The sequence below is a fragment of the Sabethes cyaneus genome, chromosome 1 (genome assembly GCF_943734655.1).
Source record: "Sabethes cyaneus chromosome 1, idSabCyanKW18_F2, whole genome shotgun sequence".
Taxonomy (NCBI): Eukaryota; Metazoa; Arthropoda; class Insecta; order Diptera; family Culicidae; genus Sabethes; species Sabethes cyaneus.
The window spans coordinates 122,004,293-123,157,725 of NC_071353.1; the positions used below are offsets into that span (position 1 = coordinate 122,004,293).

Genomic DNA, 1,153,433 nt, shown 5'->3' on the forward strand with positions numbered 1-1,153,433 from the left:
TGTACCAGCGTTGTACGTGTACAGCGTTGTACATGTACAACGGAAGGGTGACAGACATACTGCTGTACGTTGTACGTGGTTGTGCTCATCACCGATAATCTCTAATTGCATGGTCTAAGCGTTGGTTTTTGTTCCTATTCACGAAATGTTAACACAAATTTCAAGATGCCGAGCGTTTACCGTTAAATCTTTGCCAAAATCTTGCAAAATAATAATTTAAAATTCTGCCTAGTTTTTGTTATCACAACTACCAGTCATTGGCGCTGCGCGCAGTAAAAATCGAGCAGTTGTAGCTTCGTACAACGGTGAAAGAGGTAGGTACAGAAACCACCGTTGTACCACTTTGCTTGCGTGATTCTATCGTTGTACACGGTGACAGACATACAATTGTACAGGTACAACGCTGGTACAATTGTATGTCTGTCTAGGGTATAAAGAGCGAAACTGCGTTGTTTTCAAAACACAGGCGCATTGTAAACAGGCGAAACTAAATAAAAAAAATCAAAACAAGGCGAAACAGGGGTGAGCGAATCTCATTGTCAAAATGCTTTGAGGCTCATTCCAAGGGGTTCAACTATAAAACTTAGATTTTGAGCTTGAATGCACAAATTTTATGCAGTATTGTTGTAAAATTATAAGATTGATTTATTCTACACCAATTTATGTCTTTAAACTTGATTTTTGTAACTTTTATTTAAATTAAGATTTGAAAATGTACTGGCCAATTATCACAGTGATATTTCTCATTGTTCACACTTTGTTAGTTGCGCCCTTATCGCGAATCACTCCGGTTTATTCGGGCCCCATATTTTTGTGACTGCCCTGTTTTTCATTGAATTAAACCAACGGCATTTTCTTTCAAATAAGCGCTCTTGAAATGATGTAATAGTTTAGTTAATTATTCATTGTTTCATACACTAATTAATGGTTTTAATGTTTTGAAAATCTGCCAACCGTAGTCGTTCTTTAATGTTATTTTTATACTGCACTTATCCCACAGTATCTCAAGCAATCGGTTGCAGTTCGATTCGACATTTTCAAGCGACTACTGTTCGAGAATGTGGTGAGAAAATTACTTTATTCAACAGCCCTAGTGTTTCTAAATCTAAGCATTAGTAACAAATCGAATAACTAAATATTATAATCGCGTATTATCATAGGAAAACGAGCAAAAACGATCAACGCTTACTGTAGTCTCACTCGCATATCTACCTCTGTCACCTGGCCAGTAATCACCTGGAGCCAATCGTTTTGATTTTAGATGGATTTTTCGCCAAACGTGGATACCATTTGTTAGATTCTAGAATTTCATTTCGCTTCGCTGTAAATACCAACTACCTACATTATTATACCATATACAAAGTCAGCTCTATGTCATTTTTGAGAAGCGGCATTTTCTTTGCGTTTGCTTTTTTCTTGTTTTCAGTTTGTAATAAAAAAAATTGATTTGAACAAACGATCTCTACGAGCCAAATACGAAAATTATCAAACAAAGTCTAGGTTTTTGTGTTCCGTTAGATCATAAACACTTCGCAGCTAATATACAAGTCAACACTATCGTCTATTCTGATAGTAGTAATTGTAGTCGAACTGTTTAATTAAGAGATTAAATTGGTTATTGCTCTAATGAGTGCATTTCGCGCGATAACAATTACAAATATCACAAAGCATGAAAGATTCGTTACACTCCTAAAGGATCAATTATGTCCAAAGCTTTTCGAGTCTTTTCAGATCTCACGGTTCAAACGTTTCTCATCTTAGTTGTAATAGTTTGATGTTGTAGGAAACGTTTAGTTTCCTTTATCCTGACAGTCTTGTTATTCACATTTACAAATACACAGAGTTAATTAATACATACACTCATGCATGCACAATGCAAATCGGGCAAACATCCGTTATGTCCAAAACTGTTTTCTACAGTGAATCCCGGTGCCACACCCAGGTGTGTTTTGTGTGGGCAAACCGATGGGACAACCACTGTGACTCGAGCAGATTGAAGCGATCTTCACTCAGGTATAGTGGTTTTCCGCGCCTAATCATGAAATAAAAAGACAATGTACCAACAAATCAAATGAAATAAATGACAGCGCTTACTTCAAATCTCGATCTTCCTCATCATAATCGTCTAGATATAGTGACCCCCACAAGCAAGCCCGTCGTCCTCGGATTATGATGATATAGGTTGATGTAACCATTAGGAAAATACCCGTACCGCCACCACAAGTGACCGAATGCTAAAATAAAACGCAAAAAAATATAAGAATGACCTCCAAGCAATTCGTACGGCAGATAGTACTAACCCTCACAGCCTCACAACACTCCTGTTCCTTACAGCAAGCCTGCTTCAGACAAACGATCGTTCCGCACAGCAAGCAAATTGAGCTTTCTTTTGGTACATTTTGACACTTTAGACAAGGTTGCTCGTGGTAGAACTGCAAGTTGTATCAACAGTTGTAATAAATTAGCTGAATTTAATTTCGAAATTTTTTTGCTTTATAAATTATTAAAAGAGATACGCTGACACCGCCAATATTGCAAGTTGCCACTATTGATTATTTTAAATTAAAATTGAATTCGAAAAAACCTTACAGCCGCGTCTAACGCTACCCTTATCTGTATAACATCTACTACATTGTAAAAGTAACTCCAATCGAGACCCAAATAACTACTCACCGTAAACAATCGCTCATACTCCCGTGGTAATCGGAGTAGTTTCGGCTGTTGCCATTCGACGTGGCTCAGCACAATTAGTGATCGTGCCGATTCCTGAGTGAGCCGCACTTGGCGTAGCTGATCACACCAGTACCGGGGTAGAGCCAGTTCCGTCCCGGGCAGGAAGCAAAGCGCCTTACTGGCATTAAACTTGTCCAGATCCATACTGACGGTGACTAGTTCCAAATAGTAGACAAGCCGAGTGAACTCCCACTGCGGCCCGGGGATTTCCGGTATTTCGGAATGGTAAATGTGGTGCTTGAGTAGGGCGGCTACTCGCAGGAACGGTAAACAGAGACGCTGAAGACTTTTCTCCAGTGACTCCACATCTAGCACCGACCGTGCCGTACCACCGTTTGGGGTACTGCCAGCCGGTGGATTTGGTCTTTCGGTTGGAGAGCGGATTTTTCGACATCGGTCCAAATTACTCAGTAGAAAGGCTATGGCCGAGCCGATATTCGAGACACCTTTTTCACGAATGGGATTAGCAATTTGGGAAGTGTAGTGCTCCAGCAACTGGTCGCAATCGTCTTCCGTTAGTTGAGCGCATAGTTGTAGAGCTACTTGGTAGTATAGCAAATTGTATGCAACCTTAACGATGCACGTGAAATACACTGAAAAGAGATTGGTGTTAGTAAACAACAGAAAAAAATCTTATGTTACTTCTAGCAAATGCCTACAGCAAATACTCACTTTGCTCTAAGTCCAGCGGCGCCAGCAGTATGAACTTCAGCATCAGTGCGCACGGATCGCTCAGTAAGGCCGGAACATACTCCCCACTGGCCAGTGAGAGCCCGCCAGTGGCATCGGTTAGAGCGGCATTCATGGTATCAGTTTCAATTGCGTTTTCACCGGGTGCCGACAGCAGACATCCAAGATCGACACCGCTTAACATCATCCACACTCGCCAGGGAGGTAGTATATCGTCCAGTCGAGAACGGCTTGGCGAATCATCGTTCATCCGTCTCCGAAGGTGTAGTGAGAGGACATTTAACAGCGGAACGATGCAGTCTCTCTTCGGTTTGTAGCGTACATCCTTCTGAGTGCACAAAGTTCCTCCATGCTGGATAACTTCCGATTCTAAATTAATGCGAGCGATCGAGATCACGAAGGTAGTTTGAGGAATATCAGGATGCCGCTTGATGTTTCGCTGGGTGCAGCTGATCATGTTTTCCATCGCTTCATAGAAATGAGTTGTCCTCAGCGGAAGTTTGTTATCTTTCATTAGATTCTTCACTTCACAGACTAGACTTATAAACGGTGGGAGCGAAACAACTCGAGGCGTGACAATTGGTCTTTCTAACGACGGACTTAACGGAAGAACGGAGTTAGCTAGTTGACCGCAATATGGACAGAAAAATTCGCCCCGTTCGACGTCCAGATTTTGTGGTCGTGGCGAAGTGTACAGAGATTTGAGGTACAAATCCTGACATGCTAGGTGTACGTGGTGGCCACAAGACTGTACGTGAACTCCTCCTTCCCAGCCAATATTTTCCGCTTGGAACCATGCCCACACTGCAAAATTTCTTTTCAGAAAATCTATTCGCTTGTTGAATTCAGACGACATTTTAACATTCTGCTCTAATCTAATTTTATCATCATCGTTCACTGGCAACGGGCACCTGTCATGCTCCTTCCGTCGATGACCAACAATACTACTGGATTCAACCAAAACCACCAATCCGATTGGTTTCGATTCCGTACTCGGCTCGGTGGTATTGCAGATAATACAGTCGTACGCTTTCTCGAGTGGCATTTCGATCATCTCCTCTTCGTCATCTTCGTCTCCTTCGAAACAATCCATTTGTGATGCCGCGGCTTGCTCCATGAATGCTCTCTGCCTGCTGGCGAATTCCTCCATTAACTTTTTCTGTCGTTCCTTCGCTCTTTTACTACGTTCTTCTCGTTCTTTAGCCTCCCGAGCTTTTTGCTCTGCTTGGCGTTCTCTTTGGTTCGGCCACAGGGCGTGTCGGATCTCGTCGATTCGCCGGGCGCAACTCTCATCTAAGCGAGCAATTCTTCGCAGTAAATTACCAATAAAATATGGCCCATCGCCTATTCTAGACTCCGACACCTTGATGCGTCGAGTTTGCTGTTGTTGCTGGTGACTAGAAGAACCAGATTCGACATCTTGCTGCATATTTACGTCATCCGATTCTGGCGTATCGTCCTCATCTTCTAGTGAGAAACTATCCAAAGCACCGCTTAACTGGGTGTGCAGCTTGAGCAGCAATGAAAGTATACTCTCCTCGATCCTTACAGTATCCGGTTCATGAGCAGTCTCTCCAAGGGCTTCAATGTTACGACGTTTATGTCGTAGACGACCGGGCGTCTGATGTACCAACTGGTAGTTGGCACCTCCTGCGGCGGTTGAATTGGCACTAGCGGCACTAGTTGTCGGCGCTGGCAACTGAGGTCTTCTAGGAACTGCAACCGGTTGAACACGATTAAAAGGAAGCAAGAGACCGGCGTTTACCGGCACCGAAGATGAAAACATTGTCATGTCCGGAGTGGTCGTACGCGTTGTCTCATTCACAGCCGAGTTCTGAGTTGAAACTAAAGGAAAATCGTGACGAATCACCAGTTCCATACTACTTTCGTTGTAGATTTCACTGGTAACGCGAGGGATTACCACAGTACTACCATCACTCCCAGGAGATGATGGTGCCGGCAGTGGAAGTCTGCCACCCATCGGAGCTTCGCTACTATTGTCATTGGTATTATTGTGATACTCCGCAAGCGTTAGCGCTGGTCGTTGTGCTGGTGGTGGAAGCGATTGAATACCATCTTCCACTAGCATTCGTTCCATATCTTCGTCATCGTCGTCATCCATTCTTCTAGCAAGCGAGCTCCCACGCACCACTGATAAATCCTGCGGTATGGCCACTTCATTACCAGTGGCCATATGCTGATCATGCTCGTTGTCGTTATCTACACTTCCAACCAACATCGGAAGAGTTTCACTTTCAGACAGTTCCCATTCTACGTCACTGTCGAACGTCGGAGTTCCCGTGCTCTGGTTCTGATAGTTAGCTGGTAACACCTGTGGTTCCCCCGGTATCAAAGATATTCTTTTGATAGTCATCTTTAGATTTTCAATCAAGCAATTACTCGGATAACAATTCAGTAGCTCTGGAATCGGTTCTCGATTTTCCTCCGAAACTCGCCTTCTGCCGCCTGTGTTTGTTCCACGACATTCTAACTCGTTTCCGCTGTCCCGATTGGTTTCACAATTGCACACAGCCATTTCCAGTAGAAAAACGGCCAACGCCAGCATGTGTTCGGATACAGTGAGCGTATGAACGGCTCGATACAATATTGCTAGTAACATCGCGTGTAACACTCTAGAACTCAGCACAGTCGCGGGATCACTGTAAACCTTCCCGCACGAGCTAGGCAGTCGAAAAGGCGGCCATAAACTCCTACTTTTTGGCATCTTTCCCACGCCTTTTACATAACCTCCAAAACGATCCATTGAATTCTGAAAATCTCGTCGATGCACCGCCCTAAGCAAAACATGCAGCGGATCATAGTACCGTTCCCAGACTTCCTTCACCGGCATGAACAAACCCTGTTCCAAGTTTTCCGATCCCACCGGAGGTGGCCTATATACCGAAAGCTCCTTCAAAAATTTTTCAAAATTCCGCGTGTGAGCATTCAAGCTCCGCTCCGGCATCAGCTCCAGCAGCTGACTGTGCGTCTTATCGCCGGTTGCCAACAGCGCACTGATCTCGATGATGCACTGCGTTTTCTCGTCGTTGCCTAGGTTGACTCGCGACGTGATCAGCGTGGCCAGAAAAGTCAGCAAACCTTCAAGCATAGAGTCCTGGCCCATCTCCTGGGGCGCACTGAGCATTCCCATGCCGATCCACTCGGACACCCCAAAGATCGAGATGCAATCCGTCAGGAAGTGGTTCGCCGGCAGCTGGGTGGCGCAGATTTGCAGAAAAAACAGATCCATGTCGACCATCGAATTGCAAAAGTTGGCCTGCAAGTAGGTCATTGCTTGACCCTTCATCTGAAGCCCGTTGCGTACCCAGATGCCCGATAGGATCTCGTAGAACAGACTCTGCGGAAGAAGAGAAATGGAACATTTATAATTTAAACAAAGTGAGTATTGAAAAATGAACAATACAAATGAACGACTCGACGATTGGTGATTGACTAGATAATGCGTAACTCAGACCTCATAGCTATAGTGGTCCTTAGCCTCGTATCCAGTAACTCCTATCCCTACCTCCTCGTGGTACCAGCTGGAATACAAAGAACCTTAGCGGAGATCGGATAACTAACCCCGGTGGAAACTAAGGTCGTATACCAATAGGGAAGGAGGTCACTGTTTTGTCTAGCGCTGCCCTAGTAAAACAACCGACCTAAATCCACCTTACTACAAACAATCACGCTAATACGGATCGGAATATTCGGCTTCGGAATTTAGCTGGTGACCGGGTGTTGCTCAAACAGCTTGAAACCTGTAAACTCGGCATCGTAGCTATGCGGCAGATCAGTGGCAGAGGACAGAAGAAGCAAAATCCGCGGCGGTAACACTACTAACAAACTGGAAACGGGCTTTGTAGTGTTGGAAAGAATGCAGGATCGCGTGATAGATTGGAAGGTGATCAACAAGTATTGAGGATAGAGGACCGTTTCTTCAATTACAGCATCATCAACGTACACTGCCCGCACGAACGTAGACCCGACGATAAGAAGGAAGCGTTCTACGCGATACAGGAGGCAACGTACGACAGCAGCACGGTACGAGACAGCAAGATTGTTATTGGGGATATGAACGCCCAGATCGGTAGGAAAGACATATATAGACTGGTGATAGGATCCCATAGTCTGCACATCGACACGAACGATAACGGCCAACGATGTATAAACTACGCAGCTTCCCGAGGCCTGGTGATCAGAAGTATCTTACGCAAAGATATCTACAAAGCCACCTGGAGATCACCTGATTAACGTACAATTAACCAGATTGATCACGTTCTCATAGAAGGCCTTTTCTTTTCTATTATTACGAACATACGTACCCTACGGGGTGCAGATATTGACTCTGACCACCATTTAGTAACAGTATTTGAGCGCTCAAAACTGTCAATAGTATATCAGATACGTCAAAGCCATCCTCCTCGGCTGAACATCAGGCAGCTAGATAACCCGCAATCTGCCGAGAACTATGCGCGAGTACTGGATAAGGCAGAATACGCTCGGCCATCGGAGAGGTGCACTAGGAGAAGACCCCGGAGAATACAAAATGATTGGTTTGGTAAGAAAAGCACACAAATGGTGGAGAAAAAGAAAATTGCTTGGAAAAATTATCGAAGCAATGCCACTAGACAGAACTTGGCCAAATACTTACAAGCCACTATCATGAAGATTAAAAAGCGCCAAAAGTAGGACATAGATCGTGAAGAGAGGGAATCTAATCACAAACGACCGTGAGGTGATCGATGGGTGGAAACAGTTCCGCCATGAACACCTCTCTGACGAAGTTGCAGAAAGAGACGAAACGGAAGTTAATCTAGGAGTGACCATGGGAGATAGTAATGTCCCAGCACCTGATTTTCAAGAAGTCAAACTAGAATTCGGGTAGCTGAAAACCAACAAAGCCGCTAGTAAGCACCGGCAGAACTTTATAAACATGGCCGAGAAACGCTGGCAATGGCTCTGTACTGGGTAATTTTCAAGGTTTGGGAGGAGGAGAAGCTACCGGAGCAATGGATGGGAGGAATCATTTGTCCCATCTACAAAAAGTGAGGTCGGCTCGATTGCTGCAACTATCGCGGCATATCGCTGGTAAACACCGCCTGCAAGGTGCTCTCCCAGTTCCTATTACGCCGGCTGCCACCGATAGCAGAAGGTTTCATGGCTTAATGGAGGTTCGCGCCATTGCGAACCAAATTGTCACCTATCTGACAGATCTTGCAGAAATGTCGGGAATACAACGTGTCTAAGCATCACATTTTTATTGATTTCAAAGCAGCATACGATACAGTCGATCGATACCAACTATGGCAGATAATGTATGAACACGGTTTTCCGGATAAACTGGCGTGACTGATCAGAACTACATAGCAATTTTACACAGTGATAATGTCCATACAAACAAATTCTGGGATTTGGCTGGAAAAACTACCGGAGGATAAGACTCGACAATCCTACACAGGTACACCTGGAGGTCACCAAAGCAGACAGAATGACAGATCGACCACGTTTTGGACTGTCGGAACTTCTCAGACATTATCGACGTCGGATCCTATCGAAGCGCTAACGTTGACCTAGTGGACCTGGACGAGGCTCCTTTCGAGGACTGTTGGACACCATCAAAACAGCCATCACCAGTGTAGCGGAGAGTTCCATTTGGCATGTGATGGATGAGAAGAATGCTGCGCGGGCGGCCATCGGCTGAATCGTTCTCAGGAAACACGAAGGTTCTACCAGAAACTGAACGGATCCCGCAAAAGCTTTGTGCCGCAAGTCGAAATGTGCCGGGATAAGAATGGCAGTATTCTGACGAACGATCGTAAGGTGACCGATAGGTGGAAGCAGTACTTCGACGTACACCTGAATGACGTCCAGGCAGAGAAGCATGGCAGCGGGGAAAGCTATTTTGATGGTGCAACAAATGTTTGTACGTACCGGCTAATTGTTCGAATTTGGGATACGTTACAACTACCGGAGGAGTCAAAAGGTGAGGTTATCTGCCCGATCTATAAAAAGAGCGACAAGTTAGACTGTGAGAACTCAACTATCGAGCGATCGCCGTTCTCAATGCCGCCTATAAAGTGCTGTCCCAAATCATTTTCCTATCACCAATTGTGAACAGATTTGGGGGAACATATCAAGCCGGCTTCGTCGAAGGTCGCTCTACAGCGGATCAAATATTTACACTGCGGCAGATCCTCCAAAAGGGCCGTGAATACAGAGTTCCCGCGCGCCATTTGCTCGTTGACTTCAAAGCTGCATATGATACCATCGACCGGAAAGAGCTATGGAAAATTATGGACGAGAACAGTTTTCTCAGGAAACTCATCAAACTGATTCGATCTACGATGGATGGCACACAGTGCTTTGTTCGGATTTCGGGTGGCTTGTCAAGTTCATTCGAATCACACAGAGGGCTTCGTCAAGGTCTCTCATGCCTGCTCTTCAACATAGCGCTACACAGCGTGTTATGAGCCGAGCGGTTATCAACACGCGGGCTACGATCTTCAACAAATCTAGTCAATTTGTCTGCTTTGCCGATGACATAGACGTTATCGCCAGAGCATCTATCAACAGTACACTAGACTTAAGTGCGAAGCAGAAAAGATTGAGTTAAAGGTAAATACGTCTAAAACAAAGTACATGGTGACCAGCGGAACCGAGGCCGACCAACGTTGCTTGGGCAGTAGTATAATGATCGACGGCGATGAGTTTGAGTTAGTCGACGAATTTGTCTACCTTGGCTCACTGGTAACTCACTGGTTGGCGGACAATGATACCAGCCGTGAGATTCGGAGGCGTATTATCAGCGGAAGTCGTGCTTAATATGGGCTTCCCAAGCAATTTCGATCGAGCGAACTAAGTCCCCGTACAAAATGCACCCTGTACAAGGCGCTTATTAGACCGGCTATTCTCTATGGGCATGGAACATGGACAACGCTCGAGGAGAACCTGCGAGTGCTTGGAGTTTTCGAAAGACGAGTGCTAATAACAATTTTCGGTGGTGTACAGGTGAACGGAGTATGGAGGCGGAGGACGACCCACGAAGTCGCACAGCTCTATGGCAATGGGTAGGGCATGTTACAAGCATCCCGGACAACTACCCTGCAAAGATGGTGTTTGCCTCAAATCTGGTAGGAACAAGACGGCCAGGTCCGAAGAATTGGAGAGCGGAAGTCCACATCCGAGGTAATTGGAGAAACCTTGTTCAACAGGCTTTGTCTTAGGACGGCAAACTACCTAAGTAAGTACGCTACCGGAGGAGTTGATGGAAGATAGTTTATCCTATCTACAAATGGCTGATCGGATAAGCTGCAATTACTGCGGTACTCTTGGAGATCTTATTAAGCCGGCTGTCGCCAATAGCATGAGGATATGTAGAAAACCACCAACTGGGCTTCACAAAGAGCCCATGGGAACTCCCCTACATATCACATATTCATCGATTTCAAAGTAGCATACGATACGGTCGAGCGAGACCAGCGAGCAAAGAAACGAGCCACGTTTTTCAGAAAGAGAAGAAGAAAGTACGAAAGTACGAGTACGAAAATTAATAGAAAATCTGACAACAGGCCTTTCCTTTATTCGGAATCAAAAAACGAGCTTTGTACCACACTGGATAACACACTGATTTCGTTGGTCGGATTTTAAGATGATAACAATAATCGAAATTATGTATTGAGCCGTGTTAAACAAATTTGTCAATGAAAACAATTTCGTTCATGGAAGTCAGAACAGTAAAAGCAGGAGGTATGAGCAAACAATAAATAGTACACATCCGCTCGAAGGCACGTTCAGCAGTTTTTTGTCAGTAAAGATTCTAACAAAATCGAATGACTATAATCAAACAAAAAAAAATCGAATGTCGATTTATACCGACATAATCAGGTAAAGCTAAGAAATGTCGAGCTAACCGTGCGAACGATTAATATTGGCGACGCTGTAACATAACCCTCTGTACTATTATATCTCGTATGCGAAAAAGTGTTATAACAAGTTACGTTACGAAATATCTATTGATAAAATAGTAACTTAAAAAAACCGCGTACAGGCTACTTGCAGTTGCAATTTAAACAAATATTCATTCCACAAGGAATTCGGTCACAAATAGTTCCAATTTCAATTTACCTTAAATTAGTCATTTTCCAGATAGCTTATTATGATACGAAACCCTGCCATATTTCCACCAATAATAGAATGAATCAGTAAAATCCAGTATTTCATTCAACCAACCAGCGCAGAGCGGGTGTAATTCCAAACCCCAGCGTGGCACAGTTTAGCTTCAAACCCACGATCACCACATGCAAACATTTGATGAACGATGTTATATACCTATGGGCTATGGCCAGCCAGAGGTAGTTTGTTTGAAATGAATGAAACCAGAGCCGTTGCGTTGGCTGATGAGAAATCAACTCGATATTGGGATTGGGTACCATTACGGGTTTCTCTCTTTCCTTCTCTTTGTTCTCGTTTTAGTACAGCGATCATATGGAGTAACTTGAATGAATCACTACACCAGCAGTTTCCGCCCGGGGTACCAAACAGAGAGGCACACACTTCAGCTAAGTTCAGTTCAGACACAACCATTGAAGCAGCGAAGAGTGACCACACGCCAAGTAAATCACAATGAAGTTCAGTCGATCATAATTGGATAAATAACATTGCAATAGTTATACTGCCAACATAAACTAGTATTAGTAGAAGTGATGTTTTCAGTCCCCTTTTAGAACATCGACTTCTGCAGTCTCAGAACAATACCAACCGCGGCGTGGTCCAGTAAGCATTCGTATTTAGACGGTTACTCCGTGAATTCTCTGACGTTGCCATTGGTGTGTTGACCATTCAGATAATCAGTCGCATAACTTTCGAATAGCCGTCCCGTCATGATGGTGATCGCGAAAAGTGAATGAATCATAGCCATGTCGTAACCAACATTACCCGTTAGTGCAGTGCCATTTCGAGAGACCATATTTTGCAGAAACTGGTGAAACCAAAATCCAACTTCAACTTGACCTTAGACGAGGAAGCCTTCACTACCTGCTGCGTCGAGTTGAACACACGGGCCTGTTCTACTAGAACCCAAAGGTAAGCCCTAGCTTGAGTTGTTTGGGGCGACAAAAGGTGGTTTTGCAAAGAAAGTGATTTACGCGGGACGTGAAAGAAAGTGTGCTCAGCCTTCGCAAATATCGGGCAAAACGGTGTTGGTTTTACCCAGAGGGTGTTGTTGCCCAACCCGTCAGTGCAGTGCAGCTGGTTGAGACCTATCACTTATGTATAGTTGAGTCGTCAATTGAATAATTTTATTGTTGCGGGTGATGCGAATTGCGCTTCGCCTGCAGAAACTTTCGCATTGATGCGTTTCAGAGGCAGTTTTTATCTTCTCAGCGGGTGTCACGATACAAACCGATGCTGATGCTGGGCAGGATCTAAAAATCTAGATAAAGATCCAACTTGCATGAATTGGGTTGCTTGAGATAATTGACTGGAATATAGAAACACTTTGTTTTTGTTGTCAGATTATGCGAAGAAATTCAAGGTTTGGAACAAAAATAACAAATGTTTAATAATAAATCAAATTTAGAATAATCTAAAGTAATTTTTTCTATGAGCTGTTAGCCTTAAGCTAATGAGAATTTAAACTTAAGGGGACAATTTTGGTATAATTTTTTTATTGGTATTTTTATGACTTTTGAGCTTTGTAAACGCAGTCTGAGAAAAAATAAAAAGAAGAAGAAAATGGTTGAAAAAATTGCTGGAATTGACAACCCTCAAAAAGAGCAGAAAAGTATCCAAGGCTGTTGACAACTAATCTTCGCACGCTACAAGTGCTACTATCCACTGCTACCTAAACAGCTAGTCCCACCTTACTAGAACTAGAACACTTCCAGGCAAGAGTATAGCCCAGGGTTTCGTCAACGTAGCGTTAAATGTTCTGATTTCACGAAGAATTCTCCTATTCAATCGATGTGCGCAATCCTCAAAGTGTTCTTCATCGGTGTTCAAACGAACGCAGCTTTAGCTGCTTAACTTATCGAAGTAGTCATATCGTGATACCATTACATGTTTTACTTATTGTTGATTGACTTTTTATTAAATTTGCATTCGTTGGTCTTTATTGTCAATACTGTTGGCTATTCGTAAGTTTAAGCGTGTAGGGCGTTATATCTCTGCATATTAGCGTTGGTAAGAGGAAATGCTTATCAACTTAGGGACTATATTAGGTCGTATGAAAAAGAGTTAGGGCAAATGCTCCCATACGATTTAAACGGGAAAAGCAAAGCAAACTGTTTTATTCATACGGCCTATTGGCTCGTTTCATTATCCCTGATTTCCCTGATCGCGGATAAGTTCAAGTTGTCACGTGGTTTTTGAGCCGTAAATCTCGCATGTGCATAATATTTTTCGATATAAATTAAATTATGGTTCTATATGAGCACCATTGGCATTATATTAAATTTGTTAAAAAGGTATTTTTTATATCTTAATTTTCGTAGTTACTGGCTTTACAAGAAAATTTTCGAATATCCAGGTTTGTCTCATATAACTGGTGCTTACATACTTACATTATTCATCTAGCTCCCCCCTTCAACTAACAACAAATCCTTTCCCGAAATACTTGTGAAGATGCAGAGGATTCTCTGGTCTTTAGTAGCAACAAGTATTGGACTAACATTCCTTCCCATTCCACCAGGACCCGCATTCGGACGTGGCCGGCGCGGTATTGATCAGCGTGCAGGGACCTGATAAGGTTGCACAATGAGAAATAGCGTGCTGTCCCAAGTATGCTTTTTCCAGCCATCATTTTGCAATTTTCATCGGTCCTGGTCAAAAACGGAGTAGCAGCACACGGACGGTATTCCATGCTTTTGCTGATGCTTAATACTGTTGGCTATTCGTAAGTTTTTATATTGTTGGATGTTAATTGAAAACAGAACTCTGTGCGTATTCGAAACTGACTTCATTGCTGATCAACTTGAACGCATTTTCCCATTCATCATCACATTTAATTCAGGGTGGCAACTGGATACGAAAAACCAAATTCCTTGATTTTTCCAGGTTTTTCCCGTTGTTTAATAAAATTCTAGGTTTCATATTGCGATATAATTTTAACTGAAAATGTGTTTCGATCATTGATATTTAAATTGTTTATCAATTTACCAGGTATTGAGAAAAATTTCCCCACCTACTGTATTTCCCTAAACGAATTCTTCAATCACTTTCTCTAATTCTGCCGACCAGAAAATTACACTCCTCCCGTGAGTTCCCCATCTGTTCTTTTTCCCGCGCAAGTTTATTCGCAAACTCAGGCGCAAGCGGGGTTTTAGTGCCCATTGCGGCTAGCTCTCGAACCCGCCGTGGTGTTTTTCCTGCCAGCCACGCGGAAATGTTTAATTTTCGTCCTTCGAGCCATAAGCCATGCACAAAAGCAGTTTAATTGAGCTAATTTTTAATTTCGCTTTACCACTGGTGGCTATTCTACTTTCTGACCAATGCGGCTTATTTCACTTTGCATGGATTGATCGGGATTTACTCTTCCGGGTCCAAGATAGAGCCAAAAACTTGTAACATGGAAGGTAGGGTCGCTACACCCGCATTTCGGTTACAACTTGTTACAACAGTATGACAAGTTTATGTACTGCCGTGAGTCAGTAGAATTTCTCCAACCTTTTTCTCGAAAACCGAATTTCGCTGCGGTGCCACTGGCATTTACTTCGATGTTCTGCGAAATGTGTCACATGCCGCAAAATGTCCGTCTTGAAACTTCTATGTCATTCGATTCGACTTGACTAACGTCAAACGAAACGCGCAAAGTGAGTGCAAACTAAATTTGTTATATCACTTCACTTGCCTCGCAGAATAATGCCCTTTGCAAAACACTGAGCTAATTATCGATAACCCAATCTATCGCTTGTGTGCCATACATCTTAAAAATTCCCTGATTATTTCAGGTTTTTCCAGGTAATTTCAAATTCCCTGACAATTCCAGGTTTTCCAGGTTTTTCCAGGTAATTGCCACCCTGTTTATGTTATATATTAGTCAGATGATTAAAATGTATAAAACCAATAAATAAAAAATAGACACGGGTTTCATCTCTTTCTAACTAAAAATAAAAAATAAGAAAACTTATCCAATTTAATTCTACTATGTGTATTTTATTCACGACAGATACGTATTTCGCCTACGACTTGCAGGCTTCCTCAGTGTCTGTTTTCGAACTTCGGGTTTTCTTATTTTTTATTTTTAGGTTTCGTATTCTACTAAAACGCTCCAAAAACTTCAGTCTCTTTCTAACTATATTCTGAAAGAAAAATTAAAAGGTACCTTGATTTTGCAACATTTGTATGGCCCTCATTTATTAGATTTGAGTAACTCTGTACATAGTCAAATAATTGTTCCATGTTTCTAGTACTATGGACAATGACAGAACCATATGCGTACATTTTTAGCGCTCCTTAAGGGGAAACCAAAAATGGCTCAAACATGGCTGTATAAATGGCTACCGTTCGATGCATGTATTGTTTTTCGCCTTAAAAATGCATCTGTATTGGCAGAACACGCTTTCGCTACGTAATCAGTACTTTCGGTGCTGTTATAATTTCCTAAAACTTGTCATTCCATTTATCGATCCATATTCGATATATCTCGCGAAACTTTTCAAAAGGACCAAAGTAACAATGAGAGATTCTCTTCAGGTCTCTTCTCTTTCGCTTATCACGGCGATGCAAAGGCACTTTAATACATCAGCTTTGCATGCAATCGGTTGCTGGTGTCGTTAAGAATACTTTGGTTAAAATGCATTTATGTCGCCGCAATAATCAGAAGAGAGGGACACCAAAGAGAATCTCTCAATGTTACTTAGGCCCTTTTGAAAAGTTTCGCGAGATATAGTTTTATCGTTAACCACTCAGCGAAACATAATCCCTAATGCATTTGTCGCTGCGCATTTGAGTTATCTATACCACATTGTTGTACTTTCAACAAGACTTTTGCGCAAGCCGAATTTCCTAGTATTTGGAAACGATCCTTCATGTTTCTCGTTCATAGGAGTGGCGATCGTCGGAATGTTAGAAACTACAGAGGAATTTCGAGGTATTCTGCAGCTTCCAAGCTTTTTGATATTATTGTGGGCACTGCCATGCCTGGCCGATCACGTAGTTTACACTGACACAAAAGCTGCATTCGACCGGATCGATCATCGCATCCTTCTATGGAAATTGCATCGTTTGGGAGCCTCAGAGCAACTATTGGCTTGGTTTGAATCGTATTTACGCGATAGAGTCTTGCAAGTCAAGTTAAAATCTACTATTTCATCTGTGTTTACAAAGAAGTCTGGTGTTCCTCAAGGAAGCAATATAAGGCCCTTGCTGTTCATATTGGTCTTCAACGATGTAGTTATGCTACTAGAAACCGAATGCACACTTATCTACGCTGACGATCTTAAATTGTTTCTTATCGTGCGCTCCATTAACGATTGTAGTCTGCTCCAAAGATTGTTAGATGCCTTCGTGAATTGGTGCTTGGTTCAATTACTTGATAGTGAGCACAGCAAAATGTGAGGTAACAACATTCCATCGCACTCAAAACCCTATCATCTTTGACTACAATATAAACGGAAATACTATCCGGAGGGTAAAGCAAGTTACCGACCTTGGCATCTTACTCGACCCTAAACTTATGTTTAACGCTCCCCGTTCTGCTATTATTTCCAAAACAACCCGACAGCTAGGATTTATCTAAAAAAATGGAAAAGATTTTAAGGACCTTCACTGCTTGAAATCTTTATACTGTGCATTAGTCCGTCCTTTGTTTGAAAACGCCTGCGTGATTTGGCATGCACACCAGCTCCAAAGACGTTTTATCCGTATTGCCTTTCGAGACGCGGATCAGCTGTGTTTATGTTCGCAAGCTATGCTATTTGACATATAACGGGCGGCAACTAAAATTTTGGAATTTTTTTCTCAAGCTGTCAAAAAAAGACAAAGATACATGAAGAAGATCTGATTTACCGAAATTAAAGATATATTATCCATTGTTGAAAAAAATTAGTGTACATTTGATAACGGTCCGTAATCGGCTGTTCGGCGAAGCTTCCGTTTGATGTCCAAACAGCAGTGTTGTACGGCCGTCATGTCAACTTTGCAAATGCATCTCTTGATTCTACCAATCAACTGTTTGCAATTCGTGGCTCTCCAGTTATTTTTGTACACCATGGAACTAAAAATCTCTAAGAAACCTTCGATTGGGCGCACTGAGACAGATTTGTCGGGTCATGGTTTTTGGGTACAAATGGGATCGAATGGGTGGTATTCAGGAACGGTTGTGTTTTATTGGCGTAATGCGATGATGCTCTATCTGGCCAAAACACGTATTGTTCATCTGCATGATGTTTTTGTAGAAACGGGATCAAAATTTTCTTCAAACATTCGTCTGGTGCACTTTTTAATTGATAGCCACACCAAAGGGCTTGTTGTTGAATGCACGAGAAAGAGAACGATGTCCTTCAGCGTCCATAATTTTGGCTGGTCTTCCACTACCTTGCTTGCGAATAGTTGTTGGGCATCTTAGGATATGGCAAATAGTCGAAGCCGCAACATATTCACTTTTTAAATGTTGTACCGTATACTTTTTGCCGAGATTTCTGTGGCAGTTCGTAGAAATGTACAACGCGCTTCCGACATGCTTATAAGCAAAACTGGATAAGCATAAACAAAACAAAAAATATTGACAAAAAGAGAAGAGAAGAGAGAGAGAGAGAGAGAGAGAGAGAGAGAGAGAGAGAGAGAGAGAGAGAGAGAGAGAGAGAGAGAGAGAGAGAGAGAGAGAGAGCTAACACATACATACTCTCATTTCTCTCTGAGCTCGTTTGTTATTGAGTACAATGCCCGCGAAAAATTCCACAATTTTAGTTGCCACCCATTATTACTGACGTTGTTGGTAAACAAAAGGCATCCTAATTCCTAATGTAAAGCCTTATGGTACTCCATAGTTAACCCCCTACATTCATGATTACTGTTTTGGTAGTTTGTCTGTTGAACTATTTGTTTCTTATATTTTAAAAATGACTGGAACAGAGATTTTAAAAATGACTGGACAAAGTACAAGCATTTTCTCTTATTTTATAGCTGTGCAGTTTTCGTAGCAGCATATACAACTGTGGCCAACATTCAAACGTTTTTATAGCCATTTACTAGGAATTGTGAAGCATATTTTCTCTTAATTTACGCTTGACTAACTAAATTACTTGTGGGGTTCTACTTTAACTGATTTTACTGAAATTTTACCTACTGCGGGCGGTTGCCAAGGGAGGATTTTGTAGATTAATTTTTTTAAATGTTCTTTACACTCAAGTCTTTTTTACACGGTTTATTTCGATTACTCAAGAAGGGTGCAACTTAGGGACCATTTACAAAATGCGTAACGAATGTCGGACCTCTCCCAAATGTATTGAGAAATAAATTAATGGTCCCTAAGATGCCCTGTTCTTAATATTCGAAAAAGCTAACCGTGTAAAAAAAGTACTTGAGTGTACACAGCATTATCATCTGGGGTATATCTGTCGTCTTGACTCAGGAACTGACGGACAATTGCATAGGTGCTGAGTATCGCTGATTTCTGCAACGCAGGTAGCTCTCAATCCAACCAGCACCATTAGGACTTCCAGCAATACTTTTGGAACCACTCCGGTTGCGGAAAGCACTATCGGAAGTATTCTTGGGACCTCTTCTAATCTCCACAACTCTTTCAACTCCACTGCCAGCGGACGATATTTTAATATTTTGTGATGGTGTGTTGACTCATACTATTAACTGCAAGCCTTTTTTTCTGTTTTTATTTATTCTGTTAATTCACTCGTGAGCGAGCATTGAAATTGCTTTCCCATCGAATGTAACCTGTTGTATTTAAATATGTCTGTTGTTATACAAGTTATGGTCGTTTGAATTTTGTCAAAAGAACACAACAGAGCAAACAATTATAAATCTGCATTCTTCTTTCGACACGGTCCAGCAGTCGATTGCAGCGAAGGAATAAGAAAGCGAACAGGGCTCAACGATCCGTGATTTCTAACCTTCCCAATCACAGACGACATAAGCATATACGAAATGGCTACTTTAAAGTCATGAATAAAGAAGCACACCTGACAGAGCACGTTTCGGCGGACTGGAACAAGACTGGAGAGCATCAAAACGACAAGCTTGGCTTTGGGCGCGTCACCAGCACTGAGAAATGTAGACTTAATGAGGAGTATTTGAATTTTGTAGATTTACTTAACGATCTTTAGAACTTTACTTGAATTTTTTTTTCAAGAGCTATTATTTAATTTAGTTTTCTTTGGAGTTATCTTGCTCCTGAGTTGCTCCTCAGCTTCCCAGACACCGACGACACATGCATTCACGAACTGGATTCTGCGAATTCATTCTCGTACCGTGTTGGAAAACTACTAACTAAAAGACTACTAGTAAAAGTAAACTGAATTTTGCTGGTTTATTTTAACGTTTTGCCTAAGCTTGTTCTACGTGAATAATGCGCTGTGGCAATTACATGCAATAAATTGCTAGCATTGATCCAGGCAATCGACAGCCTGTATCAGCATTGAAATTCTATCATGTTTTCAATCTAAATGGTAAAAATAATCCGATTACATTCTCGAAAACGAAGTGATGTTACACCAAACAACGCATTCATATTATTCATAAACGCATTTGAAGACCTGCATTGTGGAAAACTTTCATGCGGGAAGACTGGCACCGACCAATTCAATTATACTTAGTTAAGCCAAACTCAAGACTGCATTTCCGGTACTGGTCAAAGCATGGCCAGTATAGGCATAATAACATGACTCATCGACTTGTTCTATAAACATATTTGAATTATCTGTGTTCTTTTAATTTTTTGAACTTTAAAATCGAAAAGTTAAATGCTAAATCTCAGTCTAATCATCAAAATCACTAGAACAGATTTAAATTAGACTGCTTTTTTCCATTTATTCACAATTAAGGAAGAGAATTCACACCCATCTAGAGGTCATGAGTACTATACTGTTTGTTATCATTCGTGATTCGTTATCATCTGTCGCTTTGTAGACAGTAGGCATACTTTTATCGGTTGTTACATTATTCCATACAGTTCAACCGGCTACATTCGTGGGAAAATTGATAACTAACAGCTGCTGGCTGCCACAACTGCCTACCAACCACTGACCCAGTAAGCATGCAATTAATTGCTCATAATTGTGGCAGCTGGCTGCCATCGCGAGTGAGAGTTGGAATCATCGACTATTATCACAGCTAATCTGAATAGATTCGACTTCCGAGAGCTTCGTCTACAAATTGCTAAGCAATTGTTTCCGGTTTTATTTTCTCTGATTACAGACTGTAAATTTTAACCGATCACCGTCGAACCGGGTCATGCCTATCCTCACACAATGAAACTATTGGAACAATACTCAACGACAAACATCAGCTTTAGGAAGAGGTTGATAACTTCCTGTTTGGTACTGGTGCTAGCATTAAGCAACCTACCGCGGCCAGTTCAATCGCAAGGGGTCACAGTAGCGAGCGTGATTTCTGTGGTACAGCTTGGCAGGGAAATCATCGGCAGTATAATCGAAACATGGGACTTAATGGAGGAGGTCGGTGACATTCATCTACCGTTCAAGCGCAGTAAGGATGAAAGAATCCTGCGGAAGATGCTTGAACTTAGCACACAAATTGCTAACAGCGAACGTCAGGTAACTAAATTGAGTGACTGATTCTAATTCCACTGATTTTAATTATTTATTACATTTTTTGATACAGATCCTTACCAATGCCGACTTTACGGTTGAAGTGTTACTGAAACAGTTTTCAATCGAGTCGCGGCTGGAGAACAACTTGCAGGAATTGGCCGATCTGATGAATCGAATCAGCCACCGAGAGCGGGTTATGCGATCGTACGTGGAATCCGAAGAAACGATCGAACAGCTAACGCTGGAATCGTTCGCCCGCAGTACCGTCGCTCAGGACGTTAACAGTGTTCCGGAGCTGGTTTCGCGCATCGATTTACTGGTGTCTGGCTCGCGGGATCTGCCCTTCCGGAAACCGGGCATACTGGAGCTGCTGCAGTATGCTACCGACGTAAGTAATTTTGTCTGTTTTTTTTTAAGTGAAACAGCAATGTAAGTTTGGTGCCAGTGAACTTTGTTCGAGCGATAATAGCAGTTGATTGACCCAACATATACAGGCAGGGAAGACGTCTGCCCTGTGTGACCTAATAGGACATATCAGGTACAAATATTAAGTAATGAGATTTTACTAAGAAATTATTCTACCTAAATTGTTTTCATAAATCGGGGAAACATCAAAAAAAGGTTCGAAATTTTTGCTGACGCCTGTTTTTTCATTTTTGTTTATTTTTTGTCGTCATCTGACCGCCAATAGCACGGCTCTGTCCGAAAGGTCTTTCGCCGGCGATGCGATTAGTTGCCCGTCCGTATCTTTTGTTTTCTTAGGAAAATAGAAACCATTTCAAGACTTATCGCATATCGGTCAACTGCCTTAAACAGCAACAGCGCCAAGCATATCTCACATAACCGGCTGACGACAGTGAAACTTGAAATTATGTTGTGATTATGTTCATACACAAATTCCTTCCATGAACCGTACGGAATGGCTTCTTTGGACACCGAAAATGTTCGTGAAAATGTAAAGCAACAGCGATATTTAACGATGTGTTGGTACAAGCTAGAACTGAAGTAATTCATTTCATTGAAGTACAAGAAAGTTCTAAAAATTTCGAGTTCTTAACCACATCCATAGTCAACACATGGATTAAATGTATGTTCACAAATAGCCAAATTAATGATTGTCTACAACTTATTCAGATGCTTCAGAGGACATTAACCGGTAGCTACTTTAGCTAGTTTATCAAATGCAGATGTCACTGTCACGGCGCACGGCGCAGTACTAGAACAAATGGCCTGGAGAACTCATTTGCTCATTCTGCCGAGCCGGATATTGTTTGCTTATATAGTGGTATAGTAAACTCTCTTTCGCTCTCGCTTTACTTCAAAATGAATTCCATCAACTTGCTCTGCCTGCTGGCTGACTGCCTTTCATTCATTCCGTGAGCAAAAATCCAGTCGATCGAACGTGTTTTCGCGCTGATCCGTCGATCGCTGTATCAGAACAAGTTATATATTTTAGCGTAGCTGTTTGTTGGTAATAATCAGTGAATACATAAGTATCCGCGAGTGTTTTTTAACCTAAGTGTACCGATCTGTTTCCGAAAAAAGTAAAGGAATCTGAACGATTTTCTGTGCCCTACCGTGTTCTAGATTGAGTGTGATTTGCGACAACAAGCTGCAGTATAAATTAATGACGACATGAACGAATACATAATAAATGATTCTGATGTATCAACGCTGCTCGCCGATAATGCCAAGGTCATATCGTGTACGCAGTAGAATCAAACCAGTACGACGGATTGACTGTTTGTTCCTTGTAGAAGAAAAAAGCGACCGAGAACAACGGAGACGGTGGTGATGGTTTCCGCCAAGATATGCATACCTCAGGCAGACGATTAGAGTGAAACCATGAGGGAAAAAACAAAAACAAAGAGCTTTTTACCTCGGTGACGCTGCCGACGGACGGAACTCACAATGGGATGGGGAAGTGCATGACCTGTGCAAACCGTACATCTGTTTCGCAGCAATATGCTCTGCGAGGGTAGAAGTTTCATTCACCCCTAGGTTTTTATTTTTCTACAGACCAGACCGAACGGTTGACCACATGCAACGTACAGTCACATCTGTCAGCACGGTTCGATATTATTAAATAACCAGTTCCCGGGGTGGGCATAGGAAATCAGCTGGTGATTGTGAAGCAATTATTCTTGAGCCGTCCATTCGTAGTAAAGGAAAGTTCGTGCTAGTAGTTGTTGGAAAAGTGACTCTGACTAGAAGAACTTGTTATCAAATGTCGAATGGGACAGTAATCTATGTTATGATGAAGTGAAATGTTTGACCTTTACTGCTGAATGCAGCACAAAATCAGTGTGAGTCATACAACGGTTTCTGTCGCACCGAGTATAAAATGGAAAAGTATGCTAATAAAGGCCACAATGTGTACCAATTGGCGTGAAAGTTTTTGCACCGTACCATAGAGTCGACAGCGAAAAAGCAAATACCAGCACATTATCGACGGGCTACGTAGCATTTGCTAAGCCGGTGATAAAGCGGGATGGGGTTATTTTATTTTAAAACAATGAATAATCCTAATCTAATACTACCCGTGGCACTCCTGTGCATTATTAGGTCAAGGATCTTTTCAGCGAAAGGGTATATCGATTAACAGTGGGAAATTCCCACTTTTTCCCATTTTTTGATTCCGGCTAACTTCCGTAATTAAGGACTTACAATTAGTGGAAAGACACAACTAGTTAGCTTCTCAGCTGGCATGACAGCTGACGAGTTTATATCGTGTAGCTTAATCTGATAGTAAATATTTAAACAACAATGAATGGTTCAGCAATTACGTGCGATGTTAATACTCTCTGTACATCATCATCGTTAACAAATACCAACAAGTTTAGTGGAATACTAGTGCGTGTTAATGGTTGTAACCAATTTAGAATGTAACCAAAACGAGTGAACCCTATTTTTCCAGACACCTAGAAGGGCATACATTTTAAATGGATTGATGAGCTCGTTGATTGGTAGCTGTCATCAAAAAATATGAATTTTTTTGGAAAAATGTGTCACGCTGCGGACGCTTGTGGACAATGCTTGAACCTGCGAGTTCTCATAGTGTTTGAGAAACAGAAGAACGAAGTATAAGCGCGGAGGATGAATTCTAATACCACGCAATGTCTAATATCACTCAAATTAAATTCGAACAAATTTATCAATACCCTGCAAGTCTCACTAGAATTTTATGAGATTATGACCTCAAACGTTCACTAATATAAACAATAATATCCAAGCTAAGTCATTTGACGACTCCTTTCTTGGACATTCCGAAAAAAAATTAAAGTCAAAGGCACATCCGTTGTCCTGTCATTTTTTCACTGCCGCTTAGTCACTGAGCTAACGATGTGATGTTGAATAAAAAACTATTTTCTGTTTAATATACTCGTGGATTTCAAAATTGTCAACATGTAATATTATTCACCCAGATGTAAGTCATAAGTCAATCATAGAATTTTATGCAAGCATATTTATTCCTATAATTTTTCTAGTGGTTAAAAATACCACAGAATTAGTGCATAACAAGAAGCACTTCATCCTAATACCGCGCATTTATTTTTCCATTACGATTGCTTTGTTAACCGTTATGTGTTCGACAGGGTACCCTAGGCAGTGCTGTTAATATTCATCAGCATAGCGTTCAAACTTCTGGATTATCAGTCTACCTTGCATTGAAAATCTGCTTGCTTTGATCAAACGTACATAATAACTAAATGCAGCAAGCATGAACTTCATGCACGAGAATATACAATATCAGCGCCCTGTGATATTGTAACAAACTGATATTCACGTTTGAGCAGTGAAAATCAATAAAAAAAAATTATGTTGTTATTTAGCATCTATTGCGTTCAGCTGTTGGACATAAGATTTTTCTTTTCATTTACTGCATTTAAAATTGTTTTTTTCCTGAAGTGAATATCACCTTGTGGATTTGAAAATCACTTTCTCCTGTTCTATTTTCACGATATATTGAACTTGTATACTACGATGAAAATCTTTGTGCAGTTGTACATACGAAACTCAGAGGCATAAAAAACAATGTATGCTAAGAAAAAAGATTTTCTGTTTTGTTTGAAATTCGGTGATAATTAAAGGCCCTGACCCTAGGACCTTTTCAGATTTCAAAGTAAGAAATTCTAAAGTTTTCTTCGACCCAGGATACTGAAACTCAGTGACATCTTAGAACTTGCTTAATTACAACTTTTTATGAAATAAGTTTTCATGTAGCACTTAAGGGGGAGGAAAGGGGGGGGGGGACTTCGAAATTTTTTACCATTTAAGTGCTCGACAAGGGTACCCGGGTACCCTTGGCAAATTGAAATGCTTGTAACTTTGGCAATATTTGACCGATTTGGACCATCTTACCACCTAAAGATTCAGGAACTTATCCGCTTCCAGTTCCAGGAGTTACAACAGTACCGGAATTGGTTCATCTGGTTTCCGGAAGTCCGGTATTGCGAGGATGTGTTCCGGGATTAAAGCACTTTTTATGATTTTGGATGTAATCATAGTAATATGGGTATCCAAAATTCCTCAAATTACTCCGAAAGGTCATTTTTCATAGTTTTAAAACAGTATAATGATTTATCCTCGGAATGACCATTCTGGAGCAAGTTCCCATGGGACCTCCTGTGGCCACAGAACTGTTTGGATTGCAACACTGGCAAAATGGGTATCTAAATTTATGAAATTACTCCGGAAGTTCGTTTTTCATTGTTTTGGCTCTATCTGATGATTTTGCTCCGGCGTGGCCATTCCGAAGGTTAACCGCGTGGTTAACCGGCGTGGCCATACGAAGGTTAACCAAGTGCATCTGGCTTCGACATCCAAATACGAAAAATATCGAAATACGAGAAAAGAATGATTGCAAGACGGTGCATTTATCAGTGAATCAGCCAATCAGTGATTTTGCAGTGTGGTTCTGAGGTCATGGATGTAAATTTTTCAACACATTAGGCTACAAAAGCATAAAATAATTGCTCTAGCCAGAATGTCGATTCAAAAATATAATTTTGCTTTGTCATTTATGATGAAACGCTGCTCAGACAAACAAAAAAGATTCAGTTTCAGTGGGATTTACGAATAAATGAGAAAAAAACCGTTTTTTCGTATAAATTGGCTTCCTCGTGAAACCAGAGTATACGTATGCGAATGCATCAAGCATCATAGGTGATTATTACTCGATAATGACTAATCGTAGGCATACCTATAACTCGGTAAACGAATCGTCTTTACTGAGAATAGGTACTCTTGGGATGCTGAAAGCAGGGCTCTCGAGATGTAAGTAAGATTCTCTTGAAAAAAAAAAACTGCAATGGGTTGCAATATTTTACCATTCTTGAACACAAAGAACCAAAATGGTCCCAGTTTACTGCCCTACGGTACCTCTAAAAACTTTTAAAATTTAGCAAAATAACACTAATTTCACAAGCTGCCATTCGCAATTTTCTATGCAAAATTTGTGCTTTCATCGGTCAACTTCTATTTTCGACCTACTCACGCACTATTTTCCATGTTCTGGCGAGGAAACTAACTATTACCATTTTCTGCCGATATATAGAGGATATGGTGGCAGATTGAGAAAAATTGAGCAACATATATTAATTAAGAGTGCTGTACACCTTTCGATAAATTGTTCTATTCTTTAAGCAAAAAAAAAATTGCAAAATATTTTATTTTAGAAAAATAAAAAAGAATTATAATTATGTCTTTGAAGGCTTTAAAAAAGATGTCCAACAAAAAAAATGTTACTGCTGATGAGAAATTGTTTTGAACAAGTATCGAACTAAAACCAGTTTTCTTCAAGAATAGAGGACAACATGAGAAAGCAGCAGCCGATAATGACACCAATATTTATTTGAGTTTTAAATTTTAGAGCACCTTACTTACTTAATCTGCAGCAGGCTCATCTATATAATATCTTCAGAATTTCTGGCACAAAAAGGACATCCTTTTTGCCTCGCTACAAAGCAACACGACTACACACTTCAGACGTGACGGTGACTGCTAATTACATAATTTGCACAAAAGAATTGGAAAATTAGTGCTTTTGCTAACACCCTCTCCTTCACTTGAATAAACACCGATCATGATGTCATTCGAATTGAAATTGAATTTGATTACTTTTCTACAGTATACATATATAATTAAATAACAGCATCATGTTCACATTGCTTTATTTCTCACGCCAACACTAACTGTTATCAGATAGATCGTTTTCGAACGACATAAATATTTATAAAAAAACGGAAGCATTCCATAAAAGTATAAATTTTGCGTTTCCAAGTACCACCTTATCTTAAATCAATGTTATCAATGTTGATACGAGGTATCGCATAACAACGCAGTCCTCGTTGAAAATCCAACCTCAACCTAATATTTGATCGTGCCATTTCCCGGAAAATCGAAGAACCAGTTAAATTCAACATTCCACTACCAGCTGCGAGTATTTCGATTCAATCCAAAACAAACGACACAGTAAAATAAATAAATACAAAACGATGCAAACTAAACATAACGCGAAAAAAGCAAACGTTGCCAAAGGTTTGCTTATGTGCTTGTTCCCCTGTAGTAGACAGTCTCGAACACTACTGACCGGGTAATATGATGCCCATCAAAATTGAAAAAGGCACAGAAAATATGTTCCTTTTTGCGCTATGATTTGCTTTACATTTACATTAAATAGTAAAGATTTGACGAAATTAATTTGTTTTAAAATGGTATGGTATTCGTTTAAGGAAGTTTTCAAACTGACTAGTAGAGACGACTTCAACAATTTGCTAAGCCTTGTGAGCAGCTCAAATCGCAAATCACACTCATCATCAGTTATCCATCGGTTCACAATGCAAACTTCACAATAATAACACTGTACACCTTATTATTTAACTAGTAGCTCGCGAAGTTTCGTCACAACTACGAGTCGGAAGCATTCCTCCGCCGCGCGTATCGTCAGTCAGTCAGTCGTCGTTGTGTGAATCGAACGTGTGCGGTGCGGTGTGAGGCCGCTACTCCCAGGCATCAAAGAAAGGAAATGAACGTCTAGAATTAACTGCTCAGGACGGATAAAAGCGCCACATGAAGTGGTTGATCGCAATAGCGGTGGCAGTGGTGGTGACCATCGCGAGCTCACCCTGTGAAGCCGCTCGGAAGCTAAAAGGCTCAACCGACGTGGATAATCTTCGACATCGGTATTTCGAGCTGGAAAGCCGTGCGTGGACCATAGTTAATCAAATCGATAAGGTCGATAATCAGAAAGAAGACGATCAAGCTTTGCAGCGTAACATTGTGCTGAAGGAACTGATTAATATCTACTCCAGCTTTGCCAACGACGATTTGGGACCGGATGGAACCTACGACGAGGATGATTATTTTATTTTGAAGCGATTCTATGAATGGCAACTGCTGGAGCAAGACTTGATAAATGTGCACAAATTGTTCGATGCCTTGCGGCAGTTCCTGAAGAACAAGAACAATCTACCGGCGGATGATGCCGACTTCAAGCTGGCCAGCATGGACCTAGCCGATACGGTGCTGGGGGATCCACAGTTTCCGGTGAACGCCACCCTGGAGCAGATCGATATGATTATGATTCGTCAGGGATTGTACTACAAGGCACAGTTGGTAATAATTGCTTTGTATCTTGTTTTCGTTGTTCATGTTTGGCTCAAACTAGCTGTGTCACCTTACGGGTCGTTGTGTGCGATTCTAATTAGATACCTGTCCATGCCGTACTGTATTAATTGTGTTTATTTTTTCTGTTTCTCTACGTAACTGTGTGGTACAGGAAGCGAAATCAACGATATGCAGCTTTGGACTGTCAGCACAGCAGGTGCTGTATCAGCTGTACAACGCGATTTCGATTACCGAGCTGAAGGGATACTCGATGATGCAGTTCTCGTGGATGCTGCTCAAGGCCTATGGAAAAGGTAAGACATTCAGGTTTGCATATTTACGTTGATTTTTCTCGAATTCCGGTCGGTAATGAGTGCCAATAAAAGCGATCTAAAGATTGCAAATATACACATGACACACGTATCATACACGAGCCTACAGCATCAGATTAATCGCTCAACAGAACAGCTTTACTCTATCCACATTCGAATCCAAATGAATCATCGCTTTTGTGTACTTAGCCAGTTTTCACGTACATCGTACGTGGCTGTATATATGGCTGTATAATACCGTTCTACTATTTATTCAATGTCGCTTCACTCACTGTTGGCCGGAGAAGTAGAGGATGGCGAACAAAGAAACAAGAGTACAATATGTCCAACAGCATGCTTGTCAGGTGGGGAGGTCTGGGCAGCGCAAGCAGCAATTTATTGAATTCCTTAAAGTCGCGTGCCTTCGAAGCAACTAAATTTTTCTGATACTCTCCAACCTTATCGCTGTCATAAAGATCGATGAACTCGTTGTTTAGGTACATAATTTCGTACATTAAGGAGCACTCGTCTCCTGATTTACTACCGTGAGGTGAAGCACCTTTCAAGACTTTACCTTTCTGGGTTGACAATATTGCGCGCCGTGAATTGAATAAATCATCTTAACAAGTGTGAAAGACATCGTCTGGTTGAGTTTATCTTGAAGCGTTTCTGCTACACAGAATTTACTTTTAGGTGATGTCAGTATGTGACTAGATTACACTTTAGGTTCCTAGTTTGTCGATGAACAAATACTTTCATGAGTCTGACAAATGCAGAAAATAAGCCTTTCTTTCAGCTTAATGCCCCAATCGTATTTGACTGCTCAAAACCTTCTTTACATCGCAGGTCACGATAGACTATTTGTTTCTGACTATAATTGCAGAATCAATTAATCACCATACAACACAAGCAAACTGAAAGTTGAAATAGCAACAACAGGTAATTCCATTTCCTAGAAGCAGGCTTATCGGCGACTGATAAGGATTACATCACTTCACTTTCATCGCACACAATTATTCGCGGAACATTCCTTTCAACCGGGGGAAAGGCACTCGTTACTCTCTGGACGATAAGGACAACATACTCGTATAGCAGACAACATTGCGCCACAACCGACGCCATCTACCCGTGAACTCTCGCCTAAACAATGGTTCTACAATTTCTTTTTCTTTCTCTCTCTCATTTCGAACAGGAAACTTCACGGCGGAAGCCAAACTAATGCGACGCCGCTTCGAGGACCGTACCAGCCGAACGCAGGCGCTACTGCAGCGGGTTATGCAGCAAGCCAGCCGCGAGTACTGGCGATGCGATCCGGAACGAACGCAGCAGAAAGAGGGTGAAACGTTCCTTCAGTTTACCCGGCTGCTGCAGGGCTACGTGGAGAACGAAGTGGACATGAACACGGACAACACTTGCAAGGAAAATTGTGCCTACTACAACTGGGGCGTAAAGCAAGAGCAGTGCTATAAGGATCTGTACTGTTCGAAGCAACCGAAGTGCGCTGGCAAAATGTACAGCTGCGAGTACATGGACTCGGATATGTGGATCTGTCCGGCAGCTACCAGCAGCAGCCGACGGTATGAATATATTGAGTACGAGAATGGAATGGTATTGGGTCAAAAGAAACACTGCAGCCGGGGAACGACCAAGGTGGATTCCTGGTGGAGATGGTTGTTCTGGCACTGCAGCTACTGCTTCTGTTTGTGCGATGACGCCGGCCCGCGCTCGGATCGGTACATCAACATGAAGCAATCGGTATCGGATGTCATGAACAATAAGTGGGTAGCCCTTATTTACTTTCAAATAATTGATTTTAATATTTAATTTTTAAACAGAATCGTAACGGGACTGCGTTTTGTGAAGAAAAATCGTATCATTCATTTGATTGTACAGCAGGGAACACTTTTACCTCGGGGTCAGATCGACAACAGAACCCTAGAGTGGGTAGATGCCGAGTCATATAACATCCTATCGCCGAATGTTCGCAACGGTCGGGACTATCACTCACTAAGCTACGATAATCGAATTCTGGATTTAGATGACCTTGCGGTTTTGCCTTCCTACGTGCTGACGGGAGTGCGATTCCGTTTGTTGGGATCCCACCTTAATATGGAGATACGGATGACTGAAATGGACTTTGCCACTGGACAGCTGGTTGACCCGGATAAGAGCATCTGGATTGGTAGCGACAAGACCCAGCATAGCGAGGATAAACGGTGAGTTCAGTAAAAGTTTCTTTAACACAACAACAAAAACTTAATGCTAACAATTTTTTAGCACCGAAATCAAACTGGACCGGCCTCACGTTCCCTTGCTGACCCCGTCGAAATCCATTCCGGATTCGGTCAGCAATCAGTTCATTCGTTTCCGCGAAAGCGACCGCGGAATGGATGCGTCTCAAACGACGGTGCCATTCCTGGATGCTCAACCAGTGGTACCGACCAAGCCGGTTCCACTGGCCGGGGCAGGCTTGTTCCACAAGGGAAGACCTAAATTTGGCGGCTTTATTGCGCCGAAAGTGCTTACGTATGATTTTGGACCACACGTTCAAGCACCGATCGATCAAATAGAAGCCGAAGAACGGCAATTGCGGGGCTGAGAGAGTGAAACCTTCACGGTTTGAGCAGAGTGAAAATAACCTCTAGGAAGTATTAGCTTTTAAGTAGGCCCGTAGGTGGCAATCCCAAAAAAGTTCAGTAACATAAAATTATCTCAAATGTTAATTATTACACTCTATGTGCTAATAAAACAATCCTGTCCGAAGTTTTGTCGTGTTGTTCATTTGTTGGGAAAGCTCTATGAATTGAATTTTGCGGAAATTGTTGAATAGAACTCACCTGTACTCGCAGGGGATGCATCATCAGCATTGGCAGCAGCTCCGCGGACGGAAGAATATCACTCAGTGACATTCCCATTCGTTTCACACCTTGACATATGAATGCGGCGAGATAGCGATGGAGTGGAAAATGAAACGATGCTCGGTACAGCTCGTCCTGAAAAATAGAAAATAAATAAAAATTTGTAGCCAAATTCTTTCTCAGGTAAACGACGTTAAATCATACCTTGTCGAACTTCGGATGTAGATAGAAATTGACCGCATCCAACCAATCCTGCAGGTAGTTCACGCAGAAGAGCATAAACTTTTTCGCAAGTGGAGCGTGCGACGGGTCCTTCAGGTGCGAGATGATGGACCACATAGGATATGCGCTGGCTTCCAGTTCGCAGCTGAAGGCGGCCGTGTAAAGGTTTGGCTCGATTTCTACGTGGCTGCCCGTTTCACGGATGTTCACGTTCATACCTGTAATCGAAATTTGAAAAATATTTGTTTTAGTAAACTTCTCCCATTTAGCTTTTTAAATAAAAAAAAAGTTTTAACATTGAGTTTGCTGAGAAATGGGAAAAAATATACGCTTTCTATGATTTCGGGTAAGTAATAACGAAGGACATAACTTGCTACAATCAGATTTTCTCTAGTAGAATCTTTCTAGAAATGAAAGGTACAACTCTACTGCTTGAATTTAATTTAAATATTTATTATCTTCAACCCACATGTTAACATATCGTCCGAGAATCCAGTACGAAGGCGAAGAAAGGTGGTATCTGCTGGAAGCTGCGAGTCAAACCCTCTCACAAGATTTTAGATTTCCCCAAGCGAACAATTCCGGCGATCTTATTCACAGACGAGCATATGTTTGCTTTTACCTTACATGTTTGCTTTTACCTTACCTTAGTACCTCTATCGTTGCCCGTAATCATTGAGAATGCTCCTTCGATATCCAAACCGGGTCTGGAATCACGCTTGCTTCCCCTTACTAACCCTAAACCCCCAACCGACCTCATCAATCCGACATCTTTCGGAGATATTTGTGACAGTTGTGATAAATAAGGATGAGCTTCAGAAACATTCTACTATTAATTCTCAAGTCAAGGTTCAGTTTTATCGTAGGGACCGTTGCTCAGGATAGACAAGGATCTATCAAAAACCATGTGTATCTCACAAGGGCTCTGTACCGCGGGTCGAAATGTGCAGAAATAAGGATGGAGCGTTTTTTAATAGACGATCGTGTTTTGATCGAAACGTAGAAGTAGCATTAAGCGAGAAGTGACTTTATTGGTGCAGCAAACGAACGGAGACGTATCACCCCAGCGGTAACCGAAGTTAAAGAAGGTAGCCAGCGGCAGAAGAACACCGAAGCCGCAGGGAAGGACGGTATCAGAAGGAAATTTGTCAAAATAGGCCCGGACAAGCTGGACGCATCAATTAATTATCCAGCTCTGGGATACGAAACAACTACCGGAGAAGTGGCAGGATAAAGTTTTTACAAGAACTAAGACGATACCCACACTGTAAGAACAACAAAGTAATCACTATCCTGATTGCCGCCTAAAAAGTGTTTTCCCAAATTATCTTTCATCGACTATCGGTATTGGCCAATAAATTTGTTGCAAGTTATTAAGTGTAAAAGAACAATTCTGTACCTTAGGGCAGACCTTTTAGAAGTGCTGCGAATTCCGGGTCCCTATAAGTATCACCTAAAACATCGATTTAAAAGCCCTATTATAATAATATAAACAGACAAAAACTTCGTAATAGTTGGCCAGACTTATCATGGCTGCGATGGACGGGATCCGGCGTTGTGTGAGAATTTCGGATGGACTATTATATCCGTTCGAAATCGCAGGAGACTTGGACACGAACATGCTCTCTTTTACCTTCAATTCAGCATTGGCGCTAGAGCGTGTTGTAAGGCGAACGGCCGTCAACAAGCGGGGCACAATTTTGAATGGCTCCGACCAATTAATTTTCTGGGGTAAACAACGTTGACAGCAAAGCAAAGCCGTGGGCTTAAACCGTCATTAGACATTACCCTTCTTTATCGACAGACTTCGCAGCCGGCTGTTAGAGTACAGGAAAATTACGAGGCCAATGTAACGATTCTACTGACTCTATCTAGTAACCACCGCCTAGCCGAGATTCGAACATACGACGACTGGTTTTGTTAGACAAGCATACCTATCTCGAAGCTAATTGGGCGGTTCCGTTGACAGTCGATAGCCATGTCTACCTTGGGTACCTTGGGGTGAGATTAGAAAACTTATTATCAGCGAACTTATTGTGAACTCCATAAGATTTTGCAGTCGAACAGTTTGAGCCTCCGTACAAAGTGCATCTTATGTACAAAGCAGATATTAGATCTGTTGTCCTTAGTGGGCGTGACACGTGGATACTGTTCGAGATGATCTAAGAGCACTTAGATATAATCAACTTGTAGATAATCTACTTGTTAGGCTGGTAAACGGCTGAATAATGCGTACCGTCGGTGCATTGTGCACCTGTAGGCTTAAAATAGACCCTCCAGTGGTTAATAGCCTCTTATTCAGCAACTCCTATCCCTACCTTCTCGTGGTACCAGCCAGGATACGAGCGACCTTGGTGGAGATCGGGTAACCAACCACGGTGGAAGCCAAGGTCGTATGCCGACAGGAAAGGAGGACTCTTTCGAGCTTCGTTGGCCCTCCGGCAAAACAGGAGGTTGGTGTAGCAGGCATTGCAAGCCGCCATCACGAAAAATACTAAAGCACGGAACGAAAAACAAGGAAATTCTTACTGGAACAATCGGAATAGACCCACGCGACGAAAAAGGACTATGGATTGGAAACTCGGCACATGGAACTGCCGATCTCTCAACTTCCAAGAAAGCACTCGAGTGCTCTCCGACGTATTGAAGAGTCGCAATTTCGACGTCGTAGCGCTGCGGGAGGAGTGCTAGAAGAAGATCTCAACGGTACGTACGTTCAAAGATGGACATACCATCTACCAAAGCTGTGGCAACCCACACGAGTTGAGTACAGTTTTCATAGTGATGGGCGAGATGCGGAAACGGGGGATTGAGTGGTGGACAATCAATACTCAAATGTGCAGGTTTAGAATCAAGGGCCGATTCTTCAACATATGCATCATCAACGTGCACAGCCCTCACCTCAGAAGTACCGATGACGACACAGATGAATTCTCCGCGCAGTTGGAGAGTGAATACGGCCGCTGCCCAAAACATGATATCAAGATTGTCATCGGGGATGGGCTCAATGCTCAATGCTTTCAATGCTCAGGTCGGCCAAGAGGAGGAATACAAACCGGTGATTGGAAGATTCAGCGCACACCAGCGGACCAATGAAATGGACCTAAGACTTATCGACTTTGCCACCTTCAAGAATATGGCCGTACGTAGTACCTTTTTCCAGCACAGAATCCATCACAAGTACACCTGGAGGCCACCAAATCAGACAGAATCACAGATCGACCACGTTTTGATCGACAGTCGGCACTTCTTAGACATTATCGACGTCAGATCCTATCGAAGCGCTAACGTTGACTCGGACCACTACCTAGTGATGGTTAAGATGCGCCCAAGACTCTCCGTTGTGAACAACATTCGGTACCGACGCCACCCTCGGTTAGATCTCGTGCGGCTGAAGCAGCCAGACGTCGCCGCAAACTACGCGCATTCACTCGAAGCTGCACTGCCGGAAGAGGACAACCTGGACGAAGCCCCTCTCGAGGACTGTTGGAACACCATCAAAACAGTCATCAGCAGTGTAGCGAAGAGCTCCATCGGGCATGTGGTCCGGAATCAGCGAAACGATTGGTTTGACGATAAATGTAGGAGGGTGATGGATGAGGAGAACGCTGCGCGGCCGACCAAGATACGCAGTGCCACACGTCAGAACGTGAAAAGACACAATCAGAAGAAGACGCAACGAAGCCAAATCTTTCAGGAGAAAAGGCGCTACCTGGAAGAACAGGAATATGCCGAGCTGGAGCGGCTGCATCGTTCTCAGGAAACGCGAAAGTTCTACCAGAAACTGAACGGATCCCGCAAAGGCTTTGTGCCACAAGCCGAAATGTGTCGGGATAAGACTGGTAGTATTCTGAAGGACGATCGTAAGGTGACCGATAGGTGGAAGCAGCACTTCGATGAACACCTGAATGGCATTCAACCGGAGAACCATGGCGGCGGGGAAAGCGATTTCGACGGTCGGTGCAACAAACGGGGAAGAGGTGCCAGTCCCAACGAGGCCATCATGCAGCTAAAGAACAACAAGTCAGCTGGGAAAGATGGCATCGGAACGGAGCTTATTAAAATGAGACCAGAAAAGCTGGCCGGTAGTATGCACTGGCTAATTGTTAGAATTAGGGATACGGAACAGCTACCAGAGGAGTGGAAAGATGGGGTTAACTGCCCGATCTATAAAAAGAGCGACAAGTCGGACTGTGAGAACTATCGAGCGATCACCGTTCTCAATGCCGCCTATAAAGTGTTGTCCCAAATCATTTTCCACCGACTATCACCAATTGCGAACCGATTTGTGGGATCTTATCAAGCCGGCTTCCCGAAGGTCGGTCTACAACGGATCAAATATTTACACTGCGGCAAATCCTCCAAAAGGATCGTAAATGCAGTTCCCACGCATCATTTGTTCGTTGACTTCAAAGCCGCATATGATACCATCGACCGGAAAGAGCTAGAGAAAATCATGCACGAGAACAGCTTCCCCAAGCTCCTCAAACTGGTTAAATCTACGATGGATGGTACACAGTGCTGTGTTCGGATTTCGGGTGGATTGTCAAGTTCATTCGAATCACACAGAGAGCTTCGACAAGGTGATGATCTTTCATGCCTGCTGTTCAATATAGCGCTACAAGGTGTTATGAACCGACATCAACACGCGGGGCACGATAACATGGATATTATCGGCAGAACATCTGTGGCAGTGGCTAAACAGTACACCAGACTAAAACGCGAAGCAGAAAAGATTGAGTTAAAGGTAAATACATCTAAAACAAAGTACATGCTGGCCAGTGAAACCGAGGCCTGACGACGCCGCATGGGCAGTAGTATATTGATCGACGGCGATGAGTTTGAGGTAGTCGATGAATTTGTCTACCTTGGCTCACTGGTAACGGCGGACAATCATACCAGCCGTGAGATTCGGAGGCGTATTATCAGCGGAAGTCGTGCTTACTATGGGCTTCACAAGCAATTGCGGTCGAGCAGACTAAGTCGCCGCACAAAGTGTATACAAGACGCTTATTAGACCGGTTGTTCTCTACGGGCATGAAACATGGACAATGCTCGAGGAGAACCTGCGAGTGCTCGGAGTTTTCGAACGACGAGTGCTAAGAACGATCTTCGGCGGTGTACAGGAGAACGGAGTATGGAGGCGGAGGATGAACCATGAACTCGCACAGCTCTATGGCGAACCCAGTATCCAAAAGGTGTCTAAAGCCAGACGGATACGACGGGCAGAGCATGTTGCAATAATGCCGGACAACTACCCTGCAAGGATGGCGTTCGCCTCAAATCCGGTAGGAACAAGACGACCAGGAGCGCAAGGAGCAAGATGGTTAGACCAGGTGGAACAAGCTCTGGTGGAAAGTACTCGGTATCTGAGGAACTGGAGAGCGGTAGCCCTCAACTGAGTTACATATAAAATTTTTTGAGGGGTTTTGATAATCTGACCCCAAATGATAATAGATTACTTACCTTGCAGCATCGACAGAAACTGAAACCACATATCAATCAAATTATCGTCTTTGAGAAATACCAGAGCGACTGATTCGTGGGACAGAACGTTATTAAAATCGGATGCCAGTGGCCAGTAGCAGTGGTCCTTCATAACGCGTTTGGCACAATCGACCACAAAGTGAAAATTTTTGTCCGGATCTAAAAGAAAATTGGTACAGTAAGTTAAAATGCAACTTAATTAGCAAAAAAAAAAAGTGAACCTACCGTGCAGTGTATTCGGTGTTAGAATTTTCGACATCATCTGTCGCATACTGATGATCATTACATGCAGAAGACTGAGCTCTTCAACCATCTTCAGGGCAAGGCTTTCATTGGAGAAAAGCTGAACACTCATATGGACCACCCGATTGCTAAGTGTGTCTGGATCGTTGGACATTTCCAATACGCTCGGTATTCGACAGTAATGCATAACGAATGTTCGCGTTAGATGTTCCTGTAACAAATTTTATAGTTATTTCTCTACACATGGCGAATGGTGTTTCAAAACCCTACCTTATAATCTTGGTCGGGAAGCATGTTTAGTAGGAAGCAAACAATGTTTTGTGGAAACTCGTACTTGAATGTCCAGAATATAAACTCCTGCAGCAGAGTTTTATGGACAATGGTTTCCCCAAGCGCCGGCAAGTGGCGATATTCGTCGGGGGGCTCCGGCGAAGGGAACGATTGTACTGCATCTTCATATTTAGCCTTGCTCTGTTTCAAGAGATCCCCGTACTGGTTGAAAGCGAAAGGTGGATCTACCAGCTTTCGATAGGTATCCTCGTCAATCAGCGCTTTGGTCATTACCCTCCGCATCAGTTCACCCATGTTGTTGAACTCCATCAGCATACTGCAGTAGTCGTCGCAGTACTTTGCCGTCCGGCTATATACAGCAGAGTTATGTATTTTAGCGCTATGATTGCGGAAGTGTAACAATAACCGCAATAGCAGGCGAGGCATCATTGCTTCTGCTACCACCATCAGATCGTCCGGCACCGGTGCCTTGTGCTGTCGGTGGTTAATCCCGTGATCGCTGCAGAAACCGTCGGCCTTCATTACCGAAGTGTCCCCACAGTCACAGGCTCCACCGGCTAACGAAAGGAACATGTTGAAATCGTGATCGGTATGGTTGCCTCGTTTGAAGCAATCCCGGCAGATGGACATACAGGGCGAGATTCCACAGGTCCGGCACCGGTAGGCAACCACGTGCGGAATCCACACCAGACCGCACTTAGCATGGTTGTCGTAGCCGCGCACTGCAAAATCGGGAAGAGAGAGAAAAAAAAAGAACAAAGGGAGAGCCAATTAGTCTCAAGGATTAGCGCTAATTTTCAGCTGATGTGATTATCTATTATATAGTTATGGCTCTCAGTGCTGCCGGCGGCCAGCGAAGTCGAACGCAACTGCATGCCACTTATTATGGTGGAAAATTATAATTGTTACACTTTATAGGCACACAGGGCTCGGCAGGCAGGCAGCAGCTGGTTGGCCTTTTCGTTGCTTCCTCCTGTACTGTTTTTTTCTCCAACCAGTCATATGTATAGTGGTTATATTCGCAAGATGAACAGGTTGGAGAATAGGAAATAATATCATAAACAAAACGTCACGTGATGATGAAAATATATAAAATAAATATAGGACATTCAAATATGCTGAATCGAGAGGACATAAAATATAAAATGTAAAGATCATCAGATAAAACTGCTGTGCTGCTGTATGTTGCTGAACTTAAATGGATGGGAATAGATAAACGTCATAAGAGACAACGTAATTTGCAATATTATGGATTATGGATTGAAAGTTCCGTAAAAGAAACCAACCAACGGGGAAAGAAGCGAATGAGTAGTTATTACATATTTAGTATATTTTCAGGGTGAGCTTTTCCGACAGATAACTCATTAACATACGCTCTGTAACAGTTCAATGACACATAAATATTGCATTGTTGTACCATTCATTGGTTAGTTGTCGAAATCATAACGATAACGAGCATTCATCCATCGTGAAATTCCCACTGTTGCTGTTCTCGTCACTGGGAAGTTTTACCCTGCCCTTTCACACTCAACCAACTTTGCGCCGTCCAGCCAGCCAGACTACCAATTATTTCTATCGCTGATATCAGAAATTGTCTTAATTGGTATTTGGCTCTGAAGGACGATTTTTTTTCGATGCCAAAGAAAAACAGTGACCGCTGGCGATGGACAAGTTATATGATTAATTCCATATTAATTCTTCAAAATTAGGCATTATTTGTGTACAAAAAAATGGTTTAAGAGTGTCCCACATTAAATTGCATCATGGAAAAAAACGTTGTAGAAAATTACCCATTTGGTATTTTGTTTTGAAAATTTGGGTAGAAGTATTTTAGAGTGTATTCCTTACACTGTATTTGTATCGCTGTCAGCTTTTCGAAAATTGAAAAAAATGACGTCACCTGAAAAGCAACGTCACGAATTGTTTTTGCGCAATTTGGAAAATCCTCAATTCTATCCCAAGCCCCTACCTAGCGTCTCCACGTGGCCATACCCGGTAATGCTCTATTGAGTAGCCAAGCTAGGAGGTGCGATACTGGGTGGTTTCCGGCTGCCTGATCTCAAAATCGAGGTTTTGGGCAGACGGCGGAGCCACACGACCTTGTTAATAGGTAAGCATAAAATAAGTTATTTTAATTATTTTTTTCGTTTTAGCTTATGAAGTACCTCCTCCTATATAAAGCTTTGGCCAATACGAGTGTTAATACTGCACATGGGTATTGGATACCAGAAGAAAAAATAAATTAATTATTAGAAGCACTTATGGAAACTAGAAGGACGCAACTCTATTCCATTCGAAAGACTGCTGATGAGATTGTTCTATTTTTATCCATATATACCACATTTCATAAATAAACTAGAATGGGGAAGAGGGAGGGACCATCAGAGCACTTGTTTGAAGCGGTGGGCCTAGGGAGAGTGAAACAGTCAACTTTCTAGGGTTAATCTTGGCCCGACTAACAACACATCGTGGATAATGCGCGGGTCCTTCTCCCTACCTGCTGGAGTCATTCTGCATTAAGGCGGTTTATTCAACGATTGACTCAAGCTACTCAGCTCTTGGAAGGAGATTCTCTAAATCCCTGGTACGTGTAAGTGATGTTGCTTATCGACCAATTCCCTTTTGGCCCTTCATACAAGAGTTGAGAAGCATGACCAATCGTTGAATATCTTCAACTCTTTTTGACATGATAGACTCATTGCTATGAAAATCCTCAATTCTCTCATCGGGACATCGGCAAACAACTCGGACTCGGTGAGTCGTGCGATTAAACGTTACTACGAGACTGAGCATCGAACGGAAGGAGAAATGCGGCCAGAATGGATGATCTATTAGTGGTTAGGGTCAAAACGTGTCGTGAAAGCGTTTAAGCGTAATCCCAGGTCGGTCAGGGATGTGCCCAAAAAGTTGAATCCGTCCAAGTCTTTCGTTCAGAGACCCAAGGACCGAGAGGGACAGCATACGTACAAAGTGCAGAAGGCTCCAAATCGTGACGAACGGCAAAATACAGTGGGAAAGTCATGGACCCGGAAACTGTACACCTAAATGCTGACAAAGCCTCTTTGTCTCATCATGGATGATACAGAATCTTATGAGTGGAGTTAAGCGTAAGGTGCTAGCATACGGTTATGGTATTGAAGTTGAATGAAATAAATATGACAAAAGCTTACTTATATTTTATTGTCTGAAAGTTTGAGAAGGATCGGTCAATTAGGTAATTTACTGCAGCGTTTCTTCCGTGGTGCAATTTGAAGTGGGACACCCTTTATTGCGTCAACCTGAAGGATGTGATTCCTATAAGGAAATCAGGTTTGTACAAGCTGACCGCTTCGATACGAAACCGTGTTCATTTTACTATACAACAAGGCTTTGCTTAGGGATTAAAACTTTTGGACTGATCCATGATCTATAGATCCAATCGTTTCAATCATTATTTCGTTTTCAATATTGATATATTGGTATGATGGCATGATGCAAAAATTGTAACATACGTCATATTTTCTTAGCAAACGTACTGCTATAAATGACTTAAATTAGACATAACGTTTGACAATTATTCAGTAGTGTGCACTTGCACAGTACTGCTCTTCTTTATTGGAGAGACAGGATTTCGATTAATTCATGACTTCACCAAAAACCCGTTTGAACTGGTTCTTTATTGGAAAATTTTAGACTGCATTTTTTTATTCAGATGCTACTTTCTAAGTTTTTACTAGTTTTTACAGTACTAGTGACCCTATTATTCATCAGTAAGATGAAAAATCGTCAAAAAGTAATTTCCTCGTTTTTAAGTGGTGACAATTATGAGATAATTGATTCAAATATCAAGGTATTACTAGAAATGATTGAGATTTTTTGGAAAAAATAATAACAAAAATAACTTTTGTCTTCTTCGAGTGATTCAATGGAAACGCGTATGTAATTGCTGTTCCTTCAGCTCCCATAAACATGTGGTTAGTGGAATTGATACTGAAAAATATAATGGTCTGGAAAAAATCCAGAAATTAAAAGAATTTGGTTGTGAATCATCGGAGATCCAACCGCAGACTATCTCAGACTAAACGCAAAATGATTTTTCAAAACGAAACCAATGTCAAATTAATTTGTTGCCTTTCGTAAAACTTTCAGTAAGGCCATTACAACTATTTTATAAAGTTTTTGTCCTTCCGGTGTTCGGCCACTGAAGGGGGGGCAGCGAAAAAACACAAAGTGAATCGAGCAAAAATAAACATGAGTTTTACGCATTTTTATTTAAAGTTTAAACGTGAAAACCGAATCTATTCTTGCTTATAATAAGTTATTATTTTCCATGCAAAAATCTACTAAAAAGACAAAATGGAAGGAAAATTTTTTTGGACGATTTTCGGAAATTCCATTGTTCGAATTTCCATTTCTGTTTCGTGCTAGAAGCATTAACTCAACTCGTACACTCATTTTTCGAGTTTTTCAGACTGTAGAGCCCACAGACAATTGGTTTAAAAAAAAGTTGAAAAGTTATCCTTATCCTACAAATTATTTTTTTGCCCCCCGATTTTTCAAGCCAATTTCCAAAGGAGGGGGGCGGGAGCGACAAAAACTTTAAAAATAATTTGCAATGGCCTAATCTATCCGTACAAAAAATAACCGATTAAAAAAGGAAATTTCATCTGATCAGTTACTTCAATTTGGTTAACTCGAAAATGACGATGGCGCACATAAGTATGGGTGGGTACTTACTTTGACCCACAATAGCACGATCCAAGTTCATTCGATAATTCCACTCATCTGTACGTACATATCTCTTCGCACATACATATGTATCTACTGTTGTTTCAGCTGGTCGTGGTGGTGGCGCGGTCAATCTGCGGCATAATTGCGTTTGCGCTGCCCGCTATACTGAACTCGAATGGAAATTTACTAGCAGGTACTGAGACTCGGACACCAACAAGTAAACGAAACGAATTCAGAACGCATCGTCGTCATTGTTTACGACAGATGACTTAACATAGCCAAAAGGAATGATGCTCGATCGGAAACAGACCCCTACTGCCAGGACGAGGTGCTGGAATGGCGAATCAAGCTGCATATTAATGTTCGTTTAATCAATAACGTTGACACTATCTTATAATAGTTGATGTATGGCGCTTGTTTTTGGCAGTTCACGCCGGCGTATTTTTCGCTATGTACTGTTTACCGGCTTGAGCCGCCGTCACGCGTCCGCGATGTCAATGAACTCTTCTTCCGCGTGTCGAATGAGCAACAAACTGAAACTCTCTTGCTGTGTGGCTCTTTCTCTCTTTTTCGGTTGATTGCATACGTGAGTTGGCTACAGTGCGTGTGGTGCGTGATCTAGACTTTACGCCAGCGAGAATCTAGACTTTTCCGTCGTCTCGACTAAAGCTGGGATTTGGGTCTTTACCACGCCCATATGAAGAAATAGTTACTGAGCCACGTGAACGAAAGACGAGTTCTGGAGATCAAGCTTCTTAGGTTCAATGACTCGGACCCGACGGTTATTGTTGACTGCCTCGCAATCAGCCGCACCAGCTAGCGATGAACTAGGGCACGGTAAAGACGTGCGGGAGGTTCTGGGTGGAAACTGGTTCTGGTACGGATTATGATGAGACTCACGGAGGCTACTGCACTTGGTGGATTTCAGGTGGGCACATTCGGTTGCCCCGTACATGTTCACTTTGATGCGCAAGGTTTTGGCGAACAAGTTGAAAGGCTTCTTTGTAGGTTTAATTTTGTTTTGTTTCGATTACGTGAACAATTTGCTGGAGTTCGTGTTTAAAAGTAATCGCTGTATTACCTGACTATCATTAAGTTAAATCTCGTGTGTTGCTTTAAAACGAAGTGGAAAAAAACGAGTCGAAATACCAACCAACGCAGAGATCGCTCAAGTTCATGGAACCGAACGACCTTGGCAGTGATGGCTTTCGAACGATCCTCGCATCATGTCCACCACAGTGAAAGTATGTCGTCATTCCAGTTACAGAGATTGTGACGAACAAACTCGCGCAAATAATGAAACCAAATCCAATGGACACTTTCACCATCATCCAGCGCGGTTTGCGGAACTTAAAGAAAATGCGTATGGAAATCATATATAACCACTATTTTATGACAATTTAATGTTTCAACATTGTTTCCTCTTGTTCCTCAAAGGAGAAAAAAGGTAATAATAAGTTATGGATGTGATGTCCGAGCTTAGATATTAGTTCAGATAATATTGGCATTAAAAGAGTGAAACGACTTGTTCAGTATCATTTTCAGCAGCTTTTGAGCATTAAAGTTCAATGGATCCTGCATTCAATGCATGTTTATGACCAGTTAATTACAATTCAAGGCAACATACAAAATACTAACATGACTTCAAATAGTCTCAATCCGGAAATACTTTGTATGCATTGCACTGCACTCTGGTTATATAATTGGTTATAATTGGTTATATTATCAAACAAAATAATCTTTTTTCTTTTTCTTTTTTATCATTACCCATTAATTTATTTAATTTTAGAATAGCCGTTTCAACGTTCTCAATCCCTAACTAGCTCGTTGTCGGCCGCCTGGCTAATTTTAGAAGTTAAATTGTATTGAGCCATATCAAAAAATTTCTCGAAAAAAACCTGCCTTGACCTTGGTGTAATTTTCGACAGGGACGTTCCACAACGGACCAACCGTTCACCTGACGACAGCTCCTAGACCAATTTCAAGAGTTCCTTTTGCAGGCTCAGACGCACAATCTATTTATAGACTTCAAAGCAGCGTACGATTCAATAAAGTGAGCGAAAGCAATATTCAGCAGTGAATCCGATAGATGCCGGCGACTCCGAGGTAGACCTCGCGCACCCGTTGGATGTGCGTTCTCGACGCGGATGCTCGAACTGCGCGTCTTAAACGGTTAGAGAATAGCAATCTAAGAACTACGAATGAGGACACACTTTCGGAATTCAGCAAAACAAACATTTTAAGGTGGTTACCATTTTATCATATAGGGGAACATTTTTTGATAGGTCTGCTATTTTATATTGCAAAAAAAACTTTTACTACAAACACAATCAAGGAATTTCAAATTTCATATCCCACTCTATTAGTTTCGTTCCACTATACAAATGAGCTACAGTTGGATTTCGAATTTAGCATGGTTCGATTTTGGCATGCCTCGATTTTGGCAACAAAAGTATTCGTTTTTGGCAACACAAGATATTTCACTTCCAAAAATATGCTTAAATATCAATCAGTTTCCGCATACACGCTTTAAATGACGAAAAAATGATGCCCAGAGTATGTTCATGAAAAAAAGTTATGTGGTTTCGAACAATAATTTTTTTTATTGCCGTTGGACTACGTCTCACCGCAGGGCATCAATAACTTATTTTTACCGTACGGATAGCTCTTGTTGGACTTTTTAAACATAAAATGGTTGCAATCGTTGATTAATGATATTTAGTCAACGTCTAAAGCATTTACATTAAATTTTTTCATATCGAAAAAGGGTTACGATTTTGGCAACATAGGCGACACGTATTTGTTGCCAAATTCGAAATCTTACTGTATATCAAAAAATTCTACAACATTAAAATTTTGAACATAATACATGTTAGTGGTAATAATTAAGTAATCAGACCGAGAACAGTTGTAACGTCTGTGCTGTGGAAGAAAATGACTTCAAAGAATTCAGCCAAATTTTTAAAAAACTATAATAGCCTGCGTCAAAAATATAATGAAACATCATAAATAATGTTTAATTTTTTGGTGTAAATATATGGTATCTCTTTTATAACACCTAAAAGATTTTATTAATTAAATACCATATAGAATCACTATATACCTTTTATACTTCTGTATGATGGGATTTGATTCATTATGATTCCGAAAAAGCTTCTTCGGGAAATGTAGCGTATGAACATTATGACTTCAACGTGTATTTTTTATCTATTGAGGTATCGTCCGGGTGTTTTCAGTAATAAATATGACTCAATATTTTTCAGATTTAAAAGTTAAGAAATGAGACAACTCCAAACATAAACAAAACGAAAATAGGAAACAAATGTAATGACACAATTATGATTTAATAGTCACCAAATTTAATGTAATGTGCCCTTAAATAAAAAAAAATGCAAATAATACTTTAGGAAAAAAGGCATTGAAATGCGATAATTTATCCAACATACCGAAGGGCAATAAATGACTATAATCTTAGAGGCGGATAACTATTGTCAATAAAATTTTAATATCAGTAGTTAGATTACAGACGAGAATTAATTTTGTTTGAAGCAGTGTGCTTAGAGAGAGTAAAGTGGCCAACTTCCCAAATTTAACCCTGGACCAGTTAACATCACAATGAGGATAATTAGCGGGCTTTTCTCCCCACCTATTGAGGACATTCTGTATTGGAACTCAACAATTGATCGCGTAGTCCGTCCGTCTGAAATACAACCTCAAAAATTTCAACCAATTTTCAAAGTATTGAATCAGTAACAGTTGTACAATGAGAATGTCATGCAACTCCCAAGAACCATCCAATTGGTTCTTTGCGTAGTTTGACTGGTTTAACCAATCACGGAGTGCAACTTAAGCAAAGCTAAGCTAATCCAACGAAAACACTTGAAGCACTCTGCGATTGCTTTTAGCCAACAATAAATTATAATCGATTATCAACACGGTCGAGAGATGGGTTAAGGCCAGTGTAAATTGTATCTGTTTGGTGTCCGGCTTCATACAGAGTCGCATCATAACTGGGATTAAATTAAACTCTTGTATCGGACAGTTGCAACAATAGTTCAATACGGGCATATAGTTACTTCAGGGTTTTTGGAAATATACTGGAAAAGCGCAAATTCAGATTGAATTTTAAATGCAAAAGAAGGAACAGCAAGGAACTAAAAATTAGCGCGAACGCTTATTTTTAATCAAAACGTAGACTACGAAAAAACAAAAGTAAACTAGTGTAAGCGACTGTTTTAAACTTAGTGAAAGATATTATTTTATGAAAAACTATGAAACTAAGTATTATTTCATAAAGATATTGCTACATATTTCTTTCCATTACAACTTCCAGGTACATAAAAACATGTATCCTATATCCCGGAATGCATTTTAAGCTTTTGTATTATTCATTTTCAATGACTTTTAGGACTACTCAGAAAAGTTAATAGTTCGGAAAAGTTAATCGACCGATTCACCAATCGATTAACTTTTCCGAGAGTCTACTGTAATCGCTATTGAGTGAGCAATATGCTTATTATATTTTATGCGTGGTTGTGCGTATTGGGGTTCACCCTTCCTTCACAGCTTGATATACTTTACCCACTTATTCCTCGCTACCAGTACTATCCCATATTATAGCCGTCCCTGGCGAGGACTCATTCGTATCTCTGACCAGTACACTTAACTATGGAGGGACATTTGCACTGTCAAGAGGCTTCAGAGGGCATGAAGAAAGGGTAAATAAGGGGAAAATGATTCTACTAAGATTCGACCCCACAACCACTCGATTGTCAAAGCAGACTCGATAACCTTGCGCCTACGGAGCTCCCTGCCTAGGTTTACTGACTAGTAGGAATTATCCCTTAGTTGAGTCCAAACGAGCTGCAGCAAGTAAGGACAGCATGTACCGAATATTTGTGCAAGTTTAACACTAGATATACCAGCATTTTAAACATACCTATTTATACCAAAACCAGTCAAAATGACTGGTGGATAAGAATCGGTTGGTGAACGACTGAATAATGTGTAACACAGACCCCATACTGATCCTTAGCCTCTTATCCAGCAACTTGTAACTCCACCTCCTCGTGGTAGGGTAACCAACCTGTTTTGGACCTCATCTGCAGCCGTACATAATTTGGACACTTTCACTTGAGTTTGCTGTAAGTGTCAAAATTATGTACAGCTACAGATGGTGTCCAAAATAGATTGATTACCTTACTAGCCGGAATACGAGCAACCTTAGCGGAGATGTGGTAACCAACCCTGGTGAAAACTAAGGTTGTATACCGACAGCCAAGAAGGCATTGTCTTGTCTCGGCACTATACGATGGCAGCCCCATCATGAGACTCGGTAGCATAGCCCTAGTAAGGCAAGCTTTTTATATCTAAAATATTACGAAAAATCAAGAAAATTTAACTCGGAACATGTAGCATGGACAAAGGCAATAAAACAAGGATTTGGAATGGATGCTTCCTACCTGGAACTGTAAATCCCTAAATTTCGTGGCTGACGACAGGGCGTTGCTCGTTCAGTTACAACCGCAAAAGTTCGGCATAGTGGCACTACAGGAGATCTGTCGCAAAGGCGGGAAGGTGTGGGGGATCCGTGGAGGCAAGGTTCAATTTTGCCTGAACGGTGGAACAACCAACGAGCTGGGAACGGGCTTCGTAGTGATGGGCAGAATGCAGGATCGCGAGACGATGTGTGTGTTGAGGATAATAGGCCATTTCTTCAACTACACCATCATAAACGTGCACTGGCCACACGAAGGTAGACCCAACGACGAGAAGAAAGCGTACTATGTCCAACTAGAGGCAACTGACGATTGCTGTTGGCCACGAGATATCATCGTCATCAGGGACATGAACACTCAGATCGACAGGGAAGAAATGTATAGTGATAACTGTCAGCGATGCATCAAGTTTGCAGCTTCCCGAAGCCTGGGAATCAGAAACACATTCTTTGCCCGCAAAGATCTACAAAACCGCCTGGAGATCACCTGACCAACTAAAATTGAATCTAATCGACCATATTCTCATCCAAGGCCGGGTTTTCTCGACAATCACCAACGTACACTCCCTACGGGGTACGGATATCGACTCAGATCATTACCATAGCAGCAGTACACGTGCGCTCAAAATTATCGACGGTATATATCTCGCGACAAAGCCACCCTCCTCAGTTAAATATTCGGTAATTAGACAACCCGCAAGGTGCTGAGAACTATGCGCGCATACTACGTGCCTTTCTCTGTGGCCAGGTGCTTCGACCCTCGAAGATAGATGGAGCAGGATACGTTCGGCCATCAGTGAGGCCGCAAAACGCCGGACGGGGAGCGAGAACCACTATTTCAGGCTACTGAGATGTGCAAGTTCTTTGAGAAGGTGAACCAATCTCGTAAAGGATACACAACGAAGCCTGGCATGTGTAGGAACGAGGAGGGAAACCTGGCCACAAACGAGCGCGAGGTGGGTGGTGAGTGGAAGCAGCTCTTTGATAGGGATCTCAATTGCGATATAGCAAAAGGAAATGGAGCAAAAGTCAACGTAGGAGAGCCTATAGGCGCTTCGACTTCCGATCTCAAAGAGATCCCGCGAGAAATCGGTCAGTTGAAGAATAGAACAGCTGAAAAGGACCGACTATCGACGAAACTCTACAAAAATGGCCAAGTACCATTAAGAACGGCACTTCACTGAATAATTTCATGCTTCGGTCTTACCCGTTCTCCCGAAATGCTACATTTCTTTATAGAATCATGCCGCAGTCATTTTGACTGGTGCTGGTATAAGTGGCAAGCACAAAAGTTATATTTGTTACTAATATATATAAAGCAACATTAAGTTCATAAAATGTATTCTCCACTTATAGCTACAAAAGTCATAACATCGTTTTTGAAAGAAAATGTTATATGTTGTAGAAATTTCAAACTGAAATTGCACGACCAGTCAAAATGACTAGTCTGGTATATCTAGGGTTAAGGCCGTGAATATTTTCGGCTGAATATGACATTCGTCCATTGCATTGCATTCTAATTCTTCGCATCACCTTCACGTTAATTTAACGAAATTCACTATTAACACATGGCACAACACGTTCTTACAAACATTAATAGTGTTAATAATGTCATCAGTTCTTACGTTAGTGCAAAAAGTGAAATTAGGGGCCATTCAGATACCACGTGGACACAAAATGCCAATTTTTAACACCCCCCTCCCCCTCCGTGGACAAGCGTGGACATCGACTCAACCCTCACCTCCCTCCATTGTTTGTCCACGAGGACATTTTTTTTTCTTATGTGAAATTCTATACTCAATTCTGTTTTCATTTGCGTTATTCTGTAATTTAAAAAAATTAAGAAAAAAGCTTACGTAAAAGCAAGCTAAACTAGGCATGTTATCTAGATCTAGTTCTTCTATCCATGCTAATCTTGTCCACTGCAAATAAATGATGGACTACAGGAAAGCATGTTCCAGCTTGACCTTCGCTTGAAGATTCGTCTGCTTCAACCCCTGTCCAACCAGAGTACCTTAGCTTGGTCGCTGACTATAACACATCACAAGACCTCTCCGTTGTGGTTCAAGAAATTTTAAGAAGTTATTTTTCAAATACGCTGTCAATGGATTTTCTTTTTCGTGGCGAGGTGCATTTGATTGTAAGGCAAAGTACAATACACGTAGTGACCTAATTTTAATTAATTCAAAAGGCACAAATTGAAATTCTATTTATTGCAAAAAATGTCGCTTGTCCACGTGGACATTTTCTATACCCCCTCCCCCCCTTCCGTGGACAAGTGTGGACATTCACGTACCCCCCACCCCCCTCTAAGTTGTCCACGTGGTATATGGATGGCCCCTAACTCAATGTCTTTACATTCAACTATAAATCATCTGGAATAATAGTGTTAAGCAAAATAAATTCTTCATTTTTCTGATCAAGTGCCGATTCGCACTTTTAGCCCACTAGCGGGGCAAAAGTGCGAATACCGCAGGGCAAAAGTGCGAAGCTCGAATCCACGAAATTAGCACAGCAGTAGCTAGCAAAACCATATTATCTTCAATCTGCGGTATGTTTCGGTAAGAAATATTCTCAATTTGCACCTTTCCTATTTTGCGCGCGCTGGAGTATTGCAGCCTCCGTCAGATCGAAACTTTACCAAACGTTTGTTTTTTGTTTCATCAGCGGAAAGACATTGTTTTCCTTCGGCCAACATCTGTAGAGCACACAGTTTCCTGCAAATCTTCTATTTCTAGTATCTGTAATATAGTGCCTAAAACTGTATATAATTAACTATACATTTTTGCCCCGTCCATGAATCGCACTTTTGCCCCGTCCGTTAATCGCTATTTTACCCCGCTAGGTGCTTGACGGGGTTTAATTAAATTATGGAAAAGCGAAATATATTTTGTAAATTCTTTTCACCGTATTTTCAAAACAGATATGTGAGTAATGTAAAACGTTGCTACAAATTTTCCACAAATAGGAATATCCTCCTGTTGGTGTCGTATTTGCCGTACAAAGAAAAATTACATCAAAACCGCCCACAACCAAAACCTAAACAACCAAAGTTTACGTTAGATCCAAGCTGTCAAAGTAATCACCCATCCATGCCAATGTAGTCAATCTACTCGGAATCCGCACCGATAAATCATTGAATCGCACTTTTACCCCCATCGCACTTTTGCCCCTCCTTACTCTAATATTTTTGTGAGCAGAAGATCACAATACTTCGTGAATTCTTCAGTATGGTTGATTAAACCGAACAAATCTATGATTGCTAATAAAGGGTCCTTCCTGCTACTACTTTTTTGGCAAGGCGAATAGGATGGATTGAACTAAAACTTTGTTAAAACGACTCAGAATGTTGATGAAGTTAACGCACTAAAATTCAGAATTGTTCAATAAAAAAAAAATTGGTAAAATGAGACCAAAATTGACTCATCAAAAGTGAACGAAATTGGTCAAATGTTTAACTCAAAGTCTGCATTTGTACAATTTAAGGGCATTCTAAGTAGTTTTAACCAAGTTTTAACTAATTCAACCCAATTTATAGGTAAACACGTTAAGGAGAATAGTGTAATAGATAATATTATTATATCGTTATGTGTTTATGTTATACAGTAATGACCCGATTTTGTCACCCACATGATGAATTTAGGGGTGACAAAAACGGGACAGTGACAAAATCGGCTATTTTTAAAAGTTTTATTTTTCTGCAGATAACTTAGAACGAACTGATATATTTCATTCCGATCACTTTTAAGACATTTCGCACTTCCTTCTACCTCTCTGGACATTTGTCACCTGTTCACAGTATAGGTCCCACAGGTATGAAAACACGCGTTTTATAATTGCGCCGAAATGGTTGATTATACTGGTTAGCTATGTTCAGAGAAATTTCACAGCGTAAAAAGCTCTTTCTTATGGTATGAACGATTCTTTGATTAACCACCCTAAAAGTAAAATAGAAAATATATTTTTCAAGCAGTAAGAAATAGAGCAAAACAATGTTCTACAAATTTTTTGAGAAGATTATTATAAGGAACTTTGTCAAAGAAAGTGACCTTCTAGCTATTTTAGTTGTGGAGATAAGAAACAACTTTTGTGGAAACTCCACGATAATCAACTTGTTGAACACAGTTCTTTTCACAGTGTTTTAACACATTTGACATGTTTGAAAATGATTTTCAAGCTAAGCTTTTGATAAATCCAAAGCGTGACAAAATCGGGTAAAAAACGTGACAAAATCGGGATAAAAACGTGACAAAATCGGGGGTGACAAAATCAGGGAATGACAAATTCGGGTTACCACTGTATGTTTAACCAAAACTAAAACAAGCCCAATTCAAAGCGTCTATAATTGGTATAGTTATTTCATAACATTTACGACAGTACCTGACCAGCGACTTTTAATTAGAAACGAATACCCCTCCTGTCGAGACATCAAAAACAACATTAAATGCAATATTGCGATAATATCGTCGTGCAAAAAAAGCTCGAGAAAACAAACAGACCCACTCGGCGATTACGCTTTCAGCTGTCGTCGTTGTGGTTACCTCTCCTCTAGTATGTATGTACTTTCAGGCAGCATATCATATCGTTTTCCCTTCTACGTGATGTCTGCGCGCGGTTAGATCGCGTTGGTGTGTTGGTGGTTGTGCCAACACATCGAGACGATGACGAAAACACTGATACGAGCAAAGACCCGGTGAGTTGATCGTGACTGCTGCAGGAGGCGCATATAAGGAAACATCGCTCGAGCGCGCGCGCGCTCACGGAACGCCTCGATTCGTAACTTTCTTTCTGGTGTTCCGGAGTATGTTGTCGTAGAAGTCACTGGTTCATTGACATTGAAAGTATTTTATTATGGCATACCTTATAGCTTCTTTTCGCTGCAGATCAGATGATAGGCACGTTGTTGTTGTTATTGTTGTTTTCGAGTGAACGTCAGTGTGTGCGTGTTTGCGAGTACATATAATCTTACAGGTGATCTTTTTATGACTACCTGATCGCAGGTGATATTGAACTTGAGAAGTGCTGCGCAGTTCGATCTTGTTTGAACCGGTACGATTGAATAAACAGATATATCAATGTTGCGAAATAGTTTGCCTGATATTATAAATTATACAATGTTCACAGTTGAAGATCAGTGACCGACCTGGATCGGCAACCGGAACCTGGTAGCCATGATTGATGACTGGGAAGAAGAAGTAGGCACGAGCCTTCACGTTGCGACCGTCAAGACGACCTTGAAGTCGTTAATGTGACTGTTCCGTTCCAACTGCTCTGTGGTTCTCACTTGCTTCTCGTTTCGCAAAAAGCTTACGAGGGTGGTAAAACGAATTGCGAAACTCCACTGGGTGGAATCACATAAACAAGAGGTAAGTGTACCTACCAGTGCGCTTGTTCGTAGGGTTGGTATGCGACTAGCCATGGAGATGTGCGTGCCTTCAGGGGTCAGGGAACTCTGCAGAAACCGTTGTAACCGGATGCATTGATCGGAAAGGGCTTACGCAATACGAAGAAAATTACCGTAGGGGAAACGAGCACGTGCATTTTATTATGTTCTACATTCTATAAGGTATGACATAAGTGAAACTTAGGAAGAGAGAAGGTCAACTTCAACACATAAATTAAAATCGATAAAATGGTTATAAATTTTATAATTTGATAAAGCCAGTAGAGGCTAATATCAGGTCAATGCTAATATCGGATTAGCCATCACTAAAAGGATTACGACCCACGTGCTACGTGCAAACTCTGAACCTACGCATCCATTATCGCGAGCTCGGACCTACCGAACTGTGAACGGATCAGGAAATAGCCTCCGTTTAAAGAGCTGTCAGATGACACTTAACAGGTGGGTGTCGCTTTGGTACCTTCTTAGCCGTGTTTATACACATTTATTCAAAATAATAGTGATAAACGTTTTACGGGTTGTTGATCAAAGTGAAGAGTCACTACTAAATCATTGTTGTTGTTTTTGTTGTTGCTGTTGTAACCGATCTGTTTCGCTTCTGCACGATTGTCTCCACTCGACGACCCCCGGCCGTGACAACGCCTACAATTTGTACTGCGGGTAATTCAACTAACGTGATTCGAATGTGAGCAAGTTTCCTATTGACTTGACGGTTGACAATGAACCGAAAAAGTAACAGGGCGTTGAGGTGGGATAATTATATCATAAATCATCCGTCCGACCCATTGAGGAAGCGAGTCATCGCGTGACAGTTTCTGGATATTATTTTTTTCTGTTAGATTATAGTCACTTTAACAGCTTATGTCATTCGTGACTACTGCGGGGTTGGGATTTGAACCCGGTTCCTCGACGTGAGAGGCGTGAATGCCAACCACTACGCCGGGACTGACCCCATGATATTACTTATTACTTATTAATTACTTTTCGGACTAAGGGATATGGAATTCTCCGGCTTAGTGTTTAGTTTTCCTAATATGTGCTAAGAGGAAATATTTTCTACTTTTTAAAAATGTCAGATGATCAAAACCTGTATACACTGAAGTCGCTGTTTACGCGATTTTTTTTCCGCGAATTTCTGAATTAACGCGAGTTTCTGCGCAATTTTTGGAATTTACGCGGAACATATCCTTCGCGTAAAAAGTAACTTGAGTGTAATACAGTCCGCTTGACGAATTGTATGATTAATGTCTAAGAAAACTAATTTATTGTCAGACAATGCATGATCACCTAGCTTAACTGCAGTTTATTGATTCTTCAGTTTTGCAAATCCAGATGGTGTCAACATTTCAGGACATTCGGTTATGGAGTTTTCAAGATATTGAAGGTTAACTAACTAACGCTACGCTTGTTTTTATTTGAATATGAACTTCATGTGGTAAATCAGTGCTTTAGAAGTGTTACCGAGGAAGGTACCCTTCGAAAATGTCTCAAGACTGTCCCAGAAAGTATGGACCCAGTCAGAAACCGCAGCCATTTCGCTATCCTTTATATTTAGTCCGTTTTTATGGCTGCGTCCAGTTGTTTAATTTTATCTGTAGACACCTGTGTTTTTGACAATGCATTAGCTCTCAACAGAACAACGTCAAAAAAGGAGCACAAATGGTGTACATTGTCACATAGAATGAACGCAGAAATGGAAAGTGTTAGTGAGAAAAGCAGTGCAAATACTAACAGCGATCAGGTAGTTCAGTGAGGACAACTTGGTTGAAAATAAACCGAAAAGCGTCGAAAAAAGGTTTTGCCGCCAGCCCTCGTTGGAAAAATCGTGTAATGAAGGCGGCTTTCGATCAAAAAAGGGGGTTTCAGTACAGGATACGGCCCAAAAATGTTTACACGTTGAAATAAAGCATTCATCGCCCAATAAAATGTTTTTATCTATGAATCTAGAAAGAAGCAGAAGCAGCCAAAACGAACCCCAAAACAAGTAGCATCGATCACGCCCAGAATGCGAAAGTAGTACCTGGATTATGGTTTTATTTATTTTTGCATTCTCGTACATGAATCATAACCTCATGAATTTTTAATCTGCCTTCTTTCTTGATACATCCTGATTCATTAGATGATCTTTGTATCTAAATTCCTGGAATGCACAAGCATACACCCGGATTAATCCCTTTCTTTGTCTGACGTTTATCTAGACATTCTAACTATGAAAACAGGTACTAATCTTGGATAAACAAAAGATGTCTATTTGCATTCTACAGGCGATGCTTAGCTGGTTGAGAAGCAGACACGATTTGGCTTCAATTCTACCGAGAAGCCACTGAACACGCTTATAAAACATCTGAATTAAGTTCACCACAGACAATCCACAGGCTGTTTATCAGGCCCTCCCCGTCCCTTCAAATTGACGAGGTCAGATCTGACGCCAAACCAGCTCAACTCCGCTTTAACTGACCCATACTGCACACAGAGCTAAATTATGCAATATTACATTCTACACTAAAGCTGGATTTATCTATATAATATCGCATTCTATAGAATGCACATAGCACTAACATATAAGTAATTTGTTGAAGGATTCGACAAACCACCTACCTATGGAAGGGATTTTTATTTAGCTCTGATTTTGACTTGAATGTCAGTTAACGTTTGTACTTCAATTTAGATCTGAATGTCAATTTAAGTTTAAATTTATATTTACACCTGAATGTAAAATTGAATTTCAATCTTTGAGGGCCATGGGAGGGACTTTAATTTGGAATTTGGAGAGTTGACAGAATTTGGACAAGAATTTATAACTTATTTGTACTTGGACTTGAGCCTGGATCAGAACCAGCGTTGCCAACCTTCCAGATTTGTCTGGATTTTCCAGATTTTTTGATGCCCAATCAGACAAAAAAAGACGTTTTCCAAACATTGTCTTTCATTGGAGCAAATGGCAGCCAGACTTTTCCAGACACTTTTATTCTCGTTTTCCAGATTTTCGTAAAAACCGGTTGGTAACGCTGATTCAGAACCTAAAATTGAATTTAAGTTCGAACCTTAATTTGGACGTAAATTCGGCCTTGATTTTGGAATTGGAGTAAAACTTAACCTTGAGTTTGCACATGGATTTGGGTCCATTTGTGACTCGATAGCTTAAATTCGGGCTGGATTTCGAGCCGAAATGGGAATTAATTTTTTACCTGAACTCGGGCCAGAATTGTTATCTGAATGTGGATTTGAAAACGGATAACATCAAAAAGCGTCTGGGCTTATTCACAAGTGACACAATTTACTATTTTTTAAGGCTCCGTTTTAGAATATTAAAACTATACTCCACATATTGCTGCATCTATAAACCTGTATATGGTTGGTGTTAAATCAGAACGGACCAAGTCGCAAAATTAAAACAAAAGTTAATGACAGCAAGAATTTCCTAAGCTACATTTTTCTCTAATCAGGCTACATAAATGTTGCAAGCAGCCAGAGTTATGAAATGATTTCTAACGAATGATATCTGTAAACCATATATAGCAGCAAACTTAGAACGCGTTTTTCTCGAAACTAGAGATTTGTCAGTTGGTTCGGTCTGACTTAACACCGACCATATGTTTGCTACGAAGACAAAAAGTGACAAGACATTTTTCATTAGTGCTACAGCTGCATCAAAATTTAAAAATTAATTCTCCGATTTTTGTCACTATATTGGGAAAAGTTACGTTTTCATTCGACTGGATTCATCTTATAATTATTGACATTCTGCGAAGCAGTTGCCAGAGGAAGTTATCAAGCTGAAAATTTGATGTTTACCCGACGTCTTTTTCAAAAATATATTTCACCGCAGTAACTCTTGAAGAAGACACCAAAAAAATGACGAAATATCGGAAAAACATGAAATTTTCGTCTTAATAATTTCCTTTAAAGACTGCCTGGCCGAATATCAGTCATATATTAGGAAAGTTATAGCTATGGAACAAGTCGTTAAAAGACACTATAATTTATAGTTTAAAAAAACTCCGAAATATACTGTCCTGTGGGAACTGATCCATTCTGCATTTTCTTACATTCATAGCTTAGATTTCCTTTGCTATCCCATTTTACTGAAACTTTGCAATTACATAATTTTGCAGTTCATGGCACCATTACCGACATAATTTCTGCTGTTTTATTACGAGCGGTTTGTAAAATTCGTGAAAGCATTTTTTATCTGCAATAGGAAACAGTGTCTGAAACACAAAGAATTTTCCGTGCATGAAATGTTAGCGAAAGGATTTCCTGCCTGTCCAAATTAGTGGTTATTAATTTACGGAAACATTTTTTCATTAATGTTAAAGGCCGAATACAAAATTATTGCACAACTGGTCATGACTTTTTTTCTGCTGGGTAGAAATTTCCATAATCAAATAACTAAATTTCTCTTTTTCTTTAAATAAAGTGTATTGTTTACATTCTATGAATTTCGCAGTTGTGTATTTTGTTTCGGCCAATATAGAGGCGAATCGTGTAAACGTGTAAAAAAAATTTGTACGCTCGCGGGGGGGGAAGCTGAGGATCTGTAATTCAACTATCGCAAGAGTGTTGAAATGATTCAAGAATCGATTGACATTGGATCGCAAGTCGTCAAGAAAGTTTCACAAAGCTACGTCCAAAAAGTCAAAGCAAATCCTGCCCAGGAGAAAGTAAAAAAATGCAAAGGACATGCTAACGCAGTGGGAAAAAATGACAGAAAGGTACCAGATACGATTGTATCCGACTCTAATGGACGGCGTTAAGCGAAAGTGTGGATTATTTGACCAAACAACCTTCAAACAACAACCGCGTTTGCTAACATAACACCCAAAACAAAACTGTAAAATAATCTCTGTAGGCTGACCCGGAAGGTCGGTAGGGCTGACGCCCAGGTCGGTAGGGAAGAAATGTATAGACCGGTGGTAGGACCCCATAGCCTGCACACCGACACAAACGATAACGGCCAACGATGTATAAACTTCGCAGCTTCCCGAGGCCTGGTGATCCGAAGTACCTTTTTCCCGCGCAAGGATATCCACAAAGCCACCTGGAGATCACCTGACCAACGTACAATGAACCAAATTGACCACGTTCTCATAGAGGGCCGGTTCTTCTCTAACATCACAAACGTACGCTCCCGTCGGGGTGCGGATATTGATTCTGACCATTACCTAGTAGCAGTACATGTGCGCTCAAAGCTGTCCACCGTATACCGGACACGTCAAAGCCGCCCTCCTCGGCTGAACATCAGGCAGCTAGATAACCCATAAGCTGCCAAGAACTACGCGCGAGTACTGAATGAGGCACTGCCTTCTTCCGAGGAGTTAGGTGCTTCAAACCTCGAAGACGGTTGGGGCAGAATACGCTCGGCCATCGGAGAGGCCGCTACCGCGGCACTAGGTATTGAGCCTCGGAGTACACAAAATGATTGGTTTGATGGGGAATGCCAACAAGCGGTGGAGGAGAAAAAAAACGCTTGGAAAAATTATCTAAGTATTGCCACTAGAGAGAACCTGGCCAAGTACCGACGAGCTAGGAACCAGTTGACCACGATCTTGAGGAGAAAAAAGCGCCAAAAGGAGGACAGAGATCGTGAAGAATTAGAACAACTATTCCGAGCTAATGACACGCGCAAGTTTTATGAGAAGGTGAACCAAACTCGGAAGGGCTACACACCGAAACCTGACATGTGTAGGGACGAGGGAGGGAATCTAATTACAAACGAGCGCGAGGTAGTCGACAGGTGGAAGCAGTTCTTCGATGAACACCTCAATGGCGAAGTCGCAGAAGGAGGCGGAACGGAAATTAACCTAGGAGCGCCCATGGAAGATAGTGATGTCCTAGCACCTGATCTCCAAGAAGTCAAACGAGAAATCAGGTTGCTGAAGACCAATAAAGCCGCTGGGAAGGACCGCCTACCGGCAGAGCTTTATAAACATGGCGGGGAAACGCTAGCAAAGGCTCTACACTGGGTTATTTCGAGGATTTGGGAGGAGGAAAAGCTACCGGAGGAATGGATGGAAGGAGTGGTTTGTCCCATCTACAAAAAGGGTGATCGGCTAGACTGCTGCAACTATCGTGGTATTACGCTGGTAAACGCCGCCTACAAGGTACTCTCCCAGATCCTGTTACGCCGGCTGTCACCGATAGCACAAGGTTTCGTAGGGAATTATCAGGCGGGTTTCATGGGGGCTCGCGCAACTACGGACCAAATGTTTACTATCCGACAGATCTTGCAGAAATGTCGGGAGTACAACGTGCCCACGCATCACATCTTTATCGATTTCAAAGCATACGATACAGTCGATCGAGACAAGCTATGGCAGATAATGCACTAATACGGTTTTCCGGACAAACTGACGCGACTGATCAGAGCTACATTGGATCGAGTGATGTGTTTCGTACGCATCTCTGGGACACTCTCGAGTCCCTTCGAGACGCGACGAGGGTTGAGACAAGGTGACGGTCTATCCTGCATGCTGTTCAACATCGCTCTTGAGGGGGTGATCCGACGAGCGGGCATTGAAACGAGAGGCACGATTTTTACCAAGAGTAGCCAACTTCTAGGCTTTGCAGATGACTTCGATATCATAGCCAGGAACTTTGCGACGGCGGAGGCAATCTACGCCAGACTGAAAGCGGAGTCTAGGAGAATTGGGCTAAAAATAAATGCGTCGAAGACCAAATACATGAAAGGAAGAGGCTCAAAGGAAACAAATGCGCGCCTCCCACGGACGGTAACCGTTGACGGCGACGAACTAGAAGTGGTAGAAGAGTTCGTGTATTTGGGATCGCTGGTGACCGCGGACAACAACACTAGTAAGGAGATCCAGCGGCGCATCCAAGCGGGAAATCGGGCCTACTTTGCCCTTCGTAAAACGCTACGATCAGGAAGCATACGCCGCCGCACGAAGCTAACAATGTACAAAACCATTATTAGACCGGTAGTTCTTTATGGACTTGAAGCCGTGACGCTGCTTACGGAGGACATACGCGCCCTTGCCGTGTTTGAGCGGAAAGTGCTGCGGACGATATTTGGCGGAGTACAAACTGAAAGCGGAGAGTGGCGGAGGCGTATGAATCACGAGCTACAGGCACTGCTTGGGGAGACTCCCATCGTACATCTAGCGAAAGTTAGCAGGCTACGGTGGGCCGGACACGTCGTAAGGATTCCGGACGACAGTGCGACGAAAACGGTCCTCTTCAACAACCCCACCGGCACCAGGAACAGGGGGGCCCAACGTGCACGATGGCTCGACCAGGTCGAAAGCGATTTGCGACTTCTGAGACGACTAGGAAATTGGCGACGAGTGGCCCAAGACCGAGTTGAATGGAGACGAGTGCTTGAAACAGCACGAGCCACCCCGGCTCTATGCTGCTGAAGAAGAAGAAGAAGAAGGCTGACCCGGAAAATAGCACATCCTCTATAGAAAACTTCAATCACCCCATAACCAGACACCGTGTTACTTCATATGTCCAGATTGTGGGACGTCGGACTGAAAATAAAAAATATAGTTCGTTGTGGAAAGCGACAATGGCAATAACCCAGGTATAGTAACCGAAACCAATTCGCTACCTGCGTTTCAGATTGATTTGCTATTTCTTTCCCTTTTCCTTTTCTTGTGTCTTCTCGATATTTTGAAAACTACAAGTAGTTTTCAAGTAGTAATAATTGTCAGTGTTTTGTGGACGTGTTTAATTAAAAATCGGCTAATCACAGAGTTATTTGCATATTCTTCGTTTGGAGTGTATTCAAATGTTAACACAGCTTGAGAGTTTGTTTTGAACTGTCATTCGTTTAAGAGTCGTGGTAATCATGGACACTTGTGATAAGTTTTTGAAAAAAAAATCGACTGAAAACCGTTTTTGAAAAAATGTTTCTACTACAGGACCACCACAACCAACAAAATGATTGGATATATGCAGCTCATCTTTCTGATATTCCTCGGGACAAACGGGCTGTTCAAAGGCTCCAGAATGTTTCCAGGGTGATGGTATGGGGACGTTTCTCTTAAAATTTGAAAGTTCCATCGCTGTTCATTTAACTTGAGGTTAAAATCATTACTAAATATTACAGCGATAATGTTTTGAAGAACCATTCGCTTTCCATCGTTAATAAACACTACAAAAATGCGCCATACGACTTTCAACAAGATTCTGCACCGCCTTACCAGGCGAAAGTTACACAAGCTTGATGTGACAATTTTTCAGTATTATTTCTTCGAAAGAGTGGTCTGCCTCGCCGCCTGATTTGAATCATCTCGACTTCTATGCACGGGGTCCAGCCTAGGGAGCATCAAAGGATTGACATGATGGATACTTTCAAGCAACACACAATGACCCATCTTGTGCAGACCTTAGGAAGATGTCCATTTTGCCTTCGTGCCAATCGTGGTAAAAGCTAATTAAACAGTATAAAAACTTGTTTGCCGACCGTAAAATGAACGCAAATAGCTGCCAAATGTTGTCAAAACATCAGAAGATCAAGATCGCATCTATTCCATACTGTGCGAAATGCCCAATTCACCACTAAATACATAGTAAAATTTAATAATAGCGATTAAAACTAACTCAATTTATTTATTGAAAAACAGTCCTCGAAGAAAATATATGTTTTAACATGCTAAATAACTTTCGAAAACAGTTGAAAACAATAAAAAAAATTGGATGCTAAGTTATTGTGCAGAATTGATTTTTGTTGTATTTAGAGGTGAAATGGACCAGATGGACCATTCTTGAGTCCCGTATTTATGAGCAACAGAAGAATCAACTGCATCATTGACACTCATTATACTGCCCATGGATGCATAGGGTAACCAACCTATTCTGGACCCCTTCAGCAGCTGTACATAATTTGGACACTTCCATTTGATTTTGCTGTAGGTGTCCAAATTATGTACAGCTGCTGATGGGGTCCAAAATACGTTGGTTACCCTAGTTGACGTAAAAACCAATTTCACCAAAATCTACTTTTTGTTGCAACACATGCTTTACTATATGATACACAAAATACACACAAAAATAAACATGTTTTGTTTGAAAAGATTGCGGCAATAATGGAAAAACCATTTGACGTAAGTGTCACTTCTAGGCAATAAAGACGTCTCTCCCTACAGTTTACAATCCATACAAAGAAACATCCACAATTGAACAAATTTTCCGTTATACACTGTCCGTGTATCAACTCAGAATTCGTGAAGTCATAACTATCAACAGGTTTATGTCTTGAATTAGAATTCTTATTATTAACCCTTCTAAGGTCTACATCATTTTTATCACCCGAAAATTTGCTAAAATGGCCGTAACTTTTTTATTTTTCAATATTTTTTCACTAAACTTGGGAATCTTCCTGAAAATCTTTTCTAATTTCATAATATCTACAAATCATAGCCGACATATGACACGGTTCCGGAGTTATTCCGGTGTTCCTTGGGTTACTGCGACAAAAGCTTTTCAGATAATGTTGCTAAATATTTGAAATTTGTTGAAAACATGCTGATTTTTTTCAGCAAATCATCGACTGTGGTCATATCAGTTTCTTTGCTGCAGTTACAAGCCGTGTGCACGTCATGCGGATCCGGGAATCCGGAACCGGTTCCGATAGAGGGACATTTCAGCATCAGTAAAATATGTCATGTCGCTTATCAAAAAACATCAGCACTTCACAAGATATCGATTGGTGACCATCTCATGTCTCTCACAGTCCATATGGCCGATTTTATGTCTTGGATGGACAAGTTCCTTCGAGATCCGTACCGTGTTCGGATCAGAGAAGAAAATTTTTCCGAGCTCGGAAGCGGCCATATAGCATCTGAGAGACATGAGATAGTCACCAATCGCTAACTTGTGAAGTGCTGATGTTTCTTGATATGCGACATGACATATTTTACATATTTTTGAAAATGTTCCATTTTCAAATTTTATTGTTATTCAAGGTATTATTTTCTACAAATTAGGATCCAGAGACAAAAACTATTTGTTCAACATATAATATAATACAGTGGCAGAGAAAAACTGACATATTGAGTGCTACTGTTACAGGGAATACAGCTGATATGTGCTACGAACGAAGCAGCCTAGTTTTTACGCCAAACTATGCGAATAAGCGTTCATCAAAACGACTGATTATTCGCAAAAACTGGCGTAGGCGTTTTTCAGATAAAATAAACTTGCATTGAATTACAAAACTTTGTCGACCCATTTCCTATGAATAATCTTTATTGAAATGACAATTATTTAGTTGAAAATGTTAACAGATACGGTTATTTACCTTAAAACAATATAAACGGGTTTTCCCAACAACGATGGTGATGGTTGTTACGTCAACTATGCATCCATGGGCAGTATAAGGTGATAAGTTTTGAATTGATTTTTTTTATTAACGGGACTGAAATAAACGTGGAAATTTTGTGCTATCCGAAGAGGTACCTTATCAGGGTGAGCACATATGTAACGGTCAAGAGCAAACCGATGAGTCAGCAATCGCAAAAACGAACAACCTTGCCTTATATTGAGTTTGCGCACGCTACAAATTACGAACTGAGGTCGAAGTTTTATTTTTGTAATTTTACATTGTTACTCAGTTGCTTCGTTTTGCTACGATATATTGGGATGACAGAATGAAGTGATGACGTAAGATCACACTACTTGAAAGTATTATGCTGGTGGTATTTTTTTTTTCGAGGCGCCGTTTAGGTGAACTTAGAAATTAATGGTTCCTTATTCATTATACGGTAATATAATTTCACTAGAAAAATTCTAATGACTGCATGTACAAATCATTGCAGTCTTCGTGCCAACCAAACGCAATAAAAACATTTCCATAAACAAAAATTAAAAACGAAGTTAAACTGGTGGTAATAAAAAATAGGTTACAATGGGCATCAATTGCAAACGAAGGGACATGGACATTCATTTTATAGTCCTGACACACTTTCGAGACCCCTTACCTGCCACGGCAGCAAGGCTTCTTACTTCCGCAGGGCAGCACAACTTTGAATGACGGAAGCAAACAAACGTGCAGGAATCCTTATTAAAAGTACACCGCAGCATATGTGCCTCTCATCATGGTGTGGCGCACAGGTAGGTACTCGTACTGCGGAACAAAAACGCAACAAACAACAACAAGAGACTGGAAAAGAAACGAATGAAAGAGAATAATCGCGAAACACACTCTATCAAGAGCAGCTGCTAGGAACAATGACGTCATAAATGGTCGTAAGAATGAACCAACAAACGCGAATGAGTAAGCCCGCATAGGGCAGTCGGCGAACGTCGACGTGCGAAATGTTTATACGTAATGGTGGTGGTTTGTTAGCTGTGTCGGTGGTGGATGACTGGAGGAACGGACGGATGACTTCACTCGAAACATTTTCTTATGACACGACGTTCCTCCTTATTTGGCTGTGTTTGTTCGAGAATTTCCGATACAGCCGCCAACCGACGACAGGTTCTGGTGCTATGCCTCACGAATATATTACAATTTTGTTCTACCTTAGAACTAAAATTGCACTGTAAAAAAAAGATGCAGTGTGGCCTATAGGTGTCACGTTGGATGCCGTATGGTAAGCTCAGAACAGTAAAACCACAAAATTTCCGAACGCAGAAATATTTATTTGCACCAATTACGAAGCTTATAGTAATAGTTTGCACATTAATTACGAAGCTTATAGTAGTTTTTGTAACAGCGGCATGCATGCATGCTGACCTTTGATCTTTGAAAAGCTATATGCTGCTGATACGAAATGACATAATTGGAATATTCGCCCGAGTTTGGCTAAAAATAAAGTGTTATCTCTAATTAATGGGTCATCAGGCAAGCTGGCAAAAGGAACTTATATGCAAAAGGAACTCATAGGAGCGATACAAAGTATTGCTTCACATACACTTTTCAGATTGACTAGCTACGATGGTCAGTAAATATGGTGTGAAACAGTACTATAGTGCGATTTAATGAAATAGTTGAAATTTACGTCAAAAGCTAAAATGCAAAAGCATTTGTTTTTAAAGTAAACCATAAAAATTAATTTGATTTTTCCAATTTTAGAAACTGTCCGAGGAATAATACAGCTGAATATCTACAATACTAGGCGAAGAATTCTAGATGGATCGGAGTAAGTCAATGTTTATTGCGATTCTGATTATTTAACGATAGTATACCCTCTAAGCTTTAAATATACTAACTAATGAGTGTGAATGCGATCAACGGAAATAAAGTAAAAAATAACAAACAAACATGCGAAGTGTAGTTACAACTGCTTATTCCCCCAAAGGTAATTGCCAAGGAAAAAGGCATTTCTCGGGCGAGGAACACAAAAACTGCCAGAGTTGCCTCCAAGAATGATAAAGATACTTATCAGGAAGAAGCTTGTTATAAATGAAATTAAAATTGCTGCGTAAAAATTAATTTGTGATCTAAACTGGTCGCTTTTATTTGCGGTGTTCACTGGCTAGGCGCAGTTATATTGCGCTCTGAATGAAGAAGGTTTCCCATTTGTTTTCGTTTTCAGAAGTTGGCACGCAGAGGCTAACTTTTGCATTATAAAAAACGCAAATCGAGTTATTGGATACTTACGGTGCGTGACGCTTAATTAAGATCATTGAAAGTGATAGACAATAGTGAATAAAAAGATGATCGTTTGAATAAATTTTGGTTTAAGGCCTGGTAAGGCCATGTTAATTCATTATACTTCTAACATGCACCGGTGGGTGCTTTCAAAAGCAAATGTATAAGGTTCTATTGAGGAAAAATGAGGACAATAAAATGTGTAATTTATCTAAACCATAAAGACAATTGTAGCATAGAACTAAATATCAAGCTATGGCTTGTTTTCATTCATACGCCAACGTGTTTCCTGGACCTTTTTACACAAAAATCATTTATCACCATAAGATTTTTTATTATATGCTTCCACAATATCACAAAGTGCTTTTACATTGCATTGATGCAGACGCAGTTATTCAAAAGGATGTAATATTGATTTGCATCAGAAATTGGGAATCGTTTCCTTCAAAACGCTGTTTCTCAGGTGTAATCAACGGACGCATTAATTCCCACGTAAAATATGAACAATTCAATTTCATTATAAATTCAGCAATTTCATTGAGAGGTAGGAAATCATGCAGGATCTCCTTTAGAGTGCGATTAGATATTTACCTACAGTAGTACCTGCTTTCATAGTTATAATGTCAGACAAAGAAAGGGATTAGGTTGGGGGTGTATGTTTGTGCATTCCATTATGTATTAAGGAAGAAGGCACGTTACGCCTTCGATTGCTAAGAGCGAATGTACGAAAATGGAAGAATAAATAAAACTGCGATCCAGGTGTAATGCAGGGTTAAATAGTAAGAAATCAGGCAGTCCCCCTCTTTTCTCTCTTTCTCGTTTACTCTGCCTAGTTCGAATGTAATGATCCAAGCTATCTTTATTGAATTTAAAAGAGAATAGGATAATTTGGAATTCCTATTAGAATAGTGCCAAAACAATTCTATATTATTATAAACGTAATGTTATAGACTTATAAAAATCCATATGATCAGACATTTGCTAGACAAATCAAAATATTACTTCATTTTCGAGGATTCTCTCATTGCAACTCTCACCAGGCACTAACTAAGTTTTTTTTTCTGTATGGACTCATCACTGCGACCAGTATCGTTGATCTATTGTGATATCGCCAGGGTGTTTTCTGTATAAAAACATGCACTGCTATTGAATGAGCGTTATGCTTATTAAGTTTTAATGCGAGGTTGCGTGTAGTGGGGTTTACCCTTACTTCAATGCTAGATCTACTTTATTCACCTTGCTCCTCAATGCCAGTACTGCTTCCAATCACAGCCGTCCCTGGCGAGGCTGACCAGTACATTTAACTATAAGAGTTACTTTTTGCATCGTTAAGAGTGCTTTTTACGGTGGTCATATAGAATTCAGCATGAAGGAAGGGTAATGAGGGGCCTGAGAATAAACCCATGCTAAATGTCAATAAGTAAGTTTAGTAGCATATATATTTAAAATATTACAGGGTATGAAATGGGGAAGGCAAATGAGGAGCGTCCAATATAGCTCTAGCTATCCGAAGCCCCTACCTAGCGCCTCCACGTGGCCATACCCGCACGGAGCGAAAAAGCTCCAGTTTGTTTCAAACAAAATGATTGTTACTTTAAGCCTCAATAAAATATTTTTATAACAACCTGAAAATATTGTTGTTTCAAAACGGGATTCTGTTTGAATCAAGAAAATAACAGTTTTGAATTAAATGTAAAGTATTTTTAAATTTGAAGTTAACATTGATATAGCAATAAATATTTTCATTTCAATCATACATTTCAGTTTGAAACAAAACGAAATTTTTGTTTGTGCGTAAAACAACCATAAATATGGTTGAAACTACATTTTTATTCTCCGTGCGGTAATGCTCTATTGAGTAGCCTAATTATTTTTTTCGTTTTAGCTTATGAAGCACTTACTGCTATATAGTGAAAACTTTGACCAATACGAGTGTTAATACCGCACATGGATATTGGATACCAGAAGAAAAATTAAATTAATTATTAGAAGCACTTATGGAAACTAAAAGGACGCAACTCTATTCCATTCGAAGGACTGCTGGTGAGATTGTTCTATTTTTATCCATATATACCATATTTCATAAATAAACTAGGATCGGGAAGAGGGAGGGACCATCAGAGCACTTGTTTGAAGCGGTGGGCTTAGGGAGAGTGAAACAGTCAACTTTCTAGGGTTAATCTTGGCCCGATTAACAACCCATCGTGGATAATGAGCGGGCTCTCCTTCCCACTTGCTGGAGTCATTCAGCATTAAGACGGTTTATTCAACGATTGACTCAGGTGACTTAGCCCTTGGAAGGAGATTCTCTAAATCCCTGGTACGTGTAAGTGATGTTGCTTATCGACCAATTCCCTTTTGGCCCTTCATCCAAGAGTTGGGAAGCATGACCAATGGTTGAATATGTTCAGCTCTTTTTGACATGATAGGCTCATTGCTATGAACGGATGTTCTGCTAAGGCAGGTGGTAGTACCATATATTCATATATATTCATATATATTTAAAATATTACAATATGAATAAAAATACCACTTTGAAATGGGTTATTTTCATAAATCATCAATTCCTAACAAATTTCTCAACACAACCGTGTTTTGAAACTAAAATTAACAATCTACCTAAATCTCATAAAAATCTTGCTTGACCTATCTATGCTTCAGAGGTCCCAATAGTCCAAGTAGTTTGAAGCCCTAATGAACGGCAGATCTCTCCAAATCAACGGGTCCTGTGCGTGCCGCCATCACTGACTGGAGTGAAGCAGAAAGTGAACGATAAGCGATAAGTTTGGTTTGTCCATCGGTGGGTCATTACCTGGTGCTGGATGCAAATCGAAACAGCCCTTTTCAAGACTATCATTTAAGATTGAGCTGAATGTTTTTGGACTGTTGATCTATCAAATGACAACCTACAATTCGTGTGTCTCTATTCAAGTATCCATAAGATCTCTAGTTTTGACATTAAAGGAACAAATTGTGCCTAAGATCGTAGTCCTACGTTAAATCCGGGTCCCTTTTTCTAGACACAAATCCCCTTACTTTTTATTCTTTCTCGCCCTGGCAAGCGACAGGATAAACTCTCTTTTTAAAATTTTTCTGCCTTCAACTTTTTATAACGGTGGTTTTTCTACAATCGACAATCGACAATCGAGATGTTGATAATGTTTCTAAGGCGAGACAAGACGTGAAGTAGAAAGAGCAAAATATTAGTTAAGGGAAAGTCATTGTAGCAACGCTTACTATGTTTGTATAAAGTTTCTCTTTACCCAAGTTAAGGGATCCGCGGGTCAAACCAAGCTATAATGTTCACCTACTGCAAAAGTTAAATTCAATGTACAAAGTAGCTTAAGTTCCCCCTGACAACATTCGTGTCTCAGCGTTCGAGAAGATCGGTCGTGTGCTGCTCCCGACTAAAAAATCGATTGCTATTGTTCCTGAGATATTCTTTTGAGAAGATCAGTCGTGCGCTGCTCCCGAGTAAAAAATCGATTGCTACTGTTCCTGAGATATTGTTGGTGATACAATACGTTCTGGATAATGTCGTATCAAGTAAGTCCAATAAAAATAAAAGTATTCGAATAAGTAACCAAGTGACTGAACTGTGACTGAAGTTAGTGGCTCTGGGAGTTCCCACGGACCATGTGGAATGGTAATCATGGCTAATTCTGGCGATGAGACTATGAGTACAACTCCTCGGCCTAAATCGTATCCGGAATCGTCCCAAGGTCCGTACACTGTTTTTTTTAGATCAAAAGATAAGCCTCTCAACGTTGTACAGATCTCTAAAGATTTGCACAAAAAGTACTCTTCCGTCCAAGAATCTAGAAAGATTTCTCATGATCGTCTACGTGTGGTTGTGAGTGATAGGAAACATGCCAATTCAATAGCATCGGATCAGTTGTTTTTGCTAGAATACCATGTCTATATTCCAAGTAATCAGGTCGAGATAGACGGTGTGATCTCGGACAAAAACTTAGACCCCACAGCTTTGATATCGGGAGGTAGTGGAAGATGGCGAAACCGTCTACTAAAGTCTGTCCGTATACTGCAGAGTCATCGCCTTCATGATGTAACAATAGAGAACAATGAAAAAAAGTATAATGTCTCAGCTTCGATTCGAGTCACATTTGAGGGAAGTGTTCTCCCAGATTATGTAGAATTTGAAAAGGTATTGTTCCCAGTTAGGCTCTATTCACCAAAACCGATGTATTGCGGAAAGTGTAAGCAATTTAACCATACCGATAAATTCTGTAACAATAAGCAAAAGTGTGGAAAGTGCGGTCAAGGTCACGTAGACACCGAATGTGAAATCCAAGACAATAAATGTATCCATTGTGATTTAATTCATAAAGATATCTCGTTGTGTTCGTCTTATCTAGCAGCGAAAAAGCTGGTAAGAAAGACTGTAAAAGAATCTAACAGGAAATCATTTGCTGAAATGTTGAAATCTACATTAAATGAAAAGGATGTTGAGGTTTCTAACGAGTTTCAAGTTTTGTCAGATACTTCTGACAGTGATGAAAGCGACGAGTTTGCTCCAGTTCGAAAGCGGAAGCGTGTCAGTCGTCTAAAGAAACAAAAAGCGTCGAACAAAAAAGTACCCTTTGTTCAAAAACCGGGGTGTTCATATGCCCCCCAGATCCAAAAGAAAGAAACTCCCCCTGGATTTAAAAATGTAAGAAATAGTTCTGGTGAACCAAAGAAGGTTAATTATGATTCTTTTTCTAAGCCACAACCTTCTGGGAAATTTACTATTAGATCAATAATTGATATGATATGCAATATGTTTGGAGTCTCTGGCGTTATCAAAGACTTCATTTTGTCTTTAATGCCAGTAATCAGTCTTGTGTTTGTGAAAGTGTGTGAACAATGGCCCCTCATTGAATCTTTTGTAGAATTTGATGGGTAAGAAATCGAACACTGTTAAATTGAAATTTTTACAATGGAACTCTAGAAGCATATTCCCTAAAAGGGAGGTGCTTATTGTTCTCCTAGATGAACTAGACATTGACGTTTTCTGTATTTCTGAAACCTGGCTAACAGCAGAAATTGAATTTAGCATTCCAAAATTCAATATTCTTCGAAAAGATCGTGATAGACCTTATGGAGGTCTATCTTATTGGTATTAGAAGAGGGATACAATATGAAAAGATTGATTTACCAGAAATTGACAAAATTGATGCTGTAGCTGTAGCGTGTAAAGTTGAAAATAAATCGTTCTCAATAGCATCAGTATACGTTCCACCTGCACCTTTCATTGTTAATAGAGATGTCCTTAGAAGATTAGCAGGCAGCATTCCAGAACCGCAGTTTTTATTAGGAGATTTTAACTCCCATGGAGCACTATGGGGTGAAAGATATGACGATTCGAGGGCCTTACAAATTTATGAACTTTGTGATGATTGCGATTTAACCGTACTAAATGACGGTCGTGCCACAAGAGTTGGCACCCCTCCAGCAAGAAATACAGCTTTAGATTTGTCTCTATGTTCGAATACATTAGCTCTAGAATGTTCCTGGGATGTCCATGAAGACCCAAATGGTAGTGATCATTTGCCGGTGATAGTAGATTTCCGAATTACAAGCGAAAACGCAGAAATGTCCATTACCTACGATTTGACTAAACATATTGACTGGGATAAATATGAGAACATAGTTTATCAAAAGATTAGTAGCGAGGAAGTGGATCTTAACGAAACAGTATCTGATAGCAGTATAATGAACAAATACGAGTCTGTATGTAAAATCATTGTAGAGGCAACAAAATCTGCACAAAATCGACCCATTCCAACAAAAAATATTAAAAGGAAAATAGGTCAACCTTGGTGGGATCAGGAAGCCGCAGATAAATACCATGAAAAATTCACCGCATTCAAAAGATTCCGTAAAACGGGAAAGAAGGACGATTTTGAAGCTTATCAAAAGCTTGAACGTGAATGTCGCGCTTTGTTTCAAAATAAAAAAAAGAATTATTGGGCGAACAAAGTCAGTTCTTTTAACAAAGATACTGCACTATCGACGTTATGGAACACGGCAAAAAGATTACGTAATAAACCACAAGTTAATAATGAAAAATCTTACTCGGAAAACTGGGTTTTCGCATTTGCCCAGAAAATTTGTCCAGATTATGCTTCAAATCGAAATTTCTTCGCAATAGATCTCAGTTCAGTACGGGAACTGGCTGACCCATTTAGTATTGTTGAATTTTCTACAGCACTATTATCGTGCAATAACTCTGCTCCAGGCCTGGATTCCATCAAATTCAAATTGCTGCAGCATCTACCAGGATGCGATAAAAAGTTAATGCTTCATTTATATAATCTGTTTATTGAAAGGAACATTGTCCCAGAGCAATGGCGAGATATTAAAGTTGTGCCTGTGTTAAAGCCAGGAAAAGATTCTTCAGATTATCAATCGTATAGACCAATCAGCCTTTTACCATGTCCTAGAAAAATTTTAGAAAAAATGATTTTGGCGAGACTCGAGCACTGGGCGGAAAATGAAGGTTTAATCTCCCAATCCCAGTATGGTTTCAGAAAGGGATTGTTTGGCCACTTTAACAACTGCTATTCATACTAGCTTTTCGAGAAAGGAGGAACTTTCTGCAGTATTTCTCGATGTTTGTGGGGCATACGATTCAGTAAACATCGAAATTCTATGCAAGAAATTATTAATGGGAGGGGTTCCTGCTCAGATGTGTAACTTTCTGTTTAATTTGCTTAACAAAAAGAATATGCACTTTTATGTCTCCGATAAAGAAAAAGTTTCAAGGACTAACTATGTTGGATTGGCACAGGGTTCTTCACTGAGCCCATTCTTATATAATTTTTACACGCGGGACATAGATGCATGTGTAGATAAGGATGTGGTTTTAGTGCAATTTGCTGATGATGCCGTTGTGTGGCTAAGTGGAAAGAATTCCGAAATGGTACGCTCACGACTACAGACAACTATTGATAATCTTTCAAGTTGGGCAGATCATATTAACTTAGAATTTTCCTCCAAGAAAACCGAAATGGTTGTTTTTTCCAAAAAAAGACCTCCATCTGAAATTCCAGTTAAACTCAAAGGTAAACTGATCAAAATTTCTAAGACCTACAAATACTTAGGTGTTTGGTTTGACTCCAAACTCCTTTGGAGAGGCCAAACGGAATATTTGGTGAGAAAGTGTGTATGCCGAGTGAACTTTTTAAAAACAGTTACAGGGTCATGGTGGGGAGCGCATCCTAGTGTTCTAATAATATTGTACAAAACAACAATTCTGTCGGTTTTACAATATGGGTGTTTCTGCTTCGGTAGTGCAGCTAGATGTCATTTCATAAAATTGGCTCGCATTCAGTTTCGATGTTTAAGAATTTGTTTGGGTCAAATGTCGTCGACCCACACTCTGTCCAGCGAGGTAGTGGCGGGTGTAAAACCGTTGGAATTGCAATTTTTAGAATTAAATCTACGGTTTTTGTTTCGTAGTCAGGAGAAAAATGATAGGATAATTGAAGATCTTGATAATTTATTTGACCTGAACCCAGGATTGAGGTTTCTTGCTGCTTATCGCCAATTTATAACAATTGATAGTTTTAGTCACCCAAATATTAATGTTTTCGGATTTTCGTTAGACGTCGTGCAATATCAACCAATAATTGACTTCTCATGGAGAAAAGAGGTGAAAAATCTTGGCAAAGGCCAAATGAAGTATTGCTTCCGCGAAAAATATTCAGGTTTGGATAAAAATCGATTGATATTCACCGATGGCTCTTTTAAGAGTGGCCGATCTGGATTTGGTGTTTATAGTCAGAATTCTTCGGCAAGATATCATCTACAAAGCCCATGCTCCGTATACGTAGCTGAAATAATAGCAATCTACCATGCTTGCAATATGATTAGGGAATTAGAATCAGGAAAATATTTGATCTTCTCAGATAGCCTTAGCTCACTAATGGCTTTAAATACAAAAAAACATGAAGGTGGTGATTCTGTATATCTTCTTAAAATCAAGGAAATTTTATTAGAATTGGCATCTAAAAATTACAATGTAACGTTAGTGTGGATCCCTTCGCATTGCGGAATAGATGGCAACGAGAAAGCGGATATTCTAGCTAAGGAAGGAGCTCTGAGTACAGTTACTTTTGATAGAGGCATTCAATATACTGAATTGTATAGTATAGCACACCAGATTGCTATGGAAGAATGGCAAGAAAAATGGAATACGGATACCTTGGGACGATATTGCTACTCAATTTTACCCTCAGTCTCGACTAGTTCTTGGTTTTATAAAACAAATTTTGAAAGACCATTTATTAAATTCGTCTCGCGACTGATAGCAAATCATTATGCTCTAGGTAGTCATCTTTATAGGATTAAATTAGTTCAAACAAATGTTTGTGAATGCGGAGACGGATACGAGGATGTAAATCATATTGTATGGGAATGTGTGAGATTTGATTCCGAGAGAGTGGAGTTGCTATCAAAGTTTTCATCGCTGGGAAAGCAAATGGGGGCTCCTATTAGAGATTTATTGGGTGTAAGAGATGTTGAGTCATTGGGAAAAATATTCGAATTCTTTAAGAAAATTGGCTTACAAATTTGATGAAGGAGAGGAGTCCAGACGTCAACATTCAAACGGCATCAAGCAGAGCAACAATAGGAGCAGGCCTTCGAAGGCAGGGAGGCGCAGACAGCGAATAGTCAGAAAAAAAATGGAAATAGCAAGACACATTGAACAAAATATATGATACAATATTATTATAATATTATAATATAGTTAATTTATAATTTTAAAATTATTGTAACAATTATAAATAGGTAATTGGCTCTATTTGATTTTTCGGTGAGCCTTAAATAAACGACAAGGAAAAAAAAAGTTCCCCCTGACAAAAAAAGCTATAATGAGAGCCAATTATAACCAGATTCAAACCTAACTTCTCCTCCAGGGTGTCGATTATCCGGTGAAAATAAAATTCCCTGACTTTTCCAGGTTTTTCCAGGTGTATTTCGAAAAAATCCAGTTGCAAAATATCTCGCTAATTTCTCTTTTCAAAGTGTTTATTAGACTAAATTGGTTGTTAACTCTTTAATTACTATTTCTTAATGAATTCATTTGTCTTTATCAATTCAAATGCATCTTTTTTGCGACGATGAAGTGAGCAACGCAGCTTCGTTCTATTATTTGAATCCAGATCTTATATTTTTATTCGATCTACTTTTAATAACGTCGGGTTTATGATTCTATGGACTCTGTGCTCCCCTGGGTGCTTCCAGTCGAGTATCAAACATATGACTGATTTGTTGGACTAAATCAAGATTTTGATGCTGAAATGGTCTATCCTCCGAAAACGAATTAATCGTAGGTTTTCACTAGTGATCGACATCAGAATAAAAATTCCGGGTTCCGGCACAAATGGGTTAAATGCCGTAGCTTATTTTCAAAGGCTGATTTTGGTTCAGTTTGATTCGTTCTCGTTTCGGTTACAGTCTGATTTCGGTCCGGAAGTCTGGAATTATCTAGATGCAAAATTTCTTTGTATTAAAAGTTGGACTTTTCTAAATGTCAGCTCCCATGACCCAATGAATAGTTGTTCTCGAAGCGTAGAATAGTGTTGTAAGAATCTTGCTACATTGGCCGTAGAGAAAACAGAAAAAGTATTGTCTCAACAATAGTGATGCACAGATTAAAAATATGTCAACATCCACTAGCCTAGCATGGACTTTTATGTCACTTTCCATGCAAAATAAACTAATTAAGCACAAAAGTTGTCCCAAAAACTTTTGTGCTAAATATCCGATCAATATCGAAGAATCCAATAAATATTGAAATATTGATAATGATCAATTAGGTGGTGAGCGGTGAGCCCTTACGAAAATCGATCAAATCGGTCCAACCGTTGATGAGAAGCGTGGTCTGGTAAAGAGCGGGTCAGTCGCACATTCATGAAATTCGAAACTCGATTTCGAAATTCTGTGAAATTTGTACGCAACAGATTGGTTGCACGTGAGTCAAACTCAAAATAACGTGCCATCTTTCATTTCATTTGTGCATTTGTGATGGCAATGAATAACAATGTGCCAGCTACTTGAAATAAATGCTATCCTTGCCAAGCCATAGCTTTTTCGGTATATTTTCTTCACCTGTTAAAAATCCCTGACTTCAAATGAAATTCCCTGACATTCCCTGACTTATCCAGGTTGAAACGAATTTCCCTGACATTTCCAGGTTTTCCCTGATTTTCCAGGTAATCGACACCCTGTCCTCCTAGGCCATGTGGATTGCAGATATAAGTGAACCTTTGAACCATAGCGGGCTGGAAAGAAACTATAATGCGCTTAAGGAGGGGACCCGACACTGGAAGATCGAAAAATAATAGATTTTTATAAAAAAATCGGATGCTAGAATTATAGTTGGGTGTTGAGGTATTTTGGTTATTGGTTAAGGCATATTTGAAGATATATTTTGGATTTTTTTATATCAGAATAGTGATTATTATGCTGGTGGCAGGTGGGTGCGTGGATGCTCTTTAGAAAATAATTCCTACCGCTACGTACCGCTAGCACGTGCCGGGAACCAATGGAGTATCAGAGAACGGATTTTAATGATGTTTTTGAAGCTTTAGGTCAATACCTGATTTGTTACGTAGCGGTTTTTTAAAATTCGAAAGCACACCAAAATGACGACAGTTTTGCCAAAAGAAAGGTGTTTTTCACCAAAAATCGCGAATTAAGAGTTCATAAAAAATCGAAAAATTGAGATATCACAAAACGGCTACGAAACAATTTAGATAGTTCATTTTTACATGCTGAAAAATAATTTCAGCCAAATCGAATCAATAGATTCTGAGAGAAAAGAGGAGAGAAAGCTGAAAAAATATGGTTTCGAGAAAAACGCGATTAACACTAGATATACCAGCTATTTAGTCATTCTGACTGGTACCGGTATAAATGTCAAAAACATAAAAATAATTTTGTTTTTAATCTATATAAAGTAACATTAGGTATATAAAACGTCTCTCTACTTATAGCTACCAAAGTCATAACATTATATATAGAACATAAATAAAGTTAAGATTCTAGGAAAAAGCCACTTGCAAAATGTTTTAATATTTACAAAAATAAAACCCAAACTGAACTGAGATTTTATCTTTTTAGATTGTAACTGTGCCTCACTAGGTAATCCTGGTTCTTAATCAAAACACTTCATTAAAAATATCTTCAAAAGGAATGAGTACCACAACTGTCGAACCGATAATCGAATAAACTCACATTCGTCCCCTAGAAGTTTTTCCATTACAAAACATGCTGAACTCTAACGGGTGTTCTGCTAGAGGACATTGGACAACTTATCTACCTGACCGTAAATTATCTGTATATGATGGTGCACTGCATGACATGCATTTACCACCACCACCACCACCACCACCACCACCAGCAGCAGCAGCAGCGGTACGCAACCAGATGCTCGTCACCGTTGCTTGTTGCCTATCGGAACGTTTGTTGACGAGCAAATTCTCCTGCGCCTATTTAAACAACAACAGACCGAAGAAAACCCGCTGGGCAGCAACACATTGCCCGTAACGATATGCGCAGCCTCAGCAACCAATCGAACCCAAACCGGCAGCAGCAAACTGAACGAACCCGGCGTCCGTCGGCCAGGGTTGATGGAAAACGTAGTAGAGCGCAACGTTCGCGCTCGGATCACTCACCTCGGCAAAGAGTTCAACAGACGGAACTTGGCCGCCCGGTTGCCAGCTTGTTGTTATTGTTGTAATGTTTTGCTTACTTTTTCCTTCCACTCTGTTTCGTTCGGTTTTTTCCCATTAACGCCCGGCCTGCCAGCAAAGCTTATGTTCGCGTACATAGTGTGAGCAGTTTCTCCGTGCTGGCTGCTTATTGAACTCTTTCAATTATAATTATTAGGAGGTATAATGGTTATTTCACCTACACCTTCGCGGTTCAGGTAATTCGAAGGCTCTCTAAACTTTCTGGCAGCCTCATTCCAATGAACTCTCATGCGGTAGACACGGATTTGAAGTTTTTTCTTACATTTCTGCGAATTGCCAGAAATAAAATGCCTCAACCAAACCACCCATATAGTTCTTAAAGGCAGATATAATCAATTTTCGCATTTACACCTGTGTAAATTCCACACAAGGTGTTAAGCAAACTACTGGTCCACTGCTAATTATAAGCACAAATGCGAGCACGAAATAGCAAAATAATCGGTTCAGTTTGGCTGATTTCTGCCTATAAGTAGAAAGAAAAGGTTCGGTCATCGAAGCAGCAAAATCAATCGGCTGCAACCGAGACCAATAAACTCTCGACATTGAGGATCGCAGGCAGCATAGTGGCCCAAAGTCGATGTCAACCAGTAATCCAACAACCGGCTAGGGTTCTCTATTCAAATTAGGATTCACGCGGGGAATTTTGAATATTCATACTCTAAATACCAAACTCACCTATCGAAGCAAATTCTTCCGGCCTTCGGCCGCCAGCTATCAACCATTTGCACCAAGCGATGCTATCTCCATCGCAAATAAGCCGATCCGAGGAAAGCAAATCGTCCAGCAGGAGATTCAAACTTTCCGACTCCCCTGTTTCTGCAAGTTCATGGTGGATGCGAGCACATGCCAACTGGCGGCTGTCGCCACTGGAACTACCGGTACTATCGGAGGGTGGCATCGAATGGCGGAGGGTATTATCGGAGGGTGGCATGTCCCCACCAGTGCTGGTCGATGAAGCTGACGATGACGATGAAGGTGCAACGTAGAATTCAGCCTTCTTTTCCATTTGCCAAGTGACAAAACAGATGTTGCCCCTTAGATATTTAGAATGAACTATTCACTTGCACAAATTTGCTTCTTCATTTAATGTAGAAAACACACTGAAAAACATTTGGTAGTTGATTAGAACGGAGCCTCTTTATAGTTTCTTTTTTAATCGACTTTTTATTTAGACACTTTCACATTCACACACACTAACGTTAAGAGGCGATATTTTTCTATTCTTCATTTTGCACTACTCGAAGGAAAAACGTCAGGCAGTCGAGTGTTGCTGCATAGCTTCTTCGTACTCGTGAATGCCATTTTATTCCATTTCGCAGGATACGTTGTATTGGCCTTTTTGCTGAAATAACTACTGGTTCTTCACAACCTGCGGGGTGCCAATTATTGTTGAATGTAGCGTGGAAATCTGTGGAAGAAAATAAAGCAAACTTTATTATAATGGAAAATGTGATTTATTGTGTTTTGTTTACAAGCTGCTAACAATGGTAATCAGAATCGTAAATTTTAGAAACTTCTAACATTTTTGAGATCACTCTAGATCACTTATTCCTCTTCGAAAGTTTTACACCCATGCTTTTTTATTTAGCGCTTAAACGGGCATAGGAGTTTTGCTACATTAAAAATCGAATTTGCATAATTTATAAAAGATTACTTTACTACTCTAATCTAAGATTAGATTACTACGTTTTTACATCTGTTCGTATATTGCATTGCACATTTTGTATTTTTACTACAGTCGGTTATGCGTTCGAATTTCAAAAAAGGTTGAGTTAAACACGAGACAATTTAATATACAAGGGTTAGACAAAATGATCGGGACAGGCAATATCGCCCAGGGGTGTGAAATTGTTAAAATTTTGCGGACTAAACATCCATGGACGGTGACGATTCTGAAGCAGCCTACATATCGAAAATAACAGCTACTAATAGTTAAATTTATAGCAAAAAGGCTGTATTTAACTGCTTTCTGCTTAGTTTTAGGTGTTCCAAGATGAATCAACCAGGGCGCCCTCCACAGTAATTTACCCTTGCCGGTCACTGATGCAGTGGACGATTTCATACCGTGCATGCTCTCTCTCTCTGCCAAAAAACAAAGAAACGAATGAGGTGGAGAGGAGAGTAGGGGAGGAGCAGGATTTGAACGATGCGCAGACAGAGGTTCAGTCCTGATCCTCGTCTATCCTCAACACGTCGACTCGTTGTGAGTCGACAAACGAAGATGTGGCTCCAACTCTCTACCCACGGGTCGAGATTCACTCTGCCTGATCTCTGACTGTGTGCTGGAGGGTGAGCTGAAACAAAAGGAGAGCCGAACAATTCTGGCCAGTAGAATGGCTGTACAATCGCTCAAACAATCTAAAAATATATAACGTCGAGTATCCACCCCTGGGTTACTCCTTACTCAAAAGTTGCTGAGTGTCAATAAGAGAGATCTCAGCAGGCTTACCGGTCTTGCGACAGGACATTGTCCGAGTAAATATCATCTTCGGAATCTCAGTTTCGTACAAGATGATATTTAACCTCGGAACACTTGCTCTGCAATCGCGGAGCACAAATAGTACGCAGGCTGCAGTATCTCAAAAAGGGGAGATCTGGTTGGCGTCGTGGATCAGGGTACTAGGTTCATAAACCTAGTCATCCCTGATTGGCACATGTCTCCCTCCAGCTACCAGCCTGTCACTTCCTGAATAAGTGATAGGTAACCCGATCAGGAGGCCATAACAAGATTATATCTGTTTTATAACACATTTTGATATTTTTAACATATTGTGTTACAAATCGAAAAAAACTAATTAGGATGTAAATTCAAGTTTGTAACAGATTCAGATACAAGTAGCACATTGAGTTATGGATGAGCTATTCAGATTCCACTACTAAGAATGACGCATTTCGCTTTAATAACAAAATATGTTACTTGCAAATTACTTTTATAACAAAATATGTTACTTGCAAAAATTATTTTAATTACCATCATCATTTCAAAAATATATTAAATACGTCACTTCACAGTTACTAATACTTGCTAATATATCTTTATTAGCTGCGTTATTTTTGGAATATCTTGAAATGTTGACAATTAACCTTTAACACAATGTGTTACAATTAAGATAAAATCATCACAGGATTTGTTATGAATCAAGTATTAATTAGAGACAGTTTAGTTATAATTTTTGATATTTTAACCACTTACGGAGGCTAATTTATAACAACGGTTGTTATAATATATTATAATATATCTAATTAATAACAACTGTTGTTAGAAGATTTGATAACAAAATAACAAGATGTGTTATAATTTCGTTAGGTCCTCCTGATCGGGAAGCTTGAAGCGTATAGTAAAATAATAAAACGGGGCATACCACAATAGTTCAAAATACTGGACACAGTGGTAAGAGTACCCAACAGAGGAGGGATGCCCGCAAGCGAAGGTGTTCCGGAGAGGAAAAAATGACAGATAGGTCGAATTTGTGAATGTGCTTTGCCCTGGACATTTTGTACCATGAAAGCACCAGTCGCCGCGCATGTTTAAGTCGTCGCGCACTAGGTGATATTTTCATCAATTTCATCAAATTAAGATCAAAACTCTTAATTCTATAGATACAGTTCTGTTGTCACAACAAATTTGCAAATATTGATGAAAATATCAACTAGTGCGCGGCGACTGGTGCTTTCACGGTATTACTTGAATTGTAAAATGAAGTATAGTAAAAATTGGTGACAAATCTCGGACCATCAGAGTCATCAACTTATCAAGGCTCGACTCATGGAACAAATATCATCTTCCATCCTCCTGGCATTTATGTACTGTCTCAAGATAGGTCTTCAAAGTAAATTGAGCGCAGCACGACATGGGCGTTTGTGGTAGTCGGCAGAAGCTTTAAAGTAATGAGTCGCACCTACCTCTCAATGCTCAAGGAGATCAAACAGCTAGTAGCTAGTACGCAGTATTCATAACGGGAATCCGTCGTCAAATCCCAAAAACCGGCCACCACCAAGCGCCCCGCTGTCCTCGCATCCTGCATAGATAAATATTTGCAACTGCGTAATACAGTCTAATGGCCAATCATGTCAACGTTGAGACGTCGAAACGTTTTTCTCTTCCTTCTGAATTTATAACAAGTATAAAGTTTATAAAGTTTAGCTAGTCGGGTATGAGATGGGGAAGGCAAATGAGGAACGTCCAATATAGCTCTAGCCATCCAACCCCTACCTAGCGCCTCCACATGGCCATACCCGGTAATGCTCTGCTGAGTAGCCAAACTAGGAGGTGCGATGCTGGGTGGTTCCCGGCTACCTGATATCAAAACCGCGGTTTCAAGCTGACAGTGGAGTCACACGGCCTCGCTAATTGGTAAGTCTAATAGAAGTTATTTTAATTATTGTTTTCGTTTTAGTTTATGAAGCATATATAGTGAAAACTTTGGCCAAAACGAGTTTTAATACTGCACATAGATACCTGAAGAAAAAAAAACTCTATTCCATTCGAAAGACTGCTGGTGAGATAGTTCTATTTTTGACCATTTAGCATCTTAATATCATACTATTAATAGTAAAAAGCAAAGTAAAGCAAAGCTTCGGTGCTACATTCCGTTATCGGAACTTGCCCAAGTAGCACTTGTAACTAATCATAAAAATAAAAAAATACAAAAAGGTTGCACAGCAGTTACATTTAGGATACTTGTAACGAGTTAGGTTACATAAAATTAAAAATAGTTACTTTTTAGTTTTCTAGTGACAAAAATCTCAAAAAGTTACCAGGTAGTTACCAAATGACCAAATTGAAACCTTTTTCCAAACTGTCATCAACTTGCTGGTCGCAAAACAGTTAATTTTCCGTTACGAGCAGTTACGAAGTCAAAAAAAGTCGGCTAGTAACATTTTCGTAACAATTTGTTCACTGTTCCTTGTAAACACAACGGATTAAGGAAAAACTAGACCTGAAGAATATTGCTAATGGTAAAGATAAACAATTGGTACACGGGTTGTGAAATGCTCTTGTAAATGCGTTTATTTACTTAATTGATGGTACTTGGAATCTTCTCCGCCCAGACATTGGTATTAAGTAAACAAATGATGATTATTCTCAAACGTCAAAACGATCAAGTTACTTCGAAACGAAACCGGCAATGAAAATAGGTTACAGTGTAACTTAGAAATGACGACATAAGAAATAAGTGACTACAACGATACCGTAACCAGGTCGAAGGCTAAGGTTACGTACAACTAGAATGTAACTGAAATGTAACCTTCTATGATTAACACTGGTGGTAACTGTTTTATTCAAACTGAAACTATTCTTTGATATTAAATTAACACTTTCTTTTCACAACAATCACTAAAAATACCTTTTCCCGATATCAACAATGTGAACAATGAACAATGGCTGCTTAAAATCATTTCATGCAATATGCCGAAAACGATGCAAAACTTCAAGGACGATGGTGTAGTAGTTAGAACCAAAGGCAAAATGGCTATGAATTTTACTGTGATAGAAGTGATAGCGAAAACAACTTGATTTTTAATGGTTTCTAGGTGAATGCTCCACTAATTCATTATTGCTAAGAATAAATTTAAAAAATCAAAAAATTAAAATTAAAATTTTCATATTTGATTTACAAAACATCAATTTTTCAAAGAAGTAAGTAACGAAAAGCTATATTAAATAAGAGCGCGTGAATTTTTCAAAGCTAGAATCATGCATTTCACCATAAATTTGAAACTGCATTAAAATTTGTGTTGAAATAATAATTTATACACTCTTCTATATTCAACAGTTAAATTTACTGCTTGACGTTGACAGCCATAGATTGAAATAATAAACCTGCTACATTTTCGCTATGCAATAAAAGTTACAAGATAACTAATTTGCCACCAATTGAAAGTCAATTTACAGTTTATATGTAACTTCAATAGTAACCATTTTGTAACTATACATGTTACATATTGGTTATTGAGTAACTGTTAATGCAACCAGATTTAGTTACATAAGTTGCGCTATTTCGGTTACACAACTGTTATATTTTAGGTTACTGTAACCGAAGTTTTACATTTAAATTTGTCGCATATCAGCCGCTGCGACTCAATTGTGACAACGTGTGCTACTTGGGTGACCTTCTGTTTTAATACGACAGATTTCGCAGCCAGCTTTTAGAGTACAGGACAATTACAGGGCCAGCTGCTACGATCCTATTGACTCTAACAGCCTCTTCCAGCCGAGATTCGAACATACGAGAACTGGCTCATTGAGCCAGCATCATTCCTCGAGGCCAACTGGGAGGCATTATTAATAGCATTATTATTAATATTATATATGTAGGTATGAAATGGGGAAGGCAAATGAGGAGCGTCCAATATAGCTCTAGCCATCCCAAGCCCCTACCTAGCGCCTCCACGTGGCCATACCTAGTAATGCTCTTTTGAGTAGCCAAGCTAGGAGGTGCGATGCTGGGTGGTTCCCGGCTGCCTGAGCTCAAAACTGGGGCTTTGGGCAGACGGCGGAGCCACACGGCCTTGCTAATAGGTAAGCCTAATTTAGTTATTTTAATTATTTTTTTTTCGTTTTAGCTTATGAAGCATCTCCTGCTATATAGTAAAAACTTTGGCCAAAACGAGTTTTAATACTGCACATGGATACCAGAATGAAAAAATTAAATTAAGTATTAGAAGCACTTATGGAACTTCAAAGGACGCTATTGTATTTCAAACGAAGGACTGCTGGTGAAATTGTTCTATTATATACCACACTTCATTATATACCCATATATACCACATTTCCTCTTAATATCATATTATTAATAATATTATTATTGATATCATAAGTGTGGAAGGCTGGATGATGGAGTGGATTGCCAACCTGAATCCTTAAGGTCTGAAGCAAATATGGCACTTCTCAACTCAAAACAAACAAATCATCACGTGGATTAAAGTTGGTACAGCGAAATTGATTATTACATGGAAGGATCCTAATGCTGGAAGGCGAGTCTTATAACCACGGAATGCGCACAAGGGCCTCTGCTTGTGGGTCCGCCCAATCCCTTTTGGCCCTTCTGTAACAGCATTAGTGTGAAATTTATTTGATAATCAAATTTGGATCTACTGTAATTCTACCTACATACATTAGCAAGTCCTTGAAATGATGGTAGTTTTCCCCTACTACTACTACTACTACTACTACTTATTATTAATATTATATATGTGGAAGGCTGCATGATGGAGTGTAATATTGTAATTATTGTAATTGGGTGTCGATTATCTAGCGAAAATCAAATTCCCCGACTTTTCCAGGTTTTACCAGGTGCATTTCGAAAAAGCCAGCTGCAAAATATCTCGCTAATTTCTCTTTTCAAAGTGCTTAGTAGACTAAATTGGTTGTTAACTCTTTTATTACTATTTCGTAATGAGTTCATCTCTCTTTTTCAATTCAAATTTATCTTTTTATGCGACGATGAATTGAGTAACGCAGCTTGGTTCTATTATTTGGATACAGATCTTCTGTTTTTATTTGATCTACTTGGAACTAGCTTTTAATATTCAGAACAACTTCGGGTTTGCGAATATATCGATTCTGTGCTCCCAGTCGAGTTTCAAACATATGACTGATTTGTTTGACTAAATCAAGATTTTGAGGCTGCGAATTGATCTTAGGTTTTCACTAGTGATCGACAACAGAATAAAAATTAAAGTCCGGGTTCCGGCACAAATGGTAAAATGTCGTAGCTAATTTTCAAAGGCTGTTTTTGGTTCAGTTTGAATCGTTCTCGTTTCGGTTACAGTCTGATTTCGGTCCGGAAGTCTGGAATTATCTAGATGCAAAATTTCCTTGTTTTCAAAGATGGACTTTTTCTAAATGTCAACTCCCATGACTCAATGAATAGCTGCTCTCGAAGCATACTACTTACTTTGGTGGCTTGCCGTCCTAAGACAAAACCTGTTGAACAAAGCTTCTCCATGTAACTCGGTTGAGGGCTACCGCTCTCCAATTCCTCCGACACCGAATACTCTCCGCCAGATCTCGCTCCACCTGGTCTAACCATCTTGCTCGCTGCGCTCCTGGTCGTCTTATTCCTACCGGATTTGAGGTGAACACCATCTTTGCAGGGTAGTTGTCCGGCATTCTTGCAACATGCCCTGCCCATCGTTTCCATCCAGCTTTAGCCACCTTTTGGATACTGGGTTCACCATAGAGCTGTGCGAGTTCATGGTTCATCCTCCGCCTCCATACTCCGTTTTCCTGAACGCCGCCGAAGATCGTTCTTAGTACTCGTCGTTCGAAAACTCCGAGCACTCGCAGGTCCTCCTCGAGCATTTTCCATGTTTCATGCCCGTAGAGAACAACCGGTCTAATAAGCGTCTTGTACAGGGTGCACTTTGTACGAGGACTTAGTCTGCTCGACCGCAATTGCTTATAAAGCCCATAGTAAGCACGACTTCCGCTGATAATACGCCTCCGAATCTCACGGCTGGTATCATTGTCCGCCGTTACCAGTGAGCCTGGGTAGACAAAACATCGACTACCTCAAACTCATCGCCGTCGACCAATATACTACTACCCAAGCGGTGTCGTTCGGCCTCGATTCCGCTAGCCAGCATGTACTTTGTTTTAGACGTATTTACCTTTAACCCAATCTTTTCTGCTTCGCTCTTTAGTCTGGTGTACTGTTCAGCCACCGCCACAGATGTTCTGCCGATAATATCCATGTCATCGGTAAAGCAAACGAATCGACTAGATTTGTTGAATATCGTGCCCCGCGTGTTGATATCCGCTCGGTTCATAACACCTTGTAGCGCTATGTTGAACAGCAGGCATGAAAGGCCATCACCTTGACGAAGCCCTATGTGTGATTCGAATGAACTTGACAATCCACCCGAAATCCGAACACAGCACTGTGTACCATCCATCGTAGATTTAATCAGTTTGATGAGTTTCCTGGGGAAGCTGTTCTCGTACATGATTTTCCATAGCTATTTCCGGTCGATGGTATCATATGCGACTTTGAAGTCAACGAATAAATGATGCGTGGGAACTCTGTATTCACGGCCCTTTTGGAGGATTTGCCACAGTGTATATATTTGATCCGTTGTAGACCGACCTTCGACGAAGCCGGCTTGATAAGTTCCCACAAATCTATTCGCAATTGGTGATAGACGGCGGAAAATGATTTGGGACAGCACTTTATAGGCGGCATTGAGAACGGTGATCGCTCGATAGTTCTCACAGTCCAGCTTGTCGCCCTTTTTATAGATCGGGCAGATAACCCCATCTTTCCACTCCTCCGGTAGCTGTTCCGTATCACAAATTCTAGCAATTAGTCGGTGCAGACATACGGCCAGATTTTCTGATCCCATTAAAGCTCCACTCCGATACCATCGTTTTCAGCTGACTTGTTGTTCTTTAGCTGCATGATGGCCTCCTTAACTTCGCCTATCGTTGGAGCTGGCATCTCTTCCCCGTTTGTTGCACCGTCGAAATCGCTTTCCTCGCCGCCATGGTTCTCCGCCTGGGCACCATTCAGGTGTTCGTCGAAGTGCTGCTTCCACCTATCGGTCACCTCACGATCGTCCGTCAGAATACTGCCAGTCTTATCCCGACACATTTCGGCTCGCGGCACAAAGCCTTTGCGGGATCCGTTCAGTTTCTGGTAGAACTTTCGCGTTTCCTGAGAACGATGCAGCCTCTGTAATATGCAACTCTGCATATTCCTGCTCTTCCAGATAGCGCTTTTTCTCCTGAAAGTTTTGGTTTCGCTGCATCTTCTTCTGTTTGTGTCTTTCCTCGTTCTGTCGTGTGGCACTGCGCATCTTGGCCGCCCGCGCAGCGTTCTCCTCATCCATCACCCTCCTATATTCATCGTCAAACTCGAAGCATAGAAGAGTGTTTTCAGAATCTTGCTAAATTGGCCGCAGAGAAAACAAAACAAGCATTGTTTCAACAAAAGTAATGCACAACCTAAAAATATAGGAGTTAACCTAGAGTGGACCCTAGCTTCATGCAAAAATCACTAGAATTCCTATAATGGACCCGGTCACTATCCTATTGTAAACCACAAGGTCCATAAAAGGAAAACGGACATTCCGATCTGTTTTAAAAAACGTGTATAGAGATTTGCAACATAAATTGATATTTTTTTAGGCTTAATCGAAAGTTGCTCGTATTGTAAGTGCAATCGGTTGCGTGTTAGCGTTACCAGTTTAAAATAATTCGAGGAAGAAAACTACTCAAGCACTAACTGGTCCACTAATGGTTAACTTACCCTACGCTCTGGTCTGCATGTCAACATCCACTAGCCTAGTACGAATTTTTTATATCAGTTTCCATGTAAAATAAACAAATTTAGCACAAAAGTTGTGCATAAAACATTCGTGCTAAATATCCGATCAATATCGAAGAGTGAAGAATCCAAAAAATATTGATAATGATGAATTAGGTGGAGAGCTCTTCCGAAAATTTATCAAATCGGTCCAACATACATGAAATTCTAAACTTCAAAACCCTTTGAAATTTGCACGCAACAGATTAGTTACGCGTGAGCAAAAATAACGTGCAATCTTTCATTTCATTTGTGCACACGTGATGGCATTCAATAAAAATGTGCCAGCTACTTGAAATAAATGTTATCCTTGTATTAACCCTAGCTCTTTCGGTATATTTTCTTCCCGTGCTAAAAATCCCTGACTTCAAATGAAATTCCCTGACTTTTCCAGGTTGAAACGACTTCCCCTGACATTTCCAGGTGTTACATGATTTTCTAGATAATCGACACCCTGACACGCAATAAAACGCCCCTGCACTCCTGTAAAAAGAAGATTTTAAACCTCATATACCCCTTTTCGAAAACTAATCAACGTGATGAAACAAACTTTTATTCCAAATTTTTATTTGAGCCTTTTAGAAGAATCTTAAATGAGTAGAATAGAATTTTCCCAATTTCATTTTGCAATGTATCATTTAGTATGTGGGTTGACTCGTTAATTCCTAACATTGCTTAATTTTCATACATTTTTACAATATAGCTTATAGCATAGTTTTTGTCCTTAATGATTGTACATCATTATTAAGGTGAAATTAGTCGTCATCGATTCTGCCAATTTCAAAAGTAGTTTTTTTGTTTGAAACAAAAATTCTGTTCATGAAAATATATTCGCTGTGTTCAAATTGGCAAGAAAAATGCAGTATTTATATTTTTATAAACGGAATCCCGCTTTTGGGCCCAAAAACTGCTTTCGAAATTGGGCACTCCGACGAAAAGTTAATGACTGCTAATTTCCCGTTAACGATAAAAACGCAAACTTAAGCATCAAGACCAAATGTTATCAAATTGTTTTGCTGCTATGTGAATCAGAGTTTACTGTTTTAGAAAATTGCAGAAAGTTTTCGGTAGAGAAACCTATCAATGCAAAATTCAAAAATGTCAGTTATAATTTTTCCTTTTTTTCGGGTTATCTAACTGATCGCTTAATAGCGTATAAAACTCTGCGCTGGGCCATTTTGTGATGTTAACAAAGTGTCAGGGAGACCTCAAACATCAGTTCTACCTGACGAGACAGGCAATGTCGCCCACTAAAACACAGGTAGAGCCCCAAGCATAGCCGACACGTCTATGCCCGCAGGCGGAGGCGTTTTGGCCCTGCGCGGACTCCACGAACTGACTTTGAGACTTCTCTGCCAAAGGCCGGAATGTCATATTTTAAATAAAATGATGATGATGATGATGATGATGATAATGATTATGATGATGAGAAGAAAAATGATAGATCGAATTTATAAATGTGCTTTGCCCTGGACATTTTGTACTACTTGAGTTGCAAAATGTAGTATAGTGAAGAAGTAGAAGATTCGCCAGCCCCACCAAACACCGATCACTATCACTATCGCCCACTATCAATTTTCCAACACAAACTACTACAAACGAACCAATAGGAAAACAAATTTTGGACCGTTAGTGGCTACAACTTATCAGGGCAATTTTTCATCTTACATCTCCTAGCATTTGAGCACTGTCCCAAGACAGGTCTACAAAGTAAATGGAGCGCAGCACGACCTGGACGTTCGCGGTAGCCGACAAAAGCTTTAAAATATAAAGTCGCACCCGCCTTCCAACCCTCGAGTCCAAATAGCCAGTGCGGAGCATCTATAACGGATCTCCGTTACCAAACGTCAAAAACCGACCACTAGAAATATTATTACTGTGAATTAAATGTATAAGAATCGGCTTGATTTTCCCATCTACTACCTTAGCACCTCTATTATTACCCGTAATAATTGTAGAATGCTCCTTCGGCATGCAACCCAGGTCTGATATCCCGCTTACATCCCCTTACTGACCCTAAGCCCCCGGTCGACTCAATCAAACCGGCAATTTTTGGAGATGTTTGTGACAGCTGTGATAGATAGGGATGTGCCCCAGAAACATTAATCTATTAATTATCAGGGATCCCCTTACTGGCTTTATTCTTAAAAGGAATAAAAGCACTTTCTGAACAACGCAACAATCACATTTGGTAAATTTTTACCCCGAGTCCCACTTGAAATCATAAAAGTATTTTGTATAACCCACATTCAGAAGTAAACGTGACCGCCGTTCATTTACTGATTAGTTAAAAAGCCCTACACCACGTCAAGGTTCAGTTTTATCGTAGGGACAAAAATGTCAGTTATAATTACAATTAAATTTTTATTACTTTTTTGTAGATATGTACTGAAAACATTTAACGGAACAATCTCGATAATTGATTAAGACTTCTAGCACGGAAAAAGGACCGTCAAAATTGATAATAATTGTGATAGCAAATGCAAACCGCATTCTCAGCAAGCAAATAGAACTCATTAGGCAAGTAATGAATGTTTTGCAACACCGACAACAGTAATTTAAAAACCCTACGTAAACACACGTGGGTGGGGATTGCATGGTACAAATACCTTGAAATTTTTTTAAAGGGACGCAAGTTCACGCATTATCATGATTGCTAGCAAGAATTTACATCCACACATGGCCGGCAAAGTTACGCGGAGCGACCTTAAACAATCAATCCACCAATAATTCCAATAAATTATACAACAGGATGTAGAAGTCCAATTTCTTCACGATGGTTGCCGAACCTTAACTCTCGGTCAATCAGGCGATGCAGGGCGGTGTGCGGTGTCCGAGAATCAGTCAGTCTAGTGCTATGCCTTCTTTTTTTCATTCGCTGGCTCACCCCGAATCAGCACATTTTATCCAGTGCAAGTACCTCTTTTTTCACACGTCAGCCATGCTTCTGCCCACGGCGGCGGTGTATTCGGCTTGCGGGTTACAGGTTTATGGAAGTGTGATCACTTTTCTGCTTTGCTACTGCTTGGTTGGCCAGTCAGCAGACGGAACACAGAAATGAAAACCTTTAGCGTGTACTTTTTCGCGGGTTCTTCTTTTCGGTTGTGCGCGATTGGAGCCATGAAAAGTTCTAACACTTCCGAGAAGGCGTTCAGGGCCACATGGCTTTAGCTGGGATCAACTCGATAGTTGTGCAACCGTTCAGCATTTTTCAGTTGATTCTCATTGGAAGACGAAGCTCGTTGACCGCAACCCTCGAATATCTGCCAATTACAGCTGTTTCTGTGCTCCACTGGAATTGCGCTGCGGTCAGCCTATTGTGTCGAACGGATGATAAACCCGACACCCTGGGCTAACTATATAATTGTGCCTGTGTGTTTGTGATGATGTTAAGCTCGGTTTAATGTTGCCGACTAATGCAATTTATTCATTACTTAAATACTTGGAAGAACCAGTAGTACGTATCGGCGTCAGACTGGTTGTACTTCACAGTGGTTGAAGTTGGTGAGACATAGCCTCATTGTAGCTCGTGTTCTACACGGACTGTCGCCGGTAGGACTGCAAGTCGTGACGAAGCCGCCTTGAAACACGACGTCGTCGGCGGGAATGCGGTCTCATAACACCTTGTAGATTTGCTGATTGCTTCAACCTATCGCTCACTGCCTGACGGTAACGAAACATAGACAAATTACAACCGGAAAAAAGGCTCCAAGGTTAGCTCCTGCTGACCGAAAATGGGAGGGGTTGCCCAGATCCAGCGTTGCAGCTCTTAAAAATCGATTCTCGATAGCTGCAGCAGAGCAACTGAGTACTTCTTTGTCGTCGTTACGAGAGACAGGAAAAAATAAATACACACGGAAAAATCCGGACACGTCACGCGGTCACAAGCAACCAGTTGCCAAGAAATGTTTATTTTTAGTTCCAATAATGAATTGCCGAAGCAGATATACAGAGCAAAACCCAGACAAGAGAAATGAGCAGCACGTAGAAAAAGAAACACTGAAGATGGCAAATTTCAACGCAACGTAACCGTTGCAACAACGAACGCAACAACACCAACAACGGTGAGAAGGGGATGTGAGGAAGTCAGGTGTCCTGATATAATTTAACTAATGGTACTACCTTGATGAAATTATATACTTCTGGCAAAATGGTGGTGCTTTTCTTATTACATGAACATGACTACGATATGATTATGATATTACGTTTTTTTTTGTTTCTGGAACTAGGTTCACTGTTGCACAGCTGCAAACAGTAGGGGAATGTCCCTGGTTGTGAAACAGGCTTTGTTTTTTTAGTCATAGCTTTTGATCGGATCGTCCAATTTGAAATATTATTGAAGCATTTGAAAGTTTGAAGACGTTTGCGTAGCTTTTTGTTGAGAGCAGCACATTTTTTCGCTTGAAACAAAACAGATAAGGTACCCCGGGGCAGGTGGAAATATGGGGTAAAAGGTAACGGAAGTCATAACTCTCTTCAATCTCTTTTTCTCCATAAGGACCTTTCTAGAAATAAAAGATACAACTCCAATGGGTACATTTAAATTGCACGTTATTTATAGTTGGCATTCCAAACACTAAAATTAAACTTTAAATTTGACCAACCTGGTGTTTTTCAAAAAAATTGAGCTTCATTTTCGATTCACGTTGAAAGTCAAACATATTTTTCTATAAATGATGTTTTGGTCGCAGGCTTTCGGAAAAGTGCATGTTTTGCTGATACATAGTAGGTAAGCTTAATTAGTATATTAATACGTTACATACGAAAACTAGTTGTACAATTTGATAATTTGCGTTAAATATATAAGTCGAAGAGATGGCGACAGACCATAGCACCCGGGGCAAGAAGGACCTATTAAAAATAGTGTTCAGCACGAAACTTCCGATCTCTACACATTTTTTAGATATACTACCGAACATTTTCAGTTTAACCATTGAACCACACGACTTTATTTGTTATATTATTTAAACTAACATATTTGGTAGACTAAACTATTTTCAGAGAGCGGAATAGGGCGCTTCATTGGTCAATTGCAGCCTGGCTTCTGGTCTTAATGCTATTAGTTCATCCCCGAGGGTCCGGAGTATCACTTAACCTTAATTAACAAAGATATATCCAACGACTGAAAATAAATCATCTTATATATAAAAATGTGATTTCTGTCTGTCGGGATGTTCCTTATAGAATCAAAAACTACTGAACCAATCGGCGTGAAAATTTGCATGTTGAGGTTTTTGGGGCCAGGAAAGGTTTTAGTAATGGTTAGAGACCCCTCCCCTCACTAACAGGGGGGGGGCTCCCGTACAAATGAAACACAAATTTCCTCATAACTCGAGAACTAATCAAACAAATGAAACCAAATTTGGCATGTGAAGGTTTTCGAGGGCAAGAATATTTTCTATGGTGAATTAGGACCCCTCCCCACTTTAAGAGGGGGGGTTTCTAGACAAATGAAAAATAAATTTCCTCATAACTCGAGAACTAATCAAGCAAATAGAACCAAATTTGACATGTGGAGGTTTTTGGAGGCGAAAATATTTTCTATAGTGAATTAGGACCCCTCCCCACTTTAAGAGGGGGGGCTTCTACACAAATGAAAAACAAATTTCCTCATAATTCGAGAACTAATCAAGCAAGTGGAACCATATTTGGCATGTGGGTGTTGTTGGAGGCAACCATTTTTTCTATGATGAATTAGGACCCCTTACCTTTTTAGGAGGGGGGTCTCCCATACAAACGAAATACAAATTTCCTCATAACTCTAGAACCTATCAAGCAAATGGAACCAAATTTAGCATGTGGGTGTTTTTGTAGGCAAGAATATTTTCTATGGTGAATTAGGACCCCTCCTCACTTGAGGAGGGGGCTCCCATACAAATGAAATACATATTTCCTCATAATTTGAGTACTTTTTTGGGGCCAGGTTTTTGGGGCCGGGAAAGGTTTTAGTAATGGTTAGAGACCCCTACCCCCACTAAGAGGGGGGCTTCCCATACAAATGAAACACAAATTTCTGCATAACTCGAGAACTAATCAGGCAAATAGAACAAAATTTAGCATGTGGGTGTTTTTGGTGACAAGAATTTATTCTATGGTAAATTGGGACCCCTCCCCTCTTTAGAAGGGGAATTATGACTCCTCTCCCCTTTAAGAGGGGGGTTTCCAAACAAATGAAATACAAATTTCCTCATAACTCGAGAACTAATCAATCAAATGGAACCAAATTTGACATGTAAGTGGTTTTGGAGGCAAGATTTTTTTCTATGGTGAATTGAGACCCCTCTCCTCTTTAGAAAGCGAGTTATGACCCATCTCCCCTTTAAGAGGGTGGGCTTCCATACAAATGAAATGCAAATTTCCTCTTAATTCGAGAACTAATCAAGCCAATGGAACCAAATTTGGCATGTGGGAGATTTTGGAGTCTTGAATTTATTTTATGATAATTCGAGACCTCTCACCCCTGCACAGTGGTCCAGCAGCGAAAATTAAGTGGAAAGTTTTTTGTGGCTCAAAATAGCTCCCCACAATGTTCAGCAAAGTTGTACAACTCTAAAATATAATTAATGCGAAATCAACGACTAAGTTCCAGTTTGGCTTGTAAACACATAATCGATAATAACTTTTCATAAGAAAGAGATAGAAGGATAATTTTTTCGACAAAGTTGTAGCTAAAGATTATATAAGTAACTTTGCCAAAGACATAGTAGGCGTATTTTTAAGCGTTTCTAACTTACAGGGTGTTTTATAAAAAGACCTCTCAAAAATCACTTTTTCGCTGATTTATTCAAATGCAATGGTTTTATTGCATCATAATGTCTAACAAAGTTGGTTATCTTATCAAAAGACATATTTTTGTAGAATATTGTATGTTGAAAACGCATGCGTATAACGAGTTCTAACGTTTTTCCTGTGTTTTTTAGTCTTTTTTGGAATAGAATATCTCGAAAAGGGGCAAACGAAAAAAATCAAACTTGGCCGTTTCTGAAAGCTTGGAGTTTTATCTCAAACATATGTGAAAATAAAAAAACTGGTTTTTTCTCTAACTCGAATAATTTCAGTTTAATTATTTCATGTTTGACCATTTTCTACTATGCAGTATTTTCTAATACCTTCTTGAAGACGATTAAAGTCAACATGTCAATAGTAAAAAAGAAATTGGTCGTACCATGACACAATTTCTACTGATTGTCACGTAAAATAGTCTTCGAACTCAGGATTACATAAGAGATCTAGTTTTTCGATCTTGTGCTAGTTTTCGAACCACTGCTGAAATATTCATCAAATAAGTTTTTATAACGGTAGTTTTTACAATTGTTTATTGTCAAGATATATGGACTTCGCCCGTCATCCAATCCATACATATAAATATAAATTATAATATACAAAATAATACAAAATAATACAAAATAATATAAAATGCAGTGGTATTAGTGTACATGTAATTGACCTCTCAGAAATAGTCAGAAAGTTTTTTCTGTCGACATGTTTAAGTTTAGTTTTAGTTTAGTTTTCAGCGGCAGGCTGGTTCATTGCGCGCGTAGTTAGTTCGACGGTGGTTTGGAGTGAAGGGCCTTAGTCTCTACAGAACTACTGTACTCTGGTTAGCAGTTATCCTGGATTTCAAATAATCACTGTCATATCGTCCTCTCTGTAAATGGAGCTCAGCACCAGCTGTTTTTGATGATGATGATGATGATGGACCCACCTCTTACCCCTACGGAGGTTTGAGGTAGACGATTTATCTATATGATAATTATTATAAAAATAAACCAGGAAAACAAAAAAAAACGGACTGGTTTTTTTCACACAGATACAAATTCCTTTAGCAAATTTCTAATGGCTAACACTAGCATGACTACGAACAATTAAACTCTCAAGTCATTCAAGCTAGAATATCCAGTACAATCATTACACAACTTTCAGCGAACAAGGGATATTCAACATTTACATTACTTACTTACTTAGGTGGCTTGCCGTCCTAAGACAAAGCCTGTTGAACAAAATTTCTCCATGTAACTCGGTTGAGGGCTACCGCTCTCCAATTCCTCGGACACCGAGTACTCTCCGCCAGATCTCGCTCCACCTGGTCTAACCATCTTGCTCGCTGCGCTCCTGGTCGTCTTGTTCCTACCGGATTTGAGGCGAACACCATCTTTGCAGGGTAGTTGTCCGGCATTCTTGCAACATGCCCTGCCCATCGCATCCGTCCAGCTTTAGCCACCTTCTGGATACTGGGTTCGCCATAGAGCTGTGCGAGTTCATGGTTCATCCTCCGCCTCCATACTCCGTTCTCCTGTACGCCGCCGAAGATCGTTCTTAGCACTCGTCGTTCGAAAACTCCGAGCACTCGCAGGTCCTCCTCGAGCATTGTCCATGTTTCATGCCCGTAGAGAACAACCGGTCTAATAAGCGTCTTGTACAGGGTGCACTTTGTACGGGGACTTAGTCTGCTCGACCGCAATTGCTTGTGGAGCCCATAGTAAGCACGACTTCCGCTGATAATACGCCTCCGAATCTCACGGCTGGTATCATTGTCCGCCGTTACCAGTGAGCCAAGGTAGACAAATTCATCGACTACCTCAAACTCATCGCCGTCGATCAATATACTACTGCCCAAGCGGTGTCGTTCGGCCTCGGTTCCGCTGGCCAGCATGTACTTTGTTTTAGACGTATTTACCTTTAACCCAATCTTTTCTGCTTCGCGCTTTAGTCTGGTGTACTGTTCAGCCACCGCCACAGATGTTCTGCCGATAATATCCATGTCATCGGCAAAGCAGACGAATTGACTAGATTTGTTGAATATCGTGCCCCGCGTGTTGATATCCGCTCGGTTCATAACACCTTGTAGCGCTATGTTGAACAGCAGGCATGGAAGACCATCACCTTGACGAAGCCCTCTGTGTGATTCGAATGAACTTGACAATCCACCCGAAATCCGAACACAGCACTGCGTACCATCCATCGTAGATTTAATCAGTTTGATGAGCTTCCTGGGGAAGCTGTTCTCGTCCATGATTTTCCATAGCTCTTTCCGGTCGATGGTATCATATGCGGCTTTGAAGTCAACGAATAAATGATGCGTGGGAACTCTGTATTCACGGCCCTTTTGGAGGATTTGCCGCAGTGTAAATATTTGATCCGTTGTAGACCGACCTTCGACGAAGCCGGCTTGATAAGTTCCCACAAATCTATTCGCAATTGGTGATAGACGGCGGAAAATGATTTGGGACAGCACTTTATAAGCGGCATTGAGAACGGTGATCGCTCGATAGTTCTCACAGTCCAACTTGTCGCCCTTTTTGTAGATCGGGCAGATAACCCCATCTTTCCACTCCTCCGGTAGCTGTTCCGTATCCCAAATTCTAACAATTAGTCGGTGTAGACAAACGGCCAGCTTTTCTGGTCCCATTTTAATAAGCTCCGCTCCGATGCCATCTTTTCCAGCTGACTTGTTGTTCTTTAGCTGCATGATGGCCTCCTTAACTTCGCCTATCGTTGGGGCTGGCACCTCTTCCCCGTTTGCTGCACCGTCGAAATCGCTTTCCCCGCCGCCATGGTTTTCCGCCTGGGCGCCATTCAGGTGTTCGTCGAAGTGCTGCTTCCACCTATCCGTCACCTCACGATCGTCCGTCAGAATACTGCCAGTTTTATCCCGACACATTTCGGCTCGCGGCACAAAGCCTTTGCGGGATCCGTTCAGTTTCTGGTAGAACTTCCGCGTTTCCTGAGAACGATGCAGCCGCTCCAACTCCGCATATTCCTGCTCTTCCAGGTTGCGCTTTTTCTCCCGAAAGATTTGGTTTCGCTGCATCTTCTTCTGTTTGTGTCTTTCCACGTTCTGACGTGTGGCACTGCGCATCTTGGCCGCCCGCGCAGCGTTCTCCTCATCCATCACCCTCCTACATTCATCGTCAAACCAATCGTTCCGCTGATTCCGGGCCACATGCCCGATGGAGCACTCCGCTACACTGCTGATGGCTGTTTTGATAGTGTTCCAACAGTCCTCGAGAGGGGCTTCGTCCAGCTCGTCCTCTTCCGGCAGTGCAGCTTCGAGTGAATGCGCGTAGTTTGCGGCGACGTCTGGCTGCTTCAGCCGCGCGAGATCTAACCGAGGCTGGCGTCGGTACCGAATGTTGTTCACAACGGAGAGTCTTGGGCGCATCTTAACCATCACTAGGTAGTGGTCCGAGTCAACGTTAGCGCTTCGATAGGATCTGACGTCGATAATGTCTGAGAAGTGCCGACTGTCGATCAAAACGTGGTCGATCTGTGATTCTGTCTGATTTGGTGACCTCCAGGTGTACTTATGGTGGATTCTGTGCTGGAAAAAGGTACTACGTACGGCCATATTCTTGGAGGCGGCAAAGTCGATAAGTCTTAGGCCCATTTCATTGGTTCGCTTGTGTGCACTGAACCTTCCAATCACCGGTTTGTATTCCTCCTCCTGGCCGACCTGAGCATTGAAATCCCCGATGACGATCTTGATATCATGTTTTGGGCAGCGGTCGTATTCACTCTCCAACTGCGCGTAGAATTCATCCTTGTCGTCATCGGTACTTCTGAGGTGAGGGCTGTGCACGTTGATGATGCTTATGTTGAAGAATCGGCCCTTGATTCTCAACCTGCACATTCGAGGATTGATTGGCCACCACCCAATCACCCGTTTCCGCATCTCGCCCATCACTATGAAAGCTGTACCCAGCTCGTGTGTGTTGCCGCAGCTCTGGTAGATGGTATGTCCATCTCTGAACGTACGTACCGTTGAGCTCTTCCAGCACACCTCCTGCAGCGCTACGACGTCGAACTTGCGGCTCTTCAATACGTCGGAGAGCACTCGAGTGCTCCCTTGGAAGTTGAGAGATCGGCAGTTCCACGTCCCGAGTTTCCAATCCATAGTCCTTTTTCGTCGCGTGGGTCTATTCCGATTGTTCCAGTAAGAATATATTTGTTCTTCGTTCCATGCTTTAATATTTTTCGTGGTGACGGCTTGCAAAGCCTGCTACACCAACCCCCTGTTTCGCCGGAGGGCCAACGAAGCTCGAAAGAGCCCTCCTTTCCTGTCAGCATACGACCTTGGCTTCCACCGGGGTTGGTTACCCGATCTCCACCAAAGTTGCTCGTATCCCGGCTGGTACCACGAGGCGGTAGGAATAGGAGTTGCTGAATAAGAGGCTATGAACCACTGTAGGGTCTATTTTATGCCTACACGTGCACAAGGCACCGACGGTACGCATTATTTAGCCGTTTACCAGCCAACATTTACATTAAGCTAACATCCAGTGTAATCCGTTGCTGAGCTAAGCAGTCCAGACGAAGCCATTCCCGCCGTTAACAGCAAGCAAAGCATAAGTCAAACTGCTTACCAAGCATTAAATTTATAAGGATATTCCCACCCAGGGCAGTCAAAGCAATTTCCCACCCGAAAAGAACCTTGACCAGCTAGGAAATTCTACCCCTAATAGCTTTCAGAAATGTTCTAATCTTCCTGAATAATCTGACGAGTACAAATTGACAGCTGAAAAGTCTTTTAAATAATTGTAAATTGCCAACACAGTTAACAATCAACAATCAACCAAAGCATTCAGTCCTTTATATCTGTGCACCGCGCGCGAAGCTCAAACCTTCGTAGACTACTCTTTTTTTTTAACTACTAACAACAATTACAAAATCCATCATCATCATCTAGACGAACATAATAGTTTTTACTCTCTTCAATAATTACTAAAAAGCTATATTGGTGTCCATGCAAAATTATCCGTTTTATAAACTTCGTCAGGCTAAAACATGAAATACCAAAAAAAAAAATTTAAAACTGTTCAAAAAACAGCTTTGACGTGTGAAATACATTGCCTTTTGAACTCGGTCAGCGTTGTCGCACGTTTAATGTGAGTAGGCATCGAATTGAATAAATTAATACCTTTAAAAAACAATGAATTCTGTGAAGCACATGATATAAAATTTGGTGTTCTAATTTCTAAGGCGCTTCTAGTGTTATATCTATGAATATCACTCCCTCTTACAATTCGATTACACAAATATCGAGGCAGCAATCCATTCACTATTTTAAAAATGAACACCAACGTCAAGAATACAATGCGCTGCTTTACCGATAACCACTGCAAAGCATCCAGCATTAGCGCCGAGGGAGTGAATCTATTGCATCTTAAAATCAACCGCATTACTTTATTTTGCAAGCGCTGTAATCTCGATATTTGTGTTTCAGTTGCCAAGAACAAAATGGAAGCGCAAAAGTCTAAGTGTGGAGAGATGATTGATTTATAGAGATGAATCTTACTAAAAGTGTTCAAATCTTTCTTCAAACGACAGAGAATTCCGTATTTCTTGGCAATTTTCTTGATGACATTGTCAATGTGTACATCGAACTTTAGTTTATCATCAATAATAACGCCAAGATACTTGATTTCTCGTACGCGTTCAATTGTCTCACCATCAATTTCCACAGAGACATCTTCATTTACGCGGTTTCGCGAGACTACCATAAATTTAGTCTTACTGATGTTTAGCTTTAGTTGTTTGAATTTCAACCATCTGCTCAGCGAACGTAAATCCTCATTCAAGTGTGCTGTAACATAATCGAGTTTCTTAGCTGCAATAAATAGTACAGTATCATCGGCAAAAAGGTTAATATCACAAAAACGTAACACTCGTCTCATGTCATTGATATACATAATAAATAAAATAATTTTGATAAATATCTATCTTACAATTTTCATTATTTTACAAATAGACAAATGGAAATCTTCACTTGGATATATGCACATGAAATTGAATTTTATATTGATACTAGCTGACCCGACAAACTTCGTATTGCCACAAATTAACCTGTGTTGTACATAAATCATGAATCTCGGATGATCTTTGTCACTATCTCGAGTTTTGCAAGCCCCCCAGTGGGCGGCGCTTCCGACGGCGGGTCACCGGCAACACTCGCGACCGGCTCGTCCTGAATGATCTAGTGTTACTATAGATAGTTTTTGTGGTTTTGTTATTGATTAATGTTTTATGGAAGAGTCTCGAATTTCTCGAGTTGGATTAGTTTTTGAGTTTCGCAAAAATTTCTGTTTTATTTGTATGAGAGTCCATATCCCCCTACAACAGGGGTGAGAGGTCTCTAACTATCATAAAATAAATTCAAGACTCAAAAATCTCCTACATGCTAAATTTGGTTCCATTTGCTTGATTAGTACTCAAATTATAAGGAAATTTGTATTTCATTTGTATGGGAGTCCACCCTCTTAAAAGGGAAAGGGGTCGTAATACACCACAGAAAAAAAATTCTGCCATCTAAAACTCTCACATGCCAAATTTGGTTCCATTTGCTTGATTAGTTCTAAAGTTATGAGCAAATTTGTATTTCGTTTGAATGGGAGCCCCCCCCTCCTAAAAAGGTAAGAAGTCCTAATTCATAATGGGAAAAATGGTTGCCTCCAAAAACACCCACATGCCAAATATGGTTCCATTTGCTTGATTAGTTCTCGAATTATGAGGAAATTTGTATTTCATTTGTGTAGAAGCCCCCCCTCTTGAAGTGTGGAATGATCCTAATTCACCGTAGAAAATATTTTTGCCTCCAAAAACCTCCACATGCCGAATTTGGTTCTATTTGCTTGATTAGTTCTCGAGTTATGGGGAAATTTGTATTTCATTTGTATTGGAGCCCCCCCTCCTAATGTGGGAAGAGGTCCTAATTCATCACAGAAAAAATTCTTGCCTCCAAAAACACCTACACGCCAAATTTGGTTCCATTTGCTGGATTAGTTCTCGAGTTATGAGGAAATTTGTATTTCGTTTGTATAGGACCCCCCCTCCTAAAGTGGGGAGGGGTCCCAATTCATCATTGAAAAAAAAATTGTCTCCAAAAACACACATATGCCAAATTTGGTTCAATTCGCTTGATTAGTTCTCGAGTTATGAGGAAATTTGTATTTCATTTGTACAGGAGCCCCTCTCTTAAAGTGGGGAGGGGTCCTAATTCACTATAGAAAATTTTCTTGCTCTCGAAAACCTTCACATGCAAAATTTGGTTCCATTTGCTTGATTAGTTCTCGAGTTATGAGGAAATTTGTATGGAAGCCCCCCCTCTTAAAGGGGAGAGGAGTTACAATTCCCCTTATAAAGAGGGAGGGGTCTCAATTTACCATAGAATAAATTCTTATCACCGAAAACACCCACATGCCAAATGTTGTTCTATTTGCTTGATTAGTTCTCGAGTTATGAGGAAATTTGTATTTCATTTGTATAGGAGCCCCCCCTCCTAAAGTGGGGAGAGGTTCTTATTCATCATAGAAAAAATTCTTGCCTCCAAAAACACCTACATGCCAAATTTGGTTCCATTTGCTGGATTAGCTCTCGAGTTATAAGGAAATTTGTATTTCGTTTGTATAGGAGCCCCCCCCCCCCACTTAAAGTGGGGAGGGGTCCCAATTCATCATAGAAAAAAATTTTGTCTCCAAAAACACACACATGCCAAATTTGGTTCCATTTGCTTGATTAGTTCTCGAGTTATGAGGAAATTGGTATTTCATTTGTACAGGAGCCCCCCCCTCTTAAAGTGAGGAGGGGTCCTAATTCAACATAGAAAATTTTCTTGCCCTCGAAAACTTTCACATGCCAAATTTGGTTCCATTTGCTTGATTAGTTCTCGAGTTATGAGGAAATTTGTATGGAAGCCCCCCCTCTTAAAGGGGAGAGGAGTTATAATTCCCCTTATAAAGAGGGGAGGGGTCTCAAATTACCCTAGAATAAATTCTTGTCACCGAAAACACCCACATGCCAAATTTGGTTCTATTTGCTTGATTAGTTCTCGAGTTATGCAGAAATTTGTGTTTCATTTGTATGGGAGCCCCCCCTCTTAGTGGGGGGAGGGGTCTCTAACCATCACTAAAACCTTTCCTGGCCCCAAAAACCTCTACATGCAAATTTTCACGCCGATTGGTTCAGTAGTTTTTGATTCTATAAGGAACACAGGACAGACAGACAGAAATCCTTCTTTATAGGTATAGATTTCTGATTCTAGTCTAAAGTAATCTTTTAAATTACTTTCGTGTCAGAAAGCTGAGAAGTATTCAAAATTGATGTCTTATACGTATTACGTACGGAATTACGTATACGGAACATGACTATGATCGTAGTAAAAAAGGAGGAACGCTTTCAAGTTTATCCTATTAAAGTCCTGGAGTTTCTTGTCAAAAGATTTGAGGGTACCGTTACTGTTTTTTTAAATTAGTATCTAAAATGTTCGTGAAAGTAATTCGGTAGTTTAGGAGAAAAATTATCCTTCTATCTCTTTCTTATAAAAAGTTATTATCGATTATGTGTTTACAAGCCAAACTGGAACTTAGTCGTTGATTTCGCATTATTTGTCTTCCAGAGTTGAACAACTTTGCCGAACATTGTGGGGAGCTATTATAATGGTACTTTCCACAAAAAAGTTTTCCATGAAATGGTACATTCCGCTTAAGGTTTTTCGCAAAATGATATTCGGCGTAATGTTGTACAATCATGGCGAACATTACTATCCGCTTTCTGGCTATGCAATGAGGGGACAGGGGAGTTGTTTTCTACTTTACTGTGAGGAAAAATAGCAAATTTGTATTTGTATTTGTAAACTACCCATTCCAGATAACTAATAAGCCTTAACGTAAGCATCAAATCAGCGTATCTGGCATTTTATACTGCACGTTATTGTATGTTAGCTTTTTGACTGCATAGGTGTTGTAAATTGGCATCCAAAATTGTATTCAATTCTCGCGTCACTTTTGATTTCGTCCAATGTAACAATTCCACCATATTGAGAAAAACGAGATCGAAGTTCTTCGAATTGAATTTTAAATTGTTTCAAAATGAAATAATTTTCAGTCATTCACTCAACGTGGTTGATGAATAATAACATTCAATATTTAACGGAGATTTTAAAAATCTAATTAAAACTAAGCAGTTTTGGTTTATTATGGAAAAAGTTACATTGGACTGTTTACCATCTCATGCTGTACTTTGGACGGTTTGATTTTTCCAGGCTATTGCACATAAATTAAGCGAAATCACCGTAAAATACGTGCGTTGCCGTGCTACGCTATTTTCGAGGTTATTTTTCAATATTAGACCGCTTGTTTCACTTAAAATGCATAAATAATGCGAAAAAAAACTTTCACTTGCTAAACGTCCAATGTACAGATTGGGTTTGTTTTGATTTTTTTTGCACTTTGGACATCAGATGAGAACGACCGAAGTAACAGTCAGTCATTCGTAATTCGAATGTGCACATTGGACATTTTGATAATGCTAATTTTTTCACCTCAAAATAATTCTATTTGGGCAGGTGTTTTTGTATAACATAGAGTTTAAAAAGAGCAATAATTTGTTGTGATAAACCGGATTTGTTTACATTTGTTACATTGGACGAAATGAAAAGTGACGCGAGAATTCTTCGAGTCGGTAATTAGCTGTAAATTAGCTTTGTCAGCACTATAAGAAGGTTATCAGTAAAGTAGCTGTATATTTTGCCAAAATAGTCGCCTTAAATGCTACTTAAATGCTTATTGGCCTATATTTGAATAGCATTGGTGATGCTTATTGGTTACCTGGGATCATAGTTTCATAGTTACGTAACTGCCAAAATGAATCATCTAAGGTTGAACTCCTCAGAAACTTGCAAAACTCGAGATTGTGACAAAGATCATCCGAGATTCATGATTTATGTACAACACAGGTTAATTTGTGGCAATACGAAATTTGTCGGGTCAGCTAGTTATCTATAAGGGAAGCGTTTGGTCCACGCTTTCTTGCTTTCCCTTGATTCCTTGGAATTCTCTCTGCGTTACATGCTGCGCAGTTAACCTGGTCGTTGAGAAAAAAATGATGGAATCAAGTAATCGTCATTTTCCAAGATGCTTTCAAGAATTGGTTGCGTTAGTGTGAGATTAGAATAAATTACATAAGATAATATTTACATCGGTAAAACTTTAAATTAGAACCAAACCGAAGGACGAAATTAGGAGGAGCCCAATAAATTCGAGTACTTAAATACGTGTCCTCATATGTCTGATATGAAAAATGTTTTAAACATGTTTATAATCGTTAAAGTATTAAATAATAGATTTTCTGGGAGTTTCAGAACCGGAGAACTTTACATTACATTCACGCTTCATAGCATCACTGAATATACGAATATCGTGTGCAACGCAAAAGTGCGAAATAAGACCTTCTGCTGCTTGTAGCCACTAACATTACTTTTAAATACTCCCTTTTCCTTTTTTCCCTTTTTTTCGGGTTATCCAACTTGTCGCTTAATAGCGTGTAAAACTCTGCGCTGGACCCTTTTGTGATGTCAACAAGTGTCAGGAAGACCTCAAACATCAGTTCTACCTGACGAGACAGGCAATGTCGCCTACTAAAACACAGGTGGAGCATCACGCATAGCCGACACGTCTATGCCCGCAGGCGGAGGCGTTTCGGCACTGCACGAGCTCCACGAACTGAGATCTCTCTGTCAAAGGGCGGAATGTCATATTTGAAATAAAATGATGATGATGATGATGATGATGATGATGAGAAGAAAAATAATAGATCGAATTACAAATGTGCTTTGCCCTGGACTTTTTGTACTACTTGAGTTGTAAAATGAAGTCTAGTGAAGAAGTGGAGGATTCGTCAGCCCGGCCTAACACCGGTCCTCAACCGCGCACCCGTTATCAATTTTCCAACACAAATAACCACAAATGAACTAATAGGAAAGACAAATTTCGGAGTATTAGTGGTTATCAACTTCTCAGAGCAAATTTAATCTTTCATCCCCCCAGCATTTATGCACTGTTCCAAGGTACAAAGTAAATTGAGCACAGCACAACCTGGACGTTCGCGGTAGTCGACAGAAGCTTCAAAATATAGTCATATACGCCTCCCAACCCTCGAGACCAAAGAGCTAGTGCAGTATTTCTAACGGAAATCAGTCGCCAAACCTCGGAAAATGACCGCTAGAAACACTATTATAGAGCTTGCTGATTTGCGTTTGTGTTAGTGGTTTGTTTTCCCCCACGTTGAAAATCCGTACAACGGCGGCATGAAAAAACTAACAGCAGCAGCAACAAATCGCATGACTGCCTGTAAACGCTGTAAGGGGTTATATAGTTATAATCTTTATAATCTTTATAATCACCATAAGATCAAAGGTTACAGTACATTCCAAAAGCAGAATTTTTCAACGACGTTACCATTTATATGATGGTTCAACCATTATCATTATCTTCATCATATCCTAAACTTCAAAAATGTGTATGGCAAATCACTCGTTTTCGTATGGTGAACATTCTTAACGACCTATTGTTTTTATGGTTACTTGACGAATAACCATAAATAATATACTCGATATTATACCAGGCAACAGTTTGGATATGGTACCCAACCATTTCACTAATGGTTCTAGATTGGAAGACGTTCCCAATTAATGCGGGAAATCTTTGTCCTTTGTTCGGGTTAGCCAACTGGTCGCTTAATACTCGCGCAACATGTGAAAAGCACCTTTGTGCAAATGAGAGATTCTCTTCGTGTCTCCTCTCTTACGTTTATCACGGCGACATAAATGCATTCCAATGCAGTTTTCCTAACCAATAGCTACCTAATAACGCCAGCCACCGTTTCATGCAAAATTAATTCGTTCAAATGCATTCTCATCGGCGTGATGGGCGGAAGAGAGAAAACGCGAAGAGAATTTCTCATTTTCACATAGACCCTTTTCACATGTTGCTCTAGAATTGCGTATAAATCTCTATGCCGGGCACTTTTGTGTTGTCACCCTCAGGGAGATCCAGGCGTATGAAACTAAAGGGTAAAGGAGCTGTTAACATCTTCTTACGCTTCCTACACGACCTACAGAAAACACCAACTTTGTTCGACCGCTTACCAATACACATTACTAAAAACTTGATACGGCGCACGGCGGAGGCAATGTATGCCAGACTAAAAACGGAAGTTAGCAGGATAGGGTTACACATCAATGCGTCAAAAACCAAATATATGGTAGGAGGAGGCTCCAGAGAAAGTAACGTTTGCCTCCCACTGTGACAGTGACTATTGACGGCGATGAGCTGAAAGTGGTTGATGAGTTCATATATTTGGGATCTCTAGTCACTGCTGACAATAATACATGTAAGAAGATACAACGACGCATTCAAGCTGGAAATCGAGCCTACTTTTCCCTCCGCAAGACGCTTCGATCTAGGAGGATACACCGCCGCACAAAGCTGACGATGTACAAAACGCTAATCAGACCGGTAGTCCCCTACGGACTTGAGACAGTAACTTTGCTTACGGAAGACATGCGTGCACTAGCCGTATTTGAACGGAAGGTGTTGTGGACTATTTTTGATGGAGTAGAAGCGGAAAGCGGAGGCGTATGAATCACGAGCTACAGGCACTGCTTGGAGAGATTCCCATCGTACACCGGGCGAAAGTTGGGAGACTACGGTGGGCCGGCCACGTCGCCAGGATGCTGGACGACTGTGCAGTGAAATCCGGTCTCTTCAAGAACCCCACATGCCCGCCCAGTTAGCACCGGCGTACGATGCTTGCTTAACAAGCCAGTCGTCTTATGCTCGAATCTAGACCAGGCGGTGCCGCTACAGAGCTTATAGGATCTTTGCACTAGCCGCGTAATATTCCTGTACTCTAATAACAGGCTGCGAAGTCTGTCGATAAAGAAGGGTCCAGTTCTAAAGGACGTTTATACCTATGGCTTTGCTTTTAAGAACCCCACCGGCACCCATTGGCGTAGCTAGAGGGGGTGCCTGGGGTACCAGGCCCCCTCCAGAATTCTGCAGGCCCCCTCCAGAAATTTTCTCCATTGTAATTTAAAAACCGGAAAAAAATTCAGTGTATATATATTCCCACTGCGTAGATGTATTCCTTTTTTATTAGGTATCGCAGACGCGTAGTTGTCGTCGTCGTCAGTAGCCGTCAGTAGCCTAGTAGCCACCCCGGCTCATGTTGCTTTAAACAGTCGTCTCCATTCAACTCGATCTTGGGTCACTCGTCGCCAATTTCCCAGTCTCAGAAGTCGCAAATTACTTTCGACTTGGTCGAGCCATCTTCGCACGTTAACACTAAACATACCGACTGCACTCTACGAATATTTTTCGCTAGCAGACTGGAATTGCCGCGATTGTCGACAGATTAGCTTTAATATTTTTTTCGAAAAAAGACAAATAGTAGAACAGCAAACTTAGCATTATATTTTAAATATATTTTCTAATAAAAGTAGTAAAGAGGTACAACGTAATAATAACGCTGTGAAAATGAGCCAAAAAAGCAAGGGCAAGGGCAAAAAAGCAAAAAATGACCCCTTCATGGTATGTTTAGTGTTAAGCCTGCCAGTTCCTGGTGCTGGTATAGTTGTTGAAGAGAGCTGTTTTCGTCGCACTGTCTTCCGCTATGTTTACGACATGTTCGGCCTACTGTAGCCTAGTGACTTTCGCCAGATGACAATGGGAATCTCTTCAAACAGCTTCTGTAGCTGGTGATTCATTCGTCTCTGCCACTCTCCGCTCTCAGTTTGTACTCCGCAAAATATTGTCCGCAGTACCTTCTGCTTCTGGCAAAGGCGCGTGCCTTCCATGAGCAGTATCACGGCTTCAAGTTCTTCAAATACACGAACTTATCTGCCATTTCTAGTTCGTCGCCGTGAACAGTTACCGTCCATGTGAGGCACGTGTTTGATTTATTGAGCTCAAGAGCAATGTTGGATAGTATGCAAGAAGGATTCGAAAGTGTCCCCGAGTTAACACGAAATACATCCCTCGATCCAATGTAGCTCTGATCATTTGTCTCAGTTTATCCGGAAAACCGTGTTCGTGCATTATCTGCCATAGCTAGCCTCGATCGAGATCATCGTATGCTGCTTTGAAATTAATAAAGATGTGGTACATGGGCACGTCGTATTCCCGATATTTTTGCAAGATCTGTCGGATGGTAAACATCCGATCCGCAATTGAGATCGCGGGCTCTCATGAAACCCGTCTAGTATTTCCCTACAAAACCCTGTGCTATCGGTGACAACCGGCGTAACTGGATCATAATGAAAAGAAGGAAGGCACCCCCTAGGCCCCCTCCAGGGAAATTACCTAGCTACGCCAATGCCGGCACCAGAAATAGAAGCCCAACGTGCTAGATTGCTCGACCAGCTTGAAGCCGACATGCGTGTGTCGAGACGCGCAACGAATTGCCGACGAGTAGACCAGGACCGAGTACAATGGAGAGGAGTTCTTGATACGGCAAGAGCTACCCCGGTTCTCGGCTGCTAAAAGTAAGTAAGTATATATACCGAGTGATTTCTGCATCCCCGAGATGGTACTATAACCCTTGGTTGTTAACTTATCAAAAGTATAACCTACCAGGAGGTGTACATATGCTACATAAGGTGACCGGACGAGAGCCATAAATACGATAGCCATACCTACGATTGCCATACAGACGAATGCCATAATGGACGGGAGCCATACAGACGTATGCCTTAATGTATGTTTTTGCCATAATGGAAGAAAGTCATAATGTACGTTTGCCATAATCCATATATTCAACGTTTCCTAGATGATTCAGGGCGAGCCGACCGCAGGCAACGGCGAGTGTTGAGTTGAGTGTTGTATTGAATTTTGAACCGGCCTGGCTATTAGAACAGAAGGTAATAATTTTGCCTACCAATTTTTTCTGAAGTGCAAACTGAGCTCCGCACATTGAATAGATGGAATTAGCTCTTAAAATACATTAACATTACCTGGTGCCGTGGCAAAATTCACTATATACTGTAGATTATTGAAAATAAGCATCTGGCTTACTTGCTCATGGTGGGAGTAATTTCTGTTTTGATGAGATGGGTTAAACGCTCGTGTATTCTGAAGCACAACTTGGTTGTGATTGGACTGTAACCGTGAAGCAAGCAAGCGTTTGATAATCGTTTACATCATCTGCATATATACAAAGATTGTGGCATTGTACCACATAAACAGGAGTCTTTTCCTTACCAGTACAAAAAGCAACGGACCTAGATGACTACCTTGCGGTACTCCCAAATCACCAGCGTTCGAAGAGTCTAATGCCAATATTTCGGACTGCTGTAAAAACGCTCTTGATTTTGAAGTTTTCATTCGGTCTCGGTTTTGTAAACTTCTTGGCAGTGGATGGTCTAGAACTGGAGTAATAACTTCTTTATGTCCTTGTACTTGAACTTTGTGCAAATGTGGTTCAAGTATAGTGGAGATCACCGCAATTCCAGCAAAGAGTTTTAAAAATCTTTTTGGTTGCTCTTTTGGTGTCGATTGATGGCGTTGACTTAACGAATTCCCTTATTTTCCAGAATTTGAGAAACTCGGAAATCGTTTACCATAGGAACTGTATGACTTGCTTATTCGGAGGTCGCTGACAGAATCAGGATGAAATATAATTTTCCCTTCAGCCATAGCAGAAGTATCATAACCTGCTTTGCTACACTAGTATCTAGTGGAAATTAGAAGTTTAGTTAAAATTTTAAAATCGATTTTTTTAAATAAAAATTTAAAATCGATGGCTGAATCATTCTCGTTTACTGCGTGTTTGTTCATGACGCTTGCGTAAATCTAATTTTATGAATAGACCAGTTAGTGAGATAAGGCAAATTGCCGTGTTAATGAAAGTAAATATAAATCATGCCAATTTTCAAATATTTATAAAATTGTAATACTAACTGTATTTCTGTTATAACTACATTCTTTATAGCCTTGAGTGTCATACGTAATAGAAAAAAATAAGTACAATCGTACAATCCTCACCTATCGTTTTTAAGTTTATTAGCTTCTTTGAATGATTTTCGGCACCACACCAATAGGCACGCACAGGAGTGTTTCAAAATCTCCGTCAACAAAAGTACACAACACCGCACACTGACGGTACTTTTTACACGACCTTTTTATTCGATCCTTGCAGCAACAGCCGAATGTAATTCACCAACACACCGCACACATGAGTGCTCGTCGTCTTGTGCACGATAAACGCACATACACACGCACATCAAATCACCACGGACGGCGCTCTTCTCGATTTTCTTTAACCCACGAGCAGTAGAACAAAAAGCAACAAACGCTATGTATATTAGATTTCTTCTTTAGTCAGAAATTCTTCCTTTTGCTCCACAACACTACACCTAACGACGGATGCGGTTCTTCAGCTCGGTGAACTTTGGTTACTCAATGGGTACGAAAGAGATAGAGCAAGCTTTCTTCACACTCTGGCATGCACGCATTTTTAGTTTTTAGCTCACAAGAAAAAGATAATTCCTGTCAAAAAAATATGGCTCCCATCAGAATAAATATTTTATTCGAATTGAACCACAGATATTTCATTCGGTGATAGCAAATAACTAGCCATTGATCAGAAAAACTGTCGAAAAACCGACTTCCGCGAGTAGCCGCATTCGATTACTTTTTCACTTGTTCTTTCGGCTAAATGGAAAACATGCGACACCACAGCTCAATTTTATTGTAAATCATTTCTAGTAGAGTGTAAAGTCACTTTTTCTTACACTGTTCCTCATGTAGTTCGATTTTTCTGCTAACACACGCAAAAATTCACGAATAAGCATGACCGACACCATGGACACCATCAACGAACGAACGAAACGTCTCGATTGAAGTCTCAAACTGTTCTGAAATTAAGAAACGAAATGCGCTCCCCGCAGGCTGCAGTACGCGTTGACAGCAGACGGCACTGCCAGAGTTATTGGTATTTTTATTAGTTATTGCATTAGAAAAACAGAGACGTAATATTTTGGATCTTGTCAGAACTGACAGTATAGTACAGGATTTCGTATGAGTGCGAATGGTGCAAGTATAGACTTCGAAATTAAATTCGACTATATTGTATATAGTCACTCTATTCGAAATCACTATTTTCTATTCGCTATGTAAGCACAAATCGATCTCTTGTACTCTCATGGAACTGCCTTGTGGAAAGTTTGTGAAGATTTGGTGCAAAGTTTTGTCTATTCTTTTCACTCTTTAACAAACCTTTGCACAGACTTCACAAATGGAACAAACTTGGGAAGGTGGCAGCACCGTTTCGCGCACATAGCGAATACACTCTACTGGAAAGTATCACACTAAACATGAAAAATCGAAAAAAGCACATTAGCTGTGAACCATTTCGCGAAATTTTTAACTTTTTGGTTAAAATTTGACAGTACGATGGTTTTTTGAAAACAACCCTGCTCGGGAGCATGGTTATATAAATAGCTAATATACTTGATATTATACCAGGAAACAGTTTGTATATGGTACCCAACCATTTCACAAGTGGTTCTAGATTGGAAGATATTTATGGTTAGAGTATGGTTCCAATTAATGCTGGTAAGCTAACTGTCAAACAGAACGAGTGAGAGTTCATTTTCCTATTCGCTTTGTAAGCACAAATTGATCTCTTGTACTCTCGTGGAACTGTCATATGGAAAGTTTGTGAAGATTTAGTGCAAAGTTTTGTCTATCTTTTTCACTCTTTAACAAACCTGTGCACCGGCTTCACAAATAGAACAAACTTGGGAAGATGGCATCACCGTTTCGCGCACATAGCGAATGTAGAGTGACTATATACAGAGTGGCGACAATGTCAAAATTCCCAGGTAAAGCCTAGTATCCAGCTGAAAAGAAAATAGCTCAAGAAAAAATCCTGGTATTTACCGAAGAAATTTTGACAACTGCAAGGCAAGCAATTATCTGTCATTTTTTCTTGTGGTAATAATTGCGCCGGATATTATTCCGTACGGAAAAGTGACGTTTCAATTCACTGGCATGTAAAACTGCGCCATCTGAAAGTAAAACAATATTTCTTGTGAGGTGCATACTGGTAAAGAAATCGCCAACGGAAAATCTTTTCTTCAGCATTTCTTGGCCTATCTTTTTGCCCATTTCTTTTCAGGTCGATACTAGGCTTAACCAATAAGCATTAATATAAGCAATAAATCAATCGTTTATTAGCATCCCTGGCGTTTTATACTGCAGGTTGCTGTTTATCAGCCTTTTGACTGCATAACTGTTGTAAATTGGCATCCACAATTCTATTTGAATTCTTCTTGTCGGTAACTAGCTGCAAATAAGCATTGTCAGCACTATAAGAGGGCTAGCAGTAAAGTAGCCGCATATTTTGCCAAAATAGCATTTAAGTGGCATTTAAGGCAACTTAAATGCTTATTGGCTTGCATTTATATTGCATTGGAAATGCTTATTGGTTACCTGGGTTGGAATGATAATTATCTGTCAGTGTCATTCCAATCGAGCAGACGACCTATCCAACGCGTATGCAGGAAAGAGAAAGAAAAACCTTGGAAAACCCAAGGGTATGTAATCATGCTATCTCTTTCTCATGTAGGAGTGAAGAGAGCATCCTTCAACTAGTTCGCCGGCAATTAGAATTTCCATTGAATAAAGCGTTAGCCGTCACTCGGACCGAAACGTCAGAAAAAACGGTTACACTGCAATCATATGCATTTGACGTTCGTTTCAAACCCCTGGGAAAACCCGCATTGCATACATTTGGGATGACTTGTCGCCACTCTGTATATAGTCACTCTAAGCGAATGCTGCTCTAGCAAAAAACAGCTCTCGCTCGGGCTGTTTGACGTTTGGCTTATTCGCCCTTTTCTAATGTTGGTCGACAAATAAACAAACAACTGTATATTGCCCCTTTTATGACTATTTAGACTACTGTGATAATCATTTATTGCAACGTACCGCATTTTGCACTGTTAATCTGACACTAGAGTGGCTTTTAGATTGATCTACTAATGAGTTTAACTTCTTTTTCTCTCTTGCCCTTCTCTTTCACTTTATTTTCTTTGAGCGAAATCGTGTGCGAGATTCGACTGTGATAATCGTGTAAATCAGGGTAGTCTAAATAGGGGCAAATGTCGCAATATTTATTTATTGCGCTCTTCGCACTCAATTGGACTGCACAGTTATTAAGTGCAACCTCCAAAACTGTGATGAAAAGTGTGCTACTGATAATATCGCTAGTAATCTTATATCGATAATACCATCAAACTTCATCGTCACGGAAGAATATCAAAAATTGGAGGGTTCAAAGTGAAATCTTCTTCTTGACTTGTTATTATTATCAATTTCCCACCCTTTCGTACGCGATGAATTATAACCGTCGCGGGCGAAACCGTCGCCAGAATCGTCGCGGGGGCAAATATCGTTTATTTTGTCAAGTAAATCAATAGCTTACGTGCTAGACAAGCATAATGTATACTTATAACTTACCTACAGCCTAGAGTGACTATATACAGAGTGGCGACAAGTCATCCCAAATGTATGCAATGCGGCTTTTCCAAGGTTTTTCTTTCTCTTTCCTGCATACGCGTTGGATAGGTCGTCTGTTCGATTGGAATGACACTGACAGATAATTATCATTCCAATTTTGACATTGTCGCCACTCTGTATATAGTCACTCTACTACAGCCAAGCAGATTCTTTCTGCGACGATTTCAAGCTATCAAAAAAGTGAGCAGCGCGTTTTGTTACCAAAGAAACGGGCAATATTTTAACATTTTTGTTCTATTTCTTGCGTATTTTTGCTTATACTGTCATATTATCGTTATTAATTATTACCGATAAGAAAACTTTATCAATAATCGTTATAGATTTTGATCGGCATTTCCCATCATTTTTACAACTCTCCCATCTGAGCTGACATTTGATTTAGCAGTGGTGCCAGTACCAGTTATAGGAAAAGCAAATAGTATTTAAGTTTTCATTTATTTCATATATGCTGCATATTTGTTCAAGTTATGAATTATGCGTGAAATTATTCATTTAGAAACTACTTTTATATTATTCTTAGCGTCGATAACAACTCTACGTAAGCATTAGAATTCAAATAGGAATCAACCAAGATTCAGGTTTTTTTCCCACGAAATTTTGGAAACTTTTCTCACTTACAAAATGTGTGTCTGAACAAGTGTATACAAAATCCAACTTTCAATGCAAAGAGCAATAACGGAACTTTATAGAGCTTTCTGACCATCCCATTGACATCTTTATAACGAGCTGCAGTGAACGTCAGCGACAGCATGTCCTGGGCTCAAAATTTGACAGCGGGCCCAAATCAGACTGCTGGCAGTTGAGTGAAACACAGTGCTGACATGCTATCTCATTTTCACACACACGAGATGTTGGCAGCGAAAACATGGTTGCCTGCCTCTGGGGTGTTTCTGACAGCTCAAGCACCCACACTAGCGAACACGAAATACGCGTGACGCGTGTATATACATGATATTTGCCTCATTTTCGGAAACGGTTAATGCTTGTTTGCCTCATTTTCAAGCACCAACCCAGACATAAATGGAAAGGACTATTTCGTTGGACTCGTTTCGAACGAGTTTTGCTCATTTGATTTTGCTGGCAGAATGAAGAATATCACTTTCGTTGGAAAACTCAATCTTCTTTCTCACCTTGATATTTATCTCATTGTTTGTTTATTAATGTCTTGATGTTTATTATGTTTTGTGATCGTGCGTGATCGTCCTTGTTAAATCGGCGAAATCGTGTTTCGTTTCAACAATTTAGTTCGATCACAGTTTATATTATAGTTATATTAAAAATGACGATAACAGTTTCTATATCAGAAGAAAAAGCACGATTTGATAAAAATACAGTTTACTCACCGGAAAATATTAATTACATTAGTAACTGCAGCAATACTTTCGCGCAAACAAAATGCGGCAAATTAAATATTGTACAAATTGTAAGTACTATCGAGATAAACAAAATATGTATTGTGCTTATCTGAATTGTAAATAATCATTTTAGGTTTTGTGTTTACTATCGTTGGCTCTAGTGCGTCCTTACAAACGGGGAGGAGACATCGAATTCTTCTTCATTTTAATAATTTTCCACGCCTCACTTTTGACGGCAGTTATTCTTTGGGATAATCTGAATGGACAAAAGTTACGGAAGATGTTGCGGCTGGAGGGAGCGGACCGATACTATTACGGAGCGCTGGCCCTGTTATGTTATATCGTTTCGTTTCTAATGGCAGTTTGTAATTTGGGTTATTATAGTCCATGGATCAATATTTCTGCAGCAATGCTGGGAATGCTCACAGCACTCACGTACGGATACTGCTGGTGGTTATTCTTCAATGAGCGTAGTATAAATTGAACTATTGTTCAATTGTTTTACACTAGAACCAAGAGTATGACATTCATTTAGACATTAATGTCGGATGATTTAGATGAACAAATTGTGGCTTCTGTTAAGCAACTTCCACAAAAATGCCAAACACGTATCACTTGTTGATTGTACTCAAAACATGACTTCATGGTACGAAATCGTGCTAAAAATACGTAATGCGCTTTACAGTTATTACTAACATTAAGTTGCATGTATTAACATTTTGTTTCAAAACTAGTTTTCTCAAGATTTAGGGTAAGGTGTTTGAGTGTTTGGTAAATGAGCCCTCCACGGTAAAATCAAATGGACGGCCAAAAAAGAGACTGCGTAACGCATGGGCCAAAATATCTCCAATACCCTAGTTGATTAAACAAATGTATTCCTTTCAGTAACATTGTATTTGATTTTAATCGATTATTATGAATGTACTCACTATAACAAATGATTACTAATATTATATTTTGATTTAAAAAATCTCATGCGAAGGCGGAGCTTTTGAAGCTTAAAACGAAAAAGCATTTATTTTAAAATTAAAGATATAACTCAAAATTTATTGAAAATTATTCTAATTGTTTTTTACTACGTTTGTCTCATTCTTTTTGTTTGGTTTCGGACTTCCCGGTTAGCTTCGAGCAGGCTTGCCATTTCCTTACTTATTGTGCAACTTTTTTCATTCAACACAATGAACAGAACTGCTGCCACAAATGAGAAATACATCCACGCAATGAGAATCAGACCAAAAATAAAGAGAAATATAAATAAACTTTAGATTCTCATTGTGCGAAAAATGAGAAACTTTCGAAATCGCTCGTACTGCAGCAAGCAACGGCACAGGAATTACATTGTTGCCATATCTATCATCCATCATCGTCATATGCAACATTTTTTGCACTGTTGTCGCTGCGAGAAGACTAAACAGTTTTTTTTGTGCCATATCATGGGCAGCCAAAAAGTGTATTACCACTTTTTTGCTCAGTTTATTCCTCAATGAGCAGGTTGTTGAGCAATTGCGATCAGTAAAAAAGAGAAAAGTTCAAACAAAACGGAGCAACATAAATCGCGACTGAGTGAAGTGTGAATTTTTCTCTTCTCTTTATTTATTCTGAGGAGGAATCAACCCTAGCTTTGAGGCACGACAGTGGTCATATGTTTGAATCTCGGCTGGTTGCTGCTAGATAGAGTCAAATAGGATAGTTGCACTAGTCCCGTAATTGTCCTGTAACAAGGGACTGTAGGGTTGCCAAGTCTGAAAATTACAAAAACCGGCCGGTCGGTCCTGCCTTCAAAAAATGCGGGAGGGGGGGGGGGGGGTTTGTGGCAGCATATTAGAGGATTTGCCTGGAGTAACCAGCACAGAGAGTAAGTGGAAGTCAGTCAGTTGTGGAGATAGCGAACGGCAGGACATCACAGTCGCAACCACAACAATGAATGGATTATTGAAAATAGCTACTGTTTTACCTGACTTACTGCGAATATGCGTGTTATTGAAATAAAACGTCACTGCTGCTAATATCAATAACAAACGATTTTTTAAGATTGTGCTTTTGTTATTGCATTTAACTTGTAAAAAGTTGCATAAATAACAATTCAGTTTCACAATACAATAATTGTAAAAATCAGGCAGCGAAAAACTTTTTCTCCCAAGCATTCTGCCGGATTTCTGGCCGCCGTCACCCGTGAAAACTGGCAACGCCCAACGGTTTTGTTTGGATTTTTCTGCCCGATTTCTGTTCGATTCCTGCCAGTCATGTCGAACAGAACCGGTGCAAGAACCGGTTCGGCCGATTTTCCCTTTTTGTATTATTTTTCATTATTAATCCTACATTCCTCTTACCAGTCATCCTTCAAATTATGGTAGACTAAATTTGCTCAATTGAGCTTGCTGAAGTTTACCGTACGCACACATCGACGCTCGATTTGTTGTTGCTATTGTTAGATTTTACATTGATTTTACACGTTTGTTTTTGTTCTCCCCCAGTTATACCCCGGTAAAAAATATACGTTTGAGTTAAAAACCATAAGATAACCGAAGATACCGAAACGATTTAATACAAAATAGCACTTTTATGAGCGATATCGCACTTTGGATGATACAATTTTCCTTGCATTTGACAATACCATCTATCTGATTTCCACGTAAATGCACTCATACAAATGCAAACTATGTGGAATTCACGTAAATAGTACTGGAAAAGTTGGATGGAAAATAATTACACAACTTTTTCCGTAGTTTCGACGTGAAAATTTGACTTCGCTCTCATGCTGCTAAATGCACAGTCCTGCTTCGGGTGAAAAAGTGCTGCGTGTTTAAACGAATGTGAGCGAAGTCGCGCCGCTGTCGCGTTTACTCTGGCGGTACTCATAGTTCGTAAAAGCTGGGATATTTTAATGTAAATTTGACATAACGATTTTTTTCGGTGTAGAAATTCCGCTTGCTCGAAAAGCTCGAAAGCTACCTGATTACGCTCTCTTCACTCCTGCCCAAGAAAGAGATAACATGATTACATATCCCGAAATAGAGTGACTATATACAGAATTCGCGTTGACGGCATTAAACGATCTCTTGCACACTCATAGAAATGCCCGTATGTACGTGTGGGTGAAAATCTGCCAAAATGTTTCGATCTCTTGCGCTCTTCAAGAAATTCCTATTCCGCTTCACCCCTACAGTAAACTTTTGGAGGTGGCAGCAGCTTACGTTCGTCAACGCGAATAGTCACTCTACCCCAGGGATGCCAGGTGATTTTTTGAAAAGTCTTCACGAATCAAGGAAAAATCTGGAGTGATTCGCGATTGGGGCTCAACTACAAATTGTAAACAAATCGTTTTATCACACCATCAGCCTTAAAAAGACTGATAATATCCTTGGCAAGAATCCTTTCTTCTGTTTTAATCGTTAGAATGATTTAAAACAAGTTTTTAGTAATGGGCGATAGAAATGTTTAACCAAAACAAAAGACAGTTTGCAGTTTAGCCCTCGCATTGTTATGAAGTGACAGGCTTATTTGCAAATTGTTTTGTAAACAGGCGATAGTAAAGAGCTAAACTGCGTTGTTTTCAAAACACAGGCGCATTGTAAACAGGCGAAATTAAATAAAAAAATCAAAACAAGGCGAAACAGGGCTGGGCGAATCTCATTGTCAAAATGCTTCGAGGCTCATTCCAAGGGGTTCAACTATAAAACTTAGATTTTGAGCTTGAATGCACAAATTTTATGCAGTATTGTTGTGAAATTATAAGATTGATTTATTTTACACCAATTTATGTCTTTAAACTTGATTTTTGTAACTTTTATTTAAATTAAGATTTGAAAATGTACTGGCAAATTATCACAGTGATATTTCTCATTGTTCACACTTTGTTAGTTGCGCCCTTATCGCGAATCACTCCGGAAATGTCTTCATTTGTCTTCCTTCGGCTTTCCGCCCATTTAAACTGCATGGTGAAGACATGTCTTCACTAGAGTGACTGTATACAGAGTGGCGACAATGTCAAAATTGGAATGATAATTATCTGTCAGTGTCATTCCAATCGAGCAGACGACCTATCCAACGCGTATGCAGGAAAGAGAAAGAAAAACCTTGGAAAAACCGCATTGCATACATTTGGGATGACTTGTCGCCACTCTGTATATAGTCACTCTAGTCTTCACATGTCTTCAAGTGAAGACATTTCACTTTTTTGTAACAAAAATGTCTTCAAATGAAGACATGTCTTCACTTCTGGCATCTCTGCTCTACCCTGAAAAAACTCTTGGGTCTTGTTTTGTCAAAAACATAAGCACAACCAACACAACTAGCACTAGCACTAGCACTACGTGAAACGTGAATAATGAATACATAATAAGCATAATATGATCTACACCAAACACCATCTACACATCTACAGTACAGATACAGAGTGAATTGACGGAAGACGGGATTGACAAAATAATAATATTGATAGAAGTGTTAATAAAAAAATCCTCATTTTAGTGCAATTCAAGCAATTTTGTGACGCCGTATCTATACAATGTTTTCATTTTTCAAAAGCAAAAAGCCCAGTCCTGATCATTCCATGGCGGAACCGATCCCTGGGCCCGTGCCACCAGCCCCAAAGGAAGACGATTTCATTATTGTGGAACATAAAGGATCTCCGTCCAGCTCGGCTGATTCACCATCGCGAGGTATTTACCCAAGTATACCGCTTCCGCCTGGCGTGACCGCCAACACTGTGCCAGGGGCTGCTATCTCAGCTACACGTCAGCAAAGTGAGGAGAAAACAAGCCATATCCTGTACGGGGTGCCATTCAAGCTATCCGCCGAGCTCGCCAAGGACAACAACCTTGAAATCACACAGTATCAGGTGAACGAGATACTTGCATTCGTCAATAAGGTGGCCGTTTCGCAGCTGGACTATGATTTCAGTCTGGAAAGAAGCGTACTATCAGAAGCCTAATGTTTACTGTTTGCTGCTAAATGTGATAGTTCAAGTGGTGTTATGTTTCTGAGAAGTATATTTTAATAAAACACTAAGTAAGCTTGCGAATAGTATGTTATTTACGAGATTATCCAAAAAGGCTAGCGTTGGATCAATAAAAAAGATTATCCCTATAGCGCTAAACAGGCTAAACACGTAACGCTGAGATACATCTTTTGTAAACGTAATTTACCTAATAATTATGAAATTGCTCAATTCGCATTATTGGTTCAAAAAGTCGGAAAAACAAACAAAACACGGCAGTGTTCATCACTGGACTTATTCACCTTACATTGTTTTCGCTTTGCGTGTGCTATTTATGTATTGGTTAATTTTTACGGTTTTCGCGTAGAAAAAAACATTTTACAGGATTTGGGTAAAACAAGAAGAAGAGTGTCATTTACTGAGCCTTTCTTTTTCTTATGACATTTTTGCTTTGCTTATACCTATACTAGCAGTGGCAGTGACTTATCACGCTTATCACTTATCATTACTTAACGCGTTTGACGATAGCCAGCATCGCTTTGCGCCGGAACGGGTATTATTTGTAATTAGTAAGTATTTTTGGGATTCCTATGTTGTGCTTTCTTTGTTACAGTGATTAGTGAATTTTATATGCTCTTATCGTTTTAGTGTTTAATCTAGTTCATAGACGTAGTTATGCCTCGGTAGCACCAGTTGCGCAGAAGTGGATTTATGCAAAAGCATTTAAGGGAGAACCGACAAATGAAAATTTTCGACTAGAAAAGGAGGAGCTACCCGCTCTAAAGAAAGGAGGTAAAATGGGGTTTAACATTACATTATTAAAGTAGCTATTTCTAAAGTTTCCTTTCCTTTTTTTTTGTAGAATTTCTTGCGGAAGCTAAATATCTAAGCGTCGATCCTTACATGCGTCCGTACATGATGGCTTACCCAGAGGGAACTCTAATGATCGGTGGCCAAGTAGGAACAGTGATCGATAGTAAAAATCCTGCATTCCCAACGGGGGCATCCATTTTCGGCCAATTTGGTTGGCGTACACACACCGTTTGTAATCCTTCCGAACTACAAGCGGATCAGCCCTATGTTTTACCAGATTTTGGATCGTTACCCAAAAGCTTAGGATTAGGTGCCCTGGGAATGCCGGGTAATACTGCGTATTTTGGGTTGCTAGAAGTGTGCACTCCCAAAGCAGGCGAAACGGTTGTCGTAAGTGGTGCAGCAGGTGCGGTCGGTAGCTTAGTGGGACAAATAGCCAAAATCAAAGGCTGTCGAGTGGTTGGAATAGCCGGATCGGATGCAAAATGCCAGTGGTTGAAAGAACTGGGGTTCGATGAGACGATTAACTATAAAACTGTATCCAATATCTATGCTGCATTGAAAAACGCAGCCCCCAAGGGCATAGATGTTTATTTTGATAATGTGGGAGGCCAAACATCAGAGGCGGTTATAAAGTTGATGAATTTATACGGCAGAATCGCTGTCTGCGGAACGATTTCGAATTACAGCACTTCAATTGAAAAGGTAACAGATCCCCTACGAATGATGGTGTTCAAACAGTTGAAGATGGAAGGATTTGTGGTGTGGCGTTGGAATAATCGCTGGTTGGAGGGTATAAATGCTAACTTCCAATGGATTACGGAGGGCAAGCTGAAATGGCACGAAACTGTCACCGATGGGTTCGAAAACACACCAGCTGCTTTTATGGATATGTTGAAAGGAGGCAATACTGGCAAAGCTATAGTAAAGGTTTAACAACAATCTAGTGTGTCATTATAATGAAAACTACGGGTCAATAAAATAACCAGATAAAATGGTTTTGTAATAAAGTAAATTTAAATTTGTGTTCGAATAGCTTTTTGCCTCAGATTCCTTCTGGACGGTTGGACGGATTCGGTGAGCTGTAAGAGCGCCAGATAGTTTGATGTACCTATTATTCATATAGCGCTGTGATGTCTTTGGAGCAGATGCTGTTTTTTTTGTTAATTTACTGTCATAAGAATATTTATCAAAGGTCCGTCGGGCCTTTCTCCTTCGTTTGCAGTAGGTCCAGGTGAAATTTTTCAGATTTCATAGTTGAAATGGTCAGCTTCTTTAACGAAGGAAAAGTAGGACTCCTACTGAGCACATGTGGCCCTGATGAAGTGGCAACCGATAGACGAAAGAACCCTCGTGACCAGATTTAGAACACGGGCTAGAAACCTTACCGTAATCCAGTCCTATGCATCAACAGATGCTGCCGACCTGCAGGAGAGAGAGTTTCTACAGCCAACTGAACAGTATGGTTGAGAAAATCCCGAAGGGGAACATTCAGGTTGTTTAACAGGTTGAGAGGGCTGTTAAACAAGCTTGTAAGCGGGACAAGATAGCCTGGACTAACTTCCTAGCCGATGAAGGAGAAGCCATCGCCATCAATAGTGATATCCGTTTTTTGTACGGTATTTCTCACCGCCTAATATGAACCGCCTCAAAAGTATGAAATTCAATAGAGTGCCAAGGATAGACTGCATTTCAGCCCAGATGGTCAACTTACTTAAGAGGCTTGTCCTCCTAAGACAAACCTGTTGAACTGTTCTCCAGTTGACTCGCTTGTTGGCTACCGGTCTCTGATTCCTCGAACACCGAGTACTCTCCGCCAGACCTCGCTCCACCTAATCTAACCATCTTGCTCACTGCGCTCCTGGTCGTATTTTTCCTATTGAATTTGAGGTAAACACCATCTCTGCAGGGTAGCTGTCCGGCATTTTGGCAACATAATCTGCATATATCCGTGCAGCTTTTGCCACCTTTTGGTTACTGGGTGCGCCATAGAGCTCTGAGAGTTCATAGTTCATCCTCCGCCTTCATACTCCGTTCTCCTGTAGTACGCGTTGAAGCTTGAAGATCGTTGTTAGTAGTCGTCTTTCGAAAACTCCAAGAACTCGCAGGTCCTCGAGCATTGTCCCTATTTCATGGTCGTAGAGAACAACTGGTCTAATTAGCGTATTGTTCAAGCTACATTTTGTACGGGGGCTTAGTTTGCTCGACCGCAACTCTCACGGATGGTATAATTATTGTCCGCCGTTACAAGTAAACCAAGGTAGACAAATTCGTCGACTACCTCAAACTCATCACCGCCGATCTTTATACTACTGACCAAGCTGCGTTGGTCGGCCTCGGTTCCGCTGGCCAGCAACTACTTTGTTTTAGACGTATTTAACTGTTCTGCTGCGCGGTTTAGTCCTTTAGTTTGGTGTACTGTTCAGCCACCGTCATAGATGTTCTACCGATAATATCCATGTCTTCGGCAAAGCAGGCGAATTGACTAGATTTGTTGAAGATCGTGCCCCGCGTGTTGATATTCGCTCTTGTAGCGCTATGTTGGACACATGAGGCAGGAGAGACCATCACCTTGACGAAGCCCTCTATGTGATTCGAATGAACTTGTCAATCCACACACAGCACTGTGAGTAGTAGATTGAATCAGTGTGATGAGCTTTCGAGGGAAGCCGTTCTCGTCCATGATTTTCCATAGCTCTTTCCGGTCTATAGTACCATATGCGGGTTTGAAGTCAACGAACAAATGGTGTGTGATAGCTCTGTATTCACGGCCCTTTTAGACGATCTGCCGCAGTGTAAATACTTGATCCGTTGTGGACCGACCTTCGAAGAAATCGGCTTCATAAGTTCCCACGAATCTGTTCGCATAGAGAACGGTCATCGCACGATAGTTCTCACAGTCAAACTCGTCGCCTTTTTTGTAGATCAGGCAGATAATCCCATTTTCCCACTCCTCCGGTAGCTGTTCCGTATCCCAAATTCTAACAATCAGCCGGTGCACACAAACGGCCAGCTTTTTTGGTCCCGTTTTAAAAGGCTCCGCTGTCATCTTTCTAAGTTGATTTATTGTTGCTTAGCTGCATGATGGCTGGCACCTTCTCGTCGTTTGCTGTACCGTCGAAATCGTTTCCCCGCCGCCATGATTTTCCGTCTGGACGCTATTCAGGTGTTCACCGAAGTACTGATTCCTATCGGTCACCTCAACATCGTCCGTCAGAATACTGCCATTCTTATCCCGACACAATGCGGCTCGTGGCACAAAGCCTTTGCGGGATCCGTTGTTTCTGACAGAAGTTTCGCGTTTCCTGAGAACGATGCAGATGCTCCAACTCTACATATTCCTGCTCTTCCAGGTAGCGCTTTATCTCCCGGAAGATTTGGTTTCGCTGCATCTTCTTCTGTTTGTGTCTTTCCATGTTCTGACGTGTAGCACTGCGCATCTTGGTCGCCTGCGCAGCGTTCTTCTCATCCATCACCCTCCATCCATCGTCAAACCAATCGTTCCGCTGATTCTATGCCACACGCCCGAAGGAGCTCCCTGCTAGACTGCTGATAGCTGTTTTGATGGTGTTCCAACAGTCCTCGAGAGAGGCTTCGTCCAACTCGTCCACTTCCGACAAGGCAGCTTCGAGTAAGTGCGCGTCTGCCTGCTTAGCCGCGCGAGATCTAACCGAGGCTGGCATACCGAATGTTGTTAGCAACGGAGAGTTTAGGCGCATATTAACCATCACTGGGTAGTGGTACGAGTCAGCGTTAGCGCTTCGATTGGATCTGGCGTCAATTATGTCTGAGAAGTGCCGACTATCGATCAAGACGTGGCCGATCTGTGATTCTATCTGATTTGGTGAGCTACAGTTGTACTTGTGTAGTAGTCGACAAGTCTTAGGCCCATTTCATTGGTCCGCTGGTGTGCGGTGAACCTTCCAATAACCGGTTTGTGTACCTCCTCCTGACCGACCTGAGCATTGGAATCCCCGATGACGATCTTGATATGTTTTGGGCAGCGGCTTGTCGTCGTCATACTTGTCATCATCGATACTCCTGAGGTGAGGACTGTGCACATTGATGATACTTATGTTGAAGAACCGGCCCTTGAGTCTCAACCTGACATTCGAGCCGACACCCAATCATCCGTTTCTGCATCTCGCCCATCACTATGAATGCTTTACTCAGCTCGTGTGTGTTGCCGCAGCTCTGGTAGATGGTATGTCAATCTCTGAACGTACGTACCGTTGAGCTTTTCCAGCACACCTGCTGCGGCCGGTGAAGGCCCTAACCCAGCGAGGTTATGGTGGCGATCAAAGTCGCATTCGACTTTGTACGACCCTATATAACCACTAAGATGGGAGCGGGAACTCTTATCCCTACCTCCACGCGGCGCCGGCTGGGACGCAACTGGGCCTAGGGTCGACCAAATACCAGTATTTGGTTGCACCTTCAGTGTGTGCTAACAGGGAGAGGGAGGCACGTTGTGCTTGCGGGTGGCGTGGTGCAGTGGTGTAAAGAGGCGAGCGTAGCTCAACTCCTATGAGCCGGCTGCAAACGTCGTAGTGTCCTGTTAGAGCTCAGGACTTTAAACAAAAAAAGCCGAGTTGGGAGTGCCGTGGGCACATTAGGATCGGTTCCAGGAAGATCCTAATTATGGTGTAAACGAAAAAACGTTTTGGATTTGACGCTATAGGGCTGACGGCTGTGCTATTCTACTACCTTAGGTAAGGAACGGAACGGCTTCCCGAAACGCCGAGTAGGCTAATGGTACAGCTGCCTTCCGTCCCATTAAAACCGTGGCTGGTCTCTAGGTACGTTCAAGGTCGTCATTCACGTCAAAGTGCGGTGGTGTAGGCTCAGATGATACATTCCTGACTAACGCTGATCGGATGCTGACATATTCCTAGCCATGGCCTCCCTGCTTGCATAGATCACCATGGGATCGTTAGGGCGACTACACAATACGAGCGGAGATAGCGGCTTAGTGTTGGGACCCTTAATGCATGAACAAATTTTTAAAATTGGTCGGGGGATCTGACGCGAGTGCTGTTGGAGGCAGAGACGATGTCTTCGTCAAGAGCAGCCAATTGGCGGAGTCGCCGCCAACGAAAACGGGTAGCCCCCCGTTACGGGGATCGCAACCCAAGAAGGGAAGCCCACAGAAATCGGGGGCACAGCCCAAACAGGGAACGGGGGCGATACCGAAGAAAAACTTGACTCCACCAAAGTCTAGCACCCCAATTAGAACGAAGGTGGCTACCTCTGCTAGCTCAGCCAAGAAGGCGGGCTACAGCGGGAGAAAAATGTTAACTGAGGACGTGGTGCACCCTCTGGAGGCGGGAGTTGGGCTTCCTCCAACCAGTAGCGAGCCTTTTTTTATTGTTTATGCAGGGAGAAAATCTTCATAGACAGCACCTTCATGGTGCCGAATTGGATTTGCAAGGTGCCAACATGCGCCTACCTACTAAAAACTCTCCTGGTCCCTATTTCCTGATCCCCTTCCGGCACTACCGTTAGGGTTTACTTCAGGAGGGAGTAGGTGCATAAGCGCTCCGTCTTATCCGTTGCTTGTGTGGTTTCACACAACACCCTGAGCCATATTCTCACAGTCACCTCACCTAAATTTTTCAGGTGAGGTGACAATTTGCGATTCTCACAGTCACCTAGGTGACTCTGCTCACCTGGGTGACTGTACAAATCAAACTGGAAGCTGTTAGGTGAGGTGAGATGACTGTGAGAACAGAGCGCATGAGAAAAGTAAGGTGAGGTGAAGTGACTGTGAGAATAGGGTCCCCTTTGTCACTTCATTCCGCCACTACCCTTCACCTTGGGCCTGTGTTGCCCACTCAGCCCAATACTGACCCTATAAGCTACGTCAGGCCCTGTCGTTGTAAACGTTCCAGCCGTTGCAACTCCGTTATCACGTCCGTTGCCGCCCTATCGACGGCACCCCATGCGCGCTGCTCAGCGCATATTCTCTGCACGATGTTGTCGGCGTTGGTGTCTTCCCCAACGACCGCAAACATCACCCGCCGAGTGGTCACGAAACGCGGGCAGTGAAACTTCACATGCTCCGCCGTTTCCTCGGTTACCGTGCAAACGGGGCAAAAGGATGAGCCTACCTGCCCACGCGTATGTAGATATTTCTTAAAGCATCCATGTCCGGACAAAGCTGGGTAAGGAAAAAGTTTACCGCACCATGCCTACTACCGATCCAGGACGTGATATTCTGAATCAGCCTATGGGTCCACCTGCCGTGTTCAGCGTGATCCCATTCCTCCTGCCAACGCCTAATAGAGTCCAGCCTAACTCTATCCCTCGCGCCCCTGACGTTCCTCTGCCTATGGCACCCGATGTCCTCACCTAGGAGTATGCATATGGGAATCATTGCGGCAATGACCCCGATCGCATCCAACGATATGGTACGGTAGCCACACGCTACGCGTAATGCCAACAGCCTGAACACCTTGTTCAGACATGCCTGATTGCGCTTTCACTCCAAAGCCGGGCCCATGCCGGTGCACCATACCGTAGCACCGACGTGGCATCGCTGGCCATCAGGCGTCTCTTACTGCTGCTAGGTCCATAGCCGTTCGGCATAATCTTGGACTGCGCAGTAATAGCTGTTGACGCTTTACCACAAGCATAATCCATGTGGCTGGTGAAGTTCAATCTGTTTTCTGCCATAACACCCAGGTATTTCACACTTCGTTTGGAGACAATCACCTGTCCTCCAATGATTATTTTGGCCTCTAAGGCCGACTTACGGTTGCTGATCATCACAGCTTTCATCTCATGGTGGGCCAATCGAAGATTGACGCCCGCCCTCCAACCCTCTATTATGCTTATAGCGTCCGATGCCAGCATTTCCACCTCCTCTAGAAACTCGCCTACCACTGTTAGGACATATGATATCCATCGGCGAAGCCTGTGATCTCGACCCCAGTGGGCAGTTCGAGCTTCAGCACCCCATCGTACATGGCATTCCGGAGCGTGGGGCCGAGCCCTGTAGAACACCCGCTGTCACTTTGTACTTCTTCGCCTCATCCGCCGTATCGTACACTGTCGTAACTTTTAAACAACCTGCATAGATGATCCGGTACCCTCATCCTATGCAGCGCTAGCGCAATTGCACCCCAGCTAGCGCTGTTAAAGACGTTTTTGACATCGATTGTGACTATGGCACAATACCTGTCGCCTCGTCTTTTCTGTCTCATAAGCTTCTCGGCCCTCGCCACGGACTTGATGGCGTCTACAGTGGACTTTCTCTTACGGAAGCCAAACTGTGTACTTGCCAGCCCGACATCACTCTTCAGCACAGGCGTTACCCTGTTTAGGATTACCCGCTCTAGTAATTTGCCTAACGTGTCCAATAGGCAAATTGGCCTGTACGACGATGGATCACCAGATGGTTTCTCCGGCTTCTGTAGCAATACCAATTTTTGGACCTTCCATTTGTCTGGAAAACATCGGGGGCGCACTTAGGCGTAGAGGAGTTCCAGATAAGCTGGGCCATCTCATCGAGGCTCACACCCCTATTCTGTATTTCGAAAGAATCTTTATTTCGTTCGACTTGTTTCGAACGAGATGTTTTGCCCATTTAATTTTGCTGGCGGAAATTTCGTTCAAAAAATCTTTCATTCGAAATACCAATCCGTTCAAAATATAGAATAGCGGTGTCAGTAAGTGGTTTGGACACACCCCGAGGCCTGAGTAGAGAAGCTAACGAGATCTGTAGGGAAGTGCTCGACTGGAACAACGCAGAAAAGGCAGACCCAAAGGCTTATGGCGACACAGCTTAGCCAACGAAACGGCGCTGTTGACGAGAACCAATCCTGGCGATAGGTGAAAGCCATGGCGGGTTACCGTTGGCAGTGAAAATCTCTGTTTTCATCCCTTTGTTTTGCTGGACCGGCGGAACGCAATATTCAAGTTTGGAGCGGATGGGTGTGATGAATCCCAGCTTCCTGCATACCTTGTCAACAATAAATGCGATGTGCTGTTTAAAATCAAGTTTAGAGACGGATTGTCTACTTTCGCGTACAGCTTAAGAGTCGCTGATATTTAAGCAGGTAACTTAAATCGTTGACATAGCTGAGGAAGAGTAAAGGTCCGAGATGGCTGCTTGTGGGATTTTAGAGTAAGTGGTGAAAGATCTTGATGTAAAACAGTTGATGTCGTCTCAAAGATGGTGAACGGACTGGTAAGAATTGAACCATCGTAGCAACGGTTTAGTTTATCGAAAGCAGCGGATAAGTAGAAATTAGAGTATACATACATGCGTTTCGGAACTATGTTTATCATTGTCATTGTCGTACCATATTTAACTCTGTGAGAATCACTACGATTGAATTCATTAGTCTTGTTCAAAAAGTTCCCAGCTTTCAGTTTCAGGTATCAGCATCTTTGGCTCGAGCAGCACGTTCCTCACAATCATTCACAAGCTTTCAGTTTAGTCAGTGACATTCTTTCAAAAATCATCCATTAAATCACGAAACATAAATTTATACTTCACAATACGAAAGATTGTTTTTATTTGTTTTTATAATTGTAATTTAAGGAGAAAATCCTACTAGATAAATTCAGCAATTTACTGCGCTTGTCTGAAGCGACGACAGTCCGATAGGTTTCATTTCATGCAAAATACCGACGTACACATTGTCTTGTTTGAGAGAGATGAATTAATGCTGTTAACATAATGATCGTTTATTCGGTATTCGGTGAATATTGTAATGTAATAAGCTGCGAATGTTTTGTCTGGATGTGTATTTTGTTGATTGGTTGTTTTGGCGATTTTCCGTAGAATATATTTGATTGTATATCCATTGCTTAGTAGTATAAGAGTTGCTTTACGGTCCTGACTATAACGCACAAAGTTGATTCTAATAACTGAATTTATATAGTTAATTGCCATAATGAATACGTTTGTTTTTTAATATATTATGCTCGTAACAATGTATATTAATGCGAATGCATTTTGCACGCAAGTAGATTATCTCGAAAGCTACCGAAAACTATCAAATAACATATTATTTTTCGAACGACGAAATAAAGTTGTCTAATAACTACCAGAACCGTGTGACTTTATTGTTCGTTCTTTAATACTAATCGTAAATCAGTTATATATACACAAAAAGCAAATTTACACAGATAAACTAAAGACAATCCCATACGGAAAAAAATGAAAATGACTAATTTTGGTTGCGATCAAACGAGGTTTATTTTAGAAATAAACAACGTCTTAAGTTTGTTCACCGAAATGGGTGGTAGTTTCTCGTAAAAGAAGATAACTGAAGTTCTTCTACTACTGTCTTGATGCAAAAAGAAAACTGCTTTCAGCACTCGTTAGACAGATGCAAATTTTAGTCACAGTAACAGATCAAATTTACTAAAATAGCGTAGTGCATAGCAAAAGATTGAATTCAAATTCACTAAAAATTTGATCTTTGTTATATGAATAACGGGCGTTTGTTTATAACATTATTTACGGTTTTCCACCGAACGCAGTGTAACGTTTCTTACCTCTCAAGTTTCATGCTTCGTACCTACTACTTGTTACGAATACTGTGGGCGCACTCGCTGGTCGCAGTTCTACGCAGGCTTTAAACCGAACTTATATTCTTGCGGTTGTAGGCTTGATGCGCTACGCTATTTCAGTCGCGCCTGTAGAAAACTATAGAGGATTCCGGCTTGTGTCATAACGTCGGCGGTACTGGATTCCAAGAGATCTTTTTGCTTTATAGCCGACGGACCGGGTCGCAACAGGGTCGGTCCGAAAACCATTGCCAAATTGTGAAGGGACATCTTGTTTTCAATCTCCTGCTGATGCACTCTACAGGTAGGGAAGAAAATATTTCAGAAAAAATATAATCATTTTTCTCCAGACAATCCTACCTCATCAGGTGGTCGAGCAATAAATTAATGGTAGCCTTATTCGACTGTGGTAGTTCGACGAAAGTTTTGTGCAATGCTTCGATGCGGGAAGCCTCGTTCAGATTGGAGTGCCGGTTGAATGTTTCGAAGAACTTTGGATAATACTGATCGGTGAAGAGAGCTTCCGGTAGGTCTCTCAGGTATGATTTCAGAATACCAGTCACGGAGTGAATGTCTACCTCTTTCAGCAGCTGCTCAGCTTCGTAGGCATTTGTTTCGAAAGATTTCTTCAGCTTAGCAACGTCACTGGCAGATCCCGAAACTCGATAGATTCCCACCTCGGACATGCCACGTCTCTCAACCTCACGAACGCACGCACTCACGATGAATGGAATGTCACGTTTTTCTCGCCTAAAATGAATTCGTTTTTTTATTCAGTCTGATTGTGTAAAGATTTTGCTTGGGTGGGATTTACTTGATGACTTGTTGCAACTTTGCACCGAATAGTGCTCCTGGTTTGGAAGTTGGTACTCGTCGTAGCGTAACTTCACCCGGAACGAACCGAATTATTGTATTTAGGGTTAAAGTTTCCGACAGTTTCAGTACTTTGGTGACAGGTGCTTCTTGCAACCACTGGCGACTTAGCTGAAATTTACCAATTTATGTACAACTATTTTGCCAATCGTTTCATTCTACTTGCTTACCTTTAGAATTTGCTTCGCCCTCAGGATAGGTCTCTGCACCTCGTCCTGGTAAAGCAGTATCCGAAGATTTTGACTGCCTTCGAGTTCCAACACAAATGATTCGTTCCAGTTGGGTGATGCACTGCGACAAACCAGTTTGGTTTTCGCCTTGCGGAAGTAGTGCCCATAAGAGTCAATTTCAACACAAATGAATAGATCGCACGGTTGTTCGAAGCCATTGAGTCCTTGAATAGTCAAATGCAGATCGCCCACCAGCAAACTTTCATCTCGTGCGTTTCGCATCAAATAAGATCCCATCTCTGTTTTTATGAGCGCCTGACAGGCAGTTATCCAAGCCTGCAAATCGTAAATTTGAACTGGAACCTGTCCGGGAAGATTACAAGATTGCTGAAACATAGAAAGCATATGAGAACCTTTGCGCCAAAGCTTTGAAGATTTGCATTCAATGACTCTCCTCACCTGTAATGTTAGAATAGACTCTATCCATTGCGTCCGCTCGAAATCGGAGCTCAGGAAAAACGTCATGGTTTTCCCGGTTGCCTTATTGCCAATTTTGAACACCAAATTTGGGGAAGCCAGTACCAGCTGGGCTTCCAAATCCGCAAGCTTTTTCCGATGTTTATCCCCTGCGCGAGAACCGCCGGACCGTTGCTTCTTTTCGTCTTTCTCGTCCAGCATAATTTGGTCACGCACCGTGCAAGCCTGCGACTTGAGGTGAACGATATTGATCGGACTAGTTTCCTTCGGGTCGTTAGCGGATTCCTCGCAAATGACAATGTCTCGCAACGGAATGAACCACTTCAGCTCGAATTCGAACCCATTGCGGTCTCGTCCGGCGGCTTTGTATTTCGCACATGCCATCACGTCGTTAAATAAAAATAGATGCCGTAGCTTCCGATGTCCGTCCGCAAGCTCCACAATGAATGAGTTTTTCACTAGCCTTCGAAGGGCTTTGTCGTCGCTCTGAAAAAATAAGATCAAAATAATTCAACTCGACACTCGATGGAAATGCAACACTTAACTTACCGGAAACATCGATTTCGTTTGTACCACGTTGAACTCGGACAAGAAATTCCGAATTGTCTTTGTCGCCTGTCGTAAGGCATGATAATCTTGATGATGTTCGGGAGTCTGGTTTAGTAAATCCTCTAACACTAGTGCATTCTTCTGTACTCGGGCCACTGGTTTGTGTAGCAGTTCTTCAAGTGACAAAGATTGCTCGTTTTGGTTCTTGAACACTATGTTCGACACGATCTCCTTGAACTGATGACTATGCGTGCTGCATTTTTTCACTGTATCAATGGCACGACCGTAATTGTGCAAAAATGCCCCGTACAGATGTATGTGAGCGGCCAGTCGGCGGAACACCTCACCGACGCACAGCTCTTCTCCCTCAGGCAATGGTTGTTGTTTCGCCCGCAGCTCGTTCAAAAATTCCGAGTGCACTTCGTGCAAGTCCTCGATCTTAAAAAATATCGTCTGAAACTCCTCTTCAGATATCACAGGTTGCGACGTAGTGAGAGTGGCTCGTATCGCTTTCATGTATTGTTTCATTTTGTTCAGACACTCGACGTACAACGTTTCGCTGGTGATAATACTAGCCACAATGTGTCGGATGATTGTGTTACGGTTGGCATTCTGGAAGAAGTAAACGGTAGATTAGAAAGGCTTACGGTTATCGCGAGCTATCGTACGTACAGAAATCTTTCGTAATATCCCATGTCCCGGTTGACCAGAATTAGTTTCGTTAGAGATTGCACGCAATAACACTGGTGGGCCTCCGTCCGCTTCGCCGTCACTGTCAATTGAGCTGCTCCTGTTCTCAAGATTTTGACTACTGCAACAAAAGAGGACGTGTCAGCTTCTGTTTCAGCACGGTAACATGTCTTCAAATACTCACTGTATAAAATAGTCAATATTAACATAATTGGAACTTCGTCCCGGAGATTCTGGTTCTAGCTGCACACTGGTCTGGCTACTGTTGTGACTCCGTGGATGCGAAGCTGGCAACGGTAGGGTGCTACCGGCCGTTGAGATATCGTCCCGACTAGAGGTGGAACCCGTACCACTAGCTTGAATGTAAACGTAGTCCCCTTCGCCATTTTCCAGCGGGACCGTGTCGTAGTAGTGCTCTTGTTCTGCCGGTACCGTACCTCCTAGTCGCATACTGTCTGAGCTAAGTGATGATATAGACTCGTAACTTTTTATCTGAAATTATAAATTAGGCAATAATTTGTTGCGAAGTAGGGAAAACAATTGAAAAACAAAACATACTCTTTCCGAAATGGCCCCCATTCCACCTCCGGTCGACGCCAACGACTCTTTGGATCCTACCGACTGGAGGCTATCGTTCGCACGGTGGTTACCTTTGTCCAAGCTACCCGTCGGGCTATCGCTGCTTGTTTGCGGCAATTTACCCAAGCTGCCCGTTGGTGAAGGGCCAACGTTCTTTCCCAGAGACCCCGTGGGACTGTCAGTGCTAGATTTCGACTTTAGACTATCCGACTTCGGAAGTTTCCTGCCGAAATCATCCAGCAATTCGCTCGCCTTGGAAGACCGGCTGCCCAACTTTACGTCCAGCGAATCCGATGATTTCTGGCGGTAGATTTCCGACGGCTTTAGATTTCGCTCCAGGGAACTACCTGGACTGTCGGGTGTACCATCGGATGACTGGTCTCGGCGCAAGTTGTGCATCGCCGCAGCCGGTATGACGGGTGGTTCCACCGGGGCTGCTCGGCGAGGGTATTTAGGTGGGGGTCTGAAAAGATAAGACGATTTCGAGATGAGTGAACAAGTTGACGATGGATAAATTTAACTAAGGCGGCTCATAAACCTTTGGCGTTTCATACATTCTAAAAGGAAAAGTGCTGTAATTCCAAGCAACGTCCAGATGAATGGAGTAATTGCAAAATCTGCCTTTGATTCATGTCAATTGGAGCCCAGTTAACCGCTCGGTTAGCTTGCTACGATGCTGATCTAACAAGCCAGTCGTCGTATGTTCGAATCTCAGCAAGGCGATGCTGCTAGCTAGAGTCAGTAGGATTGTTGCACTAGCCGCATCATTGTCCTGTATTCTAATAACCGACTGCGAAGTCTGTCGATAAAAAAGCATAATATCTAAAGATGGTTATCCCCGTGGCTTTTGGCCTTTTTCGTTTATGACCCCTGTTTTGAAACGTGGTGACCGCCGTGATGTCGGATACTAAATGGGGAAGGCAACTAGGAAAAAGCACCTAACATAGCTCTAGTCTTCCCAACCCCCTACATAGCGCTTCTACGAGGCCATTGTATAATTGAGTAGCCAAGCTAGGAGGGAGGTGCGCGGCCGTGTGGGTTTAAGCTAATAATCTTACAACTGTAGTTTCAGGCTGCCGTTGAACCGCATGACTTGGTTTTCAAATGTTATATTATTAAAACTAAAATATTTTCGGTAGATTAATCTATTTTCAAAGGGCGAAATATGGCGCCATAACCTTGGTCTAAATGGCAGCCTGGCTTTTGGTCCAAATGCTACAAGTTCTTCCCTGAGTGTCCGGAGTATTACTTAACCTTTATTAGCAAAACGCCCAACGACTGTAAATTAATCATTATCTATATGAGAAGCGTTTAATACGGGAGGTCCACACTTTCTTCCTTCTCCTTGATTCCAAGGAGTTTAATGAAATTAGATATTATTTCTTGTTCCACTTAATTTGTTGTTCTGCATTCGTTGTTATTCACTATAAAGTGAGCCAACTGCTTATTATCCGTGCTTAGTGTCGGTGATTTCACCGCTTTTTTCCTTCTACGCTTCTTACTACTTTTCAACTAATCTAGCTCCAGAGCCAGGAAGTGCGGAGACTAGTTATAATTTGTCCTTGGACAAGAGGCTTCATTTGCACCTCGAGGCAGTGTCATTCTTATAACCAGCCCCGGCTAAAGGCTTCATGGTTAGTAAAGCAGAGTTCAGTACAGAGTGAGGGTGTGTATGTGTGTATGTATATGTTCCTTACTACTTTTGCATTACCAATCTCGTTCTTAGAACCAGGAAGTGGAACAAGTTATAATTTGCCCTTGAACAAGTCAACGTAATGTATATAGACTTGCAGTCGGCTTTGGCCAAAATTGACCAGAAAATACTGCTACAAAACTTGTCCCGTCTTGGCATCTCCGCACAAAATAAAAATATTTTTAATATTTATTTTAAATAAATAATTTCACATATTTCGTGTTATGTAGATGGATACCTTCTATAATAAATCAATGTACTTTGGGACAAAACCTGCACTCTACCAGGAAAGTACCTAATGATGTAAGAAGAGGCACAATATGTGTCGATAACCCAACCAAACGCGTCGATATCTTGATGAGTGGATTTTGCAGTCTCCTTTTGTCCAGCGCTTGTATGGTTCAAAAGTACAAGTACCAGCGAACCACATGCCCTGGCGATTGTTGTGGGATCGAATCCGTTTATAATCTCAGATTTAGCTTGGTCCGACTCATGCGCCTTTCAGCATTGGACAAAAGGTAGGAGTCAAAATGACTACTTGTCGAGCGTAGCTACCAATATCTCCCCCCCTCCTTTCCTTTCCGCTCTTCCCCTCCTTCACCAAAATTTTCATTTCTTTCCCCTGCCGTCCCTTCATCAATTGTAGAACCATCGTTTCAAAAAATTACTAATCGCATCATTACACCTAATTTACCTAATTTTGGGTGAAAAAGTGTTAGTGTATTTGTTCGTTTTCTGCACGCCATTTTGTCTTACGTTGCGGTTGCATCAGGTTGCGTCGATTTCATTTCAACCATTTCAACAGCGTCGTGAAAAGGAAAGCAGGTAAATTATTTTATTTCATCTTGAAAATGAACAATAGAAAGCGATAGGTATACATATTATTGAATCTTATTTTTATTCCGTTTCAGATATCGTGTTCGGTTTGGAATTAGAATAGATATTTTTCTACTGTCGTCGGCTGTTTGCTGCTATTTCTGTCTGCTGTCGGCAGCTATATTGTATTGTACTGGTATTTTTTCAAATAGATTCATTTGCCTTATATCTGCATCTTGATCGGGCCCGTTCCGATCAGAAACCATATTCTGGATTCTGAACGGAACCAGCTCCGACCGGTATGCAGAATAAAGGCAATATTCTTAAAAATTACCGATAAGGGGCACTATATTGCACCTGGCAGTAATTTAACGAGTCCTATGCAAATTCTTTTTTTAATAGTAATTATCCTGTACTTACTAAAAACATTGAAAATATGCTTGTCAAGCAAGGAGGGGTGCAGTGGGGAGACAATAACGAAAAACTGATAGTTCAAATTACTAAATTGCAAACATGCGTGGTAAACGCAGAAAATAACCACGCTAATAATTTTCGCGTGGGACTCTAAATAGGTGGAAACTCCGCAATATTTTAATTATTTATTTGTTGCAGATTCCCGTCTTCGGTTTGGATAAAACATTTTACTGCTGTTTGCTGTTCGCGGCTGCCTTTTTCGGTTATTCGCTGCAGCTTCCGTCTGTTGTCGGCTGGTGCTTCCGTCTGCTGCTGTTCATTGTATTATACGGGTAATTTCTATCATTGTGTTCTGACAGGCGCAAAGAATAAAGTGAATATATTTATTTGGACGCATTAAAACCGCTTTTGAAGCCTCAAAAAACAATGACCCGTGTTTGAACCTTAATTGAGAATTTTGGGGCGAACCAATCACCGCACAGTGGGGATTTTTTTTGCAAAAAAGTCCTTTATCGCAATATCTTCAAATACCGCTGAGCTAGAATCAATCTTTTTTCGACACAAGAAAGCTAACTTTATATAGTTTCCGATGGCAGGGTATTTGATCGCGGCAAATGAGTCATTTTACCCTAATTTTCTCAGTTAACGTCGCCAAATTATTGTAGCATGATGATTATTTGACCAAAACTACAAAATACAACCAGGTGCTGTGAACAAACACCAAACTGTTCGAAAGCATATAAAATAACTTTCTTTTGTTGAAAAAAAGATTTAATTTATCCCATCGGAATCCAGAGATATTCACTTTCATTGGTAATCATTGATAAAACTAGGGTAAAATGCCATTTATTTGGCCAAAACATCAAGACACAACCATGTGTCGTAAACAAATACTATGTCGTTGGATTGCTCTTGATGATAGCTTATTTATGGCGAAAAAAGATCAATTTTATCTCCGCGGAATCCGGAGATATGGACTTTTACATCTCTTCATGTCGAGAAAAGTGGGTTAAAATGCCCTTCTTTTGGCAATAACTGCTGGACACATGCGTGCCGTAAGCAAGCATCACACCATTGGAATCCTTATAAAAATATCTTTCTTTTCACATCAAAAGATTGATTGTAGCCCAGCGGCATTTTGAGATATTGAGATAAAGGACTTTTTTTTCTAAAAAATCCGCAGTGTGCACCGGTTGAAAGCCCCTTAAAAAGTAAATAAATATATAAATAATTGAGAATTTCTCGAAACATTTTATTACAGGTGCAGCAAGCATTCGAATGTATCCATTCGCAGTATAACCAACAAACTGACCTTAAGAAATTTCTCTCTACAGGTTTGTTGTTGGGAACTGAATTTATCGAAATCAAAAATAGTAAGTATCCAGCTTTTCACGAGCCATAATGGCGGACGTGCTCTCACGTAATATAATATTCATTCACATTCCTTTAGTTTTACCGTGAACGCGCGGAAAGAAAACGTGCGATGTATTAGGGAATTGTCAATAATGCTGTCAAATATTACGAACACGTCCGCCATTATGGCTCGTAAAAAGCTGGATTAAGATTGAGTATTCATACCTGGTTTGATGTCACGTAAACACGTAAATTATAATTTTACAGAATACATCAGAGGTGCTCTTCGTGTCATCAAAAATTTGACCAATCGTGGCATCCGGCGAAAATTAAATAACAGCACGATGTCGATGGCAGAGGTCTTGATGGCACCTCTAATTAAATGGATAAATGTAAGTACACTAGAATCTCTTTTTACGTCCATTCATAGTGGACGTTAAACGAGATTCGAGTGTAGTTATGTGTCATTGCTTATCATGAAAGTTAAATTTTTGACTGAGATGTGCTATAATACATTTTATTTTTTAAAGGACATTTCACTGATTTCTTATTTAATTAGAGATAAGCCACTGTTACTCAGATAAATTAATCTAAAAATATTTTTCGTTTCAGCCGGATACTAACATAACGGATTTCGAAATGGCGAAACTTCATTTGAATCGATCAACACAATGTGAACCACATATTGTGTGTGTCTCGTCCATTTTTGCTGAAGGGAACTACTTCGTCGTGTTCAAAAACAACATCCTACCCTGTGGAAGCGATTCACTACAAGCAATCAACACATTGATGAAAAGTTTCGATGTGTTCGCGTTAAATGTACCGCTACTATTGCGAAAATTCTACGACTTTGTTTGCATCACTTTGTATAAAACAACAGTGGTCTGTAAAAGTAACGCGGTCGCTGCACTTTCATCACGATTCAGAGAAATTGAAGAATATCTACTCTCCGATCAATGTAAATGCGTTGTATTTAGAAAGTAGGATAGGGATTTGTTCGGATGCAAAAGACAGATAATCTACACAATTTTCACAAGAGTACAAGAGATCGATTTGTATTCTTATAGCGAATTGATAAATTAACCTGCCTCAGGTCGATTAGCACTCAGTTTTAATCGAAGTGCTGTCAAAGTGTTCATAAATTAACCGAGATTGCATTTCGGTTAGACTGACAACATTCAGTTTGAAGCGCAGGTTGAAACTGTCTAGCATTACGGTTTACGGGTCGATCTGTCAAACTGCCCGTATCGTTCATAAATTTCAGATTCGAGTTAGCACGAACCCAGGTTAATTTATGAATTCGCTATTACATCTGATGAAATTTAATAAATCATTTGCTGTGCATTTTTGTGTTTTTGACGTAGGACTACGTCTTACGACAAGTTTTGAGATAGGGTGTCGTTCCAAAAAATCGAAAAATGCGAGCGTCACGAAAAATGATAGGTTTTGAGCGCTAACAGCTCAGCGATATTCCGATCGATTTTCAATATTCTTACACCAATCGATCGGAAAATCTTCTAAGAATTGACCTAAATGAAGAAAAGTGTGGATTCTTAATGTTGAACTATTGAAAAATTGCAAATAATGAACCTACGTTTTACAAGAATTCTCGCTTCGTGATTGGTTGGAAGATTCATTACGATGATCTAAACCTATACCAATTTCTGTGCTTGGGAAGTAAGCCAAAACAAGTGACAAAGTTTGCTCATTTCAACAAGATTTTTTAACACCGCGGTTCAACCTAAACCATCTTGATATCCTTGCTTGGGAAGTATGATGTCTGTGTTAGGAAAGTGTGCCAGAAAAAATGACACAAGTTCGTTATCCCAACAGATCGCAAATTCTTTACTGCGAGACGATTAAACCTCGGCGAACTTGATATCTGTGTTGGAAAAATGTGCTACAGCTTGTAGTGTACGGTCATAATACGACTCTGTATGAATACGCATGCTTGCCGTTTCATTAGAAGTGTAGTGAAAAGATGTGCTGTTGATAAAATAGGATTGAATTAGTAAAATCCCTTCAACGTGGGAAACCATGCATAATAAAAACAATCTTTAATTTCAGTAAGGTAGCAGAAAAGCAATAGTTTGTGTTCTTGATTTTGTTAAATTGTTTTCAAATGCACAATCTTTTGAGAATTGAACGTATGCAATGTTACTACATACAACTATAGTTACTATATATACTATATATATAGTAACTATACATACAACGCATGAAGCATGTATATATGTTGCATATCTATCTATATATATAAAAATGAAATGCTGTTCGTGTGTCCGGTATAGACTCGCACACCGCTCGACAGATTTGATCGAAACTTGGCATACAGATTGCCTATGATGTGTGGATGGTTCTTAGTCTGGTTTGGATCAATTCTTGCAAGTGGCTGTTTTCGAAAATGTCAAAATGTTGCATAAGGAACAAACTGCAATTCAACTGCATGCAAGTAATTGTCGAACAAGAAAAAACATCCAAGTAAGCCCGTGTCTACTTCGATTCAAATTGATGTCGGCAAAGTGGATTGAACCGACAATGTACTTAAAAATCACATTCTGTTCATAGTAAAGAGGAACAGAAAACATGTAATTCAAAAAATGAATTAAAAATTGGTTTCGATCGTGTAAGATATAACAGGTACATCCAAATTTACATTTGTGAGACAAATGAGTGACATCTAGCTACGCAGCAGTACCACACTCTCGATATTATTGTGAATTCGTTTAACGAGTTATAACTAAAACTAAATGTATACAGTTAGAATTTTCGAAAAGCAAAAGCATTCAAATATACACACTGAAAATTTCCAACCAATCCAATTTCGAACCAATTCGTTAAATATTTGCGAAGCCACATGCATATTTGTAACGATGTGTCAGAGCGGTTGAAGAAGGAACGCGAAACTTTGAGCGCATTTTTACAAAGCTGTTTTTTCAAAGTCGGCGAGAAAGATTTTTCGAAATCGGATGAACTAATTCCCTTCAAATTTTAGTACAAACTCTTTAGGAATATTTTCTAGAAATTTATATAAAATTTTTCATGTCAAAAATCTACTTTTTGTATTTGAGAAGCTATTATTTTATCAAAAATTATTATTATATTAAAATTATTATTTATCAGAATCAGGGATTATCTGATAATATATTTTGAGATTACTATAAGTTTACAGTTTTTTGCTGATATCAAACGAACAGCACTGATATTTTGCGTTTTTGCATATCTTATCGTTTTAAGAGTTGGTAATAAAACTCAAATTGTTATCGGGATTAGAAAGTTGAGGCATAATTGGTTTGTCAAAAAGACAGCCCTTTTTTGAATGATTACGATTAAGCAAATCTTCAGCATCACACATCTACCCCTTTAAATGGCGAAGCAACGCGCGCCGGGTCCTCTAGTAGCATATATTCACGAAGAATCGAATGATTACAAGCATGAATACATGCCACTATCACTTACTGTGAGTATTTCTAGGCACGTCCTGTCCTAGGTAAAATTTACTAATGATTACTTTCACGCTGGTACTAAAAGTAGGTAAACTGAGTTTACCTTCCCGCACAAAGGTACTGATTTAGGTACAAATTGCGTAAATTTAGGTTTTTTCATTTTTCTGTGTGAACATTATTCACACACATGAACATAAGCATCAGTGGAAAAACGAAGAGAGAAGCATAAATTACTCTCGTGTCGAAGCTCGAAGTCGACGATAAAGTTTCTCTGTTAACACACACATGCAAGCACCGAACTGCGGGCGAAAACCGGCGAACAACGGAACAAACACAAGCAGACAGCAGAACTTCTCGCCACTCTATACATACTAGCCAATGTGATATATATATATTTTAAACCTCATTCCCAATAAGCTACTACCATCACCTTTTCACGTTGACGGTTCTTGCGCTTTTGCTTGCCAGTGCGGTGCGGTGTGTCAAGTCAAAAATATTACATTCTGCTCGACGTCAGCGGTCGTGGGGAAAATTTTTTCATTTCCCATCAAAATAATAAGGTAACAGTTACTTCAAAGTGATAATCTACTATTGAAAGTAGAAAGTTTTCAATCCGCATTCGTTTTTTCGTGATGAACGAGAAGCTCACTTAGATATGTTACGCTATACGCATTATCTAAACCCGCTGCTGTGTGTCTGATAAGTGCCATTTTGCTGGTTCTCGTTTTAGGGTCGTGTTGATTTGCGTGAAGGCAAACGGGAGGAGGAATGGCTCAATGGAAGGACCAGCTAAAGTTTGATATCGAGTGGGGCCATGAACGACTGGTCCGGGCCCAACAGACGGTGGAGGTGCGTCCGTTCGATGTGGAATCCTGGTCGGTGCTGGTCCGCGAAGGACAAAGCCGGAACATCAACGAAGTACGCTCGCTGTACGAATCGTTGGTGAGTGTTTTCCCAACGACGGCCCGTTATTGGAAAATCTACATCGAACAGGAAATGAAGTACCGGAACTACGAACGGGTTGAGAAACTTTTTCAGCGCTGCTTGGTAAAAATTTTGAACATCGATTTGTGGAAGCTGTATTTGACTTATGTGAAGGAAACGAAAGCCGGGTTGAGCACCCATAAAGAAAAATTGGCCCAAGCCTATGATTTTGCGCTGGAAAAGATCGGAATGGATTTGCATTCGTATTCAATTTGGCAGGATTATATTTCGTTTCTAAAGAGTGTTGAAGCAGTGGGAAGTTATGCGGAGAACCAGAAAATTACCGCAGTTAGAAAAGTCTATCAGCGAGCGGTAATAACTCCAATCATAGGAATAGAACATCTGTGGAAGGAATACATTATGTTTGAGCAAAATATAAACCCTATTATTTCGGAAAAAATGAGTTTAGAACGATCGAGAGACTACATGAATGCACGCCGTGTAGCGAAGGAGTTGGAAATTGTGACAAAAGGGCTGAATCGCAATCTTCCCGCTGTACCACCGATGGCTACTAAAGAGGAACAAAAGCAAGTCGAATTGTGGAAGAAGTATATCAATTTCGAAAGGTCCAACCCCCTTAGAAGCGAGGATACGGCTTTAGTCACCCGCCGGGTGATGTTTGCTACAGAACAATGCCTTCTGGTTTTGACTCATCATCCCGCTGTTTGGCATCAAGCTGCCCAATATTTGGACCAGAGTTCTAAACAACTAATCGACAAAGGGGACCTAAATGCCGCAAAGGTATTTGCCGATGAAGCTGCCAACATTCTGGAAAGAGCTATCAGCAGTGTCCTTAGCAGGAATGCCTTGCTCTATTTTGCCTATGCCGATTTTGAAGAAGGAAGACTCAAGTATGAGAAAGTGCATCAGATGTACAATAAATTTCTGTCCATTCCAGATATAGACCCGACTTTGGCTTACATTCAGTATATGAAGTTTGCCCGTCGTGCGGAGGGTATCATTTCGGCAAGAGCCATTTTCAAGAAAGCTCGTGAAGATGTTCGTTCAACGTATCATGTTTTTGTAGCAGCCGCTTTGATGGAGTATTACTGCACGAAGGACAAAGATATTGCATTTCGCATATTCGAATTGGGCCTGAAACGCTTCGGTGGAAGTCCGGAATATGTCATGTGTTACATCGATTATCTGTCGCATCTCAACGAAGACAACAATACTCGGGTGCTGTTTGAAAGAGTACTTTCTTCTGGTGGGCTGACACCGCAACTATCAGTAGAGGTTTGGAACCGTTTTCTGGAGTTCGAATCCAACATAGGCGATTTGTCCAGTATTGTTAAAGTCGAACGCAGAAGAAGTGCAGTTTTAGAAAAACTTAAAGAATTCGAAGGCAAAGAAACAGCCCAACTAGTAGATCGCTACAAGTTTCTTAATCTTTATCCTTGTTCAACTGCCGAATTAAAATCGATTGGTTACACTGAAACCAATGGCGTTTTGAATTCATTTACTACTAAACTCCCGACAACGGTGGAAAACGCGGAAGCACCCAACCAAATTCCACGTCCAGATTTTGCTCAAATGATTCCGTACAAACCGAAGCCCAACGCCTATCCAGGGGAGCATCCTTTGGATGGTGGTTGCTTCCCACAACCGCCGGCTGCATCGTATCTGTGTTCGATTCTACCGCCACCGATTTGCTTCCAAGGGCCGTTCGTTTCGATTGAGAAGTTGGCCGATCTGTTTAGCCGAATTGTGCTGCCCGATATTACGATCACTCCCAGCGGAGCTGGAGAGAACGGCAACAGCATCAAACTGTTCGATCTGGCCAAAGCAGTACATTGGATTGTGGACGACAGTACGTACTCCGGCGAGGGAGGCCTTAAGCGAAGGCGAATGGCACCGGGCGGTGATGACAGTGACGAGGAAACCACCATGTCCGCTCCACCGGCCAACGATGTGTACCGTTTGCGGCAGCAGAAAAGATTCAATCGGTAAACTGCTTGCGTATATCATCGGGAGTCAGTGTGACACAGTATATACATAGATATAAGGCAAATTTTTCGATATATCAATATTTAGAGAAACAATTATTAAATGAATAAATTGACAAACTTTAACCGTTGTCGTTTCTTTGAAAGAAATCCCATCAAGACGCAACATTACTGAATGATTAGATTAGTTCCAATAAAATGCTGCCTTATCAAATTGTATCGATAAACTTTTGACTGATCGATACCAGTACAGAAAGTGGCTAGAACTGGATATCGACTCTACATTAGTGACAACATTTGAACAGTAAGGAAGCAGAGAATATTGCAGTTTATCCGTCACTGAAAATCTAATTTATTTACGGACTAATAATGGTTATGGAAAAAAATATTCATAAATATCAGCGGGCTGTTTTTGACCATAACCGTTTCTTCTACGACTGCAGCAGATATAACCAGCTAGAATCGCGCAAAAATATCGCTCGCTTTCCGCGCCAACTGGTTCCAGAAAAAGTGTACCGCGCGTATGAATTAATTATGATACTGCATCAGAGCCTGCCTGGCTGCCTGCATCGCACAAATGCAACGGGTTTGCAACTTTCGGGCCACAGCGTAGCGTAGAAGGTGTGAAGAGGCGCCGGGTACCAACGATTGCACTGCAGCAGAGGTGCAGTTTCAAAAGCGGTTTTCACCTACATACAGAGGGCTCCACCGTAAACTGCCGTAAACAGGAGATCAAACTTGTATCTTCCATCCACTCACTCTGGTTTGCCGCCGCGTGTCGATGCACTTACTGGCGCGGCGGATGGTCGTGATGAACACAACCTATTCCGATCGACTGACTGCACGTGGAATTGTGTTACGGTACTCTGGATCAGATTACCCACGCCACTGCAATTTACCCTTTTTCCATAAATGTTAGCGCGATCGGTGGATCGGTTGTGCCAGAGCATTTCTGCCGGCTACAACAGGGACGATACTTTTTGTGCAATCTATTAGCAGCAGTGAACGTGCAGGAAGATGGTGGTGATGTGGTGCCCCGGGGGTGCCTAACCAAACTCTACTCCTGAAATGTTACGGTAATGTTTACTGCGTGCTTCTCCAACTTGCGCCGCCGCTGTCAGCGATGCGTTTCGAATGCGTTTAGTGCCAATTATCTTTGCTGTTTTGCTTCGCAAATAGTTTTTATCAAAATTGTTTCTGTTGGATCGAAATTGGAAACGGCCTCAAACAAGAAATAAATCCGCTGTTCATTCGTTAGGGGATATTGCTAGCTAGTTTTGTAAGATAATTTAAATCCACGAAAAGATGTGCGAACGCCGATTATATTCCAAGAAAGCCATTTGCAGTCTCAATTTACTTTGAGAGAATTAATTGCAAACTTTTTCCTGAACATGTTTTTAGGTTTCCTGATTAATTGGAATGTTTCCTGGGGCATATACCTATGCCTTGTTAATTTTTCTTTGCATGTACATAAAGGTATTCTGCAACTATAACTGCAAATAAATTTCTAATCGTTTTCTAAATTGATTTGCATGTGTAAATGCAGTAATGTGATGCTTGTAGTGTCACCCTCACGATATATATTTTATATTTTAGTCGTGGTCACCCTGTCGAAACCAGCAGGAAACGCTGCACATCAGAACCAAAGAAGGTCAACCAAATTTCGATTCAAGTTCGATTCGACTTGGCAAGAAACGGCAAAAGTTTAAATATGTGCAATGAAAAATATTGGACGAAGACCAAATTGCCACGATAAACAGAATAGGGTGGCCAAAACTTGCGCAAGGAAACTGTGCAGGAAGTGGATGATGTGACCTACACCAAGACCGACACTAGAAAAATTCTGGGACAGGAATACTTTGTCACCACCCGGTCCGGAAGAAGGTATCTGGGATCGAATCTGCCATCTGCCCTCTGCCCTCTCTGACGAAGACATTATTTGGTCTGCATATTTGGTATTCTGCAACGCTGCAACTATGCCCATAACTATAATTGAATCGCTTGTTTGCGAAACTCCACAAGCCTGACATGATTCGATCTTCATGACTTTTTGACAGTTCAAATCCTCGAGGATTATTAATATTTATTTAATGACTTGCTGTCCTAAGACAGCCTGATGAACAAAATTTCTCCAATTCACTCAGTTGTCGGCTACCGGTCACCAATAACTTGGATACCGAGCACTCTCCGCCAGATCTTGCTGCACCTGGTCTAACCATCTTGCTCGCTACACTCCTGGTCGTCTTATTCCTACCGGAATTGAGGCAAACACCATATTTGCGGGATAGTTGTCCGGCATTCATGCAACATCATGCCTTGCCCATCGTATCCGTCCAGTTTTAGCCACCTTTTGGATACTGCGTTCGCCATAGAACAGTGCACGTTGTGATTTTTTATGTACATGAAAGCTGCATAATCGCACCCGACATAGCGTGACCTGGTCTAACCATCTTGCTCGCTGCGCTCTTGATCGTCTGGTTCCTTCCTATTTGAAGCCGGATTCGCCATAGAGATGTGCGAGTTCATAGTTCATCCTTCGCTTCCAGAATCCATTCTCCTGTACGCCGCTGAAGATCCGAGCACTTGCATTGTTCAAGTTCCATAGAGAATATTCTTAGAGTTTAATGAGCGTCCGTTCGACCGCAATTGCTTGTAAATCCCATAGTAAGTACGACGCCCGCTGATAATACGGCTCCGAATTTCACGGCTGGTATCATTACTTTTAACCCAATCTTTTCTGCCTCGCGCTTTAGTCTGGTGTACTGTTCAGCCACTGCCACAAATGTTCTGCCGATAATATCCAACGCATCCAAGGCAAACCTGACGCATTGACTGGATCCGTTGAAGAGTGAGTCCCGCGGTTCATAACACCTTGCAGCGCTATGTTGAACACCAGGCATGAGAGACCATCACCTTGACGAAGCCCTCTGTGTGATTTGAATGAACTTGACAATCTGCTGCCCGAAATCCGAACATAGCACTGTGTACTATCCGTCGAAGATTGAATCAGTTTGATTAATTTCTTGGGGAAGTCATTCTCGTCCATGATTTTCCATAGCTCTTTCCGGTCAATGGTATCAAATGCGGCTTTGAAGTGAACGAAGAAATGATGCATGGGAATTCTGTATTCACGGCATTTTTGGGGGATCTTAGAATCTTAGAATCTACGAGCTAGTGCCAGGAATCGAGTTTCCAGTACCTTGTGGCTAACGGTCAAGTCGAAGCTAGGTATAAAGCGATTAAAATGGCGTTGCAGACCGGTGATTGTGCTGAAGGTGCTGTAGTTGGCTCGCCGATGCGGTACACGTAAAAATGGACCATTACGTAGGACGTGACTTTGGGCGTATATGTTGAGGTTTACGAGTAGACAAGGGCAATCCATTCTCAAGGTTAGCAAATCGGCAGCAGTTAATGCTCTGATCACATCGCGACGAGTGTTCAAAAGATCGAGATCCAAGAGTCTGCAGCGTTTTTCATAGCAAGGCAGCTGAAAGGGGTCGTTCAGGGCAATCTGCGAAGAGAGAACGTATGAATCTGCGCTGCACAGACTCGATTCGGTCAACTCCATTTTGGTAATAAAGACTCCACACTGGAGCGCAGTACTAGAGATTGGACCGGACAAGAGCGCAGTAGAGACCTTTAAGACAGTAGGTGTCGTTGAAGTTCTTGGCGATCCGTATGATAAATCTCAAATTCCTGCAGGCCTTGTCGACAATAAATGTGATGTGCTGTTTGAAGTCAAGCCTAGGGTCAAGCAGTATTCCCAAGTTCTTGACACAGTTTTCGCGGCGTAGAGGCACGTCTGATAGCATGTAGTTGAAGACGAGAGCGTTTAATTTCCTGGAGAATGTAATTATTGTGACAACAATATAATGTAAAATGTAAAATCAATAACTGCTCTTGCAGGAACGCGGCGTCGGACGGACTATCGGTTTTAGTATACAGCTTCAGATCGTCGGCAAAAGAGAATCGCTGGTATTTAAGCAGGAAGTTGACATCGTTGAAGTAGATGAGGAAGACCAAAGGTCCGAGATGGCTACCTTGTGGAATTCCAGAGTTAGCAATGAAAGGTCTGGAGGTAAAACCACCGATGATAACTTCTAGCTGGCGGTATGAGAGGTATGAATTAAACTATCATAGCAATGAACCTTCGATTACGAGTTTGTCCAGTTTGGCGATGGGCCTTCTTGTAAATCGGGTAGATAATCCCATTTTCCACTTCTCCAGTAGCTATTTTGTATCCCAAATTCTAATCAGCCAGTGCAGAAAAGTGACCAGATTTACTGGTTTCATTCTAAGAAGCTCTGTTCCGATGCCATCTTTCCCAGCCGATTTATTGTTCTTTAGATGCATAACGGCCTCCTTAATTTCGTCTATCGTTGGGGTTGATATCTTTTCTCTGTCTGTCGCGCCGTCGAAATTGCTTTCACTGTAGCCATGGTTCTGCTTCAGTTCGAATCAGCCGTTCCGCTGAGTCCGTGCCACGTAATCGAGGAACTCCCAGTTACACTGCTAATGGCTGTTTTGCTGGAGTTCCAACAGTGCTCGAGAAGGCCTTCATCTAGCTCGTCCTCTTCCGGCAGCGCAGCTTCGAGTGAGCGCGCGTAGTTTACGGCGATGTCTGGCTGCTTCAGACGGGCATGATTTACCCGAGGCTGGTGTCGGTACCGAATGTTGTTCGCAACGGAGAGTTTTAGGCGCATCTTAACCATCAATAGGAAGTGGTCCGAGCCAACGTTAGCGCTTCTACAGGAATTGACGTCAATGATGTCTGAGAAGTGCTGACAATCGATCAAAAGGTGGTCGATCTGTCATTCTCTTTAATGCGGTGACCTCCAGGTGTACTTGTGCAGGAGTCTATGCTGGAAGAAGGTACTACGTACGACCATGATCTTGGAGGCGGTAAAGTCGGCATTGAAAGTCCCGATGACGGTCTTCAGCTGTGTGTAATATTCCTTCTTGCCCCCATTCTCCATGAGGTACTCAAAAATACTTTTCGAGGATTACTTCATCTGACAAAATTCCAGATGCGTATAAAAAACAACTCTTATTGAAACGAATATCACGAGAAAGAAAAATTCTTTATTTAGCAACGCTAATCGTGATCCCACCGTCCACCTTCTTTCTTACTTGAACTTCGGTTGATCAGGTAAACGGCTGCAAGAGCTGCTTCATTCCACATTTGTTTCGGCATTGACGAAGTTATCAACATAGCTTTTATTTTTTTACACTAACGGTCTGTTAAATCACTCAATTATGTCGTTATGTTTAGGCATGATAGGCAACGGTAGATTTTGAACGCAAAAGTACAATATTAGCTAGAGAACGCCAGTCACGTGAAATGTGAAATAAAGTAACATTCATACAATAAAAACTTGGATCGTTGTTGTTTTTCATTGTAGTAGTTCACTTTCGAAAAGCGGTCGTAGTAATATTAATTTAAGAAGATCGCCAAAATTTAATTAAAAATAAGATTTTTTGTTTGTTTTGTTTTGATTATAGTTTGACTTTAACAGCTTGGGTCATTCGTGACTTCTGCGGGGTTGGAATCCGAACCCGGGTCCTCGGCGTGAGGGGCGTGAATGCTAACCACTACACCGGGATTGACCCCTAAAAATAAGGTATTTGTACCGTTAATGGGCCGTTTTTCATGGAATTAATTCTTTTCATGTTTCTATATCGAATTTGAATACGTATTTCTGTGATTTTCAGCGTTGCCCCTACCTGTGCAACATGGCCCGACCTTGACAACACTTTTTGTCTTAACGTAAATGCCTGTAACTTTATTTTTCAAGCAATCAGCTTGAGATTTTTCAATAAATTCGCCTTATACGTAACCCTTTGCAACGATATATTTAGATTTCCGAAATCCCTTATGAAACGGTAATTATGGGTGAATGCCAGAAGGTGGCCCAACCACGACGACATTCGGTCTCTAATCAATAAACTTTGAAACCGAGTATGGAGGGTGATTAAGAGTTTACACACCCTACTGTAAGATCGTTAGGAAATCTATCACTTAAAGAGTTTCAGTAAATCGTCCAAATAATGTTAAATTTAATAAAAGTGGTAAAGTGCTATGCTACGTTCACAAACAACGAGTGCTACCAATAGCAACTTTTAAAGCATGAACGGAACAAGAATAAGTGCAACTAACATGGAAAGGATTTACGACTTTGATTTTATCGCCGTTTTCGTGCGAAGGTTCAATTTGCCATAGATTTTAAATTGCGCCTAATGTATAGGAAGGAAACAGATACGGTATTGCAGCCTAAGTGATAGTGTTGATGTTGATTTTGCCAACTACTAAGATGACCTTTACACTGGTGTTATGTTAAGATAGTAAAATTGATACATAGTTTTTGTTAAAGTATCGGTAAATAAGCTTTCAGAAATCAGACACTTGCTGAACAATAGGCATGCCTTCAATTAAACAACCAATAAACAACCATTTCATTATCATTGGCTTCTTTTTTATTTTGCCTCTAACTAAAAGTGATTTGGATTTTTATTGGATGGTTTTAAAAATACATGTTTTAATTAGGTGAAGATGATCAGCTCATAACCCTTCAGTTGCAGACTGGTTAACCAATGACCAAGTCCACGTTTCGAATGCGTATGTCCAAAAAAATCGTTGTTAACCAACTATTAACGCTGTTAAATTCAACAAGAAAGTTAGGAGGAAACCCATTTAATTAGACTACTCTAATTAGTATGGTATTATCCTCAGACTCAGTTCAATTTATATTTATGTACAAATTTTAATGTAATATTTTCTGTCAATTTGTATCCATTCATCTCTGAAAGTGTTACTAAAAGATGAAAATATTTATTTGTTTTTATTTTAAAAGAATCTTTACCTCATAAATGAACTTTAAGCAAAATGAAACAGCTGAAACATTGTAATTAAAAGTAATGAATTAGCGAAAATTAACAATAATAAAAAAATCGGGTTATTCGAAGAGCAATTCGATGTTTTTTGATTGGTTTGTCAAAGCCAACACACATCTAGAAAAAAAATGTTCATCAAAAATATCCGGAAAAGCGCACATAGATCGGCCATCTCTTGTCGGTAACGGAATCGAAATATAGCAAAATCATCATTGATTCACTTTACACTTTCCGGCCCGAAAGCCAACTGTAGTAGGTTTCGCTAGGCCAGACAAGAGCAGACCAGGGGTTTTTTTTTGTACGCAGGGTAGGTACGGTGCTGCTGTTGCGATCCGCTATCGTCCGCTCGTAACGAGCATAACGAGAGAACGAATGGAAGGACTTCCGCCGCAGTTAAATTTCCGGCCGCCCCAGTCTGCTGTCTGCGTTGCGGTTGTCGTCGACAGCAAGCAAGCAAGTGACTTGCAACAGCAGAGCAAGAGCAGAGGAGCAGCTTCAGCCTCGGCAGTTCAAATTACGATCCACCACGGCAGGTCGGGGATGGGGAGGTTTTTGTGCCAGGTGTTGCGGTAAAGTTCGCCCTAGCGGCATAATTCCAATAGAGTTCAGCAGCAGTATGTGTGTCATTTATAAGGGATGATACAGAATTTTAACTGCAGAAAAGTTTGATGCGGGAGAAAACATAATAAAGCTTTGAACGTAAAAATAAATATGCGTACAGCTTGACAGGATATTGCTAAATTTCAGCAGGAAATTAGATTTAGTTACAATTTTTTTTGGGAAATAGCTGCGATATGAATAAACAAAAGGGTTGGTATAACGACTCCTTTACTATTGCAATTCCGACTCAAATTTACAATCTGTAACCTACTTAAAACCACTAGCAACGGCATTGGGTAATTTCAAGGATTTGGCAGGAACCAGAACTACCATAAGACGTGATTTGTCTCATCTATGAAAAGGGCGATCATCTCAATTGCTGTAATTGGGATCAGTCCCGGCGTAGTGGTTAGCATTCACGCCTCTCACGCCGAGGACTCGGGTTCAAATCCCAACCCCGCAGAAGTCACGAATGACATATGCTGTTAAAATGATTATAACCTAACAAAAAAAATTGCTGTAATTATCGCGGCATTATGCTGATCAAGGCGCCAACAAGGTGCTCTCCCAGATTCTGTTATGTCGTCTATCCCCAATAACAGGAAATTTTGTAGGGTAGTAAGGCGCGAGTTTTGTGGGATCCCGTACTACTACGGATCAAATTTTCACGCTCTGGCAAATCCTTTAGAAATGACGGCAGTACAACGTGCCTACGTATCATGTTTTCGTGGATTTCAGGGCGGCATATGATACAGTCGAGCGCGAACAGCTATGGCAGATAACGCACGAACGGTTTTCTGAACAAATTGTTGCGGCTGATCGAAGCTACCCTGGAGCGAGTAATGGACTACGGCACTTTCGAGTCCTGTCGAATCGAAACAAGAGGAACGATATAGAGCAAAAGTAGCAGTAGCAAAAAGTGGAGACCAGGATTGTTTTTTTTTTTGCAGGAGCCTTCAACCACTGCGACCATTAGTTAGATCTATTGTGGCATTTACTATTTCTGCATAATCAGTCCGTTCCATCACTATGCGTAAGAGTATGGGTCGCCCTATGATTCTGCATTTTCCCCCAAGAAGGTATGACTTCCTTAATGAACTTTATACCCTTTTCGGTTCAGCAGACAATATCTCGTTAGGCGTAAGAACACCTATATTTCTGTTTGGAAGACTGTGGGCTACTGTCCCAGTGTAATGGACATGTCAATTCCTGGTCCAGGAGCTCGGACTCCTGTAGACCATCCGTGTAAAACAAGAGTGACTTCGGACGAGTTTTAAGACTCCCTTCTTCCCATATGCTGCGATCGGTTTCAATTACTTTGAGGAGCATATGGAAGTTTGTCCTGGATTCCATCTAGTCTTCATTCATGACTACTAGAGTGTTCAGTTGAAAATCTTGGAGGATGCGTAGGTCTCCATTGAGATCCCCATATTACAAATGTTTAACACGTCGAAGCCTAAGAGCACCTTGTTTGCTTCAAATTGTACGAATTGGTGCAACGGTAGAAGATATAAAAGAGCATCTAGAGCTTTCGAGGGTGTGCTGGCCATAGCTCCAGTTATCGAAGAGCATGCCATACGTTGAAGTTTTCCAAGCCTTTCGACGTAGGACTACATCTTTGTTTACTATGCTGGATAGAGTAGCACTTTGTAAAAATGAAAATAGAGGTGTAACGTTTGCATGAAAGATTTCAAATGCTTATAACTTCTACACTACTAAACGGAGCATAACTGTTAATATGTCGTTGGAAAGATAAAATGTCCAGCAATTTAATAGTAACATACTTAAATAATCTTTCATACACTTAATAAGGAAATGTATGTAAAAACAAGGTTTAATTTCGTTAACATGAAAGGCCAGCGGTAAGTACGAATGACAAGCGGGAGCAGACTGCAATGATGGCTGCTAGTAAAAACTTTTCGGTGCAGGATATATTGAATCGATGCCGATAAGCTACGTGCCTGTTGCCATCAGGGGTGCGAAATTGTCAAAATTTGGCAGACAAAATATCCATGGATGGCGACAACTCTGAAGTACCCTTCATATCGAAAATAACAGATAGTAATAGCACAGACTAACAGACATAACACTCGTTTTTCATTCTTCGTACCGATTAAACCGTCATTTGAAATTTGTGCTTAGTTGGGAATGTCTCCGTTTTGGTCAAAGTGGTGCTTTTTGACGAAAGAAGGGGAATTCCACATAAAAAATGCTTGCTACTTCGAGGGATACCCAAGTTGCTATTTGGTATTCGGGAATGTCGATCATAGATGGTGCTAGTGTTCAGGCTAAATGACAGGTACGATAAGTTTTGTTGATTTTTCTTTCAAGCGTTATGTCTGTTTGTTTGTGGTAATAGGCTAATAGGCTGTACTTAAATGATTTCTGATTAGTTTCACTTGTTTTAAGATGAATCAATCAGTAAGTACCTACCAAAACCAAAAGTACCAAAACCAATGGGTGGAACATGGACAATAAATGTAGTTTGACACCCACACCACCCCTCTGGTTGCCATTCATGCCGAAAGAGAAAGACATCCGGTATTTGCGCTGAACTTGCTTTGGCGTTGATGTTATTTGTAACCAATTGCCCTTTTAAGGGCCACCAACAAATTAAATAAAGGTTGAATAAAATTTTTTGTAATCTGCAATTCGTATTTATGATTGCAAACTACTTTCTTGCAAAAATGTTTAGTTTATCGTACCTAAAACGCTAGATATATGCTAATTTTGTGGCCTTCCCTTCAAACTACTAAGCTATAGCTATAAGAGATATTTTCAGCTGAAAGAAAATTCAATTTTATCTTCAATTATCACTCGATGCTGAAGGCCACCAAGGCTGATGGATTAATGGATGATATTCACATTTATCTTGGAACATTTACTAAGAGCCCGAATGTCATGATAAGTATGTGCTTTCTGGGACGGAATTTTGGCTAATTCAATCACCAACAAGAAACGTACGTAGATCTGAACCTCACGAGCGGTTTCCGTAGCGCATCTGCTCACTGTTTTAATGAGCCAAGCTGGAGGCGATAGATGCTTATGAACATACACATGCCAGAAATGCTGTCTGTATTAGTCCTAGCTCTAATCATCTGACATAAAAGAATACTTCATCGAGTAAAACATGTTATCTAAATATTACAATATAATGTTAACATAGGCCTACGTCACTCTTTCGTACAACCCTTAGAGCTGTATACCTTGTAGTTTTTCGAACTGTTATGTGTGTAATTTTAGGCGAAGCATATGCTAATCTGGGTCACAATGTCAGTGAATCATTCTCGGCTTCCTTAAGTCCCCACTTTTTACCAAAAGTATTGCTGTAGGCCCGAAAAACATTGTTTGTTTTTGAGATTGCTTACTCTAGGTGATCGTTCCAATTTAGTTATGGTCGAACATAACTCCCAAGTATTTAGTATGTTTGGATAGCTCTAATTGGACTGTAGAGCTGGTGAGCTGTAACATTGTTTTCTTTTTCTTGCAAATGGTATTATGTTTTAAAAGGGTCAATTGTGTATTGACCGTTTAAGTGTGTAGTTTAGGGTAGATTGCATTCCATTGGAAATGGCACACTCATATTTTACCCCCCTGAAATTGTTTTACCGTCAGCGAATCTCATGACTTAATGGCATTTTTCAGACAACTTATTTAGAAGATCATCGACTACAAAAGACCACAGCATGGGCTCCCTCTTGAGGGCAATCTCCAGTTGGTTTTGTCGTTAAAGTAGATCCTCCCAATTCAGCTGTTATTGTGCGCTTTTGGAAGGCGGAAGGCGTTAACAAATGCACCCTCAATATCAAGGAAAGCTGCAAGTGAGATTTCTGTGCTGTCAAACAACTTATCTATTTTTGAAATCAACGTATCAAGTGCTGTTTAAGTTGATTTACCAGCTTGATTCCATCTGATCCTGGATATTAAGAGCGTCTTATAGAATCCCCTGCCCACTTAACCTCCGACTCCATTAAAATAACAATGGCTAATTCTTCAACTCTATCTTCGTCCCCTGTGCGTCAACGGAAGGCGTTTGAATTGAGACTGGAAAGTGTGTGTCTGACATGATACTAAGCAATTCCTGAATCCTGAGAATGGTTTGTAAACTGACCGTGTTTATTTTTCAGACTTTTAAGTCCTTTGTGATTTTTTGCAAGAGTTTTGTGAGGTCTTGCTACAAAAGGTAAGTTGTTAACTTGCTCACATGTAATCCTCAAATCGAATCTCTCGATTGTGCTCTGTTAGGCATTTTTTATAATTAGTCCAATTACAAGTAGCCTTTCAAGCATTTGGTTCCACCACGACCTTTGTTTGAAGTTTTTAATTTTAGTGGGAAGCTTTTCTTAAACGCTGTTGAGATATTAGCGGTTGATATGTTGACGGAAGACGGAACGGAACGGAAATTAACCTAGGAGTGCCTACAAACGACAATAGCGTGCCGGCTCCCGATCTCGAAGAGATTCGGCGAGAAATCCGTCAGCTGAAGAATAATAGAGCCGCCGAAAAGGACCGATTCTTGGCAGAAATCTACAAAAATGGCTAGGAACCGCTAGCCATAGCACTTCACTGGATATTTTCAAGGATTTGGGAGAAGGACAAACTTCTGGAGGAATGGATGGAAGGTGTAGTCTGTCCCATCTACAAAAAGGGCGACCGGCTAGATTGCTGTAACTAACGCAGCATTACGCTGGTCAACGGCGTCTACAAGGCGCTCTCTCAGTCGTCTATCCCCAATAGCAAGAAAATTCTTAGGGCAGTATCAGGCGGGCTTTACGGGGGCCCGTGCTACTACGGATCAAATTTTCCTTCTCCGACAAATACTCCAGAAATGTCGAGAGTACAACGTGGCCACACATTATATTTTCGTGGATTTAAAAGCAGCATAAGATATAGTTGAACGCGAACAGATATGGCAGATAATGCACGAGTACAGCTTTTCGGACAAACTTACGCGGCATATCAAAGCTGCTCTGGACCGAGTGATGTGCTACGTGCGCGTTTCGGGGATACACTCGAGTTCTTTCGAGTCGCGCAAAGAGTTGTGGCAAGGGGATGGGCTGTCACGTATGTTATTCAATATCGCTTTTGGAGGTGTGATCCGGCGAGCGGACATCGAAACGAGAGGAACCATCTTCAGTAAGAGTAACCAACTCCCTCCTAGCCTTCGCCGACGACCTCGACCGCATTACTAGAAACCTTGGGACGGCAGAGGCAATCTACGCCAGACTTAAAGTAGGCTAGGAGGATAGGGTTACAAACCAATGCGTCGAAAACCAAATATATGGTAGGAAGAGGCTCCAGAGATAGAAACGTTTGTCTTCCACGGACAGTGACTATTGACGGCGATGAGCTGAAATTGGTTCATGAGTTCGTATATTTGGGATCTCTGGTCACTGCAATAATACAAGTAAGAAGATCCAACGACGCACCCAAGCTGGAAATCGTGTCTACTTTTTTCTCCGCAAGACGCTTCGATCAAGGACATACGCCGCCGCACAATGCTGACGATGTACAAAAGACTAATCAGACTGGTAGTCCTCTACGAACTTGAGACAGTAACTTTACTTACGGAAGACATACGTACACTTGCGTATTTGAACGAAAAGTGCAGACTATTTTTGGCGGAGTACAAACGGATAGCGGAGAGTGCCGTAGGTGTATGAACCACGAGTTGCAGGCACTACTTGGAGAGATTTCCATCGTACACCTGGCGAATATTGGGAAACTACGGTGGGCCGGCCACCTCGCAAGGATGCTGGACGACTGTTCAGTGAAATCTGTTCTCTTCAAGAACCCCACCGGCACCAACGTACTGGATAGCTCGACCAGGTTGAAACTGACTTGCGGGTGTCGAGACGCTCAACGATTTGGCGACAAGTAGCTCAGGACCGAGTACAAAGGAGACTAGTTCTTGATACAGCACGAGCCATTCGCGTTGACGAACGTAAGCTGCTGCCACCTCCAAAAGTTTACTGTAGGGGTGAAGCGGAATAGGGATTTCTTAAAGAGCGCAAGAGATCGAAACATTTTGGCAGATTTTCACCCACACGTACATACGGGCATTTCTATGAGTGTGCAAGAGATCGTTTAATGCCGTCAACGCGAATTGCGGCTCTATACTGCTCATACTGCTAGAGAAGTAAAAGGAATCATCTACCGATGAGTAACGCACAACTGCTTAGTCTGCAAGTTGTTTTTATGTTTGTAAATAATTTTCGTTCATCAATTCTTGAAATTCTACATCCTTGTGCGTTTTTCATGGTTTTTTTAATACGAAATTTACGATAAGGTTTTCTGAGAACCTAATTGGTGTGATTTACCAGCAGCTTTCTTCAAATGTTTACAAACAAATTTATAAATTTCGACAGCAAAGCACTCGTCCGCGTTTGCCTCTTGAAAATAAGGTAGACACAATAAGATGTCGATTCAAAATAATTTATAACTAGCAGATTATGGATTACCGTTTCTTCAATAAAGCTATTTTTTTAACAATGTTATGATTTTAATTATGAACAATGGAAGAGGTTGTTTCCCAAGCAACAATTATTAGCTGTGCAAATTAGTTCGGTTTGGTTTTAACAAATGGATCTAACATGGATTTATTTTTTAACTTTTGGTACCGCAAGTTAAAAAACAATCGTGCGTTCGCGTTAACGTTGCTTTTGCCCATTCGAGTCTCGTATGAATTTCGAGTTTTCCGACTAATTTTCGTACTTTTGTGACGGCAAAACAAAGGTAAAAACTTGTTTCGTACCATCTGAAAACAGGTAGCAGAGACACGATGTGTCTCGTGTTTACAGCGCAAGGTCCCCCTTGTCTTGGCCGCCTTGGCCGCTTCTGTCTCGTTCATTATTGTTATTGCACCATGCTTCGGAGCAGCAATGGTATCATTTGTGATTTACTTTTCACTGTTCTATTATGTATGAAGTTGAATAATTAAAAACAGAAAGCACAGAAACAAACAAACGAACAAAAGAAAAACGCATGCAAAACGACGAAACAAGAAGCTTTATGTAAACGAGACTCTACAACGGCAGCCGGGCGGCGGCGTGTCGCACATAATAATCTCCTAGTGCTGTGTGAACTGGTTGACTAGTTTAGGTGTTAATGATGGAAAAATGTGAAAATGTATTCCACATTTTGCTGAGCTGCTCGTGCTGAGGAATATTGTTTAGGAAGATTGATTTATTGGACTTGCCCCGCCGACAAAAGGAAAATCTAGGAGATACGAAGATGAATGTTTATTCAGGTCCTCTATGCCGTCCTCAACAGGTTGACACATTTACACATCGGTGCTTTCTACTAAGATTGATTGCCTTATTAGAAGGCGAGGGTAGGTAATATAATAATTTTTCTGATTATGTTGAAAATGTGTGGCATTTTATTATCTGCTGCATAAATCCGTTATTCTACTAGTGCTGGTATCGTAAATAGATACACTTACATATCATAGAATTTTACTTCCAACAAAAACAAATGAGTGAGACATTTTGGATTTTCCCCCTTTTGATGTTGTCAATTCATTACTTCGGATAATAACCTTAGATGTGAAAAGATTTTGCTGCGTAATGATGCTTGAAAACAGTATGTATGTACGTATATGTAGAAGCATCGTATTTACAATACACAACACTCTCGTATGATAATTTCAGCAATTCTCCGAACGAAAATCATAACATAACCATGGCTCTATTGCCCATCCGCCTACATGCACATACAGTCATTGGTGTTGTGTTGCACTTCGACGCCATACCTGCCAGCAGCGGCAGGCCACCCTGGCGAATGGGATGCGATCGGATGGCGGCAGCCACGTAATGTCACTTGAGACTTGTTATGTCAGCGAAATCGATTGCCTTCCATTTCCGCTCCAGTTAAAAAGTTGCAAGTGGCGGATCATAAAGGATCGTCGACTAGCTAGTGGAGGAACAAAATTCTCAGAATGGAAACAACGGAGAGGATTTGTAGGGGAAAACGGTCGCATTTTTTGAATTATATACGATTAATTTATCTATGGACAATTTATCGCAGATAATGTCGTTGGCGTTTAGAAGTTTCTATCCATTAAAACGTGTCAATTCCATTGTTCTTGAATGTGAAGTTTGGCCCGTCTCTCCTCCTGCACCGGGGAACCAACAACAGCAGACGAGGGATCTGATACAGAACATCCCTGTAGGCAGTGAAATATTCTGCGGCTAGCGGGCATTGCAATGTCGCGCGTCGAGAGAATCGCAAAAAAAACCCTGTGTTTTGTATTTACTGCTGGCGGAAGTGGCATACTCCCTGTGTGCTGCTGTTGCCCGATAAGGGGTTCTCGGTGCAGTTCAGTTTCCCTTCCCTTAACGATTCGATATGGCGCAGTCAGAATGTCCCATAGAAATAGGGGAGGATGAACAAATCGAGGGCGGCACCGACGTTTGGCACCAGCCAGACTGGTAGGGTAATTTAACTGTGTAGAGTTACAACAGCGTCACTGGAGAATGTCGCTGAAACAATACTATGTGGAATATTCTAAAATTAGACTTTCGAGTAATTTGATCAAATAACGGATTGCAAAAGTGATATTGCTCCTTTTACAGCATATTTTCGTTGACAAGTTAAGTATTTATCTTTATGTACTTTAACAGCTTTGAGCTGTTTGTTAAGTTTCTTTCAGTAGAGTGTTGGTCCCTTATTATGGTGTTGAAATTAACGCTCTACTACCTCAACATGATTTAACGATTGTTATGACCTGCTGGTCGTCATGGCAAAATACACGAAAGAAACGCAACTGCCAGTTTGTCGATTCGTATTTTGTGAACGAGCAACGTGATGAACGATGAAAAGGAGCCCAAAAGGATTTTTTTCATCAATTCGATTTCCCCTTTAAACTGGCATAGGTAACGTGTTGTGAATGATAGAACATAACGAAATTCAAGCCGAATGCACCTGGTTGAGTAAATAGGTGTTTTTTACGATGTATTATGAATTATAGTCTCGATTTGTTTTGTGATTGAAATCTCAATAATTGAAACGTTTGAGTAGCAAACTGGAATTCACGCCATCACGCGTTATAGTTATGCGGAAGCTCGCTCACAAAGCTGAATGCATTTTATGTTAAACGCATTTAAAGCTGACCTACGTATAAATTATGTACAGTATGACTAGGTAGGTTTTTATTTCACAGAGGTAACCACAAGGAACTATATTTAACCATACTTATATCGATACGTGAATTGATTTTTATACCCAGATTTTTATGATTTCATTAAGTCATTAAGTACGACAGCAATAACTCTGTTGTTAAATCGACCCTAGCATGAACTACGTTACATTAATGTTTCAATTCGCTTCCGGTTCTGTATTAAGTCCGGAGTCCGCCAAACTGTATTAACTGGAAATGAAACCTCACGCAAATGAATAATGATCCACTTCTGCCGAAAATAGTTAACGAATCGTTATTGTGTTTGTCGGCAGAGCTCATTTTACTCGGGTTCAATCTAATGTCATAATTAAATTACTTAATTCTCACAGGCTGATGGAATTTGGGTTTCCCGATGACAAACCCATTGCATCTATAAGTTTATGAACGTTCGACTGCTACAAACGTTTCAATTAATGATTCATTATCGAGCTCAATAGAATAAAGTAACAATACATATTCTACTTTCCACCCACATTGATTACGGAACATCCCCAACTAGTAGTGGCTAAGAATTGCTAGCTACAGGGAGGCAGGGTACTTACCGTGGGGGAACCTTTTTCTTCAGTTCCTGACCGCCGGGCGAGATCAGCTGCGACGTTCGTTCGGCAATCGAAGAACCCATCAGGATGGGCGCCGATGGTTTCGGAAACTGCTTACTGCTGTCCAGGAATGTACTGTGTTCACTCGGAACGACGCCACTATTGTTCTTATACTGTAGCAGCGGGTTGTGGGAATGCATATTAATGTTATTGTTGTTGTTGTTAAGATTTTCACAGCTTCCACGGTTGGTATTGATTAATACGTTTTCATAGTTGTTGGGCTTGCCAGAGGCAGCGACCGTTGTTGATTGAAGGATTGTTGTTGGATTGTTATTGCTATTGTCGCTGGTAGTTTTTGTTGGTACAGCTGGAACGAGTGCAGCAGCTACTGAGGTGGAGTTTCGTTTCGAGTCATCTTGTTTGCTGCTCTCGGAAGGTTCTTTAACTTCGATTACGGTCACAAAATGGCTGGGTGATGAGAGCAAGGCGTCACTGTGACTCGATCGTCTGGGGCGCATATGCTCGCCTTCGAATGCACCTTCCTGCTGCTCGTTCGTGTTGGCACTAGATGGCAGTCCAGTCTTGTTGATTGAGGATATCATCGTCGATGAAGGCGAGGAACAGGATGACATCGACGACGATTTGGTGGGAGATGAGATGTCACTGCTGACGCAGCGGCGCTGGTGCAGGTTCGATGTAAGCTCATTGATGCACTGGTTCAGTGCACTATCTTTGTGGTGATTGTCCCGGCGCAGAGCAACCGGACCGGTCGGGGCGCCCGATTCCTTCTCACTGGGACCATCCTCGTCGACTGCAGCGGCGCCATTGGCGCTTTTGTCGACGGTGGCATTGCTGGCAGCTTTGATGATTTGGTTCTGTAAAAGAAAAGAAATTTGGCAACGAGTTAGAAGGTGCTAAATTAGATTAACGAATATGATAAATGTCTTGGTTTATTCATATTTTATACATTATTATTCATATAGAACTATGACTTACTGTTATATATCTTCACAGAACTTTTGCTCACTCTCGCTCTATTTGTTCCATTCCATTGCATAAATTAGTTTTACTAACATCTTTAGAAAATTCAAATTTTGACAATAGAATTTTAATGGCAATAAAAAAGTAATCAGATCGTGTATCGTTTCTGCTTGAGAAGTTGAGGAATCACGGAGAAAAAAACTTCAAAAATTTCAACTAAATTTTCGAAAGTGACAAAAAACTAATTACTCTTCATCAATTCCCTTTTTTTTTCCTACTTCAAACGTTCAAACTTAGATTATTATTTTTTCAATTCGGTGAAATGTAGAATCCGTCGTGATTTGCGAAGCACGATAATCCAACAGAGACTTTAGTCTGGGGGAATCAATAGGTCGTATGAATAAAACAGTTTACTTTGCTTTTCCCGTTTAAATCGTATGGAAGCATTTGCTCTAACTCTTTTATTCATACGGCCTAATATTACCAATTTGTCGTTAATCTAGTTCAGATCAAGTAGACGGCCCGATTCGATTATGGTGGGAGTCTCCCGGGATAATGTCATGGTATCTGTCGCAGAGCAAGTCGGATGAATTTCTATCGTACTCGTTCGAAGCGCAGGTTCCACGTTAACTGCTAAGGACACCATACAATGCAACAATTTTCAAGCAGCACTGAACTCGGCCCTGGGGTACTCGTCGTCAATTCCGTTTTGACCGTGTTGACACACGCAAGTCGGATGTTCGGCTGGTGACGCGGGCTGGTTGAGCCATTTAGATCGTAGGGCCCCTCTACTCCTGCTGCCGGAGGAGTTCTTGGAGAGAATGGATTTTACTGCAAAGTCATCGGGCATCTTTGTGACGTGGCCGGCCCACCGTTGTCTTCCAATTTTCACCAGGTGTACGATGGGAATCTCTCCAAGTAGTGCCTGCAACTCGTGGTTCATATGTCTACGCCACTCTCTGCTATCCGTTTGTACTCCGCCAAAAACAGTCTGCAATACCTTTCGTTCAAATACGGTAAGTGCACGTATGTGTATGTCTTCTGTAAGCAAAATTATTGTCTCAAGTCCGTAGATTAGGTCTGATTAGCATTTTCTACACCGTCAGCTTTATACGGCGGTGTATGCTTCTTCATCGAAGCGTCTTGCGGAAAGAAAAGTAGGTTCGACTTCATCCTTAAATGCGTCGTTGAATCTCCTTACTAGTATTATTGTCAGCGGTGACCAGAGATCCCAAATCTACGTGGGACGTGAACGTTATTGTCTCCACGGGGCCTCTTCCTACCATATATTTGGTTTTCGACGCATTGATTTGTAACCCAATCCTCCTAGCCTCCGTTTTTAGTCTAGCGTAGATTGCCTCTGCCGTCCCAAGATTTCTAGTAATGATGTCGAGGTCGTCTGCGAAGGCTAAAAGAAGGTTATGCTTGCTGAAGATCATTCCTCTCGTTTCGATACCCGATCGCCGGATCACACTTTCAATAGCGATATTGAATAACATGCGGGACAGTCCATCCCCTTGTCGCAACCCTCTGCGCGATTCGATAGAACTCGAGAGTACCCCCGAAACACGCACGTAATCACGGGGTAAATCACTTGCTGCTTAAATATTCAATATGTGATAAATATATTTACTATTTTAAATATGTCCACCTCGTCATATCAACTCTTGCCACATACTGTTATGATGGGACTTGACAGCTCAAGCTCGTATTGAAAAAGGTGGAAACTCGTAAAATATTCATCAATACCGGTAAATAAATTTAGCACCCGGGTAAAAGTACGTAAATATGCCTAAATATATTTAATATGTTTAATAAATTTGAAGTGATTCGCCCTGTGCACGTCAGCCGCGTCAGTTTGTCCGGAAACCCGTTCTCGTGCGTTATCTGCCATAGCTGTTGGCGCTCGACTGTATCGTAAATTGTTGTGAAATCCATGAAAATACGGTCTGTTGATACATTGCACTCCTGATATTTTTGGAGGATTTGTCGGAGAGTAACAATTTGATCCGTAGTAGCACATGCCCTACGAATTCTCTTGCTATTGGGGATAGACGACGTAACAAAATCTGGGAGACCACCTTGTAGGCGGCATTGATTAGCATAATAAATCATTACACGGGAGCTCCTAACCACACTTTTTTGACAGCACTTGGTGGTTTGTTTACATGGTGTTAAATTTTGAATTGAGTTTTCTATCTTTGTCCGGCAGATAATGATAGAAATTTATAGTTTTTATTTAAGAGAAAGTGCCTTACATGCATTTTACAGAAACTGATGCAGTAATCCTTCACGAAATTTCTAATCGAAACTGCTGGATGTGACAAAAAACATGTAAACAAACCACCAACTGGTGTCATTTGACGGCAAAATGACGCATCGCAAAATGATCTATGGCACGGTAATTACAGCAATCAATTTTTGTAGATAGGACGAACCACACCTTCCATCCACTCCTATGGTAGTTTCTCCTACTCCCAAGTCCTTTAAATCAGTGGTGGCCACGGTATAAGCATAATGCGGGCTAAATCAAATATCCTCAATAGATCTGCGGCCCGAAATGACTTCTGACAGTAATAAATTCAAACTATAGTTCCCGTCCACCATCCATCAACCCAGTCCGCGGGCCGCAAGGACCATAATTGCTTTAAATTGTCCAGTAATGCCGTTGCTAGCGGTTCATGAGCATTTTTGAAAAGTTCTGCCCGGAATAGGGCTTTTCCAGCTGCTCTATTATTCTTCAGCAGCTGACCGATTGCTCACCAAATCTTTGCGAGATCGGGAGCCGGCACGCTGTTATCACTTGTAAGGACTTCTAGGTTAACTTCCATTGAGTCTCCTTCTGTTACCTATTCTTATTCTGTTAGGATTTGGGAAATAGGGATCATTTAAGTTTCATCCAATTTTTAAAATGAATCAAAGCTGACGCATTGCTCTCGAAATTATCGGCTCGCGATGTAGGTCAAATGTTGGTTTGGTAATGTATCGAGTAAAGCTTGCAGACGGCAACAGTCGTCCAGTTTTTTAACAACCAGAAACAGTTTCAGATCATCAGCGTACAAAAGTCTGCAACCAACATCCAACACCTGAGTGACGTGTGTGAAGAACAGTGGAAACATCAATGGTCCCATATTGCTTCCTTGCGGGACACCAGAGGTGTTGGAGAATAGCGAAATGCCGAAACCAAATTTCACACAAAGTATCCTGCCTCGCAAGTACGAGCTTGGCTGGTAAACGGCTAAATATTGCGTACCGTCGGTAACTTGTGCACCTGTAGGCAGAAAATAGACCCTACAGTGGTTCACAGCCTCTTATTCAGCAACTCCCATCCCTACCTCCTCGTGGTAACACCCGAAATACGGGTAATCTTGGTGAGGATCGGGTAACGGTAACGAGCCCCGGTGGAAGCTAAGGTGGTATGCCGACAGGGAAGGAGGGCTCTTTCGAGCCCTCTTTCGCTGACCCTCTGGCGAAACAAAGGATTTGTGTAGTAGGCTTCGTAAGCCGCCACCACGAACAAACTAAAGCACGTAACGAAGAACAATGAAATTCTGACTGGAACAATCGAAATAGACCCACGCGACGAAAAAGGGCTATGGATTGAAAACATGGAACTGCCGATCTCACCGTTCTCAATGCCGCCTATAAAGTGATCTCCCATATCATTTTCCACCGACTATCACCAATTGCGAACAGACGGTCTACAACGGATCAAATATTTACACTGCGGCAGACCCCCCAAAGGGCCGTGAATTCAGAGTTGCCACGCACCATTTGTTCGTTGACTTCAAAGCCGCATATGATACGATCGACCGGAAAGAGCTATGGAAAATCATGGACGATAACAGCTATGTGCTAACAGTGCTATGTTCGGATTTCGGGTGAATTTTCAAGTTCATTCGAATGACCCAGAATGCTCGGTCAAGGTGATGGTCTCTCATGCCTCTTGTTCAACATAGGGCTACAAGCAGAAAAGATTGGATTAAAGGTAAATACGTCTAAAAACAAAGTACATGCTATCCAGCGGAACCGAGACCGACCGACGCTGCTTGGGCAGCAGTATATTGTCGACGGCGATGCATTTGAGGTAGTCGACGAATTTGTTTATCTAGGCTCTCTGGTAACAGCGGACAATGATACCAGCCGCGAGATTCGGAGGCGTATTATCAGCTGAAACCGTTCCTACTATACACTTTATAAGCAATTGCGGTCGAGCAGACTCAGTCCCCGTACAAAGTGCACCTTGTACAAGACGCTTATTAGACCGGTTGTCCTTTACGGGCACGAAACATGGACATATCTCGAGGAGGACTTGCGAGTGCTCGGAGTTTTCGAACGGCAAGCCACCTACCTAAGTAAGTACGTCAGTACGAGCTCAGCCATTGCACGAATTTTTAAGATACACCGAGACGAGAAAGTTAAGGAATAGAATTGCACGGTCAATTCGGTCAAAAGCTGTCTTTAAACGCGTGTAAACTACGTCAACTTATTCTTTATTTCATAAATACAGGTCGTGCTAAATTAATAAATTCGTACAAAAATACATTTTTTGTTAGCTACTATCAATCCCCATCATCATTTTGTTAGCTACTATCAAATTCTCCATATAAAATTAGGAAGCCGTCAATGTTGAAGGTCAATAAATTATGAGACGCTATCGCCAGGGATGCTTTTGTAGACTGAATGAGTGAGTGTGGCTTTCTGCTGAGTCAGTAGGTATTAAAACATTAAATTTTGCTTTTGATGTGTTTATTTTAACGCGTGCACTATTACTATTGACAAACTCTATATGGCGCGTGCGTTAAAAAATGACTCCATATGCATCATAACAATAAATTGTAGAATAGACTAAACAAAATAAAATTAGTCGTCGTTGAGCGAAATTTTGCATGATTGATATAAATATAAGAATTAGACAAAAATGGTTAGTTTTTCGAGTGATAAAGTGTTGCCCGAAGATGTGGAACGCGAGAAGTTTTGTATTATTGCTGGATGTAAATTTGGATTTCCTTTTTTCTAAATTTCGTTACCTAAATCAGCATTGTATGCGACTCGCCAAACATTGACGCATATATGCACGTCTATTTTCGATGAAATGGAAGCGAATGGACGTGTATAGAAATGACATTGACATTTACGCAAATGAGCATATTTAATAGCTTGCAAATGTAGATTTTTCAAATGGCTGACATGAATATGTTCGGAAGTCTGCTTCCCATAGACGTGTGTCCCATACACTTATAATCGCGTTGCATTCAGTGGTTATGATAATGTTTTGAGATAGTTTCTCAAAGTACACTTTCAAAGTTTGCTTCTAATGTCACTAGAATTTAAACATAAGACTTTATAGTTCGAAACCTAATATAGTTTTAAATCTCTGGATTGCAACAAAGGAGGGTATTTGCCTCAAAAATTGATCTGACTTGAAAATCAAATCTTACGATGCATATTTCAATCTGCATGTTTTGCAATCGGACATGGTGGCCTCAATAAGTGAAACTTATTTTCTTGTCGGGAAAAATTTAAAATTTTTGATCATTACAACTGCATTGTGCATGTACTCAAAATGATTGCTGGAATTTAAAATTCAGCAAGAGGTAATCCTCTGTTTAACGTACTGATGCGTATATTTAGTAATTCATGGAGTGTTTATGGTTTAGTGTATGTAGTATACTAGCTTAAAATGCAACTTAAATTATAAAGTTATAATTTTGGTTGTATATTCATCGTTTTAATTTGAAAATTGTTTAATTTAAAAGTGCTGTGCTGGAGGAAATACTTTAAACTATAGGTACATTTCGTAACTCCTAAACTAAGAATTGTGAACGCAAACCGAGCTAGAATCTAGAAGCAAAATGATCTGCCGCGACAAAACAAAACACCAAATGGAAAATACTTCGATCTGATCACTAACCTCGATTTTCTTTGAAAGTGGATCGCTAATTAGACACTGAACTGATTCCATGGAAACGCGAGAACCTCCATCGGGCCCAGCCAAACACACTGCAAGTTCCTATACTGCAAGTGAACGAAGATGGTGTCGCTCATGCGGACCGACATAATGACCGAATGTAAAATATAAATACTCATTTTAAATATAACGCTCGGCGGGGCAGCGTCAACTCGAAGCAGAAAAATAAACAAAAGCATTCAAAGCCGGCGATATGGTTGCGGGAGGCTTGAGCTCAGAAGCAACTCAGATTTTATGATTAACGCGAAATGTGGTCGTTCCATCAGGGTAAGACTACATAGGAAAATGCCCAGCACATTAAATTTTTAATCATGATGTAATCCAAATAAACCCTACCCTCTGCCTACCCCAGAAAGAAAACTAAGTGAAGTAATAATTCTAAAACATTGATAACGCTCATGCACGTAAGTGTACTAAAAACGGATTTGTTAAGTGAATCATCTTACCAGAAGAACCCCAGCTTAGTAGACGTACTTGGAAATAATTTTTTTTTCGTTCGATTCAAATGAAGAAAAACATGTGCTGCTCGGTTTTGGCGTAAACAGCACGAGCGAGTGTGGCCAGAAACAATGAAAAATATAAAATTCATACCCAGTGTCGGTAATCCCCCACGTTAATTTAGTTAGCGAAATTCCTCATCCTCGTGTTTGTTTCGCATATGAGCAGAGCATAAATGAAGGATTGCCACAGTACAAATCTGAACACGACGGATTGATTTGTAACCTCGTTCGGGATAGTAGCTACGGACAGATGTTTACAAGCTATAATTCTGCTGTGTCGCTCCAATTTATCAACCGGATTCTTTTGGGTTCCAAATGTCTGCCGGTTGCAGGCATGCGTCAAAGCACAACCGCTGAATGTGAATGTTATGCTACCATACCTTGTAGCAACTTGGCAATAACTCGGTACCAGGCAGTGTCACTGCCATTAGATGCGGTACATTAAAGTCTATTTATTGTGCATTATAACTGTTTGGTAGTTTGGCTTGTCTCGTATGTCTGTAATCACAACACAAGAACATGGGATTGAAGAAAATTCGTTGGTAATTAAATTCTAAGTTCATATTTTTTTGGTACTTGGTACTGGGTCTGCATACTCGTCCTTTGGTTATCATTGTTACGGTTACTGAATGCACGAAAGTGCAACTAGAAAACTATTATGTGTCAAATTACACGTAATGCAGAGTTAATTGCTTCCATGCATGTTACATATAAAGATTGGTCGGCTTTATGAAATATACCCAATAAGTTCTGGAGCAATCGACGAATTAAAAATCAAGTTTTCAAAAGTGATAAAAAATATAGCAAAGAAATATAACATTGACTCATTTTTAGTTATTTTGAACACAAAATCGTAATTTTCATCAATCCGACATTGTACGGGAAAAAATCCAAGTGAAAACCCTTCAAATCTTGTCCCTGTCTATTCATTCGACTGTATCAAAAGATTTGCACAGATTTAAGTTATTTTTTCGGAATTCAAAGGGGCATTTGTATTTTGGAAACGAATTGGCAGCTTTTCGTGCCATTAAGAAACAGTTCGGTCAAACGATGACGATCGATGGACATACCTGAAAATGCTTCATGTACATACTGGTGCAGCCAAGCTAGGAGGTGCGAACCTGAGGGCCTGTTCCCGATAGATGAGGGGGATTCAAACAGCGTCTGTCTCACAGCGAGCGACTGAATATGAAATACTGTATCCCGCGAGCTATACCTAAGATGGCAGACCCATCAGCGGGATAGTTGAGTATCGCGACCCTGCCCTGGTAAGGTAGTATATACCAAAACTCTCATTTACCACGAACAACACGAATGAAAATACAGAACGGATCAATCGGTATAGACGACGGCAAAGAACAAGGAAATGATTAACGGACAACAATTGGGAACTAAGTACCTTGAACCGGCACAAGAGGGCTTGCCTGCTCGAGAGCTACATCGACTCGGAGTGGAGATTGCTGCTATTCCGGAAGTTCGGTGGCCAACTTCCGGAGAAAGGGAGCTCCGGGCAGTAGACTAAATCTACTACAGTGGCGGTAGGAGGGCAGAACATGGAGTCAATTTCGTAGTGTTGGGTTTTCAGATTCGGGTTCGGACTTAGCGGAAAATAAAAATTCGGGTTCGAGTCGGATCCGGGTTTGATAGAAAAAAATATTTCGGGTTCGGGTCGGGTTCGGATTTGGAATATATGTCTATTATTTCGCGAGGCCCGTGGATGGTCGTATATGTGTGTTGATAATTAGGGCAAATTTTTCAACAACAGCCTGATTAACGTATACGCACCGACAGACGATAAATCCGATCCGTTCGACGACAGGTTCGAGAGGGCTTATGGAGGGTGCCCAAATCATGATGTGGAAATCCTCATCGAAGATGTTAATGCGCAGATCGGAAAGGCGGAATTCTTCCGTCCTTCATTGGAAGGCACAGTTTTTATCTGTTGACCAAGGCTAAGGCTCATAAATTTTGCCGTGGCCAGAGGACTGGGCAACTGTAACACCTACTTTCCACGTCTGAAAATTTTGAAAGACACGGAGACATCTAAATGGAAACTTAAGCTTTTAGATCGATCATGATCACGTCTCTCGAGGTGATCTACAAGGAAGCTCGCGCTGAAGGAGCTACAGACCTCTGCAAACTTTTTTGGTAATGTATACTCGAACGCCCCTCCAGTCCATTCTTCGGACGAACATAGTGATAGTAATAGTGCATTACGATATGCATCTGCCGCAATTGAACGTTTTGGTTGAAAAAGTGAATGTTGACTCCTCGAAAGGTCCAGGTCCAGACAGATTGCCACCTTCGTTCATTAAGCAATTCGCCACGTCCCTCGCCTCGCATGTTTCAATTATTTTCAACCTGTCGCTAGTTAGTGGAGTATTTCCAACAGTGTGGACAGTCGCCTCCATCACTCCAATACATAAAGCTGATAACATCCATAATATTGAAAACTACCGTGGGATTCCCATCTTAAGCTGTCTTCCCAAAGTTCTCGAAAAAGTGGTATATGATGTGGTATATTGTGCGGTTCGGCCAATATATTATTGGCATGAGCATCAACATGGCTTTGTAAAGAAACGCTCCACGACGACTATTTTGATGGTATTTGTGAACTCGTTTATCTCCAGCATCGAAGAAAGACTACAAGTCGATGCGATTTATATTGACTTCAGCAAGGCCTTCGACATGGTCCCACACGCACTCGTAGTTGACAAAACGAGATGCTTAGGATTACTCAACTGGGTAACTCAGTGGATGCTGCCCTATTTAACCGATCGCTCAGCCTTTGGCAGCATTAGCGGTGTTAGTTCGACCAGTTTTGTAATACCATCGGGTGTTCCTCAGGGAAGCCATCTTGGGCCCTTAATTTTTATTCTCTTCGTTACCGATTTAGACTACGTTCGTCTACGCTTATGTTCGGGACGATTTAAAGGTTTTTCGTGAAATCAAAATCTCGGAGCGCGCCCTACAGGAAGACATTCGTTCACTTTTACACTGGTGTACATTGAACGGCATGCAAATCAATGCTTCAAAATGCTGGGTCATATCATTTAGCCGTTTCCGCGAGCCGCTGCATCACGAGGCTGCATAGGACACAGTGTCTTGTTTCGTGGCATTTACATTGACCCGAAAGTCAGATTCACGGTGCATGTATCCACGATTATTGCTAAGGCATACGCAACGCTCGGTTTTTTAAAAAGAAACACTAACGACTTTCAAGACATCTATGCGCTGAAATCGCTATACTGTACACTCGTTCGGAGCTTGCTTGAGTATGGGGTCGTTGTTTGGGCACCCTATTACGCGGTGCATGCGAATAGAACTGAGTCCATCCAAAAGAACTTTATAAGATATGCGTTACGTGTCCTATCGTGGAACGATACAACGAATGTTTCTCCATATGTAGAACGTTGCAGGCTTATTGACATCGATACGTTAGCAGCCAGAAGAAAACTACTTTAGCGAATGTTCATTTTCGGACTAATCAACGGGAATATTGATTGCAGCCCACTTTTTAGTCGGATATGCATACATGTCCCTCATAGGCAACTGCGTAACCATACACTGCTATGGCATCGTTCCCATCGTACTAACTAGGCCACAATTAACCATGGACTATGTACTGCCGTGCTTTTGATGAAACGTTAAGTGTGTTCGACTTCAATATCAGTAAATGTACCTATAAACATAGAATTAGGCCTTAAGTTAGCGAATAATCTGTGCAACTATATGTTGAAGAAATAAATAAACAGTAAATAAATGTCTTGATTGGTGGTCGACACTTGTCGGATGTCATCGATGATCACTATCTCGTCGTATGTAAGATTCGCGAAAGGCTGTCGAACGCAGCGAAGGCTCGCACTGAGAGGACGCTGCGTTTCAACATTCAACGGTTAACGGCATACATCAGAAAGCTTGATCAGCTTGATCAACGAATAGCAGACTAGTAGGAAGAAAGGGAAGAAGATATAAGTGGGTTATGGAGGAACCTCCATGGTGCCATTGAAGCAACTGCAGAAATGTGATGTGATAGGCATGAGGGGTGGAAGACAGCGTAACAGCTGATGCCGAATGCCAAAGAGTGCAAGATGAGAAGAACCAGGCTAGGAGTCGCATGCTCAATGTGGCTACACGTCAGAACGAAGGAGAAAGGTGTAGAGAGACTAGAGCTGCGAAAAAACCCACCGTTTTAAAAAACGCGAGTACGAGGAGCCTGTACTTGACGGCGCAGAGAAGCGATTCGCCAGCAACGACACATGGAATTCCTACAAAACGTTAAGGTGCAGGAATTTTACCATTCCAGTTTACTGACAAAACGGCGATAGTAGCCAGGTGGAAGGCAAAAAAGCACTTTCAGACACTGTTGAACGGAGAGTTAAATATTGGGATCAACAGAAACAGGATAAGAATTGTGAACAAGAATTTCGTAATGGTCGCTCCACGACGGAGCAGATGTTTACCTTGCGTCAGTTACTAGATAAGTTCCGGGAGTACAACTTGCAGACTCATCTGTTTGTGGACTTTAGGGCAGCTTAAGATTCAGTCTAACGAAATGAGCTGTGCCAGATAATGCGAGAACATAGTTTTCCGACGAAACTAGTTACGCTGATTTGTGCGACGCTGCGATGCTTCTTGGTTTTGCCCCAATATCAACGGAATCAATCGTAGAACAGTGGAAAAGACCTTTAGGCCTTTTAAATGAGAAACAGCGATATCGGGAATTATCATTAACACCGCCTTCTAGATTGCCTCGAGGTACGATCCTGGTCTACCAAGTCAGTCGTCGTTTGTTCGGATCTCGGCTGGGAGAGGGTGTTAGAGTCAATAGGATCTCGCATCACTAGCCCCGCAATTGTCCTGTACCTACTCTAACAGCTGGCTGCGAAGTCTGTTGTATAAAAACAAAAGGTCAAGTTTCGATAACGGAATGTAGCACCTGAGTTTGCTTTCTATTAAATGAAGTATGTCATTGTTGGCAGAGAACGTGGGAGCCCAAATAGTACTGACGGCAGGGTGGAGCTGTACTGTAACAGTAGTCCCGTAAATTCGCCCAAGACTGGCGAACTACAGATCACTAATCCGGTGGTCCTTCACGGACACGAATCATGGACGCTAACGGAAGTTAATCGACGAGTGCTTGGAGTGCAATATTCGGCGATCTATGCTTGGTGGCGAACTGGAAAATGAAGTGTGCCGCAGACGCATGAACCACGAGCTGTATCAAGTATACAAATATGCTGATATGGTCAAGGTAGTACAATATGGCAGGTTCGCAATGTTCGAATCTCGGCTAGGCGGTGCTTGCTAGTTAGTGTCAATAGGATCGTTGCACTGGCCCCGTAATTTTCCTGTACTCTAACAGCCGGCTGCGAAGTCTGTCGATAAAGAAGGGTAATGTCTAAAGACGGTATAAACCCATGGCTTTGCTTTACATGGCAGGTTGCGATGGGCTGGGCACGTGGCGGGGACAAGACAGCGGAAAGATGTCGAAAATGTGATGAAAAGATGACGGAATAGTGATAAAAAAATAGTGAAAATATGATGAAAAATTGACGAAAACACAACAAAAATATGATGGAAATATCGTAAAAATGCGATGAAAAAATAACGAAAAGACGCCAAAACTGCGACAACAACGGCTTAAAGACGTTTAAAAAGCATCAAACGGCGACTATAGATAAGTAAAAGACAACATTTTTGTTGTCTTGACAACAAACAGGACGAGATATGATGAAAAGATAATAAAAAATGAAGAAAAAGCGGTAAAATGACACCAACAAGACGCCAAAACAGCAACAGAAAAACAACGAGAAGCGAAAATAAGCGACAAAAATACGGAAAACTGATATCAAAAACCGATAAAAAAGACGATGGAAAGATAGCAAGAAGACCATGAAAAGACAACAAGACTAAAGAGGGATGGATGACAAAGCGACGAAGAATACGAAGAAAAGGCGACAAATAGATGACAACACGATGGCGAAAAGGCAACGATAATGAGAATGTGAATAAACAACTATAAGATGACAAAAGGACGAAAAGACGGCGATATACGGGAAAAAGACGACGAACAGGCGGTGAATAGACAGCGAAAAGACGTCGGTAATATGACGAAGAATTGAAAATTTTCACTTATCATGAAAAGACGACGAGGAAACGATGAAAGACAACTCAAATAAAATGAAAAAAACACCGAGAAACGCCAAAAACCGATAAAAATACATAAAAAATTAAACAAAATGGTGAAAAGACAAAGTGATGCAGAAAAAGCATTGTAGACACTAACAACATTGAAAAACAGCGACAAGAAATGTCTAAAATGACTATTAATGACGACTATTATTAATTTTTATACAGTAGTTAAAAATTCATCTCGATTTTAATAGCAGGCTAAATAAAATGAGGTGCATCATTTCCACTTCTACAAACGCGTAAGGCACATGCGCCTGGAACGCTTCTAGCATGTAGATAGTAAAGTAAACATAGATAAGTGGATGCACCTTTTCAGAGAACTGACATAGAAAAAAACTATAATCACATTTCAGCAACACTGTCGAATCAAACCATTCGACGTCAAGTGACTTTAGCATGGGTTAATTCTTAGGCCTCTCATTTACCCTTCCTTCATGCTAAATTCTATATTTACCCACTGAAGCCTCTTGACAGTTCAAAAGTCCCTTCTATAGTTAAGTGTAATAGTCAGAGGAACGAATGAGTCCTCGACAGGGACTGCTATAATACAGGATAGTACTGGCAGCGAGGAATAAGTGGGTAAAGTAGTTCAAGCGTTGAAGGAAGACTAAACCCCAATACACACAAGTACGCATAAAATTTAATAAGCCTATCGCTCACTAAATAGCGATTATAGCAAATAGAAATGCACTGCAGGTCATACAGCAAACATCCGGTCGATATCACAATAGCTCAACTATACTGGTCGCAGTGATGAGTCGACACATGAAAAAAAAGCAACACTGTAAAGTTCTGAAGAGTCGCATAGGATATAATGACATGTTCTTTTGGATACAAAGGATTCAACTTCGCTCATCTATGTTTACTTTATCCACTATATTCTAGCATATTGAGTAGAAATCCATACTAACTTAGTTATATTGCCGGTATTCACTTCAAAACACATAAATCTCTAACTTCCTTTTGGTCCGTTGTCGAAGTACAGCAATCCGCCGAATAGGCCCTTGGGTGGTGGTGTTTGCTCACCGCAATTTCTCAGGTTTCTTAAAAAAAAGTTGGTTTTTGGTAGGCGATAAGCCTTTGATAAGCTCGAAAAATATGCCAAAAATCAGATTTATTATTGTTGAGCAACTAAGAAATTACGGTAGGCGCACGCACAGCACCACCCATTGAGTTATTCGAGAGATTTCTTTATAAGTGTTATGTTTTGTACCATAAAGGAGCGTTCAGCCTGCTGGAAATAGAATGCACATGAAATGACTTGAATGAACGACTTGAAATAGTCCCGGCAACTATATTATTTATAGCAACAATAACTTGCAAATACATTCAAATATTCAATGTTATTTAACCAATTGGTATGAAAAACTTGTTTCGAATAAATAAAGCTTCAATAAAATTCATGATCATTGTTTGGGCTACCGCTTAATAGGCTAAAAATACCTTCCTGACCCTATAACTCTTTCTTCTGTGATTAAAACACAGACGGTAAAACTACGGATTTTTCTTCGGCATGCACAGACCCCGCACTCGATGGACCTGTGCCCTGTCGTGGACGATTCTTCACATTGGGCTGGTGTTCGAGGGGATTGGAAAACGGCAACCCTGGATCGACGGTACTGGAGGAATATTAGCGTTTTTGTTTTTTAACCTGGGTTTATTCCAACCGACCACCGAATAAACCAACATTTTCGCGAGCATAAACAAACGTTTTCGGGTTGTCAGTGTATTGCTTATTGCGAGGTTCAAACTGTGAAAAAACTCAGTGCGAACCCGTTGCCTAAAAAGTGCAACCCAGAGCGAAACTAAGTTCAACCTGAGTGAAAAAACAAACGTTTTGACGTTTTGAGGTTGGACCTAAGCAAAAACAAAAACGGTAGGGTATTATCGTTATCGTCGGGCCACTGTTATGGTCGGGCCATCACGATTTTACAGTTTTAGTAACTCACGATATCTATGATACAACCATTGTAAAACTTCTTACTGTAATAGCTAACTTTTCACAATATTGTGGGTTTCAATCGTGTATTCAAAACACCCGTACTGAATTCAGTGACTAAATCTTACAAAAAAAGTTTTCCAGGCGCAATGAACTTTTCTTTAAGAAATGATTCATGAAATGCAATTAACGAGATAAATTTTGAAAATGTATGAAGTGTGTTGTGCTGCACACGAAGACTATAGAAAAATCCTCTTCAGTAAGGTGTTTGGGAAGGCTAAGGTGAAATACTAGAAAAGCGTTATTTGTAAAGGTTGGCCACTTGAGTAGTCATGGTTGGGCCACCATAATTTTAAGCGCAGCAGCACAACAATCGCTAGAGAATGTCAGTCACGTAATATGTGATGAAATAAAGCAAAATTAATACGATAAAAACTTAGATTTTTGTTGTTTTTTCATTCTAGTTGTACAGTTCGGAAAAGGCGATTGCAGCAATACTGATTTTACAAGATCGTTTACAAGAAATACATTACAAGAAATTTCGCAAAAAAGCAATTAAAAATAGGGTATTTGTACCTATATGAGCTGTTGTTCATGGAATTCATTCTTTTCATGTCTAGTGATGTCCGATTTTCTCAGTTAATCGATTAACGAGTAATCGAATATTTTTTCATCAATTGTTATTCGACACGATTAATCGTCTGTGATTAATCGGGTAATCGACCAAACTTCGATTACTCGTTGTGTATACTGCCGCTATTCGCATAACAGTCCCATTTATATAGGAAACTCCATAGAAATGCAAGTAGCGGCAGTATAGGTGATGGATAAAGCGTAGTAAAAATCGAACACCGTTGCATTGTAACTCTATTCCTGTTGATAGATCTGGGATTGTCGACGGCAGATGGTTTCCAGTAGTTTTAGATAAAAATTCATTGAAATCCTGGTTTTTATTTGTAAAATTATTTTTAATGAAAATAACTTTTTATCTGTATGTTGGATAACTCATCCAACAAAGCTGGTGCGTCCAACTCGGGGGTGTATTATTTGGAACTCTAAATCAACAAAATCCGTTGTGGGAGAACTTCACTGACCTACTTACGGCTTGTATTACGTGCGCTATTGCTTCATTGGATACCAACAGCTTATAAGTATCGTTGAAGCTTGAAAATGGTATCTTCGCTTTAGTTATTACTAACCTGTCGTGTAAAAACAAGTTGTATCTGTAAACTGAGAAGCAGTTTCTTCTTCTCCTTTGTTGGGAACTCTTACCACTGCGTCCATTATTTTGAACTATTATGGTATGTCCCGTTTTATTATTTTACTATACGCTTCAAGCTTACCTATCACTTATTGAGGAAGTGACAGGCCGGTAGCTGGAGCGAGACATATGCCAATCAAGCATGACTAGGTTTATGAACCTAGTTACCCTGATCGGCGACGCAAACCAGATCTCCCCTTTTTGAGATACTGCAGTCTGCCTACTATTTGTGCTCCACGATTGCAGAGCAAGTGTTCCGAAGTTAAATATCATCTTGTACAAAACCGAGATTCCGAAGATGATATTTGCTCGAATAATGTCCTGTCGCAAGACCTCTTATTAAGACTCGGCAACTTTTGAGTAACCCAGGGGTGGATACTCGACGTTATATATTTTTAGATGGTTTGAGCGATTGTACAGCCATCCTACTGGCCTACTCTCCTTTTGTTTCAGCCCACCCTCCAGCACAACGAGTCGGCGTGTTGAAGATAGACGCGGATCAGGACTGAACCTCTGCTAGCGCATCGTTCAAGTCCTGCTCCTCCCCTGCTCTCCTCCGGCTTGATGCAGCAAGGGCAACTTGCTGTGGAGGCCGCCCTGGTGCCCCACAGGCTCCGTTGCGGCGAGAGAATTTATAGAACCCCCTGCACCATTCATCCCTCGGCACGGGCGCGTCACACCTTGGATTAGGGGTTTATCCATTCAAGTTTTTACATAATAGCCATGGATAACAGCTATTACAACCATCTCCTTTAGGGGCTTCAGACCCTCTGCTTTGGTTCCTGGGAGTCGAGAGAACCCTCCTGCAGGCGGAGAGTTTACATTTCAGCCTTCGCATGAGTGCCCCCTTCTCTGTCCGCTTACGACCCTAGTTTCCACCGGTTGTCCGATTTCCACTAAGTAACGTATCCCGGATGGTACCACGAGGAGGTAGAGATAGGAGTTGCTGAATAAAAGGCTGTGGAATCTCATGGTGGTTCTGGAGCGCATTATTCAACCATTTACCAACCAGTTCAACCATTTACCATAGAGAAGCAGTTTAGTACGCAGTAGTTGTCGAAATTTGACTAATGAATTTTCAAAAAAGGTTTGGCTCAAATCGAAATCAAAATCATTTCTTGCATTGTACTTTGTTTTCTGAAATTTTATTAAAATATTTCCACACTGCGCTCACTTTGGTTTTAAGTTTTCCTACTGAAGATTTATCGCTCATATTTACACAAGCTTTTCGTATTGATTGCGTTTACTTCAGAAGTGTAAAACGGTTGAAATTAATCCCGATCTAAATCCACTTTTGGACGAAAAAATGTGAATAGCGCGTCGAAAACACATCCACATGTACGCGTACCCATGTGACTACGAGAATGAAAAATAAGTTATTTCAAATAACAGCACAGAAACCTAAAAGCGGAAACCAGCGGGACCAACCAACAGAACTAACATTTTAAAAATGATTCACGATGACAAATGTAGAATGAGATATTTGAACCTTTTCGTTCTCATGCGAAATCCCATGCATGCGAATGCGATTAGTCTCTGTTTGCCTTGCCAAAGAAAGTTTTTGTTCGCACTTCACTTACATCGAATCTCTATACCGAATTGTCAAAACCGTCAAAACTTGCATGAAAACGGTGAAAACACAAACAAAAATATTTTTTTGTCGCACATAAAAGATATCATGGATATCATGGCATAGCAATCCGTCAAAAAAAGTAAAAGAGATCGTTTACTGCTAGCAAGGCTGGCTGGCAATGGCAACGAATATTTAATTTGCGAATTGCGACTACGAAGGTATGCTTTGAAGTCGCGACAAGTTTAATTTAGGCTTTTCGTTAAAATTACCATATGGGCTTCACGTCATTTTGAGTTCAGCAAGCATAAACCTCAAAAAGCTGTATTCGTGTCAGTAATCGATGCGAGTGTAATCGATTAGTTCGATTATGTAGTTAGGCGATATTCGATTAGAAATTATTCGACTATTGCATGCTGTAATCGATTACTCGATTAATCGAGCGATTACCAGACATCACTATTCATGTCTCTATATAGAATTTCAATACGTATGTCTTAAATTTTCTGCGGTGATCCAACCTGCACAACATGGCTCGACTATGACAACATTTTTTGTCTTCACGAAAATGCCTATAACTTTTTTATTTTTCAAGCAATCATTTCAAAACTTTCCGGGAATATACCTTATTCTTAGACCTTTACAACGATATATTTAGATTTCCAAAATTTCTTTTTGAAACGAAAGTTATGGGCGAATTCCAAAACGGGGCCCAAACACGACGACACTCCCCTATATAATTCGTTCGGCGCAGGATCGATAACGAAGCTTCGCTACTGAAGTAAGTAAATTAAGTAGTATTACTAACATTAAAACGAAACTAATATAATTCGAGTGTGAACTGCGAGCATGTATGTTTCAAATACAATCAATTTTCAAGCATCTGTAAAAATGATTACTTAATTACAAAGTAGTAATCTAACAGACATAACCAATACAATATCGAAAGCAATAGATGATCAATGAAAATTTTCAGCAGTATGCAAAATGCTTTAGAACATAGTAAAGGCACTTATTGGTGACTTTATATTCAGTAATTTTAATGATGGTAGTTCTATTACTGCTTATAACTTATTGAACTAGCCTTGTTCAAGAAATTTCTCGAATGCTGAAGTAAAACAAAATTCTTCAACATCTTACGAGATGAAATTAATTACAAATAACTGTTTTTTAACGATACTTTAGAGTCCTATTTGCGATTTCATGACATAGAGCGTAATTGGAAATTGTCATCTTCTGATGCTTAATGTCGATTGAAAGTTATACGACGCCGTTATCAGACAAGGTATCTGTAGTGACGAGTTGTGAGTCACGCTTCGGTATTGTTTTGTTTAGTTTAGATGAGGTTATAAAATAACTTCATGTACTCGAGTTTACATGTAAGAATATGCTTTTAATTGAAATTTAGAGTTATTACAACAAACGTTATCAGCTTTAGTTTTTGCTTACCCTTGAGGTCCAAATCTTTATCTTATCGGACACTGAGGTCTTAGACGACTTCATTTGTAACGGATTGGGTTGTAGCGAAAGGCCATCAACAAAGACCACGTCACACAGTTTGCTGTCAAAGTTTAACGTTGCAACACACGTTGCAATCGTTCCGCAATATTTCCAGCTGGTGTGAATGTGGAAGACGATAATTGAGTGTGCAAGGGAACCGCAAAGCAAATATCAAGTTGCACGTTAATCACACCTTGTTTCTTCTATATACACTTGTAAATTACACATACAACGGTGCACAATACAGCACTATGCGCTCAATTGAGTTTGATTACACTTTGCGCTTTTTATTTTGCTACGAAGAATCGTTCACTATTCTTTCTGATTTTTCTTCAATACATAACACTCCGTTGTACATACACAACATGAATTGAATCGACTCATTGAAACAACACTCTGCACAATACGCTCATCTGTTTCGTGATAAATGTATCCGGCAGTAGTTTGACTAACACCAATATTGGAATCCAACGCTGTCTGACGTTTCAAGATAACTAATCCATTTGCTAACACCTGGAGAACAATAACAGTAGCAGTGAGACCAATTTCGTTTGAGAATGCCACCTTAGCCAATGGGTTTCCTACGGAAAAAGATGACTCGTCGTCGTTCACTGCGCGAATCCGGAAGCCACAACATCGAATGGGGGAAAATTCGATCCACTCTACTTGCAACCATTTCTAACAAAATTTCACCACGACCTCGCGCGTATGTATGATCATGAAACGCTCACTCTGTGGCCCGTTTAAGTGAAGCGGGGAATCAACTAAATCAATGCTAACGAAGCTGGACCGAATGGTGGATAACGCGCATCGCCTCTAGATAGTCGGCTGATGTTGATAACGGTTTCCCACCTCGCGGCGCAGCGGACGGATAAAGCCGCTCGGGGCTGATAAAAAAAATTGCATCGGGCCTGCCAGCCGCCAGTCAGTAGCAGAGCAGAGATACAGTTTCCTATATTTATAGTCATCGCTGGGCGGATGACGCAATGGAGCTTGTTTTGCAGCGGGTAGGTAAATGAATTTGACTGTGTGACAGTTAAGTTCAGGGGTGCAGAATTGATGCTTCGAAATTATAATTATCGAATTTATCATAATATAGGTACATAATTTTCATTATCGTAACACAGCACAGGAAGTTCAATGGCTGAATGATTATCATGGAAATGAAAATTCATGGAAAACTTTAACTTATCATTGAGTTTTCACACAAATTTCACTTCTACAAGCATGTACGAGTCAGTAGGTCATTAAAAAACGGTATCCTCATCAGGCGTATCTCGCTTAGATGGAAAATTTGAAAAGCGGCGAAAAAACTCCCATTGGTCCGCAGTGCGAGGGCTAGGGGAGTGATAATTGAATCTATCATACTTCGGCGGTTATCGTTTTCACGAGTTTACATTTCCACAGCCCTTCACGCTTTGTGACCGTAGTAAATTGGAATACTATCAACTGAGTATGACGAAAACTAAGGTCAATACCGAATGTCGGCTGTTTCGATTGTCCTAATCACCAAGATGATAGGCACATCAAACGCCAACTTCAGCCAAGTTGTGGTTGATGATTGTTGTTTTCTCGACCGGGTTCGATGATAAATTTCCAATTGACAGCAACATAGCAGAGTTGGTAGTTGGAAACACGCAGTGAACCGACGAAAGTGGGTCCCCCATAATTCAATGAAAATGGTGTTCCAATTTCGAAATCAACCGTGTTGGTCTGATGGTTAAATCATCAAGCAGAGAGCTTAAAGTTTTTTCACCGCTTTCCTTGTGCACCGCGCTAGGCGCTGTGGTAGCAGCGCCAGGTGGGACGGTCGAATTTTCCTCCTTTATCTCGCAGCTTCGAATTTCAAACTTTCGATTGCAAGGCGCTTTCATAATCTCACTACTGCTTGCTTCGACAGCGACGTAATTTACGTCTAGCGTAACAAAAATTTAATGCCCATCGGCAGCATTAGACACTGAGCACTGGCATGAATATTTTAAGCACTTTTCTTCTTCATTCAGTTATGCTAAGAAGAAATTTTTCCGGAAATTTCCAAATATTTCTTCATTGGCTTAACGGAACACTAACAATCAGCAACAACTAGCTCGAAATGATAACACTCAAACTCCGTTCGTTCACTAACTAATGTGACCTGTTGATATCTTAGTCACATAATCGAAGACGTTCTTTCACAATGACAGGTGCTGTACGACACACCACACTCGGAAGTTGATAACACTCCCGCAGGTGCTTGTATTTGTCCCAATAAGGTCCCGGTCTACGATACCAGCGAATAGCGGCAGCAACTTTTCGGAAGACAGGTCCAAACGTTCAAAGTAGACTGAAATCAAATTCGATTGATCACTGTGTAATGCAGCCGGCTGTTGAATGTGTGATGGCAGGCAGCAGAGATGGGTTCAATGGAAGTATTTTCGCGCAGTAATATAGCGGAATGGTGTTGTGTGTATGATTGTGATGAGGTCGCAACTACATACGGGGGGATAGAGATATCGGACCATTTTTTTTCCTCCTATAAAGGTTCCATATTGTACTCGTAGCCGCCGCTGCTGGTTACGGTTACTCGTGTATTCGTGCGAACCGGGTGAGCTAAGTACAGTTCATGACGTATTATTGTATACACCGACTCACGGATCGCTGATTATTGAAGCGTCGTCAGTGGTGCCTTACCTCGAGATCAAACAAGTGTACTTCATTTGAAGAGTTGCCAGACCGTGTGGCAGTGTGGAATCTGTAGTGTGCTGCTATTCTCATAATTAGGGTAAAAATTAGCAACAGTAGCCACAATAGTAAGGAAAAGATAACGTTAATCCACTTAGCCATCTTCAGTCACATTCCATTTCGATTCTTCTTGGTTTGAAAAAGGTTGACTATCACCTTTATTCTGTATTTCGAACGAATCTTTATTTCGTTCGACTTGTTTCGAACGAGATGTTCTGCCCATTTGATTTTGCTGGCGGAAATTTCGTACTTTTGTTCGAAATACCTATCCGTTCGAAATATAGAATAGCGGTGTATACTTAGGACGAAAGAGTAATACTTATTTTAAAGCAGCAAGACCAAACCCTCTCCTCACTGCTATCCTTCTGAATGTATTTTGGTAGCGTATTTTGTTAGCGTAAAATAGACTTTTTTCGGATGGGGATAAAAAAACTAAGACAGCTTATTGAGTTTGATAAATTGTCCATCCCAAGTAACATTCACAGCCTTATAATGGTTTATGCGATCAAAATTGGTCATAAATACTATTATGGGACTGCAATAAAACGCAAATTGTTACTTGGGATGGATGGTAATTAGATTAGCTTACTTGCAAAAAAGTTCTACAGCTCTATTATTCGAACTCTAACCGTGATAGCGCAATGCAAATACTCAGTTCAGAAGTGGGCGCGTTCAAAGAATGGTACCCGCCGCGTCGAAAACGGACATCGTGCGGCACTTTGTGGACCGCGGATACGCCCGTTCCGGCATCTACAAGATCTTGGCACTACTGGACAACAATCAGAGCAGCAAAAGAAAGCCCGGCTCCGGTCGGCCGGCCCTGAGCGACAAGAAGCTCCCGAAGGATGCTCAAGAGGAAGGTCGAGAGAAAAGTGACTACATCGGTGCGTGCGCTTGGCTGGGAGCTCGGAGCAACCGGCCAAACAGTGAAAAAGTACCTGGCGAACATGGACATATATGCCAGGAAGCGGCAGTCCCGTCCACTGCTCTCGGAGCTGCAGGCAATGACCCAGCGGCAGCGGCTGAATAAGACGGTCAAGACGATTTTCCCGATGAATTGCGACGTGGCGGTGGTGATGGCTGCCCAGCTAGCTTCGAGGTACGATGCTGGTCCAACAAGCCAATCGTCGTATGTTCGAATCTCGGCTAGGCGGTGCTTGCTAGTTAGAGTCAGTAGGATTGTTGCACTGGCCCCGTAATTTTCCTGTTGCAATATTCTTGGGATATGGCGGTTCGGTTTGGAGTAAGAATACTAGATGTGGTCCTCGTAACGTGTCGTTCTCGACTATATTGTACTGAAATATTTCTTCCTATGCTATGTGTCGTACGTTTTACGCTATGCGCTGTGTCAGCGTATAATTGTCACCGTTCGACGCGGTACAGTCCGTTTACGCTTATACAGCATAACCGATCCGCGTCGCGCTGAACCATTTCAATCATGAGCGTCCACCACACGCCCTATTTACATTTTTTTAAAAATTGTTATCTATAGTTAAGAATTTTTAAACTAAACAAGGAAATATGAACTAGGATTTATATAATGCGTATTATTCCCATGTAATTTGAAAGAACTCATTATGAAACAATCGTCCACCACACGTCCTATTGTTTCAAATTATATGTATTATTATATTCATTCCTTATAACTTTTTATTCTATTTTTATGTATTATATCCTCTTTACCATTGATCTCTACCCTTATATTTGAGTCTATGTCCTCTACTACTCTGTATGGACCTATAAATTTATTGTCCAATTTTTTACCTATTTCATTTTTAATTAGGACTAAGTCATCTTTGTTATAACATTTTGGTACAATGTTTAAGTTATTTTTTATTGTTCTTTTCATCTTGCTAGAAAGAAGGTTTTCTCTTATTTCTTGATGGCATACTTGTAACTTTAACGTCAATTGCTTGCTATAGTTGTCTATGTCATAAATAGGCACTGGATTATCATTTGTTAAATTTGAAGGCATGTTACTATTTTTTCCGAATACTAAATAAAAAGGTGTGTATCCAGTGTTAGTGTGAACGGTATTGTTATATGCGAATGTGTAAAATGGTATCCAATGTACCCAAGAAAATAATTTTTCGTTACAATAGATGCGTAAAAAGTTTCCTAAACATTTGTGTGTGTTCTCCAAAGAACCTATAGTTTCATGATGGTAAGCTGTAGAATTTAGTTTTTGAATATTCAATAATTTGGCAATGGATGTAAACAAACTCGACATAAACTCTGTTCCTCTATCCGACGCAATTCGTTGTGGAACACCATATTTTAAAATAACATGCTCCACGAATGCTTTAGCTACTGTCTCTGTTGACTTGTTAGGTATCGGTGTTGCGGTTATAAATTTTGTTAACTCGCATTGCGTTGTTAGTATATATTCGTATCCATTGGTAGGTATCAAAGGACCAACCAAATCTACGTAGATTTTTTCAAATGCTGTGCTTGCTGTTGTCGTAATGATCATTGGAGTTTTTCCGCATCTTCCAACTTTTGATATCTGGCATTGCTTGCATTTTTTAATGAAATTCTCTACATCGCATTTCATGTTTTTCCAAAAATATCTTTTGCTTATAGTTGCAAGTGTGCGTCTAATACCCGCATGTCCCGCTGTCGGTAATATATGGTAGTCGTTTAGTATTAAAAGCTTTGACCTTTCGTCTGTTACTTCTTCTATTTGCTCTCCGATTTTTATTAAAATTGGTAATGTTTTTACTGATGATGGTCGACCATATATCTGTAGTTCTTCATATTTTTTAATGACGTCATATGTCTCCTTATTATTTTTGATGATTATATATTTTATATTATTAATTTTTGAATATTCCGCCACCTTCGACAACATTGCCCGTAGGTCAATTTGTGTCCTTTTGAGGGGAATTTCAATTACATCTGTGGAGATTTGCATGCTTTTTATGTTATCTTTCATTACCATTTTAACGTATTTGTCTTGTTTAGACGAAGGTTGATCAGTCCTATCGTCATTCGCTTTTTCGCCTTTAAGTTTCGAAGCTCTGGTAACGACTAGAACAGTTTTTCCATGAAGTGTTTTCAGGTCTTGAATCGAAATGCGTGACAACGCGTCCGCTATCACATTCTCGCTTCCTTTCCTGAAAGTTACTTCAAAATCATATTCTTCTAAAGCTAACCTGAATTTTGTTAATCTGCTGGAGGGGTCAGCTAAAGTAAAAAGGTAAACTAATGGTCTATGGTCACTGTAGACTTCAAATCTTCTTCCATACAGGTATGGTCGAAAATGCTTGATAGCCCACACCATAGCCAATAACTCCTTTTCTATCGTACTGTAATTTGATTCGGCTTTATTCAGAGTCTTGCTGGCATATGCAACCGGTTTGCCGTTGCTATTAGATAGCACAGCACCAATCGCATATCCAGACGCATCCGTATGTAAGTTGAATTTGTTGGTCTCCGTTAGATCCGGGTAATCCAGTACTGGTGGATTTATAAAACATTGTTTTAAATTCTCGAATGAGTTGTGGCATTCGCTACTCCATTCAAACTTTACACCCTTTCTGGTCAACTTGTTTAACGGTGTGCAAAGCCTAGCAAAGTCTTTTATGTGCTTCCGATAGTAATTTGCGAAAGCAACGAATCGCTTGACTTCGTCCGCAGTGGAAGGGATCGGCCATTTTTTCACTGCTTCGATTTTAGCAGGATCAGGCCTGATGCCTTCAGCAGATATGTAATGTCCCAGGTATACTAAATTTTCTTGCAAAAAATTGCATTTTTCGGGGTTTAGTTTTAAATTTACCTCTCGCAATCTTCGGAAAACGTTCGAGAGATTTTTGTTATGCTCTTCTAGATTTCTACCAAATATGATGAGATCATCCAAATATACTAAACACTTCTCTCCATTAAGACCTGCCATCGCTATGGTCATTAGTCTTGAAAATGATGCTGGGCTTATTTTTAGTCCCATTGGAAGCCTTGTCATCTGATATTGTCCAGACGACGTCGAGAAAGCTGTTAGTGGCCTATCCTCTTGCTTCAAATTGCATTGGTAGTACCCTTGGGACAAGTCTAAATGCGAAAAGTACTTCGCTCCTGCCAATGAGTCTATGACCTCCTCTATATTTGGGAGTGGAAATGTATCGTTCTCAAGAACATTGTTAAGTTTCCGATAATCAACAACCAACCTCCATTTCTTTTTGTCATTCGCCGACTTTTTTGGCACTAGTAAAATTGGGCTATTCCATTCGGAACTAGTCTTTTCAATGACTCCATCTGACATCATCCTATCAATCTGGTCATTTATTTCCCTTTTTTGCGCCAGGGGAAGGCGATATTGTTTAGAAAATATTGGAGTTGTGCCATCCTTTATTTTAATACTGGATGTGTACTTATCCGTTACTGTTAATTTATCGTCTTTCAAGCAAAACACATCAGCGTATTTTAAGCATAGCCTCTGCATCTCTGCCTGATCTTGTTTTGTCAAATGTTTCAAGTTCAACTCATTTAAAAGTTTACTTGCTCTATTAGTATCGTATTTTGGCAGTTTAATTTTTCCTACCACATTGTAATCCCTTAGATCCTTTGTTTCAATATTTTTTGTTTCAATGCAAATTTCCTTATTTGCTATATTAATAATTCTTACGGGTAATTTCCCTTCTTTTGGAACTGATATTGAATTTGCTATGAAAACATGTGGCATTATTTCTTGTTGTAGTACCACACAAGTACCCGTCACACCGGTATCAACTTACCTTACCACCTCAGTACGAGCCGGTATAATGTAGCATGTTTCAGTTTTTGGTTGTTGCAATCTCATCTCCATACCCACAAAATCAACAATGGCTCCAAATTCTCTCAAAAAATCTGTGCCAATCAAGCCGTTAACTGCATCCGGCAAGCTCTCTATAATATTAAATTTAATGGGATATTCCACAGACTTGTACCCCACAAAAGTGTCAACGGATCCCAGAGTACGGGTTATTCCGTTTACACCACTGATTTCTAATGTGTGTGAATTATTGATATTGATAAATTCGGGAAGACATCTTTTGTCCAGAATACAACAAGATGCTCCACTGTCAATTATGAGTTCTATTACTCTGCCAAATAATTTAAATTTTGCTCTGAGAGCCTTCTTCGCACTAAAATTAACGAAAAAGATCGATTAAATGTGCCTCTTCTACAGGTTGTTGTTGTTGCTGTTGTTGTGTTTGTTGTTGCTGTTGTTGTCGTTGCTGAGGTTCGGCCATATGTGCCACATGTCCGTTGTTCCTCCCGCGACTGTTATTTCCTCGGTAGGTTTGGTTGGTTTGGTGGTTATTGTTATAACCATAGTTGTTATTGTGTTGTGTACCCCTACCACGGTACCTAGTGTTTCCTCGGTAACCACCACGACCTCTAGAGCTTCCTCGGCTTCTCCAATTATTTCGATCGTTGCCCCTATAGGGCGTTCTTCCTGATGTGCACCATAGTGCCATCATATTTTCTAAACTATTTTCAGTTTTTGGAGTACTTTGGCACTCCAACGCATCCGATATCGCTTTATTTAGCGATGTCGGATTCCGTGCTTTTACGAAAAATTGTGTTGAGGGATCTTTCAATCCCTCGACAAATGCCTGAACCGCTACAGGTTCGACAATATTTAGGGCTGCCGCCTCACTTGGGAAAGTTCCCATTGAAACGTGTGCGGCTGCCAATTTAGCGGACAGGTTTTCTATGTCCGCGCCGAACTCTGCGATTTGTTTAGAATGTTGTTTTTTCAATGCCATCTCCTTTTCCACCGCTCTCGGTGTAATCTTCACCGAAAATTTTCTTTTCAGTGCATCAAACGCCTCGGCGGTTGTTCGGGCATTATCGATTGCCCCGTGGGCTGCGCCTACTAGTCTTGTTTTTAAAAATTTCAGGACGTCTGCTGGTGGAACTCCGTTGGAGTATTCCTCCAGCAATTCGACGGTTTCAATAAATATGGACAGTTTCGATGGTTCGCCATTATATCTGTCGACTACCTTCATGGCCAAGCTAAGGTCTAGTTTGGTCGCCATTTCGTAGCGTTCTTCTTCTTCGAAGTCTGAAAATTCTTCTTGAAGAACTTCCTCGTCGTCGTTTGATTCCTCTGAGTCTTCTTCGTTATCTTGTATTTTCGAATTTTCACCCTCACCCCCTTTAGTGCCTTCAGGGGCTAAGGTGTCGTCTAGGTTAGCAGGTACTGAGCCAAGCAGCTTATAGCACTGCCTAGCAACAGACTTCAGTTGTAGATATCTTCTTTTAAATTGGGCTTTAGTCTCTATTGCTTTACATTTGTTTACGGCCCTTTTTAGCTCTTCTAATATGGTTTGGATTTCCTTTATTTTCCTTACCTTAGTGCCTGGTTTATAATTGGCATGTTTTTTTAAATTAGCATGTAATTTCCCTAACGCATCTCCTGCTTTGAAAAATTCTTCCATTCCAGTGATAGTGCCTAAAACAAAATTTTTTTTTTTTTTTTTTGTAAAGTAATTTATATTCTTCTTTTTTTACTAATGGATACTTCCCAATTATTTCTCTGGTTATATTTGAGATGTTCTATGGTCATCACATTTGACATTTTTTCCCCGCAGCAGCCGAAATTTCCCATATCTCGCTAGTGTGAAATTTTCCATCCATCCGAAGCTGGAATCATCGAACGAAATTTTCTCTCGCAGTCATCGTCTGGTTGATTGAAATCATTTCCAGTTGTACAACTGAATCAGCACTTTTATCCGTAGAATGTATGTCGATGTACGAATGCAACGTGGAAGCTACTTGGGACAGCACTACACTTTTCTTTTTTTTTTTTTTTTTTTTTTTTTTTTTATACGTTTGTTTTTTAAAGCAATTGTTTATTGTTTTAATTGTTTTTATTTTGAATCACAACATTTGGTAGTTTCTTACACGTTTGGCAAATTTGCCATACTAATAGCTCTTTGGGCGACACTTTCTGTCTGTTGGCGGTGCAGTTTTGCTACTATCCGCACTACAATGTATCCTACAGCCAACGCTGCTATCACGCACAGTGCAATTGTTTGTGCGGTATGGTTCTGTTCAATGACGCTATTTGATGCGGCCGGTGCGATGATTTCATCCGCACTAAACCATCCCATTGTAATTTTTTTTTTTTTCACTCTACGATTCACGTATTACGTGGTCTCTTCCAGAACACTGTTCGAAGCGTGCTTTTTCGCTTTGCAACCAACAAGGACGTTTTTCATTGCACAATTTCTGAAACTATAACTTCCGGAACAAAACTCGACCACTTTTTTTTTTTTTTTTTTTTTTTTAACTTGGGCATCTCCAACGCGTGAATCAGAAAATTTAACCGTATCGAAACTCGCTTTCACTGCATACTGGCGAGGATCGCCATGCAATATTCTTGGGATATGGCGGTTCGATTTGGAGTAAGAATACTAGATGTGGTCCTCGTAACGTGTCGTTCTCGACTATATTGTACTGAAATATTTCTTCCTATGCTATGTGTCGTACGTTTTACGCTATGCGCTGTGTCAGCGTATAATTGTCACCGTTCGACGCGGTACAGTCCGTTTACGCTTATACAGCATAACCGATCCGCGTCGCGCTGAACCATTTCAATCATGAGCGTCCACCACACTGTATTCTAACAGCCGGCTGCGAAGTCTGTCGATAAAGAAGGGTAATGTCTAAAGACGGTATAAACCCATGGCTTTGCTTTGCGGTGGTGATGGACGACGAGACCTATCTCACCCTGGATGGGAACGACTGACAGGGAACTTTGTATTTTACTTCCCCCACAAAAGAAGTGAGCTCCGAGGTGAGGTACATTTCACACACTAAGTTCCCCAAAAAGGTGCTGCTGTGGCTGACAATCAGCGGGAAGGGGATGTCAAAGCCGCTCTTCTTTCGCTCCGGACTGGCCGTGAATGGGAAAATTTATAGTACGAGGTGCTTGCCGCAAGTTGCGTCGTTCATTAAGAAACACCATATGGGCGAAGACGCGCTGTTCTGGCCGGATCTGGCATAGACCCACTATTCGAAGCGATCGCTGGAGGAGATGGAGCGGCTGAATATCGAGGTCGGCGAACCCGCTCAACATCTCCCAACTGTGTCCCATCGAAAATTTCTGGGCAAACCTAAAGCGTAAGATCGACTCCAAAAATGTTGTCGCGAATACTGAGAAGGAATTGAGAAATAAAACGAAGAAAGAACTCAAAAACATGCCTACACGCATGCTTTCGTCCGCCATGGTGTATTATCCGGTTAACTGCCGGAAGGCCGCTCGCAAGGGCGTAGAATTTTTTTGCAAGTAAGCTAATATAATTACCTTCCATGGGAAATTTGTCAAACTCAACTAGAAAAAAGTCCATTTTTTCCTTTTTTCCCTTTTTTTCGGGTTATCCAACTGGTCGCTTAATAGCGTATAAAACTCTGCGCTGGGCCCTTTTGTGTTGTCAACAAAGTGTCAGGGAGACCTCAAACATCAATTCTACCTGACGAGACAGGCACTGGCGCCCACTAAAACACAGGTAGAGCCCCAAGCATAGCCGTCACGCCTATACCCGCAGGCGGAGGCGTTTCGGCCCTGCGCGGACTCCACGAACTGACTCTAAGATCTCTCTGCCAAAGGCCGGAATGTCATATTTTAAATATAATGATGATGATGACGATGATGATGATAATGATGATGATGATGATGACGATGATGATGATAATGATGATGATGAGAAGAAAAATAATAGATCGAATTTGTAAATGTGCTTTGGACTTTTTGTACCACTCGAGTTGCAATATGTGGTATAGTGAAGAAGTGGAGAATTCGTCAGCCCCGCCTGACACTGGTCTTCAACCGCGCGCACGCTTTTAGTTTCCCAACACAAACAACCACAAATGAACCAATAGATAAGACAAATTTCGGAGCAACTCGGATCAACTTATCAGGGCAAATTTAATCTTTCATCCCCTTAGCATTCACAATGCATTCCCACGATACAAAGTAAATTGAGCGCAGCACAAGCTGGACGTTCGCGGTAGTCGACAGAAGCTTCAAAATATAGAGACTCGCCCGCCGAGACCAAAGTGCTGTAAAGCTCTGGGCTTAAACGTCTCTTTAAGACTCGACCCCTTCCCATAGACAGAGCCCGCGGGCAGCCATCAGAGCTCAGGACAGCCACGGGGCCAGTGCAAAAATCCTACTCTATCTAGCAGCACCGCCTAGCCGAAACTTGAACACGCGACACGAATTGACCTAATTTTCCCATCTGCTACCTAAGAAGTGCTATTACCCGTAATCATTACAGAGTGGTCCTTCGGCATCCAATCGGATCTGGTATCCCGCTTACATCCCCTTACTAACCCTAAGCCTCCGACCAACTGAATCAATCCGACATTTTTCAGAGATATTTGTGACAGTTGTTATAAACAGGGATGAATCCCAGAAAACTTCATCTATTGTCAGAGATCCCCATACTAGCCTTATTCTTAAACGGAATAAAAGCACTTTCTGAACAACGCAACAATCACATTTGGTAAATTTTTACCCCGAGTCCCACTTGAAATCACAAAAGTATTTTGATATATACCCACATTCAGAAGTAAACGTGACCGCTGTTCATTTACTGATTAGTTAAAAAGCCCTACACCACGACAAGGTTCAATTTTATCGTAGGGAACTAGAAAAAAAAAAGTCCATTTTTTAAATGCATATGTTATTTACGATGCCACAAAGTCAAGCACCTGCATTTCAGCCTTTCAAATTTGGACACAGCTTTTTGAAAATTTATTAATTATTTTTTAACACTGATAGCGACTAAAATCGATTCCAATAAAATGTTTGTGGGTATTCTACATACCGTCGACCCCCGCTAATTTGAACAATTCCTCATGCAAACTAACGGGGTTAGTTTCTTATTTGAACATCAAGGCATGTTCTTCATGTGCAAACTAACCTGCGAGAAAACCCAACAGATTTTTGGAGTTTTGTAAACTCGAAACTCAAATGCAATTCTATTCCTGCGCACATCTATCTTGATGGCTCAGAATCATGCTTTACTGCAGACTCCTGTCAAATGTTTGCATCCTTCTTCTCCTTGTTATTTGCAAATGAGTTCGCCTCCGACGCAGAAGCTGAATTGACTACAGTGAATATTCCCGAAGCACTTGTGACGACCTCGATACTTTCGATATTACTCCAGCCGCTATTTTTTGGCGCATTCTGTACCACTTTGTTGTATTTTCAACAAGTCTTTTGCACAAAAGCAAATTTTTTAGTATTTGGAAACGATTCTTTATGTTTTCCGATCAAAAGAGTGGCGATCGTCGGAATGTTAGAAACTACAGAGGAATTATCAGCTTGTCTGTAGCTTCATGAAGCTTTATGAACTTATTGTTGGCACTGCCATTCTCAACCATACTGAACGCTATATATCAGCCTACCCGATCGGTTTCCACCAACCCACTCGATTTTACCTCCTTTTGCATCAATCGATCATCGCATCCTTCTACGGAAACTGAATCGTTTGGGAGCCTTACAGCAACTATTAGCTATTAGCTTGAATCATATTGACGTGGTAGAGTCTTGCAAATCAACTTAGAATCTACTGTTTCATCTGTGGTTACTAGGGATGCTTTACCGGTTTTACCGAAACCGGTTTTACCGGTATTACCGTGTTATTTTTCAATACCGAAATACCGGTTTTTACGTGATCAAAAACCGGTATTTTCGGTATTTTTTACATGGTAAATTTAATGAAAAAATAACTCAAGAAGCTTCCATTGCCGTTCAGATTGTTAACGTATAGCGCGAATTCAATTCAAAGATTCGAGGTTCTGAAAATAACAGCTCAATTATATAATTTTAACAAACGGAAAATATTTATCTAAATCTAAAGATAGATCTAAATCTAAAGATAGATTGAGAATTAAGAATACAACTAAGAATATTGCGCAACAGTAAAAATGTGCAATATACATTGTAGCTCTTCATAAAATCTTCAGTGAAAAATTACGGATTGCTTTAAAAAATGCTATAGCATATCACGGAAGAGGAGTTCGGTTATTGACTCGTTGTAGGCAATCCTCAACGGATAGACAGTATGATTGTTTCCTGAAACCACTATCAAAGATTGCATCGCTGTAAGCGTAGACTGACTTGTAAGAACCATTCATACTGCGAGCCGCGTGAAACGAGCTATGTAATGCAGTTTTTTCCGATCATGTTCAGTTCCTGACCAATTATTTATTCTCCGCCTTAAAATGCGTGTCTCATAATTCACTAATGCTCTATGTCACTCAAAATAATTCGAAAAACCTGTAAATATTTCAATTACCCGGCACCCCGTATCACAGATGTTTCCGCAAGAACAGGGCTTTAATAAAATTAGTAGGAAAATAAGCTGTCAATTTGGACCACAAGACCATATATTTTGGTATTACTTAAATTGTATGCAGTTTCCCAGTAAAGCCTGTCTCGTTTTATAGTTGACACGATAACCACTTTTTCCATACTTATTACTTTTTAAGAGAGCTAGTCAATTAGCTGTTCCAAAAAATTGAGTACCATTGATTAATGGAAACATTTTCTACAAATTTTACAATTTTTTAATTTATTTTTCTAGTATTGGCTTTTACCGGTTTTACCGGTATTGAATTTATCAATACCGAAAAACCGGTTTTCGAAATACCCCCTCGGTATTGGCATCTCTAGTGGTTACAAAGAAGTCTGGTGTTCCTCAAGGAAGCAATATGGGCCCCTTGCTGTTCCTATTATTCTTTAACGATATAGTTATGCTATTAGTAGGCGGATGCGGACTTATCTACGCTGATGATCCTTATTTGTTTCTTGCTGTGCATTCCATCGACGATCATCGCCGGCTCCAAGGATTATTAGATGCCTTTTTAAAATTGGCTCAGTTTCACTTTTTTGATAGTGAGTACAGCTAAATGTGATGTAGTCATAACGTTCCACCGCATCCAGAACCCACCCTATTATCTGTGACTACAATATAAATGGAAATACTCTCCGGAGGGTAGAGCGAGTTAGCGACCTCGGCATCTTACTTGGTTCTAAACTTATGTTTAGCGCTCACCGTTCTGCTATCATTTCCACAGCATCCCGACAGCTACACACTTAAAAAACTCAGCAAAATTTGCCGAGATTTGGACAGCCGAGCGTTCGGTAAAAATTTCAGTTTGGCAAATCCACGTTAACGGATCTTCTTTACTAACGTTTGGCGTCATAAAAAATTTTACCGAACGCTCGGCTGTCCAAATCTCGGCAAAATTTTGCTGACTTCGGCATTTTTTTTAAGTGTGTAGGTTTTATCGCTAAAATCGGAAGAAAGTTTAAGGACCCTTACTGCATGAAATCTTCACACTGTGCATTAGTCCGTCCTTTGCTTGAAAACACTTGTGTGATTACCACTGCAGCTCACCTGGATTCTAAGAATTAAGCGCATCAAAAGACGATTTATCCGTATCGCCCTCAGAGATTTTCCTTGGAGAGACCCAGAGAGTCTTCCTCCTTATCGTGAACGTTATCTTCAGCTTGGTTTGGACACACTGGAACGGCGCCGAAAAGTTAAGCGGGCAATCGTCCGCAAAGTACTCAAAGCCTCAAAGTACTGATTTGAGCCGATAATGCCGATGAAATTTTACATGGAAATTGCAACCATTTGAACTGAAGGAAGGTATGTATTCCAACAAGAGATCGACATTTTTTCGACATCAAGAGTCTTTTTGATCTGAATATTAAAAAATGTAACTTCATTTCATATGCAAGAAACCATACACTAAATAACTTCAACTGTATTCTTGTATTCTAACAATCTGTAGAAAGATGTAGTAAAGTAGAGAGAGATTTGGGAGTGATTCTTGGCTCAAAACTGACATTCGAAGACCATTTTAACACGATTGTTAACAAGGAAAGCAACATGCTTAGTTTTATTAAAAGATTTAGCTGCCACTTCAAGGACACTTTTATTATAAAAACTTTATACGTCACATATGTAAGATCCATTTTAGATTTCTGTAGTATAGTTCGGTCCCCCTACCAAGATATGTATTCCAGTCGTATCGAATTTAAACAAAACCAATTTTTATCATATGCACTCAGGAAACTGGGCTGGAATTCATTTCCTCTTCCACCTCTCATCAACATCAAAACGCTTGAAAAAAGGAGAGAGATTGCTATGGTCCTGTTTGCAACGATTTGTAGTAACTATTAAATTAGGATACTAGTTAAGCTTTAGGATAAGAATGTAGTCTACAAAGGTTGACGAAATAAATAAATAAATTAAAACGGTAACAACCTGACCATTGATGGCAACTAAAATTTTGGATTTTTTTCGAGACCCCTATGCACAACATCAAACGCGCTCAAAGAGAAAAAAGAATGTGTATGTGTTAGCTCTCCGTCTTCTCTTTCTGCCAGTATTTTTTGTTTTGTTTATGGTTGCCAAATTTTGCTTAAAATGGCGTCAAAACAAGAAGCATTTCGCGAGCGCGTTGCCTACTTCTATGAATTGCACAAATATCTCGGCTCCTCGAAAGAAGGGCCCAATTACACACTAGCACGCATGAAATTCTCAATAAGCATATCGCTCACTCAAAAGCGATTATAGCAAAGAAATGCAGTGCGGGTCATACAGCAAACACCCGGGCGATATCATAATAGATCAGCGATACTGGTCGCAGTGATGAGTCCATACAGGAAAAAAAATCTCGACGAAAGTATACGGTACAACACTTTAAAAGCGAAAATGGTGCGGCTTCGATTATTTGCTATATCCTAAGATCCACAACAATTAATCACAAACAAGGTAGAGGAATATCAGCCCAAATTATGGACGCAGAAGGACTACGTTCTCTTTCTCGTGCCTTCAACAACAAGGATTCCGTGAGCCAACGGGATGCCGCAAAAAGTTTAACTTTTCCCACCAGTACATCTGAAAACATTGAGAAAAGTCGGAATAAAGCGCCGAAAAAAGACAAGATCCCCGGAATACACTGAGGAACAGATTTCGACGCTGAAAATTATTCCGGAAAATGCTTTGTTTTGGACAATTGTTATTTCTAAGCCATGGTTCAAGCCCTCTGGTTTGGCTATCAATCAAGATGTGTATCAGAGTAAATATTTGAAGAAAATTTTGATTCCGTTTCTACAAAAACATTATGCAGATGAACCATACATGTGTTGGCCGGATAAAGCGCCATCACATTACGCTAAAAAACACAGTCGTTCCTAATTACCCATTCGATCCCATTTGTACCCAAAAACCACAACCCGACAAATCTACCTCAAGGTCGCCCAATCGAAGATTTCTGTGCGATTTTGAGCTCCTTGGTGTACAAAAATAACTGGAGAACCGCGGATTGCAAACAGTTGATTGGTAGAATCAAAAGATTCATTCGCAAAATTGACATGACGGCCAAATAACGCACTATGGGCAAAAAGGAACCAAAAAATGAACGCAATCAAGATCAAGATCAAAATCAATTTTCTGCAGCTCACACTTGGACATTATTTTTGAGCAAAGCTAGTATTCAAGATACGATTTTTGAATTTTGAAGCATAAATAGCACCTGATAAAATGAATACGCCCTTTTTAAAGGTGATTCTTGAGTCTAAATGGTGCCAAATTCTGAGGAAGATGCATATTTTCTCTTATCAAAAACGTAAATGACGTTTAGAATGAATAATTCAGATTTTGTCATTTACCTCTTTCACATAAAACTGCTAAAATTTGAAAATAACAGAAATGCGTTTTGTTCCGCCTTCATAAATTCGAATCTCAGCGAGATTTGAATATACGTCCATGCTGTTTTCGACAAAGTTTCTCATAAAATGAATGTTCCATGCATACAGTATAGCTATGTTGCTCGGAGACACTATTCGATACCCTGTTTTGACGTTTATTTAAATAAAATTTCAAAATTTTGCCTAATTAAATAAATTTTTGTAACCGAATATGACTCCAGACATGCCACCATAACTTTTTTATGAGTGTATTAGATCTCAACGATTGTGAAAAAAATAGTTAAGTACCTTGTTTCACCTACTTCAAGATTTCTAAGTTTTTTTTTTTAATTTACTCCTGAAAAATCACAATTTTTCATAAAACTCAAATGTGCTACCCCTAAATCGCGTAAATCAATGTTGACGCCATATAAAAGTTTTGTTGTGACACCCTAAGCTATCATTTGAGGGGTGAGCCCCCGGGTTTTCTGACATAGTGCTATTTTGGGACACTCTACAGTGAGTATCGAAGAAAACTAGGATCTGAAATGGTTGTTTTTTTTCTAGGGAGGTCAGAGGTGAAAGGATTTTGTCAGGTTTTGGAGTTTAAATATTTCGGTGTCTCGTTTGACTCGAAGAGCACATGGGGATGTTATGTTAGATAACTGATACAAAAATGTCAATAGAGAGGTAATTTATCTCGTTAGCTGTACTTTTTCTTACTTTTCTGATAACCAAACAAGGGTTGAATCAAAAACAATAGCGAAACAATTTTTTGAAAATAATCTAGAAAATTGTCAAGTAGGTAGCTTTTCGAAAGTTTCTAAGTAACAATGAGGGATTCTTTCATGCTCTCCTCTCTTACACTTATCACATGGTAATGCAAATGGAGGAGTTTCTCGATGTTACTCGGACCGTTTTGAAATGTTACCCGAATGAATAATTATTAATTTATTGAAACCAAATAATTCAGAGGCACAGAAAAATGACATTCTTTGCAAACGAAAAGAGATTTCAAAAATATCTTAAAACTAGTGGCAAACTGAGACTTTCAGAAGTTCAGTTTACCTTCACAAGACAATTTCCTTTTATTTCAGTAGTGCGATTATAACCGACATTTTTGCTTTAACTTTTGAGGCACTTTTGTTACCAACTCTTTAACAATATGCAGACGTGTTTTCTTTCACAAATGTTTCGAAAATTTGCGAAATTTACGTACATCCCAATACTACAGACTAATAAAATTACAAATTGAACAATATACAAAAGGCATACGTTTGCTGCCATTAGCCTATCCAAAGCATTCAAATGCACCCACGTCACCTTGAACAACAATCAAACCACGCGTGAGTTATAGGATTTCGTGCTCAGAAGCGTTATTTTTCCCCGCTGAAATACTCTAGGAATGCCTGCCAATAATTGCCAGTTACATTCCAAGCAGCACCCGTATTTCGTCGCGTGTAGATACGAATGACAACGCCTAATAACAGTTTACTGCATGCAGCGGAGGTATTCCTATAGGTTTGTTTTACTTCGTCACTCGCTGAGTTCATGACACCAATGCCATTTTCATTTCCATGTTGGTCTGATGGTCGGACCTAGGATTACAGTAGGTAGGTACCTACTATCTAATTGTTACTTCATGCTTCTGGATGCAAATCGAGTTGTGGAAAAAAAAAATGTCTACTCAACCATGCAGATTCGAAGCGCAACCGGTACTTACGTCGGAGGCCAATGTTATAACAGGGTAGCCAGTAGTGTACGGTTCCTTACTTGCACATTGCATTGGCGTTTTCGGTGCAAAAGTTGCGAATCAACTTTCTATAGCTGGATATTGTTCAGCCGACCAGCCAACAGCAGCAGTTTTGTGTAAGTGGACTAGGAAGTACAAGGCTGTTTGTGAAATTGAGCAATGCGATGTCGATAATGTCAAGCAATGTAAGTCTCTATTATGAAACCGGCAAAAATCGTAATGCTGTCGAGCTTTTATTGACACCGATCGTTGATCATCTGGTGGGAAAATACGACCCTGTAATTGGAAGTTAGGTTACTGCGCTTTCCATTAAGTAGATTTGCCATCTATTTTCTTTTCTTCTTAATTTGATCAGTGTATAAAAATATGCTCGTACGTAACCACACTGACAAACATATTTTCGTTTGCAGTTTGTTACCTTGCTGTTATATTTTCTACGTTTCTAAATGCAGTTTGAACAAATAAAGTGCGCCATGTTAACCATAATTGAAACATTGTAATTTGCTCCTTTGGCAGCTCAGACTATTATCGTTTAGGTGAACCGTGTAACGTATTCAAAATTAGACTCTAATGTGAATGAATTCCCTGTAGGATAATTTGCCAATTATTGCACACCACCCAACTATTGTACACTTCGTAATGTTTGCACCTTTTCTCGACGGTTTATTATGTTAAATGTAGATTGACAACAACATCGGCTACAGTTTCATTATCCTTTGAATGTTACGATGTTTCCTTGCAAATCAACGTGATTTTTAAGCGTAATAATAAATTTTCTTGCATGTGTCCCAATTTTGCCTTCATCAAACGATTTTCTTGTCAAAATTATTAAGAAAGTTGATTTACAAAATAAGCTTTTACCGAACGTTAGACGCAAATAAACAAGTTTTATGGGTTTCGCAGCATTGATAGAAACTTACTCTGCTCAATAAGTGAATAAAATTGGGTTTTTATATCACAAATTGCCGATAAATTCGTAAGTTCAATAATTGGCCGTTTTCAGGCCCAGGTGTCCAGGCCCACAGTGGGTGCTAAGGTAATCCTCAAGTATGTACATGTAAGTGGCTTTGTGCACAAGTAAAACAACTTGACAATAATGCCAATGTAATAATGAAAAGAAGTCAAAACAAAAACTATGCAACAATTGGGCGTGCGCAATTTGAAGGTTATTTTGGTGTGCAATCATTGCGTGCAGAGTTGCTACGCAAAAAACGTATTTTATACGGTTTTTGTGAGGAATTCCACACAGATGTCTATGGAAACATATTTTATATTAGCCTATTGGTATAGTAAGGGGTTTTGGCAAAAAAAATCTGCTTTTATTGGTTTAAAATCATCAAATTACTGTAGACGAATGCAATGCTATGCAACAATGGGCAATTTACCCTACATAACAACACGAGCAGTTTTTTTTCTATTGCGGAAGACTACTACCTATGAACGAAACTAACTCACGCGTGTTATTTTTGTCGTCTATGTCAACCAAACAAAATATCACAGCCACTCGGTATCTTCAGTTCCTAACCTACACGCAAGTACATAGTACCTATATATACGAACGCCCTTCGTCGTCGACTTGCGATATCTTATCAGTTTGTTTGTGAAACAGCTCATACAGTGTTGTTCAAAGGTGTACACCACCAGTGGGCCCAACTGAAACGACTTTTATTTAGCTGACATACTGGGAAAATACTGGAAATAAAATGAATGGTTTTCATTAGATAGTTGCTGCTGTGATGTGCTTCTCAGCCTGTTCTAAAAAAACTCCACTGGAACTTGGAGCATATGGGTCGATGGTTGATTTATTTATTTATTTATATTTATTTACTAGCTGACCTGACAAACTTCGTATTGTCACAAATTAACCTGTGTTGTACATAAATCATGAATCTCGGATGATCTCTGGCACAATCTCGAGTTTTGCAAGTTTTTGTGGAGTTCAACCTTAGATGATTCATTTTGGCAGTTACGTAACTATGAAAGCATCCCAGGTAAATAATAAGCCACTTCAATGCTATTCAAATGCAGGCCAATAAGCACTTAAGTCGCCTTAAATGCTACTTAAATGCTATTTTGGCAAAATATACAGCTACTTTACTGATAACCTTCTTATAGTACTGACAATGCTAATTGACAGCTAATTACCGGCACGAAGAATGAGAATACAATTTTGGATGCCAATTTACAACACCTATGCAGTCAAAAAGCTAATATACAACAACGTGCAGTATAAAACGCCAGATACGCTGATTTGCTGCTTATGTTAATGCTTATTAGTTACCAGGAATGGGTAGTTTAATATACAAATTTGCAATTTTTCCTCACAGTAAACAACACCTCTGTCTCCTCATTGCATAGCCAGAAAGCGGATAGTAATATTCGCCATGATTGTACAACATTTCGCCGAATATCATTTTGCGAAAAACCTTAAGCGCAATGTGCCATTTCACGGAAAACTTTTTTGTGGAAAGTACCATTTCGCGATCCTCTCCCTACTCGCTGTCGCTCGTTCCAGGAAACCCAAGTAGACCTAGGAAAACAAATGGACCTAGACATGATGATTTCTGCGGGGATTTGCCTCTCTCCAGTGGGCGGCGCTTCCGACGGCGGGTCGCCGGCAACACTCGCGGTCGTCTCGTCCTGAATGATCTAGTGTTACTATAGATAGTTTTTGTGGTCTTGTTATTGACTAATGTTTTATGGAAGAGTCTCGAATTTCTCGAGTCCGATTAATTTTTGAGTTTCGTAAAAATTTCTGTGTTATTTGTATGAGAGTCCATATCCCCCTACCACAGGGGTGAGAGGTCTCTAACTATCATAAAATAAATTCAAGACTCCAAAATCTCCCACATGCTAAATTTGGTTCCATTTGCTTGATTAGTTCTCAAGTTATAAGGAAATTTAATTTTTATTTGTATGGGAGCCCCCTCTCCTAAACAGGGAAGGGATCTTAATTCATCATAGAAAAAATTTCTGCCCCCTAACAGCCCCACATGCCAAATTTGGGTCCATTTGCATTAGTTCTCGAGATAAGAGGAAATTTGCATTTCACTTGTATGGAAGCCCACCTTCTTAAAGGGGAGATGGGTCATAACTCGCTTTTTAAAGAGAAGAGGGGTCTCAATTAACCATAGAAAAAAATCTTGCCTCCAAAACCACTTACATGAAAAATTTGGTTCCATTTGATTGATTAATTCTCGAGTTATAAGGAAATTTGTATTTCGTTTGTATAGGAGCCCCCCCTCTCAAAGTGGGGCGGGGTCGTAATTCATCATAGACAAAATTCTTGCCTCCAAAAACACCTACATGCCAAATTTTGTTCCATTTACTTTATTAGTTCTCGAGTTATGAGGAAATTTGTATTTCGTTTGTAAAGGAGCCCCCCCTCTTAAAGTGGGGAGGGGTACTAATTCACCATAGAAAATATTCTTGCCCTCGAAAACTTTCACATGCCAAATTTTGTTCCATTTGCTTGATTAGTTCCTGAGTTATGAGGAAATTTGTATTTCATTTGTGTAGGAGCCCCCCCCCCTCCTAAGGTGGAGAGGGGTCCCAATTCATCATAGAAAAAATGTTTGTCTCCAAAAACACCCACTTGCCAAATTTGGTTCCATATGCTTGATTAGTTCTCGAATTATGAGGAAATTTGTATTTCATTTGTATGCAAGCCCCCCTCTTAAAGCGGAGAGGAGTCATAATTCCCCTTCTAAAGAGGGAAGGGGTCTCAATTTACCATAGAATAAACTCTTGTCACCAAAAATACCCACATGCCAAATTTTGTTCTATTTGCTTGATTAATTCTCGAGTTCTGCAAAAATTTGTGTTCCATTTGTATGGGAGCCCCCCCTCTTAGTGGGGGAAGGGGTCTCTAACCATCACTAAAACCTTTCCTGGCCCCGAAAACCTTTACCTGCAGTTTTTCACGCCGATTGGTTCAGTAGTTTTTGATTCTACAAGGCAGATCCCGACAGACAGACAGAAATCCATTTTTATATATAAGATTAACTTTTTTAATGGGGCTTTCAACCGGTGTTGATTTATTTGATAATAATTAGAATTATAAGAATCATTCTTCATAACACATTCGGTATAGTAATTCATAACATCCTTAGATTTTAAATGCATAGGCTAGTAACTTGTCCGAAATTGTAAGAACAGATAAGCTTAAGTACTGAAGACACATAAAAAATAAGCGTACCGTGAACGTACCATATTCTGCGCAGCTCCTAATTCTGCGCATTTTTCTTTATATATGTATTTTTCAACATTGTGCATAACTATGGCCATTGTGTTATTTTTTTATAAATCTGTTGAATATTACGCCATTATTCACAAAAGGGCCATAATATTTGACAGCGAAATAAATTAAAGTGAAACTGAAAGTATTTTATATGTCAGAAAACAACGTCGTTAGCGCCAACGCTAAAACTGTCCTTCTAGAAAATTAACAAAATTATGATCGAAATTCTTTGCAATGATCAAATTACCCAGCATAATTAGAAAGAATAATTAGTTTTAGTCATGTTTTAGGCAAAAAGAGTGATTGCATGCCTTGTTTTCGTTGGAAAAATGCGATGCAGTAGTGCGCAGATTTAGGCACAGATTTTTTATTCATGTTCCAAATTCTGCGCAGTAATGTATCCTATGAAGAAATCGCGAAAAAATACGCAACTTCTCCCAAATGGCTGAGGTATAGAGGCATAGAAATTCAAGTAGAACCTTTAACTTGCATTGATTGGAATCCTGTGTTACGGCTCGGGGTCCGAACCTACGAACGCCAATTCATGGAACCATGTCTTCTGATTTTTTTTGACAGTCGAACTTCATTGAGCTGTCAGGGAGTGGGGAAGTGGTTTCTATATGAAAACACAATTGTTAATATTAGTCTAAAGTATAATGTTCAGTATAGAGAAAACCCGAATGAACTCGCCCTTCACGTTATCGACAATAAAATATTTAAAATAAGCCAATCCAAATGATAATAATGTTTCTGTGCCACCTGGACAGCACAAGAAGGCCAGATCATGGATTTAATCATGGTAATGGCTAATGTCAGATTTTTGATGTGCTTTCATCGTATAAAGACATAAACTACATGGTATGAATGTTTATTGTTATTTTTTAGGTGCGCAGAATTAGGAACAAACATGCGCAGAATTAGGAACATGGGCAAGAGAGTGCGCAGAATTAGGCACCATGGACAAGTTTACAAAACGAAAGATATACTCAATTGTTGGTCGACTTTTAATTCCCATGTTTTTTACTATATATTATAGACCGTAGCACTACATGTTGCTGCTATCAACGTTATCAATTTAACTCTAGAATACTTATAATAGCGGAGGAATCATAAAAATGTCTTAACTGCGCAGAATATGGTACGTTCACGGTAGTTTTATTTATTAATTTAGCATTTCATCAATTCAAAACAAAATCACAGGAATTTTATTTTGGGGCATATTCTATCCAAAATAGTTAAACTGTTATCAACAACTTTTCAAAAACTAGCCTTTATTGGCAAATTATGCTATGATTTTTTTTGCATTTTTTGTGACTTTTTTGCAGTGAGAAAAATGGGGAGTCTTTTCTGCATGCTTATACATTTGGTAGTAAACTTGGCTATACCTTAAAGTACGAACTGACCTACACTTGCTCTCAAATCGACATGTTACAGATATGTGGTCTTTTTGGGGTGGTCAAGCTTAAAAAACTTTAAAAGCAAACTGTTAAGTCAAGCAGTTCAGTCAAACTTTCCGGTCGAGCAGTTGAGTTGAGTCGAATAGTCGAATCGAGTAGTTCAGTCGAGCAGTTGAATCGCGTAGTCTAGTCGAGCAGTTGAGTCGAGTAGTCGGATCGAACAGTACTCGGGTAATTTTTCAAGTAGAGGTTAGGAACGAGTTAAACAGTGTCACCTGAATCAGTTGAAAATAAATGAGCCAAAAATACACTTTTTTACTCATATTTTCAATATCTTTTGACAAGGACATCATCATGAATCACTTAACCATAGTTTTAATTTTCACAAGCACAATTTGCTGTGTTTCCGACAGGAAATACGATGAATTAAAAACTGTTGTCCAAAAACGTACATTTTTCAGCTGCTGAAAACAATCGCCGCCTCGCTACTAAGCAATTCATCACATTTTTCAACACTGATTTCAGTAATTCTAACTATCGTGTTGCCAAAAGACTGATTCAATTCTGGAAATAAGAATTGTAAGTTTGAAATTAACTGAAACCTCCAATGGTGAAATTTCATTATCAAAACAACAGAAAAGACAGCTTTTTCAATAATTTTTGACGATTTTCTCAGTGATTTAATGAAGCAACGATGTCTTTCAATGTTATTTGCTGTCACAACACTGTTTAAGAGTCGGACCGTGTGCACTGCTATGTTTGCCTCTTTTGTTCTCCCACCATCCTTATGAACAGAGACGTGAGACGCCAAACACGCAGTTTCCCATAAGAACACTGGAGAATAAAAGAGACGACGAATACCGTTTGCCGAACGGGTGCGGTGAGTGTATGACCCGATAAACAATTTAGACAGACCAAAAATATCAAATCTATTAATGCCGATTAGTAGGGCGGATAGGAACGCGAACTTACTGAATAGGGGGAAAAGTTCGAGGAATTTTTCATGGGGGCGAAAAAAACTCAGATTTCAGGACTGCTTAAAAAAGCACCTTGAGGGTGAAAATATGTTCAGCCTGATCAAAATTAGTTCCATCGCTCCAAATTTTAAAGCGAAAAATTAAAAGTTTAGCTCAATAATAGTGTCTTTCAGTGGGAACAGCTTGAAGAATTAAAGGTAGCAAGAAGATTGGTATGCTGATATCCCTCACTTAGTCAACCCATCGCTTGTAATAACGTAAAACAATCAGAGACCCGCTTAGACTGCTTAAACCCGGTTCCTTAACCTATGTGACAATGAGAAATTCTCTTCGCGTCTTTTCTCTTCCGCTTTTCACGACTACATAAATGCATGAAAAAGAAAATTTTCAAAACATTTAGCTAACTAGTAACTCCTGTAAACGATTCAAGCAAAGCTGATGTGTTAAAATGCATTAGTATCGCCGTAAAAAACGGAAGAGAGAATACACGAAGAGAATATCTCATTGTCGCATAGGTCTGTTTGAAAAATTACCCGAGAATTTAGTCTAGCTGAGCAGTTGAGTCGAGCAGCCGAGTCGAGTGGTTAAGTCGAGCAGTTAAGTTGAGCAGTAAAATCGAGCGGTCTAGTCGAGCAGTTGAGTCGAGTAGTCCAGTCGAGCAGTTGAATCGAATAGTCTAGTCGAGCAACTGAATCGAGTAGTCTGATCGAGCAATTGAATCGAACAGTTTAGTCAAGCAGGCCAGTCGAACAGTCAAGTTGAGTAGTTGAGTCGAGCACAGAAATCGAGCAGTATAGTTGAGCAGTTGAACCAAGTTGTCCAGTCGAGCAGTTGGGTCGAGCTGTCAAGTCGAGCAGTCGAACCGAACAGTTCAGTCGAGCAGTCCAAACGAGCAATCAAATTGAGCAGTCTAGTTGACCAATTGAGCAATCGAGCAGTCCAGCAGTCGACCCATTGCTACAAAAGCATGACATCCTGTTAGGGGCCTGTTTTAATTTACCGATAAGCCTCTTATGACGTGCAGTCAGAGACCTGGTTTTGGCTACAGACAAGCCTCTTATATATAATATATATACATAATATATATATAGAAGATAGAAGATTCATTTGCCGTTGTCGGCAATTCAAAATGAATGAATGATTTAAATTTGATTCCATTCACTGTTGTTGCGAATGAATGAATGTAGAGAACAACACGAACATGAACGCAAGTGATTCGCTCGAATCGTTGGTTTCAAGTTCAGTTGGATATACTGAGCTCATTTCATCTGTATTAGAAACAGCAAAGAATGAGCAGTATAGTGCATTAATTCAGGCGTATTGCATAAATTGAATATGAGATTTCTAAGTACTGGCTGCTGGTGTTGAAAATCCAACGTAATACAGAATATAGTCCAACAGTGTTAAAATAGGTGATCTTGGGCCCAATTTATGGGTCTATTATGCAAAATTATGCGATACACAATCTTGTTTAAACCACAGTTCCTCCACATTAAGGACACTAAATTGTGGTACAAAAGTCGGTGATCATGGCACTCTACCGATCACTATTAACTGATCCGTTGTGGCCTCACATTATACACTAAACAAGTGATAGCTATCAAAATGGCACATTTACCAGAAAGTGTTGACACCTCAAGTTTAATACTTCTTTAAAAATACCCTTTATTTTGACGTCGTCGGCCCATAACAGCACAATATAAGAAAGAAAATTTGCTAATGAAGAGCCGAAACAAAACGAATCCCATATTACTCCTCTGAGGAACGTCGGTAAAGGTTTTTAAACACTTTGGAACGAGAAACACCAATATTAGCGCAAAACGACCGGTTATTCAGATAATTTTGTGGTCGTCCACTCGACCAAATATGTACTGCCCTGAGATCAGGATATGAACGTAAAGCGACACAAATAAAGTCAAAATTATTCTTTAGAAGTATTATTCTTTTTTCGTTTGGTGTATAATACGAATACTTATAACGTGCATCTTGTTATTAAAATAACATAACTTACTTTTTTGTAATGACTTTTCAAGAGACGAAACCAATGGTAGAAGAAAGCAATGAAATATTACGTGTTTTTCAGTATCACCAGAGCGAGACAAGACGTGAAGGAAAACGAGCGAAAATTAGATAACGGGAGGGAATTGAAATAGCACTTACTAAATTCGTATTTGTTCCTGTTTTACCAAGCTAGGAGATCTGTGGGTTGAACCAAGCCATGATCATAATGGGAACCAAATATAACCGGATTCAAACCCAATTTTTTCCCAGGCCCTGTGTTTCGCCGATATTTCATAACCTTTGAAGCTTACAAGACGAGTAAAAAGGAATCTCGCATGATACGCAATAGGACAATAGCAATCACTACTTGGTCAGGTGAGGCAGAATTCAAAGTGTTCAATAAAACGAGTGTACTTCTCAGACTCTGGGTAAGAAACTTACTCATCAAAATCACTAACAACTAAATTCAATCATGGCGTTCATAATCGTTTGTTGAGAGTATTTAACGGCATCTAACGATGTTAGGACACAGTTAGCAGAATCAAGTGCCCGCCAGTCCACGCGGGAGATAGCGGAACCGATCCCTTCTTAGTCAGCGCGTCGGAAGTCCCGAGTATTATTATTTTTTTTAACTAGGAACTCAACGACTATGCCTCCGAATTAGTCCGTGTGCTCATCGATGCTACTGATGTGATTAAAAAGACGCCAGATCCAATAATAGACGAATAGTAAGGTCATTGCCCAAGATCGGCGTGTTATAAACATCGTGCGTTGTCGAGTCATACCACGGTTAGTACAATAACATTGTAATCGTACTCACTTAGGAGCCGAAAAATGGGTCCATATTTGTCTGCAATCCTCGTACGTTTTGGTAATATAGGCCTACGGTGTGAGTATTTCTCATGACGTTCTGTAGTTCAAACTGTGAAGTTTGATGAGCTTACTCGTGGCTAGAAGCTCCAAGAGGAAGCATATTAACGCAGAAACTATTGCTTTGGAAGGAAACAACTTTAGAAAATGTAGAAGTACTGTCAAAAGGGAACATGCTTGGGTAACTAAGTTGGAAACTCTCAATGGGGTGGGACCGAACACAGGAATGGAAAGACTCTGATGATGGAACAATGGTTTTCATTACACTTGCTAATGTGCGTTGCGTTAATGGAGATGAACTAATAGAGATCAACTCGACTGTCAGATTTATTCGCAGAACTTTTATCGAAAGAGTGAATAGGAGCAGTGAAGCATCTCGACGGTTCGTCTGGAGCGTCCGTAATGCCAAAGGCATAGAACGGATCAGTAGAGTATTTTGAAAGCCTGGTTTTTCACGCACATGCGTAAGACCGGTACGTCCGATGAAACTTGATGGCAAGGTACGACCGGGCAGGTTACCATAATAAATAATTAGTTGCAGCCCAGTGTTCGATCGACCGATGGCAAAATCGGGATGGTGCCTAGTTTTTTTTGCTCGAAATCTCTAAATACAAGACTTTATGACCAGGTTCCCGTATTCAAAACAGAATTCCGAAATTTCACGCCCATCTCGATTTTGAACAACATAAAAACCATTGCGCATTACGTATTGCGGTAAAAACACAAGCATTATTTTCCAAAATTCTGGACAGACACAACAAGAATAATTACTTTGGTGAAGAAACGTTTATTACGGCTACAGAGTTGATCATTCCGTACCGTCAAGGAGCGTCGCAGTTGGTCTTAGAGTAACCCTGAAGCGCTCATTTCGACGACGGTTTATCGCAGGTTCATTGATTCATGTACTTTCTTAGAAGGCTTTTCCAACTATGCGAATATGCGAATTTTTACTGGAACTGATTCCCATTTCAACAAACTTTTGGTCCTGGATTAGAAATTTCTAAATTTTGACCAGCTGTTTGATAATAAATCAAAATGATAAAAACAACAGAACTGATAATTTTACTTTAACTCTGAAGTAGATGTTGACTTCGGGTACCAAGGATAAACGGAAAAATTAAATCAAAACATCAGCACCCCCTGGCCGGTCATTTAACAACAATCGCAAAACCAGGGAAGCCATAAATGTGTAGAACGATTATCCGTTGCACACTTTGTCACTCACCAGGATGTTTTTTGCCTACGTTATTTGCATGCGAAGCCGGCTAAAAATTGCTGCACAAACTTGCTAAGTGATCCTTTTCTGTTCTGTTTCAACGCAACGGTGCACAACATCATAGCATAGCGAAGGTCTTGGACATAAAAGGAGAAAGAAGGTCACCATGTTTTTCAGCCAGGCAAACCAGGCAGGTACCCGGCGGGCATCTGTAATCTCTTTCACTTTGCGATTCATTGGGTTCTACTATTATACTGACTGAATCAATATGGGTAAGTTGAACACCATCGGTTACACTTTGAGTTCTCTCTCTCTCTCTTCGTGAAACCGTTGATCCGTTAAGGGATAAAAATAAATAGGCTTTAGTATATTATGGCTCCCGTCGAGGACAGTGAAAGATGAATAAAAAAAAGGTTTCACTTTGCTGCTAACGCAGCGAAACAGTGACAAAAACAAATCCGTCAGTACCTATCTACTCACGAACTGACGAACGGCTTTCGATGGTTTATGTATTCAGTGCACAGCCGATTCCTCAAAATTGTTGTGGTTATGGGTTTATCAGCTTTGCGTATATTGATTCGCGTCTCCGTGTTTTTTGCGCATTTGTCACATGATTGGACAATAACGGTAATGCATGGGATTTGCTCAAGTAGATTCTTATCTCTAGGTGTTACTTTGATCTCTATATAAAAATATGTTCTCTGTAGGAGAAACTTTCCATTGGAAAATAAAACAAAATCAAACATGTTTGATTTTGTTGTACATATAGCAGCTCATCCTGTAACATAAGGAAATTACATTTAAAAGCCTTGTAACATTCTTGCTACAAAGCAACAAGATTCAATTACATCACGAACAATCGTTTCATTTGTCTTACATAATAAACCTTCCCTTACCTCGGTAGTATCCTCCGTTTTATCCTCGTTTTCCTCTTTGCTGCTGGCTAGCAAATTGGCAGCCGAGGCTGGCGTATTCGCTTCGAACAGTGCCGAAGGATCTCCGCCAGCATCCCGGTATTTCTCCACATCGCTCAGCAACCGTTCCAAGTATTCTACATATAGGGTTTCCTGTTCTAGCTCTTTGGTAAGCTCAGCAATTTTTACCTTATGTCTCGCCAAACTGGCTCGGACATCTTGCTCCCAGGCGTCCGAGAGTGAACTTTGCGGGAACCGTTGAACCCACATTCTCTGGAAATCACTGAACACACTCATGATTTTAATGAACTGCGTCTTTACTTTGCGCCTTCAATGCGTTGCTAACACTTAAGCTTACGTATTCTTTCACATTTGTGACGAGAACTATTCCAATATCAACGCATATTTCCGAATGGTAAAACTAAATTCACCATGCACTATCGGGGAAATGAATCTGAGATTGCCAATCACGCTAGATATTAGTTGGTCACACTCGAGCACACACTAAACACTTTTCTGCGAAACGAAAACATGCATACAAATAACACTGAATGAAGCTCGCATATCGACTTCAGGAAAGACCGCTCCCCACATTTCGTTTCTGACTCCAAACCTTACTAGCAATACACAGAAAACCGGAAACAAAACAGGACATTAAACCCGGTATACTTTTATATGCATTGATTTCCAGGGTCACACAAACACTGTGGCAGCAAAATTTTTCCTAGAAAGTACTACAAATCTGCACGATTGGAATCAACAAAACTTTGGAAGCACTGTTCGACTGTCATCATGGTTTCTAACTTCTACTTCTAATGTGAAAATTTAATCACTGCGTATCCACACTTCTCGTTTCAGGGCACGACGAAGACAACTACGACGAACACTGTCATTGGTATATACTCAAGAGCACTTCAAGTGAGCAACATATTTTTTTGCTTAGTCGTTTCTTTTAGCGAGTTTCTCCCGAGTGTAGTAGGCGAAATGCATACACTACTCTCTTCACATGTTTCCATCGACCGAATGCGCCTTAACTCTTCAGCCGTACGCCCTCGCTCCATGCGCATACTACCAGCATGTTGCCGAGTTATTCACCAACCACTCCTTACACTGGTCCTGTTTCAGTTTTCTTTAACTTTACTTCTGTACATATGACGATGATCTGCAAGTAGAAGAAAAAGAATGCCATTTAAAAAAATCTAAGCTAAGCTTGGTCGCGTGCACTCAATACACGAACACCAACCAACTAACCAACCAACCAACCAACCCGACCAGAACATCAGTGAGCTCCTCTTCCCGGAGGCCAATTTGCCAGACATACGGAATCGATTTTCCGACCTCCACCCAACCGCACCGGTGCCACCTCTCGCGCGGACAGAATGGTACTCATAATGCACTGCACTGTGTACTATTGCTGTTGTTGTTGCCGCTGCTGCTGCTGCTGCTGCATTGGAATAGTCTGGCCCTTTGCGAACAGTACAGTCGTGCACTGCATATTATGTGCTTCAGTCTGGCCCGAGTAAAAATAGGCAGGACAAACCGGTGTCAAAATTATAGTCATATATCCTTACGAACTTTAGACGAACATTTCGATAGATAGAAAAAATATGGATAATACTACTGAATTGTGCCATTAAATGAGAAAAAAAAACCACTGGAAAAATAGTCTACGAGAAATGTTAGAAAATATGTCACTTCGTCATATGTCATAAGATTTCTTTCGTCTATTATGGACAGATAGCAAACGTGATACAAAAAACTATGTATGTATTCGTTGAGTTGTCTGTACCAGTTGTACTGCCGCTGGAAGCATATCTGTCCCATGTTACAAAACACGAAAATGAGAAAATCGCACTCAAAATTGAAAATGTTTTTTTTTCTAAAATTTTTTAGTTTTGATGCTATTAATTGTCTCTCCTTAAGAAAATGTTGAAAAACTTCAATCAATTTTTTATACAACTTGAAAACATTTTATATGAAAAGCAAATATATATGCAGTGAGACAAATGCGTTCATTTTTCCAGTGGGACAAGTTGTCTTCAAATTTGTTCGGGTTTTTCTAATATAAACACCATGTTTTCGATTCATATTTTAAAAGTACATATAGAATTATTTTTTTTTAATTCTATATTAGAGAGGTTTTCAGCCTGCGGCTGGTTCGCCTCTTTCTATATAGAATTATAACGTTAGACAATAAAATGTAACATGGGACAATTATACTTCCACCGGCAGTGTACAACTTCCACAAAAAATGGAAGTAGTTAGAATCACAACTCAAAACTGCAAATACCTATTACGAGCGTCATTATTTAAAACAGAAAAAAAAATTAGGAGGGCTTTTATTCAAAATTGATGCACAGTAAAATTTTGAATGTTATTGGTATTAAAGTTAGTTTTAACGCTGTGTTTTTTACTTAAGCGGTCGAGCACTACATGTGCAGCTCAACTCTTTCCAATGTCTTTCCTCCGCGTTCATCAATAAATCGAGCGTACCACAGGGTAGCTATATAGGCCTTTTGCTTTTCTCGTTGTCCTTTGAAATTATATCTCACCATTCGGTGCATCGAAGACTGCCCTAACTTGCAAAAGCTGATGGATATTTTCGTTAACTGCTCGCAAGAACTGGCTCGCCATAAGCATAAAAAAGTGTCAAATTATGACATTCCACCGAACTATCAAGCCAATATTGATCGAAAACAACATTGATGGTCAGGTACTCAAAAGATGTCAACGAACTGGGCAAAGCAAAGCAAAGCCTAGGTGCTACATTCCGTTATCGAAACTTGACCTTCTGTTTTTATACGACAGACTTCGTAGCCAGCTGTTAGAGTGCAGGACAATTGCAGGGCCAGTTGCTACGATCCTATTGACTCTAACAGCCTCTCCCAGTCGAGATTCGAACATACGACGACTTGCTTATTAGGCCAGCGTCTTACCTCGGAGCCTACTGGGCATTGTTCTTAATACCAAGGTCAGTGTTAATGCGAATCTTTCGACTGTCATGTCTAGTTTAGTCTTCTTATCAACTTGCCAGGGCTATAAAAATTGAACGACTGCAGAAGAGATTCATTCCTTTAGAATTACGTGATCTTCTTTAAGGTGATACTGTGAACCTTCCTTCGTATCCTGATCGTTGTCGCGTCATCGGTCTTGGTACCTTAGAACGACGCAGAAAAATCCAGCAAGCTGTATTTATCGCTAAGGTGCTTGATGGAGAAATCGATTCTTTGAACATTCTTTCGTTGCTTGGCTTTCGTGGCTCTTCAACATTCTCTCTGTTTCGTGGGATTACAACCTCAGTCGCAGCGTACAGCATTTGGATTCAATATCGCTGCTTGAATACGTGCGTTTTTCTTCGGTGGAATATTTGCTTGAATTCGGTGAATCTTCACAAATATTTTAAAATAAGATTTTTAATAGTAGAATTTGTTCGAAGCGAAGTCACCGAAGTCCTTCAGGGTGAAAGTGAAAGCAGCTTCGACATACGTGATCGACCGTTTTCCTGCCAAAGGACACAAATTGACGCCGCAAGTCAGATCTGTACCATGTGAATGTTTTCGGCAGTGTTGCAGTGCATAAGTATCCCTTTAAAACTCTTGTTCTTATTTCTTCATGCACTGCAACGAGTTTTTGCGAGTGTGTGTTTAGCTAACAGCTACAGTCGTCCCTCACCGTTCATCGTTGCAGCCCGATCTGATACCGATTGTTCGCGACGGCTCGCACTCCCGCCCGTGAGCAGGGTTGCCACATGCACAGATTATTCTGTGTTTAACAGATATTTGAAAGAAATCGCCTGTACAGAATCTGTATGCATAGAATACAGAATTTCGTCATATTACACAGATTAAACAGATTTTTGAGCTTTTACATGAGAGTGAAAGAGACGGAAATAGTCAGCAAAATGACTCTCTATCTCTTTCACTCTCATTGTTTTGCATTGGACAGATTTTTGCACAGATATTTTTCCTCGCCGTGCAGATTGTCAGATTTTTCCAACAAAAACACAGAATTATATGTGGCATCCCTGCCCGTGAGTAGAATCGAGGGCGAAGATGAAGAAGAACAGAAAAAGTAATGCAATATTGGTATCCCAGCGCGCCATCAGCCCCACGTGCAGCTGATTCCCCTCGAGTTTTTTTGACTCGGAAATAAGCTATGCAGGAAGACGTTGTGAGGATGCGCATACGCGAGTGTGTCGGTAGCAGAATGTCTGCACACAGCACCGGCGGCTGTTTATTTTACGCCTGCGTGTGCGGTGTAAGCGTTGAATGCTATGTTTCTCATACTCTTTCGCGTGTCAGCAGGCATGATTGACTTGTCGCTCAATTCGCAACATTGGTTTTCGCCACAGAGTCACATGTCACACATTCCTAACCAGAAGCGGAGAAATCAAAGCAGTGCGTACTGGCGGGTTTCAATGAGTAAAGCAAGGCGTACCATTTTCGTGATTCAGCCTCTAGACACGAGCAGTCAACAACTCCAAAGTTCGAACTTTCGTGAATCTGGATTTCCTCGACGATGGACTTTGCGGAAGCCGAAGGAACCAACCGAGTCTGATGATCACTAGTCAACCGATGACAAGCCAACGGATTCCGAGGAGTCTACCCAGGTAACCAATAAGCATTTCTAATGCAATTTAAATGCAAGCTAATAAGCATTTAAGCTGCCATAAATGCTACTTAAATGCTATTTTGGCAAAATAAGCGGCTACTTCACTGCTAGCCCTCTTATAGTGCTGACAATGCTTATTTGCAGCTTGTTACCGACAAGTATTCAAATAGAATTGTGGATGCCAATTTAAAACAGTTATGCAGTCAGAAGGCTGATAAACAGCAACCTGCAGTATAAAACACCAGGGATGCTAATAAACGATTGATTACTGCTTATACAAATGCTTATTTATTAGTTATCTGGGTATCGTTTTACAAACACACACAAGCACTGACAATTCATCGGATGATACTGTTGTTGACGTGACAATACTGGCGCTCCCTCCGCGAAAATCTTCACATCCACCCATGTCACAGATATTGAGGCGCAGCGGTCGAGAGCGTGCGATTTCTGGTACAGGGATACCTCGATATAAGATAATTTAGAATTTCAAAAAGTTGTCTAATATCGAAATTGTTTTATATCGAAACATGATTTTTTCAAAAAAATTAGCATTAGCGGTCACCAATTTTGCTCTGTGTTGTGTGTTTACGTTTTTATTGTTTGAGCTATTAATTTTTTACAATTTTTAGGGTTATTTTGAAATTCATGGCGCCGAATTTGGAATGGAAAATTATCTCTGGTATCGTTACCAGCTATGTCCAAGAAATTTGTCTTATATCGAGGTAAAAATCGTCTTATATCGAGGTTATTTTATAACAAGGTTGTCTAATATCGAGGTATCCCTGTAGGTACCATGACTTTCTGTTCACGAGCAAAGAGTCTCCGTTGCATAATTCCCCAATTCAATTTGACGCAGCTGGTCTGAGTGCCGTCCAAGAAGGACTCACGGTGAGCAAGTGATGGGGAACGAAAAAGACCGGTGATCCCCAAACCCCAGTGGAAGCGTTACGAAGTGACAAGGAGTTCCAGTGGCAGGCCGCTATGGACGAGGAATTTCTGACGCTGTTGAAGAATGAAACGTGATAGCTAGTGCAACTACCATCGGGCAAGAAGGCTATTGGTTACCGATGGTTGTTCAAAACCAAGAAGGACGAGAAAGAAAATGAAACGGCACCGATTAGATCTTCACATATCCACGTCGATGTCAAAACCGCATACTCGAACGGAACGCTAGGAAATACCGTTTACATGTGGCAACCGGAAGTATTCCGTTTGAGGAGGAGTCTGTATGGCCTAAAACCATTAGCGCGTGTATGGAATCGGAAAGTGGATTTCGTTTTAAAGACCATCGGATTCCAGCCAACGAAGTCGGTTCCATGTCTATACTTACGACGGAGGAACGCTGTGTGGTCGTATATTCTTAACTACGTCGACGACATAATTATCGTGACGCAGACGGAGTAAGTGTTACGAAATTTTTAAAATTCTTCAAGCCCATTTTGATGCGATGAAGTTGGGAGACGTTCGTCATTTCCTTGGAATGGAGGCAGAGAAAAGTGCATTCGGATTCAGGATCAACATCAAGGTCACATACATCAAGAAATTGGTACAATGCTTCGGTTTGCATAAAGTGAAATCATCAAAAAATCCCTTCGGCATCAACTATCTATAACAAAAAGACATGGATCAGGTACCTATGAACCACGATTACCTGAGCCTGTTCGGGGGTTTCCTGTACGTAGCAGTACACGCACGGCCAGATATTGTAGTGAGTATCTCGATTTGGGCGCAAAAGCCTAGCAGCCCACCCTAGTAGACCATTTGGTTTGTATATCTCGATTGCAACTGTGAAACACGACATCATATCTGAACGAAAAAGTTATATTTCACGTCAGATAAGAGCTTATATGTACCAAAGTGGAGGCAATATACGTGCGAAAATTTTGACGATTATTTTTAATTCTATCTTGCATTTTATACAGCGGTTTTTATAACACGCAACTTAATACTCCTGAATATATGATTGAGATATAACTAAATATTGCGATCATCTATACTGTTTTATAATTCACAGTCATGAGTTGTATATAAGGACACGAACGACTGCAAAACAACTTATTGTTAACTTTGTTTTGACATACTCTAATCATTATGCAATTCCAATGTTAAATTGACATAAAAACGATTTAATGTGAACTTTCTATTACGATATTATGTTATCTGGGTAGATTGGACCAAAGCCAAGAGAATTATGCGCTACCTAAATTCCACCAGTGATCTCAAGCTATAGCTAGACACTTCGACCGGTGGATTGGAAATGTTTGTCTATACGGATTGAGCCGGAGATTCTTACGACAACGCGAGTCGAACTCCGGTATCCTCATCATGTTCTGAGGCGGACCAATTGGGTGGAATTCGCAGAGGTATGTCTCATTAAGCTCGACTGAAGCGCTTGCAGAAGGGGCTGAAGGCAGCTCGTCTGAACTAAACGGTTGATGAAGGAAACTGGTGAAAGCATCGGTGGTCCCATCATCGTATTCGGGGGCAACTAAAGCTACAAGAAATTAGTGGGAGGCGACCGAATTGAACGACGCAGTAAGCCCCTAGATACAAAGTTCCTCCTTCGTGACCTGTAAGTTGAAGATCATTTGGAAAATGAAGCTCAACATTTCGGATTATGATTTGGTGCAAAAGTTTTGCCCGGTGTTCCCGTAGTCGTGAAATAGTCTGGTATGACCGGTACGGAGTCTTGACAACACACGCTGGTCCTCCCACTTCCATGATTGCGTTGTTTGCTTAACTTTTCGGTTAATGATTCCTGCTAAACCATGCTGTAGACCACTTGGTCCATATCAATAGGTTGACCCAGGCCTTGATGTCTTTCGCTGGGATTTTTTTTTGTGTAGCAATTTAGAATTTCTGCCGGTAGCTGCGAGCTGATCGGCAGTTTCATTTCCTCGAATGCCGGGTACCCAGATAAATGTGGTATAAGGGCTGACATAATTTTGTGTGGCCTAAATCCGATCCGTGGATGGAGCCGAATGTATGGCAGAGATCACACTAGCGGAGTCAAAAAAATAGCTAACGGTTTGGATGCGGTGCCAGAGGCGGCGGTAAATCTGGCAATTCCTTCTGCAGAAAAGATACTGCATATGTCCGGTAGACGGTAATGTAGATTGTTGGTATTCTCATGAATGCCAATGCCAACTCATATGGTCTCATATGCCCAATTTACAAAAAGGGCCATCGACTCGAATGCAGCAATTATCGAGGAATTACTCTCCTCAATTCTGCATACAAAATTCTCTCCCGCATCCTGTTTCTCAGACTGAGGCCGTTACAGGAAACCTTAATTGGCGAATACTAGTGCGGTTTTCGAGAGGGACGCTCCACGACGGACCAAATGTTCACCTTCAGCATCTTTGGCTCGAGCAGCACGTTCACCTTGCGACAGATCCTCGATAAATTCCGGGAATTCAACTTGCAGACTCATCATCTGTTTATAGACTTCAAGGCGGCGTACGATTCAGTTAAACGAAACGAGCTGTGGCAGATTATGCTTTAACATGGTTTTCCAACAAAACTGATTAGGCTGATACGTGCTACCCTTGATGGTTCAAAATCAAGCGTCAGGATAGCGGGTGAGACTTCGGACTCGTTTGTGACGTTAGATAGTTTGAAGCAAGGTGACGGACTAGCGAACTTGCTGTTCAACATTGCATTGGAAGGTGCTATTAGAAGGGCCGGCGTGCAGAGAAGCGGTACCATTATCACGAAATCTCATATGCTCCTAGGGTTTGCGGACGACATCGATATCATCGGTGCTAACCGTAGAGCTGTGGAAGAAGCGTACACGCATCTTAAAGAGGAAGCTGCGAGGATAGGGCTTATCATAAATTCTACCAAAACAAAGTATATGGTGGCTGGTAGAGAGCGTGATAGCCCTTCGGGTGTTGGAACTGCGCTGCCCATGGATGCATAGTTGACGTAAAAACCAAAATGACCAAACTGTACTTTTTCGGTCCTACGCACTCTTAACTATGTTGTTCACATGCCCAATACTCAAACAACATATGTTTGTTCGAAAATATTCGAGAAATTTAGGAAAATTGAGTTACTCTGCTATTGGTTTCACGTAATGCTAATGGTTGACGTGATGCCCTGCATAATCAATCAGCATGGCAACCTATTTGTTTTTGTAGCGTTACGCCAAGTTATGTGAATAATCGTTCAAAAAAACAGTCTGTTTATTCGCATAAACTGGCGTTCGCATTTTTTAAACACAATAAATGAGGAATGAATCATAAAACCCCATCAGTCCGGTTTTGATTAATAAACTCTACTAAATTGACAGATTAGTCGATTGAAAAAGTTTGTAGCAAAAATTATATGGCTTTAAACGTTTTTCACGATAAAAATGCGTTTTCTCAACAATCATGGTGCTGGTTGTTACGTCGACTATGCATCCATGGGCAGTGCGGTGGTGATAGATGGATATACCAGTGGCGACTCGTCCGCATGTTCAACCTGTTCATAGGACAGACAACAAAATTCAGTCCGACAAAATTGTTTTCATCACTCGTCCATAATTTCGTTTGTACTGACGCATATGCTATACAAATTTATTTTAGTTACGAAGCTGATTATCAAAACGTTCAGCACGACGTTTGAACGGTGCTTTAGAGATTAGCACCAGGAACAATGGAGATTTGAAAATGAGCGCGGTTGGCATGCATTATTCGCAAAATTTTCTCATTAACTCGTTCATCTTTAGCATTGAACAACTTACGCATATTGCTTGTGGTGCGTGTGGTGTGGGCTTGTGCGTGCATCGCAGTAAAGTGGTTATTCTTGAATTAGGTCCAATAGGTAAATTGAACGAAAAATTTTTCGGTTCGTAGTTAAAATTCGAAGACGAGTTTGCTGGTAAAGTACGTTCACGTAGCGCTTGCTATGTTGCGTATACGGAGTATTGCGTATTTATACTGCCGCTACTCGCATAACAGTTCCATCTCCATAGAAACTGGAACTGCAATGCGAATTGCGGCTATATATACACGAAATACACCGTTTACGCAACATACCAAGCGCTACGTGAATATCCCTAATGTTTGATATATGATTAAAATATAGAAATGCGATAATAAAAAGGCTGCGTATTAATTTGTATTTTTCGCTGGTTGAACAGGTAAGTTAAACCCCCACGAGTCGCCACTGGGATATACTTTTGAAGTGGTCGACGAATTTGTTTACTTTGGTACGTTAGTGACATGTGACAACGATGTGAGCCGTGAAGTAAAAAGGCGGATAGCGGCTGCCAACAGGGCCTTCTACGGATTACGTAACCAGCTGAGGTCCCGTAGCCTACAATTCCGTACAAAACTCGTACTCTATAAGACGCTAATTCTCCCGGTGGTACTCTACGGCCACGAAGCGTGGACGTTGAAAGAGAGCGGCCGACGAGCTCTAGGCGTTTTCGAGCGTAAGATCCTGCGATCAATTCTTGGCGGCATATTAGACGAAGGAGTGTGGCGCAGGCGCATGAATCATGAAATATACCAAGTGTACAAAGATGCGGATATTGTGAAGCGACTAAAATACGGCAGGCTACAGTGGGCTGGCCACGTAGCAAGGATGCCGGATGAGAGACCAGCGAAAATATTTAGCAGAGAACCCGACAGAGGCCGACGACTTCGACGCAGACCCCGTACCCGTTGGACGAGTGCTGTTGACGAGGATGCTAGAACAGCGGGTGTTAGGGGCGACTGGAGAGTGGCAGCCCAAGACCGAGTAATGTGGAGACGGCTCCTGAATTCGGCATTGATTCGATAAGCGGATTGTCGCCGAAAAAGTAAAGTAAGTGAGTAAGTAAGCCAATGCCAACTTTTTCGTCAGTTTTGAAACCGTTGGTGTAGCCGCATGTGTAGTCAGAATATTTTTCCACGATGAGCGCTGTGACGGTGCTTCGGAGTGCGACAGAATTGGAGCCTGCGCTGAAGTTTCTTTTGATAGTATTGTCAATGCTGATTTGTGGGGCTTGCTAATCTCTGGGACCAATCCATTCAAGCGGGGCAACATCTGGGAGTTCATGGTTGACGAGTTCTCTTAGAACATGGTTCGCTTCGTTCATATTATAGACTCCTTCATTGTTTCCAGTGGTCTTTTCAAGAAAGTTGATGGCTGTTTTGCATATTGTTGAAACTAGGAGCTGTTTGAATGGAAGCGCACCTAGTTCGATGTGGACTGATGTTGCTGGTGTGGAAGGTATCAGATTTACCTTTACCATTTACCTTGATGACCAAAACCAAATTTCTCCAGCTGCCATAATACCAAGGATATTCTACAATAGGCCCTTCAACGAAATATGGATCAATTTCAATCTTAAATGAGCTGAATGCACTATATTGTCTCCACTCCCATCCAATAAACGTATTTTTTATCCTACTCTGGAAAGTTGGAAAAATCGAATTTTATTTTTTTGCATTTTCGAGAGGCTTATACCTTTAGAAATATCATGTCATTAGAATTTTTTGATATCGGATTTTGTTGAAAAGTTATGGCAAAACTGTGGGCTCACCTCAAGGGAAGTGCATCGCTGTATGAAACTTTAAATGCGTTTTTCTCGAAACCATGTTTTTTTCAGCTGGTGGTACGTGATCACAAAATTTAGTGGTCCGGTATGGCTGAATTTTTTTTCCAGCATGTAACAGTTATACAACAATTTATGCAATACCTTCGAGGATTTTATACATTTTATTCAATAGCTTCGAGGATGGAATATAAACGGACGCTAAATGCGGTCGGTGAATGCAACAATGACTCCAAATTGAACCGTATCTTACTTGCAATGATATGCAAAGATTTGAGTTCGTTGTTAAGCCGAATTATCGCTGTTGAATTCGACAGGCTGCATTTGAGTAAAATAGAATATTATATTTTATCGCATTGTGTTTGTCTTAGATACAGTGGACTCTCGGAAAAGTAAATCGATTAGGGATCGGGTCGATTAACTTTTCCGAAATATTAACTTCTGAGAGTCCACTGTATTTATTTATTTTCGTAATCAGAACTTTTGGTGGGAATCGAATCTTCCCTATACCTTGAGAGTAATAAATTTAATTTAGTTTCAAAATATGTATAAATAACTTTTTGATGTAGGACTATGGGTTTGCTTACTATACTGGGAGAATTTTGTTGGAACAAGAACGGAACCGTAACGATAATTTTGTTACATTTTGGAAATGTTTGAAACATGTGGATTTTGTTAAACAAAATATCAACTTTGGCCACATTGGTCACTTTGCTGCAGTTTCAAGCCATGATACGCGCCATCCGGATCCAGGAGGTCACTATGAATCCTGAACTGGTAACCACAAGGGGACATTTCATCTTAATATTACTCATATCCATAAAGGGACATTTCATCATCTGTAATATATGTCATGTGGCATGTCAAAAAACATCAGCGCTTGACAAAATTTGCTACCATCTCATGTGTTTCAGAGGCCATATGGCTAATTACAGGTCCTGGATAAATTCCTTCAAAATCCGTTCCGTGCTTGGATCAGAAAAGCTTGTCTGGGGACTGGAACCGGCCATATGACCCTTGAGAGACCTGGGGTGGTTGCCAATCATTATTTTATCGAGTGCTGTTTTTTGATATGCTTTGTATATGTCTTACAGATGATGAAATGTTCACTTATGGATATTGGTTTCGGTTTCGGATTCATCTTTCCAATGTAACATTTCTCCTATAAATCCTTAACCCTGAATAAAGTTGTAAACTAAGTGGTTACTGAACTTAAGTTTACGATTTCTATTAAACATGTCTGGTTCGTAAAATTTAACGATATTTTACCTATTTGTTTAAAATCTAATCGTAAACTTACTAACCCCTGGGTATGTTTTGGTCGGAATACAAGATACAACTTGAATCATGCAGACATTTTTACTCGGGCGTTGGGCCCCCCCATTCCCAGCCAACCCAGCAAGCTCTAGGTATGCTTCGTTCGTTCGAGGTTCGACTCGCGGCGACTGGTTCGGCTTTTGGTTGAATCTCTCTCATTTTCATTCAATTATTGTTCCACTTACCGAAGACGACGACGACGACTGACTCCCCACTTTCACACTGCAAACAATAGCAACAGCAAAAGCAGCAGAATCTATGCTCCAACTCGGCCAGAATAATTAACTTGTTTCACTGCCATTTTAACACTTATTCATTGCAATGGAGCAAAGAGAACTTGCAGGCATTGTTACATTTACGAATATGTGCACTTATTTAGCGTTTGATTTGTTTAGTAAATAGGAGAACATCATTGATTTCCGTGATTGAATTTCGCGTAGAATGTGCCACAGTATAAATGTCGACCGAATTGATTGACGTTATTCGCTCATTTACCAGCACATTGGTTTAGTTTATTTTAGTAGTATATCCAGCAACTTTAGTCACGAAACACATACGAGCAGCCTATTTTCCCGTCGATACTTTGGAGACTACGGGACGAATGCGTAAAACCTGTATTTCATAGGGGGACTTCCTGACTTCACAAGTAAAGTAGTCTAGCTTTAAACCCTTTTCCTTTACGGTGCAGCACCACCGGAGTTCCACCTACGACAAACTGAGTAATTCGGTCCAGCAGATATGTCAATAACACAAAACACATTTAATCAGCAAAAAGCGAGAAAGTGGGTTACAGTTACGTGGTAGAACACCACACCAGCTACGAATGAACGACGAGAGATGACTAAAAGCCACCACCACACAACAAAACATCGATGTTCAAGTAGGTTGTAGAGACGGCGGCCGCGGCGAAGAACAAACATCATCGTTCATAGCACAAGCACACAGCAGCAGAGCACACGCAGTGCACTATTGGATTCGAAGGGAGAAAACCTTTTTTCTCTGCGCAAGGCGTGAGCTCACCGACCGTCGTTTTGGTTTGGTGCGACTGCGAGACGAGACCGAAAAGCATATACACAACATAACACCAACACAGACAGCGATCGCGATATGTCTGACAAACCATCAGAATAGAGCATAATCAGCGAGAAAAGAACAAGAGTTCTATGGTTCTAGTGTCCTGTTTTAAAAGGTTGGCCTTGCTGGTAGTGGTGTTTGTTTACACCGCTAATGTGTACGCAAAGTGCATGTGGCAAAGTTTTTTGTAGGATTTTCTTCAGAATTATGTCGGTTTGTAAAGATTTCAACTGAAAAAGCGAAAAACTACATATCTCACCAACAGTTAAGCTTAGGAAATTCGACATTAATAGCACTTTTATTTAAAACTAGCTGACCCGAGAATAAACTTCGTATTGTCACAAATTAACCTGTGTTGTACATAAATCATGAATCTCGGATGATCTTTGTCACAATCTCGAATTTTGCAAGTTTCTGAGGAGTTCAACCTTAGACGATTCATTTTGGCAGTTACGTTAACTATGAAAGCATCCCAGGTAACCAATAAGCATCACCAATGCTATTCAAATGCAGGCCAATAAGCATTTAAGTCGCCTTAAATGCTACTTAAATGCTATTTTGGCAAAATATACAGCTACTTTACTGATAACCTTCTTATAGTGCTGACAATGCTAATTTACAGCTAATTACCGACACGAAGAATTTGAATACAATTTTGGATGCCAATTTACAACACCTAAGCAAAGCAAAGCAAAGCCTAGGTGCTACACTCCGTTATCGAAACTTGACCTTCTGTTTTTATACGACAGACTTCGCAGCCAGCTGTTAGAGTACAGGACAATTGCAGGGCCAGTTGCTACGATCCTATTGACTCTAACAGCCTCTCCCAGCCGAGATTCGAACATACGACGACCGGCTTATCAGGTCAGCGTCATACCTCGAAGCCAACTGGGATTTACAACACCTATGCAGTCAAAAAGCTAATATACAACAACGTGCAGTATAAAATGCCAGATATGCTGATAAGCAGCATATGTTAATGCTTATTAGTTACCAGGAATGGGTAGTTTAATATACAAATTTGCAATTTTCCTCACATTAAAGTAGAAAACAACTCCGCTGTCCCCTCATTGCATAGCCAGAAAGCGGATAGTAATATTCGCCGTGATTGCGAAAAATCATTTTGCGAAAAACCTTAAGCGGAATGTACCATTTCACGAAAAACTTTTGTGGAAAGTACTATTTCGCGATCCTCTCCTTACTCGCTGTCGCTCGTTCCAGGAAACCCAGGTAGACCTAGGAAAACAAATAAACCTAGACAGTAGTGATTTCTGCGGGGAGTTGCCTCCCCCCCAGTGGGCAGCGCTTCCGACGGCGGGTCTCCGGCAACACTCGCGGCCGTCTCGTCCTGAATGATCTAGTGTTACTATAGATAGTTTTTGTGGTCTTGTTATTGACTAATGTTTTATGGAAGAGTCTCGAATTTCTCGAGTTCGATTAGTTTTTGAGTTTCGCAAAAAATTCTGTTTTATTTGTATGAGAGTCCATATTCCCCTACCACAGGGGTGAGAGGTCTCTATCATAAAATAAATTCAAGACTCCTAAATCTCCCACATGTCAAATTTGGTTCCATTTGTTTGATTAGTTCTAGAGCTATGAGGAAATTTGTATTTCATTTGTATGGGAGCCCCCCCCCCCCTTGTAAAAAGGTCCTAATTCATCATAGAAAAAATTCATGCCTCCAAAAACACCCACATGCCAAATATGGTTTCATTTGATTAATTAGTTTTCGAGTTATGCGGAAATATGTATTTCATTTGTATAGGGGCCCCCTCCTAAAGTAGGGAGAGGTTTCAATTCACCATAGAAAAAATTCTTGTCTCCAAAAACATCCACATGTAAAATTTTGTTCCATTTGCTTGATTAGTTCTCGAGTTATGCAGAAATTTGTGTTTCATTTGTATGGGAGTCCCCTTTCTTAGTGGGGGAGGGGTCTCTAGCCATCATAAGAACCATCCCTGGCCCCAAAAACCCCTATATGCAAATTTTCACACCGATCGGTTCAGTAGTTTTCGATTGCATAAGGAACATTCGGGCAGACAGTCAGGAAATCCATTTTTATAGGTATAGATTTGTATGGGAGCCCCCCTATTAGTGGGGGGAGGGATCTCTAACCATCATAAGAACCTGCTCTGGCACCAAAAACCCTTACATGAAAATTTTCACGCCGATCGGTTCAGTAGTTTTCGATTCTATAAGGAACATAGGCACAGACAGAGAGACAATCCTTTTTTATAGGTATAGATTACCTAACATTCGAATGTTATTTTTGTAATATGTGCTAAGCCCATTACAATTTTTTTATAAAGTCTCTATCCTTCCTATAATATTGGTTAACTGAAAAAAGCAATCAAATTTTTGTTAAAAGCATAAATATTAAAGCGTTTTTACCCAAAATTTTATTATGAAAAAATTCGGTCATTGGATTGTACTTCTCCCACTTTTGCTACGCGATAGAAGCGTTAACACTAGGTACTCATTTTGCGAGTTCTTTAAGTTATATTACCTACGAATATTTATATTTTATATAAAATAATTCTATTTAAAAAAATGTTACTCATGTTCAATATTTCTTTTCCGGTTTTTAAAATTGATTTGCAATGACGTAAATTGTACAAATAAATCAAAAATCGATCGTATACTATGGAGAGCACGAGATTTTTGTTTGAATAAAACAAATGCGTGGCAGTGTAATTTGATTAGAAACGCTCCATGATGTCTTGTTATTCTATAAGAGATTCTGTCCTAGTCTTTTTTGATTTCGGCAATCCTTCCAATTTTTATTTTATTTTGGTTTATCTCCAAATTAGAAAATTTCGAAAATATAATTAATTTCTATCCTTTTGTGTTTTACTGGCTTAAATCGAACGTTAATACACGTATCTTAGGTGTGGTACCTGCTTGAAACTTATTTAAAGCGAACTCGTTCCAGCGATTGTCGATAAGGGACGTATAACCGAACAAAAACTAGTAAGTACTAGTAGTGTTTCGAAAGAATTGAAAATCACGTTGCCTACTCGCCAGTACTATAGATATTTATTCATTCATCTTCACCACTGACAACGACAAGTGATATTCACTCGCCCAGCATAACGCTCAACGCTGCTTCGAAGCTACCAGCTTCGGCCACATTAATTTGATTCAGATCTAGAACGGTGACTCCGTCGGTGCTGGTCGTAACACCGGTGCTACTACTACTGCTGTCCCCGGAATTTACATTTCCACTTCTACTGGAACTAACTATGCCTTTTTTCGTTTTCTTCCGATGGTTTTTGGCTAGTGTCGTGGCCGAATTTGATCCGCTAGATCCGGCTAGGGAACCCAGTGCCTTATCGATGGCCGTCGGTACTCGTCGGAAGTCGTAATCCTGATCTACTCGGGCTACAATGTGTAATCGATGTTCTTCGCTTGTTGCATACAAATCTTCCGGCTTGTGGTGTATGTTGTGCGTATCGAAAGCTTTCTTAGTATAAAACATTGAATCACATGTGCTGCATTTTAGCAGCTCTTCTGGAGCCGCGCACCTCTCTTCGAACGAGTGATGGTCCTCGATATGCTTTAAAAGGTTAAACTTTACCATATATTCCGATCCGCACAGGTGACAGTAATAAATAGAGAAAATTTCTCCAGCCTGATTAAGACGTACTTTTTTTGACGGTATTGGAACAAATGGGTGATCTATCATCCGTTTCTCTAAATTGTGTGCAGTTTTAATGTGTAGTGCTAAAGCCGAATGCGAAATAAATGCTGTTCCACAGAATCCACATATATAGTCTAGCCGGGGAACCTAAAAGAACTTAAGTTATAAATCTGCATATATTATTAGAGCTATATCTAGCTTACATTTATCTCTTTGTCATTTGCATGTTCCAAGCTTTGGTGCTGTTCAAGTGCTACCTTCAACGGGAAAAGCCTTCCGCAGAGTGTACAGAAATAGTTTTTACTCTCGTAATTATGCTTGCGGTATTTGTGTTCAATTGCTTTCGACATCGACGTGAACGTTTCTGGACACCACTCGCATTCTATTAGTACAATTGCTGGTTCATGGCTGGAACGGCTACGCTCTGAGCCTTCAAAAGTTTGTCGTGAATCGTTCGCTTGGTTTCCATGTTTAAGGAAATGAATTCTAAGATGATCATGACTGCTGAATGTCGAGGGGCAAAATGTACATACGAATTTTTTCGCGTCCTTCTCTCGTATCTCTGGCGTTAAACTTTTTATTACAGGTGTTTTCGGGTGAGTTTTCAATTTAATCTTTTTAAGAATTTTTTTCTCGCCGTTTTTCTCTAAAACAATGGACTTCGAAGAGAGAGAAATTAATGACGACCGCTTTGAGTCGGCATTAGTAGAACTAGTTGTTGATTCAGCAGATGCACATTTACTTTTTGAAGACACATTCGACATTTCCGTAAAATAGGATAAAACACCATTAAACACGGATTGAACAAACTTGCAAAACAAGAAAATACCAAACACCTCTTCTATGCTATATTATTATTATTTTTGTCGTTTGCTTTTGCATATTTTGACGTTTGACTAGTGTTGCCTGATTTTTTTTAAACGAAGAAGGATGGAAAAAAGGAAAAAGCAAATCTATAGATAGAATTAACAAAAGGGCGAATGTCGCAAGCGTAAACAAACCGAGTGAGGGTTGTTTTTCCTATGTTGGTCCAGCAAAAAGTAACTCTCACTCGTTTTGTTTACATTTGCGACATTTACCCTTTTATTAATTCTATCTAGAAATAAAATTAATTTGGTGAACTTTTTCTGGCAGACATTCTGCCGGATTTCTGGTCGCCGTCACCCGTGAAAACTAGCAGAAAGACACATCCGATTCGGGCAGAAATTTCGCCCTACGGTTTTTCTGCCGGATTTCTGTTCGATTTCTGCCAGAGGTTTCGAATAAAAACCGGTTTTGTACCGGTTCAGTTTTCCCTTTTTTTTGGAGGGTAGCAGCAGCGGATTGTAGCAGCAAGAAGCGTGCAATAAACAGGTTAACATTTAAATTATACCTGCTTTGTCATGTTCCATATTATTCTCTTACCTTTTCCCCGAAACTGCAAAACTGATGAACCATTTTGCTTCTGCCTCAAAGTGTCACATTGGACATAAAGAGAATAGAGCGTAAAATGGAGACTGGTTCTGTTCGATTTATGCTAGACATTCTGCCGGATTTCTGGCCGCCGTCACCCGTGAAAACTAGCAGAAATGACACATTCGATTCGGGCAGAAATTTTGCCTTACGGGTTTTCTGCCGGATTTCTGTTCGATTTCTGCCAGAGGTTTCGAATAAAAACTGGTTTTGTACCGATTCAGCTTTCCCTCCTTTTTTGGAGGGTAGCAGCAGCGGATAAACCTTTGCACGGTGCCTAACCTCAACTCTGGTTTGACGTTTTTGTGTGTTTTGTTTTGATTCCCTTTGTAACCTAATTTTATTGCTAGTGGGTTTATTACTTGTAATTGGTACCACTTGTTTGCGGAAACCGGAAATACCCGACTTTTCCGAAGCAGGAAAATGGTAACAGTTCTGTACAACATATATTTTTGCCCTTTTTGCAGTTTTTTGCTTCTGGATCTTACGAATAAGTAATCAAAACAAACCCCACAACACTGTCAAACCTGGGAGGAAAAAAACGCACTGACATCTGCGTGCAATGCTTTATTGTAGCAGCGAGAAGCGTGCAATAAACAGGTTAACAATTAAATTATACCTGCTTTGTCATGTTCCACATTATCACAGAGAACAGACATTTATGTTCATATAAAATTTCATCCAAAAGGTGTTTAAAGTTTTGAACGAAACACTAGCGACATCTATCTCACGGTGCACCCGTTGCGTTACGACCACGTTGCCATCTTAAATATAGTTTCTTACTATATTCGGCACATTTGAATAACTGGCAACTAGAATAAAAGTTACTGTAGCAGCGACAACGACTTTGTTTATTGTTTGTTTGTTTGTTTAGATTATAGTCACTTTAACCAGCTTTGGGTCATTCGTGACTTCTGCGGGGTTGGGATTTGAACCCGGGTCCTCGGCGTGAGAGGCGTGAATGCTAACCACTACGCCGGGACTGACCCCAACTTTGTTTATTTATTTTCCTTCAACTACTGAATAGGCGTTTTTGACAAGCTATCGCCCGCTTAGAGGCGCTGCATAAAAAACGTGATGAAAAGTAAAATCGCTGTCAAACTCCATACATTTTTGAAAAAAACTGAAATAAAATGCAGTTTTTGATTAACCCTTTCAATTGTCAGGATTTTAGATAGCGAAATATTGGAAGAAATTTGTTTATCTACGTTAAGGTAAGTGAAAATATTCGAATTAATTAACTTTATGGCAGAAAAATGTTAATGTTTGATTTTGTACCGCATGAAACAAAAGTACATAGAGTCAGCTGTAAAGTTTACATATCCTGGATAGAGAATCACCAATTATTTTCAGTCTTCAGCGTTTTCCAATGTGTTTTCAAATGCTAACGGATTTATTTTCTTGATTAGCATCATCTGCGCCAAGAACCAAACATATAACCTAACAGTTCGTAACCATAAATACACTTGCGAAGCTCTAATAATCTCCCGAAGCAGAAACAATATATATCAAATGAAAGGTAATGCTTTTTCTTACCTTTATTATCCATTTTCACCATTCCCACTGTTGGTAATTCAATAAAATATTACATTTAAAGTCGAGTTCCATATAGGTGCCAGCAAGCATTTTGGGAATTGCACTTTTTTTGTAGTTCCAATAATCACAACCAGGTAGCGAACGGTTGCTCTTAGTTTTGCTCGAATTCGCTGGCAAGTGGCCTTACAAGTGGCACAAATTCCTGCATTCCAGAAAATCAATCATTCCAATAATCGAGCGTTAGACCAACGGATGAGGATACCCGTTCGTAAATTTCTAAATGGGGTTTAAATACCTAACGGGTTGAACAACCCAAGTAACACACTTGGTTTTAAATAAGAATTGACAACGGATTTAAAACAAATCGAATTGCTAACATTTCGTTTCCACATACTTAATTACGACCGGATTAACACTGAAACAGCGCAAGAAACGAGCTAAAATGTAACATGTTTGTGAAATATTTCAAAGTGACGCCTATGCGTTGCATGGTTTTTGTACTACCAACTGAAAAGCTTAATCGCACTGTTGACAGGAATTTTTTTTTCTGATATTTCCCTGAAGTTATATTTACATTTACAAGCAAATAATGACAGACATTTTTCGCAAGATAAAATGGCTAAAGTTATATTTCGGTAATTCATCAATCACTCAAAGCAACATTGTAGCCTTCAAATAACCCAAACTAAAGTGCAATTTTAAATTTATCGTGAACTTTGCCATTCTACTTCCGAAAAATTGATGCGCTCAAGATTTACTTTTATAAGCAAAAGTTGAGTGGAATCGAAATAAATATCATTTTTTGACAATCTCACAAAACATGCTAATCTCTTTGAAACCCGGTGGGATATTTTATATTAATTATGTTATATGTCCCTTGTATATATAAAATCATCCTACAACACAAAAATAATGATCTATTACATTATATTTTGGCGCAGTCATCAGCCATGTTTATACAAGATTGCGTTCAAATGAGCACACCGATAACTGAAAAATTCGAAACCAATAAAAAGCTTTACTGTATGCATTTTGTTTCGCGTTAACTTACAACTGATTCACAGTTAATTTTTATTTATGAAAGATCTTAAATTGCGATCAAAAAATACCCAGAATACTTATAAATTGGAGCATTTAAGCTCAATAATGAATTTATGGAATTTATGAATTTATCAAAATTATGGATCTGTGCTGTACTCATTGTCATCGCTTCGCCGCTGTTCATTGCCGGCAATTCGCCACTACGAAGTTGCTGATATTGGTTTGATTTTTGTGTGAGAAAAAAAGAGAAGGAAGTATTTTTGCTTTTGTTTTCACGTAAGTTTTGACAATTCGGCTTGGAGTTTCGTGTGAGTGCGAACAGGCTTAGAAATCTCTTTTACTTTCGTAGTCGCGAATACTCAGTTGTAAATGTTCAATAAAAACTTAGCTTTACAACCGAAATGCAACTTTAACCTGTCATTCTGGCTGAAAACATCGGCGTTAGAAATAAAACATTTTTATAACATCTTGTTTTCCATGAAACTTATTTATAATTTAAATGCAATTGTTTTCTGAATATTTTTCTAAAAATCATGTTGCAAGTGTTACTTGGGAACCTAATGTCACAGAGAACAGAAAGGTCCCCACTTGGATAAAACTTATGTCAAATTAGTTGGGAAACTATAGTGATGGTGTCGCTAAAGGCGCATAAAATTCGATACTAAACTCACAACAGCTACCCAAGCAACCAAAAGTTCGAATATTACTTGACACGCGAACTCGAAAGTTCATAATTAGTTCAGATTCAGTTCCGTGGAACTTTCTTGCTGATTAATAGTGTATATCAAGTATACGTGGAACTAAATGCTTTAAGAAGTGCTGCCAGTACTTCATAGATACTTCAAAGCTATTACGATGCTACATGAAGTTCTGAAGTAACTTTAGTTGCTAACAAGTTCTGCGTGCTGCTTTTTTGTTTATATTTCTGGAGATCAAACCAGCAGAACCTGAAACTATTGTAGATTAATTATTTTTATTTCTCTTGAATAAATTTAATCCTCGCACATTTCTAATTATAAATATAAATTAGAATGCAATGCTCTTCATTATTGTGTTGTGTTGTGTAGCATATGCTGCCGGTATCTCACTACTATAGTTAATTGCCTGGTTCCAAACTTTATGTTTTATAATTAACTCGCGCTGCATAAAGCTGCTGCAAGTTCTAAAACGAACTTTTACTTAAGAACAACTCATTGGCAAAATTCACATCGCTTGTATACGACAAAGGTGACGCAGTGGATCGGTTTAGGTTTACAACGCCGAACACCCGGGTTGAAACCCTACAGCAAATGCAACGGATATAGCAGTTAGGTAGAAGTATAAAAATAGAACATAGAAGTGCTGCTAAATTTGTTTTTTCTTAGTTTCTGACAGTTTAATTCGAAGCTGCTTAGCGTTCTATGCAGTGAACCCAAGACAGCTTGAAAGTTCGGTTAATTACTTAAAAGTGACGCTGCTTAGCCAGTTATAGATTAATATACATAAAGCTGTTTAACCCTTGTTAGACACCATTATTCGGACTCTTGGTTACTTGGGTAGCTTCTGGCGCTAGCATAATGCTTACAGTCCATATATACTAGCGCCAGAGGAGCCAAAAGTTGTCAGTGTGCAAATCAAAAGAATCATTTAGTTGAGAAACTTTAGTGGTGGTGACGCTAGCATATTAGGTGATTTTAATTTGAAATTTTATCCAAGAATTCCCGAAAAATTTGTTCCTGAATGGATGTCTGTTCTCTGTGCTAATGTTAAGAAAGTGTGTGTCGATTCAAACGCCGGTAGATGGTTGGAAATCTCGCTTTACTGCAATGGAATACGGAATGTGAAATAGAGGACAAAGTGCAGATCTTCTAAACAACCAATTAAACATTCCAAATTTATTAAGTAAATTGGTATGCTACCTGCTCTAAAACAGTTACTACAGTTACTAGTTACAGTCTACTAATGGGAACGGAATTCGACAGATTATTTTTCCCGAAGGTTGTACGGAAAAGATCATATTCTGTTTCCCAATTTCTATGCCCACTAAACTTTATCTGAGTGTGTAGTTTGCAGGTTCCAGATAAAATGATTTACCTTTCTCGGAAAGAGTTTGGTTTTACCTTGTATGAAAATTCTGGCTTTAGTTTTCAAATGTCGCATAATGCATGTAAAAGGGTTGATTATGCGACCTTCTGAAAACTAAAGCCAGAATTAGGGGCAAGGAAAACAAGCAACAAGCAGGGAGCATAAAAAAACATGCAAAATAATGTTGACACTGTTTGTTTTTCTCCAACATTTGTTTGCTACAGTTACTATAGCGACGCAGTTGGTTGCAATGTTGTGTGAGTCATCAAAGCAATCAAAGTCCGTTCGGTCAGCGACACGAGCGCCACGTATCGGGAGCATTACTCAATATGGCGATTCGGGAACAGAGAACAGACATCCAAGCGAAAGGTCCTCACTTGGATAAAACTTATGTCAAATTAGTTGGGAAACTATAGTGATGGTATCGCTAAAGGCGCATGAAATTCTACACTAAACTCACAACAGCTAGCTTCTGGCGCTAGCATAACGCATATAGTCCATATATACTAGCGCCAGAGGAGCCAAAGGTTGTCAGTGTGCAAATCAAAAGAATCATTTCGTTGGGAAACTATAGTGGTGGTGACGCTAGTATATTAGGTGATTTTAATTTGAAATTTTATCCAAGAATTCTCAAAAAATTTGTTCTTGAATGGATGTCTGTTCTCTGTGGTTCGGGTTTTTACACACCCCGCGATATTAAGATGAATGTCTGTTCTCTGTGATATTATTCTCGTACCTTTTGCCCGACACTGCAAAACTGATGAACCAGTTTTCTCCTGCCTCAAAGTGTCACATTTGACATAAAGAGAATCGAGCGAAAAATAAAGACTGGTTCTGTTCGATTTCTGCCAGGCATCCGACTTTTTCGTAAGCGGGTCTGTGCCTAAAGACCCAGACACAATGCATACGGATTTTACTACGTTGCGGATATTTGACAGAAAACCCATGGAAAAACTGTCAAATTGCCGCAACGTAGTAAAATCCGTATGCATTGTGGTTGGACCCAGGCGTATGAAACTGAAGGGTAAAGAAGTAGCTAACATCTTTTTACGCTTCCTACACGTCCGACACAAAAAGAAAAAAAGCAAAAAAGTAACTTTGTTCGGGAGCTTACCAATACAGATTCATCCGAGGCTGAAGTTAGAGCGGGCTACTCACAAATACATTTTGTCCGAGGCAAAGTTTGTTGTGGGCTAGATGAGATGTTGGCTACACGAAAAATGTATGTGAATGACATTTGTGACAGCGGGGTGGTTGGACCTTAAAGCCAGATTTATTTTTGCAAAAAAACCAATACCTTTGTTCGATGTGCATTGGGATTTTCGCCGTTGTACTGTCATTTGTTATTTCTTCGAATGTCAAATTTTAACATTTTATGTTGGCTAAACTGGCTTCGGAGGACGTGACGTCACTGTTGGCTCTTTTCCATCTTGGTTTTACTAAACACAGGAGTGCATTCTGTGCCGACACCGCTAAAAATGGTTAATAAGAAGGTAATTGAAGTTCTTTTGGACTTTTAATAGTGTCGGAAGCATGAAGTTCACTTGTAGGAATAAGTGTAATTGCCTAGTGTTGTTTATTAAAGAGTTAATCGGCGATTTACCATTCGCAACACTTGGTTTACATTGAAGATGTGGTGTAAATAAAGTGAATGTGACAGATAAAGCCATGCCTCAGAGCAATATGATGAGCTTTAAACAAACTCGTGTGATTTAAAGTTAATTTCTTTTTAAGTAAAACAGTAATGTTTTCATTTTAGCCAACCAAGAAGAAGGTACAGGGCAAAAAGGTTGCCGCTGCCCCATTGGCCGTCAAAAAAGTTGAGGTTAAAAAAGTGGTCAATCCTCTGTTTGAAAAGCGCGTTAAAAACTTTGGAATCGGTAAGTTAATATTTTTAACAGCTAATATCTCCACCCTGCTTAAAATGATGATATAAAACGGATTATTTAGCTTGCTTGAGCTGATGAAAAATTTCTTTGATGTTTTGTTTCGAACTGAAGGCAAAATATCAAACGAAAATCGCAATTACTAGTAGTAGACATATTAATTATAGCGTTTTGTTTTTCATAGGTCAGAATGTGCAGCCGAAGCGTGATCTGTCCCGTTTCGTACGTTGGCCGAAATACATTCGTATCCAGCGTCATAAGGCGGTGCTGCAGAAACGTTTGAAGATTCCGCCACCAATTAACCAGTTCTCGCAGGCTCTGGATAAGCACACAGCTCAGCAGCTGTTTAAGCTCTTGGAGAAATATCGTCCAGAGAACCCGATTGCCAAGATTCAGCGGCTGAAGGCTAAGGCTGAAGCAAAGGCCGCCGATAAACCGGAACCACCGACTAAGAAGAGCAATCAGTTGCGTCAGGGAGCCAACACCGTTGTCAAGCTAGTGGAACAGAAGAAGGCCCAACTGGTCGTGATCGCTCATGATGTTGATCCGATTGAGGTATGTTTAGTACCATGATATGCTTTGCTATAATAGCTTAATATGATGAAAAGAATTTCTTCACCTGAACTCGGAATGTTGAGATTTTTCACCGTTGACATTTTGTCTGATTGTTATGTTTTGCTGTTATATGCCTCCTCAAATGATTGTTTTAATACTAATCGTATGTCAATGTTTTCAGCTGGTTATCTATCTGCCTGCCCTGTGCCGAAAGATGAATATCCCTTACTGCATCATCAAGAGCAAGTCTCGGCTAGGAACACTCGTCTATCGTAAGACCTGTACCTGTGTGGCGCTCACTCAGGTTGACAATTCGGACCGGGCGAACTTGGGCAAATTGGTGGAAACCATCAAGACCAACTTCAACGATCGCTACGAAGAGATCCGCAAGCACTGGGGAGGTGGTCTGCTCGGCCCCAAGAGTATGGCTCGCATTGCCAAGCTGGAGAAGGCAAAGGCCCGAGAACTGACCCAGAAAACGCTCTAAAGTCTGAGGCGGCAGTTTTGTTATGCATTAGGTGGTGTATAATCTTATGTGCGGCTGCAGCTTCTTGGATCGCAAGAGGTGTAGCTGAAAGCGATAACAATAAAACATTGGAGGAGCGAACCAATAGTTTGTTCTTAAATTATAAACATCTAGTGTTTGTTATCCTTATAATGCAGTGAACATTCGCCAAAGTATTGCGACGAATGTCTAGTTGGGAAAAAGGAAAGGATTTGGAACGAAGTCCTAACGGAAGGGTCTTAACTGTGAATTGCACATCATTGAACCACATTAAATCGCAGTAGGCCTCGAGGTAAGATGTTGGTCTAATAAGCCAGTCGTCATATGTTCAAGTCTCGGCTGGCAGAGGCTGTTAGAATTTATAGGATCATAGCGCTAGCCCCGCAATAATCCTGTATTCTATTCTAACAGCAGGCTGCGAAGTCTGTCGTAAAAAACAGCAGGTCAAGTTTCGATAACGAAATGTAGCGCCTAGGCTTTGCTTTGCTTAAAAGGATGTTTTAGCCTGGGAAATACAAAATTTGTTAGCAATACATAATCTATCTCAGGTTCAAACAGAACTGATTTATATCTCTACTACGGTGTTGGCGTACTTAGTCAAAGAAAAATTCGTGCAAACAATCAGTTCTTGTCGTCTGCCCCAAGGTTCGCCACCTTAGTCTGCCCCATTTCTTGCATATCTTGATCCATACGGATTGAAATGTGGAATTGCGGTGGAAAAGCAGTCGAAGAACGGAAACGCCTTTGAGTATACTATCAGTCAAGCTCAAGCTCTGGTCTGCATGTTAGTAACTGTTATTGAAATTAAGTACCGTAATCCAGCGGCAAATTGATCTAGTTTTTTCAGAAAATTATTAATCTTTCCGTCATACTTACTTACTTATTTGGCCTAACGTCTTATGACAAGAATCTTTCCGTCATATGTTATTTCATTCTTAACTGAATTTTGTTTGAGAAACTCCACATGTTTGTTTGTTTATTTTTATTTACGACCCTTTAACCATTTGGTCATTCAGGTCGACCCCACATGTGCTTTTGACAATTGTAGGAAAACAACAAACAACTGATTTTTTCGAAATGTTTTCAATCCCAACTAAAAGTGGTTTTTGGAACCAACCTTTTTTCAGAATTTGAGAGAAGATATATAGGAATGCTGTCCCAAGTATGCTTTTTCCAGCCATCATTTTGCAATTTTCGTCGGTCCTAGTCAATAACGGAGTAGCAGCAGCAGTAGCATAGGGCGGGAGCCTATGCTTATGCTTATGCTTAATTTGAGAGAAGATATATAGGAATCTCCGAGAATTCAAAACTGTCAACACTCCTGAAAATGTGCTCATGTCAAAGCGCGCTGTGGGGTTTCTCAAACAAATGATTCAACTATTCTTGAAATCTTTGTTGAAATGTTTTACTATTGTCGTGCAAGTACTATATAATTTGGCGCAGCTCCAAAGTTTTCATTTCATTCATGAAACGCATTCGGAAAAGAAAAGGTTCTAGATTGATTATCAATAATGGTGAAAAAACTACATAGAAAGGGGTCCTCTCAAATGCGCCATTCTCTTGCAACCTTAGCACAGACGCTAAGAAAGCACTTGTTTCCGCCCAAGGAACAATAATGTTGCATAATAGTTTATCAAGCGCTTATTCTATTGGCTTGTTCTATTGTTCTATTGTTCTATGGTATTGGCTATACAATATGTGGTCGAATATATTAAACAAAAATGTTGTGCGGTTTGATTAGCGTTTTGTTCATCGTCAGCTTTGTGCGGCAGCGTATTGATCGAAACGTCTAGCGGAGGGAAAAGTGGACTGGAATGCGGTGAATGCGTCGATGAATCTCCTTACTCTAATTGTTGTCAGCGGTGACTAGAGACCCCAAATAAAGCAATGATTCGCTAATTGAGGGTACGTTAGTTGGGCATTGTGACAAATAACTTACTTACCCATGTGTCCATGTCCGCCGGTCCGGCAGAACAAAGGGATGAAATCGGAGATCTCCACTGCTGACGGTTACCCGCCATGGCTTTTACCTGTCGCCAGGACAGGTTCTCGTCTACAGCCCGGATGTCGTTGGCTAGGCTGCGTCGCCATGAGCCTCTGGGTATGCCTCTTCTACGCTGTCCTTGTGGATTCCAGTCGAGTGCTTCTCTGCAAACCTCGTTCGCTCCTTTCCTCAAGATGTGTCCGATCCACTTCCACCTACGTTTACGAATTTCTGTGGCTACCGGCCGTTGATGACACCGACGATGGAGTTCCTCATTGGATATCCAGTTATCAGGCCACCAGGCACGAATGATGTATCGCAGGCACCGGTTAATGAATACCTGCAGTTTTTGCATTGTCTCCGCTAAGACGCACCATGTTTCGAAGGCATACAGCAGTACGGATTTAACGTTTGAATTAAAGATTCGGGTTTTCGTACATAGAGTGATCTGGTTTGAGCGCCAAATGTTTCGCAGACCTGCAAAGGCACCCCAGGCCTTTCTGATCCGTCTGGCTGTATCAGTCTTGGTACCACCATCGGGCGTTGTCAGGCTGCCAAGATATTGAAAGGCGTCTACCTGCTCAACTTGTCCCGCTACTGTGAAGTTGGTGGAATTGTCAGTGTTCACTACCATAGATTTAGTTTTCGCTACATTGACTGTGAGACCTGCTGCCTGGGAGCTCTCGGAGAGATCATCTAACTTGCTCTGCATATCGTTTCGGCGTTGTGCGAGCAAGACAATGTCGTCGGCTAGGTCGAGGTCATTTAGCTGCTCCATCGTTAGAGGATTGCAAGGCAATCCTTGATTTGATCTACTGTCAATTGCTCCAACTAATATCTCATCCATAACGATGAGAAACAGAAGCGGTGATAAAATGCAGCCCTGTCTCACGCCAGCAGTAACCCTTATGGGGTCGGACAAGACGCCGTGGTACAAAAACTTGCACGAGAACGCCTCGTACTGAGCCTCGATGAGATGGACTAGCTTATCTGGAACTCCTCTATGCCTAAGTGCGCCCTAGATGTTTTCGTGGTTGAGTCGGTCGAACGGCTTTTCGAAGTCAACGAACACCAGCAGAAGAGGGTCCTGGAATTCGTTGATCTGCTCCAATATAATGCGGAGCGTTGGGATATGGTCTACACATGATCGACCAGCACGGAATCCAGCTTGCTGCCGCCGGAGAGTAGAGTCGATCTTCTCCTGGATCCGGTTGAGGATTACCTTAGAGCAGCGGTTCCCAACCTTTTTTGGTTCGCGTACCCCCTGATGGATTTCCCTATACTCTTCTGCAACGAACTGAAGTTTTGGCGAACCCCTGGGGGTTCGCGAACCCCCATTTGGGAACCACTGCCTTAGAGAGTACTTTGAGAGTAATACAAAGCAACGTGATGCACCGCCAGTTACCGCATTCAGTTAGGTCTCCTTTCTTAGGGACTTTCACCAATATGCCCTGCATCCAATCCACCGAAGAAGTTGCGGTTTCTCATATATTGCTGAAAAGCTGATGCATCATCTGGGCTGACAAAGATGGGTCAGCTTTGAGCATTTTGGCTGAAATACAGTCTATCCCTGGCGCTCCATTGGATTTCATATTCTTGATGGCTGCTACAATTTCATCCAGCAATGCCGCCTCCGAATTGACGCGATTAATTCGACGAACTGTAGGCGTCATACGCTGCTGGTTTTGTTGGTCTCTTTGACATTTGAAATTCGGAAGAGTTGTTTAAAATGTTCAGTCCATCGCTTAAGCTGTTCTGTACGGTCAGTCAGTAGCTGACCAGCTCTGTCCTTTAGCGGCATCTTTGTATTCATCCTGGCACCACTAAGGCGACGACAAATATCGTACAGTAAACGGATATCACCATTGGTGGCGGCGGTTTCTTCTTGTTCGGCTAGGGAGTTAGTCCAGGCTCTCTTGTCCCGCCTACAAGCACGTTTAACAGCCCTCTCCAGTTCGGCGTATCGTTGACGGGCAGCTGTCTTAGCCGATCTGGTCCGCGCTCGCTCAATACCGGCTTTCGCCTCTCTCCGCTCGTCGATCTTCCTCCAAGTTTCATCAGAAATCCACTGCCTCCGCCCGCTGCGCGATTTGCCGAGGGTTTCATCACTGGTCGTGATGAAGGCATTCTTGATGCCGGTCCATTGCTCTTCGACGGTTCCACCAGGTGGCTACTCCGAGGCTCGAGATTTAAGTTGTTCGACAAAGGCCCTTTTCATCATAGAATTCTCCAATCGTCGGACGTCGCAACGGCACCCAACTTTCTCTTCCCGTCGTTGGACACGTGCGACGCGCAGACGTATCTCAGCGATAACAAGATGATGGTCGGATGCAATATCAGCGCTGCGTTTGTTGCGTACATCAAGAAGGCTCCTTCGCCATTTCCGAATGATGCAGATGTGGTCGATTTGGTTTTCTGTTCGGCCGTCGCGGGAAACCCACGTGACTTTATGTACTGGTCTATGGGGGAAGAGCGATCCATCAATGACCATGTCGCTATTACCACAGAATTCTGTAAACAGCTCCCCGTTTTCGCTCATCTCTCCTAGACCATAGCGTCCCATCACGCGTTCAAGGTCCGCGTTGTTTGAGCCAATCTTGGCGTTGAAGTCGCCCATGTGGATATGGATGTCCCCCTTCGGGATTTTCTCAACCATGCTGTTCAGCTGGCTGTAAAAACTCTTTCTCCTGCAGGTCGGCAGCATCTGTTGGCGCATAGCACTGGATTGTTGTAAGGTTCCTAACCCGTGTTCTGAATCTGGCAACGATTACTCGTTGCTAATAATCCAGAGAGATATCTTCTTTCATTTTCGGTAACTTTTTTGTGTTCCGGTACAGTAGGCTGTTAACCTAAGGTCCTTATCTCGCTGATGGGGCTACCATCCTAATGTGGGCGGGAGCCACGGTGCCCCCTTTCCTGTTAGCATACGATAACCGAAGTTGCGTACCCCAGCCGGCACCTCGTGGAGGTAGGAATAGGAGTTAATGAACAGAGGTTATGGAATGCACATGTTCATCCTTTGCTAGCCCTTTGCTAGTGTATCATTGAATTGTACATATACATTAGCACCAGAAGCAAGTGGTTGTCACTCAAATACTAGCTATGTCAACACCATAGAAGAGTTTCAGGCGCAACTGCATCACATCTTGGTAGTAGTGTAATAAAGCACTATATGCTGAAATTAGGAGCAAAATGCTACAGATTGCTAGTGAATGAAAATTGATTTATATTTTCATATCAGAGGGGAATTTTTGTGTTCTTCCGTGATGAAAAGAAGTGAATTGTTCTACGACATCATATTCACAGCTGTTTAGTTGCTAGAATAAATAAACGTGATCATAATTGTGTGTTTTCCAAACCATCATCAAGAGCGGATACGCGTAAGCGATTGCTGCTGGTTTTTTCAGCCTGATTACGTGCCAGTGGAAAAACAGGGGTTTTGATGTTTATTGAATAAAATTTAGCAAATTACTTACATTTTTATGAAAATAGTTATAACACATTAAAGCTTATGAGTGCTATACATTCGTTTCAGTATTGTTATATAACGGCAAAGTTTTTATTTGGGAAAGCGCAGCAAAAAAAAGTAATGTATGCCGAATTCAGTAGCGTGCTGGAAATACCCTCCCGTACCCTGATTGAATACACGCCAGATCTGTTTTAAAACTGATCATATTCAAAATATAGTAATCAATCTTTTTTGAAAGTAATGTTGATAAGTTTTTTGGGTTTTGTTTTCCGCTAGTAGCTCTCGTTCACCAGCTAGTGTGCAGTATAGCATCCAATAAACCATCCAAAAAGTACCAGCATCATATGGCGCAGGAAAATGTGCTCTCATCCACTTTTGTTACAGTTTTGTAGCGCTCCATGAAAAAAATCTCACGAATCCCACCATCAGATAAAAAAAAGTGCTTTCCAACTCGGCGTTCTCCGAGAACAACTTTAATTGGCTTCTGCCAACTTTGAGTTTTGTTAACGGCGTTTCTGTTGTTGTTATGAACCCTCCAAAAGTAGCTCGATTAGCTTTCCAACGTTGGCGGTATAGGTGAAAAAAAAAATGCAAGCGTCATCTGCGTTGATTCTCGAACCGAATTCACCCAGCCAAGCAGACGACCAACTTGTTGTTGATGGTTAGAAAAAGGATAAAGTCATTGGCCCTCGCCCTGGACATGTCCAGTGGAGAGTGGTGAATTTATCCATTAAACTCATGCGGCTACCCATTTCCGGGGCACCACCACCGGCACACGGTTCGCTTCATTTGCATGCGCTGACAAACGGTGTTCGGAGGTGGCACACTGTTTGTTTAGTCTTCGGTGTTATGTGTGCATTGTGTGCTTAGTCCATTCCTCAAAATTTTACTTGTTAGAGAAAAAAAAACTAGACTAACAAACGAACCAGCGACTGCTGCAGTCACCCATTGCATTGCCTTAGTGCCAACAAAAACGGCAAACCGGTCGTTGGATGCCACTAATAGGCGGTGACAAATTTACAGAGGAAGGGTCAACAAGTTTTTCTCGACTGCTCAGGTGCTGGTTTCCACATGAAGGAGGAACGGTAGGAGAGATGTGCATACAGGTACTTTTTATTACGTTCTGCATATTGCAAAATGTTAGGATAACATTAGAAAGCACTGAAATATCATTGTTCTATTTTATTCAACTAATCATTTCAACTCTTTTGAATAACGCCGTTTTACCCCACAGGGTCATATCCTTTGATAGGTGGACTGCAAAATCCATGAAACTATAACAGAACTGGGTGGTGAAATGTCTTCGTGTTTCGAATGACCAACATAGGCGACGGAAAGGATTTCATGTGTCGCCCATGGTCACGCCAGCTAGACAGAGTTTTTCCGACGCGGTCATGTTTGTCAGGCTTGCAAGTTTGATACACTGAGCGGGAAAAATACAAACTTTTAATATATTCAGACTGCTATAAAGACAAACTCAAAATAAGGAATTGTTATTTCGCTGTTGTAAGCAAGCACAAACAACTCGTACCCTCTGGAGACGGTAATGTTTGTTTGCGCTTCTATGAAATTGTTGTTGAATTGCCATAATGCATGTAGAAAAAAGGAAAATATTTGCTCTTTGCTGTTTTAGCAATCATGCATCATGGAGAACGCATTATAAACTGCCACTGTGATTTGTCTTATGACATGGCATGATACACATAAATTCTACAATTCAATCAGTTGTTGGCTGCCGCCTTCCGATTCCTTGGACACCTTGCCACGTGCAGCCAGATCTTACTCCCTCTAGTCTAAACCAGCTTTTTCGCCGTGCTTTTGGTCGTCTTCCTCCTAATCCTCCTAATCAAACAGCATCTTCACGGGGTAATCGTCCGCCATTATTGTAACATGCCCTGCCAACCGTATCCGTCCTGCCTCCGTTCTTCTGTACGGAATCGAAGACCATTCTTAGCATTAGATTTCCTGCCCGTAGAGAATAATTGGTCTAACGAGCGTGTTGTATAAGGTACACTTTCTACGGGAGCTTAGTCTGTTCGATCGCAGTTGTTTGTGAAGCCCATAGTAAGCACGACTCCCGTTAAAAATACATCTTCTCGGGAAAGCCCATAAATTTCCATAACTCTGCAGCTCTGAAGTCAATGAACACATAGTTATTACGTGGAGGTTCTGATTCCCGGATTTTTTGGAGCAGTTGCCGCAGTGTAATTGTCACGGTAAATCGGAATTTTTGAAGCGAAACTCGTGGTCCTTTGGTAGAGTTTGCTCAAACTGCAAATCATTAACTTTATTAATAATTCTGGTTGATTTTAATTGCCTATCTTACATTTCTAGTCCGTTTAAATTCTTTAGCGTAACAAATTATATTTTTGACATTGTCAACTGTCAATCTAGCGTTACGCCTGGAGCGGCGAGACACATTCGCAAATGATGAACTACGCGCAGGCTGGGACATGGAACAGTAATGATTTGGTCCGTCGTTGAACGTTGTTCGGTGGAGCCGGTCGAACTTTCGTACGATAGTTCTCACAGTTTGTCGCCTTTTTTGTAGGTCGGGCTAATAATGCTAATAATTTCACTCCTAAAGCAGATGTCCTGTATTGCAAATTCTTACAAACAGCTAGTGCAGACAAGTGACCAGTGTGTGAGTGGGCTTCAAATGGTGAGTTGACAACCTGGAAGGAGCGTCAAACACAGCTCTGGCCCTCACAAGCTCCCGCCTCACGCTTCCACGAGTCATATGATACCAAACTCGGTGTAGCCTGGGCAATGTTGTCAATCAGACAATAACAAAGTGAGAAGGTGCGACGCGATTACTGGCGCGGTAACCATAGCATGGCGGTAGAGGAAATCCTTCGTCAAACACGAGCGTCTGTTCACCAAGAGCGTGCGGCTCAAACAGCGTCTGTTCTTCATGCCTGCGTCCTCGTGGCAGCGGGGACTCTAAACAGTGCTGTGCACGATGGTACTCCGGCGAGACAGGGGGTCTGGTCCAATAAGCCGCCCTGGAAAAAAGTTACCAACAACGAAGAAAAAAATACGGATCGAAAAGATCTGCGTCGACCTACGCGACGAAATAAGGACTACGATTGGAAACTCGGGCCTTGGAATTGCAAATCGCTCGGCTTTCCGGGTAGCGATAGGATAATCTATGATGAACTACATCCCCGAAACTTCGAAGTCGTAGCACTGCAGGAACTTTGCTGGACAGGTCAGAAGGTATGGAAAAGCGGGCATCGTGCGGCTACTTTCTACCAGAGCTGTGGCACCACCAACGAGCTGGGAACCGGCTTTATAGTACTGGGAAAGATGCGCCAGCGTGTGATTGGTTGGCAACCGATCAACGCAAGGATGTGCAAGGGGAGGATTAAGGGCCGTTTCTGCCCTCACGAAGGGAGACCCGATGACGAGAAGGAGACGTTCTACGCGCAGCTGGAGCAGGTGTATGATGGCTGTCCGCGACTAGACGTGAAAATCGCCATCGATGTCATGAACGCGCGGGTAGGACGGAAAGCTATATACAGACCGGTAATCGGGCCAAACAGCCTGCATTCCGCAACGAACGACAACGGCCAACGATGCGAAAATTTTGCAGCTTCCCGCGGTATGGGAGTCTGAAGTACCTTCTTCCCCCGCAAAGATATCCACAAGGCCACCTGGAGATCATCAGACTAACGAATAGAATACCAAATTGACCATATTCTAATCGACGGTAAAATTCTTCTCTGATGTTATAAACGTTCGCACCTACCGCAGTTTGAATATAGATTCGACCAGTTCCTAGTTGCAGTCTGCATGCACTCAAAACTCTCGACGGTGTATAACACGCGTCGAAGTCGTACGCCGCGACCCAACACCGAACAGCTGCGTGACACTTCAGTTGCCCAGGAATACGCGCTGCAGCTGGAAGCAGCGCTACCAACGGAAGAGCAACTTGGCGCAGTAACTCTTGAAGGTGGTTGGAAAGACCGCATTAAGACCGCCATCGGTAGTACTGCTCTAGCGGCTCTAGGTAAACGATTAGTTCGACGGCGAATGCGAGCAATTAGTGAATGCAGCACGTGCGAGAATGCTGCAACACCGTACGAGGGCGAATGTGGAGCGATATAAACAAGTACAGAAACCAAAAACAGGCACATCTCGGTCTCGGAGGAAAAGCGCCAACAGGAAGAACGAGATCGCGAAGCGATGGAAGTACTGTACCGTGCTAACGACAAACGGAAGCTGTAGCTGTAGCGGAACATGAATGTGACGATATGACAATAGATCTTGGAGCACGTGCAGAAGACGTCAGAATACCAGCCCCCGACCTCCAGGAGTTAGAAGAAGAGATCTGATCTGGGGCTGATCAGCTACCCGGCGAGCTGCTGAAATACGGTGGTGACGCATTGGCTAGAGCGCTGCACTGAGTCATTGTCAAGATTTGAGAGGAGGAGCTACTACCGGAGGAGTGGACGGAAGGCATCGTTCGTTCGATCTACAAAAAGGTCGACAAGTTGGATTGTTGTAATTACCGCGCAATCACACTGTTGAACGCCGCCTACAAGGTACTCTCCCAACTTTTATGTCGTCGATTATCACCATTTGCAAAAGAGTTCGTGGGGTAATATCAAGCGGGATTCATGGGTGCCCGTGCCACCACGGATCAGATTTTCGCGCTTCGGCAAGTGTTGCAGAAATGTCGCGAATACAACGTGCCCACGCATCATTTACTCATCGACTTCAAATCGGCGTATGACACGATCGATCGAGATCAGCTTTGGCAGATTATGCACTTCTACGGATTTCCGGATAAACTAACGCGATTGGTCAAGGCGACGATGGATCGAGTAATGTGTGTTGTTCGAATATCAGGGGCAGTCTCGGGTCCCTTTGAATCTCGAAGAGGGTTATGGCAGGGTGATGGGCTTTCATGTTTGCTGTTCAACATCGCTTTGGAGGGTGTGATAAGAAGAGCGGGGATGGACACGAGTGGCACAATATTCATGAAGTTCGTCCAGCTTCTTGGTTTCGCTGACGACGTTGACATCATTACACGTACCTTTGAGGGGATGCCAGAAACGTGCATCGGACTGAATGCTGAAGCCAAACGAATTGGACTTGTCATTAATGTATCGAAAACAAACTACATCAAAGGAAGAGGTTCTAGAGAAGTGAATGCTGACCTCCCTCCCCGGATTCATTTAGACGGTGATGAAATCGAGGTGGTCGAAGAGTTCGTGTTTCTGGGCTTACTGGTTACCGCAGACAACACCAGCAGAGAAATACAAAGACGCATTATGGCAGGAAATCGTGCCTACTTTGGACTCCGTAGGACGCTGCGATCGAACAAAACTCGCCACCGCACGAAGTTAACAATCTACAAGACGCTGATTAGACCGGTAGTCCTTTACGGCCATGAGGCATGGGCTATGTTCGTGGAAGACCAACGCGCCCTTAGTGTTTTCGAACGGAAGGTGTTGCGCACCATCTACGGCGGAGTGCAGATGGAAGACGGAACGTGGAGGAGGCGAACGAATCATGAATTGCATCAGCTGCTTAGAGAACCACCCATCGATCACACCGCAAAAGTCGGTCGGATGTCGGACGACAGCCCGGTTAAAAAAGTTCTCAATAATGATCCGACTGGAACGAGACGGAGGGGCGTGCAGCGAGAAACATGGATCGATCAAGTAGAAGGCGACCTGCGGACCCTACGCAGACTACGTGGCTGGCGAATTGCGGCCATGGACCGAGTGGAATGGAGAAGACTTCTTTGTGCAACAGAGGAAACAGTGACCGCAGACAACCAGCTCATTCATAACTCTCATGCGTTCATCGTCATACTTGTCGTTTCATTGATTCCCACGTGCCACGTGCCCGAGGATGTTGTCAGCTATGCTATTGATGACAGCGCAACTTTGAGCAACTGTGCGTAACTTTCGACGACGTTAGACTGCTTCAGCCGCGTGCCATTTACGCGACGTTGAGTGCTGTTCATAATGGAGAGTTTTGGGAGCATCATTACTCTCACTAGGTCCAATGAAGACCGAGAAGTGCCGGCAGTGGATTAAAACATGATCGATCGGTATTTCTGTATGATTTGGTGATCTCCAGGTGTACTTGTATAAAAATTTATGCTCGATGCAGGTACGGCCATTTTCTTGGAGGCGACAAAGTCAATAAATCTTGGGCCCATTCGTTGGTCAGCTAATTTGCACTGGACCGTTCAGTCATTGGGTTGTATTCCTACTAATTGAAATCCCCGATGATAATATTGATGTCATTTTGACAGCGAACGCTCCAACTGCGCAAAGAATTCCTGCTTGTCATGATCGGACCTTCCAAGGTGAGGGTTCTCGAGCGAGCGGTTTCCAGAAAGTAGACGAGGTGATCGGTTGGTAGAATAGCAATAGAGTGGTTGGCACCGACGAATAACCAAACGAGCTACTAAAATGCGGTGGGGAAGCAGTGGCTAGAGCACTGCACTGGATAGTTGTCAAGATTCAGGGGGAATTAGTGTTACTGGAGGACTGGATTATGTGCCCAATCTGCAAAAAGGACAAGTAGGATGAACGTCGTCATCATCGTCGTCGTCGGCAGTATATAGTCGGAGTGGCCCGTGCTTTTTCAAGTAGTCGTCTAAATTCAACTCGATCTTGGGCCATTCGTCGCGTATCACTCAGTCAGCTCAGAAATCACAAATCGCTTTCGACCTTGTCGAGCTATCTTGCACGTTGAGCCCTCCTGTTCCTGGTACCGGTGTGGTTATTGAAGAGAACTGTTTTCGTCGCACTAACGTCTGGCATCTTTACGACGTGTCCGGCCTGCCACAGCCTACCAACTTTCGCCAGGTGTACGGTGGGAATCTCTCCAAGCGGTGCCTCTAGCTCGTGATTCATACGCCTCCGCCATTCTCCGCTTTCGATTTGTACTCTGCCAAATATCGTTCGCAGCACCTTCCGCTCGATCACGGAAAGAACGCGAATGTCCTTTATGAGCAGCGTCATGGCTTCTATTTCATAAACTGGTCTAATAGGGTTTTGAATATTGTCAGCTTCGTACGGAGGGTACGGCGTTCTTGATCGTAACGTTTTGCGAAGGCCAAAGTAGGCCCGATTTCCCGCTTGAATGCGCCGCTGGGTTTCCTTACTAGTGTTGTTGTCCGCGGTCACGGTCAAGGTTTTCGTCCGTGGGAGGTACGCTTTTTTGTTTTGAACCCCTTTCTTTCATGTATTTGGTCTTCGACGCATTTATTTTTAGCCCTATCATCCTAGACTCCCATTTCAGTCTGGCGTAGATTGCCAAAGTCATCTGCAAAGCCTAGGAGTTGGTTACTCTTGGTGAAATCGTGCAACTCGTTTCGGTGCCCACGATGTTAAACTCTCTCAAGAGCGATCACTTTGTCTCAACCCTTGCCGCGTCTCAAAGGAACTCGAGAGAGCCCCCAGATGCGGACGAAACAAATCCCTCGATCCAATGTAGCTCTGATAAGTCGCATCAGTTTATCCGGAAAATCGTGGTCGTGCATTATCTGTCATAGGTGGTATCGATCGACTGTATCGTATGCTGCTTGAAAATCGACAGAGATGCGTGGTGTGGGCATGATGTATTCCTGGCATTTCTGCAAGATCTGTCGAGTGGTAAAAATTAGGTCCGCAGTTGCGCGAGCCCTTATAGAGCCCTCATGGTAGTTCACTTCGAAACCCTGTGATATCGGTCACAACGCATGTGGATTCACAGGTAGAAACACTGTGCTATCGGTGACAACCAGCATTACGAAGGCGGCGGTTACTAGCGCTATATCGCGTTTTGTAGATGGGGCAAATCACTCCTTCCGTCCACTTCTCCGGTAGCTTCTCCGCCTTTGCCTAGTTCAAGTATCGGGAACAATTCAAATCTAGAAGAGGGTTACGGCAAGGAGATGGGTTTTTGTACCTGCTACTAAATATTCCATTAAAAGGTATGATTTGCTTGAAGTTAGTCCAGCTTTACGGCTTCGCACATTGACATTCGACATTGAAATCGTGGCACACAACTTTAGGACGGTAGCGGAAACGTGTATCAGACTAAAGGCTAATGCAAACGCCACTAGAAGAGAAATGCTAAGACGACGCATTATCGTAAGAAATCGTCCTTTGCCGGTTAAATCTACAAAACAAAGATAATAGCGATAGTGTTGGGGTAATCTACGGTAGATTAGCTATTTGGAGAATCATCCATTGTCATTGTACTCAGAGAATTGGTCATCTGCGATGGGCTGGACACATTTTAAGAATGTTGGACGACAGCCCTCTGAAAACGGTTCTCAACAACGACCCGGCAGGAGCCATGCGAAGAGATATGCAGCGGGAAAAATGGATCGTCCAAGTGGAACTCGACTTGCGGGTCCTGCGTAGACCACAAAGTCACTAGAAGCAGCCATGAACCGAGTTGAATGGAAATGAGTTCTGTATACAGCGCAGGTCAATTAAACCTAATCTGATTAAGTAGTAAGAGAAAAGGATAGAGTACGTTTATTAAGCATTCTACACAAATGCTTAGACGCCCTGCTGAGTGGCCTTACGATAGTTGGCCGGAATCTCAGCCATGACTGACGCGAAGATGGATGGCGGCATGATCTTTAGTTCTTTCGTTTTCTTGGCGATCAGCTGCTTCTTAGTTTTGACACCGAAATCATTGGAGTAGATCCTTCGTTTAAGGTTCGCCTAAAAATTTTTATCGATCGCAGCTGGGAGACGTTGGGAGGGTTGGCAGTCTTCGTCACACTTTTAACTTCAGCCGGTCCATCTCTTCCAGTAATCTTTAGGCACAATGGAGAAACTTCTTTGGGAACTTGGGGTGGGAGATACATTTGACTTCATCGCTTACTTCCTGGAGGGTGGGGGATGCGGGGAGACGTAAAGTACTTGGCCCCCTACCAGTTCGGGGTGATTGCCAGCTGCTTAGATTCGGCCGACCTATACTGAAGAATTCGCATAAAAATATTTATTTTGGCCAAACACTTCTTTACCGTTTGGCCGCTTACTCCGACTTTCCAGATCATAGTGCGGAGCGATAAGGACCCCTTCCTCTTCAGTTTCTGCTGCACTTCACGGTCGGGCAGCCGAGTCAGGCTTTCGATCGACGCTCTTCCCAGCTAGCACCAAATCGTACATCAATAACCGAAAATTACCGTAAATAACTCATAAAAAAATCGGAATCGTAACTAATGCCTAATATAGTCCGCCCGAGTTGATTTTTAGTCGTATAGAATGATGATAGCTGACATATCGTATAGCAGTACGGAGCGGGTCGGGATTAATCGGATATTGTCGTATATAATTACTTATATCGATGAAATGCGTTTGTTTATTCCTCATCACGTATATTTTCTCCAAAATAGCACGGATATGCCAGTTTTGCGCATCAAATGTGAGTTATTAGCATGTATATATGTACGTAATGCTGATTTTTAACTTTTATGTATACCTATAAAAATGGATTTCTGTCTGTCTGTCTGTCTGTTCCTATGTTCCATATAGAATCGAAAACTATTGAACCGATCGACGTGAAAATTTACATGTAGGAGTTTTTGGGGCCAGAAAAGGTTCTTATGATGGTAAAAGACCCATCCCCCCACTAAGAGGGGGGGGGGGCTCCCATATAAATCTATGCCTATAAAAATGGATTTCCGTTTGCCCTATGTTCCTTATAGAATCGAAAACTACTTAACCGATCGTCGTGAAAATTTGCATGTAGGGTTTTCTGGTGCCAGGAAAGGTTCGTATGATGGTTAGAGATCCCTCCCCCCTAAGAGGGGGGTTCCCATACAAATCTATACCTATAAAAATGGATTTCTGTCTGGCTGCCCGTATGTTCCTTATAGAATCGAAAGCTACTGAACGTGAAAATTTGCATATAGGGGTTTTTGGGGCCAGCGAAGGTTCTTATGATGGTTAGAGACCCCTCATCCCACTAAGAGGGGGGGCTCCTGTACAAATGAAATACAAATTTCCTCATAACTCGAGAGCTAATCAAGCAAATGGAACCAAATTTGGCATGTGTGTGTTTTTGGTGACAAAAATTTTTACTATGATGAATTGGGACCCCTCCCCACTTTAGGACGGGGGGCTCCTATACAAATGAAAATCAAATTTCCTCTTAACTCGAGAAGTAATTAATCAAATGGAACCTTATTTGGCATGTGGGTGTTTTTGGAGGCAAGAATTTTTTCTATGATGAATTAGAACCCCTTACCTTTTTAGGAGGGGGGCTCCCATACAAATGAAATACAAATTTCGTCAACTCCGGAACTAATCAAGCAAATGGAACCAAATTTAGCGTGTGGGTGTTTTTGTAGGCAAATTTTTTTTCTATGGTGAATTGAGACCCCTTCCTTCTTTAGGAGGGGAATTATAACTCCTCCCTTCTTCAATAGTGGGAGGGGTTCTATACAAATGAAATACAAATTTCCTCATAACTAGAGAACTAATCAAGTTAGAGAATTAATCAAGATCAAGGGTTTTGGAGGCAGTATTTTTTTTTAGGTTTGAGACCCCTCACCCCTATGGTAGGGGGATAAGGACTCTCATACAAATAAAAAAGAAATTTTTGCGTAACTCAAAAACTAATCGAACTCGAGAAATTTTAGACTCTCATAAAACATTAGTCAATAACAAGACCACCTGAAACTATCAATAGTAACATTAGATGATTCAGGGCGAGGCGGACACAGGCCGGGAGTGTTGCCACCGGCCACTGCGGGAGGGGTGGGGGGTAGTCAGCCGCCCGTGGAGATCACGTCCATCTAGGTTTATTTATTTTCTTAGATCTACTGACCTCTATTACTTTCCTTCAGTTGGGTCACCCCTCACTATGGGGCAGAACCCGAAAAAGCTCGGACAAAACCTCAAAATTTTTATTTGAGATATTCTGTCAAACTTAATATTCTACGTATAGTAGACATATAATCTATAAGAAACAAGCATAAATTGTTTTAATAAGAGTTTTTTCAATAGGCATTAAAAAAGGTGAAACACAGTGTAAAAAAAATTGGAAAATGAAAAAATAAATATCGTTTAATCTTTTAGCATCTAGCTACCATGCTGCTTAAAATTCTATACTTTTAAAAGACACTTCACATTAAAGGGATTATAAACTAATAGTTTAGGTGATATTAAGACAGATTTTTTGCTAGTAGGTTTTGTTCTGACGAAGTGCTTTAGAACAAAAAATTTGCTATTTTTGTCAATTTTCAATAGTGTGTAGAAAAAGATTTCCACAGATTTCCGCTCTGACACTACCATCAAATCAACGTTCAAGGTGTTAACTAGTAATAAGCAAAAAATTAGCTGCTACTAGTTGCGATGTTCGGAGATATTTAAGTTTTGCGAATGCATGTTTTTCGGCATTTTCGGCTACAAATTAGTAAATGCGCGCGCCAGTGCGAAGTTCATTCCTGCTGTACGTTGAATAACCATGCTTGTGTATGTAAGACACAACATTATTATCGTTATGAGATACATTGGAGTCGATAAGGGGAATTTAAGACATTGTAAAGGCGACCACTTAACAGCTTTATTCCAGCTCTATTTCAAGTCAAATTGGCAGTAGAATATGTTCGGATAGACTTTCAACTCGATTGAACTAGCATCCATTTAGTTTATTTTGAGTCGAATATGTTGATACGTGTTTGCAGAAAGGTTTGAAGGTCCATTATGTGGTTAACAATGCCATTAGCGGACCCTCTCCATGCAAAATACAGTAGAATTCATTTAATGGACTCGGTCGTTATTCTATTGTAAACCACAAGGGTCCATAAAAGGAAAATGGACATTTTAATCTGTTTTAAAAAATATGTAAAATTTAAAGATTTGCAGTATAAATTGTTATATTTAGGCTTATTCGAAAGTTACTAATATTGTAAGTGCCATCGGTTAGGTGCTTAGCGTTACGAGTTCAAAATAATTTATAGAAAGGTCCACAAATGGTTGATATACCTTATAGCAGAATAATATTACTAAATTACTCTTGATATACAGATTGTGATAATTTGTATAGCAGGTCGCGGGACTACCAATTTTGACTGCACACTGAAAAAAAAGGTGTTTGGGTATTTAAAATATTTATAACTTGATTCCCGTAAGTCCTACAATTTTGGTATGTTCAGTAACTTTACGTAACTTTACAGGACAAACAACTTTTCTGAAGACACAATATTTCTAAAGTCATTATTTAAAAAATTAGACTTCAACGCCATCTATAGGAATGAAAATAAAACTACTTAAAATTTACAAAAAGATGCGAAATTTTATAACAAACAATGTTGCTGAAGACAATAAAGCTCTACAAAGCATAAGAAAGAAGTTATGAGGTTTTGTCCGAGCGCCGGCTTAATCTGCCCCACTGTGCCCCTGCGAAATGATACTTTCTACGAATTTTCCGTGAAATGGTACATCCCGCGTAAGGTTTTTCGCGAAACGGTACTCTGCGAAACTCTATATTCTGCGTTATGGTCAACCGAGAATTGGTGTTCCGCAAAATGGTATTCGCTTTATTTTATCAGGCTAAGCAATGGGGGGAGTTGTTTTCTATTTTACTGTGAGAAAAATTGGTATATTAAAACACCCATGAACTCCTCAGAAACTTGCAAAACTCGAGATTGTGATAAAGGTCCGTGATAATCCGAGATTCAGGATTTATGTACAACACAGTTTAATTTGTGGCAATACGAAGTTTGTCGAGTCAGCTAGTAAACATATAAAAATGCTAGCTAGGTTGCCTGTCTTTAGATGGGAGAGGATGTTTTAAATGCTAGATCAGTAATATCCGACGGGCTCGAAGTGTCTCACGATGTCCAACTTCTTCGCTTCGGGGTGGACTTGGCAGTATGAACAAAGCGTCGAGCGTAGTTGCTTGGCCATTTCCGCCACGGCAAATCAACTGATAATGCTGGCAAACATTTTCTGTACATAAGAGAGTTGCTACGATTCGCGTTGCACAGGTGGATTCACCACCAGGTAATCGCATTAAAAATCGTTAATATCTGCCAATTTTTTTTAAGTGCATTCGTTAGTGGACGCTTGACTTTGCTTTTCACGCAAACGTGTTTAGCGTCTACTAATAGCGCACTTTATTGGTAAGTGAATTTAGCTAAAATCATAAAGTTTGCTTGATGAAAAATCACACTGAAAATAGCTGATAAGTTTCCATTGCCGTTTCCGGACCATGTGTCAATTGAAGCAAATTTTTGCTTTAAAGGAAACATCACGAATAATAATAACTGGATTGCAACAAATTCCATGTTGAAGTATCGCATCGAAATACGATAACAAAAGCTTGCGGTTGTTGTGAATGAGCTTCAAAATAAATATCCTTTCCCTACCTAAACATGTGGCGCAAACTTTTCTATACAATTCGCATTAATTCATAAAGTTGTTTTTCCCGTCTAGCGAGAAATTGAGCGCGCTGCAAAGTTGTGCAAGGTTGCATTGTGTGTGTTGCTCGGAACTATAATGCTCTAGGGCTGCACCTACGCGAGCTCCGTCTGATGCTGCTGCTGCTGCTGTGTTGTGGTGGCTGACGTTGATATCGAGGCATCATCCGTCGTCTGCTCTAACCGAACGAAATGGAAGCTCTATCGAGGGAAAATTGGATGAATTTTTTGCACAAATAAAGTTGTAAATTTATCGAAAAGTGATTCAATTTTCTTTGGAATGCAATCTCTTATCCACCCTCTTTGTATCCCACCAACCACAGCATTTCGAGCACGATGACCTCGCTGGGAATGGTTTGCTTTGGCATTTTCCAACAAAAGATTGGTAATAATCGAAGATGCTGTATTCTATTTTCTGGGTGCATGCTTAAATGGCTTCGATGTCCAATACAATTTGCAATTGTGTAAGGGAACTAACTATAAATCGAGTCAATGAAGTCTAGTCGAAGCTCTTACTGGTTGCTTGCGTAAAGTTATAATAAAAACGAATAACACAAAACAGAAGCAATGGACCAACGGTTAAGCTTCAAAACACTTTCGTTTTCGGTTTAGCATTATTTTAAGTTTCGAAAATGATATTTATAAAACTTTCAGTAATTGTGAAAATTCATTTTTGTCTCGCCGCTTCTTACCATATAGGAGTTTCCAACAAGCTGGACAGTGGGCCCGAGAGCACCGTGGAAATCCTTGGAGACCTCATGCACAAACAGTCTGGTTGGTCGGTGATGGGTGCTACACAAATGCATAATTGGCAAATATTTTCTCTACTAACGGAAGACGGAGAGAGTTTATTCGTTGAACAAACAATAATATCATTTTCGTCGCATCGTTTGTTCCGCTTACGGTGGGTGGGTGGGTGGCTGGCTGGTTAGTTGATGGGCGCCACCCGTTCCGTCTAAAATGCTGTCCTGTCTGAGTAGGAACCAGTAGTGGTTCTTGAAGAAGCCAAGCAAGTCACGGTAGGTAGTTCAAAGTTTGTCTCATGCAAAGCTTATTTAATTGCGTTTCATATGTCCTTCTTCCATCTATTCGAAAAAGCAGATCACAAGAAGAATCTTGACATAAAATCCTGTTTGGCTGATTTTTCACATGCAAAATATCGTCCACCTTCCAAGCCAAGTATGATGAAACAAAATGCAAAATAACAAGCATTTTATGACTTATGCAGTATCTCGAAGGTACGATTGTTGAGTACACACCGTATTCCAGGCAGAGCAGCTGTTAGAAGGAGATATAGTGCAAGCAAAAGCAACAGTCGAATAGTGTGGAACATGCGATTCTCGGGCGACAAACGAAGCGTAGCGAAATGCTATTATGCAGATGATATACCTAAATGTGATATGATGCTCCTAATATCAACAACTATGACAAATAACAAGATATTTATAAGTGAAACGGTAGAAGAAATGGATGGAATATGCTCCAGGGAGCAGACATGTAGCTGAATGATGCATATTGACTCAATTTGAGAGCAGGATTGTCAATTGGATGCTGTTGATTTGTTTTATTGTTCATACGTTTCGCTCGGAATAAGATATTCTCCGTGTGATAGCTGTCGTATTGTAATCTTATTTACAGCCGGCGTCGAACATACTTTACTTTTGAATTGATGAATATATCACTCACACTTCTCTATTGTATTGCCAGGCGAGTCTAATTGCAAGTAATTCATCTGAAGTGGAATAAATTACTATGGAATGGAATCAATAATGGGATTTCAGTAGGAATTATGAACGACATTGATTTCATTTGCAACCGGTAAAAATCATTATAAGGGAACTCAAGCGATGAACTCAAGCGTGTTAGTCCGCGTTTCAAGGTCAAAGACTAAAACACGAGTTTGGTCAATTTCATAAGAACGGACCCTTTCTCCGAAAACCCGCGCTGAGAAACGCGGACTAACACGCTTACGGACGAACAACGTCACACGCAGTACCTTGCAAGTCGTAACGGCCTGCATAGCGTCGTCGTCCTGAAAGTAAAAATAAGTTAGATCAAAACTTCTCGGTCGGTGGTTTCTACAGTTGACGGAGGAAGAGGCATAATCTGTGTGTCTAAAAATAACCCAAAAACCAGATAGGTCGCTGCATTAATAAGGGCCCCTTATTAAGGGGGGTTGCGCAGTCTTCTTTTGTCCAGCGCCTCTGTTGTTAAAAAGGTACACGGGTACCAGCGAGCCACTTGCCCTGGCAGGTGTTGTGGGTTCAAATCCAGTTATAATCTCTGATTATAGCTTGGTTCGACCCATGCACCCATGACAACTCGTAGCTGCCTATTACCCCCCTTCCTTTCCCTTCTTCCCCCTTCTTTCCCAAAAATTTGTCATTACTTTCCCCTACCGTCCCTCCATCAATTGTATAACCATCGTTTCAAAAAAAATAATAATATTAATGCCTAACCGCATTTCAAGGTCGAAGACTAAAACACGAGTTTGGTCAATAACTATGCGCCATAATGAAATACCTTGCCATCCACAGACAGAATTTTTGTTTTTTCAGCTATCTTTTCTTCTTCTTGTTCGTTTTTCTCAGGCTGTGTTACGTTTACAAACCTCAAAAGTTATAAAAGTCTTTGCCAAGCTACTACCAACCAAACAAAAAAAAGTTTGTTCCTATACGTTGTGTAGTTTCTGAGAAAAAGGTACATAAAGTTTGATAATCGTGGTTTTTCAGGAGCGGCGTTTTATTCCGTCGTGGTTGTTCCGACGGAACTGGAACGCTTATGTGTATGATCGTTGTTCGGCAATTTTCCGTGGTCATTACAAATTTAATATCAAAATAAGCGGAAAAGACTGCAGAATCAAAATCTGAAAAAAAAAATTAATTTCTTCAAAATTTTCAGTCGTTCATGTCCCCTTAAAAGAATAAAAGGTGGAAAAGAAGAAAACGGCAGAGAAACGAGGAAGAACGGTAGAGAAAAGAAGAAAATATGAGAGATAAGAAGGAAAATATATTAAAACTGAAGAAAACGAGAATGAAAATGAGGATAAACTGGACAGAAAAGAATTAAAAACGGGACAAAAAAGCAAAAAAACGGGTTGCAAAAGGAGAAAATACGGGAGCATAAAACTAACGAAATGAGAACAGAAAAAGAGGAAAAACGGATTAGAAATAGAAAAAATAGAGAAATAAATGAAAACGGAGAACAAATGGGATAAAAAGAAAAACAGAATGTGACAAGAAAGTTGAAAAACCAGACAATAATAAGAGAACGAACGGAACAGACAAAAACGAAAACCAGGATAGAAAAGAAGTTAAAAAGCGAAAAACGTCGAAGACCGGGTCCGAATGAAAGAGAAACGTCGAAAGTCGGACAGAAAACGATAAAAAACGAAGCAGAAGAAGTGGAAAAACGGGACAGAAAAAATAAAAATGGGGAAAAAAATTAAAACGGATGAGAAAAAGGATAAAAAGAAAGGAGAAACAGAACGTGACAGTAAAGGGGCAAAAATGGGACATAATAAGAGAAAGAACGGAGCGGAAGAAAACGAAAACCGGCATGGAAAAAAAGTTGAAAAATGAAAAAAAAGACAAAAACTGGGACCGAGCAAAAGCAAAAAGTCGAATAAAAAATGATGAGAAACGAAAGAAAACAGATAAAAAACGGAGCAGCAGAGGAAAATCCATGTTTAGGAAAGAGACAAAAAGAAAATGAACAGAGAAAGAAGAAACGGCGGATAGAAAAAAAGGAAAAAAGGGAGTGAAAAAGAGGAACAACGAGACAGGAAAGGGAATACGGAATAGAAAATAAGAGAAATCAAAAGGGAAAAGAAAAAAAGGGATAACGAGATAGTAAACGGGAATACGGAATAGAAAATAAGTGAAATCAAAAGCGGAAAGAAAAAAGAAATCGATCGAGGAAACGAGGTAAAATGTCATTTATTTGATCAAAATGTCAAGAAACAACCATGTGCCGTTAAGAGATGACAGGGTATCGGGTTCCTTATGATAACAGCTTATGGCGAAAAAGGATCAATTTTATCAATGAGGAATCTGGAGAGATGGACGTTTACATTAGTGAAAATTCAGTGAACAAACAGGACGTAACTAGAAAAAAAAGTGGTAAAGAAGAAAAGGAAACGGAAAAAACGTGAAAGAAAATGAGAATAAAGTGGACGGAAAAAGAGTGAAAACAGGACGAAAAAGGAAAAAAATGGTATAGAAAAAGAAATGAAAATGCAGAAACGAGTACAGAAAAAGTAAAAAACGGGACTTTCTGTGTTTGCTTTTGGAAGAAACAAAAAGGGACAGAAAAGTGGGACAAGCAGAACATGATAAAAGGAAGAATAGACGCAATAGACGAAAACGAAAAAACAGGAATTAAAAAGCGAGAAAAGACCAAAATCGGGACCGAATAAAAGAAAAAAGTTGAAAATCGGACAGAAAATGACAAAAAACGAGACAGAATACAGGTATACCTCGATAGTACGTACACCCGCGCATCGTTTAGCGTACGTACTATCGAAACGTACGCACTATCGAATCACAATTTTTAAGGTAAAGTATTGTTTTTATTATACTACATATTGTCTAAAACTTCCAAATTAGATAGATCAGATCAGATATTATAAAATAAATAATTATCTTATTGCGGAGTTTCCACCTATTTAGAGTCCCACGCGAAAATTATTAGCGTGGTTATTTTCTGCGTTTACCACGCATGTTTGCAATTTAGCAATTTGAACTATCAGTTATTCGTTATTGCCTCCCCACTGCACCCCTCCTTGCTTGACAAGCATATTTTCAATGTATTTAGTAAGTACAGGATAATTATTATTAAAAAAATAATTTGCGTGGGACTCGTTAAATTGCTGCCAGGTGCAATAGTAAAATTATTTTAGAAACAAATCTAATCTAATCTAATCTCACACTAACGCAGCCAATTCTTGAAGGCATCCTGGAAAATGACGATTACTTGAATCAATCATTTTTCTTGTCAACGGCCAGGCCAACTGCGCAGCATGTACCGCAGAGAGAATTCCAAGGAATCAAGTGGAACCAGAAAAAATACCTAATTCCATTAAACTCCTTGAAATCAAGGGGAAGGAAGGAAGCGTGGACCTCCCGTACCAAACGCTTCCCATATACATAGATAATGATTTATTTACAGTCGTAGGGAGTATCTTTGCTAATAAAGGTTAAGTGATACTCCGGACCCTCAGGGATGAACTAATGGCATTTAGACCAGAAGGCAGGCTGCAATTGGCCAAGGATATAGCGCCTTATTTCGCTCTCTGAAAATAGATTAGTTTGCCAAAAATATTAGTTTAAATCATATAATACTTGAAAATAAAGTCGTGTGGTTTAATGGTTGCCTAAAACTACATTTGTAAGGTTAGGAACTGAAAACCGCACGACCCCGCACCTCCTAGCTTGGCTACTCAATTATACAAATTGAAGTATTTCCAGGTATGGCCACGTGGAGGCGCTAGGTAGGGGCTTGGGATGGCTAGAGCTATATTGGGCGCTTTTTCCTAGTTGCCTTCCCCATTTCATACCCGTAAAATTATTTTAGAAACAAAGGTAAAAAACTACAAATGTTAAAAAATAGTTGAAAAGTAAAGCAAAAGGAATCCAAAACACCTATTTTTTCAAAATGCTCTCTCAAATTGAAAATTTACATATTTTAATCGAATATATCTAGGTAAACTGTGTACAGCAATCAGGGCCTGACACAAAAGACGATCATTAAGACTGTCGCAGTGGCCTTTTAACCCAATGCCCTTCTGGCATACAAAAAAAATGAGGAAGCATGACAAGGGGAGCTCAATAGCCGTCATTCGGGATATTTCATTCCAAATCCACTAATATCAATCGAGTGAGCTTCCAGTCTATATGCTGGACAATAAGCAAAGTGCTAAGAACAAAAAATAGTTAACTACAATAATCGGCTGTAGGCTGCGTAAATTGGAGAATTTCCTATAAGGCTGCTTATCTGCGTAGGAAAGCATACCTGTCCCATTTGAATATTAATCGATTTTGAGAAAAACACGGAAGTAGCTTATTTATATCCTAATTTACCTTAAAAATTGTAATTTAGACGGACATTGTTCGAAAAATTTTCCAAAAATATTTAACTTGAACAGTTCCATATGCAAAATAAAAGCATAACTATCCCATAATAATATTGTCCATTATAAACATTTTCTTTTTGCCAATTTAGGTAACAATATTATTTTAATTTTCGCCTCTATTGAGTGTGATAATAATTTCACAATTTTCTTTGGCGATGACAAGGAGAAAAGTATTTGATAGAGCGACTTTTCCCTACGATTCTTTTCCACAATGTCCTTTATGGTGATTTTTTTTTCATTTGAGAAGTTTTCAAAAAATAGCTCGTGTTGTTTTTTCGACAGCAGAACAACTTCAAACTTTATCAAGTTTGTATTTAGCAGTGAGGCAGTTTAGCTGCCCATTTATAAATATAGTCTTTCGAATGCCTTCGAGATATTGGGATTTATAAATTGTGTATTTAAACCAGACCAATGACTCTATGTCCAAGACCGCGACGTCTTTCTTGGCTTCTTTAATCACGATCTTAAAGTCCTGAAATATCATAGGAGCGTTCCGGTTGCGCATACATTGGCATAGGAACTATCTTCCGCCATGTACAGTTAAAAATTTAAAAAAATACATATGGGACAGACATGCTTTTATTTAGCAATCGCTTGTAAATAAAGGCATAATTGTCCAATCTTCGAAATTTTGAAAAAAAAAAAAAAATGGATTTGTGTTTAACTTTACAACAAAATTAATGTGGATAGTTTTATTACTAGTGTAACGTAAATTTTTTCCGAAGAAAGTGAAATAATTCTTCTATAATAACGACAACACCCGTCGCAGTTGGGAAGAATGCGAATTGCAGAAAAGGTGAATTCTCTGAGCAAAAATCTGCAAAATTTAGTACCGACAATAAGTCTGCCCGGAATGCTAAAATAACTGTTATTTAGAACGTACATTTTAATAATTTACTATTTAAGAACTGTTTTTAATTTTAAAACACTGGTTTTTTACATAATAGAAATAACTGATATTATTCAAAAATTTATAATTTTTGAATACGTATTTGCTTGTACTGACTCATAAATATTCATAAAAATGCTTCTGCTTTATATAGCAACTAAAAAAATCATTGTTGGAAAATGTACGTACTATGGAGGCAAAATGTACGTATTATGTATGGGTACGTATTATCGAGGGTACGTACTAACGAGGGCACGTACTATGGAGGTATAGATGTAATAGGAAAAACGGGCCCGAAAATGATGGAAAACGGAATAAAATAGATGAAAAACGGATCAGAGGTAAAATAGAGTTTAGAAAATAGACGAAAAGAAAAGGAACAAAGAAAGAGGAAACGGCGGAACAGAAAAACGAAAAAAGGAGAATGAAAAAGAGGGAAAACTAAACAAAAAAGGGAATACAGATCAGAAAACAAGAGAAATCAAAGGAAAAATAGAACAGCGAGAGAAAATAAAGAAAATCGATCGAGGAAACATGGAAAATGGAAAAAAGAGATCAAATGGGATATTAAAGGAGAAAGTTGTGACATAAAATGAGAAGGAAAGTAAGGCAGAGAAAACGGACTAAAGAAAACGTAACACGGAAGAGAAAAAGACGAAACGACGGGATATAAAAACGGAAAACCGTCAACATTGCTAACCGACGAAAAGGAAAACGGGGAGGAAAAACGGATTAAACGTGATAGGATGGAAAATGGGGGTATCGTAAAGAGGAAAAACGGAACGGAAAAGGGTTCGTCTGAAACGAGAAAGGAAGCAGATAAAAACAGTTCGATGAAAAACAAACGAGGAAAAACAGAATGAACAGTCAAATGAAAACTGGAAACGAGAAAAAAGGGAAAAAGAGAAGATGAAAAACGGAAAACACGAAAGAAAATAACGAAAACGAGTGAAAAACTATAAAAACTGGATAGGTAGCGGAGAAAAACGGAACAATGAAACAGGAAACATGGGACAGAAAGAATAGGCAACGAGAAAAAAAAATAAAAACCGGGTCTGGAAAAGAGAAAAAAAACGGTACAAAAAAGAGGTTAAACATGTGAGAGAATAAGAAGAAAAATGTCAGTTTAGTTTCAAGTAAAACTTCGTGTCCATGTGCGGTTTGAAGTTAAAATTTGAGTTTAAATTAGTTTCCAGTATAATTTTATGTCCTATGTCAAGTCCGATTTCGATTCAAGTTTAATTTCTAGTCCAATTTCAACTTTGATTTTAGCTTCAATTATTGCACCCGAAAGTTCGGAGTTTTAAACAAAAACGGCCGGTATTTTTGTGATAAGTAGTAATAGATTCGCAATGCTACCATTACTCCAACATATTCTTTTGTTTATGCCTGGGCACGCCAGCGGGTGCCAGTATTTAATCTTCATAAGACTAAGGAAAAAATTGATTTGGTAAAAATTAATAACAGAAACATCTTCAAGGAACAGCTTAGGCGACCGAACACTTCGAACACCATCACTGAGTTAAATTCAAGTAGCAATCAAAAGTGCGACACTCAACCGAGTGCCAGGGACAGCCTGCATTTCAATCGAGATGCTTAAAGCTAACCCATTTTTGTCAGCCCAGATGATGCTTCAGCTATTCAGCAATATATGGGAAATGGTAGCTTCTATGGTGGACTGGATGCAGGGAATTTTGGTCAAAGTTTCTAAAAAATGCGGGAACTGGCATGGCTTCACACTCGAGAGCAGACAGCCTCAGTAACATCTTTCTGCACAGCCCGCTCACGATCACAACAGCTTATTGCATGTTGGAAACTCCGAAAAGATGCCGATGATTTACTATCTACAACAGGTAGCACCAGAAACAGAGAGGCTTAATGATCAATGTTCTAAATTTGAACATTTTTAGATTAGTAATTTTTTAATAGATTCACAAATCACAACTCACATGTAATTCTATTCCAATATTATTGTGTTGATCTTCACATATTCATGAAAGGCAAACTTCTTTAGCGTATACAGTTGCGGACTGCAAAAATAATTTCTAATTGTTCTAAGAACTTGTTTGATTATTTGGCATAATCTCTCCAAGAGCATGAAATTGCTTTATAGATTTTCTTATAGGAAATATCTAAGTTTAAAGATATAAAACCGTCATCATTTAAAAGCATGTAGTTCGAAATATTATTCTTTCGCAGAACAAGAAACACAAAATACAGTCGTAATTACTCCATTAACGGTTTTCGCCATGTTCTAATTATTTCCCGGCTGACTGATGACCCAATTACTCAACCTCATCGGAAATTTGATTAGCCTTGACAAATTGTGGGCATCAAACTACGGTATGGTAGCTATTGCATAACGGAATTATCCACCAGTCTTCGTTCGATTGCAATCGATTCCTTAATACAATCATCAGGAACAAATTGGCGACAGACAAAACGGCTGCTGCTGCTGCAATCGAGCGCTGTGGTGGTGTGGTGAGACAACTTTGTCGGGACTTGGGACGTGCCTGTTCGACAAGTCAGTGCAGTGGGACGGGGCTCATTACTGACTGGTGCCGCGCGGTAGCTGAGAAAGACACAATTTCTGCGCCCCGACAAGCGGAGCCACTGTGTTCTGTGTGCTAGGAAATCGACGAACCAAACACGGATAATTGGGTGGAGATAGTTTATGATGAACGTTTTTGATAAGGATGGTCAAATTCGATTACAACAGCACAGGCAGAGACTGAGATTCTGTTCGCCAGCCAGCCAGCACAGCACAGAAGGATTGGAATATTTTCGCAACCATCCGGTGCGGGCGGGTGGAAAAGTTCGAAATTGAACCCATTTGGGATTTTATTTCAGTGGTTCTGTTTGGAGGGAGTTATGCTATAAAATGAAATATGCTGTCGGGATGTTTGACAGTTCTGTGCTAGGTTTTCAATAGCAAACAAAGTCAAACAAGAACAAGGGAAGATGTTCAAGCCGATGGTATAATTATAAAATTTTAAATTTAATTGACGATTTTTATAATGTTTACTTATTTCTTTCAGGTGTATTTTGCTGCCTTAGTAGGGTTGACCATTGGTGAGGGAAAAATAACATCTATTTCCGATAAAAGTACAGTGAAACGCGGTTTAGATTCGCTTAATTTTGGGTTTGGCGGGCATAATTCGATCGGAGCTCAATGGCCCAATGTCGATTGGGCTAATAGCCAAAAGTTAACCCCGTGGATACAGTACGTATATTTTGATCATCCTTTTTTCGCAATTCTGATTTTATAAATTTATATACTTTTCAATAGATCTAGTGGGTGGAAGCATAGTCCGTCTCCAGCGGAGATCGCTGCCACAATCGCCGCCGCCAAGCAGGCGTCCGCCCAGGTCCTAATTGCTCAACAGCAAGTTCAGGCCGCTAAGGATAACGTTTTGAATCAGCAAAAAATTGCCAACGAAAAAGAAGCTAACGCAGCTTACGCTTCGCAGAAAAGTGAAGCCACTGCTGCGGTTCAACGGTCGGAAGCAGCGGCAGCTGCGCAGGCGGTGGTTTTGGCACAGCATCGTCTGGCGTCGGCGAAAGCAAATGTCGCGCACCATCAACGGATTGCCGCCCAGAAGGAGTCCCTAGCGGCGCAAGCGATCCAAAGTTCGGCCAAGGCAGCGGCAGCTGAGATTCATCGTGCTGGTAAACTAGCTGCTGTAAATGGATTGACAATCTAATTTTTAACATTTTATTTTTTCCTATACAGAAATCGAAGCTGCGAAGCTGGCCGCTCACCAACGGGCCGATGCCGCTTCTCTGAACCATCACGTGATTGCGACTAAGGACGATGCATTTGCTCCGTTGGTTTACGGGGGTAATCAGATTCCGACAAGTCAGCTGTACAGCGCCTTTGCAGGTCCATGGACGGATTTGGCTGCCCAAAATCCGTGGGTGAATGCGTTCAATCAAAATAAGCCGGTCTGGGGATAAGATAGTATATCGGAACAAATATTTTTGTTACTCGATGAAATGTTTATAAATATTCGTTGTTTATTTCATAATAAAACAATTTACTTTTCGAATGAGTTCGTACCTTCTCATGGAGAGACAAAGAAATGCTTAAATATTCTTTAGAATGTGTTTCGAATGATTCACTCGGATTGTTATATTGTTATATTTTTATTTAACTTTATTTATTGCATTTTTTTTCGTACTCTTCGATTTATATTTCTTATTCGCATCACCATCTTCAGTTCAAAGTTTTTTTCTTTTCTACCTTGATATAAGACAACCACGTTATAAAACAACCTCGATATAAGACAATTCGATGTAAGACAATTTTTACCTCGATATAAGACAAATCCCTTTGACATAGTTGGTAACGACACCAGAGCACATTTTCCCAGTCCCAGTCCCAGTCCCAGTCCCAGTCCCAGTCCCAGTCCCAGTCCCAGTCCCAGTCCCAGTCCCAGTCCCAGTCCCAGTCCCAGTCCCAGTCCCAGTCCCAGTCCCAGTCCCAGTCCCAGTCCCAGTCCCAGTCCCAGTCCCAGTCCCAGTCCCAGTCCCAGTCCCAGTCCCAGTCCCAGTCCCAGTCCCAGTCCCAGTCCCAGTCCCAGTCCCAGTCCCAGTCCCAGTCCCAGTCCCAGTCCCAGTCCCAGTCCCAGTCCCAGTCCCAGTCCCAGTCCCAGTCCCAGTCCCAGTCCCAGTCCCAGTCCCAGTCCCAGTCCCAGTCCCAGTCCCAGTCCCAGTCCCAGTCCCAGTCCCAGTCCCAGTCCCAGTCCCAGTCCCAGTCCCAGTCCCAGTCCCAGTCCCAGTCCCAGTCCCAGTCCCAGTCCCAGTCCCAGTCCCAGTCCCAGTCCCAGTCCCAGTCCCAGTCCCAGTCCCAGTCCCAGTCCCAGTCCCAGTCCCAGTCCCAGTCCCAGTCCCAGTCCCAGTCCCAGTCCCAGTCCCAGTCCCAGTCCCAGTCCCAGTCCCAGTCCCAGTCCCAGTCCCAGTCCCAGTCCCAGTCCCAGTCCCAGTCCCAGTCCCAGTCCCAGTCCCAGTCCCAGTCCCAGTCCCAGTCCCAGTCCCAGTCCCAGTCCCAGTCCCAGTCCCAGTCCCAGTCCCAGTCCCAGTCCCAGTCCCAGTCCCAGTCCCAGTCCCAGTCCCAGTCCCAGTCCCAGTCCCAGTCCCAGTCCCAGTCCCAGTCCCAGTCCCAGTCCCAGTCCCAGTCCCAGTCCCAGTCCCAGTCCCAGTCCCAGTCCCAGTCCCAGTCCCAGTCCCAGTCCCAGTCCCAGTCCCAGTCCCAGTCCCAGTCCCAGTCCCAGTCCCAGTCCCAGTCCCAGTCCCAGTCCCAGTCCCAGTCCCAGTCCCAGTCCCAGTCCCAGTCCCAGTCCCAGTCCCAGTCCCAGTCCCAGTCCCAGTCCCAGTCCCAGTCCCAGTCCCAGTCCCAGTCCCAGTCCCAGTCCCAGTCCCAGTCCCAGTCCCAGTCCCAGTCCCAGTCCCAGTCCCAGTCCCAGTCCCAGTCCCAGTCCCAGTCCCAGTCCCAGTCCCAGTCCCAGTCCCAGTCCCAGTCCCAGTCCCAGTCCCAGTCCCAGTCCCAGTCCCAGTCCCAGTCCCAGTCCCAGTCCCAGTCCCAGTCCCAGTCCCAGTCCCAGTCCCAGTCCCAGTCCCAGTCCCAGTCCCAGTCCCAGTCCCAGTCCCAGTCCCAGTCCCAGTCCCAGTCCCAGTCCCAGTCCCAGTCCCAGTCCCAGTCCCAGTCCCAGTCCCAGTCCCAGTCCCAGTCCCAGTCCCAGTCCCAGTCCCAGTCCCAGTCCCAGTCCCAGTCCCAGTCCCAGTCCCAGTCCCAGTCCCAGTCCCAGTCCCAGTCCCAGTCCCAGTCCCAGTCCCAGTCCCAGTCCCAGTCCCAGTCCCAGTCCCAGTCCCAGTCCCAGTCCCAGTCCCAGTCCCAGTCCCAGTCCCAGTCCCAGTCCCAGTCCCAGTCCCAGTCCCAGTCCCAGTCCCAGTCCCAGTCCCAGTCCCAGTCCCAGTCCCAGTCCCAGTCCCAGTCCCAGTCCCAGTCCCAGTCCCAGTCCCAGTCCCAGTCCCAGTCCCAGTCCCAGTCCCAGTCCCAGTCCCAGTCCCAGTCCCAGTCCCAGTCCCAGTCCCAGTCCCAGTCCCAGTCCCAGTCCCAGTCCCAGTCCCAGTCCCAGTCCCAGTCCCAGTCCCAGTCCCAGTCCCAGTCCCAGTCCCAGTCCCAGTCCCAGTCCCAGTCCCAGTCCCAGTCCCAGTCCCAGTCCCAGTCCCAGTCCCAGTCCCAGTCCCAGTCCCAGTCCCAGTCCCAGTCCCAGTCCCAGTCCCAGTCCCAGTCCCAGTCCCAGTCCCAGTCCCAGTCCCAGTCCCAGTCCCAGTCCCAGTCCCAGTCCCAGTCCCAGTCCCAGTCCCAGTCCCAGTCCCAGTCCCAGTCCCAGTCCCAGTCCCAGTCCCAGTCCCAGTCCCAGTCCCAGTCCCAGTCCCAGTCCCAGTCCCAGTCCCAGTCCCAGTCCCAGTCCCAGTCCCAGTCCCAGTCCCAGTCCCAGTCCCAGTCCCAGTCCCAGTCCCAGTCCCAGTCCCAGTCCCAGTCCCAGTCCCAGTCCCAGTCCCAGTCCCAGTCCCAGTCCCAGTCCCAGTCCCAGTCCCAGTCCCAGTCCCAGTCCCAGTCCCAGTCCCAGTCCCAGTCCCAGTCCCAGTCCCAGTCCCAGTCCCAGTCCCAGTCCCAGTCCCAGTCCCAGTCCCAGTCCCAGTCCCAGTCCCAGTCCCAGTCCCAGTCCCAGTCCCAGTCCCAGTCCCAGTCCCAGTCCCAGTCCCAGTCCCAGTCCCAGTCCCAGTCCCAGTCCCAGTCCCAGTCCCAGTCCCAGTCCCAGTCCCAGTCCCAGTCCCAGTCCCAGTCCCAGTCCCAGTCCCAGTCCCAGTCCCAGTCCCAGTCCCAGTCCCAGTCCCAGTCCCAGTCCCAGTCCCAGTCCCAGTCCCAGTCCCAGTCCCAGTCCCAGTCCCAGTCCCAGTCCCAGTCCCAGTCCCAGTCCCAGTCCCAGTCCCAGTCCCAGTCCCAGTCCCAGTCCCAGTCCCAGTCCCAGTCCCAGTCCCAGTCCCAGTCCCAGTCCCAGTCCCAGTCCCAGTCCCAGTCCCAGTCCCAGTCCCAGTCCCAGTCCCAGTCCCAGTCCCAGTCCCAGTCCCAGTCCCAGTCCCAGTCCCAGTCCCAGTCCCAGTCCCAGTCCCAGTCCCAGTCCCAGTCCCAGTCCCAGTCCCAGTCCCAGTCCCAGTCCCAGTCCCAGTCCCAGTCCCAGTCCCAGTCCCAGTCCCTGTCCCAGTCCCAGTCCCAGTCCCGCGAATAAACCTAGTCCAATTTGATGTCTGTGTTAAGGAAATGTGCCAGGAAAAATGATAAAAGTTCCTTGTCCCAAACGGATTGCAAACTATTTACGGCAAGGCAAGACGTTTGAACCTAAGCGAATTTGAAATCTGTGTTGGAAAGTGCGCTACAGCTGTAATGTTCGGTTATAATATAACTAGTTGAGCCCCCGATTCTTACGATCCGGAAAGTGAGGTCGTCACCTCACTGGTCGACTGCTGGACTGCTCGACTGGACTATATATATATATATATAGATTCTGTGTGGATACGCATGTTTGCGTTTCATGGAAAATGTAGTGAAAAGTTATGCTCCTAATAAAATGGGATCGAATTAGCAAAACACTTCAACGTGGGGGAACAAATGGTAATATAAACAATCTTCAGTTTCTGTAAAGTAACAGGAAAGCAATAGTTTGTGCTCTTGATTTTGTTAAATTGCTTCTAAATTCACAACGAAATAACTTTGAACTACTTTAATAAATGTTACATATAACGCGTGCAGCATTTATATATGCTGCATGTAGCATTTATCATGAAGAATCGTATTATTACATGCATGGATAAATGTTACAAATCTCTGTTGCACACATTCAATTCGTAGATTCCAAGTAGCCGATTAGGAAACACAACTTAACTACAGTGGACGTACTACACTCTTAAATGATTCTGCCTGTAAATAGGTCGGATTTAGTTAAAACTAGGTTGAAGCTACTCAAAATGCCCTTAAAGTGTACAAACTCAAACTTTGGGTAAAAATTCCAATCAATTTTGGCTACTTGCTAACGATAATTGAATTATTCTCTATGACGCATACGGCACTTTTAAGTTCCTACTACCAACTTTTTGATTGAAAAACTACTCAAAATCTGAGTTTGTACACTTTAAGGGCATTTTGAGTAGTTTCAACCCAGCTTTAACTAAATCCGACCTATTTACAGGTAGAATCATTTAAGAGTGTAGGACGCAGTACAATGATTTAAGACAGTGGGGATCCTTAAAGTTCCGATTAATTTTCAAGATGAAACCAAGTTGCCGAGATGTTTTGGATATAATTGACTCACGATGTAAATAAACGTCAGTTTCGTGTCCCGCACGACGACTAGGTCACTAACACGGTCTACTCTGGGTAACTCAATATCATCGACGGTGTAATCAAAGATGATCGGGTCGTTAATGCCTTGAAAACTTACATTTGCCTATGATTATTTACAATGAGGCAGTTCCGTTTGCACCTGTCAATAAATTCTTGCAATTCTTGCAAGTGGCAGCAGTCGTCTTTATTTCCTATCGAAGCAAACAATGTAAGGTCACGGTCACGGCGTATACTAATTTGCAACCAACACCCAGCAGTAACGCAACATCGTTAAAGAATTGTAAGAAAAGTAGAAATCCCTTGTTGCTTCCTTGAGGAACACCAGACCTATTGGTAAACAGCGATGAAACATTGCCTCCGAGTTTTACACGAAGTGGTCTACCACTGAGATATGAGTATGAGTATGAGTCGAGACAGTTTCCGTAATAGTATTTGATTCGATCGAAAGCTGCTTCCAAGTCAAGTCAATACATATATTCTACAAGTTTTATTCACATTTTTACATTCAAATGCTTACAAAAGTTGATTAGTTGGTGTAATATACTGAACCAAGCTTAAGTTTGCTGGAATTTTCTTCTCAGCAGGTGTTTTAAAATCAAAGAATTATATTTATCCAAAAGCCATTTTAAACAACTTCAACTGACCACTACTGTGCAAGTGCAATGCTACGTTTGGTACTCAAAAGGCAGCTTGATGTTGAAATTTTTGGTGTAGTGTGATTGTAGTTTTCATGTTGAGTCATCTAGCTACGAGATGTTGTTGCGGAAATGAACCAGAAGGATGAGAAACATCAGCGAGTGAGTAGGTAGGTATGAATATTGTACGTTTTTCACCACGTTGCGTTGGTTGGGAATACTATTCCATGGTCGACTTTATATGATGCTTTCGTATACATTTCATCACGGGGAAGCTGCCAGAAAAGGATTAATTCTCATTTATCGGTTGCATTATGCAGTCGGTTGGGTGGAGAGCTAAGTAATGCAAAGCGGTAAGGTGGAAATTCAATTTTCTAGCAAATATTTACCTACTTTTAAATTAGCAAGCAGTTGGTAAATTTTTCTGGTGAACTTTTTCGTTGTGTTCAACAAAACATGTTTTATTAAATTTAGCATTAATTTTGTATTGAACAAAACTCTTGAATTTGCTGCGACGCATCGGCTTCCGAACGGTTGCACTCATACCTGTATGCAGCAATATTTGCAATAACCCTAATTTATAATAATAACGTGTATAAAATTAACATATAAATTATTACGGTTAGCAACATTTGTCTGCAGGCTGCACATACGGCTGCCACCTTCTCGATGTGAACCGGGTGCTACAATTCCGGAAGTGCGCAAGCTTTCGGGAAAATTTATTCTGTGTCTACCCGCATTCCATTTTACTAAATGAGCGAACGCATTTAGAAATTATAAATTTTGTATAATAGCAGCTAAAGGTATGGTTGGTGTATCCTTTGTGTCTGTGTATCTCGTGAAGCTGAAGGGGAGCTGAAGGAACGTCACGATACGACAAATAGCATTAGTGTTATGCTGCTGACAGTGACTGGAGCCCTACCGCGAAGCGGTAAATTAATCTAAATGTTTGAAAGTTTAATTCATGTTCCACTCGTCGAAGAACAAAATATGACATCGACAATGGTGGTAAGGAATGGATTAGTTAAAGTCTTTGGTATTAGCTAGCAAGAATTGTCACCATAAAGGACAAGGACATTGATTTTTTTTCCATAATAGCAAGCATGTTACATTATCAGTTCATTTAACGATGCAGGAGTAGAAATCTGCAAAAAAAAAAAGATTACTCTGCGATCATAATGTAACTTTTACAGCACACACTGTTCTACTTGCGTCTACTTGCCGGTCACATGGAGTCATAAAATCTAAATGGCTGCATCGTTCTACAGAAAGGGTGGTCAGACAGATGACACCGTGGCCTTGGGGGTCGATTGTGTGCGAAAAGTTACTTCTAGCCTTTACTGGCGTAGCACATTACTAGCGTGTAGCATATTTCGGAAGCTTATATTGATTTTGACTACCCTTGATGTGTAGAGCTCATTACTTCGGACGATGGTGCAAATGTAGAGAAATAAGGACAAACAAAGTTAGGTGAAAAAGGCTGGTTTGAGAAATTCAGGACGCAAGTTGCGCTGAACCTTAAAGTAAAACTAAGTAAGTAAAGTAAAAACCAGTCATCACTGTCTAAGGGTACCGCCAGAGTGCAAGCGACATGCGACGCGACGCGACATTTCTTGCTGTAGTTAAACGCGCAGCCCTTTTTCGCCCGAAGCAGGCTGTGCATTTAGCAACATGAGAGCGAAGTCGTGTCGCGTCGCTGTCGTGTTTACTCTGTACGTACAGAGTACTCCACTGTTCTTGAGTGCTTCAGAGGTTTTCAATGCTTTTCTTCTCTAACGTGAAAAATAGCTATTTTTAGGGTTTTTTTTACCATTTAAATGGAATGCGTTATTCTAAGAGGTCAGTTTGCTTTGAAGTACGATGCTGGTCTAACAAGCCAGTCGTCGTATGCTTAAATCTCGACTAGACGGTGTTTACTAGATCGAATCAGTAGGACCATTCCACTAGCCTACGGGATTGTTCTGCACTCTAAAAACCGACAGCGAAGTCTGTCGATAAAGAAGGTTCAAGTGTTAGAAACATGTTTAAGCCCAAAGCTTTGCTTTTTTCACTAGCCCCGTAATTGTCTGTACTCTAATAATCGTACGATTAATACTGCACGATTTGTACAGTAAGTGGTCAGAAGTCTTATTTAACCCACTGTTCGCCCCTGTTCATAATCTAGCAAGTGGACTTGTTGCTCTAGTGGGTATCTTTAATTAAATCGCCAAGGATAGTACCTAGTTAATGCTGCACCGAAACGCTCCCTGTTGGGCTTTGGATTGCAATCATAAATATTATTTGAAATCATTAAAACATTAAGGGACATTAGGGTACACCCTTCTTCTACACTTGAACGAGCGAATGAAAGTTAATAAAATTGTAATTTATATCAACATTGCACTGGTTAGTATCTGTCTGGTCTCTTGGCTTTCTAAATGCCTACCAAAATTTTTGGTCTGCAGTCCACTAAAGAAGGCTAAAAATTTCCGAAATTCGTAGAAGTAGAAATAAAGGAAATCTATCCAAAATGGTTCTCATTTATAAAATGAACATATTCAAAGTGATTCCTAACGTGCCTCAAGTAGGCTCTGGAAAACATTCGCATCCTGCAAAATCAATTCTATTCTGCGAAATAAAATTCTAAACAGTTTCTTGGTTCGAAATGCTGAGGCAAAAAATTTGTATTTCAGCAAGACTATCGTTAGTATTCATACCAGTTCGGTCATAAAATAGTGGTTCGATACATGAAAATAAAATTATGATAGCGGCTATCCCGCAGTGCGGATCTGAATCTAGTGAAGAAACAATTTTGGGACTTGACCTTCTGACCTTTTATTCGACAAAATTCGGCAGTCGACTGTTTAGTGTCCAGGACCAGAGCTGAGTGTACACAGTGCATCTATTTTGCTTGTTTAACTGTAACACCTCAATCAAGCAAAATTTGAAAATATTATGTATATGGCATTTATAGAGTCAATTATTATCCATAAGATTGCTAAACTAAGTATTGCTCTATCTTAAGTATTTACGGCGCGTTCTCAGTTCACTCTGGCTTGTGCACCAAGAGTGCTCTCTGCGCGCCACCCAGTGTGGATTGAGATTGCGTCGTAAATACTTAGTTCAACAATCTTGTGGATAATAATTGATTCTATAAATGCCCCATATATAACATTTTGGAATTTTGCTTGGGAGAGGTGTTATAGTTAAATAAGCAAATTAGATGCACTGAGTGCAGGACTGCCCTGTCCAGGACAATTCTGGCTTTAGTTTTCAGAAGGTCGCATAATCAACCCTTTTACATGCATTATGCAACCTTTTGAAAACTAAAGCCAGAATTACGCGGCCAGTGCTACGGTCCCATTGATTGTAACAACGGTCCCTCCCCGTCAAGATTCGAACGTACGACGACTGGTTTGTTAGACTCGTGTCGTACCTCGAGATCAACTAGAAGACCCAAAAGTTCAGGCTCAAAAGTTGAATATTCAGTTCCGCTGAATCATATCAGTTAATAAGAAATAGAGTTTTTATTTAGGTGGCAGTTAATCAGCTACTGATTCGTCTCTTATCAGTTAATTAGAGTTTGTACATAGTTGTTCATTTACCTGTCATTTGGTTTTGATTGGTGCAGGGCTTATCGTAAGCTCCCTAATGGTAGTGGATCGTGTTTTGAAAGTTCTACCGCAATATTCGATGCTAAATAATTGGTACTGAACTTGAAATGCATGATGCATGATTTTCAATTTTAGAGGTTTCAATATAGTTTGAAACAACGGATCACATTATATAAATTTTTAGCTTAATCAAACGGTGGAAATTGTATAAAACACATATTGTGCTATGAGATATACCTACTACTCACTAGTTGCTTGCTTAAGTAAAGGTGGAAAGTTCCCAAGCTGTGTCACAACATCCATCAAACTAGAAATCTTACTCGATCTAGGTTACTGTGGCACGATAATTTAATGATGCCGTCGGATTATTTTTCTGAATTTAATTCACAGTATTACCGACACACGTAGGCAAAATCCGCGCTTGAGCGCAAAATGGGAACAGATCGGAGGCAGATTGGAGCAGTGGCAGTGTGAGAGGTTAAAATAATTTTCCACCTTCCGCCTGCTGGGCTGGGTTGGCTGGTCGGCGGGAGGATGAAGCTAAACCGGTGAGAAACCGGACAGGTGCTGTGCTATGTGCTATGGCTACCCTCTAACCCGCGGCGGCAGGGCAGAAAGTAAATTGTACCCGTAATGGAGTTTGCAGCGGCATTGAAAAATGAAAATATTAATTTTTAATTTTCACTCCTTCTGGTGTAGCTTCACAGCTGATTATGTAGCGGCCACCATCTGGTCTGGACCCGACGGAGGATTATGAAATTAGATTATTCAGCCGTGATGATGTTCGTTTCCGGAGGTCATAGTTTTTATGTCGAGCGAATAGAAATTATGCTCATCTTTGTTGTTGGTACGGATATGAAACTACATCAATGTTTCTGTTTTAGTTTTGTGGAAAGTTTATATAAATGGGACGGAACTAATGACAGAGATATATCGCAGCATAATGGTTGAAAACAATTATCTGTTTTCCAATTAAAACATACGATAATACGGTGTGCAATTCTGTTAGATTTAAATACATATTGCAACAATCGCGGCTGACTTTCGAGTTGTACTTCTCCGGTACTGCAGCTGCGATATAAGTACTGTACAAGTTTCCTCTTCAAATATTGAGGGTTGGCTTTGACAGATCTTTCTGTACGTACCATTGCTCGTAAAATAAAAATGTCGCCAACATTCGTGCACACTTCTAAGCAACGACAAGGCATGAAATCTTTCAAGGTGAGGACTGTGCCAAACCGTAATGATAAGCAAAATACGACGGCCAAAACACGCGCTCGTAAGGTTTATCGCGAATATTTAACGAAGTTTCCATGCGTTATAATGGACTATGAAACGTATGCCCTAGAAGACTTTAAACAGCTTCCTGGTATGTCTTTTTACACTGCCATGAAACGGAATGGCCTTGTAGAGCATTTTAGGACAAAGAAGAAAGCCAGATTCCTCAAAAAATATTTAGTATGGCAGGCCATATGCAGCTGCAACAACTATAGATAAATTTCGAAAATCTTGGACAAACGCAACTAAATTGGTTGCCAACAAGTCTGTACTGACCCTTATGGCAAGGGTAAACTCCAAAGTTCGCCAATTTTTCATGCAGACCAAATAAGTAATGTTAATTTGTTTGATAATTATTAACGATACACACATAAATGATATAAAATTGTTTCATGAATTAAACTTCTAGTAAATTTGTTTTATTGCAAAATTTAAGTGTCCAGATTTTGTCACGAACAAGCCTTAGTAAGTCACGCAATTCCATTTGTCGTTACTGTTCCATTGCCTAGGTCGAGATCCAATATTCTAATCCGTAGGTTGTTGAATGGTATGAAATGGAGAGAGTTTCCGAACTAAGGAGGTCCGAACTAAAGCGCCTGATCTCCAGGTGAGGGGCGGCTCATACAGCGTCTGTCTCGGAATCAGCGGCTGAATATGGAATGCTGTATCCCGCAAGCTATACCTAAGATGGCAGACCCATCAGTGGGATGTAGGTATCGCGACCCCGGTGAGGTAGTATACTGAAAACTCAATTACCACGAATAACGAAGAAAGAAATTTAGGACGGAACAATCGGTATAGAACACGGCAAGGGACAAGGAAACGATTAAGGGATAACGATTGGAAACTTGGTACCTGGAATGTCCGAACTCTCCATGAACCGGCACGGGCTGGCTTGCTTGCTCGAGACATTCCGGAGAAAGGGAGTTCCGCGTAGTAGACCCTATTGCAGGCACTTCGTTCAAGCACCACATCTACTACAGTGGCGGCAAAAAAGCAGAACATGGAGTCGGTTTTGTAGTGTTGGGAAAACAAAAACAGCGAGTTATCCGGTGGAGGCCCGTAGATGACCGTATATGCGTGTTGAGGATTAAGGGCAAATTCTTTAACTACAGCCTAATCAACTTATACGCACCGACAAATGATAAATCCGGTGTTGCTAAGGACGAGTTTTACGACAGGCTTGAGAGGACCTATGGAGAGTGCCAAAAACACGACGTGAAAATCATCATCGGAGATGCAAAAGCGCAGATCGGGAGGGAGGAATTCGTCCGTCCAGCCATTGGAAGACATAGCCTCCATCTGTCGACCAATGATAACGGTCTGAGGCTCATAAACTTTGTCGCGGCCAGAGGAATGGCCATCTGTAGCACCTACTTTCCACGTTTGAATATTCGGAAACATACCTGGAGGCATCCAAATGGAGACCGTAGCTCTCAGATCGATCATGTCTTGATTGACGGTCGTCACTTTTCGAATGTTATCGATGTACAGTCTTTTCGGGGACAAAATATCGACTTTGACCACTATCTCGCAGTGAGTAAGATTCGCGCAAGGCTCTCGAACAAGGCGAAAGCTCGCACTGAGAGGACGCTGCGTTTTAACATCCAGCGGTTAACGGCAGATGGCGTAGCAGTGGAGTACGCCAGGAAGCTTGATCAACGAACCGCAGAACAGCAGGTAGAAGGAGAAGATATAAATAGGCTGTGGAAGAACATCCATGGTGCCATCAATACAGCTGCGAGAGAGGTGGTAAGCACGACGCGTGGAAGACAGCGTAACAGCTGGTTTGAACCAGGCCAGGAGTCGCATGCTCACTGTGGCAAGGCGTCAAAACAGAGAGAGGTACAGAGAGACTAGAGCTGCGGAAAAAAGAATCCATCGTCGAAAGAAACGCGAGTACGAGGAGCACGAGCAGCAACGACACACGGAGTTTCTATAAAACTGTGAGATGTAGGAAATTGCCATGCCTGTGCAATGATAGTGCTGGCAACCTGCTTACCGATGCGGAGATCAGCAGGGACAGGATAGGAATTGTAAGCGATGGTCAAGATGTGGAGCCTCCAACACCAGAGGAGGTTAAAAAGGGCAATCAGTGAGCTGAAAAACGGTAAGGCTGCTGGGAAGGACAGTATCCTGGGGAGAGAGCGGCTGTACGAAGCAGTTCACCGGATCGTTGTCAAGATGTGGGAGGTAGAACAAATGCCGGAGGAGTGTTTAGATGGCCTCATTTGCCCAATTTTCAAAAAGGGACATCGACTGGAGTGTAAAATCTATCGAGTGTAAAATATACATTGCTCAATTCTGCCTACAAGGTGCTTTTGCCGTATCCTGTTCTGCAGACTGAGACCATTAGTGGAGTCCTTCGTCGGCGAGTACCAAGCTGGTTTTCGTGAGCATTGCTCCACGGTAGATCAGATGTTTACCCTGCGTCAGTTGCTAGACAATTTTCGGAAGTATAACTTGCAGACACACCATCTGTTTGTGGACTTTAAAGCGGCGCACCGTGGGATGAAACCCAAATCTAGGTGGAGAAAAGTAATTACGCTAAAACCGTTAGTCCTAGGTATATAGTATGTTCAGAGTAAATTTGTTACTTTAACTTCCGTATTTTCTGGTGTATATGACATTAGGGTGACCATCATAGTAAGCGAGTGCAAAATATAAACAAATTATGGCTTAATATAGCTGAATAAAAAGTTCAGCAAAGTTAAAGAACATTAAATTTTAAGTTACTCTGCCAAAGAAATTAAAGTTCTATCTCTTATGGTTGATGGGCTGGAGCTATTTAAACTTTCTTGGTCGGGGTGGACCTAAAAAATCCGTTTTTTCTTTATATCTTCTTTCATGTTTATTTCTCACAAATCATGCCTTCTGAGCACTTTCACACGCACGGAAAACGCACATTTTGTTTGAAGGAATCAAGTTACTATCTCCTTCGGTTTCGAAGCTGCAGGCATTTTTCCAAAAAAATATATGTTTTTTTCAAATGTCAATAACGTAAAAACTGCTCAAAAGCAGCAAATCAAATTTTGTATAAATGTCTAGTAATATATTGGCCTCCGAAATTAATTGAGATAGGTCCAGGTTGGCCCTTTTTTTGCTAGACCGTATTATATTGAATATAATATTGAAGTAAAAACTTACCAAAATCACAAATGTGAGAAATAAACATGAAAGAAGATATAAAGAAAAAACGGAACGGTGCGGCGTACGATTCAGTTAAACGAAATGAGCTTTGGCAGATAAAGCTAGAATATGGTTTTCCGACGAAATTAGTTACGCTGATTCGTGCGACGCTGGACGGATCCAAATCATGCGTTAGAATAGCGGGTGAGACCTCAGCTGCTTGCGTGACGTTGGATGGGCTGATGCAAGCGATGCACTCTCTAACCTGCTATTCAACATTACCTTGGAAGGTGCATTACGAAGGGCAAACGTGGAAAGGAACTATCATCACGAAATCTCACATGCTTCTTGGTTTTGCGGATGACGTCGATGTCATCGGAATCAACCGTAGATCAGTGGAAGTGGCCTTCAGGCCTTTTAAAAGGGGAGCGGCGAGATTGGGATTTACCATTAACACCGCAAAAACGAAGTACATGGTTGCTGGTAGGGAATGTGAGAGTCCAAGTAGTGTTGGCGCCGAGGTGGAGTTAGATGGGGAACGATATGAAGTAGTGGAGGAATTTATATACCTTGGTACACTCGTGACATGTGACAACGACGTAAGCCGCGAAGTGAAACGACGAGTTGCAGCCGCGAATCGGGCTTTCTACGGATTACGTAGCCAGCTGAAGTCCCGTAGTTTGCAAATTCGCACAAAACTGGCGCTCTACAGAACACTAATCCTCCCGGTGGCCCTTTACGGACACGAATCATGGACGCTAAAGGAAGCTGATCGGCGAGTGCTTGGGGTTTTTGAGCGTTAAATTCTGCGATCTATACTTGGCGGCAAATGGAAAGTGGAGTGTGGCGCAAACGCATGAATCACGAGCTGTACCAAGTATACAAATATGCTGATATAGTGAAGGTAGTGCAATGTGGCAGGCTGCGGTGGGCTGGACACGTGGCCAGAATGCCCGAAGAGTAGCCAAAACTATTTTCAGCAGAGAACCAGGAAGAGGCCGTAGACTCCGAGGCAGACCCCGCACGCGGTGGGTGTGTGCTGTCGAAGACGATGCACGTTCAGTTGGTGTTCGTGGGGAATGGAGAACGGCAGACCAGGACCGACGGTACTGGAGGACCATAATTCGTTCGGCGCAGGATCGATAACGGATCGTTACCAACTAAAGTAAAGTAAGTTAGTAGGTTGTTGAATGTTCATAACACAGCTAAATTTCTATGTTGGCTTTCTAGGCTTCGTTGGCTTTCCATCAAAGTATTCTTCCATTTTATCTGCATACTTTTATCATTTAGCGCTGGGAGTCAATCAATTTCTGAAGTCTGTTTTACAACTTTGTAAGTACATAGTTAAATTTTTTTGCTCTTACAATTTACAATTTCAACCAAATAAAGCTAAAGTTGTCCAACATCAAATGACAGAGCAAATGTTCAAGTTGGTAGCATCTTCATTTTTCACAACTTGATACAGTATTTTAGTATTCATACCTATGATTATTCCAACGATTTATGTTGTGCCCCGCCACGTCATAGCGTTGTTGTCGTAGTAAAAACGTTGCTTGAAATTCACCGTCAATTAATTGGCATACAGTTCAACGACCCACACGCGGCTATACTTGTATACACAAAACAGTAACAGCAGCAACGGGATAAATCTATCTCGTAAATAATTCAACTTCTATATCTGCTAAATACCGCCCGGCATGCAGCGCAACCGGCACAAGCCGGGAAGACGCCGGGCCAGGGCAACCGGAGGTATGTCAAACTCAGATAACTCCAGCATGAGGAATGAAAGTCGATTTATCCAAACACTCGACATTTTCACAGCAAACACACCACTGAGTGAGAACGATTCGTTCTATCGCGTAATCCTGCATTTTATACCAGATAGAATCCTAACACATCAGACCATTTGATAGAACGAGAGCGACTCGAGCGCCATGTGCGAAATGTTTTACAACCCTATATTTCACGTCTCTTACCACCGACCGACCGACCGACCGACGGCGGGCTCCAGCGTACAACGGCGGACGCGCACCCGTGCACACATACACACGCACACATACAGAGACAAAGCCATCATATTCGACGTTCGTTTAAACTCATCAGTCAGTCAAAACTTTGGAAGTACGCGGGACGAGTGGAAATGTATGAATAAATATGAATAGCCACGTCGGGGCGTTCTTTTAACCCTCTCTATTCCATCATAGTCAACATCAGCAAACGGAGGGGATGGGGATGAACCCAAAATTGGCTACGTGAGAACTCAACACAACACAGAAGCAGAAATTTCAGGGGAATACTTTTGTTTCCCTATAACCCAGCGGAGTGGTAACTTTGTTGTAAATTGAGAATTGTTTTAGATGTAATTTTAATGTCTTCGGCGAGGTTCCTTTTTGTTTTGCTTCAATCCAAAGCAAAGTTCGTAGAAATTTAAGTTTCAGTTCAGCAGCTCAATGGAGTCCAAGGATCGTTGGAAAGTGTTGTTGAAAAGGATTGCTGTTGTGTGCCCACGGGAGAAAAATATTGAAGGAAGTGATATCCCGGTGTTTTCTTTTCTCGGCCAAATACATATCAAGGAAAAGGAAGCTGAGTTCCAAGAAGGTTGCTGAACTAGCTACAGTTTCTTTTCCAAAAGATCAATGCATAAAAACAACATAAGCCCTTCTCAGTATGGCGGCCCATTAGTGAGATGCGATGAGAGGAAATGAGAAGCAATCGACTGTGTTTTTCTATGTTTGTAGAATAAAAATATTTAAATTTAATGTAACAGTTAGTAGTTTAAGTAACTTTATCAATTAAACGCGTGTGCCGCAAAGAACCATTTCCGAACTTATTTGTTTATTTGTTTATTTTATTGTGAAATTCAACTGACACAGTAGTCTTATTGAATAATATAGTCATAGTCATGCTTATAAAAAACTACTATTACATATTTTCTGTGCAAACTTATGTGAAGGTTCGCCGAACTCAAAGAGGGTTTCAACTGTAGAGAAAGTTCGAATGCAGGCAGTTATTGGTTCGTTGCATCCAAAAGTTGTTCGATGAAAACTCGGCTGCAGTAGTCCGGTTGATCGGAGGGAGCGTTGCGACGCGCGGAAGCTCAAAGCAGATAGAATTGTCGGTGAATCGATCTCGCCATTTAGGATCTTTGCTACACATACAGCTTGCTGAACCTTCCTACGCCGCTCGAGTGTTTGAAGACCCAGAAGACGACAACGTTCGGGATATGGTGGTAGATTTGCTGGATCACGCCAAGGTAAGTCTCGTAGCGCAAGCCGGACAAAACGTTTTTGCACCCGTTCCATACGCAGATTCCACGCCAGTTGATAAGGACACCAAACTATGCACGCATTTTCGATCAGTGGACGTACCAGGGAACAGTATAGCGCCTTCAGACAGTGGGGATCACTGAAATCACGGGCAATCTTTGCGATGAAGCCAAGCTGTCGGGAAGCCTTCGATATTGCAGTGGTGCGATGTAAATTGAACGTCAGCTTGGCATCAAGCAGTACTCCGAGGTCATTGACTTGGTCGACTCTCGAAATTAGCTGTTCGTTTATTTGGTAGTTGAAGGAGATTGGACTAGCGATGCGATGGAAAGTCATTACTTGGCACTTCGGGATGATGATGACCAGCCAGTTTTTCCTGCACCAGTCAGCGAACATATCCAAAAGCCCCTGAAGCCGCATACAATCATCTATAGAACGAACTGGTGAGTACAATTTCAAATCATCAGCGTACATTAGCTTGCATCCAACTCCAAGCAGCGGGGCGATGTCGTTGATAAACAGTACAAACAGTAGAGGTCCCATGTTGCTGCCTTGGGGCACACCCGACAAATTAGTAAACCGGGAAGAGAAACAGGAGTTAAGCTGAACACGTAGAACTCTGCCGCATAAATAGGAACTGAGCCATTCGGTGAAATTCCGAGATGCGCCAAGCCGCGAGATTTTCTGCAGTAGTATTTTATGGTCAATACGATCGAACGCTGCTTTTAGATCAGTATAGATCACATCGATTTGCGCTTTTTGTTCCATGTGGGAAATACAGGTAGACGTAAAATCCATAAGGTTCGTGCTTATGGAACGACCAGGCGTAAATCCGTGTTGGTCGCTGGAAATATAGCATTTTGTTCTAGCAACGATAAAACTACTCACTACAATTTCAAATAATTTCGATGCAGCAGAAAGATTTGTAATGCCCCGATAATTGCGAACATTCCGGCGATCGCCATTTTTAAAAACAGGAAACATGAGTGACTGCTTCCAGATCGTCGGAAAAATTCCATCCTCGAACGATTTGTTGAATATGAGACACAAAGGCTCCACTAATGCCATAGCACAACGGGCAAAGACTACCGCTGGGATACCGTCAGGTCCAGGTAAACACGAACGCTTCAGTTTTTTTGCAGCTGACAGTATCATATCGGGAGTTATTTCAAACGTACTTATATCCACTAAGTCAACAGGAACATCAGCAGCAGCGATAGTTGCCTCAGAATCAGAAGCCGATTGTTCAGCGAAAACGGAAACGAAAAATTTCGCGAACAACTCACATGATTCTATGGTGGTTTTAGCTTCGGTTTCGTCGAGATAAACATTAGAAGGAATGGCGGAATGTTTACGTTTTGATTTAACAAAGTTCCAAAACCCTTTAGGATTTCTGCGGAGATCAATTTGAACCCGCATGACATAGGATTTATACAGTGTGGCGTTCAGCCGTCGATATGCATCGCTCGATCGTTTGAAATTTTGTTTTACTAGCGCAGTCTTGCAAAGACGGTGTTTGCGCTGCCAAAAGTGGCGCTCACGTTTGAATTCCCGGAGGTGAGGGTTGGACCATGGAGGGGAAACCGGCCTTTTAGCAACTGGCAAATTAGCATTCAACCACTGGCAAATGGTGTTGCAAAAATAACTTGCCATATCGTCAACATTATTGTTTGTTAACATTGTACCCCAATTGAAGTTCGAAAAGTAGATGCAGTTGCTTTCTTTTTCAAACATCTTTATGTTATTTTACTAAAATGCTGACTTCTTTATGTGAATGTGGGCAATATAAAACTGTTTTCTGTGTAATAATCAATAACTAACTATACTGAACAGTAACGAGATGTAGATATTTGATAGGTGCTCGGTTTTTCAAAATTCTAAATTTATGAGTGGTTTATCTTCTTGCCTTGACCTTGAGTTTAAGTCTTACTATTAATTTAATTTCTCCTTCACCGTTTTCCTTCTTTATTTTTCATGTCTGCAAATGTAAGTGAAATAACCTTATGGACCAGTAAGATGTTGTCGATATGCCAAATCCATTTGTTATTCACTGATTCTTTATTAAGAGCAATGAAACTTTTGCGCTATCCATCACGTCCGACAATAACTTGGGCTATCTGTTAATGAACTTATCCGTTGCGAACCTTTTCCACCACTACGATCGCTAAAACGTTGAACGGGTTTGTTTTTTCAAACCATCTGGTTCGTTGCACTAGGGCGGTAAGGTTTTCCCATATCCAACAGCGCCAGAATTGATCGCATTCTGGCTTCTCTCGTGAAGGTCTTCCAATGATTTCAGAGTTTGTACCACTTCAATAGTGCTCAGTGAGTGAGCTCTACCTCTCATTACAGAAGTCCTATAGATAGGTGTTATGGACGTATCCAATTCTGCACTTCACCGACTGCACTTATCGCTCCCAGGCACCGCCCATTTGGAGCGTTGTACTTCATTCTTTCATCGGTAAATGTTTCGACATGTTGTAAGTTAATATTGCTCATCTCCATCCTTAGTGCGTTGTCAGCTTCTACGATAAGGCAAGTTAACCCCAACGTCTTTTTCTGAAGATTTCCCGAAAGAAATTCAATAAAATGGAAACCAAATAACGGTTGTGATGGAGTTCAAGCAACGGTTCTGCGTATCGAGATTGCATATAGTGGTCGAACGCGGATTGCCATGATAAACCTTCTTCTTCTTCTTCTTCAGCAGCATAGAGCCGGGGTGGCTCGTGCTGTTTCAAGCACTCGTCTCCATTCAACTCGGTCTTGGGCCACTCGTCGCCAATTTCCTAGTCGTCTCAGAAGTCGCAAATCGCTCTCGACCTGGTCGAGCCATCGTGCACGTTGGGCTCCCCTGTTCCTGGTGCCGGTGGGGTTGTTGAAGAGGACTATTTTCGTCGCACAGTCGTCCGGCATCCTTACGACGTGTCCGGCCCACCGTAGCCTGCTAACTTTCGCTAGATGTACGATGGGAGTCTCCCCAAGCAGTGCCTGTAGCTCGTGATTCATACGCCTCCGCCACTCTCCGCTTTCAGTTTGTACTACGCCAAATATCGTTCGCAGCACTTTCCGCTCAAACACGGCAAGGGCGCGTATGTCCTCCGTAAGCAGCGTCACGGCTTCAAGTCCATAAAGAACTACCGGTCTAATAATGGTTTTGTACATTGTTAGCTTCGTGCGGCGGCGTATGCTTCCTGATCGTAGCGTTTTACGAAGGGCAAAGTAGGCCCGATTTCCCGCTTGGATGCGCCGCTGGATCTCCTTACTAGTGTTGTTGTCCGCGGTCACCAGCGATCCCAAATACACGAACTCTTCTACCACTTCTAGTTCGTCGCCGTCAACGGTTACCGTCCGTGGGAGGCGCACATTTGTTTCCTTTGAGCCTCTTCCTTTCATGTATTTGGTCTTCGACGCATTTATTATTAGCCCAATTCTCCTAGACTCCGCTTTCAGTCTGGCGTAGATTGCCTCCGCCGTCGCAAAGTTCCTGGCAATGATATCGAAGTCATCTGCAAACCCTAGAAGTTGGCTACTCTTTGTAAAAATCGTGCCTCTCGTTTCGATGCCCGCTCGTCGGATCACCCCCTCAAGTGCGATGTTGAACAGCATGCAGGATAGACCGTCACCTTGTCTCAACCCTCGTCGCGTCTCGAAGGGACTCGAGAGTGTCCCAGAGATGCGTACGAAACACATCACTCGATCCAATGTAGCTCTGATCAGTCGCGTCAGTTTGTCCGGAAAACCGTATTCGTGCATTATCTGCCATAGCTTGTCTCGATCGATGGTATCGTATGCTGCTTTGAAATCAATAAAGATGTGATGCGTGGGCACGTTGTACTCCCGACATTTCTGCAAGATCTGTCGGATAGTAAAAATTTGGTCCGTAGTTGCGCGAGCCCCCATGAAACCCGCCTGATAATTCCCTACGAAACCTTGTGCTATCGGTGACAGCCGGCGTAACAGGATCTGGGAGAGTACCTTGTAGGCGGCATTTACCAGCGTAATACCGCGATAGTTGCAGCAGTCTAGCCGATCACCCTTTTTGTAGATGGGACAAACCACTCCTTCCATCCATTCCTCCGGTAGCTTTTCCTCCTCCCAAATCCTCGAAATAACTCAGTGTAGAGCCTTTGCTAGCGTTTCTCCGCCATGTTTATAAAGCTCTGCCGGTAAGCGGTCCTTCCCAGCGGCTTTATAGGTCTTCAGCAACCTGATTTCTCGTTTGACTTCTTGGAGATCAGGTGCTAGGACATTACTATCTTCCATGGGCGCTCCTAGGTTAATTTCCGTTCCGCCTCCTTCTGCGACTTCGCCATTGAGGTGTTCATCGAAGAACTGCTTCCACCTGTCGACCACCTCGCGCTCGTTTGTAATTAGATTCCCTCCCTCGTCCCTACACATGTCAGGTTTCGGTGTGTAGCCCTTCCGAGTTTGGTTCACCTTCTCATAAAACTTGCGCGTGTCATTAGCTCGGAATAATTGCTCCAATTCTTCACGATCTCTGTCCTCCTTTTGGCGCTTTTTCCTCCTCAGGATCGTGGTCAACTTGTTCCTAGCTCGTCGGTACTTGGCCAGGTTCTCTCTAGTGGCAATACTTAGATAATTTTTCCAAGCATTTTTTTTTCTCCTCCACCGCTTGTTGGCATTCCCCATCAATCATTTTGTGTACTCCGAGGCTCAATACCTAGTGCCGCGGTAGCGGCCTCTCCGATGGCCGAGCGTATTCTGCCCCAACCGTCTTCGAGGTTTGAAGCACCTAACTCCTCGGAAGAAGGCAGTGCCTCATTCAGTACTCGCGCGTAGTTCTCGGCAGCTTGTGGGTTATCTAACTGCCTGATGTTCAGCCGAGGAGGGCGGCTTTGACGTGTCCGGTATACGGTGGACAGCTTTGAGCGCACATGTACTGCAACTAGGTAATGGTCAGAATCGATATCCGCACCCCGACGGGAGCGTACGTTCGTGATGTTAGAGAAGAATCGGCCCTCTTTGAGAACGTGGTCAATTTGGTTCATTGTACGTTGGTCAGGTGATCTCCAGGTGGCTTTGTGGATATCCTTGCGTGGGAAAAAGGTGCTTCGGATCACCAGGCCTCGGGAAGCTGCGAAGTTTATACATCGTTGGCCGTTATCGTTTGTGTCGGTGTGCAGGCTATGGGGTCCTACCACCGGTCTATACATTTCTTCCCTACCGACCTGGGCGTTCATATCCCCGATGACGATCTTGATGTCCCGTGACGAGCAGCTGTCGTACGTTGCCTCCAGCCTCGCGTAGAACGCTTCTTTCTCATCGTCGGGTCTACCATCGTGCGGGCAGTGCACGTTAATGATGCTATAATTGAAGAAACGACCCTTTATCCTCAATACACACATTCTCTCGTTGATCGCCTTCCAATCTATCACGCGATCCTGCATTCCGCCCAGCACTACAAAGCCCGTTCCCAGTTTGTTGGTAGCGCCACCGCTCTGGTAAAACTGGGCCTTTCCGCCACGTATCTTCCATACCTTCTCTCCTTTGCGACAGATTTCCTGCAGAGCTACGATGCCGAGTTTGCGGGGTTCCAGCTGTTCAATCAGCACCCGCTCGCAACCTGCGAAATTTAGCGATCTGCAGTTCCAAGTTCCGAGTCTCCATTCGTCGTCCTTATTCCGTCGCCTAGGTCGATGCCGAATATTCCGCTCCGAATATGCTTGAATGTTGTTAGTTTAAGTTTATTTAGGTGTGTAGCCGTACTGGGGCAACACTACCGAGTCTCGCGATGGGGCTGCCATCTTATAGTGCCGAGACTCACTACCTCCTTCCCGGTTAGTATACGACCTTAGTTTCCACCGGGGTTGGTTACCCGATCTCCGCTAAGGTTGCTCGTATTCCGGCTGGTACCACGAGGAGGTCGGGATCGGAGTTGCTGGATAAGAGGCTAACGACCACTATGGGGTCTATATTCCGCATTATCCGGCCGTTTACCAACTTATTCTTGTAACCGTACTGTGTTGTGTACAGGAATGACTGTTGTAGTTCGACCAATAGCAGAAAAAACCCACCCCAACAAACTTGACAAGAATTAGTTTAATATGTTTTAGCCCTGATGAAGAGGAAATAAAGTCCTTGAAACGTTGGCCTAGACAGCAAATAAACTAGTTTACTAGTAACCCGATGACCAAAACGCCATCACTAAAACCAAAATTAGTGTCGTTGGTCAAACAAATCTCTCTACAATGATACGAATTTAAAGGATGCTAGTCGTGAGTTGTGAGCAGAAATCCATGACATGCATTAAAATCTGGCCAAAATGTTCCCCAAACGTTCGAAAGTGGGGTTTTACCCCGCATCCAATTCTACACTTCGAAGGAAGATGGGAGAGACTAGTACGGAGTGTTAAAACGGCGCTCAGCACCCTGACCAGCTCGTGGAATCCAGACGGCGAGACTACAGCTACACAAGCTACAGCCACTGCTTGGAGAGATTCACATCGAATATCTGGCTAAAGTTAGTAGACTTCGGTGGGCCGGACACGTCGTAAGGATACCGGACGACAGTGTGGCAGTGTGTGAACAGTTCTCTTCAACAACCCCACCGGTACCAGGAACAGAAGGCTCAACGTGCAAGATGGCTCGACTAGATCGAAAATGATTTGCAACTACTTAGACGACTGGGAAATGGAGACGACTGCTTGAAATAGCACGAACTCCCCTCCCCCTCCCGTCTCTTTGCTGCTGATGACGGCGTTCGTCTCAGTTCAAGCCAAGCTAGCGATCCAGAGGTATTCACCCGTAATCACTTCATAGTGACCACGTAACCTCCGAAGACGTGGGAAGAATCCAATCGAGTTGCATGAAACAATTGGGATTTTACGGGACAACTGATCGACCAGTTTTGGATGAGTGCCGAGTGCTTGCTGATAATGCCGCTTGCCGCTCACCATTCTGAATGGCATGAGGAGTCATAGCCGCTGAGAATAGAAGATGGATATTGTGTGTGATGGTGATTAACGTGGATGAACGAACCGGCAACGGTTGGATCCGAGGCCAGATTGCGTTTGAAATTCCGCAACGCGACGCAGTGCAAATATCAACTGGAATGCTATGGTGGCCGATTTCGAAGCTGTGGAAGCAATTGGTAAAGCAGAACCGGAAGTTATGCGTTACGGCGCAGGTGAATGTCAGGACGCAGTCAACGGCACGGTCCCAGCTTAAATGTCGTTAAACAAAATCGAAATCGTACACAAAGCTTATTAAATCGCGCCCTAGTTTATATTCAATCGTACAAAATGATGACGACTGAATTACAACCGATTTTCATCACAGAATTGTACATGATTATGGAACTAATCATGCTGAGTCGGATCTTATCTACTTATGAATGTGAATTGTTTACGAATAATCTGCAGTACGTATATCGCCTCCAAAATAGTACTCATATGCTGGTTTCTAGTGCGATGCATCTAGTGCGATTTTTCAAGATATATATCGGTACATATATCTCATTTTTCACTTTGATATACGTACGAAAATGTTAGCTGGGGTAATTCCACGGCAGACCTAGCATCTCTACGAATGTACTCACACCTTCTTGACACACTGCAGATCCTCCAACTTTGGACTAGGCGAAGAAAGTAGCGATAGAGCTGAAGAACGGCGAGTACGTTGGAAAGTACAGCATTCCTGTATAAGTCCAATCGATCGGGTCATACCGTAAGAATGAACTTGTTGGTAGTTCTCATACGTCCTATTGTCAAGGTATAACCTTCCTCTACTTGGTAAATGAAGGTTTCACAGACTGAGTCCGTTACAAGCGGATATCAATGTGGCTTCCGTGCGGGACATTTCACAAATATTTAGCTTGCGACAGTTCCTCGATAAATACCAGTCGTACCGGGACACTCTACGGCCACGAAGAGAGGATGTTGAAAGAGATCTATCGACAAACTTTTAATATATTGAAGCTTAAGTCCCTGCGATCAATTCTGGGTGGTAAACAAGAGGATGGGTTTTGGTGATGGAGCATGAACAGCAAATTGCACCAGGTTTATCAAACCGGTAAGTTGCGATGGGTTACCCACGTATGCTGAATGAACTACCAACGAGGACATCATTCAGCACAAAGGCCTTTGACTCCGGGACACAACATGCATCCATTGAATGCGCGCTGTCCACAGTGATTCTCGGGAAGCGGATATTCGGGATTATTAAATTCGACACAGGATCGATACTTTGGACTCTACCGTCTGCAAGAACACAGCCGTACGTAGTACTTTCTTCCAACACAAAACTTCTAGACCTGTTGGTCACCAAATTAGACTGAGGCATGATCGACCACCGGTTGACCACCGGCATTTCTTAGACATCGTTGGCATCTGATCGTATCGAATTGCTAACAATGTCCCGAACTGGTTATACCCAATACTTTTCATTGCGATGAACATTTGGTACCGACGCTAGCCTCGGTTGAATATCGTGCGACTGAACGTGGCCGAAAATCAATGCTTCGCTGCCGGAAGAAGACAAGCTGTATGAGGATTGTTGGACCACCCTCACGCATGTGGAACGGAATCAATGGGATGACTGGTAGGACTATGAATGTAAGAAGGTGACGGATGAAGGTTCACTCGTCAGTATGTGGAAAGACACAGATACAAGAACTCGAAGCGAATCCAAAATGCAAAAGAACTAAGAACTACCAGAAACAGAACGCATCCTATAAAGATTTTGTGCCACGAGCCGTAAAAGGGGGGGGGGGGGGGGGGGAGGGGTGACTAGGGCATGTTGCAAGAATGTCGTTGCAAAAATGGTATTTGCTTCGAATCCGGTAGGAGTAAAACGACCAGCAAGCAAGATGGTTAAAACAGGTGCAGGTCAAGATTTGGCGACGAGTACTCAGTGTTGTGGTTCCGACGAGATAAAAGCATCAACTCTCGAAGATAAATAGTTGGTGCAGAATACGCTTGTCCGCTGCTACCGCGGCACTCGCTGAAGAGATCACGAGTCTACACGAAATGGCTGGTTTGTTCCGTATAATTGCCAACACTAGTTAAGAGAATATTGGTCTCATAGCAACAATAAACAAAAGAAGTAAGAATTCGCGACTCTCAGTGAGTTGAAAAACATTTCATAATGATATAATTAAATAACTAAGATATTTAACCTGTGTTTAAAACTAATATTCCCTTGACTCATAAGGAAAACTTAAATAGCGGCAACACTCTTAAGGGAGACCATATTATATGCCTCTAGTTCTACATTAAAGAGTATCCAACATCAAATTGCATCACGAAAAAAAGTTGTAGAAAATTACTCAGTTGTTCGATCCTTTCCAAGCTTTCAGACAATAAAATATAACTCATTAGTAGGCTTTTGGCTTATTTATTTCATTCGACTTCAATACTCCACTTAGAAGGTTCTGGCTGCCTTCCTCAGAGTTGACCTCCCTGGGATGCTTCCGTAGTGCCTGCTTCATAACAGCCCATTATTTTTCAATGGGCCTTCCCGTTCCGGTCCCGGGGGGGTTCTTGTCCTTGGGTACGAAAGTGCCACTCCAGGATGTGGCACGAAGCTAAATCCGGCCAAACGATCGTAGGGTCCTCGTGTTGCATCAACAGAGGAAGTAGACGCTTCTGTAGATACTCCTTGAGGTAGATCTGCACGTTTACAGTCCCGATAGCCACGTCCCACATGAGTGCGCCGTAGATCGCATGCCAAATCATGTATTTCTTGGCAAACTTTGAAAGTTTCTGCTTCCTTACTTCCTCTGGAATATTAAACTTGTGCTGGGCGGTAAAGAACAGTAGCCTCGGAAGCTGTCGGAAGTCCGTCTTGACGTAAGCATCATTATCCGTGATGAGACAATGAGGCTTCGTCAGCATTTGGGTGTAGATTTTCCGGGTCCGTGACCTTCCCACCGTATTTTGCCGTTCGTCACGATTTGGAGCCTTCTGCACTTTGTACCCATGCAATCCCTCCTATTTCTTGGCTTTCTGAACGAAAGACTTGGACAGATTCAACTCCCTGACCTGACGAAGCATTGAAACTCCGTTTAAACACTTTCACGACACGCTTGTGAACCTGATCACTAATAGAATATCCATTCTGACCGCATTTCTCCTTCCGTTCGATCCTCAGAGTTTCGTAGTAACGTTTAATCACACGACTCACCGTTGACTGCCCGATTCCGAGTTGTTTTCCAATGTTCCGATGAGAGAGCTGAGGATTTTCCAGGTACTTGCGCAAAATCAATTCGCGACGTTGCTTTTCGGGTGACGCCATTTTCTCCAACACCGTAAACAATACACTTTAAACTGCTTCTATCCAAATTTTCAAAAGAAAATACTCAAAGGGGGATTTTATGCAGCATTTTTCCGTGATGCAATTTGATGTGGGACATACTTTAAGTGTCGATGTGTCAAGAAGATATTTTTATATCATACGAACAACCGAATTATATTAAAGAAAAAATTTTAATTTCGGATAGATGAACAATCTTTTGTACGGTTTCTTATCATGGGTTAGATTCATGTTACAGTAAGCAATAAAATATTAAATTGACCATGCCAGTGAAGATAATGATAACGATTAGCAATGAGAAATAGCGTCGTTTCGCTTTCGCTAGAAATAGATTTATTCGCTAAAATTAATAGCCATAATTTGCTGCGATAACGGTTGGATCGTACCAGCTGAGGGGTACTCCAGCAGTGAGTTCTGAAGATAAATCCGTTTATCCAGCAACGGTTTAACAAAGCGTAACGAAGATGTCGTGAACTCTTACCGCTTTCTTTTGGGTTTCTTTTAAAAATTCCAGCAGGACCTCTTTCAATTGCTACAAAACCAACTGGATTTCCAACTGCAGCCAGCCAGCCAGTGACGATGAATTAACCCGTTCACTTTACTGCCCGAACCGACCTTCTACTCTGCTCGGGAAATAAACAGTACGCAGCATGATTAGTCTGCTCTAATCTGTTTGATAATAACAGGTCACTTAACTGATGGTAGAGTTAAATGCGCTACCGAGCGGAACAGTGACAAATTGGTAAAGCGCTGTGGCGTGATGAAGAAACTAACGTCGGTTTAGACGGTGCCCTCTTCTGGTGTGGAACTCGTTGCGGGGTTAGAAAAATAGATGATATAAAATTAAAATTTCTTTTCCTACCAGCTTCGCTGCGAAATGAGGCTAAGCAAAAGATTGAAAATTCTGTGGAGAGAAGAGTTGATTAGGTAGGGGAGTAGATTGTAAAAAAGTTACAAATGCCTTCGACTTTTGAAATGCTTTTAGCAAAGGATTTCTTTTTGTACGAAAATAAACGATTCAGATTAGCATCTCGATTCGAAGTACCCTTGGGGTAAATTAATGAAAATTATCGAACTCCTAACTTGCATAAGCTCATCATCTCCTGACACACTGAAAGGACAGTGACCAAATTCTCGTCTAAAATAGATAAGGTAAAGTTTGCTATTACATCATAAATTTCGTGTACTCTCCAAGCGGAACGTGCTGGGAGGTGATAATTTGGCAAGATTAAAACTTTTCCAGTGCTTCCGTCCGTCTCTGTTGACCGAACAAATTGCGACTCATTTCTTCGTTTTGCATTTTGCGTATTGTCCGGACTGCTAAAGTTTATCTTTCGCCGGCAATTGCCAGGTAGGTACCACCTACCTGCCCCACGTCTTACCGTGCCGTGGTGTCATTCACTGGTGGCTTTTCACTTGCAGATCATTCAGCAGCTAAGCTGTGCCACGGGCGACCAGCAATAGCTGCAAGCGATCATCCGTTTTCCCCCATTCAGTATTTCCGTTCCGGAGATGTCTGTTTGCTACACCTCTTAATTCGTTTGCCTAAATGTAAACCGTTAGCTGAACAGCAAATAGGTAATTATTCGCAACCCAATTTATCTTGGCTGCTGCCAATAACGAACGGTTCTGAACATCCGTCCTTATAAAGAACGCTGCAAAATGGAAGGAAATCACGTTTTCTTTGGTCAGTAAATTTTTCCTTCATTTTATACACAGGCACAAGTCAATCGTTTGAGTAAGGCGACTTGTATTTTCGAATCAGGGATAATTTCCATCCCTTACTGGTCCATGAATCTTCCACTAATGTAGTCGCCCGAGCGAGAAAAGTTAATGCTTGATAATACTGCTTGGTGCCTCAGGCACTGTGTGTTCTTTTTCCCCAGATCAATTTTTCTTCCCACTGATGATTGTCTCGTTACCGGTCGGGAAATTGTCCACTACTGCTCTTGCTGCATCAGACGTCTTCCGGTTCGGGTTGCAGTGTTGCTCTCTAGTATTTCAGCTGACTTCGGTCTTCTATTCTATAGTTTTTCACCTACAACTGTAGAAGTCTGCTTGGCTGGAAAATTTATGTCGCTCTCTAGCATTTATTTATCATTTTTTCGTTGGGGTTCGTGTGCAGCGAAGCTTCAGTAGCGATACCAGGGAGAAGCCGTAGTTAAAAAAATAGTTTTTCTTCAACATTGAACTACGATAACTATCCACTGGCGTGTCCTGGGTGAGACATATTGGGGTACGTGCTCTACCTTCCATAAAAATTTATTTTTAAATGCTGGGCAACTGAAGGGGGGGAGCGAGCGAAAAAGGAATTTTTAGGAAGAATTTTAGGAATTTTTACTTGAAGTTTAATCGTGCAACCCGAATCAAGAATAGATTCAAGAATCAAGAATAGATAGCTTTTCATATATACGTTATTATTTTCCATGCAAAACCCTTCCAAAATAGAGTCAAAATCGAAAAAAAAAATTTGCCGATTTTTCGAAATTACATTTGTACTTGCACTTTTGTTTCGTGCTAGAAGCGTGAACACTCCGTAATCTCTTCTTTCGACTTCTTTAGGTTGTAAAACCCACAAATAGATTTTATACAAAAAATTTTTACTCAGAAAAAAAATTTTGAAGGGTGGGGAACTTTGAACTTTGAACTTTGAACTTTTAACTTTTAACTTTTAACTTTTAACTTTTAACTTTTAACTTTTAACTTTTAACTTTTAACTTTTAACTTTTAACTTTTAACTTTTAACTTTTAACTTTTAACTTTTAACTTTTAACTTTTAACTTTTAACTTTTAACTTTTAACTTTTAACTTTTAACTTTTAACTTTTAACTTTTAACTTTTAACTTTTAACTTTTAACTTTTAACTTTTAACTTTGGAAAAAAGAAAAAAGTAGACTTTAGACATTAGGCTTGTAAGTACCAAACTAATTATAAATCAGACAACAACTGCTAATAAAAGTACCCGTTCGTAGAAGCCCTGATGAAGATCCAAATCCGGATCGAAACGTTGACGTAAAAGACAAATAGAACGTCTACTATAATTTAATGACTGAACGGTCAAAATCCCAATCATTCAATACTCAATATCAGTCGAAAAATACTAGTGAATTAGGCTATAGATTTTAGACTTTAGACTTTAGACTTTAGACTTTTGACTAAATTGACTTTTGATTTTTGACTAAGACTTTGGACTTTAGACTTTAGACTTTAGACTTTTGATTTTTGACGTTTGACTTTTGACTTTTGGCTTTGACTTATGACTTATGACGTATGACTTATGACTTATGACTTATGACTTATGACTTATGACTTATGACTTATGACTTATGACTTATGACTTATGACTTATGACTTATGACTTATGACTTATGACTTATGACTTATGACTTATGACTTATGACTTATGACTTATGACTTATGACGTATGACTTATGACTTATGACTTATGACTTATGACTTATGACTTATGACTTATGACTTATGACTTATGACTTATGACTTATGACTTATGACTTATGACTTATGACTTATGACTTATGACTTGTGACTTATGACTTATGATTTATGACTTATGACTTATGACTTATGACTTATGACTTATGACTTATGACTTATGACTTATGACTTATGACTTATGACTTATGACTTATGACTTATGACTTATGACTTATGACTTATGACTTATGACTTATAACTTATGACTTATGACTTATGGCTTATGACTTATGACTTATGGTTACCCTAAAAAACTACCGTTCTGAACAGAGTTTTGTTCGAAACGACTTACGGAGGGCAAAGTAGACCTAACTTCCGACTTGAATGCGTCGAAGACTCTTCTCACTAGTGTTGTTGTCGGCAATGGCCACGGATTACCTACGAATGGCCGAAACACAAATGGCCGAATCACGAATGGCCGAAACACAAATGGCCGAAATAACAAATGGCATAATATACCTAATGGCCGAATCACGAATGCCTGAATCACAAAAGGCCGAATCACAAAAGACCGAATCACAAAAGGCCGAAACATGAGTGGCCGAACTTCATATTTGGCCGAAAATATTGACGGTCTTCAACCTGCAAAAACGTGGGGTACATGCTGTCTTTACTCGCTGTCGCTCGTTCGGACTTAACTAAGGGATAATCCCTACTAGTCAGTAAACCTAGGAAAATGCATGCACCTAAATAGAAGTGGTTTCTGCAGGAGGGCTGCCGTCCCGCAGTGGCCGGCGTTTCCGACGGCGGGTCACCGGCGCACACTCGCGACCTGCGGCCGTCTCTCCCTGAATCATCTAGGAAACATTTGCTACTAACTCGGTAAATAGGTCTCGCATTATAATGAACGAAGTTCATTTGCGCTTGAGGGAATAAATAACTATGAATCATCTATACTCTATAGTAAATAGTTGTGTTGCCTTTTTTGTTTTTTGTTTGATTAAAGTTATTTGTTAACTACTTACCAATTCATGTTTTTCATTGAATCTTTATTTAGGCATTCCGAAAAAATTCGGCCTTTCGGGATTCGGCCATTCGTGATTCGGCTATTCGTGATTCGGCCTTCTGTGACTGCTGTTGAAATTCGGTCATTTGTGTTTCGGTCATTCGGTACCAGCCCGTTCCACCTGGTGAGCTGTTGTCACCCACGGAATGGAACTATTCGTAGTTCCTAGGCTCCATGTTTCTATGTATTTCGTTTGGATCCATATTAAAATATTCTGAATCAAATTTTTCTAGTTGTTCGTAGTCGTTGTATTTAGATAGGTTGGCTTTCTAGGGCCACAGTACCAACGCTCGTGATGTCATCTAGAATTTAGCGTTCAAGACAGCATATTACTTATTCCACTCGACCGTTACAGATCAGACGGTATTGTGAGCCGCGCCTAGTATGGAGTAGAGACACGTGCTTGATGAGGAAACAGAGATAACTGTACATTCGACGCCATACACCGGAGTCGAAGAGAGCATCAATCGAATGAAGGCGTGAAGGTGAAAGGCGGCTAATGCGTCCACAGGCACCACAACCAGCAGACAAGGTCATGGCTCAAGAAGAGTTTTTCCGCAAATGAAACCTTTTCTGAGGCTAAAGAAAAATCGTTTCATAAAAAATTGAAACGCTTAGAAAAACGGCCTAATCGCTATAAAACGTAATTACGCTGATGAACATTATCGAATTTTGCCAAGTCGATTTATTTGTGCAAATACAGTGCCAGTTTTTTTAGCGCTGTACTTATATAGTCAGACAGCTAATAACAATAAAAAATGATTAATAACATTCGTTGATAGGAACAATTACAGAAGCAATAATTTTAATCGTGTTTAGTCAGTCGTAACAGCAAACATGTGCCAATTTTACAAAGCCTAGCTTCGGTACTGGATGATGGTGTAGTTTGTCTTGCAACTAAATATGTTTTGCAGAATAAGCTAGCTCTCCTTATGTCGCCCTAGCCGTACGTTCAGCCGTATTTTTCCTTTTTGATAAATTTTTGCACCAGAACCAGAACCAGTAGAAAGAAAATGCTGACTCTGTTTCTTCACTATTTAGTTTCACACTGAAAGACATAAATCGAATCATGACTATGGAGAGATAATGAAGCAACAAACTAAGAATACATTGTCTTATTGTCGTTTGTATTTTTGCTTTTGCTAGTGCTTTTTTCTTGCAGAAAGACAACATGTTTTCGATTTGGACCTATCTGTTTATCCTAATTTACCGGCTAAAGGAAAATATTTTGGACTTTCCCGTGTGGCACAGTTCGAGAGAAAGTATATTGTCCTCCACTGAGAAGCTAATGTGCCGTAGTTAGTGTACCGAAAAATTAGCGAGATAAAATTTGGCTATTGTGTCTACTGCCACTGTTTTGAAAACGGCTCATTTCGGTGAAAAAAAATTGTGCAGAAAATAATTGATGAATAAAACTTATTTGTGATTTGTTGAGGATTGTGGAAAACATATAGAGTTTCGTAAATAAATTTGGGTTAACTGATTACATTTTTGCCAGGTCGTTTTCTGCTGATTTGACAACATTCGTTCTATCCTCGTGTTTCGCAAAAACTTCAGCTATACAAGTTATAAGAATTTCAACAATGATCGAATTGTATTTGTCATGGTTATTTGCTGAGCGTTCAAGTTTTTAGTGAACAGTGCGGAAATGCAAAAAATAAAACTTTAGCGTTGCTTCGTGGTAGTTCACCGGGGAAATGGGATTGATTTGTCGCAAAATGGAAACGTTGCACAGGCATAAATAGAACTAAGGTAAAGAAAAAGTTTTTTTTTCGCAAGCACTATCTATTTGTTGATTTGTGCTCGCACTGAGCAACAGCTTGTGCTTTGGCTTTTATCGAAATGAAATTGTTTTTGTTATGATTTGGAAAGGTGAGACTCGGAGCGGAATGTTCAAACAGGACGACGGCATCGTTGTGTTATCATCTTACGAATATTTATTTAAATATTAGTTCACAATCAATACTTTCACAAAATTAAATGAACAACATAGTCATTGTATATAACTTATTAAACTATACAGCATGCGATTACAGTCTTCACAATAGAAGAATCACATTTCTCGGTTTCCTTACAATATTAGTAGCTTAAAAAAAGAAAATCACTAACAGAAGAATTGTAACCTGAATTTTCTATTCACCAATCTGATGTCAGCTCAAAAATAGTGCACTTTGTTTGATTACATCGTAAGATTCTTCTCCGAATTTATTTGCTGCAGTTGTGGACAATTGTTTGAAAAGTTAGTTTCTGATCAAGTATTAGCACTGTTTACAAGTAATCAAATTACATAACGATCAACTAAATAGACCAATTTGCATTTCCTTACAAGTACGTATATTTTTTGCAACATAGATACCTAAAGAACAAATAAAGTCGTCACTTGCGACTGATGAAACTTGAACGTGAGCGTTTCCCGTTCCATCAAAATTTCACATTCAAGTATTGTCAACTGATTCACGCACATTAAATCTAAATTGACTTCATTCCGGATGCATTTTTTTTGCAATGTGTCCTACCTACCTCCGTCGAGACCAGGAAGCAGCCAGCAAGATAAGAGGACTTAAATCGCTCGACGACCGACGACGGCGGCGATGAGATGTCTGTCGTAAGGTTTTTTTTTATTCCTATTATTCCTTGTTTTTTGTTCATCCTTTTCCTTTCGAGACTGTGCACACTTTGGCACGAAGTGAAGTTGTAGGGCAATCTAAGGCCCTCCTTCCGCGTGGTTTGCATACCGCGCGTCCAGAAGTGTGTCACTATATATGTACAAGCGCACCGTATGTATAACCAAACATAGGCCGGCAATGTTGGCATTTTGTGGACAAAACTGTCTCTGAAATGTAATGTGCAAAAATGCAATTACTTATAAATACAGCCGCTCCACGAAGAATTGTTTTTTATAGTTATTCAGTATCGAGACAAGGTAATAATTAAAAAATAATTTTGATGACAAATTCTAGATATAATACATTTATAGGAGACCATGCGCCTCCATCAAGTAGTATTTACTTATCATGCTTCTCCATTTAGTATGAAAGAACGTTACTTTTCAATATACATATTGCAGTGAACTGCAAACAGAATGTTTATTGGAATATACTTGGATACATGGTTCATAAAACATTTAACAGTGAAGTTAAAAAAATGAAGGAAAACCTATTGATAAGCAATTATCCATCTAATTATGGTCATTTTTGTGAATTTAGATCGGTAAAAGTGGATAATCACTTGAATTTGGTCGATGTGATTATCGTTTCACTGATGTTATTAGACGCAGATAAAAGGGCATCCCAATGTTGAGTGAACAATCAATAGGTAAATCATAGTTTAAGACATTAAATTTCGACTAGTGTTCTCAGTTACGCCATGGTAATTTTCCTCATGGATCGATTCTCAACTCAATTATTTGATGTCTCAAAGACGCAACGGTAACCATCAATTGTGATATGATGAGATGACAACATACATGCAAAATACAGAAGAATAATTCAAATAAATGAACGAAAGTTTGTTTATTTGTTTGTTATAAATCATCTTACAAATATCTTACTGAAACAATTACTCATCTTAATGTTCTAACTAATCAATTTTAAAATATATTAATTTTGTACTGCTTTATTTCCTGTCGCAATACATCTCAGGTCACTTTGTTTATCTCACCATGCTTTCCTCAATTTGCTGCATTTCAGACTCTCTGGATGGGTCTTCTGTCGGTTTCTTGATATAAAAATCAAAAAACTAACCTAAAATAAAGCTTAGATATGCAATAATTCTGCATGGTAATGTCCCAGGGATTTGCGGTCTTCTGCTAAACGCGTGTTTCGCATGCTTTGTTATTTTCCTAGAACAATATATTTCGGTAAAATGCAACCAACGAAAGTTTTGTTTTTCCTGTATGGACTCTTCACTGCGACCAGTATCGTTGATTTATTGTGATACCGCCCGGCTGTTTGCTGTATAACCTGCACTGGCTTTTATTTTTGCTATAATCGCTATTGAATGAGCGATATGCTCATTGAATTTTATGCGTGCTTGTGTGTAATTGTGTACCTTTCCTTCAATGATTTCTCTATTTTACCCACCTTGTTCCACATGACAGCGCTGTCCCCAATTATAGCCATCCCTGGCGCAGCTAACCAGTGCATTTTACTATAAAGGTCATTTTTGCATTGTTAATAGGCCTTATCGGGATAATTTAGAATTGAGCATGAAGGAATGGTGATGAGGACCCTAAGTATAAACCCATGCTAAAGTCACTTTGACATTGAATGGCCTGTTTCTACTAAGATTCGAACCCATGAACGAAAGTTTAGTATGAAAAACTAATTTGTAAGGAACTTCCAAAGAAAATGTGCTATAACTGTACAGCCGATGGATATAGAAATTTCATTTTTTCAGCAAAGTTGCTTGTCATAATATTTTCTGTAACTTTGTCGAAGAAACCATGTTGCCCTTTTGTACCACAATGCATTCCACAGACCACGTGTTGAAGTTTTCTTCAATGATGATTGGCCTTCGAACGATGAATTCTTGGTCAGCGAGTCCAGCGTATGGTGGAACTACTCTATAGACCTTCTTGATAGTACGTAATAGCTTTATACGAAGATTCCGTCGTCACGTGGTCATTTGCTATATATTTTTTGCAGAGCATGCACCTTGGCGGCTTTGCGCAGCCGTTCGAAAAAAACCATTTTCGTCGCATTTCCGGTTAGTTTTGCATCTACAGGGTGCGTGACGAATTTTTGCAGTAAATGACATGTTTTAGAAAATTAACAACAGTTAGTCATATATGCGAGAAATGTTTTGTGGTTTTCTTTCGTGACGTATGGGAATTGTAAAGTATTTCAATCATTTAAATCGCCTTCCTTTTCAATGACTCTTGATAGACGGCTTCCGCAAACTGACGCATACACGTTTTACCATGTTTCGATCCATAAACGTCATCATCTCTATGACCTTAGCTTTGAGCGACCTAAGCGTGGTGTGAGGAGTCTTATTAGTATCCCGATCAACGACGCCCTACACAAAGTAATCCAAAGGATTGATATCGGGACTGCTAGGGGGCCAGATTTCCTTCTCCCAAAGCTCCGGAACATTTTCAGCAAGCCATTTTTGTGTTTTGTTGGTATTATGAACAGGTGCTCCATCTTGTTGGAAGATGAAATGACGGCTAGCAGTATCCTCCATCATCCACGGGACAACAACATCCTTCAGAACCTTCAGGTATACATCGGCTGTTACCTTTATTCCTTGTTAAAAAAAAAAAAATGGAGGCATTACATCCCCCTCGCTGTACACTACGCCTAGAACCATCACATGGGTCGGAAACTTTGTTGTCATGACGATAGGAACCTGCAAGCCACCTGTCATCTTTTTGGTTCATCTTTCGATCCTGATTAAAGTTTTTTTCACCAGAGAAAATATGACACAATTATTATGATGCTTCAACCGAGTCAAAAGATTTTTAGCTTTTTCCAATCGCCGTGGTTTGGTCGCAGCATTCATAAATTGAGGTTTTTGGCTATTACTGGCCGGATTGAGAAGTCCGAACATCCGATTTCCCAAGCCATGGACCTCTTTGACCTCGCTGGTTTTTTTTTCAATCATTCTTTTCACTTTTTTGACTCTGTTCCGTTCAGCGGTAATGGAAAGGCACTTGTATGCCTTCCGGGTAGGTGTGTAGGAAAGCTCATCACTTTCCCAAGCCTCCTTTATATAGTATACCGTTCTTTCCGGCACTTTTACCGACCGAACTATCTCTTTTACACTTGCTCCGGCGCGCAATAATTTCTTGTTTCGACATCTTTCAGTTTACTCAACACTGTTTACTGTTTGTTTACATCAGATACCCAACAGTATAAGCTATTCAGTGCTGCCAGATATATTTGAGTATTGTATCGCAAGCATGACAAATCGCTATTTGAAATTTACTGCAAAAATTCGTCAAGCACCCTGTATCCTGGCCTTCGCAGTTTTGCAGCTGATGCCCGAAGTCACTTGAAGTATCTCTTCATTTGCTTTGCCACGTCCAGCTTGGCTTTCAGAACGCTCACTAGCTATTCGTCTTTAATTTGGCCTTTTCTTCCTAGGTATTAGAACGGGTGGCAGTAGTTTAGCTAGCAAAACATTCGGGTACCAACCGAAAGAGCGTGTGTGTGAGCCGCACCTGCCATTACACAACCCGATATATTTTTGGTCTATATCGAAATTTTCCAATTCACCCAATTAATCATTCTTCGCATCAGACACTTCCTCCCTTTCCAAAATGCTTTTCGTAAGTATCTTGGAATTTTCTCTGCGGTACATGCTGCGCAGTTGGCCTGGCTGTTGACAAGAAAAATGATTCATTCAAGTAATTGTCATTTTCCAGGATGGCTTCAAAAATGGGCTGCGTTAGTGTGAGATTAGATTAGATGAAATCGGAATTGAATTAGACTTGGAATTGGACTTTAAACTATACTTTTAAATGAAATTGAAATTGTAATTGCAATTGGACTTGAAATTAATGTTTAAATTTGACTTAAAATTAAACCCAAAATTGGAATAAAATAAACTTGAAAGTAGGATTAAAATCAGACTTCCGATTGGTACTAATTTGAACATGAAGTTTTAATTCAAACCGTACGTGAACATCAAATTAGACACGAAGATTTACTTGAATCTAAATTCTTCATTATTTGGACTAAATCCTTCACACGATTGTGAAAAATGCGCTGCTCAAACCAAAGATGCTGATTCTTAAAATTAGAAATAACATTTTTCGTCCTATTCTCCCAAACGTTTTACCTCTTTTCTGTTCCATTGTCTCCCTTTTCCAGTTCCGTTTTTTTCACTTTTTGTTTAGTTTTTTGTACCGTTTTCTTGGTTTTTGCAATCACTTTTCTCCTTTTTCCTTCCAGTTTTTTTCTTTTTTTTGTCGTTTCTCTTTTTTATGTCTTATGTTTCTCGTTTCATTGTTCCGTTTTTTCTTAGTTTCCTGTTACATTTTTTCTTATGTTTAGTCTTTTTTTTCCTAATGTTTTTCAACCTTTTTTGCTATATTCTGTCCTGTTTTCTATCTTCACTCTTTTTGCCTTTTTTCGTTTCCAGTTTTATTTTTTAATATTTTTAAGTACTTTTCATCTCCTTGTTTCTTTCGTTTTTCGCCTCCGTATGTTCCATTATTTTCCGTTTGATACCCCGTTTTTCTGTCACGTTTATTCTGGGTTTGGTTGCCGTTTTCCCTTTCCTTTCCGGGTTTCCTTTTTTATCTCCCATTTATCGTCTTTTTCTCTTTTGTTTCACCTTTTTTAGTTCGTTTTTCTTTTCATGTTTTTCTGCTCCATTTTTTATTTTTTGTTTCATCGTGTTCCTTTTATATCCTGTTTAACTTTTTCTCTATAAGGCCGAGGACGTTCCCCGTCTCTTCTATCGATTTTATTTTTTCCATTTCGCTTTCTCTTGTCTCGTTTTTCTACTTTCTCTCTCTCGTTTTCTCTTTTAATGCTCGTAGTTTCCTGTTTCTTAGTTTCTTTTCTCTTCTTTTCCCGTCTTATTTTTCGCTCATTTCTTGTTTTGTTTTTTGCTTCCGTTTTTCGCGTTTTTTCTTTTTCAGATTAGTCCCAAGTGGACTCTGTCGGTCCCGGTTTTCGTCTTTTTTGATTTTTAACTCCTTTTCTATCCCGTTTTTCATTTCCGTCTGTTCCGTTCTTGCTCTTATTATGTCTGCTTTTTCCCCTTTTCTGTCACGTTCACGTCATTTTTTCTTTTCCATTTTCTTTCTTTTTCCGCTTCCCGTTTTTCCTTTTTATTTGTTCTTTATTTTCCTGCACCCGTATTATTTTCTTTCATTCCCTCGTTTTGTATCCTGTTTTTATTCTTTTGTTTCGGTTTATTCTCTTTTTTTGTTGTATTTATTTTCAATTTCTTTCTTTTTTTCTTCTTGCGTTTTCCTTCTTTTCTCTCATTATTGTTCTTTTCTCTTCCGTTATACATCTTTTTCTGTATTCTCTTCATTTTAGCCATCTATCTTCCTCTTTTTCTTTACCGTTTTTTTCTTTTCCACTTTGTTTTCTTTTGAGTTGTAGATATTATTTTGTTTTACACTAAATTTTATTGAGAAGGCAGGGCACGTGCTCCAGTGTACCGCAGCCAACGCCTTAGCGTACAGTTGGCTACACTGGCCCCGCCAAGGGCGCTTGGGGGTGCCAAAAACGGCCTGAACTTGCCATAACGAAGCATTGGAAATAGGGGGTTGTATGGATCATATATGACAGTCTCATTCTTAAATATAATTAATTTTGTAGGAACACTGATTCAAGAAACAAGGGGGCGCACAACCGGGTATTCACCAAGGCCGCCACAATATTACGCTGCCACGCTCTGTAACCTGGTCTAGAATCTGATCCAAAACCAGATAAAAAATGTGGTCCATAACATGGTCCACAATCTAGTCCAAATCTGTTAAAATATCTGAAACAAAATTTAATAAAATATGCTCCCGATACAGTCCAGGTTTAAAATATGGCCCAAGTCCAGAATCTGGCTTAAAGTCTGATCCAAAATGTGGTTGCTGGTTTAAAATCTGATAAAAACTGTGGTCATCAAATATGAGTTCCAAAATCTGGTTTCCAATCTGGTGTAGTATGAGAATCCGGTCCAAAATTTTATTCAAAATCTAGACCAAAATCTGATAAAATCTGGTCCAAATCTGATAAAAATGTGGTCCAAATTTTATCTAGAATATGGTGCAACTCCATTTCTTATCCAGATCTTATTCAGGTTCAGAATCTGATCCAAAATCAGTTCAAAAATGAGGTCTGAAATGCGATCAAAAATGCGGTCCAAAATCTTATTTAATATTTGATCCAAATCTGATGCTAATGTGGTTCAAAATTTGGTCCAAAATCAAGTCCAATATCTGAAACAAAAGTTGTTAGAAAATGCGTTTCGCAATCTAGTCCAACTCCAAAATATACAAAACCTGATTCAAAATCTTTGTTTTGTAAGCTAATCCAAAACTGTGGCCCAAAATCTGTTCTAGATCCAAAATCTGATCAAAAATGTGGTCCAAAATTTGATTCATAATTTAATTCAAATCTGTTCAAAAATTTTGTTGCAAAATATGGAACAAAATCTGATTTAAAATATGTGGTCCTGAGTTTAGTGCAGGATCAGAATCTGGTTGGTGGTTATCTTATCTTATCAAAAATAATAAACCTGATAGGGACACGGACTTAAGAAACGAGGAAGTGCTGACGTCAAGGACGCCACAGTGTCACGCTATGTCACGCAGTCTTGGCATGTCAATGGATGCCAAACGATAAATCAGTTAAAAACGTAGATAATTACTAAAAGAGAGATTTTTCGCAAAAGATACGTCATTTTTCACAAAACTAATACATTTCAACATAAAGCAATCGTCCGATTAACGTGTGACGCTCCTAATTTTTTCCCACTAACTCTCGGGCCATTCCCGTAGTGCAACGGTGTTACGTGATCATTACAGTGCGTTCGTACGCGAAATGTGACGATGAGCTTCGGTGGATCGAAATTGGGTGGAAAGAAATTTCGTGGGAAGGCACGGTGGAGCAGCGGTGGGGGATGGCAAATAAGGCACTCAGCAGCGTAATACAGTTCATTCATTAGACACACACAAAAAGACAGACTCCCTCAAGAGGAACGTGGTATTTTGCTCCCGCTTAAAAGCTAAGGAAGTAAAGGTTTAACCCTTTTCAGGAAATTGTGCATGTGCAGTGTGTGTACCCCTGTTGCAAGGAGACCCGGCGAGGAGCATAGGAAAATGTCGCTGATGAATTGACTCTCGTTGCTTTGGACACCGCTAATCTAGGCCCTTCGCGTATATGAGCTAGTCAGTGATGTGCGAACCATAAAATCCGGCATGGGACACAGAATACGCTGGGCTTAAGAAAAGGGGACCCCGGAAAAACAAAACTGCCGTTGAAAATGCATAAACACACTTCGCCATGTCTCATCTCATGTCCTGAATTGGATGTATAGGTAGCAGCAGTTTTTAGTTCGGCGAGAGCGCATCTGCATGCAACTAGAGGCCTAGTGGAATGACATGTGTGAATGCACTTCATCCCGTCCCGTCGTCGTGTCGCGTCGTTGTCGATGTGTGCAGGCAGGCAGGCAAAGTAGCTGGGCATCGCTCGTCGTCGGGCCTATCTAACAGTAACTGTGTGTAGTACCTATGACGCGACGGCAGCAGCAGCGGCGATAGCGAGGAAAAACTCTATTGTTGGCATCAAGGAGCATAAAAGAAAAACCCATCCAATCAACGTTTTTTCGCTTTCTCGCGAGCTATTTGCCTCGGAAGAATTAGCTACTTGAACGGAACATGAACCATTTGAATAATTTAGCCTAAAGATGAGTATCGCGGATTTTGCAACGTTGTACATGCCTACTAAAGGTTCGTTTCATTTGGCGGAAGCTAAAATATGTTTTCCGCTTTCGGGTGAATTTTTCAATAATGAAAATGATATTTTTATGTGTTCCTAGGTTTCTAGGATTCCGAAGTGCCTAATCTTTAATGACAAATATGTCCATTTTCGAAAGTTATTGTTGGTACGAAATATTCAGGATTAACGGGATTAAGAAAGGATTGTAACAATCTCATGATTTCGACTTATGGATAATAGCGAAACAGCCGAAGACGAATAGTACCTATAATATTCACATAGTTTTCCCACGATAAGTAAACGAATTACTTCGGTAATATCACACTCCTGTCCTGGTCCGAAACCCAGTCAATGGGGATGCAAAAACATGTGGCATGTGACGCACCGTTCGTTCGTTCGTTCGTCTGTCTCGACAATAATGGTGAATGGTAGGTAGGCACACCGGCTGAGACCCATCATCGCCGCACCGGCATCGTATCACATCCTGAGGTAGGCCGCGGCGGTCGCCGGCTAATATGGGCTTCTTAAAGCATCACATATATGCGGGGGACCTACATGAGTACAGTCAGAGTTCTCTGTACCGCTGCCGTTCCTGCAGAACTACCGGGATACGACGACGAATGGGGAAAAAACAAAAGCCGAGACTGACGGAGATTTTAATTAGCAAAATTACTAATTAAAAAGAACGACACGTACAATGCACACATCCGATGATGGCGGAAAGCGTAAACGAGCCTTCTCCCGGTGAGATATAGAATGACGTTCGTTACGCAAGGGTCTTCCTTTGTTAAGAAATTTAAGGCTTATTCACATGTTATTTGGAACGGAAAAGTGTACAAAACTAGAATGAAGGGGTTCACGGTGATTGCCACGAAGCGACAGCACGGCATTACAGAAATTGAATTCGCTGCGACGTGGGGATTCAGCTGTAAATTTTGATTCAATTTTAAAATTTAAAGGTTTGCAGTTGAATTTGAATAACATGATTTTAAAGTGTTTAAGGTTTGGAGTCTTAGTCGAGCATACGTTTTTGAAGATGTCACATTTTTCCTAGCTCAGTTACGATTTTCTACAGACTGAACCGTAAACCGCAGGATTAACTTTGGAAATGTTCCATGCACTAAGTACCGAAGGTATGCTCATTGAAATGCGCTTATTCAATAATTGAAATTGAAAAGAAAATAAAGTTAGGGTACGTTATTTACATTTCTACCGACTTGCAAGCAAGAGGAATGCACAATTAGGGCGCTTGTAATTTTTGAGACTCGAACAAAAATCCTGTGCATCATAACGTGTAATGGCCGCAGGTGAGCGAACGAAATGACAACCTAGGACAAGCTTAACAAAGTTCAGTGACTCGCTTGTATTTGGGTTGGTCCCCCAAAACAAGCAACTGCAGTCAGTAATGAAAGCTATGCTCTACTTGCAGTGGCTCCCTTATCTTCATGTAGCGGAAGAAGCATAATTGGACCCACTAAAATTGCACAACTGCATACATACTTCAATTAAGCGGCATGCGGGTAATGATCCTGAAGTTCGGAGGCAAATTAAAACCCCCTTTCACGAAGGGGGCATATCAGAGCCGGTATCTTCTGCAGCGTTACATGTTATTGTTTAGTTTTCACATGTTTTGAGATTACATTTTGTATAAACGATAATCAACTGCTGACATCTTTTTAATACTCACAATTTTTAATTTCTTTGGCATAGAAATGCATTTTAATTCTGCAAGGATTTAAAATCCGTGAAGGGTCACCGGGAGAATTAGTGTTTTGTATGTATAGCAAGGATGTGCTACAGAGGAAATGAGATAGAATTGGTTGAATGTCTTCAACGTGGGGGAAGGGTTGGTAATAAAAACAAATCTTTAAAATTTTGTAAGATAACAGGACAGCGGTAATTTTATTCTTGATTTTGCTAAATTACAAATTACATTTACAAATGGCCATTTTAGCCAAAGCAGTTATGATGTTTCTTTAAATTCAGACCCACGTGCATTGAAGAATGTAAATATATTTATACATTACGGCTCAAAAGTGGGCGACTCAAATCTACAAACTCAATGCATGCTATGATATTTTTGAGCAATGATTGGAAAAACATCAACTGAAGGCTGTTTTCCTTATACTACTGGGCTGTAAACAGCGAGTTTTGATGACGTAAATGGCCACTGATAGTTATCTTTTCTTCTGCTTCTTACGGTACTCAATGTTGAAAACTTTATGAATTACAGAGAAATTTCATAATTTTGTTGAGTAAAATTGTCATATTTTATGTTTTGATACAAATAATTTGAATAAGCAAGCTCCTAACAACATAGAAACTAATTTTCCGTAGCGCTACGTTAAGGCGGTAGTGTCTCATATACAGTTGGAAACAGAATTTGGCAACAAATGCGTGTCGCCTATGTTTCCAAAATTGAAACCGCGCCAAAATCGAAACCGTGCCAAAATCGAGACCCTCTTTTGATATGAAAAAAATGAATGTAAATGCGTTAGGAATTGAAAAAATATTATTAATCAAAGATTGCAACCATTTTATATTTAAAAAGTCCGCCAAGACCTATACGTCCGGTGCAAATAAGTTTTCGCCAACCTGCGGTAAGACGTAGTCCTACGGGGAAAAAATATTATTGTTTGAAACATTCGGTAACTGCAAACTTTTTTTCATGAACACACTGTGGGCATCATTTTTTCGTCATTTAAAGCATGTATGCGGAAACAGACTGATATTTAAGCATATATTTTTAAGTGAAATATTTTGTGTTGCCAAAAACAGATACTTTTGTTGCCAAAATCGAACCATGCCAAATTCGAAATCCCACTGTACCTCCCACTTTCTTGGCTGCAACTATGTACTTCATATTGGCAGTGTTAATGGTAAGTCCAATCTCGCAGCTTCCCTTCTAAGACCTGATGTTGTTGAAAACCACGTTGCAGCATTGTCTGCCTCAGGTTTTTAGTTTTGACTGGATCGTATGCCACCTCAAAATCAACAAACAGACGATGAGTCTGCAAGTAGCACTGTCGAAACTTGTCTAGTAACTGACATAAACAACCAGCTTCGTACTCACTGACGCACGATTCTGCTTATGGGCTCAGTCTCCAGAACATGATACGGAAAGCACTTTGTAGGCAGACTTGATTAATGTTATGCCTCGATAGTTTATACACTCGAGTCGATGTATTTTTTTAAAAATATGGCAATTTGTTCGGCATATGTTCTTGTGCCCAGATATTGACAATGAACCGGTAGATAGCTTCCTACAGCTGCCCGCTCCATGCTTTTAGTAGTTCAGCCGGGATACCATGCTTCCTTGTAATCTTTCCGTTTCAAGTGCCTTAAAGCTTATTAAATGCCTTCTTAATCTTTTCCTACGTTGGTGACTCCACAAGTCATGATTTACTACCCAAGACGTGAAAAAATCCCACTGTGATTCGCAATATCTCCGAAAAATGAAAATCAAATTTTACCAATATATCACTATTCTGGTTAGACTAGTTCTATAAAAACCGAAAAAATTATTTCCATTGATGTTTGTACCCTATGAGGCATACGGACATTAAGCATAAGGGATGTTATGCATAATGGATGTTAGGCATTAATACGTTAGGCATAATCCCAGCTAGTATTTTTATCAGCATTATCAGCATTACGTACATATATACGTGTTAATAAATCGTATTTGAAGCGTGAAATTGGCATATCCGTGATATTTTGGAGGCACTATACGTGATGAGGAATAAACATACGCGTTATATGAGTAATTATATACATTAATATCCGATTGAGCCCGACCCGCTTCGTGTTCGTACTGCTATATGATTCTGTGCTGAATATCGTATGTATGTCATTATTATCATTTTTATCATTATATGCGACTGAAAATTAACTTGGGCGGACTTCATAAGGCTTTAGTTACGACTCGGTATTCGTTAAGAGTTATTTACAATAATTTTCGGTTATTGATGTACGATTTGGTGCTAGCTGGGAATGGACGATAGGCAGAACGTGCGGAAATTGCCTAATGGACTAAATAACAAATGGCGTAGTAGACCTAATGGCCGAATCAAAATGGCCGTAACACGAACGATCGAAACGTACATGGTCGAGTGTTAGAAAATATTCGCGGCCTTCAACTTGCGCAAATGTTAAGTATATACTGTCCTTACTCGCTACCTCTCGTTCGGACTCAACTGAGGGATAACCCCTACTAGTCAGTAAACCTAGGAAAATGGCCCTCGCAGGGACCGGTGAACACTGCGGCTTGCGCCCGTCTCACCCTGAATCATCTACGAAAAGTCATAAAATATATTTTACGGAATTATACCAAAAGGTCGTTATGCAAATGTTTTACTGTCAAATAGGGATATGTTTATGCCATTATTTTTATGGCAAACGAGCATTATGCTAAATGAATTTATGACAGCGACGGTTGACTCAAGTGCGTATTCATAGGAAAGTGTAGTTTTGTAAATTATCATCCATTATGCCTACCGTCCATTATTCCTACCATCTCTTATTCCTGCCGTCCATTATGCTTATCATCCATTATGCTTATCGTCCATTACACCTGGCGTCCATTAGGCCTAATGTTCGTATGCTTATCGTCTGTATGCCTAACGTCGCGCACTCAATGGAGATAGAACCATACGTGTAACTTCAAGTACTTTAATTTTTGACTTCATGACGTAAACGTTAAGTCCATTGCGAATAAACTTGGATTCAATAGCTTCCAATATGCACGACCAAACTACCTGAATAACCCAAGCCATAATGTGAGTTTTATTGTACTCTTATGGTGGTCTTCAAGACAATTTTTGGTCTTAAATACCATCATAAGAGTGTAATAAAACCCAAATTGTTACTTGGGAAGGGCTTGAAGAGCTTGATACCAACGAATTTGAGCATTGTCGTTTTAGACATTTTTCGGTGTCATTGATTCTGGCTTTTGACGCGCTGCACAGTGGGCAGACCTTTTTGTTACCGCTGTTTTTAAGGGGTAAAAAGTAACTTTTCTTATATAAAAAATCACGAAAAATCGATTGGGGATGGTCTCAGCGCGCGGAAATGACGGGAAGTAGCCTATTTTGTCCCATTCATCCCAATTTTTTTAATTAGTTTAAAAAAATCATGGATACACTCTCTCTAATTTGAGATTCTATGGTAAGGACAAGAAGAAGAATGTTAGGAAAAAGGTATATGAACAATTTTATTTTAATGCAACATAACCAAGAAGACAGTTTTGCCCCATTTTACTCAAGGCTTTTGTACTACAGGTAAAATGCCAGTTCATACTTTTACCAGAAATTTTCAAAACGGCATGTCTGTTTGGAAGATTGAAAAAATGAAAAGATCGAACGACGATCAAGCCGATCGAGACGATCACAAAAATATCGTGTAAGAGAATGTTTAGCCTTGTTTTACCCTATAGTTTGTACTGAAACCTGAGAAGGTATTGATAGAAAAACGAGCAACTGTAAAAGTGCTCCGATTTCGATCAAATTTGGTGTGTTTGTTCCTAGTTGAAAAATTTTAGACCCATATTTTTTTTATTGGACGCTTAGGGTGCCCCTTTCTGAATGAAGGTGGTTACAAAAATCAACATGTTTGACATTCCTTCTTTCTTCAAAGTTTGAACGTTTTTGTGGTTTTCCAATCAATGCTTTCTCAGATATCAATACAAGTTGTTGGGTCAAACAAGGCAAAACATTCCCTTACACGCCATTTTTGTGAAAATCTTGATCGTCGTTCGATCTTTTGACTTTTTCAACCTTCCCAATAGGCATGGCTTCTTGAAAATTTCTGGTAAAAGTATCGAATTGGCATTTTGCCTGTAGTACAAAAGCCATGAGTAAAATGGGGTAAAACGGACTTCTTGCCTATGTTATGTTACAATAAAATTGTTCATATACCTTTTTCTTAGCATTCTTCTTCTTGTCCTTACCATAGAATCTCAAATTAGAGAAAGTTTGTACATGATTCTTTCAAAACTGAGGGTGAATGGGGCAAAAAAGCATACTTCCAGTCATTTCCGAACGTTGAGACCATCACCAATAGATTTCTAGTGATTTTTTACATGATAAAGTCACTTTTTACCTCTTAAAATCAGCGACAACAAAAAGTTCCCTTTTTTCGGTCAGTTTTGCCCACTATGCGCTGCTTTGGCGTCTTTTTATCGTCTCTAAATCGGGTTTTCGTTGCCTTATTGTGGTTTTTTCATTGTCTTTTCGCCAGTTTGCCTCTCGTTCTTCGTTGTTCGTCTTTCGATGCCTCTGTTTTATCGGTTTTAGTCTTTCGATTTTCGTTTTTTAACGATCGTCGTCGATTTAGCGAGCGGCTTGGGTAAAGAGCAACGTTATACAAACTCAATAAGGGTATGAAATGGGGAAGGCAAATAAGGAGCGTCCAATATAGCTCTAGCCATCCCAAGCCCCTACCTAGCGCCTCCACGTGGCCATACCTGGTAATGCTCTATTGAGTAGCCAAGCTAGGAGGTGCGATGCTGGGTGGTTCCCGGCTGCCTGGCCTCAAAACCGCAGTTTTGGGCAGACGACGGCCACATGGTCTAGCTAATAGGTAAGCCTAATAAGTTATTTTAATTATTTTTTTCGTTTTAGCTTATGAAGCATTTCCTGCGATATAGTAAAAACTTTGGCCAAAACGAGTTTTAATACTGCACATGGATACCAGAATGAAAAATTAAATTAACTATTAGAAGCACTTATGGAACCTCAAAGCACGCTATTCCATACGAAGGACTGCTGGTGAGATTGTTTTAATTTTACCCATATATGCCACATTTCATCTTAATATCATATTATTAACAGTATTATTATTGATATCATAAATGTGGAAGACTGGATGATGGAGTGGATTGCCAACCTGAATCCTTAAGGTCTGAAGCAAATACGGTACTTCTCAATTTAAAACAAACAAATCATCACGTGGGTTAAAGTTGGTACAGCGAAATTGATTATTACATGGAAGGATCCTAATGCTGGAAGGCGACTCTTATAACCCCGGAATGCGCACAAGTGCCTCTGCTTGTGGGTCCGCCCAATCCCTTTTAGCCCTTCTGTAACAGCATTAGTGTGAAATTCATTTGATAATCAAATTTGGATCTACTGTAATTCTACCCACATACATTGGCAAGTCCTTGAAATGATGGTGGCTTTCCCCTATTACTACTAGTATATTACTACGTTATACAAACTAAATAAGCGTTACTTCAAAGACCCTCCCTAATTTTCTGCTACTTCCCCTTCATGCCACATTTACTTCTGCTTGTATATAATAAACACCTTTGACTTCAATACTTTCTTCTACCATTCCCCTCGGCCTCGTCTATTGAAAAAATAACCATTATAAAAACAATCGTTATTAGTTTATTGTTGCAAATCCCACCACACTCGTGTGTTCTAATTTTCTCACACGCGCGTTCTCGTTTTAACGAACATACTTGCTTGCTTAAGCATCTTTTGTGGACTCCCTTTTGTATTTTTTCACGCATTGCGATGAGTTTTTGCGAGTGTGTATTTAACTATCAGCCTGCAACCCAGCAGTTGAAGCCGCATCGCTAGTGAATGCTGTCACTCTTACCAGCGTGTGTGAACGAGGGCGTAAGCTGAAGAAAAAATAAAGCAAAATCTGCATCCATACATTCTAGTGTGTCGCTCGAGCTCACGCACGAGCTGTTGCTATTGGCTTGCCTCGTGAGCGGGTTGTGCAGGAAGACGCTACAAGGCAAAGTGCTCGCGAGTGTATATTTAGCAGAATGTATGTACCTATGCACAGTACCAGCCAGGGATGGTCCGATTACTTTGACTCAGTTTTGAGTCTTTTGTCAGTACCGTCTCAACCGAGCAAAATTCGACATAGTTATATATGCGACATTTGTAGAACTAGTTATTGTCTATATTTTTGCTAAATAAAGTTTTGCTATATCTTACAGTTACGGTGCTACAATGCTAGTACCTCATTAGTAACTAAATGAACGTTCACTTAGTTACTAATGAGGTACTAGCATTGAAGTACCGTAACTACAAAAGATACAGTTAAACTTTTGTATTTTTGTTTCAGTTTTCTGTTTTTATGACACAAAATTTAAACTTTCACAGAAAGTGACGAAACAAGTTCTTTGGTAATATAACATGTAGCATTGGTATTATCTATCATCCTAAAGAGGGAAAAAGTGTTTAAGCAAAAGTTTGGTATTCCCATGGGATTCCCATTAACACCATTTTCCGAACGAATTGAACTAATTACGACAAACTGAAATATTTAAGGCATTGCTTGGAAGATTTTGCGATATCTGGAGAAACAGTTGGCAATTAGCATGTAATTAAAGGTTATTTAGTAGAAGTTTCTGCAACCCAGTGCAATTTATTGATGGCAAGCTTACCCATTCCTAGTTATTATGTGCAGTTCCTAAGCAGAAATGCTCTATATTATAGTTGGTTTAGTTAATTGGTGAAATACTCAAAATAAGTAATTTTCTACTGCTGCCTCACCTTGATCTTGATCATACACTTTTAACCAGTAGGTAACCAGTTAAGATGAAGAGTTAACTATTTTAAAAACTAGAGAGGTCTTCTTAACCGTGGTCGGTTTGTTCAAGGTGAAGCAACCAAAGGATGGAATGGCTTCCCACTCTACCACGCATTAATGAAACGACAGCCAACTGAAAATAATTCCATTCTATGCATCGCTACCGTCGTCAGTCGTTCGTATAAAACATCAACCCGATTTATCGTCGGGTGCACATTCCCGACCCGACCTGCTCCCTACATGGCCATGGGCGCACACACACAGAGGAGGCACATTCCAGCCAATTCGTCACGTCGGAAGGACACACGCAAGAGTAAAATTGTTTTCTGTGGGGGTTTAAATATTGCTGTAATGGAAAAGAACAATTAAACAAATGAGAAGTTTCTCGTTAAGTTCTCGGTTTTTTTTTCTCTTGGCTCTCCATTCATTAGTGAATGTTCGTATTTTTATTGTACACTTCATTTCGGTAAAATGATTTGCGAATTGTTGTTGTCTTTCTTCTTGCATTTGCGTAATTGTTTAATTCATTTACCGAAATTGATTTGTTTGCGTCGAAACAATTAAGCAAAAATAGAGCTGCTGTGCTTGTAAAGGTGTACAGGATTCTTATGCCCAACAGCCAAAGCGGCATACTACTCTACTTACGAGCCGGCACCGAAAGCAGTAGTCAGACAAATGGTAATGTATTTTTTGTGCACTCCATTTCATTACAGATGGTTGATATACCAATTATAGCCCATTTGCTTACAAGTCAGGTTATTGAAGGCCAAGCTTTGGTTCTACACGTAATTATGAATTAAATGGTTGGGAAGAATGGGGCCTTTCAGTCGCAATTAATACTGATTCAATTAGAAAAGTATAGCGTAAAAAAATTAAATGACATTTTTGCTGATAACTTTTAGATTTAATCTTCAATCAATAGTACATTTATCAGTGTTCAACCAGATTACAGTAGCTTTGTAACTTAAATTATTCTGGCCGTTATGAAGAAAAATATTATTAAGCATTACAAAAACGGTATCCTATGAATAAATTCAACAAACAGTAATTACAAAATGCGCTTCTGCCCTCAATCGTGGGTTTCACCCTATCATGCTGCAGCATGTTTCGGTCTACTCATACCAACCAACCAGTCAGCGGGAGGAAAAGCTTCTCATTATTCTTTATGTTTTCGGTCCCTCCTCAACATGGGGACCAAAGGACGACGATCGTCCCGATGAGAAGTTGAGATGGACAAAATGCTCGGTGGCTTCAAATTGAAAGCAAATATTTGAGTTGACGTGTGTTTTCTTTACTCTGCTTGTGCAACCACCAGCACCATGGGTGTCCAATTACACGCTTGTTCTTTGCTCTCTTTTATTGTTGTTGGCCTTTATTATTAGTTAGTGAATTTGCACTGGCTCGTGGTAAGAAACAACTACAAGGTGGCATGGTAAATGGAGCCAAGTGAAATGCACAACCGACAGCAGGACACTAGATATCAGCCGGACTTCTCGAACCCACCGAACTGTAGAACGCCTGCCGGCATCCAAGCACATCGGCTTCAGCAGCAGTGTTAGAGTATCCGCACGAAACGCGGTGATGTGGTGAAATACCGCTGCTGTTCGATCTGGTGTGTGTCACGTAAATTCGATATGTTCACTGCACAAATGGTTAAATGCAAAATCAAAGGATCAAATGACAAAAGCCGATCAAATTGTGCCGACTTTCGTAAAAAGCGCTCGATTCTGAACAAACCCAAAACGTTTTCCTGCGCGTTCGTCACAGTGGAGTTTTACCGGAGACATTACTGAAAAAATCACATCGTTTTGAAACATTACCGTGTTTTAGGAAACCATCAACATTCCCCCCGAACGATGTTCAAAATTATCAAGTGATAATTTAACGATCAATTTTGACCAATTAAATGCTCACCGTTTGCACTGGTGGCGTTGCTGATAAAATTTCAAAATACATGGGAGTGGAAAGGACAAGTATTGATTGAAAGGATTTGCACCCCGTTTAGCGTTTGGGCTCGCTGAACTCGCCAACCGAGCATACAGACAGACGAACGACTAACTGTGTGCATCTACTTGATTGTAATCCGGACTTGGGCGGAAAGGTGAAACTCCTGAAAATAAGGCTCATCAACGTTATTCTCTCTGTCTTCTACATATATGTACGTATATCATTGCATTCTCCGATCCTCGTGACGCCTTTGATGTTTTTTGCAAAGGCTAATTAGAGTTAGGAACGAAACGGTTTACCTCCAGGTAGCTGCTGGTTCGTTGACGAGCAAGAGCTAGTGAATGTCTAATGTCTATGCATAGGAATACCCGGCGCTTTAAGCTTTCAACATAAAATACATACGACGCAAACCTCCGCATATAGGTACACACGTGGCAGAAGAAACGGAAATTTCACGAACGGTAGTTGTGCGATCCTGTGCAAACATAAAAGTCGTCTGGTACGGTAGCTACGACATAATCATACCAGTTACGTCTTGTTCTAACAAATTTGAACGTTCTTCGTTTTTTTCAGTAAAAAATTAGAAAAAAAACTACTATCACAATGATTAAAGGATAATTTCGACAATGCCCAACACATTAGATCAGTAACAACGGTAAATCATTAAGTCCTGTATGTTCTGTCAAGGTTAGTGTGAAACACAAGAGTAATTTGCTATTTTCGCCTGGCCACCTATAGTTATAGAGTAAATCACACCTTAGCACAAACATTGATTGATTTTGACAACTGTTTGATGCTCCATCGGTGTTATTCTGCGTCAAACTCGAAACGCCGAGCCCTTTCCTCCACTCATGGCACTTGTTACATGCTGAAATCAGTCGCTTCACCTCAATACTCCAGCCAAATGACATGGTCATATTCACTGGCGTGTTTAGGGCACTGGAGGTACGCGCCCCACCTTTTGTTAAATATGATTAAATTTTCAATTATCGATTTTAAACCAAAAATTAACCCGATAACTTGCATTTTTTAAATGGTTGACTTTATGGTCACTAATATTATATTGATTTGTAAAACAATTGAAGGTCGTCAATTTTACTGAAAAACTCCAATGGAAATATTCTCTCAGAGTTCCCAGTTCCCTCAGATATTTCTTAATTCAACAACATATAACTCTTAATGGCCTTACCTGGAAAAGCTAAGCTAGGAGGTGCGAACTTAAGCATCTGTACCCCATGTGAGGGGCGGCTCACACAGCGTCTGTCTCGGAGCGAGCGGCTGATTATGAAATGCAACATCCCGTAAGCTATACCTTAGGTAGCAGACCCATCACGTAAAATGAGTGCTGCCAAAAACTCGAATACTGCTGACAATCCGAAAGCTGGAAATAGGTCGGAAACTTATGATACTCCATTGAGCATAGCCAAATCGCCTAAGGCTAGAAATGACGTTGTTAGCAGAATTGAAAAAACAGTTTTAATTAGACCAAAGAACGTCCAACTGGTAGAAAAAACTAAAAAGGATATTAGCATACACCTCGATCCGATGAATTTCGAGGTAAAAAATGTACAATATCGGAAAAACGGGGAAGTTGCCATAGTATGTGGATCGAAACTGCTTGCGCAAAGGTTGCTAGACGACTCTAAAAAAGTTTTGACTGAAAATTATGAAGCTGAACTGTTAAAACCGTTGCATCCCAGAATAAAGATTCTAGGGGTTTCCGAAGATATCTTGAATGATGAAATGCTTGAAGAAATGAAGATGCAAAACACGCTGCCGGTGACCGCCAATCTTAAAATGATCAGAGTACTTAACAACGCTAATAATAGTACGAAGAACTTGATAATTGAGACTGATGCTTTGTCTTTCAATCATCTGATGCAATCTAAGCGTGTTAATATTGGCTGGGAGCGGTTTAAGGTTTTTGAATATGTCGATGTAATGAGATGCTTACAGTGCTCCCAGTATGGGCACAAAGCAATTAATTGCAACAATACCGTGTGCTGTTCTAAGTGTGCTGAAGGACATCCTGTCGGCCAATGTGAAGCAAACACCGAAAAATGCACTAATTGCGTTTCTCTAAACGAACAGCAAAAACTATCGCCCGCTGAGCAGCTAGATGTAAATCATGCATGCTGGAGTACAAAATGCCCACTGTATCAAAAGCGTCTCAAAAAATCAAAGCTCAAAATTGACTATGCTGCATAGCAGTCAGTTCAAACTTCACCGTGGATTGACGCCAACTCTGGATCGGTGACTCTAAACGACGAGTACGATGGACCATTTACTTTGTCAGGACATGTCGACGCAGTTACTAATTCAGCAGAAGACCGGAAACCTCCCGCCGCTCCAACGACCTCCACACTCCCAATTACCAACGACAACGTGGGATTATCTACGCCGTCAGGACGCATTGCCTACGGTACTAAGGGAGTCCCTGAGCCACCCGACCAAGTCGTGCTTGCAAATAGTTTTTTTCTACATATTCGGAAATTTTCTGATAGTTCCTGCCAACAAAGTCGTCCTGGCCCTTCGGTCGTGGTTGGTGACGGGATCTCCCGACAATCAATCTCAGGCAAGTATGATGCTGTTTTGAACTTGACTTCTCTTGATCCGTCGATTGCTTCCAGTATGTTTCAACCAGTTTGCCCTCATCGATTATCACCTGAAGGTCACGCGGGACGCATTGAAGTTGGTATTATGGAAGCCCTCGATCCCTCAGCCACAGTCGTGCAATTCCTGCCAGCGGCCAGCAGTCGTCCCTGCCCTGTGTGCTGGTGTGGTGACAGGGTCTTCCAACCCAGTTATGCAGGCAAGTGCAATTGTAATCCGGACATTCCTTCCGCTGATGTATTTCCCGCTTCCAGCTTGGAATCTCCACGTGCAGAGAGTATTGTTTCGGAGTTTTCTGCACACGCCAATGACGTGGATGGTATTTGTGCATACTATCAGAATGTGCGAGGTTTAAGGACTAAAGTGGACGACCTATTCCTTGCAACTAATGACTGCAACTACGATGTAATCCTGCTAACTGAAACCGGTTTGGACGGCTGCATCGATTCTCTTCAGCTGTTTGGATCCGCCTTCAACGTGTATCGTTGTGATCGTAGCTCGAAGAATAGTGACAAAAGTAGTTTTGGTGGCGTATTGATTGCCGTTGCTCAACAGTACCCTAGTTCACTGGTCAACTTAAGACATGGAAATTGTCTCGAACAAGTCTGTGTGTCTGCTGTCATCAAAGGAATGAAATTTTTGCTTGCTGCAGTTTACATCCCACCTGACAGAAGTAAAGTTGTCAAGTTTATCGATGAGCATATTCTCTCAATCCGTGAATTACGTGACAAGGGGTCTGCAGAAGAAAGAATTCTCATTTGTGGTGATTATAACCAACCGCAAATTTCTTGGTTTAATGGAGAGGATGGAGTACAATACAACAATTGTCTCCCGCTTCCTGCTGCTAGCGCTGCTGTGGTCGATGGATTTGAATTCTTGAACTTGAAACAAGTTAATTCACTGCGTAATAATCTCGGACGAACACTGGACCTCGTTTTCTGCCTTCCTGAACAAGAGATCGCTGTACGTCGGGCTATTTCTCCGCTACTTCCTGTTGATATTCCCCATCCTCCATTGGATTTATTCTTGCCTATACTGGCATGCCCCGTTGAAGTTCAAGCTGTCAGTTTCGAAATTGCGCCTTTGAACTATCGTCGTATTAACTTTGATGTTCTTCTGAATCACCTTTTGTCTCTGGATTGGGCTGCTTTATTAGACGAGATCGATGTGGATGATATGGCATTGCGGTTTTGCGATGCTATTTGCACCTGGCTGAACGAGAATCTTCCCAGAATTAGACCTCCTTCGAAACCTGTCTGGAGTAATAGTGAGTTGCACAGATTGAAACGGCATCGAAATGCAAAGCAGAGACTCCTTCGTAAGCAACGAACACCGCAGAATAAACGCGCTTTCAAATTTGCCAGCGATGCATACCGTAGGCTAAATAGTTACCTCTACAAATCACACGTACTGCGGACGCAATTCAGATTGCGAACTAATCCAAAAAGCTTTTGGACATTCGTAAACACTAAGAGAAAAGGATCTTCTATTCCTTCTAGTGTATTCTTGGGCGGAACGGAATCATCAACTGTTACTGAATCTTGCGAATCGTTTGCTGATCATTTTTCTTCTGTGTTCGCCAGTGGATGTACCACGCAGTCTGATGCTGAAATAGCTACGTCAGGTGTCCCTGACGGTGCTGTTGATCTGGACATTTTTGACATCACTCCCGAAATGGTCATTTCTGGTGCAAAAAAATTGAAGAGCTCCTACTCGCCTGGTCCCGATGGTGTTCCGGCTATTATTTTATGTCGCTGCGCTACTGCTCTTGCCGTACCTTTAAGTCGAATTTTCACCAAATCGTTTGAGCAACGGAAGTTTCCAACGCTGTGGAAACAGTCCCATATGTTTCCCGTATTTAAAAAAGGAGAAAAGCGAGATGTAAGGAACTACAGAGGCATTACCAGTCTTTCTGCTGGATCAAAACTCTTTGAAATCATCGTAAGTGGTATAATTCTGAACAGCACCAAAAACTATATATCAGTCGACCAGCATGGTTTTATGCCCGGTCGTTCTGTGGCGACGAACTTGATGGATTTCACTAGTACCTGCATCTCACAGATAGAAACTGGAACTCAAATTGACGCTGTGTACACAGATATTAAGGCCGCTTTCGACACAGTAGATCATCGAATACTCTTGCACAAGCTCTCTAAACTCGGTATATCTGATAGATTGACTTCATGGTTGAGCTCATATCTAACAGACCGTACTTTACGGGTCAAGCTGGATTCCACAGTTTCACGTGCATTCAGTAATACCTCTGGTGTCCCGCAAGGCAGTAACCTGGGGCCTTTGCTATTCGCCTTGTACTTTAACGACATAGCCATTCTGCTTGGTTCCGGATGCACACTGGTATATGCCGACGATCTAAAGATCTACCTCATTGTGAAATCTATCGCTGATTGCTACCGATTGCAAGCGCTGTTAGATACCTTTGCTGATTGGTGTAGTAGAAACAAGCTCACAATAAGCATTGCCAAATGTGTGGTTATAACATTCCACCGATGCAATACGCCCATCTCATTTGATTACCGGATAAACGGAGCTATTCTCGGACGCGTCGATCAGATCAGCGATCTTGGAGTTCTGCTGGATAATAAGCTCATGTTCAATCAACATTATACTGCTGTCATCTCTAGAGCTTCGCAACAACTTGGGTTCATCACAAAAATTTCCCGAGACTTCACAGATCCTCATTGCTTGAAGGCATTGTACTGCGCGTTGGTACGGCCAATACTTGAGAATGCCTGTGTCATCTGGAATCCTCATAGCCTGTGTTGGAAAGCCAGACTTGAACGTGGTCAACGAAGATTTGTTCGTATCGCCCTGAGACATCTACCCTGGCGTCTACCTCACAATCTTCCCCGCTACGTAGACCGATGCCAGCTTTTGGATTTGGAGACATTAGAGAGTCGTCGAAGGATTCAACAAGCAACTTTTGTGGCCAAGCTGCTTAATAATGAAATAGACGTAGACGTAGACGTTCACGTAGACAGCTTCGCTCATCAAATTTACTGATAGCCAGATTTCATCGGACTATGTACGGGTTTTATGAACCACTGACGTCATGCATCCGCACCTTCACGCTGGTCGAAGAATTATTTGACTTTGGAGACGTTTCTTCACGCGCCTTTAGTAGAAGACTGACAAGGTCTAGGATGCTGCAATAGCTTTGTTGTAGATTTAAGTTTATATTCATGTAGATAATATCAAAATTGTCAGATGAATCGACCAAAATACAAATACAAATACAAATCAGCGGGATGTAAGTATCGCGACCCCGGTAAGGTAGTATACCGAAACACTCACTTTCCACGAAAAACGAAGAAGGAAATAAAGACCGGATCAATCGGTATGGAACACGGCAAGAAACTTTCTTTCAAGTACCATATCTACTACAGTGGCGGTAGAAAGGCAGAACATGGAGTCGGTTTTGTAGTGTTGCGAAAGCAAAAGCAACGAGTCATCCGACGGAGGTCCGTAGATGACCGTACATGTGTGTTGAGAATTAAGAGCAAATTCTTCAACTACAGCCTACTCAAAGTATACGCACCGACAAATGCTAAATTCGATGATGCTGAGGATGAGCTCAAAGCATGCTCGAGAGAACCTATGGAGAATACCTAAATTCGAAATGTGGAGATGCGAGTGCGCAGATCAGGAGAACCGGAATTCTTCCGTCCTGTCATTGGAAGTAATAGACTTCATTGGTGGAAGACTTACGCCTTCATCAGTCGACAATGACTTACTTTTACAGTTACTCTCCACGTCTGAATATTCGGAAACACACCTGGAGGCATCCAAATGGAGACTCTAGCTCTCAAATCGATCATGTCTTGATTAACGGTCGACACTTTTCGAATGTTATCGATGTACAGTCTTTTCTGGGACCAAATATCAACCCTGAACACTATCTAGTAGAGTGATAGATTTGTATAAGACTATCTTACACGGCGAAGGCTCGCACTGTGAGGACGCTGCGTTTTAACATCCAGCGGTTGACAGCAGTTGACGCGGCAGTAGAGTACGCCAGGAAGCGTGATCAACGAATCGCAGAACTGCAGTTAGAAAGAGAAGATATAAATGGACTGTGGGGGAACATCCATGGCGCAATTGAAACAGCTGCGAGAGAGGTGGTAGACATGACGCGTGGAAGACAGCGTAACAGCTGGTTTGATGCCGAATGCCAGAAGAAAAGAACCAGGTCGTATGCTGACTGCGGCAACGCGTCAAAACAGAGAGAGGTACACAGAGACTAGAGCTGCTGAAAAAAGAACCCATCGTCTAAAAAAACGTGAGAACCCCGATACCCCAGCAACGACACACGGAGTTTCTACAAAATGGTGAGATGCAGGAATTGTGCCATGCTTGTGATGTGCAATGATAGTGCTGGCAACCTGCTTACTGATAAAACGGCGGTAGCAGCCAGGTGGAAGGAGCACTTCCAGACACTGTTGAATTGAGAGGTAAACGCGGAGATCAGCAGGGAGAGGATAAGACGATTGTAGAGCCACCAACATAGGAGGAGATCAAGAAGGCAATCAGTGAGCTCAAAAAACGCTAAGGCAGCTGGGACGGACGGTATCCCGGCTGAACTTCCGAAAGCGGGGAGCGAGCGGCTGTACGAAGCAATCCAACGGATTATCGTCAGGATCTGGGAGGAAAAACAAATGTCGGAGGAGTTGTTGGATGGCGTCATGTAGCCAATATTAAAAAAGGGGCATCGATTCGAGTGTTAAAACTATCGAGGTATTACATTGCTCACTTCTGCCTATAAGATGCTTTCCCGTATCCTGTTTTGCAAACTGAGACCGTTTGTGGAGTCCTTCGGCGTACCGAAGCTGTACCAAGCTGGTGACGAGGCGAGTACCAAGCTGGTTTTCGTGAGGGTCGCTACACAACGGGTCACATGTTTACCCTGCTTCAGTTACTAGACAACTTCCGGGAGTACAACTTGCAGACACATATTCAATAGAATATGTGTCTGCAAGTTGTACTCCCGGAAGTTGTCTGGACTTTAAGGCGGCGGATGATTCAGTCAAAGAAATGAGCTGTGGCAGATAATGCTAGAACATGGTTTTCCGACGAAATTCTGCTGATTTGTGCGATACTGGATTGGTCCAAATTATGCGTTAGAATAGCGGGTGAGACCACAACTGCTTTTGTGACGTTGGATGGTCTGAAGCAAGGGGATGCACTCTCTAACCTGCTATTCAACATAGCCTTGGAAGGTGGAATACGAAGAGCAAATATGTAATGGAACTATCATCATGAAATCTCTCATGCTTCTTGGTTTTGCGGATGACGTCGATAACATCGGAATCAACCGTAGAGCAGTAGAAGAGGCCTTCAGGACTTTTAAAAGAGAAGCGGTAAGATTGGGGTCTACCATTGACACCTGTATACCCAGTTAGCTCCGGTGTACGATGCTGGTCTAACAAGCCAGTATTCATTTGTTTGAATCTCGACTGGGCAGTGCAGCTCTATAGAGTTAATAGGTTCTTTGCGTTAGCCCTGTAGTTTTCCTGTACTTTAATAACGTTCCTGTACTTTAAGGACGTTTATACCCATGGCTTTGCTCTGCTTTATTTGGCGAAAGTCGGCAGGATACGGTGGGCCGGACATGTCGTAAGAATGCCGAATGAAAGTACGACGAATACAGTTTTCGTCGGAAAACTGGAAACAGTAGGTAGAGTAGAAGAGTAGAATGATAGAATCATGCACAACCCTGATACCGGTTGAAATGCAACCAACGCTGTTATCACCGCTGCGATTAACAATAGACGAAGGGGAAAGCACAATACAAACACTCTCTCAAACACTCCGAGCACTCGTAAATCCTCGTCGTTCATTGTTTACGTTTCAAGCTCATAGAGAATAACCGGTTTAAAGAGCAGCTTGTACAGAGTAAACTTTGTACGGGGCGTTAATCTGCTGGATCGTAATTGCTGGTTATGTCACATAGTAAGCACGACTTACGCTTCCTAATAAGCCTCCCAAGCTCACGGCATGCATGAGAAACCATTGATTTTCAAAGACCCCGGCGGAATTCAAATGAACTCGACAATGCACCCGTTAGCCTACGTAATTTTTGCTAGTTTATTCAGCTTTCCGGAAAATGGCTCTTTACAGTCGATGGTATCATACCCAGCTTTGAAACATGAACATTTGTGGAAAATGTTTTGGGAGAGCACATTGTAGATAACATTGACAGTAGTCAAATAACGATAGTTCTTACAATCCAGCTTGTTGTCTTTCTTGTAAACTGTAATAACACTTTAATTTCACTTCTCCGTTTGTACTATGCCAAAAATAGTCCGCAACACCTTTCGTTCATATACGATAGGTGCATGTATGTGTTCCGTAAGCAAAGTTACTGTTTCAAATCCGTAGAGGAATACCGGTCTGATTAGCGTTTTGTACATCGACAGCTTTGTGCGGCGGCGTATGCTATGCTGCGTATGTATGGCGTATGTATGATAAGTAGGCTCGATTTCCTCTACTTCGACCAGAAATCTAAAATATACGAACTTAACCACTTCCAGTTCATCGCTGTCAATAGTCACTAGACTTTTTTTTTCGACGCAGCCTTCATTTTTAGTCTGGCGTAGATTGCCTCCGCCATCCCAAGGTTTTTAGTAATGATGTCAAGGTTATCTGCGAAGGCTAAGAGTTGGCTAGTCTTGCTGAAGATCGTTCCTCTCGTTTCAGTGCCCGTTCGCAGGATCACACCTTCAATAGCGATGTTGAATAATATACTGGACAGCTCATCTGCTCGCCGCAACCCTTTGCGCGATTCGAATAGACTCGAGAGTGCCTCCAAAATGCGCACGTAGCACACATTAGTCGCGTCAGTTTGTCCCAAAAACCGTACTCGTGCATTATCTGCCATAGCTGTTTGCGCTCGACTGTATCGTATGCTGCCCTGAAATCCACGAAAACATAATGCATTGGCACGTTGTATGTACTTCCGATATTTCTGGTGTATTTGTCGGAGTGTGAAAATTTGATCCGTAGTAGCTCGGTCCCCAAGAAACCCCCCTACGAATTCTCTTGCTATTGGGGATAGACGATGTAACAAAATCTACGAGAGCACCAGCACCGCTGGCGGTGTTGCCCAGCGTAATGCCGTGATACAGCAACCAAACCGAACGCCCTTTTTGTAGATGGGATAAACCACGCCTTTCATCCACTCCTCCGGTAGTTTCTCTTCCTCCCATATCCTTGAAGTTATCCAGTGAAGTTCCGTTTCTAGCGTTTCTTGAACATTTTTGTTCTGCTGGGAGTAGGTCCTTTTCGGCGGTTCTATTATTCTTCAGCTGACCGATTTCTAGCTGGATCGGGAGCCGGCACTCCTAGGTTAACTTACGTCGAAGCACTGCTTTCATCTAACGACCATCTCGCGCTCGTTTGTGATTAGATTCACTCCCTCGTCAAAGTGATAATGATTTAAAAAAATTAAGCGATTTATCCTGGAAGTCGAACAAATCAAACTTTAGAAATATGCACATTTAGAAAACTATTTTTGTTGTTCTAATTGTAGAATTCTTGGTATTTGGGTTGCACTTGAAATTACTAAAAAACAAACAGTAGGGTATTGAATAACAATATTATCCGACTCCGAATTCTCGATCAGAATTCCCTTGCGGAAGTCGACTCTGAGAGCCAAAAATGCTACTCGAGGCCGAGCTGGCTATCCGAAGAAAGGCAGATGACGCAGTTCCTCAGGATCACCGACGGTTTTTAACCAGCGAACGAAGTTTGGCTTCCATTATAGCTATAATTGGCTTCAATTATAGCTATAATGGGATCCCAGTCCCTGCTCACCTTGTCTCGCCCTGAAGACACTATCAACACCTTTGCTTCATTACTTCTTTCTACCGGATTTGAGTAGCTTATTCGGTAATAAATCGATACCAGTGGCTAATTTCAACTAATGTTTTTCAATTTAAATGTTGATTTCGGGCGAAGCCTATACAATCAATTAAATAAATAAATAAATTGCTGTGGGTGCTTCTTACAAAGATGCTGGAGTAACCATTTAATTTCCAATACTGAATTTTTAAAACTGTTAACCTGACAATATGCGTGAATTTGACAAATTTTTTTAGAGCGCGCCATCAAGGTTCATAAATATTATTCAGACTAGACGATAAAGATAACTTTACTGTGTGTAAACAACAAACTCTTTCGATAAATTTCAAAAAAGCGAAAAATAGAAATGCATTGTTGATTTGATAGAGTATAGAAAACTTCTATGCGACATAGTTAAAAACAAATATTGAAGGATTCAATACGAAGTTCCGCAAAGTATTGACGCTATGATTTGTTCGATTTGTCTAACAAAAACCGATCGCTCGTTATACCATATTCATACTGCACCAATGGAAAGGTATGTAAATATTATGTTGACATTACTCATGTAGGACGTAGGAATTTCCGCAAATACAACGAAGTCAAACCATCGTCGAAATTTGCAATGACAACAGATAAAAAAAGCGGTGGTCTGGCAAACTGGCGAAACGGCACCGGGAATTTTAAAATTGAATCGAGCTCTGACGATTCCGTTCGTCCGTCCGTCCGTCCGTTCGTCCATCGGTTGTCGTCGTCGAATGTCCAGTTAACTCCAGTCCAGTTAACTACGGTAACGCTTTGTAATTGAAAGTAAATATTTGCCGATTGAGGAAGAGTTGAATATGAGAAAATCCAATTTATATAATTTAATTTGACTCGATGGTCTAGTGCGCGTCAGCTTTACTTTTGCCGCCGACAGCTAGTGGCACTGGTAATTGCTGACGAAAGTGCTGACATAATATAGTAGAATTTATGCGATTCATTTTTTCAATTAGGATAGACATTAAAAATAGGTGAAATATAAATATATTTCAGTTTGGCACAATCGACACTTTTAAGATATAATGACATAAAATTAATATTTACTAAATGAAAATGTATTTTAATGAGGGAAAAAATCAAATTTTAATTGGGAACCAGGTGAAAAGGTCAGGGTACTTATTTGAAATGCGGTGCTTTAGGCGAGTGCAGTGGTCAACTCCCCTAGGGCTTACCTGCGATCGGTTAACAACACACCGTGGATAACGAGCGGGTTTATTTGATCACTTTTTGTGGTCATTATGCATTGGCATAACCCCTTTCTAACGATTGACTCATCTATTAACTAATTATTATTATTTTTGTTTATTTTACTATACGAGGGTATTTAGAATTCGACCATTTGCTAAGTTTAAACAATTTTTTTGTCACTATTCTTTAAGGCACTTATTTTGTACTTTATTGTTCATGTTTAAACCAATAAAAATGCCTTCCCCCAGTGCAAACTGCCAGCGGAAGGCTAATCAATTTTCATTTTCATTGTTTTATAATGCCGCTATGATTTACTCCACGACTCCAACCACCCCAATAGCCACCGCCTCGTCGGTATTTGTTTCTTTGCACTGGCCGGCACCGGCAGCTGCAGGAAGCGTTTCGATTGGATTCACCTGCAAGACGGACGGGCGGAATTTTTTCATTCCGCTATTGTTTTGCATCTTGAAAGGCAATAATAAGTAGGAAAAACAAGCTTGAATATCAGGCTCAGCGTACTGGAGCGAAGCAATTTTCCCACCCACAGGAAATAGTCCTGTTTTTATCGAGCTCTAGACAACCGGCAAGCAGCATACTAAAATGATAAATTATATCGTCTGTTCTTTCCGTATTTGTAATCCACAACTGACTGACGGAGTTCGGTTCCTTGTTGGTGGTATTCTACGGTTTTTCCTTCAAGTCTGTTTTTTTTCTTACTTTTTTTTTCATTCAGCACCACCAACAGCTTTCGCTGATGCACAGGATGCTGTCGGGGCAATTTTCCGTTTCCTTTGTTTGATTTTCCCAGCTTGTTTCATTTTCCTCGGTGCAAGCTAAGCAAAGCACATGCTGGTTTATGTCGGAAAGAAAAGACTACAATCAAGCGATTTTCGGTAAATACGGTGCTGGCTTTGCCAAGCTTTGATTTGTATGCGGGTGTGTTTTACGTCTCTGCAGTTCGATGAACGGAACAGAATTTGCTCGGTATTTTCGTTATTCTGTGATCTAACAGGAAGCAGTTAAAATATATCGGTTTTGGTCAGGAGTAAAACCACGGCGGACGATTGATGGTGGGTTTGTTCATTCCATTGGATTCCATTGGGAATTGTCAATATTGACAAAAAAGCTAGTTCTCTTTTTATTTCATTTTGTTCGATGAATGGCAAAACTTTAGAACATACGCATGGAGTTTCAAAATATATAAATACATAAAATCTAAAATGGCATTCTCGTAGAATAAAAACTATAAAAAATGAACAAACTTTTCTCTTTTCATGAAAAACAACTTTCAAAATATTTTTAATTTTTATTCTTATTTTAATAACACCTGTCTTCTAACTGTCTTATTGAAGAACTTCCGAGCAGTACGTTCCGAACCGAACGGTGATCGCACCGAATTATTCCACTTTTAAATGATAGTACTAAGAGGCAAACCAGTCGCAGGTTAAAAACCTCTCAAATTTAGAATAAAAAAAATGAGCGTACTGGACCGTTCAAATAACGGATATATACCGGATATGGTCGTTAAATTTAAATTTCATTCGACAATGATCGTACCGAATCATTTAATTTATCTATGGTCGTACTGAACCATATAATTCATTTAATGATGATTGCACCGAATCATTACACTTTATGGTCGTCCCGGACCATAGTGGTCGAAAAACGATCATACACATAAGCATTCCAGTGCGGTGTGGAACAACCTCTGCGGAATAAAACGCCGCTCTTAGAAAACCACGATTTTCAAACTTTATATACCTTTTTCTCAGAAACTACACAACGTAGTGGAACAAACTTTTTTTTGTTTTGTTGGTTGTAGCTTGGCAAAGACTTTTATAGCTTTTCAGTTTCGTAAATAAAACACAGCTAGAGAAAAAAGAAAAAGAAGACAAAATTTTATTTTTTCAGGCATCTATATTTCTTTTTTTTTTCGTTTTTCTCAAGCTGTGTTTTGTTTACGAAACTGAAAAGTTATAAAAGTCTTTGCCAAGCTACTATCAACAAAACAAAAAAAAGTTTATTCCAATACGTTGTGTAGTTTCTGAGAAAAAGGTACATAAGGTTTAAAAATCATGGTTTTTCAGGAGCGGCGTTTTATTCCGCCGAAGTTGTTCCACGCCGCACTGGAATGTTAATGTGCATGATCGTTTTTCGGCCACTTCCCGTGGTCGGATCATTACAAATTTAGTATCAAAATAAGCGAAAAAGATTGCAAAATCAAAATCTGAAATAAAAAAATAATGATTTTTTCAAAATTTTTGGTCGTTCATGTTCCCTTAATAGTGATCGTATTGAATCATTTAGTTCATGTATGGTCGTACCGAACTATATTTTTGATTCACAATGAACGTACCGAAATATTTCGCTCATATTCGGTCGCATCGAAGCTTTTTATTATCAAATGACCAGCTAAACATATGGATATTCGGATAAAATACTACAAGTTCACGCAATTAAGTTCAAGTTCATATCTTTTCTGGCATAATAAATCATAGCGCAAACACAAAAAGGCGAAACAATGCTCCAATAACCTCAAAAAATGAATCGGAATATATCATCCAATAAAATTGAAAAAATAACTACTTTTCCCGACGTTTTATACTTTAAGTCTGCAGTCTACCTGATGTGGGGCGAAATACGATAAGCACCCACTGGCGACGAAGCAACAAAACAATTCTTTTTTTCCCCTTTTGTTGTTTTGTTTTCTCACCAAATTACCGTCAAAAATTACACAAGTTCCCAAAATGCAGGGTTTCTCGCGCGATTCCCCAATGCAGACAATAAAACAATTTATTTATATAGGGTAAAGAACTAGTTTTAAGCAGTCTAAGCGGGTCACTGATTGTTTTACCTTATTACAAGCGATGGGTTGACTAAGTGGCGGATATCAGCATACCAATCTTCTTGCTATCTTTAGTTCTTCAAGCTGTTACCATTGGAAGACACTATTGTTGAGCTAAACTTTTGATTTTTCGCTTTAAAAGTTGGAGCGGTGGAACTAATTTTGAACACACCGAACCCATTTTCACCCGCAGGGTGCTGTTTTCAGCAATCCTGAAATCTGAATTTTTTTACGTCCCGTTAAAAAATCCCTCGAACTTTTCCCCCTATTCAGTTAGTTCGCGTTCCTAGGTATCCGCGACCTACTAATCGGCATCTGATGCGTAATCGGCATAGCGTATCGGCATATGCGTAAAATGCCATCTGTCTAAATTGTTTATCGGGGCATACCCTCACCGCACCGTTCGGCAAACGGTATTCGTCGTCTCTTTTATTCTCTGGTGTTCTTATGGGAAACTGCGAGTTTGACGTCTCACTCGCTGTTCATAAGGATGGTGGGAGAACAAAAGAGGCAAACATAGAAGTGCACACGATCTAACTTTAGAACAGTGTTGTCAAAGCAAATAACATTGAAACACATCGTTGCTTCATTAAATCACTGAGAAAATCTTCGAAAATTATTGAAAAAGCTGTCTTTTGTGTTGTTTTTAATAAAGAAAAATTAATTATGAACATACATTTCTCTTAAAAGTATTGAACCACGTTTTCACCATAGGAGGTTTCAGTTAATTTCAAACTTAAAATTCTTATTTCCAGAACCGAAACAGTATCTTGGCAACACGATAGTTCATCAGTTGTGCTGCAGCTGCTGCTACTGGTGAAAAGGTTCCATCAATTCAGAATTTGTTTTCAGTTTTGTTAGAAAATAATAAAACTTTCGGCTAGTGACAAAGCCTTAGATAATAGAAAAAAAGAGACTGAATAATATGGTATGTGACAATTGAGTGCTTGACTTTCAGAGTGGTTGTAATCAGTGCTGAAAATTTGATGAATTCGTTAGTAGCGAGGTGGCGATTGCTGAAGAGCAGCTGAAAAATGTACGTTTTTGGACAACAATTTTTAATTCATCATATTTCTTGTCGGAAACCCAGTAAATTGTGTTTGTGTGAACCAAATGTATGGTTAAGTGATTTGTGAAGATGATCCTATCAAAAGATTTTGAAAATATGAATAAAAAAGTGCATTTTCGGATCATTTATGTTCAACTGATTAAAATAGGTAACACTGCTTAACTCGTTCCTTACCCTAAGAGGCTTATGTCTGTACCGAAAACCAGGTCTCTGACAGGACGTCATGCTTTCGTAGCAATGGGTTGTGTTCTCAATCACCTCACTGGTCGACTGCTGGACTGCTCGATTGCTCAACTGGTTGACTAGACTGCTCGACTGGACTGGTCGATTAGACTGCTCGATTTGATTGCTTGACTGGACTGCTTAACTGAACTGTTCGATTCGACTGTTCGATTCGACTGTTCGATTCGACTGTTCGACTCAACTGCTTGATTGAACTGATCGACTTGACTGCTTGACTGAACAGCTCGATTTAACTGCTCGAGTGGACCACTCGACTTAACTACTCGATTCGACTCTGACTGCTTGACTGGACAGGATGATTCATCTGCTCCCCTAGACAGCTTAATTCAACCAGGCTTCATTCTCGGTTTTTTGCTCAGTAGATGCTCAATTGACTACAGCGCCTCAACTAAATAGAGTTCGAAAAAGTAGTGTAAAGAGCGATTGTTGAAGAAAGTATGGTTTTATCTTTTGTATTTACGGCGCTATGCGATTGCTACCCCGTTGGTAGCCAAATGAGCACTCTTTTTGCTACCAACAGGGTAGCAGCCCCATAGCGCCGTAAATAAAAAAGATAGAACTATACTTCTTCAACAATAATATAGATAATAATTAGCTCTACAATCGCCCTTTACACTACTTTTTCGAATTCTGTTTAGTTGAGGCGCTGTGGGGCCATCCAGATACTACGTGGACAGAAAAATACCAATTTTCAATCCCCCCGTCCCCCTCCGTGGACAAGCGTGGACATTCCCTCAACCCCCCCCCCCCCTCCCCTGTTTGTCCACGTGGACGTTTTTTTCCTTTTGTCAAATTTAACAAAACAGAAATGCATTGTTCTAAATATTGTTTTCAACTTGATTTATGCAGTATTTATCAAAAAGCTGACGTGAAAGGAAAAAAAGCAAAGCCATGGGTTTATACCGTCTTTAGACATTACCCTTCTTTATCGACAGACTTCGCAGCCGGCTGTTAGAGTACAGGAAAATTACGGGGCCAGTGCAACAATCCTACTGACTCTAACTAGCAAGCACCGCCTAGCCGAGATTCGAACATAAGACGACTGGCTTGTTAGACCAGCGTCGTACCTCGAAGCTAACTGGGCGGCAACCCCGCCCGACGTGAAAGGAAGCGCCAGTCTAAAGGCCGCGACACAATGCATACGGCTTTTTAGGTGTTGCGGAAATTTGAGTTTTTCCATGGATTTTCCGTCAACTTTCCGCAGCGTATTAAAATCCGTATGCAAGGTGTTAGGACCTTAATTCTTATGATCTTCTGCAAATTATTATCGACTGCAAGAAAGCTGATAGCTTGACTTTCGCTTGACGATTCTTCTCTGTCCAGAGTATCTTTGTCTAGAGTATCTTTATCCAGAACATCTCAGCTTGGCCGTCTACTTCAACGCAACACAAGACCTTTTCGACGCAATGTGATTCGTAAAATTTTTTGAAGGCGAAGCCTTTTGGAAATAGGTTGTCGATGGAAGCCCTTTTTTTGGCGAGCTGCATTTGATTTTGAGGCAAAATGCAATCATTTGGCGCAAGTGCGACCTATGTGATAAATGAGTCACGTGACTGGTGAATATACGTGGATTCTTCCGTTACATTTATCATTTCACAAAGAAGGCAAGAGTTGTAAAAAAATTTCTATTGCAGTTCTATTGAGTTGTTTCTAATTTCTATTGCATGAAAAAAAAAACTTGTCCACGTGGACATTTTCCGTACCCCCTGCCCCCCTTCCGTGGACAAGCGTGGACATTTTCATACCCCCGCACTCCCCTCTAAGCTGTCCACGTGGTATGTGGATGGCCCCTGTAGTCAAATGAGTATCTACTGAGCAAAAAACCGAGAATGAAGCCTGAATTCAACTGTTCGATTCGACGCTCGACTCAACTGCTCGATTCAACTACTCGATTCAACTGCTTGATTCCACTAATCGACTGGACTACTCAACTCAACTGCTCGACTCGACTGCTCGAATGAACTGCTTGACTCAACTACTCGATTGGACTATTCGAATCGGCTGCTCGACTCAACTGCTCTACCCGATTGCTCGATTTAACTGCTAGACTGGACTACTCGACTGAACTGCTCAACCTGACTGCTCGACTCGACCACTCGATTCAACTGCTCGACTCGACCACTCGATTCAACTGCTTGTCGCGATATCATATGGTCGGTGTTAAATCAGACCGGACCAAGTCACTAAATTTTAACAAATGAGTTAATGATAGCAAACGATCAAGAATTTTCTAAGCAACAATTTACTCTAATCAGACTACATAAATGTTGCAAACAGCCAGAGTTAGAAGATGATGTCGAATGCAGTAAACTTTAAATGCGTTTTTCTCGAAGTCAGAATTTTGCCACTCGGTTCTGTCTGACTTAACACCGATCATATGAATCGGTTTGCGGCAGACAATAGACGGTTCAGAGCCACTCGCACTAAAGAGCCATATTGCCCGCCTATAGAATCAGCACAGTGGAGATAATGTGTTTATTCAGTTAAATAAAATCCAATACGACCATAAAAACTATTTGTTTCAGTTTCCGACTATGACTCTTTTATGTACATCTTAGAGCTATATTATGCAATATAAGAACTCAAAGAACTAATACAAAGTTTAAACATCTACGCAAACACTAGCCAATGGAATGTAATTCTGAACAGACATTTATATTTTCCGGATCGTAAGATTCGGTTTCAACTAGTTGAGGAATAAATTCCTTTGATTTTGTAAGAGCAGAAACGGTTCTATTATCGTCACTATTCTGCAAACTCTATATTACAGCCACACAGAATCGCCCGAGACTGGCTTGATAACCAACTACAGACGATCGACCGTGATCAGTAGGTATAACTGGGAAAACATTAAGAATGAGCTCTATTACATTGCTCTTTACGATGTGCTATAATTTAGTTGTAATCCGGAAATAGTAGAACCCTTTTTCTTTTAAGATCAGGCTTGCACGTGTCACATTTGACATCGCGTGATAAATTCAAAATGCAGATTTCAATGAAACCACGAAAATATTATTGACTGCTTTTCTAAACATTAATTTGTATATATACTTATTAGTTTTAACCATACAATTAATTACCACAGTTTTCAATAACATACCCATAGCTACCTCATAATTGCTTCCTCATCGTTTAATAGTAGTTTTGAATATGTATGTTTCAAAAACCACCTTCCGCAATAATTTTCATCGTTTCTGGACTGCACGTGTTCCAACCACCTCCGAGTCATCATTCTGCCAGGAGATGTCTCCGGTGGCACACGTCCGTCGTTAGTCTGTCAGAATCCTCTTATCGACTTCGTGGGCAAACGCCGCATGCGACGATGCGACACCGCAACTAACAATGTTTGCCTTTTGATTGAGGGTTTCGCAAGCCAGCATTCTCCGGCGGGCCGGCACGTGCCCTATCGATGACATCCCCCCGGATATCTCGAATGAGTCAGCCCCTTTCTAATGTAGTGATAAACTATACTATATCGTCGATGCTGTGCTGACTCTATCCAGTGATGACACATCACATTGTAAACAAAACCAGGAAACAATACACCTTAGCGACGACGACGACAACGACGTTTTCAATGCCGGGGAAGGTTTACATGTGCATCGGAAATGATGTTGATATTGCTAATCAACGACAGTTTTATGATGTATGATATGAAAGAAGGAAGTGATAAATTACGATTCTGTTGTTCTTGTTCTGTGGGTAACTTATATTCAGGGCAACTTCCTGAAACTTTGTATCAATCGATACCTACTTATTGATTGTTTTTGTATTACGAGAAACAAGGTACATTTACTAGCCTCTGATAGTTTTAAAATCATCAGCAAAATAACAAAATGTAGTTATGAAAAATCACTAGATACAAAGAACCTTTGATCAATAACCATGCGACTCCTTTTTCTTAGAAATCATTGAACACATCTTGATTAACAGTATCGTAGCAACAAGGTGACTGACTGAATAAGCTCATGATCCAATTATCGCACTAAATTAATCCAACATGGTTGTAGAACTCAATGCATCCTTCTTGATGACTGCAAAACTGGAAAACTTGTAGTAAGCATGTACACAATCCCGAAAAAAATTCAATTTTTAGTAAACTATCTAATTACCGAATCGTTTACAGATGTATCGAAATTACTTTAAAACACATAAGTGAGAATATTTCTCAGAATTAAATGTAGTACGATAATAGAATTTCAGAATTATAACTTTTCTGGGATATAGCTATGAACGTTCTCAGATGGCAGGATTCAAGTCTCACAGTTATCATGCAGTTTTCATACATTATTTTGCAATCTTCCTATATCTAAGAATCAATTTATTCTTCGAAAACATCATAAAACCAAATAATGGAGAAAAGATAACAGCAGCGTTGCGTTGAAAGCATAACTCGCGTTTCCAAAATACAGCTCCAAAGTTCTCCAAAGATGAGCATAAATTCTGTGGATGGAACAAGCATTTAGTAGTAACTTCTTTCGTTGATGTTGCTGCTGCTGCTGCTGCTTCAGAAATTCAGAAATTATGTTCCTTCACGTTCTATTTCCGACAGTCGTAAGTTCTGCTCTGTTCTCTCGCCAGCCAAAGGGGGAAAACCAATGAAAACAGTTACGCGGAATCGAACCGGAGAAAAGCTAAGATATTTTCACGATGTTTCTGGCAAGTGAATTGCAATAGGTTCCCGAACCGAGTGCAGCGAAGAGCGACGTATCGCTTCACTTATACACAACTACTAGAACATTCGATCGATTGAAAGCAGACACATGCTCCATCGGTACCAATTTTCCTATATTTTGCCAGCAGTGAGTCGTGAAGAAGCATCGCATAGAGTGCCAGCCAGCAAAAGCTCATTATTTATGTACAGCATTGAATCAACCCACTTAAATCAGGATAAATAGTAGTTAATTTTCGTCGGTAATTGATTGATGAATAAATAACTACGCGCTCTACCAGCACACGTACGCTTCGGCGAACTGAGCTAGTGTAGAGAGCAAAAAAAAAAAGAAAAATCTTTGCCCACAAAGAACGAAACATCATGACTCGGAGGATACCTTCTGAAGGCATGAAACACACTTTCTTTTGAAAGCAAATTTGTTCGGATTTGTTTCAGGAATATTAAAATAAAAATTAATGGTAATCTTACGGTTTATAATACCAAAAACAAATTTTTAAATTATTATATTTAAATTTGTCACTCTATTGATTCAAAATGTATCAAATCCAAAGCAAATTCTGCGAAATCTTTTCATGCATGCTGCGGATTGATCACGTCAGTATACATTTTATTGTATAGAGAGAAACGAACTTGCTGTTATTGATTGTGCGCAGCATTCTGCATTGTGCTTCCATGAAGAGAACTAAATCCAATTCGCGTTGACGGCATTGAATGATCTCTTGCACACTCATAGAAATGCTTGTATGTACGTGTGGGTGAAAATCTGCCAAAATGTTTCGATCTTTTGCGCTCTTTAAGAAATTTTTTTGGGGGTGGCAGCAGCTTACGTTTGTCAACGTGAATAAAAATGAAGTTATCAAAATCAAACTCCCAGACAGAGGCAACGGACTTAATTACGGTGAAACGAAAACTATTGATCTTGAAAGCGCCCAGCGTTGCTATTTCAATAGGACACCGCCTCTAGTTTCTGATAATAATTACCAGAAGTTGGCGCAAGTGAGAGTATGCTTGAAACTATCAATGTTTCCCTGTTGAATACAACAGATGTCGTTACTTCGTAACGCATATTGTACATTTCCGTAACAGCTGAATTTTGAGCGACAATAAATTTACTGAACACAACAACCATACTCTCTCATGTATCTCAGTTTCTTTTGTGTTTATCGCTAATCGCAATATAACGTTTGACACCTGAACCAATAAATGGTGGATAAACATTGTTTTTATTTATTGCGTTCATGTTGCGAAATTTAATTTTTTGAATTGAAATGTCGCAAACATATCAGCTCCTGGCTCTCGGCCAGGCTTTTCATAAAGCCCTATAAATGTATCTTTATAGGGCTTTAGCTTTTCAGGGCTCTCGGATGACTCGTAGTAAGATGCTATGGAGAGCTATAGGAAATGTTTGTTTTTTTATCAAAATTAGGCAGAAGTCATGAAAATTAAGTATAACAGAGTAACTGTACCACAAATAAAATATGATTAGTGATTGTTTTTCAGGTAGGTAGGTAGGTAGGTAGGTGATTTTATTACCACTAGAAAAGCGCCATCTCTTAAAAAGCAACGGTTCGTATGGTGTCCTATTGCGTGTCAATCAATTTGAAGTTTATAATTTTCACGACCTGCATTAAATTGTTTGGGTCTGATGACAAGGAAATGAAGGTATATGTAATTCTTTTAGCATAACAATATTAATAATATAAAGATCTTATATTTCGCACCCAAATTATAATTGGTAAGTTTGATATATTTGGTGCTTGGTAGCAATGTTTTTGTTTGCCCAAAACGTAATTGCGTATTAATATATTGTATAATGATAGTTTTTAAAAATATAACAATAAAGTATCATTTGGTATCATTAGGTACTGCCCTGACCAGTCTCTTCATAAATTTATGTCACATTTATATTAGCATATCCGGCGATAATGAAAAAATAAATAAATAAATAAAACGATTTAATCCACAAAGCTGATCGAACTAACGAATAGAGTTATGCAAACCGATGACAATGGCAAATCAAAGGGGGATTTTCAAATTGTGGTAGAGAAAAACTATTCCCAACAACTTATTAGTAAACATTTTTGACCGCAGGCCGAGCCAATTCCCAACCGCAGAGATTCAATCAAATGGGATGGAATAGGATAGCCGGGACATACGGCACACATCCGGCAGTAGGGTATCGAAACATGTGTACCAACGTGCCACTCAAATACCCGGCTCTTTCCTAACCGGTCCCTTACCACGCGCGTAAACAAACATTGTCCCAAATCCATTCCACAATTTAAGCAAATAATTAATTCATTGCCACTCTAGCCACAATCAATTAATTCAAGTATACGCACATACCGACCAGGCTATGTTTGTGTTACTGAGCCCATTCCTGCCCGAAACCGAATTGTTTGTTCCGATGGTTATAGGTTTTTAGGCTTACAAACCAACAACGATAGTTTGCATTTGAGTTAAATATTGTAAACATTCAATGCCAATTGACTTGCAATAGAGAATCGTTGCCGACTAATATTAGTAAAATGGAGCATAATAGTTTAATATTCCGTGAAGCATTTTTTTGTGAATTTTCTATTAGATCGAGAATGTTCACAAATTGGAAGAACCCTTAATTAACGCAGTAATGCGGTAAGTCACAACAAACAAAAAGTGCGAAAAAAGATGCCGCAATCTGTAATGAAGTACCTGGCGTCTTCAAGGAGACGAATGTAGCCTTTGAAATTTTGGTAAATATCTCTTTTTTCGTGGAAGCGTTGAATTATTTTCTATAATATACATTTATATAAGCCTCCCAGATGTCCTCGACATACGACGCTGGTCCAACAAGCCAGTCGTCGCACGTTCGAATCTCAGCTGGAAGAGGTTGTTAGAGTCAATAGCATTGTAGCACTAGTAAGGCAATTGTCCTGTACTCTATAACAGATAGTTGCGAAGTCTGTCGAATGCCAGTAAGTTCAAGTTTCGAAAACGGAACATAGCACCTAGGTTTTGCTTTGCGTATTATACACTGTTATACTCACTTATCTGCTTGGTTACTCACTTACTACCTTGTTTATTTACTGACTTACTTAATCATTTACTAATTCACCATTTTTTCCCGTCATAACTTTCTTCCTTTCTTCCTTCCTTTCTTCTTTATTTTTCATTCATTTCTTCCCTGTTTTCTTCCTTCTTTTCTTGTTTCCTTTCTTCCCTCCTTCCTTCTTTCCTTTCTTCTTGCCTTCGTTTTGTTACTTCCTTCCTTCTTTCCTTCCTCTCTTCTTTTCTTCTTTCCTTCATGCCTTCCTTCCCGCCTTCATACCTTTCTTCCTTTTATCCTTCCTTCCTTTCTTCTTTACTTTCTTCATTCCTTTCTTCTTTCCTGTACCCCGTCATATCTTCCTTCCTTTTTTCCTACATTTCTTCTTCCTTTCTTCATTCCATCCTACCTTCCTTTCTTCCTTCCTACCTTCCTTTCTTCCTTCCTTCCTTTCTTTCTTCCATTCATCAATCATATGCAGACTAAATATCAAACGCAAAAATTCAAAAGTCAAAAATTAAAGCTTGGTTTTGGTACATGCTGTATTATGCTTTTGCCGTCGTAGAAAGATTTCGAAACGATGATTTTTGTAATTCCGACGTTTCGGCTGCTGGTTGGTTTCGGCTTTCCTTTGGAAAAAGGAAATATAGGTATCGTTTTACGTAATGCGCACAAGTTTTGCGATCAATTGTTGAAGGATGGTTTGTCGCCAAGTCTGTTTCAAGTTTTGTGATGAATTATGCATTTAAATACCAAGCGGGGGAGACAAGTTGTTGTTTTTCGAATCATAAAGGTCATAGCATGCATTACATTTGTAGATCTAAATCGCGCGCTTTTGGGCATTAATTCATAAAAAAACAAATTTAAACCAAGCTACAAGAAAACATCATAGTTGCCCTGGCGAAAATGGAATTGGAAAAAAACTCAAGAACAGAACTACTGCTGCCCTGATACTTTTCAGAAATCATAGATTGTTGTTATTACCAACCCTTCCCCACGTTAAAAACCTTTTACCAATTTTTCACCTTTTTATTAGTAGCACATCCTTGCCACAACACAAGACATTACCTTTTTACTACTCTTTCAATGATATGGCAATCATGCGCATACGTCATACAAGCACGGTTGTTACAAAGTAGTTGTAGTAACCGAACTATGACTAATTTTAGTCGTAATCCGGTTGCTTCAACTAAATGAACATAAAGTGTGCTGCTTGGGATATTGATTGTTGTTGTTGTTGAGTTTATTATAGAGTGGTTTAACCGACGGGTCATTCACCACTTTTGAGATATAGATTCATACTACAACCGAATGTTACAACTGTACTGCACTTTTCCAACACAGTTATCAAATCGGCCTAGAATTAATGGTCGTACGTGTAGAACCTTTAACCTGTTGGGAAAAGGGGGTTTTGTCATTTTTTGGCGTGCTTCCCAAGTAGAGACATCAAATTGGTCTAGATATAATCGTCAAAAAGAATCTTGAACATGTTGGGACGGGGACATTCTGTCACTTTTTCTTCTTAAAACACGTTGCCTATCAAGGACAGCGAGAAGCGCTGACTTATTGGGTTCATCAAGCGGTTCAAAGCCTCTTGTGCCGTACAACGAGAGCCTCGCTACGCTAACCAATACCTGGAAGACTTCACAAGTCTACATCAGCATTTTCCGGTAAAAGCTGCACGAATACCACTCAACCATAAGCCGCCGGACCAAGTGGTATTATCCAGTTTAGCCGATCGAGTTCGGTTACGTAATGGTGATCGTGGATCCGAATCTGCCTCGGAACTCGTGGCCCAAGGGACGAGTGGTTGAGGTCAATTGTAAGAAAGGTCAAGTACGCAGTGCAATGGTGAGGTCTCCAGCCGAACTCTATGACCGACGTGCGGTTATGGGCGTCGGCGCAACACCGAGTAAGCAGGATTTAGGACCCTGCGTAGTTGGGGTGAGTTTTACGCGATACGCAAAACGCGCCTTCGATGTCAATCAACCCCTATCGGGAATCGGCTGCACTGGTTGATTAGGATCGAGAGTTGTTTCAGGATATGTGAATTGTTCCTGCAGATGATGATGAACTGCATCGATCAGCATTGTCTGAAATTCTTCTGTAATTATGAAGTTCCTGGTAGCGCACCCAAGATATACGTGATACAGCAATGGCATTTGGTGTAAGCTGCTCGCCCAGAGTGCCTAATCGGTCAAGAACTTAAACGCAGAACGTTTCAAGGACCAGTTCCCGGAAGCTGTGGAGGCAGTTTGCAAAGGAACGTACGCGGACGATGTGCTGTACAGTGTCGAGTCAGAGGAAGAAGCAACGAAACTTGTGCAAGCTGTTCGTTCCATCTACGCTGAAGGTGGTTTTGGGATACTCCCAGAAGGTGCAGGACTTTTTGGGCGAAGACAGAACGAAACAAAAGAAAGTAAACTAGAACGAAAATTTGCGGACCGACTTATGCAGTATCCAAAAGGTGGCTGAAGTGGATGGATACGATGGTTAGGGCACGTTGCAAGAATGCCGGACAACTACCCTGCAAAGATGGTAATTACCTCAAATCCGGTAGGAACAAGACGATCCGGAGCGCAGCGAGCAAGATGGTCTGACCAGGTAGAGCGAGATCTGGCTACTCTCCGCCAGATCTCGCTCTACTTGGTCAGGCCTCGGAGTCCGAGCAATTGGAGAGCGCTAGCCCACAACCGAGTTAACTGGAGAAACCTTATTCAACAGGCTTTTTTTTAGGATGGCAAGCCACTTAAGTAAGTAGATAAGATACTCTACCTATCCAATGTCAATGTCCAACGTCAAGGCGGACTTCCGGCAGCTTCCAGGGCTGCCATTCTTCATCGCCCGCCATAAATTTAATGTTCCGGAGAAAATAAGCAATCAGATCAAAGTTTGCCAAGAAATACATGATTTGGCAAGCGATCTTCTGGCCGGATCTAGCTTTGTGGCACTATTCTAAGGATGTCCTGGAGTGGCACGAAGCCAACGGGCCTATTTTCGTACCCAAGGACCTGAACTCACCCAACGCACCGAAACTAAGGCGCATCGAAAAATACTGGGCTATTTATTATGAAGCAGGCACTACGGAAACATCCCAAGGAGGCCAAATCTGAGGAAGACATCAACAAAAAGTGGGTTTCCGTACTGTTGGCATCAATGCCAACATGTGAAGGCGGGTGGGTGAGCGGTGCCTAGTGATGTCCGATTACTTCTCGAGTAATCGAACTAATCGATTATCTGTTAAAATAATCGATTAATTTTTAATCGATTGCTTTATGTTCCGATTATTAGATAATCGATTATCTGGTCGGTCGATTATGCCGGATTTTTTAAAATTTTACTATTCAACAATTTCTAACAAATTTAATTTATTACAGTGGCTGGCGCTTAGCTACTAAATTAACCACACGTGATTAGCCAGTTAGTTGGTTACGAGGTACGATGCTGATCTAACAAACTGGTCGTCGTATTCGTATGTTCAAATCTCGGTGTAGCACACTAGAATTTTAGCATAACGAACATCTATTTTCATTCCGCTTTCACCAAAACTGGATAAACTGTTGTCGTATTTTCACTCATTCAACAGAAAAATATTATATGATGTATAATATATTACAAAACCGCAATCCGCAAGAATATTCATAAACTGCATAAATAATCTTAAACTGCCATCATTTGGTACAGCCAGCAACAAGTTTTGTTACCCGATTTAACATTGCCTTAGGGCGAACAGGCCATTTTTTGTATGCCAGTACCAGTGATGTCGGTTACGCACCAAATATATGGGAGATGACAACCTTGCCATCCCGTTGCTAGTTACCGACCAATCTGATGGAGTTCTTTTAACGTTAGTTGCATATGAATCAATTGAACAACAATGGAGATAGAGCCGAAAGTGTAACTGCAAGTATCCTTATTTTTGGTATCGGGACGTAAAGGTTATAACCAATCGATTATTTCGACTAATCGATTATATAGCGCCGATTAATCGATGTCGATTATTGGCCGCCCAAAAAGTAATCGATTATTAACTAATCGATTAACTGGAAAAATCGGACATCACTAGCGGTGCCTTCTTATCGCCGTTGGAACAAAAGTCACAGTAACAACAACTGAATGGATATGTGCTACACCACTACAGAGGGTAGAGTGCAGAGGTGATGCCGGAGAGGGTGGAAGGGTCACACAAAACACTGAAACCTAGCCGGAACGGCACAGCTAGCACCAACTCGTATATCAATGTACGAAAACTATCGTAAATATCTCCTAACAAACTCGAAATCGTAACTAAAGCTGGATAAAGTGGGATCAAGCTGATTTTTTGTCGTATATAATGATAATGACTGACATACATTTTCAGCACAAAATCGTAGAGTAGTACGGACCGACTCGCGCCTAATCGGATATTATCGTATATAAATACTTATATAGTCGTAACGCTCAAAATTATTCGTAATCACGTATATCGCCTCCAAAATAGTACGGATATGCCAATTTTGCGCATGAAATATGATTTATTTAGCATGTATATCTGTACGTAATGCTGATTTTTACCTTTTTACCTTTGTTATACTATAACAAAGGTTTAAAAATTGGTCGAAAAACACGAAATTGATCCGAGGCCCGGAGGGCCAAGTCACATATACCAATCGATAGGGTTCGACGATTTGAGCAATGTCTGTGTGTGTGTGTGTGTGTGTGTGTGTGTGTGTGTGTGTGTGTGTGTGTGTGTGTGTGTGTGTGTGTGTGTGTGTGTGTGTGTGTGTGTGTGTGTGTGTGTGTGTGTGTGTGTGTGTGTGTGTGTGTGTGTGTGTGTGTGTGTGTGTGTGTGTGTGTGTGTGTGTGTGTGTGTGTGTGTGTGTGTGTGTGTGTGTGTGTGTGTGTGTGTGTGTGTGTGTGTGTGTGTGTGTGTGTGTGTGTGTGTGTGTGTGTGTGTGTGTGTGTGTGTGTGTGTGTGTGTGTGTGTGTGTGTGTGTGTGTGTGTGTGTATGTATGTATGTAATGATTTTTTCTATCGCCTGTTTCTCAGAGATGGCTGAACCGAATGGTTCGCTATTACTTTTGTTTGGAAGGTGTTATTGTCTAGTAGATCACTATTGAGTTGTTTCGTGACACGACGTTTCGTTTAAAAGTTATAAGCAAAAATGTGAAAAATACGTGACACGGGTTTCTTCAAAACTACATGACCGATTTCAACGATCTTAGTATCAAATGAAAGCCCTTATTAAAGCTAAATTGTTCAGGAATTTTTAATTGAAAACAAACAAGTAGTTTAAAAGTTATGCTTAAAAAACCTGTTTTGACAAGGTAATAATTATCGCCTCTTTCTTAGAGATGGCCAAACCGATTTATGCGCTATTAGTCTGATTTGAAAGATAATATATCCTAATAGATCACTATTGAATGGTTTTTTAATTGGATGTTTAATTTGAAAGTTATGAGCAACCGTATACACCACACCAAAATTAACAATAATTTATAATGATTTTAACCAAGATAATTTACCTAATTTCAATTATTTTAATATCAAACGAGAGGTTTTGACACTACGAATATATATGCAAAATTGCATAGAAATTGGTTTCACCGGTTAAAAGATATTAACCCTCGAACACTCGCGCCAACTTTTGTAACACAGTTACTCGCGCGCACAATAGCCCCAAACCAAAGAAAACGTGTGCACTAGAGTTTTGACTGGGAAAACTTGGTTTTAGGTTTATCGAACCTTTGGAAGAGTTTCTTGAAATTGAAAGCTCTATCGTCTGGTGGAATTTAAATTTTGATTAATCCCCCTAAAAGTGAAATAAAAAACCCGATTTAATCCACCTAGTGGTGAAAGGAACCTTTGTTATACGGTCTTACTTGCTCTTTGAGATAGAAATCGACACGTCTTCGAAACATAATTCATCTATTGGTTAACGTTGCGTGGTGCGTTGGTTTTCATTAAATGTTTGGAAATTTAATAAGTTTACAAAATTTGAACAAAATAGCAGCACCTATAAATTATGATAACCGCCTACTTAGCTTCGAGGTACGATGCTGGTCTAACAAGCCAGTCGTCGCATGTTCGAATCTCGGCTAGACGGTGCTTGCTTGATAGAGTCAGTAGGATCGTTACACTGGCCCCGTAATTTTCCTGTACTCTAAACAGCCGGCTGCGAAGTCTGTCGATAAAGAAGGGTAATGTCTAATGACGGTTTAAGCCCACGACTTTGCTTTGCATAAATTATGATAGATCCTTTTTTCATGAAATTACTGAGTAAGGGTAAGCTGGTTGTTTCTAATTTGAGTAAGTGCAAGTAAAAGCAAGTTATAAGAGGAAATATTATTCTTTAACATATACATTGCGTAGTAAAAGTCTAGCTCATAGGTTTTTGAACTACGCATAAATTTCTGTAACGCCATTATTTTTGATTGACATCAATAAAGTTTTCTTGAATAAATTTCATCAATTTCTATTAACCTTCGATTACTCACGCTGTTGCATTTTGTACAACACGTGTAGGTTTTTGAATGCCATATTGTTATAAAGTTACAAATCTCTGCTTAACTAACGTATGCTCTTCAATTACCTTGTTATGAGCAAAATGTCATAATTATGCATTAATACTTTAAATTGTTGGGCAAATAGATCAGCATAAACTGACATCACAGAAACGAAGCAATCAGCATGTGAGTTGTACCGCGATTGGCCCTGGAAGTTTCTCTCGTTTCTTCATATGTAAAAATGGTGTCTGTATGCAGCAACACAATTAGCAAATATAAAATGTTTAAAATGTATCTGTTGGTAGTCGAGTCATTCGGGGTCAAAATTAAGGCTTTTTTTAATCAAAGTTCTACAGTACCTAAACAAACAAACATAGAGGTATACTATATTAATCAAATTTGTGTATTTTTACTATTTATACAATTTTGTAATACATGAAAAAGGAATGCAACAATTACAAAAAGAGCTAAAATAGAAAAAACCCAATTTAATCCACCTAGTGGCGAAAGGAACCTTTGTTATACGGTCTTACTTGCTATTGGAATAGAAATCGACAAGTCTTCGGTACATAATTCATCTATTGGTTAACGTTGCGTAGTGCGTTGGTTTTCATAAAATTTTTGGAAATTGGATAAGTTTGGATTGGATTTGAACAAAATAGCAGCACTTATAAATTTTGATAGATCCTTTTTTCATGAAATTACTGAGTAAGGGTAAGTTGGTTGTTACTAATTTGAGTAAGTGCAAATAAAAGCAAGTTGTAAGAGGAAATATTATTCTTTAACATATAAATTGCGTAGTAAAGGTCTAGTTTATAGGTTTTTGAACTATGCATAAATTCCAGTAATGCCATTCTTTTTGATTGACATCAATAAATTTCATCAGTTTTTATTAACCTTCAATTACTCACGCATTTTGTACAACACGTGTAGGTTTTTGGATGCCATATTGTTATAAAGTTACAAATCGCTGTTTTCCTAACGTATATTCTTCAATTACCTTGTTATGAGCAAAATGTCATAATTATTCAATAGAAAAAATAGGAAAATAGATCAACATAAACTGACATCACAGAAACGAAGCAGTCAGCATGTGAGGTGTACCGCAATTGACCCCAAATGGAATTTTCTCTCATTTCTTCATATGGAAAAATGGTGTCTGTATGCAGCAAAACTATCAGCAAATGTAAAATGTTTAAAATGTATCCGTCTGCTGGTAGTCTAGTAATTCGGGGTCAAAATTTGGGTATTTTTGATAATCAAAGTTCTACAGTTCCTAAACAAGCAAACATAGAGGTATGCTATTTTCAGCAAAGTTGTGTATTTTTACTATTTGTACAATTTTGTAGTACATGAACAAGTCATACAATAATTACAAAAAGAGCTAATATAGAAAAACTGATTTTACAAATTCATATACAATAAATAAGATTTTGCTATCTTCGCTGAATAGATAGATGGTTACTGTGTTCAACAAAATTTCTTGTAATGAGATGCTCTAAAACTTTGCAGAACACATCAATGTGTTATATTGAAACTGAAGAAAAATAATTTTTTTATTTCACTTTTAGGGGGATTAATCAAAATTTAAATTCCACCAGACGATAGAGCTTTCAATTTCAAGAAACTCTTCCGAAGGTTCCTTAAACCTAAAACAAAGTTTTCCCAGTCAAAATTCTAGTTTTTGGCTTTGGGCCATTGTGCGCGCGACTAATCGTATTACAAAAGTTAGCGCGAGTGTTGGAGAGTTAATATCTTTTGATCGGCAAAACCGATTCTTCTGAAATTTTGCAGATATATTTGCAGCATTAAAATCTCTAATTTGATGCCAAAATAATTCAAATTAGATAAATCATCTTAGATGAGATCGTTATAAATTATTGTAAATTTAAATGTGTTGTATTCAATTGCTCATAACTTTCAAATTAAACGTCCAATCAAAAAACAAATCAATAGTGATCTATTAGGTTATGTTACCTTTCAAATGAGACTAATAGCGCCTAAATCGGTTTAGTCATCTCTAAGAAACAGGCGATAATTATTACCTTGTCAAAACAGGTTTTTAAGTATAACTTGTAAAGAACTTGTTTGTTTTCAATAAAATTTACCCGAAAAATTTAGCGTTAACAAGAGCTTTCATTCGATACCAAAATCGTTGAAATCGGTCATTCGGTTCCGGAGAAAATCGTGTCACGTAATTTTCACTTTTTTACTTATAACTTTTAAACGAAATGTCGGACCTCAAAGCAATTCAATAGTGATATACAAGGCAATAATACCTTTCAAACAAAAGTAATAGCGAACAAATCGGTTCAGCCATCTTCGAGAAACAGGCGATAGAAAAGTTGCGCCCTGCACATACATACACACATACACACACACACACACACAGACATTGCTCAGTTCGTCGAACCCTGTCGATTGGTATATGTGGCTCGGTCCTCCGGGCCTCGGATCAATTTCGTGTTTTTCGACCAATTCCTAAACCTTTGTTATAGTATAACAAAGGTAAAACTGATCTTACAAATTCATATACAATGAATAAGATTTTTCTCTCTTCGCTTAATAGATAGAAGGTTACTGTATTCAACAAAATTTCTTGTAATAAAATGTTCTAAAACTTTGCAGAACACATCAATGTGTTATATTGAAACTGAAGAAAAATAATTTTTTTATTTCACTTATAGGGGGATTAATCAAAATTTAAATTGCACCAGACGATAGAACTTTCAATTTCAAGAAATTCTTCCGAAGGTTCCATAAACCTAAAACCATGTTTTCCCAGTCAAAATTCTAATGCGCATGTCTTTTTGGCTTTGGACCATTGTGCGCACGAGTAACCGAATTACAAAAGTCGGCGCGAGTGTTGGAGGGTTAATATCTTTTGATCGGCAAAACCGATACTTCTAAAATTTTGCAGATATATTTGTGGCATTAAAATCTCTAATTTGATGCCAAAATAATTCAAACTAGATAAATCATCTTAGATGAAATCGTTATAAATTATTGTAAATTTTAATGTATTGTATTCAATTGATCATAACTCTCAAATTAAACGTCCAATCAAAAAACAAATCAATAGTGATCTATTAGGTTATGTTACCTGTCAAATGAGACTAATAGCGTCTAAATCGCTTTAGTCATTTCTAAGAAACAGGCGATAATTATTACCTTGTCAAAACAGGTTTTTTAAGCATAACTTTTAAACTGATTGTTTGTTTTCAATAAAATTTATCCGAAAAATTTAGTGTTAACAAGAGCTTTCATTCGATACCAAGATCGTTGAAATCGGTCATTTGGGTACGGAGAAAATCGTGTCACGTAATTTTTACTTTTTTACTTATAACTTTTAAACGAAATGTCGGACCTTGAAACAATTCAATAGTGATATACTAGGCAATAATACCTTTCAAATAAAAGTAATAGCGAACAAATCGGTTCAGCCATCTCCGAGAAACAGGCGATAGAAAAGTTGCGCTCCGCACATACATACACACATACACACACACACACACACACAGACATTGCTCAGTTCGTCGAACCCTGTCGATTGGTATATGTGGCTCGGCCCTCCGGGCCTCGGATCAATATCGTGTTTTTCGACCAATTCCTAAACCTTTGTTATAGTATAACAAAGGTAAAAATATTTTTCTTCAGTGTCAATATAACACATTGATGTGTTCTGCAAAGTTATAGAACATATTATTACAAGAAATTTAGCTAAAGACAGTAACCTTCTATCTCTGCAGCGAAGATAGAAATATCTTATTTATTGTATATGAATTTGTAAAATCAATTTTTCTATTTTTGCTCTTTTTGTAATTGTTGTATGACTTTTTCAAGTACTACAAAATTGTACAAATAGTAAAAATACACAACTTTGCTGAAAATAGTATACCTCTATGTTTGCTTGTTTAGGATCTGTGGAACTTTGATTATAAAAAATACCCTAATTTTGACTCCGCATTACTCGACTACCAGCAGACGGATACATTTTAAACATTTTACATTTGCTGATAGTTTTGCTGCATAAATTTTCCCAACAATTTAAATTATTAATGCATTGAATAATTATGATATTTTGCTCACAGTAAGTTTGTTGAAGAATATACGTTAGTTAAACTACGATTTGTAACTTTATAACAATATGGCGTTGACAAAACCTACACGTGTTGTATAAAATACAACAGCGTGAGTTAATAAAAATTGATGAAAATTATTCAAGAAAACTCTATTGATGTGATTGAAATAGAATGGCATTACAGGAAACTATGCATAGTTCAAAAACCTATAAACTAGATCTTTACTAGACAATGTATATGCTAAAGGATAAGATTTCCACGTTTATTTGCATTTACTCAGATTAATAACAACTTACTTATCCTTACTCGGCAATTTCATGAAAAAAGGATCCATCAAAATTTAAAAGTGTTCCTATTTTGTTCAAATTTTGTAAACTTATTCAATTTTCAAAAATTTTATGTAAACCAACGCACTACGCAACGATAACCAATAGATGAATTATGTTTCGAAGACGTGTCGATTTCTATCTCAAATAGCAAGTAAGACCGTATAACAAAGGTTCCTTTCACCACTAGGTGGATTAAATCGGGTTTTATACATATGAAAATGCTAGCTGGGGGTTTACCGACCGTAGTATTAGGCGATACCGTATCGATACCCACGATATCGAAACTCGAAAGCCGATATTTCGATATATTTCATCGATACTTCCGACGCCGATATTATACTAAATCGATACTTTCATCCCGATACTATTTTGACAAAGCGGGATACGCAGCTGAAAAAATATGGATTAAAAACGCTAGCAACGACACTTCACTGGATAATTTCAAGGATTTGGGAGGAAGGTGTAGGTTGTCCCATCTACAAAAAGGGCGATCAAAACGCTGGTCAAAGCCACCAACAAGGTGCTCTCCCAGATATTGTTATGTCGTCTATCCCCACTAGCAAGAGAATTCGTAGGGTTGTACCAGATGGGCTTTAAGGAGGCCCGTGCTACTACGGATAAAATTTGTACACTGACAAATCCTCTAGAAATGTCGGCAGTGCATATTTTTGTGGATTCCAGGGCAGCACCCGATTCAGTTGAGCGCGAACAGCTATGGCAGATAAAGCACGAGCACGGGTTTTCGAACAAAGTGACGTGGCTGAAATAAAGCTACACTGGAGCGAGTGATGTATTACGTGCGTGTTTTGGAGGCACTCTCTTTGCTTGACATGTTTTTATTGATATTTTTTGAAACGATGGTTCTACAATTGATGAAGGGACGGTAGGGAAAGAAATGAAATGAAAATTTTTTGGTGAAGGTGGGGAAGAGCGGAAAGGAAGGGGGGGGGGGTATTGGTAGCTGGGTCCAGCGCCTCTATGGTTCAAAGGTACAAGTACCAGCGAACCACATGCCCTGGCGGGTGTTGTGGGTTCGAATCCGGTTGTAATCTCAGATTACAGCTTAGTTCGACTCATGCACCTTCCAGTATTGGACAAAAGGTAGGAGTCAAAATGACTACTTGTCAAGCATAGCTACCAATACCCCCCCCTTCCTTTCCGCTCTTCCCCACCTTCACCAAAAAATTTTCATTTCTTTCCCTACCGTCCCTTCATCAATTGTAGAACCATCGTTTCAAAAAATATTAATAAATATGTATGACCGCATTTCAAGGTCAAGACTAAAAACTTGAGATTAGTCTATGTTTTTGTTGATTAATTTTTATAAATCCCTTTTTTGTGTAGCAAAATGCCACCTTAAATAGTATCGATAAAGCTAGTATTGATAATTCACAGACGATAAATCGAGGGTATCGATAACACCGCGGATCATTCGGGAATTTTGCCCAATGCGTAGGGACGACGCCAAACTGGAATTCTCTCGGATATCGGGAATAGATCACTTTTATTTAACATCAGTTTTATTCGACTTTACGTTACATAATTTGGCACTTTCACTTAATTCTTATCACTTGTTGTTGCTATCTCGGTGGTCAAATCGATGTTGACTCTAAGTCGACTGAAATACTTCTTATCTTTCATTCCGTTAAACGCCCCTATTTATACTACACGGCACGGCATTCTGGTCATCTCGGGCAACTTCGGGAAGGTTCGACGAAATGCATTGCGGGCATAGGAAAGAATTACTAGGATGTTCGTTGTACGTTGCTAGCACATGCAGGCAGCTTGGAGATGCTTCTCGAATCTCCGAAAGCACGTGTTTCATACGATTGGCGGGTTTCAGTGTATTTTTCGCTGTCGAGAACACAGAACAGAAGCTGCAGCCAGATGTTGTACTGAACCTTATGGTATTACATTCAACTTCAATATCACAACCGTATGCTCGCAGATATGGCAAAAGCTTACTAATGGGTTTTATTTTGTTGTCTGAAAGTTTCAAAAGGTTCGGTTAACTAGCTAATTTTCTACAGCGTTATTTCTGTGGTGCAATTTGACACCTTTAAGAGTACCATTTAATTGTTCTTACCTCATATTTTACCACGCAATTCATCCCGAAAGTTCCCTTCTTTCCCGTTATAAGCTACTGGCAACTACCCGAGTAATGTGTAAATAACACACATTACACATTACAGGCAAATCCTCTAATATGGTATAAATACCAGGATGCTACAGTAATGATCAATACATACTGCTTATAAAATTTAAATAAAATCAAGCGGCTGTTGAATTGTTCCTTGGGAATTATTTACTTATCGCAAAAAAACTGATGATTTTGAAAAAAATATATTTTAGAGAAGGTGTGGCACGTATTCCAGTGTACCCAGCTTGGGCACGCCAGTGGATAATGATAAAGTTAGCGAAACATTTGCAAAATTAGAGAGGATTCAATAATCTCAAACAGGTAAGACTCTTCTATGTCTATTTAACCATGAATCAAGCTTCGTGAGAAACATTGTAATGCCAATGAGTTCTTCTCAATATTGAATTTATTATGATATGATGACATTGGAAACAGCTTACTTTTTACTTTTACTTAATACCGCGGTAGCCCGTAAGAATGACAAATGATGCATTATTCATTGCTTAATGGATAAAGCCATAAACGAGATGATGAATTGATACTACGGATATCCTTAGCAAAACTTCATGGAGCCAACCTTTCCGTAACTGGTATCGTACTACTAACAGCAAGCACTTGTTAAAGACCGTGACAGGCTAAATAGACCTATAGTGTTAACTTTGTAACTTACTTGAGCTTGCCGCTGATAATAATCCATCCCTACAAGCCTATAGCATCACACACAATGCTAATGTAATTTGAATCACCCAAGCGATTAACTGTCAGCGAACACTTGCACTACACCAGCACGTGACATCACACATCATCATATCGCGTAATTAAATTACGCCAAGTGTTTATTCATCTTGCCGATGCGTACAGCAAATTAATAGGGTATGTTGCTACATCGTCGTAATTGCCTATTTCCGTCCTATCCAACACAAATTATTTAAAATATCAGCATTTTTATGACACACAATGCAAAACTAGTTATTCCCGAATATTTTAGTTTGTTGTCTATCATTCGCGATCAATGAAAGTGAGCTGAGATCTATTTAAATGCTTTTTATCATTAAAGAAGTCCTACCAGCCCAATTTCCTACGTTTTTTCGTGTGACGAAGAAGACAATGTGGACTAATCGTTTTAATTTCCGTCATTCATAAATGAAAATAACTCACGCAAAGCATTGTCGTTATTCTACAGCCAGAAAAACTTGCCTGACCTACAGAAATTTTGCAGATTAACATTTGTCATGCCGTCCTACACAAATACATGCGCGTTAGCTTCGTAAACATTGTTGTGGTATTTAGTTCAGACGATGAAAAATTTTAATGGACGGATTTTAAAACGGTACGACGAATTTTAGAAATAAAGTCAGTTGCGTAATTTCAATAATATGCTTTAGTAGTCGCTTTTCAGTGATTTCAAAGTTCACGGATCGGAAGGTAAGTGTGTTTTAGTTAAATCAGCACAAGAACTTTTGGAGTATTCATTAAATCCATCCAGCAAATGATGAAAACTAGAATGGCTTTACTTATTACGACGGGAATTAGAAAAAGACCCTATCACTCGCATAACGTATTGCGGCGATACGCGAAACCCTCTCGAGTGGCTCACCACCACCGCACCGCTCCGTGCCAGACGTCAATTCAATGAAGCATACATATGGCTCTACCGAAGTGGGATTTTGCACGGACGCTTGTGTGTGCGGCTCAGCTGGAGGATTTGTTTTCTTCCCCTCCAGGCCAAATGATACCCGTATTAAATTAGAACATTTCTCGAGTATTATGCTCATCCATTCGCCAATGTACCGGAACTACAAACGGCCTGCCCATAGTTCGACAGTTAAAGTCTATTTGGCGTGGCTGCGTTACCCCGAGAAAGCTAGGGAAAGCTAATACAATTCCAATAACTTTTCGGATAAATTCCCTGGCAAATAATCTCGCGTCTATCATCTTTGCAAACAGCTTCTGGCCTTGAGGAGAAAGTGCGCTTCGCTCATCCTCGGCCTCGTTCTGCCTGCACGGATGCTGAATTTATATCCCGTCGCTATCGCGCACATTGCTGACTGAAACAATTTAATTTATGTGATAGCATAAAAATCTATAATCCGTATTATGGATCTCCGCCTGTTCGTCGACTGCTGCCGTTACTTCTTACCCCATACCTACCTCTTCTGCACCTATCAGCGAGGACAAAAGTGCGTTTGCATGCTTACGTGTATGTGTAAGGGTAAGGCTGTGATTTCGTATGTCTACGAGATGTTACGCTCCTGTCGACAGCCGCCAGGAAGTGGGTAGAAAGACATAATAATCCCGACGACTTTCACCCTCGATTGGAACAGCAGAACGATTGTGCTGATGATAGGCTATCCGGAGAGACCCAGTGCTACCGAGCACCGGCTTCGGGGTCGTGTAATCCGTGGCGGTTGTGCGGTGAGTGCCGACCGTCGTCGTCGTCGAGAACATGGTCGATGTATCAGGTAGCATAATAATGTACACCACCTAACCGATGAACGAAAAAAGAAACAGTTTCGATTTACGAACCAAAAAAAAAAATTTTTTTTCGGCGATAATATCAACGAGCAAACATTCAATCTGCTGGAAGGTAGTTTCGCATGGAATACAACCATGATCTCGAGTGAAGTGCACACTCAAATATAAGTATCATAATAGACGGTAAAATAGCGGAAGCCAGCATAGCAGCACGGAAACTACAGATTCAGCTGTCTGCGTCTGTCACGAATGTTGTATCATACGTACGGAATAAAAAAAACTTACAACGAGCCTCGGTGGGACGGCGGAAGATGTACAATTTAAGCCCCAAAAACAACATATCACTATTATCGCCTGCTCGATGGGACTGAGTATCTCTTAGTAGTATTGCCTGTGTAGGCAGTACGTGAAAAAACGGAGATGATAGCTTTACATCGTTTTTTTGTACACAACGGTGACATTTATGTGCTATATCTGGAAAATTTATACTTGCCCTTCCAGAAGTTGACCCGCGAGCGCACGCAGGGTAACACGTTTGATATATTTATTTTGATGATAAAACCATACGAAACACTGAAGTTAGACTGAGCTCAATCGTAAATCACAAAAGTTTTTCCGAAGATCATACATCATCGATGCCGTTTTTTATTCGATAATTGTCTAAGTTGAATCAATAACGACTCTATGCAGGTTTTTGAACGGCTATTGAAACAATAAACTAGTGCCACAAGAGCAAATAACAATTTTAAATTATGACCTTTTCACTCCATTTAACTACATTGGCTGCGACAACGTTTAACCCATTGAGCCCAACAACAGTCGATAATCAATGCAAACGAAAGCAAATCACACGCTACGCCCATACAAACATGAATAATTACACACTCAATTAAATCGGTGAAACAATTTGATCAGTTACACATGTTATTTCATAAGCTTCACCTTAACAGCAGCCTGCCTGGCCTACACCCGAGAATACACGTGTTATGACAGTGATACGGCGAAGAGACAACACCCAGCCAATAACAAACACAACGGATTGTTCGTGTCTACTCGGTTCCAGCAAGAGCCAACGGGGAGCGGTTATTCTGTTACTCACTGTACGTGTAATCATAATTTATTCATGGCGACGATGGTTGACTTCGAAGACGTCAACCTGTGTAACGATTATGCTCTGGTGAACGAATTTTGCATAGTAGATGTCTATGTTATGTTTTGCATGTTCGCTCTTTTCTGGAACTTTTCTAGCAAATTAAATATTTTATGCATTACATTCCCTATGCCTTCGATCTGTTTTTCTTGTTGCTATCTCACTGCAATAGCTGTGGAACGTCAACAGTTGATTCTTTCTGGATTTGTTTTTATGTAAGTATAAGTAAGCGAAATCCATGCTGAAGGCAACTCTCACTTTCCTTCTCTAATAGGACGAATCTTTTATCTTAAGACTTTTGGTGTTTGCAGTATGCATGTGAATGATGAAAACTTCAACGTTTCGTTTATCACATGAATATTAAGGAATTGCAGTACAATTCACATTAATGATCCCGGAACTTTTTGGAACACGACAAAGGCGCAACATCAATATTCCATACATGCTGGCCTGGCCAGATATTGGTTGGAGCTAGTGCACCAAACGTTTGCTACATTTATCCCAATTTACCATAACTTCTATGTAAGCTCGTCCCAATTTAGTATAACTTCTATGAAGACCCTACTTCTGACAATATTTCCATATGCCTTTTCTATTCGAACTTCTTCCCCCATAGGTAATTCTTCTGTTGTTCTGTTCCTTTCAAATTGAACTAGGGTATGTTGCTGCTTCGTCGTAATTGGCTATTCCCGTCCTATCCAACACAAATTATTAAAAATATCAGCATTTTTATAACACACAATGCAAAACTAGTTATTCCCTAATATTTTAGTTTGTTGTCTATCATACGCGATCAATCAAAGTGAGCTTAATGCTTTTTATCGTTAAAGTAGTCCTACCAGCCAAATTTCCTACGTTTTTTCGTGCGACGAAGAAGAAAATGTCCACTAATCGTTTTAATTTCCGTCATTCATAAATGAAAATAACTCACGCAAGGCATTGTCGTTATTCTACAGCCAGGAAAACTTGTCTGACCTGCAGAAATTTTGCAAAATAACATTTGTCGTGCCGTCCTACACAAATAAATGCGCGTTAGCTTCGTAAACATTGTTGTGATTTTTAGTTCGGACGATGAAAAATTTTGATGGACGGTTTTTTAAACGGTACGACGAATTTAAGAAATAAAGTCAGTTGCGTAATTTCAATAATATGCTTTAATAATCGCTTTTCAGTGATTTCAAAGTTCACGGATCGGAAGGTAAGTGTGTTATAGTCAAATCAGTACAAGAACTTTTGGAGTATTCATTAAATCCATCCAACAAATGAAGAAAATTAGAATGGTTTTATTTACTACGACGGGAATTAGAAATAAACCCTAACTGTTCCGCTTTTTGTGTATATTGAATCATCTTCCAATTACAAGCAGCTAGTGATGTCCGAATTTTTCAATTATTCGATTACCGATTAATCGGTGAGCGTTGTCTGCACTAATCGATTAATTCAACTATTCGTGCCAGTGTTGTTCGATTAAAAATATTCGGATATTTTTTTGATTAATTCGATTAATCGAACGATTATGAACGATTAACGAGCATTATTCGAGGATTATTCGTACTCATTGAACTATTCGATTAATTCGATTCGATTAGCTATTCTTAGCGCTATCTTTAAAATTACTTTCGAGAAATTTGTTCATCCCATAGCATTTCTAAATTCTTTTCCGCTATCTAAAAATTCTTAAAATTGCAACTATTTAAGATGACTTTCAAATTTTTATCTATTGCATAGCAACGCTTCGCCAACAACTTCGGGCCATGGCTATCCGTCTTCAATTTCTCGAATGTCCCATACTTTCCAGGATTTGCTTCCCTTGGTCTAACCATCGAGCACACTGCGATCCTCTGTGCCTGGTACCAACCGGATTCGAGGTAAACACCATTTTTGTGCGGTTGTGAACCGGTATTCTCATTGTACGTTTCCAGCTTTAGCAACTTTCTGGATATTGGATTTGCCGAAGAGCTGCGCTAGATCGTGATTCATCCTTCTTCTTTGTACATCGTTCTCACATACACCACCAAAGATGGTTCTAAGCACACGACGCTCAAAAACGGTCAGTGATTTCAAGTACCCGTCGAGCATTATCCACGTTTCGTGTCCATAGAGGACTACCAGTCTTATTAGCGTTTTGTACATGGTACGGGATGAAGCTTACCAGCCCTTAGGGTTTTGTGGAGTCAGTAGTGGACTTCTGACAAGAATACGCCTGCGTATTTCTTTACTGTAGTTGTTATTCGACGCCATAAACAATCGGAGGTTTACAAATTCGTCCACCACCTCGAATTCGTCTCCGTCGACTATCACATTATTGCCGAGGCGTGCTCGATCGCAGTTTGTTTCCTCCTTGTAACAGGTACTTGATTTTAGACATATTCACCACTAATCCGCTTTACGTCGTTAGCGATGAATTAGATGAACAGATGAATCAGCTGCTTATTGAAGATCGTGCCCCGCATGTTGAAACTTGAACTTTTAGCACGATGTTGAACAGGAGACAGTTAATACTATTGTTGCTCTGGCGCCTTCGGGGCACCTGCCGCTTACCGAAATAAAAACGTTGTTCTATTTCCTTGCCGACTTGAAGGGTCGGTTGGTCAATCACCGAATTCTTTATTTCTCCATATTACAAACAGTTTTGTTCTATGGCCTTAACCTCTATTCGCCCTATTTTATCGCACGCTGAGTGCCAAGCTCAAACCTACCCAGTTCTCTTTCTCTCCTTTCCCCGACGTTCATTTAGCTGAATTGCATGTACGTGGCGTTAATCATTCTTGACAGCTTCCCGGGAAAGTCGTTTTCGTTCATAATTATCCAAAGCCTTCGTCGATCTGGACATTCCGGAACATTCGGCATCGGTTCTACCGGGCCTCAAAAGTGGTCATTTGGAATTATCTTCGAAAATATGACAAATGGGGTGCGAAAATGTACAAATCGGCTCAAAATACATCCAAATGTCCACTAAAGTGCTCGTGTTGGAAAATCCTGTTATTTGATACCCCATTTGCCATATTTTCGAAGCGAATACTAAATGACCACTTTTGAGTTCCGGTAGAACCGACTACGGATGTTCCGGAGTGTGAGGCGTAAGACAGCGCTCTGCAGGATAGTGTGAAAGTCATTATTAGTGACTACAAATAAAATGGATAACTTTTGGGCAGTCAATTCAGCAGATTTTTAATTTAGCTCATCTGTTACTTATGACGTCAAAAAATGACGTGCAAAAAATGTTGCTGCAGAAAAATTACCGCTTGCTGCTGCTGAAAAATTCAAAACAAATTGGAGAACTGTCAAACGCAAGTTCACATAAAGTTTCGCGCGTACTTTTTTTAACCATCCAGTCCGAAAAATGTTTCGCGCGTACTTTTTCTGAGCTGTCGCGTTCGGATAAAGTTTCGCGCGAACTATTTCAAAACTTTCATGGTTGGATGAAGTTTCGCGCTTACTATTTCTGAACTTCAAGTTCAGATAATGACTTTCAAGTTCAAAAAGAAACCAGGGGTTGTTCTTGATGTTTCAGTAAATGAGAAATCAGTACATCGAGTGAAATCTATGCTGATCTCATATTTCAGCAATAGAGCAGTGGTATGTATCTAGGTTACCAAAAGGAGTACTTGAGTTCGAAACCCGAGGTAAGTTGTGAAAATAAATTAATATTAATGAACAATCATTATTCTTCTGGTCTAAGTTTTCGATCTAAGCTTATCATTAATAACCAAAACAAATGGCTTAGTTAGGCATAAATCAGGGAAAAGAGGAAAACTGTCCAATCTTTTTAATTTTGATATTATTGAAGCTTTTTTCGAGCTAAACAGTGTTCTATACAGCGACCTAAGTAGACTTTTTGCGAACCTTCTAGTTCTGTTTGGAAGTTACTTAGCATTCCTACCTGAAACTTGATAGTACGGTTCGCTGCTTAAAAATTAAGCTAAATAGAATTCTATTCATGATCATTTGGGTAGCTGATTAAGCTAAAAAATCCACTTTCATCGGAACTTTTGGTTAATTAGGTAATACTAATTAGTATCTAGTTCAAGAGCTATGAAACATGTCTTTTACTGTCTTTTATAGCATTCAAGAAGTTCGTAGTTTTTATTTTGTTTCCATGAAGCCAATATTTCCTAATTCAGCAAAAAAACTCAATTTTATATCTAAATAGGTCAATCGTTAACCATAACACTTGTTTAGGCACGGAATAAAATAACTATTTTGCACACCAAACTCATTGAAGATATCCGAACAAATGGCTCCCAGCGTCGGATTATGGATAACAGTGCATAGACCATCCTGATGCAGTACAGCATGAAGGATTTGCTACATTCGTTGGTAACGAGGCATGTAGAATTTAAGCATCGTGTCGAGCATTTGCAGTTTGCCGATTCAAACAACCGCATTAATTTTAAATCGACCGGCATGATTGGATTTTAGCAGTGTAGTTAAGCCTATAGCTTTTCCGGGCGGGGGAACGAAAACAGTGCGCCGGCTATAGGCAATCGAAGAGTTGGTACGAAAGGTAGTTTATTGTTGTACTCGGTGTAATGCAGTGGAAAATTGGGTTGGAACTGAGGCTGTGAGCGAAATGCGCTACCTCTGGTGCTATACAGCCCGGCTTAAAGCACCTTTATCCAGGCTGGGCTAACGAGGAAAATTAGTGACAGTTCTGTAAATAAAATGTATAAAATGAAGTTCGAATAATAAATTTTGTTTATTTTTAGCAGTCTAAGGAGATACTTTGCTTTCAATTACACCTAATAATGCTATTTCTTCTATGCTAATATGTTCAATCTAATTTTGTATCATTGTTTTAAAAAATTTAGAGCTGTAATTCGTCGATGTAGGTTTCCAAAGCATCTAAAGTGTTAGTCTTGCATGCTGTGCGTCTTTCGTGTGATTTATTTTAAGTTATAAATTTCCAAATGTAAGTTTTCATACATTTAGAAAGATGAATAACGGACACGCATACAACACGCTTTACTTTGCAGACTTCAACTTGGTGTAGGTTTAAAGAAAGCAAATGTTCCCTGATTTGTTGGCTTTTGTAAACGCCTTTAGGAGACCGAAAGAATAAAAATCAGGTTCTTTGTTGCCGCTACGGTTTTGATTCTGTCCAAACAGAAAAATACTAGCCATGGTACGAAAGATAATAAGAATTGTTCAGCAAACAATATATCAACACTCGAAAACAACCGATATACAATTGCGGTTTCTGTGAGTAACATAAAAATTCCGTATCAGCCATCTCGCAAGGATACAACGGGCATTATTTGTTCCTGCCCCATAATTAGATTCGGTTAATTATTCTTCCGAATTTTGTCCCACCTACACACCACAGGCTCCAATTCATCTTCCCTAATGGTGCTCCTGTACAAATCACAATCGTTAAGAACAGAACAGAACAGTAGTCGAAGAAATCAAATCGTGCACCAACAGCGAAAAGAGAATGTAGACGATAAATCACCACAAGCTGTTTCATCGTGAATGCTAGACGTCGGTCGGTGACGCGATGGTGGAGGTATGGATGCACTGCAGATATGGCCACATGTCGCACACGTGAGCCAGATCTTTCAGACGATTACGTTTGTCTAGGAGGGTACCGAGGAATGCAAGAAAGCAGTTACTCTTCCACCGCCGAAGGATTCGGCAAGGGCCACACGCCCGGTGGCAAAGATCAATAGGTTGAAATGCGACACTATTAGCCGGTATGCTCCGTGCTGCAGTGCGTCGAGTCGCCCTCACCTCACGGGCGGCGGATGCTGGCTTGGCTGAGTCAAGTTCGGAAGCAGAGCTATCGCAACGTGCTGAGCTGCCAAGGAGATAAAGCACAAAAAACGCTCGAGAGATAAATTTTCCTCTAATTGACTGCTTGTTACATCAATTATTGAAATTTTCGTTGTCATTTGTAACGATTCTCGCGGTAATTTAGAGTGGCGTGTGTTCGAGCTGTACCTCTTCTGATGTAACCCCAGCAGTTTTAGACGATTTTTCTGCTCTACGCCGCAGCTGTTGTTTGAAACGGACCTTGGAGGATTAGTTATGTACATGCTCGACGGCTTTGTGCAATCTATTTAAAGGTGAAAGATTATTCGAAATATCCCAGACCACTGTCACGAAATGATCGAACTGACAACCGAGTGGTCACGCGTCGTGTGCGGCAGAAGTAATAATGATCGTTGCTGAAGATTCTTCACCGCATGCCCTCGGGGGAAAAGACATGATGTGACATCATATCGTTGACATGAGTAGTTAACTCACCATGACACGTTACGGTATAAATGTGTGTGGATATATGAAAGCAAAAGAGGAAAGCAAAAATCTAATCCTTTCTAATAATTATTGAGATAAGCGAATCTTTTGCTTTTAATTGCTATTTATTTTTATATTTTAATAATGGCATTACAAATTATTTTTAAAGTTTTTGTCACTCCCTCTTTAACATTGGCATTAAAAATATGTAGGTAAAACAAATTGGTTGGACATGAGTAATTTTTTTTGTGTAAAACCATTTGTTTGTGGATTCTATAGCCTAAAGAAATCGAAAAATGAGTGTTCGGAATGTTGACACTTCTAACACAAAACAGAAGTGGAAGTTTAAGCAATGAAATGACCGAAACGCGGACAAAATCTTTTGATTTTGTCTCCCTTTTGGTAGATTTTTTGCATGGATGTTAATAACGTACACATATTTGAAAAGCAAGAATAGATTCGGTTTTCTCGATTAAACTTATGGTAAAAACGTTTAATTATTTTTTGCCTGTTTAAAAAATCTCGTTGTTCAGAAATACATCTTACCGTAATAACCCCGCCAATTGTGGATCATAATAACCCCACCAATGATTTATTTGTACAGTTCATAACAAAAAGTGAATCTTTCGCTCTAATCACAAGATTTTGTTCTCCTTAGTCGATCACAGTGTTAGAATTCACCTAGCTTCGAGAAAACGGGTTACTCGTGTTGGTTGTATTGAGGTTCTTACGCTACATACAACCAATCGTCTGTATTCTATATCTATAAAAAAGGATTTCTGTCTGTCTGTCTGTCCCTATGTTCCTTTTAGAATCGAAAACTACTGAACCGATCGGCGTGAAAATTTGCATGTAGGGGTTTTTGGGGCTACGGAAGGTTCTCTCGATGGCAACAAATTTCTGCATAACACGAAAAGTAATCAAGCAAATGGAACCAAATTTGGCATGGGGGGGGGGGGGGGGGGGGGGTGTGGAGGCAGGAATTTTTTTAATGACGGTTTGAGACCCCTCATCCCTGTGGTAGGGGGATAAGGACAATCATACAAATAAAACAGACATTTTTGCGTAACTCAAAAACTAATCGAACTCGAGATCTTAGACTCTTTCAAAAAACATTAATCAATAACAAGACCACCAAAAACTATCAATAGTAACATTAGATAATTCAGCGCGAGACGGCCACAGTGTTGCCGGCGACCTGCCGTCGGAAGTGCCGGCCACTGCGGGGGGCAGCCCCCCGTAGAGATCACCTCTATCTAGGTTTATTTCTTTTCCTAGATCTACTGACCTCTATTATTTTCCTTCAGTTGGGTCACCCCTGCGAAATGGTACTTTCTACAAAAAGATTTTCGTGAAATGGTACATCCCGCGTAAGGTTTTTCGCGAAATGGTATTCTGCGAAATTCTGTATTCCGCGTTATGGTCAACCGAGAATTGGTGTTCCGCAAAATGGTATTCGGCGAAATGGTTTGTAATGATGGCGAATATTTAAATGCTATCCGTTTTATTTTATCACGCTAAGCAATGGCGGGAGTTGTTTTCTACTTTACTGTAGGAAAATTTGTATATTAAAACACTCATGAATTCCCCAGAAACTTGCAAAATTCAAGATTGTGACAAAGGTCATCCGAGATTCACGATTTATGTACAACACAGTTTAATTTGTAGCAATACGAAGTTTGTCGGGTCAGCTAGTTTGTTATATTTCTCAACGCATTCAAGCGATGAACATGATCGGGCACGATGTCTGTCATATTCTGTACAGATCGCGATAAAATGTTTGTCGTTTACAAGCAGTGACATTGACATATGTCAATGAATCTGAATTTGATCGCTCCTATGTTCTTGATCGCTAGAAGCGATTTTTTCCTTCCCTGGTTAGGATGCCGATCGATTCATAATAAATGATAGCATTTATGTGGTTTTTACTATAATTTTCTTTTTTGATTACTAAGGCTGTGAACCATTTCGCGAAAATTTTAACTTTTTAGTTAAAATTTGACAGTTCGGTGGTTATTTACCCTCGAGTGGTTAAAACCAGTTCAGAATGCGAACTATTTCATATCTGACAGTTGTTTTATTCAATGAGAGCATATATGAGGTGAGGATGAAGATATGTTTCTATAACAGCGAATTTATTTATTCAGTCCAGGTTGGAATTGGATGGATTTTTGGTGTTCATTTGCTTCTATTTGAAAGATAAAATTTATCTCATATCATTTCGGGTTGAATAAACAAATTTGTTATATGTTAAACATCCATACATTGGTGAAAAAAATTCAAGAAAAAATCAGTGAAACACATCGAAGCTCTTTCCCCACCTGTGGCATATCTCATTGGCTCTCAGAAGCGAACCAACGAACTGTCAAAACTAACCATACTCTCGAGCAGGGTTATCGATGTCGTAAAACCATCGAACTGTCAAATTTTAACCAAAAAGTTAAAAATTTCACGAAATGGTTCACAGCCTAAAAGTAAAAATTAACGAAAAGTTTCAAGATTGTCTTGCTTCACAGGCAGGGATGTAACAGAAACCTCTCGTCCGTATAGGTCGAAGACCAGTTGATCTTTAAATCGGAGTTGAAATTAGACAAGAAATTTAACTCGAAATTAGACATCAAATTGGACTAAAAATTGCATTTGATTTTTTTTAAATTGAGCTGAAAAATTGAGCTTAAGATTGGACTAAAAATAGCACTTAAAATTGAGCTAGAAATCGAAGCAAGTTAAGGCTTTTTGAATCAAGTTGGACTAGGAATGGGATTTGAAAGTGGACTTGGAATTAAACCTAAAATTGGACTTGAAAACCGACATATAATGGGAGACAAGACATTCAGCTTGAAACTGAACTTAAACTGATCATTAAATTGGATTTTAAACAGGTTTCACATTGGACTTGAAATCCGACTAAACATTGAAACTGTGCTTGAAATTGGACATGAAATGAGATTATGTTTGACCAACTTGGACTGCCACCAACTTGCATAGATTGCACTGAAAGTTGAACTTTAAAATGAACTTGAAAATGTAGTTAAATCTGATATGATATTGGACTGGCATCGTGTGATCTGAATGCATTTGAGCATTGTATGTCTATGAAATAGAGAGTTGCGTGAGAGAAAGAAACGGTAGATAAAAGAGTAAAAGAAAGAGAGATAATGAAAGAGAGAAAAGCGTGATAGAGAGAGAGAGATAGGAAGAGGGAAAAGAGAGAAGTAAAGGGAAATAATGAGAGAGAATATACAGAAATAAAGAAAGAACTATATAGAGAGATATAGACAGAGATACAGACAGAGATACAGTGACATAGACAGGGATAGACAATTAGGGAGTTGTGTCCGAATGAGCTGAAGGTTATCGTGGAGGACTTTTTCCGACGCACACCCCTACGATGTGGCCAACAATACCGTACGGTCCAGAAGAGAGGGCTAGCGCTGATGGTCTGCAAGTCTCAATCGATGAAATAGTAGCAGTGGCAAGACTGCTAAAGATGAAGAAGGCCCCTGGTCCTGATGGGATTCCTAACGTGGCTCTTAAGGCAGCAATACAAGCGTTCCCGGATTTGTTCAGGACCGTGCTGCAGAAATGCTTAGAAGATGGTAGCTTCCCGGGCCGATGGAAGATCCAGAAGCTAGTGCTGTTGCCGAAGCCAGGGAAGCCTGCGGGGGATCCAGCGTCATACAGGCCGATATGTCTACTGGACATGCGGGAAACTCCTGGAGAGGATAATCCTGAATAGGCTTACGAGGTATACAGAAGGTGAACACGGTCTGTCAAACATGCAGTTTGGGTTCCGGAATGGGAAGTCCACGGTGGATGCAATTCGGACAGTGATCGAGCGAGCCGAGAAGTCGTCCAAACAGAGGCGAAGAGGAGATCGTTTTTGTGCCGTTGTAACGATCGACGTAAAAAACGCCTTTAACAGCGCCAGTTGGGAGGCCATTGCCGAATCGCTGTATAGAATGCATGTCCCGGGATATCTATGCAGAATACTGAGGAGTTACCTCAGGAATCGGACGCTTGGCTTGTTTACGAGACCGCCGAGGGGCGCAATACGATGAACATTGGCCCAACGCTCTGGAACGGGATGTACAACGGTGTACTGTCTCTGAAGCTGAGCTGCCTAGAGGCACGGTGATCGTCGGCTTTGCAGATGGCATCGTGCTATCGGTGACAGGCGAGTCACTGGAGGAGGTAGAAATGCTGGTGACAGAGGCGATTAGAACTATCGAGAACAGGATGCATGGTGCAAAGCTACAAATCGCCCACCATAAAACGGAGGTTTTGCTGGTTAGCAACTGTAAGGCTGTGCAACATGCAGTCGTCGCCGTCGGAGAGCACATTATTACTTCAACGCGCGGTTAAGCATCTGGGAGTAATGATAGACGACCGGTTGAACTTCAACTGCCACGTCGACTATGATGCGGCGAAGGCTATCAATGCGATAGCCAGAATCATGCCGAATTGTTACGGGCCGAGTAGTAGTAAGCGGAGACTGCCGGCTAGTGTGCCATCGTCGATACTGCGGTATGGAGGTCCAGCCTGGATCGCAGCACTACGATCGAAGTGGAATCGCGTGAAGCTGAATAGTACCTTCCGACTCATGGCTGTAAGAGTTGCCAGTGCATATAGAACAATATCGTCGGAGGCAGTATGTGTTATCGCTGGAATGATCCCCATCAGCATCATGCTCGTGGAAGATAACGACTGCTACGGACGAAGAAACATCAGAGGAGCGCGGAAGCTGGCGAGAGAAGAGTCGCTGAGCAAATGGCAGCAAGAGTGGGATAGGGCCGAGAATGGTAGATGGACGCACCGACTCATACCGGTTCTGTCAACGTGGTGGAACAGGAAACATGGAGAAGTCGGGTTCCACTTAACGCAGTTTCTCTCGGGTCATGGTTGCTTCAGGCAATACCTGCACCGGTTCGGGCACGCTGCGACACCATTCTGCCCGGAATGCAGAGAGACGGTAGAAACACCACAGCATGTGGTCTTTGGATGTCCTCGATTTGCCGCGATACGAAGGGAGATGCCGCCCCTGACGGTGGAGAACATAGTACGCGAAATGTGTCGGGAGGAGAGCGTGTGTAATGCCGTCACCGGCGTTGAGGCACAGATTATGTTGCAACTGCAACGACAGTGGAGAAACGACCAGTGAACTAGCGAAATCCCGATTAGCAGACAATCTTGACAGACGCATCGGTGGAGAGCGTGACGGAGCAAACCAGGCTTGGACAGAAACACTACGAGGGCGGCCGTGAGAGGATAGATGTTATGTTAGTCGCTATTTCTGGATCGGTTCGCGTCTTGATAAATGAAGTGGTAGTGTGGTGGCGAAATCGACGGAGCAGTGCTGAGCCCAACAAGAAACCCTGCGAGTGTGGTCGTGAGGAGATGGAAGTCATGACGGTCGCCATCTCTGGATCGGTACACGTCTCGATAGGTGCAAGGGAAGTGGTCGGTGAAGGAGTGAAGGGGAAGTGCAGTGGCGAACTCGACGGAGCAGTGCTTAGCCTAACAAGAAACCCTGCGAGGGTGGCCGTGAGGAGATGGAAGTCATGACGATCGCCATCTTTGAATCGGTACACGTCTCGACAGGTGCAAGGAAAGTGGACGGTGAAGGAGAATGTAGTAGCAACAAGAATGGCAGAACCCTGCGAGGGTGAATGTGAAGGGGTGGACGTTATGACGGTCATCTCCGGATCGGGGTGTACAGACACAGCCTCCCCCCGAAGTAATACTTAACGGTAGTTCCGGGGGGGTTAAGGTCAGACGCCCGTGAGGTTTTTAGTGGGTTAGAGTCCCACACTGTGCCACGTGATGTAGCAATATATCATTAGTGTGCCTGGCAATGAGCGTTTCCTCACGTAAAAAAAATAGACAGAGATATAGATAGATGAGAGAGAGAGAGAGAGACTTATTTCACTAACTCACCATTTCAATGGATAGAAATGACGTTTGATTTAATATTACTCACTGCATGGAAAGAATGCATCTGAATTTACTACAATTTCATAGGTACACAAACACAACGAATCGTTCATTAAAGTAAATATTAACGATGATAATAAAAACGACCGTTGGTTTTGTTGTTGTTGATATGATACTGGCTTTTGGTCACGGGTTTCGTGCGAAAATATTTATATTTCGTTTAATGTCGACGTTTCGAAGGGTATCCCTTCATCCTCAGGACAGCTATTGATTTACAAAATTTTCCATAGTTATACTAGTCTAACATTTAACATTCAACTACTCTCACAACGTATGCAAATATTTTCTTTGTCAAGTAATTTGTGTCATTTGCGTATATGAAGTTGTCGGTTTCTCTAAAGATTGCATGGAACGCTTTGGAAACTATTAAGAACAGAGATGGCGTAGCTAATGAGCAACGTCTTGGCTGAGAGTTACGATCAGAATTATTGAGCGAGAGAGTGTAAAATGCCAGCGTAGGTAGAATTCAAATTGTCGGTGTCGGTTCTAAAATTGATTGTAGAATTGTCAGAAAAGAAATCGCACATTTCCAAAATTTGTAGAGCTTGAATTCTACTGTCTTGGTCTCTGATTTTGACTCTGGATAAATCAAAATTGTGATCATGTTCGATAATGTGAACCATGAGTGCAGTTTTGTTAAATTCATCTTTTTTGTTTTCATTTTGTCCAGAGTCTGACTGCTTGAAATCTTGATAACGCTTTATCAAAGATCGATGACCAGACAAACGTTGCTTTAGTTGTTGTGTCGTAAGTCCAATGTAACAACTTTCACAATCTGCACAGGGAATGCGACATATCACATTGCGTCTCAATGTCAGGATAGATGTCGGATCTTTGAGTTTTGAAAATAGCGTTGCGTTTGTTTTGGCACATTTGAAACTAAGGCAAACATTTTTCTGGTGTTTGTGAATGATCCTCGCAAGTGCGGGAGTGAGAACATCTATATTAACCGTATACCAAGAATCGTAGTTTACCTCCTTCTGCTAGGGCATTGTCCCCGGTTTGAAACACCCGCGTTCGGTCCTCTCAAAAAATTTATTATTTAATACTTCAATAATCATAATCGTATCTAAAACACATTTCGGGCGTATAAGGACGGATTCTGCATATTTGAGATCTTCCTTTTTTACATGCATCGAATGCGATTCAAATTTGGATGTTTAAATATAGAAACAAATATATGACTTTGTATTTAAGGTGTTTTCCGTTAATAAATGATTGAAATATTTTATTTGCATTCTATATTTTTTTTATTTTTTCCTTGTTTATGGATTCTCCGAAATGTTATACTGAGGGAAACACTTTTTTTAGACAAAAAATACACTTTTTGCAGTAAAAAGATACCCAAATAGCAATGAGTCTACTTATAAATAGGTTGGATTTAGGTAAAACTTGTTCAAATTTAATTTAGGTATCGGATTTAGGAAAAGTGTACAAACTCAAATTGTGAGTAGAAAATTTAGTCAATTTTGGCTACTTGCTACCAATGATTGAATTATTCTCTGTGACAAATGACGCACTTGTTACTACCAATTTTTTGTTGGAAATCTGCTCAGAATCTGGGATTATACAGTTTAAGGGCATTTAGGTGGTTTTAACCAAGTTTTAGGTAAATCCAGCCTATTTATAGGTAAACTCATTTAAGACTGGAGATCGTCACTACTTGATTGTAAACGCATTTTTTCTACTACGAAATTTAATGTATTTTTTTCGGGATTTAAGGGCTTGGAGTCGTATTATATTGGTTCTGTACATAGCTATGTTTAAATCATTGCTGTTATGTTAATTATTGTATCCTAAATATTAAATATTGTGAACCGATAGGGTGGCGAAAACTGGTGCCGTTACCCTCTTTAGGTACACAGCTGCAGCTTAAAATCTACTTAGACAAAGCATATAAATACTGTAGACAGGTGAAGTATATTCATTTTTTGCTGACTGCCGCAGCATAAAAATCGTTTGCCGAAAAAATTAAGTAAAGTTAAAGTTCCAAAATCAGGAACGGGATTAATCATGGATTTTGCCTTATTGATGAAGTTAGCTCAGCGCAATGTGGCTCATACGGAACAAAAATCAACGTCTCATCACTATCCGACCAAGCTTGCGGTTCCCAAAAAGAAATGTAAGGATAACAAAAAATCAGACAAAATCAAAAAATTCCTTGCTAAAAAGGCACAGGAGGAGTGTAAGGATAAAAAATTGTCAGATAACATTAAAAAGTTCCTTACTAAAGAGGAACCAAAGGAAAGCGAATGCATTCCGGAGAAGAAGCGGAAACGTGATGAGCTGCCCGGTAAGAGTGACCCAAAGGCAGAGCGGAAAACCGAAAAGTCCGCTAACAAGTCAGCATTAAAGGATGCTGTAAGCACTCAAGATAACGCACGACCACTCCAGGGCCCTCATCAACTACCTTTGGACGATTATGGTCACACGTCTAATGTGGCCTCTCAATTCTTTCAGCAGTTCGTGGAGAAGTACAATACCACTGTCGCTGCGGCAGAATCCCGAAAAGGTACAAAAAGGAACACGAAAGAAGAAGGGCAGACAAGCAAAGTAGTTAATCGTCCGGCTGGGCTTGATTTTGCCACGGTAATCAAACTAGCCGAGAAGAACCAGTTCGAGCCGATCAAGAAAGGCCCGTCAGAACCAGAGCGGTTAATGACAGAGAAGGAAAGACGAGAATATGAGGAGCATATGGCCTATCTAGAGCAAAAGAAACTGCGTGACCTGGTGCGAAACGATCCTAAACTTTCGGAGAAAGAAAAACAAATTAGGCTTGCAAAATTGAAGCAAAATAAACCAGAAGTCACTTCAACAACGAAATCTCAATGCGTCAAAAATCAAAAGAAATTGGCAAACAAATCTTCTTCATCTTCTGGATCGAAAGCAATATCAACCAGTTCTCGAAACGATTCTTCTTCTACGTCATCGAATGACGACCAACAGCCATCGCGGCCGTTTCCGTCAGGGGATATGCAACGCAAGCGATCCTCCATCGGCGGTGGCGTACGACCGAAAACACGCCGTCCAATGATCCGTGATAGCGATAGCGACTACGACTCCGAGATGGACGACTTTATCGACGACGATGTCGGCGGGGAGGAGGATTACTCATCGCACATTCGTGCCATCTTCGGTTACGATCGGTCCCGCTATCGAGACGAAGATTTCGACGATCGCCGGATGGAGTCAACCTATGCCCAGCAAATGCGCGAAGAGATGATCAGCAAAAAGCTCGGCAGAAAGGAGGATCTGGAGGATATGCGAGCCGAGGAGGAGGAAAAGCAGCAAAAGGCGGCGATGAAGAAAAAGCAAAAGTCTAAAGGCAGGAAGTAAATGGCGTCTGAAGTTTTTGGAGCGTCTTAGTAGAATACGAAACCTAAAAATAAAAAATAAGAAAACTTATCCAATTTAATTCTACTATGTGTATTTTATTCAATGACAGATACGTATTTCGCCTACGACTTGCAGGCTTCCTCAGTGTCTGTTTTCGATGTTTTCGGTTTCGTTATTTTTTTTTATTTATTTTTAGATTTTTTTATTTTTTTTTAAGTAAATGGCGTGGTGAACTGATCTGCGAAGAAGTTTATATTTTTTGTCAATCTTTACTTTTAAACATACTTACATGCTTACTTTCATGTGATTCTTCTGATAGTTTGGCTTTAAAATTTTAAAATAAACGAAAAGATATCAATTTACAAAATAATCTTCGATTTTCTTTTATATTTCCCCTGCTCCTGATGAAAGAATTGATATTTCAAATTCCTTCTGAAATCCGCATACAGAACTGCGTATTATCCATCGAATAAACCGCAGCGTAACTATTTGTTCTGTTGTTTACCGTTCTGTATCGCAAATTGTGACAATCAACCATCAACCATGACATGCAGACAAGTGGTCAGCTTTTCCGGGCCTATCTTTTGTCATCGCCGCTTTTTGTCATCGGTTCAAGCTGATTTATAGTTCTTCTGCTGCTTGATGACGTCCTTAACTTCGACTAATGTTGGAACTTTCGCGTTTACTGCGAACAATGCAGATGCTCAAATTCTACTACTACTACTACAACAACAACAACAACAACAACAACAACAACAACAACAACAACAACAACAACAACAACAACAACAACAACAACAACAACAACAACAACAACAACAACAACAACAACAACAACAACAACTACTACTACTACTACTACTACTACTACTACTACTACTACTACTACTACTACTACTACTACTACTACTACTACTACTACTACTACTACTACTACTACTACTACTACTACTACTACTACTACTACTACTACTACTACTACTACTACTACTACTACTACTACTACTACTACTACTACTACTACTACTACTACTACTACTACTACTACTACTACTACTACTACTACTACTACTACTACTACTACTACTACTACTACAACAACAACAACAACAACAACAACAACAACAACAACAACAACAACAACAACAACAACAACTACTACTACTACTACTACTACTACTACTACTAGGGTAACCAACGTATTTTGGACCCCATCAGCAGCTGTACATAATTTGGACACTTACAGCAAAATCAAATGGAAGTGTCCAAATTATGTACAGCTGCTGAAACATCAGCGTACCTCTTTCGACAAGAGAGCAGAGAGGGAGAGGTATACGTAAATGTGGAGGAGACACCAACTGTATTCCGGCGCGACGATATACATATTACAAACAATTCAAAGACGTTTAAGCCCACGGCTTTGCTTTTATAGTAGTGTAAGAAGATGCGCTCTATTTTATTGATAAACTTCTCCAAAGATAGCATCGTTGAAAAATAATGAATTTTTATGCAATAGTAAATGGACGTGTTTTTGCGGATCTAGGAGAGAATCAGGCAAAATGAACCGTTTGTGAATTCTTCACGGTACGAAATCGATGACATTCAGTTTTTCTGATGTTATTCAAATGAGCTGGTGCTATTCGGCTTTTTAGTTAATGTTTATCGCTTTAATTAGGTTTTAATATGTATTTAGGGGTGAATTGGGCAAAATGGACTATTCTTGCATTTCGCCCAATATGGAATTGATGAGATTTGATTCTTTTGATATTTAGCCAACATTTGGAAGCTATTCGAGTTCATTTCACGAGCGGCAAATAAGTTTTTATACTGTTTAATTAGCCTTTTACATGATTTGTGAGGATAATAGGGCAAAATAAACATCTTTCCAAGTTCTACACAAGGTGGGACTATCACCAATCGAGTCCTTGTATTTTTTGCATAGGAATAAGTATCTTGTAAGATTCCAAACCAGCGGCGTCTGACTATTGGGAATACGAGCTAATTTTGGCTCATTATGCAGTGTTTGGAAATCTTATATTCAATTTATGCAATACGCCTGAATTGAGGCAATACACTGCTCATTCTTTGCTGTTTCTAGTACAGATGAAATGAACTCAGCATTGACAACCTGAACTCAACGACTCGAGCGAATCATTTACATTAAAGAAACTGACTAAAGAAAAGACACTGGAGCTCAGTCACTCACGGCCTCCTGTCATCATTAAACCTGATTTGCTCAACGATGATTGTTGTGCGTGACTCTGTTCAAAGTTGCTAGGAAAAGTTCGAACAATATTTTTTCGAGTTCAACATTTAGGCGATTTTATGAACTGTACGATGCAAATTTGATTGCCTGGTGTTTTCGTTAGGCAGCACGGATCGATTTCGTGATGATACGATGATATTTGTTGCCGTTTGCTTACAGTCATTATTTTCAGTCGCGTTCATCGACTGATACTCCGCAAGTTTTCGAGCAAAAGATTCAGAAGGTTTCATCGAGATTCATGCGCACTTGGTTTCGACGAATGGAATATGAGTTCCTATGTCAGTTCTTTAGTCAGTTTCTTTAATTTACATTCATGTTCGTGTTGTTCTCTAAATTTATTAATTCCCGACAATAGTGAGTGAAATTACATGTGAATCATTCGTTCATTCTGAGCTGCAGGCAACGGCAAAAGAAACTACAATAAATGTAAACATTGCTCCGAAGTTTTAAAGGGTGTCCCACATCAAATTGCACCACGGAAGAAACGCTATAGAAAATTACCCATTGGGTATTTTCTCTTGAAAATTTGAGTAGAAGTAGTTTAAAGTGTATTGTTTACACTCTAGTTTTATCGCGATTAGTTTTTCGAAAATTGTAAAAAATGGCGTCACCCGAAAAGCAACGTCGCGAATTTATTTTGTGCAAACACATGGAAAACCCTCAATTTTCTCATCATGAATGATGAAACCTCCGTCAAGGCGGACTTCCGGCAGCTTTCGGGGCTACTGTACTTCACCGCCCACCACAAGTTTAACGTTTCGGAGGAAGTAAGGATGCAGAAACTTACATAGTTTGCCAAGAAATACATTGTTTGGCCAAGAACATCATGTGGCAAACGGAGACCGCCGTTCGTGACTACCGGGACTGTAAACGGGCAGGTCTACCTCCAGGAGAGTTTACAGAAACATCTGTCTTCTCTGTCGAAGCAACACGAGGGCCCTACGATCTTCTGGCCGGATCTAACTTCGTGCCAATATTCAAAGGATGTATTGGAGTGGTACGAAGCCAACGGAGTCGCTGTTGTACTTAAGGAGATGAACGCCTCCAACGCACCGGAACTAAGGCTCATCAAAAATACTAGGCTATTATAAAACAGGTACTACGGAAGCATCCCAAGGATGTCAAGTTTGAGGAAGACATGAAGAAAAAGTGGATTTCCGTACATATAAACTGCAGCTAGGTTGTACAAAACTTTTTGAGTGGAGTTTAGCGTAAGGGGCGAGCATGCGGTTATGGTATTGAAGTTTAATGAAACAAATATGCCAAAAGCTTACTAATGCGTTATATTTTGTTGTCTGAAAGTTTGAAAAGGATCGGTTAATTAGGTAATTTTCTTCAGCGTTTCTTCCGTGGTGCAATTTGATGTGGGACACCCTTTAATTAATTTTCTTCAACTAGGCACAGACAAACAGACATAACTCTTGGAAGAAAAAATCAACAAAAATTATCGTACCTCACATTTAGCCTGAACACTAGCACCATCTATGATCGACATTCCCAAATATCAAATAGCAACACTGGTATCCCTCGAAGTAGCAAGTATTTTTTAATGGTAATTCTCCTTCTTTCCTGTATTTAAAAATACATGTTTTTTGTCGCTGTTTTGCCGTATTTTCATGTTGTTTCTGTCATATTTATATCGTCTTTCGTCGTCGTCTTTGTTTATCGTATTTTTGTCATCTTGACACCTTCGTTGTCGTTGTCTTTTCTTCGAATATTAGGTCGATCATTCGAACAATAGTTTATCGCTTTTCTGTAGTGTTTTCTGAAGGTTTAGATGTTCTACAGTTTTTAATTATGAAATTGAAATGAGTAAAGCAAATTAATGCAATGCTTATATGCTTATAAAATATTGAGGAAATAAAAACGAAACACTGTAAACTGTTTCTAAATTAATGCAAAAAAATATCACAATTTAACTATAGTGATCAGGAATAGTTCAAGCGGTTTAACTCCAATGACAACACTTGAAAGTTTCAAGTTAAAACTGTATCAAGTGAGTGGAATGATTGTTCCGGAATTTAATTAAAAACTTATGAAAGGAAGCCCCAAATTTGTATATATTGATTTCCATATTTTTAGACCATCCTCGCCGGTCAACCGACCTAGTACCGTCGATAAACCGCACTATACCTATGAGTCAACAGTCCGCTCTTGTGGATGCAAGAAAACCACACGAGTTGCATAGCTGATTGGTCTGACAGCTAGATGAACGGGACAGTTCCACCAACGGATTGAACGCGTACGCAACACTATGGTCCGTCCCGATGCCGGCCAGTACTCCAATAGTTGTGAGAGTCTATTGCCGCTACTGCTGCTGGCTGGCACGATACACGTTCTGCCTGCACGCCACGAAAAGCATACAATTTTAGAAACAGAAGACCATTGTGGACGTCACAATAGGCACATTTATCTGTCTGTCATCCCAGCATCCCGATATCGCTAGACGGAACTACGCCGCACAGTGGGGCGACTCCATACAAATGCTGGCCAAGCAAAAAAATCTCTTTAAATCAAGGATAATATGTGATTCCTAAGTAATTTTGGGGTGCTGAGCCCGAATTTCAGGTTTAATTTGCATTAGAACGTATATTTTTTGTGTTAGAGAGAATTTTCAACTATTTTTCAAGTATTTTTTAAGTATAATGACGTATAAGAAATGAGGGCCATTTGGAAAACTATTGCAGATGGATTTTTATAAGATAAAACATTATATAAAACAATACAAAGCAAGTATGAGCTTTAATAATCAACACAAATTCCATATAAGTTAATATTAATCAAAAATCAAAACTTTTTCCCTTATTAGTTTTCTTAGTCTTCTTCTTCATCCTCTTCTTCTTCTTCTTCTTCTTCCTCTTCTTCTTCCTCTTCTTCTTCCTCTTCTTCTTCCTCTTCCTCTTCTTCTTCTTCTGCAGAATCACTCGTTTCACGTTTCGTCTTCAATACAGCGTTCGCAGAAAGATTTTTTTAATTACATTTTTCCGTTTCGAAGAAGCTATAAGCTTTATCCGGAGAAATAAGAAGAGGAATAATTCTATCACGATTTGTATTTTCTTTTTCACACTCATTTTTGCATGTAAAATATTGTCTTGTACTTTTATCACTATTTTTAGCATAAGGCAATAACCTTATTTTCGTGAGGGTCAATACCGGTGTAGTGGCTAGCATTCAACCCTCTCACACCGAGGACCGTGGTTCAATTCCCAACCCCGCAGAAGTCACGAATGACCCGAGTTGTTAAAGTAACTAATTAAACAAAAAAACTTATTTTTGTGCTTCTACTGTCATTCGTCCTATCAGCAATATAGTTGTCTAGATTCATTTATGACCGCGAATTCAAATTCTTAGCATTGCAGTGGACGTAGTCCACATATACTATACCCTGACATAAAGGTTTTTTGTATACAAACAATAAGTTTCTAATTTTTCTGAAATAATGTGTTCAAGAACTTCCTATAAGAAAATTTCTCAACCTTTTAATCAATGTCATATCTATACCCGTGATTTCAGAACTAATACCAGGATTGGCATAAGATCTTCGAGCTGTATTTCCGTCATTACTATCGCTGTATCCTCCAGGTTTCCTCCAACATCTAAAGTTTACTCAATATGCAATATGGACCATACATTCGAAGCAGCTTATCCAACCATGTAAAGAAGATTTCCCATAATTAAGATATCCTACGTTTACTTTGAGTGTTTGCATTTTGTCTATATTGTTGAATTCTGATATATTGCTGTTGCAGTTGAAAACCGTAATAATCGACTCGCGACATTCGCTTTTATTCTTGTTCTGTGTGTCGCAACTATGTCGCACGTGGTGCGCTGTGATCGCACATTGATGCGCTATACAGCGCACCACGTGCGACGTAGTTGCGACACACAGAACAAGAATGAAACCGAATGTCGCGAGTCGATTATTACAGTTTTCAACTGCAACAGCAATAGTAGCCTTACAAGCGTAACATCTGTGATCTGCGCTACTCTGCGCTAAATGAGACTATATCCATTTGAAAGCTTATATTTTACGCTATCTTTTACCGGTAGTGTCAATAGTGGCGAACCTTGGCTTCAAAACTTTTAAGCGTGTTTTATGCGAAAATATGGCACTTTTTTAATGAAAATTAAAATTGTGGCATACTATGATAAAATTACTACATACTCAATTAATGGGCTTTATTCAGCACTATTTTTTGAAGAACTTTTCCTTAGACACCGTTGAAATCCGAGCTACCATTAGACCTCTAGCATGTTTTGAAATATTGGGTTATTTTTCAAAAAAACGCTAAAACATGCTGAGATAGCATACTTTCAAGATTCATAGAAAATTCAAATTTTGTCATATTGATCTAAAATTTTGGATTTGAATACTTCAATAGTATAGAATCACAGGAAAAATACAACGGAGAGTCGAAATGAACTTTCATTTTTTGGCTGCTGGCCAGCGATTCCCCACTGTGCGCCGGCTGTCGTGTGTGAGTGTGTATGTGTATCTGTATGTGCGCTGGCAAACTCAGCCAAGTCGGTACATTTATATGAATTGAAATACTGCCCCCTGCCACACCCGATTGACACGAAATCCATAAATAAAATAATTGATTTTAATTGGTTCCATTTTGATTTGATTCATTTGCACAATATGCATAGTAAATCGAAAGGTGAACAGTCGAATTCGGTTGCTCAAAATGACATTTGATTTACGGAATAAGCTTTCATTGAATTGCGCAATATTCTTCGCTCCATATTCGAATGGCAAATGGTTTGCCATGTACAGCTGGACGAATTCTGAATTGTTTCATTTATCACAAATTTAAAAATAAATCTACCAGATAATCCCTGCCCGCAAATGATGGAAACTGCAGAAACGGAGGCGTCAGCATCATCATCGTCACTGCCTTATCGCCCATCCATTCTTTCGCTTATGACACAACGAATCCGGCGCGGTGTTGTGGTGATGGCAGCAGACGTTCGTTATCCTCGGAACGACCGCCGCGCTTGGTGTAGTTAAATTGTAATACCATCTGGATTTAAGCAGGCAAGATGAGAACTGTCAAGCAGAACGGTGGTGGTTGCGATGCGACTCCGTCTGAACGTCGGAGGTGTAAGTCGTTCCATCGCTTGAGACAGACGCAAATCTTCCGATCCTTCCGAAGGACTAGCGCTGTCAGTCACGAAGCGAAAAACGTCGAAATTCACTGATGATGATAAGGTACCGCAACTCCCCTATTATTATTTATTATGGTACGATAAATTTACGGTTTTGAACGGATAGATGGAATCAGAATGCAGCAGACGGAATAGGACAAACTGGTGCCGTCATTACTGCTGCGCGCGGTGGGATTCAGTTGAATGGCGCGTAAAGCGATTCCATTACATAACTGTTTTCAATTACACAATGGTCACCACGTAGAAATGACCAATAATGTTATCGCAATATGTAAATCTGCTTGATTTTTGAGCTATTTTAAATAATGAAGGTCAGAAGGATAATTTCGTTAAAATATCGTTTCATCACCGTTCAATGGTGCAATATTTGTACCTTAATTACTAAACTGTGTGCACCTCAATCAAGATGACAGCAATCATAATGTGCTGTCAGCATTTCATCACGATTCCTTCATTGGACCGAGTTTCTCCCCTGGTCATCGTTCGATAATGGCATTGCTGTTGGACACATCATAGCGCACATGCCTTTGGTGTCTTTTCAGACACGAAACATAAAGACGCTTGATTCCACTCTACTAGCTGGTACTAGCTTGATTCATACATGCTCTAAAGAACAGAAGCCACAGGGCAGTTAGAACTAGGACGGACCGAAGTAAGAAAACCGATAACGAAATGTATATACGGCAAAAAATATGATTGGTATCATCGTATATAGAGTGCGCAAAAGAAGAAATGCCGTTTGTCATCGCTGCCAAACGTTGTCACACCGCAGTTGTGGGATACGGGGACCAATCTATTCGAATGCTCCTGCACGAGCGCAGGCTAGGAATAAAGTTTTTTCCATAATTTTTCATCCTAGATACAAACACACTCACTCTTGGTATACTCTTGGAGAGGAACATTCTTGACAGGCAAAAAGGTAAGCATGACCTGTCAAACATGCAGTTCGGATCATGGAAAGCGAAGTCCACCGGTAGATGCTATTTGGACAGTGGTCGCCGGACAAAGGTGATCTTTACGCCGTTATAACGATCGAAGTAAGAAACCCCTTGATCAGTGCCAGCTGGGAGGTCAACGCAGAGTCACTAATGCGGGACTCGGGTTATCAGTAACGGGAATTACCTCTAGAACTGGACGCTTGTCTTCGAGACCGTCGTGGGACGGAAGGCGGCGAATATTACGGAGAGAGTTTTCACAGTCTCCCCTTTTTCGAAACCACCAAAACATCAGAGGTTTACGTCGCTGTATCCGATGTAGAACGTGATGTCATCATTGTGACTGAAACCTGGCTGAATGACGAAACCACATCACAGTTGCTCGGACCAATGAAAATGTATACCGCACAGATCGGGATCCTTCTGGTAGTGGATAAACACGTGGCGGAAGCGTCTTCATCGCTGTGGCAAATACTTACTTACTTAAGTGGCTTGCCGTCTTAACACAAAGCTTATTGAACAAGGTTTCTACAGTTAACACGGTTGTGGACTACCGCTCTCCAATTCCTCGGACATCGAGTACTCTCCATAGGATCTGGCTACACCTGGTCTAACCACCTTGCTTGCTGCGCTGTTGGTCGTCCTGGTGTTCCTACACGATTTTGGCTAAACACCATCTTTGCAGGGTAGTTGTCCGGCATTCTTGCAACATGCCCTGCTCATCGTATCCGTCCAGCTTTCGTCACATTTTGGATATTTGGTTGGCCATAAAGCTGTGCGAGTTCATGGTTCAGGCTCCACATCCATACTCCGTTCTCCTGTACGCCACCGAAAATTGTTCTTAGTACTCTTCTTTCGAAAACTCCGAGCATGTTCCATACCCATAGAGAACAACCGGTCTAATTAGCGTCTTGTACAGGGTATAGGGGTACAGGCGCTGTACCCTGTACCCCTATACCCTGTACAAGACAGCTTCAAGTGAATGCGCGTAGTTTGCGGCGATGTCTGGCTGCATCAGCTGCGCGAGATCTAGCCGAGCCTGGCGTCGGTACCGAATGTGGTCCGAGTCGCCGTTAGCACTTCGATAGGATATGACGTCGATAATGTCTGAGAAGTGCCGACAGTCGATCAAAACGTGGTCGATCTGTGATTCGGTCTGATTTAGTGACCTCCAGGTGTACTTGTGTAGGAGTCTGTGCTGGAAGAAGATACTACATACGGTCATGTTCTTGGAGGCGGCAAAGTTGATAAGTATTACGTCAATTTCATTGGTCAGCTGGTGTGCACTGAACACTCCAATCACCGGTTTGTGTTCCTCCTCCTGGTCAACCTGAGCATTGAAATCCCCGATGAAGATCTTGATATCATGTTTTGGGCAGCGGTCGTATTCACTCTTCAACTATGAAAGCTGTACCCAGCTCGTGTATGTTGCCGCAGCTCTGGTAGATGGTACGTACATTGTATGTACCGTTGAGCTCATTCAGCACACCTCCTGCAGCGCTACGACGCCGAACTTGCGTCGGAGAGCACTCGAGTGCTCCCTTGGAAGTTCCACGCAGCTCCTCGTCCCGAGTTTCCAATTCATAGTCCTTTTTCGTCACGTGGGTCTATTCTGATTGTTCCAGTCCGAATTTCCTTGCTCTTCGTACAGTGCTTTAGATTTTTTCGTGGAGGCGGCTTGCAAAGCTTGCAGCATTAACCCCCTGTTTCGCCGGATGACCAGCAAAGCTCGAAGAAGCCCTCCTTCCCTGTCAGCACTCGACCTTGGCTTCCATGGGGGTTGGTTACCCGGTTTCTACCAAGGTTGCTCGTATCTCGGCTGGTACCACGAGGGGGTAGGGATAGAAGTTGCTGAATAAGAGGCTGTGAACCACTGTAGGGTCTATTTTATGCCTACAGGTGTGCAAGGCACCGACGACGGTACGCATTATTCAGCCGTTCACCAGCTACTGTTATTTAACACAGTGTCCTCAAAACAAAAACAAAAAAAAAAACGGCGTCAGCTCTGTTCCCTTTCTGTATGGTTCCGGAACCGGAACAGAGTTAAATCGGGCTGGAATGAGATCGGACTTAAAAAAATTTTTACCGAACCGAAACCCGGACTTCATTTTTCGTTCCGATGTCGAACACTACTAACAACTTGGCTAAACAAAAGCCAGCCGAAGCAAATCACCACTTTGATTTCGAAATTCCCCTCAAAATAGCCAACAGCCAATGCGTACCAAAATATATTCCATATTTTTTACCTCAGATTGTAGAGGTAAAATCTCACCACAGGTTCAAAGGATCATCAATGTGATGTCCCGTGGGTTACCCTCTAACACAAGCCGACTACTCATCCCATTTACATGGGGAGCAGTTAACTCTTTTATTTCTGTGCCAGTTATATGCGTTACCGGAAACTACCCAAATAATGTGTCATTAACACACATTACACATTCCCGGCAAATCCTCTAATCTATACCTATAAAAATGGATTTCTGTCTGTCTGTCTATCTGTCCGTATGTTCCTTATAGAATCGAAAACTACTGAACCGATCGGCGTGCATATAGGGGTTTTTGAGAACAGGGAAGGTGCTTATGATGGTTAGAAACCCCTCCCCCCACTAAGAGGGGGGGGGCTCCCATACAAATGAAACACAAATTACTGCATAACTCGAGAACTAATGAAACAAATGGAACAAAATTTGGCATGTGAAGGTTTTTGGAGGCAAGAATTTTTTCCATGAAGAATTAGGACCCTTCCCCACTTTAGGAGGGCGGGGGGGGAGCTCCTATACAAATGAAATACAAATTTCCTCATAACTCGAGAACTAATCAATCAAATGGAACAAAATTTGACAGGTGGGTGTTTTTGGAGACAAGATTTTTTTCTATGGTGAATTGAGACCCCTCCGCTTTTTATAAGGGGAATTATGAACTCTCTTCCCTTTAAGAGGGGGGGCTTGCATACAAATGAAATAAAAAATTCCTCATAACTCGAGAACTAATCAATTAAATGGAACCATACTTGGCAAGTGGGTGTTTTTGGAGGCAAGAATTTTTTCTATGATGAATTAGAACCCCTTACCTTTTTAGGAGGGGGGGATCCCATACAAATAAAATACAAATTTCTTCATAACTCGAGAACTAATCAAACAAATGGCACCAAATTTGGCGTGTGAAGGTTTTAGGAGGCAAGAATTTTTTCCATGGAGAATTAGGACCCCTTCACATTTTTAGGAGGGGGGCTCCTATACAAATGGAGTACTGATTTCCTCATAACTCCAGAACTAATCAAGCAAATGGAACCAAATTTAGCATGTAGGTGTTTTTGTAGGCAATTTTTTTTATATGGTGAATTGAGACCCCTCTCCTCATTAGGAGGGGAATACTGACCCCTCCCCCCTTCAATAGTGGGGGGCTCCATTACAAATGAAATACAAATATCCTCATAACTAGAGAACTAATCAAGCAAATGGGACTAAATTTAGCATGTGAAAGTTTTTGGAGGCAAGAATTTTTTCTATGATGAATTAGAACCCCTTACCTTTTTAGGAGGGAGGGCTCCTATACAAATGAAATATAAATACAGCCCCCTGTGGAGATCACCTCTATCTAGGTTTATTTATTTCCCTAGATCTACTGACCTCTATTACTTTCCTTCAGTTGGGTCACCCCTGCGAAATGGAATTTTCTACGAAAAGCTTTTTCGTGAAATGGTACATCCCGCGTAAGGGTTATAGCGAAATGGTATTCTGCGAAACTCTAAATTCCGCGTTATGGTCAACCGAGAATTGGTGTTCCGCAAAATGGTATTCGGCGAAATGATTTGTGATGATGGCGAATATTTAAATGCTATCCGCTTTATTTTATCAGGCTAAGCAATGGGGGGAGTTGTTTTCTATTTTACTGTGAGGACAATTTGTATATTAAAACACCCATGAACTCCTCAGAAATTTGCAAAACTCGAGATTGTGACAAAGGTCATCCGAGATTCAAGCTTGATGTACAACACAGTTTAATTTGTGGCAATACGAAGTTTGTCGGGTCAGCTAGTAACAAATATAGCAAAAGTCCTGCATTGCTGCCTTGAGGGACATGAAGTTTTCTATCGGTCAGGTATGACAGCGACCATTCGACCATTGGAACAATTGTTGAAAAGCACCTATTCTAGAGAATTCTTTAACATTAGCCAGACACCAGTACGAATATCTTAGAGGAAAATGATGATGGGAATGATGATGCGAGAGCTAAGAAAAACTATCAAGTAATCAGTATACCTAAAGAATAAACCTTAAAATCGTTAAATTTTATCCCCGAATTTACCCATTTGTGTCTGCGATTTTGAAGTATTTTTTGGTAGAACATACTTATTTTAAAGCTTCATAGATTTTCGAATTATCAATTTGCGAAGATTTCAAAGGTTTTGCTAGTATATTTTCAATTTCATTTCCGAAACATGCTCTTCCATATTTGCGACAAAAATAACCGCTGACTACCTTGGGACGAATGGACAAGACGGGAAGATGTCCCGTGTCGCTTTAGTCGTCCTTCCCAATTCCGCATCTTTGTCGTTCGGTCGAAGTGAAAGTGATGATGGACACAAAGATGGTATTTTTTCTGACGTGCACAGTTCATGCTGTGAACCGGACTGCCTGCTTCAGCAGAGTCGGAACTCGGAACGGCGGCGTGCGGCGGAAGCTGTAGAGACTGGCAGTGGCATTCATTTCTGATGGATTTTGTCCTTCTGCAGACCGTTCATCATGTTGAATGTGCCGGCGAAGTTGCTGTGTGTGTGTATGTGGCAGGATTATACGATTTTCTTCGGGGCAGCATTTTTACAGAATGTAAACCGGCATTCTTCAGTTATGTAATGGTTGAGCAATGCTTCGCTTCGCGCAAAAGGAAAAGAATTCTATTGCAATTGGCTGCCATTGTCATGGTCGACAAAGCAGTGGGAAATAATTGTGCTAGAAAGTTTTTACTTTTTAGCACCTAAAAGTTGAAAATCTTTATTTTCTTCGAGGTTGTAAAATTCGAATTCGTGCAATTTAACTGTTCAATGCTCAATAACGAGCGCAGTTATATGTAGTACCCACATTTGCTAGACGATCGGGAATTCTCGAAATTCTCTACAGCACGGAAGGTGCGGCCACCATTCTCCCGTTCGCAACTATTGCTATCCGGTGCAGGCCGACAGTTCCTAATCGCAATCGTAAATTTGAATGACAGTTTTTATTTCGGGTTTCAGTTTTATGAGCGTCGCGTTTGCATTCATTCAATCGGTCGCACCGCATCTCGCGCTTTGCCAAGTACCGTCTAATGGATAGACTTCACCGAACCGTAGGATTGCTTGGAGTTGTAATGAAAGAATTGATACAAGCATGTTTTAACCTAGAAATAACTAGGTCGGTTTAATTAACAATATGAACGATTTTTTGAAAAATTTAAAATTTTTGTCCTCATATCTGATACCCTTCGTTCGACGGTAATGGACACGATTCGGAAGTGACTTTTTTCTCGCTCGGTTGTAGGGGTACACATCTAGCTGGCTGGTTTCCGTAGAATCTCGTTAGCGAGTCACAGTCACGATGGCACAGCCAGCCGTCTCGATTCCCCAATCGAGAAGCTCCGACGGACGGCAGTCGATGGATGCTCGCACTAATGAACACCATTAGCATATTTAAGGTTCTCACAGTCAGAACATAAAACTACTACCTCCTACCTACTAGACGAGAGGAGACGTGAACTATTTAGAACACCAGGCCGCGCGGCGTCGGCAGTGCGGTGTTAAGGAGATCGGTCATATTGTTACAACATTTATATCCGAAATGAAATGTTTCTCAGCACAAACATACCAACAAACAGACTAGAAGAGTGCACACCCGAAAAAAAGGCAATAAATCATGGAGATAATTTTTAGTGATTTTTAATGGAGTACTGTTTCTTCTTCTAATACATATTCGTACAGGTTACCTGCGGTCGGCACTGTGCGGCAGTACAAGTGTTGAGAATTGGTCCATTATGAAAATTTACTTCTGTCGTAATGTTTCATCGGACCATTGTTATGCTATATTTTGTATAGTATGAGATTTATAGAGTACCGGATTAGTTGTTCTAGCTAGCAGAAGTTGGAATGATTATCGAATCAATGACATGTTGAAAAAAAAAATTATGGGATTCGAATAGGTAGTAGAGAAAAGTATGCATTCTTATAATTAAAATTTCACTGGGTTTTTTATTTTATTTGTTTTAACGTTGAGTGAGCTAGATTAAATTGTCGTCGACGTCGTCGTCGTCGTCATCAGCAGTATATAGCCCTTCAAGCATTAGCCCACACAATTGTGAAGGTGAAAGCTTTTGGTAAAAAGACTACCTATAATCGGTCGCGTTAGCTGAACAGTTACACTTCATACCCAATAGTTAAATACGTTCTAGGAAAAGTATTTCATAGTAACCATCTTTCGATAAATTCCGGAAAACGCGCCGTCCTTGAAGGAATAGAGCCGGAGTGGCTTGTGATGTTTCAAGCAGTCCATTCTCCATTCATTCTGATCTCGGGCCACTTACGCCATTTTCCAGGCGTCTCATCAGTCGCAAATCACTTCCGACCTGGTCGATCCATTTTACACGTTGGGCCTTTCTGTTCTTGGTACCGTGAGGTACCACTTCTAGTTCGTCACCGTCAACGGTTACCGTCCGTGGGGGGAGCGCGTTTGTCCCCTTTAACCATATTACTTTCGTGTATTTGGTCTTCAACGTATTGATTTTTAGTCCAATCTTCTTAGACTCCGCTTTCAGTCTGGCGTAGAATGCATTTGTTGTCGCAAAGTTCCTGGCAACGATAGCAAAGTCATCTGTGAAATCTACGAGTTGGCTATCGTTGGTGAAAATGTTGTCTCTCGGTTCGATGCCCGCTATTGAACAGCTTGCAGGATAAGCTGTCACCTTTCCTTAACCCTCGTCGCGTCTCGAAGAGGCTCAAGTGTGTTCCCGAGACGCGCACGAGGCATATCACTCAATCCAATGTCGCGTCAGCATTATCTACCATAGCTGGTATCGTTCGATTGTATCATATGCTGCTTTGAAGTCACTAAGGATGTGATGCGTGGGCACGTTTTATTCCCTACATTTCGTAAGATCCGTAGGGCGGTAAAAATTTGGTCTCGACTGATAATTTCCTACGAAACCTTGAGCTATCGGTGACAACTGGCGTAACAGTACCTTGAAATGGCGTTTACCAGGGTTATGCCGCGATAGTTACAGCAGTCAAGCCGATTACCCTGTTTGCCATTGGGACAAACCACCCATTCTATCCATTTCTCCGGTAGCTTCTGCTCTTTCCAAATGTTGGAAATATGGTTGGCTTCTTAGCCATGTTTATAAAGCTGGTAGGTGGTCCTTTCCGGCGGTAACCCGACTTCTCGCTGGACTCCATAGAGATACTGGGACATTACTATCTTTCATGAGTGCTCGTAGATTAACTTCCGTTCCATCTCAGTCGTCCTTCTGGCACTCTTTACTCCTCAGTATCGTGGTTTGCTGAATTCCGTGCTCGTCGGTATTTGGCCTCTTCACTAATGCAATGCTCCGATAATTTTTTTCAGTCGTGTTTTTTTCTTCCATCACTTAATAGTATTCCCCATCAAACCATAAAATAAAAAAAATAAAAAACACTGAAGTCGCTTTTTACGCGAATTTCGGAATTTACGCGGTTTTTTACGCGAATTTCGGAATTTACGCGGTTTTTTACGCGATTTTCGGAATTCACGCAGTTTATGCGGTTTTTTTTACGCGATTTTCGGAATTTACGCGGTTTTTTACGCGAATTTCGGAGTTTACGCGGTTTTTTTACGCGAATTTCTGAATTTACGCAGTTCTTAACGCGATTTTCGTAATTTACGCGGATGTGCTCAAAACGTCTACTTTTTCGTGTAGTGTTGAAATCCACAAAATTTTTTTTACACGAAATTTTGGTTTTTTACGCGAATTTCGGAATTTACGCGAATTTCGGAATTTACGCGGTTTTGATTTACGCAGGACGTATCCTTCGCGTAAAAAGCGACTTTAGTGTAAATGAAAACAACAAAAAATAACTTTTTTGTGAGGGAAACACAGACATAGTTTCTTCGGCAAAATTGTAGGAAATATAAAGGCAAACAAATTTGCTGCAGAAATTATATTTCTATCTCCTTCGAGTATAGAGATACAGAGCATTTTCTATGCAAGTTATTTAAAAACTAGTTTTTCATGCATAGGTTTTGTTGGTTGCGTTTTACAAGAACAAATTGTTCTAAGGAATCCTCAAGGCACTCAAAACACACGTTTTTGCAGAAGGCCGCAAATCTCTAGGGCCTTTCTTTACAAAGTAGTCACTCATTTAAGCTGTATTTTTCGTTAACGGCCTATTATATCAGTGCTTCACCTTGAAGCAGCTTGGGTCAGGTGCTACAAACTTGCATCGGTGCCGTTTGTCCCCACTCACGCATGTGAGAGTATGGCAAGTAATGGTTTTATGTGTTATGCGCACGCCATCAGCTTTATACGTGCACGCTGTTAAACTACAATACGAGGTTTCGATAATTGCCTAGAATAATGTGCTTTTGTAAAATGTAACCAACAAAAGTTAAATATGAAAAACTAATTTTTAAATAACTTTCTAAAAAATGCTCTATAGCTCTGCACCCGACAGAGATGGAGATGCCATTTTTTTAGAAAAGTGTTTTGCTTTGCTCTTCAACTTTGCCGAAAAAGTGGACGTGTATCTACGAGAAATGCAAAACGCACCAAAAATATACTTCTACTCCCATATGGGTTGGTAGAGACAAGCGGCACTTTTGCAAGTTTGTAGTACTTGACCTAAGCTTCAAGGTGAAGTATTGATTTGGTATATCTACTTGCCCCATTAGGCTTTAGGCTTGTGTAGTTAAGAAAAAATAAAACTTGAATACGTGACGGCTTGGCAAGTGAATGTCCTAGAGATTTGCGGCCTTCTGCAAAAATGCGAGTTTTATGTGCTTCAATAATTGCCTTGAAAAATGTGTTCTTGTAAAATGCAACCAGCCAAAGTTAAGTATGAAAAACTAATTTAAAAAAAACTTGCTTAGAAAATACTCTATAGTTCTGCATCAGATAGAGATATAAATGTGATTTCTTCAGACAATTTGATTGTTTTTACATTCTCTACAACTTCATCGAAGAAGCCATGTCTCCAACTAGGGCCCGGCATCGTCGAACCAAATAAATGAAGCTGACTTTCTCTTACCTTCGCTTCATACACGTCATACAGCGACTAGCTTCATTTGTTGAACAGAACGTTTCAAGCAAGCTTCAATTGAAGCTGGTGGCAGTTTCAATTGACGACGACTGAAAGTCAGACACGATTCGCATTATAGGAAATGTTACTCAAATTCAATTCATCTGCATTCAAAATTGCTGACCTGCTTCTGAATATTTTATAGAAAAGTACAAATGAGAAGTTAAAACCGATAGTCATGATGAAGTGAAACCCGTCTCACTGACGTCTGAAACCGAAGCGGTGCTGCTTCAGTTATAACCAAAGATGCCAACATTTTTTCTCAAAACTCAGGATGCAAAGGAAATAAAAATCAGGATAATTCAGGATATTTGTTTCAATTTTTTTAGGAAAGCAATATGTTCAAATTTTCATATTGAAAAATTCTCTCACGTTGCTGCTTATGCATTGACTATCAACCACAGTCGCAATTACACGGAATTTGGAATGAAAATGGACGTCCTCAACCTTTCGTTACTCGAGCCAACATCGATTCACAGGCAAAGTAAAATAGAATGAAATTCACTCGAATACTAACGCCACATGGCGAAAAACTTATGAAACCTTGTCTACCGATTGAAAGATCTTTGTTTTTATTCCATGTGTGACTCATTACTGCGACCACCGATAAGTAGCTTATTATAATTCTCATCTTTAGAAAAAGTTATATACTGTAAAAAATTATTTTTGGTGAAAATTAAAAAAACATGAAATTTTCAAAATACATTCAAGTCGCTTTGTACGCGAAGAATACGTCCCGCGTAAATCAAAATCGCGTAAATTCCGAAATTCGCGTCAAAAAATCGCGTAAATTCCAAAATTCGCGTAAAAAAACGCGTAAATTCCGAAATTCGCGTAAAAAACCGCGTAAATTCCGAAAATCGCGTGAAAAAATCGCGTAAATTCCGAATTTTGCGTAAAAAAAACCGCGTAAATTCCGAAATTTGCGTAAAAATAGTCGCGTAAAAAGCGACTTCAGTGTCTTATAACTTATTTGCCCTTCATTCGCCAGCAGTGAAACTTTCACAAAAAGTAGTGTATATTGTTACCTTTAACATGTCAAAAAATAAAATTTTTAAAAAATGCACTTTTATAGATTTCAAATTTTTAGTTTTATTTTCTTTTTTTCAACAAAAAAAGTTTTTTTTCAGCGCGCATATTTTTTTATAAAGGCAATTTTATTATCTACAACTTTGCTGAAGACACTATTTCGATCAAATAAACCATTTTTCCAATATAAAATATTTAATGGATTAGCACCATTTTTGGTTGGGCCCTTTTGAAAAAGCAGTCGACATCTTAAAAAAATACCTGATATGATAAAATGACACCATTTTTTAAGGAGAACAGCTATGAAAAGTTTCAGCTAAATCAAAAATGATAAATTAAAAAATATGTTATTTTTTCGTCACTTCCCAAGCAGCAATGTGGGTTTTATTGTACTCTTATGATGGTGTTCAAGACCAATTTTGGTCTTAAATGCCATCGTAGGAGTGTAATAAAACTCAAATTGTTACTCGGGTTGGCGTGAAATCCCTCCCTAGCGACTTGGGCTTTCATATCCTCGATGACAATTTTGATGTCCCGTGCCGAACAGCTGTCGTACGTTACCTCCAGCCGCGCATAGAATACTTCCTTCTTATCATCGGGTCTACTTTTGCGCGGGCAGTGCACGATGATGAGGTTGTAATTGAAAAAAACGGCCCTTCATACTTAAAAGATGCATTCTGGCGTTGATCGCCATCCTACGAAGTCCGTTCCCAGTCCATTGGTAGTGCCACCGCTCTGGTAGCAGTGTGTCTTTTCGCAGCGGTGCTTCTAAACTTTCTTTCCCTTGCAAAGCTTTGTGATAGGTTTCCTGCAGAGCTACGATGCCAAGTTTGCGAGGTTTAAGCTGTTCGAGCAGCATTCGGTCGTTACCAGTGAAATTCAGTGATCTGTAGCTCCAACAGTTTAAGGTACCCAGATTCCAATTGTCATCCTTGTTTCGTCGCCAAGGTCGATGCCAAATATTCCGGTCCGTACCCGCTTGAATGTTCGTAGTAAGATGGCTTCAGGTAGGTTGCCTTACTAGGGCATTGCCGAGTCTCGTGACAGGGATACCATCTTAGTTATAGTGCCGAGACACCACGTTTCTTAATTGAGCCGCCCGCTCTGGATCAGATGTCGTCGTAAGTTATTGCCCACCTGGAGTACAAGCGATTACTTTTAATAAGTTGTTTACCATATGTGTATATGACGATGGAGACTACGCTGGGCCGGCCTCGTCGCAAGGATGCTGGAGGACTGTGCAGTGACATCCGTTCAAGAACCTCACCGGCACCAGAAATAGAGGAGCCTAACGTGCTAGTTGTGGACATACGTGGACTGTACAGCAGAGAGGAGGTACGGCAAGAGCCAACTTGGTTCTATGCTGTTAGAAGTAAGAAGTTGTTGCTGTATTGACACTGCTTCAGACCTAAAAGACTTTCGTTCATTAGCTTGGCAATTTATTTATTTTTTATATTCTGCGGTATGAAATGCTTAAAAGAGTCCATTTTGTGCTGGAACGAGTGATCAAAAATTACATGATTGGTAGGTATTTGTGAGAAGTTTAAATATTTCAGATTCAAATTTGGTAGACTTTCTCATGACAATAGAATTTAAGAACGAAAGTCTGTTATTCTGCTCTTGTTCAATTGTGATAATAAAATTTTATTGTGAAAGCTCGTTTTAACATACATATGACGTCCACTTATTTCCACTAGCTTGTCAAGAAACACTACTATCAAAAGCGGGGAAGTCCCATGGGTACTCCAAACGTTTGCTTATAAAAATTAACCTATTTGAAAAACAATTTTCTCCCACATGAAATCGATTTGATTTTTTACGTAACTTTTAACGTTGTCTTTCCAATTGTTTTCGTTCTGTTTAAACGTTAGGTAAGGTTACGTGTGGCGAAATACTTGGGAATAATACCGTTAAATGAAAAGAAACTATCTATTCGGGATGCGGCAGGAAGGTGAATGCTTCGGATGGTATTGAGTAAAAAACAATGATAAGTTCTGGACTACAAGTGTACAAAGTTCCGAAAGCATCGAACTGGAATGACAAACAGTCATAAAGTCCGTCGGAGCAGTCCAGCTGGTCCAGCTCGGCGCAAGGCAGCTCCAAATTATTTGAATACCCAATTCGCATATAGTTACATAGCTGTTTCACTATTATTCCTTTTACTAAAATTATATAGATTGATCTAATCAGCCTTTTGCTCAGAATAAAACGATTTTATTTTTAAGATAGCGAGTGATGAAGTGAGTGATATGACTGATACGTTATTTTTCGCAAAAATAACAGACAGCTAGCATGAACTATGTTGCATCTCGAATGCGGTAAGGTTTGTTTTTTCAAGTGTAGTACACGTTATTATACAATGTAAATGCTTTCTTAAGTCTATCTATCCGACTCGTTTGCACGACCCGCAAGATGTACTCCAAGAAACCACCAGCCAAGCAATAATAGTTGGAGAACTAGATGCATACTAAGAAGCACCGTGCGCCAGCCAGAAAGAACATAACGCAAACAACTCATGAATAAATTTTATTCATGGAAACAAGATTTAAATTTCAGATAGAGAGAAAACAAATTGGAACTGAAAATTTTATTCAAATCGAAAACTATCATTCCCGGAGCAGCCCGAACGCAGCCAAGGAATCTCGGAGAAACTAATGTTTCGTTATTAAACCTTGGCCTATCCAAGCGTCGGCCGACGAGCCGTCTGATTGTTTATCCCCTTGAAGTTACCCTTACCTGGCGGGACAGACCGGCTGTGAGCCACCGGACTTCATATTGAAGGATTTCGAAAGGATAATTGCTGAAATAACGAGCAAAGATTAAGGCAAGATAAAGCACCAGCCGTCCCACTGTTTATGGCCACAATGCTCCCGAATGTTCCACTGCTTCACCACCGAAACACTACCCGGTTCATCCGATCTACTGCAATTTCGGTTCAAGCTTCGAAGCGAGGCGCAATGACCAGGAACAGCAGGCGCACAGTCAAAAGAAATTTCACTGCTACCATCCCGACAACTTTAAACAAAGAGCATAAATCAACATTAATCCGGGCTGCAATTTTTATTAATTACTAAGTGGAAAACTTCCAGCATAGTTCCCCCCACCACCGGTAGACTCGCTTTCGTTCGTCGCTCTGCCGGCTCACATCGGAGTTTACGAGTTCTTTTATAGCTGGGGCTGCTAAACCGGTGTGCTTCTCTCAGCCAAAAGGCTTGGTGGTAATCTCAATAAAAATCACTTTTCGCTTAGTTTCATCTTTCACTTTCGGTCAGTACAAAAACCATTTCGGGGTTTTTTTTTCGTGCAAATACCAACCAGCCGGTTTTCCGCTTTGTCTACCGAGTTCCAGGGAAAGTGTGCTTGATAGAGACAGCTTAAGTGAAGATTTTTCGCCATTTCACATCCAGCAATTTTGTATCGGATAACAGTTAACCAGTCGTATATTTCTGTTTATTACCGTTTCAAGCTGGCTGGCTTGGTTTTACGATAATAATGCTGTTTTTTAAATTTTGTAAATGATTTCGAGCCAAAACAACAGTCATTGAATTTCAATAAGGAAAAAACCGACTATGAAATTGGGGATCGTATTTTTAAAGCACTCTTTGAAGATTAGTTGTTTAGTGGCAGTTTGTCTCGAAAGTAATTGTAACTGTGGTCGATTCGAAAAACTAGGCATGAATGTTAATATATTAGTATTCAATATTAGTCAATAATTTACGTTTGGTAAACTTAAATAAAGTGAGTAATAAACAGGCTTACAGTTCTTTTTATTAAAAATTATTATTAAGTATCTTAGTATTATTTCCGAATTAACGAAGAAGTAAGAATTTGCCTAGAATTGTATTACAGCGGAAATAAAGGCACAGTAGAAATAAATCGTTCACTTTTTCGTGGATTTTTTTTTTTGATAACAGACAAGGCTTACATAGAAAGTAGTATAAAGGGTTAACAATGGAAGTTCCACTTGTTTGCTTATAGAAGTATTTCCATTAGTGATTTCTTATGACTTGAAAATCAATACTTCGGTCTCCTGAAAATCTTTTGCTGGAACATTATTTTCATTTGAAGGCATTGGTAGATTCGTTTACATTCTGCCTCTCTTTGTGAGTGTTTCGGTAATGCGTCTAATTATATTTACATCATCATCTATATCATTTTGATATTCGGTGCACACAAATTCGTTGCAACTTCTCATGAAACAACACTATCAATCCTATTAAAACAGTTGTTACAAAATAGTTGTGGCAACTGATATATGACTGAATCTGGTCATAAATAAGTTACTGCAACAAAAAGATCCAAACTTGTGCTACTTAGGCATTCATATTTAGTGCTACTGCTCGTCTTAGTTCGTCACAATCTCTTCGCCCCAGTCGCCTATGACATATTCGAGCCATCTCGCACTTTGGATCCATCTGCTTCTGCTGGCGGTGCTGCTGTTGAAGAGAACAGTTTTTGCAGAGTTGTGGCCGGCATTCTTACACTATGTCCGGCCACCGATGTACCTGCTAGATGTACGATGGGAAGCTCTCGAAGTCACCTTGTCCACTTTGTTCACCACAGAACGCCAGTTTATCCTAAGCTGTTTGTTACTTTCGGCACTATTTAGGTCTTGTTCAGGTTCCACTTGGCGGTAGCTCAATTTTTTTTAATTAAGTGGACTCTGTCCAAGCAACAAATTGTGTTTTATCACACTCTTATGATGGTTTTTATGACCAAAATTGATCCAAAATAAAACTCGCCTTGTGTTTTTGAGTCTGCCGTGTTAGAACGGTTCTTATCCCTGAACATCACTTACACGTTACTGGCGGTACACTACTGCGTGGCCTTTACTTCGTAATAGTAGGGTGATAAATCCGACCAAAACAGCACGGCATGTTTCCAGGCACTTATTCATATACAATTTCAGGTGTTGATGATGCTGGTTGTAATAAAACTGTCGTTTTTCATCCCACAGGTACAGATCGCCGGTCAAACCAGGTATTTCTTAGCGAACTTCGGCAGTTTTAAAAGCTTGACAGCGTCCATTTCGTTTTCTGTATAAAATGTCTACTCAGCTGCCTGGTTACCCGGAGGCTGTCTGAAGTGTGCCTTGACGTAAACTACGTTGTTATTTGATTTTCCATAAATATTTCGTGTTATAACGCTACGACTCGGCGCATAAGCAACTTTGTTGTTGTTCATCACGCAGTCGAACTTCGGCTGCACCGTCGTGTACAGCTTTCGAGATCGTGTTCGGTCATTTTGTTTTGCTTTTCGTCGCGATTTGGACTCACTCCTTCTGAGTAATTCTCGTTGGAACGGGGGCACTACTGACACGAGGTCTTCAAATATTACTTAATTGGTTGAAAATGGGTAAAAAATTATCATTACACTTTGAATACCTCGAAACAGTGGACCCCACGTTCGCCAAGGGGCCCGAAAGTTTAGGAATATGTGTAATTTTTACCAAACCTTGAGATATCATGTGCTATTTTCTAAATTTGCAATGAAACAACCAACAAATGGCACAGTTATGTAAAGACGAAGAACTGGGCTTTCAAATGGAGTTAAAATTTTTAGCGGCCGTCTTGGAATTGGTCGCTATATTGGATTGAGGAAGACATGAAGAAAAAGTGGGTTTCTGTACAGAAGCAGCTGCAGCCAGTTGTTGTACAGAACCTTATGAGTGGAGTTAAGCGAAAGGTGCGAGCATACGGTTATGGCACTGAAGTTGAATGAAATAAATATGCCAAAAGCTTACTAGTGGGTTATATTTTATTATCTGAAAGTTTGAAAAGGATCGGTCAATTAAGTAATTTTCTACAACGTTTCTTCCGTGGTGCAATTTGATGTGGGGTACCCTTTATTAAAAGTGTATTACTCATTTTTTAACCATTTTCAACGAATCAAGCAAAAAAGTTCTTTGAAGACCGCGTGTCAGTAGAGAATTACTCTTCTATCAAAGTCGACAGTCCGGCTTGGGTTTTGCTCGATGCACGTTTGTAAACGGTTGGTGAATAGCTGGATAATGTGTAAAACAGACCCCATAGTGATCCTTAGCCTCTTATCTAGCAGCTCCTATTCCTACCTCCTCAGGGTATCAACCGGAGTACGAGTAACCTTAGCGGAGAACGAGTAACCAAACCCGGAGGCAAGGAACAGTGAAGGGAAGGATCACGAGATTCGGTAGCGTAAGCCTTAGTACGGCAACCTATCCAACAGACGAACAATCAAGGTAATTCGACACAGAACATTCGGCATGGAAAAAGGTGACGAAATAAGGACATGGAATGGAAACTTGGTACCTGAAACTGCAGATCGTTAAATTTCGTGGGATGCGGTTCGATCAGGTAGAACCCCGAAAGTTCGGCATCACGAAACTGGGAACGGGCTTCGTAGTGATGGGCAAAATGCAGTATCGCGTAATGGACTTGCAAGCGATCAGCGAGAGGATAAAAGTTCGTTTCTTCAACTACACCATCATAACCGTGCATTGTCCACACAAAAGTAGACCCGACAACGAGAAGGGAGTACGATGTACGACTGCTGCTCGCCACGGGACATCGAAATCGTCATCGACGATATGAACGTCCAGGTCGGCAGGGAAGCAATGTATAGACCGGTGATCGAGCCCCATAGCCTGCAAACCGACATGAACGGTAACGGCCAGCAATGCATCAACTTTGCAGCTTCCCGAGGTTTGGCGATCTGAAGCACTTTCTTTTCCCGTAAAGATTTCTACAAAGGAGATCACCTGGCCAACGAACCTTGAACCAAATCGACCATATTCTCATTGATGGCCGGATTTTCTCGAACATCACCAACGTGCACTACGCTACGGAATGCGGATATCGACTCGGACCTTTAGCGCGCGGGGGTCGACAGGTGAAAGTGGTTCTTCGATGAGCATCTTAGCTGCGATATAACAGAAGAAGATGGAACAATAGTTAATCTTGGAGTGTCTACAAATGATAACAGCGTGCCGGCTTCCGAGCTCGAAGATTTCCGGCGAGAAATCGGTCAGCTGAAAAATAATAGAGCAACCGGAAAGGACCGACTCCCGGCAGTATTCTACAAAAGTGGCAAAAAACCACTAGCAACCGCACTTTATTGGATAATTTCAAGTGTTTGGGTTGAGGAGATACTACCGGAGGAGTGGATGGAAGGTGTGGTTTGTCTCATCTAAAGGGTGCTCGTTTCAATTGCTAAAATCACCATTACGCGGAACACTGCCACCAACAAAGAACTCTACCAGATTTTGTGACATCGTCTAGCCCCATCCCCAATAGGAAGAGGTAGTATCAGGCGGGCTTTATGGGGGCTCGAGCTACTACGGATCAAATTTTCATTCTCCGATAAATCCTCCAGAAATGTCGGGAGTACAACGTGCTCACATGTCATATTTTCATGGATTTCAGGGAAGCACACGATATAGTTGAGCGTGTACAGATATGGCAGGTAATGCATGAGTTCGGTTTCTTGGACAAAGTAACGCGGCTGATCGAAGCAACCCTGGGGCGAGTAATATGCTACACGCGTGTTTTGAGTTCTTCGAATCACGCAGAGGGTTGTGGCAGGGGGATAGACTATCCTGTATGTTATCAAACATCACTATTGAAGATGTGATCCGGCGAGCGGGGATTGAAGAACGATCTTCAGCAAAAGTAGCCAGCTCCTAGTCTTCGCAGACGACCTCGACATCATTACTAGAAACCTTGAGACAGCGGAGAAAATCTACCCCGACTGAAAACGGAGGTTAGGAGAATTAGGTTACAAATCAATGAATCGAAAATCAAATATATGGCAGGAAGCGGCTGCAGTGAAAACAACGTTTGCCGTCCACGAACAGTGACTATTGACAGCGATGAACTGGAAGTGGTTGATGAGACCGGATATTCGAGATCTCTAGTCACCGCCGACAATAATACGAGCAAGGAGATTCAACGATGCATTCTCGCTGGAAGATCAGCCTACTATTCCCTCCGCAAATCGCTTCGTTCAAGGAGCATACGTCGCCGCAGAAAGCTGACGATGTACAAAACGCTTACCAGACTGGTAGTCTTCTACCGAGGACTTACTTGCACTTGTCGTATTTGAACGAAACGTGTTCCGGACTATCGTTTTATCCCGAAACAAAAAATAAAACTCGACTGATCAACTGCTGTTCATAACAAATGCTGTTCTACGGAGCAAACCAATAATTCTGGAATCCCTCAAGGCAGTACCATGGAGTCCCTGTTATTCGTACTATTTTTCAACGACCATTAGTTAATGTTGTGTGTTGACGTAAAACTTGTATACGCCGATGGTTCGAAACTTTGCCTGCCTGTACCATCCATCGAAGACTGTCGTCACTTACAAGAACTCCTGGAGGTATTCATATGCTGATGATGGCGTAGTAATTGGTTACTTGCTAGTATTGCTAAGTGTCATGTTATTATCTTGTTTGCAGCAAAAGTGATAAATGGTGAAATCGACTACCCGAGCATCCTACCACAGCTGAACTTCCTTGCCGTGCAACGTACCCTCCGATCTACTAGTTTGATTAGCTCACTTCAACTTCCACCATACTACGTTCGGATTCCATCCCGAGCAGGAGTGAAGAGCAACTTAGTATCAAAATGTGTTATGGAAATCGAATAACTCATATCAAAATTTGATCTTGGCTGACATAGTTGGTAAAATAACAAAAAATAATATCAAGATTTTGTTCCTTTAAGGCCAAAAGAATAACTACTTGTGTTACTTGAATAACAAAGCAATAACATGACTGTATTTAGAGTTTGGAATAACATATTTTAGTATTATTAAGGTGTTGAATAACAAATGTAGTAGCATATGACATATTAAAAAACCATATTATAAAATATTAGAATTAAAAATCTCTTTGACCAATAAAAAGAAATTTTATGAAATATATCGAATGTCATTTTAAGGTCACAATAAGATATGATAACAAAATCAGTTATTAAACTCATCTTACTAGCAGTGTTTTAAATACCTACTTAATAACAAAATGTGTTATCAATGTATTCCCATACGTATTCAATAACAAAATATAGTATTATACTTTAGTTTGAAATAGTTTTGATATTATTTTGCTCTTCGCTCCTGCTCGGGATGGACTGCAATGGTAGCTTACGTACTCAGGAGGACTTGTTCGAGTTTGGCGTGTTGTCTGATAGTTTTCTGCAAAAGTTAGTTTTGTGCAGATTTTAAAATTTTATAAGGTGAAAGACAGGTTTGCCAAAAAAAAAACAATTTTTAGGACAATCTCAACTTAGAAAGAAACACCTTTAAGCTCAATCAAAAACTTTGAGTCTTCAGACTCTTTAGACTTTAGAGACTAGATTTTCGAGAAAAGAAAAAATTCAAATAAAATCGAAGAATTATTACATTTTTAAATGTCTGTTCTTCATGGAATCCTCTATCCTATGTTCATGCGACTGACTCGATGCAGTCCTTCCATGGCGGTCTCTGCTGATGCTGAACGGTAAACAAACATTAACGCGGAGTCCAAGGGGTCAATTCGAAAGCCGTCGGAAAACTATAAATTTCGGTAGGGGTGCAATTCGTTTATGGCACGCCATTTTAACCCTGAAATTAATGGCCGAACTTTATTTTCACGCCATTTTTTATTGCACCATTCTCCTCCTTCCGATCGCTGTTACTACTGCACGAGCGGGGAACCGGCGTGTGTGTGTGAGTGTGTGTGTCGCCATTCTGCCTACGGAGCAGACCTGACGCGATGAATTCCGCACGGATCGAATTCCGGGGATGATGAAAAGCCCGTCGTCGTCCGTTCGGACGTCGGACGATGAACGCAAGAGAGAGAGAGGAAAAGCAATTGAACCTATTCTGTGTTTTAAGTTTTTTTTCGCTGTAGTGACTTTGAGTGCTTAAAAGGGATAAAACTATCGGCTTGAGGAAACACACGATTATTATCGATGCGAGTTGAAAAGGGGTGGAAACACATTCATTGGCATTGTTGGCGGAATAAAAACAAAGAAAAGGCATTATGCGATGTTGGGTCGATGAAAACAAACGGCCGCGAAAGGATTGAAATTGTGTTCCATTTCGTTGAATGGGGGACAATTCACTCGTGTGTTAAAACGAGAGGAAGGATAAAAAAATGTTGTGGAAACAATCCGAGTCATGTGGATTCGGTCTTAGGGGTTTTCGCTGCAAAACAATCGGCGGGCGACATCAAATAAAACCGGCACACAATTGTCATCAAGTGGCACCAAGTGGGGTTTCGAAAGGATTTAGAGGAAATAGAGGATTTTTGCACTCGATAAGGATGAACGCTGTTGAAACGTTGGTTCTTTGTTACGCCCTTCTCGGCGACCCGCGTGTGGCATTGAAGTTGCGGGTAAGTTTGCAGTTGTTGACACGTGAATAGGTTGGAAATCGTGCGGCTAAAAATATTAAGCAATAAACCTTGTACGTAATGCGCTAATTGGAAAGGAACGGAGGGCATAAGTAGCTAAAGTTTTCCACAATTTTATTGCACGATTGACAGTGACAGGAGACATGTCGAGGGTCATATACATCGCATACATTTGAGATTAGTGCTTCAATATCGTCGATTGACACAGTCGATATCAGTCTTGAGCAACTTAATTGGCGAATGCTGGCTAAAATATTCAACCTAGAAGCATCTGTTACAAATTAGGTGCGGTACTGCTAATTTGAGGCAGCCCAAAAATGCATTCTTGAACTAAAAAAACTGCAAAATTTAGTAAGAGAGCTGCTTTTATACACCGCACGAGGAAAGAATCCCATACAAATAATATGTCAGTTCTAAGCGTAACGGAAAATCCCAACCGTCGCAATAATTCTGAGATTTTAATCCTTTCCCAAAAGGTATAAACACAGACGACAGCTGCTTCCAAGAAAGCCAAACTCTAATCTGCTCCAACCTGCGACTGCTAAGCTATGTTTTCCAACTCAGGGATTATTCGTCGTCGACAAATGGAAGGAATGATGGTTCTTTCCTCCCTCATATGACCTGACAATTTTCTAAAGGTCCACTCATAGTCTTACTACAGCACACATGCACCTTAAACCTGATGTCATACCTCTCTCGGGGCACCAAAAACGCACCAAACGGTTGAGGATTTACGCCGAAAGTATATTTCTAGCACACCGGGTATCCGTCATAAGCCCCAGTAAAACAAACAATCTTGTCGCTGAGATCCTACTTTCACTTCAGCCTTCGGCATCTAGCAGCATCCATATCGACGTAATCCGGATGACAGCACGTCAATATTGTAAAGTTTTCCATTGGAACAGATTATATGTCACCGAGAACCGTAAGCATTTCACCATCCATATTTTTCATCATTTTCCCAATGAAGGACAGATTACCGATGTTTGACACTGTGCCAGCCAGCCAGTCACCCGGCAGTGTGAGTCAAACGAAACGGTGAAAATCACTCTCTCTCTCACTCTGGGAAAGTTCGTATATTTAGAGGGCCCATAACGGTTTCGGCCACAGTGAAACCGATAACAATTTTAGTACGTTGTAAGACGTTTTCGTGTCATATGTTAGAGGTACAACGCTGACATGGTTGAAAGACGCGGCACGACAAATTCGGCTTAGTTTCGTCAGTTATATTTAAGATTAAGGTCTTTCACAAGAAAAAAAAGTTTAAGAAACTTTGGCTTTCGACTGTTATTGACTATATGTTCAGCAAATCTATTAAATTATCCTTTTCAGAGAATTTTAAGCCATATTTTTTCGGCGCTTTGGGTGCCGCTTAACGAGTTGGAGTGGTCCATAAAATCTCCGTTTTTGACAGACAGATGCCACAGTGTGTAACAACCTCTGAAATGGGTACACAGCAAGGTGCTTATTATATTGTTTAAAAGCGACTTACCCTTAGAAAATATTCATTTATATTTAAGTTTTAATGATGTGTCTTACCAAGGAGACCTCACTTTTAACGTTTTTTTGGAGAATAACTTTTGTGATATATTTTTTAAAGGAATAAAGTTGCCAGAATACAATGGAGACGCATCGTGTTTAGTATTTCTCTGCAATGAAACGGGTATATTTGTCAAAGGCGAACCGATTTACTTGAACAACCGCCATTGCCTATTTTCAGTTCAGAATCATTTACATCTCTTGTCGTTGAAACCGAGCAATTTGAGACTTTAGAGATATGAAATATGCAAAATGGCGTTGCCCAATAAAGCGGGTTGGTTCAAAATGTTCGTTTACTTCATGTTAGTGGTGAAATGAAGAGTCCTCTATGGTATTAGAGTGCGCTGGTCTTGATTACACCAATCCCGGCGAGTTTCATCACAACTAGTAGGTGCTCTCGTTAGTTTGCACAGGGACATTTTTCATTTGTACATCCGTTTCCAGCTATTACGATGACCGTTTGTATCTCAATGATCATCACGTCGCCTGTTTCGATTGGTTTGACCTTTTTTTTCCATGTTTGGACTCATTACTGCGACCAGTATAGTTGATCTATTGTAATATCGCCCGGGTGTTTGCTGTTTGAGCTGCACTGCATTTCTTTTTGCTATAATCGCTATTGAATGAGCGATATGCTTATTTTAAATTGTATGCGTGCTTACGTGTATTGGGGTTTGCCCTTCCTTCAATGCTTGATCTACTTTACCCACTTATTCCTCGCTGCCAGCACTATCCCATATTATAGCCGTCCCTGGCGAGGACTCATTCGTACCTCTGACCCAGTACACTTAACTATAGGAGGGACATTTGCACTGTCAAGAGGCTTCAGACGGTTAAATATAGAATTCAGCACGAAGGAAGGGTAAATGGAGGGGCCTGAGAATAAACCCATGCTAAAGTCACTTGACATCGAATGGCTTGATTCTACTAAGATTCGAACCCACGACCACTCGCTTGTCAAAGCAGACTAGGTAACCTTGCGGCTACGGAGCCCCCCTGGTTTGACCTTAGCAATCTATTTGGTGCGTTGGGTGGTAATGGAAAGATGGACACCGAGTTCTCTCCGCCAGATCTCGCTCAACCTGGTCTAACCATCTTGCTCGCTGCGCTTCTGGTCGTCTTGTTCTTGCCGGATTTGAGGCAAACACCATCTTTGCAGGGTAGTTGTCTGGAATTCTTGCAACATGCCCAGGACATCGTATCTGTCTAGCTTTAGCCACCTTTTGGATACGGGGTTCGTCGTAGGGCTGTACGAGTTTATGGTTCATCCTCCGCCTCCATACTTCGTTCTCCTGTATGCCGCCTAACATCGTTCTTAGTACGTTCCAAAACTCCGAGCACTCGCAGGTCCTCCTCGAGGTCCTCCATGTTTTAAGCTCATAGAGCACAACCGGTCTAATAAGCATCTTGTACAGGGTGCCCTTTGTACGTGGACTTAGTCTGTTCGATCGCAATTGCTTGTGAAGCCCATAGTAAGCACGACTTCCGCTGAAAATACGTCTCCGAAACTCACGGCCGGTATCATTGTCCGCCGTTACCAGTGAGCCAAGGTAGACAAATTCGTCGACTACCTCAAACTCATCGTCGTCGATCAATATACTATTGCCCAAGCGGCGTCGATCGGCCTCGGTTCCGCTGGCCAGCATGTACTTTATTTTAGACGTATTTATCTTCAACCCAATCTTTTCTGCTTCGCGCTTTAGTCAGGTGTACTGTTCAGCCACCGCCACAGATGTTCTGCCGATAATATCCATGTCATCGGCAAAGCAGACGAATTCACTAGATTTGTTGGGGATCGTGCCCCGCGTGTTGATATCCGCTCGGTTCATAACACCTTGTAACGCTATGTTGAACAGCAGGCATGAAAGACCATCACCTTGACGAAGCCCTCTGTGTGATTCGAATGAACTTGACAATCCACCCGAAATCCGAACACAGCACTGTGTACCATCCATCGTAGATTTAATCAGTTTGATGAGCTTCCTGGGGAAGCTGTTCTGGTACATGATTTTCCATAGCTCTTTCCGGTCGATGGTATCATGTGCGGCTTTGAAGTCAATGAACAAATGGTGCGTGGGAACTCTGTATTCACGGCCCTTTTGGAGGATGCGGCAAATCGGTGTAAATATTTGATCCGTTGTAGACCGACTTTCGACGAAGCCGGCTTGATAAGTTCCCACAAATCTATTCGCAATTGGTGATAGACGGCGGAAAATGATTTGGGACAGCACTTTATAAGCGGCATTGAGAACGGTGATCGCTCGATAGTTCTCACAGTCCAACTTGTCGCCCTTTTTGTAGATCGGGCAGATAACCCCACCTTTCCACTCCTCCGGTACCTGTTCCGTATCCCAAATTCTAACAATTAGTCGGTGCAGACAAACGGCCAGCTTTTCTGGTCCCCTTTTAATAAGCTCCGCTCCGATACCATCTTTTCCAGCTGACTTGTTGTTCTTTAGCTGCATGATGGCCTCCTTAACTTCGCCTATCGTTGGGGCTGGCACCTCTTCCCCGTTTGCTGCACCGTCGAAATCGCTTTCCATGCCGCTATGGTTTTCCGCCTGGGCGCCATTCAGGTGTTCGTCGAAGTGCTGCTTCCACCTATCCGTCACCTCACGATCGTCCGTCAGAATACTGCCAGTCTTATCCCGACACATTTCGGCTCGCGGCACAAAGCCTTTGCGGGATCCGTTCAGTTTCTGGTAGAACTTCCGCGTTTCCTGAGAACGATGCAGCCGCTCCAACTCTGCATATTCCTGCTCTTCCAGGTTACGCTTTTTCTCCCGAAAGATTTGGTTTCGCTGCATCTTCTTCTGTTTGTGTCTTTCCACGTTCTGACGTGTGGCACTGCGCATCTAGGCCGCCCGCGCAGCGTTCTCCTCATCCATCACCCTCCTACATTCATCGTCAAACCAATCGTTCCGTTGATTCCGGGCCACATGCCCGATGGAGCTCTCCGCTACACTGCTGATGGCTGTTTTGATAGTGTTCCAACAGTCCTCGAGAGGGGCTTCGTCCAGCTCGTCCTCTTCCGGCAGCGCAGCTTCGAGTGAATGCGCGTAGTTTGCGGCGACGTCTGGCTGCTTCAGCCGCGCGAGATCTAACCGAGGCTGGCGTCGGTACCGAATGTTGTTCACAACGGAGAGTCTTGAGCGCATCTTAACCATCACTAGGTAGTGGTCCGAGTCAACGTTAGCGCTTCGATAGGATCTGACGTCGATAATGTCTGAGAAGTGCCGACTGTCGATCAAAACGTGGTCGATCTGTGATTCTGTCTGATTTGGTGACCTCCAGGTGTACTTGTGATGGATTTTGTGCTGGAAAAAGGTACTACGTACGGCCATATTCTTGGAGGCGGCAAAGTCGTTAAGTCTTAGGCCCATTTCATTGGTTCGCTGGTGTGCACTGAACCTTCCAATCACCGGTTTGTATTCCTCTTCCTGGCCGACCGGAGCATTGAAATCCCCGATGATGATCTTGATACCATGTTTTGGGCAGCGGTCGTATTAACTCTCCAACTGCGCGTAGAATTCATCCTTGTCGTCATCGGTACTTCTGAGGTGAGGGCTGTGCACGTTGATGATGCTTATGTTGAAGAATCGGCCCTTGATTCTCAACCTGCACATTCGAGGATTGATTGGCCACCACCCAATTACCCGTTTCCGCATCTCGCCCATCACTATGAAAGCTGTACCCAGCTCGTGTGTGTTGCCGCAGCTCTGGTAGATGGTATGTCCATCTCTGAACGTACGTACCGTTGAGCTCTTCCAGCACACCTCCTGCAGCGCTACGAAGTCGAACTTGCGGCTCTTCAATACGTCGGAGAGCACTCGAGTGCTCCCTTGGAAGTTGAGAGATCGGCAGTTCCACGTCCCGAATTTTCAATCCATAGTCCTTTTTCGTCGCGTGGGTCTATTCCGTTTGTTTCAGTACGAATTTCCTTGTTCTTCGTTCCGTGCTATAGTATTTTTCGTGGTGACGGCTTGCAAAGCCTGCTCCACCAACCCCCTGTTTCGCCGGAGGGCCAACGAAACTCGAAAGAGCTCTCCTTTCCTGTCAGCATACGACTTTAGCTTCCACCGGGGTTGGTTACTCGATTTCCACCAAAGTTGCTCGTATCTCGGCTGGTACCACGGTGCTGCGTTGCTTAATTCATCGTTGAGTAAGTTAGTTAGTTTTAATTTTGCACATAGAAATTTAGCATAAAACGATGAATTTGAATTGCAAAGGAAAAACGAACTCATTAGGAAATAATAATTCAAAAGTAAACAACCAATTAAGCCAAATAGACACTTTAAAAATAGAAATCAACGAGATATTTTGCGTCTGGATTTTTTCGATATGCACCTGGAAAAACTTGGAAAAGTCACGGAATTTTATTTTTGCTGGATAATCTACACCTTGTTCATAATTTGGGAGTGCTAAAATACTTGCAGAAAGCTGCTGTTAGATGTATTTAGACCCTAGTTTGCACCATCCGGACTTTAATAAGTTTAATATCAAATTAAAAAAAGGTGGGGAATGCGCTATAACGTAATTCTGGGCAAGTCATTCAAGTCTATAGTATCAATTAATAAATTATTTGGCTAACCATTGGTTAGCTAAAGAACACAAAATTGTTAAATATAGCATCATTATTTCTAGTTTTGTTGACTTTACGGTAGGTGATTAAATCAAAAAAATATACAAAACGTTAGAAACACACATTCACCGATGTTGGCTGCCCGTTTCCTTAACAATGAAAGCGGAAAGCTTTCGAGCCAACATGCCAACATATTTCCGTTCGCGATGAGCACAGCCCGGCCCGGTCCGGCCCGGCGCACAGTGACGCCAGTCAGAACAAAATTGAGACAAAACTAAAAACGTTCGTAAAGTAGCATGGAACTAACATATTTTACTTATTACCACAGACTAACAGACGTAACACTTCGAACAAATTTTCTAACAAAACATCGTTTCAATGACACCCCTAGAGCTTGGAAAAAACACTAGCAACACCTGGTGCACTCTTCGCGCTATGCCAGAGTAGGTTGCTTTAAATTTAGCAATGCTATAAATTTACTTGTATATTACATGACAACAGCGCCAGCGCAGCCGAGCGGCGTTCTCGCACAGCGACTGTTGTTTGAGTCTTGGCTTAAGCGAAAATTTGAAATGATCGTTTTTATCGACGATGGAATGAGGCTTCAGTGTTACGCCTGTTAGTCTGTGTTATTACTGTGTACCAAATTGGCTACCAAAAATAAAAATTTTCAAATAATAAAAAAAACCAATAATTGGGGTGTTTCTAAAATAATTTTTTAAGGGGACATAAACGACTAAAAATTTTGAAAAAATTATTATTTTTTTATTTCAGATTTTGATTCTGCAGTCTTTTCCGCTTATTTTGATACTATATTTGTAATGATCCGACTACGGGAAGTGGCCGAAAAACGATCATACACATAAGCATTCCAGTGCGGCGTGGAACAACTTCGGCGGAATAAAACGCCTCTCCTGAAAAACCATGATTTTAAAACTTTATGTACCTTTTTCTCAGAAACTACACAACGTATTGGAACAAACTTTTTTTTGTTTTGTTGGTAGTAGCTTGGCAAAGGCTTTTATAACTTTTCAGTTTCGTAAACAAAACACAGCTTGAGAAAAACGAAAAAGAAGTTAATAAAACGCCTCTCCTGAATAGATATCTAAAAAAATAAAATTTTATCTTCGTTTTCTTTTTTCTCTGGCTGTGTTTCGTGTATAAACCTCAAAAGTAATAAAAGTCTTCGCCAAGCTACTATCAACAAAATAAAAAAAGTTTGTTCCAATACGTTGTGTAGTTTCTGAGAAAAAGGTACATAAAGTTTGAAAATCGTGGTTTGCCAGGAGAGGCGTTTTATTCCGCCGAAGTTGTTCCACGCCGCGCTGGAATGCTTATGTGTATGATCGTTTTTCGGTCACTTCCCATAGTCGGATCATTACAAATTTAGTATCAAAATAAGCGGAAAAGACGTCAGAATCAAAATCTAAAATAAAAAAAATGATTTTTTCAAAATTTTTAGTCGTTTATGTCCCCTTAAGAAATGTTTGGTAACTACTTGAACTATTATTTTAATTTTGTGTATTTTTTTGCATTGGGCTAATTAGAAGTAGTGATAACCTTCTAACCATTCTAAGCCCACGTTATGGGCTCAAAGTCAAAAATAAATTTGAAATTAAAAAATAATACCATCTCTAGCTAATAATCATATTTATTCACTAAAACTTGAATATCATCAGGTTACTTCTGCTCTGCTGACCTAGTATTACCTAAATGCTCTTTATTTAGATTTACTTAAAAAATATCTACACACTCAGCAAAATTTGCCGAGCCGAGCGCTCGGTAAAAATTTCAGTTTTGCTATTCGACGTTTACGGATCTTTACTAACGTTTGGCATCATAAAAAATTTTACCGAACGCTCGGCTGTCCAAATCTCGGCAAAATTTTGCTGACTTCGGCACTTTTTTTTAAGTGTGTACAATAGTATTGCTGGAAGTAACTATAAAGCGGAATTGCCTAGAAACACATGGTTCAATAAAATTAAATATTTTGAGTTTTGAGCAAATCTGCGCAAAATACGGATATGATTTTTAGAAAGTAGACTAAATCTTACATAAAAAAGGACAAAATAACGATTACCTTCCGTTCCCAAAAAAGATGCTCAACTTTGAAAATGCGAAGTCACATGTATGTCATTATTTCCAGATTTGTAGTAAATATATTTTAGAGTGTACTTGATTTTCGTCAAGCTGAAAACCATGGTACTAATCTATGGCCATTTTAATACCAAATCACGTTTTCTTTGTATGGAAATACTTAACAGAATACGATTAAAAACAATTTTTCGAAACTGCCGTTGAACGAAAAATGTGGTAAATTGCCACACAAACTTAAGATTCGAAAAATTCTCCAAAAGGCTGAGTCATTCCTAGCGCTCTGAAATTTCGGAATAAAGTTATTTGGTCCGTCTACATTCATACAAAAATAGTACTTCATAACAAACTTCAACTCCATTTTGGGTGTTTTGTCCCATTTTTTTCCACTGTGCGGCGGGTCGATCGCCATAATCCCACATAATATTGCATACTTAACGAGTGCGCTCCTTTGGTTTCTGCGCAGGGCCAATCACCGTGTCTAAACGATGGAACCAGTTGGTTGCGCAAATTAGTTCGAACAAATTCCTGTCTCTTATCGTATCGCTTTCCTTTTGAGCTTTATATTTAACTTATTATACATCGTGTGAAGTGAGCTAATTTGAGGTTTTAAAACCGCGGCCAACTGTCCGGGAAGAATTTCACCGCGGTGTGTATTTAGCAGTGCGCCGGGCCGACCACTTGACCACTTTGTCCGGACTGAGCTCTAAAACAAATGGCGACGGCCTGCAGCAGCCGTGGCAAAATCCATTAAAATATTAAAAAGTATTTTCGTGTTGCTCCGCTGGCTCACTTACCACTTTGCAACCGAGAGGACCTTTTGCGGGTCCGCCGCTCCGTGTGCAATTGAGAGCCACATTGGGAAAATGCAAATGAGTTCAACCTATCTTGTACAAGCAAATGGGTAGCGGTAGATGCGATATTTGAGTTCAAGAGAACGCCGCCGCCGGCGCGATGTTGCTTATCTGCGATTTTTCTTGCGTAACTAAATCAGGAATTTGCACCTTTCCCGAAGCTAATCTTTCACCTACTAGCGAGTGCCAGGCGAGGCCTCGATGCTCCACGCTGCTCTCTAACCATGTGAAGTGTTGATCAAATTAACACTTTATGATGTAGACTGAGGCTACACGTTTAATTAAGCGAACAAGTTCCGATATTAAACGTGGCTCACCCAGGAGGCACATGTCTTATGATTTTTGGAAATACAATCTGCATACTTGATTAACAGCGTTCCCACGCGGGAGGAGCATGAATTTTATGATCGTCATAAAATAATCATATTTTAAGCTGCCGGTTTTTTTTATCTCGTCAACTTTCTGATAACATCAGGTTACGTTTTCTTATTGATTAAACGACGGGTTTGGAAATCTTGAGTATGGAAACACTTTGATTACATCGGTTTCTGTGAGAACTCCTTTCGACTGACTAAAATGCTATTGTTAACTGAGAAGCTGATAAAATGATCAAATTGCAAAAAAACCTTCTGTATTTTGTTCCTTTTTCTATTATTTTGCTCATCTTAACATTACATATTACCTCTTAATTAGATTGGGCTACATTTTTATGCTAGTTATAACTTAATATATCTCGGATGTCTAAAAATGTAGTTTCATTGGTTTATAGGTTAGTAATTGTTTGTAGTTATTTTTATAGAGTCCCAAATAATAGAATGGAATAGATTAAACCGAATGAAAAGTTCAACAAAAAGATGAAGTTCAATTAATCAAATCTAGAATAAGTTCAGTAAAAATTCAGAAACAATATCAATTAAGGCGGAAATATAAAAGCTATTCTAGATGTAGTCTTCAACATTATAAAACATCGAAAAAATCGCCCACGAGACTGTTTTAACCTATTGCCTATTGACTATTCCGTTCCCCGTCAATAGTAAATACCGAAGCCAACCCATATTTTGTCTATATATGTAGAGAAACAAAAAATGAGCAACGAAAAAAAATTCCAATCGAGATTTATAGTCTACATGTGGCAATTAAAAGATATTTTGACAGCCGACCAGCAGACAGCTACCCGGTAGCTGCCTCAATGGAGCAAACGGAATCACCGTCATCATAAGTCTAACCTTTCCATAGTGTAGGTTGCACTAGTGGGGATAACCGTTGGATGTTAAGATGAACTCCGAAAGGATTTATTAGAATATTAAGTTACTTTTCTTGAAACGAAAAATATTAATTTAAAATTTGCAAGTAATATTTGCAAATGTTTCAAATCTTTCCTCTCCTTTTCTAGACACTGTTCAATCTAATCTTGTAAAAGCCTATATTGTAACAACAGCCACATAACCTTTTCACCTTTGGGATTCGACCGACCCACGTTTTTGCCGTTTTCCAAAACACTGCAGAAAACCGGAAATCGACCACTGCTGGGAAAATAAATTCAAATCACTTTCTGCGGGGGGCATCTTTCCTCTCCAACCGACCAGTTTTGTATATTTGTTAATGTCAGCCATAAATTACGAACAGCTCCGGTGCAGTTTTTTCTCTCTCTCTATCTCGCCCGTTGTTCAATTCTTCAATCGTGTTTGAAATTGGACTAAAAGCAACACAGTGGAAGGAAGATTCCTCGGGTTGGAAACAAAATCAAATCCTCCAAAACGCAGTAGGAGGGGGCTGCTCAAGAAATAGGTGAATAATTTTGTTTATACATAGTTTAGATAAAAATGCTAATATGTGTACGTTTTATAGTTATTTGATTTGTTGAAAGCGCTATCGAAAACAGATCTTCTGAATAATCGGTTTTCTGTTCATGTCTTCGCTGGTGATTCACACGCCCGTCCAGTCCGTCCAGCAGCTGTCCAGTGCTGGCCTTTTGGGCGAAGTCGAAAAAGTCGCACATAGTTCAAAGCCACCTGATCCGGACATTGGTCCGAACTCTAAGCGACTTATATTAATGGGGCCCGTGTGTTTTACACGCGCCGCTGCACGGTCAGTGGTCTCCAGTGGGCTCCACTGGTGTCCAGGAACAATTCGATGATTCGTTTTGTAATTTATAGCATAGAATTACTGTTTAGCAATGGTGATAAACCCTCGCAGGTTTGATTCGGGCGGAGCATCGAATGTGCGGAACAGGTCGCATTTCGTAACAGCCTGTGGTGTAAAAAATGCTAATAGCCGCGAGGGAACGAAAGCAAAAAATAATTAGCGGAAATGTTAGATTTACTTTATTCTGCACTAGAAATGACAGTAAGGAAATGAGGAGTATAGCGGCATGAAATGGGGGGCTCTGTAGCCGCAAGGTTACCGAGTTTGCTTTGATAAGCGAATGATCGTGTGTTCAAATCTTAGTAGAATCAGGTCATTCGATGTCAAAGTAAGTTTAGCATGGGTTTATTCTCAGGTCCCTCATCACCCTTCCTTCATGCTGAATTCTATATTATCTCGAAAGGCCTATTGACAGTGCAAAAAGGACCCTTCCCAAGTAGCCAAAACTTACACTCAAGAACAACTCATCGGTGAAATTCATGTTACTTGTGGCGTCAGAGAAGGCGCAGCGCATCAGGAAAGGCTTGCAACGCGGAACGCTCAGGATCAAATCCAGCAGCGGTAGGTGTTAGATAGAGTTTTTTTATTTGGTCTATCTTAATCGCATGAACCGACTTTTCAGAAGGTAGAAGGAGGCGGAGGTAGAAAATAGAAAAGCATAAAAATAGAACTTCAAAAGCCATTTTATTGATTTTTGACAGTTTCTTTAGAAGCTGCTAAACGCTCCATGCAGCCAGCTCAAGGCAACTTTGAAGTTCGGTTAATTACAGCTGCTTAATTGAAGCTGCTAAGCAAGCTATAGATCCATAGACATAAAGCTTGTTAACCTTCCTTAGACACCATTATCTGAACTCTTAGTTACTTTCAAGTTGTATGTTGAACTTTCAAGTTACTACAGATATTAACGGTACTTTATTGAGAATGAAGTTCGGTTTACAAATGTAGTGTCTGGTTGTTCAGCAAGAAAATTCTGCGGAGCTATAGGATATTATAATATCCAACAGGTAATCAATAAGCATTGACATAAGCAGTAAATCAACTGGTTAATGGCATACCTGGCGTTTCTCACTGCACGTTGCTGTACATATATCAGCTTTTTGACTGCATAGCTATTTTAAATTGGTATCCAACATTTTATTCTAATTCTACTTGTCAGTAATCAGCTGCAACTAAGCATTGTCAGCACTATGAGAAGGTTAGCAGCAGTGTTGAGAAGTTCATAGCAAAAAAAAAAAACTCAATGAGATTTCAATAAAATTTCAACCTTGATCACAAGCGCCAAACTCACATATGAATTTCTCTCGCTATTATACGTGATGTCTCAGTTCCTATGCGATGTGAACCAAATTCAGCTGTGAGCATTCTGCTTAATTCTTCCACAGCTGGCATTTCATACAACGAACTAGAGAGCGAAAGAGAATACCGTCAGAGAAAACATCAGCAGTGAAAAATGCCGCACATATTAATAAATTACGATGGCAAACATGTTGGCGGAATTTACATTTTTCCATTGCGGGAATCGAAATTTGCTTAACAACAAATTAAAAAGCCTAATAAGAACTAGATAAACATGTAATTTAAATGTTTGTTTTAGTATAATTTTGCTATTTATTTAGAGATTCATTCCCCCACGCTCACTCACAGCTACGTATCGCACGAGAGAATGCCTATGCTGTTCAACAACGAATTTTTATGTATATGTGCATAGCTCCGGGTAGCGGTTGAAGCAAAGGAGAATGTGAACAAGTGGGAAGAAATATGTGTGAGTTTTGTGCTTCCTGCTGTGAATCAAGTTGACATGATTCACAGTTGATTTTGATGAGTTTTGAGATTTTGAGTTTTTACCATCACTGGTTAGCAGTAAAGTAGCCGTACCTATATTTTTCCAAAAAAGTTTTTAAGTAGCACTTGAGGTGACTTAAATGTTTATTGACTTTGATTTAAATAGCATTGATAATGTTACCTGGGTAGCCAGAAGTTTTTAAGTTATCATTAGGATCAAGAAATCTATTGACTTTTTTTTGACAAATAAACAAAATAAACAATGCTGTTTGTCTAGTGTACTACTTCTTGTCTTATATATTAAGTCTTGTGTCTTCTACTTCTTCTTCAGCATAAAGCCGGGGTGGCTCGTGCTGTTTCAAGCACTCGTGTTCATTCAACTCGGTCTTGGGCCACTCGTCGCCAAATTCCTAGCCATCTCAGAAGTCGCAAATTGCTTTCGACCTGGTCGAGCCATCGTGCACGTTGGGCCCCCCTGTTCCTGGTGCCGATGGGGTTGTTGAAGAGGACTATTTTCGTCGCACTGTCGTTCGGCATCCTTACGACGTATCCGGCCCACCGTAGCCTGCTAACTTTCGCTAGATGTACGATGGGAGTCTGCCCAAGCAGTGCCTGTAGCTCGTGATTCATACGCCTCCGCCACTCTCCGCTTTCGTATTCCGCCAAATTCGTTCGTATTCCGCCAAATATTGTCCGCAGCACTTTCCGCTCGAACACGGCAAGGGCGTGTATGTCCTCCGTGAGCAGCGTCACGGCTTTACGTCCAGAAAGAACTACCGGTCTAATAAGGGTTTTGTACATTGTTAGCTTCGTGCGGCGGCGTATGCTTCCTGATCGTAGCGTTTTACGAAGGGCAAAGTAGGCCCGATTTCCCGCTGGATCTCCTTACTAGTGCTGTTGTCCGCGGTTACTAGCGATCCCAATTACATGAACTCCTCTACCACTTCTAGTTCGTCGCCGTCAACGGTTACCGTCCGTGGAGACGCGCGTTTGTTTCCTTTGAGCCTCTTCCTTTGGTGTATTTGGTCTTCGACGTATTTATTTTTAGCCCAATTCTCCTAGAGTCCGCTTTCAGTCTGGCGTAGATTGCCTCCGCCGTCGCAAAGTTCCTGGCTATGATATCGAAGTCATCTGCAAAACCTAGAAGTTGGCTACTCTTGGTAAAAATCGTGCTTCTCATTTCGATTCCCACTCGTCGGATCACCCCCTCAAGAGCGATGTTGAACAGCACGGATAAACCGTCACCTTGTCTCAACCCTCGCCGCGTCTCGAAGAGACTCGAGAGTGCCCCAGAGATGCGTACGAAACACATCACTCGATCCAGTGTAGGTAGCTCTGATCAGTCGCGTCAGTTTGTCCGGAAAACCGTGTTCGTGCACTATCTGCCATAGCTTGTCTCGATCGACTGTATCGTATGCTGCTTTGAAATCAATAAAGATATGATGCGTGGGAACGTTGTACTCCCGACATATCTGCAAGATCTGTCGGATAGTAAAAATTTGGTCCGCAGATGCGCGAGCCCTATGAAACCCGCCTGATAATTCCCTACGAAACCTTGTGCTATCGATGTCAACCGGCATAACAGAATCTGGGAGAGTACCCTGTAGGCGGCGTTTACCAGCGTAATACCACGATAGTTGCAGCAGTCTAGCTGATCACCCTTTTTGTAGATGGAACAAACCACTCCTTCCATCCATTCCTCCGGTAGCTTTTCCTCCTCCCAAATTCTCGAAATAACCCAGTGTAGAGCCTTTGCTAGCGTTTCTCCGCCATGTTTATAAAGCTCTGCCGGTAGGAGGTCCTTCCCACCCAGTAAACATTTTCATATGCATATCAGAGCAACAAATGAGTTATATGTACCTATATATACCCTGAAAAATTGTATCTAATGCACAAAACTAGCATATGCGTACTAATTTGGAGGCAATATAGGTAGGGTTTATTTCTAATTCCCGTCGTAGTAAGTAAAGCCATTCTAATTTTCATCATTTATTGGATGGATTTAATGAATACTCCAAAAGTTCTTGTGCTGATTTGACTAAAACACACTTACCTTCCGATCCGTGAACTTTGAAATCACTGAAAAGCAATTATGAAAGCATTATTGAAATTATGCAACTGACTTTATTTCTTAAATTCGTCGTACCGTTTTAAAATCCGTCCATCAAAATTTTTCATCGTCCGAACTAAAAATCACAACAATGTTTACGAAGCTAACGCGCATGTATTTGTGTCGAACGGCACGACAAATGTTATTCTGCAAAATTTCTGCAGGTCTGGCAAGTTATCCTGACTGTAGAATAACGACAATGCCTTACGTGAGTTATTTTCGTTTATGAATGACGGAAATTAAAACGATTAGTCGACATTTTCTTCTTCGTCGCACGAAAAAACGTAGGAAATTTGGCTGGTAGAACTTCTCTAATGATAAAAAGCGTTTAAATAGATCTCAGCTCACTTTGATTGATCGCGTATGATAGACAACAAACTAAAATATTAAAGAATAACTAGTTTTGCATTGTGTGTCATAAAAATGCTGATATTTTTAATAATTTGTGTTGAATAGGACGGGAATAGGCAATTACGACGAAGCAGCAACATACCCTACTACAAAATATACATTACCAATTCAACTTTATAAGTCTTTGTATGCGATAAGGTCCGACTCAAAGCGATTAGTATTATAATGCTATATAATCCTGTACTGAAGGTCGTAGGTCAATCACTTGCGATTATCAAATACGACAGGATATAAACTTGTATGCATTTTATTACGCTATATTTACGATACTGAATTTATTAAAAGTCAATAACGATAATTTTCATACATTGATATACGAGTTTGTGTTTACTGGGCAGCGGCTTTATTGGTCTTCAGCAACCCGATTTCTCATTTGACTTCTTGGAGATCAGGTGCTAGGACATTACTATCTTGCATGGGCGCTCCTAGATTAATATCCGTTCCGCCTCTTTCTGCGACTTCGCCATTCTGGTGTTCATCGAAGAACTGCTTACATCTGTCGATCACCTCGCGCTCGTTTGTGATTAGAATGCCTCCCTCGTCCCTACACATGTCAGGTTTCGGTGTGTAGCCCTTCCGAGTTTGGTTCACCTTCTCATAAAACTTGTGCGTGTCATTAGCTCGGAATAGTTGTTCTAATTCTGCACGATCTCTGTCCTCCTTTTGGCGCTTTTTCCTCCTCAGGATCGTGGTCAACTGGTTCCTAGCTCGTCGGTATTAGGCCAGGTATTGTGTACTATATAGTAATTAGTGAGTAACTAGTAAGCATTGAGTAGTGATTAGTGAATACTGAATGTGCGCGGTAAGTAGTGAATAATGTATAGTGAGTGATAATTGGTTATTAGTGTGTAGTGAGTGGTAATTGATGATTAGTGAACAGTGAGTGGTGAGTAGTGCATATTGTGTAGTGACTTTTGGGTAGTGAGCATTGAGCAGTGAGTAGTAAAAAGTGAGAAGAAAACGTTAAAAATTGAGAAATTTTGCTAAGCTGAAGCGGTGTAGTCAAAAGATCAAAAACGAAGCAAAAAGATCGTGCCTTAATGGAATTGTTCGAGACCGTTCCGTTGATCTTCTTTTTCGAAACTGCCTGTTTCCGCTAAACTAATAATACATAAACGAATCTTACCGTATTTTTAACAAAGATAAAATAGCCAAACGAAAACCGAAAGCGACCAAAAACGAGGCAAAGTTTGGAGTGTAGGTAAATTAATACTAACAGTATTTAGAAAAAAGCGAGTAAGCAACATAAGTGAATTTTATTGCTTGAGTAAAGGAAAGGTTCTTCTCGTACATGAGATTCTACTGAGATGCATAAAAATAGCTCTACTCATTACAGCAAGGAAAGAAAGCCCAGTAAAATTATGACTCATGAAAGTAAAATAATTCATTAATTTTGTACGATTCATAGCTATAAACACACCAGATTAGTAAACTTTGACTTCGTTTTTCTCGAAATCAGTATTTTGTCACTTGGTTCGGTCTGACTTAACACCGACCGTATATACTGCCGTGAATCGCACAGCAGTCCCATTTATATAGAAAATTCCATCGAAAAAAGGGACTGATAAGCGATTCATGGCAGTATATATAATATGAAAACATTTGAAAAGAAATGTCATAAATTAGTCAAAGAATACAAAATAGGCAAATATTGTGGCAGAATTGTTAAAAAATTTACTTCAAATTGAGCTAAAATGTGAAAAGTGCCTGCTATAAAAACCAAAAGATTGCGCTGTCTAGCTTGTGGTTTTGTGAATTAGATAACAAAAGAAACAAATCGGGGAAACTGTTTTTTAATCATTTCAATCGCCTTGAGAAAAGAATAGTCCTGATTCGGTTAGGTTTGAATAGGACGATGCTTCTTTACTTTTGTTGCGTGTCTCGAAATTAAGAATGGCAGGTTTTTCTGTATTAACGAGAAAACAAGGAGAAAATTCTACTTAATTCTACAAAATACTCTTCTGGTTTTTAAAATAAATCGATTCCCAAAAGTGATTGCAGTCGCGGTTTAAAAACTTCTACCAGACCCGGAAAGCATAACAAGATAAGTATACGCAATTTCGCATTCAAAAATCGATTTCCCCCTTTTTGATAATAGAAGGATTTATGTCTTTCTTTTCCGCAGGCCTTCGAGAGCGACTTATCCTATCCTTTTTTGTTAATGCAATCCAATATAAAACCGTTACCGCTTACAGGCCTGCAGGCAAGTGGCACTCGGCAGTACGGTTTTATTGAGGGAAACGTCTTGCAGCACTCTACCCTTCAGGATTAGTTATGGAATTGATTATTATTCGCTTTAGCATCCGATGATTTCCCTTGCTACTAGGTACTTCTACTGGTGAGTTTAAAACTCCGGAGTCCGAACAGACAAAGCCGCTTATTGTTTCGTCATTATTTCTTCTTCAATTGATACGCCTACTTTGAACAGCTCAGTTTGCTAATAACTTTGGTTGTTTTTCTTGTATGGAAGATGTTTATTCGTTCGTCATGTGTCGCTTTTTGTTCTGCAGCTTTATAAAAATCTAATTTTATTTGCAAACTCGAGAGTACTGTGTGGCAGGTGGAAAATACCTGCGAACAATATATGCGCCAACAAACGGGTGTATACTGTATGCACGCGGTTATCGGTTAACAGCAACTCCGACACGACAATCCGCGGATCACAGCATGCGTTGATAATCCTACGGATTAAAGCATGCTAGGAAATTCCTTCATAGAATCGACCCCTTTTCCTGCTGGACCGTCAACGAGGTAAGATGTGTGATTGATATACTCCCTGCGCTACCTGGTGAGGCCACACAATGGCGATCCTGTTGGGTTTCTGTGCATCTTGTTTCAAGATGCATATGAAGAAAACAAATAAAAATATGCAGGGAGTCTTATCAAACACATTTCAATTTCTTCAAATTAAATTTCTCCCGCTGAGGTTAATTGCGTTATTCACGCAACGCCTGCTGTGTTTGTGAAAAAACGGTATCGACACGTTGCACTGATTCTGTGCAATTGCAGTTAACGTGCTTACTGCAATGAGATTTGACGAGACGTACACCACAGTATTGCCGATATTTGAACATAGTCCGGTGTTACGAGACGTCAATTCGCGAACCGTTGGTTCCGGCTGTGGCCGAGTGAGACGCCCATTGGAGCAGTATTGGCTAGCAGTTTTGGTTACCAATAGCTCGATGGGGCGAGACACTCGAATCACCAATTGATAGTAAAAATAGAAAAGTCTTCATATAACGAGACGTTCATCAAAGTACTGTTAATAGGAAACAGGAAAGGTGATGGACGAGACGTTCATTGGAGGATCGGAAAGCTATTATGAAATGTGAAGAAAATTGTCAACAATGTTGATCAAATTGGCCGCAGTCGCGGTAAAATAATTGAATTGTTGTCAGTTGCAAAACCAAACCATACCACCCAGCTAGCTTCGAGGTACGATGCTGGTCTAACAAGCCAGTCGTCGTATGTTCGAATCTCGGCTAGGCGGTGCTTGCTAGTTAGAGTCAGTAGGATTGTTGCACTGGCCCCGTAATTTTCCTGTACTCTAACAGCCGGCTGCGAAGTCTGTCGATAAAGAAGGGTAATGTCTAAAGACGGTATAAACCCATGGCTTTGCTTTTTTGCAAAACCAAATACAAGAGAGAGCCGAATCCATGTTTCGATCTTATTGGATCTCATCAGAACGAAATTGCTTCAAGAAAACCGTTCATTTACTTGGTACACAAGCAGTGTTACATAGACATTGTGTCTATGGACGGTCCAAGTAGAACTGTCGCATATTGATGAGTCGAAGACGAAACGCCGCGGATAATCTAAATACAAGAGAGCCCGATAAAGTTATTGGTATGTAGTGAATAGTGATTGTATGTAGCTTTTATTGATTGGTTTGATATTTGGATATGTGCATGATCAGCATTGGAATCGCCGGATACCGTTGGTTAGCCGGACAACACAATACAGGCAACTAGAAAAAGATTCTAGTTTACGATTCTGAAAAGTGATTGCAAAATTAAAAGCTAGCCTGCAGCTGTAGTGGCAAAACTTAGCAATGCCGAATTGGATGGTCTGCACACAATACTTGGCTAAACCATAAGTTATTGAACCACAGATGTGTACTTAAAACTCACCTTGACTGAATGCTAGACTTTGTGGAGCCTTGTTTGAAGGAAAGGCACAGTAAAATGTGCATGTTCTGTGTAAAGCCAATAGGATGTTTTTATTCGCCAAATTATGAACAGTATGATTTTTGACTAGCCCGTTCAATTTTCGAAAGCTGACCAACAAATTTCTTAAAAATTATTGGAATCTCACTGGACTTGACCTTGTAATCGGTTGGCACATAAATTAGTTTGCGATGCTATACATATTCTAGACAACCTAACTGGAGAGAGGTGAAATATTAGCATCAAAAAAAGCAATGATCGAGTGCAAGTAAGGACATCAAGAAAAAAGAGGTCCTAGGGGTGATTTTTCTTATTCTGATGCATGTTATAAAAATTCAGTTTCAAACTAATTTAGATTTTAACTGTATAGTTAACTCGGAAAACGATTGAAACAGCTAGTGAAACTCAATCCGCATTAGGATTAGGATTAGGACTTCATCCTACGAATCAATGAATATGCTCGCATTTTGTTATGACGAAATAGCAGAAATGTACAAGACTTCGAACGCAACATTGGGAACTTAGATAAAGCGTTTTCCGTATGGCTGTGTGACGTCCTAATCAATGATTTTCACCCTATTGACGTCTTCGTATCGAGCTGCAGTGAACAAGAGCATGATATCGTGCTATCTCTTTCACATGTGGAAGTGAATTGAGTGTCTCTTAGATCATTCTCGGGTAAGCAGTTTTCCATAGTGGGTACCAGAATCAAAAGTTTGGTACCGATGAATGATGCATGAGAAATGTGTGAGTTTGACGGCCACACCAACCGAGTCCCTAGACAATGAATGACAGCATGCGAATGTCCCGAAGTTTGCCATGTTATTTCGCACGCGCTGGGATATTGGCGGCAAGCACATTTCGTTTCCTAATAGTGTGTATACTATACATTTTAATACGAAGCATAAATTATGTTACTCACAATATGTTGTTTATAAAGCAGATAAAATAGAAGTGAATTTTCCCATTCTGAATTATTTGAGTGTGAAATAACAGTGAAAACGGCTAGTAAAATGAATCTATAACAACTTCACTTTTTAATGGAGTGGAAGGGGGATGTGTGGCAGGTGGAAAATACCTGCGAACAATATATGCGCCAACAAACGGGTGTATACTGTATGCACGCGGTTATCGGTTAACAGCAACTCCGACACGACAATCCGCGGATCACAGCATGCGTTGATAATCCTACGGATTAAAGCATGCTAGGAAATTCCTTCATAGAATCGACGCCTTTTCCTGCTGGACCGTCAACGAGGTAAGATGTGTGATTGATATACTCCCTGCGCTACCTGGTGAGGCCACACAAGTACTTACCTCCGTTTTCACCGTAAGCAGGAGACAATCTGGGAATAATTTCTCAGCAAAAAAAAATCAACACAGATCATTTCATTTCCAATGAATTTTCCTTTCTAAATATTTATTTTAAATAACATTAAGTATAAAAATATATTAATATTACCTCAATAAATGTATTCTTTGGCATTTTCCTTTATCGTGTTCTTTTTACTTTTTGCTCTGTCGCGCATATGTTTCGCTTTCCCTACGCTGTCTGCCCGAATAATGATAACGTTTCTTCAAGTTGACCATCCGATCCGGTGGAAATTATCCTGCCGATGGGTGGAAATCCTCCTTCCGGATGGATAATTCCGGCCGGGTACGGCGGAACAGACCGGATCGCATTTTGACTCCGACTTCGATTAAAATTTTCTTCCACAAAGTTGCCACAAACATTGCCCAAACGTAAGCGAATTAATTAACAATTTTGAATTGGCTCGTGTGTATGATATCGTTAAAATCTCATGCTGAATAAATCAACCGAACGGTGTGTGAGTGAGTGTGTATGTGTGAAACGAAAAGAAAAAACAAAAAACAAAAAACAAGATTAGCGGCCCCAAATATTTAGTTGGTCCGCGTATCGTCGTTCGTTCGCTTAGTACCATTTTCTTCCACTATTGGTGATCCTTTCAAATACATTCGTTTTGTTTTAAATACTAGCTATTCACACTAATAAAAAGTTGTATTTTTTATGCTTGTTTCGCTTCCGACGAATTGGTTCTCCTATTTGTTTTGTATTTACAGACAATCGAGCGTTCGGTGCTAAAATATACATATACATAGTTTTGACAATATAGATGCTGTTTGTGTGTGTGTGTTAAAATGACAGTTGTAATTTACTATACAATTCAAAAGTTTGCGTTTGTTACTTTTTTTTCTCTAGTTTATTTACAATCGCTTAATTGGTGCTACTATTTTTTTTTCTTAGTACGGTTACTCGTTTTCGAGGGTTAAGCATCACAATCATAAACGGAACGGTTTCTTTATCGTTTTTACGGTTTTTCGTTTTACGGTTTTCCTACTGTGCATTTTCTTCCGCTTTCGATTCTTCCTCGTCCTCTTCCAGTTCGATCTGCGTTTGTAGTGGTGGCTGCGGCAACGGTGGCCGGATGCTGACCCCGCTGCCGATGGACGACAGCGAGCACAGCTGTGGCGGCTGCGGGGGTGGCACTAGGACCTCGCAAGGCATCTGATAGGCATCGGTGACTCCACTGCAACCGGTGCAGAGCGACGGATTCATCATGAAGCACTGTTCGGTCGGAGTTTGCCACCACGGTTCGATGGTGGTAGTGACCGGCGGCGACGGAAGATGATGATGGTGATGGTGATGGTGCAGATGCAGACGCTGATCGGCTTCTGTAAGTTTTGGTTGATTGTGTAAGTAGTTGGGTTGTGTTGGGGGTTGGTCATGCGCTACTTGGTTTTTGTTTTGATTTTTGATTTTGTTTACTTTACTTTACTTTACTTTACTTTGAAGGGAAGGTTTTGCAATTTTGCACTCGCAGGGGCCGAAACGTTGGAGAAGTTGGCTTGTCTATATAGCTAGTAGGTTTTGTGGTTGATCTAGTAGTACAACGGGTACAAGTCGGGTCTACGGGGAGAGTTGGGGACTAGATTTACACTAGATTACCGTTGCTTCTTGCGATCGTGGCAGTATTCGTCGTGGTCGTCGGAACGGAATGGTTCAGACCTGGCAATTGATGCGGATGGCTCATGAGCGCATGGTTGTGATGGTGGTGTAGATGTGGATGATGGTGACTGTGGTGCGGTGGATGAAAATGCTGACTGTTTGTACTGCTACTGCTAGTGGAACTGCAGCTGCTATTGCTACTGTTGGCACCACCAAATACACCGGAAATTTTCAATTTCCCCAGCTTGTTCCAGAAGCTGGACTTGTCTGCAAGCGTGCTTAAGTGTTCGGAGTTGCATTTACTAGTTTTGCTTAGCTTATCGGAGTAGAAACAACAAGTTAATCTATTCGAGTTAGGTATCACAACGTTAGAAGCCATTTTACTACAACTAGCGCCTCCACATGTAGCGTATCCGATGGGGATGGAGCCGCAACCGCTATTGCTACCACAACTGCTCCGTATCGAACTGCTTCCGGCCATCATGGACGTTCCGGAGCCACTGCCATCGGCATTATCGTTAATTGTGACCGTCTTGCTGTTGTTCGTATACATCGCAGTGGTCCGGTATAGCATACTACTGGAATAACTAGCGCCACTACTACTACTGCCGCTTATACCACTATCTACGTCACCACTGTTCGGCTGTGAAGTAGTCGGTGACAGTCGTTCCTGTAGGTGGATCATCGCTGCCGTATTGGACGATCCGGCCGCTATGCAATCGTCTTGGGACATTTCGTCATGATACTGAGCACAGTGGATCTCGTTCAAGCGTTCCTCGATCGCATCCTGCTCGTCCTTGGAAGGCATGATCAATGTTTCCACCGATAGATTCAACTCTCCGATGATTCGGTCGTGCTGGCTCTGTACGTGCCGCAGTTCATCGTGCAGATTGAACTTGTTGATCGATTCGAAACTTTGCATCGAAGAAGAGTTCATGCTTGTGCCTGGTTTGGCAGCACTCGCCATCGTGCCAGCTCCTACGTCCTCGTAGATGTTCTCCTTCGTTCCGTAGCGGGTAGTGAAGGTGTGCTTCTCTTGGAGCGGATTTCCCGATGCTCCTAGGCCTCCGCTCGATGTTCCGGGCAAGTTCGAAGACACCGAACTCTTCCGGAAGCTCTTACTCAATAAGGCACGTAGAGAATTAGTGGATGGCAGCTTGGAGAGCGCGTTGCTCGAGACCGACGAGGAGATTTTGTGTATCTGCGGAATATTGCTCGGGTGCAGTTGACCCGGTTGCGGTGGTGGTGGTGGTTGTAGTTGTTGTTGCTGTTGCTGTTGTTGCTGTTGCTGTGTAGACTGGAGCGATTGTTGCTTTAGTACCATCGGTTCGCAGTAAGCGTAGGAGTACTCCGGATTGCAACTGCTGTCGCTGCTAGATTGGTGGTGATGCAAATAGGAAGAGGGCAGGGTAGCTGCTGATATCGGTGCAGGCTCATAGCGTTCCATAGTAGCCACGATATTGTTGCGCCATTTGATCTGAAACGGAGCGGAAACAACGGAGAAAAATGAGCGCTTAGTTTTGTTGGAACGATGTTACACAAATCAGAAAGTTTCTATCAAGTTCCAGTATTCCAGTAACAATAGTGATTTTAGGCAGAGGTATTGTTTCCAAAATTTTTGATAAAATTTCATAATTTGATATGTCCTCAAACAAATGCGTATTTAATAAACTTACTTTAGTTGTTGCACAATATATTGAAAGCATGAAAAGATAACATGCAGTACAATTTGCCCAAAACTCCTCAAAAATATATTAACTAAACATTAAACATAACTAAATATTAGATATTGTAAATGATGAGAGACATCAGGTGCTCATATTCAAAAAAAAATATTTTTCGATTTGACATTTCTATCTTCCCGATGGAGTAATTTGCGGTTACGTCACTAATGAGAATGATATTAGCTAGGGCTCGTTTATGTAGGTTTGAAAGGGATGCAAAGAGTGGAGGAGAGGATCCGCGTGTTCGGAATTTGTTATTATTTCTACTGCAAGCAGCTTCAGTGAGGGCCCCAGCTTATTTTAAAATTTTATGGCTGTTTTGCTGTAATTTCCATCACTCATCGAGTGTCTGAACGGACACGATGTGCAGGGCATGTTGCAAGAGTGCCGGATAACCATCCTAACTAGATGGGTTTCGCTTCAAATTCAGGAACAAGACGGTCAGGGGCCCAGCGAGTAAGATGGTTAGGCCAGGTGGAGCAAGATCTGGCGAAGAGTACGCGGTGTGCAAGGAATTGGAAAGCGGTAGCCCACAACAGAGTGAATTGGAAAAATATTGTTCATCAGCCCGAGCAACAATGTGAGTTTTACTGTACTCTTATGGTGGTCTTCAAGACCAATTTTGGTCTTAAATGCCTTCATAAGAGTGTAATAAAACCCAAATTGTTACTTGGGAGGTTTTGTCTTAGGACTCCAAGCCAACTAACTACTCCTGAGTTATTGGGTTACTTGGCCATTCTTTTAACTGAATTTCTTTAGTAAATTCACGGTACCGATCATTCAGCTAGTCGGCTGGTTGTTGCAACTGGCAACAATAAGCGGTAACGACTGCTGCGCCCGACGGAATTTACGATGGCGTCGACCAGCGTCGTTCGGCAGTGTGATGTTACGACGGTGGCGCAGCAGGGTCGAGCCGTTGCACTAGCGATGGTTGGACGCAGGCTTGCCATTTCCTCACTCATTGTGGCATGAAGTGCAACTTTTTTTGTTCAATACTATGAGCAGGACTGCTGCCACAGATGAGAAATACATCCACATAAAGGGAAACAGACCAGACCGCTTTAGTTTCTCATTGTACGAAAAATGAGAAACTTTCGAAATCGCTCGTACTGGAGTACCTACGTGTAAAATTGAAGCAAAAAGATCCGCGTTAGAAGCAACTGCACGAGAATTCCAATGTTGCCATATCTATCATCCCCTATATCATCAGATGCAATTTTTTTTACACTGATGCCGCTGCGAGAAGTTTAAACAGTTTTTTTGAGTCCATATCAAGGGAATTCAAAAAGTGTGGTCCCAAGCACAAGACGTTCAAAAACGGCCAGTGCTTCTAAGTCCCCGTCGAGAGTAGTCCACGTTTCCTGCCCGGAGCACTAGCGGCCTCATTAGTGTTTTTATATGGTACATTTGATACGTGGGTGAAACCAGACCTTACGGTCTTATGGAGTTCGTGGTAAGCACGACTTCCGGCAAGAACAGGTTTGCGAATTTGTCTACTGCAGTTGTTATCGGAAGTCATCAAAGTCGCCGACTATCACACTATTGCCTATGCGAACACAATGGCGCTCAGTTCCCCCTGCTAAGAAGCACTTGGTTTTAGACGTATTCACCACTAATCCAACATTCAACGCTTCATGTTTCAGTTTGATCTAGGGGTTTCCAGTAACGCGTATAAGTGCGTAGTAATCAGAGATTACTTTTGTAATCATTTACGAATTAATTAGGTAATCAATGGTAATCAGTAGAGTAATCAATGATAATCTTAAGTAATCATTGGTAATCATGATTAATTTATAGTAATCACAAGAGATTGATTACTGGTAATCAGAGGTAATCAATAAAGTAATCAAAAGTAACTTTTTTCGAAGGAGCGTAGTAATCATTGCTGTTGGAAACCCCTTGAGTTTGATATACTGATCAGCAACCGCCTGGAACGTTCTTCCGACAATGTCCACGTCGTCAGTGAAACAAATAAATTGGCTAAATGTATTGAAGATCGTGTTCCGCAGGTCAAAACCTGCACGTTTCATAACACCTTTTAGCGCGATGTTGAACAGGAGACAGGGAATACCATCCCCTGCGTGTTTCAAACGGGCTTGATAACGCCCCCGATATCCTGACACAGCACTGCAGACCATCCATCGTGGCCTTAATCAGTGTTGTCAGCTTCCCGGGAAAGTCATTTTGATCCAAAATTTTTCATAGCTTTATCGACCATGAAGATAGTATCGTAGGCGGCCTTGAAAGCTATGAATGGGTGGTGCGTAGGGATTTGGTATTTGTGACACTTTTGGAGGATCTGTCGCGGCCAAAGATTTGGTCCGTTGTCGATCGCCCGTCCACAAAACCGCAAAGCCATGGGTTTTAACTGGAGAGAGGGATTGTTATTGTGCATCGAACTATGGAAACCGGGTAAGAACCGGGTAAGAAATGTCGGTGTGAACCGGGCTAGCTAAAATAAAACAGAGGAAATATTTATTTGCGTTGAAATTTCAAACCCCTCGCAAACCGGAGCACGCTGACTTGATTTAAATTGTAGTATTTAAATTTTTTGCATCAAATATAAGAAGAAGAAGACAACGACAACAATCAATCTGTCACTGAGCTGGCGCCTCTATCTCAGGTTTTAACGTCCTTAAGAACTTGACCCTTCGACTGGCTTGTCAGGCTGAGGCTAGCATCGTACCCTGAAGTTAACTGGGCGGCCTTGTCCCAAAGTTCGACATAATAAGTGCTCGTTTGCGTAGCAGAGTTTGCATAACAGAGTTTTGTTTCTCGGTATTGCAGCAAAATTACTGATAAAAATGAACGCTTTTCTTCTACTTCCGACGTTTCGATTTATATTAAATCTTTTTCAAGGTCTAAAAATGTTTGCATAGGATTAGGTTTGTATTACTTAGAAGTTGGCTACTATTGCTCTCGTTTCAATGGCCGTTCGTTGGACCACATCTTCAATAGCGACGTTAAATAACTTTCAGCACAGTTGCCGAAGTCCTCTGCTTAAGTTCGAAGGAACTCGCGAGTGTGCTAAAAACTCGCGCGTAGCATATCACTCGTTCAACTGCACGAGATTCTCCGGAATTCTACGCTATCCACTAGGTGTTGTCATACGAATTTATTTGATATTGGGGTCATATGATTAAACAAGATCATGGAGATGGGCTCCACAAGCAATTGCGGTCGAGCAGACTAAGTCCCCGTACAAAGTGCACCCTGTACAAGACGCTTATTAGACCGGTTGTTCTCTACGGGCATGAAACATGGACAATGCTCGAGGAGGACCTGCGAGTGCTCGGAGTTTTCGAACGACGAGTGCTAAGAACGATCTTCGGCGGCGTACAGGAGAACGGAGTATGGAGGCGGAGGATGAACCATGAACTCGCACAGCTCTATGGCGAACCCAGTATCCAGAAGGTGGCTAAAGCTGGACGGATGCGATGGGCAGGGCATGTTGCAAGAATGCCGGACAACTGCCCTGCAAAGATGGTGTTCGCCTCAAATCCGGTAGGAACAAGACGACCAGGAGCGCAGCGAGCAAGATGGTTAGACCAGGTGGAGCGAGATCTGGCGGAGAGTACTCGGTGTCCGAGGAATTGGAGAGCGGTAGCCCTCAACCGAGTTACATGGAGAAATTTTGTTCAACAGGCTCTGTCTTAGGACGGCAAGCCACCTAAGTAAGTAAAGTAATGATTAAACAAGAACATCTTGTAGACGGCGTTGATCAACGCAATACCGCAGTAATTTCTTTTTCTCCCAAATTCTGGAAATTATCCGATGAGGTGTCACTAAAAGTGCAGTGGTTCCTTGTCATGCTTGTAGAGTTCTACTGAGAGTGGGTCCTTCCCGGTGGCTCTTTAATATTTCAACTGTTCGATTTGTCGCAGGATTTTTTAGGTTACACGGCCTTTTGTCCTTATATCGCCATTAAGGAGTTCATCGAAAAACAACTTCCACTTGTGGACCATATCGCGCTTCCCGTCCTTTCCTCCTCTGAATCGTAGTCAATATGTTTCGCACTCGTCGATATTTGGCCGCATTCTCCTTCTTAGCAGTAGTGGTTTTGCCAGGCTATTTCTTCCTCTCCATAACTTACTGGCATTGTCTGTCAAATTGATATTTTCATGGGCTTGATGTTTTTTCGTCCAGTGCGGCATTTGTGGCGTCTCTTACGACTGAGTGTGTCCTGGTCCATGTGGCAGCCGGTTTGCCGGATCTTCATAGTCGAACAAATGTTGCAATTTCTTTTCAACAACTAGTCATTTCAACGTTAGGGTAGACAATTCCCGGCTCGGTTTAGTTTAGTTCGGTTTATTACGAAATTTCGTAATAAAGTTTAAAGAAAACTTTGTCAATGACGACACTTTGATGCGATATAGAGATGCTTTGGAAATGAGATTCATTCCATTCTGGTTCTGCTTGTTTTATTTCTGACAATTCAACAAAAGTATGATCATGATTTTGACAATATACGTTTTTCGAATTACCGACGAATGGCCGAAACACAAATGGCCGAATTACGAGTGACCTAAACACAAATTGCCGAAACAACAAATGGCATAATACATCTAATGGCCGAAACACGAATCGTCGGCCGAAACGAATGTCATATTCGGCTGAAAATATTCACGGTTTTGCAACCTGCACAAGTATTAGGTATATGCTGTCCTTACTCACTGCCGTTCGTTCAGGCTCAACTAAGAAATAATCCTTATTAGTCAGTAAACCATGCATGTACCTATATAGAAGCGCTATCTGTGGAGGGATGCCCCCGGCAGTAGCCGGCGCTTCCGTATTCGAAAAAAAACAGGCTATCGAAGAGAATGAAGTCGATTTGGTTCTTAATTCAATAGTAGCGTGATTCGTTGGCGTCTTTGTGGATATCTATGGGTGTAAAGAATGGGTTCTTAATCACCAAGCCTTCAGAACCTGAGTATAGGCAACTGTTTCTTTTGATGCTTCATTTTATAATTTGACTGGCAATCCTGAAATTAGTCACTGCATATTAGGATACCATTTCCCTTATTTGGACAGGTTTTAAGAGGTTTTAGAAATGAATAAGTACAGGTGGATACGCTAGACGCAGTTTTAAATAATTTTTGAACCTGAGTTGACAAGGATTTCAATTCAAGAGTAAATGCTGTGTCAACTGAAAAATCAGACGTGCTGAAAAATCTTGATCTAAGACTTCAATATTTTTGACTAAACGTAGGTGAGAGTCGACTTCACAGCTCTCAATCTTTAGCTGAGAGCGTGTTAGTTTAACCAATTACGCCACTAAGCCGTCTGAAATTCCATTGTCTAACATCGAGTTTTGTTGCTATCCAAGCTATCAGCCAGTTGTGGGAAGAACAAAACGACTCGAACAAATAATACTTTCGCTAGGTAAATGTGCGAGGAACGACAAAGTTCGGTGCGCTCTCAGCTAAAGATTGAGAGCTATGAGGTCGACTCTCACCTTCGCTCAGTCTAAGGTCAAGATTATGCAGCTCATTTAAGTTTTCATCTATCACATGAAGCATTTGCTCTTCCCAAATAATGAAATAATTAACAGCTGTGCAAAAATAGTGTTTAAAAGCATCAAAAAACTTAAAACACATACATATAACACTCATAAAAATAATTGCAACGTAGACAACCATCTTAAAATGTTGAACAGTACATGGTAAGCGGAAATTAAAATGTTTGTGAGTGCTTCAAAAAAACAAAAGATGAGTAACACTGCATTACAATTATGAAAATGAACGATGAGCAAGCGTGTAAAACTAAAGTCAGAACTCAGAAGACATCACAAGCCTCGTCTTGGTTCCAAAATATATTGTAAGTAGTTCGTATTTAATACATGATTTAATACATAATACATGATACCACCTAAACATTAATTACCACATTGAGTTCTATCTACAAAATGTATAAACTTTAAACAGTAGTTAGTGTTAACTAATTTTTATTATGAAAACGTAAGAGCAATTCACATTTCACCAGCTTGTCAACTTTAGTGTCTTTTTGCTGAAAGTTGACCTAAATAAAAAATTATTCGTATTTTAAAGTTTTTCCCTGTTGCATAAAACCAACATTTGGTATTTTAGGATTATGTTTTCAGAAAAGAACTCAACGAAAAAAAGTAAAAAAAATGCATGCGGTTTATGCTCACTTAAGGGTCAAAATAAAGGTGAAAAACGTACAGAACATGCAATTAACCATGCTAAACAGACGTGCTTAACGAATTCTTCAATATGGGTGGATTTAAAATGATTTTGTTTGGTCTCCTTCAAACCTGCATGGAGCAAGACGACACTCACAGTACATCCACAGTAAACACACGTCATCATACTAACCTCCTTTCCGTCGCGGACTGCCTCTTTGAGCTTGATCGGGTCATCCTCCAGGTACACCTCGATAACATCCGGATCCGGCTCCGGGTAGCGATTGTGCTTGTTGTTGATGTTGGCGATGCTGCTGTTGTTACTGCTGGCAGGCGTCTGGGGATGGTAGATGTTCTCGTTGGTGGTGCCCATCGAGGGCGACCCCGGCGGGTACATGTACTTGCTGACGCCCTTCCCCAGTGAATCCTTCCGGTGACGCGAGGCGTGAAATCGTGGCGCAGACCGATGCAAAGGATTCGGCCCCATCATCGGTGCCGTCGGAGGCAACTGCTGCCCGGGGTGCTGCTGCTGCTGGTGCTGGAATAACATGGCGGTCTGGGATAACTGCTTCTGTTGTTGCTGTTGCTGTTGTTGTTGCTGTTGCTGCTGTTGCTGTTGCTGTTGGAAGTGTTGAAGTTGCTGCTGCTGATGTGCCTGCTGAAGCTGCTGTAATTGCTGAGAGGTCAGACGACGACCTCCCATCGTTGATAGCTCCATTTTGCATTATGATAATTTATGGCGGCTGATGAAAATTTTAACCCTAAAAGAGAAGGCGGAGAAAATGGGAATTTTAGTTTTCGGGGCTGTGCGTGGCTGTTGGTTTGGTGGGTGTGGGTGATGGAAGTGTGGGTCACATAAAACTCAATTATGAGGAAAGCTATATCACACACATATTGCCAACGCAGCTGTGGGATATCCGGGTAATTAGGAATTTCCTGGGGTTTGTCCTCTATCAGCTTCAATTTTCACTATTTGAGAAATGGGAAGGGAATGTAATTTACGGCCTTAGCAATATACACATGGATTCAAAGTTTGGTAAATTATAATTAACAAACATGGGAAAGCTTGATACGAGGTGGTGGCTTTGACTAAGTTCAATGGTTCGGTGATATTTTCAGAATAGTTAAAAGATGTTAAATCACATATCAACCAGTACAATGAGAAACGTTTCTGCACCATGAGCTTGAGGCTGCTGTTATCATGCATTATACTAAATTTATTCAAACCCATCGCTTTCATCCATTTGCACAAATTGCTGACACTGCACTGGCTGGAAGGCTATTTCAAGGCGAGAAGAGTAACAAACAATTTGCATACAAATTAGACACTCGAAAAACATTAACCGGTGATGCAGAAAAGAGCATCTTCTGCGATTTCCATATCTATTCAGCAGCAGGTCGCCCAGAATCACGTTTACTCGCACAGCCATTGGAGCCACACACCTACATCCAGAGAGTGGTCCACCTGTCCGGACTCCAGTTGTGGTCATTAGCGTCACCACCCGGACGACCGCTAGTTTGATCCATTTGAGGCAGTTTTAAATTGGAAAGGGTACAGTGGAGATAGGAAAACACCCGGCGGGTTTTCGATAAACTTGAACACCACCGAATTGGAAATTAGTTCGTGTGGGTGTGCGTGTTTTGGGTTCCACTAACTCACTCACTTTTGATGTGGTTTGGGACTATTGAATCGAGCTATCTCGCCAAACCCCCGTGCCCAGTTTTGGGACCTGCTGGTGTACTGCTCGGTCGGCTGACTCGGTCCGGCCGGCAGTGAGATGAACGATTCTGTCGCCGACCGAACTGAAATTGCTGTAAATAATCGGGTGTGGGTTTTGTGGTTTAATTTGATTTCCCCTTCGTCCGACCATCGTTGTCATTGTCGTCGTCGCATAACCGACGACTGCTCACGCCTGCCAGGACGTGGATTATTCCGTGTTGCCACCGGATGCTGGAAGTGCCCTGATAGAGTCTATCTAGTTCACTGGTAAGTTACGTCTTTCACTTGGTTCCCTACGACGACCACGACCGGGATAGCCTGCCAGGAAGTGCGCACTTTTGGTAACTTATCTGACACTAACTTTGAGGATAATACTCGGTTTTTTGCATCAAGAAGGGATAGCTCTCTCTCTCTCGCATTCGTTTGCATGCGTTGACTGGCAGGCAGGTTGGACTACCGGCCGACTGGCTGGCTGTCTGTCGTGGGTTCGAGATTAGTTTCAATTAGGTTGACGTGGCTTCTCGTGGGTGCGAAAAATCCTACACACGTTAGCATTGTTTGAAAGTGGTTTTCCAGTAATTGGAGAGAAATATTCGAGACATTCGACTCTCCTTATCTGATTTTTTCATATATATATGTTGCTTTAGTATTTTTGAGCAATTCATCTTGCGCTCCTGTATAATTATCACTATTACTTATACATTATTATTTTTCAACAAGGGCTCTTAATGTAGAATAATTATAATTTTCTACATCTTGTTATTGATTAAAGAATAAAGTTATTAGCTGATTATCATTTAATTTGATGATGAAGCTTGCAAACAGAAATAGTGGGCAATTTGTTGCTGTAACTGCAATGCAAAAAGAAATTCCGGTCCTGGCCATCATAAATGAGGCACCTCCAGTGATTTTAAAGAGTATGGAGGCGCATGGTTGTTTTTCAACTAACAGCACGGTGCTCTCCTAACCAAGCTCGTGTTCTCCTCAAAATCCATCAAAATATCCAAAAATGAATATTTTATTTAAGATACCTTTCATTTGGTACCAAATCAATAGAATCGGTTTAGTAGTTCAAAAGTTGCGAAAGATAGAAATGTTGACAGAAATGATGACTTTTGAGACCACCCGAACTCAGAAAGGAGTACCGTGGACCCCGCTAATGTGAACGATTCCTCATGTAAATTAACAGGGTTAGTTTTTAATTTAAACAACTGCCAACCTTAAATATGATGGAACTTGTGTGAAATGACCGCCCTGCTCTATATTATTGTTTCGGTGGTTTGATTTAGTTGCCAGTTGCAGTAGCGAATATTTTATTTTCCGATCGAATTTCTATCAGAACCGTTGGGAAAACGGAGTGCGAAACAGATTAAATACGCTAGATCAGTACAAATAAATCGCATTTATGTGCATTGCCTTCATAAGTCGACGGTGTCATGTTGATTAGGAAATTTGGACCATTTTTAATTTGCATGTCGTGCAAACTAGCTGAGTTCAAATTAAAAAGTGTTCAGCTTAAAAATGGCCAAACGAACGGGGGTTCACGGTACTTTAAGCATCAAATAGTAAAAACAACGAATGCCAAATTTTCCGGAAAAGAACAACTATGCCGAGTTTGAACCAAATCAGAGCACAGTTACACTGTCTTTTGAACGTACTTTTTGCATAGAGTTACTGAAATAATGTCCTTCCGACGATTCCGAAGAGAATGGAGACTCATAGTCGTTTTCCAACTGACAAAATCGTTTTCTCCTATGAACGAACAAGGCTTGGAACAAACGCACGTAACTCTTCATTTCTTTAATTTATTCAGAAAATGAATATCAAAAAGTACTGTCGTAATATAAAGGTGCACCAATTTTATGTAGATCTTGTGCACTACTTTTGGCTGGAGCGTAATTATTTATTTTCGGAAAATTTTAAATACTTATTTTTATAGACGCATTTGTATCAAAGGATCTTTTGAGGAGAAATATTGAATTGACGCTTTGAGTTTCTTCCATAATTGGAAGAACATTGTGGCCTAAATAACTTTTATTTTCAATAATTTAGTCTAAAAACTGAGATTTTTCTGCCTCAGTAGTTTTAAAAATTATTAGTTTTGCTTTTAATCCTGGTTTTAAAAATTGCTGTCTTTGATTTTTGAAAGGGAGAAAGTATCTGATGCAAAGAATGATCAACTGGATAAACTGAAGAAAAAAATCGATATAGGCTCAAGTTCTTTTCACATGGTTTATTTTTACACTTTTTGAAATAACGCGGTTTTTTTATGACGATTCTAGAATTGACAAGGTTTATTTTCATGACCATTTTCGGGGTCTCATACCATCATAAAATAAATACATGGCGCTAAAATCCCCCACATGCCAGATTTAGTTCCATTTTGTTGATTAGTTCTCGAATTATGAGCAAATTTGTATTTCATTTGTATGGGAGCCCCCCTCCTAAAAAATGAAGGGGTCCCAATTCATTATAGAAAAGAATCTTGCCTTCAAAAACCCCCACATGCCAAATTTGGTTCTATGAAGAAATGAGTTACGAAGAAATTTGTATTTCATTTGTATGGAAGTCCCCCTCTTAAAAGAGGGAGGGGTTATAATTCCCCTCCTAAAGAGGTTAAGGGTGTCAATTCACTATAGAAAAAAATCCTGCCTCCAAAAACACCCACATGCCAAATTTGATTCCATTTGTTCGATTAGTTCTCTAGTTTGGCAGAAATTAGTGTTTCATTTGTATGGCAGCTTCCCCTCTTAATGGGGGAGGGATCTCTAACTTTCTCCGGCCCCAAAAACCTTTACATGCAAATTTTCACGCCTTTCGGTTCAGTAGTTTTCGATTCTATAAGGAACATACGGACATACAGACAGAAATCCATTTTATATCTATAAATTTGTATGGGAGCCCCCCCTCTTATTGGGGGAGGGGTCTCTAACCATCATAAGAACCTTTCCCAGCCCCAAAAACCCCTACCTGCAAATTTTCACGCCGGTCGGTTCAGTAGTTTTCGATTCTATAAGGACCATACGGACAGACAGACAGAAATCCATTTTTATCTACTTCCAAATACTGTTATCTACTCGGTCAGTGCGATAGAAACAAGCAGTGCGTTGCCGACAGTCGCTCCGGATAGTCTCGTAATTAAACCATTACAGGGTGTGTTTTTTCTTTTTGTTTAGGCCATTGCAATTTATTTTTCAAATTGTTGTCCCCTCCTTCAAAATTGGCTTCAAAACTCAGGGGGCAAAAAAAATTGTTAAACCTGAGTAAAATTTTTTTGAATGAAATCAATCATCTGTGGTTTTATAGTCTACAGAACGCGAAACATGAGTGTACGGAGTATTAACGTTTCTAGCCCGAAACAAAAGTTCGAACAATGTAATTTCCGCAAATTGGCACCAAAAATTCTTTCGATTTTGAATGTAGTTTGGTAGATTTTTGGTTTTTGCATGGAAGATAATAACCAATATGGGTTATTCCATCTCAAACGTGCACAAGTACACGGTGGAAAAAGTATCATAAGTTTTTTTTTGTCAAGTGGCGGTAGTATTCGAGTGAATTCTGATCTGTTCTAACATGCCTATGAATCTAAGTTGGTGCGAGTAACTAAAGGTTAAGCATATACAGTGGTTTTAGATTTGAAAATGCTACTAAGTTGATTTTCCCATATGAATTTATACAAAATTCGAACAAATTTAATGCAAATGGGGCTACCATTGCCATCAGGAAAGACTAGCGCTGGGAAAACGATCATTTTTTCCATGCTCAAGCATGTTTGTGGTGCTACTTTTGTACTATTTCTTTGATTTCATTCTCATTTACTTAACTTCTAATTTTCGACGTATACAGCTATGTTCCGATTTTGTCAGCTCCCGATTTTATCAGCTTTTTATCCCGATTTTGTTAGCCTATAAATTTTGTTAACCTTTTGTGCTTTTAAATATGATTTTTAAAACTTTTTAGTATGTATGAAACTATTCTGATTACTTGGGGAGAGTTATTGAATAAAATGATGCCTTTTTGCGAGTAATTCGGGGTCAAAATTAAGGTACTTTTATATTAAAAGTTTCACAGTTCCTAAACAAGCCAAGATAGAGGTATACTATATTCAGCTTTGTTGTGTATTTTTACTATCCGTACAACTTGGTGTAACAGGAAAAAGTCAAACGACAACTACAAAAAAAGCTAAAATAGAATAACTGATTTTAATGATTTTTCATATACGAGAAATAGGATTTTTCTATCTTTGCTAAAGAGATGGAAGACTACTGTTTTCTGCAAAATTTCTTGTAAAAATATGCTATAAAATTTTGCTGAACACATCAAAGTGTTATATTGAATGTGAAGAAAAATAAATTTTTTGTTGCATTTTTAGGGGGATTATTCAAAATTTTAATTTCGCTAGACGATAGAACTTTAAATCTTAAGAAGCTCTCCCAAAGGTTTCATAAACCTAAAACCAAGTTTTTCGCTCAAAACTCTAATGCGCTCCAAAAAAGGATTCTGCACCAGTGCGCTGTGCTCGGTTGATTAAATTGCGTTGAGTTTTTGGTTGATCAATTGAGAGTTAAAGCTTAATTTTTAGCAAAATTGATATTGTTAGTCTTAAATTTTGAGAAAAAATCAAAGAAAAAAAAATTCCCCATTTCGTCAGCCCAAAATTCAAGATGTGGCTAAGAAAATCGGAACATTACTGTATTCATTTGCCCACCCAGTTAACTGCGAAATACGATGCGAGCCTAACAAGCCAAGTTCGAATCTCGACTGCGTGGTGCTGCTATAGAGTCAGTAGGATCGTTGCACTAGCCCCGTGATTGTCCTGTACTCTAATAACCGACTGCGAAGTCTGTCGATATTTTATACAATCGAAACACAAAATTTCTGCATAACTCGAAAACTAATTAAGTAAATGAAACCAAATTTAGCATATGGGGTCTTTGAGAAGCAGGATTTTTTTCTATAGTGGTTTAAGAATCCTTCCCTTCAGGGGAGGGGGCCTCCCATGTAAAAGAAACAAAAATTTCCTCATAACTCGAGAGCTAATCAGGCAAATGGAACCAAATTTGGCATGTGGAGGTTTTTGAAGGCAGGAAATGGTTCGAGATTCCTCCCTCTCTGGAATACAATCGTAGTCACACATTAATAAACGAAAATATTTTATCAATACTCATTCATTATTCCAGTTCTTATAAATTTTCATTTATATAGTTACCAGCGTAGTAACGGTCGCACCTTGTTCAGCTAGCTAGCTATGTCTTAAAATTTCAAGACATTAAATTTATGCTTAACTATATTTCAAGTTAATAAAATGTAATTGAAAATTATAGGCAACAACGAAACAATAGTAGAAGTAAAGTAAAAGCAAAGACAAACAGACACAACTCTTTGAAGAAAATTCTTCAAAAAATATTAGCATACTTATTTTGGGTGTTCACTAGCACCATCTTATAACAGAAGTATCTCTCGTTTTTGCAAATAACCTTCCGCTCTTTTCGATAAATCGTAAAGTAAAAGTAAAGTAAAAGTAAAGTAAAAGTAAAGTAAAAGTAAAGTAAAAGTAAAGTAAAAGTAAAGTAAAAGTAAAGTAAAAGTAAAGTAAAAGTAAAGTAAAAGTAAAGTAAAAGTAAAGTAAAAGTAAAGTAAAAGTAAAGTAAAAGTAAAGTAAAAGTAAAGTAAAAGTAAAGTAAAAGTAAAGTAAAAGTAAAGTAAAAGTAAAGTAAAAGTAAAGTAAAAGTAAAGTAAAAGTAAAGTAAAAGTAAAGTAAAAGTAAAGTAAAAGTAAAGTAAAAGTAAAGTAAAAGTAAAGTAAAAGTAAAGTAAAAGTAAAGTAAAAGTAAAGTAAAAGTAAAGTAAAAGTAAAGTAAAAGTAAAGTAAAAGTAAAGTAAAAGTAAAGTAAAAGTAAAGTAAAAGTAAAGTAAAAGTAAAGTAAAAGTAAAGTAAAAGTAAAATAAAGGTAAAGTAAAAGTAAAGTAAAAGTAAAGTAAAAGTAAAGTAAAAGTAAAGTAAAAGTAAAGTAAAAGTAAAGTAAAAGTAAAGTAAAAGTAAAGTAAAAGTAAAGTAAAAGTAAAGTAAAAGTAAAGTAAAAGTAAAGTAAAAGTAAAGTAAAAGTAAAGTAAAAGTAAAGTAAAAGTAAAGTAAAAGTAAAGTAAAAGTAAAGTAAAAGTAAAGTAAAAGTAAAGTAAAAGTAAAGTAAAAGTAAAGTAAAAGTAAAGTAAAAGTAAAGTAAAAGTAAAGTAAAAGTAAAGTAAAAGTAAAGTAAAAGTAAAGTAAAAGTAAAGTAAAAGTAAAGTAAAAGTAAAGTAAAAGTAAAGTAAAAGTAAAGTAAAAGTAAAGTAAAAGTAAAGTAAAAGTAAAGTAAAAGTAAAAGTAAAGTAAAAGTAAAGTAAAAGTAAAGTAAAAGTAAAGTAAAAGTAAAGTAAAAGTAAAGTAAAAGTAAAGTAAAAGTAAAGTAAAAGTAAAGTAAAAGTAAAGTAAAAGTAAAGTAAAAGTAAAGTAAAAGTAAAGTAAAAGTAAAGTAAAAGTAAAGTAAAAGTAAAGTAAAAGTAAAGTAAAAGTAAAGTAAAAGTAAAGTAAAAGTAAAGTAAAAGTAAAGTAAAAGTAAAGTAAAAGTAAAGTAAAAGTAAAGTAAAAGTAAAGTAAAAGTAAAGTAAAAGTAAAGTAAAAGTAAAGTAAAAGTAAAGTAAAAGTAAAGTAAAAGTAAAGTAAAAGTAAAGTAAAAGTAAAGTAAAAGTAAAGTAAAAGTAAAGTAAAAGTAAAGTAAAAGTAAAGTAAAAGTAAAGTAAAAGTAAAGTAAAAGTAAAGTAAAAGTAAAGTAAAAGTAAAGTAAAAGTAAAGTAAAAGTAAAGTAAAAGTAAAGTAAAAGTAAAGTAAAAGTAAAGTAAAAGTAAAGTAAAAGTAAAGTAAAAGTAAAGTAAAAGTAAAGTAAAAGTAAAGTAAAAGTAAAGTAAAAGTAAAGTAAAAGTAAAGTAAAAGTAAAGTAAAAGTAAAGTAAAAGTAAAGTAAAAGTAAAGTAAAAGTAAAGTAAAAGTAAAGTAAAAGTAAAGTAAAAGTAAAGTAAAAGTAAAGTAAAAGTAAAGTAAAAGTAAAGTAAAAGTAAAGTAAAAGTAAAGTAAAAGTAAAGTAAAAGTAAAGTAAAAGTAAAGTAAAAGTAAAGTAAAAGTAAAGTAAAAGTAAAGTAAAAGTAAAGTAAAAGTAAAGTAAAAGTAAAGTAAAAGTAAAGTAAAAGTAAAGTAAAAGTAAAGCAAAAGTAAAAGTAAAGTAAAAGTAAAGTAAAAGTAAAGTAAAAGTAAAGTAAAAGTAAAGTAAAAGTAAAGTAAAAGTAAAGTAAAAGTAAAGTAAAAGTAAAGTAAAAGTAAAGTAAAAGTAAAGTAAAAGTAAAGTAAAAGTAAAGTAAAAGTAAAGTAAAAGTAAAGTAAAAGTAAAGTAAAAGTAAAGTAAAAGTAAAGTAAAAGTAAAGTACAAGTGAAGTATAAGTGAAATAAAAGCAAAGTAAAAGTTAAACCTAAACAAAACAAAAGTAAAATAAAGTGAATTTTTCACTTCAACTGGTAATTTTTATTAAAAAAGACTAAAAGTGCATCACGAAAAATGTATCTTCATTGAAATAACATATGCTTCCGGTTCAACCAGAACTAGAATGTTGTGGTTTCATTGAAACAACTTCATTTCCAGGTTGTAATTTCAATCCGAAAACGGGCGAAAACGATAAGCCAACAAAGCGACCTTTATTGCCAGCAGTTAGACCGACCGTTGGTCACCGTTTCTTTGAAGCTATTTTAGTGACGCGACATATTCAGCTAGCTTCTGCCTTGTTTAGTAGTTGTTTGCAGTTCTATGAGTTTTTGTAGGGCCTCGGCTGAGCCCTCGACAGCAGCAGCAGCAGCAGCAGTAGCGGTGCATTTGATTTCACCTCACAATCCGGAATCGTACCGTGCTGCGTTGGTTGCTTGTTGTGCTGCAGAGTGGGAGAGTACAAAAACAAAATGTTTGCACCAGGTGTCCGCTGTCGTTGGCGCGGAATGTAGGTACTTTCTGTCACTTTTATCGGGCGTCCAATATGTAATTTTCTATCACTCTGGGAAGGATGCAAACTAAACGGAAGGTTGCATGCACGGGAAGAAGAAAGACTCAAACAACGAACAACCAAAGTGCACTACGAATCTAATATCGGTTCGGTTCGGGTAGCGGCCGAATGCTACACTACACTCAGTTGCACCATCATCCGGTGGTGAATCGTTGAACCTGTGGTTCCGTCATATGGTGGAATGTTATGCAGCTTTGGTTGAACTTTTGAATTCGTTGCAATAACGAACGAAAAAAAAAATAATAAAAACGTTCCCAGTGTCTCTCGTTCGCCGGGGTTCAACAGAAATGGCGTTAGATCGGCGGTTGCACTTTGTCCTATGAATATTTCATGTAACCTCCCGGTACTTAGCGCGAGGTACGGTCGAGGTAAGTGTTGTGATGCACTTGTCCGACCATCCGACGAGTGACTGCAGTGCGAGCGAGTATTTGGCGTCGGGAAAAATAATATGCAGTTTCGAATGGTCTACCTACAAGCTGTGCACGGTTTCACCTGAGAGTGTTTGGTCTACCGTTCGGGAAGGTTGCGATTCCCCTGAGTTGTGAACATGGGTGGGTCTTTTAGTTCCTGCTTTTTTTTCATGGTGTCTCAAAGCTGTTCAATGTGATTTCTGCAAGTGATAAAAGATGAATGCCGTGCTATACATAATTGATGTTTGCAGTCGATGGTTCTGAACTGGTTGAAGTTTTTTTTTGATATATTATGATGATGTATTTTGTGAAGTAAAAACACATCGTTAAAAACTGTCAATTAGGTTTCGTGTTAGTTCCGAGAAAATAGCACTAAAATGGATGATCCCCCGTTGTCGAAACAAGTGTTTCACTAATTAATCTTCCCGAAACATCTGTTCAGCATGGTTTAACTGTTTGCATCCGGAGTGCACACAGCATCGTGAATTCGGCCTACATTTTCTAGACCGTCCATGCCCTCCCCCCGTCAATGCCGAAAAAATAAGACCGGACCGGACCGAAAACACTGTCCGAAATAAGGTGTTTGCTAAGTTGGTGGTTGCTTGGTTGGATAGTTTTCATTCGCTTTTGATTCGTAAAACAGAACCAATCGACATCCACTGGACCGGGAGGGGGTCTGCGACGTCAACGATGACGACCGGCCGGCTGCTGCAAGAGCTGCAGTCGCAAACGTGCTTGAACCACCAAGCACTACTGGGATGGAAGAGTTTCTGCTGCCGGAAGCTGAGTGGAAAGATAAATAGTGACACATTAAATGAGTAACAGTAGTTTAATTTAGTTTTCGGTCGGAAAACTACACATTTGTCTTCCTGCCAAACCGATTCTCTACTCGTCGGTTTCCAAACAGCAGCGCTAGCAGCTAGCTGTGAGAAAATTTAAAAGGATTAGGGCCTGCACGAGGAACACCCGGCTGGCTGGAGTGAAAAACGGGACGTTACCAAAGATAAATCGTCCGTAGAGCAGTAGGTCACCTTCGGAATGGACGTAAACGGGAATGGTTTGCTCTAAATTTGATGGTAAACACCCTGAGGATGAGGAGAAAATGGTTGTGGTGGAATGTAGTACATACACGCACCTATTCTAGCAGGAATCAAGAAAATATGACAAATATTTCAGAGTGGAAAGTTGTAATTGCAGTGATACTTTTCTTCGACAAAATTAAATAAAATTTTACTGTTACCAGTGTTTATGACTGTTGTGTAAGCATGAGCATTCTGCCAATGAATGTCACAACTAATGCCTAGTCTGAGGGGAATTTTTTTAAATTTCTGGTATTTATCTGTGGGATGCGGCAGAAAAGGGTAAACTTCTACACTATTTGTGAGTTATGGAAATCCATTTTCAAACCTGTTAGAAGAAGACATGAAGAGATGCAGGAATTTTTCAATAACATGGACGCTTAACTGATATCATTACAGATTTAGAGGCGAATTAAGTATTTCATTTCATGCAAATCTAATTAATATGCGACATCCTCGCATAAATGTTAAATAATTGAAAATTTTTCAGAATCCTCAAATCAAAATAACCTGTCGTAATTAGATGGTTGGTACGAGCCTGGTTAAGTTGCGTTGTCGCTAAAGATGATTCCCTAACACAGACCTCAGAAAAGTGACCAAAGAAAATCCATAGTTTCGTGGACTTACGCCAATTTCCTGTTAAAACTTGAAAGTTTAGTAGTATTGATGAAGAAAGAACACCACTCAGACGTAATGTGGTTAGACTTTGCTGAAGAAAATCCATAACGTTACCATCTGTGTTTTTTAGCACTGAAAAAGGATTATAATTGCATTCTAAATTCAGAATGAAGCAAGATTTTATCAAATTTTAGTTCAAATGAAATTTTAACCAACATTTGTGCTTCATTTGAAGGTGTTTTAGAATTAAGTGCTTGTTACTTTTGCTGAAAAGTTCAAATTAAATCCAATGTGTAGCGTTTGCCAATATACTAGAGTATTTTTTCACGGATGAACTCTGCTCCATTCAGTCTAAATGTGTTCTAAAGTGTATTTGATTAATACTTTTTTGAACCAAATATATTCATGATTTATTTGACCTGAATTATTCAAGAAAGCTTATTCTCGACTTTCGTTCTAGATATTTCATCAAACGCCTTTCGTCTTTGTTTTTCCGTCTGGTTTTCGTGATTTGTCATTAATTTTTTGTTTTCATTTATTTTCTTTTTTTGATGGAATTTTTTTTATAAAATCGACAGAATAGTAACAAAATCAGACTACCTTATAATGGGCGCCGGTAGTTTAGTTAGTAAAACAGTCGAATAACAATCAAAAGATCGTGGGTGCGAGCCATACCTGGCATTGCACAACCCTATTTTTTTTGGTCCACATCGAAATGTTTCAGTTCACTCAATTAACCATTCTTTGCATAAAATTTTCCTCCCTTCCCAAAAAAGGTTGTCTTTTATTATTACACTAGCTGACCCGACAAACTTCGTATTGCCACAAATTAACCTGTGTTGTACATAATCATGAATCTCGGATGATCTTTGTCACAATCTCGAGTTTTGCAAGCCCCCCAGTGGACGGCGCTTCCGACGGCGGGTCACCGGCAACACTCGCGACTGTCTCGTCCTGAATGATCTAGTGTTACTATAGATAGTTTTTGTGGTCTTGTATTGACTAATGTTTTATGGAAGAGTCTCGAATTTCTCGAGTTCGATTAGTTTTTGAGTTTCGCAAAAATTTCTGTTTTATTTGTATGAGAGTCCATATCCCCCTACCACAGGGGTGAGAGGTCTCTAACTATCGTAAAATAAATTCAAGACTCCAAAATCTCCCACATGCCAAATTTGGTTCCATTTGCTTGATTAGTTCTCAAGTTATAAGCAAATTTGAATTTCATTTGTATGGGAGCTCCCCTCTTAAAAGGGGAAGGGGTCGTAATTCACCATAGAAAAAATTTCTGCCATTTAAAACTCCCACATGCCAAATTTGGTTCCATTTGATTGATTAGTTCTCGAGATAAGAGGAAATTTTCTTTTCATTTGTATGGAAGCCCACCCTCTTAAAGGGGAGATGGGCCATAACTCGCTTTCTAAAGAAGAGAGGGGTCTCAATTCACCACAGAAAAAAATCTTGCGTCCAAAACCACTTACATGTCAAATTTGGTTCCATTTACTTGATTAGTTCTCGAGTTATGAGGAAATTTGTTTTCATTTGTATAGGAGAACCCCCCCCCCTTAAAGTGGGGAAATCCATAGAAAATATACCATAGAAAATATTCTTGCCTACAAAAACACCCAAATGATAAATTTGGTTCCATTTGCTTGATTAGTTCTAGAGTTATGAGGAAATTTGTATTTCGTTTGTATGAGAGCCCCCCCTCTTAAAAAAGTAAGGGGTCCTAATTCATCATAGAAAAAATGGTTGCCTCCAAAACACCCACATGCCAAATATGGTTCCATTTGCTTGATTGGTTCTCGAATTATGAGGAAATTTGTATTTCATTTGTGTAGAAGCACCCCCTCTTAAAGTTGGGAGGGGTCCTAATTCACCATAGAAAATATTTTTGCCTCCAGAAACCTCCACATGCCAAATTTGGTTCTATTTGCTTGATTAGCTCTCGAGTTATGAGGAAATTTGAATTTCATTTGTATAGTACCCCTCCTAAAGTAGGTGGGGGTCCCAATTCATCATAAAAAAAATTTTGTCTCCAAAAACACCCACGTGCCAAATTTGGTTCCATTTGCTTGATTAGTTCTCGAGTTATGAGGAAATTTGTATTTCGTTTGTATAGGAGCCCCCCTCTTAAGGTTGGGAGGGGTCCTAATTCGCCATAGAAAATATTCTTGCCCTCGAAAACTTTCACATGCCAAATTTTGTTCCATTTGCTTGATTAGTTCTTCAGTTATGAGGAAATTTGTATTTCATGTGTATAGGATCCCCCCTGCTAAAACGGGGAGGGGTCCCAATTTATCATAGAAAAAAAATTTGTATCCAAAGACACCTACATGCCAAATTTGGTTCCATTTGCTTAATTACTTCTCGAGTTATGAGGAAAATTGTGTTTCTTTGGTACAGGAGCTCCCCCTCTTAAAGTGGGGAGGGGTCCTAATTTACTATAGAAAATATTCTTGCCCTCGAAAACCTTCACATGCCAAATTTGGTTCCATTTGCTTGATTAGTTCTCGAGTTATGAGGAAATTTGTATGGAAGCCCCCCCCCCCTTTTAAAGAGGAGAGGAGTTATAATTCCCCTTATAAAGAGGGGAGGGTTCTCAATTTACCATAGAATAAATTCTTGTCACCGAAAACACCCACATGCCAAATTTTGTTCGTGTTTTGTTTGTTCCCCCCTCTTAGTGGGGGGAGGGGTTTCTAACCATCACTAAAACCTTTCCTGGCCCCAAAAAACTTCTACATGCATATTTTCATGCCGATTGGTTCAGTAGCTTTCGATTCTATAAGGAACATACGGACAGACAGACAGCCAGACAGACAGAAATCCTTCTTTATAGGTATAGATATGTGTATTCTTTTGCCTTTTGCTGTCATATTCTTGTTGTCTTTTTAATATCTGTTAGTCGTTTCTCGTTCTTTTAACATGTGCCTGTCTCGCATCTTTACATCGTCTTTTTGTCTTTTTCATAGAATTCTTGTCATTTTTTAACGTTTTTGGTTATACTTGATGGTATTTTTTGCCATTATTTAAATTTATTTTAGACATTTCTTGTTTCGCCATCTATTTATCCATTCTTCATCGCATTTTTTGCATCTAATTATAGTTTCTCCATCGTTTCTTTTCGTATTTTTTGACATTTTCGGTAATTCGTTTCTCTTTCTAGCAACATAGAGCCGTGGTGTCTCTTGCTGTATCAAGAATTTCTCTCCAATGATACTCGGTCCAGGGCTATTCGTCACCAATTCGTTGAGCGTCTCGACTCATGCAAGTCGGCTTCAATCTGGTCGACCCATCTAGGACGTTGAACCCCTCTATTCGTGGTGCCGGTGGGATGCTTGAAGAGAACAGATTTCACTGTATAGCCATCCGGCATTCTTGCGACGTGGTTGGTTCGCCGTAGCTTCCCAACTTTCGCCAGATGCACGATGGGAATCTCTCCAAGTAGTATTTGCAGCTTTAGGTTAGGGATTTTCATGACCAATTTCATAAAATCGCTAGTAAAGCTATGAGCTTCACTAGAACTTTCTGATCACCGCTATAAAACTTTCTGCCGGCACAATAGGCACACTCTCCAGCAGGTTTTTATAACCTGCTAAAGAGTCAGGGCATAAGCTCAAGTGGGTTTATTGCGCTCTGCTCAAAGCGCCAGTAAAACCAATTATGTTTTTCGCTGCTCGACGGTAACTGTCATAATCAACTGAACCTTTTCACTTTTTCGACAAAGCTATAAAACTATAAAGTTTGCTGCATAAAAAGCTAAATCACCCAGACAGCTTCATTAACTTGAAAATATATAGCCGTGAGCAGAAAAGGTATCGTTTTACTATCAGATTATCCTGAGCGATTTGATTTACAGCGACCATATTAAAATATTCGTAATCGTAATTCGTAATCTATTATAAATTTTCATCAGTTTCCAAAGTTGTGCAGCATATGCGCAATAAATTTTATGGTGCATGTTGGTTGACTAAAATAACCGCGCCATCAAAATTTTGCAAGTTTTGAAAACCAGTTATTTAAACAAAATGAATATATTTTTTGAAACGGTGGTTCTACAATTGATAAAGGGACGGAAGGGGAAAGTAATGAAAAGTTTTTGAAATGGAGGGGAAAGAGTGGAAAGGTGAGGGGGGTTATTGGTAGCTATGCTTAACAAGTTGTCATTGTGACTTCTACCATTTGTCCAATGCTGAAAGGTGCATGGGTCGAACCAAGCTTTAATCTGAGACTATAACCGGATTCGAACCCACAACACCCGTCAGGGCATGTGGCTCGCTGGTACTTGTACCTTTGAGTACTTGTACTTGTACATAGAGGCGCTGGACAAAAGGAGACTGCACAATCCCCCTTATTAACGTAGCGACATGGGCTATTTTTAGTCTCAGATCGTGCTTCTTCCTCCTCCTCTCTGGATCCTAGTGTAAAGGCTCACATGCATTGCAGCACGTTCTTCGTTTGCCCCTCCACCCACCCGGCGGCTGTCACAAACAATAGAACTTCAAGAACCTATCACGTCTCATTAAATCTTCCTGCAGAGGACGTGTGCGTCTGTTGTGTCGGAAAACACCGATACGCACAGCAGCAGCAGATCCGGTCGAGTGACTCCGCACAAGACACCATGCGTCTCCGGCAAACGGTCATCGTCATCGAAGCATACCGTCTCCGACTCTGAACAGCATATGTCCATTAGGCACTCTCGGACGGTCTCGGTTCTCCAATCGTCTAACAGCTGGTGTAGGTTCACTGCGGAAGACGCCAACAGGTGCAGCTATGCATGTACGGTACAGAGTGCCAAGTGTTCCGAACAGGATTGCACTTCGCTTTCAGTGTGCAAATATGCGTTTTCAATTCATGACTACGATACAGACAGGGCGTACATTTCAAAACTTTGCTCTGTATGAATAAGGTTCATACAGGAATATCGGCACAATTAGTTACGAAAAATTGTTTCACATTTACACTTGCACTCACAGTCTGCATCAGTTGCACGTACAAGAAGCATAAATCCATACAAGTTAAATTTACACACAATATTAACTCCATCCTTCTGTTCCGACAAACTGTTCATGTGTCGTGAGCCCTTTCACAAACAATCTGTAGACTCAACCAATGCATGCCGGTGAAAATACTTCTGCTTCTTCAGTCCCGAACGTGCACTCGCTCACTTACTCGCTTTGCAACCCCAGCCTCAGCCTCAGCCCCAGTCCTAACCCCGATCCCGGCCGAGGTTCCAAACGCAGAGCATGCTGGCATAAAAGCACGTACCATCCTTCCACTTATTACCTGCACTGCGCCTCCAGAAACTCGACCTCTCCACCGGTAGCACTTTTCGAGTTTATCGCCTTGCAAGCTGCTTATGATGATTCTACGGTGGCGAAAAAAAAAACACAAACCCGCACACAAACATACACACACACACTCACGAAATGCAGCAGGCTGCTCGTGCTGCACCTACATAATGCACAACTCCTGACTGCCTGCCTGCATGCAACGAATTTGAGAGGGGTTTTTGCATCAACACCAAGATCGAGGGGGGTCCCTTAAAATCGATTTTCGATAAGTTGGGCCAATAATATTTATCGTCTTTTATCAGAGAAAGATATGGCAAAAAGGGAGCAGAACAGAATCATCTTAGCGTTACGTGCGTAGAATTACCGATTAGCAATGCTAGAAAATGTTACACATTTTTAAATTTTGCTAGTTTGTAAAATTTAGTTAATTTTGTTAATGTATTGCTGTGCAAACATTTGGGAAGGTAAGTTGATTCTAATACTAAAAAAGAAGAAAACTTATCCAATTTAATTCTACTATGTATATTTAAATTACGACAGATACCTATTTCGCCTTCGACTTGCAGGGTTCTTCAGTGTCTGGTTTAGAACTAGTATTCGAGTTCGAAAACAGACACTGAGGAAGCCTGCAAGTCGTAGGAGAAATACGTATCTGTCGTGAATAAAATATACTTAGTAGAATTAAATTGGATAAGTTTTCTTCTTTTTTAATTTTAGGTTTCGTATTCTACTAAGCCGCTCCAAAAACTTCAGTCAAGTTGATTCTAGTTTTACACTTCATAAAATTCTATTGACGGAACTTTAGTCAATTTCGAGTGTACCAGGGAAACTGCTTTGAATTTTATTTCATTATGAGTGATTGAATGGTAAGTTGCTTTATCACGGCTTAATTATTTGTCAACTGTAAAGCATCTAGCATAATTTCATCAGTATCCAGTTGCGAAACATATGAGGATGATTTTACTATATGTTACTCACGCTGGGACACGTGCCCCACCTTGTGTGTAAAACTCCAGGCATTTTTGCGAAATCTAACTGCATAAAAATACATCCAGTCTGAAGCATTCAAAATCACACTTGATGATAGTGGAGAAGTTCGTTTTCAGATGTTTTGAGAAATACGGGGCTCGTGCTATCGTCAATTGGTAGGTACTCGGTACAGGACGTGAATCTGGAGTACTCACAGAGCAGGAATACGAAGCCACAGTGTGGTAGTAACGTTTACTATAAAGTTCATACAAGGTGTATAGTCATCTATCACGAAACATTATTGGAGGTCAACCTCAATCCCCATTTAACATGATCTTGGGCCAATCGTTGCTAATTTTTCAGACGTCTCAGAAGTCGCATATCACCTTCGACCTGGTCAAGCCATCTCGGGCGTTGGGTTCCTCTGTTCCTGGTGCCTGAGATGGTTGTTGAAGAGAACCGTTTTCACTGCATTGTCGTCTGGCATCCGTACGATGTGTCCGGCCCACCCTTAACCTACCGATTATCACCATATGTAGCGTGGGAATCCCTAACAGTGCACTCCGCTCCGTTTGTACTCTGCCAAATTTCGTCCGCAGTACTTTCGGTACGTATGTTCTCCGTGCGCAGCGTTACAGCTTCAAGTTTATAAAAAACTACCTGTTTAATAAGATTTTGTATGTTCCCAAGTAACCATTTGAGTTTTATTGCACTCTTATAACGGCATTTATGAACAATTTCGGTCACGAAAACCATCATAAGGGTGTAATTAAACCGTATTATTGATCGTCTTGCGAAGGGCAAAGTAGGCGACTTGTGTTGTTGTCGTAATTCAGCAAGATCTGTCTGATGATGAAAATTTCGTCCGCACCAGCGCGAGTTCCTAGGAAACCCTCCTCGTTGTTCCCAACTAATCTTCATGCGATCGATGACATACGGCGTGTCAAGATCTGGGACAGCACTTTGTAGGCGACATTTAACAGCGTTAAGCCACCATAGTAGCAGCAGCCGGGCCTTTTTCGCAGATGATTCTCCCAAATCTTGAAAATTACCATTACAGATGCTCGGGACTTCTCGGAAATAGTCGAAGTCCGATTAAACAGGTGGCATAGTTGAGGTAGACAAGCAGTGGATGGGGTCGCTCTTGCCGTATCAAGAGTTCCTGTTCACTGTATTCGATCATGGGCTACCCGTCGCCAATTCGTTGAGCGTCTCGACATCTTGCACGTTGAGCCCCTCTATTCCTGGTGCCGGTGGGTTTCTTGAAGAAACCGGATTTCACTATAGAATTGTACGGCATTCTTGCGACGTGCCCGGCCCAGCGTAGTCTTTCAACTTTCGCCACGTGTACGATGAGAATTTCTTCAAGTACTCGTGGTTCATACGCCTCTCTTCCGCAACTCGTGGTTCATACGCCTATGCCATTCTCCGCTTTCCGTTTATACTCCGTCAAAAATAGTCCGCAACACCTTTCGTTCAAATATGGCAAGTCATGAGCGTAGCGACAGGGGTTCAAACCCGCCCCCAGACGAAAATTTATTCTTCACTTTGAAGCTTGAAATTTCTGCTACCAATTGCTTAGAGCACAGGAAAATTTACGGAATTAGTTGTACGATCCTCGTTGTCGTCGTCAGTAGCATAGACCTCGTGCTGTTTCAACTAGTCGACTGCATGCAACTCAATCTTGGGTTACTCGTCGCCGATTTCCCAGGCGTTCCAGAAGGCGCAAAACGCAAGACCAAGTTGAGTCATCGCGCACGTAGAGCCCCTCTGTTCTGGGTGCCCTTGGGGCTGTTAAATAGAAACTTATTCCTTATGACTGTCCGGTCCACCGTAGTTTACTGTTACCAAATATTCGATGGTAAACTCCCCAAGTTGTGTCTGCTGCTCGTGATTCATATACACGCAAATTTCGTTTTACGTCCACTATTATGGGACGTAAGAACAATCGGTCGAAAAAATGGTGGACGTTAATTCAAATTCCGTATGTATAAATATTGACGCAAAAAGAAATCACGTAAAATAAATGGACGTAAAAAGAGATTCTAGTGTACCTCCGCCGCTCTTCGCTTCCAGCTTTTACTCCATGTACTTTGTCAGCATCGTACGGTGGCTATCGTTTGCTAGCGGATGGAAGCGTTTTGCGAAGGACAAAGTAGACTCTTTTTTCTGCTTAAATGCGCCGCAGGATCACCTTAACCTTGTGTTAACCACGGCCACCAGCGATCCCAACGATTACCGTCCACGAAAAGTGCACGTTCGTCTTTTTGTCTACCTCAAACAAAGTAACTGTCTCAAGTCAGTAGAGGACTACCGTTCTGATTAGCATTTGCACATCGTAAGCTTTGTGCGGCGGCATATGTTCCTTAATCAAAGTGTCTTGCGAACTACCGAAGTGTCTTGTCTTCGAATCCCAGCTTGAATGCGTCGTTTAATCTCCTTACTTGTATTATTGTCGCCAATGACCAGAGATCCCAGATATCAATCATCAATCGCCGTCAATAGTCACTGTCCTTGGGAGGTACACGTTGTTTTCTCTGGAGCTTCGTTCCAACATATATTTCGTTTTCGGCGCATTGATCTGTAACCCAATCCTCTTAGGCTCCGATTTAAGTCTGGTGTAGATTGTCTTCGTCATCTCAATCCTCGTCATCGTTTTTTTTTTGTCGGAAGATTCGACCACTGCGACCATTATTTTGATCTATTGTGGTATCGTTTCTAGTAATGATGTCGAAGCCGCCAGCGAAGGCTAGGGATTAGCTACTTTTGCTGAAGATCGTTCCTCTCGTTTCAATGCCCGCTTGACGGATAACACGTTCAATAGCGATGTTGAATAACATACAGGACAGTCCATCCCCTTGTCGCAGCCCTCTGCGCGATTCGAAGGGACTAGAGTGTGCCTCCAAAATACGCTCCGTTCCAGGGTTGATTTGATCAGCTGCGTCAGTTTGTCCGAAAACCCGTTCTCATGCATTATCTGCCAGAGCTGTTCGCGCGTACGATACAGTCGTATGCTGCCCTGAAATCTACGAAAATATGATGCGTGGGTACGTTTTACTTCCGACATTTTTGGAGGATTTGTCGGAGAGTGGTGGCACGGGCCACCGTAGAGTGCGCCTCTTACTGCCCTACGAATTCTTTTGCTATTAGGGATGGACGACGTAACAACTCCTGAGAAGCATCTTGTAGATGGCATTGACCAGCGTAATACCCCGGTAATTACAGCAACCTAACCTGCGCCCTTTTTGTAGATGGGATAAACCATACCTACTATCTAGTTTTCGATAGTTTCTCCTTTTCCCAAATCTTTGAAATTATCCAATGAGTGCCAGTGTAGTGCAAGCACATCCACGACACGTTCAATACCGGATAGTGAAAGGATTGGGTGCTGTGGTAGTTACACCCACTGGCAGTTTATGGGCCCGCAATGTCAGGAATGCAGCTAGATGTTGATCTACCATCTGTTTACAAATCTCAAGGCGACGTATGATTCGGTTAAGGGTTGTTATCGGCTAACAGGTGTACTTTTAGCAAATTTGTCATAAAAATTGGGTTCGAATGCGGCTATAATTGGCTGCTAATATAGCTTGGTTCTATCCGTCGATCTCCTGGTCGGCTTGGTAAACAGCAACGAACTAAGAATCAAGTAAGTGTTGCTTCAGCGATCCTCCACTTTTCTGATTGTCCACTATTTTCCTCTTCACGTCTTGTCACGCCCTGGGAATACTATAAAACACCTATGTTACATCACTTTCATCTACCATTTCCTTCATTTATTCAAAAGATGGCATTGGAGCGGAGCTTATTAAAATGAGACCAGAAAAGCTAGCCACTTGTCTGCACCGGTTAATTGTTAGGCTACAAGGTGCTATCCCAAATCATTTTCCGCCGTCTATCACCAATTGCGAACAAATTTGTGAGAATTTATCAAGCCGGCTTCGTTAAAGGACGGTCTACAACGGATCAAATATTTACACTGCGGCAGTTCCTCCAAAAGGGCCGTGCATACAAAGTTTCCATGCACCATTTGTTCGTGGATTTCAAAGCCGTATATGATACCATCGATCGAATAGAGCTGTGGAAAATCATGGGCGAGAACGGCTTCTCCAGGAAGCTCATTACACTAATTCAATCTAAGATAGAGTATACAGTACACAGTACTGTGTTCGGATTTCGGATGGATTGTCGAGTTCATTCAAGTTGCATAGAGAGCTTCGTCAAGGAGATGGTCTCTTATGCCTGCTGCTTAGCATAGCGCTACAGGGTGTTATGAACCGAGCGGATATCAACACAGCCCTCGCACTAAATGTGCCTTTTGCAAGACGCCTTTTAGATCAGTTGTTCTCTACGGGCATAAAACGTGGACAAAGTTAGAGGAGAACCCGCGAGTGCTCGGAGTTTTTGAACGACGAGTGCTAAGAACGATCTTCGGCGGTGTACAGGAGAACAGAGTATGGAGGTGGAGCATAAACCATAAGCTCGCGCAGCTCTATGGAACACCCGGTATTTAAAAGGTGGTTGAAGCAAGAATGTCAGACAGCTATCGTGTAAAGATGGTCCGATCGCTTCAAATTCGATAGGAACAAGACGACAAGGGGCGCGGCGAGCGCTTAGTGCGGTTTTGTCTTAGGATAGCAAGCCTACAGAATATGTAATATCTTCTAATGTGCGTTATTTAAAGAAATCACGCAGTGGTTCCTTTAAAACTATGACTGTATGGCATGTTGCGCCGTCTTGTTGAAATATGATAATAATCGCAAGTAATATCCATCTTCATACCTCAACTGAGAAGATATTTATACGATAAAAATATAGATCAATATCAATCGCCTCTTTACCTAAGTTGCGAACACCAGATTCAAGGGAAGTTATTTAGCTTAAGATATTGTGTTCCAATCATATTTTATATGATTGCCAACCTAGATTAAACCACATAGTAAAATATGCCAGGTAATTATACCAGACGAAACCAATTTTGGGTGGCGTAGGCTCGAACTGCACCTGGTTTCTTCATTGAAACAAATAAAAAATGTTCGTATTTAGTTCCAAATTCTGTGTCACCCGCTGCCACCGTCGGCGAAACCCCGAACGGCAGCAGAATATGGAGGTAATGAAAGCATTAATAATGCCGCTTCAATGAGCGAACCTTTCGGCGTTCCAAGCCTTATGGGCTTTGCACTTTAGGATGGGATAGGTACAGACCTACCTACATATATGCAGAAAAAAAATCCACAGCCAAGACTCAAATGTCACACGCCACACTGCACTGCTCCGGAGGTGGGTGGGGGCACGCGAGGGGGGCGAAACGGGTGCATTATGTGATGTTTGATAGAGGCGGAGCTTGACGGTGGAGCGTGGAATTCTTCAATTACAAAAAAATTTATATATCGAAGCTTGCTCGAGAAAAAAACCTATTAGCGAAGTAGATTGGCTTTCCTCCATCGTCGTCGTCGTCGTCGACGACGTCTGGTTCATTGCGTGGCAGTAAGCCAGGCCAGGCTACCAGCTCCGGTCGCATCAGGAAATGGGCTTTTGAATGGTTTCTTAAAATGACGTCGATTGCCAATCGGTAAACCCTGCTAGTAGTTGTACTTTATTTTAACTGGCTTGAAGTGAGCTACCGTGTAGTAACTTCGTTTTACAATTTTTGTTTTTTATATTTTACACTCGTCACAGGTTTTTTTTGGGTTAGAACTATTTTATACGCTTTGAATCGGAGCAAATCCATCGGTAACGGTATGGTCATAAAGATGGAAGATGTTAGTCCGAACATGGGCCTGCGTTAGATTACTTCGAACGACGACACGTGGTTCTGTTTTTCACACTACTAGCCATTAGACCTGGTTTGGCTACCTATTCGGTCTGCATGAAACACGGGTCGGACGACGTTAAATTGTTTTCGCTCTTGTAGCGATTCCTATCGGGATGATGGTAGAAATAAAGAGTGAAAAAATAACATCAGAAATGGAATAGGTTCCAGCCATCATTTGACACCTCAAACCTCATCGAGAAACATGACGGTCGGTGAAATGGGTGTCGGGACTATTTTCTCGATTGTCTGACATAGTTCAAATAACATAAAGCCGTTCAAAAAAAAAAACTTTAATTTTACGGGCATAAAAATGATGGTGAAACATAATTTGTACTAAAATCCCTTAGCTCACGTGATTCCAGTTTACGAAGCGGCAAGTTCTTTGGTTCTCATGCAGCCTCAGCAGCAGCAGCAACAGCAGCAGCAGACGCGGGTAAGAAAGTACAGCAAGAACCATTATTCCGCTCTGGTTGCCGGGCCGCCATCTGTTGTCGTCGTCGTCGTCGGCGATCCGATTAAAAACGTGCTCCTGGTCGGAACTTTTTAATCTCATAAATTGGTTGCGATAAATCGCGCACAGAAGGTCGAAAGAAAAAGCTCGCTCGGCTCGAAAGATGTGCGGTGCATTTCCATCACGGGCCGGGAAAAGGGCCGGGATCAAGGAAATATTTAATTAACGTTTTATAACCACTAAAACACTTTCCACTTGGTGAGAGGTTCGCAACCGCCGCTGACGCCGTCGATTTTCGCTTTGCACATTATACCTACATACGTCAATTAATAATGTGTTGGATGCAGCGCGGATTGGCCGCCGAATATTTACTCTGTCACCGGTGTCACCGACGATGGGATATTTTTAGCCGTCGCCCCGCCGATGCGCGTTCGTCAACTGGCAGACGCCAGAGCATCATTGACAGAGAGTTGTGATGGTTTCGGCGGTAGGCAGAAAAATGAGAAGCGATATTCAGGTCGTAAAGATGTCAATTAATTCGTAAAGATTGGCCTTAATCGGGCGCAGTTATCGAGTTGAAGTTATAGCTTCGAAAACGGATGACAAATTTCACATTCCACCGAAAAGTGACAGTTTGTTGTTACCGTCGTGTTACAGCAGCGACGAGTTTGACAGAAGATGTGACCCATTCGATGTTTTGTAATTCTGGTTTTGATTCACTTTCAGTGCCCATTGCTAGGGTTGGAAGTATCTGACTACTTTGATTATCTCGGATGCAAATTGAAAAACTACTTAACTGATGTGACATACATACAAATACAAGTTACATTCTGTCGCGATGTAGATAGGATCCAAGATTTCACGAGAAAAACGTAAAAAAAACTTGTAAAATGAATGTACCTCTTTATCGAAAGTTAATTACCAGGTTCGTAACTGTACGAACATATAAGGAAATTCACTTGAAGTAAGCTAGTTTTTATCGTTTAACGCCAGGCAGCCCAATGGATAAGTAGCGTCAGCTGTCCGACTCCGAGTGCGTACTGTCAAAAGTCCGAGTGAGCGAAGTGAACGGCGAACAAAATCGTTATTTATTACCTCGGCGTCAATAAATAATAACACTAATCCTCGGAAATTGCTTTGCACGTTGTTGGTCGGACGCCATTTGGAGGATTGTCATCGACGGCTACTAACGACGATAAGGTTAGCTAAATATCTCCGACAGCGTTTTAGCTGGGCCTTACTTGCGGCGTTAGAGAATTAATCTCTAATGAGTTCCATTCGTTAGACTTAGACTTAGTGAAAAGTTGTACAATTAACGTGTATTCATTTCACCGAAGTTGCTATATTTCAAATAGTTTCGAAAAGTTTCGAAACACCACAGAAGTCATCCCTGAAATTGGCAACGGAACTTACCAAAGCGGTTTGAATGACAAGCACATTTTGACCATGACCAGAGCCATGTCAGCAGTGCTATGTTGCACGCCTGGCAGCATGCTTTTCAGATAGGTCACCTCTCTAGGATCGGATCGGATGGTGACACTCGTCACGTTGCGCTGCTGTGAAGCATTCGAAACTAGCTCGCTCGTGTCCGTCGTCCGTCGTCCCATTTCGGCGAGGCAAGTACACAGTATAAATTGTCGGAAACTTGTTGAAAGCCAAGGCGTCTTTGCCGAACAGATCCATTCAATTTGAATGCCGTGGTGCATTATGCACTATGTATGCAACGTTGTCCTTGCATCTCCGTGCCGGCCGTCCTCCGTGCAGCAGCACCGATGCAGATCGAGCATGAAGGCGGATGATTCAAATGTCGCACTTACGCTCAGGCCGTGCTGCATATTGACTGGATTCTGTTGAGCATCTCAGCCGAAGAAGAGTGTAGCACATCAAATGCACCCTCGAAAGCTCGTCGATAGCTTAACGACAACGGCTACGGTTAAGCTTCATAGCATCGATGGATGGAAGTGCGAGGGACAAGTGCGCATCAAGACGAACTACTTGATATGCAGTGACGGTAGTGCCGGCTGTCTGTCTTCTGTGGAAAGCTGCAGTTTCCGAATGTCATGCAGTGTAGTGCGGGTTATTTTTTATTCGTGACAAGTAAAATTTACTCGGTGCTATCCGAGTGAATTTCGCCTGAATAATACAGTTGCAAGCGGTGTGGTTACATTGTGCACGAAAATTGGGTGGATTTCGAGTGGCGTCAGCATCTTTGCGAAATCTGAGATCTTTAGGGCGAACTGATGCTTATCGCGCATTTTTCCTCCGCTTTTAGCCGTACGGTTCCGGGTGAAGAGCGGACGGAAAACGATCAGCAATAAAGTCCTAACAGGGTTATCACCGACCGATGCAGGAAGAAAGCATTTTGCGACAACCATCTGTGTTGAAAGACCATGTGCAAAATAATCGAAGCGCATACGGGTAGCGGCGCGGTGTCTCTGAATGCATTCAATTGAAAATAAGTTGAACACCACCGATTGAATAGTAAACTTTGGGGTCACCTACACCAGCGAAGTTAGCAGTGTTGTAGCACTGCTTGAAATAAGGTCCACGTCTTGAAATATAGTTGAATACATACTAATTTTGCTGTTGAACAATGTTAATGGAAAAACTAAATTAATTTTCATTTTGCGCAATAATCATCATCATCATCAGCAGCATCATCATTGTATACTATAACCGCTTTATTTCGTCTGTAACGAAAACCAGGCCCCTGAGAGGACGCCACATTTTCGTGCTAAGAATCGCAGCTCGCTTCCTTTACAGCTGATGTGAGCATATCATGAACAGTCTGTCATCCGATGCAGGATTTGTTGCGGGCACGAGAAGGGCACAGAGAAGGGACGCAAGGTTTGTGTATTCGTGATACAATGATGTTTAGATGCCAGTTCCCTGGTTAAAAGCCCAGCGAAGACTCAAACAAATTGTGCTAGATTTCGTCCAAGACAAGCATTCAGTAACGTAGTTGCATCTCGTAGAGTTGCATAGCGTTAGAGGTACCATTTAGGTATTGATTTGGTCATACATTCCGGTTATCTCCGTTATAGTGAATCGAGATCGTCACAGAAAAACAAAGTTTTTTCGCCGAAATTATCAAAAACTAAGATAGGTTTCTCCGATCTGCTCTCAATTAGACGCAAAGTAACGCACGCGGTCTACAGCAGTAATAATCAAAACGATAGAAGATATTTATATATCATAAGTTCCATTTTGACGCGATAACAAAACATGATTTCTAATTGGTTTTAACAGCAGAATATGAAAAAAAAGATATACTTTAGTTGTGAAACTTTGCTCGGATGTCCATTACTTTTTTTTTCATTTCATCTATCATCTATCAAAAATTTTCAGTTGAAAAACTTGTTTATTCATATTCATCGATTCACTCTTTAACATCAGACTGCCGCTGACTGAAGATTGACAGCGAAATCATTTTAACAAGCGGAAACGCATAACCGCGTCACCGTTAGCACAAGCTTTCGTGAGGCATTACTAGACGGATTTCAAGGGAGGTTACGCCACTAAGGAGCAAAGTTTTACCATCCGCCAGCTCTTGCAAAAATGTTGGGAGTAAAACGTGCATCACACACATCACATCTTAATCGACTACAGAGCAGCATACGATACAGTCGATCGAGACCAGCTTTGGCAGAAAATGCTCGGTTTTCCGGACGAACTGTTGCAACTGATCAGAGCTACATTGCATTGGAACGAGTGATGTGATTCGTGCGCATCGTGAGGACACACTCGAGTCCCTTCGGGACGCGGCAAGAATTGAGGCAAAGTGACGATTTATCTTGCATGATTTTTAACATCGTTGTTAAGGAAATAATCTGACAGCGGACATCCCAAGCAACAATGTGACTTTTATTGTACTCTTGTGGCGGTTTTCATAACCAATTTTGGTCTTAAATGTCATCATAAGAGTGTTTTAAACCTAAGCTGTTCCTTGGGATGGAAACCAGAGGCATGACATTTAGTAAAGGTAGCCTGCTCGTAGGTTTCGTAGATGAACTTGCAAAACCAAACAGCAAAAACCATCTACGCCAGACTGATATTGGAGGATAAGAGTGTTGGGCTAAAAATGAACTCGTCGAAGGCCAAATACATGAAAGGAATGGGCTCAAAGAAAACAAACGCGTTCTACTTATGGTATTAACCCTTGACGGTGACGAACTAGAGTTTGTGAAGGTGCTGCGAACGATATTTAGTGGAGTACAAACTGAAAGCCGAGAGTGGCGGAGGTGTACGAATCACGAACTATTACTTGAAGTGATTCCCATCGTACGTGGAAACGTCTTAAGGATGCCGGTCGACAATGCGACGAAAACGGTACTTTTATACAACCCCACTGGCATCAGTATTGAAGTCTCCCTGAAAAGCCTTGGTGGCTCAAAATAGTACTTCTAAGCAAGTTGACGCCGTTCTAAGCGTCTAGCACAGAACAGAAGTGGAAGTAGAAATCCAAACACGTACATGCTACTTTCTACAGATACTAGCGAACCTAGCGGTAGCTTGTCACTTTTTTCCACGAAAACACACGAACGCGTACGAATGGACACGAAAGCATGTGAAAGCTGCTATGCGATTGGTAGCGATCGTTCTGCTTATATTGCTGTTATTTGCTTCTATGCGAAAACCTTCGCAAAGAAAAATAAAAACAAAAAAGACTCTGTTACCAGTTTTGATCGCCGAATCGATCGAACTTCCACTTCTGTTCTGTGCGTCTAGCCTAGGCAGGAACGCGAACTAACCATTGGAATTTCATGGCGTTGTACTACCGAACTGTAGTATACATTCTACCCCCAGCGTTGTACCTCGAAGCCAACTGTGACTGGAATGCACTTCCGATGAACTGAAGAGCCGCAAGCTCGACATCGTAGCATTACATGGGATTTGCAGAAAACGGGTCACGGTACTAACGTTCCAGACGGTAATATCATCTATCAAAGCTGAGACAAATAAGCAGGGTAACAGCTGTGAGAGGTGGTCAATCAATTCCCGAATGGAGGTTGAGAGCTTAGAACCTATTATTCAATGCCCATTACCTAAAACAAACATCAGGGGTGACATTGCGATTCTCGTTTCGAGTGATTTTGGTTCGAGACGCCCATTTGTTTAACGTGGTCGAAACGAACCAAAATCACTCGAAACGAGAAGGCATTCAGCTAGAACTAGAGCTCACTGGTCTCGAAGAATATACGGTATCGATACCTGCTAGGGTTAAACCTTGTGCTCGAACTTGCGCTGTTGGAAGACAAAGCTGATCTCGAAGACTGTAAGAACATAGATAAAGCCATTGCGTTGGTATAGTCCACATCGTAGCGATAACATTATAGATCACATCGAATGCAGAGAATATCCCGGCTAATTCGAGGATATTAGAGCCGCCGAAAGGACCGACTCCCGGCAGAACTCTACAAAAATGGTCTAGAACCGCTAGCAATGACACTTCACTGGAAAATTTCAAGGATTTTGGAGGAGGAGCAACTGCCGCAGGAGTGGATGGAAGGTGTAGTCTGTCCCATCTACAAAAAGGGCGATCGGCTAGATTGCTGTAATTACCTCGGCATTACACTGGTCAACACCGCCTACAAGGTGCTCACCCAGATTTTGGAGCGTCGTCTATCCCCAATAGCAAGAGAATTCGTCAGGAAGAATTAGGCGCGCTTTTGGGAGTCCGTGCTATTACGGATCAAATTTTTACTCTCCCACAAATCCTGCAGAAATGTCGGGAGTACAACGTGCCCATGCATCATATTTTCGTGGATGTCAGAGCAGCATATGATACAGTAGAACGCGAACAGCTATGGCAGATAATGCACGAGTACGGTTTTCCAAACAAACTGACATGGCTTATAAAAGCTACCCCAGAGCGAGTGATGTGCTACGTGCGCGTTTCTGGAACATTCCTAAGTCCTTTCAAATTGCGTAGAGGGTTGCGGCAAGGTGATGCACTGTCTTGTATGTTATTCAATATTGCTATTGAAGGTGTGAGTCGGTGAGCGGATATCGAAACGGGAACGACCTTCAGCAAAAGTAGCTAACTCCAAGCCTTCGCAGACGACCTTGACATCAACATTAGAAACCTTCGGACGGAGGAGGCAATCTTCGCCAGACTAAAAACGGAGGCTAGGAGGATACGGTTGTGCGTCGAAAACAAGAAAGAGGCTCCAGACAAAACGTTTGCCTCCCACGGACAGTGATAATTGACGGCGATGAACTGGAAGCGGCTAATTAATTCGTATATTTGGGATCTCTGTTCATCGCCAACAATAAAACGAGTAAGGAGATTCTACGACGCATGCAAGATAGAAGTCGACCCTGCTTTTCCCTCCGCAAGACGCTTCGATCAAGGAGTATTCGCCACCGTACAAGGCTGACGATGTACAAAACGCTAATCAGACCGGTAGTCCGCTACGGACTTGAGACGGCAACTTTGCTGACGTGCACGTATTTGAACGAAAAGTGTTGCGGATTATTTTTGGCGGAGTACAAACGGAAGGCGGAGAGTGACGTACGCGTATGAACCACGAGTTGCAGGCACTGCTTGGAGTAATTCCCATCGTACAGCTGGCGGAATTCGGGAGACTACGGTGGGCTGACTACGTCGCAAGAATGCCGGACGATTGTGCAGTGAAGTCCGTTCGCTAAATTTTATAAAGGTTTATTGCGGTATTAATCATTACCTCTGGTTTTATTATGATATTACGTAATACGAAGATGCTACGAGTTAAAACCCACTTATAACTAACTATAAAACCATAATAAAACTGTTAATAAAGCAAATTTATTGTGATTGCTTATATTGCCACAAGAAAGCTAATTGACTCTCTTATGAACTCTTATAAACTTCCTATAAGTGGGGCGTAGCAATACTATATGGTGTACTGAATGTCACTAGAAATTGATATTGACTAATTGAGTACATTTGTTTTGTTAAAACTAGTTTTCAAAAATTGCAAAATTTCAATGGCGCGTTGATTTTTCCCACCTATTATACTAATATGCACGATAAAATTCAATGCGCATATGCTGCCAACTACGCAAACTGCTGTAAATTTACGGTATATCCTATGGAATGTTTTATTATGGTCGCCATAAACCAAATCGATCAGGATGATCTGACTGTGAAGCTTTCACTTTTCTTCTCACGGCAATGTATTTTCATGTTTACGAAGTTGGCTGACTGATTTAGTTTCTCTGTCAAGCAATTAAATGTTATGAAACTGTTATGCTTCACAGCTTTGTCGAACAAAGCAAAAAGCTTCAATAAATTATGGCGGTGGCTGTCAAACAACGAAAAGCATAATCGCTTTTCTTACTGCTTTCAGCAGATCGTGTTGAGACTACTTGAGCTTATAACCTGATTGTTGCAGAGTTCATTAAAACCTTCTGAAAAGAGGGCCACTAAGTCGGAAGGCAGTTTTATAGCGATCATCAGATAGTACTGGTGGGGCTCATAGTGTTATTAGTGGTTTTACAAAATTGGCCATGAAACTCCCTAGAGAGGAGCGTAATAAATAATATCGCCCTACGGGACGGGGTACTGGTACTGTTGAAAATCACAACAGGGCATTTGAACTAAGTGACCGGTCTATTTTGCATCGTATGAAATACATAAGCAGCAGTGAATTACAATTTTTAGTGCTGATTTAAATCATTTATTTTTATAAAACTGAAAGAATTTAAGCTAATTTAAACCATTGTAATAAAATAAAATTAAACTAATGTAGTTTAATATATACTGGAAATATCTTTAAAAGAAACAAATTTACGGAAAACAAATTCAAACTGATGGCCGTACCACAGACAAACAGACATAACACTCGTTTTCCATCCATCGTATCGATTAAAACGTTATTTCAAATTTGAGCTTAGTTGGGAATGTCTCCGTTTTGGTCAAAGTGGCGCTTTTTAACGAAAGAAGGGGAATTCCCCATAAAAAATACTTGTTACTTCGAGGGATACCCATGTTGCTATTTGATATTTGGTAATGTCGATCATAGATGGTGCTAGTGTTCAGGCTAAATGTGAGGTACGATCATTTTTGTTGATTTTTCTTCCAGGAGTTATGTCTGTTTGTCTGTGGCCGTACTGTCAAAATCGCATCTTGATTTTTATATCGTTGTTTTCCTCGTCTCGAACGCCCATTTTAAGAGGACTTGATGAGACTCCTTAAAATGGTTTTGGACCAATAATTTATGCTTTGCTCGAAAGTTTAAAATGTTTGTAAGTATTCGATTAACAAATTGTAGTGACTATTATTTCTTGTAACTGTCAGTTGACGTTCACGCGGTACTCCGGAAAGAGAGCTACCATAAACTCATTTAAAATTTCAAGTGCCTACAGCACTACAATACTAGAAATATGTCAGAGTTATAGTCAGAGTCAGACGACTTTTTCTCGCGTGGTGCGAAAGAATGGGCAGGACTCTATCCTTTTGGTGATCTTATGCTTTCCAAAAGGGATAAAGGAGGGACTTCTCGGTCATGTGAGAAATATGGCCAAAATACAAAGAAGATACGGGGTCATTTACTATTGTCGTCAACCTGTTCACCAGTTCGCAAAAGAGCCTTCAGCCAGACCTCAGCAGGGTCAGTAAAGGTCACGAAATTGGCTATTTTTTCTGTCAACTTACTAGCAGAAGCGTAACCTTCAAGACCAGGGGTGACATTGCGATTCTCGTTTCGAGTGATTTTGGTTCGTTTCGCCCATTCGTTTAACATGGTCGAAATGAACTAAAATCACTCGAAACGAGAATCGCAATGTCACCCCAGAATAGAAGGCAAAGGTCGATGGAACCTGCTTCACCAAACGCAAGTCTAATGGCGCGCAGCAATGAAGGGCCTTCGGTGCCCAAACTCCAAGCAGCGATTCCGTATAGAGTGATGGCGGCCTTGCAATTATTTCTAATTTTAAGGTTCATATTCAGCTAAGCTTCCGGTGGATCGAATCCGAATGGTCGGGTCTTTTATTCAACTCCTGGCGTCAGAATCTGTACAGTCACCTCGCCCACTTTGTTCGCCACAGAGCTCCAATTTGATTTGAACTTCTTGTCATGCTGCTTCAGGAAAGGCAGCAGACGTTTTTCAGAGATTCGTTCAGACAAATTTTCTAGTTGGCTTCGAACTTCGGCTGTTCCATATGACTGAAAATGTTTGTCATCTTTCCCCTGCCGATTGCCGTATAAACTTCTTACCCAGAAGTCTGATCGAAGTCTGCCTTGACGTAGGTAGATTTAGTCGTCCATCACCACATAGAGCAGCCATGAAAAAAAATAATATAGTCGCATGCGGAAGTGTGCGACGCGTGTAGAATTGGGGAGTGATAGAAAAGAGAGAATAAAAAAAATTAGGTACTCGACTACCTAATTTAGCGGGTGGCAGTAGTCTAGTGAGTAAAACATTCGGGTGGAAGGAACGTGGATGCAACCTCACCTGGCATGGCCCCGATATATTTTTGGTCTATATCCAAATTTTCCAGTTCATCCAATTAATCATTCTTTGCTTCAGATAATTTCCAAATCCTTACTTTCCAAATTAGTTTATGTCATGACCGCATACAGTCATATACAAGTAAATATAAAAGACGAAAGAAATCGCTTGTCGCAAATTTCTAATGAACATTTCCTTTTCGCAACTGCTGAAGGATTATACGTCTGTCTTTCTCTGTTGAACGGTACGTGCTTAATATCTAATTAATTTTACCGGTTTGAAATATTTTGTATTAAATTTCAACTCGTTCTATGTGAATTAGTTCCAGCGCCAGTGCCTTTCCTAACAATAAAAGCAGGCTCAATAAACCATAACCCATCGGCAGGAAGAATAATAAAAGTGCTTTTTTGTGTGATTTGGGCATAGAAAACAAACTGTGTGGGGCTCCTCAATAAACGAACCACGTTCTTCCGTTGGACCGCGTGGCAACGTACGGCGCGCCGTCATTTAGCTCCAAGGTATCTAGAAATTCACGAACAGGAAATATCCATCCACATTTCGAATAATGCAGTGCCACTCACATCAATTTCGCCGGGCCAGCTCGGCTCGGCTCGGACGTGTCTATATCTACACACACTCCCCTTTTCTCTGCAGCGAAATCTCCTGCGGAGTTGACCGTGGTCCTCTACTCTACTGCCACTACCACCGATGGTGGCAGAGTTGGTTCAGGCCAGGCCGGCACTGCTCACGACTTATGCATGCATGACTGCGGTGCGGCTCGCGGCATAACCAAGGAAAAATATCTCCCCAAGCCGATCATAAAATATGGCTTTTGGGTAGAACAAACATGGCGGTACGAACGTAGCCCCGTGAATACACGCGGCTGGCAAGCTGAGAATTCCCTGAACGTGCAGCAAAGCCGAGTCGTTTTTCGCCAATATTTTTATTCTGATTAAATTTTACGATAGTAGTGTTATTTATAATTATGGTTTTCGATGCGGATTTACGCAACAAACCAGCTGTTGCCCTTGGGCCTGCTTGGGACCGGTGCCGGCCGTTTCCACCTCCGATGCAATTCCGTCGGGACCTTGTAGATGCGACCGATTTGTCACTGTAACCAACAACTGTCCCGGGCTGGGCTAAGGCTAGAACACCAGTAGCCAAGCCAAAACCGCCGCGGCACAGGAGAAGAGGTAAACAATCATTCATGAAGGATAAATGCAGCAAAAAATTTCTCTACGACATGTCTGGCAATCTACGACAGACATCTTAATAGCACTGCAGCATTCGTAACCAGCCACCGAAGCTGCACGGACGATTCTTTTTCTACGCTTTCCATGTCGTACGGCTTCTGGATGTTGTGATACTAACGTATTAATTTTTCGAGAGTTATTTTTAATGGGACGATGGTAGTTTAGCTATCCATCCTCAACGAGCAGAAACTGGTTCCACCGATCGTTGCGGTCGGCATTCGGTTTCTCGTCGGTTTTAAATATTGCCTGGAAACTCAAACTCAACCCTGCAGGAATCATTTGATAAACTCTATCGTAAAATTTTCCACATTGCAGCGTAGCTTGGCATTCTTTTTTTTTTGCCATGAACTGGAGTGAAGTAACAGGAAGCACCCTCAATGCTCTGTGCTATCCCATCATCCCATCGTTGGAATCACAGTTTCCCGAAACGACAATGCAATGGTCAATTTTCCAGCAACCGAAGCCTTGCAGCGATTTCCGCGAATGGTTTTCAGTTTCTATAGTACTTTCCATCTTTGACGTAGGAGAGAGCTTGGATGGAAGCAACAAAAAAAAAAAAAAACAATCCGGAACGATAAGCCTTTTTGGCCCCGCCACTTTGACTGAACAATGCGAACTACTACCGTCATGGAGTTGAATCCTTCGTTATTACTTTTTGCGTTGCCTGCTTGGGGAAAGTTTAGCAATCGCTTTTAATGGAGTAAAAGTTTTTAGAGAATATTTTACATACTTTAAAATATTAACAGTAAAAATTTTTGTAACCATATCAATGCGAAAGCCCATAAAATTGGGCACCGCGTTTCTTTAGTTGGATTGTCCCCAGCCTTTTTTTCCAGTTCGTTCCGGATCAAACGCTGAAAGCGATTTTTAAATGAATCCCCTGTGCCGCGGTGTCCGTGCTATCGAATGCACTTCGTATTTCGTTAAGGTGAGATGGAATTGGCTGTCAAACAGTATGATGCTGCTAGTTGGACCATCGCATCGCTATGGCGTCCCATCAACTTCAGACTTTAGATCCCATCTGCTACGGACGGACGGATGAACGGACGGATGGACGGACGGACGAACGGACGAAAGAGTCGCGCGTGTGTTTCGTTTATTTCGCGTGCTTCAAATACCGCTGTTGCTGTGCTACATACAGGGCAGGAAGCACAGGAGTGGTCCTGTAACTATTGAATCTCCGCCGTTACGCGCTGCGCTCTGTGCTGGTGACAAATTCGGTTGAGGACTGAAACGGATTGTTTTGTCATTTCCGTTGTTTTGCACTGAGAGTCGATTTTTCTCAGCAGCTCGCTGTACTAGAAAACTAGAAGGGTCCAAAACCGATGCGAATCTGCTGTTAAGGTTCTTTTGTTTTTGAACAGCTGTCAAAATTGTAAATGTTTTTTTAATATAATACTTTTTTGTAGTAACGAGTAAAAATCTTCAAATCAATAAAGTTGTTTAAACTGCTTTGACCTTAATGATGATATTTTCATAGATTTTGAACCACACTACGGTTGAAGTGTTGTTGTTGTTGTTGTTTGTGTTCAATATCATCTGCACATTCTGACAAAATAGAATCGTTTGACTGTAGGCTAAAGCTTTCAAGTGTGATTGAAGCCACTCGAATGGCTTGTGGGAGTTTACATACTTACAAACATGTTGCGATTGGACAAAAAAATGTTACCTGAAACGAGAGAAATAAATGGAAATTAGTTTTTTTGCCCGTCACTGACAAGATTCTCAGAGAACAAACAATGTGAATAGGTTACAAAATATATTTCAGTTTGTTTACCAGAAAGAAATACCTCGATTTTGGATCGTAATGAAAAATGATTCACAATCAAAGTGGTGACTAAGCCATTTGGAAATTCAGTTAGGAATTTTGACCGAAACGATTCACAAAAAAACTAAGTGCAAATTATTAAATCATTTCTGGAACCAATAACTAGCAAAGAATCCTTAGCAGAATTCGTTAAACGCGTTCTCAAAGACCAGGGCTGCCAATACAAACTCGAAAAAAATTTACATTAAATTTTGTGGTAGAAAAATGCGTCTACAACAGTTTTTATAGTGTACATTGAAACTTATGGTAAATGGTACCATACATTTACCTTAGTATGTTGAAACTTATGGTGTCTCAAATTCCATTTTTGTTATAATTTTGTTTCTTGTTTTATGAAATAGAATCTGCCATATTTCATCACAAATTCACTGCCTTTTTAATTATTTTTTGTTTGTTTTGCCGCTTCAAAAGTTACTATAAAATGACAATAACATTTACTGCAAATATTTTCGTTCGCGAAAAAAATATATTGTTTTTATTGTTAAGAAACTAAACAACCCGTCATTTTTATGGTGGAATCTCTCAAAACCATAAAAGTTATGGTGGACTACAATAAGTTTGATGGCAGGGTTATCTTTCCTGACGATATATGGTTTTTACTGTATTTTGTATCTAACTGTTACAATAATTTTTATCATTGTGGCATGGTTATTTTTTTTCGGGAAACAACGACTATGCCTCATCATGATACTGTTTTGAATATTGTAGCTGCCATTTGAACCAATAACATAATTTATTTCCTCAATCACGCCACATAGTCATTCGCCTCGATTGTACATCCCGATCGGGTTCGTTCCGATCGACGTGTGTTATAGCATGCGTTGTATTCCGATCGAAGCGCAATTTCTGATCGGATCCGGGTCCGATCGGTATGTAGAATAGGTAGGCGATTTATTTACCCATTAACAAAACTGACCCACCCCCTCATTCACTCACTCAATCAATCACTCACCCACTCACTTAGTTACTCACTCAATCACTCACTTACTCACTCATTCACTCACTCACTCAATTAATCACTCACTCGCTCACTTAGTTACTCACTCACTCACTCACTCACTCATTCACTCACTCACTAATTCACGCACTCATTCAGTGGCAGCAGGGCTTAAAGCACTTTAGCTCATGTAGTTTGATCCGGCACATCAGGATCGATGTCAGTGAGATCTTGATTATGGTATATTGGTCACGGCAAGGACTAATGGATATGGCATGGATGAACGGATTGAACTCGACGCTTTGGGCTGGGGGTCCCCTCAGTAGACAAGAGTGGTATTGATACGACTGTCTCCGTCCCGTTGAAACCTGGCAGGCCTTCGTGATACGTTAAAAACGCGGTACTTTAGATCTGACTCTGTTTCGGGTCCCCATAAAGCATCCGAGTCAACCCTTGCATGAGCTCGAGTGGAGATAGTGGCACGAAGGAGGGACCCAAGAGAATACAAACACCAACCGGAGAAATCTAAAACGACTACACCTCGACTGGAGAAGCGAATGTGTTCGCAAGGAGTGGCAAACTGCAAAGATCACCAGTGCGGAACACGGCGAATACCAACAGTAGCAAGCCGCTGGATCATAGCGGAGATAAAGGAGAAGGTGGACGAGCTCTGCGAGTTTGTCAAGAAAAGACACAACGTTTACACGCACATCAAGCAGCTGGCCACAAGCATAAACTTAGTTATGATTATAGCTGACCACGAGCAGAAGGTTCTGAGGGTTAGGGCTGAGACTGCTGAAAATGCACTAAGCGAATCTATGGAGAAGCGAGCTGCAGACTTACCGGAGACACCGAGAGGACGGCCAGTCCTCAATTCACGTTCGGATAAAAGGAAAAGAGAAACGTCTGGTGAAGAGGTTTGGGAAAAGGAGGTGAAGAACAACGGAAAAGAGGATCTGGACCACGGCGTATGGCGTCCTGTCGTAAGCAAAAAAGAAATGCAGTAAAGAAAGGAGATCGGAAGCATAGGCTACACGCGAAAGAAGTAAAGGCGATGCTCTGGTTGTTGAAACCAGCGCTAAAGTTTCGTACACTGCGATTCTTCGAAAAGTACAAGAAGCTCCGGAGTTGAAGGAGCTCGGCGAGAAAGTAATGAGGACCAAGCGGACCCAATAGGGAGAGATGCTTTTCGAGCTGCAAAAGTACCCACCGATCATGAGTGCAGTTTTCAAGGGCTGCTTTCCAAGGCGTTGGGGAATGAAGCGAACGTGAAAGCGCGAACACAAGCGGGAATGAAGCGAACACAAGAAACTACTATCGAGTGCAGGGATCATAGCAGAGCAGGAGTTAAAAACTGCGCTGAAGGTATAGTGCGAACTGGGCGACGTACCGATGGTAATCCGGCTGAGAAAGGCCTATGGCGGAAGACAAACGGCAACGCTTCACCTTTCAAGAAGAAGGAAGGAAGGACAAAATTAAGGTTGGGTGATCAGTGTGCGTTGTGAAAGCCATCCTTGCGTGGCCAAGCTAATGCAATGTTGCTTCAAGTACCGGGGTTTCGGATGTAAAGTACGACTCTGCGAAAGTCCGGAGAGGTCTAAATCGTGCCGGAAATGCGACATTAGGCCTTCGAGGTGCATGCTCTGCAAAAAAGAAGAAGGAAGTAACTACACCTAAGATGGGCTTCCAATGCCCATGTCAAAAGGCGTAGGCGGGTCAGCAGTGATGAAGGTGATCCAGTTCAATCTCAATCATTGCGACACAGCACAACAACTGTTGTGGCAGTCGACAACGATAACAATAATTGCAGAGCCGTACCGACTTCTATCCAGCAATAGTAACTGGGTAGCCGATAAAGCAGCAATATGGCTGCGAAATATGTAACGCGGAAGTTCCCCGTCGAGGGTGTAGTTTCGAGTTCGTGCGAAGGTTTCGTGATTGTCAAAATCAGCGGGATTCGTTTGTAGCTGTTACACACCCCAAGATGGACAATAGGGCAGTTTCACCAGATGCTGTATGCGTTGACCAAGAAACTTGTTGGACGAAGGCCAATTAGCATTGGAAGAGACTTCAATGCTTGGGCTGTGGGATGGGGTAGTAGATATACTAACGCCAAAGGGCACAGTCTATTGAAAGCTCTGGCTAAGCTGGAAGTTGCACGAAGGTACCGTTGGAACTTTTTGTAAGGACGACCGCGCCTCTATCATCGATATCACCTTCGTTTGATGCCGAACAGGAACTGGAGTGTCAGTCAAGGGTACACCTACAACGATCGCCAAGCGATTACACATACCATCGCATACGAATGCACAGAGCTAGAACCAGCGAGCAAAACTGAAAGACGACGGCGACGATGGACTTATTCGTTGAAGCGGTTCGAGCAGACAGCGGAAGATTGATCGTCAATGCGCACGAGTTGACGGATACGCTAATGGGGGCATGCCACAAAAGTTGGAACCGAGAAATACCCGGTGCACAGCCTACTGGTGGAATGAGACGCTTAGCAACTTTCGTGCTAGTTGTTTCAGAGCCAGAAGACGCGTCTGTGATGTCCTGCTTGTTTACCATCTCATCCCATTTACACGAGAAACTGTCAACCGACTCCGACACTTTCTCTGTATGCCGGTTATACGCTACCGACAACTACCCAAATAATGTGTCATTAACACACATTACACATTCCTGGTAAAACCTCTAATATAGTATAAACACTGACGAACTGACATGACACATAGAAGAAAATTCTTCAAAAACCATCATCCTACACATTTTGCTTGCACACTAGCGCCCTCTGTTATGCATGTTGCGGAGTAGCTTGCATTTGCAGGATTTTATACTGTACATTTTTTACATTTGCAGGGTTTTATACTGTACGTTTTTCTACATTTGTATGGTTTTATACTGGAAACTCGAAGCAACACTCGAGCGCCACGGTGTGGCCATGTTGTGAAACATGCTTTTTTGAAAAATAAGTGGGTTTTGAACGGACGATGGAATTAACGCGAGTGACTCGTCTGTTTGTCTGTGGCGTCCAGAGAGCTAGAATTGCAGTAGGAGCGTCGAGAGCGTTGCATGGTTTTCAGATTGTCGAGGGCTGCATTGAAACAGGAGATAAAGCGGAGCAAATACAACTGCTACATGCAGCTGTGTCGAAAAGCTGACGCCAACCCCTGGGTTGACACGTATCGCATCGTGATGGCAAAAGTCAAAGGTCCTGAGATAGTCAGGGAAATGTGTCCTGAAAAGCTGAAGGCTATCGCGGAAGGATTTATCCCGACGCATGAGCCTACAATCCTACGATCCTGAAAAGACTGACGAGATACACGAAAGGTAAACACGGTCTTTCGAACATGCAGTTCGGGTTCCGGAACGGGATGTCCATGGTGGATGCAATCCGGACAGTAGTCGAACGAGCCACGGAGTCATCCAAACAGAAGCGAAGAGGAGATCCTCTATGCGCCGTTGTAACGAACGACGTCAAAAACATTTTCAACTGTGCTAGCTGGGAGACCTGGGAAGTCTCGGGATACCTATGCAAAATTCTGAAGTGTTGCCTCTGGAACCGGGTGCTTGTTTATGAGACCACCAAGGGGCGAAAGACGATAAACATTAGGTCGGGAGTACCGCAAGGATTCATCTTCCGGTCTACACTCTTAAACGGGATGTATAACTAACTCTGAAGCTGCTCAGAGTCACTGGAAGAGGTAGAAATGCTGGTGACAATGCGTGGTGTCAAGCATGTGGGAGTACTAATAGACGACCGGTTGAACTTCAACAGCCAAATCGACTACGCTTGTGAAAAGGTGGCGAAGGCTATCATTGCGGTAGCCATTATGGTACAACTTAGCTAGAGAGCTTTTAACAGTGTAGACAAGCTTAGAATAGAACAAGACCAGCACCGCTTTTGGCCTGAAATTGAAGTGTTTCTCATCCCGCGCATGACAGTAGCTTAGTAACTCATACAGTAAAGTCAATGCCCCCTTTGTGGAACCTGAGTGAAAATAGAATGCTAGAATGACAGTAAATCTGTCCTACGATTTACCAGTAACGGATGTTAAATTATTTTTAGAAAAGGAAATCGACTCGACTGTATAAACTATCGAGGAAATACATTGCTCAACCCTGCCTATGAGGTAGGTACACTTTCGTATCTTGTTCTGTAGACCGAGACCGTTAGCGAGATCCTTCGTCGGCGAGTACCCAGCTGGTTTGCGTGAGAGTCGCTCCACGACGGATATGATGTTTACTGGTATGCGTCAGTTACTAGACAAGTTCCGAAAATACAATTACAGTACAGACTCATCATCTGTTTGTGGGTTTTAAGACGGCGTACAATTCAGTCAAACGGCCTTGGAAGATGCAATATAAAAAGCAAACGTGCAAAGGAACGAGACTATCATCACGAAGTCGCATATGCTTCTTGGTTTAGTGGATGACGTCGATATCATCAGAGTCAACTGTAGAGCAGTGGAAGACGCCTTCAGGTCTTTTAAATGAGAAGCAGCGAGACTTACCATTAGTGATGTCCAAAACTTTCAATTATTCGATTACCGATTAATCAGTTAGCGCTGTATGCACTAATAGATTAATTCAATATACGTGTTAGTAGTATTCGATTACAAATATTCGAATATTTCGTTTAATAATTCTATTAATCGGATGATTATGAACGAGTAACGGGAATTATTCGCATTCATTTCATCCCCTTTGAACAATTCGATTAATGAATTACTCGTGCCGGCAGTATTCGAATAGAAATTCTTCGATTATTTCATGCTCTAATCGATTACTCGATTAATCGAGCGATTATCGGACATCACTACTTACAATTAACACTGCCAAAACCAAGTAGGGTCTTTTTCTAATTCCCGTCGTAATAAGGAAAGCCATTCTAATTTTCATCATTTGCTGGATGGATTTAATGAATACTCCAAAAGTTCTTGTGCCGATTTGACTAAAACACACTTACCTTCCGATCCGTGAACTTTGAAATCACTGAAAAGCGACTATTAAAGCATATTATTGAAATTACGCAACTGACTTTATTTCTAAAATTCGTCGTACCGTTTTAAAATCCGTCCATCAAAATTTTTCATCGTCCGAACTAAAAATCACAACAATGTTTACGAAGCTAACGAGCATGTATTTGTGTAGGACGGCATCACAAATGTTATTCTACAAAACTTCTGCAGGTCAGGCAAGTTTTTTTGGCTGTGAAATAACGACTATGCCTTGCGTGGGTTATTTTCATTTATGAATGACGGAAATTAAAACGATTAGTCGACATTGTCTTCTTGGTCGCACGAAAAAACGTAGGAAGTTTAGCTGGTAGGAGTTCTTTAATGATAAAAAAACATTTAAATAGATCTGAGCTCACTTTGATTGATCGCGTATGATAGACAACTAACTAAAATATTAGGGAATAACTAGTTTTGCATTGTATGTCATAAAAATGCTGATATTTTTAATAATTTGTGTTGGATAGGACGGGAATAGGCAATTACGACGATGTAGCAACATACCCTATATGGTTGCTGACACAGAACGTGGAAGTCCAAATGCCGTTGGTGCAGAAGTGGAGCTGGTTGGGGAGCGATAAGATGTAGTGGAGAATTCATATGTCTTGATTCCCTCATGCCATGTGACAACGGTGAAAGCAGCGAAGTAAAACGACGAATTGCAACCGCGAATCGGGGTTTCTACGGATTACGTAGGCAGCTGTAGCTCCGTAGTTTGCAAATTCGCACAAAACTGGCGCTCTACAGAACACCAATCTTTCTGGTGGCCCTGTACGGATATGAAATCATGGACGCTGAAGGAAGCTAATCGACGCGTGTTTGGGGGATTTGAGCGTAAAATTCTGCGATTTATACTTGGCGTCAAATCTGAAAATGGGGCGTGACGTAGACGCCTGAATCACAAGCTGTACCAAGTACACAAATATGCGGATCTAGTGAAGTGTGATAGTTATCCTGCTTGTTCACCATCTCACGACTGACTGACTGACGTCTCCATTTAACGCGAAAGCTGTCAACTCCCTTTGACCCTTTCCCTCTGACCCGTTACACACCACCGGCAACTACCTAAGTAATGTGTAAACAACACACATTGCAGAAAAATCCTCTAATAAGGTATGAATACCTGGATACCACATCCTCCCGATGCGTGAAATGAACAATTCAATATATGTACATACCTTATTTCAGGTCATGAAGTGAGTACAATGTGGCAGGCTGCGGTGGGCTGGTACGAGGCCAAAATACCCGACAAAAGACTCTTCAAAACTCCAGGAAGAGCCCGTAGATTTCGGAGCAGACCCCGCACCTGATGGGTGTGTGCTACCGATGACGACGCACATTGAATTGGTGTTCGAGGTCATTGGAAAACGGCAGTCCAGGATCAACGGTACTGGAGGACGATGATTTAGTAAGTAAGTTAACCACTGAACAAATCATTTCAAACGATCTGACGCATGCTTCTTTTCTTGTGTCTTGAACCTACTTAGGGAATGCCTGCATGAGAAGGTTTACTGACCTCGACGCTCAAGACAGAGCTAATACGCTGTCTCGACTTGTTGGGACTTCCGAGTGATCAGTTGCTTTCAAAGAAAGCATTTTATGGCACCACTCAGGGGCAAAGCAATCGAACGAATCGAGTGCTGCAATCATCTACTGTCTACGTGGACCACATTTATTTGCTCTTCGCTGGTTATCGAATGGTGTTAGATTATTATTTAGAAAAACGCGATACGAAATACTTACTAATTTACAGTTAAATATGATATTTGTTATACCAATCATACTGGGGTTACGGTAACATCTCTGACTTAAATTGAACTTTTTTGCTGCAAAATCGTGCAAAGCGGAAAACTCGACCGCAGTTAAACTTGATTTAAGCAATAAAAATTGTTTATTATTAACCCGTTTAACGCCGATGAGCACAGTAACTAATTGGCTCGAATTTCAATGTGTCTTTGTTGGCTCAATGGTAACTTATTATTAGCTCAATTATGTGCGAAACTCTGCTCATCTATGCGGTAGTTTGAAATTGCACTTCTCCCCGAAGAAGGAGCTTAATTCAAGAGTGTTCAAGAATAGACATTCCAATAGGGCAGAAAAATCATCTCTGCCAGCGAATTGTCAATGACTAACGACGCTATCAAAGGTTTGTAATAATGTTTGAGTTAACGATAATTTACTCGTTCGCATTGGGTCGCACTTAAGCAGCAAGCACATGCTAAATAATAAAAGAAGTTGGCTCGTGTAACCGCTTTACGGTGAAAACATATAAATAAAAATCTGGAATTATAAACTTGAAAGCCATTCGATGTACCGCATGCATGCATGAAGCAGGAAGTGCCCTCCTCGCAGCAGCCGTATCTCAACGAGCACAATTCAACACCGATATGAGTGTGCTGTTATTAAGACAACCTCGTCTTCATTCGTCGCAGTCACTCCACTAGTTGCTAGCGTTTTGGGTGGAAAAACTTTTACCCAAAAACTGAGAACTGCCGTTTCCGCGTTTCATCAGTTTATGAGCCTAATTAAAATTTTATTTATTTATTGTTTTACGCCTCCCATTGCCAACCCGGTTGCAGTTGCTCAACTTGGTAGTCCCGGCCTCTGTTAAATGGGACCAAAGACTCGGCGACGACCGACGGGGACTAGAACAGCAATTGTTATAAACTAATAAAGCTGAATTAGCCATTTTCGGCTGGAACAGCGCATTTCGCTCCCTGATTGAAGACCCCAGTTCATTACATCTGCTCTGGATTGGAGGGAGATTGCAAACGGGTGTCGTAATCGAGTTAAGTGCAATTCAGTACCAGGTGAAGGATGATTTATGGCATGACGTTCCGGAGGAGATAGTTTTAAACTTAAGTAACGATATTAATCATCCTCCAATTAGGGCTGTTGGATATTAAATGTTCAGCTTAAACGAAGAAGACGTCCGATTCTAATTATTTATTCATTTATTCCTGCCTCGAGTGTGCCATAACAATGATTGATCCCAACGATGATATCTTTATCGGAGCTGAGAAACTCTCCTTCTAATAATAACAAATCCTATGATAGCCTCGAGCATCTCAACCTCAACGATAGCCTTATTTCCATACGAAGAATAAACAATCAAATTACTGTGAGAGCGCGATCCGCCTAAGGAGGCACTGTATAGCCTCTTCAGAGCATAAGAGCACCCGGGTATTGTACTGCGGACTGACCTGACGTCTGTTCGACCGGGGGCCAGGACGGGCCGGGCGGTGAAGTGAAGTGAAGCTATTCGAAAAATGCAAAACGACCACCCTCGTTCGGAAAGCCGGTCGGTCGTCGGTAGTCGGTAGCGGGAGCCTCTAAAGCCAGGGATCAATATCAGAACACAAAAAGAGCCAAAAACCATCATCAGCCATACTCCGATTTAGTCAAGTGGAAAATAAATGTTTTCCATTGATTTCTTTTCGCTTCCGTTATTGATATTTCAACTTCTCGTCTCGGTGCATCCCGTCAGGACTTACACGCGTTCCAAGACCGTGCAAAATAACCGAAGATAGACACAGATAGAAAGATCCACAACTCTTCGATACGTTGAGCGTCATAACGAGTAGAAAAATGTTCAATCGTTAGTTCAACGTTCTCACGGTGGATGGCGCATTGTAGATTCGTGCCATTCATTCTATCGCAGGCAGGGTTGAAAGTCCGGATCAATTCCTCGGCATGTTTGCATGCTTTGACTTTTGAGCAGCCTTATACGCCCGTCGCGTACCGATTTGGCAGCGGCAGTTTTTTTCTGGTGTGTGCTCGGATAAACGAGCTGGAGAATCGTTATTCAACCGTCCGCCCCCGCTCCGGCCACGCTTTCGGAGAGCAGGTGCGGAAAATATCGAAGCAATGAGGGAAAAGCCGCCCGCCCGACCGCCCGCTCCAAGGGCGGAATGAGATTCTGCTTCAACTGTTATCGATCTGGGAGTTTGGAACCTGGCGGTGGCTTTAGCATCATGTAACCGAATCGATAAGCGGTTGGTTAAAAAGTGAATCGTACTGAATTAGCGGTAAACGATAGAGCACAACAGGCAGTGCAACGTTCCACCGCCGGTTCATGGGAATATTGATTCCGCGGGTAGGCCTTTTGCCAATTGGTTTTCCACTGAAGCGAATATTTCGCAAAGGTGATTCAGCAAGGTGGACTTTTTTCTGTGTTCTTTGCTTTGATTATACATTTCTTCATTCAATTGTGAATTTCTTGTTAAACAGAGAAGCTTCTTCAACATGGGCTCTGTTTCAAATTATTACCGAACTCACTTAAGTGAGTACTGCAAATGATGATATTTTCTAAATAAAAAAAATGGTACCGGAATGAATGTTGGCGTTGCAGACCCAGTCCCGTGCCCCAAAGTTTCGAAACTGTGCTGTGACCGTGCATGCGGCAGGAGAAGCACGCCTCAAACTCATATATCAATTTGCTTCCTCCAAGTAATATAAATTATTTAAATTATGTGTCGCCGTCGGCGACCCGCCAGCTTTCCAGCACTCCCGTGGAAACAAACAACGAAGCGTCGTTTCGGAGGGGATGCGGATGGGCTGCGATGTGAAGGTAGAGGTAGAGTGGTACAGAAAAAAATAACTCCCAACCTGACTGAAGCTCGTTTCCGAAGGTGTGAGAATCGGTAGATTTATTCGAGCCTCGGAAGCAAGCTGGATCGCGGTAAGAATGCGCGGGGGCCGAGGAGGGGGAGCTTGGGGGCACTCATGGGGCGCGGGTTTAAAGGTGAACTGCTAGCTGGAAAGCCACAATAAATTACCATATATTGAGGAAAACAGTAATCAAATAAGTTGAACAGCAGAAAACACAGAACAACACTTGGCTGAGGATGTCTCTGCGCGCGTGTACACTGGATTGGTTCTTCTTCAGGAGTGGGGAAGAACCGGTCCAAATGTATAATTGCGTGCAGAACTTATCGGAACCGACAGTGGGCGACACTTTGGAAGAAATGCTCTGCCAGCAGTAGAAAAATAAAAACGTTCCGGGGATTACTGCTATGCATTACTTTTGCTGACTCGGGCGACACGTTCGCACTTTTCTGCATAAATGAAAGGATGTTTGCTACGTGACCGTTCCGATTATTTAAATAATTATTAAATTATTAAATTAAATTATTAAATATTAAAGGAGTAACTCCAACGAAGAATTTGAACTGCGTTAGGTTTCAAAGAGATTAAAGAGTCAGACGAACGGCCTTGAGATAGCTGAAGAAAGGGGTACAATGTTTATGGTTCACTTGGGCAGAAACATTCGTTTCCTTGTCAAAAACATTAGCTTCTTTTGCTGATAAAACTAAAACACCATGCGTCTCCATTGCATAAGTGAAAATTTATTTCATTAAGAGATAGTATCCTTAAAACCAAAATTATACCACAGACAAACAAACGTAATACTCGTTTTCCATTCTTCGCATCAATTAAACCGTCATTTCAAATTTGGGCTTAATTGGGAACGTCTCCGTATCCGTCAAAGTGGCGACTTTTAACGAAAGGAGGGAAATTCCCCATAAAAATACTTGCTAGTTCGAGATAAACTCCTGTTGCTATTTGATATTTGGGAATGTCGGTTATAGATGGTACTACTTAGTGTTCATGCAAAATGTGTGATACGATAACTTTGGTTGATTTTTCTTCAAAGTGTTATGTCTGTTTATCTCTGAATAAAATACCTTTCGTTTGCAACCAAAATGATGAAACTTGGTTCGATGGTTTCAAAATTCAAAATTTTAACAGTAGTAAAGATTTTTGGTGCCTCCATAACTCGGAAAGTGGACCCTCGGTGCCACACAAAACAATCCAGAATATACACGAAAAGTGGTCAGGTTTTGAACGTTGATAGCTCAGCGATTTTCGGGTCTATTTTCAATATTTTTTGCACCGATCGATCGAAAAATCTTCTACGCATTGATCCAAAAGGAAAAAGATGCTATTTTGCAAGTCATAACTGAAATAAGGATAAATATCAAGCACGATAAAAAACAAACCAATTAACCAATAACACGCAAGCACGCGTTTGCTTCCCGGGACCATGACGACAGAGTTCAGAAAAAAGTGATAAAGTCTTCCCGCCGCCTGACATATTAGAGATTATTCGTTTTGATCAAGGCTAGGTTAGACCAATTTGATATCCTAAAAGTTGAAGCTCAGACTAACAGACGTAACACTTCGAACAAATTTTCTAACAAAACATCGTTTCAATGACACCCCTAAAACTTGGAAAAAAACACTAGCATCACCTGGTGCAGTCTTCGCGCTACGCAGACTAGGTTGCTATAAATTTAGCAATGCTATAAATTTACTTGTATAATATCTGACATCAGCGCCAGCGCAGGCGAGCGGCGTTCTCGCGCAGCGACTGTTGTTTGAGTCTTGGCTAAAGCGAAAATTTGAAATGATCGTTTTTATTGACGATGGAATGAGGCTTCAGTGTTACGTCTGTTAGTTTGTGGTTGAAGTGTCAAATCACCCCTTTGCGTCAGTCAACCGATCTTATCGTTTAAACATTGAATCTAATCCAATTTGATGTGCTGAATTTGAACCGTTATAGAAAAGCGAGCAACCATCCTCTCCTTTTGCCCGAATGCATCCATATAGTGCAAGAATTTGCTCTAAACTGATGTCTTTCACGAAAATAAGGCGGAAGCGATATTTGTGCATGTGACGCAACGTAACACCGGTCAAAGCCGGTCACCACACCGGTCAAATTTAGCGCCTATCTTACCCGAATATAATTTTTGGGCGTGTCATTTGCTGCTTTGCATCAGTTAGTTGCTTGCATTTCTTTACGGAGTTTCAATTGTATTACTGTCAAGTAGGAAAATAACTATGTAGAAGTGTATTGAAAAGGACTAGCAAGCTGCAGAGGACGTTAGCTAATTAATATTTTAATTTGACAACCAGTCCACATGTTAGTTGAAAGACAATTATACTGCAAATCTTAAATTTGCTCATTTTATGTCTTTATGTTTTATTAGTGAGCCCGAATCTTACGAGCCGGAAAATATAAATTTGCAAGTTTCTGAGGAGTTCATGGGTGTTTTAATATTCAAATTTTCCTCACAGTAAAGTAGAAAACAACTCCCCCCATTGCTTAACCTGATAAAATAAAGCGGCTAGGATTTAAATATTCGCCATCATTGCAAACCATTTCGCCGAATACCATTTTGCGGAACACCAATTCTCGGTTGACTATAACGCGAAATATAGAGTTTCGCAGAATACCATTTCGCGAGAAACCTTACGCGGGATGTACCATCTCATGGAAAATCTTTTCGTAGAAAGTACCATTTCCCTGGGGTGACCCAACTGAAGGAAAGTAATAGAGGTCAGTAGATTTAGGAAAATAAATAAACCTAGATAGAGGTGATTTCTACGGGGTGCTGCCCTCCGCTGTGGCCGGCGCTTCCGACGGCAGGTCGCCGGCAACACTCGCGGCCTGTGGCCGTCTCGCGCTGATTTATATAATGTTTTTGTTATATATATATAATTTATATATAGTTTTTGGTGGTCTTGTTATTGATTGATGTTTTATGAAAGAGTCTAAAACTTCTCGAGTTCGATTAGTTTTTGAGTTACGCAAAAATTTCTGTTTTATTTGTGTGAGAGTACTTATCCCCCTACCACAGGGGTGAGGGGTCTCAAACCATCATTAAAAAAATCCTGCCTCCAAAACCCCCCACATGCCAAATTTGGTTTCATTTGCTTGATTAGATCTCGAATTATGAGGATATTTGTATTTCGTTTGTATAAGAGCCCCCCACTATTGAAGGGGGAGGGGATATAATTCCCCTCCTGTTCCATTGAGTTGATCGCCGCAATTCAAATTGTTTGCTTCTTGTGATCGGCGGTTTTCGGCGAAAACCGCCGATCACAAGAAGCAAACAATTCCCCTCCTAAAGAGGAGTAGGGTTTCAATTCACCATAGAAAAAAATGGCCTATAAAAACACCCACATGCTAAATTTGGTTCCATTTGCTTGATTAGTTCTGGAGTTATAAGGAAATTTGTATTTCATTTGTATGAGAGCCTTCTCCTAAAAAGGTAAGGGGTCCTAATTCATCATAGAAAAAATCCATGCCTCCAAAACACCCACATGCAAAATATGGTTCCATTTGATTAATTAGTTCTCGAGTTATGAAGAAATTTGTATTTCATTTCTATAGGAGCCCCCCCTCCTAAAGTGGGGAGGGGTCCTAATTCACCGTAGAAAATATTCTTGCCTCCAAAAACCTTCACATGCCAAATTTGGTTCCATTTGCTTGATTAGCTCTCGAGTTATGAAGAAATTTGTATGGAAGCCCCCCCTCTTAGTGGGGAGACGGGTCATAATTCCCCTTCTAAAGAGGGGAGGGGTCTCAATTCACCATAGAAAAAAATCTTGTCTCCGAAAAAAACCCCATATCAAATTTTGTTCCATTTCCGTGATTAGTTCTCGAGTTATGCAGAAATTTGTGTTTCATTTGTATGGGAGCCCTCCCCCTTAGTGGGGGGAGGGGTCTCTAACCATTATAAGAACCTTCCCTGGCCCCAAAAACCCCTATATGCAAATTTTCACGCCGATTGGTTCAGTAGTTTTCGATTCTATAAGGAACATACGGACAGACAGAAATCCATTTTTATAGGTATAGATTTATTTGCATAACGCCATGCGAAGATTTTACGATTTTGGCATGCCTCGATTTTGGCAACAAAAGTATCCGTTTTTGGCAACACAAAATATTTCCCATATCAGTCAATTTCCGCATACATGCTTTAAATGACACAAAAATCACGCCCTCAGTGTGTTTATGAAAAAAAGTTTGCGGTTTCGAACAGTAATATTTTTATTGCCGTAGGACTACGTCTTATCGCAGGTCGCCAGAAACTTACTTCCACCTGACGGAAAGCTCTTGGTGGACTTTTCAAGCATAAAATTATTGCAATCGTGGATTAACAATATTTACACAATTTCTGACGCATTTACATTCAATATTTTCATATCTAAAAAAGTGTCTTGATTTTGGCACGGTTTCGATTTTGGCAACATAGGCGACACGCATTTGTTGCCAAATTCGAAATATAACAAATATAAAAGAGTCAAGCCCTGACGCTGAACAAGTAGCTTTAATGCTCGCATTGGGTTTTATTTAACTAAATAAAAACATGATAGGTGGGTGGGCAAAATGGCTTTTTTGTGTGAGTGGCTTTGAACCGTCCATTTACTGCCGCGCACTAAATCAAATGAGCGGCGCGTTGATCGTGACGAGCAGGCGAGTCAAGCAGTTGAGTCGAGCAGTCCACACGAGCATTTGATTCAATCTGTTCAGTCTAGTAGTTTAGTCGTGCTGTCCAGTCGAGCAGTTGAGTCGAGCTGTCAAGTCGAGCAGTCGGATCGAGGAATTGAATCGAGCAGTTGAATCGAGCAGTTAAGTCGAGCAGTCCAATCGAGTAGTCAGTCGAGCAAATGTGTCGAGCAGTTGAGTCGAGTAGTCCAATCGGGCAGTTGAGTCGAGCAGTCGAAGCAAACATTCCAGTCGAGTAGTACAGTTGAATAGTCCAGTCGAGCAGTCAAGTAGAGCAGTCTAGTCAACCAGTCAGTCGAGCAATCTAGTCGACTAGTTGAGCTTGTCCAGGAGTCCAGCATGCTTTATACTTTATATTTTATACTTTATACTTTATATTTTATACTTTATACTTTATACTTTATACTTTATACTTTATACTTTATACTTTATACTTTATACTTTATACTTTATACTTTATACTTTATACTTTATACTTTATACTTTATACTTTATACTTTATACTTTATACTTTATACTTTATACTTTATACTTTATACTTTATACTTTATACTTTATACTTTATACTTTATACTTTATACTTTATACTTTATACTTTATACTTTATACTTTATACTTTATACTTTATACTTTATACTTTATACTTTATACTTTATACTTTATACTTTATACTTTATACTTTATACTTTATACTTTGGTGTTTTGATGGTGTTGATGTTTTGTTTTCATCTGCAAGAAAACGGATATTTTTGGCTAAGGGATGGATATTCCTGGTTCTTTTTTCTTGTAGGCAGGCTTGGCATACACTTTTCGCTTCGATTTTGCTCTTTTGATTACTGCATCTCAGTCAAGCAAAATTTGAAAAAGTGATGTATGGGACGTTTGTAGAATTCGTTATTATCTACACTATTGCTGAAGTAAGCATTAATGTGAATTTTGTATTTATGGCGCTATAAGGCTGCTACTCTCTTGGTAGCAAAAAGAGAGCTCTTTTTGCTACCAACGGCATTGCTGCCGTACAGCGCCGTAAATACTAAAGATAAAACTTCACTTTCTTCAGCAATATTATAGATAATTACTAGCACTACAAATGCCTCTTACACCACTTTTTAAAATTCTGCTGGGCTGAGGGGCAGTAATCAAAAGAGCAAAATCAAAGCGAAAAGTGTATGCCAAGCCTGCTTGTAGGCATTAGAAATGGTCGGGTATGAAAATTTGAGAAACCGTACCCGACCCGAACCCGCAAATTATTTTTTTTCAATACCCGAACCCGGCGCGTACGGGTACGGGTGCGGGTTTCGGGCAAATTTTCCGCTTCCCGACCATCTCTAGTAGGTATGTATTTTAGAATACTTTTCGGTGGGCTGCAGTTTTCTGCGTTCGTCCAAAATTCCCCACCCGCACGGTTTTTCGCCCTGCCAGCTGACATTACGGCAGACAGGGTGGCACGCCGGCCCAGCAGAGCCAGGAAGATGAGAACCCATCAAATTTGATTTAATGCATTTACGTACTCCCTTCAAACCACACACAAATAATCGCGTAAACACAGAAACACAACTTGCGCCCTGGAGCATATTAAAGTGGATTTACACACCATCGCCACCACTGCCATCACCATCACCATCATCATCATCATCATCATCCTCATCGCCATTCTCGTCATCTTCGTTTGGACTGCCCCCGCTCCACCTTATGTGCCGAAGAGCTGCGCGCGTGGGTTTTGAAGTACGAACACAGTTCCGAACTGAACTGAATCAACATTCAACAAGGCACTTTCTCGAGCACATCACACATGAGCATAATCGCAAACACTTCATCTTCAGTCGAACAATAAAATAATCATAATAAAAAAACCGCGTAAGTTCTTTAGCAAGCGGGCCGTCCGTCCGTCATGCCCAGAAATGGGGAGGCAAAACCGCATTTACTGAAGAACCCGGGCTTCGACAAGAGACAGAGACGAAGACAGAGAGAGAGAGAAACATCGCAAACAACCGACACGACGAGGGAAGTGAATGAAGTGAGCATTAGATTCAAATAACATTCCGTTAAAATTTAATTTTAGCGATTGTGAGAACGGAGCAAGATTTATGGTCGATCGTAGAACGTAGAACGCACATAATGCTTAACTATACTACATCCAATAGTATTAGGTGGTGGAAGGAGCGTCAATTTAATTTCACTCGCGGACGATTGAGGGAGGACGAACGGCTGTCAGGAGTCGCAGAAGCGGCGGGCAACAACATGACTCGGAGCAGGAAAACAAGACGTAGAATGCGATAGGATCGTAAAATTGCAGGAATTTGCTAAAATAAATAATGGTTGAGCTGAGGTGTAGATGGAATCGGGATTAGTTCAGATGAATGTTTTTTTTTGGCAATGTGCAGGATCTTTTTTATGGTTGCGAACTAACGGGGGTGGTGCTGATGGTGCTTCGCACCTGCCGGATAGGATGGTCTGATTTCTCCGTACTGCGCGTGTCGGAAGTGGGAGCGGCGACAAAGTAAGGACAAACGCGGTGGTGCTTTCGCTTAACAAAGATGAGAGTTTTTTTTATTGCTTGCAAGTGTCCTCAATCTAGATAATGGTTAGTACTTAGATCGCAGAAAGTTCTGCAAAGTTAATTTGAATTTTATCAGCACAGTTTATTGCGTCATTCAGTTAACTTTATTTCTGATTGAAGCTATTTGTCATACTATGTACTGTCTGAAAAGTAGCTCTATCGTTAGTTGCATTTTTTTATGATAGATTCCAATTTGTTTGAATTATTTCATTTGGACTCTTTAGTCTTTTAACACTGATAAAATATAAATTATCCTTCCCGTGTTGAAAGTTTCGTAAGTAACTAACTAAGTTCATAACGGAAATTGGTTTATGCTTTTGTCAATTTTACATTGTTTAACAAAACGAAATTGCAGCCCCGGTTTAGGGTAATTGAACTAGCTAAATGAGTACACCAATTGAATTAAATAGTGCAACATTTACATTTCAAGCGATATCCCGAATGGCCCAATTCATGTAATTAGGTTGCAGCTCGACTGCTACATAGCGACTTGGTTCATCTTAATCATCTACTTGGCTGGTTTCAAGCAGACATCTTACTACACCTCGGCAACTATATACACTCGCTAGTTGTATTAAGCTGCCTTTAGCATGTTCATTACGTAATTACTTCATCTTCTTTGCGAAAGTTTAGTTTTAATTATATTTTCCCGTATAATTTTACGACAGCGCTACAACCGAGCGGTATCGTGCGATTTTTTTTTTCTGCTCGTCAGTACAGGCAGGATGCTTTTCCTTGCCGCCAGCCGGCGTGGAAATACGACAAAATTTCCTTGCGCACTACTGTGCTCCGCTGCGAAGGAAAATATTTGCATAGATACGAGTAAGATGACACAGCTACGGAACTACGTGCGACAGTTTTATCCTGCTTGGCTGATTAAGGAGTTAGGCAAAATCAACTGACACCGAAGTCGATGGTTACGCTTGGGTTGAGCGCGGGTGCGGGAAATTCTTAGATTCAAGTATGGAAATTCGCTGATTTAAACCAGTAGAAAATTTATTCGTTCATAATGACAGTCAAGTTCACGTGGACATGCCTAAGTTCAGTTGGGGCTGATGGTACTGTCTTTGACTTTCATTATTGAATGTCACGATGATTACACTGATTTTTCTCCTTTCGTAAACTTGCTTTAGATATTGATGATACCAGAGGTGGGCACAATTCCGCTAATCCGCTAACAGCTAATTAGCTCAGCTAACATTTTGGTTAGCGGTTAGCGTTTTCGCTAATTTTTATAACCGTTAGCGTTTTTGTTAGCTTCCGCTAAATTTATGTACCGCTAAATAAACCGCTAACTTTTTTTTGGCAGAAGGAAAATTTGTGAGAAATATCACACAGGCTTCGGTTGAAGGGTTCCAAATTCCAAACTTTTGTACGTGGCTCTTACCGTATCAAGAATTCCTCTCCATTGTACTTCTGGGGTGACATTGCGATTCTCGTTTCGAGTGATTTTGGTTCGTTTCGCCCATTCGTTTAACGTGGTCGAAACGAACCAAAATCACTCGAAACGAGAATCGCAATGTCACCCATGGGTCCTGGGCTACTCGTTTCCAAATCGTTACGCGTCTCGGCACATGCAAGTCGGCTTCAACCTGGTCAAGCCATCTAACTCGTTTGGCCCCTCTATTCCTGGCGCCAGTGGGGCTCTTGTAGAAAACAGATTTTACTGCACAATCGTTCGGTATCCTTGCGATGTGACCGGCCCACAGTAATCTCCCAACTTTTTCCAAATAGTGACTACAACTCATGGTGCATACGCCTATGCCACTCTCCGCTATCCGTTTGTACTCCGCCAAAAATAGTTCGCAATACCTTTCGTTCAAATACGGCAAGTGCACTTCCGTAAACAAAGTTGCTGCCTCAAATCCGTAGAGGACTACTTTTGTACGCGGGCTCAAATAAATCGATATTTAAAAAAAATCGAGGCCTCCTACATTCACTGAAAACATCAAGGGAGATTTTTCAATTTTCTCGAACATCACTAGTTTAATAAATTCATAAGTGTTGGGCCAAGTATCAACGCAATAAAATTTTCACAACAACCAAGGACAATTATTATCAACAAAATATGTTTTTACAAATTTTCTACCTGCTAATTCCCTTTATTCTGATTTCATTGGATTTTTACTAAAAACTTGAAATTTTATTACTACCTTTGAAACAAAAATGATCTTTTATTGCCGAAATCAGCGCTTTTCGCTGAAGTAATGTTGATTCTACAGTGCTTACAAATTTAGCTGTTAGCGGTTAGCGTTAGCTTCCGCTAAATTGTTGATTGATTTAGCGGTTAGCGGTTATCGAAGCTAACGTTTTGATTTAGCGAATTAGCTGTTAGCGAAGCTAAAATTTCGGTTAGCGGTGCCCACCTCTGGATGATACCTATTACGTATTACTCTATTACCTAGTGATACATCCGCTGATTGTTTCCTCCGTATGCGATCGTAGTCTAAGTCTAAGTCCCCCCTAACAAAAAAAATGCGATCGGACCTATTCGAAAATAAAAACCATATTTCGGCACAGGCTGTCGCTTCTTCAACAGATTTAATTTCACTGTGATTCCGTTTACCAAGTAGCTTCTCATACCCGGCGTACTTTACCGGGTTTTATTGGGTATACCACCACGCTCATTTTACGGATCAAATTTTCACACTCCGAAAAATCCGTGAGAAATGACGGGAGTACAACGTGACCATGCCTCATATTTTCGTGGATTTCAGGCAGCATACGATAAAGTCGAGCGCGAATAACTATGGTAGATGATGCACGAGGACGATTTTCTGGTAGAACTAACGAGACTGATCAAAGCTACCCAGGCACGAGTGATATGCTACGTGTGTGTTTCAGAGGCACTCTTGAGTCCTTTCGAATCGCATAGAGGGTTGCGACATAGAGGGTTGTGTGATCAGGCAAACGGGTATCGAAACGAGAGGAAGGATCTATAGCAAAATTAGTCATCTCATAGTTCCCGCAGAAGACCTTGACATCATTTTTTGAAACCTTGGGACAGCGAAGGGAATCTACGCCAGACTAAACACCCAGCCTGCGTGTTTAGATGATGAGAAAATCCAAATATATAGTAAGAAGAGACCCAAGAGAAAACAACGTTCGCCTCCCATCATGGACAGTGGCTGTTAACGATAATGAATTGGAAGTGGTTGATCAGTTCATATATCTGAGATCTCTGGTTACCGCCAACAATAATAGAGAGATTCAACGACGCATTTTAGTTGGAAGTCGAGCCTACTTTTTTTTCCGCCAGACGCTTCGATCAAGGAGCATACGCCGCCACACAAAGTTGACAATGTACAAAACGCTAATCAGACCGGTAGTCCTCTACGGACCTAGGCTAATAATTTTGCTTCCGGAAGACATACGTGCACTTGCCGTATTTGAACGAAACATGTTGTGTTCTATTTTTTGGGGAGTACAAACGGATAGCGGAGAGTGGCGGATGCGTATGAACCACGAGTTGCACGCGTTACTAAGAGAGATTCCCATCGTACACCTGGAAAAAGTTGGGAGATGGGGGGCCGCATCGTAAGGATGCCGGACGGCTTTGCAGTGAAATTCGTTCTCTTCAAGAATCCAATCCACAATGTGCGAAATCTCTAGAACTCTGCTGCTAGCAGAATGTTAGGTGAATGCGACGGAATATTGGGAGCTTAGGCATGTTCTGGAAAAGTTTGCTTCGGATTTTCCATTCTATTTTGGGATGATTATAACCCTCTCTTGGAAACATTAGGATGGAAACACACATTGATATATTTGGTCTTCGACGCATTTAGTTTTAGCCCAATCCTGCTGGGCTCCGCCCTCAGCCTGGCGTCACCCCCTTAAGATCAATGTTGAATAACATTTAGGATAAGGCACCACCTTATCTTAACCCCTGCCGCGTCTCGAAGGAACTCGAGAGTGTCTCCGAGATGCGCACTAAACACGTCACTCGATCCAATGTAGCACTGCCATAGCTGGTCTCGATCGACTGTATCGTATGCTGCTTTGGGGACAATAAAGTTATGGCACGATGTACTTCCGGCATTTCTGCAAGATCTATCGAATGGTAAAAAATTGGTCCGCAGTGGCGCGAGCTCCCTTACAGCCCCGCCTGATAGTTCCTTACGAAACCTTGTGTTAACGGTGACAGCGGGCGTAACAGGATCTGCGAAGAGTATTTTGTAGGCGCAGATAATTTTTTAAATCCATTTTTGTCCTCTCTACGGGTGTTATTCTCTCCGAGAGAAAGTAACGAACAGAATAGTTAACTCTAACTAGAAGAATATTTAAAATATATCATTATTAATGCTGTAGAGACGACTGCTGCTGATGGAACCGAGATAAAAAGATGGCGAAAATGCAATGAGAAGTTCTCGAGAAGACAACAACACAGCGACTAAAGCGCGAGGAAAGAACGACGAAAAGATAAGAAAAAGACAATATTTTTGTTGTTTCGACAACAAACTGAAAGAAAGATTAGGAAAAGATAACAAAACAAAACGAAGAGAATGTGGCAAAATAACAATTGATCGAAAGATGTTTAAAAGCAATAAGAAACGGCAAGAAACTACCGAAAACAAGCGCAAAAAATGCCAAATACAGACGTCAAAAAGCGACGAAAATACAGTGGACAGATGGCAAAAGTACCATAAAAAGACAACAAAAATATAATTTAAAGAATAGACAACTATAAGACGACGAAAAGATGATGAAAGAACAATGAGAAAACAGCAAATAAATGACGAAAACCCGACGAACATGTGATGAAAAGTCAATGAAAAGACGATAGAAATATAACGAAGAAGAGAAGGCAAGCTGGAGAAAAGGCGATGAAAAATGCGATGAAGAGAAACACCAAAAAAAACTTCAAATATACGACAAATTCGCAAAAAGCAATCCAAAACGACGAAAAAATTATAAATAGATGTAGAAAAGGCAATGAAGAGACTGCAAAAACACCACAAAAGACGATAAAAAATGATAACAAATCGCTGAAACTGGACCAAAGCCAGATGTTAATCCCGAAACGCGACAACTTACTTACTTAATTGGCCTAACGTCTTATGACAAGGCCTGCGCAGTATAATTTCTCTGATCTGATCTCTGTTCCGCGGGCACCTAGTGCTCGCCAGATCTCGTTCCACCTGGTCTTGCCACCTCGCTCGCTGTGCCCCTCTTCGTCTTGTTCCTACCGGATTTGATGCGAAAACCATTTTTGCAGGATAGTTGTCCGGCATTCTAGCAACATGCCCTACCCAACCTATCCGTCCAGCTTTAACCACTTTCTGAATACTTGGTTCGCCGTAGAGACGCGCGAGCTCGTGGTTCATTCTTCGCCTCCATACACAGTTCTCTTGCACTCCGCCAAAGATGGTTCTTAGCACCCGCCGTTCGAAGACTCCGAGTGCTCGTAGGTCCTCTTCTAGCAGTGTCCACGTTTCGTGCCCGTAGAGGACAACCGGTCTAATTAGCGTTTTGTACAGTGTGCACTTTGTACGGGGGCTCAAATTGTTCGACCGCAAGTGTTTGTGGAGTCCGTAGTAGGCCCGACTTACGCTGATAATACATCTTTTAATCTCACGGCTGGTATTGTTGTCCTCTGTTGCCAGTGAGCCAAGGTATACGAACTCGTCGACAACCTTGAACTCATCCCCGTCGATTACCACGGTACTGCCCAAGCGAGCTCTGTCGCGCTCGGTCCCGCCCGCCAGCATATACTTCGTATATGCGGAGAGTCGTATTTATCTTCAATCCAATCTTCTCTGCTTCGCGTTTCAGTCTGGTGTACTGATCTTCCACCGCCTCAAATGTTCTGCCGACAGCATCCACGTCGTCAGCAAAGCAGATAAATTGACTGGATTTATTGAAAATCGTGCCCCGCATTTCGATCGCCGCTCGCCTTATAACACCTTCAAGCGCAATGTTGAATAACAGGCAGGAAAGACCATCTCCTTGTCGAAGTCCCCTGCGAGATTCGAATGGGTCCGACAATCCACTCGAGATTCTCACACAGCACTGGATCCCATCCATCGTAGCCATGATAAGTCTAGTAAGCTTAGTAAGTTTTCGTCCAAAATTTTCCATAGCTCTTGTCGGTTTACGCTATTATATGAGGCTTTGAAATCGATGAATAGGTGGTGCGCTGGGGACTCGGAATTCGCGGCACTTCTGGAGGATCTGCCCCAGGGTGAAGATTTGGTCCATTGTAGACCGACCCTCCATGAAGCCGGCCTGGTAACTTCCCACAAATCTATTGGCTATTGGCGATAGTCGATGAAAGAGGACTTGGGACAGCACTTTGTAGGCGGCATTCAGGATAGTGATAGCTCGGTAGTTCTCACAATCCAGCTTATCACCTTTCTTGTAGATAGGGTAGATAACTCCGTCTTTCCACTCCTCCGGTAGTCGTTCCGTATCCCAAATCTTGACAATCAGTTGATGCAGACAGCCGGCCAACTTGTCCGGGCCCATTTTAATAAGTTCCGCTCCAATGCCATCCTTTCCCGCTGCTTTGTTGTTCTTCAGCCGCTGGATGGCTTCTTTAACTTCCCTTATCGATGGGGGTGGCACATCTTCGTCGCTTGCTGCACCAATGTGGTTACTTCAAACACTTCGAAACGCGACAAATAAACGGTAAAAAGATAACTAAAACACGACGGGTCAATCGCGGTGTAGTGGTTAGCATTCACGCTTCTCTCGTCGAGGACTCGGGTTCAAATCTCAAAACATTCACGCTCAACGGTCGACTCGATGTCCGAATACTCACAATCTTTACATGCCGAAAATCGGACTAAATTAAGAGATAGAAATTTTGATTGAGATATCCTAGGCAACTAGTACGTCGATCGACCGTTTGCTTACAAGAGGTCTAATCGAGTTAGTTTCAAAAAACAGACAGTGGATTTGTTTTTTTTTTCCAAACGGCATTACGCCGAATAGTATTATGCCTAATAATTTATGCTAAATGAGCGGCCCCTACTTTTTTTGTATTATGACGGAGCGATGATTGGTTCAAGTACGTATTCATAGAAAAGTGAAAGGAAAGTTTTGTTCATTATGCCTATCGTCCATTATGCCTAAGTCTGTTATACCTAAAGCACTGACGAACTGACATGACACATAGAAGAAAATCCTTCAAAAACCTTCGTCCTATACATTTTGCTTGCACACTAGCACCCTCTGTTATGCATGTTGCGGAGAAGCTTGCATTTGCAGGGTTTTATACTGTAGGTTTTTTACATTTGCAGGGTTTTATACTGTAGGTTTTTTACATTTCTATGGTTTTATACTGAAAACTCGAAGCAACACTCGAATGGACGATGGAATTAACGCGAGTGTCTCGTCTGTTTGTCTGTGCCTAAATTTTGTATGCTTAAAGCCCGTATAGCTAACGTAGTTCGCCCATCGCAGGTATTATCTGCATGATTCTCTCCACACATATCGTATCGTGTCTGATAGCAAGGTCCTATAACCCAACTGTTTGCACTGCAAACTACTGGTAGAAAAATGAATGGTAGAAATGCATAAAAATAACACCGTAAAAGTCACCAGAAACAAATCTGACGGGGTGTATTTACACTTTAGTACCGTTGTCAATCAACCAATTCGAAAGTTCATAAGGTCTTGCAAGACTGTCAGACGAGCATCGTTGTCAACACTGTCAATCTCCATCACGTGGACAGGAGTGAATGCTTGGTACTACCGCGTAAAAAGCTCACAAGCACCAGTCTGGTTTGCATGATTGAGGCTCGAGATCGAAATTCTGTCCTGAAACTGTTCGGCCGGATTCCAAGATATTTGTAATACATTCTAAGTTGTTATTTTGGGTCAGAAAAACACAACCCGCGGACCGGACGATCCCTCTGGAAACAGCTTGATTCGAGGGGTTGTAATGGCAGTATTTGGTTTTCGTATTTTTATAGACATTCAGGAGCACGATCAGACGAGAAAGGAAGCTGGAAGCCCTTTGCTAGACCTTTTGCCGATCGAAAAGTTGCACCTGCGTTCCGTTATCTAGAAATAAATAACAATAATTACAAAACTACTTAACTGCTAGCATCTACTGAGAGGTGCTGTGGGTATAGCTTATACATGAGCGAAGCCAGATAGATTGTATGCGTCAGTCGTGAACCAAGTCTGTACTCGTGGGAACACAACTATATCAGGAGACCGAGTAACGGGACTTCTCTTGTGCCAGCAGCAAACAATGCACGCGATTTTGTACTAAGTACACAATGCAACGACCTTGAAAGAGGATTAATTGTATCTTAAATGAGCTTCTCTCGTAGTTTGGGGCTCAATACCGTTTGTTGGCGAGGGCTACGCTCGGATTTAACGTCGGGAAAAAATCAAATCTACGTCATGATAACTTTTCTTGAAGACTGCTCTGCCGAATATTGCTCATTGCAATACCAATAATTATTATCTAATCGAAGAGTAAAAGGATCTGGAACGAACGCAGGCTTGACGAAGAATTATGAATGTGTAGGGTACGGGAGGGTATTTTCACCAGTTTTCTAAATTCAGCCTATTTGCTTTTTCTTTCACCAATAAAAAATACTTTGCCGACATACAATTTTAATATGCTGTAACTATTTTCTCAAGTTTGAAAGCAATCTACTATTTTTTATTCAAAGAACGTCAAAACCATCTGTTCTTCCACTAGAACTATACCATAGGCCGAAAAAATAGATGCCATCGCTTAATGGGCCGAAAATATCCTCCCGTGCCCTAGGTAGAATTTGTTCCTTCATTGGTGAAATCAGGCATCTTTATGTGAATTTATTTTTAGATATCCTCAGTTTGAGTTTGCGTAGAACAAGTTTTATACCACTATTTAAGTTATTTAAACAGGAATCGCATTATATTAACCTGCTTTTGTAGGTTAAGCCCGTAATTGCGCCCTTAGGCACAGATCAATCTACATACTTTTTCGAATTCTTTTAGGTGATGTTTGCTTTTCGCGTTTTCTTCTCAGTAAAATACAAAAATTACTGATTCGTTTCATTTGAATTTTGTAATCTTCGAAATGGTATAATTAAATAACATCAGTCATGTAAGCTTCATTGTTGATTGTGCATAAAAAGATCAATTTCACTCTCTTGTTTTCTGACCTGAATCATTGAATCATTTCTGTTTCGTGGTGGTTTAAACTCAATTGTGTTACAGTTTTGAAGCAGCAGCAAAGCGAGCTTAAATTAGAATGACAACCGTTATTGTGGCCACGCAAAATAAATGTAATATCAAAACACTTTTCGTAATACTTTTCAGCAAATTTTCGTCAACGTCAATTTGGAAAGTTTTCTATTTTCGGAATATTTTCCTTTGTGCCAGTACAAATGCTCACAACACAAAGAGCCACTGCCAAGCTCGAATGTTAGAGGTCCTTCTTTTTTCCTTTCTCGCTACGGATTTATAAATGGCCCTGTAGCGGTAATCCGACCGACCGACCAACGTTAAATTGCAAATTATCGTGCAAAACTTTTTCGAAAGCCATCATTGAAGCAGTTGCTTTACGGCAAGTGCCCGCACTTACCCGCTTTTTCACGCAAAGTCACCGGTTTTATGTAAGCTCCTTTTGCACGGCTGGCAATAGAAAGAAGTGGGCAAAAGAACTTTTCTCCGCTCGCGCTCCGCTGCTGCAAGGAAGACGCAGGAAACCCGCGGAGCTTTTAAGGGGATCTCGAGAAAATAATTCACCAGAAGAAAAGTAGTTGGAAAAATTCAACCCCCATTCACCAGGAGAGGAGTGCCACTGCACTTCTGGTCGACGCGACACTTACACAATGAAGCATACTTTTTCCTGGCATCTCCACCGAAATTGTCGCTTAACAATGGAAGCTGCCTCCGTTTCGTGCTGGCTGTGGAACAAATTCGTGACAATGGGCGAAAATGTTGCATACTCACTGCACTCTGGATGCAGGGCTACCATCTCGAAAATCTTTTAATAGCTATAAATATTGCCGCAGCCCACAGTAGGGACGGAGCTTTTCATCTTCCCGGTAGTCACCTGAGAAATCATAATTCGCCTTTGAAAGTAACTCGTTCGCTGCTACGCTGCTGAGGCAGAGTGAGAGAGGGAAAAAAGCGAAGCATTCTTCTGTGTGTTGGGAAAGTCTCTTTATCATTCCGTCATTTCTTGGTCCTTTACCGTATATTTAAATTTATGAATTTATGAACTGCACTCCGGTGAATCACTATGAGTTATTTTGCTGGGTTTTCTTTTTCTTTGCGTCTGAATAGAATACCGATAGTGGTAGAGCAGTGACTTTTGGCGCCAAAACTGAAGCTAACTTTTGATGAAATTTTTGAAATTCTGTGCACAGAAACTCGGGAAAGTCAATTTAAACGAAAGCCGCCTTGAGAGAGGTGGATGCTATTCTTATACCTACGCTACGGTTCGAGGAAGCCGACCTTTCGCGCAAACGGACTGAGGTCGGTCGCTCCTGCTGAGAAGACAATATCAAATCCAAACGTTGAGCCAAAAGTACGGATATACGTTCGTGGTTAGGCTGCTGAAACGTCCTACCCGCTCGAAAGCTCCACCATCCACAGTGAGTCCGCCGGAATCCGTCCGCATCAGCGAGCTCGCTACATTTACGATTTGTTCGGAACGTTCGCAGGCTGCGGGGCAGGAAGCAAATATTTTCCAATAAATTTGCCGAAAGATAAATGGTTATTTGTTGCATGTAAACTCAGTGAGTGGTGTTTTCTGGTTGTTGTTTTTTTTCTTTTTGACTTTTTAACCTATAGCTAGTGGTAATTGAAAAAGGGATCATTTCCATTTTTGTGTTTTTAGTACAAGTAAAGTGTAACGGTTGATTAAATTGCATTAAGGAAAAATGTTAGTATCATTGATACAATAAAATACAGTTAGAAACCTACAATCTAGTCTTTTCTCGTATATTCAAAATTGTTTTTTTTTATTATTATGCTGGACAGCCATTCCGAAGGTACAAAACTCCTGTTACTTGCCATTTGGGTCTCTGAACCCATGAACTGCAATCCAACGACATAGTAAACAGTCGAACTCAGAGTTGTTACTGCTGATCCGCTCTCTCTCTCATTTAAAAAACATCAATTAAAATAATAAAAAAACATCAAAGTTCAAAGCAACTGCTCCATATTTATGTTTCACACTGGCTTTCAGCACCCCGCAAAATATATGCAAATTCCAGGCGAGCGCCGCGCCGCGGCAAATTCGAACACGTAACAGTAAACCCGAGACCCGAATGAATTCCACTCCGGAGAGCAGAAGCGTTATAATTAAATCCACGAATCGTGCACCTGATTATTGCTTTTAATTAAACGCCGATAAACCGCACTCATTTAATTAGAAAATTATTCATAATTAAAATTATTCGTCACATTACCATAGGCACAGCGCGAGCCCTCCGAGCCACCGATATGCCAGCCAGGTTTCGCCGAGTTTAACTGTCATCGAGCATCTGTCTAACGGATCTCCCCCCTACCCTCACCTCTTCGTGCTATCGGAAATTGGGAATATAGAAAATTCTTTTCATCTGCACTTCCGTTTGTCGGCTCCGCGAACGACGGCGACGACGACGACGACGTGATGAACCAGGGAGTCACGTCGTCTCGAACGCTCGGTCCCGTCCGTCCGACCGTTTCGAGGCGGAGGAATCTCTTTTCAATATAGCGTCCCGGTTTGAATTTCCAACGCAGCCATTCAATTTCGATGAATATGCATCACCCCATCGAGGATCCGCGTATGCAGGCCCCCTCCACATGGGACGCTTTGAATGCCGCTGGGGTCTCTGACACATCTCTGAATCGGTTGTCGGTTGATCTTTCGGCTGAATTTAGCATCCCCCGTTTCACTGCTATCGTCAGCGGCACTCGCGGGGCGGTCGGTCGTTGCAGCTCCGACGCCGACGACGACCAAGCCAGCCAGCATCCCGAACCGTGACGGTGGTGTGATGCGCGGGATCTGTTTCACAGCGATGGGAAATAATCACATTATGGAACGGTTGAAATAATCTCGGCGAAGAGAGTTTGGAGTGGGCTTGAAAAAAGGCAAAACCGACCTTAACGATATCAGGATCACTCGCTCGCTCGCTTACTTGCTCTGTGTGTGTGCGCGCTCATCAGATTGGAGCTCGTTTGTCGAGCCCCGGTTTTTCGTTATTGATTTTGATTCGAGATCTGCTTAATTTGATTGCGTTCGAGTGAATGTGCCACCGATCGAGCGAACAGGCAAATCCAAGACCATCCAACTTTTATTAATTAAATTAATTCCATTATCCAGCCCATACGGTGTGTGTGAGTGTGTCAGTGTACTTCTGATTGAGATGCTACTGCTCCGTGAAAGGTTTGCCCTGATGGCTGCCATAGCGACCGGCATAGTTTATGTTATTATATTATTATTTTCTCAAATCTATACCTATAAAAAAGGATTTCTGTCTGTCTGTCCCTATGTTCCTTTTAGAATCGAAAATTACTGAACCGATCGGCGTGAAAATTTGCATGTAGCGGTTTTTGGGGCTACGGAAGGTTCTCTCGATGACAAAAGACCCCTCCCCCACTAAGAGGGGGGGCTCCCACACAAATCTATGCCTATAAAAATGGATTTCTGTCTGCTCTATGTTCCTTCTAGAATCGAAAACTATTGAACCGATCGGAGTGAAAATTAGAGACCCCTCCTCCCACTAAGAGGGGGGGGGGCCTCCATACAAATGAAACACAAATTTCTGCATAACTCGAGAATTAATCAAGCAAATGGAAAAAAAATTACATGTGGGTCTTTTTGGAGACAGGAATTTTGTCTATGGTGAATTGAGACCCCTCCCCACTTTAGGAAGGCGGGCTCCTATACAAATGAAATACAAATTTCCTCATAACTCGAGAACTAATTAATCGAATGGAACCATATTTGGCATGTGGGTGTTTTTGGAGGCATTTTTTCTATGATGAATTAGGACCCCTCTCCCTTTTTAGGGGGGGGGGGTCCCATACAAATGAAATTTGGATATCCAAATTGTTTCTGTTATCGTTAACTCAAGGTTGATTTTGTGGAATATTCTGATTTTCACCACAAATAGGATATACTGTGTTATAAAAAGTAAAGCCGTGGGTCTAAACGTCTTTAAGCCTCGACCATTCTTTATCGACAGCCGCAGCCGGTTATTAGAGTACAGGACAATTACAGGGCTAGTGCACCTATTGACTCTTGCAGTACCGTCCAGCCGAGTTTCGAATATATGTACAACAAATGGCTTGTGAGACCAGCATGAAGCCACGAAGCCAACTGGGCGGTTGTACGGTGATATAGTACATCGGAATAATGAAATACATATATCACATTTTATTTATTTTTATGTCGTTTTAGCTATTTGGTCATTCACCAAAATAGGCATATAATAATTGAGTGGGCTGGTACCCAATGGCCGAAACACAAATGACCGAAATCCAAGTTACCGAATTTCAATAACTGTCACAGTAGACCGAAATTATATTTGGTAGAATCACGATAATGAATCACCATCGGAGAGGAGACATGACGAGAATCTCTCATTTGCAGTTAGGACCTATTCAAAAATTAGGCGTGATTTACACGTTTTGAGGAGATTTTTAACAGTAGATTTTTTAATCTATTCCTCTCCGCGAATCTGGTGTGTTCCCCTGAAGACCCCTTGTCAGGTGCGAGACCTACATATTTACCGTGTTAGTAGCAAATGTTTCCTAGATAATTTAGGGCGAGACAGCCGCAGGCCACAAGTGTTTGCCGGTGACCCGCCGTCTGATGCGTCGGCCCCCGAAGGAAACATTTCTAATTAGGTGCATGTATTTTGCTAGGTTTACTGACTAGTAAGGATTATCCCTTAGTCGAGTCCAAACAAGCGGCAACGAGTAGGGACAGCATATACCCAACAGTTGTGCAGGTTGAAGGCCGTGAATATTTCGGCCGAATATGACATTCGGCCATTCGTGTTTCGGTCATTTGTCATTTTCAGCAGAGGGGTATGATGGCGACATGTTACGTATGCTCACCGCATACGTTTCGCTCGACAATGTTGGCAGCAAACTTATCTGTCAGGCGGGCGCTTTTCCTGAAATAGCGCCCTTCGTTAAGCGGACTGTCAAACACTGTTCGTTACGGGTAACACTCCTGTGCGATTCGGCCATCAGATCTATTATGCCACTTGTTATTTCGACCATATGTGTTTCGACCATTCGTAGGTAACCCTTTCAAAAGTTCGTAAAAAACAAAATTTAATGTAATCAAACCGAGTTAGTAGTCACCTCTCAATGAGCGAATTTAGGAAAAACGTTCATAATACGAGAATCTTTACACTTTTCTGAACAACAGCTTTGGAATATTTACCAAGTCTTTTGAGCGAAACATTGTTTAAACAAACTGAGGAAATCTCCGAGTTACTAACTGCAAATGGGATTGATAACAGAAAACAAACGATATCTGCGAATGATGATGAAGAGGTTGACGCTATGCAAGGGTGTTCCTGTTTGGGAATGAATGAAAAATTCGGGAAGAAACTTCAGGAAGCTGCGGCACTCATTGTGCTAGCAGCTTCAACACCAGGATTTTTGAAAACGGTGAAAAACAAATTTGAATTTGTAGAACTGAAAAGAAAATTGCTTATGCCCTTGGAGCCGTTCGACAGACTTTGATGGAATGGAAGTTTTCTCATTTGTTAGAAGCGCTGGCAACGTTCTGGCTTGGGATACACATTGCTAAGCTTGTTATATCCATTGCTCTAAAACAACCCTGCATGAAGACGAATATAAAACGCATTCAGCGTATAAACTTATACCCCTGGTAGTATTCTTTTATCTGTCAGCTCATGGACATGGCTACTGAACTGCTAACCGCGTTTGTCTTTCTCAGTTTACTACTCTTCAAAACAATTCATTCCTGAATTGCAGTGCTGAATGATTGCTCGACTAACTTGTCAGTCACTACTGGCACTCTGGTCAGTCAGGGCACTACTGGCACTCAAGTCCTCCAAATGCGTGTCCAAATTAGTTTGGGAGTGCAGCACAGCATTGAGCGAGCTCTCCCGCCAAAACAAAGTTTTATTACTTTGGGTGCCCGGTCACTGCGAAATCGAGGGCAATAAATTTGCTGACAACCTAGCAAGACAAGGATCAGCTCAGCAATTTATTGATCCTGAACCGTTTCTGGGCACCTCCACATCCGCCGTGAAAGGCGAATGACATGGGAAAAGCTAGAAATAGCATCCCGTTGGAATCAAACACAGGGTTGTAGACAAGCCAAACAGTTTATCTACCCAAAGCCTGCAGTAGTTAAAAAACTACTCCAGTTAACTCGTAGTGAGCTACGCACAATCATGGGACTGCTTACAGGACACAGCCCCGCTCTTTATCATTTAAAGAATATCGGCAAGGTATCATCCGACACCTGCCGCTTTTGTAACTCTGAACCTGAAAGTTCAGTGCATCTGCTCTGCTATTGCGGAGTTTTTGCATTATCAAGGCACAACTTCTTAGGAAGTTTCCTTCTTAGCCCAAATCCCAAAACGGTCATTGGCTTTATAAACCATATAGTACCGAATTGGGGCACAAGATTACAATTATCCCGCTCAACTCCATCAATTGGTATGAGCGGTCCGTAAACTGTGTACAGCAATCGGGGCCTGCCACAAAAGACGATCATTAAGACTGTCGCAGTGGCCTTTTAACCCAATGGCATTCACAAAAAAGCCTGTCAGTCAAATTTCTTGCTCTTGTCTTATATTTTAGATCTCTAAGTTTAGTTTTTTTTGCAAATCAACCAAAACTAGGCTGAAGGAAATTAATTAAATTTTCAGAGCAATGTTTACGTTTATTGTAATTTCGTTTGCCGTTGTCGGTAGTTCAAAATGAATGAATGATTCACATTTGATTTTGATCACTATTATCGAGACCGAATGAATTTAGAGAACAACACGAACACGAACGCAACTGATTCGCTAGAACCGTTGGTTTCAGGTTGACAATGCTGAGTTTAATGTATCTGTACTGGAAACAGCAAAGAATGAGGAGTATAGTGCACTAGTTATATTTGCTTAAATTCTACTTTGATAAGTACTGATTTTAAAGCTAAAGTTTAATTAAAGACATTTACTGGAAAGCATCTACATTCCTTTTGATTCCGAATAATCTGGCAATTCCGGTATTTTCCTAGTCACACTATAATGAGAATCAGGACCGCCAATTAAGGATAAAGTCATTTGTCTGTCATTTGGCCTGTTTGGCATAATGTGGTTTGTCATCAAACGACATTAATTATAAGGGACCATTTGGCATAAATGGATGCCACCCGATGGTACCGAATGGCCGAAATACAAAACGGCAATTTCAACAACTGACACAGAAACACGAAAGGCTGTAGCTAAACCCCTACTTGGCTAAATCTTACTGAAAACTGTTTTCTCACATTATATTGATGTTTTTAAGGCTGTTTAGTTGTTATTAAAATAAGGCCATTGCAATTCACATTAAAAGTTTTTTTCACCCCCCCCCCCACTTGGAAATTGGCTTGAAAAATCGGGGGGCAAAAAAATAATTTGTAGGATATGAGTTAAATTTTTTTTATAAAATCAATTGTCTGTGGGCTCTACAGCCTGAAAAACTTGAAAAATGAGTATACGATTTGAGTTAACATGAAATGAAGCATGAAATAGAAATGTAAATTCAAACAACGGAATTTCCGAAAATCGGCTAAAAAAATTATCTTTCGTTTTTGTCTTTTTTTCGTAGATTTTTGCATGGAAATTAATAACGTATATATAGGGTAATGTCGTTATCGTCGGGCCACCACGATTTGTTCAGTTTTAGTAACTCGTGATACCTTTGTACAAGCATTGTAAAACTTCTTACTGTGACAGCTAACTTTTCACAATATTGTGAGTTTCAATCGTGTATTCAAAACACGCGTACTGAATTCACTGATTGAAACAATACAAAAATAGTTTTGCAGGTGCAGTTAACTTTTCTTCAAGAAATGATTCATGAAATGCAATTATCGGGATAAATATTGAAAATTTATTAAGTGTGTTGTGCTCTATTCGAAGGCTATTCAAAAATCCCGTCCAGTTAGGTATTTGGGTAGGGTAAGGGGGTAAATGCTACAAAATCGCTTATTGTAAAGGTCGGGCCACTTGTGTAGCCATGGTTGGGCCACCATAATTTTAAGCACAGAAGCGCAATTTTCGCTAGAGAACGTCAGTCGCAGGAAATGTGATGAAATAAAGCCTAATTAGTACAATAAAAACCTAGATTGTTGTTGATTTTTCATTGCAGTAGCACACATCGGAAAACGCGACTGTAGTAATATTGATTTTACAAGATCACCAAAAATTTCGTTAGGATGTTATTAAAAATAGGATATTTATACTTATATAGGCCGTTGCTCACGAAATTTATTCTTTTGATGTCTCTACATAGAGTTTCAATACGTATTTCTTGGATTAAGAGCGGTGGCCCAACCTGTACAACGTGGCCCGAGTATGACAACATTTTTTGTCTTCACGTAAATGCCTATAACTTTATTATTTTTTAAGCAATCAGTTCAAAATTTTCCAAAAGTATAGCTTATTCTTAGACCTTTCCAACGATCTATCTAGATTTAAAAAAATCTTTTTAAAACGGAAGTTATGGGCGAATGTCAAAAAGGCGGCCCAACCACGACGACATTCCCCTATTAAAAGCAAGAATAGATTTGGTTTTTACGTTTGAACTTAAAATAAGAATGCCCAAAATCCAATTTTTTTTGCTCGATTAAAAAATTCACTTTGTTTTTTTTCCGCCCCCCCCTTCAGTGGCCCAACACCGGAGGGACAAAAACTTTTTAAAATATTTGTAATGGCCTAATCAAATCATTTTCGTGCGATTTAGAGAAATATTAAATCATGGAGAAAACAAAGCATTTCATAAAATTCTAGCACCTTGATCTCAGACAAACAGGATATACCCACTCTGCACCTTTTATTTCATTTTGGTAATTATTTTTAGTACGACAGTAGAGTACACTGATACTTCTTGATTGATGATTGATGCTTCTTTCTTTCCCTCAAACACAAATAAATTATGCTCGTTATAAGGTGTGAGACCTATTCACCGTGTCAGTAGTGATGTCCGAAATTTTCAATTATTCGATTACCGATTAATCGGTGAGCGTTGTCTGCACTAATCGATTAATTCAACTATTTGTGCTAGTAGTGTTCGATTAAAAATATTCGAATATTACTTTGATTATTTCGATTAGTCGAACGATTATGAACGATTAACGAGCTTTATTCGGGGATTATTCCTACTCATTGAACTATTCGATTAATTCAACTACTCGTGCTGGCAGTGTTGGATTAAAAATTATTCGAATATTCCTTGTGTTATTCGATTAGTTGAATTAATCGAACGATTAACGGAAATCACTACGTGTTAGTAAAAAAATATGCAATGAGTAATTCTTGCTGAAACAGGGCCACTACGAGGTCGGCAAATATTGGGATTTTTACGCTTAATTTGTTGAAAATGGTTAAAAAATAAGAACTACCATTTCGATACCTCGAAATAGTGGACCCCTCGTTCACCAAGGGGCCTAACAGTTTAAAAAAAAGTTGAATTTTGAGCAAACCTTGAGATCTATATCATATAATATTTCATAAATTTGCCATGAAACAACTAACAAATGGCCCGGTTCTTCAAAGAAGAACAAGGCTTTCAAATAGAGTAAATTTTTTTAGCGGCTGTCTTGTATTTGGTCGCCATATTGGATTTTATAAAAAAAATCACCGTTTTTCGCCATGAGCCCCCTAACTGATTTTCATTTTAAGACCACCATTGGCAAGCTGAGAAAAAATGCTACAAGAAACATTCATAAAATTAGGAGCGCAATGGCATTAGCTGAATAAAACGACCAGTTATTTGTAGTAAGGTTCACAATTTTCATATAATTATTGTGATAATTCCAAAATTTGCTATGAAACAAACTACAAACGACAAGGTTTTGTAAAGGGGAGAGATAGGGTTTATAAACAAAGTGAAAAAAATCGGCAGTTATCTTGGATTTGGCCGCCATGTTGGATTTATCAAAAAATCGCCGTTTTCGCCTAGATCCTCCCAATCGGTTTTAATTTTAAGACCACCATAGGAAAGCTGAGAAAAAATGCTACAAGGAACATTCATCAAATTACATTGTAGTGGCATTAATTAAACGAAACAAATATTTCTCTGTATCAAGATTTACAACTTTCATATAATGGAATATCTTGTTACAGAAAATTAATTGTTTTATTTCGTTAATGCCATTGCACACCTAACTTGATGAATGTTTTTTCATTGCATTGCAAATTTATGAAATGTCATATGATATAGATATCAAGGTTTGCTCAGGATTCAACTTTTTTCAAAACTGTTAGTCCCCTTGGCGAACGAGGGGTCCACTATTTCGAGGTATCAAAAGTGTAATTTTTATATTTTAACCATTTTCAACCATTTAAGCGCAAAAGTTCCAATATTTGAAGACCTCGTGTCAGTAGTGGCCCCATTTCAGCGAGAACTACTCAATAGTTTTTAAACTGAGATGATTGGACTACAGAGACTGTAGATTACAGAGGCGCCGAGACACTCAAAATCCGCTAAATTTTGAAACAAAACGGAGAGTACCATCATAAATAAAGGTAAGTTTCCGCTTTCGCTCAAAATTGAGCGGTTTTTGAGTGTCTCGGCACCTCTGTAATCTACAGTCTCTGTAGATTGGACCTTTTGCAACCTAATGGCAGATTGCCTAACTTCAATTATGCCTACCATACATTATGCCTTCCGCACATTATACCTATCGTCTATTATGCTTATAATGCATTATACCTGTCGTCCATTATGCCGAGCGTCCATTATGCCTAACGTTCACTATAATTAACTGCCATTATGCCAAATATATTTATGCCTGACATTCATTATGGCTAACGTCCGTATGCCTAATGGGGTACAATCAGAATGCACAGTACGACCAAACCACAAAAACGTGGCAATTTCCTATAATGTAAATAAATGCGTAAATTTTCAAGGGGTGTTTCTTCGGAGCAGTTTATTAATAAAATAAGGTACTTTTTTACACTATTAGAGTGACCGTGAATCCACCCAATAGGGTGATGCCAATATTTGTTTTTCTAAATGCGTCCAAAATATACAAATAGCTATCGTAATTTACATTGCTATTGTTTTAACGTTAGTGTTTTAATAAATGCGTTATAGAAATAATTTTAGTTCAACGCAATCTTCACCAATTTGCAATTTTAGTCGCCATAAATTAATCCAAAAGATTCAACAATTTTTTTCCATCCATGTTAACACTCGTCAGTGTGGTAACTCTCGTCCAATGGACATTAAAATAAGAGGATTTTTTTTTGCTTTATCGGTTAAAAAGCGAAAGCTGAAACACAAATAAGTTCGTAACAATCCAACAGTGCCTGCAAAATATAAAGTAAACTAAACCCAACTGCAGTTCCACAAACGTTTCAGCTTTTTTCCTCAACACAGTTTAGAAACTCAGCCATTCGAGCGCTCATTCACCCACTGAAGGTCGAGAACAGTACCGCCAGTGTTACCTGTCGTCCGGTCGCTCTCCGTAACACCTTAATTAATACCCTGCCCAAACCCTGGCTCTGGTCCATAGAAGAGTGAAAAAGGACACCGTCGCTCGTCGGCCCATTCCGTTCCGTACCGTGCCGTTCCCTTTCGCTTTCGACCATTCAGTGTGATGAGTATTGTTTGCTTACCTCCCGCCGCCAGTGTGAAGCTGCACTGGAAATTGGCTCTATTTTTCTTACTTCTCAACCTTGCACCATTTATCCACACTATTGTTTGCTTTAATCTTCGGGAAAGAAAAATACCAACCGTTCCTAAAATAACAGCCGAGTACCGGGTAAAGAGACAACTTCGCTTCGAAATCGAAGCTAGAGGTACCTACTTTGCTGAGTGTTGTGAGTGGCACGACAGCAAAAAGGGCAGCCCCACTGACGCTAGATCTGCGTCATTTCTTTTGCTTCCCGAAAGGATTGCCGGGGTCATTTGACAACGGATTGCAATTCTTGAGAAGAAAACGACGGCGATGATAGCAGCAGCGGTTTAGTGAATATTTCAGCTCAGTTAGCTTTGTATCTACTTGGAAGTGGCGAAATTGAAGTGCTTTTCGCAGGGTGACTGGAAGGAGCAGTGAAAGAATCAAGATTTATTCGAGATAGTAGCCAGTATAACACGAAGGACCTGCATAGAGTCAGAGTTTGTCATCAGTTAAGGGTATCTCAGTTCAGGAAGTGCTTGAACCTTCTTGATGGATAATAGAATTGGCTGGCTCCGCTTTACGAGAGTACGACAAGTAAATTAACAGAGATGGAAACGAGACTCAAGTGGAAGTGAGTAACATTTCATTCACATTGTTTTTTACCGCTTATTCACTAAATGCTGATTTTAAATTCACCATTTCTGCGGTCAAATAATAGATAAAGGTAGTAATCGAAATTTAAAATAGCTTTCAGTCGCTGTGACTCGGCACGGTTTCTGATCTCACGTCACACTCTGGTGGATCTTTCACAACAAAACAACCCGTCGGAGTTCGCGTGTTTTTGTTTCTCAACACTGCTCAAACACGCAGAGGAGTACCAACAGAAACTGCATGCCATAAAGTTTGCCCCTTGATAATCCATTAAAATTTCCAAGGCGAAGTGCAGTGGCATGCCTTTGCAGTTCTCGTCAAAGACGTCCGCTGACGACGACGACGGCAACGGCCTGCAGAACCAACAATCGGCGAGGACGACGACAAGAGTTCAGCGGTGCACACATAAACTAATCAAACAGCATTCATCTCACGATCGATCTACAACCTAATTTCCGAAATGAAAAACTGCAATCCACTCTGCATTCCGCTTAGTTCTAGCTGGAGCTGGATGGCTGGTTGGCTGGCTGGCGCAGGAGACAAAGATGAAAAAAATCCGCGCTCTTTGGCTGTCCTATGTAAGCGAAGAATAGGCCCGAACTGGTACGGCCGGGACAAAAACGACCCAGTCTCATTCATTGAATCGTTAACAAGATGCAAAAACCTGGCTTGGAACCGGCCGCCGAACGATGGCATAAAAGAATCCGATGCTGCCGGGGGTTGGGATTTGAAGGTACCGGGGAAGGTGGTGGTAGCCAGTACCTTGCATGCTAAACTTGGTATTCAGAATTCTGCTCGCGTCCCGCCTTTGCCGTGCGGCGACGAAGTTTGCACACACTTGTGGAATTTCGCCCGTTCCGCTCGCTGGCAGAGTCGTCAGTGGCAAAAAGCCACACGGAGGAACCTTCCCAGGGCCGTTTACTGCAGCCGTCAGTTTCTGAGCCAGAGCTGGTTCGGTTCTGAGCCAGAGAACCATTTTCTTCCCACTGCGTTGCGGTGGAAACGGCACCGGCAGCAGCAGCGACGCGCAATGTGGTTAATGGATTCATGGCAGGAAAACTCGGTGAAATGCGATAGTGCGGCTTCATCGCCGCACACCAGAGAAAAGCCGGGCTCGTAGAGCTGCCAGAGCTGCTGCTTTGCTTGGTGGCGGAGCGAATTTATGCTAGCTGCGTCAGAGTATACTAAGTAGTTCTGCACGAAGTGGGCACCGATAACGTATAAAACCGTTCGCCGCCCGAACAAGGCAGAGGCAAATTCTCATTAGTACAGCAAGAAATTGGCATAATTTTAAACTTTTGCTTTTCTCGTTGGGAAAAATGAAACGGAAGAAGCGCTCTAAATACGCCGATTTCTTTGTCTTCCGGGCGAGGTTTGGAGCAATTGCCGAGGTGTATCAATTGATTCGCTTAGCTTGTCATGTTTGCACAGGAACGTAATCTTAATCATATTTTTGTGCTAATGGAATTAAACGAAAATTGCTGGTGCCGAAGAGATGTAATTTCGGTTAGGAAGACTCAATTGTATGTAGGTTTTGTATTTCCTAAAACTTTTTCACTAATCAGCGACATCTGTTGCTGACTATAGAACATCATTGAATATAACAAAACAAACATGCTCTTGTGATCACTAAAAACTAATGATTACCAATGATTACTTGAGATTACCATTGATTATTTTATTGGTTACGTTTTTAAGACGTAAATAATTACAAAAGTAATACCTTATTCTTACGCACACATACGTCTTTATGGAAACCCCTTGCACACACGCAATTTTTCGTTGCTGTTGGTTTTCCAACTGCGCTGTTGAAGAGTTTTGCACGCTGAGGGAAAACAAAGCACTAATACTACTGCAAAAGCTGCAAAAGCTTTCAATATAATTTTAAGCCGCTATGATTCCAGATATTTAAGTTAAAGTTTAAGTTAAGTTAAGTCATACATAGCGCATAGCACACTAGATCACCGCGTGCGACGGACACGGTCTGACACGTATAAAAAACAATAAAAGCAACAACCATGTTTTCCATAAACTGAGGTGTCGCTTCCACTTTTGCTAGCATAAACCTGCAAAACAAAAGCCGCTAAGGTTTATTCGTAGGTAGCAGCTCTTGATTCTGTAGTTCGGAAAGGATGCATTTTTACCCGGTTCAGCACGCTCCACACCTTCCATTGATTGTGACACAGGACTGTGCCGCATCTTGCCTTGTGCGTGTTATGGGGTTATTTTCAACGACCCGCAAAATTTTATGGTGAATCGGTGGCGCCACTAGCTAATACTGTTCTCCTCGAAGCCTCTTTGAAAACAAGGCTTCTTCTCGCAAGCGACGGTGCGTTGTCGTAAATGAGCATGAATTAAAATCATTGTGTAACAAAACGCACACTTCTGGAAATGTGCTTACTCACTTAGATAAGGTAGCAGATGGTGGAAAAATCTACAACCATACTTTTGCTGGGCTGTCGTTGCTACACAATTAGCGAAGCAATAGCAAAGGTCTGTCCACAATTTCTTCCGAAAAATACATTTCGATGCTGCGATTGTTTTCTGAAACGTCCTAAGTGGACCAGTAGAAGTCTGTCTGTTTTGTTGTTGTTTTCTAGTTCAGTTTTTCGGCTATGTAGTCTGTAGTCGAAAAACGTAAAACGAATTTGTGTACAATAAAAGTTTTAGTTTCCTTGAAAAAGGTGGAATAAAACCACCGAAACGTCGGATATAGAAGCAAAACATCATTTTAGCTATTTAGCAGCAGATTAGATAGCCGAAAAACTGAACCCAAAAATTGCATATTACAGTCGGAAAGCATACAATCAAGTGGTTGTTTTCTATACGCGCACACGGTCTTGCGCCGCACGCAGTGATTTAGAGTGCTATGCGTGGAGTATGAATTCGTGCACTTTTCAGATTCTAATTTAACACTCGACACGTTGCGTTTGAAACTGAATTTCAACAAAACTAAAAGAGATAGGCGTGTCACGTCAAAGAACGAATGGTACAACGGTACCAGACCTTCAAATTGGTATATAAAAGTAATCAACTTTATCACGCTTTTCAGAAGAAATTTGATGTAAACGCCTTGAGAAACACTTGTTTCAAAGCTTTTTGCTTCTGAAAAGTTACTAAATTTCAAGAAGCAGGGGGTTTTAGCGCAGTTTTCAGTGTAAAATTTTCTCAGCTTTCAAATGAAAGCAACAGAATCGAGCTCGCTTGCATACTTTTTGTACAAAGGGAAACTGAACCGAAAACTAAAAATGTTTAATAACTCTGTAACGATTGATATTTGAACATGTACGTAGAAGAATTTTATTCGTCAAATGTGGTCCTCTATGATCCCCTGAAATATTTGCAGATAAACTTTACTACTTAAAAATAGTCAACAGAGAGTGCTTGCGTATAAATGTCGAATGATGCGCACTCTGTTTTTTAACGTAGACTGATGTGCTCGGGTTTAACCAAGTTTTTTTTTACGTAGGACTACGTATTACGGCAAGTTTTGAGATAGGGTGTCATTCCAAAAAATCGAAAAATGCGAGCGTCACGAAAATTGAGCGCTAATAGCTCAGCGGTTTTCCGATCGATTTTCGATATTCTTACACCAATCGATCGCAAAATCTTCTAAGAATTGACCCAAATGAAGAAAAGTATGGATTCTTGATGTTGAACTATTGAAAAATTGAAAATAATGAACCTATGTTTTACCAGAATTCCCGCTTCGTGATTGGTTGGAAGATTCTTTACGATAATCTAAACCTATACCAATTTGATATCTGTTCTTGGGGAGTAAGCCAAAACAAGTGACAAAGCTTCCTCATTTCAACAAGATTTCTCAACACCGCGATTAAACCTAGACCATTTTGATGTCCTTGCTTGGGAAGTACGCCAGAAAGAGTGACAAAGCCCTCTCATGCCAACAGACTTCTTACGAACGCGATTAAACCTAGTCCAATTTGATGTCTGTGTTAGGGAAGTGTGCCAGAAAAAATGACACAAGTTCGTTGTCCCAATAGATCGCAAATTCTTTACTGCGAGTCGATTAAACCTCGGCGAATTTGATATCTGCGTTGGAAAAATGTGCTACAGCTGTAGTGTTCGGTTACAATATGCCTCTGTATGAATACGCATGCTTGCTGTTTCATTAGAAGTGTAGTGTAAAGATATGCTGTTGATAAAATAGGATTAAATTGGTAAAATCCCTTCAACGTTGGGAACCATGGGCAATAAAAACAATCTTTAATTTCTGTAAGGTAGCAGGAAAGTAATAGTTTGTGTTCTAGATTTTGTTAAATTGTTTTCAAATGCAAATTCAAATCTTTTGAGAATTGAACGTATGCAATGTTACTACTTTGATTTTGACAGCTCTCACGTTTCAAAAGTCGACCTACTTCAACCAGCATGTACTCAGCCTTCGGCAATATTTGGTCTACAAAGAATTTTTCTAATCTATTTCTCTCCATTCGCTAAGAGCATGTCTTCAAGTTCAATTCAGTGTTGCAAAGCCCCCACTAGTGTGGTCTAATTTTGTCACACACGCGTTCTTGGTCTAACGAACACTTCAAACTTTGTTTTTTTCATGCCCGCGATGAGTTTTTGCGATTTTGCTGATTTAGCTATCAGCTACGGTTGTTGCTCTCGCTCGACATTGCAACCCGTGTAGTTGATACCGAATGCTCACGAGGGCTCGCACTCTTACCCGTGTGTGAAGCGAGGGCGTAAGATGAAAAATAAAAGAAGAAGTAAAGCAAAATCTGCACCCCTGCATCATACTCTCGTTCGCAGGCTGTTGACAGCTCACAAGCTATTGGTTTCGTGAGCGGGCTGCGCAGAACGACGCTACTAGGCTGTGTGCTCTCGAGTGTGTTGGTAGAAACAGGTATGCACACAGCACCAGGGATTGTTTGTTGTACGCTTGCGACAGTGGAGTAAGCGTTGGATGCTACGCTTGTCACACTCGCTCGGGTAGATAGCTAGAACGAGTGCCTTTTGGCGGCGTTTCGGTGAGTGTTAGAAGTAAAACATTGTTTCAGTTGGTATTAAGCGACTGCAAAGCCGAAAAATCATCCCAAACAATGTCATAATAAGTCCAAAGTTTATTTAAAAGGTTTGTTGAAGTTGTAGCGATGTAAAACAATTGCACTTCGATACACGCTGCCGCGGTGCACATCCCTAGTCGTTCTATTTAGAAAATGGATACTAAAGTGACTTCGAAGCTGATTTTTCAACGGTGACGAAAGACGATGAATATTGTTGGTTGACTTTTAATTTGTTGTCTTTAGATTATTCGAACAAGTGCTTGAACACTCGAATGACTCGAACAAACTCGGCAAAGCGCTGAAACTGAAGCGAGATATTTAAACTGAGGGCATATTAGATACTACCGTTAAAATTGGCAAAATATTTCCATTGAATAGCTATATCGGAAGCGGCAGTCTTGGCTTGAATATCAAGAAGAACTCCAGTGGGATGACGAATTGCCCGAAGAGTTACGATCCTGATGGCTATCCTTTAGGTTCCGTACAGAGTAAACGCGACAGCGACGCGACACGACTCCGCTCTCATGTTGCTAAATGCATAGTCCTGCTTCGGGCGAAAAAGGGCTGCGCGTATAACTACAGCAAGAAATGTCGCGTCGCGTCGCATGTCGCTTGCACTCTGGCGGTACCCTTAGAGTACCTACCGACGTTTTGCAAGTAATTTCTGTTCCTCGTTGGGTATTAGGCATTGGTATAACAAATTACCAGCTTCGTTTCTATTGACGCATCAGAGAAAGCATATGGAGTATGCCTTTACGTTGTTGCATGTGATTCAATTGGTCCAAAATTCAGTAATTTGCTGATCGCCTAGTCTCGAGTCTCACTTTGAAATTGATGAAACTATGCCACGGTAAGAATTTTGTGCTATCCTTCTGGAAAACCAACTGGCAGATACGATTCGCTGGAACCCACATAGTGTGGTCTGATTCTACCATTGTTATACGCTGGATTCGCTCACCCCCATCGAAGTGGAAGATTTCCGTCTCCAACCGTAGTATTGCCGAGATTAGTTAGCTTACCGAAAACTCGCAGTGGTGGTCACCAATCAGCAGTTATCACCTCATGGTCGACTCACAAGGTACATTCGGATCCATGACAAGGTAGCAAATCTCTCTGGAAGCTTCGACACTCGGTTTTCAATAGTAATACTTTATGATCATCACTTTGATCGGTTGGTTGTCAGATCTATCCATCATCAAACGCTACACACTGGACCTGCACAATAACTATCAATCATTCGCCAGTGATTCTGGCCTGTACGTAGGAGAGAACTCGCACACGCAGAACTGTGCACCAATGTCTGTCATGCCCACGTTGCCGCCTATATCCAAGTAAGCAATTCATGGCTTCATGATCAGCTGCACGCGTAACTCCATCGAAGGTATTTGAACAAACAGGGCTAGATTATTGTGCGCCGTTTCACGTTCGACCGCTCGCAGGTCTAGGTGCGTTGGTAAAATTCTGGATTGCCGTGTACGTATGTTTCGCCGTCAAAGCAGCCATAGTGCTGGTCATCTTCGACGGGTTATCAGCAGCTGCGTGCGTCAATTCACTAAAGCGCTTCGCTAGTCGCGTTCGAATTATCCGTTACGTCGTTACTCGGCGCCGCGCAGGTTCCGAGAAATTCGACGACGATATAAAGCGCAGTTTGCATCTACTTCTTGAGCTAATAAGTGCCTCTAACGTGGAATTGAGTTTTTATTCATTTCGCCACAAGCATCGCATTTCGGTGGTTTATGGGAGACTGCAGTTAAGAAGTTCAAATACCACCTCATTTGCATTATGAAAACTACGCCGCACCGTTTAGATGATTTTCGTACAGCCATCACCCAAACCGCAAACATCATGAACTCACGCCTGTAAACCCTTCTATCGAACGTCCTAATGAACTCTCCGTTCTCACTTCTGGGCGAGTTTTGATAGGAGAGTAACCCAACGCGCCATAAAACTAACTTGTGAAAACGTTGGTCAAGTGAGTACAATGGTTTCTCCATCAACGACATGTAAGATGGTGGAAGGTTCCATCCGACTTTGCCTTCGGATCGATGGAGAATAGTTATGAAAACGGACTGCGTACCTTCAAAACCGTGGCCTCTAGGATGAGTGGTTACACTGTACCTCGGAACTGATGGTATCGCCCGTGTCGTAGATGTGCACACGTAGATTAGAAGCCGAAGGCGAGTGACGACAATTTGCCCATCGCAGGTTGTGATGCTACGCTACTTTGAATGCTGCGCTACGTATCACTCATAATAGATCAAAATACTGGTCGCAGTGATAATGTCCATTAAGCAAAAAAAGCCTTCAGTAGCTCTCGCAACAACCATCTGTCAGTTGTCAACTTGCAATACAAGTAGTTGTGATCCTGCCAGTAAATAAATGAATGCAGCATACTCTCTTTTGAAGCTTGATGGAACTTCTGACAGGAACTAAAGTGCAGCCAAAACATCTCTCACTTGCCATGAGATATTTTTCTCAATAAATCTAGGAAGTTTCTCCTAACCTATAAACCTATAAAAGCTTATCCATTACCGAATATCTTACTACTGAATAAATAAAAGTTCTCAGTATTTAGTCCAAAAGTGCCATAAAATGAATCTTTCCAAATAAATGGGTATAATCCCGTTCTGGGCTCGCTCGTCACACAATTCATTCGTTCAAGTTTCCTATGATAGAAACTGCCCTGACCGGGTAAGTTTACTGTTCCCGAATCAGAGCGACATCTGCTGCTGCTGCTGCTGCTAGCACAAGGCTATCGGTTACCCCAAGAAAGCGGAGATGCGAAAGGTTAGTTGCAGTCAGTCGGGTGCTAGCTCTGTACTAGCTAGATGCTATATACAACCTTGCGATAGGAACGTGAGTGCACTTCAAATTCCCGTAGCATTGCCGCGCACAGCCACGGACTGCAGCAGCAGATCGGAACTTAGCTGAAAAGAAATTTAAATTCCTGGCAAACGGAGGGTGGGTAACATTGTACTGGCCACCAGCGGTGAAAGATGACAGAATCGTGACACGTTTATGATGCCTGCGGTGCAGTTTAGAATTTAGTGCTGTCGTGCCAGCTCTGAGGGACGTGATCAGAAGGAATATTGAATTTTTTTTCCCTGTTGGCGAGCAGCCTGTTTTTCGTAAATTAAAAATTTTCTCGTTACTGATAAAAGAAAAAAAAAAAAAAGATTTCTAGCATGGTTCTAAGCAAAACGAACGAATATTTTAAATCAATTACAATTCCTAATGCTTTTCTCGGTTTCACGGTTTCATGGCATTCCGTCGGTCGGTCATCACCTGAATCATTCGATAACGAGCCTGTAGGTGTAATCTGACCACATCTACCATATACATGCTCTGATACCGGCTGCGGTGATAGGTTTTACCCTGCCGCGCGCGACGCGACACAGCATCCCATTAGTATCGGCATCTATAATATAAAATGGTTCGAGTTTCGAACCATACCAACCACACACACGGATGTTCAGGTTTTTCGCCTATCCAATGCACTAATAGGCCCCCAGCCAGCGAGCGGTAGATAATTCGATACCACATCAAAATCGAGTTCGATCCATTCTTAGAACCACACGCGGGCCATTGTACAAACAGCACTGCAGGACACTATGCAAATGATGGCTTTCGTGGTCATTCAAGCAATTAGCAACACATTGTTGGCTTCCACCGCTGCCGATGCCCCGTCACCGTTCCGTGCTACAGTTTTATCTGCTCGAGCTCGAGCGATAATACTAGAATGGCTCGAAATAATATCTGCCCCCGGGTGCTGCAGACAGAATTAATTTCACATAAATAAGTTCGGTTGCGCCGTTTAGTCAACGAAACCCTTAAAAAATGGGCGACAATGGGTGAGATGTATCATCTGATATATAATTTCTTTAGCAGGTTTTTTCTCTTCCGAGGGGGACTATTTTCTGTTTTGTCCATCTCACCTAGCGACATTGCATATTGTCGCATCGCCAGGCCAGATATTCAAATTTAGTCTGACACTAATAAGACACCACTGCCACAACAAGGAAAAGCACATGGACAAAAACTATTCTAACCTTGCGCTCTGGAGGAACTCTGGTGGACGTGTAAAAAAAGGCGACGACCCTGATTAATTCTAAATTCGATAGGCAAAATCGTACATCATCCGCGTTCCGCGCAAGGTTACCCGCCTGGCAGTGGATGGAAAGTGGAAAGTGGAGACGTGTGGCCCGGCAGATCCCATGTGGATGTGGCTGGCTGCCAGCGATACTCCTTAGTGTCACGATGGCTGGGGAGCCGTCGTAAATTTCATTGTTTATCGCTCTTAATTGGTGAGAACACGCGGCTCAGCGCGGGACGCTTCTCGGATGAGGATGATGATGATGGGAAAATGTGTGTTGTTTTTAACGAATTGATGCTCAAAGCGGTGTGATTTCGGATCAAATTATTCGAATTAGATGGTGTTCGTGGGTGGCTTACCGATCGCACGGGGTTCGCACGGGAGCTCGTGCTCGGTTTGTCTAAGGTGGGCAGAACAGACCTGATTACCTGAAAAGATAAGAGAATGAACAATGAGTCTTGTTAGGAACGATCATTTGGGTGGCAGGCGAACTTTAGTGGGAAAGAATTATTTAATATATGAAAAATATATATGTCGAGGAAAGAACGTGTTGGGGCAAACTGAAACAAATACCCAGGTATGTGTTGCTTCACTAGCGAATCTTGAACCCAGGTTAATTGTTTTGTCTGCAATATTAGCTACAAACTATACTTGAGAAAGTGATAAGTATAGTTACACATTTGGAAAGTGTGTAAAAATTTCTATTAGAAATGACGTTGCAACGCGCTAGAACGCTCTTGTGTTCTTACAATAGAATATTCTGCTCTCTTTCGAATTGTTTCTTAAGACCTTCTTCTATGATTTGAAAAAAAAAATCACATATCACCGAGTGCTTATTTTTTACCATGTAGAGTCGTGTACCAACTGATAACTTGTATTATACGCCTCTTGTTCAACATACGGAAATTACTAAATTTATAACGGTCATATCGTTCCACAAACCTCATTTTTGCTTGAAATTGGCTCGGGTGACTTTTTGTTTCTACATTCTACTTTGTAGAGGGTAAAAAATAGGCCGAGAAATGCTCAGGAAATGAATTTTCTTTAACGATTATTTAACCGGTATGCACGACACCAGGAATGATGATATATGTTGCATGTATCGCGGCTTTACCTGCAATTAAACTGAAGTGTTACCTCTCTGAGTGGAATTATATTTTATTCAATTACGTTTACTGCCAAGTAAATGTGACTGGTAGGCCAAGGCTTTGCGGTTGTCATTTTTGGGTCACTGAGAATATTTGTTGGCCGGTTTTCTTTGAGATGCGTACAAATTTTTAGCATGCAACATATTACAACACTTTTCACTGCAATTAATAATACTTCGTTTTGTTATTTTTTAGTTCCTTAGTCTTTTCATTAGTTCATTCTTTCATGCTTTCATTCTTTCATTCTTTAATTCTTTAATTCTTTCATTCTTTCATTCTTTCATTCTTTCATTCTTTCATTCTTTCATTCTTTCATTCTTTCATTCTTTCATTCTTTCATTCTTTCATTCTTTCATTCATTCATTCTTTCATTCTTTCATTCTCTCATTCTTTCATTCTTTCATTCTTTCATTCTTTCATTCTTTCATTCTTTCATTCTTTCATTCTTTCATTCTTTCATTTTTTCATTCTTTCATTCTTTCATTCTTTCATTCTTTTATTCTTTCATACCTTAATTTTTCCATTCTTATATTCCAAAGATATTCAAAAAAGGTTTCTCACAAAATTTTCCACGGTAGAAAATCTTTTGATCTAGAATTACGTCTTATGACAAGGTAGCTGGCATATGATGTCATTCTAAAAATCAAAAAATGCAAGCGTCACGAAAAAATGACAAGTTTTGAGTGGTTTCACAATCGGTTTTCAATATTTTTGCGCCTATCGAACGAAAAATGTTATACGCATGCACACCAATTAAGAAAAATATTGAGTTAAAAGTTATAAATTGAATTGATAAATTGAAAATAATGAAACCTTGTCCAACTGGAAATCCTCGCTTCGTGAAGACGTCATCAAAATTTCAACGTTTTCTAGAAACAAAAGGTGACAGAATCAGAGAAGATTCTTCTCTGCTTGGGAAGTGCGCCAAATAAAGTGACAAACTTTTTAGTCCCAACCAGGGATGGTAAAAAATCGCTTCTAGCGATCAAGATCATAGGAGTGATCAGATTCAGATTCATTGACATCACTACTTGTAAGCGACAAACACTTTGTCGCGATCCGTACAGATTATGACAAACCTCATTTCAGATCATGTTCATTGCATGATTGCGTTGAGAAATATAACAGATACAGACGATTGGTTGTGTGCATCGTATGAATCGCAATACAAACAACATGTGTGACCTTTTTTCTTACAGATAGGTAAAATGTAATACTATGATCGACTGCTGAGACTGTTTAGAGAACAAAATTTTGAGATCAACGCTAAAGATTCACTGTTTGTCATGATCTGTACGGATCGTGATCTGTGCGTGTGGCGATAGCTCACAGATTTGATCAAAATCACTGATCTTCCATCCCTGGTCCAAACAGACCGAATATTCTTTACGACGAACAAATCTAGACCAATCAAGTCACCAAGACTCTTACTAGGAAGTACGCCAGAAAAATGACAAAATTCCCTCGTCCCAACAGGTCGAAGATTTTTTACGTACAACGATTAATCCTAGGCCAATTTAATATCTGTGTCGGAGAAGTACGCTTCTACTGTTGTGTTTGGTTGCAATGTGATTCTACGTGTATGCGAATTTTTACCATTTCATTGGAAGAGTAGAGAAAAGAGAATGTATAATGTGGTGACAACTTGCAACAATGTGCTACTGGTAACCAGAAATCAAATTGGTAAAATTCTTTCAACATGGGGTTAGTAATCAAAACAATCTATGGTTTCTGTAAAGTAACAGTACACCAGTAGTTTTCAAAATATGTTTTCCTCCTCATTTCTTATTTTTTCATCTTTCATTGATTTGTCATTTCAACGTTTCTTTTCTGTATTATCGTATTTTTTTTTAATATGTTCAATATTGTCGGATTCTTCCATTTTTTTAAACACGACTAACTCAACTGCACTTTATCTCGTCTGTCACAAAACTAATCAAAGTTGAGTCATTTCAGATCTTTTTCTCCAATTTTGCAGTGTTCTGGGGAGCTTTGATGATGTTCTCTCTTTTCTTCGCTTTACTCTCACACGATGTCATATATCATAGTCATATAGTCCATCTCTTTCTATCTTGAGCTTGAAACTAGGCATATGTACGCCAAATCGATATGACCAAATTTGGTTTATTAAATTATTATTAACTTGTTTATCATTAAATTGTTGCACTTTTTAAACTAAAATATAGCAGAGATAATGCCTATTCAAATTATTAACATATATTACCTACAAATATGTCAATATTTTTATTATGTCATACTTCTTAATTTGTTTGAATCGGTTCAGTGGTTTCTAAAGAATTAGTATTGAAATATTTTTACAGAAACTTCTGATTCTTTAGATCTCGGATTTTTCGACTATTTTTAAATCTTTAGATTTTTCTTTCCATCCAAATCTATTGGTTTCTGTATGTTTACATCTCCCGAGAATATTTGGATGTGAGCCAGCCGCAGCCTGAAAGCCTCTGGCATAAAAGATCAAACATAAAAAAAAATGTTTGGAGGATAGGCTGATTCATCTATTTTTGACAGTGCGTTGCTTGTACTTTGGCTTGGGCACTTCCATTTGATTTTACCGTAAATGTCCCAAATAGAGTGCATGAATAGATGGTTTGCCCTCCATAATAGATCTCTGGGGAATATTTGGAAGGTAGGGTATGTTGCTGCTTCGTCGTAATTGCCTATTCCCGTCCTATCCAACACAAATTATTAAAAATATCACCATTTTTTGACACACAACGCAAAACTAGTTATTCCCTAATATTTTAATTTGTTGCCTATCATACGCGATCAATCAAAGTGACCTGAGATCTATTTAAATGCTTTTTATCATTAAAGAAGTTCTACCAGGCAAATTTCCTACGTTTTTTCGTGCGACGAAGAAGAACATGTTGACTAGTCGTTTTAATTTCCGTCATTCATAAATGAAAATAACTCACGCAAGGCATTGTCGTTATTCTACAGCTAGGAAAACTTACCTGACCTGCAGATATTTTGCAGAATAACATTTGTCATGCCTTCCTACACAAACACATGGGTTAGCTTCGTAAACATTGTTATGGTTTTAGTTCGGACGATGAAAAATTTTAATTGACAAATTTTAAAACGGTACGACGAATTTGAGAAATAAAGTCAGTTGCGTAATTTCAATAATAAGCTTTAATAATCGCTTTTCAGTGATTTCAAAGTTCACAGATCGGAAGGTAAGTGTGTTTTAGTCAATTCAGTACAAGAACTTTTGGATTATTCATTAAATTCATCCAACAAATGATGAAAATTAGAATGGCTTTGCTTATTACGACGGGAATTAGAAATAAACCCTATTTGAGCATTTTTTGGAAGGGTCTTTAAACGAGTTTAGCAAGATTTTGGAGAATTTAAGGCGGATTTATGAAGTTTTTCTGGAAGATCTGTGGATAACTTTTGGAAGTTTGTGACGAATTTCCGGAAGCTTTTGCAAGATTCTCTAGGACATCTCTAGAGAATTGGTGGATCTTTGAATCTTAAGTGGATTTTTGAATGATCTTTGGTGAAGACTTGTACTCTATTTGGAAGGATCTTTGAACGAACTTACGAAGAGTTATAGAGAATCTATGGCGAACCGCCCGGTTAGCTTCGAGGTATGATACTGGTTTAACAAGCCAGACGTCGTATGTTCAAATCTCGGCTTGGCGATGCTAGCTAGATAGAGTCAGTAGGATCGTTGCACTAGTCCCGGAATTGTATTATGCTCTAACAGCAGCCGGCTGCAGAGTCTATCGATAAGGAAGGGTCAAGACGTTTACGCGCAAGGCTGTGGTGGGTCCTTAAAGATTTTCTGGAAGATCTCCTAGAAGTCTGTGGAGAATCCCTAGCAGAATTGGCGTGGTTCCTTTGAAGGTCTTTGGAAGATATTTTGATAATCTTTAAAGCATCTTTGATGGTAGTTTGAAGCATCTTAGGGGAATCTTGGGAGGTTTTTTTGATGATATTTACCGAATACTTGAGGTCTCTTTGGAGGATCTCTTAGAATCTTTAGACAAACTATGAAAGATCTTTTGGAGCATCTTTGAAATCATTTTTGAGGACCTTTGGGAGAACTTTGGAAGAGGAGTTTTCGAAGACAACTCTGAGAATTTCTTGATATATTTGAAGGACCTTTGGAGGATCTACAGAAAAGCTTTTGAGTTAAAAAGGAGAGGTAGAAATTTTTGAAAATATTGTGAATGATCGTTCCAATAAAGAAGCTACCGAGGATCGTTGGAGGATCATTTAATGATCTTCTTTGGAGAATCTTGAGAGCATGTCTGAAGGATTTTCGGAGAAACTTTCGATCCGTTTTTAGATAATCTTTGGAGAATTCTTGAAGAATCTGAGATTCTGAGAGATATTTTAAGCACATTTAAATGTACTTTAGGGGATCTCTAGATAAATTGCAACGGATTTTTGGAGCGTCTACGAAGTTTTCTCGACGATCTATGGAGAATCTTTAGAGAATGTTTGGAGTACCTTTGGAGAATTTTTAAAGCAAAATTTGGGGACTTTTGAAGGACAATTCGATAATTTCTCGAGAATCGTTAAAAGAACTCTAGAAAATCTTATAAGAAATTTATGGACATCCATTGAAGAGTTCTTTTTTTTTCTTTTTGAAGAGATTTTTTTTAGGATATTTGAATGAATTTTTATGGACTTTATATAGGGATCTCTGGTGCATCTTCGGAGATTTCTTTGACGATTTTTCAAGTCTTTTAGAGAGTTTTTGAACAATTTTGAAAAAGAGGATCTCTGGAATATCTTGCAAGTTTTTAGTGAGGGTCTTTGGAGTATCATTTTTATAATCTTAAAAGTTTAATTGGTAGATCTTTAAGGGATTTTTGGAGAATCTTAGGGGGATTCTTTGGATAATTTTCGGAAAATATTTGTGATCATTGCATCTTTGAAAGATCTATAAATCTTCGTAAGATACTTTGACAGTTGGTATCTTCGAAGTAGCTTTCGAGAATCTTTATATAGGATATTTAGAGAATCTTTGAAACATCCTTTAACGATTTCAGAGAAATCTTTCGAGATTAAAAAAGGATGATAAAAAATTTGAAATATTCCGAAGGATGATTTATGAAGAAGCTACTGAGGATCGTCGGAGGATTTTGTAGTGATCTTCGGAGTTTCTTTGATTATTTTTTATATGGTTTAAACCCGGAGGGTCATTCACAACTTAGGGCATCTTCTACGGTGGTCTATATTTAGATCAGAGTTATACCAAATTTGGACCAGCGAAATTGAAAATAGAACTGGCGAAATGGTTCAGTTCAGATCAATCCGCAGCGGTGATGCAAATATTTCTTGTTGCGAATCGACAAAAGGGTGCATGATGTAAATAAACCACAGGATGGTTCGATTTCGCCTTTTTCGTTTGTTTATGCCAGATATGAGAAATGCAACTCCAGGCGATAAAATCGAAGCAATTTTGGCTTAGATGAATTGATTATGTATTTCACAATCAGTCTACTGAAAAAATGGCGATGGCTTTATAAACTTCACCATATTCATTGTTTTTTTCGTGTCATATGCCACTCCCTCGTACCTATAAGATTTAAAACAACCTTCGCGCTGTTCCAAATCCAGTCAGAAATAGACCAAAAGTAATACGAGTTGTAAAAAATTTACAACTTCGCTCTGGTATAAAATTAGATTTACAACACCGGTGCGGAAACGTTTTTCTGTTTGATCTAAAAATTTGGACCTAAACCAGGATTTCGATCACGATAGAAGATGCCCTTATATTTCTTTTCTTTGGAGAATGAAAGCATACCGGAAGGATATTCGAATGTTTTTTAGAGGTGAAGGGCTTGAGAGTTTTGAACGATCTTTGGAGAATTCTGGAAGAAACTTTGAACGAGTTTTTGAGGATTTTTTGACGATTTTTTAAGAATTTAAGGATTTAATGTAAGCAATTCACGTAAAATAATTCTTATAAATTCTTCAAATCGCATCCGAAATTTCAAATTTCGTGCAAAAAACCACGTAAAGTCCAAAATTCGCGTAAAAACCGCGTAAATGTCTAACTTCGCGTTAGAAACGGTGTAAATTCCCAAAACTGCGTAAAAAATCTAAATTCTTCAAATCGCATTCTTCAATATTTTCTTATAAATTCTTCAAGTCGCATCCGAAATTTAAAATTTTGTGCAAAAAAACCACGTTAATTCCAAAATTCGCGTAAAAACCGCGTAAATGTCTAACAAAGAAACGGTGTAAATTCCCAAAACTGGGTAAAAAAATCGGTTTAAATTCCATAGTTGGCGCATACACAGTCGCGTATAAAAAGGCCGCGCATAAAGCGATTTCCATTTATGACCAGTCGAGGATCTCTGAAAGATCCCTGGAGAGTCTTTGCAGGATCTTTAGAGAACCTCTGGAGTGATTATTTAAAGGATCGTCGAAGAATCTTGCCAGATTATGAGGACCATTTTGATGACAGAGTTCTTGAAGAATCATTGGAAGATCTTTAAAGGATTTCCAGAAACTCTCTAACGAATGTTTAAAGAATCTTTGAGGGATTTTTGAGCATATTTAAATTACCTTTTCCGGATTTTTAGAGAGTTTTCAATGGTTCTTAAGATAATTTCCGTAGTTTTTTCAAGAATTTTCGAAGTTTATTTGATGGATCTCCGAAGAATCTTGGCAGAAGTTTTTGCAGAATTGAAATGGCAATAGAATGGATTTATAAGGGATCTTTTTAAATGGATATTTGCGATTCATTAGAGAATTTTAAAGGAATCTCTGGAGCATCTTCGACGATTCTTTGACTTTCTATGAAAAATTCTTAGAAAATCTCTGGAGGATTTTTGAAAAGGAAGATTTTTGAAGGATCTTTTGATGATTTTCGCAAGATCTTGCGATGATCTTTGGAGAATCTCTTGAAAATCTTTGAGAACTCATTTTTGGGGAGTTTTTAGAGATATTTAGAGAATCTCTAAAGGTTCTTTGTAGTATCGCTGGAAGATCAGTGGAGAATCTTTAGAGAATCTTTGATTTTTTTTTTAAATTTCTGAAATATGTATCTATAGGGGATTCTCAAATTATCTTTAGAGGCTCTCTGGGAGATGTGTAGAGGATCTCTGAGACTTATTTGGAGGACGTCTGCAGAATCTTTGGAGGAAATCCTATTTGGAGGTACTTTAGAATTTGTAAACTAGAAATATAAAAAAAAATTACTTTAGACATATGCAGGAAGCGAGCGATAGTGACTGATTCGAAGTAATCGAATCGAAATGATTGATTCGAGTAATCGTCATTTTCCAGGATGCTTTTCAGTATTGGCTGCGATAGCATGAAATTAAAATTAGAATTAGATTTCATTATCATCATTATTTTTTTTTTCAATTTTACGCTACCTATTTCAGTTAAATTTGATCTTGTGGCAGAACCTGATAAAGCACTTCACTCAACTAGTGTGCAACGAGTTTTCTATAATAAAATCTCAAATTAAAAAATGAGAAGGATAGACAGCACTCTCGATATTTATAGTCACAAATGACCCTTCGTGTAGGAGAATTCAATAAAAACTCTATTTAGGTAAAGCAAGATCCGCAAGATTAGAGCTTAACCTAGTTTAATTTGATCGTTCGAAATCCGGGCCATAAAGTAATAACTTGCTGGCTCACGGTCATTAGTGAGACGACGTTGGATTGTTTTTGATCAAGCAGTTACTCGTCCAGCAACTGGAAGTGCCTGTCCAGTGGCACTAAATTCGTCTTAAAATGAAATTAAACTGCAAAATATTCAACGACGTCTAATCCAGCCGACCAACCAGCCAGCGGTGGTTGCACCCACGACAGACCGTCGTCGTCGTCATCGTCGTCTTCCCTTTCGGATGACACTGCGGTGTGCACCGATGCAATAATAAGGATGTAATAAATTTCCGATTATTGTAATTTTGATAAATTAAGCCCGACAAGCGGTTCTCTCCCCTTTTGCGTTCCAGCGAGTCATGAGGTATGCAGCAAATTCGCGGTAAGGTATGCAATTCATTTTCGGTTAAATATTCAAAAGTATCGCTGGTTGTTATTCCAAGACTACGGATATTTTTTTCTCTCGCGAAACTGCGACAATAAAACGCGACTGCTTTCGATGGCGCATGAATAGCATCCCGTACCCTGTATCAATTTAATAATATGAAAAACCTTTTTTCTTCACCACTCTTGCGTTTGCATTCAGTCGTCATTCAGATTTGCTGGCTGGCTGCTGGTTGCTTTGGTTGGTAGCGACCGGGTGGGGAGGGGAGGAATCGAATAAAAACCACCAGCAGAAAAAAAACTCCACAAAAAAAAGGATTAAAGAGTCATGAAATCTGTTAGCATCCAGCGAAAAATAAAGAGCTGAGAATTTCAATATTCCTCGCACTCTCTTAAGACCCTCTTATCGACTTAGTCGTTCGACGCAAGGATGGAGAATGGTGGACGCGGTGGGCGAGTCTGGGATGGGGGCAGCGACTCGCAGTTTCTTCGTCGTTTTTTTTTTTTTGCTGCACTCCCTCTTGTGGCGAAACAAGTCACGATGCATGTACCTACGGAGATTTGCGAGATGCCGGAGCTCTAAGACGACATTGGCTCTGAAGGAATGGTTTTTTTTCTCTTATTAATAACTGGTTCTTGTAGAGCAAAGCAGAAGCGGGAGTCCGTGTGACAAGACGGGCAGAAGGCAGCGGGCAGAGCAGCGCCGGGGCAAAGCGAAGCGAGCAAAGCTTAATAAACCATTATTTCATTAATCTCTTTGGTAATTTTTATGGTCAAAATATTTCATTTTTCTTTTTCTTTTGCTTGCCATTTTCCGTCGGCCATCCATCGGTTTGCAGCTGCTACAATATTTGCTTGCGCAGACGAAGAACCGACGACGACGACGACGATGACGGTGCCAACAACGGAGCAATTCGAAGCGACTCAGTGACCTAAGAAAGGTTGCTTTTTATTTGCGGTTCCTTGTTAGTTCTAAATCGAACTAATTCCTACGACAAGTTTCATAAAGGTTTGAAATTGGGTCGCGTTTTTCTATGTTCCTTAGGCGTATTCAATATTGACGTTTCGCTTGATCCAGCCGTCTCAAACTGTCAGTGATTAACTAGCTAGAGTAACGAGCAGCCAGTTAAGTTTCCATCAGCCGCACGCCAGCTAAATTGCACTGCATAGATATGCCGTTAAACGTCACGGCACGCAACTCATATCAACACCCGCAGGAATTCGAATTACTGGCGCATAACTCTTCAAAGCAGTTGACACTCCAACATTAAATTCAATTAATGCTGTCTCTCCTCGGTGTTTTCTACGCCCAACCGTTCGAGCAAACTAGTGCGGCCATGCGGTGCGGTGGTGTTAAACCGAATTCACCGCAAGATATTCTCTCTACTTCACCAGTCAGTCAGTATGTGTAGGGTAAAGTCCTGTTCGTATTCTCGAACAGCTTCGAAGAAAGAGGATGGTGCACCAAATTTGTCTGTAATCACAGCGCCCTAGGGACAAAGTGCTACAGCTTCACTTGTATTACCCGCAGCCGGACTGGATATTTACTGGCGTGGAAGAGCATGAAATATGCTACGGGGTTGGTTGAACTAGGCTGCTGCGTCTGATGCAACAATGCTCCGTCAGGCCTTCGTGCTCTTATCTTGGCGGTCGCATCAGCGTTCTTCCTTCGTGCAGCCGTTTGTCGGTACGTCTGTCGTGTGACTTTACAATCCTCACTAGGCATCACACCACACCAGCACACTAGCCTAGCCTAGCCTAGCCAGGTTGGGTTAAACGTTCTGCAAAAGGTCGAGAACCAGGCGAGAAAGAAGATCTCCAACGGATGCACGGCAAGAGTGTTTGCTTTTTGCTACAGTGCTGGGTAATGCGAAAACATTTAGATGTGTTGTTTTAGTTTGGGATTTGTTCACTTATTTTATTAGAGATCCAGTATCGAAACATATTATTGGATTTGGATCAATATACACATCAGCGTGCCCAGACATAATCTAAAGGTGGGGCACCCGACTCTTCAGAAGCGGATGGTTTGGTCTGGAAAAACGGAGTAATCGTGGGTTGGCGAAACTATTATTACTTATCACAAAAATACTGGGCGATCAGATAGAAAACTCCAGACGTGCGGGTGAAATTGGATTTGAAATCAATGTTGAAGTTGAACTAGACTTGGAAATTAACGTTGAAATCGGACTTGACAAGGAATCTGTATTAAATTAGACTTGAATTTCTAATAATTCAAGTAATAATTGGCTTGTAGCTATATATTTCATATTGAACTCGAAATTGGACAATTTGAACATAGTTTGAAGTTTTCATTTCAAATCGGACCAGAAATTTTAATTGATAGGTTATGTTGCTGCTTCGTCGGAATTGCCTATTCCCGTCCTATTCAACCCAAATTATTAAAAATATCACCATTTTTATGACACGCAATGCAAAACTAGCTATTCCCTAATATTTTAGTTTGTTGTCTATCATACGCGATCAATCAAAGTGAGCTGAGATCTATTTAAATGCTTTTTATCATTAAAGAAGTCCTACCATCCAAATTTCCTACGTTTTTTCGTGCGACGAAGAAGACAATGTTTTAATTTCCGTCATTCATAAATGAAAATAACTCACGCATGGCATTGTCGTTATTCTACAGCCAGAAAAACTTGCCTGACCTGCAGAAATTTTGTAGAATAACATTTGTCATGCCGTCCTACACAAATACATGCGCGTTAGCTTCGTAAACATTGTTGTGATTTTTAGTTCGGACGATGAAAAATTTTGATGGACGGATTTTAAAACGGTACGACGAATTTAAGAAATAAAGTCATTCTTGCGTAATTTCAATAATATGCGTTCATAATCGCTTTTCAGTGATTTCAAAGTTCACGGATCGGAAGGTAAGTGTGTTTTTTAGACAATTAGAATGGCTTTACTTACTGCGACGAGAATTAGAAATAAACCCTATATAAATTGAATTCGACTTAAAATTGGATTTGAAGTTAAAGTTGAAAGAGACTAGTCGGGTTTTCATAAAAAAATGTCCCTGAACCTAATTATATTATGGAATGATTCAAATAAAGTGAAGAGTAATTTATTGATGAAGAAAATCAGCGGCATCATCTTTGGAACACTGGAAAAAATTGTCATGAAAATTTGTCAGTGCCTTCAGTGAGTATAACATCTGCGATTTTTTTTCCAGATTTTTATGATAATTGGTTTTGGAGTAAACTGCGAAAAATGAAATTTACGCAATCCGCCATGACTTATTAAAAACGGCGTCTAATGATGTGAAAATCTTCAAAATGCTCCTTAGGACAAATACCAGTCCCGGCGCAGTGGTTAGCATTCACGCCTCTCACGCCGAGGACCCGGATTCAAATCCCAACCCCGCAGAAGTCACGAATGACCTCAAACTGGTTAAAGTGACTATAAGACTAGAAACAAAAAAGAATACCTGGGGTACCGAAGGGTATTTCCAGCACGCCACTAAATTCGGCGTACATTACCTTTTATTGCAGCGCTTTCCCAAATAACAATTTTGCCGCTATATAACAACACTGAAACGAATTGAGCACTCATAGTCTTTAATGTATTATAACTATTTTCATAAAAATGTAGGTAATTTTTCTAAATTTTATTTAATAAACATCAAAACCACTGTTTTTCCACTAGCACGTAATTAGACCGAAAAAATAGAAGCAATCGCGTACGCCTATCCGCTCTTGATGAAGATTTGGAAAACACACAATTACGATCACGTTTACTTATTCTAGAAACTAAACAGCTGTGAAGACGGTATCATAGTACAATTCTACTTCTTTTTATCTCGGAGGAACACAAAAATTGCCATCTGATATGAAAATATAAACTAATTTTCATTCACTAGCAATCTGCAGTATTCTGATTTCAATTTAAGCCTGTGGTGCTCTGTTTACACTACTACAAATATGCGAGGCAAATGCGCTTGAAACTCTTGTATCGTAATGACATAGGGTACGGGAGGGTATTCCCATCACGCTACTAATTTCGGCATATATTACCTTTTTTGGCTACACTTTCCCAAATAAAAACTTTGCCGCTATATAACAATACTGAAACGAATGTAGCACTCATAGGCTTTAATGTGTTATAACTATTTTCATAAAAATGTAAGTAGTTTGCTAAATTATATTCAATAAACATCAAAACCACTGTTTTTCCACTAGCACGTAACCAGGGGTCACATTGCGCATCTCGTTTCGACCACGTTAAACAAATGGGCGTCTCGAACCAAAATCACTCGAAACGAGAATCGCAATGTCACCCTAGGCAGGGTTGCCACATGCACAGATTATTCTGTGTTTAACAGATATTTGAAAGAAATCGCCTGTACAGAATCTGTATGCATAGAATACAGATTTTCGCCAAATTACACAGATTAAACAGATTTTTGAGCTTTTACATGAGAGTGAAAGAGACGGAAATAGTCAACAAAATGACTCTCTATCTCTTTCACTCTTATTGTTTTGCATTGGATAGATTTTTGCACAGATATTTTTCCTCGCCGTACAGATTGTCAGATTTTTCCAACAAAAAACACAGAATTATATGTGACACCCCTGACCCTAGGCTGAAAAACTACCAGCAATCGCTTACGCGTATCCGCTCTTAGTGATGGTTTGGAAAACACACAATTATGATCACGTTTACTTATTCTAGAAACTAAACAGCTGTGAATATGCTATCACAGAACAATTCTACTTCTTTTTATCACGGAAGAACATAAAAATTCCCCTCTGATATGAAAATATAAATCAATTTTGATTCATTAGCCATTAGCAGCATTTTGTTTTTAATTCCAGCATATGGTGCGCTGTTTACACTACTACCAATATATGTGCTGACATATCTGGTATTTGAGTGACAACTGGCGCTAGTGTATATGAACGATTCAGTGACACACTAGCGCCAGCAGCAAGCTGTTGTCACTGCAAAACTATTTATCTTCAATGAGCCCGGAATGTAGGCAATAGCGAGAAGTTATCCATCGGTCTCTCTTTTCTTGCCTCTTTTGATCTGTTTTTGAAAAGCATTTAATCGCTATGCTAGCTATTTCGGCCTGTCGGGTTTAAAAAACACAGACACCACTATAGAAAATGGGCTCAATTTAGCCGCAGCGACTTCATCATTTCTCGCGACTATAACTCAAATTCAGTAGCGTTTTATTAAGACCAAAATACACGCTGATATTCAGTAAATATTATTCTATCAACTGGTATAAAAATCTTATCTCGAATAAATATAGTTTCAACGTAGTTCCTGAATATTGTTCAGGCTACCGCTTGATGGGTTGGAAATACCCACTCGTACCCTAGATAGTTTTTGTGTGACAACCACTTGCTTCTGGTGCTAGTGTACACGGTGTTCAATAAGTCCGAATACAACTTTTCATCGTTGTCTAATCATGCGCATCATGTGCATTCTGTGTATTGGTATTGGTGTCAAGTTTAGCCTTATCTATAGGCTAACCGACGCGCAAGTCATTTGTTATTTGTTTACCGCGCGCGATGAAGGAGTACCGCAACGTCGTAGTAAAGCTGTTTGCGAGAGGTGAGCGATCCGCCGACATATTTCGGCGGTTGAAATCCCACGGGGTGTAGCGGAATTTCATCTATAACACCATCCATCGGTACCGGGAGACGGGCTCGGCCAAGGACCGTGCTAGATCCGGGCGGCCGCGTTCGGCGAGGACGCCAGCAGCCATCAAGGGGGTGAAGGAGCGGGCTCGTCGAAAACTGAACCACTCAATCCGGAAGACCGCTGTTGACCTGGATGTGTCGATCGGGACTGCCTACACCATCATGGCGAAGGACCTGGGATGTAAGCCGTACAAGAAACGCAAGGTTCACGGGGTAACGGAGGCTACAACGAAGAAGAGGCTGGACAGAGCAAAACTGATACTTTCGCGGCACGCTGGTCAGGAGTTGGTGTTTTCTGATGAGAAACTCTTCATTTTGCCACAGCCGCACAATGTTCAAAATGATCGGCTGTGGGCGCCGACGTTGGCCAGCATACCCTCGTCTCACATAAACACCTCGCGGTTCCAGAGCATCGCGTCGGTGATGGTTTGGGGGCCCGTATCCATGCGTGGGAAGCTTCCACTGGTGTTGGTCGAGAAAAACGTGAAAATCAACGCCGCGTACTATAAGACCGAGGTTCTGGTGAAGGTTGTGGCCCCGGCACTTCGTGACCTCTACGGAAAAGATCATTACGTCTTTCAACAGAACGGCGAATATCGTTCAAGCGTGGTGTAGGGAGAATTTGACTGATTTTCTCAACAAGACATTGTGGCCTCCCAGCTCCCCGGATCTTAATCCGCTGGACTTTTATGTATGGTCGTACATGCTGGCCAAGCAGAGCGAACATAAAGTGAGCACCATGGACCAATTTAAGAAGCTGATTTCCAAGATCTGGGACGACATGCCCATGGACCAGGTGCGTGCCGCGTGTGATTCTTTTGAGAAACGTCTCAAGCTCGTCATAAAGCACAAAGAAGGGGGGAGGGGGTGCTTCCACCAAATATGTCGTAAAGGTTCTCAATACACACTGCTTCGATAAAAATTGACTCAGAAAAGAATATCTTGTATTTTCGTTTTTTAAACACATTTTTAAAGTGTATTCGAACTTATTGAACACCTTGTATATGAACAAGTTAATGTACACTAGCGCCAGAAGCAAGCTGTTGTCACTTGTCACTGAAAAACTAGTTATCTTCAATGAGCCGGTATGTAGGCAATATCGACACGTTATCCGTTATCACGTTATCCGTCTGTCTCTCTTTTGATCTGTTTTGAAGGACAAGAATCCACCGAATAGGCCCTTGAATGGTTTCTCATCGTAATTTGTCAGGCTTCTTCAAATAGATGCAGCTGGTTTTTGGTGGACGATAAGCCTTTGATAAGCCCCAACAATATGCCAAAAATCCAAAAAGCCAAAAAGTACTATTGTTAGTTGCGCAACTAAGGAATTATGGTGGGCGTACGCGCAGTAGTTACTACCTAGTTATTCGGTGAATTGCTTTGAAACTGTTATGGTTTATACCATGCAGGCTTTTTCGTCCTGCCGGATATTCAAACAACACGGACACCAGTAGTGTCACACCACTATGGAAAATGGGCCCAAAATACCCGCAGCAACTTCATCATTTCTCGCGACTATAACTCAAATTCAGTAGTGTTTCATTAAGGTGAAATTAGTCGTCATCGATTCTGCAAATTTCAAACCCAGTGTTTTTTGTTTGAAACAAAAACTTTGTTCATGAAAATATATATTTGCTATATATGTTCAGAATGGCAGAAAAATGTTCTATAAATAGAACCCCGCTTTTGGGCCCAAAAACTGCTTCCGAAATTGGACTATTCGACGGAAAGTTGCTGACTGCTAGTTTTCCGTTAAGACCAAAATGCCCTCCGATGTTCAGTAAATGTTATTCTATCAATTGGTATAAAAATCTTGTCTCGAATGAATATAGTTTCAACGTAATTCCTGAATATTGTTCAAGTTTCCGCTTAATGGGCTGAAAATACCCTCCCGTACCCTAATTGAACTGAGAGGTTGATAGAGAAGGGCCGAGTGTGCGGTTGTAGTCGCGAGAGCTGAGAACCTTTTTAAGTGAAATTCAGGGCAGTGCTGTGTAGATACAGATGTAATCACGAATAGAGTGCCATTATTATCTAACAACTGGTAAATACGGTGATTTTCGAAGCAAACAGTGCTAAGTTCTAGTGTTTTATGTTGAAAAATGCAGTACGACTTACGAAGAAAAGAGTGTTAGTTTGTGTATGTGTAAACGCAGTCGCTTGAAGCGCTGTTTCACACTGGGTGTGTTTCATTCTTATTGGAACGAAGAGAAATTATAAAAAACAACCTGACCTGACTCCAGTATCTGGATCTAATAGGAGCCTGAGATAAGTATTCAATTTTTCATTAATAAATTACCTACATCATACTGTATTAAAGCGTGTTGATATACAGTGAACCCCCGTTCGTTTGAACGATTCCTCATGCAAACTAACGGGGTTAGTTTTTAATTTGAACAACTGGTAACCTTAAATATGCTGGAACTTGTGTGAACTGGCTGCCCTGCTCTTTGTTATTGTTTTGGTGGTTTGATTCAGTTGGCAGTTGCAAGTAGCGAATATTACATTCTCCGATCGGATTTCTATCATAATCGTTGGGAAAACGCAATGTAAAACAGATTAAACATGCTAGATCAGCACAAACAAATCGTGATTATGTGCATTGTCTGCATAAACAAATGGTGCCATATTGAGAATGACGTTTGATCCATTTTTAATTTGCACGTCGTGCAAACCAAAGTTCAAATTAAAAAGTGTTCAGATTAAAAACGGTCAAACGAACGGGGGTCCACGGTAGTTCGTGATAGTTACATGTAGGGGAACTGTGGGTAAAACCGACTCCCTAAGAATTTTCACAGAAATTTCATATTTGTACGTCAATTATTGTCCAACAGACCTCCCAGAATCTTAGTTGAACTCTAAATTCTCATTCCACGAAGTCTGTTTGATACATATTTTGAATGTTTTTGATATATAATGAAAAAGAAAACTGTGTATCTTCAGGCGTAACAAGCAGCAGAGCGGGTAAACTCGACACCCTTTCAGGGTAAAACCTATACCTCATAGATATCAAGTGAAATCTTTTCTTTAAAAAAATATATGATTTTCAGGAAAGGTGCCTACAGTATGCCTAGCGACTGCGAGGAAGAATCAACCCCCTCCCCTCCTTCCTCCCCTGATTTTTCATTTATCTTTGAATTCTTATTTTTTAATTTAACGGTCAATAGCAATTTTGACATTTTTCACTTGTTTTTCTGCCCGGACTTTAAGTTTTATACCAAAACATAAAAATACAGGGTGTTCAATAAGTTCGAATACACTTTAAAAATGTGTTTAAAAAATTGGAATACAACTTATTCTTTTCTGAACCGATTTTTATTGAAGCAGTGTTTATTGAGAACCTTTCAGCGTCCGTTACCCCGTGAAACTTGCGTTTCTTGTACGGCTTGCATCCCAGGTCCTTCACCATGATGGTGTGGGCAGTCCCGATCAACACATCCAAGTCAACAGCGGTCTTCCGGATCGAGCGATTCAATTTTCGACGAACCCGCTTCCGCACCACCTTGATGGCTGCTGGCGTCCTCGCCGAACGCGGCTGCCCGGATCTAGCACGGTCTTTGGCCGAGCTCATCTCCCGGTACCGACGGATGGTGTTATAGATGAAATTCCGCTTCACCCCGTGAGATTTCAACCGCCGAAATATGTCGCCGGGTCGCTCACCTTTCGCAAACAACTTTACTACGACGTTGCGGTATGGCTTCATCGTGCGCGGTAAACAAATAACAAATGACATCAAGTCGACACCTTGCGCGTCGGTTAGCCTATATATAAGGCTAAAGCTGACACCAATACCAGTACACAGAATGCACATGATGCGCACTTACACAACGATGAAAAGTTGTATTCGAATTTATTGAACACCCTGTAAACTTATTCTTATTTCTTATTAATACCAACACAGCCACAATAAAGGATTCCTGGAAATAATTTTAATTATTTCTATTCATAGAAATATTTAAAATTATTTTCTTGTCTGTATTAACATTTGCAAAATATCAGAGATATATTGCAAAGGTTTAATCGGCCAGGCCAACTGTGAATTATTGCCGCAAAGACGATTATAAGAATAATCTTGTGTGAATAAATTATTCATACATAGATGCATTTCAAAATCAACAGGGAAAGAAGAAACGGGGACGTCTCGTACCAACCGTTTCTGATTAACTGTAAATTTATTTCGTTGGGAGTATCTTTGCTAATAAAGGTTAAGTGATACTCCGGACCCTCGGGGATGAACTTATGGCATTAACCAAAGTCAGGCTACAATAAGCCAAGGTTATAGCGCCTTGTTTCGCTCTCTGAAAATAGATGAAAAATACCGACTACCCAACCAAAGATGAATTCAAGTTACCAAAATGTATGATACTATGGAATATTTATTTTAACATATTATAAATTTTAATTGAATAAAAATATAAAATAAAATTAAAATTTAAATAATTCCAATTGATTCCAGCAACTGTAGACTTAGAGACACGCCTAGCAACCAAACAAAGCATCCAAACTAAAAACCGACAAATACAATTCCCGACTTAAAAATGTGCTGTTCTTGGGTTCTTTAAGAAGCAAATCTGCTGAATGAGCTAGCTCCCCAAAATAAATCCACAGCAATGCCAATACTTTGACTGAAGTATAACAGCCGTATCCATCCGACTATAAGATGGTTTTTACGAAAAATTACTTTATAAAATGCGGGAATCTCTCACAATCCTCCCAATGCATTAAAAGATAACTCAATACGGTTGGAAAACGTTGAGGAAAATTATGACATAAATAATAAAAATAAAATAGTTTGCATGATAAATCTTATCTTCTGTATGTCCAATGATGCGCTCTTTCACTCTCCCAGTTGGAACTGAATAGCTCCTCCAATGGCAATTCCAGATGGAACTTATTGAACACCCTGTAAACGCATTAAACTTAAAGCACATACTATCTAGAAGCACAAAGCCTGTGTCGGCTTTATCCTGACTAAAAGTGTCGATTTTACCCCGAATTGACTCAAAATTTCAGAACAATGGTTTAGAGCAGCAACAAACAAAAAGTCGCCTGTATTTTTTCAAAGTAGACTTAAGAATAATCACTGATAAATCAAGGATGCAAAAAGCATCGAATTATACAAATTTTTCCTACTAGAACACTTAAATTCCACTTGCGAAATTTTACGAGAACTGTTTCTTTACTGCTTACCGGTCTTGTTTTGTTGTTTGTTTTGACAGCTACGGAACTTTTTAAAACAACACGCTATGTGCGGATATATGAATGAAAAACTCATTTACCGGGATAGATGAAGCAGTTTTGTTTATGATATCTTTAGCATGTACTCAATTGAAATAATTGAATATCCGAGTTAGTCAGTGCTAAGAGCCTTGGCGGTTACATTATCCATTAAGATGGATTTTTATCTAGCTCCCTCATTCTACTAACATCAATTGGGATCAAAAGTGGACATGTCATTGAACTTGACTTTGGACATAAAATAAGACTTGAATTTGGATTAATTTGAACATGAAGTTCTACTTCAAACCGGACGTGAACGCGAAAGTAGACACGAATGGAATTGAAATTTTTCGTCTTGTTCTGTTTTGTTTTTTTTCAGCCCCATTTTTCGCCCCATTGTCAACGGCACATCTGATAATATGTAAGCTGTGTTTAAAAATAAAGCCAAAATGTTTGTAAAATAGGGAAGAAAGCCAAAAAAAAAAAACAACCAGCTCAAAAAGTAAACTAAAAATGTAAATAAAGTGGATGATATTAATCAAACCGTAAAATGGAAAAGTAGAGTAAAATGAAAGATGAAAGAAAAAGGGAAACCGTCAGAGTAAAACAATAGTAATAGAACATGGAGTGGACGATTAACTCCATGTCCTTCTGTCGTAGAAAAAAAGGACATGGAAAGAAGGGAAAGGAGGTAGAAAGAGAGAGGGACAAGAGAAAAGAAAAAAGAAACAAACTTAGAGTTAGGAAAAATAAAACGAAAAAAGAAAAAGGAAAATAAAAAGGAATGTAAAAAGTAATATAGAAACGAAAATAAGAAAGGGAAGGTAAATGAGAAGAGAAAGGAAAATTATAAGGACTGTGTTATGGACACGACCGCATGATTGACGTAGAACTAAGCAGAGTTTTGCTAAAATACCTTGTATAAGAACATTTTTCACGACTTTAACCCATGTACAGTCGTTATAGGGTAGAAAGAAGTTTTTTCATAAACATTCAAAGCTTTTACTCATTGTTCATGCAAATCGTAAAATCATGACTTGACTCCGTGTCTTTTAGAGTGCGTATTCTAAACTATTTTATACTGCCGAAAATGAATATTTTTGCTAAAGACATAAATAAACACCAATAAAAATAATCTTGAAAATTTAAATAATAAAGTAATCAGGCCAAGTATATTGTGCATATCGACAGCATATCGTCTGTGCTATGGATATTAAGAAATCGTGAAGAAAATTTAGTTCAGTCTGAAGCTGCAATGACAATTAACAAACTGATATCTCAGTAAATATAGTGAAAATGACAGTAATAAGGCATGTCATGACAATTGGCAATTTTTCAATAGCACGTACTTAAAATCAATAGTTTCCTTTGTTATTGCCATCTAATTGCGCTATGCGTTTTCTTAGAAACTCACAACGATTCTTTCACTCGATTCATTCTCAATATTGCAAAGAATGAACATTATAAATTTCTTTATTCTGATTCATTTTCTTAGAAAAAAGGCTATTTTCAAGCAAAAATCTTAATGTCTTCTTTCCGGTTATTTCACTAGAACGTTGTCTATTCCAATCAGTGAACGATAAAGCTTACTGATCATCGACTTGAATCAAAATCACCAAGCCGTTCAATAAAATTTAAATAGCTCTTTTATGATGGCGAGAACACTTCCCCAGCCGTAATCATATTTAATTCTGCTTTGAAGTATCCCACAATTGATGATCGATTTTCGCACAAGAAAACATTACTCAGCACACCATCAATTCCAGGAAGCTCACTGAACTGTGGAGTTGCTACGCACGTCATATCGCCCTGGTGACCGCAAGACTCTATCGCAAGTATAGTAATAATATCCAGCAAGCCTGAACGCAGCTATAATATGAAATTAATCAGAAATTGCATCATCACTGCTCGGACCTATAGTTATACCGCAAGAACGCAGCAGCAGTGCAGTGTGGTGCAGCATGGCTTCCTTACCAACATAGCCCTCTGAAGATTTGTCCTTGCAACGTCCTGAGACGTATGACATGGAACCATCGGTAATTGGAACAGGACAAAACCAGAACGACGTTGTCGTCGTCGTCGTCGTCCTACAGTTGGCATTGAAACCCCCCCGGCCTGCTCGAAGCCATCGACTCGATGGCTGTGTCTTCGGTCCTGCAACCGAAGCGACGACGGAGTAATTTGCGGTTTGATACTGTTTGGTCGCTCGTCTCTCGTCCTCTCGTCGTCCATCGTATGGAGTCATATTTTGACTCATGTCGCCGGTCGGTGGAGAAACCAGAAAGGGTTCACGTCCTGTCATCAAGCTGGAATCAATCAACTCGATTTTTTTTCACGCTTCTCCTACTGTCATCCATACATATCTATAGGGGAGGCAGAACTTGGGGGTAAAATAAATAGATTTTTATCGATTTGTTGCTTTTTTGTGTTTTGGTTAGACACTTCTAAATGATGGAAATAATGTAGGGCTATAGAAAAGTTTTTCAATTAGTCACACGCTGGTAACGATGTAGTTTTGACCGCAACTCGTCTGCCGTGTACCCCAAGTTTCTCTGCGGTGCACATATAGTTAGCCGCAGAAAACTCCGCAATGATTGATGATTGGCAGTTGCACCGCAGAGGCAGACAGGCAGAATGCGTCATACCGACCAGAACGGGCATCCGAGTTTGATGAATGGCTATTGGCGTATGCATTTTTCAGCAGCGCGGCTCTCAATTGCCCAATGGAAATTGATAGGTCGTCCGAGATGTAGGTAGGCCTGCTCCGGGGTTCAGCTTTTTTTTTATTTTCGACCTCTTCAATCGATAATGGGCTACATTATTTGTTAATGTTCGAATGCGGGAAAACACGGATGAATATCTGCTGCTGCAATTATGTCGTACAAAAGTTTAAACACTCCGTGATGGATCTTCGAGCAATTGAACTATTTTGAGAACGTGGGCTCACTGACGTGTCCAGGCTGGGGATCCCACCTTCTTCTCTGTAAAATTTTAAGTAAAACAAAATAATTTCTCTGACCCACAAGTTCGCAGTTTTTAATTTAATTGGCCACTGTTTTTGCAATAAACAAATTAATTGCGTAACTATAGTTCCAGGCAATTGCAAGCCCAGTTATAAATGTTTAGTTTTATGCTTAATTTAATTTCAATTTCACGTTCAAATTCACTTCTAATTTCATGCCTAAGTTCAACACCGATTTCAAGTTCAATTGAACCTTCACCTCTACCTTTTTTTATTTTTTTCACCTTTGCATTTCCCTTTGCTTTTGTATTAGCTTTTGCTTTTGCTTTTGCATTTGCCTTTGCTTATGCTTTTGCTTTTGCTTTTGCTTTTGCTTTTGTTTTTGCTTTTGCTTTTGCTTTTGCTTTTGCTTTTGCTTTTGCTTTTGCTTTTGCTTTTGCTTTTGCTTTTGCTTTTGCTTTTGCTTTTGCTTTTGCTTTTGCTTTTGCTTTTGCTTTTGCTTTTGCTTTTGCTTTTGCTTTTGCTTTTGCTTTTGCTTTTGCTTTTGCTTTTGCTTTTGCTTTTGCTTTTGCTTTTACTTTTGCTTTTGCTTTTGCTTTTGCTTTTGCTTTTGCTTTTGCTTTTGCTTTTGCTTTTGCTTTTGCTTTTGCTTTTGCTTTTGCTTTTGCTTTTGCTTTTGCTTTTGCTTTTGCTTTTGCTTTTGCTTTTGCTTTTGCTTTTGCTTTTGCTTTTGCTTTTGCTTTTGCTTTTGCTTTTGCTTTTGCTTTTGCTTTTGCTTTTGCTTTTGCTTTTGCTTTTGCTTTTGCTTTTGCTTTTGCTTTTGCTTTTGCTTTTGCTTTTTTTGCCTTCCGTTTTTTTTGCATTTTAACTTTCGTTTTCTTATCACTTTCCTTTTCCTCTTCATTTAGTTTTTCTTTTATTTTACTCGCTTTCCATTTCATTTTTCTTTGACTTTAACGTTGTATTTGCCTTCGCTTCTGCTTTTCCCTTTCCATTGCCTTTGGATTTGATTTTGCCTTTGGCTATGACTCTATTTCTTCTTTTTCTTTTTTTTCCGTTTCCGTTTTTCATTCCTTACTTTTATCGTTTTCCGGTTCTTTTGCTTTTTTTTTCTTTTTCGTTAACCTTTTGCTTTTCTTCTCCGTTTTCTTTTTCCTCTTCTCTTTTCATTTCTGTTTTTTTATCTTTTTCGTCTGACTTTAGCTTTGCATTTGCTTTAGATTTTTCTCTTCCCATTCTTTGGCTTTGATTTTACCTTTGACTTTGACTTTAATTTTGATCTTGGCTTTAGCTCCATCACTTCTTTTTCTTCTTTTCCTTTCCTTATCCTTTACGTTTTCCCATATCTTTTCCTTTTGATTTTTTTAAACTCTCTCTTTCTTTTTTTAGTCATGTTAACAGCTTGGGTCATTCGTGACTTCTGCGAGATTGGGGAATTTAACGCGGGTCCTTACCGTGCAAAGCAAAGCAAAGCAAAGCAAAGCAAAGCAAGGGTGCTACATTCCGTTATCGAAACTTGACCTTCTGTTTTTATACGACAGACTACGGTTAGAGTGCAGGACAATTACAGGGCCAGTTGCTACGATCCTATTGACTCTAACAGCCTCTCCCAGTCGAGATTCGAACTTACGACGACTGGCTTATTAGGCCAGCATCATACCTCATGGCCAACTGGTTCTTACCGTGAGAGGCGTTAATATTGCGGGATTGACCTCTATTAAACTCTTTCTCCTTTTCTTCTGTTTCTTTTCACTTTCTATTTTGAGTGGGATTTTGTCTTTGTTTTTCTTTTACCATTGCCTTTGGCTTTGGTTTTGCTTTTGGCTTTGATGTTGACTCTGATTTTGATTTTGATCTTGACTTTAACTTTATCTGTTCTTTTTTTTATCTTTTCCTTATTTTCCTTTTTATTTTTTTTAACTTCCTTTTTTGTTCTTCAGCTTCTTTTTTCATTTACAGTGGGTTATTGTTTTCGGCGCGGACTGATTTTGGCAATGAAAAGTATTCGTTTTTTGGCATCACAAAATGTTCCACTTCCAAAAATATCCTTAAAAATCAACCAGTTTTCACGTAAATTTTTTAAATAATAATCCCCAACAGAAAAGTAAAGCCGACTGCTATATGTCGTAAAAGAAAGAAAAAAGTAAATACGTAGTGGATCCTCACACTACATGTAACCGCTGGCACGGACGGTTACCGACTAATTGTTGCTAAGCACAAACCGAATAGCTGTATGTCTATCAATCTGTGCAGTTGTTGCAACAAAAATATATTCGCGCTGGATAATGTGCGAATGAATGATAGAATCAGGCATGCGTCATAACAAAACCTTGATATAAGACCACAGAGTATAGACGGCTTAGTGGTGTAATTGGTTAAACAACACGCTCAACTAGAGATTGGGAGCTGTGAGTTCGACTCTCACCTTCACTAAGTCTATATTATTGACCTAATATCAAGAATTTTCAGTTTGCCTGAATCTACATTTCTCGCATTAAGCATTTATTCTTCCCCAACATTAAATAATAAAAAAATGATGTCGTTAGTATGTATGCATAAAAACTGTAGTTGTTAAGTTTTTTCAATAGGTAGTATTTTTGTTTACATAAGACAACGTCTTCTGGCAATTTTAACAAAAAAGGCTACATGCATTTGTCGCCAGATTCTTAATCCTGCTGTCCTTTTCGTTTGTTTTACATTTTTCTTTTTGTTTCAAATTTTTGCTTACTCTTGTTTCCCTTTTAGTTTTATATTTCTTTTACCTTATTCCTTTTTATCTTTTCTTTTACTTTTACCTTTTCGTTTCATTTTTTATGTTTCTTCCCAATTTTATTTTCTTGTTCTCCTTCTATTTTTCCATCTTTCTTTTTAGTTTTCTATTTGTTTTTGCTTTGGTTTTGGCTCCGGATTCTGGTCTTGGATTTTGGTTCTGGATTTTGGTTCTGGATCCTGGTTCTGGATTCTGGTTCTGGATTCTGGTTCCGGATTCTGGTCCTGGATTTTGGATCTGGATTCTGGATGCTGGTTCTGGATTTTGGTTCTGGGTTCTGGATTCTGGTCCTGAATATTGGTATTGGATTTTGGTCCTGGATTCTGGTTCTGGATTTTAGATTCTGGATTCTGGTTCTTGGTTCTGGTTCTGGATTCTGGTTCTGGATTCTGGTCCTGGATTCCAGCTCTGGTTCTGCATGCTGGTTCTGGATTCTGGTTCTGGATTCTGGTTCTAGATTCTTGTTCTTGATGCTGGTTCTGGATTCTGGTCCTGGATTTTGGTTCTGGATTCTGGTTCTGGATTCTGCCCCTGGATTTTGGTTCTGGATTCTGGATGCTGGTTCTGGATTTTGGTTCTGGATTCTGGTTCTGGGTTCTGCCCTGGATTTTGGTTCTGGATTCTGGATGCTGGTTCTGGATTCTGGTTCTAGATTCTTGTTCTTGATGCTGGTTCTGGATTCTGGTTCTGGAACCTGGATTCTGGTCCTGAATTTTGGTTCTGGATTCTGGTCCTGGAATTTGGATCTAGATTCTGGATTCTGGTCCTGGATATTGGTACTGGATTTTGGGTTCTGGATTCTGGTTCGGGATTCTGGCCCTAGATTTTGGTTCTGGATTCTGGTCCTGGATATTGGTACTGGATTTTGGATTCTGGATACTTGTTCTGGATTCTGGTTCTGGATTCTAGTTCTGCATTCTGGTTCTGGACTTTGGGTTCTGGATTCTGGTTCTGGTTCTGCATACTACTTCTGGGTTCTGCTTCTAGATTCTGGTTCTGGATGCTGGTTCTGGATTTTGGTTCTAGATTCTTGTTCCGGATTATGGTTCTGGATTCTGGTTCTGGATTCTAGCTCTGGTTCTGCATGCTGGTTCTGGATTCTGGTTCTGGATTCTGGTTCTAGATTCTTGTTCTTGATGCTGGTTCTGGATTCTGGTCCTGGATTTTGGTACTGGATTCTGGTTCTGGATTCTGCCCCTGGATTTTGGTTCTGGATTCTGGATGCTGGTTCTGAATTCTGGTTCTGGATTCTGGTTTTAGATTCTTGTTCTTGATGCTGGTTCTGGATTCTGGTTCTGGATTCTGCCCTGGATTTTGGTTCTGGATTCTGGATGCTGGTTCTAGATTCTTGTTCTTGATGCTGATTCTGGATTCTGGTTCTGGAAACTGGATTCTGGTTCTGGATTCTGGTCTTGGATTTTGGTTCTGGATTCTGGTTCTGGATTTTGGCCCTGGATTTTGGATCTGGATTCTGGATTCTGGTCCTGGATATTGGTACTGGATTTTGGGTTCTGGATTCTGGTTCGGGATTCTAGCCCTAGATTTTGGTTCTGGATTCTGGTCCTGGATATTGGTACTGGATTTTGGATTCTGGATTCTTGTTCTGGATTCTGGTTTTGGATTCTAGTTCTGCATTCTGGTTCTGGACTTTGGGTTCTGGATTCTGGTTCTGGTTCTGCATACTGCTTCTGGGTTCTGATTTTAGATTCTGGTTCTGGATGCTGGTTCTGGATTCTGGTTCTAGATTCTTGTTCTGGATTATGGTTCTGGATTCTGGTTCTTGATTCTGGATTCTGGTCCTTGATTTTGGTCCTGGATTTTGGTTATGGATTCTGGTTTTGGATTCTGGCCTTGAATTTTGGTTCTGGATTCTAGATTCTGGTCCTGGATATTGCTACTGGATTTTGGATGCTTGTTCTGGATTCTGGTTCTGGATTTTATTATTATTATTATTATTTATTTTTAATTCATCGAATGCTAGGGTTTACATGAATGACTTAATACTACGCAAGTTGTCACAAATTACTTAAATTCAGACACATTGATACTGACATTAAAGTCGAATTCGTCAAACATTTGATTAAAAACTAAACACATTGCTCTAACAGGTTCGTTCTGCGCGTATTCGGTTCTAAAAACTGGTAATCTAAGGAACGGCCGGAGTCGAAGATTTCTTGGAGCAATGCTAACATTAATCTGACTCAAAATTTGAGGAGCGTCTATTTCACCTAGCAGTAATTTCCCAACGAAAACAGCCTTGGTAATGTCACGTCTTTTCGACAGAGTGTTCATGCCAAGCAACGCACATCGACTCACGTAAGGTGGTAAATCGTTTGGGTTATTCCAAGGCAGAAACCTCAAAGCGTAGCGCATAAATTTCCTCTGAACCGCTTCAATTCTTTTAATCCACACATCATGATATGGACTCCATACAGCGGCTGCCTCAGGCAGTACGGATCGTTGAATTCCTTGGAAATCCGGAAGATGAACCCAAGATTGCGATTGGCCTTCGCTGTGATGTAAGAGTAGTGCTTCCTGAACGACAGTAGTGTATCGAGCAAAATACCAAGGTCCCTGAACGATGAAACTCTATCGATTACTTCATTATCAATCTTGTACTGCCAATGTACTAGATGCTTTTTACGCGTGAAAGAAATTACGGCACATTTTTTCACACTAATCACCATGCGATTTTCAGAACACCAATCTGCAAACCAGTTTACTATCCATTGTAGCTGCTTGCAATCTTCAATGGTTCTCACCCGCAAGAACATTTTCTAGTCATCTGCATAGAATAGTCTGCATTTTTCAGGTATTAGGAAACAAACATCGTTGATGAATATGGAGAAAAGCAACGGTCCGAAGTCACTCCCTTGTGGCACACCAGAAAGGTTTCCAAAAGCATTCGATTCGTGGGACCCAAGTTTTACACACAATCGACGGTTCGTGAGATATGATGATTCAGGATATGATGCTATCCATTCGACAAAGCTAGTTAGTGCACCTAGACGATCAATTTTTGCAACTAAAATCTTATGATTGACTCTGTCAAACGCTGCTTTCAGATCCGTGTGGATGGTATCAACTTGGACACCTTCGCTCATGTTTACTAAGCAGTATGACGTAAACTGTAGTAGATTTGTAGAAATAGATCTTCCAGGAAGGAAACCGTGCTGATCGGTTGAGATGTAGGATTTGACTGCTTGCATCAGTTGCCTACAAACTAGCGTTTCCAGCAGTTTTGATCCAGCACTTAACGATGTTATGCCACGATAATTAGAGATGTTTCTCTTTTCTGCCTTTTTGAATTTGGTCCTGTATTCTGGTTTTTGGATTCTGGATTCTGGTTCTGGTTCTGCATTCTGGATCTGGATTCTGGTTCTGGGTTCTGCTTCAGTATTCTGGTTCTGGATTCTGGTCCTGGATTTTGGTTCTGGATTCTGGATTCTGGTTATGGATTCTGATTTTGGATTTTGATTCTGGATTCTGGTTTTGGATTCTGGTTCTGGTTTTGGATAACAGGACTGATAACAAGCAGTTCGCTCACTCTATTGCGATCCTGCAAAAAGAACGAAGTGCGGAATACAACACCAGGACGATATCTTAATAGATTAAATTACTAGCCGTGATAATGTCCATTAAGGGGAAAAAACGTGTTGCTTCAACGACCCTCACCTTGGCTTATTTTGCACTCTTTCCCCTTCAAGTCTTGTCTCGCACTGGAAATACTATAAAACACTTAGTTTTATAACTTTCCTCCAGGGACGGTCCGATCGTTTTGACTCAATTTTGATTCATTTGGCAGTACCATCTCAGCCGAGCAAAATTTGACAAAGTCATGTATGGGACATTTGTAGATAATAACAAGTTCTACAAATGCCCCAAACCTAACTTTTTCAAATTTTGCCCTGCTGAGACGGTACTGTAAAATGAATCAAAATTGAGTCAAAGTGATCGGACCATCCCTGTTTTCCTCTACCGTTTTCTTTCTTTATTGGAAAGTTTATCGGTATAAAAAATTCATAGAAAGTGTTTAATAGATCGGAAACCATATTTACCGTACGATTAACATTATTTTTGAAGCAGAGAAGGGTGAACCATTAACACTTCTTTATGATCATAAACTAGTTATAAACTAGTTTTATATTATAGTTAATAACTGTGATTCACTGTTATGATTTTCCATGCAAACCATGCAAGTCTGTGCGAGTCAATAACTGGAATATCTTTTTTAGTAATGCACAATGTAAATCCATCGTCATGTAGGTCATCTACTCTGATCGAAAAGCGGATCGCTCATCAGATATTAACAATTAAGGAAGTTGAAATCAATCATCAATTGCAGCGCTGGCAAACACACTAATGGTCCAGCCCGGTTTCTTTCACTTCCGGGTGAATCATAAAAAGAAAATTGTTCGTATATAAAAGTGATTTATGATTGCAAAAAAAAACAAACTTATCTAACCCCGCAGGATTGTTGCAACCCATAACACGATGCGACGCGACGGCGATAGGGAGGGAGAACATAATACGTACTTCCAATTCACCTTGATTGTGTTGGTTCCAAACCCACGATGCACTGACGGTTGCAATATTTGAATTGAAATCACGATAATGATAATGAGATGTTTTCAAGCACTTCGAGCGAAAAAAAATGACAAAAGCGTTTGCTTTAGCATCCGTGGGGAACCCACGCCGCGGAAGTTCGCCGCGGATATTGTCGGACTAACAGCGGTTTTTTTCCTCCGGATTAATCCCATCCTACAGTTACAGTGCTTCATTAGGAAAGGTCATTTGCGTCGAATTGATGCTTTCAATAAAGTCTACATGCTTTTTTCTTCATCAAACAGTGTGATCGTTTAGGATCAGTCTGGAGAGTGTTTTCAGTGCAACGCCTTATTGTTGAACTAGAAACTTGAAGTGTGTTGCAACGCTATAATCCCTCAGGTTCGTTGTTACAAAAAGGTTGTGTGATCCTTAGTACATCTCTGCAGTTCGTCTGTCGGAACCACCACCGGTTTACACCAGTTCGCCACAGAACGGGGGAAATAAAAAAGTTTACGTTTTCAATCAAGTGCATGCCTCTTTCTCGTTAGGTCATTAGCGAAAGACGGGCGGCTGCAATATAATCCTATTTGAAATATGTTTTCTCCGCGCTTCGCGCTGGATATCTTCCTCGAGTATTTGACCATTAAATAATATTAAGTACCACGACCCGGATAAAAGCTTGAGCACCCACCACCGTCGTCGTCGTCGTCGTCGCATTGTAGAACTTTCCTTTCTCTGCCTTTTGAAAAGGCTTACCGAGCGAGGCTGCATTTGGCTTCGCAATCGCACGTTCGTCTCGAAGTGGGTTCATTTTTCTTTCGTCAAAACTGATGTGCTGCAAACAAGCATCGCGATTTCATGAGACAAGCAAAAAAACACGAAACGAAACTGGAGAAGATTCTGCCGCTGTTGGTTGTTGAGCCATGAGGAATGAAGAGGAAAAAAAGCTGCCTTAAAAACTACCATCGCTCGGTAAAAACTACAAGACGTTCCTCGGGCTATGGAATGCAACCTGAGCAGCATCCTTCTGCTGGACCACCTTCCGCGCTGGAGTCGCGCGACTGCGGGAAAAAACAGGTTTCGGTTCTTCGGTTCATTAAACAGTTTACGGGCTTAATCTCTTGAGAAATTTAAAATTTATAATTTTTATTCTTAACTCAAAATTGAGCTTCTCGACCGAAAGAGAAGAAGCAAGCAATTGGCGGACACGGGCAAAATTGGCCGGTAACCAAACGGTCGGAACGGATGGAAAGCCTGTAAATGTTTTCGACCATCACGTGGTTGAATGGTTGGATTTGAAAGAAACGAAGGATACACGGCATTGCCAAAGCAGCGAGTTATGCAGTTTTACAAAAAAACGATTTACTTTTGCTTCTTATCATTGCCTGCCTGCCATCGTATCGTCGTTGGCCGGCTTGAGGGCAGCAGCTGTGGTTCGATGGATGGTCGTGCAAAGGATTTGCACTAATACTGTCGGGAAGTTAATACAGAATGCCGGTGGTAATTGTGCAAATCTGTGGAGATAATTTATGTAAACTATGAAAACGGAGTACATTATTCTGTATCCTTTGTTCTAAACCATGGAAATACTCAATTCAATTCTAATCCAGACCATTTCAAGTAGGTATCATCAAAGTTGAATTTTTAAAATGCAAAAAAAAAGAAGTTTACCTGTACGAAGAAGAAATCTCTTCATACCCGGTAGCTTCACATTAATGTTTTGACTGACCTGCAAGAAAAAAAAAGACGAAGAAGTTTCTGTTAGTATTTACTTTGGAGATCAAAGTGTAAACAAAATTAAATAAAAATAACAGACTTCGGTAGAAAAATAAATGAAATTGAGCCAGGCGTTCTCTATCGCACTCACAAGATGCCAACAGACAAACATAGATGATACAACCACTTCAGACACACCACCGCAGCGAGAAGGAAAATCGATAGTCCCTCGTTTCCGTCTGGCCTATCGCAACCCAACACCACCACCACCATCTCAGGACACGGGCTACAAAACCGTCTGGTCAGTTTTAATTTAATTACTTTTCACCGCTTATCGTTACAATTGACATCGGTACGACCGACGACCGATAATGATAATTGAATCCCTGTGCGGCGTCAAAGTCGTACCATTCTTTCGACGGCGACGACGAAGACAGTTTTGTCCTACGGATTGACGGAATGGGTATTTTCATCCCTCTTCTAGAGTCCTGATTATAATCAACCCCGCATCGAAAAGAAAGAAAGAAAATAAAAAAAATACACGGCCGATATAGAAAAGGGGGCCACCACCGCGACTGATTCCGGAGACAGGGTAACAACTTTTACTCACATTGAAATTAGCAACCGATTTGCATTGCGCGGGCAGGATCGGGAAGGGACTTGGGCTGTCGATGGATGGATCGAAACATACCGCGTCGCGTAGATCAAACAAGGGGATTGGGCGAATTTCGTCGGCAGTCCCCGGTCCGGTGGTGGTGCGTGTGAGCGTGTATGTGTGCTAGCTGCTAGGGCTAGGGCTAGGGAGGGAACGTAGTGTTTACAGTGTGCTGCCTAGTGACAAATTATGTCATTTACAGCAAGCAAAAGCGGATGACGATGACGACGACGACGGGAATTGAAAAGGAAATGAGGGTGAACGAATAGAATGTGTTTTGCGATATTGATTACATTACGGTAATTAGTCATGAGCTGTCACAGAGTGCATAGCAAGGAGGATACAATTTTCGGCTCGTAAGCGTCATGCTGTTACAAACCTCGAAATAGAATTGTACATACATATTTATGCTGCGAGGATTAGGTTGAATGTGTAATCCTCTTTGCAAGGTTTGCTAGAATCGATTGTTGTGAGTTGTTATAACTATTTCTTCGAGTGGTAACAAATAAAACGCATGTCAAATGTTGAGTAAAAGTACTTCTGAATATGGTAATCGTAAAAATTATTCGTTGACTGCACTTAACTGCAGAAAGCAAATGGCAAAATTAACATAATTTTTTGCATTTGCATTCCACGATATCTGTAGATATCGCTATAACACATGTCCTGCCATATTCTAGCTAAAAGCTGTAGGTTTATTTTCTGGTGAAAGGAGATGGTGAAGCACCTTGAGATGCTGATGAAAATCATGGTACTCGAGCACCAATCTTCAAATTTATCCACTTGGCGTTGTAGTTCAATGCAGTCGGAATCCATTTTGATTACATTAAAGTGTTTTACATCGTTGGCATAAAAAGACCGACAGTCAGGTTGCAGGAGAGCTGATATATCATTTATAAAAAAGCGAGAAGAGTAGTGATCCAAGGTTGCTACCCTGTGGTACGCCAGAGATGTAGCAGCACGAGTCGGAAAACTTGAATCCGATCTTCACTCTCATCCTATGGTGTGTCTGGTACGATTGCACGATTAGTACGAGCCAATTGCATAACCGTGCAGAGACTCCCAGCTTCTCACGACTTGCAAGGAGCATACCGTGATCCACTCAATCAAACGCTGCTTTCGGGTCCGTCAAGTGACACCCGTTCGTTTATGTTCCGTAGGCAGAACGAGATAAAATCAACGAGATTCGTTGAGACTGAACGTTTAGGAAAAAATCCGTGCTGGTGTGAAGTAATGTAATGTTGACAGCTAGCGAATAAAGCGTCGTTCACGAGGGGTTCTGTAGCCGCAAGGTTACCGAGTCTGCTTTGACAAGCGAATGGTCGTGGGTTCGAATCTTAGTAGAATGAGGCCATTCGATGTCATAGTGACTATATCATGGGTTTATTCTCAGGCCCCTAATCACCCTTCATGCTGAATTCTATATTATCCCGATAAGGACTATTGACAGTGCAAAAATGAGTCCCCAATTATAGCCATCACTGCACTGGTTAGCTGTGCCAGGGGTGGCTATAATTGGGGACAGCGCTATCATGAGAACGAGGTGGGTAAAGTAGAGAAAGCATTGAAGGAAGGGTAAAACCCAATTACACACAAGCACGCATGAAATTCAATAAGCATATCGCTCACTCAATAGCGATTACAGCGAAGAAATGCGGTGCAAGTTATACAGCAAACACCCGGGCGATATCGCAATAGATCAACGATACTGGTCGCAGTGATGAGTCCATACAGAAAAAAAGCGTCGTTCACAATTATCTCCAGCACAACGATGTAATCCTTCGATAGTTTTAAACATTTCGCTCATTACCCTTCTTGTGTACAGCGAGTGTACCCCGTTAGGCATACGGACGATAGGCATACGGACGCTAGGCATACGGACGCTAGGCATACGGACGATAGGCATAATAGACGTTAGACATAAATGTGTTAGGCATAATGGACGATAGGCATAATGGACATTAGGCATAACGGACGATAGGCATAATGGATGTTAGATTTCTATGGGGGCTGCCTACACAGTGGCTGTCACTTTCGACGGTGGCCCGCCGGTAACCCTTGCGGCTTGCGCCAATCGAGTTTGAATCGTCTGTAAAAAGTTTTAACATTTTTCACGAAATTATACCAAAAAATCGTTATGCCATATGTTTTTCTGCCAAATGGTCCCATGGACCCGCGTACAATGTATAAAGGATTTGGGAATTCTGTTGGACAATGAGCTTACATTCTAGAACCACTATGGCAACATTATCTCGAGGGCCAACCGACAGCTGGGGTTCATCTTCAAGATTGCAAACGAGTTTCATGACCCACTTTGCTTGAAATCGCTGTACTGCTCGCCTGTGAGATCAATCCTCGAAACTAATTCGGTTATTTGGTGCCCATATCATGCTAATTGGTCTCGCAGAATTGAAATGGTGCAGGAAAAATTCATTCGTTATGCTCTTCGACATCTCCCATGGCGTGATCCGCTCAAAACTCGTCGAAACCAAGTGCGCATGAATCTCGATGAAACCTTCTGAATCTTTTGCTCGAAAACTTGCGAAGTATCAGTCGATCAACGTGGGAGAAAATATTGACTGCTAGCAAACGGCAACAAATATCATCGTATCATCACGAAATCGATCCGTGCTGCCCAACGAACAGTTCATAAAATCGCCTAAATGTTGAACTCGAAAAAATATTGTTCGAACTTTTCCTAGCAACTTTGAACAGAGTCTCGCACACCAATCATCGTTGAGCAAATCAGGTTTAATGAAGACAGGAGGCCGTGAGTGACTGAGCTCCAGTGTGTTTTCTTTGGTCAGCTTCTTTAGACTTCTCGGTTTACAGTCTTTGGACCTTAGACGACGAATCGCACAAGCCGTGTTTGCTGCTAGACTTTTAACGAATCACTTCGACTGCCCGGCGTTGTTAGAACAGCTGAACATATACGCTCCGGAACGACCGCTACGCCAAAGAAGCTTCTTGTTGTCTGGAACCGCGGAATCATTTATTTGGATATCATGAACCTATACGTATAATATGTAATCGTTTTAATGAAGTTTTTGTAATGTTTGACATTAATGTGCCCATTAATGTTTTTCGTGATCGTTTACTTAATGTTCTGTTTAGATATTAGTTATAGGGATTAATCATTAAGACGCAACTGTCAGATGAATTTTGTACAATAAACATAAACATTTTTATGGCAAACGACGTAATGCTGCTAAATGGCTTTATGTTGAATGAGTGGCTCCGATTATGCTTCTAGTCCATTATGCCTATCATCCATTATGCCTATCATTCATTATGCCTAACGTCCATTATGCCTAATGTCCGTATGCCTATCGTACGTATGCCTAACGTTGCACATCCGTGTACAGGGAACATAACTGATTCTTTTCATTGTGTAGGGAACTTACACTGCTGAATTGAAGCATTGTACAATAGTGAGAGAGGCCTAGCGAGAACAGTAGACCACTTTTTCAGGGTGCAAGATGGAATACCTTCAGGTTCAGCTACTAGCGACAATCTCCTTAGTTACACGAAAAGCGTTGTGGTTGACGACTTCGTTAGGAGTGTGTCTAACAGCAGAGGTAATTTGTTCAAAGAAAGCAGGAAAACTATTGAAAGGCTGTATGAAGTGTGTTGCAAAGAGGTTGCATTTACCGCGCGCCGCTTTACGATCGTCAAGAAACAGATTTACAGGCAGGCCACTTTCATTTTTCTTAGAGCTGACAAATGACCAGAACTTCTTCGGATTTCTGCGAAGATTTCCTTGCATACGAAGAGTATACTGTTTATATAGAAGACAGTTATACGCTCGAAAATTGCTACAGGCACTACTGTCAGAGGTCAGCGCACGTTCTGGTAGTAAATCAACAGCAGATTGAAGTTTTGCTGCGGGTCAGGCACAGAGCTGGAAACGGGGACTGCGTCATCGGAAGTAATATTATAGGAGTTGTATCGGAGTGTGATCGGAAGTAATATTGCACTTGTCTGGTCTGAAATTCTGAGAACCCCGTTCCGTAAACCAATAGACGCGACCGGGACGACTGTTGTTCGCTGACCAGAAATGCCTCGACAGCGGGTAAGGGGGTCGGGGGTTACCATAATACCATAACTTTTTGTATCCCGGTATAGCCTCAAATGTCAATAGAGATGCAGTGAGCTGCCTAGAGTGGAATACTACGTCAAGCGGGTTATGATTGATAGAGAAATCGATAGAGAAGATCGTACGAGGAGATGCTTCGGTCACTGGAAACTAGAGATGGTCGGGTAGCGGAAAATTTGCCCGAAACCCGCACCCGTACCCGTACCCGCCGGGTTCGGGTATTGAAAAAAAAATAATTTGCGGGTTCGGGTCGGGTGCGGGTTCTTAATTTTGTTTTTGAAACCGGGTATGGGTCGGGTCGGGTATCTCTATTGACCACATTTAACACTAAAGATGGTCGGGTACCCGGGCCCGTCCCGTACCCGACGGGTTGCGGTCGGGTTCGGGTATCAAAAATAATAAATTTGCGGGTTCGGGTCGGGTACGGGTTTTTAATTTTTTTCTTGATCGGGTACGGGTCGGGTCCGGGTATTCAAATTTTCATACCCGACCATCTCTACTGGAAACAGAGTGTGTATCAGCAGTAGTGAGAAAATAATCACATTGATACTTGCCAAAGTTTCAGTTTTGGAGGCTTCGTTTGGTACAACTGCACACAGAACCGGGACGACTGATGTGCACTGGCAGGATGAGCTTGACTGTGTCAGGGGAAACAGAAGCCTCCATGATGCTAGAAACGTTGCGTCCCAGCATCCGGTGCTGCTCGTAGAGTCAGAAATAACTACATTCCCGAACTACATACGATCCTAGAGCTACAACTGGATCTGAAGTAGACGCGGGAGTCCGTGGAGTAATAAGCGATGAGCGGGCATTTGATGGTGGCCAAAAGTTTTTTGAGACGACACCCTCAAAATCTCTTAAAAGAAGACCTTATGGTCAGGTTCCCGTATTCAGCAAAGAGTCGCAGTTCTATATCCATGTTCATGGAATGACCATGAACGGTCCATTCCTTTACCAGATCAGTTACAGCTTCCGCTTTGATGCTAGGCTGAATTCTGGACAGGTACAGCTAGAATAATTTCTTCGGAAAAGGAACAATTATTACGGTTTCATGGACCGATTTCCGGCAGAACTCAACAAAAATGGCCAACAACTAGATAATTTCAAGGATTAGGGAGGAGGAGAAACTAGCGGAGGAGTGAATGAAAGGTGTAGCCTGTCCCATCTACAAAAAGCACGACCGGCTAGATTACTGTAACTACTGCGGCATTACGCTGGCCAACGCCGCCTACAAGGTGTTCGCTCAGATTTTGTAACGTCGTCTATCCCCAATAGCAAGAGAATTCGTACGGCAGTATCAGGTGGGCTTTATGAGGGTCCGTGGTACTACGAATCACATTTCTCTCCGACAAATCCTCTTGAAATGTTGAGAGTACAACGTGCCCACGCAACATATAATCGTGGATTGCAGAGCAGCATACGATACAGTTGAACGCGAACAGCTATGGCAGATAATGCACGAATACGGTTTTTCGGACAAACTGATGCGGCTGACCAAAACTACCGTGGATCGAGTGATGTGCTACGTGTACGTTTCGGCGACACTCTCGAGTCCTTTCGAATCGCGCAGAGGGTTGCGGCAAGGGGATGAACTATCCTGTATGTTTTTCAATATCGCTCTTGAAGGTGTGATCCGGCGCGCGGGCATCGAAACGAGAGGAACGATCTTCAGCAAAAGTAGCCAACTCATAGCCTTCGCAGACGACCTCGACCTCATTACTAGAAACCTTGGGGCGGCGGAGGCGATCTACGCCAGACTAAAAACGAAGGCTTGGAGGATAGGGTTACAAATCAATGCATCCAAAACCAAATATATGGTAGGAAGAGGCTCCAGAGAAAATCCTTTACCTGCCACGGACAGTGACTATTGCTGGCGATGAACTGGAAGTGGTTGCCGAGTCCGTATATTTGGGATCTCCCCCGCCGACAATAATACCGCCGCCGACAATAATACGTCACCGCCGACAATAATACGAGTAAGGAGATCCAAAGACGCATTCAAGCTGAAATCGAGCCTACTTTTCTCTCCGCAATACGCTTCGATCTAGGAGCATACGCCGCCGTACAAAGCTGACGATGTACAAAACGCTTATGAAACCGGTTCTCCTCTTCGGATTTGAGACATTAGCTTTGCTTACGGAAGACCTACGTGCACTTGCCGTATTTGAACGAAAGGTGTTGTGGATTATTTTTAGCGAAGTACAAACGGATAGCGGAGAGTAGCGTAGGCGTATTAACGGCCAGTTGCGGGCACTGCTTGAAGAGATTTCCATGATACACCTGGCGAAAGTTGGGAGACTTCAGTGAGCTGACTACGTCGCAAGGATGCCGGACAACTGTGCAGTGAAATCCGTTCTCTTCAAGAACCCCACCGGCACCAAGAATAGTTAGAGGGCCCCATCGTGCTAGATCATCTTCCTCCATGCCTACGCAATCGCTTGGAAATGACTTGACTGGTAACTTCTAATGCTGAAATAAACTCTTCTTGCGTTTGGCATGGATCCTCATCGAGAGTTGTCTCCAATTTACCGTCTTTGAAGACTTTTGGCCTTTCTTCACGCGAAGGGCTGTCAACACGGGGCTACGGTTTTGTAGAGAGAGACTGAATCGATTACGGTACGTTGTTTCACTTAATCTCTGTAAAATTGTTGGAGTTCTTGGTGCCCTTCTGTCGCCATTTTCTATAAAATCAGACATCTTCACACAACCGAAAGTATCACTAATGTGTCTAAGGGGCGTTGTTTACCACATGCATATGTCGAAATTAGAGATGCCAATACCGAGGGGGTATTTCGAAAACCGGTTTTTCGGTATTGATAAATTCAATACCGGTAAAACCGGTAAAAAACCGGTAAAAGCCAATACTAGAAAAATAAATTAAAAAATTGTAAAATTTGTAGAAAATGTTTCCATTAATCAATGGTACTCAATTTTTTGGAACAGCTAATTGACTAGCTCTCTTAAAAAGTAATAAGTACGGAAAAAGTGTTTATCGTGTCAACTATAAAACGAGTCAGGCTCTACTGGGAAACTGCATACAATTTGAGTAATACCAAAATATATGGTCTTGTGGTCCAAATTGACAGCTTATTTTCCTACTAATTTTATTAAAGCCCTGTTCTTGCGAAAACGGTGATACGTGGTGCCAGGTAATTGAAATATTTACAGGTTTTTTGAATTATTTTGAGTGACATAGAGCATTACTGAATTTTGAGACACGCATTTTAAGGCGGAGGATAAATAATTGATCAGGAACTGAACATGGTCGGAAAAAACTGCATTACATAGCTCGTTTCACGCGGTTCGCAGTATGAATGGTTCTTACAAGTCAGTCTACGCTCACAGCGATGCAATCTTTGATAGTGGTTTCAGAAAACAGTCATACTGTCTATCCGTTGAGGATTGCCAACAACGAGTCAATAACTGAACTTCTCTTCCGTGATATGCTATCACATTTTTTAAAGCACTTCGTAATTTTTCACTGAAGATTTTCTGAAGAGCTACAATGTGTATTGCACATTTTTACTGTTGCGCAATATTCTTAATTGTATTCTTAATTCTTAAAGTCACTATCTTTAGATTTAGATAAATATTTTCCGTTTGTTAAAATTATATAATTGAGCTGTTATTTTCAGAACCTCGAATCTTTGAATTGAATTCGCCCTATACGTTAACAATATGAACGGCAATGGAAGCTTCTTGAGTTATTTTTTCATTAAATTTACCATGTAAAAAAATACCGAAAATACCGGTTTTTGATCACGTAAAAACCGGTATTTCGGTATTGAAAAATAACACGGTAATACCGGTAAAACCGGTTTCGGTAAAACCGGTAAAGCATCCCTAGTCGAAATCGAACAGCACTTACTGCTGGAGTCATCTATTAACAAACAACGACAACTTAGTTGCGCACCTATTTAATAAAATGCATTCATTCTCAACAAGTTAAAACAATTTTAACTTTTTCCATTTTCACCAAAGTCACCTATCGAACTCAGAAACCCCATCGCAAATCAGGGATTGTCTGAATAAATGGAACTTACTAACGCAAATGTTGCAAGCTGCCCCTCCGCAATTCCGGGGGATCCGGGGATAAACTGGAAGCGACAATTTCGGTGCGTTTTTCGGTGTGAGTGCTGCAGCAGTGCAAAGCCGGCAGTAAATTTATTGAGTCTGGAAATTAACTTCCACACCGTTCTGAAGTGGGAGGGGGAAAATCGAACATACATGTATATAGTCTAAAATGGTCGCCCGGCAGCCGGCGTCCATCGTTGTTGTTGTTGTTGTAGTTGTTGGTGGTGGTGGCGGTAGGAGGACTTTTGTCTGTGCATGTGCGCCCGCCCAAGTACCGAATGAAACCGAACGAAGGTCTAGCCGGGGAAAGGCATTAATGGCATGTAGCATGTTGCAGACTATTAAATTAGCATGTAATTTAACGATCACCGTTTGGCCCGGATAGAGGTGTTAAAGTATGTACTTGAAAAAAGTGTCCGCTTCAATGTCCTGTACGCTCTTGGATAGCGACCGGAGGAGGAGGCGGGACCAGGACGGGACGGGGAAATTGGCGCAACGAGCGAGCCACGGGATGGCTGTTGAGTGGCAGTTTCGATGAAGGATAAAAACGAATGCAATTAAACGTGGCAGTGGATTATTGCTATCGGAGGGGGTTAGTCCGGAGTGGTTAATATCATTAATTTGCTCGGGATTCCTCGTTAAACTGATCACTTATGATGGGATTTTTTCAAAAACTGCTTTTGATTTGACTCAAAACTTCTCAGGATGAGCTGTATTGTTGAGAATGTTTCTACTAGCGACGCTTCCGATGAAGATAAGCAAACGACGACATATTTTCCACCATTTCCCAGCGTAAACCGCACAAGATTGAAGTGTAAGTATTTGTTATACACTACGGTACTGCGAGGTTACGGTTGCCTCCGTTAAAGCAAGTTCAGATAGAATGGCAGCGAGATAAGGCAAAGAAATATTTACATCGCATAAAAAGCGGAAATGAAAACACCGTACGCCGTCACTGTCAGGATTTGCAGCCTCCAGTCAGTCGTCGTCGCGATGCTCGGCGAATGCGAGATGGACGATAATGATCTGCATGCACCGCAATAACATGGCGTTTGTAGATTCTGACTGGGCTCGCAGGCTATACAACTTGTAACTGATGGGGGAAAGATTGAAGGTCTCTTACAATGACGACGACGACGACGACGACGACGACGACGACAGCCGTAACAACGGGGACGCGGCTTCAATGGCCGTGCCGATAATAGCTGCGATGGCACTGGCTGAAGGAGATCCCATGGCAGCTGCGGAACAGATCAGCGATACTTTTTTTTCTTTGGTTCGTTGATTGTTATCGCTTTATTGCTTCCCTCGGGGCACTCGGTGTGGCGTGCCACTTTGTTCTATTCCTTCACGCAAATGGATGTTGTTGATTACACTCAAAACATTGGGCAAATTTTATAGTGTTGGCAGCAATAATTGTTTGGCATTCAGCAAAACACATAACAAAGGCAAAGTTTTTCCGGTCCTATTTCGACGCAGACAAAGAGGACGATTTTTTCGCTGCTTATCGATGACTAATTGTGTAAAGGTTCTATCATCCTAAAATATTGCTACCAATGCTTAACCATCACTAACAACGATACGCCCTATTCCATGGATCAACCCGTCCAAAGTGTTACCATCAATTAAAAACTTTAAAGCGGCCTACGCCTGGCAGTTGGATGTTGTCTACGTCGAGCGAGACTGAAGTAAAATATACAAATGGGATTGCTCACCCACCTTGTCATCCTCGATTACTTCCAAGCTTTGCCCGGGTCGAAGAAGACGACGACGACGACGGCCGGCGCGCAGGCAAATTAGGAGTTTACCGTGTCGGCAAACGTAGATGACTTTTCACCGGGCTATCTGCACCATCGTTACCTAGTACGTTCTGTGCCTGTGTGAAATTATGCAGGAGTCATTCCGACACCATCGTGTTATTCTATAGGGAAGCAGGAGCAGCAGTTAAATAAAAATCGCCCGCTTGGTCTGGAAATCCCCGTCAAAAGGGACGAAGGAAGAACAGACAAAGTACGGAAGGAAATTTATTATCATTTGTACTGTGTGGCATTGTAAATTTCAACCACCCCACAGCCTCGCACATCAACCCGGGACAAGTCGGGCGAGAAACATCACCCGAGAGGACTGCCAGCAAAGTTGTCATACTAGGAGACTTTTATCATTGCAGACCTGTGACTCGGTGAAGTTCCTTCAGTTACCTATCTCGCAGATAGTCGAATCTTTATTATCATTGAAACTGCCGCCACTAGCAACAACAACAACAACAACGACTATGATGATGGCGACAGCAGACCAAGCGAGCGAGACGACGACGGAGCGGTGGTATCTCTCGGTGTCACCGGGCATCCGACCGAGCGTCACATCGTGCCATCACCGCCGTCGCCGCCACCGTGCTCCTATGTCTTGTATGTCGGTCCATCCGTCCGTCGGTCGGTCGGTGTGCGAGAACCCCTCCGGAGAAGTTGTCATCACAAAACGTTACCGGGACTTTTTTCCTTTCTTCGCTTCGCTATAGATGGCGCAGAACAGAATGCTAACGTTGGACCGGCAGCAATCTGAAGGATGCATCGAAGGAAAGATAACTAAACGGTTTTGTATTTGTGTGCCTGTGTGCGTCTGCATTGAAATAAGAATGTTGTCTGTGATTTGAACTCCTGAATGACTGGAGAAAAGTTACATTTTCACTCGGTAAGTGATGTTCTTAATAATAAGAAAACAAAGAATAAAACGATTTGAATAAATATTCTCATCTATTTTATTATTATCACGAAATTTATAGTTGAATATTAAATTGTGACCGCAAAAAAAATTTCAACCTCCAACCTTCGTTTAGCATGATATAAAAGGATGCAAGAAAATTATGCATTCACTAGTAGGTGGATCGCCATTCGGCTTTTAAACTATTATGCCATGACGAGTTTTGGCTGCAATTTTGTATTGAAAACATCACCATTGTGTGTTATTGATATGATGATACGGAACTGCTACGGTTTGTGTTGTGCACCAAGCATAACAGCAGAATTCCTTAAATTTCAAATCACAGGGATACAAGGATAGAATAAAAATATGTGAATAAAAAAACTAGAGCATTCGTTCAAATCAAAGAGTATTGTACTTGAAGCACATTTCTCTTCCTATAAACGTTTACACAAAAGTTTTTGTTCGGCGTACATTCTGTTCAATACTTGTACAGTCGGTTTTGGAGAATTCATCCAGTGAAACCCAAGTAACAATTTTTAAGTCGTTTGATTTTACTTGAATTTTATAAGGGTTTTATTGCGGTATTACTCATAACCACTGGTTTATTATAGTATTGCGGAATTATATTACTATGATAAAACTCGTTGCACCACGTCTCTTACAAACTGACTATACGTGTGGCGTAGCAATTTAATATGACGCACCAATCAAGATTGATCTTATTACGGTTGCTTGTCAAACCGCAATAAAACTGCAAGTTTTATATAGCTAGTAAAATGGTAACATCTTGAGCAATCAGATTTATTGCTACTATTATGATATTGAATTATGAATAGTAGAGGGTATGAAATGGAGAGAGTCAAACATAGCTCTGGCTCTCTCAAGCTCCCACTTAGCGCCTTCACGCAGATCTAAGTCAAATGTTGACGGTCGATGGCCTTACCCAAAAATGCTTCATGTACTTCCCAACAAACATTTTTGTTTAATAATAGCTCATTAAACTATTGTACAACTATTTCACGTGGAACAAGTGCTTGATAAGCTATTATACAAAGAAAATGTTACTTGGGTTACTGAAGCAGCTAAGCTAGAAGGTGCGAACTAGAGCGCCTGTTCTTCAGGTGAGGGGTGGCTTGCACAGCGTCTGTCTCGAAACGGGCAGCTGAATATGAAATGCTGTATCCCGCAAACTGTACCTAAGATGGCAGACCCATCAGCGACCCCGGTGAGGTAGTATACCGAAAACTCAACTACCACGAATAACGAAGAAAGAAATTAAGGACGGAACAATCAGTATAGGACACGGCACGGGACAAGGAAACGAGTAAGGGGTAATGATTGGAGACTTGGTACCTGGCATGTTCGAACTCTCCATGAACCGGCACGGGCTGACTTGCTTGCTCGAGAGCTGCTTCAACTCAGAGTGGAGATTGCTGCAATTCAGGAAGTTCGGTGGCCAAATTCCGGAGAAAGGGAGTTCCGTGCAGTAGACCCTATTGCAGGCACTTCTTTCAAGTACCACATCTACTACAGTGGCGGTGAAAGAGCGGAACATGGAGTCGGTTTCGTAGTGTTGGGAAAACAAAAGCAACGAGTTATCCGATGGAGGCCCGTAGATGATCGTATATGCTGCGTGTTGAGGATTAAGGGCAAATTCTTTAACTACAGCCCAATCAACTTATACGCACCGAAAAATGATAAATCCGATGATGCTAAGGACGAGTTTTACGACAGGCTTGAGAGGACATATGGAGAGTGCCCAAAACACGACGTGAAAATCATCATCGGAGATGCAAATGCGCAGTATAATCAATATGTATAGAATGCCAGTGTCGCTGCAGTGCAATGAGATTTAAAAAGGTGTGGCAGATGAAGACATTTGATGGTATTAGTAGCGAAAAATCAGAAAACGACGTCAAACTACAAAAACAAACCGCGTCGGACAATGGGGTTTGTTTTTGTAGTTTGACGTCACTCTTCATCGTGATTGGTCGATTTACGATTCCACCCACACCATGATGAAATTTCTTCATAGCACTAACACCACTTAACCAACATTGCCACACCTGTATATACCACATTGGCTGCAGTGAGCATGGTAAACATCACACATGTTCAGATAATGTATTTACATTATATATGCATAACACACATATTGCCTGAGATTCATTAAAAGAGAAATCTGATTGTCAAACTTTGATAACCAGTTTAAAATTTCAAATATGGCTGCCAAGTAATGTGATTGGAAACTTCGCTTGCTTCAAATTTCTGAAAAATCGCTACAAAAGGGCGCAGCTGTGTGATTCAATTCATCCGGATGAAAAGAAAAAGAACGTTTAAAAACATTTCACTGGCATGAAAACACAGCGATGAGCGCACTGATGATAGCACCAACCAGCGCACAGTTAAAGAACAGCAGTGATTAAAATTTTCACTCACTTGTAGGATAAACATTTTTCGCTCACCCATTATTCTCATATGACAACTAGATTCTGTGGTTATCTGTTTGTACAAAGCGAAAGAAAAACATTTTTCTGCTGCAGAATGAGAGTTGATAATATCTCATTGGATTTTTTCCTGAAAAACATTTATCCGCTCTCAGTGAACCATGAAAAATATAAATCGCAGGTGGAATTGGCGCGAAACTCTAATGCAATACTAGGTATATAATGAAACCCATGGTGATACAAATACATAAATTCGGTTGTTTTATATGTTTTTATATGTTGGCTGGTTGCTTGGCAAATTCAATAGTAACCTGTGTATTTTCGTCTCTGAAAAACGGCTAATACTGCTTTATCCTCTCACAACAAAGAGAGGATAAATTTGTGTTACGAAAAATTAAAAATAAACAAATCATGATCGCGTGTTTCTAGGAATAAAGGAAAATATGGATAGCCTGCGCTCACGAGCGACAATATATATGTATAAAACATTCTCGTTTCTCTCTTGCTAAGTTATAAGTCGAAGTAGGCAAAATTCAGTGAATATCGCGCATTTGAAACGATAAATTGAATGCTTGAAGAACAGATAAATAACAATGAGCAACTTTGACAATGAAGTTCCCGATTCACAGACTTGATACAGATTGTTAGCCTCATGTTTACCACAATGAGTCCTGTAGAAAAACAGCGACACTGGCATTCTATATATATTGATCCTACTAAATGCGAAGATCGGCAGGGAGGAATTCTTCCGTCCAGTCATTGGAAGCCATAGCCTTCATCTGTCGACCAATGATAACGGTCTGAGGCTCATAAATTTTGCCACGGCCAGAGGAATGGCCATCTGTTACACCTACTTTCCACGTTTGAATATTCGGAAACACACCTGGATGCTTCCAAATGGGGACTCTAGCTCTTAGATCGATCATATCTTGACTGACGGTCGACACTTTTCGGATGTTATCGATGTACGGTCTTTTAGGGGACCAAATATCGACTCTGACCCCTATCTCGTAGTGGACGTTGCGTTTCAACATCCAGCGGTTCACGGCAGACGGCGTAGCAGTGGAGTACGCCAGGAAGCTTGACCAACGAATCACAGAACAGTAGGTAGAAGGAGAAAATATAAATGGACTGTGGAGGAACACCCATGGTGCCATCGAAACAGTTGCGAGAGAGGTGGTAGGCACGACGCGTGGAAGACAGCGTAACAGCTGGTTTGATGCCAAATGCCAAAGAGTGACAGATGAAAAGAACCAGGTCAGGAGTTGCATGCTCACTGCAGCAACGCGTCGTAATAGAGAGAGGTACAGAGAGACCAGAGCTGCGGAAAAAAGAATCCATCGTCTAAAGAAATGCGAGTACGAGGAGCACGTGCTCGCCGGCGCAGAGGAGCGATACGCCAGCAACGACACACGGAGTTTCTGTAAAACGATGAGATGCAGGAATTTTGCTATGCCTTTGATGTGCAATAGTGCTGGCAACCTGCTTACCGACAAAACGGCGGTAGCAGCCAGGTGGAAGGAGTATTTCCAGACACTCTTGAATGGAGAGGTAAATGCGGAGATCAGCAGGGACAGGATAGAAATTGTAAGCGATGGTCAAGCTGTGGAGCCACCAACACAGGAGGAGGTTAAAAAGGCAATCAGTAAGCTGAAAAACGGTAAGGCTGCTGTGAAGGACGGTATCCCGGCAAAACTTCTAATAGCGGGGAGCGAGCGGCTGTATGAAGTTCCCGTTCCCGTATCCTGTTCTGCATACTGAGACCGTTAGCGGAGTCCTTCGTCGGCGAGTACCAAGCTGGTTTTCGTGAGGGTCGCTCCACGACGGATCAAATGTTTAGCATGCGTCAGTTGCTAGGCAAGTTCCGGGAGTACAACTTGCAGACACACCATCTGTTTGTGGACTTTAAAGCGGCGTACGATTCAGTTAAACGAAATGAGCTGTGGCAGATAATGCTAGAACATGGTTTTCCGATGAAACTAGTTACGCTGATTCGTGCGACGCTGGACGGATCCAAATCATGTGTTAAAATAGCGAGTGAGACCTCAGCTGCTTTCGTGACGTTGGATGGACTGAAGCAAGGGGATGCACTCTCTAACCTGCTATTCAACATTGCCTTTCAAGGTGCAATATGGAGAGCAAACGTGGAAAGGAATGGAACGAAATCTCACATGCTTCTTGGTTTTGCGGATGACGTCGATATCATCGGAATCAACCGTAGAGCAGTGGAAGACGCCTTCTCAGGCCTTTTAAAAGAGAAGCGGCGAGATTGAGACACCGCCAAAACGAAATACATGGTTGCTGGTGGGGAACGTGGGAGCCCAAGAGGTGTTGGTGCCGAGGTGGAGTTAGAGGCGGAACGATATGAAGTAGTGGAGAAATTTAAATACCTTGGTACACTCCCCGATCAGGAGGAACTAACAAAATTATAACACTTCTTGTTATTTTGTTATCAAATTTTCCAACAACAGTTGTTATTAATTATATGTATTATAATATATTATAACAACCGTTGTTATAAATTAGCGTCCGTAAGTGGTTAAAATATCAAAAATTATAACTAAACTGCCTCTAATTAATACCTGATTCATAACAAACCCTGTAATGATGTTATCTTAATTGTAACAGATTGTGTTAAAGGTTAATTGTCAACATTTCAAGTTATTCCAAAAATAACACAGCATATAAAGCTATATTAGCAACTATTAGTAACTGTGAAGTGACGTATTTAAGGGGAAACCGAAAATGGCTCAAAGATGGCTGGATAAATGGCTACCGTTCGATGCATGTATTGTTTTGTACCTTAAAAATGCATATGTATTGGCAGAGCACGTAATCAGTGTTTCCAGTGCTGTTGTAATTTCCTAAAACTTGTCATTTCATTCATCGACCCGCTATATATTCACAAACGCTCAGCACAACATAATTGCTAAAGGGAAATAAATTCAACGGATCATATAGATCATTACGTGTTCATAAAACGTATAATTTGCAATTAGTTAATAGATATTTGGTTGCGCACATATTTCGTTACACTAGCGCTTTCCGAAAAAACAGCACCACGGTCTCAAAGTTTCGCCACATCATTGAGCTTTTAAAGAGCTTTTGCCGCATCGATAAGCTAAGAGAAAGTAAACAAACTAACAGCTGACCAGCAATCAAATGCAAACGGATTAATTAACCATCTTATTGATCCTATGCATTATGCAGTTGCTGCTGCAAATCTTAGATGAATCGAAAGGTCTTGATAAAGAAAATAAACCATATTTCGGGATGTTCGAGTCGGCGCGGTTGGTTGCAGATCAGCTGTGTTTATGTTTGCAAGCTCTGCCATTTGACATATATTACCAATACTGATGCAACATTCAAATAAACGTTAAGGATTTTAACAAACACATGAGGTGTACAGTACAGTGTTTGTCGCTCTAATACAATAACGTTAGCCACTTTCGGCGTCTCCTTAATATACTTTTGAAATGATGATGGTAATTAAAATAATTTTTGCAAGTAACATATTTTGTTATAAAAGTAATTTGCAAGTAACATAATTTTTTATTAAAGCGAAATGTGTCATTCTTAGTGGTGGAATCTATATAGCTCATCCATAACTCAATGTGCTACTTGTATCTGATTCTGCTACAAACTTGAAATTGCATCCTAATTAGTTTTTTTTTCGATTTGTAACACAATATGTTAAAAATATCAAAATGTGTTATAAAACAGATATAATCTTGTTATGACCGCCTGATCGGGTCGTGACATGTGACAACGATGTAAGCCGCGAAGTGAAACGATGAGTTGCAGCCGCGAATCGGGCTTTCTACGGATTACGTAACCAGCTGAAGTCCCGTAGTTTGCAAATTCGCACAAAACTGGCGCTCTACAGAACACTAATTCTCCCGGTGGCCCTTTACGGAAACGAATCATGGACGCTAAAGGAAGCTGATCGGCGAGTGCTTGGTGCCAAAATAGAAAATGAAGTGTGGCGCAGACGCATGAATCACGAGCTGTACCAAGTATACAAATATGCTGATATAATGAAGGTAGAGCAATGTGGCAGGCTGCGGTGGGCTGGACACGTGGCCAGAATGCCCGATGAAGGAGTAGCCAAAACTATTTTCAGCACAGATCCAGGAAGAGGCCGCAGACTCCGAGGCAGACCCCACACCCGGTGGGTGTGTGCTGTCGAAGACGATGCACGTTCAGTTGGTGTTCGTGGGGATTGGAGAACGGCAGCCCAGGACCGACGGTACTGGAGGACCATAATTCGTTCGGCGCAGGATCGGTAACGGACCGTTGCCACTGAAGTAAAGTAAGTAAGAGTTCAACACTGAAATATTTTTTTGGGCGAGGCCATATTACCATACTGTTATTGCTGAGGCCAGAGGGGCCTCAGCTAAGTTCACCCCAGGTTCCTGGTCGAACCACTGGGAACCGTGTAGGGGCTGGGCTCTCACGGCCTCTTCTCTGGCTAGCTCGGCTGTGAGGAGCACGAAGGCTCTCAGAGTCGGCTCCGGGTCTACTTTTCGATCAAGGAATCAAAATCACTCTACTTACTGTTCATACAACTAATTTTTATTAATTAACCTATAAACTCACTGTACTTTTCTTCTTTCTCTGCGGGGTCGGCCGACCATTCACTTGACGATGACAAATTCTCGATGACAAACGGCGAACTGCGAATGTTGTGTGGGATCGGGCAGCAGCTTCAGGTGTACCCAGGCCCGTCACGGCCTCTAGCGCGAGTGCACGTGACCTCGAAGGCGGGGTGGAACTGCTGGCCTTACAAAGGTGTTTGTATTCTGCGGGATTTCGGCTTCGTATTAACCCAGGCCCGTCACCGCCTCCGGCTGGAGTGCGAGTGACCTCACAGGCGGGGTTTGACCGCGGTTGCGGGAGGTTATACTTGATCGCTTAGCGGCGGGCCGCTAAATGGCACTGGCACACACATGGGCACTGTTCGGCCTACGACACCGGTCCAATACCTGTACCGGTCGCCTCGTGGCTAATCTCGCGGCTGTTGCTCTAAAGCATTAATGGGTCCTGTTGCAAATTAATGAAATAGTGGCCTTTTAGAATACGGTCTTACAGGTTAGGGTTCGACTTGCCCGGTAATTTCCTTTTTATCATACCTGACTGGGATTCCTTTCTTAACGGAATATATGGCAATTTATTCTCTATACGAGATATATGGCACTGTACTACTTGATTCGCACTGTAGTACTTTAAACTTATGGAAATATATAGCAAGCTTTGAATGTAGCTCTTGCTCTGTTCGCAACTCGATCCAAAATGATCGTCTCTAAATTATCAGGCAAAGCCGGATCTTTTACCTGGGTCTGGATATTAAGCCACTGAACTCTAATTATGCGTTTTACTTTCGCCCTCTAGGTTTTGGTGCACTTATGTTTGTCTTTCGTTAAGCACAGTGAGCTATTTTATCTTGCCTAATTTTAACCTCTTTTAATTCCTCGGAATGCTTAGTTTATTCTTATTTTGTCCCTAATGTATATATTTTAGTCTCTAATATTTAAGTTTTATTTATATTTATTTTAATTTGTAACAACCTAATTTTAATATAATGTTAATCGCATACCCAACCTAACTCTAAAATTATATAAATCAAATTCATACTGAACTCTAGTATGCTGCTGGCTCATTGCGTTTTTCTCCAATTATACCTAAGGGTATAGGGTAAAGCGTGTAGGGCGCTATATCTCTGCATATTAGCGTTGGTAAGAGGAAATGCTTATCAACTTAGGTACTATATTGGCTCGTTTCATTATCCCTGATTTCCCTGATCGCGGATAAGTTCAAGTTGTTACGTGGTTTTTGAGTCGTAAATCTCGCATGTGCATAGTATTTTTCGATATAAATTAAATTATGGTTGTATATAAGCACCATTGGTATTGTATTAAATTTGTTAAAGAGGTATTTTTTATATCTTAATTTTTGTAGCTACTGAAATTTTCGAATATCCAGGTTAGTCTCATATGACTGATGCTTACATACTTACATTATCCATCTAGCTCCGCCCATCTACTAACAACAATTCCTTTCCCGAAATACTTGTGAAGATGCAGAGGATTCCCTGGTCTTTAGTAGCAACAAGTATTGGACTAACATTCCTTTCCATCCCACCAGGACCCGCATTCGGACGTGGCCGGCGTCGGTATTGATCAGCATGCAGGGACCTGATAAGGTTGCACAATGAAAAATAGCGTGCTGTCCCAAGTATGCTTTTTCCAGCCATCATTTTGCAATTTTCATCGGTCTTGGTCAATAACGGAGTAGCAGCACACGGGCGGTATCCTATGCTTATGCTTATGCTTATGCTAATTATACCTAAGGGTATAGGGTAAAGATGCGAAACGGTAACAATACTCTAGAATATTGTTTAAGCTCGTAAACAAAAATTCATCAAAGCAAAGTGTTTTACAGAAAGAAAGTTGTTAGGTATCAATCGGATTCAATCGAATTTCCTATCGCAGGAAGCAACTAAAATGATTTGGCTGGAAATTGAGATTGACTAACTCGTTATATTTATTTTGTTAAAATAACCAGTTTTCGAAAACTATACTGGTCGCAGTAATGAGTCCACACATGGAAAAAAAATTGCAAAATTTCGATGGCGAGCTGATTTTTATCCGTCTATTATAGCAATATGCACTATAAAATTTATTGAGCATATGCTGCGAACCAACAGACTGCTGAAAATTTATTAATTTTTCCATGGGATATTTTATTATGGTCGCTATAAACCAAATCGTTTCGTATGATTTGTGTTGGCTTTTTACCAGAGCAAGCTTTAAAGCAGCGAAAAGCATAATCGGTTTTATTGTTGCTCTGTCCAGAGTGTGTGATAAGACTACTTATGCTTATAACCTGATTCTTAAAGAGGTTATAAAAACCTTCTGAAGGGTGGGCCCCTTGAACATAAGGCAGTTTTATAGCCGTCATCAGGAAGTTCTGGTGGATCTCATAGTTCTATTAGCGGTTTTATGAAATTGGTCATGAAAACCACTAGAAGAGGTTAATAAAAAATAACTGTTAGTTGTGATTTGTCTTTTAAAAACAAAATTCAAACGGAAGTTAACCTAAAAGGATTGTGAACTGCTACTAGGCGGCATACCACTAGTTTATGGTCTTTGTTCCCTAATGACAGGATGCCAGATTCAGCCAAAACAGTACAGAACAATGGTGTTGCTTCAGGAAAGTTTTAGGTTGACGGTCCCGGTTGCAATGAAAATGTTACAGATAACCTGTCCAATTAGATATCTTTTAGCGAACTTCGACTGCTTGATATGCTTGATAATTTACTTTCCCTTTCTTGTTGCCGTAAGAAACTGTTGCCTAGGAAGCTGTTTGAAGTATGCTTTGAGATACCCCAGGCATCAATGTAAGTTTTATTATACTCTTATGGCGGTTTTAATGACCAATTTTGGCCTTAAATACCATAATAAGATTGTAATAAAACCTAAATTGTTACTTGGGACATTTCGTCGTCTACCACCACGCAATCGAACTTCGTCAGCATCGTTGCATATAGCTTCCGGAATCGAGTTTTGATCATCTTGTTTCATATATCGTCGCGATTTTTGGAGTCGCTACCTTCTAATAAGTTGGCAGTTTGCACGATGCACAGTTGCAGACGACGCTCTCAGCTTGTTTGTGACATGCATGTGACAGTATACTGTTTATTGTCCTTTCTGGATCGACCTAGCAAGATGTCAAACTTGAATATGGTTTTCCGACAGAATTGGTTCCAGCACGAAAAGTGCTGGATGGACTCAAATAATGCGTCAGAATAACGCTTGAGAACTTAATTGCTTTTGTGACGTCAAATTGACTAAACCAAGGGGATGTAATTTCGAACCTGTTATTCAAGATGTCTTGGTGAATGCACTGGGGATGACATCAATGTCATCGGAATGGACTGTAGAGCTATGTAAGAAGTTTTTGGACCATTTAAATTGGAAGCAGCGTGGTTTGAACTCATTATAGCAGAGAACGTTGGCACTCAAATGGTGTTGACACTGAGGGGGCGTTGGATGTCGTATTAGCAAATGCATTCCTATTTTTCAACTTGAAAACTTTAAAAATTGTTTAGCTGTTGCTGCTTATTGACCACTACCTTCCTCGTGTATTCAAGCCAGTGAAATGTCCTTTGTAATGATAATCAACCGATCGAGCCGAACGTTCACAACTTCATCACACCACCCTCGAAGCATGGGCATGAGTGAGAATCGAGTGCTAACGCAATCCGAAGGGCTTGACAAACACTCCAACCTGTCCAAAGGGGTTTCCATCTTCATCTTCACCGTCGCCATCATCATCATCAGCATCATCGTCCTCATCTGGCCAAAAGAAAATGCTCGCTCCTGCTACTGCTGCTGTAGTTCCCGGTCGGCGATGGTAGCCGAACCCACGTGTTGCGGACGGTAGCCTCTGAAGCATCATTATCACACCCCATAACCTCCCGGTTTCTGCCTACCTTAAAAAACACCTGACCGAAACCGCACCACCGACCGATCGACCGATTTGGACTGCTGCTGCTGCTGATGAGAGCCGAACGAACAAAGGGAATCGTTTATGTTGCCGTTCGAGAACCGAACCGAATGCGAGAAAGGTAAGAAGGGCAAACAAATGCGCCCCTTTGCCAAACAAAACCGAAAAGAACAATAAAAATTCCGAAGCACTAGGAGAAAAGACGGTAAAATTACGGATGACCGAAAGCAAACCCGAAAGAGTTCTGTGAGTAAGTAAATCCATAATTAAATTATTAAATTATTTGTTTACCTATTTTGCGTTCCGTTCAACCGATATTCCGGAAGGTACCCTACCTTTGTGGATTTCGAACCAACAATGGAAAAGCAATGGAAAGAGAAAAGATTAATTTGCTTTTGTTGCTGCCGGTCTGTTGTGTTCTTTCAATAAATGCAAATATGCCAATTGTGAGGGGTATTATCTTTCGATTAGCACTCTGATGCTCGAGCTTAATTTTACAGCAGTTTCGATTTATGTCATTTTAATTGTTTGTTTTGGTTTTCTGAATATTTCAAAAATAAAAATTTGTTTAAGTAGCATTTCTGAAAAAAAACACCAGATAAATTCATTCGAAAGGAACGAGCTGTCTCATCCCGATCACCATTGGCGCGTGCCCAAGACCGACAGTTTTCTCATGAATCATCATTCGTCGTAAATAAATTCGCTTCACAGAAGTGGAATCTTTTCATTTATTTGATTAAATTTTTTTTCTATAGACAGACAGCGAGAGAGAGAAAGAGAGTTTTGTCCCCATTTTCCGACAGACAAAGTCAATCTTTACAATGCGAAATGGCAAGCCGCATCACATTTGTAAGGAAGGATGTTTGTCAATTCCCGCGACCCACGCCAGGACCGGCTAGAAGAAGACAGTGCATGCGGTGGTGGTAGGTACCATTTGGACGAGCTGAGTACCTCGACTCCGACCACAGGCAGACAGCCAATTTAAATAAGGGTTCGGGCTTTCTTGATAACCTTTTTATTTCCTTACCCGACGAGAGCAGCTGGCGGAGTGATTCGTTCCGAGGACTTTAACTAACCGGTTGACCGGCCGCCGCTCGACCGCCGAAAAGATGCTTGAGAAATTGAAAAGTGAGTAACCCCTAAATGACAAACAACCCAAAGGCACAAAAGTGGCCTCCGCTTGTTGACAGATAGGCTTTCTTGTTCAATATAATCATTAGGATATTTTTTTTTGTGTCAGAATTTGCCAGTATCTAAAATAAAATTCCTAGCAGTCGCAAAATACAACCGCTGACGAAGGGTGAAAAATGGGAACCGGAAGCTGGCAAGACAGAGTTACAAATTGATTTTTTATTCAAATTATTTCACTTTCTGTTGATTGATGAGGCACTCCAAGTCATGCTTTGCTTACGGTGCTGTGAGGCGACGCGGACGAGAAATTTCCGCAAAATGACGCTCCCTCGTACAGGATCACAGCGGCGAAAACGAAAATTGATAAAAAAAAGGTTCGCTTTGTGGCCGTAACAGAATTTGATGGGTTTATTTTTCCTCATTTCCTTTATTGGATTGATTGAAGATTTATTTGTTGAATTAGATTCGGTTGGTGATGTCCTCGGGATGGCTGTGGTGAGGGCGGAAATGGAATCCTTGCGCGAAACGTTTACAGTAACTCTCTTGAACGGATTCATTGCACTCTAACCGAAAAAAAAATCAGAATGTAATCACAATCACTGCAGCACAAACATTCCCATTTTCCCAATGGTCATAAGTTTGTTATTACAGCTCGGTGTCCAACATCGAACGGTCGTAAATCACACCGGTTGTTGGAGTCGACCGCATATTCCATCAGGCTCAGTGCTGCATGCACCGGGAAGCTAGATAAATTCTGCATCGGAAGGAAAGGTGACATTTGTTCCATGAAGTCGGCACATTGAGGCATACGAAAAAAAAAATAAAGCCAAGTTCAAACGAAACCAACAAACGACAAACAATAGTAAATGCAATTTATCCGTACATTCTGCCATGTGACACTGTGTCCATGAAACGGAATGTCCCAAGGATGGCAACAACGAACGAGCGGTACGGTTCGGGAGCCAAAAGAGCAAAACAGACAGTGGCTATCATCAAGATTGCTGCTCCAGCCGAATGTGGCCAATGAGCACGCCACTGAAGACTAAAAACAAGCTCCAAAACACTCACTGCACCTGGTTGCTCCCTCAGCTGGGTTGTCTATGCAACGCTCCGTGCTGCTGGTCTGGTGCAATGGAAGGACATCCAACGACTGCAAACGAGTAAACTGTAAACATACATTGTGGTTAGATTTGATTTGTACCCAGTTTTTCCGCATGAGTTGTTCCACTTTCTTATTGATTTTTGCACAGTTTTCACAGTGTTTGATGCCACTGACCTGTTAAGATAAATCGGGCGCTCATCCAACCTGCTGAGGGAGGGTTCGGTATGGAAATGTTCGAACAAGGCAGCTTGATTGTTTACGGTAGGAAATAAAAGGTAAATTGGTTTTGTTTCATTATTTGAAAAATTTACTGCATTGTTTTGGATGTATCTGTTTAGATGATGATAAATCGGTAGTTTGTTAGCAACAATCATTTTCACTCTTGTTCATAGTTATATAGCCACATGTACGAGAATTTACATACTAAGTGAAGCATAATAAACGAATTATATTGCAATTCTCTTCGATTATCTAAAAACTGGATTAAACTTTAAAAATGGATTAAAATTTGCACAGTGATAAATGTAACCAAATTGGAATTTTGGCAATTTTCCTCTGTTTTTATTGTTTAAGTTTTACCGGAGAAAAAATTGAAAATTATTAAAAAAGGGGGAGGGTGTGTTTTTTTTTCACGTAGGACTACGTCAAACGGGAAGATAGGGTGTCACTCGTAAAATTCGAAAAAAGTAACAAATCGATCGAATAAACTTCTATGAATGGATTACTGAAATTAAAGTCAAACACGTGATATACTTCGTTGAAGATCACAGATATCGTTTGTGAAAAGTACGAAAATTAATGGACTCAGTATACTGCCTTGTGGCACTTCATAGGTATACTGAAATAGTACGAGCAGCTGAGTATAATGAATAGTTATATATTATTCAAAACCACTGATTCCGCAGTCCTGCTCGGTGATTACAGCAAACGGAGTTTGGTTGCAGCGGACTCTTCTTTCCCCAGCAACTCGCGAAACTTTTTATGGATCATTTCAGAACAAATTATATAAAAAAGTCTTGGAACCGGCTGCCTTACAATGCCGGAAGAAATGGAGTTAGAGAACTGAGATTCTGAGGCATCGCGTACAGTTAGTTGAACGAAGGAGCCGGAGCGTAGGATAAGTTCAACTTCGACCTGCGACCAGACGACGATGGGACACCAAATTCGTTACGAGCTGCAATCAAGCGCCTCTCCAATGCTAAAGAAGGCATAACAAGCTGTATATTATTGAGGGATACACACAGGAAGAAGCCAGGAAACTGGGCCTTTGTGCTGTCGACCAGCAACCGCGACCTCTCGGGCAGAGCAAGTAGCAACGTTCGACGGAAACTGTGTCGCCAAATACGAGCGTAAAAAGCTCAAGCACCAAACGACCTAGAGTGCGTATAAATGAAGGTCCATCTGAGCACGGCTACGTGCTACTTGTTTGTGCCGACAGGGATACAGTAAGATAGGTGGAGATTACGGTATCAGCCCTCAAACCGTGGGATGAAGCACTGCTACGAACGTACAACATGAAGGACCTCCAGAAGCCTCTGGTGTTCATGGGGTATTTTTTGACCAGCGAGAGAATCCTTCATCTTCTCCAAAATCAGAACGTCCGCTGCTCTACACAAGTGTGGCGTGTACGTCGCAGAGTCGAGCTGGCGTTGGAGAAAGATTCCTTGTCTAGCAATCAAATTGTCACGCAGAGCTTCATTCTAAACTACATGTTTAGCATGGCTCGCATGCGACTAGTTCGCGGAGACGCGGAGACTACCGATTAGGGGATTCTGCGTCAGGAGAAGCGAAGGTATGTGTGGGGTAACCTTCCGAGTCATGCTCCTGGCATGTCGGAGAAGGTTGCGGCAGTTCGCTAGGGCCATTAAAAACAGAGGATGGTAGTCTTACTGTTACTACCAGCGAAACGTTGGAAGTTCTAATGAACACGCATTTCTTCGATTTGACAGTGACCACTGGGCTCTGGTTGCACGCCGACTGTTTACGGGAGCGTCAATGAACTGGGCTCAACTCCAATGTACCAATAAAGTCTTCTGGTCTGGACGGCATCCTACAAGTCTTCTTACAAAAAGCGGATGATATTATAATGTCTGAGCTTATTAACCTCTTTTATGCCAGCTTTGCGTTGGGATGTACCCCGGACAGCTTGCGGAAAGTTGATCCCTAAAGCAGGTAAAATAGATAAAACTATGCGTAAAGCCCTCAGACCAATTGATCTAGCATAAACTCTTCTCAAGTTGATGGGAAAAATCACGGATAATCACATCTGTAATGTGTTCTTAAAGAACCGCCCTTTGCGTGGCAATCAACATGCTTACCAGCATAGTACATCTACAGAAACCGCACTTCATTACTAAGCGACGTTGATTGCAAAGTCGCTAGATACTAGAAAACGGCACTCTACGCTTTTCTTGATATTGGAGGCGCTTTCGACAACACGTCCTGCGCTTCAATGGATCATTAAAAAAGTTGAAAAATCTAGAATGATCCATTATTGTGGCTTTTTTTAGCAAAGGAACCGACCAGATGACATTGAGCTGGATTCAAGCATTGTTGTCAAACAAAGAATTCACAGCCTAATTGAGAGATACGTCGATAACGATTTCAGCGAATAAAGGGTGTTACGTCGACGATATAAAAATATTTTTACCTATCAAATCCATGGATGATTGCTTGAAATTACAGCTCGACCTAGGACACTTTGAAAAGTATTGTGAAAACCGTGGATTAAAAGTGAATACAAACAAATGCTCAGTGATCTTTGACTACACTTACCGGAATAAAGTAGTACCGCGTACAGAATATGTTCGCGACTTGGGTGTAACATTTGACCGTACACTCTCCTTCAATAGACACATTGATAACGTGACGAAAGAGAGCTTGAAGCTGTTCTCACTCGTTAGGTGATTTGGCCGTGACCTCAATGATCCACACGCTATATTGGCAATCTACGAAGGCCTGGATTTCGCAAGTGTAATATGGCGCCCGCAGCGAGTAGAAGGAATCCAAAAGAGATTTATTAGATTTGCTCTTAGAAATCTCGGATGGAACGGAGAACAGCTACCACCTAATCATGATCTGTGTTGTTTGGTCGACCTCGACTCGGTCCACTCGAGGGATAAGATAGCCGATATCGTATCCCTAGTAGCACATTTGTTACAAACCAGTTGTGGCAACCGATTTGTGACTAATTTTAGTCATAAATGAGTTGCTGCAACTAAAAGTGCCAAATATGTGCTGCTTGGGATTCTTCACGAACATCTTTGCAGGGCGAACGGTCAATCAACCTCTTTCCAGTCGATTAGTACCAAACTTTCGAACCACCGTTGCGGACCAGAAATTGCTCATAGAATGAACCAACTACACGCTTCATGAATAGTTTCACTGCACTTCACGAAATAATAGCCATCGACTTGAGCCCAGATACAATAAGAAGTAGGCTTAGATTAAATTTTAAAGGACAATTATATGAATGTTTTTATTGCTTAGTTTTAATGTGTATTTTAAGAAAAGTGACTCATGTACGTATTTTTTTATTTTGTAAATAGGTTAGGATTGGATTACGGGCACAATAGCCTATATTCAAATACAAATACATGGCACTGTCCTTAGGGAAGAGTTACTGGCGGTCGACGCACCCTTGTATAACTTATATCACAGCATGGTTATGAGGTCATTGTGTACGCCGACGATGTAGTACTTATCGTCCGAGGTAAATTTGACGCGGTCAGCAAATTTTTCGTGCACCAGCCTTAAAAAGACTCGATCAATTGTTGTAGCCTCAAGCAGTCGAGTACGGGTTTACGTACGGACAGGTGTATCTCAGCTTCGTCAGCATAAACAATCGGCATCCAGTAAGGTAAGGTAAGACTATAGAGAGCTCCTTAATGAATAATGTAAAAAGCAATGGGCCTAAATTGCTTCTTTGAGGAACTTCTGATAGATTACAAAACAATTCCGATTTTTACGCATAAACTACGGTTGGTAAGCTAAGACCGCATCTATCTTGTGAATGCAGTTTCAACAATATTGTAGTTGACACGATTGAATGCCGTTTTTCAAATCTTTATATTACGCGTCTACCTGTGCGCCTTCTTCTAGGCTTAAGTGAATCAAATTGCGTAATATTCCTGGCGACAGAACTTTTGGGGAACTGAGAAGTGCATTATGTAAAATTATTTCCTTTTAAGCAGGCACAAAGTCACGTTTTCCCCCCTTTTCGTGCACGGGAAAAATGACGGATTTTTTCCACAGGGCAGAAAATACATTCTACTGCAGCAAATAGCATAGCATTAGCAAATAGCATCGCTAACGGACAGACAACACAACACCCAGCTAGCATTTTCATATGTAAGAAAAGGTAAAAATCAGCATTACGTACAGATATACATGCTAAATAAATCGTATTTTATGCGCAAAATTGGCATATCCGTACTATTTTGGAGGCGATATACATGATTACGAATAACTTTGAGCGTTACGACTATATAAGTATTTATATACGATAATATCCGATTGAGTGCGAGTCGCTCCGTACTACTCTACGATTTTGTACTAAAAATCGTATGTATGTCAGTCGTTATCATTATATACGACAGAAAATCAGCTTGATCCCACTTTATCCAGCTTTAGTTACGATTTCGAGTTTGTTAGGAGATATTTACGATAGTTTTCGTACATTGATATACAGTGGACCCCCGTTTGTTTGAACGATTCCTCATGCAAACTAACGGGGTACGTTTTTAATTTGAACGACTAGCAACCCTAAATATACTGAAACTTGTATGAACTGGCCGCCCTGCTCTTTGTTATTGTTTTGGTGGTTTGATTTAGTCTCGCTTAGTTGGTAGTTGCAAGCAGCGAATATGTTATTCTCCGATCGGATTTCTATCGTAATCGTTGGGAAACGAAATGTGAAACTGATTAAACTAGGATTAAACACGCTAGATCAGTACAAACAAATCGTGTTTATGTGCATTGTCTGCGAAGGCAAATGATGCTATGTTGAGAATGACATTTGCACCATTTTTAGATTGCACATCGTGCAAACCAGTGGGGTTCAAATTAAAAAGTGTTCAGATTAAAAACGGTCAAACGAACGGGGGTCCACGGTACGAGTTGGTGCTAGCTGGCTCTGGTACATTTTTTCAGAGCACATGAAGGGATTCCATCTGATCCAGCAGCGAGGGAATAGTAAAGCTTTTGAGTTAAGGTAACCACGGAGTTTTGAGCGATGGACAAGCTGTGGAGCCACCAACACAGAAGGATGTTGAGAAGGCAATATCCTTCTGTGCAGGTCTTGGGTAAGGCTGCTGGGAAGGGCGGAATCCCGTCTGAACTTCTAAAAACACGCGCGACCAGCGGTGCGAGGCAATCCACCAATGTCCCGGTCAGTATCTGGGAGGAAGAATGAATGCCGGAGGAGTGGTTGTATGGCCTCATTTGCCCTATTTTCAAAACAGAACATCGACTCGAGGGTAAAAACTATCGAGCCATTACACTGCTCGATTCTATCTATAAGGTGCTCTCCCGTATTCTGTTATGTAGACTGAGACCGTGAGGGTCGCTTTACGGCGGTTGTTTATTCTGCGTCAGTTACTAGACAAGTTCCGGGAGTACAACTTGCAGACTCATTATCTGTCTGTGGACTTTAAGGCGGCATTCGATTTAGTCAAACGAAATGAGTTGTGGCAGATAATGCTAGAACATAATTTCTGATGAAAATAATTACGCTGATTCGCGCGACTCTGGATGGGTCGAATTCAGCAGCTTTCGTGACGTTAAGTGGACTAAAATAAGGGGATGCACTCTCTAACCTGATATTCAACATTGCCTTGGAAGGAGCAATACAAAGAGCAAACGTGGAAAAAAGCGGAACTATCATCACGAAATCTCACATGCTTCTTGGTTTTGCAGATGACATCGATAGCATCGGAAACAACCGTAGAGCAGCGGTCTTTAGGCCTTTAAACGGAAAGCAGCGAGAATGGGATTTACTATTAACACCACTACACGAAGCTGGCGGGGAATTTGGGAGTCCAAATGGTGTAGGTGCCGAGGTTAAGCTGACTGGGCAACAGTACGAAGTAGTGGAAGAACTTATATACTTTGGTAGGCTCGTGCATGTGACAACGATGTAGGCCGCGAAGTAAGGAATGAGGAACTGCTGTCGAGAATCGGGCCTTCTACGGGTAACCCCTAGTAGCACAGTTGTCACAAATTAGTTTTTGCAACCGATATGTGACTAATTTTAGTCATAAATGGGTTACTGCAACTAAAAGTGCCAAATGTGTGCTGCTTGGGACGTAGCCAGCAGGAGTTCCGTCGTGCAAATTCGCACAAAGCTGGCGCTCTACTGAACACTTATCCTCTAGAGAAAGCTCATCGACGAGCGTTTCGGGTTTTGAGCGTAAAATTCAAAGAACCAGGAAGAGGCCGTGGACTTCAGTGCAGACTACGCACCCGATGGATGTGCGCTATCAAGGACGATGAACATTCAGCTGGTGTTCGATGGGAATGGAGAACTGCAGCCCAGGACTGACAATCCAGGAGACCCATGATTCGTTCGGCGCAGGATCGCTAACGGATCATCGCAAATGAAGTAAAATCAAGTAAGTACTAAGAACTATGATGGTGTTCTCCAGTGGCTACTCAAAAGTTTCGAAGTAACACATATTCCAGTTATAATCCAAACTATGGAAGATTGTTTGCATAAGAGCACTTCCTTTTCGCTCCCTACAATCGATGGCAGGAAGCACACTTACATAGTTGCAGTACATTTCTGAAGGGACTAATATAGTTACGAAGAGCATCCATCGCTGCTGCTGCTGCTGGATACGCCGGACAAACAAAACGCACCGATCCAATTGTCCGATGTTCATTATTCTGTCAAACAATCACTTTGTACGGATGCGCTTCTGCGTTTAGAGACGAATGAACTTGTGCTGCAGCACCGCGCGTACGGTCCCTGACAGCAGCGTCGTCGGAGCTGATGGACCGTTCGAAATGCAATTACAATTGGCAGTGGCCTGGCCAGCCGGCTGTCACAGTTTGCCAGCCGGCCAGTAGCCAGCAGTGAGAAGGCGGAAAAGCGATTGGACACTTTCTTGTATTGTTTTTCCGGCTTCCTTTCATATGTATATAAGCCGGCCACAGCGGCGGCCGCTAGACGGTTCGGCTGGCACAGCCGGACTCACGCAGTGCAAAATTGTGAGGCAACCGTCGCTCGACCACGCATACAGGTCCGATGATGACTGCAGTGACGCAAGGGGAATCGATGAGAAGGGGACTGGAATTGAATAGCCTCACTTAAGCACGTTGATTGATCCATTGATCCATTAGCTCACTAAAGGTCCATTGTGGTTTATAAGGTTTGCCTTTATCCATTGTGTGTATTCGTGCTAATTCAAACCCGTCGTGGTGAGACGATCTAGCCTTTATAGCTCTTACTTTTCTGATAAAGGTAGCGGCGTTGTTGGGATGTTAGGTTGGTCGTATCCTAAAAGGAATCGAGGCAGCTTCTTGCTCAACAGACCGGTGCGGTAGTGCTCACCTTCCTATGTAGGATCTTGAGTGACAGCGGGGGAAATCAACCGGTAGCGAATTGAATTGGAAAAAAGTAGCATTGAGAACTTATGTGCTACATGAAAGCGCGTCTGGCAAATTATAACGCTTGCCTCGTATCCGTGTGTAACTATCCCGCCGTAGATGTAGGATATGTTTGCCGTTCGAAACCGGTTCGCCGGTCGTTCGTTCGTTCGTTCGTCCTGCCGTATGGTGCATGAGGTTCGCATGACGATAGAAAACACCGAGTCCCGACCGAGGCCTATTTGTTATTTCGGTGAATAAAGTCTTCAATTAATCCCTGTTTTGCATGAATAAATTATTCCTTAATGTATGTACTGTTCTCATGAAATAACTATAAATTTTGTGCTAACCCTTCCCACTTTATGGTGGCTACCACGGGCGGAATAACCGTTTAGACTTAATCTGATGGTGTGGAACGAATAGCACGAATGGCCATGCCATGAAGAAAATTGCTCCGCAATAGAGTAGCTATCGATTAATGGTTTTCAAAACGGTCTCAAATTGAAACACACAAACTAAATTTTTATACATTTTTTTCATTCAAGCGAGGTAAAAATGCCAGATTAAACTTCATACCGGAGATCAAAAGGTGTAAAATTGTTAGCGGGGATGCACAATGATTAACGCCAGTCCTCTGCCCTCTATCGCCAATTTGCACTTGCCAATGTGTGTGCGTGTTATTGATAAAATATTACCAATTACCCATCGCCAATAAGTCAATCAGCCTCAGACAGCTATGAATAAACATGAAACAAAAAAAAACGCCACGTTTCCAATTCGTTTACCAAGCACGTAGTTTTTTTTTCTCCCGTCGGCTCTTCAACCAAACTGGTGATCCGGCGATGGTCCGATTCATTCCGATTGGTTTCATCTCCCGAGTCGAGTCGAACCGAGTCGAGTCGAGATATCGTGCGGTGCGAGGATAGCTTTCATCTGCACGTCGCCCTAATAATAATCATCAATATCATTTATAATAATATCGTGATTACATTTCAGGCGCGCGTTCGCTTGTGTGCACCTATCCAGGGCCCGTCCGCCGATGCGGATGCGGATATGCGGCGATAAAAAATCGGTTTCGATTATTAATCGAATATTCGTGAAATATTGAATTCCATTTACGGTTTATTGAAGTGCGAATTGAAATGGAACGAAAAAAAACACACACACATGCACACAAACACACGGAACGAACCGAGTACTCGCTTCGTAATCCATGTGGGGTCACAGGTCACAACTTTTACATTGTATATTCTTTATTAGTGATTGCAAACTAGAATGGAAAATAAATCAGTTACAGGTGGAAGGTTTGAACCAACAACTGTGAAACGAAAAAAGTCAATATTTGCCCGCTGGTTGCGGCAAGCCGGAGCGCTCATACACGGTGACGCAATTGACCTGTAACCTACGGGCGCAGTCTGTCGGTTCGTAGACCTCTCGGTTACAATTCCTTCCGGTGCGGCCGTGTGGTGGCGGCGGTTAACGAATGAGAAGAGTGTCCCGCGGGACCGGGTATTGGGAAAGTTGATGCGGCAAAAATTTTGGTTTTTCATTTGTTAGTAAATCAGCGAAGAGGAAAAAGTGCATTATTTAATTGCACATTGCATTGCGGTGATGGTGGCGGTGGTGCTGCTTTTGCAGCCGCGATATCGGGTTCGGTCGGTAATTGCGTGCCTAGTGAACTATGTCGATACATTTTTCCGCCTCCGGTTGCACTGTGTAGTTACCTAGGGTAGATGTGTGCGGAAATATGCATTCTACATATATGCATATATCGCACATCATATGCCCGGTGTTCAAGTGACCGCACATTTTGCCTTCCGGACGAACAACTGTGCTGCTTAATCATAAATTTGAATGTCTTTTCACGGTTTTATTTATTCGTCCCACATAAACCATCAAGCCGAACTAAATTATTATATTAATTATTAAAATGTATTCATGAAACTTTGAATACTCGAAAGTGATTTCTATAAAAAACTAGGTTCGGATATTTTGATTCGACCATGCAATATTTTTGCGGTAATTTAGTGCTTTCCAACAAATGGTTGAATGGCTAAACTCATATTCCAGCGGTAGAGTATTATGTATTACGTTTGGATCCAGTATTGTATCGGAGATCGGAGTTTCCCAGGGTAGCAATATAGGACCCTTCCTTTTCTTGCTATTTTTCAATGATGTGATAAACAGTTTATTTGAATATTTGTGAATATTTTGTCGTTCTTATTTCTCAAAACTTCTCAATAACACGAAGTTTCGACGAATTCGGTTGGTTGAGAACTTTTGGTGCAAAAACTACATTGCTATTTCATTACCAGTCCAACACTCACTGGCCGTGCGTAGTGTATGATGCCAAATCTGGCCAAAACAGCATCTCGTCTTTGACTCATCTTGCCACACTCACGGATTACTTGCCAAACCAAATATTTTTGAGGAAATTGTCAACCTTACCTTCTTATTTACCTCCTCAGGAGGAACGACCAATCAAAGGTGGCAACGTAAAACTTCTGCCCTGATAATTGCTTTCTGTCCATCTTAAAGTAAGTCAATCATCACACAGCTCAAATTCATCAGTCACATTCGGTACAGCTTCCTGACGCGGGTTTTGATCATCGTGTTTTTTGGAAAGTGAGGAAGTGTCTGGTACGAAAAATGATTAATAGGACGAACTGAAAAATTTCGATGTAGACCAAAAATATATTGGGTAGTGCAATGGCAAGCAATTAGACTACCTAATATTACGGGCGGCAGCAGTTTAGTGAGTAAAAGATTCGGGTTCCAACCGAAAAACCGTGGGTGCGAGCCTCACATGTCATTTCATTCTTCGAAACAGACACTTCCTCCCTTTCCAAGAATAGTCTTGACCGCGATTTAATTAAATGAAGGAAAAACATCGTGTTTTGTTTGTCGTTTTCGATGATGAAGACGTCTAGGCCGGCATATACAACTTCGTCATCGCAACGTGAATCGAAAGTTTCGACCGAACAGACTTGAACACGTTCAGTACCTTAGTCGTCTTCACCAGGCCAACTATTTTCAGTTTTTTTTTTGTCGCTGCCTAACCGCCGCTGGTTCATTTGAGTCTCTCGAAATGACTTCACCCACGCCGGGACACCGTTGAATGGTGATCTCCCGGATATTTCTCGATCCATCCGTAAAACGCAATCGAACCCACGATGGCACACACAATCTTTCGGCGCAACTGCTTTTGCTCTGATACCATTTCGAGAACAGATTGTGGCGAAATACTACCAACGTAAACATGACACTGTTTACTAGTTTCAGATAAAAATTCCATCAGTTTTTACTTGCACGCTATAAGTTACAATTAATCAACGTTTCTCACTTTTTTTGGAATGCACCGAACACGCCCCCCGCTATTTAGTGTCGTAGTTTTATACCTAAGTAGCAATTTAAGTTTTATTACGTTCCTCTAGTGGTTTTCATGATCAATTTCAAAAAACCTCTAATAAAACTGTAAGCTCCTCTAGAACCTGATGACCGCTAGAAAACTTCCTTCCGACCAAGAGGCCCACTTTTCAGCAGGCATTATGGTACTATTCAGAAGGTATAAAATATCCGATAGAATATATAATAAATTTTCAGCAGTTTCCGTAGCTGTGCTGCATATGTGCATTAAATTTTATCGTGCACATTGGAGTAGGGTGCTGTGGATGGGTCCGTCTACGGCGGGTCTTCGTCTACTTTCCAGACATATCGACAAGAAACCAGCATTATAACCAATTTTGATGCGAATTACTGTCAAACCAACCTGGTAATGATATTTATGGATTGTCTCTTCACTATCGAGAAAAAGATTATGTTAGAAAATTTTTTTTTTTTCAATATTTGTTAAAAAAAATAGAAGTCCTCTTGGTTTTTATACCAGTGTTTGAGTGTGACGAAGAGAAGCTTGAGTATGACGAAGAGCAACTCCTTGAAATTTGGAGCTGTGATTCAAACTATTTCCATTCTTTTTATTGTAGTTGGGTAACTCTTGGACACGGCTCAAAGAATGCGTGCACAGATTTTTGTAAATAATTGCTTTCTGTTCATGATAAACGAATGAAAAATTGTTCCACTGAGAAATGTAAGTTCCGAAATATTTTTTCAGGCTAAATGGGTATACAAGTACAGGCAAGATGTGTTAGATTTATCTGATGGAAAAAACTTGAGTACTTGTGGATTAATTCTTATAAAAACTCACAATAAAGCCTCGATCGTGCTTACGTATGACGAAGAGGGTCCGTAACCCTAATAAGATTTGGAGCAAAATCATTCTAGTTGCATTCTGACATGAAAATTCGAATTATAATGATAACTTCCTTTCTGCAACTCACAGTTTGCTTCGATGAATTGTTGTTTGGCAACCAAAAAAAAAAAAGGAGAAAGAAAACGGCAATATGACTTAGCATCAAGAAATAGATCATAATAGCAGCAATAAATACTTTCGGCCATGTCGTTACCATATTATTAGCACCATAAAACTAGCAGTTTTATTTTGGTTTGACTGGCAATCGCTATAAGATAAAGTTTGTCAACTAGTATTACCACAATAAATTTGCTTTACTATATAGATATAAGTAGTTTTTGACTTGTATCATCTGGGAATTACACAACATCATGATAAAACCAGAGGTTCAATCGTTCAATAACAAAGGTTTAGAAATTGGTCGAAAAACACGAAATAGAACCGAGGACCGGAGGGCCGAGTCACATATACCAATCGATAGGGTTCGACCTCGACGAACTGAGCAATGTCTGTGTGTGTGCAGCTCATTTTCTATCGCCTGTTTTTCGGATATGGCTGAACCGATTTATGCGCTATTAGTCTCATTTGAAAGGTATTATTGCCTCGTATATCACTATTGAATTGTTTCGTGGTCCGATGTTTCGTTGAAGAGTTATAGGCAAAAATGTGAAAACTACGGGACACGATTTTCTCCGGAACCACACAACCGATTTCAATGATTTTAGTACCAAATAAAAGCTCTTATTACCATAAAAATTTTCAAAAAGTTTAATTCTAAACAAACAAGTAGTTTAAAAGTTATGCTTAAAAACGTGTTTTGACTAGGCAATAATTGTCGCCTGTTTCTCAGAGATGGCCAAGCCAATTTATGCGCCATTAGTCTCATTTGAAAGGTAATATAGCCGGAAAGTTATGAGCAATTGAAGTTACACGATAAAATTTACAGTACTTTATAACGATTTTAACCAAGACAATTTATCTAGTTTCTATTATTTTAGTATTGAACGAGAGGTCTTAACATTGCAAATGAATCTGCAAAATTTCATAAGGATTGGTTCTACTGGTAAGAAGATATTTAAAAATGATTGATGAAATTTATTCAAAAAAACTTTAATGACCAAACCGTTAACGGGACCAAACCTCAAAAACAGAACAATATAGTAAAAATGTGTAATTTTTCAACGGGTGTTTCTTTGGAGCAGTCAATTAATAAAATATAGCATATTTTCTTACACTTTTAGGGTGGCCGTGAATCCCCCTAATAGGGTGACACAAATTTTTGTTTTCCAAACGCATCCAAAAAATAGCATCTTCACAAAAATTGTGGAACACACTAAAATAAGCAACTATGCTGCATATAGTAACTATCTGTCTCTTACTGGTTGCGAAATTCATTGATTTGTTTAAAAAAACACTTTAAAATCAAGCAAAGTAAAGCCATGGGTGTAAACGTCCTTCAGAACTTGACCCTTCTTTATAGACAGACTTCGCAGCCGGTTATTACAGTACAGGAAAATTACGGGGCTAGGGCAAAGATCCTATTAACTATGTAGCGGCACCGATCAGTCGAGATTCGAACAAACGACGACTGGCTTGTTAGGCTAGCATTGTACCGCGAAGCTAACAGCCACTTTAAAATCAGTTCTGCTCAAAAATTCTGTACACGCTGTTTTCATTGCTTCCATATGTTCTATAAAGTTACTAGAGGACCCGGCGCGCGTTGCTACGCCATTCTAAAAAGGGGGCAAATGCATAATCCTGAGGATTTGATTAATTGTAATTTTGCAACCAAGAGCTTTCTTTTTGACAACTAGGAAGATATTCCTAAATCATGCCGCAAATTTCTAATCCAACGCATCAGCATTTGTGACTCGAGCAGCAAGTCCAACATAACAATTTATTACCAACCCTTAAAATGGTAATGTTGGCAAAATCGTAATAAAATATCAGTGCAGTCAATCCAACTGCATCAGTTGAAAACTGGTCAGAAACCATAAACTTAGTGTAATCTCAACATTATTTTCTTCATATTTTCATTTCAACAATGTATTTTCTCTGCCTTATCTTTTGTTTTTAAAATAAGTGTTATATTATCTTACTTTTATTTAATTTGAGCCATTATCTAGGCTTCACCGAATTATTCTTAATAATTTTGTTCCAAATTTATCTTACATTTTAATATGGACGGCAACACTCGCGATTTCGATTACTTTTTGAATATAGCAAAAAATTCTGTTTAATTTGTATGATAGCCCTCCCCCCTTCCAGAGCTATACGCTATAGAAAAAAAATTTGCCTCCAGTAACCCCCAAATTCATTTGCTTGATTAATGGTCGAGATATGGGAAAATTTGTGTTTTATTTGTATTGGAGCCCCCCTCTTAGAAGAATGAGGTTTCTCAATCTACCATAGAAAAAAATCAACCTCCAAAAACCTTCACATGCCAAATTTGGTCCCATTTGCTTGATCAGCTCCCGAGTTATAAAGAAATTTGTATTTCATTTGTATGGGAGCCCCCCCTTCTAGAGAGGGAGAGGTCTCAAATAACCAAAGAAAAAAATCTTGTCTTTTGAAATCCCCACATGCCAAATTTAGTTCCATTTGCTTGATTAATGGCCAAGTTATGAAGAAATTTTTGTTTTATTTGTATGGAAGCCCCCCCTCTTAAAGGAAGGAGAGGTCTTAATTTACCAAGAATCATAGAACCATAGACCATAGAAATATCAGCCTCCGAAGACCTTCACATGCCAAATTTGATTCCATTTGCTTGATTAGTTCCCGAGTTATGAAGAAATTTGTATTTCATTTGTATGGGAGCCCCCCCTTCTAGAGGAAGGAGGGGTCTCAAACCATGCTAACAACATTCCTCATATCAAACGCAATGTGTATGCCAAGTTTCATCAAAATCCGTCGAGTGGTTTGCGAGTCTATACCGGACACACGAACAGCATTTCATTTTTATATATGTATATATAGAATATAGATATAGATATAGATATAGATTTAGTAGTTTAAAATACACTCTGAAGATTGTTTATCGCTAGGATGCATTTGGATAATAATTAGCACAGCGTTAACAAACAGTTGAATTAAGTTCCGAAGACGTGTCGATTTCTATATGATCATTTCCAGCTCAAAACGCTAAAAAAGCCATTTTTTACTCGACTATTTTCGATTGGAATTGGAGTTTGAATGTGAAAATAGTTTCTTTCTAAACCTAATATTTGACTAGCAACATTTCAAAAGGTCCAAAGTGCAAATGAGAGATTCTCTTTGCGTCTCCTCTCTTACGCTTATTACAGCGGTATAAATGAACTTGAATGCGTCTATTTTGCATGAAACGGTTACCTAAAAATAAAAAAATAAGAAAACTTATCCAATTTTTTATTTTTTTTATTTTTAGGTTTCGTATTCTACTAAGACGCTCCAAAACTTCAATGAAACGGTTGCTGGTGTTATTGGATAGCTAATACTTTAGAAAAATTGGGTTGAAATGCATTTATGCCGCCGTAATAAGCATAAGAGCGGAAACGCAAAGAGAATCTGTAATTTGCACATTGGACCTTTTGACAGGTTGGTCGAGATTTCCATGTTTATCTGTAAGTAAAAAATAAAAAAGTTTACAAAACGGATCTTTTTTTTAAAAAAGGGGGTACTACCACTAATCGTATCAATCGGCTCCAAATTTAAGATTTTTGCTTTCTGACCTAAAATGAACAAATGAACAAAATTTGGTTCAAATCCGATTACACGGTTATTGGATACTTTGCATGTGTTGACTCTAATAAATAATTTTTAGATTTCACATCTGAATAACTTGAGAACGGCTGGGCCTAAGAAACAGTTTATATATGAATTTAGTTCAAAGTGATACGTATATAATTTGACTCTGTCAGTTTTATGAAAATTACAAATTCAAATACAAAACAAAAATAATATTTGTGCTGGAAATGCCCATATCAAATGACATATAAGATGGTATAACAAAGGTTTCTTTCACTACTAGGTGGATTAAATCGGGTTTTTTTTGGAACGAGCGGAAGTGTCTGATGCAAAAAAATGATTAATTGAATGAACTAGACCAGAAATATATTGCACTGTGCAGTTGCAGGTAGAGCTCGAACCCACGGTGTTTCGGTTGGTACCCGAATGTTTTACTAACTAAACTACAGCTGCCCGTTATATTAGGTAGTCTAATACCTAGTTTTGTTTAATTCATCTATTCTATCATTCTACATTCGCACCCTGCTCACTCCTCCTCTTGCGACGAAATAATTTTTGTATGACTGCTGTTTGTTTCTACCGTCGAGAAGATAGAAACAGGCAATACGTTGCCGATAACTGCATCAGCAAGTTTTCGTGTAATTAACGACCACGGGGTTATTTTTTTATTAACTTGTGTATAACTTTATACGCGATTATGACGTAAAATGTTTGGAAATTTTCTAGTTCGTATCAGACACTTCTTTACTTTCTAAAATAAGAGTTTACGTCACGACCGCGTATAGAGTCATATGCAAAGCCCGGGGGCTTAAACGTCTTTCTTGACTTGACCCTTCTTTATCGACAGACTTCACAGCCGGCTAATACAGTACAGGACAGTTAAAGAGTCTGGAAATTGAATAAAAAAAAACTTATCCAATTTAATTCTACTATGTATATTCTATTCTTGACAGATACCTACGTAGTTCGCCTACGACTTGCAGGCTTCTGAGGAACTGAGGAAGAATAAAATATACATAATAGAATTAAATTGGATAAGTTTTCTTTTCTTACTTAATTTCCAGATTTCGTATTCTACTAAGACGTTCCAAAAACTTCAGTCAGTTAAAGACAAATAACAAAAAAAGATTTAATGTTGATGAGATCGACTGGAATGTATTATATTCGGGATTTTCGGCTGTACAGTTGGTTATCATATAAAAATGCTCATAGACAGTGCTAATTTTTAGTTGGGATTACAGTAGTTCGCTATCACTTTTTATTCTCCTCCTTAGATTGAAAAGTGGAACAATGAAGTCAATCAAATAACATTGAATTTAACAATTGCTTGCTCGAATAATTGCTAAATTTCCTGCTATTTCAGTACATACTGATGTTTGCTTTATTTAACGACAAAAATGTTTCCGCAATAGACACTTCTTAACTACTCTAGCCAACATTGTTAACCTTGACGAAGAATTAATGTTGTTCATTCCATATTCCGCTACACGTTGCTGCTACAAGGTAAACAATTTTCTAGACTGACGATTCGATAAGTTTAAAAAGTTGAACAGAAAAAGTTTCCTTACTTTCCTTACTTTTTTCCACGATGATCTCCGATATTTCACCCCAGTGGATAGGCTGCCTGCCACTCGTACAACATCTTGGCGTAGATTCCGGCGAGAAAGGTTGTATTTTCAACGGTGATGTTGTATAATGATAATGAAACATGATTAATTTAATTTCCAAAGTTCTATCTACGGGCTTTTTCTTTGTTTCCTATTCGGATTTGTTTTCAAGCTCTCTCGGTGATTCCAATCCCAGTTCGCCACTTGCGTTTAGCTACTGTCGGTAACTCCTAGCGGAAACTTTTCCGATGCGAACCAAGAGCCAACATAGTCGTGCAAAAAAAAGTGAGTTCCCCGGTTATCCGGAGATAGTCTGGTCGAGTAAAAATCCTAACGATAATGAAAATAATGAAGATGAGCTTTGGGATTTGACTGCTCGGGAAGCCGAGGTGAGCAGCAAGATAAAAGTTTTCCTCAAATTTTATTTCCTCACTTTCCAGCCAAGGCTGAGTGTACTTGCATTCCGTTTCTTTTCTTTAGGCTTCGGAATGCTCCAATTGGGCTCACTCGCAAATGAAAACTTTTTAATTTGGCAATTTTTACAACGCAGCACTCGCCTTTTCTATTTCGGAAAAATTATTGATTTTTAGGACATTTGTGGAAAAGGTTCCTTTAGAGCTTTGCATTCGTGCAATAAAATAATACTTTACTCTAGCTCTATCTTTTCCGTTCATAGCAGAAACGTGCAAGCATAGAATTAGCCGGAAAAAATGGGAGGACAGACCCGAACTAAACGAACGACTGACCTTTATTGGTGTACTATAAATCATTGCTGCAATAAATCTTTGCCAGTTTTTCGTGTTTGTTGTGTTGATTCACATCGATTCGTCCCTCTCGACCGACCATGCACCGTTGTAGTTCTCTGCCGATCAACAACACTCGCTCGCTGGTGTGGCTGGGCTGGTGTTACTTTTCGCGGGTTTGTGAAACGCCATTGCATTGCATTGGTGTGGTGCTACTGTGTGTGTGCTTGTAAATACATTGTTGAGATTTGTGCCATCCCACGTCAGTGGGATAGTGTTCAGCACAACCCCTCTCAGATTTAGAGTAATGGCAACAACTGTGGCCGTATTTAAGGATATTGTATAAGTTCCCATCGAAGTGAAACCGTGCTGTGTGACAATAATAGGACAGAATAAGACAGAGACCTTCCAATTTCTGCTTGTTCATCGCGGTCAACAGGATTGATTTACGATACACTTCTATTATGAAATATATCGAGCCCTAGAACAAGCCAATCTTTCATTCTAAAAGATATAACTTTTGACAGTGACTACAAGTAACGATGCCAATTTAAAAAAAACTAAGAGAAGAAAATATTTTAGACAGTAAAAGACTCGAATTTTTTTGTGGCCAGTTTTGTTGTTATCAATAAGCATTAACGCATTGAAACATTTTCCAAATAGTTTTCGAGATATAAGTGTTGAGGTTTGCTTTATAGTTACGATTTCGCATTTGTTGTCAAAGGGAGTTCAGCATCGCTTGCCTTCGTGCCTCGTTCGTTGGAAAAACTTGAACAGCAACTTTTTACGGAAGGCTGGAACGGTTCGATCGCTTTGACTCAGTTTTGATTCATTTGACAGTACCGTCTCAGTCAAGCAAAATTCGACAATATTATTTATGAGACATTTGTAGAACTAGTTATTATCTACAAATTTGATGAAAAAAGTTTTGCTGCATCTTTTGAATTTGCGGAGCTACAATGTTGCTAGCTCATTCGTAGCTCAGTGAACGTATAACATCCAGCGGCGTATTCAAGCGAAAAATCAGGCCTGCTTCGTCCTTCGGAAAACGCTACGATCAAGAAACATACGCCACCGTACGAAGCTGACAATGTACAAAACCCTTATTAGACCGGTAGTTCTTCATGGACTTGAAGCTGAGACGCTACCCAAAGAGGATACACGCGCCATTGCCGATGATATTTGGTTCTCTTTAAATACTCCACCGTGAACAGGAACAGAGCGACCCCACGTGCAAGATGGCTTGACCAGATCGAAAGCGATTGGCGACTTCTAAGACGCCTTTGAAATTGACGACGAGTGGCTCAAAATCGAGTTGAACTTGGACGATTGCTTGAAATAGTACAAATCACGCCGGGCCAGTACTGACGACGATGATTTTTTGACGGATTGACACATATTCGGATTAGTCACATATGTCCCACGGTTTCTCCAGTTCCAAAACACAGACCATATGAATATGAATACAAGAAAGCACTGCTGTTGACCAATCTTCGTACGTGAAATGCTACAGGGTAGCAAGAAAGAATACAGACGCGCGAGTACGAGGACGAGGATGATGGATGGTAAACGATAACCGATGCACAAAGTGGATAATGGACAATAGACGCGAGTGTGCAAAGCTTAAATTGTAGCCATAAAGAATCGCCCAAGACTTACTCGCTAACCAACTGCAGACGACGGTCTGAGATCAGCGGTCAGGTTGTTGAACGCGGTCGGAATCTAGACGACAGTGATGATTGCCGACACGATGACGCACCGAACTGTTCATACCGTTTGTCGCGACGGTAGCACAACGTAACTCTGGTAGGGTTGTGTATTGCGCGAGATATGTTCTGATACTGGGATAAGCGATATTCTGTATCAGGGGTATTCAATACCTACATATTCTGGCTCTTCTGACAAGATAAAATACGATTAGAATAGAAAAGCTGTGCAACGTACATATTTCAAAATAATTATTTTTTGACGAACTTGCCATTTTTAATATTTATTTGTGGACAAAAACCGACCTTGTCATACATTCAACTGATATCTCCCAAGCGAACGAACCCCTGTAGATGGCTCTTGCTGACGAGACCGAGACAGAGTTTGTGACGGAGGTTAATCCTCAGCAATAGCTCAGCGTCCAGATGGTACAGCAGTTTGGTGCAATTACTAGCACTTGTAATGTTCAAATCCTTAGTAATTTCGAAATCGACACCATCAAGAACACAATTTACTGATATCTGGGTAGGTGTGCCTGGCGAAAATGGACGGATATCCTAGCGTATTTTCCCCATATCATTGACCTTTGTATGAGAGAAACACAAGTTTCCGGATTTTTCGGCATTAAGGATGAATCGACTCGCAGAGTAAGCCTAAGACGAACTAATATCAATGAAACGCGTATGTTTATTCCTCATCACGAATATCGCCTCCAAAGTACCACGGATATGCCAATTTTGCGCATTAGATACGATTTATTAGCATGTATATATTTACGTAATGCTGATTTTTAACTTTTATCTATACCTATAAAAAAGGATATCTGTCTGTCTGTCTGTCTGTCGGGATGTTCCTTATAGAATCAAAAACTACTGAACCAATCGGCGTGAAAATTTGCATATAAAGGTTTTTAGGGCCAGGAAAGGTTTTAGTGATGGTTAGAGACCCCTCCCCCCACTAAGAGGGGGGGCTCCCATACAAATGAAACACAAATTTCCTCATAACTCGAGAACTAATCTAGCAAATGGAACCAAATTTCGCATGTGAAGGTTTTCGAGGGCAAGAATATTTTCTATGGTGAATTAGGACCCCTCCCCACTTTAAGAGGGGGGGCTTCTGTACCAATGAAACACAAATTTCCTCATAACTCGAGAACTAATCAAGCAAATGGAACCAAATTTGGCATATAAGTGTTTTTGGAGACAAATTTTTTTTCTATGATGAATTGGGACCCCTCCCCACTTTAGGAGGGGGGGATCCTATACAAATGAAATACAAATTTCCTCATAACTCGAGAACTAATCAATCAAATGGAACCAAATTTGGCAAGTGGGAGAGCAAGTGGAGTCTTGAATTTATTTTATGATAGTTAGAGGCAACTCCCCGCAGAAATCACTACTGTCTAGGTTTGTTTGTTTTCCTAGGTCTACCTGGGTTTCCTGGAACGACCGACAGCGATTAAGGAGAGGATCGCGAAATGGTACTTTCCACAAAAAAGTTTTCCGTGAAATGGTACATTCCGCTTAAGGTTTTTCGCAAAATGTTATTCGGCGTAATGTTGTACAATCATGGCGAATATTACTATCCGCTTTCTGGCTATGCAATGAGGGGACAGGGGAGTTGTTTTCTACTTTACTGTGAGGCAAAATTGCAAATTTGTATATTAAACTACCCATTCCTGGTAACTAATAAGCATTAACATAAGCAGCAAATCAGCGTATCTGGCATTTTATGCTGCACGTTGATGTATATTAGCTTTTTGACTGCATAGGTGTTGTAAATTGGCATCCAAAATTGTATTCAAATTCTTCGTGTCGGTAATTAGCTGTAAATTAGCATCGTCAGCACTATAAGAAGGTTATCAGTAAAGTAGCTGTATATTTTGCCAAAATAGCATTTAAGTAGCATTTAAGGCGACTTAAATGCTTATTGGCCTACATTTGAATAGCATTAGTGATGCTTATTGGTTACCTGGGATGCTTTCATTGTTACGTAACTGCCAAAATGAATCATCTAAGGTTGAACTCCTCAGAAACTTGCAAAACTGGAGATTGTGACAAAGATCATCCAAGATTCATGATTTATGTACAACACAGGTTAATTTGCGGCAATACGAAGTTTGTCGGGTTAGCTAGTCTTATATATAAAAATGGATGTCTGTCTGTCGGGATGTTCCTTATAGAATCGAAAACTACTGAAACAATCGACGTGAAAATTTGCATGTAGAGGTTTTTGGGGCCAGGAAAGGTTCTTATGATGGTTAGAGACCTCTCCCCCCACTAAGTGGGGGGGCTCCCATACAAACGAAACACAAATTTCTGCATAATTCGAGTACTAATTAAGCAAATGGAACCAAATTTGGCTTGTGGGTGTTTTTGGTGGCAAGAATTTTTTCTATGGTAATTTGAGACCCCTCTCCTCTTTAGAATGGGAATTATGACTCCTCTCCCCTTTAAGAGGGGTGGCTTCCATACAAATGATATACAAATTTCGTCAGAACTCGAGAACTAATCAAACAAATGAAGCCAAATTTGGCAGGTGAAGGTTTTTGGAGGCAAGAATTTTTTCTATGATGAATTAGGACCCTTCCCCACTTTAGGAGAGGGGTTTCCTATACAAATGAAATACAAATTTCTTCAATACGAGAAAAAAATCAATCAATTGAAACCATATTTGGCATGCAGGTGTTTTTGGAGGCAAGATTTTTTTCTATGATGAATTAGGACCCCTCCCCACTTTAGGAGGGGGGCTCCTATACACATGAAAAACAAATTTCCTCATAACTCGAGAACTAATCAATCAAATGGAACCAAATTTGGCATGTGAGGGTTTTTGGAGGCAAAAATTTTTTCTATGATGAACTAGGACCCCTCTCCTTTTTAGGAGGGGGGCTCCCATACAAATGAAATGCAAATTTTCTCATAACTTTAGAACTAATCAAGCAAATGAAACTAAACTTGGCATGTGGCTGTTTTGGGAGGCAAATTCTTTTTCTGTGGTGCATTGAGACCTCCCCTCTTCAGGAGGTAAATTATGACCCCTCCCCGTATAAAAGGGGACGCTCCCATACAAATGAAATATGTACAAATTTCCTCATAACTATAGAACTAATCAACCATATGGAACCAAATTTGGCATGTGGGGGGTTTTGGAGGAATTTTTTTATGATGGTTTTAGTCGCCTCACCCCTGTGGTAGAGGGATAGGGACTCTCATGCAAATAAAACAGAAATTTTTGCGTAACTTAAAAACTAATCGAACTCGAGAAATTTTAGACTCTTCCATAAAACATTAGTCAAAAACAAGATCACCAAAAACTATCAATTAGGTTTATTGCGAAACTCTATATTCCGCGTTATGGTCAACCGCAGAATTGGTGTTCCGCAAAATGGTATTCGGCGAAATGGTTTGTAATGATGGCGAATATTTAAATGCTATCCGCTTTATTTTATCAGACTAAGAAATGGGGGAAGTTGTTTTCTATTTTACTGTGAGGAAAATTTGTATGAACTCCTCAGAAACTTGCAAAACTCAAGATTGTGACAGAGGTCATCCGAGATTCACGATTTATGAACAACACAGTTTATTTTGTGTAATTTAACACGAAGTTTGTCGGGTCAGCTAGTATACCTATAAAAATGCTAGCTGGGTTTATTGTGTCTTTCTGAATCCGTAAGATTCTCTGCCAGTCGATTTTGATACTAAATTTTCCATCCAAGAATCGTCTAATTTTGGAATTTACGCTGTTTTCACGCGAATTTTACGCGGTTTTGATTTACGCAGAACGTATTCTTTGCGTAAAAAGCGACTTGGATGTACTTCATTCAGCAATAGGCCGTATGAATAAAACAGTTTACTTCGCTTTTCCCATTTAAATCGTATGGGAGTATTTGCTCTATATCTTTTATTCATACGGCCTAATGATTGTACCGAATCATTCAATTCATCTATGGTCGTACCGAACCATATACCGCATTTAACAATGATCGGACCAAATCTGTTTACTTATCAATGGTCGTACCAAACCATTTTGTTCATCTATGGTCGTACCGAACCGTGTATTTAATTACACAATCACCGTACCGAATTATTTCATTCATATTCTTTACAATATCGATGATTGCCCACTAAATTACGCACCGAACTCTTCATATCGTTTGTCACAACGGCAGCACAACGTAACTCTGCCGGGACGGTGTAGACATGTAGATATGTAGATATGACATCGACGAGACATGTTCTGATTGGTGGATTATGCGATTTTCTGTATCAGGGGTATTCAATCCCAACAGGGAGACATAAGTTATTTCAGGGAATCAGTTTACGGAATGCACTACTAAAATTTCAGTCAATCCAATGGCCATTTTGATACACCATTTTAAACTGTAGCTTTTTTGAAAGTGTAGAAATTGAAAGACAGTGCAATATATGGAATTGTACAATTATCCTAATTATCCTAACTGTTTATTATGATTATTGAGAACGAGAAAATCGATAAAATCTGGTCAGTTGTTATATTGGAAAAAGGTACGAATCTCATGTTATTTCCATATCATAACCACGTCGAAATCCTCACTCAAATCAGATCGCCTTAAAAATAGATCACCTGCATTGAAGCAAAAAGCTACCCTTCCGAATGACGAACCAAGTCGGTTTTTTTTTTCAAGCCATGTCAAAGCCTGTTTCACTCAAAATCTCACGAAAATATCTTCCGCGTAGAGCCGTTTTTGCTGTGTTGTACATCCCCCTACCCGTTCCTTCCTTATACGAACGGAAAGGAACAAAAGTCCCCGATCCGATCCGACCGACCGGCGCGCGGTGGGCGGAAAAAGGATACGTCAACTACGACGAAAGAAAAGAAAGATTCCAATGGCGACGACGAGGGCAGCAGCATCTTCATCAGCAAATTTATCCTTTCGGATTGGTGGTGGCACAGCCAGTCAGCGAGGGAGGAAACAAAAATTCCGACGGTTTAGGCAACCGGATGACAAAACAAGGCTTTTTGCAAAATCCGCTCGCTCCGGGGAATGGTATGCTCCACTAGCGCTGAATTCGAGCCGGCAGAGCCGGTCGGTCGTCGTCGTCTGGATGTCTAGATGCGGATCACGCGGCCAGTCCGTCGGTCCGTTCGAGATCCAATCCCGATCTCGATGGCTGAACGAAGACAGCACCACAAAAGCGACGCTTTAGTTGGTTATTTCGCTGGTGCCTGTATTTCTGTTATTTTTTTTGGTGCTCTTCCGTTTTCGAATTAGTTTTTGCATCGATAGCCTCAATCAGGGTATCTTGCTTGGCGATGGCGACGACGACGACGACGATGACGACGATGTTGGCAGCCAGTTTCTCAGTTCATTTCCAATGAATGCCGGCGAGGGAAATTGGGAAAATAATTCAACATATTTTTCCTTCCTTCCATCCGTCTGGGAGCGCATTGCGCCTTCTCCAATGTGCTGTGCGCTGCGGCAAAACAGTCACCGGACGAAATGGGATAAATGTTCCTTATTTAGGCAATTATATTAAAATGAAATGCCATATGGTAGATTGCAAAAAAACTTCGGTTGTCGGTCTTTAAAGTAGCAAATACACTTTGGTATTTTTTAAAAAAGATTTTCAGCTTATGCGCTCGTAAAAGAATAAACGACTCTATCGATGGTACCCTTTCATTCCGGTTGCTTCCCCTTCTCAAGTGACAGTCAATTTGAGGTGAATTTCGGTTGAATCAATTTCATAAGTGTTTTCGGTCCGCTTATAATGCGGCTTTTCCCCGGTGCGTGTTTCTCTGCGGTCTGGGTCGGGGACAAACAAGAAGCGTACCTACCCGACATTGTTGTTCGCTGGAATCAGTTCTAGGCGGTGAATGACACATTCCCGGAATTGCGATTCCATGTTCGATACAGGTAAAGCCATGTATGGTGCAGAGAGAGAAAAAAAACTCGAAAATAATCAATTTAAAGTTGAAATCTTTTGAATGTGAATGTGGTGGTAAGCATCTAAAGCTGAGACGTTTTCCCTAAGTCAGCACAAATATTTTCATCTAAAATTAAGTTTCGAGTTCGAGCGTTCAAGCAATCGGAATTGCAAGGCGAAAACACCGGTCGACGGACGGATGATTGGTGCGCGGAAGCGATGGGGAATCAATTTATCCAACTGCGGAACTTCGTTGCCTCCGTTCGCTTGAAGGTGCGACCGGAAAAAACTCAACTCCACGGGACGGAATCTTCGGTGAAACTCGTTTCCGGAGGGCGGGGTGTTTGGCAAATTGCACTTACTGCGAAAGAGTGACGCGACGGTGTCACTTTGGTTATGTTGTTTCAATCAATTTAAAGTTTTAGTTCAAAAGCGGATGCGGGTTTCTGAATCAATTTGCTGTTGAGGAGTGGGTGTGGGTTGTTTTCGAAAGAGTTTCTAGTAAGAAATAGATTTCAATTTAACTGTTTGAGATCAATTTCAGTAACATACTCACTCAGTTTAGAAATTGCCTTATGGTGTAGATTTTTACCTGAAAAGTAAAAAAAAAGAAAGGTGATTATGATGTTAGTAATTTTGCATAAAACATCAAATAAATCGGTGTCGGTGTGGCAGTAGAATTCAGGAGTTTAAGTAAGTAGCAGTGTAAACTGCTTTCTTTTAGGGTAGAACGTTACGCTAACAATCTGAAGAAGAAAAAAACGTAAAACGGAGCCATCATGTTTGCGGTAGTTTTTGAAACCCAACAGTAAACACGAACGAAACCATTTCCATAAGCGAGTTTATTTCAAGATTTTCTTTTAGTACACTGACGGAGGAAATGTGTTTTTTTATTATCTGCCAGAGTTTTTAAGCATTCAGCTGGCAGGTTGCCTGGCTGACTGGTGGCTACTCGGACCAACCTATATACATACATACCCAAATACATATCGCTATCTCGTGACCTGTTTCGCTGACCACAGCCATCCATTGCCGTGCCGTTCGTTCTCTCCTGCCGGGTGTTATCCGGGTGTGACTTTACCATCTTCCTTGGGCACTACCCGGCCAGCCTGCCTGCCTGCCTGCCGCGCGAACGCTTGCGCTCTGGGCTGGCTCTGGGCCACCATTACATTTTACAACCTCAGCAGCAGCGCAAGGGAAGAATAATGCCGTTTTTGTCCCCAACTCAACATAAATTAAGTGCCACATTAACTTTTTATAAGCATTTGCGGCTAGCTGGTTGCAAATTTCGCTCCCAATCTCGATGAGCGCTGGTCCTGGCGAGGTTGGCTCGCTCGGTCAGAGCAGAGTGGCTCGGTGAAGGCGACAAGAAGGTAAGTAACAGTTCTGGTAGCTTACGTGACAATAGATTGTGTCCGGTCACCCTAATGAAACCGTATAATTCCACCTCCAGCGGAACGATAAGCAACTTCTAGCAGCCGTGGGCACTCCATGAACCCTAAACTTGCATCCGGTAGAGTGTAGAGTGTAGAAACTACTAGCAGCAGAGTCACTTTTTTATGGCTCTCATCTTCGGTGCAAGGTCTCTTTCCGCAAGGTTCTTCTCCGAACCGATCCAGTGTTGCCGATCGTGTCCTCATTACCGTGCCGTGGCTCCGTGGTGTTTTTAAAATGCACAACCATAGCTTCGGGCCCGTCGGCTGAGAGAGTTCTCTGCTAGTAGAATCAGATTGTGTCCTAGGACAACGTAAATCACCATTTGATGACCCTAACGGAACCTTCAGTTGCCGGTGGCTGTTTATATTTTTTCCGTAATTTGCATTGAAATGTTTTAGCATTTTCGATTGGGCAGAGTAGTCGAATAAAGAAGTGCCAGTTTCTTCAATAATTGTGCTTTGTTGATTTTTGGTATTGCCAAAAATTGGAGATTCGCTCGGTACTAGATAACTGACGTTTTTCGATCTATGTGTTGCAAACAGCGATGTACATGAATATTTTACATTTCATATAGAGATCGTTTATTTGTTTATTTATATGCAGTCTTCGGCACAGTGCAGTACAGGCCAGTGTAGTTCCAAATTAATAATTGCATTCCTAAATCTATCTTTGCTGAGACAAGATCTACCTCATTACAAAGCCTACAGCATATATAGAAAGGAATATTTGGACCATAAGTAGTTCGATGGGTTGGCGTCCAAGTAGCGTACGGTTAAGCAGTTTTCAGTGAGGTGCGTAGAAGTTTAGTTGTTCTAGTACACAGTAGTACAAAAGGGCGAAAAGTGGAACTTTTTTCCTAGTGTCTTTTGTTTTCATTTTATCATTTATGGTCTGCAGCACTTTTATTCGTATGAATATCCCCCTTAATCTAAAACTGTAAAAAGTTAGTCATCGCTTATAATAATGTAAATAAAAAAAATAACTTTTTTGTGTTAGGAAATATAGACATAGTTTCTTTAGCAAAGTTGTAAACAATATAAAAACAAACAACTTTGCTGAAGAAATGAAATTTCTATCTTTATCGAGTGCTGAACTATAGGACATAATCTTTAAAACTTCTTTAAAAATTGGTTTTTCATACTTAGTTTTTCTTAGTAGCATTTTATAACAAAATTATGTTCTAAGAAATTATCGAAGCACTCAAAATACACGTGTTTTCAGAAGACCGCAAATCTCTTGGGCTTTTACTTGCTAAGTTATCGCATATTCAAGCTTTAAATTTCCAGTTTTACGAGCCCATTGGCGCTTCATCTTAAAGCTTAAGTCGAGTACTGTAAACTTGTATGGGTTCCGTTTGTCCCCAACCACCAAATAAGAGCAGACGTTTTATGTGTTTCGCGTTCACTAAAAGCTCGATACACATGCATTTTTTGTGTTAGTAGATAGACACATGGTTTCTTCGGTAAAGTTATAGAAAACTTAAAGGCAAACAACTTGGCTAAAGAAATGACATTTCTATCTCTATCGGGTACAGAGTTATGGAGCATTTTCTTTGGAAATTCTATAAAATTAAGTTTTTCATACTTAGCGTATGTTGGTTGCATTTTACAAGAATATATGGTTCTGGAAGATTATTTAAGGACTCAAAACACACGTTTTCGCAGAAGGTTGCAAATTTCTGGACCTTCCCTTACATAGTTATCGCTTATTTAAGCTTTATTTTTCCTTAACTTCACCAGCCAAAAGCAAAAGACACTAGAAAAAAAAGTTCCAGTTTTCGCCCTTTGGATCACTGTGCATCGCCTCGGAATGGTGTTCGCTGCTATTAACGGGAAATTAGCAGTCATCAACTTTTCGTCGGAGAGCCCAATTTTGGAAGCAGTTTTTGGGCCCAAAAGCGGGGTTTTGTTTGTAAAATTGTAAATACTGCATTCTTCTTGCCAATCTGAACACTTCAAATATATTTTCATGAACAGAATTTTTATTTCAAACAAAAACACTGCTTTTGAAATTGGCAGAATCGATGACGACTAATTTCACCTTAAGGACGTTCGATGCCTTAATTCCAGAGAAAGGGAGTTCCACGCAGCGGACCCAACTGCAAGTATTTTTGCTAGTACCACCGTGACGGTTAAAAAGCAGTACATGGAGATGATTTCATAGTATGGGGAAAACTAAAGCAACGAGTTACCGGTGGAGGGCAAATACTTCAACTACAGCCTAATCGCCGTATACGCACGGACAAATGATAAATCCGATCCGATGTTAAGGACAAGTTCTATGACAGACTCGAGATGACCTATGGAGGGTGCCCAACCCGAGCAAGAGCGAAGAGCAAAATAATATAAAAACAATATCAAACTGTGTTATAATGCTATATTTTGTTATTGAATTGATATGGAGATACAATGATAACACATTTTGTTATTAAGTAGATATTTAAAACAGTGGTTGTAAGATGAGTTTAGTAACTAATTTTGTTATCATATCATATTACGACCTTAAAGTGGCATTCGATGTATTTAATAAATTTTTATTTTATTGATTAAAGAGATTTTAAATTATAAATATTTTATAAAATGATTTTTTAATATCTCATATGCTACTGCATTTGTTATTCAATACTTTAATAATACTAAAATATGTTATTCTAAACTCTGAATGCAGTCATGTTATTGCTTTGTTATTCAAATAACACAAGTAGTTATTCTTTTGGCCTTGAAGGAGTAAAATTTTGATATTACTTTTTGTTATTTTATCAACTATGTCAGCCAAGACAAGACCAAATTTTGATATGAGTTATTCGATTTCCAATAACACATTTTGATATTATTTTGCTCTTCGCTCCTGCTCGGGTAGATCGGGAGGGAGGAATTCATTGTCATTGTCAATGTCATTGGAAGACATAGCCTTTATCTGTGGACTGTAAGGCCACGCTCGATTCAGTCAAACGATTTGAGTTGTTGCATATAATGTTAGAACATGATTTTCCATCGAAACTAATTGCGCTGATTTGAACGACGCTGGGTGGGTCGAAATCACGCGTCAGAATAGCAGGTGAGACCTCAGCTACTTTCTTGACGTTGGATGGACTGAAGCAAGGGGATGCAGTCTCTGACCTGCCCTTCAATATGGTCTTGGAAGGTGCAAAGGAACCTGGTAAGGAACGGAACTATCATCACGAAATCTCACATGCTTCTTGGTTTTGCAGATGACGTCGATATCATCGGAATCAACCGTAGAGCAGTGGAAAAGGCCATTGGGCCTTTTAGACGAGAAGTAGCGAGATCGGGACTTACACGGAAAGAAATTTGATTCCGATGCCATGAATGAAATCATGAAATCATGAAATGTGAATTGCTGTCAAATCATGACTTGACTGCTATATCAGATAGCACAAAATCATGAATTATAGTTCATGATTTGGCGTTGTGTTGTACTGCAAGAAGCTCGTGATATCATGATTATTATTCATGGTGTATTTTTATAAATCACTAGCTGACCCGACAAACTTCGTATTGCCACAAATTAACCTGTGTTGTACATAAATCATGAATCTCGGATGATCTTTGTCACAATCTCGAGTTTTGCGAGCCCCCCAGTGGGCGGCGCTTCCGACGGCGGGTCACCGGCAACACTCGCGACCGTCTCGTCCTGAATGATCTAGTGTTACTATAGATAGTTTTTGTGGTCTTGTATTGACTAATGTTTTATGGAAGAGTCTCGAATTTCTCGAGTTCGATTAGTTTTTGAGTTTCGCAAAAATTTCTGTTTTATTTGTATGAGAGTCCATATCCCCCTACCACAGGGGTGAGAGGTCTCTCACTATCGTAAAATAAATTCAAGACTCCAAAATCTCCCACATGCCAAATTTGGTTCCATTTGCTTGATTAGTTCGCGAGTTATGAGGAAATTTGTTTTTCATTTGTATAGGAGCCCCCCCCAAGTAACACACAAAACAAGTTAGAAAATAATCTTCATGGAAAGTAGTCGTTTAAGAGTACTATTAGCGTTCTTTGAAAACATGTGTCGTTATTATTAAGGTTTTGGGATGTTTTGTGATAACATGAATTTATTTGACAGCTCATATCAAATGAATAATGTTTGTTTTTGTCAACATGTCAATACGAAGTTTTTATTATGTCTCCATTATTAAATTTAAACTACTGGAAGAACAAGTTGTAGCTTATGCTATAATAACGTTTTAAAATTGTATGAAATAACCTGATACATACTTCTTTCAATTGTTGTTTCATTAGACTTCAATTTTTTGCGCTTTTCTGGTAATAAAGAAGTTCTGATGTATGTAATGTTATACTATTCTATAACAAGCTGTGTTGCTTGGGCCCCCTCTTAAAGTGGGAAAATCCATAGAAAATATTCTTGCCTACAAAAACACCCACATGATAAATTTGGTTCCATTTGCTTGATTAGTTCTAGAGTTATGAGGAAATTTGTATTTCGTTTGTATGAGAGCCCCCCTCTTAAAAAGGTAAGGGGTCCTAATTCATCATAGAAAAAATGGTTGCTCCAAAAACACCCACATGCCAAATATGGTTCCATTTGCTTGATTAGTTCTCGAATTATGAGGAAATTTGTATTTCATTTGTGTAGAAGCACCCCCTGTTAAAGTTGGGAGGGGTCCTAATTCACCATAGAAAATATTTTTGCCTCCAGAAACCTCCACATGCCAAATTTGGTTCTATTTGTTTGATTAGTTCTCGAGTTATGAGGAAATTTGAATTTCATTTGTATAGGAGCCCCCCTCCTAAAGTGGGTAGGGGTCCCAATTCATCATAGAAAAAATTTTTGTCTCCAAAAACACCCACGTGCCAAATTTGGTTCCATTTGCTTGATTAGTTCTTGAGTTATGAGGAAATTTGTATTTCGTTTGTATAGGAGCTCCCCCTCTTAAAGTTGGGAGGGGTCCTAATTCACCATAGAAAATATTCTTGCCCTTGAAAACTTTCACATGCCAAATTTGGTTCCATTTGCTTGATTAATTCTCGAGTTATGAGGAAATTTGCATTTCATTTGTATAGGAGCCCCCCTTCCTAAAGTGGGGAAGGGTCCCAATTCATCATAGAAAAAATTTTTGTCTCAAAAAACACCCACGTGCCAAATTTGGTTCCATTTGCTTGATTAGTTCTCGAGTTATGAGGAAATTTGTATTTGGTTTGTATAGGAGCCCCCCCTCTTAAAGTGGGGAGGGATCCATATTCACCATAGAAAATATTCTTGCCCTCGAAAACTTTCACATGCCAAATTTTGTTCCATTTGATTGATTAGTTCTTCAGTTATGAGGAAATTTGTATTTCATGTGTATAGGATCTCCCCCTCCTAAAACGGGGAGGGGTCCCAATTCATCATAGAAAAAATTTATGTCTCCAAAAACCTTCACATGCCAAATTTGGTTCCATTTGCTTAATTACTTCTCGAGTTATGAGGAAAATTGTGTTTCTTTGGTACAGGAGCCCCCCCTCTTAAAGTGGGGAGGGGTCCTAATTTACTATAGAAAATATTCTTGCCTCGAAAACCTTCACATGCCAAATTTGGTTCCATTTGCTTGATTATTTCTCAAGCTATGAGGAAATTTGTATGGAAGCCCCCCCTTTTAAAGAGGAGAGGAGTTATAATTCCCCTTATAAAGAGGGGAGGGGTCTTAATTTACCATAGAATAAATTCTTGTCACCGAAAACACCCACATGCCAAATCTTGTTCTATTTGCTTGATTAGTTGTCGAGTTATGCAGAAATTTGTGTTTCATTTGTATGGGAGCCCCCGTCTTAGTGGGGGAGGGGTTTTTAACCATCACTAAAACCTTTCCTGGCCCCAAAAAACCTCTACCTGCATATTTTCATGCCGATTGGTTCAGTAGTTTTCGATTCTATAAGGAACATACGGACAGACAGAGACAGAAATCCTTCTTTATAGATATAGATAAACTAAAAACCTGGAATCATGAGTCATTTTGCTAATTTTGGAGATTAAATTTCTATCCGTGTACCATTAAAACCCCCACAACGAAGTATATGGTTGCTGGCAGGGAACGTGGATAGTCCAAATGGTTTTGGTACCGAGGCAGAGGTGGGGATGGATGAAGTAATAGAGGATTTCATATATCCTGGTACGCTTGTGACAACGAAATCCTTCAGTAAAACGGGGCAAAGCCCTAGCTGCCATTGCTTTGCAGTAATTTTTTTCATATTCCTTTTTCCTTCTTTTTTCCTTACCACAGAATCTTAAAATAGAAAGAGTGTGTAAATGATTCTTCCAAAACAATTAAAAAATAGGGTTTAATGGTGCAAAATGGGCTACTTTTGCTACTTCTATGATTTCTATGACCCTATTACCCCTCTAAAATAACAGCAAGAAAAACCTGTGATCTTTTCGTGACGCTCCCATATTTTGAATCATTGGAATTACCCCCTATAACAGCTACCTTCCCGAGAGACGTACTCCTACGTCAAAAGTTACGTTTTGTCATTCGATTTAGCCCACTGTGCAATGTGATTATTTGCGTTGTAGTAGTCTCAATTGTCGTTTATGAAATCATTAGGTAGCCACATAATCTGCAGATGAGTAATTCTCGCTGAAACGTGGCCACTACCGACACGAGGTCTTCAAATATTGGAACTTTTGCGCTTAATTTGTTGAAAATGGTTAAAAAATAAGAATTACACTTTTGATACCTAGAAATAGTGGACCCCTCGTTCGCCAAGGGGCCTAACAGTTTCAAAAAAAGTTGAATTTTGAGCAAACCTTGAGATCTATATCATGAGATATTTCATAAATCTGCTATGAAACAACTAAAAAATGGCCCGGTTCTGTAAAGAAGAAGAACAGGGCTTTCAAATGGAGTAAAAAAAATTTTGGCGGCCATCTTGGATTTGGTCGCCATATTGGATTTTATCAAAAAACGGCCGTTTTCACCATGAGCCCCCCAACGGATTTTCATTTTGAGACCACTGGAAAGCGGAGAAAAAATGATATTAGCAACATTTATAAAATTAGGTGTGCAATGACATTAACTAAATAAAAGAACCAGTTATTTGTAGCAAGGTTCACAATTTTCATATAGGGTTTATTTCTAATTCCTGTCGTAGTAAGGAAAGCCACTCTAATTTTCATCATTTATTAGGTGGATTTAATGAATACTCCAAAAGTTCTTGTGCTGATTTGACTCAAACACACTTACCTTCCGATCCGTGCACTTTGAATTCACTAAAAAGCGATTATTAAAGCATTTTATTGAAATTACGCAACTGACTTTATTTCTTAAATTGATCGTACCATTTTAGAATCCGTCCATCAAAATTTTTCATCGTTCGGACTAAAAATCACAATAATGTTTACGAAGTTAGCGCGCATGGGTTTGTGTAGGACGGCATGACAAATGTTATTCTGCAAAATTTTTGCAGGTCATGCAAGTTTTCCCGGCTGCAGAATAACAACAATGCGTTGCGTGCGTTATTTTTATTTTATGAATGACGGAAATTGCAACGACTATTCGTCATTTTCTTCTTCGTCGCACGGAAAAACGTAGGAAATTTGACTGCTAGGAACAACTCTTTAATGATAAAAAGCATTTAAATAGATCTCAGCTCACTTTGATTGATCGCGTATGATGGTCAACAAACTAAAATATTGGGGAATAACTAATTTTTCATAGAGTGTCATAAAAATCGTTGATAGTTTTAATAATTTGTATTGGATAGGACGGGAATAGACAATTACGACGAAGCAGCAAAATACCCTAATTATTGTGATATTTTCAAAATTTGCTATAAAACAAACTACAAACGCCACGGTTTTGTAAAGAGGAGAGATAGGGTTTATAAACGAAATGAAAAAAATCGGCGGCCATCTTGGATTTGGTCGCCATGTTAGATTTTATCAATAAATCGCCGTTTTCGTCATGATCCCCTCAATTGATTTCAATTTTTAGACCACCATCGGAAAGCAGAGAAAAAATGCTATAAGGAACATTCATCAAATTATAGTGTAGTGGCATTAAATAAACGAAACAATGAATTATCTGTATCAAGCTTTACAACGCTCATATAATGGAATATCTTGCTACAGAAAATTAATTGCTTTATTTAGTTAATGCCATTGCGCACCTAACCTGATGAATGTTTTTTAGCATTTTTTCTCAGCTTTCCGATGGTGGCCTTGAAATTGAAATCGGTTGAGAGGATCATGGCGAAAATTGCGATTATTTGATAAAATCCAACATGGCGGCCAAATCCAAGATGGCAGCCATTTTTTTTTCACTTCGTATATAAGCCCTATCTCTCCTCTTTACAAAACTGTGTCGTTTGTAGTTTGTTTCACAGCGAGTTTTGGAAATATCACAATAATTATATGAAAATTGTGAACCTTGCTACAAATAACTGATTGTTTTATTCAGTTAATGCCATTGCACAAATGATTTTATGAATGTTTCTTATGGCAGTTTTCTCAGCTTTCCAATGGTGGTCTTAAAATGAAAATCGGTGGAGGGGCTTATGGTGTAAACGGCTATTTTTCGATAAAATCTAATAGGGCGATCAAATCCAGGATGACCGCCAAAAAATTTTTTACTCCATTTGAAAGCCCTGTTCTTCTACATTACAAAGCCGGGCCATTTGTTAGTTGTTTCATGGCAAATTTATGAAATGTCACATCATATAAATCTCAATGTTTGCTCAAAATTCAACTTTTTTTTAAGGTGTTAGGACCCTTGGCGAACGAAGGGTCCACTATTTCGAGGTATCAAAAGTGTAATTCTTATTTTTTAACCATTTTCGACCAATTAAGTGCAAAAGTTCCAATATTTGAAGATCTCGTGTCAGTAGTGGCCCCGTTTCAGCGAGAATTACTCAGATTAAGAACAATTTGCTGCTTATATGACAGCAGCAATATTATGTCGTAGGACTACGTCTTACCGCATTTAGATTTTAGTTACACAATGGAGTTTCCTTCGGCTTTGCAGTCTTAAAGACTTTTGCGAAATTTTGGCGATCTTGTAAAATCAATATTGCTACAATCGCCTTTTCCATAGTGTAAAACTACTATGAAAAAAAAAATAACTACAAAAATCTAGGTTTTTATCGTATTAATTTTGCTTTATTTCATCACATTCTGACATTCTCTAGCAATTATAGCGCTTCTGCGCTTAAAACTATGGTGGCCCAACCATGACTACTCAAGTGGCCCGACCTTTACAAATAGCGCTTTTCTAGTATTTCACCTTAGTCTTCCCAAACACCTTACTGGAGGGGATTTTTCTATAGTCTTCGTGTACAGCACAACACATTCCATACATTTTTAAAATTTACCTCGATAATTGCATTTCATGAATCATTTCTTGAAAAAAAGTTCATTGCGTCAGGAAAACTTTTTTTTGTAAGATTTAGGCATTGAATTCAGCACGGGTGTTTTGAATACACGATTGAAACTCATAATATTGTGAAAAGTTAGCTATCACAGTAAGAAGTTTTATAATGGTTGTATCATAGATATCATGAATTACTAAAACTGTAAAATCGTGACGGTCCGACCATAACAGTGGCCCGACGATAACGACAATGCTCTAACTTGCAATGCAGTTAGTGCAATTTGAAGTGCAGTGCAGTGCAATTTGAAAAGGTTTTTACAATTCTCGAGATGAATTACGTGCTAGTTTGGAGTCGAGGGCGTTGGAACGAGCCTTCGAATCTAAAGAGAAAAGGTTGGCAAAAATTAGGCATTTTTTAATGGATGACGGTAAGTTTTTGATGTGTAACAATTTGGACAACTTGAATTTGAACAATTGGAGCTATCGACTGTTGATTAACGAATTTTGTTTTTTCGGCATGACAGTCAATCGGTAAAGCAAAACGACTCTTTATTTTTTCTATGCCCGACGTTTTGATGTATTTGACATCTTTTTCAAGGGGTTCTATAAGACGAAAACATGATTAACATATAATTTTATGTAAAACAATAAATAACATACAGAACCATGAATTGACATTTTAAAGTTAAAGTATTAGAGAAACTATATCAATTAGAAGCTCTTGACAGTTCAAAAGTCCTGTTATAACATCTAACTTTGAATTCAAAATCAGAAGTAAGAGTTAGCAGTCTGTGGCTAGTCTTGGTCTGTGACCAATGTAATATTGACTAGAACTCTTTTCAAATGTTTCAAATAATGATCAAATTTTCCAATTCTCAAATCTTACTTGGCTATAGATGTGTGACTTTGTTTTGATTCCAGTCTTGAACAACTGACTATATTTTGTATAAACAAGTAAAAACAATAGCTTTTTATAAACCACCACTCAAAGCGGGAAAATCTTTCATCAGTCAGAACAAAAATCGATAGAACAAAGATGTATGTGAAAAGTTTTAGTCCGGCAAATAGACCTCTGTTATAGTTCAAGACATTCAATCACAGAAGTTATCATCCGATACGAGCATGAAGATTTAAGCATCTCGATCATTCCAATGGATAAACTATGGCAAGGTTGAAACGCTTCCCTTTGAACAGCAAGCAGCGTTTGGTTGTTTTTGGTCGGTTTTTTCTGGTAGCTTTTCGTTAATATATAATCACTGAGTGAGAAACTGAACTTTCCGTGCTGGCTTCTTTGCACCAGGTTATAAATTATTCCTTCCCATTCAATGTGAAGCTCGAAAATAAGTTGCTGAAAGACTTGAATGAACGTTTTCGATTTCAACGAGTAACAATATAAACAATAAACAACAACAAAGTTGTTTTCATTCAGCAGGCAAACTTCTTCTCCAATGGTCTGGAAAATGTTTACATATTTTATCTTCTTTAGAGGAACAACTTCTCTATTGAGTTTCGATTATATTTCTACTGACAATCAACTTGTTGTACCAAATCATATGGACAATTTCATTCGCTGCTCATTTGTCAGACATTACTTTTTGAAACCACACAAACTATAGCTGACTTGACAAACTAGTTGAGCCATGAATCACTAATCATCCCACGTAGGTACGTAAAATAAGTTTAACCTGCAAGGAACCGTTTAGTTTCGAACGCTTTTCATGCTTCACCAATCATCGCAACATAGCATAGAGGAGGGTACACTTTTCTCGGCAATTTGAAAGTACTTAGAATGTCATTAATCAGATTCGTTAGGGAAACATCGGCGAGCAGAGCGCGGCCAATCCCTTTCGTCTAAATAACCGCTATTTCATCCGATCGTTAATGACTTTCACCGCCCCCTAACAGGTTCGCAGGCATAATGCAAAATTATTCAAAGAATACCTACACAATTTAGACTTCCAAGCTGAAATATTCGTGACGTTAAATAAGCATTAAGCAGAGCTTCACCATGCAATTTCCTTCAACGCAGTGCCGAGCGAGCGAGCGAGCGAGCCCGGGCTCGGTTTCCTTTCCGTGTAGCCGGAATGCTCCGAAGCAGACCGGGTCCGGGAAAGATTACGACATAATTTATATCGAATAATTGCAACCCATTTCCGTCTACAGTTTGCCCCGGTCTCTTACGGGTAGTGATGGTGTTCCTGGCTTGACGGCAAACTTGACCGGTTTTCTCCAAGCTCAGGCTAGTCGCCAAGAAATTTCCTTTCCCTAGGATGTATTTAGTATACATACAGCCCCCGGTGCGGCGTCGCTACCGACCGTCCCGGCCAATTCCGCCCGGCAAGTGGAGCAAATATACGCAATAAGCCGGCAGAGCTTGTGGACAAGCCCAAGTGCCGTGGTGCTTTATGGCACGAATGCACGTTTTCAGCTGTACGGGGGCCGTGCATTGGGACTGATTGTTGCAGTACTGCAGGACTGGGACAACAAAATAAACACGATACATACTACAATAACGTGAATCGAATCGGTAAGCCAGCTGAGTTCGGCTGTGTCCTTGCTATTAGGTGTTGATTTTCTAATGTATATTCTATTAATTTCTATGTTGAAATATCTGTGAAGTAAAACCCATATTTCACACCAGATATTCACATAGCTCACTCCTAATGCTTGAAGTTGAACAGCCTCGAAGAAGCCGATTCACGATGCTGCACACAATATGAATCCTTTCACGATTGCAAAACGTTCCAGGCTGTTGCTTTTAAACTAGGTATAGAGGGAAAATATACCATTTCAAGATCTAAATATCAACCGCCATTTTAATTTCAACTTTCATGATCATCGTGTCAGCTACGGTCGTCGCTCTCGTTCATTATTGCAGTGCAACCCGAACTGTTGATACCTAGAGAAGCTCAATCACAGAATGACTAATGTAACTCAGTAGCTCGCGAATAATTGTCATCGTTAAACCAGCGACACTCTTTGATGATACTTTTGATGGAATTTTCACCATCAATGAATGCTGTTGGTGAACGGGCTGTGGCTGCTCACTAGTTGCTCGCCTCGTAAGTGAGCTTTGCAGAAAGACGCACGAGGCTGTGCGTTCGCGAATGTGTAGGTGGCAGAATGTATGCACACAGCACCGGCAGTTGTTTGTCGTACGCTTGCGTCAGTGGCGTAAGCGTTGGATGCCATGCTTCTCATACTCGCTCGCGTGTGAGTGGGCATCGTTTGCTTCTCGCTCGATTTGCCATATAGTTAAAAGTCATTCCAATTTACTTTGAAAAATATGTAAAATGTAGGCTTAATTGAGCTACTAACATTGTAAATGCTATCAGATGGGTGTTTAGTATTACGAGTTCAAAATAATTCATAGAAAACAACTCAAGAACTAAGCCCAAATAACAAAAAAAAAACAGAATCAGTGACACATTGAAACACAATTGCATTAGTGCTGGATCACAAACTTTTCGAACGACTTTCAGAATAAAGTTTTATTTATATTTCGTTTTTTTTCGCTTTTTATACTGTTTAGCAAACAGCAAGAGATTAGGTAACAAAAGAACAGCACGAAAAAATGACGTGATAGTAAAAGACGAAAAGAAATCGACAGAAACATTCTAAAGCGCATTACCACATGTATCTTGCCATGTTCCGGAGTAAACTAGCAGCAGCGAGGGCACACTCAGGCCCACACAGACATACACACACATACAGGCAGTCCTCGAATGATCGCTTTCGCGTATCAACAATACCCTCCAGCGCCTGGACGGGCAAAGAAAACACGCGCTGAACGAAGCACTTACTGTAATACGCTTTTAGGGGACGCTCGCGCTAGGTGCTGTCTGCCGTACGCCTGAGCCTGACGCCGCCGGGTGGAAGCGTCACAGAAATCTGGGCGGGGAGCCACGAAGAAAACTTGTTCCTTCTGTCGAAGAGCGAGTTTTTCCTTTTTCCCCGCTGCTGTGCTTCTGTAGCAGTGCTGCAGCACAATTCCCGCTGGTGTTGTTGAACGAAGCAGTGGACGACAAAAAAAAGAAGAAATACAATCTAGAACCAACATAAACGTTATCTTTTGACTCACTTGACGTAACTTTCGATTCTGCGATTTGCTGTTCTTGTGTAAAGAATTAAGCAAAATAAGATAAAAAGTTTCGGTGCTTGTCCTCAAGCACCGATTGGAGCAACGCACACCAGTATCCGTGTGTCGACGACCGAATGTATTTAATTTTAAGCGATCCCTTCTAAAATCCTTGCACTGAAAGGTGGATTCAGGCCCCCGACCGACCGTACAAAGTTCTTCAGAGAAGGATTCTTAACGCTCATCTCGTTGAAAATTCAAGACGGAAAAAATCTTGTTATCAGTTCCATAGAGAGACGGAAAACTCGTTCACCCCAGCCGGGCGGGTTGGGGGTTGCACAGGTCCCCGAAAAATACTCCACATTGAGGGAAACGTAAATGATTACATATAATGACGTACCTTTCAGTTCGTCGTCAACCTAATGGCGGTCTACCGTCGAAGAATGGTTCCAGAAGGGGGTGGCCGCCTACCCGCTGAGTATGGCATCGGTTGAGATAGGATTGAGGTTTTTTTCCCTGTGCCTTCATCTTTTGTGTTTGTGTTGCGTGAGCAAGAAGAATTGACTCGCACGCAACTGAAGATCTTTACTCCTACCTGCCTGGTTGCGAAGTTGAAATGATGAGAACAATCTGGTTTTTGCGGGTAAGAAGGGGGCCCTTACGAAGGTCGCTATCGATCCGTTGTCAACCGGTAGAGTCGAAAGACGACGAAACGAAGTTACGAGTCAGTGATTTTCTATTCTGGTTTTTTTTCGTTTTGATTTGTGGCCATTGTCACGGAATGGTTGACGACTGGCGAAGCCTTTGTTCGGCGAGGCTTCGTTTCGGTGCGAAGAACGACAAGTGACAGTTTGAGCAGTACAGGTGCTTGCGTAATCTCAAATAATGACGGAGGATTCTTTTTCTCTGCTAGCCTTTTTTGTTGTTGTCAGTCGAGAATCAATCAAAAGTTTCAACCGGTACGCTTTGAATAAACAACAACGGTAAGGAGGTGGAAAAGAATTCATGAATTTAAATGTCTAAATTTTCTTTATACCCTTCAACGTATCATGCAACTCCATCTTCCGAAAAAATGTAGACCCTAAAATATCCCATTCCGGGTAAAAACCTACCACTTCCGTTCACTCGTCTGCTAAGTGACCGTAACGTCGCTTGTTAATCCCTTCCCTAGCTAGTAGCACAGCTAATGTCTGTGCAATAAATAGTTGTAACAAAGGGGATGCTTTTATGCCTTCTGTTCAACAAAAGTAAAGCACAAATACAGAGCATTGTGAATACACACATTCTGCTTGTTTATTTGCGACTTTATGCTTACCAAACCACTTATGAACCATCGACTGACTGGAAGGAACCAGCTAAGAACATTTAACCTCTTGTATGGTTGCCTTCGGATTTGGCCAAATCGATTTTCATACACACAGCCTGCCGGCTGTTAGTGAGGGCATCACCCCTCTGGGTAGGCATTTTCTGCACCTCCGAGCACTTTTGTGAACGCATTACCGTACGGCGACTGAGAGATGTGTGCCACACACAATGGTACAACGAGCGGTGCGGTACTACAATGACCATCCAGTTCGTGGTATAATGATGGCCGATGACGTAGCAATGCTTAACCAGACCAAGTGAGCGTCCCGAAGCAGCCAGCAGGATAGCTAAAAAGCCATACAAGCACGGATGACACGGCAGTGATATTAACGGTGATATATACGTAGATAGAGCAACGAATAAAAATAGAGGTTTATGGTTATGGTGAATGAAGCATGTGTTAACAACATACGCGAATCAGATTTTGTGGTTGATGCACAGTACAGCGACTCAAGCAGTGGTAGCTGCCATCAACAGTCATGTTTGAAGGCTGTCTTTAGTGGTAAAATATATCAAAACGGAATTGCATTTCATTCAGAATGTAAGATTCCATATTCTTCAATCAAATGACAATTCGCACCACAAGCATTGTAATGTGGACAAAGAGAAGCGACCTCACGTCACTACCTTGCGTCACTTTTCCTATGAAATCTCTCAGTTTTGGCAGATCATTAGTTGATTATAGAATAGAAACGGTTTCCTGATCGATCTTCAATATTTTTGCACTAATCGATCGGAATCACGTCGGATATAGGACATACTTAGGAGTCTGCCCACTTTCTTTGGCGTGGTCAAGAGTCACCTGGATAAATTTTATATTATTCTGAATTGCATATATTATTTGCTGATTGCATTCTTCAAGGGCATTCTATTATTCTTCTGATAGGAACGGTTACCAATTGTTTGTGTGCCTTTCTCGTAATGGGCATTCATAGCCATGACTGTAATGCCTTCAGAACGACGAGCAGTACCGTCAGAATTCGTAGCTTATTGAAGGGCATGGGTTATCACTCCGGGACGACAGGTTATTGGTATTGTCCGACCTTGAGATCTGTTTACCAATAGCACTGCTGGTGTCCCAGGTAAAGCCTTCTAGGATAGTACAATCCGTATTACCAGCTTGCCCTTCATTGGAGATTTCTGTTCGACGTTTCGTATATATCTATATAAGGGGTGTTAGGTATGCCTAGGTATGTTAGATTAGTGCAGATATTTCAGGGGGTGATAGAACAGCACATTTGACGAAAAAAAACTTTCTTCGCAAATGATCAAATCACAATCGTTACAGAGTTCTTAAACATTTTTAGTTTTCGGTTCTGTTTGCCTTAATCTAGCTCTGGTAGTAACTTTTTAGAAGCAAATGGCGTTTTTATCGAATTTCTCTCAATAAGGTGTGATAAAACTGATTGCTTTTATTTACCAATTTAAATATATAGTACCGTTCTTTGACGTGAAACGCCTATCTATTTTAGTTTCGTTGAAATTTCATTTTAAACGTAAAGTGTTGAATTAAAAATACATCACGCATAGCACACTGATTTACCGCGTGTGACGAACACATTCTGATGCAACACGTATGAAAAACAAGAGCAACAACAATGTTTTTCATAAATTGAGGGTTCGCCTCCACTTTTGCTTGCGTAATCTTGCAAAACTCAAGCCCCTTTGGTTTATTCGCGGGCAGCAGCTTTTGAACCTCTAGTATGGAAACGATACATTTTTACCCGGTTCAGCACGCTTCACACCTCCAGGGTGATATGGGGCTATACCCCAATTTACCTTGCAGCTTGTCATGACAACATTTCCCACGATCCGCAAAATGTTATGGTCAATCGCTGACGCCATTTGCTAATGTTGCTCCCCTCGAAGCCTCGTTGAAAACAACGTTCTTTCTCGGAAGCGACGGTGCGCCGTCGTAGTCGTCCTTGAATTGAAGTCATTGTCTAACAAAACGAATACTTCTGCATTTGTGTTCACTCTCTTGTATTAGGTAGCCGACAATCAGAAAATCTACAACCATACTTCTGCAGGGCTGTCGTTACAGAATTAGCGAAGCCAAAGCAAAGGTGTAATATCCACGAATCCTTCCGAAGAATACATTTCAATTCCGCAATCGTTTTCAGAAACATTCCAGAGAGACGCGAGAAATCAGTTTCGCTATTTCTTTCCATATGCGTCTATCCGTGTTCGTTGCACGTGGTAATCTACTGTGCTATGCGTGATGTATGAGATCGTGCGGTTTTCAGCTACTAATTCAACACCCAAAACCATACGTTTAAAATAAAATTGCAGCGAAACCAAAAGAGATAGGCGTTTCACGTCAAAAAACGAGTTGTAGAACGGTACTAGAGCTTTAAATTGATAAAAGCAATCAGTTTTATCACACCTTTTGGATAAATTTGATAAAAATGCCTTGAGAAACACTTATTTCAAAGCTTTTTGCTTCTAAAAGTTACTAAATTTTATGCAGTAGGACAGTTTTCAATACAATTTTTTTTTAGCTTTAGGATGAAAGTTTAGCAGAATTGAGCTGGCTAGCATAGTTTTTGTACTAGAGCTAATTTAAGGTAAATAGAACCGAACACAGTTATTCTGTAATGTTTAAGATTTGGCAATATGCGTAGAATTTTTTTTTCATCGAATGTGATCCTCTATCGTCCTCTAAAATATCTGTAGTTGTACAAGTGGCTGGATTTCTGAAAGGGGGAAGTAAGAACGGGCTATCAGCTACTAACGGGTGACAACTAAAATTTTGGAATTTTTTCGAGGCCCCTATACTCAACAACAAACGAGCTCAGGGAGAAATGAGAGTGTGTATGTGTGCTCTTTCTCTTCTCTTTCTGTCAGTAGTTTTTGTTTTGTTTATGCTTGCCAAGTTTTGCTTAAAATGGCGTTAAAACAAGAAGCATTCCGAAGGCGCGTGGTGCAGTGCTACGAATTTTCCACAGAAATCTCGGGAAAAAGTTTACGGTACAACCTTTAAAAAGGGAATATGCTGCGGCTTCGACTGTTTACCATATCCTAAGATGCCCAACAACTATTCGCAAGCAAGGTAGTGGAAGACCAGCCAAAATTATGAACGCAGAAGGACATCGTTCTCTTTTTCGTGCCTTCAACAGCAAGCCCTCTGGTTTGGCTATCAATTAAGATGTGCACCAGACGAATGTTTAAGAAAACTTTGATCCCGTCTCTACAAAAACATCATGCAGATGGTCAATACGTGTTTTGGTCGGATAGAGCATCATCGCCTTATGCAAAAAAAAACACTTTCCCATTTCCCCCACTTCTTTCCCACTTTACCCGACGACCACGACCCGTAAAATCTGTCTCGGTGCGCTCAATCGAGGATTTCTTCGGGATTTTGAGTTCCTTGGTGTACAAAAATAACTGGAGAGCCACGAATTGCAAACAGTTGATTGGTAGAATCAAGACATGCATTCGCAAAGTTGACCTGACGGCCGTACAATGCTTCTGCTTCGACGTCAAACGAAAGCTTCGCCGAACAGCCGTTTTCAAATGTACACTATTTTTTTCAACAATGGATAATGTATTTTTCATTTCGGTAAATCAGATCTTCTTTATGTAGGGTATGTTGCTACATCGTCGTAATTGCCTATTCCCGTCCTATCCAACACAAATTAATAAAAATAGCATTTTTATGACATACAATGCAAAACTAGTTATTCCCTAATATTTTAGTTAATCGTCTATCATACGCGATCAATCAAAGTGAGCTGAGATCTATTGAAATGCTTTTTATCATTAAAGAAGTCCTACCAGCCAAATTTCCTACGTTTATTCATGCGACCAAGAAGACAATGTCGACTAATCGTTTTAATTTCCGTCATTCATAAATGAAAATAACTCACGCAAGGCATTGTCGTTATTTCACAACCAGAAAAACTTGCCTGACCTGCAGAAATTTTGTAGAATAACATTTGTGATGCCGTCCTACACAAATACATGCGCGTTAGCTTCGTAAACATTGTTGTGATTTTTAGTTCGGACGATGAAAAATTTTGATGGACGGATTTTAGAACGGTACGACGAATTTTAGATATAAAGTTAGTTGCGTAATTTCAATAATATGCTTTAATAGTCGCTTTTCAGTGATTTCAAAGTTCACTGATCGGAAGGTAAGTGTGTTTTAGTCAAATCAGCACAAGAACTTTTGGAATATTCATTAAATCCATACAGCAAATGATGAAAATTAGAATGGCTTTACTTATTACGACGGGAATTAGAAAAAGACCCTATCTTTGTCTTTTTTTAACAGCTTGAGAAAAAAAATTTAAAAATTTTAGTTGTCACCCGTTATTAAATAAAAGAGAATACTGTTTTATTAGTTGTAATTGTGACTGAATTATTTTGCTTGTTTAGATTTCTATCAGCAATATATTTATCATGTATGTAAAAAAACTGCAAGGTATACAGCCCTAAGGATTATATGAAAGGGTGACGTAGGACTATATAAGATCAGTAGTTCAAATACTAATGTAAACTGCATTTCTGGCATATGTATGTCCGGACGGCCGACGACCCTGAGCGATAAGAAGCTCCAAAGGATGCTGAAGAGGAAGATCGAGGGATGGAGTGGTGCTGGATGACGAGACCTATCTCACCCTGGATGGCAACGACTGGCAGGGCACTTCGTATTTTATTTTTCTTACGAAGGAAGTGAGCTCCGAGCTGAAGTTCATTTCACACACCAAGTTCTTCAAGAAGGTGCTGCTGTCGCTGACAATCAACGAGAAGGGGATGTTAAAGCCGCTCAAAGCGAGAAGATGATGTCTTTCGCTCCGGACTAGCCGTGAACGGGGACTAGCCGTGTTCTGGCGTCGGCCCACTGCTCGAAGCGATCGTTGGAGGAGATACTTACTTACTTACTTAATTGGCCTAACGTCTTATGACAAGGCCTGCGCAGTATAATTTCTCCATCTGTTTCGGTCCATGGCAACTGATCTCCAGTTCCGCGGGCACCCAGTGCTCGCCAGATTTCGCTCCACCTGGTCTTGCCACCTCGCTCGCTGTGCCCCTCTTCGTCTTGTTCCTACCGGATTTGATGCGAAAACCATTTTTGCAGGATAGTTGTCCGGCATTCTAGCAACATGTCCTGCCCAACGTATCCGTCCAGCTTTAACCACTTTCTGAATACTTGGTTCGCCGTAGAGACGCGCGAGCTCGTGGTTCATTCTTCGCCTCCATACACCGTTCTCTTGCACTCCGCCAAAGATGGTTCTTAGCACCCGCCGTTCGAAAACTCCGAGTGCTCGTAGGTCCTCTTCTAGCAATGTCCACGTTTCGTGCCCGTAGAGGACAACCGGTCTAATTAGCGTTTTGTACAGTGTGCACTTTGTACGGGGGCTCAGATTGTTCGACCGCAAGTGTTTGTGGAGTCCGTAGTAGGCCCGACTTCCGCTGATAATACGTCTTTTAATCTCACGGCTGGTATTGTTGTCCTCTGTTGCCAGCGAGCCAAGGTATACGAACTCGTCGACTACCTCAAACTCATCCCCGTCGATTACCACGGTGCTGCCCAAGCGAGCCCTGTCGCGCTCGGTCCCGCCCGCCAGCATATACTTCGTTTTAGACGTATTTATCTGCAATCCAATCTTCTCTGCTTCGCGTTTCAGTCTGGTGTACTGATCTTCCACCGCCTCAAATGTTCTGCCGACAGCATCCACGTCGTCAGCAAAGCAGATAAATTGACTGGATTTGTTGAAAATCGTGCCCCGCATTTTGATCGCCGCTCGCCTTATAACACCTTCAAGCGCAATGTTGAACAGCAGGCAGGAAAGACCATCTCCTTGTCGAAGTCCCCTGCGAGATTCGAATGGGTCCGACAATCCACCCGAGATTCTCACACAGCACTGGATCCCATCCATCGTAGCCATGATAAGTCTAGTAAGCTTACCCGGAAAGCCGTTTTCGTCCAAAATTTTCCATAGCTCTTGTCGGTTTACGCTATCATATGTGGCTTTGAAATCGATGAACAGGTGGTGCGTGGGGACTCGGAATTCGCGGCACTTCTGGAGGATCTGCCGCAGGGTGAAGATTTGGTCTGTTGTAGACCGACCCTCCATGAAGCCGGCCTGGTAACTTCCCACAAATCTATTGGCTATTGGCGATAGTCGATGAAAGAGGACTTGGGACAGCACTTTGTAGGCGGCATTCAGGATAGTGATGGCTCGGTAGTTCTCACAATCCAGCTTATCACCTTTCTTGTAGATAGGGCAGATAACGCCGTCTTTCCACTCCTCCGGTAGTCGTTCCGTATCCCAAATCTTGACAATCAATTGATGCAGACAGCCGGCCAACTTGTCCGGGCCCATTTTAATAAGTTCCGCTCCAATGCCATCCTTTCCCGCTGCTTTGTTGTTCTTCAGCCGCTGGATGGCTTCTTTAACTTCCCTTATCGATGGGGGTGGCACATCTTCCTCGCTTGCTGCACCAATGTGGTCACTTCCTCCGCTATCATGGTCTTCCGCCTGCACGCCATTCAGGTGCTCATCGTAGTGCTGCTTCCACCTTTCGATCACCGCACGGTCATCAGTCAAGATACCTCCATCTTTATCTCTGCACATTTCGGCCCGCGGCACGAAGCCTTTGCGAGATCCGTTGAGTCTCTGATAGAACTTCCGTGTGTCGTGAAAGCGGTACAGCTGTTCGAGTTCTTCGCACTCCTTCTCCTCTTGGTGGCGCTTCTTTTCCTTGAAGAGTCGGGTTTGCTGCCTCCGCTTCTGTTTGTATCGCTCCACATTCTGACGGGTGGCTCTACGCAGCATTTGTACCCGCGCTGCGTTCTTCTCATCCAATATCTGCTGGCATTCCTCGTCAAACCATTCGTTACGTCGATTCGGTGCCACACTGCCTAGGACGTTCTCCGCTACGCTGTTAATGGCTGTTTTCACGGCATTCCAACAGTCTTCAAGAGGGGCTTCATCCAGCTCTCCCTCTTCCGGCAGCGCGGTTTCGAGAGATAACGCGTAGTTTTCGGCGACCTCCGGTTGCTTCAGTCGCGCTAGATTATACCGTGGCGGGCGGCGGTATCGTATGTTGTTCACAACAGATAGTTTTTGACGAATCCTTACCATCACTAGGTAGTGATCCGAATCAATGTTAGCGCCCGGATAGGTTCTGACGTCGATAATGTCTGAAAAGTGCCGACCATCTATCAGAACGTGGTCGATTTGTGATTCTGTCTGATTGGGTGATCTCCAGGTGTACCGATGGTAGAGGTTATGCTGGAAGAAGGTACTACGTATGGCCATGTTCTTGGAGGCGGCGAAGTCGACAAGTCTTAGGCCGTTTTCGTTCGTTTGCGGGTGGGCGCTGAACCGTCCAATCACCGGTTTGAATTCCTCCTCCTGACCAACCTGAGCATTACAGTCCCCGATGATAATTTTGACATCATGTCTTGGGCAGCGGTCGTATTCACGCTCCAACTGCGCGTAGAATTCGTCTTTGTCATCATCGGTACTTCCGAGGTGAGGGCTGTGCACGTTAATTATGCTTATATTGAAGAATCGGCCCTTGATTCTTAATCTGCACATTCGGGGGTTGATCGGCCACCACCCGATCACCCGCTTCTGCATCTCGCCCATCACTATAAAAGCTGTGCCCAGCTCGTGTGTATTGCCGCAGCTCTGGTAGATGGTATGACCATCTCTATACGTACGTACCATCGTTCCTTTCCAGCATACCTCCTGCAGCGCTACGATGTCGAACTTGCGGCTCTTCACTTCTTTAGAAAGCACGTGGGTACTTCCGAGGAAATTTAGAGACCGACAGTTCCATGTTCCTAATTTCCAATCGTTAGTCCGTTTTCGTCGCCTGGGTCTTTGCCGATTGTTCCGATTAGAGTTATTATTATTACTTACGGAGTCCATTGCTTTGGTTGGAGGAGGTGTAGCGGCTGAATATAGAAGTTGCCGAACCCGCCCAGCTGCGACCCATCGAGAAATTCTGGGCAAACTTGAAGCGTAAGATCTACTCCAAAAACTTTGTCGTGAAAACTGAGGAAGAATTCATAAATAAAACAAAGAAAGGACTCAAAAACATGTCTACACGCATGTTCCGGTAAACTGCCGGAAGGCCGCTCGCAAGGGCGTAGAAATTTTTCGCGATTTAGCTAACATAATTACCTTCCATGGGAAATTTATTTGATTTAATTTAATTAGCTGTCCTAGTTTTTTTTACTGCCATCCACAAAAAGTCCATTTTTTTAATGCATACGTTAAAAGGGGCTGCCGCGTACATTTTTGCATGCATTTCACATTGCCAGCACTCTCAACCAAAATTTTATGTGAATAGAATTTTATTCAACTTTTATACATAGGACTCGAATAAACGCCTTGCGTTTAAAAAGTACTAATAAACTAATAACAACAACAACTTTTATGCAGCAAACCTGCCAGGACTGGAGTCACAAGGTCTGTCCTGGAGTTTTTATTGTTCTAGGATCTTTTTCTTCTATTAATGCTGGTTTTAATAGATCAGTTTATCATGTTCGAGGACTGCTTTCGTTTAGAGCTAAATTGTACACAAAATACTATTTACTTTCAAAATTGTGGTGCTTTCCACTGTTTTACTTATAATATTGTTTCTCTCTACATTAAAGTGAAAATAGAGATAATAAAGCCGGAATTTTTTGATTTTAATCTTAAAAACCTAAAGTGTCCGAGCGTAAACGACTTCCCCCTATTGTAGTTTCTTTAAGTTACATTGCTCTACTTTTCTGCTAAATTATGGCTGGATGGTTCTTCCAGTTATCCCATAATGGTACCATAACCAAAGAATACTTGTAATGGTAAGCAAATCTAATATCAAACCCACCAGAACAGTCTCCTTTTGCAGCAAGTCTTTTACCAGGCGAACGACAGACAGACCCAAATCGTGTCCAACGAAATTACATAAATAAAGGCCATATGCGTCGATATAGCATAAAAGCACAAAATTAGTTTTTCCACCCCTCCGTGTACCATGCTCCAGCAAAACCAAACAAATCCGTAGCTCTCCAAGCAAGTATGCTAGCAATCCCGCCGTTGAAAAATGTATACAACAAACAAGCACCGAGAGTAGCAGGAAGTTGGCGGGCAGAAAGTTACCCAAACTGAGTCTGTCGACCGGAGGCGAAGCTCGACAAACGAGTCCTCCTCGACTGAACACACGCTCCAAAGGAACAAGCCTGATGAACGGCTTTCCACTACATCAATCTCGTGCATTTCTGATTCGATGAAGCGAAAGAACGGCACAGAACAATAGGAAGGAAAATCATCCCGGAAAAACGCTGAAAGTTTGATCAAAGTTGCTCCTTTCTCTCGTTCGGCACTCCCGGTCGCTATCCGTCCGGGGCTGGCAAAGAACAAATACACGACAAAAACGTACGAAAAACAAGCAATCGCGGAAATTGTGGAGAAGTCAGACACAACCCCGGTTTTAGAAGCCACGTTCCACCACCCCCGACCGGCTGACTGGCAGGCGGCCGGGCGAGCAGCCCGTCTGGCAGCAGCAATCGGGCAGAGCTACATGGCAGAGCTGAAACAGCGTCAACTTCGTCGAGTGGAAAGGTCACGTATGAAGTCGGTGTGAGCTGATCCTGCCAGCCAGCCAACCAGCCAGCCCGTTCGGCCAACTCACCGCAGTCAGTCAGCGAAAGAATACGCCTGAAGTGAGTTTGATGAATGCTGCTGTTTGCAGTTCTCCCAACGTGCTGCAAACTTTCGCCAAACTCTGCCAAACTTGGTCGTGCCCTGGCGGGGCTTCCGAATCCATGCACCGGCGGGACCTAACCGCGTAGTTTTCGCTTCCTTCGCAACTCTTCGCCTGGGTCAGGGGGACGTCAAAAGCACAGCGCAATACCGGTAGAGACAAATTGCTGGGTTGGGATCAACTGCACACTACGCGCGGGAACGCTTGTTGACCTGGACGGGTTTCTGACGTGAAAAGTCAACGTGGCATACTTACACGCTGGTGGTAGAATGTGGAGATTAATTATACTAAAATTAAGTACAGGTTTTGTTCCGGTTACACTGAACTAATTTTAGCTATGGACGTTCCATCAAATTATAACAATCAAGTGATGAAAAAACTACTACAGTAGAAGGTATTGTTATTTACGTGAATGCTCTCATTTCACTCCGAATCATTTATATGTCATGCGAATATGTCCCAGTCATGGCAGCGGACTAACAACAGAATGGACTTCTCTTCGCGTACCAATTGGACAAAGTTTTCCTTCGCGTGCAACTAGCGTCAAATAGAAAATAACGCATGTAAGCGCACACAACGGGCCCCGCTTTTGTGCTTTTTCCCAAGGAGGAGGTCTTTAATCATCTTAATTGAATGTTGTTTTCCTTGTTCGCACTTGAACTTTGATGTTTCGTCTTGCTACCTGCCGAAGAGAGAGACAGAACTCGTCGAGATGAAACGGAATGGTTCGAATGGCCCCGTCTTGTCCGGGATAGGACAGGGTCTTTTGAGAAAATTAATTGGCCAGCTTTGTGCGTAGGCGAGTGGCCTCGGCCAGTTTTTATTGGTCTGCGGAGTTGTGCGATAATTGATTGCCGCTAATTGAGTTGTAAGTACTTACTGCCTGCCTGAATGGAATTTCGTACCGTACGGCTTGGGAATATTAACGGGCGAACAATATAGTCAACTTGTTTGTTATAAGTTAGTTTTGGTAGCATGCTTTTCTTGTTGTTTATTTATAAGCGCAAGCTATTGACATCGGTGAGTAATAAAATATGACATTCACTAAGGTTAAGAGGACACAGATGTACTGGTGGAAACTGCAGAGTAATTTCCGAACAAAAAAAAAATGCTGCACAGCAGTTACAATTCCGCAATAATCGATCGAAGCGAATATCAGTGCACAAGGTAGGAACGTTGCGAAACAATAAAACGCATTCGTTTACGAGCGCGGTTGTAACAAAGCAAATGCTTATGATCCTGTCGTTATTTTACGACTTTAACCCTGAAGTCGTTCAATCCGTCAAGCAGAACGCAAAATGTGGAGCAGAGGGGGTTCGTGGCGGAACGATCTGTACAGCTGGTAACGAGAGGATACCAGCGTATGAATTTTCTTAACAAGTTTCTTAACAAAATTGTTTGAGTGAACATTTTGGGCATTGTTAAAATCACATGTGTACATACATTTACATACCTTATAAATCAAACAACATTATCCTAGAAAACTAAAGGAGAATTTTCAAAAATATTAGAATTTTTTTCAATAGTACAACAAAAACTGTTTTTCTATCTACTATTAGCCTATTAAAGAGTGTCCCACATCAAATTACATCACGAAAAATCGCTGTAGAAAACTACCCAATGAATATTTTCTTTTAAAAATTTGGGTAGAAGTAGTTTAGAATGTATTGTTTATACTGCATTCTTATCGCTGTCAGTTTTTCGGAAATTGGAAAAAATGGCGTCACCCAAAAAGCAACGTCTACAGAGACTGTAGATTACAGAGGCGCCGAGATACTAAAAATCCGCCAAATTTTGAATCATCATAAATAAAGGTATTACTCTCCGCTTTCGTTCAAAATTTAGCGGATTTTGAGTATCTCGGCGCCTCTGTAATCTATAGTCTCTGTAGCAACGTCCCGAATTCATTTCGCGCAAGCATCTGGAAAATCCTCAACTCTTTCATCGGGACATCGGAAAACAACTCGAAAACTCGGAAACGTGCAGTCAACGTTGATTCATGTGATTAAACGTTATCACGAATCTTTGAGCATCAAACGGAAGGAGAAATGCGGTCAGAATGGATGTACTATTAGTGATCAGGATCACAAGCGTGTCGTGAAAACTGCTTCGTTGAGGGATGTGGCCAAAAAGTTGGATCTATCCAAGTCTTTCATCTAGAGAGCCGATACGTACAAAGAGCAGAAGGCTCCAAATCGTGACGAACGGCAAAATACAATGGGAAAGTCACGTGCCTAGAAACTGTAGACCTAGATGCTGAGGAAACCTTATTCTCTCATCATGGATGATGGCATGATGATGGATGATTACGTCAAGGCGGTCTTCCGGCACCTTCCGGGGCTACTGTTCTTCACCGCCCAACACAAGTTCGATGTTCCCGAGGAAGTAAGAAAGCAGAAACTTTCAAAGTTTGCCAAAAAAAAAAAAAAAAATACATAATTTGGCAAGCGATCTGGCAAACGGAGTGCGATATGCGTGACTACCGAGAATGTAAACGGGTAGATTTACCTCAAGGAATGTCTACGGAAGCGTCTGCTTCCTTTATTGAAGCAACACGAGGGCCATACGATCTTCTGATTGGATCGAGTTTCATGCCACTATTCAAAGCATGTCCTAGAGTGGTACGAAGCCAACGGGGTCACTTTCGTACCCAAGGATATGAATTTCTCCAACGCACCGAAACTAAGTCCCTTCGAAAAATATTGGGCTATTATGAAGCAGGCACGGAAGCATCCCAAGGTGGTCAAATATGAGGAAGACATGAAGAAAAAATGGGTCCGTTCAGGACAAAAGAAGCTGCAGCCTGATATTGTATAGAACCTTATGAGGTACGGTTATGGTATTGAAGTTGAGTGAAATAAATAAGCCAAAAGCTTACTGATGGGATACATTTTATTGCCAGAAAGTTTGAAAAAGATCGGTCAACTAGGTAATTTTCTACAGCGTTTTTTCCGTGATGCAATTTGAAGTGGGACACCCTTTATGCTGACGATCTTAAAATTGTTTCTCACCGTGTGTTCCATCGACGGTTGTCCCCGGCTCCATCAAGGATTGTTATTGGTATCAAGTTAGCGACCTCGACAACTTAAAACCTACTTCATTTAGAATTGGAACAAACTTTTGCTCATATTGTGGCGCTCTTGGTGGACGGATTTGGAAGTTCTTGGTGGCCACATGTCGGAAATTTTTTTAGCTTCACATATGGTCGGGGTTCTGCCAAAACGAACCAAGCGCCAATTTTCCAAAAATTGAGTTATTTACACCATTGGATGCAAAAACCAATAATCTATTAATCATAAAATAATCGTTCCTTTCTGACAATTAACAACAGTTTTAGAACATGATTTTTGTGTAGCAGACTGTAGAAAAAACCAAATTGCATCCAAGCAGAGCGAACCGAAAACCAACCACAAGAGCCTGGAATAGAGCTCCATGGCTGCCCTGCAGTATAAAACAGCGGTGGTATAGCTGTATTGCATTTTTTAAGTTTGTGTTCAGCCTAAAGGAACCAGGTACCTACAATTTTTTTTAAAATAAATTTATTTTCATTAATTAAAATATTATGCTGCGAGAAACACCAAAAGTCAGTCAAGATACATACAATATATGAAATTAATCAATAGCTGTTGCAAAATGCCAATGCATTGTATGTATAATGATACCGTGTTAATAATTAGCATGTATTTGGTAAGCCCTGGTTGAACAGAAAATGAAGTTATGCGTGGCTAAAAAAGAAAATGTTTATTGGATTTCATTCTCTTTAAGATTCAGAATTCGAATTGTCGATGATATCGAGAATGACTTCGTTATGGAGGACAGAAATTCAAGAGGTAATAATACTCTCAGCAATTTTGAACCCGGTTCACCTTGACTAATAGCGAATTTGTTTATTTAATCCGGATTGGAACTGGATGGATTTCTTGTGTTCATTTGTTCCTATCTGACAGATGAAATTCATCCAGTTCCAACCCGGATTGAATAAAGAAATTCGCTATAAGTAATATTTAAATTCCTTCGAACATAACTTTTCAGAAACAGGAGAAAACGTTACTTTTGAGTCTACTGAAGAAGTTTTGGCTTCTAACCAGAAGAACGTTTTTTTTGAAACGATGATTCTACAATTGATGAAGGGACGGTAAGGGAAAGTAATGAAGAAGGATTTTTTCGGGAATGAAGGGGAAGGCACCTTCCAGCATTGGACAAAAGATAGGAGTCACAACGACAACTTGTTAAGCATAGCTACCTATTACCCCCCCCCTTCCTTTCCACCCTTCCCCTTCATTCCCGAAAAAATCCTTCTTCATTACTTTCCCTTACCGTCCCTTCATCAATTGTAGAATCATCGTTTCAAAAAAAAAAAATATTAATATATGCCTGACCGCATTTCAAGGTCATGACTAAAGTCACGAGTTTGGTCAGAAGAACGTTGATTGAATGCCTCGGCTCAAAAAATGTAAACACGGTGATGTTTTATTATGGAATAAAAACCCACGTATACGGAATACTTGCTTAAGTATAGCCATGACCCAGATGCTCCATTCTTTAAGCCGGATTCAAGAAAGAGATTGAAAGTCTTCACCAATCATCATAAGTTGTTCTCAACCTTGTAAGAATGACATAGGGTAAAAATACATCCAACCAGATTGAACTGAAAACCATATTCTTTCATTTTCATTCAGTCAAAGTGAACTCAGTGCATTCATACCAAAACTAAAAGTTAATTATTTCGATAATGACATACTATTTTACGGACATTTATAATCTTAGGGCATAAAAGACATCCTGTTTGTTATATGTGAGTGACAAAATTATTTATTAGGTCAGCTGCAAACAGTTAGTGGGACGATATAGTTTAAGATTGAATTACTCAAAATAATGTTTTTGGCGCTTGGTTCGTTCTGGCAGAACCCCGGCCGTATGTATTTTTAACATTCCGCAAAACGACTGTATTTTGTAAACAAAAAACATGGAAACCGAAAGAAGGGAAAAAATTGTGCACAGTTTTTTGGAAAATCCATTGTGGTCTACATCTAGGCTGGCTAAACAGCTGAAATTGCCCAGGAATACCGTATGGCGCGTTATCAAACGGTATAAGAAAACATTGACGACAATTCGGAAGCCTCAAGCTAATCATCGGAGTGAAACTGTCGACCGGAAACTGCGTAATAAGATTTTTAAGACCATCAAGAGGAATCCCAATCTATTGGACCGTGATTTGGCGAGAAAATTCGGTGCTGCCCATAGTACCGTGAGAAGAATTCGACTCCGGGAAGGAATCAAGACGTATCGAGCTAGCAAACAGCCAAAACGAACCATAAAACAGAATAGTGTGACCAAAATCCGTGCTCGGAAGCTATACGACGGGTGTTTTCTGATTGACGATGAAACTTATGTCAAAGCTGACTTCGGGCAAATGCCAGGCCAAAAATTTTACTTGGCAACGGCTCGGGTGGATGTTCCAAGCATTGTTTTTGCCGATAAATTTGCACGAAAATTTATGATTTAGCAGGGCATTTGTAGCAGTGACAGAAAAACGAAAGTTTTTGTTACAAATAAGACAATGACGTCGGAACTGTACCAAAAGGAGTGTCTCCAAAAACGAATTTTGCCGTTCATTCGATCGCGCCACCATCCCGTGATGTTTTGGCCAGATTTGGCAAGCTGTCATTACCGCAAAGTCGTTCAAGAATGGTATGCAGAGAAAGGGGTCCAGTTTGTTGCGAAAGACCTTAACCCACCCAATTGCCCCCAGTTCCGCCCTATTGAGAAATACTGGGCAATCATGAAAAGGAAACTCAACGCACAGGGAAAAGTTGTTGAAGACATTAATCAGATGAAGACCTGGTGGAATAAGATAGACAAAACGATGGACGAAGAAAGTGTGCGCCGTCTAATGAGCCATATTACAATAAAAGTTCGAGAATTCCTTCGAAACGGTGACGAATAGTTTTATCCGTATTTTTTCTTGAAAGTATGAAGAAAATGCTACATTTGTGTAAGAGAAGATCTTGGATTCAATAATAAATAACTGAAATACACGCAAATGTTTTTGTTGCAATATTATCTGAAGCAAGCTTTATTCGACTCTAAACTCAGGTTTAACGCTCACCGTTCTGCTATAATTCGCAAAGCATCCCGACAGCTAGGATTTATCGCGAAAATCGGAAGAGATTTTAAGGTCCCTCACTGCTTGAAATCTTTATACTATGCATTAGTCCGTCCTTTGCTGGAAAACGCCTGTGTAATTTGACAACCACATCAGCTCTCCTGGTTTCTAAGAAATGAACGCATCCAAAGACGATTTATCCGTATTCCGCTCAGAGATTTGCCTTGGAGAGACATAGAGAATCATCCTCCTTATCGTGAACACTGTCTTCAGCAAGCAATGCCTGTAGCAAAAATTTGCGAACTACAACTTTATTGCACACGAAATTCCACCGAACCACGTTTGGGTACCACGAACCAGTGGCGGCATGCATCCGGATATTCACTCGGGTTGAAAGACTGTACGAATTTGGAGAGCCTACTCGACTTTTTGTTCAAAGATTGTGAAGAACTGATCCTTTATTAGAGTTCATGTGATCTTCGTTAAGACACATCTTTTCAGGGATTTCAAGGCAGCGTACGCTACAGTCGAGCGCTAACAGTTTCCGGACAAACTGACGCGGCTGATCAAAGCTACTCTTGAGCGAGTGATGTGCTACGTACGTGGTCCGGGGCACTCTCGAGTCTCTTCGAATGGTGCAAAGGGTTGTAGCAAGGGGATTAACCGGCGAGCGAGCATGGAAACAGGAGGTACGATCTTCAGCAAAAGTAGCCAACTTCTAGCCTGCGCAGACGACTTCGACATCATTACTAGAGACTTTGGGACGACAGGGGTAACCCTCGCTAGACCAAAAACGGAGGCTACGAAGATTGAGTTACAAATCAATGCGTCGAAAACATATGGTAGGAAGCGGCCGCAGAGAAAACAACGTTTGCGATGAATTGGAACTGGTTAAAGATCGAACTCTTTGGGAATTTGGGATCTCTGGTCACCGCCGACAATAATACGAGTAAGGAACGACGCATTCAAGCCGGAAGTCGAGCCTATTTTTCCCTCCACAAAACGCTTCGGTCAAGGAGCGTACGCCGCCGCACAAAACTGACGATGTACAAAACGCTCATCAGACCGGTAGTCCTCTAAGGACATCAGACAGTAACTTTGCTTACAGAAGATACAGTGAGCTTGCCGTATTTTAATGAAAGGCGTTGTGGATTATTTTTCACGGAGTACAAACGGAAAGCGGAGAGTGGCGAAGGCGTATGAAACACAATTTGCAGGTACTACTTGGAGAGATTTCCATCGTACACCAGCCGAAAGTTTGGAGACTACAGTGCGCCGGCCACGTCGCAAAAATGCCGGACGACTGCGCAGGGAGATCTGTTCTCTTCAAAAAACCCAGCCTCAGGAATGGAAGGGCCCAACATGCTAGATGGATGGTCGACCAGGTTGAGGCCGACTTGCGTACGTCGAGATGCTCAACGAATTGGCGACGTATAAAGGAATTCTTGATACGGCAAGTGTCATCCTGGCTCTCTGCGAAATGTATTCAGATCACATTTAAAGCCTAAACTTTGTGCAAATTTACTACTCATTCCTCGAAATAAACCCTAGAAGAAGTTCTACGTTTCTCAAACGCAACATTTCCCAGAGATATCAAATCACAAAAAAAAAACGTTTCTTCTTGGTACTGGCTCATCAGTGGCCAAAAGTTTGTGATTCAACTAGCCGCAAGGAAAGCTATATTTTCCAAGAATCAACCCTGGCGGTTTCACCCATCATCCTTGACCAGCTGTATAGATAGCCATATCCAGTAGGTCCTTAGGGGAGCTTGCCCGGCTCCACGAGTAGCAAATTTCTACGAACCACCACCGGACAGAGAGGACGATTCCGGCGCGAAAGCAAGCAAGATAGCATGTGTTCGATTTTCCGCCTGTTGGCTACATGCTGACAGACAGTCCCCGGACCGACGACGACGACGATGCCCGGACGGATGGATGAACGGATGGAACTAAAGCGGGAACCCGGTGAAATGTGAATGATAAATAAACAAATAAATTTGATTAATATTTCTCGACTACTTCCATGAGCCATGACGAACAGGGGGAGGGGGAGGGGTGATGCGGGTGGTTGTGTGATACACGCTTGTCTGTGTTACGTACGTATAAGCGCATGCTTTCACCGAAATACTCCATATCGAGTTGTTTCCTGACAAAAGTATCTCACTCACCCGGTCACATTCGGGTTCGCCGGGCCGAGCGATAAACGGACGAACGAACGAACGAACGAAGGGCGCTTTTCCCATCAGAGCATTGTACGTTCATGACACCAACAATTTATGAATCATTTTTCCGTAAATGTGCTTATGCTTTCTGCACGAGTAATTTTAAATGGAAGCATATTTCGTTGTCCAGTTGAAGGATTCCCAAGAAAAATGGCATGTGCTTAATGGGAACAAATTGATTTTACCGAAACGGTGAAAAGCATGGCATTTCTATTTCGTCGAGAATTGATTTTTTTCTGACGCAATATAATATGTGTATGCGTCGGAATTAAAACTTCAACGATGAACTTTCCATAGATTATAACAACTTTTATTTCGCAATCGAAACTGTCATCCGGCTGATAAATGCGCCGAAAGCTCCCGGAAAAGTTGGGGATCCATCGTCATATATCATTTTGTATTTTCAACGGCGGTCGAGTAAATCTTTCAACCCTTTCGAAAATACACGTAGGAAGCAGCACAGGCAAACAAATCCCTTATTTGGCAATTTATGCATCCTCGAAAAGGCTCCCGGCTGATAGTGACGGCAGGTCTTGTTTTTTTTAGTTGGATACATCGCACACGTGGCTTAGCAAAAATTTGCGACTTGACGAGGGGTTCATGCTTCGCATGGAGGAGTCAAACGGACTTTTGGCAGAAAAAAGACCATGCACGCAAAATTGCCGTGAAGGAATAAATATCTCTTTTGGTTTCTTCGTCACTGAAGTTCCTTGTTGTCAACATTTTTTTATGAATGTTGAACATGACGTTGAATTATATCAACCCAGCGGCAACAACGAGTGGTATCCTGTTAGGTTCCCCTAACCGTCCGAAAAAAAGCAGGAACCAAATATAAAAATATATGCAAGAGCATTCCTGTTCTATGGACTTTTCACCGACCGGATGGCTCCGGCCGGCACCGAGTGTGATATTAATGACTTTATGCGTAACATGCAAACAGCGAAAGCGCGACAAGCGATTTATGTATGTCCTCGTCGTCGTGGTGCAACTCGAGTGTGTCGTTGATTCGAGTTTTCCCACCACCGCACCCACCCACGCACGCCAGCCAGCGTCGGCGTCGGTCGCCGTCCTGAGGAAAAATTTATGACACCATAAAAATTGTATGAATTAAGCTTACACGACTAAGCCGGGCGGCTGGGCCATGCGTGGAGCCCGTTGTGGCTGGCGGGCGGTAGCCTAGAAAACAAAAGTTGTAACGACGGTCATTTTCCGGCTGTGTGGCCTTTGTTTCGAGCGTTGGTGCTAAATATCCGGAGGCCACTCCGAAGGGCGATTTTTCCTGGATGAGCACATTATCAATCATGATAACGAATTGTAATGTTGTTTCCGTTTTTTGTTTTTGCTCCGAGCTTATAGGATACGGGCCTTGTTCAGATAGGGGCAACAATTAATTGAATTTGATGGCCTGGTTTAAACAACATTACATTGGATTTAGTGTTCCGCTGGGTGCTTAATTTTTAGAGAGATTATCAAATAACATATGACTGGCTACTGATACACTCCAAAGTATGCGCCATGAACTCTGTTTTCATATCGTCCATTTATGGCAACAACTAGGTATTTACTTTTAAAACAAAAAACTGCGCCAATGGAATTAGAACATTTCACACGAAAAAATCCCATCAACTCCGGTGACAGGACTCTCAACACACTTCTCGAATCTGGGAAATTCTGCCCATTCACTGTCACCGGTACACGACGGTCGTGATTAACTTCCGACAACTTGACACTACTTAACACCAGCTTAACACATATACACACACATACAACAAAACCCGGAGAAAAGCAAGCCACACTGTAAATGTCGAGCATGAGGGAAATTCCTGCGGGAATTCATCTCCTGCAATATTCATGACTTTCCAATTCCAGACTGCCCTTCCTGTCTCTCGCTCACTCACTGACTGACTCGCTATCTGTCGTAGTTATTCGTTATCTCCCCCAAGCGATCGACGGTCCTGTACCTTCACCACTTCCTATCGCTACCTACACGGTACCGTCCAGCTCCAGATTTCCTTCTTTTTTCCATCAACTGCTACCCTCTTTTGTAAAAAGGAAATCTCGATTCTCGCCGAAAGGAACATGCACGCTGGAATGCTGCCCTTCGTGTGCCCCCGCCGGAAGGGGGAAAACACCGTGACGGAAAGTGCCCATTTCCTCCGCGTTCGCTTGTTTATGACGACGTCTACGACGACGACAACGACTGCGATGATGATGGTGGTGATGATGATGATGATGAAACGACTGTATGTGTCTGTGCTGCCGTGGCGCTGCGGTTCGGTTGGTCCCCTCAGCACACACAGTGGCTTGTACAGTGTGGATTCTTTATAAGCTGGACAACACGTAGGAATCAACCAAGGCTAGTTAACAGCTCCTACCGTCGTCGTCGTCGGAGAAAGAACTTCCTCGGTTGACCAGCTCTGTCGGAGGAGAATGCACTGAATATGTGCTGACGTGACGTGCCGATCATTAGCCGACAGACAGCCAATGTTCCTTTCCACTTTACCACATCGCAGGGTGACACTAAACTTCGAACGAAAGTGCGAACTTGAAAGCATTGGAACACGTGGAACCGATTTTCGAACCTGCGGTTAGGTTACCGTGCGATATTACACCCTATTCAGTGGCAGCATGATCCGGACAAAAGGGAAAAAATCCAAGAAAGTCTAACGAACGTGATCCATATTTGATGCAATAATGCCTTTCGCAACGGAACATGGCTCGGCTGAAGTGGGAAGGAACCGAGGGGAGATTCTTTCTCCATTCTTTCACTGATTTCCTGTTAAATTGGATTTCCTCCCTGCGCTCGCCGCCCGCTGCTGGAGATTCGTTTGGCACGCGGCTATTCGTTAAAGTATAGGATGCTTCCGGGGCGTGGATGATCCTTGTCCGATGGAAACGGCAGCGACGAAAACGAATTAAGATGAGGGTTGGTCAGCAAGCACTTACTCGTTGTGAAACGTGCCTGATGAGTTAGTAGCCCGCATGGTTTTTTTTCCTTTCCTGTGTTGCACCGGTCGTCGCCGTCGACGTCGTCGAAAAAGGCATTCGGGCAGGATTCGGCAAGCGGCGGGACTCGGCACGGGTGGTGCCACGGCGCCCCGGCAGAGCACACGTTGAAAGTGAATCTCACCCGAGAAGTAATTACCGCGCGCACTGGCTGCTAGCTGGCTGGCTGGCTGATTGCAAGTATGTAATGAGGAAGAACACTGACTGAGTGGGTTTCCTCCGAGGGAAAAGGATCGGGCACAAGTGCGGGTACTGGTGGAAACCATTTTACACCGACTCTCATTAGATAACGAGTTCATTGAGTGGAGAGATGGGTGAAAAGTATTCTGTTGTTATGGCCGAAGGAAGAACGATAATTGAGTACAGCTGTAGCTAGGGTTTTGTACTTTCTACTACAGTTGCCGGGTACCTACTTGTTAATCGAAATAAACTATTATTCTGAAGAAGGCTGACATGTCTGCTGCTGATAGCCCTCTAATGAGTGAGCGTTATGTTTGAATTGAAAATTTGCAATATGGAAAACAACTCAACTCACGCTACGATACAAAGTTATAAGATTCTTGGATGAGATCACGCTCATGCTAGTTCACGCGAATTTCAAATCGTACAAACTTGTGAAGCTATCGAAGTAATCCTAATCAACCTTTTTATACCTTAGATATCTAAGTAATGAAGCAAAAGACGTCCTCCAGATGGTTAGACTTTTCTATGTACCCTACTAATTGGGTAGAAAACTGAGCAAACTTAACTCAAGCAACCAAAAGTTCAAATTTTACTTAAGAAACGAACTTGGAAGTTCAAATTTGGTTCAAATTTAGTTCCGCAGAACTTCCTTGCTGAACAACCAGACACCACATTGGTAAACCGAACTTCATTCTCAATAAAGTAAATTCAACATGCAACTTGAAAGTAACTAATAGTTCGGATAATGGTGTCCAAGGAAGGTTAACAAGCTTTGTGTCTATGGATCTATAGCTTGCTAAGCAGCTTCAATTAAGCTGCTGTAATTAACCGAACTTCAAAGTTTCCTCGAGCCCGCTGTATAGAGCGTGAAGCAGCTTCTAATAAAACTGTCAAAAATCTATAAAATGGCACTTGAAGTTTCTACCTCCGCCTCCTTCTAACTTCTGAAAAGTCGGTTCATGCGATTAAGATAGATCAAATAAAATAACTAACACCTACCGCTGCTGGATTTGAACTCGAGCGTTCCGCGTTGCAAGCCTATCCTGATGCATTGCGCCTTCTCCGACGCCGCAAGTGACATGAATTTTGCCGATGAGTTGTTCTTGAGTGTAAGTTCGTTTCGGAGCTATGGTAAATGAGAAATGAATCTACAAAACAGGAATAAGTGGGAAAACTCCCCCAAACTTTTTTATTTTTAAGATTGTTGGAGTTTTTTTTCAGCTCAACAGTGTTCTATATAGCGACTTAAGTGAAAGTTTTTGCTAACTTTTTAGTTCTGCTAGAAGTTGCTTTGTATTCCCTCCGAAGTTTAATCATCAAATACGAACTTGAAAGTACGGTTAATTACTTAAAAACTAAGCTGAATAGAGTTCTATTCATGATTATTTCGTTCGTTTAATAAGCCAACAAAGCCCCTAGGCGCCCCTTTTATCGAAACTGTTGGTTACTAGGGTTAAGTTATCCAGGCTGTTATGGTAACGGAAAACTTTCACTAATTCCGTTCCAAACTCTATTTGTAACACTATAGTAGTAAATAGAACGTATGAATGCCTCCAACCAATCAGTAGGCAATGCTTCATAGGTCATTATTCCTAGAGGATACCCAAGTAGCACACTTTTGCCATTTCTGGTCGCTGCAATCTATTTATGACTGAAATTAGTCATTAATCGGTTACCACAACTATTTTATAACTACTGTGCTAGTAGGGTAGTGAAGAAATTCTTCTCTTCCACAAGATCGATCTGATCGATGATGTGTCTTTCCGTGATGGAATCTTTTTTCGGCATCTCGATAACTCTCTCTACAGCAACGCGTCGCAGCTGTAGTTTGCATGATTCGCGCGTATTAAATATTCACAATTAAATGCCCAAACTTTATATTTTCGACAGGACAGTCAAACAGCAAAACAAAACGACACATTATTTTTTCAGTGACTGACGTTTCGATGTATTGAACATCTTTCTCAAGGAGTTCTACAACATAAAAACATAGTTAACATAATTTTTCAATACTTTTGAATCATTTACCATATCGATTGACTGTCCTATCGAAAATATAAAGCCTAGGAATCCCTTCAAAACTATGACACCATCTCTAGTTTCTGATAATAAAGAACAGAAGTTGGCGCTAGTGTCTCATCATGCGCCATACGTGAGAGTATGCTTGAAATTATAAATGTTTCCCTGTTGAATACAACAGATGTCGTTACTTTGTAACGCATATTGTACATATTGGAAACAGCTAATTTTTGCGCGACAATAAATACTCAACTCAAATACCCAACGCAGCAACATTACACTCTCTTGCATCTCAGTTTCTTTTGTGTTTATCGCCAATCGCAATATAACGTTTGACACCTGAACCAATAAATAGTTGGTAAACATTGTTTTAATTCATCGCGTTCATGTTGCGAAATTTAATTTTTTGGAATTGAAATGTCGCAAACATGTTCGGCTCCCGGTTCTCGTACGGTTTCAAATCACTTTTCCGGGCTCACGGACGAATGGTAATAAGATGCTATGGAGAGGTATAGGAAAAGTTTGTTTTTTTTTTATTAAAATTAGGCATAAGTCATGAAAATTAAGTGTAACAGAGTAAATGTACCACAAATAAAAAGTGATTTTGATTGTTTTTCAGGTAGGTAAACATAGATAAGTGAGAAATTTTGATTTGCTACCACTAAAAAACGCCATCTCTTGGAAAGCAACGGTTCATGTCGTGTAATTAAATGTCAACCGAATAGGTGACATAGCCAATTGCGACCAATTTATACAATATGTAACTAGCCACGCGGGAACGGTTTCGTCTTATCCACCAATCCGGAATGGGCGGAAAATGAAGTGAATCTCTAGAGCCATCTGGTAGATTGCGCTCCTCTATTCCTCGTGTCGATAGGGTTCTTGAAGAGAGCAGATTTTGCAGCCCAATCGTCTGGCATCCTTACGATGTGGCCGGCCCAGCGTAGCTTCCCGACTTGCCAGGTTTACGATGGGATTTTTTTAAATTGAGCCTGCAGTTCGTAATTCATCCGCCGGCGACACGCTACTTTCCGTTTGTTCTCTACCTAAATCAGTCTGCAACGTCTTTCTTTGAAACACGGCAAGTTCACGTATATTTTCTGTAAGAAAAGTTACAGTCTCAAGTCCGCAGAGGACTAACGGTTTGATTAGTTTTTTTGGGAACCGTCAGCTTTGTGTAGCGGTGTATGCTCCTTGATTGCAACGTTTTACAGAAGGAAAAGTAGGAACGATTTCCCGCTTGAATGTGTTGTTAAATCTTCTTACTCGCATTATTGTCGGCGGTAGCCGGAAATCTCAAATATATGAACTCATCAATCACTTGAATCTATCGCCGTCATTGTCCGTGGGAAGCGAACCTTTTGACGAATTAATTTGTAGCACAATCCATCTATTTAGCCTATGTTTTCAGTCTGGTGTAGATTGCGTCTGCCACAATATTTCTAGTAAATATGCCAATATCGTCTGCGAAGACTAGGAACTAGCTATTTTTGCTGATCGTTCTTCTCGCTACGACGCCCGCACGAACTGGGCAATTTGACAGGATTCGAGAGCGCCCTTAAAACACGTACTCATTCACTACCATTGATCAGCCACGTTAGTTTGTCCGAAAAACTGACCTCGTCTATTATTTGCCATAGCTGTTCACGCTTCACTGTACCGTAAGCTGCCTTGAAATCCACAAAAATATCATGCGTGGGCTCGTTGTACTCCCGACATTTCTGGAGGATTTGTCATAATGCAAAAATTTGATCCGCAGTACTATGAAATCCCAGAAAGAACTGCATGGTACTGCCCTTGGGGACAGACGACTTAACAAAAACTTGGAGAGCACCTTGTGGGTGGCGTTGATGAGCGAATTCCGCTGTAATTACAACAATCGAGCCGATCGCGCTTTCTACATATGGAACAAATCACACCTCACATCTATTCTTCCGGTAGTTTCTTCTTCTCATAAATGCTGGCAATTATCCAATTAGGTGCCGTTTTTAGAGGATCCTTCCCAAGTAACCAAGAGTTCGAATAATGGTGTCTAACGAGGGTTAAACAGCTTTATGCATTTTAATCTATAACGTTTTCTGTTGGGGAAGAATAAATGCTTAATGCGAGAAATGAAGATTCAGGCAAACTGAATCTATAACTTACTAAGCAGCGTCACTTTTAAGTAATTAACCGAACTTTCAAGCTGTCTTGGGTTCGCTGCATAGAACGCTAAGCAGCTTCGAAATAAACTGTCAAAAACTAAGAAAAAACTAAAATTTAGCAGCACTTCTATGTTCTATTTTTATATTTACTTCTTCCTAACTTCTATATTCGTTACATTTACCTGCTGTTAGATTTGAACCCGGGTGTTCCGCGTTGGAAACCTATCCCGATCCACTGCGTCACCTTTGTCGTATACAAGCGATGTGAATTTTGCCAATGAGTTGTTCTTAAGTAAAAGTTCGTTTTAGAACCTGCAGCAGCTTTATGCAGCGCAAGTTAATTATAGAACATAAAGTTTGGAGCCAGGCAATTAACTAGTAGTGAGATACCGACAGCATATGCTACACAACACAACACAATCATGAAGAGGATTGCATTCTAATTTATATTTGTAATTATAAATGTGCGAGGATTAAATTTAATCGAGTGAAATAAAAATAATTAATCTCAAATAGTTTTAGGTTCTGCTGGTTTGATCACCAGAAATTTAAACAAAAAAGCAGCACGCAGAACTTGTTAGCAACTAAAGTTACTTCAGAACTTCATGTAGCATCCTAATAGCTTTGAAGTATCTATGAAGTACTCACAGCACTTCTTAAAGCATTTAGTTCCACGAATACTTGATATACACTACTAATCAGCAAGAAAGTTTTACGGAACTGAATTTGAACTAATTGTGAACTTTCGAGTTCGTGTGTCAAGTAATATTCGAACTTCTGGTTGCTTGGGTTACCACTCTCGTAGATTTCTGCCGGAAGTCGATGTTTTCCAGCAGCACCATTATTGTTTCGCCGGATCTCTTCGAGATCGGGAATGTGGACGAAATTATTGTTTGTGTGCACTCCCAGGTTAGCCTTCCATTTAACCTTCTTCTCCTTTCTGGAGATAGTGGATGAGACACTGCATTCTTCCGTGGATTTGGTGCTTCAAAGCTCGAAGCTGGTTGGAACAGAATACGCTCAGCCATTGTAGAGGTGAAGAGCCTCTGAGTATACAAAATCATTGGTTTGATGGGGAATGCCAACGAGCGGTGGAGAAAAAAAAAGTTGGAAAAATTTTGGGGAAATACTAAGGAAAATTTGGCCAACTACCGACGAGCAAAGAATCCGTTGACCACGATCCTGAGGAGTAAAAAACTCCAAAAGGGGGATAGGGATCGCGAGTAATTAGAACAGCTATTCCGAGCTAGAGATATGCGCAAGTTTTACGAGAAGATGAATGAAACTCACGGGGGCTATGCACCGAAACCTGGCATGGCGAAGCGGAAGTTCAACAATACCGCTGGTAAGGACCGCTTACCGGCAGAACTTTATAAACATGACCAAGAAACACTGGTACCGCCTCTACGCTGGGTTATTTCCAAGATTTGATAGGAGGAAAAGCTACCGAAGCAATTGATGGATAGAGTGATTTATCCCATCTACAAGAACCGTAACTGGTTTAACTGCTGTAGCCATCATGGCATAACGCTAATAATCGCCACTTCTAAGGTACTCTCCTAGATCCTGTTACGCCGGCTGTCACCGATAGCACAGGGTTTCATAGGGTATTACCAGGCGGGCTTCATGGAGGCTCGCGTAACTACGAATCAGATTTTTATCATCCGATAGATCTTGCAGAAATGTCGAGAGTACAACGTGCCCACGCATCACACCTTTATTGATTGATTTCAAAGCAGCATACGATACAGTCGATCGAAACCAGCTATGGCAGAAAATGCACGAACACGGTTTTCCGGTTAAACTGACTTAACAGATAACAGCTACATGGGTTCGAGTGATGTGTTTCGTGCGCATCTCGGGGACACTCTCGAAACCGTTCGAGACGCGGCGAGGGTTGAGATGAGATAATGTGACGGCTGTTGTGACCTGTATGCTGTTTCAACATCGCTCTTGAGGGAATGATCCGACAAGCAAGAGCTACGAATTTTATGATGGCGAAAGTCATCTACGCTAGACTGGAAATGGAGTCAAGGATGGTTTGGTGAAAGATGAATGCGTCAGAAACCAAAAACATAAATGGGTGAGACTCAAAAGAAACAAACGCGCGCCTCCCACGGACGGTAACCGTTGATTACAACGAACTAGAAGCGGTAGACGAGGTCGTGCATTTGGGATCGCTGGTAACTGCGGACAACAACACTAGTAAGAAGATCCAGAAGCAGAAGAAGTATATGCCGCCGTACGAAGCTGACGTTGTACAAAACTCTTATTGGGCCAGGAGTTCTTTATGGACCTGAAGCAGTGACGCTGCTTACGGAGGTCATACGCACCCTTACCGTGTTCGAGCGGGAAGTGCCTCTGGACGATATTTGGCGGAGTATAAACTGAAAGTGGAGAGTGGCGGAGACGTATGAATCACGAGCTACAGACACTGCTTGGAGAGATTCTCATCGTACATCTGGCAATACTCGGTAAACTTCGGTGAGCTGGACACGCTGTAAGGATGCCAGACGACAGTGCGACGAAAACAGTTCTCTTCAATAATTCCACCAGTCAATATTAGGAACAAGGGGGCTCGACCAGGTCGAAAATGATTTGCGATTTCTAAAAACGACTGGGAAATTGGCAACGAGTGGCCCAAGATCGACTTGAATGGAGATGATTGCTTGAAACAGCACGACGATGATTATGTGGTCTGGCTGGATACGAATATCGTATCAACTAGCAAACTGGCGCACACGAGGTGTCACAGAGAAGTCCCCTAAGGTTTATTCTGTTTATCATAAACTAAAATTGCCTGAAAGTTTCCGTCAGTTTGCATAGGATTCAATTCATCAATTGAGTACCATTGACCAATGATAAATTGTTAAAATTCTCTACAACAGTTTTCTTTCGGTTAACACAACACCTACTACAAAACAGACCCAACTTAGTCTTATTGCACTAAACAACTATTTTAAGATGTCGTCTCCAATCAGCATCAGAATCAGAATCCGAGTCTCTAATTAGCATCAGAAAAACGAATTCATTATAGCCTATCGTAGAGAAAACGAGAGCAAAGCCCTAGAAACTTAATCATCGTTACTACCTGGCATTTACCATAAGCACCCTGTAGGAAACTGCAGAACTTAATTTGCTCCTGAATGCTAGTTACCACCAAAACATGTTTTAATCAAGAAGTTTTGTTAAGTTGTTACGGGCAGACGGATTGTTTTTCCAAACCTGAAAAGAAATAAGAAAAAAAGCAATTTAGAACAAAAATGTTTTTTATTAATTTTAAATAATATCTTTTAAAGATATTAAATAAATAAGGTTATGAAGGTTGAATTGAATGAACTGGACAATATTAACTGGAAAAAATATATCATCAGACAAGCACTTTTATATAAGAGAGAAATTGCATTGCAAGCATATAAAGTATGCGACATGGATTAAAATCGAAATCGAAAGCTGAGATGCCAACTTGCATCCTTCACATCGAACCGGGGGAAAGATGTACTATAATTCGTGCCAAGTAAGTTTTGCACAGATTGTGGTCGTTTATCACTACGTTGACTGACAAAAAAAAACAGTGTTGGTAAAAGGCCCCAACCAGAGAAAGGAAAGCAAAAACTTTTGCAATTTATAAATCAACTCTCTACTCACTAGTAAATGGTGGTTGCTCCGAAAGCCTTCGATGAAAGTGATGAAAGCAAAAAAAAAAATGTCCGTAAACTTTGAAAGTACAATGTTGTGCGTCTTTATTCAATGGTATCCAACTCCTTTCTAGAATAATCTCTTGAACTGTCAACAAAAAAGCAGTTTTAAGTAAGAATAATAACTGAACTTTTACGATTACGATTAACTTTAACTTCTTCAGATCGGACGGATTGCGCTAAAAATTTAACTTGAATCTTTGGATACGAAATAAAATTTTAATAAAATTTTGATAAGATTGATGACACATAAATAAAACACTCGGTGTTTCCACTTAAGTTTTAACTACTGGAGAAAATCAATTACCCAAAAATAACTACCATTGGTATTACCCCTCTTATGATCTATTTGGTTTTGTTACTTTCTCCTAGGTTCATCCCTTTTTTACCATCCCGGAAATCACAGTTTACACAACCTTCCTACCGTCGAGTTAGCCAGAGCGCCTGGCGGCAATTTCGGTTACACTCCACATCACATTAGTCTTAGTCAACGCCTTCTTCACCCACTTGGACGGACTGACTGACTGCCTGCCTGCCAGCCTGCCAGCCTGCCTGTCGATACCAATTTGGGCTGAAAATATCCTTCTTTCGGTTGTCTGCTGGCTTCGGCATCCCCAGCCCCAGTCAACCGTGTCATTGCCAGAGCTCATTTGATATGATGAATATGTGTAAAATAAATAAATTTCCTGGGGATCCTACCATCATCCTACTGCGTTATTGGAGGTTGGACGGCGCTGCTACTGGTGTGGATGAGTGCCTTCCCCCGAGGGGGTAAGCCCTACCGATGACAATTGGGCAGCTTCGAACCACACGGCACGGGAAAGACGGGAATCCCTTTTCTGAAGTTGCCAGAGAGAGAGAGACAGCAAGAAAAATGGGATGGGTGCGGTGATGAATTGTTGGATGTGTAAGCAGTTCGTCCCCTGCGTCCCATTCTTCCAAGTTACGTGCAACCAACGACGGATGATAAGTTACTCTGACTCTGACAGTGTATTCCGTTCTGTCGATCGACAGTTAATAGAGATCGGTAGGAGTGGACCAGTAAAATACATCAATCCAAAATAAACTCTCCGGAAGATCGAAATCGCTGATCGAATAACTCTGAGTAAGATTAGGCTCGAACATTTTGAAATGGTACGTTCCTCAGGTCGGTTCATGATTATGATGACAAATTCTACAAATATATTGACTTTAACGCATAGTTTTATTTTGATAAAAGCTTGTCCTCTGATTTTGTTGATTAAAGCAATTTTCCAAAAGTTCCGCTCATGCACTTGCTTATTTTAGTTGATTTGGCACAAATTTTCTCCACGGTGTTTGACCTCTAACAGCGCAGCAGGTTTGGTATTCGGAAAATTGAAAAATTCTGACTTCGTCCTTGATTTTGTGCCTGCTTTTTGGGGTGATACAATTTGTTTAACCAATTGTTAAAATTGAGGTGGTTATTAAGTGCTATTGTGCCAGCCTTTCGTATGCTCACGTACAACACAACTGTGCCACGTTGGGTGTTATGTGAAGGCCCTTTATTTTATTCGGGCGATGTCAGCACAACATTTGCCCGGCTGGCTCTGGCAATGATGTTCCGATAGCTGACACTGTACTATTTGCTTTCAATTTGTTATTGTGCTTTCAGCCGGTCTGAAAGGGGCCAGCCAGACAGCCAGCTCGGTGAAGGTAGGCCACAGTGGAAGCCACTCTGGGGCCTCAGCTAACCCTTCGTGATACGGGAAGTCCACGGGCAGCATGAATTTAGAATAGAATTGACGAACTTCCCACAACTCTAACAAACAGAGTTCGCTAGGAGAGAGGAAACAGAAGGTGATAGTCGAGTCGGTATGACAAATTCGTTAACGAAATTATATTTGTTTTAGGTGCTGGGAGGCATTCTGTTTTGTCAGATTGTTTGTCGCTACCGTCGTCTCTGTCTTTGCCTGGGATAGGATTAGGGCGGCTTACGGAAATAAAGTCGAAAAAATATAACCTTCCTGCCGCCGCCGCAGTACACCGGGACCGAACGAAATCGATTCGTCTGGGATGTTGCGGAGTAATGATCGATGGCGTGGAATATTGTTATTTTTACGTTGCTTGTTTGTGTGAAAAAAAAAGGAATTTTTAGATTTTTTTCGACGCTGTACCAAGACTGATACCAATCTGATTGTCGTCTCTGGCGTTCAATACACTTTAAGTCCAATTTAATATCCAATTTCAAGTTTAGTTTCAAGCAAGATTTCAAGTTTAATTTGCAGAAAAATTTAATGTTTAAATTATTCCAATTTCAAGTCTATTTTCAAGTTCAGTTTTAAGTTCAATTTTCAGTTCAATTTGAAGAAAAACTTCGGGCTCAAATTAGTCCGTTTTCATGTCCAATGTTAAGTCCAATTTATGCATAACTTCAAGTCCAATTTTGTAGTGTTATTTCTAATCGAATTTGAAGTAAAATCGCAAGTGAAAATTATTTCAAATTCACGAATTATTGTTGGGATAATTGGACTGTATTTCGGATTGGAAAATTGTTCTTGAACTTGAACAGTTTCTATTCCAAGCCACATAAAATTTCCAGTCTAAATTGTGTCAAATTCAAATCTAATTTTTAAGCCAAGGAAGTGTCTGATGCGAAGAATGATAAATTGAATGGAACTGGAAATTTTCGGTAAATAAGCCAAATATATATTGGGTCGTTTAATGGCAGGTGTGGCTCGCACCCGCGCTCCTTCGGTTGGTATCCGAATGTTTTACTGACAGAACTACTGCCGCACCCTTATATTCGGTGGTCTAACACATAGTTTCGTTTCTCCCAATTCTATTATTCCACATACTCGTCTCGGTGACAACAATTATGTTTGTACCTTTAGTTGCTCTTTGTTTCTGCTGCCGACAAAATAGACTGTTTGCGACAGAAACAGGCAGCCTGTTGCCGGACGTTGCTACGGCAAGTTAAGTGGTTCTACCACCACCGAGTGTTTTTTCTTTAGGTATGATAAAATTGGGAGAAACAAAACTACACAGAACAAAAAAATGAATCTTACATTCGACGTAAACTGAAATCCGATATATTTTGCCATTAAATGAAACGTAAATAGACTAACCTATTTTTAAAGATATATTTTTACATCAAATCAAACGTAATAAATAAGCCTTTAAATGTAATAACACGCAATTTTGTTTGATTTGCGATGTTCCTTTTACGTGCATGTTAGAAGACGTAAAATTACAAGATTTTTTCGAAGTGTGTAGGCATCAGACCACCTAATACAAAGGTGCGGCAGTAGTTCAGTCGGTAAAACATTCGGGTACCATGCGAAAAAACGCAGGTCTCACCTGCCATTGAATGACCCAATATATTTTGGCCTATTTACCGAAATTTTCCAGTTCATCCAATTTATCATTCTTCGCGCCAGACACTTTCTCACTTTTCAAAAAAAGAGATTACACCTTGACCGCATAAAGAGTCAGATACAAGTAAAAATAAGTCTAACTCGAAGTCAAATTTCAAGCTCAATTTTAAGTATTATGCAATTTTTAGTAAAAAATCAATTTGAAGTCCAATTCCAAGTACAATTTAACTCCAACTTCAAGCCAATTTCAACTTCATGTACAAGTGCAATTCGAAGAAAAATTTCAAATTAAGAGTTAAGTTGAGAGTCGAGTCTGTATTGGTCCCATTTTATTTCCAATCTCACGTTTTAAGTCCTATAGGGTGCTGGATAGGTTCGTCTACGGCGGGTCTTCGTCTACTTTCCAGACATAGGTATAGACAAGAAAGCAGCATTATAACCAATTTTGATACGAATCACATTCAAACTAACCTGGTATTGATATAAGGATTGTCTCTTCGCTATCGAGGAAAAGATTATGTTAGAAAATTACTATTTTTCACTATTTGTTCAAAAAATAAAAGTCCTCTTGGTTTTTCTACCAGTTTTGAGTATGACGAAGAAAATCTGCTAATCGCTCGGAGTAACTACTTGAAATTTTGAGCTGTGATTCAAACTATTTATACTTTTTTGTAGTAGTTAGGTACCTCTTGCACACGGCGGCTCAAAGAATACATGCATAGATTTTTGTGAATAATTGCTGTCTATCCACGATAAATGAAAGAAATCTTGCTTATGACGAAGTGTATTTTCGTATGACGAACTCCCGCTGGAGCATAAAAAATTGTTCCACTGAGAAATGTAAGTTCCGTAATATTTTTTCGGGTTAAATGAGTGTACATGACAGGCAAGATGTGTTAAATTTATCTGGTGTAAAAAACTTGAGTACTTGTGGATTAATTCTTATAAAAACTCGCAATAAAGTATGGATCTTGTTTGCGTATGACTAACAGGGTCCGTAACCCTAACAAGTCCAAATTCATGTCAATTTTCAGTAAAAATTCGTGTTTAATTTTTAGTTGAATTTTAATTTAAAATTCAGATCTAATTTCGAATTTAATTTCAAGTAAAACTCAAAGAAGTATGGGATAGAAGAGAGAAGCACGCCAGAGAGAGAGAGAGAGAGAGAGAGAGAGAGAGAGAGAGAGAGAGAGAGAAGTATGAGAGAAAGAAGTCTAGGGGAGAAAGAGAACTGAACGAGAGAGAGAAATAAAGTGAAACATAGGATAGAGAAATATATAAGAGAGAAGTACGGGAGAGGGAATAGTTAGGGAGAGAGAAATATGGGAGAGAGGGAGAATTGTAGGAGTGAGAGACGTTTGGGAGAGAGAAGAAAAGGAGAGAGAGCAGTATGGGAGAGTGAAATATTTGAGAGAGAAAAGTATAGGCGAGAGGGAGAAGTATTGGAAAAGGAGAAGTGTGGGAGTGAGAAACGTATGGGGAAGAGAGAGATAAGTTTGAGAGGGAGAGAGAATTATGGTAGAGAGACAGCAGTATGGGAGAAAATTAGTTGAGAGAGCGAAAGTGTGTGTGTGTGTGTGTGTGTGTGTGTGTGTGTGTGTGTGTGTGTGTGTGTGTGTGTGTGTGTGTGTGTGTGTGTGTGTGTGTGTGTGTGTGTGTGTGTGTGTGTGTGTGTGTGTGTGTGTGTGTGTGTGTGTGTGTGTGTGTGTGTGTGTGTGTGTGTGTGTGTGTGTTCAAGTCCCATTTAGCTCCAATTTCTTTTACAGTATCAAGTCCAATTTCGAGTTCTATTTGTAGTGCAACTTCAAATCCAATTTAAAATTAATTTTAAGTAAATTTAAACTCCAATTTTAAATAAATCTTTGAATCAAAACTAAATCTCAAGCTCAGATTCTATTCTAATATTAAGTTCAATTTGTAGTCCCATTTTTTCCTAATTTGAGTTTAATTTTAAATCAAATTTCAGGACCATTGGTGGGCTTGAAGGTCGGCCACTGTCCCACTTTCTCTATGAAATTTAATGTAGAGAAAATCCTCCAGGTGTTTTCTCGACAATCGGCAAAAAACACCCTCTTTTAGTTGTGTACCTATTTCGTATGAACAAAATTGGAGGTTTCTCACAAGTTTTTCTCTATTTACAGATTTTTCTTATACTGATTTCGACAACTCTACGGGAAATTTACGGCCAGGTAAAATTGAAAGTAATTCCTTTTAGATTACAAGCTAATTCTAGGGTAACGAAAAGTACTTTAATATGTTCAACGTACCTTGAAAGCATAGAATATTTAATTGCTGCAATCCAAGAAGTACTCCCAAGACCTACTGTTTCTGACTGTTTAAATTTTACGAATCAAACATTTTTTATCTACTTTGTATTTCAAAAACACAAGAGCAGATTCTCAATCGCTCAAATTGCTGACTAACGGTATCAAGAGTGTTCGATTTGAATACGCGCAGCTGTCATTTCGTTCGCTCTGCTTGTTTTCGCTCAGGGGAACAGAGCGTTGCACGTGCCGAGTTAACCTCACTTATTTGACGTCTAACAATGGTTTGTTTACATGAACTAAGAATATGAAATGTAATGAACAAAGTGTATATTGTTAACGGCAAGTCGAAAAAGTATAAAAACTGTAGTTTTCGAAAAATGCGACCAGTAATTTAAAGGGAAACATGCTGGATAGCACACTGGATAATTCCGATAGTTGTCAAATGGGTGATTTGCATTCATTTGTAACGTAAACGTGCAAAACTCATCGCCGTATCGCCGGAACAAGAGGTCTCGCCTATAACTCGTAATCAAATCGGCCGATAATTCAAAAAATATAATTTTTTAGGTGTTTAGTTGTGTATCGACATTCGACAGTGTAACCACAGACTAACAGACGTAACACTCCGAACAAATTTTCTAACAAAACATCGTTTCATTGACACCCCTAAAACTTGTAAAAAACACTAGCACCACCTGGTGCATTCTTCGCGCTACGCGGAGTAGGTTGCTATAAATTTAGCAATGCTATAAATTTACTTTTATAATATCTGACATCAGCGCCAGCGCAGGCGAACGGCGTTCTCGCGCAGCGACTGTTGTTTGAGTCTTGGCTTAAATGAAAATTTGAAATGATCGTTTTTATTGGCGATAGAATGAGGCCTCAGTGTTACGTCTGTTAGTCTGTGGTGTAACATTAAAAATTTCGAGTTGGAAAAAGTTTCTCTTTGCAGAAACAAACATTTGTTGTAGGAATTAATTTCTCACCGCAGAAGCATCCTGTCGAATAAAATTACCGCAAACGTTACCCAGGCTACAGCTACCTACCTAAGGAAAAGGAACCACGCTGCAGCAGCGTGCTGGATGGCTCGGAATCCTGGCAATAAATTATCCTTTGATAATAACTAACCGCGTTCGCGACGCTTATCGATGATGCTTTCCCAGTTGGTGACTGCCAAATTTTAAGGGTAATAAAATCAATATAAGCCACTTTGCTGGTGCTGGAATTTCGAGCCTGAGATGATGTAAAACGCACGAGCGTGTGAGTAAGGAGGGACACACGTGCAACGGCGTAGTACATGTTCAAGGATTCAAGGGATACATACATATATCCCTAGTGCTGTGGTTGACCGTCCGTCGTTGCGGTGCGATGTTTCGGTAGCTCGGTCTAGAGACGTCGAAATGTGACTGTCGTAAAATAAAAATGTGATGGCATTAGGAACCATCGATCGGTTGGAAATGTATCCTTTTGGAGGGTACGCATCACCTAGGAGACTGGGACAGCGAATCATTTTCGTATATTTTCAAACATTGAAGCACTCGCAGAATCGACTGAAAATTGAATTGTGTCTTAAAAATCAAAAAAGTAAGTAAAATTTATTCTCCCGCTATCTATAATAAACTGCGTTTCCCGAACGAAATAAATTGAGCTATACGCGGGTAACGATCCACGAAGAGGATGTCATAAAATAGCATGATTTATGGCATGGTTTGAACGGTTTCTCCTTCCCCCGAAAAAAAAAGAATTCTCGACCAAATTCAATAAGCAGTATTAAGGAAAAATTTCAATCTCGCCATCGTCGCCTGGAAAGGGACAAAAAATTAACATTGTAATAATAAGCGCATTGTGTGTGCACAATGACACTTGCTATATTGGGAAAGCTCTTGTCGGACTAGGGATAGGGACGGAACACAGAATGGAATGAATGAATGAACGAACGAAGCAGAGGCCGTGACAGAGAACCGAACCCATCGTCGTCTCGCATTGCAAGCCATCCCAAAGTTCTCAACTTTCTCGGTCTCTTTCTCCCGTCGCGCGTTTTGCCGGTTCGATTTCGCGGCGGCGGGCGTTAATACGAGAAGAAAGAATGGTAATAAATTTGTCATCCATGAGTGGTGTTTAAATGCTTTTTTATTATTATTATTCGCTCTATCGTCACTCAGTCTCGAATATATTTTTTGTTCCCCGAACCATCAGCTCCATCAGCTCCGTCATTGAGCCGTACTCAGAGTCAGTCAGTCAGAGGGCAGAGGGAATCGAGAAAGTCGGAATAATTTATATTCAAATAAAGCGTCTCATTTGGATGAAATGAAAAGTAAGGAGTGTCGCGTCTGATGCTAGTGGATAGGCGAAGAAAAAAAAAATAAAACTTTTGTGATCAATTTTTGAAGTTGTTTGGTAAGTGGCTTGCAAACTGGCGTGATGACTGTGCTCATGAATGTATAACGAAAGTTTGTTGGAATAATACATTCCTGGTGGAAGACCCGCTTCGATGCTACAGATGAAGAAACTCGGAGATTTCCGAACAATGGAAGTTATTCGTTATGGTTGAACTGGAAAAGCTAGGCTATTCGATGAACGATGAATAAATTTGAACATTGCGGTTCGATTACGCTGATAACGTATAGAACTTTACAGACAATAATACGGTAAGAAAACTTTTCAATTATTTAGATGTACAATTTTTAACTAAATTTTAAAATATTTAAACGAAACACTCACTGGACTTAGGAGACTCCCTTGAGGTACTTAGATAATGATAAATATTTTTTGAAACGGTAGTTCTACAATTGATGTGGGGGGGGGGGGGGGTATTGGTAGCTACGCTTAACAAGTTGTCGTTGTGACTCCTATCTTTTGTCCAATGCTGGAAGGTGCATGAGTCGAGCCAAGCTGTAATCAGAGATTATAACCGGATTCGAACCCACAACACCCGCCAAGGCATGTGGCTCGCTGGCTTGGCTTGTACCTTTGAACCATAGGAGACTTGTACCTGGTACGGTGTATGAAGGAACTTGTACCTTTGAAACAGGGGAAAAGAGGGAATACAGAACATGAATGGGAAAAAGAACAACAATTAGGTTAAACCAATAGAGAAGAAAAAAGTAGCAAGACAGAACACAGAACATAGGACAACTGCAAAAAGAGGTCAAACAGGAAGAAAGATGGGACAGAAAACGTGAAACAGGAGACAGAAAAATAAGGAGACAAACACATACTAAACGTTCTTCTTTTTCTGTGTCATTTTCCCGTTTTTTGTCTCATCTTTCTTCCGGTTTGATCTCTTTTTCCCCGACGAAAAAGTAAAGGGAAAAAAGGGGAGAATAAACATGACAGAAAAGAAGGGGCATCTAAAAGAGGAACAAACGAAACAGGTAAAACGAGAAAAAAAGGAGATAAAAGAAGTTGAAAATAACGAAACAGGAAACGAGAAGTAAAACGGAAAATAGTCCATCTTGGTTGCAGGAAAGGAGGACAAAAATGGAGATAAAATTGATAGGTTTACCGAAGGTAAAAGGGTTAAAAGAAAAACAGAACGTGACAGTAAAGGAGGACATAATGAGAGAAAAATGGAAAAGACAAAAACGTAAAAATAGACAAATGGAATAGAGTTGAAAAGGGACGAAAACGGGGCCTAAAATGAGGTGAAAAACGGGTCAGAAAAAGAAGAAAACCAGAGAAAAAAAGAATAGCGGGCAGGAAAGAAAAAAAATATAAGAAGGAGGTAAAACGACACTAATAGAGGGAAAACGGGACAGAAAAAGACAAAAACTAACAGAAATGGTGAGAAACGGGAGAGAATAAAAGAGAAAATAAAACAAGAATGGGAAAACGGAACAGAAATCAAATTAAACCCAACCGGAGAGAAGAATAACGAGAGCAAAAAAAAAAGAAAACCGATAGTGGAAACTGGAAAAGTGGTCAAACGAGGTATGAAGGAAGAAAAATGGGACAGAAAACAGGGAAAGAGGACAGTAAAAGAAGAAAATAAAAAAAGAATATACGAACCAAAGAAAAACGACTGGATATACTGTATATTAAAACAAAAACCAGAGAGCAAAGGGAAAAAAGGAAGCCAAAAACAGAATAAAAGTGACAGAAACAAAGAACAAAAGGGGTTTTTAAAAGAGGAACATCCGAAGACTAAAACCGAGAAGGAAAGGAAAAGAGAAAGGAAAGGAAGGAGGAAAAAAGAGCTAAAGATAGCAAAACTGGAAACGAAAAGATAGAAAAACTGATGAAAAAACGGAAAACGGAAAAGAAAATCACTAAAAAACGAGTAAAAACAAAAAAAAACAGAAATGACAATTTTCTTATTGGACAGAAAAATGGAACAATGACAAAAAAGAAAAAGCATAGAAAAAGAGAAATACGGAGGGAAAAAGAAGAAAACTGAAAGCAAAGCTCAAAATAACGGAACATTAAGAGGAAATCGGATTGGAAAAGAGAAAAAATCGAACAGAAGAGAGGTAAAACGTGTGAGAGAGTAAGACAGAAAATGTCAATTTTGGTTGCAAACTTCATGCCTGTTTTCGAGTGTAATTTAATTCTAATTTTAAGTACAATTTCAAGTCAAATTTGGACTCTGCTATCAAGTTCAATTTCTGGTAAAATTTAAATTCCACTTTCAAGTCCAATTTCAAATCCCAAGTCTAATCTGAAGTTTGATTTAAATCCAATTACGTCCAATTTCAAGTTCTACTTTAATTCCAATGTTAAGTTTAATTACAAGCGTAATTTGAATTCCAATCACATGTAATTTGAAATTTGAAAAATTCAATTTCAAGTTCAATTTCAAGCGTAATTCAGTTAAATTTCGAGCAAAATTTGAATTAAAAACTTCCAATTCTGTTGCAAGTTGGATTTCATGTCTAATTCTATGTAAAACGTCCAGTCGAAAATGCTCCAAAATTAGACCTATTTTCAAATCCAATGTTAAGATCAATTTCCACTTTAATTTGAAGTGAAGCTTCAAACTCACATTAGTCCAAATTCAATTCTAATATAATGTCTTATGTAAAGTCAGACTTCCAGTCTAATTTCAATTCCAAATTTCTAGTCCAGTTCCACCTCTAATTTCTAATCTAATTTCAACATTGATTTTTAATTCAATTGCACTTGAAACTCTGGAGTTTTCAATCTTAGTTCTTCTGAAAATTCATTCTTCTGAAAGGTAGGTTGTCCCAGCTTTTGTTTTTGCCTGGGTACGTTAGTGCTTTGGAGCCAATCGGAAAATAAACTGCTAGATAGAAATGATGTGGAAGAACAAGATAGTTAAGCAAAGCTAGCCAGTAAATAGTAATTGTCGTCGGTATTGTCGTACTCATAACTAAACAGTGTTACACCTTGCGAAGAAGTGGCAAGAATGTTGTATATTGACCAAGCGCAAGCCCTTCTTTTGAAGCTAAATCAACTTCGGGAACATTACGTGGAGGCTGCACGTAAAGCAAAGGCTAGGTGCTACATTCCGATATCGAAACTTGACCTTCTGTTTTTATACGACAGACTTCGCAGCCTGCTGTTAGAGTGCACGACAACTATTGACTCTAACAGCCTCTCCCAGTCGAGATTGTACTTATATCGAGGCTGTACTTTATGTGAATTTCACAGATTTACCCTGATTTTTCAAATGATTGACGTCCTAAGTTTCGATTCATAAACCTCTATCAACTTTCCGGACGTACCACAAGGGAGTGACTTGGGACCGTTAGTATTTTTACTGGTTTTCAACATTGATTTCTTATTTGTTCTAACGATCTCAAGCTCTTCTTCTAACAGATTCAATAAGCTACATTGATGCTTGAATTAATTTCATGGTCGCTCGAATTTTGTTTAGCGCTTGTGTGTCTAAATTTTCTATAATCTCATTTTGTCGCCAGTAAACTAGTGTTGGAACCAGTTTGGTAAAACAGCTGACTGGGTAATGCCCTACCGAAATAAACTGATTGCGTATTCAAAATCACACGTCTATAAAAATGTCGAGGTGTTGCCAATAAAAACCGCCACGTGATAATCGGATAATGTTTTATTTACGGGGTAAATTAATTTCAGGGTAATATTAATTTTGGAATTTATCGGAAACGCATAGAACCGTGGCCATTAAGTAAACATTCCAAACGTAATATACACTCTTTATTGCTTGTCAATGCCAGCCATTGTTCCGTTTCCTTTGTTTGAATTTAATTAAACAATATTGAACATAAGAGCGAATAACCAACCGTTTCTTTATTCGTACGCCCATTGTTTTCACCTCTCGATAAGCTGCATGATTTATAGCGCACTCGTTGGAAAAATGCGTCATCCGCGCTGGTGACGCTTCGACACACGCACACACACACATATTCGCACGCACGCGCGCCCTCTGTGTCTCGAATTGAAAGAGCAAAAATACCACCCATCCTCGGCAAACTATACTTTATGTAAATGGGCCAATCTAATAAAGTGCTAATGATATGGTCGATTAGAATGGAAGGCTCTCTCTTGAGTTGCCAGCCAACTTTGGCAAAACGTGTATGAGAGGAACTCATTCATGGCCGACTTCCGCCGTAAAACCGACGCCCGCCGCTGTGATGATGCAGCCGTCGATAGACTCGGCAGGGGAATAATGCCGGTGACGAGAAGAAATGTGTTAATTTGGGAAATGTTGTCTGTTCTGAGGTTCCAGCAAACCCATATTCCACGTGTACAGTTTTTCGGCCCTTTCTTCCTTCCAATGGCATTTCTACGAATTTGTATAGCATTGTGATTGTGGCTCATTTGGAGGATAAAAAAAACGTTGGGCACAATCGCCCGAGGAGGGAAGTCGATCCCAAACACAAGAGCAATCACATAAATGGTAATGACACACCCACACCCACTTTCCATGGTCGACCAAAAACCAGACTTGCCCGAGTGCCAAGTGCCAACAACCATGTTCCTTGTTTGCCGAGGGGGTAGGGGAACGGTATCCACGGCGGTGCGTACGGTGCGGAGCAGAATGCCATTGCTTTGATATCTCTTTCTCCGGCACAGCAATACAATTAAAAGCAAATTGGCTAGCAGTGAAACGATTCCAGATTAAACAAATGATTCTGCCCCTGGCGAAGGGCACGAGCGGGTGACATTTGTGGTAGTTCAAAGCGGGGGGATGGGAGGTCTCATGGAAGGATATGTGTTATTTTTATCTCTGCCGAGCTTTTCGATGGATAGACGCATTCAAGAGGAGAACAGGGGATGTCTCTTATTTCGAAGGTCATAGAAATTGATAGCGAAATGTTCGTCGCTAGGAATTGCAACCACCCTAACGCGATGATCAATGTGTCGAACCATGGAATGCAGTCATTTTTTCGTCACATTTGGCATGCGAGAAGCCTGAATTGCACGAATCCCGATATCCAGTCAGAGTTGTCAGAACGATCAACGTTCGATTGTGTGACCACGGCCATGGCGGCGTGCGCGCCGCGCGACGTAGTCTGATGAAGTATTTCGTATGCAGTGCTCGCTCCCGGGCGTACAATCTTTGTCGACCGAGTCGACCTTTTATCTAGCCTGGTCTGGTCGGTCGTGTCGGGAACAAGCTTCGCTTTGAATCCCGACTAGCACACAAAGGAATGCGCTGAAAAAGCGGGCGTGCCGGGCGTAGACCGAAGCGGTTCTGTGTGTACGTATGTATGTGTGTACGTATGTATGTGTGTACGTATGTATGTATGTGCGATTTTTTTTCTCTTCTTTTCTTATTGATTGATTTATCAATCAGCAACTCTCCGAAGAATCTCGTTTGAGTTTTTCGTATGGGGCACGGAGGAGGTAAGCGTAGCGAAGAACGGAACCAAAGAAACGGTGCCTTGATTGACGGGGAAAATAGATTAAAATAAATTATGGCGGGTTCAGAAGTTTGGATTTAAGTGGGTTTTACTCCGTAGCCATTTGAATTCAATCTTGGTCGGGGCTTATGTTTACTGAAGGGTTCAGTTATCAATTGTATTGCTGGATGGTCTTTGGTTAGCTGGAATCTTGACTACTTTATCGGGACAGAACACGTCAGTGAAAGCCTGACTTTTATGGACAGTAAAGTTGCCATTTTTTTATTCCATTTGCATGAAAATGGCAATAGTTTAAAAATACTGTTAGGCTATAACTTTTTTATTGCATCTAAAAGCAAAATATAATCAAACCAACGAAGTTGGGAGAACATTCCATTCGAGAATTCTATTAACACGCTCGAAAAAAATTTATAATAATAATCAAACCGGCTGAGAATTATCCTCTACTGGACTAGCATTGAAAAATAGTTCGTAACGTAACAATTTTTTATGCATTTTGCTACTTATAGTTATAGTAGTTTTTTCTCTAATTAGGTACAATCCACTCTTTCCTCTTCACATCTTGTCACACTCTAGAGATTTTGTAAACAACTTTGGTTTTATTACTTTCTTCTATCATTTCCTCCGTCTATTGGAAAGACTGCCGTTATAAAAAATTAATAATGCCGGACTTCATTATAAGTGAAGTCAAAAACATGAGGTTGAATCGACACTAGTAACTACTGGAGTTTCATATCTCTGCGAGAGACTCAGTGCAGTCGCTAAATAAAAATGCCTAATAATTTGTCGGGTGACACATTAAGGACAAGACAACAGATTAGCACCGTGCTTTCCATGAGCGAACATGGCGGCGCATTGTAAGTCGAATTTGACATTTCTTGGAGGTGGAATTTAGTTGAGTTTAATGCAGGTTAAAATCGGCTGACAGCATGCTGGCACCAGGGCCCGGCATCGTCGAAACAAATAAATGAAACTGACTTTCTCTTACCTTCGCTTCGTACATGAAGTGACTTGCTTCATTCATTGAACAGAACGTTTCAAGCAAGCTTCGGTTGAAGTTGGTGGTTGTTTCAATTGACGATGGCAGACAATCAGGCACGATTGGTCGACATTACCGAGGTTAACTTTAATATGCGTTGCATTGTAGGAAAGGTTACTCAAAATCAATTTATTTGCATTCAAAGTTGCTGGCATTCTTCTGAATATTTGATAGAAAAGCACAAATGAAAAGTTGAAACCGATAGTCATGATGAAGTGAAGCCCGTTTCGCTGACGCTAACTGAAGCCAGTTTGAAACTGAGGCGGTTCTGCTTCTGTTGAAACCGAAGCTTCACTACTTCATTGTTGAATGACGCTATGCAATTGTAGGTGACGTTGTCGGGCCCTGGCTGGCACTGTCCGCCATTTGCGCTCACAGAAATTACGGTAGGGGATCAACGTTTTGAAGCAAAGGTTGAACTCGAAAAAATACGGACACTCGAAGAATGCTCTTATTTATTTATTTTATGATCATTTTTTTTCGAAATTTCACTGAATAATGTTAACGTTACGTGTTTGTCGTCATAAAAAGTCACCACAAATCCGGGACTATACGCTCGTGAGTTGGCTGAACTGTTGAATTATCCCCATAATTTACGCTTTGTGATGGCCTAAAACAATCTGGAAAAGATATGACCATCGACAGGAGACCCGAAAGTGTCGGAAAAGACTGGTAATCCGTGAACTCATTCAAAGCGTTCTTTTTAAACGAGGCCAAAATATCCAGGGGACGCTGCGAAAATGGTAGGAGTTTCGTTGTCTTAAGTCTAGGAAACAAAGGGCAGGGTTATTTTGAGAAGGTCGAATGCATAATATAATTTATAGCGCACCATAACGTGAAGTAAAAATTGGGGAGCTCTACTGGAGGAATTTGCTGACGCGTTACAAACTAAGGACTAAATTCCAGAGAAAGTTCCGGAAAAAGTTCTCCGTTCAGTAAACAATCTGCAGTAGCATACTGAAAAGTGACACCTCAGCCTGACAAGACAAGTTGTAACTACTCTAATAGGACCCAACAATAATGGTACAACGACAATGGCGTTGCTGGTGTTCCCAGCCGGATTGAGGAATACTGCTCGATTATGAATGATAAACTGAAGAAAAGGGGTGGAACTGCAAGCGAAACGAGACGGAGTTCAAGCGAAAATGGAACTGAGCTGTCAAACAAGTGCACAGTGGTCAAATTTTGAAAAAACGCGGACATTAACAATTGGTTAAAAAATGCGTAATTTTTCAAGGGTGATGACTTCAGAGAAGTTTAATAATAAAATATAGCGCATCTTTCTGCACTATTAGGGTGGCCGTGAATTTACCTCTTATGGTGATACGAACTTTTGTTTTTTTAAATAATGTCAAAAAAATGTGTTGTTTTCAAAAAGTTGCAGAACATACTAAAATAAGCAACTTTGCTGGATATAGTAACTATCTATCTCTTATCAGTTGCGAAATATAATGATGTGTTAAAAAGGAGCACTTGAAATCAATTATGCTCAATAACTTTGCACACAATTTCTTTTATTACTTTCAAATGTTCTACAAAGTTATTCAGTATGCCAAAATACACATTTTCTCTGAAGACTGTCGCTAGAACGCATATTTAATGAGTTATAAAATAAATGAAAAAAATTGCAATATTCAAATTTTTTTTTTCAATTACGGGCAGCTTCGCATTAACCAAACAACCATTAAGTGAAAGTACTATATTTTATCTATAAAAAAATAGGAGCACTCTAAAGGAATCTCAGAAAAATTAATAGAAAAATATATTATTTTTTGATAAAATCTATTTTTTTTTGCTCGAATAAAAAATTCTCTTTGTTTTTCTTCGCCCCCCCTTCAGTGGCCCAACAACGGAGGGACAAAAACTTTTTTAAATATTTGTAATGGCCTAATAATTGCTCAGTGTCTTTTACCATTTCATCATGGAAAGAGTGACTTACATGGTCTATGAAACATGCATAGCAGCCAGAGTCTTCTCTTAAAAATGGACTTAACTAATTTGCACATCCAATGTAATTTTAATCCTTGAACAGTGGTTCGAGAGGGTAAAAACTAAAACTTTTTTCCTGACGTCTCTTTGCCTTCGTTTTAGTAATATAATGTCTTTTGAACATTTGTTTGATCCACATGGATCCCATAATCCACAAAAATTAATTATAACTTAATATGATAAAAATTAAAAAAAAAACACATGTTTGGGTTAAGAGATAGACGCGGGGTTTCTTTAGCAAAGTTGTATAAAATATAAAAATAAGCAACTTTGCTAAAGAAATAACATATCTATCCCCATCGAATGCCGACTTACAGAGCATTTTCTCTGGAAGTTCCTTAAAAATCTAAGTCTTATCTTTCCTTAGATTTACAAGCCAATAGGATAGAATGGGGTAAGTGGAGACCAAAATCCAGTATTTGAACTTAAAGCTTAGGTTGAATACTACTAACTGGAACAGGTACCGCCAATCCCCGGGGGCAAGAGTCCAAGCCAGAGCCACAGCCACAGCCAAAGCCAGAGCCAGAGCCAGAGCCAGGGTCAGCGCCACAGCCAGAGCCAGAACCAGAGCCACAGCCAGTGCCAGAGCCAGAGCCAGAGCCAGGGTCAGCGCCACAGCCAGAGCCAGAACCAGAGCCACAGCCAGTGCCAGAGCCAGAGCCAGGGTCAGCGCCACAGCCAGAGCCAGAGCCAGAGCCAGAGCCAGAGCCAGAGCCAGAGCCAGAGCCAGAGCCAGAGCCAGAGCCAGAGCCAGAGCCAGAGCCAGAGCCAGAGCCAGAGCCAGAGCCAGAGCCAGAGCCAGAGCCAGAGCCAGAGCCAGAGCCTGAGCCAGAGCCAGAGCCAGAGCCAGAGCCAGAGCCAGAGCCAGAGCCAGAGCCAGAGCCAGAGCCAGAGCCAGAGCCAGAGCCAGAGCCAGAGCCAGAGCCAGAGCCAGAGCCAGAGCCAGAGCCAGAGCCAGAGCCAGAGCCAGAGCCAGAGCCAGAGCCAGAGCCAGAGCCAGAGCCAGAGCCAGAGCCAGAGCCAGAGCCAGAGCCAGAGCCAGAGCCAGAGCCAGAGCCAGAGCCAGAGCCAGAGCCAGAGCCAGAGCCAGAGCCAGAGCCAGAACTAGAGCCAGAGCCAGAACCAGAGCCAGAGCCAGAGCCAGAGCCAGAGCCAGAGCCAGAGCCAGAGCCAGAGCCAGAGCCAGAGCCAGAGCCAGAGCCAGAACCAGAACTAGAGCCAGAGCCAGAACCAGAGCCAGAGCCAGAGCCAGAGCCAGAGCCAGAGTCAAAGCCAAAGCCAGACCCAGAGCCAGAGCCAGAGCCAGAGCCAGAGCCAGAGCCAGAGCCAGAACCAGAGCCAGAGCCAGAGCCAGAGCCAGAGCCAAAGCCAGAGCCAGAGCCAGAGGCAGAACCAGAGCCACAGCCACAGCCAGAACCAGAGCCAGAGGCAGAACCAGAGCCACAGCCAAAGCCAGAGCCAGAGCCAGAGCCAGAGCCAGAACCAGACCTAGACCCAGAGCCGGAGCCAGAGCGAGAGCCAGAGTCAGAGCCAGAGCCAGAGCCAGGGTCAGCGCCACAGCCAGAGCCAGAGCCAGAGCCAGAACCAGAGCCAGAGCCAGAGTCAGAGCCAGAACTTGTGCCAGAGCCAGAGGTAGGGCCAAACCTAGACCCACAGCCAAAGCCAGAGCGAGAGCCAGAGCCAGAGCCAGAGCCAGAGCCAGAGCCAGAGCCAGAGCCAGAGCCAGAGCCAGAGGCAGAACCAGAGCCACAGCCAAAGCCAGAGCCAGAGCCAGAGCCAGAGCCAGAGCCAGAGTCAGAACTTGTGCCAGAGCCAGAGGTAGGGCCAAACCTAGACCCACAGCCAAAGCCAGAGCGAGAGCCAGAGCCAGAGCCAGAACCAGAGCCAGAGCCAGAGACAGAACCAGAGCCACAGCCAGAGCCAGAGCCAGAACCAGAACCAGAGCCAGAGCCAGAGCCAGAGCCAGAGCCAGATCTAGTGCCAGAGCCAGAGCCAGAGCGAGAGCCAGAGTCAGAGCCAGAGCCAGAGCCAGGGTCAGCGACACAGCCAGAGCCAGAACCAGAGCCAGAACGAGAGCCAGTACCAGAGCCAGAGCCAGAGCCAGAGTCAGAGCCAGAGCTAGAGCCAGAGCTAGAGCCAGAGCTAGAACTTGTGCCAGAGCCAGAGGTAGGGCCAAACCTAGACCCACAGCCAGAGCCAGAGCGAGAGCCAGAGTCAGAGCCCGAGCCAGATACGGAGAAAAAGGCGTAGAAAGAGATGACATTAACTTCAGTTCTTTTTTCTTGACAATCTTCTTTTATTCTTTATACAAGCATACCTCGTAAAACGTAATCTTGATATTAAGCTAATTTCTCAATATAAGTTTTTCATACACACGCCACGCAAGCTTGTACGAACTGACTACTGTATTCAATTTTCAGCTGTAGTTCAGGAATAAGCGAGGAATTAAAAAAGAATATGTTTGGACGGCACAAAAACCCATATGGAAAACATTAAATTAGTCCGAAACTTGCCTAGGTGAACGTCGGCAACGCACTGTTTTACTTGTATCACACATTGGCCATCTTCTCGGTGGTAGAAATCAAGAGCATTCATACAAATAATATCGTCGCATGGGGAAGTTACGGGTGCGGGTGTGACAGAATTGGCATAATAAAACAACACTAGGTATTGGATTACCTAATAAAGCGGGTGGCGGTTGTTTAGTTAGTACAACGCTCCGGTACCAACCGAGAGAGCGTGGGTGCCAACTATTTTGGCAAAACATACGTGCACTCAAATTGTATGCAGTCTTGCCAGTGTGTTCGATTTCCTGCCCAGTATTTTTGACGTTTCAGAATCAGTCACATAAAGATGATGACCTACCGGAAGGTCAGGTCTATTGCTGAATGTCAAAAATGCTTTTCATATACAATTACGAACACGGATTATGCCTTCCGCCATTATGGCTCGCAAAAAGTTGGGTAAAGTGCATCTAGGCTCTTTTTTACTGGTTTTAGTAGATTATTATGCATCTCGTATTAACAATGTTCGTACTGCACAAATCAGTGATCGTTGATTTTATTTTTCACACGTTATCAGCATTGAGCAAAATAATAAAAGAAAAACAACAGGTTTACTGCATCCGATCAATACTAATCGCTGGTACTGAAGCTAAAAATCAACAACGACACCCGTATTCCTGTAAACCTGAAATCAAGTTTTCCCCATTCTATTACTGCACTGCTCTATCCAGGATGTAATAAACTGAAGTACCTACCTTACCATCAATTTTAGGCTAAAAGGTTTTGACAAAAAAAAAACAAATAAAAATAAAATAAATTGTACCACAAAAATGATTCCCAAATACTTTGAGCACGCTAGTGCATCTCAGTCCGAAAAAATATATTGCGCAGATTTCAGGTTCTTATGTTTCGCCGCTTTCAACCCCTTGCCATTCGTCCGAAACATCGATGGAAAACGAACCACGGATCACGGTTCGTTCGGCGTTCTGGCTTGTTGAGTTGGGACGGATTAGTGATTTTTTTTTATTTCGCCGACAGCACAGGCCGTGAAAGTGTCTATAGGTTTTCATATTCATTCCGCATCAGTAGTAGGTAGGCTGCAGAACGGAGCAGACAGGACGGAGGTTGACCTATAGCAGCAGTCAGAGTGTTTTCAGCGCAGGCAGGGTGCAGTAAAGGGGCCAGCTCGGTCGTGAAGTCGAAAATCATCATTCAAAACTGAGTATTTGTAGGTATTTACGGATACGTATGTATGAATAACAAATATTTTGGCGAGTTATTTTTGGTGCGGGGGTTCACCCCACCACCCATCAGCTGACCCAGCAGCAGGAGCGATTCCACATCTGGTTGGGGTTCGCGGAATTTGGTACCGCTCTTTGGATATATGCGAAACAATGCCTACGGCTAGCGGAAAACTGGGAAATTAAATTAGATCATGACTTCAATATTTTTTTAAGCTGGGCTTTCATGTCGGATTTGTGTTCTCGGAAGCACAGAGGAATGCTAGCCGTGCTAGCGGCAGTTTTCCGATTATTGTTGTAGAATTGGGGTTCATTTAAATTCAGAATCCCGTAGCGGCCGCAATGTTTTTTGCCAGTACGGTAACTGTGTTCGGAAAACGTTTGATAGCCAAACATTTTTCTGTTTATTTTGAAAATAAAAGATTTCATTTGACCTGCACGGTTAGTCTGGCATGAATACTCATAGACAGACAGAAAAATCCTGCTTTCTATAAATAGGGTTAAAATCTTATTAGCAGCTCACATTTCATCATCATCACTCACAGCACCATTGTCAACAGCTCGCCACATTTAGCCGTCAAGTCCTCAGACATATTTCGGAAGCACTGCTCTGCCCAGACATAGACTATAGTTACTATATATATAGTTCGGCGGATAGAAAACCAGGCGAATTGGCATCCCTGATTTATGAAATTAAATTTGAAATTATGGTGAAATGTGCAGGTTTTTACGAAAAATAATCACTGGCGGGTGTTGAAAATGACTAGTTCTATGAAAATAAAGTGTATTTTTTTAACATTACTCCTGCATTATGGATTTTGAAAAGATTTTGGCTCCGCTTTTGACGTTTATTTGGCTCCCGATTTTCTATCCGCCGAACTATATATATAGTAACTATAACATAGACTAGTGCGCTGAAGTTCACTTTACAGCATAAGATGCACCACACATGACAAGTAGAAGACGCAAAAGTGTTTCACAAACTTTAGCTCATTATCTCGATTATCCCTATTAAAAAACTTTAATGAGACACAATTACCACCGCCTCCAGCACCAGTACCTGCACCCACACGCCACAGTCAGCCCGTTCCGCTTTCCGTTTAACTTCACAACTTGTCACATGATGTCAGCCGGGTTGGGCACATGGCGCGAGGCTTAGAAATCTGCCAACGTGGCAAGATCGTTCACGGTTCAGGTGCTTCCTAGCCTTCCTAGCCTTCCTAGCCAGCATCTGTAAGCTCCGGAAGCAAGTGTCATGACTCATGAGTTGCATATATGTTGTTGATGCTGCTAATTTGCTCCATTGCATATCTATAGCCGCTCTCTGGTAGCGTTTCCCCGGTAAAGTGTGAACGCTATTTCGCCCGGGCCGGGCCTCCCGGGAGAGCGTTAACCTGTGGAAAGCGTATGGCGTGGAATCATCCTTTGATGCCGGGGCGTCAAGTGTCACCTCGCTAGACTCGAAGCCAAAGCCCAGAAGGCGTCAGTCACGCTATAGTTCGCGCGTTGCGATTATTCGTCTATCATCCATATGTGTTGAAGGAATATGGTACTTTGAAGGTGTGCCTTTTTCGGTGCTGACGTTTGTTGTTTTTTTCTTCTAAGAGCGCTGTTCATACAGACTACGCTCTTCGGTTGGCGCCAGTGCAAGACTTGCAGAGGTGCGGAAGAATGGCGCTCAGTCATATTTAACTTTACTTCGTCTAAGTGGGTGTGCGTTGCAACACCTTAAGGCGTGAAGTAAGTGGTTGTCAAGAAATTGTCGAATGTTTTCTTGCTAATGGCTTTCCAAGTTTTCAGCATACTGTTCTGGTGATGATCTTTAGCGCCATAAAAGGTCAGAGGTACGCTCTTGCCAGCAAATCATAACGTTAAATTATGTCATCAAATGTCGTGAAACAGCAGTTTGCTTCGAATCAGAACCACCGTCGTGCCGTCGGGGATGGGGACTTTGTTCCAGTTTACTTTCCGACTTTTTGTCGCAGTCATCACAACTTAATAATGCGTCATCCCTCAATCATTATCAACTCAATTTACGCACATTACTCCGGCACGAGGAACGCTAATTTCGTCATCCACTCGGTCGACTGCTTCCACGTACACAGCACACAGCACACACAGCATGGCAGCCGGAAATGGGTTTCTTAGGGTTCAGCGACGTTCAACTTCCTCCGGCTGCGGCTGGCTGGCTGGCTGGCCTGCTACCTACCGATTGTGATGAATGAAAATAATAGCGATGAAAATTATAGCCCTATTTCGGTGTACCGCTTATCATCCTGCAAGGTAACGGAACGGGGTGCTTGCTCGCCTACCTGACAAGTCCTGGCGGCCGTAGGAAAACACGTAAAATATATTCCCACCGAAGCGGGGCAATTCGCACACGCACACTCGGGACAGCCTATTATTACTATTGTTTTGCATTAATGCGGGATTGTGGTAATTTTCTGTTTTGTTTTCAGACATCAGCCAAGGGTATGTTCCTTTGAGTTTGATTCGATTTCTAGCCTCAAGGTGGTTAGAGCGCGCGAAAAAGTGCGTGAGGACTTTATTGGGTGTAGATTATCGTTAATACACTACCATAAACGCCAGGCGGCCATAAAAGTGGACAGAATTACACCCCGTAAACAAGTTTAGACAAATTACCTGTTTCACGCTAGGGTCTCTTATCTATTATCGAAAAGAAACTATTTTTGTTAGGACTGAAATACTTAGGATGCATTCGGAAAATTTTTAAATTCACTAAGTTGGCTTGCTTGCTCGATATCTATATCGATTCGGAATGGAGATCACTGCTATTCAACGTGAAAATCAACTATCGAGCCACTACATTGCCCAATTCTGCCTATAAAGTGCTTCCGTATCCTGTTCTGTAGTCTCAAACCGTTGGCTGGCAAATGGCTATAGCAGTGCAACCTGATCACTTTCAATTATAGCAACTCTTATCCCTACCTCCTCATGCTGTCAACTGATAATACAACCAAGTCCCGGGAAAACCAGAAACTCCCCTCTGGTTTGACCCGTCGTTGTAAACAGACAGGGAGAGAGGGACTCCTAGACCTTAGAACTTCTGGTCTACCAGGTGTCAGAGCGGTCCATTGGGACCGATGCCAGTAAGGTCTCAACTTCGGTAAACTGGCGACTATGTTATTGGACATGTTTCGGACACGATATACAACATGACTTGAGGTACCACAAGGTAAACGCGACAGCAACGCGACGCGGCTGCGCTCACATTCGTTTAAATACGCACCTTTTTTTCGCCGAAAGCAGCGCTGCATATTTAAACGAATGTGAGCGAAGTCGTGTCGCGTCTCTGTCGCGTTTACTCTGTACGGGGCCTTAGGGCTGGAATTTGCGACGAGCTCCTCTAGTAAAGTCGCGTGGTAGTGACTTGAACCGGCGAGGTGGCAAACGGTGCATGTGTCTCCGTCCCGTAAAAATGGCAGGCCTTCAAGTACATTCCAAATCCATCGACCGGTGACCACCGGGCGGGAGAAGGATGCAACTAGAAGCGTAGAAGTATGGGTTGCAAGGGCAGCGGTATGCCTGCTACGCCAGGCAGAGAGATGAACGGCCTAGCGTCAATTAGGGCGATGGAAAAGAATAGGGACGCACTACCTAAAGTGGTAGCAGCGTCACAGCATCTCGATATAATCATCGAGTTCACGTCAGGTCGCGGCAATTTCTCCAAAGACCTGAAGCAGAGCTTGCTCATGTATCGGACCTTGTGTGCAGCGAACAAAACGCACAGCGTCCTCGTAGCGTATGCAGGAGAGGTGAAGAAGGGAGTCGTCAAGGTGCCGAAGTTAGTACAGACGGATGCCTGCCCGTTGACGGCGTGTCGCAACGCGGCCCAGGAGGCCACGGAGAGCGCTACCAACAGCAGTAAGGCATCTGCCAAGCGTCTGAGACTCTGCCCGGGGGATGGCACCTCTGGTGGACCAAAAAAAAACGCCTGATTGGTAAAAGCCCTCAGGCTAGCGGGTTGGGGGAGCCAACTGATCAATCAGCTGGAAGCACCAAAACATGTGGCCTGTGGTTCAAGGTCAAGGCCAAGAAGAAAAAAAAGAGAAAGCTCCACCGAAAAGAAAGCTCCATCTAAACCGACAGGGAAGCGAGCGAAGAAGGGCGACGCTTTTGTTTTGAAAACCGACGGGTCGAATACTCGAAGGTTTTTAAGGCCATGAGAGTAGATGCCCTACTCAGAAATCCGGGTGCGGACGTGCGGAGCATCCGCCGCTCACGAACGAGAAGGACGCCACTACATACAAGTCGATAGCAGAAGGAGTGCTCGGGGGAGGAGTGCAGATATGTACTCTCACACCAGAAGTGACTCTCTAGCTTAAGAACCTGGATGGGATCACCGAAGTGTGCGAGTTCGTATAGGCTCTCAAAGACCAAAGTGGACAGGTGGTGGAAACCGAGGCGGTTCGCCTGCGCAAGGGTGCGATCGGGACCCATGTAGCCACTATACGACTTTCGCTGGCGGACGGAAACGAAGCCCTCGAAGCTGATAGGCTAAAGTGGGGTGGTCGGTATGCCTACTGCGCGGCTCAAGCAGTCGGAGGCTTGCCACTCTATGAACATTGTTGAAGAAATGATGCGCTCCAGGAAACTGGAGCTAGCGCATTATAAAACGGAGGTTGTCGTGGTGAACGACCGCATGCCGGTGCTGCAAGCAAAGATCAGCGTCAGGGACGGCACTATTTCGTCAACGCGGTCCTTAAAACTTCTGGGAGTCATGGTCGACGACAAGCTCAAATTCGGAAGCCACGTCGACTATGCCTGCAAGAAGGCTTTTACAGCTATTTCGGCTTTCTCTCGTATGATGTCTAATAGCTCTGCGGTATATGGCAGCAAGCAAAGGCTTTTAGCCAACGTAGACCAGTCCATACTTAGGTATGGCGGACCGGTGTGGTCATCGGCGTTAGGAACCAAACGCTACCTAGATAAGCTGGAAAGTATCTATATCTCATGTGCTTGAGAGTGGCGAGTGCGTATCGCGCAGTTTCACATAACGCTATCTGCGTCTTAGCGGGTAGCCAACCAACCTATGAACTAGAGGCATACGGAGTACCACAAGATCGGCTTCGATGACCACATGGCAGCGGACATGGTCTGATTCTACAAAAGGCCGGTGAACACATCGACTTATCCCGGACGTATCCGGGTGGTTCAACAGGCGCCACGGTGAAGTCAACTTTCACCTGACACAGATTCTGTCAGGGCATGGTTGTTTTAGACAGTATCTGCACAAGTTCGGGTATGTGGAGTCCCCCGCGTGTCTCGAATGCGTAGATGTAGAGGAAACTGCAGAACATGCTTTCTTCATATGCACTCGTTTCGTGGGCGCGAGAAGCGGACAGGACACTACTCCCGATAACATAGTCCAAAGGATGTGTTCTAGCTCGGACGTCTGGGGAGCGGTTAATGCGGCTGCTACCTACGGCTGGGTCGGCATCCACACGCTCCATTAGGGGGGGAGAAGCTTCAGACCGTTAGCGGAGTCCTTCGAAGGATGTTTACCCTGCGCCAGTTACTAGACAAGTTTCGGGAGTACAACTTACAGACTCATCATCTGTTTGTGATTTTAGGGCGGTGTACGATTCAGTCAGACTGCTTTCTTCTAGACTTCGAAGCATCGGCGCACCTGGGGGATGTGCGTTGTCGAGGACAATCTAAACTAAAGTAAAGTTTTCATTGTTCATTTGTAGCATGAGCAATTAATTTTGATTGAACGTTAAACTACTTAAGAATATAGCGGTTCATTTTAGATAATTTATTGAAATTAGCCAAAACCATGTTGACCGGTGTTATTATTGATTATCACGACGATAGTCTAAGCCTTAATCCGGTCAGCCTATTTCGACTGTTTGTGTGCCACCGGATGAAATGTAAATCAATGCCCTGAATAAACTGAAATGTAAACCTCAACCGATAAAGGTACGTAGGTAGGATGATACCAAGCTGGGCTCACTCCACTCCACTCCGGAGAGCCGATGATGCTCTTGCCCAATCGCTTCGGGCTTGGTGCACATCGTCGGCATGTCGGCAACTATCCACTACCTACCTACCTGACCACCCTGCTCTTCACTAGAACGACTGAACTAGAAGTACAGCTCGAGGGTAAGCAGGATCTGCCGGTTTCATGCTCACTTCATAGAAGGAAAATAAAGGCACTGAATTGTTATGGGAAGTGCTTTCGATGAATGGATCTGCATCGAATTCGAACGGTTCGAACGGATCGAGAAAAGAATGATTAGTTTGATTGGTAAGTTGAGTAAAACTATCGAATCATGGTGAGGTATTTGTGAAAGTTCAGTTGAAATATTTAGCTATTGATCAGGGAAATTGAAGAATACTGCTTTCTTACTTCGCAAAATTTTCTTTGAGAAAATGGTCAAACAGAAATTATAGAACAACAGAATAACTAAGTTTTTGCTACAATACTGAAGGAAAATTTCCATCAACGTAATGATATTGATAATAGATCCGCTCGTTTCATAACGAAATAATGAGCTTCAATCGTTGGCTACCCCGGTTAATTTCGTAGTTCCTTTGATTGGCCAGTCAGGATTCGAACGTCTTGCGGTGCGGCACAGGCATTCGATTCCCGTTGCGTTGATATTGTGCATTCATTGCAAAGCGTACATCCTCTCGAATCCCGACGCCGTGTCGGTCGGGCGGGTGGCGTTTAATTAATTTTCTTGGAAGGCTGCAAACGCACCGTACATAATTTAGCAGGCGGTTATCTTCGGAAAGGATGCTGTTTAGCTGTGCCGGCTGGAGCAACAAACAAATCGAAACCGACGCTGATGCTATTGAAATTGATTTTCCGGAGGGGCATTCCGTTTCCGTTCAAACAACAGGACTCCGTTTGTTTCCTTCTCCATGATTGAAGTGTACTATTATCGACTGCCGGTGCAGCTGGTGTATATTCTAAAGGTTTAGTGCCGTACATCAACCCAATACAAATGACGTGATATGTCTGAGAACTGTTTTATTACAACACCTCAATTTAAAGCTATTATTAAGTAGTCGTTAATTTTCAGTCCCGTTTGAAGAACGGGCCATAATTGTTATTCGTTTCCCAATTGTTCTTCAGTATTTTTCTCGATCGAAGTAAAATCATTACTACCCGACGTAAAACCGATTGTTTATTTTCCGAACATTTCCTCGTCATGTGAAAGTTATATCTCAACAACTTTGCCTCTCCAGAATAACCTAATATTTCACACATGAGACACAATATCATACCCCAGTGCTCTTGATAGCAGTAATATCATTTCATTCCTACGGGTGGTTTCTTTTGCGCCATCAAGTCTACTAGAAACGATACAGGAAAAAGCGGCCATAAGATACAGTAGAAGTTTGCTAGCACACCAACGACCGTGGCGGCGATGGTCCCCGAACTGGGCTGCAAGTTCAGCACTTACGGCGACGGGTTCTCCTGTCCCACAGAAAGCCAGCTTTCTTTGTTCCGAAATATCCCCTTCTTTATATCAAACGTCTTTATGTGTGCAGTATGGCAAACAAAATGTAAACGCATAAAAATGCGAGCATGGGAGCGAAAAATATGATAACGAAGGATTACCACCCCCTACGGGTTGGAACGGTCGTTGGAGCACTAGCAGGAACGGGTCGCTGCGAATGGCCTTGAACTGCCCTTCTGTGTGTTCTGTCTAGGTTCGGAGCCGAAAAAAGGGGCCTTGTTGAGAACGAGTTGGTACTCAAGAACAGAGAAACAGCACCGGAGACCGGAGACAGATTTTTGTGTCGAATACAGCAAACCCTTTCCTGCTGCCAGTTAACGTTTCCAAAAGTGCTTTTCTTTTGAATTCCAAAATTTGACACCCTCAAAGCTGTGCTGCAATTTCGGTGAGAAAGGCATTTGTTTTAAATGTGAAGTGAGACTCGTACCGCCGCCCCTGCGCGCGCCGTCAGATAACAATGAACTGTAGTATAATAAAATTTAAGAAGTGACTCTCTGGATTCTGCAAACAGAAAGCTGTTGAAAGCACTTTACCCTAACTGCAGAAAATAATTACGTTTTTAAATGTCTGGTTTAGTTCCTAGCTAGAGATGTTCTCTGAGACAGAAAAATGTAATGACGGTTTGTCTCGGTGTTAATGGCTTTTCTTTTGGCCTTTCAAAACTGCATCAACACGGTGTTGAAACGTTTACATAGAAAAAATTTAGTTTCAAGAACTCAATTTTATATGTTTTGCGATCATGAAACATTTTGATCTTCAGTCCAATAAACTCGAATATACTCGACAATCTACCCGAAATCCGAACATAGCACTGTGTATCACCCATCTATAGAAATCAGTTTAATCAGCTTCCCGAGGAAGCCGTTAATGTCCATGACATTTCATAGCACTTTTCGGTCGATGGCATCGTATGCAGCTTTTAAGTCAACGACCAAATGGTGCGTGGGAATTCTGTATTCACGCATGGTTCTCGTCATCTATTACCCTCCCTCACACATTCATCGTCAAACCAGACTCTCAGAGCTATACTGTTCCGGCAGCCCTCGAGAGGAGCTTCGTCCAGCTCGTCCTTTTCCGGTTGGGCAGCTTCGAGTGAATGAGTTTTGGGAGAAAGTTAACCGTCACTAGGTAGTGGTCCGTCCCAAAATAAGGACCTCGATTTGACGTCAATAATATCTGAGATATTATGTGTCGATGAGTGTCGACAGTCGATCAAAATGGGGTCGATCTATGGTTCTGTTTGATTTGGCGACCATCAAGTGTACTTGTTTAGAATTTTATGATAGAAGAAACTACTATGTACGACCATGTTCTTGAGGGCGACAAAGTAGATGAGTTTTAGGCCCATTTCATTGGTCAGCGGCTATGCGCTGAACCCTCCAATCACCGGGTTCTATTCCTCTTGCTGGCCGACCTGAGTATTGAAATCCCCGATTTTAATACCATGTTTCTGGCTGTGGAGGTATTCACGCTCTATCCGCAGGTGGAATTCTTCTTTGTCGTCATTGATACTTCTGTGGTGATTGTGCACGTTGATGATGCTTATGATGAAGAACCGGCTGATTCTCAGCCTACACTTTCGATGATTGATTGGCCATCACCCAATCATCCGTATTCGCATCCCGTCCACCACCATGAAAGCTGCACCCAATTCGAGGGGTTGCCGCAGTTCTGGTAGATGGTACGTTCATTTCAAAATGTACGTACTGTTGAACCCTTCCAGCACATCTCCTGTAGCGCTACAACGTGGAACTTGTGGGTCTTCAAAACGTCGGAAAGCACTTGAGGGCTTCCTTGGAAGTTGCGAGATCAGTAGTTCCACGTCTCGAGTTTCCAATACGTATACCTTTTTCCAATATACCTTTTTTGCATGAGGCTATTCCGATTGTTCTAGTCCGAATTTCTTTGCTTGTCTCATTCATTGTTTATAAGTTTTTCATGGCAGCGGCTTGCAAGGCCTTCGGCATCAACCACTTGTCTCGCCGGAAGATCAACGAGGCGCAAAAACGACCACCTTTCCAGTCTACATAAGATCCTTGCTTCCACCGGTGTTGGTTATCCGATCTGATTCAAGGTTGCTCGTATCCCGGCTGGTAGAGACTGAACTAGAAAAAAATGCAACACTTTCTTTTGTGTATTCATAACTTTTTATTGCATGGGTAAAAAATGATGAAATTTTGGGTAACGTAGTTTAGAGTGTACTGTTTACATGTGTAAAATTTCGTCACAATCTGCCAAGTGCTCAACAAGATGGCTTCCAAGCAAGAAGTACTTCGACAGAAAGCTATGGGCGCGGTCCTGGAAAATCCAGACCAGTCCCACATGTGGATCACGAACTAGTTGGGAATCGACCATTGTAGGGACCATTGTCCCGTGTGGTAAAATGCTTCAAGGAGACCCAGACGACCCAGCGGCGAGCTGGCAGCAGAATAAAACCATAGACGACCGACCCCGTGAAGGCAAGGAAAGTGAGGGATTTTTTTTGTACGCCAGAAGGGTATTGGGTTAAAAAACGACTGCGACAGTCTTTAGAATCGTCTTTTGTGGCAGAAGGTGAGGGATTACTTCTAGCATCAATCCGAACCTTTCGATTCGGGACGTCAAGAAAGTCAATTCTTTCGTCTAGTCTGGTACAGCAGACAATAACTCTTCACTTCATTTAATGGCTGCATTTCATATTTTCAAGGTAAAGAAGGCGCCTAACCAAACCGATAAACAGATTACGGTGACCAAATCTCGCGTCAGGAAGTTGTATCGCGAGTGGTTGGTGCAGCCGAAATGCATCGTAATGGACGATGAGAGGTACATTTAAATGGTCCAGATTTCCGATCTGGAATTTTTCGTCAGCAAGTACACCCTGGGTGTTCCAGTGAAGTTCCGGAAGAAGAAGGCCTAGAAATTTGCCAAAAACTACTCGGTGTGGCAGGCTATCAGTGGCTGCGGCAAATTCTGCAAGCCGTGCATAATGACTGGCACCATCAACGGCCAAATATATAAAGAAGATTGCCTCCAGAAGCGCCTGCTGTCCTTCCTTCGGTCCAACAAAGGTGACACGCTGTTTTAGCTGGATCATTCTAATACATAGTGCAACTTTATGTCCTATTTCCAGTCCCTGTTCAAACTCTGTATCATGTCTTATTTCAATTTGGTTGTGGAAATCCAGTTGTGGTTGTGGATCCAGAGCAGTTCCATCACGCTTTGTGAAAAAGTTGAAGATCTGTAATTCAATCATCTCAAGAGAATTGAACAGGTTCAAGCATCTATTGGCATTGGACCGGAAACCAGGGGCTCAAACGAAGCCAGACGGAGACAAAAGTCAAGGCTGATTTCATCAAAAATCCCAATATTTTAACACGCGGTGTTGACAAGAAGGTTGGCGATTCACAAAGCTATGTCCGAAAAGTCTAGGCAAAAATTGGATTACATACATAGGAGGTTCAAAGCTTCTCAAACCGCAATAAACGCTAGCAAAATATTGCTAAAACCGCGTTAGAAAGCACTACATGGAGATACGTCAAACTCAACTTCCCACAAATCCCAGGACAGGAGTTTTACACCGAAAAAGATAAGTTCAAAGTGGGTGATCGTTTTAAAAAGTCGAAAAGTCGACATTGCGTCGAATTGTGATCGGAAGAATTCTTCAACCATTCAGGCGTGCCGCAAAGCAAACCTTTAGGACCATTGCTGTTTAGCATATTTTTCAATGACTGCTGCTAATTTTGGATTCTGCTTGCGGACGACCAAAAATTGTTTTGGGTTATTACAGCTACCGCTGATTAAGAGTCAGTTGCTAGAAAGAATCAACGGAAAGTTTTACAACTGGTGCAAATGTAGTCTAACGGTGATTAAGCAAGGCAAAGTCTTCGGTATAACTGTCTTTAAGACTTCACCCTTCTTCTTGAAAGCCAAAATCTAAAATTCAGAAGTTCATATTTAAAAAAACGATCGTCAAAAACCAAAACTCAAAATTAAATGTTTAGGCCAGAAATATAAATGCAAAATTCAAATAATCAAAAGTCCAAGAGACAAAAGTATAAAACCAAAGAATTAAAGGTCGTAAGCAAAAATCAAAACGTAAAAATCAACAATTAAATTCAAAGTATGAAAGAGAAAAGTGAAACTAAGAGTCAAAAGCCAAAACGGCTGTGTCAAAAGTTCTTGACGATATTGGAATTGTCTTGGATAATGGTAAGCTCGTCGTGATGATACTTTTGGACTACTCAAAAGCTTTCAACACCATTTCTCATAAAATTGTGTGTAGAAAGCTTCGTCAAAATTTCAATTTTTCTAACGATGTCACATCCGAAAAAGAACGAACGCAAGCTGTTTTGAACAATGGGAACATTTCTTCGGGAGTACCACAAGGTCCTCTTCATGGTCCTGTTTTGTTTTCCATGTACATTAAAGATTTGCTTAGTGTACTCAAGTTTTGTAGCATCCATCTCTTTGCTGATGACTATATTCCGCTTGTTCAGGACTTTCCGTATCTCAAGCCGCTGCAAAAATTACTGAAGACTTACCCTGTGTACACGAATGGTCTTCTAACACCATGTTGTCTGTTATCATTAAAAAAACAAATGCTATTTTCATCAGTAACGATAGAAAAACTTGTAGAACAAAATCCACCCATATATTTACAAACAACGCCATTGAATTTAAAAGTTAGTTCCTAGCCTTGGAATAACCATTCAAGAAAATTTCTCCTTCGACAAATATATTTTGAAACAGTGTGATAAAGTATTTGCTGGTCTAAGAGCCCTGAACTTAACTTGTCCTTTTCTTAGTGTGGATACCAAATTTACCTGGACTTTGTTTTAAAGTTTACTATTTCCCCACTTTATAGCGTGTGACTTTCTCTTATTCGACGTTTCATCATTTACTTTTTCGAGGCTATGGGTTGTGCATGCATTCGCAACTGCAACAAATTCGTTCTTGAACTACCTTTTTGACCCCTGCAGTTCGAACGTTTCGTTTTCTTCCATTTTTTTTACGGTTTTCAACAGATCCCGTCTCGTCAAATCTTTTTAGTGTATAGTATACAAATCATCTTTTTATGCCGTGATGTTTGAGGTCACGAAAAATAGTGCACCGTTTCACATTTGATTTATTATCAACGACCGTAATTCAAACTCTGGTTCGTGGCACACCGAACGAGATACAATACGAAAAAGAAACTATGTCAAGTAAGGCTTAAGTCATGATGTCACACACACATGGTCTTAGTTTGATTGTATTAACTGTATATGCCGCTGCAAGCATAAAATGATTTTTGTTCGAATATATAATTATGTATCACACTGTAGACTAAGGTGCCAGAACTTTACGAAATGCTTTTTTCCATTCATTTATTGTTATATTTCTAAAACGTTAGAAAATATCTTTTAATTATTTTGATGATAGCTTAACTGCATTAGCATTGACCTTATAAACATTATTTTATCAATATTCGATAAAATAGTTTTCGGTGACATTCAACCAAGGCTTGGCCTTTTGTGATTCGGCCCTATTTTAATCTTTCGTGATTCGGTGAAACACAATTTCGGCCTTCTGTAACAGTTGTCGAAATCCGGCTATTTGTTATTTGGCCTTTCGGTATCGGCCTGGTGAGTCGATGCGAGGGCTAGCGAAAACTAACTAGAGTCGGTAGACCTACGTGGTCGGCAATTCCGACGGCGGGTTGCCGGCAACACTCTCGGTCTGCGGACGTCTCGCCCTGTATCATTTATGAGAAAAAGTTATAAAATTTTGCAGAATTATGTCAAAAGGTCATTATACCAAATATTTTTCTTCCAGCCGGTCCCTTATGTTTATGCCAATAATTTTATGGTAACCGAAATTACGCTAAATAGCATAAAAAGAAATGAATTTATGTTAAACGGGTGGCCCCGGTTCTCATTGCATTGTGAAGGAGCGATGATTGGCTCAAGTGCGTATTCGTAGAAAAGCGAAGTTTTGTAAATTATGCAATTGTGCCTACCGTCCATTCCCAAGTAACAATTCCAAGTTTTATTACGTTCGAATAATGGTTTTCATGACCAATTTCATAAAATCGCTAATAAAACTATGAGCTCCGTCAGAACTTTCTGATGACCGCTATAAAACTGTCTTCTGACCAAGTGGCCCACTCCTCAGAATGTTTTCATATAAGAATCAGGTTATAAGTTCAAGTAGTCGCATCACGCTCTGCTGAAAGCAGCAATAAAATTGATTAAGCTTTCGCTGCTTGATTGACAGCCACCGCCACAATTTGATAAAGCTTTTCGCTCTGGGAAACTAACTGTATCATTCTAAATGACTTGGTTTATGGCGACCATAATAAAATATCCCGTAGAATAAATAATGAATTTTGAGCAGTCTTAGTTCGTTTGCAGCTCATGATGACATTCTCATGATACTTTTTATGACCAGTTTTGGTCATAGAGACTGTCATAAGTGTGCAATAAAACTTGCATTTTTACTAGAGTATGAAATATTGAGACCATGGTTAAACAAGTTTGCTGTATTTGCAACATTTTCTCCTTAGCGAACATATAAAACATACAAATCTTTATCTCCGATGTCACGAATTTATACCATACAGTCAGCAATTCCAAGACGATTATCTAAAATTTATCGTGTAGTTTTCTCATTTCCATTTATTGTGCGCACGGCCGGTTGCAAACCGGAAGGAAAGGCGCTGTTGCTATGATGGTGTCGCACCGTGATGATGGGAAACGCCTCGTTTCCCCGCTGAAATGGCTCAATAACCCAGAAACCGGCAGGTGATTAGTTCAACAAACCGGACCGAGCAGGGAGCAGGAAGCAGGGATTTTGGGGGGGCTAAATATTCCGGTAAGCGACGCAATTCCATTACAGATAATGGGCAAAATCAACTTTCCGGCCAAAAGGACTCTAATTGAGCGTGGTCGGTGTACCAGTCAGTGCCCCGTGCTATGCCAGTGCCAGTGGGAGGAGTATTAATTGGGCGGCTTGGTTTTGGGATTCTCAGCACGCGGTCAGTCGTCGACTGGACCAGCCCCGACCAGTCGGCCCGGTCAGTCGGCCGGGGGAGCGTCGGTGGTGCGTGGTTTCGGATGGGAACCGTTGCTTGCTCTAACTCGTTTAGCACCATTCCGAGGTGATCCAGAATCAATTTGATTAGTGGTCGTGGCTGGCGGTACGCGATAGATCTAAGCCTGATGGCACCGCAATCGACGAGCACCCCCCCCAACGAGAGGAGTTACCAAACGGAGGTGCAGAACGGGGCAATTAGGTTCGATGAAATTGGCCGATGAGATTATTTTGATTGCTTTGTCACTTTTGGAAGACGGAGTGAAGCGGAAAACCGGAATCATTTGCGCGATTGGAATGCTTTACTAATATTGACTTTTTAATTGAGGTTGAAGTTCTGGTGCTAACACAGGTAATGTACATTTATTTTTCAAATAGTTTGAGTTGTCTTTAAGCTATCACTTTGAAGTATCCATTTAAATCAAAAAGTATAATTTTATTTTCCTCGTTCTTTTTGCTCTTTGCAACTCCCATTGCCGAGAAGAGGACTGAGTGATTAAATTCTGGCGCACGCGATGGCAGCCATTATCCGAAGCTTCCGCTAAATCCAAAATCTAAAACTTCAACAAGAAGCCATCCCAATTACACTAAATTATGCTGAAATTGTTCGACCGATTTTATTGCCGCTTCACAACGAGTGAATGGCGAACGACAAACGCATCGAACTGGGCCTCTAAAATTGTAAGACCCATAGCTGTGATCTATAGGCTGTTGTAGGCTAGAGGCTGTAGACCACAGCGATAGCAGTTCGGAGGGAAAACTTTGCATCCGCCCCGGGTGCGCGCGGACACGGAAAGCGAAAAGTGTAGGTCTATGCCAAACGTGGACGCCGCGGTTGTCCCGTCCTCGTCCCGTCGGTTGCTGGCGTTGGCGAAAACGTCCTTTCCCATTAGTCGGTCACAGATTGGAGATTTACTGGTAATGGAGAGTAATTTGGCCAGTCGGGCTGAAGGTTAATTGGCAATTTATTTTGCATTTGGGTTTTATAAATTTCCGACTTCGTTTGTCTATTCAATAAACAAGTTTAATTTTACGCGCTGAAGGCGCGGAATCGTCGGGCTCTTAAAGCCGGGCTTGGCGAGGATAACCATTTAAAGCATTTTCAATTATCTTCACGAGATTTATGCGAATTTTGCTGCCAACAAATGACTTACGAGCCGGATAACATTTGTGCCTATGTTAATTACCTTCAGATTCGTAGCCGCTGAAACGAGCAACGGGAGCTTACCTGAAACGAGAAAATGAAACAAAAATTATAATGTTGAATTTTACAAAGCAAGTTAAGGTTTGTGAAACAATTGAAACTGTGACTTGGGAAAAAACGGGATTCCATTCTGCTGCCCATCCCTCCTACTGGAGCAGTAAACTGGTAATATTTCATTCAAATCAATCCGGATAATTTAAGCCGATCCTACTATGATCCTACTTCCGTCCCGGATTCGAGCGCTTTCATGCCAAACGATTCACTCGCATCCGCCGTCGTCGCCGCCCGCGCGGCCGTCACATGCATACAACGCGCCTTCACCCTCGAGCCGCAACGTTCAACCGCACTTAATCTCATCTCAAATCAACCATCCATGAATGTCGCCATTAGCAGTGGAACACGTACGTACTAGCACGGAAACTGTCGGCTGGGCATTCTAATCCGTCCGCCACAGTTTCGCCGCCGCCGCCGCCGCTTCTGTCCTCCCGCTCGCTCGGGCTCCGGCCATGCCATGGATTATTTATTTTATTTAAAGATCCATGAAATAAGGGAATGTGTGCGCTTCATTCAGGACAGGACCCGCTCCGTGACACAGTGCATGGTGGTTTGCCTTTCGCTCGCCGAGCGGAACGTAAACGATTCCGGCAGAAATGAATGCCGGTCCAGTATTGAGCCACATCACGGAACCACCGGCAGAAGAACGTGAGGCAGCTTTCGATTAACAGTTAAAAAGACCATAAAAACACAACGTGAATAAATGAATTTATCAACAGATTCTAATTGCGATGCTCATAATTTATAGCGGCAAAGAAAAACTTTTTTGCACTATTTTGCATTTATTTTCTGTGTTCTTTTTTCGAAAACATTGCTTTATGCTCATTCAAACGATGTGCTGCCACAAATCCCAACTTTGGCGGTAGATTCTGCTGATTCCAGTTAGTTACTAGGCGTGTGTGGCATCGAGTGCAACCGCAACGAGAAAGCAAAGTTCCATTGCAAAGCAACGCCGTCGGTCGTCGCTGTCGTGCTCGTACGGAACCGTGGACGGATGAAAACAGATTTAAAAGCCACCCAAACAGTGGGTAGTGTTCTTTCTCTGGTTTCCAAATCCTATTCTCCGGTGCCGCTGCACAAGTGTCACATATGTTAGACAATTTTTTCTGCTCCTTATTTTCCACTAACTTCCCTTCTAAACGTCTGCTCGAAACTCGAATCGAAACGTAACGTAACGTAAGGGCCGGACTGAGCGCAGTGTTGATTTCCAGTGCATCCTTCCTGGATAAACGAGAGCCACTGAACACACGCTATCAGGCTGTCACATGTCGGGCCAACGGAGCATCGCATGTACGTAAAAAACGCACAATCTGTTCGGATTGCGATGGAAAAAGTAGGAAAGCAAAAAACTACAATTTCCAGTTACCGCCGCACGTTGGGCGGCAGCGGTGCACAGCAAAATTGCTAAAATGCACGTTTAATTAGCGTTAATTACCGCACCTACATGTCTGCTTTTGCGTACACATACACGCATACAGGGAGATGATTCTCGTTTGTGTCAAACGTTTGACAGCCAGACGGTAGTCATGGCATTATTTGGACCTGGTCGGCCGCTCGAATGATGATGAATTACCAAACAGACTATGTCGGGTTTTTGATGACTACCTACCTATACCTACTACTGCCACTGCTGCTGGGTGTTCTACGAAAAATTAGCAACGATAATCGTAACTGACAGGTGGCTGAAGCTGTGCAGTACACCGCCGCCGAATCAAGATTGGTGTGTGCAGAGCGGTACTGATGGTTCGCGATGATGATGGCCCGAAAGCTATGGGCGCGCAGTGTTGATTTGATTTTCGATATAGATTTCGTTGTGTAAAGGGTTGTCCATTGTCTGTGGGATTGGATGGGCTGGGAAGGCCTTTTGGAAAGTTTTGAGTTTTCGAGTTGAGTTTTTTCGGTAGGTCCACACAACCGACGTGACTGCGATTAAATTGCTGTTATTTGAACAACATCAACCACAACAACAACAACAACAACAACAACAACAACAACAACAACAACAACAACAACAACAACAACAACAACAACAACAACAACAACAACAACAACAACAACAACAACAACAACAACAACGACAACAACAACAACAACATCAACAACAACAACAACAACAACAACAACAACAACAACAACAACAACAACAACAACATCAACAACACAACAACAACAACAACAACAACAACAACAACAACAACAACAACAACAACAACAACAACAACAACAACAACAACAACAACAACAACAACAAAAACAACAACAACAACAAAAACAACAACAACGACGACGACGACGACTACGATGGCCATCTTGAATGAAATGGAAAGAATTACCTGGAAGGATTGCCCGACATAGCTCTGGCTCTCTCAAGCCTCTAACTAGGGCTTCCTCAAAGTCAAACGATGACGATCGATGGCCATACCTAGAGGCTTGAGGGATCTTGAGCACCTGTTCCCCTGGCGAGTTAAGGGGCGGCTCAAACAACGTCTGTCTTGAAGCGAGCAGCTGAATATGAATTGCTGTCCCGTCATTGCTGAGGCTCATAAATTTTGCCGCAGCCAGTGGAATGGCCATCTGTAGCGCCTGTTTTCCACGTCTGAATACTCGGAAACTCACCTGGAAGTAGTGTATGTCATATGTATGGCCTTTTCGGGGACCAAATATCGACTCTGACCACTAACTCGTCGTGAATAAGATTCGCGCAAGATCGTCGAACGCGGTGAAGGCTCGCTACGCAGCAGAGGACGGTACGTTTCAACATCCAGTGGCAGCGGGGTACGCCAGAAAGCTTGATTGACAAATCGCAGAACATCAGGAAGAAAGCATGCACTGACCAATTGTTAGAGCTTGGGACAGCTACAGGTATACTGGAAAGATGAGGTTATCTACCCGATCCACAAAAAGGACGACAAAATGGACTGTGAGAACTATCGACCAATCACCGTCCTAATGCCGCCTACAAAGAGCAGTCTCAAATCTTTTTCCGCCGAACAGATTTGTGGGAACTTATCAAGCCGGTTTCGTCGAAGGACGGTCTACAACGAATCAAATATTTGAGTAATTCTCACTGAAACGGGGCCACTACTGACACGAGCAGGAATGGCACAATCACTTTGACTCAATTCACATTCATTTGACAGTACCGTCTCAGCTCAGCAGAATTTGAAAAAGTAATATATGAGACGATTGAAGAACTAGTTATTATCTACAATTTTGCTGAATTAAGTTTTGCTATATTTTTTGTAGTTACGGAGCTATAATGCTAGTACCTCGATAGTAACTAAATGAACGTTCATTTAGTTACTAATGAGGTACTAGCATTGTAGTACCGTAACTACAAAAAAAAACAGCATAACTTTATTCAGCAAAATTGTAGACCATTACTAATTCTACAAATGTCCCATATAAAACTTTGTTCAATTTTGCTTGGCCGAGACGTTACTTTCAAATGAATGTGAATTGAGTCAAAGTGATCGTGCCATCCCTGGACACGAGGTCTTCAAATATTGGATCTTTTGCGCTTAATTGGTTGAAAATTGTTAAAAAATAAGAATTACACTTTTAATACCTCGAAATAGTCGAACCCTCATTCGCCAAGGGGCCTTACAGGTTCAAAAAAAAAGTTCAATTATGAACAAACCTTGAGGTCTTATCATGTGATATTTCATAAATTTGCAATGAAACAACTAACAAATAGCCCGGTTCTGTAAAGAAGAACAGGGCTTTCAAATGGAGTAAAACATTTCTGGCGGCCATCTTGGATTTGGTCGCCATATTGAATTTTATCAAAAAATCGTCGTTTTCACCATGAGCCCCCCAACCGATTTTCATTTTAAGACCACCATTGGAACGCTGAGGAAAAATGCTATAAGGAACATTCATAAAATTATGTGTGCAATGGCATTAACTGAATTAAACAACCAGTTATTTGACAAGGTTCACAATTTTCATATAATTATTGAGATATTTCTAAAATTTGCTGGGAAACAAACTACAAACGACCCGGTTTAAAGAGGCGAGATAGGGTTTGTAAACAAAGGAAACAAATTGACGGTCATCTTGGATTTGGCCGCCATGTTGGATTTTATAAAAAAATCGCCGTTTTCGCCATGATCTTCCCAACCGATTTTAATTTCAAGTCAGCTTATAGCATTTTTCCTCAGCTTTCCAATGGTGGGTCTTAAAATGAAAATCGGTTGGGGGACTCATGATGAATACGGCGTTTTTTTTTATAAAATCCAAGATGGCCGCAAAATTTTTTTTTACTCCATTTGAAAGCCCTGTTGTTCTTCTTTACAGAACCGGGCTATTTGTTAGTTGTTTCATGGCAAATATATGAAATGTCACATAACAAGTTTGCCCAAAATTCAACTTTTTTTTCAACCTGTTATGCCCCTTGGCGAATGAGGAGTCCACTATTTCGAGGGATCAGAAGTGTAATTCTTACTTTTTAACCATTTTCAACCAATTAAGTGCAAAAGTTCCAATATTTGAAGACCTCGTCTAAGTAGTGGCCCCGTTTCAGCGAGAATTACTCATTTATACTATTTACAGTTCCCCAAGAATAATACTGTTAATACAGAGTTCCCACGCACCACTTATTCGTTGACTTCAAAAGTCGCATATAATAACACCGACCAGAAAGAGTTATGGAAAATCATGGACGAGAACAGCTTTCCCAGGAAGCTCAACAAACTGATTCGATCTACGATGGATGGTACTCAGTGCTGTGTTCGGGTTTCGGATGGATTGTCAAATTCATACGAATCACACAGAGGCTTCGTCTAGGTGATGATCTCTTATGCCTGCTGTTCCACATAGTGCTACAAGGTGTTATGAACCAACCGGATATCAACACGCGGGGCACGATCTCCAAAAAAATCTAGTCAATTCTTTTGCTTTGCCAATGACGTATAAATTATCGGCAGCACATCTGTGGTGGTGGCTGAACAGTACCCCAGATTAAAGCGCAAAGTAGAAAAGATTGGGTTAAAGGTAAATAAGTCTAAAACAAAGTACATACATGCTAGCTAGCGGAATCGAGGCCGACTCAAGTAACAAGTCCAAGTTACATTCGTATAGTGGTTTTCATGACCAATTTCATAAAACCGCTAATAAAACTATGAGCTCCACCAGAACTTTCCGATGACCGCTATAAAACCGATTTCTGACCAAGTGGCTCACTCCTCAGAATGTTTTCTTAACCTCTACAAGAATCAGGTTATGAACTCAAGTAGTCGTATCCAGTTGTATTGAAAAATTCATAGCAGCAAAAAACTCAACGAGGTTTCAAACACATGAAATTTCAATCTTGATCACAAGCGCGAAACTCACATATGAATTTCTCTTGCTGTTATACGTGATGTCTCTACAGCTGGTATTTCATACAACGAACCAGAGAGCAAAAGAGAATCTACCGTCAGAGAAAACTTCAGCAGCGAAAAATGCAACACACATTCATGAATTAAGGTCAAGCCAGCGCACTAGAGAGAAAAAAAAACACAAAGCAAAATTTTCAATGTGAGCGCGGTTTTATTAGATGGTTTTGAATACTCAACTGTAGTGACATATCATGTCAGGTACGGGTTATGCATACAATGATGTATTCGAAAAACTATGTTGTAGCGTATTTAAAAAATATTTAACCCTCTAACGGGTAAGACCGTCTGTAGACGGCCTTCGCTTTTGGAGCTCCAGAGCCACATACGAAATTTGTCTTGAATTAACAATATGAGTTATATGTTCAGAACAGATTTCCTGGCATGTTGATACTAATATCACAACATTCTGACCATGCGTTCAAAAGTTATCATCGTTCAAAAACGAGAATTCCGAAAAATTACGAAAAAAATTATGGTGCGAATATTCCCTTTTTTACGTTTGAAGAAAAAGGACATCTAGAACAAAATGTTCGACCTCAAATTTTTCCTATGAGTAATTTACATGCTTTTTTTCAATTTTGTGATATATTTGAACTGAAAAAATATTAAACATATTGGCGGAATTTACATTTTTCTTTCGCGGGAATCGAAATTTTCTAAACTAGAAAATAACAAGCCTAATAGAAATTAGATAAAGATGTAATTTAAATGTGCCTTTTAGTTTAACTCTGCGATTTATTCAGAGATTTATTCCCTCACGCTCACTCACAGCTACGTATCGCAAGAGAGAATGCCTATGCTGTTCAACAAGGAATTTGTATGTATATGTGCATAGCTCCGGGTAGTAGTTGGAGCAAAGCAGAATGTGATCACGCGGGAAGAAATATGTGTGAGTTTCGTACTTCTTGCTATGAAAACAGAAAAACTCACGTGTTTTTTTTCTGCATAGGATCATGCTGACATGATTCACAGTCGATTTTGATTTTTGAAGAGTCTTGAGATTTTGAGTTTTTACCATCACACTCGTATCACGCTCTGCTGAAAGCAGCAATAAAACCGATTAAGCTTTCACTGCTTGACAGCCACCGCCATAATTTAATAAAGCTTTATGCTTTTCGCTCCGGCAGACAGATCATTCTGATCGATTTGGTTTATAGCGTCCATAACAAAATATCCCACTGAATATTTAATAAATTGTACGCAATTCCGTTGGTTTACATCATGTGTGCATTTAATTTCATCGTGTATATTGATATGATAGGTTGATAAAATCAACGCGCCACGGAAATTTTGCAATTTTCGAAAACTGGTTGTTTTAATAAAATAAAAATATTTAGTTAGTCAAACTCAATTTCTTTCTGCAAAACACTATGCTTTGATGAATTTGTGTTTGCGAGCTAAAACAAAATACTAGAATATGGCAAAATGGCGTCGCATAAAAAAATGATTTTGGTGTTGAACTTTAGTATTCTTCATAATAGCAGCAAAAAGCTGTTTGGTCAAGGTGTTACCGTTTTAATAGGTCTTTAAAACTAATAGATTTATTTTGTTTTGACAAGCAACCGTAATAAGATCAATATTGATTGATGCGCCATTTTGTATTGCTACGCCACAAGTTAATAAGAGACGTGATGCAGCCAACCAGTTTTAACATGGTAATATAAGCAACCACAATAAATTTGCTTCATTAACAGTTTTATTATGGTTTTCTAGCTAGCTATAAGTGTGTTTAGACTCGTATCTTCTTGATACGGAGCACGGAAGCCGTGCTTGTGGCCTTCACAAGCAATTGCTGTCGAGCAGACTAAGCCCCCGTACAAAGTTTAGCCTGTACAAGACGCTCATTAGACCGATTGTGCTCTACGGGCTTGAAACCTGGATAATGCTCGAGGAGGACCTGAGAGTGCTCGGAGTTTTCGAACACCGAGTGCTAAGAACGATCTTTGGCGGCGTACACGAGGACGGCGTTTAGAGGCGGAGGATGAACCATGAACTTGCACAGCTCTTTTGCTTACCCAGTATCCAAAAGTTGGCTAAAGCTGGACGGATACGATGTGCAGAGCATGTTGCAACATTGCCACTACCCTGAAAAGACGTGTTTGCCTCATATCCGGTAAGAACAAGACGGTTAGGGGCGTAGCGAGCAACATAGTAAGAGTGGAGAAGCGAAATCTGACGGAGAGTACTCGGAGTCGAGGAATCACCTAGTAAATTGGAAACCCACAACCTAGTAAATTGGATAAACTTTGTTCAGCAGGTTTTGTCTTAGGACAGCAAACCATCTAAGTAAGTAAGTAAGGAAGGAAGGAAGAAAGGAAAGAAGATTAAAACTAAGTATGAAAAATAGTTTATTTACATGAAATCTTTACACACAAAAAGTTTCATTGAAATCTGAGAGGGTGCTGTCAACCCCATATACGAGTAGGCGTGAAATCCGTCATATAGGTGGGCTGTGGAGGACGACTTGCCCCGGGCAGTGGAGGAGCTCCACGGTGCTACTGCAACAACTGCGAGAGAGGTGGTAGGCACGCCGCGTGGAAGACAGTGTAACAGCTGGTTTAAAATCGAATGCCTGCGAGTGACAGATAAAGGAACCAGACCAGGAGTCGCATGCTCACTGCCGCAACATATCAGAATAGAGAAAGGTAGTGAGGTTGCGGAAAAAAGAATCCACGGTCTAAAAAACGCGATTACGCGGAGAATGTGCAGACGAGCTATTGGGCAGCAATGACACATAAAGTTTGTACAAGCCGATAAGGTGCAGGAATTTGGCATGTCTGGGTTATGCAATGATAGTGCTGGTAACGTGCTTACTGACAAAATGGCGATAGCGAAGTAGAAAGAGCACTTTCAGACGTTGTTGAATGAAGAGGTAAATGCGGTGATCAGTAGAAACATAATAAGAATTGTGCGCGATGGCCAAGCTGTCGAGCCACCAACACAGGAGGAGGTTAAGAATAGAATCAGTGAGCTGAAAAACGGTAAGGCTGCTGGGGAAGACGGTATCCCGCTTAAACTACTAAAAGCGAGGAGCGAACGGGTTTACGAAGCAATCCACCGTATGATTGTCAGGAATTGGGCGGAAGAACAAATGCTGGAGAAGTGGTTGGATGACCTCAATTGCACAATTTTCAAAAAAAAAAGAAGGATGACGCTTGGACTCCTGACTCAAACTGCCTAGTCTTGTCGACGGGGCTCAATGTTAGAAGTGCCACAATTACAAGACGAGGCAGTGGGCGTGGGGAGTCGCGAGCGCCGAGGATTGGCGGGATTTTGGAGGGGTCGATGGCCAGACGAATACAACTAAGAAAAAGCAATTGGACGTCAACGACAACGAAGATGAAGCACAACACCTAAAGAAGGAAGGACGAGCTCAATTTCGTTTCACGGAGATCGACACAGGCGCAATGACAAATGCATCGACAGTGCTGGAGGATCATAATTCGTTCGGCACAGGTTTGATAGCGGACCGTCGCCTCTAAAGTAAGTAAGTAGGTCATCTTGAACCGGTCATAATTCACTAGTTCTCTATATTTTGGAATGGGGGTGCTAGCATATTTTGCATGCGGTCTGAGTGAACCAATCACAATGTAAAACTGTTGTCCATCCTGTTTTATTAGAGTATCACTAAATACAGCTTCCAATCAATTTTCCGGGTCATGCTCTACGCAGAGCTGTAGTGAACCAAACAAATGTGATTTTCATAACTAACGTTTGCATTAAAAAAAATGGACAAAAATTGTCGATTGCCTTCACACGCACTGACGAAACTACCCATGCAGCATCAGTCATAGTAACCCATGAGTCAGCAGAAAAAATTTGACAGCTCTATCAGTCGAACTCTAACCGCGATGGCGAAACAGTGAAGCTACTCCGTTCAGAAGTGTGCGCGTTCAAAGAACTGTACCCGACGGACATCGCGCGGCACTCTGTGGACGCCGGATACGCCCGTTCCGGCATCTATAACTTCCTGGCACTATTGGACAACAATCAGAGCATCGAAAGAAGGCCCGTTTTCGGACGGCCGACGACCCTGAGCGACAAAAAATTCCAAAGGATGCTGAAGAGAAAGACCGAGAGAAAAGTGGCTACATCGCTGTGTGCGCTTGACCTGGAGGTCGGTGCAACCGGTCAAACAGTGAACAAGTACCTGGCGAACATGGACATACATGTCAGGAAGCGGCAGTCTCGCCCACTGGTCTCGGAGTTGCAGGCAATGATGCAGCGGCAGCAGCTGAATAAGATGGGCAAGACGATTTTCCCGGCGAATCGCGACGTGGCGGTGGTGATGGACGACGAGACCTATCTCACCCTGGAAGGCAACGACTGGCAGGGCTCTTCTTATTGTACTTCCCCAACGAAGGAAGTGAGCTCCGAGGTGAAGTTCATTTCACACACCAAGTTCCCTAAGAAGGTGCTGCTGTGGTTGACAATCAGCGACAAGGGGATGTCAAAGCCGCTCTTCTTTCACTCGAGACTGGCCGTGAACGGGGAAATTTATAGTACGAAGTGCCTGCCGGAAGTTGCGTCGTTAATCGAGAAATACCATGAGGGCGAAGGCGCGGTGTTCTGGCCGGATGTGGCGTCGGCCCTCTACTTGAAGCGATCGTTGGAGGAGATGGGGCGGCTGAATATAGAAGTCCGCGAACCCGCCCAACGTCCCCCAGCTGCGTCACTTCGCGAATTTCAGGCAAACCTGAAGCGTAATATCTACTACAATTTTCTCGCGAAACCTGAGGTTGAATCGATCAATAACTCTCGGTCAACTGCCGGAAGGCCGCTTGCAAGTGCGTTAAATTTTTTTGCAAGTGCGCTAATATAATTATCTTCCATGGGAAATTTATCAAACTCAATTAGCTGTCTTAGTTTTTTTTTATCACCAGCCGAAAAAAGTGCATTTTTAATGCATACGTTGTGATAGTCATTTTTCGGAAGAGTTCAACTATCGGTAGGATAATCCCATTCGAATGTACTACTAGCACGCAAGAGGACTTCGTTAATCGAAGGAGGACTTCGATAATGATTTTTCATTTTGATTGGATTGGTTTGGATTGGAATTGATATAGGATTTGGACCAAGATTAAACGTGGATCTGAAGTGATCAGTGCAGAACCATGATTTTGATAATCTTTTCGCCATGTTTTCTCGGTTGCATGGTTGCATAGTTCAAGGTAATAGAAATTTTAACAAGTCTTTCGTACGAAGTATTGTGAGAAACGTGCTACTAGACCCACCAATACTGGTCATTTTAATCATACTTTTTACTGATTACAACAGTATTCTCAGTTCCCATTCTTTCATATTTCCTTTGTATTTTGTATGTACTAAGACAAGATCTTCGTACATTTTGCTTTCAACAAATTCCTAAAAAGACACCCAGAATTGTGGAACCTTTTTATATAAATTTGAAATTACTTCCTATCAACCTCAGAATTGACCTTTCTATTCATGGTATTACAAAACCATAAATTTTCCATTGTACATTTGCTGATCGGCCAAAATCGGCCCAGTTTTTATCATCCTTGTTCCACATATTCCAAACTTGAAAACCCCTACATGTACTGCTACATGGCAAAAGATACAATAAAACCCAATTACTGGCAGGACATCCTCCCATAAAAAATCCTAACCTATTGAAACGATTGTCCTCGCCGAAGGATTCCCTTCTATTGTTCTATCATTCCAAACAGGACCCCAGCCAGCGGAGGAATCAATTTGAAAAGCTTTCATTTTCCCAGCAATAAAAAGCATTAATCGGCTTTATTTATTTTTTACCAACAGAGCAGCTTCGGCTTCGGCTCCTGCTGAAGAGATATATACTGGGATGAATCCTTGAACTCGTTTCCAGCAGCAGCAGAAAAAGCTTTTGTTTTTCCATATAACCCAGTGGCGTTGTGTGTAGAATTCCAACTCAGCATACAACCGAAGCACTAAATTGCGTTCCACTAATAGAAAATTCCATTCAGCAAGCCATTTTAAAGCCCGGCTCTATGTCCTTTTCATCTTCGACTGAAAAGAGGAAAAAAAACTATCAAGATGGGAAAACAAAAATCCTACCTCACTGAGCGCGTTCAAATATTTACCAAACGAGGCAAGTAACCGGACTGATATAGGAAATAGTGACGGAGGAAAGGAAAGAAAAAAGATTGCCGCTAGATTCTTTCAATATTTACCCAATCCTAATGTTGGAAGCAACAAACCCTAACTGACTGAGTGACTGACTGTCTGTCTGAGACTGGCTCGTCGTTATGAACCTTGTGGGTTGTGTATGTGCCGTGCGGTCGACGTCATCCTTTTTCTGAGCCTTCATGGCCTCGGTCGGGACAACAAACAGCAAAACAAACGTTGGTTGGTAGACGAAATCAGATGCGTAAAAACTGATGTAATGGTCTCGCAATATCATACCGGGTCCCAAAAGATGTTGTCCGATTCTTAAATATTGGTCCCAGTCGTGGTGAGTAACGAGGCCAGTTCAACCGCCGGGAGGCCGCCGCCGGGTGTAGGAGTGCCACAAACAACAGATTCGGTAAGTGGCAAAAACCGGATCAGTACAAAGTCAACATGATGCTGTTCCCAACAACGCAACAACGGTTGGGTAGGAGGTAAAGGAACCGAGCCGTAGTTTAGGTCTGAGTGTGCGTGCACAAGAAAGGCTCTAAATGAGTGTGGCTTTCTTTGAAGTCGTTCCGAAAAAGACCAGAGTAGTGATGGCTCTTGTGTGAGCTGCTGTGTTGTTGTCGTTACTGCTGATTGGGTTGGGAAAAATTAAACAAAGAAAACAAAACATCTCGGCAGGACACACACAGAAGCTGGTCTCGAAAGAACAAGAAAAAAAAAGTGTGATAGAGGCAATGCAAGTTGAGGCAAAACATCACCCACGGGTGGGCCCTGGGGCAGGCAAACGTAGGTACGGGAAGGTGCCGAGAAAGTGCTCTCCTCTTGTGCTTGGATGGTATCGAGACCGATTCTGTGTGGTCATTCTGGTGTGGCGGTTGCTGGAGATAGTAGAATGGAGAATACTGTAAAAACATTTTCGGCTTATGTTGAGAAAACAACATCGGATGCTTAAATGCTTATGAGATTATTTATAGGTAGCTTGATTTAGTCGTGATAATAACTGAATGTTAGAGAAAAAAACCTTTTTGGTCAAATGAGTTTTTTTCTTCGAGTGAAATGTTCCTTGCAGCTGCTAATCATACTTAAAGTCTAAACGAAAACTAAACGAGGTCATTAGTCTCATACGCTCGGCGGACTTGCACTCACATATCTAAACTAGACAGTACCCAGTATTGTTCCAATGTTGCGGCACACTAATTTCTAACACGAGTCCAAAAACGGGAACGAACATATCACATGTTTGACATCAAATGATTTTTTCCGCTACTGCATGTTATTCTTACATTTTTCGTTTTATCGTGGTTGGGCTCTCCGCATGTACCTCATAACAAGAAATTGAACCACTCTCGGGCATTGCATCCGTTGAATTAGAAAATTTTTCAGAACCACTCTAGTCTGGTCTAGTCGAGCAATTAGCAGAACAGCAATATTGCGTCATGTCGGCTTGAAATACAACAATGTCTAGAAGACCAAGACTAATCGTACTTGTTTCGGTTGGTTCTACATTTCATTTATCAAACGCACTGTTGCTCGGAAGCCAGTTCGAACGACAGTTAAACTTCACTAATTCGGACGATTCTTACAAGCTGTGAAAAAAATCAGAATTTATTCTATAAATATGGAAACACTTAGGATGGGCAGAGTGTACCAGCCGGATTCAATCAGGGCGAGTTTCTCGACTTCCCGACATGTCAGTTGATCTGTTGCAGGGAAAACGATACGGAAAGTTGCCATTCGAGTGGCAGTAGCCGGCAGGGCAGCAGCGCATCGGCTCGGTCGGTCCGGCATTCTGCCACTGGAGCAGAAAATGAATCACACCAAAACCGACAAGTGAGTTGTGAAATTTGTAATTATATATATCCCATTCCATCCCGTTCTTACCGATGCTTACTGATTGCGTCTTGGGGCACAATCTGGAAATGATTAAGCAGAGAAAGATTTGCCGTTTGAAATGGTAAGCTGCTGGATGGGTGTATGAGGATCGGACTATTGTAACTGGGATGCATCGTATGTAGCTTAGTGATCAACTTCTGATAGAAGTTAATTATCCCCTAGACGTTTGACTCAACAAGTGCGTTCGATTATAGGAGTTCACGTTGGAGACTAGAAAAACAAAAGGATCTACGAATCTTTGAATTTAGCACTATATATGCAACATGAAAAGGTAGCTGCATTTAAAATAGGCTGAAATATTTGGAACACATGTCATAAGAATTGTATGAGTATTATTAGTAATTTTATTTATTTATATTTATAATAAATCATCTAAAAAATTAAAGCTCTGGCAGTATTTCGTCAGGTATTCTGGTTAAAGACTCGGTACAACTGTGCTGTTTACTGTCCAACACAATGCAATCTGCTATTACTCATTACTATCGAATTTTGAACACGCTCCAAACCCCCCAGCAGCAGCCTGCAATCCCAATCCCAATCCCAATCCCAATCCCAATCCCCATCCCAATTCCAATCCCAATCCCAATCCCAATCCCAATCCCAATCCCAATCCCAATCCCAATCCCAATCCCAATCCCAATCCCAATCCCAATCCCAATCCCTATCCCAATCCCAATCCCAATCCCAATCCCAATCCCAATCCCAATCCCAATCCCAATCCCAATCCCAATCCCAATCCCAATCCCAATCCCAATCCCAATCCCAATCCCAATCCCAATCCCAATACCAATCCCAATCCCAATCCCAATCCCAATCCCAATCCCAATCCCAATCCCAGTCCCAATCCCAATCCCAATCCCAATCCCAATCCCAATCCCAATCCCAATCCCAATCCCAATCCCAATCCCAATCCCAATCCCAATCCCAATCCCAATCCCAATTCCAATCCCAATCCCAATCCCAATCCCAATCCCAATCCCAATCCCAATCCCAATCCCAATCCCAATCCCAATTCCAATCCCAATCCCAATCCCAATCCCAATCCCAATCCCAATCAGATTTGTCATGAACTGTACAGATCATGATCTGTGCATGTGGTGATAACTCACATAGTTAATCAAAACCACTGATTTTCTATCCCTGATCTAGATATCTGAATAGTTTTGTCTTAAAGCAGGACTTAAATCCAGTCCAAAGCAAAGCCTAGGTGCTATATTCCGTTATCTCGATACTCGACCTTCTGTTTTTATACGACAGAATTCGCAGCCAGCTGATAGAGTGTAGAACAATTGAAGGGCCAGTTGCTACGATCCTATTGACACTAACAGCCTCTCCCAGTCGAGATTCGAACATACGAAGACTGGCTTATGAGGTCAGTGTCATACCTCGGAGCCGACTGGGAGGCAATCCGGTTCAAAATCAAGCTTAAAATAAGGCGCAATACAAGGTCCAAAATCAGATCCAAAATCGGGATTATAATCAGCTCCAAAATCAAGTTTAAATTCAGGTCCAAACTCATGCTCAAAGTCAGTTCCAAATCAGGTCTGAAGTCAGGACCAAAATCAAGGCCATATTCAGGTCCAAAATCATATCCAAAGTTAGGTCCTAATTCAGGTCTTAAATTAAGTCCTAACTTAATTAAAGGTTAATTAAGGTCCACAATCTGGTCCAAGCCCACATCAAAAATCAGGTCCACAATTACATCCATAATCATGTTTAAAATCAGAGCTAAAACCGGATCTATATTAGGACCCAAATAGTGTCTAAAATCAGGTCCAAGGTGGGACCAAAATCCGGTACATAATCAAGTCCATCAGGTCCAAAACAAGGTCCCAAATCAAGCTCAAATCAGGTCTAAAAGCAGGTCCAAAATCAAGACCAAAATCTGATCCAAAATCTGGTCGAAAATCAAGTACAAAACCATTTCCAACATTAGGTCTATAATCAAGTCCAAAGCAGGACTAAATCCGGTCCAAAATTACGTCTAAAAACAGCTCCAAAACATAGTCCAATGTCAAACTAAAATCAGGCATAAAATGAAGTCTAAAATCAAGTTCAAATTCAGGTCTAAAATCGGTTTTATAATTAGGTCAAAAATCAAGTGCAAATTCAGGTCCAAACTCAGGTCCATAGCCAGATTAAAAATTAAATCCAAAGTCTGGTCCTAATTCAGGTTTTAAATTAGGTCCTAACTTAGATTCATAATCTGGTCCAAGCTCAGATCAAAAATCAGGTCCAAAATTCATCCATAATCATGATTAAAATCAGATCTAAAATTAGGACCAAAATCGGTTCTTAAATCAGGTCCAAGGTGGGAGCAAAATCTGGTACAAAATCAAGTCCATCAGGTCCAAAACAAGGTTCAAAACTAAGTCCAAAATCAGGTCTAAAATCAGGTCCAAAACCAAGACCAATATCAGGTCCAAAGTCAGACCTCAAATCGAGTCCAGAATCAAGGCCAAATTCAGGTCCAAAATCGCAAATCAAGTCTAACATTAGGTCCAAAGTTGGACCAAAATCAAGTCTAAAAACAGCTCCAAAACTTGGTCTAAAATCAAGCTAAAATCAGGTATGAATCAAGTCCAAATTCTGGTCCAAAATCTGGTCCAAAATTAGGTCGAAAATCAAGTCCAAAACCATGTCCAAAATTAGGTCTATAATCAAGTCCAAAGCAGGACTAAAATCCGGTCCAAAATTATGTCCAAAAACAGCTCCAAAGCATGGTCTTTGGACTGGTCTGGTATGGTCCAAGCTCAGATCCAAAATTAGGTCTAAAATCATTTCCAAAATCAAATCCAAATTCAGGTACAAAGTCAGGACAAAAATCAGGTCCAGAATAAAGGCCAAATTCAGTTCCAAAATCTGGTCCAAAATATGATTCAAAATCAGGTTCACGATCTGGTCCAAGCCCAGATCAGAAATCAGATCTAAAATTACTTACATAATCATGTTTGAAATCAGATCCGAAATAAGATCCAACATCAGGACCAATCCCAAGTAACAATATGAGTTTTATTGCACTCTTATTGCGGTTTTCGTGACCAGTTTTGGTCATAAAAGCTTTCGTAAACGTGTAATAAAACCCGAAATGTTACTTGGTATCTGATCTAAAATCAGGTCCAAAGTGGTTATCCGGTTCAAAATCAGGTCCGAAATGAGTTCCACCATCAAGTTGAAAATAAAATCCAAAAACAGGTTTATAGGCCTAAAGTTAAAAAAGAAGAAAGCTTATCCAATTTAATTCTACTACGTATCGATAGTAGACTTAAACTGGATAAGTTTTCTTCTTTTTTAATGTTAGGTTTCGTATTCTACTAAGACGCTCCAAAAACTTCAGTCAAGGTTTATAGGGTCAGGTTCTAAATCAGTTCCAAAATCAGTTCCAAAATCTGGATCAAAAACTGGCTCAAAATCTAATACAGAATTGGGTTTAGGTCCAAGTTCAGACGCATTTTTTTTACTTTACGCACTTTAACCATGTCACTTTAACTACTTGGGTCATTCGTGACTTCTGCGGGGTTGGGATTTGAACCCGGGTCCTCGGCGTGAGAGACGAGAATGCTAACCACTACGCCGGGACAGACCCAATTTTAAATCCATGTTCAGGGCGAAAGTCTGAACCAAAATTTGGTGCAAAATCAAGTTTAAGTCAAAGTTCAAGTTCTGATCCATGTCGAGGTCCAAGTTCAAATCCAAGTTTGGGTCCAAGGTGTAGTCTAATTTTAGGTCTAAAATCAGGACCAAAGTCAGGTCCAAGGTCCAACGTTAGTACGAAAATCAACGAAACATCAGTGTTCTCCAACATTTCTGTGGCCGGCGTGGCCTCGATCGACAGGATCATAGCAAGCGTCGCAGTGAAACTAAGGATTGGAAGCTGCACTTAATGGTGCTGAGAACGATTAGGACAAACCCAGGGCTTACGAATTACGATATTGTCAAGAAATTTACAGCCAGCCGAAGCACCACTCCAAGGATTCGTCCGCACAAAGGATTTCGATATTTCTGGGCCTGGTAAGCAACCAAACAGTCACTGAAGCAGCATCTAGTGGCCAACAAAAACCGCAACATTTTCATGAAGTACGAGGGATGCATCCTCATGGACACCGAAAGGTACGTGAAGAAACGTATAGAATTTTTTTCGGGAAACTTTCCGAAAAAAAAGTTCTATAGAGCTACTTAAAGCCAATTCAAATTCATTTTTTTCAGTAAATGGGCTAGAAACTTTTGGTCTGGCAAGGTTATAAATACCGGTTGCGGACAAAAAAAATCCGAGTTTTCGCGACAAACAAGACTAGGTGGAATCTCAGGTAGCACACTCTCGGTCCATTTAGTTAAAGGAACCGGATTACGACTGAAAATAGTCATATTTCGGTTACCACAACAACTTTACAACAACCGTGCTAGTAGGGATTCAATTTGAAAAAAAGTTCGAGATTTTATGGAAACCAGATCCTCTTGTTTGCGTCCAGATATTAAACGACTCAAGCTTTAGACTGGCAGCCGACAAAAATGAAAATATTAAAATTTTACTGTCAGACAGAGCGTGTTCGTTCATATTTGGTTTTATATTTTTCTCCTCTTTCAGCCAGTAGAGTTGTTTAAAGTTTAAATGACGTGTGTTTCTTACAGTTCATTTATTTATGAAAATATAGACTCCTTGCTGCTTTAGCTTCACTTCATTGACGTTTTCTTTTTTGATGACTCCTGGATAACAGCAGCTGTGGTATGTGTTTGGTAATTTAGTATGTAAGCTAAAATATATTATTTATATAAATATCTTCGGTTTGAATAGTTGTTTAGTCCATGTTTGTTCTATTTTTGTTCTTTGATGCGTTGTGTTTAATGTGGTTAATGTGTTTTAACCGTTTCAAACCACGTTCGTTGTTATTATCATTTTTCAAGCCAGTTTTGAGCGCGTTTTCTATCTAACCTTTTGTTGCTGTGCGTTTTTCTACTCTTTCCAGCCCTTTATGTTTGCAATTGGTTTTCACTATACGCACCTGACAAATTGGAAGTAACAATCGGACATTGTGCCCATAGAAAATTTAGCTCATTGTTGTTTTAGTTTCGTTATTCTTTCTGATTTTGAACAATGAAACAAAAACAATATGAATCCGCTCTTAACATCTTTATATTACGTTTAAAGTCCAGGAAAAAATCCTTTCAGCTTTCTTTTTTCGGTAAATAAGCTATTGAAAACCTACCATTCAAGTGAGCTTCGAATGTCAAATGTGACAGAGTATTCAATCTGTTCATGTTATGATGTTTGTTTAGTCTTAATGATGCGTTCGAACGATGAAACTCTAATGCATTTTTTATTACTTTTTGTTATTTATATACTTGCGACTTAAAATTGATTTGCAGGAAAGAAACTCTTCCTTTTGAGTTCCGATCCGGTATTTAGGTTATAATCGAATACTGCTTTCATAAAAGCTTACAATAGAAGTCATTCCAGAACGAATTGATTCAACTAGTCAATTTAAAAAGAAAACTGTTTGTGTTTCCAATAATAAAATACTGAACTAAACCATTCAAAGCATAACGAATCTGAAAGATAAAACTGAACGACTACAATGCCGGTAACGGACAAAACCCTGGAATCCCAGCTGGGAAAAGGTGTCATAAATTTGATTTCGAAGCCATGTTTTGCAACAGGTAGAACGAACCGTGTTATGGTCTCTTGCTCTTGTTACGGTGCAAACGTACGGACATTGCGTTCGGTCCACTGGCTCTAGTGAGGAGCGCCCGATGCGATGATAGAAAGGCACGGCAACTAGCAAATCCACCTTGCAATCCACCGAGCCACGCAGCAGGTAGGTAGGTATCGTTGCAAGCCAGACTGAGGTGAAAAGAACACACAACCGAGAAGTCATTAAACGTGATAAGAGCAGCGTCATTCCAGATACCAGGATGGTGTTCCGAAGATTGTTTCCCTTTCCAGAAAACAACTGATCCTGCAATGTTTGGACATGCCGAATCCGTACAATAGCATTGCACTACAGGACAGGCAGGCAGGCAGACGGGCACAATGGGAAATATGAATACCTGATGGATTAGACTGGACCGGCTGCGTCGCGTTTCTGCAGCACAGATCTTTTTCTGACAACTTCCGCAATGTTGACCAGTCCGTCCAGGCAGGGACTGCCTGCCAGGTGATAGGATACATATCCGATCTGCAACCGGACCGGGCACCGTGTAGCATTTTTGTTTTCATAGGCTTTTAGCCAAACATCGTCTCTGTTTTTGATACATATTTCATGAAATTAAATTAATTTTGACTCTATTTTCTTTTCATTTGGTGTACCGGAACCGGGATTTTCAAACAGCGGAGGCACGGTCGTGCCGACGACGACGGAAATGTGGCTCCGACTTTTTGCTGGCTGGCACTTTTTTTTCCTACGGATTCCGGAGAATCCGACCATGATCCGTCCCGACTAGAGAAGCCAAGGAGTTGTTGTTTCAGGTTTGCCATTATCCCGGCTGTGGTTCCCAGGTGCAGATGTGTGAGCTGGGTAAACGTTTAATTTTACGTTTAATTTGGGTTAATGGTGTTTAGCTATTAGAAGCAACCAACCAACCAACCAACCAACCGACGCCAGGCATTCTGATACAGGAGGATCAACTGCGGTCCGGGAAAGAAAATTGCAAGATTATTCCTGCTAAAATATTCCGTTTTACGGTTTCAGGGTGAAGCTGATTATTTTTCTGCCTCGTAAAAAAATTGACGACGGAGTGAAATTACCAGTCAACTTTTGCAATTATGCCTAGAGGACGTAATCGAAAATGGTAACATAGCCGAGTGTGGAAAGAGAAACTAATGTTATTTATCTCTATACGATTGGTATTATAATAACCTGAACTCGACTGTTGTAAGCTAATTGTAACAATGTCATATTTCAGTGGAATTATTGCTGGAACGCCCGTTATTCAAATGAAACATCGACCCACCACAAAGAACCGTGAAAAACGAACAAATAAACGGGCCAGCCCGCTGCCCAGCCAGATTGTGCAAAGCAGCACAATTAATTAACATCAATTATATGAGTCAAATATTTAGCCATCATTCGAATAAAAGTTATTTGTTGTTTCACCTGCCGATTGCTGCTATTTCATGCTATTTCATTCATTTTAGTGCTCGCATATTTATCCCTACTAGCGTGCGCAGACGTAAACGAAAGGTGGGGCTTCAGAACTTCCAGAAGATTATTGTGGCCTGAAAAAACTGGAATCTATAATTAACTATCAAAAAAATTACGACCGATTAGGTTGAAAAGTCCGGACTTTTGGGTGCAATTGAATTTAAAATCAAAGTAAAAATTGGGCTAGATATTAGATTTGAAACTGGACTAGAATTTAGAGTTAAAATTGGACTTGAAATAAAACATTAAAAAAGACGTGAATATGGAGTAATATAAAGTTAAAGCTTCGCTTTATATTAGACTGGGAGTTGAACTTAAAATTTGTCTGTCTGTATGTTCCTTATAGAATCGAAAACTACTGAACCAATCGGCATGAAAATATACATGTATAGGTTTTTTGGGGCCAGGAAAGGTTTTAGTGATGGTTAGAAACCCCTCCCCCCACTAAGAGGGGGGGCTCCCATACAAATGAAACACAAATTTCTGGATAACTCGACAACTAATCAAGCAAATACAACAAAATTTGGCATGTGGGTGTTTCCGGTGACAAGAATTTATTCTATGGTAAATTGAGACCCCTCCCCTCTTTATAAGGGGAATTATAACTCCTCTCCTCTTTAAAAGGGGGGGGCTTCCATACAAATTTCCTCATAACTCAAGAACTAATCAAGCAAATGGAACCAAATTTGGCATGTGAAGGTTTTCGAGGGCAAGAATATTTTCTATAGTAAATTAGGACCCCTCCCCACTTTAAGAGGGGGGGCTCCTGTACCAAAGAAACACAATTTTCCTCATAACTCGAGAACTAATCAAGCAAATGGAACCAAATTTGACACGTGGGTGTTTTTGGAGACAAAAATTTTTTCTATGATGAACTGGGTCCCCTCCTCACTTTAGGAGGGGGGCTCCTATACAAATGAAATACAAATTTCCTCATAACTCGAGAGCTAATCAAGCAAATGAAACCAAATTTGGCATGTGAAAGTTTTCGAGGGCAAGAACATTTTCTATGGTGAACTAGGACCCCTCTCAACTTTAAGAGGGGGGGCTCCTATACAAACGAAATACAAATTTTCTCATAACTCGAGAGTTTATCAAGCAAATGGAACAAAATTTGGCACGTGGGTGTTTTTGGAGACAAAATTTTTTTCTATGATGAATTGGGACCCCTTCCCACTTTAGGAAGGGGGGCTCCTATACAAATGAAATGCAAATTTCCTCATAACTCTAGAATTAATCAAGCAAATGGAACCAAATTTGGCATGTGAAAGTTTTCTAGGGCATGAATATTTTCTATGGTGAATTAGAACCCCTCCCCACTTTAAGAGGGGGGCTCCTATACAAACGAAATACAAATTTCCTCATAACTCGAGAACTAATCAAGCAAATGGAACCAAATTCGGCATGTTGGCGTTTTTGGAGACATAATTTTTTTCTATGATGAATTGGGACCCCTACCCACTTTAGGAGGGGGGGCTCCTATGCAAATGAAATTCAAATTTCCTCATAACTCGAGAACTAATCAAGCAAATAGAACCAAATTTGGCATGTGGAGGTTTCTGGAGGCAAAAATATTTTCTATGGTGAATTAGGACCCCTCCCAACTTTAAGAGGGGGTGCTTCTACACAAATAAAATACAAATTTCCTCATAATTCGAGAACTAATCAAGCAAATGGAACCATATTTGGCATGTGGGTGTTTTTGGATGCAACCATTTTTTCTATGATGAATTAGGACCCCTTACCTTTTTAAGAGGGGGGGCTCTCATACAAACGAAATACACATTACCTCATAACTCTAGAACTAATCAAGCAAATGGAACCAAATTTATCATGTGGGTGTTTTTGTAGGCAAGAATATGTTCTATGGTATATTTTCTATGGATTTCCCCACTTTAAGAGGGGGTGGGCTCCTATACAAATGAAAAACAAATTTCCTCATAACTCGAGAACTAATCAACCAAATGGAATCAAATTTGACATGTAAGTGGTTTTGGACGCAAGATTTTTTTCTATGGTGAATTGAGACCCCTCTCTTCTTTAGAAAGCGAGTTATGGCCCATCTCCCCTTTAAGAGGGTGGGCTTCCATACAAATGAAATGCAAATTTCCTCTTATCTCGAGAACTAATCAATCAAATGGAACCAAATTTGGCATGTGGGAGTTTTAGATGGCAGAAATTTTTTCTATGGTGAATTACGACCCCTTCCCCTTTTAAGAGGGGAGCTCCCATACAAATGAAATTCAAATTTCCTTATAACTTGAGAACTAATCAAGCAAATGGAACCAAATTTGGCATGTGGGAAATTTTGGAGTCTTGAATTCATTTTACGATAGTTAGAGACCTCTCACGCCTGTGGTAGGGAGATATGGACTCTCATACAAATAAAACAGAAATTTTTGCGAAACTCAAAAACTAATCGAACTCGAGAAATTCGAGACTCTTCCATAAAACATTAGTCAATACATGACCACAAAAACTATCTATAGTAACACTAGATCATTCAGGACGAGACGGTCGCGAGTGTTGCCGGTGACCCGCCGTCGGAAGCGCCGCCCACTGGGGGGCTTGCAAAATTCGAGATTGTGAAAAAGATCATCCGAGATTCATGATTTATGTACAACACAGGTTAATTTGTGGCAATACGAAGTTTGTCGGGTCAGCTAGTTTATTATAAAAATAAACCAGGAAAACAAAAAAAAACAAATTAGCAAATTTCTAATGGCTAACACCAGCACGACTACGAACAATTAAACTCTCAAGTCATTCCAGCCAGAATGCCCAGTACAATCATTACACAACTTTCAGCGAACTAGGGATATTCAACATTTACATTAAGCTAACATCCAGGGCATCAGCATCCTTGGCTCGAGCAGCACGTTCCTCACATCCAGTGTAATCCGTTGCTAAGCTAAGCAGTCCAGACGAAGCCATTATTTGAACTTGGACTTGAGATTACATTTGAAGTTTCATTTTTTTCATTTCATTTCATTTATTTCCAGTAGCGTAAGGTACAGTGGTACAATGGTACGTAATGGCACGTAAGGAAGTTTGATTTTGGAATAGGAATGGAATTAAATCAGACTAGAACTTAAGCTTAATATAAGACCTGCAATTGAAGTTGAAATTGAATTTGGCATTGGATATTAAATTAGGATAGTATTTGGATTAATTTGAACTGGAAGTTTTACTTCAAACCGGACATTGAACACGTATTTTGACTCTTTGTTTCGTTGTTGCTACTTTTCTGCAACGTTCTCTTGATTTTGGTCTTACTTTTCTTACGTTTTCCCTCTTTTTCTCTCGTTTTCAATTTTTTCTGTACCGCGTTGCCTGTCTTATTGTGCCGTTTTTTTTTGGTTACTGTCTCATTTTTCTTACTTCCAGTTCTGTTTTTCCTCATGTTTTTCACTCGGTTTTCTAACTGAGTAATTCTTGCTGAAACGCTGAAACGAGGTCTTCAAATATAGAAACTTTTGCACTTAATTGGTTGAAAATGGTTGAAAAATAAGAATTAGTCTATATAAGATTTGGTCGCGATATTGAATTTCACCATGAGTCCCGTAACCGATTTTCATTTCAAGAACACCATTGGAAAGCTGAGAAAAATGCCACAAGAATCATTCATAAAATTAGGTGTGCAATGGCATTAACTGTATAAAACAACCAGCTGTTCGTAGCAAGGCTCACACTTTTCATATAATTATTGTGATATTTCCAAAATTTGCTATGCAATAAATTACAAACGACACGGTTTTGTAAAACGGAGGGATAGGATTTATAAACGAAGTGAAAAAAAATTGGCGGCCATCCTGGATTTGGCTGCCATGTTTGATTTTATCAAAAAATCACCGTTTTCGCTATGATCCCTCCAACCGAATTTAATTTCAAGACCACCATCGGAAAGCTGAGAACAAATGTTATAAGAAACATTCATCAAGTTAGATGTGCAATGGCATTAACTAAATAAAACAATTATTTTCTGTAGCAATAAATTCCATTATATGACAGTTGTAAGCCTTAAAATGAAAATCGGTTGGGGTGCTCATGGTTGAAACGTCGATTTTTTGATAAAATCCAATATGGAAACCAAATCCAAGATGGCCGCCAAATTTTTTTTTACTCTATTTAAAAGCCCTGTTCTTCTTCTTTACAGTTAGTTGTTCCATGGCAAATTTATGAAATATCATTTTTATATATATAGATCACATGGTGTAGATCTTAATGTGTGCTCAAAATTCAACTTTTTTTGAAACTGTTAGGCCCCTTGGCGAACGAGGGGTCCACTATTTCGAGGTATTAAAAGTGTAGTAGTTATTTATTAATCATTTTCACCCAACTAAGCGCAAAAGTTCCGATATTTGAAGACCTCGTGTCAGTAGTGGCCCCGTTTCACCGAGAATTACTCATCTTTTTTCTTTTCGTTTCTTTTTTGTTCGTTGCCAGCTTTTGTCTCATTCTAACTCTTTTTATCTCCTTTCCTTTTCGTTTTTCGTTTCGTCTTTCACGTTCCGTTTTTCCTCTTTTTTTCGTTTTCTGATACGTTTTTTCTGTTCTAGGCTCACCTTTTCTCTTTCCTCTCTGGTATTGCTTTTTATCTGCCGTTTTTTGTCTTTGTCTCTTTCGTTTGAGGTTTTCATTTAATGCTTTTTCTTTGTTTCTTATCTGAATTTATTTTTACCTTTTTTGTACCGTTTTCCTCTTTTTTGTCCCATAATTCTCCCTGCATATCCCGTTTAACCTCTTTTTCTGTTTTCCTAGTTTCATCTATCGGGTTTCTTTCTATTTCTCTTTCCCCTTTTGGTTTCTCTTATTTTCTGACTCGTATTCCCTTTCAAGTCCCTCTTTTTCTCTCTCGTTTTTCCTTTTTTATCAGCGCTAATTTTCCACTGTTCCGTTTTTGTCTTTTTTTGGCCTTTTATTCTCTTTTTCAGGCTCGTTTTTGGTCAATGTCTCCAAGTATGATGCTGTTCTCGAGGTATGATGCTGGTCTCATAAACTAGTTGTCGTACGTTCGAAACTCGACTGGAAAAGGCAGTAGAGTTTCGTTTTTCGTATTATTTGTCGTCTTTTGTATTCCATTTTTTCTCTTTTTAATGCCCAGTTTTTCCGTCTTCTGTTACGTTCTGTTTTTGACTCCCTTTTTTCTTCATTTTTCTCTGGTTTTCCTTTTGTGTTTACCGTGTTTCTTCTTTATTGTGTTTGAAATTAATGTTTAATCCGTTGTTCGTTTCTTCATACCTGTTTTTACAATTAACAATAAGGTCATTGCAAATTATTTTTAAAGTTTTTGACTCTCCCTTCCCCCCCTTGGAAATTGGCTTGAAAAATCGGAGGGCAAAAAAAAATTTGTAGGATATGAGTTTATTTTTTTTTATAATATCAATTGTCTGTGGGCTCTACACCCTGAAAAGCTAAGAAAATGAGTGTACGAGCCGAGTTCACGAGTTAACGCTTTGAGCACGAAATAGAAATTGGAATTCAAACAGGGGAATTTCTGAAAATCTGCCAAAAAAATTATCTTTCGTTTTTGTCTTTTTTTCGTAGATTTTTGCATGGAAAATAATAACGTATTTATAGAGCAATAATAGATTTGGTATTCACGTTTAAACTTTGAGTAAAAATACCTAAAATCCATTTTTTTGCTCGATTAAAAAATTCTCTTTGTTTATTTTTCGCCCTCCTCTTCCCGGAGGGACAAAAACTTTTTAGAATATTTGGAATGGCACAAATGTCTTCGATTCTTGTCCCATTTTTCTTACTTCAAGTTCTGGTTTTCCTTATGTTTTTCAGTCGTTTTTTTGTTAGTTTCTCTCTGGTTTGTATTTGCATATTTTCACTTCTCTTTTTCTTTTATTTATTGTTGCTTGTTTTCGTTTCATATTAACTTTTTTATCTGCTTTCCTTCTCATTTGCTTTCCTTCTCATTTTTTGTTTCGTGTTTCAATTTTTTCTGTTTTTAATATCCAATTTTTCAATCGTCTGTCTATGGTCTATTCCATTTTTGGCACCGGCTTTACCTCTCTAGTTTTCTTTTTTTTTTATCTGCCGTTTCCCGTCTTTTTCGCTTCCGTCTTCAGTTTTTCTTCTATCCGTTTCACCTATTTTTGTTCTCTTCTTTTTCTGTCACATTTTCCCGTGTTTTGTCACATCTACTTGTATATTCTGTTGATCCGTCTTTTCTCGTTTTCCTTGGCTCCTCAATTGCTTTTTATTTTTCTTTCTTGCAATTCTTTTCTCTTTTGCTTTCTCTTATTTTTTGTTCCGTATTCCTTTTCATGTCCCTTATTTTCTCTTTCGTTTTTCCTTTACTATCCTTTGTTCTGTTTTTTGTATTTTTTCGATCGTTTTTTCTTGTTTCGAGGCTCGTTTTTGTTCAGCTGCTGTTTTGTTGAGACTTTTTACTTTTTTTTCGGTCCCGGCATTCGTATTTTTTGCTGTTTAATTCCTTTTCGATTTTGTTTTTCGTTTCTATCTCTTCCGTTCTTCGTCCTTCCTTTTCACCTTTTCTGTCATGTTCATGTCAAGTTCATGTCATGTTCTCACATTCCTGTCTCATTTTTCTTACTTCCAGTCCTGTTTTTCTTTATATTTTTCAGTTGTTTTTTTTTTGTTATTTTCTTTCCGGCTTGTTTTTTCCATCTTTTCTCTTATCTTTTTTTTATGTTTTCGTCGTTAGTTTTCATCTTACCTAACACTTTATATCTGCTTTTCTTCTCGTTTGTCGTTTCGTCTTTCGTGTTACATTTTTTTCTGTTTTGATACCCAATTTTTTTCATCTTCTGTCACGTATATTCTGTTGTTTTGCATCCGTTTTGCTCATTGCTCTCTGGTTTTCTTTTTTTATCTACCGTTTCTGTTTCTCTTTCATTTCAAGCTTTTCAAGCCTGTTTTTCTTTTCTTCTTTTTCTGTCCCATTTTTCCTTTTCGGGTCCCAACGTTCGCCAATATATTTTAACTCCTTTTTTCTTCATTTTCCTCGATTTATTTATCGGTTTTCTTTCTCCTTTTCTATTCTTCTTTTCCCGTTTCGTTTCTCTTATTTTCTGTTCCGTATTCCCTTTCATGTCCTTCGTTTTCTCTCAAATTTTTCCTTTTTTCATCGGTTCTGAACTTCTGAATTGTTTTTGTTCTGTTCTGTTGTGACTTTTCAATTTTTTTCAGTTCCGGCTTTAGTATTTTTTCGCTTCGTTTTCATCTGTTCCGTTCGTAGTCTTATTATGTCCTTCTTTTTGTTCTTTTCGATTTCATCTTTTCACTTTTGTTTTTTGTTTGTTTATATTTTTTAAATCCATTTTTTTCTCTTTTACAGTTTCTTGTTTCTCCATTTTCTCCTTTTCTTTTCCTCCTTTCCTATCATGTTTAGCTCCTTCTTTCTCACATTAACTATCCTGACCAATTTATCCACATTTTCTTTCTCATTTTTTATGGTTTTTTCTTTTTTTTCTTTACTGTTCTTCATATTTTTCAGTCCAATCTCTTTGTGTTTTGTCTCATTTTCCGTTATTTTATCTGGAGAGCAGCAGAGGGCGCGTTTGTTACAAAGTGGTAGTTGCAGAAAAGGTTTTTCGCGAAATGTTATACAATCACGGCTAATACTTAAAAGCTATCCACTTTATTTTATCTGGCTAAGCAATAGAGTAGTTGTTTTTAACTTTACTATCGGTAAAAATGAAAAATTTGTATATTAAACTACCCATTCATTCATAGTTACGTAACTGCCAAAATGAATCATCTAAGGTTGAACTCCTCTGAAACTTGCAAAACTCGAGATTGTGACAAAGATCATCCGAGATTCACGATTTACATACGAAAAAAATTCAATTTATGGCAATACGAAGTTCGTCAGGACAGCAAGTATTAAATATTTTACAGAGAAAGTGGGGCACTTGGCTCAGTGTGTCCCAGCCTGGGCACGGCACTGTTTAACTTCCTCTCCCTCCCCCCGTTTACCAACCGTAGATGAATTCGTCCGGAAAATATTTTAGACCCGATAATAGTCAGCGCCGTTGCCGTAGCGTGTCGAATGCCATTCACGGATGTTTTACAATTTTCCCCGGTAGTGAGGAAATTTCCCCACGGAACACCTTGCCTGCTACCAACGAACGGCACCTGTCGGATGAAGCCAGATTGTTCCGATTTAAGTTTTCATATAATTTAATTTAATTAAGTCGTTGTTCCTGCCTGCCTGCGTCACGAGCCGGCACCACAACAGCGAAGGGAAGATTCGATTTTTCCGGCCGCAAATTATTGATGAATATTTCACGCAAGCACGAAATTCCGATCCGCTCCGGATCGTCGTCGTTGTCCTCATCATCACCGCCCCAGCTGTTTTCGGTTTATCAACTCGGAAATAAGGAACTGACATCGCAACGGCAGAAGGGTAGCGAAAAATGCAAATTTTCCGGTGGAATCGCATTTTGACACACTCCGCGACAGCAGTTGGAATGGAACATGAAATTGTGTGCTTGTTCGGACAAACATTCATCAGAGAAATAAAATTGTTTACTTTTGATTGGTTGGGCACTGTTGCGTAAAGTGAAAACTTTTTTGCTGAAAAACTGTAAAGAAACTTTCGTCGTTCTAGTTTTATTTACTCTCATTAAATATTAATCCCAACCATTGTGAGATCCCATCCACCGCAATCAATTTGCAAGATTTTCCTGATTGATTACAGTCTATTTCTGACATCTGATTCCCGGTTTCCCCCCGGGAAACCGTCATCCCGAAGGAAATAATTACATGAAACTTCTTCCTGATTCTATCGCATCGCAGCAGGGAGCGTTTCCATTCCTTACTGATGTCTCTTGCGCTGCTGTCCGACAGGACAGGCATCCGGGTGAAAGGAACCTAAACGTTTACAATCCTTTTTTTCCCACTCCATAGAAATGCTCCACGAACGGAGCAGTAATTTAATTTCATAAAATGTTTCCTTCCATCTCATCGGAATTTGTTTGCCTTTTCCACGTCCGTCGTTTGCTGGAAGTCAAACACACAATTGCACTTGTGCATTTGAGGCCACCGACCAAACCGCTTTTTACGACGACGACGACGACGACGACGACGACCAACTTGATCTTATCAGTTGCGTTGAGGCTTTTAACCGGGATGTCACTGGGCTGCCAGTTCGTTCGTCCTGTCTCCGCGTCTCCGTGTGCTTGCCCCCCCGAAGCCGATTTCCCTTTGCTGACCGAACTGACTGACTGACTGATGGGGGGCCGGTGCAGGAATTATCTCATCTCCGCCCGTTTTAGTTAGTTAGTCAGTCAGTCAGTCAGTCAGCCGGTCGGTCGGGCGGTCCATCAGTGCCAGGAACCTACGGAAACAACCGCGCAACTTTTGACATGATGGAATCAAGTTTTTTTTGTTTTAGTGAATTTTAGGTCGGATGGAAAGTGGTAAGATTTTTTTTATTACTGTTTATCGTTTTATGACATTGAATCTAATAATAATTTTACTAGCTATTTTCGTTAAAAGCTTGGTTCTCCTCCCAAGCCCTGTTGATCGCAGATATTGGTGGATCTTTGAACCCCAGCGGATTGGATAAAAAGGAGACTCCACAACCCTCTTATTAGGCTTGCGGCGTATTTCAAACCCCACCAACGCTTGCGGATCGTATTATTTTTAAACAAAAATAACTGGTTTCACTGACGGGACAACAAAACTGTACTGGGACTTGCTACTCAGAAGGCGTCAGTATGTTGTCCTCCGTCAGTATGTTAACCGCAATTCTCAACGTGGGTGTTCGGTGGAGATTCTGTTCCTGTGGTTGTGGATATGGATCGAACTTATTTTCTGTTTACTATACATATATTAAACCCACACAAAATAAAATTTTGGAAACTCTAAATTTTAGGTTTTTCGCGTTTTGCGATGTTTTTTCCAGTATATTTATAGCGGCTTGTTTTTACAAACAAACTTCGAACAACCACACGCAGAAGATCGTCGGGAGACCTGCTGCTCAGTTGTTCTGCTCAATTGTGCGGTTCCCTCATGTGTATCGGCCGGTTCTAAGTTTTGTTCCAGTTCTAAGAGGACTTCTTCACCGGAAATCGCAATATTGTCGTTTTTTTAGCGTCGCCCATTGGGATGTCTCTACGGAACTCCTTAATCAATGTGCTTGTTGCCATTCTTCATGACTTTACGCTTGATGATCGCCATGGAGTACGCCATTGTATCGAATTTTTTGTCGAGGGTTCTTTCGCATCCATTGAGTGCATCCAACGGCTTTCTCGAAGTTAGCTGGCATAGGAGGTCAAACCAAAAAATCTTTCTCGAAAAGTGATCAGGTTTCGAACTCTTATAGCATAGCGATTTTCAAGTCGATTTTCTATATTTTTACACCATTCGATCGGAAAATTTTCTACGCATCGATGCAAATAAAGAACGCCAATGATTTTAAGCAAGCACTATTGAAGAATTGAAAATACTGAAGCTTTGTCCAACTGGAAATTATCGCTTCGTGATTGGTTGGAAAAACTGTCATCAAATTTTTACCGGCTTTTTAGAAAAAAGTTATAGAACCTCCCCATCCCAACAGGTCGCAGATTCTTTACGACGATTGAACCTAGACCAATTTGATATCTGTGTTTGGGAAGTACGCCAGAAAAAGTGATGAAGTTTGAGTGCCCCAACAAGGTTTTCTACGTTTCACGTTTAACTGATTGTATTCAATTTACGCCCTATAGAATCCATTCGAAAATGGTTGAGCTTCCCACGGATAAGGCAATGAAGACATGCAAATTCACCAAGCGAGGTGTTGGAGCTGGAGCACTGGAATTGGCAGGAAATATGCTGCTCGCGACAACTCACTGATTTTAATTCTATTTACTTTAGACTGATTCTAATTGTTCGCTTCTTATCAAATAATTTTAACCGATCACCTCTCGCGCTTCTGTTCGCTTGTTGCTGTTGGTTGAGTTGGTCGTCTCGGAAGGTAAGACGCAGCCAACAAATATACCAGCTCAATGTATTCGGTCAAGCTTCAAAATGCATAAAACCATGGGTTCAATAAAATGAAAGAATTTTAGTAACATCTTTTGCATCTTTATATAAGAATTTGTTCGTCCTTCAAAGAACGGTTTTCGGTTATTGATGAAACCTAGGAAACTTGGAACTTAGGGCCGTAGTTTTTCTTTGGCAGCAAAAGGCGAACGGCTCACTGGTAACTTTGCTGTTTTGTTCAGACTGAAATTGAAATGCTCTATTTTATTTAACGTAGATGATAGAATGAAGGACCATGAAAAATAGGTGTGGCCGATTCTTGTCGCTTGCTCTGGTACATAATACATACGTGGTAAGTCGGCGAACAGCAATTTTTTTTGTATGGGCTTATCACTTTGACCACAACATTATTGATCTATTGTAATGTTGCCCGGGTGTATGCTGTATTCTGCACTGCATTTCTGTGCTTTATCGTTATTGAGTAAACGATAAGCTTATATTTTTTTTTATGCGTGCTTATGTGTTGAGGGTTTTACCCATGCTTCGATGCATGTCCTACTATACCAAACCTGTTTCGCCTCGTTATAGTTAGCACTGGTGAGTCCTCCTGAGGTTCAAAATCATTTCCTCATTAGGTGCTCATACCAGTATACTAACCATAAGAAGCGTCTTCGGGATAATGTAGAACTCAGCATGAAGGAAGGGTGATGAGGGGCCAGAGAATAAACCCATGCTAAAGTCACTTTGACATCGAATGGCTTGATTCTACTAAGATTCGAACCCATGCCCATTCGCTTGTCAAAGCAGACTCGGTAACCTTGCGGCTACAGAGCCCCCCTAACAGCATTATTCAAACGCTAGCTGAGCTACTGCCAACATCGTTTGCCAGGGCAAACGGAAGTCACGCTCGACTCGTGCACGTTTGCCGTTCCCGGACGGTCGTGTTCATCGGCTACTGAGTGTGTGTTGGAGCTGGAGTACTCATTGCGCTGCCATGATGGAATATCTGGCTGCTGAAGCTGATGGAATATCTGGCTGCTGAGAATTACGTTAAGTGCGTTAGTGCAAGTTTATTGCAAGCAGGAGTTATGATAATCAAACAATCGGTCCTTTTAAGGGCAACATAACGATTGAAGAGTTTATTATATTTTCTTTCCCAGTTAATACCATAATTACAGTCAACGACGGAAAAGTTGAATTTTTCACCATTGCGGACGACCAACCAATGGAAAGGAGGAAAAGCACTATTCAACGTATAAACAGGTCATAAAAATTTATTTACTGTTTGGTTTAGTTACTGACTTGGTTTCGTTTTAATAGAATAGATTCAATCAATTCATGGTTGAGGATTGAACCTATACAATGCTACTACTTTGATAAACGTTACGTATGTAGGTTGTATACATGAAGAATCGTATCGTGGATACATCCTACTATCGCTACAAAGAGACTTACGTGGTCCTACGTCACCTATGCGATCGTGTCTTGTGCACAACCCCTCTGATTTTTTTGCGTACGACCATTGAACCTAAGCAAATTTGATATCTTTGTTGGGAGAGGTGCGTTACAGCTGTAGTGTTCGGTTTTGTTGTAATATATATGCGCATGCTACCATTTCATTGGAAGAGTAGTGAAAAACGAATGTATTGTGTTCTGGTAAGGATGTGCTACTGATAAAAAGGGACCAAATTAGAAATTTTTTACATTTAATGTCATTTAACTCTAGCGCCTCAGCGAAAGAATTTGAAAATGCAGTGTAAAGGGAAATTGTAGAGTTCATTATCATCTACAATATTGTAGAAGAAAGTATAGCTTTATCATTTGTATTTATGGTGCTATGAGGCTGCTATCCCGTTGGTAGCTAAATGAGCCCCATAGCGTCGTAAATACAAATGATAAAGCTATACTTTCTTCTACAGTATTGTAGATGATAATTAACTCTACAATTGCCCATTATTTTACTTTTGACGTAGGACTGCGTCTTACGGTCTTACGGCAAGTTTTGGGATAGGGTGTCATTCCGAAAAATCAAACAATGTAAGTGTGACGAAAATTAAAAGGATTTTGAGCGCCAATGGCTCTGCCAATTATGAATGGATTTTCTTGGTTACCAAACGACTCATAATATATGTAACAATTATGTGATTTCTATTAAAACTTTCTTTTTCAATCACTAATTAGTGAAATTTGACGAAAAGTTTTGAGTTTAAATATCCCCATACATTTTCTTCGGGATCGTCTTGCTTCACAGGCAAATACATGATCTGATAGCTGTGCTTTCGATTACTTTATTTTTGGAAAAAAAGTGACAAAACCCTCTAGTCTCAACAGGTCGAAGAAACTTTACGACGTTCAGACTTATACTAAGCACAGGTATCAATGTGCTTGGGAAGCTTGCCAGAAAAATTTTTAATCTTCTCTCGTTCCAACAAAATTTCTTGGGATCGCTATAAACCAAGGCCACAATTTGATGTCCTGATTGTGAACGGTTATAAAAAAGTGAGCGACCAACCCTAACTTTCGCCTGATTGTATCCACATACTGCAAAAATTTATTCAAAATTGATGTTTTATACGCAAATGGGGTTGACGGAATATTCATGCACGTGACGTGATGTAAAAATTTTCAAATTTGTTATACAAAAATGAAAATGAAATATTACTAATTTTCCCTTAACGTTTCGACATTATATTTTGTCATTTTCAAAAGGTCTGTATGGATAGGGTACACAAAATACAAATGTTACACATTAACCGTTATGTGTGCAACAGGGTACGCGGGTACCTTTTCAGTTTTAAAATAGTTATAACTCATTCGGTTTAAAATATACGTCATTGAAATTTTGCGACATCGTAAAGCTCGTTGATCTTAAGTAAATGAGGTTTTTTTGGTGCATATCCATAAAGGGGATTAGCAATGAGAGGCACTTGAATTTGTTTATTACGTAGGAGGGCGACAAGGGTACCCGGGTACCCATGATTTTCTATGTTCATAACTTTGGCTATCTTGAACCGATTTGGATGAAACCAGTGGCATCCCGATCAAAGATTGACAACAAAAGTATATCAAAATAATTACATATTCTGCTGTTGATATCAACTAGAAAACATGTTTTGTTACCAACTCAAAATGGCACTTATGATGTATCAGACTTTGCTATCATTTTGTTTTCATTTTTATTGAAAGAAAATTTGTTGACAGATTCTATTTATGATGTAAATAAACCTTCAATATTTAAATTAATCTATTTTCATATAATTTTTTTTCTAGTAAAATGGTTGGTTCAAATTATATGCTGATTGCAAAATGATGATGATATGATAGTAAAATGACAACTAATTCTGCTTTCCTGTTAATATTGTGCAACAGCAAGATAAATATTCCGTTTGATATTTTTGATAACAAAAGTAGTATTCAATTTAATTTCACGGCTTGGAATTTTTGCAATCAATTTTGATATTTTAACCACTAAGTCGACCAAAATGAAATCACACCGAGTATTCAAAATCCGTTACATCAAGATATCAAAGTTTGTTTTCAATTTGCTCTAAAACTTTGCTCGGTATTTGATTCGTACATTTATATAGTTTTGATTAGATAAAGCATTTGGCCAACAAATGACATGTAGTTCCCGGGAATCGGTTATTCCGGAGCGATGTCCGGTAAAACGTGGGAAGCCGTTTGTTTTGAAAGAATATCAGCTTTCAGCAAAGCTATTAGCTTTGAACTTGACATTGTGGACCCTTTTTTCATCTTATTATATAAATTGGTGACTTTAGATCGCACTGGCCATTCCAGAATTGGGTTTCTGTAGGGTTACAGATGGTCAGTTGGGTGCCTAATCCAATATTAGAATTGGTTTAGCGGATCTTTTAGATGTTTTGAACCGATATGGCCAGTTTAGTACTGATTAATAATTTCGGAACTGGTTCCAAATGTATAACGGATGGTTCTACGTTTTAAACTGTTCTGAAAATGCTAAGCATTATCTTGAATTCTGCGGTATCATCTGTGACCCCGTAGAAACCATTTTCGAAATAACCAATCAAAATACATCGAAATGTAAAAAATATCACCTTCCGAACTAATTCTTGGAATTGCTAGGTTTTACCTCCACTCCTAGACTGGCCACCCATGACCCCACAAGAACCTACTCCGGAATGGCCAACCTGATTCATCTCATTATATGAAATAGTTCATTGCATGAATTTTTAGATTTTTTATATCCGCATGACTGATTTTCCTGTAATACAATCAGTTCTCTACCTCTCAGCGGACACTCTGTCGGAATTCCGGATTTTCGGGCCCCGTATGTCTTTTAATGGCCAAATGGCCAAGCAATTCAAAACTAGATTAATTAACAAATCAAATGACACCTATTTCATAAAAATCGGTTTAAAATTGTTGATGTTATAACAACATCAATTTTGGGTACCCGGGTACCCTGCTAAAGGTGTTTTTTTTTGTCGCACACATAACGGTTAATCTAAGCGACATTTTACAGATCTATTACAAACAGATTTTTCTCAGTATACTTACAATAGTTTTTCGTTTTGTCTTGTCTATGTCGATGCCGTCATCACGCGTTATAAATATTGTTATGTTATGTAAATAGCAAATAGTCTTATAACATAATAATGTAATGTAAAAACTCACATATAAACAACTGAAATCGTGGACTAACAACACTAACATTATTATTCATTCGCAGCGTTTCGTTCTATGTACGGTTTGTTATTGTTTACAATCGTATTGAATATACCAGCATACGTTGTTCTAATGCCAGTTGTGTCACTTCGTTTGTTGACTGTGTTGGTGTTTGTTGCTATGTGGCCCATCTCAAGAATCGGCAGTGTTGCCATATTCTGGTGTTTGTCGAGTATTGTTGTGTCGTGTAGATTAAATGTGTGTTTTGTTTTTATACAATGTGCCAGTAGGGCGGTTTTCTCACTGAGTGCTATAAATTGTGGATCATCAGAGTTGGTATTGGAATCAATCAACTTTTGTAGCGCGTTTATGTTTGATTTGTGGCCACTAATTCGGGTTTTTAATTTGTTTGATGTCATACCTATGTATTGTGATTTACAACCATTGCATGGAATGCTATAAACTACGTTACTGTGATCGTCTTTTGCTACTTTGTCTTTTGTTTGGGTATAATACTGTTTAGCTGTGTTTGTGTTTCTTGTGGCTAATTTTACTTCGCAGTAATCTTTTTTGAGATATTTTTTTAGATATTTTCCTATTTTGTCGGTTAGATGAGGAATGTGTAATATTGAACGGTACATGTTTTCGGGGTTGCCTTGATCCGGTTGGTCGATACTATTTTGTCGTATGTCTCTCCTATTGATGAGGCGGTTCCGTAGCTTTTTCGGATCATCGTTTAGCTTTAAATGTCGGTCCATTATGTTCATTTTCGCTGTTTCCGATAGACCTGGAGATAACCTGTTGACTCTATTGATAAAGTTGATTGTAATGTTTATTTTCTGATGTGTAGGATGCGCTGACAAATAGTTCAAGAAACGACCACTTGCAATGGGTTTTTGGTACCATTCGATTGAGATATGTTGGTCGTCGTGTCTCACTAACAGCATGTCTAGGAAGGGTAATCGGTTGTTCTCCTCAATTTCACAAGTAAATTGGATATTGGGATTGTAGCTGTTGAAAGTGTCCAAAACATGATCCAATTGATCCAGTGGAATTGCTGTAATAAGGTCGTCTACATACTTTCGAATGTACGGTAATTTTACTTTTAGTTGTTTTGTAACGCAGTCAAGCAAAACTTCAGTGACAAGATCCGCTATTATAGGAGATAGCGGATTGCCCATAGCTGTACCAAAAGTCTGTTTGTAGAAACGGCCATCGAACTTGAAGAAACTAGCGTCGATACAGAACTCCACTAGTTCAAGAAACAAATCCAAACAAACGTTTTTGGCGTGTGGTTTAATTTGTTCCCAGCAACCTATCACATCATGACATACCAAGTCCTTCGGAATGCAGGTAAACAGTGAAACTGCATCCAGTGAAATCATTGATGAAATCGCAGAATTCGAAGGAATCTTTAATATTGTACAAACTGTCGATTGAATCTTGGATGATTTTTCACACACAAACTTTGAAAGTTCATAAGATGGGGCAGTCATATTAGGGACCATTGGTCTTAGAGGTAAGCCGGGTTTGTGTGCTTTTGGAAGTCCGTAGATCCTTGGACACGATGCGTTCTGTGATTTCAGAGTGTAGGCCGTTTTTCGATCTATGAGATTTATATTGTGTAGTCGTTCAATAACAGCGTTGGTGTTAAAATATCTGTAACATGTCGCTTAGATTTATGTGTAACATTTGTATTTTGTGTACCTTATCCATACAGACCTTTTGAAAATGACAAAATGTCGAAATGTTAAGAGAAAATTAGTAATATTTCGTTTTCATTTTTAAATGACTGATGAGCCGCAAAAATAAATCCAAATAAAACGTTACAGTCGATAGCAACTCAAATATTATGAAATTTTCAAAGTTAGTTTATTCCGAAAATAGGCTTTGGGCGTTTAATTTGTTGCTTTACAATTAGTTGCATGTGATTATTTACATAATAGTTACAATAGACCGTTGTATTTTGACGTAGGACTACGTTTTACGGCAAGGTTTGGGATAAGGTGTCATTCTAAAAAATCGAAAACTCCGAGCGTCACGAAAAATGAAAGATTTTGAGCGCTAGTAGCTTAGCGGTTTCCAGATCGATTTTAGATATTTTTACGCCAATCGATCGGAAAATCTTCTACGCATGACTCGCTAATCGTAATTTATACATGTCGGAAGGTTGGTTCACATAAAGTGTGACGTAACGTAATAGGGAGATTATGCACAACATAAAAATAGTTGTTTTATGATGTAAAGAGATTAATTTTATTCCAGCGGAATTCCGAAATTTTCTCTTATATATCTATATCTCATATATAGCTAAAATAAAATACCCTTCACTTGTCTAAAACTGTTAGGAAAAGAAGCTTATCTTGAACAAACACCCCACATTTAGAATTCTTATAATATCATTTTTTGCGCTTTCTAATCTTTATGCTCTGCTATAGCCGTTGTTTATTAAAGGGGCCTCTCCATGTTCGCTTAATTGAGGCTATATTTACCCCAAGAAAACCGGATATCACCGACTAAGAAAATGAAAACAACCGGTGTGGAATCGGACAGACGAAGAAGGTATGGCTGAAAGTTCAGGCCCCGTAAGAAAGAGAAACGTTATAAAGAATTAAGAAAGCGAGAGAGACAAAATGACCGAAGTCCTGAGGCATTTTGGAACAGGTTGGTCCCTAAGGCTCTAGTTGGTAGACTTACCAGCAATTACAAATCCTCAACGTAGTAAAATTCACAGTAGTCATTTCGTGTATGCATGCTTCTTTTATGTTCAAGGAATTATGGAGGAAATAATTCCTAAGAAACTCAAAAAATAATACCAAGTAAACCTACAACAAAATTAAAGCAGCTTTTCATTAAGTGTTCATTTAGCGGCGCAGGTAAAATGGCCTTAAAAACGAAGTTCGTCATTTTTTTCGCTTTTTATAATAAATGAAGCAAATAAACAAATATTAAAAATATGAAATGTTTACAACTCATAAATATATACATTAAATTCGCTTTCGGTGAAATGTCAACCGATCGCATGTTTAAATAAACCTCGTTTTAAATCCTAAACCCCATCGCCATCGCCGTTCAGCTAAAGAAACGTTCACATTTTCAGCCATCAAAACCGAACACACCGAGATAATCCTCATCAAGCTTCCAATGAATGTACCTTTGCTGCTGATCATGAACCTGCCAAAAAAAATGCGTCATCAAGATTTACTGCCATAATTCGGACATTAAAACAAAACAAGGCAAAAGCGAAGTTTTATATCTGCCATTTACCAGCCGGCCGGCTGGCTGGCTGGCTGATCGGACGGCGGCCAACCAACCGCAGCCGCGCACGGCAGGTGACGAAAGCGGGGACTGAATCCACGCCCAAAAGAAGACTTAAAAATATTGCAAGAAAAAAAAACCGAACAGCGGAGAACCAAACTCTAAAGAATAAGCTCTCAAGCGACAACGCTTTGGCGACGACGACGACGACAACCACCCCTTTTCAAAGGATTGCACCCGAAGGGAAGGCGCGGTTGCTGGAACCGTTCGTGTGACCACGAACTGCGCTCTCCGTATACTCTTCCTGGCGATGGTTTTGCTTTATTTCATTTTTATTGCTTGCTTGCACATTTGGCTTTAAATGACATACATCGCGGGAAAGTACTGGTCTTTGGCTTAAGCTGCTTCGTCGTAGTGTATTTTTTTCCTCCTTGTTCTGGTGGACCGATCCGGGCTGTGGCGAAGAACCGGGAGCCATTGAACCATGAGAGGACCCTCGACGAGAAGTAACGACTGCAGGCTTCAACCTGGCTAAAATCCAAAACCACCACATGGAGGCCGCGTTACAGGGGAGAATAAATAAAATAAACGAGTGAACCGATCGACCGAGCGAACAAGGGGGGCACTTCAGGTTCGGTCGAAACACAAGCTTAACGGGGCGACAGTTCAGAAGGGCACTTGAGGGAAATTGAAGTCCCCTGTACTAACGAGTTTCCCTGCTTTCGTCACAGCAGCGGGCGATGCAGCAGTTTGAACGGCCTGGAATGCAAAGCGAGAACGAGGTGCACGCCATGACCGAAAGGATATCGAGACAGAACCGGCAGCTTACCACACTACCGTAAGCTACAATGAAGCATCGGTCAAGCACGTGGTGCTGTTACTACACGTAAAGTCTAAAAAAAAAACAATAATCTGCTTAAAGAACTTTGACTTGCTTTCTTCTTAGGACGCTTCCCGAGAGTGACACCAACCACGCTACTGTGTTCAACGGCTGCACACCTTTGCAGTGTGTGCGAAATAAAAAGCAAACTAGAAGAATGATTGCTGTTACCTGAGACTTTGCCACGAGTGAAACATGCAGGAATGTGTCAATCGATATATCGAAGCGCTGCCTCAGACAGACGAGACGGTATCGGGCAAAGAATGTGAAAAGTCAACCGACAATGCTCGGCGAAAATGGTTGTCGGATGGGTGGGAAACCTAAGAATCCGTTGTCGCTGCTGTGTTCCCCCGTGTGTCGTGTCGAGGGACACGGCGCAAGGATGTGTCAATTAAAGTGGAAGTGAATTGATAGTAATTTTAAAATAATAATGCGCAATTTTTTCCGTATATCCAGTAGCAATTCTGGGAACCACAGAGTACTCTGATGGCGATTAATGCACGCACAGCCACTGGAATACGAGCAGTTTTTTATGGCGGAAAATAACTTCCTCCGCGCTAAGGAATGCTTTCTCGCTAATGCATGTTAGCGTTTAAGGGCAAAGTTTACGATTTTACCCAGAAATGATTTAGCTCTGAATTGTAACATTCTTCCTTTATTCGACCAACTTTCCTCTCTTTGGCAAACGGATGAGGCAACTTTTGCCCTTTACAGTTTTATTTTTCTATTAGTGCTGCGCGAAGATTAAAGCTATTAAAATTTGATTATTTGCTGGGTCTAATGTGATGTACTTCGAATAGCCGCAGGAGGCGGCTCCCATTCGAAAGTTATCCGGAGAAACATTTCAAGGGGCAGTCCTATGCATTATGGATGGAATGTCAAGTTATTTCAAACAATAAGGATCCGGACCAGCTGACATCGCTCCCTGGTCTAGTCCATTTTAGACAATTGCATATTGCGACAATGTGTAATGTGTGTTAATGACATCTTATTTAGGTAGTTTCCGGTAGCGTGTAACTGGCACAGTTGACAGCTTCCCGCGTAAATGGCATGTCGAGTCAGTTTGCGTTAGACGGTGAACCGCAGGACATTACATTGGCGATCTTTTGGCCAAATGGAACCTTCGGTGTAAGTTTAGAGGCAAAATCTGAGGAGAGAATTAAAGAATAAATTTTATAATGCAAAGTATTGGCTATTCGGGGATTCCGAATTCAAAGTGGTGATTTGCTTTGGCAGACGTTTGTTTTGCGAGTTTGTTTGAACTATGAGTTGTTTTGCATGAAAAGAGGTCGTTTGTTGCAGTCGCAATAACAAACGAAATTGGCCGGACCCCATTTGTGATTAAAGTTATACACGCCCGATAAAAAATTCCTCCTATTTTTCCCTCTATTTGGTAGGTTCGCTTAGGCGACAACCGATTATTGCAACAACTCTTATGAGTGACTGAAAGGTGTATCTGCTGAGTGCGGATTCGTCAGTATCGATTCGTCAGTATCGTTCAATCCATCGACTAGAGCCGATTAAAGATCAATTAATACGAACCTGCTGCAGTTTTGTTCGTTTTGCATGCGCCAGATAAAAGGCGCAGCGAGAGTAAACACAATATATACTGACCTTAAAGGTGCTTTTGACCGCATTGACCACCAAGTTCTGCTTCGGAAACGGAAACTTCGGATTTTGTAATCAATCTGGAGTGCCACAAGGAAGCAATCTAGGACCATTACCATTTACTATATTTTTTTTAAATTATGTTTGTTTTGTGATCCTTCCGGGCTGTAGCAAGCTACTGTACGCTGATGACGTAAAGATATTTCTCTCTGTACGTTCTGTTGAGAACTGTAAGTTACTGTCAGGCTATATTAACCAATTTACAAAGTGGTGTCGCTTAAATAATCTGACCATCAGTATTTCCAAATGCACTGTCATCACCTTCACTCGAAGCAAAACACGTGAAAAGCAAAGCCATGGGTATAAACGTCCTGTAGGGAACTTAACCATTCTTTATCGACAGACCGCTATAAAAGTGCAGGACAGTTACGGAGCTAGTGGAACGATCCTACTGACTCTATCTAGCAGCACCGCCTAGCCAAGATACGAACATACGACAACTGGCTTATTAGACCAGCATAGTGCCTCGAAACCAACTAAGCAGTTTCAACTAAGCAGAAGCACGTGTTGTATATAGTTATAAAATCGACGAGTCTTGAAAGGATCTGCGTTAAAGGTCCCAATCTAACACCCACATAGCGGTGAAGATTCCCGTACGTCTCACCGCTTTGGAACGATTTTCGCGGTTAACCCGAACCATCTGGCCAACCGCCTACGTCTACCGGTTTACTGTTAATGCGAAGCGAACGGTCATAGGATAGGAACGGTCTGTGGGTCCGTTGACGTCTGATTGCCCATACTAGAAACAGAGTGGCAAGGTTTTCCGGATAATATTGTGTTGTTATATCACAACCGTTCAAAGCCGAAAGAGCAACAGATCCCGTTTGAAAAAGATAGTAACCTCTACCGGTTGTGTCCGTTACTTGATGAAAATAGAATCGATACGAAAGATTCAGTAGAATTGAAGCGCTTCCAAATGTGAATGGAGATTGAAATTTCCCATTGACCTCCCTATAAAGCACACGTTCATAGCTATGGTACTGGGTGGTTACCACCGCACGCTAACTCGGAGACGGTGCTGAACGAAGCTCGCCAACGATACCGTATCTCAAGGCTTAGGACGGCGGTGGGCACTTGGCCAGAGTTTGTCGTAGCCAAAAATCTCATAAAATCATTTTATTTATCAATGGTCGTATCAAGCAATTTCACACGTCTATGGTTTTACCCATCCATATCCTTTCTTTTAATTATGGTCGTATCGAACCATATACTTCATCAATAATAACCGTACCAAACCATTTAATTCATCTATGGTCATACCGAACCATATACATCATTCAACAATGATCGTATCGAGTCATTTAACTGGCTTATTAGGCCAGCATCATACCTCGAGGTCAACTGGGAGGATTTTTAACAAGTAGGCAGTTTAAAAAACTAAACTTTGAGATCTGAAATATCAGTCAAGGTCAAGAAAATTGACTAACGGGTTAGTCGAGTACAAGGCTTCGACCGATCCTTTTTTTCTACCGCAGTCACACCAACGCGCATTCAAGTTCACACCGTCCGTTTAGTGATGGAATACGAACGCTATGCATAACACAACTGGCAGTTTGCTCAGTCAAACGCCGACGGCACGCAGTAGAATGAACGCATTCTAAAGCTTTTTAACATTTTCGTTTCGATCAAGTTGCCTTTACCGTTTGGAGCAGCGAATGACTGCAAAACAGTCAAATGACTGGCAGTCACCACGCTTACGAAAAGCAACCGCACAAGCGTATGATTCAATACTACAAAAAAAAAAACAACCACTACATGTGCATGGAAGAAGTCGGTCGGACTCCGTCCAATACAAACGAATATTTTGCTTGCGTCGGACCGACGTCCGGGTGACAAACTATTACTGTGAGCAGCCGATTTTGAGACAGAAAGAGAAACGAAAAAATACGTCACCGTATGCTTCCAGTCAGTTTGCAGTTTATATTCTCAAAGCGCAAAGCAAAACGGGAGATTGACTATTTGCTTTTGCTGAGATGCCGCATGAATTGTAAGACGGCAGCAGCGCAAGCGGCAGATTGACTGAATTCAAAAAACAGTCAAATGATCGTTCAAAAAGCGGAGTTTGAATGCGGAAAGTTCGCATTCTCGGCAGTCACATTCAACTTGCGATCCCTTTTCAACCCCTGGTCGAGTATTCAACATTATAATTTATGAATAAATTGTTTTGAAGAGTTGAAAACTGAGAGAGATAGACACAGTCAGCAGTTCAGTAGTCATATTCATGGGCTGACAGATAAAATAATACTACCATAATAATATGTGCTGAATACGTTTTATATACAGGGATACCTCGATATAAGACAGCCTCGTTATAAAACAATCTCGATGTAAGACAATTCGATATAAGACAATTTTTGTCTTATATCGAAACAAATCCCTTTGACATAGCTGGTAACGATACCAGAGCTGATTTTCCATTCTGAAATCGGCACCATGAAGATGTTCATTATTTCAAAATAACCCCAAAAATAGTAAAAACAAATAATTCAAACAATAATAAATAGTTCAAAAACCGTAAACACATAACACAGAGCAAAACTGGCGACCGGTAATGCAAATTTAAAAAAAATATGTTTCGATGTAAGACAACTTTTAGAAATTATAAATTGTCTTATATCGAGGTATCCCTGTACGCGCCGTTTGAACAAATTTCACATAAACAAGAAACTGAACATTTTTGTCTGTCGAAAAATGGCTTATTAGAACCCGTCAACTTATTTTTAATTAAAGGTGGAGGAGTGTTTGGTGAGGAAGGATGGTAAACTGGATGATATTGCGAAACTTCGATGGGCGGCCAAAAATATATTGTGTAGTTCAATTTCTGAGTGGGACACTAACCCACACTCTCTCGGTTTGCGCCCAAGTGTTTTGACAATTAAACTATTAGTACACGACACACAATATTAGATATCCAGTACACATCTAGTTTCGATCATTCCAGTCTAACCTTTCGTACGCACACAATACGCTCCCCCACCTTTAATAAAAAAAAAGATTTACATTTACGTTGGACTGCGACAGAGTCAAAGACAAGTAAAACTATAAACTTTGCTTTACTTTGTTACTTGACAATCAGCATGGCCGAGTTCAGGAGCCGTCTCCACATTCCTCGGTCTTGATCTGCCGCTCTCCAGTCGCCTCTAACACCCGCAGCTCTAGCATTGTCGTCAACAGGGCTCATTCAACGGATATGAAGTATGCCTCGAGGTCGTGCGTCGGCCTCTGTCAAATTCTCTGCTAAATATTGTTTTCGCTGGTCTCTCATCCGGCATGGCAGCCGTCATCCGCCTTTTTACTCCACGGCTCACATCGTTGTCACACGTCACTAACGTACCAAGGTAAACAAATTCGTCGACCACTTCAAAAGATTCTCCATCAACACCGCAGTTCCAACTTTGTTTTGGTAGAATTTATGATAAGTCCTATCCTCGTAGCTTCCTCCTTAAGAGGAGCGTACGCTTCTTCTATAGCTCTACGGTGAAACCGATGATATCGATGCCGTCCGCGAACCCTAGGAGCATATGAGATTTCATGATGGTGGTACCGCCTGGTAAATGGTATGAAAATGCCTAAAACTGCCCCCATAGTGATCCTTAGCCTCTTATCCAGCAACTTCCATCTCCACGTGGTACCAACCGGAATACGAGCAACCTTAGCGGAGACCGGGTAACCAACCCGGTGGGAGCTAAGTTCGTATACCAACAGGGAAGGAGACACAGTGTTACTTCGACACTGTATCAGCATTTGTGGCTCGAGCAGCACGTACTTCGACACTGTAAGATGGCAGCCCCATCACGAGGCTCGGTAGCGTAAGCCCTTGTACGGCTACCTATCTAAAAACAGGACACTAAAAAGTGTCTAGAAAAATCTACTCGTAACATTCGGCATGGACAAATTCTCCAGAAATATCAAGAGTACAACGTGCCCACGCATCATATTTGCGTGGATTTCAGAGCAGCTTACGATACAGTTGAACGCGAACAGCTATGGCACATAATGCATGAGTACGGTTTTCCGGACAAACTGACGCGCTGATCAAAGCTACTCTGGAGCAAGTGATGTGCTACGTGCGCGTTTCGAGGACACTCTCGAGTCCTTTCGAATCGCGCAGAGGGTTGCGGCAAGGGGCTGGACTGTCCTGTATGTTATTCAATAACACTGTTGAAGCTGTGATCCACCGTGCGGGCATCGAAACGAGTGGAACGATCTTCAGTAAGAGTAGCCAGCCCTGGCCTTCACAGACAACCTTGACAATACTACTAGAAACCTTGGGACCGTGGAGGTAATCTACGCCAGACTAAAAATGGAGGCTAGGAGGATAGGGATCAATGCGTCGAAAACGAAATATATGGTAGGAAGAGGCTCCAGAGAAAGCAACGTTTGCCTTCCACGGACAGTGACTATTGACGGCAAAGAACTGGAAGTGGTTGATGAGTTTGTATATTTGGGATCTCTGGTCACCGCAGACAATAATATGAGATCCAACGACGCATTCAAGCTGGAGATCAAGTCTACCCTACTCTTCACAAAACAGAGCATACGCCGCCGCACAAAGCTGACGATGTACAAAACGCTAATCAGACCCGTAGTATTCTACGGCCTTGAGACAGTAACTTTGCTTACGTACGTGCCGTATTTGAATGAAAGGTGCTGCGGACTATTTTTGGCGGAATACAAATGGAAAGCAAAGAGTGGCGGAGGCGTATGAATCACGAGCTACAGGCACTGCTTGGAGAGATTCCCATCGTACACCTGGCGAAAGTTGGGAGACTACAGTGGGCCGGCAACGTCGCAGGGATGCCGGACGACTGAGCAGTGAAATCCCTTCTCTTCAAGAACCCCACCGGCACCAGGATTAGAGAGGCCCAACGTGCTAGATGGTTCGACCAAGTTGAAGCCGACGTTGCGTGCGTTGATTTTGAACCATCAGGCATGTAGCAACCTTATCAGTTTGGTTGGAAAATCATGGTCAAGCATATTCTGCCACAGCTCATTTCGTTTAACGCCGCCTTGAAGACTATTAAAAAATGGTCTCTCCCGAAAACGGCGCTAATATTCGCCAGCAAAGGTTTTGTTCAGAATAATATGATCGAATCGGCATCACTGCAGCAACGAGCGTAAGCTGCAACAGCGCTATCGTCGTATCGTCGTGTTCCGAATATTGTACATCGTAGCGATTTTGTCCCGAGTGCACATATACATTGCTGCAGTAAGTCACGAAGAACCGAAAAACAAAATATACATGCATATGTACCGATATACATTGTAAACTGTAGATATAAGTGGCCACTAGTTTTAATTTTCTAACCAGCTATCACTAGACTATCGAATAAATCAGACCAAGATAAATTTAAAATATTCCTTCTAATTCGAAACTTCACCCTCGCGTTAAACCGGTGAACCCTTTCAGGCTCCGCTGACGGATAACGAGCCGGACTGTGTCGAGTCTCGTACAGGTTTCTTGCAACGGTCTCAGTCTGAGAAACAGGATGCGGGACAGAATTTTGTATGCAGAATTCAGGAGTGTAATGCCTCGATAATTGCTGCTGAAATGGACCTTTAGAGCTCAAACTGTTAATAGTTATGAATGAGTAGAACTGTAAATGCGCGGTAAAAAAAAATCGATCAAAATTGTTCACTTTCTGGGACATTATATCATTCGTGATTAAACCTCCGGAATCCGGAACTGTCCCGCGTAATGCGACATCTGGTCAGCTTAGATTAAAGAGCAATTTTAACTTAATAGTTTTTATGAGTAGACCAGCTTTCCAGGGTTTTTATTATTTTCGAAAGTTACAATTCATTCGTCACGATTCATCACGGTATATAACTTCCAATCAACTTTTATTTCAACGTACAAAACTTCCTGAAACCGAGCAGTGTGCGATTATATGAATTGCAATTATCGTTTTATAGGACCATGAACAAATTTTTATACACATTTGTAAGTAACCCGCAACGTTCCAGGACCGCAGCAGAATTGGCAAGGTCCACAGTAGAGAAATAGTTGAAAAGGTTAGCGGCAACAACGTTACTGCACCTGAATCAATAAAAACAAAAAACAATTCATAAATGTAATTACTTGAAAGCGTTTTTTTTTCGCGTGTGTTCCTTTTGATTTACTCTATTTCCCCGTACGAACCCACCACCAAGTTGACGGCCGATCTAATTGCGCCGCTGCAGGCCAGGCCGGCTCTACGAACCGCCCACCTCGGCAGCAGCAGCAGCAGCAGCAGATCAACAAGTCCTAAAAATGAGATAAAAATCAATTACCGATTCATAACGCGTCGGACCGCGATTGTGCGGAAAAATCATTGGCCATTATATTGTATCTTTTATCTTGTGCCGCCTTCTGGCTTGGGCTTTGTTTGTGGTCTCGGCGAACATATGCGCGGCCTAGGGTGACTCGTGAAATTGCCCCTCGCCTGGTTGTCGGTGAATTTTCGATTTTCACTGGTTAAATTTTGGGGTCGCTCTAATACGACTGACAAAGAATGGTCAATTGCAGTTCTAGCTAGCCGACTCAGCCGACCAGTTGGGATTGGGAGTTGGGACAGTCATCGCGCTTCGTCATATTGCAAATGGCAACCGGACTAAGCCGTCGAATGTCCTGCTTGAAGCCCGAAAAAGGGCAATGAAAGTGGGGGAGTTCATGTTTGTGTATTGATGGAACACTCCTCTCTGTGCATCGCTGTATAACGCGGGTAAAATACCAAGCGAAACTTGGATCTATGATTCACAGCACGAACTTTGCCGCCTTCGGATAAGTGACTGCCGGCTAGAGTCAAGAGTTTTGAACTTAGGGTCCCACGGGGTTGAGGGAGATGGAGGGTGTGTACGTGTGCATTTGAACAGCGGACTGCTCTGATGCTGCGGCTGCTGCTGCTGCTGCTGCTGCTACTGACTGCTCCTGCTGTTGGCGACCGGCATGAGGAGTCGCCTCTCACGAAAGATAACGAAGCGAGGAAAATAATTAAAAAGAAGCAAAATAACTCGAGGTTATCTGTGTTCTAAGTGGCTGCCTGGTTGCTCTTCGACTGAGTTTATTGTTTATGATGAAAACCATAATAATTGAAGTAAATATACGCTTGCCGCTCGGCACAGTCAAAGGAGCGAGCGAAACCCGCAAACCAATGTGCATGAGATAATGAATCACGACCGAGCGAGCGACGCGACGATCGGGGCTTTGGATGACGGAGGTTGCTTTACGCGCTGAACCCGAGAGTGACGGACCGACCGTCTGCCCGGTACGGCGATGGCGCGGTGTGGCGGCGGTGTCCTACCGAGGGACTTTTCAACATCTTGTTTGAAAGGCTTCATGTAACTAGTTGGTGGAAGGCTGAAAACAGGAATATCGTTTTCATGTGTCTTCTGGTGCATGTGAAAATTATTTCAATGCGTTCCCGTCATTATTGTTGAATAATCTGAAGGAGAAGTAATATTTCGAAGTTTCATCTTTCTACCCCTTGATTGGTTTGCGTAAAAATCCACAATCTGTATAACGTGTTTACTCAACCATTTTATGAGTGCTTTTTGCGAGCAGATTATTCTGTGTTCAAGCAACTGCTGATACTTAAATACGCAGGTCCAATGTTCTTTCCATAGCAACTACCACAGCAGCACTATCGATGCTACTTTGTACCGGTTTTATCAGGAAAAAAAGAATCATGCAATTCTCTGGAACCTAAGAAATGAGTAATAAGCTCAGTAAACAAAATTGACTACAACTTCATTGTTCAACTGTTACGATTGTACAATGAAAATTTGATCAAACTTCACTACGCTACTGGTGAATTGAATGTGATTCAACGCAGATGTTCACTAAATAATTGGTAATGCGTCCCTCGTATTCACCTTACCGTGCACCAATCATTAGGACGATTAAACATTCCCCGGTAATCAGACTAGATACGTCAAACAACAACAAGTAAAAAGTAAAAAATCAATCAGATCATTCAGACAGCCCCCGATCAGATGATGTTTGTTTGATTTCGGCTGGTAATCATTCCGCGCCATCGGTCAGACCCAGCCCCAGTGCTTGCAGTATGCAGGGTGTACTGTTTTTTTTTATTTTTTATTTGAATGTTTTTACTAGGTAAATCCCCCGGTGGAGATAATCTGCATCGGGACGGGCGGCGGCGCCTCAGAGCTTTGTATTTGTTTGGATTAACCGACCGATCTCCGCCCGGTGCAGTTTGTGCAGTCAGTCAGCCAGTCAGTCAGTCACAAGCGGCAGTAAAACATCAACTGATGGAATGATTGTAAAATGCCAATCAAATACAGGACTGTGAAGTATAAGCACGGCTGGAAATATATTCGCTGTTTACTGTTTCACTGTCCGGATCAAATAGATTGATGGGACGAAATGTTTAGATGTCAATTTATGAGGTGATGGCACGCGAAGCTATGAAAACAGTGAAGTTTAATTTGTCCTTTGAAATGCGTTATGCAATACCGTTAAAGGGCAGAGAAAACAGTGATTTTTAACATAATTTAAGTGCTTTTGGGGGCCTGCTGAATTATTGGGCTCTCCTGAAACATGCCAAAATTTTGAACCGAGAAATTCGATAAGGTATTGTTTTCAAAGTCGATGCTATCTTCATGGTGAAGTAATTTTTTTCCTGCTTTAATTATTGGCACTATCCCTTGTGCATATTTTGAAGCCTGTTTCTGAATGCTCAAATCATATTATCTATGAATGGTGGCACATTTGATGCGAAAAAAATGGTTTCAACAAGACGGCACGACATGCCGATTGAACCATTTGTATCAATATATTAAATATTCGCATTACATCGTCATTCAATATGCTCGTACTGAATGCTCGTGCCGTTGTCCTAATAAATTTCGGTTGGAGAACTTCGACGACTGATGAAACTGACTGTGATCGATTTTCAAATCAATTACATGTACCGTCAGGCATGTGAACAAGGCCACCTACCGTTATACATTACTTTTACCAATTGCGTAGCTAAATCGTCTTACAAATGATGCCAGTATCGCTAGCGGGAGTGAGACCATACGGGGAATTTTTGGGAACGACATGCAGATTCTACACCATTGTTACGGTAGTTATCATCCAACGATGACATATTTTGCATTACATCGCTGTAGTCAGTCGCAGGCGTGTATTTGTCCCCTGTGACTGCGCTGATTTAGTAAGTCTCGTTTTAAACCACCACGGGCGCACAGTGGGACCATTCCGAAAAAAGGTGGTCAAAAGTCTTTTTTCTCTTGTCCTGACGTTTTTGCCCTTGGGTGTCTTCTGAGAAGTTTCTTAAAACAATATTCTGCATCTGTTGACATTTTACTGTAGATGACTGTAGATATTAAGAGGATAACATATTTAAAAAAAATAACTTTTTATAGGAACTAGATAGCATATTCATGTGTTAAGCAAAGTTGTAGATCTTTGAATTTCATTAAACTATGCCGAAGATACTAATTATCTGCATCATATGGTTTGCGACATTTGTTATTTTGTTATTTGTTATTTATTGATAATTTCAACCGACTTATCATAGTCTTAATGAATAAAGAATATGGCTGGGAAAAGCCAACTTGAAAATGCAGTTTTCAAAGCGGCGCAAGAACCCAGCATCTTTTATGCACATAGTTACATTCATATAACGCTTAACAACTAAACACACTTTACAATGATTTGAATGAACAGAAAACAGCAGTAGGCACTAACACTAAAAATTAAAATTACTGTCATTTTCATTATATGCCAAAGCAAGTCGACGGATGGGTTCATGTTGACCATAATTCGTGCGATGAACGTTTACCCGTAGAAGACGTAAATGACGTTGCGGGCGCAGAGGACAATATATCTGTAGCATAGCGAGGATGCTGGGACAATCGTAGCTACCGGTCAGGATTTTGTTGGCCATTTGAGATATTATATCCTTGCGTCGCTGTTCGAGGGGTTTTATTCCAAAAAGAATGCAGAGATCATTATACGGTGGTAAGCTCTCGGGAATTCTCCATGGTAGGGTGCGGCAAAGACGATGAATAAAACGTTTTTGAATACGTTCAATACGTTTCACCCAGATGTCGTAATACGAGTCCCAAATAACGCAGGCAAACTCCAGAATTGAGCGTACCAGCGAGCAATAGAGGGTCAGTAAGGTTCCATGATCCTCAAAATCTTTTCCAATTCTGAAAATTAAGCCTAGTAGCCGATTCGCCTTGTTAATGATCATGGAGTAATGTTGTCTGAATGTCAATTGAGCATCCAGAATAACACCTAGATCCGTAACAACTTCCTTCCGTAATAGGGATAATCCATCAACGTGATAATCAAACAACAAAGGCTGTTTTTTTGCGGTGAAAGCTCATGGCAGTGCATTTGGCGATGCTTAATGTCAAAAAGTTGCGGTGGCACCATTCAGCGAACAAAACAATTAACGCTTGGAGTCTGAAGCAATCATCGTAGCTTTGAATAACCTGGTAGATTTTTGTGTCATCGGCATACAACAGTCGTGTGCCACGAGGTAATAACTTTGTAACATCGTTGATAAACAACGAAAACAGTAAACGCCCCAAGATACTTCCTTGAGGGACTCCGGAGTTGTTACTAAACCAGTGAGATTGCGACGTTCTCACCTTCACAGCAATTTTACGAATTATGAATTACATACATATATGCTTCAAACAAATCCGGTAAACTCATATGTAAATTCATAAATGAAATAACCAAAACGATTAAAGCAAAACTCAAAATGCCCGAGCAGACCCGGCCGTGATTTTTGACACACTTATAATATATTCAATGGCGGTTCAAGCGATGCTAACAGCTGCCAGTAGGTGCCTGTTTACGGAAAAAATACTCGAAAACACGGTAAAATTTATGCTTCAAATCAATTTGCAAGGTAAATAAAGCAACAAACGATATTTACTCCTTCTAGAAAGTTACGTATTTTGATAGTATCAAAAAGTTTGCAGAACATTTCAAACCTGTTAGATAAGGTTTGGTGACAAAAAGTTTAATAAACTGATTTTAAGGGGGTCATGATAGAAAGTCAATTATATATCGCAAACCATATGACGCAGATACTTAGTATCTTCGGCAAAGTTTAGTGAAATTCAAAGTTCTAAAATTTTGCCGAACACTTGAACATGCTATCTAGTTCCTATAAAAAGTTATTTTTTTTAAATATGTTGTCCCCTTAATATTGAATTGTATGAAAACGTCAACAGAAACTTCTCCAAAGACACCTAAGCTCAAAAATGTCAGGAAAAGTCAGAAAAGACTTTTGACCGTCTTTTTTCAGAATGGTCCCACTGTGGGGCGCCGGTATTTTAGTTAGTAAAATAATCGAGTACTAATCGAAAATTCGTGAGTGCGAACACCACCTGGCATTGCACAACCCGTTATATTTTTGATCTATATCGACATTTTTCTGTTCATTTAATAAATCATTCTTCGCATCGGACATTTCTCCCTCCCCAAAAAGAGTTTACGTTCATGATCACGTATAGTATCTTATATAAGTAAAATGAAAAACAAAAACGCTCCGTGGTGGTAAAACATGAAACATGCCGGGCGAACAGATGAAATTCAAGGCCAGAGCTTTGGTTGCTGAATAAACACTCAGCGAAGCCAAGTAAAGAACCGCTGAAGTGTCACAGACGCCAAAGAGAACTTCAAAAGTGAATTCTCGTACGAACAAAACGAGGAGGAAAACACGCGATGAGAAAGTAGAGAAAAAGAAGCTAGGAAAAAAGAGGAAGGCAATCCGGACCAAGGCGGATGATGTGTCGTCGTATGCCAGAAGGATAGGATGAAGGAGAAACAAAATGGAATGGATAATGGCGAGCAGAAGGAGCCTAGGCCTCGGCGGGATAGGACTAATAGCGTTGCGCTAGGTATCGAAGCGAACTCCACCGTTTCGTAAGCTGCGATCCTCCGAAAAATACGCGAGGCTTCAGTACTGAAAGAACACGGTGAAAAAGTGGTAAGGATCAGGCAGACCCAAAAGGGAGAGTTGAGCTGCGTTGAACTGCAGAAGGATCCATCGGTCAGGAGCGCAGCCTTTAAGGAAAGAAAGCGTGACGTCGCAATAATTATGGAGTTCCACCCAAGTAACGGCAGCTGGGCAGTAGAGATGGTCGGGTATGAAAATTTGAATACCCGAACCCGACCCGTACCCGATCAAGAAATAAATTCCGACCCGAACCCGCAAGTTTATTATTTTTGATACCCGAACCCGACCGCAACCCGACGGGTACGGGACGGGCCCGGGTACCCGACCATCTTTAGTGTTAAATGTGGTCAATAGGGATACCCGACCCGACCCGTACCCGATTTCAAAAACAGAAATTAAGAACCCGAACCCGACCCGAACCCCCCAGCAAACATTTTCGTACGTATATCAAAGTAACAAATATGATATATGTACCGATATATATCTAGAAAAATCGCATTCGATGCACGAAACCAGCATATGCGTACTGTTTTGGAGGCGATATACGTACTGCAAATTATATGAAAACCATTCACATTCATAAGTATTTGTATACGATGAAATCCGACTCAACATGATTAGTTCCATAATGCTATACAATTCTGTGACGAAAATCGTATGTGAATCAGTTACTATCATTTTGTACGAATAAATGTAAACTAGGGTGCGCTTTATTAAGCTTTATGTACGATTTCGAGTTTGTTTAGCGATATTTAAGATGATTTTTACACATTATTATACGATTTGTGGTTTGCTGGGCCGGCGGGTACGGGTACGGGTGCGGGTTTCGGGCAAATTTTCCGCTACCCGACCATCTCTACTGGGCAGTCGACAGATCAGTGATGGATGCGATACACGTAAGGGGTAAGTTTCCCATTGAAGAAGCGGTTGCGAGCTCATTTGAAGGTTCGTGATTGTCAAAATCAACGGGATCTTTATGTGCGGTTACCACGTACCACCAAGATGGACCATGGAGTAGTTCCACCAGATGTGCTCACCGAGAAACTCATTGGAGGGGCCTGTAGCTGCAAGGTCACCGAGTCTGTCTCGACAAGCGAGTGGTCATGGGTTCGAATTTTAGTAGAATCAGGCCATTCGATGTTAAGTGACTTTAGCATGGGTTTATTCTCAGGCCCCTTCACATCCTTCCTACTGCATTCTGCATTTACTAACAATGAAAGCCTCTTGCCAGGGCAAGTTAGAAGAGTGGTACTTACTTGAGGGGCGAATGAAGCCTCCTGTTCAAGGGCAAATTATAGCTTGTTTCGCTTCCTGGTTCTAGGAACGAGATTGGTAATGCATTAGTAGAAAGGAACACATACATACACACATACACACCCTCTCTCTGTGCTGAACTCTGCTTTACCGACCATGAAGCCTTTAGCCGGGACTGGTTAATGATACTTGCTCGAGGTGCGAATGAAGCCTCTTGTCCAAGAACAAATTGTAACTAGTCTCCGCACTTCCAGGCCCTAGAGCTGGATTGGTTGAAAAGTAGTAAGAAGCGTAGAGGGAAAAAGGGGTTAAAACAAACCGACACTTTAAGCACGTATGATAAAAGCAGTTCGCTCACTCTATAGCGATACTGCAATAACAACGAAGTGCGGAACAACACCTTGATAAGATCACAATAGATCAAAATGCTGGTCGTAGTGATAATATCCACACACACACACACATAAAAAAAAAAGAAAAACTCATTGGGCAAACGCTCAATCGGACGAGACCTTAGAGCTTGGACCGTAGAGTGGAATAGCATATGTACTAACTCCAGAGGGTACAGCTTGTTGGAGACCTTGGCTAAACTAGATGTGGTGCTGTTGAACGAAGGTAAGGGGAGAAGTTTTCGTAAAGACGAACATGAATTCATCATCTACGTAACTTTCTGCAGCCCGTCGCTAATGCCGAACATTAACTGGAGAGTATGTGACGGTTATACCCATAATGATCCTCAAGCGAACAGGTCGGTGCAATTCGGTGGTTACACAAAGAGCTAAAACCTGCGAGAGGAAATGGAAGACGACATCTTTTGACTAGGATCTCTTTGTTAAGGAACTCCGAGTGGTCAGTGATATACCGATCCTTACTGGGGACGCGTTGATGGATATCTTGGCGAGGCCATGCGATGCTACCATGCCGAGAAAACTGGAGCTGAGAAATTACCGGCAACAAGCTTATTGGTGGATCGAGACAGTTAGCAACCTCCGCGTTAGTTGTCTCAGAGCTAGAAGACGCTTCCAGAGAGCCAGAACTGCATTAGATCATGAAGAGCATAGCGTGAAGTTCACAATAGCCAGGGTTGTATTGAAACGGTACACTGGGATAACAAGTATCGCATCGTCATGGAAACGATCAAAGATCCTATGCGAACTAGGGAGCTGTGCTCGGATAAGCTGAAGGCTATCGTGGAGGGTCTTTTGCCGCTGTACGACCCTACGATGTGGCCACCATTGCCGTGTGGTTTAGAAGAATGCTAATTGCTAATAATGCTGAAAGTCGGTAAGTCTCCCATGATGAGCTAGTGGCAGTGGCTTGACGACTGAAAAACAAGACGGTGCCCGGATGGAATCCTTATTGTAGCCCTGAAGACAGCGATACAAGCGTATCCGAATATGAATCTGTTGTGAACAACATACGATACCGCCGCCCGCCACGGTATAATCAAGCGCGACTGAAGCAACCGGAGGTCGCCGAAAACTACGCGTTATCTCTCGAAACTGCGCTGCCGGAAGAGGGTGAGCTGGATGAAGCCCCTCTTGAGGACTGTTGGAATGCCGTGAAAACAGCCATTAACAGCGTAACGGACAACGTCCTAGACAGTGTGGCACCGAATCGACGTAACGAATGGTTTGACGAGGAATGCCAGCAGATATTGGCTGAGAAGAACGCAGCGCGGGTACAAATGCTGCGTAGAGCCACCCGTCAGAATGTGGAGCGATACAAACAGAAGCGGAGGCAGCAAACCCGACTCTTCAAGGAGAAGAAGCGCCACCAAGAGGAGAAGGAGTGCGAAGAACTCGAACAGCTGTACCGCTTTCACGACACACGGAAGTTCTATCAAAGACTCAACGGATCTCGCAAAGGCTTCGTGCCGCGGGCCGAAATGTGCAGAGATAAAGAAGGAGGTATCTTAACTGACGACCGTGCGGTGATCGAAAGGTGGAAGCAGCACTACGATGAACACCTGAATGGCGTGCAGGCGGAAGACCATGATAGCGGAGGAAGTGACCACATTGGTGCAGCAAGCGACGAAGATGTGCCACCCACATCGATAAGGGAAGTTAAAGAAGCCATCCAGCGGCTGAAGAACAACAAAGCAGCGGAAAGGATGGCATTGGAGCGGAACTTATTGAAATGGGCCCGGACAAGTTGGCCGGCTGTCTGCATCAACTGATTGTCACGATTTGGGTTACGGAAGGACTACCGGAGGAGTGGAAAGACGGGGTTATCTGCCCTATCTACAAGAAAGGTTATAAGCTGGATTGTGAGAACTACCGAGCAATCACTATCCTGAATGCCGCCTACAAAGTGCTATCCCAAGTCATGTTTCATCGACTATCGCCAATAGCCAATAGATTTGTGGGAAGTTACCAGGCCGGCTTCATGGAGGGTCGGTCTACAACGGACCAAATCTTCACCCTGCGGCAGATCCTCCAGAAGTTCCGCGAATTCCGAGTCCCCACGCACCACCTGTTCATCGATTTCAAAGCCGCATATGATAGTGTAAACCGTTATCTATGGAAGCTATGGAAAATTCTGGACGAAAACGGCTTTCCGGGTAAGCTTACTAGACTTATCATGGCTACGATGGATGGGATCCAGTGCTGTGTGAGAATCTCGGGTGGATTGTCGGACCCATTCGAATCTCGCAGGGGACTTCGACAAAGAGATGGACTTTCCTGTCTGCTATTCAACATTGCGCTTGAAGGTGTTATAAGGCGAGTGGCGATCGAAATGCGGGCACGATTTTCAATAAATCCAGTCAATTTATCTGCTTTGCTGATGACGTGGATGCTGTCGGCAGAACATTTGAGGCGGTGGAAGATCAGTACACTAGACTGAAACGCGAAGCAGAGAAGATTGGATTGAAGATAAATACGTCTAAAACGAAGTATATGCTGGCCGGCGGGACCGAGCGCGACAGGGCTCGCTTGGGCAGTACCGTGGTAATCGACGGGGATGAGTTCGAGGTAATCGACGAGTTCGTATACCTTGGCTCACTGGCAACAGAGGACAACAATACCAGCCGTGAGATTAAAAGACGTATTATCAGCGGAAGTCGTGCCTACTACGGACTCCACAAACACTTGCGGTCGAACAATCTGAGCCCCCGTACAAAGTGCACAATGTACAAAACGCTAATTAGACCGGTTGTCCTCTACGGGCACGAAACGTGGACATTGCTAGAAGAGGACCTGCGAGCACTCGGAGTTTTCGAACGGCGGGTGCTAAGAACCATCTTTGGCGGAGTGCAAGAGAACGGTGTATGGAGGCGAAGAATGAACCACGAGCTCGCGCGTCTCTATGGCGAACCAAGTATTCAGAAAGTGGTTAAAGCTGGACGGTTACGTTGGGCAGGACATGTTGCTAGAATGCCGGACAATCCTGCAAAAATCGTTTTCGCATCAAATCCGGTAGGAACAAGATGAAGAGGGGCACAGCGAGCGAGGTGGCAAGACCAGGTGGAGCGAGATCTGGCGAGCACTGGGTGCCCGCGGAACTGGAGATCAGTTGCCATGGACCGAAACAGATGGAGAAATTATACTGCGCAAGCCTTGTCATAAGACGTTAGGCCAATTAAGTAAGTAAGTAAGTAAGGATATGTTCAGGACAATGTTGCATAAATGTCTGGAAGATGGTTTTATCCCGGCCGGGTGGAAGATGTAGAAGTTAGTGCTGTTACCTAAGCTAGGAAAGCTTGCGGGGGAGGCCAATAAGTCTACTGGATATGTGTGGAAAATTCTTGGAGAGGATTTTCCCTAAACGACTCACACCGTACATGGAAGTTGAACATGGTCTGCCAAACATACAGTTTCAGGAAAGGGATATCCGCTGTAGACTAGGTGAGAAGTCGTCTAAACAGAAATGAAGAGGAGATCGTTTTTGCGCCGTTGTAACGATCGACGAAAAAAAGGGGTTAATCAGTGCCAGCTGGGAGGCTATCGCTGAGTCGCTGTACTTATTATTATTATTGCAGATCTCTGGATATATGTGCAGAAGTTTGAGAAGTTACTTCCAAAACATGGTTTTTCTTTACGGGTCCGTCGAGGGGCACAAGATTATGAGCATTACGGCGAGAGTTCCGCAAGGCGCCATCCTCGAACCAACGCTTTATTACGGGATGTACAAGGGGGTATTGATGCTGAAATTGCTCAGAGGCGTGTTTATTGTATTATCGGTGATAGCCGAAACTTTGGAGGAGGTGAAAATGCCAGCGACCGAAGCGTTAAAAACAATAAAAAACTGGATGCACGGGACGGATCAGTACACGTCTCGACCGGTCCAGGGAAAGTGGACGGTCTAGCAACATGGAGTAGCATCAAGCCTGGGAAAGATCCTGCGAGGGTGACTGTAAAGAAAAAATAACTACGAAGAAACCTCTGCTTCTTCTTTCAGAACATAGGCCAGTTCGTATATTCGAACATCGTCTGTGTTTGGGATGGCAACCTTGCTGTTCCAGAATTTCATTATTTAGCAATTTATTTCTATAAGAATCAACTCGTACAAAAAAATCCAACCAACCAATACAATCGTTTGGAAAATCTTTCAGCAATTGACCAAAATAGAAACATTCAAAACACGATCACTTTATCACGCTTTCTGTCTAAATATTACTGCGTTACACATTGCAATATTTAGAACCGAAATTCATTGTGGTTAATTGTTACAATAAGCAGAATGGTTGAATTTAAAAAAATTTAAATTGAAAAATATGGCAAAAATAGCACCAAATTTCTTAATACAAACTGACATTTTACTCATCAATTTATCCACTATGGCCATATCTGTGAGAAAGTAAAGCATTTAATTGCTTCAAGCGATTCACTCGAAAGGTCAAATATAGTTTCAGAGTTTGAAAATTGCTTCTGTTTCACTGCTGGAAACTGCTCTTGGCCACAAATCTATGCTAAAGTCATGTTCCTGCTAAACTCACCGACCAGCGATCGAACTTACGCCCCTTTTTGCCTCGCTCCTGTGAAACGGTAAATTCAAATTAGATACATTAATCTCTGGCAGAAACAGCAGCAACAACAGCAGCAGCGGTAGGCACGCTCACCTGGGTTACCAGGGCAGGGGGGGTGTCCGTGCAGTCACCCAAACCAAACCCGCCGAAGCAGAGCACGGCGGACAAACCGTTCTTTGCACTGTTGCGCTGATCAACCAACAACCGATCCGAACTTCGTTGGTGGCTTTACGCGATCAACCGCTGAGCTTCGAAGTTTGCTAATAAATCGAAAAGTGCGGAAAAATAGTCGTCTCACGATGCGATGTGGGGGGAGCCAAAAGGAAACGGGCCGATCTAACGCGAGTGCGAGTGGTTCGTTAGCTGTAGGAACCACTCTAGCCGAGGTCTAACGTTACGGTACACAGGCTGTGGGAGCACCGACAAACTCCACATATGGGAGGGAACAAGACAAGTAGTAATTGCAATTTATGAATTAGTCAGGCCGATCGATGTGTTTCAGCCAAGTGTTCGATAATTTAGGCAGGTTTGTGTAGCCTAGCTGAAAACACGCAAGACGTGGTTGAAATTTAGTCGAAAGACTAATTTATTAAAAGAACTGTGAACAACAACGGTTGAAAAACGGCACCGTTTATTTTTCGTGGCTTCAAATGACTCATAAATAGCAATCGCCTTTACCCAGTCCAGTAATGGGAATTTCGATCGACCACGTACACGTGCCATTCTTTCATCATTTGCCTAAAGCTAGATGCTCCGCGCACCGGAGCAGGAATCATGCTTCAAATTGTATCCTCCCATAGCTTATCTGCTTTCCCATTTCCAGCATCGCGTCTTTCAAACCCTCTGGCATCTATTGGTACAGCCCCACTTGGTGCATTGTGGCTGGATTTGCTGACCGATGAAGACGACCAGTCGTCCGGGTTTTCGATTCTACTTCATTATCATTAGGACTGCGCGGTTGCTAAATCGCTCCTCCTTATCATTACTGCAGCGAGCCGAACCGTCGTTACTCTGTTCGTTATAATTACACAGATGTGACTAGAATACGCACCGACATCCCCGATAGCAACCGATCCTTCTTGCTTCCACCCAGCTATCATCACTTTCGATGAAGGTATTGTGCAAGGTGCGTACAGAGTGGTAGACAACATTTTTCTCTCGTCGTCTCTGTCACGGCATCACGCACTTGACGTCTTCGCTTCTTCGAAGCGGCTTCTCGTCGGTCGATGGGATGACAACGACGAACGTCAAAGCAGGTAATTAAGAGGAATGTGATGTGATTTACAAATCGGAATTATTTTATGCCGCATTCGGTCGTTCCTGATCTGACTGACATCCCCGAGGAGAGGAGCTGTTCTTTGTTCGCACGATCTACCGTGGGTTTTATGGGCCGCCTCTCCTCGTATTATACGCAGATTGAATCATCATTGGTTGTCACCAGGAAAATGTGAATGGAATGCGAAATGGAATCTCTTTCGTTTAGGTTAGGTTTTGTGGGACCCGAAATATTTTCGTTTCGGGTGAGTGCGTGGCCAAATGTTTCACTCGATATATACGCCTGCAGCCGCCAGTATAGCCAGCCAGTCGTTCCATTTCCTAATAAACTTGAAACGGTTCGGAAAGTATAAACACTTTGCCTGTCGCCGTCCGCCCCACCCCGCCTCTGGCAAACTTTATTACGTTTACGTCCATGTTCTCGCCCGAAGCTACATCAAGTCTGAAGGAAAGTTTTATTTTGTTCACTCTCCATCTGATTCTTTCCATCATGCCTCGAGTTCTGCCTGGTTGCTTCCGTGATTGTGTTGGAGCTTTACTTAAGTTTACGTTCGTTTTGCTGTGTATACCTACCTTATAGTATAGTAGTTGGCTGTTTGGCGGGAAGTCTAGTAGTTTTCCGAGAGCTCGATATTTTCCTTCTTTCTTTTTGTTTTGCCTGCCGAAAGTCACTTTTTCTTTCATTCTTCGCTTGGCAACTTTCCCAACGTTCGCTGTCAACGCCGCCAGCGGCCAGCCCCGGGAGGAGCAACTTTCCGAGCAAATTTCCTTGTTGACGGGATGAATGAATTCAGTGGCAGGTTATTGCTGTTTACGTTTTTTTTCTTGGAATTAAGGATTACAGTTCGGGATTTAGTGTTCAAAAACATGCCCTACTTTTACTGAAAGCTAGTGTAGTTTTTAATGGTACGCGGCTTCTTTTGCAGAAATGAATTTAATGTGCGGCGAAGGCAGCTGACAATTTCGTTCATGACAAAAGGAAAAAAACCCATGCATTGTGCAGGAAAATTTAAACAAAACACTCTTTGATTGTGGAGACGGCAAAATAAACAACTACAGTAATGTTCCTATTTTGTCAGCTCCCGATTTTGTCTATCCCCGATTTTATCAGCACTTTATCCCGATTTTGTCAGCCTATAAATTTTGTTTAACTTTTGTGCTTCCAAACAAAATTTATACAACTTTTTAGTCTGCTTGGAACTATTTTAATACCCTGGGGAAAGTTTTTGACTAAAATGATGCCTTCTTGCGAGTATGTTTGTATGTTTGTATGTTCCACCATAATTCCAGAATGCCTTGACCGATCTCCACCAAACTTGGCACACATATTCCTTGATAGAAGAGAATCAGCACTGGGGGGTCGATAAGAGGGGGTAGGTCATAACAAGGGGGGGAGAGTCTTACTTACTTACTTACTTAATTGGCCTAACGTCTTGCGACAAGGTCTGCGCAGTATAATTTCTCCATCTGTTTCGGTCCATGGCAACTGATCTCCAGTTCCGCGGGCACCCAGTGCTCGCCAGATCTCGCTCCACCTGGTCTTGCCACCTCGCTCGCTGTGCCCCTCTTCATCTTGTTCCTACCGGATTTGATGCGAAAACCATTTTTGCAGGATAGTTGACCGGCATTCTAGCAACATCTCCTGCCCAATGTATCCGTCCAGCTTTAACCACTTTCTGGATACTTGGTTCACCGTAGAGACGCACGAGCTCGTGGTTCATTCTTCGCCTCCATACACCGTTCTCTTGCCCTCCGCCAAAGATTGTTTTTAGCACTCACCGTTCGAAAACTCCGAATGCTCGTAAGTCTTCTTCTAGCAGTGTCCACGTTTCGTGCCCGTAGAGGACAACCGGTCTAATTAGCGTTTTGTACAGTGTGCGCTTTGTACGGGGGCTCAAATTATTCGACCGCAAGTGTTTGTGGAGTCCCTAGTAGGCCCGACTTCCACTGATAATACGTCTTTTAATCTCACGGCTGGTATTGTTGTCCTCTGTTGCCAGTGAGCCAAGGTATACGAACTCGTCAACTACCTCGAACTCACCCCCGTTGATTACCAAGGTCGGGCCCTGTCGCGCTCGGTCCCGCCCGCCGTACTTCATTTTAGACGTATTTATCTTCAATCCAATCTTCTCTGCTTTGCGTTTTAGTCTAGTGTACTGATCTTCCACCACCTCAAATGTTCTGCCGACAGCGTCCACGTCATCAGCAAAGCAAATAAATTGACTGGATTTATTGAAAATCATGCCCCGCATTTCGATCGCCGCTTATCTTATAACACCTTCAAGCGCAATGTTGAATAGCAGGCAGGAAAGACCATCTCCTTATCGAAGTCCCCTGCAAGATTCGAATGGGTCCGACAATCCACCCGAGATTCTCACACAGCACTGGATCCCATCCATCGTAGCCATGATAAGTCTGGTAAGTTTACCCGGAAAGCCGTTTTCGTCCAAAATTTTCCATAGCCCTTATCGGTTTACGCTATCATATGCGGCTTTGAAATCGATGCACAGGGTGTGCGTGGGGACTCGGAATTCGCGGCACTTCTGGAGGATCTGCCGCAGGGTGAAGATTTGATCCGTTCTAGACCGACGCTCCATGAAGCCGACCTGGTAAATTTCCACAAATCTATTGGCTATTGGCGATAGTCGATGAAAGATGACTTGGGACAGCACTTTGTAGGCGGCATTCAGGATAGTGATTGCTCGGTAGTTCTCACAATCCAGCTTATCACCTTTCTTGTAGATAGGGCAGATAACCCCGTCCTTCCGCTCCTCCGGTAGTCGTGCCGTATCCCAAATCTTGACAATCAGTTGATGCAGACAGCCGGCCAACTTGTCCGGGCCCATTTTAATAAGTTCCGCTCCAATGCCATCCTTTCCCGCTGCTTTGTTGTTCTTCAGCCGCTGGATGGCTTCTTTAACTTCCCTTATCGATGGGAGTGACACATCTTCGTTGTTTGCTACACCAATGTGGTCACTTCCTCCGCTATCAAGGTATTCCGCCTGCACGCCATTTAGGTGTTCATCGTAGTGCTGCTTCCATCTTTCGATCCGTTCTTTCCGATCCGATCTTTTGCGAGATCCGTTGAGTCTCTGATAGAACTTCCGTATGTCGTGAAAGTGGTACAGCTGTTCGAGTTCTTCGCACTCCTTCTCCTCTTGGGGGGGAGGGTCATAATTCCGAAACCCCTAGGTTCTTCACCAAACTTGGCATACATGTTCCTTGACATAGGGGAATCAGCACTGAAGGGTTGAACAAGAAGAGAAGGAGGGGTGAGGGTTCATAACAGGGGGAGGCCATCTGGACAGTTCTTCATCAAACTTGGCATAAGGGAATCAGAACTCAGGGTGTTGATAAAAGAGGGGGGGATGGGTCATAACAGGGGGGTTGGGGTTCATAACAGAGGGGAGGCCATAACTCCGAAATGCTTGGACAATTCTTCATCGAACTTGGCCCAAATATTCCTTGACATTAGAGTAATTCTAGCTCAACTAGCAAAACGATTTGACTCGACTATTTTAGATTGGAATGAAATTATACTAACATGTTGGATACCAAGCAAGAACTGAGTTTAGTGGAAAATGAGTTTCAGGAGTTTTAGAAAAATTTCATTCCAATCAAAAATAGTCGAGTCAAAAATGACCTATTTTTCAGCGTTTTGAGCTGGAATTACTCATTAGAGAATCAGTACTGGGAAGTTGACAAAAGGGAGGAATCTCTAACAAGAGGGGGAGAGATCTAAATAAGTAAAAGAGGCGTTGTGCAACTGGCTTTAAGAAAAGAGGGGGGTTCCACCAAGGAGGAATATATGGTAAATAATCCTTTGTTTCGTTTCCATTAGAGCGATTTTCATTGAGCAAACTGTTGCATAATTAGCTACGTGATAGAAGGGGGAGCTGACTGGGAAGGAACCGACTTGTAGGGGGACGAGGAACGTGAGTATGAATGTATATTCCGCCATAACTCTGGAACTTCTGGACTGTTCGTCATCAAACGGCGTTTGTCAAACACATGTTTTTGGCAAGATTCGCATTTTTGGCAAGGGTTCAGTCTCTTACAAGGGGAGAGAAAGGTTCAAATGGGTAAAGGTGTGCGTTTCTCATGCATTTAGAACGATAGTAGTTGTACAAGTGGTTTTATTTCTGGAAGGGGGAAGACAGTGGCCATTAAAAAGGGGGTGATTCAAAAACGTAAAAAAGGCTTTGAGTCGATTTATAGGGATTACCGAAAAGAAGACAGATTTACAAGTGGTTGGGGGGACAACGTGAGAGGAACTGGCAAAGGGAGTAGACATATTCAAATGAAAAAAAAGGGTTTTGTTGCTTGCCTAATGAGAGTTTTCGTTACAAAAACAGGTGTACAAGTGACTGAGTGACAAAGGGGCCCCGAGTGAGATCGGGCAATCAGCTATGCAATAGTGAAACTGAAGAAAAATAAATTTGTTATTGCACTTTCAGGGGAATTAAACAAAATTTGAATCCCGCTGGACGATAGAACTTTTAATTGTAGAAACCTGTTCCAAAGGTTCCATAAACCTAAAACCAAGTTTTCCCGCTCAAAATTCTAGTACGCACCAAAAAAGGTTCTGGACTAATGTGCTGTGCCCGGTTGATTAGCTTTCGGTTGATCAATTGAGGATTAAAATTTAATTTTTAGTAGAAGTCTTCGATATTGTAAAGTCTTAAGTCTTGAACTTTCAAAAAAATCTCGAAATTTTTTTTTTTCGATTTTGTCAGCTTCCCCATTTTGTCAGCCCAAAATTTAACATGGGGCTGACAAAATCGGAACATTACTGTAAAACAAAAATATTAACAGAAGCACTTTAATAACTGGGTCATTCCACGGGAAATTTACAATCGAAATTTTTTTTCAAGATGAAATATTTTTTAAATACTTCGTTAAAAAACCCATTTATTTCGATGGAATCGTTGGAAATCGCAAGAGATGATTTTTTAAAGTATTTCATCCCAAAAAAATCACTTTTTTTTCCTGATTGATAACATAGTTTTTAATGTCAAAAAATATCTTTTACTATTCCACAAGTTGGAGTTCAAAATTCGAATTGGAGTTTAAAATTGGAATACCACGCCGGTTATTTTTCAATAGTTAAATAGTGCTAATTGTTTTTCAATAGTTCTTACGTTGCACGAAGATACGAAAGTGATAGTAAATAGTGCATTTTTATGAAGAATTACAATTTTTTCAAAGTTGGTAAATTTTTTCTCGAAGAAGCACGCGCAATTTGCAAATGGAGAAATGAAAACTCTGGAAGCTAAGAATTTTTATGTGGAGACGCGTATATTAATACGAATGAGCGGGCGACCGCGCGCACTTTAACATCAAAGGCGGCGTCTTCAAGACGGCGGCCCGTTAGTCAGACTATCGATTGAGCACAATTGAGCATAAGCGAGCGCACTCGCTTCACATTAACACACGAGCTCTCTCGGGTGGCTACTACACACATATCTTGGCTGCTCCTGAGACAGCATCCCCTAATCGGCAGTTGGTAGCGCCTCGGCCAACCTGTCGCATGCAAGCCTTGCCAAACACAAAGCTCAACATGAACCCCTGCTTGACAATTTCATTGACAGACAGGGGGTTTATCTCCAACGCCAGCTCGACGATGTTTCCTGTCATTCGGCCGATTTTGGAGAAGACGGAGGATTCTCTCGGTCGAGGTATCCACATTGGTCAGAAAATACCCTATGAACACTAGGCGCTTCGGAAGGCCGTTCTTGTTGTACGTTCTAAGCAGCGCTTCATCCTATGGCTTGAGGGTTGGTACCGTAGTCTCTAGCCATCTTGCTAGGCACAGCAATCAGTACATACGAGAAGCATTTTATTGCGGATAGCCCTTAGCTGAACCCCTTCATGGTGTTTCCCAGCTAGCACCAACTCGCATATCAATGTACGACCACAAAATTTTCAGCACAAAATCGTAGAGTAGTACGGAGCAACTCGCGCTTAATCAGATATTATCGTATATAAATACTTATATAGTCGTAACGCTCAAAATTATTCGTAATCACGTATATCGCCTCCAAAATAGTACGGATATGCCAATTTTGCGCATGAAATACGATTTATTTAGCATGTATATCTGTACGTAATGCTGATTTTTACCTTTTGTTTATACATATGAAAATGCTAGCTGGGTTGGGTGCAGAGGTCCTTCCCTATTGCGCACTCCAGGTCGTTTGCTGCTTGGATCTTTTACGCTCATATATGCAAGTTTCCGTCAACCGTTGCCGCTTACTCTGCTCGAGAGGTCGCGCTTGCTGGTCGACGAAACTCTTCGTGGTACCATCCTGGATACGTTCCTTAGTGGAAAACGGAAAACTGGTGGAAACTAGGGTCGTATGCGGACAGAGACGGAGGCACTGTAAACTCTCCGCCTGCAAGACGGTTCTTGTAGGAGGTAAGACTACTAAGAACCAAAGCAGAGGGTCCAAAGCCCCTAAAGGAGGATGGTTTTAATAGCTGTTATCCATGGCTATTATGTAAAACTTGAATGGATAAACCCCTAGTCCAAGGTGTGATGCGACCCGTGCCGAGGGATGAATGGTGGAGGGGGTTCTATAAATTCTCTCGCCGCAACGGAGCCTGTGGAGTACCAGGGCGCCCCCACAGTAATTAGCCCTTGCATTAGAATTAGAATTAGAATTAGAATTAGAATTAGAATTAGTTTAATATGTTTTTGCCCTGATGATGAGGAAATAAAGTCCTTGAAACGTTGGCCTAGACAGCAAATAAACTAGTTTACTAGTAACCCGATGACCAAAACGCCATCACTAAAACCAAAATTAGTATCGTTGGTCAAACAAGTCTCCCCCCCCCTCATTAGCCCTTGCTGCATTGAGCCGCTCACTGATGCAGTGGACGATACCGTGTATGCTCTCTCTGTCGAAAAACAAAAACGAATGAGGTGGAGAGGAGAGCAGGGGATGAGCAGGACTGGAACGATGCGCTAGCAGAGGTTCAGTCCTGATCCTGGTCTATCCTCAACCCGCCGACTCGTTGTGAGTCGATAAACGAAGATGTGGCTTCAACTCTCTACTCACGGGTCGAGATTCACTCTGCCTGATCTCTGATTGTGTGCTAGAGGGTGGGCTGAAACAAATGGAGGGCCGAACAGTTATGGTCAGTAAGACCCCAAGATACACTGTGAGTTTTATTGTGCTCTTATGGCGGTTTTCATGACTAATTTTGGTCTTAAATGCCATCATAAGAGTGTAATAATTGTTACTTGGGATGACTGTACAATCGCTGAAACAATCTAAAAATATATATCGTCGAGTATGAGAGTTACTCAAAAGTCGCTGAGTCTCAATAAGAGAGATATCATCAAGCTTACCGGTCTTGCGACAGGACATTGTCCGAGTAAATATCATCTTCGGTGCTTTCATTATTCGAATCATGGGAATGACCCCCTACCTTCTCGATTGACGAAGTCCTACGTGAAAAAAAACACACCCTCCCCCTTTTAATAATAATGTTCGATTTCTTTTCTCTGTATTTATTTTGCATTTTTTGCGCAGGAAAAAGAAAAGAAAACTTGTATCACTATTATCGAGTTAACAGTACGGGCAAAATTCGATTGCCCGTTGAAATGAATAAAATAGCGGTTATGGAATGCTTGTTGTGCAATCAAATCAGTATTCTATTCTCGTATCTGCACTTTGGGGATTTAACCGCCCAGTTAGCTTCGAGGTACGATGCTAGTCTTACAAGCCAGTCGTCGTACGTTCGAATCACGGCTAGGCGGTGCTTGCTAGATAGAGTCAGAGTAAGATCGTTGCACTGGTCCCGTAACTTTTCTGTACTCTAATAGCCGGCTGCGAAGTCTGTCGATAAAGAAGGGTAATGTCTAAAGACGGTTAAAACTCAAGGCTTTGCTTTGCACTTTAGGGGTGCTTCGCATCTATTATCATGTACTTTGTGTCACCATAAACTCACATTTTCGCGCAAATTTCCAGTTCATGTTTTCTCACAAAAGTTGCTCATACTACACCTATGCGAGTAGTGTAGAGAAGTTGTGAATCGTGGACGTTTCCTTGTAAGATTAAATATTAGTTTTAAATTGAGATAAATTTGAGATAAATGTTTCAAGAAATAAAAATGCAAATGGAATCGAAAGCGAAGTTGGAGACTTCATTATTGGCAAGCATTAGAAAAGAGCTTCCAAATTTGTATTGCTATTGTACCGTTCAATGAGTTTTGCAAACAGGAGTGCCGAAATTCCAGTTGGCTTGCACTTTTTGGCTTTTTTGGCCACTCTCACCATCGACCTTACCTCCGGTAATGTCTATGATTATTTACAGATTCCCTAGCGTTTCATCTCTTCATATTAAAAAAAACTAACCTGTTTGTCCATTTGTTTCTCAGAAGGACCGTTAAAACAGTATTCCATACCTGAAATTAGAAATGAAATAGAGATTAGTTACGTTTTGCTTTCATGTCAAATTCACATCATTGAAGCCAACGAGAGCAAACTGGCAGACCATCAATTAATCCCATTTCACTGTCACTGTGCACACGCAGGCCATTTCTAAACGCCCTTGTGCTTCGACGGACATTGTTGTCCCAACAGATAGTTCGACAATTCACAACAAAATCGTTTGAAATCGATACGCTTCATAAAAAATTCATTACCCTTGCATAACCGAGCCGACGACGACGACGACGATGTCACTGCCGGCCTGACCTGACTGCGCCTCTTCGGGCCGCTTCGACGCATCGCAGCGTGAAAAATTGAATTCAACTTCTTTCGATCTCTTCTACAACACCCCCTCCCACACAGGCAGCCTTTGCCATTACTGGCACCCGTGTTCCGGTGACACGCGTGTCTTAATCGACATATCGTTCGATTGCCGTCGTCGTCGTTCATCCCATTAGCTCCGTCCGTACCCTCCACCCACCCCATCCCGATTCCGGGAACATTTTCCTTGCATCTAAATTGCCATATTTGTCATCAAATGTTGCGACAACGGCGGCGTCGCCTACGCACAGTGGGACGAATCCACGATCTAAAGCACGGTGAATGGATTCGATTTTTCTCACCACGATTTGAATACTCAACAGCAACAACAGGCAATACTGGTGCAATAAATTTTCACGAAAAGAATCTCACCCAAGTAGAAACAAAACAATCTCCTAGTCGGAATGATTTAAATCCACTGTGCGACGCTCCTTTTACCCGTTGCAGTACGCTGCGACAAACCTAAACAAATAAATAAATAATAAACACACGCAAACACAGTGGAGAATATGGGTTGTTAGTGCGACCTCTTCCCTCCGACATAAATACTATACCGAGGTTGGAAAGGCAAGCAAGCAACCGAACCGAACCGTTCGATTCGATTAAACTCATCGCCATCATCCAGGCTGGCTGGCTGGAAGGAAGAGGATCCTCCGCTCCGACTGACGGCATGACGCGAATGAGTTGAAATGATAGGACTCGGTTGTACTGTTGAAATTGGCGCGAATCGCTGTGCATTCGGTGGTGGTGGTCCGTCCGAGCCAAGGAGACAGTACCATATCAGTGAACCGGTGGCCCGGTGACGAAGAAATGAGCTGCTGCTGCTGTGGTTAAGAGCGGTGGTGATGCGGTGGAAGCTGCATGTTGACGCGCGGAGATATGAGCTGAGATCTCCAGTAAATTGTGGTGGCATTGTTGGTGGTGCGATGTGGTTTGGCTGAAGGGCGACCACGGACGGGTTGAACGACGATGCAACGAACCGAAGGACAACGGCGGAATGAACGGGAGAACGTAAATCTGATATGTATATTTATGTTTTATGATACTAAATAGCATTAACGAAACCGGCGAGGCAATAAAAACGGCGACTCTTGATGGTTAAAGTCGGTGGCGCGGTGTGACAATTTAGGAGCCTTGGGAATAAAAAAAAATAGTTTGTTGTTTTTTTGCGCCATCGTCCCTCTACTACGGCAAAAATTTTCAGGTTCATTCTATCAATCATCAATGAATGGAGAAGGGATCAACGCTTTACAACTGTTCTTGATAATATTTCTAAAATTGTGGAATGTTCCTCAAGGTAGTATGTTTAGACCACTGGTGTCATTCAAAATTATGAAAATGTGATTAGATGTTTTGTTCATAAAGTTACTCTACTAAAGACCTAACAGCCAGTATAATTTTGAATACACACTAATTACTTCCTCTACTGCAAAGCAGTTTGCAGTTTTTTTCCAGTCAGAGAAAGGCTAAAATAAAAATCTAATTTAGCGAAATCCAGCAGCAGAAACATGCAATTAGTAACCGAAACCGGAGGGGGTTAAATCTCGCATCGGAACACCGATCTTTTGCGGCCCATTCATGCATCCATTCGAGTTCTCGATGGCGATGGATGCTCGACGAATGTGCTCACCATGTCTAAGACGATTAGCGCTCCTCGGCTCGGGGCTGCCGTCATCACTCAGTGAATGAGAAGGGATGTGCTTCTTTTGGTGTGGAATTATTAGGATTAGAAACGGAGCTGCGAACTCGTGCACAAATACAAACACACGTAGTACACACAGAAGCACTCGAGCGTAGATAACACAGTAAAGAAGCTTTCAGGCTTCTGATAGCTTTCTCCAAGGGGGCGTAGAATGGGACCAACTTGCGTGCGTATGTCGATGAGTTTATGGGGTGGCAATGTACGGAGACGGCCGCGTGCGTGATGCGGAACTCGTGTGGAAATGTTTGCTTTTGATTATGGTTATAAGTTTTTTCGCTGCCTTCGAAGTATCCTTCTTTGTGGCCCACTTTGCCAACCATAAGACCGTTACCACCCGCTCGCTTGATGGCTTTTATCGGTGAGATGTTTATAACATACGCATTAATATCTTTCTGTTCGGTTTAATTAAAATCATATACACACACACACAGTCGGAGAGGTTCGGTTGATGACGGTTTAATGCCATGATGGAAAGCTGTTTGAACCGACGCAGACTTCGATATAAATCTCATCCTATTTCGTGTCTTAAAAAGCAATAATATTTCACCAAACATCAGAGATAAAACAGCACCAGAAACTGTTGTTCAGGAGAAACTTTTCCCATTTCGTAAGCCCTTAAACTCACATGCTCACGGCAAAACTAGCAGTGCTTTTCCCGTTGTCAAGTTTATGTGCATCGAAGAATCACCACACACACAAACAGACAAAAAGCTGCTGCAACTAAAATGGTACAACAGCTTTCCACTTAGTGTAATTCGTTTCGTCATCACCACCTAGACCTAGATCGAGCTGCTGCTGCTGGAAGCCAGAGTGAGGCAGGAAAAAAACTTTTTGCTCAAATGCCTTTAGCCGGCCAGCCAGCCAGCCAAGCAGCCTGCAAGTACTCGAAAACAATAATTCGAAACTTAGTCTTACAACTTTACTTTTCTGTCGATAATGCAGTTGTAAGTGCCCCCTGCCTATCTGTGCTTAATTTCTTTTGAGGTGCACATTTACTGATAGATTGTTGTTGTGTAGTTACTTTACTAAAAGGATTTAAATCTCAAATCAAACTATTTGCATTGCTATATTTCGCCACTACTAATCCAGGTAGGGCTGCCTTGCACTCAGTGCATCTATTTTGCTTTTTAAGCTGTAACACCTCAGCCAAACAAAATTCGATAATATTATGTATGGCGCATTTATAGAGTCGATTCTAATCCATAAGATTGCTGAACTAAGTATTGCTCTACCTTAAGTATTTACGGCGCACTCTCATTTTACACTGGGTGGTGAGCAGAGAGCGCCCCAGGTGCACGGAGGGTGTGAACGGGGATTGCGCCGTAAATACTTAAATGACAGAGATCGTGAGCAGCTGGAACAACTATTCCCGACTAATGACACCTGCAAGTTTCACGAGAAAGTTAACCAAACAAGGGCTACAGACCTAAACCTGACATATGTAGGGACGAGGAAGGGGATCTTATCACAAACGAGTGCGAGGTGGTCGACAGGTGGAAGCAGTATTTCGATGAGCACCTCAAAGGTGTTATAGCAAAAGAACACGCAATGGAAGTTAACCTCGGAGTGCCTACAAACGACAACTGCGTGCTGGCTCCTGATCTCGAAGAGATCCGGTGAGAAATTCGTTAGCTGAAGAATAATAGACCCGCCGGAAATGATCGACTTCCGGTAGAGCTCTACGAAAACGGTCAAGAACCGCTAGCAACGGCACTTCACTGGATAATTTATAGGATTTGGGGGGAGGAGAAACTATCGGAGGTTTGGATGGAAGATGCAGTCTGTCCCATCTACAAAAAGGGCGACCGGCTAGATTGCTGTAATTACCGCGGCATTGGTCAACGTAACCTACAAGGTGCTCTCCCAGGTTTTGTTGTGTCGTCTATCCCCAATAGTAAGAGAATTCGAATGGCAGTATCAGGCGGGTTTTATGGGGGCCCGAGCTACTACGGATCAAATTTTTACTCCCCGACAAATCCTCGAGAAATGTCGAGAGTACAACGTGCTCACGCATCATCTTTTCATGGATTTCAGGGCAGCATACGATACAGTTGAACGAGAACAGCTATGGGAGATAATGCACGAGTACGATTTTCCGGATAAACTGACGCGTCTGCTCAAAGCTACCCTCGACAGAATGTTGTGCTACGTGCGAAGAGGATTGCGGGAAGGGGATGGACTGTCCTGTATGTTATTCAATATCGCTATTAAAAGTGTGATCCGGCGAGCGGACATCGAAACGAGAGGAACGATCTTCAGTGAGAGCAGCCAACTCCTAGCCTTCGCAGATGACCTAGACATCATTACTAGAAACCTTGGGCCGGCGGAAGCAATCTACGCCAGACTAAAAACGGAGCTGACAAGTTACAACGGAGTCACTAAGCTGACGATGTACAAAACGCTAATCTGATCGTAACAGTAACTTTGTTTATGGAACGCATTCTAAGCAACAATCTGAGTTTTATTGTACTCTTATGGTGGTCTTCAATACCAATTTTGGTCTTAAATACCATCATAAGAGTGTAATAAAACCCAAATTGTTACTTACGTGCACTAGCCATATTTGAACGGAAAGTGTTGCGGACTATTTTTGGTGGAGTACAAATGGAAAGCGGAGAGTGGTGGAGGCGTATGAATCACGAGCAACAGGCACTGCTTGAAAAGATTCTTATCGTATACCTAGCGAAATTTGGGAGACTACAGCTACGTCGCAAGGATCCCGGACGACTATGCAGTGAAATCCATCCTCTTCAAGAACCCCACCGGCACCAGGAATAGAGGGGCCCAACGTGCTAGATGGCACGACCAGGCTGAAGCCGACTTGCGCGTATCGAAACGCGCAACGAATTGACGACGAGTAGCCTAGGACCAACTACAATGGAGAGGAATTCTTGATACGGCAAGAGCCACCCCGGCTCTCGGCTGCTAAGGTAAGTAAAACGTGAGTCAACCGGGGCTTAAAAGTGTCCCCGAAGCAGGTATGTAACATGTCGCGCGATCAAGACCAAGACCAAGACCAAGACCAAGACCAAGACCAAGACCAAGACCAAGACCAAGACCAAGACCAAGACCAAGACCAAGACCAAGACCAAGACCAAGACCAAGACCAAGACCAAGACCAAGACCAAGACCAAGACCAAGACCAAGACCAAGACCAAGACCAAGACCAAGACCAAGACCAAGACCAAGACCAAGACCAAGACCAAGACCAAGACCAAGACCAAGACCAAGACCAAGACCAAGACCAAGACCAAGACCAAGACCAAGACCAAGACCAAGACCAAGACCAAGACCAAGACCAAGACCAAGACCAAGACCAAGACCAAGACCAAGACCAAGACCAAGACCAAGACCAAGACCAAGACCAAGACCAAGACCAAGACCAAGACCAAGACCAAGACCAAGACCAAGACCAAGACCAAGACCAAGACCAAGACCAAGACCAAGACCAAGACCAACACCAAGACCAAGACCAAGACCAACACCAAGACCAAGACCAAGATCAAGACCAAGACCAAGACCAAGACCAAGACCAAGACCAAGACCAAGACCAAGACCAAGACCAAGACCAAGACCAAGACCGACCAAGACCAAGACCAAGACCAAGTCCAAGACCAAGACCAAGACCAAGACCAAGACCAAGACCAAGGCCAAGGCCAAGACCAAGACCAAGACCAAGACCAAGACCAAGTCCAAGACCAAGACCAAGACCAAGACCAAGACCAGACCAAGACCAATACTAAGACCAAGATCAAAATCAAGACCACGACCCAGACCGTGGTTATGACCAAAACCAAGACCAAGTCTAAATCCACGTCCAAAGCCAAAGGCTTGACCAAGGCAATGATCAAGGCAAGACTAAGAAGTTCCAAGTACTCTCCTCTCGATTTGTTTCGTTCACTACGTTGGCGACGTTCAGCAGCGCGCAACTGCAAGTAGAACCCAAAGCAACTATGACACGACAGCAACTGCGTTAAAGTTCTAGTTGACTTGTATGTACTTTCTGTTCAACCAAATCGAACGGTAGAAACGGTATGAGTCTGTTCGTCCGTCTACCTTTCTCGGTCGTGGTCAGGTCTTATTGTCGTGTTTCTTTATTCGTCTAATCGTTCTTCATCGGCAAGATTCCTTGTTGTTGAAGATATCTGCTCTGCACGAACTTATTTTGCCTCTATTTGCAAGACGGTTGGAGTTAAATACGCCTTAAACAAAGTACATGCTGGCTAGCGGAACCGAGGCCGAACGACGCCGCTTGGGCAGTAGTATATTGATCGACGGCGATGAGTTTGCGGTTGTCGACGGGTTTGTCTACCTTGACTCACTGGTAATAGCGGACAACAATACCAGCCGTGAGATTCGGAGGAGTATTATCAGCGGAAGTCGTGCTTACTATGGGCTTCACAAGCAATTGCGGTCGAGCAGACTAAGTCCCCGTACAAAGTGCATCTTGTACAATGCGCTTATTAGGTCGGTTGTTTTCTACGGGCATGAAACATGGACGATGCTCGAGGAGGACCCGCGAGTGCTCGGAGTTTTCGAATGAGGAGTGCTAAGAACGATCTCCGGCGGCGTACAGGAGAACGGAGTATGGAGGCGGATGATGAACTATGAACTCGCACAGCTCTATGGCGAACCCAGTATCCAGAAGGTAGCTAAAGCTGGACGGATACGATTGGCAGGGCGTGTTGCAAGAATGCCGGACAACTACTCCGCAAAGATGGTGTTCGCCTCAAATCCGGTAGGAACAAGACAACCATGAGCGCAGCAAGCAAGATGGTTAGACCAGGTGGAGCGAGATCTGGCGGAGAGTACTCGGTGTCCGAGGAATTGGAGAGCGGTAGCCCTCAACCGAGTTACATGGAGAAACTTTGCTCAACAGGCTTTGTCTTAGGACGGCAAGCCACCTCAGTAAGTACTATTTGCCAGGCACAAGTGTAGTCGACGGCACGGTTGAAGCGCTCTCCGACAGCGCATCATATTCATTGTAAGCAAAGCAAAGCAAAGCGTAGGTGCTAAATTCCTGTATCGAAATTTGATCTTCTGTTTTTATATGACAGACTTCGCAGTCAGCTGTTAGAGTACAGGGCAATGGTGGGGCTAGTGCTACGATCCTATTGACTCTAACCGCCTCTCTGAGCCGAGATTCTAACATACGAAGACTGGCTTGTTAGACTAATGTCGTACCTCGAGGCTCACTGTACCGCTTAACAGTTAATGACCAGAAGGATCTCCATTTTACGGTGAGTAATTTGCAATTCTGCCCCCTGGATTCAGCTGTTGGCCGTTTCGATCACCTCAATAACCACCACTTCTGTCTTAGTTGGTGTTTAGCCTGACCCCAAAAGCGCTATGTCATCTGCAAAGCCATCGATCACATGGATAGCGTCAGTGTCAGCACACCATTGCTCATCCCATTTCAAAGCGGTGGACTAACGAGGGAACCTTGAGGAACTACCGCCGTAATAACCACCGTCTTCCGCCCCGTGACCCCTTTTTGTTGACAACCATCTGGTTCTGGAAGTTACTCCTTAGAATTCAGCACAGATATCTCGGGAGCCGCGTTCTATAGAGTGACCCTTCGATGGCTTCTTGTGTTTGCGTAATCAAAACATCATGTTCGACAGACCGTTTTCTGTACGTTAAAGTTCTAATATACTTATTACATAACTACTTTTCACGTAGGACTACGTCTTACCGCAAGGTGTCATTCCATAATCAAGATTCTACTTATCGTCGCGAAAATATCAAAAATTTTGAAGTTAATAACTCTGTACATGATTCAGATACACATCAAATCATAATAGATGTAGCAAATATATAGTTTCTGTTACAGTTTTTGTTTTAATTTTCGTTAAGCAAAAATTAATGAATAGTTTCAACTTTCAAGGTCAAATAACTTACATATTCTTAGTGATCGCCTGGCTTCGCAAGCAGGGCTATCTACTTGCTGTGATTCCGGTTACTTTCCTTTAAGAAGAAAAAGTGACAGAGTCTCCTCGTTCCAACAGGTCCCAGATTTTTTTTACGACGATTTAACCAAGACCAATTTGATGTCTGTGTTAGGGAAGTGTGCTAGAAAAAGTGACAAAATTTCCTTGTCTCAACAGGTTGAAGATTCTTTACGCCGATTAAGCTTAGGCCAATTTTATATCTATGTTGAGGAATCATTGCCTCTACGCAACTGAAGGTCTCCTTCAATCCCGGGTCAGATGGAATGCCGTCCGTTTTCCTGGAGAAGCACATCTCTTATTTGGTTAGACCACTACAGCTCGTATTCCAGAAGTCCACCTCCAGTGGTATTTTTCCGTCTTGCTGAAAATCTGCTCATATGTTTCCTGTGCACAAAAATGGTAACAAACAAGATGTTGACAATTATCGAGGAATTACATCGTTGAGTGCCATCTCGAAATTGTTCGAGCTAATCGTCTTGCAGCCACTTTTTTCACATTGCAAGCAATATTTGAGCATGGATTCCTCCCTGGTCGATCCACTACTACTAATTTGCTGTGCCTTACTACGCACATTGTCGAAAACATGTCTGTAATGACGCATAACGACGTTATATATACCGACCTGTCAGCCGCCTTTGATAAGCTCAGTGACGTAATCGTAATCGCTAAACTCGAAAGGCTTGGGATAAGCGGAACTCTACTGTGATAGTTCTGTTTTTATCTAAAAGATCGTCAGCTGATCGTTGCCATTGGTGATTGTAGATCCAGCACATCCTGTGCCACCATAGGTATTCTGCAGGGCAGTCATCTCGGACCGCTCGTATTCTTGCTCTATGCCAACGACTCTATGCTTGAAGGACCAAGGTTATCATATACCGATGATCTAAAAATATTTTTCCGTATCCGCTCAACTGAAGACTGCCTCGCTCTCCAACGCCAGCTGGATGTCTTCGCTAATTGGTGTACCTTAAACGGAATGGTTGTAAATCCCTCAAGGTGGTCTGTAATATCCTTTTCACGTAAAAAATATGTTGTTATTTTCAACTACACGCTCCTATCGAGCACTATCGAGTGGGTCGATCATATCAAAGACTGTAATCTTCGATACAAAACTAACATTTAGATAGCATGTATCTTCTATCGTCAACAAATCCTCTAGGACACTGGGATTCATTTTTCGTATCGCCAAAAGTTTCACAGGCGTCTACTGCTTAAAAGCATTATACTGCTCCCTGGTTAGATCGACTCTGGAGTACTGTTCTGTGGTTTGGAACCCGAACTACCACAACAGTTCTGAACGGATCGAATCCGTTCAACGCCGCGATCTGCGTTTTGCTCTTTGTCGGTTGCCGTGGCGAAATCCGTATCACTTACCGAGCAACGAAAATCGATGTCTGCTGATCCACCTGGATACTCTCTGCATATGGAGAGATACATCTAAAGCCCTGCTTGTCGCCGATACTCTACCTGCGAGGAAAAATAGATTGCCCTCAAATTCTAGAGCGAATCGACCTTAATGTGCAACCTAGATCCCTTCGAAATACTGCTGTACTGAGGATGTCACACCGCCGTACGAACTACAGCAAATACGGGGCCCTCAGCGGTTTCCAGAGGACGTTTAACAAAGTAGAATCCATAATTGATTTCCATCTATCGTGCCAAACCCTACGTGAGCGATTCAAATGCTTCTTCTGCCGGTCGAATTAATTTGTTTTGCCATTTTTATTTTTATTATGTGAAGCTATTAGCTTTACACTTGACTACTAGTTTTAAGTAGTTAAACCATCATTGGGACCATGTAATTCTGTTGATGTAATAAATAAATAAGAAATAAGAATTGAGAAGTGCGCTACAGCTGTATGTATGTATGAGCGCGCGATTCCATTTCATTGAAAGAGTAGTGAAAAGGGTGAAAAGAAATGTGTTGTGGCAAGGATATGCTACAAACAAAAAGGAAACGAATTGGTAAAATGCCTTCAACGTGAGGGAAAAGTTGGTAACAAAAACAATCTTTGATTTCTGTAAGGTAACAGGACATCGGTAGTTTGGTTCTTGATTTTGTTAAATTGTTTACAAATGCACAATTTCGCTAGGGCAACTATTATCTTTTTTCAAACCCAGATTCCAGTGATTTGAGTAAAGCACAAGGTTTGGTTTTATTATCTTTATGCGTTAAAGCTCAAAAGCGCACGATTCTACAAATGCAATGCATGATATGATCTGTTTGAGCAACTACTAGGCTGTAAAAAGCGAGTTATGAAGACGTAAATATCCAGTGATTGATATCTATTCTGCTCCGCTGGGTTTACGATAAAACATCTTTTTTTTGCTTAGTTGAAAGGTAGAAGGAGAAGTTAGTTCGTTTATGTGCTCTAAATACTTATAAATTTCTTCTAGGTTATAGGATCACAATATTCAGTTGCGAAAAATCAGTACGGCTTTAAAGCTATTTTAAACCTTTTGAGTGTCCAAATAGTATAACAAAATAATGTACATATTGTACATACAGTTAATCCCGGTTTTGTGCGATCCTTTTGACGTAGGACTACGTTAAACCGAAGCGTGTTATTCCAAAGTTTAGATGCTAGTTACCGTCACAAAAATATGAAAGATTTTGAACGTTAATTGCTCTGCCAATTACGAATGCACTTTGCTGGTTTGGATGGTTTTTATTATAATTTTCTTTTTAAATCACTAAATAGTGAAAATCGACGACAAATTTTAGAAAAAGTGAGAAAAACAACAGACCAAAGGTTTTTTACGTACGACGATTAATTCTAGAAAAATTTTATGTCTGTGTTGAGGAACTGCGCTACAGCTGTAGTGTTCGGTTGAATATGATTCTATAGTAACGTGGGGGAAGGGTGGGTAATAAAAATAATTTTCGAAATCAATCAATTTCTGTAAAATAACAGGAGAGCAATGTCTTTGTTCTTAACTTTATTAAATTATTGCAGATAATTTTTTAAATTTTCTTGAGTAAGATTGCCATATTATTTTTTTCCATACAAATAATTTGCCTACGTAAACACGGTGGGAGCATCTCAGAAGCCACCTTCAACTTTTTTGTAGCATTTTTTATTTGTTCGATATTTTCATGCGTTCATTATTGTAAGCGTGTATAGGCGATCCTGCCAGGAGGCACAAATCTTTCACACGATTGTTAGAAAAGTGCTGCTCGAACCACAAATACTAATAGGAACATTGTTTAGAATAACTTTTTGTGTTTGTAATATATACAGCTGATAACAGACTGAACCAAATCGCCACCTCATAACGGTACCAGCGCCCCATTGTGAGTTTCTGGTGGCAAATTTGTACTTTTTCCCCCCCTAACCAAGTTTCCATCTGCTACTGCTGCTACGGCTACTGCCGGTGTCAGGTTGTTACGAATAAAAAAGTTTACTCGCAATGCTCGATTTTTTCTCTGGTTCTGGTTGGTTTGTTTACGAGCCATTATTTCGGACGGCACAATTATGATTATTATTTTTGCGTTCCTGGCTCGTCACTCGCCTTACGCGACCGTTTATACGGTCGGGTTTATTTTATTCTCGAGAAACGAAAGGTAGGTACGTGCTTTCTCCGTACCGTTTTTTTTATTCCGTTCCACCTACATGCGTACACGGTATCGGTAAAGTCAAATGTTACCAAGTGGTCGTGATTGCGAAAGGTGAAAGCCATGCGGAAAAACGCTCTGCTATTGACGGGTATATCCCAAATATCCGACAAGCCTGTCGTTCAGCAGGGATTTAATTGGCTATCAGGCTTTTTGAAGTGGTCAAACTAGGTCAAACCTGGTCATTACCTGCCCTGAAGTGGTTTTTCCACAATTCGTAATCCGCAGTCAGCTCGGAGTGCGGTGTGATCCTTTTCGGAGGTCTCTGTATGCTAAATAATTTATTTTTGTCCATCAGCCTTTGTAGGCTTGCAAATGTCACAACCCGGGGTCAGCGCCCCCGGGGTGCGCCACTAGCGTCAACAATGTTCGCAGGCAGGATTTTGGTGCACAATCCACCACCGTTAGTGGAAGCGACCGTTTTAGGTGGACCCGCATCAGTAGCTGAAGCAGCTAATGGTGGTCGTCGCACCAAAGCTGGACCGGAAAGTTCTCTGCAGAATGCGCTCTATGCAATGGGTTTGGAAAAAAGTGGTCTGTCAAAGCAAACAAGGCAAGAAATACGGAACCCAGATGAAAGAGCTACAAGTGTACAATCACAACCGGCGAACCTTTCGCTATGGCACTGTACATTGTAAGCCTCTTATTCCCAATGGACAAGGCTCACCATCTCTCGTCCGTTTCGTTGGAATCACTTCCTAGGGTGGTTAAAGCCTTGAAATTTTGAATTTTTTTCCTTAGTTTGCTTCCATCATTCAGTGCTACTGAAAGTGTGTATAAATTTTAGAACAGAAACCAACACTTTTGCAAGGATTATGTAAATCATACTTTTGACAAGGCACCCTAAGCTATGATTCAACGGGAATTGTCGTTCCACAGAAAAAGTGTATTCTACAACACATCGTTCTACACTCACGGTGATTCAAATAGTGTAATATTCAGAAAATTAATAATAAATTCTCAAATTAGTCATTATTATTCCGCTTCCGTAAGTTAAAAAACATCACATGAGAACTCACGAAAAATTCAGCAAATCAAACACAATCAAACAAATTAAACCAGAACCAATCAGTAATCACAACAATAAATGTAATGATTATCCAGCAGCAACGGCAGCATTCGCATTCGTGTGTCGAATTAGTGAAATTTCCTCTCTTTTTTTTGGTGGTTTTTATATCAAAAATAATTGTGGTTTCTTGCGTACCGTCACTTATTCCGGCTCGATTGCAGCCGGCTGCAAGTGATACCTACAACTTGGTAGGTAATGTGTGATGCTGACGAAACCCACTTCACTCGCTGGCTGTCCTTCGGAACGGAACGAACGAAATTTTGTCCAACTGCTCGCCATTCTGTGGTGCTGGTGGACTTGGAAGTCCCGGAAAAATCCTTTCTGTTGCTTTCTTTTTCTCTTTTCTACCGAAATCAACCTAGCAGTTGGGTTGGTTTCGTCAACGGTTAGCTAGTAGCTACAAGTTGGCAGCAGCCGTTTAATTTGATTTAATTTTAATTGCGAAAATATTTGTCTCGCAATTAACGTTTAATTTCGTGCTGTGAGTGTGCTTTTTTAATTTGGCACAGTTTGCGGAAGGATTTTCTACTTCCTGTGTTATTCTTCGACAACATTTCCGAGTTTGCTTCCGCTGGCTGCTGGCGCTAAATCCCCAGCATCTACAGCTGAATAACTTTGTTAATTTACGAACTCGAACCGAGTAGTAGTAGTAGTAGTACGGTGTGGTACGGTGCTTTCTGTGGCCTAGAGTCCTAGTCCTAGTTAAAGAATAATGGACTGTCTTTACGACTGCCTAATACTCTCACATGCAAAGCTTTATTGGATTGCAACGACCGGAGCCGTTCCAGCCAGCAGCCTATAGCACTGGACCGGGATAACAGTTCCCAACGCCGACTAATCTAAAGTAATTCAATTCAGGCCGGGTCATAAATCTCAATAAATGTACCGCTTTTGTGCATTTTACTGCAATCTTCACACCAGCCAGCTTCAAAACCGAATGCAGAAAACACGTTCGCCCAGTGACAAAGCTATTGAGAGCAACTCCAGCCAGAAGGGTTCACGGAATGATTTGAGGAACTAATTGAGCTATTCCGAGGTCTTTGTTCCTCAACACCAGCGAAAGAACAAACATAATTTGAATATTTTATGTGCCCTCGGAGCCACAAACTGTAAAACGCGGCTGTCAACGCGTTGTTTCGAAGCCTATATTCTAGACGTAGTAAATGCGAATCTTATTACCAGCAATTGGATCAGATTAAGATGGGAATGGTTTGCAATTACGGTTGCTCTTTTATCCAGAGAAATGGAAAACATTATAGGCTAATCACAACAAAAAAAACCTAAACAGGTTTGATGAGATTGGCTATAATAAGATCGGGCAGGCTAAGCAACCCTGAAGGGAAATAAGTGTTAGTTAACTAACACTAACTATATGCAATAAGCTAACCGTTGCAGGTGGAAACAGACACAAAGGAAGCTGTGTATCTTACATAAAGTTTTAGAAGAGAAAATATGTCTGGAAAAAAACATGAGGTGACGCTCTTCAGTGTCCATTAATGATAACACATTCACGATACATATAATAATAGTATTGGTGTATACTTAAGCTTGGGATCTCAGTACTTTCTGAGTGATTAAAGTCACAAATTGATTGAATTACTGTATATTTAAAGTTAATTTAGCAATATTAAGAGCTACAGGGTGTCCCACATGAAATAGCATCACGGAACAAACGCTGTAGAAAATTACCCATTGGGTATTTTCTCTTCCTTCTTCCCAATAGAAGTAGTTTAGAGTGTATTTCTGCCACTGCGTTTTTATCGCTGTCAGTTTTTCTAAAATTGGAAAAAATGGTGTCACCCGAAAAAAGCAACGTTGCGAATTGATTTTGCGCAAGCATCTAGAAAATTCTCAACTCTCTCATCGGACCATCGGAAAACAACTCGGAACCGTGCAGTTAACGGTGAGTCGTGTGTTTGAATGTTACTACGAAACTCTGAGCGTTGAACGGAAGGAAAAATGCGGTTAGAATGGCAGTTCTATTAGTAGTGATCAGGATCACAAGCGTGTCGCGAAAGAGTTTAAACGGAATCCCAAAGCTTCGGTTAGGGATGTGACCAAAAAGTTGAATCTGTCCAAGTCTTTAGTTCACAGAGCCAAGAACCGGGAGGGACTGTATACGTAAAAAGTGCAGAAGGCTCCAAATCGGGGTGACGAACGGCAAAATACGGTGAGAAAGTCACGGGGCCGCAAACTGTGCACCCAGATGCTGACGAAGCCTCATTATCTCAGCATGGATGATAACACTTACGTCAAGGCGGACTTCCGGCAGCTTCCGGGGCTATTGTTCTGTACCGCCCAGCACATGATTTGGCAAGCGATCTGCTCATGTGGCAAACGGAGTGCGCGGTTTGTGACTACCGGGATTGTAAACGGGCAGATCTACCTTAAGGAGTGTCTACAGAAGCGTCTGCTTTCTATGTTGAAGCAACACGAGGATCCTGCGATCTTCTGGTCGGATCTCAGCTTCGTGGTTCACCTTCGTACCCAAGGACATGAACCCCCTAAATGCATCGAAACTAAGGTACATCGAAAAATACCGGGGTATTATGAAGCAGCACTGCGGAAGTATCCCAAGGAGGAAGACATTTATATTTTATTGTCTGAAAGTTTGAAAACGGTCGGTCAAATAGGTAGAAAATTACCTACAGAATATTTTCCTTGATACAATTTGGTGTGGGACACCTTTTAATCTTGGGAATATTGAGAAAATTCAACACAAAAAATTACTAGGATAAAGAGTTCTAATTAAGCTGAGAGTCACTACTTTTCTTAATAACACCTAAAGTAATTCTAGAAATAATGTTTGGCTTAGGTATACAGCTTTTGCAGTCCACGAAATGATTTTAAAACGAAACCAACGGCCGAAACGTCGGATATACAACAAATATCGTTTTAAAATCAGTTCGTGGACTGCAAAAGCCGTATACCTAAACCAAACACTATTCACAGTCGAAACCAGTAAAATCTGGAAATAATATAATGAAAAATCTAAGCGTTTGAATAGTTCAAGTCGAAGCCCAAGTCCAAGTTCAAGTTCAAGTCCAAGTCGAAGCCCAAGTCCAAGTTCAAGTTCAAGTCCAAGTTCAAGTTCAAGTCCAAGTTCAAGTTCAAGTTCAAGTCCAAGTTCAAGTTCAAGTCCAAGTTCAAGTTCAAGTCCAAGTTCAAGTTCAAGTCCAAGTTCAAGTTCAAGTCCAAGTTCAAGTTCAAGTCCAAGTTCAAGTTCAAGTCCAAGTTCAAGTTCAAGTCCAACTCCAAGTTCAAGTCCAACTCCAAGTTCAAGTCCAACTCCAAGTTCAAGTCCAACTCCAAGTTCAAGTCCAACTCCAAGTTCAAGTCCAACTCCAAGTTCAAGTCCAACTCCAAGTTCAAGTCCAACTCCAAGTTCAAGTCCAACTCCAAGTTCAAGTTCAACTCCAAGTTCAAGTACAACTCCAAGTTCAAGTACAACTCCAAGTTCAAGTCTAGGTCCAGGTCCAGGTCCAGGTCCAGGCCCAGGTCCAGGTCCAGGTCCAGGTCCAGGCCCAGGTCCAGGTCCAGGTCCAGGTCCAGGTCCAGGTCCAGGTCCAGGTCCAGGTCCAGGTCCAGGTCCAGGTCCAGGTCCAGGTCCAGGTCCAGGTCCAGGTCCAGGTCCAGGTCCAGGTCCAGGTCCAGGTCCAGGTCCAGGTCCAGGTCCAGGTCCAGGTCCAGGTCCAGGTCCAGGTCCAGGTCCAGGTCCAGGTCCAGGTCCAGGTCCAGGTCCAGGTCCAGGTCCAGGTCCAGGTCCAGGTCCAGGTCCAGGTCCAGGTCCAGGTCCAGGTCCAGGTCCAGGTCCAGGTCCAGGTCCAGGTCCAGGTCCAGGTCCAGGTCCAGGTCCAGGTCCAGGTCCAGGTCCAGGTCCAGGTCCAGGTCCAGGTCCAGGTCCAGGTCCAGGTCCAGGTCCAGGTCCAGGTCCAGGTCCAGGTCCAGGTCCAGGTCCAGGTCCAGGTCCAGGTCCAGGTCCAGGTCCAGGTCCAGGTCCAGGTCCAGGTCCAGGTCCAGGTCCAGGTCCAGGTCCAGGTCCAGGTCCAGGTCCAGGTCCAGGTCCAGGTCCAGGTCCAGGTCCAGGTCCAGGTCCAGGTCCAGGTCCAGGTCCAGGTCCAGGTCCAGGTCCAGGTCCAGGTCCAGGTCCAGGTCCAGGTCCAGGTCCAGGTCCAGGTCCAGGTCCAGGTCCAGGTCCAGGTGGTCCAGGTCCAGGTCCAGGTCCAGGTCCAGGTCCAGGTCCAGGTCCAGGTCCAGGTCCAGGTCCAGGTCCAGGTCCAGGTCCAGGTCCAGGTCCAGGTCCAGGTCCAGGTCCAGGTCCAGGTCCAGGTCCAGGTCCAGGTCCAGGTCCAGGTCCAGGTCCAGGTCCAGGTCCAGGTCCAGGTCCAGGTCCAGGTCCAGGTCCAGGTCCAGGTCCAGGTCCAGGTCCAGGTCCAGGTCCAGGTCCAGGTCCAGGTCCAGGTCCAGGTCCAGGTCCAGGTCCAGGTCCAGGTCCAGGTCCAGGTCCAGGTCCAGGTCCAGGTCCAGGTCCAGGTCCAGGTCCAGGTCCAGGTCCAGGTCCAGGTCCAGGTCCAGGTCCAGGTCCAGGTCCAGGTCCAGGTCCAGGTCCAGGTCCAGGTCCAGGTCCAGGTCCAGGTCCAGGTCCAGGTCCAGGTCCAGGTCCAGGTCCAGGTCCAGGTCCAGGTCCAGGTCCAGGTCCAGGTCCAGGTCCAGGTCCAGGTCCAGGTCCAGGTCCAGGTCCAGGTCCAGGTCCAGGTCCAGGTCCGCGTCCAGGTCCAGGTCCAGGTCCGGCCAGGTCCAGGTCCAGGTCCAGGTCCAGGTCCAGGTCCAGGTCCAGGTCCAGGTCCAGGTCCAGGTCCAGGTCCAGGTCCAGGTCAGGTCCAGGTCCAGGTCCAGGTCCAGGTCCAGGTCCAGGTCCAGGTCCAGGTCCAGGTCCAGGTCCAGGTCCAGGTCCAAGTCCAAGTCCAAGTCCAAGTCCAAGTCCAAGTCCAAGTCCAAGTCCAAGTCCAAGTCCAAGTCCAAGTCCAAGTCCAAGTCCAAGTCCAAGTCCAAGTCCAAGTCCAAGTCCAAGTCCAAGTCCAAGTCCAAGTCCAAGTCCAAGTCCAAGTCCAAGTCCAAGTCCAAGTCTAAGTCCAAGTCCAAGTCCAAGTCCAAGTCCAAGTCCAAGTCCAAGTCCAAGTCCAAGTCCAAGTCCAAGTCCAAGTCCAAGTCCAAGTCAAAGTCCAAGTCCAAGTCCAAGTCCAAGTCCAAGTCCAAGTCCAAGTCCAAGTCCAAGTCCAAGTCCAAGTCCAAGTCCAAGTCCAAGTCCAAGTCCAAGTCCAAGTCCAAGTCCAAGTCCAAGTCCAAGTCCAAGTCCAAGTCCAAGTCCAAGTCCAAGTCCAAGTCCAAGTCCAAGTCCAAGTTCAAGTCCAAGTCCAAGTCTAAGTCCAAGTCCAAGTCCAAGTCCAAGTCCAAGTCCAAGTCCAAGTCCAAGTCCAAGTCCAAGTCCAAGTCCAAGTCCAAGTCCAAGTCCAAGTCCAAGTCCAAGTCCAAGTCCAAGTCCAAGTCCAAGTCCAAGTCCAAGTCCAAGTCCAAGTCCAAGTCCAAGTCCAAGTCCAAGTCCAAGTCCAAGTCCAAGTCCAAGTCCAAGTCCAAGTCCAAGTCCAAGTCCAAGTCCAAGTCCAAGTCCAAGTCCAAGTCCAAGTCCAAGTCCAAGTCCAAGTCCAAGTCCAAGTCCAAGTCCAAGTCCAAGTCCAAGTCCAAGTCCAAGTCCAAGTCCAAGTCCAAGTCCAAGTCCAAGTCCAAGTCCAAGTCCAAGTCCAAGTCCAAGTCCAAGTCCAAGTCCAAGTTTATGTCCAAGACCAAGTCCACGTCCAAATGCAAACTCAAGTCCAGTTTAATGAATTTTACATTGGACACATACACTGGATTGAACACACCTTGCGGAAACGAGCGAAAGAGATCTGCAGAGACGCACTTTACTGGAATCCGCAAGGACGACGTAGAAGAGACAGACCCATCTCAGCAAACATTTTTGTTTGAGAATTGCTTATTCAACTACTGTACAGCTAATACCCATGGGACAAGTGCTTGATAAGTTATTATGCAACGATAATGTTCCTTGGGATAGACTCATAGCGACGCAGTTTAAAAGACAACATCCGGGCTGTTGACAGAAACCTGTCCGGCGACATATGAAAGTCATGGCAGTTAACCGTCGGCAATGGAGATCTGCTATTTCATCAAATTGTTGTACTTTGACGGCATCCTAAACGGGCTTCTACCGAAGCATCTTGCCCCGCAAATCAAGGGTATTCTAAGACCACTTTCTGTGATGTTTCTACCGCCTCTCTGCATTCTGGGGAAGCTGATGTCGCGGCAACAGCAACTGGGTCGAATGGAACGCGATTTATCTATGTTTCCTATGCAATCAGGTTGATGAAATCAGTATGAGTCGGTGTGTCCATCTGCCGTTCTCGCCCGAATCCCAGTTTTGCTGCTACCTAACCAGCGGCTCTTCCCGAGCTCCTCTGGTTTTTCTTCGTCCATGGCAGACATTGTCTTCCACAAGCATGATGCCGATGGGGATCTATTCGCACTGGTGACTCATACAGCCAAGAGTTGGAACGTACTATTCAGCGCGATTATGGTTGGATCGTAGTGCTGCAATTCAGGCTATACGTCCATGTTGCAGTATCGAAGATGGTATGCTAGCTAGCAGCCTTCGCTTACTACTACCTGCCCCGCAACTTTTCGGCAAGATTCTGGTTACCCCATTGTTAACCTGCAAGCGTAGTCGACGTGACAGTTGAAGTTCAACCGGTCGTCTAGCATCACTCCCAGACGGTTGACGTGTTAAAGTAATAACGTGCTCGCCGACGGTAATGACTGAGTGTTGTACGGCATTACTATTACTTATCTGCAGGACCGCCGTTTAATGATAGGCAATTTGCAGCTTTGCCCCGTGCATCCCTGCAGTTCACGATAGTTCCAAACGCCTCTGTCATCAGCATTTTTACCTCCTCCAGTGACTCGTCTGTCACTGGTAACACGATGTCCTCCACTAAACCGACAACCCGCTGCACACCTGGATAGGTTAAAGCACAGTACACCGTTGTACACCCCGCCGTTGGGCCAAGAATGGAGCCTTGTGGAACTCCCGATGTAATGATCATCGTCTTACGCCCCTTGGCGGGGTTTCTTTAGAATTCTGCACAGATATCAATGGATATGCATTCTATGCAGTGACTCGGCGATATCGTCTCACTTGACAATGCTCAAGGCGGTTTTACGTTTAAAACGATCTCCTCTTCGCTTCTGTTTGGACGACTTCTCGGTACGCTCGACCACTGTCCGAATGGCATCCACCGTGGACTTCCGTTTCCGGAACCCGAACTGCCTGTTTGACAGCCAGTGTTCATCTTCTGTATGCCTCGTAAGTCTGTTCAGGATTGGCATCTCCTGGAGTTTTCCGCAGACATATCAGTGTATGACACTGGATCCCCGCTGGCTTTCCTACCTTCGGTAACAGCTCTACAAAACTTCTGGATCTTCCATCTGTCCGGGTAGCTACCATCTTCTAGGCATTTCCACAACACTGTCCTGAAAATGTCCGGGGGTGCTTGTATTGCTGTCTTAAGAATGACGTTGGGAATTCCATCCAGACCAGGAGCCTTTTTGATCTATAGCCGAGCCTCCGTCACTACTTCATCGGTGGAGACTTGCAGACCGTCGCATGACCGCAAGTGGCCACATCACAGGGCGTGCGTTGGCAACAATTCCTCCACGGTTCCACGATAACCTTCAGCTTATTGGAGAACACCTCCCTAATTGTCGCAGGACCGTTTAGTGTCGTCATTATGATTCGGTACGCGTCAACCCAACTGTTGGCGTCAGCTTCTCGGCACAGCTACGATAAAAGTCACGTCGTAAGGATGCCGGACGACAGTGCGACGAAAGCAGTGCTCCTTGAACAACCCCACCGGCACCAGCAACAGGAGGGCACAATGTGTAAGATGGCTCGGCCAACAGGCTGACGAAATGATCGGTGAGCCAGCAAGGATTGCCATTGGAAAGTCCATGATTGCCTGCAAGCATTCCGGACAACGACCGAGAAGGCCCGTCGAAGCAAAAGCATTGGTAAGATCGATACTGCGCCGTGATATTAACGATAAACGTCAAGAACGGCTCAACAGTGCCAGTTGGGAAGCCATCGTCGTAGAACTGACACAAAATAAGGGTCCCCCATTATCTGTGCAGAATTCTGAGGAGCTGCTTTCAGAATTGAGTGCTGGCTTAGGACCCTTCAGTCGGACGAAAACCCATCAGGATCACGACAGGGGTTCTTCAAGGTTCTATGTTTGGTCTAATGTTTCGGAATGTAAAGTGTGGAGATTATCGGATTTGCTGGCGTTGCAATAATCACTAGAAGAGGTGAAAATGTAGACGATTAAGGTCATGGACACGATCATAAACTGGATGCACGAAACATTGACACAGAGATGAATGCAATACCAGAAGAACAATTAATAACATATCAAATTGATTCCGGCATCCTCAATCTAAATCAAATAACATAACATACCTATATTTTTCAATTTTTTCCACTTCTATTGTTGAACATGGACGTATAAGAAAAAGTTTCTATCCACACAAAACAAACCAATAATCACGTAGCGCTACGCCCTATTTAATTTTCGTGGGAGCCTCAACTGTCAGAGCTTAGACGCTCCGACCCAGAAGCCCACCAAATGATGAGTTAACACTCGTTTGAATGCTGTACCAATTTACTGTTTCTAGTAAAACGCGTGATTCCAGAACAGGCAACCGGAGGGAATAGCACTTTGCATGTAAAACCGGCTCACAACGAGTGACGTTTGTCAGAATTCTAGTTTACACCATCCGAATGGAAACAACTAGAACATGGCATTTTAGTTATTTGAACATCTCGCAAAGACTGCGGACTGACTGCGGACCGCGGGCGACGATGACGAAGGGAAACCAACCGAACGGAACGGAATTTGGAACCGACGGACGCAACGATGACGACGATGATGGTGACGGTTTTCAAAGGAAAACAAAATACGAACTGTTTATATTAAACACGTTCCCATACCAGATTCCACGCGTTTCGCTGCTAGGCGGTCGGTGGTCGGTGGTGGTGTCAACGCTTTCCGAATCATCGTCGTCGTCGCCGTTCTCGTTAGCGGCACTGCCGCGCAGCGCGGCGGTGTGCGATTGGTGGCTGTCGTTTCTTAGAAGCGGCGCCTTTAATACGTGCTACCAAAGTAGCAGAGCTCCCGGTTGTCAATCGACCTGTGATAGTCACGCGGAAGAGCTCGAAATTACAGCCCGTTGCCGGGCTCGTCGCATGCAGCCGTAAATATTTGCTGTAGTTTGCCAAATAAAACTTTTGATGGCTTGTGTTAATTTTTTTTTTTCGGTCTATTCCTTTCGCTGCAAAACATGGCCATCCGCTGTGGTCTGTGGAACATAAATTTTCATCCCACTCAACCCCGAGCCTTGCGCAGCAGCGTGCGCCTTGTTTGGTTTTATTTTAGCGCCGACCGTGTTGGATTTGTTTGTTTGCGCTTCGGCAAGGTCCAGCGAAAGAAGATGGCACGATAGAAACACGCACAACGATAATGAACTGTTTGTTTACACTATCTAATTAAATGTGCGACAAACGCTAGAAACCTCCCAGTGATGGAAGTGTGGGAAATGTTTTCTCTTTGAATGAGGCTGGCAGTTCTCGGGAACGGTTGAGTGGGTTGAGCGTGTATAATGGATTGCAAATGACCTTATGCTTGAAGTTGAAGTACATACCAACGTTTCTGTTTCCATCGTTTTTATTGGATAATTTTAATGTGACAGGTGTCACGAAGAACTGCATGGTTGGTATAATTTTGACTCGTAATTTTCACTCGTTCGCTAGAGCATGGTTAATAAATCGACTGTAGGTACCAATTTTGCTGAATGGATGCAGTCGACAGGCACTCAGAAGCAGAAACACGTTCTGTTCGATCGAAATTACAACTTGGTTGACAGTTTGTCGGGGTCGTAAAAAGCGCAAACAGTGCACAAGTCACAGTATTCGTTAATTATTAATTTGAAGTACATGCCGCGCAGATACTGTCGCTGGAATAGATGGACCAAATCTTAAGGCAAATGCCGTAGTTGACACTGTAAACTATAAGTCTGATAGGGTTGCACAATTTGGATTCTTCACATGGCGATCGGAAATGCAAAAATCGTGTTGCATGTTGCGTTGTGGAAAAATAGAATACAAAGTTAGATCTTAACGGCATTTGTGTATATCAGAATTTAGTGCCCAACAAATTATCAATGCAACGAAGCTAAAACGGCGGACACAAAAAAGTTGTTGCCTAATCGTTCAACAAACTTCATGTTCGATTTCCTTTCCGTTGCTGATTTTCTTCGCCAGAATTTTTTGTTATTTTTTGGAAAACCGCCAAACAACGTGGCACTTTTCCAGCTTTGTTTGCGTGAACGGATTTCGCTAATGTTCGAACCATTAAACAACGAAAGCACCTTAACGACAGTTGCGTGATCCCGTCAAAGAGTTTTTCTGTAGGTATGCCATATCAAGCGGAAAAAAAACAGAAAACAAATAGACCCGACCGACAACGAGGACGAGGACGACGACGACGAAGACAACGACGCCGACATCGACGGCGGAGGTCAACCGGTGGCGCAAAAACACCGTTCATCACCGTTTCGCTGCAAGTGAAGCCAAATTCCTGGCCTCTATCAGCAAGCTGTCGAGTCGTCGTCGCGTCCGTGATGTATGGGTTCGCTCTCTAGCTGTCATCGCTTTGATGTGCAGTCTTCTTTTACGAATCTAGGCGAAACCATCGGAGCGCAGATAGGTACAGTGTCACTGTCCCGATTGCCGAGATGGTTCAGAACAATGCCCGTTGGAATGGATCTAGTTGCGAGATTGCTGTGTTTTGACGGTGCGGTGTAAGGATTGTAAATAACCCTGAGTTGGCTTAGCGCCAAATGGATCAGATTTTTATCATCGTTTTAATGAGCATTATAATTAATGTCGGCCCGAGCAACTAGGTGGGAACGTTATCGTTTGCTAACAGAAAATGGGAACTCTTCCTAGCCCCTATTTTCCATGTCAGGAGCGTAACAAAACGGCGTCTGAACTATATTTCAGGAACGTCCAATCATCGCCCTCGAGTCAGTGGATCTCCTAACAGTACTGTGTACGATGGTCTTCCAGCAAAGCAGAAGATTGCTGCCGTAGGATCTGCAAACCGCGATATTGTAAAATCCTTACAAGAAAATTTGGACCACAATAAGAGTAATAGACCAACGCTACGAAAATGGACTATGGTTTAGAAACTCGAGACGACCAATCTCTCAACCTTCAAGGGAGTAGGAACCTAAGAGCTCTCCGACATCCTGCGTAGAACTGCAAGTTCGATGGGTTGGAGCTGTATTGGAAGGGTAACGTTGAGAGATGGACATACCATCTAATAGAGCGGCGGGATCCATTGTGATGGATCAATCGATTTTCGTATATGCAGGATGTGAATAAAGGACCGGTTCTTCAACGTGCACAGTTCAGTTTGCACCTCAGAAGTTGTGATAAAAACAAGAAATAATTCTACATGCGGTTGGAGCGTGAATGTGACCACTGCCTAAAACATGACATCAAGATCGTCAATGACGCTTTTAACGCCCAGGTTGGCCAGAAAGAGGAATACAAATCGATCATTGGCACACCAGAGTTTACTCATGAAATGGGTCTAAGATCTTACCATCTTTGGCGCCTTCAAGAACAGCTTCCTTCCACCACAAACCTCTGCACGAGTACCTTTATAGATTACCAAATTACACAGCAACACAGACAGACTGAAGTTTCGATTGGCTGCCGGCACTTCAGAAATCACTGGAAGAAACCCATTTCCAGGACTGCTGGAACACTTAAAACAGCCATCAATTGTGTAGCAGATAACATCCTTGGAACAAAATCAGCAGAACGACTGATACTATGATGAATGCAGCAGGGTGATGGATGACGGGCACGCTGAACAGTGCGAAGCACAGTTCTGGTATTCAGAACATAGGAAGACACAGACAGAACCAAATGCAGCGAACCTAAATGTTCTGAGAAAAGAAAGCGTTGCCTAGAAGACGAAGGAATAGGGCACGGGAGGGTATTTTTGGCCCAATAAGCGATTGCATCTATTTTTTCGACCTATGGCCTACTTCTAGTGGAAGAACAGGTGGTTCTTTGAATAAAAATAGTAGATTACTGGTAGTCTTGAGAAAATAGTTATAACATATTAAAATTGTATGTCAGCAAAATATTTTTATTGGCGAAAGAGAGACAAATAGGCTAAATTTCGAAACTTGCTGAAAATACCCTCCCGTACCCTGTGTAGAATTGAAGTAGCTGCCAGTGATGTTAAAAACTCAAAATCTCAAAACTCATCAAAATCCAAAATGAACTGTGAATCATGTCAACTTGATCGTATGCAGAAAAAACTCACGCGTGAGTTTTTCTGTTTTCATAGCAAGAAGCACAAAACTCACACATATTTCTTCCCGCTTGATTACATTCTGGTTTGCTTCAACTGCTACCGGGAGCTATACACATATACATACAAATTCGTTGTTGAACAGCATAGGCATTCTCTCGTGCGATACGTAACTGTGAGTGAGCGTGAGAGAATAAATCTCTAAATAAATCGAAAGTTACATATTTATCTAATTCTTATTAGGATTTTTACTTTCTAGTTAAGAAAATGTCGATTCCCGCGAAGGAAAAATGTAAATTCCGCCAATATGTTTGCCATTTTAATCCATGATGTATACTAGCTTGTTTCGCTGCTGAAGTTTTTCTCTAGCGGTTAATTCTCTTTCGCTTTCTGGTTCGTTGTATGAAATGCCAGCTGTGGAAGAATTAAGAAAAATGCTCACAGGAGAATTTGGTTCACATCGCATAGCAACAGAGACTTCGCGTATAATAGCGAGAGAAATTCATATGTGAGTTCGGCGCTTCTGATCAAGGTTAAAATTTCATGGTGCTTGAAATCTCATTGAGTATTTTGCTGCTATGAATTTTTGAACACTGGTAGCTGCATCGTTCTCGGGAAACGAATCCCAGAAAGGCTTTGTGGTGCGAGCAGAAATGTTTTGGGATAGGGTCTGATGAACGATCGCGAGGCTATCGAAATCAGCAAACAGCATTTCGACAAACACCGGATGATCTTGTCGACGGGTAATGGCATTTCATCGATGTGACAAACATGGCGGAGGTGCCAACCGCAGCGATAGGTGAATCAGCTTAAGAATAATAAATCGGCAAAGAGAAATGGCTCCGAAGCAAAGGTTATTAAGGTGGACCCAAAAAAGCTGACCATTTTTCTGTGTCAACTGATTGTAGGAATTTGAGATACAGAATAGCTACCGGAGGAGTGGAAAGATGGTGTTATCTGCTCGATTTACAGGAAAGGTGGCAAACTGAACTATAGAAACTATTTAACCAAATCATCTTGAACCGACTCTCACCAATCGCGAGCAGATTTGTGGGAAGTCATCAAACCACTAGCACTTCGTTGAAGGACGGTTAATGACAAACCAAATCTTTACGCTGCAACAGATTCTTCAAAAAAAGTTGCGAATTTGTTCATGGATTTCAAAGCTGCTATGCAAAATTATGAACGACAACAGCTCTCCCGGGAAGCCGATCACATTGATTAAGGGCACATTGGATGGTATGCAGTCTTACGTGCAAATTTTGGAGTTTCCCCATGATGGGCCTTCGTCAAGGTTACGGTCTCTCATGCTTGCTGTTCAGTATAACCCTACCCTGCGGCAGCACTTGCAGGAATTTTGTCCAAAAGGCCATATCGTAGGATGGATAGCCAAAAAGCAAGACCCGTCTTTATCGACAGACTTCGCAGCCGGCTAATTAGAGTACAGAACAATGGATCATTGAAAAAGCTGAAAAATCTCACAGATGCCTCCAGCATAGACATATTCTGCCAAACATTCTCAACGAACGTCTGCGAACAACTGTCAAACTGCATTTCAATCTGATTGGTCCACTCAAAATGGCCGATTCAGGTTAACCGTCAGTAAACGTCAACAACAACGGAACGATATTGATCTAGAGTTTCGGTTGCAACAGTTTGGTAGCATTCAAGGCGCAATACACCTTCTCGTGGTTCTGGGATTTGAGCAACCAACAACGAGAAGATCGGTGAACCCGTAACCCTGATGGGACTGCTACTCAGCAGAAGTGAGGTGCTGTCTTCTTCGGAAGGGAGTTTTTGAGTTCTGGTCTAGTACTCTAGGCCTAAAGCAGCAGCACCAAATTAGTCTTCCCGCAAGACAGTGGAGTTGGTCGCGAGCCTTGCAAACCGGCAGCTAAAGTATAAGAAACGAGCGATAGAAGAAGTAATTCGGATCGGAACAGTCGGTAAACATTCGGCCGTCGACTGTGGACTTTGGATAAGTAACCATGAGCTTCGCAACGAATTCACAACGAATTTTACGCGCAGTTGTAGTGCGAATACGCTTGCTGTCTAAGACATTATGTCAAGATCATCATCGAACTCACTGGATTATTAGAATTGTACGCATCCAAAGACGATATTTTCGTATTGCCCTTAGACATTTGCCGTGGTGAGACCCAGACAATCTTCCTCCTTATCAAGAACGTTATCTTCTACTTGGTTCGGACACATTGGAACGGCGCCAGAAAGTTCAGCCAGCAACGCTTATAACAAAAATGGTGAAAACCGACGTTGATTCGCCGACGCTGCTTTCTAAAGTGAACTTTCGTGCATCACCGAGAACTCTGCGAACTACGGCTTACCACGAACCAGTGATAGCTTGCCTACTTACTTACTTAGCTAGACCACCGTCCTAAGACAAAGCCTGTTGAATGAGGTTTCTCCAATTAACGCGGTTATCGGCTACCGCTCTTTTCCTTGAACACCGAGTACTCTCCGTCAGATTTCTCTTCACCTGGTCTAAACATCTTGCTCGTTGTGCCTGGTCGTCTTGTTCCTTCCGGATTTGAGGAAAACACCATTTTTTCAGGGTAACTGTCCGGTATTATTGCAACAGATGGAGCAAGATGTGGCAAGCATTGAGTGACCATGACATTGGTAACCAGCGGCCATTGACCGAGACAGATGGAAGAATTACCTTGTTCAGGTCTTGCCCTGTGACGTCCGGACAATTAAGTGAATAAGTAGATTGATGAACTTTCGAATGCTATTAAGTTAAAATTAGTGGCTGATTCCTTCCTAAGGTCTCCTGGATTCTGTGCAAATCATTTTGGTTCGTCCGGGAAGGAACAAGCCATACAATTCTAGACACATATGAAGCTCGTGATGATATATCACTCCAACCCTCCAGATAATCAAAATAAACACTTTTACAATCTATTAAGCGGTCAACGGGATGGTATCGTAGCAAGAGCAGATCCGTCAACAAATGAGCACCGTCGGCGTCGTGGAAAATTCGGTGAAAATTGCGTCCCACAGCTGTATTGGGAAACTCGTGGGAATTCATTATTCGACGGCGTCCCGGGTGGTGAAGTCAATCAAGGAAACCTAAATGACGCAAGCGACGATCAGTTAGTGGCAGAAAACCGAAGACAACTGAGCTGGGTAAGACCTGGAAGATGTGTGATTAAAGAGTCGGCCGAAACTTTCGAGTCGCAATTCAATGAAGAGGCGGGATTAAACTAGAAAACGTGCCGGCTTCTACATCTTCAAGGTCCGGAAGGCACCGAACTGGAATGACAAACAAAACATGGTGACCAGGAATCATGTTAGAAAACCGTGCCGTGTGTGACGGACAAAACCAAGGTGCGACGTAATGCATGACAAGACTTACATCAAAGCGGATACATAAGAATTACTGGGGCAGAATTTTTTACTTCGTAACATCATGGTTGGTCGTTCCCGGGGCGGTAAGTAAGAAGAAGAAATACAAATTCGCCAAAAAGTTTGTGGTTTAGATCACGACGAGTACCGTCAAGCGACAAACCGGCCGGGTCGAGTGCCTTGAGAAGCGCCTGCTGCGTGTCTTGCAGTCTCACGGTGGCGAGACGCTGTTTTGGTCGGATTTGACAATTGCTATAATGCACTGCTAGTGTTAGACAAGTATAGAACGCCCAAGCAACCAAAAGTTCGAATTTCACTTAAGAAACGAACTTGGAAGTTCATATTTGGTTCTAATTTAGTTCCGCACAACCTTCTTGCTGAACAACCAGACACTACATTTGTAAACCAAACTTCATTCTCGATAAAGTACCGTTAATATCTGTAGCAACCTAAAAGTTCAACATGCAGCTTGAAAATTCCAATTAAACATTACTGTTTTAGTAAAATGGTCATAACTTCTACAATTTTTAACCGATTGTTATCATTAACCATCATTATCGGCCTTTAAGATCCACATGAAATGAAATTTTCGAAATGCCTTAATCTTGTCTAAAACCTTTGATAAAGTTGAAACTATTCCAAACATATGCGTTCTTTTTTGTTTTGTTGTGAACAAATTCTCAAATATCTTCAGTACTATTATTCTTACAGAAAAATAAAGTTCAACTTATCGAGAGCAAATTTTCTCTTCTTTAATATGGAAAAAAGAGATTTGAAATTGGTGCACCGCAGCCGGAGAAATTTGTATTTATGTGCATTTACTTTCTTTCTTCAAGTAAAATTTCAACTTTAATGCATATCTCAAAAACTATCCTACTTTAAATTTTTCTGACTACATTTTCGGATTCAGCGGCCAATTTTACATTAAAAATCACCTTCAGTTTACTGAGTTCATAAATCTTATTTTATTTTATTTTCTTTATTTTTACCATTCATCTGACTTGTCAGTCTTAATGAACTACGCTATAATAAGCTAGAGCTTGTAATCAATCGCTTAAATTTATGCAAAGGTTCACCAAATTCGAAATATTGTTCAACACGACTAAACATTCTAGTAGACGATGCAATCGGTTCATTGCGGCCAAATTCAGTGCGGTGAAAGCGGTTGGTCAGCAGTGATGATGGTCGCAGAGTCCTTTGTGCTGCGCGAAAATTCACCAGCGATAGTAATTGCGACGAGTTAATCTCGCCGTGTAACAGTTTTGCCACAAACAAAGCTTGTTGGATGTTCCGACGACGTTCTAAGGTATCTAGACCAAGCAAGCGACAGCGATCCGGATACGGAGGTAGATTTTCCGGGTCCCGCCAAGGCAAACTACGCAGGGCCAATCTTATGAACCTCCTCTGCACTCGTTCAATTCGAAGGTTCCTATAGAGTTGATGTGGAGTCCAAATTAGGCACGCATTTTCGAGTAGGGGACGAACTAAGGAGCAATACAGGGCCCTAAGGCAATGCGGATCTTTAAAATCTCGTCCAATTTTTGCAATAAATCCCACCTGACGAGTCGCTTTTGAGATCATCGTTGTACGGTGACGATCGAAAGTTAGTTTCGGATCGAGAATCACACCAAGGCCATAATCTCGCATTTAGAAACGCTGATAGTCATGTTATTCACTTTGCACCAATTTACAAATGTGTCCAAGAGAAGTTGAAGGCGATAACAATCCTGGATGTGAACGAATCGTCAAGTAGATTTTAAAATCATCAGCATAAACCAGTCTACATCCTCTTTCAAGGGCAGAGGCAGCGTCGTTAAAGAATAGAATAAATAAAAGTGATCCTAAGTTACTGCCTTGTGGGACACCAGATTGATTCGTAAACGGGGACGATACCTTCGAGCCAAGTGCTGTTGCTGTTAACTAGTGTGACAGCATAAGTGCTCGAAAAAATTGAGCAAAATAGACCAATTGCATGAAGCATCTCTAGCGCAGTCGTGGCGAGCATTATTATTATGATTATCGTCAAAAAGTAGATTTCAAATACCGGGAAAATCCTATCGATGACGATAAGTGATATGAAGTGATATATCCGATTAAAATTTAAAATTTAAATCTGGGAATAAAATTTTAATAAATTTAATTTTAATAAAAGGCTGTAAAAATAGTTGTCAATGTTCGAACAACCTTTGTTGTAACAGTCTCACGATCGGGACAGTATTTTGTTCACACTGAATGATTGTTCTTTTCGGTGTCATATCACTTGCATTCCTTGACGTATGTAGCCGGGATCAAGTCGTTTGAGGTACACTCTACAATTAAAATTTAATATAGTTTAAGAAATATTTTCAAAATAATCTTAAGAGTAGTCTAAAAATATTAAGTTACTTATGCGTATTAAGCCTTCGAAAGTTTAAAGCAAGGTTAAGGTTTAACCCGGACAAATCTCCTTTGGCACACCCCAGGCTTCAACTTTGAGGCGGTGCAAGAGACCGCGTTCTGAGTGACTGCGTCACCGTCTTGTGAAATGAGTTAAATTTGGGCTAGCGTGTGCCCGATGGTGGAGGGAAGGCAGGGCACCAAATGCAAAAGTTTTCCGAACAAAATCGAGTAAAAAGTTTGCGTTGACTGCGTTGCGAACTTTCATTCAACACCCGAGCGAGCGCTGCTGGCTGGTGCTGTAAATCTCGATCCCGATCCCGATCCTATACCTACACCCCGCCGGACGGACGACGCCGACGGAGGCAACAGGAATGAATCGCGACAGACATTAAATCCATCCATCCGCACTCGCATGCTCGCAGACAAAACATTCCTCCACGGAACATGAATTGAAATTAATTTTACGGTCGCGTGAGCTCCAACTCGTTATTCGCGAATCTGTTTCGCGAGGTGTCGTCATGTACTATATCTATTCTCTGCCCGTTCCGAGAGCTCTTTGACACTCCTGCCTGGTTTGCTCCTCGTACCTACGTACACTGAAAGGTGCATGTCACATACACCTCTAGAGGTGCAGTCAGCAGCGCGCGAAATGAACGATGAAGTGAATCTAATTTTAAACTATTAAATACCCTTTTCAACGGTCTGCAGAATTGAAATTCTCATTAGACAAATTATATTATTACCCATTCTGGGTGTCGGGGTTCCTTCTTCAATTCAGCTTTTGTGGTTGCTTCGCGCTAGCGTTCCATTCCTTTGCCGACGCCAATTCTCTGAATGCGATGTTCTACATTCATGTGCCGCCTTTCACGGTATGTAATGTAACATAACAACGAACGGCTGGGTAGAGATGGATTATTTTGTTCGCCAGCGGTATGTAGCAAAGGTTGTTTTCGGTGGGCTTCGAAAATCGTGTGAATGTCAGATTACTACAGGCTTTCGTTTGAAGCATTTGTGTATATTGCGTTATTTGTCGTTGGGATTATACAAGGTACTAGGCTGATGAGTTTGGTTGGGACACTGAAATGAATGTATATGCTCGGGCTTAAATTCACTAAATCGTTCAGTCCCATTTAGACTCAGTAATTCGAACAACGAAATTCTCCGAATGCTAAGCCAAAACCAAATGATAAACGTGCATTACAACGGTATTTATTTTATTCATTAGCATTTCAATTGGAATGTGTGTTGCTTTCCTTTCAGCGGGCGCCTCCAACGCAACCCAACGCAGGTTTCATCCTCGAAAAGCGAGCACCGGTTTTCGCCACTCTTTCATGTCGTTATGGCCAAAGTATCCGATATCTATCAATCATGCTATCGTATGTTGTTTGTGCTAGCACTTCCAATCCAAAACACGTTTGACAGCACAGCACAGCACAGCTAAACAACCTCCGGTCCGGGCCGATGCGATGGTAAAACTTTACTCCAGATCTATCGATCTTTCTATCTCTTCCACTGACTGGCTGTTACACCAGCTTGAGTAAATAATTAATATTCCGGTGGAAATAAGAGCATCTCGAGCGGTCCATAAGCCAACGCAGGCCTTGTGTGTCACTGGCTTCGGCTTCTCGGAGGAACCTCATTCATTAATTATTTGCTTACTCATTGACGCGCTGCCAGACTTAGGCACAGTGCCTCCAGGAAAGCAACATTCGAAGGACAGGACAGCAGCTGAACGATGAGCCGGTGAAAAGTGCTACTCATCGTCGTCGTCGTCGTCGTTCGGTTCGGTGTCTCTAGTTTTACACCAGACTGCCAATGGAAGCCAAGCGAATCCACCAAGCAGACGTGCACGGGTCGGATGATTACGAAGCAGTCAGATTATAGACGGTTTTATCCACTACGGGCAAACGAATCGGAAAGGCACGTAGATAAACACACTCGGCGTGCTTGATCCGACACAATTAATTGTCGGGATATGCAGTGGACTTTCGGGGTCTGGACCCTGCAAGCAGCAGATCCAGTGCAGCGGCGCAAGTTGGACATTTCGTCGCACACGCACACACACACGGTAATTCCACTTATGCCTATAAATAGACGCATAACCGTTGGCACTAGACGGAAACATACTATTTTTTTTTGCTAAAGCGCAGCTTGACCAGTTTAGAGGACGTTTGTTGGGGAACTGTTTACTATTTATCTCTTGAGTGGTCTCAAAAAGCAGCGAAGAGCAAAATATACCCATGCAACTAACAAGTATTAATATGTATAAGCAGTAAATCAATCGCTTATTAGCATATCTGGCATTTTTTACAGCACGTTGCAGTATATTAGGTTTTTGACTGCATGGTTGCCGTGAATTGGAATCCAAAATTCTATTTTAATTCGTCTGGTCGGTAATCAGTTACAAATAAGAATTGTCAGCAGTATGAGAGGGTTAATAATAAAAAAAAACGAATACAGTGGTAACCCGATTTTGTCACTCCCCGATTTTGTCACGTTTTTTACCCGATTTTGTCACGCTTTTGATTTATCAAAAGTTTAGTTTGAAAATCATTTTCAAACATGTCAAATGTGTTAAAACACTGTGAAACGAACTGTGTTGATTATCGTGGAGTTTCCACAAAAGTTGTTTCTTATCTCCACAACTATAATAGCTAGAAGGTCACTTTTAGCAAAGTTCTTTATAATAATCTTCTCAAAAAATTTTGTAGAACATTGTTTTGCTCTATCTCTTACTGCTTGAAAAATAAATTTTCTATCTTACTTTTAGGGGGATTAATCAAAGAATCGTTCATACCATAAAAAGAACTTTTTACGCTGTGAAATTTCTCTGAACATAGTTAACCAGTATAATCAACCATTTCGGCGCAATTAAAAAACGCGTGTTTACCTGTAGGACCTGTGCTGTGAACAGGTGACTAATGTCCACAGAGAGGTAGATGGAAGTGCGAAATGTCCAAAAAGTGATCAGAATGAAATGTATGTAGCTCGTTCTAAGTTATCTGCAAATAAATAAAAACTGAAAAAATACCCGATTTTGTCACTGTCCCGTTTTTGTCACCCCTAAATTCATCATGGGGGTGACAAAATCGGGTCATTACTGTATTAGCTTTTTGACTGCATGGTTGCCGTGAATTGGAATCCAAAATTCTGTTTTAATTCGCCTGGTGGGTAATCCGTTACAAATAACCATTGTCAGCAGTATAAGAGGGTTAAGGGGGAACCCTACTCTGGAAAGTCTTCAAGATCAAATTTTATTTTTTTACATTTTCAAGACGGTTATACCTTCAGAAATGTCATGCCAAAAGGATTTTTTGATACATGATCTCGTTGAACGCTCACGGCAAATATTGTGGAGTCGTCCATTGCTGTACAAAACTTTGAACGCGTTTTCCCAAAAACCATATTTCTATAGCTGGCGGTACGTGTATCTCAGAATCTAGTGGACCGATTTGGCCGAAATTTTATTCGGCATATAAAAATAAATTATTTAAATTGCTATGTAGCTGTTTTTTGATATCTCAAATTTTCAATTTTTATGAGCTCTTAATTGGCGATTTTTGATGAAAAAATACCTTTATTTTGGAAAAATTGCCGCTTTTTTGGTAATTTTTCGAATTTTCAAAAACTGCTACGTAACAATTTAGGTATTGACCTAAAGCTTCAAAACCATCCTTGATATCCGTTCTACGATACATCGTTGGTTCCCGGCACGTACCGCTAGCAAGGAACTATTTTCTAGAGGGCACCAGCATAATAATGGCTATTTTGGTATCCAAAAAAACACAAAATATATCTTCCAATATACCTTAACCAATAACCAAAATACCCCAACACTTAACTAATAATTTTAGCATCTGAAAAAAATAAACGAAAATCTACTATTTTTCGGTCTTCCAGAGTAGGGTCCCCCTTGATAGTAAAAAAAAACGAATATTTGGTCAAAGTAGTCTTAAATCTTAAGGTGACACGACCAGGATCGGTAAATGTACTGGTTTGGTGATACAAATTTGAAGACATTTATGGGTAATTTTTCAAATTGACTTATCTGACAATGAGAGATTCTCTTTGTGTCTCCTCTACAGAGAATATAGATTACAGAGGGTCGTGGCATCAATGAAGGCATCAATGAATCAATGCATCAATGCATCATGGCATCAATGAAGAAGCTTAAATCGTCGTTTGCAGCAGGCCCAGATTGCATACCATCTGTAATCTTGAAAAAGTGTTGTTCCGAGTTGTCAAACCCGCTCTCCGTGATTTTTAACAAGTCGGTGTCCAGTGGAGTTTTTCCAACTCTCTGGAAACAGTCTTTCATGTTTCCTGTTTTCAAAAAAGGTGAAAAGCGAAACATGGCAAATTATCGAGGAATTACGTCACTATGTGGTGCTTCCAAATTGTTAGAGCTGGTTGTCTATGACTACCTGTTCTTTAAGTGTAAGCGATATATCTCGGTCGATCAGCACGGTTTCTACGCTAGCCGCTCGGTTAAAATAAATCTACTACAGTTTACCTCAAAATGCCTTAACGCCATGGAAAACCACCAACAAATTGACACTATCTACACGGATTTAAAAGCAGCATTCGATAGAATCGACCGCGATTTGTTTTTGGCCAAAATCTCTAAGCTCGGAGCCGACACATGCCTCACACAATGGCTGCGATATTACCTGTTTGATCGAACGCTTCGAGTTAAGCTCGGCAGTGTTGAATCCCGGGCCTTTACGAACTTATCTGGAGTTCCGCAAGGCAGTAACCTTGGTCCTTTGATATTTTTTATTATACGTGAATGATGTTTGTTTTCTGCTTCCCGATGGGTGCCGCTTGCTGTATGCTGACGACCTGAAAATTTTCTTGGTTGTTAGAAACACTGAAGATTGCCGTAAGCTTCAGAAAATTCTTCATTGTTTTGTTGAGTGGTGCAAGTGGAACCGTATTATCATAAGTGTCGAGAAATGCTGTGTTGTATCATTCACGCGTTGTAAAAATCCAATACTTCACGACTATTACATCGAAGGAAGTTGTTTGGCAAGAGTTCATGAAGTAAAAGACCTTGGGTTTATCAAAAAAGTTTGTAACGAGTTCAGTGATCAATTGTGCTTTCGATCGTTGTACTGCGCTTTGGTAAGACCTCTCCTAGAAACTGCTTGCATTATTTGGGGCCCATATCAGGAGTACTGGAACGACCGTATAGAACAAATACAAAAGCGATTCGTTCGATTACCAACGATTACCTTGGAGAGATGCCAATAACCTGCCCTCGTACCCAGATCGGTGTCAACTGATCAATTTAAGCACACTGCTTACACGTCGGAAAATTACCCAGGCCACATTTGCCGCCAAAAAAAAAAAAATTCTAAAAGGCGAAGTTGACTGCCCCGCCCTGTTGTCACGTTTCCAGTTCAACACGCCGTTACGTCAACGTAGCCTAATCCATTAACCATTCCACAGTAGCCAATACGGCAATAACGAACCAATTACCAGGCTCCAACGAACATTTGCTGAGGTCATCGAACTATTCGACTTTCACGAAACTACTGCTTCCTTCAAAAACAAGCTGAAGACGACAAGAATTTTTAACTAGTGGTGTATTATGTCTAGGACGTTTTAATTTAATTGTTTATGACTACTATATTATTTGTAATTTTTCATTGTTTCATGTATGTATGTATGCGCCTAAAAGATGGGGTTTTTATGCCTCTTGAGAATATCAAGACGGCTTTTCCCCATCATTAAGATCAATTAGATCGGATGATTATATTCAATAAACATAAACATAAACAGAGGCGACAAGGCTCTTAAAATCCGCTAAATTTCGATTCATAACGGAGAGTTACCTTTGTTTATGATGGTACTCTCCGTTTTGATTCAAAATTTAACGGTTCGTGAGTGCCTTGTCGCCTCTGTAATCTATAGTCTGTGTAGCCTCCTCTCTCCCGCTTTTTACGGCGATACTAAATCATTTTACCACATGAATTTTTTGCATGAATCGGTTGCCGGAGTCACTAGTTAGCTAAATGTTTTAAAAAAATTCTTTTCTATGAATTTATGTAGCCGCGAAAAGCGGAACAGAGGAGACGCGAAGAGAATCTCCGATTGTCACATAGGTCTATTTGAAAAATTACCCGAGATTTGCCATTTTTTTGCGGCCTGTTCCAAGCACGCAAAAAAAATGCTAGAAGAACGAAAACATCTTTTGTTCTTTGTGTCGTACACTCTTAGGTATGGTAGAGAACTTATCACGACTCGTGAGAGACTTTTTTGGTATTCTCTTTTACTGTTGAGCACGTAATCACAACGTATAGCTATCCCCCAAACAACGCGATTTTAAATAAGAACGTTCCCAATAACGACGGCTTCAAGTAAGGCTAGTTCGCGACAAAATTTGGACACCCCTAAGCACACAAAGCTTCGGTAATACATTAACAATGAGTGAAATATTTTGCAGAGTGGTAGACGTATGTCAGTTCTTTCTAAAAATATAACACTAAGTCTTGTTTATATTGCAAGCACTCAGCGTAAAATGGCGTCGGAAGAAGACCAGGTGCGAAAAGCAATTGTGTGCGGTCGCAATGAAAATCCGGATCTCTCGTTAAGAAAACTTGCTGTTTGGGACTACGCCCGCCCTAACGGATGACTTACTGTCACGATTGTGACTGCGGATAATCGATACCTATTGCACGCTTTCACGGTAGTGCAACAATGCGCTAGATAGCTTTTCTTCCTCCCGACAATGTGATATTTGTGATATTGTTCGGGAGAAGCTATATATAGCCCGTGCAACACCGGGTTTAACCCAGTCGGCGTGGTAGCCGTTAATTGTTATATGGTTCAAATGTACAGTTTTGTAAATAACCTAGTGTGTAAATCTTAAATATAAGTATGTTTAAGTGGATAAGTGTGCTGTGTCTTCTTTTAAAACCCCAAAACCCCATAATAAAGGAAGGGACGTTTCGCGTGTGCTACTTGAAGAATCAGCAGTACCAGTGATTTAAATTAGAAGGCTTAAGTTCTCATCCCCCCTGCCCAATGGAAGTTTGGTGATTCAATTACAAACCCATACAGTCCACTTCGTTTTCCACTAGCTACCGAACACTTGCCAAAAAGCTTGGATTTCCTCCAAGCACTGTTCACAGTGTTTTAAAATCGTTCGATACTCGCTTGACAACAGCTAGGAAGAAGGGAAGTGGAACAAAAACGGATCTGAGGAACCACCACAAGGATGCGAAGGTAAAACAAGAATTATGGAGGAGACCAGATCTTCCTGTACGTACGATTGCTCGTAAAATAAAAATGTCGCCAACGTTCGTGCACACTTCTAAGCAACGACAAGGCATGAAGTCTTTCAAGATGAGGACTGTGCCAAACCGTAATGATAAGCAAAATACCACGACCAAAACACGCGCTCGTAAGCTTTATCGCGAATATTTAACGAAGTTTTCATGCGTTATAATGGACGATGAAACGTATGTCCTAGAAGACTTTAAACAGCTTCCTGGTATATCTTTTTACACTACCATGAAACGGAATGGCGTTGCAGAGCATTTTAGGACAAAGAAGAAAGCCAAGTTCCCCAAAAAATATTTAGTATGGCAGGCCATATACCATATGTGGTCGAGCTAGCAATTTGTTTGGAATGGTATGATGCTAATGGAGTCCATATTGTACCGAAGGAGGCGAATCCACTTAATTGTCCAGAGTTACGTCCCATCGAGCGGTATTGGGCTTTGGAAATAGAGAAAGCTGTCCCAGCGCAAACAACAAGCAGCAACTAAATTGGTTGCCAACAAGTCTGCACTGACCCTTATGGCAAGGGTAAACTCCAAAGTTAGCCAATTTTTCATGCAGACCAAATAGGTAATGTTAATTTGTTTGATAATTATTAACGATACACACATAAATGACATAAAATTGTTTCATGGATTAAACTTCTAGCAAATTAGTTTTATTGCAAAATTGAGGTGTCCAGATTTTGTCGCGAACAAGCCTTAATTTCACTTAGGCGGTTAGTTTCCCATTTTTACCGGTGATACTGGTGAATTTAGGCGTCAAGTTTTACTTAAAATTGAAATTGGAGTAGCTCTTCGATGAGCGCCTCAATAGCGAAATTGCAGAAGAAGGCAGAACGGAAGTTAACAGAGTTTATTTCCAAGATTTTCCAAGATTTATTTCTACGATTTTGAATGAGTAGAAGCTGCCGGATGAATGGATGGCAGGAGTGTAACTATAATTATCGCACTGTAGCAGGAGTACGCAGGAGTGCAACTTTACCATCCGACAGATCTTGCAGAAATATCGGGAGTATAACACGCCCACGTAGCACATCTTTATTGATTTCAAAGCAACATACGATACGGTCGATCGAGACCAGCTACGGCAGATAATGCACGAATACGGTTTTCCGGATCAACTGATGCGACTGATCAGAGCTGCAACGTGCAAGATGGCTCAACCAGGTCGAAAGTGACTTGCGACTTCTGAGACATCTGGGAGATTAGCGACGAGTGGCCCAAGATCGTGTAGAATGAATGATTGAAATAGCACGAGCCACCCCGGCTTTATGCTGCTGACCACGACAACGAAATTGAGCTTGAAATCTAAATGAAATTGAACATGAAATTATTCTCGAAATTATACTTGAAGTTGAAGTTGAAATTGGACTTGAAAGTAAACTTAAAATACGAATTGAAATTGGATTTCAATTTGACTTGAAATCGGACTCGAAATTGGGCTTGAAATAGAACTTAGAATGGATATTGAACATGAATTATACGTAAATGAGATTGGTGACGATTACGGTGACCAATCAGGCCATACCTGAGCTGATACGAAATGGGGTAAATTCTGACACTCCATTGCACTATGGGCAAAAATGAGCAAAAAAACAGACGCAATTAAGATACGGTCTGCAGGCCGATACAATTTAGGAGATCTTATGTAAAATTTTCCGGAGAATTGCGTGCTGCCAATTCCTTTTCTGTTTGTCTTTGGTAAGTGCCAATTTTCTGCTATTTTTAAGATTTTTTATATCTATTGGATTATACCAAGCAAGGCTTTGAGAAAACAAAATTTGAAAACTTAATAAAATTGTGTAAGGAAGTCCGTAGAATCGAAATGGGTTTATCCCATTTAGTTTATGAGCCAAATGGGCACTTCCCGATGATAAACAGGAAAGGGGTTGGCATCATACGATTCTCCGGAAATTTTTTATATAGGTACTTGTTTTAATTTACATACGGTAGGTTGATACGGCTAGATTATATAATTTCTTATATTAGTGTGAAGGTAACGATTGTCACTTTTCTGACTACAAAAAGTGAAAATAGTGTGTGACGTGAACGAGATCCAGTTAACGCCACCAAAGGGAGCTACTCATTGAGACAGTGTTTCGAAAACAAATTGAAAAACTGCAAATAGTTGTTTCAAGTTGTAAAATTGTCGAGCAAAAATGATATGCATGCGCTTGAAAGCACCGGAAACACAACAAAAACTGCATTTTCGAAAAGAGAAAAATCTGGACAATAATGATTTGTGTGATTAAAACCACATAGAAAAGTACTAAAAATATTGAACACGTGTCTACGGACGCCCGCGGTCTTCGCTGGTTGAATATAAAAGAGATATTTACCTAAGTAACAATGTTAAAACCATTTGGTTTTAGTTGAATTTTTAAAGGTTTTATAGCGGAATTAATTACCTCTGGTTTTATTATGGTACCAAACAATACCAAGAGGATACGAGTCAAATCACGCTTATAGCTAACTATAAAACCGTAATAAAACTGTTATAAAGCAAATTTAGTGTGGTTATATTACTACGATGAAACTAGTTGGCTGCACCACGTCTCTTATAAACTTACCATAAGTGTGACGTAGCCAAACAAGATGGCGTATCAATCAAAATTGATCTCATTACGGTTGCTTGTAAAACCGCAATAAATCTGTTAGTTTTACAAAAGAGATAATTAGAAATACCCTAGATCCATCCTAGGGTCAGTGATCTATTGACCTACCTACAGTCCACCGAATTAAGCTATACCGTCTCGGACAGTTGGACTTTCCGTGAAATGAAATCCCAAACCGTCCATCTTGAAACATTTTAAAATTTCCAAAAAAGTGTACTTGTGTTATGAACGAAATAGAATGAAATAAAAGCTTCATATTTTCACTTATTTAAATTTACCCTAACAAGACCTACTGTAAAAATGCAGTCCGTAATCTCTTCAGATTTATTATGCTTGTTTAATTTCCTCTTCTTGGGCTGTTGTCGCCCTATTCTAATGCCCGTAATTCTTCGCTGCCCCTTCTGCAGCATAACGGGTGACAACTAAAATTTTGGATTTTTTTTTTCTCAAGCCTTCGAAAAAGACACGGATACTTGAAGAAGATCTGTGTTACCGAAATTAAAGATACATTGTCCATCGTTGAAAAAAAAAATTAGTGTACATTTGAAAACGGTCCGTAATCGGCTGTTCGGCGAAGCTTCCGTTTGATGACGGAACAGGAGCGTTGTACGGCCGTCATGTCAACTTTGCGAATGCATCTCTTGATTCTACCAATCAACTGTTTGCAATTCGTAGCGCTCCAGTTATTTTTGTGCACCAAGAAACTCAGAGATCCGAAGAAATCTTTGTTTTGGCGCACTGAAATAAATTTGTCGGGTCGTGGTTTTTGGGTACAAATGGGACCGAATGGGTACTCAGGAACGATTGTGTATTTTTTGACGTAATATGTTGATGCTTTATCCGGCCAAACCATGTATTATCATCTGCATGACCCAAGTAACAATTCCAAGTTTTATTACGTTCATATAGTGGTTTTCATGAATTTCATAAAACCACTAATAAAACTATGAGCTCCACCAGAACTTTCTGATGACCGCTATAAAACTGCTTTCTGACTAAGTGGCCCGTTCTTCAGAATGTTTTCATAACAGCTATAAGAATCAGGTTATAAGCTGAAGTTGTTGTATCACGCTCTGCTGAAAGCAGCAATAAAACCGGTTAAGCTTTCGCTGCTTGACAGCCATCGACATAATTTAAAAAAGCTTTTCGCTTTTCGCTTTTCTGGCCAAACCTAAATAAGTTGTCAACATGAAAATATATCCGTGATCAGAAAAGTTTAAATGTTACTGACAGATCATTCTCAACGATTTGGTTTATAGCGACCAGAATAAAATATCCCATAGAATATTTATTAAATTTTAAGCAATTTCTTTGGTTTGCAGCATGTGCGCATTGAAGGTCGATATAAAAAGCGCGCCGCTGAAATTTTGCAACTTTTGAAAACTAGTTGTTTTAACAAACTGAAAATATTCAAATAGCAGCAAAAAAACTGTTTGGTTAGGGAGTTACCGTTTCAATAGCTCTATAAAACTAACAGATTTATTGCGGTTTGACAAGTAACCGCGATAAGATCAATTTTGATTGGTGCGCCATTTTGTATTGCCACGCCACACTTATGGTAAGTTTATAACCCAAGCAGAAATGTGAGTTTTATTGCATTCTTTTTGCGGTTTTCCAGACTAATTTTGGTCATAGAAGTCATTATAAAAGTACAATAAAACCCAAATTGTTGCTTGGGAAGAGACGTGGTGCAGCCAACAAGTTTTAACGTGGTAATATAAGCAACCACAATAAATTTGCTTTATTGGCAGTTTTACTATGGTTTTCTAGCTAGCTATAAGTGTGTTTGGACTCGTATCCTCTTGGTATTGCGCAATACCACAATAAACCCAGAGGTAATGATTAATACCGCAATAAAACCTTTATAAAATTCAAGTAGAACCAAGTGACTTTAGAATTGTTACTTGGGGATATTTTTATAAAAACGGGATCAAAAGTTTCTTCAAACATTCGTCTGGTGCACATCTAAATTGTTAGCCAAACCTTGGTTTGTTGTTGAAGGTACGAGAAAGAGTCCGATGTCTTCCACTACCTTGCTTGCGAAAAGTTGTTGGGCATCTTAGGATATAATAAACAGTCGAAACCGCAACATATTCGCTTTTTATATGTTGTACCGTATTCTTTTTGCCGAGATTTCTGTCACAATTCGTAGAAGTGTACGACGCGCTCCCAAAATGCTTATTGTTTCGACGCCATTTTAAGCAAAACTAGGCAAGCTTAAACAAAACAAAAAATATTAACAAAAAGAGGAGAGAGAGAGCTAAAACATACGTACTCTCATTTCTCTCTGAACTCGTTTGTTGTTGAGTTAGGGGCCTCGAAAAAGTTCCAAAATTTTTGTTGTCACCCGTTATTTATTTATGATCATCATAAACTGTGCAAAATAGTATTCCCTTCGGAAATGTACATCCCTGATTCCCCGTGTAACATTCGTGTAAGCTTCGAGGTATGATGTTAGTCTATCAAGTCAGTCGTCGTATATTCAAATCTTGGTTGGACGGTACGGCTAGGGTCAGTAGGATCGTGGCATTAGCGCCATAATTGTCTTTTCCCTAATAACAGGCTGCGAAGTCTGTCGATAAGGAAGTGTCTGTCCTTGGTAAGGACCTGGTTTTCTTCACAGACGGAGTAACGCTTTTATATAGTAGATGCGATCCTGGTGTCGCCTAAATGTCATTCCAGTTTATTCCGTTGCCAGGTCTGCGGGAAGTTGCATTCCGCATGTTTAGCTAAGCAAACCATGGATATCAAAATTTAAATTTCCATGGATTAAATAACAGAAAACAGAAAACGAAAAAAAACGATTACTTTTTCTAAAGCGTTTGTTAAGTTAGAGTTCGTGCGCTTTTTCATATAACAATTTTTAATTTAGTGGTTTAAACCTCTCTGTGAAAGTCACAGTGAAACTTCCCAACAGTGCTATTTATTTTTCGCTGGCAAATTATTGGACTAATCAATGTGGAAATTTGCCCGGCTCTCGCTTGCATCTCAGTTTTTGTTTTATTTTCGAAATCTCTTAATCCCCGTTGAATTATCCCTTTTGCCTTGACCGGGCGCTCTTCCTCTACTAATCATTTATTCATCGAAGCGATAGAAACTACACCGCCACCAACACCAAAGCTATGTGCATCTATACATCCAATTTTGAGAAGGTCAGCATTTCATCGCCCCTTGGTTTCGAGCTGTCCGCAGCCTCCGAAACTGAAAAAAAAAACTGAATAACACAAGAGCTGTTATACAGCTCCACCGCTGCCGCCGACCGTCATGATACAGGATGATTTCGCCAAAACTGTACCCGACCTTCAGGCCCTCCCTGAGAGAACGGACGGGTTAGCACGAAAGCACGGTCCGCTGTTCGGTACACCCATCAGCCAAAGATTGAATTAAAGACCGTTGGGATGTGCTGTCTATTACACACGGTGTCTGAGCTCGACCGGTCGGGACCTGGACTGCCGCCACACGGACGAGGTCAGGTCCCAATTCACAAATTAATTTCCAAACTGCCAGTCCGTCAATCTGCAGTGATGAAGTCCCAAGACGGGCAGGTTCTGGCCGGGATTATAATTTAGGTGCGAAGCCGATAAGACTCGAACCTAAATTGTTCACTGTAATATGTATAAACGCTTGCCGAGCGGACGGTGCAAGGATGAGCCGCTCATTCGTTCTAATCTCGAGGTTAACGTACCCATGTGCTTCATGACTTTTCATTTTCTGTGGACAATTGACACGGATTTGAATTTTAATTTTGTTATAACCCACAGCCAATGGACTCTCAAGCGTATTTTCATCACGTTCCGCTTTGCCAAATAAACAGTGTTTCTCGGCAGATCTTGTGCGCTTCGTCGCAGTTCATCGACCACCAGTGACTTTGTGTTTCGTTTTTAGTTGTTCCTTTTCGCGTCCGAAACGCGAACGACGAAAAAGGAAACCAAGCACAAACAATAAAAAAAACAGCGAGCACAATACGGCCCATGAACCAGAAAGCCAAAAGAAGAAAAAATCTTCTTAACCCAAATACGACTTCTGATCGCACACGATCTGCGTTCATCCGTCTTTGAACTCGGTGGACACAAGAAAAGAGACGAACCGCGCGGATAGTCCCACCGCCGCTCGGAGGCCCCAAAAGCAGTCAGCAGTCGCAATCTGTTCCGAGAAGAAACTTCGAGCTGGCTGGCCAGGCCATCACGGCAGCAACCGCGCGATAGCCACTCGCATTCCATCGTTTATTAAAATTCAATAAAAAAACCTTTCTCTTCCACGGTGTTCGCTACAGCTACAGTCGCAACCGGCACCGCCGCCGGAACGAACAGATCCGAAATGGTTCCAAAAAGCATGGCAGGATTAAAGGCAAGAAACGAAGACTTCCACCATCCACCGAACCACGCTCGTGCTACTGCTTGCTGCGGCTGCTGTTGCTTCCACAACGTCGGCCGAGTTAAGCCGGGCTTAAACGCTCACCATATAACCCAACAGTAACAAACAAATGCTGTTCGAAGACAACAATGATAAAAAAAGAGTCCGCGGGTCGGACTCCCGCACGCTATTTCGGGTTGTACATATCGTAGTTTGAATTATGCACGCGAACTTTTCAATGGACTACCGCTCGCTGGCTCGCTGGCTGGTGTTACTCTTGCTACAGGGACAGAGCTAGCAGCGATCCGCCGGCAAAATGATACCCGGATTTCACCGGCCTCCCCGGCCACCGTCACCAGCAACGGGGCGCTTCGACCCCGGAATGAATTTGGCAGCGTGTCGGCCGTGGTGGAGTCATCCTCCCGAAACTGTCCCGTGCGGTTCGGTTTCGCCGATCGGTCCCCTGGGAGGGTGAACCCAAAACGTTATGTCACGTTTTCTTGTTTTTTTTCTCCCTTCTATGGCCTTCCGTTTATTTGCCTGTGGGAGAAAATTGAGCTTTTTTTGGCCTGTTGGATGAAACTTCTAGAAAAAGGGTTTATGATATTAGAATACATGCTCTCCCGGTTGGTGGAACAATTTTGATTATGAAAATATTGCGTTTCGTTGAGTTTATATGACGAACATTCTGCGAGTCTTCCGGGAGATCATATTGAATATAAAGAATTTTGCACGTGCTACACATATTTGTTATTTTAGACCAGTAACAGTGAATATTTCAATTCCAATGTATAAGAGTAACTCTCTGTCAAACACGTATTTGTTACCCTATTTATAGAATTTACTTCTGATGTCAAGCGACATTTAGTAGCCCAAGTAACAAATTCAATTTTGTAGCATTTGCTCCTTAAAACCGATCATAAAACTTGTAATTTTGCGAAACTGCGATAAAACAGCCATAAAACCCTTATAAAACTAGGGAGGCCCATACTAAAGAAGGTTCTCAAGAATATTTCCGAAGGTCCTTTTAAAACTTGTTATTTTTATCGATTATATTTATAATGACTTCCAAGAGTCACTTGAAACTAAAAGAAAACCAACACTGGTGGTGTTGATGATTTTATGGTTGTCTTCTCAAAGAACGTTTGCAAGACATCATGCACATTTCACAGCTATAATTTTTTTAATTGACTGAGAGTTATGAGAGAAAAAAGCATTCACAGATATTGCTTTTACAAAATGGATATAATGAAAATTGAGAATAAAAACCGTAACAAAAGCAGCTACTTTGTTGCCCATAAATAACAAATTGTTCATGCCACGTTCAGTTTGTCGATGTTTTGTGTCATCAAATATACTATATTAACAATATAGTTCACTTCGCAAAATCTCATGTATATCCGAAAAGACGCAAAAGTAACACCCTCTTGCGGACAAAAAGGCGACTAAAAGCTTTTTGTAACAAACATTTTTAAGCGTGCAACCAATGCATAAGTAAAAGGTGCGGTAGATTGAATATGCTATCTCTAGCCCTATGACGTCATTCTTCTAAATTGTAACATTAGATATAAAAATTAATTGTGAATATTAGAAACTATCCGGCTTTTTACGAACCATAATGTCGGACGTGTACGTAATAGTTGAACAACATTTTTGACATTTCAGTAGCGTGCAGGAATAAACTAAAAATAATTAATTTATAATTATCATAATTTTTCATTCATGCTCTATTGTATTAACCCTTGACGTTTGTTATCAGGATTGAAAAAATCGGATTCATGAAAATGTAGGGAACAAATCAGACTACTTTTGCTGATTGACGGTTGCGACAAAACTTTGCCCACGTATCCGTTTGCCTAGAGATATAATAAAATAGGAACAAAACTGGAAATCGAAATAGTTTACCTTTTGATAGAATTAATTCGGAAAAAGAAAACACTGGAGCGAGTTTCTTTTAAACTGGAACATCCGAAAACTGCACAGTATATGCGACCCATTTCACAAATTTAGCACTTGAACAATAATAAAACTAACAGGATTAGTTTGTTATACGAAAAATTGACAAAAGTCTTGGTTTGAGCGATCCAACCAAATGTTTAAATTGTAGCAACGTTTTTATTTTAAACCGTTTAGTAAATTTTCACTTAATACGCGGCTACGAAAATAAGGTGCTGCCACCAGTAAATGTTTAGTCTTCAAAACAAGCAAGGTCAGGAAATCATTAAAGAGTGTGAGGAACAGAAAGATTTTTGACAATAATTCTTCATTTACACTCACATATCTCAATAGAGTTAACAAAAGGGCGAATGCCCCAGGTGTGAACAAAACGCGTGAGTTATTTTTTGCTGGACGAGCCTAGCAAAATCAACTCTCAAATGACTTTTTACGCTTGCGGCATTCGCCCTTTTGTTGATTCTATCTTCATATGCGCAATTCCACGAGTGTAAAAGGGATGATGGAGAATTGAATTGAATTGAATTGAAGATAGAACCAGCAAACCAGAGAATGTGGCAAACGTGAACAAACCGAGCGAGAGCTGATTTTCTTATACTGGTCCAGCAGAAAATAACTCATCCGTTTGGGTTACATTTGTGACATTCGCCCTTTTGTTAATTCTATCTAGAAATGGTTAAACTCTAAACTGAAAGTTGAGTTGTTTCCGATAGACGTGTTCAATTTACGGTGTACTTTGGTAACCTTTTATGCCGCAATGGCGCTAGTAGTCGTGTCTTCAGGATTATAGAGGAGTGAACTATATTGTTAATATAGTATATTTGGTGTCATGAAAGGTAGAAAATTTTAACGCGCCGATTATTTTTGCTAGACTATTAAAAAATTTAATTAATAAAAAAAAAATTCAATAATTTCATTAAAAAGTTGATAGCTACCAAATTTTAACAAATTGCGGCAGCAGGCCTTTTATACGTCCAAACATTTATTTAAAAAGATAAGAAGGTATTGCATAATACCAGATTTATAAACGTCTATATGCATTTGGCTACAATTTCAACAGTAATTAAAATATCCCTGTCTGCCACTTTTGCAATGGTTTTATCTAAATCAACCAGAAAGCGATTCTTAGACTAACATTTCTTGCACAAGACAAAGAAAATTTTTTCAAGAGTGCGATAAGTTCATCTATACTTATTGCATTCTTAAAGAAGACAAGTTGCGCTTGAATAAGAATTCCGGAGTGATTCACGATTAGGGCGCAACTACCAAAATGTAAACAATGAGGAATACCATTGTGATAGTTTGCAAGTACATTTTCAAGTCGTAATTTAAATGAAAGTGACAAAAATCGGGTTTAAAGATTTAAATTGGTGTAGAATAAAGCAATCTTATAGTTTCCTAACTACACTGCATTAAATCTGTGTATTCATACACTCAAGTACTTTTTTTACACGGTTTAGTTTTTTGAGTATTAAGAACGGGGTAACTTAGAGACCAATCATTTATTTCTCAATACATTTGGGAGTAGCTCGACATTCCTCACGTAGATTGTAAATAGTTCCTTAGCCGTTTTCGAGTAATCGAAAAAAACAAACCGTGTAAAAAAAGACTACTGATAATCTATGTTTTCTAGTTGAACCCCTTGAAATGAGCCTCAAAGCATTTTGACAATGACATTGGCCCAGCCCTGTTTCGCCTTGTTTTGGTTTTTTTTTAATTTAATTTCGCCTGTTTACATGCGCCTGTGTTTTGAAAACAACGCCGTTTCGCTCTTTACTATCGCCTGTTTACAGAACTATTTGCAAATAAGCCTGTCACTTCATAACAATGCAAGGGGCTAAACTGCAAATTGTCTTTTGTTTTGATTAAACACTTCTATCGCCCATCACTAAAAACTTGTTTTAAATAGTTCTAACGATTAAAACAGAAGAAAGGATTCTTGCCAAGGATATTATCAGTCTTTTTAAGGCTGATGGTGTAATAAAACGATTTGTTTACAATTTGCCAGTTGAGCCCCAATCGCGAATCACTCCGGATATATTTCCCTCTACTGTGTTACCTGACTGATAACGCACCCCTATTTACGAAATTCTAAAATCTCTCACGCTTTTATTTTTGGAGTAAACATGTAATTTCTTATGTTATATAGTTGATATTTGTATGCTCTATTCGAATTTATGATCAATTAAACGAAAAACCACAAAGTTTGTGAGTTACGAGACCCTCCCCCGTATATAACGTATATTCGTTATGAGTCAGGTAACACAGTAGCTCGATATTTTCATAGTACAGCAGTCATGTTGATTGTCAATATAAATTGATTTTAAAAATTAAAAGAGGACTGCACGTCAGTTCGATGCGGAAAATTTAATCTACAGAATTTTTAATACACTTTATCGTTACCATCGCTTTTACAAAATATGCTTCAACTGCTCCAATCCCTTCAAACATTTTCCTAACAAAGAAACCGACTAGTGATAGAGAGGTCATTCTGTTTAAAAAATACGAACAACTCTAGAGGAAACCCGCACCGCCTCCGGCAAAACACAATCGAACCAAATTTATCTATTTATATACAAGTCTACCACTGATGCATCGTCATCGGCACCATCATTGCCTAGCTCCATTGCTCCTGACATTCATTGTTTTGTGACTTCGCTGATTGTTCATATGAAAGAGTTTTCAAAATATTGAACAGATTTTTGCTTAATTTTCGTTTGAAAAATCCATCTTTTTTCAATTTTCTCCAGGTTTAGACACCCGTTTTGACAGATCAGTTGTTTACGCTAGAATGTTCTTTCTTAAGAATATAATTTCTCTTTCAAGAATACACAGTTTTAAGAGAGTTTTATGGCAGTAATATTAAGATAAAGCAATCTCGCAGAAGAATGTCATAAATTTTTGTCGAAACTATTGTTAAGTCTTAAGGAGCATCGTTTTTCAAGTATCCCTTAAAACCGCTTATGAGGTGAATTAAACTTATTGATAATACAGTTTTATGTGTGTTTCTTCAAGGCTCCTTCAGTCATACTTCAGAAATGTTCATCAAATAAGATAAAATTTACTTGAGGAAAAACATTATAAAACCCGATACACTTGGCAATGCTCTGATAAAACTACTATAAGAAATGAATAAGACCAATTGGCTATTGGATTGTTACTTGGAAGAAAACGTTGGCGTTGTCCAAAAGTACCATACTAAATTAAAAGCAATCCTTTAGAAATATTACCTATGCTAACAATCTAGGTTTATTAATTTTTTGTCAGTTCGAGATTTCCAGAAATATACCTTATTCTTAGAACTTTGCAACGACATATTTAGCTTTCCGAAATTCTTTTTGAAACGAAAGTTTTGGGCGAAAGGTAGCCCAACCACGACGACATTACCCATTACCCTCTTATGATGGCATTTTTTTTATTAACCCTCCACTGACCCCCACACCAAAAAGCTCAGAAAGAGCCCCCTGGTAGTGGACACTTACAAAACAAACTATTAAAAGAAAAACGCGGAGATTTAATTAACAACAATTACCAACGAAGTGAGAACCCAGTGGAACTTCACTTCAGTGGAACTTCAAGTTTCACGTACATACAAAACACCAAACCAAAATTGGGCTTGAATGCTGCAATAAGGGTACAATAAAACAGACATTGTTTCTTGGGCTACCTCTGTCTAGAGACAGTCGATTAGGATACTAGGGGCTGAAGTGGTTGTCAAACTCTTACGTTCTCGATGTCCCACTCATAGACTCCAAACAGTTAATTTTGATACCTGTCAAAAAATTTCCTTTTACCGAAAACCATCTGAAAGATGCTCTCTACACTTCTACTTAAGGCACACATCTAAAGATTTTTTGACATTACCTGTGGCCCTCGCTGAAGCTGTTTGCAGTAGGAATAATATCAACAACATCAAATTCCAAACTCGCGGATCCTCTCCTCCCCGCTTACGAAAAAGTCGGATGCCTGGCAGAAATCGAACAGAACCAGTCTTCATTTTTCGCTCGATTCTCTTTAAGTCAAATGTGACACTTCGAGGCAGGAGAAAAGTGGTTCATCAGTTTTGCAGTTTCGGGCAAAATATAAGAGAATAATATGGAACATGACAAAGCAGATATAATTTAATTGTTAACCTGTTTATTGCACGCTTCATAGGGTACCGCCAGAGTGCAAGCGACATGCGACGCGACGCGACATTTCGTGCTGTAATTATACGCGCAGCCCTTTTTCGCCCGAAGTAGGACTGTGCATTTTGCAACATGAGAGCGAAGCCGTGTCGCGTCGCTGTCGCGTTTACTCTGTACGGGGCCTTACTGCTACAGTCCGCTGCTGCTACCCTCCAAAAAAGGAGGGAAAGCTGAATCGGTACAAAACCGGTTTTTATTCGAAACCTCTGGCAGAAATCGAACAGAAATCCGGCAGAAAAACCGTAAGGCGAAATTTTCTGCCCGAATCGGATGTGTCATTTCTGCTAGTGTTCACGGGTGACGGCGGCCAGAAATCCGGCAGAATGTCTGGCAGAAAAAATTTTTCGCTGCCAGATTTTTGTCCGATTTCTGCCGGGTGCGCCTAAGCGGGTCCATTCTTTGCTTCCCTCTGAACCCTAAACATATGAGCCCCAGCTAATATCATTCACGTTTAGTAACGAAAACGCAAATTACTTCATGTCCAGGTAACTCACACTCACTTTTAAAAAGAACCTAACTGCAAAATGTAACGAAACTGAGTGAGAGTACATTACTGCTGAGTAAGCATAGTAAAAGAAACCCTTAACCCTCGGTTTGTTTACCATTTGCAGTCAGGTCTTTTTGGTGCTGATTTGGTTATCTGTCAAATCATGATTTTAACAAAACCATGCTCGATTGGTTTCGTTAAATGCGAAATGAGTAACTTGGCCATTTCTCTAGTCGATTTTCTCTAATCTCTATCCAAGGGGTTTCCAGTAAGGCGTATAAGTGCGTAGTAATCAGAGATTACTTTTGTAATCATTTACGAACTATGTAATTAGGTAATCAATGGTAATCTGTAGAGTAATCAATGATAATCTTAAGTAATCATTGGTAATCATGATTAATTTATAGTAATCATAAGAGACTGATTACTGGTAATCAGAGGTAATCAGTAAAGTAATCAAAAGTAACTTTTTTCAAAGGTGCGCAGTAATCATTGCTGTTGGAAACCCCTTGTCTCTATCGTGTGACATGTATCAGTAATTCAATATGTTGATATAGTTGATTTTTTGTTGCAAAATATATTAAAAGTATTTGTTTGGGCATCAACGCTAACTTTTTTATTGCTTCAGGTTTGCAAGAATGGCGGAGTATGGAAACCCAGAAATTATACAGCTTCTAGGAAATTTGTTGAATGGATTCTTCGATGCTTCTAAAACATCCAGTAAAGTTTACGAAGTATCCACGCAAACTGGAACTGCAATATAAACTGAAATGATGAGGTTGCCGTCAACGGGGAAGTTGACCGTAATGAGGAGATAGTAAGAAACGAAGATAGAGCAGCGAACGACCAAGGACCAAGGTATCCTAAAAGGAAGGTAAAGTATATTTTTTCTGTCAAATACAAACTAACCAACACAATTTTACCTAGTTATGAAATGCCTGTGTTGTACTAGTGGTCGCAATTGGATCAAATTGGAATTGTGAAATATGTTAAAAATACCGAAACTATAGTTAACATGCGGAAAAATTATTTGCGCTTCTAGAAGCGGTGTTTTTCTTCGTCACAATGTAAGTAGTTTCGTATTTTTTCGCTAAATATAAACTTCTCATTGTTTACTTGTGCGGTAGTAAAATAATTCCAAAAAATAAACGAGCTGCAAACGATTCAGTGTTTCTTTCATCAGTTTCCGACCAAAACAGAACTGTGAACCAAATGGTTGAAGTTTTTGGGACAAAAAGTTACTATGTCGGCGTCTTCGAGTTGGAGGTATGCAAAATGATATACATATTCTAAAACACCCTATGGAAAACATTAATATTTTAAGCTACACCGATCATTCGAAATCCGGATCGTGTGAAGAGAAGGAGAAGTTTATTGACCGGCAATGATGAACGTACCAGAATTTTCTTCGAGGAATGAAGCCTGAAAGTAGCTCTGAATCCAGTCGGTGTGACCGACGAATTTCCGAAGAAAGCGAGATCTTTGATTCTGGCATAGTTGCATTGTTGATTGAACCAGGTGATGAACCGACGATATTCGATATTCTTTTAGATCGTTATGGCACATCAAAGTTCGAGCGATGCATATTGAAGTACGTCCATTGACAGTTTAGTGGTAGAAAATCGGAAGTTGAAGGAATAGTTGGCTGCACAAAAGCGAGTCTTGTCTGACGTAAGCGTAGTGACAAGGAACAAGTGATTAGTAAAACTCGAGCAATGTTGTCGCTAAGATTTTCAGATAATCAAATAAATCTTATGATGGGTTTGAAATCAAGCGAAGAACTGCCGCAAGAACTTAGCCACGGTTATTTTGGTGTTGCAAGTCATAATTTCGTTACGAACAACCTCCAGTATCCGCTTCCCAAGCTTAGCTGCCTCCAGAAGTATGTATCGAATATGAACCTGCGGCTGAATGAAGGATATGATGGATTTTTCGAGGAATATGTCCAAAAACAAACGCAGATGTAATCTATCTTTTTATCCATTGAATATAATTGATAAATGAAACAGCATTCAAATTTCTTCAATCAAGTGACGTAATTTCAACTCATTTATTTTGATTTATTTCATTTTTTAGATAATGATGATCAGAGTATTGTTTTGTGTATGGAGGCCACCAGCTTTGATGTTAATACGAATCTTGCACTGCTTAATAGTGCCATGTCGAAAGTCTATGCGGCAGGATTTGAGGTGCTTGCACCACATCGGATTGCGGTGGAGGGAATGTAGGCATCTGGTCTGGAATCAAGCTGATGACAGCTGGTTTCTGGCACTCGTGATAATGTTTACAGTCCACATGTAGTAGCGCTAGAGGTAAGCTGTTGCCAGTTTGCAAATTATTTAGTCTAAAAGAGAACCATTTAGTTGAAAAATTATAGTGGTGGTAATACTGGTATATTGGACGATTTTAATTTGAAATTTTATCTAAGAATTAATAAAAATTTATTCTTAAATGCGTTAATTCTTAAATCCGATAAATAGAACACGGCAACCGAAACTCGCACGAGGAAGCATTCACAATACCTTTCTGCATTGTGATAGATAGCGAAAACTACCCCAAGGCCAGCACTAGACGAACACTGGCACAGGAGTACTATATTGCCACCTATAAGTTTGCAGTTCGCCAGAGTATATGGAAGAAGCTCCCGAAATTCGCTAAAAAATTCGTTGTCTAGCAAGCAATATGCGGGTGTGGCAATTCGTCAACGAACAAATCTACATACATGGGTGAAGCCTTCCAAAGCGACCTTTACCCTTCGTGACATCTTATAAAAGTCCAATATTGGTTTGGTCGGCTTTGACCGTCTTTGGCATCCTGCCACTAAGTTCGACATGCCTTGGACTGATGCAAAAACAACAATGTTTACGTACTAAAGAGGTTAGCTCTGAAAACACTACGAAAATTCGCACTGTCGAGAAGTCTTCGGGTATCATTTAAAGGACCCCTGGTTAAAGCCCAAGTTGGTCCCACCATTGCGCAAAATTTGATTAAAGCGCTAAAGAGACAGGTGCTGGCGTTAGCAATGCAGCGCAAAAACATGATGCCAAAACGTAATCAAAGCAAAGCCTAGGTGCTACATTCCGTTATCGAAACTTGACCTTCTGTTTTTATACGACAAACTTCGCATCCAGCTGTTAAAGTACAGGACAATTGCAGGGCCAGTTGCTACGATCCTGTTGACTTTAACAGCCTCTCCCAGCCGAGATTCGAACATACGATGACTGGCTTATTAGGTCAGCGTCATACCTCGAAGCCAACTGGGGGCCAAAACGTAATCACATAGTATTAATTCATTTCCAAAAAGTTTGAAGAGAATCAGGCTTTAAAAAAGTGCAACCTCTGCTATGTTTCCTTCTGCATATAATCTTTATTTTACGTTAAGGACATCAAATTGGTTAAGGTTGACATAACAGAAACAATTCATGACTTGTTTGGACGAGGAGGTCAATGTTTACTATTGATTTTCCGTGACGCGTGACGATTTAGTCACTTTTTAAAACTATTAATTCCAAATAAGGAAAAAATTCAGCACTACTTACTTAAGCGATATTGTAGATTATAACCAGCTCTATGAGTGACTCATACACAACTTTTCGAAACTATGATTTGCTGAGACGGTACATTGAAAAGAGCAAAATCTGTTTTCAACATGCCTTCAACTGAACGTGTGTTCGAATCTCGGCTAGGTGGTGCTGCTAGATAGAGTTAATAGGATTCTTACACTAGCCTCGTAACTATCCTGTACAACCGGCCGCGAAGTCTGTCGATAAAGAAGGGCCATGTCTTAGAAAGACGTTTAAGCCCAAGGCTTTACTATTCACCTGAACGATAGTAACCGATCGGATGCAGTTGAATTCAATATTCACGAGCTACGGTTAAAATTGGCCATCCTGAAAATTCTTTCAAATGCTGTTCTGGTTTGCAACATTTTCAACAAGGTTCGCAAAGTATTCTTAACACAGCCAACAAAATGTTTCTAAAAGAAAACTGTGCCTCTTCTGTACTGTTTAAAACAAAACTTTGTATACGCGATAACGAGTTGAACTCGGGAAATAATAATGTGTCATAATCGCAGCCTCATTAACAGATGCTTTTGCAGCCCTAATGCTATAATGCTATAGAGGGAGTGATGCTCAAGTGTTGTTACATTTACAGTTTTCTATACAAATGTTGGCCTTTTGATTCCTCTTATTTGTTTCACGAATCCAAGCCTGGTATTGAGGTGAGTCCAATTTTTTCTTTAATGGGTTTCTAGCGTTTTTTTTCAGAATGGAAGAAGAATGTTCCTATTTTTATGATGATGTTAACATTAAAAATAACAAAGCTACATGACTGTAATATTGTTATAATCAAACAAATAAACCTCTTTTTCCAGCAGTAGAATTACGACTAATCACTTGCTGATGGTTGACAAATATTTTGTTCCCATTGCCGACAGTCGCAACATAACTATGGCGGCAATCGTTCATTAACTGGTGGTTTTTTTTAAGGTGACGTGCTTTTTCACTTGTACTACAGCGCTAACTAGGTCGTCTACAAGTTAAAAAGCAATTATTATCGTTGAAGTCACTTTGATTGAGTTAATATTATAGGATAGGGACAACTTCATTTATACACATCAAAGTACAAACAATTTATCCCTCGAAAAAAAGTTATAAAAGGCATTCAAATCTTTTCTCAGGTGTTTAACGAATACGTGTTGAAATTGTAGCTCTAGTTTTTTAGTTTGAAAAACTGCAAACGACCTGAAAAAGCTGTGCCATTAGTGTTGTAACAAACAGGTTTTCTATGGAACAGTATTAAGCAGGAGCAAATCATGCTTCTTTTGAAAGTTGGTTGAATTATTTAAAGCGTTTTGTTTAAACCACTGACAAATTGTCAATGGCACATTTACGACGGGCAGATTTTCACTCCCAAACCAGTCATTAGTGCCGACCATTTCAACTTCTTCTGGCTCCTCATCGCCTACAGAAAATTGCCATTAATTTTTGTTTTCCCGTGACAATCGCACCAACCAACGTTCCTACCTTTGGTCGGAGAGACGATTGCCGTAAATTAACTACAATATGGCAATAATTTAGCGCGAAACTAGCTGCCTGTCAGCCAAATCTATCAAGCCTACAACAATGAAAGCTCCTTCTTCGTGAGACTTGCTGCTGCTTGCTTGCTTGCTAGCAACGGATATTTTGATGTTGTGTTTGAGGACGGGGCGTACATATTTAATCGTCACTCCCAAAACAAGCTCCGGCTAAACAACGCTGGCACTCGAACCTTTTTCATCCTTTCAAAACCATTTCTGCTCTAGCCAGGCCGGCCAGGCCTGCCTCCTTTAATTGGATTAATAATTAATGTGACATTTTCCAACTACTTTGCCCGTTTTGGTCTGTTGACTAACAACTCTTGTCAGCTTGGAACTGCCACCTGTTTTTTGAATTACGCAACTTTGGTGCTTACCTTTTAATAAATAAGTGTTCCATTCTTCAAAATCCAATATTCAGAAGTGGTTGTTTAAACTTAGAACGAAAGCAGCAAGCAGGCAGAATTGTACTCCTCTGTTTTACGCACAAAAATATCTTCTAATCACCTTCACTTAGATAGCAAACCACGTCACTTTTCGAACACAGACACTTGAAACTGAATTGATGAATGTAGCTTTTCTTGAAAACACTTCTTCTCAGGAACCCCGGCAATCTTCAATCGGGTGAAACGATCTGATCCAGGCAAAGTTTTCCTATCGCAGCGAATAACTCATCCTTATCAAACAACAAAACTTCGTTCCGCAGCACACGCGCGCTGCTGCTAATCACGATTCTTCCTCCGACCAACTTCCTTTTGTGATAAACATCAAACGACTCGTTCTAACGTGACTGTTGCACAGTTGTCGAAAGGCAACGATGCATGGGGAATAGAAAATCAATAGCTTTTTTCCACTGTCTTCGGCCGCCGCTTTGTTCTTTCTTCTTGAACTCTTCTAGCTGACTTGTAACCCGACGTCGTGGTTCCGACAGTTGTGTGACGTTTATTTTCCCCTTTGGTCCATTATCTTTCGCTCTGTTATGAAACTCTATTTGCATATTTCAGCTCGCGTTTAAATATCATTGTTTTATTAATGCCGGGAGAAGCCGTTTCTCAGTCGTTTCCCAGTGCTGTTGTCACTGACTTATTTATGGTTTCGTCGTGCTTAAAGAAGGAGGTTCATTTTTTCTTAATTCCAATTGATTAAACTCACCGTTTTCACGTATTTTTATTTACTGCGCTCATTAGTGCTGCGATTTTACCGTTGTTTCTGCTGTTGCAATTCTTCTTTTTATGCGCTAATATCATCAGATCAGTGCTCAGAATCTTCGGTTAAGTTGAACAATTTATGTGCATTTATAAGTTCATCAAAGTTCTCCTTTACTGGTCAGTCTAGCCGCCGCTCGACTTACGGTTGTATAATTTATGCGGCAAATAGGTTTGCTTCTGTCAAAAGCAGTCTTGTTTCTTGCTCTGCTGCAATGCTCTTCTTTCTCTTATCCGTTGATCGTTGACGTTAACGAAACGCCAGGAATGTACGTTCCTTCCAACTAGCTTTACTCTTTGTAGTTTAAATTTGTTTCCCACTTGTTCAAGCCGTCTGTCGAACTGCACCAGACAACAATCTTGTAAACAATTTTGTTAATTGAAATTATTGTAAAACCTCTTTCACTTCACTGGCTCTGCTTTGGCATTGGAGCAATCACCGGAATAATACACACAATCACTAACCAGCTGATTAAATCAGTACCAATTAATTTGTTTCACTCAACTGCGTTTCTTCTTGCATCATTCTTTCGTCGATCTTCCACTGACCACGGATCTTCGTTATCTCACCGCTAATATCTTCCTTTCACTCGTTTAAGCAGTGCAAATTTTCTCAGAAAAGAAACATCACTTAGATTCACCTTTCGTTTCAACAGTAATCACACGCATCGGAATAATTTCAAACCGCGTAAACTTTTTCTTTGCACAATCAGCGCTCTCGAGGATAAATCTTCATCAAACAATTCGTTACATTTTCGAGTGGCGTTCAATTAATCACACCCGGGACACTGACCGGTTGATTAACAACCAGCACCAACCAGCCACTGCTAGAAAGAAAATATACCGTGCCCAAAATTGCGCTTCGAAGCGCCACACACTCTTCCTGTTCTTCTTCTCCCGTGCAGGGCAAGCATAAAACTGTGCGTCCAACGCCAAGAATAATCGCAAACGCCACGGAAAGAGCGAGAATCACGGTGTCACACACATACGGCAAACGTCCAAACAGCTAGGCCAGCGCAACGAGACTGTCTGGCTAACACTCCGGCCTGACTGTGTGTGGCCCTTACTGGCTGGAGACACAGAAAGGATTCCCGTATGCTCGCGCCTGTGTGGACTCGCGTGTACATTGCACTTCCATTGGTCGTTCTTCGTTGCCGTCGGCTATGTTGCAGTGAGCTTGAGAGAATGCAAACATAACGAGAGCGATCGAGTGACAGAATAGAGCGGAGCGCGAGAGACTCGTTGGCGTAAGGTGAGAAAAAGAGCGGGATGCCGGCATTAGATTGATTTGTTGTTATTTCTAGTGCGGAGTAAATGGCCTCTGCTGCCGTGTGGGACGCGTTGACTGAGGAAAGAGATAGTGCTCTAATGTTCGGAGAATATGCTCACCGTTTTAGGGAGCAGGGAGAGAATTGGCATAGCAACGCGCGGAGAATTTATGTTGCGGAGTCGCGTGTCGTTCTATGCTACGAGGGAAATAGAGCGTCTATTCTTTTGCCTAGTGCATCGAGAGAAATTGCATCCTTCGGTTCGGTTGGTACACGGTAAATTGAAAGTACACAGTAGGCTGTGGTGTGAATGGTTCGTGAAATATTATCGACTTTCCGATAGAATTGGACTGTCAAATATTGCTTGTACATAATTCTTCAATTAAAATAATAGAGCTAATAAAGCTTGCACAAAAGTAATATTATAGTTGTATTAACAATGCTTCTAACCAGGCTTTTCAAAATAAAATTCGAAAAAGTGGTGCATAGCAACAATTTTAAAGTCGTTTGGTTATATTTGAATGGTATGGAATGGAATGGGACCCATGAATTATTTCAGTTGGTGGGATTTCTCACTCAATTAATGTTTCCGAATCTTAAAGTACTCCGTAAACTATTTATGTTATTTAAAAGATTAGATCGAGAAAATAAAACACTTCGGAGAAAACGGTTTATACAAATTTATGCATGAACAAATATCTGTCTTTGTGGCAGTCTTGGACGTCAATGATATCTGAAAAGTTCCGACAGTCGATCCAAACGTCATCGGTTTGTGATTCTATCTGATTTGGTGACCTCCAGGTGTACTTGTGTAGGAGTCTGTGCTGGAAGAAGTTACTACGCAAACTACGCGCTCCCACTCGAAGTTATGCAACTGGTAGAATACGAGCTGGAGGAAGCCCCTCTCGAGAACTATTAGAACACCATCAAACCAGCTATTAGCAGCGTAACGGAGAGCTTCATCGGGTATGTGTTGCGGAATCTACGGAACAATTGGTTTGACGATGAATGTAGGACGGTGATGATGAGTAAAACACTGCGCGGGCGGTCAAGATGTGCAGTGTCATACTTTAGGACGTGCAAGGACACGAACAGAAGAAGATGCAGCGAAACCAAATCTTTTGGGAGGAAAAGCGCTACCTGGAAGAGTAGGAGTATTGAAGTGGCTGCATCGTTCTCAAGAAACGCGAAAGTTCTAAAGGCTTTGTGCCGCGAGCCGAAATGTGTCGGGATAAGAATGGCAGTATTCTGACGGACGATCGCGAGGTGACCGATAGGTGGAAGCAGCGCTTCGACGAACACCTGAATGGCGTCCAGGCGGAGAATCATGGCGGCGGGGGACACAATTTCGACGGTGCGACAAACGGAAAATAGGTGCCAGCCTCAACGATAGGCAAAGTTATGAAGGCCAGCATGCAGCTAAGGAACGATATATCGGCTGGAAAAGATGGCATCGAAGCGGAGCATATTCGCGTTGACGAACGTAAGCTGCTGCTTCCTACAAAAGTTTACTGAAGGGGAGAAGCAGAATAGGAATTTGTTAAAAAGCGCAAGAGATCGCAATATTTTGGCAGATTTTTACCCGCACTCACATATGGGAATTTCCATGCGTGTGCAAGAGATCGATTAATGCCATCAACGCGAATTAAAATGGGATCAGAAATGCTGGTCACTTGTCTATACTGGTTAATTGTTAGAATTTGAGATACAGAACAGCTACCAGAGGAGTGGAAAGATGAGGTTATCTGCCCAATCTACAAGAACTACAAGAAATGCGACAAGCTGGACTGTTTGAACTATTGAGCGATCATCGTTCTTAATGTCGTCTACAAACACATAGTTCTATACCAATCATTTTCCGCCGACTATCCCCAATTGCGAACAGATTTGTGGGAATTTATCAACCAGGCTTCGTTGATGGTTAAAAACGGATCAAATATTCATGAATCGACAGATTCTTCAAAAGAGCCGTGAATAAAAAATTCGCACGCAACATTAGTTCGTTGGCTTCAAAGCCGCATGTGATACCATTGACCGAAAAGAGCTATGTAAAATCATGGACGAGAGCAACTTCCTCAGGGAGGTCATCAAACTGATTCACTCTACGATGGAAGGTACACAGTACTGTGTACGGATTTCGGGTGGATTATCGAGTTCATTCGAATCACACAGAGGGCTTCTTCAAGGTGATGGTCTCTCATGCCGTTCATCATAGCGCTACAGGGTGTTGTGAATGAACCGAGCAGATAAAAGGTAAATTCGACTAATTCAAAGTACACGCTGAGCGGCGGACCTGAAGCCGACCGACGCAGTTTGATCACTATTGAATTGTTTTGCGTAGTGATGTCCGATTTTTTCAGTTAATCGATTAGTTAATAATCGATTACTTTTAAGGCGACCAATAATCGACATCGATTAATCGGCGCTGCATAATCGATTAATCGAAATAATCGATTGGTTATAACCTTTACATCCTGCAACGGGGCGGGATGGGCTTTGGGGCAGGGAGCAGTGACAACCTTCACTTAAACGCCAGGCAAGAATTAACTTGCCGTGAAGGAGCGTGTTTAGCGATACAATCCCGGTCCGGCTAGAATACCTCAGAGCAGGTCCATCGAACGCTCAACTATAAACTTACGAACGAAATGCCGACGAACCTAACATCGGTTGAATCCGTTCGGCCGACTCAACAGGGGGACAAGAGCAACCATCGGCTACTGCAGTGTCCCCTAGGCGTCCTACACTAACCTACCGGGGGCTAACTCGCGAACCGATCTGGGGAGGAGCACATACGGGGACTCACACTTTCCGAGGACACATATCGTAGCAAACACCATTTCGAGGGTTAACAGATCTTCATTTACACGTTTGGCTTAATCTAGTGGTTAGTTTTCTTTAGTTTTTCTTACGGCCTGCTGCTTCTTGTCGACGAAGGGTCTCTGATGTTCCGATGAACAGGTGACTGTGCTAGACTAGCGGTTTCGTAGACCGCTTACAGATAGGCCGTACCAGATACGGGGTGGGTAGCAAATGGTGAATCGAATGTTTTAGTTCGACCGGGTCCGACATCCGGTAGCCGGTACGAACGGTGGTGAATCCACGGACAGTAACGATTGCTTACCCAAGTAGCACACGTTGTCACAATTGAGTCGCAGCGGCTGATATGCGACAAATTTAAATGTAAAACTTCGGTTACAGTAACCTAAAATATAACAGTTGTGTAACCGAAATAGCGCAACTTATGTAACTAAATATGGTTACATTAACAGTTACTCAATAACCAATATGTAACATGCATAGTTACAAAATGGTTACTATTGAAGTTACACATAAACTGTAAATTGACTTTCAATTGATAGCAAATTAGTTATTTCGAAACTTTTATTGCATAGCGAAAACAATGCAGCAGGTTTATTATTTCAATCTATGGCTGTCAACGTCAAGCAGTAAATTTAACTGTTGAATATAGAAGAGTGTATAAATTTCGCTTGTTATTTCAACACAAATTTTAATGCAGTTTCAAATTTATGGTGAAATGCATGATTCTAGCTTTGAAAAAATCACGCGCTCTTATTTAATCTAGCTTTTCGTTACTTACTTCTTTGAAAAATTGATTTTTTGTAAAACAAATATGTACAAATATAAAAATTTTAATTTTAATTTTCTGATTTTTAAATTTATTCTTAGCAATAATGAATTAGTGGAGCATTCACCTAGAAATCATTAAAAACAAATTGTTTTCGCTATCACTTAGTAAAATTCATAGCCATTTTGCCTTTGGTTTTAACTACTACACCATCGTCCTTGAAGTTTTGTATCGTTTTAGGCATATTGCATGAAATGATTTTAAGCAGACACTGTTCATAGATATTGGGAAAAGGTGTTTTTTAGTGATTCTTGTGAAAAGAAAGTGTTAATTTAATATCAAAGAATAGTTTCACTTTGAATAAAACAGTTTACCAGCAGTGTTAATCATAGAAGGTTACAATTCAGTTACATTCTAGTTGCACGTAATCTTAGCCTTCGAGCTGGTTACACTATCGGTTACGGTAACCAATATTAAATCTGTTGTGGTCATTTATTTCTTATGTCGTCATTTCTAAGTTACACTGTAACGAAAATATTCATTGCCGATTTCGTTTCGATGTAACTTGATCGTTTTGACGTTTGGGAATAATCAAAATTTGTTTATTTAATATCAATGTCTGTGCGGAGAAGATTCCAAGTACCATCAATTAAGTAAATAAACGTATTTACAAGAGCATTTTACAACCCGTGTACAAATTGTTTATCTTTACCATAAGTAAAATTCTTGAGATCTAGTTTTTGCTTAATCCGTTGTGTTTACAAGGAACAGTGAACAAGTTGTTGCGAAAATGTTACTAGCCGACTATTTTTGACTTCGTAACTACTCGTAACGGAAAACTAACTGTTTTGCGACCAGCAAGTTGATGACAGTTTGGAAAAAGGTTTCATTTGTGTCACTTGATAACTAATTGGTAACTCGTAACTGAAATGTGACTCTTTTGCGACGACCAAGTTGTTGACAGTTCGAAAAAAAGGTTTCAATTTGGTCATTTGGTAACTACCTGGTAACTTTTGCGATTTTTGTCACTAGAAAACTAAAAAGTAACTATTTTTAATTTTATGTAACCTAAATCGTTACAAGTATCCTAAATGTAACTGCTGTGCAACCTTTTTGTATTTTTTTATTTTTATGATTAGTTACAAGTGCTACTTGGGTATGTGGCGGGTATAGCATACGGTTGGCTCTTCGGCGATCGATGGTGTACGGATGGTAGCAACTGCTTGCTTGCTCGGTGTGTTGCTCGGAGAATCGGATCACGCACTCATCGCCGACACGTGTTGAGGCCGACTGACGATGGTCGCGCTCTCAAGCCCTAAGGGAAGACCTCCGTTTGAAGGAGGTCGCTGGTGGTCTTTTGCTTCGTTCCACTAGGCGCTTTAGTGCTTTAGTTTAGTTTTACACTTTACTTCTCCTTATTGTATCTTTTCCGAATACTAGTTTACTTCACTTTTCGTCTTCTCATGTATCACTTTGCGTCTTCTAACTTCTAGCTCTTTCCAATCTTGCGTGTCGTCTCTTAGGTGGTTGTCTTTAAAATCGCTCATTCCCCAGACTAATTTGCCTGTCAAGCACATGACTTTACGACGGGACTGACGATTCAGCTTCGGCTAATTTCGCCAGGTTTCATCCGGTGAGCATTAGCAGGGTTTGTTTACTGTCGCGGTACCCTAACCTTTTTTCGGGGATAACGGCAGGTAACGCGATACGCGAACAGGCTTTTAGTGAAGGTTGTGTGTGGGATTGGACAATAGGGTTTGTCACCTTATTTATTTTGTAACCTCGTTACAGTCCCCGACACCAAAAAATAACTTTGCGTCCCGTAGTACTGTCCACTAGTGTTTTGGAATGTGCAGTCAGACTTAGGCTAGTTACATAGAAATTGAGGACACCGCATTTTTTGGTTTTTGTATAGAAAAAGACGAAGGGTATTACCCAGTTTTCTAAAAATTCCTTACAAAATTCCGTGTCTGACAGACTGACAAATTTCGAATTATCTTTTGACGGTGGCACGGTTAATATCTAGATAAAGTTTAGTTTGGTTTTTAGGCTTCAGCGTGGTATTTAAACCGGCCTACTGCGTGCAAAGTGGATGAATAAAAATAAAGCCTTGGGGTTAAACATCCTCTCTAAGATTTGACCCATCTTTAACGACAGACAAGATAACTGTCTTGTCGGGGCTATTGCAACAATCCTACTGACTCTATTTAGGAGCACCGGCTAGCTGAGATTTGAACATACGACTACTGGTTTTTTAGATCAGCATCGTACCTCGAAACCAACGAACTGGCTGATTGCGTGTGGTTAATTTAGAAGGTAAGCGCCTGCCACTGTAATAATTAAGTTTGTTAGAAATTGTCAAACAATAAAATTTTAAATAATCCGGCATAATCGATCGGCCATTTAATCGATTATCTAATAATCGGAACATAAAGCAATCGATTAAAAATTAATCGGCTATTTTAGCGGATAATCGATTAGTTCGATTAATCGAGAAGTAATCGGACATCACTAGTTTTGCGGTCCGACATTTTGTTTAAAAGTGCATCTGTTTGCTCTTGAAAATCCATATAATGGAAGCAAAACAAAGGTTTTTTTTCATATATCCCTCTTCGGTGGAACCCTTCTATTTTCTCATAGTCACTTGCACAACTTCTTGCTTATTTGGACCCCCCTTACTACTACCCCCCTTTACTCAACCCCCCAATACTGACTCCCTAATGTTAAGGAACATGTGTGATAAGTTTGACAAAGAACAGTCCAGGCGTTTCGGAGTCATGGCCTGCCCCCTTGTTAGCTCCCCCATTTTACAACCCCCCAGTGCAGATTCTCTTATGTCAAGAAACATGCGTGTCAAGTTTGGTGGAGAACGGTCAAAGCGTTCTGGAGTTATGGCCGAACATACATGCATACAAATTACAAACATACAAACAAACTGACATAGTTATGCTCACTTTTATCATATAGATAGACTGCGGTCGAACAAAATAAGCTCCCGAATAAAGTGCACCCTGTAGAAGATGCTTATTAGACCGGTTGTTCTCTACGGGCATGAAAATGGACAATGCTCGAGGAGGACCTGCGAGTGCTCGGAGTTTTGGAAAGACGAGTGTTAAAAATGATCTTCGACGGCATATTGGAGACCATGGAGGCGGAGGATGAACCATGTACTCGTCCAGCTCAATGGCGAACCCAATATCCAAAAGGTGGCCAAAGCTGGACGGATACGATCGACAGAGCATGTTACAAGAATGCCGGACAACTACTCTGCGAAGATGGTGTTAGCTTCAAATTCGGGAGGAACAAGACAACCAGATCAGATGGAGCGAGATCTGGCCTAGACTATACGGTGTCCAAGGAATTGGACAGTGGTACATTCAGCTTGACGACCTCCTTCGACCTTCGACCTCCTCGCATACCACTGAGCCTAACATTCCTCTGACGATAAGTACAACGTCGTCGACATAAGCAATGATCTCATAACTAACCTGTAATAGCTTGTAAACGAGTGCATCGGCCACCAGCGACCAGAGCAGGGTGGAGAGAACTCCTCCCTGTGGACATCCTTTGATCACCGAATTCATGACCGACATATCTCCCAATGATGCTGTAATTTCTCTGCTCGAGAGCATTGCTTGAAGCCAGCTCAGTATAGTGTGGGCGATTGCCTTTTGAGAGAGAGAGAGCTGTATTAATTGATGCGAAGAACCTGTTATCGAAAGCGTCTTCAATATCAACAAAAGCACAAAGTGCCGTATCGTGATATTTGAGCGATTTCTCAATTAACGTCACTAAGCAGTGCCCAAGCAACCAAAAGTTCGAATTTCACTTAAGGAACAAACTTGAAAGTTCATATTTGGTTCAAATTTAGTTTCGCAGAACTTTCTTGCTGAACAACCAGACACTACACTTGTAAACCGAACTTCATTCTCATTAAAGTACCGTTAATAGCTGTAGCAACTTGAAAGTCCAACATGTTGCTTGAAAGTTCAACATACAACTTGAAAGTAACTTAGAGTTTGGTTAATGGTGTCTAAGGAAGGTTAACAAGTTTTATGTCTATGGATGTATAGCTTGCTAAGCAGCTTCACCTGTAATTAACCGAACTTCAAAGTTTCCTAGAGCTCGCTGCATAGAGCGCTAAGCAGCTTCTAAAGAAACTTTGGCAAAAGTTTATAAAACAGCACTTGTAGTTCTATTTTTATACTTTTCCATTTTCTACCTCCGCCTCCTCCTAACCTGTCGGTTCATGCGATTAAGATAGACCATTTAAAAAAAGCCTAACTAACACCGACCGCTACTGGATTTGAACCCGAGCGTTCCTCGTTGCATGCCTATCCTGATGCATTGCGCCATCTCTGACGCCGCTAGTGACATGAATTTTGCCGATGAGTTGTTCTTAAGTGTAAGTTCGTTTCGGGGCTGTGATAAATGAGAAATTAGCACATCGAGTGAAAACGATGCAAATGGCATATTCCAGCAACGGAGCAGTGGTATGCGTCTAAGTTACCGAAAAGAAGTACTCGAGTTCAAATCCCCGAGGTTTATGTTGGTGGTGTGTGGTAAGTTACAAAAAATAATATTTATAAAAAAACAGTCGATTATTAACCGAAATTAAACGCCTTAGTTAATGAGAAATGTCATGAATCTGCAAAACAGGAAGAAGTGGGAAAATATTCCCCCAATCTTTTTTATTTTGAAAATTATTGGAGTTTCTTTTTGGGCTGAACAGTGTTCTATATAGCGACTTAAGCGAACTTTTTGCGAACTTTCTAGTTCTGTTAGAAGTTACTTTGTATTCCCTTCGAAGTTTAAACATCAAATACGAACTTGAAAGTACGGTTAATTACTTAAAATCGAAGTTGAATAGAGTTCTATTCATGATCATTTCGTTGGCTGATTAAGCCAAAAATCCCCTTTTATCGGAACTTTTGGTTACTTGGGTGTAGTGCGATTTCTGTAGGTTTACCGTGCATGTTGGTTTCTATGTAACGGGGAGTTTTTTAAAAACTCATTGCAGATATAGTTATCCGTAAATTACTCCATCAGCTTAAGAAGCGTTGAAGCCAGACTTATCGCTCTGAAAGGCTTAGGCATGGTTTTGTCTATTTTACCAGCCTTAGGTATGAACACCAACTTTACTACCCCGTAACTTGTCTCTTTTTAGTAGGACCTTGGTTGCTGATATTCGGCGACGTCGTCTCAGCCGATCGCTACTTCTTGGTAACGATTAACGACTAAGGACTACGGCAACAGGGCGAATTTCTGAGCTTCATCCATTGAGTAGCCTCTGATACGATATCATTTCTCCTCTCCTACCCCTACGCTCATCACTCCGCCAGTAGCGTCCGAACCGATCGGACTACGCACTTTCGAACTACCTTCGTGCGCCATCTCTACGTCATCTACGGTGTTTTGCAGTAATTTGTAGTAATCTGCTGGAAAGAGAACCCAAGCAACAATTTGGGTTTTACTGCACGCTTGTGATAGCCTTTATGATCAAAATTACCAGCTTGGAACAGAGCAAGTCAGTTACTGCATAGTGTTCTCTTGTACCATGCAGGCTCCGTTCGACCTGAGGAAACTTAATTGGGTCCTCCAGAGTATTCATCCCTATGCACGAGTCGCGCTACACCGAGGATTTTCTTTCGTATTTCGCTCAAAATGTAGCATGCTCCTAGACTGGTAGCTACGTTGAACGCAAAAGATTTTTACAAGATTTACCGCAGAAAAGACACGATGTGCACCTCCGGCTGGATCCACCACAAGTTTGCCATGGAGTCATTAGGAGCTACACGCCGAACGACAAATCTTAATGCTCTTCCTTTATCCTGTCTTGTGTCAGAAAGCATGCGTCCCGATCCAATTTAACTATCACTTGCTCACTCGTTTTAGGGAGCCACACGTGGTGGTTCATTAGCAATGGTCCGCCATATCAGCCATATCAAGGGCAGCGCGTATCAGGCTGGTCTATTTTGTTGGAAATCCATATTCAAGCATAATCCGCCATAGCTCATTACGTTTAACTGAAGCGGACGCCGCCGCCTTGAAGTCTATAAACGAATGGTGGGTCTGCCAGTTGATATCTGCAAATTTATCGCGCAGTTGTCGCAAGGTGTACATTTGGTCCAACGTGGAGCGTCCTTCTCGAAAACTGCACTGGTATTTGCCGAAAAAGGTTTCTTGCAAGAGTCCCAGTATATGAAACAGCATGCGGGAGAGAATTTTTTATGCAAAATTGAGCAGAATAATGCTGCATTTGAGTTGGTGGCCCTTTTTGTAAATAGGGCATATGAGACTTTTCAACCAGTCCGTAGGTAGTTCCTCCTTAGTCCTTCACTTCAGTATAACTGGATAGATTGCACAAAGTCGCTCCTGGCTTTCAAAAGTTCGGCGCGGATGCCATCCTTTTCAGCTGCTTAGACGTTTTTCTACTCTCTAGCTGCTTTTTTAACTTCGTCCAAATTTGGTGGGTACACTGCGTTACGTTCTATAATCGTTACTCGTTATCCTGTTTCTGTTGACAGTTCCAACTTGTTCACCGTTTATCAGTACATCGAAATGTTATACCCAACACCTGGCCACCTCCGAGCTTTCGGTAATCAGATTGTCGTTGCACATAACAGGAGTTGGCACGGTCCGGATCCCGATTCCGTTGATCGTTTCAAAGACCCAGCCAGCACCAACTCGTATATCATTGTACGACAATTATCGTAAATATACACCGGATATTAACAAATCCAGAATCGTAAATAAAGCCTAATAAAGTGCGCACAGGTTGACATTCCATAGTTTATAATGATAGTAGCTGACAAACATACGATTTTCAACACAAAGTTGTATAGCTGTATGAAGCTGGTCGCGCTTAATCACCTCCAGAACGGTACGTATAGGATGGTTTTGCACATCGAATACGACTTTGTCGGATAGATATCGATACGTAGTTCACGTTTGTAACCTTATTATACATCCCAAGTAACAATTTGGGTTTTATTGTACTCTTATGATGGCACTTAAGACCAAAATTGGTCTTGAAGACCACCATAAGAGTACAATAAAACTCACATTGTTGCTCGGGATATGAAAATGCTAGCTGGAGAAGCTTTTCGTATCGTGCCACTCGAAGCAATTCTCCGTCTCCGCAGAAGATGCAGAAGAACGCGATCCAAGTGATGGTGTTTCTTACGACGGTGAAGTCTCTTTTCGGTAACTCTAGCATCTCGGTATATCTTTCCACTTTGGCGTGTCACAGTTGCAGCCAACATGTGACGACTGGCACGATCCTTCTCGGCAGTCACCCGTTGGCATTCTGTGTCAAAGCACTCACTGGAAGTGACTGGGGAATGTTTTCAACTTGTTCACCGATCCACCCATTACTTTTCCAAGTGATGTATGCAGCAACTCTTTTCGCTGATAACAGCCGAATGTTCAGTTGTATCTTTCTTGTTGGTCTCGATTTGAATACGTTGAACAACTGGGGTTGCTCGTATTACCACAATAGGTCTAACTAATGCACGCAGTGGTTCAAGGCTCCTATATAAAATCACTCGCAATAATAACATTCAAAGAAATCGTGGAAAACGGAACGTTGTTGGCGGCCTAGGAAATTTGGTAAGGTGACAGTGCCTCACTGGAAAATACACTGGAAAGTGCTCTTGGAAAACGGTTCACAATTTTCATCTGTATTCGTTCTCGTCTGGTCTCCGTACTTCATCTACCTTCTGTAGACTAAATTCTTTCATTTGCTTGTTTATATGTCCCCAGAATGAATTATGTTTTTAATTACTGTGACTACCATATTTTGAAAGCCTTCTAGGAATTGTTCTTTTCGATGCCTTCAGGCATTGCAATCTGCAGTCTGTCAAAGTACATATTTAACAGATGAAGACGTGCGTTTAGGAACACGTTGTTCAATAGCATAGCGATAAACAATATATTCGAGAAAGTCTGCACAGTAACATTGCTTTCGTCTAGAATTTAGTATCAGTCGAAACCTTGTAAAAGCAAAGCCATGGCTATAAACGTCCTTTAGAACTTGACCCTTCTTTATCGACAGATTTCACAGACGATTATTAGAGTACAGGGTAGCGCAGTGACTTTACTGACTCTATAGCAACATTGCCCAGTCGAAATTCGAACATATGACGACTGGTTTGTTAGGCCAGCATCGTACCCCGAAGCTAACTGGGCATTCCAATCTAAAATATCTAAGTAGTATCTAAAATACCAGAGAAGTCTATTTGTTTATTTGTTTACTAGCTGACCCGACAAACTTCGTATTGCCACAAATTAACCTGTGTTGTACATAAATCATGAATCTCGGATGATCTTTGTCACAATCTCGAGATTTGCAAGCCCCCCAGTGGGCGGCGCTTCCGACGGCGGGTCACCGGCAACACTCGCGGCCGTCTCGTCCTGAATGTTCTAGTGTTACTATAGATAGTTTTTGTGGTCTTGTATTGACTAATGTTTTATGGAAGAGTCTCGAATTTCTCGAGTTTGATTAGTTTTTGAGTTTCGCAAAAATTTCTGTTTTATTTGTATGAGAGTCCATATCTCCCTACCACAGGGGTGAGAGGCCTCTAACTATCGTAAAATAAATTCAAGACTCCAAAATCTCCCACATGCCAAATTTGGTTCCATTTTCTTGGTTAGTTCTCAAGTTATAAGGAAATTTGAATTTCATTTGTATGGGAGCTCCCCTCTTAAAAGGGGAAGGGGTCGTAATTCACCATAGAAAAAATTTCTGCCATCTAAAACTCCCACATGCCAAATTTGGTTCCATTTGATTGATTAGTTCTCGAGTTATGAGGAAATTTGAATTTCATTTGTATAGGACCCCCCCCTTCTAAAGTGGGTAGGGGTCCCAATTCATCATAGAAAAAATTTTTGTCTCCTAAAACACCCACGTGCCAAATTTGGTTCCATTTGCTTGATTAGTTCTCGAGTTATGAGGAAATTTGTATTTCGTTTGTATAGGAGCCCCCCCTCTTAAAGTTGGGAGGGGTTCTAATTCACTATAGAAAATATTCTTCCCCTCGAAAACTTTCACATGCCAAATTTGGTTTCATTTGCTTGATTAGCTCTCGAGTTATGAGGAAATTTGTATTTCATTTGTATAGGAGCCCCCCCATCCTAAAGTGAGAAGGCCTCCCAGTTCATCATAGAAAAAATTGTTGTCTCCAAAAACACCCACGTGTCAAATTTGGTTCCATTTGCTTGATTAGTTCTCGAGTTATGAGGAAATTTGTATTTCGTTTGTATAGGAGCCCCCCCTCCTAAAACGGGGAGGGGTCCCAATTCATCATAGAAAAAATTTTTGTCTCCAAAAACACCCACGTGCCAAATTTGGTTCCATTTGCTTGATTAGTTCTCGAGTTATGAGGAAATTTGTATTTCATGTGTATAGGATCCCCCCCTCCTAAAACGGGGAGGGGTCCCAATTCATCATAGAAAAAATTTTTGTCTCCAAAAACACCCACATGCCAAATTTGGTTCCATTTGCTTAATTACTTCTCGAGTTATGAGGAAAATTGTGTTTCTTTGGTACAGGAGCCCCCCCTCTTAAAGTGGGGAGGGGTCATAATTTACTATAGAAAATATTCTTGCCCTCGAAAACCTTCACATGCCAAATTTGGTTCCATTTGCTTGATTAGTTCTCGAGTTATGAAGAAATTTGTATGGAAGCCCCCCCTTTTAAAGAGGAGAGGAGTTATAATTCCCCTAATAAAGAGGGGAGGGGTCTCAATTTACCATAGAATAAATTTTTGTCACCGAAAACACCCACATGCCAAATTTTGTTCTATTTGCTTGATTAGTTGTCGAGTTATGCAGAAATTTGTGTTTCATTTGTATGGGAGCCCCCCCTCATAGTGGGGGGAGGGGTTTCTAACCATCACTAAAACCTTTCCTGGCCCCAAAAAACCTCTACATGCATATTTTCATGCCGATTGGTTCAGTAGTTTTCGATTCTATAAGGAACATACGGACAGACAGACAGACAGACAGAAATCCTTGTTTATAGGTATAGATTACATAATAATCATCTAACAGCATATGGTCTTAATGATGTAAAGTAACGTAATATATCACATGCTTTTGTAAATTCGCTGACGGAAGGTCTTTGTAGACACGTTAAAATGGAATAAATGGTACGCCTCTTGGAATCGTCCGCTTACACTCAACATTGGGTCATTATTGCCATATACAGTGTTTCTAGGAGGTTGTCGTAGCCACTGTCTGGGCCTTAGAATGCGCTGTGGTGCGTAGATGTGAAGTTGACCAAGCAGGGCGGGACTATCAATTTCACCTTGCTAAAATTTTGCACCAAATACAGCTTGGTTACCCAAGTAACAATTCGGGTTTTATTACACTCTTATGATGGCATTTAAGACCAAAATTGGTCATGAAAACCGCCATAAGAGTACAATAAAACTCACATTGTTGCTTGGGTAGGATTCTGTCCATCTTCCAATGTTTCGATACCAATCATTGCACACGGACGGAAGCAATCATCTTGCTTGCGGACGACGATATAAATTTTCAAATCATCCGCGTAGATTAACATACAACTGTTCGGTATAATCGAAGAGATATCATAGAAGCAAAGAGCGAATAGAAGTGGTCCTAAGTTATTTCCTTGAGGAACCCCGCACTGCGGATTGAATGTTGTTGCTTCAGCCGATCCTACTTTACGTATAGCTGTCGGTTTGCTAAGTAAGATTTTAGCCAATCACAGAGTCTATCGAAGCTGAAACGTCGAAGTTTGGCGTAAAGTATGTATTTCGTGGTTCACTGTGTCAAAAGCTGCCTTGATATCCGTGTATATTGCATCAATTTGTACACCAGTATCCATCTTGCTGATACAGAAGGAAGTTAATTCACAGAGGTTCGACTCCACAAATCGCTTGCGGAAGAATCCATGCTGAGATGGTGTAATGTAGTTTTTGCATGCTTCAAAAATCACTTTGTTCAGTACGGTCGGTTCGCTTTGAATTGTAGCTAACGGCGTTCTATGTTGATGATGAATTGTCTGAAATATACACTTCAGGCGTCAGATGTAAAGTGGGATGAAGGTGGACAGTCTTGCTTAACTTGTGCCTGAATATCGAACAATTCAAGAGCAAGATGTGCAAAAGGCCTATGTGCAAATTTGAGATTTTCTTCGTGTCTCCTCTTTTCCGCTTATCACAGCGTTGCAAATACACTTGAACTGATTAATTTTGCATGAAACGGTTGCTGGTGTTATTTGATAGCTACTGGTAAAGAAAAATTGCATTGGAATTTATTCATGTCGCCGTGGTAAACGCAAGAGAGGAGACACGAAGAGAATCCCTCATTTGCACATAGGTCCTTTTTACATGTTGATCTTGAATTTGTCTGAACAAACTGAAAGGTACTTGATAAAGAATGTAATCATGCTGCCGACATTGTGATAGTACAGTACAGGTTGGCAGAATGGGATTCGCTGCAAGATGGAATCAATACAGGCGGGGCCGATGAATGATACTTGCCTAAGAAGAAAACCCCGCTTCCCAATCCTCAACTTTAGGGCCGAGAGCACTTGAGCACAGATCCTACTGTGTCGGAATCTGGATCACCAAATCTTCAATATATTTCGGGAAATCACGTTACAGACCAAGCATCTGTTTACAGATTTTAAGGAAGCGTATGAATTAGTTGAACGAAATGAGTTACGACAGATTATGGTTTAAGATGGCAAACTATTTATTTATTTTATTTATTTTTATTGGTCGGCCATCAGCGCATCAAGAGGCTATATAGGCCGTTGATGACAAAAAAAATACTAACGATAGTTTTCAATTTCACATTTTACACTAAAAATCTTAATACTAAAACAATTCATTTTAAAGGGAATTATAGTCTTTCTAGCCTAAATAACTTAACCTATCCTTATATTTCTAAAATAAGTTAACTCAAATGGAATCGCATATATTAGATTGTTTTAAGAATTTTAAAACTCGGTTAATGTCACTCAAATTATCTCTCAGTGCAATGAGACCTGGAAGATGGCAAACTAATACGTGCTGTTTTCTACTGAGACAGTTATCCTATTGAGTGTCCGGCAAGCAGATTAAATATCTTACTCTTTCGCGACCATACCTTTTACATACAATAATTTCAATTGCATTTTCATTATGTAGGTACTCATATTTGTTGACACGTCTCAAACAATATTATGTATAAGTTTTTTTAACAAACCATGCTTGACCATTAGAGTGTCCCAAAATAGCACTATGTCAGATAACCCGGGGGCTCACCCCTCAAATGATAGCTTACCCGAGCAAGGATTGACAACAAAAGTATATCAAAATTATTACATATTTTGCTGTTGATATCAACTTGAAAACATGTTTGGTTACCAACTTGAAATGGCACTTATGATGTATCAGAGTTTGCTATCATTTTGCTTTCATTTTTATTGAAAGAAAATGTGTTGGCAGATTCTATATATGATGTAAATAAACGTTCAATATTTAAATTAATCTATTTTCACTTAATTTTTTTTCTAGTAAAATGGTTGGTTCAAATTATATGCTGATAGCAAAATGATGATGATATGATAGTAAAATGATAACTAATTCTGCTTTCTTATTATTATTGTGTGACAGCAAGATTAGTATTCCGTTTGATATTTTTCATAGCAAAAGTAGTATTCAATTTAATTTCACGGCGTGGAATTTTTGCAATCAATTTTGATATTTTAACCGCTAAGTCGACCAAAATGAAATCACACCGAGTATTCAAAATCCGTTACATCAAGATATCACATTTTGTTTTCAATTTGCTCTAAAACCCTGCTCAGGTAGGGTGTCACAGCAAAACTTTTATATGACGTCAACATTGGTTGCCGCGATTTAGGGGTCGCACATTTGAGTTTTATGAAAAAATGGCATTTTTCAGGAGTAAATTCAAAAAAATATTTTTAGAAATGCTATAATAGATGAAACAAGGTACCTAACTATTTTTTTCACAATCATTGGGATCTCATACATTCATAAAAAAGTTATGGTGGCATGTCTGGAGTCATATTTGGTTACAAAAATTTATTGAATTCAGGAAAAATTTAAAATTTTCGAAATTTCATTTAAATAAACGTCAAAACAGGGTATCGAACAGTGTCTTAGAGCAACGTAGCTATACTGTATAGATGGGAAATTTTATGACGAACAACTTTGCCGAAGAAAGTAAGGATGTATCATAAAATCTCGCTGAGATATTCACCGTTTTCAGAAGGCGGAACAAAACACATTTCTATAATTTTCAAATTTTAGCAGTTTCAGGTGAAAGAGGAAAATGAAAAAACTTGAACTGTTTACTCTAAACATAACTTACGTTTTTGATAAGGGGAAACATGCACCTTGCAAAAAATTTGGCACCATTTAGACTCAAGAATCACTTCTAAAAAGGGCGTATTTATTTTAATAGGTACTATGTTTGAGAAATTATATCTCCTGAAACTAGGTTTGCTCCATAATGAAGCCTAAGCGTGAGTTTTGTGAAAATTGAGTTTTAAACATGAAAAAATGAAACAATAGAACATGAAACACTGAAAAAAAATTCACTTTGCTCCAAAGTCAGGAAAAAATGTAAAATTAAAATATACAGGAAATGATAACCTCGATTTTTTTTTGGAAAAATAGTGGTGATTTGATACATTTTGAGACTTTTTCTGAAATGGTGCAACATTTATCAAAGGATTTTGTAGAACAACGACTTTTATGAATATTTTGTAACCTAAGATTATTATTATATTTCTTATTATTATTCTTATATTTCTCGTTATACCTATATGTAATTTGAATTTGAAGAACAACTTCATATGTGCTTGACAACACGTGTTCAAAATAATAATTAGCTTCTAAATGCAGCCGTATTTAAGATATTTAAAAAAAAGTTTAATATATTTTATATTTTTATTATAAACGTGCCGTTTTCATATCCGCGTTATATTACCATGTTAGCAACTAGAATAAATATTACTAGAATTAATATTTGTCTGAATACACCATGCTGATTCTACCATCTACTGATAGTACAAAAAGGGTAAAAAAAATTTCAGTGTTTATTTTTTCAGGTTGAAAAATCAATTTTCTGCAACTCACGCTTAGGCATCATTTTGGAGCAACCCTAGTTTCGGGAGATACGATTTTTCAAACATAGTACCTATTAAAATAAATACACCCTTTTTTAAAGTGATTCTTGAGCCTAAATGGTGCCAAATTCTGTGGAAGGTGCATATTTCTTCCTATCCAACACGTAGGTAACGTTTAGAAGACATACTTCAAGTTTTATCATTTACCTTTTTCACGTGGAACTACTAAAATTTGAAAATTGCGAAAATATGTTTGGTCCCGCCTTCAGAAAAACGTGAATACCTCAGCGAGATTTGAAGATACGTCCATACTTTCTTCGGCAAAGTTGTTCGTCATAAAATTTCTCATCTATACAGTATACGTACGTTACTGAGATACTGTTCGATACCTTGTTTTGACGTTTATTTAAATGAAATTTCGAAAAGTTTAAATTTTTGCCAAATTCAATAAATTTTTATAACTAAATATGACTCCAGACATGCCACCATAACTTTTTTATGAATGTATCAGATCTCAATGATTGTGAAAAAAATAGTTAAGTACCTTTTTTCACCTACTTTAACGTTTCTAAAAATATTTTTGTGAATTAACTCCTGAAAAATGCCATTTTTTCATAAAACTCAAATGTGCGACCCCTAAATCGCGGCAACCAATGTTGACGTCATATAAAAGTTTTCTTGTGACGACACCCTAAGCTATCATTTGAGGGGTGAGCCCCCGGGTTTTCTGACATAGTGCTATTTTGGGACACTCTATTGACCATGCAACAGATAAAAAACGCGTCAGGATTACGGTTCTGTCGGCGACTTGAAAGAGTTGAGTCTTAACAATTACCACAGTAGAAATAATTTCCTCTTTATTGATAGACTTTATGATTCCTACCTGCTAGTTTATAGCCCATGCCATGTACCGAATCATCATACTATAAGATCAGATGCAAAACTGTTTCATTTTGTACCACCACAAACATTTCCGGTTTTAAATTGATTTGTGGTTCTTACTATTATAACTGTTGTACTGTTTTTTCCAGAAGTCGTCAATTATCAAGCAACGTGGCACTATGTGGGTTAACTTCGAAGCGAAATCCAAATTTTGTTATTTGTTCACTACGAAACACAAACTCATTTCCATCATGCAAAAAAACCCACCGAATCCGGGGGTTTTTGGAATATTTTTTGGAGCAATTTCTCTCATTCTCATATGCTCAAAAACCATTATTAAAACACGGTGACTGTATAACCTTTACCAGTACACTTTTGAACCCGTACAAACTATAATGCATAGCGCACATCAAAGGATTTTTGCCGGGCCTATCGAGTAGCAAAATGTCCTCGAATTACATTACGATGCAGTTGCGGTTTGAGCCAGTGCAGTGCGCAATTCGTACCCGCCCTGAGCACGAGATGCCCTAAAAGAGCCCCGAGTTCGGCCATTTGCGAGCGGTAATTCGAACGAAGAAAGTGTTCGATGGTGAAGTTTGATGACTTGTTAATAACTTATCGGCGCGTCATCGTCGACCAAGGTAATTTATCAAACGCAGAAATGCGTCCCCACCCCACGCAATCGAGTGACTTTCTAGACTGATGAAAAAGTAAATCACAACTGCCTGGCAGGAATCCTTTTCGAACCATACGTCCAGCGTTTTTTTTTCTGCTTACAAGCGAAAATGATAACTTGTGATGATGCACCACTGCAGAATTCAAGTTTCCGCGCTATCCAAACATTGATGAATCAAACAAAATTTTTGTCGCACAGCACAGACACATGCACTGAGTTTTGCGAGGACCCCCAAACCGCAAAACCTGAGCCTAAAAAGCCTGAAGAGCACTTCTTAATGGAAATATGAGCCTGAAAGGCAGCAGGAAATAGCTTTACTGAACCCGGTTAGGTACGTATACTCTTACCCTTATTTTGCTGATGCCTGAACAAGTACGCCACGAGCAGTTGGTTGGACGTAGGGAGAGTGCGTTTTTCTCGTTTGCATTTTTCCCCACTCCCAAGGTACACAACCGATGGTACACAACCGCAGAAGGTGGCGGTGCATCGTACCGACAATTCAGGGTACATGCGAAAGACTCCGTACGCCTAAAATGCCGTGCCGCCTGCAGTGGCAGACCTGTCTGCCTGCCCGTTCGGCCGGTACGCATCAGCACAGTCTGAAGGGTTCAACTTGAATATTCCGCTTCGCTAATTATATAAGAATAACTGCATCAATCCGATTTTTTTTATGTCGCTGCACTAGAACGTCATACCACCGGCTAAGCGCGCTAAGGCTGTGTAGGTACGTAGCTACCTACCTACCTACATACCCGACTGTGTGGTGAATGATGCAGCTCGCGAATCGGCAGGTTTTGTATGACACTTGCCGAATTGAAGTGCTTGTTTCAGAATTTGCGACAATGCGAGTGCCAGTCAGAAACGGCGGTGTTTTATTACCTTCATATCAATACATCTTACAGTGGCAAACAATGGTTTTATTGGCATCATTGCGGCTGCATTATGCATATTGCTCCTGTGATAAGGCGTACCGAGGGTATCAGCATTATAATTGCAGTAAGAAATGTGTAGAATTCAAGAAGTTTTTTGTTTCGTTATTTTTATACTTTTATGCTCTGGGGTATAAATGTTTAGATGGTTGGTTAGTTATACTTTGATGGTCACAATGTGTATACATTTCAGAGCATTTGTAATTGAATTTAGGTAGGTACATTGACGGTTGTGTATTTTATTTTCTATATTGCACAACTTCACTTCTTAACATGTCCATTTTTTCATATCCAAACATTCCCACATTCCAAAATCCTTTTTCGTTAGAACTCCTGCTCATCACTTGACAGTCGCCACAGTGACGCCATTGTCGCTGCACCGCTACTTGATCGAATTTTAAACAGTGATCGCTCGAGCCAAAAAAGGCAACCGCATGCTGCTTCACAATCAACTTTCAGACAGCTTATGGTTTTGACGGGTAAAAGGAGCTTATGATGAAAGCTCGGGATTTTTATCGTATCATAAATAAACAATCTAGTTTGCAATTTGCATAGGCCGCGTGAAGGTAGAATCCTGTTCGCCAGTGTGGATAGTAGAAGAGAGGAATCACTAGCATATCCAGACATAAGCAAATAAATGGTGGAGCACCCGACCATCCAAAAGAATATTTTGGAGTGGCAAAGCGGAGTAATCGGAGGATGGCGAATCTATTACTACTTATCACAAAAATTCCGGCCAATTAGGTTGAAAATCCGGACTGTGGGGTGCAATTGAATTAAAAAACGATATACGTGATTACGAATAATTTTGAGCGTTACGACTATATAAGTATTTATATACGATAATATCCGATCAAGCGCGAGTCGCTCCGTACTACTCTACGATTTTGTGCTGAAAATCGTATGTATGTCAGTCATTATCATTATATACGAAAAAAATCAACTTGATCCCACTTTATCCAGCTTTAACTACGATTTCGAATTTGTTAGGAGATATTTCCGATAGTTTTCGTACATTGATATACGAGTTGATTCTAACTGGTAGTCTGTGGACGCGTCCGCGAGATGCGCGAATCCCTCGTGAAGAGCTCATTGATCCTAATTCAAAGTGAAGATTTAACTTCCCATTGGTTCCATTTTGGCGACTGTTTACATTTTTTTCAAAACTGAGCAACCTCATTGAACTAGCTTACTTTACAATCAGATAAGTTAACCGTTATTAGACAATATATTATCAAAACTAAATACTACACCTTAAAGTTTTATTTCTTTCACACTTCCTTCGGATTTAGTATTCTATTTTATTTGCTAAGTGAAAAAGGTTTTCAGTACAAACCAATTCCAGCAGGTAGAAGAAGTGAAATTTAACGACCAAACTTGGATCTCAATGCGTAGTGCCGGCCGGGTGTTGCAACAGGTGGGCGGATGACCTGCTGCTGCGCTTATTTCGACAGCCCAGCCAACACACAGCACAATAAACCACCAGTTGCGATTTTATGCGCTTATCAAACTAAACACGACACGGAACACAGGCTATTAACAGTTCTCTAGGCCAAGTTAGTTTCGAAGCTTTCTTCTCTGTGTGTGTGTGTGTGTGTGGCTACCGGTCCGGTTTTGCTGGCGAATGTTCGGCATCCTCTGCCGCGGGGGTGCTACAGCGTGCATAATGTGTAAACATGAACTCAATCTTCACCGCTTAGGTGGAGGGGGCCTCGGGAAGGGTTTGAATCCTGGCGGAAGTGGCGGCTCGGTGAAGATAGTGAAATTGTTTCTGCATGCAGTTGCGCTGGACTACTGGCAACTGTTATGGGGTCTTGCAAAGTGTAGAAAATGTGCGAAATGGGCTCCGCTCATATATCCACCGCTTCCAAGGTTTACACTATTGAAGGATTCTGAGCCAAACTGAAATTATATGTAAACTCGACGCCCGCCAGGAGCCGGCCTGTAATATGTATTGTAGAGCGTTAAGAACCTGCCACGGTCCTGGCATTGAGCATAGGATGATGATGATGATGACGATGATGGTTGTAATGATGATGGAACTATGGGATGATTGCGATCACCATTATCATCGCCTCTCATAATGATTATAATCGAGCCAAAGTAAACGATCCATGCAGCGGCATCAGCAGGAGATAGAGCAATAACGTGCACACTGTTTATGAAGTAAATTTGCGCTTTATGTGTATTTATGGAAACCTCCTCCATCCCGGCAGGACTTAGACGGAATGCAATTGTGCAGCAGCACGGTGGCTGGAATGTTTGCAGAGGGCGGCCAATCGTTGGTTGAGCGTAATTTCACGAGTAGAAATGCAATACTATTCATTCCATGCTGTTCGCTGCACAACTATGATGATGTTAATTATCTGTTTCGGGTTCTGAGCCACGGATGGTTGCATGGCTCCGAGCATTTGCGGAGTAATTGCAATTGCCTCGGTCGTATTGGTGTTAAGTAGTGTATTGTTCACGTGTTATTCTGCAGTCGGTGTTTGCGTTTCATTGTGCATCTGGACCATCATCATCACTGCCACTGCACTGCACTGCACTCACTGCTGGTTGTCCCGCCCGCCCGACTAACAGTCATTCACAGATGCTGTAACGCGCAATTGTGTGTGCTCCAAACTACAGGCGCGCAATAATTGTACGGAATATTAGAATGAATTTTCCAATGATTGAAGTTCGGAAAGTGCTCGGCATTTAATTTCGTACTCAACGGATCTGTTGATTGTAAACTGCAGGTTATTACTAATTTCTTTGAAAATAAATAGTACTGGCTGAGTTGGCTTTGTTGGATTTAATTAAAAAGTTTGAAGTAATTACGACTGTCTCGGTATGGTATTAAATACAATACTGCATCTCTTTTGTGAGCAGCAATTAGAATGTTATGAAATATTTATGCCATACCTGTAAGTGGCATACAATTCATCTTTATTGCGTTATATTCCATATTTAACCAATTTTATTTCCTTGAATGTTGCCAAAGGCGGAAAGGTAATGTAGTATTTTACATAATCAATTATCGTTTTATATTGCAGGGCTTTTATATTAAGGGCTTTACAATTTCATTTTCGTTAGAATGTTGCTCGTGAAACCAGAGGGGTACTGGAATCTAAGCTCCTAGCCACTGGTCGAAACACTGAGAATTGTCTGGGACGGGTGCTCACGACTTCTTTTCATACACGAGTACATGCGTGAGGCTCTTTTAGCTCAAGCTTGACTCTGGTTAACTTGAGGGCCTGGGGGATTGAAAAACTGCAGTATCTAATTAACTTTTCAATTTTCTAACTTTTCCATGAGGGTGCATGTGAGTACAGAATGAGTAGTAATAACTGTCAGTAAAGTAAATGGTCACAAAAATAAGACGCTTGCATAAATTTTAAATTTGATTGTTTCGTGTAAAGCATATACATAACATTTGTTTTAAATTAGTCCAATTCAAATATTTGACTGAAAATTTTCGGGTAAAAAAAACTAAAAGTAAACTGTATAAATTAAAAGGATTGAAAGTTAGCTTTCATGCTGGCTTTTCGTTCGGGACGTCAGCTTTCATACCGCGCGAACTGGATGTTATGTGACTGAATTGATTTTAGTATTTCGTAGTAATAATATCACAGCGCTTAGTTAACATTTTTCTGCAATGGTGCTCCAATAATCTACTAATCGTCAGTATCGAGAAGTGTTGTGCGATTTCATTCCATCGCAAGTCCAACCCGGTTACATTCAACTATACTATGTGTGGTCAGATTGTAGCTAGAGTAGATACGGTTCGTGATCTGGGTGTAACTCTGGATACGTCACTCTCCTTTAGGCCACACTACAACGAAATAGTTGCCAAGGCTAATAGACAGCTCGGATTTATCTGCAAGATCACAGAAGAATGCCGGGATCCTATTTGTCTTCGATCACTGTATTGTGCGCTGGTGCGCTCTATTCTTGAGTCTAACTCAGTGGTTTGGTGTCCATTCAACGCTAACTGGATAGCAAAAATTGAAACCGTGCAACGAAGATTTGTACGGTATGCTTTACGCTTTCTTCCATGGCGTAACGAACACCAGTTGCCAGAATATGCGGATCGCTGCCAGCTACTCGGAATACAAACATTAGAGCGAAGAAGATTCGAAGCACAAGCCGTATTTGTCGGGAAAATTTTGTCCGGTGAAATCGATGCCCCGAACATTTTGCAGCAGCTTAACTTATATGCACCAGAAAGATCGTTACGGCCCAGGAATCTATTATTCTTACCACAGCGTAATGTGTCATATGGACAACATGACCCCATCCGCTTCATGTCGGCTAGTTTCAACGCGGTGGCGACATTATTTGACTTCCACATAACAGCAACGGCATTTAGACAGCGACTGCGTGTATAATCTAATATATCCTTATGTGTTTTATGTTAAACGTAGTATCTTTTATCATTAAGACCACATGATGTCCGATGATTTTTACACCAACAAATAAACAAATAAACAAATAAACATGAATAAACTGTCTTTCTGTCTTGCGCGTGTAGAATGTAAAATTTCTTTACGAACCAGCATAATCTAATCAATCGATTCGCCAAAAGCATTGGAGTTTGGTATCTTCCGATTGCTTAGAGCCAAAATACCGATATTATTAAAGCCAAAGGACAAACAACGGAAAGAAAAGGTCAATGAACAGAAAATATGGCAAAATAAAGATAGAAATGTGAACAAATGAAAGGAAGTATGAGAGGAAGATGAAGTATAACGACGGGAAGAAGAAAAATCAGGAGAAGTGGTGAAGAAAAAGGATAATTAAAAAGAAAATATTCGATAGAAAAAAAAACGAACGCAGGCACGAAGAAACGATTAGTAGAAGATGATAAAAGCAAATAAAGCAGCAAAACAAAACAAAAAAACCCGATTTATTCCACCTATTGGTGAAAGGAACCTTTGTTATACCATCTCATTCGTCATTTAAGTTAGAATTCGACACGCCTTCGGCACATAATTCAACTTTTATTACACTATGGTAGTTATCATCAATACAAATGCATGTCTATGCCCAAGCAACAATGTGAGTTTTATTGTACTCTTAAGGTGATTTTCAAGACCAATTTTGGTCTTAAAGGCCATCATAAGAGTGTAATAAAACCCGAATTGTTACTTGGGATGTAATATACTGATAAATTTGTTTAATATATCAAAGGAATCAAAAAATGTCTTCCTTTTATTTGAAATTTGTTATTTTGAGTTAATAGCGGGGTCGCATGCTGGGGTTTGGTTTATATTAGAAACTGGTCGTTTTTCTGGATGTATTCGGAACGTTCCCAGAACGTGTCTGGCTGTGGCCAATGTAATCCTGGACACTTTATATCACGACAAATGAACTACTTTTGCAATTTTGAGTACTGATTCAGAAACTGATCCCCGATCCGGAACATTCCCGGACGTGTGAGATGTGTCCGCTGATATCTTGAATACTTTATACGACTACCAATGGTCAAGTTTTGCAATTTCGAGTACTTGGAGGTGTCGCATGACGGGATTGTTATGATTCAAGGTGCTTCTATGCTCAAGTTTCATATATTCCGGAACTTGTTCCGGACATAACTTCCGAACCGTACATCCGATCCGAACTCTGTTCAATGGAATTCTTCCCAAGCAACAATGTGGATTTTATTGTACTCTTATGGCGGTCTTCATGACCAATTCTGGACTTAAATTCCATCATAAGAGTGTAATAAAACCCAAATTGTTACTTGGGCCACAAAACTTTGCATTTGGTAGTTATTCAGTCAAATACGTCCAGGCATTTGATAAAAGCAGATGTTTATTGTTATATTTTAACTACTGAGACTGTAACGCGTTTATTTGTAACTTGTGACTGACATAGTTTGATACTTTTTTCAAAATTTTGGGAACAAACATAACATAACAAACATAACATAACTGTTTGAAATATTGAGAGAATGAACAATTTAAAGATGATTCCCAGGCTTACTTCAAAAGTGGTGAAAAATCACATGGGACTGTTATGCGTTTATAGTTTATAGTAGCAAAGCAAAGCCTAGGTGCTGCATTTCGTTATCAAAACTTGACCTTCTCTTTTTATACGACAGACTTCGTAGCCAGCTGTTAGAGTACAGGACAATTGCAGGGCCAGTTGCTACGATCCTATTGACTCCAACAGCCTCTCCCAGCCGAGATTCGAACTTTTTTTTGGCGTGTAAAAATTAATTATCTAAATTGTGACGTAGCCGCTTTTCGATATCGCAATGTTTCAATTTTCGCTGCATTTAAACAAAAATCGTTACACTTCGCAACCAGTAAGAGGTAGCTAGTTACTATGTTCAGCAAAGTTGCTTATTTTACTGTGTTCTACAACTTTTGTGAAGACACCGCACTTTTTTGGACGCATTTAAAAAAACAAAAATTTGTAACACCCAAATAGGTAGATTTTTTGGTCACCCTAATAGTGTAGAAAGTTGCGCCATATTTTTCAAATCAACTCTTCCAAAGACTTACCACCAGTAAAAATTAAGCATTTTTGCGCTAGAGCACATGATCGCGTTTTTTTCTATTTGGTTCATATGAGTAAAGTTTACTTAAATAATTTCATCAATGTTTTTCCGATAGCTTTTGACTGGTAAGGCCAATTCTAATAAGATTTAGCAGATATGTTTACAGCGTTAAGGCCTCTCGTTTGATACTAAGATAAGAGAAATCTGATTAATTATATGGTTAAAATCGTTATGAATAATTGTAAATTTTATTATGCTGTATACGACTGCTCACAACTTTCAAATTAAACATCCAATCAAAAAACAAATCAATAGTGATCTATGAGGCTATATTAGCTACCAAATGCAACTAATTGCGCATAAATCGGTTCGGCCATCTCTGAGAAACGTTCGACTAATTGACACCCTGAAAAAGCACATTTGCAAGCATAACCTTTGAACCGCTTGATTGTTTTCGATAAAAATTTGCAGTAGCAAGAGCCTTCATTTAATACTAAAATTGTTGAAATCGGTTGAGTAGTTCCGGAGAAAATTATGCCACGTAATTTTTACATTTTTGCTTATAACTTTTAAACAAAATGTCGGACCGCAAAACAATTCAATAGTGATCTACGAGGTGATAACACCTTTCAAACTAGGAAGAAGAGATAGGATAAGATGAGAGTAAAAGATTACATGCAGGAAAATATAATGGGTTAAAAGTGCTGAAAATAAATCGAAGTAGAGTCAAAAATGTGTAAATAATATTGTAAAATCGTTAAAATACGTCAAAAATGATTACAAAAACTTTGAACTTTGTAAGTTTATCCACAAGTTATAGATTGAATACTTAAGGGAGGTTTTGAAGATTCCGCTTCATAATACCCCGGTTTTGTCGTAGGACTACGTCTTACGGCAAGTTTTGAGATACGGTGTCATTCCAAAAAATCGAAAAAGTCGAGCGTCACAAAAATGAAAGATTTTGAGCGCTAATAGCTTAGCGGTTTCCAGATCGATTTTAAATATTTTTGCACCAATCGATTGAAAAGTCTTCTACACATTTACACGAATAAAGAAAATTATTGATTTTTATATGCGCACTATTTAAAAATTAGAAATAAAGAAGCCTTGTCCATGTAGAAATTCTAGCTTCGTGATTGGTTGTTGGAAATAACGTCACCAAAGTGATAAAGCGTTTTCGCGCTTCGGTTTATAATTCAGTCAATTTCTAATAGATTTCCAAACTTTTTACAGCACTTTTATCGAAAAATCGAATTCGAAAATATAGAAAACTATTGATTTTCAAAGCGCCATTGAAAAATTGAAAATAACTCTAACTTGGTAGTTAGACAGCAGTTTTTTCAACTCTTCATCGAGGTATAAATTCTCGCTTTGTGATTGGTTGAAATAATTTCCAATTATTTTCGAATAAGTTTTGATACAATTCAGGAACCAACAAGAAAGTTGATGGAAAATTCCATTTAATTCTACTATAATAAAGTTACAAGAGAATTAAATGCAATCCTACCCTTTCTCGTTGACTGCTAATTGGCTTGATAATTCCTTATTGTGATGTACCACTAACGGCAACACGAGCGGTGCCGTAGCAATTTTAATTTCAATAATCGTCACATTGAAAACTTGTCTGCCGTGAACAAGTGGTAGCAGTTGAAACCAAGTTAACACCAAATTAAACACTATTGACCGCAGTAAATGCGCAGGAAAATGAATTAAAACCAAATCCAATTTTTTTTAAGAATTATTGCTGGCCCAATAAACTTTATTGTGACCAGTGGAGAACAACAATATTTTATATCTTCATAAAAGCATTAGCAGTTAGCAGTTAGCAGTTTTAGTGACATCTTTTGCATCTTCATATAAGAATTTGTTCGTTCTTAAAAGAACGATTTTAGGTAATTGATGAAACTTGAGAAACTTGGAACTTGGGCCTTTTCCCTCGGTTTTCTTTAGCAACACAAATCTATCCATCACCAATGCTACAATAATTCGTAACGTATTTTTTCTTTGGCATCAAAAGGTAAACGGCTCACTGGTAACTTTGCTCTTTTGTTCAGACTGAAATTGAAATGCTCCATTTTGTTCAACTTAGATGATGGAATGACGGACCACGAAAAATAGGCGGAACCGATTTTTGTCGTTTGCTCTGGTACATAACACAAGGTAAGCCGGCGAACAGCATCATTCAAACGCTAGCTGAGCTACTGCTAACAACTTAGTGGCATGTCTGGACACGGTAAAGAAGAAAACATCAAGGGCAAGCGTTTAGTGTGACTGATTCGTTTTAATAAAATAGATTCAATCAATTCATAGAAATAACATAGAAATTTGTTTTGGATTGAACGTATACAATGTTCCTACTTTGATAAACGTTACGTACAACGCGTGTAGCATGTATACATGAGGAATCGTATTATAACATACATGGATACATCCTACTATCGCTACAAAGAGACTTACATAGCCCTACGACACCTAAGCGGTCCTGTCTTGTGTTGTGGTAACCAATTGGCACCCAGTTGACCTCGTATGATGTTGGCTTAATAAGCCAGTCATCGTATGTTCGAATCTCGACTGGGAGAGGCTGTTAGAGTCAATAGGATCGTAGCAACTGGTCCTGCAATTGTCCTGTAATCTAACAGCTGGCTGCGTAGTCTGTCGTGTAAAAACAGTAGCTCAAGTTTTGATAACGGAATGTAGCATCTAGGCTTTGCTTTTTTCATGCAACCAAAGCTCTAAAAATAGACAAAATTGAGAAATGCTCAACTCACTTTATTGAAAAAGCCTTATTATAGTCATTTGAAATTTGATTAGCATCTATTTATCTATTTACAACCATGTATTTAGCGGCAATTCATTTGCAAATGAATTTTCATTGGTTCATTATACCTAAAACCACAAACCACCTAAGTTTACAAGCATTTCCTCTTATCAACGCAAATCTGCAGAGACATTGCGCCCCGCTCGCAAATTTTCGAGTAAAACCAACTAAAAGTAGACAGTAAAAATTAGCTTTCATGCTGGCTTCTCATACGGGACGTCAACTTTCATGTCGTGCCAACTGGATGTTAGGTGACTGGTTTGATTTTAGTATTTCGTAGTAATAATATCACATGAATAAACTGTTTTTCTATCTTGCTCGTGTATAATGGAAAATTTCTTTACGAATCAGCATAATCTAAACAATTGATTTGCCAAAAACATTGGAGTTTGGTATCTTTTGATTGCTTAGAGCCAAACATACAGTAATATTTAAAACCAAAGGTCAAACAACAGAAAGAAAAGGTCAATGAAGGAAAAGGAAAAGGAAAATGTGACAAAGTAAAGATAGAAGTGCGTGCAATTTAAATGCAAGCCAATAAGCATTTAAGTCACCTTATATGCTACCTAATTTTTCTAGGTCTAATTTTTTGTGTCGATAGCGGAAACTTGATTCACAAAGAATGCACACGATTGAACGACCAAATCTACGTGATCGGACAAAGAACTGATAATTTTACCCAGTTTACTGTCGTTGTTCTCATCTGCTTCGAATTGCCATCAATATCGGCATCATCATCATCATCAGCAGCATCATCATCATAAGCATTAGCATGGGAAAGTAATGGCATGAAAAGAAACTTACGGAATTTCAATAACTGCACTCGAGAAGTGGCTGATCAGGACAAAAGCGCCGCGGTTTTTACCTCTTCCCGAGTGCTAAGGGCACATTTCATTGGTTTGGGTCTCCCCCTGCCATAGCAACCCGATTTCTAGGAACAATTACAAGACTGAGGGTTCTCCATATTAAAGGATTGCTTTTACTGGCTTGGTTCACTTTTCACTAGACTCCCATGATCGGGTGAAAACCGTGCGCTTCCGCGGCCCACAGCCCAGCGGTGCATAAAATATGACTATATTCAAATAGATTATGTACATCTTGACTGTGGCAGCAACCCGGCTCGTAGGTTCGTAGGACCATCGTCGTCGGTAGAGTCAAGCTGAATCAGTAAGTATCGGCGCGAAGCAGCGGACCGTCGTCTGCTGCTGCTGTTGCTTGAGCCGGTTGTTGTTTTGTTGCCGTTGTTCGGTCAGGAGCCAGTGCAGTGGGTAGACGAGGATAAACGTGAAGAAAGTTCAAAGATTGCCAAACGAAGTGCAGATAGACACGATCTGAAATATTTAGCTTAATTTATAGTTTTCACGAAAACGATGTTCGAGCTTGAAATGCCTTCTTCCGTGGAAATCATGAGACGATAAATTTTAGCGGGGAGAAACACGGAAGGTGAGAAGGAAAAATTACTGCCGGTTTGCAAATGTTTTTGCCTCATCAGTGAATTTCCGGTTAGGAATCGTTATCAAACCACAATACTCCATGTATCATCTAGTCATTCACATACTGAAATTCTGCTCTGACTGTAGAATGAACTGTCTTTAGTTGAACTTCTTTTATTGAATACCGAAATGAGCCTTTTCTAAATTAACTAATTTTCTTTAGTTTTTATACATTAAACAAGGAAGTGCTTAGGGGCGTTTGAAGCCGTAAAATCGGTTTATTTGTCTAAAAAATATTGGCCTAGTTGCAACCGCAGAGAGTACTAACTCGTGCACCTAATAAATGCACTAATTGATAATAAAACGAATTAGCACAGCAAAATGTATTATAACATAGCTGCCTACAAAGCATAACTCGGAGTCATTATCCAACTAACTTTCGTTTCGACCCATTTTTTCAATTAGCTTGACGAGTTCTTTACGATGTTAGGCATGGTTAATTGAGCCGCACTCAGATTGCAGCTCGTTGATTATAATTGTGCGCCCTACTTCAAACAAGAGGACCAAAGTGACCGCTTCTTACTTGTAAAATTGTAAGCTAGAAGCTTACTGCCAATTAAAATCGCTCAACCGAATGTACACAATTACTTAATCTAGTTCAGTTCAAAACATCCAAAGTCAATCACAGCTCGAACAGCTTTTCTACTACTGTCCAGCAATCTCTCGCTGCCAAATGTGCATACAATAAAATCTCATCTACTACCAGTCGATGTAACCATCGAGTAATCTGCAGCCGGGATACGTTTCGAAAACGATCCGACACGTACGAAGGACCGCATCCAATACCTTACCATTCCATACCATACCATACCGACTTCTCTAACGTTCGACTGACGAAGTTTGCCGCCACGCCAGAAAGCTTTCGAAAATGATCATTTCCAATATTTATTACATCCGATGAAAATGGTCCGACGAGAACCTTGATAGCGTACAGCAATGCAATCTTCCGTTCGACATAAACCGATGGCGGTGGTGGCCGATAGTCATCTCTCGATTGGCCGGATTTCGACAAATGTCGATGTCGTTGGCGAAAAATTGGAAGAGATACAAATAAATTTCCAATTAAAATGGAAAACAAATGGGCAAAAAGATGCACAGAAGCAAACTGGCCGTAAGTTTTGAAGGTTTTTTTTTATTTTCATCCTTTGCTGTTTTTGCTCCGACTACGAGACGACGAACGGACGTGTGTGGTGTGTTGTCGATGTTGCATATTCCGAAACCGTGATGCTCCGGCGACCGTGATCGAAATCCTCCGCAATCTGCTTTTCCTAATGGGATGTGCTATCAGCTGGACTTTTGTGGTTCGGAGGTCGGTTCTTGGATGGAAATCAGCAGTTTCGGTTTATTAAATACGATGCCGAAGATGGAGAGATGGAGATTTATATATTGTTTATTGTTTTGTTTTTGTATCAGGAGAGAATTTTATCTGTCCAAGATCGATACGATATGCGTACGACGGACTTTTGTGAAAAGCATAGGTTTTCAATTTTGATTTCGGTAAGAAATTTGAATACTAGAAGGAATATTTAAGGAATGCTCATTTTATATTGTTTGGTCGCTTATTTTTCAATGATTCAAGGTTAATTCTTAACGAAAAATTATGAAGACTATTACACCACAGACAAACAGACGAGACACTCGCGATAATTCCATCGTCTAATCAAAAACCACTCAATTTTCAAAAAAAGCATGTTTCACAACATGGCCACACCGCGGCGCGCAAGTGTTACTTTGAGTTTTCAGTATAAAACCATTCAAATGTACAAAACCCTACAGCATAAAACCCTGCAAATGCAAGCTACTCCGCAACATGCATAACAGAGGGTGCTAGTGTACAAGCAAAATGTGCAGGACGATGGTTTTTAAAGTTATAATTACAACAGTTAAAATATTAATTAGCTAACGTCCTCTGCACATTAATAGTTCTTTTTGAGACTCTGTTTATTAGCTATTTCACAGTTGACAGCAATACGATCGAAAACCTGTGAACAAGTGCAAAGTGAATTGCATGCAACGCAAAGCAACAAATTAAGCGCCTAAAATCTCTTTTTGGATGAGACAGATGCTAATTCTTTCTTTGAAAATTGCTACAACACGTCATATGCATGAATATTCTGTCAACTCCTTTATCATATGAGACATTAGTTTTGAATAGGGTGATTTATCTATTTTGGACAAACGTTACGCCTACTCTATTTTGGACATTTTCCATTTGATTTTGCCGTAAAAGTCCAAAATAGAGTATGCGTAACGCTTGTCCAAAATATATAAATCACCCTAAATGCTTATAGAATGTGGATACAATCGGGCAAAATATAGGGTTGGACGCTCATTTTTTTTATAACCATTCACTTTCGGGACATCAAATTGGACTTTGGACTTTCAATTTTAGCTTCATATGTATTTTTTCAACTGAAACTAAAGCTGAAACTGTTTTTTCTTAAGCCATTTGACATACGGTTTGTACCCAACGCTGCATAAGCAGTCTCCTTTAAACCTCCATCAGCTGTTGAATTGTTTCTTCATCTTCAAACGTTTCTTGACCAGCTCCATTCTTACTCCATCCGGCCCTGCAGATTTTCCGTCACACGATCCACGTATTATTTGGCCCATTTCTTCCTTCGTCGGAAGTTTGGTCAGGAGACGGGACATCTTCTTCCTCTATGAAGTGAATTTCTGGGTCTTCACTTTCTTTCAGCAAATTTTCCCATACTCTTGCTGGAATATAGAATGCTTTAGCTCTTTTCCTATACTGAATTTTTTTTTGAAAAATTAAGACTTCTTTATTCTACTCCCACGTCGAAGCCATTTAATTCTGAATAAAAATTTCGTGTAGACTTCTTTTCATTTTTCCTCACTGCCGCTGCAAATTCTTTGCCAATTGTTTGGGGTCCTTTAATTTCCATTGCAATGATAACATGTCTGGGAGCGTATTTGCTGATCTCAATGCTTTATTCAAACTGTTCAATGTTGCTCTCTTTTTGGGTGCTAGAGGCACCTGCAGCTTTTTGTAATCTCGCTGTTACTGCGTTGTAGGTTTTGCTAACTTCCTCTATCTTCACCTCCAGCTCCATGTCTCTTCAGGGTATCATGATACGTTTTTCTCGCTTGTTGATTTTTCGAAATCGAAGCATCCTTCCTGAATGTTTTATTTCTAAATCCTTTTCCTCTCTCGTGTTATGGTTTGCAATCAATAGGTTGTGGTCCTTCTCAAGCCTAGTCTAGTAATCCGTTATACGCCTTATAAATATCTTTCCACCTGCAGATTTGATCAATCTGACTTTCCGTTTTATCACACTTCCTGGCAGTTTTTAATATTGATTCTCATTTTTATGATTTGCAACTCATGAAAATGCAAGAATAATTTAAATTCTTCCACATTTTCGTTGCATTTGTCGAATCCTAGCTCTTTCCCTATAACCGAATTGTCCCCGTCTTCTAATATTGCCTTCCCAATTTGCGCATTCTAATGACCAACGATTAGAAGCTTATCATCCCTCAAGTATTTTCTATCAGCAACTTCTCCCACATGAGAAAGTAAATTGTACACTTTTTGGATTGGGCCATGAACATTCATCAGTATTGTAAGATGAGCTACAATAGTTCTTTTTCCAATAACTTTTACTCTATCTCTCAATCAATCTCTCGTTTTTTTCTTAATAAGACTGCTAACCCTCTCGAGTTGTTTTGTCCCTTTTGTTCCACACTCCACCTGTAGTTCTTAGTTTCAATCATCTTCCCATCTGCATTGACTTCCTGCAGTGCTGCAACATCAATATTAAAATTCCTTAATGCCTCATCTATCTCCTGTCGTTTCTCACATTTCCTACATCCTCTGAAATTGAGTGATCCTACACTAATAATCCTGCTCCTGCTATTTCTATTTATTTTCCTTACCTCTTCCTGATTACCGACCCTAACGTCTTGGTGTATCGTATCGTTTCTATTTGTTTGTTGTGAACTATTATTAAATAATCGAGTTTCAAATATTTCCCTCGCATATCGCTCTGACCTTCCTTCCTAATTCCTGTTCCGGTGTTCCGGGCTCTTATTTTTATTGGCTCCTTTTATATTCCCTATCCCTTGTACTTCATCGTCTCCTTTATCATGATTGAGTTTCGGTGTTTCCTTTTCCCATATGCTTATCTCATTCTCCTGATTTGCTGATTCTTTTTGCATAAGTCTATTACTATGATGTATAACCTCTCAACGCTGTCATAATGATTTTTAACTGCTCCTCCTATATACAGTACGCTAATTATATTCTCTCCTTGGATAGTTTTTGCTTCTAGGTAAATGTTTTTGAATATCCTCTTGATAAATAGTTATATGTTTTGAGAAAATTTGTGACACTACTACCAAGGGTTCGAATCCCAACCACGTCCCCATCAGGGTTCGTCAAATTACTTGGTGCAGGGCGAAAAAAGTCAGTGCTACTCGTAAGCGAACGAGATTGTCCTTGATTTAGCAACGAGAAAGAGAGCCGGAGCTGGATACTATATAGTTTATAGATACCGTGCCTGCGGGTAATTCCACGCACTCATCCTAAAAATCAATTTTTCAACAGTAAATTTCACTAAAACATCATTAATAAGTATACTATCACGTTCCTTTAATGTTTTTGTTAAAAACTGACAATTTTTGCTTCGTTAGTCTGGCCAAACCGAAAACTATTTCATTGTACACTGACCACAACGTGATTTCAGAATGTTTTCTGAACAATTCTTCTAAGCAGAGATCTAAATTATCGAAAGGATTTTTTTCGCTCCGTTGATGGATGGATGGATGGATGGATGGATGGATGGATGGATGGATGGATGGATGGATGGATGGATGGATGGATGGATGGATGGATGGATGGATGGATGGATGGATGGATGGATGGATGGATGGATGGATGGATGGATGGATGGATGGATGGATGGATGGATGGATGGATGGATGGATGGATGGATGGATGGATGGATGGATGGATGGATGGATGGATGGATGGATGGATGGATGGATGGATGGATGGATGGATGGATGGATGGATGGATGGATGGATGGATGGATGGATGGATGGATGGATGGATGGATGGATGGATGGATGGATGGATGGATGGATGGATGGATGGATGGATGGATGGATGGATGGATGGATGGATGGATGGATGGATGGATGGATGGATGGATGGATGGATGGATGGATGGATGGATGGATGGATGGATGGATGGATGGATGGATGGATGGATGGATGGATGGATGGATGGATGGATGGATGGATGGATGGATGGATGGATGGATGGATGGATGGATGGATGGATGGATGGATGGATGGATGGATGGATGGATGGATGGATGGATGGATGGATGGATGGATGGATGGATGGATGGATGGATGGATGGATGGATGGATGGATGGATGGATGGATGGATGGATGGATGGATGGATGGATGGATGGATGGATGGATGGATGGATGGATGGATGGATGGATGGATGGATGGATGGATGGATGGATGGATGGATGGATGGATGGATGGATGGATGGATGGATGGATGGATGGATGGATGGATGGATGGATGGATGGATGGATGGATGGATGGATGGATGGATGGATGGATGGATGGATGGATGGATGGATGGATGGATGGATGGATGGATGGATGGATGGATGGATGGATGGATGGATGGATGGATGGATGGATGGATGGATGGATGGATGGATGGATGGATGGATGGATGGATGGATGGATGGATGGATGGATGGATGGATGGATGGATGGATGGATGGATGGATGGATGGATGGATGGATGGATGGATGGATGGATGGATGGATGGATGGATGGATGGATGGATGGATGGATGGATGGATGGATGGATGGATGGATGGATGGATGGATGGATGGATGGATGGATGGATGGATGGATGGATGGATGGATGGATGGATGGATGGATGGATGGATGGATGGATGGATGGATGGATGGATGGATGGATGGATGGATGGATGGATGGATGGATGGATGGATGGATGGATGGATGGATGGATGGATGGATGGATGGATGGATGGATGGATGGATGGATGGATGGATGGATGGATGGATGGATGGATGGATGGATGGATGGATGGATGGATGGATGGATGGATGGATGGATGGATGGATGGATGGATGGATGGATGGATGGATGGATGGATGGATGGATGGATGGATGGATGGATGGATGGATGGATGGATGGATGGATGGATGGATGGATGGATGGATGGATGGATGGATGGATGGATGGATGGATGGATGGATGGATGGATGGATGGATGGATGGATGGATGGATGGATGGATGGATGGATGGATGGATGGATGGATGGATGGATGGATGGATGGATGGATGGATGGATGGATGGATGGATGGATGGATGGATGGATGGATGGATGGATGGATGGATGGATGGATGGATGGATGGATGGATGGATGGATGGATGGATGGATGGATGGATGGATGGATGGATGGATGGATGGATGGATGGATGGATGGATGGATGGATGGATGGATGGATGGATGGATGGATGGATGGATGGATGGATGGATGGATGGATGGATGGATGGATGGATGGATGGATGGATGGATGGATGGATGGATGGATGGATGGATGGATGGATGGATGGATGGATGGATGGATGGATGGATGGATGGATGGATGGATGGATGGATGGATGGATGGATGGATGGATGGATGGATGGATGGATGGATGGATGGATGGATGGATGGATGGATGGATGGATGGATGGATGGATGGATGGATGGATGGATGGATGGATGGATGGATGGATGGATGGATGGATGGATGGATGGATGGATGGATGGATGGATGGATGGATGGATGGATGGATGGATGGATGGATGGATGGATGGATGGATGGATGGATGGATGGATGGATGGATGGATGGATGGATGGATGGATGGATGGATGGATGGATGGATGGATGGATGGATGGATGGATGGATGGATGGATGGATGGATGGATGGATGGATGGATGGATGGATGGATGGATGGATGGATGGATGGATGGATGGATGGATGGATGGATGGATGGATGGATGGATGGATGGATGGATGGATGGATGGATGGATGGATGGATGGATGGATGGATGGATGGATGGATGGATGGATGGATGGATGGATGGATGGATGGATGGATGGATGGATGGATGGATGGATGGATGGATGGATGGATGGATGGATGGATGGATGGATGGATGGATGGATGGATGGATGGATGGATGGATGGATGGATGGATGGATGGATGGATGGATGGATGGATGGATGGATGGATGGATGGATGGATGGATGGATGGATGGATGGATGGATGGATGGATGGATGGATGGATGGATGGATGGATGGATGGATGGATGGATGGATGGATGGATGGATGGATGGATGGATGGATGGATGGATGGATGGATGGATGGATGGATGGATGGATGGATGGATGGATGGATGGATGGATGGATGGATGGATGGATGGATGGATGGATGGATGGATGGATGGATGGATGGATGGATGGATGGATGGATGGATGGATGGATGGATGGATGGATGGATGGATGGATGGATGGATGGATGGATGGATGGATGGATGGATGGATGGATGGATGGATGGATGGATGGATGGATGGATGGATGGATGGATGGATGGATGGATGGATGGATGGATGGATGGATGGATGGATGGATGGATGGATGGATGGATGGATGGATGGATGGATGGATGGATGGATGGATGGATGGATGGATGGATGGATGGATGGATGGATGGATGGATGGATGGATGGATGGATGGATGGATGGATGGATGGATGGATGGATGGATGGATGGATGGATGGATGGATGGATGGATGGATGGATGGATGGATGGATGGATGGATGGATGGATGGATGGATGGATGGATGGATGGATGGATGGATGGATGGATGGATGGATGGATGGATGGATGGATGGATGGATGGATGGATGGATGGATGGATGGATGGATGGATGGATGGATGGATGGATGGATGGATGGATGGATGGATGGATGGATGGATGGATGGATGGATGGATGGATGGATGGATGGATGGATGGATGGATGGATGGATGGATGGATGGATGGATGGATGGATGGATGGATGGATGGATGGATGGATGGATGGATGGATGGATGGATGGATGGATGGATGGATGGATGGATGGATGGATGGATGGATGGATGGATGGATGGATGGATGGATGGATGGATGGATGGATGGATGGATGGATGGATGGATGGATGGATGGATGGATGGATGGATGGATGGATGGATGGATGGATGGATGGATGGATGGATGGATGGATGGATGGATGGATGGATGGATGGATGGATGGATGGATGGATGGATGGATGGATGGATGGATGGATGGATGGATGGATGGATGGATGGATGGATGGATGGATGGATGGATGGATGGATGGATGGATGGATGGATGGATGGATGGATGGATGGATGGATGGATGGATGGATGGATGGATGGATGGATGGATGGATGGATGGATGGATGGATGGATGGATGGATGGATGGATGGATGGATGGATGGATGGATGGATGGATGGATGGATGGATGGATGGATGGATGGATGGATGGATGGATGGATGGATGGATGGATGGATGGATGGATGGATGGATGGATGGATGGATGGATGGATGGATGGATGGATGGATGGATGGATGGATGGATGGATGGATGGATGGATGGATGGATGGATGGATGGATGGATGGATGGATGGATGGATGGATGGATGGATGGATGGATGGATGGATGGATGGATGGATGGATGGATGGATGGATGGATGGATGGATGGATGGATGGATGGATGGATGGATGGATGGATGGATGGATGGATGGATGGATGGATGGATGGATGGATGGATGGATGGATGGATGGATGGATGGATGGATGGATGGATGGATGGATGGATGGATGGATGGATGGATGGATGGATGGATGGATGGATGGATGGATGGATGGATGGATGGATGGATGGATGGATGGATGGATGGATGGATGGATGGATGGATGGATGGATGGATGGATGGATGGATGGATGGATATACACTAATAGGTCATCTTCGTTTTTAAGCAAATAACCCACAATTTTTTCATGTAAAACTAAGAACAAAATTGAAGTAATGGGTCTCTATGTTATTAAAAGTGTTTGAAGCTAGAAATTTTCTACTGCTGCGATTTATAGGGATGACTTGTGTTTGCTTGCGTTCATCGAAACATATTTACCTATCTGAATTTTTTTTGTGATTTCTCTTTATTCAGATTATTTTCCGTTTGTAGGTCAGCGTTTTTAAATATTAGAGTATGTTATAAACCTGATATTTTTTATTCTTGTTTCCAAACTTTTACTAACTAACTAATTGGTAATTGACGTAACCGCAGCCACACAGATTTTAATTTGTAACGCTTCAATCATGCATTCGGCATTTGTATCGTAGAATATACACACCGATTGACGGACAGGTCGGACAGTTGACAAGCGGCGGAAAGTGAACAAACTTATTAGAAGTTATTCACAAGAGTTGTTGATTTTTCTCCGGTTCCGTTCGTGCTCTTCGTCCGCAATCCGTCGTGGCCGGTGTGAGGAACCATTAGATGCTGCCGTTATGCTTGCGATGCGGCTCAAGGACCCAAGAAATATGGACAGCAATAAGTCAACTAAGAACAATGTTTGTTCGTGCCTGAGCGCACAGTAGCTTGCGGCGTGGTTAGGGACCCGTTAGGGAAACGAAATGTGCCACTACTGCTGGTTGGCAGGCACCAGCCGCACTCGGCAGGTCCAATCAGTCGAGTAGAAAAGCGGTGTTATTACAAAGCGGAAAACGGACGACCGGCAGTGGGATTTCAGGGAAAGTGATTACCGGCAATCCTGCATCCGTCGCGCTGACCATCGTCGTCGTCGTCGTCGTCGTCACAGGTCGTTCGTTGGTGGCGGCAAACAAGACAAATTATTTATGTTAGGATGAAATTGCCGGACCCCCTTGCTTTCGTGTAATGTTGTTGTCAGAAACCGTTACAACGTAAGTAGCTGTGTAATCGAGCTGAGTTAAAAATGTTTACGACTATCGATCAGGTTATAACGGATCTGTTGTCGGATCAACATCATTCGATGTTTACCTTACGTCACCTAAATCAAAGTTTCGTCAGTAAATCCTATTGATTTGTGCTGGCACTTGTCGTAGTCATTCCAATGTAGGTACATGATGCTTATCAAGCACAACGAAAAAAGTTGTTGCTAAATAATCAGTTTTTCATATCTAACATATAAAACCTAATCATCCCTGTTCGGTGCCTGGTGCCTGTGGAACAGAGCGATGAAGAATTCGGCGGAATCAACAACCGATAACATTTGCAAAACAAGAATGTTGCCGTTGTCAAGCCGGTGAAGAACAAACACGATACGAAACAACATGCTGCAAGGCGCCAAAGAATCTCATATGGCAGTCGTGACCTGATACGGATCAGGTCACGGTACCGAGTGCCGCTTTGTATAATAGTGAGGAGTATCACCTCACCTACAAACCCATCAACACCCGGTAGCAGCATGGAATGTAGGGCTCTGTCGCGAATGCCGTATACAATCTATGTGTGAATTACCCGTGTGGAATCGTGATCACGAACTGTTCTGAGCAGTGACTTTAACCGTTTGCAGTTAATGTTGGCCTTGGTTTTAAATTAAAGTAACCGAACGGTGCCAGATTTGCCAGTCGCAGTTTGTCAGCAACCATTGCATTGCAATGGAATGAACTATAAAATACAAAACCTTTTCTGCTGCATTATACCACACGGGCCATAAGTTGCCGTCGTTGAACATTGTCTTCTTCCTCATTCCCAGGGAGCACCTTTCAACCTTCGGAGTTCGGTTCGTGAGCCGCGGTCGGCATTTGGTGTTGTTTCCTTTTTTCCATTTGTGAGCAGAATCCCACATAAAATGTACCTTTCCGTTCCTTTCTTTCCTAGTCCGTAGCAACACTTCGGCTTTTGGTTTCACTTTAAGTTGTAGCTAAATGATGCTAAACAGGAGATAACTACGAACATGGGTAAAAGACTAGCGTGCCGAAAATCACACTTAATCTTCCCCGCCGCGGTGCGTGTGCGCTGTCCTGTCCGTCCTAGCGGCCGATCCGTTCCTCGGCGGCGGTCAATGGCAAACTGACACTCGGCCGGTCGACCGGTTCTGAGTTCGGTTGGTTACAAGTTGTTTACAAAATTGTTTCCCAAAATTTGACGAGCGGGAGATAATGAAATGCTGACATTACCCATGTATTGTGTTTCGAAAATGGTTCAAACGTTCGGATTGGTTGGTGTTAATTTATGAAATATACCGTCATGTTTCTGTTTGCTGATGATTTATTAAATCATCGCCCACGATGGAAAAGCTTTCATGAATGGGGTGTGTGATGCTTCGTCCAAATTATATATTCGGAGTAACTTTTTATGCAGCACACTTTGAAATTATTGGACGGGTTTATTTTTTTTATGGAACTTGTATAACTTCGGCATCGGTAGCAAACTTAGCTCTTCCGCGCGCATTATAACTAAAGCGTCCCCAATGAACTCGCGCAGGAGTTTTCCAATGCGGTAGACAGACTTGTTTTAGTAAGCTCTCAAGTGAAGATCTCTTCACCAAGCAGATAGTTTTGCGTATAAATGCAGTGTGCGAGATGATATAAATACACCAAAGTCATTTACAAAGATGCTAAAGAGTAACGCTCCTAGTTTGCGACCTTGGGGTACGACAGGCAGAGTAAGACAAGTTCGAAAGTGAACGAGATTTACTGCAATAAATGCGGTGTGCTCCATCAAATATATACTACTAGCTGATACCTTCCTTCCCCTTGTAAGAGACTTTCTCTCCCTTTCATTAACCCTGTTAACAAAAGGAACATGTGTGCCAAGTTTGATAGAGAACCGTCCGGGCGTTACGGAGTTATGCCGCAGCATACAGTCATGTGTTCCTCGACCCCTCCCCCTTCCTGTTCGCTCCTTTCCAGTCAACTCCCCGTTCTGTCACGTAGCTTCTGAAAATCCCAATGACGGAATATTTCTCTTTTCCACATATTCCTCCTCGGGGGCCCCCTAGTCAACCCACCCCCCTCTCATTACATACCCGCCTTTTTCTCTCCCAGCCACTTGTGCTACTGTAATCGGTCTAAATGATAGAGAAATGCAACCCATTTTACTTATTTGGACCTCCCCCAGTGCTGATTCCCTTATGTCAATCAACATATGTTCCAAGTTTGGTGAAGAACGGTAAAGGCGTTCTGGAGTTACAGCGGAACATCGGAACATACGTTCACTTTTACTTATATAGAAGCCATTTTAAGTTCCAAATGTGCATCAACTTGGCGGAAACCGGAATGTGTGATACAATGTCGAAAGTTTTGAGTCCAATTCCTGTTCTGCTTCGATTTTCCTGGACACAGTAGAGATGTAGTACATAACGTTAGAAGGGGTTGACAAACGCCGCATGAAACCGTGCTGGTGATTGGCTGGCAATACCTCGAATCAAGCTCATGTTGTAGCTTCCAGAGCAAAATAGAACTTTTGAATGTTTCAGTCTTAAGCGATATTCAAAAAGTCCTGTTCAACAAGCTATGTGTTTTCATCTGGAACTTCAAGCAAGCAAACAAAACAGCTTGCGAAGTTGCACGTAATTCTTTCACGCAGGAATATTGCGTATAACAACCAGCTTACGCAAAAAGGATTCGGTGTGTTCAACGACTGTCACCTTCGACCTTCTAAACTGAGGGACTGGTCACATTCAAGGATTTCAAATTCCAGCCAGTATGTTCCGAAAATTTCTCTCAAAAAACGAGTAAGATGGAATAACAAAGGTTCCATTCACCACTAGGTGGATTAAAGCGGGGTTTTTTCTTCTTTACAGTGCAACAAACAAGTGGGGAAAATTATACTAATAGGTATATTTTAAACTAAACAGCTTCGTCGGGATTCTCCATTTGCTGGCACGCCATCATTATTTCACTATCGCTACTAATGTGTCAAAGTGTGCTCACGAAGCGTTTTTGTGTTTTTTTTTTGCTTCTTGCAAAGCTGGAAAACTCACCGAAGTTCGTTTCGTGCGCGTTTTAGAACAATTTAACGCATGAATGGGTGCCAAAACCTATGTTTGTTTTGGTTGGCTCCAATAATTGTCTAATTCGCATTTGATGGATGTTGTCAATCAACGGTAACATGGCATGTTTATTATACAAAAAAGGGTTACTTTCGTGATTCATAACATGAAGAAGAAAAAATACAAATAGCAATTAGTACGATTCGTTTGTTGTTGAGTTGGGTAAGAACTTTGCTACAACTGATATGCTTGAATTTAGGGCAAAATTATGTTTTCATTTAATTTCATATCTAAGTAACGATCATGAGTCATCGAGGATGAAAATAAATCTGCTTTAAATTGAATAACATTCCGATAGTCACATTAGTAGAGCTCTGCTGCAAAGCAAATAGCAAACAGGTCATGCAAAGTTGCCTAGTTTAGCATTTCAACGTAAACAAATTTGATGCAATTCACCATCCCGCTACAATCTATTGCCTGCCGGAGACGAGCTGGAGAGCGACAGACCGTGAAGTTGATTTCCTATTGGCACCGCTCTGCGCTGCGCCGATAGGCGATAGTAGGTAGGTATAGGTAAGGTTGTGATGCACCGCGCGAAAGTACCAACCAGCATTTCCTCATAAAGCCTTTCGCATGTCCTCGTCGTCCCGCTGAGAAAACAAGCTCCCAAGGCGCCCGTCTCTTGTTGTTTGCCTTTTAGATTTCTGCCGGAGTCCCAGTGACTGACTCTCCGCCCAAGTCTTTGTATCAGCCGTGGAAGATGTGCGTCTGCGAAGCAAAGATATCCCGTTATTAAGAGATGCAACTTTCAGCTCGATCAGCCGATCCTGCGGTTCGTCTTCTGTTCTGTTTGATGCAAGGAACCAATTCAGATGGAGCTGGAGTGATTATACCGTGGTTTCCTAGAAGTTGCCAGTCCACGGACGCAAACGGTTTTGGCACGAACGGGAAAAAATGATGCGATAAAAAAGTATTGCATCTTCGCTTGTAGCTGCTACAATCTGATTTATATTTATTGATATCCAGTGTTTTTCTTGCACCGCCTGCACCGCTCCTGCTGCGATAAGCACATGCAGCGAGGAACGGAGCTACGACGGATACAATAAGTGCGGTGTAAGCCTTGGGGGCGACAGCTGGTGTCACACCGTCAACGTTGATTGCGCTGATGCTGCGCTGGTTTTCTGAGTCAGCGGAACAAGGTGAAGCTGCACATACACACTCGGTTTCTATTGGTGCAGCATTGAACGTGCTGCAATTGATACGATTCTTAAAATACAAAGTTTATTTTGCCCTTTCACGATAAGGATAATGTTGTTTGCATTACGGCAGACAGAGACAGAGAGAGAGAGAGAGAGAGAGAGAGAGAGAGAGAGAGAGAGAGAGAGATGGCAGATGGCGAAGCTCATTCATGTTTGATTGGATTTGCTTGCTAGTTGCGTTTTGGATATTGCTCTTCCAGTTCAAAAACAAGCATATTTTATAAATGTTTATTCAGTAAATAGTTCACAAGGTGAGCTTCTTTCAATTTTTTTGTTTAGACTTGGATATCTTCTGTGTCTCTCTTTTTAATATCACAGTCACCGTTGACAATCAGTGATGGCCCGTACATATTTGCATCCGTGCATACTGAATGTACTGAAAAGGGAAAAAACAGTTCCTTGCTATTCATTATACATAAATGGTACCTAAATACGTTGACAGTTTTTCAAAATGCAATGTGCTTTATTTATCAATGCCGATCCATATGTTTTTATTTAACTATGGTCGTACCGAACCATATACAGGGTGCGTGACGAATTTTTTAAGTAAATTTCAAATAGCAATTTCTCATGCGTACGAAATAATATTCAGATATTTTTTTTTTGACGTAGGCCTACATCTTATGGCAAGGTTTGGGATAAGGTGTCATTCCAAAAAATCGAAAAAGGCCAGTGCCACGAAACATGAAAGATTTTGAACGCTAATAGCTGGAGCGGTTTCCAGATCGATTTTATATATTTTTGCGCCAATCGATCGGAAAATCTTCTATACATCCACCCTTACAATGAAACCTATTGATTACAAAGTACGTGTTGGGAGAGAATCTGTCCTTTTCCCAATGATGTTTGTGGTTCTTGAATGACCAATCGTCCACGGCCAACGACCAATTGTCCTTGCTTCCTCGGACTAGTGATGGCGACGACGACCGGCTCCGTGAAACCAAAAATAATATCATAATTGCACTAAAGAACACGTTTTGCCTTTCTACTATATAAATATATAGTATAAAGGTATAGAAATCACTTGGAAAACCGGAAATGGAAAGAAGGTCCTGTGGGCCGAATGTCATATACCATTCGACTCAGTTTCGAAAACTGAGCATTTTCTGTGTGTGTGTATGTATGTGTGTGTGTGTGTGTGTGTGTATGTGTGTGTGTGTGTATGTGACGCTTTTAATCTCACTCACTTTTCTCGGAGATGGCTAGACCGATTTTAATGTTCTTAGTGTCAAATGAAAGGTCTAGGTGTCCCATTGGTCGCTATTGAATTTCATACTGATCGGACTTTTAGTTCAAAAGTTATGTATAAAAATATGAAAAATATGGGATTTCATTATCTCATAGGTCCCTTAACCGATTTGAACAAAATTGATTGCATATGAAAGAAGAGCCTTGCAAACCCTTAACTTCCAAATTTCATGACGATTGGGCTTGTAGTTTGAAAGTTACATAAAGAAATGTGAAAAAATAGTATTTAAAACATATTTTTGTAACATATAAGCATTAATTCAATGAAAAACATCACACATTTTATTATTATTTGAAAATTACTACTGAGATCTATCAATCGAAACCGAGTTATTTAAAATCGGACAGTTCATTCAAAAGTTATTTAAACTTTAACACTTAAGCACCGTATATTAAACCGTTAAAACGTGTGAATTCAAAACAAATGTTGATTGTATTCAATGTGTGTGATGTATGTATGTATGTATGTATGTATGTATGTATGTATGTATATACGCATGTATGTATGTATGTATGTATGTATGTATGTATGTATGTATGTATGTATGTATGTATGTATGTATATATGTATGTATATATGTATGTATGTATGTATGTATGTATGTGTGTGTATGTGATCCCAAGCAACAATGTGAGTTTGATTGTACTCTTATGGTGGTTTTCATGACCAATTTTGGTCTTGAATGTCATCATAAGAGTGTAATAAAACTCAAATTGTTACTTGGGATGACAACTTGCAATTTTTAAATTTGCATTGAAATTCAAGAAAAGATGTTTCTCACTTTTCTGAATCAATTGTCTGAAATTTTTGAAGCCTCTTAGTGCAATACAAATTTGAAATTAAAGAAAAGAAAAAACTTTTACCGACTAAATCCCACTATTTAATATTTATTCGCAACAGATACGTATACGCTTTGAAATAAGACGCTGTTGAAGCCTGCACGTCGTAGGCGAACTACGTATCTGTTGCAAATAAATATTAAATAATGGGATTCAATCGAAAAGCTTTTTCTTTTCTTTGATTTCAGATTTCAATTGTCATTTCGTTCACTTGCTGTTACTCACAATTGTACACGAAAAGCAAACAGCGAAGAAAAGCAGTTAATTTAAGCATGAAGGTATAGTGGTGTATAGGATTAAAAATTAGTTGATTTTTCCAAATAAATTTATACAAATTTCAAACAAATTTTGCGCATCAATAGATGCTCTTTTCAATCAATAGATACTAGAGCTTAGAAATGTTATATGAAAAATAGGAAGTAAATGTTGCACGGTAGTAATTTTGTAAGATTTGTTTTCGTTAATGACATTTTAAAGGACAGATGTCTTATGTCATGTATCATGTTTCAACAAATATATCAAAAATGACAAGCACTGAAAATCATATCGATCATATTTCCCATTCTCAAGCATGTTTAAGGCGCAGCTTTTGCAACCCTCTTGTTTTCCTAACCCTCCAACATTGTAAAAACGATGGGATCAAGCTAATGACTATCTTATCATGAAAGTACATTCAAAAAAAGCATAAGTTTTGATTTTCATGCAAAATAATTATCTGAAGGAGCGCCAGCTAAGAAAAAGTTCAATTTCTCTTTTTCATATCTAATGCTCTATTCAGTTATTTTTCTAATTCAGATATACTGCAAAATTGAAGCCAAGCAAACTAATAGTAAAATTTTGAGATTAATCATTTTGTTGTCGATATTCTTTGTCTTCAAAGGCGTAGTATAATAATAATTTTTCTGAACTCTTGTTTTTCAAAGATGCTAACTTTTGAACACATGGTATTAATTAATTATCAAAAAATCTGTTCTGAACACATATTTCATATTGTCAATTCAAAACAAGATTCCTATGTGGCTCTGAAGCCCGAAAGTTTAGGCCGACCGATTATAAAACTAAATAAGGTGTTACAAGTATTTACGCACACAAGGAAAGAAAATTTAATTATTCTACGCAATACGTTGTGAATTTTACTGGCAAATAAGGATTTTGAGGAATACGGAACAGATATTTAAAAATATAGTCAAGTTAATTATACATAGATGTTCCTGAGAAATTAAAGGATGATTATTGTGACAGTAGAAAGGCTAGGTCACGCCGCTAGGTGGATTAATTCGGGTTTTTATTATTACGAAACACGTTTAATTAACTAGTAACAAACTATATTTATTCTAAAACGGTTAAATACGGTAACATGTGATATAAAAATTGTCGTAACTTCCCCCTTGGGACACCTGTGCTACACCTTGATCGATGGCAACTGATCCGTCATTGATAACGCTAATTATCGGTAGATGATCCTCGCTCTCCTCTAATCAATCTTGATGGAATGTGATCGATCTCTACGCCGACAGTGTGGAACGTATCGATTTTTATTGGCTGCATACTCAGTAACTGGTATAAATGATTCCAACAGTACGTAATATTGAAAAATTGTGAATAATGAAGCATTGTCCTACTGGAAATCCACGCTTCGTGATTAGTTGGAAAAGACGCCATCATAGTTTTAAAGTGATTTTAGAAAAAAAAAAAGTGACAAAACCTCCCCGTTCCAATAGGTAGAAGATTCTTTACGACGATCTAAACCTATACCTTTTAGATATCTTGGGAAGTAAACTAAAACAAGCGACAAAGTTTCCTCGTCTCAACAAGATTTTCTTTTTCACAGATTCTGTCCTTGCTTGGGAAGTACGCCAAACAGAGGAACAATGCCCCCTCGTGCCAATAAATTTCTACCTCCCGCGGAACAGATAAAACGACACTCTCTATTCAATCGCGGTGGAGACGCTAACGTAGATCAGTGACTGATTCTTCTAACTAAAAAAAATCAGAGGGGTTGTGTACAAGACACGACCGCATATATAGGTGACGCAGGACTACGCAAGTCTCTTTGTAGTGATACTAGCATGTACACATGCTATATGCAACATATATACATGATACCTGCGTTGTATGTAACATTTATCAAAGTAGTAACATTGCATACGTTCAAGCCTCAAAAGATTTCAGAGTTATTTCTATGTGCATTTGGAAACAATTTAAAAAAATCAAGAACACAAACTATTGCTTTCCTGTTACCTTACAGAAATTTAAGAGTGTTTTTATTACCCACGGTTCCCCACGTTGAAGGGATTTTACCAATTCAATCCTATTTTATCAACAGCACATCTTTTCACTACACTTCTAATGAAACGGCAAGCATATAACCTAATGAAACGGCATATTATAACCGAACACTACAGCTGTAGTACATTTTTTCAACCAGATATCAAATTCGCCTAGGTTTAATCGTCTCGGAGTAAAGAATTTGCGATCTGTTGGGACAACGAACTTGTGTCATTTTTTCTGGCACACTTCTCTAACACAGACATCAAATTGGACTAGGTTTAATTGCGTTTGTAAGAAATCTGTTGACACGAGAGGGCTTTGTCACTCTTTCTGGCGTACTTCCCAAGCAAGGACATCAAAATGGTCTAGGTTTAGATCATCGTAAAGAATCTTCCAACCAATCACGAAGTGAGAATTCTGGTAAAACATAGGTTCATTATTTTCAATTTTTCAATAGTTCAACATCAAGAATCCATACTTTTCTTCATTTGGGCCAATTCTTAGAAGAATTTCCAATCGATTGGTGTAAGAATATTGAAAATCGTGCGGGAAACCAATAAGCTATTAGCGTTCAAAACCTGACCACTTTTCGAGAAAGATTTTTTGGAATGACACCCTATACCAGCTACCTTCCTGAAAGACGTAGTCCTACGTCAAAACACGACCTTATTGTTAACGTAGCATTTTTTCACCCGCGGTCTGACTTTCTTAGGCGATTCTTTCACGTAACAACGAATCTGATTAATTCTGTTTGACACAGGAACTATCCTGTAACGATCGCCATTGATGCAAAATCCATTGTATAGCCATAAAGAATCGCCTAAATCTGACTCGTTAACTAACTGTGATCAGCATCCGACGGTACCGATGACTGCCGGTACGATTATGCACCAAAGTGTTCAACACGTTCCTCGAGAACGTAGCGCAACATAACACTTGCCGAGTTAGTGTTTTGAGCAAGATATGTTCTGATACTAGGATAAGAGATATTCTGTAACAGGGCTATTCAACCCCCATAGATCGAACGATGTGTTTCGTGCGCATCTCGGGCTGTTCAATATCGCTCTTGAGGTGATGGTCTGACGAGCGGGCAACGAAACAAGAGGCACGATTTTCACCAAGGGTGGCTAACTCCTAGCCTTCGCACATGTCTTTGATATCACAGCCAGGAACTTTGTAACGGTGGAGGCAATCTACGCCTACTAACAGTGGAGTCTAGAAGGATTGGGTTAAAAATAAATGCGTCAAGGACCAAATACATGACAGAGATAGACTCCAAGGAAACAAACGCCTGCCTCATACGGACGGAACCGTTGACGGCGACGAATTAGACGTGGCAGATGAGTTCGTGTATTTGGAATCGCTAGTGACTGGGGACAACAACAGTAGTAAGCAGAGGCAGACCCAGCGGCGCATTCAAGGGAAAAATCGGGTTTACTTTGTCCTTCACAAAACGCTACGATCAAGAAGCATACGCCGCCGTACGAAGCTGACAATGTACAAAACCCTTATTAGACAGGAAGTTCTTTATGGACTTGTAGCCGTGACGCTGCTCACGGAGAACATAAGTGCTCTTGCCGTGTTCGATTGGAAGGTGCTACGGACGATATTTGGCGGAATACAAACTAAAAGCGGAGAGTTGCGTAGGAGTATGAATCACAGGCACTACTTGGGGAAATTCCCATCGTACATCAGGCGAAAGTCGGTAAGCTACGGTATGCCGGTCATAAGGATGCCGGACGACAGTACAACGAAAACAGTTCTCTTCAACAACCCCACCGGCACCGAGAACAGGGGAGTTTAACGTACAATATGGGTTGACCAAGTCGAACGTGATTTGCGACTTTTGAGACGACTGGCAAATTGGCGACGACTGGCCCAAGATTGAGCTGGTTGGAGACGATTACTTGAAACAGCACGAGCTACTCCGGCTCTATACTGCTGTCGATGACGACGACCTAGCTTCCTTTCTTACTTATGTGTCAATTTCCGCCAGTCCGGCAGAACAAAGGGATGAAATCAGAGATCTCCACTGCTGACGGTTACCTGCCATGGCTTTTACCTGTCACCAGGACAGGTTCTCGTCTACAGCCCGGATGACGTTGGCTAGGCTGCGTCGCCATGAGCCTCTGGGTATGCCTCTTCTACACTGTCCTTGTGGATTCCAGTCGAGTGCTTCTCTGCAAACCTCGTTCGCTCCTTTCCTCAAGGTGTGTCCGTTCCACTTCCACCTACGTTCACGAATTTCTGTGGCTATCGGCCGTTGATGACACCGACGATGGAGTTCCTCATTGGATATCCAGTTATCAGGCCACCAGGCACGAATGATGTATCGCAGGCACCGGTTAATGAATACCTGCAGTTTTTGCGTTGTCTGAGCGCTGAGAAGCACTACGTTTCGCAGGCATACAGCAGTACGGATTTCACGTTTGAATTAAAGATTCGGGTTTTCGTACGTAGAGCGATCTGGTTTGAGCGTCAAATGTTTCGCAGACCTGCAAAAGTACCCCTGGCCTTCCTGATCCGTGTGCTGTATCAGTCTTGGTACCACCATTGGGCGTTGTTTGGCTACCAAGATATCGAAAGGCGTCTACCTGCTCAACTTGTTGTCCCGCTACTGTGAAGTTGGTGGAATTGTCAGTGTTCACTACCATAGACTTAGTTTTCGCTACATTGACTGTGAGACCTGCTGCCTGCGAGCTCTCGGAGAGGTCATCTAACTTGCTCTGCATATCGTTTCGGTGGTGTGCGGATTGCAAGGCAATCCTCGATTTAGTCTACTATCAATTGCTCCAACTAATATCTCATCCATAACGATGAGAAACAAAAGCGGTGATAAAATGCAGCCCTGTCTCACACCAGCAGCAACTCTAATGGGGTCGGACAAGACGCCGTCGTGCAAAATCTTGCACGAGAATGCCTCGTACTGAGCCTCGATGAGATGGACTAGCTTTCTGGAACTCTTCTACGCCCAAGTGCGCCCCAGATGTTTCCGCCACGCCAGTTACCGCATTCAGTTAGGTCTCCTCTCTTAGGGACTTTGACCAATATGCCCTGCATCCAGTCCACCGGAAAAGTTGCGGTTTCCCATATATTGCTGAAAAGCTAATGCATCATCTGGGCTGATAAAGATGGGTCAGCTTTGAGCATTTCGGCTGAAATACAGTCTATCCCTGGCGCTCTATTGGATTTCATACTCTTGATGGCTGCTACAATTTTATGCAGCGATGGCGCCTCCGAGTTCACGCGATTAGTTCGACGAACTGTAGGCGTCATACGCTGCTGGTTTTGTTGGTCTCTGACATTTGAAACTCGGAATAGTTGTTCATAATGTTCAGTCCATCGCTTAAGCTGTTCTGTACGGTCAGTCAGTAGCTGACCAGCTGTCCTTTAGCGGCATCTTTGTATTCTGGCAACACTAAGCCGGCGAGAAATATCGTACAACAAACGGATATCACCATTGGGGGCGGCGGTTTCTCCTTGTTCGGCTAGGGAGTTAGTTCAGGCTCTCTTGTCCTGCCTACAAGCACGTTTAACAGCCTTCTCCAGTTCGGCGTATCGTTAACGGGCAGCTGTCTTAGCCGATCTGGTCCGCGCTCGCTCAAGGCCGGCTTTCGCCTCTATCCTCTCATCGATCTTCCTGCAACTTTCATCCGAAATCCATTCCCTCCGCCCGCTGCGCGCTTTACCGAGGGTTTCATCACTGGTCGTGATGACGGCGTTCTTGATGTCGGTCCATTGATCTTCGACGGTTCCACCAGGTGGCAGCTTCGAGGCTCGAGATTCAAGTTGTTCGACAAAAGCCCTTTTCACCTCAGGATTCTCCAATCGGCTGTCGTCGTAGCGGCACCCAACTTTCATCTTCCGTCGTTGGACACGTGCGACGCGCAGACGTATCTGAGCGATAACAAGATGATGGTCGGATGCAATATCAGCGCTGCCTTTGTTGCGTACATCAAGAAGGCTCCTTCTCCATTTCCGGCTGATGCAGATGTGGTCGATTTGGTTTTCTGTTCGGCCGTCGCGGGAAACCCACGTGACTTTATCTACTGGTCTATGGGGGAAGACCGATCCACCAATGACCATGTCGTTATTACCACAGAATTCTGTAGACAGCTCCCCGTTTTCGCTCATCTCTCCTAGGCCATGGCGTCCCATGACGCGTTCAAGGTCCGCGTTGTTTGAGCCAATCTTCGCGTTGAAGTTGCCCAGCTGGCTGTAAAAACTCTCTTTCTCCTGCAGGTCGGCAGCATCGGTTGGTGCATAGCATTGGATTGCTGTAAGGTTCCTATCCCGTGTTCTGAATCTGGCAACGATTATTCGCTCATTTATCGGTTCCCACTTCATCAGGGCCGCATGTGCCCCTGGGCTCAATAGGAATCCAACTCCTCTTTCTCGAGTAGCATTTCACCTCGTATGCCAGAGTAGAGCAAGACTTGCCCGGATGATGTCCTGTGTTCGCCAGTACCAGAGATTTCTTCTTTCATTTTCGGTAACTATTTTGTGTTCCGGTACAGTAAGCTGTTAATCTAAGGTCCTTATACCGCTGATGGGGCTGCCATCTTAATCTGAACAAGAGCGACTGTGCCCCCTTTCCTGTTAGCATACGACAACCGAAGTTGCGTACCCCAGCCGGCACCTCATGGAGGTAGGAAAAGGAGTTAATGAACAGAGGTAATGGAATGCACATGTTCACCCTTTACCAGCCGATGACGACCTAAGCCTACTTTATTTTGAGCAATCAAGAAAATTCGACTCGGAACCTTCGGCATGAACAAAGGCGACGAAATAAGGACATGAAGTGGATGCTTGGTATCTGGAACCGCAGATGGCTCAATTTCTTTGCTAACGACAGGATGCTTACAGCATAGGGGATAGGGTTATAAATCAATGCGTCGAAAACCAAATATATGGTAGCGTATGGAAGCGGCTCCAGAGAAAGCAACGTTTGCCTCCCACAGACAGTGACTATTGACGGCGATGAACTGGAAGTGGTTGATGAACTCGTATATTTGGGATCTCTGGTTACCGCCGACGAGTAAGGAGATTCAATGACGCATTCAAGCTGAAAATCGAGTATATTTTTTTCTCCGCAAGACGCTTCGATCAAGGAACATACGCCGCCGCACAAAACTGACGATGTAAAAAACGCTAATCAAACCGGTAGTCCTCTACGGACTTGAGACGGTAACTTTGCTTACGGAAGACTTACGTGCACTTGCCGTATTTGAACGAAAAGTGTTGCGGACTATTTTTGGCGGAGTACAAACGGATTGTAGAGAGTGGTGTAGGCGTACGAACCACGAGTTGCAGGCACTACCAGGAGAGATTCCCATCGACTGTGCAGCAAAATGCGTTCTCTTCAAGAACCCCATTAACCAGGCCCCACCGCAGCAACCCCACCGGCACCAGGAATAGAGGGGCCCAACGTGCTAAATGGCTCGACCAGGTGGAAGCCGACTAACGTGTGTCGAGACGCGTGACGAATTGGCGCCGAGTAGCCCAAGGCCGAGTACAATGGAGAGGAATTCTCGATACGGTAAGAACCACCCCGGCTCACAGTTGGTAAACTCAACTCACAAGTCATACAAGCAGTAGCTTATAGTAACTTTATAACAACTGTGTTAGTAGGGGAATACGCTCGGCCGTCAATAAGGTCGCAACCGCAGTGCTAGGTAAAGGAACCTCGAGTGCACGACGACTGCGAGCACGGAATGAGTTGACCACGGTCCTGAGCAGGAAAAAGTGCCAGAAGTAGAACAGAGATCGTGAAGAGCTTTAACAACTATTTCGGGCTAATGAGACGCGTAAGTTGTATGAAAAGGTGAACCAATCTCGTAAAGACACACACCGAAACCTTACACTTGTAGGGAAAGGAGGTAACGCGGTTGATCAAAGCTACCCTGGTGCGTGTTTCAGGGGCACTCTCGACTTTTTTCAAATCATGAAGAGAGTTGGGGCAAGGGGATGGACTGCTCTGTATGTTATTCAACATCGCCACTGAAGGTGTGATTTGGTGAACGGGTATCAAAACGAGTAGTCAGCCCCTAGCCTTGTTACCGGATGGTTTCTAACCTTTCTTTTAGGTACCTTTTTTCGCACACAATAAAGTAAATGTTAACTGACTTACCGGTAACTCTTCTCTACTCTATGGAGTTCCACCTGAAATCAACATATTTCTCAACTAACGACCCAAAGAAATACAATTCCAGTACGTTTAATACATATATTATAAATGTCTCATTATACACGTGCATTATATCCCGAAAGACACTTGCCGGGGACCATGATATCCGTCCCGAATGGACCACTAATCTTCGGTCCAGACACCGTTTTGCTTTTCGTTTGTAGTCTTCTACACTATCGAGTCATCCGACTCGAGCACTATTACCGTGGCACAACTGTAGCAACACGTGTTCGTCAACCCACAGGAACTGTCACTGTTTGTAAACCTAGCGGTTCGTATCGAGAACTTTTAGGTCCGGTTAGGTATTAACGAAATACAATAGGATTCACTACGGGGTCACATGGACTCTCAGTTGCCTCTTCGAATTTTCACCGGTCCGTGACATCCACTTCGAAACACGTGTTCGACGTCCATCGGACAAAAGCTAATTCAGGCTTTCGACCACGATCACTCTATGAGTGACAAGGCCGTTATTTTTCGCCTTCACGTCTATCACTCGACCGATCGCTTAGATGCGTTTTACCAATAACTTTTGGTACTTATACCAAAACTGAACTTCGTCAAAACTTGTAAGTGACTCAAACACACAACGCGTGTGCTCTTCTCGGTGGTTGAGGATGGCATCTTTCTACTGAACGGGATCTTGTCATTTCGGGGGTGATTTTTGAGTGTGAGCTCGGGTGCTGAGCCGGGATGCACTTACTTCGAGGGTGCTTTTTTCGTACGGTCTTGGGTGCGAATTCGGGTGTAGCTTCGAGATCGATTCATTAGGGTGAGTGGTCTGCTGCCTTTGGAATTTGGAAGTACGAAGCTCCAAAGAAAACAACGTTCGCCCCCCACGTATAGTGACTATTGACGATAAACTGGAAGTGGTTGATGAGTTAATATATTTGGGATCTCTGGTCACAGCGCACAATTGTACGAGTAAGGAGAGTCAACGACGCATTCAAGGTGGCAGTTGAGCCTACTTTTCCTTCCGCAAGAGGCTTGGATCAAGGAACATACGCTGCAACACAAAGCTGACGATGTACCAAACGCTAATCGTACCGGTAGTCCTCTACGGACTTGACACTGCGACTTTACTTACGGAGGACATACGTGCATTTACCGTATTTGAACGAAAGGTGTTGCGGGCTATTTTTGGCGGAGTACAAACGGAAAGCGGAGAGTGACGTAGGTGTAGGGAATCATGAGTTGCAGACTAGAGTGAGCCGGTCAGGTCGAAACGATGCCGAACGACTGTGCAGTAAAATTCGTTCTCTTCAAGAGCCTCTCCTACACCAGGGAAATCAGAACCCAACCAACGTGCTAGTAGGCTCGACCAGGTTGAAGCCGAGTTACGTTTATCGAGACGCTCCGAGCAGCCCAGGACTGAGTACAGTGGAGAGGAATTTTTGAGACCGTAATGGATATCTTTTATTTCGAGCATAAAAACTGTTTTTGAAATTTCAAAAATGAATGACGCGTGTTTGAACCTTTAGTTCGAGACAGGCTTTAGTAGATTAACCCATTATGACCCGGGTATACCTAAATTTGGACCAAATGAAGTGAAACTCTGTAATCTATTATATTATGACTCGAATGTGTCGGGAAACGCAAAATCGTCATTTGGAATGCTTTCAAGGCCAAAATATCGCAGGTTAAATATTTTATAGGCTCAGTTTCAAACCAACATATTACAAAGTTTTTTACAGATTTCTTATCGAATTTTGTGACAGACTTTACATATAAATACTAATTTACATGTCAGGTAATGTTTCGTCACTAAATGTAGACTTTTTCATGCGTTTTGGAAACAAAAAATTTTTCGCCATTTTTTAAACTTATTTTCCGCCATATGTCACAACTTTGCACTGTTGAAAATACAGATGAAATGACAAAAACTGACAAATTATATCACACACACGTCAGATTGATGTCTTATCTCTCTTGTAGTGATATATTAACAATGCTAACTGTTGAAATTCAGCAGTAAACAGATTTTGAAGACGAGGTATGATATATCATACGCTGGGTCATAATGGGTTAACACTTGTGCTTTTCCGTGTTAAATAAAATTCCAGAAAACCTGTAAGGGTGGTTTCAGTGATCAAATCCAGGCGTGAATTCAATAGTACCTTACTTTCAACTGACAATTAAATGGTTTTTACAAAATTTTGAAGCATTATAGTTTTCTGAAATTAACTTAGCGAAACAAAAGCAATGCCTGAATATTCAGCAGCTGCAAAACAATACTAACTTTGTTATTCTTTTCACTTTACTCCACACGCGCATATGTAACTGGCAGTCCATTTCCCGTCTCTTTAGCGCCATCATGAATACCGATTCCACGGTATGGACAAGTAAAACGAAGGCCCGATCTCCAACCGCGACTACTTGATATACATTCCTGACACATTCAGTCTATGCTCTGTGGTCGGCCATGGCGGATCTCCAGCGACCGTTGACTGATGGTGGGGCTCTGCCATACAAAAAAAAAAACAGAACAGTCCCGGTAATTCCGGCTCAACACTTTATAGCTGCACAGCAGTGGAACCAGCTTGCAAGCTGTATCACCGATTTAATGCAATTCCGACAAGGATTCCACGACCGCTCGTGCGATGTTTGACTCTTAAAAGAACATGATACACCACTTCTCCTCCCCCAGACCTCACTGGCAGCCGTTTACCACCTCGTTGCTCGGGTGCCTCAAATGGATTACAAAACGAAGCAACACGAAAGCAAGACTTCTGCTGTGCCCGCGAGAGAAACGGAGAGATAATTGATTTAAATTATACGTTTTAAGGTTTGAAATTGGAAAATAATGCCGAACGGGAACGAGAGACCCCCGGAAAGCCAATGAAGCCGCCTGTCTCTCTTGTTTTGTGGTGCTGTTTAATTCGTACTCCGAGGGCTTAAGATGGACTGGTTCGAAAAATAGCCGAAACCCCCAAATGAAGAAGATTCACTGTGCGCATCAAAACTGACAGTCTGCCGTTCCGACTGTTCCGCAATGTTATGGCGTGAAGCGCCGAAGAAGACCCGTGATATGATTCATAATTCATATTACGAATGCTATGGGCTGTAATTTGACTGGTCGTTTTCATAATTCCGGAGGGACAGCGTGCTGTGCTGCGCCCTCGAGTAGCGGTGGTTCGTCCGTGGTTTCGTTTCTTCAGAGCACTGGCTCATTTCGAAACGACTGGCAAAACAAACCATTAACCGGACACGTCCGGAGAATCAAACCGCTGAACGACCAAGATAATGATGGATCCCGGGAAACGAGTTGTTACTTGAGAAACTGTTAAAACACACCACGGAGATGAAGTCGAAAAATCAATTAGATATGAGCGGTTGCTTCTGCACGCGGCGGCACGGTAACGTTGAAATGCTCGTTAGTAAAATTATATCATACCAAACAAAGTGTTTTCTGGTTTGTCGTGCCATTTGAAAGTAGGTTTATCCGCGACCGCGCGCAGCGGAAAAGTAGGAAGGTGAATTTAATATTCAATCTTTAATTTCATCTCACGTAGTACGCTCTTATTCAACTTTATTTCTTCAGTTTCATAAATTTTATTGTGGTTAATTTTACAGTTCAACCAATATAAAGGACACACCTCATTCTGCGCGATTGTCCTTTTGGACCGCTGCTGCTCTGCGCTGCTGTATGTATGCAATCCATCGAACTGCTCCCGAACTCCAACTCCGCGCTCTAGCGGCAGCCGGCCGGAATGCATTTAATGGTGGCTAGGCGCAGTAAAAACACCGTAAAACTGCAATTACATCGCAATCAATGTCATTTTAAATATGATTTTACTGCCCCCGGGAGAGAAAAAACGATCGGCTGCCAGGTTGCAGTGTAGCGTCGCGTCGCGCCGGCTGGCTCCCGACGGAAAACCTGGCGCAACCAAAACCAACACCATCGCATATGTTGGTACCTACGTAACTGATCGTCGCTATTTATGCCTACTGCATCGGGCATTCAAGTCGTTATTCACCCGTCGTCAGTATACGAGCCGAGCCGAGAGCGGTAGGCAATAAAACGGCCTAGGCCGTTCTTATTGGTTGTTCTGAATAAAACCTGGCACGGACGAAAGGTGTTACTAATTCTACACATTACCGTATTGTATTTCCAGTTAATCAAATAAAAGTACACCGCGCGAAAACCGTAGGGTGACCATCGCAGAAGAGCTGTTATTCATCAACAGATTTAGTGTGATTGGCTCGAAATGGGAACCAATAAAAACAAATAACAAATTACAGAACAAATAATAGAGGGATTCATTTAATCCAACGCTTCTCTAGCATTTCCTTGCATTTCTATGGTAAGACTGTAATCTAATCCAGAATTATGGTTTGGATACAGTTAGATTGTAATCTATCTATTATCCAACAATTATTGGTGGAACAAGAACATCCACGCAGTGAAAAATAGCTCCAGAAAAAAAATTGCTCATCTATTAACGCCATGAAAAAATATAATTGACAAATTATATCTAATAAAATTGGTATTTTTAATACCTAAATATATATGTATACTAGCTGACCCGACAAACTTCGTATTGCCACAAATTAACCTGCGTTGTACATAAATCATGAATCTCGGATGATCTTTGTCACAATCTCGAGTTTTACATGCCCCCAGTAGGCGGCGCTTCCGACGGCGGGTCACCGGCAACACTCGCACCGTCTCGTCCTGAATGATCTAGTGTTACTATAGATAGTTTTTGTGGTCTTGTATTGACTAATGTTTTATGGAAGAGTCTCGAATTTCTCGAGTTCGATTAGTTTTTGAGTTTCGCAAAAATTTCTGTTTTATTTGTATGAGAGTCCATATCCCCCTACCACAGGGGTGAGAGGTCTCTAACTATCGTAAAATAAATTCAAGACTCCAAAATCTCCCACATGCCAAATTTGGTTCCATTTGCTTGATTAGTTCTCAAGTTATAAGGAAATTTGAATTTCATTTGTATGGGAGCTTCCCTCTTAAAAGGGGAAGGGGTCGTAATTCACCATAGAAAAAATTTCTGCCATCTAAAACTCCCACGTGCCAAATTTGGTTCCATTTGATTTATTAGTTCTCGAGATAAGAGGAAATTTGTATTTCATTTATGTAGAAGCACCCCCTCTTAAAGTTGGGAGGGGTCCTAATTCACCATAGAAAATATTTTTGCCTCCAAAAACCTCCACATGCCAAATTTGGTTCTATTTGCTTGATTAGTTCTCGAGTTATGAGGAAATTTGAATTTCATTTGTATAGGAGCCCCCCCTCCTAAAGTGGGTAGGGGTCCCAATTCATCATAGAAAAATTTTTTTTAGTAGTAGTAGTAGTAGTAGTAGTAGGGGAAAGCCACCATCATTTCAAGGACTTGCCAATGTATGTGGGTAGAATTACAGTAGATCCAAATTTGATTATCAAATGAATTTCACACTAATGCTGTTACAGAAGGGCCAAAAGGGATTGGGCGGACCCACAAGCAGAGGCACTTGTGCGCATTCCGGGGTTATAAGTGTCGCCTTCCAGCATTAGGATCCTTCCATGTAATAATCAATTTCGCTGTACCAACTTTAACCCACGTGATGATTTGTTTGTTTTGAATTGAGAAGTGCCATATTTGCTTCAGACCTTAAGGATTCAGGTTGGCAATCCACTCCATCATCCAGCCTTCCACATTTATGATTTCAATAATAATACTGTTAATAATATGATATTAAGATGAAATGTGGTATATATTTATTTATTTATTTATTTATAGTTAGTATAGTATAGTTATTTAGAGAAAAAAATAGTTAAAATAACTCATTAGGCTTACCAATTAGCTAGGCCGTGTGGCTCCGCCGTCTGCCCAAAACCTCGGTTTTGAAGTCAGGAAACCACCCAGCATCGCACCTCCTAGCTTGGCTACTCAATAGAGCATTACCAGGTATGGCCACGTGGAGGCGTTAGGTAGGGGCTTGGGATGGCTAGAGCTATATTGGACGCTCCTCATTTGCCTTCCCCATTTCATACCCTCATCATAGAAAAAATTTTTGTCTCCAAAAACACCCACGTGCCAAATTTGGTTCCATTTGCTTGATTAGTTCTCGAGTTATGAGGAAATTTGTATTTCGTTTGTATAGGAGCCCCCCTCTTAAAGTTGGAAGGGGTCCTAATTCACCATAGAAAATATTCTTGCCCTCGAAAACTTTCACATGCCAAATTTGGTTCCATTTGCTTGATTAGTTCTCGAGTTATGAGGAAATTTGTATTTCATTTGTATAGGAGCCCCCCCTCCTAAAGTGAGGAGGGGTTCCAGTTCATCATAGAAAAAATTTTTGTCTCCAAAAACACCCACGTGTCAAATTTGGTTCCATTTGCTTGATTAGTTCTCGAGTTATGAGGAAAGTTATGTTATGAAAGTTATGAAGGAAATTCATAGCTTTAGCGCAGCGGATGACCTGACTGACAGAGGAGACACGTTGGCCCCATCGACAGCTGCTGACGTTGCGGTGGAGGAATACTGCTACTGAGGACATCCTTCCAAAATCTCGCTGTATTCGCCTATACTATCAAAATGTTAGAGGATTATGCACTAAAGTCGACGACTTCTTCATCTCCGTTAGGCACGCTGAGATTGACGTGGTGATTTTTACCGAGACCTGGCTGAATGTCCGGTTCCATTCACCGCAGTTGTTTGGAGCGGAACATAGTGTTTACCGCAATGGCCGCGACCCCATTGGCTCGGGCAAATCAACAGGTGGAGGTGTACTTACACTTTACTTACTTTAGCAGCCAAGAGCCGGGTGGCTCTTGCCGTATCAAGAATTCCTCTCCATTGTAGTCGGCTCTGGGCTACTTGTCGCCAATTCGTTGCGCGTCTCGACACACGCAAGTCGACTTCTACCTGGTCGAGCCATCTAGCACGTTGGGTCCCTCTATTCCTGGTGCCGGTGGGGTTCCTGAAGAGAACGAATTTCACTGCATAGTCGTCCGGCATCCTTGCGACGAGACCGGCCCACCGTAGTCTCCCAACTTTTGGCAGGTGTACGATGGGAATCTCTCCAAGCAGTGCCTGTAGCTCTTGATTCATACGCCTTCGCCGCTGTCCGCTTTCCGTCTGTACTCCGCCAAAAATAGTCCGCAACATCTTTCGTTCAAATACGGCTAGTGCATGTTTGTCCTCCGTAAGCAAAGTTACTGTCTCAAGTCCGTAGAGGACTACCGGTCTGATTAGCGATTAGCGTATATCGTCAGCTTTGTGCGGCGGCGCATGCTTCCAGACCAAAGCATCCTACGGAGGGAAAAGTAGGCTCGATTTCCAGCTTGAATGCGTCGTTGGATCTCCTTACTCGTATTATTATCGGCGGTGACCAGAGATCCCAAATATACGAACTCATCAACCAATTCCAGTTCATCACCATCAATAGTCACTGTCCGTGGGAGCAAATATACTATATTAACAATATAGTTCACTTCGCAAAATCTCATATATATCCGAAAAGACGCAAAAGTAACACCCTCTTGCGGACAAAAAGGCGACTAAAAGCTTTTTGTAACAAACATTTTTAAGCGTGCAACCAATGCATAAGTAAAAGGTGCGGTAGATTGAATATGCTATCTCTAGCCCTATGACGTCATTCTTCTAAATTGTAACATTAGATATAAAAATTAATTGTGAATATTAGAAACTATCCGGCTTTTTACGAACCATAATGTCGGACGTGTACGTAATAGTTGAACAACATTTTTGACATTTCAGTAGCGTGCAGGAATAAACTAAAAATAATTAATTTATAATTATCATAATTTTTCATTCATGCTCTATTGTATTAACCCTTGACGTTTGTTATCAGGATTGAAAAAATCGGATTCATGAAAATGTAGGGAACAAATCAGACTACTTTTGCTGATTGACGGTTGCGACAAAACTTTGCCCACGTATCCGTTTGCCTAGAGATATAATAAAATAGGAACAAAACTGGAAATCGAAATAGTTTACCTTTTGATAGAATTAATTCGGAAAAAGAAAACACTGGAGCGAGTTTCTTTTAAACTGGAACATCCGAAAACTGCACAGTATATGCGACCCATTTCACAAATTTAGCACTTGAACAATAATAAAACTAACAGGATTAGTTTGTTATACGAAAAATTGACAAAAGTCTTGGTTTGAGCGATCCAACCAAATGTTTAAATTGTAGCAACGTTTTTATTTTAAACCGTTTAGTAAATTTTCACTTAATACGCGGCTACGAAAATAAGGTGCTGCCACCAGTAAATGTTTAGTCTTCAAAACAAGCAAGGTCAGGAAATCATTAAAGAGTGTGAGGAACAGAAAGATTTTTGACAATAATTCTTCATTTACACTCACATATCTCAATAGAGTTAACAAAAGGGCGAATGCCCCAGGTGTAAACAAAACGCGTGAGTTATTTTTTGCTGGACGAGCCTAGCAAAATCAACTCTCAAATGACTTTTTACGCTTGCGGCATTCGCCCTTTTGTTGATTCTATCTTCATATGCGCAATTCCACGAGTGTAAAAGGGATGATGGAGAATTGAATTGAATTGAATTGAAGATAGAACCAGCAAACCAGAGAATGTGGCAAACGTGAACAAACCGAGCGAGAGCTGATTTTCTTATACTGGTCCAGCAGAAAATAACTCATCCGTTTGGGTTACATTTGTGACATTCGCCCTTTTGTTAATTCTATCTAGAAATGGTTAAACTCTAAACTGAAAGTTGAGTTGTTTCCGATAGACGTGTTCAATTTACGGTGTACTTTGGTAACCTTTTATGCCGCAATGGCGCTAGTAGTCGTGTCTTCAGGATTATAGAGGAGTGAACTATATTGTTAATATAGTATATTTGGTGGGAGGCAAACGATGCTTTCTCTGGAGCCTCTTCCTACCATATATTTGGTTTTCGACGCATTGATTTGTAACCCAACCTCCTACCCTCCGTTTTTAATCTGGCGTAGATTGCCTCCGCCGTCCCAAGGTTTCTAGTAATGATGTCGAGGTCGTCTGCGAAGGCTAGGAGTTGGCTACACTTGCTGAAGATTCTCGTTTCGATGCCCGCTCGCCGGATCACACCTTGAATAGCGATATTGAATAGCATACAGGACAGTCCATCCCCTTGCCGCAACCCTCTGTGCGATTCGAAAGGACTCGAGAGTGTCCCCGAAACGCGCATGTAGCACATCACTCGCTCCAGAGTAGTTTTGATCAGCCACGTCAATTTGTCCGGAAAAACGTACTCGTGGATTATCTGTCATAACTGTTCTCGTTCAACTGTATCGTATGTTGCCCTGAAATCCACGAAAATATGATGCGTGGGCACGTTGCACTCTTGACATTTCTGGAGGATTTGTTGGAGAGTAAAAATTTGATCCGTTGTAGCACGGGCCCTCATAAAGCCCGCCTGATACTGCCATACGAATTCTCTTGCTCTTGGGGATAGACGACGCAACAAAATCTGGGAGAGCACCTTGTAGGCAGCGTTGAGCAGCATAATGCCGCGGTAGTTACAGCAGTCTAGCCAATCGCCCTTTTTGTAGATGGGACAGACTACGCCTTCCATCCACTCCTCCGGTAGTTTCTCTTCTTCCCAAATTCTTGAAATCAGCCAGTGAAGTGCCGTTACTAGCGGTTCTTGGCCATTTTTGAAGAGTTCTGCCGGGAGTCGGTTCTTCCCGGCGGCTCTAATATTCTTCAGCAGACCGATTTCTCACCGGATCTCTTGTAGATCGGGAGCCGGTACGCTGTTGTCGTTTGTAGGTACTCCGAGGTTAACTTCTATTGCGTCTCCTGCTGCTATATCGCCGTAGAGGTGTTCATCGAAGAACTGCTTCCACCTGTCGACCACCTCGCGCTCGTTTGTGATTAGATTCCCTCCCTCGTCCCTACACGTGTCAGGATTTGGTGTGTCGGCTTTGCGAGTTTGGTTCACTTTCTCGTAAAACTTGCGGGTATCATTAGCCCGGAATAGTTGTTCAAGCTCCTCACGATCCCTGTCCTCCTTCTGGCGCTTTTTCCTTCTCAGGATCGTGGTCAACTCATTCCTCGCTCGGCGATACTTGGCCAAATTTTCTCTCGTGGATATGCTCAGATAGTTTTCCCAAGCTCTTTTTTTCCTCTCTATCGCTTCTTGGCATTCCCCGTCAAACCAATCATTTCGTGCACTCGAGGTTTCCACATGTAGCACCGCGGTAGCGGCCTCGTTGACGGCCGAGCGTATCCTGCTCCATCCATTTTCGAGTGTCGAAGCATAGTTTTCGGCAGTTCGCGGGTTTTCTAGTTGCCGAATGTTTAACCGAGGAGCCTGACTTTGTCGCGAGGTATAAACCGTCGATAGTTTTGAGCGCACATGTACTGCTACTAGGTAGTGGTCCGAGTCAATATCCGCACTCCGTAGGGAGCGTTCGTTGGTGATGTTCAATAAAAATCGGCCCTCGATGAGAATATGGTCGATTTGGTTCGTGGTTCGTTGGTCAGGTGATCTCCAGGTGGCCTTGTGGATATCTTTGCCAGAAAAGAAGGTGCTTTTGATCACCAAGCCTCGGGAAGCCTCTAAATTGATGCATCGCTGGCTGCATTGATGGTTATCGTTCGCGCCGGTCGTGTGAGCAGCTATCGTACGTTGCCTCCAGCTGCGCATAGGACCCTTCCTTCTCGTCGTCGGGTCTACCTTCGTGTGCGCAATGCACGTTTATGATGGTACAGTTGAATAAACGGCCTTTTATCCTCAACACGCACATCCTCTCGTTGATCGCTTTCCAATCCATTACGCGATCCTGCATTTTGCTCAACACTACGAAGCCCGTTCCCAGCTCGCTGGTCGCTTCACCACTCTGGAAAAATCGGGCTCTGCCGCCACGGATCCTCCACACCTTCTCGCCCTTGCGACAGAACTCCTGCAGTGCCACGATGCCAAACATTCGGGGTTCTAGCTGATCGAGCAGCACCCTGTCGCCACCAACGAAATTTAACGAACTGCAGTTCCAGGTACCAAGTCTCCATTCCATGTCCTTATTTCGTCGCCTTGGTTCGGAATGATATTCCAAGCAGATATTTCTTGACTCTTGTTGTAAGTTTTTTTTGGTTTAGATAGGTAGCCGTAATAGGGCTTACGCTACGGAGTCTCGTGATGGGGCTGCCATCTTGCAGTGTCAAGACACACTGTGCCTCCTCCCCTGTTGGTATGCGACTTTAGTTTCCACCGGGGTTGGTTACCCGATCTCCGCTAAGGTTGCTCGTAATCCAGCTGGTACCACGTGAAGGTAGGGGTAGGAGTTGCTAGATAAGAGGCTAGGGACCACAATGGGGTCTGTTTTCGCGTTATCCAACTATTTACCAACCCATCCCTGTAATAATATGCTCTAACACTTTACAGAACACGTCAATGTGTTATATTGAAACTGAAGAAAAATAAATTTTTTAATTCACTTTTAGGGGGATTAATCAAAATTTTATTTTCACCAAACGATATAACTTTTAATTTCAAGAAATATTTCCATAGTTTTCATAAACCTAAAATCAAGTTTTCCCACTCAAAATTGTATTGCACACGTTTATTTGGTTTTGAACCACTGTGAATATGTTCCAGAATGGCCACACCGGGACAAAATCATCACATAGAGTTAAAACAATGAAAAACGACCTTCGGAAGTAATTTCATGAATTTAAATACCCATTTTGCCAGTATTGCAATCCAAACAGTTCTGCGGCCACAGGAGGTCCCTTGGGAACTTGTTCCAGAATGGCCATTCTGAGGATAAATCATTATACTGTTTTAAAACAATGAAAAATGACCCTTTAGAGTAATTTGAGGAATTTTCGACACCCATATTACTATGAATGCATCCAAAATCTTAAAAAGTACTTTAATCCCGGAACACATCCTCGGAATACCGGATTTCCGGGAGCCAGATGAACCAGCTCCGGTTCTGTTGTAACCCCACTAGAAGTGGATAAGTTCCTGAATCTTTGGGTGGTAAAATGGTCCAAATCGGTCAAATATTGCCAAAGTTACAAGCATTTCAATTGGCGGGTACCCGGGTACCCTTGTCGAGCACTTAAAGGGTAAAAAATGTCGAAGCCCCCGCTTTCCTCCCCCTTAATTGCTACATGAAAATTTATTTTATAAAATATTGTAATTTAGCTACAGAGTTTCAGTATCCTGGGTCAGTATAACTTTAGAATTTCTTACTTTGAAATCTGAAAAGGTACCTGGGTACCCTGTCGAACACATAACGGTTAAATAGCCGAAGAAGTCCAACGATATTACCGTACATGCCGTAATTCGTCCGCCGTGCGGGAAGTTGTATGAATTATTAATACTAATAACAACTCTTTATGCCGTTCAAAACAAAATTGGTCATAATAATTATTTCTCTAAATGCAACCGTTTTCGAGATATTCTTATTCTTATCTTATTCTTATTCTTATTAATACCATCACAGCCACAATAAAGGATTCCTGGAAATAATTTTAAATATTTCTAATTTTAGAAATATTTCGAATCATTTTCTTGTCAGTATTAGTATTTGTAAAACAACGACAATATTTCACAAATACTAAGTCGGCCAGGCCAACTGTGAAGTATTGCCGCAATGACGATTATACGATATGAATCTTGTTTGAATAAATTTATTCATACAAAGATGCATTTCTAAATCAACAGGGGAAGAAGAAACGGGGACGTCTCGTACCAACCGTTTCTGATTATTGGCAGTTTTATTTTTGTTGGGAGTATTTGGCTAATAAAGGTTAAGTAATACTCCTGACCCTCGGGGATGGAACATGTACATTTACTTACTTGCCCTGGTAAGTACCTAGGTTATGGCGCCTTTATTCGCTCTTTTAATTATACTATTACCTGAAATTAGAAAAAAATGGTTAAGCAACCTAAGGATTTGCATGTTAATTAATCCATAAACAATTGTAGGCATCACTATCGAATTACATATTTTCTTTTGCAATATTCCGCATTTCTAGGATGAATGATCATAACTTGCATAATCATAACATAATCATAACATAAATTTAAGTAAGATTTGTTAAGCCGTATTTTGTTGTGTGCTTTTTGTTGTGTGCTCAGTCGATAATTATATACATTTATTTTCTCTACTAATTTTGTGAAAATACATGCTATTAAGCAGGTCATTCTAGCCTAATTAAAATCAATGTACAATATTGAAAATGATAAATTTCAGCATAATACCAAGGCTACCTATGCTACAACTACGTCAATCATTACCGTTGTTCAGGATTAAACTTAGCAACAAAAATAAAATAAAATAAAAAACTGAGGTCATACTAGGCTCTGCATTTTTTCACTGAAGCCATCTCTCTTTTTATGAAAATCATACCAACTCCTACAAATTAGCACAAACCGTTTTACACTACATTTTATGATAATTATAATAGACCGTTGAATTTTTATTAAAAGATGTGGCTTTTCGGTCTCGAGTTTCTTACGAAAACTTTATTTTACGTTCAGCTGACGTTTCGAAGAACTATGCCTTCATCATCGGAGCAACTATTGTTAAAAAACATTACAAATATATATTTTATTCCATACATAGCAGATACACTTGAACACTTGAAACACTTCAAAAAACATTTGAAGATGGAATTAAAATTAAATATCGATACTAAATCCATTCCACATATAATCCACGATCCATCAGCTTACATACACCTACCAATTTTCAGACTTATTAGGCCGTATGAATAAAACAGTTTACTTTGCTTTTCCCGTTTAAATCGTATGGGAGCATTTGCTCTATATCTTTTATTCATACGGCATATTGTCACCAATCACAATCCACAGCCCTCGCCAACCAAATCACAATCGCCATTCTCATCACAGAATCCGTTTTCACCAACCACTATTGCAATTCACATTTCATTAATTTAAATATTTATTTTTAACACCTTCCAAAGATGTATTTTTTTTATTTTCAACTAGAACAAAAAAATTAAAATATAAATTCAGACGTGAAAACTTTTTCGCGTCCATACACGACCGCGGCTTACTTCGATCTCCGCAACCGTTTTCGAGATATTCAGAGAAAAAGTTTAATTTATTTTAATTTTATATTTTAAACACGTCTTTTTCATATGTTATTGCAGTTGCTCCATTTTTTATATAAAATTTCTTAAAGCTACATTTAATTTTCTACAACGTATCCGAATACGTCTTTTGGATTCAACCTTTCGCTTGTGAGTAGTGGGTATATTGAAAACTGTATTCGAAAAAACTGGAGACACTGATTAGTTAGTAACTTTTTACCGCGTGAGTAAACATAACAGAAAGTTTGACTAAAGATAGTTGAAAGTATGTTGCTTATATCGGAAGATTTTTAACAAAATAGATTAAGAGATCATAGAGATATCTTTGGAACAAGAGTAAGTAGAGTACGGGAGGGTATTTTCAGCAGGTTTATAAATTCAGCCTGGGCGTTCATATCCCCGATGACGATCTTGATGTCCCGTGACGAGCAGCTGTCGTACGTTGCCTCCAGGCTCGCGTAGAATGCTTCTTTCTCATCGACGGGTCTACCTTCGTGCGGGAAGTGCACGTTAATGGTGCTATAATTGAAGAAACGACCCTTTATCCTCAATAAACACATTCTCTCGATGATCGCCTTCCAATTTATCACGCGATCCTGCATTCTGCCCAACACTACATCCACAAGCCTATCTAAGCCCGTTCCCAGTTCGTTGGTAGTGCCACCGCTCTGGTAAAACTGGGCCTGTCCGCCACGGCACACGGTGCCGAGTTTGCGAGGTTCAAGCTGTTCAATCAGCACCCGCTCGCAACCTGCGAAATTTAGCGATCTGCAGTTCCAAATACCGACTCTCCATTCGTCGTCCTTGTTCCGTCGCCTAGGTCGATGCCGAATATTCCGCTGCGAATTTGCTTGAATTTTGCACGTGTGATTTAATTTAGGTGTGTAGCCGTACTGGGGCAACACTACCAAGTGTTGGGGCTGCCATCTTATAGTTTCGACCCTAGTTTCCTCCGAGGTTGGTTACCCGATCTCCGCTAAGGTTGCTCGAATTCCGCCTGGTACCACGAGGAGGTCGGGATCGGAGTTGCTGGATAAGAGGCTTACCAGGCATTATTACATAAGATTACCAGTGCGCCCAGATATTTTAATGGGCGTGTTACTAATTACTGTCGGAAGAACAAACGTGAAATTGACATCATTGGATCGCGCCCGATTTATAGCAATGTTATTGTTAGGCTCATAAAATGATGAATTCCAATCGTTTCAATCAGTCCCTGCTGATTAAAATTGCAAAATCGAACAATTCGGACACCCTAACGTCTAGCCGGCTGCAAAGTACCAAAAGCAAGACGTATAGCGTGTGTGTGGGCAGGCCGGATGGTTTGCTTTTTTAGCCTTTCTTCAACAATCAAATAAATTACTTTGACAAAACACCCAACAGGCAGCAATATATAATTTCAGCCAAACCACCCGTCACACGAAAACAACTCGGCCGGCAAAAGTTTTCTGCACATTAGTCAGCGGACGAACGGAACGGACGAACTGCCGGTTTCAACCGAACCTAAGTATTTACTCCGTAAGGCAGGAGCATGGACTGCAACGGGGAGCCGACTGTGTTACTGTGTGGCAGACCCCGCGCCGTAACTCCAACGCATTTTGCCAAGGGCCCTTCCAAATGCGGTATTGTACCTGGCACTGGCAGCAGGATCGAGCAATCACACCGTCTCAACGTTAATACAGCTGCCGTACTTGCGATTGCTACGCTAATGAAAAATTACGGCATTGTACAACGGACAACGACAACACTGCACACTGCATGATTTGTTAAGCGGCGATGGTTGATTGCCACGGCTTGACTCGGGATTAACCTATTTCTGGCCGAAGGGCGTACAAGTAAGTGCCCTATTTCGGGGGTGTTTTTAAATAATCATAACTCGCGCATGTGGGAAGGATAATAATCATTTCTAGATGTAGTTATTACCAATGTCAAAGACTAGATAAATTCTTTTCCATATAGAAAAATTTTCTGAGTCCTCTAAAAGCACCCGATAATTGTGCAACATTTTTACAACAAACACTTTATAATTTAAAAAAAAAATCCAATTGGAAAAGCAGCGCTAAAAACTCTGCTACAATTCTACTGACAAATCGCGTTGAAAGCATCATTTAATCTCCGCAGCTATTCAACGATTAGCCAGGAGACAAATTCCCCTTTCAACCGAGAGAGTGTGCATTTGGCATTTTGGGTTGAAAATCGTAATGAAGAAACATGCTGCATTCCATTGCATTGCTGTATTGGACCAGCAGCAGACGATTATCATTTCAATGGTTTACTAGTGCCATGTACCAATTGGTCAACTTGGCTATCGATTCGGCGGCACAGTGGGTTCGAAAAGTCACCAAAACGTGGTCACAATTTGAAGAACATATATCACGTCCGACATTCTAGTCAAATGTGCTTCGTTTCATATTTCACAGTTAGAACCTCGCGTGCTTGGATTGCTGGCCTTGTTCTACATAATTCAGGAACCACTGTGCTCTTTTCCGCTGTTGATCGTTCCTTCCGTTGTTGGTTGGTTAGCTGGTTGGTGGAAACATGGTAGAATGTAATGGCTTTATACAGCGTGAATCCGGTTGTAAAGCAGCTTAAAAATTTTACGTAGCCATGCGCGTGTTCCCCTAGGAACCTAGGTGGGTTTGGTCATCCAGGAATCGGCCATCGGGACGTTTAGCGTGGAACGAGCCAGCGACAAAAAAGACATGCAGAAGCCATTGCTGTTATTCGATATTCCCCGCGTGTGTTTTGTGCGAAAATGAACTCCAACGGTTAAGTATCACCAGCCGCGAGCGGAACGAGTCTATGCATTGTTATTATTATTTTCTCGACTATCGGCACATATCGGTAGTCATATTGTGCCATGTAGTGGAGCGAGGTCACCGAAATCACTCCTGCTGTTGTAATTGTTTCGGCCGCGATGGTTCTGTAAAGTGGATACTGCCTACCCACTACCGAATCTGTGAAACCATTGCACAGGTTTCAATACGATGCCAGTTCGATAGAAGCGCCCACCAACGCTTGAATCGGTATTCCGTATGACGAAGCTCGATAAAGGAAGTATGTGAATATGTTCACCTACCTCCTTCCTGTTGTTCTGTTGTTGTTTTACTTTTTCCGCGCCGTAAAGTGGCGACTGGTGAAACGCATTGAACACATTGAAAAATTTATACAAGCATTAGTTCAAACAAAAGGACTGATATTCGACATTTCCCTTAAGCGGCATAGAGTGTGGATGTCTATAAGCTTATGATTATTGTAAATTTGGCTTTTATTTACATTGTGAATTATTGAAGTGACATAACAAGAGAGAAATGATTGGTTTAATTCGTTTTCGAAGATAAATCAAGAGCACTTCAAAGATTTTTCTGACATGGAACTACGTCTTTGGTACCAGTGCGTCTGGGTAGCACGTAGGGCTGTCTAACCGGTAGTACCGGTAGTACCGAAACCGGTAATACCGACCAATTTTTGGATACCGAAATACTGGTTTTGGAAAGGCAAAAAACCGGTGTTTCCGGTATTTTTCAATAACCTAGTTTTTTGAACTTTTTAACACCTTTGCTTCGAAAATATGTCTGTTCCGGTATAGAAAAAGAACTAAGTATGATAGAAGATTGTCAAACTCATAGAAAAACAACTTCGTTGTTACTGCTGGAAAGGTTCTTCGATTACTAGTTATGAAAAGGGTGAAACTGTTGGTCAAATAAGTGAAGCTCCTGAGATCGTTTGAGATATAGTACAGCATTTGCTGTATAAATATTAAATTGTATGCACCAGACGTTGCGTTTTAATTTACTGTTCAACAACTTGATATTCAAAGCCATCGAAGCTCTCAAATAACGAATTTAGGAATAAAAATCAGAATACGGGAATCTTTGCACTTTTTGAGCATTCTTGACAAAGGATCTGTCACGAAAAATTTTGGAATGCTTTTCAAGTCTTTCGAGCGACACATTTATCAATTAAGCAGATAAGGAGATTTCTCCAAGCAATCTGCGAATAGTAGGATTGATAACAGATAACAGAAGGTATATGTGAACGATGATAAAGAGCAAGACGCTATGCAAGGGTGTTCCGGCTTGAGGATGGGGGATGAATTCGCGAAGAAACTGTAGGAGACCGGAGCATTCATTATGCTGGAAGCTACAACACCGTCTGGTTGGGTGATTTCCAGGTGTAGCAATGCATTGGTACCATTGCAATGGTGGAGGTTATGCTGGAAAAAGGTACTATGTATGGTCATGTTCTTAGAGGCGGCAAAGTCGATAAGTCTTAGGTCGTTTACGTTCGTTTGCGGGTGTGCGCTGAACCATTCAATCACGATTTAAATTCCTCCTCCTGAGCAACCTAAGCATTATAGTCCACGATGAGGATTTGGCATCATTTCTTGGGCAGCGGTCGTATTTGCGCTCCAACTGCGCGTAAAATTCGTGTTTGTCATCATCGGGGTACTTCCGAAGTGAGGCCTGTGCACGTTAATTATACTAATATTGAAGAAACGGCTCCTAATTCTTAATCTGCACATTTAGGGATTGATCGACCACCACCCGATCACCCACTTCTGCATCTCTCCCATCACAATAAAAGCTGTACCCAGCTCGTGTGTATTGCCAACGCTCTGGTAGATGGTGTGAGCATCCCTATATGTACGCACCATCGTTCTTTTCCAGCATGCCTCCTGCATCAGTATGACGTCGAACTTGCGGTCTTGCCGAATCTTTGCCGATTGTTGAAATCCGAGTAATTACTTACGTCGTTCATTGCTTTGGTTTTTTTAGTGGTGCTGGCTTGTAAGGCCCGCAACCAACCCCACACAATCGCTGGAGGACCAACGTAGCATAAAAGAGCCCTCCTTCCCTGTCAACATACGACCTTGGTTTCCATCGGTGTTGTTTACCTGATCTCCACCGAAATTGCTCGTATCCCGCCTGGTACCACGAAGAGGTAGAGATAGCGGCTGGATAAGAGGCTATGTCAGTTTTATGCCCAGGAAGCTATACCACGATTTTTGAAAACTGTTACAAGCGAATTTTCCTATTATAAATTTAAAGGAATGAAAAGAAAATTCCTAATGCACTTAGAGTCTTCCGTCAGACTTCTATGGAAGCGGGAGTTTTTTCAATTGTTTGAAATGTTGGCAACAATATCCGTTCTAGCAAGAGAGATAAATCGCTAAATGTATTATATCTGCTTAAATTTTAGTTTCCTATGCAATTATAGTTGAAAAATAAAAACATGTACTGAAAAAAATTAGCAATTCTAGTGATTCGGAATAATCTGCCAATACCGGTATTTTACCGGTACTACCGGTATTTTCTACGCCAATAACGAAATACCGGTTTTCATCAAAAACGCCCAATACCGACAGCCCTATTAGCACGCGGCGCACGAATCAGAACACACGCGTCGCTATTAGTCTCTCTCTCTCTCTCTCTCTCTCACACACATACACACACACACACACACACACACAAACACACAAACACACAAACACACAAACACACAAACACACAAACACACAAACACACAAACACACAAACACACAAACACACAAACACACAAACACACAAACACACAAACACACAAACACACAAACACACACACACACACACACACACACACACACACACACACACACACACACACACACACACACACACACACACACACACACACACACACACACACACACACACACACACACACACACACACACACACACACACACACACACACACACACACACACACACACACACACACACACACACACACACACACACACACACACACACACACACACACACACACACACACACACACAAATACACACACATTTCATCGTCATCATCTGGCAAAGAGTACAATGGCCGGGAATTGACGATTGACTCAATGGTATAGAACTCTTCTGAGGTCACAGTAATGTTTACCAGAGTTTTGGTTAAATCCAGAGTTTTTTTTACCACCTTTACTCCGGCCTCCCATAATTCTCCGAAGGTCGGCTATCTCGGTGGGATAAACATCCATTCTACTTCTCGGAAGTAGTTGAAAATCGTTAATTTTGGCAGTTTCACTATATTGAACTGGACACGTAGCTGTCGCAGTTCCTCGGATGCACCAACAAAGTTGGTTCCGTTGACGAAAAATATTCGCATTCGCATCCTGATCCTGTGATTTGAACACTCCCTTAGTTCCAAATAGTAAACTGCCCATCATACCCCATCGATTGACAACGCGGGTTAGTGCGGTCAGGAAGGCTTCCTACGACAAGACCGACCCAGCTAGCACCAAATCGTACATCAATGTATGAAAATTATCGTAAATATCTCTCAACAAATTCGGAATCGTAACTAGTGCTTAATAAAGTGTGCCATGTGTAATAAAGTGTGATTTTCAGTCGTACATAATGATAATAACTGAACTCATACGATTTTCAGCACAGAACTGTATAGTAGTATGGGTATGAAATGGAGAGAGTTACCTGGAAGGAGCGTCAAACATAGCTCTGGCTCTCTCAAGCTCCATCCTGGCGCCTCCACGCAGATCTAAGTCAAATGATGACGGTTGATGGCCTTACCCGGAAATGCTTAATGTACTTACTGAAGCAGCTAAGCTAGGAGGTGCAAACTAGAGCGCCTGTTCTCCAGGTAAGGGGCGGCTTACACAGCGTCTGTCTCGGAACGGGCGGCTGAGTATGAAATGTTGTATCCCGCAAGCTACACCTAAGATGGCAGACCCTCAGCGGGATGTAGGTATCGCGACCCCGGTGAGGTAGTATACCGAAAACTCAATTACCACGAACAACGAACAAAGAAATTCAGGACGGAACAATCGGTATAGGACATGGCAAGGGACAAGGAAGCGATTAAGGGATAACGATTGGAAACTTGGTACCTGGAATGTCCGAACTCTCCATGAACCGGCACGGGCAGGCTTGCTTGCTCGAGAGCTACATCAACTCGCAGTGGAGATCGCTGCTATTCAGGAAGTTTGGTGGCTAAATTTCGGAGAAAGGGGGTTGCGTGCAGTAGACCCTATTGCAGGCACTTCTTTCAAGTACCACATCTACTACAGTGGCGGTAAGAAAGCAAAACATGGAGTCTGTTTCGTAGTGTTGGGAAAACAAAAGCAACGAGTTATCCGGTGGATGCCCGTAGATGACCGTATATGCGTGTTGAGGATTAAGAGCAAATTCTTCAACTATAGCCTAATCAACTTGTACACACCGACAAATGATAAATCCGATGATGCTAAAGACGAGTTTTACGACAGGCTTGAGAGGACCTATGGAGAGTGCCCAAAACACGACGTGAAAATCATCATCGGAGATGCAAACGCGCAGATCGGGAGGGAGGGAGGGGGGGATAGAACCAGACCAGGAATCGCATGCTCACTGCGGCAACGCTTCAAAACAAAGAGAGAGATACAGAGAGACGAGAGCTGCGGAAAAAAGAATCCATCGTCTAAAGAAACACGAGTATGAGGAGCACGTGCTCGCCGGCGCAGAGGAGCGATACGTTAGCAACGACACACGTAGTTTCTATAAAACGGTGAGATGCAGGAATTTTGCCATGCCTGTGATGTGCAATGATAGTGCTGGCAACCTGCTTACCGAAAAAATGGCGGTAGCAGCCAGGTGGAATGAACACTTTCAGACACTATTGAATGGAGAAGTAAATGCGGAGATCAGCAGAGACTGGATAGAAATTGTAAGCGTTGATCAAGCTCTGGAGCCACCAACGCAGGAGGAGGTTAAGAAGGCAATCAGTGAGCTGAAAAACGGTAAGGCTGCTGGGAAGGACGGTATCCCGGCTGAAGTGGTTGGATGGCCTCATTTGCCCAATTTTCAAACAGGGACATCGAATGGAGTGTAAAAACTATCGAGGAATTACATTGCTCAATTCTGCCTACAAAGTGCTTTCCCGTATCCTGTTCTGCAGACTGAGACCGTTAGCGGAGTCCTTCGTCGGCGAGTACCAAGCTGGTTTTCGTGAGGGTCACTTCACGACGGATCAGATGTTTAGCCTGCGTCAGTTGCTAGACAAGTTCCGGGAGGACAACTTGCAGACACACCATCTGTTTTTGGACTTTAAAGCGGCGTACGATTCAGTTAAACGAAATGAGCTGTGGCAGATAATGCTAGAACATGGTTTTCCGACGAAACTAGTTATGCTGATTCGTGCGACGCTGGACGGATCCAAATCATGCGTTAGAATAGCGGGTGAGACCTTAGCTGCTTTCGTGACGTTGGATGGACTGAAGCAAGGGGATGCACTCTCTAACCTGCTATTCAACATTGCCTTGGAAGGTGCATTACGAAGGGCAAACGTGGAAAGGAATGGAACTATCATCACGATATCTCACATGCTTCTTGGTTTTGCGGATGGCGTCGATATCATCGGAATCAACCGTAGAGCAGTGGAAGAGGCCTTCAGGCCCTTTAAAAGGGAAGCTGCGAGATTGGGACTTACCATTAATACCGCCAAAACGAAGTACATGGTTGCTGGTAGGGAACGTGGGAGCCCAAGTGGTGTTGGTGCCGAGGTGGAGATAGATGGGGAACGATATGAAGTAGTGGAAGAATTTATATACCTTGGTACACTCGTGACATGTGACAACTATGTAAGCCGCGAAGTGAAACGACGAGTTGCAGCCGCGAATCGGGCTTTCTACGGATTACGAAGCCAGCTGAAGTCCCGTAGTTTGTAAATTCGCACAAAACTGGCGCTCTACAGAACACTAATCCTCCCGGTGGCCCTTTACGGACACGTATCATGGACGCTAAAGGAAGCTGATCGGCGAGTGCTTGGGGTTTTGAGCGTAAAATTCTGCGATCTATACGTGGTGGCAAAATGGAAAATGGAGTGTGGCGCAGACGCATGAATCACGAGCTGTACCAAGTATACAAATATGCTTATATAGTGAAGGTAGTGCAATGTAGCAGGCTGCGGTGGGCTGGACACGTGGCCAGAATGCCCGATGAAAGAGTAGCCAAAACTATTTTCAGCAGGGAATCAGGAAGAGGCCGTAGACTCCGAGGCAGACCCCGCACCCGGTGGGCGTGTGCTGTCGAAGACGATGCACGTTCAGCTGGTGTTCGTGGGGATTGGAGAACGGCAATTTTGTGCATTAAATACGACTTATTAGCATACATATATGTACGTAATACTGATTTTTTACTTTTAAAACATACAAAAATGCTAGCTGGGGACACAAGTTCGAGGTGAATCACTTTCGATACTACACACACAAATAAGACGATGTATGCCTTCACAATCCTCGGCTTATATCTGCCTTCTTTCACTGAAATCGACCCAGTATAATGAACGCCAGTCAACTCGAATGGTGCGGCGATGTTCACTCGGGACTCAGGAAAGTTTCCGATTCAAGATTGGACCACCCTCAGCTTCATGCGGAAACATCTCAGGCAATTGTGGATTACCATACGAATAGTTGAACGAGTGTTGACGATCCAAAATTTCTGACGAATGGGTGTCAAAACTACAGACCCTTGTGGAGACATTCTTCGAGGAATTTTCTAATCAATAATTCCGTTACTCGGTGCTTTGGAGGAAGTATTAACTGATGCCTGGTTTCAAAGGACAATTCCGAATTTTGCAGACTTCCACCGAATCGCAGGAAACCATCGCGTCGCTGTCTATGAACGGTTGTAACGCGGCCAAACGATTAGGTGTTTCACCACGTTGAATACACTGAATCTCTTCCTGTAGTTCCGTTTGTTGCAGGACACGCATAACGTAATCTATCGCCTGTTCTATATGGTCAATCGTCCACATGAATCTCACTTATTTTTGAATGTTCGAAAACGACGGACAAAGCATGCTATATGCTATGTTTGGATTTCGGCCAAACCTGGTTTGAGATAACCACATCCTCAGGGATCAACTCATCACGAATCTTCGATCGGCTCAGGGCTGGTTTCATTCCACGGGATACGATACCCGTCGGTTTTTGATCCGTGCTGACATAACTCCAATGACAGCGTTATGTTAGGCTGTTGATTTGGATTAGACGATTGCGAACAAAGACTTGCAGCCTATTTGGCTATCGCACCATAGTCTGTTTTCTCGGGTCTGCGTCTTCATTCATTCTTCATTCACCTGCTTAACCTGCAATAAAGGGTACAGATCTCTACGCTTACTTATTTAAGTGGCTTGTCATCCTAAAACAAAACCTGCTGAATAAGGTTTCTCCAGTTAACTCGGTTGTGGGCTACCGCTACCTTTAGGATACTGGGTTCGCCATAGAGCTGTGCGAATTGACGGTTCATCCTCCGTTCTCCTGTACGTAGCCGAACATCGTTCTTAGCACACGTCTTTCGAAAACACCAAGCACTCGCAGGTCCTCCTCGAACATTGTTCATGTTTTATGCCCGCAGAAAGCAACCGGTCTAACAAGCGTCTTATACAGGGTACTTTGAATGGGAGCTTAGTTTTTTTTACGAGTAGGGAAATCTGATGAGCACGGAAGATACGGTGCTATCAGACACCTGGGAAGACAGCTGAGGTATTGTGGGGTTGGCTATACCTGCCTGTCGTCGACCATGACTTCCAGGAGTTTTAAGAACCGCGTTGACGAAAAGTGCAGTACTCGACGCTGGTCTTTGCTTGCTGGAGGCTTAGTGTGCTCGACTGCAATAACTTGTGAAGCCCATACTTTAAATGAGGGAACACTTTATCTTTTGGTGTATACTGTATAATGGTCAGAAAGCTGAATCCTATAATATTCGATTACCGATTATCAAGCGTACCTTTACGCCGTGTAGATTGCGTCATGGATCTTGGGGTACTCTTCTGTGCGTTGGTATTGCGCACCCGTGTGGGGCCCATACTACCAGAACGGTGTCAGTCGAATAGATTGGGTGCAACGGAGATTCATCCGCTTTGCCCTCCGTAGGTTATCATGGAATGATCCGTTTCTGACAATCCCGGATTGACTGCCCATGGATTCTAGAAAGACTCGACATCCTAACTCGGCCTCTCTTAACACGGAACAATTCCTTCCTGCATATACCACAACGGCGAACTAATTATAGTATACATTTGGTACTATAACCGGCTTGCAAGGCAACTTCAACCGTTTTGTGTCTTACTTCGACTTTGACGTCAGCCGCAACGTGCTGAAAAATCAATTTAGAACTCTAGCTATCAGTTTTTAAGTAGTCAGCAGGATAGAAAAATCTGTTGACTTTTAATTAATAAACAAATAAACTTATAAACTAAACTACGCTAGAGCGTATATCTAAATTATATCTAAATCTAATTGCGCTGCAGACGCTGCTGATTTGCTGGGGGATCGTGTGCGTGGTAGATTTCCACTCGTTGTCTAAAAGCGCGTACTAGAACGTGTTCGAACGTGTTTGCATCCCCTTTGATGCGTCGTTCGTTTTGTCTCTGTGGTGGTGGCGTGATGCACGAAGAGGAATTTGATGTTGCATGAAATATTTCGTTCACGGCCGCAAACAGTCCCAAAACCTTCATTAGCACTGGAGTCCTGAATGGGTAGCTAAGTTTCTCGATCCATTTCAAGAATTCCGTCAAGTGCTTCTCCCGAGTTGGAACACCACTTTCGAATGGGGAATGCACCCTTCATTATTATCGTCTTCAGCTCTTGAAGCTTTTAGGGGAAATGTGTATAATGTGCCCCCCCTAAGAATAAATGGATATATCTCCGTTATACTTCCCCAAATTAACGTTACAACTACGTGTATATGTTGGTACTTAAGCTGACAACCAATTGCAATTGTTTATTTCATTTAGTATTGTGGAATAAACATGCTAGGAATTATTTAATAAAAGCACCTAAATGTTGTGTTTCTCGTCTGCGCGGGGTAAAATGCCCCACCTGCGGTATAACATGCCCAATGCGGTAATTTGAGTATTTCTACCAGTGACAGACCAACTCTATTTTGTAGAAAGTAAAACTATTTCCTTTGTTTTGCAAAATATCCTTATTTCATGTAAAATAAACCTACTTTCGGCCTTCTGGTGCACTTTGTCTTTTCTGCATGGGGCACATTATACCGCAGCTGTGGCGTTTTGTACCGGGTAGTTGAATTACCTAGAATTTGGACGTTGGTAATAAATTATTCCCACCACGGTTGCTCTACAATACTAATTGAATTAAATAATGGCAATTGGCTTCAAGTTATATCTGTTTACCTATGTTTATAGCCACATTTGCAAGGGGGGCAAATTGCACCACCGCAAGTGGGGCATATTGGCCTGCTTTTACTTATTTGAAAAAATATTAAATGCTAAAGCAAATCAAGCGTTTCATACCGTTATTTTTAGCAGGGATGTCTTTTTGAAGTTCACTTTACGCAATCGAATCGCAACAACCGGTTATTTACAGATTTTGACAAGAAAATAGCTTATGGAAATGACGCCAAAAGTTACATCGGAAGCTGCTCAAAAACAAATTTATTTTTGTTTTGTTTCTACAGCATGTGACAACTGTCATACTTGCATAGTAGGCTAGATCCATCAAATACTATGGTTTCTGGGTGGTTTTGCATTTTAATTTCGCTTGTTTAGCGAAAAACGAAGGGGGGGCACATTGGCCAGGGGGGGCACGTTATACACAATTCCCCTATATTTCATTTTGCGGCTTCGTTATCTTTTCCGGATAAATTGTCACTAAACAGTGTCACCGCCCTTCTCGATGTCTTTCGTTGTCATTGGGTTCGTGTCCTTCTGCTACTTCCTTGATTGCAGTCTTCTGGCATCGTCTTCTCTGGATCCCGCCAACCCTCGACGCTCGCGACTTCTCGCTTCCACTGCTCGGCTAGTGCTCGAAAAAATTGACAGCCTTACTTGAAGGCGAATATAAAACACATTCAGCGCACACTGTTTTACCCCTGGTAGTATTCTTTTATCTGTCAGTCCATGGACATGACTACTGAGCTGCTGACAGTGTTTGTCTTTCTCAGTGTTCTACCCTTCAAAACAATTCATTCAATGAATGATTGCTCGACTAACCTGCCGTCAACTTTCCTACTTTTGACTGATTGTTAAGATCTCAAAGTTTAGTTCTCTAAACTGTTTTCTCTTTAAAATCATCCAAGACCTGGCTGAAGGAAATTAATTAAAACTTCGGAGCAATGTGTACGTTTATTGTAATTTCGTTTGCCGTTGTCGGCAGTTAAAAATAAATGAATAATTCACATTTGATTTCAGTCAGCATAATCGAAAATGATTGAATGTAGAAAACAATACGAACATGAACGCAAGTGTTTCGTTAGAAACGTTGTTTCCAGGTTGCCAATGCTAAGATCATTTCATCTGTACTAGATACAGCAAATAATGAGCAGTATATTGCAACAATTCAGGCGTATTGCATAAATTGAATATGAGATTTCTAAGCACTGGTCTCGGCTATAGTTACTATATATATAGTTCGGCGGATACAAAAATCGGGAGCCAATTAAACGTCAAAAGCGGAGCCAAACGTTTTTCAAAATTCGAATTCTGGGAGTAATGTTAATAAACACACTTTATTTTCATAGAACTAGTCATTTTCAACACTCGTTAATGATTATTTTCCGTAAAAACCTGCATATTTCTCTATAATTTCAAATTTAATTTCAAAAATCAGGGATGCCAATTCGCCTGGTTTTCTATCCGCCGAACTATTTATATAGTAACCATAGTCTCGGCTCTTCTAGCATTGAGACGGTTGGTGTCTTGCGAGACACATTGACAATGTTGTACTTTGTTGTCATATTGGATATTTCAGTAGCACTTTCACTTCCTAAAACTAGCACTTTATAACTCTCGCAAATCGGCAGTGACCCACCAATCTTTTGATTTGTTGAGCCCCCCTATTCCTGGTGCCGGTGGTTCCTGGTTTCACTGCACAGTCGTCCACTGCACGGCATCCTTGCGACGTGGCCGGCCCACCCTAGACCCCCAACTTTCGCCTAGTGTACGATGGGAATTTTTCCAGGCAGTGCCTGTAGCTTGTGATTCATACGCCTCCGCCACTCTCCGTGTTCCGTTTGTACTGCGCCAAAAATAGTCCGCAACACCTTTCGTTCAAATACGGCAAGTGCACGTATGTCTTCCGTAAGCAAAGTTACTGTCTCAAGTCCGTAGAGGACTACCGGTCTGATTAGCGTTTTGTACATCGTCAGCTTTGTGCAGCGGCGTATGTTCCTTGATCGAAGCAACTTGCGGAGGGAAAAGTAGGCTTGAATGCGTCGCTGGATCTCCTTACTCGTGTTATTGTCGGTGGTGTCGGTGGAGAGATCCCAAATACACGAACTCATCAACCACTTCCAGTTCATCGCCGTCAATAGTTACTGTTCATGGGAGGCAAACGTTGCTTTCTCTGGAGCCTCTTCCTACCATATACTTAGTTTGTGTGCAATTTAAAATTGATATTTTTCGGTGAAATTTTTCACCGAAAAATATCAATTTTAAATTGCACACATAATTGACCGGTGACTCAAAAATTCAAATAATATACTTAGTTTCCGATGCATTGATTTGTAATCCTATTCTCCTAACCTCCGTTTTTAGTCTGGCGTAGATTGCCTCCGCCGTTCCAAAGTTACTAGTAAAGATCCAGGTCGCCTGCAAAAGCTAGGAGTTGGCTACTCTTGCTGAAGATCGTTCCTCTCGTTTCGATGCCCGCTCGCAGGATCACACCTGCAATAGCGATATTGAATAACATACAGGATAGTTCATCCCCTGCCACAAGCCTCTGCACGAGTCGAAAGGACTAGAGAGTGTCCCCGAAACGCGCACGTAGCTCGTCACTCGCTCCAGAGTAGCTTTGATCAGCCGCGTCAGTTTGTCCGGAAAACCGTACTCGTTCATTATCTGCTTTAGATGTTCGCGTTCAACTGTATTGTATGCCGCCCTGAAATCCACGTAAATATGATGCGCGGGCATGTTGTCGACATTTTTGGAGGATTTGTCGGAGAGTAAAAATTTGATCCGTAACAGCATGGGCGCTTATAAAACCCGCCTGATACTGCCCTACGAATTCCATTGCTATTGTGGATAGACGACACAACAAAATCTGGGAGAGCACCTTGTAGGCGGCGTTGACTATCGTTGATGCTGCGGTAATTACAGCAATCCTGCCGGTCGCCCTTTTTGTAGATGAGACAGACTGCACCTTCCATCCACTCCTCCAGTAGTTTCTCCTCCTTCCAAACCCTAGAGATTATTCAATGAAGTGCCGTTGCCAGCGGTTTTTGGCCATTTTTGTAGAGCTCTGCCGGGAGTCGGTCCGTTTCGGTGGCTCTGTTATTCTTAAGCTGACGAATTTCCCGCCAGATCTCTTCGAGTCGTTTGTAACCACTCCGAGGTTAACTTCCGTTGCGTCTCCTTCTGCTATATCGCCGTTGAGGTGCTCATCGAAATACTGCTTCCACCTGTCGACCACCTCGCGTTCGTTTGTGATTAGATCCCCTCCCTCGTCCCTACACATGCCAGGTGTAGGCATGTAGCCCTTACGAGTTTGGTTCACTTTCTCGTAAAACTTGCGCGTGTCATTAGCACGGAATAGTTGTTCCAGCTCCACACGATCTCTGTCCTCCTTCTGGCGCTTTTTCCTCCTCAGGATCGTGGTCAACTCAGTCCGCGCTCATCGATAGTTGGCCATATTCTCTCTCGTGGATATTCTTAGGTAGTTTTTTCTCTTGTTTTGCTCTCTAGTTATGAGTAGTGAAGACTTACTTCTTCTTCTTCTTCTTCAGCAGCATAGAGCCGGGGTGGCTCGTGCTGTTTCAAGCACTCGTCTCCATTCAACTCGGTCTTGGGCCACTCGTCGTCAATTTCCTAGTCGTCTCAGAAGTCGCAAATCGCTTTCGACCTGGTCGAGCCATCGTGCACATTGGGCGCCCCTGTTCCTGGTGCCGGTGGGGTTGTTGAAGAGGACTATTTACGTAATAATAATTATCCCGAACAATTTGTACACAACATACTCAAAAAAAGAGTGTATCTCCTTTACAACACTCTACAAAACACAGAAATTTCGAGAAACGAGTCCACTATGTTTGTCTCCTTTCCTCACATACCGGGTTTGAGCGAACGAATCGGGAAAAGCTTACGGAAGCATGATATTATCGCAGCATACAAACCGAACGATAAAATTAAAACCTCTATTTTTACAAAATTGAAAGATCAGATACCGATTATGCAACAAACTAATGTGGTGTACAGTATTCCTTGTGGGGTATGCAACGATAAAGAATACATAGGACAAACATCTCAAATGCTAGAAAAACGCATAAAACAGCATAAAAACTCTATTCGCACCAGCAGCTCTATAACTGGTTTAACTCAACACACGATGGAACTCGGGCATGTGTTTGATTTCTCAAACGTTCATGTGTTAGAGAGAATCAACAGCGAACCAACTAGACTGACGGCTGAAATGCTCCACATCAAAATACGAGAGCAGAGAGCGGTAAATCTACAGCGTTATGCGGCAAGCATCTCCAATGCGTACAATGGACTGATAAACCAGATCAGATCGCTACATACAACCAAAGGCAATGGAAGAACAGCGGTGATAAACAACGAAGATTAAAATCGAATAATTATTATGTGTCAAAGAATTTAAAATTTTCTGATGATGGCCGAATCGAGTAGGCAGAAACGTAAACTATAAATAAATGTCTTTATATCAAGTTTCACCGAAAAGTATCAATTTAAATAAGGAAATAATTTTCGCACGGTGATTAAAATAGACCAAAAGAGGACTATTTTCGTCGCACTGTCGTCCGGCATCCTTACGACGTGTCCGGCCCACCGTAGCCTGCTAACTTTCACTAGATGTACGATGGGAGTCTCCCCAAGCAGTGCCTGCAGCTCGTGATTCATACGCCTCCGCCACTCTCCGCTTTCAGTTTGTACTCCGCCAAATATCGTCCGCAGCACTTTCCGCTCAAACACGGCAAGGGCGCGTATGTCCTCCGTAAGCAGCGTCACGGCTTCAAGTCCATAAAGAACAACCGGTCTAATAATGGTTTTGTACATTGTTAGCTTCGTGCGGCGGCGTATGCTTCCTGATCGTTTTACGAAGGGCAAAGTAGGCCCGATTTCCTGCTTGGATGCGCCGCTGGATCTCCTTACTAGTGTTGTTGTCCGCGGTCACCAGCGATCCCAAATACACGAACTCCTCTACCACTTCTAGTTCGTCGCCGTCAACGGTTACCGTCCGTGAGAGGCGCGCATTTGTTTCCGCCTCTTCCTTTCATGTATTTGGTCTTCGACGCATTTATTTTTAGCCCAATTCTTCTAGACTCCGCTTTCAGTCTGGCGTAGATTGCCTCCGCCGTCGCAAAGTTCCTGGATGATATCAAAGTCATCTGCAAAGCCTAGAAGTTGGCTACTCTTGGTAAAAATCGTGCCTCTCGTTTCGATGCCCGCTCGTCGGATCACCCCCTCAAGAGCGATGTTGAACAGCATGCAGGATAGACCATCACCTTGTCTCAACCCTCGTCGCGTATCGAAGGGACTCGAGAGTGTCCCTGAGATGCGTACGAAACACATCACTCGATCCAATGTAGCTCTGATCAGTCGCGTCAGTTTGTCCGGAAAACCATATTCGTGCATTATCTGCCATAGCTTGTCTCGATTGACTGTATCGTATGCTGCTTTGAAATCAATAAAGATGTGATGCGTGGGCACGTTGTACTCCCGTCCGTAGTTGGGCGAGCCTCCATGAAACCCGCCTAATAATTCCCTACGAAACCTTGTGCTATCGGTGACAGCCGGCGTAACAGGATCTGGGAGAGTACCTTGTAGGCGGCGTTTACCAGCGTAATACCACGATAGTTGCAGCAGTCTAGCCGATCACCCTTTTTGTAGATGGGACAAACCACTCCTTCCATCCATTCCTCCGGTAGCTTTTCCTCCTCCCAAATCCTCGAAATAACCCAGGGTAGAGCCTTTGCTAGTGTTTCTCCGCCATGTTTATAAAGCTCTGCCGGTAGGCGGTCCTTCCCAGCGGCTTTATTGGTCTTCAGCAGCCTGATTTCTCGTTTGACTTCTTGGAGATCAGGTGCTAGGACATCACTATCTTCCATGGGCGCTCCTAAGTTAATTTCCGTTCCGCCTCCTTCTGCGACTTCGCCATTGAGGTGTTCATCGAAGAACTGCTTCCACCTGTCGACCACCTCGCGCTCGTTTGTAATTAGATTCCCTCCCTTGTCCCTACACATGTCAGGTTCCGGTGTGTAGCCCTTCTGAGTTTGGTTCACCTTCTCATAAAACGTGCGCGTGTCATTAGCTCGGAATAGTTGGAATAGTTTTTCCTCCTTAGGATCGTGGTCAACTCAGTCCGCGCTCATCGATAGTTGGCCATATTCTCTCGTGGATATGCTTAGGTAGTTTTTTCTCTTGTTTTGCTCTCTTGTTATGAGTAGTGAGGACTTACTATGATAAAAATAAAAGAATAACTTTTTTGTTCTGCGAAACACAGACGTAGTTTCTTCGGCAAAATAGTAGAATATACAAAGGCAAACAAATTTGCTGCAGATATGATATTCATATCTCTATTATGTGCAGATAGAGCTTTTTTTTTAAAGTGCTGTGAAGTTAAATTAGGTTTTTATACTTAGCTTTTGTTGGTTGCATTGGTTCTACGAAGCTAACATTGTTCTACGCAATTATTGAAGCATTTAAAATACACTTTTTTGCAGAAGACCGCGAAACTGTAGAACATTAACTTGCTAAGTTACCGCATATTCCAGCTTTATTTTTCCTTAGCTTCAAGAGCCTATTGTTATGGCTATTTGAAACTGTATCGCCCGTCTTCGGTGATCAAGCAAGGTCTATTGCGATTACAGCTTCAGTTTTATTAGCGCTTCAAATCAGGAATAAACAACGATGAACTAGTGCACGAATGCATGGGTCGTCAATTGTCTTTTGCTATCGTATATGGGCGGAAACTGGGAGCAGCTTATACGGACCGTAAAAAACAGCTTAATGATTGCTTGTGTATTAAAAGTAGTTCATTTTGATTAAAAATTTGAAATATTAAATTTAAAATAGATAGACAAGACTTAATTTTATGAGTAAAGTGTCAAAAAAATGCTTACTTAATTTTTATAAAAGCAATCGAACTTATCGAAATATCCATCTCATATATTCGATAAGATATTTTCAAACTTGTAATGCGCCAAATTAACCCAGTACGCTTTGTAAGCCAACATTTTAAGGCATCTCTATGCAGAATCACGCAAAACGATAGGAGAATCGAAAAAACCGCCGTGGACCAAGCGTGTGGACAGGTCTCTAGTTTACGCAGCCAGACATCAACGATCAGCATCGACAGTAGACTGAAAGTATGCTTTACACAGCATTACTGCTGAATAACTTACTACGTTTCCGCTCGCAGCTCCACCTCGAGCTCCGTCGAGCGAGCGACCCGAAACGGTAAAGGCGAAGTGGAGGCGCCTTGCCGACCACGACGACAACGAGTCGAACTTCAAAAGGAAGCAGCATGGGCACAAAATAACTTTTACGCGCGTGGTATACAATGAAAACACCTACCGTTTGATGTTTTTCCACTCCTTTTTTTGCCCTCTTTTCCCATCGAGTCAGTTGAGTTCGTTCGGTACCGGTACCTACCGGTCGTTGCGCGCTGCGCTATGCCTACCCACCGACGACCGACCGTCCGACGACGACGACATCCTTTCAGACCGGGTGTCTAAGAAACACTCGCGACCTGCAGAAGCTATACAGCATATTTTATGCATGCAGCGCCGTACATAATTTATTTGCGTTTTATTGAGCGACAGGACCGAGATTGTTTCGCTGAAAAGTTGCTGCCGGCAGGTATAGGGGTATAGGCAAAATGTTCCACGTGGGAACAAGAACTCGTGAAAATGTATCCGATTGTCGTAGCCGTTTGCCCCCGTTCTCCGGTCCAATCACACCGTGTTTCGCCGTGTTTCACCGGTCCCATTCCATTTGTCGCCGAGGTGTCAACATCCTGCGAAGTTGTACTTTTGGAATACTTTCGAAGCTGCGGACATAAATCATGACGAAAGATTTCACGGGGCCAAATTGCGCGCACCCCGCGTTGGCGTTGCGGATAGGATACTAATGCGAGTGGAATAAAATTTTAATTTGGTAGTTCGGGGAAAAAAGTAGCAACTGTAGCTTTGCGACAGTCCCATCTTTAATGAGTTTTCGAGCTTTCGAGATGAACTATCGACTATTGGAAGAGTAGTGCAAATCGTTGTTTGCTAGCAGAATAATCACTGCTGAATCTCTGCCTAATGGTCCGTAAACATTTCCCGCTACCATACCTTCAGATCGAAATCTGCTTCCGTTTGAGTGTCATTCGAAATGGACGAATGGCACAAAAAACTGCCATTGCTGAAAGTCACGCAACAATCCCGTCGCGTCGGAAGCTTTTTGTCCATTCCGGAGGGGCCCGGTTTTTCGCCATGATACAATATGCAAAAAATGTGATGAAAAATGCTGGCGACGAAAACACAGCCATTCAATAAATTTATTTGTTTATTATTGCTCGGTGACGTCGGACAGTAATTTGTTAGCGGCGGCTGCCGAATTATTTGCTCGAGTTCAGCCGTCTGGAAACGTGGTGACTACTCGGCACGATAATGGATCATCAACAGCTAAATGTTTCAATCCACGAAAAACAAGTACTCTTTAACTGCCTCTTTAGTTGAAGTGTGACAGTTCAATAGTTTATTACTGTTGGCACTTTTTCAAGACCGATTCTTTGCTCTCCATAAATTACTACAATTTTAAGTTATGTTTTTTTTCTGTTGAATTCTTCCCTCTTGAGACATCATATACTTAACTTTTATTCAACCTTTTCACTCTCACAGAATGGCAAAAGCAGTTGTAAAATTTTTGTCTTCCATGCTAATTAGGACTGAAATTTGAATTATCACATCAACGTTTCCTGTGCCTCTCTACTAAGTTGTAGAGCAGCAAACTCCCAGGTACACACGATCATAATTACTACCGAAAATCCCCTGTCTGTCACGATTACGATTGTACCCAGGAGGAAATTTCGCACACAGTAGTACTTTTAAGCATGCATAATTCCCATAAAATACAGGATATAATAATCTGTCAAATGGCATGTAAAACTAAAACGAACTGAACATCACCGTCACCAGTTGTGTGCTGCCGAGCTGCAGTTTACAAGAGCAGTTTTGATATCCTTGTGACAACCGGATCAGCCCCAGCTCTCACATCCGAAAACCAAGCGAATAAAGTGATACGAAACCACGAAGACGACGACGACGACGGGGAAACCGAGATGATAGATATGAGGAATTTGCACAAAACTTGTCCTTGCACTCCACTCGTGCTTGCCACGCGGTTGTGCCAATGTTTATCTAGTTGAAACTTTTCCGTCAAGGATGGAATTATCTATTTCCTTTTTCGGCGTGGGTTATGCCATCCCGGAGCGGTCGGTGGTGCGGTGGTGACACCCCGTGCTACTCCATAAATTGCGTCAGCCGACGGGAGGTCTCGAAGAACAAACTTTGCTGTACGTTTTCATTTTGATTTGGCTTGTTTCTGGCATCCTTCAGTCTGGGCGGCAAACTTCGACCGATGTGTCGGAGCCGGGCGCTGAGTAGGATGCGTACGTGACAGAATATTTGCCTCCGGCAGTGATGGTTGCTGGTGGTTTTCTGCGGATGGAGCCGGTCGAAGTAGTAGAAAGGAAATTCCGACTTGCGACTGATTGGAGGTATTAGTTCGCTTTTGATTACATAACCGCAAACAAATTGCATCAACTTTGATTAAATTTGATAAACGCTTTCGGTCCGCTTTCCCAGCTGCACTGGGATGCGGCAAAGTTGGGGTCTAAAATGTTCAAACTGAGGGAAAGTGGTGCCAGCTTTATGGTGACATTTGAGATCATTAGTCGAGTTGCTTTATAAACGGCTGGATGAAGCGTAATATCGGTACTTCACGTACCTACAGGTATAAAATTGACTCTACAGTGGTCCTTAGTTTCTTATCCAGCAACACCTATCCCTACCTCCTTGTAGTCACAGCCGGAATACGAGCAACCTTAGCAGAGATCGGGTCGAAACTAAGGTCGTATAAATACAGGAAGGGAGGCACTCATCCGAACGCTGAGTGTAGTAATGAGGAGAAGGCTTGTCAGCCTTGAGCGGCTGTATCCACGTCAGCGGCAGCTCTTAATGGCTTGACGGTTGTACTCCAGTTTAGGAGCGGCTCACAGCGGTGTTTGATCCGCAACGAACGGCTGAATTAAGAAGCATGTTTTCTTGCCACTACAGATCCATTCCAGCGTTACGGGACACTATCCCTACTACGCAGATCGGTGCCTGTTTCACCAAATCCCTGGCATTCTAGTGGAAAATAAAGTACTCTTTAAACAAATATTTTAAAAGGTATTTGTCAAAAAATTGGTGAAACAGGAAGCGATTCATACGGAAACAATGGGTGCTAATTGTGTCCTGTAACGCTCGAATGTGTCTACAGCTAAGATGGCAGCCCCATCACAAGCTCGGTAACGTGGCCCTAGTAGAGACAACGGACGGTAGCTGTTCGCCACGGGACATCAAGATCGTCGTCGGGGATATGAACGCCCAGATAGGCAAGGAAGCGATGTATAGATCGGTGATCGAGCCTCATAGCCTGCACACCTGGTCGAGGCCTGGTGATCACAAGCATTTTCTTGCCCCGCAAAGATATCCATAAAACCATCTGGACATCACCTGACCAACGCATATCGAATATCACCAACATACGCTCCTTACGCTCCACGCGACCCATCAACAGCTATCGGCGACAAAACCTTCAACCCCTTTCAGTTAAACGTTTAGCAATAAGATAATCCGTGAGTCACAGAGAACTTCGTGTGCCTATTGCATGAAGCTCCTACTTTCCCCTGTGGAGCTAGGCGCTTCGACCCTGAAACGCCGTTGGAGCAAGATACGCTCGGCCGCCTCCTCGGTTTTACTTTTAGAAGTTGTTTACCTATAGATACATATATCACGGAATATCATATATACGGAATATCATCCCATATCAATCAGATATAACTGTAAGACTAACTTGAATTCATCCAAATTATAATATTTATAATCCTTGAGCTTCTGGTGCATGTACCCCGTGTACAAAAATCCAGTGGGTTTAAATTAGGAGATCTTGAAGGCCATTCCTTTTGCGATATGAAATCCGTCGGATTGGCTTTGCACCACGTCTTCTCAAGATTTGCAGTGAGGGCTGGAGTTTCATCCTGTTAAAAGCCGTAACCTTCTTCACCATACATTCCCCGAACGTAATTTTCGCTTTTTTTAGATGTCTCCCCATACCACGACCGTTGAAGAATTTTGATATCGTGGTATATTCCGTTTGTGCTTTGGAACGTCCATGATCGAAACCGACCACAACCGATCATTTTGAGCATGATGCGGTGTTTGAAGAACAAACAACTTCTCACCAGAAAAGATCACTTCGGAGTCACCGTACCGACGAAGCAGCAGTTTGCATCTTTCCTGCCATTTGTGTTTTGTTGCTTCCGTTAATCCATGGATTTTACGTTTTTTTAATGCTTTAATATGTAGATCCATTTTAAAAAATCGACGAAGAGTTTCCCTTTTGATATTAAGCTGAACTGGCATTTTCCGTGCGGACCGGTCGCAACTGCGACGAATTCGTTCTCGAACAACCTTTTTGACCTTTGCAGTTCTCACACTTAGTTTTCTTCCGTTTTTTACGGTTTTCAACAGGTCCCGTCCCGACAAATCTTTTTAGTGTATAATATATAAATCCTCTTTTCATGCCGAGATGTTTGAGGTCACGAAAAATAGTGCCGCTTGCAGCGTCGTTTCGGAATTTATTTATTATCAACGACCGTAACTCAAACTCTGGTACGCGCATACCGAACGAGACACAATACGAAAATGAAAATACGTCAAGTACGACTTAAGGCTTGATGCCACACACACACTGGGTCTTAGTTTGATCGTATTAATAGTATACGCCGCTGCAAGCATAAAATGATTTTTGTTCGAATATATATGTGTCACACTGTAAGCATTGTCATGAGGTAAAATATGTTCAAGTATCGACGAATGCGGAATAAGTTGACCAGTTGATCCTGAGAAGGAAAAAGCGCCAGAAGGACGACAGAGATCGTGAAGAGTAAGAACTACTATTTCGGGTTAATAAGATGCGCAAGTTCTATGAGCTGGTGAACCAACCTCGTACAGACACACGCCGATGCTCGATATGTGCAGGGAGGAGGAGGACAACCTGGTCGCAAGCGAATGCGAGGTGATCGACAGGCAGAAGCGGTTCTTTGATGGACATCTCAATGGCGACATAACAGAACGACACAGAGCGCAAGTAAACTCAGGAGTGCCTAAAAACGATAACAGCTCCCGATCTCGAAGAGATTCGATGCGAAATCGGTCAATTGAAGAATAATAAAGCCGCCGGAAAGGACCGATGTCCGACAGAACTCTACAAAAATGATAAAAAACTACTAGCAAAGGCACTTCACTAATTAAAAATTTCAAGGATTTGTGAGGAGGAGAAACTGTCGGAAGAGTGGATGGAAGGTGTGGTTTGTCCCATCTACAAAACATGCGATCGGCTTATCGATCCTATGCCGTACGAATTGTGGTCCTCCAGTACTATCGGTGCTAGGCTGCGGTTTTCCAATCTCTTCGATCACCAGCTGAACGCACGTCGTTCTCGACAGCACACATCCATCGGGTACGGGGTTTGCCCCGAAGTCTAGGACCTTTTCCTGGTTCTGCTGAAACCAGTATTGGCTGCTTTTTCTTAGGGCATTCTGGCCACGTGCCCAGTCTATCGCAGCTTGCCAAATTGTACTATTGTACGTAACACTGCATTTTCCATTTTGCCACCTAGTATTGATGACAGAATTTTACATTCAAAAACCCCAAGAACTCGTCGATCAGCTTCCTTCAGGATCCATGATTTATGTCCGTAAAGGGACGCCGGTAGGATTAATGTTCTGTGAAGTGCCGGTTTCATGCGAATTTGCAAACTACGGGACTTCACCTGATTACGTAATCCGTAGAAAGCCCAATTCGCGGCTGCAATTCGTCGTTTTATTTCGCGGCTTACATCGTCACAGGTCACGAGCATACCAATATATACGAATTCATCCACTACTTCATACCGTTTCTCATCCAGCTTCACAGCGATACCAACACCGTTAGGACTCCCACGTTTCCTACTAACAACCATATAATGGTAAGTTTTAATCTCACTGGTTCCCGTTTAAGAGGCCTTAAGGCCTCTTCCACTGCTCTACGGTTGATTCCGATGATATCGACGTCTTTTGTACAAGCAAAAAGCATGTGAGATTACAAGGTTATAGTCCCGCTCCTTTCCAGCTAATTACTTTCGTCGGATAACCATGTTCTAACATTATCTGCCACAGCTCATTTCATTTGACTAAATCATACACAGCCTTAAAGTCCACAAAAACAGATAATGAGTCTGCAAGTTATACTACCGGAACTTGTCTAGTAACTGGCACGGAGTAAACATCTCCTCCAGCCTCCACCGAAACCATCTTGGTGCTTGCCGATGAAGGACTCCGTTAATGGTCTCAGTTTACAGAACAGGATACGGTAAAGCACCTTCTGGGCAGAATTGAGTAATGTAATGCCTCCATAGTGAATCTTACACGCGACGAAATAGCGGTCAGAGCTGATATTTGGTTCCCGAAAAGACCGTACATCGATGGCATCCGAAAAATGTCGACAGTCAGTCAAGACGTGATCAATCTAAGCGCTAGAGTCCCCATTTGGATGCCTCCAGCTGTGCTTCTCAATATTCAGACGTGAAAAGTAGGTGCCACAGAGGGCCATTCCTCCTACCGCGGCGAAATACATGAGCCTTAGACCGTTGTCATTGGTCCACGGATGAAGATTGTATCTTCCAATAACAGGACGGAATCCGATGATGATTTTCATGTCATGTTTTGGGCATTCCCAACAAAGTCGTTTCGAGTTTATCGTAGAGCTCGTCCTTCGTATCATCGGATTTATCATTCGTTGGTGCGTATACGTTGATTAGACTGTAGTTGAAGAATTTGCAAGTAATTCTCAACACACATATACGCTCATCTCCGGACCTCCACCGAATTAATCGTTGCTTTTGCTTTACAACACTACGAAATCGGTTCCATTTTCAGCTTTTGGCCACCGAACTTTCTGAATTGGACCGATCTCCACTCCGAGTAGAATTAACTTTTGAGCCTTGTTGCACTTGAGCTTTTGGTATGGAAAATACATAGGCCTCCTACATAGCAGCTGATGTAATTTATGATTGGTTTACTAACTTCACGTTCCGTTCCTGAGCGCCTGTTACCCAAGTCAGGGGCGGCTCAAACAGCGTCTGTCTCTTAGCGAGCGCCTGAATACTCAAGCTATACCTAAGATGGCAGTCCTATCAGCGGCTTTTACCTGATTAAATAAATAATGGTACTACGTCCTATAGGATTTCACCTGCAGAACAATGTTCCGCCAACACACAATGGGCAGAAACGAACACGTAATCCCAATGATTAGGATAATCCCTAACAATTGTTCAGTAAAATAGCGATTCATATTAACGATTATTTCTAGAGTCAAAAGTAGTATAAAAGGCAACGATTTACTAAATAAAATAAGCAATTTTCCCACTGAGCTTCATGTTGTCAACGCGACCCTTCGGACTATCGCCTATTGATGACAAGTTCTCTAGACAACCCCACAATCCTTTGATTGGTACGGGCTATTGTCAGGCTTAGGCTCAACAAACAAGAGCGGTCCACGTCTTTCATAACACTCTACCTCGTAAAAGTCCGTCGCGTATAAAATCCGCTAATATGTGTTATTTTCGTTGGCTCCCAAGTTATTGTAGTTGGCTCCCGTGATATTGTAGACCGTAGAGGACTAGCGGTATCATTAGCGTTTTTTACATGGCACATTTGATACAGCAGTGAAGCTTATCACACCTTAGGGTCTTATGGAGTTCGTAGTAAGCACGACTTCTGGTAAGAATATGTCTGCGTATTTCATTGCTGCAGTTGTTATCTGAGCCTCAATGTCAGCAACCGCCTGAAACGTCCTTCCGTCAATGTTCACGTCGGCAGCGAAGCAGATAAATTGGCTAGATATATTTAAGATATGTTTCTAATGGGCTCAATAACGCGCCCGATATTCTCACACAGCACTATACACCATCCATCGTGGCCTTAATCAGCCTTGTCAGATTCCCGGGAAAGCCATTTTCGTCCATAATATTGCATAACTCTTCACGGTCGATGGTATAGTGGGCGGCCTTGCAATTTATGAGCCGGTTTTGTAGACGGGCGATTGCCAACGGACCAAATCTTTGTACTGCTACAAATCCTCCAAAACTGTCGCGAATACCAAATCCCTACGTCTAAAAAGGCGAACCTGCCGCAGGCTGAAAACCTCTCAAATATAGAATAAAAAAAATCCCAACGCATCACCTGGTGCGTGATGCGTAGGTACTTGACATTCGCGGCTCTTTTGGAGGGTTTGTCGCAGTACAAAGATTTGGTCCGTTGTCCTTTTTTTGTTTTTAACGAGTAGGGAAATCTGCTCAGCACCTTAGAAGATACGGTACTATCAGACACCTGAGAAGACAACTTAGGGAGTGGGGTTTGGTATTCCGACCCCCCTAATGGGGCGTGGCGTGAGGACCCAGACCCACTAAAACCCTACTCGAGTCTCCAGACTAAATCCCCCCTGGCACCATCTTATCGGTATTATTTCAGGGAGGGGCTATTGTACTTAACGCACCCTCTTAGACAACTGCTGGACTATGGCAGTTAGGCTATTTACTCGCCGTTGCTCGGCCCTCCAGCGGTTTTGTAGCTCAAGTACAATCTGGGTAGCAGCCGCATTGACCACTCCCCAGACGTCCGAGGTAGAGCACATCCTTTGGACTAAGTTATCCGGCGTAGTGTCCTGTCCGCTCACTGCCTGTATGTTGTTTCTCGCGCCCTCGAAACGAGGGCATATCAAGAAAACATGTTCTGCAGTTTCTTCACCATCCACGCATTCGAGACACGCGGGGGACTCCGCATGCCCGAAAACGTGCAGATACTGTCGAAAACAATCATGCCCTGACAGAATCTGTGTCAGGTGGAAGTTGACTTCGCCGTGGCGCCTGTCGACCCATCCGGATACTTCCGGAATAAGTCGGTGTGTCCACCGGCCCTTTGTGGAATCAGACCATGCCTGCTGCCATGTGGTCATCGAGGCCGATCTAGTGGTACTCCTTATGCCACTAGTTCCACGTTGGTTGAAGCACTCAACATCCTCACTGATGATGATGCCAATAGGCATTATACCCACTAAGACGCAGATTGCGTTATATGAAACTGTGCGATACGCACTCGCCACTCTCAAGCACATGAGATGATAGGTACTTTCCAGCTTACCTAGGTAGCTTTTGGTTCCTAACGCCGATGACCACACCGGTCCGCCATTCCTAAGTATGGACTGGACCACGTTGCCTTGCTGCCATATACCGCAGAGCTTTTAGACATCATACGAGACAATGCCGAAATAGCTGTGGAAGCCTTCTTGCAGGCATAGTCGACGTGGCTCCCGAACTTCGGCTTGTCGTCGACCATGACTCCCAGGAGTTTTAAGGACCGCGTTGACGAAATAGTGCAGTCCCCGACGCTGATACTTGCTTGTTGCACCGACTTGCGGTTGTTCACTACGATAACCTCCGTTTTATGAAGCGCTAGCTCCAGTTTCCTGGAGCGCATCCAATCTTCGACAATGCTTATAGAGTGGGCAGCCGTCAACTCAACCTCTCTGAGAGATTCACCATAGACTTCGAAGGTGATATCGTCCGCAAAGCCGACAATCACCACCCCTACCGGGAACTTTAGCTTCAACACCTCGTCATACATGACGTTCCGCAACACCGGGCCCAGTATGGAACCTTGCGGAACCCCTGCGGTGATTGGAACGCACTTCTGACCCTCCTCCGTGTTGTAGCATAGCCCCTGATTCTGAAAATAATTTTCCAGAATCCTGTACAGCGACACCGGCACTTGGACGTTCCGAAGCGAGTTAGCTATGGAGTTCCAACTAGCGCTATTAAACGCATTTCTCACGTCGAGCGTGACAACTGCGCAATAGCGGATACCCGTCCTCTTGCGATGGATTGCTACCTCGGCTGTCTTAGTGACAGACAAGATGGCATCCACCATAGATTTGCCTTTAAGGAAGCCGAATTGGTTCCTTGACAGACCGTTTGTACCCTCAGTGTACTTTACGAGTCTGTTAAGGATAACCCTCTCCAGCATCTTGCCGGCAGTATCGAGCAGACAGATTGGCCTATATGACGAGGGGACACCCGGAGGTTTTCCCGGCTTCGGCAATAGGACCAGGTTCTGTCGCTTTCATCTGTCTGGGAAGTGGCCATCTTCCAGGCATCTACTCATTACTACTCCGAATAATTCGGGCGTCTCCAAAATAGCCGCTTTAATGGCCAAATTCGAGATTCCGTCTGGTCCCGGTGCCTTGCTCACCTTTAGGGATTTAGCGATCTCAATGAGTTCCTCATTCGTAATCGTTGTTTCCTCCCCAACCTCTAAGCCACCGTCGCCCACGTTACTTTGGATGTTCGGCATGGAGGCCGATCATCCTACGCTATGGTCTGAGATGCTGGAACGTCGGCCGTGGGACGACTCAGCGGCTTGAGGCCAGGGCCTTGGCTCATGGCGCGGAAAGAGGCCCTCGATGATTCGCTCCAGCATCTCTGGCGATCGCTCTGCGGGCGCCATCACGCCCTTGGTTTTTGCCGTTACGACCCTGTAGGCATCACCCCACGGGTTCGCATTAGCACTAGCACATAACCGTTCAAAGCAGGCTCGTTTACTAGCTTTTATCCCACTCTTAAGCGCAGCGCGTGCAGCAACAAGTGCTACTCGACATTCAGCCCTACCTTCCTCCGAACGAGCTTTTTACATAATTCTCCTCGCACGAAGGCACGCTCCGCGGAGTTCCGAAATTTCAGCTGTCCACCAGAAAGCCGGTGACCTCCCATACCTAGGTCGGCTTTTCCTAGGCATGGCAGCGTCACACGCTCGCGACAGTACCACAATCAAATGATCAGCGTTCGGATCGGGCATACCGCGATCACCGCACTCTCTTCGGATCGCTTCCACAAATACTTCGGCATCGAAGTATGATGTCTTCCATCCACGGGTGGTTTGAGTGTCGGCTGTATTCGCCGCCTGCCGCCTCGTTATCTGACCGACACCATAGCGGACCGCCTGATGGTCACTGTGAGTGTAGCCATTATCTACCCTCCAGTCTCCTATCAGACCAGGACTGTCGAAAGTCACGTCGATGATAGACTCCCCACCGTTCCTACTGAAGGTACTTGTGTTGCCGACATTGGCAACATTGATCTACGTTAAGCTTTGCCAGAGCCTGGTCCGTTGTCCTAACACTCCTCCAGATGCTGTTTTGTGTCCCAGATACTGCATATCAGCCATCATTCGACGTACCCAACAAGCACACTGTCACCCCATTTGGTTAAAATAACTTATATATGACTTGTATTAGTCATATATCAGTCACTTCAACTACTTTGTAACAACTGTGTTGCTAGGGTACTGATGTAGTCATTAGCTCTGTTATCTTGGTATACCGTCTTCGTGTCATTCAGGTGCTGCCTCCACCTTTCGGTCCCCTCACGTTCATCCGATAAGATCATTGCGTTTTTATCCTAACACATTTCGGCTCGCGACACAAAGCCTTTGAGGGATACATTCAGTTTTTTGTAGAATTTATGCATTTCCTGAGCACGATAACGCTGTTCCATGTCCTTGCACTCTTTTTCTTTCAGTCCCGGAACAACTGGGTTTGCGTTCTTCGTTTTTGTCTATATCTTTCCACGGTTTGACGGGTCTACTACTGCAGCATCGAAGCCCGCGCTGTATTCCTCTCGTCTGACATCCTCTGGAATTCCTCGTCGAACCGGTCGTTACGTCGACTCCTTTCAGTGAATTCAATGGCACCTTCCAGCCATGGTTGTTGATGGCTACTTTAACGCTATCCCAACAGCCCTCGAGTGCGGATTTATTTAGTTCACCCTCACGCGGTAGCGTAGCCTCAAGGCATTGCGCGTACTCAGTAGCGACATTAGATAACTTGAGTCGTTCCAGATTTTATCGCGGTGGGCGACGTTAGCGAATGTTGTTATAACAACGGAAAGTCTTTGACGCACTTTGACCTTCAAAAGGTAGTGGTCAGAACCGATGTTTGCGCCACGATAGGTTCAAACGTCCACGATATCCGACAAGTGCCTTTCATCAAGTAGAACGAGGTGGACTTATGAGTCCGATTATTGTGGTGATCTCCAGGTGTACCGATATGGGCGGCTGTGCCGTAAGTAGGTACTTCGTATGACCATATTTTTGGAGACGGCGAAGTCAATGAGTCGATGGCCGTTTTCGTTCGTAAGCGGGTGTGCGCTGAAATGTCCAGTTACCAGTGGGAATTCCTCTTCCTGGCCAACCTGAGCGTTGAGTTCTTCGATGACGATTGCCGATGACGCTCAAGTTGTGTGTAGAAACTGTCTTTATCATCTTCGTTACTTCTTAGGTGTGGGGCTATGCACGTTGATAACGCTAATTTTAAAGAAACAGCCTCTAATCTTCGACTTACGGCTATCGATTGGCCACCACCCAATCACGCGCTTTTACATGTCGTCCATCAAGATAAAAGCTGTACCCAGCTCGTTTGTGGGGCGAGTGGATCGATGAAATGCGTATAATTATTCCTCATCACGTAGAGTACGTGTAGAGTACGGAGTATAGCAGCTCAATGAACGAGAAAAAGAAAACAAACTTAGTCCTCTCAAGATTTTAAGCGTTCGACTCAGTCGAGTTGCTCGACAAAATCGTGTCGCGCGTAACTTACATAATATCCAAAGTAAACTAGTCGAACAAAGTGACAATCTACATGACTTATGAATTGGCGTTGACAGTAAATGTAATAAAAGAGATTTCGTAGGGTGCTTGCACATACAAAAAATTATACGCCGAACTGTCAACGCATGCAAAATGACAAAAGCAAAAATACTTTTTTCTAGTTTTTTTTTGCGCAAACCCTGAGCAATAACAGGAACGCCAATACTACCGATTAGCCAACTGTCAAATGACTGGACTGAAGGATCTCTTAGGTATTGAGTGCTTTTGCTCATGTACCATTTCCAAGCAGCACTTGCGAACTTCTGGTTGCAGCCACTTATTTACGACTAAAATAAGTCATATATCGGCTAGGGGAGCTGGTTTGTAGCAACTGCGTTAGTACGGTTATTTATGACTGTACTAAGTAATATAGAATTTTGTCAAAAAATTGTAACCAATGAAAATGTTTTCAAAAGTGATCTAATTTGAATATTTATATTAAAAATCAACTTTATTTCCGACAAACCAACCAATCAAGCAACACTGATCTTGTCTTGTCGCAAGTAAGCTTTCCAAATCAATTGCTCGCTTCAGTTCAACCCGGTTTCGCATCGGCATCCTTTTCTTACGAGGACATGTCGTCGACATTGCGACAGATTGGCCCACTAACTTATCCGCCGAAATTTGTGGAAGAACAATCCATAACATTTAGTTTTGGTATCAAATGCCTTACACTATTGCCTCCGCTATTCGGATTTAAGCGGTCCTTTCCAGTGCAAATTAATGAGCACCTCTACGACGATATTCCGGCGTTAGCCTACAGGATACAGAAGCTGTTATCAGTGGCTGGTTCTGCATGTACGATTCCTCTCGTTTCGTGCCAGGGAAACCCTCAGGAATGGACCAACGGCAAGTGTGCATACTGCAAAATCAAGTCAATCGTGAAGAATAGGAAATTGCTTCCTTCCTGTGTGAAAATGAGTTTCAATTTTGCCGGGCTTGGCAGAAAAGACGACGACGAAGTTCGACTTGCACACACAGCTTCCAATTGGACCCGATAGATGGGTCCTTGGCTGCACCGCTAGTTTAGTGTGCCGTGCCGTATAGTAGTGTAGTGTGATGCACAGATTGTGGCTGACGGAAATTTTCCACACGTTATTACACACCACCAACCAGTTGCATCCGTAGCAGCCGTAGCGTAGCGAGCGGCCCCAAAACGGGGGCAATTGGTTGCAGTGTGCAGCATAGTGTAGCGAAGGAATATTATTGGGAAATTGTGTATGTATGATGCGGATACTATTCTCGGTTGGAATCGAAACGAAATTACGTGCATCTTTTTACGCTCGTCCCGGTCTGTGATGCATGAGTAAATTGCAAGGATCAGCATATTTTGTTATGAATGGTAATCAAGATCGAATTACGTATGCAACACTCTTTCGAAGCAATGATTTTGGTAATTGTGATTTAAGTTTTTGGGGACGACGAGCGAAAAGATTGAAATATGAATATTTCGTTTTTATAAATATAGAATTGGTGCGGAAAATGTATATAAATTTTCTGCCAATAGTACAGAATTTGATACAGGTCATATGTTCTCACAGCTGTAAATCTGTCATAACTCACAACATACATGCCAGCCGGTCGTTGAAGTGTAAAATTCGTGCACGCTGTATGGTGGGATTTGTTTACGGAATTGTTGAAGCTTATGTCACTTCACTGCACATATTCGGATATCTGTCGAAGACATTCATAATGAAATATCAGCACGTTTATATGCCGTCTACTTTACATAGCAAATTAAATACAGACTTCGCATAATAATCGGATTACGGAAGAATCCAACCAAGAACGTTTGAGTATCATCAACACCGGAACGGTACTATCGCTATCATTCAGTTACCTAATCACCTTCTTAGTCATAAGTATGATTGTGGGAAAGGATGGAAATACTCCTAACATGAACTGAAGCATCTTCAGCGATTAGCTTTAGAAACCGTCATTTCATCCTTTCAGACTTCTAATTATTATTTATCCATACCTCTGGGTTGCCGCTCACCTAGCTCGTGTGAACCCGCGAAACTTCCGTATCAGAGCATGGGGGGTAATGCATTAAACAACACGCTTAATTTATGATCATTGAGATTGACAACAGCCTAGTTTTCTGGTTCGTGCTCCCATGGTTGTGGTGGTGTTATTGCTAAATATTTCCAATTGCCTCGGCGGGTGGTGCATTTCAGTGACACTGCGGGAATGCAAATGCACCTATTTTCCACTGTTGCTCTACCTATCTGCCGATCTATCTATCTACCGAGCCTTCAAGGCTACATATGTGACTAATCCCGATAGCATTCGATTGTAACTGCGGCATAGTGGGCTGTGATTCGGTCTATGCATAGGCCGTCCGTCGTTGTCCTGCTGCAATAACAGCTAATCCCACGGTTACCTCATGTTTAGATAAATACTGGCACATACATATTGTTGCAAAAAAAAGAAATCCAACCCAAACTAACCACACACCATCATTCACATTCAATTATTGCCGCCGGGCTGATTTGTGTTACGTGCTCTCGCCGGGAGTAAACTAATTCGATGTTGATTAACCTCGTTAGAATATTTCCACGATGCCACCCTCCCCTGGTAGATCCTCCGAGGAGACAGCGAAATGTGTGCTGAATTGTAAATTAAAGCGAAAACTAAAAGTCAATGCTGCGAAAATAATTTACGAACGGTAATTTATGACCATTGAAATCGGTCATAATATGTTTAAATATTAGACAAATTAAAACAGAAGCTTGATATGGATATCGATATGATAATTATAGGGAATTCAGATAACTGACTTTAATTGAAACAACCTTCCAATTCCAGAATAGAACAGATAACATAAACTAGACTCAAAATAAAAGTAGGACGAATAAATTATTTTTCGTGCCCCTTTTCGCATGGTTTAGAATTTTTATTGGTCACTTTCTACTTTACGATTTTTTAAGCACGACATAATTTTATTTTCTTTTTTACACTCGAAAGCACTTATTCGCAGTGGCTTTTCACTCTCACTAAGCGGCATTATTTTCTTTCTAAAGAGCGTTGATTTATTTATATATTCCTCTGGCTAAACTTTCCAATCGTTTCAATCAGTGGTTTTTGCCCGTCTATGATATGTTTTTGATTTGCTACCTGTGTCTTTGCTGCTATTGTTTATGTAAGTCATTATTTTATGATGGCGAAGAGTGAAACTTTCCTTTCATTCTGTCGCCCTTTAAGAGTTCAATCAGAGGAGGTGATAATAATCATATTAACTACCTCTAGGCTATTAGCAATCATACAACTTCACCGGAGTATATTCCACCTAAAGCTGAAATTGCTATGTTTTTTATATATGTAGGTATCCACAAGAATATTATAGCTGGTGAAAGTTTTAAATCTATTCCACGTACTTCTCTGCTAAGGCAGTAAAATTTAAAAATGCATATGAAAATGATTGAAATAATAAATAACCATGAACTGAGAACCAATTCACTTTGGCTTGATATGACCAACATTTGCACGGCATTGGTTGGTAAACCGCTGAATAGTGCGTACCGTCGGTGCCTTGAGTATCTGCAGGTATAAAATAGACCCTACAGTGGTTGACAGCTTCTTGTTCAGCAACTCCTATCTCTACCGCCTCGTAGTACTAACCGGGATACGAGTAATATTGGTAGAGATCGGGTAACTATCCTCGGTGGAAGCGGAGGTCGTATGCTGGCAGGGAAGGAGAGCCCTTTCCAGGTTCGTTGGTCCTCCGGCCAAATAGGGGGTTGGTGCCGCAGGCCTTGCAAGCAGTCACCATGAAACACTATTGAGCAATGAACAAGGAACGAAGAAATTCGACGACAAAGGGCTATCCTAGTAAACCATTTGGTTTGTATATCTCGATTTCAACTGAGATATACGAAATCATATCTGAACGAAAAAGTTATATTTCACGCCATATAAGAACATATATGTACCCCCAGCAAACATTTTCGTACGTATATCAAAGTAACAAATATGATATATGTACCGATATATATCTAGAAAAATCGCATTCGATGCACGAAACCAGCATATGCGTACTGTTTTGGAGGCGATATACGTACTGCAAATTATACGAAAACAATTCACATTCATAAGTATTTGTATACGATGAAATCCGACTCAACATGATTAGTTCCATAATGCTATACAATTCTGTGACGAAAATCGTATGTGAATCAGTTACTATCATTTTGTACGAATAAATGTAAACTAGGGTGCGCTTTATTAAGCTTTATGTACGATTTCGAGTTTGTTTAGCGATATTTAAGATGATTTTCACACATTATTATAAGATTTGTGGTTTGCTGGGCCAAAGTGGAGGCGATATACGTGCGAAAATTTTGATAATTATTTGTAATTCTATTTTGCGTAGTTTTTATAACACGCAACTAAATACTCCTGAATATATGATTAAGATATAATCAAATATTGCAATAGTCTATACTGCTTTATAATTCACAATCATGAATTGTATATGAAGACACGCGCGACTGCAAAACAACTTCTTTTGTTGGGGTTCGTCACCGTAAAATTCTATATATTACTCTTGTTGACTTTTTCTCACCGAAAAAGTCAACAAGAGTAATATATAAAACAACTTCTTGTTCACTTCGATTTGAAATACTCTAATCATTATACAATTCCAATGTGAAATTGACATGAAAACGATTTAATGTGAACTTTCTATTACGATTTTGTGTTATCTGGGATGCAATAAAAACTCGAGACGTGGAACTGCCAATCCCTCAATTTTCAAGGGAATACTCATGTGAACTCCCACATATTGAAGAGCCGCAAGTTCGATATCGTAGCGTTGCAGAAGGTATGGTGGAAGAGCTCAGCGGTACGTTCGTTCAGAGATGGACGTACCATCTACCAAAGCTGCGGCAACACACACGACCTGGATACAGCTTTCATAATGATGGGCGAGATGCGCAAACGTGTGATTGGGTGGTGGCCAATCAACCCTTACTTACTTACTTTGGCAGCCGAGAGCCGGGGTGGCTCTTGCCGTATCAAGAATTTCTCTCCATTGTACTCGGTCCTGGGCTACTCGTCGCCAATTCGTTGCGCGTACCGACACATGCAAGTCGGCTTCAACCTGACCGAACCATCTAGCACGTTGGGCCCCTCTATTCCTGGTGCCGGAGGAGTTCTTGAAGAGAACGGATTTCACTACACAGTCGTCCGGCATCCCTGCGACGTGGTCTCCGCCACTCTCCGCTTTATGTTTGTACTCCGCCAAAAATAGTCCGCAACATCTTTCGTTCAAATACGGTTAGTGCACGTTTGACCTACGTAAGCAAATTTACTGTCTCAAGTCCGTAGAGGACTACTGGTCTGATTAGCGTTTTTATCATTATCTTCAGGTTTAGTTGAAAAATTTTCGGTCAAATAATGAAACTGATGAATATATCGCGTAACGTTTCAGCCTACTACTCTTCAGCTATCGTCTGACGCATTCTTCTAGTATTTACGCCACATTCATATCAGTTATTCAGCCTTCATCAGTGGGCTGGTTTTCCTTCCGTCCAACTGGCTTGTTGGAAAATTTTTCAACTAAACCTGAAGATAGTGATTTTGCGGTGACTTAAAATCAAAGAATTGATTAGCGTTTTGTATATCATCAGCTTTGTGCGGCGGCGTATGCTCCTTGATCGAAGTGTCGTGCAGAGGGAAAAGTAGGCTCGATTTCCAGCTTGAATGGGGCCTTGTGAATCTCTTTACTCGTACTATTGTCGGCGGAGACCAGAGATCCCAAATATACGAACTCATCAACCACTTCCAGTTCATCGCCATCAATAGTCTCTGCCCGTGGGAGGCAAACGATGCTTTCTCTAGAGCCTCTTCCTACCATATTTTTGGTTTTCGACGCATTTATTTGTAACCCTATCCTCCCAGCATCCGTTTTTAGTCTGATGCAGATTTCTTCCGCCGTCTCAAGGTTTCTAGTAATGATGTTGAGGTCATCTGCGAAGGCTAGGAGTTGGCTACTCTTGCTGAAGATCGTTCCTCTAGTTTCGATGCCCGCTCGACGGATCACACCTTCAATAGCGATATTGAATAACATGCAGAACAGTCCAGCCCTTTGCCGCAATTCGCGATTCGCGATTCGAAAGGACTCGACAGTGACCTCGAAACACGCACGTAGTACATCACCCGCTCCAGAGTAGCTTTGATCAGCCGGGTCAGCTTGTTCAGACAACCGTACTCGTGCATCATCTGCCATAGCTGTTCTCATTCAACTGTATCGTATGCTGCTCTGAAATCCACGAAAATATGATGCGTGGGCACTAAAGTGTCCCAAAATAGCACTATGTCAGAAAACCCGGGGGCTCATCCCTCAAATGATAGCTTAGGATGTCACAACAAAACTTTTACATGACGTCAACATTGGTTGCCGCGATTTAGGGGTCGCACATTTGAGTTTTATGAAAAAATGGCATTTTTCAGGAGTAAATTCAGAAAAATATTTTTAGAAATGTTAAAGTAGGTGAAAAAAGGTACTTAACTATTTTTTTCACAATCATTGGGATCTGATACACTTATAAAAAAGTTATAGTGGCATGTCTGGAGTCATATTTGGTTACAAAAATTTATTGAATTTGGCAAAAATTTAAAATTTTCGAAATTTCATTTAAATAAACGTCAAAACAGGCTATCGAACAGTATCTCAGAGTAACGTACGTATACTGTATAGATGGGAAATTTTATGACGAACAACTTTAGCGAAGAAAGTATGGACGTATGTTCAAATCTCGCTGTGGTATTCACGTTTTTCTGAAGGCGGGACCAAACATATTTTCGCAATTTTCAAATTTTAGTAGTTTCACGTGAAAAAGGTAAATGATAAAACTTGAAGTATTTATTCTAAATGTTACCTACTTGTTTGATAGGAAGAAATATGCACCTTCCACAAAATTTAGCACCATTTAGGCTCAAGAATCACTTTAAAAAAGGGCGTATTTATTTTAATAGGTATTCTTGATTCTTGATTTTCACTTCCGATCCTGTGTAACTGCTATTAGTACAGCTGAAGAGGCTCCCGAACCTGATCACCCCGCTCTTTTGTTAACCGTCGGGGGCCTCCCTGCTATTCCGCTTTATGACGACGTTGACATATTTGAGTTCGACGTAAAACTAATTTTGATACCCTCAATGGATTGCTATCTCAGATAGATTGGTCTGATGTATACGTCAGTATGAATGAAGATGATGCTGTTACTGCTTTCAATGATAAACTAAGTTGCTGTTTTTCTGAGGCTGTACCCCCGTTCAGACCTCCCAAAAAACTACCTTGGTCTAATGCGCGGTTGAGGTATTTGAAACGACAACGTTCGAAAATGCTCAAGATATACTGTCAACATAAAAACCAGTTCTGCAAACACCTATTTGAGGAAGCGAGTCGAGTATATCGTTGTTACAACCGATTGCTGCATAGACGACATATTATTCAGACAGAAGGCAACTTACGTAGGAATCCGAAACAGTTCTGGTCATTTGTGAACTCTAAGCGAAAGGATCATGGTCTACCTACTTGTATGAGATTGGGCGATCTAACCGCTTCTACTGTCGATGGAAAGTGTGAACTTTTCGCATCACATTTCGGGACTATATTCAAGTCTATCGCAACCCTCCATGACCCAGATACTAGCAACGCCATTTGCCATGCTCCCGTCGACGTTGTTGACATGGATGTTTTCGATATCACTGCTGAGATGGTTATTACGACACTCGCGAAGTTGAAGTTAACCTTTATTGTTGAGCCAGACGGCATCCCATCGTGCGTGCTGGAAAAATGTTCCGGTGTTCTGGTAGAACCTCTGCAAGCGATTTTCAACGTTTCACTGCAAACTAGAACGTTTCCCACAGCCTAGAAAACCTCGTGTATGACACCAGTATACAAAAGAGGAGACAAAACGGATATTGCCAACTATCGTGGGATAACATCGCTGTCCGCTGGATCAAAATGCTTTGAGATCATATTGAATAAAGCGGTTTTTGAGGCGTGCAAACACTATATTACGACTTCCCAACATGGATTCTTGCACAAGCGTTCTGTAGAATCGAACCTCTGTGAGTTCAGTTCCTTCTGTGTAAGCAACATGGACAGTGGGGTGCAAATTGATGCGGTATATACAGACATCAAAGCAGCTTTCGACACAGTAGAACATGAAATACTGTACGCAAAATTTCGTCGTCTCGGCTTCTCGGAAAGACTGTGTGATTGGCCGAAATCTTATTTGACAAACCGACAGCTATATGTAAAGATAGGATCGGCTGAATTGACAGTATTCACTCCGCAGTGCGGCGTTCCACAAGGAAGTAATTTGGGACCCCTTCTATTCGCTCTCTTCTTCAATGATGTCTCCCTGATCCTACCAAACGGAAGTGTGCTGATATATGCGGATGATTTGAAGATATACCTTGCCATCCCCAAGTTAGATGATTGTTTCCGTCTACAGGTTATGCTGGACAGGTTTACCAGTTGGTGCCGACTAAATCGTCTTGTGGTTAGTATAGCGAAGTGCTGTGTGATTTCTTACCGGCGTCTGAAGAATCCTGTTCTGTTCAACTACACCATCGACGGGACTATTTTGAATCGAGTCGACCAAATTAAGGATCTAGGTGTTCTGTTAGATTACCAACTAACTTTTAAAATGCACTACTAATCTATCGTAGCGAAGGCCAACCGCCAACTAGGTATCATTTCGAAAATTGCTGCTGACTTCACCGATCCACTTTGTCTTCGCACATTGTACTGCTCATTGGTAAGATCCATTCTTGAATTCGCGTCAGTTGTATGGTCGCCTAATGAAGAAGTATGGATTTCCCGAATCGAATCAGTGCAGCATAAGTTTGTTCGATACGCTCTACGTAATCTTCCATGGACGCACCAGCAAGACTTACCTTCTTATGAAGACCGATGTGCATTGATTGACATCGAAACTCTTGAAGATCGACGGAACACAAACCGAGCTGTTTTTGGTACAAATATTTTACGTTCCGAGATTGACAGTTCCGCACTGCTTGGTCAACTACAAATCTACGCACCACAACGTATTTTAAGAATGAGACGATGGTTACAACAACCTCCTAGAAACACTGTTTACGGTAACAATGACCTTATGATTAGTGTGAGCGGACGATTCCAAGAGATATATCACTTGTTCGATTTCAACGTGTCCACAAAAACCTCTCGGCAACGTATTTCTAATAGCTTGTGATATTTTATATATGTAACATAAGTTCATTAAGTCATGTAGTCAGATGATTTTTATACAATAAACAGTAACTGTCCTAAATAAACAAGATTTGTCGGAGAGTTAAAATTTGATCCGTGGTAGCGCGAGCCCCCATGAAGGTCGCCTGATACTGCCCTACGAATTCTCTTGCTGTTGGGGATAGCAGACGCAACAAAATCTGAGAGAGCACCTTGTAGGCGGCGTTGACCAGCGTAATGCCGCGGTAGTTACAGCAATCTAATCGGTCACCCTTCTTGTATATGGAACAGACTTCACTTCCCATCCACTTCTCCGGTAGTTTCTCCTCCTCCCAAATCCTTGAAATTATCCAAAGAAGCGCCGTTGCTAGCGGTTCTTGTCCATTTTTGTCGAGCTCTGCCGGGAATCGGTTTTTTCCGGCGGCTCTATTAATATTCAAGTGTTTCTCGCCGAATCTCTTCTAGATCGGCAGCCGGCACGCTGTTGTCGTTTGTAGGCACTCCGAGGTTAACTTCAATTGAGTTTCCTTCTGCAATATCGCCGTTGAGGTGCTCATCGAAATACTGCTTCCACCTGTCGACCACCTTGCGCTCGTTAGTGATTAGATCCCCTCCCTCGTCCCTACACATGTCAGGTATAGGTGTGTAGCCCTTAACCTAAAACTTGCACGTATCATTAGTTGTTCCAGCACCTCACGATCTCTGTCCTTCTTCTGGCGCTTTACCACCCCCCCAGGATCGTGACCAACTCATTCCGCGTGATACTTGACCAAACTATCTCTCGTGGATATGCTTAGATAATTTTTCCAGGCTCTTTTTTCCTCTCTCTATCGCTTGGTGGCATTCCCCGCCAAATCAATCATTTTGTGCACTCGAGTTTTCCACACGCGGTTTCAGCCTCGTTGACGATCGAGCATATCGTTCTCCATCCGTTTTCGAGGGTCGAAGCATCTAGCTCCACAGAAGAAGGCAGAGCTTCATCCAGTACGCGCGCGTAGTTTTCGGCAACTGGCGGGTTGTTTAGCTGCCGAATGTCCAACCGAGGAGGGCGACTTTGTCGTGAGGTATAAACCGTCGATAGTTTTGATAGGCTATGGGATCCCGATCACCGGTCTATATATTGTTATAAATATAAACACAGAGTTATACGTGGCATCCCTGCTCGTTGGTCACTCCACTGCTCTGGAAAAATTGGGCTTTGCCGCCACGGATCCTCCACACCTTCTCACCTTCGCGACAGATCTCCTGGAGTGCCACGATGCCAAACTTTCGGCGTTCTAACTGATCGAGCAGCACCCTGTCGCTACCAACTAATACCCCTTCATAACAACTCCGACAAACACCGTAGACATTGGTGACGCAGCGAGCCGTGCACATTTCACGAGCCTGCCTATCAGTGGACTAGCTAAGGCAGATGTCAGTATGACTTGCAGAATTGGGCGGAGTTGAATAAATACGCCGACAGCCCTGCGGACGGCCTTCTTGCTAGTAACAACCATAGACGGAACCAAGTCGCGTCATTTTATTAAAATATAAATTCTCGCCAGGTGACGAAAAAAAGTGAGCTAAGTGTGTGAGTGAACGCATCTAGCGCTTGCCCGTTCCCGTTGCGGGACCCCTCGATTTTTGCTAAGGTTCGAACCAACCAAGCGTAGAAGGAAAAAAGGTGTGAAAAACACACCGACACTTTAAGCACGGATTATAAGCAGTTCGCACACTCTCTAGCGATACTGCAATAACAACGAAGTGCGGAACAACACCTGGATAAGAGCACAATAGATCAAAATTCTGGTCGCAGTGATCCACACACAGACACGCGCACACACAGACACGCGCGCACGCACACACACGTACACACACGTACACACACGCACACACACACACGCACACACACGCACACACACGCACACACACGCACACACACGCACACACACGCACACACACGCACACACACGCACACACACGCACACACACGCACACACACACACACACACACACACACACACACACACACACACACACACACACACACACACACACACACACACACACACACACACACACACACACACACACACACACACACACACACACATACACACACCACACATGCCCCCCCTAGGTGGACGCTGGAACAGTTCTGCCGCATGCTGGACGAACTAACTGGTGAGCTCATTGGACGGAGACCGATCGGCATAGGAGGTGACTTCAATGCAACTGGGCAACCGAATGGGGAAGTAGATGTACGAACGCCAGAGGAGCCAGCCTACTTGAAGCACTGGCAACGCTCGAAGTAGAGCTGAGCAACGGTGGAACCACCAGCACCTTCCGCAGAAATGGGCGAGAATCTATCATCGACGTCACCTTCTGCAGCCCGTCGCTGAGAACCGACATTAGCTGGAGAGTGTGTGAAGAGTTCAGGTACAGTGATCACCAAGCTATACGGTACACTATTGGCCAACGGGACCCGTGGCAGCACAAACAGGAAGAATTCAAGAGCGGCAGTGGAAAAACGAGGCATTCGACAAGGAACTCTTTGTCGAAGCACTACGACCACACAGCGAAGCTCAGAATTGTGATGCTGACGGGTCAACTCGAGGCCCTAACTAGAGCATGCGACACAACCATGCCACGGAAGGTGGAGCCTAGAAACCGACGGCGTCCGGTATACTGGTGGAACGAGTCACTCAACGCATTACGAGCTAACTGCAACAGAGCTAGAAGGTGCTTCTAGAGAGCAAGAGGTACCGAGACTAGGGAGGAAAGAAGAAGTGACCTCCGCGTTGCCAAGGCCGCACTGAAATACGCGATTAAGCAGAGTAAAACTAACTCCTTTAAGGAGCTTTGTAGAGCAGTCGTTTCCAACCCCTGGGGCGATGCATACCGAATAGTGAAGGCAAGGATCAGGGGCCCAGAAATGCCAGCCGAAGGATGCCCAGATAAACTAAAAATGATAATTAAAGGACCCTTCCCGGAACACGAGCCAAAGTCCTGGCCCCCTACCCCTTACCGGGCGCTAGAGGACGAGAACGCTGACGAGAGAAGAGTCTCCAATGACGAACTTGTTACAATTGCGAAAGACCTGATGATGACGAAGGCGCCGGGCCCGGATGGGATCCCCAATGCAGCTCTTAAGGAGGCAATCCATGCATTTCCAGACAACTTCCGCACGGTGATGCAAAACTGCCTAAACGAGGGACACTTTCCAGACAAGTGGAAAATCCAGAAGTTGGTACTGTTGCCAAAACCAGGAAAACCGCCGGGGAATTCAGCATCATATCGACCAATCTGCCTGCTGGACACACCAGGAAAGCTGCTAGCAAGGCTTATCCTGAACAGGCTATCCATATACACGGAGGGCGAGTACGGACTGACACAAAGGCAGTTTGGGTTCCGGAAGGGAAGGTCCACACTAGATGCGATCCGGACTGTCGTCGAGACATCACAGAAGGCGTCCAAGCAGAAACGTAGAGGCAACCGCTACTGCGCAGTGGTCACTATCGATGTTAAGAATGCATTCAACAGCGCCAGCTTGGAAGCCATCGCAGCAGCGCTCCATAGAATGAGAGTCTCCGACTATCTGTGTCGCGTTCTGAAGAGCTACTTCACGAATCGGGTGCTAGTATACCGGACGAACCTCGGAAAGGAAACGACCGTGATTACGGTGGGCGTTCCACAAGGGTCAATACTCGGTCCATTTCTCTGGAACAGTATGTATGACGGCGTGCTAACCCTAGAGCTACCAACGGGAGTGCAAATCGTCGGCTTCGCGGACCGAGACCTAGCAGTAGCAAGCGGTGCCTCTTAGCCAGTGTATCATCGTCGATACTGCGGTATGGCGGACCAACCTGGATTACAGCACTCCAAACCCAGCGCAACAGAGCGAAGGTGAGAAGTACGGCCCGACTAATGGCCATTCGATTTGTGAGCGGGTACAGGACTATCTCATCAGAAGCTGCGTGCGTAATCGCTGGGATGATTCCCATCGACATCACCCTGATGGAGGACTACGAGTGCTATAGGCAAAAGGAGGTCAGAGGAATCAGAAAGCTGATGAGAGCAGAATCATTGGCTAAGTGGCATAGAAAGGTAGGTGGACCCACAGGCTCATATCGACTCTCTCGGTTTGGGTGAATAGAAAGCATGGGGAGGTGAACTTTTACCTAACGCAGTTCCTGTCTGGTCATGGTTGCTTCAGGCAATACCTATACCGGTTCGGGCACGCCAGGTTGCCCTTATGCCCGGAATGTGGGAACGTGGAAGAAACAGCAGAGCACGTGGTTTTTGACTGTCCCAGATTCGCAGAATGGAGGGAGGAATTGCCTTCCGATCTTAACGTCGAAAATATGGTGGATGCCGTCAATAGCGCAATCGCATGCATCATGTATGATCTGCAGCGTAAGTGGAGAGCGGAACAGCGAGCTAGCATCGTCAGTTCAATTATTTTGGATGAAAGGTGGCCTAGGGAACAAACCTCTCTGAACCGCATATCACGCCCCAAAGCAACGCGATCCGGGGCGCGGTAAAACCCTAGACTGGATTCATATGTGTGGGGATGGGATTTATCCCGAAATAGTCCCAATACTCAGATCGGTCCTTGTTGAAATAGGCATAGCAAAGAAACCCTGCTAGGGTGGCTGTGACGGAGTGCGCGTCATGTTGGAGGGCACTTTCTAATCGGTACACGTCTCGTCAGGTCAAAAAATCCCGCGAGGGTGTCTGTGACGGGGTGCACGTTATGACTGTCGGCACCTTCTAATCGGTACACGTCTCGAAGGGTACTGCGAGCTAGCTTAGCAAATGACCAGCAACGTTAGCCTGCGTTGATAACTGCAAAGTGCATGAGCACGGCATCCCCTCGATATGCCTGAAGGAGTAACGCTAGAAAGCGGGATACTTGGAAAAGTGCAAGAGCACAGCCTCCCCCTGATGTAATACTTCATTGTGGTACCGGGGGGATCCAGGTAGAGGACAAGGAAGAAGTTTTGGTTGTAGCATTACACCTAGTTAAGTAAAATGTAGATTGAGCAGCCCCTCGTTTCGACGGTCTGCTCCGAATTATGCTAGTTGAGTGGAAGTGAGAAAGAGTACCAACTTGTGGTACGTTTAGTAGATGTGAGTACTTTGAGTTGCCACTGAGTTGTTTGCCCACTGGAACTCGGGATAGGTTGGAAAGTTATGTGGGAGCGGGTGGTGGCGACAAGTACGCACCTCCCCAAGATGAGTTAACCCTTGTTCGGAAATTTGCCCAAAGAAAGAAGGAGGACTCGGGTTCGTTTCTGGCTTCAAGAGAAACGGTTCGGTTGGATCCGAAACTTCGGATGCAAGAAACCAATACTTTAAATTGCTTCGCGGTGTCTCCGTCGTTAACAAATAACTTCGGAAAAACGGACTTTCGTAAATGATTACGTAGTTCCGGTTAAGGTGTATTTTACGATGCCTCGCTGATCTGAGGGACAGCAAACTGTTACTCTGCCACTTTGTTCTAGACCGTGGAAGAGTTCGGCAGTGTTTAAAGTTTTCTTGCTTCGCGCCGCGTAGTGATCCAAAGGTATCACATGTAAGGGTAAAATAGTTTAGTTAGTGATTCTCAATATAGTTTTTCTTTTAGATAGATTAGCTCGTTAATTCGTCTGGTGGCAGCAGTTTAGTGCAGATTGTTTCGAGTCGGAATATCGGGTAACCCGAATTCCTGTAAAAGGTATAGTTTAGCGTTAAATAGGAAGAGTGCAAGTGCGTGAGGTTAATTCCGACATTACGATGTCGACCGTATCTTTTGTGCAGGTAGAAAGTTCTGCAGACGCCATCGATCCGAGCTACATCGACCGTTCCCGTTCAGCTGTAAGCCACGTCGTTATACCACGCCGTCTAGTGACAAGATTGCCTGGTCATCCGTCATCCACGACCAGAAGAACGCCGTCCGCCAAAAAACCACGCGCGTTACCTGGAAGCCGCGCTCGGGTCAGCACGTTCCCGCCTTCGCGGGACACCGAGCATACCACGCGGATCGCAGCATTCACAGGAGGTATCACGTAAAACCATGGTAGTGAGTACGATTTAATTCTTTTGTCATGCGCATGAACAAAATTTCCCCCTCCGCATATATTCGCCCGGCGTCGCTAAGAGCGGCCGGTTCAGTGCACTGAATGTCTCGGAAAATTCCCTGCTAAAACTCATAAATTGAGTGATGAGTGTTCGAAACCACCACCCCCAGTGACAAACGTACTTTTTTATGCCAAAATCCTAGGTCAGCGATGCTGTCGCTGAGTAACCGTCGCCTCACGCACTCAATCCCACGCAAAAACGAGCTGTAACTCGAGATAGGCCCTAAACAAACGCTTAGCATAGTGAGCGGATAGCCGCGAGAGAAAAAGCACCGGTACCAAAGTGAACCATATTTTCGTTAGGGTTGTCAGTAGGTAGGCCTGGGTTCGAGACCCGTCGAAACTATATGTTACGAAATGTTTTTTTGCGCAATGAATAAAACCTGTAAATGAAACGGAAGTATTAAAAAGTCTATTAGGAAGCTATTTTTGAGTTTTTTACTAAGTTAAATGATTTTGCCCTTCGGTTACCGTTTGCAGATTATATTTTTTTTGGTTGTTGTTGCGAGCTGGGCTGACTTGCAGTCTTCAGCCTACAGTGTCGCGTTTTCTGAAGCGTTCGATGAGTAAGTGGACAGGGAACAGGCCCTGTGATGATAATTGGCAAGTAAGTTTACTTAGCCCCCCGGATAGTTTTTTTTGAGTAACGGTCGGCTGACGCCGCCGAGTATTTTTTAGAGTCTTTGGTGGATTGCTGAGGTAGTTTCCGGTACAGTTGAACCGTCTTCGAACCGAAAGTCAGAAACAAACTGAACCCGCCCGTAGGAGTGGTCTCATTTAGCTGGGCAAACCCAACAAGGTGGATGGTCTCTTTCGGGAGTGGCGCTTAAGCCATCCGCTCACTTTTGCATGACGTTCCGGTTCCAACTGCCCCGGGTTACAATTGGCGCCCAACGAGATTTGGCCTTATTTTGAGTAGATTGTACTTTATATTTGGTATATTTCTCTCTGTGGGAAAATATTGTTTTAGTTTTTTCCCTTTCTTTAGAATAACTAGGTTATACTATTATGATTTCTTTTCAATATAAAGATTGAAAACTACAATTTGAGTTGTACATGCTATACATTATTATTCTTAGATTTAGTTTATTATATTTTTGCTTTCATACTATTTACATAATTACAATTTTGAGTATTCGTACATTAAATCATTCTATTAAATAACGAGATTTTCAAGTGGATGGAAAAAATGGATAGGTTTCCCTATGCTGAACATCTAAACTCAGAAGAAGTAGACTATGAACTTTTTATACGCGGATATTTGAATGGATCAGTTAACGAACTTGACCTTGCTGGCAAACAAAGGCTGTTGAGAACTTTGTTTAAAACAGATTTGAAAGAGGGTAAAAATTATCGTTCACCGTACAATATTTCAGAGGAATTTCCTCATATATCAGGATGGGTGGCCGATTTAGCCAGGTCATTGGCCCGAATAGGCGTCGAACCAAGGTTTGAATCACGGTTATTACACTATTGGTACCGTACGAAACGTTGTAAAGCGGAAACGGAAGATCAGAAGAAGATGAGGAGAGAGTTAGTGCGTCGTATCGAAGACTGTATGAAGGATCACAAAATTAGTATGCCATCCACATTGGTCAAAGAGCGCATCAACGACGTGCTAAATAATTCGGAGTTAGCAACAGGTGGTAGCGGGCAAGGAAGACAGACGCATGACGATGAGCGAAAAAATTCCGATAACATTCGGAAAGATACAGGAGCAATTCCAAAGCGCCCTGAGATACTGACGAGTACTCCGCAAACGAAGGAGAGTACGGAACTGGAGCTGAAGGTGAACCATGTGGAAAGAATGTTGACTAGCCTAATGTTGATGGTGGGTGATAATGGACCGCAAGTGGTAAAAAAGCGGAAAGATACGATGTTCGGGGGAATCTCACAACGGGACAGCCCGTCGTCTAGTGAAGAGGACAGAGAGAGCAGGCATAATGAACGATACAGCCGAAGGCGCCGAAATAGATCAGGCAATTTAGGTAGACGTGGAAACAGCGAGAGTGATTCAGATGAGCACAGACGATACAACCACAGATCTTCCAGTTCTAGTCGTGAAGGCGATAGACGTACAAGGGATGGACACCATGCACGCCGCCAATATCGGCGAGGCCACGAAACAGGAAGACGAGATCAGCAATACCGAGTTGAAAAATGGAAATTGAGGTTCACGGGAGACTCAAAATCAATAAGCGTAGAAAACTTCCTCTACAAAGTGAATAAAATAGCGCAAAGAGAAGGTGTTTCCGAACGACAGCTTTTAAGAGATGTACACCTACTACTGGATGGACAAGCATCGGACTGGTTTTTCACCTTCGTAGACGATTTTGACACGTGGAAGGAATTCGAAAAATTAATTAAATATCGGTTTGGAAATCCAAACCAGGACCAAGGTATCCGACAAAAGATTCAGGATAGAAAACAGCAACGCGGAGAATCTTTCATCGCATTTGTGACTGAGATAGAAAAACTAAATAGAATGCTCTCAAAACCGTTATCCAAAAACAGGAAGTTTGAAGTAATATGGGATAACATGAGACTGCATTACCGATCGAAGATATCGATTGTGGAAGTGAAGGATCTGCAACAGCTAATGAAACTGAACTACCGTATCGACGCAGCAGACCCGAATCTGCAGCAGAACTGGGAAACTCAACCAAGACGGTCGGTAAATAATGTAGAGCTAGAAGAAAGTGATGTCGAGTATGATGATATACCAGACATAAACGCGATTAAAATGCAGCAGCCTACAGAATTGCGGAGAAAACAAATGAGCCAGACAAGCCCGCAAACACAGCCAAGAACAACCGGCAAAGTGAACAACCCTCCGGAACGTGAGGACGACAATGTGCAAGCGAAACGAACGTGGGTCTGTTGGAATTGCCAACAAGAGGGGCACAGTTGGAGTAATTGCCCTAGACCGAGAGTAATCTTTTGCTATGGGTGTGGGAATCTGGGAAGAACGATTCGATCATGTGAACGTTGCTCAACAGCTAACCGCCCACCGACACACAACCAGCAGGGAAACTATTAGTGGGATGGAGAAACGGGAATGCAACCGTCCCAGAATGCAAACTAATTCCCGAAGCGAAGAAAACAGAAATCGAATTCGATCCGTTACTACGGATTCATCAAATACGAATTAGCGTCAGCAAGTGCCCACACATCCGCATAAAAGTATTTGACACAGAGATAGATGCATTACTCGACTCTGGAGCAGGTGTTAGCGTGGTCAATTCGACCGACCTTGCACACCAGTATGGACTGGAGATCCTTCCAGCTGCTGTCCGCGTCAGCACGGCTGATGGAACGGAATACAAGTGTTTAGGGTATCTCAACCTGCCATTCACGTATAAAAATAAAACGAAAGTAGTACCGACTATTATTGTTCCAGAATTGTCCAGGCCTTTGATTCTGGGTACAGATTTCTGGGAGAAATTTGGAATTACCCCTATGATTGACATAGGAAACGGACCGGAGAAAATAGAAACGACAAAAGCAGACATAAATGCCTTACTCTGTTTCAGCATTGAACCGACAGGCGAATGTCCAAAAATAGAAGACAGAGAACCTGACGAAACCTTAGACGTTCCCACAATGGATACCTCGCAAGAACCAGTGCCAGAGAGTATAGAGACAGAGCATGAGTTAACGGAATATCAACGAGCGGAGCTGATATCGGTGATAAAGCAAATGGAATTTACTAGTCCAGGCAAGCTGGGTCGTACCAATTTGATTGAGCATGAAATTACCCTTAGAGAAGACGCCAAACCACGAAACCAACCGGTTTACAAATGCTCACCGTACATCCAACAGGAAATAGATGCAGAGATAGAGCGATTCAAGAGTTTGGACGCAATCGAAGAATGCTACAGTGAGTGGACGAATCCACTGGTTCCAGTAAGAAAGGCAAACGGGAAGATAAGAGTCTGTCTGGACTCCAGACGGATAAACGCGATGACTGTAAAGGATGCATATCCGATGCAAAACATACAGGACATCTTTCACCGCTTAGGACGGGCTAAGTACTATTCAATAATAGACTTGAAGGACGCCTACTTCCAGATACCTCTGAAGGAAGAGAGTAGGAACTATACAGCATTTCGAACGCCCAAAGGACTATTTCGATTTAAAGTATGTCCTTTTGGTTTAACCAACGCCCCGTTCACTATGTGTCGGTTAATGAACAAAGTAATTGGATTCGATCTCCAACCATTCGTTTTCGTATACCTTGATGACATTGTCATCGCAACGGAAACACTGGAAGAACATCTAAGACTTTTAAAAATAGTTGCGACTAGACTGAAAAATGCAAGGTTGACAATTTCTCTAGAGAAGTCGAGGTTTTGTAGAAAACAGGTAATGTACCTGGGCTACCTATTGACGGAAAAAGGTGTTTCAATTGATCAATCCAGAATTCAACCGATACTGAACTACGCTCGTCCAAAGTCAGTAAAGGATATTCGTCGCCTAATGGGCTTAGCGGGATTCTATCAACGTTTTATTGCCGACTACAGTAGAATAACTGCCCCGATTACCGACCTCTTGAAAAAAGGGAAAAAGAAATTTGCTTGGACCGAAGAGGCCGAAGTAGCATTCAACGAACTGAAATCAGTTTTAACTTCGGCCCCAGTATTAGCGAACCCCGATTTTAGTAAACCGTTTACTATCGAATCGGATGCATCGGAAAATGCAGTAGGAGCAGCCTTGGTACAGGAACAGGATGGGGAAACTAGAGTGGTAGGATTTTTTAGCAAAAAGCTCAGCTGCACGCAGCGGAAATATTCTGCGGTCGAGAAAGAGTGCCTGGGTGTTTTATTAGCAGTGGACAACTTTCGTCATTATGTCGAGGGAACGCGGTTCAAGGTCGTAACGGACGCGAGAAGCCTTTTATGGTTATTCAAGATTGGAGCAGAGTCGGGGAACTCGAAGCTGCTAAGATGGGCCTTGAGAATTCAATCTTATGATATTCAATTAGAATATCGAAAGGGCAAGAACAATATTACGGCTGATTGTCTTTCAAGGTCAATCGAAGTCGTAAAAGTAACTCAGCCAGATCAGGCCTATGATGATCTAGTGACCCAAATAGTTGCTGATCCTGTGAAATATGCTGACTACCGCGTCATAGATGGGAAAATATGGAAATATGTACGTAATCTAGGTCGACAGACGGATCCGCGGTTTGCGTGGAAACAATTTCCCGAACCGGAGGAACGGAATGAAATCATTCAACAGAAGCATGATGTAGCCCACTTCGGGTTCGAAAAGACGTTAGACTCTATTAAACAACACTACGTTTGGCCCAAGATGAACGAACAAATACGGAAGTATTGTCGCGAATGCTATCGTTGCCAAATTAGCAAAGCCGGCAACAGTAATGTCACTCCACCAATGGGGTCGCAGAAACCAGTCGAATACCCGTGGCAGTTTGTGACACTGGATTACATTGGACCGTTACCTGCATCTGGTAGGAATCGATGCACATGTTTATTAGTCGCAACAGACGTATTTAGCAAATTCGTCCTCGTGCAACCCTTCCGTGATGCGACAGCAGGACCACTAACGGAATTTGTAGAAAACATGATATTCCGATTGTTCGGAGTACCGGAAATAATACTGACCGACAATGGGACCCAGTTCATCTCCAAAACGTTTAAAGACCTTCTGCAAAATTACCATGTAAGCCACTGGTTAACTCCAGCATACCATCCACAGGTTAACAACACCGAGCGTGTGAATAGAGTAATCACCACAACCATCAGAGCAACGCTGAAGAAGAATCATAAGCATTGGGCAGACGACATACAGAACATCGCGAATGCAATTCGTACCGCGGTGCACGAATCGACAAAGTACACACCCTATTTTGTGGTCTTTGGTCGAAATCAGGTATCGGACGGAAGAGAATACGCTCGTATCCGAGATAATTACACCTCAGCGGACCAAACAGAAGGAGAAATAAAAATGAAAAGAGCCGAACTGTACGAAGAGGTGAAGAAAAATTTGCAAAATGCATACAAACGGCACGAAAAAAGCTACAACCTGCGCTCCAATATTAGCTGTCCGCGATATGTCACCGGAGAAACGGTCCTGAAGATGACTTTCGATCTTTCAGATAAATCGAAGGGATTCTGTAAGAAATTGGCCCCTAAGTTTGAACCTTGTGTAGTTAGAAAGGTTCTCGGTTCACATACATACGAGCTCGAGAATATGTCAGGCAAACGAATCGGAGTTTTCTTTGCCGATCAATTGAAGAAATTTCAACCAACGTCGCATCTGAATATTGCATATGCACGTCATACAGCTATGTAACTTTTTAGAGACAATTATTCATTAAAAAAAACACCTACGGGGAAAACGTCAATGTAGCAATCAACCAATGGAAGCATTCATTGGAAATTACAAAGTTCAGCCAAAGTCCGTGAGGAATCGAAACAGTAAAGCGGTGATGATCCCGATGGAGAAGCAGGGCGATGACCTGTGCAAAGTAATAGCCTCGTGCTATGAATCTTAAAGCGAGCCCGTCGCTGATTCGGATGGTTGAGAAGCACTTGCGAAGACAGAGGAGCGTACTTTTGCTAGAGCACGGAATTTTCAATTGAAAACTGCCATGGTAGAGAACCTACATGGAAGACAGAAGAGAGGGTGCCATCATTTAACATGATGCACGACCTCGTGAATGCTGGATGCACAAAAATGCATCGCAAAACGACTAGTTCGTCTGTAAATAAATGTATATAGTAGGGTTAAGTTAGGTTAGTAAACGATTTCTACAATCAAGTCCTAGTACTTATTCACTAAGATTAGGCCTTAGATTAGGGTTAGTTAGAGTTTAAAACATACGACTTTTTTCCTTTGAAATTAATTTTGGCCGTGTCGAGTGATGTTGGCTTTTGAGATTCCATCTTCTTCCTTTGCTTCAGATGCGCGCTCTATAAGATGCATTTCGTAGCAGCGCCTGCGCAGTTAGAAATGCATAGTTCCATGGGATCAACATTAGTTGGCAGATACAGTTCCTGACCCGTTTTTTTTGTAGACATTCTGTTAGCCGTATTCCATTTCATCTACTTAGTTATAGGAGTATTAGGTCCCCAGCGTATTTCCAGGTCATTTAGAGTGAAATACGTAGTAGCAGGATCCAGTACCCTGAAAAAAAAAAAAAAAATATCTTCAACTTACATCGATGAGACGATACTAAATATACTCTCCTCATTATAGCAGCAGTTTTTAGCGGTCTTCCTTGGCAGATAAGCAATTTTCTTCCTTGATATACCGTAAATTAACAGTAAACTTTATAAAGATTGCACAGCAGACAGCACGTTGAGGTGACGATAATGTTTTTGATTTTGACAGTTCTTCTTGGTACATTGGTAGAGTGAGTGGCAAGAGAATGAGTGATTGAGCGAAATGCAATGATGTGAGTAAGGGGTTTATGGATGAAAAGATTACAGAATTATTTTAAGTGAGTCGTTCAAAACTGACTGTTATGTTAACGGTTTGAACTTCACACGAGTATAATATCATGTTCAAGGATCAGTTCACAGAATCTTGGGAATCTCCAGGGCAGTAAACGTGATCAGACAGGATAAGAATTTTATGGGAAATTTTGCCAAATTCAACGTTCTTAGATAAAAATCTAGGGTATGGAGCATGGTAAAATTTGCTAGAATTTATTTCATTAAAAATGAAGGAAATTTTTCGGGTGTGAAGATTAGCGTCTCTTTTAGTTGTTATACTGATGTATGGACCTATGATTCACTCTTTTAAGTTTGAAGCTACGAGTTAGGTGAAGATTATGCAGGATAGTGTGAAATTTGCTTTATAAATTTTAAAGCCGAATGTGTGAGGACCTACCAATTACCAAGAAAGTTTTTGTCAGTTAGTTGAGTCAAGTTAACTGAGAGAATAATTTACTCCGTAGGTATATAAGTTCTAAAGTCTTTTTTCATAGCTAGGCTTAATGTTTATCTTTCGTGATATTCTTTTATTGTTGCTGGAAACCGGAGTTGTATAACGTTGATGGTTAGTGACAGACGTTGTCTGCAAGCAGAGGAAGAGTCAAATTTTGACGATGACCACTTATGACCCCGACAGTAGGGTTACCACGAAGATACGCAATTGTAACTTCGAAAATTTGATTGGTTTGAGGAAAATGTCTTTCCAAAAACCAATCAAATTTTCGAAAGCCTAGGAGGGAATGATGTAGCATTACACCTAGTTAAGTAAAATGTAGATTGAGCAGCCCCTCGTTTCGACGGTCTGCTCCGAATTATGCTAGTTGAGTGGAAGTGAGAAAGAGTACCAACTTGTGGTACGTTTAGTAGATGTGAGTACTTTGAGTTGCCACTGAGTTGTTTGCCCACTGGAACTCGGGATAGGTTGGAAAGTTATGTGGGAGCGGGTGGTGGCGACAAGTACGCACCTCCCCAAGATGAGTTAACCCTTGTTCGGAAATTTGCCCAAAGAAAGAAGGAGGACTCGGGTTCGTTTCTGGCTTCAAGAGAAACGGTTCGGTTGGATCCGAAACTTCGGATGCAAGAAACCAATACTTTAAATTGCTTCGCGGTGTCTCCGTCGTTAACAAATAACTTCGGAAAAACGGACTTTCGTAAATGATTACGTAGTTCCGGTTAAGGTGTATTTTACGATGCCTCGCTGATCTGAGGGACAGCAAACTGTTACTCTGCCACTTTGTTCTAGACCGTGGAAGAGTTCGGCAGTGTTTAAAGTTTTCTTGCTTCGCGCCGCGTAGTGATCCAAAGGTATCACATGTAAGGGTAAAATAGTTTAGTTAGTGATTCTCAATATAGTTTTTCTTTTAGATAGATTAGTGTGGGAGATAAGAATAATAATAATAATTAATGATGAATAAACATCATGAACAAAAATAATAATAAAGCGATTCACTTCGGTCTGCTCTGACAACACTGTCAATGCAACGTATTATAATCCAATATGGCAACGGCGCGTCAGCTGCCGAGCGATGCTATATAAACGGACGCCATCCATATGAATCCTCATTCTTGTGACGAACTTTGGAGAGGCAACAACTGGAGGATCATCCCACCTTGGACCATGGAGCAGTGGCAGAAAGGAGAATCGGTGGCTAAACCGATGGCTGGGCAGATGGACGCCTTTTGGACTGAAAGGTGCTGCCGCAGCAACAGGAGCGGAGATCCACTAGCAGCAGCAAGGACAACCAGTAGCAACACCGAAGGGTTCGGAAGCGCCGCAGTAAAAGGTGGCTGATACCCACCAGCGGCGCGGACCCTTCCGCTTACTGGTTAGCAGCTGTAAGAGCACGGGCGGATGAACGCAAGCCAGTCGCTTCGGTTCACGACAATGGCACAGCAGCTCCCTCGTATGTCAAAAGCGGTAACTAATAGTAGAGCGCTAGCCGACGGAAGGGCGGCACAGCGGAAAAATTTATTTTGCTAGCCGACGGAAGGGCGGTTAGCAACATTATAAATAATACCTTACCCGACGGAAGGGCGGTGTAATGGTGAAATTCATCTTGGTAACTATCCGACGGAAGGGCGGTTAGTAACATTGTAAATAATACCTTACCCGACGGAAGGGCGGTGTAATGGTGAAATTTGTTTTGATAACTTTCCGACGGAAGGGCGGTTAGTTAGTTAAATGCACGAATTCTTTTATTACTTTCCGACGGAAGGACGGTTAGTAACGTTGTAAATAATACCTTACCCGACGGAAGGGCGGTGTAATGGTCTTGTTAACTATCCGACGGAAGGGCGGTTAGTAACATTGTAAATAATACCTTACCCGACGGAAGGGCGGTGTAATGGTCTTGATCCGACGGAAGGGCGGTTAGTAACATTGTAAATACCTTACCCGACGGAAGGGCGGTGTAATGGTCTTGATAACTATCCGACGGAAGGGCGGTTAGTAACATTGTAAATAATACCTTACCCGACGGAAGGGCGGTGTAATGGTGAAATTTGTTTTGATAACTTTCCGACGGAAGGGCGGTTAGTTAAGTTTTCTAAATGCACGAATTCTTTTATTACTTTCCGACGGAAGGACGGTTAGTAACGTTGTAAATAATACCTTACCCGACGGAAGGGCGGTGTAATGGTCTTGATAACTATCCGACGGAAGGGCGGTTAGTAACATTGTAAATAATACCTTACCCGACGGAAGGGCGGTGTAATGGTCTTGTTAACTATCCGACGGAAGGGCGGTGTAATGGTCTTGATCCGACGGAAGGGCGGTTAGTAACATTGTAAATACCTTACCCGACGGAAGGGCGGTGTAATGGTCTTGATAACTATCCGACGGAAGGGCGGTTAGTAACATTGTAAATAATACCTTACCCGACGGAAGGGCGGTGTAATGGTGAAATTTGTTTTGATAACTTTCCGACGGAAGGGCGGTTAGTTAAGTTTTCTAAATGCACGAATTCTTTTATTACTTTCCGACGGAAGGACGGTTAGTAACGTTGTAAATAATACCTTACCCGACGGAAGGGCGGTGTAATGGTGAAATTTGTCTTGATAACTTTCCGACGGAAGGGCGGTTAGTTAAGTTTGCCAAATGTATGCATTTTTTTTATCACTATCCAACGGAAGGACGGTTAGCAACGCTGTAAATAATATCTTATCCGACGGAAAGGTGGTGTAATGGTGAAATATATCTTGATAACTATCCGATGGAAGGGCGGTTAGTTAAGTTTTCTAAGAATATGAATATTTTGACTATCCGACGGAAGGGCGGTTAGTACATTTTCTTGAAAGTACCAATGCGGTTAATGCATTGCTAATGGTTAATGGTGGAAAAATTGTGTAATGATGGTATTAATAGTCAAAACTGTTAACTGACGAAGGGCAGTCTAATCCACAAGTTTAGATTCGCGTCACCTAATGGAATGTGTGAATAGGAGAGATATTAACTATCTGGCTAAAGAGTGGTCAGCAAGATTTTCTTCAAAGTGGTTAGGAAGTCATGTGCTCTTAGCAAGTAGCTGGTAGGAGCCATGTTTTCAATGTTAGCGTTTGCATAATAGAGATATCAGTATTATCTCTTTGCTTCACACAAGTTAGCTCTTCGGCTGTCAGTGGGGATCATGTCCGTGAGCCCATGAGCGATGTTATTTTTTAACGCAAAGCAAATAAGAGAAAGGTGTCATGTATCTGGTTTTTAAAAACACTATTGGTTGGTTGCGAAGCCTGTCGAATAGGGACAGAGAGCCAAGCTCCAAATACGCAATGTAGCACCGAAACTTTGCTAATAATAGAAGACACTAATATTTTAGAAATGAGCAAGAAGTCCAGTAAGATCTAATATCAGACAAAATTAATAATAAACCGTGAGAGGAATTGACAAACAAGTAAGAAACACACGCTTCGATAAATCATGTAAAGTCTACAAATTGAAGGCTAGTTGCCGATTTACCATCCAAACAATATTGATTATTGCTCTTCTTTTGTTGCGAAACCGATTTTAAAACCAATATTGAAGGTGTAAAAGAGCATTAGAAAAATAACACTTTTCCACATTGATCCATTGCATACAATTTTCGTTAAGAGTAGTGAAGAAGGAGAATGTGGGAGATAAGAATAATAATAATAATTAATGATGAATAAACATCATGAACAAAAATAATAATAAAGCGATTCACTTCGGTCTGCTCTGACAACACTGTCAATGCAACGTATTATAATCCAATATGGCAACGGCGCGTCAGCTGCCGAGCGATGCTATATAAACGGACGCCATCCATATGAATCCTCATTCTTGTGACGAACTTTGGAGAGGCAACAACTGGAGGATCATCCCACCTTGGACCATGGAGCAGTGGCAGAAAGGAGAATCGGTGGCTAAACCGATGGCTGGGCAGATGGACGCCTTTTGGACTGAAAGGTGCTGCCGCAGCAACAGGAGCGGAGATCCACTAGCAGCAGCAAGGACAACCAGTAGCAACACCGAAGGGTTCGGAAGCGCCGCAGTAAAAGGTGGCTGATACCCACCAGCGGCGCGGACCCTTCCGCTTACTGGTTAGCAGCTGTAAGAGCACGGGCGGATGAACGCAAGCCAGTCGCTTCGGTTCACGACAATTAGCTCGTTAATTCGTCTGGTGGCAGCAGTTTAGTGCAGATTGTTTCGAGTCGGAATATCGGGTAACCCGAATTCCTGTAAAAGGTATAGTTTAGCGTTAAATAGGAAGAGTGCAAGTGCGTGAGGTTAATTCCGACATTACGATGTCGACCGTATCTTTTGTGCAGGTAGAAAGTTCTGCAGACGCCATCGATCCGAGCTACATCGACCGTTCCCGTTCAGCTGTAAGCCACGTCGTTATACCACGCCGTCTAGTGACAAGATTGCCTGGTCATCCGTCATCCACGACCAGAAGAACGCCGTCCGCCAAAAAACCACGCGCGTCACCTGGAAGCCGCGCTCGGGTCAGCACGTTCCCGCCTTCGCGGGACACCGAGCATACCACGCGGATCGCAGCATTCACAGGAGGTATCACGTAAAACCATGGTAGTGAGTACGATTTAATTCTTTTGTCATGCGCATGAACAAAATTTCCCCCTCCGCATATATTCGCCCGGCGTCGCTAAGAGCGGCCGGTTCAGTGCACTGAATGTCTCGGAAAATTCCCTGCTAAAACTCATAAATTGAGTGATGAGTGTTCGAAACCACCACCCCCAGTGACAAACGTACTTTTTTATGCCAAAATCCTAGGTCAGCGATGCTGTCGCTGAGTAACCGTCGCCTCACGCACTCAATCCCACGCAAAAACGAGCTGTAACTCGAGATAGGCCCTAAACAAACGCTTAGCATAGTGAGCGGATAGCCGCGAGAGAAAAAGCACCGGTACCAAAGTGAACCATATTTTCGTTAGGGTTGTCAGTAGGTAGGCCTGGGTTCGAGACCCGTCGAAACTATATGTTACGAAATGTTTTTTTGCGCAATGAATAAAACCTGTAAATGAAACGGAAGTATTAAAAAGTCTATTAGGAAGCTATTTTTGAGTTTTTTACTAAGTTAAATGATTTTGCCCTTCGGTTACCGTTTGCAGATTATATTTTTTTTGGTTGTTGTTGCGAGCTGGGCTGACTTGCAGTCTTCAGCCTACAGTGTCGCGTTTTCTGAAGCGTTCGATGAGTAAGTGGACAGGGAACAGGCCCTGTGATGATAATTGGCAAGTAAGTTTACTTAGCCCCCCGGATAGTTTTTTTTGAGTAACGGTCGGCTGACGCCGCCGAGTATTTTTTAGAGTCTTTGGTGGATTGCTGAGGTAGTTTCCGGTACAGTTGAACCGTCTTCGAACCGAAAGTCAGAAACAAACTGAACCCGCCCGTAGGAGTGGTCTCATTTAGCTGGGCAAACCCAACAAGGTGGATGGTCTCTTTCGGGAGTGGCGCTTAAGCCATCCGCTCACTTTTGCATGACGTTCCGGTTCCAACTGCCCCGGGTTACATGGTGGGTGAGAGTCCCACACAACGAAACCTTGTAAAAAAAACACACACACACACACACACAGTGCTGGGACGGCTATTGTTTGCTGACAGGAATGACTCTACTGCGGTGGTGAGCTCTGCTCTGCGGTCGAGAACTACCAAAATACCGAAGTGTGATGATCATACTGATAGCTAACCAGTAGAGTTCTGAATTGAGAGACTTGCCATGGCAACTCAGTAGCTCGCGAGAACTTGTCATCATTAAACCAGCGACACACGTTTCACGTAATCAGTGAATGTCGTTGGTTTAATGATGCGAGTTTTTGAGTGACATGGTCAGTCTCTCAAATCAAAACTCTACTAACCAGGTTTATGTTTTCGAGGCTGATGTGGTTGATGTGCGCTGGCCAGAAAAGCTCGTCTGTGGCAGGGTGAACAAAAACCTTCATGATTCCAGAAATGTTGAATTCATCCATCCGATCAGATATTTGATATTGATAGTTGGTATATCAGCCCATGTATAATTTCTATTTATTTTAATGTACCTACGACAAATAAAGTGAATCGTTGCATTCTTAAAACCTGCTTCGTGTGTCATAATATGCGGCAGTTTATCTTTGCGATAATTAAGTAGTACCTAAATTGTTAAAAGATTAAAAATAATCAACGAAATAACTCATGGTTCAGTAGCAGGAAGCAGTTGTATCACGTGATTAATCTATACCATGCGCTAAAAGGACCCGAAAAGTGTGTTCACATGATTAAACTAATCGATCGATTTCCATGGAGCGTTCGGTCGTAACTTGACCCGGGTAAACAATTTGTTTAGGTCTAAAATAACAATCCCGCTCGCTAGCTTATTGATCTTGCATGTCGACTCCATTGTACAGACTCAATCGCGCACAGGTTAAAAACCCTTACAAAGGATCTCCCCAAGAAGGAAAGGAAATCCGGCTGATAGTGTGTATTAAAATATCATATTGCAGCTCGACAAAGCTCGAGCTCGCACAATGTTGCAAATTTAGGACACAAAGTTGCTTCAAAGCTGCCAGCTTCTTATGTCGCTTAGATTATGTGATCTGATTTGATTTTTAAATTTTGAGGTTATTGTGGACACTGAACGGATGACTGGTCACAGTGATCACAAGAAGGATTATCTTGGAATTTTAACACGCTTTGAGTAATCATTCAGCCTCGAAAAAGTCTGGTAGCTACCAGCTATTAGTTACGGTTGACTATCGGTATTGTTATCGAGTCTATTTCTTTAATAGATTTGAATAACACTACTCCATACTTATCAGTAAAACATTAGGCATGCTTTAGAAGACATAGCTTAAGAATAGTTTACAGTATACCATATTCTTGGTAGGAGAGCTATTAAAAACTCCCAAACACGAATACTGTGCTGGAGACAGAAATTTTTGTGCAAAATATACAACCAAGCCAAAATCATGAATGTTGCAAAATCTCTCATGTTGTACCGCAATCTGCTTCGGGTGTGGAATTCTCTCTATTTAATATTGCAAATATGTTCCAATTGTCAAAATCAAAGATCGCCATAATGCAATGGAAAGCTTTATTCACTGGTCACGCTAAATTACTCCAAAGCTTGCAGCAATTCCAATGACCACTGATGGCAATAAGCTTTCCAATCATCACCGAACCGGTCTCTTTATCCCACTAGCAACTTATGTGGAAAATAATTGAAATTTTAATTATATGCAAATATGTAGGTAAAGTGTAAATAAACGATTTGTTATTCAACTAATGCTTTCTCGTCCCTCTCGCCCAAACCCATTTTTTTCCTCACCTCAGCCATGCTGTCCTTACGATTTCCGCACACAATGTCTAACTATTCGCAATAATGCGAGGAATGGGAGAAAAACCATGCGGGACTGGTAATTTAAATTCGAATCACGAGACTGCCCACCATGAATGCGCTTTCCACAGCAACGCCAGCACCAGCAGCGGCCTGAGGGAGGGCAAAATTGCTAGCCGGGTCGGTAATTGACAGCCGGTCCACCGACAGCGGCGATAGTTTAAATAATTGGCTCAATCGCCACCAAACATACAATCAGAGCACCGCGCTCCGAGTGTACCTTTTAATTTTTCACCAACCATAACGCTGCTGCAACCCGCTGGTGCTGGTGCGGCGGTGTGACGGCAAAGCTTCACACGTGGCCCCAAAAGAACTGCCAGAGCAGAGCACATGCATATTATGCATGCACGAATGCAACCTACGAATCGGAAGCTCGCTATCGAAGCTTGTGAGATTTTGCATTTTAGATCCGTGACGTTGCTCCATCGAAGGCGAGAGTGTCCCCGTGCTACACGAAACACCAATTACATCGACTCTGGTTGGAAATATTTAGCGGGACCTTATCACGATTTAACCTACATACGTACATACACATACCCACCTAAGTCAAATGAGAGATGGGAAAACGATTGCAAGTTCTCTGTTTGTTGACACTCTGTTGCAATTGCTGAATTATTTGAAGTGCGAATAGAACTCAAGAATGACGTTCTACCAATTCAAATATAGAGAAATTTGCCAATTGCTGTCCACCTTGGACACTAGGATGCAACGATTCGAGTATCATTGACTTCTCTAGCGTAGTCGTGCCGCCTCCACCAGCATTCATCAGTCGTTCCGGTCCTACTTGTGTGCACGGAGAACGAGGCATTCAGCACACTCTTTCCGGCAAGTACAGTAATGCTAATTTCATTCCTCCCGCTTACCCAATTCGTGTTCTCAGTACTATGGATGCCTCCTACCAGCCCTCAAGATACTGCAGTACACCAAGCCACTCGTCCGACAGGAACGACTCTGCGCAGTCGTATTGACAGGGGATCTTCAGTAATGGAACGCAAACCCTCAGCCCGCCCATCACAGTTGAGCGCAGATTTAACCACGATCATACAATTAATTCATGCCATCAGAACCGTTCAACCTTCCTGTGCTCGATGCCGATGATGAGGGTTTCCAACTTACTTCCTTGGGCAAGTACCAACCAAGTGATAGTACATCTTCGCCTTTTGAAAGTCTTCTCGTTCGTAGTAATGATTCCTGCGACAGCGGTCTACCGTGCACTTCAAATCCGCAACCGAACAACGTAGGTTTTACTTTCAAGTTTATAGATGCTCAACACTCGTTTGACCGAGTCACCTTTGTTCATATTCGGGACACTCATTGGGCTGCATTTTGATAGCTCCTGGTTCCTCTAGCCCAGTCCTACCGTTTCCCACCAGTATTCAGCCAAATCGTCCTGGAACTGTGGCTAGATATGGATTAGGATTCTTCCAAACTGCCTCCTAAGGCAAGTGTGCTCAAGAGTTAGTTCATTCGCTGCCTAATGTCGATCCAAATTACAACGCTGCGTACAACTTTGATCACAGCGTAGATTGCTCCGTCTTGGCCAGGCCTTCTACTGACGCGAGGAAAACGCAGCCCAACGACGATGACGGGATTCCACCATCGTTGCTAATGGACAGCGTTCATCCGACATATCCGTAATTTCTGACGAAAATGATCGTCCGATCACAAGTCGCAAGCAAGATGTCATAGTCTTCTATCAAAACGTCGGTGATATGAAATTACGATATTAAAGACTACCGACTTGTCCTATCGGATCGCTGCTATGACATCATTGTCATATCCCATGTAAAATTCTAAGTTTTATTACGTTCCTACCAGTTTTATAAAACCGCTAATAAAATTATGAGCTCCACCGGAACTTCCTGACGACCGCGATAAAACTGCCTTCCCCGGCCAACTGGTTTACTCCTCAAAATGTTTTCATAACCTCTATAAGAATAAGGTTATAAGCTCAAGTATCACGCTCTGCTGAAAGCAACAATAAAACCGATTAAGCCTTCGGTGATTGACAGCTACCGCCATAACTTGATAAAGCTTTTCGCTCTGGTAAAAGGTAAACCAGTTCGCTAGCTTTGTCAACTTGAAAATACATCCGTGAGCAGAAAAGTTAAAGTTCTACTGTCAGATCATTTTGATCGATTTGGTTTATAAAATATATCATAGAATAAATAATGAATTTTGAGCAGAATTTGTTCGTTTGCAGTATGTGCGCATTAAATTTTATCGTGCATATCAATATGATAGGTAGATAAAATCGAGATGAATGGTGTTGCGGCACAAAGCCGCAATATGACCGCGTTGACCTTCACATCTGGCAGAACAACAATCAGTGTACTCAGTCGAAGATGAGACAAGGCGCTATTGTTGTTCTGGCTAGATGTAATAACAACAAGCTATTATCGAACAATGTATAAATAGGGAAATAAACGTGAGTCTTGTGGTCAGTCAGTTCGCAGCCACCGCCGCTGACGGTGGTGTGCATATCGCAACACTTATTCGTCATATATTGCTGGTGAATATCACAGTCCCGTTGGTAAACGGCCTAACCTAAAGACGATCACGAACAAATGGTTTGACGGAGAATTCCAACAAGCGATAGAGAGGAAAAAAAGAGCGTGGAAAAACTATCTAAGCATATCCACGAGAGAGAATTTGGTCAAGTATCGACGAGCGCGGATTGAGTTGACCATGACCCTGAGGAGGAAAAAGCGCCAGAAGGAGGACAGAGATAGTGAGGAGCTGGAACAACTATTCCGAGCTAATGACACGCGCAAGTTTTACGAGAAGGTGAACCAAACACGTAAGGGCTACACACCTAAAGCTGTGTAGGGACGAGGGAGGGGATAACTTCGGAGTGCCTACAAACCACAACAGCGTGCCGGCTCCCGATCTCGAAGAGATCTGGCGAGAAATTCGTCAGCTGAAGAATAATAGAGCAGCCTGGAAGGACCGACTTCCGGCAGAGCTCTACGAAAATGGCCAAGAACCGCTAGCAACGGCACTTCAGTAGATAGTTTCAAGGATTTGGGAGGAGGAGAAAGTATCGGAGAAGTGTATGAAAAGTGTGCCTGTTCCATATACAAAAAAGGCGACCGGTTAGATTGCTGTAACTACCGCGGCAATACGCTGGTCATTGCCGCCTACAAGGTGCTCTCCCAGATTTTGTTGCGTCATCTATCCCCAATAGCAAGAGAATTCGTAGGGCAGTATCAGGCGGACTTTATGGGGGCCCGTGCTGCTACGGATGACATTTTCACCTTTCGAAAAATCCTCCAGAAATGTCGAGAGTACAACGTACCCAACGTACAACGTATTTTCATGGATTTCAGAGCAGCATACGATACAGTTGAACGGGATCTCTGGTCACCGCCGACAATAATACGAGTAAGGAGATCCAAAGACGCATTCAAGCTGGAAATCGAGCCCACTTTTCCCGCCGCAAATTGCTTCGATCTGGGAGCATGCGCCACCGCACAAAACTGACGATGTACAAAAAGCTAATCAGACCGGTAGTCCTTTACGGACTTGCGACAGTAACTTTGCTTACGGAGTACATACGTGCACTAGCCGTATTTGAACGAAAGGTGTTGGCGGAGTACAAACGGAAAGCGGAGAGTGACGGAGGCGTATGAATCACGAGCTACTTGGCGAGATTCCCATCGTACACCTGGCGAAAGTTGGGAGACTACGGTGGGACGGCCACGTCGCGAGGATGCCGGTCCAGCTAGCATTTTCACCTATACCTATAAAAATGGATTTCTGTCTGTCTGTCTGTTGGTATAGAATTATAGAATCGAAAACTACTAAACCGATCGGCGTGATAATTTGCATGTAGGAGTTTTTGGGACCGGAGAAGGTTCTTATGATAACTAGAGACCCCTCCTCTCTAAGAGGGTGGGGCTTCCATACAAATGAGACAGAATTTCTGCATAACTAGAGAACTAATCAAGCAATTGGAACCAAATTTGGAGTGTGGGTGCTTTTGGAGGCAAGAATTTTTTCTATGGTGAATTGTGACCCTTTACCCCTTTAAGATGAGTGGCTCCCTTATAAACGACATACAAATTTCCACATATCTCAAGAACTATTCAAGCAAATGATACCAAATTTGGCATGTGAGGGTTTTAAGAGGCAGAAATTTTTTTCATGGAGAATTATGACTCCTCCCCCCTTTAAGAGGGGGAGGGGGTGCTCCCTTATAAATGAACGACAAATTTTCTCATATATCAAGAACTAATCAAGCAAATCAAACCAAATTTGGCATGCGGGTGCTTTTGGAGACAAAAGCCCTCTTTAGGAGGGAAATTATAACCCCTCACCTTTAGGAGGAGGGGCTCCTATATAAATGAAACACAAATTTCCTCATAACTCGAGCACTAATCTATCAAAAGGAACCAAATTTGGCATGTAGGTGTTTCTGGAGGCAAGAATTTTTACTATGATGAATTAGGACCCCTCTCCTTTTTAGGAGGGGGGCTCCCCGACCAATTAAATACAAATTTCCTCATAACTCGAGAACTAATCAAGCAAATGGAATAAAATTTGGCATATGGGTGTTTTTGAAGGCAAGATTTTTTTCTACGATGAATTAGGACCCCTCCCTACTATAGGAGGGGGCTCCTATACAAACAAAATACTAAGGGTCTAGCCGGTTTTCCATACAAAAAATGCCCCCGAACCTAATTAAATTATGCAATGATTCAAACAAAGTACTTGACCTGAGGAGCATTTTGGCAAATTTTCAGCTCATTAGACGCCATCTTGAATCAGCCGCTAGAGTGAATTTCATTTTGCGCAGTTTACTCCGAAACCAATTATCATAAAAATTTGAAAAAAATCACAGATGTTATACTCACTGCAGGACATATTTCCATTGTTTTTTGGAAATTTTCCGATGCGAATATCACAGTAAAAAATATCGAAAAAAATTTCAAGAGCATTTTTTCCAGTGTTCCAAAGATGGCGCCGCTTATTTTTTCTATCAAAAAATTGTTCAATCAAATGTATAAATAATAGGCTTTTTTGTAGATTTTTAGAAAATGTGGATGGCGGTCAAATTTTCTTTTGAAAAGTTCAATATTAAAATTGCTCTTATATGTAGTTCAGGAATACACCCAATTCTTTTTTTGCACGGATTTTTTTACACGGATTTTTTTTAAACGACTTTTTTTGCACGGTTTCTCGAAATAACACGGTTTTACTAAAATTTCGCCAACAACAGTTGTACACACAATTCTTTTTTTACACGGATTTTTTACGCCGAATTTTTTTTGCACGACTTTTTTTGCACGGTTTCTCGAAATAACACGGATTTTTTTACACGGTTTCTCGAAATAACACGGTTTATTTTTGCACGGTTTTTCTTACACGGCACGCATCCCCCGTGTAAAAAAAGAATTTGGTGTACGTCAATAGGTTACTAAACCAATACAATGCTTACACTACTGGTAATTTATGATGGCTGGCAGTGTTTTGAAATAAGAATTGTGTTTGTATTTGAAATTGTATGTAATTTTTACAATTTCACAGTAAAAAAAATTGAAAAAATAACAAAAATATTATTGGACATTTCTTTCAGTGTTTCAAACATGACGCCGCCGATTTTTTCATCAATAGATTACGAAATCGATGGTGAGAATTATATAGTTATGGACATTAGCGGCACCAACATCAAAAACACGTGGGCTCTTCCCTGTTTCAACATGGAACAGCCGACAAAGACGCCAACACACGCTTAGCAGCGAATATTGCCGACTTCAACATCAGACATCCGGCACGCCACGCTTAACACAAATATTGCCGACCTCAACATCAGACATCCGGCACCAATATCGATTGACATCAGCGTGCTGGAGTTCGCCCAGAACTTTCGCACGCCCGGATTCCTGACACAGCAGAATGCAGCCTTCGATGCAACCTGGATACACCTGGAGCATGTTCGGACACGAGAATCCTGACAACGCAGAATGTGCCAGCAGCTTAGGTTCAGAAGTAGACTTTAGCGGTAGCAGTAGTCAGTTCTTGTTCGACCTCAAGGTAGTGAAAACGTGTAAACTCTGTATTAGATTAAGTGATGGTAAATAAAAGTTTTTTTTTTTTTATTAATATAAATGAACTCCTAACGTAACTGGCGCAGTCGTACGGCTTACCCTACGACTTAGTGAAAACTCGGACTAGCAAGCCAAATTAATCTATTAGTGAAAAGGCCCAACCCGTGGCATAGAAAATAGTGCACAATCAAAAACTGTTTCGGACAAAGTGCTAGTGTCAAACCATTGACTACGAGAACCCGGCTACAGTGTTCATCGAGAAGACGACGGCCATCCCTCAACCCGCAGGCGATTTGTGGTGCTCGGACCGGAAACAACTAAGTTGGTGGATTTTCATCCTTCAAGGGTAAAGAACCGTGAGTAACTTATTTCCTCTCCCTTTTTATGAAAAGATTTAACCCCGTTCCTAGAGTTAACGCATTAAAATATACTAGAAAAATGGAGCCAAACTTCCAACACCTGTTTGACTCGATTCAAAATATGGAGCAGCGAATCGGCGCTCTCCAGTTGGAAAATGAAAATCTCCGACAACAACAAAATCAGCAACAGCAACAGTTGCAACGACAGCAGCAGGCCCCCGTTGTGGAGGACCGGCGAATTGATTTCTATAGGATTCCTGATCCTATTAGAACGATTCCCTCTTTTGATGGGAATAAGAAACAATTAAGTTCATGGCTGACATCAGCTAGAAGAACTTTAAATTTATTCAGGCCACTCGTAACAGCCGAATTACTCGCTGTTTACGAACAGGCTATAATAAACAAGATCGACGGCAAAGCCCGTGATACGATCTGTGTTAATGGAAACCCTTCGACGTTCGAAGAGGTGGCAACAGTCCTAGAAAGTGTTTATGGTGATCGTAACAATATTGCTACATACCAGACACAACTATGGTCAACAAAAATGTAAGATTCCTTGCACACGTACTACAAACGTACGAAAGAGATCATGATAAACATGAAATCTCTAGCCAAACGAAACGATACTTACAACCAACACTGGGTTGCAATAAATCATTTCTTAGAACAAGAAGTTCTAGCAGCTTTTATCAATGGACTGAGTAAACCATATTTTGGGTATGCCCAAACTGCTCAGCCAAGCGATTTAGAAACGGCATACGCATTCTTATGTCGCTTCCAAAACGCAGAAAAAACGAAATCTCAAACACAACCTGCACACGAGCAACCTCACCATAGCAAAGTTTACAAGCCATTTAACCAAGAAAAGAACTACAAACCATTCAATCAAGAGAAAAATTATTCCAATCCAAAACCTGGACCATCATCGGACAGAAACAGAATTACGCCCATGGATATCGACCCATCCCTTAGATCTAATCAACGAAATAGGCTTTTTAACCATACTGCCGAGAAGGATGAAGAAATTGAAACAGATAGTGAAGCTTCAGAAGCGGAAGAAGAGTCAAATTTTCAGATAGGCTCTTACAAGGACATTATGAAATAAATGCTACTAACGGCCTACCATTTATCACATTTAACATTTTTGGCAAACAGGCAAAAATCCTTATAGACAGTGGTGCAAATAAAAATTTCATATCTCCACATTTGGTTCCAAAAAACGTACGGATTCCATGCAAAACAATTAAAATTTCAAATAGCTCAGGTAGTCACAAAAGCAGTGAAAAGGTAGCCATTAAATTGTTTGCTACTGGCGAAAAAGCTAATTTTTACCTTCTCAGATTCCATTCATTTTTTGATGGTATTTTGGGATATGAAACTCTTTCAGAACTTGAAGCAATTTTGGATATTGCAAACCACAGACTCGTTTTACCAAAACAAACGGTCAAGCTGAACATACGAAATCTTGGATCACCGGAAATTAAACTTAATGCTCACACTGCTACAGTTTTGGAAATACCAGTAACAGAAAAAAGTGGTGACGTTCTACTAAAAAGACCAATCAGGATAGGAGACGCAGAAGTTCGTGCCGGACTCTACAAATCTCAAAATGGATTTATTAAAGCTCTAAGCATGAATTATGGCGAACAAATCACATTCAAATGGACAAAACCTGCACAAGTACACGGAATTCTCTCAAAAGTCGAAATTAATTTAAACCAAACTTCAGAACACGAAAAGCTAAGCTGTCAGGATGTCGCGAAACTCATTAGAATTTCGCACCTGAACATAGAAGAAAAACATGCTTTACTTAATGTACTTTCGAAACATTCAAATATTATACACGACGAAAATTTTAAATTATCGTGCACTTCATCCATACAACATCAAATAAAAACGGTTGACGACATACCCATCCATACAAAAACATATCGGTATCCCCACGTTCATAAGCAAGAGGTCGAAAAACAAATCAATGAAATGCTTGCTGATGGAATAATACAGCACTCGATTTCACCCTGGACCTCGCCCATCTGGATCGTGCCAAAAAAGGCCGATGCCAGCGGGAAACAGAAATGGCGCGTAGTCGTAGACTATCGAAAGCTAAATGAACGGACAATCGACGACAACTTTCCGATTCCAAATATCGATGAAATTCTAGATAGGTTAGGAAGAAGCATGTACTTCACTACCCTTGACCTTAAATCTGGATTTCATCAAATCGAAGTCAATCCAAGAGACCGCCCGAAAACAGCGTTCAGCACAGACAAAGGACACTTTGAATTTATCAGAATGCCCTTTGGCCTTAAAAATGCTCCCTCAACTTTCCAGAGAGCTATGAACAGCATCTTAGGCGATTTGATTGGAAATGGTTGCCTAGTTTATCTAGACGACATAATAATCTTCGGAAACTCGTTGCAGCAACATCTGGATAACCTGAACAAAGTACTACACAAACTAGAAAAAGCAAACTTGAAGATACAACTTGACAAGTGCGAGTTTCTTCAGAAAGAATGCGAATTCTTGGGACATGTAGTCACACAAGATGGAATCAAACCGAACCCGAACAAGATCGATAAAATTATAAACTGGCCAATACCAAAAACACCAACCGAAATTAAAGGCTTTCTCGGTATTCTGGGTTATTATAGAAAATTCATCCGAGACTTTGCGAAATTAACGAAACCAATGACCAAATGTCTTAAAAAAGATGCACAGATTATACATAATGCGGAATTCATCCAATGTTTCAATGATTGTAAAAAAATTCTAACTACAGACCCTCTGCTGAAATACCCTGACTTCGAAAGAAAATTTATTCTCGAAACCGATGCTAGCGATTTTGCTTTAGGATCTGTCTTGTCCCAACGCTTCGACGATGGCAAAGAACACCCAATTGCATATGCTTCACGTACACTGAATGATACCGAAGTATCCCAGTATTCAGCAACGGAAAAAGAATTATTAGCTATCGTATGGTCCGTAAAGCATTTTAGACCTTACCTATTTGGAACTAAGTTTGAAATCAGAACAGATCACAAACCGTTAATCTGGCTTAGACAGAAAAACGATCTCAACAAACGACTTCTTCATTGGAAATTGGCCCTAGAAGAATTCGAATTCGAAATAAACTACAAAAAAGGGACACAAAACAGTAACGCAGATGCTCTTTCCAGAATTCAACCTGAAATAGAAGTAAACGCAAACACTTCCAGTGACAGCATGACACAACATTCTGCAGACACTGACGACAGTGATTTCATTCCCTCAACCGAGAGACCGCTCAATGATTTTAGAAACCAAATAGTTTTAGAAATCTCTAACGAAAATAGCATAGAGTGCAACACAATCTTTAGAAACTACCATAGAACAATTATCAAAAAACCAGTGTTCAGCCCCGCTATACTTATAAACATTCTAAAGGAACGCGCTTCACCAAATTGCATTAACGGCTTGCTCTGCGATAAACGCACACTTCTGAATTTACAAACAATATACAAAAATTATTTTTCTAGAGCAAAAACATTTAAAATCTTTTGGACCGAAAAAATGCTCGAAGACGTCACAGACGAACTCGAACAAGACTTAGTCATTCAAAGACAACACAATGCTAACCATAGGGGCATCAATGAAACAAAAGCCCACATTTCTCGAAAATATTTCTTTCCAGGCATGAAAAGTAAAATCACGAAGTTCATTAACATCTGTAAACCCTGTCAAAAGGCTAAGTACGAAAGACGTCCATATAAACAAAAATATGAATTAACAGCAACACCAACGAAGCCGTTGCAAATTGTTCATATGGATATCTTCATCATTAATAATAATAATTTCCTAACGCTTTGCGATAGATTTTCGCGACTAACCATGGCTATTCCCTTAAGAACCCGTAACACAATACATATACTAAAAGCAACAACACACTATTTGGCAAATGTTGGTAAACCTTCCCTTCTCGTCCTGGACCAAGAAGCTTCTTTTACATCCACAACTATAAAAGAATTTCTCGAAGAACACGACATAGAATATCATTTCACATGTGTTGGGCAATCCTCCTCAAATGGAACCGTAGAAATCGTCCATAGAACATTGAGAGAATTGCACAACATTCTAACGAACAAAGAGTCAACCAAAGATTTATCAGACAAAGCAAAAATAAATCTAGCAGTGTCTATTTACAACGACTCTATACACTCGAAAACCATGTTGACCCCAAAAGAATTATTTTTCGGATCCCGGAACGAAGACTCTGTCCCCACAAACCTTGATGAAAGAATCAAGCAAAAAGAAGAATTCTACAGGAACTTTTCTACAAGGCACGAAAGAATGAAGATAAAAGACCTAGACAAAATCAACAGGCCCAGAGAAGAACCTGAAGAATTTCTACCAAATGACAAAGTCTTTGAGAGGAAAAGAAATAATCTGAAACACCAAGAAAGATACCGAGAAATAACAGTAGTTGATAACATGCGTACTAACATCATCGACGAAAACGGAAGGAAAATTCATAAAACTAAACTGAAACGCAAAAGGAAGACTTAACTGTAACCATTATTAATTTTTTCTGTTTCTTTTTCTTTACCATTTCAGCAACAACATGACACATATGATAAACGCAATCCTTGTTACTTTATCCCTTATCACCATATCAACACCCAGTCCATTATCTCATCTAGAGATAACCGACCTAAGTAATAACCCCGGCATATTTGCCATTAAATCAGGAAGAGTTTTTATAAAACAAGGTTACCATAAATTAATTCATGAATTCAAACTTCATCCTTTTCATTCTATCTTGAGACAATACGAAACTATCATTGCAGATTTAGAACAAAATTCACAACTAGAGGAAATAACCAAAATTCTTAAACAAAAGCATAATCAAGCTAGCATTACTTTACAAAATTTGACACCAAAACGCAGACAGCAAAGAAGTATTAATATTCTGGGAGCTGTTGTTAAATCAATTACTGGTAACCTCGACAACGAAGATCTCGTAAATCTAAATAACCAAATTAACTTGTTGAAAATTTCTAATAATATGTTGATTACAGAAAATAATGAACAGATAAAAATTAATGATATTTTTGAAAAAAGAATTAACAATTTAACAAAAGAAGCTTACAGACAATCAGTAGAGATCAGTAGGTTTATTAGACAAGCAGGTATGAATTTAGATAGGTCAGTCGATTGGCAACACATGCTACACATGCACAACATCATTTTCAACCTGGATACCATTCATCACCAGTTAGACACCATATTTGAAGCTGTCCAACTTTCCCGACTTAACGTAATTTCAACAGCTTTGTTATACCCTTCAGAACTAGAACTGGCAACCCGCCTTTTGAAATCACAGGAAATCGAAGTCGTAAGCTACGACCAAACGTATGAATATTTGGAAATGACAGCAATCCATAATGACTCCTCTATCATTTTCATAGTCAAAATACCAAGCCTGAGAAGAGGGAGTTATCAATTACTACGCATCGAACCAATACCAGTTAATCGAAAGTTAATTAAAATTAATAGCAAATTCGCTATTACTAGCAAGGAAGAATCATTTCTAACAAATGAAAAATGCAACCAAATCGAGAGCACTTCCTTGTGCAATATTGAAAACCTGATCAACGTAACACGCAATGACTGTTACCACAAACTTTTACGAGGTAAACCAAGCAGATGTGTGTTCGTCAGCGACACAAGTTCTCCCGAAATTAAAGTTATCGAGAACAAAGGCATCCTGGTAAAGAATGCGTTCACCCCCATACATCTTAACAATACTTGTGATTATGGACCAAAGAATCTTACTGGAACGTTTTTCATAACATTTAACAACTGTTCGATTAACATTGGAAACACCCATTTCAACAGCAAGACATTTCGATTTGATAACAAACCCGCCATTCTCCCACTACACTTTGTGACCGTTAACGATACAGAGGTGATAATGGAGCCTATGGAGATGCTACAGGACTTACAAACCAACAACCGCCACAGGATAGATCACCTAGAAATCACTAACCGAAAAGACGTCCTAGTGAATGTTGGAGGCATTGTCATAATCGCCTTATTCGCGACCATTCTCTTCGCGTACCTCATCAAAGAAATTTGTTTCATCAGGAAATTCATACGAATTCAACAGCCCAATTCAACGCAGTAAGTTGAACCGGGACGGTTCAATTTAACGTGGGGGAAGTTATGGACATTAGCGGCACCAACATCAACAACACGTGGGCTCTTCCCTGTTTCAACATGGAACAGCCGACAAAGACGCCAACACACGCTTAGCAGCGAATATTGCCGACTTCAACATCAGACATCCGGCACGCCACGCTTAACATAAATATTGCCGACCTCAACATCAGACATCCGGCACCAATATCGATTGACATCAGCGTGCTGGAGTTCGCCCAGAACTTTCGCACGCCCGGATTCCTGACACAGCAGAATGCAGCCTTCGATGCAACCTGGATACACCTGGAGCATGTTCGGACACGAAAATCCTGACAACGCAGAATGTGCCAGCAGCTTAGGTTCAGAAGTAGACTTTAGCGGTAGCAGTAGTCAGTTCTTGTTAGACCTCAAGGTAGTGAAAACGTGTAAACTCTGTATTAGATTGAGTGATGGTAAATAAAAGTTTATTTTTTTTATTAATATAAATGAACTCCTAACGTAACTATATATTTTTCGATTTTTATTGTAAAATAAATAACCACTTGAAAGATTATATTTTCTAAACTTTTAGCGAGCATGCGAGTACTGTAAGTATATCAGTATCCATTTGGAAATTCGCAATGATTCTTAATGCTCTAATAACCATTAGAATGTAAACCTCATGCGGGATGTACCATTTCACGGGAAATCTTTTCGTAGAAAGTACCATTTCGCAGGGATGACACAACTGAAGGAATGTAATAGAGGTCAGTAGATCTAGGCAAATAAATAAACCTAGATAGAGGTGATCTCTACGGGGAGCTGCCCCCCACAGTGACCGGCGCTTCCGACGGCAGGTCGGCGGCAACACTCGCGGCCTGTGGCCGTCTCGCGCTGAATTATCTAATGTTACTATTGATAGTTTTTGGTGGTCTTGTTATTGATTAATGTTTCATGAAAGAGTCCAAAATTTCTCGAGTTCGATTAGTTTTTGAGTTACGCAAAAATTTCTGTTTTATTTGTATGAGAGTCCTTATCCCCCTACCACAGAGGTACGAGGTCTCAAACCATCATAAAAAAATTGCTGCCTCCAAAACCCCCCACACGCCACATTTGGTTCCATTTGCTGGATTACTTCTCGAGTTATGAGGAAATTTGTATTTCATTTGTATAGGAGCCCCCCTCCTAAAGTGGGGAGGGGTCTCAATTCATCATAGAAAAAAATCCTGTCTTCAAAAACACCCACATGTAAAATTTTGTTCCATTTGTTGATTAGTTCTCGAGTTATGCAGAAATTTGTGTTTCATTTGTATGGGAGCCCCCCCCCTCTTAGTGGGGGGAGGGGTCTCTAACTATCATAAGAACCTCCCCTGGCCCCAAAAACCCCTATGTGCAAATTTTCACGCCGATCGGTTCAGTAACCGTCGATTCCACAAGGAACATACAGGCAGACAGACAGAAATCCATTTTTATAGATATAGATTTGAATGGGAGCCCCCCTTCTTAGTGGGGGGAGGAGTCTTTTGGCATCGAGAGAACTTTCCCTGGCCCCAAAAACCCCTACATGCAAATTGTCACGCCGATCGGTTCAGTAGTTTTCGATGCTATAAGGAACATAGGGACAGACAGACAGAAATCCATTTTTATAGGTATAGATGTAGTATAGCCAACTAGTTTTATCGTAAGTTTGCTTTATTAACAGTTTTATTATGTTTTTTTTATCCAGCTATAAATGTGTTTTAGCTCGTATCCTCTTGGTATTGCGTTATACCACAGTAAAACCAGAGGTAACGATTAATACCGCAAGGAAACCTTTATAAAATTCAAGTAAAACCAAATAGCTTTAGAATTGTTACTTGGGTAGTCATAAAGAACAACTATGTTCGCTTGTCAGTAGTAAAGCATTTTGAAGTTCCACCGCACTGCAGAAATCCAATGAGCAAGGCTATTGCAAATTATTTTTAACGGTTTTGTCACCCCCCGCCACCTTCCAAAATGGCGAAGTCGAATCACGGACTTCTGTTTCTGGGTAACTGTTCGATGGACCTATCATGTAAGGAAAACAGTTCTGAAATTTCCAACGGAACCTTTCATCACACTCGGAACTTTCTTACTCTGCTTTCGAAAACTTTGCAGATAAAATCGTATAATAAATATATTTGCCATTTTTGATTCCTCCGAATGAATAACAATTCCACCGGTAATTTCAAACGATATCATGACCGCTTCTTAGCCATACGCCTTTCTAACCCTGTGATAACCACACCAGGAATAGTCGGTTTTCCAAATGATGCTGTCTCCTCTCCACTCAGCATAATAAAACCATCGTAGCCAGCATATCATTAGGCTCATTCCTCGTTGCCTGCAAAACACATAATCAAAGCTATTCTACCGCTGCTTCTGTTTCTACAGCTTGCATTCTGGCCGTCGCCGTCGTCGTCTTCATCGTCACCAGCCACAGCAGCCAGGCTCCGAAGCCCCAGGATCTCGTTACGGATAGGTACCCACTTATTTGTCTCCTTGCCTTTTCTCTCTCTCCAGGGATTACGATGACTTATCTCTTCATTCATATTCGATTTCACCCCCAGCAAATCCCCCCGTTTAGATCTTCCGAAAAACCAGACTCTGTGTATCGCGGATGCCGGTTTCATGTTGCTCAAAGTTGGATGTTTTTCCGTGGTGAAGGAAAAATTTCTTAAGCACTTTAGGAGAAAGCAGAAACGTAGACCCAAACGATAACAGTAAACCTTCGCTGTATAATGTAACAATGGTTGTTTGGCCACTCGCAACAAAAAACGCATTTCGAAAATCTCAATCCCTGGCACGTTCTAATCATCGCCAAGCAACCATGCGACCCAAGGGCAAAAAGCCAGACATCAAAAATCCATAAAATGATAAGCAAATGGTTTACACGACCGTCACCGATTCCCCGCCGACGACCGGAAAAATAATCGAGCAAAGAAGCTTCGAAACGAACCAGATTCTGCCAACTTTAACTTTTACTTTTCCTAGGACACGCGCTACGCTACATAAAGTTTAATTAAAGAAATTGAAAATTAATGAGCCGTTCGGTTTTTCACTCACACAGCCCGGCACAGCCTCGGTGTGTACAGCAGCCACCGCGACGGGAAGGGAACTCTTTTCCTTCGAAGCTGGTGGGCGGAAAAACTGCGCTACCGGAAAAGCTGGTCGGCAACGAAACCTCCAGATCCGGGCGCACAAGCCCGGTACTAGTTAGGTACGAGTTTGGCAGATTGGCTGTGTTTCTTTTGTTTTTGATTTTTGGTTTATTTTGCTGCAGGGAGTTTTTTAGCTGCCAGAAGAAAAAAAAAGAGCTGAAGGTTAGGAACGTGGCCTTTTAGAACTACGAGGAAAAAAAGCAACTTTCGTGAGATGGTGAATTAGGCTTAAGAAATTAAGGTCAAGAAGGGACATGAAGGGCACAATGAATTGTGTGCCGGGCGGCTAATTTAAATGAACGTAATACTGCATTCCAGCTAATAGTCCCGGTGTAATTTTCGCCGCTGGGAATTCAATTTTGTTTATTAAATTTATAGAGCGCCGAGTATTAAAATTCATTTTCTTAAAAGGTGTCGTTTTACCTAACTCGTGGAAGGGCGCGGGTAAATGAAGCTATCACCGGGTAATTTTGTTTTAATTTTAATCAAAATATATCGTTCTTAATTACTGTTCGTCCTCCCAAACCAGGCCTCCCCGTGACAATTTGTCGGTTCGAAAGGTAAGAAAACCGTGCCCGACTGCGTGCAATTAATTGACAAGGAAAATGTAACTCTGATGACACAATTGCGATGCCAAGCAAAAGACTGCATTGCAAAAAAATCAGGTGTTTTAAACTTCGCAGGTTATTTATTCGAAATAATTATTGAATTGTTATATTTATTGGAAGCCATTATTTTTCCAGGTATTTGAGCCTATATTATTAAGCGAAAATGCTATGCATTTACAACATGCACGATACTTGATTGATTATCGGACCATTCCATTTTTCAATTATTGAAGTAACAGCTAGGTATTTACAGCATTTTGGCTCAGGTTAACCCTGGTTAAACCCGCATGGAAATAATTACTCAATTCAATCAAATACGTTTCACTGCATCGTGTCAACAAAATTATGGTTCATCCGGCTGTAGAACACTCTCTGTCTCCTGTCTCTGTCTCTCTCTCTCTGACGTTACGAAAGCCATCACCAAAATCAAACAAATATGCGGCTGGCAGGTACATAAAAACGATTTTCCGCACGCGTTACTGCAACGCGTATTCTGGCCGGTTCCATCCCGAAACCAGGTGCGTGAGATTGCCCTGCTCTGCGTGAGGTTTCGTAACATTTCCATCCTGCCGGGCCGTTCTGCCAAATTCGATTGAATAATCTTGTGCCTCCTCCGAATTATATACGTATTGGAAATTGCTGCGGGTGATTGGTGGGAGACCACGGTAAACAATATGTAATGTTTGAGTAAAAATAATTGCTGCACACTTCAAAGTGCATTATGGAGGAACCGCCGCCAATCCCGTATGGGGTGATTGTCAGGAAACATTGTAACTGACACATGAGCAGAAATTAACGCTGTAGATTGATTCAGTAAAATAGTTTATATTTAATTTTGTACGTCCCTGAAGGCACATGTCCGAGTGAACTATTTTTGGACTGTGGTTTTTCTGCTTAAATTGTGTTCAATAGCAAATATTGTACTTTAAATGTAATTTAAAGTAATTTGTATGCACTCAAATACATGAGGAGAAATGAAACCATCAGTTGTTATCCGTGTTACAAATTTATCTGGTGTAAAAGCTGCGATACGAAACAAGTTTTTTTTATGTTCTGCCTATTTTTGAAATTCTAAATTAGGTTTCCGACTTTTAGTTTTATTCCGTCATTTAATCTTTTCTGTTGCTGGAGCTTGAAAGAAGATAAGTCATCGGGCATTTCTAATCCATTTTTAATATCGCTGCAATCAAGTTGTTATCAAACCAAGTGTTAGAGTGGAATCAGGTGGAAGAAATATATAGGGTACTGTCGTTAGAGTTGGGCCACTGTCAGGATAGGGTCATTGCAATTTTTCATTTTAAATCTTTTGAGTTTTGATTGTGTTATCAAACACGGGTTTTGAATTCAGTCGTTAAACCATGCACAAAAAGTCCTCCTGAGCGGTAATTAACCCGTCTTCAACGAGTGGTCCCGGAGCAATGTGATCTTTATTGTGCATTGCAGCAATTTTACGAGTTCTACGTGAATTTGTATTTGAATAACATTTATCCCGTGATAACCAATAGATTGAAGATCTAGGATCAATAGATTGACAAACTAGGAGGTGGACAGAGATGATGCAATGACGAAAAACTGATGGCGTAAATTGCCAAATTCTGTACCTCTGCTTTTATCATGGTGTTGTGCAATACCAAGATACAAGTCGAAAACTACTTATAACTCTTAAAACTCAACCAATCAAAATTGATCTTATTGCGGTTGCTTGTAAGACCGCAATAAAACTATTAGTTTTATGGTAATTAATATATGATAACACCCTGACCAAAAAGATTTATTACTGCCATTATGAAGAATATTAGAGTTCAACACTGAGATCATTTTTTACTAGGCCATGGTACCGTTTTCTAGCATTTTTTTGGGTCACTAAACAACGATTCATCACTATTTGACCAATGATTGATTGACTAATCGTATATATTCTAAAACCGCTTGGTTTATTTCAATTTTATAAAGGTTTTATAGCGGTATTTATCATTACCTCTGACTTTGACATGGTATTGCGCAATACCAAGATGATTCAAGTCAAAACTATTTATAACTTACTATAAAACCATAATAAAACTGTGAATAAAGCAAATTTATTGTAGCTGCTAATATTATCTCAATACAACTGAGACTATGGTATGTATATAGTCTGGCGGATACAAAATTGGGAGCCAATTTAAACGTCTAAAGCGGAGTCAAACGTTTTGACGTAGGACTACATCTTACGGCAAGTTTTGAGCTGGGTGTCATTCCACAAAATTGGAAAATGCGAGCGTCACGAAAAATGAAAGGTTTTGAGCGCTAATAGCTCAGCGGTTTTTCGATCGATTTTCAATATTCTGACACCAATCGATCGGAAAATCTTCTAAGAATTGACCCAAAATGAAGAAAAGTATGGATTCTTAATGTTGAACTATTGAAAAATTGAAAATAATGAACCTATGTTTTACCAGAATTCTCGCTTCGTGATTGGTTGGAAGATTCTTTACGATGATCTCAACCTATACCAATTTGATATCTGTGCTTGGGAAGTAAGCCAAAACAAGTGAAAGTTTCCTCATTTCAATAAGAGTTCTTAACACCGCAGTTCAACCTAGACCATTTTGATGTCCTTGCTTGGGAAGTACGCCAGAGAGAGTAACGAAGCCCACTCGTGCCAACAGATTTCTTACGAACGCGATTAAACCTAGTCCAATTTGATGTCTGTGTTAGGGAAGCGTGCCAGAAAAAATGACACAAGCTCGTCCTCCAACAGATAGCAAATTCTTTACTGCGAGACGATTGAACCTCGGCGAACTTGATATCTGTGTTAGAAAAATGTGCTACAGCTGTAGTGTTCGGTGATAATATGACTCTGTATGAATACGCATGCTTGCCGTTTCATTAGAAGTGTAGTGAAAAGATGTGCTGTTGATAAAATAGGATTGAATTGGTAAAATCCCTTCAACGTGGGAAACCATGGATAATAAAAACAATCTGTAATTTAAGTAAGGTAGAGGGAAAGCAATTGTTTGTGTTCTTGATTTTGTTAAGTGGTTTTCAAATGCACAATCTTTTGAGAATTGAACGTATGCAATGTTACTACTTTGATAAATGTTACATACAACGCATGTAGCATGTATATATGTTGCACATAGCATGTATACATGAAGAATTGAATGATTACAAGCATGAATACATGTCACTATCACTACAAAGAGACTTACATAGTCCTGCGTCACCTATATATGCGGTCGTGTCTTGTACACAACCCCTCTGATTTTTCAAAGTACGAATCAATCGAGCAATCTTTAGAAACACATATTGTTTCATAGAACTATTCATTTTCAACACTCGCTAGTGGCTATTTTCCGTATAGACCTGCACATTTCACTATGGTGCTAAATTAAATTCCAAAAATCAAGTATGCCAATTTGCCTCGCTTTCTAACCGCCGGACTACGTAGCTCTTTAGTAGCTATAACTAAAACTAGTTGGCTGAGCCACATCTCTCATAAACTTACCATGCGTGGGGCGTAACAATACAATATGGTGCACCAATCAAAATCGATCTTATTATGGTTCTTATTCTCCTCTGTTGGGTACTCTTACCACTGCGGCCATTATTTTGAACTATTGTGCTATGCCCCGTTTTATTGTTTTACTATACGCTTCAAGCTTACCTGTCACTTATTGAGGAAGTGACAGGCTGGTAGCTGGAGCGAAACATGTGCCAATCGGGGATGACTAGGTTTATGAACCTAGTTACCCTGATCGGCGACGCCAACCGGATCTCCCCTTTTTGAGATACTGCAGTCTGCGTACTATTTGTGCTCCACGATTGCAGAGCAAGGATTCCGAGGTTAAATATCATCTTGTACGAAACTGGGATTCCGAATATGATATTTACTTACTTACTTTACTTTGCTTACTTTAGTGGCAACGGTCCGTTACCGATCCTGCGCCGAACGAATTATGGTCCTCCAGTACCGTCGGTCCTGGGCTGCCGTTCTCCAATCCACACGAACACCAGCTGAACGCGCATCGTCTTCGACAGCACACAACCACCGGGTACGGGGTCTGCCTCGGAGTCTACGGCCTCTTCCTGGTTATCTGCTGAAAATAGTTTTGGCTACTCTTTCATCGGGCATTCTGGCCACGTGTCCAGCCCACCCCAGCCTGCCACATTGCACTACCTTCACTATATCAGCATATTTGTATACTTGGTACAGCTCGTGAGTCATACGTCTGCGCCACACTCCATTTTCCATTTTGCCACCAAGTATAGATCGCAGAATTTTACGCTCAAAAACCCCAAGCACTCGCCGATCAGCTTCCTTTAGCGTCCATGATTCGTGTCCGTAAAGGGTCACCGGGAAAATTAGTATTCTGTAGAGCGCCAGTTTTGTGCGAATTTGCAAACTACGGGACTTCAGCTGGCTAATACGTAATCCGTAGAAAGCCCGATTCGCGACTGCAACTCGTCGTTTCACTTCGCGGCTAACATCGTTGTCACATGTCACGAGTGTACCAAGGTATATAAATTCCTCCACTACTTCATATCGTTCCCCATCTAACTCCACCTCGGCACCAACACCACTTCAGCTCCCACGTTTCCTACCATCAACCATGTACTTCATTTTGGGGGTATTAATGGTAAGTCCCAATCTCGCAGCTTCCCTTTTAAAGAGCCTGAAGGCCTCTTCCACTGCACTACGGTTGGCTCCGATGATATCGACGTCATCCGCAAAACCAAGAAGCATGTGAGATTTCGTAATGATAGTTCTTTTCCACGATTGCCCTTCGTAATGCACCTTCCAAGGCAATGTTGAGTAGCAGGTTAGAGAGTGCATCCCCTTGCTTCAGTCCATCCAACGTCACGAAAGCAGCTGAGGTCTCACCCGCTATTCTAACGCATGATTTGGATCCGTCCAGCGTCGCACGAATCAGTTACGTAACTAATTTCGTCGGAAAACCATGTTCTATCATTATCTGCCACAGCTCATTTCGTTTAAATGAATCGTACGCCGCTTTAAAGTCCACAAACAGATGGTGTGTCTGCAAGTTGTACTCACGGAACTTGTCTAGCAACTGGCGCAGGGTAAACATCTGATCCGTCGTGGAGCGACTCTCACGAAAACCAGCTTGGTACTCGCCGACGAAGGACTCCGCTAACGGTCTCAGTCTGCAGAACAGGATACGGGAAAGCACCTTGTAGGCAGAATTGAGCAATGTAATTCCTCGATAGTTTTTACAATCCATTCGATGTCCCTTTTTGAAAATTGGGCAAATGAGGCCATCTAACCACTCCTCCGGCATTTGTTCTTCCTCCCAGATCCTGACAATGATCCGGTGGATTGCTTCGTACAGCCGCTCGCTCTCCGCTTTTAGAAGTTCAGCCGGGATACCGTCCTTCCCAGCCGCCTTACCGTTTTTCAGCTCACTGATTGCCTTCTTAACCTCCTCCTGTGTCGGTGGCTCCACAGCTTGACCATCGCTTACAATTTCTAACCTATCCATGCTGATCTCCACATTTACTTCTCCATTCAATAGTGTCTGAAAGTGCTCCTTCCACCTGGCTGCTACCGTCGTTTTGTCGGTAAGCAGGTTGCCAGCATTATCATTGCACATCACAGGCATGGCAAAATTCCTGCATCTCACCGTTTTATAGAAAGTCCGTGTGTCGTTGCTGGCGTATCGCTCCTCTGCGCCGGTGAGCACGTGCTCCTCGTACTCGCGTTTCTTTAGACGATGGATTCTTTTTTCCGCAGCTCTCTCTGTATCTCTCTCTGTTTTGACGCGTTGCCGCAGTGAGCATGCAACTCCTGGCCTGGTTCTTTTCGTCTGTCACTCTCTGGCATTCGGCATCAAACCAGCTGTTACGCTGTCTTCCACGCATCGTGCCTACCACCTCTCTCGTTGCTGTTTGGATGACACCATGGATGTTCCTCCACAGCCCATTTATATCTTCTTCTTCTACCTGCTGTTCTGCGATTCGCTGGTCAAGCTTCCTGGCGTACTCCACTGCTACGCCGTCTGCCGTTAACTGCTGGATGTTGAAACGCAGCGTCTTCTCAGTGCGAGCTTTCGCCGTGTTCGACAGCCTTGCGCGAATCTTACTCACTACGAGATAGTGGTCAGAGTCGATATTTGGTCCCCGAAAAGACCGTACATCGATAACGTCCGAAAAGTGTCGACCGTCAATCAAGACATGATCGATCTGAGAGCTAGAGTCTCCATTTGGATGCCTCCAGGTGTATTTCCAAATATTCAAACGTGGAAAGTAGGTGCTACAGATGGCCATCCCTTTGGCCGCGGCAAAGTTTATGAGCCTCAGACCGTTATCATTGGTCGACAGATGCAGACTATGACTTCCAATAACTGGACGGAAGAATTCCTCCCTCCCGATCTGCACGTTTGCATCTCCGATGATGATTTTCACGTCGGGTTTTAGGCACTCTCCATAGGTTCTCTCAAGCTTGTCGTAAAACTCGTCTTTAGCATCATTGGATATATCATTTGTCGGTGCGTATAAGTTGATTAGGCTATAGTTGAAGAATTTGCCCTTAATCCTCAACACGCATATACGGTCATCTACGGGCCTCCACCGGATAACTCGTTGCTTTTGTTTTCCCAACACTACGAAACCGACTCCATGTTCTGCTTTCTTACCGCCACTGTAGTAGATGTGGTACTTGAAAGAAGTGCCTGCAATAGGGTCTGCTGCACGGAACTCCCTTTCTCCGGAATTTGGCCACCGAACTTACTGAATAGCAGCGGTCTCCACTCCGAGCTGATGCAGCTCTCGAGCAAGCAAGCCAGCCCGCGCCGGTTCATGGAGAGTTCGGACATTCCAGGTACCAAGTTTCCAATCGTTATCCCTTAATCGTTTCCTTGTCCCTTGCCGTGCCCTATACCGATTTTTTTGTCCTGAATTTCTTTCTTCGTTGTTGGTGGTAATTGAGTTTTCGGTATACTACCTCACCGGGGTCGCGATACCTACATCCCGCTGATGGGTCTGCCATCTTAGGTATAGCTTGCAAGATACAGCATTTCATATTCAGCCGCCCGTTACGAGACAGACGCTGTGTGAGCCGCCCCTCACCTGGAGAACAGTCGCTCTAGTTCGCACCTCCTAGCTTAGCTGCTTCAGTAAGTACATGAAGCATTTCCGGGTAAGGTCATCGACCGTCATCATTTGACTTAGATCGGCGTGGAGGTGCCAGGTGGGAGCTTGAGAGAGCTAGAGTTATGTTTGACGCTCCTTCCAGATAACTCTCTCCATTTCATACCCGGGTTATGTTATTATGGTCGCCAGTAATCGAATCGATCATTATGATCTGACAGTAAAACTGTAACTTATCTGCTCACGGATGTATTTTCAAGTTAACAAAGGTGACTAACTGATTTAGATTTTTACCAGAGCAAGTTTTATGCTTTATAGCGTAAAGCTTCGCTAAATTAAGGTGGTTACTGTCAGGCAGTGAAAAGCATAATCTGTTTTATAGCTGCTTTCTGCAGAGTGTGATAAGACTACTTAAGCTTGTAACCTGATTCTTAAAGAGGTTAATAAAACTTTCTGAAGAGTGGGCCACTTGATCGGAAAGCAGCTTTATAGCGGCCATCAGGAAGTTTTGGTGGAGATCATAGTTTTATTAGCGGTTTTATGAAATTGGCCATGAATACTACTATAGGAACTCTTGGATTTTTTCGCGACTTAATCAGTCTCAAAAATTATAACGTGTTTAGTCTCTAGATTTATCGTCCATTCTTCTGAAAAAGATGAAATAAATCATCGAAACTGTCGGATGTAGAGACCAAACTCGTTTTTGACATTTTTGAGACTGATTAAGCCGAGAAAAAATCCAAGAATTAAATCCCAACAGTCGACAAACATACAGTAAATATATACTATAGGAACGAAATAAAACTTGTAACTGTTACTTGGGATGGCCTTATAGTGCAATAAAATAAAATTTTACTTTCTTGTTGATGATTTCATATCTGTAACGTACCTCCAAGGGCAAAACAAACGGTACCGTACATTGCTAGATGAGTTAAAAATATGTAATATAGCAATATGCAATATGAAATTATTTCTTTTCAGACTCACAGGCTTCGTCAGCGTTTATTTTGAATTTGAAGCTTGCAGGTTGAAGGCGTTACTTTGAAGAGCCGGTCCAGCAAAATCTACCCTTGTCATTACTTGCATTACAGTTTGTTTGGTGGCTGAATAGTAAAACCCTAGAAACGGTCAATTCCCGAATTCAGCAGGCACTTGGTGGTCAAACTCGAATTGTTGACTGTAATATTCAACTGTAGGATAGTTCACTAATTCTCGACAGTCTGCTATCTGATTTCAAACTGTAACCATTTTGGAGTTAGATTTTGCTTTAGAGTATGTTTTATGTATTTTTGGTACATTTTTCTCATTTCCTCGTAGAAATTTTCACGCTTATGTTACTTTGAAATCATTTCCATGACACTGGGATTAACATGAAGTACTACAGTCCGTTGTGCACTCCACTGTGGGGCGTTAAAACTCGCCTACCAGCAGCCAAACGGAGGCGCCTAAAGAAATAATTTCATTACAACTAACAAAAGTACAAATTACCAAAACTAACTTTTCGACGACAAATGTCACTTGCTGTACAATCCGGCAACTGTTAGCACGTATGGTTCGAATAACCGAACCACAGGGCGACCTTTTCCAATCGTTATACAGGCGGTAATTTGCACTGCGGCAACGATCTTGGATAATGAACCACCTAATTTCAAACCATTTCACACCGACTTTCCTCGTCCGCTCAGCTTTTCTAGGCTGTGCGTTGTTCGGTTCATGAAGTCTCCCCTGCCCCTCGGTTCGGGTTATCCGTTTTCTCAAATTGAAATTTAATTAAATTTGCATTGATTCACATTTATAGATAAGGCGGCGTCGACGAAGTCTGGTAAGCACCGACTTGGTCTTTACCTCCTAAAGTTGCAGTCCAATAGTCGAATAGTCACACTGCAGAGCCCCGGCAGCAGCAGACCGAAGTGGGCCACGTTCGTGCGCAGTGAGTGGCGTGGCGGTCCTACCGGGCAGCGCTAGAACCTCTCCGGGAGTTCCTAAATCGAATTGAACCACTGCTGTCGCTGCCGCCGCCGCCGCCGCAGCAGCACCGTAAAAAGGTGGCTCGAGCTGCGGTGGGTTTATCTTCTGCCACTTCTGGTTTGTTACCATAAATAGCGTATGCCATTAGACTGACCGGGTGCATTGCGGGGGCGGGGATGGAGAATGCTTAATCGTGTTGCTATTTCTACTGCGGCGACGAATATGCAACGAGACATTTTCTTTACCCGCCGGAAACCGGGTGGGCTTGAAACCGAATTGTGAGAAAATGTGTTAGATTTTCTGCAGTTAATATAAATCATTGGAAAGACTTTTTACTAAAAACTAGTTCATTAGTTAAATTGTCACATTTTCTGCTGTTGAATTGTTAAACTTCCTGAATTTACTGTTATAACCGTACTACATATCTGAAGACACCACGAAAAGCTTTATCACAAACATTTCCACCCGAATCAGCCCACTGAACCGCAAGTTCTTGCTGGTAGCAGTGTACCTAGCGTGAATAAGTTATAGTGCACCGACTGCTAGAACTTCGGATCTGCTAACTGTACCATACCAAACCTGCATATTTGTTGCACTCTCCGGTGAGATAAAATGCATGTAATTGGCAATATATTTCAGTGTTAAATTAACATTAGCTCTATCCACACCTTTCGATATTTATAACCGCCCAGTGCACAGTGCAGTGTTGACTAAGCGAGATCTCTGGGAGTATTTACTGGGGCAAAACCCATGCACGGGGTTCCAAGCTACAAGCTTTCCGAGGGATCTACATACATGTAGCATTAATAGCAATTTGTGAAAGTTGTACTTCTGCTGCAGCACGGTACCAACAGCAGCAGCATCACAACAGGAGCTCCGATAATTTGCATTCGTTCGTGCAGTTCCCTGATTTGGGTGTGTACAAACACGGAGTGTTTTTCAAACATTGTAGCAAACATGCAAACGTAATTTTTCGTGTACGGTCAGTTGGTGGTTCCGTTTTAAGACATTCAGTTCTATGGTACTGCATTTTTTATCCTGCAATGCTAAAATTATTAATGATAAATTGATATTAATTTAAAAAAACGCATTCTGTTTCATACTGTGACATGTTTGAAACTTCTAACACCTGAATAAAGAGTAAACAACCTGGCAGTATGTATACGATGCTATCTAACTAACAATCACGTTATTAATACGTGTATTTCTTTTATTTGAATCGATAGTTTTTCCAATTTTAATCCAAATCTGTCATTTTACAGCCGGTACATTTTGTTAACGATGCGTTTTTATTTCACAACACGGCTCCCTATTTCATTTCAAAATGTTTGACTTACAAATTTTTGAACATTATTTCATCATTATTGCAGAGCTTAATATGGGCTTACCTGTTTTTGGCCTTTTCTGGCCCTTCAAAGGGATTAAGAGCGATTCTGAGCTTAATTTGTTGCGCGTTGTTTCATGGCAGGGCTGTCATTCGCTCACACTATGCGCCCAATGTTTTAATATTATGCCTTGTCGCACAGAGCGATTCGGCAATACACCTCTCCAGCATATATGCACACAGCGTACGAGCGAAACCGGAGTGGGAGCGAACGACAGCACTCGCTGAAAATCGCCCAGTGAGTGATCATCCAAATAGCACTTGGTGCTGCCGTTTGCCACACTCCGTGCGGAATTAATGCAAAATTTTTTTTTTTTTTACAAATTTTCTGCCCTTGTAAAAGAGAAAATACACGCTGCACTAAACAACTAATATAGTCTATGTTAAGTTAGTACGGATCAGGTGACGCAACAGTAAAAATGTTTTTTTCAATCACACCGCTTCAATTGACCCAGCGCAGGGTGTACTATCCATCCGCGCAGAGTGCGGCTCTCGGTGTGGTGAAGCACGCAGCAAATTTATCACACTGCGTTTGCGACTGCCTTTTTTTCGTGCGCGTAAAACACGAAAGAGCGTGTTTAGCAAAAGAGACACTGAAGGGAATTCTTGTGCGAACACACACCGCATGGCGAGTGTTGTGTTGTTTAAGAATGTGTGTCTTTTGGTCTGCGCTGCGGTTTATGCCATCTCTGTTTCATGGTATTGATCGAGGTTATGTCCAAAATTGCGTCTTCCTTAGTCTTATAGTTCCTTCATCGCGGATTCCTCCGGAATGTACGTTAATGGTCGGGTATTAACCATATCCTCAGCTTCTGCCAAGACTGTGACAAGAATCTCGTCTCTCAGCTTTCGCCCGTCGTCCAGGATCCGTAGAACCTCTTTGACGGACCGTACCATCTGCTCCCAGACAACGCCCATGCGTGGTGTACTGAGAGGCTTGGAGTACCATGCTGTAATGGACCCTTTCCGCACACTCTCTATTGATTTTCTGGATCTCTTTCGTCATCACTGTGTTCGCTCCGTCGAAGCTGGAAGCACGTAGCGTTGTCAGAAAATATGCGGTCCGTAGCGCTTTGCTTGCTCGCGAATCATCTGCTGATGGCCATCAGACAGGATTACGTACTAAGATTGTAGACCACGTCCAAGTGCACGGTCCTCGCAGCAATACATGTGACGACCACCACCCATTTTTTCTCCATTCTAAAACCTACGGTTACCTCGACAGACCTTAGATAGTCGACTCCTATCGCACTGAATGACCATAGTTGAGTAGTGGTACGATGAACAGGCAACGGTCCCATCGTGGGAGCAGCTGGAATTGGAACACATCGATTTACCGCTCCATTGGGCTCAATTTTACTTCGTACTCGCAGCGTACCTTCAGCGTCTAATACCGGAGAATGTTTGTACAGGACGCTTCTAGCTTGAAATCCGCTGTAACGACGTTCATCTCATCCATAAAACTATCGAATTGCGACTGCTTCAAGAAAACTGTCTCTGCCTTCCGAAGCTCTTCTTATTGAACTCGTTACTAAATTGCCGGATACCTTGCTTTTATTAGCGGACGACGATGCTCCGTAGCCAATGATGTCCCGATTGGCTCGCCAGCTTTTTCATATAAACAGTTGGTGATGAATCGTACCACCCTTGCTCGGTCTTCCGTGCCAGTTTCGTCCAAAGAGAAACAGCGCTCACATCGACCACTTCATGGAACACCCTTAGACCTCTCGCCTCTTCGATGGTTTCTTCGCTTGGTTCGATGACAGGCCACTATTGCGCGGTTGATATAACATCGTCTCCAGAATTTCGCCAACTCTAAAAGCGACGAATTGTTTTTATTTATAACGATCTGACTGCAGCCACGACAGTACAGTTCGGGAAGCGGTTCGATATAACGAACCATATATAAGCGATCGATATATGCTGCATAGTCGTTTCCAGAAAGGTTTGACTCATTCGAGCGCTGAGGCAGGCGGCCATCAGTTTCAGTCTGGGAATTGACTGACGTTTTAACTGTGCTACTTTTACGTTAGATATGACCAGACTGCAGTTCACTACTTCATCCATGGTCGACCGTAGATATGCCACGCGTCAATAAAGATGTATAGCTCGAGGAACTCTACCGCCGAAGATTCAGCATAACCAAGGTAACATTGTGCAATGTGTAGTGCCTAGACTTCCGGAAGCAACAGCATGAATCCTGAAAGTCAACAAAAGCTCCAAAGGGACGAAAAATCCCATAAAACAGCTCAGGTAGTTTCGCTTTGTTAGTCGTTTTCCCCGCACAAGTAGGCTTGCATTTTTGGCCGCTTCTTGCTCCCAGATTAGCCCAAGGACGACGGCTCCTTCATGTTCGGCGTCTCCTAACGCTGTCAGAACTTCTGGCGAATTTGACAGCCAATTTCGAATTGTTTATGGATAAACCTCACTTGTTTCACACGTTCTGCCGCTTCCTCGGCCGTGTCGACACTGTCGAAGTAGTCACTATCGACATAGTGCGTTTTGATGATGGCCGCCACTGCTTCCGGGAACTGCCCGACATGTTCCTCCGTATTACGGTTCTTGACGTACTGAATGCAGGCAAGCATATTAATACAAATGTGGCGATATCCATCACGTATTTTTCAGCTTTTTTGCGCTATTGTTCCGGAACTGGAACCATCGGGCGGATTCGTACTGGCAATCATCTTCATTTGATGGTACATCTCGCGGATGTCCCTGCCGCTCCCGGAAGTTGAAAAACACCGACACCAGCGGCACTAGTAGGTGCGGCCTCTTCAGTAGCATTGGGTTTAGAGAGATTCCTTGTACCAGGGCCGCGGGGTCCCAAACGAGTCTGACTTTGTCCGACTTCTTCGGAATCAGCGCCACATTCAACGGGAGATACCATACGTTCTCGGGATTCGCAGTGCGCAGTTCTTCTTCGGTGGCTTCGTGAGCATATGCTTTCGCCTGGTATTTTTTGATCTACTCCGAAAGTTTTGATACAACTCCGGCGAATTTTTCAGCTTTCTGTCCAAATTCTTGAGCCGCTTCAGCGCCATAGGGTAACTGTCCGGGAAGCTCACGTCGTCCAAAGGAGCCCCTTCTAGAAATGCTCCCCTACGCGTTTCGTAGTCAGCTCTAGGATCGACCGAGCCATCTTGTCATCAGCCGATTCCTGTTGTACTCGGCCTAAAGATTCTTCGAGTGCGTAATGGATCTTGAGGAGTATTCTGCTCATTGACCGCTGACATCCATTGATTAATTCGCCTGGAATTCTCCTCCACTCGGTAAACGTTCGCCGTCCAGTTGAGAACTAGCTTTTCCTCCACTCCGCTTAACCCCAGACGATCAGCAAACTCGGTCTCTGTTAACGTAATGGAACGCGTTTTTTGCAAGTGACAGAAACTCTCCGTTCCAACAGGTCGAAAATTTTCTACACTCTTAAATGATTCTACCTGTAAATAAGTTAGATTTAGTTAAAGCTAGGTTGAAACTACTCAAAATGCCCTTAAAGTGTACAAACTCAGATTTTGAGTAGTTTTTCAACCAAAAAATTGGTAGTAGGAACTTAAAAGTGCGTTATTTGGCATAGAGAATAATTCAATTATCGGTAGCAAGTAGCCAAAATTGGTTGAAATTTTTACCCAAACTTTGAGTTTGTACACTTTAAGGGCATTTTGAGTAGTTTCAACCTAGCTTTAACCAAGTCCGACCTATTTACAGGTAGAATCATTTAAGAGTGTACGACGTTTAAGCCCATACTAATATGATAATTGTGTTTGGGAAAAACGCCAGAATGCAAAACCACCCCTCTTCTTCAACCGATGTTATCGTTTGAACATTTAACGTAGTCCAATTTGAATTTTTTTAGTAGTCCAATTTAGTAATTTGTTTTGTTAAAGTATTGAACCACCCCTGTTTTCGACCCAGTTTATCTTAAAACATTGTATCTAGTCCAAATTGATGTCCTGAAAGTGAAACGTCATAGAAAAGTGAGCGGTAATCCTTTCCTTTTGCCAAATTTTGTCCATGTGGGTACTGCAAGAATTTGTTCGGAACTGTTGTCTTACAATGAAACAGGGTTGAAGGGATATTTGTGCATGTAACGTAACGCAGTAATTTTCAGAACGAGGAAAATCAGCAACTCTTTTATCAATCCGAGAATAGTTTTGAACGCTTTATTTGCTGCATTACGTAAGTTAGTTGCCCACAACTTCACATATTTTGACTAGACAAGCATTACATTTAGATTAATTTCTTTCGGAAATGATGAACAAGACATCCGTAGTGATGGAAATGTTTATTTGAACGTCAACGTCAATTTGAACGTCAGTATAAGTCAGTAAGGTTCAAATCACTTTGCAAACAACTTTTACTCACTTATACTTATATAGTAGCTTTTGATCATGGAATGAATAAAACGTTGAAAAAAATGATCGACCTGCAAAACTTTTGGATTTCTCAACCGTGCTGCAGTCAAGCCATTTTAACATTTCTATACTCTATACTTTATTACCAATGGTTCCCCCACGTTGAAGGGATTCTACCAATTCAATCCCATTTTATCAACAGCACATCTTTTTACTACACTTCCAATGGAACGGCAAACATTCGTGTTCATCCAGAATTATAACCGAACACTACAGCTGTAGCGCACTTTTCCAACACAGATATCAAATTCGCCAAATTCGATTTAATCTTCTCGCCTCTAAGAATATACGATCTGTTGGGGCAAAGAACTTTTGTCATTCTTTCGGGCACACTTGCCTAACACAGACATCAAATGGGAATAGATTTAATCTCGTTCGTAAGAAATTTTGTTGGCACGAGGGGGTTCTGTCACTCTTTCTGGCGTACTCCCCAAGCAAGGACATCTTGTCTCGTTAAGAAATCTTGTTAAGACGAGAAGACTTTGTCGTTTGTTCTGGTTTACTTCCCAAGCACAGATGTCAAAGTGGTTTTGGTTTAGATCGTTGTAAAGAATCTTAGACTTGTTTGGACGAGGAGATTTTGTCACTTTTTTTCTTAAAACAATTAATTTGTTATTAGCACGTACTTTGAAATCTATAGGTTTCTATATTGATGTGAAGATCACAGTAGATCAAAATGCTAGTCGTAGTGATAATATCCACACACACACACACACACACACACACACACACACACACACACACACACACACACACACACACACACACACACACACACACACACACACACACACACACACACACACACACACACACACACACACACACACACACACACACACACACACACACACACACACACACACACACACACACACACACACACACACACACACACACACACACACACACACACACACACACACACACACACACACACACACACACACACACACACACACACACACACACACACACACACACACACACACACACACACACACACACACACACACACACACACACACACACACACACACACACACACACACACACACACACACACACACACACACAAACACACGCACACACACACACACACACACACGCACACACACACACACACACACAAACACACGCACACACACACACACACACAAATATTGATGTGAATGTGAAGAAAATATTTAAAATCGATCTGGAAACCGCTAAGCTATTAGCGCTCAAAATCAAATCATTTTTTCGCATTTTCCGATTTTTTTGGAATGACACACCATCTCAAACCTTGCAGTCCTGCTTCGAAAAACGAAAATCTAAGACATATTCGAAGGTACAGTGGTTGTTTTAAGTATTATCTAGCAAATATCCTAAACCGATCTAGTTTTGAAGACATACACGGGGTCATTATGACATAAGTAAAAATAATAGAAATAATACTTAAAAGGAAATCACAGTGATTTCACTCATGCGGCCATTGGTCATATTTCGACGACTTACAGCAAGATTTCCAGATTACCAGATTAAAGCAAAAAATTAATTTCTGAAACATCCGAGTTAAGAGCGATTTTAAGCTTAATTTGGGACTATTTTGTAGTTTGGTCTTTTCTGACCTTTAAAAAGGGTTTAGCGCGATTCTGGGTATAATTCGGAATCATTCTATTATTTTCGCCCGCCCAGTTAACTCCGGAGGCACGATGCTAGCCAACAAGCCAGTCGTCGTATGTTCGAATCTTGACTGGGCGGTGCTGCTTTAGAGTCAACAGGATCTTTACTCTAGCCCCGTAATTTTTCTGTACTCTAATAAGGCCATTACAAATATTTTATAAAGCATTTTTACTTAAAGTTTAAAGTACGTGAAAACCAAATCAAATCTTTCTTTTCACATACACGTTATTTTCCATGCAAAATCCTACAAAGAGGAAGACAAAAATGATACAAAAAAAAAAATTTCTGCCGATTTTCGGAAATTCCATTGTTCGAATTTCCATTTCGGTTTCGTTTTGGAAGCATTAACTCCACTCTTACACTCATTTTTCGAGTTTATTAGGCTGAGAGCCCACCGACAATTGATCTTATAAAAAAAATGACGCGCATCATGCAAATTATATTTTTGACCCCGATTTTTCAAGCCGATTTCCAAGGGGGGGGCGAAACTTTAAAAATAATTTGCAATGGCCTAACCGACTGCGAAGTCCGTCGATAAAGAAGAATCAAGTACTTAAAGACATTTATACCCATGGCTTTCCTTTTTTTGTTTTTTTTTTGTATTTTCTGGCCTTTAGGGGGCCAGAAGGGGCAAAGGGGTTCAGGGCAATTCTGAAATTTTCTGGAATTGGCATTACAAACATGGGAATTGGCATTTGGTTTTAATAATACAGTATCCATTCCTTTAAGGCACTTGTGCAGCTACCTGGAATTGTGATCTCCGTTGAACTCTCCGCCTCCGTCGCGTCTTTGGAAGAAAATCTTGTTGATGAACATGAAGACAACCGGTAGTCCGAGATCATTTCCTTGCGGCACCCCAAGTAAAAATTTGGGTTTATTACACTCCTATGATGACATTTAAGATCAAAATTGATCATGAAAAGCGACATAAAAGTACAATAAAACTCACATTTTTGCTTGGGACATCATAGAGATTTTCAAACGCATTTGACTCGCTGGAGCCAAATTTCACACACAATCGGCAATTGAAGATAAGACGTTATTCACTTTACAAACCTACATTACGTACAAATTTATGCATGATTTTGTCAAACGCTGATTTTAGATCCGTATAGACGGTATCGACTAGAACACCTTCACCCATGCTTGCTATGCAGTTTAACGTAAACTGAAGCAGATTTTTAGAAATAGATCTTCCAGGAAAAAAAATCGTGCTGTTTGACGATCCTTCGGTTTATCTTTATTGGTCGAATTTTTGACTTTAAAGAAAACGAAAAAAAATCTTTCGTCTAATAAACTTACTATAACAGTGATTCTCTCAAGTGAATGGAGCTGTCACACAAAAGACAGATTTCACATTGGCTACAAAATTAAATTCCTTAGACACGTTCAAGCTCTTCTAGGAACACTAGAATATTTTTACCCAACTCGTCTCCTAGCTTCTTTATCAACATTACAGTTGAATTTCAGAAGTATTTTTTCTAATAAAGCACTGTTTACGTATGGAGAAACACTCATTAAGCTAAGTGCTATCCATTTAATCAAATTAGCACCAATAGTGTTATGATTTGAAGTATTTTTTTTGCTTGATCGACCTTAATATCTAGACCGAAGCTTTGCGAGTCCCAATTTAAAAGCTCACTTTCGAAGTAAAATACAAAAATTCTTTCGTGATAGGAAAAGAGACAAAAAAAGATTTCTCAATCTGTCTATCTGTCTAGAATCGGTCCTCTTGATAGGATAATATCCAACACTAAAAGTGACAAAAAACCACATCTATTCTATAATGTATCTTGCTAGACCGACGAACACACATCGGAGACAGATGGAATTTGCGTTTCTATTTTCCGAAGGAATGGAAATTAATTGACTCAATTCCAGTCGGGATCAGTTTTCATTTCCACTCAGCATGTGCGGATAATAGCATTCATCTCCTCGTCGTCGTCGGTTACCTTCACCCACTGCCCGGCGGCGAGCAACTCTTTTGTAATTCAATATTGATCCAACTGTTCGAACATCGTCGATAATCGATATCAATTTGTTTTCCTAGAAAGATGAATATCCTACCCGTAGCTTGTAGGAAATGTATCGAACCCGTGCTGATGGTGTCTATAACACCGGTCAATGATTTTCTTTCTAGTTGTGCTGGGCTGGGATTCACCGTCATTTAACCTCAATGGAACTGAACGACGAAAGAAGTTCGCATCAACTTTGGTTTTGTAAACTAAACTATAATGTTATGAGCAGAATATCATTGGCATTCCAAACCGTGCTTGAGACAACAGTGGCTGATGGGGGCTCATTAAATCCGACTACGTCGAGTGCAGACTAGTCGTCATTGTCACACAAACGAGTGGATCCAGCTGAATGCACTTATCACCAAGATAACTTCATTAGAATTCCTAAGACATTCATCCAACAGCTCTACGACGACGATGATGCCAGTGTCTAATTGCAAATATCCCGGGAAAGTCATCATCCAGGACAACATGCTGCACCGAAAAGGTAGTAGGGAAGCTTTCCCACTACTCTGACTGTCCCCATTCTGGGAAATGGGGGAATGAAAAGCGAATCGTTGTCTTTGCATAACTGTTTAGTTGGCAATTTCTGCCTTCTAGTATATGTCGCAGACAAGATAAGTGCTTCTGCATGCGTCTCTCAGCGAATCTCGCAATAGTTGTCACAGGCAATTAGCAACAGGCGACTGACCTGAATTTGGATCCGAACAGCTTCGAAAAGCATTATCCTGTCTGGAACTGTCAAATTTGGTTAAATGGAATGACATGTACGGTTCCTTGACCTTTGAATGGATTCGATTTTCTTCGGATGATGGGATGTTTTATAGCTGGTTTCCTTGGCTTTTGCTTAGAATAAAGTTCAACATTATTGAAGCACTGTGATCGATAATCTGACGACGGCAGCGAATAGCAACCTTGCCTGCATCATTACAGAAAACATTTTTAAGATTGATGCAACAATGTCAGTTCTGCAACACTGCAACTGAGCCTTCATCAAGTCAAGTAAAGCTTTCAAACAGGTCGTGGATGCTGCGCGGCATTGATTATGTCTGTCGTTCTTTACTTTACTGAAGCTGAATTCGAGCCAACAAAAAGTGCAAGCAGAAAATGGAAAAAAATGAGAACAGAAAAGTGTGTGTTTGTGTATGCGAGAGAAAGAGTATGAAAACAGCCGACATTCCTGTCGATTGGTCATTTATGAGAGATTAAAAGCGATCAATTTATAGCGTTTTCGTGATGCTTCTACTACCTACTGTTGGCAAAGGTAAGGATGAAAAGTTATTTATTTCATAATATATATGGAAAACTGGAAAAAAAATGTAAATAATTTATATTTTTGAGTCTTACATCTCGAGAAGAGACAATCTGTAAAATCTAAATATTATCAACGAAACCCGTTGTATCTATAAAATTTGAAGAATCTGTAAAATATGTGAAATTTTCCTAGTAAACAAAATCTAGTACTGAAAGTTGTAACTGACGGGGTCGTAACTGCCCAGCATCTGCGAGACCCCCCTAAATCAAGCCTCAGGGACGGCAAACGTTCGCGACTTACTGTCAAGAAAACACTTGAAAACCTTCTGCTCAACTCTTCCCGTTTATTCACAACTTTTCCCTTCGATAACTCCTACCTTTTGGCTTCGGGGTTTCACTTCCGGTTTCGATGCTGGCCGGGATCCAATTGCGGTCAGGTCGGCAACGTTGGAACGGGGTTCGACGGGTCCGGCGTTCCGACTGCGGGCTCACTCAGGGCTTCTGTCAAGCGCGATGGCGACGACGCGACGTCACTGCGATGGCGTCGATGGCAGGGACGCTCTCTCAGCTTCGGGGTTGACGATCGTGGTGGCAGCGGTGGACGTGAGGACCAAATTCGGTACACTCAGGTACAGCTCCGGATCACGCTGTTGTTTGCTTTGTTATACGCTTCTTTCCTTTCCTCCTTTGAGTATTTCTGTCTTTCACTTCTGTCTTCGTTTAGAACCTTTTGATCTTATTTCGTCTTTCAGTTTCACTGCTATAGTTAGCTTTTAACGGTTTGGCTTCAGACAAGGTAATGGCTTCGATTAGCTTTTGTCCATCGACCTATGACCTTTCTTCGCGCCAAGAACCCTACTCTCTCTCTCCCTGGCTGATCGTTTTCCTGACATACTCGATCCACGCTAGCTCGACTCCATTTTCCGCCCCCTGGTGGTGGGTGGGTGGAAACCGTTGACGCGTGGCTGCGTACGTCGCCGGGGAAAGCTGTTCGCAATAGAGTATTTCAAATATTTTCTTGACGTGACATTCATTAAACATTATACCCGCGCGACAGCCTCTCAAATCTTGGGCAGAGACTAGGCCGACGGTTACAAAGTTATAAAAAAATGTCAAAATCTATATAATTTATCTGGTTGGATTACAGCTGGATAATGCGAACATAAATCCCATAGTGGTCCTTCTTATCCAGCAACTCCTGTCCCTATACCTCCTCGTGGTATCAGCCGGAATACGGGCAACCTTTGCGGAGATCGTGTAACCAACCCCGGTGTAAACTAAGGCCGTATGCCGATAGGGTAGGAGGCACTGTGTTGCTCGACACCTTAGATGGCAGCTCCATCTCGTGACTCGATAGCTACTTATGTCGATTGGGCGCTAGGAAAATTCAAGCGAATGCGGATCGCAATATTGAGCATCGACCTAGGTAACGTAACAAGGACGACGTATGGATACTCAGCAGTTGGAACGCTAAACTTCGCTGGAGGCGACCCGGTACTCCTCGAACAGTCTAAGCCTCGTAAACTCGGCATCGTAACGCGGCAGAAAATCTGTCGCAAAGGAGAGAAGGTTTGGAAGGCCCGCGGCGGAAAAACCTAGTTCTACCAGAGCGGTGGCACTACCAATGAACTGGTAACAGCCTTCGTACCGTTGTAGAATGCAGAATCGCACGATAGACTGGAAGGCGATCAACGAGAGAATGTATCTATTGAGGATTAAGGGTCGTTCCTTCAATTACAGCACCATCAACATGCACTGCCCGCTCGGAGGTAAACCATAAAGAAGCGTTCTACGAGAGGCTGAAGGCAATGTACGACAGCTGTTCGCCATGGGACATCAAGTTTACCATCGGGGATGTGAAGGCCCACGTCGGTAGGGAAAAATGTATAGACCGGTGATAGGACCCCGTTGCCTGTACACGGACACAAACGATAACGACCAACTTCCCGAAGCCTGGTGATCAGAAGAAACTTTTTCTCACACAAACACACGTTCCCTACGTGGTTTGGATATTGACTCCAATCGTATACCAGACACGTCAAAGCCGTCCGTTTGAACATCAGGCAGCTAGATAACCCCTAATTTGTCGAGAAATACGCGCCAATACTGGATGAGACTCTGCCTTCTTTCGAGGAGCTAGGTGCTTCTAACCTCAAAGACGTTTGGGGCAGAATACGCTCGTCCATCAGAGAGGCCACTACCACAGTACCCAGCTAGCATTTTCATATGTATAAAAAGGTAAAAATCATCATTACGTACAGATATACATGCTAAATAAATCGTATTTCATGCGCAAAATTGGCACATCCGTACTATTTTGGAGGCGATATACGTGATTACGAATAATTTTGAGCGTTACGACTATATAAGTATTTATATACGATAATATCCGATTAAGGCGATACCGAAAGTGGCTAACGTTATTGTGTTAGTGCGACAAACACTGTACTGTACATCTCATGTGTTCGTTAAAAACCTAAACGTTTATTTGAATATTGCATTAGTATTGGTAATATATGTCAAATAGCGGAGCTTGCAAACATAAACAGCTGATCCGCAGCCAACCCCACTGACTACAAACATCCCGAAAAAGGGTTTGTTTTCTTTATCAAGGCATTCCGATTCAATCAAAATTAACAACAGCAACTGAATAATGCGTAGGATTACTAGGATGTTTAATTAATCCGCTTGCATCGATTGCGTTTTTGATTCCTGCGTTTGCGTTTTGTTGGTTTACTTCACTCTAAGCTCATCGATGCGGCGAAAGTAGAAAGCTCTTTAAAAGCTCATTGATGTGACGAAAGTTTGATACTGTGTTGCTGCTTTTTCGGAAACCGCTAGTACAATGAAATATGTGCGCAACAAAATATCTATTAACTAATTCCAAATTATACATTGGTCGCTTTTATGAACACGTAATGATCGATATGATCAGTTAAATTTATTTTCCATTAGCAATTATGTTTTTCTGAGCGTTTGTTGATATATAGCAGATCGATAAATGGAATGACAAGTTTTAGGAAATTGTAACAGCACTGGAAGCACTGATTCCGTGGCGAAAGCGTGCTCTGCCAATACAGATGCATTTTTAAGGTGCAAAACAATACATGCTTCGAACGGTAGCCATTTATCCAGCCATCTTTGAGCCACTTTCGGTTTCCCCTTAAGCGCGAGTCGCTCCGTACTACTCTACGATTTTGCGCTGAAAATCGTATGTATGTCAGTCATTATCATTATATACGACAGAAAATCAACTTGATCCCACTTTATCCAATTTTAGTTACGATTTCGAGTTTGTTAGGAGATATTTACGACAGTTTTCGTACATTGATATACGAGTTGGTGCTAGCTGGGTAATAGGTAACGTGCCCCGGAGTATACAAAATGAATGGTTTGATAGGGAATGTCAACAAGCGATGGAGAGAACATAAATTGCTTAGAAAAATTATTTGAGTATTGTCACTAGGGCGAATTTGAGAAATACCGATGAGCAAGAAACTAGTTGACCATGATCCTGCAGAGTAAAATGCACCTAAAAGACATAGATCGTGTAGAATTAGAACAACTACTCCAGGTTAATGACACGCGCAAATTTTAAAAATGTTCATAAAGTACATCAACTTTGTAAATGCAAATGTTACAAACAGGATCGATGTGAGTGAGCTAGATTTCGTTTTGAATTTGATAGAATAATTAATACTCTTAATGACTTAAATATGTTATTTAATCAAAGGAACTAAATAAACTATATTTTAAAAATTAAAAAAAAAAGTAGGTGAACCAAACACGAACGGGCTATATACCAAAACCTGGAAGGTGTAGGGACGAAGGAGGGAATCTAATCACAAACGATCGCGAGATGGATGGCCGACAGGTGGAAGTGGTTCTTCGATAACTCAATGAATAACCCCTACAAGGTGCTCTCTCAGATCCTGTTACGCAGATTGTCAACGATAGTACAGGGTTTTGTAGGGAATTACCAAGCGGATTTCATAGGGTCTACCACCAGATTTTTACCATCCATCAGATCTTGCAGAAATGTTGGGTGTAAAACGTGCCCTCATGTTGCATTTTTATTGTTTTCAAATCAACATATGATACAATCGCTCGAGACCAGCTGAAAACGGAGGGTGGCGGAGGCGTATGAATATCACGAGCTACAGGCACTGCTTGGAGAGATTCCCATACTACAGCTGACGAAAGTCGGTAGGCTACGGTGAGCCAGACACATCGTAAACATACCGGACGACAGTGAGACGAAAACAGTCCCCATCAGAAATCCCACCGGCACCTGGAACAGAGGGGTTCTACGTGTAAGATGGCTCGACCATGTGGCAAAGTAATTTGCGACTTCTGAGACGACTGGAAATGTTGTGTTGACCCAAGAAACATTTATGCGCTGAATAAACATTTTAGCAGCCATAATTATTCAGCCATAGCTGAATATGCATCGAATAAAATTTATATAAAAAACTGTACAATACTTATTCAGCAGAAATTGGAGAATTTATACAACCTATTTTATTCGAGGCGGAAAAACACTTGTTAAGCAGTTATATCGCTTCTGTGCGCCTTGTTTCCAGCTTTGCGCAAATTGGTTATTTAAAATTGCGCAAAAGCCTCTATTAAGCTATATTACAGCTTCAAAGCAGCTATTAGCAAGCCCGAAGCTTGACTTAGATGTTTAAGAGCTGAAAAAAGGTTATTATTTCTAATACTAAACCATAGTTCAGCCACAGGTTGAATAAATTCAGCTAAAAAATGTTTGATCAGCCTGGAATTGTTACTTGGGTAGGTGCTTTCAAAGCTGCAATGGAGCTTAATAGAGGCTTTTGCGTGTTTTGAAATAACCAATTTGCGCAATGTCTAGTCTATTTTTAGAACGAGAAATAGTTTTGCAATGCTTTTTCAGTCGCTTAGTTAACGTTTTATCAACCTTTATGCAGCCAAAAAATGATCTATTTTTAAATTTAAAAAAAGAATAGAACGCGTCATATTTATTTTGCTATGGTGTCGTATGCTATGTTTTAAATTTTGAATAACTTGAATTCGTATATGTAAGCTAATTAAAATTGCATGTCGTCATCTCTCGGGAATTGAACAACCGTCTTCTGATCCATAAGCACCTATCGTATGATCCCCCCCCCATCTGCATCTGCAAAACAAACAATGAAAATATCTTTACACTTGAAGCAGTCGATAATGTCGATAACTGACATATTTTTGCTGCCAGTCGAATTGCGAAACTCTACCCAGTTAACATTTTCGTACGTATATCAATGTGAAAAATGAGAAATATGTACCGATATATATCTTGAAAAATCGCACTAGATGCACGAAACCAGGAGGCTATATACGTACTGCAGATTATTCGTAAACAAGTCACATTCATAAGTATTTGTATACGATGAAATCCGACTCAACATGATTATTTCCATAATCCTTTACAATTCTGTGATGAAAATCCTATGTAATTCAGTTGTCATCACTTTGTACGATTGAAGATAATCGAGGGCGCGATTTAATAAGCTTTGTGTACGATTTCGATTTTGTTTAACGACATTTAAGATGATTTTCGTATATTGATATACGATTTGCGGTTTGCTGGGTATGATCTGACAGTATGTGTGCTGTGAACCGAATGAAAGTTTGGTATTAGTTTGTACAGCCACTTTAACGCCCTTTAGTTGCTTTAAAGAAGTTTGACAGCTGTGAGCCTAATGAAAGCGTCTACTGGTTTATAAAGCCATTTTGACACCTTTAAGCAACCGTAAAACGGTTCTATGTTTATGACTGTTTAGAAGCGGCTTGTTAAGCAGAAAAATCCGCTATGAGGCTTGTTTATCAGCTTTGGAAGAAAGCGGGTTTGGAAAAACTTAAAGTAGCTTAAACATCGCTTGGTCAAACACCATTTGAGTGCTTACTTTATGCAGCTTGGATCGCCTTAAACCAACTCGTAAACAGCAATTGCTCTTGCTCAGACGGACCCAGTTTCAATCCAACAGTGCATAACATGACACCTTGGACCTTCTGAACCTTCTGAAAAAAAACCGGATGAATGCTGGCAGACAGAGGATCCCCGCGCAGTGTATCTCCATCATCGAGTCATCGAGGTTCTCCAGATGGTTTCAGCTGTACCGGAACTATACCGGGCTATAATGCTACTTATGAGTAACCATTTCATCTCTCAGTTAGTATAATATTCACGCATTAATCGGCAGAAAAAGCTAAAACGACCCATAATTGTGTGTGACTCATGATTGTGGACAGACTGTGTATTTTACACAGTAGATCGTAAGCACAAATTTCTATTTGTCGTAGTATGCACCGTATGTAAGAAGAATCACTTCTCCTTTTTTCTGCTAAATTCTGGACGTCGCACGTGAACTCTCTGCTCCTACCTTGACGACACAGAACCATTTCGTGCGTCTTGTCAAGTCTGGCAGGTAATCACGAATCCAGCGTCGCCAGAATATATTTGCCTCCACTTGAGAAGTCCGCCACGAACGCTTCAACATCGCCGCGTTCGCTGTCATCAAGTACAGTTGCTGGCTTCCAGCACCACTGGATGAGCCTAGATAAAAGTGGTTATGAGTGATAGCTGGAGCCTCTGGATTTTATTTTGGTACGTACGTTAATGGGCGTGAATTGATAGTGCCTTCGATTCTTATGAGATTTTGGAGAACTTCATCGCTGAGTAGACTCTGTGATTGGATTTATTGCAGGTTTGACTTAACGGTTTTGATGAGTCTTGCCCAAGAACCGCCCATATGGGGAAATGCTGGGAAATCTGCGCTAAGCGTGTGCAATACCTCTTTATAGACCACCCGTGCCGTCAGACATGCCACACCGTTATTCTAACTTACCCGCACTGCCACCAGACGCGGACCAAAGTAGCTCACTCCTACAAAAGTAAATGGTGTGGTGAATGCCGTTAGTCTAGCTATTGGAACATTACCCATAGGGGGGAGTCAGAGTCACGCCATCTGGCTCTAGCCACACCTGACAGTTCACCCTACTATTTTGGAATACTACGCACAGTTTTGGTATTCTGAATACCTACCTGAGTTTGTTAACCGATGTTGACAGCTTTCGTGATCTTTCCGTTCCATTAGTTTCGTGATATGATGATCCTTTGAAAGAATAATTGGGTTCTGCGCGTCCATTGTATACTAGCACCTGCTGATTCTTCACCGCATCCACATAATTTGTTACTTGCCCGAGAGCTGATTTATTTTGAAGGTTCTTTTTTGCTTAGTTAGGGTTTTCGATTACCTGGATTACTCGAGAGGAAGCTGACTTCGACAGAAAAGGATTCCCTTTGTGCCTAGCTGAAAGTTAATTTTCTCCTTGTTAGAGTTCTGTCCTAGATAGCATGCCTAGGTCACACTGAACTCCTGTAGTCTTATTTCGACAGTTCCTCCAGAAGCAGTATACGACAGCTGTCGTGCCAACTAGCCGTTTCCAGCCACTGAACTCCTCTACAATGATGAATGGTCCGGCATGTGGTGCCGCGTCTCTTCCTTAGTGCACTCAGTTGTGAAGAGCTCTGCAGACCAATTATCATGCTCCTGTCGTAAGAACTCCGGTCCATCGAACCACCGACGTCCGCTTACGAGAGGCAGTTTTATCCGCAACGTTATTTTTTGTGCCAATCCACTTCCAGTTCTCGATGTCGCTGATCTCCAGGATGCTGCTTACTCGAAAAGCCATAAACTGTGAGTACCGACGATGGTCGGAACCAATGCAACACAGCATGTCACGAAAATCGGTCCAGAAGAATTTGGGTTAACCTTGAACGTCAGAGTGCTAGTAACTGTATGTTGCTAGTTGTGCTCCTATGATTGCAGTCTGTAGTTCGAGGTTTGGTATCGAAACAAACTTGAGTGGCACCACCCGATATTCACCGAAATGATAGCGTAGTCCACAGAGCAGCCCTGTTGGAAACGTAGGTACACTACAGCTGTCTAACCATCCTCTTTTGCGTCGACGAACGTATGTAGTTGTACGTTGGTCTTTGGAACTAACCCAGTAATTAGCCGGTAGCATCTCGGTAACCACTTCTCCCATTTCGCGCTGAGATTTTTTGAAATTTCATCATCCCAACCGACTCCTGGGTGCCAAATTACCTATAGCAGGACTTGTAACAGGAGTAGAGAAGAACAGCACGCGTGACAGCAATGCTAAATGTCGAAAATGGCCATCAGCGTACGTATCACTTCCTCTCGCTTTCGGTTGGTCGTCGCTTTTTCCCGATATCAGCTCGGGATCGTGCTTCAGTGATCTTCAGTGATAGCTTGAATGTGAGAGTGTCGGTTTGAGTGCACCACCACATACTTAGAGCCGTTTCTGTGGCTAATTCGGATCCCAGATTAAGGTTTTTCTCGCCGATTAGTTCCTACTGTGGAGCTGCAAGGACCGCGGGAGAGTTTTAGATCGAATTACGCATCTCAAACCCGACTTGAGCGTGGACGTGTCGAAAGTCTTGAGCTAGCTTTATTGCCTCTTCCTCCGGCCTCGTATTTGCGTGAATGTCGACCACGTAGTGGTGTTTGATGATTGCTTTAGTTGTCACCGAGACAAGCTTCAAACGTCAGCACCTGCATAACGAACCTGGCTGCGCATCCGTCGGATTTTCTCTCCACAGGAACCGGTGACTGCTTCGATCCTCTAACGACATCCACACCTGGTGAAACATCTCCCTCAGATTACCACAGACCTATAGCTTTTTCTGCCGAAACTGAATGAGCACGAATACGAACGACGTTAACTGACCCGGTCCAGTTAGCGACACAGAGTTCAGTGGCACGCCGTTGGTTTTGGTTGCTGCATCCTAAACGATGCAAGTCTTACCCGGTTTGTTTGGATTAAAGACGGCAAAGATCGGAAGGTTCTGTTGACAGACTACGTATGTAGTCCTTCTCTAAATTTTCAGTGTACATGTTCCCACTGCGTAGATGTTTTTTTTTCACTAGGCATCGCAAATGCGAAGTTGTCGTCGTCGTCAGTAGCCTAGTAGTAGTACCTTGGCTCATGCTGTTTCAAGAAATAGTCTCCATTCAACTCGATCTTAGGCCACTCGTCGCCAATTTTCCAATCTCAGAGGTCGCAAATCACTTTCGACCAGGTCGAGCCATCTTGAGCCTTGAGCACGTTGAACCTTCCTGTTCCTGGTGCCGGTGCAGTTGTTGAAGACAATAATTTTCGTCGCACTGTCGTCTGGCATCCTTATGACGTGCCCGGCCCACCGTAGCCTACTAACTGTCACCAGATAGCGATGGGAATCTCTCCAAACAGTGCCTGTAGCTAGTGATTCATACGTCACCGTTTCTCTCTGGTTCCAGTACTCCGCCAAATTTCGTCCGCATTACCTTCCGCACGAACACGGCAAGGGCGCGTCTGTCCTCCGAGAGCAGTGTCGCGGTTTCAAGTCTATAAACTACTGCTCTTCGTACGGTGGCGTATGCTTCTTGATCGTGGCATTTTGTGAAGGACAACATAGGCCCGATTTTCCGCTTAAATGTGCCGCTGAATTTCCTTACTAGTGTTGTTGTCCGTCGACATCAGCGATCCCAAATACACAAACTCATCTGCCACCTCTAGTTTGTCGCCGTCAATAGTTACGTCCGTGGGAGACACGCGTTTATTTCCTTTGAACCTCTATCTTTCAGGTATTTGGTTTTCGACGTATCTATGTTTAGCCCAATCCTTCTAAACTCCGCAAGAGCAATGTGTCTCAAAGGGATTCGAAAGTATCTCAGAGATGCACACGAAACACATCACGCGATCCAGTATAGCTCTGATCACTTGCGGTTGCGTCAGTATATTCGGAAAACCGCGTTCATGCATTATCTGCTATAGCTGGTCTCGATCTAGTGCATCGTATGCTGCTTTGAAGTCAATTAAGATACGATGCATGGGCACGTAGTGGTCTTATGACATTACTGCAAGATCTGTCCGATGGTAAATATCTGGTTCGTAAATGCGCGGGCCCTCATTAAGCCCACCTAGTATTTCCCTATAAAACCCTTTTTGGAAGGCGCCCTCTAGACCCCTTCCAGGGAAATTTCCTAGCTACGCCAATGGTAATCACCCACCGTAGTCTGAAGAGTATCAATAGGAACACCTCTGAAGGCTGTGATACCCAACGAGCTCCTCATCTGGTTCGGTACCACCGCACCATGTACGATCCAGCTTAACCATGTTTTTGTGGTAATTGGTTGATGCGAACCGCTTTCCCTATCTTTCGACGGTAGCGTTGGCGTTGTCAATACCGATGAACAAGCGGAATTGGACAACTTTATAGGATTCAATCGGGATTGCGCGCAGGTACAGGTTCTGGGCTCAGATCGATAGCTAATAGCAAATAGTTTTTGTCGCCTGTCCACTAGACGATCAGACACAACGGTTCTGAGTTTCCGCTTAGCTTCAGTTCGGTCGCAAGATCTGCGTCCATCAACGTGAGCAACGATCCGTCGTCCAGGAATGTACACGTTTTCACTACCTTCTCCGGTTCGTATAGGATGACAGCGATAGCACGGAATAAGGGCTTATTCGTGGACTTCAGATGCGTATAACTCTCGTTCTGTGGTGTGCTTCTCGATTCAGTCTTGTCTCGCTGGTTGTTGTGCCGAAGTTGATGGTGTTTGAATGATGCTTAGGTTTGCACAGACCGAATTCCTTTACGGTTGCCAATCGGGAATTGTAATTGACTACAACGAACCGTGAACACTTCTCAACTCCGGGACAACTACATTTGTACACTACACAGGCTTTAGCTAGAGGATTTGGTGGGACAGGTTTGACGACTTGATTCGGCTTAGTCCAACGGGTGTCCTCCTTTTCCTCTATGTGAGCGTTCCAATGACAGTTTCTCTGCCGGTGTTGCCAGATATGCCGATGTTGAGTTACCAAGTGAGGCGCGCCGATCAAGGGGTGATCACAATTCCCTTGGAGTTTTCTAGGAAAATAGAAGAATTGTGAAGGTGAAGTTACGTAAAGTCTCTCGTCTCTATAGCATACCTGTCGAAACACTCGAAGAAGTGTTGTAAAGTTGGACATTTCGCAGGAAATGATCCCTTATAAGTAAATGGTAAACATCAATCTATCGGTTCAAATGAGTATTTCATACAACTTTCTGAAATTTTTACCAACTGTATTTTAAAACAAAAGTGAACCTCTTAAAAAGTCACCGTTTATTAGAAATTTATACAATCTAGAAAAGCCCGCAAAATTCTGCCAATTCACGGTACCCTGCTAGCTGAATCGGCTGGCCTGGAACCTTTTCGTCACACCAGGAAGGAACAGCATGGCTTGTCACGTTCGCAACCGTCAGCCTGTCGGCGTCGTCATCTTCGGCAGCTTGCACCAGTTCCTTGCGGTCAGACGGGCCGAACATTTGTGTCTCACGACGAGCATGCACTTACACCGAATCTTGCTGGCGAAGATCAGCCGTGTGTTGTCACAGCACAGCGAAGATAGCCGAGAGGTTTCGCTCCTCGCCGTGGCCAGTCAGCCAGCAAGAGCGTGCGGAAAGCCTGGAAACCTTTGAAAATGCAAGAATCATGATTCTTATCGATTCTCATAACGATGACAGCGAAAAAAGAAGAATACCTTCTTGGTTCGATATCTGCAGCGAAACGGGCTGTAAATTGATCTCCTTAAACCCGGCCTCTCACCGCCTGTCATGGCCATGTACGGTACGGTGTGACAGCAAACGGGTTTGGTCCGGTGTAGACAGGAGATGACTTTCGCTGATAAGAACAGAGATGCGGCACCGGTCGATTTATGCACACACTTGTCAGTTTACAGAATTTCAATTATTCGGGAAGCCATAAAAAATCGTCTGTCACGAGTTCATATAGCTTGATAGTGCTTGAAATAATCCATTTCATAAATTCACTTCCCTTGTGAACCTCATCGAGTAAAACGTTTTTTTTTATCTCCAGCAATTTTCATCAAACTTTAAGCACTTCCAACGATTTTCAGCATGAAATGAATTAATTGCATAATTCTCTGCAAACGAATTTGTGTAGGTAAACATTGGAGCCGAAAATCCAGATTGCTATCCATTTGTCTGTGACTGTACCAATCCTTATGTAATTGCACCAATTACATTCACGCAATTAATTGCTCTGCACATTCTCGAATCCAATTATGCTTCGAGGTCCGGGGCGCGGATTAATTCACCGCGAAAGTTCTGGTACCATGGGATGGCCGAAATATAGCGGAGAAGGTAAATTGGCAAATTGAACACATTTGAACAACCTTACCGCCAGCTGTTCGTGGCAAACCGCACTGAATGCCAACGCGCGCGGCGCGGCAGAGATCGAAAGCAGGGAAAGCGATTGCATCCATTCGCGAGATCGTAAACGAGTTTCGCCCAAAGGGACGCTACGTTTCACACAACTGTTTGACTCGCAGTCAGATAAGCGCATTATGGGGAATGAAAACAGCAAGGAACACAAACAAAACCGGGCCTGGCATCGAAAATCGTTAGGCCGAATGTTAGACCCTGGTTAGTACCAAAGCATGCGAGAAGCGTTAGAAACTGCCCAAAATCACCCATCATGGGACTTACAACTTTCGCCTAATGAACTTTCGTACTCATGCACTAACACCCCCGCCGGTTCGACGACGGAACACGGAATGTCGGACAAGGACCAACTATCCGTGGTGACGTGACGTCGTCGTCGGCGCAGAAGGGCCGACAATAAGCTTATTGCATTCTGCTTATTATTGTTATTGCGATTATTACCACTTTGTTGTTAATTACCACTTGTCCCGATCGTCCGTTCGAGATTACATTTAGGTTTGCTTCGCAAACAGGAAACGTGCCGGAGTGTATAGGCAGGTGCCCATACCCACTCGGGTGTACTTGCATCAGTGCCAGTGGAATGAAAATTTGCTGCAGAACAGTGCCAATAATGGCCTGTTCGATTAATTAATCGATCGAATCGGTTTGCGTCGGTATATTAGAAATAATATTATTAAATAAGAATTATCAATAGATTAGTTTCTGGCATTGCTGTTGGTTTCAGCATGAAACGCATGCACTGCATTATTTGATTACAATATGTTGCTGCACAATTCAGCATTCTGCATTCAGCACATTGAACTTTCCTAAGTTGATTTCTCAAATAACTTTGCGGTTGACTTTCTTGTTTGTGGTCGTACACCGTTGACACAGTTCTATCTGGTAGTTCATAGTGTTTCTCGGCACGTACTTTTACCTACCTACGGTTCCTTTGAGTTTTGTTATCCTCGCCGGAGAATGTGTGAACGTTCGTTCACGTTGACGGGTGCTCTTCTTTCCGATGTAATCCGATTGCGGTGACCTTACGTCGCAGACCAAGCTAACTAGCAGAGCTAATGCATTGCGGACTCGCTGCCGATTGAATTTCTGCTGTTCTACATTTCATGTCACTTAAAGGCTATATTGTTTCAAGACAAGTAATTGTTGTTCTATTACATTTAAATTGAAGTGAATTTCTTTTGTTATTGGATTGGAAACTTGACTTACATTTGAAGGAAGTTCCTATACAATATTAAATACATGTAGTCTAAAACCTGTATTTATCATTTCGTTATTCCATCAGGCGAAATTATGGAACCCAATTGGGTATGAAACTTTCTGTAGTATAGGACACATTTAATTGAAGTCTAAGTTGAATAAATTTTGAATTTGGCTGATTTTTGATGACGGTCAAATATAAATGAATTAGGTCCAAACATAATTTATTAATAAGGATTCTGTCGTCACTACTTGCCGGTACGCACAGGCCCTCCTCGTAACTCTGGTCAGCTGTCCACAACTGAGTCAGATTTACGATCTTGTACTTCCAGCACCACAAGTTTAGTGAAAGGTCTCGTGAACTCTCCTCTCAAAGTTTTTACGAACGCCTGTGTAACCGATGGTTACAAGTTTTTGTATTGTTTCAGCCAATTCACTATGCTTTTTTCAACTGTTTAAAACCCTTACATCCTAAGTCCACCTCTGAGCAAACTGCAGGAGTGATAACTCTCCAAGTCTTAGGACGGAGAGGTAACTCACAGAGATGCCCAAGGTGGTTTGCGAGTATCCATTTCCGGGCGCACTGTTAACTGTGCAGGGAATCAAAATATCATTGTTCATACGCAGAAATAACCGACAAAAACGAAGAGCGATCAACCTGTCATTCTCTGTCTATACGTAGCAACCAGAATGTATCACGATTGTCGCGACGAACCCCTCGTTGACGCGGCGCTACCACGAACGTACTACCATGCCGAATGTACAATCGGTTTCGTCGATCAATCAATCATGCCCTGATAACAATAGTCGATCTGTCAGGAGAATGACCAGCAGATTCTATGTGCATTCGAACAAAAGAAGTACTTACGGGTCAAATCTTAATTAATAGTCCTAATTATATCGCTTATAAATTTATACTTATATTATCCAACATCTAATTGGTTAAACTTATATTGTATCCTACATCTAATTTAAAACTAGTGAGTATTGGTCTTAATTACGATTGAAGTGAACTGAAATTAAGATTGTAACATGCAGTGAACTTATCTACATTATAACCTATTTTCTACTTAATTATTGCCTAAAATTAGAATTTGTCTTAAACTACGCGTAAGATAAAACCAGTGGAACTTAATTCTATACAGTGGAACTAAAGCTACCTAATCCTAATACCAAAGTGAGTAATTATATTATGGCAATCACAGTTAAAGAAAAATGAACAATTATTAACAGGCAGGAAATAAGCGAGCTTTAACAGCGAAAGGATTCTACAATTGATCGTAAAGAATCTGACTAAAGAAATGACATCGGAGCTCATTTTTGGTTCGTCGAAACCAAGTGTGCATGAATCTCGATGAAACCTTCTGAATCTTTTGCTTGAAAACCTGTGGAGTATCAGTCGATCAACGCGGGAGAAAATATTGACTGCAAGCAAATGGCAACAAATATCATCGTATCATCACGAAATCGATCCGTGCTGCCTAACGAAAACACCAAGCAATAAAATTTGTAGCGTACAGTTCATAAAATCGCCAAAATGTTGAGCTCGAAGAAATATTGTTAGAACTTTTTCGAGCAACATTGAACAGAGTCACGCACCCCAATCATCGTTGAGCAAATTAGGTTTAATGATGACAGGAGGCTGCGAGTGACTGAGCTCCAGTATCTTTTCTTTAGTCAGATTCTTTAATTGATCGGGTAGATCACCAAAATTGTAAACCACACATTATTATCTTAAGCGCAATTTCTAATAAAGTTTATTTTGTAGCTTAAAGCTATATACCACAATTCGGTGTTTGCTCTTAGGAGTTGGAATCACCCTACTATCCCCACAATTTTCTTTAAGAATTTTGTACGTCGGTCGAACGATGGAAGAACTTCGCGATACCGCTGAGAAGAGTTTTCCTTGCAGAAGATGCCTCCTCCCGGACCATGCAGATGCCAATATGGTTGCGTGCGACAAATGCAACAAATGGGAGCATTTCAAGTGCGCTGGAGTGAAATCATCCGTAAAGAAACGCCCGTTTTCATGCAAGGAGTGTAGGACTGAAAGTTCTCAGTAAAAATTGCCTGCCGGTACTCCACAAAAACAACCCACCGCCGGTATCTCCAAGCAACAGTTGGAAACGTTGAAGGTACAACCTGTCTGCAAATCACCCATAGGATCGATAACTAGATCTACCAGCGTAGCGGGTTCGAAAACCGGATCGAAAGCTGCATCCGCGACTAGAGTCACTGAAAAGCCTGTAGCGAGTGAGGTTTCAAATACTAGCCAGGTCCGGCTGGAAGCAGAAATGAGGCTGGCGGAGGAAGAACGCCTTGCAAAGGAGCAGGCAGTAAGAGAGCAAGAAATATTAAAAATGCAAGAGCTGAACGAAATGCTGTGACAATTAGAGGAGAAGAAAGCCTTAATGGACGAGGAAAAAAGGATAAGAGCGCTTAAGCTGGAGCAAGAAAAGTTGTTTCAAGCTAAGCAAATCGTGCGCCAGATGTCAATAAATGGAAGTAGAGCAGGATCGGTTTTCAAATCGCAAGAAGAGGTGGAGGCCTGGCTGGACAATAATGCGCCTGCTGGTGGGTCCAAAGGTGTTACGAATGGGGTCAAAGATGTGCAAGAGGAGCGCACTGGCTCAGATCCCAAAGGAATATCTGAGAACCCGGTGGAGTATCCAGTCCACGAGCCGGAAGTGATCGTAAATTTAACGGTAGCGTCTGTTTCTGAAGTTAACGTGAATGCCACTTACCCTGCAGCATTGCGTGGGAGCAGCAGACAGGTATTAAATGAGCAAAGTAGCAAGTAACAATCCAATAGCAAATCAGTCTGATTAATTTCTTATAGTAGTTTTATCAGAGCATTGCCAAGCGTATCAGGTTTTATAATGTTTTTCCTCAAGTAAATTTTATCTTGTTTGATTCACATTTTTGAAGTATGACTGAAGGAGACTTGAAGAAACACTCATAAAACTGTATTATCAATAAGTGTAATTCACCTTACAAACGGTTTTAAGGGATACTTGATTTATGCTTAAAAACGACGCTCCTTAAAACTTAACAAAAGATTTGACAAAAATTTATGACATTTTTCTGCAAGATTGGTTTATCTTAACAATACTGCCATAAAAATCTTTTAAAACCGTGTATTCTTGAAAGAGAAATCATACTCTTAAGCAAGAACATTCTAGCGTAAACAACTGATCTGTCAAAACGGGTGTCTGAACTTAGGAATGACGGTGCCGTTGACGATGCATCAGTGGTAGATTTGTATGTAATTAGATAAATTTGGTTCGATTGTGTTTTTCCGGAGCCGGTGCGGGTTTCCTCTAGAGCTGTTCGTATTTTTTATACTTAGTGACCTCTATATGACTAGTCGGTGTCTTTGTTTGGAAAATGCTTGAAGCGATTGAAGCAATTGAAGCATATTTTACGCGATTAAGCGATGGTAACGATAAAGCGTAGCAAAAATTCCGCAAAATAAATTTTCCGCAGGGAACTGTCATGCAGACCTGTTTTAATTTTTAAACTCAATTTATATTGACAATCAACATGACTGCTGTACTTTAAACATATCGAGCTAAGGAGAAGTGTATGAATCTTCAGTACAAACATCGACACTTCGTTGACATTTTCTTTGTTTATAGTAGAATGGTTGCAAAAAAGCTTGGTGCCCTTAAGTAATTCTAACAATTCTTATTCAAGCGCAGCTTGTCTTCTTCAAGAATGCAATAAGTTTAGATGAACTTATCGCTCTCTTCGAAAAATTTTCTTTGTCTTGTGCAAGAAATGTTAGTCTACGAACCGCTTTCTGGTTGATTTAGATAAAACCATTGAAAAAATGACGAACAGGGCTGTATTGACTGCTTTTGAAATTGTTGCCAATTGCATGTGGGCGTTTATAAATAAGGTGTTTTGCAATACCATAAGTGATCTTAACTTTTCAAATAAATGTTTGGAAATATGAAAGGTTTTTTGCCGCAATTTATTAAAAATTTGCTAGTTATCCAATTTTTGATGAAATTATTGAATATTTTTTATTAATTAAATGTTTCAATAATCTTGCAAAAATAAGCGGAGCGTTAAAATTTTCTAACTTTCATGTCACAAAACATCGACAAACTGACCGTGGCATGAAAAATTTATCATTTATGGGTAACAAAGCAACTGCTTTTGTTACCATTTTTATTTTCAATTTTCATTTATAACCATTTTGGAAAAGCAATATCTGTGAATGCTTTTTTCTCGTATAGCTCTCAATCAATTAAAAAAATTAAGGCTGTGGAAAGTACATGATGTCTTGCAAATGTTCTTTGAGAAGACAACCATAAAATCATCAACACTTATGGTGGTTTTCACTTAGCTTCAAGTGACTCTTGGAAATCATTATAAATAGATATCGATAAATATTAGAAATTTTAAAAGGATCTTTGGAAATATTCTTGAGAACCTTCTTTAGTGTGGGCCTCCCTAGTTTTATAAGGGTTTTATGGCTGTTTTATCGCAGTTTCGCTGAATTATAAGTTTTATGATCGGTTTTAAGGAACAAATGCTGGAAACCTCTTCAAGTGCACCTTAAAATTAAATTTGTTACTTGCGTCCTGAGCGTCCCCCTTCATTGTCGCCACTCGATGCCTTTATTGACCCCTCACCTCTAGTTCAACCTCGTCCTTGTTAGTCGTTGTTAGTCCTTGCCAGTCTCCATTAGCTGTTTCGAGCACTCAACCTCTGCTTGCGGTTATTCAGATGCAGAGAATTTGATTCGTCTGCAATGTGCTCAATGGGACATGCACTGGAGTCTGTTCGCAGCCGTCTGCTACTTCCGTCGGGAGTACCGCACGTTATAAACACCTTGCGGATTCTCTATGGTTGTCCAGAAATCCTGATACGTTCACTTTTCCACTGTGATGGAATTTGGGTTGGCAATTCAGAACCTCGTCGATCATCTTTCTGCTGCGCAACAAGACGATCATCTTTCGAATCCTATGCTGATGCGGGAACTAGTCGAGAAGCTACCCGGTCAACTTAAGTTATAAAACCCGGGATCCTCAACCTTCGGTGAGGACTTTTCGTCAATTTATGAACGGACTGGTAAACGCAGCAAGCGAGGTCACTTTTGATCTTCCGTCGGTCAGTGGAAACTACTACCAGAAAACGAAATCAAAGGAGATGGCAATTGTACAAACACATTCATCAGAGCTGTTTTTTCCCCACCGGTTAAGAATTCCGACGACTCAGGACGTCAAAGTGCAAAACGGTGCGCGTCATGCGATGCTGCGGGACATCGGGTTGGAGACTACAGGAAATTTAAATCGATGTCGATTGATGACCGCTGGCAATTTGTTAAAGGTGCAGGATTGTGCAAACTTGCTTGAAAAATCACGCGAAGTGACCGTGCAGGTCATGGACAGGATATAGAAGGATGCCAACAAAAGTACCAAACACTTCTACACTCACGAGCCACAGTACCGCACGCAGTCAACGACTTCACCAGCAATCTCTCCCAAACAGAGAAATCCCTCTCTATGTTCCGAATACTTCCAGTCGTTCTGTACGAAGGTGATCGGTCGCACATCATTTTCGCCTTTATTGATGAAGGATCTTCGCTAATACTGCGAGAAAAAAAAGTCTCAAAGCAACTTGGTATTGCTGTACCGAAAGAACCGTTGACGTTAAAGTGGACAGGCAACGTATCGCGCAAGGAGTCAAACTCACGACGAGTACAACTGGAGATTGCCAAGAAGGGCAGCGCGACGAGACGTAAACTTCTTCAAGCACGCACCGTCAACTGCCTCGTTTTACCGACGCAATCGCAAAGATAACATGATTTAGCTCAACGATATCCTCATCTAAGAGGTCTCCCTCTGGAAGTTTATGATCTAGTCCAACCACAATTGCTCATCGGGTTAGACAATCTTCACCTTGGGGTCCCATCACTGGTGCGAGAAGGGCAGCCGGGAGAACCGGTTGCAGCTAAATGTCACTTCGGCTGGACAATTCACGGTTGTGCACCACACTATTCGCCACCAGATGCAATCTCCAATTTTCATGTTGCTGTGGTCTCGAATCCCGACACGAAACTGAATGAACAGTTGCGGGATTATTTCACACTGGAACGCACGGGAATCAGCTCCGCCAGCGAAATCATGGAGTCTGAGGACGACAAACGAGGGAGAATGCTGTTAGAAGAAACAACCAGAAGAGTGAAACCCGTTTTTGAAACAGGCCTCTTGTGGAGAGTGGACGAACCAGAATTCCCCAATAGTTACATGATGGCACTGCGCCGGCTAAAGTCGTTGGAAAGAAGATTAGAGAAGGGGCCATTACTAAAAGAGAAAGTTCGTGAACAGATTACCGAGTACGAGCGTAAAGGATACGCACACAAGGCCACTACTAAAAAACTGGACTCCCCGGATCCAAAACGGGTGTGGCATTTACCGCTGGGAGTCGTAACGAACCCCAAAAAGCCGCAAAAAGTACGACTGATCTGGGATGCGGCAGCTAAGGTCAGGGGACCTTCTGTCACCGCTTCCTACCGTATTGAGCCGTTTTCGTCAGTTTCCTGTCGCCGTGACTGTGGAGATATACGGGAAATGTTCCACCAAATCAAAATCAGTGAAAAAGATCGTCAGTTCCAACGTTTTTTGTATCGCTCAAGCCCCTCCGAAAAGTCATAGGTCTACGTAATGGACGTCGCAACGTTTGGTTCTACTTATGCGCCAGCGTCCGCCCAGTACCCAGCGTCCGCCCAGCGTCCATGCCTCGGAGTTTGCGGATCAGTTCCCTCGCGCCGTGTCAGCCATCAAGGAAAACCGTTATGTGGACGACTACCTGGATAGTTTCCAAAGCACTCATGAAGCGACAACAGTCGTAAACCAGGTTAAAATCATTCATTCGTACGGAGGTTTCGAAATAAGAAACTTCTTTTCCAACTCTACAGAAGTTCGGCAAGGAATCGGGAAATCCTCGGTCAAGGATTCCAAATCCCTCCAGCTTGAAAGAGGCGAATCGTTCGAATCAGTTCTCGGGATGAAGTGGATTACGAGAGACGATGAATTCGCCTACGCCTGTGCAATGCGCAAGCATCTATTGCCTATTCTCCAGAGAGACCATGTACCCACCAAGCGGGAAGTCCTGAAGGTTATTATGAGCCTATTCGACCCTCTCTCTCGAGACACGGTGGTAGATTTGCTGGATCACGCCAAGGTAAGTCTAGTAGCGCAAGCCGGACATAACGTTTTTGCCGGACATAACACAGATTCCATACCGGCTGATAAGGATACCAAACTATGCACGCATTTTTGATCAGTGAACGTACCAGGGAACAGTATAGCGCCTTCAGACAGTGAGGATCACTGAAATCACGAGCAATCTTAGCGATGAAACCAAGCAGTCGGGACGCTTTCTATATTGCAGTGGTGCGATGTAAAATGAACGTCAGCTTGGCATCAAGCAGTACTCCGATGTCATTGACTTGGTGGACTCTCGACATTACCTGTTCATTTATTTGGTAGTTGAAGAAGATTGGACTAGCGGTGCGATGGAAAGTCATTAATTGGCACTTCGGGACGCTGATGACCAGCCAGATTTTCCTGCACCAGTCAGCGAACATATCCAAAAGCCTCAGAAGCCGCATGCAGCCATCCACGTATAGAACGAACTGGTGAATACAATTTCAAATCTTCAGCGTACATTAGCTTGCATCCTTGGCTCCGTTAAACATTTGTGCGCGAGCCGTATAAATAAACAAACTGAATAAAAAAAATTAGCTTGCATCCAACTCCAAGCAGCGGGGTGATATCGTTGAAAAACAGTACAAACAGTAGAGGTCCCAAGTGCCTTGAGGCACAGCCGACAAATTAGTTAACTGGGAAGAGATACAGGAGTTAAGCTGTACACGCAGAACTCTGCCGCTTAAATAGGAGCTGAGCCATTCTGTGACGTTCCGAAATGCGCCAAGTCGAGAGATTTTCTGCAATAGTATTTTATGGTCAATACGATCGAACGCGGGTATGAAATGGGGAAGGCAAACGATAAAGCGACCAATATAGCTTTTGCCAGTCCAAGCTCCTACCTAGCGCCTCCACGCGGCCATATCCGGTAATACTCTATTGAGTAGTTAAGCTAGGGGGTGCGATGCTGCGTGATTCCCAGATGCCAGACCTCAAAACTAAGATTTTGCGCAGACGGCTGAGCCACCAGGCCTTGGTAGCAGGTAAGTCTAATAGGGTAATTGATCTTGAATGGACCTATTTAGCGCTTTTTAACACCACCACTCGCACTCCTGCTCAATTTACTCGTCATTTATAAATAATATGTGGTGATGTTACTATTTGTTGGAAAGTACCACCTTTTTTCTACATTATCAGTACTTTAAAAATGTATAATTGATGAAACTTTTATTAAATATATCGTTTTTTGCCAAAGCCTTTTTTTGATCTTGAATGGACCCAACATGATCTTGAATTGGACCTATTTTTGATTTTGAAATGGACCTAAATTTGGATTGTCATAGTTTCTTCCATGTAAATGAACAAAATAATAACAAAGAATTTTTTTTTAATAGTACAACTATACTACTGTTATTTATTAATAGGACACAAGGTTGAACAGCTTTTACCTTTCTTATACTCTGTTAGAAAGGTATGAAAGTCGGTTGAAAAATTTGAAATCAGTCACAGTTGTTACGTCAGCCCAACAATTGAACAATGTTTCAGTGACTTGATATGCGTTATGTATATGTATCTGTGTGTGACATTTGTATATTGGGAATTTATTATTACCTGTTGTTCAGATATGGTTGAAACGATTTCTACGTCATAAAAAAATTATGTCGCCTATTAGTTTCAAAAATTTAAACCATTCATTAAAAATATGTAATATAACTTGTATTAAACGTAGTTTATCAAGTACAGTGGGGTTCGAGTTTTTATTTAGTGACTACATATTTCGAAAGGTCAGACTTTTACTGACGTAGGACTACGTCTTACTGTGAAGTATCTAAAGGTTTGCGACAGCCCTTGTCGAACATTTTGAATATAAACCGTTGCAACCGTGAAAAATTCGTTAATTAGTGGTAATTATTCAATTTTTGACACATTTATATGCAATTTTTTCAGTTATCTAGATTTTGCCACGGTTTCGATTTTGGCAACATAGGCGACACGCATTTGTTGTCAAATTCGAAATCATACTGTAAATGGTGCTTGAAAAAATTAGACTTGGTAATTCTACTAGGTTTAAAGGTAAGGTTAGATACTAGGTTTTAATTTTAAATGATATTCGATGAAGAACTGTACCAGATAGAAAATAGGTGAACCTTCCTATTTTCTATCTGGTACAGTTGAATATTTTAGATCTCAGGGTCACTCAATTTCGGTGGACAAGGAGGTATTAATTTTGTCACAAGTCAGAGGGGAGAGGTGCTTAAAGAAAACTTTACATCCCCCAAGAAAAAAATCAGAGGGGTTGTGTATAAGATGCGCCCACGGATGACGTAGTACAACGTTAGTCCGGTTGCATGATTTTAAATATTTTACTAAACTGATTTTTAATCTATCTGTCAATCGATCGAAAGGTGATGTGAAGTCAACCTGCTTACTTATCGGCGGAATATAAGGTCTTTGCAAAATATTTTTTAAGTTTTCGTCACCCCCCCCCCCCCTCCTTTGGAAATTGGCTTGAAAAATCCGAGGGCTAAAAAAAATTTGTAGGCTATGAGTATAAAATCAATTGTCCGTGTGCTCTACAGCCTGAAAAACTCGAAAAATGAGTGTACTTAACACTTCTAGTACGAAACAGAAATGGAAATTCGAATTCGGAGTTTCCGAAAATCGTCCAAAAAAATTCTCTCGGTTTTGTCTTCTTTTCGTACATTTTTGCATGGAAAATAATAACGTATATATTAAAAGCAAGAACAGATTTGGTTTTCATGCTTAAACTTTAAATAAAAATGCCTAAAACCCATGTTTTTTGCTCGATTAAAAAATTTACTTTGTTACCCCCCCCCTCCCTTCAGTGGCCCAACACCGGAAGGACAAAAACTTTATAAAATATTTGTAATGGCCTAATTTTACTTTATTCTGAGTCTAATAATTATTTTAATTAAACTAGAAAATTATCAAATACAATTTTATTTTTTTAGGCATATCCAGTTCGAAAATGGTCCAGATATTGATCCAAATTTTATATTTTTTGCACCATATCATTATCCAGGCCTTTACCTAATTTCTAAATCCTCCATTGACGCACAGATGATTTTATTGCCAAACCGGGTAGTTTTGTAGGACGGTTGGGCATCACAAAGTTTCACGAGGGTGAGGAAGTTGACCTTCTTAACCATCAGAAGTGGCTGCTTCTTTTTACTCAGACGAGTCTGATTTTGTGACTACAGGATCCGGTTGAATTTTATTGGCCTTAGGGTTTTCGGTCAGCGCGCTAAAGGTGTTTTGAAGCTTTGGTATATGCTTGATTAACGTGTGTAAACTATTTCTCATCTGAGTTTTGTCAAAACTTAAACTTACCGCAAAACTTTTTGCTGTATTTATATGGAAAATACAGGACGTTATTTGTCCATGAAACAAAAATTTGATTCCAACCATTTTTACGATGTTGCCCGTAGAAGCAGGGATATCCACTTTAAATAGAGTTTGGAATATTAGCTTCGTAACTCAATTCGAAGTTCCAATATTAGAGTTTCCTATACAATAAAGCTATATATAAATCTTCAGAATTGTATTCTCAAATAACTTGTTTCATTCTTCTGAGCATTACTTTTAATGATACAAGAATTGTCCCGTTTAGCATAATTTGGGATTTTTTTTACATAAGGAGAACAAATTGGGAAAACTTTAGTCTACTTATATAGATTACTTATATAGATTATATAGATTACACTTTTGCTTCGTGTTAAAACAAATACGTAAAATCCAATTGAAAAATTTAAGTGTAACAGGTTTTGTGCTAAATGCCAATGACGCAAAAATATCTCTTTTTAAGGGACATAGTACCTTTTACACCATATTTTTTGCCTAATTTCAAATATTTTTTCTCGATAACGCGAAAGGCAAATTGAATCGGGTTTTTTGCATTCGAAACATTGCATTTTATACTAATATTTGCAATTTTGTTTTCATAAGGGAACCTCTTCCCCTTGCCCCTACGGCTCCTTGAAGATAGTCGTTCAAAAAACCATGAATTGCGGTACCATGGATTGGCTCTGGGGGCTTATCCGAATTAAAAAATTCCAAAACGACATGAAAGAACATTTAATTATCTCGTGTTTGATCCATCATTTTTTAGAATCCGAACACATAACAAAATGGCGGACATTGATACATAAAAGTATGGTTTTTAAGCGAAAAAATTGATTTTAAACATTTCTAAAAAATACAAAAATTACAATATCAAGAAAAGGATGGGTCAAACACTAGATAATTTTGTTGGCTTTCAAACAAAAAAAAGAATCCTAAGAATTGCTTGAGCCGTTCTTGAGATATTTATCGTACCGACTTTCAAAACCTGGTTTCGAGAAAAACGACGTTGAAGTTTTTACTCGTTGTTTAATCGCTCCAGACATGCGCGGTACAAATAGCTGTAACTTTGTCAATATTTGGAATTCATGCAAACGACTTCAAACACATATGGTCAAAATGTTAATCTTTCGAAATAATCAATAAAAAAATTTAGGTTTTAAAAAATTGAAAAGGTACTACGCCCCCTTAACAGAAGGCATACTAACTGCCCTCCTATCTTTTGATTCATCTTATCTTTTAATCAATGATGGTTAAAATTTTTGTACAATACTGAGAATAAATGAAGTTTATATTATTTTAAGCATAAAATGACATATGTTAGCTAACTAATTAGGAAGACTTTTTAGTTTCAAAACTAGAGGCTACAATGTACAAACACTATGAAGCAACTACGAAAAAGGATGAGTGATAGTTAGTTCAATATAATATAATATCAATATAATTAAGTTTTTATTTAGGCTATAAATCAAGCCTACTTTCAATATCCCGTGCTTATAGATTAATTATAAACAGAGATACTATAGTGACAACAAGCATTTTCAATGAATATACAACGGCGTGTTCGTTAGTGGTAGGCAATGATAGCTACCGTCAGTGATGTCTCGGAGCGCAAAACTAGGTCCATTCTAAAATCAATACTAGGTCCATTCAAGATCAAAAAAGGGGGTTAACATTTTTAAGGAATTTGAAGATTTTACTGGTTTTACTGAACTTTTAAATGCCTAAATTGAAATTACACATATTTTAGCATCATTTTAAGAGTATTGTTTTATTTCAAACCAGAAGGGTTCCGGGTAGTAACAGTTTGAAAATACTCTATGGTGACTGCCAAAACGCTGAAAAACAGCTACTTTTAAATACGCGGCAATAAAGTAGTTTTGGCTATAATTTCAATTTAATTTTAGTATATTTTCGTTCAGAAATGATTAAAGATAAACATAAAAGCTAAATACAGTACAAAGACTTGATAATTATATCCTAAAATTCTTATTTAAAAATAGGTCCATTCAAGATCAGAATTCGACTAGGTCCATTTCAAAATCATTTACCCTATGTTATTTTAATTATTTGTTTCATTTTAGCTCATCAAGCACCTTTTACTGTACGATTAAAACTTTGGCCGTAACAAGTTTAAATAATACACATGGATATCATGGATATGGAAAAAAATTAAATTAATAATTGGATATTAGATGCACTGATGGAAATTCAAATGACGCAATTGTATTTCACGTAACGGATTGCTGGTGAGATTGTTCTATTTTTGCATATATATACTCAATATATACTATATACAGTTTATTATTGAATAAATCTTCCTCATGATCCTTATTGTTTGCCTTGCCCTACTAACATGATATACTCTGTTTTCCTGTAACATCTATGATGGTAGTATGGGTTCCCTGCACTTTCAAAAGTAGATGTTACACTAATATTCCTACCCACTTCCCCTGCGGTTGTTCGGACGTAGCCAGGTATATAATGCGATTATATAACCACCTATGATGTGTGCAGCCACCTATGCTAATGCTAATACTATCGAACGCTGCTTTTATATCAGTGTAGATTACGTCGATTTGCGCTTTTTGCTCCATGCGGGAAATACAGGTAGACGTAAAATCCATAAGGCTCGTGCTTACTGATCGACCAGGCGTAAATCCTGGTAAATCCTCGTAAGTCTGTTGGTCGGTGGAAATATAGCACTTTGTTCTAGCAACGATAAATTTACTCACTACTATTTCAAATAATTTCGACGTAGCAGAAAGATTCGTAATGCCACGATAATTGCGAACAGCTTAAGCTCAATACTGATCCGACAGTACAGAGTTTTTAGCCGAGCCAATGATAGGTCGTCGGTCGGTAGAATGATTGAACAAGACCATTGGTCCCCGCCCACGCGAGGCACGTGGGGTTAAGCTTACAGCGACCAGGTTGGCGCTCAACAAAGAGGTTTGGCGTAGCAAGAAATCGTATTTCCGTTAGCTATACCGCGATGCGAACTCAACCCCATTCGGGGGCAGTGTCTACCAGGCGGTGATGAAAATATGAAAGTCACATCGACTCCAAAGGAGACCTGCCCACATAAGCAAAGCGCGGTTGCCAGAGGTTTAAAGACGAAGAAGGCTTCCGTTCCTAACGGTATACCGTACGAGGCACTTATGGACAGCTGTCGATTAAGTGGTGACAGACATGATGACGGAGTTGAAAATGCTAGAACGGGTGCAACGACAGAGATAACATAGCTTAGCTAGTGTCAGCGATAGAGCAATTAGGGCTTAGGAGAACGGTGCAGCAGCAGCTAGGGCATGTAGCAACCAACATAGATGGAGTGTTTAGACAGATCTTTCCTCTCGAAGTAATACTTTACGGTGGTTCCGGGAGGAGCATAGGAAGAGGAGAGCAGGAGAGCCGGAACACGAGCAACCTTAGCATAGATTGGGTAACCAACCCCGATGGAAACTAAGGTGGTATACCGACAGGGAAGGGGGCACTCGTGCGGATGCTGAGTGTAGCAACGAGAAATAGCCTTGTCAGCCTCGACTTGCACCTTGCGAACGCCCTATAAAGTGTTGTCTTTAGAAGATTTTCTCACACCTGCTTACTTACTTATGTGTCCATGTCCACCAGTCCGGCAGAACAAAGGGATGAAATCAGAGATCTCCACTGCTGACGGTTACCCGCCATGGCGTTTACCTGTCGCCAGGACAGGTTCTCGGCTACTGCCCGGATGTCGTTGGCTAAGCTCCGTCACCTTTGCGCGACTCCGAATAGCCACTACGATGGGAGCGGGAACTCTTATCCCTACCTCCACGCGGTACCGGCCGGGACGCAACTGGGCCTAGGGTCGACCAAATACCAGTCTTTGGTTGCACCCTCAGTTGTGTGCTAACAGGGAAAGGGGGGCACGTCGTGCCTGACGGTAGCGTGGCGTAGTGGTGTAAAGAGGCGAGCGGGGCTCAACTCCTATAAGCCAGCTGCGGGCGCCGTAGTGTTTGCGGTTAGCGTGGCGCAGTGGTGTAAAGAGGCGAGCGGGGCTCAATTCCTATAAGCCAGCTGCGGACGCCGTAACGTCCTGTTAGAGCTCAGGACTTTAAGCAAAAAAGCCGGGTCAGGAGTGCCATGGGCACATTAGGATCGGTTCCAGGAAGATCCTAATTACGGTGTACTGGACGGGCGGGAATAAACGTTTGGATTTGGCGCTACAGGGCTGACGGCTGTGCTATTCTACTACCTTATGTAAGGAAGGGTGGTACTTTCCTGAAACGGCGAGTAGGCTAATGGTACAGCTGCCTTCCGTCCCGTTAAAACCGTGGCTGGTCTCTAGGTACGTTCAAAGCTCGTCACTCACGTCAAAGTGCGGTGGTGTAGGCTCAGATGATACATTCCTGACTAACGCTGATCGGATGCTGACATCCCTGCCCCCATGAAGGGTAGGGGGGAGTGTCCCTAGCCATGGCCTCCCTGCTTGCATAGATCACCATGGGATCGTTAAGGCGACTACAAAATTACGAGTGGAGATAGCGGCCTAGAGTTGGGACCCTTTCGAATGGACAAATTTCTAAATTTGAATTCAAAAGAGGGATCGAATACGGGTGCTACTAGTGGCAAAGATGATATCTTTGCCAAAAGTAGTAAGTTGGCAAGGTCACCAACAGCAAAGACAGGTAGCCCCCCGTTATCGGGGGCGCGACCCAAGAAGGGAAGCCCGCCGAAATCGGGGGCACAGCCCATTCAGGTAAGCCCCCCGAAAACGGGGGCGATACCGAAGAGGAAGTTGACACCACCTAGGACTAACACCCCAGTTAGAACGCCGGTGGCCATCGCTGCCAGCTCAGCCAAGAAGGCGAGCGACAGCAGTAGGCAAATGTCAACGGAGGGCGTGGTGCACCCTCCTGAGGGCGAAGTTGGGCATCTTCCAGCTAGTAGCAAGCTGGAGGAAGCCAAAAAGTTGGTGGACGAGTTGTACTCGTTCATCAACTCAAGGTCAAATGTCCACCTCGACATTAAAAAGCTGGCGGTGAGCCTCCGCTCTACCGTCATAGCTGCCGAGGTGGAGAGGCAAGAGCTTCTGCAGCGATGCGAAATCGCCGAAGCTCTGGTCATAGCCGCTAAGGCTGTGGCCATGCCTAGTCAGGCGTGTACGCCGCTTGCCAAGCGCAAGGCGGCTACGCCCGACCATGGACCAACGCTGGTAGCCAAGAGGCAGCGGACTTCGGCTCGCGCCTCTACCAGCGAACGTGCGGAGGCGGTCCCGGATGGTGCTTCCGGGACCGGGGATGAGGAATGGCAGGTGGTTAGGCGTAAACTGCCTAAACCGCCGAGGCCGAAACCGCGCGAGGCTGCGGCTGCAAAGCCAAAGCCAAGGCGCGTCCATAAGGGCGACGCCTTAGTAGTGAAGCTGACAGGTGAGCTGTCGTACGCCGATCTACTGCGTAAGGTTCGAGTGGACCCCAAGTTGCAGGAGCTTGGGGCCAACGTAGTAAAGACCCGCCGAACCCAGGCAGGGGATATGCTTTTCGAACTCAAAAAGGACCCAACGGTCCAGAGTTCGAATTACCAGAAACTGGTAGAGCAGTCCCTGGGCGAAGCGGGCCAGGTAAAGGCGCTGTCGCAGCGTGTTCTGGTCGAGTGCAAAAACCTCGACGAGATTACGTCGACAGTGGACCTGAGTGATGCTCTGCGGGATCAGCTTAAGGTTGATGTGGCACCCGCAGACATCAGGTTGAGGAAGGCATACGGTGATATGCAGACTGCGACCTTAAACGTGCCAGAGGCAATCGCCAACAAGATGTTGGCGTCTGGCAAAATTAAGGTAGGATGGTCAGTGTGTACACTGGTGTCGAAACGGCGTATCGAACGCTGTTTCAGGTGTATGGGCTTTGGCCATCGGGCGGCCAAGTATAAGGCCCCCGATCGGTCCAACCTGTGCAGGCGGTGCGGCGAAGATGGCCACTTCGCCAGGGGATGTAGCAAACCCCCCAGGTGCATGCTCTGCACAGTCGATGCGGGAAATAAGCATGCCACAGGTGGCCCACTGTGTGCGGCTTATAGGCGGGCATTGCAACGATAAGGGTGCAGGTTATACAGATTAACCTAAACCACTGTGAAACGGCACAGGAGTTGCTTTGGCAAACGGCAGCCGAGACGGGGTGCGATATTGCCATTATCGCGGATCCCTACCGGGTCCCCCGTGGAGGCGCTAACTGGGTTATCGATAAGGGTCGGATGGCAGCGATCGCCGTGATGGGTAGATACCCGATCCAGGAGGTGGTGTCGTCCGACCAAGAGGGGTTCGTGATCGCGGTGGTCGATGGCGTCTGCATCTGTAGCTGCTACGCTCCACCTAGGTGGTCGCCGGAGCAGTTTGACCGGATGCTAGACGTGCTCACCGACGAACTCACGGGCCGCAAGCCCGTTGTCATTGGAGGAGACTTCAATGCTTGGGCTGTCGAATGGGGTAGCAGGTGCACTACTCCGAGGGGACAAAGCTTGCTGGAAGCTCTGTCCAAGCTAGATGTAAGTCTGGCTAACGTGGGATCCGTCAGTACCTTTTGTAGGGGGGTACAACAATCGATCATCGACATCACCTTCTGCAGCCCAACGTTGCTTGCCAACATGGGCTGGAGGGTGTCAGATGAGTACACGCATAGTGACCACCAAGCTATACGGTACACGATTGAACGACGGGCGCTACGGCCACGCGGGGCGAAGTCGACAGGGAGGAGGTGGAAAGTGAAGGCTTTCGACAAAGACCTGTTCGTTGAAGCACTCAGTGCAGAGAGCACCCGCTCGAACCTGAGTGCTCGTGAGCTGACCAACGTCCTAGTACGGGCATGTGATACCACTATGCCTAGGACGGGGCAGCCAATGAACGGTCGTCGCTCGGTATACTGGTGGAGTGATACCATTGCCCAGCTCCGTTCCAGGTGCCACAGAGCGAGAAGGCTAGCGCAGAGGGCCCGGACCGATGCAGATGCTGAAGCTCGGGGAGTTGATCTTAGAGCGGCAAGGTCGGCGCTTAAGAAAGAGGTTAGGCGTAGCAAGAAATCCTGTTTCCAGGAGCTATGTCGCGATGCGGATTCAAACCCCTGGGGTGGTGCATACCAGGTGGTAATGAAAAAGATGAAGGGTACATCTGCGCCGCAGGAAACCTGCCCCCAAAAGCTGAAAGTCATCGTGGAAGGGCTCTTTCCGCAACACGATCCAGTTTGGTGGCCTCCGACCCCGTACGGTCAATCGAATGATGTCCTCACTCCGGTCACGAATGAGGAACTCATCGTAATTGCCAGGGGTTTGAAATCGAAGAAAGCGCCCGGTCCCGACGGGATTCCGAACGAGGCACTCAAAGCGGCGATCCAAGCGTATCCCGATATGTTTAGAGAGACGCTTCAGAGTTGCCTAGAGGTATGCGAATTTCCAGACAAATGGAAAGTCCAAAGATTGGTACTGCTGCCAAAGCCGGGGAAACCGCCTGGTGATCCCTCGTCGTACAGGCCAATTTGCCTATTGGACACGCTAGACAAATTGCTAGAGCGGGTAATCCTAAACAGGCTGACGCCTGTAGTGGAAAGTGATGTCGGACTGGCAAACACGCAGTTTGGCTTCCGTAAGGGGAAGTCCACTGTAGATGCCATAAAGTCCGTAGTGGAGAGGGCCGAGAAGCCTATGAAACGGAAAAGGCGAGGCGTCAGGTATTGTGCCATAGTCACAATCGATGTCAAAAACGCCTTTAACAGCGCTAACTGGGGTGCAATTGCGGTAGCGCTGCATAGGATGAGGGTACCGGATCATCTATGCAGGTTGCTTAAGAGTTACTTCGAGTACCGGACGCTAGTGTACGACACGGCGGACGGGGCGAAGAGGTACAAAGTGACAGCGGGTATTCCACAGGGTTCGATTCTCGGCCCCACGCTTTGGAATGCCATGTACGATGGGGTGCTGAGGCTTGAACTACCCACTGGGGTCGATATCACTGGCTTCGCCGATGATATCGTCCTTACAGTGGTAGGCGAGTTTCTGGAGGAGGTGGAAATGCTGGCATCAGACGCCATAAGCATAATAGAGGGTTGGATGGCGGGCGTCAATCTGCGATTGGCCCACCATAAGACGGAAGCTGTAATGGTCAGCAACCGAAAGTCGGCCATAGAGGCAAAAATAATCGTGGGGGGACAGGTGATTGTCTCCAAACGAAGTGTGAAGTACCTGGGTGTCATGACAGACAACAGGCTGAACTTCACCAGTCATGTGGATTATGCTTGTGGTAAAGCGTCAACGGCGGTCACTGCTCTGTCTAAGATCATGCCGAACGGCTACGGTCCTAGCAGCAGTAAGAGACGCCTGATGGCCAGCGTTGCCATGTCGGTGCTACGATACGGTGCACCGGCGTGGGCCCCGGCTTTGGAGAGTAAGCGCAATCAGGCATGCCTGAACAAGGTGTTCAGGCTGTTAGCATTGCGCGTTGCGTGCGGCTACCGTACCATATCGTTGGATGCGATTGGGGTTATTGCAGCCATGATTCCAATATGCATACTCCTAGGTGAGGATATCGAGTGCCATAGGCAGAGGAACGTCAGGGGCGCTAGGGACAGAGTTAGGCTGGACTCTATTAGGCGTTGGCAGGCGGAATGGGATCGCACCGACCATTGTAGGTGGACCCATAGGCTGATCCAGAACATATCGTCCTGGATCGGCAGAGGTCATGGTGAGGTAAACTTTTTCCTCACCCAGTTTCTGTCGGGTCATGGATGCTTTAAGAAGTATCTACATACGCGCGGGCGGGTAGATTCACCCTTTTGCCCCGTTTGCACGGTAGCCGAGGAAACGGCGGAGCATGTGATTTTTCACTGCCCGCGGTTTACGTCCACTCGGCAGGTGATGCTTGCGGTCGTTGGAGAAGACACCAACGCCGACAACATCGTGCAGAGAATGTGCGCTGAGCAGCGTGCATGGGGTGCCGTCGATAGGGCGGCAACCGCGGTGATAACGGAGTTGCAACGGCTAGAACGTTTGCAACGACAGGGCCGACATAGCTTGCTAGGGTCAGTAACGGGCTGATTGGGCAGCCCAGGCCCTAGGTGAAGGGTAGTGGCGGTATGAAATGGCAAGGGTGTTGTGTGGACCCACACACGCAACGGACAAGTCGGAGTGCTTCGGCACGTCCTCCCTCCTGAATTAAAACCTAACGGTAGTTCCGGGAGGGGTTCAGGAACGGGCAGCAGGAGAGTTTTTAGTAGGTAGGCGCATGTTGGCACCATGTGAATCCTATTCGGCACCGTGAAGGTGCTGTCTATGAAGATTTTCTCCCTGCATAAACAATACAAAAAAAAAAGCTCCGTCACCATGAGCCTCTGAGTCTGCCTCTTCTACGCTGTCCTTGTGGATTCCAGTCGAGTGCTTCTCTGCAAACCTCGTTCGCTCCTTTCATCAAGGAGTGTCCGATCCACTTCCATCTACGTTCACGAATTTCTGTGGCTATCGGCCGTTGATGACACCAACGATGGAGTTCCTCATTAAATATCCAGTTATCAGGCTACTAGGCACGAATGATGTATCACAGGCACCGGTTAATGAATACCTGCAGTTTTTGTGTTGTCTCCGCTGAGACGCACCACGTTTCGCAGGCATACAGCAGTACGGATTTAACGTTTGAATTAAAGATTCGGGTTTCCGTATGTAGAGTGATCTGGTTTGAGCGCCAAATGTTTTGCAGACCTGCAAAGGCACCCCTGGCCTTCCTGATCTGTGTGGCTATATCAGTCTTGGTATCACCATCGGTCGTTGTCTGGCTACCAAGATATTGAAAGGCGTCTACCTGCTCAACCCCTAGGACACCGCCTACTTAGCTTCGAGGTACGAATCTCGGCTAGACGGTGCTTGCTTGATAGAGTCAGTAGGATCGTTACACTGGCCCCGTAATTTTCCTGTACTCTAAACAGCCGGCTGCGAAGTCTGTCGATAAAGAAGGGTAATGTCTAATGACGGTTTAAGCCCACGACTTTGCTTTGCTTTGCTACCTGGTCAACTTGTTGTCCCGCTACTGTGAAGTTGGTGGAATTGTCAGTGTTCACTCCTATAGACATAGTTTTCGTTACATTGACTGTGAGACCTGCTGCCTGGGAGCTCTCGGAAAGGTCATCTAACTTGCTCTGCATCGTTTCGGCGTTGTGCGAGCAAGACAATGTCGTCGGCTAGATCGAGGTCATTTAGCTGCTCCATCGTTAGAGGACTCCAAGGCAATCCTCGATTTGGTCTACTGTCAATTGCTCCAACTAACATCTCATCCATAACGATGAGAAACAGAAGTGGTGATAAAATGCAGCCCTGTCTTACGCCAATGGTAACCCTTATGGGGTCGGACAAGACGCCGTCGTGCAAAACCTTGCATGAAAACACCTTGTACTGAGCCTCGATGAGATGGACTAGCTTATCTGGAACTCCTCTAGGCCTATGTGCGTCCCAGATGTTTTCGTGGTTGAGTCGGTTGAACACGTTTTCGAAGTCAACGAACACCAGCAGAGAGAGTCCTGGAATTCGTTGATCTGCTCCAATATAATACGGAGCGTTGTGATATGGTTCTCACGCCTGCGTTATAAAAAAAACAGACCCTCAAGGTTTTTCACCGGGACTGGTTACCTGTTCTTCGCTAAGGTTGTTCGTATTCCGCCTGGTACCATGAGGAGATAGGGATATGACTTGCTGGATAAGATATTAAGGACCACTATGGGATTTATTTTATACTTGCAGCTACACGGGGCTCCGATGTTTCGCATTATCTATCCATTGGTTAGCATTTGCTAACCAAATAATAAGGAAATGATTAATTATTTTTTCGTCGTTCATTCTCATGTAAGTCCTGTGGACATCTTTGCAGTGATGAAGCTACTTTGGACTACCAATTCTTGGAGATCTTAAAAGTTCACGGTTGATTTTTTTTCTAAATAGTTATTTTAAAACAAATAATTTACTAGACTAAAAGGCAACCAAAAACATTCAATTATTTGATAATCTAATCTTTTGCCGCATGGACAACTTTTATTACCTAGCTTTACATTCGAAAGTATTTTTATTCTCGGCAGATGAGGAAACGGCTAAAAGGCTCAGCGAGAAACATCATTGCTAAAAATAGAAACCATTTTCCACGAAGTTGTCCAAAACCGTCCGCCTGGGCTGGATTTCTCGGCCGAAGAAGAATCCATCCATAGTAAACCGCCAAAGGTCAGTCTGTTATCTTTCCGAATCATCGCCGATTTGCACCTTTACCCTGTTCTCCTAGTTCGATTCTGCCTTTGCCGCTGCCGCCTGTAGCCTGTGTAGAGCTTCTCCGGTTCGCGTGCCTCCAAACACGACGCGGGGGAAATGATTAAACGAATAAACGCAGTCAAAAGCGATTCCGTGAAACCCTCGGAGGCGTGATGAAAAATAGTAAATAATCAATATTATTAAAAATCAATAAAGTTTAATTTCGTTTCCGTCTCGTTTCATGTGTCGAACGGAATTTAATTTACTCCTGCTTCGACACCTCGGCCGACACGCTGCCGGGCTGTGAGCTTGTACTATTATACCGTGGAGAGCACTCTGCCAGGAGGCGGCAGCGACGGCGGCTGCGGCTGCTTTTTGGTGCTGCCGAGATGAGCTTTGAATCGATTCGTTCGGTTCGGTCCGACTTGGTGGCGCGGCGGCATCAGATAGAGAAGCCCGTATACCTGAGGTGAGTGTGAGTCAGGCAACTTTGTACCCTCACATACATGGCACTATGGCAGGATGCTGAAGCGAGCAAACGAGCATTCGGAAAGAAAGACGCGATGGAAGGTGTCTGATGTCTGAGCCCCGGCTCGGTCGGATTCATAGTCATACTACATCGCCGGTACACGGTTTAGTGTGCATTCCAGCGGTGCTGCCCAGATGGACACGACATAGGTTTTAGTAGGAGGTATTAAATCGAACCAGCGCAGTAACAGCAGCGTGATTTGGTCTTTTTACAAATGGTTGTACAACCGACATTTACGAACTGGATACGGTTCTTTTGACGCGCTTATTCCAAATTTGACCAATTTGACTCCTTCCAGAATCAGTTTTTGTTGAGGTGTTATTATTCATAGCATGGGCGGGATGCTTTATCTAAAGAAGTATTAAAAAAGGAATTTTAAGCTTGTATTGAGAAATTAAAAGCCACCGAGTGGTCGTGGTTATCATTTTCAAAACAACTACTGGCTTTTATAGGTTTCAAAAACCATTCTTTTGACAGAGATGACATCAAACAATCGGAATTGATTCACAGAGATTTTCATAATCCTACTAAATGTTTCGAAACCAAATTATCACATTCCCAAAATTCAAAATTTAATTATTGCAATAACCTTCCTCCGAAACCGTTTCGGGTACCTCACGTTGACCCAAATCAATTAACGGTTACATCCTAACATCATTACCGAGGCTCTCCACATGGGCGCACGGGCCGGCCGGTTTGTGTACGGCGGCCGGCGGGCCGTGCTAAGAAGGTCTTGGGACTGACCTCTTTGGCATTGTCCGCCAACTCACGTCGTGTTTGTGGTCCATCCGAAATATCATCGCATTCGGAGGTGTCGTGATTGATGTTCTGCTTTTAAATCATTGTCAGAAATAGATTAGTTTCATTAGTTAGTGCCTGCTTTTACGAGCAATTCCGCCTGGCAGCCGCGGCAGCGGGAGGATTTTCAACCATTCGGGTAGTCGGGATAGCGGATAGACAGCGGGTGTTTTCATTTTGTTAATCCATTGTGATATTTACAGGCATTTGCCGCCGTCGTCGGTCGTCGGTCGTCGTTGTTGTTGGTTCCAAACCGGGGCAGCCTGTCGTTGGGACCTCTGCTGGCGGAATGGACTAAGCCGCTGACTCGAAATGGCGCGCGCGAAAGGCGATTATTGAAATTCGAATTCATACACGGGTGATGGCGGGAGCCGGCCGACGGCGGTGGCAAAGGCTTGAAACGTCGAATAACGGTGAATGTTCGATTTTTTATTCTAATTCGATGGTGAGCGGTTTGTTTGTTGAACACGCTAATGTGTTTTTCAAATATTTACATTTCTGTTGTCGTGATTTTGAATGACGAAAGTTAACGAAGGCTTCCAGAGGTATTAGCTGTTAAAAATGTAGATTGACAGAGCAGTAGCCACAACAACTGGAACAAATTTTAATGGCCAGTCAAGCTATGAGAGAATCATCTAAAAAAATATAATCGCTCATCGGGACAGCAGCTGTAAATTAGGATTTTTTAATTCCAATTGGTTCAAAGTCAAGCAGCTGCATCATCAGAATTCTACTGCGTTTTCCATTTGGCCATGTTTTTAGTTGTTTAATCGTAGCTTAAACGTACCTTCAAATTATGAATAATTATCATATTCTTAACTCTGCATCATCTAAAAGAAAGAAGCTTTATCTTTGTGCTTGGTTGAAAATATGTATTTAATAAGATTTGTATGCAATTTTGTGTTCTAAATTACATAATGCGCAAAGAAACTGTTTTGCACAAATTAGAAACCTGCCGTATCCCTCAACCATTTATTTGTTCAGCTGAGAATGCCCTTTGTTGTCTAAGCAAAGTTCAAATAAACCGATAATTTATACCATGTAAAGTTACCACCGAAGTATTAATAACTATTTCCGGGCCAATGTTTCTCGCCTTGCTTCGGACGAGAACGTCAGACTCGCGCCTCACGCCAATCTGAAAACTAATGTTTAATGTATTTTGTTGAAAATGAAAGAATCTTAATCGGTAAAGTGTTCACGTTATGCAACCTGAGGATCACTGACTGACTGACTGACTGACTGACTGACTGACTGACTGACTGACTGACTGACTGACTGACTGACTGACTGACTGACTGACTGACTGACTGACTGACTGACTGACTGACTGACTGACTGACTGACTGACTGACTGACTGACTGACTGACTGACTGACTGACTGACTGACTGACTGACTGACTGACTGACTGACTGACTGACTGACTGACTGACTGACTGACTGACTGACTGACTGACTGACTGACTGACTGACTGACTGACTGACTGACTGACTGACTGACTGACTGACTGACTGACTGACTGACTGACTGACTGACTGACTGACTGACTGACTGACTGACTGACTGACTGACTGACTGACTGACTGACTGACTGACTGACTGACTGACTGACTGACTGACTGACTGACTGACTGACTGACTGACTGACTGACTGACTGACTGACTGACTGACTGACTGACTGACTGACTGACTGACTGACTGACTGACTGACTGACTGACTGACTGACTGACTGACTGACTGACTGACTGACTGACTGACTGACTGACTGACTGACTGACTGACTGACTGACTGACTGACTGACTGACTGACTGACTGACTGACTGACTGACTGACTGACTGACTGACTGACTGACTGACTGACTGACTGACTGACTGACTGACTGACTGACTGACTGACTGACTGACTGACTGACTGACTGACTGACTGACTGACTGACTGACTGACTGACTGACTGACTGACTGACTGACTGACTGACTGACTGACTGACTGACTGACTGACTGACTGACTGACTGACTGACTGACTGACTGACTGACTGACTGACTGACTGACTGACTGACTGACTGACTGACTGACTGACTGACTGACTGACTGACTGACTGACTGACTGACTGACTGACTGACTGACTGACTGACTGACTGACTGACTGACTGACTGACTGACTGACTGACTGACTGACTGACTGACTGACTGACTGACTGACTGACTGACTGACTGACTGACTGACTGACTGACTGACTGACTGACTGACTGACTGACTGACTGACTGACTGACTGACTGACTGACTGACTGACTGACTGACTGACTGACTGACTGACTGACTGACTGACTGACTGACTGACTGACTGACGACCACGCCGCTGCTTGCACTAAAATCTAGTAGCGAGTTTTCAGGAGACCAGTTCAAGAACACGATGTTGTCACCCGCCACGGAAAGGTCGCTAATCGCTCGTCGTCTTCAGCAGTATAGAGCCGCAGTGGCTCGTGCTGTTTCAAGTAGTGATCTGCATTCAACTCTATGTTGGGCCGCTCATCACCAATTTGCCGTCCGCCTCAGAAGTCGCAAATCACTTTCGATCGGATCGGGTCATCATGTACGTTAAACTCCTCTATTTTCGATGCCGGTAGGGTTGTTGACGAGAGTCGTTCGGCGTCCTTACGATGTGTCCGGCTCACCGTAGTTTACCGACTTTCGTCAGATGTACGATGGGAATCTCTCCAAGCAATGCATGTAACTCATGATTCATACGCCTCCGTCACGCTCCGCTTTCAGTTTGTACTCCGCCAAATATCATCCGCAGTACACTTCGTTCAAGCACGGGAAGGGTGCGTATGTCCTCCGCAGCTAACGTCTCGACTTTAAATCCATAACAAGCTACAATCCAGGTCTAATAAGGGATTTGTACATTGTGAGCTTCGTACGGCGGTGTATGCTTTTTGATTGTAGCGTTTTGCGAAGGGCAAAGTACATCCGATTTCTTGCTGGAATGCGCCGCTGGATATCCTTATTATTGTTTTTGTCGACGATCACAAGCAATCCCAAATGCACGAACTCACCTACCACCTCTGGTCCGTCGCCGTCAACAATTACCGTCCATGGGAGGCACGCGTACGTTTCGCTTGAGCCTCTTCCTTTCATATATTTGGTCTTCGACGCATTCATTTTTAGCCCAATCCTGCTAGATTCCGCTTTCAGTCTAGCGTACATTGCGTTCGCCGTTGCAAAGTTCCTGGCTATAATATCAAAGTCATCTATCTAGGAGGCTACTCTTGGTTTAAACCGTGCCTCTCGCTTCGATGCCCGGTCGTCTGACCATCCCCTAAAGAGCGATGTTGAACAGTATGCAGGATAAGCCGCCAGCTTGTCTCAACCCTCGCCACGTATCGAATGAACCCCGAGATGCGCACGAAACACGTCACTCGGTCCAGTGTGGCTCCGATCAGTCGCGTCAATTTATCCGGAAAACCGTGTTCATACTAGTCTCGATCAATTGTATCGTATGCTGCTTTGAAATCAATAACGATGTGATGCATGGGCACGTTTGTAACCTTCGAAGAAGTTACAGTTTGAGCTACGATACTTTGTGGATAGCTTTGCCTGATAAAACCAATATAACACTGCGAGTAAATGTAAATCCTCATGCCTGAAATGAAAAATTGAATTATATAAATAAAATTTAAATTGATTAAAAACTATATGAAAATAAACTTTTGATATAGGATATGAGTGGCAGTATCAGGGGCCCGTTACTACGCTCAAAAAGCATGCGACAAAAATATGCCATGTGTCGTTAAGTAGAACGGACTCCTCTACTGACCAACAGATGGCAGATAGGAGCAGCCAGAGTTAGCAAGTCGAGCAGTTGTCGCAACGAGAGAGGTGCTCACTGCTCACGAATGCGCTGACCATCGATTCGATTCACAAGACTGCTCGTTGCGTTTGCGCCCGCTTGGGGGAAAAGTGCACCCGATGAAAAGCAATTCCCGATCGGTTGCGCGATCGAGATGCAGCATAAAGACTCCCTCGTATAAAAGCTGCTGGTGAAAGCATAGTAAGAGTCTTAGAAAAAGAACCCTTGTGCGAAAAAGGTTATTCGGAAGTCGCCAGAAAACTCCCGCGAAATTATACCGACCCCGTGGTCTCGAACAGTGTATTCCCAAGGGGATTTCGGATCGTCCGTCAACATACGATCCCAGAAGTGAATAGGCCGGTCCCGCGGGTGAGTTGGCGAAGCTAAACGGGTCGTCCGTCCAAACACGATCCTGCCGTTTGTCCCACGAGTATTAAAACCGTCATCGACGTTTGTGGGACGGTTCCACCGTTAAGCACCGGTCAGTCAGGTAGTCGGCCTCAACGAGTGTGAACAGCTGAAATTTATCGGCCCCCAGGCCACCGGTTCCTGTAGCAGAGAATCTACGAACGATTTCCGGCTTACAAGGCAGCCGGAATCCGTAACCGAACTTCGACCTCCGTGCACCGGCTAACCAGGCAGCCGTAATCTGCAGCGTAAATCCCAATCATGTGCACCGGCTAACCAGGCAGCCGGAATCCGAGGTGCAGAACGCAATGAGCAGCGAGTGAGTTAGCAGTCCGTGAGTTTTAGTAATAAATTTAGTTTTGGCTCCGTAAAATCTTTCCTTGCCTCATTTCTGGTGTGCATAAAAAAATCCGAAATCAAATTGAGACCAATTCGAAATTACTTTGCGAAGGTAAGTCTTCCCTAGACGTTGATGCCGACCCTAAGGGTCTTAGGCCGAGCGAAACAAACGGAGTAAGTTCGCTTATAGTTACACGTTGTACTCTCAATATGGACCGTAGTTGCTCGAGCCCCCGCGAATCCCTACGTAACCTTGTGCTATCGATGATAGCTGGCGTAACTGGATCTCGGAGAGCACCTTGTAGGCGGCGTTCGCTGTTTCGTGGTTCTGGTGGTTGAACTTTTCATGGACTGATGAGATGATGTGGCGAGTAAAAGAAAACGAAAGAAAAAGGGAAGAATCATTGGTTCAGCTTTGACACGCAGCATATCGTTGTCTTCCAGGAAGGCACACCACTGGCAGAGTATACTCGATCTGGCAGTCGGGGCCCTTGGACTTGGCAACGAACGGTTTTTAACGAGGATGGTGGTTTCCTCTAGGAAGGCAGCTGATTGTGCACAGTAGTAGTGGTAGGCACCAAGGTTCCTGGATTCATTGGTAGGATGCTTGCAACTTAATTTTCGATGGAATTCGGGTGGTACATGGGTGCACGCTACAATGGCCGACCTGATTGGTCCGGTTGAATCAATCGTGGGTTGTTACACTGAGTGGGATCCGTAGTTTGGTTCTGCAACGGCTGCTTCGAGTTGTTCGATGCATATCCATTCGTCTCCTCATCTACTAAGCCGAAATCGTTCTCCTCAACAATGCCGATCCGTTTCTAGTACCCATTCATCAATTTCGATCTTCAAAACAGACACTGATGAAGCCTGCAAGTCGTAGACGAAATACGTATCTGTCAAGAATAAATATACATAGCAGAATTTAATTGGAAAGTTTTCATTTCAATTTAATTTCAGGAGTATAAACCGATAGCGGTGAGTGGCGTAAGCGTATGGACCACGAGTTGCAGGCACTACTTGGAGAGATTCCCATCGTACACCTGGCGAAATTTGGAAGACTACGGTGGGTTGGCCACGTCGCGAAGATGCCGGGCGACTGTGTAGTGAAATCCATTTCTTGATACGGCAAGAGCCACCCCGGCTCTCGGCTGATAGAAGGAAGGAAGGATAACGTCGAACAACTCCAAGCCACCAGAAATAATCCGAGGCGTATTAGCTCGGATCTTATTTCGAATTGAGCTTGAGATTAGACTTGGAAGCGGACTTTGAATTGAACTTGATGCTTACTTTACTTTACTTTGTTGGCGACAGTCCGTTATCGATTCTGTGCCGAATGAATTATGGTCCTCCAGTACTGTCGGTCCTGGGCCACCATTCTCCAATCCCCTCGAATACTAGCTGACCGTACGTCGTCCTCGACAGTGCGCATCCAGCGGGTGCGGGGTCTGTCACGAAGTCTACGGCATCTTACTCTTTCGTTGGGCGTTCTGGTTACGTGTTCAGCCCACCGCAACCTACCACATTGTATTGGTCATCACATTGGACTTAATAATTTACATGACATTGGGCTGACAATCGGAGTTAAACTCAGGCTTGGATGTTCGGACATGGAGTTGAGCTTAAAGTTGTACTTGAAATCCGTCAAGAAATTAGACCTGAATCTGAACTAATTTGGGCTTGCTTTGCTTCGAATTGTAGTAGCAATTTTACTTTAAATTAAACTATAAATAGGACCTTAACTTAGACTCAACATCGCACCTTCTAGCTTAGCTGCTCAATAGAGCATTACCGGATATGGCCGCGTGGAGGCACTAGGTAGGGGCTTGAGATGGCAAGCGCTATATTGGTCGCTTTCTTGATTGCCTTCCCCATTTAATACCCAATCTTACTTCTTCTCGGTAATCCCTATAAATCGACACAAAACCTTTGTACGTTTTTGAACCTCCCCCTTTTTAATGGCCACCCTTTTCCCCCTTTCAGAAATAAAACAACTTGTACAACTGCTATCGTTCCAAATGCAAATTCAAATAATTCTACGTTTAGCGTACCTTTGTCCGCACTGACAATTATCAAAGCAAGCTTGTCGCTTAGATGCCATTTAGTTCTGTCCGGCGCCATCCAAACTTGTTTGCTCTTTAATTCTTGAGCTGTGAGTGCGACCGTCATGTCAGTCAAGTTTGTAGCGTTATATGGCAAGCAAAGACGCGACCGAAAGTACAAGGTTGTACAATACAATTTCAAACTACGATATCTAAGTCGGAGGAGGAAAGTTGAACTGAACTGCTCGAGCAATTCGACTGAATGTCTAGGAATTCGAGCAGCGAATGAATGTCGATGTTGACACTGCTTTACTTTTTATGTCATCTCGATAGTCTTTACATGTCAAGAAGGCGGGGTTACGTAAGCACCGTAAGGTTTCACTTCTTCTATTTCTTGAATCAGCAGCCACACGTTTGGTGTATGTAATGGTCATCTGTGCCAGGAAATCAGGGTTATCACATAGAAAAGGCATGGGAAAATTTGACCTTTAAAAGATTTCTTTAATTTCTAGCGATTGTAAATCAATATTTCCATGAAAACCACATGATTGTTGGATCAATAAATTATAAATCGAATGGCTTGCGAACCATCGAGATCATATGAGAAATGGTAGAATTATTATCGTTCAAAATATTTCATTTTTTGCGACGCTGTAAAGCGTAGTTCTAAATCAAAAAACTAGGTGAACGAATTCAGTTGTTCCATTTCTGTTTCGCCATCTAATTCGCCATGAATCTTAAAACTTTCTTGTGACACAATTGAGATTACCTCAAAAAAGATTCTTTCCAGCCAGGCGCCGACATTCGACATTCGACGAGTTCACCTAAACTGGCCCGCGTGCACCAAAAGGAAACGAAGTATCCCAAAGTCATTCAAAACGGGGCAGCAAAAAGTAGTGCGGTTTTGACTACACACCAAATTTTCAATTACCGTGGGCTACGTTAAGTCGACCCTATAATTTTCTACTCGTTGAGTTTCAACAACGAAATCGTTCTTTTTGTTTTCTTCGCTTGCGGTCGCGGAAGGGAGCTAGATTTTTTTACTTTATTTTATTTTGTTTTTATTCTGCAATCGCTAAGAAGTCCCTTGTTGTAAGAGCCGTGAACTGGCCGCGCCGTCTGACGTCGACGGGAGGGATCCAGCCAAACGAAAAACCCCTCCCACCACACCGGGCTAAACTGGTGGTTACCGGGAGGAAGCAGCCGAAAAAAATGAGGTGTATAATTGAAATAAATTATAGAAATTATAGAATTCTACGTTATTGTTCTTTTTTTTTCTATCATGACAAAGGCAGACGAAAACCTTTCATTCTACTCGGTATGCATGCAGAATAGAGAATAACAATCGTCGTTGGACCGGCCCGACGACGAACGGATGGAGGATGCAGTACCGAAAAGAAATGCTGTGGGTTGGTTGATCCAGACAAAAAATGGCCACACGGTTTTGATGGATGTCTCTGATGAAGAAAAAAGCCTCCACGTCGCGACGGATGGATTGGACGGGATAGCGTTCCGCAAAGGACTGGAAGAAATATGAATTGTCGGTATTAGCAGGGCACATACAAATCTAGCCGCTGGCATCAACACCTCATATTAGGAGGACCGGCTCGGTAGGTAGAAACCGTCGTGGTTTCGCTTTGTTGGTCCCCCGAATCCCGCGGATGTTTTGCCGCACATGGAGAGTTGACCGATTTGTATCACGTTTTTACCATTCCGCGATGAGTTGCGGAATGATGCGTGATTTGGGTTCCAGAGACCTAGCCTGGGGGTACTACAGTGGCCGTTTAAGTTAGTTATATAGATTACAATTAAGTTCTGTTTTTTTTTGGCAGTAAGAGAACGGCCAGTTGGTCTTTCACCTGCGCTAAAATCTATACACGATGTTTCTCGCGTGCATTGACATAGGCGAGAGCAAGGCGTGGGAGGCACGTCATGTCTCGTTCAGATTGGATTAAGTGATATTGGATCCGCCGCGTGGTCGAAATGGGTGGAAGCTTTCCACTAAATAGCATACAATTACCGTGTGCGGGAGCAGCATGACAGAGCCATTGTTGTCTGCTGTGGTAAATTAATAATATTTAACAAAATATGATTGCTGCCGGACAAGATGAAACGATTCAGTCGTTGCGCACGATCGCGATACCGTCGGTGTCAGTGAATGGGATCACCATCCGGGGGCCAAAGTTTTGAATATTTTATTTATTCATGCCATTACCGTTTCTTGCGATAGCCTGACAGTAACTGGTGTTTCCGCTATTGAATTTGCTTTTTCACTGGTTTGCGTCAGCCGCCTGTAAATTTCGCCAGGGGTAATAAATATTCTAATTTTTATGTTAATGATGCTTTGTTTGGATGCTTTTTCGATTCGGATTGTTTTTGGAAGATCTATAAATATGAGACGCATTAGAGCGCTTAATGTATATCGCTGTACTCGAACCATTTGTTGAAAAATATCTCAAGCATGCAACTACGGGCCCATGCTTCTTCTGTCATTTTTACAATTTGAAGGTACCTGAAAGATTATCTTGAATCAAATTTTTTTTTGTTGATTTATATTGCAACTGGCAGTCATAATATATCAAAACTACTCATGGTAGAAAAGTACTTCACCCAGGTTAATCATAACCAACAAAGATAATCTGAACAAATAAAGAAAACGAATCTGTAAACAAACGGAGTAATCTGCCGCTCAGTCCCGTTTAATGGTTACAAAATGAAGCTAATTTAGTTTTATTGCATGAATGACATAGAAGCAGCCGGTTTTCATTTCGCAGCAACTACTACATCAAACAGTTCCGACTTCGTTATTAGAATAATTGAAGAATTAATGCTAAAAATGCTAACCCCGGTTGCTGGACAGCGATTGCCGGGAAGGATAATCGGGCAACCGGAAGACGGTTTATACATCCTTTTTCTAAGTAAGGCCATTTCCTTGGATTTAGGTTCGGTGCACATTTTACTATGTGCCCTGTTGTTGATATAATTTACAGCTGTTTGATCAGAGACAATCGAAAATGTTTCCCAACGTTCGAGTGTTAATAACAAACACCGTCACGAGATAGCGCTGTCAGTGAGAACTAAACCAACTCAGCTATAGACCCGATTCAGTTAAATTTAATTGAACAGTGACATGACATCTTGGGTCTAGCTCAACGCAAAATTTAACTATAGACTTGGCGTCAATTTGAGGATAGAAAGGATTTTCGAGAAAATGGCGACCATTGCGAGATCGCGTGAATTTTGATCACAAGCTCACAAGCTCCCAAGAGTTTGTCCAAGCCAATATTCCACCGAAACCATCGTTTCCGTTCGTACCGTCCAGAGCAAGCAACAGTTCGTACAAGTGGAAATCAACGGGGTTTCCGTGCGTCTACAACTGGATTCGGCATCAGACATCACCATCGTGTACGAGCAGGTTTGGAAACAACCAGACCAACCAACAGCGGTTCCTACAACACAGATTGCTAAGTCACCATGAGTTTGCTAGTGAGGTAGTGTTCAACGCTTCGGCCCAAACGGGCCGGATTTTCATCTCCAGATGTTCCCTAAATCTGCTGGTTATAGACTTCATCGACAAATTCAACTTTTGGTGTCTACCGATGGACAGCAGTTACTCCCTACTGTATTCGATGAGCTTGATCGACTGGAACGGTAGAACACCATTTCACCAGAGGACTACAGGCTCCGATAATCGGAAAGGCGAACAGTACCAAATGTGGAGATTACCCCATTGGGATCAACGAGCGGCTCCAGCTCCATCAATATCTGCTCCCGCTGTCTCAGGATATTTTCTGCAAGCTGACCGGCTGCGTTGTGTCCAGCACAATCGACTTCCCAGCTGGCACCAACTCGTATATCAATGTACGAAAACTATTGTAAATATCTCCTAACAAACTCGAAATCGGAACTAAAGCTGGATAAAGTGGGAACAAGTTGATTTTCTGTTGTATATAATGATAATGACTGACATACATACGATTTTCAGCACAAAATCGTAGAGTAGTACGGAGCGACTCGCGCTTAATCGGATATTATCGTATATAAATACTTATATAGTCGTAACGCTCAAAATTATTCGTAATCACGTATATCGCCTCCAAAATAGTACGGATATGCCAATTTTGCGCATGAAATACGATTTATTTAGCATGTATATCTGTACGTAATGATGATTTTTACCTTTTTTATACATATGAAAATACTAGCTGGGTTGTCCGATGCGTTTCTATAAATGAAAGTCTATGAAAGTTCTCGCAGCATGATCACCATTAATTCTCACCGGGACTTTTACCAATACAACAGGCTGCCACCGGACTAAAGGCTGCACCAGGGTCATTCCAACAGCCGGCTGGACTTTCGAGTACCTCTGCATACTGGAATGGTGTTGTCGTCGGAGGCAAGGACGTTGAGGAGCATCAACGGAACTTACACGCAGTTCTACAGCGGATCCAAGAGTGTGTGTTCAGCTTACGCTCTGAAAAGTGCTCTTTTGCGAAGACGCAAATTGGATACGTGGGTCTCTTGCTAGAACGAGATGGTATTCATCCAGATCCAACCAAAATCGCAACGATCAACAACATGCCTCCACCGACGGGCCTCACCGGGGTACGTTCCTTCCTGGATGCTATAAACTATTACGGGAAGCTCGTGACAAACATGAGGACTCTTCGCTATCGTTTATATGAGTCACTCAAATACAGCTCATCGTTCAAGTGAACTGCGCAATGCCGACAGGTGTTTAATAAACTCAAGGGTATTCTATCCTCCGATCTCTTGCTTTCCCATTACGTCCCAATGCAGGAGATTTTAGTGTCTGCCGACGCATCTAGCGTCTTCAGTAGGAGTTGCGGCAACAATCAGCTATAATTTCCAGGACGGAAAAATCAAGGTCATCCAGCTCACTTCCCGGGTACTCAACGCTGCAGCGAAACGATACACTCAGCTGGATTGTAAAGGTCTGGCAATAGTTTTTGCAGTCACTAAATTCCACAAGCTCACCGTTGGAAGGAAGTTCAGGCTATAAATGGACCATGCACTGCTACTATGGAATTTTGGGCCCAAAAAGGGAATCCCGGTGTACATTATCAATCGGCTCCAACGTTGAGCCTTTACTCTACTCAACTACGATTTCTCATGGAATACGTTTGGAATGACAAGTTCGGGAACGCCGATAAGTTGTCCAGGCTCATCAACCAACATGCCAAGCCAGATGACGATTTTGTCGTTGCATGCACCGCGTTGAAAGAAGATTTGAAGCCAGTAGTAACCAGTAGTGTCAATTCTCTTCCTCTCCGTTGCAGTGTGGTTCAACAAGCTACAAAATCCGATACAGTCCCGCATGACGATCCACACCACCCGGGCCCAGTACGGAACCCCTGCGGTGATTGGAACGCACTTCTGACCCTCCACGGTATTGTAGCATAGCACACGATTCTCGAAATAATTTTCTAATGTCCTGTACAGCGACACCGGCACTTGAACGTTCCGAAGCGAGTTGGCTATGAAGTCCCAACTAATACTATTAAACGCATTTCTCACGTCGAGCGTGACACCTGCTTAATAGCGGATACCCGTTGCTACTCGAACTACAGACGACAAATGGAGAGAAAGTTAAAGTCAGATCCCAAGATGTTCTGGAATTTTGTTTACGAACAACGAAAAGTGTCAGGTATGCCTTCCAGTATGGAATTTGGCGGCGATAAAGCTGATAGTGCCGCCGCTATATGCAGTATGTTTGCATCGAAATTCTCTAGCGTGTAGCTTGTTCACAAAAAGGGCGATCGAGCGAATGTCGACAACTACCGGGGAGTTTCTGCACTGTGTGCTGCGTCAAAACTATTCGAGCTGGTCGTTATTAAATCAATATTTTCCCATTGCCAACAAGCCATTGCAGACGAGCAACACGGTTTTATCCCTAAACGGTCCTGTACCACGAATCTACTGTGTTTTACAAGCTATGTGACGGACAGCTTTATTGGACGATCCCAAACAGATGCGGTATATACAGACCTGTCCGCAGTCTTCGACAAGGTTAATCACCGCATCGCAGTCGCTAAATTGGATCGGTACGGTTTTTGCGGCAATCTCTTAAGCTGGCTTGAATCTTACTTAACTGGACGAACCCTGAGCGTAAAAATTAGTGACGAGATCTCTGATTCGTTCCCCGCTACTTCCGGGATTGCGCAAGGTAGTCATCTGGGTCCACTAGTGTTCGTTCTGTATTTCAATGACATAATCCGCTCACTAAAATGTCCAATACTCGTCTTTGCGGATGATTTGAAGCTGTTCAATAGGATCCATAGCACTACCGACGCGCTATTTCTTCAAAAACAACTTGATATGTTCGCTAACTGGTGCGAAGTGAATCGTATGCTGCTCAACCCAATTAAGTGCTCTATGATTACGTTAACGAGGAAAAATCAGCCGTTACGTTTCGACTATAATCTCAACGGAATTCCAGCACAACGGGTCGACCATGTAAAAGATCTCGGTGTGTCATTGGATGTTAAATTAACCTTCAAACAGCATATATCGCTCATTGTTGACAAAGCCTCTAGGCAGTTAGGCTTAATTATGCGAATGACTCGTGATTGCCGCAGTATCGAGTGCTTAGTAATGCTTTACGGGTCGCTTGTTCGGTCTTCATTAGAATATTGCTCTGCTGTATGGATTCCTCACTACAACAATGCCATTCAACGCTTCGAAAGCATCCAGCGCCGATTCGTGCGCTACGCGCTTCGAATGCTGCCTTGGAGACAACCCACGAGGAATACACGATACGAGGATCGCTGGCAGCTCATCCGATCCGACCCTCGAATTACGCCGAGAAACAGCGCGCGCCATGGTAGTTTCCGATATCCTGACTTCCAACATCGATTGCCTCGACATTCTTCGCCAGATCAATCTGAATGCACCATTAAGAGTGTTGCGAAGAATTCCTCTGCTTAACTTGCCTTTTCGTCGCACCAACTACAGTGCTAATGGCGCCATCACTGGTCTGCAACGTGCATTCAATCGAGTTTTAACAGCGTTCGACTTTCATCTGTCTAAGTAAGTGTTACGTTCTAAATTTGTCTCAATGTTTCGATGTTTGCTGTATTAGGTATTAAAAGCCATTAGGGCATTGTTGCCTGTTGGTCCTCTTGCGCTGAATTGCCACCTCGGCTGTCTAAGTGACAGACAAGATGGCATCCACCGTAGATTTACCTTTTCAGAAGCTGAATTGGTTTCTTGACAGATAGTTTATACTCCCAGTGTACTGTACGAGTCTGTTAAGGATAACCTTCCCTAGCGCCTTGCCGGCAGTTCGGCCTATATGGCGAGGGGACACCCGGAGGTTTTCCCTGCTTCGGCAATAGGACCAGGTTCTATCGTTTCCATCTGTCCGGGAGGTGGCTATCTTCCAGGCATCTACTCATTACTGCCCCGAATAAGTCGGTAGCCTCCAAAATAGCCACTTTAATTGCCAATTTCGGGATTCCGTCTGGTCCCGGTGCCTTGCTCACCTTTAGGGACTTAGCAATCTCGATAAGTTCCTCGTTCGTAACCGTCGCTTCCTCTCTGACCTCTAAATCGCCGTCGGCCACGTTACTTTGGATGTTCGGCAGGGAGGCCGACCACCTTATGCTATGGTCTGAGATACTGGAACGTCGGCCGTGGGACGACTCAGCGGCCTGAAGTCAGGGTCTTGGCTCGTGGCGCTGAAAGAGGCCCTCAATGATCCGCTCCATCATCTCTGGCGATCGCTCTGGGGGCGTTGGTCGGCTTTTCGTTGGTCTGGTGGCGTTACACGCTCGCGACAGCACCTCAACCAAATGCTCAGCGTTCGGATCGGGCATACCGCGATCACCGCACTCTCTTCGGATCGCTTCCACAAATTCTTTGGGATAGAAGTATGATGTCTTCCAACCACGGGTGGTTGGAGTGTTGGCTCTACCCGCCGCCTACCGCCTCGTTATCTGACCGACATCAAAGCAGACCGCCTGATGGGCACTGTGAGTGTAGCCATTGTTTACTACCATTGTCAGGACTGCCTAATGTCACGTCGATGATAAGCTCCGCACCATTCTCACTGAAGGTACTTATGAAGCCGACGTTGACCAGGCCTACGTTGAGCTTTGCCAGGGCTTCAAGCAGAATCCGCCCCTTATGGATCGTGCGACGACTTCCGCACTCTACCGCCCAAGCGTTAACTGCTCGATAGACCATCTCGGCGGAGCCTAACAACTGCAGTAGAACACTCCGCCCACTTTGGCAACCACAAATCCCTCGTCTGCAGTTGACACAACCTCCTGAACCGGGAACCTGCTTGTCGTCCATATAGCCGCCGTTCCAGACCTATCCGAGACCCAGTTGCCGTTTCCGGCAGGGACGCGATATGGATCCGAGACTTTGGCAATATCCGTTGCCGTCTCAGAAACTGTTTGGTGTAACAGCTGCTGAACCGTGCTGCAGTGGTTCAGCTTGAGTTGTGTCACTTGCACTATGAACACGACTTGGCCGCCGGCACATCGCCCGGGCACTTTGAACCTGCCGTTACGACCTTTGCGTCCCGTTTATCGGTACAGATCAAGTACTTGGGAGGCTACGCGCAGTCCCTTACTTTTTGGCCAGCACTGCCACATCTCCTTTATAATTGGTCCCCATCTGGCCCCTGGCAGTTCCAGGCCTTATGCCCGGTCTCGATGACCCCATGGCAGCGGGCATGGTCTGATTCCATAAAAGGCTGGTGGACACATCGACTTATCCCGAAACAGATTATGTCAGAGCATGGTTGTTTTAGACAATATCTGCACAAGGGGCATGCAGAGTCCCCCGCGTGCCCCGAATGCGTAGATGTAGAGGAAACGTCATAACATACTTTCTTCATATGCCCTCGTTACGCGGGTGCTAGAAGTAACATGATGGCAGTGAGCGGACAGGATACTACACCGGATAACTTAATCCAAAGGATGTGTTTCAGCTCGGACGTTTGGATAGCGGTCAACGCGGCTGCTACCCAGATTGTACTTGAGCTACAAAACCGCTGGAAAGCCGATCAATGGCGAATAAACAGCCTAACTACCATAGTCCAGAAGTTGTCTAAGAGAGTGCGTTAAGTGCAATAGCCCCTCCCTGAAGTAATACCGATAAGGTGGTGCCAGGGGGGATTAAGGCTGGAGACTGGAGTAGGGTTTTAGTGGGTCTGGATCCTCACGCCCCATTAGAGGGGTCGAGATACCTAACCCCATTCCTTGAGTTGTCTTCTCAGGTGTCTGATAGTACCGTATCTTCTAAGAGTGCTCAACAGATTTCCCTACTCGTAAAAAAGCCCTTATGCCCGAGTACCGGAAACAAGCCTCCGGCTATTTGAGCACGCTCAGTGGGCATACCGACCACCCCACTTTTAACCTAGCAGCTTTCAGGGCTTCGTTTCCTTCAGTCAGCGGAAATTGTATGGTGGCCCCGTGGGTTCCAACCGGACCCTTGCGCAGGCGAACCGCCTCGGTTGCCACCACTTTGCTCGACTACTCCACTTTGCTCTTTGAGAGCCTGTACGACCTCGCACACTTGGGTGATCTCATCCAGGTTTTTAAGCTGGAGAGTCACTTCTGGTATATGAGAGCACGTACCTGCATTCCCTCTCCGAGCGGAACTCTTCTTGGTGGCGTCCTTCTTTAACTCAAGGATCATATCGCCCATGCGTGAACGACGGATGTTCCGAACGTCGCACAGATTCCTGAGTAGGGCATCTCCTTTCATGGCCTTCAGAATTTCCGAGTATTTTGACCCGTTGGTTTTCAGGATAAGACCGTCACCCTTCTTCGCTCGCTTTCCTGTCGGTTCAAGTGGAGCTTTCTTTTAGGTGGTGTAAGCTGCTGCACGTTGTGTTCGCGGACTGCAGAACCACTTTACCTAAAAAAAAAATAGCAAGAAACAAAAAGATTAGTGTTTCAATATTAGTTTAGAAGAATGGGGTTAAATAAAAAGCAAAGAAGGGATAAAATAAAATTTAGGAATGAGGAAATACAGAAAATTAACAGAAATTTAACAGCTACTTACCTGAAAGCATGCCACTGATGTCGTCGTCTGAAGTCCACTAATAACCAATCAAAACAAACCGCTACCAACAAAATCGAAGATGGCCAATGAACGTCACATGTGACAGCATTGACGGAGAAGACAGCATTCGCTACCCGTCCCACTTCATGCGAAATCGAATGGTAACCGTAGAGGGCAATAGTAGATAGAGATCACTAGTACTAACACTTCCATTTTCAAACAAAAACCGAAATTATATGATTTCATTTTGAAATTGTTATACAAGATAATAAAAAGGCAAGAACAAAAAAAATTGAAAGGTTATATAAGCGATTCCACAAGCGTCGTTTAAATAATTCTATTCAAAGGCTGAATACTGTACAGTGCGTTAAACAACTTGTAAAGCCGAGTACTAATGTTTGAAACTCAAATTGGAAGGAGAGTGAAGTGAAACAAAGGTGGAGTTAGTAGTACTATTCGAAGATCGACCCGCCTGGAGTTTTGTCGTGGCTGATCTCCCATTTCCCGCTTGGTTGGTGTTGGATCTACGATTGCTATTTGGCCTACTGTTTCCTGGGTTCAGTTAAGCTGATTGGACCTAGACGTGCTGTTGCTGTCGATCTGTTGACCTGGAGTTTCCTGGTGTTGTCTGGCCTGGTTTGTAGCTGATGGTTGGTGAGTCAAGCTTGACCCGATCAAGAAGTTGTGTACACGTGTTATGAAGAAGATATTGTAAATTGGAGTGGCAGAAGAATTGAACAAACAGGACTGACGAATTTGATTAAAGGACACCTTTTATTCTTTCTTTGTTCATAGCTATTTGAAGAATTCCCCATTCTTATAAGTGTTTCTGCAAATTCGATTAAAATTCTCTGCGCACCGAATCCTTGAGATTCAAAGGGGGAGTCTCATTCTCGCAACCTTATAGTGGAGCATCCTTTTATTTTCTTCTTGGCCTTAACCTCGATCCACGGGGCCCCCGTCTTGGTGCTTCCTGCTGGTTGGTACCTACTAGCCTAACGGCTTGTACCGATCAGGCGTTTTTTTGGTCTACCAAGGGAGTCATCCCCCGGGGACTGTCTCAGACGCTTGGCAGATGCCTTACTGCTGTTGGAAGCGCTCTCGGTGGCTTCTTGGGCCACATTGCGGCACGCCGTTCACAGTCCCCTTCTTTACCTCTCATGCACGCGCTACGTGGTCGTCCTGCACGCGCAACGTGGTGGACCAGGACGCACGATCGCTGCACACAAGGTTCTCCGAAGCATGAGCAAGCTCTACTTCAGATCCTTGGAGAAATTGTCGCGACCTGATTTGAACTCGATGATTATATCGAGCTGCTGTGACGTTGCTACCACTTTAGGTAGTGCGTTCCTATTCTTTCCATCGCCCTAACTAGTGCGGGGCTGTTCATCGCTAGCGCTCCTAATTGCGTCCTTCTCCGCCTTTGGTGGAGAACGCTGGATGCCGGCTCCCGCGAAGGGGTTTGATGCTTTTATTAGCGACGGACTGGTCATCGCTGCGTCCGGCGTAGATGCATTTGGAGCGACAGATGTGCCGTTACCCTTTCCGCTTACGCTGGCGCTTCCACTTGTATCCATCGGCGGAGATCTCAGGATACCGCCTCTTGCCAACGAATTATCTAGTCCGTCCACTCTGACTGATGTTAAATTTATTTTTGACGTAGGACTACGTCTTACTTTAATAGGGTGGCGCGCTGGAGAATCAAAAAATGACCGCGACACGACAAAGTGATAGATTTTGAACGCTTATAGCTCAGTCAATTCGGAATATATATATATTCCGGATACAGAGACAACCAGCAGTTGGCGAGCGCGCGCTCGAAGGTTCCTAAAATGACCGTTATGGAGACCGGTGGCTTATTATATTTGTTGCATTTTGCTGTAGGGACGCCGTATATGATAACAAGCAACGTAGACGTAGAAGATGGTATCGAAAATGGCGCGATTGGTGAGTTAAAGTATATTGAATACAACGGAGATGATCCACGGCAACACATTGTCAAGATTTGGCTCAAATTTGAAAACAACTCCATTGGAAAGGTCTAGAGGGTCAAATCGAGGTCCACTTTCCGTCACGTAATTATTTATCTTTCGTATTATAAACTGCATCCCTAGAAAGTAGTAAAAGTATATTTATAAATAACAGCCTTGTGTGGTCCTACGTCAATTGGCGGTAGGGTTTCTGATGCAACCTTCCACTTTTTTTGTATCGATATAATGTCCCATGAAATGAGGGGAAAGAAGAGTCCGCCGCATCAGAGCCCTTCATGATGCGGTAAGGGGAGATTACTGTGGAGGGCGCCCAGGTACTCCACAGACTCCGTTTGCGGCAGAGTAATTATTGACTCCCCTCCCCCCATTATTCATCCCTCGGCACGGGTCGCATGACACCTTGGATTAGGGGTTTATCCATTCACGTTTACAGTTTGCATTTAGCTTGTTCATTTTACATTTAGCTATGGATAAATGCTGTTAAAACCATCCTCCTTTAAGGGGCTTTGGACCCTCTGCTCTGGTTCTTAGTATCTTCCGGTTCATCGAATATGCTTCTACCGAGATCCGTCATTTGGAGGCGGAGTTACTGCATCTATTCTTAGCAAATCCTAAAAGTAGCAATTAACCGACAAATCATGCAAAATTCAAATAGTTTTCAACACATAAATGTTAACTCAGAACCGCATCAATAATTACACTAATCGAGGGATTATAGCGTTATGCTCCAACGTGCTCGAGATAATCGTAAACGACGCTTTGTTCGCTAGCTGTCAACTCTACATTTGTTCAGACCGCAGCATGAGGGTTTTCCAAAGCGAATGTACGAATCTCGATGATTTCGTCTCAACATTTCTTCTGCGAATCTCGGTAATTTCGACTGTGCAACATGAATGAAGTAGTGGAAATTAAGTCAGTGCCACGGACCTGAAAGCAGCGTTTGTTCGAGTGGATCGCGGTATTCTCCTTGCAAGGCTTGAGAAGCCGGAAGTTTCCGCACCGTTCTGCAAGTGGCTACAATCGTATCTAATACACTGTTGGCTGAGTTAGAAGATCCGGTACGAGCTTTCCGGCTCGTTTTGCAACATCTCTGGCGTACTACATGGGAGCAGCCTTGGACCTTTACTCTTTTCTCTATTTATAAATGAACTATCAGCTCTCCGGCAACCTGGCTGTCGGTCCTTTTACGTCGACGATGTAAAAACCTTTAGGGTAGTCAAAATGGATTCCCACTGCATTGGACTGCAACGCCTAGTGGATAATTTGAAGATTTGTGCTTACCATCTGTATCTCAAAATGCTTCATCGTATGTTTTGCGCAGTCTTCCATGGTGTTTATTTTATATCGTGAAGACTGCGATGATTTTTTTAAAAATAAATGATAATAAATAATAGTACATGCAATTTCAGCCGATCTGTTTCTATTACGAGCAACACACGGTTTATTACCCAATTTGGCTATTTTTCGAAAAGGCTACTGGCATGACTCAGAATCAGAATATCAGTAAGGATATAAAAGGATAGAAAAAATATCATCACCCTGCTGTGTATTCTCTCAACAAGAAGTATGAAACATACAAAATGCACTTTGCACCATTGCAATAAACCTTCACGCATGATTCAAAGCTGTCTAATTCAGTTAGAACTGAACATTGAACAACTGGTGCTGGTGGTGGTGATGTGGCACGGTTCTGCATTCGGTTCTACAGTTGCATTTTCAGGCAGGTACCTATACCCATACCTACCGAAATGTGCACTGCAAGAAGTGTAGCACGAAGCCACCCAGCTTTGAGCGAATTTGTAACAATCGACCCACTTAAAATCGGAACTTTATTAAATCACCATAACAGACATTTGCCTTTGCGTGGCCGGTTCAGTTCAGTTCACAGCATGCTGTGTGCCTGCGGAACTTTTGAGCTGACTATTTGCAAAGATGTTCTGTGCAATCAGAGCGAACAACTGGTTCGTAATAAACCGAATTGATGCAGCGACTAAAGCTAGATGGCGCTGTAACGTTAGTGTAGAGTACAGACCGGGTGTCCAGTACTTCACTTCGGTCGATTTTCATCCTGGCAAACGGTTGTGGCAGCTGGAGAACCATGCCCGTGAGTAGTCGAAGCTGGAACCGGAGTTATGTCGGCGTCTACCTGCTGTTTTTATCTCCTGCCAAGAGCCTCAACCACCGCCGAGACCCAAACGGAAGATCAGCTTCGGTGGGTGTGAGCGAACGAACGAGCGAAAAAGATATGCGTCAGTGTACAAGCCTTCGAATGTAGAGCCCCGGCAGGCTGATCCAGCACGGTAGGTGTCCCTTCGAGGCGTGCAAGGTAACCTCGACAGGTTGCTCATTCGTGCCGTTTTGGACGATATGTGCCGATAATCTGAAGTCTGAACGTAGCCGAGTGCGACTGAGGATGCACCGGTCACTGAAAGCAACGAACGACACACACCGCTCGGTCTGCTCGGGGTGCAGTGCCGGTTGCGTGTTTGGTCAAGCAGAAAAATTCGACCGCCGACCGGCGCGCGGTGCGGCCGAAAGGATCGGAAAAGGTTGCACCGTGCGGAGGAGAAACAAAGGAAAAATAAATTACATCCAACGTTGCATCAGGTCAAAATATTTTGATTTACGAAATTCCTGCTCGTTTCCGAGAGCAGACCCTAAAGATGCAGCTTGCTGCTGCAGAGCAAACCTAACATCATCGTTGGTGTTTTAGTTTTTATTTCGATGGGCGGAACAAATCACTGGAAAAAGCGTAAGGATGCCACCAACTGGATCCTGCTGAGTGGATGTTGGTGCGGTAGAGTCAATGGATCATCCACTAATGGATTGTACGATTTGTAACCATCGTTCAGTTGGTTGTAAATGAGTTGGATATTATTTTGTTATTTAGAGGAATTTCAAGTAAATTAAATTGATGCTTAAAACTGAATTGCGAAGTAATGTGTTTATTGTCTTTTAATCCCCTTGTATGCCTTAAGTCCAGTATCTATAATTCCAGTTATTATTTGAGCTCAATGAACCCTCTGTGGGATAATAGCACCGAACGATAGGGCACGTTGCTTGAATTATAACTACTTGATTGTACAAACCTAGCTATTTATATCCGAAAACACCATAGTAACCGCTCGGTTTTATGTCGTCAAATGCTTGAAATCCCTCTTTCGCAAGTACATTTAGCGAATAATACAACTCAAATCGTATCCGAGCAATAATATCAACCGGCCATCAATCCGCATCATTTCGCTTCCATTAACATTTATAAAGTTGATTTTGCGGCTGCTGCGGTTGGAAGCGAAGCGGTTAAGCTCTGGCCAACAAGAATCATACCCCATCATCATTGAGCATCGATCCTGCGGCGGCACCTCCAGGCGGGTGGATCTCAATCTCGCCGGTCTATATATGGATCTGCAGTATGTGCCGCCAGCGATTCTTTTTTTTTTTTGCTGTGGCCAACAAACCTTGCCGTGTCTCCCATTCGGTTCGTCGATAGCCGTTAGTGCCACTCCCGGTGACGGTTTTCATTTCTGGTAAGACCACATTAAAACTTAATATCATGTCACATAAAGCAATGAATTTATGATCGTACGGCAGCGTATGATTGGACCATTTCACAGAACTAATGCCGCTCCGCGCTGAACCGAACTGCTAGCTCGTATCTGGCTATCGAATTCGCATCGATTTTGAATTAATGTGTGAAAATAAGCGAGATTCCATTCGCTGAGTCAAGCATAATTCCTACAGCACAGCAGTATGAGGTTGGACACAATGAGAAAACGTTTTACGCAGTTTTAACTATTTTTGCTGCGCCTCAATGCACAGCTTTTATTTATATATATATATTTATTAATATGGATTATTAATTTTTATGCCAATTATAGCACATATAATTAAATAATTTTAATTTTATTGAATTTTGTTATGAAAAATTGTAAATACAGTAGGATTTAGAATTTTGCAACAAATGCGTGTCGCCTGTGTTGCCAAAATCGAAACTGTGCCAAAATCGAGACCCTTTTTTGATACGAAATAATTAAAAGTAAGTCCGTTAGAAATTGACTAAAAGTTATTAATCAACGATTGCAACCTTTTTATGTTTACAAAATCCGCCAAGCGCTATCCGTGCGGTGCAAGTAAGTTTTTGGTGACCCGCGGTAAGACGTAGTCCTACGGCAATAAAAATATTATTGTTCGAAACATTCTATAACCGCAAACTTTTTTTCATGAACACACTTAGGGCAATATTTATTCGTCATTTAAAGTATGTATGCGGAAACTGACTGATATTTAAGCTTATTTTTGGAAGTAAAATATTTTGTGTTGCCAAAAACGGATACTTTTGTTGTCAAAATCGAGGCATGCCAAAATCGAACCATGCCCAATACGAAATCCCATTTTACTAAGTTAGTTAGTAACCCCTTAATTATATACAGTTAGGAGGCTTAAAAAAGTCGATTTTTCTAGAAATTTTCTAGAGAAACCCCTTTAGCTGATTAAAGTGAAAATTTGTATACATATTATAGCAGCTTTTGGCTGTATTTTAACTTATTTTGTTTTTGAAAAAGGATATTGAAATAATTGCTATAGTCAATCTCCCGGAATTCTAAATCCCGGAACTTCTAAAATAAGGCGTTCTGCGGTGAGCACGATATCTATGGACTGAATCATTTATGGATTTATGGTTAGTATTTGGAAAGCTTGCTTCGTAGTCAACGGCACGTCAACCAACTGTCAGTTTATCATACACCGAAGCAGCAGAGTAATTTCAACAAACACAAATCTATCCATCACCAATGCTACAGTAATACGTAGCGTAAGTTTTCTTTGGCATCAAAAGGTGAACGGCTCACTGGTAACTTTGCTCTTTTGTTCAGACTGAAATTGAAATGCTCCAGTTTGTTCAACGTAGATGATGGAATGATGGATCATGAAAAATAGGTGGGACCGATTCTTGTCGCTTGCTCTGGTATATAACACGACAGCTCATTGGCATGTCTGGACGCGACAAAGGAGGAAGCATTAAGGGCAAACGAAAGTCACGCTCGAGTCGTGCACGTCTGCAGTTCCCGGTCGGTCGTGTTCATCAGCTGCTGAGGATACTTTATGCTGAGTTTGTTGGAGCTGGAGCACTCGTCTCGCTGCCGCGACGGTATATCTAGCTGCTGAAGTTCTGGAATTGGCAGAAAATACGCTGTTCGCGGCCACAAAAAGACCAGAATTATCCCGCGTTACTTGCAGCTGGCCCCCTGGACTGGTATTTCATCGTGACTCATGATCATACACGAACCGCTTCGTCGATCGCATAGCTGCTTTACGGGGCTTTACGGTTGGTCCGTTGCAACAAGCCGTGCCTGGTTTGCAATTATCTCCAATTTACCGAAAAGAAAATTACGTTAAGTGCGTTAATGAAGTTTATTGCAAACTTGAGTTATGATAATCAAACAATCGGTTCTTTTAAGGGCCACACAACGATTGAAGAGTTTATTATATTTTCTTGCCCAGTTAATACCAGGCAACGAAGGAATATTTGAATTTTTCGCCGTTGCGGACGACGAACAAATGACGGAAATAAGTTTTCACGAGCGACATTTTCTGCCACTTCCATAACGTCTGCAGCTTGTAAATGCTTTATTATCAATATTCTTTTGTAAGCCGCAGAAAAGTTGAGCAAAATTTTCAACTTTTTGAAAACTCGCGCGTACCGTCTACCGATCACCAGAGGAAAAGTACTATTCAACGTGGAAACAGATCATGAAAATTTATTTACTGTTTGGTTTAGTGTGACTTTGTTTCGTTTTAATAAAATAGATTCAATCAAATCATGGATGTAACTCCAAAATCGATTGAGTATTCAAGGTATACAATGTTACTACCTTGATAAACGTTACGTATGTAGCTAGTATACACGAAGAATTGTATTATTACATACATGGATACATCCTACTATCGCTACAAAGAGACTTACGAAGTCCTACGTTACCTATGCGGTCCCCAGTAAACCATTTGGTTTGTATATCTCAATTACAACTGAGATATACGAAATCATATCTGAACGAAAAAGTTATATTTCACACCATATAAGAACATATATGTACCAAAGTGGAGGCGATATACGTGCGAAAATTTTGACAACTATTTGTAATTCTATTTTGCGTAATTTTTATAACACGCAACTAAATGCTCCTGAATATATGATTAAGATATAACCAAATATTGCAATCGTCTATACTGCTTTATAATTCACAGTCATGAATTGTATATGAAGACACGCACGACTGCAAAACAACTTATTGTTCACTTCGGTTTGACATACTCTAATCGTTATACAATTCCAATGTGAAATTGACATGAAAACGATTTGATGTGCACTTTCTATTACGATTTTGTGTTAACTGGGTCGTGTCTTGTGCACCACCCCTCTGATTTTTTAGTTAGGTTCGATCATGGGGGGCGTAGCGACGGGGGAGAGGGGGGTTTTGGGGGTTAAACCCCCCCCTCCCCCCAGGAGAAAAATTGTTCTACACTTTCAAGCTTGAAATTTCACAGCCATCAGCATAGAGCAGAGGCCGACAACATCACTTTCAATTGCAAATCGTCACTCGACAATGAAACAATGATGCTTCGATTTCAACTGAAGCAACACCGCTTCACTTCAAAGCTGGCTTCAATCTGCGTCAATAAAACAGGTTTCACGTCAGCATGACGATCGGTTTTGAAGTTTCATTTTCACTTTCCTATCAAACATTCAGTAGAAGGTTAGTAACTTTTAACGCAAATGAATTGAATTTGTGTAACATTTCCTACAATATAAAGCCTGTAATATTTAACCTAGTCACCATCGACAAATCGTGTTCGTTCCTGACTTTCAGTTGTCGTCACTTGAAACAGTCACCAACTTCAGCTGGCGCTTGCTGGAAAGATTCTGTTCAGCAAATGATGCCGGTCTCTTCATGTATGATGCGAAGGTAAAAGAAAGTCAGCGTCTTTTATTTGTTTCGACTATGCCGGGTCCTGGTTTAAAACACAAGAAAATTTGCGGGGCTGGTTGTACGATCTTCGTCGTCGTCGTTAGCAGCTTAGAGCCGGGGTGGTTCGTGCTGTTGCTTCATTCAACTCGATCTTGGGTTATTCGTCGCCCATTGTTTCTGAAGTTGTAGCCCATCGTCCACGAGGATGCGTATGTCCTCAGTGCGCATTGTCAAATCCCTAAAAACTATCGGTCCAGAAGGAGGTTTATACATTGTCAGCTTCGTACAGCGGCTTATGCCTCTTGATCGTGCCGTTTTACGTAGTAGGCTTGATGTCCTGCTTGAATACGTTGCTGGATCTCCTCATTTGTGTTGCTGTCTGTGGCCAACAGTAATCCCACATACACGAGTTCATCTACTACTTCTGGTTCGTCGCTGCCAACAATTGCCGTCCGCGAAAAACGCACGTTGCTCTCGTTTGAGCCTCTACTATACATGTATTTGGTCTTCGACGCATTTATTTTCAACCCAATCCTCCTAGTCTGCGCTTTCAGTCTAGCGCAAATAGCCTCCGCCGTGACAAAGTTTCTGGTTTTAATACCAAAACGCGTAGTCTGCGTAGTTTGCTACATTTATTGAAAATCAAACTTCTTTTTACGATATTCGCTTGTCGAATTACCGCCTCAAGAGCGATCTTGAAAAGCATGCAGGCTAATTTGTTAGCTTGTTTCGACCCTGGCCGCGTCTCGAAGAGGCTCAATCCTATGGACTTTTACAGCCTCTCCCAGCCGAGATTCGAACCCACAACATACCTCGATGCGAACTGAGAGGCAAAATTTAAACATTTGTCTGATTTTATTTCAATTCGATTTTTTGTCAAATGAAGAACACTCAATTTCAACTTAAATGGTTTTTATCTGAAAATAATTTCCCATTTCTTGAATAAACTGTTTAAGGTTAGGCTGCGTCCGATTTTTTTTGGTAATACCCCCCCCCCCCCCCAAGAAACTTTTCTGGCTACGCCCCTGGGTTCGATGCAAAATGATTCAGCAGAATGCAGGATCGTATAATGGACTAGAAAACGATCAACGAGAGGATGTGCATGTTGAGGATAAAAGGCCGTTTCTTCAACTACCACATCATAAGCGTGCATTGTCCACACGAAGGTAGACCAGACGATGAGAAGGAAGCGTTCTATTCCCAGGATCCCATAGCCTACATACCGACACGAACGATAACGACCAGCGATACATCAACTTTGCAGCTTCCCGGAAAAATATCCACAAAGTCACCTGGAGATTACCCAACGAACCTTGAACCAAATCGGCCATATTCTCATCGAGGGCCGGTTTTTTTTCGAACGCCACCATCGTACACTCCCTACGGGGCGCGGATATCGACTCGGTCCTCAATACTATCGACGGTTTATACCTCATGACAAAGCCGCCATCTACGGTTATACATTCCGCAATTAGACCCGCGAGTTGCCGAGAACTAGGCGTGTGTACTGGATGAAGTTGTACCTTCCTCTGTGGAGCTAGATGTTTCGACTCTCGAAGATGGATGGTGTAGGGTATGCTCGGCCGTCATTGAGGCCGCAACCTTTGTGTTAGGTGAGGTAACCTCGAGCGTACGGGGAATGTTTGACGGGGAATGCCAACAAGCGATAGAGAGCAAAACAGAGCTTGGGTATCTACGTGAGAGAGATATATATATATATATATATATATATATATATATATATATATATATATATATATATATATATATATATATATATATATATAGAGAGAGAGAGAGAGAGAGAGAGAGAGAGAGAGAGAGAGAGAGAGAGAGAGAGAGAGAGAGAGAGAGAGAGAGAGAGAGAGCGTTTGGCCAAGTATCGACGAGCGTGGAATGATTTGACCACAACCCTTTGGAGGAAAAAGCGTCAGAAGGAGGACAGAGATCGTGAAGAATTATAACACCTATTCCGGATCAATGAGACGCGTGACTGCTTTGAAAAGGTGAACCAATCTTGTAAGGGACGCACCCCAAATCGCGATATGTGTATGGATGAGGTGGGAAATCTCGTCACAAGCGAGCGCGAAGTAATCGACAAGTGGAAGTAAGGACACGCAATGGAAGTGAACCAAGGAGTACCTACAAACGATAACAGCGTGCCGGCTCCCGATCTCTAAGAGATCAGACGAGAAATCAGTCAGCTGAAGAATAATAGAGCCGCCGGCAGAACTCTAGAAAAACGGCAAGAAACGCTAGCCACGGTACTTCATTGGACAATTTTAAGGATTTGGGAGGAGGAGAAACAACCGGAGGAGTTGATGGAAGGCGTGGTTAAGTCCTATCTACAAAAAGGGCGATCAGGTACTTTGCTGTAATTATTGCGGCATTACGTTTGTCAACGGCGCCTACAGACGCCGCGTGCTCTACTAGATTCCGATACGTCGTCTATTCCTAATAGCATGAGAATCTGTAGGAGAGAATCAGATGGGTTTTATGGGGCCTGTGCTTGCACCAATTTTTGCTCTCCGACAAATCCTCCAGAAACGCAAGCCATTAACCCCAAGAAAATAAAAATCAGAATCAACCTTGTTTACGTCACGGATTACGAAATTATTTGTCCACTAGTTGCGAACAAGTTTACATCTATCGGACGAGAAGAAAACTCGAAACTCGTACAAAAAACATTTGGTAGAGGTCGCGAAAGCATCTAGGGAGGGATTCCGAAAAGGATCGGAGCATATCTCGTAGCCAACCATCCACTAACTATAAACGACGCAAAGGTCATAAACAACTGTTCTGCATAGAAGACGGATGTGGTGGAAAGTTTGGCGATCTACAAGAGATGCTGCTCCACTTTACTAAAAATTTTCGCCATGCAAACATGATTTTTTTATGTCTATTTTTTTAAAAAGCGTGATTCTAAATGGTTCATTATTAGTTTGAAACATTTAGTTTCAGGTAAAAAATTCTATCCAATTATATTGTAGCATTTTGGGATACTTTTGTATCATTATACTGTGTCAGTTTTGTATTATTTTGTTGTCATTTATGATCCATTTTTGTATTATTTTGGGTCATTTTTATATCGTGAATCATTATAGTACCGTGTCTGTTTCAACGACTAATTAAGCTAAGATTTGTTATTCCTTTTAAATTATACCTACGAGATTCAAGGGTACTTATAATTATGAAGCATTTAATTTTAATGGAAAAAATAGACTACACTTATTTGTTACCATTTTCGTATAAATTTTGTGTCAGTTTTTGTCGCTTTTTATCCTATTATATTTACATTTATTTGGACTTATTTTTTTATCGTATTTTTTGTTTTCATATGATTTTTGTACGTGACTAACCAGTTCACACCTATCTGGATACGCTAGAAAAGATTCCAAGGATCACGCCACGGGAGATTACTGAGATAAGATCTTAGCAGTGTGATTCTTTTTTGAACATGTTCGAGGCTTAAGTTCCATGTTACGTCGTTGGGTGTCCATATTACGGAAGCGTTTTCAAGGAATGGTCTAACGATGGAACAATATAACGCCTACACGCAATGCAAATCCGTAAAGTCCTTGTCAATTTTGGAGTTAAAGCCAAATTGCTGATTTACCGTCAAAATAATCGACATGTAGTGCGCATGGAAGGTAAACTTAGTATCCAGTAGACTGCCTAGATCCACTACATGGTCCACTCGGTTGACAATAGTATCGTCGATATGATAATGAAAGATAATCGGATCTGTAGAACATATGTCATATCGTTGCATTTTGCGATACTGGTAACGGGTTTAGCACGTTTACACGTTTAACAATATTTGCAATACACCGTAACATTTCGTAGATTTTAAAATCATCAACCAGCAAGAATGCAACACCGTTGAAGAAAACGAGGAAAAGAAATGGTCCTAAAGTGCTCCCTTGTAGAACGCCAGACATATTAACAAATGGTGATGACACGCAATAAGCATGTTTGAAATGCAGCGTCTTTAGAGTTAGATAGAAGGAAACCCACGACACCTTTCTGCTCGATGCTCCAATTTGTAACAATTTGCGGAGTAATATTTTATCGTCAATTTTGTTGAAAGCCACTTTCAGATCCGTATAGATGACATCTTCCTGTGCTCTACCTTCCATAGCCGTCTAAGGAGTGGGAATGAAGTCTAACAAATTCATAGTTATGGATCCTCCTGCAATATATGCCTTCATGGTTTGTAGAATTCGGTCGCTGAGGATAATCTCGAACAGTTTCGAAGCTACGAAAAGCAATCCCACTGGTAATCCCGTGGTATTTATAGTACGGGAAGTATGTATGATAGCTTCCAGCTTGCAAGAAATTCTCCTCGCTGGAATGAACGGTTGAAAATAAAGACTAATGGCTCAGCAAATACACTAGCACAGTGACAAAAAACAACAGCAGGACAGCAGGATATAAGAACTTTTTAACTTTTTTTGAGGCAGTGATAATCATGGCGGCGACATTTCAAACGTATCCAGGTCGACAGTATCCAGTGAGACATTAGACGCGGCAAACTCGACGTCTGCATAAGACCGTTGTTCGGCTTGAAAGACAGGAGTAAAATGTATTGCAATGAACTCACATGCTTTTGTTTCTAGATCCTCTCACTTCTAGATCCTCTATCATTGTAAATCACGTTGGATAGGATTGACTGATTTTTTCTTCTCTCTGAGTTCTATAGCTCTGTGCTCATTTAACATTGATTGTGACTCCGAAAATTCGCCTCAAACATTGATCAAGACATGTAGTGGAGGATGATGCAGATCTACAGGCAGTAGAGAATCCTCGCAGTCGAAAGTGGTTACCACAGCACGGCTTTCCTCAGACGCATCTAGATCTACTTCTTTGATACATCTAGATCTAGATCTAAATCTAGAGAGCGGTTGTTTTTGTTCAGCTGTAGATTTACTTGATTTAGGTACAAGAAGTCTATGCCATCGACCAATGCTGAATTCGCCGGAGCTACATACGTGTTATTAGGAAGTGTGCCGTTTTCGTCTTTGCACCATACAAGGCGAAGTTGATTGTAGTTGCCGCGCACGAAGACAGTGTCACCTTGAGAGATGCTATTGCAGAGTTCACGGACGATGCTAATGTGTTCTTCAATTAGGTCAACTGACTGGCTTTTGTCAGGAAGGACGTAAATATTACACATCTGGAAACGATGGTTCCGCATGTTAGCGGAAACACACAATTGCTCAAGCCTACTACCACTACATGTGTCAATGAAGGAACAACCATGTCACTCGGGAACAGCAATCAGCGCACCGCGAAACCTCGCTTGTCGCCGTTAACATTGGAACGGTCACAACGAAAATCTGCAGTGAATTTATGCTTTCATTTAATCCAGCAAGGGCTTCCAGCGCCTGGTCCATCTTCTCTGGAGTATCCAGGTGCTGTTGTGGATCCGTGTTTTCATCGATGATATGCTGGGGCTTGACCAAGTCTCGCTGGGGTAGATTGGCCACCGTATCGATAGAGGCACGTAAAATTCGTACAGTTGAAATCTCTTAAATAATCACTTATTCAAAGTGATTAGGGAATGGATGAATTCGAAAGTTTTTCCTAACATTTGTGAAAAATTCTACTTCGAGCTCTCATCTTACGAAACACACAGTCGATAAGCACACCCCAAACGTACTGGAACCCAACCGGCTAGATAATGGCAAGATAGTCCCAAGAAAGCACATATCAAGCTTTGGCATAAAATAAATAACGACCACGACATTGCATCGGCAAATAGCCATCTCGAAACAGAGAGAAAGAAAAAAAAAATGATACAAAGCATCGATCTGACAGACTAGCACAACATCAGAACCAAAGCCAACGAGCAAGGACCAAAGCGAGCGGGCGAAAATATGTTGCAAATTTTATACAGGCTTTTACCGGTTTCCGTGCTGGTGTGATGCAGAGGGGGCAGAGGAAGACAGGCCTTCGGGGATTGGCTATCAATATTGGAGCAGCACCGAGTCATCATCATTTTTATCTCGGGCTTTTACTTTTTCTGGCAGACTCAACTGCTATCTGCCGTGCCATGAAGGACTAGATTGGCACTTTTCTAGGGGCGAAGAGGCATCGTGAGGCGTCCCTTTATTAATGTTGTTAATTTTATGGATTAAGTACATTCTCGAAGCTTGCATTCGCACTTGCACGTACCTGCTAGTACGAGACGAGTTACGTTCGTACTATAAACTGGAAGATTGGTACTTGATTGGAAGGTTTATTGATTCGTTCGTTCGGAATTTGCTGCGTCTATCGGAATCCTAATGAGCGCGATGCGATGGTGTGACCGAGTTTGGCTTCCTCCGCTATGCAACAAACTGTCGTACGGTTGAAATTGATTTTCCTGTAGTGGGACAGACTTGTATCTACATCTTGAGACAGGCAGTTTGCGTTTAGGTATCGTACATCTAAATGTGCTTATTTTGATAGAACCGAACCAGCTTCAAAAAATATCTTTGTAGCCAATTTGCGTTTAAGAATATGCGATACAACAATATTTAGCTGCAACATAGCTAAAAATTACAAAAAACTAGTTCATCATTAATTGGATGAATATTATTTTACGTTTCGGTGTAACTGCTACTAGGAAACCATGGGAGCACCCATGGGAAACCCGCTTAGTCTTATTATTGCTTTTCAAGGTAAATAAAGAAAATAATCTAAAAGATATATGGTTCATTCCAGCTCAAGTAACCAAGAAAATTGGAAAAATTGCAATCGACCATTAGTGATTTTTACCAAAATGGGCATAACTGTTGGCAAAGTTTTATGCCGAATGAGCAATCCGTCTGGCAGTGGCACTACTTTCTTTTATCAAATTTTCCAGAAAAGTCATTTTGCGGGTTTAAATATCTCTTAAATACTAAATTAAAACCAGTTAAAAAGTTGAAAATAAAGTTCTTTGCCGAAAAAATAAAATTATTCACTTCACATTATTAAGAATGAATTACAAAACTTGCATGTTTGATATTATTAATTGAAGTTTAGTTTTGTTCATCAACCGAGCGCATCTATTCTACTCTCGTACTTTTTTGTGATATTTGACAAACGACCATTCTGCTCGTGCCATGACAGACACTTTCCCAGGCAACGCTTTCATTCAATTACAAACATCATTTATTCAGGATGGACTCTGGAAATCCTTTTTATCCCGGTGCCACAACAATAATAATTCATCATCTCCACGCGAGCGCTCTACCGAGTGCTACAACTCATGCCATATGAACAGCAGCACCAGCCAGTCAGTTCAGTGGTGTTGCGCTGCTGTGCCGTTGCTGAGTTGCTACTGCTCTTGTCAGGCAGGATAACGTCGCGACGCGACGGTTACGACGAAATGGCTTGCCTCGGCGGTGGCGGAACGATATGCAGTGTGGATCTCTCTAGTGCAACCTTTTCATTCTGGCACCTTTCGCTTTGTGCTGTTACGCGCGGAAGGATAATGTCATCATACCACACACCGAAACACCCGCGCACAATGAGCAGACAGATAGATACACACATACATACACATTATCACCTAGCACCCTGCTCGCGTTCGGAGACACCGTGGGGTCATGAATGAGAATGAATCGACATCCTTGCACCCGGTTGAACTACGAGTAGGTACATCTTGTCGTTGGGTTAAAGGGTAAAAATCAAAATAGGTCTTCATAGACTGGTGGGCGGAAGGTGACTACTATTCAATTCGACAGGATGACGACTAATGCGATATTGGGGATACAATCATCACCTCGAACTACTTCTTTATACCGAGTAGTACTCGCAAGAATTATGAATATTAAGCTGCATCGTCAGAATGGGAGCCTGACGCGTTTAATCCCCTCTTACTCAGCACAAAAACTATAATATCACAGCAGCAGCAGTACCAGCTGCGCCCTTGTGTGTGATAGACGACGTCCGCCATCCTCCCGGTCGGTGTTGTTGTTTCGCCCGATGGCCCCGCGACGGCAGGATGCCGGGGATCACGCCTTACGACTTCCGGCGGGCGGCGCGAGGATGGAACCGACCGACGCGACGGCTGGATGATGGTGTTTGTTGTTTGTCCTGGACACAACGGCAGGCACATGATACCATAGTTAGAGGACACGACACTGTTCGTCATTATTCATAATTGTATTTAAACTATTCATTTAGTTAAAAATTCATTACTGTCCGCATTGTTTGAGGCGCCCACTCGTGGAAGTGGAGAAGCAGAGCCGAGTTCGCTCGGTTCGAAAGGCAAACTCCACCGGTACAGGTACGTAAGCATTATTTTCATTTCACCGTGACATTAGGAAGATATTACGGTAAATTATTATGCTAATTAGTGAAGTTGCTATTGAAATAGCGCACGTCGTCGTATCGCAGCTTGTGTTATCACTGTCAACTACGCTGGATGGTTCGGACTTAAAGTCCGACAGTAGTTGCCTTCTGAGGCAAAAGAGACTTTATTTTTCTGTATTAGGATTAAGATGTCGTATTGTTAAAAGATTTTGCTATGGAATAATATTCAAACTAACTGTTTAGCAACTAACTGTTTTGACGTAAGACTACGCGTCTCTGGAGTGTAGCTGGTATACGCAGTAATTCCATAGAATCAAAAAATGCGAGCATCGCGAAAAAATGAAAGATTTTGAGCGCTGATAGCTTAGCGGTTTCTATGCATTCACACCAATACAGAAAACTATTGACTTTCAAGTGCCACACTATTGTCCAACTGTAAATCCTCCCTTCGTGATTGGTTGGAAATGACAGTTTTAACGTACTTCTAGAAACAAATGACAAACCTTCCCGTTTCAACAGGTGACAGTCTCCACGTCCCAACAAGATCTTTTGATGTCTGTGTTAGGAAAGTGCGCCAGAAAAAGTGACGACGATTAAACCTGAGCCTCCCAACTCTACTAGAGATACTTATAACTCCGCCTGCAAACGACGAATCTCCGTAGAGGCATTTTCGAACGAACCCGAAGCTACTGAGAACCACAGCAGAGGGTCCAAAGCCCCTAAAAGGGGGATGGTTTTACACAGCTCGTCTATCCTCAACACGCCGACTCGTAGTGAGTCGATAGACGAAGATGTGGCCCCAACTCTCCATTCACGGATGCAAATTCATTCTGCCTAAGCTCTAACTGTGTGCTGAAGGGCGAGCTGAAACAATTGGAGAGCCGAACAGTCATGGCCAATTAGATGGTCGTACAATCGCTTAAACAATCAGAAAATATTTATAACGCCGAGTGTTATGGTTACTCAACAGTTGGTGAGTCTCAATAAGAGAGGTCAGCACGCTTACCGGTTTTGTGACAGGATGTTTTCCGAGTAAATATCATCTTCGGAATTTCGATTTCGCACAAGATGATATTTAACCTCGGAACACTTGCTCTGCAATTATGGAGCACAAAACAGGAAGCAGACTACAGTATCTCAAAAAGGGCCTTCTAGAGTCCCCAACAGAAGAGGATAGGTACTTGTGGCGTCGACGTTGGTCAGATCTACGTTGAGCTTTGCCAGAGTCTCAAGTAGAGTCCGACCCCTATAGTAGTGCGACGACTTCCTCACTCTACCGCCCAAGCGTTAAAGTCGACCGCCACAACCACCGGCCTTAGTCCAGTCAGCACAACTGATACTAGGTCTACCACCCGCGTAAACTGCTAGAATAGGCCATCTCGGCGGAGCGTAACAGCTGCAATAGAACACTCCACCCACTTTGACAACCGCAAATCCCTCGTCTGCGGTTGACACAATCTCTTGAATCGGGAACCCGCTTGTCGTCCATATAGCCGCAGTCCTGGACCCTTCCCCAGACCCAGTTGCCGTTTCCGGTAGGGACGCGATATAGGTCCGAGATTATGGCAATGTCCGTTGTTGACTCGGAAACTGCTTGGCGTAACAGCTGCAGAGCCGTGCTAATCAGGTTCAGGTTAAGTTGTGTCACTTGCTCTATGAACGTGTCTTGGTTGCCGGCACACCGTCCTTTGACCTTCCGTTACGTGCTTTGCATCCTGTTTACTTACTTAATTAGGTGGCTTGCCATCCTAAGACAAAGTCTGTTGAATAAAGTTTCTCCATGTAACTCGGTTGAGGGCTACCGGTCTCCAATTCTTCGGACACCGAGTACTCTCCGCCAGATCTCGCTCCATCTGGTCTAACCATCTTGCTCGCTGCGCTCCTGGTCGTCTTGTTCCTACCGGATTTGAGGCAAACACCATCTTTGCAGGGTAGTTGTCCGGCATTCTTACAACATGCCCTGCCCATCGTATCCGTGTAGCTTTAGCCACCTTCTGGATACCGGGTTCGCCATAGAGCTGTGCGAGTTCATGGTTCATCCTCCGCCTCCATACTCCGTTCTCCTGTACGCCGCCGAAAAACGTTCTTAGCACTCGTCGTTCGAAAACTCCGAGCATTCGCAGGTCCTCCTCGAGCATCGTCCATGTTTCATGCCCGTAGAGAACAACCGGTCTAATAAGCGTCTTGTACAGGGTGCACTTTGTACGGGGACTTAGTCTGCTCGACCGCAATTACTTGTGGCCATAGAAAGCACGACTTCCGCTGATAATACGCCTCCGAATCTCACGGCTGGTATCATTGTCCGCCGTTACCAGTTAGCCAAGGTAGACAAATTCATCGACTACCTCAAACTCATCGCCGTCGATCAATATACTACTGCCCAAGCGGCGTCGTTCGGCCTCGGTTCCGCTGGTCAGCATGAACTTTGTTTTAGACGTATTTACCTTTAACCCAATCTTTTCTGCTTCGCGCTTCAGTCTGGTGTACTAGGGATGGGAACTATCATTAAAAATCGCTACTGATAACTATCAGTAATTTCAGTACGTTACTGATAACTATCAGTAAATATCAGTAATTTCACTCATCAGGGCATTGAAGCAAAAAATGGAAAATTGTAATATTTTAACTGCGTTCTTCATTGTAAGTTTACTTTGTAATTTACCAAGCTGGTTTTATGGAGGCTCGCACAACTACGAACCAGATTTTTACCACCCAGCAAATATGTTGGGAGCACATCATACCTACGCATGGCATGAATCAGTCGATCAAGACCAGCAATTGCACTTACTGGATGAACATGGTTTCCAAGATAAACTGACGCTACTGATCAGAGCTATTGGATCGAGTGGTGTGTTTCGTGCACATCTCAGGGACACACCCGTCGAGACACGGCGAGGGTTGAGACAAGGTGACAAGATGACTGATATCATAGCTATGAACCTTGCGATGGTGGAGGCAACCTACGCCAGGTTGAAGGCAGTAGTCTAGGAAGATCAGATTAATAATAAATACGTCAAAGATCACATACATGAAAGGAAGAGGCTCCAAGGAACCAAACGCGTGCCTCTCACGGATGGTAACCCTCGACGGCGACGAACTAGAAGTGGTAGATGAACTCGTTTATTTTGGATTGCTGGTGACCGTGGACAACATTAGTAAGGCAATCCAGCGGCGCAGTCAAGCGGGAAATCGAGCTTACTTTGCACTTCACTATACGCTACGATCAAGAAGCATATGTTACCGTACGAAGCTGATAATGCACAAATCTTTTATTAGGTCAGTAGTTCTTTATGGACTCGTAAGGTCGCTCACAGAGGAGATACGCGCCCTTGCCGTATCCGAACGAAAGGGTACTGCGCATACTTGGCGGAGTTCAAACTGAAAGCGAAGAGTGGTGGAGACGGATTAATCACGAGCTACAGGCATTGTTTGGAGAGAATCACATCGTATATTTGGCGAAAGTCAGTAGGCTACGGTGGGCCAGATGCGTCGTGAGAATGTCGGACGATAGTGCGACGGAAACAGTTGTCTTCAACAACCTTACTGGCATCAGGAACAGGGGCTCAATGTGCAAGATGGCACGATCACGTCGAAAGTGATTTGTGACTTTTGAGACGACTGGAAAATTGGCGACGAGTGGCCAAAGTTCGAGTTAAATGGAGGCGACTGCTTGAATCAGCGCGAGCTATCCCGGGTTTAGGCTACTGACGATGACTACAATATATAGTGTCATCCACGTTTATCGTACGCAACTACCGACTAATAAGTTTAATCCAATTAATTTTTCTAACGGGACAACGTGTAACTATATCAGTAAATATCAATAATAGTGAAACCTTACTGGTACTTAGTGATATTATTGCTTACTGATAACTATCAGTAGTTAATGATAGTTTTCCCATCCCTATGGTGTACTGTTCAGCCACCGCCACAGATGTTCTGCCGATAATATCTATGTCATCGGCAAAGCAACGAATTGACTAGATTTGTTGAATATCGTGCCCCGCGTGTTGATATCCGCTCGGTTCATAACACCTTGTAGCGCTATGTTGAACAGCAGACATGTGAGACCATCACCTTGACGAAGCCCTACTCTGTGTGATTCCAATGAACTTGACAATCCACCCGAAATCCGAACACAGCACTAGGTACCATCCATCGTAGATTGAATCACTTTAATGAGTTTCCTGGAGAAGCTGTCATCGTCCATGATTTTCCATAACTCTTTGCGGTCGATGGTATCATATGCGGCTTTGAAGTCAACGAACAAATGATGCGTGGGAACTCTGTATTCACGGCCCTTTTGGAGGATTTGCCGCAGTGTAAATATTTGATCCGTTGTAGACCGACCTTCGACGAAGCCGACTTGATAAGTTCCCACAAATCTGTTCGCAATTGGTGATAGTCGGCGGAAAATGATTTGGGACAGCACTTTATAGGCGGCATTGAGAACGGTGATCGCTCGATAGTTCTCACAGTCCAACTTGTCGCCCTTTTTATAGATCGGGCAGATAACCCCATCTTTCCAATCCCAAATTCTAACAATTAGTCGGTGTAGACAAACGACCAGCTTTTCTGGTCCCATTATTAAAGCTCCGCTCCGATGCCATCTTTTCCAGCTGACTTGTTGTTCTTTAGCTGCATGATGGGCTCCTTAACTTCGCCTATCGTTGGGGCTCGCACCTCTTCCACGATTGTTGCACCGTCGAAATCACTTTCTCCGCCGCCATGGCTCTCCGCCTGGGCCCCATTCAGGTGTTCGTCGAAGTGCTGCATCTACCTATCGGTCACCTCACGATCGTCCGTCAGAATACTGCCAGTCTTATCCCGACACATTTCGGATTGCGGCACAAAGCCTTTGCGGGATCCGTTCAGTTTCTGGTAGAACTTTCGCATTTCCTGAGAACGATGCAGCCACTCCAACTCTGCATATTCCTGCTCTTCCAAGCAGCGCTTTTTCTCCCGAAAGATTTGGTTTCGCTGCATCTTCCCGTTTATCGGTACAGATCAAGCACTTGGGAGGCTCCGTGCAGTCCCTTGCTTTATGGCCAGCACTGCCACGTCTCCTGCACAAATGGCCCCTTACAGTTCTAGGCCTAATGCGCGTACTCGAAGCACCGGAAGCAATCATCCGACTGCTTGAGCACGCTCAGTGGGCACACGGGCCACCCCACTTTTAACCTAGCAGCTGTCAGGGCTTTGTTTCCGTCCCCCAGCGGAAGTCGTATGATGCCTACCTGGGTCCCGGCCGGGCCCTTGCGCAGGCGAACCGTTTCGGTTGCCACCACCACTCCATTTTGCTCTTTAAGAGGTTGTACGACATCATCCAAGTTTCTCATCCAAGTTTTTAAGCTGGAGAATCTTTTCTGGTATGAGAAAACGTACCTGCACTCCCTCCCCAAGCACTTCTTCCGCTACCGACTTGTATGCGGAAATCTTCTTGGTGGCGTCCTTCTTTAACTCAAGGATCATATCGCCCGTGCGTGAGCGGTGGATGCTCCGCACGTCCACGGCCGCATCCTTGAGTATGGCATCTCCTCTCATGGCCTTCAAAACCTTCGAGTATTTCGACCCGTCGTTTTTCAGGATAAGGGCGTTGCACTTCTTCGCTCGCTTTCTTGTCGGTTTAGGTGAAGTTTTCTTTTTCGTAAAGCTTTCTCTGTCTTTCTTCTGGATCTTAACGTGGATCGAACCACCCGTCATGGTGCGCTCCGCTGGTTGATCGCTCGCCTGAGGGTTTTTACCGATCAGGCTTTTTTTTGGTCCACCAGCGGTGCCACGCCCCGGGGACTGTCTCCGACGCTTGGCGGATGCCTTACTGCTGTTGGTAGAGATCTCCGTGGCCTCCTGAGCCACGTTGCGACACCCCATCAACGGACAGGCATCCGGCTGTATTGACTTCGACGCCTTCACGGTCCCCTTTTTCACCTCTCCTGCACGCGCTACGAGGTCGTTGTGCGTTTTGGTCGCTGCACACAAGGTTCTCCGAATCATGAGCAATCATCATAATGGACAAAATAATCTCTGCTTCAGTTTCTTGGAGAAATTGCCGCGACCTGACGTGAACTCGATTATTACATCGAGCTGCTGGCACGCTGCTACCACTTTAGGTAGTGCGTTCCTAATCCTTCCCATCGCCCTGATTAGCGCTGGACCGTTCATCGCTGCGTCTGGCGCTACAGGCATACCGCTATCCTTGCCACCCACACTAGCGCTTCTGGTTGCATCCTTCTCCACACTTGGAGGAGAACACTGGATGCCTTCTCCCGCGAACAGGTTTGTTGTATTTATTAGCAACGGCGTAGATGCAGTTGGAGCGACAGGTGTGCCGCTACCCTTTCCGCTTACGCTGGCGCTTCCACTTGTATCCATCGCCGGAGATCTCTGGATACGACCTCTTGCAAACGGATTATGTAATCCGTCCACGCTCTCTGAAGTTAAATTGATTACATTTTCATCCATATAAAGTTCCACGACTTGAGGGGAAAGAAGAATCCGCCGCATCAGAACCCGTCATGATGCGGTAAGGGCAGAATTACTGTGGATGGCGCCCTGGTACTCCACAGGCTCCGTTTGCGGCTGACAACAACACCCCACCATGCATCCCTCGGCACGGGTCGAATGACACCTTGGATTAGGAGTTTATCCATTCAGGTTTTTACATTTAGCCATAGATAACAGCTATTAAAAACCCTCCTCCTTTTAGGGGCTTTGTTGGACACTCTGCTCTGATTCTCAGTATTTTAAGGTTCGAATCGAATCGAACATGCTGCTGCCGAGATCCGTCATTTGCAGGCGGAGTTCCATGTTCCAAGCTTCCAATCGTTAGTCTTTTTGCGTTGCCCTGGTCTATCTGATTATTTCGGTCGGTGTTTACATTACATATTACATACATTATATATGCTTCCTATACTGGTATTTTTCCGGTTGGCTTGTAAGGCCTGGACCAACCCCTTGTGTCGCCGGAGGACCATCGTGATAGTACTGTTTAGCATCCCACACTGACGCGAGAACGGTGATTTCCAATTCCCTGTCAGTATGACCACAGAACAGAAGTGGAAGTCCGGACGATTCGGCGATCAAAACTGGTAACGGAGTCTTTTTTGCTTTTATTTTTCTTCTGGGAAGGTTTCCGCACAGAAGCGGATAACAGCAATATAAGCAGAACGCTCGCTGCCAATCGCATGGCAGCTTTCACATGTTTCGTGTGCATTCGTATGCGTTCGTGTGTTTTCGTGGAAAAAAGTGACTCGCTACCGCCAGGTTCGCTAGTATCTGTAGAAAGTGGCATGTACGTGTTTGGATTTCTACTTCCACTTCTGTCCTGTGATACGACCCTAGTTTCCATCGGGGTTGGTTACCCGATCTCCACTAAGCTTGCACGCACGTATCTCCTGGTACCACGAGAAGGTAGGGATAGGAGTTGCTGGATAAGAGGCTAATAACTACTATGAGGTTTGTTTTAGGCATTATACAGCCGTTTACGAACCAAAAGTTAATTTGTTTATGTGCTTCAAACAGCCACGTAGCCAGAGGTGGGGGCCAGGAGTCCTATCTTGGTCCTATCCTAATACATTATATGCATATCTTATTGGTTATAACTATAATATATTATAATACATTTAATGTATTGTGGTTCTAAACGAAAAAATATGCACATAAAACAGTTAAAATCAAAATTGGGCCCCCGGGCCCCCCCTTCTGGCTACGTGGCTGGCTTCAAATACTGACACATTTCTTTTAGGTTATAGAAAGTATGGCCTAAGTAGCTTATGTTCGAAAAATCAAAACCAGTGCGACGCTCTGTGTCAAACACTTTGTTTTGCAGTCAGCCACTTGAACTAAAATTTTTGCTAGAAAAGTAAAATATTACTTTGTTTTCTTTTAAAATATTTTTGATCATACAAGATCGTCCACAGTCACATAAAATTTTTGAATAGTAATAAAAAAAATCTTGATTTTTGACGCATTTCGTAACATAGATGACACGGAAGTGCAATTCGAAATTCAACTGTCGCATTCTTTCTGAAACTATCGTAGGAGTAACAGTAATAGCCATACCGATAACAGACCATCGCACCGTAGTGCTATAATTCATGTGAATGCTAGGGATTAAAAAAAAGTTTCATTGAGTTAAGTCTTCCAGCTTGAGGTTGATTATTTATGTTAGTTGCACAATTAAATTTTTTATTAAATAAAAACAATATAGTTTAGTATTTAAACATCGGTAAAATCTGACAAATAAAACCAATGCTAAAAAAAGGAATTCCCCTGGAGCCAACGCCAAATGACTGTCTCATTAGAGTTTTCTGATTATGCTTCTGCCACATTAACTTCAGTCAGAGCTCTCACACGTGATGTGGTGGGCTTGTAAATGCGATGAAACTCGGAATCCGGATGAAAACCCAGCTAGGTGGCTTACAACTGAATTCCATTACAGCGAAAAAATTAACGACCTGTTTAACTGCTATCGTAACAATTAATCGGCATGTTTACGTTCAACAAACTAATGATTTCCGCTTGATCCCGCGTCAAGTGTATTTTATCCGCTGATTTGAGCGACCTCCGCCACAGAGCGCAGCGGTGGCGGTGCGCCACCGGATTCCGTAACGCCCGGGTGTACATCAAAGCGCAAAACTCTCAAACGTAGGTACCTACAAGAAACCCTTGAACACTACACCACCGCACCGGCCGCCGTTGTGCTGCGCTGCCTGCCTGGTTGGAAGGATCGTTCTTGCGCCAGCAGCTCATCGTCGGCATCGCTGTGAAACGGCAAACCGTCGTTTGATCGTAATCGATTCGCTTCGAAATTATTTCCTACGTAATTTCTGCTTGTCTTCTGTGATGTGGTTTTATTGTGATATCCAATTTGGATCTGAAATACGGGCGCTGAAAAGCCAAATGATATTCACCGGTGCGGAATGAATCGACATTCACGAAAGGCAAATAAAAGTTGTGTTGGGATTCGATTAAATCCACACGGAACGATTTCAATGGCCGGACAAGTGAGGAGAAAGGAATCACTCCTGAAGGCAAAGCGATATGTATAGTAGGTATGTACAACCGGGCATGTCAGAAGATAGAGCTACGAACAGAAAAAGGAAAATCTGAAATAAATTTTTATATGATTAGCCGCAATAAAATGAAACGACAGATTATCTCGGGCCTGTCTGAGGTCGAAATAGTTGCGTTTGAACGTTCGACGTTGGTTGCAGGGATGTACCGACCGCCTAGTGGAAAGGTAACGCCAACGCTAGGTTCAATTGCCTCAACACTATTTCAACCTGTCCTGGGATGGGAGCTGTGAACCAGTTGTCAATCCAGCCCTGTCCTGAGGGATGATCACAGTCACTCTCGGTGGCAGATATCAACATTTCATATAACCGTCGGCTGTTAACTGCGTTGATGAACGAATGCCAAATGTGGCCACATAACGACCGGAGATCATCAGACTAAAACGACAGAAGCAGAAGAGGGCAGGCAAGAATTAGTGAAACAGATCAGAGCTCAGATTTGATACGGCGACGTCCGTCGGGTTTATTTTTTTCCTCCTCGTCCCCGTGGCAAAGAATAAGATAAAAGCAAATAACGATTATTGAAACGAATCAAAAGCAAATCAAATAACCTGTTACCGGTGTGCTGGTCCGGTCGGTCGGTCCGTCGGTCGGTGCGACCTATGCTTTTTTGTTCCTCACTGTTGGCTCCCGGCTTTCTCTGCTACACGTCATCGTTTACAGGACCTTTGAATAACTCGGATTTTATGTCGTCGATGTTTTTATTTTATTTTATGAATGCTTTCAGATTCTTCATATTACTCTGGATGGTTTCTGGAATATTTTCGATTGATGTTGAACCAAATCAATAATCTATCAGAAAACGTTCAGCAGGGAACCTGTTAGATTGCCTCATTATTGAAGGCCCCAGCCCATTTATTAGCATTGTGGTAATTATACAGCGGTAATCAATTAAAACTTTAGCACTATTCTAAAAGAACAGAAATTTTTAGACACCCTAATTCGTCTAGCAAAAGCACGACGTGATCGCAACAGGTGTCTGACGACGCTCGCTGGCATCAATGTTATACATGCCTGTATACCGGCATTCTGAGATTAGAAGATTAGAAGAACAGAAGGAAAGAATAAAATAACAGAGGTTGTTTAACATGGAGCCAAAACTGTTACTAATTTGTAGCATTAAAAGAGGAAATTAATAGCAGAGCGTGTGAAATTCAATCTGATGCGTTGTTTTTGTACGTAACACAAACAATACATTGACTGATGTAAACTCAAACAAATGAGGGTATCGATAGTGCATATACGCCACTCGGAAGTAGATAAATCAAAGGGACGGAAATAACAAATGGCGTAATAGATCTAATGGCCGAATGTAAGATTTGGTCTTCAAACAGCACAAATGATGGGTATATGCTGCCATTACTCACTGTCGCTCGTTCGGGTTCAACTAAGGGATAATCCCTACTAGTTTATTAAATGCTGAACAAAGTTGTTTTTGAAGCTTTTTTTTTACACCAACCTCGTGTTTTTAGTCTTGACCTTGAAATGCGGTCAAGCATATAATTAATATTTTTTTGAATATATGCTTGACCGCATTTCAAGGTCAAGACCACTTTCCCCGAAAACCAGCGCTGAGTATCGCGGCTAACACGCTGACAGACGAACAGCGTCACGCGCAGTACCTTGTAAGTCGCTAGGGCCTGCATAGTGTCGTCGTTTTGACAGTAAAAACAAGTTAGATTAAAACTTCTCGGTCGGTGGTTTCTACAGTAGACGGAGGAAGAGGCACAATTTGTGTCTAATAATAACCCAACCAGATTTGTCGCTACCTTGATAAGTGGGTTGTGGAGTCTCCTTTTGTCCAGCGCCTCTGCGGTTCAAAGGTACATGGGAACTAGCGAGTCACATGCCCTGGCGGGTGTTGTGGTTCGAATCCGGTGGATGGTAAATGGTTGAATAATGCGCTCCAGAACTTCCGCGTAGTTCCACAACCTCTTATTCAGTAACTCCTATATCTACGTCCTCGCGGTACCATCCGGGATACGTTCCTTAGTGGAAATCGGACAACCGGTGGAAACTAGGGTCATATGCGGACAGAGAAGAGGGCACTCTTGAGAAGGCTGTGTGTAAATTCTCCGCCTGCAAATGACGGATCTCAGTTGGAACAGGTTCGAATAAACCAAAAATACTGGGAACCAGAGCAGAGGGTCCAAAGACCCAAAGGAGGATGGTCTTTAATTATCACCATCTATATCTGTCTATATCTGTTTATATCTGTCTATATCTGTCTATACCTGTCTATATCTGTCTAAATCTGTCTAAATCTGTCTAAATCTGTCTAAATCTGTCTATATCTGTCTAAGTCTGTCTAAATCTGTCTAAATCTGTCTAAATCTTTCTATATCTGTCTATATCTGTCTGAATTTGTCTATATCTGTCTATATCTGTCTATATCTGTCTAAATCTGTCTAAATCTGTCTAAATCTGTCCATATCTGTCTATATCTGCCTAAATCTGTCTATATCTGTCTATATCTGTCTATCTCATTATTTAATCGGTTCCTGCCAACAATGTCATCCCGGGCCTGTTTTCGTGGAAAGGGACGGGTTTTCCGAATTTCACCCGCAGGCAAGTATTCGATTTGTTCATCCCTTCTCCCGCCTGAAAATCCTCTGGATTCCAGCAGTGCGCATCCTGAGACCGCGAACGAACTAAAACGAACGAGCTTCGGTTGATGCTTTCCAGCTGCGACTATGACATTCTGGTACTGACGGAAACATGGCTTCGCCCGGACATCGTGAATAGTGAAATATCTTCAGATTACAGTATATTCAGGTGCGATAGAAACGACTGTACAAGTGAACTGTCGAGAGGTGGCGGAGTACTAATAGCTGTCAAAGAAGGTCATCATTGTAGTTCAATTTCAGTGGACGATTGCAATCAGCTAGAACAAGCTATCATTCGTATTGAACTAGCGCACCGTTCAATCTATGTTGTTGGCATTTACCTCAGACCGCTATCTAGTCCTGCAATTTACAACGCTCATGCTAGAGCCATCCAAGACGTATGTGACAAACTGTCGGCTTGTGATATTCTTGTAGCTTTAGGTGACTACAACTTCCCCAACCTTCGCTGGCACTTTGACGACGATATCAACGGATACTTACCCACGAATGTGTCAACAGAGCAAGAAGTAGTGCTGATAGAATCGGTTTCCGCAGCAGGTCTTGTGCAGATCAATGCGCTGAGTAACATCAACGGCAGAATTCTTGATTTAGCATATGTTAACGTTCCGGACTACGTCGAACTTTTCGACCCACCTCTGTCACTGTTAAAGATCGACGAACATCACAAACCGTTTGTTTTACGACTCGACGCACAGTTCACGGTGCCAAATTATAGCAATAACGCCGAGATAGATGACGTTGTCCTCGACTTCAGAAGATGTGATGTCAGCTTGTTAAGCAATAACATTTCGACAATCGACTGGACGCAACGATTGAGTTGTTCTTCTGTAGACGAGACCGTGAATGCCTTCTACGACACGTTGTATGACATATTCGATGGGGTTGTACCACGCCGCAGAATTAGCACGTCCTCCGTTAGCCGCAAGCCTTGGTGGACTCCTCAGCTCCGAAATTTACGCAATAAGGTTCGAAAAGCCCGAAACCGATTCTTTAGCACCAGATCTGTAGAAAACAGTAATCGTCTACGAATCATCGAAAGTGACTACAATGATCTGCTTACAGTGTCCTATGCAGCGTACGTGGACAGGGTGCAATCAAACCTGAAATCGAATCCGTCGTCATTTTGGGCTTTCATATAGACCCACAGATCGTCAAAACGCACACCGAGTAACGTGGAGTACAAAGGACGTGTTTCCAGTTCAGCCAAAGAAGCTGCCAACCTGTTTGCTAACTTCTTTAAAAGTGTGTTCCGCGCCAGTTTGCCCGCATCCAAGCCGGAAAGATTTCGTCTGATACCATCATACGATGTGGATATCCCGAACTTTCGTTTCTCGGACAGGGATGTACTTGAAGTGCTGAACGATTTAGATGTATCAAAAGATCCTGGGGTGGATGGATTGACGCCATTTATCATCAAGAACTGTGCGCAAGAACTGGCTGCCCCGATATCTCTGATTTTCAATCGTTCTCTTGCTGACTGCACGTTCCCGTCCATTTGGAAGATTGCTAAAATGGTCCCAATCCACAAATCAGGAAGCATTCAACTCGTTGATAACTATCGTGGAATATCGATACTTTGTTGCCTTGCTAAAGTCTTCGAAACAGTCGTCCATCGTTTCCTGAGCAATGCTGCAAAACCTTTGATCAGCGAGTTTCAGCATGGTTTCGTCGAACGTCGTTCTACAACTACAAACCTTATGGCTTATACCAACACGTTGTTCCCTGCAGTTGAATCCCGTCGCCAAGTAGATTCAATTTACGTCGATTTTTCGAAGGCTTTCGACCTTGTTCCGCACACGTTCGTAATCGACAAACTTGCCCATCTTGGCTTCCCGAGTTGGATAGTTGAGTGGCTGGAATCATACCTCACCGGACGATAAGCTTTTGTACAGGTTGACCATGAAACCTCATCAACATTCAACGTCACCTCAGGAGTTCCTCAAGGGAGTGTACTGGGTCCGCTTATTTTTATTCTGTACGTAAACGACCTCACATATCGGATATCATCCGGGAAATCACTCTTCGCTGACGATCTCAAAATCTTTCGGGTGATATCATCCGCCCAAGATTGCACCGCCTTGCAAAGCGACATCGATCAACTCTTGTTTTGGTGTGACGAAAACGGAATGGCTGTAAACATCAAGAAATGTAAGGTAATATCTTTTACTCGCTGCCTAACTACTACTGAGTTCCCATACAAGATTGGCTCGGCCGTCCTCGAGCGGGTGAATTCTATACGTGACTTAGGTGTGATTTTAGATAACAAACTGCGATTCAATGAGCATGTAGCATTAACTGCTGCTAAAGCCTTTTCGGTTCTGGGTGCTGTTCGCCGCCATACAGCATTTATTACAGACGTATATGCTCTTAAGTCGCTGTATTGCTCATTGGTACGTAGTATACTTGAGTATGCAGCGCCAGTATGGGCACCTTATCACGTCTCGCACGCCCTGAAATTAGAACGAGTCCAAAAACATTTTATACGGTTTGCCCTTCGTCAACTCCCCTGGACTAACTCTACAGAGTTGCCTCCATATACCTCGCGCTGTTTACTGGTTGGCTTGGAAACACTCTCCGCTAGGCGCCTAAGATTGCAACGAGTGTTTATCTTTGACGTTCTCACAAACCGTAGCGACTGTCCATCATTACTTACAAGCATAAATATAAATGCTCCAGCACGCATTCTCCGAACTCATGATGCACTTCTGTTGCCACTCAATAGGACAAACTATGGGTACAGTAACCCATTCAGTGCCTGCATTCGTGCTTTTAACGTTGTCTACGATCAGTTTGATTTTCATATTAGTAAGAACGATTTTGTAAATGGAATTAAGAATTTAACTTAAGCAACAGTCTGTACGAGTATTTTCGAAGACAAAGAAACAATAAATATAAATATAAATATAAATATATCTGTCTAAATCTGTCTAAATCTGTCTAAATCTGTCCATATCTATCTATATCTGTCTAAATCTGTCTATATCTGTCTATATCTGTCTATATCTGTCTATATCTGTCTATATCTGTCTAAATCTGTCTAAATCTGACTATATCTGTCTAAATCTGTCTATATCTGTCTAAATCTGTCTAAATCTGTCTATATCTCTCTAAATCTGTCTATATCTGTCTAGATCTGTCTAAATCTGTCTAAATCTGTCTAAATCTGTCTAAATCTGTCTATATCTGTCTATATCTGTCTAAATCTGTCTATATCTGTCTAAATCTGTCTAAATCTGTCTACATCTCTCTAAATCTGTCTATATCTGTCTAGATCTGTCTAAATCTGTCTATATCTGTCTAAATCTGTCTAAATCTGTCTAAATCTGTCTATATCTGTCTATATCTGTCTAAATCTGTCTATATCTGTCTACATCTGTCTATATCTGTCTAAATCTGTATAAATCTGTCTAAATCTGTCTATATCTGTCTATATCTGTCTAAATCTGTCTAAATCTGTCTATATCTGTCTATTTCTGTCTGGCTGAATTTGTTTGAACTTTGGTTTTTATGAACTTGTTTGAACTTTGTTGACTGTTTCAATATTCTTTCAATGTCTAACGTTTTAAATAAAACTTGAATTTTGATGTTTCAAAAAATTTTACTTAGATCCCCCTACGGGGGTAGGGGGATTGGCCAAAATCTTACAAAATCTTATATAGTGGAGAGGGGGGGGGGGGGGTCAAAAATGAGGAAACAGCCCTTCCGTAATTAGTGCACGGCCCCTAAGCTTCAGCAATGATATTAAACATCTGGGTATTATTCTGGATCATAAACTGAACTGGACCGCTCACCTAGACTATGCTGTCAAGAAAGCAACTACGGCCATCTGGGCATGCAGTTCACTGTTTCGCAAAATCTGGAAACTAAAACATCAACTAGCCCTTTGGTCATTTACTACTATTGCACGGCCTAGGCTAACTTATGCCACTCTTGTAAGGTGGCCAAAGGTGAATGAGGTGACAGCGCAGACCATGCTAAACAAAGTTCAACGCCTGGCATGTTTGTCACTGACCAGTGTCATGCGCACTACACCAACTGCAGCCATGGAGGCATTGTTTTGCTTGCTACTTTTACATCTTCATGTGAAGAAGGAAGCCGAACTCGGGGCACTAAGGTTACAGAGGCGTCGTAACATACTTGAGGGGGATCAAATTGGTCACCTTCGCGTACTAAGGGAGTTAAAACTATCACCCCTAGTAACGACAATCTCTGACTGGATGGAGGCACGGCTTAACATGGATGTTCCGTACAGTGTAATTGTTACTGATCGCGCTGTATGGATCAATGGAGGGCCTGTTCTTCCATCCGGTACCATCTGCTTCTTTACAGATGGATAAAAAATTGGGACTTGCACAGGTTCTGGAGTCCACGGACCCGGAATAAAGGATGCTCTTTCACTGGGCAAATGGCCCACCGTGTTCCAAGTGGAAGTATATGCAATATACATCTGCGCAAAGATATGTCTAAAACGAAAGTATAGGTATGCTAAAATCGGAATCTTTACGGACAGCCAGGCTGCACTACTGGCTCTCAAGTCAACAAAATGTGCATCCAAATTATTTGAGAGTACAGAACAACCTTGAGGAAGCTCTCCCGCTAGAACATAGTTTCATTATTGTGGGTGCCTGGACATTGCCGAATCGAGGACAATGAGCTTGCCGATAGCCTAGCGAGACAAGGATCTGTTCATCAGTTCATTGGCCCCGAACCTTTTCAGGGCACTTCCATATCCGCTGTCAAAGGCGAATTACTGACCTGGGAAAAGCTAGAAATAGCATCCAGTTGGTATAAAGCGCAGGGCTTTAGACAAGCTAAACAGTTTATCTACCCAGACCCTGCAGTAGTTAACAAGCTACTTACCTTAATGCGTAGGGAAATGCGCACAATCACGGGACTTCTCACCGGACATTGTCCCACTCTTTACTATTTAAAGAGAATTGGTAAGGTCTTAACCGACATTGGCCGCTTTTGCAATTCAGAACTAGAAAGTTCAGCGCACTTGCTCTGCTCCTGTGGAGCTCCTGCGTCTTCCAGGTTCAGTTTCTTCGGAAGGTACCTATTAATTCCATACTCAGTATGGAAACTTCATCCCAAGAAGGTAGTTGGTGTTATTAACCATGTAATACCTAATTGGGACACAATCTTACAACCTAGCTCAACTCCATCAGTGGGTATGAGCAATTCGTGAACTGTGTATATAGACACAGCGACAATCTTCGTGACTGTCGCAGTGGCATTTTTGAACCCAATGCCCTTCTGGCATACAAAAAAAAATCCGGTCATAATCTCAGATTATAGTTTAGTTCGAGCCATGCACCGACATGGTCCGGCATTGGACAAAAGGTAGAAGTTACAACGACTACTTGTTCCGCTCTTTCCACTCCATTCCACTCTCCAGTTTCTCTTTTTCTATCCCGTTCGTCTTCGTTTTCCTGTTTTCATTATCGGCTTTCTTTTTGCTCTCTCAATATTCTTCTTTTCCTTCCTTATTATTTTCTTGTTTTCAGTTCCGCATTCCCTTTCTTGTCTCGTTTTCCTTCTCTCTCTCTCTCTCTCTCTCTCTCTCTCTCTCTCTCTCTCTCTCTCTCTCTCTCTCTTCCTTTTTGCTGCCTGCTGTTTCCTCTTTCTGCGTTTCTTTTCTCTTCTTTGTCTGTCGCATTTTTACGTCTCTTTTCTGAATTTTCTCTGCGCCATTTGTTGTCTTTCTTTATCCTTTTTTTCCTGATTTCTGGCCCGTTTCTTCTCTTTTTGAATCTCTGTTTTAGTAATTTTTAACGATTTTTTTGGTCCCGGTTTTCGTATTTTTCACGTTTTAACTCTATTTCTATTCAGTTTTGCGTTCGTTCGTCGTTCGTTTTTTGTTTCATTTCCTCTTATTATGTTTTGCTTTTCCTTCTCTTCAGTCCCGTTCTGTTATTATTTTCGTTTTATCTCTGTTGGTCGTTTTCATTTTTTTTTTGTTTTTCTGTCCTTATTCTAGTTTATTCTTTTTTCTTTTGTCTCTTATTTTTCTTCTTTTCTTTTACATTCTTCATTGTTTTCTGTGAGTCTCCTTGTTTTATGCCTTGTTTTCCCTCTTTTCTCTCCCGTATTCTTTTTTTTCACTTTTTATTTCTCTTTTTGTGTCCCGTTTTCTCTCCCACTCTCCCACTCTGACACGATTTTTCTATTTTCATGCCAATCTTTAATATTTTCTCTTTCGTGTTTTTCCTCTCACGTTTTTGACAGGGTATTTGAAGAGCCCAATTCGCTCAGCAAAACTTTCCTGATGAAGAGTGTCCTATCAATATTTCTCCTTTTGGTGAGAGTTTCTATATCGAGTAAATACTGTACTGTACTTAACTGTATTTTTTTACACGGTTTGTTTTTTCAATTATTAAGAACGGGATAACTTAGAGACCATTCATTTATTTCTCAATACATTTGAGAGAGGTCCGACATTCGTCACGAAGTTTGTAAATAGTCCCTCAGTTGCACGGTTCCTGAATAATCGAAAAAAAAAAAACAAATCGTGTAAAAAAAGATTTGACTGTAGTTTACAACGGTTTTGATATGGCGAGAGCGCTAAGGGGTTTTGCCAGAGAAGGTGCTTCAATGCGTATCGTAAATATTTCCTTTGAACTGCAAATTCCAGTGTAAGGGTTCCAATAGAATAATAGAATAATAGAAAACGTGTTAACACTCGAAATATAAAGCCCAAATTTTGATCTGCCTTGGATATAGGAGTAGTACTATAGGAGTAGTTGAGGTTTGATTCGAGTAGCATTCCTAGATCTTTACCAGCATGTACCCAGTTTCCAAGCGCTCGTTGCCGATGTGGTAACTCCAAGTAATGGGTTCTTTTTTACGGTTAAAGAAAATAACCGAGCACTTGCACTCACTAATAGAAAGTTCATTCTTCCGACACTAGTCTACAAAAATATCGATAAGTTTTTGCAGATTTTGGCAATGTTCAAACGATTTGACGAGTACGTAAATTTTAAGGTCATGCACGTAGAACAATCTACAACCACTTGGAAGCACAGTGCCCAGGTCGTTGAAAAATAAGGACAGTAGCAGCCCAAGATTGCTTCCTTGTGGGACGCCAGATTTATTGCAAAATTCACTGGAAGATGTGCTACCTAATTTTACTGAGAGGCGACGATTAATTAAGTATGGTTTCAACCAGTTAATTTAAAAAAAACAAGTGACACGACTGACTTCTCCAACTTTTGTTTGAATTTTTCCATCACATAACATAAAATTGTATTTAAAATTGTAAATGAATTAGTTTTAAATGGGACACGAAACTAAACTTCAAATTTGATTTGACATCGGACTTTAAAGTTGGACTTGAAGTTGGATTTAAAATCGAAGCAGAAATTAGACTTGAAATTAGGCCTAGCAATGGTCATGAAATTAGACTTCAAATTGAACTTAAAGCAGGAATTTTTTAATTCTAATGCTAATCCTTATTACAATATGATTATAATTGTACGTGAAGCTGTAGTTTAAAACGATATTTCAAATTCTATTCAATAATTTATTATATTTCCCTTCAATTTAACCATATTGGGGTAGTTTAATCTGGCATCCAAACATGCGAATACCATAGCGCCTCATGGCGATGAAGCTGCTGAAAAAGGTCGCAGTAAAAATTCCACAATTTATGACGCACAGCCGGAAAGTCAACCACAAAGAGCAGAAAGCAACGCCAACCGGTAGGCTCTCCCCACACGGTCGTGTCGTCGATCATAAATTGTCTGTTTGTCCACCTCCTCCGACCGGTCTTCAGCACCCTTTCCGGTCCCGAAAAATTCGACGATTCCCAGCTGCCGATGCGAAGGATTATTGATAAGGTGTAAATTGAATCCAAACTTTGACACTTTTTGCCATCATTCATAGGTTTCCACTCCATGTGGAGATTGTCTCAGTGGGCGCCACTACTGGCGGAAAGATCAAAGGCTCAGACGGTCTTGTTTTCAGCGTGAAGAAATCTAATTATATAAACTTGCATCTAGTAGAAGTATTTCGCAGCAGAAAAGCAAAGAGCCCTCGCGGTGGCTCTTGAGCGACGCCTAGAACAAGCTAGTTCCGAAACGTTTATACGATCAAAGTGAACAATATTGCTGAGCTAATTAGAATTCCGGGCCCCACGGGAAAAATATTCTACTTACGGTCTCGTAAATACTCAAGAGGACGAAACCAACTGGGGCTAAAGTGCGTTCCGTTCGGAGGTTTTACCCTTTACGCTAGAGCAAATCGTTCGAAAGGCAACATGCTGCTTGCGCCGCGCCCTGCTGAGGGGATGCTCTGGTGTGTTTTACTTTTTTCACTTAGAGACAGACACTGATAGATTGTTTTCAATAATCTTTCTAACGTATGATACCTTACTGACGTACGCTATGATATTTAACATAACAGAATCATAATTTTTAGATTGACTAATAACCTAAACCAGCTAAACTTGTCTTTGATAAACATTGATAGTAAAACTGGTTACCTTTTTGTTGAAATTATTGGTGGAAATTACAGTTTTTTTTACAAATATTTCCTTAATATTTAGTTAACTTACGTTAGGGCAATTTTTCTCAGTGTAGCTATTTTTCATAATGGCAAACATGGCCTATTCACGTTGGTAGCTAATTACCTTGTAAGGCAATTTTTCACGGTTTAATATTTTACATAAAGAAATGTAAGCACGTGTTATGATTCCAGGCTAATTCAACTTAATTTCAACCAGGAAGGAAGGTAAATTCTTCTCAACAAAGTATTGCCGGCTGAGCTCAAACATGAAAATACTCGTTCATTGGAATTTCCCAACTATCCTAAACTAATTACAACCCTTTATTCCTCGGCATACAGTAGCTTCCTCTCAATCCGACCGACGCCGCAGGGAAACACATTGAGACTTACTTATCCGAACCAGTTAACATGTTTTCGCTTGCGTTGGTTAGGAGAAAAGCTCCAGTTTGAAGATGGAAAACGTTAAACTTTGTTAAGGAGAAAGGCTCTCTCGTTGCCAACTTTTCCTAGTAAGAAAGAACATAAACACACAAGGCGAAACATTCTAGCAACAAAGACTTAGAGGATACCACAGTCTAAAGCTTTGCCACCCGGAGGGCTGTGCAGGACGAACTTTCGACCCTTTCAACGTTTTATCCTACAACATAATGTATGGGGGTACGTGCAGAATTACAGAGACCATGCGTGCAACGATCAAAGTGCGAGAATGTTTCACTTGCTAAGAACAAACCTGATTTAATTATTGTGGAATGAAAAGATTTTCCATATATCTTCAAGAAAAGCAAAATATTTTATAGAACTAAAATGTAATCCATCAACTATTTTACGCACTGTTACTCAAATGCTATTTTTTAGATGAACAAAAAATGAATCAAGAAATCTTTTGTCAGTTAACGAGTTTTGATTATATTTATGAATGAAAGCTTTACAACGTAACAAAAGATTGAAATTATCGTCAATAGAGAATTGAGCTGTTTCATTTCGTCGCTGAAATAAGTTTTCTTTGTTGTGCTGGTCATTCTTAAAATGGCCACAGTGAGTCGTGAATCCTTCATTGCCGTGGACCATACCGTAATGTCCTGGCACACGAACGAACGGCAGGCAATAATAAGTATTAAGTAAATATTACACCACCCACCCTGAAGGACCACTAAATTCCAATTCAAGTCAGCTTCATCCCTTTGGGTCGGTCGTAGTTGATGAAAGTGGCGTGACCACTTTCAAGTTTGGCTATTGTGCTCCTCGAGAACACAGCATGTAGCCCATAGTAGCTGGTGAAATTTCCAATTATCGGGTGGGTGAAAAATATGATTGTCTTTCTGGTGAAAAGTCACCACGTTTCGGCTATATATAATCCGATACAATATGGAAGGGATCACTGCCGAGCTGTAAGCGACAACATTTTCATCTAAAAGTGGTACTATTCTGTGTAACGGTGGAGATTGGACGGTTGTGAGATTACCGAGAATCGTTCAAGTTTGGTGAAATATCGAAAATTCAAGTCAAGTGATGAAAATTGGACAATTTCTCGCTAAACTCTAGTGTCAGCCGAATTAATACACCGCAAATTACCGATTACCGTCTAACTGCCCGGCTAGCATGGAGGTACGATACTGGCCTAACAAACCGGTCGTTAATTTAAAAATACACTTTACATAAACCAACGGGACATTCGAAGAGAAAACCAGTAGAAAAGAAGAGAAAAAGAGGGAATATGAGGTCAAAAAACGAGGGGACTGAACAGAATAAGATGAAGAACTAAAGGGAAAATAATAATAATAATAATAATAATAATAATAATAATAATAATAATAATAATGAGATGAAAGACAAAAGGGATGATACGGAAAAGAAAAATAAAGTGTGACAGAAAAGGAGGAAAAGTGTAATGCGACGAAAAATGGAGCAGATGAACGAAAAAAATGAACAAAATATAAAACAAACGATTATGGTACGGGATAGAAGCGATGAAAATAAAAGAGTAGAAATGGGCCTGAAACTGAGCAGACTGAAGAACAAAGACGAAAAACGGAGCGAACGAAATTCAGGGCTCAGGAAAGAGCCGAAAACGGAACAGGAAAAGAAAAAGAGCAAAGAAAATGAAAACAGCTGATAAAAAAATGAAAAAACGAGAGGTAAAAAGAGGGAAAACGGGTCATGAAAGGGAATACGGAACAGAGAAATGGCAAAAAGAGGTGAAACAAGACATAAAAGTAGAAATATGGTGCAAAACATGGGTCAGAAAAAGAAGAAAAATACAGTAAAACGGACTAAACAGAGAGGTAAAAGACAAGAGAAAGAGACGGAAAATGAGAGATAAAAAAGGGATAACCGCAGAGGAAAGATAAAAAAGGAGCCCAGAAACAGAATAAAGACATAAATGACGTAAAAAAATAAAAAAAAATCAAAAATACGGAAACTGGAAATGAAAAAAAGGGAAAATGAACCATTCAGTTCGATCTTGGGTCACTCGTCGCCAAGTTCTCTGTCGTCTCAGAAGCCACATATCACTTTCGACCTGATCGAGCCATCTTGCAAGATGAGCCCCCTGTTCCTGGTACCGGTGGGGCTGTTGAAGAGATATGTTTTCGTCGCACTGTCGTCCGGCATCGCTGCGACGTATCCGGCCCATCGTAGCCTACTGACTTCCGCCAGGTGTACGATGGGAATCTGTCTAGGCCCTGCCCGCGGTTCGTGATTGATACGACTCCGCCACTCTCCGCTTTCAGTTTGTACTCCGCCAAATATCGTCCGCAGTACCTTCCGCTCGAATACGGCAATGGCGCGTATGTGTTCCGCCAGTGACGGACCTTTGCTGATGAACCGCCACGTGTGGCTCCCTAAAAAGAGTGAACAAGTGATGGGGAAGTTGGATCGGGACTCGAGCTGTCTGACACAAGCCAGGATAAAGGAGGTGTGTTAAGATTTGTCGCTCAGCGCACAGCTCCGAATGGCTCCATGGCAAATTTGTGGTCGATCCATTCGGAACCGCACATCGAGTGTCTTCCAAGGCAAATCTTGTAAAAATCTTCTGCTCGCAATGTAGCAAGTAGTTTAGGACCATTCTACATTCTGAGCAAAATACGGAAGAGGACCCCAATCCTCGGTGTAATGTGACCAGTGCCTAGGGATAAATGCTTGGGGGGGTCTAATAAAGTTTTCCAAGGTCGAACGGAGTCTGCATGTTACCAGAGCACCCTGTGCAGTAAATTTCTCCCTCTGTTCCAAGCTGGTGAAGGACAGTTGATTTTGTTCCCAGCAGAGTACCTTACCAAAATGATTGATGAGGTAACCAACGACCCCCAAGAGTTGGTGATAAATGCCGGAGCAGGTGTAGAGGTGGCGCACGACGGTAGACCGGAAGTGCGCAGTCCGATCGGCACGGGCGATACTGGCGGAGTGATTGGCACAGGGATGGAAGAGGACTTTAACCTTGACAGCATGTCGCTGGAAGGAGAACTCTCGGTTTCATCCCTGATCCTGAATTCACTAACAGCGAATGCGTAGAGTGACGCGAATAACCTTCCCGGTCCGGCAACGCTACCAGAAGTAAAGGGCCAACCTGAGGCTTTCGGAGATGTGGCCAAGCGTCTCTCCAAGGCGCAACGGCGACGGCAGAAGTGGTATCGTAGCAAAGGTTACTCAGAGGAGGAAGCGGAAGAACGCGCCCTTCTGCCGGCCGGCCAGCCTGGCCACCTGGTCGTTACCAAAAGGCAACGATTCGCTGATACGGCATCCCCGAATATCAGCATCAAAGGTTCTACTAAAAATAGACCACGTGACCGAGCCTCCGCTGGTCCTGCGGCATCAAAACCACCCTCAGGGTGCACATACAAGGAAATAGTAAATGCTTACAGCGTAGCTTTAACTACGACTGATTATCCCGTTCCTCTGCTCACTACGGATTAGCACCAGACTGTCCGCACCGTTCTTCTGGATCACATAGCTGACCAGGGAACTCCAGACATTAGGCCCAAGTTCAGGAGCTGCCAGTTCAAGAACGGCTACTTAATACTGACTTGCTCTGACCAAAACACGGTCAAATGGCTGGAGTAAACGGCATCTACTCTCGGTAGGATGGGTGACAACTACGGGCCTACGACACGAAGGACCTGCGGTAGGCTTACACCTTCATAGGGTACTTTCAGGACAGGGGGGGTACCATGGACGAGAGAATTTTGAGACTCCTCCAGAATTAGTACGACGGCTTTTCAACATAAGCGTGGCAAATACGCCGTCAATAACAGACTTCCGAGGCCGCCGTTAAGTGCGGGTCGGACATCTGTGGCCTGTCAGCTGCAGCAACCGAAGCCTGCCGGTGTGGGCGACCCGGCCACTTAACTCAGCGAAAACACTGTTGGTACCCGTTCGCCAAGGCTCGATACAATATTGGGTAGGTGGTAGGTGATTTTTGTAATACATAGTCCAAGCCTAGGACTGCTATTTTGTCTGAATATCTTGCTTCTAACGATGTCAAATGTTAATGTAATCAATGTAGGGAATGACCCCACCTTTTTGAACGCTATCAGATAAGAGGTCTTAGACCTTACTCTGTGTAGCGCTTCTAAAGCTGAGAAAGTCAAAAATTGGCATGTCTCTAATGAATGAAGTTTATCAGACCACAGAAATACCATTTTCTACATCGAGGTAGATCCTCTAAAGAGAGAACAATTCAGGAATCCGAGGAAAACCAATGGAAGTTCCTTTAGGAAACATCTGGTTACCTCACGTAATTCCTGTCACAATATAATACGAACTCCAGTTGGGCTGGATATTGCCGCTAGTAACCTGCAATGTAGGAACACGAATTCGTATAACACGTGTACAGTTTGCCCTGATGTGTCCTGCTGGAATGGGACGCTTAGCAATCTCCTTCGGAAGGCTACCTAAGCAACAATGTAAGTTCTTATGGCGGTTTTCAAGGCAAATTTTGGTCTTAAATGCTATAATAAAATAAAACTGTTATAAAACCCAAATTGTTACATAGGTAGGCGTCTGTTCCACAGAGCTAAAATCATGCCCAGCTAGCACCAACTCGTATATCGATGTACGAAAATTATCGTAAATATCTCCTAACAAATTCGAAATCGTAACTAAAGCTGTATAAAGTGGGACCAAGTTGATTTTCTATCGTATAAAATGATAATAACTGACATACATACAATTTTCAGCACAAAATCGTATAGTAGTATGGAGCGACTCGCGCTTAATCGGATATTATTATATATAAATACTTATACAGTCGTAACGCTCAAAATTATTCGTAATCACGTATATCGCCTCCAAAATAGTACGGTGTTGCGGCACAAAGCCGCAATATGACCGCGTTGACCTTCACATCTAGCAGAACAACAATCAGTGTACTCGGTCGAATATGAGACAAAGCGCTATTGTTGTTCTGGCTAGATGTAGGAACAATAAGCTATTATCAAACGATGTACCTATAAATAGGGTAATAAACGTAAGTCTTGTAGTTCAGTCCGTTCGCAGCCACCGCCGCTGGCGGTGGTGTGCAAAGCGCAACACTTTCGTCACATATTGCATAATAATATCACAGTCCCGTTGGTAACCGGCCCCCCTTACGACGATCACGGAACATACGGATATGCCAATTTTGCGCATCAAATACCATTTATTAGCATGTATATCTGTACGTAATGCTGATTTTTATCTTTTTTATACATATGAAAATGCTAGCTGGGTGCCTAACTGGAAATACTACAGAGATTCCCTCACCAAATACAACGCTGGGTTATGCAAAGGCAAAAAGAAGTCACGAGTTATATTTTGCGAAAACATACAACCCAAGCAGCAATTTTGGTTTTATTTTGATTGTAACGTAGATTCCAAATTTTAAAACCCACTATGATGACTTTACTGTTGTAACAACCATCCCACATACGACCACGTTACGATAATTTGGCCTAATTCTGTAGAGCTCAGATTTTATTCGAGATTCATGCTAAACCTATATATGACCAGGGCCGGCGCTTCCCTTAAGCAAAACAAGCAGCTGTTTGGAGCGCCACTTCGCCTACATTAAAAAAACTGTAAGCAATAAATAAATAAGTGATTAATATAAAACTTTCTTCCTTCTCCTTTAGCAGCATAAAGTCGGGATGGCAAGTGATGTATCTAGAATTACCCTTCGCTGTATTGGGTCCTGGGCTATTTTCCACCAATTCGTTAAGCATCTCGACACAAGCAAATCGGCTTCAGCCTAGTCGAGCCATCTAATAAGTTGGGCCTCTCTTTTCCTAAAGGTCATCACGTACATGTTGGACGAAAATGTAGGTGAATTCAAGTTAGGTCAACACTCTCGCCTGTGTATGAGCGCCACGAACCAAGCAAGCAAAAGAAGATGTTGGGCTTGTCGCTCGACCTGAATGACCCGCCAACATTTTATTCGTTTGGAACCCAACATATGCGTACGTGTATGGGGCTCTTAAGGTCGATGATGGTCTAGAAGAGAACAGATTCACTGCATGGTCATCCGAACGTTACCATGGTCATCCGAACGTTACCATCGTACTCTCCCAACTTTCGACAAGTGTACGACAAATGTAGTGTTCATTCCAAGTAGTGCTTGCAGTGCATGGTTCATACGTCTACGCCATTCTAAGCTTTCCGTTTGCGCTCCACCTCCTCCTGATGACAATCTATTCGCAACAAAACACGTCAATCAAAACTCTCAGATAAACGTGGTGGGAAGTGGCATTGATGATATTAAATCATTTAGAAATTTTTCGGGAGAGATTTTCGAATCTTTTCAGAATCCGCAATCTGCACTGAGGACATCATTATTTGGAAGCTTTTCTCTTATTAATTGCGTCCATTTTAAGTTTACATTAATTTTCGAATCGGAAATAGGCGAAAAAATTGTTGTTAACTTAACTTGGTAGACAGCGATTGTCAACGTAAACAAAATGGCGTTTATTGCATCCGAAGTACAGTTTAATTGTTCTGTAAACATGACTGAGATGGATTTTTAAAACAACTATAACTTTTGAGGATACAAACAGATACAATCAATTGACACTTGCTTTTACAGGCTTTTTGTTGTACTTTTAGGTAGGAGTTGTTTGATCTGCCACCATTTGCCACCTTGGGAAATATTTAAGCTCAAAGAAGTACTATTTTTCACCAAAAAAGCTCAAAATTTCCGAAACTTTAGAAAATAACATATAATAATGTTCTACAGAAACGTTGATTTTAGCAAGCTAAACAACTTTTTAGAACACTATGAACACGTAAAAATTGACCAGAATAAGTCAGGGTTTAAAAACTGTTTTAAAGGGTTTGTCCACGAATAACGCTTATTAGATAATTTCCATGAAGAGATACAAGTACGATGTCTTTGGCAAAGTTGTTTGTATTAATATTTACAACAACTTTGCCGAAAGTACCACACTTGTATCTCGAATATATGAGAAAATAAATTTCGTATCTCACTTCTAAGGGAATTAATCACCCAAAGATTTCTCTCACAAGAAGGGGCTTATTATACCAAGAAATGTTCCTAAAGACACTACATGCGAAAATCTTCACGTTTTGGCGCAATATCACACGATCACGTATTTTGCTATTTGAACCACTGTGCACCGGGGTACAGATTAAAAATGTTCAGATTAAAGAAGGTCATACCAACGGGGGTACACGGTACAGTAATCGGGGCCTGCCACAAAAGACGATCATTAAGACTGTCACAGCGGCCTAAAAGGCCACACCCAATGCACTTCTGGCATACAAAAATATATAGTTTTGGTTGCGTGTAGCTTTTGCGCATAGCTATGTAATTCAAGGGATTTCCAACAGCAATAATTACTACACCCCTTTGATTACTTTACTGATTACCTCTGATTTCCATTAATTCCATTAATTGCGATTACTAAAAATTAATCGTGATTACCAATGATTTCGTAAAATTATCATTGATTTCTTAATTAATTCGTCAATGATTACAAAAGTAATCTCTGATTATTACGCATTTATACGCCTTACTGGAAACCCCTTGTTGTAACCAGAAACGCATTCAAATGTTTCAGGACGCAGTCGCATCGTTACACTTGTCATATCTGCCAATTGGGTTTATGCCATCTTTAGACATTACCCTTCTTTATCGACAGATTTCGCAGCCGGCTGTTAGAGTACAGGAAAATTACGGGGCCAGGGACGATCCTACTAACTCTATCTAGCAAGAACCGCCTAGGCGGGATTCGAACATACGACGACTGGCTTGTTAGACTAGAATCGTACCTCTAAGCTAACTGGGCGGTAGTGCAGTGAAAAGTATAAGAAAACGTGGTTTGTCCGCATTTCGGACTAAAAATATTAAAAATTTGTATCCCGGAGAATTTGCTACAGCCAACAGGACAACTTGAAGCAGGCCTCATGAAAGTACCTGCAGCGGAACGACTTGGTTTGGTTTGGACTTGGCGTCGGTGTTTTGGGAGAAACGGCGGAATGAATCCGGGAGTTTTTTAACCAGGCTGCGGTTGGCCGCTTTGTGACGTCATTTCGGCTCGTCGTATCAATTGATGAAGGGACGGTAAGGGAAAGTAATGGAGAAGGATTTTTTGGGAATGGAGGGGAAAGAGTGGAAAGGAAGGGGGGGGGGGTAATAGGTAGCCACGCTTAACAAGTTGTCGTTGTGACTCCTACCTATTGTCCAATGCTGGAAGGTGAATGGATCGATCCAAGCTATAATCTGAGACCACTTATTGTCGATTAGTGAATATAATTTTAGAAATCGTCTTCCATTTAAACTGATATTGCAACACCTATTGAAGCTAATAAACTCGTTTTAATTGGCTGTCAGTCTATTGATAGTAGAACAGATTTTGTAATCTTTCCAACGTTTCAACTGTGTACAGTTAGTGGACGTAAGACCGTCAGTGTACCTAGAGGAAAAACAGGTGCAATGATCCAGTTAATTAGACAAAATAACAGATGTGCGACAAAAACAATTTTAACGACAAGTAATTTCTACGAGACACAGATACTTGACAAAGAGCAGACAGTATTCAATCCCTGAAGAAGAATGAAATGCACAGTTGAAACGTTGGAAAGATTACAAAATCTGTTCTACAAAACAAATCGAAGCTAATAAAGTTTTTAATACAAAAACTACAAGGTATACCGCCCTAAGGGTTGTACGAAAAGGTGACGTAGAACTAAATCAGATCATAAGGTCAAAGACTATCGTAAACTGCATTTCTGGCATATGTATGTTTATAAGAATCTGTGAGTGTCATTGTTTAAGTGAATGTTTGAAAGAGACGAAAGAAATATTCAGAACCAATTCTTCATTGGTGGCTTTGAAAATACGCGGACGGGGGTTCATGAGTACAACGCCTGCCAGCAACCATTGAGACATAGAGATTTCTTTTAAAAATCACGTGACCAGCCCACAGATTATCGTATTAAATATGATTATGCGTAGCTTGACATTTTTTTTAATTTTTTTTTATTCTATATATTGACATTTTTCAATAATCTTACTTTAACTCGCTAGTGGCGTTTAAAAGGGTCATTGGTTACAAATAACATTAAAGCCAAAGCACGTTCATCACAAATATGACGTGCCATTCGAATGTCCTTCTTTTTTGACATGGGCACGTAAGTTACCGGCGTCGATTCACTGTCTTTTGTTCCGAGAAGGTTACTAGTTTTCTTTCACAGCTAATCACCGTTGCTATCTGTTCTATCATTAAATCACCGCTTGTTAGATAGCAGAAAATATGGCACATACGCAAAAATTTCTGTTTTATTTGTATGGGAGTCCTTATCCTCATACCACAGGGGTGAGGGGTCTCAAACCATCATAATACCCCCGCATGCAAAATTTGGTTCCATTTGCTTGATTAGTTCTAGAGTTATGAAGAAATTCGTATTTCATTTGTATGGGAGCCCCCCCCCCCCTCTAAGGAGGGGAAGTGGTCTCAGTACACCATAGAAAAAAATTCTTACTTTCAAAACCCCCACATGCCAAATTTGGTTCAATTTGCTTGCTTAATTCTCGAGTTTTGAGGAAATTTGTGTTTCATTTCTATAGGAGCCCCTCCTCTTACGCCCTCCCTAAAGTTGCTCTCTTACCACCCATAAAATTGCTGGTAATTTTGTCTATCCAACGACATATAAATTGTTCAGTTTCGTTCAGTAATTTAGTAGTTATTAGCATTTGAAATCTTTCATTCAAACGTTACACTTCTATTTTCGTTTTCACATAGTGCTACCAAGTCCCAGTATAGTAAACAAAGACGTAGTCCTACGTCAAAAGATGATGCAATCAATTTTGTCAACCAAAAGCAAAAATACTAATCACCCACTGGCACTACTAGTTGGATTAGTTTAATTGTTTTTACCTTCCTAATAATATGTCCGAGCGTCTGGCATCCAAACCGCTCTTGGCGTATTTTTCCATCAATTTATCCTGTCATGTTCGTTTATCCCTAAAGACATACAGACACAAATAGACACCAGGGGAAAGCCAAGACAGTGAGTGCCGTGTCGTTGGCTGAGCGCTTACCCTCTGCTGAAATTTGCACCCAAAATTACCATTTTCTATTCCTCGACCTGTCCAACTGCTATGAGAACGGAGTATTGTTTTCACACCCTGGCGTCTGCTACATAGTGATGGCAGACGATCATGCATACGCGCATCCGTCGTATGCTAAGAAAACAAATGCATTTTCCTTCTCTCCTTTATATTGTCCTTACAGTTTTCTTCCTTTCACAGTCCTCCCACTTGTCTTGCACTTGGCTTACGCGCCGGGGAAAACAATCTAAAGAGCAAGTGAGTTGCAAAAAGTACGACGCTTCTTCTACTTTTTTTCATGCTGTCTTCTTTGTTCGCTTCCGTTGGAAATTTTTATCAGGATATGTTGCGGCACGGTGGAAAAAAGTTACGGTTGAAAAACAAAATGTACGCTCTCTGTGATAACCAGAACCTAACGAGGAAGGTAATAATTTGACCATTTGCCGAATCGATTGCTTCCACCGTGGCTAGTTGTCAGTGACGGTGACGGTGAGTCCGCAATCTCTATGGATCGCCGCAGACTTTAGGCTGACTGACTGGCTGGCTGTGGTACGCGCGGTGCAGCTTCCTGGTTACCGCTCTCAAAGAGCAAGGGGGAGGAAAATAAATACACTGTTTTTATAATAAATGATTTTCGTCTCGTCAGAAGCAGTAGCGTTTTAGTTCATCCTCGCTTTTAACGTAACAAGACGGAACGGTCGGTCCGGGAAGCGACAAGAATACTGTGGAGAGTGAAAATAGTTTCACAAAGGCTGAGCATCATCGTTGTGGCGCCGGCCCTAAGGATGCACAAAGCGAGCGACTCCGTCTGGGGTTTGTCTCCTTCCCGAAGGGGTTGTAGTGCCGAACGGGGACTGCAACTTGCAAGGAAAAAAACTGACACAAACTCTTTTGTCACCGGGCTGAAGTGGCTTTTGATTGCATTAACTAGTGTTGCATGATTTGTCTGTTTTCAACCATTTATGTCCCATCTGCCGAGACGGAGACTGATTTAGTGGTCACATTTGCAAATCTTTTGACTGTTTATTTTTCGAATTTATTCTTACGTTATGATTTACGACTTGTGTCAGTGTGTAAGGATGGATGTAACAGCTACTTCGCGACAATGGCAATAATTACTCTTTGATGGTGCATTTCCGTAAGGATGACAAAAAGCAGAAAAATTCAGAATAAACCGTACACTGAACTTCGCGAACAATGACTCCGCCGACAGGAGAGAGCACACCGAAACATTCCATGTAGGGCACAAACACTCCGGCCAGACTCCTCACGGATGCCCTAATAAACCTATCCTTCCACAATGGAAAAGAAAATGTGCAGCACAAAGATGATACGCTGCGATAAAACACGCAACCACTCGGGTGCTTTTCTCGTTTAGTGCCACGGTGCTTCTGGGGCTTCTGGTGCCCCTGGAAGTGGCTTTCTTCGCCATAAAACTATGCGAAAGATTCGATACAGACGTCCGCGCTTTGAAGTTAGCTACAGTACCCTGCGCTGCTAGTATCGTTCCCTCGCTTACGAGTGTGGTACGTACCGAACCTACCTGTTCAGCCTCTTTGTAGCGCAGATACCTACATATGTATGCAATGTCATTGGATTCTCACGGCGATCCAATCATATGTGAGATGAGGCAGTATTTTTTTCGGATGGAGCCGGAGGAAAGTCGGTAAATTTCGTCCAATAATGTTTTTATTTGATGTGCAGGAAGGCAGGTAGCAGGTAACTTGAGTGTTGCTCCTGATATTGAATTCTGTGCACACCTTTTAGGCAAATGATGACATGGGTTCCGTAAACGATGTATTGTATGTATGTATCGCACAACTTTTGCTGTAATCGCCCAGATCAACTCCTTGACATAATTAACTACTAACTAAACGATATTTATGATGCCATTCAAATAGACTGGTGTTGATATCCATTTCAAGTTTCGTGTGAACTACACGAACTATTCAACGTGTAAATAAAGGTGTTTCGTATTTTGAACTGTGTAGCTGCGTAGACAAAACCAGACAAAACAGGAGTTTCCAAAAAAATTATCTTTCTATCATACCTAATGACTGCCAGATTTTCACAAACATTTTTGTTCTCGTTTTTCAGATATTCTTAGAAACAGGTTGGCAACGCTGATAACTACATAACTACTACCACTCCTATCACTCAATAACTCCTCGTGTTGAGCTCGTGTTTAACTTCGCCGTGGCGCCTGTTGACCCACCCGGATAGTTCCGGGATAAGTCGATGTGTCCACCGGCCTTTTGTGGAATTAGACCATGCCCGCTGCCATGTGATCATCGAGACCGATCTTGTGGTACTCCGTATGCCTCTAGTTCCACGTTGGTTGAAGCACTCTACATCCTCGCTGATGATGATACCAATAGGCATCATACCCGCTAAGACGCAGATTGCGTCATGTGAAACTATGCGATACGCACTCGCTACTCTTAAGCGCATGAGACGATAGGTGCTTTCCAGCTTGGCTAGATAGCTTTTGGTACCTAACGCTGATGACCACACCGGCCCGCCATACCTGAGTATGGACTGGACCACGTTGGCTAATAGCCTTCGCTTGCTGCCATATACGAGACAATGCCGAAATAGCTGTGGAAGCCTTCTTGCAGGCATAGTCGACGTGGCTCCCGAACTTGAGCTCGTCGTCGACCATGCCTCCAAGGAGTTTTAAGGACCGCGTTGACGAAATAGTGCAGTCCCCGACGCTGACATTTGCTTGCTGCACGGACTTGCGGTTGTTCACCACGATAACCTCCGTTTTCCTGGGTTTTCCAGTTTCCTGGATCGCATCCAATCTTCAACAATGCTTATAGAGTGGGCAGCCGTCAACTCAACCTCTCTGATAGATTCACCGTAGACTTCCAAGGTGACATCGTCCGCAAAGCCGTCAATCACCACCCCTACCGGGAACTTTAGTTTCAACACCTCGTTATACATGACGTTCCACAGCACCGGGCCCAGTATGGAGCCTTGCGGAACCCCTGCGGTGATTGGAACGCACTTCTGACCCTCCTCCTACGCTATGGTCTGTGATACTGGAACGACGGCCATGGGACGACTCAGCGGCCAGGGCCTTGGCTCGTGGCGTGGAAAGAGGCCCTCGATGATCCGCTCTACCACTCTACCGCCCAAGCGTTAAAGTCTCCCGCCACAACCACCGGCCTTAGACCAGTCAGCACAACTGATACTCGGTCTACCATCCGCGTAAACTGCTCGATAGACCATCTCGGCGGAGCATAACAGCTGCAGTAGAACACTCCACCCACTTTGGCAACCGCAAATCCCTCGTCTGCGGTTAACACAACCTCTTGAACCGGAAACCTGCTTGTCGTCCATATAGCCGCCGTCCCGGACCCTTCCCCAGACCCAGTTACCGTTTCCGGCAGGGACGCGATATGGGTCCGAGATGATGGCAATGTCCGTTGCCGACTCGGAAACTGCTTGGTGTAACAGTTGCTGAGCCGTGCTGCAGTGGTTCAGGTTGAGTTGTGTCACTTGCACTATGACCGTGACTTGGTAGCCGGCACACCAGCCGGGCACCTTGGACCTCCCGTTACGTGCTTTGCGTCCCGTTTACCGGCACAGATCAAGCACTTGGGCGGCTCCGTGCAGTCCCTTGCTTTATGGCCAGCACTGCCACATCTCCTGCACAATTGACTCCTATCTGGCCCCTGGCAGTTCCAGACCTTATGCCCGTGCTCGAAGCACCGGAAGCAAACCTCCGACTGCTTGAGCACGCTCAGTGGGCATACCGACCACCCCACTTTTAGCCTGGCAGCTTTTAGGGCTTTGTTTCCGTCCGTCAGCGAGAGTCGTATGGTGGCTACCTGAGTTCCGACAGGACCCCTACGCAGGCGAACCGCCTCGGTTGCCACCACCACTCCACTTTGTTCTTTGAGAGCCTGTACGACCTCACAAACATCGGTGATCTCACCCAGGTTTTTAAGCTGGAGAGTCATTTCTGGTGTGAGAGCACGTACCTGCACTCCTTCCGCAACCGACTTGTATGCGGAACTTTTCTTGGTGGCGTCCTTCTTTAACTCGAGGATCATTTCGCCGGTGCGTGACCGGCGGATGCTTCGCACGTCCGCATCCAGATCCCTGAGAAGGACATCTCCTCTCATGGCCTTCATAACCTCCGAGTATTTCGACTCATCGGTTTTCAGGATTAGAGCGTTGCCCTTCTTCGCTCGTTTCCTTGTGGGCTTAGGTGGAGCTTCCTTATTCTTTTTTTTTCTTCTTGGCCTTAACTTCGATCCACGGGCCACCCGTCTTGGTGCCTCCCACTGGTTGATCGATTGGCTCCGCCAACCCGCTCGCTTGAGGGCTTTTATTGATCAGGCGTATTTTTGGTCCACTAGGGGTGTCATCCCCCGGTGACTGTCTCATACGCTTGGCGGACGCCTTACCGCTGTTGGTAGCGCTCTCTGTAGCAGGCATCTGTTTGCACTGACTTCGACGCCTTCACGGTCCCCTTCTTCACCTCTCCAGCACGCGCCACGAGTTCATTGTGTGTTTTGGTCGCTGCACACAAGGCTCTCCGAAGCATGAGCAAGCTCTGCTTCAGGTCCTTGGAGAAATTGCCGCGACCTGACGTGAACTCGATAATTATATCGAGCTACTGTGACGCTGCTGCCACTTTAGGTAGTGCGTCCCTACTCTTTCCCATCGCCCTGATTAGCGCTGGGCCGTTCATCGCTGTGTCTGGCGTGGTATGCATACTGCTGCCTTTCCCACCCTCACTAGTGCTTCTAGGTGCATCCTTCTCCACCCTTGGTGGAGAACGCTGGATGCCTGCTCCCGCGAACGGGTTTGCTGCTTTTATTAGCGACAGGCTGGTCGTCGCTTCGTCCGGCGTAGATGCAGTTGGAGCGACAGGTGTGCCGCTTCCTTTTCCGCTTACGCTGGCGCTTCCACTTGTATTCATCGGCGGAGATCTCTGGATTCCGCCTCTCACGAACGGATTATCTAATCCGTTCACGCTCACTGAAGTTAAATTTATTATGTTTTCATCCATATAAAGTCCCACGAGTTGAGGGGAAAGAAGAGTCCGCCGCATCAGAGCCCCTCATGATGCGGTATGGACAGATTACTGTGGGGGGCGCCCTGATACTCCACAGGTTCCGTTTGCGGCTGAGTATTTATAGAAATCCCCCCCCCCACCATTCATCCTTCGGCACGGGTCGCATGACACCTTGGATTAGGGGCTTATCCATTCACGTTTTTACATTTAGCCATGGGTAAAAGCTGTTGAAACCATCCTCCTTTCCAGGGGCTTTGGATCTTTTGCTGTGGTTCTCAGTATTTTCAGGTTCATGAACATGCTTCTACTGAAATCCGTCATTTGCAGGCAGAGAGTTTACTTTCAGCCTTCGCATATGTGTCGCTCCTTCTCTGTCCGCATACGACCCTATTTTCCACCGGTTGTCCGATTTCCACTAAGGAACGTATCCCGGATGGTACCACGAAGAGGTAGAGATAGTAGTTGCTAAATACGAGGCTGTGGAACTTCGCGGTAGTTCTAGAGCGCATTATTCAACCATTTACCATCCAATCTGCCTGACATAACGTGAAAGCAATCGCCAGGCGGTTTTCTGTATCCCGACCAAACTCTCTCTGTACTTCACACTGGCGCTACCAATATTCTCGACAGTTACAGTGCTGCCAATCTGTCACAAATCAATCACGTCCTTAACGAGCATAACCGCTGCCTGGACCGCTGTTTACAGATTACTCAAAATTTGCTGAGTCTCAATAAAAGAGATCTCAGCACGCTTACCGGTCTTGTGACAGGACATTGTCCAAATAAATATCATCTTCGGAATCTCGGTTTCATACAAGATGATATTTGTGGCCTGTGTAATGCTAAGAGCGAAACCTCGGAACACTTGCTCTGCAATTGTGGAGCACTAATAGGACGAACACTGCAATATCTCAAAAAGGGCTTACTATAGCCTAGGGATGTCTGATTTACGTCACCGATTAGGGTAACAAGGTTCATAAACCAAGTTATCCCTCATTGGAAGCTTTCCTATATCATCAATGGATTGGGGAAACATCATTAACGATCACGACGCCGATACAGCCGTGCAAACCATTTCAACTCACATCACTAAAAAGAGCCGCTCTACGAAAGTTTTCCAGACAGCGTACGCTCTCACTACAGCATCACTACGTTAGAGTGAATCACGAGTTCAAGTGGGTCACTCGTGTTTGTTTTCAGCAATATCAACGAAGGATTCAGGGGAAACTCAGGTCGCACCCCAAAGCTTTTTGGAAGTTTGTGAACGAGCAATGCAAGGAATGCGGGCTGCCTTCCTCTGTGATCTATCGTGATGAAGCTGCCTCAAATTTTACATATGCCACTTATCCGCTGAAAAGTTTGCTAGAGTGTTTAGTCATGAAAGTTTAATAACCGACGAAGTCGACTACGCCGCCAGAAATATCCCATCGTACGGTCAAGCTCTTAGTGATCTGGGTATAAACACCGACGTTCTCCATTGCCGCTACGCAACTAAAGCCACCCTTCAATTCTGGGCCAAATGGAATTCCGTTCGCTTTCCTGAAGTAGCACATCTCTTGTTTGGTTAGACGTTAGACCACTACAGCTCGTATTTCAGAAGTCCATCTCCAGTGGTCTGTCTTGCTGGCAATCTGTTCATATCTTTCCTGTGCACAAAAAAGGCAACAAGCGAGATGTGGATCATTACCGAGGAATTACATCGTTCAGTGCCATCTCGAAATTGTTCGAGCTAATCGTCTTGGAGCCACTTTTTTCACATTGCAAGCATTATTTGAGCGCGGATCAGCATGGATTCCTCCCTGCTCGATCGACTGCTACTAATTTGCCGTGCCTCACTTCGCACATCGTCCACAGCATGTCTGCAATGACGCAAACCGACGTCATATCTATCGACTTGTCAGCCGCCTTTGATAAACTCAGTCACGCAATTGCAATCGCTAAACTCGAAAGGTTTGAGATAAGCGGTACTTTCCTGCAATGGTTCTTATCTAACAGATCGTCAGCCGATGGTTGCTATCGGCTATTGTAGATCTAGCACATTCTGTGTCACCTCAGGTATTCCGCAGGGCAGTCATCTCGGATCGCTTATATTCCTGCTCTATTTTAACGACGTGAACCTCGTGCTTGAAGGACCAAGGTTATCATATGCCGATGATCTAAAAATATTCTCCCGTATCTGCTCAACTGAAGGCTCCCTCGTTCAGCTACGCCAGCCCGATATCTTCACTAATTGATTCACTAATTAACAGGATAGTTATAAATCCCTCAAAGTGGTCTGTAATATGCTTCTCGCGTAAAAAAAGATGCTGTTATTTTCAACTACAGGCTGCTATCGAGCACTATCGAGCGGGTCAATTATATCAAAGACCCTGGTGTAATCTTCGATACACAGTTAACATTCAGATGGCATGTATCTTATATCGCCAACAAATCCTCTAAGATCCTGAGGTTTATTTTTAGGTTCTCCGAAAGTTTTATGGACGTTTACTGCTTAAAAGTATTCTGCTGCTCCCTGGTCAGATCGAATCTGGAGTACTGTTCTGCGGTTTGAAACCCAAACTACCACAACAGTTCTGAACGATCCGAATAGGTCCAGCGCCACTTTTTGTGTTTTGCTCTTCGTCGGCTGCCCTTGCGGAGTTCGTATTACTTACTGAGCTACGAAAATCCATGTCTGCTGATCCACCAGAGATCCGGGGCTCCACACGGAAGGATACATCTAAAACCCTGCTAGTCGCCGATACTCCGCGAGGAAAAATAGATTGCTCGCAAGTTCTAGAGCGAATCGGCTTTAATGTGCAGCCTAGATTCCTTCGAAATACTGCTATGCTGAAGATGTCACACCAACGTACGAGCTATAGCAAATACGGGGCCCGTCTCAGCGGTCTCTAGAGGATGTTTGACGTTTGTTTCATCGTTTATTCTATATTTAAGTGAATTCATTACTATTTATACATATGCCCACGAGTTTTAAGAAGCTATACCATCATTGGGACCATGTAAGTTTGTTGATATCTATACCTATAAAGAAGGATTTCTGTCTGTCTGTCTGTCTGTCTGTCTGTCTGTCTGTCTGTCTGTCTGTCTGTCTGTCTGTCTGTCTGTCTGTTTTGTGTTCCTTATAGAATCAAAAACTACTGAACCAATCGGCGTGAAAATTTGCATGTAGAGGTTTTTAGGGCCAGGAAAGGTTTTAGTGATGGTTAGAGACCTCTCCCCCCACTAAGAGGGGGGGCTCCCATACAAATGAAACACAAATTTCTGCATAATTCGAGAACTAATTAAGCAAATAGAACCAAATTTGGCATGTGGGTGTTTTCGGTGACAAGAATTTATTCTAGGGTAATTTGAGACCCCTCCCCTCTTTATAAGGGGAATTATAACTCCTCTCTCCTTTAAGAGGGGGGGTTTCCATACCAATTTCCTCATAACTCGAGAACTAATCAAGCAAATGGAACCAAATTTGGCATGTGAAGGTTTTCGAGGGCAAGAAAATTTTCTATGTTGAATTAGGACCCCTCCTCACTTTAAGAGGGGGGGCTCCTGTACAAATGAAATACCAATTTCCTCATAACTCGAGAACTAATCAAGCAAATGGAACCAAATTTGGCATGTGTGTGTTTTTGAAGACAAAATTTTTTTCTATGATGAATTGGGACCCCTCCCACTTTAAGAGGGGGGGGGGGGGGCTCCTATACAAACGAAATACAAATTTCCTTATAACTCGAGAGCTAATCCAGCAAATGGAACCAAATTTGGCATGTAGGTGTTTTTGGAGGCAAGAATGTTTTCTATGATGAATAAGAACCTCTCCCCACTTTAGGAGGGGGGCTCCTATACAAATGAAATACAAATTTCCTCATAACTCGAGAACTAATCAAGCAAATAGAACCAAATTTGGCATGTGGGTGTTTTCGGTGACAAGAATTTATTCTATGGTAAATTGAGACCCCTCCCTCTTTATAAGAGGAATTGTAACTCCTCTCTCCTTTAAGAGGGGGGGCTGCCATACAAATTTCCTCATAACTCGAGAACTAATCAAGCAAATGGAACCAACTTTGGCATGTGAAGGTTTTCGAGGGCAAGAAAATTTTCTACGGTGAATTAGGACCCCTCCCCACTCTAAGAGGGGGGGCTCCTGTACAAATGAAATACAAATTTCCTCCTAACTCGAGAACTAATCAAGCAAATAGAACAACATTTGGCATGTGGGTGTTTTTTTTGGTGACAAGAATTTATTCTATGGTGAATTGAGACCCCTCCCCTCTTTATAAGAGGAATTATAACTCCTCTCCCCTTTAAGAGGGGGGACTTCCATACAAATTTCCTCATAACTCGAGAACTAATCAAGCAAATGCAACCAAATTTGGCATGTTAAGGTTTTCGAGAGCAAGAAAATTTTCTATGGTGAATTAGGACCCCTCCCCACTTTAAGAGGAGGGGCTCCTGTACAAATGAAATACCAATTTCCTCATAACTCGAGAACTAATCAAGCGAATTGAACCAAATTTGGCATGTGTGTGTTTTTGGAGACAATTTTTTTTTCAATGATGAATTGGGACCCCTCCCCACTTTAGGAGGGGGGGTCCTGTACAAACGAGATACAAATTTCCTTATAACTCGAGAACTAATCCAGCAAATGGAACCAAATTTGGCATGTAGGTGTTTTTGGAGGCAAGAATTTTTTCTGTGATGAATTAGGACCTCTTCCCACATTAGGAGGGGGGGCTCCAATACAAATGAAATACAAATTTCCCCATAACTCGAGAACTAATCAAGCAAATGGAACCAACTTTGGCATGTGAAGGTTTTCGAGGGCAAGAAAATTTTCTACGGTGAATTAGGACCCCTCCCCACTCTAAGAGGGAGGGCTCCTGTACAAATGAAATACAAATTTCCTCCTAACTCGAGAACTAATCAAGCAAATAGAACAACATTTGGCATGTGGGTGTTTTTGGAGGCAACCATTTTTCCCATGATGAATTAGGACTTCTTACCTTTTTAGGAGGGGGGGGGGGGGGGGGCTCCCATTCAAACGAAATACAAATTTGCTCATAACTTTAGAACTAATCAAGTAAATGGAACCAAATTTGGCATGTGAGAGTTTTAGATGGCAGAATTTTTTTTCTGTGGTGTATTACGACCCCTTTCCCTTTTAAGAGGGTGGGCTTCCATACAAATGAAATACAAATTTCCTTATAATTTGAGTACTAATCAAGCAAATGGAACCAAATTTAGCATGTAGGAGATTTTTGAGTCTTGAATTTATTTTATGATAGTTAGAGACCTCTCACCCCTGTGGTAGGGGGATATGGACTCTCATACAAATAAAACAGAAATTTTGGCGAAACTAAAAAACTAATCCAACTCGAGAAATTCGAGACTCTTCCATAAAACATTAATCAATAACAAGACCACAAAAACTATCTATAGTAACACTAGATCATTCAGGACGAGCCGGTCGCGAGTGTTGCCGGTGACCCGCCGTCGGAAGCGCCGCCCACTGGGGGACTTGCAAAACTCGAGAAGTGATAAAGATCATCCGAGATTCATGATTTATGTACAACACAGGTTAATTTGTGGCAATACGAAGTTTGTCGGGTCAGCTAGTAATAAATAAATAAGAATTAAGAAACTAACATCATCTAACTACCAAGGGTCCAATAGTTCCCGAACGTCATTTCATAGTTTCAGCGAGTAGAAAAATGCGATAGATGTCGAAACGATCAAGGAGTTGCGTGGAATTTTTCGACTACAAACCCAAGTGAAGCAAAAAGCGCAATGGATTGATCGAACGATTAGTCACTTAGTATAACTCAACGGAATGGACGGTCTAAGCAGCTTTCAGTGACATATGAGAACAGCTTTGACAGTAAAGTATTGAGTATCGTTCCAGACGAAGCGGTAGATGAGCAGGATCTTGCATATGCTGAATTTAGGGTTCTTCACAACTCATGATTCTCATGCAATATAAGAATTTCTAATAGAAGCAAAATATAACGCACTGCCACCAACAGTTTCACATTATACAACGCTAGTTAGCACAATAGCAGCCACTGTAAGTTCCAATGGCGACATTCGATAGGAGTTATACCGCCTGTCCAAAATTCACGGCTATTTGTCCGGAATTGACGACTAGTTTAAGGCATACAGATGCAATCAAGTTTTATCACCTTGATTAGGCTCTCATTGGAGATGAAGTAATTGCTTTAAATGCAAAGATTTTAAATCCGGGTAACTACCAACAAGCTGTCAACAGAAACAGGATAACGTTTGAGGATGATGGATAAGCAGTGAATCCCCCAAAACAGCAGTTAGAGAGCTGCAAAATAGCAAAGCAGCTGGAAAGGACGGCATCCTCGCCGAACTTTTGAAAATCTATCAGGTTATACTTAAGGGGTTTCATATGCGCTATTTACAAAAAAGGCCACCAACTCGAATGCAGCAATTATCAGGGCATTACTCTCCTCAATTTTAGATAAAATTTTCTTCCGCATCCTTTTTCATAGACTAAGGCTGTTGCAGGAAACCTTTGGTGGTGAATTCCAGTGTAGTTTTCGAGAAAGATACTCAACGGCAAATCAATTGTTCGCCTCGCGACAAATCCTTACTAAATTCCGGGAATTCAACTTGCAGGCTCAACATTTATTTATAGACTTCAAGGCGACGTACGATTCAGTTAAACGTGATGAGCTGTGACAGATTATGGTTAAACGTGGTTTTCCAACAAAACTGACTAGACTGATACGTAGTACCCTTGAAGATTCAAAATCAAGCGTAGGAATAGCGGACGAGACACCAGACTCGTTTTAACGTTAGATTGTTTGAAGCAGAGTGACCGGCAATCGAACTTACTACTCAATATTGCATTGAAAGGTGCTATTCGAAGGACAGGCGAGTAGAGCACATAATAATAAACTGCGCACAAGTTGACAGTCGCTGGCATACGATATTCAGCACAATGTTATATACCAATATAAAGCTGGTCGTACTTAATCCGATCTTGTCGTATAGAAATGTCTTTATAAGTGAATCGTTTAAAATTATTCCTCAGTGCGAATATTGCCTCCAAAATAGTACATATAAGCTGGTTTTGCACATCGAATACGATTTTGTTGGATGCATATCGAAACGTAATATGTACTTATTTGTAACCTTAATTTACATATGAAAATGCTAACTGCGTAATCATAAACTCTAACAAAATGAAGTATGTGGTGGCTGGTACAAAGCGTGGTAGCCTTTCGGGTGTTGAAACTGATAAATGGTGATACTTTTGAAGTAGTTGACGAATTTGGTTACCCTGGTACGTTAGTGACATGTGATAATGATGTGAGCTGTGAAACAATAAGGCGGATACCGGCTGCCAACAGGACCTTCTACGAATTCCGTAGTTAGCTGAGGTCCCGTGGTTAAAGATCCTGTGGTTAATTCTTGGCGGCTTATTAGAGGGGTGTGGCGCAGGGGCACAAACCACGCATATTATCACCACGCATATGCATTATCACCATTAACCATTATCACCACGCATATGCAAAGATGCGGATATTTTGAAGTGCATTAAATACGGCAGGCTACAGTGGGCTGGTCACGTAGCAAGGATGCCGGATGGAAGACCAGCGAAAACAATATCTAACAGAGAACCTGACAGAGGCCGTCGACTTCCCAGGCAGATCCCGTATCCGTTAGATGAGCGCTTTTGATGATGATGCTACAGCAGAGGGTGTTAAGGACGACTGGAGAGTGGCAGCGCAAGACGGAGATGGGTGGAGACAACTCCTAAATTAGGCCCAGATTCGATATGCGGATTGTCGTCGAAAAAGTAAATTAAGTACCAGATGAATCGGTAGAGAAGCAGGATTCTGAATATGCTGAATTTTGTAATACAATAGCAACCACTGAAAGTTCCAATTCCGACATTCGATGGGAGCAGCCTGGCTGAAATTCAAGATAACGAGATATGGACGCAATCAATTGTATCACCTTGATTAGGCTCTCATTGGAGATGTAGAATACTTTGGATGCAAAGGTTTTAAATGCAGGTAAACTACCTACAATATATGTTATTCCTGATGACTTTTTCGGTGAGAAATAAGAACTAAAATGTTTTCAGCGAGAGTGATTTTCCAAATCTTGTATGTATCCTGTCATACTAATATTAACAACCTTGATGACGTATTAACACAAGCGATGTAAATATTGTAAAAAGTATTGTGTTACAAATAGTTTCGTATACATTGACATAAACTATGAAATAAAGCCTTAAACCGAGCTTTACCAGAATTTGTACAGCAACCAGTTCAGTAATAGTCAGGCCCATGCAATATCGTGTAATTTTGATTTGCACAGGAAACGGTTCGCACCGTGCAATCCACCGCGTATGATTGTCGAGTGTATTATGATGAAACAGCTTTTCCTCCTTTGAGCAACCGTCGCCATCATCGTCGCCGATCCACACACAACTCCCAAGGGGCTTGTTTCTTGTCCCACTTATCACTTCCGTACGTTTGCCTGCCATCTTACCCCGGCCCGGGGGTAGATAACTTCCACAGTGTCGACTGAATACCACCATCCAATGCACCGTGACTCAAGTATCGTTTGTTTTTATTTGCCCATCAAGAACCGGAACGGGTAACCGGTCTAGTGTCTACGGGATTCGGTTTTCTTCACTGTGCGCGCCATTATTTTACACCATTCATTCACAGCCATACGCCAGGGTTGAAAGGATTCCAAATGGCTTTATCCTGCTGAATGCGCTGCCGTTGTCCGTATCATAGCCTGTTTTATTGAAACTCTCGTCAATATTGCCACTAAACCGGCTCGGCCGGCCTGGTAGACAGACTGAAGAGGAGATCCTCGTTTCCGTTTGGCTGGCGGATGGGTGGACACTAACTAGCGATAGGAAATAAATGGCGAACGGAGGAAGGATTATAAACTGACTCATTTTTTGTGTCAGTTTGGTGTCCTGACTTGTTTCACTGATTCTACTACTTCTACCACTAGCAGTATATCCCAGGACAAAGGAGGGAGGTAACTTGAATAATGATGGAAATTGATGAAGATAACACTACTGGCTGAGGCAGTGGAAAGGCGAATCCGCTGCCGGGCCCGGTTGCTTGACGTTCGGAATGCCGGCCGGCCGGCCGGCTGGCTTGCTTGCTGGCTTCGAGAAGAAAAAAAAGACGTGATCGAGTTGATTCAGCAAGACTGCAATGGGATGTACCTAACTACGACGCGATGGTGGCGCCAACTTCGGCAGGGTGGTTTAATGTCTTTTCAATTATTAGCTGTATGGAGAAGATTGAATCGTTTGGCACCCGTTTCTACGGCAAATGTGGTGGAATGGTGACTGATTCGAAGGGACTAGGATGACCGAGTTAAAATTCAATGCTGGGGACGCCGTCGGATAGCGATTTTTCTGTTTTATGTTGTCTTTTACGCATACAGCAATGACAGAAAAATGGAAATATAAACCGCTGTACAATGTATGTAGAGCGTAAGCCATCCTAACAGCAGCATAAGACAAGAAGAATGGCTTGCTCATTGGAATCAAAAAGGAAGCCAAAGGAGCTAATATTTCCGATACCGATCTTGTGGGAGTGCAATTTTTTTGTTCTAGTAACAAATTCGTGGAAGATTTATATCTGCATCTAAAATAGTGGTACTCGGGATGATAAATACAAAAGGTATCCAAATCATTTTTTAAATCTTTTGGAGTAGTCTTTCACTGTTTTAGAAACTTACTCGTAAGCCGATCGACGGAGCACTTCGGTTCCTCATCGTTGTTTATGTGAATAACGAAAGGTGAGAAGTGTGAAAGGAGTTAGTGAAATGTCCAAAGTGAGATATTAGTAGTGAGAAGTGAGAATGAAAAAATGAGAAGTAAGAACTAAATAGTGAGAAGTGAGTAATGACTAACCATAAACGGGTCGTGAGAAATCATGAACGTAGCTGAAAGTGGATGGGACACATCCTGAGAGGAGACGGGAACGAGATTTGCAGAGTAGTACTTGACTGGAATCCGCAAGAACAACGAGGAAGAGGCAAGCCCAGAGGATCATGGCGGCGCAGCTTAGCCTGTGGCATCCAAGCTGCCGACGAGAACGTTTTCTTTCGAGAATCTAACAATCCACTAATAGTGTAATACTACAAAATTGTATATTTTGAGGGAAAAAAATATTTGAGTAAGAAACGAAACACCTAAACTTAATATAGAAAAGTAGTTGAAAAGTTGCAAATATTGAGAACAAAGAAAAAGAAACACATAAAGAAACGCACAATAAGTAGCGCTTTTCAACACGCTTTTGCTATTTTGCGAAAAATAATAAATCAGAAGTGGATTCAAGAACGAATTATTACATATTACGTATTACGTTAATAGCTGGAAGCGTGATATTATCAATACGGAATACCATCTTTGATTTAACTTAGATTATGCCTGGAAAGTCTTCACCATATAACTGAAGGTTGCATGATGGAAGAAACACTCAGTATTGTTTACATATGAAAATTCACAGGGATTTCTCAATATTTTCGAATTCCTTTTCATTGCTTTAGGAAAAAGCACCTAATGACTGGTTTAATGAGAGCACTGGCTCCTGTTAGCCAACTTTTTGATCAAAAACATATCTACAGTGAGAGGGAAATTCCTTCTGGCAGCACTCCACTTTTGAGAATGAACTAAAAACCGTCATCATGTAACCAAAGGTCGCATAAGTGCCAGAAGAAATAATCACTGTGAGTTCTTTTTAAGTTTTATTTCTACTATTTATAGCAAAGAAAAAATATACAATAATTTTGACGTGTAGTCCACATCTTACCGCAGGATGTCTTTCCAAAAATTATATTTTGGTGAGCATCGCGAAATAATGAAAAGTTTTGAACGCTAATAACCGTCAAATCTGAATGGTTTTCAACGGCTTATGTTATCAATTGATTCATGAAAGATGTAGTAATTGTATGGCAATTGGTACAACATTGTTTAGTTGATACGACTTTGAAAAGTAGCAAAAATCAATGCGAAGTTTAAGGTCATATATGTGTGATCGCCCAACTTCCCGGGCAAAGACGACATTTAGACGTATACACTAGCTATTAAAGTTTCAGTTATTTCCATTAACGAAAAATAGTAACCAAATTTTCTGGTTCCAACAGGACGGATATTCTTTATATCGCTTAAAACTAGACAAATATGATGTCCTGAAAGTAAACCGGTTTCGAAATGAGCGTAGTTCCACCTTCACTTTGAATGATGGAATGGATATGCTGCTCTAATATATTCAGAACTGATGTCTTGGGCGAAAAGATGATGAAAGTGATATAAATATGGTGTATGACTTTTCGTTTTCTGAATAATGAATGAATAAATGAATTTTCATTCAATCGAATCGTTCAAGAATGGTATGCAGAGAAAGCGGTCCAGTTTGTTCCGAAAGACCTTAACCCACCCAAATGCCCCCAGTTCCGCCCTATTGAGAAATACTGGGCAATCATGAAGAGGAGACTCAAGACAGAGAGAAAAGTTGTCAAAGACATCAATCAGATGAAGACCTGATGGAATAAGATAGCCAAAACGATGTACGAAGAAAGTGTGCGCCGCCTAATGAGCCATATTACAGAAAAAGTTCGAGAATTTCTTCGAAACCGTGACGAATAATTTTATCCGTATGTTTTCTTAAAAGTATGAAGAAAATGCTACATTTGTGTAAGAATTCAATAATAAATAACTAAAATACACGCAATTATTTCTGTTCCAATACTATCTGAAGCAAGCTTAATCTTAGATTTCACGGAAACCAGTGTATGTGGAATACTTCCTATAATAATGAAATAAATAGTACTTACCAATCGACTGCCACTTTCGTTAATATCGTTTATTTGATTTTATTAAGACCCTGTACCAGATAATGAAACTTGATAATGTATACGAAGAACGGATAACATAGTGAATGCTGACATGATCAACTCACTATCAACATAAAATAATATCTCTATATTAGATTCCAGCTGCAGTAAAAATGCTGCTTATAATTTATTATTACCGACGACGCACGGTGGAATGTCAGAAGAGCAGTCAGCCAGAGATATCGATCTACTAAGCATCGAATCTGGAAAATATATTCGCATGCCGGCTAATGAATTTATTCATCGATTTGTATTCGAGTGGGATGCGAGATCCCTGGCCGGGCGGCGGGCGGCGTTGTATCGGACGTAACGAAGATGAGATGAGTAGCTGAGAAGTCCTCGTCAAAAGCGGAACGAAAGCTTCCATAATGTGGCAATATAGGTACTTCTGCGAAAATCGAAGGGAAGCTTTCGCGTGGATCAGCAGAAATTGTTGCGATACGTTTCAAATCGCACAGATGAAAATCAATTTGTTTGAGTTTGTTTCGCCAATGAAATTAAATGCGAATTCGATTACCCATCCCCGCCGATGCGACTACTTTCGTTGATAAACTCTTTAAGCCCTCCTGGAAGTGGAAAGTAAAGTTTATTGTCAAGCAACTTTGTGATACTTTATAATTCAAAGTATTATCAAACGAATGAAAATTCAGTAATAGTAATTATTTACAGCAACGATAGATCTTTCTTTGTTAAACTGTCTGAAATCAAAAGAGCATACGCCATCAATCACGTGCAGGCTATGGTAATCAAAATCGTAATCCGAACATTACTCACTCAGGTGTCAAATCAAAGTTGAAATTGGACATTCCCAGCCTATCATAAGGGGACATTTATCCAAACCACGAGAAAGGATCTCAATCCTCCATTTCACACATTTGAAAGGGCCAATTCTTCATCCTGCCATCGCATCGGTTGCACACTTCTCCACTCTGTTCCGAACCACCCCCCAACGACGGCTTCTACCTCATGATGATACCAGAGCAGAGAGTTTAACCGAACGGCTCCCAAATGCCTGATCGTTTTCGTTCATCGATTTTCCGGCCTTTGAGATGTGACGATTGAATCGAAATTTCAGCACATACACACATCGTCCCACCAACTATTTACAGCATCCCTCTGTCGGGTCGCACATCTGCACCGTCGTACTCTCTGTCCCGGATGGGATGGAAAACTTATCATCCGAAAAGTAACAATTGAACCAGCATTCAAAGGAATCAAGTGGAGGGTAGCAAGCTGGAAGGGCCAATAAAAATTTCTCTCTGGCAAAAAGTTCATACCGAAAGATCCCTCAGGGAGCCGCAGTCAGTCGCTCTAGGAAAAAAGGGGAAAGTGTGTTTGCAGCTTCGAAACGTTAAACTCAAAGGATAAGCAAAGTATGTTGGTCCGGGTCAAGGAGATTCTTTCTCATAAGATAGCTTTCGTGGTTGTGGTGGGAAAAATGGGGCTACGAACGAGGAACGTCACTGATGATGAAACTGATTACGGTTTTGGAAAGCCAAGAACTTTACGGAATGACAAGCGAATCATAGTTAACGAACAAAAATTTACTGTCTAGCACGCAAACTATAAAACATTATTAAATGGGCAGACAATTGAAGGGTAGGATAGGAAGTTCTATTAAAGTTCAAACTACTTAAACACACATGAGAGTTAGACATTCGTCTTGAAGTTCCGCAACTCGCTACGAGTGCGAAATCAATTCTGCACCAACTCCCATTTTTATCTTTCCGGGTTGAGCAGATTTTGCGGTTTTCTCCAAATTGCTTTCCAACCGCACTTATTTCACTGTCGTTTGAATGAACTCTTGGTCGTCCTAGATCGTGGAGAATTTTTTTTTCTATTTATTATATTGACAACAATAAAATCACATTTGCTTCTTGAGGGTTACCCCGGACCGGACAATAAATGGACGTGAAGACAGTGTCTTCATTGAACTTTTCTTCATTTGGCTGCTCAGGCTATTTTATCTCTCTAATTGACCCTTCAGTTCTGACAAAACGATAAAACTTTCCAGTCCTTCCATTGCGGGCTGAAATATTGCGATGTGTTTTCGGATGTTTGCTGACCGACCGGCTGGCTAACTGACTCCCACGGACCTCTCTCTCTCTCTCTCTCTTTCGGCAAAATGAAGGGTCGTTTGGTTGGATGAAAAGTTGTGGTAATGACGGAGCATAATGGCGGCCGCTAACGTACATACCGTCTACATATGGGGTGCTCCTGTACGATGGAAAACGGTTTAGTGCAAGCATGCTTAAATGGGTCGTGTTTTTCCCGGATAGCGACGTGCTGTCCGATTGGCCTTCGCCCTCGCGCCATTCTTCGAGAGATAAAAGCATCCGATGTTATTTATGGGACAGTTTCGTGTCCTTCGCCAGTGAAAGTAAGAAGCTTTATTGACTGGTCTCGTATCTATCAGGGGCTGATGTCGAATGAAAGACGATGAATGGACGATGGAGAGAATAGTTTAGTTTCTGCTTTCACTGCTGCTCTGTGGACAATTGGCTAACCAATGGCCTAATTTTTGAACATTAATAATATTCTAATGAAAGGTATGAATAGAGGACTTGTCCGTATAATATAATGTCTAAATATATTTTAGACAAAATTAGTTACTTTTATTCTGGATAGAAATCTTTCTGCAAATTAAACGATGAAGTGAAAATAATTCATTTTTTAATATAAACTATTGATAACTGCATAAAAATCAAGCATGACGAGGTGGGCCGAAGGCGCGAAAAAAGTCAAGCATTGCCATAATAGATGAATCAATCAACCACGTACCAGCACATTTCTATACTCTAAGTCTAAATTTATCAGTTAGATAGTTTTGATTTGGCTTGCTAAGCCTCCTTCCCTATTGGATATTTATGGTGGCAAAGGAGTGTGAGAGTGAGATTGTATCAAATAGAAAACGTTTTGAATGGAGATACTCCAGCTAGCATTTTTATATGTATACTAGCTGACCCGACAAACTTCGTATTGCCACAAATTAACCTGTGTTGTACATAAATCATGCATCTCGGATGATCTTTGTCACAATCTCGAGTTTTGCAAGCCCCCCAGTGGGCTGCGCTTCCGACGGCGGGTCACCGGCAACACTCGCGACCGTCTCGTCCTGAATGATCTAGTGTTACTATAGATAGTTTTTGTGGTCTTGTATTGACTAATGTTTTATGGAAGAGTCTCGAATTTGTCGAGTTTGATTAGTTTTTGAGTTTCGCAAAAATTTCTGTTTTATTTGTATGAGAGTCCATATCCCCCTACCACAGGGGTGAGAAGTCTCTAACTATCGTAAAATAAATTCAAGACTCCAAAATCTCCCACATGCCAAATTTGGTTTCATTTGCTTGATTAGCTCTCGAGTTATGAGGAAATTTGTATTTCATTTGTATAGGAGCCCCCCCTCTTAAAGTGGGGAGGGGTTCTAATTCACCATAGAAAATATTCATGCCCTAGAAAACTTTCACATGCCAAATTTGCTCCTATTTGCTTGATTAATTCTCGAGTTATGAGGAAATTTGCATTTCATTTGTATAGGAGCCCCCCTTCCAAAAGTGGGGAGAGGTCCCAATTCATCATAGAAAAAAATTTTGTCTCTAAAAACACCCACGTGCCAAATTTTGTTCCATTTGCTGGATTAGTTCTCGAGTTATGAGGAAATTTGTATTTCGTTTGTATAGGAGCCCCCCCTCTTAAAGTGGGGTGGGGTCCTTATTCACCATAGAAAATATTCTTGCCCTCGAAAACTTTCACATGCCAAATTTGGTTCCATTTGCTTGATTAGTTCTCGAGTTATGAGGAAATTTGCATGGAAGCCCCCCCTTTTAAAGAGGAGAGGAGTTATAATTCCCCTTATAAAGAGGGGAGGGGTCTCAATTTAACATAGAATAAATTCTTGTCACCGAAAACACCCACATGCCAAATTTGGTTCTATTTACTTGATTAGTTGTAGAGTTATGCAGAAATTTGTGTTTCATTTGTATGGGAGCCCCCCCTCTTAGTGGGGGGAGGGGTTTCTAACCATCACTAAAACCTTTCCTGGCCCCAAAAAACCTCTACATGCATATTTTCATGTCGATTGGTTCAGTAGTTTTCGATTCTATAAGGAACATACGGACAGACAGACAGACAGACAGACAGACAGACAGACAGACAGACAGACAGACAGACAGACAGACAGACAGACAGACAGACAGACAGACAGACAGACAGACAGACAGACAGACAGACAGACAGACAGACAGACAGACAGACAGACAGACAGACAGACAGACAGACAGACAGACAGACAGACAGACAGACAGACAGACAGACAGACAGACAGACAGACAGACAGACAGACAGACAGACAGACAGACAGACAGACAGACAGACAGACAGACAGACAGACAGACAGACAGACAGACAGACTTTCGGTAAAACTCTCCACAGAGCCGACTTCCTGGCTCAATTCAGCAGTTGATTTAAACTCGGATCCTCGGCGTGAGAGGCGTGAATGCTAACCACTACACCGGGACTGACCCCATTTCTAGATCTTTGCTATATGTATACCTAGTTGTTACCGTTCGGCGGTAACTTTATTTTGTGTGGCAATGTAGGGCCCTAATTATGTACAGATAGCTTAAAATCGGATTGTTACGATACGACACGTACGGCATTTCGAAATGCAGAGGGCGTGGCGGTGATCCATTCCACTGAACTGCTGAATTGAGTCAGGAAGTCGGCTCTGTGGAGAGTTTTACCGAAAAGCCGATCTCGAGCTGGCGAACGAAGGCTCAGCTAGAGAGTGCTGATCGAGGCATCGAAGCGAACGCACCTTTTTCGCTAGAGGGAGACGTTATTAAGTGAGTGGCTGGGCCACGTTAAAACAAGCTCGGGTTCTTCAAGTTTCTTCGACGAGGCCGAATGTCATCACTTAACCTCCGGGACTGGACTATTTCCCCTGGAGGGCCCAATCAGCACAGCGGACAATCAGTCCATTAAAACGGGATCGCGGCAGACGTTATTAAAGTCGCTATTCTTATCCTCGTCACGCATGCACCAGCGACTCGGGGATTGACCAGCGTCGTGGACTATCCGGTCTATAACGACCGCAGTTTGGGGACTCCTGGGCTGCAGGTACTCCCTTTATTCAACCTCACCTCACCGAACCTCAGCAAAGCGTCGAGTGACCCGCGGGGCAGCACACTAAACGTAACCAGACCATCGTAAAATCTGGCCACGCCAAATCCGACCAATCAACGTATAGCCAATAGCAACCACCCCCTCCGTTTACGTCGAATAAACTAACCAGAAAAGGTACGTTTTGTAATAGATCAGTCCACACATCCGAAATCTCCTCCGTAACCACAACGCCCTGGGACTCGGAAGTAAGAGGCTTTCCGAGCCCACTCCACGACTCCCAGACCAGGAGTCGGAGCTTTGGCAGCTACCCCTTCTGGGTTGCTGCGCCTTTCCGAGGCAAGAGCTTATACAGTATAGCAAAAAGGTGAAAATGATATAAAATTCTCTGATATATTTCATGAGCTGTTCTTCGAGAAACTTCTTTACCAGTAAAAACAGATATATGTGTGGTTTTCCTCATTTCTAGATGCAATTCAGGTCGATTCGACTTACGACATTGATACTTAGTTACTTACTTACTTAATTACTTACTTACTTACATAAATGGCTTGCCGTCCTAAGACAAACCTTTTGAACATGGTTTCTAGGTTCACCAATTTCTCGGACACCGAGTACTCTCCGCCAAATCTCGCTCCACCTGGTCTAATCATCTGGCTCGCTGCGCTCCTAGTCGTCTTGTTCCTACCGGGTTTGAGGCGAACGCCATCTTTGTAGGGTAGTTGTCCGGCATTCATGCAACATGCCCTGCCCATCGTTATCCTTCCAGCTTTAGCAACCTTTTAGATATTGCGTTCGCCATAGAGCTGTGCGAATTCATGGTTCATCATCCGCCTCCATACTCCGTTCTCATGTACGCCGCCGAAGATCATTCTCGTTGTTCGAAAACTCCGAGCACTCGCAGGTCCTCCTCGAGCATTGTCCAAATTTCATGCCCGTAAAGAACAACCGGTCTAACAAGCGTCTTGTACAGGGTGCACATTGTGCAGAGACTTGTTTGTATAGCCCATAGTAAGCACGACTTCTCTTGACTAGTATCATTATATGCCGTTACCAGTGAGCCAAGGTTGACAAATTCGTCGACTACTTTAAACTCATCGCCGTCGATCAATATACTACTGCCCAAGCGGCTTCGGTCGGCCTCGGTTGTGCTGGCCAGTATGTACTTTGTCTTAGACGTATTTATCTTTAGCCCAATCTTTTCTGCTTCGCGCTATTGTCTGGTGTATTGTTCAACCACCACCACAGATATTCTGCCGATAATATCCATGTCATCGGCATAACAGACGTATTGACTAGATTTGTTGAAGATCGTCCCCTGCGTGTTGATATCCGCTCGGTTCATGACACCTTGTAGCGCTATGTTGAACAGCAGGCATGTGAGACTATCATCTTAACGAAGTCCTCTGTGTGATTCAAATGAACTTAATAACCCCCCCCCCCCTCCTCCAATTCCGAATACAGCACTGTGCACCATCCATCGTATATTGAATAAGTTTGATGAGCTTCCTGGGGAAGCTGTTCTCGTCCATAATTTTTCATAGCTCTTTTCAGTCGATGGTATCATATGCGGCTTTGAAGTCAACGAACAAATGGTGCGACATTGATAAGGTTTCTACTAAATTCAGTGCAACTATCAACCAGACTGAGAACTGTCATAATCGCTTGACCAAAATAGTAGATGATCCATTGCATCATGCCTTCCATACATTATGCCTGCTGTCCAATATGTCAATCTACCATTATACCTAACTTTCATTATGCTCGATGTAGTCATACCTAATGTCCATTATGTCAGAAATATTTATATTGGTTGCTTCTGAAAATTATATATGTGATGTTTTCCACGTAAGAAGTTGAAATTTCATATAGTGAACAATACTAGCCAGAGACCCACATTTTGTTCGCAAATGCTTCGTTGTTTCCTCAGAAAATTGCATTGCCGGAGTCAACAATAATACAACAACACCCAACCCATTGAATTTTGAAATTAATATGTACGAAAAAAAATCTCATTTATTTTCATCACAATCAATGAATGAGCTTATCACCCCACTCGCTGCTGCTCCCCACCTTACCTGCCGTTGATGTTTGGTGTCATCACGTTTTCACCAAAGGCACCCTTTAGGAGGTGTACCAGCTGAACTAAGTTGTGCGAGAAAAATCGGACGTGTTAACTTGATTCCTGCTTGCTGGCTTACTGTGCTGTGTGTTTCACCCGTTTGCAACTGTGTTAAGCAAATATGATTGCTTAATTTATATGTAAATTTTTATCACTGCTCTAGGTTCATTTTGCACCAGTACACAGAGCAGCCAGCCAGCAGTGTAACAGCGCAGACTGACTGACTGACTGGCTAGATGGCTGGCACTGGGAGGATAACTGGATTTCATCCTGTAATTCATCATCCTGCCTGGCCTGGCATTCAGCAGACAGCGTTATCCAATAAGCAAAAAAATAAATAAAATAAACATATGCCGTTATGCGTCTCGCAAAAGTGAAATAGACTGTAGGAGAGAGTGGGAGGTGATGTAAACACGGGTACCAGGAACATCATTCTGTGACTTTAAATTTTACACCGTAGGGGGTTTATTCAACAACAAAAATGCATGCGCGTTCACCTAGAATATCAATCATTAAGCTTTATTAATACATATCGTTTATACGTTTTCTTCAATTGAAAACGCCATGACAAATTATTAAATTAAATTTGGGTATTAATTTCATCTCATCCCTCTGTGTCTTCTGATACATCGTTGAAATGGTTCTGTTAAATGGTGTAAAAGTACGCGGGAGATTTGTGAAAGCTCTTTCTCTGCGGAATTGGTGTGGATCCTAAGAAAAACGTACCTACCAGTTTTTTTTCCAGTCAAAGTTTAATTTTTAATTCTGTTTTCCTTCGTTGATACGAGTTACGCTGAAGGATGATAAATTATATGCGAAAAAAAAGTTGAAAATTATTTTCCGAGAAATTCAAATACGCTGTTGATTGATAAAAAGATGAAAAATCTTAATCCAAGATTCCCGGAATGGCGGGGCAGTAACACGTGTAGTACAATTTCGATGTGAATGAGAATCATTCGCAAGATTATTCGAATAGCACAGGTGTCTGGTTAATGATGGAGCATACCGTAAAAAACGCGTGTCGTAATAGGCCGTAAATTTGCATAAGTATCTGCACGAGCAAATGTTACAGAAAATTTATCTCTAAGCAAGCAAGGATACTTATACAAGAGCAGCTCAACCCCGAGAATAACACAAATGTTTGCAAGTGAGAAAACTCGAATCAATTTGATATCTCCTTACATACCTCTGGGCAGAGACACACCAATGGCCGGCGTTGATTTATGGCGACCATTCGGCCACTTCGAAGCGAGATTTCAACAGCTGAGAAACCGGAGATCGAACATCGAGAACACAAATGGCAAACAGACGGAAACGATTCATCCATTCCCGGCGACGCTTGGGAAAAGTGGCGAACAACGAATTTATACTTACATGCAACATTTATTTATCTCTGCTCCGTCCGACAGGCAGCAGGGCTCGCTCTTTTGCCGGCTTGGTGCTGCCCAAGGAACACAGGGAAAACAAATTGATACCGATTATCGAGGCTCGCATCCCATCCTTATTTCTCCGCTTCAGTCAATATTGAACCGATTGAATCTGGAAACCGCGTGGCGTGAACGCGATGACCGTTGGGCAAAGGATTGATTTCTTCCCGAGTGGTGGTAGTACGCAAGGAAAGAAAAGGTGCCAAATAAATGCAAATTTATATTCATTTTAGTAAATGGAATCATATTTGTTTTTTATCCATTTCATTCGTCCAGATGTAAATGAATGCAAAGAAAGCTGATGTGGGTTTTTGTTGTTTACCCGAATTTATCATCCAGGCATTGAGAATGAGCTATAGTTAGAGCTCACTCACGCAAATCTATGGACAATATTCATTAAAGCATCCAAAAATCTTTTACCTACTGCTCGCTCGTCCAGTCAACGCACCTATTTGTCTTCTTTTCAAAAACCTCGGACTCTTGTGAATGACCCTCTGGATTGAAACCACTGTAATAAAAAAAGTCTCAGACCTCATCCAAATCTAGGCTTCGCGGACGACTTGAACTTTATCATCAGAAACTTTCAAACGACTGACGGAGGCAATCCTCGCCAAACTAAAAGCGGAAACCAAATAAATGAAATGTATAGGTTTGCAAGGCTTGCCTCCCACGGACAGTGACTGTTTACGGGGATGAACTTAAAATGGCTGATGAGTTCAGATGTTCGGGTTTTCGTACAGTGCAGAAAACAACGCTAGTAGGGAGATTTAACGACGTATTCAAGCAGGAAATCTGACCTTCTTTACCCTTCGTAAGATATTTCGATCAAGGAGCACATGCTGGATCACGAAGCCAACGTTGTACTGAAAGTTAATTAGACCGGTAGTCATTTACGGACCTGAGACTGTAACATTGCTTACAGAAGACTCACGTGCACTTGCGGTATTAGAATGAAAGGTGTTGTGGGCGATTTTTGGCAAAGAACAACCGAAAAGTGGAGAGTGGTGCATACGAGGAGAGATTAAGAGAAATTTTTAGCATTCACTTGTTGAAAGTCGGTAGATTTCAGCGAATTGGTGACGAATATTCCATGATGTTCGTTGGGATTAACACGGATTGGATGTAGAACTGGTTCCCGAAGCATGTGGAAACAGTCGCGTCCCTTTCCACGTTTACTCTAAGTTTTGCACCTTCCAAGGCAACACTGAATAACAGGTTAGAGAGTGCATGCCCATGTTTCAGTCCATCCACTATCACGAAAGCGACTGAGGACTCACTCGCTATTATAACGATTGATTTCAACCAATCCAGCGACTCACGAATCAACGCAGCGTAACTAGTTTCGTCGGAAAACCATGCTCTAGCGTTATCTGCCACAGTTCATTTCGTTTGACTAAATCGTACGCCGCCTTCAAGTCCCCACACAGATGATGAGTCTGCAAGTGGTACCAAGGAACTTATCTAGCAATTGACGCAGGGTAAACATTTGATCAGTCACGGAGCCTTACGAAATTGCCTTGGACTTGCCGACGAAGGCCTGCTCTAACGGTGTCAGTTTACAGAATAGCATACGGTAGAGCACCTTATAGGCAGAATTGAGCAAAGTAATGTCACAGTAGTGTTTACACTCGAGTCGATGTCCTTTTTTAGAAATAGGGCAAATGAGGCAATCCAACCACTCCTTCGTCATTCGCTCTTCCTCCCAGATACTGACAATGATCCGTTGGATTGCTTCGCACAACCGCTCGCATCCCGTTTTTAGAAATTCACCGTCCTTCCCAGCAGCCTTACCGTTTTTAAACTCACTGACTGCTTTCTTAACCTCCTCTTGGGTTGGTGGCTCCGCAGTTTGGTCATCTTCGTGTTTACCTGTAAGTGCTCCTTCCAACTGGCAGCTACCGCCGTTTTGTCAATAAGCAGATTTCGCAGGCATAGCAAAATTCCTGCATCCTTCTGTTTTGTAGAAACTCCCTGCATCGATGCTAGCGCATCGCTCCTCTGTGCCGGCGAGCTCGTGTGTTTTTAGGCGATGGGTTCTTTTTTCCGCAGCTCTATTCTATCTATACCATTTTCTGTTCTGATGTCTAACCGCAGTAAGCATGCGATCTACGTTCTTCTCATGTGTCACTCTGGCATTCGGCATCAAACCAGCTATTACTTTGTCTTTCACACTTACTTACTTTACCAGTCAAGAGCCGGTATCAAGAATTCCTCTCCATTGTACTCGGTCCTGTGCTACTCGTCGCCAATTCGTTGAGCGTCTCGACACACGCAAGTCGGCTTCAACTTGGTCGAGCCATCTAGCGCGCTGGGCCCCTCTATGCCTAGTGCCGGTGGGGTTCTTGAAGAGAACGATTTTACTGCATAGACGTCCGCCATCCCTGCGACGTGGCCGGCTCACCGTAGTCTCTTAACTTTCGCCAGGTGTTTCGCCAAAAATAGTCCGTAGCACCTTTCGCTCAAATACGGCAAGCGCACGTATGTATTCCGTAAGCAAAGTTACTGTGTCAAGTCCGTAGAGGACTACCGGTCTGATTAGCGTTTTGTCCGTCGTCTGCTTTGTGCAGTGGCTCCTTGATCCAAGCGTGTTACGGAGGGAAAAGCTGGTTCACTTTCCAGCTTGAAAGCGTCGTTAGATCTCCTTACTCGTGTTATTGTCGGCGGTGACCAGAGATCCCAAATATACGAATTCATCAACCACTTCCAGTTCGTCGCTGTCAATAGTCACTCTCCGTGTACGCAATGATTTGTATCCCTATCCTCCGCTTTAAGTCTGGCGTAGATTGCATCCGCCGTCCCAAGGTTTCTAGTAATGGTATCGAGATCGTTTGCGAAGGCTAGGACATGGCTACTCTTGCCGGAGATTGTTCCTCTCGTTTCGATGCCCACTCGCCGGATCACACCTTCAATAGCGATATTGAATAACATACAGGACAGTCCATCCCCTAGCCGCAACCCTCTGCGCGATTCGAAAGGACTCGGGATGTCCCCGAAACGCGGACGTAGCACATCACTCGCTCCGGAGTAGCTTTGATCTGACACGTCAGTTTGTCCGGAAACCCGTACTCGTTCATTATCTACCATAGCTGTTTGCGTTCAACTGTATCATGTATGCTGATTTGAAATCCACGAAAATACGATGCGTGGGCAGGGTGTACTCTCGACATTTCTGAAGCATTTGTCGAAGAGTAAGAATGTGTTCCGTAGTAGCTCGGGCCCCCATAAAGCCCCTCTGTTACTGCCCCACGAATTCTCTTGCTATTAGGGATATACGATGTAACAAAATCTGAGAGAGCACCTTGTTGGCGACGATGACCAGCGTAATGCCGCGGTAGTTACAGCGGTTCATGGCCATTCTTGTAAAGTTCTGCCGGGAGACGGTCCTCTCCGGTGGCTCTATTATTCTTCAGCTGCTCATTTTCTCGCCGGATCTCTTCGAGATCGGGAGCCGGCACACTACATAGTTGTTGTTTGCACTCCTAAAACCGTTGCGCCTTCTTCTACTATATCACCGTTGAGATGCTCATCGAAGAACTACTTCCATCTGTCGACCACCTCGCGCTCGTTTGTGATTAGATCCCCTTCCTTGTCCCTACACATGTCAAGTTGAGGTGTGTAGCCCTTACGAGTATGGTTCATCTTCTCGTAAAACTTGCCCGAATTTGAAACTTGAACTTGAATAATCAGCTCGTCACGATATGTTCTCCTTCTGGTGCTTTTTCCACCTCAGGATCGTGGTCAACTCATTCCGTCGTCGACACTTGGCCAAACTCCCCAGCTAGCACCAACTCGTATATCAATGTACGACAACTATCGTAAATATCTCCTAACAAACTCGAAATCGTAACTAAAGCAGAATAAAGTGGGATCAGGTTGATTTTCTGTCATATATAATGATAATGACTGACATATATACGATTTTCAGCACAAAATCGTAGAGTAGTACGGAGCGACTCGCGCTTAATATGATAATATCCGATATTATCATATATAAATACTTATATAGTCGTAACGCTCAAAATCATTCGTAATCACGTATATCGCCTCCAAAATAGTACGGATAGGCTAATTTTGCGCATCAAATGCGCTTTACGAGCACGTATATATGTATGTAATGCTGATTTTTATCTTTTTTATACATATGAAAATGCTAGCTGGGTCTCTCTCTATCTCTATCTATCTCTCTCTCTCTCTCTCTCCCTCTCTCTCTCTCCCTCTCTCTCTCTCCCTCTCTCTCTCCCTCTCTCTCTCTCTCTCTCTCTCTCGTGGATATACTTAGATTAGATTAGATTAGTATAATTTTATGTTTCAGAATTTCAATGCTAAGTTTACCAGTTTAATCAGCTTAACATTGCAAGCCATGAATACCGCAGCTACAATCGTTTTTTGTACAACCGAAATGTACACCGCATCCAAAACAATCTTCGCAGGCAACCAAAACAGTTCTGGTCATATGTGAACATAAAGCGTAGAGAATGTGGATTTCCCTCGTCTATGTTTTTAGGCAATTGTATTGCCAATAGTGAACGAGAGAAATGCGACCTTTATGCCGTACAGTTTCAACCGGTATTTAATGACGCTATCGCTTCTCATGCCAAAATTGAGGAAACCAGCAACGTAGCGCCTCGTGATGTTTTCTTATTCGACTTGCCGCATATAACTGCTGATACCGTAATTGCTGCTTTGGGTAAGCTGAAGTCTTCGAATACAGTCGGACCGGACGGTATCCCTTCTGCAGTTCTGAAACGATGCGGTATTGTACTTAGTTGCCCTATCGCTAACCTTTTGAATATGTCGGTACAGCAACGCAAATTTTCCGATCGATGGAAATTTTCTTACCTTTTCCCAATTCACAAAAAAAGGTGATAAACGCGATTTTACTAAATATCGTGGGATCACGTCCATGTGCGCCTGTTCAAAACTGTTCGAGATTATTGTTAATGATGCTTTGGTCGCTTGTTGAAAATTCTACATTGACGCTGAGCAGCATGGATTTTGTTTCTCGCTGTATACAAAGCCTAGACTCCAGCTTTCAAACCAACGCTATCTATTTAGACCTGCCTTCGACCGTGTAGACCATGGAATACTGTTAGCCAAAACGGAGTGACTAGGTGCTTCGACTGGTTTTGATCATACTTGACTAATCAAAGTTTGTGTGTCAAAGTAGGATCTACTGTTTCCTACTGCTTCTCCAATCGTCCTGAAGTTCCGCAAGGCAGCGACCGGGGTCCGCTTCTTTTCTCCATTTTTATTAATGTTTCGCTTTTGCTACCGCTTGGCTGTCGTGCCGAAGTGATTGTGTGGATCTACAGGAATACCTGAATAATTTTGTTGACTGGTGTGCCGTAAACTGCTTAACGTTAAGTATTGACAAGTGCAACATAATTTCATTCTGTTGAAAGCGTGTGCAAATTGAGTATAACTACACTATTTCCGGCCACAGCCTCGCCCGGGTGCAATGTGTAAAAGGTTTTGGAGTCTTACTAGATAACGAACTGATATTTAGGAACCACTATGACAGCATCATATCACGGGCTGACCGCCAACTTGGATTCATTTTTAAAATCGCTGATGAGTTTCGCGATTCTCTATGCCGGAAATCGCTCTATTGCTCCCAAGTGTTAACTCACCTTGATTACTCCCTTGTCAGATCAATCCTCAAAACGAATTCCATTGTGTGGTGCCCATTTCATACTAGTTGGATCAATAGAATCAAAATGGTGCCGAAAAAGTTAATCTGCTACGCGCTTCGTCAACCGCCCTGGAGAGATCCGTTGAACCTGCCGTCGTATGAAGATCGCTGCCGACTTCTTGGTATCCTGCCTCTGCAATCCAGATGACGCATTGCCCAAGTAATTTTTGCCAGGAAGTTATTTTACAACCACGTCGATTGTCAGTCGCTATTACAACAGCTTATTACAACATATATGCTCCAATCAGATCGTTACGTCAACGAAGTTTCTTGCTCTTGCAACCAAGGAACCGTTTATTTGGAGCTCATGAGCCATTGTGATTTATGTGCCATCGGTCCAATGAAATGTTTTATATGTTTGACGTCAATGTGCCAATCAACGTTTTCCGTGAGCGTCTAGTTAATGTTTTTAGTAGAAGTAAGAATTATCTTATTCATTGAGACTGTGAGTCAGATGAATTTTTATAATACAAATAAACAAATAAACAAGTGTTTTGGGTTTTGGGACTGTATATGATATGATCCGCAACATCTCGGCCCCGGTTGAAGCACAGCCTTCAAAGTGAGTAGCAGAAATTGATTTCTGCTGCACCAATTTCAGATGCACTAGATGTAGTTGGAGTAACTTTCAGGTCGCCGTCAACAGGCAGTAAATAGAGCTCCGTTGTAGCCCGCCGACGAATGCCGAGTTGCGTCCAAACGTCCACAACCCTGGTAAGTTCATCTTTGCTCGGATAAACAGCCGTGTCACGCCCAAGAAGCCAGTGCTTGGGTGGAGTGTTGTCATCTTTTACAAGAAATATGGCCCCGACCTTGAATTCGGTAGGCACCTTTCGCCACTTGGATGGCCGACGGTGGAGCAACGATATGTACTCCTTGGACCAGCGTTTCCACAGAACGTTTTTGGCACGTTGAGTTGCCTGGAAGTCGGAGAGCCTATTTAATTATAGGCTAGTATAATCTGACTCAGAAAGACGGAAAGTTGGTTCTCCAATAAGGAAATATGCAGGAGTTAGAGCCGGTGTATCTTCAGGATGGTTGGAAATAGGAGTTAAAGGTCGAGAATTTAGAAGACCCTGAGCCTGGGCGACAGCAGTTCGGAGATCGTCAAGCTGGTACGGTGATGAACCCATAATGCGGACCACATGATGTTGAATGGATTTCCTCGACGGCTGCCATAATCCGCCGCAGTGCGGAGCTCGTGGCGGTATGAACTGGAAGTTTATACCCTTCTCTGGGCACCCAGTCGACCATTGATTGGATTTCAGCTGTTCGGGGAACTGTCGTCTCATTTCTTTGATTTCGCGAAACAAGGTACTGTTGTCGCAGTATGTTACGCGAGCGCGCCCTGTCTCTGTCACGAATTGGTCAATTGGTCGGTCCTGCATGCAGCGTTTAATGGTGAATTGATCTCGCGCTTAGCCGTGTGAGATGGTGATCTGCTGGTAATAACACCGGGTAGAAGAGGTCCTACGATGCTGGCAGATTGACTAAACGACCATTTAAGCGAAGAAGACCACTGGCGTCCGGGAAAAGATCAAGATTTTTGAACGATGATTGGAATTGAACGTCCTTAGGCGAACGGAATCCAACGGGGTTTTTGATTTAGGTATTGAAGCTCAGCTTGAAAAGAGGTACGCTGAGCAAGACGAACAAGCGATTCCATCGCATTGTCTTTGGGAAAGAAAGTGCCTCTGATCAACAAGCTTCGAGAAAGTGCAAAGTTGATGCATCGCTGGCCGTGCGCATCGGTGCGCAGGTTATGAGGCCCGGTTTATACATTGCTCCCTGCCGACTTGGGCGTTCGACAACCTTGGGCGAATCTTACACTTGACGAGTTAGTGATCAAAGTTGATATTTGATCCTCAAAAAGATCGGACATCGATGACATCCGAAAAGTGACGACCGTCCATCAAGACATGATCGATGTGAGAACTAGAGTGTCCATTTGCATGCCTCCAGGTGTGTTTCCAAATATTCAAAGCACACCATGATTGGAAGATACGTCCGTCATGATTTTAGGTAATCAAACGATGACCACAAGGAGTTCACTCTCCATTGCTTTGGACACTGATGGCCGACACAAGCTACCGCAGCTTGGTAATGGGACTATTGTGGACGTTGAGCTTATCTTCAGAGGAAAGTTAGATGCAGTACTAACAATTCATATGCTAGCACCCATGTTATGATGGTTAGGGCTTAATATAAACTTCACAAAAACAGTCGTTATGCCATTCACTAGGTGAAGAAAATATACCTTTACTCAGGCTGAGCTTCAGTAATGAAGTCAAACTCCTAGGCATAATTTTGGACAAAAAACTGAACTAGGCTGCCCGTCTAGAACCTGCTGCACGGAAAGAAATTTGATTCCGATGCCATGCCCATGAATGAAATCATAAAATCATGAAATGTGAGTTCATGTCAAATCATGACTGAACTGCCATATCAGACAGCACAAAATCATGAATAATAGTTCATGATTTTGCGTTGTGTTGTACTGCAAGAAGCTCGTGATATCATGATTTTTATTCATGGTGTATTTTCATAAATCATGAGCTAGAAACCGGGAATCATGAGTCATTTTGCTCGTTTTGGAGATCAAATTTCTACCCATGTGTTAGAAAAGCATGTTGTTGGGATCAAATATAGTGTTGTAGACTAAACAGTTAAACAGTTTATTTAGCCAACTCCTAGAGTAGCTAAAAACTACTCAACTTAACTCGTAGTGAACTAGAGATCGTGCTAGAGATTTAAACGGGAAAAGCAAAGCAAACTGTTTTATTCATACGGTCTACTGTCTCGTTCTTTATCATTTAAAGAATATCGGATAATATCGACACCTGTCGCTTTTGTAACAGTACTTCTGGCTTCATCAATACTAAGTATACTAAGTACTAAGTATTGATCCCAAATTCCAAAATGTCATAGAATTTATTAACCATGTAGTACCGAATTGGGGCACAGGATTATAACTATCTGTTGCTCAGCTCCATCAATAGATATGAATAATCCGTCTCGGCGCCTCTGTAATCTATAGTCTCTGTAATTTTCTGGCCTCAATCTCAGCCAGTGATGTCAACCTTCCAGACATTTGTGCATGCATAAATTTGGGACCCATCAATTATTTTAGTTCCTATGAATTCTGATTTTACTAACGTTACTGAAACTTAAAGTACTCCACAAACTATTTCTGTTATACAAAAGATTAGGCTGACAAAATAAAATACTGCGGAGAAAATAACAGGGTCCTCAGCGTAGGTTATGAGCCTTTGAGCGTTATCATTGACATGTTAACATGTTGGCTATGTCTTCCAATGACAGGACGGAAGAATTTCTCCCTCCCGATCTGCGCATTTGCATCTCTGATGATGATTTCCACGTCATGTTTTGGGCAGTCTTCAGTTTCGAGTCTGGATTTATCATTTGTCGGTGCAAATCGTCAGCTTTCATTCAACATCACGCTTCCTTTCGCGAGGTAATTATTATCTAGATAGGTATATGCAAAAGCATCTTTTGCAACATTGCATTCAACTGTTTTAAAACAACAATTTTCATGCAAGTCAACTCATTCAAAGTTTCAAACCATTAAACAATCTTTTAATATTACATTTAATGATATCTTATTATTATATTCCCAAAATATTACATAATAAGAGATCTGTTCTTGTAAATTAAATTTTTAATCGGGAGAGCAATTTTAAAACGAATCAGCCCGGATCTTCCTCGCATGGTTGGCTCTTTCGAACAGTTTCGCAACTCAACTATTCTACATGCAATGACTTGCACACAAGTCTTGTACGCTAGGTAGTAAAACCCGCCGTCTGCAGTCATAGACCGATTCCCTTTCGGATGTGATAACTATTTAAAGATACTTTAAAACAAATCCAAAACAATTGAAAAATATAGAAGCCTACGGCTCCAGACTTGTTTTATAACAATACTAGAATATATGTTATAACAGTGCTTCAATCTATTCTTAACTTGTAAATTATGCATTTTAACGTTCTTATAAAAGATGCCATTGTGGATGTTTGGCTAATGCTTTGGCCTGCTACCACTCTAGAAAATCTTATCATAGTTATCGATTAGCTGCTTCACAAGCGTATTAATTCTCCCTAAGTCATTGTTTTCATAGCTTTCCATCAGACCAAGCGTGGAGGCAAACAGACATGCACCCCACACGATGGCCAAGTTGGATGAGTTCATCATGTTTATGTCACTATGTTGATGGACACTGGAAAGTACAAACATGCTTGAATAATATAGTTGCCAAATTCCACGCATTTTACTTACAATTTCAGGTGACGAATAAGGTACTTCAGCGTATTCCTATTGATGGGTTCCATCTTAACTAGACCTAATTTGATGTTATCAATGGTTTCGGCTTCATCTAAATCAAGAGCACAAAATTACTTAATTGGCTGGCACATTAAGAGAGAAAACAACCTTTGGTTCTCAGAACACATCGTTCGTAGACTTCCCTCGGTATCAGCGGAGACTTCAACTCTCGAAAGAACAGCTTCAGCGAACCGGTCAGCGAGTGGACGTCCTGCTTCTTCAGGAACTCGTACTTTTTCGGCGAGCGCTTCTCGTTCAGTTTCTTCTTGATGTTTTCGATGGAATTTTTATTCCCCGATGCCCGATACAGCCCGCTGGTGTTGATGTACTCGGTCTCCTTGAGGATGTCCATCACTTCGGACATGAACCGCGGTATCTGCAGCTTTTCGTCTCGTTCCACCTGGTCCAGCTCGACGCCAAACACCAGTCCCGTTTCGTCGGTGTTTCGCGAAGAACTGAGCGGCAGAACGGCTTTCATCCGGTCTCGCAATCGCTCCCGTTTGCTGGCCGACGGTGATTTTTCCTTTTCCTGCGGGCTGACATCCGGTAGGTTTTCTATACTTTTCGATTTGTACGTTCCTGGACAGCTGTCTGCAGTGGCAATTTGCGATTTGCTGAAATGTGAACAAAGAAGCTTGCTGTAAAGTAGAAGTTGCACTGGGGAAAAGTTTACCTACGTAGGAATTTTTACCGCCGAACCGATGAAGGTAGGACTGTTTTGTATGATTATTGCGGAAGGTGACGAAGGTGTTTGGTTGATTACTTTTGGACTTTGACCGCCATCTAGTATCGGAGGGCTCTTATCGATGTTCTCTGCTATCACAGCTAGTGTAGTTTCAGTCATTACCTATCGGGAAAGCATAGATTAATTGCTGATATCCGCATTCGGAGCTTTCATAAATCCGCCTCACTTTGTGTTGGGCGATTTGAGTGGTGTTATCTGAATGCATTATTTGTGTGGCAATAGTATTTAGAAAAGTCAATTAGAAGTTGTATTAGGTAATGAGTGCGTTAAAATTTCGAGAATTATTCACGACAAATTTTGCTGTTAGTTGCCCGTTCGTGCGAAAAAATGGATGTTTGAAAGTTCGAATTGCACAAGCCGGTTCGTACGAAAATAAAAATACGGATTTGCAATTTTTACGAATGATGTGTATTCGTACGAAAACGAGAATAGAATTGCTGAGGTACATCCCCAGTGATAACGATTATGATGCCTAAGAAACTAAGAAACTTGAATTCTATTATTTTTCTTTTATTTTCACTTTTAAAAGAAATTGATGATTGCATAACAAGGTTTTATTAGTTACTACCTGTAGTCACTTCACGTCTAATTGAGAGCGAATCGGAGGTGACCTAATTTTTCATTATTTTGAAGAAAAAACACTTTCTTGCTGTGATAATCTAGATTCATTATAACGCTGAACTACGCAAAGCCTAAAGGAAATCACGAGTTAAATTTTGCGAAAGCATATAAACTCGGCCAGAGGCTGCACGTCTGCAGAAGACGATGTCCAAGGACCACTGCAATGGTCTAGGGCAATTAAAAAAAGAGGATGGGAGTCTCACTGTTACCACCAGGGAAACTCTGGAAGTTCTAATGAACACGCACTTTCCTGGTTAGACAGAGAACACTGGACAAGACATAGGCGGGCAGTGGCGGAATGGGTCATTACACAATGTGCCAAATGATTCGATTCTACTTGCACGCCGATTGTTTACGGAGGCTTCGATCAATTTGGCACTCAGCTCGTTTGAACCAATGAAATCTCCAGGTCCGGATGGTATTCCACCCATTTTCTTACAAAAAACGGACGGTGTTATAATGTCCTAGCTCATCGATCACTCTCGAGCCAGTTTCAATTTGGGGTATATCCCGGAGAATTGGCGGAAAGTAAGGGTGGTGTTCATACCTAAGACTGGCAAAAAAAGACAAAACCATGCCTAAGGCTTTCAGACCAATAAGTCTGACTTCAACGCTTCTTAAGCTGATGAAGAAAATCACGGATAACTATATCCGCAATGAGTTTTTAAAAAACGCTCCGTTACATGTAAATCAACATGCATACCAACACGGTAAGCCTACGGAAACCGCACTGCTCTGCTTAGTGACGTTAATTGAGAAATCGCTCCAATATCAAGAGACGGCACTTTGTGCTTTTATTGATATTGAAGGCGCTTTCGATAACACGTCCTTCGCGTCAATTAATATGACTCTCTGTCAAAAGCGAATCGACCACACTATCAATGAGCTGGATTCAAGCAATGCTCTTGAGCAGAGAAATTACAGCATTATTGGGAGCTACGTCGGTCACGATTTCGGTGATCAAAGGATGTCCACAGGGAGGAGTTCTCTCCCCCTGCTCTGGTCACTGGTGGCCGACGCACTCCTTCACAAGCTATTACAGCTTGGTTATGAGACCATTGCTTACGCCGACGAGGTTTACTTATCGTTAGAGGAAAGTTTGACGCAGTATTGTCAAGTCGCTTGCAAGGAGCTCTAAACACCACCATGTTAAGGTGCTCACCAGAGGGACTTAATGTTAACCTCACCAAAACAGTCGTTATACCATTCACTAGGCGAAGGAAACATACCATTACTCCCCCTATACTGAATGGTGTCAGACTGGGCTTCAGTAATGAAGTCAAACACCTCGGAATAATTCTCGATAAAAAGCTGAACTGGGCTGCCCACCTAGATTATGCTGTTAAGGAAGCAACTTCGGCTATCTGGGCATGCAGCTCACTGTTTGGCAAAACTTTTTGGATTGAAACCTCAACTAGCCTTTTGGTCATTTACTACTATTGCACGGCCTAGGATAACCTATGCTGCAGTCGTATGGTGGCCAAAGGTGAATGAGGTTACAGCCCAAGTAAAACTAAACAAAGTTCAGCGCCTGACCTGTCTTACAGTTACCAGTGCCATGTGTATAATACCTACTGCAGCCATGGAGTTAATGCTATGCATACTGTCTTTGCATCTTCATGTGAAGAAGGAATCAGAGATCGGCGGACTACGGTTGCAAAGGAGTAAAACTATACTCGAAGGTGACCAAATCGGTCATTTTCGCATACTTCGGGAGTTCAATCTAACACCCTTTAGTAACTTCAGTCTCTGAAGCCAGGCCCAATATGGACGTTCCATATGAGGTGATTGAAACAGATCGCTCAATGTGGAATAATGGAGGGCTTGATCTTCCATCTGGAACTATCTGCTTTTTTACAGATGGTTCAAAAATGGGGGCCTGCACAGGCTCCGGAGTCTACGGATTCGGCATCAGGAAAACTATCTCATTAGGAAAGTGGTCCACCGTTTTTCAAGCAGAAGTATATGCAATCTACATCTATGCAACAATATGCTTGAAACGAAAGTACAGGCATTCGAAAATCGGTATCTTCACGGACAGCCAACTACTGGCACTCAAGTCCGCCAAATGCGTGTCCAAATTAGTTTGGGAGTGCAGCACAGCATTGAGGGAGCTCTCCCGCCAAAACAAAGTTTTATTACTTTGGGTGCCCGGTCACTGCGGAACCGAGGACAATGAATTTGCTGACAACCCAGCAAGGCAAGGATCAGCTCAGAAATTTATTGGTCCTGAACCGTTTCTGGGTATCTCCACATCCGCCGTAAAAGGCGAACTGATGACATGGGAAAAGTTAGAAATAGTATCCCGTTGGAATCAAACACAGGGTTGTGACAAGCTAAACAGTTTAACTACCCAAACCCTTCAGTAGCTAAAAAACTTCTACGCACAATCACGGGACTCTCAACAGAACACAGCCCGGCTCTTTATCGTTTAAAGAATCATCCGAGGAATCATCCGACACCTGCCGCTTTTGTAACTCTGAACCTAAAAGTTCAGCGCATCTGCTCTGCAATTACGGAGCTCTTGCATTATCAAGGCACAACTTCTTCGGAAGTTTTATTCTTACTCCGTATCAGGTATGGAGCCTAAATCCCAAAACGGTCATTGGTTTTATAACCCATGTAGTACCAAATTGGGGCACAAGATTACAACTACCCCGCTCAACTCCATCAATGGGTATGAGCGGTCCGTAAACTGTGTACAGCAATCGGGGCCTTCCACAAAAGACGATCGCTAAGACTGTCCCAGCGGCCTTTTAACCCAATGCCCTTCTGGCATACAAAAAATGCTGATAGCCGCAATGTATGACCAAAACGCTTAAATATACCTCTAAAGACCCTCCCAGAACATTATGGTACTTTATGGTAGCGGTTATGTAGATTTGACTGATAATCTGTAAAATTGTATGGAAGAACTGACAGATTTACGAAAACGCAACCATACAGTACCAATTCCGGACGGGCCTTAAAGGGAAATTAGCAGTCATTAACTTTTCGTCGGAGATCCCAATTTTGGAAGCAGTTTTTGGGCCCAAAAGCGGGGTTCTGTTTGTAAAAATGTGAATACTGCATTCTTCTGGCCAATCTGAACAAAGCGAATATATTTTTATGAACAAAATTTATGCTTCAAACGAAAAAACTGCTTTTGAGTAGTTCCACGCCAAATCGTCCAAAAAACAGTTGAAATCTGAAATGAACCTCTTTGATTTGGATGAAACTTTACGAACATGTTTAATAAGAGCAAATATGCACCTTCCACAGGTTTTGGCGCCATTTTGATTCAAGACTCATTTTTAAAAAGGGCGTATTTATTTTCATGTGTATTATGTTTGAACGATTGTTTCTCAAAAACTATCGATTTTTCAACAATTATGTCTAAACAAAAGTTGTAGAAAATTTATTTCTGAACATAAAACAAATATGTACTGAAAAAAATATTTTACCAATTTTTCAAAAATTTGAAAATAAAACTTAAAATCAAGATATCAAAAATATACCATTTTTGGAAATTTTTAAAATTTTTTTTGGATACAATAGAAGTAATTTGCAACCTTTTAAAAGTTGGCCTGAGATGGAGCGACTTTCATGGACGGACTTCGTGAAACAACGACTTTCATGTTTTTTTTCTAACTTGGAATTTTTCAAGTAATATTTTTCTAAATGCAGCCGTTTTCGAGATATTCGGAGAAAAAGTTGGATTTATTTTAATTTTTTTAAATCTTTTAGTCTTTTTCATATGTTACTCCCGTTGCTCCACAGTTTCTATAAAATTTCTAATAACTATATTTAATTTCCTACAACTTATCCGGATACACCTTATTGATTCAGCCTTTCGTTTTTGAGTTGTGGGTATTTTGAAAACTGTATTCGAAAAAACTGAACACGCTGATTAGCTAGCAACTTTTTATCGCGTGAGTAAACACAACAGAAATTTCGACTAAAAATAGTTGAAAGTATGTTGTTTATATCGGTAGAGTTTTACCAAAATAGATTAAGAGATTACAGTGAAATCTTTGTATGAAAAAGTCGTGTTCAACATAAAAACCCGATTTAATCCACCTAGTGGTGAAAGGAACCTTTGTTATGCGGTCTTACTTGCTATTTGAGATAGAAATCGACACGTCTTCGGAACATAATTCATCTATTGGTTATCGTTGCGTAGTGTGCTGGTTTACATAAAATTTTTGAAAATTGAAAAAGTTTACAAAATTTGAACAAAATAGGAACACTTTTAAATTTCGATGGATCCTTTTTTCATGAAATTGCTGAGTAAGGATAAGTAAGTTGTTATTAATCTGAGTAAGTGCAAATAATAGTAAGTTGTAAGAGGAAATCTTATCCTTTGGCATATACATTGTCTAGTAAAGGTCTAGTTTATAGGTTTTTGAACTATGCATAGTTTCCTGTAATGCCATTCTATTTGAATCACATCAATAGAGTTTTCTTGAATAATTTTCATCAATTTTTATGAACTCACGCTGTTGTATTTTATACAACACGTGTAGGTTTTTCAACGCCATATTGTTGTAAAGTTACAAATCGTTGTTTAACTAACGTATATTCTTCAACAAACTTATTGTGAGCAAAACGTCATAATTATTCAATGCATTAATAATTTAAATTGTTGGGAAAATGTATGCAGCAAAACTATCAGCAAATGTAAAATGTTTAAAATGTATCCGTCTGTTGGTAGTCGAGTAATTCAAAGTCAAAATTAGGGTATTCTTTATAATCAAAGTTCAACAGTTCCTAAACAAGCAAACATACAGGTATACTATTTTCAGCACAGTTGTGTATTTTTACTATTTGTACAATTTTGTAGTACATGAAAAAGTCATACAACAATTACAAAAAGAGCAAAAATAGAAAAACTGATTTTACAAATTCATATACAATAAATAAGATATTTCTATCTTCGCTGCAGAGATAGAAGGTTACTGTCTTTAGCAAAATTTCTTGTAATAATATGCTCTATAACTTTGTAGAACACATCAATGTGTTATATTGACACTGAAGAAAAATATTTTTTTTATTTCACTTTTAGGGGGATTAATAAAAATTTTAATTCCACCAGACGATAGAGCTTTCAATTTCAAGAAACTCTTCCAAAGGTTCGATAAACCTAGAACCAAATTTTCCCAGTCAAAACTCAAGTGCACACGTTTTCTTTGGTGTGGGGCTATTTTGAGCGCGAGTAACTGTGTTACAAAAGTTGGCGCAAGTGTTCGACGGTTAATATATTTTAACCGGTAAAACCAATTCTTATGAAATTTTGCATATATATTCGTAGTGTCAAAACCTCTCGTTTGATATTAAAATAATTGAAATTAGGTAAATTATCTTGGTTAAAATCATTATAAATTATTGTTAATTTTGGTGTGGTGTATACGATTGCTCATAACTTTCAAATTAAACGTCCAATCAAAAAACCATTCAATAGTGATCTATTAGGATATATTATCTTTCGAATGAGACTAATAGCGCATAAATCGGTTTGGCCATCTCTAAGAAACAGGCGATAATTATTACCTTGTCAAAACAGGTTTTTTAAGGCGAACTTTTAAACTACTTGTTTGTTTTCAATTAAAAATTCCTGAACAATTTACCTTTAATAAGGGCTTTCATTTGATACTAAGATCGATGAAATCGGTCATGTAGTTTCGAAGAAACCCGTGTCACGTATTTTTCACATTTTTGCTTATAACTTTTAAACGAAACGTCGTATCACGAAGCAACTCAATAGTGATCTACTAGACAATAACACCTTTCAAACAAAAGTAATAGCGAACCATTCGGTTCAGCCATCTCTGAGAAACAGGCGATAGAAAAAATCATTACATACATACACACACACACACACAGACATTGCTCAAATCGTCGAACCCTATCGATTGGTATATGTGACTTGGCCCTCCGGGCCTCGGATCAATTTCGTGTTTTTCGACCAATTTTAAAACCTTTGTTATAGTATAACAAAGGTAAAAATTAAAATAAATCCAACTTTTTCTCCGAATATCTCGAAAATAGCTACATTTATAAAAATAATTATTATGATCAATTTACAGAATTTATTAAGCGTGATATAGTAGCGGCAATACTGGAAATTCTAACAACACGTGGAAAAGCAGAGATCTACGTGGCATCAGCGTATTTTCCTGGGGACGTCGAAGATGTACCACCGCCGGAAGTCTCTGCGTTTGTGACATTCTGCAAATCTAAAAACAAAGCGTTCATCATAGGATGCGATGCGAATGCGCATCATACAATATGGAATAGTAACGACATCAACAAAAGAGGTGAGTGCCTGCTAGAATACTTAAATAGTAACAATATAAATATCTGTAATAACGGTACTGATTACACTTTCATGAACTCTATCCGAGAAGAAGTTCTAGATTTAACACTATCTAGTAACACACTCTCGGAAAAACTACATAATTGGCATGTTTCTACAGAAATATCGCTATCTGATCATAAACACATTCTCTTTGAATATAAAGTGAATGAAATTATCAAAGAAACTTTCAGAGATCCCAGGAAAACAAACTGGGAGCTTTATTATTCCAAACTAATAGAGGGGGGTAGTTTCCCTGATAAAAGTATTAATACACACAGGGAGCTTGAAAATACGTCTGTTGAAGTAACTAACAGAATAATCAGAGCGTACAACGGCAGTTGTCCAATCAAGGTACGATCGACAAACAGAGACGTTCCATGGTGGAATACAAGATTAGAAAGTCTGAGAAAACAAGCTCACAAAATGTTCAACCGAGCAAAGCGTACCTTACAGTGGGGTGAATACAGGAAATCACTCACTTTGTATAATAACGAAATAAGAAAATCCAAACGTAAAAACTGGAGGCATTTATGCGAAAATATAGAAAGTACTCCTATGGTTTCTAGATTACAAAAAGTTCTGTCAACGGATCATACCAATGGTTTGGGCACTTTGAAAAACGACAACGGATGTTTCACTTCCAATGCTACCGAAACTTTAAATCTGTTGATGCAAGTACACTTTCCAGGATCTCTGCCAATCTTGAGTGGAGATACTGCTTCCTCGGACTCATGCACTGGGTCAGAAAATACCAGTATTACAGCTTCCAATGGACAAAATGAAATTGCAAGTTCAACTGGGCAAAACGTGACCAGAGAATGCTCGCAAGATCTACCAAGTAGTATATTCACTCAAGCAAAGGTTGAATGGGCAATAGATTCGTTTGAGCCATACAAAACTCCAGGAAATGATGAAATTCGTCCAGTAATGATTCAGAAAAGCAATGGAAGTCTTACTGCTTGTCTAACTGAAATGTTTAGAGCCAGTTTGCGCCTAAATTATATTCCAAAAAGTTGGCGGAAAATTCGTGTTGCTTTTATTCCTAAGGTGAACAAAAAGGATAAGAAAAACCCAAAATCTTTCAGACCAATTAGCCTCTCGTCAATTATGCTAAAATTGATGGAGAAACTAATTGACGACTATATTAAATCAAAATACTTAGAACTAATCCCTCTAAATAAAAATCAGTTTGCATACCAGCATGGAAAATCAACAATAACAGCGCTTCATACACTGGTAACAAAAATTGAAAAGACTTTTGAGGCCAAGGAGGTTCTGCTAGCTGCCTTCCTGGACATTGAAGGAGCATTTGATAATGCATCTCACACTTCAATGAAAAATGCTATGGAAAAACGACATTTTGACAAAGCTATTGTAGGTTGGATTTTTGAAATGTTACAAAATAGAGAAATAACTAGTAGCCACGGAATGTCAACAGTCACGGTAAAGACTGTAAAGGGCTGCCCACAAGGAGGAGTTCTTTCGCCTCTGCTATGGTCACTTGTTGTTGACGAATTATTATCACATCTTGAAACGTTAGGATTTGAAATAATTGGGTTCGCTGATGACATTGTGATCATAGTTCATGGGAAATACGAACACGTCATTAGGGATAGATTGCAACACGCTCTCGATGTCACAACAGCGTGGTGTAGGGACGAGGGGCTGTCTATAAACCCTCACAAAACCACCGTGATTTCTTTTACGCGAAGAAGGAAAACAAAAATTCCCGACTTGTACCTGGAAGGTATCAAACTAGATATTTCTCCAAAAGTCAAATATTTAGGAGTAACTCTTGATAGCAAACTAAATTGGAATTTACATTTAGATGAAGTAATAAATAAGGCTATGAATGCTCTAAGGATAAGCAGGAAAACGTTTGGAAATAAATGGGGATTGAGACCTAAAATGATTCATTGGATCTATACGGCAATAGTAAGACCCAGAATAACATATGCAGCCTTAGTATGGTGGCCGAAAACTAAAATTAAACATGCACAGAAGAGGCTGGAGAAGTTGCAAAGATTTGCTACAATCTCCATTTCTGGAGCAACCGGTAGTACACCATCAAAAGCACTAGATGCTATTTTAAGTTTACTGCCACTACACCTATTCGTGCAATTGGAAGCTGAGAAAAATGCACTAAGGCTAAGAAGAACAAAGAAGCTTCTTGATGGAGACCTTAGGGGCCACCTCAGTATTTTAAGAGATTTCAAAATTAGTCCTATATTAACCCTTTATAAGGCCGTGGCAATAAAATTGCCACCAACGAAAAATATTTGTTTTGCGTCTATAATGACATCAACATAATTATAGAAGCAAAATAAAAAATTTTTGTTGGTGGCAATATAGTTGCCACTGCCTTATAAAGGGTTAACCCAGGAAGACTGGATGGATAGGCAATATAACTTTGAACGACTATTCCAAGTGACCGAGACAAGTCGCACGGAGTGGGAATCAGGTGGGCCTAATATTCAACCAGGATCCAAGTGTAAAAGATGTACACTGACAGTTCTAAATTAAACAACAGAGTCGGAGCAGGGGTAACGGGTCCCGGTGTCAACATATCAATATCTATGGGTCAATGGCCAACTGTATTTCAGGCAGAAACACAGGCAATAATTGAATGTGCTACTGTTTGTCTGCGACGAAATTATAGATATGCAAATATATGTATATTTTCTGACAGCCAGGCTGCATTAAAAGCACTAAAGTCAGTATCGTGTTCATCGAAGCTGGTTTGGGAATGCATTCAATTGCTACAGCAGGTGGCTAAAAAAAGTACAGTAAGTCTTTTTTGGGTACCTGGGCACTGTGGAATTGAAGGTAATGAAAAAGCGGATCAATTGGCAAAAGCTGGATCGATTAAACCTTTCATTGGACCAGAACCATTCTGTGGGGCCTCAACGTGTACCCTCAGAATGGAATTGAGTAACTGGGAAAAATCAATGATAAATGACATATGGAAGAATAATTTAACAGCTCGCCAATCAAAGCGATTTATATCACCTGACAAAACAGTAACTCAGAGACTTCTAAGTCTATCTAAAAAAGATTTACGTACTTTCTGTGGCCTGGTAACGGGTCACTGCTCAAGTAACTATCACTTAAAACAGCTAGGCAAATTGGAAGATGACTCTTGTCGTTTTTGCAACCTAGATAGCGAAGATGCGGAACATCTGCTTTGTAACTGCGTAGCACTTTATCATAGAAGGAGCAAATTCTTTGGGGAGGGTTTAATACAACCCTCAGTTGTGTGGACAAGTTCCCCAAATAAAGCAATTAACTTTATTCGTTGTATTATACCTTATTGGGACAATGCCATTAGTCAACAAGTGGAAACCACTCCTATTAATAGTAGTGATACGACACCTTGACGTGGCTTACAGTAAATAGGGGCCCGCCACAATAGATCAAATTACTGGTCGCAGTGGAGAATGTACCCAAAGGAAAAAAAAAGATCAATTTTGTTGTAAATAACATAAAGAATTGTTATTTGTATTACAAATTTATATATTACTTGAAAAATCCCAAGTTAGAAAAAAATCATGAAAGTCGTTGTTCCACGAAGTCCGTCCATGAAAGTCGCTCCATCTCAGGACAAAAATTTTTTTAAAGATTTTCAAAAATAGTATATTTTTGATATCTTGATTTTAAGTTTTATTTTCAAATTTTTGAAAAATTGGTAAAATATTTTTTTCAGTTCATATTTTTTTTATGTTCAGAAATAAATTTTCTACAACTATTATTTAGACATAATTATTGAAAAATCGATAGTTTTCGAGATACAATCTTTCAAACATAATACACATGAAAATAAATACGCCCTTTTTAAGAACGAGTCTTGAATCAAAATGGCGCCGAAACCTGTTGAAGGTGCATATTCGCTCCTATCAAACACGTTTGTAAAGTTTCATCTAAATCAGAAAGGTTCAAATTTTGTCATTTACCTATTTCACGTGGAACTGCTCAATATGAAGCAGACATTCATTCACATATTTGCCTTTGGAAAAGTCAAACAGCAAAAACAGTTCTCCACAAAATTCACATTCATAAACTTTTATAAAGAACGAGCTTCGAGGAAAAAACTAATAAGTTTTTAAGGGGGCATAGTACTTTTCCAATTTAAAAAAATCGAAATTTTTTATTGATTATTTCGAAAGATTAACATTTTGACCATATGTGTTTCAAATCATTTCGATGAATTCCAAAAATTGACAAAGTTACAGCTATTTGTATCGCGCATGTCTGGAGCAATTACACAGTGAATAAAAACTTCAACGTCGTTTTTCTCGAAACCAGGTTTTGAAAGGCGGTACCATAAATATCTCAAGAACGGCTCAAGAAATTCTCATGATTCTTTTTTTGTTTCAAAGCCAACAAAATTATCTAGTGTTTGACCCATCCTTTTTTCAATATTACAATTTTTGTATTTTTTAGAAGTGTTTAAAGTCAATTTTTTCGACTAAAAACCCTACTTTTATGTTTGAATGTTCACCATTTTGTTATACGTTCGAATTTTTAAAAAAGGATGGGTCAAACACGAGATAATTTAATATACTTTCAAGTCGTTTTGGAATTTTTCAATTCGGATACGCCACCCAGCGCCAATCCATGGTACCGTAAATCATGTTTTTTTCGAATGATCATGTTCAAGGAGCCGTAGGGGAGAAGGGAAGAGGTTCACATATGCAAACAAAATTGTAAATATTAGTATAAAGTGCAATGTTTAGAATGCAAAAAACCGGAATCGATTCGCTTTTCGCGTTATCGAGAAAAAAATATTTGAAATAAGGCAAAAAAATATGGTGTAAAAAGTACTATGCCCCCTTAATAGAGTTTGCAGTGTTGCAAAAAAAGTGCTGTATTTGAAAACATGTTCGCACTCGCACGAGAATGATAGTAATAATAAAAAATCAATCAATCGACAATAAAATAAATACCTTACATTGTTTAGAAAATATAAGTTCCTGTGTCATCGGCGATGCACATGGACAGAGATAACCTCAGGCGAGCTAGGAGTTAATAATAAGAATCCCAAAACACTTAGTGTCCAGCTGTTATCTATATGGGTTACACTATACCAAAATAAGAGAAGGTGGAATCTGAAACTTGATAAGTTATTGAGATAGTAACAATTTTGTCATGATTATTTTGAAAAAAATATTTTTTTAAATAAATTTAAACAAACATTTTTTAAGCGCATTTAATGTATATACTCAATCGCATGCTATTGCAGTCGCTTGTCAATTTTAGGTTGTCGCTATTCTCAGGAAATGCAAAAACCGAAGTTAAAGCATTGTAAATATTCAATACAAAGTGTAATTCCCTTTATAGTTGAAAAAAAATATCTTAGCAGTACGAACCAAGAAACAACGAAGTAAGACTAAACAAGTTTACAATTGGCTTGGCAAACAGCCATTTATATACAACGAGAACGAATAACCTTTAATGATTCTCTAGAACTGTTAAATATTATCGAGCAAGTAAGCAACTATGTATCAAGTATTTTACTGATCAGTGCTAATTACAGTTATATTAGTACAGGTAGAAGTGTTGAAAAACATATTTATTTTAATTGCATCTTTTTGTGCAGTGCCAAACTATACGTGAACCAAGCATGCACTGTGCCGCTGGCACAAGTTATAACATTAACGGCAGCATGCATCATCTACGGTGAAGGGCGCCAGCAAGTAATGCTTGAAAAAAAACCCTCAAGCATTCCACCGGCTAATTCTAAACGACAGTTATCATTAGTAGATCCGTACCGTGCAGCGTGTGTGACTTACTGATATATAAGAACCATGCTTGTTAGTAACCGATAAGTAAGCACATCGTAAATGGACAATCCCCTCGCACTCACCACATCTTCCTCGTCGTCGTTGTAGTTCACGTTTAGCAGCATAAATTTCCAGTACTGGACGCAATCCGGTATCGCGTAGCAGCTGTGTTTACTTCGGGCTTCGCAGGAACCGACGGTCACGTCATCGTCGTCCGATCCTGCTGCCGAGCTGTCACAAAACTCCAGTTCATCTTCGTCTTCCTCGTCCTCTTCGTCGGCCGATGATGACGCACCGGAGTCTGTCGCCGAAAGGACGTCATCTTTCGTTGGACGGCGATAGTCAAAAACATAATCACGCCGATAATCGTACACTATCCGGTTGTTCCTTGACTCTGAAGGATTGTACAGAATGCACACATTCCTCCATTGATCCAACGGATGGCGTACGTTTCGGTTTGGAATTGGCGGTGGTGGTCGGTGATTTAGTTTTCCGGACAGCCTCCGATTACTTTTGGAAAACGAAAAATCATTTACGACCAACCACTCGTGCTCATCACGGGGTTTTACGACGGAGTTTAATTTGATGTAGTCGTAAATGTGCTCTTGAGGAGATTCGTACACCGGTTCGGATCCTTCTGTTTTGCAGGTCCAAATTGGTTGGTAAATATGCTCGTCCGAAGGACCAATTCCGCTGTCGGAATGTACTCCGCTCGTTGCACTGCTGCAGCTTATTTCATTGGACGAATTGCTTTGTAGCTCGGGATTGATGAGGGCACCCTTCCGCCGGCGGCGCCTCTTGGTCGCCGCCAAATTAATCATAGTTTCGTTGCCTTCCAGGAACCGGAAATATTTGTCGATTTCAACCGATTCGCGCAGAGCGCTGGCCACGGGCTGGCATTCCTGAGCCATTATTCTGAGGTAAACCCGGCGCTTATTCAACACTAATCGGCGCTTCTGTTGCGCCACTACTTTCTGAATTGCTGCCGCCAGCCAGAACACTTTCAAACGACGTTCGTACGAAATCACAACCCGACACAAACTAATCACCAGTAAATGTTTTCGTATCAGTAAGCGTTTTTTACTATCGACTCTCGCTGCTGAGTGTTGTTTGCCTGGCGATAACCGCTCAACCACAGCCGCACTGCCGGACTCGTATACCTGTGTCCGATATGGCCTTATCACGTCATTTGCCCGACCGTCCGGACCATCAACGGTAGTGTTTTGGCGTGCGTTTTGCGTCTCTTCCAAATTATGGATGCAATCAAAAACACTCACCGAACCAAAGATACTGTCTTCACACTTCTCCCCCGCGGTGTTGTGTGCCTTCTGCGAATTGGAGTAATCAATGTTTTCATCTTCAAAAACTGAATTACGAAAGGAAATTATCACTGGCTCACACAATTCCCTTCGTTCCGATTGGCCACATTTATTACGTCGATTATTTTTTAAATTCTGTCGAAATTCTTCAATCTTATAATCAATACCGTGTCCGTTCCCACAGTTTAACCACTTTTTTCCACAGCCACTTGTGCGCCAACAACTAACTACACTAACATCATTAAACGTAATGGACGGAATGCTTTTCACGTGATAAGTCGCTTCAAAATCATCGCCATAATCTTCAGTTCCCGCCAGCAGTGACATCATCCAGTCACTAACTGAAGGCGGAATCCGGCGTCGGCTGGCCGTTTGCAGTCCATCGCTATCGCCGTCGTCTGCTGCTGCTGCTGCTGATTCGGGCCGTTTTGGGGCCAGTAAATTTTCATAAATTGTTTCATTTCTTCTTTCTGGCGTGGAAAAATCGATCAAGTTTTCACTGGCACTTCTCACTTGCAGTCCCAGGCCTTTCTCTTCTGCGGCCGTCGTTACCGTCGTCGTCGTCGTTGGGTGCGCTGTTGATTGCACTTCTGCATTCAAGACGCCAGCAGTGGTTGACTCCACCGATGCCAAATGATCTTCACTTTTGTGCCGCGGTGGTGGTACTCGATCGACGCCGCCGCCGCAGCCGTCGGTCGGTTGTTGCGGTGGCTACACGATTATGTTTCGATTTTGGGGTGGGGAAAAACAGAAAAGCTATTTATTCATGCTCAATACACGGTGAAGTTATAGCACCTTGGAAAATGAACCCATTTGTTGATTCGGTTGGTCTGATGTTTGCCATGTTTTTTTAGCTTTACGGTGTTACGACTTGATAACGGAATACAATTGGAAATGTTAATTGCGGTGCACACTCGTACACTGTAGATTACTCAGGTCAACATCTATCGCAATATAGTCACAATATAAGGTGAATGCAAGCTGACATTGATGTCCTTGGTCACGCTTACTTCGTTTGGCGCTAAGTGTTTGAGAAGTGGCTTATCTACGCTGCGGTGCAAAATTGCAATTGAACAGCTAGAGGTTCACCAAAATATTGTTATAGTTCAACAAGTAATCAACAAAAGAAGGCATCAAAGTTTGAACAATAAGCTAAATTTTGATGTCAACAACATGACAACCGATATATGACTAATTTTGGTTATAAATAGGTTGATGCAACTAAAAGTGCTAAAACTGTGCTGCTTGGGTAAACAGTTACGGTATTTCTATAATATACCAACAATAAATGCTGTTAGCGAGCCTCGTTAGAGCGGGGGATACGTAGTGGGCTCTACAAGTTTCCCCTAACGGCTTCTTGAAGACGAGTAGGCGCCGCCATAAGCGCCTTAGCCCACCCACAGTGGTCCCATTGGTATCAAAACACGCGTTTTTTTAATTGCGCCGAAATTTCTGATGTTCAGAGAAATTTCTCAGCGTTAAAAGCTCTTTCATGTGGCATGAACGATTATTTGATTGATCCCCCTAACAACGAACAAAGAAATTCAGGACGGAACAATCGGTATAGGACACGGCAAGGGACAAGGAAACGATTAAGGGATAACGATTGGAAACTTGGTACCTGGAATGTCCGAACTCTCCATGAACCGGCACGGGCTGGCTTGCTTGTTCGAGAGCTGCATCAACTCGGAGTGGAGATCGCTGCTATTCAGGAAGTTCGGTGGCCAAATTCCGGAAACAGGGAGCTCCGTGCAGTAGACCCTATTGTAGGCACTTCTTTCAAGTATCACATCTACTACAGTGGCGGTAAGAAAGCAGAACATGGAGTCGGTTTCGTAGTGTTGGGAAAACAAAAGCAACGAATTATCCGGTGGAGGCCCGTAGATGACCGTATATGCGCGTTGAGGATTAAGGGCAAATTCTTCAACTATATCCTAATCAACTTATACGCACCGACAAATGATAAATCCGATGACGCTAAAGACGAGTTTTACGACAAGCTTGAGCGAACCTATGGAGAATGCCCAAAACACGACGTGAAAATCATCATCGGAGATGCAAACGCGCAGATCGGGAGGGAGGAATTCTTCCGTCCAGTTATTGGAAGACATAGTCTGCATCTGTCGACCAATGATAACGGTCTGAGGCTCATAAATTTTGCCGCGGCCAGAGGGATGGCCATCTGTAGCACCCCCATTTTCACGTTTGAATATTCGGAAACACACCTGGAGGCATCCAAATGGAGACTCTAGCTCTCAGATCGATCATGTCTTGATTGACGGTCGACACTTTTCGGACGTTATCGATGTACGGTCTTTTCGTGGACCAAATATCGACTCTGACCACTATCTCGTAGTGAGTAAGGTTCGCGCAAGGCTGTCGAACACGGCGAAAGCTCGCACTGAAAGGACGCTGCGTTTCAACATCCAGCGGTTAACGGCAGACGGGGTAGCAGTGGAGTGCGCCAGGAAGCTTGACCAGCGAATCGCAAAACAGCAGGTAGAAGAAGATATAAATGGGCTATGGAGGAACATCCATGGTGCCATCCAAACAGCAGCGAGAGAGGTGGTAGGCACAACGCGTGGAAGACAGCGTAACAGCTGGTTTGATGCCGAATGCCAGAGAGTGACAGACGAAAAGAACCAGGCCAGGAGTCGCATGCTCACTGCGGCAACGCGTCAAAACAGAGAGAGATACAGAAAAACTAGAGCTGCGGAAAAAAGAATCCATCGCGTAAAGAAACGCGAGTACGAGGAGCACGTGCTCGCCGGCGCAGAGGAGCGATACGCCAGCAACGACACACGAAGTTTCTGTAAAACGGTGAGATGCAGGAATTTTGCCATGCCTGTGATGTGCAATGATAGTGCTGGCAACCTGCTTACCGACAAAACGGCGGTAGCAGCCAGGTAGAAGGAGCACTTTCAGACACTATTGAATGGAGAGGTAAATGCGGAGATCCCTGCTGGGACAGGATAGAAATTGTAAGCGATGATCAAGCTGTGGAGCCACCAACACAGGAGGAGGTTAAGAAGGCAATCAGTGAGCTGAAAAACGGTAAGGCTGCTGGGAAGGACGGTATCCCGGCTGAACTTCTAAAAGCGGGGAGCGAGCGGCTGTACGAAGCAATCCACCGGATCATTGTCAGGATCTGGGAGGAAGAACAAATGCTGGAGGAGTGGTTGGATGGCCTCATTTGCCCAATTTTCAAAAAGGGACATCGAATGGAGTGTAAAAACTATCGAGGAATTACATTGCTGAATTCTGCCTACAAGGTGCTTTCTCGTATCCTGTTCTGCAGACTGAGACCGTTAGCGGAGTCCTTCGTCGGCGAGTACCAAGCAGGTTTTCGTGAGGGTCGCTTCACGACGGATCAGATGTTTACCCTGCGCCAGTTGCTAGACAAGTTCCGAGAGTACAACTTGCAGACACACCATCTGTTTGTGGACTTTAAAGCGGCGTACGATTCAGTTAAACGAAATGAGCTGTGGCAGATAATGCTAGAACATGGTTTTCCGACGAAACTAGTTACGCTGATTCGTGTGACGCTGGACGGGTGCAAATCATGCGTTAGAATAGCGGGTGAAACCTCAGCTACTTTCGTGACGTTGGATGGACTGAAGCAAGGGGATGCACTCTCTAGCCTGCTATTCAACATTGCCTTGGAAGGTGCATTACGAAGAGCAAACGTGGAAAGGAATGGAACTATCATCACGATATCTCACATGCTTCTTGGTTTTGCGGATGACGTCGATATCATCGGAATCAACCGATTAGCAGTGGAAGAGGCCTTCAGGCCCTTTAAAAGGGAAGCTGCGAGATTGGGACTTACCATTAATACCGCCAAAACGAAGTACATGGTTGCTGGTAGGGAACGTGGGAGCTCAAGTGGTGTTGGTGCCGAGGTGGAGTTTGATGGGGAACGATATGAAGTAGTGGAGGAATTTATATACCTTGGTACACTCGTGACATGTGACAATGAAGTCAAACGACGAGTTGCAGCCGCGAATCCGGCTTTCTACGGATTACGTAGTTTGCAAATTCGCACAAAACTGGTGCTCTACAGAACACTAATCCTTCCGGTGGCCCTTTACGGACACGAATCATGGACGCTAAAGGAAGCTGATCAGCGAGTGCTTGGGGTTTTTGAGCGTAAAATTCTGCGATCTATACTTGGTGGCAAAATGGAAAATGGAGTGTGGCGCAGACGCATGAATCACGAGCTGTACCAAGTATACAAATATGCTGATATAGTGAAGGTAGTGCAATGTGGCAGGCTGCTGTGGGCTGTACACGTGGCCAGAATGCCCGACGAAAGAGTAGCCAAAACTATTTTCAGCAGAGAATCAGGAAGAGGCCGTAGACTCCGAGGTAGACCTCGCACCCGGTGGGTGTGTGCTGTCGAAGACGATGCATGTTCAGCTGGTGTTCGTGGGGATTGGAGAACGGCAGCCCAGGACCGACGGTACTGGAGGACCATAATTCGTTCGGCGCAGGATCGGTAACGGACCGTTGCCACTAAAGTCAAGTAAGTAAGGGACCACTGTGCACCGGTGCGTTTTTTCTCCAGGAGGAGTGGCCCAAACAGCATCTGTACTCCAGTGGAGTGGCTGAGTTTCGAAATGCTGTATCTCGCAAGCTACACCAAAATGGCAGTTCCGTCTGCGAGGCTAGGTAGCACAGCCGTGGTAAGGCGGCCTACTGAACAGCCAACAAACAAACCCAGAAAAATGAAGGTAGGAAAACAGGATTGGACAATCGGCATAAGACACAGCAATTTTTAAAGGACTCTGATTACAAACTTGGTACTTGGAACGTCAGAACCTTGTTGGAACCTGCATGAGTTGGCCTATTCGCTTGAGAGCGTCACAAATTCAACGTTAAGGTGTCAGCCTTCCAAGAAGTAAGATAGCGAGGCTCACGAGAACGGAAATTCCGGACAGCTGGTCCTACAGCTGAAGCCTCGTTCAAGTACCATATCTACTACAGTGGCGGCAGAAGAGAAGAGTCAGACGTTGGGTTTATGATACTGGGTAAGCAGAAAAAACGAGTCATTCGATGGAAGCTGGTGACTGACCGTATCTGCCTGTTGAGGTTCAAGGGCAAGTTCTTCAACTATAGCTTGATCAGTACATACGCTTCAACAGACGACAGGCCCAATGATGTGAATGAATCGTTTTCAAGGGATCACTTGATACAATATAGAGAGAGAGACCAACACATGACGTTAAAATCATCATCGAGGATACGAATGCACAGGTCGAAAGGAAAGAATTTTTCCGCCCAATTGGAAAAGAGAACCTTCCCTCGATGACCAATGATAACGGCCGGAGGTTGATAAACTTTGCTGCAGCCAGAGGTATGGCAATGTGTAGCACCTACTTTGCACGCCGAAAGCACTTTGGAGACACCCGAATGGTGAAACGTGCTCCGAAATCGACCATGTCTTGATTGATGGTCGACACTTTTCTGACGTCATAGATGTCAGGTCCTTCAGAGGGTCCAATATCGACTCTGATCATTACCTAGTGGTATGTAAGATAGGCGCTAGGTGAGAGTATTGAACAACAAATAAGTGAAGATACTTTGGATGCGAGGTGGTGGCGGGTCCATGAAGTGTTAAAAAGCACAACGACTGAGGTTTTGAGGACCGGAGCAAGCCCACCAAGAAATGGCTGGTTTGATGAAGAGCGCTAAAGAGCGACAGATGAGAAGAACGTGGCTAAGAATCGCATATGCTCACTGCGGCTACACGTCAAAACAGGAAACAATATAAAGAGCTACGAGTAGCATAGAGAAGAACCTATCGGCGTCGTAAGCGTGAGTAAACAGGAGCTCAGTGAGGCAGAAGGTTGTTTTGCTAGGAACGACGCGAGGAGTTTTTATAAAATAGTCAATAGTACGGCGGATAAGAGCATCCCGATGCCAGTGATGTGCACCGACAAGGATGGAAACCTGTTGACTGCCGAGGCAATGGTGGCTGCCAGGTGGAAAGAGCACTTTGAAGAGGTAATGGAGAAAGCTTCAGACACAGAATACGAATTGAGGAAAATGGTCAAGCTGGGAAGCCACCCACGCTAGTTAAAGTTAAAAAAGTGATAAAAGAGCTCAAAAACGGAAATGCTGCTGGGAAGAACGTAATTCCGGCCGAACTTCTGAAAGTGGAGAGTGAGCAACCGCACAAAGCAATCCATGCCACGATCGAAAAAATCTGGGTGGAAGAAGAAATGCCTTCAGACTGGCTTAATGGTCTCATTTCCCCGATATCAGGTACTCTCCCGTATTCTATTCAGCAGTTTGAAACCATTATCAAAATCCTTCGTCGGCGATTACCAGTGTGGTTTTCGAGAAGGAAGATCGACTATAGATCAAATTTTCACCTTGCGTCAAATTTTTGACAAGTTTCGGGTATACAACTTGCGGACTCTCCATCTGTTTGTGGATTTTAAGGCAGCGTACGATTCAGTGAAAAGAAATGAACTTTGGCAGCAAATGCTCAAATATGGCTTTCCGACCAAGCTAATAAAACTGTATCTTAGACAAATCAAAATCAAGCGTCAAAATAGATCAGAAGTTAGAAATATTAGACGCATTCGTCACGGTAGACAGATTGAAACAAGACGATGCACTCTCTAACCTACTGTTTAATATAGCACTTGAAGGGGCGATACGAAGAGCAGGCGTGTAAAGGAATGGAACCATCAGCCCTAAATCGCAAATGCTCCTAGGTTTTGCAGATGACATTGACATTGTTGTTGTTGATCGTTGAATCAAACTGATCGTATATATGATGACATTGTGAAGCTGATCAGGCGCCGGCGGTTCCAGTGGACTGGACATGTAGCCCGAATGCCAGAAGAAAGGTCACCGAAAATAGTGTTCAGCAGAGAACCCAGGAGAGGTCGTTGGCTTCGAGGTAGACCACGTCTGTATGCCTGCGAAACGTGGTGTGTCTCAGCGGAGACAACGCAAAAACTGCGTGTATTCATCAACCGGTGCCTGCAACATATCATTCGTGCTTGGTGGCCTGACAACTGGATATCCAATGAGGAATTGCATCGGCGATGTCATCAACGGTCGATAGCAACAGAAATTCGTAACCTTAGGTGGAAGTGGATCGGTCACACCTTGAGGAAAGGAGCGAACGAGATCTACAGAAAAGCACTCGACTGGAATCCGCAGGGACAGCTCAGAAGAGGCAGACCCAGAGGCTCATGGCGACGCAGCTTAGCCAACGGCATCCACGCTGTAGACGTGAACCTGTCCTGGCGACGGGTAAAAGCTATGGCGGGTAACCGTCAACAGTGAATATCTCTGATTTCAGCCCTTTATTCTTGCGAACCGGCGTACATGGATACATAAGTAAGTAAAGTAAAGTAAAGTAAGTATGCATGTTGAGGATTAAAGGCAAATTCTTTAACTAGAACCTGATTAATGACTACACACTGACGAACAACAAACGCGATAAGGGGAAAGAATGAACATATGGAGAGTGCCTAGAACATGACATAAAGATAGTCATCAAGGATACAAATGCACAGATCGGACGCAAAGAGTTCTTTTACTCCATTACTGGTAGAGAAAGCCTCCATCCTACTGCAAACGACAATTGTTTGAGGTTAATCAGCTTCTCTGCAGCCAGAGGAATGGTTATCTTAACTGTAGTACCTATTTTGCACGATGGAACATTTCGAAGCATACCTAGAAGCACCCTAATGGAGAGGCCTGTTCTCAGATCGACCATATTCAGGTTGACAGCCGACACTTCTCTGATGGGTAGACGTGCGCTCCGTTTGGGGACCAAACGTCGACTTGGACCGCTATTTCATAGTAAGCAAGATTCGCGCCCGGTTGTCCAACGTATTCAAATCAACACCAACGAGGAATAGTATCTCCCTCTAAACATTCGGCGGTTTCTCTTATCTGATGAAGAGAAATCTGAGGTGCATGTAAGTTAAATAATAAGTACCTTTGGATATAGCGTGCATCAGTTAGTGAGCAAAACTTGTCAAATATCACAAATAATTTCTAAAAATTCGAAAACCCGTTAAGCTTTCGCAGAGATATGGCAGTTTGAGTTTTGGAGTCAAATTGATCCTAAGGTATAGACAACATAAGTTTTTTTTGTAGAGACCAGACAGGTTAATTAAACTGCATCTCACAATTTGTTGCCTTAGTGCATATATTATTTTTAATTCCCACCTAAGCAGACTTAAATTTGAACAATCATTTGTGTCAAGTTATAAAATACACGTTGTACTAACGGCAAAAAAGAACTCCAAATGTATTGCTAGTTGACAGGTATAGTCAGACAAATTTGCACCATTGCATAAATCATTTATTCCTCGCTAGGCAACTTCACAGACCAACCAAAATCAACAGACAGGGCAGACACCACTGTCTCAAAGAGCTATGATTCACATGCAACAATGGGTACTTTACCGAACTCGCAGTGACAGCCGCAATCAGTTCCGAGCGGGTGTCATCACGCATCCGACAGATCTCGCCGAGGTCGAATGATTTGTTTGTGCGAAAGACATCCTCGAATCCGTTCACGTTGTGCACAATGTCACTCTTGCACAGCTTGCGCTTCCCCTGGATTGTCCCACCCGCTGCAATACTTCCTCCACTGCCGCCAAACCGGATCGGTTTGAACCGAAAATTACCGAAAAATTCCTGAAACTTTGCACTGTACTTATTGGCTTTCTTCGTTCGATCAGCTTCAATTTCATCTTCTTCTACCGCACAGAATGCACATTTCTCTTCATTGTATAGTCTACCACAATCTTCGCAAATATTCTCGTAAATATTCTCTTCACATCTTCTTAGCTTCCCGTAGCCATCACAGTTTAACAATTGCGGTTCGAAATTTACAACGTTTTCGTAAATATTACTCGTGATCCAGCAGTCTTCAATGCACTCTCGAACGCGATCGCGATCACCGTCGTTCCGGACGAGCAAATGTTCACTACTGCCGTGCCCAACGCTACCAACGCTGCTGCGAAGCCGATCCCACTTGCCTCCGTCATCATCGTTGTTATCATCATCATCATCATCATCGTCATTACAATTATCATTGCCGTCATGACCATTATTAACGTCATCTCGGTGAATGTATTCGTTGCCTTCCACCTGCAGTGGCACAATCACTGCAGGTTGCAATTCACCACCTTCCATGCTTGCCCCTCTACATGGAGTACGGAGAGGATGATGATATTGGTGGAGGGCATGGATCACCGGTGGCGGTGGTGACTGATCGAGCAACGATGACGTCGATTCCGAGGATTGCCTACTGCTACCACTGGTGATGCTAAGAATGCTTCCATGAGGAACCACCACCAACGCCGCCGCCGCCGCCGCCACTGGCGACAAATGACTCGCATGTTCGGAATTTGTTGACATCATTAGAATATTGTTTTTGCTGCGATTCTCTTTTGCTGTCCCGGTTCTTCTCACTCGCTCACTCACTCACGCAGGGCGGGCACAGCACCGCACTAGTTGTCCGTTCGTGGAGATACAACGCGATCGCACGGATATGGTTTTATTGTCGATTGTTTTAAACTATTTAGGATACAGTATCTCCCCGCTGGTAAGACGGTGACTATTTTATTTGTGGTTACATTGTCTTAAGTTTGATATTAACCAAGTTGTTGCATGATTACTCCACAAATATTTCGTAGTCAAACACATCTCCATTGTTACCTACAATCTATTTTAATGCTCTGATGAAAATCATTTGGAAAGTGAGTGTGTTTAATGATAATATCTTCATTCATATGACAAAATTTCGTACAAAAGAATTATATATTATATACAAAAATAGTTTTTCAAAATTATCATACAGGTTTGAACCAAAGTGTCTTAGAATTTCATGAAATATCGCATACGGACATTTATGGAATACATAATTAATGAAAATAATGTTTGAATAATTCAAGGTTAGCTGTTTCCTTTTTTCCGAAATTTTCCGAATTTCTCGGACATTACTTATTTCGAAACTTCATAGCCTGCAGATGCAAGATTAGCAATAACTTCAAAAGAACAAATCGTCAATTCGCTTAGACCTGAATTAACTCATAATACCATTTAACCAAGTCACGATTTTGACTTTCAAACATTCTTATTGTATACCGTGGACCCCCGTTCGTTTGACCGTTTTTAATCTGAACACGTTTTAATTTGAACCCCGCTGGTTTGCACGACGTGCAAATTAAAAATGGTTCAAATGTCATTGTCAACATGGCATCATTTGCTTCTGCCGACAATGCACATAAACACGATTTGTTTGTACTGATCTAGATCTATTAATCAGTTTCACATTTCGTTTCTGAACGATTACGATAGAAATCCGATCGGAGAATAAAATATTCGCTGCTTGCAACTGCCAACTAAATCAAACCACCAAAACCCAATAACAAAGAGCAGGACCGGCAGTTCATACAAGTTTCAGTATATTTAGAGTAGCTAGTTGTTCAAACTAAAAACTAACCCCGTTAGTTTGCATTTGGAATCGTTCAAACAAACGGGGGTCCACTATATTTCTATTTTCACTGCAAGCCAATAATAGCCATGCGTCTCCTTTTTTATTGGAATCGCCTGGAGGCGCTCTGGAGGCGCTTGTATCGAACCAATTAAGATCACGCGTTTTTTATAGCGTAAAATTACAAGGATGATCTCTTGGAAGAAGCTTTTTTTCTGTTGGATACATTCTTCACTGCGACCAGTTATTTGATCTATTGTGGCGAAGTTTCTTAATAAAATATATTCTACCTATTTATGTAATTTTACAACACATTAGCGTGATGTAAGATTTATTTTATTGAATAAATACGGAAAACCATAGTGTCTTTCCAAAAGTTGTATAACACACCTGATCGTAGTTAACTCTCCAAGCGTCAAGATAAAGGAAGTGTCTCGTTGGAAGAGCCCGTTTCGGAGCGTCTTTTCGAGAGCTTCGAGTCCCAGCAGTAAGCACCGCTTACCACTCATATGGATGTAAATGCAACCGCCTCGATCCTTGTAATCCAACTAGCTCGAGTAATGAGCGTACTAAGTGGCAATATAGTAAACGAAAACAAAGCGGATCCCGAAATTCATTCAAGAAATCTGAGTTTCCTATTAACCCTTCAGATGGTCCCTTCAAAGTGCAAACAAAAGGTGACAGGCGCAGAGTTAAGATTCACTCCTTGGTCACGTGCGTGATAAACCCGTTGCAGTGCATAACCTAAAATAGAGCAAATAAAAGTAGTTGCACTCAGTTTGCGGTTCCACGAGATAACATTTCATGTGGAGACAGTTATTGTTAGCAAGTTATTCCTATATCACGCGTCGAATAGGTCAACCGATTGGATTGGAGTGCAAGAGGTCCAAGTTGCTTCCTTGAGGCTCTCCTAAAAGATTATGAAACAGTTTCGATTCTTCTGGACCGATCTTAACACATAAACTGCGGCTTGTAAGGTAAGGCTTCATCCATCCGGTGAAAGCAACAGAAATTACCAGTTTCTTCATCCGATTTAGTAATATTTCGTGGTCAACACGATTGAAGACGGCCTTTAAGTCGGTTTTTAAGACAATATATATCGCGCCTTCTTGCAAACTTTCCTCTATGTCATTTAAACAGAACGAAACAAACTGCGTTCGATTAGTAGCAACTGATCTTCTAAGCAAAAATCCATACTGATCAATGAATGAATATTGCGAACGACACCTTAAAAGTGCATCATCATCGTCAGCAGACTAGCTCCATTTAACTCGATCTTGAGCTATTTGTCGTCAATTTTTCAGTCGTCTCAGAAGTCGCAAATCACTTTCGACGTGGCCATCTTGTGCATTAAGCGCCCTTACCGTGGGGTCTGTGGGTGCCGATGGGGTCTGTTTTCGTCGCACTGCCGTCCGGCATCCTTACGACGTGTCCGGCCCACAGTAGCCTACCGATGTACGATGTAGCGCATGTAGCTCGTGATTCATACGCCCACGCCACTTTCCGCTTTCAAAAATTGTCCGTAGCATCTTCCACTCGAACACGGCAATGGCGCGAATGTCTTCCGTGAGCATTTTTAGCCCAATCCTCCTAGACTCCGCGTTCAGTTTGCCTCCGGCGTCGCAAAGTTCCTGGTTATGATATCAAAGTTATCTGCAAAGCCTCGGAGTTGGCTACTCTTGGTATCCGCTCATCGGATCACCCTCACTAGAGCGATGCTAAACGGCATGCAGAATAAGCCGTCTCTACCCTCGTCGCATCTTGAAGGGATTCAAGAGTGTCCCCGAGATACGCATGAAACACGTCACTCGGTGCAATGTAGCTCTGGTCAGTCGCATCAGTTTATCCGGTTCGAGTTCGTGCATAATCTGCCATAGCTGGTCTTGATCGACTGTATTGTATGCTGCTTTGAAATCAATAAAAATGAGACGCGTGGGCACATTGTACTCCCGACCTGTATGCAAGATCCGTTGGATGGTAAAACCTGGTCCGTAGCTGCGTGAGTGCCCATGAAACACGAAAGAGTACCTTGTAGGCGGCTTCTATTAGCGTTATGCCACGACAGTTGCAGCAATCGGGCCGATCACCCTTTTTCTAGATAGAACAACGCACCCCCTTTTATCCATTCCTCCAATAGCTTCCCGTTTTCCCAAATCTTGGAAATAACCCAGTGTTCAGCCGTTGCTAGCGTTTCTCTGCCATTTTTAAGTTTTCCCTGTAGGTGGTCCTCACCACCGGCTTCGTTGATCTTAAGTTACCCAAGTCTCTTTGAATTCTTTGAGACCAGATGCTGGGACATAACTTGCGCGTATCGTTAACTCGTAATAGCTGTTCTAATTCTTCATGGTTTCTTTGAATGATGTTTCGAATTGGGATTGGGATTGCGATTGGGATTGGGATTGGGATTGGGATTGGGATTGGGATTGGGATTGGGATTGGGATTGGGATTGGGATTGGGATTGGGATTGGGATTGGGATTGGGATTGGGATTGGGATTGGGATTGGGATTGGGATTGGGATTGGGATTGGGATTGGGATTGGGATTGGGATTGGGATTGGGATTGGGATTGGGATTGGGATTGGGATTGGGATTGGGATTGGGATAGGGATTGGGATAGGGATTGGGATTGGGATTGGGATTGGGATTGGGATTGGGATTGAGATTGGGATTGGGATTGGGATTGGGATTGGGATTGGGATTGGGATTGGGATTGGGATTGGGATTGGGATTGGGATTGGGATTGGGATTGGGATTGGGATTGGGATTGGGATTGGGATTGGGATTGGGATTGGGATTGGGATTGGGATTGGGATTGGGATTGAGATTGGGATTGGGATTGAGATTGGGATTGGGATTGGGATTGGGATTGGGATTGGGATTGGGATTGGGATTGGGATTGGGATTGGGATTGGGATTGGGATTGGGATTGGGATTGGGATTGGGATTGGGATTGGGATTGGGATTGGGATTGGGATTGGGATTGGGATTGGGATTGGGATTGGGATTGGGATTGGGATTGGGATTGGGATTGGGATTGGGATTGGGATTGGGATTGGGATTGGGATTGGGATTGGGATTGGGATTGGGATTGGGATTGGGATTGGGATTGGGATTGGGATTGGGATTGGGATTGGGATTGGGATTGGGATTGGGATTGGGATTGGGATTGGGATTGGGATTGGGATTGGGATTGGGATTGGATTGGGATTGGAATTGGGATTGGGATTGGGATTGGGATTGGGATTGGGATTGGGATTGGGATTGGGATTGGGATTGGGATTGGGATTGGGATTGGGATTGGGATTGGGATTGGGATTGGGATTGGGATTGGGATTGGGATTGGGATTGGGATTGGGATTGGGATTGGGATTGGGATTGGGATTGGGATTGGGATTGGGATTGGGATTGGGATTGGGATTGGGATTGGGATTGGGATTGGGATTGGGATTGGGATTGGGATTGGGATTGGGATTGGGATTGGGATTGGGATTGGGATTGGGATTGGGATTGGGATTGGGATTGGGATTGGGATTGGGATTGGGATTGGGATTGGGATTGGGATTGGGATTGGGATTGGGATTGGGATTGGGATTGGGATTGGGATTGGGATTGGGATTGGGATTGGGATTGGGATTGGGATTGGGATTGGGATTGGGATTGGGATTGGGATTGGGATTGGGATTGGGATTGGGATTGGGATTGGGATTGGGATTGGGATTGGGATTGGGATTGGGATTGGGATTGGGATTGGGATTGGGATTGGGATTGGGATTGGGATTGGGATTGGGATTGGGATTGGGATTGGGATTGGGATTGGGATTGGGATTGGGATTGGGATTGGGATTGGGATTGGGATTGGGATTGGGATTGGGATTGGGATTGGGATTGGGATTGGGATTGGGATTGGGATTGGGATTGGGATTGGGATTGGGATTGGGATTGGGATTGGGATTGGGATTGGGATTGGGATTGGGATTGGGATTGGGATTGGGATTGGGATTGGGATTGGGATTGGGATTGGGATTGGGATTGGGATTGGGATTGGGATTGGGATTGGGATTGGGATTGGGATTGGGATTGGGATTGGGATTGGGATTGGGATTGGGATTGGGATTGGGATTGGGATTGGGATTGGGATTGGGATTGGGATTGGGATTGGGATTGGGATTGGGATTGGGATTGGGATTGGGATTGGGATTGGGATTGGGATTGGGATTGGGATTGGGATTGGGATTGGGATTGGGATTGGGATTGGGATTGGGATTGGGATTGGGATTGGGATTGGGATTGGGATTGGGATTGGGATTGGGATTGGGATTGGGATTGGGATTGGGATTGGGATTGGGATTGGGATTGGGATTGGGATTGGGATTGGGATTGGGATTGGGATTGGGATTGGGATTGGGATTGGGATTGGGATTGGGATTGGGATTGGGATTGGGATTGGGATTGGGATTGGGATTGGGATTGGGATTGGGATTGGGATTGGGATTGGGATTGGGATTGGGATTGGGATTGGGATTGGGATTGGGATTGGGATTGGGATTGGGATTGGGATTGGGATTGGGATTGGGATTGGGATTGGGATTGGGATTGGGATTGGGATTGGGATTGGGATTGGGATTGGGATTGGGATTGGGATTGGGATTGGGATTGGGATTGGGATTGGGATTGGGATTGGGATTGGGATTGGGATTGGGATTGGGATTGGGATTGGGATTGGGATTGGGATTGGGATTGGGATTGGGATTGGGATTGGGATTGGGATTGGGATTGGGATTGGGATTGGGATTGGGATTGGGATTGGGATTGGGATTGGGATTGGGATTGGGATTGGGATTGGGATTGGGATTGGGATTGGGATTGGGATTGGGATTGGGATTGGGATTGGGATTGGGATTGGGATTGGGATTGGGATTGGGATTGGGATTGGGATTGGGATTGGGATTGGGATTGGGATTGGGATTGGGATTGGGATTGGGATTGGGATTGGGATTGGGATTGGGATTGGGATTGGGATTGGGATTGGGATTGGGATTGGGATTGGGATTGGGATTGGGATTGGGATTGGGATTGGGATTGGGATTGGGATTGGGATTGGGATTGGGATTGGGATTGGGATTGGGATTGGGATTGGGATTGGGATTGGGATTGGGATTGGGATTGGGATTGGGATTGGGATTGGGATTGGGATTGGGATTGGGATTGGGATTGGGATTGGGATTGGGATTGGGATTGGGATTGGGATTGGGATTGGGATTGGGATTGGGATTGGGATTGGGATTGGGATTGGGATTGGGATTGGGATTGGGATTGGGATTGGGATTGGGATTGGGATTGGGATTGGGATTGGGATTGGGATTGGGATTGGGATTGGGATTGGGATTGGGATTGGGATTGGGATTGGGATTGGGATTGGGATTGGGATTGGGATTGGGATTGGGATTGGGATTGGGATTGGGATTGGGATTGGGATTGGGATTGGGATTGGGATTGGGATTGGGATTGGGATTGGGATTGGGATTGGGATTGGGATTGGGATTGGGATTGGGATTGGGATTGGGATTGGGATTGGGATTGGGATTGGGATTGGGATTGGGATTGGGATTGGGATTGGGATTGGGATTGGGATTGGGATTGGGATTGGGATTGGGATTGGGATTGGGATTGGGATTGGGATTGGGATTGGGATTGGGATTGGGATTGGGATTGGGATTGGGATTGGGATTGGGATTGGGATTGGGATTGGGATTGGGATTGGGATTGGGATTGGGATTGGGATTGGGATTGGGATTGGGATTGGGATTGGGATTGGGATTGGGATTGGGATTGGGATTGGGATTGGGATTGGGATTGGGATTGGGATTGGGATTGGGATTGGGATTGGGATTGGGATTGGGATTGGGATTGGGATTGGGATTGGGATTGGGATTGGGATTGGGATTGGGATTGGGATTGGGATTGGGATTGGGATTGGGATTGGGATTGGGATTGGGATTGGGATTGGGATTGGGATTGGGATTGGGATTGGGATTGGGATTGGGATTGGGATTGGGATTGGGATTGGGATTGGGATTGGGATTGGGATTGGGATTGGGATTGGGATTGGGATTGGGATTGGGATTGGGATTGGGATTGGGATTGGGATTGGGATTGGGATTGAGATTGGGATTGGGATTGGGATTGGGATTGGGATTGGGATTGGGATTGGGATTGGGAGTATGACTGTTTTTTTTTTGTATGCCAGAAGGGCATTGGGTTAAAAGGCCACTGCGACAGTCTTAAAGATCGTCTTTTGTGGCAGGCCCCGATTGCTGTACACAGTTTACGGATCGCTCATACCCATTGATGGAGTTGAGCGGAATAGTTGTAATCCTGTGCCCCAATTCGGTACTACATGGTTTATAAAGCCAATGACCGTTTTGGGATTTAGGCTCCATACCTGATATGGAGTAAGAAGGAAACTTCCTAAGAAGTTGTGCCTTGATAATGCAAGAGCTCCGCAATAGCAGAGCAGATGCGCTGAACTTTCAGGTTCAGAGTTACAAAAGCGGCAGGTGTCAGATGATACCTTGCCGATATTCTTTAAATGATAAAGAGCGGGACTGTGTCCTGTTAGGAGTCCCGTGATCGTGCGTAGTTCACTACGAGTTAAATGGAGTAGTTTTTTAGCTACTGCAGGGTTTGGGTAGATAAACTGTTTAGCTTGTCTACAACCCTGTGTTTGATTCCAACGGGATGCTATTTCTAGCTTTTCCCATGTCATCAGTTCGCCTTTCACGGCGGATGCGGAGGTGCCCAGAAACGGTTCAGGACCAATAAATTGCTGAGCTGATCCTTGTCTTGCTAGGTTGTCAGCAAATTCATTGCCCTCGATTCCGCAGTGACCGGGCACCCAAAGTAATAAAACTTTGTTTTGGCGGGAGAGTTCCCTCAATGCTGTGCTGCACTCCCAAACTAATTTGGACACGCATTTGGCGGACTTGAGAGCCAGTAGTGCTGCTTGGCTGTCCGTGAAGATACCGATTTTCGCATGCCTGTACTTTCGTTTCAAGCATATTGTCGCACAGATGTATATGGCATATACTTCTGCTTGAAAAACGGTGGGCCACTTTCCTAATGAGATAGTTTCCCTGATGCCGGGTCCGTAGACTCCGGAGCCTGTGCAGGCCCCCATTTTTGAACCATCTGTAAAAAAGCAGATAGTTTCAGATGGAAGATCAAGCCCTCCATTATTCCACATTGAGCGATCTGTTTCAATCACCTCATATGGAACGTCCATATTGGGCCTGGCTTCAGAGACTGAAGTTACTAAGGGTGTCAGATTGAATTCCCGAAGTATGCGAAGATGACCGATTTGGTCACCTTCGAGTATGGTTTTACTCCTTTGCAACCGTAGTGCGCCGAGCTCTGCTTCCTTCTTCACATGAAGATGCAAAGGCAGTAAGCATAGCATTGCCTCCATGGCTGCAGTAGATGTTGTACGCATGGCACTGGTAACTGTAAGACAGGCCAGGCGCTGAACTTTGTTTAGTTTGGCTTGGGCTGTCACCTCATTCACCTTTGGCCACCATACGACTGCAGCATAGGTTATCCTAGGCCGTGCAATAGTAGTATATGACCAGAAGGCTAGTTGAGGTTTCAATCCCCAGGTTTTGCCAAACAGTGACCTGCATGCCCAGATAGCCGAAGTTGCTTTCTTAACAGCATAATCTAGGTGGGCAGCCCAGTTCAGTTTTTTATCGAGAATTATTCCGAGGTGTTTGACTGCATTACTGAA

General features: G+C 41.6%; 12 protein-coding genes across 21 annotated transcripts; 7 read left to right on the plus strand and 5 right to left on the minus strand.

Moving 5' to 3' along the window:
* Positions 1-888: 888 nt before the first annotated feature.
* LOC128732573 (E3 ubiquitin-protein ligase Ubr3) lies at positions 889-112,074 on the minus strand. Its single transcript, XM_053825847.1, has 12 exons — positions 111,229-112,074; positions 78,780-79,512; positions 38,149-38,891; positions 37,861-38,089; positions 37,615-37,794; positions 32,131-32,366; positions 31,906-32,061; positions 3,406-6,781; positions 2,674-3,326; positions 2,301-2,432; positions 2,095-2,234; positions 889-2,032 (listed from the first exon to the last, which is right to left on the minus strand). The coding sequence occupies exons 2-12, from the start codon at positions 79,108-79,110 to the stop codon at positions 1,915-1,917; spliced, it is 6,294 nt and encodes a 2,097-aa protein (XP_053681822.1). The 5' UTR covers positions 79,111-79,512; positions 111,229-112,074; the 3' UTR covers positions 889-1,914.
* On the plus strand, positions 22,522-31,826 carry LOC128732574 (uncharacterized). 4 transcript variants are annotated; one of them, XM_053825851.1, is made up of 6 exons: positions 22,522-22,620; positions 28,036-28,766; positions 28,930-29,071; positions 30,261-30,846; positions 30,904-31,284; positions 31,346-31,826. In XM_053825851.1, the coding sequence occupies exons 2-6, from the start codon at positions 28,221-28,223 to the stop codon at positions 31,665-31,667; spliced, it is 1,977 nt and encodes a 658-aa protein (XP_053681826.1). In that variant the 5' UTR covers positions 22,522-22,620; positions 28,036-28,220; the 3' UTR covers positions 31,668-31,826. The 4 variants fall into 4 exon arrangements, with proteins under 4 accessions (XP_053681826.1, XP_053681827.1, XP_053681824.1 ...); XM_053825852.1 differs by having other exon boundaries at positions 28,039-28,766; XM_053825849.1 differs by having other exon boundaries at positions 22,534-22,693.
* Positions 112,075-120,467: 8,393 nt separating the features above from the next.
* On the plus strand, positions 120,468-121,142 carry LOC128733638 (uncharacterized). Its single transcript, XM_053827368.1, has one exon. It carries the CDS (start codon positions 120,631-120,633, stop codon positions 121,054-121,056), a length of 426 nt encoding a protein of 141 aa, XP_053683343.1. The 5' UTR covers positions 120,468-120,630; the 3' UTR covers positions 121,057-121,142.
* Positions 121,143-121,497: 355 nt separating this feature from the next.
* Positions 121,498-122,880, plus strand: LOC128733630 (prostaglandin reductase 1-like). The gene is made up of 3 exons (XM_053827357.1): positions 121,498-121,631; positions 121,711-121,854; positions 121,925-122,880. Coding segments are annotated over exons 1-3 (1,032 nt in total). The 5' UTR covers positions 121,498-121,630; the 3' UTR covers positions 122,812-122,880.
* Positions 122,881-130,401: 7,521 nt separating this feature from the next.
* Positions 130,402-526,376, minus strand: LOC128743425 (active breakpoint cluster region-related protein). Of its 7 annotated transcripts, none has more exons than XM_053840009.1 (12): positions 526,367-526,376; positions 213,288-214,047; positions 162,602-163,473; positions 134,715-135,198; positions 134,341-134,648; positions 134,139-134,277; positions 133,467-134,078; positions 132,900-133,403; positions 132,441-132,827; positions 132,212-132,381; positions 131,758-132,147; positions 130,402-131,695 (listed from the first exon to the last, which is right to left on the minus strand). In XM_053840009.1, the coding sequence occupies exons 2-12, from the start codon at positions 213,600-213,602 to the stop codon at positions 131,512-131,514; spliced, it is 4,365 nt and encodes a 1,454-aa protein (XP_053695984.1). In that variant the 5' UTR covers positions 213,603-214,047; positions 526,367-526,376; the 3' UTR covers positions 130,402-131,511. The 7 variants fall into 7 exon arrangements, with proteins under 7 accessions (XP_053695984.1, XP_053695993.1, XP_053695977.1 ...); XM_053840018.1 differs by lacking the exon at positions 526,367-526,376 and adding an exon at positions 225,951-226,568 and having other exon boundaries at positions 134,139-134,274; positions 213,288-214,467; XM_053840002.1 differs by lacking the exon at positions 526,367-526,376 and adding an exon at positions 225,951-226,568 and having other exon boundaries at positions 213,288-214,467.
* LOC128743469 (protein suppressor of forked) lies at positions 142,910-145,475 on the plus strand. The gene is made up of 2 exons (XM_053840063.1): positions 142,910-143,017; positions 143,188-145,475. The coding sequence occupies exon 2, from the start codon at positions 143,226-143,228 to the stop codon at positions 145,389-145,391; it is 2,166 nt and encodes a 721-aa protein (XP_053696038.1). The 5' UTR covers positions 142,910-143,017; positions 143,188-143,225; the 3' UTR covers positions 145,392-145,475.
* LOC128746185 (zinc finger protein 808-like) lies at positions 229,897-231,243 on the minus strand. The gene is made up of 2 exons (XM_053843228.1): positions 230,683-231,243; positions 229,897-230,626 (listed from the first exon to the last, which is right to left on the minus strand). Exons 1-2 carry the CDS (start codon positions 231,241-231,243, stop codon positions 229,916-229,918), a joined length of 1,272 nt encoding a protein of 423 aa, XP_053699203.1. The 3' UTR covers positions 229,897-229,915.
* LOC128743479 (60S ribosomal protein L7a) lies at positions 237,997-239,620 on the plus strand. Its single transcript, XM_053840074.1, has 4 exons — positions 237,997-238,065; positions 238,332-238,452; positions 238,643-239,013; positions 239,195-239,620. The coding sequence occupies exons 1-4, from the start codon at positions 238,051-238,053 to the stop codon at positions 239,498-239,500; spliced, it is 813 nt and encodes a 270-aa protein (XP_053696049.1). The 5' UTR covers positions 237,997-238,050; the 3' UTR covers positions 239,501-239,620.
* LOC128746186 (uncharacterized) lies at positions 268,351-269,346 on the plus strand. Its single transcript, XM_053843229.1, has 4 exons — positions 268,351-268,365; positions 268,428-268,612; positions 268,679-269,058; positions 269,123-269,346. Exons 1-4 carry the CDS (start codon positions 268,351-268,353, stop codon positions 269,344-269,346), a joined length of 804 nt encoding a protein of 267 aa, XP_053699204.1.
* On the plus strand, positions 375,830-377,152 carry LOC128746187 (protein SPT2 homolog). The gene has a single exon (XM_053843230.1). The coding sequence runs from the start codon at positions 375,830-375,832 to the stop codon at positions 377,150-377,152; it is 1,323 nt and encodes a 440-aa protein (XP_053699205.1).
* Positions 427,372-814,418, minus strand: LOC128743488 (GATA zinc finger domain-containing protein 10-like). The gene is made up of 4 exons (XM_053840086.1): positions 812,587-814,418; positions 436,932-437,499; positions 428,873-430,349; positions 427,372-428,598 (listed from the first exon to the last, which is right to left on the minus strand). Exons 2-4 carry the CDS (start codon positions 437,454-437,456, stop codon positions 428,261-428,263), a joined length of 2,340 nt encoding a protein of 779 aa, XP_053696061.1. The 5' UTR covers positions 437,457-437,499; positions 812,587-814,418; the 3' UTR covers positions 427,372-428,260.
* A 305,586-nt stretch (positions 814,419-1,120,004) lies between these two features.
* Positions 1,120,005-1,144,395, minus strand: LOC128745749 (uncharacterized). The gene is made up of 6 exons (XM_053842828.1): positions 1,143,615-1,144,395; positions 1,133,940-1,135,886; positions 1,121,051-1,121,220; positions 1,120,482-1,120,987; positions 1,120,329-1,120,425; positions 1,120,005-1,120,269 (listed from the first exon to the last, which is right to left on the minus strand). Exons 1-6 carry the CDS (start codon positions 1,144,347-1,144,349, stop codon positions 1,120,095-1,120,097), a joined length of 3,630 nt encoding a protein of 1,209 aa, XP_053698803.1. The 5' UTR covers positions 1,144,350-1,144,395; the 3' UTR covers positions 1,120,005-1,120,094.
* Between the last annotated feature and the right edge of the window lie 9,038 nt (positions 1,144,396-1,153,433).

Excerpts from the sequence above, each read along its gene's own strand:
- LOC128732574 (XM_053825851.1), top strand. The coding sequence starts at position 28,221 with ATGAAGTGGTTGATCGCAATAGCGGTGGCAGTGGTGGTGACCATCGCG. Across the intron at positions 28,767-28,929 it reads TGTACTACAAGGCACAGTTG|GAAGCGAAATCAACGATATG; the intron begins GTAATAATTGCT and ends TGTGTGGTACAG. Across the intron at positions 31,285-31,345 it reads CAGCATAGCGAGGATAAACG|CACCGAAATCAAACTGGACC; the intron begins GTGAGTTCAGTA and ends ACAATTTTTTAG.
- LOC128743469 (XM_053840063.1), top strand. The coding sequence starts at position 143,226 with ATGGCTCAATGGAAGGACCAGCTAAAGTTTGATATCGAGTGGGGCCAT.
- LOC128743488 (XM_053840086.1), bottom strand. The coding sequence starts at position 437,456 with ATGGAGCTATCAACGATGGGAGGTCGTCGTCTGACCTCTCAGCAATTA. Across the intron at positions 430,350-436,931 it reads CAGTCCGCGACGGAAAGGAG|ATCAAATGGCGCAACAATAT; the intron begins GTTAGTATGATG and ends GCTCCGTTTCAG. Across the intron at positions 428,599-428,872 it reads CACGATCGCAAGAAGCAACG|AAGCCGATCAGCGTCTGCAT; the intron begins GTAATCTAGTGT and ends CAAAACTTACAG.
- LOC128733630 (XM_053827357.1), top strand. Across the intron at positions 121,855-121,924 it reads ACCCGCTCTAAAGAAAGGAG|AATTTCTTGCGGAAGCTAAA; the intron begins GTAAAATGGGGT and ends TTTTTTTTGTAG.
- LOC128746187 (XM_053843230.1), top strand. The coding sequence starts at position 375,830 with ATGGATTTTGCCTTATTGATGAAGTTAGCTCAGCGCAATGTGGCTCAT.
- LOC128745749 (XM_053842828.1), bottom strand. The coding sequence starts at position 1,144,349 with ATGGAAGGTGGTGAATTGCAACCTGCAGTGATTGTGCCACTGCAGGTG. Across the intron at positions 1,121,221-1,133,939 it reads ACGACGACGAGGAAGATGTG|GTAATGACTGAAACTACACT; the intron begins GTGAGTGCGAGG and ends CTTTCCCGATAG. Across the intron at positions 1,120,426-1,120,481 it reads ATGTGTTCTGAGAACCAAAG|ATGAAGCCGAAACCATTGAT; the intron begins GTTGTTTTCTCT and ends CTCTTGATTTAG.
- LOC128743479 (XM_053840074.1), top strand. Across the intron at positions 238,453-238,642 it reads CGTTAAAAACTTTGGAATCG|GTCAGAATGTGCAGCCGAAG; the intron begins GTAAGTTAATAT and ends TGTTTTTCATAG. Across the intron at positions 239,014-239,194 it reads ATGATGTTGATCCGATTGAG|CTGGTTATCTATCTGCCTGC; the intron begins GTATGTTTAGTA and ends CAATGTTTTCAG.
- LOC128732573 (XM_053825847.1), bottom strand. The coding sequence starts at position 79,110 with ATGGAAAAGAAGGCTGAATTCTACGTTGCACCTTCATCGTCATCGTCA. Across the intron at positions 38,090-38,148 it reads TTCCCGACCAAGATTATAAG|GAACATCTAACGCGAACATT; the intron begins GTAGGGTTTTGA and ends AATTTGTTACAG. Across the intron at positions 37,795-37,860 it reads AACACCGAATACACTGCACG|ATCCGGACAAAAATTTTCAC; the intron begins GTAGGTTCACTT and ends ATTTTCTTTTAG.
- LOC128746186 (XM_053843229.1), top strand. Across the intron at positions 268,613-268,678 it reads AAGTTAACCCCGTGGATACA|ATCTAGTGGGTGGAAGCATA; the intron begins GTACGTATATTT and ends ACTTTTCAATAG. Across the intron at positions 269,059-269,122 it reads AGCTGAGATTCATCGTGCTG|AAATCGAAGCTGCGAAGCTG; the intron begins GTAAACTAGCTG and ends TTTCCTATACAG.
- LOC128733638 (XM_053827368.1), top strand. The coding sequence starts at position 120,631 with ATGTTTTCATTTTTCAAAAGCAAAAAGCCCAGTCCTGATCATTCCATG.
- LOC128746185 (XM_053843228.1), bottom strand. The coding sequence starts at position 231,243 with ATGTCGAATGTGTCTTCAAAAAGTAAATGTGCATCTGCTGAATCAACA. Across the intron at positions 230,627-230,682 it reads CAAATGACAAAGAGATAAAT|GTTCCCCGGCTAGACTATAT; the intron begins GTAAGCTAGATA and ends AAGTTCTTTTAG.
- LOC128743425 (XM_053840009.1), bottom strand. The coding sequence starts at position 213,602 with ATGAGTGTGTTCAGTGATTTCCAGAGAATGTGGGTTCAACGGTTCCCG. Across the intron at positions 134,278-134,340 it reads AATATTGACTATTTTATACA|TAGTCAAAATCTTGAGAACA; the intron begins GTGAGTATTTGA and ends CTTTTGTTGCAG. Across the intron at positions 133,404-133,466 it reads AAACGAAATCGATGTTTCCG|AGCGACGACAAAGCCCTTCG; the intron begins GTAAGTTAAGTG and ends TTATTTTTTCAG.